General features: G+C 39.3%; 13 protein-coding genes, 2 long non-coding RNA genes and 2 other non-coding genes across 47 annotated transcripts; 9 read left to right on the top strand and 8 right to left on the bottom strand.

Moving 5' to 3' along the window:
• Window positions 1-4,601: 4,601 nt before the first annotated feature.
• On the bottom strand, window positions 4,602-52,395 carry CD247 (CD247 molecule). 6 transcript variants are annotated; one of them, XM_058848548.1, is made up of 9 exons: window positions 52,228-52,395; window positions 52,058-52,133; window positions 12,111-12,217; window positions 10,861-10,914; window positions 9,506-9,589; window positions 8,838-8,873; window positions 8,241-8,297; window positions 6,962-7,003; window positions 4,602-6,238 (listed from the first exon to the last, which is right to left on the bottom strand). In XM_058848548.1, exons 2-9 carry the CDS (start codon window positions 52,113-52,115, stop codon window positions 6,173-6,175), a joined length of 504 nt encoding a protein of 167 aa, XP_058704531.1. In that variant the 5' UTR covers window positions 52,116-52,133; window positions 52,228-52,395; the 3' UTR covers window positions 4,602-6,172. The 6 variants fall into 6 exon arrangements, with proteins under 6 accessions (XP_058704531.1, XP_058704568.1, XP_058704559.1 ...); XM_058848585.1 differs by having other exon boundaries at window positions 12,111-12,190; window positions 52,058-52,395; XM_058848576.1 differs by having other exon boundaries at window positions 6,962-7,000; window positions 8,838-8,870; window positions 52,058-52,395.
• Window positions 52,396-60,579: 8,184 nt separating this feature from the next.
• CREG1 (cellular repressor of E1A stimulated genes 1) lies at window positions 60,580-66,564 on the bottom strand. 2 transcript variants are annotated; one of them, XM_058829397.1, is made up of 4 exons: window positions 66,204-66,561; window positions 64,018-64,137; window positions 62,548-62,732; window positions 60,580-62,163 (listed from the first exon to the last, which is right to left on the bottom strand). In XM_058829397.1, coding segments are annotated over exons 1-4 (621 nt in total). In that variant the 5' UTR covers window positions 66,519-66,561; the 3' UTR covers window positions 60,580-62,162. The 2 variants fall into 2 exon arrangements, with proteins under 2 accessions (XP_058685380.1, XP_058685389.1); XM_058829406.1 differs by lacking the exon at window positions 60,580-62,163 and having other exon boundaries at window positions 62,547-62,732; window positions 66,204-66,564.
• A 145-nt stretch (window positions 66,565-66,709) lies between these two features.
• LOC131574730 (uncharacterized) lies at window positions 66,710-72,286 on the top strand. The gene is made up of 3 exons (XR_009276567.1): window positions 66,710-67,846; window positions 71,159-71,340; window positions 72,202-72,286. It is a non-coding gene; the product is annotated as an uncharacterized LOC131574730 (long non-coding RNA).
• A 2,110-nt stretch (window positions 72,287-74,396) lies between these two features.
• Window positions 74,397-104,477, top strand: RCSD1 (RCSD domain containing 1). Of its 4 annotated transcripts, XM_058829364.1 has the most exons (7): window positions 74,397-74,586; window positions 95,398-95,505; window positions 97,927-98,016; window positions 99,244-99,315; window positions 100,592-100,786; window positions 101,361-102,084; window positions 102,914-104,477. In XM_058829364.1, the coding sequence occupies exons 1-6, from the start codon at window positions 74,581-74,583 to the stop codon at window positions 102,069-102,071; spliced, it is 1,182 nt and encodes a 393-aa protein (XP_058685347.1). In that variant the 5' UTR covers window positions 74,397-74,580; the 3' UTR covers window positions 102,072-102,084; window positions 102,914-104,477. The 4 variants fall into 4 exon arrangements, with proteins under 4 accessions (XP_058685347.1, XP_058685355.1, XP_058685365.1 ...); XM_058829372.1 differs by lacking the exon at window positions 97,927-98,016; XM_058829382.1 differs by lacking the exon at window positions 95,398-95,505.
• A 441-nt stretch (window positions 104,478-104,918) lies between these two features.
• Window positions 104,919-106,961, top strand: LOC131589588 (collagen alpha-1(I) chain-like). 3 transcript variants are annotated; one of them, XM_058859236.1, is made up of 2 exons: window positions 104,919-105,724; window positions 106,484-106,961. In XM_058859236.1, the coding sequence occupies exons 1-2, from the start codon at window positions 105,006-105,008 to the stop codon at window positions 106,794-106,796; spliced, it is 1,032 nt and encodes a 343-aa protein (XP_058715219.1). In that variant the 5' UTR covers window positions 104,919-105,005; the 3' UTR covers window positions 106,797-106,961. The 3 variants fall into 3 exon arrangements, with proteins under 3 accessions (XP_058715219.1, XP_058715228.1, XP_058715236.1); XM_058859245.1 differs by having other exon boundaries at window positions 106,571-106,961; XM_058859253.1 differs by lacking the exon at window positions 106,484-106,961 and adding an exon at window positions 105,956-106,303.
• On the top strand, window positions 105,392-105,463 carry TRNAP-CGG (transfer RNA proline (anticodon CGG)). Its single transcript has one exon. It is a non-coding gene; the product is annotated as a tRNA-Pro (tRNA).
• TRNAP-AGG (transfer RNA proline (anticodon AGG)) lies at window positions 105,852-105,923 on the bottom strand. Its single transcript has one exon. It is a non-coding gene; the product is annotated as a tRNA-Pro (tRNA).
• Window positions 106,962-109,937: 2,976 nt separating the features above from the next.
• Window positions 109,938-145,375, top strand: MPZL1 (myelin protein zero like 1). Of its 2 annotated transcripts, XM_058830710.1 has the most exons (6): window positions 109,938-110,076; window positions 123,205-123,365; window positions 126,523-126,736; window positions 132,170-132,302; window positions 135,619-135,724; window positions 141,031-145,375. In XM_058830710.1, exons 1-6 carry the CDS (start codon window positions 109,962-109,964, stop codon window positions 141,130-141,132), a joined length of 831 nt encoding a protein of 276 aa, XP_058686693.1. In that variant the 5' UTR covers window positions 109,938-109,961; the 3' UTR covers window positions 141,133-145,375. The 2 variants fall into 2 exon arrangements, with proteins under 2 accessions (XP_058686693.1, XP_058686684.1); XM_058830701.1 differs by lacking the exon at window positions 109,938-110,076 and having other exon boundaries at window positions 123,039-123,365.
• A 2,148-nt stretch (window positions 145,376-147,523) lies between these two features.
• Window positions 147,524-154,733, bottom strand: MPC2 (mitochondrial pyruvate carrier 2). Its single transcript, XM_058830767.1, has 5 exons — window positions 154,502-154,733; window positions 151,110-151,150; window positions 149,467-149,551; window positions 148,256-148,367; window positions 147,524-147,761 (listed from the first exon to the last, which is right to left on the bottom strand). The coding sequence occupies exons 1-5, from the start codon at window positions 154,605-154,607 to the stop codon at window positions 147,722-147,724; spliced, it is 384 nt and encodes a 127-aa protein (XP_058686750.1). The 5' UTR covers window positions 154,608-154,733; the 3' UTR covers window positions 147,524-147,721.
• A 483-nt stretch (window positions 154,734-155,216) lies between these two features.
• Window positions 155,217-232,568, top strand: DCAF6 (DDB1 and CUL4 associated factor 6). Of its 11 annotated transcripts, none has more exons than XM_058830524.1 (22): window positions 155,217-155,446; window positions 172,319-172,380; window positions 178,649-178,741; window positions 181,317-181,502; window positions 184,894-185,007; window positions 186,051-186,186; window positions 187,973-188,187; window positions 189,962-190,055; window positions 191,347-191,466; window positions 191,697-191,942; window positions 196,715-196,882; window positions 203,762-203,821; window positions 209,364-209,469; window positions 211,837-211,952; window positions 212,738-212,821; window positions 212,972-213,281; window positions 218,030-218,071; window positions 223,495-223,633; window positions 226,336-226,492; window positions 228,048-228,136; window positions 230,603-230,708; window positions 232,097-232,568. In XM_058830524.1, the coding sequence occupies exons 1-22, from the start codon at window positions 155,371-155,373 to the stop codon at window positions 232,159-232,161; spliced, it is 2,784 nt and encodes a 927-aa protein (XP_058686507.1). In that variant the 5' UTR covers window positions 155,217-155,370; the 3' UTR covers window positions 232,162-232,568. The 11 variants fall into 11 exon arrangements, with proteins under 11 accessions (XP_058686507.1, XP_058686515.1, XP_058686524.1 ...); XM_058830532.1 differs by having other exon boundaries at window positions 212,978-213,281; XM_058830541.1 differs by having other exon boundaries at window positions 212,981-213,281.
• Window positions 232,569-260,229: 27,661 nt separating this feature from the next.
• Window positions 260,230-287,861, top strand: GABRR3 (gamma-aminobutyric acid type A receptor subunit rho3). Of its 2 annotated transcripts, XM_058830682.1 has the most exons (9): window positions 260,230-260,357; window positions 269,074-269,186; window positions 277,281-277,348; window positions 278,732-278,955; window positions 281,069-281,151; window positions 281,716-281,856; window positions 284,488-284,640; window positions 286,432-286,628; window positions 287,559-287,861. In XM_058830682.1, exons 1-9 carry the CDS (start codon window positions 260,230-260,232, stop codon window positions 287,859-287,861), a joined length of 1,410 nt encoding a protein of 469 aa, XP_058686665.1. The 2 variants fall into 2 exon arrangements, with proteins under 2 accessions (XP_058686665.1, XP_058686673.1); XM_058830690.1 differs by lacking the exons at window positions 260,230-260,357; window positions 269,074-269,186 and adding an exon at window positions 275,111-275,209.
• Window positions 287,862-289,406: 1,545 nt separating this feature from the next.
• Window positions 289,407-291,532, bottom strand: LOC131581002 (uncharacterized). Its single transcript, XM_058842876.1, has 4 exons — window positions 291,287-291,532; window positions 290,915-291,111; window positions 290,369-290,529; window positions 289,407-289,545 (listed from the first exon to the last, which is right to left on the bottom strand). Exons 1-4 carry the CDS (start codon window positions 291,530-291,532, stop codon window positions 289,508-289,510), a joined length of 642 nt encoding a protein of 213 aa, XP_058698859.1. The 3' UTR covers window positions 289,407-289,507.
• RIOX2 (ribosomal oxygenase 2) lies at window positions 291,006-302,317 on the top strand. 5 transcript variants are annotated; one of them, XM_058830626.1, is made up of 10 exons: window positions 291,006-291,099; window positions 293,747-294,182; window positions 295,260-295,379; window positions 295,935-296,063; window positions 296,812-296,915; window positions 298,726-298,828; window positions 299,197-299,362; window positions 299,758-299,852; window positions 300,955-301,065; window positions 302,075-302,317. In XM_058830626.1, the coding sequence occupies exons 2-10, from the start codon at window positions 293,751-293,753 to the stop codon at window positions 302,234-302,236; spliced, it is 1,422 nt and encodes a 473-aa protein (XP_058686609.1). In that variant the 5' UTR covers window positions 291,006-291,099; window positions 293,747-293,750; the 3' UTR covers window positions 302,237-302,317. The 5 variants fall into 5 exon arrangements, with proteins under 5 accessions (XP_058686609.1, XP_058686628.1, XP_058686639.1 ...); XM_058830645.1 differs by having other exon boundaries at window positions 302,078-302,317; XM_058830656.1 differs by having other exon boundaries at window positions 291,008-291,099; window positions 299,758-299,846.
• A 240-nt stretch (window positions 302,318-302,557) lies between these two features.
• Window positions 302,558-385,298, bottom strand: CRYBG3 (crystallin beta-gamma domain containing 3). Its single transcript, XM_058830509.1, has 22 exons — window positions 385,143-385,298; window positions 370,375-370,453; window positions 358,198-358,625; window positions 342,568-347,041; window positions 341,518-341,565; window positions 341,052-341,167; window positions 339,926-340,073; window positions 333,431-333,570; window positions 332,023-332,137; window positions 330,950-330,985; window positions 330,122-330,255; window positions 328,291-328,417; window positions 324,379-324,521; window positions 322,697-322,823; window positions 321,617-321,649; window positions 317,518-317,627; window positions 316,863-316,989; window positions 309,709-309,848; window positions 307,031-307,154; window positions 305,626-305,784; window positions 305,191-305,350; window positions 302,558-304,683 (listed from the first exon to the last, which is right to left on the bottom strand). Exons 1-22 carry the CDS (start codon window positions 385,241-385,243, stop codon window positions 304,595-304,597), a joined length of 7,158 nt encoding a protein of 2,385 aa, XP_058686492.1. The 5' UTR covers window positions 385,244-385,298; the 3' UTR covers window positions 302,558-304,594.
• Window positions 385,299-395,331: 10,033 nt separating this feature from the next.
• Window positions 395,332-414,776, bottom strand: ARL6 (ADP ribosylation factor like GTPase 6). Of its 3 annotated transcripts, none has more exons than XM_058830741.1 (8): window positions 414,696-414,757; window positions 412,007-412,137; window positions 410,166-410,227; window positions 408,385-408,453; window positions 405,903-405,997; window positions 402,089-402,218; window positions 400,587-400,642; window positions 395,332-398,109 (listed from the first exon to the last, which is right to left on the bottom strand). In XM_058830741.1, exons 2-8 carry the CDS (start codon window positions 412,127-412,129, stop codon window positions 398,084-398,086), a joined length of 561 nt encoding a protein of 186 aa, XP_058686724.1. In that variant the 5' UTR covers window positions 412,130-412,137; window positions 414,696-414,757; the 3' UTR covers window positions 395,332-398,083. The 3 variants fall into 3 exon arrangements, with proteins under 3 accessions (XP_058686724.1, XP_058686704.1, XP_058686714.1); XM_058830721.1 differs by lacking the exon at window positions 414,696-414,757 and adding an exon at window positions 414,464-414,613 and having other exon boundaries at window positions 412,007-412,157; XM_058830731.1 differs by having other exon boundaries at window positions 395,795-398,109; window positions 412,007-412,157; window positions 414,696-414,776.
• Window positions 414,777-416,290: 1,514 nt separating this feature from the next.
• LOC131573881 (uncharacterized) lies at window positions 416,291-425,010 on the top strand. Its single transcript, XR_009276281.1, has 3 exons — window positions 416,291-417,856; window positions 422,633-422,729; window positions 424,923-425,010. It is a non-coding gene; the product is annotated as an uncharacterized LOC131573881 (long non-coding RNA).
• Window positions 425,011-425,658: 648 nt separating this feature from the next.
• On the bottom strand, window positions 425,659-798,470 carry EPHA6 (EPH receptor A6). Of its 2 annotated transcripts, none has more exons than XM_058828207.1 (18): window positions 798,343-798,470; window positions 771,300-771,364; window positions 710,096-710,759; window positions 618,746-618,901; window positions 610,330-610,665; window positions 543,650-543,774; window positions 524,548-524,710; window positions 516,050-516,158; window positions 512,903-512,973; window positions 510,990-511,115; window positions 505,546-505,731; window positions 490,534-490,656; window positions 477,228-477,289; window positions 466,239-466,448; window positions 436,909-437,058; window positions 431,556-431,749; window positions 429,060-429,209; window positions 425,659-426,123 (listed from the first exon to the last, which is right to left on the bottom strand). In XM_058828207.1, the coding sequence occupies exons 1-18, from the start codon at window positions 798,443-798,445 to the stop codon at window positions 426,009-426,011; spliced, it is 3,108 nt and encodes a 1,035-aa protein (XP_058684190.1). In that variant the 5' UTR covers window positions 798,446-798,470; the 3' UTR covers window positions 425,659-426,008. The 2 variants fall into 2 exon arrangements, with proteins under 2 accessions (XP_058684190.1, XP_058684198.1); XM_058828215.1 differs by lacking the exons at window positions 771,300-771,364; window positions 798,343-798,470 and adding exons at window positions 758,945-759,018; window positions 759,364-759,430.
• Between the last annotated feature and the right edge of the window lie 354,963 nt (window positions 798,471-1,153,433).

A 1,153,433-nucleotide genomic window follows, 5' to 3' on the forward strand; every position in this document is an offset into this window, starting at 1 on the left:
CTCATCTCTTGCGGGTACTCCCACCTTTTCTGCATGGAGTTGCTTTGGCTCTGTGAAGACAAACGGTGTCTGGGGTTTGCCCAGTGCTGCAGGTCTTAGGCTGATGTTGGGATACAGTCAGGGAAAACTGTTTCTTTCCTTCAAATGTGGAAGCAGTGTAGTCCAAGGTCAGAGTCTGTTCAACAGCTTTTGCATATGGTCTTTCTCTTAAGGGAGGGACCTTGAAGACTCCTTTCTTTGCTCCCCAAAGTAGCCCTGTACGTGTTCATGTATCGTGCTATTGGGCTGAGCTGTTTTATCAGTGAACTTGGTGAGCTCTTGTGAAGAAAGGGAGGGAGGAAGGGGGAGAGCGGGTTGCCCAGCTACTCTTCCTCCGGACACCAATCGGGTTGCAGAACTTCACTGAAAGCTTTACTAATAGAATTGTTGTTCTGACATTATGTAAAAGTGGTATTAATATTGTGTGACTTTTCAAAGAGCTAGTTAGATTTATAGATAGGTAATAGGGATATTGAAGAAATGACTTCTCAAAGAAAAGAGCACTTGGAACAAAAGAAGTGGAAAACAAGGTGTGCTTTATGGAAAACAAATCTGAGGAAGGAAATGAAACAGCTTGTGGGAGGCGAGGGAAGATGATACCCTTTGGCGTTCCTTAGTGCTGCTGAGGCTCAGCCCCAGAACTGGAACATACCCCCTCTGCCTTACTTCATCTCTCTACCAAACAGGACATTGTCAAGTAGCTCAGACCAAAATGCTGATCTGTCTTAAAACTGTGTCGGTCTGCTGGGGAATATCCTCCGGCAGAGCTTTACATAATACCGTGAGATACTTAATTTATCACGTTAGCTTCCCCTTCCCTCCCAAAATTGTCTTATCTGTTGTAGGCCCCACTTCAGGATTCACACTGCCTTTGCCGAATTCTGTGGCTGCAGCTACGGAAGCCCCGTTCCCTGAATGTCATAGCTTCGTGTGCGTTCCAAGCCGGCATGTTGCGGTGCTATAAAACCCCAAAATTATTTAACAGTAGGAATCCCAAGACCTTAGGGAACGGCACGCCAAGGGGCAACTCGTGGAGATCGCACAACCCCCTTGAGAAACGATTTAGGAGCAAGAGCACCCGTGACAGTGTCCTGAGAACAAGGCAGTTGAGACAAAACCTTTAGTTCTTCCCCCATTCACTCTCCGTGTGTCGGCCTCCGCGACCCCGGTGCTCCCCGCGCCTGAGCGAGTCCGAGGGGAAACGCAAAGAGCAAGACTTGGAGCTCAGGGCGCGCCTCCCTGCAGCGCGGGGAAGGGAAGGCACCGCTGCGGGGCTGGAGAGGGCTGGAGCAGCACCGGCCCCGTGGGCACCCCGTGTGCCCCCCTGTGCCAGCGCTCCGTGCGGAGGGCCCGGGCAGGAGCTCCTTGGTCCCCGCCAGTGCCGTTGTTCCATTTCCTTCCTCTGTGGTAGTATCTAAGGCTAGGTGTGAGTAGGTGTGGGGTGTTTATCCGCCACAGGTACAGGAGCTGTCGTATACCTCATTTCTAACTCGTAACTGAGTAACTTGCTTTAACTTTCTCCAAACCCCACAGAGTTGCCAAGTCTGCCCTCCCTCCTTTGATTAACACTGAACTCTGGCCTATAGCACCCCGTGACCTGCAACCTGGGGAGTGACCCCCTAACGCCTCTGAATGTCGCTGCTTAAAAGCTACTGCAAAGTGAGGGCAAATTGCAATCTTATCTTATTTCCTTTGGTTACAAGGGGTCCTCTCGATCAGTCTGTGAATATCCACCCCCTCCCCTCCACTCTCCATGGAAAAGGGACACCCACGCTGCCTTTTCCCACCCCGGAGCCAACGCTGAGCCCCAGGGCCCGGAGGCGCTCTCAGCCCAGTGCTGCGTACATGCTACTCACTTTTTAACATGACCAAAAACACAAAAAAGCAAAAAGAAAAAAAAAAAAAAAGGAAAAAAAAATAGAAATCTCCAAATACTTAATTTTCTTCTTTATTATTTGACAATCCTGTATCCCTTCCCCACTCCCCAACCTGGCCAGAAGCTGCATCCTTAACCCGGTCCATCTTTATTTGAATGTAGTTCCCCCTACCCCCATGGGAAAGAGAAGCTTTGTCAGGTCACGGTGGCTGCTATAAGTCGGGAGGGGGCGGTTTCTTTGTTTTGTTTTGTTCTTTTAAAATTTCCAGCCAAAACCAAAGATTTCCTAATGATTGTATAAACTCAAAACAAACAAACAAACCAAAGACAAAGGGCGTCTTCAGCACCAAGCCCACCTGTGAGGCCGGCCTGGCCTGGGCTGGCTGGGCGAGGGTCGCTGCCAGCCCGGGGCTCCAGAACACCCTGGGCAGCAACTCCCAGCTCCAGGGTGAGATCTGGGGCGCAGGCGCTGGGAGGGGAGGCCGGGGCTTCGCAGGTGGGTTGAGGAGCTGAAGACTTGGGTGCAGGATTGGCTGCTCTGCTGGGTGCTTTAACCCTCTGGGGGCTGGGTGATGTTGATTAATACACGCTGAGGTGCACTTCTGAGCTTCCCCCCCCTTCACTGCTTGGAAGAGGCTGTCCTGTCGTGAGAAATCCCTGAAAGAAGAAGAAGCAGCTTTTCATTTCTCCTCTAGTTCCTTTTTTCTAGATTTCTTTTATTTTTGCAGCACCACTGTGCAACTATGCATTGTATTTCTCAACCTTTTATGCTAGGTAGATGCCTGTGACTTTTTAACTTTTGGGGGGGGATTGCAAATGGAGGAACTTTTTACATGGATCTTTTTAATCTCAGTTGATTGGGGGGTGTTTGGTTCTAGGGTCAGACAAGCTCTATCCCAAAGCAAAATCCAAATGTTAATATTATTAGCCTGATGCAGATACCAAAGATAATTTCTTTCCTGCAGAACCTTAGACTTGTGTATTAAGTACGATTACCCAGCACTTGCATTAGTCTAACCTCAGTAATTCCAAAGCTTAGATGTATATTTTGGTATATTTCTGGGATATTAAAAAATTGTCGTTTAAATTCTTGTTTGTTTCAGTGTAATGCTCTTAAAGTCATAGCATGGAGATAACTGAACTTGTCCTATTCTTAGTAGTTTGAAATAATAGTATTTTTGTATGTTTTGGGTGTGTCTATGTATGTATTAACATAACAGTTTTCACTGCCTAGGTGTTCATAAATAATAATAAAAGAAAAACCAACTACAAAGGTTTTTAATCTGTACATAATATTCCGTGAGGAATTTCCACCAGACCGCCAATTTGGATCGCATTTTCACTGATGGCCGCTCCCAACTGGGATTCTTTCTTTCTTTTTAAAGAGACAGCATGTTCTTTTTTTTCCCCCACTGACCTGAGGTTCTTTCTCAGTGCAAAGGGGGTTTCACTGTTTTTAAGGGGTGGGCCAAAGAGGAAGTAGCTTAAATTTTGTTTTTAAAAAGTATTTAACATGTTAGTTTGAAAACTACCCCTTTGTATGAAGAATTGGGAGTGGAAAACCAAGCCCTTTCTTCTAAATCTGATAGTAATTCTCGAAGAAGCGAGGATTTGTGAATGTCTGTAGTGTCTGGGCAGTCCCTTTTTTTGCTTTTTTTCCTAAATAAGACAAGTTTTTGGTCCTAATGGTTTCACTGCTCTGTGCAACTGCCTGCTTACACTGGCTGGGAGGTTTTTTTTTTTCTCTTGCCCTTCCTCATACACTGCATTTATAAACTTGAGGTCAGCAGAACACTTGAAATCTAGGGCCATTGTGGGAGTACCCTACCCAAACGCAACCCAAGCTTTTCTTGAGACTGAAATGTGAGAGTCCCACACATTTCAAAACCTTGCTGATCACACTAAGGGTGAGGAGGAAGGCGAAATGCTGTCTCTTTAAAGATGTCCTTTATTATTATTATTATTATATTATTATTATTATTTTCCCAGTGGTTGCCTACAGATAGCTGTAGGCATTGAGAGATTGTGTAGATTACAGTAAATCAGAATGAAAAGGTAGATTTTGTGTAGATGCATTTGTCTGCTGTAATTTTTTATATATATTAAACTTACTGTAATTGTACAGTTCATTTCTGTTGTAAACATCATTAAACCATTTTCCAAGTGTTTTAACATGTATGCACTTGTTTGTAGTTTTTAAATGTCGGGGGGAGGCTGATTTCTCTTCCCCTGTGCATCAAACCAGGCCAGCAGATTGATCTGTGGTGCCCTTTGTCTTGTCAAACTGCAGGAGAGCCTGGGTTTTATGCACTCTGCTTGAAGCTTTTGTTCTGATTCTGTATTTATCAGCTCTTCTCCTAAAAGCAGAAACAGCTTCAGTCGCTTCCTGATGGCAAAGAGGAGACTCAGCTCAGCCCCACCGTGAGTGGCCCCAAAAGCAGCATTAGATCCTTTTTGAAATCAAGGTCTCCATTGATATTTAAAGAGCATAAAGGTGATTTCCCCCCCCCCCCCCCAAATAATTTCATTCCTATTGTTTGGTGGTTGGTATTTCATGCTGCAAAAACCTGTGACTTCTACGTCTTGAAGATATAGTTATGGTGATTTTAAAAGAGAAAGCTGTTTTCAGCACTCTTTGTTCTTGCATCAAGCGCTTTTTGCAGCATAACTTTACTGTAATTTTCAGCTCAGCTGTCTCAGTTATCACCCAGTTCTCTCAATTTTTCTTGTCACTGCAGAACAGTAAAGGATCTAGCATTATTTTTTTTTTGTGAGAAACATTCATTACCATTTCTCAGTTTACTTTTTTTTTCCTTTAATTTATTGCAAATATTCCTTAAAAGCTACAAGCACCTACTGCAGGTACAGTTTTACTGCTAAAGAAGTAAAACTGCCTTGGAACTTGCAAAGCACCCATTTCAACAAGTTTTTCTGCTGCTAACCCACCAGTCCCTGTAAAGAAGACACAACCTCATCTGGGCAGTGCCCAGAGCAGCAGCTCTTGCTCCCACAGCCTTGCTTTAGCTCTCCTTCTTCCGTGAGGGCTGGTGAGATGGCTTGGTCAGCTCCTGAGTCGAGGTGAAACACCCCTGGTTTTGCTGGGCTGGATTTGTCCTTGCTGAATTCCTCCAGGCTTCACTGTGCAGCCTTGCGAGGCACGGGCAAAACTGAGGCTGCAGCAGATGAGTGTCCCTTTGATACCTGGGTTTGGGGCATTTTCCCAACAGCCCATCCCAGCTTCTGGGATGTGTGTAGGAGCTCCTGTTGGGATCCTGTCCTCCTCAGCTTCCTTGGGAGATGGTGCTGCGGGCTGCAGGCTGCTTCAGACGGCCTGAATGCCTCAGGTAAGGAGCTCGTGCCATTCCCGCTGCTGCTCCCTGCACACGCACACGGGGCTGCGGCACTCTTTTATTAATTCATCAGAAACACGTGGCATTATTGAACTGGTGCCTCTTTGGAATGATACCCACACCTTTTAGAGACAGCCTGATGAGAGACTGGTTTGGAAAAGGCATTTATGTTGGCTTTTGTACAGTTTGTTGTCTGGAAGTGGTAACAGGGGAGACCATCTCCTTGTTTTGTTTTTCTGCCTGCAAAGAAGTCTCTCACTCAGCTTACCTGGCTCATATTTATGGATGAGTGGCAGTGCCATTGCTTGATCTTTTTTGGGATATTGGTGCTCATTTTCTTCCTACTGGAAAGTTGGCATTCAGCCTCCCTGCTTCACTGCTGTAACATCATGTCACTCTTTATAATTAAAGAAAAACAAGTTGCCCTCCACTGAAGCAGTTTTTTTAAAGGCAAATTTAAAGCAAAAAGGGAAAAACAGTCTTAAGATAAATACTACAGGAAGTAAATACAGCCCCCCTATCTCTGCAAATTGTTTAAATGCAATAAAGCCATAATTCCATGTCTTAATACTCTGGAAGACAAGGAAGAGCTATGGAAATAGCAGTGTTTGTTACCAGGTGTGGTCTGGTCACACAACACAAACCTTACCAAAAAAAAAATCAGCCTAATACCCACTAAAATTGGAAACAACTTTACAGTTATGTACATTCTAGTAGCAGAAGCAGTTACATGATTCAGGAGGAGAGGGAGAAGGGCCAGGTCCAGAGCCTGTGCACTAGCCCAAGGAGGTTCTTGCACACAGAAAACACACAGTGCTTGTGTTGGATGAAAAAGACTTTCCCCCCCTCTCCTCCCCAAAGCAGGTGGGCATCTCTCGCTCCTGCCCATCCCCTCTGAGGCTCCCACTTAGCGTGGGGGCAAAGGCTGCATTTGGAGAGCATCATAAGTGTCCTTGGTTGCTGCACTGAGCCCCTGAAAAAGAGAAAGCCAGAAAAAGAGGTGAGGGATGAATGTGAATGCTTTTTCCTGGCTGACTGGCAGCAACAGGGTGGCAGGAGCTCAAGTCAGGAACATCTGATCTTTTTTTTTTTTTTTTCCCCTAGAGAGGCTTTTACTCCTGAGTGATTCTTTAGTCTTTGTGTGGTGCAAACAGCTATTACTTACCTTAAGGCAGGGTACATCCTGAATAATTGTTATGAAAGTATGACTACAGCAAATCATCCTAACTGGTTCTGCAGATCTCTGGAGTACATTTTATGTATGTATTGTTAAGAGCTAACTGATGCTAGAGTGAGCATTGATAATTAAATAAACAGGCATCAAATCATGAACTTTGTCCTCTGGACTTCTCCTCTTAGATTTGGAAGGGAAATCAGGTGCAGCTCTGGGTAAGTAAGTTGGCAGTGGGACCTCAGGTGGTTTTGAATCCTGGGAAGCAGCCCCTGGCAGCCCTTCCAGCGATGCCCAGTCCTTTCCTGACAGCCTGCTCAGGTAAGGCAGCTGTGCCCTATGTCGCTCATCCCAGAGCAGGGGTAGCTGAGGCTTCCAAGAGTGAGGAGTTAGTGAGACACCTGCTGCCTGCTTGGGAAAATTCCAGCTGCCTTTCACTTCCCTGTGCCTCCCTGACAGTGCCATTGGATATCCAGCCACTCAAGAGGACACGTGAGGGGAGCAGCTCTGGGAGGTGGTGCCTACCTGGTAGAGACCTTCATTTCCTTTGCCTCGCCGCCTCTGCTGCTTTGGGAAAATTAAACAATTGATTAATAGATTAATCAATTAATAGGTAAGATTAACAGATTGATTAATGGTGCTTTTCTGATTATGCAAAGATTAAGCAGCCCCTGAGTTCCCTCATGCTCTGCTCAGGGTGTACAGGATGTACCAGCTGTGCATGGCCTGGACTCTGCACAGGAGAGCACCTGCTAAATCTGGACCGGCCCAGACAAGCTGCAAGGGATGTTAAAGAGAAAATAGAGGGTAGGAAATAAAAACAAATTGGTTTGGTTTGCTGACATATTTTCCTGTCATACTGTTAGAATGTTGCTATTTCTTTGATTCACTGTATGTATAGAGATTTGGCAGCATTTCTGCAGACACTGATTATTTAATAATAGATTGTATCACAAATGTGTCAAGGAATAGTGCTTGTTACAGTTAAAATTGCAGCAACCTATTAAATGATCATATATTTGGAATGGGACAAGGCCTTTGGTGTTCTTGTCCCTCCAGAAACAGAAACATTCAAAAAACATGGTGCAACTTTATAGCCCCATATCTCTTAGACAGAGCTCGACTCTGGCAGAGAAGCATTAGAATAAAAAAGGGGAAGAGATTAAATGTTGGTGTTGCTTCAGCATTTCTCAACACCAAACTTTGTTTTGAAATGCCCTTTTATCATGTGTCGGAAGGAAATGAAAGGTTATATATATATATACACACATATATATGACACTTTGACATAGAATAGAACCTGTGTAGGTCAGAGCAATTTTTCATTTTGCCATAAACAAGTGTCCCCAGATGGTTTGTTTTTGACACAAGCCTCCCTCCCCCAGCAGTTTGTGCACAGAGCTAAAACTCTCTCTCTGCTGTATCTGGAGACATGAGTGATGTGTGTCTTCCTAAACATTTGAGAGCAGAGCTCTGGGAAGGACGACATTTCCCCTGTTCCTTGTCTGAAGTCAGGCACAAGGAGGGGCTGCTCCTGATCCTGGAACTCCAGCCAGCCTCAGCAGCCCGTGGAGGGGAAACCATAAACCTGCAGCTCTGAACTGCTCTGGAGAAACATGCCCCAAAATCTTCCAATTTTGCTGGACCATTGCAGCACTTGACACCAGACCTTCCTTCAGCTGTTCCTCACCCATCTCACTCTGCCCTCTGCCCCCTCAGCCACGGCAGCTGTCAGGGGTTTTCTGCCCAAAAGCTGTAATGTTTTTTGTTACCATGTTTTTACCAGAAGAAAAGTAAGACTCACCTCTCCCTTCATTCCAATCTCACTGTATGCATCACCCATCTTGTCCTTCTGCAGTGACTGCAGGCAGAGAGGGGGAAAGAGTCAGTGTGATAACAGAAAAGCCAAGCCAGCCCCTGGGTAACCACATTTAAAACCAGGTGCTCTGAGTGTCTCATTCAATAGCAGTGAAGGTCTTGGAGACAAGCTCATTTCTCAGGCACGGAAGAGCCAGAAAGACCCAAGATAAGACATGAGAATCAACATTCCTGTATCTGTGCTTTGGAGCACAGACGACTACATTTAGCCACAGGAAATGCAGCAGCAATCACATGGGATGAATGTTGGTTAGGCACTAGCATTAGGCATTGGCAGGTATCTTGATCCAAGTTCTTTTCCACATCTCCTCAGTGTTTTCCCTCCTGTTGCTCAGAAGTGAGCAGAAATTTTCTAGCAAAAGCAGAGGATCTGGGGGAAGAGTTGTGTGAAGGGAAGACTTGAAAAGCAGCTGTTTTGAACCAAAGCTGAAATTGGGTAGGGGGGGGAAAGCCTCCTATGAACCAGTGTCTCCTGTTTCCAGCCATCCCTCCCTCTCTGCTCCCTCCAGAGGGCTCTACTCACAGTGTAGACAGTGTCCTGAGGGTTCTTTCTCCTCTGCTGTAAAACAAGAAAAAAGTTGCCCATTCATTGCACTACCAGCATCCTCCACCACCTTGTATGTGCTTATGCATTTGCTCCATGGCACAGCTACGGCTCTGTGGGCTTTCCCTGCCCATTCCAGTCCGTCCTGCCTCCACCCATAAAGGCTCTGTTCAGACAACTTGTTCTGGGCAAAATTAATTTTGTTTTAACAATTGGTAAAACTTAGTTCTTCTCTGCTCACTCCCTACAGCCGTCACCTGCTGATGCAGGAGGTTTTCCCTCCCTTTTCCTTTGAAAGTGATGGGCTCTGCAGCAGTAAGAGTTGTTTTGGCTGCTGCTCTGCTTTGTGGGCGCCTGTTTGATGGCATCAGACGCAGCGAGCTCTGTGAAACACCCACCGCTGCCGGGCCTCCTCCGCATCCGTCCCCGCCCGGGTGGCTGCGAGCTCCCAGCCGAGCGAGGGGGGCAGACACCAAAGGGGAGGGGGAGCTTCGCTCCTGTCCCCCCGCGCCGCCCCAGTTACGACACAAAGCCGTCGCTCCCTCCCCAGGAAGGCGCTCGGGTGGCCGCCTGTGTGAGCAGTGCTGTGACACGGCGTGGGAGGCACCAGATCAAAGCACAGAGGTGCACGTTGTGCCAGGGGTTACCTGGTGTCTCCCGCCCAGCTCGGGGTCTGCTCCTCGCTTCCCTCCCAGAACATCGTAATCGTCTCTGTGCGAGCGGGAGAGCTTCTGAAACAGGAGAGCAAAAGCAGTGGGTGGACACCGTGGAGATGAGATAATAGATCTTGACACAGAAATGAAAGGGAACCCAGCTCAGCTCACAAGGTCTATAACTGAACTAGAAATTATTTTTACTCCCTAATGCCACTATCGACAAAAATGCCTACATTTAAGCCATGGAAATGACACAAAACTGCAAGCTGTTGCATCAAGAACCTTTCCTAAGTGGAAATTAGTTGAAAACTAGAGAGCATGAGGGGGAGGGACTCTAATTTTCATGCTTTCTCTCCCACTGGAGAGCAAAGAGCCACGAGCTTCGTTTTCCTTGCAGAGCTGCTCATCTAAATTTGAATCAAGGAGCTACAGAAATTTCATGCCCAACACAATTCTTAGCTGGGAAAGGTTACCTTGGACAAGGACGAAGGAGAGATTTCAGATCAGAATAGCACAGTTAACAGAGTGCTACTTGAAAGGTGACAGGCTATACTTAAAAGAAATTGCATTAGTGTTCATACGTTACAGAGTTAAACAGAACTCATCACAGGATGTGGCTATGGTCAAAAGCATGAGAAAAAAAATTAAAAGCCAACTAGACATAGCAAAAATAGCTAGAGTTTAATGCTGCCATGAATGAGCAACTTGGTGAGAAGGGTCAGGCAGAGTCCTTTCTCTGTCCTCTTTCACTACCTAAAGATGCTGCCCACGGTCAGGGCACCAGACAAGGTACATCTCTGGTATGATCTGGTACAACAGGGTTTGCTGTGGGGCAACAGGAAAGCTTGGGAATGGAGGCACAGGGGTGTGGTGGCTCAGGCTCCTCACACTGGAGAGTGGAAAAGCTGCAGGTGCCCAGAGTCAGCTCCACAGCATTCCTTGGCATTTATCCTTTGCCCAGTCCACATCAAACAGCAGCAGCAACAGGGGCAGTGGTTGCACACACGCCCAGAGCTCTCACAGGCCTGTTTGTTCCATGGGGCAGCACAACTAACAGCCTGGGCTCCAGCCAACCTAGGGCTCAGTGTGCCAAATCAAGAACAAACAGCCCAAAGACCTCTCCAGCATCTGGTCAGAGTGGTGACACCAGCAGCTTCCCCTGCAAGGCTTTACCTTTCCTCACAGCTGCCATGCTGCACACGTGTACAGACAACTCATTAGTACAGCCTACTCATTAGCTGGCTCATCCAAAGGTTTTCTGACCAGCAGGCAATTCAGTGTCTCTAAGTGCCCCAAAAAGTCTGCCTGGATGGTAGATTAGAAAACAAAGACCAGCAGTTACTCACGTTGTACACATCATCCTGGCCTGGTCGCAGCTGTGGTTCAGAGGGCTGGCTGAGCTGGAAGAGAGACCATTCCATGAGCAGAGAGACAGTGGCTCCCTTCAATCCTTTCATTCCCTCACTCCTACCAGCTACTCTCATCAGAAACAGGGCAACCCACAAGCAGCTCCCTGTGGGGCTTCAGGCAGTGCAGACCCCTGCTGCAGCAGCACTTTTATCCACACACCAGCCTGTCCTCAGCAGCCAAGTCATTTTATTGCACATATGACCGGCTCATAAACATCTGAGTTTGTTCTCTACACACCTGCCCTCCTCAGAGTTTATCTCTCCATTCTCTTCCTGTTATAATCTCGTGCTTCCCTGGGACTTTGGTTCTCCAGTTGCCTAAAAAGTTGTTGGGCTTTCTGCAGGGAATCCCTGCACCCCTCAGGAGCAGCACTTGGCTTGCAGGGCTCTGGTGCCACCACAATAAGTTGATGTGAGTGGCAGCTAACAAAGAGGTAAAGGATTATCCCTTCTGTAGCTGCTCTTTGGCTCAGCTGCTCACAATACTTACGAGCAATCAATTGCTAAGCCAAAATTTCAGGTAAAAAGGGGCAGTTTTGGGTCAATGAGAACAGCTACTTCATGTTGTAGTCTTTAAAAAAACCCTGTCAAACTACAGTCTGTATTGATTTAGCCTTCTTGAGTTATTATGACATTCAACTCTTTATTAAAAGTAACCTAGCTCGGTCTATATTTAGGCATAGAATCATGTTTGTAGCAATTACACGAGTCCTCTCCTCTGGTTGTTTGGGTTATGTCATTTGCAGCATCATACTCATAGTATCAAAGATGTCTGAATTATTGAGACATTTTAATACATTCTTCACAACCTTGCTGTTTTCCCTGTATTTTCTGTGTATCCCCTCCTCTCTTTCCAATGAAAAAGAGGAGAAAAAAAATCCACATTACTCTTGAGCAGTCACTTCCCATGTACAAAATCCAGAATCTCTGATGTATCCATAAGTGTAATATCAAAACACTCTCATATACTCTTTCTCCTCTCCATTCATAAACCTTTGGAAAGAACTGCCCCAGGTTGCTCAAGTGGACACCAGAAATAGAGTGGGGGAAAAAGGAAAAAAGAGAGAGAAAGAAAGCAAAAGAATGGAAAGGTCTCATTTTAAGAGATGGTTCCCCTCCACTTTCCAGCCCAGCTCAGCTATCTTACGCTACCAAATCCAAATGCATCTGTGTTGGGTTAGACTGACCTTTGCCTTCACAAAAAGGGCTGTCATGACCACTGCATAAATGAAGAGGAATCCATCCAGCACGTAGCAGAGCCTGGGATCTGTGAGGCCAAGAACTGATGCAGCATCTGCACAAAAATATCAGATACATCAACAAACTAAGTCATTTGTGTCACTGAGTGTTTGGCAGCATAAATGTGGCAGTGCTGCATAGCACTCCGTGGAAAAGTAATAGCCAGTGTGAAGGCAACATTGCCCCTTTGCAAAAGAGATGGAATTCTGAATATAACAATTATAGGATTAATCTGGTCAAAAAGGAACACCACAAGTCCAGCCTTTTCTCTAAACAGGTTCAGTTAAACCAGACTGTCCAGGATCTCAGCCAGCTGAGAGTATCTCCATGGACAGAAATGTTTGCAAAATCCTCCAACCAACCTAGGACATTTATTTTCTGGGAAAACCCAGCAGCATTTTCTGCAGGGATTCATGACTGGGCCTGTTTAAGGCTTCCTTCATCATGTATGTGTGAGAAAATACATTGTTTGGACAAAATTTTAGGAAAGGGCTTCTCAATTCTGCATTAAATGTAAAGAAAGATTGACATCATCAAATTCAATGCTCCAAGAGTAACTTGAACCCATTGCCCCTCATGTTTTCCGTGTGACTCTGAAAAAGGGAGCCTTCATCTTTTCAGCCACCATTTAAATATTTCTACACTGACCACATCCAGTAATTAATCCACGTTAATATTGTTGTGTTTCAACAGATAAACCTGGTGAAACTGCTCCTGTATCAGTTCATAAAGATGTAGTAAGTTCACAAAATACAGCTGAAAGAATCAAAGGCTAAGTAACTGTAGATCCAATATGCAGCTCCAGGTCCATCCCCAAGGAAAAGCTGTATTGCACAATAATATAAAAAAACAAACAAAACAAATGCCGTAAAATTAATCTGAGTTGTGCTTTGTGCAGATTTGGAGGGAGTTCAAAAGAGAAAGACAAAAATTATCAATAACCTGAAAAGTCCTTTGATGAAGATAAACAATCACTGTTCCTACTGACAGCCTCACATATCCAGAAAAAATACCACAGAGTTGATTTGTTTGTCTGAACTAGGAGCTTGAATTCATTTTTTCCTAAATCATGTATTTAGAAACAAATCCATGGAAATAAATTGAGAATCCAGATGTTTTTCCTTCTTCCCCCCTCTTTTTCTATCATTTAAAAATATGGTTCAAAGCACTTTATGAAAAATATTCTTCACCACTTTTCCTCAGGACTATAAAATTTCATATATATGGTATGGGGTAAACAGAGACAGAGAGATTACATTATTTGCCCAATATTTTATATTAAACCAACAAACAGGCTGAGGTTACCTTCCCAGAGCTTTTTCTCTAAACAGTTCACAGGACAATATTTTACACCAGCCTGGAGGCATCTGAGATGCTGCTGAAGGCAGAATTTTTGGGTACTCCTTTGGTATTCTGGCCCTAAATCCCCTCTTCTTGTACCAAAGCCAGGCACATTCATACAATCATCTCAAGAACAATATTTCTCCAGCACTAATAAAATTTCCAGACCGGGAGAAGCCGAAGAAGGAGACATAGAGGACTGTGGAGGAGATGTCAAGAGATGAAGAGGAGATGAAGAGATGAGATGTGCAGGGGATTTAGCTGTGGCTCTGTGCCAGCCATGGTCAACCTCAGCTGACTCTGCAGAGCCAACCAAGTGCCCACATGGTGCTTTTGTGGGGCAGCCTGGCCTCCAGCATCCCAGGTAATGGATTAAAGCTGTCCAGTGAGGGAAGGCCTGCTACTCTGGCTGTGATTGTTCCTGGAAAAATGTGCTTTGAGACTGAGAAAGTCCAGTGTTTAGAAACAAACCAATAAAATGAATGGAATCATTAGGGCTGGAAAAGACCTCAGACATCATCAAGTTCAACCTTCAGCCAAATACCACCATGCTCACTCAACCATATTGTGAAGTGTCACATCCACTCACTTTTTAAACACTTCTAGGGATGGCGACCCCACCATTTCCCTGGAGAGCCTGTTTCAATGCTTAACCACTCTTTCAGTGCAGAAAATTTTCCTAATATCCCACCTGAACCTTCCCTGGTGCAGCTTGAAGCTACTTCCCCTTGTCCTATCTGTTAGCTCATGTTATTTCCTTCCTTAATACGTTTGACTTCTGTGTTCTTAAACAAAACCTACAAAGCACTTTCTAAATAATAACCTTTTAAATGGATTTCTGGATTAGAAAGTGAGAGAGAGAAAAAGACAGAAGGTACAAAGCCCTATTGAAAGAAAGGTCAAGGAGATAGGAAGCACAATGAACAAGTGTTAGTTGAAACAGTTTTCATCCATTCAGGTGAACAGGACCAGTTTAGGTTTTTAAATGGCCAGAGGAGAGGTTACTGCCGCGTCAAAACAGAAGGCCATTCCCTTAGGCACCACCAAAATGTACTTTCTGTCCCTCATCAGCCACGGCCTGGGGGCTGAGGCCAAGATCACAGGGGAGGAGCTGATAATGAGAGCTGGGCAGAGCAAAAGGTGCCAGGCCTGAGGGAGCAGTCAGAGCAAAGCACAAACAGTAAACAAATACCAAAGCACAAACAGCAAATATTTCACTGCTGATTCCCACTCTGTTAACCTCACAGGTTCCCCAGTGCCAACAGGGAGTTGCACAGCATCTTTCCAACATTCACATACCAGAATTGAGAGGAGACAGTCACTGAGTAGAGCATTGCCCAGGTTTCCAGCCCTCCTCAATCCCAATTGCCTATACCTGGAACTCTGTCATCAGCTGTGCTTCTGCCCCTGAGAAGTTTCTTCCCAGCACCTCGTCCTTCCAAAGCCTGGACTTTTGTTCCCCCCCTTTTCTCTGCTCCCACCCAGCAATGCAGCCCTGCTGTCCTCTGTGCCTGGGCACTCTCTCCTGCTGCTGCAGATCCCTGCACTCCCAAATCTGGACCTGGGGCTGGCACCTCCCTCATCCTGCTCCACACTCACACTCCCAAAGCAGCTCTGCCAGCACCTCTGCAACAACCCCCTGTGGCCTTTTACTTTCTGCAGTGTGGGAAAAGGAAAAAAAAAAAAAAAAAAAAAAAAGAAGAAGAAAAGAAAAAGGCAATTTTTTGCCAATATCTGGCTGCTGTGGACAAGCAAGCAAGAAAAAACCAGTAGTGAGAGCCCAAGAGCAGCCCCAGGAGCCGAGGGAGAGGAAGCCTGGGGGCTGGCGAGAGAGGCTGCGCTGCGGGCGCTCGCCTTGAGAGCCCTGCGTGGTTTCACAGAATTTCAAGCCCCTGGCTCAGGCCCAGCACCAGCTCTCTTGCACAGGGCAGCAAGCTTAGCTTCAGCCACCTGCCACACTGCCTGCTGCTCCAGTCCTGCAGAGACCCAGAGAGTCCCAGAACCCACATCCAGACACAGCCACCCTGCACCAAAACATGACACGAGGGAGGGATGCTGCACCCCAAAGCTGGCTGGGTCCAATCCACAGGGCTGGCCCAGTGCAGCCAGTACCAATGGGCATCAGCTGAATTGAATCACTAGAACATGGTCTGGACCCTTGAAGCATGCCAGAACATTTCTTTTTAATATTTTCCTCCTCCAATGTTTTTAGTGTGCATCTGGATTGGGTTAGACCATGATTCCTGATAATAGTTTGAGAAATACAGACTGTAAAAGTGAATTACTTGTAAATCCAGATCAAATCCATCCACCATAATTTTTTTTCTCTCCCATGGCCCTTATTAAGTGATTAATTTAAGGGTTTTACTTTTAGGGGTTACCAAAATTCAGTAACACAGCTGTAAATGAAGCATTTTATCTTCCTGGAAACAGAGTTTCTCAGTGAAGCCCATGAAAACCAATCCAACCCAAGAGATTTATTGATGCAGCTGTGGTTACACACAAAGGTGTTTATAGGCAGGTCCTGTAGGCTCTTCTCCCAGCAGCCCAGAGCTGCCACAGCTGCTTGCTGGGGTAAAGCCTTTCACAGACACCACCATCTTCCACCACCAGTGATCCCTGTGACTCCGGACTGTTGCTTTTACCTCACTTCTACCTTGTATCATCCAAGAGCCTCTTCCTGCAGGTTTGTGTTTCCAGACCCCTGTGGGGACAGAATTCCACATCTGCAGGTGCCACTGCCACATCAGGCACCTACCAGCCTCTCTCTCTGGAGGCTGACATCAGGGAGATGCTGGGTGTGATGGATCTCACCTCACTGCTGCTGCTTGAGAGCAAAATTCTGAACCCAAGAGAGCTCCCTGGGCTCAGGGCAGAATGAGGAGAGAGATGAGCACCCTCCATGGTGCTTCACTTCAAGTGTACACAGGCCTGCAGCAAAAAAAATTGCCCAGACTAATTGCCTACAAGTTAGCCAGCTAAAATTATTACAGATAATCCTGTTCATAAAGGATGTATCTATCATGGGGTTTGTTTACATTTATATATTTCTATGGCTTTTTCTCACAGATATAAACAATAAACAAACCTGTGATCCTCCAGGGCTGAAGAAGCAGAGGCCGAATTCTCCTTCACTTGCAGAAGGCAGAGGGTCAATTAATTTGTCATCAATATTCCATCACATATTTGTGAACCATAGCACAGCCCAAAGCAAAGCTTGTGCCCTTGAAGTTCAGCATTAGAGTTCATCGTTGTTGTTAGAGGAAACTGCTGATATGATCAGGATTCAGGTTACAAGACTAGATGTTGGGCAGCCCTAATAATTATATTTAAAACGGAAAGTATTTTAGGCCATTAACTCCCACTGTTTTACACCAATGAATGTTAGCCCTGTGGAAAGTCAGGGTAAGGTGATTTAGGACTCTTGTGAGCTCTTCATACTCCTTTTAGAATCCCTTTCAGGGATGCACTAACACAAAGTTCAAATAATTCAAGTTTCCCTCTGCTTTATTTGGAAGAAATAGAGTCAAAAGAAGGAAAATATTATAATGCCCCAAAGGGTTAAACATCGGTGTTCCTGCCCATGGCAGGGTGTTTGGAACTAGATGATCTTTAAGGTGCTTTCCAACACAAACTTTTCTATGATTCTTTTCTAGCGCATCATGGAATAAAGACTAATAAAAAAAGTCCAGGGTACTGTAACGGGAGCAAGACAAGGGGATGTCCAACAGCTGTTCAATATGTGGGAAAAGGCAACATGTGCAGAAAACAATAAATGATCTACCTTTTCAGTCTGAAGGTGAAGAAGATTAACTTTGAATATATAATTAAATTGGACAGCCTTTCACCCTCCAAATCCTTCCAGAACCTCATCAGAAACAGAAAGGAGGGGAGTGCCTTGCTCATCTCTGGAAGGGGACTCCTTGCTTCATCAAAACAGTCAGTCAGTCATTCTCAGAAAAAGCAACTGCTTTCACTTCTCAGTTTAGCAAGGGCTCGGTGCAAAGGGCTTTCCTGAAGCAAGCCTGATGTTGCCTCCTAGAGACAGCAAACCATGCACAGGGCAAATGCAGACATGGGTATCCAACAGGCTGGGCTGACAGATGCAAGCTGTGCAGCTCTTTCAGCTTTTGTAGGGGGTTTAGATTAGGCACCAGTGCTTTTACTAGACCCATCTTCATCAGGGACAGCAAAAGTTTAATCCAGTTAATGCAAAAGGTGTTCCCCGCTGTAAATTTTCTAGTGTCTAATTCAATCTGGTGTTAAATGTACAAAGAAGCAAGAATTATTATTCAAATGCTTCTAGGTCACTTAGCCTTTCCCTTGCCCTACCGACTCTGTCCCACAGCAGTAACTCATCCCAGACTGATTTACTGTCAGCTGGCCTTTTCATTTCAGCTCCTACAACCCCGTGCACATGAGGGAGGGCTACATAAAAGAATTGAGCCTCCTTGTCTCCTCGGGAATCCCAAAGAGACTTCACACTGCAAGGCTGAAGGAAGAGACACTGAGTCAAGCACAAGATGCTGCTGATCACCATCAGATGTGTTTCTCTGTTCGGTGAGCACAGAGTGGCAGACATTTCCCTAAGTACTTTAAATTTAATTAAATTTTTAAGTTAGTCTTCACAGCTTGCTCACAGCTCATGGCTCCAGTAATCAAATCTACTGATAATAGGAAGAACAATTCCCAACCAGGAGATTTTAAAGGCATTTCCACTCCCTTTTATCCTAGTTTCAAACTTCCAAAAGTCACTGAGCTAATGGGGGCTATCTCTACTGGTGGGAACTGGTGGGAACTGAATGCAGAGGTGCACAGGCCCAGCAAGAGCCTCACTGGGGCTGTTATCTCAGCCTGAGCTTGATTGCAGCTCCCTTGGCTTGATGTGAGCACAGCAGTAAAAAATCCCTCACAAGAACATGAGGATGGAGGTGCTGGAGGGAGAATTCAGCTACAAGGCCATTTACACAGAACAGTCAGCCCATGAGAAATTCCTTCCCCTGCAGCCAACATGGACCAAAGCTGGGACAATTACAGGAGCCATCCCTGATCTATGGTCAAAGCCATGCCTGGACATTTATCACAGCTAATCCTACTGGAATCAAATCAGGTTTTTTTTTCCTTTTTCTGGGATCAATTTCCACCTAAACTCGCCACCAGCACCAGATCTAATCAGTGCCAAAAGAGCCAGAGCAGGAAAGGATGCCAAACCCCCAGTAATGAAAGTCATCCACTTTTTTAGGTTAATAGCAACACTTTTCAAAACCCAGGCAGCTGTCATTCAACATTTTGAACACATTTCTCATACAATATTTTTCAGCAGGTAAATGACTGAATCACAGGGAAGGTAGATAACACAGGGTAGAAATGAGGTGGGAAGGCTGCAAGATTTACTTTAGCAGGACAACTAGGAGCAGACTGTTTAAAGGTCAGCAAAACCTCAAGAGGTTTTCATTGCAACATCCACTTGCAACGAGGTTTGTGAGGGTGAAGAAATTCCTGGTGAAGCTTGGTGTCAAGGATGGAAATAGTTAAATCATCTGCAGATGCAGTGGCTCGGATTCTGGGGCAGGAAGGAGGTGACACCGGCCCCAACGGCTGAGGCTCTAAACCCTGCAGAAGCTGCACACAGCGGGAGGGAGAGGTTTCAGAGCAGCCCCCTGCCACTGACCCACTTAGTGCAGAGATGTGTGTGTCATGTCCTGCCTCTGCCAGGGGATGCACAGGCAAAAAAAACCCAAATAACCTCTCCTGTGCAACACCAAGTTACGTACAGAGCAGAGAGAAAGTGTGATTAAGGATTTGGGCTAATATTAATTCCCTGCATATTTTTCTTGCAGCATTGCTCAACCAAGCTTAGCAATAATAATATTAAGACCACCAGGGAATATTCCATTCTGAAAAGAGCAACATGAAGTATTTCACAGGCCTCATAAAAAAGGAGACAACAGATGATCTCTCACAAAATGGAAATATCACAACAAACTTTGCCTCAGTCCTCGATGGACTCCTTCAGCAAAGGGGCTCAGAAAAAACCCCTAAATCCTTGGACCCTCATTCACATTTCACGTGAAGAAAGAGGGAATTGCTTCTTCCACCTCCTTAATGCCCTTCCTGTGATTTGGGAGCATTCACATTTCCATAGCATGTAGCAACTATGCAGCTAAAATTTTATGGCACTGCTGAAGAGAAAGGGCTTGGTCATGGATCTGCGAGTGGGGCACAGATTTATTTATCCCTGGTAACAGCTCACTGCTGAGGCCCTGCTCCTCTATCAGGTGACAAAACTGTGGCTGGTGCATCTCCACTGCTGCATTTTGTTAAGAGCCACCTGAGGGACTACACCCAACTTTAGAAAACCTTATTTCAGATGGCATTACAGGATAAAGGGGAGAAAAAAGTACTGTGTTTTAAAACACGCCTTCTCACACATAGGTAGGAAATGGCAAGAATGAAAGGCTTATATATAAATTTTGACTTAAAGACTGAATTAAAGACTTTTGAATTAAAGACTGTTAGAAAGCAATACATTCCCATGTGGGGAGGGAGAAATAGGAGGAAAAAATTTCCTTATCATTAATGACTTCATGTAACACCTTTATTTCACCACCTATAAGATGAAAGTAATACATTAACTGTCAAAAATACTGAAATCCTCTCAAAAGCTCAGGCACTGGAAGCTGGTACCTTCTTAATTGTTTCTCTGTGGAAACAGACTTGTAGGGAAAAAAATCCAAAAACCCAAGGAAAAGAACCCAAATCTCTCATCACAAAGAAAATTTCCTGTTTATTTACACTATGAGTTCAAAGCATTCTATGGCAGTATTTGCAACTGAGATGAAGAAATTATAATTTACCCACTGCATGCAACTAATATAAGTTAATTCCAGTAATTACTTGGGAATACACTGAAAATCAGGAAAGCTGTGCTATCATGAGCAATTTAAATTAATTTCATACACAGCACTATATTTACCCTATTGTTTTTTCTTCAAGATTTTTTATTAAAAGATTTTCCAGACATTTAGCAAAGAGAAATCCTATTCTGCTGCTTATAACTAGATTTAGTTTAGTTTTGTTTTCCTGGAGGAATGGCACAGCTGTTTCAGAGGATTTAGATCCCTTGTATTTATTCTTTCCATCTTAACATAGACAAGCAGCTCTCAGCCACTTACCAGGTGTATTTTACAGAACAATTCTGTTTATACCTACAAGTTTCAGAGCACCTATCTGAAGCAGCCACCTGAGATGGAATATTATGTTGTCTCTGATTTTTCTCACTCCAACTAATTTTGTAAGTGTAGAATCATGCACTTGTACTGCCACTGCACTCATCTAATTGCCTGTCAGCCTCATAAAACATGTTCCTCTTAAGATCTTTAATGCTGCTTCTAAAATGGAAGAAAATTTTGAAATTAGTTTTACTTTAAACAGCCCCTCTCTTCCACAACAAGCCAGATTGGGAAGCCTCTGGGATGTGGAGAGAGATAAAAAGGCCGTGTGGAAACTGTACTTGTTTGCTTTCTGTGTGCAGCTGAGATGGATTTAGAATGCAAAGGAAATTTATATGTGCTCCATTTTTCATAGCACTGGGAGCTTAGGTCAGCTTTATTGAAAGCACAGTTTGAGAAAGTGCAGTCACAGAACTGCTGGATGGGGTGAAAAATTGCCAAGTGATCAAATGCCCACAGAAAATAAATTTTCTCCTAAAAGGATCCTTAGTGTTTAATTTACTTTTTGTACTCTCTAAGAAAAATCTTTCTTCTACTTCTATCCATGACAAGTTTTTCTTGTCACGGAACCCTTTACTGGGTATTGTACTACCTAAAATATGTAACAAAGAACTGGGTGGCCAGACAATGCATGGGCTTGTACAGGACAAAACACTCTTCTCCCTTAACAAAAAAGCTTTTCTAAGATTAATTGTGATCAATCCATAGTCCATTCACATCTGGACTTGGTGTGTATTCCTAATAGGACAGAGGGGAAGAGGGAAGGTATCAGGGACCTACTTCGAGGTGCTTTGCAGTGGCCTCATCCATGCCACCGGGAATTTCTGGCATGTGCAAGGCTGGAATTAATCCCATTAAGGAAAGTGTTATCCCACAGAATTAGCCATTAGATGTGCATTAATTATTTCAATCTATCCCTTGAAATCCGTTTGGAGAAGCTACCCTGCTTTTACAGACAAAAGAAGTGAAGCTATTGGAGCTGATAGCACTCACGAGGATTGTGCTGGGGCTTATCGCATCCAAACGGAGGGAGAAATGCAAGTGAATGTAAACAAATGTCCTGGTTTTCTTCCCAGTAAAGAGCAGATTCCAAAATGGGTGAATTCATTCCCCACACCATTGATTTCAGATTTGCAAAGGCCATTTAATTCAAAGAGAACAAGTTTAGCCACAAAGCAGACACATGCACACTTTCAAAGGTGCACAAGAAACAGGGAGTGTGTGTCAATAATTAAAAGACAAAGGCAAATGTTTTTTCTAACACATTATTCATTATACTATAAATATTTGCCCAATCTAACAAATTTAAGTTTGGAGGGTATGACACTACACAATTTTTTTTTGGAAAATAAACCTTTTCATTACTCTTTAAATTCGCTGTATTCTACCCTGCTTTTGGAATAACCCGACAGTTTGTTCCTCTGCAATTCATTTTCACATGCCTACACACTGGAAGTCAGGAAAAAAGAAGAAGAAAAAAAATTTCCTCTGAACTCTTTTATTTAAAAAGTTTGTGGGTTTTTTTTATAAATATATCCCAAAGCTGTGTTTCTATTTTATCAACAAAAATTATCAATGGTTTACTCCAAGTCCATTGCAAAAGCTGCATTCAAATGATTTACTACAAGGCAAAAGAGCAGGAAGGACCAGATGGTTCAGCTCATTGCACAGCACCAAATATACATATTTAACTCTCCAAAAATTTCTGCATTTCCACTGAAGAAGAGCACAGCACATGCACAAAATACAAAGGTCTAAGGAGAAAGTCTGTGCACATGAAGCAAAAGAAGTCTGGCTTTGTAACCTGCTCTACCTGATACTGTTAAGGATATAAAACTGGTTCACCAAAAAATGATGGAAAAATAAAATCACTATGTATTTCTCCTGCCAGTCGATTTTATGCTTGGACAGAACAAAAAAGTAATTTCCTAACAGATTACATGCACCTGAAATTTATTGAACATGACGGCATCCACTGTCACATAGTGGGTTTTTATCTAAATTAAATTACATAGAGATGTATATATAGCTATAGAGCAAACATTATCTTAATTAATTAATTTAATTTCACAAAGATACATTTAATTTCATATGCTGGAAAAAACAATGAAATATAAATAGTGAAATCATAAGCAAATCTGCATAGACCTTAGACAATTTTATTTTACCAAACTAGTGCCACAAGTCCCGTGAAGCCAAATTTCCCTGCTAGCAAGACCCATCCTCCTCCAGTGTCCCACTGTTAAGTATCTCACTCTTGTAAGTTTATGATCAGAAAAAAGTCCCTAAAAGAGAAAAAGCCTGACCAGCTGGGACAGAGAAAATCTGTTCAGTAATTTTATTACCATGCTAACAGTCGGTGATCCAAAAACTTCGGTTTTCAGACGTAGTTTACAACAATAAAAGCAATTTCTTCTCTTTTCCCTGTCACATTTCTAGCACTATCATGATGGTGGCAACATAAAAAGTGAAAAATTACTGATCAAATCCTATGCAAAATTATGTACTCTTTAGAAGCAGCGACTGAGTGGCAGTTTTATGCTGCTATTTATAATCTAGGTAAAGCTAAATAAAGTATAACACTGAACATACTGCTTCACTTAAAATTCTCAGCTGACTATGACACAGAAATACCTTCTTGGTGGGCTGTTCAGAGATTAGTATTTCTGCAGCTTTTAAGAGATTAAATTCTGCAGCTGGTTATGCTACCTGCAGATATTAGATGTTGGGCATAGATAGAATTCATGCACAACCAATTTGTAATTCAAGACACAACTCTATAATTAAGATTTTTCAAAAATCGCATATCAAAATTAGTTGTACTTTCAGTTTTCTGGGAAATGTCAGTAAGTCATGTTTTAAAAACAAAATAAACTCTGCCATTTGAATTTCTATTAGCAGATAACTGCAATTGGGATGAAGAGGGTATATTTGTCTTGCTTCTGATCAGAAACATCTTCTGCAAACTCAGAAAGATCAAGCTCTACTGGCAGATGGACAGCTTAAATTTTATCATCCAGAAAGTTACCCAGCAGTGCTAAAATCAATAATAGAAACTCTAAATAATGTTATTAACACATGTGGATCAACCTGTGAACTCCTGACTCCCAGAAACCCTGACTGACTACTGATTTCTACAGAAATGTTTTGTGCTTATTCTGGTGCGGTGGAGCCTGATGGCACCAGCATTTTCATGGAAATAATACAGAGTCATTTTGCTCAATGATTACTCACTTTACAACTGAAGAAGCAAAACTGATATCCTTATCTTCAGTCAAGATTTGTATTTTATTTTTATTACTGAGCAGGAGTGTAAAAGTGAAAGAAGGCAGGTCTACATGTTTCTTGCAATACTACAGAAAATTTGGCATTATTCTCCCCATTGTTTTTGTCCAAGTTCCTCAAATCACAAATGCATCACTAGGTTAAAAGAGAGTCCCAGCAGTTTCTGCAAAACCATCCTTGACTTCATTTTAAAGTAACCGTATTAGGTCACATAGGAATCAAAATCTATAGCACAAGGATATGCATGGAGATTATTATAAGGGGTTGAATTCAAATGATCCTACTCAAATAACTGCTGCACAAACTTCCTGAGTTTGTCAAAAGACCAAGAAAGGGCATTTTATGCAGACAATCTTAATGGTGGGAAATGGCAGAAAACAAAGTGATGTCATCAAATTATTTCCTATCGTTATCAGAGTGTTCAGTGCTGTCCTATTCGTTAAAATCACTCTGTGCTGTAAAAAGTTACACAATATAGGACTTTGAGCATGGAAAAGTACTTGCAGTGTAATGGTGTTCTCAGTGCTTGTCGGGAAAGTTCAGGGAGGAACAGAAAACCCGGAGCCATGACATCAGCCAAGGACACTGTTTTATGTTTGCTGCCCCCCTGGGCATTGCACACCAAACACTCTCCAGGCTGGTTTTAATAATAGCTTTATAGCCACAGTTAAGGAGAGAATGACTGCTTTATTATCCTTTGCAGACAGATAAATCACATTTCATAAGAACCTACCCAACTGGCTCACCTCTGTGTTACAGCTTTCCATCCTGATCACTAGTTGTCATTTTATCAGGTTTTGTTAATGATATACTTGTCTTTGTATAGACCATAATACAGATACCATATGACTTACCTTTGCCTTGCTTTTACATTCTGGATGTGCTGTACTTTGGTCAGAAAAGATCAGGTCTGTGTTTCAAGTGTGGACCATACAAATCAGAGCTTGATGCCACACTCTCAGAAAAACAAATGCATTTTCTTGCTCCAACACCTTGCTGCCGCATCCCGGTGCAGCCCCAGAAAATCCCATCATTTACCACAGAGCAGCTGCACAAGACCAGCCAGGCCATTTTGGGAGCTGCTCAGGAGCTGTTTGCCCAGCAGATCACCTGTGATTTTTCTTGTTTATTCTGGCCTGCCAAGGGACAGGACATGGGCTCAGTGGAGGAGGAAGCCTTCTCCCTGTATGCTCCCCTTCAGCACTGCACAAGCTGGCTCTGGGCCCCATTGCCACACCACAGACTGGCTTCTTCTGTCAGAAATCTCCATCCTTTTTGTCTCTTCAGTCAGGTTACTATCACTAATCATGTTTATTTTTTTTTTCCTATTCCTTTCAACCTTTCTTCCTTGTTCAAAACAACTGACTTCTGGGAGACATTTGAGTATTTTGAAGATCTGGCGACGAAGGTGACTATGAAAAGGCTTGAACATTTTACACAGATTTGTTCCCCTGCAGAGACACTCCTGGGGGCTGTGCTTGCCTGCCTGACAGCAGCCACAAGCTCCATGCCCACTGAGTCCCTTTCACCTATAAACTGTGGTGACAAAACCAAGCTCCTGGTCCCTCACTCATGCACACCCTGGCCCCCTCGAAGCCTCAAAGCACAATGTGACGCTTCCCTTTGACAGATACGGATCTACCCCCCACACACCGCCCCGGCAAAAACACATCTGAGGCTCTCCTGAGCTCAGACAGCCAACGCCAGGTGTGTCTGGGAAAGCACTTGTTCAGAGCAGCTGAAAACTCCTCTAACTGAGATAGAAATTGTTACCTCAAAATAAAGTCAGTGTAGGAGCAGGTTTTATAATTTCAGGGCTCTTCAGCCTCTCTTTTTTTTACAGCAGGTATGAAAAAAACCAACCAAACGAAAAAGAGCTTGACTTAAGCAGGGCAACACCTTAAGTCTGGGTAACAGGTATCATTTTCCCAAACTTGGGACCTTAAGGGGACTGAGCAAGCAAGCAATCCTCTGAGAAACACACGAGCAGGCAGACAGGTGACCGCAGGGATGTGAGAAGCAGCAGCAATATCTGGGATCAGTGTCCCACCCCTGCTCCGTGTGAGACGCTGCAGAAAGGCTGCACAGGTTTTCAACCAACCCAAGAGGTGTCACACCAACCCCACTACACAGCATGAGCAAGGACTGCTTTTCCTTTGAAGTACCTGGCTCCAAAGAAAGCCCTTTTGACACCCTCCAGGCAATACATGTATGACACAGTCTTGTACACCAACACATTTTTTTATTATTTTAAATTAAAGGGGTGGTGAAAAAGGTTGTTTGTTTTGCTTTCAAAACATGACTGTCTTGTGGGAGTTACATGCTTGCAGACCTCAGCAGAGCAGACCCAATGCCTTGGCACAGAATGTCCTGCACCTCTACTGCCAGAGCTGGAAAATTTGGCTCTCAGCACATCCAGAGAGCTTACAGAAAAAAGAAAAACCCAACAATAAATGATCTTGTGTTGTAGTGCCAGACTAAGGCTGCAACAGGGCAGTGTGAGTCCAAATGCTGCCAGACAGGCTAAGGCAGAAAGGGAAGGTGATAAGTTGTTTCTACTCCTTCTTCTATTACTTTTAAAAGACAAATTTTTTATTATTTTTTTTTTCTTTTCTGGATTCAAAATTGCCAGACACAAAACCAAATTCACATCCATACAGAATAACCACTAATACACAAACTCTCTCTCCTCTTTCCTCTTTCAGGAGTTTCAGGAGTTTGTTTCTTTTCATTCTTTCATGAATTGCAGCATGAATTTTCTGAATATTTCTCAACAACTCCCACTCCTTCATAATTAGCAACTGGAAAGTTTCAATCTGAATAATTGACTTTATAGATTTAGGGAAAAACAAGTCAATTTACTATGACAAAGGGCAAAAAAAAGCCCTGTTTGTGCTCTCTGGAATATACTATATCAGCTCCTGTGAGCAAGCAACAAAAGTCAGTTTGTCATTCAGAAGTTAAAACTCAAGTCCTATGAGGTTAGGCTATATCTTTCTTATAAGAAATACAAATTCTAGGTAATCACAAAGTACAATACTGCTCACAGAACTGTGGTATTTTAGAACTTCTGAGATTAGCTGCTGCCAGAGATGCAAAAGCATCAAAATATCTGTATTTGAAGGTTTTCTTCTTATTCAAGAACATTTTGCCCCTTCATTCCAAGCACGTGGTGGAGCCGGAATAATCAAAATAAAAATCTATGCTGAACTTTCGATAAACATCTTCAATTTGACAACGCTGGTATTGCCTTTGCCCCATTATTTTGCATTTATGTAGCCTCAGAGCATTCTCCTCCTGAAGTGACTATTGATAAGACAGTGACAGATACACTGAAAGAAACACAGAGATATAATAGGATTCCCTTCCTGCCACCTTCCAGAGCTGCAGGACTTAGCTAAATCAAGTGATGCTTTTCAGTTTAAGTGAGTGCCTCAAACTTTTGGGTTCACCCATTGCCATGTTTTCTCACTTAGGTGCAACGTGCCATTTTTCATTTCCACATAAACATAGGGTCAGTGCCATAGACCAAGGGTGTTTGTACATATATTTATATATATCTACATTAATGGATACACCCACATAACCCTCACACGTTTTTATATGTGTGTATGTACCTGCATACGCTCACCCAAGCCATTTCTTCTCTCTGTGGAAAAGAAGAGTAAGCAGCTCCGAATGGATTCATAAAAACAGACAATAACATATTTTCCACTTGAGCGGAGAGGAACTAGAGATTCATTTATAATTTTACTCCTCTATTTAAAGGAAGAGACCTAAGCAATACAGACAAAACAGTGGAAAATTAAAGCATTTCATCTGTTCAGCATTTTCTGTCCTGTTCTTGCTAGTGGTAAACAGCCCTACCAGTGGGCAAGCCATGCTTGCAGCTCAGGAAGCATCCCTGAACACCCTGGTATAGCCAGGGAACAGCTGGTGCCCCAGGAACACAGCGAGGATACATCTTACAAGGAGAGACAGGGCTCTCCTCCCTGGCCAAAATCTCTTTTTCTGGGTGAGAGTGTGATGTTTTCCTGCATACAGTCTGGGCTTTGCCAGCACTCATGGAGTGCCAACTCTACATCAGGGACAGTGCTGAAGCTTAAAACAACATGCATCCATTAGTTAGTTCTCGCATCCATTAAGCCCTGCCTAATTCACAGTTATCTATTTCAACAATCTATTATCTGGGATATTTGTTACCACAGGCAATCAAAAATGCTGCAGACTACATTCATTCACACCTCACATCCTAAGATCATGACAAAGAGCAACATCCTCTGTTTTCTTTCTAATCAGGTTCTTTGCCATACACACTTCCACATTTTTCTGTCATTGAGAAGTTAAAAGAGGGGTATATTTATTTTTTTAAGAAAAATCCCTAAAGACCTGGTCAACCACATGAACCCCAGCGGCCAAGGTTTGAAGAAAAATTATCACTTTTTTGAGACAGGTGAGAAATTAATGAGAGGTCAGAGATGTGCTCTTTGGAGGATAAAAAAAATCAGGGTAATAAATGAAGGCAGCACATGATATCTTAGGTTATTGGGGAGTTTGTGTGGTGCCTTACAGTGTGTCCTTAACTGCATGGTCAAAAGAACCATGAAATTGGATGTTTACTTCCTTCTCTGTTTATTTATAATGTTCCTAGCTACTGGATACTTGTCAAAGCCCAGCCACCAGTCACAGAAGCTAAATAGTTAATCAGTTAGCTGAAAGCAAAGTCTGTGGGAGAGCAGAGTTGCATCTCCTTCAAAATACTGCGCTAGGAGAGCCTAAAAGATAGCAGAGTCTCAAATATCAAAAGTTCCAGGGCACCAGAAAGCAAGACAATAAAGTACACAATCTACATTATGTAGAGGCTGTTAATGTTTGTAATAAAAAGGACTAAATTATTTACAGAAGCAGAGAGAAAGGACTTAAAAATAATAGTATTTTAAAAAAATTAACACATTGTTTCTTGCTTTCTTTCAACCATAAAGTCTTCACTTGTGAGCACGTATTATGTTGCATTTGGTATTTAGACCATGTTACAAGAACATTTTTCTTTGCAAAAGTAAGAACACATTAAATTTCATGCTTGACGTGTTCATTTGTGCTAAAGGAGAAGTAACTGCCCAGGGCCCAGATTACATCCTCCTCAAAGCAGCAAACCAAAGCTTTAACTTAAACTGGTAAGTTAATTGCCTGCTTGAACATCCTTTTTGACCTTGAGATGAACATGATAACTCACCCCAAAAAAGCTGAAAAGCTCAATTATTTTTGTCCCAGTGCACCTTGCAGAAATTGGTATGTGAGCTCTAAGACACTCCGGTGATGGAAATTCATATCTTGTGGTGCCCCAGACTGTTAGCTGAGCTTGCATGCTAAAAAGTTCAAGTTACGTTTATTAATTTGCTATAAATAAAAATGATGTTTTCATTGCAAACACTCCTGTTGGTTTTATTTTAAAGAAACAAGATCTTGTGGTACTAAAGAGTGGCAAAAATGCAGTCTTAATACTTCATGCTGCTGACTTGCATCCATTGTATTATTAAAAAAGAAGGAACGCTCTGTCTTTGCTGAAAAGCCCACAACAGCTCAGAGCAACCCTTTGGAGGAGATTACAATTTGCAAGCATTTTCTTTCTGAAAAATTAAAACTCAGATTTTTTTGGGGTTGTTTCTCTGAAATATCAAAGGAAAGATAGAACCATGTACACTTTCATGCAATATTTCATTTTTAATTCTCATGAAGTCTCATTTTAAAATATCAAACAATACATCTTTTCTAAATCAAAGAATCTTCTGGTTGTTATAAGAAAACTCTTTAAAAAAAACCCCAAAACTAAACATATAAAAGGTTTCTACTTGACTCTGGAAAAGAGTTTTTAAGTCTCTCTCTTTTGGGGTCTAAGTTCTGGTATGATTTAGTAACATCTCTTTGCTAAGCTGGGTATTGAAAGGTCATAATTTATCTATTTAATTTACTACAATTGTACAAGAAACTTCGTAGCATCTTGAATTTTAATTTAGTCTATGCCATTCCAGATGGAGAAAATTCAACAACTGAATGGGTAAAAACCCATTTATTTAAAACATTCCCTTGTTTAGTGCCCCAGGATCTTCTCTGGGACATTTCTCACCTTCATCCTTTTTTCACAGACCCATATCCCCCAGCCTGCAATCCAAGGGGTGAGTGGGACCCCCAGAGCGCAGATTTGACCTGGCTGGTTCAGCACAAAGTCAGCCCTGAGTTTTGTGTGGCTCAGCTCTGCCTGGCAAGCCCCAGCCCAGCTGCTTGCTGCTGTTTACGATAAAAGGTGACCCCACGGGAGGCAGCCTCAGCCACGGAAACACCCCAGTTCACAGAAGTCATCGTCCTTCTGACTCTGCCTGGGGTTTTCTGCCGCTTGTTTTCAGTCTCCACAGTGCCAGGATGACTGTTCCACTGCCCAGGTGTGCCCCAGAGTCACAGCTGGGGGATGCTCTGGCTACTGGTGGAGTTCACAGAACCTTCTCCCACCCAAGTCCACCTCCTTGCCACTACACCCCTTCCCACTGCAGAAACCTTTCCAGTTCATCTCCACATCTGCAAATTTCAGACCAATATCCAAGAGGTGCAGTAAGGTCAAAAATTTGAGACAGACCACTGAGAAGCATATTTATCAAATCCCAAAGCTACAAACACAGGAAGGGCTCCTGTGCCAGCTACAGGACAGAGAAAAACGCGTAGAAGCAGGCAAGTACACGACTACCGAAAAGGTAAAAGCAAATTGAGATAGGATGTGATGGAAACAGCACAGGCACTGAACTGCCAACCCTATCTGCTTTAAAATAAAAATAAAAAAAGCTAGGGTTATAATTAGATTGCATTCAAAAGTAAATTAAAACAAAAGCACATGATACTTGAGAAAAAATATGACACATTGGTAGATCTATGACTGACAGAACCAAGCAAATGTTTCATGGGACTGTTTAGTGATGCAGCAAGGCAGGGATTAATGCCCATTTTGGACACTCTCACAAAAGCCAAGCCACCACCTTTCATTTACCACATTCCTTCCAAGAGCCACATTTCCCTGCAAACTTGTTGTGCTTTCAGCACTGACTAAAAATACAGGAAAAAAAAAGTTGGATTAGACTAAGATTCCCATCCTGCTCCCTCCAAATTTCATAGTACACTCAAAGAATAGGATCCATTATTGCACAATTAAGTATTTCACACTTGATACTATTAATGAATTTCTTTTGATAGGCATTGAAACACATTGAAGGTAAATGCATGCATGATACACCCAACAAAAATCTCTTGGGGAAACACTGAGCAGGGCACAGAAATCCAGGTTAAACTGGCAACAGGCTTGAAGTGGAGGAAACACTTGAACACTCCTCTCTGTTTTTGTTTTAAACAGGAAACAGTGATCTCTTGTTTACTAAGGCAGAAGGCAGCACAGCAGCAAACATAAGATCTGACATACCTGAATTACACTGACCTGATGCCTTGTTATTGAGTAAAACATAACTAAGGATACAAAGCACTGCAATACTTGTATTCAATTTTTAAAAAAGTGTAAGAATTATGCAATTCACATAGCAGTCAGTGAATTCCAACAGCATTAAAGCTGGTGCAAACTTTGGCTGAACTTCAGATACCAACTTACATCTAATTTTTTCTTGTACTTCTGACAGGAGGGAAGGGAACCCCTGAGCTAAGAAGTTTACCAATGATTTTGATTAACTCTAAAGACATAATCTGCAGGGAAATAAAGCAGTCGTATTCTAGAATTTTTAAAACAAAGATAAATGGGACGCATTGGATGAGTTATTGTATGTCTGTAATATATCCATGAAATTCTGTCTGATATTGCAGACTGCTTCTGTGTTGAAGACATGTTCCTAGCCTATGTCATCTATAAGTTTTATTCACATACTCCTACATTTTTCTGCCACTGTTATTAAACATGATATTAAATGCATATCAGTTCTTACAGATCCTCACTAATCATCTCTTCAGACCCAAATTTTCACCTGCACATCCTACTGACACTTTTTTGTGAGCTTCACTGTGCCCTTTGCAGGACCTATACTCCATCAGGTACAATACCTCCCTTGTCTCTGTACTGTGTAGCACCAGTAAAAGTGGTTCAGATAAATCCATCATCCATTTCTTTGTGGAGATAATTAATAATAATTTACTGAGTAATCAGTTTAGTTATCCTCATACTCTTTGGAAAAGCTACCTTGCATTTTATCTCTCTTTCCACATTCCTCTCTTGTGCATTTCCCAAAGAATTTATCCTGAAACATTTCAGCCCAGTGAGGTGCAACATGAACAGATTTGATCCCTGCTCTTCCTGATCCTGGGGAATTAGCAGCACACTTGCTGTTTTTGTGTCATGCACAGAACTGACCCTGTAATAGTTCAATCCCAATTTTACCAGCCAGTGAAGGAACAGTAAGGATTACTTCTGTGCAAACAATGAATAAATTAAATACCTGAGGACACAAAGTATTGAAAGGTAGGAAAACAAACCCGGGTGTGGACAGTTCTGATGGATATGATGCATGTTTATCCAAATCTATGTACTCACCTGCAAGGCAGGTATTGCTATCACAACTTCATGTTGTGTGAGATTCAACCACCACAACCCACATGAGGTGAACCCAGAGGTCTCTCTGGGATTCTGTGCTCGTCCTCATCTGTGTAAGCAAAACTTTAGGAAGGTCATTTCTACCTTTGCCTTAGGGGTCACCATCAAAGCAGTGTTTGAATTGCATCTTGCCTCTGAACCACAGCTTGGCTCCTCAGGATCATTTCTAACATGAAAAGGGTGATATAAAGGTGAGTTACTGGGCCATCATCCCTACAATTCTCCCCTTAACCGTATGCTTTGCTGCTTACCCTCTGACGCTTCCCCTTTTGTTCTCACCTCAGCTGTCTCTGCAAGAAGCCTAACCTTTACAGAACATTTGCCTCGTTCTCTCCTCCCCTCCTTTTAATCTTACCCTTTCTCCCCACTCAACGTGCATCCCACAGGAAAACTCTCCAATTTTAAATCAGCCAGTAAAAAATTCCAACCAAACTCAAACCATCTGCAACCACATAATCCCAGGTAACAACAGGGGGCCTGACTCTGTGCAAGCATTGAGGTCTCACTACTCTTATCCACCCCAAACAGAAGGTCTGTGTCCCTCACCATGTCAGGCTGAAAGTTCCACCTGCTCTGCCTTATAAACAAAGGACCTGAACAAATCAGGTACTTGACTGAAAAATTTTAGGACATTCCTAAAAACTATCCCAGTCTACTTTTGCAGCATTTTGGCCAGCAGAGAGAAACTCTGATGATAAAAGCCCTTTTGTTCAGAGCACTGAGGGAAAGATCCGAGTCAGATGACTGATGTTGCTTTTCTGTAAGAAAAAAACTCCTTATTTTAATGGCCATAATAATAAATACTTGCCCCAGAGCCCAGCTTTGAGACACGAGCTGTATATTCTCTTGGAAAGCCTCAACATTATTAGAATACACTTATTTTTAGCATGCAGCTTATTGAGGTATTTTATATATCAATGTTGTATTCAAAATAACTTAAAATAAATGTAACACATAATTATATATATCTTCAATGCTTCTTTATATTAAACCAGGATGATATAAGAAAATAGACTGTAATAGGTTATACTGGTTTAAAGCTTGAGTTATTGAAATTGCTTAGGATATTTGGATAATTTAAAGTTATCCAGCAGCAATGAATAGTTGTTAGTATTGCCAGAATTTCAGTAATTTAAATTATAAAAAAATACACATGCACTATACCCAGTACTTGAACATACTATGAAAGTTAAATCAAAGTTTTAATGCACCTGTAAACGTTTCCATATTAAAAAAAAAAAATCTATCATAGAGTATTTACTCAAAATAACTCAAATGCAGATATTTTCTTTTCAGTGGCTGGGATAAAAATAAATCTAAATCTAATTATTCTATTCTCCCTTAGCTATTCAGGGAGTAGCTGTCTCCCAGGAGTCCAGGTGGGCTTTTTACAAATAACAGCACAGTACACAATGAAAAATTTAAAGATACTCTTTATTCCCACTTAGCTGTAGTAAGTGCTAGGCAAAGCCTGCCAGTGTCAGACTCAAAACAAGATTCCCACTTCTGAGAGATAAGGCACTGAATAGTATTGCCCTAACACTATAGGGCCAAGATGAAGAAAAATGTTTATAATCCAGAGACACAAAAAAATAAAAATTAATGGGTTTGGAGTTATGCTGTTACAATGTGAAATAGGTTACACTAGCTGAGCCCACACGATCTCTTCTTATTTATATATTTGCCTTTTTAAACTAAAAACCTGGAATAAGAATTCATAACAAATTTTGTTGAATATATTCCAATTAGAACATCAAGGACTCTTAACAAAAAAACACAAAAAAAAACCCCAAACAACAACAAAAAAAATCCCAGCAACAGTTTCATGTGAGAGAAAGATACAAGAGGAAAATGGAAAAGCAAAGTTTCCAGAGAAGTCCAAAATTAGGGTATATCGGAAGCAGAAGGAAATGAGAACTGCTTTATAATTTCATTTAAACAAACTCTTAATTTGACAAAACACATTATCCCCGTGAACTGCAGGCCCACTAATTCGTGTCCCCACTTGTTTTCTCTTTCAGCTGAGTCTGCAGCTCCCAGAATAAAGCTGTCACTTGAGCCAGCAGGTGCCTCCATCCCCACCTCCCACCTACAGCAGTTATGACACGAGATTAAGAAAAACAGCCACCCCTGGCAGCCGGGCTAGCGCGTAATGAACAGTTTAACCCTGGATAAACCTAATGACAAGTGTGGGTGGCTTTGATTGAAATGACAAGGCAGTTTGTCACCCGTGGCTCTGTCACAGAGATCAGCAGTGCTAGCGTTTTCTGCTGAGTTGAGGGGAAAGCAGCCTGACACTTGCGCATTTCAGAAGGGGTGCACAAAAACATTGAAAACAAAAGGAGTCACGGTCTCGGTGTTGAAGCAACTCTCTGACCCTCTGCAAGTGGAAGAGATGCAGTCTCTAAGATGCTCTTGTGAGAAAACAGCACTGTCTCTGGAGACTGATGGAAAATTTTAAACAAAAACCCACACCAAACCCACAAAGCTCTCTTACCTTAAATTACCCAGAAGCTTTTGACAGAGGTACTCAGCTATCCAGCTGACCTCCACATGAAACTCCCAATAGCAACCTGCTTTGCTGTAAGGGTTGTATTTCTCATTGATGAATGTTCAGTGCCCATAAAATGATAACAGCAAGAGCTGATTGCCATTGTAAATCATTAAATAGTCTTGAGGCCCAGCCATCAATCTCTGCAGGTTTAGATGATACTGCTCATGGTGTTACATGTGCACCTGCTTAAATACAGCAGCTGTCCTCAAAAGACTGCATGTGCCTTAGACCTGCAGAGACCTGTGCTTCTGGTTAATCCTAGCTTCAATTAGTGCATTAATTAGCACACCAAGAGGTACAACACAATCAGAACCCAAGTAAACAAGTAACAAGACACAGAAACAGGCCATTTGATGTTCATGTGGCAGATCAGCGACTGTTCTGGATCCAAAAGGACCACAAATGGGAAAGGCACATGACAGCATCATGTGATAACCAGCAATGTGAGAGGCACCGTGGCTTTCCTGTACAAGAGGAAAATTAATATCACAACCTCAGACCCCATGATATTATTGAACTTATTCTCTGTATTAATTTGAAGACTGTAGTCTAACCATACTTTCATTTTCTACACCCACACGTGGCTTTCCTGAAAACCCCTCTGATTCTGGTCCTCAACTTAAGGCAAACCCAAAGGGGAAGAATTCAAAACATTTTCAGCCTCTCTATCTGGAGAAAATTTATGGTGGCTCTTCTGCCACCCACTCTCCCCATTTTCAACACCTTGGAAAACCCCTGCTGTTTTAAATTTACAAACCTTTCCAGTTACAGATGCCAACATTTTGAGGCAGTCAAATGTTCATCATCCTGCTGCTCTGCTAAGATCAATAGCAGCCCACCTGAGGGTTGGCTACCCACAGTAATCCTAGGACAGACATCTGGGTTGATGCAAACACACTATCCAGTCTCACAGCAATCCCCTGGGAAATCAAGACTTTATTCCTGCTTTTCATGCGTATTTTGCTTGGAAACAACAACAATAAAAACAAGTACTTCTCTATTCAAATGTTGCTAGAAATAAAAAACAAATCAAGAAGGTCCATGAATGCACTTTCTCCACTGAAGCCTCTAATTTAATGCAGCAGTTGCAGCATTGCCTTTACACGAGAAAAGCAGACTCAAAGCAAGATTTCCCTCCTGGCCATAACACCCTACCGTTTCTTTGCTACAGAACACATCCATGGCAGTTTTTTTGGAGGTTATTTTCATCTTGATTCCCTTCAGATGTCAGCTATTCATGTCCAGCTCCTTCGAGGTAAAGCCAGCTTTACTGTTTTCTTCCAACAGAGGGTTGCTTAACCAAAATCCTGCTGCCTTGTGGTTTCCAGCACATCTTTAGCATTCCCAGTAACAAGGACAGTATCACAGAGAGTACCACTTTAACAACCAGGCTCAAATCTTGTATCTAATATCAGTTAAGGCTTTTCCAATGCCCTATCTTAACCTAAATCCTCACTGATGTATCTAATTTGTTCCTTATCTTCTTTGCACGTGTCCTTTTGAACTCTACTATTTAGTAAAATTTCAGCATTCCCAGCATCCTGTTATGAGTCACCAAATAGATTTTAACCATATTCTGTGTCATACTGCTGTGTCTGGGCTTTTCCATACTGGACATGACACTTAGAGGCATCTAAGTGCTATCAATCAGGTTGGCTCTAGCTGATGATTTTTAAATGTCTTTCAATTTGGTGATTGTAAAAGTATGTAGAGTATCTAACAACTCACCTACAGTGCTTCAGCACTGCTTTTATCTTCCATTCCTCTTCATTCTTGCTGCAACAGCCTGTGTGATGACACTTTTCTTATCTTAATATGAGTTTCTACTTGTATAGCAGTTTTTGTGCAAAACCAGCAACATGAAACAACTTCCCCTTGCTTTAGCTGAAAGCTCATGGACAAAGCTCCTGAGATATACTTTCACGTAAAGAGTTTCTTGCCCACTCTAGTCTGGTTTTCCATTCTATTAGTTCATCATGAATTCAAGCATGGAAAGATACCATATTTAATGGATAAAGCTATTGGGAGTTCTGTTGCTGACTTTGACAGAGACTTTCTGAAAAACAATTAACCATTTTGCACTTTGATTTACCCCATTAGAATAGAAATTACAAGAACACACTACTTCAGGAGAGGAAGGTGAGGACCTATAATGGGTTATGAAGTATTTTCAATTCCTAAGGAATCATTAGATTAATGAAAGCAATGAGATGAGTAGCAAGTCCTGATTCATTAAAAGATTAAAAATAGTCTTCAGTGAGGGAGGATAAGGTACTCATCAGATATTTGTTCAGTCATGCTGGGAACATAATTTACTCTGCAGCATAGATGGTGTCAAGCCACATTCCCAAATCACGTTACAGCCCAGCCAAAACCAAAGGCTATCGCATAATTCAGGGACAAGGTAAAGACACAAATCACAGTCCTGTCTGCATTGCAAAACCAAAATGTGTTAGAGTCACTGTAATGTCACCTGTCAAGAAGCCAATTTTAGCATAGCTTGACTAATTTGCACCATGGCTTCTCTCTGTCTGCTTTCACAAGAGTCCATTTAGGGTGATGCTTTTAAGAGATGTTACATTCATACTGCTCAACTCTGCTGAGGTGCTGATAAGGGCCAAAAGTCTGGTGTAGCCAAACTAGACTAATTTCAGCACTCACACAGCTACTTTTTGATCCACAGTGCTGGATATGGAGGTGACATCTCACACATTGAACAGGTGACTGAGGTCTCTGTCCTTCCATGAGTCCACACAACCCACCCACCAGCAGTGGTTCCCTTGGAGAAGAAGGAACGTGGCTGCAGCAATGACCTACACCTTGGGATAAACAACATGAACAGGCCTCTCTGACCAAAAAAGACACATCAGAGGTGCATTTCCTTATAGCAGAGCATCACCCCTACTCTTCCCTTATGAGAGGTCACAGACACTTAGACTTGTCTGCTCCTAGCACTCCAGTATGTCTCACTCTCATACACACAGCCACCTAGATGTATGGCAATGGTTTAATGGTTTGTTCTCTTGACTTACTTCTCCCCTAAGAGAACAAGCCATCAACACCTTTCTGCAGCTGACAGAACTGCCATGGTTATGATCAGCTCTCTAGATATCTCCTGTCATGAACTCAGACATTTTATTGAAGAAGAATCTAAATAAAACATTATGTTCTTTCTTAAATTTTGAGTTCAACAGGCAAGCTGTCTGTATTTAATGGTAACTGCACAGGCAGTTACTGCCATGCCAGAAACTTCAGACATGTTATTCAGAAAACTAGGGTTCTAAATTTTAGAACCTGCATGTCACAGAACTGCATTATGTGCACACCTGTAAGCTGGCTAACAAGGTCATCAGCAACAAAAATTCAGGAATTAAACATATTCGTGTCCATCATTGTTTGATGAACCCAAGCAAGAAGGCTGCTGAAAAGCCCTTTCTTTAAATTTAGTTGCAGCTATCATTGCTCTTCCCACACTACTGACAGTTCAGAGACCCTCTGCATGAAAGGATTACAAAGGGAGGGGAAAAAACCCAACTTGCATCTCACAATTCCATTAAAAGGCTCTGTATTATTCCTTTCTCCACTCACAGTTTTAAATTCTCTAGAAGCAGCGGCAGTTTTAACCAGATCTTTCTTGAGCAGGGAGGTTATACATCTCTCAAATAATATCAAAGGTGTTACTCCTGTCATTCAACAAATTCAGTATTTTAAAGACAGGAAATTTGCCAGCCCTTAAGTTGCAATAACGTAATTCTAAAAGGTGACAGGCACACACACAAAGCCTTTTTCTTCTTATACAGGAAACATGTGTGTAGGAGAACATCCAGGGATATACATGTAGTATGGTCAGAGAAAGACAAATAGAATGAAAGTTAAAATTATATTTATGAATTCACATTTCTGGATTTCCCAACTTCTGTTTGCATTTTTCAAACCATTTACTATTACAGAAATGATAATAAACCTCAGATGGTGGGGAGGCAAATACCTAGGAAGACATACCCACACCATTTGATTATGGAACACAAAATCCTGGTAGTAAAAAAGGGAAGAAGTAGGAGAGAAACAGAGGAGGTCCCAGCAGCAACAGCCCTCACTGCCTTTGAAACAGTAATACTAAGCTTAAAAAAATAAATATTCCATTATTCCTGGCACCTGCTGAGAAAACATTATTCCATCCACCTTGAGCTGCATGTATCTAATAGCAGAACTTCACTTACTCACAGAAAACCACTGTTTATCTGATAAAAGATGAAAGATGATCAATAGATTTTGTAATTTTGATACATCTGCAGGCTGCAGTAAACAAATGTAAAAGATCATCTTTGATCCTCATGAAATCTACATTTAAAAATTGTTTTGATAATAGCCATGGGGCACATTTTCATGCTGATATAGCAAAGAGCACATGTGAACTTAGCCATTAAATTAACATAAATATGTCTGTAATGTGATGGATCAAACATTTCTGTTTTCATGAACCTTTCAAGTGTGTAAATTAGAACAAATTAGGACTGAGGAAGCTCTCCCTGGCAAACTTTGGCTCCTACAGCCAATCTGAAAAGGTCCATTCCATAAACTCAGCCAACAGTTCCCAAGTAAGGATTTGAGTTCTTACCCCCTTTGCTCTATGCCAAACCTATGTGGATAGTGTGAATTCTTCTTCTGGTTCTCCTGAAGTAATTCAGCAATCAGTTTATAGCTTTTTTTTTTTTTTTTTTTAATAATATGTTTTCTCATTTTCATTTCATCTTCTCTCCCCCAGTGTATTTTAGGCAGCAATCATCGCCTGCATGAATACTCAAGTGGGTCATCTTTTACGTGCTACCTACAGATGTTGAAGGGGCAATGTTTTGTCTAGTTATATGTAAACTCCATTCTAAGTACCACTTGGCTTAAGGGCTCTATCTCCAAATATTTCACTTTTTTTTTTTTTTCTCAGCTCAAGACCCCAAGACTGAAAGGCTTGGGAAAAAAACCAAACAAACCTGAAGAAGCTTTCAGTCAAACTCATGCCTGTCTGGTTGACACACATGACACAGAAAACAGGTAAGTGCCAGGCATGGAGCATTTTCCAAGCCCCATTACAGGCCTGGGTAAGCCAAAGCAGGCAGAACAAGAGCTCTGCTGAAATACAACTCCCCTCAGGCAGCTTCACTCCTCAGCAGCCCCAGACCAGGGAGTTCAAGACCAAGGTGCTATGTTTGGTGCCCGAGGCAACAGAGTTCTACAGACACTGAGCAAATAAACTGCAGCCAATCCCCAAAGGAGGGCCTTGCCTTAATGCCTGGTTAATAGTTAATGCATAGGGCAAGTCCTCAGCAGCCAGGAGCTACCTGGGAGGAAAGCAGCACGCAGGGGTAGGCAGGCAGACAGCTGAGAGCAGAGCTTCAAAATCCGCTGAAAAGCAAGAATGACTTCCATTCAAAATACATCACGTTTTAATTAGCCTAAATGAGATATTTAAGCATTTCAATCGTCAGGTCTTAGCACAGATGTTCCTGTAGGAGCAAGAGGTAGCTAGAATCATTGGGTTTGTATTTTTGTGATCCCAGAAAGGCTGTCTCTAAACAACAACGCTTGGTCGCCAACCAAGCTAAACACCATCACGTTAAGAGCTGTGAGAGATGCGTGTGTTGTGTGGAGAGCAATAAGTGTTCTTCAGCTCCTGTGCACATTTCCTAAAGAGCTCCAGATGCTTTGTATGTATAAAATAACACAGACATTATTTTTCCTCTTTATCCCCACTTCAGTAATACTAACAGCACATACATAACTAATCTTTAACTTGTTGTTTCTTTTATCAGTTCAATTGAGTCTTGAATTACAAAGGTTTTTTTAAAGAGTGGGAAGGGAAAAAGTTGGCTGTTTTCCAAAGGCAACTAAAGGCTGTCCTGTAAGCAGGACATGTCACCGTGTGTGTGAATGTAGCAGCAAATTAGATGTGGGTACTATTTATATTTCCTATATATAATTCTCTTATTGAATTTCCTATATACATAAAACACTGCTTTGGAGGATCTAAAGGATGCTTGATAGATTTGAGCTTTCAAAACACTGTCATGGAATAGGCAAATAAACCTCTGTGTTGATTAATCAAATTCTAAAGTACCATATAGTCTTCAGGACCACATATGTTAACAGTTTCTAAGTGCTATTTGTGTATTGACAACCAGGTAAGTAGTGCACAGTTAACAAAAAAAGCCAACAGTGTGGCCCATTTTGATTAAGCTGGAATTGATTGATCCAGTTCCAGTTTATTGGAAAGCCTACACACATTCCAGTGGATTTCTAAAGGTTGCAGAGTAAATCATCAACCACAAATGAAAGTACAAAACCTGAAATCCTGTATTTCTATTTTCTTGCTTTATCTAAAAACCAGCACTGTTTCACTAAGGGGAGAAAGACCATTGAGGATGATTGGAATTGTCAGAATTATCTACAAATCCTTCAAAAAAGATCCCAAAGTTCAAACTGCCCGATTTAAAAATGTTACATTTCATCCATATTGATTTTTCTTAGTATCTTAATAGCTATCTTCCTAATCAAATGGATTAAAAAACTCCAGAAGATACTTTCAAAATAATCAGAACCACAAGAAAACAAGGTAATGAGGAGCTAAAGAAAGATAAAAACCTCAAAACAAAACCGCTTTAGGAATTATACCTTTTTAAACTGCAGATCTCATTAAAACTGCTTCGTATAAGCATTTATACATGTAAATTGACAAATAAATGCTAGATAATGTAACTACTTATAGGCGTGCATTTCCTTGTGTACAAGATACCTTCTAACTATGGATGAGGCTGAACCCTACCATGTTTTTATTACAGTGTGACCCTAAAGCTTCAAAAGACACGAAGACTCCACTGAAGCCGAAGGCACAGAATGAGAAACTTTCTCCTTTCCAAATGGTTGGCATATACTGCAGTCTTTATGGAGGTGGCAGCAGCTCACAAAAATACCACTAAATTGGTTTTCAACTATCTGATAACAGCACCTTTCCTTCAGCACAGATCTTTGTGTGAGCTGCAAAAGTCTGGCTGAGCAGCTGGGTAAATGCACAAGCAGCTTGTCTGAAGTAAAACTCCTCCTGACACCATTGGGCAGCTGCCTAAGCAAGATAGCCAAATTAGTTTTAAATTAGCTGTGCTTAAATAAGTGGCACTTACTAAAACACTGACATGAACTAATTAGAAGGGGAAAGTTTGACAGAAATTAATTACCATCCCCACATTACAGTCACAGCACATCTAGAGGTGATGCTGCTTGCCAGATCTTTTTAAATACCTGAAGCCCTCCAGATAATCCTTCTGTTCAGGAAAGGTCAGCAGCACATGTGCTGGGCTTTCTCAGATTGCCTCTGCTGATCAAAATTCATGTTGCTGAATCCCTCAGATCCCTGCATATCTTTAAGATATAGTAGCCCCCTTCTAAATCTTCCAGTCCTGTATAATTTCATGTGGTTTCAGCAGTGGCAGAACCATCCATATATAAGCATAGATTATCAGTCCTCATGTTATTGCTATTTTTATATACCCAGACATGAGGGAACAGCCCCACCTCTGTGCAACATTTAGCAGAGCATCTCACACACAGGAACATGCTCAGTGATCCTGGTTGTGCTGGAATACAGTTGCCACTAAAGAGAGCACAGTTTTTTGCCAGGGTGAATGGGGAAACTCTTAGAGACACATATTCCAGTACTTGACTGCAAAGGATTAAACTGATTCTGTAAAATACTACCAAAAAAATGAGGTTTTAGGGTTTTTTTTAATAGGTTTGTCAAGTTCATCAAGAACAAATTCTGATGATCCATTAGCTAAGGAATCTTTCTAAACTCCATTAGAGTTTCTCACCAAAGGCAGCAAGAGTCTTAGCATGTGTGAGCCCCATTTGAGGTCCTGCTCCAAATAACTCAGAAGAAAGAGCTGAACTACATTTCCCTCTTCCCAAATGCAGAACACAAATTGTTTGGTGTCTCACAAAAATAATTTAGAAGGGTTTTGATTAATCTAATGGAAAATGGGGGGAGGAAATATTAAAATATTTCAAAGTTTTGCAGAAAGTTGCTTCCATTTAAGCTCTGTTTTAAACCTGATATGTGTTCTAGTACAGCCATTATGTATAACAAATAGACAGGCTCAGGATGTAAAAAGAAGAGCAAGAGAGAAAGGGGGAAAACTTGTTAGCTACTTCTTTGCAGCTGAGAATGATAAAATCAGAGAAAAACACTTTGGAAAAGATGCTACCATAAGATAGGGCTGAAGGTTCATATCTGTAACTTCTTTAAGAGAGTTATAAAAAGAAGGAAAAAAAATTGTCTCAAGCCTGAAAATAAGCAGTGCTGCTTTTCCATCAGGAGAGACATAGCTAACAGCAGCAAAAAATGCATTATAGTGCTGCTGGGTTTTGAGTCAAGTAGTGAAATTAACATCTGAGTTATTAGGAAAAACGAGATTAATTTATCTGCATGAATGGACAGGAGAGGTAACATAATTCTGCCTAGTTCACATTAATACTAGAGAGATCTGAAATTTAAGAGAGAATTCAGAACAAGGAAAATTAAAGCTGCTTCTTCTAGAGAGAAATAATTTTTTAAGAAAATTTTGGGGTTTTTAAACATTTGAGTCAAGGAAAAACACTTGGAGATGTGATCAGAATGAATCACATTTTGGAAATTAAAGAAAAGGCAATTAATGACGCCAGTTGGCACAACATTGAATATTTCATTATATTTTAGGCAAACCACTTTGGAAAAAGAAAATCCAAACTCTTGAAGATCTGTGGTTCTTTCCAAACCTTTGGGAGCAGACCATAATTCTGAAGTTATGAACAGTCTTTATCAGAACTTTAGTTTGCGTCAAGACAGCATCAAAAAAATTACTCTAGGTTCTCTTGCAAACCTAATGTATTAGAAAAAACCAAACAAACAATGGACAATGTTGTGCTATTTTCAATTAGAGTAGGAATAATTTTCTGCAGAAAAAGAAATACAGATGGTCAGCAAACTGTACTGAGTCTTATGCGGAAAACAGGGGCCATCTGCCAAAATTGGGGATGGTTCGGGCTTTCCAATGAGGGCATTTTACAGCTCATCGGCAGTGAACCAGATGGAGCAGGATGCAGCTCTGTGCCACGGGAATCAGCACTCCCTGCACTACTCTGCTCATCTAGAACACGGGGTGTGGGTAGTCAAAACTTCCATCACCTCCCTGCTCCAATAAAAATGAGAATGGGTCCTACTGAAAGCATAATTAAAACTAATTTTATCAAAAGAGATTTAGAAATATTTTTTTCTTTCATTTTTAGATGCGTAATCTGGCAGGGTAAATTCTAGAAAACCTTTCTGGTGTGTATTAGAGGCTCATTTTTAAAAGTAACTGGAATAGTGTTAGACCTGCTTGAAATCCAGATGGGTTAACCTTGTTTATCTTCTCTGGCTTGCTGGCTATCCTTATGCTCATAGCACATGAATGCTCAGTTTTACATTTAAAAGATCAATAGTTTAAAATTAGGCAACAAGTGATGGGGTATAATGATTCCCTTTCCCTTCTCAGAAAGGCTTTCTCATTTGCTTTCACTAATTCTCTTTGAGATTACCACCTGCAAATATTTCATTCTTCCACATCACTCTTCAGAGAAACCCCTCAGAAAAATTTAGGCAGAGAATTTACATGTCCTGAAGGAGACTGAAAGCACCAGAAGCCCCTTAGTAATGAAGATGTGACTGATAAATAAGCAGGAAAAAAAATGCAGGTAACAAACAAGCACGAAGTCAAATCCTTCCCTAGTGTAAGCCTCCAGTTAATTATCACATGGGTTACTTTGACTGCATTGCATTTGTATCTCTTCAAATCCCAGACAGATGTTAATATTAATAGCAATAACTTTTCTCATTTCTTGAGAACTATGAAAATTAAAAGTCATAACAAAAAAAAAAATCAAACAGAAAAATGTACACTTTCATCACACAGCACTGCTTCCATACACTTCTCTTAAAAATTTTTTTATCACAAATTACCTTAAGAGTTTCTAGTCTATAATGATTTAGACTTTCAGAAGGAGTGCCCCTCTGGACACTAACTCAGGTATTTTACCTCTAGGCAGTGAATCTTAAAATAACATAAAAAACCAAATGAACTCTGAAATACAGCAGCAAATTTTTAAAAAGAAATCTGTAGAATTTAAACAGCATTCTTACAAAAATTGTCCAAGGATACTAATTTGCTACACGAGTGACATTTTATGAACGGACCAACTAGTCTCATAGCAATTCACAGAATTATTTATTTGCTTCTTAAAAACTGAGTTTAGGTACAGTTTTTTTACAAGATACCAACAATATAGTATTTCTCTCTGTCTGTATTCCATCTTCCTTCCCTTAGAGGATGATTATTAATCCATCTTGTAAGATGTGATCCTATTTTTGCCACGTCCAGAAATGCACCTGCACGCTTGCACAAAGCGCTGCTGAAATTACCTTACTTATATAAAAGCCCAAAGTGATGACATTGTGCAAATTTGCATCATGGAGAGAAAAACCTCCATGAGAAAACATAAAGAGAGGGAGAGAACTCTAAATTCCATTAAGACTTTCTTTTCTGGAATTGGCTTCACCTGGCTGGATGGGCAACTACATAAATGGCAACAACACAGAGTGGATAAACAAAGAAATCATTCCTGCTCCCAAAGATTTGATGTGGGGTTCCTAGACTGAAGCTTGTTGATATGCAACTGAAGAAATGACCAAATGTTGTAGTAATTTTATGGCTACACAATATAATACGATAAGCATTACAATTTTTCTTTTCAAAGGTTTAAAATTCTGCTGTATTAATTGTGAGCTGCAAGCTCAGGAATCCAGTTCGTATTTTATGGTTTTTTTAAGGAGTAATGAATAACTTTTAGCTATTTCTGAGTGACAAAATGAACACTGGATACTTAGGAATGCACAGTATCCACCATTAGGAAGCTGAGTTTGCTGAGAGTATTTAAAAAGCAACATTGTCAGACTATACCAAACTCTTGCTTCAGATTGATCTGATCAGAAGTAAAATACTGGATGTTCAGTTTAAGTTTGAGCTGAATTTCTACTTGACCTAATTCAAAAGAAATGCTTTGAAAACAAAGTACCTCATTAGTTTGAGCCCTGCTCCAAAATCCACAGGCTCACAAAAAGAGCCTCGATTGGCTCCCACCCATCCAGTGGTCACCACCTGGAGATTTTTCTGTTCTGTTTCCCCCAAGCCTCAGTTTGCAAGGAGATGTACACCATGGGCAATTGGAAAGAATTTACAACACAGGCTGATGTGTTAAATATTTGGGAAGCATTTTTGTAACTACTTGGCTCTGTTTATTTTACATTTGGCTGTCATGCAGATGACAGCAACACTCTAAGAGAAATGAATGTAAAACACCCATGCTCTTGGCTGGAACAAACTCATTATGGAATTTGGATGAACAAGGGAAAGGAGGTTTTTAGTTATGTAGCTCTTATTCAATGGCCAGTGTACAATTACATGAAATAAAACAGCACCCAAATTAGTATTCAGTCATTAATTTCCTGGGTACTGCACCATATGCTATTAGCAAAGTGTTTCAGAACATTACTGTGATGAAAATAATAATTAATTTATTAATTTATTTTCATAATAATTAATTTATTTTCATAATAAAAATCTGAAGGGGTCTTAGGAAAGCTTCTCTAAGTGTTCTCTGGTTTAAAATATTTCATGTGCTTTTTTCTTTGATGAGGAAACTATTTTTAGTGTTTGCAACCATGAGCGTTGCAGCATGCTATCGCTCCCCCAAAATAGCAACTGCCTTAAAAAAAATTATAAGTAACAAATCATATAGCTAGTTTGGTCTTTTATTTTCTTCTTGAGCCATGCAGGCTTGCATTTTCAAGGTTAACTTTCTTGTAAAGTTAGAAAACTTTACAAGGAAACTAGAAAAGTTTATTTGTGGTGAAAGTTAAGATTTTCACCTAAGACAGCAGCTTAAATTGTAGGTAAATCATATACTGTGAGATTTCCTAAAAAAAACAAACAAAACAGCCCACAAGTATTGACTACTGGCCACCCTCTAGATTTATTCAGTGTGTCCTGCTCCTGTTTATTGTATCATTTGTTGAAAATTTTCCAACCATTTTCCCTTGTCAGCTTTCACTGAATTCTAATTCAGAATATATTTCACCTCCACATTATCTGAGTTTTGTTATCATTATGGCTTCTCCTTCACTTAAAAATGTAACAAACTGAAAGGAATGGTCTGCTACTCAGAAAGAGTCAGGATAGAGGTGGAGTTTTCACTACAGATGGATCTCACAGAAGAAATAGGCCAGATAGTATGAGGATTTCATCAGCCTCCAAAAGCACAGAAAGATGGAAAGCAGCAAACTTGCTGTTCTCATAAGACTTAACAGAAATATAACAAAAGATTGAGAACAAAATGCACAATGGGCTTCCAAAGGTTGATGGTTTATTCCTAGGGAACTTGTAGGACTTAAAATATTTCCAATCTACAAGGCTCAAAAATTGAGGTGGCTTCTATCACTTCGCAGAACTTGCACAGACACCAGTGCTTGTGACCTCCGAGGCTGAGGAGCTAGTTGGTTTCTGCTTCTATTTTTCATAGTAATATTGGCAAAGGACTGAAAGAAGTCTGACTTCCACAAAGAGGGATGTACCCACCGTCTGGGGCTGAACACAAGCATTCTGCTGTGTTTTGAGGCCTGTGTGTTTGGGTGAGTAGATCGAAGAGCTGCGAACCAAGCTTTTCATTTGCCTGCTTGTTTTATCTGTTATATATGAAGTTATAAATCAAAGGACAGAGTGGAGATAAATGCTTTCATTGCTTTCCTGAAAAAAAAACTGATTTGGACTGTCATACTTTAAAAGCTAAAAACACCATGCATTTCTTAAAGGACCAGGGCTTAAGTTAATTAAGAAAACAATATTCAGTCCCAGTCTCAAAATATTACCATAGACAACATCACAAATCAGAAAAACATGCAAAATTTCAGCTTCTACCGGACTCTGGAATAGCATAAATTCTTCTCTTAACACTGAAAAGAATCAGTAATGAAACTTAAATTTATCTGTTGACCAAAGTCAGCAAAAGAGTGAAAACTCACCAATATGCTCACAAGTTTAACGTGCACACAGAGAAAATAGATACCTTTAGCAGAATACACATTTTAAGTATTTTTAAGAAGTTGCATCTTCCATTCACGCCACCCTAAAAACACCCTCCATTTTCTTGCCAGAATAGCCGATGCATCTTGCATTTCTACTCACAATATAGGCATTGAAATATATGATTAATTGGAAAGGGGGAGAAGGATTTGATGGTTGTCTACAATTCTGCAAAAATGAGTATTTTTTCTTTCTTTTTGAAAGGGAGTTTGGTTAGAATTTGGAAATAGTTAGGAAATAACCCATATGCAAGGAAAAAAAAAAAACAAAAAATTTACTCATCATGCTAGTCACCAGTCTGTGTGAGCAACATAAAATGGTTGTCAAAAACATTCCTCACACGAACATTCATTTATACACCAAATTCTTGTCACCTTGAGCTGCCAGTGAACCTTCTTTTTTAACTCCACTTCGGCTTTTTATCCACATTGTCTTACGAAGGACACATAGAGGAAAAATATATTTTTCAGACAGCTTTCTGCATTTTGTATATCCTTTCCATCTAGTGCACATAAAAAACCAAAAGGAATGCAATCATTAATTTGTTACTTCACTGATTAGGAATTCTACTTGGAAGGGTTAAGATAGAAAGCACTTACTCTGTAACAAGCATTACAGAATTGAACATAGCACTGCAAGGGCTCAACAAATGTCCCTTTACAAAGGAAGGCTACATTGCCTACATTTTGTTCCATTCTGCCAGTTCATAGGGTTTCTTCCATGAATTATTAATGAATCATTGTGAACAGGCAGGAGAAATAAAAGAAATAAAACATGTAAAATTAAGCCTTTAAATTTTTTCCCCCTAGGTGTAACAAGAATGCAGCTCAGAGAACTTAAGGCAGCACATAAGGACACAGGGACAGTATTGAAAAAAGTCTGAATTTACTTGTTTGGATTCCTCAGACAAGCTTGTAAACAACTCCTGGTTTACAAATCCTGTCATTTGCAGAGCAGCTAAATCATCTGATGAAAGGGAAGAAAAGAATTAATGCCAAGACCTATTACCTGTCCCTGAATTAAAAAAAAAGGCTCATGGCATCATGGCAACCCAAGGGGCAGGAGACACAGATATGCAGAGCAGAAAAACAGTGTGGAAATGAGTTGTACAAGTAACATCTGGTAAAGACCGACATGCTGTAGTTTCCACAGAGTTAGCTAAAAATAGGGCATTATCCAGTTTCATTTAGCAGACAGTTCTTAGAAAAGTGACTTTGTAAAGTAGTGTTGAACACTGGAGGGCTGATCTTAAACTCTTGCACATACATTTATGTACACGCGTGTGGCGTGTGTTTGTGTAAATCAAAGCATCATCTCGTCAGCCTTAAAGAAAAACAGGGGGGCAACTCCACACCATTGCTCGCAGGACTGTTTTATTGCTATCAAAGCCTGTCACACTTCAGAACAAAAGCTGTGTAAACTATATGAAGGTTTTTGCCATTTTAGTCGTGATACCCAGGTACAAGTCTTTTAATATTCTTGTCTCAACAAACATGATTTACAAAGTCATCTGCTCATAATTAAAATTATTACTTTTCACAGACTTCTCAACAGAGGGGTTATAGGAGGACCTCATCTAGATTTCCAGATGTACACTTTTGTGCCTTTGAAGAGGGGAAATAAAGTAAACCAAACCTGTATACATATATGTGTGTATTTAAAAATGTGAGATGCCTTCCCTCTATTTGCTCAAAGGACAAATCTGAGCATTCTGAAATCTGTGGTCAGATGCCAATAAATTCAAAGTTTGCATCAGAATTCATCGCCCATCTCTAGAATTACTTTAAAACATTTTTTTTCCTCATGCCTGACATATTTACTTCAGAACTCAAAGATCAAAAAGAAAGGCTTTGCGAGCTCCTCAGTGCTAATCTTGGTGGCATCTTTTAACTGCCCTTTTAAAGAATCAGCACAAACATTCTATAGTGAAGTGGAATTAACTCCCTGTGAGGAGGTATGCAGTTTACCGAATCTGTACTGAATTTGAGCTCGTTTCATGAAAAGAAAATAAAAATTAATTTCCCTAGAAGTCCCTCTAGAAGCGAACACTAAGAAAGCTTGAAAACACTCCAGGCAACAAAAAATCTTTCTGCTCACAGCTCTGAGCTGAAAAACCCAACTGTTTGGTCTCATTGTCGGACTAAATTCATGACAGATCTTACATTTTCATTTCTGTCTATTCTGTATCCACAATGTGGCAACAATTCCACAAGTTTTGATTTATATTTTTTTTATTTTACCTACCATCTTTGGCTAAATGCTGCTATACTTCAGATGATTAGAGGTATCCAATCAGAAATACTTCCCCTCAAATCCACAGACAGCCACCTACAAATGGGTGACAACAGTATCCGGTTCAAAATTTGAACCAGGTATTCTTTGCAAGTGTGAATACCCCAAGAGCTTTCCACCAGAGACCTCTGCAAGCTGCATTACATATTTTTCAAAGCTTTCTGCTGAAAATGCACTAATAGGAGCCTGAACTACAGACATTGTGTGACAGGTTAAAAAGGAGGAAATGTAAAAAAAATGGGTTTGCAGATGGATTTTGACCTAAAGTAACTTCCATACTTTTGTATGCATCTGTGGATACAGAGCAAGGTACAAAATACGAGTAGTATACTTAAGTACAGTATCATATTTGGGTATCAGGAAGAGACAGAGGCCCCAGGGGTTGAAGGAGGGCAAACACAAATCATGGCCTGCAACAGGGGCCATAAAATCCCCTCTCAAAACCCTCCTGGAAAGAAAAACCTCACAAATCACCAGGACCAGTTCCACAGTATTAGAAAGCAGCTGCAAACTCTCCTCTCATCCCCAGAAAACTTTCCAATAAAATGTCTGTGGCAGTCACCCAAGCTCCTGAGGATGCTGCGTTTAAGTACAGCCAGGGTGTACACTGTGGGGGAAAATCTTCCGGAGGATTTGGTTTTAATGCATGCTCAGATGTGGCTTATGGCACATTCAGACCTCGCCTGAGGCCTTTTCCAGATGTAAATGTTGTTGCTTTTTTGATCTACTATGCTCCTAAGAAGTAAATTCCTCCTTCTCAAACTTAACATGACTTTGGAAAATTTGTGCACACCGAAGCTGCTCCGCTGGGTTTCCAAGCAGGGCCGGCCTATGCACCACACGAATAAATAACACAAAGGAAGAAATTGCTTCATTTTGTGCTGTGTGTGGTGGAGAGGAGCATGGAGGCAGGGACGTGAGGGGAAGGGCCCAACCCTTTTGCTCGCCACTTGTGCCCCATTTCCCGCCGTCAAACCCACAGCCCAACACCATTAGAGGCCTTTCCCATGCAGCTTACTTCAAGTCACTGTTTTCCATTGCTGCTTCAAATCTCCCCTTTTAAATTGCAAGGAAAGCTGCCCAGGTGAGGGCTGAGAGTTTTGTTTATTTTACTGTTCAGCTGTGGCATCGCTCCTGCAGAAAGGCCCCTCATCCCAGCCTTCCAGAGGGGCTCTTTATTCCAGGCCAGCTCAACACGGCAGGCCCCGCTCCTCTTTCACAGGAGGACAGACACGGCTGAGGGGCTCGCACAGACACCCTCCTGCTACCAAAATGGTGGTGAATCCACCACAGAAACGCCGCACCCTTTCCTCCAGAGAGCTTTAGGAGAACTCCTCACAAACCCAAAGGCGGCCTTTACCTGTGCTTGGGAGCTGTCCCTGCAGGGTGGCAAGGACGGCGATCCTCCTCCACTTCATCTTGCCCCGCCGGCAGTGCTGGGAAAGGGAGACCACGGGAGAGAAGAAGAAGATGAAAAAAGGCTCCTCTACAGGCTGTGCTGGTGTGCAGCCGCCACAGGAAGAGGCTCACCTCCTATGAGGGCTTTTGGAGTCCACCTGCTGGCTTCCTCTGCCTTCACAGCCTCTGAGTGAGAGCTGGGGTTTGCCTTCTTGGTGTTGATGTTTGGGGTTTCCTTTGTTATTCATCCTTTTCCTCTCTGCAAGATGGTTTTCAGTGAGTTGGGTTTTTTTCCCTTCACTTTGTCTGATGGTTCCTAGATCATCCCCACTCAGCAGCTGCTGGTCTCTGTTTCTGGTATCAAATTTGACCTGACTTCAAAAGGGATTTATGCAACTGTTCCCAGTGTGCAGCACAGGGCATAAATGGAAATTTAAAACTGTAAGTTACAGTCACTCTTGAACAATATCGCTGTCTAAACTCATAACAATATAAAACTAATTTTTAACTCCCACTTTGTAAGAAATCTCACATTATCGTGCTCTTCATAAATGCAGGCAAATAAAACTTTTCACTTTCATATTAATAAAAAAAAAGTTAATTTTAGATAACTTTGAATTAGGAAAGCTTGACGCCATAGCTTAGATGAACCCAAAGGCTAAAAGCTCAGCCTCACTCCCATCAAAATATATCTGGCTCAATAGATTACAGAGTGTTTAATGTTTACAACTGTAACACTAATAATGCACTTAAGGATCAGAGCTTAGGCTGGGAGGAAATTAAAACATCTTAACATATATATTTTTTTTCCCTCCTGTTTCTAATTCTTATAAAATACAGAGGAATGTGTATCCCCAGGAGGTACAGAAACTGGTGCTAAAAATTTACCTGAAGTATGGCAGGGTGTGAGTTCCTGTGCACACAAAAAGTAATGCTTAACAGTCTTTTGAAGGCAAAGTAAACTGAAGTTCTTGGAAGAAATTTGTCACCTTGCTGCCTGGAGTAATAAAGGCTAATACATGGATAAAACTGTCTTTTCCTCTAATTGAATAACTATGTATTGTGCCAGTCACATTGTGCCAAAAGTACTCGACACCATTAGTAGTGTAGCACCAGGTGTAATAGTGCAGCATACCCTTCTGTGATACCCAGGCAGTGCTGCTGAGCCTCTGCTCTCTCCCAGTCCGGGGGAGGGTTTTCTTTGAGGCTCTTCTACCCCAAAAACCCCAAGGAAAGGCTGGAGGTGGGCTCTGACACCACCAGGCAGAAGCAGAGCACAGCCCAGGAGAGCTGCCATGCACTGAACCTGAAAGAGGTGTCATTAGTCCCAGAAATGACTGTGCTCTGGTACATGTTCTATATTCCAATGCAAGCTGGATATAGCCCTTTCTGTCCACTTCTCTGTGTGACAGAAGATTGGCTGAAACAAGGCATTAGTGAGCAGAAAAAGACCCCTGTTCTCACTGCTGGCTGCTTCAATCTCACTGATGCCTTATCCAAAAGCTGAAATATCATCCTAGTTATTGATATTTTTGGGTAACGGTGTTTCCAGAGAAGCAGATGGCACTGCTCATCACTATTCCACTGACCCCTGTCTCCTCCTGTTATTGATCATAGCTTCTCCCTCCGGCAGAAAGCCAGCAAATTATCACTTTGAATAAAGAGTTGAGGCCAAAGGTAAGGAAAAGAAATGAAGAGCTGTGTAAGAAAGGGAGATTAATGGCAACAGTAGGCACACTGGGAGAACAGCAGTTGGGCCAGTGTGTTTTGATGTCTAGATAGGGAAAGGTCAGAGAAATTGAGTATATGGACTTCATTTGGAAGTGTGGGTAGAGTGAGAAAAAGGCTTTGCATGACAGTGCCCCTAGAAATTCTCACCTCCCCATCCCTCAGCTTTTGAACTAAGGCAAGCTTATCATTATCCAAATATAATCAAACTATACAGAAGAGCACTCGTGCTTGTATTACGAGTTATTCTCAAAACAAGCATGGCATGGGAGAGATGCAAATCACATGCAGCCAAGCAGGACAGGAAAAGATAAAGGGGAAGAGGTCTCCTCTCTAAGAAAAAGCTTTTCACTGTTCATAAGGCTTACAACTCTATCATGGGGAATGATTTGCTTAGAGTGCCACCTTCTTTTCAGCCTTTCCAGTTTTTGCATCTCTAGGAGCTACACAGCACTGTAAAAACTTCAGCACCTCCTGCCCACATTGTGCATTGACCAATCTTGCAAATGCATTTCTACCAGCAGTTTAAACCATAGTGATGTTTCAGTTTACTCACTTCAGTCAGACCGTAAGGACTTTGTTAACCCTGGACTAGAAATGAATGCCAAACCTCGTTCAGCTGAACCAGCAGCAATTTTTCTCAATACAGACAAGGCCACACTGGAAATATAAAACCCTTCCTGCTGTGTTAAGAAAAGCTCTCAGCTAAACTTGACTCTTCATCTAAACATATGGGTGGAGAAAAATACGATTTCAAGAATTACCTGCACTGGGAAGACTGCAATATTTGATCTGTGGTTTGTGAAACAGAATGGGTCAGGGAACTGAAGTGGTCCCCAAGCACAACTCAATGTGTTTAATGCTGGTTAAGGTGCAGCTCATTATCCGTAAGGATAAGATCTTTCGTAAAATAGTCAAGGCATACATTCAACTGGTTCTGTGCATCCATATGCCATCCTTTCTCTGGACACAAAAAATCCTGGAACAGCTCTAATGCAAGGGGCTGATTCATTCCCAGAAGCATTCCCTTTTCACGCTTACTGGTTATGCTTTGACTGTACTATAAAAAAAAAAAAGCAGCAGGGTTTGCAGTTTTAACAGGAAATAAATGAAAACTAAAAAAAAAAAAAAAACAAACCCACACCACAGTCAAGCTGAGGATTAAAAAAATATATAACTACACACTGCCCTCTGGCTCCTGTATTGCTACCACAGAGATATGCCTGTAATCATCACCGCAGACTGCTGGGATTGAGAACAGGTCGGTTATCAGGAGCTCTCCTAAGCCTGTTTGATACAGTTAGCACTCACAGGCAAAATTAGTTCCTGCATCACCTGATGGAGGAGCTGGCCGAGTTTAGAGACGTGAGAATCCAGAGAGACTGCAGAGCCTTGCCCCTGGTCCGGCAGGGAGCGACGCTTGCAGTGCCGTAATTAACTCAACAAGTATTAAAAATATTTCTGGAGATGTTCACACAAAGATAATGGGTGTTAAAAAAAGCAACAATTTTCACTGGTGAGCAAGCTGTAGCCTCCAGCCAGGCATGCCATTCAGACTAATACACTGAAAAGAAATGGTCTGCTGTTTATTGCGTGTAAGCTCACCATTTTTATTGATAAAATGTTGCAGACTGACGGTCCTACACTGCTTCACTGCACCTCAATGCACTGTAATGCCTTACAGTGCAGCTTCGATTTGCTATAATTGGGTTCAACTGTGCTAATCCCCTTGGAATGCAGCAATTAATACTTATTTAGTGGTAATGGCTGCATTCCAAGAGGATTAGTCCCTGCCCTGCCCTTTTGCCAGCAAATGGAGTGCTGGAAAGAAGACAGTGTCTAACTATAGGTCTTGCTTTGCAGCTCCCAACATGGAGACAGAGGAGTTGCTCTTGCTACAACTGCTCCCCTTTGTGTATGAAAATATTACTTTTCCAAGGAAAACTCGCCTCACCATCACTTCTCTTTGCAGCTGTGTTGAGTAAATAGAAACCGTGACAGGTGCAACAAGAAAAAAATAAACCCCAAACATAAAAAGGGACACCTGTGCAGGATCACAAAGACAAATACAGCCAGGAGTGCATGTTTCCTATAGGAGATTATAGACAGGCCTTGATGCAATTCCAAAACATATTTCTATTCATTATTTCAGGGATTTTTGTGACTGGCAGTTTCCTGTTCCTGCTATGGTCTTAAAATCTTCAGTGCAACAGGGGTTGTGGAAACCTATAAAGGAGTTGTTAGGAGAAAGTTAAAATACATCCTCTTTGAATGTTCAATTTTGAGACTACTGAATCTGTAATATCCAATTTTTCCCTCCCTAGTGATGCTTTTATGATCTGCTCTGGATTTTGTTGTTGTTAATGCACTCAAGAGACCATGGCTTGTCATATTTTAAGGAGGAGGAACAGTGCTTCTTTTCTTTTAGGCTACTCAAACTACTCTCTCTGGCATCATCAACAACCCTGTTAATTGCAGGTGAATTTCCCTCATTACATTGCATCACACATAGAAAACTTCTGTGACTTTATCACTACACACATTTTGAAACACTCTTTTTAATTATAAAACACCTTCAGTATTGCAGTATTACAGCATGGCTGTACAGAATATAACTTATCAGGTTATGCTTTTTATAAATATAAAAATATTGTGAAGCCACATTTAAGGTGTATGACAAGTATCCTCTTTTCCTTTATTCTCCTCCCCTCTTTATCCCTAACTCACCTGTTCTGCATTTTTCAAATGCTCACCTGAGGAAAAAAATAAAGTAACTGAAATTCATTTAAGCATTTAAAACAATTCAAATATTCAATTCATGCTTGATTAGGCAACTGTTTTTTGTCTAAAAGACAAGAAATTAGTGTGCAATGTTCTTATAATCATATAATGCAGCGTTTGTGCAACTATTTCTTATCTCTAAACAATTGCCACCTTTCAATCTAGAAAGTTACTTGTTAACACGGGAAGATGTTTAACAGGTTCCATTGGCATTAAAACATTACAGAAACACAAATTATCTTCAGTGTTTTCACAAAAATACACATGCTTAGAAATGCAATTACACACTATTCCTTGACACTCTCTTTCTCCCCCTTTGCACACACACCCACCCTCTGGTTTTGTCAAATTACTCTGTGCCTGTAGCAACTACAGATTTATTTTAAAAACCTTAAAATTAATTACTCACAGATGAAAACCAAGTCATCTTGTTCTTCAAATTAAGCATTCATGTCATCTAAGGGTATCAAGATGAGTTACAAGTATTTTACATGAGTGCTGCAAACTGGTATCTACATTTTCATAGGTAAGGGGAAGGGAAAAGTAAAGATGCAAAGTAAATTCACAATCTGAGTCCTTGGCAGTAGCAAAAACAACATGAAGTAGTTCTAGACCTGTGTGGATACACTGACAATACTACTGAGGTCAAGGGAGAGATTCTCCTCTTTCAACAAGACCCACAGCAGCTGTTGGGATCACCACCAGAAACGTGGCACCTCTTTTGTTTAAACTGGAGAAATTCTATGCAAAACTAAGCCTGGAAGCTGCATGAATCAGAAGCAAAGAGTAATGGGGAAATTTTAAGGCTTTTCAATGCAATATATTAAGAAATAGAGGAAGAAAGTAATTCTTATCATCGTTACAGCTGTCAGGTTCTTTGATTAAAGCCTGACATCCCTTAAACAATACAGAATTACACCCCTTCTGGTACTAATGCATACCTGGTCACACTACTCAACCAGAATACTCCAGCTCTACAATTAGCACAATTAATGAAACTCAAATTTTCAAAACATGACTTTTGTACCTTTAATATACATGAATTGGGGCTTGTTTCCTCTCCCCAGTTGTCATGACATTTATAGGAGCTTGGTAGCTTTGAGGTCAGACTTCACATTTCAAATCTGAATCCAACACAAAGTGAAAACAAATCTGACAAATGCAAGTACCCAGAAATGTTACCTAAGCTTTGTTTCCACAGAAAGTGAAGAACATTGACTACTATACCCAGAATGAATAAGTCTTACAGCCTAATCTTCTTACACACCAATTCAGCTTAGAAACTCAGGAAGCCTCTAGGTACAGAAGTTCTTAAGCCAAAAAGCCCTGGGAGCAACTGCAAGAGGCTTGTATGAGAAACTCATGGGCTGAGTTTCCCCCCCAGGGAAAATACAATTATTGGAGAGGACCAAGCAAAGGAGCTGGCAGGGAAAACAGGCTCAACCCCAAAATTAGCAGTCCCACAGTACCTGAACAAGAACAGAGGTTGGGTGACAGCAACCAGGGTCAACTACACTCAAGTTGGACTTGAGGCCAAGACAGTAGGACTGAGCAAGCAACAAGAGCCTGAGCTCTAACACAGCCCTCATGGAAAAAGGGGAAGCTTCGGGCTTTTCCCAGCTCTGCCTCACCACCCAAATACTGCAAATCATCTGGGCAGCCCAAACCACTGGAGAGCAGCCTGGGAGCACTTGAAGAACCCAAGATTAATTAGCTGTTGGAAATTACAAATCAGAGTCGAGTGGTTTAATTCAGCTCACGATAAGCCTTAGCCAAAGCATGGTCATGTTAATGAACCCCCCTTTCTCTGGATTTGACAGAAATAAACACTGTTGGGTCTGGAGCTGGCTGCTCCAGCCGATGTTCCATGGCATTCTATACTTGTCTCCATTTCCTTTACTAGAGTTACTTAATTTAAAAACCTTTAAATCATTTTCATGGATATTACTTCTGAGCTCTCCGTAGCACAAAATGATTACAAAACACAAAAAAATGATGAATGCTCCCTTTTTTTGCAGCCAGCAGGCTGCTGTGTTTATGGAGGGAAGCATTCATAATGTAAAGCACTGTAGAAAAAGAATTTGTTCATATTATGCCTCCGTCGTTTGCTTTTCCAGCATCTTTGAGTTATGATGAATTCAATAACCACTTTTAAGTATTAAACATTTAACACTCCAGCCGAATGTTAAGTCTGTGGCACCCTCTTGTGTTCAACAACAATATATCAATTTATTGGATTTTTATCTTGATTCAATTTTTTGGTTTTATCTCGATTTCAATTTTGGTTTTGCTCAGGAAAAACCTTTTGATAACAAATTAATCAATTAAGTTATTATTAACACCTTTTGTGTTAGTCTGATACTCTGACTGACCTATCTCTATTTTATTGTGAAGATCACAGGCACAATATTAAACAGCTAAGAAATTAATTCCTGAGACAACTGAATAAAGGATTAAATGAATACCTGAAATATTTGAGATCTACTGTGTAATGATGTTGCATGATGATGCAAGAGCCTACAAGGCACAAGTCCTACATTTAAAAATCAAGAAAGAATTTGAAAATCAAGAAGTAGAAACACAAACATGTCAATAAGCAAGATCAATAGAAGGAAAAACATGAAGTAGGAAGTAGAAGGAAGAACATGACGAGTTGTGATGACTCTTATCGGGTTCTCAGCTAACAAACATCCTGTGGCTTAGTGGGATGGCTGCATTTATCCTGTGTCAGATTCCCATGTGTGCAGGTACCTCCCAGGGATGGAGGCTGACTTCACTGCTGTTGAGAATATGCTCAGGTACTTCAAGCATGCCCTGGGAGAGGATACACACAGAAATCAAAACACTGATTCATTGCTTACAGCTGTATCAATTGATTATACTCACCCTCTTCTGTTCTAAGCCACAGTATTAGTCCTGGATAGCAGGAAGAAAGGAAACATGCTCACAAAGGAATTCCTGAATGAGCTGGACAGAATGAAGGTGAGTACAGGGAAAAGAGGGGAGGAAAAATAGGACCAGCTGATGACTTTCTTGGGTTGGTGATATAAACATTTACACCCTATTACCAAGGGAGAAGACTGATAACCTGAACTGCTTTACATTCCACTACTAGGTATGAAACACACCAAGAAGCATTCAGTGAGATGCACTGATACAGCTCCAGAGTTCTTATCTAATTGACCCTCAAATCCAGGTCTGTACATGCAGCTTAACCAGCCTGCTGTTCACAATTTTCCCAAAGAAACAGCTGGTTGGGGTCCTCCCAGATTTCAAAGGTGAGGAGATTTGGATGATCTACAATTGTTGCAGTTTTATTACAAAACTGTTTTAAGATCTTACTGTTACCAAAAAAAAAGGCAAAGATTTTGCCTTCCACTTCCAAAGAGAAAATATTTGGGAATTGATAGTAAAAGGAGAAGAAAATCAGAAACAAAGCTATCCCTATTCTGCACCAAACCCTCAAGTCAAAGCAATACTTTTGAAGGTGCTGTACTGGTTTTGGCTGGGATGGAGATTTGGGTTTTGTGGTTGGGTTTTTTTTTCTTAGCTTGCTTAGGGCTGTGTTTTGAATTTGTGCTGAAAACAGCCTTGACAACACACCAATGTTATTGTTGTATTCTACAGCACATTCAATGTCAAAACCTTTCCTGCTTTTCACCTTGCCCTACCAGCGAGGAATCTGCAGAAGCAGATGGCAGAAGAAGGAAGTTGGGCATGTGTGGAATGATGGCATTTCTCTTTCCAATTTTCCATTTCACAGCATAAGATGCATGTGAAATACAAAGACAAGATTTAATCCAAGGAGGGGAAGGCAGGTGTAAGTAGGGACATTTCCCCATAAATTCTAGCAAGAATGAAAGACATCAGAGAAACAGTAAAACAAGAACACTGAAAAGAGAGAGTGCTTGTATGAAAGACAGTAGGAGGGAGACAATAATTCTTGGACATGTAATACAGAATGCTTGACACCACTTGTCAAAAAAATATTTTAATTTAAAAAAAAAAGCCCAGCATCATCAGTCTCACACATCAAAAGTTACAGGGTTATAAGTAATGCATTCAAGTATCCTCACAGAAAGGACTGAGTCCATGACAGAGACGCATTTGAGTTTTCACAACTGTCACACCTTATATAAAAATATTTTTCAATTTCACATTAAATATCAGTGTCACCTATTCAACATAAATTATTTCTATAAGTTTTTTTGATCCTAAATTAGTTTTAAAATAGTAGAACAGACAATACCAAGTACCTTCCTTCCCCTTGTGAAGAAAACTCTTAATAAGTTACATAAAATATACTTCCACAAATCATCCCAGTATTTGAGAAAAGGAGTGATATAACAGCAACATTAAGACACAGGAATTTTACATGACAAATCCCGCTGTTCTATATATCAACCTCCTCTAAGGAGTCTAAATTCTTTACTCTGTGTCAACTAGGTAACATTTGTTCACTGTAAAATCAACTTAGTCCTTCATAAACAATTTTTAGTGTTTGTGAACTTAGCACACAGCAGATTGGAGAGGATATTAAAAAGGTGGTTTTTTGTGGTTGGGTGCAACTTACTTTAACACAGAATTAGTTAAGCACACCTTTCATTAATTTTCAGTCTCTACAAATCATTAAACATTTATGTCATACTGTATTGCTTCTTTTTCATTTCTGGGTTTACTAATCCAACATTGCTGTGTAAGGCTTCCAGACCCCAAAATCTGCTCAGTTCTGCTGTTGAGGGCAATAAAAGCTGATAAATTGCCATTTGACCACTCTAATAAAGCTGAGTATTTCAGAATCTCAATTACAAAATATTTATCCTTCACAACATTGTAAATTCTCACTGAATTTACAAGACACTAGTCTTCTTAAGTCAGATATTTTAGGTACTAGTGATCTGCTTCTATTACAGAGTCAGGGCACATAATCAGCTGAAGAATTACCAAGAACTTATCCTGAGTTATAGGTACAGCTGGCATGAACACAATTGTATTTGACAGCACATTCAATAAAACAGAAAAGTGGCTCAAACAAGTGAGTTTATCAGCATGCAAAGAAAATTCTTAACAGGATTTGGGAACTCAGCACATCATTTGCCACTGTAATACAGGCACTGCTTTCCATTTCATCAGCTGAGCCATCCTGTAGAACTTCACCATAAAATTCTAAACTAAACTGGTATTAAAAATAAAATAAATTGGAAAGTGCTCAGAAACATTATTTAACTAAGGCACTGAAAGCTTTAGAACTGGATTAATCCTTTAGATTCCAGTAAACACAACATTTCCGAATGCACACTGTCAGATACCTTGTCAAATTCCTGTCTAGTGAATAAAATTTAGTTATTGCTTATGCACAAAAGTCTTTCAGTGACATGATTCAAGTTAGTGAGAAGTTGAATCTACTTCACAAGGGTAATACATGCTCCTTAACAATGCAAGGTGTTTGATTTATTGTATTATTATTTCAGCTCTACATTACATAGAAAAAACAAATCTTTCATGAAACAGCCAAAGTAATTCATTTCCATATCAGCATCACCAAGGGTCTTCTTCCACCTACAAGGAGTAAAAATAAGAGTGAAATTAATGCATAATTCATGTTGACTGTGCTAAAATATATTTGAAAGTTTGAAGACTTGTTTTTATGTAGACAACAGAACACAATTTCTCTATACTTCAATATCACAAGGACAGATTCAACAATTTTCTTTTGGAAGTATCAGCAATATTGCTGCAATCCCATTAATACAGCTTAACAAATGCTGAAGAGTCTCACTGCTATTAATTATTGCACCAAAACATCATCTGTTTTGCAATTAATTCAAACAGAGGACAGTAACCATGCCAATTTTACAGGAGCCACTCCTCCCTGTTAACAGCAAGAAGTTTTACAAGTGTGAAATATAATGAGAGTTAGCCATTAAAAACTTCAGTACTTACTAAGGCTTGGCACTGTAGTACTCTTCTGGTGTCACAATTTTCAATCCACCAAAGTAGTCCAGGACCCAAATATTGGTGATGTTGAATTTGGCAAAGAACCAATTATGATCCTTGGGCCAACTTTCCATTTCAGGGTGGCGACTGAATAATGCTTTTTTTGCTAAGCCTGCTTCTGTATCATTCACCTAAACAAAAACCAGGAAAATGTTACAATATCACATAAAGATGAGTTTTAGCTAAAAAAACACTGCTGACTGCAGTGTGCTTTTTTTAGTTCAGCCATGTCTTGTCTCAGGGGGCTCATTACTGTGGCTGAGTCTGCTCATCTTCAGTGTGGTGTGCAACCATGTGAGACAGGGGATTTCAACATTCAGTCAGAAGGCTGCTTTCAAAGTTAGCACGAGCAAGAAAATACTTCATCAACAGAAAAACAAATCTCTAAACAAATCACAAAACAGAGAAGTATGGATTCTAAGTGAATTACTATAATGTGATGTCTGAGGCGTAATTTTACCTCCTCTGCACCTGCTCTTTCAAACTGACAGAAACAGATCCAACTGTGCCCAGACATCTGCAAACACACACTCACACACAAATAGGATGGTATAACAGATTCTACAGAGAAGGGAAGCTGAAAAGTGTGATGGTACCTAATATACAATGTGCACATGTTTAAAGGGTTAAAGCAACAATTTAGAGCTCTGGGTAAGGTACAAGAAGAACCACCTAAATAAAATCAACTCCATTATTAATGAGAAACTCAGGAAAGCAACTAAAATATTGCTGAGTGCAATGTACAAATATTAGAGCTGTGAAAACACCAAATAAGAATTGAGACTATCAAGTCAGAGAGAGTAGTGATGACTAGTCCTCATCCTCAATCATTATCCCCAATAATGGGATTAGGATCTTCAATGAATAACACATGCAGTTCTCAGTTCCTCCTACGAGACACACCAAAGTGGTGGTGCACAAAAGAACACTGCCCTGGCAGCAGCACCACCAGATCACACAATGCACACTTTTTGTCTATAATACCTGCAGCTTTGTAGCTCAGGTTAGTATTTATTTCTACAGAGTTTCAGAAGCAGGCATGCCATACTGCTTGAACCAAAGAATTTAACTGAGCAGGAGAGATGTGAATAAAGTATGAAGGTTTTTCCAAAATAATGGCCTCAGACTTCTTACTTTCAGAACACATTGTCAGGAATGAGGGAGATTTCCTGCATTATTGTCCCTGAAAACTCCTTGCTAAAGGCATGTCAACAAAGCTCCTGCAAAAATCAAGGATTAAGGTTTTCTTTCCTCACCCAAACCACGAGCTGGCCTTTGGATAGCACAGCATATGTCAGAACATGTCAGCATATGCTTCTGCACAGAATTTCTCACCTTTCTCATCTCCCTCCACTGTAACACAAATCTATATTTGATGCACACAACCTTGCCCAGTGTCAGCTTTCAGCTGCTTACCTTTACAATGCTCCCAACGAAGATTATGTGGGCACAGAGGGGGTTCTGTGGATCATATCTGTGCTTCCTGCAGTAAGGAGTCTGTGCCAAGGACACAGTCAAAGAGGCATTTGAATTGACCTGAAATGCAAGAAGTAAGATAAGAGATTTATGCTTACTTTTCTTATGTGAAAAAAAATATCATACCCACCACATTTTCAGCTCTTGGTACTTTATTGAGTTTTTGGTACTTTATTCAGCTCAGTAATACTGGCAAAAAGAACAGAGCTGTCATCACCTTTTCCTAACTACATGTGAAAGGCTCCTTGGGCAAGCTCTGAATCTGAAATAAAGCCCAGTTCAGAGGTGTGCTGAGTTTGCTAACATAAAATGCAAACACCACTGAACAATACCCCTTAAAACTCTGAATTCAGCCTACCTACTTCACATACAAATTATGATATATTGCAGTTTACAGACACAAAGGACAGTGCAGAGCACAAGGACATACAGTGAACTTCATCAGGTTAATTCTGGTGGAAGGGCTGAGTGTTACTGAGAAGGCAAGCAACTGAGCTTCACAACTGTTGGTAAAATTACTTAGAAGAAATACAAACACCTCTTCAAAACAGCCTCCTGGCTCCCCCAGACAGCTATTTTGATACTTAAAGTGAATTTTACAAGTTAGGTTTTAAAAAAATTCTGAGTATTTAAGTGAAACGCCTAACCTGAAGAATTAAAGAACGCGTATCTGATTGGTTTTTCTAAAAACCTAATTTTGTGACCACGGCTGGGAAAGCATTGGTGCCAAACAGGACTGCAAAATGTCACGTACTAAGGGTCACTACCTCCCAGTAAGGGAAGTTCCCCTGCTTTGAGAAGTTTCATTAGAAGGGCTCATGTCCAAGAGAAACCCTCCAAAGTCACTTGAACCCTACAGAGAGCACCAGTGACCTCATGAAACAAGCAACCACTTGAGAGATAGGAAGTTGCTTAACTCCCAAAAAGCTGACTCATGATTATTCAGCACCCTCTCGCCTGCCCCTGACTATCACATGTCAAGAGTTTCTGCCCTGAAGCAGCAAAATAAGGACCTGTTGAGGAGCCTTCTGAAGGAAATATTCATTACCGGTTTACACCGTGGGTTTTATGTTATTCTGAAAGCAAACACCTTTATCTGGGATGGAAAGAAAGGTAAATTAATCTCTCTACAGTACTTAGATACATAATTAAACTATTTTAAAGTAACAAACTAAAACCTGACAGGGAACAAACAAAAAATGATAAAACAGTGGTAATTTTTCAGACTATTTTGTGTTTACTAATATTGTAACATACTAAAACAAACAACCAAATCTAATAAATGAGGCATACAACTGCTATTTAATCAAGTTTTTAGCAAATTCTTGGCCACAAAAGATCTGGGACAAGGCCAATTACACACTCAGAGCCTCAGCATGCCAACGATGTCTTTCCACGTGTGCTTCCCTGTATGGTAAGCTCCAAAGATTTAATAACTATTCCTTTAGCAGGCTCGGTAAGACTTCTCTTTGCTTAGGTCCCACACTGATAAGTTGCAGTCCTTTTGACTTTTTTTTGTGTGATATTTTCTCTGTTCAAGTATTCCGTGGTGTCTCGCTGCTTTGTTCAGTGCTTTTGGAAGCTGCAGACACTTCCTCTGCCTGGTGCTGCCCTTTCATTCTCAAGGCCACGATCAGCAGGAACTTTTCAGGAGAGCTCCTGTCACCACAGACAGCACTGCTGGTGCTCAGCTGCTCAAAGGCTGATTACAATAATTGTCAATATAATAATTGATCAAATAATTGTCCCCAGGGCTGACCAACGGGGCGACATCCATGGAACAGCCAACAACTAAAACACAGACGAGGAAGAATTTTGCACTGAGGGTGGCAGTGCACTGGAGCTGCTCAGGGAGGCCGTGGAGTCTCCCTCTCTGGAGAGCCCTACCTGGCCATGTTCCTGTGTCACCTGCCCGAGGTGACCCTGCCGTGGCAGGGGGGTGGGCTGAGCTCCCTTCCAGCCCCAGCAATTCCGCGTCTCTGCGAACCAGCGCTGGCGCACTAACCTGGCACTCTCCGCTTGCTGGCGAGAGCAGGCCTGAGTGACCTGGCTGCTTCCCTGAGTGCCCTTCCTGGGGTCACCTCACACCCGCCGTGCCAGCGCAGTGCCACCGCCCTCCCGCTCACCTCCAGGTCCTGCACGGAGATCTCCATGTCGGTCAGGTACAGATAGGGGACGCCGCTGCCGCCGCAGGGCCCGGGCGGGCCGTCGCTGAGGGAGAAGATGTTGGCGAAGGGGCGGCCGCGCAGCCCCTCCTGCGCCGACAGCGTGGCCAGCGCGCCCCAGTCGCAGCTGTGCAGGACGTAGCGCGCCATGCGCGCCGCCTCCTCGGGCGGCGGGATGGCCGCGACGGCCGCCAGCAGCAGCCCCGATGCGGCGCACAGGAGGAGCGGCAGCCGCCTCATCGCCATCGCTCCCCGCACAGCCACGGACCGGGACATCCCACCCCTCACGGCGCCGGCCACCGACTGCCGGGCCCGCCCGTACCGCCCCCGCACCGCCCCCGAACCGCGCCGGGAGGGGCGGAGCCTCACCCTGGTTTACCAATGGGAGCAGCGCTTGCCCGCCCCCCGAGCCAATGAGCGACAACCTCAGGAGTGACGAGACACACCCTCACTTCTAGCCAATAGGCTTGCGAGATCTGCGCACCTCAGCCAATGAGAGCTGCAGGGGGCGGGTCAATGTGCGCAGCCGTTGTAAACAACCCAGAGAGCGCGGCCTGGGAGGGGGCGGAGTCACCGGCAGCCTGGCAGCCAATGGGAGCCCTGCTCTGCGTCACCGAATTGATGGAAAAGACCCCAAAATCGCCGAGTCCAAGCTGTGACCCAGCACCGCCGAGTGACACGGACCATGGCACCGGGTGACACAGCCAGCCTTTTCTTCAACACCTCCCGGGGGCGGTGACTCCAACGCCTCCAAGGAGCAGCCCATTCCAGTGTCTAATCACCCTTTCTGTGAAGAAATCCCTCTGAGTGTCCAACCTGACCCTCCCCTGGCACAGCTTGAGGCCGTGTCCTCTCATCCCATCGCTCGTTCCCTGGGAGCAGAGGCCAAGCCCCGCTGGCTACACCCTCCTTTCAGGGAGTTGCAGAGAGCAGTAAGGTGCCCCCTGAGCCTCCTTCTCCAGACTAAACACCCCCAGCTCCCTCAGTGCCTTCTCATAATCCCTGTGCTCCAGACCCTTCCCTGGACTCGCTCCAGCGCCTCAATGGCTTTTCCAAGTGAGGGGCCCAGAACCGAACCCAGCATTCGAGGTGTGGCCTCACCAGTGCCGAGAACCGAGGGACAATCCCTGCCCTGCTCCTCTGGCCACGCTATTCATGATAGTGGCCATTGTTGGCCTTGTCGGACCTCACCGCGCTGGCCCCGGCCCACAGAATTCCCTGACAGCCCCGTTTCCCTGGAGCGCCTGGCGGGGGAGGAAGGGAAGGCGGTGGCCGCGCTCCCGCTGGCCTGAGGGGGGCGATGGCGGGACGCGGCTCCGGCGATGTCCCCGCCGTGTCCCGGGGATGTCCCCGCCGTGTCCCGGGGATGTCCCCGCGAAGTCTCGGGGATGTCCCGGGAATGTTCCAGGGCTCCCGACTGTTTGGAGGCAGTCTCCTCTCCGGCACTCCGGAGCAGGCCCGTTCTGCGGGGTCTGAGTGACACAGGACAGGCCACGGCGCAGTCCCCTGGCATCGCCCCTGCTTTGTGTGCCCGGAGAAGTCCATCACATCCTGGAAGTGCCCCAAAACCGCGTGGATATGGCATTTGAGGGCATGCTTTAATGGTGAGCACAGCGTACTGGGTTAACAGGTGGACTCGGTGATCCTAAAATTCTTTCCCAACCATAATGATTCTGTCGTTCAGCAGTCCAAGGGCCTCTATCCCTGCCCACTGCTGAATCAGTCTCAAAGGCTGGTTCCGTGTTACCACATGTGATTGGGGCCCAGCCTTCCCTTGGGAAAACCTTATCCTTTAATCACAGCAGCAGGGACTATCTGTTTTGGGCCACAAAGCCCACAAAATGACTAGGCAGAGCTCAGGTGTTACCTCTTGCACACTGCAGGATGTATGTCAGAGCCCTTGCCTCTACAAGACTTGGTTTTGTTAGTTGAACACCACTGGAAGGCTCTTCCAAACATTACTTACCCAAATAAACACTGAGCTGGCTTATTTTATCCATCACTTTGTGCTCAACAACCTTATAAAGATTTGTATAGAGAGATGCACTAAACTGAAGAAATACTGAGACTTGATTCAACTTGGCCTAAAAGATGGTGGATTTTCGTATTTCCACCTGGATCCAAGTATGTTCACACTATGTAAAGTAGTACAGTACTTGTACTGTAGCACTGAGAAAGCCAAATTAACTTGCCCTGTGACCACCAACTGCCCCAGGTGCCCCATAGCACCCACAGCTTATAGCAGGCCAGATGGATCAGCCTGTTGGGCTGAACTCAGCAAGGAAAACACACTATCCATCTATCTCCTACTATTTATCTGCTGCCCTGTACAGGCAGAACAAAAATAATTTTTCCTCCAGTATTCCCCTTGCCTGCAGAGCATGAGCAGAGATCCCTGCCTCCTCTCCAGGACACATGGAGACTTCTGCTGCTGCCTTCTCCTGGAGATGTTCAGGAGAAACTGAAATTTTTGTAGGAAAAAAAAAAAAAAAGAAAAAAGGATTCTCTAAACCCCTGATGTGCAGCCACCAGGCTCTCTCACTTCCTCAGTTAGATCTCAGAGAAAGGAGAAGGATTCTCTCTGTTGTCTTCCAGTATTGCTTAGGGGCTCTCAGCATCCTTGCATAACAGGGTCAAGAAAGTATTGCTAGGCATTACTAGTTCTCCTTTTCAAATCATGTGCTTCATTGCATTTAAAAAACAGTAAATAGACAGTAATATCTCACCATAAATGGAGCCAAGTTTACTTCCTCCAAGGCTGAGTTCATGGAACAATCTTAATTTCAGTGTGTTTTATATGTGATGGGCTTCAGGCTGTGTCTCTGGAGAAGATGTATTTTAGTCAGAAAGTGGGCAAGGTCTCCATCCTGGCTTGTGTCATGTTTTGCCTGCCCTCTTCAGAGCTGGTTTTGCCTGATCCAGCTCTCTCTGTTGCCAGCCCGGGCTGGGCACGGTTTCTCCTCAGACGCAGCCTAGCTGTGCTCTGGTCCAGGCTTCCTGTCTAGCTCATGCAGTCTGTCCATGAACAGAGACTTTTCTGTGTCCAGATAACACTCGGGGGCTGTGCAGTCTCGCTGTGCAGCGCTTGATTCCTGAGCCAGGCCCGTTCTCCGAATCCAAATGACAGCCAGGGTGATTAAAGTCACTTGCCGGGGTGATTAAAGCCACTTGCCGCTGCCTTTGACAGAGGAGACCGACCTGTGAGTCAGCTCTGGCAAAAGCTGAAGTGCTCAGTGCTTTGAAGTGCCAATGCTTGGTGCCACATGAGACCCACCATGCAAATTGTTTCTAAAAATGTTGGTTAGATTCTCTCCTGGGGAGATACCAGCCCTGCTGCTGCTAGAAGTGGCACACAACACAGACCTTTGCTGAGCAGGGGAGGCGTTGCATGCTTGTGCATAAGACATTTATTTGTTCTCACCCTCAAACTTCCTGAATTACCCTGGTTGGGAATTTAGCCTTTGACTCTCTCCTTGGTGTATTTTTTAGAAGATAGGTAAAGTCATTATAGCGCTGGCCTGCTGTTCAGCCAAAAGTCCTTTTTTAACAGCCACCATGCAGGCAGTGGCAAGGCAAGCTTCCTCTGTGCATAACCTGTTAGGGACCAGAAATGTTGTTCCATTTTCAGTCAGAAAATCTTGTTCAGTCAGAGCTTGGGCTGCGTGCTGAGGAAGCTGCTGGAGGGGGCCACTGCTTGTGAGGCTGCTTTCTAGGACACTGAGAGATGGGCAGTAGGACTGGCCTGAGAACAGTGTAATCAAAACTAGAACATATACCCAGAATTGTGCCAGCAGCCATTTTCTGACTGGTTTTGTTGGTTTATATTAAGCCTGGTGTACTAAAACTAGTAACTTTAGAGGAATTGTTCTGTCTGGAAGTAAGTTGTCAGTGGCTCATGCTAATAATATTTGTCCCATCACTGTATGAGTACAATGGGATGCAGCCATGCCTCTTAACACCCCAGCTCGGTTTGTTCTCTGAAGTCAAGCAGACCAGCAGTGAAAGAAGAGCTCTCCAAAAACATTTAGGTGCTGCAGGAGATGACACCAGTTATCTGAAAACCACCCACCAGCCCCTGGTAGGATCAGGATGATCCATCTCCCTGTGATCTCATTATTATGAGCTGAAATGCTCCCTGTGCCATGCAGCATTTTTAAACTTTGCTCTGCTTAGAGACAGGCTTTTGCCCAGAACCTGGCAATTAGGAAGCCCTAATGAAGAAGCCTGATTAGTCTGAACCACAATGTTAGTGCTCAGGCGTCAGCTGACAGTCAGGAACACGTGAAATGGTTCAATCTTTCAGATAGTCTCTACCACCTACTTTTTTACACGGCCACCACAGAAAACACACAAACTCACATTCCAATTCAGCGTATTGAGAGCCACTTTATAGCCATGTCCTTCCATTTAATTCCCTTTGTTAACGGGGCTTTCCCACTGACATCAGTCCCCAGAGAGCCTGGCACGCCGGTCCGTGTGTCCGTGTGGGTGTTGGCACGTGTGTGTTTTTGTGTTTGTGCTCTCACAAGCGCCTCGCTGCAGCTGCAGGACCCCAGCACAAAAATGTCAATGGTACGAAGCGTTCCAGCTGAGTTCATTTCCTGCTGATAAAGTCCCTGAAGAGGAGGGTGAGGCTCTGCGTCCACAGCGTTGGTTTAGTGCTGTGGGGCACAGGCAGAGAGCTCGGGGCACGCTCAGCAGAATGGTGGGTTCAAAAAGCGAGTTTCTCATAGAAAAACACTGCTCACCTTCGCTTCCTTGTTGGGCTGCCAGTGTCAGACCTGATGTGTAAAGCCAACCCGAAACAGGATGTTGGCTTTTTTGAGTTGATTAATCTTTGAAATACAAATGTTGTTTCTTCGGTGGTTACCTTATCCCCTCATTTTTTGGTTTTGGGTTTTGGTTTTTTTTTTCAGTTGAGAATTGAGTTGCTTGAGTGGGAACAGGAAGGGTTGAGACCCCATTTTCAGGAGGCCAAAACCCCAATATAATAACAGCTGCTGGTTAGTGGTGGGAATTCCAGGAAATGATGTGGATAATAGCAGCCAAGACCTGGCAGAGAGGTGGACAGAACAACCTCAGATACTGGCACTGACAGGTGAGCTGTACTAAAACCCTCAACAAATGTCTTAACAAAGCACAGAATTGCAATCTGTCTTGCAGGAACCCACAGCTCCCTCCACCCTTTGCTCTCCCACCACTCTGACAAGCATACCTTCCCAGATTTGGCAGCTAGGCAGACACACCCAAATGAGATTACTGCACGGACACAAATACCAGAGACAGTTTCAGATGGCCTCCAAAACTCTTTTAACTAATTGGTTTCTGAATAAAGCATAGCCATCTCCTTTTGGTTGCTCCTCTGAGCACCCTGCAGAGGCTCCATTGCCCATCCTTTGTAGCCAAAATGCAAGAAGCCAGCAAATGTTGCCCACGGTGTTTCCGAGCATGGCAGAACCTCTTACACCACCTGTTTTGCAGGAATGCCAGGATGAAGGAGTTCCTTGCACCTCTCTCCTACATGCTGCCTATAGCAGGAGTGCCAGTCACTTATTTTGAAGCAAACTTGCTGTGTTGGCCTCACATGTCTTGAAAAGAATCAGACAGGAAGCTGCAAAATCCAGGGTGCCACAATTGCAGCTTTTTCTCAGTCAAATGAAATTTCCCCCTAGAGCCTGTTTTAATGGCACTAGCAATGGCTATATATATATATATTTTTTTTTTCCCCTGCAGAGCAGAACAGATGTGGAACTTTTTTTTGGATGTAAGAACAAGTCAGTCTCACATCCCAGGTTTGTAAGCAGGGATATACAGAAGGATGCAAAGAGTCATACTTGAAGATAGCTCAAAATACTTGCAAATGCACATCATGTAGAACACACAGTTTCTCTGTAGAACCTCCCTTAATAAGGTTTGTTTCAAAGTTCTTGCAGCTGAAGCATGTGGGTTGTTTGTTCAGATTTTCTAGTGGTTTCCAGTCCTGGAACAAGAAAGAGGAGAACAAATCCACACTGCATGTCTTCCTGTCTGGAGAAAAACATACACCATACTTCTGTGCATTCATCCCTTGCTCCTTCAGGAAGGAAGATTTAGCATGGAAAAGTGTCAAAAGTACAGACAAAATGACAGAAGTACTCTGAGTACTGCCCAGAGCAATGGCATATTTGGGAATAATGGGAATCCAGCAGGCAGAAAAGATCTGCTTTGTGGCAAGATACTTGGAGGCAGAAATAAATGGAGTGAAGAACTGTGGTAGGGCAGCTGCAACGGCTTTTGCTTTACTTATATGGGTGAACAGATACTGCCTCTGTCAAGCCGTTTCCTTTTCTGTACACCTAAGCAACTGGTTTCCTCTGCACAGCAGAACCCCTGAAAGCAGAAAGAAAATACTGAAACAGCCCCTGGGCAGCAGGAAACAGTCATGGGAGGTGTGACTTTGACGGTGTGTTACATGGCAGACGTCTCAAAAACAACATTTGCGACCCATGTCCAGTGAAATCCCTGAGCTTCAAATCCTTCTTCTAGTCCCACAGCAGGCAAAGCATGGACAGTGGGAAAACCCTGCCCTCCCTGCCTCAACCCTACTCCTCAGTTCAGTTTCTATCCCACTCCTAATGTACCATTGTCAGGACTTGAAAAAATCAATAGGATTTTTAAACAAGTGGTGGTTTCATTTTCATATTTATTTTAGATTTTTTTTTTTTATATCTACAGTTGCAGCATCTTCTGGTTGCTTACAGCAGAGGGGTTTCATCTAATCTAGAGTTTCAACAACAGAAGATTAATTAGTCCTCTTGCCCAATCTCCAGATTGCAGCAACCCAGCCTATCATTCTTGTGGCTAAGGACAGGGTGACTGCTGTATATTGAATCTGGGAGATAATTGGATCACAATTTAAACCTGCAAATTCCACGGGAGTCCTGCAGCGTGCAGGACAGCAACAGTTAACTACACTGGAAGAACCACTATCAGTAACAGGGAGCTAGGATATCATGATGCTCACATTTAAATCCATGCTGGAGCGTTTGCAGCCACAGCCAGCAGGGACTTGTGAAACACTGCAAAGGAGAAGTATGCATCCCTTCTAGAAAACATGCTTTAACTCTCTTCTGCCCCCAAGGTATCGTGCCAAAATGACGATATGACATTGTGTCACTTTGCAGTTGCACTCAAGGCGAGGAAGCCAGCAGAAGACAAAGGGAGCGTTTCCAAATTCCTCTGCACCACCCTGCTCTCGGGAGGTGGGGACTGAAATTCTTTGAGAAGGAGCATATGCAAACAGTTGCTAAAGGAGATGTCCGGTTTACAGCACTGTGATCAGCGTGGAAAGGGAAACTACAGCAAAAAAAACATTCCGGAGGCTTTTTTTCGCCATCCGAATTTTTCTACCACTACAGAAGCTTCTTGCTTCCAGTGCACATGTCTGTCCATCCTGCGAAGGGAGAGGAGAACAACCTGCACCTTCTGACCTGGTGGTGTGAGACACAAATTCAGGGTGGAAAGAGCTGGTCCTGCCTTACAGCCGGACAGTGAGAACCTTGCATGGGGACCCTCTGCTAGAGCCCACAATGAAGCCCTGTCTTCTCTCTGCGGGATCACCCAGGAGATATTTGCCCTTCCTGGGAGTCCCAGCCGTGCACCAGGACAACGCCTTAAATTCTGTTCAAGCCCAATAATAATCACCCTCGCTCTCCTCCTATTCTGCCTTTCTAAAGACAGTTCATTGCTGAGTGAAATTACTGAAAAGAGGGAAGAGAAAGGAAAGCTGTGGTTACAAGGAAAGGGATTCTCTCCTCACAAATAAACAGACCCTGGGAGAGGGAAGTGTGGACAGCGGAGAGATCGAAGCAGAGATACCAGGGCAGGAGCTGCAAGCGGTGGAGAGAAATAAAGACTAAACAGAGGGATGGGAGGGGAATAAAGATAAGGTGATAGAAAATAGGAAGGGGGAGAGAGGAAAAGGGAGAGGAAATGCACATGCGGCGTCCCCAAGTTTGGGCCCGGAGGCAGAGCTTGTTGCTTGTTGTCTCAGGAGCCCAGCGCTCCGGGAAGGACAGTATCTGTTTAGATTTGTGTCTAAATTTAAACCCTGATTGCCTTGCCTCCCCCTCCTCTCCCCTCCCTCCCTCCCTTCCTCTCACCCACCCGCCCTTCTTCCTTGTTCGTAGTGCAGGGCCACTCGCTGGGCTCCGGCAGTCCGGGCTGAGCGGGAGCCGGCATCTCCCACCCCTCCTCGGCGGCTCGGCTCTCCTCCGGCCCGGCTGGACCTTTCCCACAGACAACAAGGAAAGGGGTGGGGAAGAAAGTTTGCCCCGAGGACACCTCTCTCTTGCAGGACATGGAGGTAAAGAAAACTTTTTATTTCCCCTAGCTTGTGACCGGCTCCGCGATCTGCTGTAGCTCCACCTTGCAAAGCAATTTCTCCCTGAAGGCGGCTTCAAAATATCTCTTTGCTACGGTTCAGATGAAGGGCTCTTTCCTCCCACCCCAGACTCTTTTGCAGGTTTTAGTCCAGATTTGGAAAGCAGGGGGATAGTTTGGGAAGAAATTACCTCTGGGAAAGGGGAACGAGGAAGAGCTGCCATTTATTTATTAGTCTCCGAGGTGTGATTAGAGTGTTAGATGTTAAAAGGTACCATTTTAAAAGGAGGTTTTAAGGAGGCATTAAAAATGGGGGACATAAGAGAACAAACCTTCCAGGACCGACAAGCTCCTTGGGGTTGGTTCCTTCCCAACCCGTGCAGCAGCAGATTCACACGCTCAGCTGTGTGTAGCCCCCGTCCCACGTGCATTGGGAGCTCTCATTTTCTTTATCAATCGAGCATTTTGGGTCAGGGAAGGAGACCCGAGAACCTGTCCTTGAGCGAGGTAGACGAGAAGCACAGCCCCAGAGGGTTTTCTGTCCCTTTTTTCTCTGCGTGCCCTGTGCTTCAGGAGAGTTGGATCTCGTGTCTCAGGGTGGTCACACGGCTGGTGGACAGGAGTCTGGCTTCTCTGGTGTTTGTGTTCAAGCCTTCCCCTGTGTAACACTCTCTTGGGCAAGTCAGTTCACTTCCCTCTGCCTCCTGTCCCATTCATTCAAAATGGGAATGGTGGTGCCTGCTTTGGTCATGTCAGGCTGTATTTGCGAGTTTTTCAAACAGTTTTTTAAAGTGGCAAGGGAAAAGGAGTATTTATTTTTAGGAGGGGCACAGGAAATAGAAAGGTGATTACAACATTGGCAAAACCTCAAATTATGAAAGAGGACATTTGGTATTTCTCTCTGCTAAACAGAGACCTTACTAAACACTTTATATTATCTTCCCAGATAAGTCTTTTTCTGTGTGGATGCAGCCCCAGTACCAGGGGACACACAGCAGAGCCAGAGAACACTGTGCTTCAAGCACCAATTCTTCTTTGAAGATTTCCATTGCATAACTCAGCTGGCCAATTGTGATAACAGGTGCTAACATCACCATCCTTGTTATCTGTGCTGACCTGCCCCACAGGCAAGGGTTAAAGATTTGGCTTGTTCAGGTGTGTTTGTTAAAAAAAAAATAAGTCCTCAACTGAATTATCTAAATAGATTTTGGGGTGGAGAAGGATCAAGCCGTGTTGAAACCAGCCCAGCACAGACTACTTACGTGACATGACAAATGTTTGGCTTTACAAGGGTTTTCAGGTTTGACAGACTCCAGTTCACTCACTGTTCACACTTCTTTTATTCATTTTCACTGTAGTATCCTGTAATATTTCAGAGGGGAAGGGGAATTGAGCTCCTAATTTGTTAGAATTTAGGGCTGAAATGGTATTTTAGCACACTGAGGACGGTCTCCCTTACCCTCTCTCCACTCCACACACAGAGGACTGCACCCCTCGAGTATTTTTTCCCCCTTTAGGGAGAAAAGTATAGAGTAGAAAGTTGAGTAGAAAGGAACACACCTGCCATTTCCTTTTTGGAGACACATGTGACACATGTTCTGGTTGCCAGGAAGCTTCTCTGAAGTATCTGACCTAAGAGCTTCCTGCTCTTGATTCTGTCCTGTCCCTTTACCTCTATTTCCCACCTTTTCCCTGTGTTACCTGCTTTTTTTTTGGTCATCTGTAGATTGCTGAATCCATTCTTATTTTTAAAACATCTCCATTTCCAAAACATGTTATGAGTAGTGCACTTGGTCCTGCCCAAGCCTCCAAAAAGATGTTTAATGTCCCAAACGCAAGGAAGTATTAGACCAAAATAGAGCCAAGAACAAGAACTTGATTTTCCACCAGCTGATTCTCTGCTCTGTTTCTGCCTGAGGGCTTTTCATAGGCAGGACACAGAGGCTCACCACAGTCTTTTTGCTTTAAAACCAGATTTAATGATCCTGTGCAGCAGGAACGAGAGTGGTCCTGTCATTCCCCTGTTTGCTTCATCCGTGGCAGGCAGAGCTGCTCTGTGCTTTCATGCTGGCATAACTGGCAAGCTCTTTGCTCTAATGGGACACATGAGGATTATCCAGCATTAGGAGGAAAAGGGCAGAGGGCTGACCTAGCCAGCTGATTTCCATCACATCTCTGGCAAGAAGATCCTAGTTTTGAAAAACCCATAGAAGATAATTGGAATCTCTTTCTTAGAGGGGTTAGTGTGGGTTTGCTGCTGCTAGGGACTAGTACCTGTGGTCTTGGCCATCCTGCTGTCAGCAATGTGCCACATTGAAAGCAGCAACTGAAACTATTTAAGATCCTAAAGAGGGAGAAAAAGGCAGCAAAACCCTGCCCTTGCAGTTCATATAATTCTGTGAGTCTGTTGATCTTCAGTGTTTTGTTTTGGTGTTTTGTTGGTTTTTTTTTGGCCCATCTTCTTGATGCAAAATAGATTTGAGAATCAGTTTTCTTTCCAGTGTTATGGCAGATGAAAAGAAATCATGAAGTTTATACCACAGATTGTTAACATGAGTTCATATCAAAAATGTGTTAAAATGCACTGGGGAAAGCTGAGCCACTTGTAAAGAAAAGCAGACACGAAACATTCTTTGCACTCATGGTACAAAAAGTATCAGAAATTTTTGTGTTGGTTTGTTAGTTTACATCTTCAGATTTGGCCCCAGCTGTCTAATTCCCATGGCTTGTGGGTTCCCAAACCTTGCTGCAGATGTTGTGAGTTAAGGCATCCACTGAAAGTGCTTGTGGCTTTCTGCAGCCCATATTCCACAGCAGTCATGGCATTCCTCTTCCCAGCCTCTCTGTAGGGGCTTGGGAGCATGGAGACACTTCAACTTTACTTGCACAGCAAAGGGAAACAATCCAAGACTGAATTTCACTTGAGTGGCTCCCTATGGTGTGATGGGTTCCCTGAGCTGCAGAGGTGCAGCAATCAGGTGTATTTCGGGAGGGCTTCCCTCTTCTTTGTGCCTGCCAACAGATGTCATTTAATTCTGTGACACCTCCATTGCCGTGTCTCTTTTCTGCAACTACTCCAGCTAGAACTCCATTTTTCCTGTTGGTGCACTGACTCAGCAGAGGGAAAGCTTTTCCAGGGGTGAGGGCAGTTCTCACTGCTCAGTTCACCCTTCTGGGCAACCTCCTGGGCAGCACTCACCCTGTCCTGAGGAAAACTGCACTGAGGAGATGTCACCCGAGGGGACCGAATTGGAGGGGATGCAGGAATGGGTACTGTGCAGATGAGGGGGCTGAAAACTGTGGCCATCCTGATCCTTAGAGCAGCAGGACAGGAGGTGAGCTGGGCTGAGAGAGGTTTCTACCCACTCTTGCAGCTCTGGAGCTGAGATTAAGAGCAGGCTAGCTCTGCCAGGAAGCAATATCCCTTTCTCAGGAAGCTCTGATGATTGGCTTTTGTTCTAAAAGTTAAAGTGTTCCTTTTCCCCTCTTCTTTTTTTTTTTTTTTTTTCATTTTGCTTAACAGAACAGTTCAACCTCAAATACACTTCTTTTCAGTGTTTCCTGCCAAACCCATCAAAATGACATGTTCGCACAGTGTGTCTGCAAATAAAGGGAAGAGTATTTAAATATACTGGGAGAGGTGCTATATGACCCCATTTCACTCCTCAGGTCTGGGCAGATTTGGGGCCTGTTTGACAGTAAATAGCATGTCTGCAGCAAAGATCCTAGAAAGAATCAGGTTTGCCAGACTTCCACATCCCTGTGACTGGAGGCCTCCCTCTCGAAGGACAGAAACCAGCAAAACCAAACCCCACGGGCTGTGCTGCAGCCCTTTCTTCCACCTAGCAGAGACCCCAGAATAAATGGAATTATGGCTTTTCCTGTACCACCAGAGAGGGATAATTCTTCTGAACCCCTCCTCACTCCCCAGTTTCATTGTCTGAGTGTCCCAAGCCATGGTGACAGCATTCTGGAAACGCTTTCTGTCCTGTGCTCCACAGCCTAATTGGCAGGATGCTTTGCAGTTGAGCAGCATATCATGCATACCTTCTCATACATTCCCAGGAGCTGCTTATCTGAAGAACAGGGGAAAGCATCAGCACTGCTTTATCAATAGATGCTGCTTGGAAACTTGCTGGCTTTTATCATGGAAATGAACCAGCCCACACAGACTGGGGTTGGTTTTCCATTCTGTTTCCACTTCCCTCTGTTAACAGAGGTGTTTTAGAGAGGTGGATGCTCTTCCTAAAACAACAACTCTACAGCCTGAGTCTGGGATCCGAGCTGGCGGCTGAAGCCAGCAGTGAAGAAACCTGTTTGGAGGAGCTTGTCTTGGTGCTTTGCAGACAGGGATATGCCTTTAGCAGTTTGCAGGACAGCAGGCATAAGATGAACATGGTCTAGGGACAGCAGAGCTGTTGTGTAAGGAGAAGTTGTTATTGCACACTCACTGCAGAGTTGCTTCACACCTGGTTGTGACAGAGGCACAGAGCACTTCATTCCTACAAAGTCTTACCTAGGCATGGATTTAAGTCACACTTCATGCAGGTCACAATGTATCCAACTGTGCAGTCTCATGTCAGAAATGCTTTTACATCAAATCTGAGTTGTATCTTTAGATTTTAGCACCAGTATCTGGGTCCTGGTAATGTACTGGTAAGGATAAGCCTTATCTGCCCCATTAGTGCCAAATGAAGTTTTCACTTTTCGGAACAACAGAAAAGACACTGGACCAGACTCTTGTCAGATTGAAGCACATCACTTACTGAAGGTGTTTCTGGAAGTTTTGTGCAACCAAAGACCCACACCTCACTTGCCAGATTGATGTCAGATTTACGTGCATGGCTTTTTCTTCATTATTCATCATCAGATTTTAAAATTAGCTCAAACCCTACAGAACAGGTAGCAAAGTTGTAAGCTGTTGGTTTGGTTATTTTTTTGCATATGCAAATACACCTATTTACCCTTTCTAACTAAATGCACATAGGGTTTTGGTCAGTGTGGATGACTGGTGGCTAATCTGCAAAGGATATTGATTTACCAGAGGTTTTCAACAAAGCCTCTGTTCATCCCAGGCTTCTCAAATGCACAGAGAATTAACATGTGTGGCTTGGAAAGCCTGGATATCTAAAGGGTGCAGACCAGTGACTTCTTGTGCACAGAAAGGCACAGAAATGCAAAGGAGAGGGAATTCTGGCTCAGAAGATTGGAACTGAAGTGTGGCTTTGCTGGGAGACTGAGGACAGTACTGTAAAACTGTTAGCACAGAGGAAGCAGAATTTGTTAGTGCATGGGAAAATGCAGTATGCCTGGGAATAGTGAGATCCAATTAAAGGAAATATTTATATCTCACCAAATAGCAGGAAAGATTTCTGACAGTGAGGTCTGGCATGGTTTGGAGTAGCGTAGTGGAAACCAAATGTAGTAGAAATCTTTTTCACATGAATGATTCAAAAATAGACTGGACTGAGCATTAGAAAGATAAGAAGCAATCTTCAGTTGTATTCAGGTTAGTGCTACTGATAGGGTCACCAGAGGGGCAGCACCATGCTATTTCTGCAGTTCTTCCACGTTGTGGGCTGCTAGGAGAAGCCAGTGGCTATTCAGCATCAGGTCCCATAAGTGTTTATGATTCCTCTCTGCTGCAGTGCATTGTTCAAGCCCAGCAAACTTCTGCCTGTGGGAAGCTTAGGTCAAAATAAATTGGCATCACATCTGCAAGAGGCTGGGAATGGTTGTTTTATTGCCTGTGTAAAACACAGAACCAATTTTATTTTTATTCTTTCTTCCTGTTTTTAGAATGGGTTTCTTTATCCTTTAAAACTGCATACTGCAACAGCAATCATGGCTTACTCAAGTCAATCATCTTGAAATATCTTTCTGCTGAGTGCCACGTTCCTCCTGATGTAAGTTCAGATGAAACATGCCCTGTTTTCATAGACACACACTTGAGCTGGTGTGCCAGGCTTCCCAGGAATTTCACCCCTTGGGCCTTGCAGTGAGGGCATGTTTAACCTGTGAAACGTGCACAGTCTAATTTGGTTTCCCATTCAGTCTTTACAAGGTGCATGGAGTTGTCAACACTGTCCCTCTGTGAGAACCCAGGGTTTCCATTCCTAGTTTGAAGGTGTTCATTCCCAGTTAGAGGCAGAGGGAACAAACAAACATGGTCCTCCAGACAGCAGGTGCCTGTGAAGAGGACAGAGTGGAAGAAGAGGGGTGGATTGCTGAATACACTGGCCACTCCTACAATAAGGAAACAATCTTAGCATTGTGTCTGTTGTCTCCCAGCTCAATGCAAAGTTGCCTTTTCTACTCAAATCAGGACTTCAATCTCATGCAGTACATCCTCCTGACATAGTCAACTGATGTGCTCAAAAATCACTGGATCATTGCAGTGACTCCAGACATCAAAAGTTGAATTTAATTTCTCAACACCTGTGAATTCAGGGACTTGCTAGCCAGAGCTTCCTAGTGCTGATTCACTCATTGAGCAAGTGTTGTGCAGGCACTGAGCCCACACTTCCTGGACACCTGGTTCCGGTGGCCCAGCTTGAACCTGGGGAAACTGTGCCTGAGGCTGAAGGAGCTTTAGTTCCTCTTCTTGCCAGAGAAAGAACATGTAAACGAGTTCCAATCAGCCAGCAGCTAAAAGAAATAGAGCACTGAAGTAGGGGTACAGTGTTATAAAACTCCTACAAACACTGGGTTTCTCCATTAGAACATTTTGGGGGAATTTTGTGAGCAGTTTTACTCAGATACAGAAACAGATCATTATCTTCACATCACCGAAAAATAATCTGTGTCAAAGGCCAAGCTGCAGCTCAGATGTTGCTTGTGTGCATTTTCCTTAAGGTGTATGGAGGAGTTGTTTACCTGTGGAAAAGACTAAATTTCTTATCCATCATTTTGGCTGATCCAGACTGGGCTGAAAACTCAGGCATTTTCAAACATGACAGCAAATTACATCTGCCTGAGTACATTTTCCCAATGTTTGGCCCAATTTTCAGGATTCTCACACACTGGAGACTCTGGATGAAGCCAAAGGGTGAGAAAGCAGCTTTGCAGTCCCAGATCCTCAGTGCCACTGGATCCACTGAGCCCTCCAGGGTCCAACTAACAAGACATCTCTGTGGGTATAGCTCAGCACTCACACCTCAAGCTGGCTGCCAGCAGAGTGCTTGCTATCACTTTCCTCCACTCCATATCTGTGTACCTTTTTAGACTAAATTCCTGGCTTAGATAAATATGAACCTCCTTCTCTGACCTGCCTGTATCCAGCGTAGACCTAATTTAATAGCAATGTGTTACAAAGATAGCACAGTCCTAACTGATGAGTCCTGGAAGCCGCTCCAGTTGGAAGCTCTGTGTAGGCTCATTTACCCTTCTGATTTTCTGTTCCCAGCCTGATAAATTAAGAGGAGTTTGAATCCCTGTGCTGCTCCAACAAGGCTGTCTCTAACCAAGTTTAAATGGGGAGGTACCACAGTCTACTTACAGCATTTATCAGAAGTATTTTGAACTGTCCTTGCATCTCGCGTTCTCTGTGCACCTTCTTTGACAGTTCAGTGACTTCAGTTTCTAATTTAACCTTCTGAATAGCTTCAGAATAGATAATTCATGCATTTTGTGTATGCATTTGCTTAAAGTTCATCCTCCTTAACCATTCCATGAGGCCAAGAGCAGTCCCTTCCTCGTCCCACCTGAAGCATCTTGAGTCTGAGCCTCCTTGTGTTGAAATTAGTTTCTTTTTTCAGACTCTGCTAAAAGCAGAGCTGACCCCCTGTGAGGCAACCAAGGGAGAAGATCTGTTTCCCTGTCTGCAGGTGGGAGTAGGCTCCCATCATGTCTGCAGCTACAAGAAGTCACTTAAAGGAACACTGTGGTTGAGATAGCATGAAGTAATGATTTATTTTGAGGCACAACAGAAAACTTCTCATCTCAGAGATCTGTATCACATGATAAACATAGTTTATGCTTTTCATTCCCCACTGAAGTAGTACACATGCTAGTCCAGCCTTTCTGGCCATCTCTGTCTTAGTCTAGAATTCCTTGCTCACGGGAGATTGGAGCACTTACACCATAGACTGCACTATTTCCTGTCTCCTGTGGGCTTCCTGGGAGGTTTTGCTGGTTGTTCCTCCATTAGCTCACCCCTTACCCTTCTAGAGGAGCAAGAGCTCCCCAGAAGAAGGCCTGGAAGTACACACAGAGAGGCACCAATTAATTTGTGAGAACTTGACAAGCTGTGTACAGTTCCCAGACCATTAAGAAAAACAGATGTCTGGAAGGGAAACACGGGGAAGCAGAGAAGGATCCTGAGGGAAGCCCTGGCCAGGAGCAGAGCTCTGTACAAGCAGCTGGTGGTGGCAGCTCACCAGGAAAGCAGCTACATCTTACAGTGGCCACCACTGCTCTTCATCAGAGCTGCCACCCCACCCTTCCAGCCATGGAGCCTTTGGAAGCAGCCTTTGGAAGTCTCGAGGACACATCCTGGAGCCTGCCTGGACAAGCTGCTGGAGACACACTGGAAGCAATGTTCTCCAGGCCAGCCAGACCAACATCTTGCTAACAGCTGGTGTCAGCTGTAGATCGGGACATCAGCATCACCCTGCCAGGGTACAGATCAGCCCTTGGCTCCAGCAGACCAATTCCACATTGGGAGTGTCTGTGGATTCTTAAAACAACACAATCCCACCAACTTACTTATTCAATGGATAATTTCTGAGAAATAACCCATTTGCCCCCCAGCCCTTCAAGCATGTTATCTGCAATTTAGATATCTGCTATAGCTCATGTCTGGTTGTATCACCAAGCTTTCAGACAGTATTTATTGCTAGAGGGCTCCCATCAGATGGAGAGAAGGACTCTATATCCATACCAGAAAATCCAGATGTCTTCCTGAACTAATCTGAAAACTGTGTAGGTGTTCACCTAATTTAATTTTGGAGAAATGAAAAGTAGTGCTGCTCTTAGGAGAGTGGGGATCTTCAATTACTTAAGAAAGTGGTGCATCAGCTCTCACATGACACTGAAGTCCTGCTGCCAAGTTAATCACAGAATCAGCTAGATTGGAAAAGACCTGTGAGATCATCGAGTCCAACCATTAACCCAGCCTTGCCAAGCCCACCACTAAAACATACCCCTAAGTGCTACATATACATGTCCTTTGGGATGGTGGCTCCATCACTTCCCTGAGAATCTGTTCCAACAACCCTTTCAGTGAAGCAATTTTTCATAATATCCTATCTAAACCTCTCCCAGGCCAACTTGAGGCCATTTCCTCCTGTTATATTCCCACTGGCTTCCTTCATTGTGGCCCTCTTTAAGCGAGGAGCTGAGGGCTGTATTTGATAGGGCATTGCAGAGTAATGGACTTTATTTTCAGCATCCCAATCTGAATTTTCATAACCTCAAACGATAGGAATGCTCAGTGTATCTGCTGCAAGGTTCTGGTTTACTGATAGCACTCCCATTTAAGCAACACAAACTATTTCCCCCAGAAGACTTAGAGATATGGTAAACTTGATGAACAGTTGCTTCAGATGTGTCCCTGGTGTTCACTTGGAGTAAGGGAAGAGCTCTGCAACAACATCACCACTGCTCTTTTAAGGCCAAATGAGCAAAAAGAAAACCCATCTTTTTTTTTGAAACTGTTTGTTCCAGACAAATACAGCCAGAATTTTAAAACAGGTATATTAACTTGAAGGAAAAAGCAAGACACTGAGTTTCCAGGACTTCATAAAGGGAAGAGGTGTATAAGTTTAGTCTCCTAGTGTAGTCAAACTTAGTAGTTGTAGAGATCTGTGCTCAACTACTTGGTTTTTGTGTCTCAGTACTTAAGGTTACTGATGGCTGAGCTCCAGTTTGCAGTGCTAGAGTTGTAGTTAGATGGTTTGAAATACATTTCCACCTACAGTAGCCGCACAATAAACTACTAGCTTTTCAATCGTTCTGTACTTCTTTTTTATTTCTTGAAGCTGTATCATCTTAGATACCTCAGCCTCTGAACAGAGACACCAGTGCATCCCAAAGAGTCGAAGGGAGAACCCTGTGTGGTACGTCTGGGCTTAAAACCCAGTATGGGTGCGTTTCTGAAGTTGTTCTGCTTCAGGTGGCAGGAGAACCCCGCCTTGCATGGAGCCTCTCCAGGGAAAGGCTGCCACGCTCCCTGTGTGGGCACAGCCCCTCTGCTCTTTCCTCTTTTTCCACTTGTGTGGCTGGGTATGACCGCATCCAGCCACATATCAGCTTTATCCACGATCCCTTTCCTGCTGCCTGAAATTATTTCCATGTTGGCTGCTCGGCCTGTCTGCGAGCAGCTGTGCTGGGCTTGTCGTGGGGCCATTGCAGACGCAGGGCCCTTCTACAGGAAAGGCGGAGGCCGTTTCTCCTTGAATTGATTGGGCTCCTCAACGAAGCTTGTATGTTTTCCCTGCTCTCTGGACACCCCGGTCACCTTGTCTGTAGGCAGCTGGCCTGGCTGCCAATGCAGATTTTTGCTTCTTGGCTTAGCCCTCCTGTTTTTTCCTTGTCACTGTCTGCAGGCAAATGTTGTTATGTATCTTGTAAAACAAATAATCCTGACGATCATGATCTCTTTTTACTGTATGTCCCACAGCCTCTCTCCCTTAGGTTTCACTGGTACTTTAGAGCCTTTTGTTTCACCTTCCTACCTCTCATCCCAGCCTCCTATCTTCTCCCTGCAGTCACCTTGTCATTTCTTTTGTGTCTTTCCTCTTGAGCATTCTGGCTTCTGGGACCAAATCTCCATTTAGTTGTTGGACTAAAATTCTTTCCTGGATTTTTGAGTAATTGAGGGGACTTATCGTGTCACAGATCAACTACAGGACTAATGCAGAATGGAAAGGTTGCAATCCACATCTTGCAGCCACTGCCTGACCTTGTAGGTTCCTCCAGTTCACTGGGCACTGCCTGCTCTACATTAAAATTCAACATTTAACCAGTGCCTGGGATGCTGCTTCTGCACCCCTGGATTTGCCCTTCTTGACCTGTCCTTGGGACCCTATTGCATTCCCCCTGTCCCACATCCTCATCTCTCCCCACCACTCCTTCCCCCTTTAGAATACTCTGAGCATGGTGAACACAAGCAAACAGGATCAGGCATCTCATAAAAAGCACTTTTTGCAGAAAAGGAAACAGTGACACCCATGTTTTGCTGGAGGTTTCTGCGGTCACCTCAGTCATGGATTCCCAAAACCGCTATGAGCACACACAAAACAATTTATTTAAATGATTGATTTGAACTGGTTTGCCATCCCCTGCACAGAGTTGTGGCTGAGCAGCCAGATACCTTCTCCTGCTCAGGGCACAGCAGAGCCAAGAGCTGCCTGTGTCTCTGTAGGGTACAGGCTGAGGTTTCACACATGCTGCCCCTGCACAGGCACCCTGCCCAGTGGGGACCAGGTGCTGCAGTTCGCTGCCTCTTTTGGTAATGGTGGTGCTGGATCAAACCACTTTTGGCAGCCTTTGCCAGATGCAATAAGACACTTGCTCAGGAAGCCTGGGCTCTGTTCTGTCCTCTGAGAGTGGGCTTCAAACTCTGATCTGCCCAGGAAGGGATGGGTTTCAATCCAGGGTTTTAGGGCAGGCACTTTCCAGCCTGCTTGTTAAAGCTGTGCCAACACATAGTAAAGAATTCAAGGTTTGCTGGGGCAGAGGAGACCTCACACACCTGCCTGGTCACCTGAGTGCTCTCCTGCCAGATGAAACCCTGGCTTGCCTCAGGACCAGGTCTGGGGGGTATGCAGCAGTAGGTGCATTAAGGTGCACAAGCCCATACATTGCCCTCTCAGCAGATTCTACTAAAAGTGATTTGAGGTAATGCTGCTGAGATTAATCAGCCCATGCAGTGTTGGGAACATGCAGGCAATTGCCAAATATTCTCATTACCAAAAGGGAGAATCAAGATCTCAGAGTGACTTTCACAGTGACTCTTGCTGCTTTTGCTAATCTCACCAGACAGAGAAATTGGCAAGCACAGGCCAGAAACTCCTGAGAGCTACGTACCATGGCACAAAGGAAAGAACAACTTGCTTAAAATAATTATTATCTCATTTTATTTTCGTTGTAGTCACTCTCTGAAACAGAAGGTAGATAGTTTATTCACCACATTGAATTTCCCCATGTCTACAATGTTTCCTATAATTCCGTTGTGAAGGACACAGCTCCTCTCCTGAGTGTCTGGCACTGGCTGCACTCCTCTGCCTGTCTCCTCCTGCCTGGCACTGTCTGGCTCTGCTCACACCCCAGCATCTCACTCCAGCCACCACCCAGTGGTCCCCATGGCCCAGCACACTTGGGCCATTGGTACCTCATAGGTACCAATAGAACTGGGTACCTCAAACCACTAAACCATGGAAAACCATCAGGATTTTCCCCTCTACTTTTAGGAGGCAAGGCTGGGAGTGCATGAACCATTTATTTACAGTGTAGGGGACGAGTTCAACACAGTGCTTCTTCCTTTGAGAAACATTTGTCCCTTTACTAGTTTTGGACTACTTACTGGCCTCTACCTAATTCCCAAATCTTGCTTTGGTTAGCCTTTAAATTTGGCAGATCCAACCCTCTGTAGTTTTCAAGTGAGGCATTTGGGAGATTTTCTCGTCTTCTGGATGAAAGCTGCTGAGCTGGAATATCCTCACGTTACCCTTTGGGCAGTGCTTGACCCCAAGTGCCAAGATGGCAGCACTTCACAAGGGAACTCTCAGAATGAGAAAATCAAGACCAGATCATTGCAAGCCTTGAGAAGAATGTTGCCCTAAAGCAAACTCTTTCCAAACTCGGGGAAGCATTACATATTTTTACATATTTTATGTAAAGTGGGATTTTTCAGCCTGTTTCTCTTAAAAACAAACAATCCCTTGTAGTCCACATTCCTCATACTATTCTGCCCTGGGTTATAGTCAGAGCTCCTTCCTCGTTATCACCCTCATTACAGCTGTGCAGTAGCCTTGCTGTTGAGGTTAAGCACGCACTCATCCTATATTCATTTATCTGTGGTGGGATAAGCTTTGACTCGGGTGCCACTCTGAGAAGGGATGTCATACTTCTGAGTTGTTCTTGTGGCTAACCTATTCAATAGACTCTAGGAGAAAGGCAGCAGTGATTTACCCTCAGGCAAGAAGCTTGCTCTCCCCTGAAAATGTTTCGAAAAGCAAGAGTTCAAGAGAAGGCCTGGTGTGTTTTCCTGCCACTTGCATTTCAGGAGTTTTAGTTGAATCTTTGTTAGGGCTGCTGTGAGAGGTCCTGTTTTCAGAGGGACCTGAGGAGAGCTGCTAGGGATCTCTGGGTTTGAAGGCAGCACATGTAAGCAGGACTCCTTACCTCTTCCTGACTGCCTCCAAAACTTCCATGTCCAATATTTCTGTACTTTTTAGGCATTTCTCAATTAATGAGCACTCCCTTGTCTCCAGGAAACCACAATCTACAGCTATGGAGAGATACATACAGAAGAGATGTGTGGCTGGGTCAGAGGAGTCTAAAACCCATATTTGGGGCCAGGAGCTCAGACTGGTCCCAAACCTAATCTGAGGTCCTGTTATCTTCACAGAGTATTCAGAAACCTGGAGCCCAAACTCCAGCACTCACAATGTAGTTCCCAGATTGCTTCCCCCAAAGCTGCAAGAATGAATCTGTTGTGTGTGACATCAACCAGATGTGGTGGCTTCCTTTGCACTGGCTGAGGCTTCACAATGTAGATGAAGCTTTATCTTGGACATGCAATGCTTCTGCACAGTTGTGTACACTCTCATATGAGACATTAACTCCTTTTGTTGCAAGTCAAACTAGAAACCTGTTTGCACAACCTTCAAAATGCCAGTCCTGGCAAACAACAGCCAAGGATTCTGCAGAGAGTTCTGGGGTCATCATTCTACTCCTCAACAAACCTTTACACTCTTTCATAACCAGATTTTATGGCCAGATATTAGCCCCAGAATTCTTCTTGTATCTTTCAAGTGGAAATCTTACTTTCTTTGCTCAGCTTTCTATTACGTTTAATTCCTGCATCCTAGCAGTGAGGGTCCCATGGCACTCTGAGACCAATTACTACTTTTTGCTCAGCCATGTGATGGCAGCTTGGGAGAAAAGAGTGAGGACTCTGTGCATGCTGCCATTCATAATGCTCACAAAATTCTCATTGGGACTGTGAAATGGAGGTGTTTAGCATCTGGTAAAGGCTGATCAAAGAAAATATTGCAGAAAGGTAGACAAAGAAAAATGATGATTTTTTGGTAGTGTTTAGGATACGTTTGAAAGACATGCAAGATGTTCTTGTCTTGTCCTCTCCTGGAAAGTAACTGTGGTAATGCTCTAAGTGCTCAAAAAGTTTTCAGGGCTAGCCTAGCCCCACCAGAAGAAGGTGCAGAGGTGGCTCACAGGTTAGCTTTTGCTGTGGTGGAGCGCTGCACAGTAAATATCTCCTCTGTTGTACAGTACATGGTAGGAAAGGCAGGTGAGAGCCTTGGCCTCTCTTCCCAAGGTGCTACAGGCTACACTGACACAATGATGGACAGGACTGCCTATGAGGTATCACAGAGCCACAGCTGCAGCCACTTCCAGCTGGGGCTTCTGCCAATAATTAGTATTTACTACAATGAGACAAGGAGCAGCTTCCTTGCCAGATAAGACGCCAAGTGAGTAAATAAATCACATAAATCCCTCCTGAAACAGAGCTGGAAGGTCTCCAGTGAGAATGATTTGTGAAGAAGAGTAAAGAGAGAGATGGGAAGAAGGATGCTTTGCTGGGATGAAGAGGGGTCAGTGTAGCAAGAAGTTTTTTGTTTATTCAGGGCTTACTCTTGGGATGTGTTGCTTCTTGAGCCAGGGCCCCAGCATGGTGCTGAGCTCCAGTCGGAACAAGCATCGTGAGATTTCCTTCTAGGGATGTAAAACATGGGCCAAGGCCAGTGTGAGCCCACCCACTTCCTGGGCAATCTGTGTTCAGCCTGTGTTTGTCCTTTTGTGGGTCACAGGGAGAACAGGCAGGCTCAGCTTGTGGGTAGCAGCATCTCCTGCTTTGTGCTGCCTGATTCCTCCTGCTGTGATTCAGGTGCTTTCCCACCCTCTCGTCTTTCAGTTTGCTCTTTTGGGGGAGTTTGTGTTTTAAATATACCCTGGTTAATTGCCTCTCCCTTCCCAGTACAAACAATGTTCCCCTTTCAATGTGATCCTGATGCCACTGATGTACTCACATGGGTTCAGATAAACAAATCAGGTTATGCTGGCAGGCGGGTGCAAGCTGTGATTCATCGAAATGTCGGATGCAGAGAGATGACTTTGAATGAAACTACAAACTACATATTAGAGAGGTTTTTCCATTCAGTAGCATGGGTCCAATCCTAGTTAAAAACTACTCTTGAGCTTTTTTAGTTGATTTAAAGAGGAGTTCCTTATGAGCTGCCCATCTAATCTTATCTGCACTTAAAAAATGTGAGAGCCAAAATAACTGGGATGCATTTGTGGTGCATTTTCCAGAGCATAAGTTCATGTCCTCTGCAGATAAACAGGAAATGTACCTTGGATTGTGCCCTGTGTGACTATTCAGTGACCTCTTGCCTCCAGCTGGCCTCTGCCCTTGAATAAAAGATGGGCTGGGGAGAAGGGATTGGACTTACCAATGGAAATTGTCACCCCAAACTTGAGCTGTACTGTCATCACTTCTCCGTTGCTTGGTCTGAGATGTGCAGGACATCTCCAGTTCATCAAACCCCAGCTCTACAGGGGAACCTTTTTGGGGAAGAGGCAGCACCTTGCTGCAGGTGTAGGAGACATTCACCCCCTCCAACCCCTGGGGAGCCCTGAAAGGAGCCGTGTTCCCTGATGCAGTTTATGATGTCACTCCCAAAATGCTTTCTGTGTCAGAATCAGGTACTTGAGAGCTTGAGAACAGCTCCTTTCATCCAAGCCAATTGCTAATGAGTTCAGCTAGGCAGAAAAGCTGCACCTCGATCAGATTAAGGTTGTATTTTGCCCTGCAAGCTGAGAGAGTTAGCTCTCTTTGGTATAAACTTTCCTGTGCAGACAAGGGCTGTGGCTGGCTGGCTCCTCAAATCCTGCAGCTACCTCACTGAAAAACGAGAAGGGTCAGTCCTGGGAAGGCTTTGTGCAGAATGCTTTGCCTTCCGAGAGCGGAGCCAGGCAGGGAAGCAAGGGTCTGCAAGAGGCTCCGTTCCCTCCTGAGATCCAGCGCCTTGGTTGGGATTGATGCTTTAATCCCAGCAAATCCACAGTGCTGCTGCCCAGTTGCTGCCTCCAGACAGAGTGTGATGATGGTTTGACTCCAGGAGTTTCCTCCTCACAGATGCATCCCCCATCCCTTCCTAAGCTGAGCAGGTCCTACAGGTGTAGAGCTTGGCCTCTGCCATGCAGCAGAGAGAACCTGCTTACCCTCTGTGGCTGCTGTTGTTTGAAGCAGAGCTGCTGGGGATGGCTGACAAGGTATTTATGAGTGTTTTGTGGGTGCTTAATGGCAACTTCTTACCAGTGACGTGCTCTCTGTGGTGGCTCACAGGTCATGGCCTGGACTTAGCTGCACCTCAGGTGGGTGGCAACAGGATGCAGGGTGAAACATCAGTGCCACAGCCCAGCCTTTACCAGCAGGCATGCAAAATTACTATTTTTCTGTCTTATCAGAGCAGGAGGACACATAGGAATGTCATTTCCTCAGGCTCTGGCTGGAGCAGTTAAAGAGAAGCCGTCCCCTCTGTGCTTTAGGCTGCCCCTGCCACCCCTCCATCCCCTTGCACTACAGCAGGGCAAGCGCGTGTCGGGCCGTGCTGTGAACTCCAAGGCTGAAATGATCTGGGTTAAAAATAACTGTGCAAAGAGTTAAGGGGTGTATTTTAAGCCCAGATCATTTCAGTGATCCAGTTTACAGAACAGCCCCACAAACTCACACGGGTGCAGGGGAGGGGGGAAGGGGGAAAGGAAAGGTCAGGGGAGAATGAGTGGTTGGAAACATAAGCTGTCTGAAATCAAGGCCTTATGAAACTGTGCCCCAAAAACACGGACACTCTCTTGTTTTCCTCTAGCATACCGACAACTCCCTTCTCATGGTGCAGTGTTGGGTGCTGAATATCACCCTTTCTGGGTCTGTAATCAAGACACTAGCCCTGAGCCTTGGATGCCTTATTGTATCTGCCTCTGAGACATTATATTTGTCATTATTTTTGCCGTATTTACTGTTGCTGAGGTAGATTGTGTGTGCCACAATGAAAAGATCCCTATGAGAGTCACAGGGGAGCTTTGCAGTGCTTGTGTGAGCACCGGATCTGGCATGATGGGCTGGTGTGAGAACAGGCTGCAGGGAATCGTGAAGCTTTTCTGGAACAAAGGAGGGATGTGGAGATCAGGGACTGGCCTCAAAACCACGCCAAGATGCAGCTGCATGAGAATTGGGCTGATAGTTGCACAGGACCAGTACCAAAATTGTGTAACCATTGCTGATTTCATAGCTGCTGAATACTCCAGCCTTGCAAGGTGCTGTGGAGGTGTTGCTTCTCAGGTAAAAGGTGACCCATCTGGCCAAAATGTCCAACCTGCACAAGCAGACAGGGCAGAAGATTTGTAGGGGAGGAAAGGAGATTAGGATAATATAGATCTCTGCTGTTATTCAGCTGGTATTTAGCCAAAACACTCCACTGTATGACAGCCAGTAGAGCTTTCCTCTTTTCAGCAGTCAAAGCAGGTACCTGATGGGACATTTCTGTGGGGATCCGGTGGACTCAGGCAGCCTGTGAGAGGAGCAGGATCTGTGCTAAAAACAGTGGCCTCACTTCACACAATCTGCAGATTCAGGGGTTGGTGGGCAGTTTTGCTCTCACAACAGAGGTAGGGACTCTGATGCATAAGGAAGGAGAGGTTTTGGGGCTCAAGTTGGCACATTTGTGCCTCAAACACGGATAAAAGCAGAACTTTCTTCCCCAGTGCTGCTAAAAGGGACTAGGCTCAGTTTTAAAAGCAGATGAAGAAACATGGTTTTGAAAACTGTTTTCAAATTTACTCAATTTTACAAACTTATTTGGAAGAGAAAAGTGAAACAAACCCTGTACAAAGAACTGGGTAGTTGCACTTCCTTTTTTTGCAGACAGTGCCATGCTTACATTGATGGTATAATTCAATTCCTGTTTACAGCTCTGTCTGACATTTTTCAGAATGTACAATGCTCAGACACTTACATTTATGGAACAGTAAAAGACCTGAGAGTAGCAGTAACCTAATTACTGATGGACTAAGGCTTTAACTTTACCTCAGTGGTTTTAGCCCATGCAGGCTGACCATGCTTTTCTTCTGAAAAGGAAAAGAATCATCAGTTAGCTGCAAAAAGCACAAAAATCATGTCTGAGTAACTTCACCATTGAAAAAAAAAAAAAAAAAGAAAAAAAAAGAGAGAGAAAAGAAACAGAGCTACTTCTCATCACCATTTAGAAAAGTAGTGGTGGGTTATTTCACCAAGGTGGGAAACGTGACCAGGAATGGGAAAGATGGCATAATTAATATCGTGGGGCAGGAGAGAGCTGGCTCTGGGGTGAGAGAAGCAGATATCTTAGTCTTAGGTGTGGAAGAGGCTGAGGGCTGGTGCATGCTGGTACATGCTCTGGGTTGAAAGTGATAAAATAGGCTTCCCACCTTCCTCACAGTGTTGGGGAGCAGGAGAGGGAGACTGCCAGCCCAGCTCCTGGAAGTCAGAGGAATGATGTTTGCAAGGAAGGGAACTTTTTGCACCCAAATACAGCACCTTCCCTTGACACAGAGCCTGGCACATCACCTGGGGGCGGACAAAAAAAGTTGTAAAAAAAGCTGGATACAGCACAGCAGCGTGACTGCCAGAAGGGATCTGAGTAAGGATCCTTTCCTGTTCTTTATTTTCCGTAATGGGAGAGTCTGCAGCTGGCAGTTTCTGGAGGACACAGCCCCGTGGGCTACTGGTGCTAATCTTAGAATGGCATGTTCAGTGCTTCCTGCGCCCCGGCCCCGCGCCCCGCGCCCGCAGGAGCCACCAGCACAAGACACCCATGGAACCGTGCTGGCCTCCCAGCTCTGATCAAAGAAAGGCAGCTGTGTTTTCAGACTGAAATGAGAAGAAAAAGAAAGAAAGGAAAAATTCACCCCGAAAACAAGAGGTCAGAGAGGCCAAGAGGAAGTTCAATGTCTGTTCTGAGTAAAGGCAAAGGGCTGTGAAAGAAGCTCTTGGAGAAAAATGGACTACAAGGGAGGCAGCCGTTCTGCCACAGACGCTGAGCACTTGCAGCTGCTTAGTTTCAACTGAGTCCTTACTTCAGGTGTCCATTGTGCCATGCCCAGGTATCCTGGGAGCTTGTATGATGAGCCAAGCCTCCCAGTCCATCCTGCATTCTCCATTCTTTGCTTCCTCCTCTTTCCAGCCTGCCCTCCCTTCACAGCAGGGAGACACAGGCTGCACTTTGCAACAGACATCTTTTAGCCCAGACATCTTTTTTCATGGGCAGCAGGTTGCCCTGCTGATCTGCTTACCTCACTCTTTCTTCCACTCCATTATCTGCCACTTTCCCTGCCTGTAATTACTCAAGTGAAAGGTGGAAAGATGAGGGGAAGGTGCGTGAAGGTCACTGGGATGAGACAGCTTGATATTACTTCCTTGGATTCAGGAAAGCTATTCCAAAGTGTATGGGAAATTTAACAGGGAATGCCAGACACCTACAGGGGCTTGTGGGCCTGGGAAAAAGAAGATAACATTTATTTGGATCATTTATTTACAGCTCTCTAAGAAAGGGAAAGGCCTTTTTTCACGATGCAAACAAAAACAGAGAAGCGGAAAGGTCACTGAGACAGTGGGGTGGGAAGTGTGGTGTTGGTCATGGGTTCATGGTGGTGGTATAGGGAGCTTTGAGGTGTGAGGTTCCTTACTGATGGTTCGTAGCCTGGGTTCTTTTTTTCTGACCTCTCCACCTCTAACAAAATCAGGATTGTTATTCCTGGTTGGAATAACATTTGTTGGTTAGTTATTCTCAGTTCCCCTGGTTTGGTTTCCTCGGCATTAGATACTAGAGATGAAGAACAAAGATTTCCTTTCATCAGCTTTGATTTCAAGGCTTTCTACTCACACTGCTCAATAGACACATAGCAAAGAAAACAAGGTAAATGTGGAATGACACCAGGGCAGTGTGATGGGGAAAGAGCTGCATCATCCAGACTCCAGCACAAGCCTTCTGCTTCTCAGCCTGCTGTTGACCCAGGGGAGGGGAAGCTTCTCTCAGCCGTGGTATTTCCTCCTTCCCCCCCCGCACCCGCCTCAGTATTTCACTTGAGAAAAAAGCAGAACAGCAAGGGACACATCTCCAAGCAGATGTTGGCTTACTGTGAGGACTGGGAATGGCTTCTCACAGCAGAACCACTGGAAAAGCAAGGCTGATGGTGACCAGGGCAGTAACAAGGGTATGAGAGAGCTGAGGAGGTGTATGGGAATTTACATTACTGCCTGCTCCATCTGCTCACTGCAAGGATAAGAAGAGCAGACACTTGGCTTGAGATGCCTGGTTTGCTTCCATTGAAAAGTACTGAGTGTAGGCTCTTCAGCTGGAGCTGAAAGGCTCTGCATAAATTACTGATTTTCTGGGATATTTGAAAATGCTGCTAAATCCTGTCTTCCAAAACCTCTTGCTCTCAGGCTGGCTGATTGATGCCAGATGTGAGAAACTCTGCTTCAAGTCCTTGCTTTCTCTTGAACTTTGTAACACACACAGGCTTGCTTTTCCCAACCTTCACTCACAGCTTCTTGTTCCTGGTTTGTCAGAACAGGCCAGCAGACACCAACTCAGAGGTGGACAAGTCAGCATCACCCTCAGTGGCTCAGCTAGCAGGAAAGTTCAAAGAGCAAGCAGCCAATATCCCTGGAAAAGAGGTAAGGTGCCCTGCAGCCACCAGCAGGAAATCAAGTGGGAAGTTAGTCACTTGCCTCTTCCTGCTGGAACATCAGTGATCTGAGCATAAATCCACCTTGATTTTGAATCTGCACAAAGGACTCATCTCCTCTTGCGATGCAAGCTGTGGCTGTATCTTCCATGCATTGCTGATTGGTGAATGGGTGTTTTGGTAGAGCCATGTTTTGGGAGAGACTGTAACCAAGATATTGCAGAGCTTGTAGGGTGCACAGATTTACCCAACAGCAGCAGACAGCAGTGCATGCCCTATTTGGGCTGGCTTTTGTGGGCAGACAGCAGTAATGTATAATGAAATACCAATACTGATGGGAAAAGAAACAAACAGATGGTGCAGTGTAGCAGCCAGTGGCAGGTCATCAGCACTTCGTTCACAAAAGGAGGTTTCCTCCAGGTTATTACTTCTGTCTAGGTCTCAGAAAGCTGCCTCTTTACTTACCTTCATTGCCTCTTCCCAATGATATTTCAGACTCTGTGCTTATCTCTATCATGCTGAAACTTTATTTTAATGAAATCTCACTATGCCAAACATTGCCTCGCACGCTGATTTTCTCCAGCTAAGTAAAACACTAGAATACCTCTCTTAGAAAGAAAGTCACGGCTATTTATGAAATGAGGTTGACATTTTCCATAGAGCCTCCTGTATCATTATGCCTTTTTCTTTTAGAAGCATAAATGTTTGCTGGTGGCCCTTTAAAGGCACCTTTTGAAACTGAACTGCTCCCTTCTGCCACTCAGCTCCTGATCCCAGCCTGGCCTAGGGGTATTCTCCCTGTCACCCCTCCTGTCTTTGGCTGGATGCAATGGTGACCTCTGCCCTGCAGGGCTGGCATGCCATCATCTATCAGAGGTTAGCACTCCCAGGATGGGAATAGCCAATCTTTTCCCAAGCACTATTTTTTCCCTCCGGTTGCCAGCACACCACTCCATCTGTCCATCCCATTACAGTAATTTCCTCTTCAGAAGGTATGGGATTTAATTGCACTAAGCTCCTCACCCTTCAGAAGGCAGAAAGTTCCCAGACCTCTCTTGTGTTATCTGCAGACCTCTGCTGCTCCCAAGCCAGGGCAGCATGGAGGGGCCTCACAGTGCAAGGAAACTAATTTTCTCCAGAGACAGAGGAGGACAAAGTTTCCTGTCTTTTCTCTCCAAGCCATCTGTCACTTCCCCACCAGCTTTCTCAAGCTGGCTTCAGATTAATGGCCCAAGGGATGATCTTTAACCCTTGCTTGGACCATGCCAGCAGAGGGGAATCCTGTCAACCAGGGAACCTCTGACACATCCACTGTGGCACAGAGCAGCATTCCATGGTTGCAGAATGGTGGGGTTTCCACAAGACACATTATTGCTTCCTGGCATGACACAAGGATAGGAGCACGGCTTCCCTGGGCTTAGAGACCAGGGCCATGGCTGGGTGCAGCCCCTCCAGAATTCAAGTGACATCAGGTCCTTCAAGCTAGCCAGCTGTACAGAGGGCAAAGATGCCATAATCCAACTTCTCACATGCCAGCCTGTGAGAAGGTAGCAAAATTATCCAAATGGTTTATATTGGATATTGTTATGGATATAGTGGTGGTTATCCAAGATTCCCAGTATTAGCCAGTTATTTTGGATTATTTTTTTAACACATGAAAAGTGTGTTAACAGCTTGGCAGGAGACTACAAACCTGGCATAAAAATAGAGACATCTTGGCTTCAAGACCAGAGCAATAGTTATGTGCCGTGCATCTCTTCCTTCTTAGGGAGCTCTCTCATAGTTCTGAGACTCCAAGGACATTCAGAATGAATGAGTGTCCCTGCCATTAAGTTGCCTTGTTTCTTCTCTGGAGAATATGTTTCTTAGTCAAATATAGGATTGCAGCTGAGGCCTTGTCCCTGGGTGCTGCTTTCCTTCATTCAAGAGAAATGAACGGGGCTGAAATTCTGAAAAAGTCAGAATTCCCCTTTTTTCCCTGAAAATATATCAGACATAAAGTAGGAAATCGTGAACCAGGTAGGCAGCTGAGACTCACTGAAAGGAAATCCTGGTAATGAAAGGAAAGAGAACAGTAACAACCTCTCTGGTGTGAAGGGGTTTCCAGCAGGATGCTTTGCAGACAAAGTTTCTGGGAAGTTTCTAACCCTTCACAACTTAGAAGAGTGTCTCATGCACAAAGGAAAAGATACAAACTACTTTTCCAACACTAGAACAGGGCTCTAGATGCCACAAGCACACCACTGTGCTAATACCATCTTTTGCTGCCTTTGGATGGCTCATTTGGGCAGGCTGAGCCCTGCCTCCCGAGCAGGTCACTCACACAGCATGCCCTTTGGTGCTTGAATTTCACTTCCTTTTTAAGAAAGCTGATTTCCCTGCTGCTGAGTTGGTTGTTTTCTTCTCTTAGGTGCCACCACATAAGCCAACTCGGAGGAAACCACCCTGCTCCCTTCCCTTGTATTCCCACAAAACTGAGACAAGTGACAATGATGAGCAAGTGAGTATCAATTTCATAGGGGGACAAGGTCTTTCCTCTCTGCAACCTGTTCTCTCCTGAGACACGGGTTTGAAGGTGCCAGAGAGGTCAGGTTGTAAGGCCAAAACCATCAATCATGCAGCAGCAAACCTGCCCCTGCTCTCCCTCATGTACTCACCCAGAGTCAGCTCCATGCTGTTCCCTGCTCCTGCAGCATGGATGCACAGCCCATTTCTACTGCTTGTGTTTTCAACCCTTGGCACATTGATGGATCCATCCAGTTACCACTGTTCAGGGACCACTGGTATTTACTAGATTTGAACAGGGAGCACCCATGCTGTTTGTTGAGCATAATGGGGTAATATTTCTGCTCATGAGATTTTTCCACCTTTGGAAAAAGGGAATAATTAATCCAGAGTGAAGAGAGGGTTTGTTGGAAATACCCACAGAGTATTTCTTTAGGACCCTTGAATGAGCAGGTCCCAGTAAGCTGGCTGCTACTTAGTAAATTTTACACTCAGGCTCTCTTTGGTCAATTCTGTCCTTCTGCATTTCAGGGTATGAGGTCTACCCACCAAATTTCATGTTGTCACCTGCCCTTAACGAGCGGGTAGTTCTTTGTCCTTCTTATCTGTGAGCTACAGGCTCTTGCTGCCTCCATGCCAAAGGAGCATTAAGTTTTAAAATGTTAGATTCCTTCCTTTTCTGAAAAAAGCAATTTGCCCCTTCTGAAAGCAATGCTCTCTCTTTCTCAAACTGCTTCCAACCTTCTCATTGCTCTACCTTTCCTGCGATTTAGGCCCTTCCTGCTTATACTAATTGGATATCCTTTAACTTGGTTACTCAAGTGGTGACAGAAAGTCTTTCCCGTCACAGAAAGTTCACAATATTTGCCAACATTAAGGCTTTAAGAGGTAGAATTTTAATCTACCTGGTCCTGAAATAATACCAGGGGAAACTGTGCCACAGGCTAGATACCTTAGTGAAGGCAATGTAAGTCAGACACTCAGACAGCAGCCCTTTTTATCCAGAGGAGAGGTACATGTATCTAGCCCTAAGATAGCTGGATAACAAAAGGAGAACAGGAATGAAGAAAAAGAAACTTTTGTGTGGAAACACTATATGAAGCTTCATTTGCCTCCCTCCCAGCAGTTTCTGCTTATCTCTTCCATGTTTTTTGCCTTTATTGTATTTCCTCTTTTCCACCTACTACACTGTGGTGTTTTCCTGTTTCATTTTATTTTGCAGAAGCGGTCGCCAAATGCTTGCCCCATTCCTAAGGTCAAGGTGAAAAGCTCACCTATGATTGAAAAGCTGCAGGTAGGTCCTGGCAGAACCCACATGGCTTCCCCAGCAAATGAAAGGTGATTGGCATTGGTCACAGCTACTTCCCTTGCAGAGCAGCCAGAGGGGAAGGGGATGCAGGAGCCAGGGGTGACAGCCAGGTGAACAGGACAGTGGCCTCACTGGGGAGGAACCAGCCCCACCACACACAAAGAGGAAGGCAGAGCAGGTCTGGCAGTGGTAACAGGCACCAGAAGCAGTCCAGTGATCCCCAGGCGTGTCCATAAGCATGTGCATGGATCAGGATCAGGATCATTTGGATCTGTGGAGTACACGGCCAGGCATGGGCATGGCAGCAACACTGCTTGAGCAGGGAGCAGGGGCAGGAGCCTCAGTTTAAGTGCAGCTCTTGACAGAAAATGAGGGTAACTCTGGATCAGGCTTCCTCCAGCTCTTTTCTGACAGCATTGTCACTCACACTGAGTCCCAGCACTCAGTGAGGAGCTGGCCTGGAGCACAGGCAGTGACGATCCTGTCAGTGGGATGTGTGCTCCAGGCTCTGGCTGTCCCATGTGTGTGCTTGGAAGCTCTGCACTGCACTTCCCTCATCTGGATTCCTGCAGACACACACAAACACACCCAGCACTTCCTGCCCTTTCTATGTTTCTGTGGTGCCTGATCTGCACTGCTGAGGGCAGCTCAGCACTCGATGGCCTGAAGACAGAGTGCCCTGAGCACGTGTGACTCCAGAGCCTCCTGGCCACCCTGACACAACCTGAGCCTATTCATAGCTCTGTCCCTCCCGGTGCACCCAAGGACATTTGCCTAGGGGAGCTTCTCAGTGAGAGGCCAGCAGGAAGTGTTTTGCCACAGTTAGTCACAAGCTTGCTGCTTTCCATGGTCGTCTCACAGCTGCACAGGTCATTCAGAAGACCTGCAGATCAGGCTGGAATATGTGAGCTCCAGTTGGGCACACGAGGGAGGGTTTAAATATTGAACCATTGCTGGCTGTGCGTTCAGATTTTTCAGCCACTGCAGACTGTGGTGTCTTGGCTGGGTCACTGGAAAATCCCAAAAGGCCTCAGGATGACAAAAGAGCATGTCCAGAGTTCCAGCTGCCAGGGAAGGACAAATGTCCAGTCATAACTTCTCTGCCCAGACTTGTTTGTTGACCGTGTCACCAGGAGAAACCCACAAGCAGGAGGTCTGTGACAGCTGAGAGATGTGGCAGGGCAGGGGTTCCCCTGTGTGGTTATCGTGTGCAGCACACGCTGCTGTCACGCATGCCCCTAATGGGGATTTCTCATTGCAGGCCAATCTGGCTTTTGCTCCAGCTGCTCTGCTGCCAGGAGTGTCTCCCAAAAGCCCTGGGCTGAAGGTCCTGGTTTCTCCATTCAGCACGCCTCCCTCCACACCCACCAGCCCAGGGACTCAGCCCCAGCCCAGCGAGACGCCAGTCAGCTTTGATCAGCCCCCAGAAAGCACTCAGCTGCAGTTCTACAACAAGGTAGGATCCGCATGCTAGGATTCCTCCATTCCACAGAGCTTGCTTATTGCTTGGAGATGAAGAGGAGGGGGAGGCTGAGCCCTCAGTTCTGCTGTAAGAGCGTGTATTTGTGGCCAAGAGGGAAGAGCTAAGCCCCAGGCCCCGAACAGCCTTTCAGTGTAGCTGTGTGCAGCCTCCTCTCTGCCTGCCAGTGGCTCCAAACAGCCTTCCTGGCCCAGTGTGGCAAGGAAAGGATGAAGGGGCAGGACCCAGCCCCTCAGCTCGGCAGTAACAGGGTGGCTGGTGCCAGGGAGTGCTGTGAGCAGGTGGTGCCAGCAAACATCTGAGGTGGCTGAGGCTCAGTTTAAGGAGCCACGCAGGGCACAGCAGTTTCTCAGGTGTCACCAGAGCTCAGCACTTAAGTGAGGAGCTATAACGTGCCTTCACCACCACCAGCTGGAGTACAGACTCCTTCCTCAACCTGCCCAGAGTAGAAAAGGCTGGTACATCCAGTGGTATTTTCCCCTGTTGTGCTTTCCTGCGTTCCATTTCCACTCCCTTGACTGCTTCAATGTCTGCTTTTCCTGCCTGCCAGGTGCGGACGCGAGGATCGATAAAGCGCAGGCCTCCCTCCCGGAGGTTCCGAAGATCTCTGTCCGAGTACGGGGACGGGGAAGATTTAGGGGTCAACTTGTCTTCTCCAGAAAATGGTGCCAGGGAAGATGAGGTCTTTGGGCCCAGCGGCAAGACAGAGGAGGTGGAAACAGGGAGCAAAGAACAAAAGAAAAAGGCAGGGTCTGATGAGAAGTCCCCATCAAGGAGAGGATCCAGCAGATCAGAGGATGAAGAAAAAGGCAGCAAAGAGCAGAATAAACAGGCAGAGTCTGATGAGAAGCCCCCGTCAAGGAGAGGATCCAGTAGATCAGAAGATGGGGAAAAAGGGGAAAAACAGGCAGAGGAAATTACTCCTTGCAAGAATAACACAGGGAATACAAAGGAGGAGGAAGTGTGTCATGATGCCCCAGGAGAGGAGAATTCTCCTCAGCCTCCCTCTGGAAACAATGAGATGTGTGACAGTCCCCAGGGAGAAGAGCAGCAAAGCGCTGCCCGTGAACAAGGAAAGGGGGACAAGGAGAAGGAGGAAGCTGAAGCTGAAACAAAGGAGAGCAATGAAAACACAGACACACAGAGAACATCAGACACTGCAGAAACAGCACTGGCATCTGAACAACTGCAGGATGCAGTGGGATTACAGACTGCCAGTGAGCCTGCAGTGTCAGTCACGCAGGACCAGGGCACAGTGTAGCTGTGACACACAGGTAAGATGGGCCAGCGTGATGGTGGCTCCTGAGGCACCTGACGGTTGTGCTGTTAGCAAAAATGGCAACTGTGACAGAACACAACAACAATTTTGCTGCTTCCCACATGTCAAAAGCCTCAGATCTCTGGCCTGCAGAGACTGTGAAGCAGGTTACTCAAAACAACCAGCCCTTCTGGGTGGTGTTACAGAGAGGATGGAAAAGAAGCAAAGCTGATTCTGGATTCAGTATAATGGAGAGGCTCTACTCACCAGGCACCCTCCTGCATTGTTGTTTTGAAAGCAATCTGAAAGTACTTGCAGTAAAAAAGCACATTTCCCCAGCAGTAACCATGTATACACTATATCAATATGACTCCTTACATATAAATATTTATATGTGTGCACACATTGTATGTATACATGTGTACATATATATATATATTCCCTATGTGTTTAGCTTGTTAGCTTTGCCAGCAAACCCAGGGCTCACCAGTTTCATGATTAGCTCTGAAAGCCTGCAAGCATGAGCCTTTGCCACTGAAATAAAGGAGGATTTGCTGTGGCTGAAGCAGGCCTTGTTCCACGCACCTTGTGTGTTCTATAACAACTGATAACACAGCCAAATGCCTGAGGATGTGTCTCATCCTGCCTCAACCACCTCCTCTTCAAATGCTTCCTTGGTTTGGCAAGGAGCAGCTGAAGGAAGGATTCTGGTGGTCAGGCTGCAGCTCACCTTTGCCTCCTAGCACAGAAACCACCAAAGTGCCCCCAGGACTTCCCAGCAGTGTCTTTGCTTAGACCCATGATTATTTTTCATTATTTCCTTACTCATTTTCCCCTCTCAAAAGGACATACCCAATCAGGGCAGAGGAGACTTACCATGTGGACAGGAGCCATCTAACCCAATCATGGTGGAAGCTACTGGAAAACCTTCAGTGGCAGAAGAGGAGCAGAATGCAGAAATCCCCTGATGTCCAGAGTCATCACAGAGCTGAGTGGCCACTCGCTGGCTCTCTGCTTTGCACCATCGTATTTTGGGATGGCTGGAACAAGAGACTGCAATCTCTTCAGAGTTCAAAACTCAGGTGTTGGCAGGCATTCCTTGGTGATGTTTGGGGACTGAGAGACCTGATACACTCTGTCCTGGAGGCAACAGCCACCACCACCACTCACAGTCCTTCTGCTTCTTCATCCTACTCCAAAATGTCTTTTTCTTCTCCCCTGCATTGGTCTTAGATGAAGTTCATCAGTTATGTACATACATACACGTATGGTGCCTTTTTGGTAGCTTATTTTAAAGTACTTCGGGTTTTAAAACTTCAGTAAATAATATTTTAACAATAGGAATTTTTTCTCCATATGTGCTGTATGGCAGACAATATGAACTCTGAATACGGGGAAAACTCCTAGAACACTGATCATAAAACTATATAAATATAAAATATAAAAATAAAATCTCTTTGAAGTGGGGCTGATCTGTGAAAAAGCCACCTGTGGTAGGCTGGTAGGTCCTGTGTGCTTCAGCTTTGTGGTGCTTTTAGTGTGGTGGAAAGTGACAACCAGCAGATTGTATGCAAAGAAAAGATGTGCTGAGTAGCCCAATAGGGCTGGTTTTCTTATCTGGCTCTGGGCTCCAGTCCAGATTTAGAAGGGCTGCTTGTCCATCAATCTTTCTCACTTCCAGACCCTATCCAGTCTGTTTTGAAACTTCTGGTGTGTGGCCACCGGGAGTCACTCGTGGCAGAAAGCATCCCAGCTTCCTGGAAACAGCCAATTAATTTTGTGCAGGTCAAAGAAGAAGTCCTAGCTGGCCAAGTTTCCAGCAGCGTTGCCTGGCTGAATTGGCAAAGCTCAGGCAGCCAGTCCCTCTAAAGTACTTATGTGCTGTCCTAGATTTGCATTCACTCTTGGACTACTAAAAGTCATGGGCTAGCAGGCACTATGATTTTAATCTGGAGAGTATTTGGGGAAAGGTGGATGTCAGACCCTCACCTGACCAGTTTCCTGACAGCAGTGCCTGAAGCTGTGCTGGCCACACAGAACAAAATGTCCATACTGTGATGTGGGCTGAGGTCACACTTGCTGAGAGCCAGCAGCACTTGCCCTCCTGAATTTTCAAAGGATTGTTGGCAAACACGACCTCTACACCCTTTGGAGCCATGCTGTGGAGCATTGTTGCCTTTGAATCCATTTTAATCTGCTTGCTCTAGCTTGTATTCCAGGGCAGGCTGCAGTCATTGGCTGCGCCCTGTTTCTTCTCTCAGTGTCCCATCTGGATGTGAGTGGTTGTGCCTTACTGTACATACAGATATATGTGTGCCTGTGTAGAGAACGTGTATGTGTGTCCCGAGCACGGGAATGGAAATCCGAGAGAGAAACAGAATAAATAAATGGTGGAATAAAACCAAAGCAAAACAACAATCTGTGTGTTTTATTTCCTCCTGGAGAGATGAAGGAACCCGAGGAAGAATGGACAGAACTGGTAGCAGACGGCAAAATAGGGGCGAGATTTCCACTGGCATCGGGACTTCAACATTTAAACCTGAGAGAGCAGCTACTGAGGAACGGGGAGGAAGAAGACTTCCCGAAAAAAAATCTGGGATTCAGATTCCACGTTTCATGTGGAAACATGAGGATGTCAGGAAGCATTAGCAGACAGAGCACATCAGGGACGAGCGGGATTCCAGCCAGGAAGGCGCTGTGTGCTCAGAACCCCAAGGCGATGCCCGTGGATCGGCCCCGGGAGGCTCCGAGCGCGCCCGGGACCCGCTGCGACCCCCTCGCACCGCCAGGGGGCGCAGCGCACGGCGCGGCCCGGCACGAACCAAAGTCGCTGGCGCGGGGGGGGTGTGGGGGTGTCCCATTCTTCCGCCTCCCCATCCTCTGGGAACCAGTTCGCCCGGCTTCCAGCGCCACCGCGCGCGCGGAGCGGGAGTGGGAATGGGAGTGGAAGTGGGAATGGGAAGGCTGGGTTGTTCCTGCTCTCCCGGGATGAGCGCGGGAGCGGGGTCTGCGCGGGGGAAAGCAGCGGAGCGCCGCGGGGGCCGCTGGTCCCCCCGCGGGGACGCGGAGCCACCGCTAACGAACGTAGGCTCGGGGGAAGGGCGATACCTGGGATTACCCTGGGAAAGGAGACGGAGGGGGCGAGCAGGGAGAATGGCCGCGGCCCCCGCAGTTCGGGAGAGCAGCGATGTGTTCTGGAGCGCTGGGCAAAGCCGCTGGTGGGGTCGGCAAGGACAGACCCACACAGGCGCTGACGCCAGCGGCCGGGGCGGGAGGAGGCGGGACGGCACTGAACTGCTGAGCTGGGAAAGCACCTACAGAGCGGCTCGTTGGTCTAGGGGTATGATTCTCGCTTCGGGTGCGAGAGGTCCCGGGTTCAAATCCCGGACGAGCCCGCTGGGAAGGGGGTGCGGCAGCGCTCCTTGTTTTGCCGCCGCGGGGCCCTCCTGCGCTTTTTGCGCCTCGGGCCCGCCCGCAGCGGCACCGGGGGCGCGGGGACGGCGCCGGAGCCGGCGCGGTGTGCCGGGGTTGAGCCGCTCGGAAGGACGAGGAGCGGCCCCGCAGCGCTCTCTCGGTGGAGGAAAAGCGGGGATCTGCGTGGGAAAAATGGGAGCAGCGACGTCCAGTGCGAGACGAAGAGGAGCGGCCGGTGCTCGGTGAGTTCTTAACGCTTTTTCTTGCACTAAAAAGGAGCGAGCGGGTCTCGTTGTCAGGCCTGTCCGTGTCCCTTCGCTGCGCGCAGGAGCTGCCGCTGCTGCGGAGAAGAAAGAAATAAAAAGGCTTGGGCTCGTCCGGGATTTGAACCCGGGACCTCTCGCACCCTAAGCGAGAATCATACCCCTAGACCAACGAGCCGCCATGAGATGTATCCTCTCTGCTCTGCACAGGAACGCTCCGCTGGCGCCGTGCGGCCCCTGCCCGGGACAGCTCCGGCCCGTCCCAGCTCCCGCGGCCTTCCCGGCTCCTGAGGGGGCACAGCCCCATCCCCGTAGCTGCCGGCGCCCCCCGGGTTCCTGACGGGCACCGCGTCAGCCCTGTCTCCCTGTGGGTGCGAAAGCTGCTCGTACCTTGCGAGCCATCGGCCACGGCAGCCAGGCCACAAACCCCATCGCGGTGAGGGGAAATTCGTGGTTCATTTCCTTAATTTCAAACTGTACCACAGCCGAGTAGAGGCAAGGTCACTTTCTCAACTTACAGATGATGATTTTATGCAGCCTTGCTTAAATAGAGTCTTGGAACGCTGCTGTTGGTCAGGGTGGAGGTCACTGTTACCTTGGCTTTTGCTGCTGTACAGTAACAGCCTCTAAACTAATTTTGCCTATAGTCCAACATATTCCAAGAAGCTTGGGGAAAGGTAGGAGGGAGAGACAGGAAAACAAATTGCTTCCATTTTATGTACTTTCTTATGTATCAAGGCTATCGGGAAGACTCATGACTGAAATTGTTCCTTGGCATCCATTCAGCTGTGGAATAGCTCATCATTCCCACACTCTTCCATCCAGAGTGTTCCTGAGAACACTTACCCTTGCACAGTGGGTGATCCAAGACATTCTTCTCAAGCAAATTATGGGAAAGCCAAGTTACAGAAGACAAGACTTAGAGGGAATGTCGTCAAACCTCAAAGGTGGGTGGCAAGAGGATGGTGCCAGTCTCTTTTCAATGGTGCCCAGTGCCAGAATGAGGAGCAATGGCCACAAACTAAATCACAAAAAGTTCTACTCAACATGAGGAAGAACTTCTTTGTGCTAATGGGCCAGAGCACTGGAACAGCTGCCCAGGGAGGTCACGGATTCTCCCTCTCTGGAGACATTTAACCCCCACCTGGACATTTCTTGTGTAATCTGTTCAAGGTGACCCTGCTTTGGCAGAATGGTTGGGCTGGATGGTCTCCAGAGCTCCCTTCCAGCCGCAACAGCACTGATTCTGTGAAAAATAGTTCCCAAACTCTTCAAAGTCTGTATGCAATTACTGTGCTGCTGCCAGCTCTTGAGTTTTGAAAAAAAAAAACAAAAAAAACCCCTCCATTTTTAGTTAACCAAAGTAAACATGAATGTGCCTTTATCTGTTAGTCACAGTTTCTCCTGACTTGCAGAAGAAAAAATATTGTTGTAAGGGACACAGAATGCTTTCTTGTACAAATAGAGCCTGGTTTTTCCCTTTTTCTCTCATACTCTTCTATTACTAATTCAAAATGAGTGTGTTGGGTGGGATATTTTTTGCAGGAGTGCATATCTTTGCACACTAAACAGTGTATACTGTAGAATTCGTCTAGGATGTACAGAGATGCAGGCTAAAGAGAAAACTAAACCATTACAAATGTAAAATCAGTCTAAATATATTTTCTTCTCCTCCTAGAAGTTATTAACCTCCCCCCCCCCTTTTTTTTAACACCAAAATCCTGCTTGCTTTCTGTGGCAAGCCACTAGAGAACTCTCCAAAACAAAGGATAACGGGGAAGTCAGGGCTGTTCCTTTTGCAATGTGATCTCAGCTCTGTCAGGGAAGGGAGAATGTAGGCAAGGGCAGTGTGTGGCCAAATCAGGTTTTGTACACAAAAAGGGAACATGTGAGCTGTGTGAAGGACGGTCAATTTGAGAATAAGAAAAGTGCAATTTTTAAAAAACAATTTATTTAGGTTTACTGCCTTGCAAAAATACCCAGAAGGGTGAAGCTTGGCCTTTTCAGAGGATTGAACAGTTTTAAAGTGTGCTAGAGGACCTGGAAGTAGACAGTGAACTCTGGGTACTGAGGTGCTTCCATGCTGGTAAGGGCACTTCCAACCACCCAGGAGAGCTGTAAGGTTGGGCAGAGTTTCCATGGAGAGGAAGAGCTCTGAAGAAGTATTGAGAAAAAAGGGCTTGGAATGAAAGTCCTTCTGCTTTCTGTCAGTTCCTGCTCTATTTGGAAAGCAGGGGTATTGATGAATTGACTAAAGACCCACCCACAAGGGAAGTCAAATGAGGTGCCAGCCAAACAAGGTGACATTTCCCTGCAATTCAGAGTTGCCTGCGTGGTTGATATTTATTCCCAAGAGGTGCCCTGGATTTCTGCTAGCCTGGGTTTCTAGAAAACGTGTACAACAGTTAGATGAGGAACATGCTCCAGAGCTTCTCCTTAGGGTATAAATAATGGATGCATAAGCTGTTACATTTTAAATCCCATGAGAACTGTAAAGTGGTGTCTGGAATCACAGCTGGGAAACAAAATAATCTGCCTGTGTTTTTGCAGGCTTGCTTTGTCACAGCCCTCCTCAGCTTGGCACATGGTGGCCTTTCCTGTGGCCTCTTTCATCTGCAGATGTGATGAGGTGTCCAGAGAGTGGCAGAGAAACCGGTGACACAGGGATCTGGGTGAGGACCAGCATCCATGGAGCCCTGGGCAGGAGCAGAGCACCCCACAGGCTTCTGGAGGCTCAGGGATGCAGTGAGCAATAGCCTTGAGATATGACTCAGCTTGTGCAACTTCTTTAAAATGCACGGTTGGGAAAACACGGCACAACAAAGAGGTTTTCAGAAGCAAGGAGGGAGAGGGAAGGATGAAAGCTTGGTCTCAGAGGGCGTGTAGCAGCTGGGAGTCCAGTCAGCAAGGCGAGGGAAATTCCAAGCAGGTATTTTCAGGCGAAAGGCAAAGGTGGTTGTGCGATTGGTGCCGCAGGAGAGCTTCTGAAGGAGCTTGTGCTTACAGGCAATGCACGCCAAAACAGGCTCTCTGAGTTAACAGGGAACAACAGGCAGGATTTCTGCGGAGGCAGGAGGAACCACCACTGTCTGTGCTCAGAGCTTGCTGCAGCGCTCTCCCGCTTCCCTTGGGACAAACCGGCTCCGTGTCGGGCACCCGGGGGAACTCGAGGCTGGCAGAGGGATTGGGGCACTAAACGAGCACCGGGATCTGCTCCTGCTGTCACTTCCCTGTTGGAAACGAGGCCGAGGGATGCACAGCAGGGGACTTCCATAGCTGAGAGTGCTCAGACACCACACCACAGTGATCAAACCACTGTGGTCCTTATGGGCCACGGTCACCCCACAGCTCCTGTGGCGTTCTTGACTACGGGAAGCACAACTCCACTGGAGTGACTGTCCAGACAGGATCAGTGCCAGCTGGAATGGTTGGTACCGTGCCTCCAAAGGCACTTGGATAAGCTTCCTGCACTGCAGGGTAACTGTTGGACAGCGCCAGAGCTCGAGGCCGCCCTGTGAGGAGTGGCTGAGGGAGCTGGGGATGTTCAGCCTGCAGAAAAGGAGGCTCAGGGATGACCGTATTATTCTCTACAACCATCTGAAAGGAGCCAGGTGGGGTTTGGCCTCTTCTCCCAGGGAACCAGCCACAGGACACGGAGGACATGGCCTCAAGCTGCAGCAGGGGAGGCTCAGGCTGGACATTCGGGGAAATTTCTTCACAGAGAGGTTGATGAGACACTGGGATGGGCTACCCAGGGAGGTGCTGGAGAGGTGTTTAACGAAAGGCGGGACGTGGCAGTCAGTGCCGTGGTCAAGTTGACACGGTGGTCTTGGGTTACAGGCGGGGCTCGATGGTCTCACAGGTCTTTCCCAGCCTCACTGACTCGGCGATTCCGTGATTCAGCGTTTCTGTGCGCCCCGGGAAGCGCCGGCCGGGAGCGGCCCCGCAGCGCCCGCGCCCCCCGCAGCACCGCCGGCTGGCCGCAGGGGGGCGCCAGCGACTCTCCCGGCTGGGGGGGCGGGACAGCGCTTTCCCCGTGCCCATAGGTGACATTGACTTGACTGATGGCCCCCTTGTCCAATCGCCGTGGAGCAGCGGGGTAGGACGCGGGCGGGGCGAGCAGGGCGCGGGGGGTGTGCGTGATTGACATCAATAGCGGCCAATGGGCGGGCAGGGCAGGGGGCGGGGGGCGGGCCCGCGGGGCCGGGGGCGGACAATGAGGGCGCCGCGGGGAGGCGGCGGCGGCTGGAAGATGGCGGCGGGCGGAGGCAGCGCGGGGCGGCCCTGCGCGGCGTGGCTGCTGATCGCCGCCGCCGCCGCCCTCACCGCCGGTGAGTCAGGGACCGAGGGAGCCGATTCGGCCCTTTAACGCAGCTCCCGGGGCGGAGGGCGGTTCCGCGGGCAGGACACGGCTCTGCCGCTCGCTGCCTACCCGGTTGGGAGCCGGGTTGGCGGCGGCCGAGGACTCCCGTCCTCACGGGAGGAAGGGTCGGTGTGCCGGGGACAAAGCCCCCGGGAGCCGGCGTGGGCAGGGCAGGGGGTGCCAGGGCAGTGATGCGCGGCGGCCCCGTGTCAGCGCTGGTTCCACAGAATCCATTAGCTTGGAAAAGATCCCCGAGATCATCGAGCCCGCCCTGGGACCGAGCACCACCGTGGCTTCTTCACTCCGGGGACGCGGGTGGCGCTTGTTGGGAGAGCCACGGGGTGACCGAGGAATGGGGAAGCTGGACTTGTGGTAAACGACTTGATTCGGTCACTGGTGAAGTATTTGGGTAGAGGGGGAGTTATGTCAGTCAGATGATGCGTTTATGACTCGTATAGGTGGAGAGTAATCGCAGAACGGGTCGGGTTGGAAAGGGACCACGGTGGGGTCATCTGGTCCAGCCTCCTTGCTCGGGCAGGGTCATCCCAGAGCACATGGCACAGGATTGCGTCCAGATGGTTCTGGAATATTTCCAGGGAGGAATACACGGCTATGGGAGAGTGGCAAGAGTGATGCTTTACTACACTGTGGCTTATGTTCTCAGAGGGCAGAGGGTTCCACAGATCACTTGGACTCCAAAAGTTACACAGATTTCTCATGCCACCTCACTGTTTATAGATGCTGGGCATGGACAGTGAGGGAATATCCAGTATGTATGGATAATGATGGATATCTTGGGTTGGCAGTACTTGCTTAGTGGGTAAAACTTTGTGAAGTACTGCAGTAGGAGACATTAAGAAGCCTGATGCCTCCTCAGTTCATGTGTCTGGAAAACTGTGTGAAACTGTAAGTCCATCGGGGAAGAGGTTTATGAAGAAACTGTGCTGAGTGGTAAGGAACTTAAAATTTATTTCATAGAATTTTAGAATTTGACTTGGGACAAATCTTAAAGATTATCTTGTTCCAATCCCACTGCCTTGGGCAGGGAAATGTTTCACTAGACCAGATTTCTCAGAGCCCCATCCAGCCTGACCTTGAACACTTCCAGGGAAGGAGCATCCACAAGTTCACTGGTCAACCTGTTCCAGTGCTTCCGTACCCTCACAGCGGAGAACTTCCTCTTAATATCTAATTCCTATTATTATTCCTCTTCCTAAATGTATTCCCAAAGAGCATTGTTTGTATTTGTTTGAGATGACTACATATTACAATAAAGAAGTAGAGATATTTAAGGCTTCCTGTGTATCTTCAGAGACAGTATTTAGGATTAAGTATATAGATGTGAAATATGCATATATTACAGTAAAACTGGGGTCTTTGGAAATACATATTAAGGCAAGAGAAGGAAGCATGTTTCCCCTGACCACTATGAAAGGTACAGCTGAAGTAAAGCTATAGGTGGGTGGGAGTAGTAGATCATTGTAGAAGGTCTAATTTATTCCTGTGTTGGCTTCTTTCCTTGCACATCCTTAATCCTCCTGTCTGCTTTGAAAAGCAAGGTTTACATCTCTTCATGGGCACAAGTGATCAGAGTGCAGGCCCTTCACCTCTTTTGCATACCCAAAGGAGTTTGGTGATAGGAAGGAAAAGATTACCTTCCCCTGAGTTTGGGGGTGCTGAGGAGTCCTGGGTAATCAGTGCTGTGCATTTCTTCTTGCCTGTGTCACTCAGGCTCCTGATGTTTTCTCAAGGACCTTCTCCCCGTTCCCTTTCCTCATGCTGGACTTTTCCCCTTGTGAGAGGTTCAGAAATCAAAGCCTGCCTTTTTTGGCAGGAGCAGGAGAGATGTTTGCAGAGGGCTGTAGCTGCTCCCTTGCTCAAGTGTGGCTGGGTGATGTGCTGCACGCGTGGCTGCCGTGCCTTGTGCCTGCTCTTCTGCCTCTTCATATGCTCTGTGTCAGGTCTGCTCCTGTGGCAGGTAACCTGCAGTGAGACAGAAATATTGCTTAGGGTGCTGTGCTGTGCAGGCCCCATTGAACACCACAGCCTGCTCTGCCAAGCCCGGTTGCTTCACAGATAAGCAGAGATAACAGAGTTCTAGGCTTGTTTTCATATGTGCGCCTGCCTGTGTGGGTTAGGAGCTCATCTTGCTTCTTTATGCTAGGTCATCTGAAAACTCTGTTGCTTCATTTACTTGTAAGAATGAGGGATCATTGTCAAATGTGCTGTCTGTGATTCTGGGGACATTTTGTAGCATAAGTAGTTAATCTAGGTATAATCTCTTCTGTGCATGAGTGAGCCTGGAACAACCAGCCAAGAATATCAAGAAAATGGATTATTTTGCAATTGTGCATTTGTAAGCCATGTAATTATGACTTAAAGTGGTATCCTGCCTGTGTTTGACATGAGGGTGGTTCCTGATTACTCCTGACAGTCTCAAAAAATGTCCAGATATTACTGGAAAGAATAATGATAGTAGTTTTTTATTATTTTTTTTGATACCAACAAAGCTGGATCTTTTTTGAAATTTATTTTCTCCTACTACCCCTTTTATACACACTCATCCAAGTGCACGTGGGCACATACACATGGGTCAGTAACAAGCATAGCATTGAGATATTAAATAGCTCAAGTGTCTGTTGCTGCTTTGAGCTCACCAGCCCATTTCAATTGCTGCTTGAAATGTTTCCTGAAAATAACAGTGTAAGTCAGGGTTGCAATGCTCACTTGTTCTTGTGCCAGGTTTAGTCAGAATTCCTGTAGTCACCCCTGTCAGAAGCTGTTAGTCCTTTTAAGCTCAGCCCACTGGTGCTGCAGGTAGGAGAACTGCCTTGCCTGCACTGTTCAGTGGGTTCTGCAAAAGCAAAAGCTGGATAAACTCTCAGCTCACCTTGTTTGCAGCAGCAGCAAGAAGTTCTTGAATATGTTGAAAAGTCTGTACCTTAATGTTTTGGTGATGAAATGAAATAAAATGGTCAGATGCTTCTTGGCCCCAGTCATCCAACAGTCTCAGTCTCTTACAATTGCCTGTGTAAGTAATAGCATGCATAGCTGTGTTGCTTGTTATCTGAATTAAAATTGATTGTATTAAACAGCAATTCCACTGCCTGTCTGTGGATGCATCTTGTCCTGACTAGTGCTGGATATCCTGTGTCCCATACAGAGTTGAGATGGAAGACCAAAAAAATGAAACCTAATATTATGACTCAGATTTCTTTAAAGATTTTAGTCTGAGTAGTTTCTAAAAACTTAACTGTTTTTCTGGAGAAGTGCCATATAGATCATCATCAGGTCATCTCTCCAAAGCTTATTATCAGCACCTATAGTGGGAGTTGTCCAAGTGTGGTACGATGTGATGTGGTTTGATCATGTATGGCATACATTGCTCTTTCTACCACCTGCATGTATTTAACAAAACAAACAGCCTTGTATGCAAGAAAATACATTTTTTGAACTATTGAATGCTAACTCAGGATATCCTAGGAATACATCAGAAAGCTGGAAGCTCTGTGTATGAAAACATTTACATCCTTATGGCATATATTCTTTTTTTGTGTGTGTGTGGTTTGTTTGTATTACTTTAGCGGTCTGGGTTAATGGAACCCCACAAGAAGTGATTAGCACAATGGAGAGGATGTGAATATCTTGTGTAAGAGAAGGCTGTGCCAGGAGAGGACAAGAAGTTCTGAACTGGCTTTACTGCCAGCAAAGAGACTTGGGGGAGCTCTTAACTGCAGTGATTCACTGTTATCTCTAACAGCAGTATTGTGGAAAAGCAAGTGTTTACTCAGATTGGGGTTTAGCAATAAGCAGCACCCATAGCACAGAAGATATGGCAATGCATCCTAAGGCAGGGTTAACAGCAGTATTTTTTGCTGAGCAGGTTGAAAGTTTTTCCTCCCAATCTCTTTTATCTTTAAGGAGCCATTCTGTTACTTGTCCTGAATAAGTTTGTTTTGTTTTCTCATCTGGGACAGAGTTCATCTTCCTCATAGCTTGGATGGTGCTAAGTTTTGAACTTGTGGGGAAAAGAGCCTCGATAACAATGTTTTGCATTGGCTTACATACCTCAAGGCCTTTTTTGTTTGTCACCCCTCCCTGACAGCCGGTGGGCTGGGGGTACATGAGGAGTTGGGAGGGCATCACAGAAGACATGGTCAGCAATAAAAGCTGGGAAAAGAAGGAAAGGGACTGTTTGGAGTTACAGCGTTTGTCTTCCAGGTCACTGTTATGCCTGACAGAGCCCTGCTTTCCTGGAGATGGTGAATACCTGCCTGCTGATGGAAGCAGTGGGTGATGGCTTGTGCTTTGCCTGTGAAATTGTTTTAATCTCAACCCTCGAGTTGTTTCACTTTTACACTTCCAGTTCTCTCCCTGATTGCACTGGGGGTGTGAGCGAGGGGCTGTGCAGGGCTGAGCTGCCTGCTGGGGTTAGCCCACACTGCTTGTGTATTGTTCCCCTTGGCTGCTGTGCCTTTCACCTCCTGCATTTTTATGTGTCTGTTGAGTTGGCACTTTCCACTCGGTGCTGCTGCTAGGTTTTGGCTTGAAGTGCATAAAGAGAACTGGAAGGCTGTGGTTGTTCTTGTGAACTCTATTTCCTCCAACCCTGCAGAAAAAGATGCTTTGTGGTACATTACATTTACTGATGCTTTATGCATGTGGTGTTAAGGGGCACGAAGAGAACTTGCCCTGAAACATTGATTATACCCTACCTTCAGTGTTTCAGATCAGATTGAGATTCTGATCCTTAATGGAAGGTTAAACTCTGGGCAGTATAGCAGTTGTCAGTGGTTGGTGGCATTTTTAGTCCCCTGAGATGGAAGTAAATGAGCTCAGCTCATCTCCAGGTGGATGAAATCGCCACTGCTGGAAGCGTTTAGAGTTGGCTGCAAGCCACCTGTTGTTCAGTAATGTTTTTGTGATGTGTGCAAGTGAAAGGTGGTGAACAGGGCTCCCTCTTGGTAATAAATTCCATAAAGCTGTATGTGCAGCAGGAGTTTTGAAGTCTGACTGGTTTCTGTGTCTCAAAGTGTTTAGATCAAGATCTTGCAGGATCTTGCTTGATGGGAGATGCTGCTCCATTCAAAGGAATGGCTCTAGAAATCACCACACATGTAAACTGGGAAAGTTGATGTAGAGTGCCACAAGGAAGGCCATAAATTCTTCACAGAAGAAATGTTCCTGAGAAAAAACAGCTGCATCAGATCCTACTTGGTGCTTCCTAACCCTCCTCAGTTGTACAAAACAGTATACAGTGGACTGGGCTAGGGTGTTGGTCTGGTTTGAAAGGAAACAATGGTGAAAGGGCTGTTTTGAACACAGATTAGCTCCTGATCACATTCATCTCGTCCTGAGTGTGCATGTGAACTATTTAAATTGGCACCACCACTGACAAATTCTTGTGGAACAATGCTTTGAAATATTTAGCATGAGCTTTTCCTTTTGGTTTTGTGGTTGTGCTGCTGCAGGTTATAGCTGGTTACGAGTTTGCTCAGCAATTCAGTTAGCAAGTAAGTGTGAGATTGCTGCAAGCTGTGCCAGAGCTGGCTGCAGATGTTCAGCAGTCCATGGATCTGTGAGGAATCTGGTCCTCCAAAGGCTTTGGATTTGCCTGAACTGCTGAAGTAAGTCTCTAGTCACACCAGAACAGATTGGCTGCATGTTAGCTGAGGAGGGTAATCACTTGGATGATGTAATTTCATCAATCTTCTTGCTCAGGTGGTAGGATTTTATTTAACAGGTTACAATTGAGTCTCTCTGTATACAGGAAAAAAATCCTGTGCTCACCTTTCAGGCTGGTGGAAATACCAATACTTGGCAAGAGATGGACATGATTCTGGTTCAGCAATGATGAAGGTGGGAGTTACTGTTCACAGAATGCCACTAATACTTTAGATGGTTCAAAGTGCAGCTTTTGCAGATGTTTCTTGGTGTGTATGGACTGAATTGGTTGCAGCTTGGTGGATTGATTACTGAAAAAGGGCAGCTTCCTATGTCCGATACGTAGGTTTTGCACTGTATCTCCTCATGAAATTTGTGTATCCACATCCTAAATTCTACTGCGTAGTTTGTTTTGGAAATTGGTAGTTCCCATGCTGCTAGTGGTAGATTTTGCAAAAAGATGCTGCATGCCATCAACAGTTGTCAACATGAGTGGTATTTTTAACATAGTTTCACTTGAGATAGTGTTAGTAACCCAAAAAAAGAAAAAAGGCTGGAGGGAAGCTTTTGTCCCAGCCAGCAATATGTCAGCCTCAACTGTCCACTCCATGGGTTTGCATTTTGCTGTTGTTTGGTTGTGGTTTTCTTGTCTACAACTTCTGATCCTTAATACTCTCTTTTCCTTAGTAGTTGTGACAGTTTTAGTGGATTGCTATAGCAATTTTAGGAAATGCTTGTGATGGTGGGATGCTTTTTTTATTCTCTCTACCATGTGTTGAGATGTCTACCCAGCTTCTCTCAGATCTAAGTAAGCTTCATTCCCTATTTGTGGGAAAAACCTGGTGTATTTCAAGGAGACTTTTCTGTCTTTTCTGCCTTTCTGTAATCTCAGTTCCCATTTTCTGACATCTTTCCTTTTCCACAGAAAATGATGTGCTGTGTTTGTTAGTGACTCTGTTAGTATTGCAACATTAGAGGTAGAACAGCTGCCATCAGCTGTTCCAGTTACCCTTTGCACTTTGAACAGCTTTGCTTAACTTGCCCCCTTTGCGTTCTCCACTCTTTCTGTTTTGCTTTGTCACTAAGAACTGTTTACTTGAATTTGAATGCTTGTAAACTTACTTGGGCATGGAAGGAAAACCACTTCAGGGCTGTTGAGCAGAAAAATGTGATGTGTGGTTTGGAAAGTACCTGAGCTGCCGATTGGTGTCCCAGCCTGCAGCATAGGTAGGGAAGTGTTGCTTTGTGATCCCCAGGGAAAAGTACTAGAAGTAACTAGAAGTTACTTGCCTCAGGACTAAGTATCTGCCCAAACCTGACATATGACTGGTGCTGTAATAGGAGCATGAAGCTGTGCAGCTACATTGCTTACTTGTTCATAGTTCTCAGCACCTTTACAAGCATCTCTGTTTTATGAGATGAGAGAGTGATATAGCAGTGAAATTATTTCCTCAGGACTGAACAAGAAGTCTATGGCCTGTCTGGCAAGGGAGCTCAGGCATTTTTTGCTGTTTCTCATGCTTGTTCTTCATTTCTGGTTAAAGCATGGGCTTTGAAAGTAAATCTCAGCATAGGTTCTTTTGCTGCTCCTTGGCAGAACAATGAGCAGCTCTGCGTCATATGGAGGAGAGCACGCCAAAAACTGGCCCTGCCGTGTAGGAGGAGAGGGAGGTACCAAAGTTTGGTGGCTCTGGAGATTTGTCTTAAGTCCTGTCAGAGTAGGTGCATGGAGGTGTGGAGGGCTGAGATACATGGATGTTATTGTCTGACATTGTTTGCCAGCTCAGCCACAGCCTGTTCAATGAAACTGCTTTCCTTTCGCTTGGGGTGGCAAGATGCTGTTTTTCCGTCCTTAGGGTCAGGCAGAACTTAGCTGAATGTGCGGAGGCCAGGAGAAAGTGAATGTTGCATTAGCAGATGCTTGTCTCTGCTTGGGGGATGAAGGCTTCCAGCAGTGTGGTGACAGGAGGTGGTAGGTGTTTGTGGGCTGGGTGTCACAGCTGTGCTTTCTGGTTCCTGGAGCTGCAGGGTGCTGCAGGACCGGCTGTGTTACGGAGACAGGAAGCTCGCTTCCTCCAGCAGCCTGGGTTACTTGACAGAATTGGCAACCTGGGGAGATGCTGTGGCAGCAGCTAAAAGCTCTGCTGGTGAATTGGCATTTGAGAGTGAAATTAAATTCTTCTGTCCTCCTTCAAGACAATGGAATTTAGTTTTTTGTTGCTTTGAAACTTAGATGTCGAGATTGGTTGGTGTGTTTCCAACCAATGTGTCTACTCCTCATTTCTGTAGCTGGTGTTGCTTTTTGTCCTGTGTAAATGCATGCAGTGCAGACATGAAGGTCGTGGTGACAGGGGGGCTGCAGGGACAGTCTCCATAAGGAGGGGCTGGACACATGTGGCTGCTTAATACTTGTGTGTTGTCGTCCTTATGAGGTACACCTTGTTTTGCTCCTGGATGGATCTGCTGGCATGGGTTCTACTTTTCTGTTAAGGCTAAACAATGTGAAGGAATTCTTTGTGTGGAAATTCTATCCAGAATATGGGTTCTTTAATAGATCTTGTGCAGTTTCAGAGGAATGATTTTGGCATCTCTGCTAAGGCAGGAAAGCTAAAGTTTCTCCACCAGGTGTTTTATCCTCAGTGAAGAAATGGTTTGTGGAGACATAAGTGCCTGTAGTTGCAGTTGGGGACTGTAACTTCATTCTGGCTTTCTGGGGTGTTTTGTAGGGGTTTGGTTGCTATTGTTTCATGCTGCTTGTACAGAGCAACTGCCTTGTGGGAGAAAGAACTGAATGCCATGCAACCGTAGTTGAGAATGCTGTCAACAGTAGATGTCTCACAAGACACTTAGCATTGAGTAAGAGTATTTGTTAATGAAAGCACTGATTTTCAAGTGTATATTGGTTTTGTGACTTAAGACCCTTAGTCATTAGGAAAAAACACATCTTCCTTTCTGATGAAACTTCTGAGCTGCTGGGGAGACCAGAGTGAAGATACTGAAACACTGAATTTTCTATCATTTTATCAAGACCTTTCTTCCATAAGCGACTTCATTTCTAAATTGTATACATGGCTGTATTACCATGTGTCTTTGAGAGAAGCAAAGCAAGTTGCTTGTATTAATTAATAAACTGATGATTAGCCATTTCAAGAGAAAGAGAGTGACACTCTTCCTGTTGTAGGATGGGAACTGTAGCAGCCATAAGCATCTGGTATTTAGCAATCTGATTAAAGTTTCCATGTGGTCTGTTTGTGCTGGTGGAAATAAGGTGCCTGTGATTACAGTGATAGCTGTTTGCATTCTTGATTTGTTAGGTCTCCTGGTGATCAAACTGAGTTGAATCCAGCAAAATTGAGTTTATTTTGGTGTGTCCACAGTCTTAATTAACAGAACGTTTTAATTGGATCCAAGATCTCAGTAGAAACAGTGGTCTGCAAAGAAATATTAATTATCTATATATTAATTAGTGTAAAACTTCAGCACACAGAAGGATTTCTTTGTGATATGCTATCAGAACAAATGGTCAACCATATTTCTACATTAAAAATGTAGACTAAAAATAATCCTTGCCCAAAATATTTCCTTCCAAATCACTATGAGGCAAGTGTAATCAACCAGGGGGTACAAGTAAAAGTAGGAGAAGATGACTTCAGTTTTAAAAGGCATTAATCTCCAAGCAGTGGTAGCTTAGTCGCTGTTGGATTCATACAGATGCAGTTATCACAGGCTTTGGAGGGCTCAAAGGAAGTGAAAGGATCTTGCAGGTTTTGAGTAGATCCTCCCAAGCCTGAGGGACAGTATTTAGAAGGAGGTGCTACAGTTTGGATTTGAAGAGGTTTGGATGAGACCAGTGCTATAATGGTGGCTGGGGACAAGAGTCTCTTCATACTGATACAGGGATGGGTGCTTGGTGTCATTTCCACTTCATGGAAGTAAGCAGTGATCTTGCATATGGAATGTCCCTCTCTTCTTAGGATCACCCTTGGGGCAGCTTGGCTACCGGGAACTGCACTACTTTTACTGGTCTGTTACTGTCCATATGTGCAGAGCAAAAAGGATGTCACAATAATGAAGGCCAAGGTACAAACTGGAGGTTTTACTCTGGAGTCAGCTGAACAGGTGACTGGAAACTCTGAAAGACTCTGCCTTGACCTGGGAAGAGTTCAAAGTGAGAGGTGCTGCACAGGTGTTGAGTTGGAGAGACACGTGGCAGGTCCATGGTGGTACAAGCAGTTGTGGAGGGCTCTGAGCTCTGCTTTAGTCCCATTTAGTGTCAGCTGACAACTTAGCATTGACAAAGATGTCAGAGTGAGGCTGTTCTTTGAACATAAGGAGACAGATCCTGAGCAGAGACGCAGATCTGAGTAGTCAGTGCAGTGATGGGAGCTTAAACTTGTTTTGCAGATGAGATCTCTGAGGCAAGATACCGAGAAAAGAGAGACCTGAGAATAGAGAGAGCATTGATGAAGAATGAAGATCCATGATGGGAAAAATAAGAAAATACTAGTAAGTAAGGTTAGTAAGTTAGTAAGAATATGAGCGTCTTACCCAATTTCAAGATCAGGAGGATTGTCTGGGAAGGAAGATGTGGATGCAGAGTTTTCATTGCAGTGTGGGGGTTGAAAATGGAGCTGGAGAGAGTTATTGTAGCTGGAGTAAAACTGCTTGAACAACACTAGAGATTTAAAAGAAATGGCTGAAGAGGCACAGGTGGGTTTTTTTTTAAAAATTATTTTGATGATAGCTGAGAAAAATAGAACTGTTTTTCTGTTGAAAAGAGTAGAAGCAGCTGAAGGCTAGATGAGATACTCAGAAGGAAATACTGGGGCTACAGGAAGTTGGACAAGGTGAAGAGATCAAGGAAGATGCATTGGAGAAGAGCAAATGTTTATTTTTGCCCTATGTACCTTGCTGACCTTCCCTTCTTAAGGCACTCCTCTCTCAGTCGGTTTCCTGTGATCATTTTTTCATCTTGAGAGAAACTAAGGCTGAGTAAGCTTAAGGAATAGAGCAGTGTGTAAGTGTGACTGAAATATGACTCAAAATTCAACTTTCTCCAAATGGAATATTTAAATAGGTGGAGGAGCTGGAAGGTGTATGTAATCCTGGTAAATGTGGAAAGAGGAGGAAAGGAGATAGAGCTGGAGATGATCCATGTGGATTTTATTATGACAGAGGAGGCCAAAGAGTTCAAGGTAGTGGGAACAGCCAACATACCAGTAAAAGTATGGGTTTAGAGGGCTGAGGGTGAACAAATCTTGTGGCCTCTCTACCAAACAGGTTATGATTTAAGGAGCCTTTGTCTCATGCTGTAAGACAACAGAAGCAGGAAAAATATTTTTGAAGCAGTGAAAAAGGCAGAGGGAAAATCAGCAAAGAAGAACATGAAATTGAGCCAACAATAGGACAGATGAAAATTAAACTTGATAGAAATATCTGTACAGGATTACATAGTTCCTTCCCAGACTAAGGAGGGAGAAGTCTTTTTATTTTTTTTTTGCTTCACTACAGTTCTAGTGAGTTAGAACAGTGACTTCTTTAGATTTAGACAGATCTGTGCTACCCACTGCCTGTGTGTGGCAAGGAGTTCTCTGTACCATGTACAAGCAGACAATGTCTGTGCAGACTCTTTTCTTCCTACACAAATACTGAGGGCATCTTGCTTGTTTTATGCTTGAAAGGGAGGTTTGTTATGCGGTTTGGACTTAGTACAATGGATTTTATTTTATTTTTCTTTTCTACACCATTAACTGGGAAAAATACATAAAGCACAGCAGCTCTCAGTTCATTTAATTTGGTTGATAGAAGTCTTTGTATGTTCCAAATAAATATTTGGTAGTTGTTTTACAAAAGAATATTTTTTTGGCCCATAGTCAGAATATGTACAAGAGAAAGGAAGCTCTGATAGACTCTTATGATGAAAATTCACCACCCCTACTCCTCATCCTCCTTGGGGTGGTTTTTCTCTTGGAAATGAGAGCAGTGATAACAGGAGAATCTGAAGTATCAAGAGATAACCTAAGAGATGGGACTGAGGAGTCAGTGAATTTTGGAAGTGAATAGTATGGACTCTGAACAGCAGAATTAATGAATGGTGGTTTCTTCTGGTTTTGGTTATTGCAATTACTGTGATGTACTCAATTCTCCCACCCATGCTTGCATGCTCATTCTGTCAGATGTTTGCTGTCCAGCTTCTGAAGGCTTCTGAGCTGGTTGCTATCACTGAGTTAAAACTCAAACCTCATGATTTAAGGTTTGATTTGCCTACTTCAGGCTACTTTATTCAAAGCTGAGAAACAAATCAGCTGGGGTACTGATGGAGCAGGAGGGTTTGTTCTCCTGTTCTAACAAGGGGATTTAAGGTACTGCAGCACAGAAACATAGAATCCTATGAACAGAAGTAGATGGCTGTTACCATCTCTATGCTGAAAATCATGGTTTAATAAAAATCAAAACTTATATTTGAGGTACCAGGAACACACATGTGCACCCACCCACACTGACTTGACAAGATTTTTGCTTTCACGTGGATGTGACATGAACCCTGACAGACATTCTCTTGTTATGTCACAAGATCATACTTTGTTTTTGTACATAAATCTGAATGAATGTAGAGATGTATCTGCTTAAATCTGGATAGGGATTGTACATTGGCAGTTTAGAAGGTTCCAGATAAACAATATCTTCAATATGTTTTCCAAATCATGATGAATTCTATTTACTTATTAGGAAAACTACCAGTACAAGCACAATATTAACCTTGATTACTTTAAATTTGGAGGGTTTTTGTGGTCTGCTTGCTGTTTTGACTGTGCATAAGGTAGAAAAAAAATTAAACTACTCTCATGCTTCTAAACTGTAACCGAGTGATTATTTGTGAGGCCTTGCACATACAGACCCTTGGAGCATGGCAAAGAGCAGGAATAGATGGCATAGCTGGAAGCAAGAGAAGTTTGTTCCTCAGCTTTCTGGAGGTTAGCTTTTGTTTTACCTACAGCTAGGAAAAACTGGAGATATGAACAAGATGTATGACAGAGAGGAAACTGAGTGTAATAGCTGGGCTGGGTTGTTAGTTCCTCTGATGAGGCTTAATTATTACAATGCCTGCTGTCAGCTGGTACAAAAGTGTTTTAAACTCCTCCTTTGCACCATAGAATTGGCTTCCACAAAGTGTTGCAGAGGAAACATCTGTGAGTGGAAAACATCCTGTCACAGATAATACAAGGAAGGAGAAGTGAGTATATGCTTGGCCTGCTCTATACTTCTTTGATGGCAGGTATAATGCCATGTCTGTGCAATCACTCGATGCAGGAGTTATTGATGCCTCTTCTCTTCTGCCCTTCTAGCCAGTGTGACATGAACTTGCTGATTCTCAAAGCAGCACTGATGTGTCTCGTTCTTCTCCCTTCTTCTCTTTGCCTTTCCCATGCAGTCCAAGTATCAGCAGTAGAGGTCAACACCCCGGAGGAGATGTTTGTGGAGAACGGGACGGACGCAAAGCTCCCATGTACGTTCACATCCGTAGAAGTGATCAGCAGTGCAGCATCTGTCTCCTGGAGCTTTCAACCTGAGGGAGCAGCCACTCGTATCTCAGTAAGCAGTGGCTGGAGGGGGACAGACCTGGGAGGGGAGACTGGGATAGTTGAGCAGTGGTTGTCTAGTTGGTTCTAAGGAGCAAGCACATATGGATTGGACCCTCCTTTGTGTGACTTATCCCCATCACTCTGATTTTAGGGGGCTTTTTTAGAGTTGTATGAAAATATTGCAGTCTTCTAGATCTCTGCCAAGACTGGAGTGTGCAGCGACCACAAAATACACTAGGTAGTCTGTTAGTCTTAGGAGAGGGATGTTGGTATGGAAGCTCTATGTATGAAGTAGATTAGCATCTAGGAATTTTGTAAATCCTCTATCATTTTGCATTTGACTGAACGTAGCAGTCACAGAATTTGAATTACCACTGTAATTGCAGTGTTACATTGTGTATTGTGCATGTTGTTTATTTTGTTTCTGTACTGTATAGCCTCTGCTTGAAAGGGTTTGAAGTAAGACCAGTCTCTCTGGTTTCAGAACAGAATTGAGTAGCTCAAATCAGTAAGCAGTTACATTCTCATATTATAGTTACTTGACAAATGAAAAATCAGGCTAGCAAGGAACTTAGGCAAATAATATTTGTCATTGCTCAGTTACTGTATGTTGGGCCCGAGTGGGCTCAGGTCCCTTGGATGTAAATCTTCAAAAAAATGTCTTTGGTAGGTTGATAGCTGTCTTCTTCCTCTTCTTCCTCAGACACTTGTGCCTCTTTCTTGTACCTTGTCGTGACTGAGAATTTAGAGGAAGCAGAAAAAGGAACTCTGGGATAGCTTTGAGGATATGGGGATAGCAGGTTGCTCAGCCTGTTTGTGTTTGTCTCCTACCCTCTTGCTGCAGACGTGAGCTCATTTAAACTCTAGGAGCTCTTCAGTGCTCAGAGCAGAGATGGTCAAAACCAGTGTGTGAGCATCTTGCTCAGTATATAGAGCTCTGAGGAACAAGCTTCTGAACTCTCGGTGAAATAAATATTTAGTTTTGAAGAGGGAGCTCTCCCCATTGGGAATTCAAAGCAGTAGTTGGGCAGAAGCTTACGGAAGTAGGGCATATTTCCTGCCAGTGTTGAACAGGATGGGTGAAGAGAAGCCATCTGTTTGTGTGTTTCCCGTTCCCCATATATCCTGTTGTGCCTTTCCCTTTCTGCATCACTGTTCAGTCATAGGAATAGAGCTTCAGCACATAACATTCTTTTTGGAATTGAAGTCCATTCAGGTATTCCACCTGGATGTAGTTGTCAGCACAACTGAAAGAAAAGCAAATTGTCTTTGAGCAGAAGTGACCCAGCACAATTTGATGTTAATTCCCTGTTTCTTTTGAGGGTCTGGGGAAGGTGTAGAGGGGATGTTTATTTATGAGCCCGAGTCATGGCATTGCACAGCTTGGTGGGTGTGAATTTGAAAGATCAATCTCATGACGAGCTTATGTCTGAGCTAAGCCCATGCATCTCTTGACAAGGATGGTCCTATGCTCCTTTAGAATCACACTGGCAATCTTGTGGCCATGTGGTGAGGCTGACTCAACTGTGAGCTTCCCCTGATTGTCCCCTTCCCTCACCTTGTGTTCCAAAGAAGTCTCATCTCACTCCACCATAGGCAAGGGATGGCTTGAGTCACTTAGCTTGTGTTTTGGGACTTTCTTTACTTTGTGATTTCTGCTCCCCCAGGTGAGGTCATCTAGAGAGATGAGGAATCTGCCTCTGGCCTTCTAGACTTCCAGTGGGATGACTTCCCCTGTGCACAGGGGTGTGGTAATGCAGTGCTACTCTGTTAAAAGTTACAATCCAGCTGGAAAAGCTGCAGACTGATCCAGAGTCCCTCCTAAATGTTGGCAGCTGACTGTGTGCTTGCCAGCTTTCTACCACAAGAAATACTTTGTTGAATTTATGTTAATCTGTAGACAACAAATAAGATGCGTGGCAGCAGGACAGATGGCCATGATGTGCACATACCTGATCTGGACAAGATCCAAAGATCTTGTTCAAAGAAAAAGATTTGTGCTGCTAAGTGATAAGGCCTGATACTCAGAGTGCAGGTCTGATAGAGAGGATGTTGGAATTGCAAGCCTGAGAACAAGGGCAGGAAAAGGAAAAGGGATAGGAGGTGACTTGAATGGAAATATGACTGTCTTGTAGGCAGTCTGTTCTGTGGCAGAGACACTGCTTTGTAAATAAGGCAGGAGAAAGAGGAAGCTGGAATATTGTCCTAAATTTCTTTCATTGTTCTCTGGAGACTGAACTGAAGGGAATTCAGTTTGATTCTTGATTAGGTTTGTTTTGCTGTCTTGCAGGATATCCAATTAAGAAAGGATGTGGTCTTGCAATTCTTCTGCAGCCTTGAGGCCTCACTTAGGGTATCCCCATGCGTTTGAAAGCAGAGTTGTCCTGTAGAAGTCTATGCACTTCTACTGCTCTAAATTCCAATTCTGGACAGGTATAGTTAGGAAATACTCAGTTCCTCCTTAGTCTGTACTAAAGAGGTTTATTCTTCAAAAATTTTTGGTTGTGTATAGGGAGTGCAGAGCCAATGTGCAGCTTAGTCACTTAAAAAGTGGGAAACAGTTATATTTAGTTACCTGAAGGTTTCTGGAAAACAGCTAGATGTACTCTAAATTGGTCATGGGATTTTCTGAGGGGGTGGAAGGAAGGGAGAGTGTTGCATGTTAATTTAGCTGCACTTTAGTTGCAAGTAACACAGCAAAACACAAGATGGGAAACTTGATATCCTTTTTCTGCTAGGATGCAGGCAGCTTCCTGTGCCTGAAAGATAGATGGCTGCATTCCAGGACTCTTCTGTCCTTTAATTATTACCAGGTTACCAGGTTTTTTTTTTCTCTTTCCCCTACCTTCTTTTCTGCAAAACTGTGTCCCCTGCAAAACAGAAAAAAAAAACCCAAACCCAGCCAATCCAACCACAAAACAAATCAAAACCAACAGAAAACTGAAACTTGCAGTCTCTTGTGCTGTTATGGTTGAGGTGCAAGCATGGTTATGTGATCAAGAGGCAACAAGGCTGACTGAAGTGATGAAGTAGGAGGATAAAAACCTCACCTGCTGTCTGTGTGTAACACAATTGGCTCTGGGAGAATGCTGTAATAGTGGGAGAAGCATGGTAGCTCCGTACTTGCTAATTGGATTATTCTTATATCCTCTTTTCCTTGACTGCAGTTTTTCTATTACTCTAATGGGAAGTCATACCCTGGAAAGGACATACCATTTAAAGACAGGATCACTTGGGCTGGAGATCTTAACAAGAAAGATGCTTCTATCACTATATCAAACATGCAGTTCCGGGACAACGGCACGTACATTTGCGATGTCAAGAACCCACCTGACATTGTTGTCAAACCAGGAGAAATCCGAGTTAGAGTTGTGGAGAAAGGTATTCATTCACCCTATATGTTTTTTCTTTTCCTTCTTGTTTTTTTTTCCCCCTCCATTTCTTGTTTGAATCACTTTTATTGGGGGTGGGGGAGTAGCCTGGAGGGAATAATTGCTCTTTTAATTCTCTTCTTCCAGATCCTAATAATGAAACCAGTATCTGTCAGCTGTTTAAAAACTGTATGTCATACCCTTTCCTCTCTGCCCACTGATTCCTGTGGTTTAAACAATTCTTAGGAAAAGCTGATGGAAAGGCTTGATGAAGACACGTCTTCTCATTTTGAAGTCCTATGAATATATTTCCTGCATTATGCTACATCAAGGGTTAGGGTGACTTATGAAATCTAGTGAGCAAGGAGAAAAAGTAACAGACTCTTCTTTTTGAAACCCTTCTGGTATATTTAATGGAATGCAAAATTATAAATCTGGTCCAAACATACAGAAAGCGAAATGCTACTGTGTTCCATGCAAAGGTGTTTGTGTTGAATGTGCATTCAGTCTCTTACTCAGGTGTTCTTAAAAAATCCATGGTGGCTCTTACAAACTTCAGGGCCTGGCTACTTGCAATCACATGAGGCTTATGGTTAGCATTTGGTAACATTTGTCACAGGTCAAGAGCACTAAGATTCTGTTTGTCAATTTGGCTCTTTATTTCCCTTGATCATCCAAAACATTTGATTGTTCCACCTCAGCTGGAGGTCATCCAAAATGTGATGTTCTTCCTACAATTAAATGATTATTACAGTAATTGCATTACCAAATTTATAATTTAGGAAGGACAAGAATAAATGTTGAATTCATAAATGGCAGTGCTGATGCAGCTATTCCATTAGTTTCAGTATGTTAGGGCAGATACCCATGTGTGTGTCCCACTTGGAGTGATACTGCTTCTAGAGCAGGGGTGTACCCCTGCTCATGGGGTCATTCCATATTCTTATGTAGGCAAGGTCTCTAATTTTTCTCTTCATGGAACAGTTTGGGTTGGGTGGGACCTCTGGAGGTCCAACCATCACTTAGAACTTTCTGTTTCTTGGAAGTTTGAAGCCTATATAAAATAGGGTCTGTTTATTTTCTCACAATGATAGTCACTATGAAGAAGCAGTAAAGCAATTGCTGGTTTGGCAAAGTCAGGTTGTCCTGGAAAAGCCTTTTCAGATTTTAACCCAGGTTAAGCAACTAAAGACTGACTTCAGTACACTAATTCAGCTGATAGTTTTCAACAGGCTTGCATGCTGACTTTCCTATAGTTGGGCACCTGGAAGAGAATCTCATCGATTCTGAATGGAGACCTGTGTTTGAAATATTTCTCACCATCAGAAAAAATGTTGCAACATCTCTCTTCAGATTCTTAAAAAGGCAGTGAAAATGGGCTTCCAAGCTCTTGTCTAGGTTGTAACTCATCCTGAACTGAGCTGGAGCAGTTTTTTCATTTGGAATAAATACATGATGACACTTGGCATATTGGTTTTTTACTAAGTATGCATCTAATAGTACTGAATTGTATGTCTGGTGTTGTAAACCGTCCAAAGCCACAGCCATTCTTTGCACATTGAAATGACCTGATAGATGATAGGTTAGCTTTAGGTTTTGGATTAAGAATTTAATAAGTTCCATGGTGGCCTAATTTTTAAAAATTGCCAAACTAACCCAGCTGATTTTTACTGCAGTATCTACATGGTGTTTGTACAAACAGCTCTATCAAGTGTGTTGGAAGAATTCTACTGGCAAGGATGAAAAGCAAGGCTGTTTTTTTCAATAGACTATCTGAATCTGGAAAGGACTACAATTTAAAGCCTGAACAACAGAAATTCATAGGGAATTCCAGTATATAATGTATATTCTTACATTAGGCTGACACTGCTTGTAACAGGAAGCTGCTTAGCAATGTGTTCAAGACAGCTTGTGTTACCTGTGGTTGACACATGGGGGGAGAAATTTAGAATGGTACAAGAATCTTTACACTTAGGAGCAATGGAAATGTCGCTTTCCTGCCTCTTTCATAAAACTGATACTGACATGCTCTCAGTGAAATGGAAATTGCTCTGAATTTCAGCAATAATAAGTGAAAAGTGGATTTTTGGTTTATGCTGAGCTGTTAACTTAAATATTGGCTTTCAGAGCTGGTGTTTGGTTATGTAGCTAGGACTGCCTTTCACAGTGAAGTCATTGGCTGCTCTGGAAGTGCTTATGAGGAATTTGTGTAGCTGTAAAATTCTGGAAAATATAGGGACCATTTTCTGAAAAGCAATAAAGTCAGGTTCTTAGTTTTACATATGAACAGTAGCATTTTTTTTATACAGTCTTAAAAATGTTTACTAACAGGATTTAACTGCTGTCCATCATTCAGATTCAACCAACCAGAAAAACCCTCTTGAGTTAAAGAAGTGACAAGACTGTCAGAGTTCTAATATCATTCTTTCAGCAGATACTCTGCTCTATAGTTTTGGATTGTCACTTGCTGCCTTGCTCTAATGAAATGTGTGTGTTTTCTGGTGTACAAGGCAGCATCAGGTCTGCTGTCAGAAATGCATGTCTGATTTGATGCTTTTGCAGACAGTTATTCCTGCACTTCTGGAAAAGTGAAAAAGCACAGAAACTAGCGAACTCCTTATATGCCTCAAAGTAAATTAGTTCATTTTTGCATGGGCCTCAAATCCAGTCACATCTTACATATCTGAATATTATAACTTGTAGGACTCTCCTTATAGCAGATGGATCCCTGGGCTGCTGAAAGGTTCTAGAAAGAATGTCTTCCTCTAAGTTGTGCCGTTCATATCTTCATTTTTAATTTCTAACTAAGGCTCTGAATTCCCGTATTGCTCTGAACTGGCATATCACACTGGGGAACCAGGAAAGCTGCTGATGTGATGTTTGTCTGAATGATGTTATGATCAGTGAGACAGACAGAAGTCAGGTAGCCCTTCTGCTGAAAGTCACTGAATTCCAAAGGAACAGGACTAAATGTAAGCCTTCTCAGTTTTCTCAGTATGATGCCCCTGCATCAGGGTGCTGCTGGTCTGTGGTCGTGCTGGAATGAGTCAAGGATGGTTAAGGGGCTGTTCTACCTTTCATATGAGGAGAAATGGAGGCAGCTGGGATTGTCTGGCCTGCAGAAGAGATGGAGGGGTGATCTAGGCTGCAGAAGAGAACAAAGGCTCAGGAGAATCCTCTCACCAGATATTCATGTACATTGATAGCACCTAAAGAAGACTGAGCCAGGCTCTTCAGTGGTGCCTAGTGCCAGGAAAAGAGACAATTGGCATAAATTAGAACACAGGAAATTCTGTCTGCACTTAAAACTCCACATTTTTACAGTGGTTGAACACTGGACTAGTGTGTTGGTTTGGCAAGGCCTGGTTTTAGGTAGCAGGGGTGTCACAGAGATGGCTCCTGTGAGAAGCCTGCTGGAAGCTTCCACCATGTCTGGTGGAACCAATGGCTGATGGCTCTGAAGATGGACATGCTGCTAGCCAAAGCTGGGCCAGTGAGAGAGGCTGGTAAGGCCTCTGTGATGACTTATTTAAGAAGAAAATCAAAACAAGGTCATGGAGGTTTTTGCTACTAGCCAGAGAAGAAGAGGTTATATGTTAGGGAGAACAACATGGTGACACCAAGGAGGGGCAGGAGGTGCTCCAGGCACTGGAGCTGATCCCTCTGCAGCATGATGAGGACCATGGTGAAGCAGCTGTGCTCCTGCAGCCCATGGGGGAGGTGCCTATGCTAGAGTGGGTGGATACCTGGTGGAGGCCATCATCCAGTGGAAGACCCAGTGGAGAGAGACAGTCCCTGTTTCCAGGCTGGAGCAGCCTGTCCTTGGAGGACTACACCCCGTGGAGAGACCCATGCTGCAGCAGTTTTGGGAACACTGTGTGCCCGTGGGAGAGACTCATGTTTGCAGCAGGTGTGGTAGGGTTGATACTCATGGGAGTGGCCCCATGCTGGAGAAGTTCATGGAGAGCTGTCTCCTGTGGGAGGGACCCCATGGTGCATCAGGGTAAGGACACCTCACCCTGAGCAGCAGAAGCAGTTCATATCAATGATGAACTGACCAAAACCTTCATGCCCTGTCTCCCTGCACTGTCAGGGAGGGGCTGGGGGGGAAAAGGTGCTTTAAAGGCTTATTTTATTTCTCATTATCCTCCTCTGCTCCTGTTAGTAATAAATTTCACTTTGCAGCTGAAGTTGAGCCTGTTTTGCCCTTGAAATATTTCTCCTGATCCTTATCTCACTCATGAAGCCTTCATTAATTTTTTTTCTTTTCCCTCCTTTGCCTAGCTGTGGCAGAGGAGGGTGAGCAGGCGACTCTCATGGGTGCCTGACATGGGGCCAGTGTCAAACCACAACAACTCAGTTGCCTGAAGAGTCTCCCATCCTTGGTGATAGTGAGATCCAGAGTGGACAGAGTACTGAGCAAACTGTGCTGCTTGGCCCTGCTTAAGCAGAGGGTTTGGATTGGACAGTCTCAAGACATCCTCTCCAGCCTCTACAATTCTGTGATGATCAGATGCAGGTGTCTGGGATATATATGGGTGTAGGTTTTGCCTGTTGGATCTTCTACTGATTCACTTGTGTTTGGTAGAAGTAGCTAGAGTAGCATGGAGTCTTCTAAGAAACCCTCTGGCCTGAGATGTTCCTTGTGTTAACCACAATGTGGGGGGAAGGAAAGGACTTTGTTCTTATTGGGAAAAGCTGTAATGGTAGCCTGTGTATTCTTTGACTTGTAAGTATTTTGTACTTGTTCTCTGATGGACTTTTGTTTCTGGCTGCTCTTTTTTGGCCTACTCTCCCCCAGAATAATAATAGGGAAAGCATGAGTAAAGCAATACTGAGTTCGTTTTCCTGGTATTGTACAATGATCCTGACTTAAGAAGGGAAAGAAATGAGTCTGTAAAAATGTACAGGTCTGTATTTTGAGACACCAGAGTCACGTATAAACATTGCTAAGAGTGATCCTGGGTAGGAGCTCTGCTGTGTGCTGCATGCTCCCTGGAGAAAACCCAGCATTCAGCACTCCTAGTGGGTTAGCGATGTGCTGTGTCCAAATCTGCTTTCAAGTGTGCCTGCGTTTTCCTGTTGACCTCGCTGGGAATTGCCAGATGGCTGTAACCTGTTTTTTTTTCCCTTCAGATACAAAATGAGACAGGGTTGTCCTCATTGTCACTTGTGTTCCCTGACATGTAAAAACCTTTGGTTCAACATGAACTCTCTCCTGAAGGATTGTGACATTAAGAACACTCCTGGTGTATGCTCTGTTCCTATGTTACTCTGCTGGCTGCCTTCTGCCACTGCCACTTGGGCTGCATGCTGTAATTTCTGGGTATTACATTAGTATCTCTTGCTCTAAACTAATCCAGGCTCAAGGGCATTTGTGGTTTGCACTTCTGTTGAGCAGGGAATGCAGAAGAGTTGAATGTTTTCTCCCTTCTCTCCGCAGACAGCCTGCCTGCGTTCCCCATTGCCACCGTGGCAGGGATAGCCATCGGTACGGTTACAGGTCTCTCATCGCTCATCTCTATTGTCGTGTGTCTTGTCATCAGAAAGAACAACTCTAAAAAACGATACTCTGGGTAAGAGATCTCCCTCCTCACCCGTGACTGATGTGAGGAACAGCAGCAGGATCAGAGGGAGGGCTTAAAGAGGGGTAGGAGTTGTTTCAGCCAAGCCTTGGCAATCTCAGCTAGAGATAGGTATGGTTATGTGGAACTGTGATCATCTGCCTTTAGTGATTACCTCTGTACTGTGCTTGAAGAGACCTGCTGACCATGAGTTGCACCCGAAAATTACTAGGTGTTGAAGTTGATCCCCAGACACAAGGATATGTGCCCTCAGAGCATTTAATCCAAGACCCCCTAGCTCTGGTCTCTTCCCATTCCCTCCAGCTCTCCTTTCCTTACCACCTCCAAAGGAAAAGCACCACACATGCACTTTTAAGGAATGCTGTGTATTAAGATTAGGACTGGGTTTTTCTGTTACCAGTGTCTGTCTGTCTCCTAAGCCTGGACCAAAATACTTGCCAAGTACTTGCCAAAATCCCCTTCATCACCACTCTTTAAAGTAAGGAAGGAGTATCCACTCTGTATCCACATTCTCATTCGCATTCTGGTTTTTGTTACAGTCCCTGTTACCATCCCTGCAGGGTTTTTAGTGTTAGGAGGGTAACTCCAAAATGAAGCACAGTTCTTTGAGTGGGCATATGAAAAAACAACAAGAACTGACAAAGGCAGATGAGAGTCCTGTGGTGATGAAACTTGCTGCTGGAGGAGGAGATGCTTCCTTTTTTCTTCTCTCTAATTATCTGGTAATTTGGTTCTCTAAGAAAGAATGAAAATTATGTATGTAGTCTTAGAAACAACCCCAAAACATACAAGTTTCTTCTGTTCTTTGCCCAACAAATATTCCTGCTTATTGCAGGTTCTTTGGGTTGCCTGTGGGATAAAAGAAAATCACTCCAAAAATAAGCTTGTGGGGATTTCCAAATTAAACTTTGCCCTGTCCTTTTCCCAGTTGGAGAGCTTAGACAAAGTGAGTTGGCTATTGCCCAATGGTAAGGCTAAATACAGCAAGGGTGGCTGTGTGTGCTCAGAATTGTGTGGAAAGCCTGGTTTTTTCCTTTTCTGCATGTGTCTTCCCCCTAAGAACTGAAAAGAACCCTGCAGTATCCTGCACCAGCAGTGTGCCTGAGGTGGCCTGCTTGCACTGCTTCCCACTGACCCGCTCTCCAGTGTCTTCCTGCTGGAGGACACATGTTGGTGTTGAGTCTGGAGCAGTAGTTCATGCACTGTGATTTCTTGTAGCAGATTTAACTACTCTCTTGGAAAAGTAATATCTAAGGTTTAAATCCTGCTTTCACTGACCATGCCAGCTCTGCATGATGTGTAGAAAGAAACCAAGTGTGCTGTGACCCCCTCCAAACTTACGGACTGTCTTCTACATGATGCTAACCCGGTGTATGGTGGTGGAGAGAAGCACTTACTCCTAGATAACCATTCTGCCTTGAACTGAGGTGGGCTGGGGCCCTGCGTGGCATCTGGAACCCCTGCATGGCCACGGTTTCCATTCATGCTCTGACTTTGGTGTTTTTTTTTTTTTTTTTTTTTTTTGTTTTTTTTTCTTTCTGCCTTGGTGTGCTGGGATCGGATCCTGCTTACTTTCCTCTCCTTACAGAGATCCTGATATAGACGCCAGATTGGGGATGTAACAGGGCTGGGTCTTCTCTTCCAGTCCCACTAGACACCATGGTAACTAATCAAGTTGGTGGTTGCTGTTAATACCTGTGTGTGTGTGTACACATTTCCTCTTCCTTTGCTGACTAACCAGCTAGCTCTCTACTAACATCACTGTAATTTGTGCTGGAGTCTGTTGGCAAAGGGATGATGCATTTCACTGAGTGCTTGGGGTTTCATTGTCTCGTGTCTGACTGGGGTGGAGTTGTTTATCCCAGATGGTGTCCCTCCATCTCTTCCAGCAGTGAACTTGCCAGTGCATTGACTAAATCACAGGAAATTCTGAGCTCTTTCTGTGTCAAAATTAAAGTAAATTCCCTGTAAGTGTTCCTCTGGCTCAGACAGCTTGGGTGTTGGAAAACTTGCAGGGATCTCTTAAGCCTGAATGGTAACACTTATATAGTGTAGATCTGAGAAGTTTTGTGAATAAAACAATTAATGATTACATAATTTTGGTAACAGAAGGGATGCATTGTCTCTGAGACAGTCGAGACCCCTTGCCATGATGGCTGGGGTTGTACTTTTTTTAAATTCTAACTGCTGCAGTTAAGAGGAGCTAGATCTGCTATGATAAGACCTACCACAGGGTAAAAAATGCTTGCCCTGCGAGGAGGTGGTCTGCTTAATGTCACTGTCCTTGTTTGTTTCTGTACTCACTTTATACACTGTCTACAAAGACTGAGGGAAAAGGATGCCCAGTGGTCAGAAGGTTGTGGTACCAGAGGGCATTCTTGTGACTGCTGCCAAGGAGGTGGCTACTTAATTCTCCTGGGTGCTTTGGTACAAGGAGGTAGATCCAGCACTGAGAGACCCATCACTGCATTGCCCAGAAGTCACCAACTTTAAGATCATTTGCTCTGTGGTATTAATTTTTCTGTCACAGGCTTGTTTTCTTTTCAGTCCTGCTTTAAGCAGATGAAAAGAAGCAATCAGAGGGTGAAAACCAGCAGCCTTGTTTTAGGGGTGTTGGTTCTCACCACAAGACAGTTCTTTTGTTTGAGAACCAAGATGTGCCTGATTAGATATTCAAGTAGCTGTATGAGGGCACATAACATAAAAGTCCTGTATGATTCTTGAGGTAATTGCTCCACAGACTGGTGTCTACTGGGAGAATTATTTTGGGCTCACAGCCTAACTATAACAGCAAGGGAACGAATGTAGAGTTGGGTAGGAAGTACCTTGCTGGTGTAGAGAGCTGGTGGCTCTTGCAGGTGTTGGCTCTAAGTGTAGCACTGGTACAACACTTGCCTCAGTGATTGGGATTGTTTAGCTTCTAGTTAGAAGATAATTGCTGTCTACTGCTGTTGACTGAGAAGAAAACACATGATTTTGGAGAGGCTGAGTTGAATGGGAGTATCTAAGGATCAGGGGCTGTGGAGGAGATGCTGTCCTATGTTAATAGCTGCTCCTTCCTGTTGCTTACCAATGAAACTCAGAGGAAGGACAGAGAAATGTGTCGGGAGAGATGGAGAATTGTGTGTGTTTATTTCAGAATCCATTATGTTCATTTCTTTACTTTGGCGTAACCTGCCACATTTCATCTTGCCATCATTCGTCTTTTGTTTTTGTTTCTTTTTTTTTTTGTTTGTTTTTGTTTTGGTTTGGTTTTCGTGTGCCTCTTGAACATTGTCGTGCAAACTCTGCTCTGCCACCTCGTCAGCTGCAGTACCTCTGAGAGCTTGATGTCTCCGGTTAAGCAGGCTCCGCAGAAGGCGCCCTCCGACACAGAGGGCCTGGTAAACAGCGTGCCCGCCAGATCACACCAGGTAAACTGCTCCTGCTGCTCCCCAAGACAGGATTCCCCCCCATCTTGGGCCAGCTGCTGTGGAAAACATCCAGGCAGGGTGGGATTCGTGCATTAGGGGCTGTCTGCTGGTAAAAGTGCGTGCGCTGGACGAGGGGTGCACAGTAAGCCGAGACTGGTGAGCTCTGCTGTAGAAGTCTTGGTGCAGTTGAAAGAGCAGCATCTTTGTATTAGCTCAGGTGGAGTTTTATGTCCTTTTTGTACTAAATTATGAAAAACCATGGTTGTGATCTTGTGCATTAACACAGGTGGTAGTGAAGTGCAAGGATGAGGAGTGGTCAGTGAGTAGCTGTTTAACACAGGCACAGTACAATGTCTGTCAGATATGGATCACCCCCTAAAGCTGCCTAGTCTGTTCTGGGGTGGTAATGGCGAGGAATTTGCCTTGCACTCTCATGCTCCATGGCACGTACTTCCTTCACAAGGGGAGGAGCCAGATGCTGACCAGTTGGTGCTGCTGAGAGCTCTCTTCTGCTGAGCCTCCCAACTTTTGTGGGCTTGAAAGTGCCACTCTTTGTGGTTGTTGCAGCTGGCAAAGTTCTGCTGACTTTGAAGGGAAAAAGTGGCTTTTATCCAGACTTAACATCCCACGGGAGGGGACAGAGCATGAGTCAGACAGGGATTCTGTGCAGGGATCATTACTTGTTAGTACAGGATTTCCTTGTCTGGAAGCTGTTTCTTCCCTCTTGATTTGATTATTCCTAGCAATTTTCCTGTGAATATACAGGTCCTGGGAGAGTTTAAGTTCAAAATGGACTTCTTCTTAATTAGTCACCTTTTAGCAGTGTAGGCTGCAGTGTAGTGTGTGCAAGTTAATACCTGGTTTCTTAATTTCTCTTGACAAAATAATGGAGATGTGTGTTAACGTTTTAACACTACAGGAAAAAAACAAATGTGCTAACAGTCAGCTCAGTAAAGTCAAAGCTCCTACTCTTCTGAATCTCTGGTTTGGTTTTGAAATGCATTTTGTTCTGGGCCATGCAGTATTTCCAAAGTTTTAGCACACAGGCCCACAAAGATGCCTTCTGCCTTCAGAGATCAGTTATTCACAGAGGCTATATAATCAGGATTTAAAAATAGACAGATTTTGACTGGAATAGGACTTGTAGGAGCAGGCTGCCTGGAAGTTCTGGGTAAAACTTGTCTTTTCTAGATCATGGGAGAGGCTTCTGGAATGGGTGAATGAGACAGATGACTCCCACCATCCCACTTCAAAAAAAGTTTTTGCAAAAGTTATTAAAAGGGATTTATTAAAAAGGGATTTATGATGCAGTAGCTGTTGGAGTCAACATCTATAGGTCAAAAACCAAAAAAGTTTTATCTAATTATTGTCATGGCATGACTTGCAAGTGTCCTGAGAGCTACACACAGATGCTGTTCCGTGCTTGCATCTTGAAAGCAAAAATACTTCAATGTTTTGGTGTGAAAACTTGCAGTGTCCTCATCTTTCCATGTCCCCAGGGTTCTGAGTCTCAGTGTGCTGGAAGGAGCAGCAAAGTAAGTCTAAACTTTATGATGTTAACTCAGAATCAGGGTGCTTTTGTCCTTCTGTAGTCACTCCAGTCTGTTTCTTCATTGACAGAGTTCTTCCTGCAGGTAAGTTCCTAAAGGAAAACACAAAGTGTGAGCACTGCTGACCTCAACTGAAAGATACTGCAAATGGCTTTTGTTTTGTTCAGTTTTAGTTCAGTTTTTAGATTTTTAATCTCTTTTGTCAGGCAAACAGAGTTTCTTTTTTGTGGCAGACATTTGTAGCAGCAAATAGTTCCTCTACCTTCTGTTGAACATTTGCCCTATCTTTACAGAACAACTAAACATATTTACTTTTCTTTAAAAAGATCCACAATGAAATCAGGGTAGGTCAGATTTTGAACAGAATATTTAAACAAGGAAACTAAATTTCAGTTGATTACAGTTACATTGTTAGCTTCTAGCCATTTTTTGGTTGTTTCTTTGAGGGTCATATCAGCATGCAAATCAACATATTTGAAATCTTTCATCACATACAAGTAAAACCTGGTGTTTCTTGGTAATGAAGAAATGAGTTGTAGTATTCAAGCTTTTGAGGTGTTCTGCAGGTGAAAGGCAGACACTCATTCCTAGCAGTTCCCAGAGTTTGCTGGCTGTTTGCTGATTTAGACACACTTTTGTCTCTTGGACTGCCTGGTGGTGGTTCCCACAGTCAGTGCTGAGGTCAAACAGCAGAGGCCTGTGCTCTTCCTTGTAGCTTTTTTACAAGGTAGGATGTGTAGGAAGTGAATGAATGCTTTGTGCTTTGCTGGTGGAAAAGAACTGTGAATACAAACAAAACTGCCTCTGCAAGTTAGCAACAGAGGTATTTGCTCTTAGAGTGGCATTTGAGTTAATTAAATGAAGTTTATTCATTTTTTAATTTATGTATCAGTTCAAGAATCAGTGGTGGAGTATTTGTCTGCATCACATCTCAGCTGAAAGTCTGCTGAGCCTGCACTTTCTTTGTGTTTTGAGTGCAAGCTACTCAGGTACCTTGCTTTTTGGAGTTTGCATATCTGATTCTGTGAGTGTTCAGCTGCTTGAATCAGCTCCACTTGTTTTCACTGTGCCCTCCTTCTCAGCAGGTATGTTCTGTCCTGTCATATTTGTCTGTGGTGGTTCTTGTCCGTGCCATCATTCTTTAACGACTGCAGTTCTACCAGGACTGTTATTTGCGTGGGTAAGAAATGATTTCCAGTGGAGGCAAGAACTACATGGATTTCCCACGTGGATGTCCTTGTTTGGATCCCAGGACCCTGAGAAGGAGTAGTTTGTGATGCCAAGAATCTTGACAAAAATTTCGGACAACTTTCCCAGAGTTCCCATTCACCCTGAATCTGTGGTAGTTGCAACGTCATTCAGAATCTGAGAAATTTGAAAATTCTGTGGACTCCTGTTGGACCATGGTGGTCTAATTTTATAATTCCTTTTTCTTTGCTGTAACTTGCAATTTATGACTCCGTTGACAAACTCTTAGCAGGTACACCTGCTACTCTTTTCCCTTCAGTTCTGAATGGAAAAATTGCAAGGCTTTAGGAAATGCTGGTTTTATATAGCAGCGCTGGTCTGTCTTCCAGTTCTGAAAAGTCAGGATGAGCTTTCTTGGGTTTAGATGAAAGTTCTGAATTGTTTAATTGAGAGTTTTTAAAATGGCCCAGGTGATGCTTATAGTCACCTAGAGAATCAATTGACAGCAAATCAAATAGATGAGCACTGCAATAGGTCCTCGGTCCCTCCTTTTCTCTGTGTTGTCTATCTACCACTTTTTTTTGGTGGCTGACAGTGAACACATTGAGACAATGATAGCTTGGTTTGGGTCAGCTGATCACACCAGTCAGTCTCTCCACACCACTAACATGCTGCTTGCAGCACAGTGACTATATTTGAACTGGCAAAAACCCAGTACAGTGGTAACTGATACTGAGTGAACTCCACTGGTAGACAATTGACCTGTCAGAATTTCTTGAACAAAATTTGGAATGTCACAGTGAGTACTTTATGCAGTTAGATTTTTTTTTTTTTTTTTAACTGATAGTGCTCTCAAGATGAATTTATCATACCCTTGACCTCTGGCTTCAGGCAGATGAGATTTCCAAAATTGCTTGCAATTAAACTTCAGGGTTACTTTGCCTTGAAGTTTATATAGACACTGTGATCTGATTGGAATTAGTAATCTCAATACAGTGGTGGAAACCAGACCAACATTAAAGCAAATAGCAGAGAAATTTTTTAAAAAGTGGCTATAATGAGATTTGAAATGCAGAGTTTTCTAGGACATCAGGGTCCTTTTTTTCCGTTTTCTCAGTGTGTTGTTTGTATTCAGAGTTTTATACCTACTTGTAGGCTTTTACCCTTCAGTCCATCTTCTTCCTCTATTCTTTATTACTTTGGTAATACTTTACCCAGAAGGAAGAAAATGTGGACTTAAATTCTTCGGAAAGAGGACAAGGTATTTATCAGGTATGAGCTTTGCCACTGTGCTGGGAGTAAAACAGCTGTGCAGGAAGGTACCTGTGGTCCTTCAAGAACTTAATTTTCTGTACAGAAGGTCTGTTTTAATCTCTGGCTCATGATTGCTTTGGAAAATAGATGGAAAATTTCTGTGTCAGGTCTATACAAATATTTCCTAATTTGTCAGGATTCCAAAAGTACTGTCAAGAAGGTGGTAGAGGAGTGCCAGTGAAGTCTACTTCTTCCTGGGACATAAGGGAAGCCAGAACAGTCAAATGGATGAAACGTTTTGAAGGAAAAACTGTTGAAAAAGCCACAATCAAACGAAAAGCTCTGTCTTTTTAATTCCTCCCACTCATCCCCAGAGAAGACAGTCCCTTTGCCTCCTGCATGGGGTGTGTGTTCTCTGCTGAGGTCACCTGGAGGTGGTGGCAGCCCTGTGCTTGTCTCAGTTGGGGGGGTTCAGCATGGAAGCTGCAGTTCTCTTGTCATCAAGGTCCCACCTGTCCTGCTGGGCCTCTGCTCTGTGGAGGCTGCAGTCCTGTCCTCAGCTTGTCTCCAGTACCTGCAGTTGGCTTTCTCTGGGCTATGTGTTAGAGGATGTGGTGTTTTAGGAAGTGTTCACACATTCAGCTGAAAGACAGGGCTGTAATGTCCTCCCCTGCACCCCATCAAATGTCACAAAGGTGTGAGGCTGTGCCTGCCCAAGGTGTCGGTGGCTTAGAAGTCAGGTAAGAGTTCTGTATTGCTGCACCATTTTAGCACTTCCTGGCTCACTGCTGTTGTAAGTCTTGGCCCCATCACTGGCTTGGGCAGTGACTTGAGTCACAGGGAGGCTGCAGCTTTATCCTCTCCTTTGTTATGTGGCACAACCATGCTAGGATTTACAGGACCTGAGTAGCAGTTTTGGGAAGTACCTGTTGACTGGTAAACCTCTAATTTAGTTCTTCTTGAACAATATTAAACCTGGCATGCATCTGACTAAGCCCCGTGTCTTTGCTCCATAGCATGCAAGAATTGCTGCTTTTCAGAGCAAGGGAACCTAGATTTTGCATCCTGTGACAGCAATCAGTTTTGGAGGGAGGCGAGGGTGCTGTTTGGCATGCTCCTGAGAGGAGAAAGGTGGCAGACTAGAGCTCACGTGCAGCTGAGGGTTCATTCCACCTGCTTCCAAGTGCTGTTCGCAGTCATAAAACCTCTGTGGTCTTGCTTTAGCTTTCACCTTGCTGCAAGCCCCCCTGGAAGTGAGGGGCAGCGTGGCCTGTTGTGAAAAAGCCTGATTGTGCCTGTTCCTTGTGTCCCCAGGGCCCAGTCATTTACGCGCAGTTAGATCACTCCGGGGGACAGCACAGCGACAAGATCAACAAGTCAGAGTCTGTGGTCTACGCCGACATTCGGAAGAACTGAGATCCTCAGCTATCCAAAGGACAACACACATTCAGACTGGAATTGCTTGAGCAAGATTTGACCCAGAGAACTCACATGTGGCCTTTGATGCCTAGGCTAGGACCAATGCATGTGCATACAGAGGGAGAGATATATATGTATTGTGTGTAAATAGTCTATTTAATCGTACAGAAGTGAGACCAATGTTGCATGTTGAAATGCGGTAAGAATTCTGCTTATAAATTGCCAATATTCTTTTTTTTTTTTTTTTTGTATCTTGTGTGACGAGAGAGAAAGTGAAAACTCGCATCACAATTTTAAAATATTTTTATCTTGATTATTAATGGAGAAACTGGAAGATACCTGAAGATTCTAGATTCACCTGGAGATTCTTTTTTCTTTGCTTATAGGGCCTAATTTCTTTTATTGAGGTGACTATAAAGAAGACACCTTCTTTATATTCAGAGTTCTTTATGTATACAGGGTATTTATCTTTCCTTGGTCAGATTCTCAGTACAGGCTGCCTTCTCATGTAAACTAGACCCTCTCATGTGGTCTTGTAAGCCAAACTGTGACTCCTAGCTATCAGAAATGTATGTCTTAGCAGTGTGAGTGAAGGAAATCCTTTAGGCCTACCTGACCTGTGTAATGTGGGTCACAAAACTGTTTACTTCTCAATGAGCCCAGCTATTCAAGTTTAGTCCTTTAAGGTTCAGGGATAGTGTTGATCTAATGAATTTTGTGAAATGGTAGTTTACCTGTGAAAACTGTGAAGGAGATAGTGAGTTAAAGGCATAGGAAGCTGTAGCTGTAGGTGGTTACCTCAGACTCTCTTGAACCTTTCAGTGAAATATTTCTTCCTCAAAGCTCTGTCATTTCATGTAAGCATTACAAAGGGCTCCAAGGGATCTGGAAGCTGTAGTACTCCCATACCTCTCTCCCATAGCTCTATTATGCCACTGTCACCTCCTTGAAGGTGTTTTATCTCTTCTCAAAAGCCTGTAGTGGAGGCTGAACAACTTCTGGAGGAAATCTAGGGCTCTTTGGGTTTTTTGATATGTGGGTTTTTTTGGGTAACCAATATTTGCACAGAAGATGTGGATGGGCAGTTTATTTCCTTCATCTCTGCAAGTCTACTGCTTGAATACAATTCTCCAGCCTCTTGTTTCTAGGTTAAACTCCTCCTAGATTGTCAAGGATCTCTGCTGATGAGGATTTCTTTTGTTGACCCACTGAATCCTGAAATCTGGTGCTCAAAACTACAAGTGGCCTTTCAGCAGAGATCTTCTCAAAGTGGCAGAAGTATTATTATAGAAGAGGGATTTCTGTTTTGTACATCCTAATGTGGTGGTTTTGGTTTGGGTTGGTTTTTTTGGGGGGCAAATAATTTTCAGTTTGGTCTATTGTAATGCCTTTTCTCCGATTCTTAGCCATTTCCTAGTTCAGTCTGTTTCACAGAATCGGTTCCAGAATGGTTGAGGGTGGAGGGACCTCTGGAGATCACCCAGTCTGCCTCAAGCAGGGTCAACCAGAGGAGGCTTCTCTGCACTGCGCCCAGTTCTGAGCATCTCCACAGGTGGGAACTCTACAGCATCTCTGGGCAACCTCTCCAAACAAACTCAAGCCCACATTTCACTCTAACAGCAAGCACATGAAAAATAGTTACAGACCCCTGGCAGACCCTTTCACAACCATATTAGATAATCCTTTAATTATGACAGTGCAGTTTTAATAACTATTTTGTGTACAGTGGTGGTCTTTTTCCCAATGAAGTTAGGTATGCCAACACTATATTCTTTCATCAGGATCAGACTTCACTGGTTTCCTGACAACAGCTGCCTTTATTAAAAATCAACAGCTTTACTTTTTGTATACATGCACTGGGTAGATCTTAGGACATTGTCCTCAAAGCCAGAACCAGCTTCTTAAAACTGAGACTAAGAAGGAAATAATGGATTAATTTATTCTGCCATATGTCGGTTGCTAATCCTGAAATACCTGAATTTGTGTAATTTTTCTTCCAAGACTTGGCTGGTATGAAAAAAAAAGGTCATGCTTCAATTTTAAAGGAGGTTTTTAAGGCACCAGTTTTCAGGTACTTGCCTAGTCTTGTAGGGAACTGAGACACCAAGCTATGGCTAACTAACAGCTCTGTAAATATTCTAGCATTTTACTTTTTGGCAATAACAGATTTGAGCTAAAAAATGGACAAATTTCTTCACAGGAGACCTTTAAATATCTTCTTCTACTTCATGGATTAAGCAGTTGTTTGTTTTTTCTAATGAAGGCTCCACATGAAGGGGTATGGGGCTTGTACCCAGTGCTGGAAGCTGGAGTGGGACCTACTCACCCCAGAAACGCTTAGGGTAGTATGTCCACTCAAGCTTCCATCTGCTGATACGATCCACTGTCTTGGTTGCTGCAGTGCTCATGTCGGTGACTGTAGTCAGGAAGTTCTTTACCCAGAAGATGGTGAGGCCCTGGCACAGGATGTCCAGAGAAGCTGTGGATGCCCCATCCCTGGAAGTGTTCAGGGATGGGTTGTATGGGGCTCTGAGCAACCTTGTGTGACGGAAGGTGTCCCTGCCCATGACAGGGGGGTTGGAACTGGATGATCTTTAAGGTCCCTCCCAACCCAATCCAGTCAGTGATTCTGTGGTTCTATAGGATCTTCTCAAGCGCTGAATTCTGCACCTGGCAGCCAGGAGGGGCATCCCTGTCCTGGGGGGCACCAGGCCGAGCATCGCCAGCCAGGCAAGGGAGGGGATTGTCCTGCTCTGCTCTGGGCTGGGGGGGCCTCACCTCCAGTCCTGGGGGCAGCTTTGGGTGCCACAATACAAAAAAGACATGAAGCCATTGGAGAGTGTCCAAAGGAGGCCACGAGGATGGTGAGGGGAGTGGAGGGGAAGCCTTAAGAGGAGTAGCTGAGGTCACTTGGTCTGTTCAGCCTGGTGAAGAGGAGATTGAGGGGAGAGCTCATTGCTGTCTTCAACACCCTCATGAAGGGAAGCAGAGGGGCTGACACAGCTCTCTTCACTCTGTGACCAGTGACAGGACCCAAGGGAATGGGATGAAGATGAGTCAGGGGAGGTTTAGGTTGAATATCAGGAAAATGTTTTTCACCCAGAGGGTGGCTGGGCACTGAACAGGCTCCCCAGGGCACCAGCCTGACAGAGTTCAAGAAGTGTTTGGACAATGCTCTCAGGCACATGGTGTGATTCTTGGAGTGTCCTGCCTAGGGCCAGGAGTTGGATTCAATGATCTTGAAGGTCTGTTCTAACCTAGTGTTTTGTGATTAAGATCAGGAGGAATCCTGCTGCTGCTGCTTTCCTTATCTATCAGTCTGTTACTTGCCAACATTTATTTTACTCTTCATAAAACACTAATGCTTTGGATGTAGTTGATGGAGAAACTTGATTTTGATCTGCCTTGTGTTCATCCCTGTGCATCACCAAGTTTCTCCCCCAACATTTTTGAGTAAGAGGGAGAATTGTGATGAATGTGATGATCAGTAACTCGGTGCTATGAGAAGATGGGGCTGGTCTTGCTGCTTCTTTTCCTGCTGGAACGTACTGGAGTATCTGAGCACAATTCTGATGTGGTGCTAACGTTAGGAAGTACACGAATCCGGTGCTAACTTTAGGACTGATCTGGTGCTAACTTTAGGAGACACACTGATCTGGCTAGTTTTGACTGACTTAAGGAGACATCTCCTTGCATGGCATTTGTCTAGCTGGTATGTTCATATTGCCTAGACTGAGGAGGTTCCCTGCAAGGCTTCTTGGGTCCTCTGTATGAAGGCATTTTAAAAAACACTAAACTTCTTCTTATAAATAAAAGTCTTCCCCCAGGAATGACAGAAATCTGTCTGAATCCCTCTCCAGTGCCAAGGCTGTTGTATTTTTTGTCATGGAAAATTGGGCAATGTAATTATTAAGTAACATATTCATGCTGAAGTCAAAAGAACTTCAGGCATTGTGAGACAACACTTGTGAGCTTTCTGTTCCTCAGGTTATATGAGATGGTTTAATGATATGGTAACCTGTGCTGATGAAAGGGACTGATGCTGAGTTGGCTTAGTAAAGTCTCAGGAAATAGAGGATTTCTCTTCCTTGATGGGTAGACCAAGGACAGGTTAAAGTCAGACAAGGTTATCATATCCTGATGTTCTGGTGACCAGAAGCTTAACTCTGTTTGCTCTTCTGCTGTTCTCTTAATTCTCTGATGCTGCTCCTTGCAGGAGGAAAAGAACAGCTTGGACTTTAAGGAACACGAACAGTGTTCCCCTTTTTAGGGTCACCTATCTACCCTTTTTAGGATCATCTGTTTTCAAAACAAGTGCTGCATGCCAGCATTGCAGCGACCCAGAGGAGGAGTAGGCACCTCTCTTAAAGGCAGTAGCCAGTGATTAAACAGTTGGGGGCGGTCATTGCTCTTGGATAGTTGACCTGGGAGGGCTTATGTGTTGGAAAAGACTTGCAATAAATTATCTTTTATTCATCATGCAAACAAAACTGGGATCAATCTGAAATCTTCCTTATTTTTGATTACCATAAATGAATTTCAAGAGGATTACAAATAAGGTATCAAGCTAAGTAAATTGGTAGCTGTACTCAGTCCATCAGGTTTCCACAGCCCCTTTGACTTCAGCAGTTGTTCTGTGAGTAAGTTGCTCACCATGTTCACAAAACATTAGCATTATGAGCCATTACAGAGGGGCAGGTATGTCCCTGTAACTCACTGCCTGATGTGTCATTTATAACTGGATACCTGTAGGGTTTTGTTTTCTCTCAAAGCTTTAGTGGTATTTCAGTTTGTGACTAAAGAGCTGTAATTGGGTTTTCAAACTTTTTAAACCTGTGAGAATTGTCTAGGTAACCATCTGTCTTGCAACTGCAGTAAAGGTGTGTATGCAACTTAAAAGCTGTATCACCTTAGAGTGGATTCACTGAGGTCAGGTATGGAGTGTTTGATTTGTGACCAGAACACCTTCACTCTGTACTGGAATCTTGTCTTGGAATTCTACATGATTAGTGTACCTGCCAAGGACCTCAAATACAAAATATTCTTATTGTATCATAGATGATGGAAATACTTCCTCGATAAAAGCACCATTATGAGAAGGTGGGTGGGACTTCTGGGCTCTGGCCACACCTCTGCAGTGTAACATTTTTATATGGGAGACTACAAAATCATATTAACAAGGCTCAGCAATTACTCTCTTCTTTGGGTTTCTCTTTCCCTTCTCTTCACTGCCCTAAAGCTAATAAGCCCTTTCATTTACAGGTGTTTTTGCACTCTAAAATATAAGTTCAATGCCTTTGGAGATCAGTGTGCTGTGCAATGTTTTCTGTCTCCCTGCAATGCCAGCTGTTCTTATGTGGTAAATGTAATTGAAAACATAGACTGGGTACTTTTCTTTTATAAACCTCTGTCCTGGAGGTGTGTGAGATAACAAACACCTGTAAGACAGGTGTATAATCTGTGAGGGAGCTAGATTTGCATTGCATGGCCTGAGTACATGAAGAGCCAGTGTACCAACTGTTAGTGCTTTTGCTTTTACAGACTCATCTGGAAACAGTTATCTTGGATATTTTTTCTTGAATGGACTTTAATGTTTTCTATTGTAATCTTGTGAATATTTTAATACACTTTTTTTTTCCCATTATTGGTTTGCTGGATGAGTCTTACCTGGTTGGGGACTGGGAAGGGTGGGGGCTTGGAATACACCACCTCTTTCCCTGGCAGTGTTCTTCAGTCACTGTGCCCACTTAGTGACCAACACAGCTGGAGAACTCACCACTTGAGACTCTGGGTTACTGCTTTAGCCACAAGGACCAAGACATACAAGTGGAAATGTGGCAGAACAGAGAACTGACTTCATGGTGGGACAGCCTTTGAGAAAGGGGAGCTGTGAAGATACATCAGCATCTGAGATTCATCAGAACCTACCTTGCCTCAGTTATCTTTTCCCCTGCATGTGAATTCCTGAATCTGAGTCTGGTGCTTCAACACCCCCATCTTCTTCCTGGAGTTGTGAAGGAAGCTAAAACACCAGTGGCACATTTGTTTGCTGTCCTTTCGTTCAGGACAGTGGTGGCTCGGGAACACATGAAGACACACACACAGCTGAAGCTGGAACAAATATCCTGATGCTACCGAGGAAGGAAGAGCATCAGGAAATGAAATGCAAATGCTACTGTTGGTTACTGAAATATGGCAGTTCTCCACCCAGGGGGTTTCCTGACTGCGACAGGAAATATTACTTCAGTCTGAGGCTCTGGCTGTCACCAGTACTGTGTCACTCCCAGCACTTTTCACTGGAGTCAGATAAGGTGAGGCTCGGCAAATCTTTTTAGGCGAAATCCAGCCAGTTTCTTTAAAGAGACAGTACAAGATGAAAAATTCCGCCTTCATTTTAAAAGGTTGACCTTTATTTAAATGTGTGGAGATACTTCATTATTTGCACTTAGAAAACATTTGCTCTCTAAACATGTACATTTCCTCTTTTATTTTCTCAGAGGAAAAAAACATTAAAATTAGTGAAGCTGGGTCCCATGGGGATGGGTTTGTGCGTTGCTATGTTTGATCTGTTGGGTTAAGCATCTCTTTACTGAAGTTGCTCTCGTGCTTTTAGCTCCTGATTATACCTATAGGAATAAAAAAGGAAGAGCACAGGTTAAGAATAGAATAGAACACCAGTTACAGTAACAGTTTTTTCCCAGCAGTCTGTTCACCAGAGGAGGTTTAAAATTACAATGGACTTGGAGGGTGGAAACTCAGGATAGGATATTTTAATTCTTGTAGGAAGTTCCAAAGTAGCTAAGTTTGCCATATTTCTGGTCAGTACTGAAGCCAGAAAAATCCCGAAGTTTCCTTCAAGAAATAATTTTTTAAACAATGCTGCTCTCCTTAAAAATCTTTTAACCCAGCTGGAACTGACATGATTCAACACCGCTCGAGCTAGACTGAAAATATTTACAACTTCACTCCAACCTAACTGTAAAACTAACAATGTAGCAAAGATGTTTTGTAATGTTTCATGAATGGTTCAGTTCCTCTTGCCTGTTGCACTGACAGGCTGGCAGCATCTTTAAATTCCTGGTTAATGCTTAGCTGTAGTTGTACCCTTATTAACACATACCTCCATATTCGGAAAAGCTGGGAACCACCAGCACAGCCAACAAAGAAGTTCACAGCAAACAGACTCCAGTTTTTGGGGATAATCACTAGAGAGTACCGTGACCAAATAAGGCCTGTTGAATAAAATGGAAAGTTTAAAGATATTTCAAATTAAATATTCAGATATTTCCCTAAGTTTGGAGGCAAATTCATGGGCCAGTTGAAATAAACAAATTTCACAGTTTCATGTTAGACAACTGCTTTGCTTAGAAAAAGTTGAGGACCTTTCTCAGTGAAAAGTGCCAGTGGGACACCTACAAGTATGTACTGCATTCTTCTAAAATAGCAACAGAAAGGTCAATCATAGTCTGAAAATCAAACAGAGATCCTCTGTAGTCTACAGCAGCCTAGACCTTGATTTTCCAGCACAGTAGTGGTATTTTGCTGTATATCTAGCTTGCTGCACTACATTGGCAATTATGCAAAACTTATGCAAAATGCACAGGACTGTGTCAGATATCAAAATAAAGTCTGGAGAACCCTTTCAGACAGGAAAAACATTGGAAAAAGCTGCCCAGGGAAGTGGTGCAGTACCATCTGTTGGAGGTATTTTATAAGATGTGTAGTTGTGTCACTCAGAGACGCATTTTAGTGGGGACTTGGAAGTGCTGGGTTAATGGCTAGACTCTATGATCTTGAAAGTCTTTTCCAACCTAAATGATTCTAGGAGTACAGAATATTGTTTCTGCTAGTGTGAGAATTCTTGGCAGCCAGCAGTGCAGTAGTCCATGTGCCACTGCTTCCAATTACTTGTAACACTTGGAAATTCCTTCCAATTATGTTAGAGTAATTACCCTACTATTCTTAAACCCTGTAAAGTCTGTTCTAAAAAAGTCACTATATCCTGGACTGATTTCAAAATTACTTGATCTGAAGCAAAGGGAGAGACTTACTGCAATGAATGGTATAATGGTAACTTAAGGGATGACACTCATGTCCTAAGTCATAGCAACTTGCACTGAACACTGCCAAATTAAGACAGGTGTAGACAACTCTTACATAATTACAGAAAGCTTACTGATTTAATAACAAGTAGAGGTCTGTCCTAGAATTATCCTCCAATAGCAACATTGACAGCTAGCATGTTAAAATTAAGGCTTTCTGTTGAAGGGGATTAGTACTGATGGAAGATTGTGAGATGGTGCTGTGCAAAAACACAAAGTGTGGCTTTACCTGTGGCCATTAGTACTGCAGACTGTGCTGTGCTGAGCTTTTCTGCTGGTCTGGCCATGTCAGCCAGTCCAGCACCCACCAAACCCTGCAAAGAGAAATTCAGTGAGCATCAGTCTGGGACTCCTGTAACAGATCAAGAGCTTTACAAGGGGAAGCTGCTTCACAGCTCAGTGCTTATCCTGCTGCATTATGCAGGAGATGGGATGCATTCTGTGAGCAATTAGACTCTCTGAGACACCATCCACTTCCAGTCCCTCGTGGGAAGAAAAAGAAGATGGTTATGGCAGCTACAACTGGGTGGCAATAAAATCCCAGGCATTGGCAGTTTTGTATTAATTCAAGAACAAGGTTAATTTAAACACAGCTGCTTAAGAAAGCAGCTGAAAAAGACCTGCCCTGGTTTTCATGCAACAAGTAGAGGCTTATCTAAATAAGGGCCTTCTTCCCACAGGTCAGGCTGAGATACTGCTGGTAAACATCAGCCCATATAGTCTTCGCTCAGCTTCATCTGAGGGGGTAAAAGTGCTTTTTTAAAATATATTAGTGCTTATTTTAAATATAATTTCAGTAATGAAAAACTTGCAGGCAAATTGAGGAATAGCTTGGCTAATCTACTTGCCATTCGAAGCAAATGTTGCTTGGTTTGTTTGTTGTGTTATTGCCCTCTACTGGAAATACAATTTCATGTTCCTGTTAACACCAGTTCACAAAAAAACAAACAAACAAACCAAAACAAAACCCCTAAGTAAGACAGTCCTAATAATTTTAATTCCCTGATTGCCATGCAGGACTCCTTGGGCATAGAAAAGCTGCCTCAGGCTCAGGAGGGTGTTTCCAGGGAGAACCTCTGAGGAAGGGGAAGGTTAACCATGGTTCCTGCAGCTCCAGTCCTGACAACACACAAGCTGTAGCTTAGAGCACAATGTGGCCTATAAAAAGTTTGGGTTAACAATAACAAAGTTACAAAGCAGCTGGCAATGGTAAGCTGGCAAGGTTACATCCTTGCTTGCTATCAAACAAGATCAAACGCTCATGGGTTTAGAGATCTCTTGTTTTATCTGTATCAATACACCTCGGAGCAGCACAGTGAAATTAGGAGGTGGCATTTGCATCACCTGGGCACAAACACAGCCCAGGGCTGTAGTCAAGTGGGAAGCAGAACCTCACAGGAGGCAGAGCACCACTGACAGCCACACTGGCAGCTGACTTTGTCTTTTATGTCAAGACTACCTTGCACTCTGACAGGCTTCAGCCTGCCTTCAAGCTATGAGGCTTAGGAATTGGCTTCCTTAAGATATTTCTCCATTTCCTCAATCTCAGAAGAAATGCATGCTTTAGGAGTTTTGCATTATGCCAGCTCATTCCTACCTTGAGCAACAGTTGGTGTTTCACAAGAGAAAGCCTTTGTGAAACTAAGTGAAAAGCACAATTCTTCCACAAAGCCTTTTCTCCACGCTGTATCCCCTTCATGTTGTGCTATCTGTTATTAAGGCTAATTTTATTCCTCCCCATATATTAAGAATTAGAGCCTCTAATCTTTCTGCAGGCTCAAGTTTTTGCTGGGAAACTCTTGCTTGCACAGTGTGTTAATGCAGATTGCCCTGGGCTTGACACCCAGACACCAGCTGGCATCTTCTACTTACCCATTTCATAATAGGTGCCCAGAAAAACACTGTTTTGGGACCTGAGGGAGGATGGGAGAAAAGAAGTTAAATTATTTAGTAAGATGTGGCTGTGTTAATACCCACAGCATTTACCCACCGTAAGTTTAAGTGGTTTTATTTTTTTTTTTTTAATGAATTGTTTATATTAGAAGTTTTTACTGCTGTACAAGCTCTAGCACCTAATACTCATAATTCATCGACTTAGTGCATCAATCTTCAGTTGTGTAATCACTCCACACATTTCTGCAACAGCTGGATAGGATTTTGTATGTCCATATTTAAGCAATTGAGGACACCAGAGCAAGCAAAATGCATTTATAGTTGAAAGAGTTAGGAAAAGGCTTAGGAATAGGGAAAACACCCCAAAAATCCACCAGTAGGCAAAGGAGGATTACGAGGGAAGAGGATGAAATCTCAAGAAGGAAGGGAGAAAAATCCAATGGCATGGGACCTGAGGTAAAACAACTCTCTTACAAATACATTTGATTTTCAGTGGTGGTAAAACAGCTGCTGGCTGGTTAAAACAAAGCCCTGTAAAGCCACACCTACAACTATACCAGAAATCATTAATCTGGGACTTCTGCTCCAAGTCTTAAATGAGAGACCACAATCCAAAGTACCAACCCCCCTGTGAAACAGTCAGGAGACTGTTGTAATTTTATCAAAAAACATTAATGTTTAGGTCACTGCTCAACACTCTGGTAACATGCAAGATGAAGCCAAGTTTTCACTGTAATATATTACCAGGACTTTGGTTGCCTGTTTTTTATGCTATTTCTTCACTAACAATTCAGCCTTAAAAAGACCTTGCACTAACTACTTGTACTTCCAGTTTTAACCACCCTCAAGTTTAAAACTATGACGTGGGAAACAAAAACTGGCTTGGCAGCCTTGCATAAAACTCTTTTTAACCCACCCTGCTTGTGATCCAGTTTCAAACTGCATTTAATAACCACAAGCACATTACCTTTTGTCTAATATTGTTAAATATTAGATAACAGCAGCTTAATGTTCATCCTTTAAAGATACAAACTTCAGCTGCTGTTCTCTAAGGCACTTACTTGATATGTCAGGCTGCAAATACAGCTTGTTATGAATAAATCAGTCTTACAGAGTAACTGCTTAGTCACTATTTAGTATTTAATTGCTAACATTCATCTTATTCTAAAACACAAATTTAGATTTGGAGTACAAGAGGATGTGGGGTGAGTATAAATTATTAAACTGACATTCCCTAAACAGCTAGTGGAATTCTCAAGAAGACTGACATTAATTTTTATTAATAATAGAAAATGCAACTATTTCAAACTGCTGACTGCAGAACTAAGAAACAGTTTGAGACAGGAAAGGTACCAAGCCAAGTTTGAAATTAGGTAAGACTGTCAAACACCTCTCCTTGGAGGCATTCCAGCCTGGGTGAGTTCTTCACAGCTCCTGACATCCAGAATTTTTCAAGGTTGAATATGACAGCAGCCCATGAGAGCAGGGGAACACCAGAGGCTAACCAGTGTTAGTGACCAGTTTATAGAATTTATGACTTCTATTAAATATAAGAGGTCTTTGTGCTGAGAACTTGAACAAAAAGTGAACCAGAGAGGCCAAAGGGGAGGGAGCACAAGCTCAGCCCATGCTGTCCCATGGCAGCCTGAGGAGTTGGTGTGCCAGGCCCTCCACTGTCCTCCAGCAATGCCAGCCAAAGAAACAGTTTCCAACAGGCATTAATTATTTTGCTGGAAGCTTTCTTTATGCCACAAAGTGCTTCATACCTCAAAAGTGATTTATAACTTCATGACAATGATGCTTATACTCCTGAATTAGACTACAGATTTGGATGGCACTGGAGATAAAAGAAAGCCTTTCATTTGTAACCCACTTTTTTTTTTTTCTGCAGTCAGTGTGACATCTATTGCATAACTTTCTCACAGACACCTTCAAGGCTAAAATAGAAGTTGCAGGGGTTCAGTTTCTCTACTTGCTTGTGCTGTGGCTTTTATCACTTACACCATCAGTATAGATTACGACAGAAAGATATGTGTGTATTATATATAACATATATATATATACAGAAGCCCTAAAAATGGATTTATTAATTACAACACTATGGTGATGACCAAAAGCAGCCCACAGGCAGTTTTGTGAAGTGAAAAGCACTGTAAGAGGACCTCCAAAACCTTCTCCAGTTACCACTACTGCTCTGTTGAAGAAGGAACATAGATGTTCCCAGTGCTTGCTGTGCCTTGTGTCCACTAAAAGCATCTGGAAGCTGCCACATTTCACACCGGTGGAATGTGAATCTCAGTGTTGGACATACTGTCTCTTTATATATAAAAACAATATGTTAATGTTAAATATATTGGAGTGAATTGAGTACAAATCAAACATTTTGGGAACTGCACTTTTCACTCTCTGTGATTTCTTTAGAGCAACGATTTTCCTTCCATTGTAAGAGGACAGAGCAACTGACTGCAAACTAAAGTCCGTTTTCACAGTGCATATTCCTGGTAGGTGAAGAGTCAAGGATGCCTGTGACACTGACACAAAACAGTGGGGACAGAGCCTATGGAATGCCAGGATTTTATCGGGCGCTCGTTTTAACAACCGACGCAATTTGTTTACAGGACAAACACCACGCAAATGGCACTGAATGAGATCATTTTACAAGAGGTTTCTCCCTAATAACACAAACCCCCACGTTTGCCCATGGAAAGGTAAACTGTAGGTCAGCAGAGGGGAGCTCATTCTTTACCCACGGGAGTCCTCCAGCGCATTCACCAAGGGCACGAGTTGCCTTGGGTAGAAGCGTGGGATTCAGCAGAAAGGAAATAAAACCAAAGGCTGCCTGACTTCAAAGGGCACATTTCAAGATCGGAAACCCTGGCAGCGCTCTCCCCCGTCCCTGGAAGTGTCCAAGGCTGGATGGGGCTCTGAGTAACCTGGCCTGGTGTCCCCACCCGTGGCAGCGGGTGGAACTGGATGATCTTTAATATCCCTTCCAACCCAAACCATTCCACGATTCTATGATTTTTTCCAGCGCATCCTCTTGAAAGAAGCCGCTGCCGAGGCCTCCAGGCCCCTTTCGACCCAAGACATCCCCTGGGCCAGGTTCTGGCAGCCCAGCTGATCCCTGGATACACCCCGCGGTACCGCGACAGCGACACCAGCGCATCCATCCCGGAACCACCCGTGCCGTGCCCGATTATCCTATTCTCCCTTCACAAACACAAGAAATTCTCCGTTACGCAGCAGGACTCCGCTCCAGGGCCGCTTTCCCGTGCCAGAACCCCCGATCCCGCCCCCCACCATCCTTCGCATCCCCCGCTCCGCTCTCCCCGCCGGCCCAACCGGGGACCAAGGTGACCCCCGCTCATTACCCGCTGGGTGGTTGTAGAAGGGCCGGAACCGCGGTGGCAGCATGAGCTCGATGCGGTCGAGCATGCGGTGGTAAGAGGCGCGGAGCCCCGCGACGGTGGCCGCCATGGCGAGGGACGGGGCGAGCGGGGTCGGAGCGGGGACCGAGGGGCGAGCGGGGACTGAGCGGGGGCCGCGCTCCGTCCGTCCGTCCTTCCTCCGCCCAGGCCCCGCCCACCGGACCTGCCCACCCGGCAGCCCGCGCTCTGATTGGTCATCGCCGCAGGGGGCGGGGCGGAGCGGAGAGCTGCGTGCGGCCCTATTGGCTGCGAGCGCCGGCCCCGCCCCCTGGGGAGAGCTGGCGCGCCCGCCGCCCCCGGGAAGGGCACGGGCGCCCGGCTCAGAGATGGCCGCCGCCGCTTCTTTCTCCCCCTCAGGATGGCCGCCGCGGAGGGGCCCTGCGCTGCGATTAATGCGCCCAAAGCCAAGATGGCCGCCTCGCGGCTTCACACCGCTTCACTGGAGAGGGCCGGTTTGTAGCCGGCGGAGACGAGCGCGCTGACGTCACCCTCACGTCCACGACGCGCCCTTCCTTCACTCGGGGCGGGGCGACGTCACCGGCTCGCGCGAGACTCCCGCTAGTCCCGGGCCCCCGTGCCCCCGCCCTCCCGGTGGGCGTGGCTCCCGCGGCCGGGCTGGGCGTGGCCCCGCGCGCGGTGGGCGTGGCCCGGACCCGCCGCGCCTCCGGCTCGCGGTCGGTGCCTCGGCGCGAGGCGGGCGTGGGGCGCGCGCGCGGGGCCCGCTCGGCGGTTCCCATGGTGATCGCGCGCGCCCGGCCGGTCCCGGCGCATCCCCCCCGCTCCGCGCGCGCCCTTCCCGCCCGCGCGGGGCCATGTCCCTGCTCTGGGACGTGCGGAAGCGGACCCTGGGGCTGGAGGAGCCCGGATTGCTGCGCAGGCACTACCTCGGTAAGGACGGGCGGTGTGGGGAGGGGTGGTGAGGACGAGGTCCGGCCGTCCTTGGCGCCCCACCAAGCGAGGAGGGGGCCCGGAGCCCCTTCCAAGCTCCACCGCTCCCTCGCTCGGCCGCGCTGTCCCGGAGCTCCGAAGTTTCGTGTGCCCCGTGTGGGGCGGCGACACCTTCTCCAAATCCAGCCCCCGGCCCTCCGCTCCCTCAGGGGTGGTCCGGGACACCCCGGGCCCGTCCCTCCTTGGTCCCGGGGTGGCGCGGGGCCCGCCAGGACCCCCCGGTGCCCCGGTGCGCGGCTGCGCTCGCCCGCCGCCCTTGCTTCCCGAAGGAACTGTTGCACGCGGAGATCCAGCCGGGAAGTTGGGCGGCGGCTGAAAATAGCGCCGGGGCCGGGCAGGGTCCGGATTTACCGGCGCTGAGCCGCCGGAGGCTGGGAACAAAGCACGTAAGCTCCTCCGGGATCATGGCGCGGCCGCTGTCCCGGCGCCCCCGAGGCGCTCCCGGGGCTCCGGGAGAAGCCGAGCCTCTGGGACGCGCTCGGCGCGGGCCGATCCGCCCGCCCTTTGTGTCCCCAAGTGCTCCGCGGGGTCCCCGCAGGCGCCCCAGCCCCGGGCTGCCCTCGCCTCCACGCCCAAGCCAGGTATTTTCACTTTCCAAGTTAAAGCCAGCGTCACTTCTAGTTTCCGAGGCCGTGGGGAGGTTTCTGTGGCGTGAAGGAACTATCGACATTCTTTGTCATGGCGCAGGTTCCGTAAAAAAAACGCTACCAAAAATTTATTTTTAAAAACCGGTATTTATTCACGTGTTTTTGGATGTGTGGCGGTCCGTCGCAGTGGCCCCGTGGATTTCGGGGGGTGTCCAGGGTAGATGGCTCGGTGGAACGCGTTCTTTTGTGCTCGTGTGGCAAAACAATTCCTGCCTTGGAGTGGAAACCTCGAGTACTCGAGATGGAGCTTGATTTACAGCGTTGTAAAACGAGTGTCGTTCTGTGCCTCCCCGGCTGGTAATGTCGGTGCTAATGGTCTGTCCTTTGGTTTTTTCCTGGTGGAATTTAAGGTGGGATATCACATTACAGAGCCTAATTTAGGAGTTTTCTGTCTGTAGTCCACGAGCACTCAGTAATCCACAAAAGGTTAATCGAGGAAATCAAGGTTACTGCTGGTAGGTTTCTACCGATCACGGAGAGGAGGGTGTGTGTGTGTGCAGCACACAAGTCTCTTGGAAAGAAATTTTGAGTCCTGAAATAAAAAGAAAAGGTTGAGAACTAACGATCTAGCTGCTTTTGATTTTGGTTATGTCTCAAGCTGTGCTTGGCCAAGCGTTAGCTGAAGATTGTTCTAACTTTTAGTTACCCTTCTGTCTGGATTTTTTTTGTTTGCTCCAGTTGGAGCAGAAAAGCTCAATGTTAAAATTAGGATTGTAGCATGCAGATTTTGAAGAAGCACACATTTTTTTTTAAGACCTTTTTTTGTTTTTTTCTTCTGCTACTTTTACGTGATTGTGTCTCTGGCAGTTAAAGTACTAAGATTTGAACAGTAGAAATCATCTTCCTGAATGTACCAAGATGTCTTTTCTGGATGCTGCTCCAATAAAATGCACATAACTTTAGTTAAAAACAAACCTCTGCTACTTTGGTTAAGGTCTCATATTTACTGTTTTTTCTTTCACCTAAACAAGTTCAGTTGCTTTCAGAGCCTTGAAAAAATAGGACCTGGGAGAGCCTTCCCACTGAATTGATGTTGAGATCTGCATTGGTGGTGGCAAGAAATGCTCAGTCCCTTCAGTCCCTACTGACTCCTACTTTTCACTGGGGGATTGGCACGGGGTGTGATTTTCTTGTGGAACCATCACACTTTTACCCCAAATGACATTTATGGCCTTAATAAACCCACTAGTTTGACTGCTAGTCAGATGTGGTGGTTCAAGTGCAGATTTCCCAGACAAGAGGCCTGTTGTTGTGCCTTTCTGTGTGCAGGACAGTGTAGGTGTGGGTCTTTTCTCTTTCAGACTTCAGCAGCTCTATGTAGGAGCTTTGTTCTCGGGCCCACTGGTCCAAGACCACAGCGGTCAGGTGGGTGTCACTGCTGATCTGATCTGCGTGGGAAATAAGGCTTATATATAATAAGGCTTCTTCCTATTTATAATTAATAAATAAGGCTTCTTCCTATTTATAATTTCTTTATTTTTAGTAGTGTTTCAGTGGTCTGGCAGATAGAGCAAATGGAGGACACAAATTTAATTTTAACTTAAGAATAGTGTTGAGAGACTCAAGGCATTATCCATGCTTTTTTTTTGGCAAATTATTTTTTTACAAATTTGTCTAGACAATTATGGATACAGGTACAAAATGAAGTAATTTATATATCTTTTCGTTGCTTGCTGTACTTTTTCAGCCACGGAATCAAAGGAAAAGTATTGTAGCAAGTCCATGACTAAGAATGCAGTTGGGAGGAAGGTGTGTCTGTTTGGATGGTACTTGCATAATGAACCCTTCACTGGGATGGTTGTGTTGTGCTACAGTGTAAAATATCAGAAATATGGACCGTGACCATGTTTTGAAGGAAGACATCTGAGAACTAATTGTTGTTTCCTATTTACTCAGTGTTTTAGTTTCATGTGAACTGGCAATCAAGTGGCACTCTATAAATAGCCTCTCTCCGCTTCTGAAAACAGCTGCTCCAGGAAGGATCTGTGTAATGTACCTTTCCATGCAGATAGCTCACCCCTGGAATTTGTGGCCTTGCAAAAAACTCTGTCTGATTTTGCAAGATCCCTAAATAATTGCTCTGAAGCCCAGTCAGGTCTGGACAGAGTTCCAGAGAAACAGCTCATGGAGATGGGGCAATCCGTGCGTCCCTGGGATGTGTCTTTCAGATGTTATCCTTTGGTGAGAGCTCCTGCTGTGATGAGAGAGAAGATGTGGGTCCCAGCAATGTATCTGTTAGCTACGTTTCCTTCAGCATTTGTAGGCTAATTACTCTCAGTTTCAGGCAGTGCTTGTGTTTGAGGTCTCCAGAGGAAGCCAGGCCTGGGGGAGGCTGTCTGTAGCTCTCTTTCCTTTTTTCCTTTCTTTTTTCCTTTTCCTCTTGCAGTTTAGGCATGCTCTTAGCCTGGTGCTGGTGGGAGGAGCCCTGCTGCCAGATCACAGATGGAAACTAAGTTTCAGACTTCTTTCAGTAGCACATCGCTGTGCTTTTACCCTGAAAAATACTGGTGCAAACTGTAGTATCCGAGTTAAATTCTGCCTCTAAGCTGGTGTCATTACTCAGGATGCTTTCACAAGACTCTCCAAATCTTGCAATTTTGTGTCATTGTGGCAATGTTTCAGGGACTAGTGAACAAACCTGTTCCGGCGGCAGGTAAAGTGTTCTGGCCTCTGTGTGGATTTAATATGACATATAACTATTTGGCTAGAGAAATGGCAGCGTGGGTTTCTTACAAGAAAGAGGGATCCATAATTCCTCTGAAGTATTTAATGTGATGGTTTATTTGCTTTTCTGTGAAGGGTCCTGTCTCTTAAACAGAGAATGGCCCTGTTTAGACCTAAAGAAGAATAAAGACTTTTCCTTTTTATTTTTATTTGTTTGATTTGGAGTTTTTGTTTGGTTGGTTTATTTTTGCTGTCTGACATAGCAGGTTATCCAGAGAAAGTCTCTCAGTGTAAAAGGAGAGGAACTGATGCTGTATTTTAACTCAGAGTGGTTGTTGGAAGCTGTGGTGCTTGATACAATGGAAGCAAATATCGAAACAGTCTCTGATATCTTCATACAGATACTATTCTGAAATCTTCATTCCTTCTTTTTCTTTTAGGTTTAGTATGTATCTTAGAGATAGCATTGTGGTGCTTTCCTGTGAGCTTTTACTCCCACTTCTTTACAGATTGTTTCATATCTTACGAAGTTTTTATCATCCTGGTTTTTAAGATCTGGGAAAAGTTTTAAGTCTGTAAAAAATTCACTGTAAGGAAACCAGTAGTTAGGTTCATTGTGATCAAATTTTGTAAAGCTTACAGCAGTTCTTACTAAAAAGAGATCTGTGAATATTTTTATGTAGGGAGAACTTACTAAACTGCCTAGGTTTCAATAGTTCTCCCTCTTTACAGGGATGAACCACAGTAATCCTAGAGCTAATTACAGTTTTGAAGTTAGTTGTTTGCCCTGCTCATAAGTAGGGTTGAAAATCAGGCAAGAATAACAATTATAACTGATGGATTTTGATATTGACTGCCCTCCATTCGTATCAGTTCATAAAACTAGTAGTGGCTGATTGAATGAAGATAGAATTTAGTGTTGCTGCTGAACATTTGATATTTCCTAAAATACATTGCCCAGAGTGTGAGAGTGAAATTAAAATACTTCCTTAAAATGCTGTAAACTTTCATTCTCTCTTTTCCTTTTCTTGGACAAACAAACCAACAAAGCCCAGCAGAATGAAAATTTGAATGCTGGGGAGAACAACCAAAAAGAAAGGCATTATTTTGCCCAGTTTTTACTCCAGCTATATTTTAACATGTGGTATCTTGGTCTTTGAAAATAATGTGGAGTAAGAAGGGTCAGACAGCTTTAACATGATCAGCTTTGTAGCTGGTGCTTTTGCAAACTTGGAGTTGGGCAGAGTATTTAATCAGCCTTTCTTCTTAAATCCTTTGCATAATACTTTTGATGTTTAGTTTTTTTTTCAGGTACACTGTTATATTTCATGTCCTAAACCTTTGGAATTAATTTTCTTTTCCACAATGAGTTAAAAACACTCATCTGTCACAGCTAAACTCCAGATCTGGTAGAGGTGTTTTATGTTATTTTTTCTTCAAGTCTAGCAGATGAACTGCTGCTTGAAAAAGAAGCATTATAAATGTACCTGATGGTCTGTTTATGAGAGCACAGTTCTGTAGTGATATATTCGATCACACTGTCACTGTCGGACACGAAATGATTCACATGGACACAGCTCAAAGTGAGGTGAAAAAAGAAAAGAAGTTTATTCTGTCCTTTCAGTGTTTATAGGTTTTTGACAGCAACCAGGGATTGAATAGTCAGGTTACCACCTTCCCAACCACACTGACCATGAGAGATGTCCATCAAAAAGCATATCTTTAATGGAATGTATCAACACCTATGTTTATAATTACTTTCCTGGGAAAGTAGCTAAAAATTATGAAAACAAGATCGAAAAGCCTGATTCTCAGGGCGACATCACACATCAAATACTTTGTGAAACTCAACTAACTGAAGTGTTTAGAAAGATGTAAGTGAACTCCCCAGATATTTTCATTAGAAATGTTTTCTGAATAATACAAATAGGCAGAATTGAAGTTCACGGTAATGAATGAGTTGGAGGAAAATACATCTGTGGAACAGTTTTTACGTGTTCAGTCTAATATTGGAAGGGGGAAGGAAGCATTAGGAAGGCAGGAAATTTGATGTAGTCATTGGATCTTCGCTGGTTGTGTAGAAAAGCTTAAGATACATAAGAGCATTGCATGAAAGGGATGTAACATTTTAACTGAAAAAAACACGAGAGAGGAAAGTGGTTTGGTATTGCCTTAAACTGGATATCTTTGGAGTCTTTTCCTCTTGTTAATAAAAGCAAGGCTTAGTGACTACAGTCCTTAAAAAAATTACAGATGGGCCATTGAAAGAGCAATGTAGCATTGAGACCTGTTGCTAACAAATTGAATTTGGAGGAATTTAATAAAGAGACTATGTCTGAAATGAATTCCCTGATACTATCTCATTTAAATTGGTGCCAAGGAGCAGAAAGGCACTATATGTATGTCTCAAACAGCTTGTAGGAAAAGATATTAGGGGTGATCCTAGCATACAGGATTAATGATTTTTTTTTTTTTCCTACTTCAAAGTAAATAATCTCAGATAATAATGACACTCATTTTAAAGCCTTTAATGTCGGTAAAGGATAATAAAAACACAGTGCAACAGAATCATCTGGACAAAACAACAAATTTAAAAATTCTGGCTGGTTATAATTTGGTACGTATCAGAAAACCAGAAAGAGATGTGAGCTGGGAGGCAGGATTAAGGTTAGATGAGTATTTCTGTGGCCTGAGTGCTGAATGTTTCGTTTTAATTTCAGTCTAATCAGCCTTCTGTTATCTTTGGGCTTATTTCACCCATAGGCTAACTGAGCTATGCGAGTGGAGGACAGGAGTCACTTGGACATGCAAGTGGTACAGCCATGTAGCATTAATCTAGGTAAATTTGATAGCTTCTTTTGCTGTTATCTTGGAAATCTTTGCTTGTGGTTAATATCACTGACATTTTTTTCAGTTACATCTTCCTGTGTGTTTTGTAGTTTGTTATGGTTTGTTACTGCTCCTTTCTCCTCAGTGTTATCCCATTTTGCTTCCATTCAGTGATAATGTGTTGATGATAATTTTAGTGTATTTTCTTTAAAAAAAAAATTACATGCAGGGTCTGGAGTTACTTGGTGCCTTCTGTCACTCTGTCCTGAAATAAGAGAATGATTTCCAGTGTTTGTTTTTAGAATGCTGGGGATTGACAGTAGCACAGCTTCTGGTTTTTTATGTACAAACACCAGTTTGTGTAAAACTGTAGATCCTTGTGGATCATGTTATTATGTTCTTTGGTGGGATTACCTTGCAGGAACTTGTTTTATGCATTTTTGTTTGTTTGTTTTGCTTTGTTTTTTGGGTTTTTTTGTTTTTAGTACTACTGCCTAGGTCAGAACTTATCAGTTGAACCTTCTTACTGAGTTTTGATGTTTTAGTTTTCTAAATCACCAATTTTTTTGCTGCTGTTTTATTTTGACATACAAATGAAAATGGAAGGTGTATTTCTGGCATTATATTTGGCCAGCAAAAAATGATAAAAAATTGGTATAACTGTTTCAGACTGTTGGTTTTTTTGTCCTTCAGAAATTCAGGAGGCCTTTAAAGTTACCTGCAGGTTTGTCATAGTTTCTTGAAATGGGTGGAACTATACAGATGTACTTTTTGATTTTAAGTGATTAACCTTGTATATAAAATCTGTGATTAACAGAACATTAATCATGTGTGTTAATGGCTGCCAGGAAGTAGGAGTGTGTGTAAGTGGGTTGTAGTCCCAAGGCTTTGCATGTATTATAATATTTGAATTATACTCAGTCTTAGGATGCAAATGTATTTGCTTTCTATCCTTTGGAGCCTCAGTGTTCTCCAGCAGACAGCTGGAGGCTGCAGACATTTGTGTGCACTTCTAATATATTTTCATTTTTTATTGCAATATTTCATTGCATTTATATTTTGTGCTTTTGAAGACTATCTTTGTACAGGGAATGTGTTTGCTTTGTAAATAACTGCCTGTGCCTTGATACTGAGTGTTTCAGACAGCTTCGTAGTTAAGTTGTACCTTGATCTTCTAATAATGAGCTTTGGATACATGAAAGCTGTCTCTTGCTGCAAAAACAAGCCGTGTACAGCATGTACTGGATTTGTATTTCAGGATGAGGCAGTGATGTGAGAGATCCTTTAGATCTCTTTCCTTTATTTATTTATTTTAATTTTTTCCCCCCATAGCTTTCTTCCAGTTGGATTGCTTCCATTAACTGCATTAGGGCAGACCATTATACCTGTCTGTGTTCAGTCACTTCCAAGATGTTGCATTGCAACTCTGTGAGTTCTTGTGACTTTGCATGTGATTCCTGATCTTCTATCCTTGAGTGTCCCCAGAATAGTCTAGTGGGATGTAACTGATCATGTATCAAGAACCTGTTGACACTTGAGACCAGTCCTGTCCTGGCAGTAAGGAAAAGGATCAGTTTGGACACAAACTATGGCAGCCTTCAAACAAAGCTGGATTTTTCACTGTTTGAGTGCAAGTCTTGGCTTTTTTTGTGTCTTTGGGGCTTAGTGAGCTGCTGATTCAGATGTGTCCCAAATGCTTTAGTGTGTGTTGAATAATTAAATATTGAATGTGAATATCATGAGATGGAATCTGAGTCACATCAGTGAATTTTAATATCCCCTTATTTTCCTCGTCTTGTTCTTCAAGGATTTGTGGGCTTTCTTCTGGAAGGATCGAATGTGTCATTAATGCTGACTGCTCTCTAACAGATAACATGGGGAAGATGAGAATCTGTCCCTTCACTGTGAACTTCTTGTGTTCTGAACCATCAGTGTTTGTTCAACCCTTTTTGAACTCCTGAAACTTCACCAAAATAAAAAACTGTTAAAATTAAACTGTTAGACCAAACCCACCTCTTCATTTAGGCTGCATTTGTTACAGTTATTGTAGTGTGTTTCTAGGAAATGAGGAAAAAAACCTGGTTCCTTCTTAATTTGGTTTGATTTTAAAAAGACTGTTATGTCCTGAGAACTGTCTTCAGTAAAAAAATGTGTCTTTGGAGTTAAACAGGTTTTTTTAGTTACTTAGGATGAATACATATAGTTTAATGCAAGAAGCAATGTAATTTTTAAAAGTAAGATTTTTTCCCCCCATTTGTTTTTAAATACCCAGTGATAATTTATCCTGTGTCAGTACACTGTTAACAGGCATCTACTATCAAGACTCAGCTTTCTACTTGAGCTCAACTTTTGACGTAATCTATCATTAATCCTGGCCAGTTTCCTGGTGTTTACATTTGTAATCTTATGGGGTTATGACCCTTATCTGTTATGCTATCTATATATCTGTTTCCTGAGTTCCCCCAAACAAACCCAGCAGAGTACAATTTCTATACTACCCAGGATTAAATGATATGTTAAATTAGGCAGGTATGCAGAATGTTAAATGCCTTAATTCAGTTCCACGCTGTCCAAGTTCTTGATTTCACTTGTGGGAAAGGCAGCCCCTGGGTGTTTTTTTTGCTAGAAGACATGTCTATAGATATGCTGGTAAGCTTCTGTATAATCAGTTCTTAATCTGTTTAAAAATGAGTATTGAGTTAGCTTAAACAACTTTAAATAGTAGGCTTTGATTTCGCCTGGAGCTTTTGTCTGGAATTCCTGGGATTAGTCCTGCTGGCAGTGTGGGAGAAGCAGCAGCCTCTGGCAGTCACTGGAAGGTGATGGCAGGACTGGCAGCAGTGGGAGCACACACCTCCTCAGCAGAAAAGAGGACATTCCTGCTAGGAATGCTCTCTTAAAAGCAGATTCCACTTTTTCTTTCCTTCTCCTAATGATTCTGCATGCTCCAGGGTTCATTTTGCCTGAGTGCTTGGAGGTGAGACACCCTGGTACTGCTACAAGCAATTTTAACTTCTGCACTGGGGTGGAGCAACAGTACATTTCAGCTTCTTAGATACCATCTTTTCTTGCTGGAAAGTGGAGCTCCTAATTAACCTTGGGTGTCACAGGGATCAGTAGTACCTGAGAACATAAAGCAGAGTGCATGATGCCTGTTTCCCCAGGTGCTGTGAAGGATTGGCTGGGTTATTATGTTGATGTTGGTTTTATACAAAAATATTCAACAGTGCTGCCCTCATAGCATTTTCACATGAAGACTTCTCAAAGTCAAAGGGAAGCATTTCCAAAGACACATTGAAGCCTACAGTAATGCTATTTACTCAAACTTGCAACAATCTGCATAATATTTATTTTTGCCTTCAGTTAATAGAGGCCTCCTTTGACTTTTCTTTGGAGAACAAAGCAGGACACAAATGTATTTTTTTTTTTTATCTCATAACTATTGTTTTTATGGTGGTATATGTTTTAGAATTTCAAATTGTTTCTTTGGGAGTCCTATTTTAGTGCTGGTGGAGAAAACAGCAAAAGCTTTTGCATGTAGTTAATCCTACATGCAGTTAATCACTTAAGCTATGTCAGATAGTTTCCTGTTCAGAGGAGTAAGGTGGTATGTGTTATCTTTTACATAGATAGAGCTTCTCTTAGTTTTGTTATGTGAATTTTATCCTCTGCTCTATAGAAATTAGAAATATTTGTAGCATAATACAAAAATTTAAAGTGCCTTTTGTCTCAGTGAGTAGTTTTTATTTGATCATCAGACTACTGTCTTGCTTTAGGGCAAATTTAGGGAGATTTCTGATGGGGTCTTTCTAGAAAACAAATTTAAACGGTCCTTCTACCTGGTTTGGGAGGAAAAAAATCTCTTTTGAGGAAAGTGGGAAAAAATAGTTTATTTAATAAGCAAAGTAGTCACAAACACAGAAAAATGAATAATATTAATCAATGTGAATTTCATTGCTCTGAAGAGATGGTAAATTCAGAGAGAGAGTCTTTTGTGTGGGGTGTAGCTCAGCTCTCTCAGTCTCTTATCGGTTTCTCCTGTGCTGGAAAACACTGCATTCTGGGGCCCAGTGGGCCACAGGTGTAAGCTCATGCTGTTTTTCTGGGTTTTTGGTCCAAAGCAAGGCTGATCAGTTCCAAAAAAATAGAAAAGCCAGAGTCTCTGCCTCAGCTAGCAAAAAAACTCACTAAAAGCAAAGGAGAGCTCTCTCCAACTCTCTGCTGCAGACAGCACCGTCCATGAGAGAGAGCTGAAGCTCTTATCTCTGTGTTTTTGAATGCAGCTGTTTTTGAAGCTCTTATCTCTGTTTTTGACATTTCACTGCTTCTCCTTCTCCCCCCCTTCACTGTCAGATATAGTTTTAAAGGTGCAAAATTTGTTTCTGGGCTAAACAGACAAATGGGGATACAATTCAGCATCATAAAGTCACCCCAGGACAACTACTTTAAAGGATTGAATAAATATCAAAATTGCTGAAAACGGGCATTTTTTTCCTGTCACAAAACCTCTCTTGCAGTCTGTGGCAAGAACAATATAGAAGACTTAAGTATGGGCAGTGTAAGGGGGAGTGTAGGGATATCTGTCAGAATGTGGTGTACTTGTGAATGAAATCCACTTAGCACCAGTCAGTACAGCACAGATAAAGTGCCTTCTCTGAGAAAGGTACTTGTACTTTATCCCACGTTTTTGTCAGTGAGAACACCTTAAACACTCTATTAATGCAGCTGAATTTTATGTAACCTTTCAGGTGTAAATCATAGTAAATATCAAACAGAAATTAAAGACATTGGTTTAAAGCCCAAATGCTTGTAACCTTACCAGTTATGGAGCCCAGTGGAGGCTTATACATGAGAGTGGATACTTTCAGTATCCGAAAGATGTTTCAAAGTTAATTACAGACATTGCTGCTAATGCAAACACACCTTATCTCTGCTCTTACCTACAGTAACCTATTTTTGCAGATTCTGTAGAAGCACACGTAAACAGAAGTGATTTGAATGTTATTTATTACCCTAAAATATATAACCTTGCTGAACTTTTTTTTTGTTCAAAACTTGAGCAAATCGCTTTTGGGGTTTTTTTTGTTCATTTTTGTTGTTGTTGGTTTCTTGGTTTGCTTGCTTTTTTGAGATCAGATTTTGTATTAATATGCTCACCGTGAGATATTACAGGCTTGCTGATTTATAATTGAGGGCGTAGTGTTCTGTCTCCTGTACTTTCTGTCTTGGTGTTATAATATCTGAAAGTTTTCTGTTTCTTTATATGTAAAGCTCATTACTTAAGCCTACCTTAGGGTTTGGTTAGCACCAAATTGTTTGATGCTGGCTGGTTAGTAGCAAAGCTCTGACATATTAAAATGTCAAAGAAGTCTCTTTGTAGACAACAAAAATATTTTATGTTTTCATTGTAGTGTTCATGCTTTCAGGCTTCCTGATGTATCATTAAGAACAGAGAATAATTTGAGTCGTCTGCTTAGAACTTAAACCACAATGAAGTAGTTGATCATAGCTTTTTGAAAGGTAGTGTTTTAAACATTGACAGAACCAAGAGTTATAATTCTTGGCATTTTTGCATTAGAGAGAGAAGAAATATAACACAGGGCCCTGTTCAAAGGACTGGAGGTCACACCCATGGATTTGGTTTCTGGCAGTACTGCTGGTTCACTGTTTCCTTTGATAAATTGCTTGAGTTTCAAGTTTCACAGTTTCAGTGACTATAAAATGAGGACAGTGTTGGCTTACATAGCTAACAAATGGTCTTTAGGGTTTTAATTAATCTTCAAGAATCTTAACTTACCTTGATGAAAGTTATGTATATAGTCTTGTTTACTGTATAGTATATGCAGAATTCTGGTTGCTGGAAAATGTGTTGAGATGTGGGTCAAAAGTTGTATCATGATGCAGAGTTTGATGTAGTTGATATAGCAAAAAAAGCTATATACAAACGGAGCTACTTCAGAAATGCCTAAACTCTACCCTGGAGAAGTTTTGAAATGCACTCAGAGTGCAGGATAACATGTGCTCTGCATTGGGAACAGATGCTGGCTCCATTTCAGCTTTAAACTAGGGCATTCCAAATGTCACAGCGAGCCAGCGCTGAGGGACTTGGCCTTGCAAAGAGCCAGCTTGATATAAATGAGTGTTCATTTGATAAATGGGGTCTATTACTGAATAAAGGTTGTCTTTTAATGTCTTATAGTGTGTTAGTGCTGCATTAGATCAAAGTTTAGTTAAATTTCTGTGGAGCACAAGTGTGCTTTAAAGCTAAACCTTCATCATGAAATGATCTGTACTTCTTCAGGGGGAAGTTCTGGAGCACAATTTTAAATATATGAAGGTTTTACATGCTCAAAGCATTTAATTTGTCTACTGTCATCAGTTCTGAAGCAGCTTTGACTAAGTTGCTTACAGAAGAAAGGTATGTGTCTCTCTGCCAAAACAGGCACGTAGAAAGCAACTGATCAGCAATTCCTAAACCACAGATTGTGACCTAAATGGTGTCATAAGGACTGTGAGTGGGGAGTACAAGGGATGCTGTTTGTTATATTTTGGTTTTGCTCCCTGAAGCGAGATTAGAGCTCTGTAAATGTGCCCAGACACCCAGGTTGGAGAATTCTCCAGGTGGGAGTTGCAAGGCAGCATTTGGTTTGACCTTTGTGTACAGTGGATGTTTTGAAGAAGTAAAATTACAAATAAACAGCTTCAGCTTCTCTTTCACCTGCTTTCCCATATTAAATTTGTATAATGAATGATACAAGGTGGGGCTTCTTTCATACACAGAACATTCCCTTAGTCTCCAGCTTAATATAAACTAAAAAAATTATTGATCACTGCACTGAGAGTTTCAGTGTACCTTGAGGCTTCAGTAGTGCATAATGTTCGGTGAGAATGGGTGGATGGCTAAAACCTGAACATATTGATCACTGAGAGTGGCACTGAACCTTGAGGCTTCACTTGGTGCATAACTAGTGAAAATGGGGGGGTGGAGCATTAGCTTGACAGCTTTCCAAATTTCAGCTACGTAAACGCTTCACAGGGAGGTCATCACAGCCATTTGAGATTTACCAGGGCTTATTTGTTTTGTTTTGTTTTATCATGTTCTTATTGATAAATTCACCTTAGCAGTTTTGAAACAAACCCTATGTGTGTTCCACTGTCCAGTGAAATAATCTTGGTGATGACAGCTTGATCACTTGATCTGCATCCTAGGCCTTATTTGAATATAGGAAACAATATATTGAAGCACCCTCACAGAATTAAATTATTGCCTTTCTGGGGGTACTACATAGTTAACGGGAAAAAGAAAAAGTTTCTGGCTTGAGAGCCTGTGCTCAGTATTGGGGTGGGAAAAATCTAAACATGACAGAGGTCTTGATGCTGATATTGTAAGAGAAATGTAATTTTGGGGTTTTGTTTGGGTTTTGTCCATCATTGTACCTGAAATGAGAGCCAGGAGGGCTGCCTTTGTAGGAAGGTGGTGGGAACAGGCAGCCTTTGGATTAGGTGAATGGGAATTCAGGATTGTGAAGATTCTTGTCACTTGGGAGAGCAGAGCCCTTGACATGGAGAATCTGACTGTTAGGAAGTCCAGCAATAAGAGCTGAGATGCTGAAGAAAACAAACCAGGAGTTATTATTGTTATAGATTCTTGATTTCTTTCAATGTCATAAAAATGGATCAGTGACAAAAATATTCAAGTGACAAATTCTAATATTTACTGCTGAGAATTTTTATCAAACCAAGTGAACCTGTGGGAGTTATTGCTAAAGTACAAGGAATCTGTACAAGTATAGATTCACTGACTTTGCTCAGCTTTTAACAACAGCGAAAGCAGAGGCTGTATTTTCAGATCAGTTTATTCATGTAGTTCAGGTTTTTATTTTAGAGTAAAAGTACCACATAGGATCTGGTGGTTCTAGTTTTGAATGCTCAGATAAACTACAAACAATCCATTCAGTTGTCTTACTGTACTTAGTACTTAATCAGATAAGAGGGGGTTTGGAGGGAAAGCATTTTAACTGCTTTCTCCCTTGCCCCCTTTTTCTTTTAGGGAGTATAGAAATGATTTAAGTTGTAATTTTGTTTGTATTTAGTTACTTTCTCAAATGTTTAGGTAAAAAATGATCAAAGGATAAGTAACTAAACACATATATAACAAATCATATCTACAATCCTAACAGGTTTTTTTTTTAATGTTTTAAGTGGCCAAGTGTTGAGTATATGAGACACCTTATGTCTGCATCTCTGGTTTACTGAAACTTGTATGGATACTGTGTTCTTATTAAGACCAAAAAATCCTAATTTAACAACAACAAGTTGTTCATATGTTATTTTGTCAACAGATTTCCGTAAGGAAATAAAAATTGAAACTGAAAATGGGATTGAAACAAGTTATTATTTCTTACATGCTGGTTTAAGTGATTTGGATTAAAACCAGAGCATACAGGAAGCAGGAAAATCTGTTGCTCTCTTGTTTTTTAAAAATTAGTTTGAATCATCTTTGATGTGTGTGTGTACAGAGGATTCTCAGCAAGCACCTGCCTGTTGTCCTGCAGACATCACCTCCTTCCAGATGTGTTTTATGCACGTGATGCAATGCCCAACAAATGTCCACTGCTGTCAGATTTTTCTGTTTTTCAATGGAAGTGTGATGGGTCTGGCAAACACTGTATTTTTTGTGTTGGCCTACGGAGTACACAATTCTTAATGAAGTTCTCCTATTGGAGGTCATATATTACTGCTCTGTATTTTGCATTACAGGAACACCCCAGAAGCAAATTTTAAGGTTTCTGTTATGCAAAGTGATACCCAAGCATGCAGCAGGTAATATTTCCAACCACAGCATTCACATTTACTTACAAGCAATTGAAGAAGTCAAATTAATCTGAAAGTAAGAATTTTCATTGAAAACACAGAAATAATAATTGATTTGAAAAAATCATAGGATTTCACTGACAGGTACAGTGAACCAACCATTAAGAATCTATGGTCAAAGTCTGTTCCTAGAGGGGGGAAAAATGGGTAAGGAGAAGTGGTAAAGAAAGCATAGTGAACTAGGTAGATGTGTATTCGTAATCAAAGAATACATATATTCTTGCTAGTAAAGCATGGTGCATAAGATGTCATTATTTTAATGTTTCTCTAATTATGGTTATTCCTGATTAACAGAAATTGTAGCACCTGAGATGTCACAACTTCAATGTTTATAAAATAGGGCATGAGAGAAGTCTGGTTGTTATACTTTTAAAGCTGGCTCTGGCATGCTTCAATTGCAAGCACTTTATAACCATTTCACCCTAAGTACCTCCTCTTGAAACAGAAAAAATATTTTGCCAAAGTATGATCTTCATCTAATGTACTTAAGCTGTGTTATGAGCAATTTTGAATTTTGGAGGTGGCTTTTAGTTCCACCAAAACGGAGGTATTCAACCCAGACCTTTTGATGGAGGGAAAGCTTTGTGAACATTGGATGGGGTGCAGGTGTAGCTGCAGGAATTGGTGCTGCTGGAAGGGTGTCCTGGCCTTTGAGGAGGGAGTGGGGCAGGGATGCTCAGTGCCTGCTTCCAGACAGGTGGTTGGGAGGGACCAGGATATCAGGTGTTCTTTTTCAGGGCTGGAGAGTATATGGGAGAAATAAAAAATATTCAGAGGAAGCAAGTGGAGAGAGGAGAAACTTCTTTTCCAAGTATGTGCTGTACTGCAAGAGGCAGCACTGAGCTCTGACAATGTTCTGCCTTGAGCTGAACCAAAGCAAGTTCAGAAATGCAGGATTTTTCGGATGTGGATTCTCTTGCTGTTCTTTTCCTGCTTCTAGGTTTTTAAGGTTAATTTTGAGTGAATTTCAGAGTTACATATTTGGCAACAGTCCAGCCTGACCTAGGCCTACAGTCTTACCTGCAATTTTGTTCTGAGAGATCTACTAACACAGAATAAAAAAAGGGGTAATGGTCCTTGAGCTTAAGAGCTTTGGGGATTGAAGTTAAAAATATTAGGTTTATCAGTATTTTTCTTTTCTGGAAGTGCTTTCTGGGGAATATTAGGTTCAGTATAACCTGAGAGTTGGAGCCACTTGTTTAAACATCTAGTTCAGGAAAAGACCAGATTTTTGTCAATATATTTTGTTTTTCCCTCTTCATGTGTTTAGTACAGTAGTGTTTCTGAGTGCAGTGGTAAATCAGTTTGTATATAGGGTATAAGGACATGAACGTTCCTGGGGCTTTGTCTTTATAGGTGTTTATAGATTTCCTCTTTACCCTTCATCTCTTCCTTTCACATAATTTTTATGAAATGGAATATTATTGGTCTTAAATGTTAATTTTCCAAATGCAAGGGTTGTACTGCTTGAGCTATGTTATACTTGCACCCTCTCAGATAAGTGAACCAAATAACCACAGGACTAATTTCTGTTTTCTTGCTATTAGTTTTAGAGGGATTTTGAACCTGTGAAATGTTAATTTTGCCACTTCTTCACTGTTATTAAAGGTGATAGAAGAGCCAAGCAAACGTCATGCTTGTCTTAGGATTTTTAAAATGAGAACCATAGGAGTTGTTTGAAGATTTAAATTTATATTCTGGTTCTTAACTGTTTAGGTTTTTACCTGTGAATGGTCATTAGCAGGCTGTTAACTACTTCAGCTTTTAAAAATTACATAATTGGTATTTTTCTTCACAGGGAGAAGAGAATTTATCCAAAGATTAAAACTTGAAGCAACCTTGAATGTGCATGATGGATGTGTAAGTCACTTGTTGCCTTTTTGATTGTTAAAAATTGTTAAATTGTAATTTTGTTGCCATGGTGATAGTCCCCCAACTTAAAAAGGCAAATATCATGTATTTGTATATTAAAGCTGAGCAGGACCACTCTGCTTGTTGAGATCTGCATCTGAATTCTCCAGCTATTTGTTTCTTCTTGAATATCTGACACTTTTACCTTTGAAGCAAAACAAAATCCCATTCCTGTATCTTAATGCTGATTGAATCAATCTCTCCTGCCATTTAAACACATTCCTACCCTTTCAGTTACGACTCAAACCTTGAAATGAAATCTTTTTTGTTTTTTGATATACTGTGTTGACTTAAAGCTTTATTAGTGTTTTGAGTGATTTATTTTCCAGTTTCAAAAATCAAATCATCAAGTGCTACATGCTGAGTTATAGACAGTGAAAACCAAATTAAGCCTTCCTGGAAGGCAGTAACATAACTTGAAATATTGCTTATTTAAATATTATTTTTTGAAAGGAGTTCAAGTATTTTAAAACATATCCTTTTAAATAAAAGTTTTTACCTAAACTAGGTTCAGGACAAAGAGGCTGCCATGTTACCTTTGACAAATAGAGCAGAAATTCATGGTTGTTGAAGTATTTGTTGTGCAAGATATCTGAAAAATTAAAGTATTCTATAAAAAAAATGAAAATGTAAGTCCAGCTTTTGTACTTCAACATGTGTGTTCCTAAAGCTGTTGAAATGTAAGGATTATTTTATTGGACTTTTAATTAAGGAGTGATATAATTGTTTACTAACACAGTAGTAGTTTTAAGGAACAAGTGTTGGTAACATCCAGCCTTCTTGAGATCAGAAGTGTGACTTTGACGTGCCTGTGTTTTTGTGAGCCTGGAAAGTCTGGAAAAGGCCAGGATTAGAATTGCTGTATATAAAATGTGAGCTACTTTTCCTGTGCTGACTATATTGTAAGTTTAATGTTCTGGTACAGATGATGTTGGTGTAATTAAACAAATATCTACATTTCTCATTTTTTTTCTCAAGAAATATTACAAGATTGATGATGTTCTTTTCCAACCCAAACAATTCTATGAGTCTATGTATGTATTTATTAATTTTTATCTTCAAGATTGTAACAGTGATACTTAATTCTGAATTTCTGTAAGTAATTTTTCATCTCCTCAAATACTTAAGATTAAATTTTTCAAGTTTTTTTTCCTGAAGTTGATTAGGATTTTTTATTTCTTTTTTCTTTATTTCCTTGTTAAAAAAGTAATTTTTTCTTATTAAAACAGAGTACAGGAAAACAGTATTTGTTCATTGCTTGTTAAAAATTAAGAGATTGATCTCTATTTCAGTTCTCTGCCCCTGTGTCATGTAATAGAAATTGCAGTTTTAGTGTTGTCTGTTGGTGTTGCTTGAATCTACCTGATGGATTTGTATTTGAAAACTAATTCTTATTTGATCATGTTAGCTTTGAAAGTGTGCTTTAACATATGGCCTAATTGTTTTAGTGGGTGGAAAATGCTTTAATTGAAAACTTACAGCATTATTTGCAGATGTTTGAAATATTAAAGTATTTAAATACAGTATTGAAATACTGCAGTTTGAGAAAATGTCTTTAGAAGTTAAATTTGCTCAGAACTCTCCACCTTTAAGGAATGGGCTATTGGGAGTTCTTACCTCGTTCACTTTGTGGTCTTTTTAAAGGAATAATTTTTTAAGGTTAACAACCACTCAGTATAATTTCTTACTATTTAAAAAAAAAAAATATCTATGAAATAGAAATCAATGAAATTACAATGCTTGTACTGATTAAACTCCTTATTACCATCAATGGTAATTAGGCTCTTTTTTTTTCTTCTTCTTCCCACACCTGCTGATGCAGCATGCATTTCAAATGTGGGGAATGAATGCCATGTTGTCCTATTAAAAGGTGTTTCTGGGTTTGGTTTTTGGGTGGTTAGGTTTTTTTAGTGAAGGTTGGGTGCCAGGGGTTGAGGGTTTTCTTCAGTTGCTATTTGGTTGATTGATGTTTTTAAGAACTTTTTCATTGTTCTGTTGAATAAGTTGTGACTTATATTTTCTATATAAAGCATGCTGTGTAATTGGACAAGGTGGACAACTTACTTAAGGCAAGAAATTTTTTTACTAATTGAGGATAAAAGTAAAGTCCAAGTTCCTACCTGTTACACAGAAGAGAGATCCTATGGGGGATAAAACTGTGTGTTTAATCATAGCCAGCCAGGATATTTGTGAAGAAGGGACTATTCCATTAATTCCTTCACATATCCATGTTCTTGTGACATTAATATTACCATAGCACCTTTTTGTTTAAAATCCGAATATTTTCACCTCAGAGTTCAGGGGCAATTCCCTTTGAAACGGTCCCATTTTCCCCTTGTTTTGAAGACACAGTTTCTAGCAGTAGCACGTGAAGTAATTGAATTGGTTCTACAGAAGTATTGATGTCTGTCAGCAGCCTTATCATCCTTCCAGGGCAGGATGTGCCTTTTCCAGCAAGGTTCACACGGTCAAATTCAGTAAGATCATTTGTATGCCAGTTTCTGTGTTAGCTGTAAAAGGAGCCTAAGAAGATGAGGAAATGTACAGAGTTAGGTGAGCTGTTCTGTATGAAGTGATTAAATCCAAAGGAGAAATGTTGAAGGAGAAGCAATCTGGACCAGCAGCGATGAAGTGTGAGGAAAGCAGAGGATAAAGAAACTCTAAAACATATTGAATTGCAGTAAAAATGCTGCTTAGTTTCTTCCCGTTTTGATCCTGTGAAAGCTGAGGTTGAAATGCAGGATGTAGATGAAGGATTTGACATGAGTAAATACTGCATTTTGAAATAAAGAGTATTACCTGAAGGAGTAACTTCTCATTTCTACATCTAGGCATTCAGATCAATAACTAACCAACATCCTTCATGGCATTCATCTCTTTCAGGATGGCACTTGGGAACAAGTCCTTTTCAGATGGAGTCCTCAAAGCCAGGCTTAAACCAGTATAGGGAGTTTGTGTTTTGCTAGGAACAGTTTTCACCTTGTACTCCCCAGCTGAAAAGCACTGCCTTTTTCACCCCCTTCCTTGCTTGGGGGATATCCCGATATTCTGGATATCTACAGTCATTTTTATTTCTTTTCTTCTGTTTTTGTATTCTGTTAATCGCTTCTGTTCACAAGGGTTGATTCTGATGTCACTTTGCATGGATGTGAGGAGTTTGCTTTTTCGGTTTATTAAGGATTGGCTGCACTGTCTCCTGCATTGCCTTTGAGGAAAGCACTGAGATGGTAAATTTATATCTGACTAATTGACTAATGAATCAAAAGTGCTCACTGACTCCCTGCAAGGCTAGATGAGTGACAAATAAAACTAGATACAATTAATAATGTGGAGTACTTAATAGAAAAAACTAATTACACACCTTTTGACTTTTCTTACCTTGTTAGTCATTGACTGTCATTTGTGTTTGATGTATCCTTTCTTCTGGCTCCAACACCCTTTCCCAAGGTTTCCAAACCCTCAGAATAGTAACTGTTACATTATGCTTTTAGTTGGATGTCCAGTAGCTGTGCAGGTAGTACAATATGTAGCTTTTTCAAAATAAAAACCGATTTTCTAACCAGTTCTTGTTTTACATTATATTTTAGTAGTGGGTCTGCTACCATGGAATGAGAACTCTTTTTTAATTGTTTTTTTTTGAACATCTATTTTTAGTGATCCATATGCAAATTTATTTGCGTTATTCAGTGTTGGTCAGTAGGTTGTACTGAGTACTGGGTGTATTGTCTGGAAAGTCTCTGAAAGAAACCCAAAACAAGCTTATTTCACTGAAAGACTTAGTTACTTTTTGAGTTATTTGTTGGCAGCAATGCTGGGAAGGTGAGTGAGTACAGAATAAAAAAGTCTATTTGGTTACAGACCTCTAGTACACATATGGTTATGTCATCTTACTTCAGGATTATTTTGGAACCAGCTTTTGTCTGAGTAGGGTATATTGAAATTGCTCAACTGAGGCAATCATTGCAATGAAATTGGAATTTTGGAGGAGAATGATTGATGTCTTGTGTAGACTTGTAATGCTGCAGTTTAGATAATCTTGTCTCCCTTTTGCATCTTCAGTGTTTCTCTGCTTTGCTGTCCTTCAGATTTTGGGTTTGTACATAAATATACACATCCACACCCTCAATTAGTTTAATTTTTTGTGCTAATTTTTCTTTCTTGTATCATGACTTTACATTTTTCAGTAGCTTCCTTGTTTTTTCAGTGTTTTGTTCTGTTTCTATTCCTGTATTCTTACATTAGCATTTTGGTTTCTTTAAGGCAACAATAATAATATTTTTTCTGCCTGAGAGGAAATGCAGATGAAAATAAACATTGTTGGGTTGTGTGTTTGCCCTTGCTGTAGTGCTGTTCAATGTTTGACAACATTTTAGAGTACATCCATTGTCAGGACAGGTTATTTCAATGATAGATGGTTCTGGGGGCTAGTTGAAATTGTGGTTCTTGGTGATTGACAGCCAGAGTTATAAAACCATAAGAGTAGCCATGCAAGGTCATACCAAAGCTCAGTGGAGCCTGAGAGCTTGGCCCTTAAAATGGCCAGCACATATTTTTGAAGGAAGTTGAGACAGGGCAAGCAGACAATATTTGATGGGTGTTCTGGAGAACACATCATGCTTTGTTTCTGATCACTTTTCATTTCATCTTTGATGAATATGTATATCCTTCCACTTCTAGTGTTTAGGGTGTTCCATAACAGTGATTTTCAGTTTCATTAAAAAGCCACGTGTCATCTGATCATTTCATTTAAGGCCTTCCATTTCCTGTGCTGTGAAGACCCACCGAAAATTAGTTTTTTACTTTTTCCATGTCATTTATGTTCTCATAAGCTTCTATCATTTCCCTTCCCTAGAGCAATACAAATTATTTGCTTCTTGCAATAAAAGAATGTTAGATATCTGTGAGCGCCCCAGTAATTCCTTGTCATAATTTTTCTTTCCAAATGGGCAGTAATAGAAATGGAGAATACGGGAGCAGGATACGAACCCAAACTGCGTAGTGTGGAAGACGTGGGATTGCCATGCATGGATGTATACCCTGCTTTTCTGTGCATTTCCTAATAAATCCTAGCAATATCTGACTGCTGCTGAGCACTGAGTTAACCCTGGCATAGGCATGTTTGTTGAGCACCAAGATTTCTCCTCAAGTTCCTCCACCTGAGAATATCAAGGTGGTGTTGTTCCTGTGATCCACCTGAAACTGCTAACCCTGATTTTGCAACTCACCCAAACCAAGCTTGCCATTAAAACAATAACTAGAATGGGGGTACTTATTTTAAACAAAAATTATTTTTGTTTGGGGGTGCTCAGAGTGAAACATTTGAATTAAAAACAACAACAAACCAACAAAAAAAGAAAGCATAAGTAAAAAAATTTAGAACAAAGTGGGGTTTTTACCAATTCTGTAATCCAGTCTGGTACATCACACTGAGGCAGCTGTTCTGCCAACAGAATCTAGCCAGCAGAAAATGGTGATGGCTGCACTTTGACACTTGAAGGTATTTTAGAGGCTTACTTGAAATAATAATGGTCTTGCATGCAGTCTTTGGTGCTTGTGCATGAGCTGCTGCTTGGAAGATACTTTTTGAGCTTCCTGGATTTTGAGTGCTTTCACAGCTTTGTTTCACTGACACATTATTAAGCACAGTCTTGTGAAAAGGAGAATTGATAAGGAAATGTATTGTAAAGCTCTCCCAATACAATTCTGTACCTCGCTGTAGGATTCTTCTTTCCCAGCGTACTCACACTTTTCAAAAGGGATCTGGGATGGATTCTGCAGTGCTTTTCCCTGAGGTGGTATGGTCACTGAAAAGTCTGCAAAGCAATGGATGGTCAGAATTTGGATATGGTAAAGATGCAATAACGAGAGCACTGTGATGCCCTCCAGTTCAAATTCAGAGAACTCTCTGTGGAGTAGATTTGGTACATTAAAGCACCTGTGTGTGTAAAATTGTGGCTACTGTGGGAAGTTTAATATACCTGACGAACTCTTGAGGAGCAGAGGGAGTAATTGAGATGCCATAGGTGAAGCAGCTGATTCCCTTATCAATTTGTTTTAAAAACACAATTTTTTTTTTATGCTAGCTGCTTAGAAATGACATAATTTCAGTTGAATTTGTTAACTCCTATTTCTGTAGTGTTGGATGAGTATTGATGTTTTAATGTGGTAAAAACTGAATTAATGTAAGTCTAAACATTTTTTTTTTAAATTCATACAGGTGAATACAATTTGCTGGAATGATACAGGAGAATATATCTTATCTGGTTCAGATGACACCAACCTGGTAATTAGTAATCCCTACAGCAGAAAGGTAAGTGTGTTTCTGGCTGCTTGTTAATTTTCAAACATGATGCAAGTTATTCTTTTTCAACATATTCAAGATATTTTTCAAGATATCAGTTTTCAGATATAAATTATTATGTGACAAAGATAATATCATGCTAGTGCTATAATATCATTCCTAGTGTATATAAATGGGAATAAAACTTCAGAGTGCTTTAAAGCCTGAGTGTTCTAATCCTTTGTGACATTGCTATTATCCCATTTTACGCTACATGGCTGGGCACAAAGGGAACATGGTCTCACCACAGATTAGTGTCAAAAACAGCAATAGGATTCAGTAATTCTCATGAAATCTTGTAGTCAAATAAACTGTTTTCCTCTCACTTCACTTTTGAAATACTGTATTTTTTGCTCTGTGTAATATACTGAGTTGTCTTCCTGTGTAATGTTGTTGGGGTGCCAATCTTGATTAAAATAGTTCACCCCAATGTAAAATTACATTGCCTTGTGTGTGCCTGCAAGTGGATGGAGAATAATTTGTACTGAAATGAGGGTTGCAATGCAGCTGCAAGACTCCCAGTAGTGCCAGCTAGCATCCATCAGGTAGTGGCATTGTCCCACACTTTTCTCTTGAAAGAACTGATGGTTTGGTAGAACAGATGTTCTGAGCTGTGTCCTCTTAGAGGCTAACAACTAAACCCTAAGGACATGCTGAAAAATTAAATTTGTGGGAGAAACAAGAGGTGTGGTTGGTATAGTGGAGGAAAGTTTGAGTAGAAAACAATATTCTGCTTTTCTGAAGGGTTTTGCTGGAAAAATGGTGGTGCTTTGGAGTGTTGCCTGTGCCTATAGGTAAGGCCCTTTTGCTTACCTCCCCAATTAAGCTTCCAGACTTCATCTCTTCCTTTCAATTGGTGGTGTCAGCCTGACAAAGTTCAGGTCAGTGTCACTAGATAGGGTTTCTCTTGGACTGGGAGTCCCGCTGGAAGAGCGGTATCTGAGAGGGCTGTGAAGTGGATAACGGATATATTCCAAAGTGAGTGTTGGTGTAGTGACTTGCAGAGTAAGAATTTTTCATGCATATAAAGGATGTTTGGTGTTTTTTATTGTGCAGAGATTATTTTGATATCCCACTATGGGATAGTTGCTCATTATAGCATTTTTACAGTAAAATATTTCAATACTTTAAAAGGTGCTGCAATTTAAGCTTTATGCTTTCATGGGACAATTTTTTCCCCCCCGTTGTGTACTACTTCTCAACTTAAGCCTAATGAGGAATATGGGAGATGTTTTGTTTTCTTTTTTTATTTTTCACAGTTAGCTGAGTTATTTTTTGTAACAGCAGAGGAGAAGATGATTTTTTTTTTTTTTTTCCCTAATATATGCAAATGCAATTATAAAACAGCAGGTACCAGCAAGAAGACTCAATAATCAGTGTAATTCTTGAAATGTACTAGAGAGGTGATTTTTAATGAGTGTTACAATTGTATTAGCTTATTTGCTCTTGCTTGAGTAAGAGAATCAGTACAGGAAAAGAGAGCAAATTGGTATCAGAACTGTGCTGTAATTCTGTCATCTTGACAAATATCCTTTTCACCATATTTTCTGTTATTGTCTCGGTAAAGTAGCAAAAATAGACTTCAGCCATCAATATTTCGTATCTTTCAGAATATGCAGGTTCACTGTTAAACTTTTTTAGTGGGAATTATTTAAAAGGTGTGAAATAGCACTTCTGAACCGTTAGGCATGAGCTGCTACTGACAGAGAAACTTCATTAGCAAAACACTTCCTTTGATTAAGTTAATTGAGTGGAAATTTAGAAGTAATTTTCATACTGTAAACAACTTGGTAAGTATTTTTTTCCTAATGGGAGTGGTGAAAATCTAGTTTGGTTCAAGTGCTGCAGATGGGGGGAAATAAGAATATAATGTTCACTTGTTCACAGGAGGAAAGCATATGGAGGTTTTTTCAGTTTCGGTAAATTAAGTGTGAGAGTCACCAGAAAGTGTTTAAAATCATCTGTGATGGTGAAGTAAATCATATATTTCTCTGTTTTACTGTAGATGAATGAGATCCTAAGTCAAGTCCTGGTTTATTGCCCTGTATAATCAAGTTCTTCAAAACATCCTTCCTTATAAACTTCAGCTCCTCTTTTCAGAGTTAAAGAGTAGCATCAGTTTTAAAAGTCTATATATATTGGCTTGGATTACAGTGCCTTATTCTTCTTGACTTACAATATCCCAGATCTTCTGAGTCTCTCCTTACTGATGTGCAGGTGGCTGCACCATCACGCTGACTGGTGTTTCACTTTGAGAAACCTGATGTGCTGTGTAACCAGCACTGCAAAAACAAAGGTGGCAGCTGCATTCCAGCCCTTGTATTTTGCAGAATGCTTTGTGCAAGTGCCTGAGCAAATTTCTCTTATAGAACCATGTTGTCTGTAGAAGAAATTTGTAAAAGCAGCTTCTCTCTTCTGTTGTATTGAACTGTAGGTCCCTGGCAGCCTGTGCATAACTGGTATTTCACAGTCTGAATTTTTTCCATTTTTATTTGCTTGGAAAACACTGACCTGCTGCAGCCTCCTTTTTTCCTTTGTTCTTTAGGTTCTCACAACGATTCGCTCAGGACACAGGGCCAATATTTTCAGTGCAAAGTTCTTACCGTGCACCAATGACAAACAGATTGTTTCTTGTTCTGGAGATGGAGTCATTTTCTACACAAATGTTGAACAGGATGCAGAGACCAACAGGCAATGCCAGTACACCTGCCACTATGGGACTACCTACGAGGTACCTCATGAAGTATATCATAATTTTAATATGGATAGAATACGTATTTTGTTGTATTATTGCCCAAGATTTTAACCAGACTGCTGAAAACTTTGTTTCAGTGCAGTGAGAGTTACAGAACTTTTCGAGTTGCTTTTTTTTCCCCCTAAAAAATAGGCTTGAACAGAGAAATGTGCTGTCTAAATTGAGCATAGAACTTTGCAAAAAGTGGTACTGTTAAGACCACTTTGCAAATATGAATTACCTTCACTAAATGAAGTTCTGCAGAGCAAAGCAGATTTAAATTGAGCTCTGAATTTCTTCCTGAAGTGGGCTGGGGGTGGGGGAAGTGACCGTTTCACATTTTTATTTTTATTCTTCCCCACCCTGCCCCTCCCCTCTTCCCGAACTTTTCAGCAGTTTCGTGCCTTTTTCACGATTTATGTCCTTCTAAGAAATGCTTAGTTCAGCATGTGTGAACAACTTAATCTGAAAAATGTGTTTACAGTTATAGATAATTTTTCTAGTGCGAATTAATTCTTTAGGTGTAAATTTAGCCACAGTGTTTTCAGTCCTCCACTGGAAATTTTGTTCATATAAATTAGGCAAGCATGGAAGCAAAGTAAGTTAGGAAGAAAATAAGATTTATTGTTCTATCTGCTTCTTTTAAGTAACAGCAAAAGCTGCTGCTTGCAAAACTTACTGTGCTTAAAATAGAGAAAATTGCATTATTTTTTTTCCTCTGGTTATAAACATTCCTGTTTCTTTCACTATTTATTTGTTGGGGCTTTTTTAACACTACTGCAGTACACACACGGGGGAAAAATTCCCAAATCCAGGTTTTTTTAATCTATTCAGCTCAGATCTTATAGCAAGCTTTTAGATCACTTTTCTTTGCATGTTAAATGAACAAAATCTTTAAAAACATCTCATAAAAAGAATTTGAGTGTATGAAAAGAGAAAGTGGCTGAAGTACTGCCAGAGTTAATTTTTGTTCCTGTAGTGAAAGTATCCTTATGGTTGTAATTACACCAATTACATTTCCCTGCTGTATTTCACAGTCAAAATGGTCTCATTGGGGATGATTTTTATTCAACAATAATGTTAACAAGAGGGCATTATTGTTGTTTTGAATGACAGGTGTGTGATACAGTTTTGGTTGCTTTTGCTGCTTTTAAACACTGTTAATGGAAGGAATATCAAAACTTCTATATGACATTGGCTGTTTTAACAACTCTGTCTCATTATGAAGTTATTTTTCTTACCCTGTTTTGCACTGGAGTTGGGGTTCCTGGAGTGGAAAGAAAATGTCTAAATATTGTGATGTTACTGCCCAGCTGTATGTAACAACATCATCATGTTAAATATAGAACTTTGACTCACTGGGTTCTCTAAATAACAAAAGCTAAAAGCTGCCCCTGAGGTACCAATTCTAAATTTGAATGTGGTTTGGATTTATACAGCTCTTGGAGTTTGTGGCAGTTCAAGACATTGCAAAAACGTGAAACAGGAACGTGGAAATTGGTGTAGATTGTTGTAAACTGTACAATTGTTTACAAAACTACAATTGTAATTGTACAATTGTTCTTAGTTCTGAGTGAGAATAGAATAAGTAGAGGGAGAGGCTCTTGAGACACATTTCTGAAGAATTTATTACTTGTACAAGGCCTTGACAAGTTTTTTCTTCTCAGCCAAATCTTTTCTTTATTGCCCTTCATGTGAATTGCATTTCAGAGAGATAATGTACTTTTATGGACACCTCTTACTTTCTTGTTTTAAATACAGTAAAATGATCATATAGCTATACACTTTCAAAGTCAAGTAGCAAACACATTTTTAGTTAGTAAAAAAACAATTATTTATGTGTATATATATATGTATAATGTGTACTTTTTGAACATAAATGTAGTAATATTGACTCAATTATTGGAGCGTGCACTTCTCCATTTCTCTGGTTTAGTGCTTATAAAGTACTTAGGCTGTTTGTGAGCACTACACATAAAAGTTGCCATGTGCAAGTTATATTACATGTATAGGGTGAAACAGCATCAGTGTGAACAAAAATAAAATAGAGCTACTAGAAATGAGAGCTTGCCACGTTCAGCAACGTTATTGGAGCAAAATGTTTTCACTGAAAGCTCTGCTAAATGCTGGAAGAATTTAGTGGATTGAATAATAATTACTAACTTTTATAACTACACAAATAAAGTTAATCTGAACAAAATATGTAGTGAAAAACAGTCTTTTCAATATGTTACACTGATATATTGAGGAATAGTGGTCATAGCTCAGAAGTTTATTGTTCTATTGGTATTCAAACCTTGGCTTTGTTCTGCAAGTTAAACTTATTTGTCACAGCAAGCACTCAGTTATTCTGCTGAGCCTTACAAGAGAGGCTGAAGCCTTCAGCGGTTACCTTTGTAACCCCACTTCAGGTAGAGAGATTTGCAGATATCCATAAGTTACTTTTATGAAAAATTTTGAGAAGTGAGGGTGATAAATCATCTCATTTACAATGTTAAAGAATCACTCATGCTCTGTGTTCAATGACTGTATTACAGTATAAACCATTGGTGTTGCTTTATAAATTTCTACTGATAGTAGCAGGAGTGTAGGCAAAGGAAAACACTGCCATAACATTCTCTATTTTCTGTTTTAAGAGACCAACTGTAAATAAACTGACATTTCTTGTGCATTCATTGACCTGTGCTATTCAGGTCATATTTAACATTATGGTCATTTGCCTTTTTATTTTGTCTTGAGGAGGCTTTGAGTGAAGCTATTCATGTGAGCCTCCATCAGAGCTGTCCCTAGCTGGAGAAGGGCTGAGCTTAGGAAAATGGTTCAGTACAGTGCTCTCTTAAAAAAATTAAAAAATAAAAAAAAACAGTGAGGAGGTAGCTTGGTAACAGCCTTTAATGAAGACTTGCTGCAGGGAACTACCTAGGATGCAAAGGAATAGCCCAATGGGAATAAAATCCATTTAGTATTTTCAAGGCATTCAGACTTCTGAAGACTTTGTTTGTAATTGTAATTGTAGTCCTATTACTTGATAGAGCATAAACTGAGCTTTTGTTGAATTTTTGTAGCAAACTGATAAGTTATCTGAAAAGTGATTGCAGTAAATGTAAAGTTGTGTATTTAAAAGATAATAGAAACAACTGTAAGCCTTGACCTATGGATATTTAATCTTATGTGACATTTAAAAGTTTCCTTTGACTTCGACAGTTCAAACCTTTTCTTGAAAATGAAGAAACATCATCAGGTCTTCAGTTTTTCTCATCACTTCACTGGAAAGCTTGACTTGAGTCCTAGTTGCCTTGCTGCTGCTCCAAATACTGGTGGTTTTGTTTTTAAATTAGTGCTATTTGTAGAGGTATTAATAATCTTATTCTTTCCTTCTTTTGAGCAGATTATGACAGTACCAAATGATCCCTACACTTTCCTCTCTTGTGGTGAGGATGGCACTGTGAGATGGTTTGATACTCGCATCAAAACAAGTTGCACAAAGGAAGATTGTAAAGATGTAAGAATGAAACCTTTTAATAAAGATTACTTTAGTAATAATAATAAGCAAATTAGTAGTAATAATCTTTTAATAAAAATTACTTAAATGTGTCATCACACAAACACATGATATGAGTTCTGGTAAAGCTTTTAGAAATAATAGATTTCAGGGTCATTGGTGGAGATGACAGTATGTTTCCCAAGAAACAACAAAAGTTTGGGGAGCCTTTTTTATTTTTCTTTTTTAGCTTTAATTATCTCCTTTGGCATTTTTTATTTTATAAGCTTTGTCATGGGGCTTCGGATATTGTAGAAAAAATTGTCTGTTGAAACTGAATCTCTTAGTCTGGTTTACACTAATAATGTAGAGTGCAAAACTGGAGGCAAAAAATGAGCTGTGAGAGAATCACCTGCAGCCTTGGGTCTCTCTGTAAGAAAAAATTTAGTCATGAATTATGTTAGATTGCTGGTATTACCAGTGCCCACTGTGTTTGAATTTTAGAAACAATTTTATTTTTAATTGGAACAAAACTGCTGAAGTATGTATTGCTACTCTTTATTAATTTTGTTCAACTTTGTGCACATTTACCAGTTCTAGGCGTTTCTTTCATTTTTTTCCCTTCTACCCAGTTATCTGACTGTAGATGGAACCTATTCTGATCCTTTAATTGATTTAAACTGTTTCTGCATATTTAGTACTCTTCCACCTCCACAGTTACTGTGTTTCAAAAGAAAATCCAAGGTGCAAGGTAGTTAATAAATCTGTAATTTTTAGCTTATCTCTATTTTAAATGTTTCTGTGTTTCTGTTTTGGTTAGGTTTCTTTTTCTGTTGTTCTGGTGCCAGTTTTCTTCCTCTGATAGTTTTCCTTCCATGCAGTGGCTTTTCTAATAACACAGGCCAGACCAATTTTCTCAAAATCTCCTTGACTAAGGGAGGGGCCTGTGTAGTGAAACAAAAAAACAAAACAAAATAAAAACAAACAAACAAAACAACAACGAAATTACACTTCAGATGTTCATTCAGAGCTTTATTTCAATGCTGCATTTTTGTGTGTTCCAGGATATTTTAATAAACTGTCGTCGTGCTGCCACCTCTGTTGCTATCTGTCCACCCATCCCCTACTACCTGGCTGTGGGCTGTTCTGACAGCTCAGTGAGGATCTATGACAGGAGAATGCTTGGCACAAGGGCAACAGGTAGGAACCACACTGTGCAACGAGCATTTCTACCCACTGGCAGTGCCAAATTCTGGTTATTTTCAAAGTGGGTGGTGAATGACTCAAGTGTAACCCTGCAGAAGTGTAGCTTCCTTCTCTGGGAGCTATGGTTGGTAATAATAAAGTCATTTCATTCTAATATTTGCTAATGCAGAAATCTTCAAAGAAGTAAACCTAATCTCTTCATGTATCTGAGAATGCATTGTGTACTGAATGCAGAAAATGACATTTTGTAATGTCTCTTCTTTTGTCTTGAATTGTGTGATTCCAGAATTCCAAAAAGCCAGGGATTGCAGCCTCCAGTGGTCCACCTGAATTTTAATTAAATTCTTGTCTTGTACTCTACCATGCTGGAGCTTGATTGCTTCTTTTGGGAGGAGATCTTATGAACTCCATAATATCCTACACTGTGCTTGCCTTTGCAGTAGTTATTGCTGTTAACATAATTTCACTGAAAAGCTGCAAATTCCTCAGGTGAAAGCTGGTATGCTTCAGATGCTTACCTAAGGATTTTATTGAAAAATTTCAGGTGCACAAAAATGTGTTATGTCACTTTCACATAGCTCTTGGTTATAATGTGTGATCAGTGGACACACAGGAGTTAATAATACAGCTGTGACATTCATATTGATAAGCAGTGGCACAAAATCTGTCATTTTGTGTAGCATTTTCCTGTTGATGACTGTGGCGAAGGAGAAAAGGAACAGTAAAGATTGCTAAACATAAAAATATCCCTCTCATCAGGTTGACAATCTATAGGAGCTCTCCCTTTCATCACAGTGGTCAGCAAAATTCTGTGAGAAGTGCCTGGGAGCAGGTTCTGGGGGTTGATTAAAATGTCCTCTGTGTGTGTGCTCTAGTATTGTACAGTACAGGAATAACATGAATTTGGCCTGCAAAGCCAAAGAGAGAAAAATCAAGATTTTGAAGACTGGTTTCTAGAAAAAATATTGGTGTAGTGTTCCTTTGCTTGTTTGGGGTTGTGTGGAGTTCTTGTTTTTTGGTTTTTTTAAGAGGTCAATTATTCCATGTTCAGTGAGAGGACTTGATTTTCATTTAATCATTTCTGCCATGTAGCTGACAGTTACGTGTCAAATTAAGAGGTTTTGGAACAGTCCATTTTTCTCAGTGTTAGAGCTACTTATAGGTAACTTTTATCTGTTCACAAGCTTGTAATTCTAGAGTTTAAGATGGTTTTAGTGTTTGGATTGGAGATGAGTGATCAGGAAAGCATGGTAAGTCCAATGTTGTGTATAGTTCTGCAGTTTCAAAGTGACAGTGTTATTCTGTTTTGAAGAAAAATTAGTATTTAAAAAAAAAATTTGAGTAGAAAAGAGATGGTTAGCCTAAATTTTTGGAGTTTAATGTAAGGAATTCCTTTCTAATTTGTGTGTAGATATAGATTTGCATTATTGTTTTGTGGTTTTTGGTTCTTAAATTTCCATTTGTACCACATTTGACAAATAGCTTCCCATACAACACAATATGGTGGATATGTGAGACATTAATATATCTGTGTGAGTGTTTTCATCTTTTATTTTTTGTAATGTACATAGCATTTGTAAACAAAAATAATGACTGTAAAATCTGATATATCTTTCTTCGGATCAAAATTATTGCAGAAACTAGAGGATACATATCTTTTCCCTGATTATCTTTTGTTGGATGCCAAATAAGGGGTTTATTGAAGCTGTTGAAAATTTGCAATAATAAACATGTAATTATTTTCTTCCTTCTCTCTTTCCCCACTCTTTTTTAAATAAAGGGAATTATGCTGGCAGGGGCACTGTTGGAATGGTGGCACGTTTTGTCCCTCCTCATCTCAACAACAAGTCCTGCAGGGTAACATCCCTGTGTTATAGTGAAGATGGCCAAGAGATCCTTGTGAGCTACTCCTCAGATTACATTTACTTGTTTGATCCTAAAGATGACACAGCACGAGAGCTTAAAGTCCCTTCTGCAGAAGAGAGAAGGGAAGAGGCAAGTGATTAAGACACCTCCCTTTCATGTTTTATGTTTTTTAACTTGCAGCACACAAGAAATACCATCAGTTGTGTTCCCCTTTAATCTGAAAATAATGTTGCTGGTCACAGCCTGAGGTACGACAAGTAGATTGTCACAAAAATGGTGTATTTTTAGTACATATTTATTTATCTCTTTATTTACAATATTTTGTCAGTGGTTTTCTTTCTCGTCTGGTTTCTCTCATAGAGATGAGAAGGCATCTGCCTGAACCTGGGGTCATAAAACCAGCAAGGGTGGCAGGTCACTCTGTGTTCTTTTTCTTTTCATGGATTGGGAAGCACATTGTTTGAAATCAAATGTTAATACTCCTTGATAAAAGTTATCATTTCATGACAGATATGAAGGAGTACAAGAGGTTTAGATCAAGGAGGTGAGCCACTGTTACTGAGCAGTGTTAAAATTTTTCAAAACTCAAGCAGTTGTTAATTATCAGCTCACTTACAGTGATGCTGACCCTTCCAGTCTAAATTTTCTGATCAATATTTAAAAAATGCCTTTAACTACAGTGAAGTTCTTTCTGTCTCTCCCTGCACTCTCCCAACCATCCACTGCTTTTTTCCTCTGGTGTTTTGCTCACCCTTTCACAAACACTGTATCCCAAGTTCCTCATTTTTAGTCTGAGGCCACAAGGAAGTTCTCAATGAGTTGTCAGCATCCTGCTGTCCTCACTTCCAGGATCAATATGATGATAATGATGATGGTGATTTCTCTTTCCTTTTTGCTGGGAGAAGTGTGATATTCACATTTCCTTCCTCCTTTCAAATCTGTTTGGAACCATGTTGAAAGGTTTTCCAACACATTTTACGTGATGTGTTTTCTTAGTCAGGAATGCAGTCAGAAATTAAATTAAATTAGATTAAATTTAAGGAATTGAATGCTTATTTTTCGTCCTTGTTGTTATCCCTAAAGTGTTGTTGCTTGGGTATTTTTATTTCAGCCTGTTGTAAAGTTGTACTCTTGAAGAGTAGAAGAAATGTAAAGACTTTTTCCTAAATCTGCTTGAGGAATCATGAAATGAAAACTTTGACGTGCTTTCACCACAAGGCATTTGGTTTAAAATTGTCAGCACAGTTTCTGGGTTGGTTGGTTGCATTTTTTGTGTTTGGTTTCTTTGTTTTTGTTAAGGCCAGAGATACCAGCCACAATACAATTGACTTCAAACCTGCCTTTCTAAGTGAGCAAAGCACTCCCTGTTCCTCTTGAAGCTGATGAAAGTAATTTCACCACCCATTTAATGACTGTTTTATACTTCAAGCTGCAAAAAAAGTGTTATAAGAACCAAAAACTTGTTTTTTAATGTCTGATTTTTTTTTTCCCCTTTGCTTAATTACAAATCCACATTTTGTTAAACTGAAACTCCCTTATAGTTTTTAATGTGGAGAGGTAAATATTTCTGCAGAATTCAGGCTGAATTTAAGAAGACCTTAGTAATTATTTGTCACTATAAAAAGATTCAATTAACATGATGAAGTTAGTTTAAAATAAAAGCTGCATTAGTTCTGGGAGTCATTTATTTAGGCTGTTGAAGCTAAAACTCATGCATTTTGTTGAGAAGTGTTGTGCTTATTCATGGTTAACCTGAACATAAGGCTGACATTCTGTGTTTTGGTGACAGATACGAATTTAGGTGTCTTAAGAAAATTGAGATTTATATTTAGGTTTAGAATCCTGTATTGTAGAACATAAATAGCTGTGTGATGCCTTTTTTCTCTTTTTTCCTCTCCCCCAGTTACGTCAGCCTCCCGTTAAACGTCTGCGGCTCAGAGGGGATTGGTCAGATACTGGGCCAAGAGCAAGGCCTGAGAGTGAGAGAGAGAGAGATGGTAAAAGCATTTGCATTTGAAGGGGGGTTGTTGTCTTTGCTGCTGTGTTTTGTTGGGGTTTTATTTTCCAGTTTTTCTGAAGTATTCCCTAAATACGTGCTTCAGATTGTCCTTGTTTCAGTAATCAGCCAAGCCTTCAGATGGTTTTCTTAGAGTTAAGTGCAGAGCTGCTACTGTACAATGATTTTTAAAATTGAAAATGTTGAAAATATTCTTACCCAGGAGAATTGTGTTGTTTCAATTAGGCTGATGTAAGTAAAGAAGAGCTTTTTTTCATTGTCATTGTTCAGGGGCTAACACCAGCACTTATTTCTTTCCTTTGTAGTCACACCTCACACGCAATCACAATTAGAAATGAAATACTCTTTAATGGTTACATTAGGGGACTTGAACTCAAAGCAATAGGATTCTAATATTATAGTTTTTGTTTTTATAATGTCATTTAGTAACACAGGGTGGCTAATTTTTATGCTTATATTTTCATGTTTATGATATATTACTCATTTGCTTGAGATTTTAGTAAATAAAGCATTTCCAAAGCTATGCTTGGGTATCAAAAATTGGGACCAAAGGAGGGCAGATCATTTTTTGTCACTCAGTTTTCATCTAATAATGTGTTTCTGTTTAAATCTGACGAGCTGTGGGGTTCCAAGTATTTGACTCTAGTTCCCTTAAATCTTCCTCCTTTGTCTGTCTACAGTCTCCCTTTCCAGATTTCCTGTGCTGTTGTTCTCATTTTTCTGCTTCCCCAAACTACAGCAGAAGTGTCTAGGATTCTGTACCTGACACAGGCAGTAGGAGATGTTGTTTAGGGAGAGAACATGAACCTGTCCTCTTACCTTAGCCTGTCTTTTTGCTCCTCCAGTGTTTGGAATTACTGGATTAGAAACGCTGGGGGGGTGTGATCTCACCTGCTCCTTTACAATCTGCATGTGGTTCTGTTGCCTGTGGGCTTCTGAAATCCCTTTTTTGAACCTGTTGATAATATTTCCTATGGCTTCATTAACCACCTGTTAATGTTTTCTTTGGCTGTTGCAATTCCATTCTTTGTGTTGAAGGTCAGAGCTCCTCTGCTTGAGGTACAGGAGGGGAATGAGGGATCCCAGCAGAGGGTCAGAGACCTGTACTGTGGAAATGGGGATAGGCAGGGGCTTTGAGAACAGGCTGAAGAGAACTATTTCTTGTGGCAGAAGGGGTGAGGGGTGGTCTCCATTCCTGGTAGAAATGATGGGGGGAAAGGTACTTTTTTGGTAAACCTGTAGATAAAACTTCAGCATCATTTGTTCTACAGGGGAGCAGAGTCCCAATGTCTCTCTGATGCAGAGGATGTCAGACATGCTGTCAAGGTGGTTTGAAGAAGCCAGTGAAGTTGCACAGAGCAACCGAGGACGAGGAAGATCACGGTCCAGAGGTGATTTCCTTCTTTTCAACAATGATTACAACAGAAATTGTGCTTATAGTGAATGTTCAGGCTTGCAATATCAGCCTTCCCCAGGTGTAAACAAAATCTTAGTGCACTGAAGCTGAACTGAAATGAGCACTTTTTGTTATAAGAATGGTAGTGCAAAGGGATCTTTAGAGGCAGAGTAAGTTTACTTTTGAGCTCTTTTTCTTGCTTTTTTGTTCTATTTTTAATCAAAGGTGGGACTAATCGGACAGATGCTCCTGCTACTAATAACATGGCACCTAGTAGAGAATCAGAAACTGCAATGGAAGTAGATGGTTCTGAACAGCTTCCATCATCTTCCTCTTCTACCATGTCAGCTCAAGCTCCTTCAACATCAACTTCGACAGAAAGTCCCCCTTCAACTTCATTACTGTCCTCTCCTGATAATGAACAAAGGCCTTCTTTAGGGGCCTCAACTCAGCCTGTGCTGCATCAGTCTGGTGAGAAGAAATCCATCTTGTCATTGTTTATGAGAAATAAGAGACAATTCTCTTTTAGGATATTTTGAGTAATTGATCTCCATCTGTTTTCTTCCTTGCACATCCTTAATGAGACTTAGGTGTTTTATAGTTACCAAGTGGTTGCCGCTGTGGTTTAAAGAAAAAGTAAAACCATCAAATCTATACCTTTGTCTGAAAAAGAAATTTCCAAGGGGATCACCAGTATTGTCTTTTGAAGTAGAAACCTTTTTCTTTTTTTTTTTTCTTTCTAAATTTACTGTAGTCTTAATGGAGTGTAGTAACATCCTGCCCTCTTCCACTGGGATTTGGCTGTAGCAGCATCAGTGCAATGAAGAGTCAACAGTGTTGGGTTTCAGGTTCTTGAAAGTATTTGTATAAACAAGGCTCACCTGGCATGATACTCCATTATTAGTTAATAAATTATACCACATATTGATAGTTAAGTCTGTATATCTTGAAGAAACTCATCTGTGTTTAATACAGACTTATATTCTTCTTGGGGGGAAAAAGAAGGAAGTATATTCTGCTGTCAGAATGTCAGAAATTAATTTAGGTAGTAAAAGAGCACCTTATTATTTGACTTAACCTTTTCCATCTCAATGCCACAGCCTTAAGAGTGGCATATTTGCACAAGAGTTTATTTTCACTTTTTAAAGTGACTTTCTAGGCCTCACAGTTATAGTAGAAAGGCTGATGTGACCTGAAAGACCAACAGGTTGAGACCTTTTGTCTTCTGTAGATTCTACTGTAAAAAAATCAAGCCCTCTGTCTTTTTCAGGCCTTAAATTTGATATTCTGGAGAACAGGAGGGATGGGGATTTCCCAAGGGAGAGTGTGCCATTCAATGTACTGTGGCTGCTGCAACCAAAATCTTTGGGATGGGTGAGAAATGATGAGGTACCTGGTATCTGAAAGACAGGGAAGATAGACATAAGTTGAAATTCATGAAAGGTGTCATTATTGCTTTTTAAACCTTGCAATTAGTCTGGTACTTAGAGATAAACAGTGAACAGTGGCAATACACACAGGAATTCTAGAAAAGGCAAAAAAGTTTGCTTAGTATCAGAGGCTTTTAGTCACCTATGCTTTTTATTAGTATTGGTGTCAGATTGCCACAATCTCAAGTTTTTTCACAATACACAAAAAGATGATTAAGGTGTCTACTCTGTTTCAGTGCAACCCAATTTAGCTGCCACTCTTGATCAAAGCTGCCCCTTTGATCCAAAGGCATAGCCTTCAAAGAACATGTGTACCATTACCAGAGGTTCATTTTGATCTATTTATTTATTTTTAAAAGTATATGGTTTATTTTGGAACTTAGAGTGACCAGGATCATATCTGTCATATTAAAAATAATTGCTTCAAGCTATGTCATTGCAACTTTGTGGGTTTAAAAAAGATAATGCACCAGAGAGGATTGCTGGAGTTGTGATACATTTTCTAGCCTGCATTTTAAGGAATCTGTGCTGACCAGAAAAATATTTTTCTCTGAATCTGCTTGAATTTCTAAGCAAAAGTTCATTCTGCTAGCATGAAGCTAAATTGTTATTTCTTAATCCAGCTCTTTTCTAAGAGCATTTCTTCTTTCCCAGTGTTACTTTGGACTTCAGAACATATTTAGTTTTGAAAGGGATAGTGATGGTTGGTTGACAGACAATGGATACTTTCTAATTTGCTGTATAACATTTTTTAGATGCTTTGACTAAATCTAAACAGGATGTCAGACTGGCAGTTTAAAATTGTCTACAGGACTCCCGCAGGCATAAATTTAATAGTACAAGGTGTTTGCACAGCTAATAATCCTGTTTCAGAGTGCAAGTGAGACACTGGAGTTACAGCAAAACAAGTTTTTGGGTGACATGGGTGAGTTCAGAGAGCAGGGGAGCTCCTGGGCAGAGGGAGCAGGTTGTGGCATAGGGGTTGCACTGGGTTTGTGAATGAACAGGCTGCATTGGGAATGCCCATTTGCAGTGCTTATGTACCCTGGTAACCCGTGGCTGTGCTCAGTTGTGAGATTTTATTTACTCCCAATCTATAGTCTATAAATCTATCTACAACGCTGCCCTCTGCATCAAGGACAGGATTCTCTGAGCTTGTTCACCTGCATTTAAAGGTGACTATAACCTGCTGCTTTTTTTTGACGGAGAGGGAAAGTGCTGATAGGAATAGTTTAAATACAGTGGGGCTGAGTAGGAAGCCCAGAGAGAGATGTGTTTTAAGAGGTGGATGACTGGAGAGGCATTTTGGAAGATGAAATAAGGAAAAAGGAGGTTTTCAGCCACCATTTTGTGTAGAGTCATGGCAGACACAAGTTTGAATATTGTAGCAAAGAGTCAGAAACTGAAAAATGTATTTTCAGGACAATGACTTCTTTAGAATCAGAGCATGAGTTCCTTACCCAGGCTTGTAAACAGCTTTCCATAAATAATTTCTACAGATTTTTGCGCTGAACATGAGCACTCATGATAATCCTGTGTTTGAATACAGGATTATCACAATACCTTGCATAAGTATACAGTTCAAATTTATTGTTGGTTTGGTGTTCCAGAAAATGTATCACATGGTGAGCAGCTGAGCTTCTACATCTGAGTTACTTTTTAAAATTTTAAGAGATGAGGTACCTGTTCAAAATAGAGTCAGTACATAAATGGTTTAGTACTGGAGCTTGTTGGGATTGGTCTCTTTAGCAGAATGTATATTCTAGAAGCTTGAACATTTAAGTTCAAGAACATTTGAGTTCAAGAACAACAAAATCAGTACAAAATCTCAGTAGGTTATTACTGCCAGAACATTTGAATAATTTTATTATATGTGTATATAATGACAACAATTGCTGGAGATTGTCATGCTTGTCACTAAGGAAAAATACAACAAATTTATTTTCTTGCCCTGCTTGTGCCATTCAGTGGAAACCTTTAGTTTTTGCATATTACTTTTAAGATGCTGATGTTTTAAACCACTATAAACACCAGGTACCACAAGCAGTAAAATATAATACAGTTTTTCTCATAAGTAAAATTCCAGATCTGCACAGGTACCATTGGGAGGGGCTTCAGGGGGGCAGTTGGCTAATTAATGCAAAGCTTAACCCCAATATGTGTTCTGATATAAGGTAACTGCTTTTAAATTTTGAATGAGAATGTGACAATAACTGTGGTTTTTTATTTATTTCTATTTCCTCACTCCATTTGCTGGCAAAATAAACATTTGCTTAGATATTCTGGAATTTGTTAAAAAGTGTTGTCACTGAACATATCCAGGATAGCAGCTCTTACATATGGTATTGTAGTTCTTGTGACATCTTAAATTGTGGCTGTCTCTTAACTCGGTGGAACTGAATCAGCAGCCAGCACTGAAAACTGCAATTTTAGGCATCACTGAAATTCCCTTACAAGTATTCTCTTACTAAAACTGTTTGGAGTTTTTATTTCCATAAATTGTTTTGGGACATGAAAACTACTCATAGCAAAACTTGATGCCATATTCCTTTTACTTTTAAATATATTATTTTTTTATAGTTTTACTTTTGTTATACCTTATCAACCATAAACTGAGAGGATGTTTTTCCCAGAAATTATATTGGACTAAGTACATTAAGCCTCATGACCATTCACTTGTGCCTTGTCACTAACTTTCCAATTACTGGATTCTGGTTTTGGGTTTGTTTCTCCTTATACAGGAAAATTTAAGATTTTGTTTCACTGTGTGGATAATGGTTATAGAATATTAAGCTTTTGCCTGGCTCAAAGGCCCCATGCCAATTTAATGCTCTGTACTATTTCAACGTTTCAGTGTGATTCAGACACTGCTATTAAAGACACAATGTGTGTTATTTAAAGAGAAGCACTTGCCACACAGCACTTGTGTAAGTGGAGGAAATCTGCAAAGGGCATGGAAAGAATAAAAAATTGCTTGGACACCTCATTTTGTAGCAGTTTACGAAAGTACTGGAAATCATGAGATGAACTTAACATACCAAAATAGTTTAACTGGTAAATGAATAAAGACAAAATGATGAAAACAGGGAACCCTCTAAAGATGGAACTAAAAGAATAATCTATTAAGAGGATGCTAGTAAGAATTGCTTATGATCCTATAAATTACTTTGTCTGTAGTTAACAGTGATTTCAGACTCTGAATCTTCAACCACAGGGAATGTCTGAAATTAAAAATGGGTTCAAAAGAGAAGTGTATTTTTTGGTTTAGCTGTTGTTCTGCCACCTTTTTCCATAGTTACAGTTTACTTTTTTCTCTGGTTTGTTTTGTTCAAAATTTACCTTTTTTTTTTTCCTTTAAACATCAGGAAGCTATTACATTCATTTTGAAAACTTACCTGAAGACCACAATTGTGTAGTTTTACACCAAATATTCTCATTTATTCTGTGTGTTAGGAACATCAAAATGAATATATCTGTTGTGTGCTGTTTTGATTTAACCAGGCTGTATCTCTTTTCCTTAAATAATTCTTTGTTTAATGGTTTCATTGCTGGAGATGGGGAGGGGGTTGTATTGTAAGGCATGAATCCAGAATATTTAAGTCCTGTGATTCATGTCTTTAGGAAGAGAAAACTGATTTCAGTGCTTCTATTTTATTTCTGGATGTTAGTAAATTTTTTTTTTCACTGTAATGACACTTAGTACCTGTTGCTTATCCCTTTGGTCAGTCCCCCCACCCTCCTCTCTGTTCTATCTATAGATTGCTCAATGCTTCTCTCTTTCCCCCCTTTCTCTGTCTCCCCTCTGTTTGTCAGAGTTAATGTGCCCCGAGTTAGCAATAATCCGTAGGGGCCTGCAGCGACTGAGGCTTAAGAAGGCAGAGCAGCAGAGACAGCGAGAGCTGGCTGAGGGTTCTGCACCACAGCCCTCCTCTTCTGAGCAGGCGTCCCCTAAGGGCTCCTCACAGGACCCTCAGGCAGCAGGTTGTCACTTGCCAAGGTTTCTCCAGCAGATGATGTAGCTGTAGTTTGTGCTGCTGTTGTTTGTGAGATGCTTCTCCTCCAGAACAAGGCATTTCCTGCATTTGCTGCTTGTCTTGCCTTGCATGTGGTGGTGTTTATCATCACATGGTCAGGGAAACAGTTGTATGGACAGGTTCATTGGTCTAACATGTTTGGGTTGAGTGACACTACGTGGAAATGGTTTTCTAGGTGCATGGTATCAGGTTTGTGCAATGGTCGTTAGAGCAGCTGAGCAAGAAATTGCTGTGTTCTGAGTAGAATGAGAATCACACACTGAAATTGCATCTTGGTGCTACTTGTATCCAACAGTAACATTTACAACTTGGCTTTGGGTTAGCATGTGTTCTAAATCAGAGTAACAATTCCGTAAAAAAAAGACTTTTGGCGCTCTTCAGTGCTATGGTTTTACAATAAATGTGGTGAAAATACTTGTACCTAGCCAAAGTCCCCAGATATGCTCTCGTTTTTTTGAACAGAGCAACTTTTAATTTCACCATCCTCTTTCTCTCTTATCTTACTGAAATTAAAATTGATTACAAGAAAGCCTCAAATATGTTTGCAATAACATATTTGAGAAAGTTAGGGCAGAAGCATGCATATGAATAAAGAGGCAAAACCTAAAGCATAAACTTGAAGCACACTTCGTTGTGGCACCATGTAAAAATGAGTGAGCTGCATGCTGTGTGAGAATTCAGTGTATTTTGTGTTGCAAAGTCATGTCTAGCAGTGTCTCTTCTGTGGATAAATCCTGTGACAGTTGAGATGTGGCTAAATTGCTTTTCAGGATTGTGTCACACATTTACAGCTGTCTTTCCATGGTTCAGTCTATTCCTTAATCTGAAGCTCTACAGAGCAATTTGATGTAACAGTGGCTGATGCTCTAGTCACAATATGCAGTTACTAAATTTTGAATATGTTTCTACATTAGAAAATACTGCAGTGAGGTTTTAGAGTGTTTTGGAAACCACAGCATCCTGGGAGTGATGTGTGCCTGTCTTAGGGATGGCAGCCATGAGTGCCTGTTACCTATAGGAGGAGAACAGGAACAGCAGTGGTAGTGGTAGCCTTGTAGGGGGCTGCAGTTTCCTGCCAGGAAAAAAAAAACACCCCAAAAATCTAACAATTTTTTTTCTCAGCAAACTGAACATCAGAGTTTATTAACTCAAATATAAGTATTGATAGAGAAAAAATCATAACTAACACAGTCAATAGATCTTGATCTTCCATTTCCTTTTCAGAATGGCTTAATTTTTAAATTTTTTTACTAAATTGCTTCCCACTGAATTGAAGTAGGGAATAAAGTTTGTTTACAGCCACATCTGGAGGTTTATCTGTGGGGATTATATTGCCTCTGAAGGGTGTGTTGGACTGGATTTCACTTGATACATCTCTCCCATCTCTTCCTTAGTGCACCTTCAAGAATGCAGTGTAATTCTTTTACTCCCCGTTGCTTGTGGGGCTCCTGCAGCAGACTGTAGGATCCATATTGCCACAAATGGGAAGGTTTAAGCAGAGTAATTGATTTGACTGGGAGGCAGAGGAGCCTTGTACATAGTTTGGACCCCCCCAACACTGCCTCTTGGAGTTTTGAGTTCCCACACACTCTGAACTTAAAGGCAACTATTGGAAACATCCAGTTCTTTTGTTTGGGATCACCAGGAGCCACAAACACTGTTTTGGAGGAAACTAATATTCAAATATTTATCTCTTTCTGCATGTAATGACAATGACTTGGCAAATTTAACATTTTACTTACTAAATAATTGCTTTGAAAGACAGATTCACTCAGTGCTGAGGAAACATTTGTTTCTGGGGAGACAAAGGGGGAACCATTTTTCTCCCTGACCTCCAGCTGTATCTTCTTGAGGTTTGGTCTGATAGGTAGAATTCTTGCCTTCAGCAGTATAGGCAGTGGAAGTTATAAAAGTAGAAATTTAGATTTGAAAATATTTAGTATGTTTGGTTAATTAGTTCCAGAGAAATTTGATAAAAGATTGCATTGTCTTTTCCTTTTTATTTATATGTGTAAAACCAAGATATTCCTGTTGGGCTTCATCAGCTTCTTTCATTGCATTCCTCCTTCCCCTGCTCTGGGAGGGAACAAATGAAGCTCATTTCTTTTGATTGGGGATCACCTTTGCATTCTTTATTTACTTCATAAGGTTTTTGCATTCTAGACACAGAGATATTCTGTGTACTTGCTCATTTCTTTTTTTTATTTTTTTTTTTGAAAGTTACTTTGTTTTGTTTTCCTTTTCTGACCTCCCAAAATTTATTTTTGCAAGTTGGTTATTCATAATCCATTCCTTTGGAAAACCAGAGCCGCACAATTTTGGTCTCTTTCTTCTCCATAGACACAGTTGTTTTCTAACCCTGTGCTTAGCTGAGTTTTCAGAAATATGGTAGGATAAAAATAAGTGAGTAGTTTTGGATTGTTTGAGGCCTTTTAAAAGTAATAAATTCCTATACAGAGACAATCTCTATTTTTTTTGTTTTCCTGAAAGGCTGTCTTTACTGCCCTGTCATGAGACAGATATTCCGTTTTCAGGCACAAGCTAGTTATAAATTTTCAAACAAAAAAAATACACACCAAAATGTGTCTGCAAGTTCTCAATTTCTTCTCTGGTAAAACTTATATAAATTTGCACTTGCAATTTTGGAGGGAATTCAGTGTGAGACTAAGGCCACTTCTTCTGACTTGTACTTCATCAGTAATCCTTGTCTTTGTAACCACAGAAGCTTGAGTAGGAGGAGAAAAATATCCCAGCCATGTAAGAAATTACAAGTAGAAAATGTCAAGAGCTGGAAGCTGTTACAGGTTTAATAGAAAATTAGACTGTGTGGTAGTTATTCTGTCTCCCAGTTACATGAGGCTTTGTAAGATCAATCTGTAGTAGTTAACCTTCACTATTTAGAAGAATATGGTTAAAAGTCTGTATTTTTGAACATGAAAGGGAGATGAGTAATGATTCACTATTTGACTCTGAGACAAAAGGTCTCAGATGACAGAGATTTTGTTTTAATGGATATCCCTCTTAAGTATTGTCTAAACTTGGAATTTGGCTGAATTTTAGAAGCAGTGTGTGCTGCATGGATCAGGTCTATTTTGTTTTCAAGCCTTTGCTTAGGTATTGAATAGATTCAATTTTTATTTTTTTTCTGGTAGCCACTTTATTTAATTAGGGAGCTGTGGTAAATATTTCAGTTTAATTTGGAGTTCTATTTATTGTATGGTTTCTCCCTCAAAGCCTAGTTTTCACTTGCATTTTTGTGGCATTTCATATCATTTAAATCCTGTGCAGTATTTAAAGAACTGCATTTATGAGCTGTATGCAAACAACAAAGAAAGTAAACCTTTTTAAACTGTTTTTATTGTTGGTATGCCACATATGCATCACCATTACTACATCACTTCTCATTCTGAGAATTTTAAGGGGATGGAATTCAATTTGAAAAGTAACAGAAATGTGAACCAGCTGATCATGAAGTGAAAAAAACCCCAACATATTATATAGCAAGGGTTCCTGTAGTGGTCATTGTACCTAATCTTACCCACAAAAACGTGAATCAATATTAGCCTTTTTTTTTTCCTGAGGAAAAAAAATTCATTTAGACTGCATTTGCAGTGGAATGCAGATATGTACATGTGCATGCTGACATATTGCAGAACCTGTGCTGCAAATAACCTTTTTTCTTAACTTTTGGTTTATCTATACAGTCAGTCTTTAAAGCAGAGCAAAGTGGACCTTCATTTCTGTGATAGAGCTTTTGAAGAAGAACTAAGGAATGACAGCAGTTTTTATCATTAAATTCTTCGCTAACCTCAGATGTAGAAATGTCTATTTGAAGTGCACAATATGTAACTGAGAGCTTATTCACTGTGCAAAGCAATTATTCCTAGTTATTAAATCAAGTATTTAATTTCTTAGATTCCTCTACATGTACCATGTTTAGGATTTTTAAAATGGTTCTCACTGCTTTAGACCTCACCCTGAAGCTGGTGATGTAAGGAGGAATTTTTATCAACCAAAACTGAGGTGGCATGCTAATATTTTGGTGAAGTCAGGTGCTGATTGCCCGAACTATAGGAAGATCCTTCAGCATATAACTGACCTTAAAATTATCTTCTATTTTCTGTTTGAGGTTCCCCAAATTTATGAATCTCCAGTTCCCTCTTTAAGTGGTGCTCCAGTTTAGAATGTACTGGTGACATTACAACCAGTGGTGAACTGCATTGGGATGTAGACCCAGCCTGTGAAGGCTCAGGTAAGAGTTTGGATTTTTGTTTGTTTTTTTAACTATATGGCACAGTTTTGGTAATACTTCTTTTTCAAAAGCTTTATAAGAAATTATAAAAGTATTTTTTTCAGATTTTTTTTACAAAACAAAGCCATATATTAAAAAAAGAGGCATTTACCTGAACTTCTCTAGGCTGGTTTCATGGTTGTGCTGATTTCCCTGCCTAAGGTGGGGGCTCCAGACTGCAGAGCCACTTCAGGGGGTGCTGGTGATCTGTGGCTTCAGGGTATTTGGAAGAGGAAACAAGGGGCTTTCAAATTTCTACAAACAACTCTATTCTTAACCATGCTAATTCAGGTATTTAAGATGTTTCCTTTATGTTGATTAAATATTCATTTATTAATGTGAAATACATTCTCAAATTTGTATGGAGACTTGTATGTAGCGGTGAGATGTGGGAGGTTTAAGCCTCCCTTGGCATGGACTTCTACCTAGAAACCTTTTCATTTTCACTTGCTGTGATTGAATGATGCACATGGCAAAACATACCTACTTTCTTACTTAGTGCTGTATTGTGTGAGGTCTTAATAAAATTAGAAGTGCTGGTAAGGGTAGTAGATGTAATTTCTTAAGTTTCTAATTAAAATATGTTAGTTCAGTCTTCTGATCATACAGGTCTGATTTACAGAGTTGACAAGATGAGCTTTTTCAGCCAAGGGAAATATTTGGCAGCACAAAACACCTTTTAAACAAGGGCGTATGAACTTTTGGAAAGGATTGGAGTGCAGGAACAGAGCATGGCTGGGATCACTGTCATGCATTAGGTTTCTCAGCTTGCAGTCCAGGACCTCCCCCCTCTTTAGCACTTCTGATACAAGTTAATCCCAGCCATGGACTTTGTGAGTCAGAGATCAAAGCCAGCCATTGAAAGAGGCACAGATTCCTGTGCTGGGTCTGCTGGAACACAAGGAGATCATCTCATGACATGGAGCATCTGTACACCAGCTTTTTGTTCTGATTTATCTTCTAAGAAGTGGCTTATTAGTCCATTGCAAAAACTCCCCTGTAAATCCTTCTCTTCTAATTTAGGTATTATATATAAAGCACACTTTACTTTTGGAAACTAAAATATATTAACGCTACAAATCTTCTACTTAATAGCTACATGTCATAAATCGAGATGATCTGTGGTCTGACTTAGGTGTGCCTGGTGCAAGGTATGGGCATGGTTGAGCAAAGAAGACAAACCAGAACCAGTTTAATGTTCCTCAGTTACAGAAAAAGGCTGTGCAAGCCCAGTTCCCAAAACAAGGCAGCCTCCAGAACACAGTGCCTCAGACTTTCCTGGTCTCTCTCCTTTGCTCCTCCTTCCCTTCCCTGCACCTAGATATCAGTGTAGCAAAGGAGCACACTGCCACATTTCCACCAACGGCTTGAGAATATATGTATTTAAAGCAGCGTGGTCAATTTAGCAGATTTTATGGCTGTGCTACAAAATAGGTCTTGCTGGTGATTCTGTCTCAAAGCTGGAAGGGAGCTTCCTGTAGGAGAGAGTATTATTTCATTGCTTTCCTTGTATAGGATCTACATTTATGTTAAAATTCATTTAGCATGCTGTGATGTTGGCAGACTGTGACTCAGTTTGTAATACAGGATATTAAATCCTTTTAGTTTAGGATGAATTTGTTTATAAGAGAAGATTAACAAGTGGAACCAAGATACAATACTCCAGCCAATATCTTTGGGATACTGCATTAATTTATGAACATCAGCTCATCTTCAGATAATACAGAAGTAAGATCTGGTCTTCAGAGGTGACAAGGGAAATAGACTCACAGACAATACTGAATATTGCATCTGTTGTATCTGTGCAGTGAATGAGTTCTGGTGATAGTTATTAATTGGTAGTGCCCAGAGGAAAAAAAGGCACTTACCTGCCGGGGGGGGGGAGGTGATTATTCCATTTATTTGTTTGTTTATGTGATCGATGGGGCTGCTTGTAAGACTGATGGGTGTGGTACTGTGATAAACTCATCAAGACTTGTTCTCAGTCATCAGAGGTGCAGCATCTAAGAATGCAGAACTACCAAACTGTCATAAAACTGAGATGTATTTTGGTCCTTTGATGTTCTAAAACATTATTATTAAAACAGTATTTAAATATTGGAGGTACTGGTATGCTGTGGAGTATTTTATGCTGGAGTATAAATATTCTGAAATTTACATTTTGCACATGGTTTGAAATACTGGTGTCATGTGGTAGCTGAAGCAAAGGCTTTAGGAGTCATGACTTTTCAGTGTTTTTCCTGACATCTCAGAAGTGTGAAGAACACAGTAAAATATTTGGTAATGGGCAGGCATCATTTTCATTATCAACATGTCAGCAAGCTTCAGGCTGTTCAATGAATAAATAATGGTTTGAAACAAGTGGCTTTGCTTCTGTCATGCCTGGAAAATGCAATATGGCTGGCTGCTCATTAAACAAACCCAAAGCTTCCTTATGTTGCTGCTTTTTTTATTTTAAACTAACATATGATCATGACATTGCTGTGCAGTTCTCTGCTGCTTATGTTTTAAGTTGAAATCTCGTTTTTGTTTCAGATTCTCCTTCTTCAGTGGTTAACAAACAGCTTGGATCCATGTCACTTGATGAGCCACAGGGTGCGTGTGACAGGAAATGCGCTATACCCAGCCATAGCTGATTGCAATGCTTCCTTTTAAAATTGCTTTTCATGATGAGAAACAGTCTAAAAATGCTGTTCATCCATAAAGTAGAATTCTGTAAGCAGATCTGCTGGAAACTCATTATTTAATGATCAATATGATTAACAGAGTGAGGTTAACTGTTGTTTTTGAAAGCCATCCTAAGCTCGATTCTTCATGCAATTACTACAGTTCAGTGTAGGTACAGTAAATGTCTCATGTATTCTACAGACGGTTGGAATATTTTGTAAAATGCAAAGTAAAATTGATTATTTAAACAGGTTGGGTTTTTTTCTGAATGGTTCTTCTTGGATCAAAGGGCAAATATCAAGATTTCAATAACCTTTAATATCATAATGCCACAATAATTTCTCTTATCCATAAGTGACGTGCAGCTTTGTTATTCCTGCACGGTTTGAGTAACTCCAGAGTACCCATTGCACTGAGATGCATTTTTCTTCTGTATCCCCTTGTCCTTCACCCCTCCTGCTGAACAAGTACTGGTGTTTCTTGTAGGATCCCTAAGGACTGGGAGCGCACAGAATGCTTAGGAGCTTTCTCTGTGCCCATTATGCATCAGTCTCCAAACCATGAGCTCTGTAGTGGGCCAGAGGTGACCCTATTCCAGTTGCATCAATGTCATCTGTAGGGAATATTTATGGCTGAATAATTAAGGAGTGATAGATGCTAATTTAAAAATAGATTGCCATGCACTTTGCATTATGCTTCCATATCAAAGCGTCTGTAGAGATTTAATAGCTTAAATCCCACAAAATGGCTTTGTCTTCTTTCACATTCTAAACTAGAAAGCCATTTTGAAATCTCACTTCTGAAAAATAGTCTGTTTGGCAACTGTTGAGATTATGGCTTTTTATAGGATGCCAGAATGTTGAGAAAAAAAAAAATTAAGCTCCACCATGACAAAATAAATGCTTTTTGTAGAAATACATTTTGTGATGAAGTAGCCTTAAACCTCAATGTGTAAATTTGCTAATTGTTCATGCTTTAGTAGACTACATCATTCCAACAATCAGGTTTAGCTGGAAAACCTGCTTATAACAAGTGGCCAACCTAGAAATAACATAGAAAGTCTTTAAGTTTCCTAAGATTCTTAAAACTGTAAAAATATGGAAAAACTGGGTTTTTTTCCTGCATTAAGTTACTTGAACTAAGAGATTCCCTCTTACAGAAGTACTTCAGATTTTTTAATATGCAAAAAAAACCCCAAACCCAAAATACATTTGCTTTTCAGTACACCAGTTCTCCAATTGTTTTAAGCAGTATTTTTCTGCTTTGTTAGCAGACAATGTTACTTCTAATTTGTAAAACTAGGAATATGAAAAGGGAGAAAATTTGTTAGGAAATCCTTTGCTCAAATGATAACCAGAAATAATAATTTGCTGAGATCCAGTTGAATTTCTGAAGTTTTACTGCATTAGTTTCACTTCTGTTTGAAGTCTCAAAATAGTCTAAGTAGTTAATGAAGGAAGTCATAACAATCCTTTTCATACATAATTACCTTTCCTCCTTCTTCCTGCCTCTTCTTAATTTAGTACTGAATCAGCTGTCTTCTGTTGGACCAGTCTCTCTCATTGGCATTCATGTTTTAAGACTGATTTTGGGTTTAAAGGTATTTTGATTCTTACTGCAATCACATACATTTATAATCCCAGCATTCTGACAGTCCAGCAGAACCCAAAAGTCATTCCTGTGTGTACAAAATGGTTTCAAATGGATCACAGTCATCTACACTTAAATTTTTTGAATGGGATTGTAATAGTGGAGGGTTGGCCTTTAGGTCTATTCCAGTGTTAGGATTGTAAGGTACTGCCTGAGTTGGAATGAGTAAAGAGGGAACCTGAGGCCTGATTAAATTTAATTAATTAAATTAAATTCATGTGTTAAGCCTTCTCACAGAATTCCTGTTTTTCTGAAATACACAGCTGATTTTCTCCTCTTTGGATCAATTTTTCTCCCTTCCAGAAGTATCTCTTAGGTCTTCACACAGAATATAGTGCTGGATAGAAATTATTTTGTGGTTTTTTAAATGAGAAGTTATCTATCCTCTTCTTATGAGGTTGTCAATAGATGAGTGAAGAGGGCAGCATTTGAGATGTGGCAAACTGGCTTGAAGTTCCTTACAGTGTTAGTTTAATTAGGAAATGCAATCTGTAAACTTGTCCTTATGCACTTATCCCTTTATAGTTGAAAGCCTCAGTGTCTGTGAAGTTACACTTGCACAGGTTCATTTTCTAAGGGAAAGAGTGTGTCTGAAGGTTGTTGCTGTCAGTTGTCCCGTTTGGTTTGTGGATTTTTCATGTAAGGTTATGAATGAAATTTTGTCTTCAGTTTTAAGAGTGGTAGTTCAAAAGTGCGTTCTTCATTTAGACACCTGGTGATTGGACCATTTAATGGGAATGTGCTTTAGACAGGGTTGTTTATGAAATAACTGTAAGCTGTTGATAGGATCTTCAAAATATCTTGTGTTTGGCTGTAAAATTAAGTAAAATTTCAAGTTATTTTTGAGGAATTTAGAGTAGAGTTTAGTAAGGTGTTGACAAGCTAGAGTTTTCTCTTGTAGCAGTGATTACCCTACTAGAGTTGGCAACCAGATAAATAAACTCAATCTCCTAAATCACAGAATTTGGACCACTTTCCTCTCCTTCCCTTCAATATTAACGTGAAGTAGATCTGCCCTGATGGGATGAACTTAGTAGAGGAAGAGAACAGAGCTTCATTCTAATCTGGGCAGTCTTTAGCCATCACATTTCTCCCTGAAAACAGAGTTCAAGATTGGTAGGGTTTATGTGGCTTCTCTGAAAGAATGTTCAGTTATGTAGGAGGCAAAGCTTATTTTCTTCACAGAGACTCCTTTCATCAGCAGTGTAAATTCAATATCAAATATTGAACCACACAAGTAATTCTCTGCAGTTTATTATCAGATTCTTCTCTCATCTGTCTTTTAAAAACTTTCTTGTTCTTACTAGTGTCTATGTTATGCTCTAAAGCTACTTGAAAGAAGAAACTGACCCCATCGAAATTGTAGTTTATGTTATTGTAGATTTAGGAAAATGCCATTATTCAGTATGGCTTAGCAGCTGTTTCCAGAAACTTGTAAAAATAATTTCTGTCAGTACCCTCTTTGGTGAAGTCTACAGCAATTCTTCCACCTTTTGGGTGTGGACAAATATTTGCATTGATTCCAGAATAAGTGTAGCCAGTCCTTATGCATCTTGGTGAGATTTTCAGATACTGACATTCTAAGACAAGAAATACCAGCCTAGTATTTAATTAGGCTCATTGTAGATAGCAATGCTTAGTTACTTTGATTGGCAGTACTTAGTGATTTTGTGCTGAAGCCAACCTTCCACAGCATTAGGAAATCCATGACTACAGTAATTGTTTGGGGGTTGTCTTGGATTATTCACAGCAGGAAATTGTCTGTCTTTAGCTGGGTTCCCAACTCAAAGATCTGTCTTGCTGCTATAAGGAAGCTGAAGAATTCTCCAACTTTCACTTTGGACTTTTAGTGTCAGCTCCTGGTGACTTGTGCAGTATGTGGGATCAATCAGTATTTCTACTTGCTGAGGAAGGGATGCTTGAAGTCTGAACAGACGTTTATAAAAAGAGATTTTATAAATCATAGATTGTCAAAAAATAGAGGAAGCACCTGTTTAAGAAAGAATGTCACTTTTGTTCAAACTGTCTATATAGCACTATAAAGTATTTCCTTACATATCTTTCTTAAGTTACCAGTTCCTTAAATAAACTTTTGTTTTATCCTTGCTCCTCTCTAACAAGAGTGTAACTGGAATTTTTAATTTAAAGGGGCTATAAGCTTTTCTTTCCATAGAGCGGGGCCCATACCTTGTATATTATTAGGGTCATGGTTGTAATTAATTAATTCTCTTTCACATAAAAATATTCTGATTTGTTCTTTCAGGGGTTTTGTGGTATTAGGGGTTTTAGGGGTTTTAGGTTTTAAAATTTCTCTTCAGAACATGTGCATATTTAATTTCTTTGGCACAGCTGATCACTGCTCTGATCCTGTGAGTGGGCTTCTGCCTGTCAGCAGTTTAAAAATATGAGCATTGATTGTTAGGTTAAATTCCGATGTGCTATCTCATAGTTACTATAATTTAATTGTATCTTTAAAATAAAGTATCCTGTGCCAGTATTGTAGCCATTACTGTTACGATGACAGCCTTTTTAGTGGGGAAATTTGCAGGCTCGTGTTTGAATGGAATGTTAGGTTTTAACTGACTTCCACAAGGATGATCTGCAGCTTTTCCTTTATTACACTTGTCAGCGTGCTGCCAATGCTGCAAGGATATTTATAGTCCAATTTCTGTATTCTATAAACTAAAGAAAGGACAGAAGGTTTTGTCCAAATAATCCTGAGATAAAAGGCTCAGTAGTCATGAGAAGCAAGACTGCAGAGGCTTTTAGTGGCCATTTGAATACATTTGAATACACTAAATAAACCTTCCCTCTGAATTCTGAGAGAATGGCACCTCTGTAGCGAGGCTCAATTTGATGCTGCTTTTCATGAGCTTTTCAGTATTACCCAGCTTCAGGAGTGATGGCAAACTTGCCATTTGTGGATAGATGGTGACCATGAACTTTACTCCAAGGGGATGGATGGATGGATGGATGGATGGATGGATGGATGGATGGATGGATGGATGATGGATGGATGAAGGATGGATGGATGGATGGATGGATGGATGGATGGATGGATGGATGGATGGATGGATGGATGTCATTGAGCAGTTCTGTTCTGAAGGAGCCCATTAACATCCTTAGAGACATCTCTGCAGCAGAGAAGTGACCAGTATGCCGTGGTTTTCAGTTCCATTCACTTCTGTTGCTTTTGGACATGGTGAATGAGCTCAGTTTTTGCAAGTACTTCCTTCTGCTTGCAGTTATTGTAATATAAAATAGGGTTTTAAGCATAAAACTCTTGAAAGATGGATTTACAGTATTTTCATGACAACTGACAATTTACAACAAGCCTAAGGGTACTGGTAGTTGTCTGGGTTCTAAGTAGGCAATAAAGTAGAGGATGGTGATTTTTCTAGGCTGATTATGTCTGGATCTCATAATCTTTTTTCATGTGTATTTACTAAAGCAAAAGGCTGAATACCACTTTAAAAAAATAATCCTATTAATATATTTGCTATAAAATGGATCTGCTTATTAATGATTATATTGTGTGTACACATATCTATCTAAAATTTTATTTACTTGCATGTTGAAGGACAGCATCTCCTTTGTTTGCTCTTATAATTAAATATAATTTTAGACCATTTTTCAAGCATTGCAAATCTGGTGTGTTTACTCTGTAACTTTTTAACTTTTTGCTTGGGCTGTAAGAGATCTTAAGCAGATATTATGTATGTTACTACCACATTTGATAATTAAATTTATCTTCAGAATTATAGCAACTTTATGTACACTACTAATGCCTGTTCAAATTTTATCAACCCCATATTTACAGAGAGTGATAAGCCACGAACAGGAACAGGTGAACCAGTTTTAAGTTTGCACTACAGTACAGAAGGAACGACCACAAGCACAATAAAACTGGACTTCACTGATGAGTGGTAAGAACAAGTTAATATAGGTTTTGACTAGTTCATGATCAGCACATATCAATAACACTTGTCTAGCATACCTATAAATTATTTTCCCTGTGGTTTATGTCTGTTTTTGGGTGTAGCTACACAATTTGAAAGGGCTGTAGTTCTTAATGCATTCAGAACATAAGACAGACATACTTTAATGTGAAATTTATACAAGAGGCTTCCTTTTTGTGTATTTACTGTGAATTTCTATAATGCAAAAATAATTTGAAACATGCTATTTTCATCAAACCCAGGCATAATATCAAGGTGTTATAAAGCAGGGTAGTACAGGGATGGAATAGTAGTCCAGGGGTTACCAAACTTCTGATATGGTATTCTGCAAATGAGTCTTTCTGTGACTCAGTTCCTGAGTTGTAAACACTGAAATTAGTATTTCTGTGTCTAATGAATGCATAAGGCTGAGATAGCAATTTTGTGGACTGCTTAGGTGTTGCAGTGGTGACATCCTTTTCAAATAAGGACCACACACACACTGCCTAATGGCTCATGTACTTGGCTTTGTGTCCAAGCCTATCAGTAGAGCATCTTGGGATCTCCCAGAACAACCATCATCCTTATTTTATCTCATCTTATTTCTATTCCTCTACTTGTGTTCTCAAAATTATTGTAGGAGGCATTAAGGAGAAACGCTTGCTCATTGTTACCGAAAGGAAACAAAGCCACAAAACCCAGCCACGTTTAGCCACTCTTAAGTGCCGTAGCTTTTGACACAAAACATACACCTTGCTCACAGTTTGGAAACTTAAATCACTGATTTTGCCTCCAAGATCCAGCAAACTTTGAAAAAATTAGTTTTGCTATGACACTGTTACCTAATTCTGCAGTTAGTCAGCAAGTTCCATGGAGTCTGGTGGTGGGTAGTGTGGTGTGGGTAGTGAGAGGAAGAAGCAGTTTCTGGTAGGACAAAGTTGCAAGTCATTGTCAGCTCCGAGGCTGACTAAAAACATTCTGCTGAAGAATGGAGCAACAGGAGCAGGATGCAATTCCCTCTGACAAAGTGATGCAGGACAAATAACTGCCCCCTAATCTGAGAATTGGAAGTTCTGAAAATGAAATAGAGGAGGACATGTAAATTGAGCATTGAGCTACAAAGGAGATTCCTAAGAGTCAAAAAAAACCACCTTGCTGTTTAGGCTGTGTATAAATTGTAAATAGCAAAACTCCTCCACTTGTTTATCTTACAGATAAGCAGTACCCTTCTTATCTGGCCATTCAGAAAGAATGCTGAAAATTCTGGATTTAGAAGGAATACTAAAGGGGCTAGCAAAATTTCCCTACAGCTTTCAAATCCAGTACAGCAATGAATACACAAAATATTGCTCAATAGGAGTAAAAGCTCTGATTTAACATAAGGCATAAAATTTCTGAAGTCTAGACTGGGTTCTCAAGAATCTTGACTGAGCATGATCTGTGCTGCTCCTAGCAATTAAATTTTATTATTTTATTAGCAAATTAAATATTTGCTAATAACATACACAGGTCAGAAGATATTTGTAAAGAGACAGTCTAAATTCTTAGGAATCATGCTTATAATTGCCTTTTTTTCTGCTTTTGTCCAATGATTTGCCTGAGTTTTAGGCTACATCACATAAGAGAGCTCAGCATCAAGACCGCATTTCCTGAAAGTCTTTGCTAGAGAGTCTAAAAACATTAATTTCAATGACATTCAGGACAGCATTTTACGTATTTCCTGAGCATTCATTTTCAATATTGTAAAGAGAAGTTGGTGTCCCACAATAATTATCTAAACATGAATGGGGAGTGATGTCAAATAGCATCTTATAGTGAATCTTGAGAAATAAAAAAAATTTGGGAACTGAAAGTCCATACCTCAGAAGGTACAGGAATGAAAATTAGTGGTGAAAGACCAGGAGATTTTTATCTAAATCAAAAATTTTAATTGAATGGGATAATGTTATTTATTAGTGCTCAGTTGATAGCTTTCCATACCTCTAATAAGAAGATCTCTGATTATTTATACATCTAAAAAGTGTGCAAATAGTGAAATAAAACAAATCCTTTGGAATTCTTACATTAAGAAGATAAACATTCTTACATATAAAAGGTAAACATTCTTTAAAGGTAAAAAAAAAAGATAGGAAGAAGACAACAGGGTTCTGTGATGCAGAGGAATTGTGTGGGATGAGTGGCAATGGGCACAATAAAAGATAATTTTGAAATTGCTGTGAATTGGTTGTAGCTGCTGTCAGGAGCTCTCACTTGATGGCAGTGAGACAGACGATGTCGGTCAGGCTGTGCTGTTGCAATGATCTTTTGTATTTGCATGATCCTAAATGATTTTCTTTTTCCATGTTATGTTGCCAGGAGCAGCACAAATTCAAGCTCTAGAGGGAGTGGAAGCCATTGCAAAACTGAAGGCCAAGAAGACTCCGTAAAAACAAAAGCTTTGGACGAGTCAGGGCCTGACGGGGAAGAAACAAGTAAGATACGTTGGAATTTCCAATGCTAGGGCAAAAATTGTGCTCTCCTATGTCCCTGACTGCCATTGCACACACTGGGAGTCTCATACATGTACATGAAGGCAGAACACAGCCATAATAAAGCATGAATTTTTTAGGAAAGAAAACATCAACCTGAGATAGCCACAAATAAATATAAACATTAACTTATCTTGACTTCAGTTCTAAAAACGTTATTCTTCTTAGGGGCACATTGTGCCCCAATTTGTATAGAAAAATAGAACAACTGCACTTTGCAGTCATAAATGAATGCTTGGAATTTTGTTACATTTCTTTCAAGCTTTCACTGTGTTTTATTAAATGTGTTTGTCTTGCTCAGTTCATTGCCAGAAGGACAGTCAAGTCAAGTGACTGGTTCCAGAGAAATACTAAAAAAAAAATAAAAAGAAATCCCTTTTAATAGACTGGTAACTTCATTTGTCTTCAGAAACAATAGTGTCTGTATTAAGAGTACAAATGCTACTTTTGCTGCTAAAGTTCTCATAGCATAGGCTGTAAATACATTAAGCAACAAGAGATGACTACATTTTTCTTTGCCAGTGTGTTGACCTGGTCAGGTAGATAGGTTTATATATATACTCATTTTTATGTGACTGATAGCTGAGATTTAAATAGAGACATTGACTTTAGAGTGGATTGCTTGGATTGCTTTCTTCTAGGAGTGCTGGTGTCATTTAGACTTGCTTACATTATAGATGTGCATTTAAATGAAATCATGTGGTTTACTATTAAATTGCTTAATTTAGGGACTCCTGATGAATCTCTCAAGGAAGATGTAAGTGCTGAAGAGCTGAAAAATATGGATGAAGCTGTAGAGACAACAGAAGCAAGTATGTATCTGTACTCTTTCAGATTGTTACAGGAAGAAGTAAAGAATGAAATATGAACTCAGGTTCCATAATTTAACTTTGCTGATCACTTCTAAAATAGACTATAATCATTAATGGTGGGACTTATTTTCTCCAATATTTGTTTTTTACCACTAGCAGATAAACCTGCTCCTGAGCACTCAGAAAAAAATGGCCCCAATGCTGATGCTGTCTCTGAGCATGCAGAGGAAGAAGCCTCCTGTGAAAAGGGGGCAAACCAAGACATTGGCAGTCAGAGCACTGACCCCAGTGGCACCCTGCTGGTGGTGAGCGAGGAGCTTCAGTCCCAGCCAGAATCCTCAGGGCTCGCAGCTCCAGACGAGGCCTCCACCAGGACCTCGGCTCTGCAGGAAACCGACGACAGCGACGACGACCCTGTCCTGATCCCGGGCGCCAGGTATCGAGGAGGCCCTGGACACAGGTGAGGGCAATACCTGTCTCTGCCTGGCAAAATGCTTTTTGCTTTGTTTTTTCCTTTCTTCTTTATTTCTTTGAATGAAAGATCGAGAAACTCAGGCCTCATATCCTTAGATTAAGTTGTTCTTTGACAACTGGCCAAGAGCTTGATGGCTGAGTCTAATTTGCCTACGTGTAAGATATGTACAGCTGTATTTTCCCTGCAAGCCAGGAAGGCTCTTGCAGATCTAATACCTGTTTATGCTGATCACTTGCCTGCTGAATACTTAAATATTTGCAGTTTATTTTTTATTATTCTCCCTCTAGTCATAAGAAACTTCATAAATTTGGGTGCAGGGACCTACATTTTCTTTCAGCTGTATCTTAGGTGTTCTTATTTTGGCAAAGCAAGAGCTTTTAACGGCTGTTGTGCAGAAAGGGTGTGTTTGTAGTACATATGTTAAAACTGATTTGTTCAATTTCTCATTCTTGTTTTTCTCTGAAAGAGAAACTGAAATCCTTTTCTTTTTGTTGTTTATTAAATATTACTATGTATGTCAGTAAAAAAAAAAAGGTAGACTGCTAGCTGTTACCATTAATAAAAGAGGCGTTTAGTAAACTTTGTGCTTTTTTATATGAAGAGCTGTACATATTTGTTTGATCACTCAGTAAACTGAACCATCAATTTTCTATTCTTGGTTTAATACCTTTGTTCACTAATTGCAAAATTATAAAATTATTTAAGCAACATTTCTGTTGTTAGACTTCAGACATGACCTTTTTTACTAGCTTTAGATGTAATTTAACCTCATGTCAGATACCTTTGCTTTACTCCTGTTCAAAGACAGTGCTATTAATTTTTTATGCTAGAAATGCAAATTCTTGACAGGAATTTGCAATATATATTCATTAGGAAATCAGGAAGAATTTAACAGTTGTTTCTAGAGAAGATTTTGAATAATTTGCAGTTGAAATAAAAACAACATTGTCAGTAGTGACAAAAAGAGCAGTCAGTGGTTGTTTATTACAAAGCACAAGTAATTCTGCTCCCTAAATGACAGTGTTTATGAAGAAGCCAATATACACAGATCCTATCTTAATCCATTAACTTTCCATGCAGTACTAAGTATTTGTAGGCAGATATGGAATGGCAGAAATATTTTCCCCTGCAGAGTCAATGTTCATTATGATCCAGTGATTGAAGAGCAAGCTGTGAAAAGGCCTGGAATTTTAATTCCATCTCCATTTTCAAGCAGGATTCATAGCTTCTCTTCATGCACCATGTTGTCTCTACGATGTAATAGTTTCTGTAGCAATGTGATAAGAATGACACTTCCAGGTATCACACAGCTGTTACCATTTCCCACTAGTGGGGACATCCTAATTGAAGTTACAATTTATCTGACATGCCTTCTTTCCTCTCTGTGCGATAAGATTTCTTCCTGTAACAGTTTAAATTTATCACCTAGGAAAGATCATTCAACTAAAAGAATGATATAATTAAAATCCTTTATGCAGTCCCCTGCTCCCCTATTCTTCCCTCAAATAAAATCTGAAAAAAGTTGCTTTGTAGCCAGTGTTGGTTTAGAATTTCCTGCAGGAAATTTTCATTGCTCAGGTTTAATGCCTGACCAGACCATTTTGTTCTGCTTTTGTGTGTGTGAAAGCAGTGAAGTTTTCCAGTTTAACTTCTGAGCATTACATTCCCTGCTATTCTTCAGGTTTCAGGAGTTTCCAAATGCAGAGACTCTGAGATACTAAGGAGAAAAGTAAGACATCCTGTGTGTGCTCAAAGGAATTGGGATTTCCAGAAAGAGAGCAGACACTGATGGGCTTAAAGGCTATAGCTCTAAGTCCTATTAGTATTTATATCTCATATTAGAGTGAAAGGAACTGGAAGTCCTCTCTACTAGTACTGTGACAGTTATTATAGCCTAAAATCCCTTTGACAAACTGATCAAATTTGATTACAATCCTTCATGTCCCTTAACAAGTAGGAAGCTAACTCAAAACATTGCTGCTACCTTGGATATACATGAACTAAAATTGGTCATTTTGTTCCGTGCTAACATTCTGCTTTGATTGAAATAATTTTTCACATCCAGTGCTCATCATTGAATGATGTTCATCCTGTCCATTTTCAGGTTTTGTCTCCTTAGACTGAGTGCCAGGTTTTTCTCACTCTTAGCAGTAAAAATTCCTGGGTTTCCTGCCATCATGCTGGTTTCTGTCTCCTCTTCATGTTTCACTTCTTGCCTGAATGTGGTAGCCCAGCCCCCTGCACTCTTTGGGTTTTGCTGGAGTGGTTCTGTGGCTGTCACTCCTGGTCTAGAGAGGATTCTCTGAGCTGGAGCTGTGTCCTCCTCCTCTCTTGCGTGTGGCTGTTCCAGTGAGGGCTCGTGCTCAATACAAGCCCAGCAACCTGCACTCTTTCCTACTTTGTCATTCCTAATGAATGAGTGTTCCCTTTCACCAGAAGGAAGCTCAGAGATATACAACTCAATTTTATACTGCTGATTTTCTTTTTCTCAAGGCCCTCAGTGCCCTCCCCATTAATAAGCTCCCCACCCTCAATGTGCTGCATGATTCCATTCCTACACCCTGCTCAAGGACCATTACCATACCTGGCACAAAGCTGCCTGCAAGTCTGGGGCTCCATTCCACCAGGATGCTTTCTGGAGGCTTCTTTTCTCTTTCTTCACTCAGTAAATTGTGCTTCCTAACAATTCCTTTACTAAATCTCATTTTTTAAAGTTTATCTAATACTTTCCACTGTGTCATAAGATAATTAATGGCATTAATATCTGAGTAATAAAGTAGATTTTTTTTTTTTCTCTGGAAAATACTTAGGGGGAGCTGCTTTGGTCTTTTTTTTTTGTGGGTTTGGTTTTGTTGTGGATTTTTTTTCTGAAGAAGAAAGACTAGCCTGCGATAATCTACCTTTTGTGAACATATTTTATGTAATGCAGAAAAAAGTTTCATTTTCCTATGGGACAAAAAAATTTAAAAAGGCTGTTGCAACCTTCTGAAACAGAATGCTAAAAACTGTTTGACTAATAAGCCTTTTCCAAGATGCAGCATTACTGGCTTTGTCGACAATCAATTTCTTTTTCTTTAGGCTGTGTTTTCTTATAAATCAAGTAGCTCTTGTTTACATTGACCAGAAACTCTACAGGTGGAGAAACTCAAGATAAAGAAAAATATCTCAAAGGCATTTTCCCACAGTGAAGTACAGCTTTCTTAACTGAAAAAGAAGGGTAGATTTCTGATTCTGAAAACATGCTCTGTAGCTTCCTCTTAAGGAAAAAAAGTGGCAGAAATACGCTTCTGATAGCTCTGTTAAACAGAGCTCTAAATGAATTGAGAACTTCCTGCTGCATCTCACCTTATTTTGATAGAATAAGATAAAATTGATAGAGATTTCAGATTTATTAAATCTGAAAACAGATTTATTAAATCTGTTTATTTTGTAAATCTAGTTGTACAAGGCTTCCATTATTTGAATATTATTTGAGTACAAATCCAAGCTGTAATGTTTTTAAGCTGAGGGTTTGAATTTTTTCTCTAATAATCTAAAAATAGATACAAGGGACATAATCTCATATTGTGGATGCTTATAAATCTCAAAACATAATGAGGATAGGTGATTTCTCACCAGCTAACCTGAAACTGAGCTACCAGGAAGGAATGGGTAAAGTCTGCACCTGCTTTAATATTTTGAAAAGGACTTTAAATAGTAGCAGCAAAATGTGGAGAAATACCACAATCCTTTGTGGTATTTCTTTGATTGGCTAAGTCAACTGCATGTTGACTAAGAGTCAGCTAGGAAGAGTTTTGTCACAGAAGGACATTTCTTTAAAAGAAATAATAGAAAACATAACATCTGACTATTTTCAGCAGCATTTCTTTAGCCACTGAGCATCATGATAGGAGTGGTCTCCACAAGTGGCTAAAAGAAGCTAAGCAGTTATTTCATTTTTTCATGTTGTTGGGCCACTCAATGCAGTGTCTTTTTAACAAAATGGATAAGTAAGTGCACAGAATATTTTAAAATTAAAAAAAAAAAATAAAATTAAAACCTCTTCTCTACAGCAGAGCAGTTTAGCTAGATACTCACCAGACTAAATAACCTCATGTGCATTTTGGGGAATCCCCAGGAAAAGGTGCCTTCTCTGACAAATAAGACAATATGTGCAGGTCTTTCAGTCTGAACATATGCAAGGGCATTTCTTCTTTAAAACTTTCTGGGTCCAGCAAGTTTAGTTCAAACAGAGGGTGGTACCTTGTAATCTGTGGGAGGGAAAAAAGTCTATGCAAAATGTTCTTCATACACAGAGAGTGCAGTTTTTAATGGATTGATCTTAATTTTCACAAATTAGTCAAAACAGCTCTCTGAGGGCTGATTTCCTCCTTAAATGACTGAATTAATTTTTTTGGACTTTGAAGTTGATCTGGGGGCAGAGGCTAAGCCTGGAAGAAGCTACAATAGTATGTTTTAAAATCTAAAGAAATACGAATGTAAAATGGAAATGACGATACAGCTGCTGTGATCTATGAAGAATTACTGCATTTTATAACTTAACTTTGTGTGCTGTTACATAATTTGAATACTATTTTTGCTGAAATCCAAGTAGTCTCATATACTGACTCATACACTGGGAAGGAGCCTTCTCAGTTGGAATTCATAGAGCACATTTTGTAAGAGATGCTAACCTTTGAAAAACATGGTACCCAGCATTTGTGAATGACTTCAGTTGTTATTCCCTTTACTAGATATAATATCAGAGGAACAGCGATAGGTGATAGAATAATGAGGTAATTAATTATTTTATTCCTCCCCTCCTCCTTTTTATTGCCATATATTGGATTTATCAGGTTCTTGTTTTTCACATCTAACTGGCATTTTAAGAACTGCTGTACTTCAAATGCTATGAATTACAGAGCATATTGCTTGAGTTATATTTAGCTGCATGCATTGCATGGAAATTGAAAAGAAATGGCAGTGTATCCATTTTACAACCTATTAACATTTTTTATCGTGTGCCATAGAAATTAATGGAATTTGAAAAGTGTGTAGTTTGTGAAAATAAATACCTTTTATTTTTTTTTAAATTGGGCTGCTGAGGAACGAATTATATTTGCATGGGCTACTGCTGACTTGCTTTGTCTGGTAGTAGAGAACATCCAGTTCTGGACAAAAATATAAGACTACATGGATCAAAAACCATTTCTATTTTTCACCTGAAGAAAGTTATGGAACTAAGCATAAGTATTAGAGTTATATTGGATAATGCACATTTAGCAAGATCAATGCTAAATTTTATACAATATTGCTTTTAAGGAAGTTAAATGAAAAAAATCACTTGATCTCATATTCTTCTTTTAAATACTTGAAGGAAGCAGTTGTAAGAACATGTAAGGCCATTTGGGTAATTGTGTTTGGCCACATGCCCTAAGAGGGAGGAACTCTGCTGTGATTTCAGCCAGAGGCCATCCAGAGGGGAAATGGCCCAAAGTTGTTATAATGATGAAAATTAACATCTTGGCTTCCATTGGCAGGAAAGGCAAAGGTGCAGGATGAGGTTCCATAAAAGATTTAGCCTGAGTCCTGTATTTTAAATGCCTCCAGGAAAATAGTGCAGATCTGTATTTCTTTGTCTTATATTTTCATCTTAGCTGCAACTGGAATACCTGGATTTAACCTGTCAGCTTTCCTAGACATTCAGGAATCTCTGCTGTTTGTACTTTGAATTTTACAATAGGCATTCTTTCTATGTTCAGCATACTTACCAAGGAGTTCTTTAGCTCTTCAGCACAGCCCAGGGGAATATTAGTTTCATATTGCAATAAATTTAATATAAAATAAATGATGCATTCAGCATAGAATTTTTTATCAGTCTTTTTTGCTCTGCTTTTCATCATCATTCAGCAGCATACCAGGTGAAAATTTAAATTTTTTTTGTAACTGAGAATAGTTTAAACCTTGATTGTGTTTGAAAGCTGGGAAATTATCCAGGAGAGCATTATAGCAAACATTTGGTTTTGTATGATCAGCAGTGAAGTACCTTGGGTTTCAGGGGTAGTGTCAGTGTGCTGTTAACAGGATGGTTTTGCCTTTGGTGTTGAGCTGTCTTAGTGCTTGAAATTTGGCAGCAGCAGTAAATCTCTTCCACAGGTTCAGAGACTCCTAAAGGAAGTAATTAGTATCAGAAATATCAAATGTTGACATTAGTCAAGGAATCTATTTTAGCAGGGTGGTTAAGACAAGCCTTTGGAATTCTTGGGCAGGACAGTGGTAGCTGGCAGGTGGATTCCTTTACAATGAATAAATGACAGACCTGGATCAAGGTTTGCTGTGATGGTTTAGACACACAAATAATATCAGAATGATGGAATGCCCTGAGCTGGAAGGGACCCTCAATTGAGTCCAACTCAGTTGGACTCCTCCAGGAATCCCACCATGTGCCTGAGAGCATTGTCCAAATGACCATAAGGCATTGGAGGAGTAAGATCTAAGTTAATGGTTATAAGCCTTAGGTTTTCTGCAATTGTTCTGGATAGGAAAAATAGTTCAAAGGAGAAGATGGCAACGAGTGGATAAAAAATAAGATGTTAACATCAAAGAGCTTAAGAGAAGGAATCGGGGTTTGTGGTCCTCTGGTCCAGTGAAAGAGGTCTCTGCCCCTGGCAGGGGCATGATTTTTAAGGTCCCTTGCAGCCCAAAGCTGTCTACTGTGGAAACAAGACCATGTTTGTCTGTGTGTGAGTACATCTGGAGACGTGAGAAGTGACAAAAATCCTCAGTACTGAAGGAATCAATACTGAGCTCAATACTCAGTGCAGAGCTGAGACAAGAGGGATGGATCAAGGAAGCAGGGAGACGTGAGCTCTGCACCTAGCTGGGCTCAGGAGGCTGACCATTATCAGTCTGGGATAATGGTGTTTGGAAGAAGCTGGGTTATCTCAGGGACCAGATGAGTTTTATGGTAGCCACTACATTATTGTACTTTCACAAACAAACCAGTTATTTAATTGTGCAAACTGTACAGATTCTTGTTTTTAAAAAAATCCTCATTACACTTCAGAACTTATACAGAAAATGCCCTATGTGACAACTTAGATATTTTTAGACTTAACTTACATGTATACATATTTTCTATTTCTCTCCATTTATAATATATAGCTGTGGATCAGTTTGCATTGTGGGATTTTTGTGGGTTTGCTTTTTTGTTTGCTTATCTTGAACCTATGCTTAACTAAAAAAATATGGCTTCACTTCTGAATCCCTATTCTATTCATCTTGGGCTTAATTTGACTTTTGATAATTAATTACAACAATTAACTTCAAAAGGACTTCAAAGCTGGCTGATCATAAGGGGAAAAGCAGTGCTCTGTGAATATTTCCTAGAACTGTACCCACTGATGGGGTGCCTGAGAAGTGCCGACACAATAAATGCATAAATTCTATTGTCTGACATTCTGTGCTTGGAAGAGCAGTTTGGAAGGGAAGCAGCAGCTCTCAGCCAGGCTCAGCTCAAGCTGAACCTCAGAACAGTTCAAACTGCACAGCACACTTCTGTACCTGCTGATGCTCCAAGTGATGAAGCTGCTATCTGTGTTTGTGTTGGCAAAGACAGGAATTGTTCATCACAAATACAAATGAAAACAGCTATGCCAGATTTTAAAATTCTTGTGCATATATGACTTAAAACAATGTACAGAACATCTATAGTTATCAGAGTAGTTATCAACAAGTAATACCTCTCAGAGAAAAGACTTTTTCCTGTATTGTTCTGAAAGTCACTAAACTGGGCTTATATTTATGTTTTCTGGAGCAGACTTGCCTCTCCATGTTCTTGCTTTCTGCAGGGCTCTATCACAGTATGACAGTCAGAGCCGTGTGTGCCTGGCTGTCTTCTCCCTGGTGAAGGTAACCACTGACTTCACAAGATAACTAAATAGAAATCCACTCCTGCCTTTTAAAATAAGGCCCCAAATGAGGAGCTTAAATTCAGAGCTCCATTTAGTTGAAAGACAGTTTTAACCAAAAGTTGCTTCTGTTCTTATTTAAAAATGCATGATTCTGATTGCTGAGTAGTATTGAGGGTTTTTTGTGATATCTGCATATTTCAGCCTAGGGGAATGGAGAGGAGGAGATTCATTCTCGTAGAGATGTTTGGATGAAAAATTGTGTGAGAAAATACTTTGCTTTACCAATTAGCTACTTTAATACCATTTTCTAATCCCAAGACTTGTTACTGCTGTCCAGCACGTAACCCTTCTGAAACAGCTGGACAAGTCAACTGCTCTGTCAGTCCTAATGATGTTTAACTTCCCAGCCTCTTCACTGCACATCTTTAGATAATTAGTGTGAATGAATGCACAAAAATTACAAAAAGCAATCACGGTAGATGATAGATGCTTTTACTTTCTCACACAAACCATTATTTTTTTTTAAAAGCAAGTAAAACCCAAAGCTGCACAAATAATGGTTTAAAGTTTCTGTAAGTGTTTGATGCAGCCTATCATGTGCATGCCACCCTTTTTCCTTTATGTAGAAGCAAACTGGTGAGGAAAATAACTCAGTGATATTTAAAGCACAGTAAATAAAGAATGTAGGCTTCTTTTTTTTTCCCTCTGTGTTACGAAGATGTTGCGAAGAACTCTCTTAAATCTGTTGAAGATTGAAGTTGAAACTTGGCAAATTATAAGGACTAACTAAAAAATACAGTGTATTTTTTTACTGTAGTATAAAAAGAATGAACCAGGAAATTGCCTAGGGGTTGAAAGGATAGAAAACTTTCACCAAGGAAGTAGTAGTAGTAGTCTACTTTTTCTGGGGCTGTTTGCTAGGTAAACATCTAAGAAATGTATTACAATTAGTAGCACACTGTTAAGTGGATCTATTGGCTGGTGCTTTCAAAACTCTTCTGGTTTCTATAAAAAAGTACTAAAATTTATTTTGAAAGCTTAGCTGTATTAGGTGATCTGTCTTAGTAAAACAGCTTGTGATTTGTTGGTTTATCTGTTTTTATAGTAAATAAATTTGCATTAATGACTTGCATTCCTTTTCCTTCTTTGCTTAGCTGTAGCATAACGTTTATTTCACCTTAACTTTTTGGTGCAGCTTTCTCCTGTGGCAAAATATGGACAAAAATCTAAGCAGATCATTTGGCTGAGAGAATTAGTTATGAGATAGATCTGGTGGGGGATTTTCTGGAGTAGAGGACTTGTTTCTGGAGTCTCCAGGATCAGTGACAGAAACACTGGAAAACATTACTTAAAAACAAATTCAGGTTACTTTCTGGCAGCAGTGTAGTGAAGTTCCTGGGTCAGTTTTATTTTTAGGATCATATAAATTGCTGTAATAGTTTTACTCCTTGCATTCTGCTAAAATCTGTACCTGCTTCTTCTTGAGAGTGACATTCCCCTTGGACTGTGTTCAGGACCTCAAAGCTAATAATGACAAGGAATGACAGAAGGAAAATTGAGATGTGACTGTCTGGTCATAGCTGGAATTATGGGGATCTGCAAACTGAAGAGCTAAGCAGGAAAAATTTGACACCAAGGTTCACAGATTAATAAAAAAATAAATTCCTGGAATTAAACATTCCCAAAACAAATTATATATAATTTGGCTTTTTTTTTCCTCTGTTATTTTAGGAAATCTCCAGCTGTAAACCTTACTGCTACTATATGGGATAGGTGCTCCAATAATTGATCTCAAATCATCTTTAGCCTTAGTACTAAAGTGCTTAGAACTTTTTAAAAGCTATCTAAATCTTGTCATAGAGAAATAATGATAAGAAATACATTGGACAAAAGCTTATGAAAAACCAAATCACACTGCGAGACAAATTAGATCCTTAAGGGCTTTTTAAAATTTAGAAACTTCTTTTCTGGCATAGATTTTTTTTTTTCATCACTTCAGAATTTTGCTACCTCAATATGGGTGGAGGGTGAAAATAAAATAGCATGTGAATTTTGCCAGCAGCTGAAGTTTGTTCTACAGAGGGGGAATAAAACCTGGCATCACTTGACATTCCACTGTCTTGCATGCTATTCTTGTTGTAAGCCAGGATGGAATAAACTCAAGTCTGTAATTTTACAGTTGGGATTATGTTGATGTCTGTGTCAAACTCATGGAGAATGTGTTGGAGTGCCTAATGATGATTTTTGAGAGCCCCTTGCAGTGTCTGGGATGGGGCTCTCAGTGCTGTTGTCTCTGGAATTCACAGGCGATCTGCTGTCGCCCGCATCCAGGAGCTCTTCAGGAGGAGGAAGGAGAGGAAGGAGATGGAGGAGCTGGAAACGCTGAATATCAGGCGGCCCTTGATAAAGATGGTTTATAAAGGCCACCGCAACTCCCGGACCATGGTACAAACTCGCTGCTTTATGGGCTTAAGTGACTTCAAATGTACCTGCCTTCAAAATCATCATTCAATCCTCACTTTCCCTTCCAAGCTGTTTAAAATTATTTAATCTTGGACTTTTAAAGAGCTTGGAAGGGAAAGTGAGCATTAAATCACAGTTTTGAAGAACCTTGACATCTCTGAATTAAAAAAAAAGGAACTAGTGCTAGTTATTAAATTATAATTTAGCTACTAGAGGCCTTGTCTTTTTCACACAAAATGCTGTATTTTAAGGAAAAATGCAGTTATTGTGTTTGTAAAGCAATGGTGCATGAAAAACAGATGCTTCTTTCCTTGCTATTTCTTTTTTTGTTTTTTGCAATATTTTGGAATGTGATGTTCTGAGTTTTGGGTGTATTTTGCAAAAGTAGCTGGTGTGTTAATTTGCAGCTGATGTGAGGAGTAGTCCCTTTACCCCCAAAAGCCATTTTCTAGGGTTTGTGTGAATAGCTTTGATTACGCTTGGAAAAATGCTTCATTAAATACATATTTCCGTCTACATAAACAACAGAGTTTAAAATAAACTTTGAATAATGACAAAGAATTTTCCACTCTATTTCAGAAATTGATTTTAATTGCTTAAACCCCCATTAGTTCAAAAGTTCTGGCATCAGGCACTTTGTGGTTAAAAGATACTGAAAGTGAGTTCATCTAAGTCTTAGTTCAGTCTCTGTCTGCATAGCTGCTATTATATAGATTATTTAATAGATTTTTTTGTTTGGGTTTTTGGGGATGTGGGTTGGTCTTTTTCCTTTTATTTCACACAAGCACCTATAGCAAGGAATGCATAGAATGAAAGAAGATGTAATTTTATTTTCCCTGTCGGTCTGTATGGTTGCAAATTTCATTTTAATCTGCTGGTTTGAGTAATACCTTCATTCCTGCAAGGCAACGGCTAATGATATTTCCCTTTCAAATTTATGAAGGAGACAGCTTAAAAAGCTGAGCAATCCAGGGATAAAGTTGTCTTGTCAATTACATGAACCATTTATACATATATATGTATATAATTTTTATGTATATATACACATACACATGAGTGTGTATATATGTATATATAGTGAATTAAGGTTATGCAGGAAAATGGAATAATTCTGATTCTTCTTCCCTTTTGAAAACTTTATTTGGCAATCTTACTTTTTTTATAGTCCTGCTTTTAAAACAGTGACTTTTAGAAACTTTTGAAAACTGAAAATTTTAAATGTGAATTTTAGTTCTGTTCATTTCTGTGGTGCTAAAATTTGATTTTATGAGTACTGAGAAGTATGAGTAAGAGAACACAAAGGAAACAGGAAGAGGTCATAATTGAAAATTAAAATATAAAATTAAATATTTTTTTAATATTTGGGATAATTTAGATGTAACAGGATAATGAAAATAGATATAAAAGGAGCTAAAGATGAAAGCTGCTGAAAGATTAATACATTGGAATTCATCACAGGAATGCAGCTTCTCTGTTTTATTTTTAGACATCAGGATGACTTTATTGCATTGACTGCTGTCATTGGGACATATTTTATAGACAAAGATCTACCAAACCTGAAAATTAAAGCTGGGCATACTTATGCTGGAAATAAAGCACATATTTCTAACAGCATAAGGGTTCAACTTACCAATGAACCTGTATCAAGGTGGCTGAGGCAAAGCACAGAGCAAGGCAAGGTCTCTGCCCTTTTTTTCAGGGCATTTTCTGTAGGAAGTGTGCCAAAAGAAAGATAAGGATCCAGGCATGGTCCTCTGTAGAGTCTTACCTGGAAAATAATTCATAGCAGGATGCTGTGTAAATAGTCTCAAACTCAAAGTTGAACTCCCTTATGCTGGAGTTGATCTTAAAAGCCAAACTGAACTTCCCACATTGGAAATGGTCTGTGTGAACTCTGCAAGGTGCTGCACAGGAAACTCCTGCTTGCACAGGTACCTCTCCTGCCCCTTGTATGTCAATTAAAAGAGTTTGTAGGAGGTACTGCTAGCTCTCAAAATAACAATTTTGCACGCAGGGCTACACTTCAGCCTTCCAGGCTTTTTCCTGCAGCACAAACAGCAGACTCTCGTGGAGCTCTCAGCTCACATCTCATGACTGAGTTTTCTGACTGTTGTTGAAGCAATGTCCCTTCTCCCTCTGCCACCTCATCAAACCTCTCACCTGTAGAGGACTTAGGACAGCGAATTTATATCATTTAACAATGGTTATTTTGAGGTCCTACACTGAGTAAAAGCAGAAGTGATTTCTGAAGAAGGTTTCATAAGCTTCTGTCTTGTCTCCTGTTTCTCTGTAATGGAAAATCCCCCCCAGGGATTAGCATGTCACAAACATTAACTTAGCCAAACTTCCTAAAAACTCCATTGCATACCCCTGTCTCCAGTATCATTTCTGTGACTTCAGAAAGTGACAGATCTGCTGGCATTTACTTTCAAACTGTTCAGCCTGCCCCAACTCCTTTCTCTTTTCTTTCCTATTAGCAGCTACTTTGCTTAGGAAATCTAAAACCTTCTGAACTTTCATTTTTTTAATCACTCTTCTTTTCATGTTTCCTTTAAAATTTCTTAAATGTCATTTCTGCATGGGCTGAGCTTTTCTTCAGCAGCACTGTTAGTGCAGACACAAGAGTGTGCTCTTGGATGGGCTTTTCACTGTCTGGGTCATACAAAGTTTTGTTTTTCTTGCAGATCAAGGAAGCCAACTTTTGGGGATCCAACTTTGTCATGAGTGGCTCAGACTGCGGCCACATTTTCATCTGGGACCGGCACACTGCTGAGCACCTCATGCTGCTGGAGGCTGACAACCACGTGGTGAACTGTCTGCAGCCTCACCCCTTCGACCCCAGTAAGTGCAGCATTCTCACACTCTGCATGTCCAGCTTCTCTGCACTAAAGCATCTTAAAGCTCAGTCTTAAACTCTGTCTCAACAGAGCCATGCAATGATTAATGAACTGTTGTTCTTGGTTCCCCATATAATTCAGATAATACTGCTTTTAATTTTGCCTCTTACTAAGGACCTTTGGCCCTTAAATCCCTCCTTTCTCAAAAGTTTATTGAAATCAAACTACTCCTGGCACAAAATTTAGAGAAATATTGTCAGATGTAGTAAGAAGAATCTGAGTTTTTTGCTGCCCTCAACACATAAAATGTTTTCTATGACACGAATGACAGAAATATGAGGTTGCTGAAATGCCAGCAATACTTGGAAATTATATTGGAATCTGGTCTCTACTTGGCTCTATTCAAAAAATGCAGTGGAAGTGGGTGTCTTCCTCTCACTGGCATTGTGAGATTAGAAGAATTAATAAAATTCATAGAAATTCCAATAATTTGTGTTTATAGGGAGCCCTTCATAGAAAAGATGGACCAAAGCAGTAGTAGGAATCACATGTAGCTGGGAATCTGAACAATTCTCCAGCCTCTGACACAGTCAGGGAAAGTATTTGTGTTATTTCTTTTTTCACAGCTTACCTGGCTGTACAGCAAGAGTCAGCTGTTAGTAAATTAGCAAGTAAAGTTGTTATAATAATACTAGAAGAAGCTGGGGTTTTTCCAAACAGTTTGGGAGAACATGGAATACTGTCCTACATAGGCAAAGCCTTGAACTTTTAACTTTTTAATTGAAATTGAGTTCTTGTAAATGTCCTGAGTTGGATACTCTCTTTGGAAGCACCTTTCACAGTGCCCTGTAGCTTTGCTGACATTTGTTGGGGTGTGGCTGTCTCTCTGCCACACTCTGAAGGTGTCATTAAGAGAGCTCATCCTCCTCCTAGGACAGTTAATCTTGTTCAGCTTCCCAGCTACTGAGACTTCTCTGTGGAATTTTCCTACAGTGGTTTTTGTGCAATGATCTAGAGAATGTTCTGCAACTTTTCATATTTTTCATATTTTTCATACTTTGTCTATAAGAGCATCCATTGCATCTTTATATTTAAATAGCAAATAAATTTACATGGAATTCAATGAAATTATCAAAGGTTATTTGAAATTTGAAATTATCTTGGCTCTGCCTTTGTACCTGGGTCTACAAATCCTAAAGCTTTGTTACTATTTGTTAATGCATATACTTATCAGCAGAAATGGATTAGTAGTGGCTGGATTTGCCCTTACTTTTTGCTTCTGTTTTTTGTATATTCTGGTGATTTTTTAAAATTTAAAACAGGGGGCTCTTGATGTTTGCATTTGTTTTCTTCATATATATATATATATATTTTCAAAACCATATAATCTGTGGAGCAGATCTCATGCGGGGACTTGGTAATTACAAGCTCTGTTCAGCATGAGATCTGACATTTGCAAATAAATGCTTCAAGTAAAGTATTCTTCTTCCATCTAAGGGCAGAAAATGCCAATAAACACATAACACATTTAATTTAGAATTACTGTTGCTTACTTCTAGTTCTGGCCTCTTCGGGTATTGATTATGATATAAAAATTTGGTCGCCACTGGAAGAATCCAAGATTTTTAACAGAAAACTTGCAGATGAGGTAAGAACCTTTCCTCCTTTTCCATGGTAATGTTGCATCTCTAATTCTATAAAAGCCTTTGATACAAATTACTGATATTGAATTAGCAGAGTTATTTAATGTTCAACAAATGAGCTACAAATAAAAAGCTGCCCTTCAGAACAGCTGACTTTCATATCCTTGGCACTTTGCATTTCGTCATCTCTCCTAGAAATTATATAACATCATCTGCTATTATGTACATGAAAGGAGTTGGAAGAAGTGTGAACACTTAGATACAGATGGAAAACTGGCAGGAACTAATAAATGAACATAGTGCCTGTCTCTAAACAAGTAAATGAAGGAAGATGAAGGAAATAAACGGAAGGAAATACAAGGATATACAGAAGAGGGAGTGCAAAAATCAATCCTATTAAATATTCAGTGGCATAAAAGGGACTTAAAGGTTAAGATTGCACATGGGAACTTCATGGAATAAAGCAAATATTTCAAGCCAAATCAGTTATAAAAGTCCAATGTGAAGTTATGTAACTCATTATTTTCATTTGCCCTCAGAGCAAAAACTGGATATAGCAACTGGCCTGGGGTGACCATAGCTGACTGCTGAATAATCATATTTGAGTGATTTACATAACACAATGTATCAAAATGTTATATGGTTTTCTGTAAATAATGTTAGAGGACAGATTTGGTTATGGGGTGGTCAGGTTGGGGGGTTTTTTTGTGAAATCTCTTGGGCAGCATGGATAGAGTAAACTGGGTTTTTTTATCATTATTTCTCTATAGTAGTGCTAAATATATTTTAAACAAACAGAAACACACAACCCTTAGCCACCACCTCACATCCCTTGAAAAAACCCCAAACCGTCCATTTGTGAGTTTTGAATCTTTCCCATTATTTTAGCACTGAGTGAAGTGATACTTCCTTGCATATTGTATGACAGCTTTAGTCATGACATCCCTTTGGGGTTTAGAAGTATTGCTAAACATAAATGTGTGCTAAAAGTAATTACTGTACTTCAGTTCCCTCACTTTATTTCTAATAATTATAAATTATTTAGATATTTATTATGTTTTCTTTAGTAAACGTAGCACTGTCAGAAAAATTGACTGCAGTGCTGTTTGTAATTTTACATGTCTTTTGTTTTTTAATTTACTCCCTGTATTGAAATACCTATGAAGGAGCCAGGAGATGTTCATAGCAATACAATAGTTCTCACCATGTTATGTTTGGCTGGAATAAGTGTCCAACATACCTGAACTGAATTTTCCGTAGAGGGGGGAAGGTCTGGAGACAAAACACTGTGTTTGAGGAAAGTTCCATATAGATACAGAAATGCATGTAAAATTGAGAGAGGCCATGACCTTAGTGAATAGGAAAAGACAGTGGTGATGAGGACAAACCTCTGAATGGAGAAAAAGCCTCAGCAACAGGTTGTCAGGGGGGTTATTGATGATGCACTGGAGAAATCTTCTCAGTTTGCTTCTGTTAGGGAGTGATCAGCTGTGCCAAGTGCCTGGCAAACAGGTGAGAATGACAGAAAAAAGGTAACTTGACTGGGAAGGAAGAAGGGCACTGTAAACATTTGCAAGAAAGTGTTCGTCACAAGAGGAACAGGCTTGAAGAGTCTCAGAACAAGAATTGCATTATTTTCCTGTCTTACAGCAGCTGATCTGGGAGCAAAGACTGAAAAATGGTCAGAACTTGTCTCCACCTAAAGAAATTTTTTTGCTTAATGATAATAAAAACATAGTCTAAAAGCTGAGACAAACTACAGTGTGGGATTAGAATTTATGGAGGAAGAAAGAAGGATGGCAAGGAAGTACCATGAGGAAGGAATAAGGGAAGAGAGCTAAAAGTATTCATTAGTTGATATTTTTTTCCATGAAAATGAGACAGTAGGAACTAGCTCTTTCAAGTCATTTAGAGGCAAGCTGTAGCTCTGTTTACAAAGAATTATGGAGCTAAAGAATGTTCATGAAGTGGGATAGAAAATGGCTTGTGTTCCTTGGATTTTCTCCAAAAGTTTCAAGCAGCATGAAGGTAGGAGTTGAGGGTAACCTCATCTCTTTTCCTTCCTACATTCTTGGCCAGCACTGGTGCTAGAACTTTGTTCTCTACAACAGTTGCCATCTGGAAACAGCACTTTCTCTTATCAGTCTGCTTTACTTCATGAAAGATTTCCAAAGTTTTTCTTAGTCACTCATCTTAGTATCTGCCATGCATGTGGACAATGGAACCATAATCTTACTAGAATATTCTTTAAACAGATAATTGAATACCTGCAGGCAGGGTCCACTGTCTGACTTTTCTTACCCCAGACAACAGTATTCAATAGCAGTTATTAAAATATTGCTCCCTTAGGGTAATTTTGGACTCTGTAAAATGGTTTTTGCACAGAAATTCTGTATCTACAAGCCCATATCGATGCAGTATAATTCTGTGTTTATTTCTCATGCTGTTTTTTTTCCCTTCCCTGCCTCCAGGTTATAACTCGTAATGAATTAATGCTGGAAGAGACCAGAAACACCATCACTGTTCCAGCTTCCTTCATGCTCCGAATGTTGGCTTCGTTGAATCATATAAGAGCAGGTGAGAGACTTCTGAAGAGCTTATCCACAGCACTGTGAAATAGCTGGTTGATTGGGAAGTCATCCAGACCTTCAGCTGTCTGTGGCTGTACTTGGGGCTGGTGAGAGGACTCAAGGATTGTTCAAGGGTCTCTCAATAGAAGTATTTAGGAATTCTTTGGTGTGAGACTTGCAACATCTTTGCAGCTGTTATTTTTTATCTCAAAACAAAGAGCAAAATGTATTTTAGATGTTGAAAAAGACAGTCTTCAGGAATGATCTTTTCAGTGGGTGCTGTGTGATGGGAAAACTGTTGGGGAGGACTGGAATGAATTTTAAGATAAATTGGCTGTGATTGTGGGCTTGGAGTTGTCTAGGGGTGAAGGAGGGTGTGAAGATTGAGGACTGTGGGAGGCATTGCTGAGACTGCTGGGCAGCAGGATGTCTTTCCAGTTCCCATGGGGGTGCAACTGGTAATGAGAGGGTTGCTTGGGAGGAATCATCACTGGGAACTGGACGTTGGTGATGGAGGACAGTGGAGAGACATCACACACTGTATAGGAAGCAAGAGGGTGGCTGGCATGGCATATGGGGCAAAAACCTAACAGACCTGCAGATGAAGGTGAAAGTGATGGGAGATGCTGAATATGGGACTCTGGCTGAGCACAGCGGTGCCTTGCAGTGGTGAGGTGCGAAGGAAGCTGTGCCTGGTGGCAGCTGCTGCTCCTTTCTCACCTCTGGGAGCCGTGTATCCAGCCCAGTGCTACACCTCCATACTCCTGTGTTTCCTTCAGTTGTCCTTATCTCTCTTGAGTGAAATGCTAAAAGAACTGCCCAACACTTCAGTTAGAATAATTTCAGCAAAAATCTGTTATGGCTGGGTGGAGTGTTTCTAAACCTGACTGCATGTGGCTTGAGTGATTGGTCTTGAGCCAGTCATGTTGCCCCACACATTTCTGTATTTGCCCTTCTCTAAATATTTACATCAAAAGGCACTTTTTCTGATATATTGAAGTGACAGGCGGTGATCCCCTGGTTTCTGGACTATTCACATTTCTAGCAGTAGCTATTGTAGTTTCACCTCCCCAGCACTTCTGTCCCTTGTAGTCACTGCCTCATTTTAATGTTATGCTTGCATTCATCTTTTCTGTGCTGACAGCCAGTCAGCAGCTATGGTTTTCCTTTTGTACACAGATTTTGCTTTCATGCCTGGAAATCCTTTAGGGTATTTCTCCTTTTCTCCTTTCTTGTGGTAACATTTCTACCCACTCTCTGCTGTAGACTTTCTTCTACCATAAAACACAGTCATATCCCATTCTGTAATAGTCCAGGGAGACAGCATGTAATAAATATTTACCAGAAAAAGAAAATTTTTTTACAAGTTCTTTTTACTAAATCTGTGTTTTGCAGACCGATTGGAAGGCGACAGATCAGAAGGATCTGGCCAGGAAAATGAAAACGAAGATGAGGAGTAACCAACAGTTGTGTGTGAGCACCTGGAAGTCAATGAAATTTGTATAAGACATTAATTATATTTTTCCTTACAGAGCTTTAGTGCAATTCTGAGGTATTGCTTTTGGATAACCTAACCTTTTCTTTTTTTCTTTCTTTTTTTTTTTCTTTTTTTTTTTGAATGACTGTGTGCATGACTTGGGAGAGTGTGCAAGTTAAAATAAGCAAAAATGTTTTTAAAATGTTTTGCCATGTATGAGGGGTGCTAGAAAATGCCAAGTGCAATATTTTCCTTAAACAGCAAATGTGGGAGCTTGGATCAATGTTTTAAAGTAACTTTCATGATAGTAAAAACGTTGGTTCAAATAAATTTCTATACCTGCTGTTTGCATGTTTGTTGCTTTCTAATTAAAAGATTTGGTTGTTTTAAGTAGTTCTGTGGTTTTTCTTTGTGCAGCAATTGGTTTATCACCTTGTAAGTACAACCCCATTGCTGCCTTTGCAGTATTTATGTTCTTTCTTACAGTGTTTTTGAAGTGACAAACACAATTATTTCTTGCAGTGAGCACTGGGGACTTTAAGACCCTGTGTCTCTTGGTTCTTGCATTTCCCACACATATGTAGGCAAAAATTATCTCTCCCTCAGTTGTAAAATGTCACTTCCCATTCTCTGTGCTTGGGTCTGTAATGCTGCTGCAATAGTTGTATTTCACTGATAGACCTGTGAGTTTGCCTTCTTTGCAACAGCAGCAGGTACATCTTAATTTCCACTGGATTTAGGGAACATGAATTTAAAACCTCCTGTGCGTTGTTTCCTAGGAATAATTATTTGGGAAGGCTGTTCAGTCTGTTTTATGGGCTTTACCCTTCCTCCACAGATTTTTGGATGGCAAAGGGGAAGAGAAAGTGAAGGAAGGAAGGTGGGGCAGTGGAAAAAGCTGTTTGCTCAATGGCAGTTCTTGCCAAGGATGGCAGATGCTGAGAGGCTCTATTGGGAATACAGAATGCTGGGAAGAATTCTAAACTGGGGGAGCTGAGGCTTCATTACCCTGTTGACATTAAAATATACATTCATCACACAAGCTGCACAAACTTTGCTAACCTCAACAAAAGGCATTCCCCATACTAAATAAAAAAGGACATTAGCATAACATTCTGATGTCCTGATTCACAGTGCAGGCATGCTGAAGGGATATAAAGCACAGAAATAGTGGGAGAAGGGAAAACAGAAACAACTGGAAGAGATGAAGAGAAATTTGTGAGGGAGGAGAAGTGGGAATTATATGGAACTCAGCTGGCTGTAACAGTGGAGATATTCCCTTAGGCAAGGGAAGAGTAACATGAGGGGAGAGGAAAAGTGTGAGGTGATGGATAAGGGAGGCTGGGTGGTTTCCTTGCTTGTTATAAAGGAGAATTTAAGAAATAATTGAAAGTGATGCAGTGAAGAGAATCTGGCAAAGGAGAAAATAACTCTTGGGGAAAGGAGTTTTTGGAGGCAGAGGGTGCTGAGAAGCTCAAACCTCAAACACTGGAGTGCTGTGAAACCCAGGAAACTTCACATCTTCTGTCCTGTGCAACAGAGGATGGAGATCTGCTAAGTGTGTGAGAACATATCTAACATCAACAAGAGAGAGGAGAAAATGTCATGGTAAGATGTTTGGTTGTTAAGGGAATGGAGTGAGGGTAACAGCTAATATAGATATCTGTCTTTTCTTGTGGAGTAAGTGGCCCTTCTGTGGGAGAAGGGAGCAGAACTATAGGTTTTTCTCATGAGATAATGTTTTGGTGAAGCATGTTTAGATCAGTAAGAAATGAAAGAATATTTTATGACTTTGTGCTAGATCTGATTGGGAAGGGGGGAACACAGTGATTTAGCACTATTCAAACCTTGCTGCTCATAGCACTGCACTGAGAAATGTTTTTCTATCACATGTAAATTAACTTTGAATTTTTATAACAGGGGTCCTGCTCTCCTTAGATTTAAAAGAACTAAACAGGAAATATATATGTGGTATTTAGTGTGTAGATAAAGTAGGGTTGTCTGCTCCACTGCTGGGGCTCCTGAGCAATTTTTTGAATGAAATAGAGTAACACAATGTTCGATGCAGTTGGGTTCTCTGTAAATTGTTTTTGAGGTATTTTCTTCGAAAAATAGCCCTGGTGTTTCTACAGAAGCCTGACTCTTCTTATTTAGAAATTATTAATTTTTTTTGCCTTGAGTATAAATTCTTCCTCAAATAAATATATGGAGAGGATAGCTTTTGTCTTCCCCAGAGAGGTTTAAAAAAATCACTGTGGAAGTCTTTCTAAAAATAAAAAAGCTGCTTCTGCCACTTTTGCTTTGGTTATAGCAATTGCCAGCAAAGAACATACCAACAGCAATAATCTTGTCTTTTTTTCCCCCCAGAGTTCCCCAATAAGCATATTATTCCCAAAATGTCTCTTATTTATTCAGAGGCTAAATATTAGCTTTAATTCCTGATGCATAGCTGCGGGTTTACTGATTAAAAGAAGATGATTTAATCTCAATAAGGAAAAAAGTTTAATATTGGAGGATTTTTCAAACTTCACTGAAGCTTTATAGGCAGTTTGTCTAAAACTAAGATATCTATAGTGTTTGGATTGGCTTTTTATTTTTTTTTTAATTTACATTTATATAATGGGCTAAATCTGAGTTCCTAGAACCATACAGTAATAGCTGTTGGCAGAAATGGGGAATGCTGGCAATTCCAGAGTTTGCAGCTGCAAAAGAATTTTGGGAAATATTATTCAAATGTGCAGAGGATTTTTAAACCACTCCAAAGCCTCACAACTTGAGAAGGAAATCTCGGGCTCAGGTCTGGTTTCAGGCTGGGGCTCGGAGGTGGGCGGTGCTGCCGGAGCTCCCTCTAGTGCTCTGTTCCTGCTGTACTGGGAGACATCCAAAACGTTTTTTGTCTAGTAACAGGGCAAATTTGATGGACAGGATGGTGATAAGGATCCAGGGAACACCTTCTCCTGCTGTGTGGAGTGAGGATTGCACATGCACTTCAGCACTGTCAGTGCTTGTGTGCTGGGAAGAGCGAGGGTTCAGGTGTCACTGCTCACTTCTAGGAGGGATATTCCTTAAGACCATTGCAAAGATCAAAAGCATCTTCTCTGATATGTTGCTACAATTCCTGGTAAATAATTCGGTGTCTTGAATCCTGGGCAGATGGTCTCTGGAGGACACAATCTCTTTAAATGACAAAGATGCTCACCTTGTTCAAACTACTCTTAAGTTCTGCTCTTTGTGCCCTCCCCGATGGAGGCAAGACAAGGTTCGATAAAGGCACCCTGCATCCCTTGGATTGTGAGTTTTTCTTACCTAAGCATTAGAAAAATGTTACAGTAGGCTATTGTGTACATCTTTAGCTCTTGGAGAATGCCCCAGATGATGTTTTTGAGGAAGAAATTCCAGAAGTAAATATTCAATAGGGGTTTCACTGAGCTTGCACCAACAAAATAACCAGTGAGAGTACGTGGTTGTCTGCAGGAGATGGATACGCTCAGAGGGGCTGCCTGGGAGAGCTGAGCCATTCTTTTCCAGTTCTTTTCAGCCATTCTGAGCCAGTCTTTTTATGGGAAGATCTTACTGAGCCAGGCTCAGGCCATCACTCACAATCCTTGGGAATAGTCCTGTTTCGTGGGCAGAGCTGGCAGCATAGTTGAGAAATGAGCTGCAATTAGCAGCAGTTGAGTCCCAGCCCATATTCCTCCTGATCCAGTCACACACACAGCAAGAGACCGACCCCAGAAGCCTCAGCTGAAGCTCAGGGAATGACACAGGAGACATCTGTGAGGTCAGTGTCCTGCCTAAACACGAGATTGAGCTAGTCTTTGAAATGTGGGGTGAAATCAATTTTAAGTTCTTTCCATAAATTATAACGTGCACAAATACCTTTACCTGTGTAAGAATCCAATTTGTCTTCTCAGTGACATTCTCTACTGCTGAGCCTGAGTTATTTAAGGTAATAGAGATTTATTTTCCTCAGGTTTAAATGTTCCTTTTAGTATTTGCATTTGCTTTGTTCTCTTTGATGAAATGACACCATCCACCTTCTCACTGCCTTTTAAGAACTTTCTGTCAATGCTCCCCTCTAGATTAATTTCCCTTTACTGGCAGAGCAAACTGAAGTTCACGAAATAACTACTACTAAAACACATAGCAAGGTGTTTTGATAGGAAAAATAGGGATATGCTTCTCTTTAAAGCAAGCTCCTTTTTTTTCTGATTATGAGTCTACCATATTATCATGCTGCCCTTTTTTTTTTGCAGGAGGATGGCTGTACACTAGTATAATCCATGGAATTTGACAGATTCACTATCCAAATAAGAACTGATGGCTACTAATTTAGGAAAATCTCACTTAAATGGAAAACCCTCTAAATAGAATTTGTTAATGGGCTTTGTAACTAATTGGAAAACAAATCCCTGGGGATCTGCAGCTGTTCTCAAACAGCACTGCAGTTCTCCTTCCTCTCTGCATGATGACTCCATGCTCAGACCCTGCTTCCAATATTTTCCCTCACCTCACTTCTAAAGAAATTTGGATAAAAACTGCATACCTTTAAAACAAACCTGTAACAGTTAAGTCATCTAAAGGAATGATAATTAACACAAGGTACTTTTAGTGGTGAGTTGAATGTGACACTTGCCGAATTGCAAGATGGGGTTTCTGTTCCTGAGAGTGATGACCATTCAGTAGTTGTGCAAGGTGAGTTGGGGCTCCCATTTTAATTCTTCCTGACTTAATGTTACAGTGGTCAGCAGACAGCTCTGAGAAATGCTCATTTATCACTTTGTTCATGGGAAAAAGTGTTTGGTTCTGTTACCTGTGTAAATCCATGAGCATTCAAAGGGGAAATACCATGCTTTAAAATAATTTCCGGTTGTTTTACCCAGGATTAAAAAGAGCAAGGAAGAGTTCTGTAAGTCTTTAAATGAACGTGGCTTTAAAAATAGTGTTAGGCACTGTGACAGAACCGTTTGGCTTGGATGTTGGTTGTGCTACAGAAGCTTTCCAGGCACAAGGATGTAACATATAAGACCCACTTAAAAATTCTTTCCAGTTTTTCTCAAGCGAATTTTTTTCTTTTTAGGTATAATTATATTGTGCACCTGCTACCATTGCATGTAAAGGTTGTGCAGTGAGTAGACTGAAGAAGGGGGATTCTCTCTGTGGCAGGAGCTCTTGCTCACCCCAAGAGCAGGGAGACTGGCCCACCCCCAGAGTTACAGTCAGCACCTCCATCAGCTCCCCCTTCCTGTGGCAGGAGCAACTCCCAGCCCCTCTCTCCTTCACAGCCACGGTGTGTGTGCCTGCTCTGGGGCCATGGGTGCCATGAAGGGTGACAGTCACACACTTGCCCCACCACGCTGAAAATCCACATGATGGCTCAGAAACTCAGCTTCATTCACACCACTTGAATTTCACATTGCTGCGCTGAATGGATTTGATTGCAGTCTGGAGGCTCTAAATTTGGACTGTTACATACTCTTATAGAGGAGAGCTGGGCAAGAGATATAGAAATGAGAATCTGAATGAGCTTAATCGTTTAATTTCTCTCATCCTGCTTCTTATGCTGTTTTTCCCCTCTGCTGGCATTCTATGAAGCAGTTTGGAGTAGTTACTCAAAGGTGTAAGAGAGTGAACCCAAGATGCAGTTTTGGCCTGTTAGTGGACAGGCAGAGAGCAGAAAGGAGAGGCAGAAGAAAGGTCTGCACTTCCCTCTGCATATTCATTCCCTGGGAAGCAGAAAAGCAGCTGAAAGCAAACAATGAGGATAAATTAAAAGACAAGTTAGACAAAAGGAAGGGGAAAAATTTTCACTGCAGCAATGATATTTTGCTTCACTGACAGTCTAAAAGCAGAGGCATGCTACAGAGAAGACTGAAGTGCAGCTGGGCTGCAGAGAAATGTTCTAATGCCATTTGCCTGCAATATGGCAGGGGTTATCCTGCATTAAAAGCTGTCAGAGGGATGTGACCTCCTGTGTTGCTGGGTAATGGCCACATGACACGGCTCTAACGAAATATTTCAAGTTGCAGAGCTGTGCAGGATAACAAACTCTGCTGTGCTGCACATCTAGAAGAGAAACAGGCTTCTCCTTTCCATGAGAGGTAGCTAATGTCTCAGTGAAATTGCAGGTTGAAAAATAAGGGACATCCACCAGGATATATTCCTGAAGAAAGAGAAGATGGGAAATTGAGGCTGGGAATCTCTTCTGCCTGGCAACAGAGCCCCAGATCTGTACCCACCAGGGTTTTGAGCAGTATCACCAAGTCTTCGGGTACCAGAGAGCAAATGGGATGCTCAGGCATCAACACATGAAGCTCTGAGGCAAGTGTTGCCATCCTCCTCTGACAGTGCTCAGCAATCGCCTCAGTGCTGATGTAAGTGGTGATCATATTTAGCTTTTACACAGCTTAGCTCTGAAATGGTGTTAGAGCCAGTTTACAGAGACAGACACCAACATCAAAATTCCTCTTCAGAAGATTGAGAAATTGGGCATGAAAAAACAATTTGCCTATCATCCCTTATCAGCCTAATCATAAAAGCAGGGTTTGGAGCCTTAACATTGCTGAGGCGAGTCCCTTTCCATCAGCCTTTTAAAAATAGGAGGGTCTCAGTGTCTTTAAGTTCCTCCACACTGGCAGCTTCACATTAACCTCTTGAGGAGAGGAAGCATGTGTGTTTCTTGGTAAACCATTAGTGGCACTGCTGCTGCACTGCTTGGTGAGCTGTGTGATGGCAAAGCTGAGTGCTTCAAGGGCTTTCTCAAAACAGTAAACAGGTACAAAAAATGGAATTACTTGTCACTGATACGGGAATAACAGCTCTGAATGGGGTGGGTTTGTGCAGGTGTGACCTGTGCTCTTTAATCACCTTAGGTCTTAACAATAAAGACCAGAAAATTGACCTTTAGTGCTGTAGCTGTCTCCTGACAGAAGCAGAGCTGTAGCAGGACTGGCACCTGCCACTCGGTCCCTCAGTTGCCATGGTAACCCCCTAGGATGGGGTGCACTTCAGAAAAACGCAACTTCTGGGCTAAACTGTGGGCTGGAGGGTGGCAGATGGATGGGATTCAGCTGCCTCAGAGGGTGGTACTCCACTGCCAGACATTTAGATTTAGGAATCTACCCAGGTGGTCCATTTGGCACATCAGAAGCAAAATTTAATTTAAACCATCAATTTGTTCCCAGATTTTCTCAGGGAGCTGTGAAACATGCAGAGCTAGATGAATTCCCCTGTAATCCAAGCCTGCCTGAAAGCTTTGTGGATTGCCCTGAGCAAGGGACTCGATGAAGCCACAGCCCTTTCTCATGAGCAGCCAGCAGAGGCAGGGAGGGCTTCCCATTTTGCTGGGAAGTTGAGCTGTTTGGCTGCCTGACACATGCCCAGAGCCAAGGACTTGGGATCCAAACGCAGCTGCGAGCTGGAATTGATGTTACTGGAGTCACTGCACCCCTCTCAAAACACAGGCAGCGTATTTCCTTACAGAAATGTTTTGAAAACTGAATGTCCTTAGAATTTTCAGTTCGCAAAACAATTTGAAATGAAGAAAGGAGAGAAGAAACATCCTGTTCCAACATGGCACAGGACCATGTTTTAACAAGAACATTTCTTGTAAGGTTTTGTCAGCCAGCTGGAGTGCACAGGACCTGAGGATCTGGGAACCTCCTGGATCTAAGAGCAGAAATCTAAGAGGATAAAAACAAACAAACCAGCCAGCCAACCAAAATAACCAGCACCACAGGTGTAGGAAAAGCCAACTTAGTTTTTAACAGTTACTGCTATGGATTGGAGAGTTTTGTGAACCACATTTATTGTGGTTCCTTTATCCTGTGTGCCTTGATAAGTTCACTATAATAGATGTATTGTTAAATTAAATTAATTTTCCAAGATTGTTTTCAGAAACATGATATGCCTTGGTATCCAAAATCTATAAACAACTTGTGTGTGCTACTTTTTCTTGCACTTCTCAGCTACCCTATTGCTTTCCACATGCAGGATTTCTAAACTTTTCCTGATTCGCTGGTATCTCAGGTTAAGTTCTCTGGAAAACAGATTCATCATCATTCAAAGGTAAAGAATTCATATCTGAAAATACTTTTGATGAACTAACTAGATTATGAACAATGCACTTCACACTTCCAAAAATGTCAATTAGTTTTAGGCTGAGCAAACAAACATTTATTGCAGACAGATATTTCAATTCTTACTCAGATTTTCATTTTCTAAGGAAGAAGAAGAAGAAAAACTTTTCCCATTCTTTTTTATTTTTTTTCCTCCCAAAAGAAATTTGACATTTCTAATTATGACAGAGCAAAGCGAAATGAAAATCTATTTCAGGAGCTGATTCTTTCTGTAACAGTGCCTGGGCACTTCTGCCTCATCTCATTGCATTTGGGCTGTCAGATGAGCACAATAAATAACGTGTCCTCTAACCTCCGTTTTGTTGTTCTTTTTTTCTGTTGAAATAATTGTCAGTTCTAGTCTTTGCCTGCATGTCACTGAAAGAGTTCCTAAATGACAAGTATACAAGAGCCTTGGTTTAGCTGGAGATAATTTTATCTTCTCTCTTCTGACAAAAACCGCATGAGCTAAATTTGGACACTATTTTCTTGCAGAAATATTATTTTGTTTATCTTTTGTTTCTTTTTAATTTGTTCAACAGCCCCAGTTATTTACTTAAAAGTACTTATTCAAGAGAGACAATCAGTGTGGGGTTTCTTTTTAACCAAAGTATCTGACTGTTCTACCAAGGAACATGATAAATGTTAGCAATTTCTAATACAGTTTCCTGGCTTTACAAGAACATTAAAAACCCATCAGATTCAATTCACTTGCTGAAAAATTTAGACTATGAAGAAATTAATTCATTCTCCAGGGGGAAAAAAAAAAAAGTCTTTTTTGTTTAGTTGGAGAAAAATATAATGAACTTCAGAAACCTTTCAGCTGACTCCTCTTCCCTACATTCCATATGCTGTACTGGAATCATATCAGAAGCTTCCACAGCATCCTCTGGATTTGCCAAGTGTTACCTGAAATTTCTCATCTCCAGACTGTGGTTTTAAGAATGCCAGCTCCAAAATGGTACAACCAGGAAAGGTCCCTTTGCTAATGAGAGAACACAGGAGAGGGCAGAGAAGGGAAGAATTAAAAGCAGCCGTTCCTCCAGGTGAGTGAACAAAAATGACCCCGTAGTAGCAGCAGCACAGGGAGGCTCCTCAGTTCTCCACATAATTCACTGTGCATCACTTTGGGCTCTGCCATTGTGAACAACACATGGTCTTGTTATGGCCAAAAAAATGCAGTTACCAGCTGACAGATGCACTGCCTTTGAAGGTTGAGGGTTTGAGCTGTAAGGGATGGTGGGTTTAGGATGTTTTCATTTATTCTGGGCTCCATTTCATCTGTTTGTGCATTACAACCTGAAAAGTCCAGGATAAATGTGCCAGGTTTTGTCATTTATCAACATCCTTGCTTGAGGGATGAGCACAGGGATCTTGTGTAGCTGCATCTGCAGATTCATTAATCTGCATTGAGTGTGTAGTAATCAAATTCTTGGCCTTTTTTTTATAGATTAATGTTCAATCCTATAACAAATATATACATTGAATGGAGCTCTTAAAAGCCAGCAGTTGAAATGAGGAATCAGTATTTCCATAGAAAGTGAAAAACACACCTGACTTCTTATTATATAACACAGAGGGGAAAAAAAACCCCAAAACCAAAAATACACAACTCACTGTTTGCATGAGATAAGGTTTTTTGCTCAGTTCCACTTGAGAGATCATCAGCAGTATTTTTCTAGCCAGTGGGAAATTATGCAGCTTGATGTTTTTGCTAAACTGCCAGCTTTTAAAGGCACAGGATCAAAATCCCACACTTAATCAAAACAAACTTGGCTCCCCATTTTTTTGTAATTTTTGTGAGTATGACTTGTTCATCTCTTGGGGCTAGTAGGAGATGTGCTACTCTCTTGCATAAAAGGATCACTTGCCCTTACGCTCAGGGTACAGCATTTCACTAAATCACTGAGAAACTGCATGTTTATTTTTATTTTTAATAATCTCTAACTTCTATTTGCTATACAATGATTTGCTTATACATAATGATCTATCACCAAGGAAGATAAATTCCTATACACCATTTTCTGGCATACTGCTACATTTATTGAAACTCTTCTACCTCAGCACCAAGCAGACTGGAATTTTAATCCAAAGGGGGGAATTATATTTATCAGTCCATATTTTTATTTGTAAAGATGAATAATTATGGCCCTTTTTTACTAGCATGTTTACAATAGCTGAATTCAAGGTTGTTTTTCTTCTTCATGAGATGAGCTTGGTTGGTTCCTTCTGCTGTACAATGCATGTTTATGGTACTGCATGCCTGTGTATTGTTTCTGGCCTGTTAAACATTGTCTACACAGAAAAGTCACATTTAAATATCGGTACAGCTGATCTGCACCAAGACATTGTGATACAAGACATTCAGCAGAGATATGTTGATGTCAGCTGAATTCCTAATGCATTTTGGCTGTTGTACCATCAGTTTGGGGCCATGGTAGTAGCAGAAGCAACAGTAAGTGGTAGATTGGTGTCCAATTTTAGTTTCCTAATGATTTCTTCTTGAAGAAAAAAACAAAACCCCAAACAAAACCTGTGCAAACAAAAGTGGATAATTTGAGATACTGTTTTATATTCCTTTCTTAGGACTTTCTTCATCATTCCCAAGCAGAGTCGATGCATTTTCTTTCACAGGGTTACACTTCAGTCAGAAAGCATTTCAGCCCATATCTTTGGAATCCTCATTCCCCTTGGTGAACAGCAATGTTTCTTCTCACTTTCTTTTGCTGTCTTTGCAGTAGCCACAAAGCCAAGACCTGCTGAGTGAAGACAGTTGCCAGGTCTGGTCTTTGACCAGACCCTCTGGAGAACCCTGCTGCTGCCATCTGAGGTAACTCTTGTGCCATGAAATGTGGCCAGTGGAGCACCAAAAAATTACTTGTATGGAACCACTTGTGATTTGTTTCCTTTTCTCATTCTAGTTTCCTGTGGCTTGGAAGGAAAACTTGAAGAGATGTTAGTGTTTTCCTAACTTGGGTATCAGTTTAAAGGATTTTAAAGCTTGAAGGTGCCAGGATAATCCTCTTGCTCCAGGCCACAGAATTTCTGTTCAGTTTTTAGCCACTGGATCTTGCATGCATTTCTTTCTCAAATATTGACCCATGATGAATGAAAATCACATCTGTGCTGGAATGGTCTCACTGCAGTATTTGAATGTTTTTTTTTAATTTCAGCCTTATGAAAGGGAGAAGTTGGTACTCTGAAGCTGGATGTGATCCCTTGTGATGATGACCATGAACTGGCACACCAATACAATTACCTTCCTATTTCCAAGGAGTAAAGGATCAGCTCTAGATTTTTATAGACAATTAGCTTTTAGAATTGCTCTTTCATTACTTGGATTGGATAATGCATGTTTTCTTGGGACAGCTGTAATAAGGTTTCAGAAGAAAATGGAATGAGACAATGCAATTATCACCCATGATTACTCCCTTTGTTCTTGTCTTAGTCAGCTCTTGGGGGGGAGGGCTTCTTGTTTAGTGTTTCATAAATTACCTCCTGTTGTAATGGTTTTAATTAATTTTATTAATCAAAGTGGTAGAGATGTCAGCAAAAAATAATTGTATTCCTAAAGCAATGTATCAAGCACAGAGGATAGCTAATATGAACTGTGAGAGCCAAAGCTGGTACACCCTGATAGGTAAGGAAATGCACACTTAAAAATAATAATTAGGTACTGAAGGATGCAGATGAACACCAAGTTCACAGCAGGAGAAAAGCAAGATGAAGAACACATTTGGTTTATAGATATGTGCACATAATGACTTTGCATTTTATACATGGTGCTCTTGGGAGACTCTTCAGTACCTGCAGCATTTGATTGAAGCTTTCAGCAACTGTACTCTCAGATGTCAAGAGTTTTACAAGTGCTGCCAAAAAGCTGGGATATGGAAACGCTGTGGTCATGGCTGGCCAGTGAGAAAAGGCACCAGATCACATCAAGACTTTTCAAGCTATTGCCAAAATCAGCTACATCAAGAGCAGGGTTTTCTGAGCCTGTTCAATGACTCTGAGCCAGCTGGTCACCTCCCCATCTTTGCTTTCAGTAAAATGGGTCCCCAGAGGCAACACACAGCTCTTTCAGTGTTACTAATGTTTTCTCTAGGAAAAACATTTTCATTCTCAGGAAGTCCCAATGGACTTCGCTTAAAATTTACAGAAATATTTTAATATAAAATTTTTATAATTGTTGGTTTCAAAATTATATCCTTTGTGTGTCTTGTTGTAGCTCCTAATAAATAACATTTTCTGGAGGCTTGCATGTCTCATTTCTCTCCAGATGACTGAAGCTAGCAAGAGTTCATAAACCACAGGAAAGCAGACCTGAAGAACATTTAATAATACAAATTACCTTCTTCAAGAATAATTAGTGAAGAAAACATATTCCTGTTAGAAGCTACAAAGATACTGAACAGCTTTGAATGAATTGGCAGCCAACTATGAGGTTAGCTTTGCAATAGAAGAAAATAAACAGAATAGAAAGAAATTACTTTCTAATCCAGTTAAAATTACTTGGATCTGTTTAATTACTGACAGGGTAAGAGGATTTTAGAAAAACCAAAAACAACAATACAATACATTAAGGCATCTTTTTCAAATTATGTTAGTCCTTCCAACCCAAACACTGGGAAAAGCGAGGTGGTTGTTTAGTTTGTTTTGATTTTTAATTTAAAGGAAAGAACTGATCCCCAGCATCACTGCCTTGAAGACATGAAACATGAAGGAATGCCAAGAAAGTCATGATTATCTAGCCTTTTACCCTTGTTTGTTTGTTTCTTAAGAAGTTAGCAAATTCTGTTATACTGAGCTTCTGAGACAGTAAAACTGAAAATATTCTGTCCAAATTAAATCTGGGTAAAAGTAACACTTTGTGATTAACTTAGTAATAAACAAGGTTTACTTAATTGTATTTAGTGTTATTCAATACAATGTACTTCAATATTTCATGTAATTAACTACTTTTGAGAAAGAAACCTGTACTGGTTAATTGCAAAAATATTTGCAAACCTTAGCGCAAATGGAATAAAACTTTCTGTGACTTTATTTTAATATAACATCTTACCCACCAAGATACTTCATATAATACAGCCCTCAAATTTGGAAATCTTCTCTGTCTTTGCCTAAACAAGGAGAAATCAAGTTCTGGATGATTTTGGGGACTTAATGTGGGAGAAAGGTAGGGCGTGAGAGTTGGGAAAGAGGCATACAGGCTTGTGTAAAGAAAGTCTGGGCAAGGGAGAAAGGAGTGCACAAGGGTTGTGCCTGTGTGAGAGGGAAGCTGTGTGGTTAAGGCAGAAGGAATTCAAACGTATTTTTAGTTGAAATTAGAACCACCTTTCTAAGTCTATGGCCAAATTATCCAGGCTCCTCTTACGTGAGGCACCAACTATCCTGGGGACTTAACCCCATGAGCCCAGCTAAAAAGCTCAGTCATGTATTGTTGAATTTCAGTGCTGCACGTGCAGGAGTTTTCTCTTGGTTTTACTATCTCCAGAAGATTCACCTAAACTTGCAAAGATAATAGTAAAACAGCGTGTTATTTCTAGATTTCCCAAAGTGAGGAGCTGCACGGGAATACTGAGATTTCTGTGGGCTGGGAATGTCAGCTGGGAGCAAGGAGCCATTCTGATGTGACGCAGGGGAGCTATTTTGAGCATGAAGAAGCTGATAGCTGCTCAGTGAGTGGCAAGGAATTCACAGGGTGGCTGTGGGTGAGAATTCCCCTGTGTGTGGAGCAGGCAGAATATTGCTAAGCTGATTGCAAACAGAATTTTGAAAAAGTTGCAGTCCTTTCAGAAGAAAGGACGTACTAAAATCACTGGTAAAGTTGGGGGCCTGGGGTTTTGTTACCTCTGTGGGATTAGAGGATTTATTGCTCGGTAGGGGGTGAGGAGACAGAACCTTGCTGGGCACGGTTCCTTTTCTAACTCTAAATCAAAAGACTTTTTCAACCTGAATTTTCAGGACTTGAGCCTGTCACCTCTGAGAAAACCTGATTGTACTCTGGTTTGCATGCAGACAGTACAAACTTTGTTCTCCTTGTACTGCACCCCAGTATCTCTTATTTCAGTCCAAGCTACTGACTTCACATTATTACCAGATTCCTGCTATCAGCAGAAATAGCAGCTACATCCCTGTGGTTCAAAAAGTGACAAGGCAGTTAATGGAGGAGTTGATTAAGTTTTACAGGCCTCCCAAAGCCAAATTATATCAGACTATATTCCACTCATACTGCAGACAGCTTGGGATAATTAGCAGGAATTTTGGTAGTCTGCTCACCTTTGCATTTTCTATATCCTACCAGATAAGAGTATCCAGGCTATGATAATAACACTTTTTAAAAACCCTTTTAAAATACATGTTCGGCTGAAGAGCTGAACCTTAGGAATGGCTGCTCTTCTACCCTTACTGCAGGTTTGCAGCCAGACACTCACTTCTGTCATGGAGCAGTTAATGGCTATAAATGATCTTGGGAAATATGAGAAGCAAGTAGGACTGACTGAAAAAACAATCAAGAAGTTGCAAAAGTTTAAATTTGTCAAGTTGTGAAGTGAATAGGATAAAAAGCCATCACTGATAGCCAGGAAAGCAAATGCTCATGAAAGTGGCAGATCAGGTGAAGCAGCACCAGAACTGTCTCCTTTCACTTAGCAGTCACTTGGAGGGTGCTGCAGGAAAACCAGGACATGAGCTGTCATAGAAGACGAGGTCCCACAAACTTGCCTGAGACATATGGAGACAGCTTCAGGAGACATGATCAATTTTGTTGTCATGGAGTCACCAGCTAATTTATTGCAAGTCAGAAAGGTAGAGTGTGAGGAAGGGCAATTTTTCCAAGATTAGAGAAGTAGAGCACTTGTAAGCAAAGAAAATGAAGTGATTTAAAATCATGGAGAGAACATTAGGACATAGAAAGATAGAGGGACAGTTTAAGTGCAAAATGGATTACCTCCCCCTAAAGCTGTTGAAAAGACCAAGCTCTAAGCACAACTGACATATTTGTGGAAAACTGAATCTCCTGAAAGCTGGGAACAACATCTACCAGATCACAAATTACTACAAAATTACTACTGCTTTATGGGGTTTCAAGAATAGCAATTTTAGTGCAAATAAACACCTGACAGAAGCATATGGCCAGCAATGAGCAACAGCCCCCCCCGTGCTCACTCACACAGGAGCTGGGCTCCAGGGCTGCTGGATGCAATAATCCACAGAAGAAAGGAAGGAAGAAAGGGGAAATAAATTTCTTTCATCAAACTAGGGAATTCAAAGGTTCCCAAAAGTGATCTGTGAAAAATAGCTGTCAATTCCAACTGTTTGGGTACAATGTTTCTTTCCCTCTCAAATTCTGCCTCTCCTAGCCCCACTCAGCCTAATTATTGCAGATACAAGCAGACATGGACTCAATTTCTCCATCCTCTTGTACCTTGCATTTGAGCTGGTGATCCCTGTTCCACTATTCTGTGGTGTTGGCTCATCACTTCTGACTGCCTGGTGTCCAGATGCAGAGTATTCCTGTCATCCCCCTCCTGGGAGTTTTGTCCAGGCTTTTCTCAGCCTTGCTGGGTAGATTATAGCATTTATTTTTATGAATAGCAGTGGTCTTCCGTGGGACTAGGAGAGGGAACTAAGATTCAAGCATTCAAGCATTCAAGCAAGAGCTGTGTATCAGGAAGTCTGCTCATTGTCCCAGAGACTCCTGCAAGGCTCTGAGGAGGAGGAGGAGGAGGAGGAGACGCAGCTGCAGGTACCCCCAGCCCGCAGGAAAAGACACGTGGATCCAGGCAATATCCAGAACAAAAATTCCATTCCAATTCAAAACCAGAATGGGTCTTTTAACTGATTTGTAATCAGTGTGATTAAAACAAAAACATCCCAGGGTTTTCACACACACTTCCATCTCCTGAAATCCACCGGAACCAAAACCTTGCAGTGGAAGTTGAAGAGTTGTTTTGCAAGACCATGGAGTCTGAAGAATTCCACGGAACCACGCCCCAGACTTTTCAATGTTCCTTAGGTGTGCTGTGCTATTAACTGGAGGACAATCTCATGAAGGTGGTAGAGAAATTTACTGCAGGGCTGGCTACATTTAGGAAAAATTTTGAATGAAACAGAGTCCTCCATTTATCAGGAGTACCATCAGAAGTTTAGCTTTTGAGATACATTTCTCCTGATCAGCCTTCAGCAGAACAGATGTCTGTGGTAGAACACCACTTTATTTTCTTTTTCTTTTCTTTTTTTTAATCCCTACAGTCAAATAACTTTAGAAAAGGTGTTATTTTGATGGGTGTTTATTTAACAACTCATTTCATGGTGGAAACCCTTTAATATCAGATACTTCTGAGAGAACAGCCTCTTCCATCAGCCCAGTTCAGTCTCCAGAAAGACTTTTCCTTTTGATGAAAATTGTATTTACTGGTTTTGATCTTGATCTGCTTCTAGTCCTTGATTAAAGTCCTTGGAAACTTACCTGGGTTCAAAAGACTAATTTTTATCAAGACTTATAAGACAAAGGGGCTTTGAGGATATGAAGAAAATCACTTGCCTTCTTCTACTCCAATAAAAGTCATGAGCCATTGTGTTTTATCTCTAAAACTCAGTATTAAAGAAAATAAGAAGTGGGTTTGGCCTGAAATACTTGCTTCTACTGGCCTTGTATGTACCTATTTAGTCAAAGTGTGTTTGCATTTGTTCTCTTCCCTTTCTCCTTACAGTCTGTTACTCAGTCCACTGGGCTAAACTAAAATTTTTCATCTGTTGTGAAATTAAAGTCAGTGGCCAAAACGCTCTTTTGGCTCTTCTAGCATGTTTTGAAGCCTCCCATCATCATCAGAAAGGGTAAAATGAGTTTTTGATGATCCCTTGTTTATTCTCTTGAACTTTTGCATAAATAACAACTACTCTGTCTTAAAAAAAAAGAATAAAATTTTGTTATGACACTGTGTAAGACACACTGAAGATGACTCATGAGCTCCTACTTCAGCATGACTATTGTTACATCTTGACCTATAGTGCCTATTTTAATTTGAATTCTCTTACCTGCATGGTAAAAATCATCTGTCTTGTCTAAAATCTTAAAAAAGTAGGATATTTCAGTGTGGTGAAAATGCATTATTTTCAGTGATGACAAAGCAAATAATACCACCCCTACCTAATCCTTTTCTATACTTGGTAGGGTTTGTTGAGAGTTACAGCCTTGAGTAGCTCTGCTCTGGGCAGGAGAAGATGAAAGTGAAAAATTGTCTTGTAAAAACACATGTCCCTGAGAGAAAATTTAAGGCAAAGAGGATTTTCAAAGTGTAAACAAATGTGTGAATCATTGCCAGTGGATGTTAAGCTTCATGACTGCTTTTTATTTCAATTTGCATAGCTGCACTTTCAGGCTGACATTAGGTGATGTACAATCTTTCTAAACTCTACATTTTCCTCCTATGGATAAGGCTTCGTATCAGAGCATAGCTGATATATTTGTGTTAATAAATGTCTTTTTTACACTGGTTTTATACTGGCTGGAGTCAAGATCCTGGAGGATCAGAGAACTGACTACAGAAGGGCTGGAAGCTCTATGGACACCAAGCAGCGAATGCTTGCCCAATGCTCTCAACTACAAATAGCCTAAAAAACACAAATTATGCATTTTCACTTAATGCTGCAGGGGAGAAAGTAGCTTTTCAAACAGCTTTCCTTACCCAGTGCTGAAAGCCCTGCAGGCTGCCCAGGGTTTAATAACTGACTGTCTCTCCACTGTGTTGATCGTGATGCTGGACTCTCTACACTGCCCTTTTCTCTATTGCTGAACACCTTGATCTGCAGCCTGAAAAACAAAGAGGTAGAAGCAGCATTGTGAAAGGCAGAAAAGAGAGAAATAATTTATCTTTTTTTTCAGCGAGACAATCAGAATCAGTTTCTATTTTCCCTGACATTTCACAAATTGCAAAATGGAGCCCTGAGCTTCTTTCCCCTTGCTCAGAGCTCTTGGGGTGCAGCAGAATGACACTCGATGCTCTCACCACATGCTTGTTCAGTGTGTTGTTTTTCTTTTACAGACACCTATGAATAAAACCCTTTGTTGTCTCCACTGGTGGGAGGTACCCACGCCCCCAGTAATCCATCAGTGCAAGTCCAAGAGGTGTATTTGTAAGATGCTGGCGGCGCTGGAAGTCGCAGGGTGTGGATCGAGGCTGCTGATTTTAACTCTGGATATGTTGGAGACTCTGCCTGCCCTGGGGCTGGGAGATATCTCCTGCTGCCTGGGGCTGATCAAGTGAGTTTCACAGCGGTGTGCATTGATAACAGCTGCACGTTGTCCTCTGTGTGCTGAGAGAAGATCCTTTGTAGCAGGAAGAAAAAAATCCACTTCAGAAATACTGGAGAGGTTTCTTAGGTACCGAATCCCTGAGCCTGTGAAACCCAGGGCTTTGCTAGAGGTTTTAATCAACTCAGGGTTTATTCAAAAAGAGGCATAAAGCCTTTAAAAATTAGCCTTACTTTTCACTAGGACTCGAGGTCAAGTCTCTGTTAGCTCATACTTCTGGAAATGTCTCAGCCAGAGTTTGCATGTGCATTCCTCCATCAGAACAATATTAATCACACTCCTGCCATCTCCGGGTGCTGGAGTACCTCTGTGTTTCCCAAGAATTTATTTTTCTTTCTCTTCATGTTCTCCAAGTCCACACACTATGGTGACCACCACAGGAATACCTAGCAAATTTACCACCTTCCTTTCTGAACACTGTGGGGCTAGAACAGGCTGTCATTTAATACTTGGCAGACCCACACTCCCTGTAAAACAAAACTTTGCTTACTCTTGATTTTTACTTTTACTTTTCAACTCTGGTGGAAAAATCTTAAAGGTGACCAGTCAGAACTAACAAAGTAGGAGGCAAGCAAAATAGCATTTCTCAGCTGAAGAATTTTCGCACTTGACAACTTTTGAAATTTGGGGGCAAAATGTCTACTATGTTTGCCCTCAAATTACTTCCACATCAGCAAATGTGTAGTGTTTATTTCCACCATGTATATCATATATCTATCTATCTATGTATCTATATATCTCTATATCTATATCTATATATATATCTCTATATATCACTCCTGCTAGCACTGGTGACAGATGAAGGCCATTGCTGAGTTGCTAAGAATGCCTTGTGCTAAGGTGATCAGATTAAAAGTGAAAAAAAAAATAAATGTGGGCTGTAAGAAGCCTCCTCCCCTTCTTACATGTGCTGCAGAGTGATGCCACCTGCATCAGGTCACAGATGTCAGTGCAGATGGTGTGTCACCTTATGTAACCTGGCAGGGGCCATACAATACTAGGACACGGTGTCTGGGTCAGGTTATACAACTGTGCACGATGTGTTTGAGCCTGATGGCACAAGCCAGCATCTGGGCTGGGGCCTCTGTCACCCTACGTGCAACGTGAATTAAAGGGACTCGGAGAAACCAGGACCTCTTCCAGTCAACAGATTAAAATAGGTAAGGTCTCCAACACAAACAACGTCAAGTAAATAACGATGAAAACAAAGCACAAAGAATGGCAGTAAGAGGTGGTGGCAGCAGCACGTTCAGGACAAGTACAAGGCGGCAGGTGTTCATCCCTGTACTGGCTATGGAGCTCCTATGGATGCTGCTGCTGCTGCTGCTGCTGCTTCAGGCTGTGGCCAGGAACACCATTCCAGACTCCTCCTACTGTGCACTGTGTTCTAAAACATTCTTAATGTACATTAAGTAAATAGGCTATTCCCAATACTAAATTATTTGGGTAGAGCGTGTGTGTGCTCATTTCTTACTAATGAACACCTTTTTTCTAGTGGTCTCATTTCCATTAAGTCCGACTAAACTCCATTGGTTTCCCTACCTTTTTGTCACACTTTACAAAGCTGCTATCTTTATTTCAATTTTAAATTACTTCCAGTGGTCTCTCTGTAAAATACAGAGAGGATTACTGAAGGAGAGAAGATTACAGCCACCAGAGTCTGTTTTATTCTTGTGCTAAGGAGCTGGAAGTCAGTCTCTGTAAGGAACATCAGGGAAGCCACTGTGAAGAACAGCAGGCTGCTGGACTTAGACTCGAGAAGCGGGAACCTCTTGGATCATCCCGGATAGTTAGCCAGCCTCACAATCGCTAATTTTTTTCCCCCCTGTTGCTACCCCCTTCGCTTTTTATCACCTTACACTTGCCGCTCACTGCCTTTCCGCCGCGCACCGTGCTCCACCCGCGGCCGCGCTCCCTCAGGTGCGCTGCGGGGCCGCGCTCCCCTCCAGCCGCCTCACCCCGCGCTGCCACCAGCGGCGGCCATTTTCTCTCTTCTCCCCTTCCCCAGCCCTTCTCGCCCCTCACCACCCTCCCCACCGGGGCCGCGGGCGGGACGGAGCCTCCCCTCCGTCCTCATCCTCCGCTCCCGGAGGGAGCCCCGAGCCGCGGCGGCCGGCGGGGCTGCGGGTGCGGCGGCGGGCGCTGCCATCTCGCGGCCGCTCGGAGAGAACGGCCGCCATGTCGGCGCGGGAGGGACGCGCTGCCTGAGGGCTCTGCTGGGGGCGGCCGTGTGGAGACAGGTTTAGCCGTGTTTTCCTGGAAGCGTGTGGGAAAATGCGGGATATGTGAAAATTTTCTTACGAAGGGCTGCTACTTGGTGTTTGACCTTTGTGTACTTTCAAGCCTGCTCGACGAGAAATGAGAGTTAATCCGTGAAACAGAGCGGCCAACAAGCGCCAAGCGATGCGCAGGTGTTTGAAAGACAAATGAATTGTCGGTAGAATTGCCTTGCTTAGGTTTAGGGCTTGGCGTGTTTTAATGCTATGAGATGTAGGGGGAGGTTAACAAAGCTCGGGAATAAGGATGTGCCCCTGAGAGCGGACACAGAATGCAGAATTTACAGTCCTCGTGGACACTGGGCAGAACCCACAAGACAGGGAAAAAACCAATAAAGCCAACTCAGCAACTGGGATGAAATCAGCTCAAACTGGGTAAAAGGTAATCCCGGTGGGGGCAGATCATGACCACTGACTCACTACCACCGACCCAAAAGAAGGGAAAGACTGAGCAGATGGACTAATTAGCATATGGACTAATTAGCATTGGAAGCGAGAGAATCATTAACCAAGAGAAAACAACGCTAATTAATAAGATAACTATATAACTTGTAGCCAGTGAGCACTAATTCCTTTGTTGCTAGTATGTATAAATACTGAAAAGTTTTGATAGTCTGGGTGCTCAATTTGTGGAATACCTGAGAGCAGCCAGGTATTATTGTATAGCCCTGAAGTAAACATCAGTATCTCTCTCAGTGTGTAATCATTGGTGTGTTGCACATCAGGTAGTGCAATTGATTTTTGTGGATAGAAAAGGGGTTTGTGAAATAGTGAGCAGCCCTGGGTTTTTTTTCCCCTCAAAAATAAAAAGGGGGACAAAAGGAGAGTTAGTCTGTCTTGAGTCCTTTGTTGGTACCCAAGGGTGAGGAGGTAGAGCTGGAAGACCAGTTATTTTGGATTTCTCTGGGTGACTGTTTTTGTCTTGCAGAAATCCATGTTGACACATTCCAGAATCCCCCTCAGCTTTTCCTGCTTCTGAAGGCAATTACCAGATCAGGATTTCTGCAATGAAGGCATCACAGCAGGGTGATCTTTCTGTGCAGGTGCTCCATTTTGTTGGGGATCTCAGCTGCACTTCACATATCTTTTAAGGATGGAACATGGTGTAGCCAGCATACCTGTATTGGGTCTCCCAGCCCAGACATTTGTAGGGCATTATCTTTGTATTAACAGGGAAACAATGAACAAGAGCACAACAGCTTCAGGAAGAGGTTCTTCTCTGTGAATGTGGGTACCACACTGGAACAGCTTGCCCAGAGAAGCTGGGCTGATACCCTATCCCTGGAAGTGATCAAGGCCAGGTTGGATGGGGTTTTGAAAACCTGTTCTAGTAGGAGGAGTCCCTGCCCATGGCAGGGGGGTTGGAACGAGATTATCTTTAAGGTCGCTATCAAACCAAACCATTCAGTGATTCTATGAGCAAATTTCCAACCAGCCTTCTCTGCTGCTGTTCCATCACTTAGATTCTCTCTCCTTCAAGATTTTAGCATGAGTTGTTCAGGTGTGTATTGATTTAGACCTACATTATTTTGTCAGCCACTAGGAAAACAGAGGATGTAAAGCCTTAGAAAACCCAAATACACTTACCTCCTCTTAAATCTCAAATATATGTAAACTTAAATATATATTTACTTTAGACTACAATTCATACAGTAAAAATTGGCTTCCCAGTTTGGAATGAGCACCTGCTCTGTGATGTTAACATATGTTTCTCTGGAAGATATCAATGGGAAAGAAAAGCCTGGAAAACAGCCACTGAGAGTTGTTCCTGATGGCTTTTGAAGCTGTTTTGCAACCTGTAGAGATCAGACTTTAATCAGTAAATCTGTCTCTGTTTTCACTGTAAGATGAGAAAAGTTTGGAGTGCCAAAGATGAAAGGTATATTTTTTTTCTCTACTATACAACAATTTTTTTTTCTCCTCATGTTCATTGGTGACAGAAAAGGAGCTTTGTAGAGATGCAGTACATTTCATAAATTAGTTCCCATTGGAGATATGTTGTTGACTCCTGGACAGCAAACAGGGAATGCTGGAGAAAACACTTAATAGACATCAGCTTGGCAGCAAGAAAAGAGTAAACACACTTGCTGAATTGTTTTGTTTTGGTCTGTGGGGAGAAATGAACCAAAAGAACTTCAGGTAGCAGTTAGGATCTGACTGGTAAGCACTGGTGAGAGATTGTGCTGTTGGCTAGACTGCCAGGGAAATCGGGGAAAAAACAATCTCATGCAGTGTATATTGCTTTTGGGATTGAAACACAGTGTTGAGGCTATACATATGGCAAAGTAGCCTTCTTCTCGGGGATACACTGTGCTGCTGCTAACACGTGCTTTCTGAGAATTGCTCAGGCTTAAGGGTCAGGCCCTTGATCCTCCTTGTCTTGGGAGAGGCTAAAAAGTGTTTTTTTTTTAAAAAAAAATCCTACAGAAATAAAGAAACCAGCTCTTGAAGCTGCTCCTGGGAAAAAATAGACATACATGCAGGAGTAGGGTAGTTGTATCCCATGCCTGTGGTCAGCATGAGGTGGCAGAAAGGCAAAATTTTCTGCCACTGAGGCTGTGAGAAGTGTAAATCTGGGAAAAATGTGGTTGCTTGTTTTGAAAAAGATCACCCTCAAGATGCAGATATTCCTTAACCAGAGGCAGCAAAACTGATTGTTCTACTCTCAAGGTTGTTGTAGAAGCAAAGTAAAGAGATTTAGGGATGAAATTAATTCAATGATTGTTCTGTCCAGGGCAGAATGATGAAAGGGAAAGAATCCCTTATTAAGAGGCTCTGGAAATGGGCAGTGCAAAGTGTTAGGGGAAGTGTGTGGTTTTTCTTTGTTTTTCTTGTCACTCTTTCAACCCAAATGTCTGATTCTACAAAAAAAGTGTGTAGCCAACACAGCTCCAGAGGAAAGAGAAGCCTGAGGTTTGTAAATTGAATGAAAAGCAGAAAAGACCCTTGTGCCAAACAGAGCCACCTGTTCAAGCTTGGTATTTAGAGGCTGTTTTATAAGGGAAAATACTTACCTGTCTTTGGTGGATTATGGTCTTGTGAGGATCCCACACTACGGTTTTAAAACACTCCCTTGGATGAATAGGCAGTGGACAGAGACAATAAGGAACTGGACAAATCTCAGGAGTGGAATTTGGTCTCTGGTCTTTGGCCATTTTAGTGGAAACTGTCCAGCTCTGCTCTCAAAAGCTGCAAACTTTGTACAGGTCACATGCCCTGTTGGTGACCAGATTCTTGGACACCCAAGGAGACCTCGTATCACACGACAACTGTATTCAGGAAATTGTTTAGATGACCTTTAATTTTTAATGAACTACCCTTTACCTTAGTGAAGAGTAACAGCTGGTTGTTCTGTAATGAGAAGAAAAGGCACTTGCTCTGTTCTGAGATCTGCAACCTGGAATCATAATTCCCAGTCTCTGCTTTCCTCCCACTTCATCCTGTTGGGAAATGTGAATGGATATCTTAATTCTGGAAATTTGGTTTGTCATTTGTGTTAATAAAAGCAGGACAAACTGTCCTTAATTCTAACATTAATTTTGTATGTCACCATGATATAAATGTTAAGTGCTGTGCACTGAGTCTGTTACCATAGAAAAGCAGAATGCTGCCTATTCCTGTGCTGCTGTATTGCATTCACACTCTCAGAGTCACGGATGTGGTGAATATGCTTTCTGTGATTTGCTGGTTCGTTTTAAGAAGTGAGTGCCTCTTAGGAGACTTATTAATGTTTCCTTCATTGTTTTTCATTCTCTGATTAGGAGAGTAAAAAAATACTTGCCATGTAAACCTACACTCCCCATTCCACATGGCATCTGTTCTCACTGCAGCTAATTTACAGATTGTAAAGTGCTAGTGTGCTGTGGTCTTTCATCTCCATATGTTTAAAATGGCCTTTAGGTGGGATCAGATTTTATGCAAAATTCCAGCCTCTGAAGCATTTCTTCATCCATGGTATTCTTCTGTTCTTGTTTCTATAGTAGCTGTTGTCAATCTGCTTTGCTCTGTGATCTTGGGTGGAGAGGGGGTCTGTAGCTCCAGATTGCAGTTACCAGAAGGGATGTTTCATTTTGCTGACTAAAAGAAGGCATCTCATTTTCTGAAACCAGGTGGTGTAATCACCTTTGCTTCTTTTCTGTGCTTGCTTGTTTGCAAACTGTTCCAATGAGCTGATGCACTGTTACCATGTGCTGGGTTTTGTCCCAGGAGGATAAGCATGGCAAACTTTTGATAGGCTACAGAAAATTTTAAAGAAATAATTTTATTGATAGCAAAGAGACAGTGCTCTGTTTAAACACAAGAACTGATCAGCAAATTGTCCAATACAAGCAAAGTGTATTATCTTGTTTTTATTCTTCTTCAAAGAGGGATCTTTTTGGAATTTATTACTGACAAATGCTAGGGAGATTAACCTGTTTTCTTAATGGTAATTTATAATGATATTATAATCTGCTCTGTGTAATGCTCCCTTCCCCAGAGGAAATGAAAACAGGTCTAGCATGAAGAAGCCCTGTTGCTGTGGGTTTGCCCTCACTGATATTCACACCCATCAGTGGAAGTGTTTTTGATTCTCCTCTGCAGGAGAGGGCACCGCTCCATGTGTGTGGGCTAGACTGTTTCTGGAAATACACTGTAGGATAGAGGAGTAGTGCTTAGTTTTTCAGTGTGCTTAGGCAAGGCCTCCCAAAGTATATTTATGACATTAGATGGGTGAAGGTGGTGGAATATGCAGACCTTTCTCTAGTTAGTTAGTTAGTTAGTTATTAAATTTTTTTGTTTGTTTGACTAAAGCTGATTTTAGCAGGGATAGTCAAAGGAACATTCAGCATGTTTTGGAAATCCTCCATGGAGCAGCCTTTTTGGCAGCACAGCTTAGTGGTAAAGTTGCTGCTACAGCCAGGAGTAATAAAGCAGTGAGGTGCTGATATCTCAACGAAATATCCTCTAATTTCCTGTGCCTCTGTTAAGGACTCCCCTCTCCTGGACAGAGGGACATCCATGTGCAGCTTGGCCAGGCACACGCCAGTTACTCTGCACAGCCAGATCTCTGGAGCAGCACTTCTAAGCGCTCCCTTTTCTGCAAAGCAGTTTTTACTTATTTATTTTTAATGGGTTCCTTTGAGTTCCTTGAGGTCAGCACACAAAATCATCACGTTTCTACATTAGCATGACATCATGTAACCACAAGTCCCCTACAGAGCTCTTGGTGGATAAACCTCAGCACCCAGAATATCCTCTCTCTCCCTATTCCATGTCTCCTGCTTAGTGGGGATAACAGCCAGTGGTTTCAGCTAAGGATTACATTAGCATCCAAAACATGGATTTCTCCACAGTCTCTGGAAACAATGGGAACTAGAATTAGCAGGGAAGACAGGATATAAATGTTACTCTTTTATAGCTGAGGAAAATGGTTGTCACTGATGGATGTAGCCAGACATGCAGAAATGTGGTAATATCTTTATCACACAGCCTGCAGTGTACTTTGCTTTTTATTTCATTTCCTGCTACTTTTGGGCCTGTGTTTGGGTGGGGAAAGAAGAGGATCCAAAGGCTCTTGGATTTTTTCTTAGATGTAATTTAATCAATGGGCTAATACTTTGATATGGGCAGGCTGAGTGACACTAGGGAACTTAACCAGGCTGGCTCAGGAACTCATTTTTATCTCTACCTAGAATTAATTCTCATTAGAGTTATTGTTTTATTTTCCTTTTCCCACCCAAATTAATGGAACTTGTTACAGGTTTTATTAAGTGCAGCTCATGTTTATCATGTCTGGAAACCCCACCCTCGGAATACACCAGAACCACTCTCTGACTGTCCCTGGGCCAGGCTGCAAATGGTCTTCCCTAAATTTGCTGAACAGGAAAGGATTCAATTACTAAACAGCTGAATGAGGAGGGTTGAGAGCCCTTGATTTCAGGCCACCCAATTCAATCTAACAGTGGGAGTTAGCTGTCCATTGGCAACCTCCACCTGGAAATCACTTGCACCTGAGAATTATTTCTTGGCCCAGGTGAAGTTAGTTGGAAATCTCAGGGAACTTCTGAGGATGCCCACATGACAGGATTATTGTCCCAAGGTGTGTGGGTGCTCATTGTCTCAGCAGATACACTGTTGGCCTTGATTTTAGCCCTGGGTTTGTCTTACTTGGGAAGAAGCCTCCTCCTAGGAGACAAAAATTACACCTCCAGCTGTTAGATAGGGGTGAGGTATTTCCATTTCCTAAACATTCAGTCTCAAATCTCTGATTTTTAGATAAAGAAAAATAAATGTATGCTGTCACTTTTAATAATGACTGAACGTGCTGATGGCTTGAAAAAGATAAATTTGGCTGTGTCAGCTAAGAAGATGTGTCCCCAGTATTGTCCAGTTTTAAGCCCCTAAGAAATCTTACCATAATTTTTGGCTGTCATGTGCAAGTTATTGCTTAAGCAGCATTTTGTTAATAAAATGTTTCATGATTCAACCTTCTGTTGAGCAAGTAGGGCAGGCTAAATGAAATAAAGATAGAATTAGGTTTGGTGGAAGGATACTGGATCTTAGATGTGCACGTGCCTCGTAAATTCAGGGTGAATTAAATAGCTGCAGAGCTTAGTAAAAAGAAGAAGAAAAAGGAGAGGGGGAAATGTATATTTTTTGGTATTGGGGAATATCAAAAAAGGAGTTAATTTTTAGTTTGGACTTGTACTGTGATACTGTTCTGTTCAGAAGGAAGTGTGTGTGTACTGACAAAATGCTGGGAGCTGACGGAGCCAGAATTGTTGTTAATGGTTGGGAACACAGGGCAATGTAGCCAGTTAACAAAAGAGCTTGATCTGTGCAGAAGATGATTTTGAGCAGATACACACATATATAGAAAGCAAGATTAATTTAGAGACCTTTGTCATTAAAGCAGATTTTTGTATGGTTTTGTGTGGGATTTAAGGGGGATTAAATGTTTGACATCACTTTGCCTGCACAGGCTATGTTGAAGAGGTTACCGAGCGGGTGGTGGAGAATTTAAAACCGCGCCTTTGCTGAAAGAGAGGCAGCAATGGATCAGAGGAAAGCAGCCTGGCCAAGCAAACTGCCCTACCTACCACAGTGCTGAAAGCAAGGTGCTTCTGGTTGGACAGCAGTTGCTGCAGGGATGTAGAGATGAGGGAATATTTATGATTTGCCAAAGTACGAGGGGAACTCGGCGAGGACATCAGAAGTGGGATGCCCCTGTCTTCTCTCTTCAGGGATGCCTCGCTCTGTGTGCATCTTTTGTCTGCTATGCTGTTTCTAAACGGTAAAAACTCTAAAAATAAGAAGTCAGCAAGGTGGATTGGGTGATCAGGTGCATTTCTCTTTTGGAAGAGATGGTCCTGGTCATGAAGCTTCTGTTCCTCACCTGCCTATGGCCAACAGCAGTGCTTCACAGTTCTCACAGTCAGCATCACCGTCTTCATCGTCGGCATCAAATGTCATTCTCAAGAAAACATAACAGGTAAGAAATAGACTTTATCTGTCTCTGTTCATCTGGTAAACCTCATGATGTTGGCCACCTTTCAACACACCCTTTTAGTTCACTGTCCTGTTTTTCCAGATTCTGGATTTATTGCATGCATAGCATTGATAGAATGTTCCCACAACAGAAAGGGTGTATTAGTTAATTAATTATTAATTAATTTATCTTAACCAGACCTTTCACATTGTGATTTTATGAAAGTCTCATAAATATGCAGCCATGTACCCACCCACACCCAGCTCTTTTACCTGGTGTGATACAAAGCTACCAGATTATTGCTGTGATGTTCCAAGTATTCTTGCCCTCTGACTCCCATCACAAGAAACAGAAATGCCTTCCAAAGTCCTATGCCAATGTTACAAAGTGGCTTCCATTACTTAAACAGCAGAGTAGCTACACTAGAAAGCTACAGAAGACTTTTTCATGGCACTGAATGAGGTAAATGACACCTTATTTTTAATGATGACACAGCGTGTTCCCTTTCTGGAATATATTTAATGCTTTTAGACACTGAAGATTGTCTCTGTTCTTGGCTTTTCAATCGAGTAGCTGGTTGAAAATGAATAATGATAGAGAGGTTTTTACCTATAAATTTCTGGGCAAAGTGTCAGTGCTTTCCCCCAGGAAGGCAGCTCACATCTGCCGCGTGAGGCCTCTCAACCTGTTTCCAGTTTAATCTAATACTATGTGAACAGACCAATGGCTGCCACTGATAATCCAAGAAAAATTCTTCTTTCTTGGGAATAACTAGCTCCATTTAAGGAAGGAGAAGGGATGCAACTGTTAGATTTTAAAATGTGCTTGACCCCCTACTAAAATGAGCAGGGGAGCTTGTAGTTTATTTCTACAATATCACATTTTGAAGAAAAGTATCATAACTGGACTCCTCTGATGTGTTTAAGCTGTCTTTTTTTCCCCCCTGAAGTTGCATGCTTTGCAGCAGGTGTATAGCTGTTAACCTCCTGTATCACTTTTCATCATCCAGCAGTGAAATATCTCTGGAGCCCTCCATGTCTTGATAAAATCCTGTTTAGCAATCCAAGGTAACAGATGACACAACAGAGGTGCTCAGAGGTGCTGTATCACTTAAGAGTTCTGGGTTTCTGTCCTGAAAAGTTATGGATCCAAGTTTGATGCAAGCCAAAAGCTCATGAAAAGAATGGCTATTCAGCAGGCTGTTTCAAACAGTCTGAGTTCTGCTGCACAATTATTTGTAATAACAAAGGAAAATAAACAAAACTAGCCCCAGTATCAGCATAAGATTTCATAACATTTTGGTGTTTTAACAATCTCACGAAGCAGTTAAGAATCAAATGAAAACAGAATAAAATACCTTGTTAGTGGTAGTGGCAAGGAAGGTCTATTTTAAGCTCAGCTGGTACACTTTTATCTGTGGTAAGAGGGGAGCATATGCTGCTGTTGTTTGCATCTATCCTGTTCTGCCATGGCTGAGAGCAGTTGTTCCATCATTGACATAAAAAAATCACAAAGCCAGAGGGAGACCTGGTGGTAGGATAGAGGAAATTTTGTGGCATCCTGATGAACATCCTCTTGCAACAGCAGTGTTAGCAAAGTGTCCTCTCCATCGTCACAGATCTTTACTGGTACATGCAAATGGATCCACGTGACAATCCTGTGAGACAGGCACAAGTGTGTTACCAGAAAGGGAGAATAGGAACAAGGAGGAATTCATCTGCTGCTGCCTGGTGGGGCAGTTTTCTTTACATAAGGCAAGCTTTGGCTTCCCACATCCTCGTTTCCAAGGTCCTGGTGATTTTGAACTGGGAAGAAGACTGCAAAATCTGAGCCACAGAGGATCCCAAAGCTTAACGGCAGCAAATCAGCTTTTCTCTGCAAAGGATCTGAATGTGTTTAATTTCTCTTTGTTTCATTCTCTGCTTTTGTTCTAAAGGCTGCATTATCCTCCAGTACATTGCATCAGGATCTGACTTTCCATCAACATCTTTTTCTTTCTGGGGAACAATCTTCCAGCAGCACTAGGGTTATTAGGGACACAGCTGACAGATGGCCTTGGTTAAATGGGTGGCCTTTTAAAAAGAATCCCATGTGAAAATGTTACTTAACCTACAAGTTCCACTGTTTTAATAGAGTAACCCAGTTCTCCCTCCAAAGCTGTTTGTCTGCATTCTCCTGTAAAGAAGATTTTAAAGCATTAACCAAAAGTACATGAGAAAGCGATTATTCTCATGGTCCATTTCCTACAGCAAAGAACAAAACATTTGATTGTCAAAATATTAGGTTTTTTGACAGTACATATTGCTGATGTTACTGAACAATTAGAAATGCATTTTCATGTGTACGAGAGAGAACTGTGCAATTTTGATTGTTTTATTTATCTGGGCTCCAAGGCTTGATTAATCTAGTAAGGCATTTCAGAGGTCACATTGCTGGATTACCCCACAGACTCCACTTGGAATAAGATTTCTGTAACTTCTACCTTTTGGATACCTTTGATTTAGTAGTAGCTGGAGTATCTTGGGGACACAACACTGGAATGAAACTTACAGCCATGACAGCCAGGGTATTCTTTTCATAAAAGGCACCTTAGTAGTATTCTTCTCATAAACTTACCTAGTTTCATTCTGAATATGGAAGGATGGTAGCGGGAAAAAGACCTTTCTATAGTTTCCTACAAGAACTTTTACCATATCATTAGCAGAGCTCTAAAACAGAGGAACAGCCAAGCAGGAACTTTCCAGGGATCCCTGTTGCAAGCACAACCTTGGATGAATAAGGACAGGGCAAATAAGATATTTTTCCCCTAATATTCACAGCTGTACCAAGTCACCAAATTTCCTCCAGCAACATCATTTGTTGGGTGTAATTTCTGCAGACCCAGTGATCTTCAGTGGATTTATTTTCCATTAACTTGTCCGATTCCTCCTTGAACCAGCATAAACTTTTGATAGCCTGGGAAGTTAAAGACAACCAGATGGGACATGAACCACATCTATCCCACTCATGCCATTGGTTTATGGAGCTACACTGATGGCATTAAGTGATTAAATGCTTTAGCCAAAAATGATCCAAGTACCCTTGAGCAGACCTTTAACTTTTCATTTGCTAATGGTTTTCTAGGCCAGGTGGGAGCAGCTAAATTTGTCTTTAAAAGCCTGACACATCTTTGTCCATTGTTAATTAATTCTCAATTAGCTGCTTTGGTTTTGTAGGCAATAACTAAATGCTCTTTGAGATCTCTGGCAAATACCAAGGTCCATGCAATAGTATTGGGTAGGAAAGTGTCAAAATGCTATTCCTTGTTCTTTTTCAGCCAAAAAGTTAGTGCTCCCATTAATTAAATACAGAAGTACCAGCAAGAGTGAATTCCCTATGTGATCTGAAACACTTCAAGTGCTTTTATGACCTCTTTTGGAACATAACTATAGGTTGCCATTTAATTTACATAACCCTTGCCTGAAATAGAGCTATGGTAAGCACAGCTATGAGTGGAAGCAGCAGTTTCTTGAGCATGTGCCTCACTGAGACCAATAAATTTTTATCATTGCCCAGATCTACACCAATAGCAGAGTTCTCTTCATTACTGCTGCTGCAGATAGGTAAAAAGAGATTTCCTGTCCTCAGGTGCATCTGTCTTCTAAAGGTTTCACAAAAATTTCTTCACCAAAAGGGCTGTTAAGTCCTGGAACAGGTTGTCCATGGAGGGGATTGATTCACCCACCACTCCTAGAAGTGTTTAAAAGATGTGTAGGTGTTGCACTTAGGAACATGGTTTAGCAGTGGATTTGGCAGAGCTGGGTTAATGGTTGGATTCACTGATCTTAAAGGTCTTTTCCAACCTAAATGGTTCTGGAATTCTGTGTGGGCTTTTCCTCTCAAACACAACCTGACATCTGCCATGAATGTGTAGAATCCATGGCTGTATTCAGATCCCTAGACCATGGTGTGCTGCTGAAAGCTGCATGATCAAGAGGCCATGGAAATATAATATGGTTTTTTTGCTGTGCTTCTTTTGATGCCCTTTTCTGGTGTTAGAAAATTGAGAGCCAGACACGGTTGAGGGATAAGGGTTTTCTACCTCGATATTTTAGTAAGGATCCTTATTGGTGCACCACTTCTCCAAGGTGGAATGAGCCTCAATGCACACACAATAGATTGCCTATACAATTTACAGACCTTATAAATTAGCATATCTAACAATGTCCCAATGGGAGGCCTGGATGAATGGCATGATATTCATCCATCTGGAGCCCAAATGTCTCATTTACAGGATTTGTTCAAGAGAGGACCTTGGTTTCCCAAGAGAATGTAGGGCTTTCCAGCCTCCTACTGCGGGGCATTTAGGATATTTGGTCTCCTGGCCTGACAGAATACCAGGATTATGCTAAGTTACCAGACTTAAGGAATTTGCAAGTATGCATGCTAAGAGTACTGAGGCTACATAAGAGATATATAAAAGGTATATAAAAGAAAAGGCAAAAAAATCATCTTGGCATCATTTTTTTAATTTTAGAGACTAACAAGACTACTTTGTCTAATCTTTACTCTGTATTACCCACAGTACTGGTTTACACAACTGGCCAACCCACAGGCTATTACACAGATGATAACTATAATTACAGCTATTATAAATGTGTCTGTTACCCAGGCCCAGTTTGGTAACCATGAGGTGAGGGTATGGAAGATATGGTCAGATTTCAAGGTGTCATTTCTGGAAACTACTTCATGTAAAATTTTAGTTCCAAATTTTATCCACATCCTTCTTAACTTTCCCACTTTGGTCTGCATAAGAACAGCAAGTGGTAATGACAATAGCACATACACCTCTCTGTGCAGGAAGTATGAAATTGAGAGCTATCCTGTTCTGCATAACTGCACAGGACATACTGTCAAATTCCTCTTGTGAGGCTGAAATTGCATTTGCAGTATGCTGCTCAATATGTTCAACAATGGCTGAGATGTTTACAGTCACTCTCTCCAGTTCAAGCACTCCGTAAGAGGGAGGGAGAGTTCTGACTATATTATGGAAAAGTGTGGGATGCTCAATGAGGGGATTAAGAGATCTTTTCTTCCTCCCATTTGGTTTTTCAAGATGATCAAATATTGTTATATTCAGGACCACAGCCCCAAGGGCACAAGCCTGATCTTTATTCATGGGCCGGATTTTTCAGATCTTACCATCACAAAGCCAGTACAACCCTGTCTCAAATAGTGGAGCCAGTCTCCACCCTGTCAATTTCATCTTTGCTACAACTTTTGGGCTGATTATTTCTCTGAAATTGGTTTTATGACCATATGAAGGAAGAATGGCCTTTTACAACCACACGTGCTATTAGGCTGCTTAGGGGTATAGGGGGCAGAAGGGTACTATTAATTGGTTCCCACCTTTTGATACATTACTCTTCCATTAAAATGCCAATCATTGGCCAGTGACCATCCCCATATAGAGGTGGTAACTGGGTACAGATCCAGCAATTGTTCTTATGAAGAACTTTGGACACGTTTTGGACTACAGTCCTATGCAAATCATGGGGCCTGAGTCATGGTTACCAGCTGGGCAGATAACAGACATATAAAAAACAGTTTAAACCACATTCTCCTGATTTGTATCAGTCTCTGTCTTAATGGTTTTGGGAGAAGAAACTTTCTTCACTCTGAAGTAGTGGATCCACAGTCCTTTGCCAACAACCTTGAATGCAGTGCAGGTGGTCAGCAAAACTTGGAACAGTCCCTTTCACTTGGCTTGCAAGGGGTCACTGTCCCATCACTTGATACAGACCCCATTTCCAGGCTGGAATGGATGAGCGGGTGTGTGCAATGCTGTTAGCTTGGATAACGAGACAAATCTGGAGCTTCTGCAAAGTGGAACTCAGAACCATTAATTTTGCAGATCAGTTTTACCTTTCATGTGAATTTCTCCCGGGACATGTGGAGCCTGATATGGCCTGTCATATAATATCTCATAGAGACTTATGTTGTCCCCCTGCTTTGGCTGTTTACAGACTCTCAGCAAGGCTTGAACTCATGTCATGGATGTCTCCTGGCAAATCTTACAAATCTGAGTTTGGAGGGTTCCATTCATACCTTCAACTTGCCTGGGGCCTATATGGTCTGTGCAGGTCCCACGTAAGTCCCACAGTCCTGCTAACTTCCCCAACTACTGTTGCAACAAAATGTGGTGTTTTATCTGATGACATTCCCAAAGGAATCCCAGACTTTGGAATTACATGATAGAGCAAAGCTTTCACTACTTCTCTTGTTGTGTTGGTGTGACAGGGGTAAGCTTCAGGCCATCCACTGATGAAGTCAACTAGGACCACTATATATTTGCATCCCTCCTTGCGTGGCATCTCAGGAAAATTTATTTGCCAATAATTTCCCAAGAGATCTCCTGTCTCTGTTGCCCCTAACACACAACTCTTTTGCTTGTGGCGGGGTTGTTTTTACAACAGGTTTCTCACTTGCTTGTTATAGGTTGTACGATATCAATCATTCTTCTCCCTATTACTACTTTCTTCAGATGTTTTAAAAGATTTTCTGTTCCCCAGTGGGTAGTCTCATGCTCTCACTGGGCTGTTTCTTGAAGGAGCAAGGGTGGTACTACAACCTGTCCTGCTGGTGTAACAGCCCACCCACTTTCTTTGATCTCAGCCTAAAGAAATTGAATTAATTTGTGATCCCTCTGATTGTATTTTGGGTAAACTCGGACGAATCTATTTCTTTCTGTGGTACCACTGCAAGAATGTCCTTCTCTGCAACCCCTCTTGCTGCTTCATCAGCAAAGCCATTTCCCAGTTTGGGGGCTGTTTTCCCTTTGTGATGACCTCTGCAATGCACGATGGCTACTTCCATAGGCTTCCAAATACTTTGCAGGGGTGCAAGAGTCTGTTCAGCGTGCTTAAGCTCATTACCTTGAGCAGTTAGCAAGCCACATTTCTTCCAAATGGCTTTGTGGTTTAAAATCCCATAAGATCTCTTCCCAGTGGCTTATTAAGTAGAAAATTTCTGCCCTGGTAGCTTGTCTTTGCCTCTGTTGTCCAGGATAAGGTTTCCTCAGTCACAGACTTGCTTCTAGTGAGAAATTGTAATAGATGAGTCAGTTCCAGCCTGCTTCTTCTAGTGAGATCCTCGGAGCATCAAACAGGCATTTTCCTTGGCATATCAGATGACAAGTAACCTCATGCTTCCCAACTGTATTAGCTGTGCTGTGGCATTCTGAACATAATTCATCATTTTCCCCTCTCCTGCATCCCAAGCAGCAGAATTTCCTCATGTAGAACACTGCAGCTGTTCAGTTCTGCTGCCCGTTCAACCCTGATGCAAGTTTGCTCTGTGGTGATTTTAATTCTCTGAAGCGTGGGCTTTCATTTTACCATCCACATGATTTTCATACTTAGAAAAACTAAAGTCTGTATTTGAAATGCCTTATGGACCTCTGATTGCCCTGGTAATTTGATTCAGACAGCACTGCCAGAGACATTCAGGAATACTCAGGTAAGTGAATTTGTTCAAGCCCAACAATTCTAAGCAGCCCAGCAGCCACCTCATCATTTTTGTAATGTAAAAGTAATTTCTTGGGCTTCTTTATTAAGAAAAAAAGCAGGGGAAGGAGAAAAATAAGTAAATAGAGGCATACACCTTATCCTTAGGTATTTCATATCTTACCTTAAGTAGTGTTTGACTACAAGGCCAATCTTCAGAACACATTTCTATCATTCAGTCAAAAGTAATAATTAGAGTTGCTTGCAGCAAAGTCCCAGAGAATCACAGAAGGCATGAAAGAAATTGTATCTAGGGAGAGTCCCTTGCCTGTGGCAAAGCAGCTGTATTCAAGTTATTCCTGCAAATAAATGTCTGACCTATTCTAAAACAGCCTGAATGAAAGGAGTCTCAAAACCTGCCCAAGCAATACATTCCCATGTTTCACTGTTCTCACCATGAGAACACTTCTGTGAGAAATGTGTTCCTAATGTGTACAACAGAATTTAAAATCATGGCATCATTTCATTCCAACCCCCTTGCTATGGGCAGGGACACTTTCCACTAGACCAGGTTTCTCAAAACCCCATCCAACCTGGCCTTGAACACTTCCCGGGATGGGCATCCACAGCTTCTCTGGGAAACCTGTGCCAGGGCCTCATCACCCTCACAGGAAATAATTTCTTCCTGATATCCAATCTAAACCTACTCTCTTTCCATTTAAAGCCAGTCTCCCTGCAAGTCCCTAGATCCAGGATTATCCTTTCTCAGTCCTAAAGAAATTACTGACTCATTTGAGCTCCTAGGAAAAAAACTACATTTATAATAAAAGGAATAATTGTCTTTCTAGTATGGATAATGTATGAAGTGTTAAACCACGGGTATGTGGTGTTATTTCCAAGTTTGATTTGCAAGTGTTTATGTGAATAATAACTTCAAACAGCTCTATTCTCTTGTATAATGATAGCTACAATATCTGAGGAGAACAGAAGAGGATCTAGTAGTTCTTATAAATTTGGTGTTCTTCATGGACCTGGGCACCACCCTCATACCTCATTTCCCAACTTGTCCCAATATATCTTTCTCCAGCTTTATTAGCGCAGTTGTTACCCTTAGCATTCCAGATTCAGCTGTCCATTATTACTAGGTCCCTATTTCATTTGACTAGTACTGTGACTGTCGGGGCAGAAGAAATGAATTAAGTTTATAACTTTATTTTTTTTTTTTTTAAACATAGCAAACGAGAAATTAAAATGAGGAAACTTGACAGCACGAAGGTCCGACCACTTAAATCCGAGCAGCTTCTTCACATAGAGGACCATGACTTTGCACTGAGACCTGGATTTGGAGGTAAGCAGCACATGCCTGCACTGTGCTGGTTAAGAGTTTATCCTCTCTCTGGAAGTTTACTTGAACTTTTTTTGAAGTTTGCCACTTCAAATGGAATGACAGATTTAACGGCAGCACACCTCAGTTGTTGCACTTCAGGAAATAGAGAAAGAATACAGAAATAGTCAAAGACAAGGGACTTCTCTGTGTTTAGTATCAATAGGAGAACAGTTCAAATTATCTGCTTTACAGAACTAAGTAAAAAAAGAGTATTGCAGTAAGGTTCTTTGAGAACAGTGATTAAGGTTTCTCTGTAAATTCCACAGTCTAATAGCAATTAGAAAATTACTTAGTCATCAGATTTGTTTTGAGAGATTGAAATGATCCATCAGTTCCTAAATCTGTTTGCTGTGTACAAAATTAAAAAAAAAACAAACAGCTACCCACAGGCCTTCAGGTTATTATCATGTTGTTTCTGTCTTGTTGGGCACTATGATGATTATTTGTTCATTTAAGTAAATTGCATCTGGATCAAGGGAGTATTCAATGGGATGTTCACAGTTTGGATTCAATTTTGACTCTCCTTCATGGAAGGGAAAATTGAAAAAAAGAGAAAGTTGCCCCACTAATAAGCTTTGTCTGAGCCTTTGCGTCACCAGTTCCCTTTTCATGATTCATGAAAACGGACTGAACTGCTCTGGATTATGATGGGGCCAAAATAAAATATATGAGGAACAATAATCAGTTTTGTAGACAAACACAGATTTGGGAGGCAAGCTGAAGTCTGGGGAGCTGCTCTTGTTGACACCAGCTGCTGGGATCTGGGGCCTGCTGATCATGCCAAGGGGGAAAATGGGTAAGGAAAGCATCTTTGGAAGCACCGAGAGAATGGGAAGGGGTTTCTTGTTACCATAGAAATTATGTCGGACAGCAAAAACCTTGCCTGATTTTGAACAATAGTTGAGATACAGTCTGTTTCTTGGCAACAGAAATTCAGATTATCTCTTGCCTAACACTGTCTTGTCTAATATCTGTTAGTCTGGACATCTTCTTGTTACCTCACAAGGAATTTAAATTTTTGAGTGTGTCACCTCAGAAAGGAGAGGTAGCATTTCCATGAAAGCAGACAGCGGTTTGGGATGTCCTTTATTGCTGGATCATCCCAGAAAACAATACTGTTGATGGACATAAAAGCAGCTTTGAGAATATACCCTGTGATCTGGCAGTTGTAGTTTTCCACCGGCAGGGAGGATTTCTTACACCCAGGCTTTTTCTCCTTGTCTTCTTTTTTTGGTAGATGACTCGTCACAGAGCCCATTCAGTTCCTCTTGAAGCCAGCTGTAGTTTTTCCACTGACTTCACTGCACAGGCCTCTCACTCATCACATTGCCCTGGGCGTGATTTCAGCTGTACTCCTGTCTTTCAGAAATAGCTTTCAGCTGGAGTGTGCCTCTGCTCTGCTTCTCCTCTGTCACCCACATGCCACAGTAGCATGGGAAGCACCTTTTTCTTCAAGCACTTCCAAATTTTCAGAACTCTCTTAATATGTGGAATGTGAATCTCTCTTAGAATGAAACAGATCCACTGGCATTTTTATAGCACAGAGTGAAAAAAGTCACAGTGAAATGAGAGTCAATCCCAAATTTATACTCCAGAGTCCCTGTTTTACCATTGATTTCAGTGGTGTTGCAGTAGTAAGGAATGGTTTGGCATTCATAAGGCAGCAGCAGAGATTTAACACACAATTGTGACCTCATCAGTGGACAAATTTATCTACTGAAACATGAATCTGAATAACATCCTTGGGATTATTGCATAACAGCAGACATGGGGTGTGGGTTTCTCTGAAGAACACTGATGATTAAGTGTGCAGCAGAAGGAAGCTTACCTAGAGGAGAGGGAGAAATTGGAGATACCATTCCTACAGTCATTGCCACAGCAGTTACAACATATCCCTGAGCTGCATCCAAACTTACTGCACCGTGGCTTTGTGCAGTTAACACAGGTGAAATTTTGGGTTTGTTTTCGTCAAATTTAATGAAGCAGCTCTGTACTGTGACTCATGAAGGGCTTGTGTCTGTCATGTGCCACATCACATGATTTACTCAGCTCAGCACAGTGCATCAGTTTGCAAAAACAAAAAGATCAGTAAAGCTGGATGAAAAACAAGTATTTATTCTTTACCTGTAGAAGAGGCACAGGTTTTTTTCTCTCTTTCCTAAACCCCATTGTGATTTTCTGGGTATATCATGGAGTTGGAATGACAGATTTTGTTAATCTGGCTTCACTGTGCCCTTTGCCTGATAAGGTCAATCACCCTTTGCACCAGTTTAAGAGAAAAGGCATCTGTAAAATTAATGTGGTTTTGAACCTGCTGGAGATTGCTCAGTTTAGGGAGCTCTTATACTGAAGTCTGCCTTGTTTGATTTCATCTAGCCCCATACATGCAATGTAAATGAGCAGACCACAGGACCCAGAGTTTACCAGTACTCTTAAGTTACAAGGGAGAAACATGCTGAATTTGATTTTTAAACCGAGAAAACATGCACAGGTAAAAACCTGTGGGAAATGAATGTAGAACTGTTGGATTCTGATGCTACTGGCGGCAGTGTCACTGGAATAATGGTGGAGGTGAGAGATTCGTTTTCTGACCAAACGAACACAACTCTGCTGCCATTTATTGAGTGTATTTTGGCATTCTTCCATTGACTGTAGTGCCATTTCAGCTGCACAATCAGAATTTGACTTTCTGACTGTAGATTTTAAAATTCAGTCCTGACGTTGTCTGTTTATTAGCAGATTAGAGATCAAAGCCAGAGAAACATGGAGCATTGAGATGAAGCAAACCCAGCAGGCTGCTGGCAAACTGATCCTACTCTTTAAAAATGTTACTTTGCAGCTCATGATATAGTGAGGTTAAGTGAGGCAAATCAACAATTCAGTATACCCAAACCTTAAAAATTTAAACTTGACATTGTTGCATTGTATTTACTCCCTAAACCAGGCTCTTGAGTTGTTGATGGAAGTTGGTGGTGGTTTTTTCCTTTCCTAAAATTTTTGTTGTGGTTGTTCTTTGACTGTTGTCTTCTGTGTAATGTCATGGTGCTGTTTGGTTTGGAAGTGAGAAGGGAGCTTCTGGGAGTGGAGAAAAAGTAAGAAATGAAATTATGCTGCCAGCACTTCTTGGAAAGATTATCCCCAAGTTTTAAACACAGCAAGAAAGGGTGAGCACAGACAATGAACGAGACTTCTCAGCATATCCTGACTTGTAGCAGCTCAGATCTGAGGGCCACAATGCAGGCTGCCATAGCAGCCAAAACTCCATGTTGAGAGAGGTCTTAGAGCAGGTCCTTAGAAATGCTTTAAATCTACTTCTTTTTCTATTATACTTCTATTTATCTATATCATTTTATTTCCTGAACTATCTTATTTCAAAATACTGGCTGAAGTAACACATGATCTTGTATGCATGTGTGTGTATACATGTATAGTATATGTATTGGTTTTTCTTTTACATTGTGTCTTAAGGACCTGTAGTTTTCTACACTACAAGTGTGTTAGTTAAAATTTTAAAATTGATGGTCTCTTCTTTTTCAAACAATATAGAAGATAAGAACATAAGCAAGCATTAGAAATGATGAAAATAATTTCGCAGCATTTACTTGGTCATGAGGTAGCAGTCTTTCCTGAAAATTTGCATCTCAATCTGCAATTCAACATAATCTTAATTCTGAATTTTCAGAGGATCAAAAATCCCATTATATCACTCCCCCTTTGTGCTTCCTCCCTCTTCAAAATAAATTAGTAACATTTACATTCATATAAGGTAAAAGTGGGGCGGGGGGAGGAAGAAAAGAAAATATCCAGTGAAATATGGCCCAGTGTATATTCAAAAAGGGCTGCAATTCTAACAGCTCTTTGCCACCAAATTATTTACTTTTTTGCATCACAGCTCTCCCTGAAAGATGAGAAATGTCTTCTGATTGTGATGAAGACTGACATGGATGAAAGTGGAATGGCTTTTTATCATCTGTTACTGGAAGGAATGGCTGGGGGTCCAGGAGAGGAGGGGAGGGGAAATATTTTGATTATTTGCAAGACCTCTAATAGTCTTCCTCTGGATTTTTTTCTTTTTTAATTTTAATTTTTAGTCTTCCATTCCAAGAGCTGGTTACTGCTCATACAAAACCATCTTAATTTCTTACATACATAAGAAAGAAACTCAGAAGTAACAAGAAGAAATATACTGTTGCCAGTAATTCTTCTGTTCCTGTCATTGCCAGAGGAAAGTAAATAAATCCACAAAGCTTCAGCTCCCTTGAGCTTGTTTACATTTCTACCCAATTTTCTTCCTCTACAGGTTCACAGGCCTTTTTTAGAACAAAGTCCAACTACAGATCTTAATTCTCCCCTGGTCTCTGTCTCCTACTGTCAGTTTTCTCTAGACCTTCCTATTTTTTTTCTAGCATACACTCTTACAAAGCCAGTTGGGTACAGCTGTTTCTAAATTCAACATTCATCCCATCAATCTTCAGGTGCAATCTGTTGCATGCACAAAGGTCTGGCTATCATAAAAATATTATAGAATTCACTAAACCAGTCATTATTACTCTAGATATTGATCCTAAAAATGCTAAAAGGATAGCCTTTTTACATAATATCCCTTCTAAAAAGGGTATTACAGAACTTGCCTGATGTACTATCTATTAATAAAATTCTATGCTCATCAAGGAATTCTTTTGCTATGCTTAAACCTTTAAAATAGAAGACTGGAAATGGCTTAAAACTGTCTGAAAACAATGCTGTTTTTTTCTGCTGAGGAGTAATTATCCTGAAAATCTGTGGAGCCTCCATTGTGAAAATCACTAATCCCTCTAAAATAATGATTTGTAGTGACCCTCCAGAAGCAACTGAAGCTGCTCAATTTAATAACAAAATCCTCTCTTCCATCCCCAGTTTTGTCAAACTGGGAAATAAAAACCACAGCTTTGCTCTGGTTGCTTTTTTTTTTTTTAAGTGACTTTGATGCTGTTGTCTGATGGTCAGACAGAGATTGAAATTCTCAATCTAGCAGGGAGAAAGCTGTGTTGCAAACACAGAGGTGGATGAATTGCTTTCCTATTTGGCTGGTTTAGGAACCTTTTCAAATCTTACTGCAATTATGTTGTTTTTTTGGTTTTTTTTTAAAGCATCCTCTTGTGACAAAACAAATCCAAGGGATGAAGAAATTACAGTTCCCAGCATCCTGTTCCCAATAGCTAATTATCGCTGTTTCTAGTGGAATTGATTTTTAATCACACACAGAAATGTTCCCAAAAAAGATGAAGGATTAGACCAGACTGAGGCCAATAGGTATCTTGTTGGGTGTGTTAGTCACAATGATACAGAAGTGCTCCAGATTAGAAAATTGAACAGCACAGTGATCAGGGCTGCATATATGTGCAGTGTTTACTGTCTTTATTACCTGCTTACATTTGTTGCCAAAGTAGAGTCAGAATAGGAAGGAAATATTTGCAGCTGCTCTGATCTGTTAGTAATGGGTAAGGGCTGGGGTAGGGGATGTGCTTTAATAATTCTCTGTGGTGAATGCTAGACTTAGTTTTCTCACTAAGCATCATGAGTAAGTTATTTTTCTTTCTTCAGACAGAAGAGAATCTCTTCTCAAGCAGTCTGTTTCACAGTTCTTGCATTTCTACCTAATCAGGAACAAATTTAATTGTAACAGTTCCCTTCTCATTCAATTCACTTTAGAATTGTTCACTATTTTTCTCCCAGCCATAGGTTTTGATTTCTTTGATGCTATTCATTGTCACCACCAACATATTTTTATAGTAGTTCCCAGTGCAGTACAAGCTGTCCTCTCAAATAATCAAACGTCTCTATGTGTATTTATGGATAAGTGGCACTTTGGTTTGTGTTCATGCAACCAACATAACCATAAGCTGCCACTGATTTCTAGTTCTGTGATCAGTTCCTTTGTATCTGCCCAGAAAAGCTGAATTGTTGATGGAAATTATGCCCACACTGGAATAATGTTTGTATGGGTAAGAAATTGTCTGTCATTTTTGAAATTCCAAAAAATACTAGAACTGCTGTCATCAGACTTGGAGCAGCTGTCACTAAGAAAAGCCTTTTCCTCACTACGTGTGACACATGGCTTAGAAAGTCAGATGTCTGATTCTGGGATATGATTTGTGCATAGCTCCTCATTTGCTTGAAGAATGTTGACGGGAGACATTTAACTTTATTTGCTTTAGATTTGTCCTTGCCTCAGGAGCTGGTAAAACCTTTCTTGACATTGAGAGATGCTCCCCCTCTCCCCCTGTTCCATGCACATAATTCAACATAAAGTGTTGTTTGCATTTAAATGATGTATGAAGCCTTTTGTGAACGATGCTCAACTCAGGAGTAAATTTCACAATGACTTCTACTTTGGCTAAACCTGTGTTTAGTTTCCAAGATTTCAGTGGAATACAGAAAAGATGACTCGGCTCAGTTTACAGCCAGGCACTTGTACCAGTGTTTGGTACAAGTTGCTATTTAGTGCAAGTAAACTATTTGTGTGTTGCAATCAAGACAAAGCAAGAAGTGGGCAAAACTAGTTTAGGAGAGGTATAAAATCTGTTGTTTTGTATGAAGGAGTCTGGCTGAATATATTCATTGATACTCTTGTGTATCAGCCTCTGGGGCAGCTGTCTTTTGCTGTCTCTATTCTCCATAAGAAGCAGCATTTTCCAACGTGCTGCCTGGTGTTTTACTAACAAACTTTGCTGTCTAGTGTCCTGAATCTTATTTTGGGCTTTGGCCAAGAGGCTGAGGAAGGCATTCCTCTCAGAGAGAGACGTGATTTCTGAGCCAAAGAGCCCACTCTTGTCAGTGCCTAAATATTTTCTGTTGTGCCCTACTAACTGAGCACATCTCACCTTGCTTTCCCATGCACAATGAATCTTCATCTGTTCTGTGCAGGGACAGACTCCTCATTAAAAGAAGACAGGTCAAATCAAGAGATTACAGCCCCAGATTTAAAAATACCTCTAAAATACTTCAAGTTCTTTACTGGTAAGAACTGGAGGCAGCTGTGTAATCCTCGAAGGCTGCTATTTTAAGGATAATTCCAAAAAGGGACACAATACTGTAGCTGGTTATCACAAGAGCGATGTTCCTGGACTATTTTGGCTTGACAGAGCTAAAAGGAAAAGACAAGAAAAAGACAAATTAGAAAAGCTGTTGCTGTTCTGACTTCCTCGCATTCATGTTTTTAACTGGTTATTTGAAATGTGTACTTTAAAAATATTTTAGCTGGCTGTTTTTGACAAAACTGATTGGAATCCCATGTACAATAATTGCTACTGATTTTCATGCAAAATGCAGAATATTCTTGGGGTGGTGGTGGTGTGTATGTTCATAAAGGCATGGTCCTCTCTTCCTCCCCTGTAAGGAAGTGATTAATCAATTAGTGGAATGACATAACCTATGTAGAACTAGATCCTCCACTCTAGATATTTCACGCTGAAAAGAGTGGAAATAATTTCATATTTGGCTGTAATTTTTAATTGATTTGGAGTAACTTCATCCTAAAAATGCACTCAGTAAATATACAGCACAGTGACAGAACATGATTAATGTGTGTGCAGCTTTTCCCTTGTGAGGTAGTGAGCAAGCAGTGCTTTTTCAGAAACAGCCATACCAAACCTAAAACAGTTCAGTAATTAAAGATAATAAAGAGTCATAAGTGTGTTGTTTGTGAATAAGCATTGGAAGTGGCAAGAAGGCTTTGCAATCTTCGATGTATTTTGTGTATTTACTCAGCTTTTTCCTGTGGTGGTTCTGAATTGCACTCGGAGGGATTCATTGGCTGTGGCATCACAAGGACACTGCTGGACAAACTGCCGTGCCAATAACAACTGGTCTGGCTGCAGAAGGATCACTGAATGTCTTGTGCTTTTGCTTAGCATCAGGTGTTACTTTGCTGCCTTTTATCATTCAGTGTTCTAAAGTGGAGAGAATGCAGTAAATGCTGGGATGGAGTACTCTCTGCATGCTGCTGATGTTGCACACTCTTCCCTTTTAAAATGGGGATTTTTGCTCCTCACCCCTCTTTCTGTTCCCATGCAGGGTCGCCAATACCTGTGGGCATTGATGTGCAGGTGGAGAGCATTGACAGCATATCTGAAGTTGACATGGTGAGTAGAACTGGAATGAAGGATTTCAGTAAAAATGCAAGAGGTTCAGAAACATCCAGATGGATGATAGAGAATACTACAGTTAAGGAAAGCAAACCCTAAAGAGCACATCTTTGCCTTGAAGCATGCATTTAAAGTAGTAAATGTTGAATTTCTCCCTGGGCCAGAGGAACAGCTCAGAGTGGGCAGTGCTCTGGTTTGAAAACTTCAGCTATTCAATAAACACCCTGGGCTTCCACAGGAGTTCTCAGTACTCTGCACTTTGCATGATGAGGCTTCATGTCCTTTGCTTCTTTTGCCTATGCAAATCTGAATATTCCATAATTGTGGCATGGGTGGAGCTGTAACCATAACAAATGGAAAGAGAAACATCAGTTCCAGAAGTGGTCCTGGGAAGGAGACATTGCAATTAGGGCTCGTGGTACTGGAATGCAGGCTGTTCATTCTTCAGTCCAAATTGTCACTAATATTGTCAGTATAAACTCCTGCACTCCTTTACAAACCTACCCATATAATAAAATCATGTTACAGGGCCATAAAATCCTATTACAGGGGAAGATCTAATACTCCCTTCACAGTATTCTTATCAGAAGCAATTCTTCTACTGAGATAGATGATGTCTGCTTAATAGTACACAATTTATGTAGGTGAACACAGAGCAGTAAGGTTGTGCAGAAGCTCACACTGGCCTTGCAGCACCCTTTCCATCTCTTCCCACAGTATATTTGAAATTGTGATGTTTCTCTAAATAGGATCATAAAATATTAGTAATATTTTATATTTACAGATATTGTAGTTACTGTAATTGTTGTAAAATAGAATTGCTTGCTCTTATGATATTCATTATATTTGTTTCTTTATGATGTATTTAATGAATATACTAATGAATGATGAATAAATATACTAATTTAGCTCTTGTACAATCTTTGTACAAAAGGTACAGATTTTTAAAAAATTGACCAAGTGCTCATGAGGCACTCAAATAAATCCCTTTGTAAACAAACCTTAAAGGAACCACAGTCCATTCTTGGAAAAGGTTGTGAAGATTTCCAGAGGAAATGGTTTTTTTCCATTTACCTGTGGTTGGTTTTAAAGCTTTTTTATCACTGCACAGCAGGCTCAGTCCAGACCACTGAAATATATAGAAGTTTTATCTAAGGATAAATGAAGTCTAAGCCTCAGACACCAGGGACAAGAGAAACAACCAAAACCTCAGCAATATTCACATTCAAACTCAATGAGCGGTACTTGATTCCTCTCATTAAGCATCTTTCAGATAATGTCCAAAGAAGAAATTGATTTTTTGCATGAATAATTTGTAGTGTTTTCTGTTGCACTTGACTAAAACAAGCATTGTCTCCTTCTATTTTTGATGAAACAAAGGACTTCACAATGACTTTGTATCTCAGACACTACTGGAAGGATGAGAGACTCTCATTCCGTAGCAACAAAAACAAAAGTATGACTTTCGACGGACGGCTGATAAAGAAGATCTGGGTACCTGATGTGTTTTTTGTGCACTCCAAAAGATCTTTCATCCATGATACAACTGTGGAAAACATCATGCTCCGGGTGTATCCTGATGGCAACGTCCTCTTCAGTCTGAGGTGAGGAAATACCCTTCCCTTAGAAAATCCATGACTGCAATTGTCATGTATTGGCTGTAATTGGAATTACTGGAAATACTTGCAGGTAAGATTCTCATACTGATATTAATCTCCTGGCAGCAAATAATGGGAAACTGGTGACCAGTGTGCCAGTGGGAAAATAAATTTAGGACTGAAAACATATTTTTTTCTATCATTACTGTTTCCTCTCAAGGGAGTTTATCAAGTGTTAATTCCTTGCCAGTGGCTCCAGCAGTATTGCTACTGAGTACAGTAAAGCCCACAATTATTAACAAAGAAAAAAACATGGTTATGGTTGTTTCTTTTCTCCTGAGTCTTTTAAAACTGTCTCAGCTATTTTCACCCTACTTGCCAGTTAACATACCAGTGATACAAGCCAGGGCTCTAGAAAGGCATAGAGAGCAGATTTTTGGTGCTGATACCAGCACTGTTGAGGGACTGGAAAGTGAAACAGCAATTCCAGAACTGGAATAGCAAGGTCATTAAATGTGTCTCCCTTCCCTCTGCATGATATTGCTTTGCTTTATGAAGGAGATTTGGATGATGTGGCAGAAATAGTTTTAATGGAGGAATTTTCCCCCTAGGGTAAGGAACCTGAGGCGTCTGCATTGCAGAAATAGTTTGTTATTCATTAGCTCTGTGCACAGAGGTGATGTTTCATTCAATCTGGACAGTTTGAAGATTTATGGAAGCATTTGAGATTCTGGCTGTGTAATAATTGTTTCAACAATTAATGAATTTATCTCCTCTGTCATGAGGACATGCAGAAATCCTCACAACAAAAACTGTACACCACTTTAAAGTAGTGTATGTTCAAGAGTCAGACTGACAGTAAGGTACAAAGTGGTGAAGTGTGCTTTTTTTTTGCTGTATCAATTTCCATCATTCTTGAGAAGGAGGGATCAGAGGAGCTATACCCCACCACTAAGGCTTATATCAGTGATTCTCAGTGAGAAGTAGGATATATTCCTTAGGTGTGCCTTAAAACACCCTTTCTTGTATTGCCAGTTTTACATGTAGTTAGTAAATTATATTCCTAATACTTACATGCAATAAATCTGCATATTTCACAGTTTTTCTTCAGTGCCTGGCATCCAGGATTTTATTGAAACAAAGTAAAACAAAAATCCAGATCTGTTGCTAAAATAATCTTCCTTTTCTTCTTTTTCCCCATGTCCTTTAGTCAATAGCTGAAGGATGGAAACAACATCCGTATTTGGAAGTCCTATGCAGGTCCCACTCTTATGATCTTATTTCAAGCCAGTAAAGTTTTATATTTGTGAAAATTCAGTTACAGGGTGGTTACTGATCACAAATTTTCAAAGGGCACTTGTATAACCAGTATAACCCTCGCTGAAATTCCTGTAGGCTTCCATTTGATGGGCAAAACCATCAAATGACATGCAAGCTGTGACAGGAAAGGAAAATTTGGAAGTATTTACCATATTCAAGTTGCTGCCCCTAGCTAGTTAAATTTTATTTGTTCTTTATTAAATACAAGGGAATATTTGTCCTCTAAACTTTTGTGTAAAAGCAGGTGGAATGCAAAATTGTCTTTGCCTAGATTTCCTTAAGCTTTCTACAAAATAAAGCAGTTCATTTAAGAGGAGAGCAAGCTTCCAGAAATTGCAGCTAATCTCTTTTTGCAATTAAATATTATAACCATTCTAGCTGGGAATAGAGCTCTTGGAATAATATTTGCTATAATCTGCAATATTATCTACTTCAGTCTATGAGAAATCAAGTCAAGAAATGTGAACGCCCTTTGTTAATCTTCATAAGTGTAAACCTTCAAAGCAAAATGGGTGAAGGGCTAATGAAGGATCAGGCCAAATATAGAGTTTAAAAATCAAAGATAATATATTTAATAATAAGGAACATTTATGTTTAAAAAAAAAAAAAATATGATCTCTGACTGATTTAGCTTTATTTAACCATCTTGTAGCTAATTGAGAAGCATCTAAAAGGGCAGAAAACCTCAATCAACAGGATTCTAAAAAGCAGATTGGTTGGGGTTCTCACTAAGATGTGTGCACAGCTAAGAAAGTGTGAAATTTTAATTTTATTTCTGTTTTTGTCTTCCTTTCTGCAGAATAACAGTTTCTGCTATGTGCTTCATGGATTTCAGTAGGTTTCCTCTGGACACACAGAACTGTTCTTTAGAACTGGAAAGTTGTAAGTTTAATTCCTAATTGTACCAGCACTCCATCTTGTGCATAATACCTCTTTCACTTACTTTGATGTGTGACCTGAACCCTTCAGCATGTACATATTGGACTGTAAGCAATTTGGGATCTTTCCAGACCTCAGTGACCTTTGGGAAGGTGGAAAAACCTTGATGCACCCTACTTTATTCCCACTGGGTGTTTATTCCAAGGCCTAAATCTAAACATCTGTCAAAAAGCATGAGGGTTTTTTCAGTGAGAAGAAAATGTGCAGGTTAAAAGTAAAATAAAATGTGAATATTTGACTTGTTGGAAAAATGAAAATGGGTGCTTATGTTACTGTGAAGCATCTGCTTTTTCACCCCTGCCTCAGCTGCTGGCAGGGCACAGGACTGGGCTGCACTTGGAGCAAGAAGGGAGCATGGTCTTTTTCCACACCAACTGACAAACTGGTGTGAAAAAACGTCTCTTTGGGGTTTTCCCAGATTGGTTGAGTGCTCTCCTCTCCCTAAGAAAGGAAAGAGAAGTGATTTACTTTAGTAACTTTGTAACTTCAGTTTCTGCTTTCTCACAGATGCATACAATGAAGATGATCTGATGTTGTACTGGAAACATGGCAACAAATCCCTGAGCACAGATGAGCACATTTCCCTCTCCCAGTTCTTCATTGAGGAATTCAGTGCTTCCAGTGGACTTGCTTTTTACAGCAGTACTGGTATAGTAAGCCCCTCTCCTTAGAAGAGAGAAACACAGGATAAAACCATGGAGAATGTGTTTCACATTCAAATTCTTTGCTAATAAATGACAGTGGCTGCTGAGAGATCAGTTAAAATGAGGTCTTGTCAGTCTGGGGCCTTGGTTCTCTTTGCACTACCAATATAATACCTTATTTTAGGAAAAAAGGGCCATAATAATACTTGTAACTTCATATTTGGCATTAAGAACCTGAAAAAAAAAATGCACAGCAACCAAAAACGTGCTGTTATGAGCTCTTGCAAAATCATGGTGCTTCTCTGAAAACTATTGGAGTATTGAATTTACAGGAATCTTTATGTTCTGGCTATACAGAAAAGCATCAAAATGAAAATCCTAAAGGGTCAGATGCTAGAAAGCAGACAAGAAGAATTTTTCAGTGTGTTTTAACATTTTATTGGTTAAAATATCCTCACTTTTGGAGCTGTGTAATGTCACTAAAAATCTGGTGACTGGAGGATTTTCATGAGACTGTTTTATATTAGATCTGTTCAGGTCTAATTAATCATTTGCCTAATTTTCCTTGTTTATAAATAAAGTTTCAGGAAAAAAAACACCCTTTATGTCAGTGCAACATCGTTTAAATTCAGGTTAATCTGCTCCAGACAGGTTTTTATTTCTCCCTGTAGATCTTGCTCTGTACTTTCTGGCAAACTGCAGAGGCTTTAAGAGTTTATTGTAGTCTTGATTTCATGCAAGGTGGGGTTTGTTTTCTTTGTATTTTACATGAAATTATAAACTTTGAAACACTTCTCTATGTAAGTAGTCTAACTATAGTTTTTTAACCAAAGAAAACAGCACTCTTGCTATTGTACTTTGCAGTGTGAGTCAATTCATTTCAGTTTGGTTATTGCCTTTTATATCAAAACAGATGAATAAAAGAGAAACTATTCCATTTAATATGATAAGGTGCACAACTCTTTGGAAAAAAGCCTTTAAGGAAAGCAGCAGACAGATTTTTTTTATATACTTTATTTACAGGTTATTTTTGCATTCAAAAGAGGGCCATTCAAGTTTTTGGTGGCTGCTACTGAATGCAGAAATCCCAGTTTAAATTATGATGCAGCCTAAGTGGTGAGGAATTCACAGCTTGATAAGGTTCTTCACCCTTATCTCCTGCTCCTGTATGAGCTAAGAACAGAGCTCTATCTTTCAAGAGCCACTGTCATGTGAGAGGAGGGTGAGTGATACCCTGCTAGGATAACTGTGCCTTGCTGAGAGCTACATCAAATTTGTCCTTTTTCTAAGAAGGAGACTGGGATATTTTCCACCTAAGACTAGGTTCCAGGAACTCAGCTGGCTTCTTTCTGCCTTGCTATTCTCACCAAAAACACTCATGGCAAGCAAATGGAGCTTTGTGCACAGCTGGGCACCCTCACAACGCCTCTGCACCCAGGGCTTTGCAGCACTCTCACAGCATCTTTGACTTTGCAGAGTGTAACTGCTTTACACTTGACACGCAGAAGTTCTGATGGTGACCTTATTCAGCAGCATATAGGTGAAAGAGAAGACATTTTTAAAGTCCCAGGGACCACTGGGAAGTACCTGAATAATGCTTGTAGCATATCTGGTAATCAGAATGCTATCCTTTGTAGGCTTATGCACTTGTCTTCGGCTTTGAGGTTTTGTTTTGCTCAGGAGGTTCCACTTTCTCTTGTTTTTTTTGTTTCTTGTTGGAAGAAAATTTACCTTCTAAGTAAATAATAGTGGAGAACAAACAGCACCACTCTGATGAGAGTCATCATTCCCACAAAGCAGCTTTCTGCATTTCAGGTTCTGCATATCCCTTCCTGTGAATCTCAGTGAACAACAACTGTAGGTGTTTAGGCTTTTGGAGTTCCCAGACCTCCAGAGGAGCAACAATTTAAATCCATTTTAGAGACAATAATCTTTGAAACAAAAAGCCTTCTCCACAACTGCAAACACAAGAGAACGTTTAATATTATTTGGGGTTCATTTTGCTATGTTCTTCTCTATAGAATCACTGGCTGTGATGGCAGGAGTGCTCCAACACAGGCTCACGGATGCCTCTGTCTGTCCTGGACCGGCAGATGCTCGGCAGCCACCCACTTTTGCCTTTTTACCTCCCTGTAAGGTGGTTTCCCTGCCGTGGCAGGAGGTACAGCACGGATGCAGTGCTGCACAGGCAGAACATGCCCCAAAATTCACTAGATGGCACCCTGTCCTCTGAAGTGAATACTGGGCCAGCAAGCAGGTGGCTCCCACCGAAAAATAGAAGGAAAGAAGGGCTGCTTCTTGTCATTTCAGAGAAGGCAGGGTGTTGGCATCACTGAACAGTGTATCATGTCTGTATTCTCCTGGCAGTTTCACTTCAAGTCTATTTAATTATTTCAGTTTCCCAACCCCAATATTTTAGGCATGCAGCCGTGACCCTTCACTCTCATAAATGAGGGAGGGTGGACAGTTTGTAAAGCACTGTGTTAAACTAAGGTGGTGGCAAGATTTCTGAGGCATTTACTGCTCTGCTGTGTGGATACACCACTCCTGCCAGAAGGAGGGGCCAGCAAACAGAACTCACAAATAACACAGCTCTCTTCTCTTCTCCCCCACCTTTTTTTTTTTTTCCCAATAGGTTGGTACAATCGACTTTTTATCAACTTTGCACTCCGCAGACATATTTTCTTTTTTGTGCTACAATCCTATTTCCCAGCCATGCTGATGGTGATGCTGTCTTGGGTTTCCTTTTGGATTGATAGAAGAGCTGTTCCTGCCAGGGTGTCATTAGGTAAATTCTGTATATTCTTTGGGAAGTATAGAATTGAGAGGGGAGGGTTTGGAGTTACCTTAGCTTATTTACACAGGACATAAGCAAAAAGATCAGATAATTGCCTGAACAACACTGTTATTACCTCTGTTGTCATTACCTGTAGTCAGTCTCTACATTTGGAAAGGGGATGTTTGTTCAGACTGGCTTTGCTATTTTTGGAAACAGCTCATGCACCACAAAAGCAAAAAGGGATGATTCTGCAGATTTCCTGATAGAATTTGACTTAATTGCAAAACCTGGGGTTTCCTTCCCTCTTCCCAGCAAAGCAACAGGTAGGAACAGGCAGTCAGATCTCTCCCCAAATCCATGGATCATTAGGTGAAGCCAAATCTATGCAAAAGCTCTGCAGCTCTTCTTTTTCTCAAGAAACATTCATTATCTTCCTACCAACTTGGAAACAGTTTACCTGTGTGGCAAAACCTTTCACTGTGGGACACCTTAGAAATGTTTGCTTTGTATGTTGTCAAATTTCTTAGACAAGAGAAAAAGTCCTCATTTTTCTCTATAACTATATCAATCTAGAAAAAAAATAGAACTGTAGCCACTCAGGTCCCTTTCTATTGGCACAGTCTAAAGCTATTAATACATGAGATTTAAATCTATTTGTTAATCTGTAAACAAATGATGGTACCTCCTACCTACTTTTATTAATGCATCTATGAATTCCTTTTATTTAGAAGAAATTTAACTTCATCTTTAAAAAGAACTTTTTAATTCTCAGTAGGCAATTTTTAATGTTGTCAAGATGGTTTTGCTGATCATGTTCTTTATGTATGGATTTCTGCAGAAGGTTATGCATCAGGAGTTCCATGAATAAAGCACATTTCATTAGCATAATCATACATAATTTATAGGAAACCTTAACTACAAAGTTTAATAAGCCTAGCTCCTTAGCCTAGAGTATATGTATATTAAATGAATTGATTTCCTCTTATATGGTGTATTTCAAACTCCATCCTTCAACCTAAAGAAGCTGCAGAGAGGTAGGGGGAAAACTCTTGTATATTCCAGTGGACTTGAACTGGTGTAGAGCTGGAGAAGGGCTGCAGAGACTCAGCTGACAGTGCTGTCTCACAGAAATAAAGATGTTTTCACTTCTATAGTTACATTGATTTCTTTAAAAGCAGAGCCTGAGTTGGGTGTTGTTTTTTTTTTTTTTTCTCTGAGCTGGAGCAAACCAAAATGAAATGAATATCTGATGTAAGAGCAGAGATTGAAAAGATGAGGGTGAAATTCTGGTCATACTGAGGCAAACAATATTTTTTTCTTAGTTTCAGTCCTGTAGCATTTTTATGCTAGATTGTTTTTAGAGAGCCCTGGAGTTATGACAGGGACATACAGGCTGATAAATGTTCTCAATAAATACAATTTGAGAAAGAGTTGTGAGGGAAAATTATTATTATTTAGCGATTTTCCTGGACAAGGAAATATGCGGTGGCAACCTTGGCTCTGGGAAGTGAAGGACAACCACAAACCTTTCACCTGTGTGTGGCAGTGCCCAAAGCTGTCACAGAAACGTGTTCCTTATGCTGCTCAATGACCATTCTGAGCTGAGAGATGATTTAGTGCTCTCAGCATTGTGTGTGATGGGTCCTTCATGGTTCACTCCACTTCTCAGAGCCTGTGTGAGGAAGTTAAAGGGGGTGTCAATCACATGGCCTCACAAAGCTGTGCTGTCCAAGCAGTGGTGATGAGCTGAACAGAACCAGCTGGCCAGAACTGTGATAACCTCTCTTTTCTCTCTGGCAGGTATAACTACAGTGCTGACAATGTCGACCATCATGACAGGAGTAAGTGCCTCAATGCCTCAAGTGTCTTACATAAAGGCTGTGGATGTGTATTTATGGATCAGCTTCCTTTTTGTCTTCCTGTCAGTCATCGAGTATGCAGCAGTGAACTATCTCACCACAATTGAAGAGAGAAAACAACTCAAAAAAAGGGGCAAGGTACAACCCTCTGTGTTTTTTTACCTTCTGAAAGCATCATGGAAAGCCACAGAGTAGTCCTTATACACCACTGTGATAACAGAACAGTAACAATGTCTGTCTCCACTCTATATCTCACCTTTTTTTTCACTTGGGTGAAGGAAGACCAAGTGTCCTCCTCTCTGAGATCCTGAGAGGTTTGTGTTTCTCTTCCTTTTCTTGTGGCAGAGGTTAGGGATATTTTTTTGCCCCCTTTTTTCCCCCCTCAGAGGAATATAACCTTCCTTCTGTTTTCAAATACTTATCAATCAATCTTCTGTCTTTGAAATAGACCTCAGCATACCCTCATATGATATTCCTCCCTGTTTCCTGTTTCTTTTTTGTCCCAAGACCAGATGAATGACAAGGTCATTTTTATAAAAGCGTGCCTGAAGCAGAAATAGTCATAAGTTAAACATCTGCTTTCTGTGAAGCTCTCACTTAAAACCTTTGCTTGAAGAATATCCCCTCTGTAAACTCACTTGCTGGAATATCATGAGGGGAAGAACACAGAAAGGATGCATATGTTGCTCACATGATAGGATAATCCCATCAAAAACCTACTGCCAGAAATGTTTGCAGTCATTTCCCACAACTCCAACAACACAGACCTACAGGAGAGAGTTTGATTCTTCTGTTTCAGAAGCTGAGGCACAAATTGCCAGCCAGCAGCTGGCAGTAATCAGGCAGACAAGTGTGTTTTATGACATTTGATGACATTTCCTTGCTCATGTCCCGCTCAAGGGGGCAGGCCCCACAGAGAGCCATACTGTGGGAAAGCCCTGTTCTCCACATGCTCTCCACAGAGAGAACAACACTGAGGGCAAAGCTTTCTTGATCTTCTGTTTTGCTCATTTATGATTTGCCAAAATGGCTCCTGCTAGACACAGAGTAACCCTCCTTTGTTGCCAGGCTTCGGGAATGTACAGCATGGATGCAGTGCAAGCAATGGCTTTCGACGGCTGCTTCCACGACACGGATGTGGACATGGATCTGACTCCCTTCCCAGACCCCTGTGAGGAGAATGAGACCAGGGCAAGTCAAACCAACATCTCCAATGCAGACACACCTCGCTTAAAGAGGAAGAGATCTCTGAAGGGAAACGTGGGCAGGATTATTTTACAGAACAATCATGTTATTGACACATATTCCAGGATTATATTTCCCAGTGTATATATTGTGTTCAACTTTTTTTACTGGGGTTTGTACATATGAACTAAAATGCATATAAACTAGACATTATTTTGTGTATGAGGGTTACATCATACTTCAAAAATAATGCAACAGCAGCAGAGGAAAAGGTTATGATTTTCCAAAAGAGACTTCTACATCAAACCTGGGCTGGTTTGGTCAGCAGCAAAACTCATGAAAAACTCTCACGTGTCTAGGTTTTTTTCCAACTGGACTATGCAGAGCTTCACTGGGGTGATCCCATGCACAGGCTCCGCTGCAGTAGCACAGGAGCTCACTAAAGGAGCCCTTTGCCAGGCCCCTGAACAGACAGCAGCTCCCACCTGAGGTATTGCCCTGTCTCTGTCTGCACGCCAACCCTTCCTCTCGAATCAGCCTCTCTGTTCTTCACCTGTGCTCCATTTTGGTCGGCAATTGGCACCAACCACTTTGGGATAGCTCCTGTTCTTCTTTCACTTCCTGCATTTCAGTTTGCCAGGGCAACCTGTGTGCACCTCAGCAGCCTCTGCCCTGGGATGGGAACCAGGGGGAAAATGATGGCTCACCAGTGCAGTAGGGACCAGCAGGAAGCAGAAGGCCAGGCTGATGGGGCTTTATAGATCATGCCTCAACAACGCTTCAAGAAAACCCTTCACCCTTGTCAGCTGTCCATGAATCTCCATGGGACCTCTGTTTTGAAGAATCTGCCTCACCAGTCCCTGAGGCAGCACAGGAACAACATCCCAGACCCCGTGCACTTGCAGCCACTTCCCAGGTGGGTGAGCAGCATCCCCAGCACGAGCTGTGTCCTTCACATGTCACCTCTGCCCCACCTGGACCTGCTGTAATCCCCTGCTTCCTGCAGAACCCTTTGGTTTAGAAACACAGGTTTTGAGAAACAGGTTTTAGACAACTTTGTCAAGAGAACAAAGCAACCACGCCTTCAGTTCTTCTGTTTATGTTGCACGTGAACTTGGGGTTTTGCCTCCCTCCCTCTCCCTTTGGCTTTTGAGATTGAATGTTCCAGTGAGGAAAAGCTGCCTCTGCCCCTTACAGCAGTGATCCCCAGCACAGTTCCAGGAAAAAAAGGAAACAGCTGTGCCAAAACAGAGACACATACAGGAAACCTGTCAGTCTCAGATGAATCCTTCATGGAAATATCCTTAGGTTCAGGCTAAGGAGGCTGAATTAAGGATGTTCAGGGATAAACACAGAAAGTTTTCACAACTCCAGGAAAAGAATCAAGATCACTTTTGTAACTTTCCCAAATAAGGAGCATTTTCCACTAAATTCCTGGGGTCCATCTGTCATTTAATGAGCTGAGTTTATATTTACAAAGTCAGTTCAAAATTATCATTTGTGGTGGAAAAATGTGTCACAAGGTAAATGCTTGGTCACTGCTTGGTCAAATTTATTGGTCAAGGAAGTGGGAATAAAATTGGAAGCCTAAATCACTCTCTAGTTTCTTCATTTACTTTATTTTATTTACTTACTTTTTTTCTTTTCTTATTTAATTTACTTATTTTCTTGCTCTCATCTGGTTTGTTCAGAGCATGGTGATGTCTCAACTTTTTCAAAGAGCTTCATTGTCAGGCTCCCAGTTCCAGAGCTGGAGGAGCGGTGACACTGTGCGTGCTGAGTGACTGAAATCTCACCGAGTGTGTGGCACAGAGCGCTGCCAAACAAATGTGTCAGAGCTGAGACAGCTTTGATACTTTTCCAGGAAATCCTGTCATGGAAAGCAGAACCATACCAGGAATGACAATGCTGGGAATGCAAAGTGAAAGGACACACAGGCTTTGGCAACAGTAACAGCACACCAGACCTCAAGCTGAGCAGATGTATAGTGTAGTTGAATATAAAAACACACCATCACAGCCTTGTTCCTACACTGCAAATATGGGGCATCCTGCACAGATGTTCCAGATTGCCCAAGAAGATCCCATCTAGTTGCTCCAGATGTGTAATGTGTCTTCCAGACCTTTCCCATGAACAAATGTAACATCGTTTTCACATATTTTTTTTTAATCTGCCCTACAAGAAGTATTTGTTGTGTAGCCAACAGTGAAGCCTCAGCCTCCAACAGAAAAAAACATTCCAAATAATTTCCCTTTCCTCCCCTCTTTCAGTTTGAAGCCATTCCCCCTTGTCCTCTCACTACACGCTCCTGTAAATGATATTTAACTGCATGCTTTTACAGAAAAGCTTATAATTTTTATCTTCTTAATGGAGTGACAGGGATGATACCAGGATATATTATGCTTAAAAAAATCTATTGCTTGTACAAATAGTAAAAGATAACAAACGAATGATTTCTTGTCTAGAGGGTGCTAGAGGGCTGGCTAAAGCTCCCATGACCCTCTGAAGTGTGTGTTAACTTCCTGACAGGTATGGTAATAAATACTTTCAGACAATTTGTCTCTGCAGATCAGCACGGAAGTCTTTAAAAAGGTATTCACGAGAATTTCCCGTTCCTGCCGGTTTTGCAGGGTTTTATATGCCACAACATTTACTGCGAGTTACAGCACCACAGGCATTATGTAAATACATACTTGTGTGAGTGTTCATCCTGCTGGCACTCAGGCAGTGACGCTGAGGGTACTTTGTGGATTTTTGGAGCAGAAATGATAGCTTGTCATGATTTCTCTGACCGGCCGAGGTGCAGGATGTGGCCTCACTATTTTTATCACTATTCATCTGCTGCTGCACCCATCTGTAATAAGAAAACATCCTGTGGTTGTTAGCGTAGGTGATGCAAACTTTTAAGTCCGGACAATTTCATTCTTAAACGTTTTATAATTCTTCAAACTATCAGTACACAAGAATAAAGTTTTAGCAAAGACTACCTAACATCTTTTTCTGATGTCAATAGCCAGTGTAAACGAAACCATTAATAGGCCTCTTTAGCAAAGGTAATTAAAAGTACTCCTGGAAGTTTTCATGTGCTCGGTAAGAATTCTGATGATTTCTTTGAGGGAGCCTCAGGGGGACTCTGGAACAGGATTTTGGTCCGGGAAAAGAAAAAAAAAGCTAAAGCCCAGACACTGTTGTGTGTACGAAGCAAAATTTAATCCTCTGAGTAACTTCAGCGGAGATACCGTGGCGCTCCTGTTGGAACACACACAGGAACAAGGCTGGAATAGCGCCGTGTTTCCTTCTGGCCGCCCGGAAGCGTCTCCTCCCGAGGCACCCAGCGCGGCAGGCCCGCCTCCCGCTTCCTTCCAGCGGCCACATCCCGCGGGCCGGCCCCGGCCCGGCTCCGGGCCTGCCTGCCGCCCGCAGGGTGAGTGCGGGGCTGCGGCAAGCGCAGGGGAAAGAAGGGAAGGGGAGGGGAAGGAAAGGGAGGGGAAGGAAAGGGAGGGGAAGGAAAGGGAGGGGAAGGAAAGGGAGGGGAAGGAAGGGGAGGGCCGGCGGCGGGACCGCGTGTCCCCGGAGCCGCCGTGCCCGCCCGTGCTCCCGCTGCTCCTCACGGCCGAGTCCCCGTGCGGGAACGGGCGCTGTGTCCCGGTGCGAGTGACACTGGCGACACTGGCCACAGCAGCTGTCCCCGTCTGCCGCTGGGATCGTGCTCCAGCCCTGCCCAGAAGCACCTGGGGGTGTGGGGAGGTGAGGAATGGGACCGGGCCGGCCGTGCGCTGATCGCGGGCTGCGTGAGGGAGCGGATTGCGCCCCTCTGCTCCGCTCGCATGAGATCCCAGCTGGATAGATGGTTCCATGGGAAGGACAGGGACCTGTTTGGAGCCAGAGATCCCAGCTGGAGAGCTGCTCCCAGCAGGGAAGGACAGGGATCTGCTGGAGCCAGAGATCCCAGCTGGAGAGGTGGTCCCAGCAGGGAAGGACAGGGACCTGTTGGAGCCAATCCAGAGGATGCCACCCAGATGCTCAGCGCCTCTGCTGGGAAGACGGGCTGAGTAGGCTGAGCTGGTTCAGCGTGGAGAAGAGGAGGCTCTCCAGGGATATCTTTGCAGTAGTTAAATACTGTGTGAGAGACAGAGAAAAGACTTTTTACCAGGGCTTGCAGCAACAGGACAAGGGGAAAAGATTTTACATTGTAAGAGGGTAGGGGATAATAAGAGTATAATTTAGATTGGATGTAAGGGAGGATTTTTTCTGGTGAGGCCCTGGCAGCTTGCCTAGGGAAGTTGTGGCTGCCCCATCCCTGGCAGTGTTCAAGGCTGGGCTGGATAAGGCCTTGACCAAATAGATGGAGTGGGAGATGTCCCTGCCCATGGCAGGGGCTTGTGCCAGGTGATCTCTTCCAACCCAAACCATTTGGTGGGTTTCCAGTTGTAAATAACTAATAAAACACTACAGAGAAGCACGTGGAGTAAATGAAGCAGAGTTCTGTGAACAGTACATATGTGAATTTAACTTGATTAGATCCATCTGAGCGAGCTGAGAGGTTGAAATGACTGCTTTAGGTCTGGAATTCAAAACCATCAAATCAGGAATGGTTGCATTTGTGTTCCTGACATTTGGGGAATGCCAGTTTTAGATCCTAGTGCCAGCAGCATCTTCAGATCTTGCTGCCAACAAGGGACTAATTTGCAGTTTTAAATTTTTTTATGCATTCCCTTGCCTCATGTAGAACAGTGGCTTCCTGCTGCTGGGAATGTCCGTCCTGCTGGGAAGGTGGTGATGTGAATTCCCTCCTGCAGGACTGAGGTGACCACAGGTTACTATTGAGGGACAGGCTGCCCCAGGAGCTGGGGGAGCAGCAGGGTGTCCTGCTGCACAGGAGAACTTAGTGCTGCCTGGAAATACCAGAACTGGGGTTTAGGTTTCAGGATGAGGGGTCTGTACAAGTAAAAGCATCTCAGTACATTGATAGCATTTGCTTTTGGGAGCAAAGCTGCCATTTTTACTGGGAAATGAAAGCATCAGCAGGTTCTGACTCCTCCTGGGTTGGCTTCTCAGACTGGCTCAGACGTGCCCAGAGTCAGTTTGGGTTGGCCAGCCCAGGAGGAGTCAGAACACTTGGCTGCCAGGCTGTGCTGCTCCGGGGCTTGGTGCTGGCTCATCCTCAGGATGCTTAGCTCAGCTCCCCAGGCAGGCTTCTACTGCTGCTCTGGGGGAGGAGATGCTGGAGCAGACTCTTGGCAAGTCTGCCTGCACATGGTTTAGACCTACTCTTAACTCGATTTGTGCCTTAACTTTCCTGAGAACTTGGCACCTAAACCATTTGTGAATTAACTTTTTTATTCTCGTATAATTGTACACAACGTACTGTGGAAAAACAAAATAAATTATTTTCAGCTTTAAAATTAAATGTCTTTACTTGTATGATGGAATTATTTTTATTCTACATAAACCACGAAGTTTGACAGCTTGGCAGAAATTAAAACAGAATTTTGGCATTTTGGTCCTTAAACTGGTACATTTTACAAGTCTTAAGCTTTTAGATTTAGTAATTACATAGCATCAACAGAAAGGCCTAACAACATTCCTTCTTTTGTAAACTGTTACTGTTGAAGGAAGCGTAATAAGAATACAAGTTTTTGATCCTGCCCCCTCTCTCCGCCTCCCTCTGCATGTTGCCACTCAGTCTCTTAAAGCTGAGTTGATTTTTATTTTCTCAATAATTTGCAGCTGTTGCTACAGAAGACCACTTGCTCACAGGTTCTTTGTGTGGGTGGGTTGCTGCATTGGTAATGATCCATTGGGTTTCAGCACATGTTCTTCAGTATAAACTCAGCTGTGGGATGTGAGCTCCTGTGAGGAATGGCTCCCAGCAGAGCCCTTTGGGGTTTGTTGAGATTTGAGAGGGGATTGGAGGCCTTTTGGAGCAGTAAGTGAGCATCTGAAGGCACAGGTGCTCCCAGTATACTTTGAAATCCCCCTGGATAAGGCAAGAGCTGCTGCCCTGGGCCTGTGACCTCTTGAGGTTGTGTTGCTGGCTGATTGTTTGGGGTCTCTCTCCTTTTGGACAGGAAGATGCCCAAGAAAGGAGGGAAGATTGCTGATGTGCCCAAGGAAGCACAGGCACAGAGTAAACGGCCCAAGTTGGATGCAGCTGGTTCTCCGTCCATCCTGAGTTTTGAGAGCCCAGACAGCCTCTTCAGGAGCCTGATCTCTCCCATCGAAGAAGAGGTGTTTTTCAGGGAGTACTGGGAGCAAAAGCCACTGCTTGTTCGGAGAAATGATGTCCTGGTGGCTGCTTACTACCAGTCCCTGTTCCAGCTGTCACACTTGAAGGAGCTGTGCAGCCAGGGCTTGTACTACGGACAAGATGTGAATGTCTGCAGGTGTGTGAATGGGAAAAAGAAGGTTTTAAATAAAGAAGGCAGAGTGAATTACGTGCAGCTGAAGAAGGATTTTGACCAGAAGAAGGCAACAATACAGTTTCATCAGCCTCAGAGATTTAAGGTGGGATTGTTTCATTGTTGTTAATGCTTGCTTTACAATGTGTAGCTTTTGCTGAGCGGCAAAATGGCTTTGTATCTGTGCCCAGGGGAGGTTGGCATTGATGACCTGCTGAAATCCTTGCATGAACTGTATTAAAACACAGTTTATACTTCTGCATTGCCCATCATGTCTCAGTGCTCTGCAGTAAGAGAAAAGTCAGATTCATGCTATAATGTTTTTCTGTAATGCTAAGTATTTTTTTAAAATGCATATAATTGATGATTGGGCATCTGTGCTTAAATTATCTCTTCTGCCTCGCTTTTCCCTTGTGCAGATAGCGGCTTTTGTACCACTCCCCTTTAATCAAGGGTGAGGTGTGAAACCATGTCAAGTATTTCCAGGACACTTCACCATTCTTGCCAATGGATTAGCATCGAATTGCACCATGGAAGTGACCACCCCATTTTAGCTGAGTGTCCTCAGTCTCCGTGTATGGGAAGGAGACAGTGGTGCTGCACAGTTGTGAAGGACTTGGATACTTGTAGGTACTTTGATTTAGGCAGTCTTTTTTTTTTGTCCCAGGGTCTCAGCACAGTCTAATTGTGAGCCCAGATAAGAACCCAAATACACATTGTAGTGTCAGTGACTGATTCTGTTGTTGGCATCTCCTGATGTTTCCCTGTCACATGTTGGGAATGGATGAGTAAAGTTTGTGCTTGAATATTCCCAGACGATTGGAGTCACTTGTAATAGGTGTCTAACCTTTGTATTATTCTCTCTTTGATGCAGGTGGGATGATGGGTGGTTTATTCTCCTTTGTTTAGGCTTGTTTTTCCCTGGCTTTGCAGCCTGAAGTTGATACAGGGAAGAGAGCAATCAGTGTTCTGTTGAGGCACCAGAATTTTTGGCTTACCCACAACTTCCATCATGGTAGAGCTCCTTTGCTACGACAATACTTGCCTTGAGGAGAAACTGCTTCCCAGGCTGTGTGTTCCTGTGGGGATGTCACCGTTCTTCACCAGTGATGGGCTTGTGGCAGCCAGGCTTGGCTGAGCTCTTCAGTAGTAACAGCTTTTATTTTTTTTTTCTTTTTAATAGGAGGAGCTGTGGAAGATTCAGGAGAAGCTGGAGTGTTACTTTGGGTCTCTGGTGGGATCCAATGTTTACATCACCCCCCAGGGGTCTCAGGGCCTTCCCCCTCACTATGATGATGTTGAGGTAGGACAACACCACTTTGTCTGTGAGACCCTTTGTGGGCTCCTGGCAGTGGATGCCTCTGTGTGTGCTTCCACCTCTCCTCCACCATAAACAGTCTAGAAAGAGTTCTGTTTTTCCACTGAAAACTTAGGGTAATTATTTGCAAGTGTTTCCTTATATGTAAAAGTCTACTAATAGTTATGGCTAAGTTTAAGTGACTGGAGAGGAACAGGATTTCCAAATTTGGGATAAAACAGATCACACTTCACAACTCCTCTCTGTTGTCTCTAAACAGAATTTAGTTCAAATGTACAATTCAGCATTTAGATACCTAAAAGGTAATGTGGAATGAGTTGTATTTGCCATGCTGTGGACTAGCTCAAAGCAGGAAAGGGGAAAACCTGTATTTGTCAGAAAAGCAACCTGTGCCACTATTTCTGTCCCTGGTTTCTGGCTTGGTTCCACAGACTTGGCAAGACAGGAGGTAAATTAAAATACCTGCTGAGTTGGATGTGTGAGGGGGAGCGGGGCTTCCTTAGGCCCCCCCAAAAACTTTGGATTCCTGGTCTTTTGCAGGTGTTCATCCTTCAGCTGGAAGGAGAGAAGCACTGGCGACTCTACAAACCAACGGTGCCTTTGGCTCGGGAGTATAACGTTGAGCCAGAAGATAGGATTGGGAGTCCCACACATGAATTCATATTAAAGGTATTTTAATTTAATTGCTCCAGGTGGTCTGGGCTGTGGCAGCAAGAAAAGTAGTCATGCTTGGTGGGCTCTTAGAAGTTGCTGATGTGACCAAGTTTAAGGACCATAAGATAAAAATGGAATCAGATTTCATTCACTGTTGATTTATGACCTTTCTCTTTGTGCTGGGGTTTATAGGATAAGCCATGAGTAAACTGATCTTTCCTTTGTGGAGGCAGTTTCATGTGCTTTTTTCTTGTCTTGACTTCCTCAATCTGCATTATTTTCTGTGGAGATATTTAGTTTACATTGGTGAGAAGACAGGGGAGGAGGAAGGTTCTACTTGTTTTTTGAAGTGTTTTAACTAGAATTTTCAGGCTGTCTGACTTTCCTTGTGAAACACTGGCCTTTTCTTTTGGTATGATCTGACCACATACCCAGGGCACTGAATTACCACCAGATTCATCTCAGCTGCTTCTTTTTCCCCTTCCTGCAGCTCAGCAGGACTGTGCATGTCCTACCATGTGAAAAGCTCATGTTTGCAGACAGGTGTAGAGAAAATATTGACAGTAGGTTGGAAAGTTTGAGGTGTTGGACTTCTGCCTTAGAGTGCTTTATGTTATTGAAGTGTACATTGGAGAATTGCTCAATTTTGTGATTTTTAAAGAATATATATTGTCAGTTTGTATGCTTAGAGAGTATTTTCTCTGGACTACAGTAAGGTTTGACCAAGTGGCCTAAATGTATCAATTCTTTCATTTTCCTGCAGCCAGGTGACTTACTGTACTTCCCAAGAGGGACTATTCACCAGGCTGACACTCCTCATGGGATCTCCTATTCAACACATGTGACCATCAGCACCTACCAAAACAAGTAATTCCCCTTTATTTTTTGTTTTGTATGACTTTCCTCTGCCAGATGATGTGTGTGAACAGGAGAGACCTGAAGCTGGTGTGTCAAGGAAGTGATGTCCTGTTTCTTAAAAAAAAATAACCTTGTAATGAGCTTTGCTTGGGTCTTTTTGTGTTCATCCTATTCAGCCCTTGTGTGGTTTGTGTTTGCCTGTGGGTATTATAGGGACAGGGCAAGTTAGCTTCCCCCCAGAGGTGTGGTGATGTGGAATATAGGTAGATACCCCACTATTACATAGGTGCCCTGCTGTTAGGGACAGAATTTAAGTGTTGAGGTAGCAGTAATTGAAGTTTTGAGGGTTGGGGGAAGGAGGAGAACGAGAGCATTGTTTGAAACTGCCTCTTTGCCAGGTTTTCATGCAGCAAGCTTGATTGCTTTTTAATTGTTTTATTTATTATTTACCAGCTGGAGACTTTAATGTGGAAGATAATGTTACAACTGCAAACTCACTGTTGTTTTTTTAAAAAAAAGCCCTCACCAGTGGCTGCAGTTGCTGTTCATTTCATAATCCAGATAAAGAGCTGTGACTTATTCCTTTCATCAGGTTTCCTCCTATATCTGGTGGTCACCCACACCTCTTCTGACAGATTCTTCCATGCAGATATTCTCTGCTAATCTGTATTTTTAATTTTCTACCCCATGCATGAGTGTCAGATTTCTTTAAATACAGGTCGGGTCCTGATCCCTGCATTGAAACATTGTTATCACAAAGGGAAAAAATGCTGCTGCTGCCACCTAATCAGCTCTCAGGTGTTGGGCTTGGAGTTATTGGCCTCATTGAGGAATTGGGAAGGATTTCTGTTAGCTGCAACACAGGTCAGAACAAGTTTGGGCATATTTTAGATAACTGTGGGATGAATCTCTAACCACCAGCTGTGCCACTGTGGAAGCCCAGGATGTCAGTGCTGCTGGCCACTCTTCCTGTGGCCACTGTGCACAGCAGGGTTTGTCCAGCTGGATCTGTGTGGAATTATTGTTCAAGCAGTGCTGGGAAGCCAAGGGTTCATCTCCTTGTAATGGGATTGCTGGAGATCTGCAGCCTCTTGTGGAGTCACTGCAGTTTCTCCATGGCTGCACGAGCCCAAGGCCGGTCCAGTGCGTGACTTGTCAGGAGCACGTTCCCTGGGGATGTCTGTATGGGTGAGCAGAGGAGCAGGAAAAGCTTCAAGACTACTCTTCTTCCAAGGTTAAAAAGTGGAATCATCATCCTTTAAGGTTATTGGCAATGAAGTGTAAGAGGCTTCCTCTGCCCCTGCTGTCAGCGAGCGTAGGTAAAATAAGCAGCAGTCCTGGTGTTTTGATTTGGCTTGTAGATGGAAGTATGACGTGGAAACGTTTCCTTGGAAAATTGAAGAGAATTTAAAAATAGCAATAGCTGAGAAGGTGGCACTTCCAGGTGTTTTTAGGCACCAAGACAAAAGGGACATCTCTGTTGAAGCAGTTTGTCTGGACCAGATCCCAGCAGGCAGAGAGATGTGCTCGTGTGGGATAAGCAGGGCAGTTTGGAAAATCAGTGAGTAGCTGAAGACATTTGCTGGCAGATGGAAACTAGGGGCAAGAGAAACACTAAGAAATAGATGTCCAATTCCTTTTATTGGCCAGAGTTGTTCTTTCCCACTGGGTAGCAGACAGTGAAACATTTCAGTAGACGTGATAAAAAACCAATAATTGTTTTACATCTTACACTAGTTAGGAAAAAAAAAAAGTAGGATGTGTGTTTTATTTTAGTGCAACTATTTCAGTAATTTATGTTTTTCTTCCTGTCCTTCAGCTCTTGGGGAGACTTCTTACTGGATGCAATTCCTGGCCTGGTGTTTGATACAGCAAAAGAGGACGTGGCGCTGAGGACAGGCATTCCAAGGCAGCTGCTCATGGTTAGTAGGTGGGACTCAGGGAGTGATGGTGCATCCAGGTGATCTGTCAGACAGAAAAAGTTCTGTCAGACCAGGCTTCTGAGTCTTTAAGTCAGTGAAGCAGTGAATTGTTGTGGGACCTCCTTATGGTGGTCCTGTCCTGCTGCTGCCCAGCTCAGGAGGAACAAGGGTCTCTTCAGCTGCACTTGCAAGTCCTTTATCCCCAGAGCAAGGAGAGTGAGCTTCAGCTGTGACACATGAACAGTTCGTGGGGAATGTGCAAAAGAAATAAAGCTTGGTTTGAGACTAAGGAGTGTCCAGATTTTCACTGCTTTGCTGCACTGCTTTAGGCCTGGTCTGTTCAGCTTGTATTCTTTGTGAATGTTTAGCAGGTGAACACAGCTGACTGCACCAAAAAGCTGAGCAGCCTTCTGAGAAGGCTTGCAGACAGTCTGGAGAACTCCAGGGAACTGAGATCATCCGACTTGAAGAAGGATTTCATTATGCACCGGTTGCCGCCGTACTTGGGATGTGACTCTGATGCTTTGACTCCAGGTAGAGTTTGAACTTCCCAAAACTTGCTGATATGATGGTGGTAGCTAAGTCTGCCTCTTAAAACTTCTAGCATTTAATGGCAGGCCAAGATCAGAGTCTAGGCCCAGCTTTGTGTGGTGCCTGGCTCTGTGTGTGTGTGTTTGCACTCCTCCCTTGGCCAATTCCCAGTATCTGGTGGGAGATATGACCCATTTCCCTTAGACTGAAATAAAGGTTATCCTAGAATTAAAACATCTTTCTCATTTCTCCTTCCACCACAAGTTTGAAAACTTGTGGCTGTGCAAACACTGGTTAACAAAAAATCTGTCTCTGAGAGAACAGGTAGTGCACAGGGGGCTCAATTTGTATCATGTCTGGTTTTCTTCCTTCTCTAAGGGTGAGTTTATTCTTCTTAGGTGGGAAATTGCCAAAAATAAATAGCAAAATCAGGCTGCAGTATAGAGACCATGCTATCATCACTGTGGAACCAGATCAAGAGAATGCTGTAAGTGTAAGCAGCCCCCCTTGTATGCCTGGGGTGGGGAGTGGGAGACATTGTTGCTCTGTTGTACTGAAAGGGTTGTGCAGTTCTGCTTGGCTGGATCTTGCATCCCATTATTGCTGTCAGGAGATCCTGGGGCTGTTTGCTGAGTACATTCCAGCCTTCTGGAGAGAGGTACAGAATTATATTCAGTGATTCTGCATGCCTTTTATCTGAATCACATGGGGTAGGTCATTACAGCAGCTAAAATGGCAAATGGGTAATAGATTTTTTCTTTTAATTCCTTGTATTTAAGAACATGAAGAAGTTATAAAATTAGGGTTCCTGAAGAGAGGGAATTCTCTTGGTTGCATTTAGTCTTCACTACTGAGTTATCTCTGTACCTAAAGCGGGTGACAGTGGCACTTAAAAATTGTTCCACAACATAGATACTGGCATCTTGCATCATCCTGTGTTTACACTGCTGCTTATCTGTGAAAGTTTATTAGTATGAAATTATAGAAGTGCTTTTTTATCTTAATTTAAAAAAAAAATGGGTGGAGGGGGAAAATCCATTTTCTTTGTGTCTTATCTTGTAAAAGTTTGGTGATTTTTTAATTTTTTTAATGAGTGGAATGTTTCCCTCCAAGAAAAACATAGCAGAACTTTGATTTTTCACCTCCATTTTATTTGTGTCCATAGTGCTGTGATACTGTGTTGGGTTTAGAAACCGTTTTTTTCCAATTTTTTTTGCAACTGATTTGCAGCCAAGGGTTGATAATGGACATGTGATTTTTAAGACAGATCAGTCTCAGACTGGAGATTATTGATGCACACCTGTTCATTAGGATTTCTTAGGAGAGGTGCCTTAAAGGGCCTGTTTTCTACACAGCATCAGTCCTGTGACTCCAGCAGGGGCAGTTTTAAGGCAGAAGGTTGTAAATAAATTTGCAGAGGTGTTTTGGAGAGTCCCTTCTTGATGTGGGAGGTGGCTGCTGGGTCATTCATTTGGGAAGGTGACTTGCTGTCCTTGCTGTAAGAGTGGCCTCTGGAATTAAGGAGCTGGCACTGGAGTGAGGGGAATGTGGGGGTGTGGATCACTTGTAACCATTTTCTTCCTGCTGTCTTTCAGGATGAAATTTGCAGAGAGATGGTTTATGTGTATCATTCCTTAAAGAACAGGAGAGAAACTCACATGATGGGGAGAGAGGATGACACTGCCAGTGAGGATGGCCTGGCACAGGTTTGTTCCTGCAAATGCACCCCAAAATTTATCTTGCCCTGGGTTTGGCTGTGTTCTTCAGCACCCAGAGCTTTTCAACCTGTTCCCAGAGTTACCTGGATGAGCTGAAGCTGCAACACAGGCTGTGAATAGGAGAACTAAGTAATGTGATCTCATGCTTAATTAAACATTTGAGATGCCAATGGGATATCTTGTGCATGCCCTGTGGGCCAGTTAACAAAGCTGCTGGAGCAACTAAAAGCATCTCTTACTTTGTGTGTCCTTCAGCAGGTCCTGTCTGAGGCTGCACATGTTCCATGGGGATCTCTGCACCTCATTTCTGACATGTTAAACCCGTGTTAGCTCCTGTGTCCACTGGAACACCCTGTGCAGGGCTGTTCACTTCAGCCTGGGGCAGGTCAGCACTGGGAGTAAAGAATTCACTCTTCTACCATATAATTCAGGTCTGCACAGCTCCTCCAAAGAGGCAGAACAGAGCAGAGCCTGGCCTTGGCTTGGCCACTGCTGCAAGGCTTTTTGCCTAGCAGTTATTTTCCTTTTGAAGTAAATCTCACTATTCCTCTGGAGCTGAGGCTGGACGCTGGCACCTGAGCAGCACAGGCACAGCCTTCCTGCCCTTAAACAGAGTCCTGGGAATGAAGGTCCTCTGTGCTTCTGTGCCCAAAGACTGCATGTGTCAGCTAGAAATAAAGCTCTGTGACCTTGCTAAAATAATGGGTAGGGTTAGGCAAGAGGGTAAATTAAAAATTATTTTTTTCTTCTGTGTGGAAACCACAGGAGGAAGTCACATGTACCATAAACATCCCTAGCTTGTAGTGTGCTACAGCATGGAAGAGTTACTTCTGAGTAAAAAAGGTCTGGATAAAACTGTATCTTTGGGAGGCTGCTCTCATGAACTCCAGTGTGCTGTGGGAATGGAGCACGTTCCTGCTGCTCCCTCACACACACTGATGTGTAATAAAGTCACTGCACTTTGCTGAAGGGTTTTTTCCTGTCTCTTTTTCCCCAGCAGACTCACGGGCTGCGGTTCCCTTTGTCATACTTGGATGCACTGAGGCAGATCTGGAGTAGCAGCACTGTTAATGTTAAAGAGCTTAACCTTACCTCAGATGAAGAGAAAGAAAACCTTGCCTTGTCACTCTGGACTGAATGTCTGATTGAAGTTCTTTGATGCTTTTATGAATTAGCTGCTCCTGGCTATTAAGCATCTCTTGAGAGCAAGGTTTATTAAATTTTTTTTTTTTTTAATCCATCCAGCCTCTGGTTTGTAGTGCTAACAAAGCATTGCAGTATCTGTACTTTGCTGCTTTCTGCTGCCAAATGTTAAATGTCCTTCCACACTTTTGGAAAACTGGGCATGGGGAAAAACAGGTAAGTGAGCCACAGCTCCAGGGCTGTCTGGATGAAGTCACTTCTAAGTGCTCCCAGTGCTGTGGTGTCCCTTTCCCTCTGGAGAGCTGCTGGAGGACGGCTCAAGTTATACATGGAGCAGGCTCCAAAACCTTGGGCATAAAACATTAACTTGTTTTTTTCATTTGTAAAGTTCATCAGCAGGAAAATCTCTTTGATTGCCCTGACAGAACAAAAGCTTCCTGGTAAAAGCTGCCTTGTGCTGTGCCCACAGGGGGAAGACTTTGCCCAAGAAAACCCCTTTTCCCTCAGATGTTGCCATCCCTGGAATAAACAAACAATAATATTTATCCTCTGCCTCCCCCAGCACCAGTTTCAAGTGAAAGTAACCCAAAAGCCTGTAGCTGGAATCTGTATCTTCAGTATTCACTTGAGTGGGTTTTGATGAGATGGGTGCAGTTACTTTAATGTGTCATTGATTTTTAATATGCAATCTCATGTAACAGCACAGCCACATACTCAATATACTTATCCCCCTCTTTTGGCCACTGGAAAAAAAATGTTTTACTGGAATATGCTCAACAGCTACTGAAAACTACTATTTACTTCGTTTAAAAAGAAACCAACCAGCAAAATGTTTCTCCTAAAAAGTTTTATACAGTTAAAATATACATGCTTTAGCATTTTACATTCAAGGTCTCTTAAGTACAAAAGCCTGCTTTACTTTGTTATGTAACACTGAGACACCAAGTATGATTTAGTCATTCTTCATTTAAAAAACTACAACTTTTACACAGGCTTTTAAAATTTCATATGGAAAGTCACATGCAGAACACTTGCTGTACTGACTTATATGGAAAAAAGCTTAACAAGTGCTTCAGTTGAAAAAATATATACATACATTTGAGGATCTGTTACTCAAACAGCAGATTTATGATCATTTTAGAATGTAAAATAGTAAGTGCAAGTAGATTTTTTTTTAAATAGAGTTCTAAATAGTACTATTTCATACAAAAATAGACATCCATATATTTTATTTCTATGGCAAACTTAGAGCTGTGTCTTTGTTTGGGGATGATCCTGTTTGAGTGCACAGCTGGCAGAGCTTTTGGAATCTCAAATATCTTGTCTTCAGCTAACTTGAACTCTTTAAATAGTCCTAGAAATACATACCCTGAATATACAAATGCTGGAAAAAAAATATTTTCAATGAAGATTAATTTAGTGATGCTCAGGCCAGGGATCTGAGGGACTTCTCTTCCATCTCAGGTGCTCACAGCCCTCCACAGGGCTGTAGTTGGTCAGCAGTGAGCCAGGAAAAAGCTTTTGAAGCACCAGCTGCAGTGAGTGAGGTCTCTGGCTCTGTTGGAGCAATAGCTGTGGTTGCATAGTGTGGAAATTGAGGAGAGCCCTGGCACACCAAGCTCTGGAGCATCAGCTGTCCTTGGTGCCACGCTGACCCCGGAACACGGAGCCAGCCCTGGAATGCAGGCTGCTGGCACTTTGGAAATACCTGCCACGGGAAGCTGGTTTCTGCCAAACTGGAAATTTGGTGCTGTTAAAAGCAGAGAAGACAAAGGCTTACCAGTATCATTTAGGGGGTGAAAGGCCCCTGTATTGCTTCATTTCACATGCTGAGCTGGAATTCCAGTTCAAAGGTGTCTTTATCAACAAAATCAATTGCATTTTAATGAGAGACATGATTCAGGATCGCTTGGAGCCTAAACAGTTTCACTTGGGACATAAAAGCCCAACTCAAGTTCCTTGAAGCTCATCAGTGCATTCACTCCTCAGTGAGCTTCCAGCAGTGTGACAGGGAGGTAAAGACAGCATTTCTGAAGAGCCTTTCCCCCATAATCTCTTGCACTTCCCATGCTGCAGAACCTCTGCCTGCTCTTTTGCATTTACCTTTCATAATTCAGAGGAAGAGTAATGGTGACTATCACAGGAACAGCCTCTGCAGAATCAGCTTCCCTGCAGAGAGACATTGGATCAACCTCCCAATCTTCCAGATTTGTGCAAAATTCAGTTCTTTTAGGAGCTGGTGCTTGGCATGAAGGAAAATAGAGAGGAGCTGCTGCTTACGGTTCCAGTGATGTGTGACTTCAGTAGTTGGCTTCTTTTTTCCCCTCTAGATGTTGGTAGCCCACAAAAAGCCCATCTGTGGGGTGGATTTTACTCACAGTATTTCAATATCCCATTTCTGTGAAGGTTTGTTTTCTATTGGCTGATTCATAATGATGTGATTCTTGTCGTAGTAATTTCCTCCTTAAAAACAAAAGGAAGTCATGAAGGAAAAACTTTTTAAAGAAATACTCATAAAAATCATGCACAATCTTTGAGAAGTGTGACTAAGTAGGAAATCAGCTGAAAAATAGGAATTCCATGAGGTAGGGGGCTGGTGTCTACAACTGAGCAATGACAATTTTAACCAGCCTTCTTTTTCAACTCCTTTTCTCTTTTTGAGCTATTCTCTGGTTGATTTTCCTTCACCATTTTGTCTTCTGTAACTTGCACTTCTTGCCATCTGCACTACTTAACTCCCCAAAGCACAACGACTGATCTGATCAAAATTAACCTCTGGAATCAAAAGAGAAAGGTTCCTCCCTGCCCTGCTGTTTCTTGTCCCACTGTCAAGCAACTGGACAGGAAAGGTAGGATTGAGTTTCTGACCTTAAGTACCAAAAAAACCCCAAACCTGGAGTATGGAAGCTAACCTTAATCAAAAAACACACTTAAAACCTGTGAGGTTTAGAGTTTTTTGGTTTTAAATACCTTTAATATCAAGCACCAGTTGCTCACTGAGGTATGAACTGATGGTGCCATCCTCATTGAGTCTCCACTTTTGCCTGTCCTTCCCATGTTCTGTCCAGAGGGCAACTTTGGCCCCAGGCACGTCTCTGCCCCCAATGACATCCAGACAGGCATTGTTGGCCTAAGAAACAAGGAGAGCAGTGAGATCCAGGGCACAGAGCCTCAGTTTTGTGCCTAACTTGTCTCAGGCACTGAGCATATGGCAGTAAATTGTGCTGTAGTTGGTAAAACCCTGGGAAGCAAGCGAGGAATAGATTATTCAACACGCAACCAGCTGCTTGATCAAAGGCGGTGGTCTTTGTTCCTTATTTTTTTAATGTTAAACCATCAGCTTTTTTTAACATTAATAACAGACCATGAAGGGCAGCATTAACAGAAAATCACTCTGAAGCTCACCTTGGACTTGAAGAGCCCCTGGCAGTAGTGCCAGAGCTGGGAGCTGCTGCCACTGCGCGGGGCCGCGCACACCGAGGTCGCCCTGATGTCTGCCAGGCTCCCAGCCACGGTCAGGTACTTCCCCTGGGCCCTGTTCCTCACCCTCAGGTACACTGCTGGCTGCAGGGGGTGAGGGGAGAGATTTACAACACAGAGATCAAGCAAATAGATGGGAGAAGGCCTCCCCTCCACCACCCTCCCCTCCATCAATCCTCTAAACTCTATGTTCAGTTTTTGTTTTCAGTTGAGGATGTTCAGTAATTTTGTGGTTGGAAACAAACGTGCATGTGAAGTACAGTAAGTGGTTTTACACATGCAGATGGGCAGCTATAAACAGCAATGGCAGATAGGGTTGTTTTTTTTTTTTAAATGTAATTATGGCTACAGAACTAATTCCTGTGATCTGCAAAGATGCCTAGTTCAGCACATTTCACTCATTCCAAGGGCAGTAAAGAGGCTCTACTCCGCAAGCTTTTAATTCTTGGGACACAAAACTTACAGAGTTACACATGCAGCAAATTCAGCCCTCACTAACTGGAATATATGGCAGAGAGATACACCACTGTTTTTGAACACACATGGAAAACAGGGCACTGACCTGGTATCCCTCTTTGTTGGTTTACTCAAAAAATAAAGAGGATTTTGCTCTGTTATTCACTGGTTTCAGTGCAAATAAAGAGCAGGGAGTTAAAAGGGCAGCTCTGCTGGAGCCCCAGCTCCAGCACAGCTTTTTTTCTGGGAGCTTTAAATCTCCCTTTTTTTCCATATTAAACCCTGAGCTACAGACAGTAAGGCCTCTCTCCCACCAAACATCCATAAACAAAACCTGCATAAGCAGAGTGTCTGGTTACTCTTTGTGGTTTAGAGACCTGAACCTTTGAATGAGACTGAAATTAGAATCACCTGGGGTGAGGCAGAGAGGGGGTGGGGGGGAAAGCTGATGGGAACTGCATAGCTTTACCTCTTTTGGAAATCCAGGCTACAGCACAATAAAATTCACTCTTGCTTCCATTTATGTTAATTATGAAACAAGGCAGTGTGAAATTGGTTTTCTCATTATATTGTTATATGGCAAAAGTGTAAAAATAGAGCATCCACAGAACATGCTAATGAGCAATTAAGAAAAACAAAACTTGGCACCAAGAAACTGGGAATTATTTCCCTTTAGGAACCTAACATAGATCTCAATAACTGCCATGAGAGACATTTTCTGCTTCAGCAATCTTCCAGAGGGTCCTTCTGGCTGTCATCACCTGGCCTGATTTAAGGAGTACAACACACCCCAATGTGCTTGCTGGTAGAACTGATCCCTGTGCACAAAACCCTGTCCACAAAACCCCTTTTCCTCACTCAAGTCTTACAGTACCTGCTTCACAGGACGAAGGGAGCCAATCACTTTCCAGCCACTGTGTTCACTCCAGTTTGAAATCTCCCTGGGCTCCAGCAGAATCTGCTTCCCTAAAAAATTGCACCCCTCGTAGGCGATCCACCTGGATACACAAAACAGAACGTGAAAGGGCACTTGTTTTCCACAGCAAAACTTAACTTCAGGTCACGGTTGTGCTCCTGGAAGCCCCCAGACCTCTCCACAGTGATGCTAGTATCAAGCCTCTCTTTCTGTGCTGCAAAATGCCATCCATTTCAGTGGGATGACTGCCTTCTGTTGAAATTCTGACCTGTTTTCTGTCAGAAAATTCATAAACTGCACTTCCCATCTCTCCTCTCCCCCTCCATTTCTTTCCCCACAAAAAGGAGAACCTCTGCAAGAGCCCAGATGGGAATAGCGCTGGTTTCAGCAGGCCTGTGTTAGGAAACTGGGGAGCCACACTTTGCAGCTTTGCCTGATTGTGCACATTAATTATGAGAGGATCTCATCTGATGCTTTTGTTACAGTTAAAGCTTTTTATACAATTCCCCTGCTCTGAAAACACACTACAGGTATTCACTCCAAACCCCAGACCCTGCAGCAGCAGATTTTCCTGTCATGAATACACCATGGAAGTGGCTGAATCCTGGAACACCCAGTTAAAGCACTGGCTCATACAGACCCCTTGTTATCTGGGCATCTGCTCAGTAAATGCTGCTCACAAAGGCAGCCTCAGGAGCACAGATCCCTTCTGTCTGTATCAATAGCACATTGCTGTGTGGACAGTGCCTCCTAAATGCCTGACTCATTAACTCCTCTGAACACAAAGCAAGTGCTGGTTTCCCCGGTTACCTGTTTTACAGGTCAGCTGCCAAGAACATGAGGGATGGCTGCACTCTGAGTCAGTGAGAAAACACCCACAGCCCCACAGCACCTGGAATTGCTTTTGCACAGTGCCCACAACTCAGAGAAACTGAGAGCCAGCCCTGCTCAGGGCTCCATGGAGCCTCCACTGTGCCAGCTGTGAGCTGCCTGGCAGTGAGGCTGGGTCCCTGCTTCTTCAAGCAAAGTCCACACCTCCTGACTAGCAGGTACTCAGGGCAGCCTGACCATCCCTGTGTCTTCCTTATACTCTGAACACATTCCTGGCTTTTTTTTTTTTTTCCTTGCCATGGTTTCTGTCAAGTCACCGAGAATTCACTGTTAACGTTATTCTTGGAGCGTGGAACAGTCTCATGTGGAATGCAGTTTCAAAACAATCATTTATCGGGAACAGAGAGGGGAAGGACTTACAGTGATCACCATCTGAAGCCAGGTTGGGCTCCTGGCGTTCAGTGACACAGGCAAAACTCACCTCTGCTCTCACACAGGCTGTGCTACCTCTCCCACACCTCTGAGAAGCCCAGCACCCTTTGCCAAGGCGGATTCCAGGTTTGTGCCTTCCTGAGGTGGCCAGCTGGCTCAGGAAGGAGCCTTTTACCTAAGCGTGGCAGCAAGATGCCATTGGAGTACTGACATAAATCTTTGCTGTTTGCCTAAGGCTGACAGCAGGCTTTGGGACAAGGAGCCAAAAAACCTCTAAACCTGCCTTCCTGAACTCTGAATCCCAGATAAGGCAAACAAACCCTCTAGGACATCCTACAATCACCTGACACACTCAGCCTTTAGGTTACCTGTCTGCTGTGTGGGATGGGAACAGGCTGTGGAGGTCTCTTTCCTAGGAAGCATGAAAAAGAGCTCAGAGGAAATCCAGCCTTTCTCCATCCCAGAGACAGGGAGGCAGCTAACCTGGCATGGACACCCAATAATGAGCAGAAATAATGAGCAGAAAGACGCAGGAGGGGCTGGCCTATTGCACTCACTCTCCTGTGCTTTCTTGCCACGTGGTCCCAAAGCCATCACCCTTCCTTTGCAGCCAGCTGCTGGGGCAAAGGAATTGAATTTCCAGACAACACACCCACTTCTGTATTTTCAGCAGAGGTTCAGGATGGCAGTGGCACAAATGTTGGGAACTCTTGTGAACTGGCAAAGCTTCTGTGGGGAAGCTTATGTTCACTATTCTTTCAAGAAAATTACAGCCTTGCCCGTGTGGAAAAGGTGGGGAAAGGTCAAACATAAACATAGGAAATGTTTGTCCCATTAGGAGAACAGCAGTTTCCAGCCACCCTCAGTTGCAGGATGAGACTCTGCAAGTTATTTGTTGCTGCTGTGGGTGTGGAGGCTGAAAACCTGGCTGAAAACAGAATACTTGGGAGCTCTTCCAAAAGGTGAGAGACGTGGAAGAGGTTAGAAGGTCACTTCTGCAGATGTAAAATGTTTACACAGAAGAACCTGGGTGTACATTCACACTCCTGGAGGAGGGTTTAACTAATAACAGAAGCAAATTACTGTTTCAGCTGTCAGATCCACCCTGAGCTCCTCTCAAAAGCTGCTGCTTCTCTGGCAGCCAGTCAGCACATCAGGCTTCCCTGAGCCACTGCAGTAGCTCAAATCACTGCAGTTTATAGCTGGCATTTTACAGCCTGTTAATAAAGGCACTATGAGTTTACACTACCTGCCTTTGAAAGTCTGTGCCTCAAACCAGAAGCTAAGAATGTAAACCATCCTATGAACAAGGCAATAATCATGAGACAACTCTCACAGTGCAAAACTGACAGGGATATTCCTTCCATACTTACAATCCACTTCTCACCCACACAGACTGGGTGTAAAAATGGAGGTCCTCGTTCAAAACAGAATTGACTGGTTCACTGAAGTGCAGCTCTCTGCCCTTGCAGCATTCCAGGCTGAACAGACTGATGGAAGGCTCAGCAAAAACCTGGGGGAGGAGGAAAGAGAAAAAAAAAAACAACAAAGTTTTAGGAGGAATAGTCTAACTTCAGTTGTTAGAGATGATGTTTGGCCCCCAGCTGAATTTCCTACAAAGCTTTTGGGTTCATGCTCCCTCAGAAACTGTAACAAGGGAAAGCCCCAAAGCACACAGAGCTGAAACAAACTGCATTTATCAGTGGCTTTGTCATCATCACTGACACAGGCCAGGCAAAGAGAGTCACCAAGTGCTCCAGAGGCCTCTGTTTGGAAAAAGTCATTTTGATCTGATTTGTATCATCAGGGCCTTGACTGCTTTTAAAAAAACCACTTTATTTACTTATTGATGGAACATGCATCTAAAATAGTGAGTCAAATCAAAGTCTATTGTCCACAGGCTTCAATTAGCTGTAGTTTACTGCAAACATTTTAAAGAGCTACAAACTGTAGAAGGTCAGAAAGGTCAACCTAAAACGGTCTCAATGTTTTTAAAAGACATTCCTATTTTTCTTCTGACTTCTTGAAGGAAGAGCATAATTAGTAAATTCTACAATCTCATGTAGAATTGAAACATTTTTCACTTAATGTCCTTTTCTACAGTTGACAGATTGCCTGTGAAAGCAAATAAAAAGATCAGTTTGCATGAAAATTTGGTGCACTGGTAAGGCCAGCAGAAAAATAGAGGAAGCAGATTTAAATACACAAATTCTGTGCCCTAGTACAAGGAACACTTGTACAACGCTTCAGCATTTTTAAGCTAAATCCAGAAGCAAAAGCACTTGCAGTTTACACCTGGAAAGGAAGATGGAACAGGTCTGACTAACTCAGCGAGCTGCCTCTCCAGGAAAGGCACCTTCTTTTAGGAGATGTTACCCTGAGATAGCTGGCTCAGGCAAAATCTGGGATTTCTCCTGCAGCAAAGACATGGCCTCAGGCGAAATAAACGAAACAAAATCTTGAATTAAAGTTGACATGGGCACTGAGTAATTAAGAGAAATTAATTTTCATGTTTGAAGAGGCACATGTAGTGTAGGGAAGTGTCTCTGAAAAGCTCAGGGGTGTGTCAGGACATATGAATTTACTTGACACTGACTCAGTGCACTTGGTATGCAGCTGGTTGATCAGATTCTGCCTCAGAGACTGCCTTCCTCTGCCAGCCAGTGCAGGGACTGCCCAAGTCATGCAACTCTGCAGGGACAGACAGCCCACCAAGACATTTTGAAAAAGAGCTTGGATCATCCACTCAGATTTTTAGAGCCTGCTGTACTCCCAAAATCTAATGTCACACACCAGAAAGGGATTAAAACCTGTAATGTTTTTATTTTGGAATGTCAGCTCTTCCCAAGTGCCTTCTGCTGGATGGGGTGGATCAGACCTACAGTGGCTGGCCAAAGGCTCACTTTGAAACCCAGACCAGCAGGCCTAGTGCAGGCAGCTACTCCTGAGGTTGTTTTGCTCAGCCAGGCAGAATCATCCCACTCCTGCCTGCAAGAGCTTTGGCACTGCCTTTCACCTGAGTGGACACCAGAAATCATGTCCAACGATTTTCCCGAGTGCACTGCTAACCATGAGAAACACCATTTGGCATCCATGTTGCTGGACACTGCTACCCAAAGCTAAATGTTGATCCTGCTGTTGCAACACTGAGGATGTTGAGAGACAGGGCTGCTGTACTAGATGGACAAGTCACCTGAGCCAGCATATCCATTTCTTCACATGAACCACAACAGCAAACGGCTGGAGTCAATTAAAATGATTCCAGCTCTGCTGTGGTTGTGACTGCTTGGACTCAGAGGTCTGAGAACTCCCTGTCCTGCTGCTCAGTGTCCCTGAGACACACACACAACTGATGACTCTGATCCCTCTGTCCCAGGGAAACCTCAGGAGAGATGCAGTGACCTTGCAGACATGAAGTCCAGCAAGAAACCAGGCTGCTGTGCCAAGCCTGAGCTCTCCTGTTTCCACAGCCATATAAAGAGCAATGCACTGATTCCTCACGTTCTGCATTCCCTTCTAGGCCAACAGCTGGCAGCAGTGACTTCGGCCTGGCTTTCTTCTCTGACTTTGTTTTCACAGCTCCATGGAAACTAGGAACAGTGAATAACAAGGTTTGGGGCTATGCTGTCAGGCTGAGAGGCATCTTATTCCCAGCCTTTCTTGCAGAATGCTGAGGAGCATTTTCACCTGAAAGGTGAGCCAAAGACATCTATATTTACCCATTCCCATGTCTAGGTCAGCATTAGTTTAGCTTCTTTTCACAGTTATTTCAAGGAAAATATCTGAAATGCCATGCTTTGGGAAAAGCTTGCCAATTATGAGAGCAATGAGCACTACAGAATTTCTTAACATGATTTTTATATGTGAAGGAACTGGCTGCCTTTGCTTAAACCAGCACCAATAGCATTTTATGAGATTTTGCTTGCCCTGTTTATTCATGCAACTGTCCAGAGAGAAACTTGAAGGGATTTATTATATTCAAGAGGCCAGTGATTAAGGAGAGCTATATTTACATACCATTTCAAGATATGAGCAGCCTTGTAAACTGTTAAATACACTGATATACTTTACCTAACAGGTGTGGTGTTCTATGGCTAACACAGCACACGGTGCAATGACACAGGTAAACCATGGAAAATCAACACTAAAAATCAACATACTAAAAATCTCTTGCACAGTTCAACTCAGCTCAGGCTTTCCCCTCAATGCTTTTTACTTTGCTTTTAGTGAAGGTGTGCAACACAATTTTTTACAATTCAGAACAGATTTTTATGCTTCACCAGCTCAGGAAAAAACCCAGAATGCAAGCATGAAGTGTTTGAGATTGAACAAGGATCAGTGCAAGATGAGCTTATTCAGTGGTGTACAGACACAAAAAAGATGACCAAAGGGCACTAGAACTGAAAACCAAGTGCACAGGTGAATTTGCACATGTGCTTAGAGCAAAAAGCATAAATTTAGCTATGGATAACTTTTCATTATAAAAGTTATGAGAACTTTTACTAATGAAGCCCTTTTGAAAAGGTCCTGCCACAAAACATATTTTCCTTCACACCTCTTTTTTTTTTTTTTTTTGGCCAACTTAGGTTTTGCAGACTTTGATAGGAAAGCCTAATAAAGGCAAAGGGAGAAATCCAAAGGGCCAGACCAAAGCCTGAGTGTAACCCAGGCATGGCAAGGGATGGGGCACTGCCCCACTTCCCATCGCTACTGACCTGCTGCTTTGCAAACAGCATTTACCAGAGCCTGAACTGGGGGAGCCTCCACAGCTGTGTTACAACATCCTTGGGAAAATCTCCACTCTCCAGGCCTGGCCAGCTCATCCCTTCCAACTGTCTGTGCTGGAGCTGCTCCTGCCTGGCTGCTCCCCTCGGTGTGGGATGGATGCCTGGCTGCTCCCCTTGGTGTGGGATGGATTCCTGGCTGCTCCCCTCGGTGTGGGACGGATGTCTGGCTGCTCCCCTCGGTGTGGGATGGATGCCTGGCTGCTCCCCTCACTGTGGGATGGGTGCCTGATTGCTCTCCTTGGTGTGGGATGGATGCCTGGCTGCTCCCCTCACTGTGGGATGGATTCCTGGCTGCTCCCCTCGGTGTGGGATGGATGCCTGGCTGCTCCCCTCGGTGTGGGATGGATGCCTGGCTGCTCCCCTCACTGTGGGATGGGTGCCTGGCTGCTCCCCTCGGTGTGGGATGGATGCCTGGCTGCTCCCCTCAGTGTGGGATGGATGCCTGGCTGCTCCTCTCACTGTGGGATGGGTGCCTGGCTGCTCCCCTCAGTGTGGGATGGGTGCCTGGCTGAGGGAACGCGGTGCTGGACAATGCGACGCCCACGGTCCAGTCCCAGCCACACAGAGTGACTCAGAGCCTGGCCCTGGGAAACTGCAGCTAGCTTTTGTATCTGATTTCTTTATTTGCCTCACAGGAATGCTGGGGATTAGTTAACACCTGTAGTTAACTTAGAGAATATAGAAATACAAGGATTTTCACGATTGATCAGAGCAAGAATAAAGAATGCTTCAGAAGAAAAGAGAAAAAAAACCCAACCATACAAAAAAAAGCACTGCACAACCTACAACCTGTATCTCATTTTTGGTTTTAGAAACTAGGAGACTGGTTTAATTTACAGGTTGAAGGTGACACTTTAGAAGGAAAGCTAATTGCTCATTGCAAGAATCCTGGGCATTTTTGTCCATGTAAATCACACCAAATATGACAGGGAATTTTTCAAAACAACACACCTGAGAAAAGGCAGCACCAGAGATGAGTTCCTCATTGCAAGATTAGCTATCCCACAAGATTAACCTCCTCAAGCAGCAAGGACTGGACAAATGCCCCAATAAGCAACCATGGCCCTGTGAATGGCCCAGCTGCCTTCACCTGCTCTCTTGCTGATGGGCAAGGGCCCACGTTTCCTTTCCATGAATCCATGGCAGTGCAAAAGACAGGTCCCTGCTGGTGCAGGCACAGAAACCTGCACCTCTGCAGCAACTCTGAACCTGTGCTACGCTTTCACCTGCCTGCAGGAGGGCTCTTAACAACAATACAACAGCACCTTTCATCAACAAGCTTTTCTGGAAGAGTGCTTTGGGACTTTTAGATGAAAGGAGATGATGAGAGACAGATGACATGAGTGTCAGCTGTCCCTTCTTTGTACTCTCCTGTTACTCCACAGCTTTCCCTGAACACTCTGAGGATGAAAAAACAGTCCAACCTGTATTTGAGCAAAATTTGAGCAGGAAAGAAAGCACAGTTAGGTCCTCCTCAAGATGTACTTTGAGTATTATATACCTTGGAGAATAAGGTGTGATGGGAGAGAGGAAACTTCATCAGGAACAGAGGAAATCAGTTGCAAAGATGTGCTAAATTTCACCCTCATGCCAGTGCACAATAAATGGGGAAATAACCAAAGTGGAACCATATTAATTTCAATTTCTTGTGAAATGGGAGAGTGTGTGTGCAGAGGGTGTGGGAGTAGCATGCCATACTTAAATACTGACAACTTCACTTTTCACCAGACAACACACAAAACATCCCTCCAAGAGCTAAGAGCTAGAGTAAAAAATCAGCCAACCTAAAATACTGTCACTACAGTAAAATCATCAAGCTATCACTAGTGTGAGCCTATTTTCTCATCCAAACCATTGTGCATTGCTCCCAAAGTTTTTGTTTCTTTGGGCTTTTTTTTCTATTTTCGCTGGACCAACTCAGTAATTTAGAAGGAAAATTTTCATTTTGTTACGCAATTGAGCTCTTAGACAAACAAATTACATTTCTGTGAGTTTTCAAACTAAAAACTCAAAAAAATTTTCTTCTTAATTAGAAGAAAGTAACTTTCCCCCCCCCCTCATTTAGTGCAGTTGTATTTGTTTGCAAATAGTTTGTTTCCATCAAAGCTGCATTTTCTATAGAATAAATGGAATGTTCCCAGGGTGGGATTCCTCCACAGTTCCACTTGCAGCAATTACATCTCACAGAAAGGAGAGCAGGAGACAATGCACATCCAGGGCTTGGTGTCAGGTTAAAAGTGCTCCTTCTCACACCTAAGCTACCAGGGGACACACCTTAGCTCTGAAAGGAGGCTGGTATTCAAAACTGAATAATGAATAACCACCACAAATGAATTCAATCAAGCTACACAACAATCCCACTTGGGAACAAGCTCACTCCTCTCTGGAAGGAGCTGACAGAAATATGCTGTAATCAAAGGGGCTCTGTTCCAAGAACAATGCACTGTGGACAATGCTCAGAATTAACTCTGGCTGCTCCTGGCTGCGACCTGCTGCGTGCTCTGGGGCACGTCTGTGCCTCACCAGGGTCCCCAGCACTACCCAGGGCAAACAGGTAAGAGTTCAGTGGCATTTTATGCTGTACAGTGCCTTTGTGAATTTGTGAAATACAAGGGCTCCTACTGGCAAGAGAAGAAGCAAACTAAGAGGTGCCAAAGCAGAGGAAGATGTGTATGAGCTCCCTGCACACAGCCTGCCAAACACGCTTCTTCCAGGGCTTGGCCCTTGGGAATCAAGGGCTGCCAGAAGTCTCCGACCATGCCAAACTTCATATTTACTTCCCCCTGAGATTACAGGCAGGGGGATTTGGATGAGGCCTACTATCACTTGATGTCAAAACTTCACTTGGATTTGGCACAGCAGAGTCCAAAAGCCTAACTTGAAAAGGGGAACTTTAAAACTTCAATCTAAAACCCAGGCTCTCAACAGGTGGGAAGTCATAGTATCTCTAAAGTTTAGTGGAAAGTCCAGCTCTCAAATTTGAGTTGTACATCCTTCCCACCACACCCATGGGTTTGGTGTTTGCACTTGCTTGGGATTTGGGGGGGGTTTTTTGGTTGGTTTTTTTTCTGTTTGGTCGATTGGGTGTTTTTGCTCTTATTTTTAAAAACTGTACACAAATGGTATAAAGGACTTCATATGTGAAAAAGCTGAACTGAATAATCACAGAAGTCTAGCTTCATAGGAATTGCTCTGAAAGACACACACCACATAGGGTGTGTTTCCTGTGATCAGGGAAGGAGGAAGAGTTTTGGAGAAGCTGGTGGCCAGTGCTAGAGAGGAGGGGGCAGAGAAGCCACTTACTTCTCTTTTACCAACAGTGTCACAGCTCATCTTTGATGCTCCTGCATAAGAGCACACCAAGATGTGGGAGAAAAGCAAAGACATCACATCAAGACTGCAGATTTGTATGTTCTGTGATGTATAAAAGGTTGTACCTCCCTTGTTCAGGAGGGCAAAATGCATTCCTGCACAACCTCCTGGCCATGGAGGATCTTGTGCCTCACTTGTGAAAACGAGAACAACTTTAAACCCAGAACACCCAAGAGCAGCTGCAGGTGACCTCCTGTGAGTGTGCAGCCTGACTTGTTCCCAACCCAAAAAACCCCATGAGCCAAGAAAACAAACCTCACTCTTCCCTAACAGGGAGTTTGTTTAGGGCAAGTACTCGCTTCAGACATCTGACAAGGAAAAGAGTTCCAAAATGTTTTGGCTTTTTTCTCCCCCCAGTAAAGTCTTACGTATTGAATAGGCTTGAGGGATTTGATTGTAGCAGTTGGGCAGCCACAGGAACTGAGGTCAACATAGAGGCCTTCTTCCAGCACACAGTGATTGTCAGTGGTTTCCCCTTCATAATACAGGAGCCAACTGCAAGAATAATGGAACAAAAAAGATAAGCTGCTCTAGCTGCTTATTTACACTGTGTTTTTTCCAAGACCTAATACTGTATAAGGACAAAAGGAATAAAAAATTTTCTTTGTTCTTGTCAAGCTTAAAGTAAGGTGACTTGAAAGGCTATGCAGCAAAGCAACCACAGCAGCAAAATCAAATTGTGTGGTACAGGAACTTCAGTTCCAGAGTAAAATGATGTTGGGTGCAATTCAGACACTTCCACTGTGCCAAAGTTCTCAAAATCTGGAATAAATTCTAACTGGAGATAAAAAAAAAGAGTCACAGTAAATGTGCAAACCTTCCCCAGGGAGAGCAAAATGTGGAGTACCCAAACCAAGGACTGGATGAGAGTTACTGAGATGCCTTGCAGGACAAAGGGTCTAAGACATGATGGAAGATGATGGGCATGTGTTATGTGCTTTCAGCTGTCTGAAATTTTGTAACATTTAAAAAAGAAAATTCATAATATTGAAAATGATGGCATGTAAAACAACAGACACTTACCATCCCCGGAGAACCTTAAAAGAACATGGTATGAATGATGTAAAATCAGAAACTTCTGCTGTGAAATCTACACATGCTCCTTGGAAATGTGTATTACTGAAAGCTTTGAGCTACAAGAACAAAACAAAACAAAAACAATGACTAGAAGGAAAAATGAAAGCAATATCATCAATGTAAACAGAAAAAGCTGTACTCTCAGAGAAGTATCCATTCAATTCACAAAGATACAATTAATTGAATGAATTGTCATTCAAAGACTCTTTCACATTTTCTACAGCTGCTTTATTTTTAGAAATACATCAAGTATTTTGTCATCTCTGGGCTGGCACAGGAGGCTTCCCCCAGTGATGCTAAGGCAGGCAGAGTTATCAAGTATAAGTTCAACTACAGCAGGAGGGGGCCCAGGTAAAAATAAGAATAGGAGGACTCAAGGCTGTTGTCAAAGTCCCCTGAACCACAGCTAAAGTCTCACTACAGCTCAGCAATCCAGTGCTCAAAGCAGGATGGGGAAATGCTGGTCAAAAGATACAGAGCTGCTATTGACAAAGTGCCCCAAAATCTTCTGTGATCACAGTGGTTGCAGGTGGCTTTTCATTTCAGAACTAGCAGGAGGATTTCTGAGGGAACTGGGGACCTCTGAGGTTCAGCCAAGCTGCTTTTGTATGTCATGGTAAAGAACTACAAGTCACAGTGAACCAGCAAGGTGTGATCAGTTCATCGCAAAAAAGCAGAAAGGCTGAAAATATTGCAGTAAAACAGAAGAAAACAAACAGACAAAACCAAACAATCAATCCCCCAAAAACCTCCCCCAAACAAATGAAAAGCCCAAGTGAACAAACCTACCCACCAAAAAAAAAAACCAAACCCAAAGCAAACCTAAACCAGAAAAACACATACAAAAAACCCCTAAAGCCCCCACCAGAACAAAAAGAAACCCTGGTATGATGTAGAAACCCTTGCTATGATGATCTATAGCAAAGACACCCAGCAAACCCCTACCCTTGGGCTGCCACTGTGTAACTGAGATGAAATTCATTTGAAAGCCTGAAAGAGAGGCTGGAACCAAATGAAAATTTAACTGTATCAAGAGAAGAGCTCATATTCTGTAATGGAAGAAAAACACGATGGCTGTTGCAAGAGCTACTTCCCCCTTCATGCCCCAAATTGGCCAAGCTTCCTGCCAAAGAAGAGAAATCAAGTGCTTTTGCCAGCACAGAGTGAGAAGGCCAAACACAAGTGTCAGCAAATGATTTTATGGAAAAGTTCAGTTGATGTTTTTAAAAGAAATGAATGTTTCCTGCTAGAAAGAACAAGAAAGGCTGAAGCTGGCCTTGCAGGCTATGAGCGCTAAGTGGAGAGCGCAGATCAGCTACAATAAAATGAATAAAGTGTAACTGACTTCTCCGTAAATACAACTGCACTGCTATGTCACAAAGCACCTATTTAAGCTGTAATTACACTGTGTTTTCTACCCAGTCATCTCCAAGCTCTTTACAAAAGGGAATATATATATATATATACATACACACTGCCTTTCTTTCATAGGCCACATGCTATGCAAAGCTTGTAAAAAAGATTCACGACTCATTTTAACACAGAATTTATGTGGTAATGAATGAGGGTCTTAATTTGACAAAAGCTGTGGTGGAGCAGTGATTCCTCAGTGCAAACACTGCAATTAGTCTCCAGCTGCAGCCATCTCCACTTTGTCAGGGTCTGACATTACTGTGTGAGGTTTCGCTTCCCAAAACTCCAACGGATAGAATATTAAAGTACAAATGCAGAGTTGCACAGCAATTATCTCTGCTCCCTAAATCACCTGTACAAGTCACCTGCTGTTGAAAGAGGCTTTGTTCTTGCTGGGCAAGGCTTTATTTTAATAAATGAAATGAATGGCTTTGCAGAGTTGGTGATTTCTTGATGTACCTGGTTTATTAGGAAGCTTGGCAGGTGGAAAAGGTCAGGGGAGTTACTGAGAGACTTAAGAAAATTTTGCTGCTTTTCAATTTCTGATAAGAACAGAAATGAAAAAAAGACACACTCTTACAGACAGTGCATACAGCTCTCTTAGTTCAGACATATGCTCATTAAAGGTGGAAGAATGTATTATCATTCAAAATAACCAATATATGACGTATTCAAAGGTCAAACAGCAGGATGTTTAAGGATTTGCCAGCTCATGTGCACCATGCTTAGAAGTTCCAAACTAAGAGACTGGTTTTCATGTAGAAAACTTTTATTTTACTCTGAAAATGAAATTCTTGATATTTATCCAAGAGCCTGTCTTTTACTTATCCTAAGCGATTAAATATTTTCCCATTAAAAATTACTCAAAATATTTCCCCTCCTATAAGAACTGTAGTGATACGAAATATGTTCTTTCTTCCCTAGCCCCAAGGCAGAATCCTATGAAAACCAGGATTGTGATAAATCAGGATAGCATTTTTTTCATAAATGGTATAAAGACTGTTATTAAAGACCACAAGAGGCAAAATGCAATCCAGTACACGTCAATATTTATAGCTGTCTGTGCATATAAACACACACAGAGAGATTTTTTCACATTTCTGGAAATAAAAAGCTTGTAAAGCACGATTCATTGAAACTTCAAAGGTTTGAAATTAACTTAAAGGTCTGCAACACTGGAATTATACACTCAAAGAATAGATTTTGGGAGATCCTGAAAAAACAGAAGAACTGGAGATGGAAATAAAATGATCTTCACCTGTTTAGACCCCACCAGTTTTATGTGAGTCAGTTATTTTATCTGGTATCATTTACCAAGACCCTCTGGCCAACATACTTGAAAGTCTTTGGATTTGGCTGCAAACTGCCATGTGAATAGGTTGGGCAGGAAGTCAGTGTTTAAGGCTAAAATAATACACCAATTATGTCTTCAGACAGGAAACATTTCCTGCAGTCCTGGGTTAATCATAAAATGGTAGAATTGGAGAAAAAGGAGGGTGTGGTCCACCTGCTGAGTAACACAATGCACAACATTTCCCATCCAAGAGAGAGAAATTGTGCCCAGATGACAAAATACTTAAGTTTGCTGAAACAGAACCACAGAGCATTAAAATATCTTTTGTCTCAAAGTAAGTCACGTTTCTTTCCCAATTTAATTAAAATGCTTGTCAGAGAGAGCAATAAAATCACTCAGATCATCACCCACGCTAGCAGGACAGAAAGAGATCAGCCAAACAACTCATGCTGGACAGGGGGAGAGCCCAGCTGGGACAGAACATTGCAGGGGACACAGAGCACACATGGTGATGAACACAGAGCAGGTTTGTGTTTCAGAAAGGTAACTCAAAGGTCCATTAATGGAACAAAACCTTGTAAGCACCAGACTCTGAGACCCTAAACTAACTCATTTTTGAGACTAAGAGTGAATTATAGGGACTGCTTTCTCTTAGTAAGTTATCACCAAGTTCGACAGAACTTTCAGGGAAACTGTCAGAATGTATCACAGATTTATCATGATCAGGATGTGTCCAGTTAAGCTCTGATGTTACTATAGCAAAAAGGGAGCCTTTAAGGAACAGCTCCACCTGCTTGGAAGACTTTGGAAAGCAGAACTACCAGCATCCAAGACAAAAAAACCCAGCTTCCAGGTGTTGATGCATCTGCAGGTTTGAAATATGCAGTTCAGTTTTCTGCACTTTATATTTTCATCTTCACACATAAACACAGGAGTGACAAGCTGGATGCAATGCAAAATAATGGAAAGAAAATCTGCCATGAAGAGAAGGATGAATGGATGGGAGGGTGAGTTCCCAGAAACAGGAGGAAAAAAAGTGGGAAACAGAAAGCTGTAGAGACCCAAAGTGACTCAAAACCTATTGGACTGCCTGCATTTTTGGGGACAGGATACTAAAGGGTATGATCTGGAATAAAGCAAAGAGCAGAACACTTAGCAGACTTCACTTTTATCCATCTACCAGTTTCCTCCATCACTGATTTGCTGTAGCAAGGTGACAATACTGAAGTGTCACCTGAAATTACTGAGATATCATCTGAAGCAAGGCATTTAACATTATCTGCATTTAATAATTAAGTGTAGTTTAGTACTAGAGACTGTTATGTAATGCCAACATACCAAATGTGGAGGCTCATTTGTCCCAAGGGGCTCCTGCAATAATAAATACATATACACATATTAGAAAACCCCAACATTAATTACAATTAATTTCCTAGGAGACACATGAAGTTACCTGAAATTTGTAAAGTATGAGCTCAGGAGCAGAGGAAAAAAAAAACTTCCCAGGCTCTTGGCACAATTTTCTTCCTCAATTTCTGCCATGAGCTGCCTGTAAACTCACAGTTACCTGCCTGATAGTTCAATGCCTTTCACACAGAGAACTTCCATCAGCATTAATTAATTCCCATAATGTGCATTAGAGACCATGAAAGTGTCTCTGCATTTACTTTTGAGGCTGTTTCTTGCAAAAAAGCAGAATTGAAGCCCATAGAAGACACCTCTCTCAACATGTGCTCTTCATAATAAGGTTAAGCATTTCTTTTGCATTCCTATAATTTATTTCTTATTAATAATTTATTACTTATTAATAATTTATAAACTTATTACAATTTAATACTTATGGCTGAAGATTGTCTTTGTTTTGCATTAGGGCTTTGACAGTTCTGGCACTAATCTGTTTGGGTGAGTTGGCACTAGCATGGATTGAATAATGGATTAAAAATATTTCCTGTCTTTATTCACTGTATCTAGAACAAATATTTTAGCATAAAAGTAAAAAAAAAAAAAAACACAACAGAATTCTATTATGTAACAACACAGGTCAGATAAATTCTCAAGTATTTTTAAATACATTATCAATTACTATGTTTTAAGACAAATTAATCTTTCCAGGCCAGGTTATTTTCTCCATGTATGCAGTCTGCCAAAGGGAAATATTTCTTATGAACTTTCCCTGACAATTTTCTCAAAAGACAGAAAGATCAACAGTGTCCATTTAAGTCTCCATCCTGAAAAGACTCATTATGCCTTCCATGATTGCCAAACAATCTTTAGATTGTTTCCAAGCAAACAGGTTGTTATAATGTGGGCTCTCCTGTTTAATTATTATTAATTAAACATATTAAAAATATGATTGAACTCTGAACTCCAAAGGTCTCATTTCTTTTAAGGTTTTTCCGTTAAATTCTGGTAACTCACCAACTTCACAGGTCGAATTGACATGATGGTTTTACTAGATCCTCCCCAGTCAAAGAAGCATTTGTATTTTCCTTTCTCCAATACATATTGTTCTCCACAGAAATATTTCTGCTGATATGCCACCCACCTGGAGAGTGACACAAAAAATTAAACTGAAAACATTGCATTTTTCTGAGTAGTTTGATGACAATAACAGCAAGTCAAGCACAACAGAATGACCACCTGGCAGAGAGTGCAACATTAAACCTGGCGAGAGGCACAAAACTCACACATGCTTGATTTTCTGCTCTTCCCTACTTTGACAAACACAAGATTTTGGGCGTCTGCTTTCACACCAAATTCATTGTGAGATGATGCCCTGCTCAGAAATTCAGAGGAACAACGTTTAATTGATAACTTTTTGAATCTCTCTTAACTGAATCTGTTTGGCATCCCCCCAGCCAGGGCTTTCTTACAGCTTTTCCAGCTGGATTTAGGAAAAATGGTACAAAGAAGAAAGAGAAGTAACTGAGGAAGGCTTGATGAAATTAAGCAAAAGCTTACAATAGCTGGCAGTTCAAGCTTCTCCCACCCTGCTTTCCCTGTTGCAGTTTAAGAAAGAAACCCCCAACTAGAGGGTCCTTCTATCCCTGCACAGTGGCAGAAGCAGGTGGGGAATAGTTAGACACCTCTAAATCACCCACTTTTGGTGATGCATTCCTCTCTTACTCACCCAGCACTGGGACTGTTATATTAGGGATATAACAGGGCATGTCCTTAGCCATTTTTACTTTTATCATCCACTGGTGAATCTGTTTGCTTTTAATTTATCTAATATTTTTTTTTTTAACCTCCTGGTGCTCTCTGCTAGCACAGTCCCTTCAGCAGCAAGTTCCAGAAACTCACTGCCTCTGCTGTAGGAAAAGCTTTTTTCCTTCCCACATCAAAATCTGCTTTAAAGAAATCTCCAGTTCTGTAAAGCATTTCCTCCAACTGTTGTCATGCAAGATTCTGTGAACTGCATTAATCTTGTCTTACCACCTTCAGGATTTTGCAGCTCTCATTTGTATCCCTCCTCTCCCAACTGAGTCTCAGCCTTTCATTCCTGCACCTAATCCTCATGAGACACTAATCACCAATTCCTACATAAGCAGTTCAGGTCCCTCACTTCACAGTTCCTGATCCCCATCACCATTAGGGTAGTTATGACAATATTAATACTGCATTTTAAAAATTACTATTAAAAGTTTGAAATCCACATGATTCCAGTGCTCCTTTTCCTTAATAGCTTTTATGTTTTAGTTTTTATAGTTCTATAAAAATTATTTTAATTTCCAGCACTAGCAGTCTGACTTTATTACAAAATACAGCACATCTCATCCTTTCTGGACAGGCTCTACCTGTCCCAAAAGTTATACCAGTTCTTGATATATCTCAAATATCTTTTCAGTATTACTGCCATGAAACCATGTGACTCCTCTGGGGGAACATCACAAACTTTCTATGAACAAGAATACTCAGATCCAAATCAAGGTGTAGGAAATTATTATTTCCTTTTCACTCCCCAAGGAAATTTAATGAAACACTTTTCTCCTCCAAATATTTCCCACGTGGGCCATGTGGAATATAGTCTGTCAAAAGATGCACCCAAATGTACACTGAAATGTTTAGCATGTTCCATCCACATATTTGAGTAGACTTACACGCCACTTTTGACAAGAATCGACCTTGTCTCGGGGCCAAACCCAGCCTGCTCCAAATCAGGGATTTCTTCATTGATGATGTCAAATGCTTTCCCATCTTCATCATCAGACTGGAAAAGTGCCACTGAAGACTCTATGAAATCCTAAGAGGCAGAACAGGAGTTAAAAGACTGTCACAGCTCAATGACTCTGCACAAGATAAAACACTTTGGGAAAGAGTTGTGGCCAGAAAGACAGCATTTTATAGAGCTGTGAAGGGACTTGGCTCCCTGGTGGGGATCTTTATGGGATATTTTGGTATTGAAGTTCTGGAATAACTGCAAGCCTGGAAATCTGATTCAGGGGTTTGCACTGAGGAGAGGAAGAGCCTGCTGTCCCTGAGCACCATCCTTTCCTCTCTGAGGATGGCTCAGAGTGCAAAGAGATGCCTGTGTGGGAAGGAGAAGAGTTAAGAGGAAAAGTGTTTAGCACTGATCTTCCAAAAGCCTCACAAATAACTACTCCAAGCACAACCACAACTATAGTTTTTTACTAAACTTCTCCTTCCTCATCCCTTCCCAGCAACATGGCAATAATTATGGAGAGGAAAAGCCTGGGCAAGATCACCTTTCCAGCACAAGGGGTTTGTACTTTTTGGATACATCCACTACAGCTATAAATAAATCCTGCTTAACACTGTCACATTCTCTCTTACATAGCTGTGTGACACTGCTTTGTGCTTTCAGCCAGCTTAGTTTCTTGGCCAGATTACTTGCACAGCTTCAGATTATTTGAATTTGGGTTTCAAATCTTCAGCTTTTTAACCACTTAGCAATTTTAAGCACACAGTTCAGCTGCTGCTTGGGAAAGGAGAAGACAACAATCCATTCACTTTACTCCTTTTACTTTTAACAGAAAGCACAAACTCAATTTCAGTGTTTCTCCATCATTCAGCAGAGTTATAAATTGAAACTAAGTCTTGCAAACAAGAAACAATTGCTGTCAAGCAAATAATGTGGTTGACAGAGAATCACAAACATATGAGGACTCCACCATGGGACACTAAGCACAGAAAACAAAGATTTGTAACTATCAAAAACCACTTAGAAATTAAGGCCAAACCAAGCATGCAGCCAGATTAATTTGGTCACGTGAACCAAAATTCCTTATCATTATTCATTGTGATACAATCACAAGGAATAATGCAATTCAATTTTAGAATGAACATTTCATGTGGCTCAACTTCTCTGCACTGTTTACAGGACAGTAAAAGGTGATGGAACAAATTCTGTCATAAAACTGGTTTTCTTACTGTGTTGACCACTTCCTTCCTTTCTTCATTTATTTAAATTGTTAAAGTTGTTGCAACTATTTCAGGTATACACTAGAAATTAAAGTGCCAGGTCTGGAAAAATCATCATGAAAATCTGCAGCTTCAGACTAGTTTTTAGGGAAAAAAAGGAAAGAACAACCAAACTACTGCAGTATTACTGCAAATGAAAACCAGCTACTCTTAATATTCCTAAAGCAAAAGACTTCGTAAGAGTACCCAAAAAAGTAATTTAGATCAAATCTACACATAATTTCCTTAACTAAGTTTAAAATACTGAAATATATCCACAGTTGTAATTAAATTTAAAACATCTTTCAAATTCAGCCATCATTCTTTCCTGCCTGAACTTCCACTACAGCTTCTCTTACAACAAGCAACAGGAAACATACTTTGTAAGAAAAGACTTTCAGAACAAGGCAGATCATTCTACACCTGAAAACATTAGTGGGAAAGCTCTGAAGGCAACATACTCAGAAACTTTGCTCTTTCACTGAGCCATGGGCAAACCCCAGCTTGAAAGGCATTTGGCACTGCAGAAAAGAAGCAAATGCTGCTGTCCCCCAGAGCAGCTCTCAGTTCAGACTGCTGCCTGCCCCCAGGAGCAGGCTCTGCGCTTGACTCAGGTGTGTTCCACACAGATGCTGACAGGGAGCTGGCAGCAGCTGGAAAAAAACAATTCCACAAGATCTTTTTCTCTCTGCTTCCCAAACACCCCCTGAACCCCCCATGAGCCCTTGTGACTGTTCACTGCAGGAATATTCAAGCCTGCCAGAAGCTGAGAGCCCTCACAACGTGCCCACACGTGCGCTGGGGAGGGAGGACGTGCAACAACATCCCTGCGGATTCTGAGACCATTGCAACCTTCACCTTGCTTCCCCTGACAGAATTCCCGAGCTTGGGGAGAAGAGCCAGGACATTTGCTGTGCAGTGAGGGGCCCTCCAGCACACCAGAGTTTGCATTTCTGCCCAGGTCCCCTTGAAACAGAATGTTTGGTACTGAAATATTTTCAAAAGAAGTGTGGTATGCAAAGTCACAAGGGGAGCATATGGGCAGCCTGAGCTGCACATCGACAGGGAGGCAACCTGCTGGTCAAGCCAAACAACACAATGCCAGGGCCATTACTCATTTCACTGGCAAGCTGCTGGTTGCCTTAAGTTATGTGACAAATTCAGGGGAATTACTCCTTTTCGCTTCTATTATCGATATGTAAATATTTATACATATTTATAAGCCAAGTGGAATGATATATGTTGATACATGACTGTGAATGATACATGTTTTTAAAATGTTAATGACTTCAGCCTTCTGACTGTTCTAGGTGGCAAGTTAAATTGAATAAATGACGTGGAAGGTCATTCTTGCTACCCACAATGCATGATTTAAACTTGTATTTATGTCCTTTGCCAAGAGGAAAATCTAAAAAAGACCAATTTAAGTTGCTCAAGTCTCCTATGTACAGCTGGAAAAGAGAGAAAAACTAAGATTATTAAGTAATTGAATAGGATTCTGCACATTCAAAATGAGGAATATGCAGAAATTGCCTACCTACTTTTTTCTCAGAAACCTAAAAATAAATTATTTAGAGAAGGATATTTTTTCTTGAATTAAATTCATTCTCATATCTCTATTTTGATAGATTCTGATTATAAATACAGCTTTTGCTAGGTGCCTGGCATGAAAAACAAACATGCAAATTATGAATTTAAGTATGGCTTCCTTTGGCTCACAATAACTTTTTATTAAAAAAAAGTAAAAAAATACTGTTGAGACAGTGAGTTTGCTTTAAATACCTGTCTTCAATTTCCACAAAATTCCTGGTTTAGGAATATCACATTTCCTCAGATGAGGAGATTAGTAATCTGTGTATACAAAACGGAGTAATACCAGAGTGAATAATCTTATTCTCAGAAGAACTTATTCCTTGCAGCTATATTTAATCCTCACAGGGATGTCACTATAATCAAAAAATCTTCAAACCCTTACATAAACAAACAAAAAACCCAAAGCAAAACAAAGGAAATGATAAACTAACTTCGCTTCCAATAGTAGACTCTTGCAAGTAGTTTTTATTATTATTTCATCCTTGCCTCCACTAAACACATTTTAGTAGCAGGGATTTTTTACCATGATTATTTTTGCTGCCAAAATTTTCTGGCAGAAAAATCACAGACAGAGGGTAATGCTGTTTTAAGGCTTGCAACAGCTGCTTCATTGAAAAGCTATTTTTGTTTTAATCAAGAGCAACTCTGTACACTCAGGCACGTTACGCTTTTAAGAAAATTCCATTTGAGAGATTCAAATAGCTCGAGGTGCAGGACAGAGGTACTTGGAAAATCTGGCAGGTAGACAAGGAATTCTGCATGATACAATTTTTGTATGAACTTCACAAAGACTCTTTAGAACCTGCTTCTTTCTTAGTGCAGTCCAGATTTCTAGTCTTAGTGCAATTATTTACAGGAAGTAGGAAAAGAATGAGGATGAACATGGGGAAAAGATGGAATGGCCAAACCCAAGGCAGCTGTACCACGTACAAAGAATGACCTTGCTCTGTGTGGACAGAGCTGTGCATGATCTGTATGAAATCCATGGGAGTACTTACAGCCTGAAGGAAGCGGAAGGACAGCAGGGCACTGGCAGCTCCCCCCCAGGAGTGTCTGTCCTCATAATCTCCCTCCTCCAGCAAGAACTGATGGCCTTTGTAGCGTTCCTTATCATAGGCAACCCATCTGTGGCAGCCACACAACAAAAGAGTAAGAGAAGTCAGTAAAGGCAAAACAACTGCACACATTATTTTCTCTGACCAATAAAGGGAGAAGAGAGCACCCCATAACCACTAAAATGAGTATCACAGACCCAGCCAATGAACAAAGCAATGCTTGTTTGGAATCACAACAGGCACCCATGAAGTGTTCTTTGTGGATCAAAATCCCGCCATGTGATTCTTTATCCAACAATAGTTGATTTATGTAATGCTTCTCCGTGTACCTCCTCCCAGCATTCCCAACAGCAATATTTGGTACCACAGAGCCCAGGATGCAGCTAGATGCCAAAACTTTCAGTGATAAGAAAAACAAGCAGTCCATCTCTTCAGATGGACATATTATTATGCTAATAAATGATGAGACCCTACCCTTGCTGGAGCTGGTGACAAAATTAACAGATTTCAGCAGAACAAGATTTTGCCTGCTTATATGTTTCTTTTTTTCTTTAATCTAAAAATGTATATATATAAACAGACAAGCAAACTGAAGATATAAACCATATTGCATATGGAATATGTTTTAGCAGTAAACAAATATAAATTTTCAAAGTACTTTCAATAAATAGATAAGGCTCAGTCAAAAGAAGGTGTTTCCATATCAACTTCAAATCTCTAATGAATGTCAATTCAAAAAAGTGCTTCCCCCTCCTTTTTTCTTGTTAGCATTTCTTTCATTAAAGCTCCCTTGTAAATATTAGAACTGCTGTACAAGTTCTGTTGGCAGTGAAATTTGGCAGGCAGGGATAGCTTTACTTTTAGTACCATTTGGTATACATTAATTCAGCTGTTTAGGTTACCACAGCACTAAAAATAAAAGCTGCCACAACAGACAGAACAATGATTTTTAATAATCTGAGGCTTCCCAGATAGTGAACACACAATGCACTTAAGAATAGATTATTCCAGTATTAACAATTAAGTTTGTTTTGAATTTAGTGCTCGTAAAATTCTGACAGCAGCCTGAAAAGATGTATGTTATTCCATCTTTATGCTGAAGTGGAAAATCCCTTTGGAAACAAAAGCAAGATTTCCTGAAAACTGTTTTATTACTGAAGTCTTTGGCAGAAGCAACCATCCTGCCTGCTCACAGAGTTGGGAGGGGGTGAAAGAACCACATGAGGGGTTGGTGGCTGGGGCTGAGTTTACCTCAGAGCATTGACCTGTGACACAGGTGTGACACAGTCCTCTGTGTGTGTGTGACAACACAGAATCCATCCAGTGCCTCAATTAATGACAATAACAGCATATTCCCAACGCCAGGTAACATGCAACAGTGGGCAGAGGAAAACCATTAAGACAATAAAACAGTTGGTAGGTTTCAGAGGTATTAAAATGTCAAACTGAAGACTGACCACACCTACCCAAGGTCATTGCAGCAAATTAAGTAGTGACTATCAGAAGTATAAAGCAACACAAATTAAAGCTCTGTGTGAACCAAGCGGACTAATTTATTGGCATCCAAGTGGCAAACACTGACTTCACACCTTTCACACATTTAGCTTGGTAGGCTGATAACTGAAGAGCTGAAAATAAAACAAATACACACTCCCTTCTTTTCAAAACATTTCACCTGTGGAAGACTCCAATTATCCCTTAGTTAGCACTTCTAAGCATTTAGTTATGCTTCTCTATTTTAAAATAAATAAATATTAAAGTGAAATATACTCACACTCCACCAATTACACGTAGTGATCCAATTTCCTGAAACTCCTCTTCACTACCAAACAGTGCTGGGACAGAAGTGATGTTTTCTGAAAACTCTTTGGACCATCCCTCAAAGTGGGCTTTCTCATATATTATTATCTAGAAAACATGATGTCAAACTTAATCCTTCTAAAGTAGACAAGAAGTCTTTCCCTGTACTTTGCTGAAGTTATTTCCATGACTGCAGCTAACAGCCCCTTCAAGTTCCTCATCTGCTGAATCATACAGATCAGCTGTTAACAGTATTTGTATCTCTTGCAGAATGTATCAGAAAAACACCCAAGTTTGCATGTATTTGTATAATTAAAAGTTACCTAAAATGTTAATGTTTTTTTAGGAGGAGGAAAAAGGAGCAATAACTCTGGATCAGCTTTCAGCTCCTCAAATCACAGAGGGATCATGGTCTCACTCACAATTCTCGTACTGGAATAGGGGCAAGGATGGAAAGGTCCAAGTCCTGTCCTCTTCCTCCCTTCCCTCTCCTTTTCTTTTTAAATATGGTATGTTAAATGGGAAAATCTCCCCCAATCCCTTTATCATTACAGTGACTAATATGTCAAGTCAGAAAAACTCACTTTATAGCAAATTCACGTTCTCCTAAATGTGAAAAACAAACTACTGGTACTTTTACACCTCATCAAACACTAAGTGAACTTGACAGCACTAGGGAATTTTTCTTGACAGAAAGCATTGAATAGTTATCAAAGATCACACACCAAACAAAAGAAAAGCAGCTTGCATAAAGATTTTATATTCCCAATGTGCTTATATTATCAATGCCCTCCGTGCTTACCTTGACATTCATTGGCATTTGCACCTTTAGTCCACCCTAAAACAGATGGGGGGGGAAATAAGTTATTTATATTAAACTTGAAGTTCCACTCTGACATGTGTTTTATAATACTATCAGAGCATGAAGTCTTTGCAATTGTATTCATCCCCTTTCAGTACTGGCCATAGATTTCAAAAAAGGTTAGGCACGCTACAAACCTGACCTATAAACCAGTCAGTGCACTGACAAACAGCTCTAAGACTGCAAGCAATTAAAAGATATCTCTTCATGATCCAAAAATCCAAAGAAAATATTTGCTACATGTTTTAAACTAATTGATACTGATCAGTTTTTAAAATTAACTTTGAAGGCTTTGTTGTATGTGTTTTGAATTTCTAAAGCACAAATGGTGCAACACTAGAAGAGAGAGAAAAAAGCAGGACAGAGAGAAAGCAGAGTCTAACATATTCATGTTTATGGTCAAAGAACAAATACAAGAAGTGCATCTTCTCTGGAAATGTGAGTGAATGATGGTCTGTGAGGGAATAAGAGACTGACCTCACTTGAGTGACTAAAGAGACAGCTATTAGGTCTTAGCTCCTTATGGCTTTTAAATTTTCTGTGGGCTTGCTGTGTACACAGTAAAATTTGTGTTATACCCCTTCCCATCTCTCTCACACGCAGAACCAAGTGCTGTCCATCAACACAAAAAACAGCTGCACCTCCCCAGACTGGAGTGCAATCTGTGGTCAGAGAAGTACTACTGGGTAATAAACTCCTCATCTGGTCTTCCACCCCCAGCAGACCCTAACTGAAACAAAAGAAAATCAAAACTTCAGAAGGGCTTTTTGGTTAATTAGTTAGTGTTGGATGCAATAAAATGAAGAGCCTTTCTTACTTAACCTCCTCCCAACAACAGCAGTTTCCCAGGAAGACATTGGAGGGTGCAGAAGCCCAACAAGTCACAGTGACCAAAGTAAACATACCACGGAGGATTAACCCAGAATGAACATCAGAGCCCATCAAAACCTCTGAGAAGAAACAATACAAAAAAGGAAGGCACACAACTTATTAGGGAATTGTGAAGTCCTCACCATTCTTAGAGGACGCAGAGATTTTACATCTGCTGAAGGAATTTCAGGTGGTGAATCACATTCTTCCAAAACCGTCATCTCTCCCTTGTAATTCAAGTCAGAATAAGCAAGCCATCTAGAACAGTAAGGATAAATGACTCAGTAAGTTCATTAATTAGGTTCCAAACACAAAGATCTTATTAAAATAATTTTCCTTTTTGTACTCATAAGAACTAGATAATGTTTTAGACAGCACATCAAAACAAAGCTGTATTTAAATATGCTGGCAACATCACTACTAGGAAGATCTCAGATACTTTGTCTTAGTTCAAGCTAAATATAAATGAAAGAGAAGAAAATTACCAATTTGTTCACACACTTCAAAAAGCCAGTTTTGATTGTATACTCTATGAGTATACAAAAAAACCAGTATTGATGATGAGATGCTTGCTCTGAATTTTACCCAAGATTATCACCTTGTGAATTAAAAGGCTTCTTACATCAATCCCATGTCATTTTTTCAGTGGAAGTTATTAAAGTACAATTATTTACAACAATCCTTTGGAAAGCCATCATCATTTTGATGTGAGGATTAAAAATGCTGGGAGTGCTTCAAACTGTTTTAAATCAAAAAGAAAGCTGAATGTCAAAGCTGGACACAGGCTTAGGAGACCACACAAGGAATGGAGGAAGAGGCATGGAGCCATATGGAAAGTGATTTTCTTAAAACTACCAAGTCTTGTCAAGACTAGGACAGGACTCTGTTTTTAACTCCTTCACCATCCCAAGCTTCACAGGCATATTTGAGAGATTGTGGGAAGACTTGGTTCACATGGAAAGACAAGACACTTGTAACAGAAGAACTAAAGTAATTCTGCAGTTATTTATGGGAAGAGCTGCACAACTCCCAGACTTCAGGAACTGTGAGGTTTTGGCCTAGGGAACAACAGCCCATTCTGCTCAATACAGGGAGTTCTGGGCTACTCAGGGACCTGTGTCACACTGCATCATCTCCCTCCAGAATGCCAGGATATGGCTGTAGCTTGGGAAATGCTCGGATGATGTAACACTCATTTTCTGGTACTCAGCCACAGTGTTGTGGTTATAACAGGGTGGGTGACTTGGGAGACAGTATCTATTCTCCAGTGAAATAAAGGCTAATTATAGTTGAGTTGCTTCCTCTATTAATAAAGCTACTCAAATATGGAATTACTGAAGACTTCTCTGTCAGCAACTAGGAAAAAATGCCTTCAAATCAGGAGCCCACAGAGCACAATGCTGATGTCTAGGGCTGGGAATACTAAATGTATGTTTTCCAATTTCTAGTAAAACCCCCCAAATATTGTTCATGTTGCTGACTGAGTTTCATCCCCTGATATTACTCTTCTACCTGCTGGCAAAATGCTGCTAAAAAAGGTTCAGTACTCACACTCCTGATCTGACTCTTATATAAGGGTTTTTCTCAACATCCAGTTCTTCTAAATTGGCAACTGCAGCCTGTATGCAGATGGGAAATCCCTCTGTACTGCCAGCTGCCAGGCAGAACTCCACCTCTGGAATGCCACAGTCCTGTGGAAATGAATCAAAGGGTAATGTTTATCCACACTTGCAGACTCTGCCCCCAAACATTCGCTTTTTTGCCCCTTCTCACCCTTCTCCAGGCTTCATATGACGGAAGGGCTTTATTCTTTTTTTTAAATGAAGGCTGGGTTTTTTATAAAAGCTAAGGGAAGTAAATTTCCAGCTCCCACTGATTTTTTATGGCTGTCAGGTTACTTGCAAAAAGGCCAGTTTAAATATTCTCCAACCAAAGGACTGAACAGCATTATAACACTGACTTCTTGTTTTTAAAAAGGCAATGTTTCCATAACACACGATGCATGTATTAACTAAAACCTTCCAGAAACATCTACTGAATTCCCACCTCCACCCCTCCACAACAATTTGATTCTATAATGCAGAATCCAACTACAGTATCAAGCCATATGAGTTCAATTTTTTTGTTGTGCTAAATAAATCGACATCATTTTACACAAAGAAAGGAAAAAAAGATCAGTATTAGAAAACATCTATTCTGTTAAGTAGAAACTTTAGCAATTTTCCTGTTACCACAAAGCAACAACCTCTTTTTCCTTACTGGAGGTTGGCTACTGAGAAATGCCATGCTGGAGAACAAACTTGTTGGCTACATGCTCTTCTCTAGAATTTGCAGGGATTTTATTGTAGTTTTTATATAACATTTTATTGCCAATTTCATATATTTAAATTTGCAGTATTTATATAACATGGATTGCCAGCTTTCTTCTCCAGCACGCAAAGACACTGTGAATCAAAGAGGATTTTCTGCAAGTCCCTGTTTCAGCAGGGTGCTGGGCAGCAGTGAAAGGCAGCTCATGAGTGCAGCTGCAGAACTTCACTTCTCAGTGATAACCTCCCAGAACTGTTCCCCTTGTCCTCCTGACCCACAGGCCCATTTGCTTTAGGACAGAGGACTTGGGCAGCAGACAGAGATGTCCAGAATCCCAAAGGTGGCTGGAGGAAGATGCCCCCTGCACTAGAGAAGAGGGATAAGGAGTGGTCTCTGAGGGTGCCCCCCAGGGAAGAACCTGATTTCTGGATTTGCTGAGGACCCAGGAGGGGCACACCATGACAGAGATCCTGCATGGACTGTGGCTTCTGAAAGGAAGAACAAGAGCTTGTAGAGAAGCCCAGCAACAGGGCACAAAAGCCCTGGAAGTTACAGCACCTCATCTCATGACAGCACCTGCAGCGCTCTCCTTTCGCATGTGGGATTTTAGCGGGGTTTTCATGGGGTAACATCCCACTTCTTGGTTAGCACGATTTTTCCATTAGTTATTGAACTGTCAGCACTAAGTGTGGCAATTAGAATGGATCCACTTCAGGAGATTGTTTCACTTTCCTCCTGAGACCTGAGGTAACACAGTTATACTGCCTTGGCAGCTCTCCCTCCTGCACAATCACGTTTCCTCTGCATTCTACCTTGCAAACAATGCTCACTCTTTGTTTTTAGAACAAAAACTGCAATACTGGAATTTTTATTTCCAGATTTACCAACACAGAAAAACTAGGAAAAAAGACCTTCCAGTACAATGCTGTTTTATGGGAAAATGCTAAGGAATTCCATCCCTCAATTCTAAGGGTATTGCTAGACAAGATTTAAAAAAAATAAAATCTTCCCATAGTTTTCACATGTATATATAGCATATTAAATCAGTTGAGAAATATTTGAAGTCTGTGGGGTTTTATTTCTAAAAATATCTGATATGTAAGAAGGCTGAATTCATAAATCCAACAATGAGGCTTGATCCAGAAAATAGGAAGTTGCACCTAGAAGAATTCCACAAATAATGATGCCAGACTTTTAATGGCTTCACATAAATTCTGAAACAAAGTACCTACAAGACCAGACAAGTATCAAAATAAAAGTATCTGCCTGCGGGCTCAGACAGAATATGAGATGGAGTATGTTTAATTTTAATTTAGGAGGCTTTTGTTTTTGTTTTTCATTTGAGATTGGAAAAAGCCAGTCTGTAAGCTCTTTTCAAGTCTGCTCTCCTGACTCTGAAGCTCCTGAGGCAGTCTCCAGCTCAAGTGATGACAAATGTACCAGGGTAGGTAAAGCAGAAGTACTCATAATAAAGTCTCTCCTATTTATCACCATCTCTCTCCAGCCAGATTTTGAGAGCAATGAAAAACCTCTACTCATAGTGATTGCATTTTTGTGCGTGTTCTAGACTAAGTCCACAAATTTCTTTCATAAAGTGCCACACAATAAACTGAGGTCTTCTTCAAAACCAATTCAAATATTTATTTTTGAAGGTGCTAACGTGGCTGAGCAAGAAGCACATCACGTTTTCTAAGCACACTTTTTTAAAGTCACAAATACACATTCTGCCTTAAATATGGAGTTCAATTTACTTGTACTGATGCACAGACTGCAGAAAATGGTAACATTTATTATTACTGTATGAGATGAATGCTATATATTTGTAGATGTACACTCTGTGCCACGCCATTAATTTATACAATTCAAGCATGCAAACTTAGTTTGGTAAATATTGGCCCCAGCATGTTCATATTTGCCTGAGCATATTTAACAGCCCTCATCACTTTCAGAGGCTCCTTTAACATTCCCAATAAAGCCACCATCTCTATAAACAAAATGAAAACCACACAAATATGACAGCAGTCAGGTGGAGAACTAGATCCTTCAGTCCAAAGCCCTGTCATCTGCAAGGCGTCAAGATTTGGAAGTAAGATACACACATGCACAACTATTACCATGCAAAACTGCTACCACAGTATTTCAGCCCAGATCCCAAACTGGAAGGTTTCCTCCCTAAACCAACCCCCAAACTGTGCCACCCCCCATCACAAGCAGTCCAAACTCACTTCATTCATTGTCCTACAGACAGATCAGGTGAAAACAGAACAAAAAGCACAGCAAACACATTAGGCAGCTGTGCTCATTTCCAGTGATAATACACAATCAGCAAATGCTTAGGCAGGTCACAGCCCCCAGGCATCCCTCTCTGCCTTCCTTACTCTGTGCTGTTCTCCTCCCACCTCCACACAGTCATCCTGGAATGCCAGTGCCTTCCCTGGTGCTCTTTAGGGAGATGGGATGTTCACAAAGCACGTGGGACACCTGCAGACACCTCCAAAAGAGCAACATGGCCCTCAGCAGAAAGGTGAAAGCTCCGTCAGAATAGCATTAACACAACCCTTAGGCCTTCAGCACTAAATATTCCTCTTCAGTGGCATCTCTAACATTTTTCTAAGCCTGACCAAATCCTGCAGAAGTGACAGATCTAAAGCTTTCAATCCCCTCAAGGTGGTCTTGGTTGTTTATCCTTCTTCTGGATCTAGGATTACAGCCCTAACAGCTCCAGCAGGGTTAAATAAACTCTGCACTCTTAGGGCTTCTCCTGTTAGACCTGTCAGCTGTGGTGACTGAAGTGATCAAATCAGCCTGTTTAACTGGGGTAGTTTTGTGTCAACAACAGGACAAAGAATGACTGAAGTCTGGTTTCTTAAGGGAAATACCAAAACAAGAATGAGAGAAGAGCCTACTGCAAACCAGGCCTAATTAGTTCTGGTATTCACATGATTGCTTTGTAGTACAGTCTAGACACCATTTTACTTTAGATACACAATTTGTCTTTAGGATACTATCTGCTTCTGGAGCATTTTTTTTTTTTATTGGACCTGTTGGTACTTTAGGCTTTTTTACCCATTCATAATTCTTGGTCCCAAGCGCTCCAGCACTGCACCACTCTTGTTACCACCCACTACCACCAAACCCAGCTACAGAACTCCACAGGGCTGGTAAATAAAATTATACAAAAGAAATAAATGATTACTGTCCTGTAAATACCAGCCAGCAAATGAGAAGCCATCTGAAGTTCTCCTATGGCATCTGACAAAGTAGTCCCTGCTTAAATTATTATCTTCTTTTCACCTGGTAAACCACACAAACAAAAGAAACACACCCTTCAAGTAATAGTGTGAACAATCCCATTACAAAGAGCTTTGCTTAAGGAGACTCCACAAGGAATCCAGTTATTCCCCGCCTAACCATCTTGCAGACAGTGATTATAAACTGCTGTTTCAGATCCCTTGTCACCTTGCAAAGCAGTGGTTCACAAGACTGTTCCAAAGTGGAGGTGTCAGGAACTCTTCTTGGCTCTTATTTTTGGGAATGTAACATTTAGCACCCTCGGTGGGCTTCCAGACACAGATAGAAAAAAGCCCAACGGGTGCAAAAAGGTCAAAATATGTATTTACAGTAGGCCAGAGAACAGACCTGGCTAAACAGACTGTGTTGCAGGAGCTGCACTGAACCTGGGTGTGCAGGCAGGCTTTACTATCCTTGGTTCATGCAGCCTAGCCTTAGAGGAAATCAGTCTCCACATCATTTCAGACTGGTCTTCATTTTACTTTATTTTACTGGTTTCACAATCTGTTTCTTTGGAATCTCCTCCCCACAATTTTCTTGAAATTAAGTACACATGGATACACCTAATGCATATCCACAGTTAGCCAGGCCACAAGCTAACCAAAAAGCTTGTCACCACTTTCTTTAACTCTGTAAAAAGTTAACAGAATCTCTGCTTTTTGGGGAGGCTTGAAGCCAAATCAAGAGCAGAAAGCTACTGGCAGGCTGTTCTTCAGTCAATGTGCTGGTAAGAAAATAAAATATTAAATGTACCTCCTACAGTTTCCTTAGTAAAAATCCATTTTTCCTCTTCTTGGCAAGCTGATTCCTTCTCAAATATTTAGCCAATGTTCAAATCTGCTAACTCAAGGCAACTGAGCAGCCATTAAACAAAGATCATAAAAAAAAAACACTTGAAAAATTGGAGGACAAGCCAGACAACCTGGACACAGAGCCAGTATGGCCAAACTACCCAGGAGAAAAGACACTGGCAGCCTATGAAGAAGAGAATGGCGTAAAACACACAGATGAGCCGCCTAAAAAAGAATCCACTATTTGTCAAATAAAAACAAAGCCTATATTTTTCACAGAAATAAATAAATAAGGTACCACTTTGGGAAACTGCCTTCCAAAAGCAGTTCCACAGCAGCTAAAAAACAACCCAAAAAAGGATGGACCCCTTCATGAATCAAGGTTTAGAGGACAAAACCTGGCCTAGTGAAGGCACTAAACTCTTCAACCATACCTGCTAGAGGTTTAATTTAAACAAGGAAAGTGCTGATTACTGAACTAGTGTACAAAGCTTTCCATCTGTGTTTGTAAGTGAACCACAGACTGAAAGAAGAACAGAAGTCAAACCTATTTAGCTGTACTTCAAAGGTTTTTATCAAGCATGATGAAGTTAAACACAGTATCTTTCCTATCCAAGAGTCTTCTTTCATACCCAAGACACATCCAGCTTCCCTTGGCTGTTATTGTGGAATACCTTCATTTACTTAGTTGTCTTCCACATTATTGATCAACATTAATATTACATATTGGTCAAAGGCCTTTCATTTGTTTAGCTCAAATAAATGTTAACTTCATTATTCTTGCCTTTAGTCAGCCTCTTTTGAATTAATTAATTTCTAAGTTTTTAAAGATAATGAAAAAGTATTTCTAATTGTTACAATATTATGCCCCTGTACTGATGACAAAAAGGCTATCAGTTTTAAAATGACCTCTAAACCAGCAGAGAACAGAGAAACCACTCTACTGAAAATCTTTCACATTGTGATACAAATGATAATTCCCTCACAGCAAGGGCCACTGCCCTGTGAATAAGTGGAATGTTACAGTGAACAACGAGACCAGTAAGTCGTCTTAAATCACAAGATCTGGAAAAAATATTCCTCATTCACTGAATAACAATGGATGCATTATATTTAGTTTTAGACAATTGATTCTTATCTTTTCAACAAAAAGCCTTCTAAACTGATGGTTGTAGGCAGAGCTACGTGCTGTAGGTGTACCACTGGTCCAAGTGGAAATCCTACAGATGGCACAAAAGCTGCAGAGGGAATGGCAGCAGTTTTTGGAGGCTACACTGTACAAACAGGATTGGAAACCCAACTACTACTGAAGCAAGATCCATGCAGACACAGCAGACAGCTTAAGATAAAAACTTCATAAAAAATATTAATTGATTCCATTTAAATTCAAATAACTGGACAGGTAAACATCTAAAAGCAGGGGAGCCTGTGTCACATGAGGGTGGTGTCAAAGAAACATAATCCACCTGCTCATTGATTCAGGAAGAAAGGGAAATTAAGTGCAGCAAAAGCCTTGGAATTTATCACCTAGAAAGTGAAAAAACTGAGTCACAGCAAATTTGAATAAAGTCAGGAACACTACACACACATTGTCCATTGCTGGTGACCAACAAATCAACTATGCATGTGAGAATATTGTGGAGAAAGTCTGTACCTTTGTTACGTGTTTGATTGAACCAACTGTGAGGTTTCTTCGATGATATTTTATGCCTGGGAGATCCCAAAGGTGATCCAGCACAACTTCTCCTTCTTCCAGTACGTGTTTTCGACCCTGGAACTTTGGTTTCTCATAAAAAATCCAACTGCAAAAATGATAAAAAATGAATTGAGTTGTTGCTAGTAGAGCACAACTGATGGAAAGCCCAGGAAAAAGCTCTTCTTACTAAGACAAATATCATATTTTTCTTATGCTATCCCTCAGTAGTCACATTCACTTTGGTATTGTAAAGTAAAATACACAGTTCTTCTCCAAGACAAAATATAAAATAACAATATAGCTAAACTACAATGTGAATGAAACAGCCTTATTTTACTGGGACAAATATATTAACTGTCATGTCAAAACGTGTCCTGTTCAGGCAGACACTATAAAAGGCATAAAACATGCTAATAATGGAATTCAGCATTTCTTAGGATGTGAAAGGAATGTATGCAAAACCACACAAGGCTGCCTCAAAACTGCATAAATGTGACATGCATGGCTGACAGTCAGAAACATTCCCTGTAAGCTCCACCAATTAAATTCCAATGCAACAACTGACACAGACCTGGCCCCAGCTTCCCAAAGCGAACTGAGCAATACTTGCAAACTTAAAGGTCCTTGTATATATCCCTCTGTATCCACATTCCTTTCAATGCCACATTAAAATGCCACATCTCTAGCAGCTGAGAATGTTCATTTCATGGTCCTCTAGCAGCAGCTACTGTGTAATGAAACTGAACTGTAAAAATCCACCTTTTTTTTAAATACACATATTTCTAGTCATGATTATGGCTGCACTGGATCAGCACTTCAGGCAAGAGCTCTGAACTCACTTGTGGCTCTATTAGAAACTTTCTGTTTGAAGCTAGCTCCCAAGAGAAACAATTATTTTTTTTTTTTTACTGCAGCATTTAAAGCCTTGCTTTATCCTTTTTTCATTGGTATCAGTCTAATAAAGCAAGAAAAAGACACTATTGCAGACGGGACACATGTCATAAATAAAAGAAATAAACATACAAGAGGAACACACACACAAGTCTTTTGGAAAGTCTGTTTAAATATGACCTGGGTTTCTTACCATCCTCTAATAATCCTAAGTACTGTTCCAATGGGAAAGGTCCATGATGAGGCATCTAGCACATCAGAATGAACTTCCTGTTTACTTTTGTTGCCACAAGTATCATAAATAATAATCTGAAACAATACACAATGCATACAAATGAGGGCCCATTTCAACACAGAGCACACACAGCTATTTTTTTGCTTGCAATTCGTGCCCACTCAATTGAGAGGCTACACAGTTTCTTCCCATATGAAACACTCCAATCAATGAAAGCAACAATTGCTGAGAAAGACAGCAAAATTACTAGTGGCAGGATTTTAAATAATATATTCTCACTATTAGCACGGGGAAGCACATGCTATTAATGCATAAAAACACAGAAAATTCTACTAACAACTTCAGATGCTTTCCATTCAAAAATTACAGTATGACAAATTATTCCACGTATCATATTGATTTATGTGACACAAACTCTGCTTACCTTCCCTGGTCTTGGGTTGTATTTGAGACTTGCCCTGTCAATGAGGTTCTGAAATCAAAAGGACATGGCAAACACCTATTAACAACTAAAACAGTGGCACAAAGCATGAGCAGATTATTCTGGGTCCACTATTCCTGTACACGCAGACACAACTGTCTTTAGTAGAAAAAAACAAGATTCGTTTCACTGCCATTCAGAGCTGGTGTAAATTATTTAACAGGATCAATCAGCAGAAAGCAGCATGTGCTAGAAAGGAAGAGCTGTTATGGAAGTTATAACCTTTACAAATGTATTATCCCTTCCCAGCAAACAATAAACTGCATTTCTTAACAGAGGAAAGAACAAAAGACACCTCTAACAAAGACTGGAATATTCCCAACATTGTGGAAAGACTTCTTCAGTTACACACACACTTGGTCCATGTGGCACTTTCAGATTCTAAACATGAATTGCAAGAGCTGTTTCCATACCCTCATTTGCCACTGCTTTAAGCAAACTAAAAAAAGAAAATGTTAATCTATGGAAGCAGCTATGTTACTTGCCAACTGAGCTATAGTTTGTAGAAGACACTGTGGTGAAACAAAGAGCCCAGTAAGCTGGTATTTTTTTTTTAATTGTTTTTTTTTGGACAAGACAGTTCTCTTAATCTCAGAAGTGAATGAAATAAAAGAACAATTTTCATATAAAAGGCAATTTTATCATCTTCAGGTTGAAATGTCCTTAACATGGAGAAGTCTGTCTTGTGCTATTATAGAGACTTTTTATTATGCATATTTCCCTATTGTATCTTCTCTTCACAGATTCTGTTTTACAATTATATCGATTTCACCTGTGTGCTGAACCAAGACTGTTACCTTTCAAAAATTATTTTATCAGAAGACTTTTTATTTAAACTATGACATAAAAAAGCCTAATAACCTCTGATTAAAACTTTTGATTACTTTTATGATAAAAACTTACTTAAAAGGTAGCAAGGAAGATAGGGAGGCAGCAACTTTGAATCTGGGCTAATCACTTTGATTATAAATATCATGTGACATGACATCTTACCGCTGACAATTCTCCCAGTTTTGGCACGGTGCTGTCTCGAAACCAACGAATCTTTGGCTGCAGCATATCCTGGAGAATGCTTCCAAAGCTGCTCCTCTTTTCAGAAGAGCCTTTCCTGGCAGATTTCAAGTACTGGTAGTACACACTTGTAGGAGGCTGTGTTACAGCAGCATCAGCTTTCTCTGGAGCTGGTTTACAAGGTGTCTGACTGGGAGGAGACACATCTGGAAACTGTTCTGGTTGCTCCTGGGAGTCAAGCTGTTCTTCTGAAAGAAGAAATGATTGCTCAAGGAAAGATCTGCTTTGGTCATTTGATTGAGGGGTTGCTTTAAAATTCCCTCTGCACTGACTGGAAAGGCAGTTGTCTTCTCTTTCAACATCGAGAATATTTTCCTCATATGAAGATTCTTCCTCCTCTTCCTCCACCCCGTCCTCCTCATCCTCCTCCTCTTTGCTGAAGCGAGCAGTGAACTGCAAGCGCTCGGACACGGACTGGAGGAGGGAGAGCACAGAGGTGTGGTCAGAGCTGTCTTTGGAGACTCCCCCGGGACGGCTTTCTGGAGACACATCCGTGGACAGCACATCTTCCTGGGAGCTGTCATCCTCGTAGATGGGAGACAGAGAGAAAGGATAAATTCTGTAGCGCTTGGCCTCCACACTCAGGAACGACTCTGAGCCTCGGCTCTCCGCTGCTTCATTCACCCTGCTGTCCTGCCCATAGAGACAGACTGACTCCTGCTTATTCCTTGCTCTGTCACACCTTAGATGATCTGTATCATCTGAAGGCAAATCAGAAGGAGAAAGAGAACCAGTTTGCATCTCACCAGCTGAGACAGATTTGTTCTCATTTTGAAGAGCACCTTCATAAATGATGGTATAAGAACTGTTTTCCCACTGTTCAATTAGTGGAGAAGAGGCCAAAAGTTCTCTTGGTTCCTTCATGCCATTGCTGCAGTCCAGGCCGTTTTCTTCGAGCTGATAATTTCTCTCCGTGTCATCTTGACCCTTCATTTGTGCCTGCTTCAGATTCTCATTATTTTGGGCAAAGACTGTGTCGAAGCAGTGTTTCCTTTCACCACCCTCTCCAGGAACAGACACTTCAGGTACCATGGACTGTGTATCTAACCCAGTATTGACCTCTGCTCCCTCATTTGCCCCTTCTGCTAGTTCCTCTCCACTCTCCACTGCTGCTTTTACTTGTACTGGTACTTCCTCTGCAGCCTCTCTCCCACAGTGTTTGTACAGACTGCTCTCTGCATTGCTTTCCAGAGACATCTGAGGGCTGCTTTTATCTTTGGAGTCACTCTGCAGCCCAATACATTCTTCACCATGCATAAAAGATGACAAATTATCATTTACAGCTGGCAGCAGTGCGCACTCTGGCATATTTGTATTATTGCATGAACCTTTTAACTGCACTGGCAAAAATGTTTCTTCAGTCACAGCAGCATTTCTATCTATAGAATGTAAAGCTTCATCAGATTTTCTATTTATAGCTGATACTTTTCCACACATTTCTGCTGCAGCCACATGGTCACACACCTTTCCATTGTGCCTTCCTTTTGCTGGTGTCAGAAGATGTGATTCTGGCCTTGCTAAACTGCCAGAGGGAAGAAATCCATTTGTTTGACAAGCAATTGCATTATTTGGTACCTTTTCACCCCTTTGGGGCCAGCCTATGCCATTTTCCACACAATCTGGAAGCCAAGGAGGACCTGAACAACCTGCCTTTTCACACTTTACAGTCTGAGCTTCATCCATCTCTGTTGGTTCCTGAGTGTTGGCAGGAAATCTCATATCCAGACTTAAAGTCTTCAGAATTTCATCCTCAGGTTTAGGCTGAACCTTCCCAGAAAGCCTTTTCCTCTCAGTGCCTCGCTGCTGACTGGATGCCAGTTTTTGTATGGCTGAGTTAATGACCCCATCAACTGTTTCTTTTGCTTTTAGTGCTAGTGCCGTTTGCAGGTCAGTTTTATCAGGGATGCAAGAGACTATCTTTTCATCTTGATTATTTGTATCCACTCTTTCCTTTCCTGTAAACAAAGATGAGCCTCCTGCACCTGTCTCATTAAAATCTTTTAATGACTGCACAGCTGACTGGATTTCTCCTGCTGCCAGCTGTACACTTTCAGCCTCCTGATAATTTGCAATATCCGTACTTATTAAACTCTCCTCGCTCCCACAAAGCTGGCAGACACCAAAGCCTTCCTTTGCTATTATTTCTTCTGTAGCCAAGTGTAAAACCAAGTCCACTATTTCTTCAGCTTTCTTCAGCAGAACAGCAGCATCTGGGAAAGAACAATGTTCTTGTCCCTTCACATCGATATCTCCCCACCCTGTCCCAGAATAGAGCCCATTTGCCTGGGCAGGTGCAGCAGCTCTTTGGCCAGAAGGGGCTTCCAAGGGAGCAGAAGCACCAGGAATCACCTGTCCCACAGCATCCCCACACACGCTCTCAGAACGTGCTGGCACAGATGCAGGTTCCAAAGGTTTCAAGGGACAGATGGGTGATGGCATTGCCTCTGCCAGGACACTGCTGTCAGCCTGCTGTGTGGAGAAGGCCTCATCTGCCCCATCACTAGCTCTGTGACTGGAAGAATTACCGTTCCCCTGAGCAGCGCTGGACATCTCCGAGGCAGAAACAGGAAGGTTGGAGGATTCTCTGGATACCAGAGGAGTGGACCTGGAGATGCAAACAACCTCTGCATCTACTCCATCAGCAGAGCTATCAAACACAGGAGCAGTAATCTCAGGTTCCAGAGAATTTGCTGGGCACAAAGTTCTCAGGTCTCCTGAGCAAGGTGGCAAGGTGGTCATCCTGTTCACAGGGGTTATTCTCTCAGACTCTGCAGCTGGAAAAATAAAGCTGTCCTTTTCAGAAGCAGCAGTCTGGCCATTTTCAGAGTTAGTGGCAGAAAGCAGCATTTTTTCTTGTTTGTCAGATGAAGAATCAATTACTGTGGGTAATAGCCTAAGTTTATTGCTGCTTTCCTTCTTGGAAGAAAAAATAATACACCCATTTTCAGAAAAAGGTGGAGATTCAGAAATTAAGTCTACATCACCTTCATGGGTGAAAGCAGAATGGTTGGTCAAAGGCCTTCCTTCAGATCTCAAGGCAGAATGAGGAACCATCACAGAGGTAGACTCATGGTTTGGAAGCCCTGTCAGCTCATCAAAACTTGTTTTCACACTTTGACACCCACGTGCACACAGTGACACGTTGGCAAGGTTTTCCACTGCAGCCTCAGACAAAACCTTCATTGTTTCCTCAGTCTCCATTCCTGGACAGGGAAAACCAATCTGCTGTGTGGAGGCATCCTTAGAATTCTCCACATGGATTAGCCTGTGACCATTTTGTACATGCACTGCTTTCCCTGACTCACTCAGTTCTTCATTACAAGTCCCCCTGCCCATGACTGTATCTTCATCATGTCCAATAAATGGCACTGGAGAAGTTAGATTGCCTGTGGCCAAGCAGTTTCCTCCTTTGGATTCCATGCTGAGTGAAGGAGATATTTGTTCATTAAAAGGAAAAAGAACAGTAGCAGGAAAGTTCTGTGGATTTTGCTCTCTTTCCACAGCTGTCACAATTTTCTGTGCATCACCTTTTCTTGGATCACCGCCTTTATTGTCACTCCTGGTGTGCTGATCTGCTTTCTGCTGAAATGTAGTGGTACTGAAATGAAGCCTCTGGACATCCAATGTTTGCTCTGAGTGATTATCCACTTGATGATTACAGCACAGTTCTCCCTTCTCCACCTGCAGTTCTTCACTAACTGTCTTGCTTTTTGACTTGGGTGAGTGTAAACAGTCATGCTGTATTTCTTTTGGGGACTCCTTATTACCTGCTTTACTACAATAATTTTCTTTATCCAAGTTAGAAGTGGCATTTTTGTCTGTCTGAAACAGAGTTTCTGCTCTCCCTGGCAGTCCATCTTCTTTTCCAACCAAATCATTTGCAGAACTGACTTTAAGGGAAAGAGTACTCTGGGAAGTGGAATTGGTTAGGATCCCACTGTTTCTACCACAAAATGGCAATAATGAATCTAGTGAAAACGTCCTTTTTACTTTTGTTGCAGCTAAAGCAGGTGTATTTCTTAAGTGTAACTCATGACAAGATTCATTGGATGAAGTTCTGGCCTTTGCAGTTCTTTCATGTTTACTTCTGCCCAAGCAATGCTGAGCTTGACCAGACTGTTTGCTTCCCACTCTAACCGCAGAAGAATTTAATATGGCATCATCTTGGTGATCTTCACCCTCATCTCTTCCATTTTCTCCTATTAGGCATCCTGATTTGCAAGACAGAGTTGTTTGGACTTCACCATTTTCTTTGACTGCTGAAGCATTTCTGTCCTCAGGCCTTTTTTCTCCTTTTCCAATATCTGATTGATTCCTCAGGAGCTGCCTGATCCTTGCAGAACCCCGGTACGTTGCGTATGTGACTGCGGGTGCTTCGGGCTTCCGTCGTGTCTGCCTGGAACAAGGATCACCAATATCAGCAAGGACAGACAATAAATTGCTGGTATGATAATAAAGCTTAGCACTAACTGTAGATGATGTAAAATACTGGTTTACTCTACAGGTTAGCACAAACTGAAGATTGCACTCAGCACCTCCTTCTTCTGCTCAAGACATGTTCGTGTGACAAATGATATGGACACCAGCTTTTACTGAAAAAGCCAACTTAAACTATAAGTAAAAATGTAGATGTTGGCTTAACCAACTTCTACCATTTATTTTCTACCAGACAAGAGAATTACTACTGGTAAGTGTCACTGCAAAGCAAGATTTGAAGAGACAGAAATAATCATTCTGTTTTGAAGACGTTTGATGCTTCTAAAGCAGGTCTGCATGTTAAAACTGAAGAAAATTTACTTTTGCTCATTAAAATATTGAATTGAAATTTAAACTTTTACTCAAGCTCTCAACATATTGTCAAAAAACAGGATGAGGAGAAACAAAACATGTGGGGGAAAAAAAGTATGTAACAGGGGATGCTTTTTTGAACCACAGGGTAGTAAGGAAGGAGATTGAATGGAGACTCTTGGGTAAGAATGAAGACTCTTGGAATGCTGGAAGGAACACCAAAATGGGAAAATCAGGAAGGTGACGAGGAATTGATAAATCTAGCCATTTGTTAGTCTTAAATTTAGCAGTAAAAACAATGAATGCAAAAACTAAGAAATTAAAGAATCACCATAGGGGACTTGTGATCCTGCACCTTCATTGCTCTTTCTCATAATACTAAGAGTAAGTTCAGAGCCTGTCACTTCCAATTTTACAAAGAAGCAGTTTTTCTCCCTTCTTAAAAACTAGGAGACATCACAAATACCTTTCTTTCAAATGCCTCTCTCTTTTCCCCCTATTTTTCTGCCTGTTAAAGAATTCTTGCAAAAATCAGTCACTGTCAGTTTTTCACTTCTTCACTTTAAGACAAAGTAGATGATCAGACTAGACTTAACCTCCCTTCTGCCTCAGCATCCACTTAAACTAAGAAGAAACTCTTTCAAGGTCTGCCTTATATCTGCTAACATAGGGAATGCTGGAATCAGCCATTCAGCTGTCTGGAAAATTGTCATACTCACTTTAAGAGACTCTCTAGGGCAAAAATAACAACAAAAAAAGGTGCTGGCTAAGATTTTGATTTCTAATATAAAAGCATTGCAATATACAAAAATAGGTTAATAGCTTCTAAAAGAGCTCTTTGCATCTTCCCCCATTTGTTCAATTTGTTTAGAAGTTGTTACAGCTCTAGAGTTGAGAACAAATAATTTAAGTGAGAAATAATAAATTTACTAAGGAAAGTGAAACATTTGAGTATCATTGAGTAACTGTAACTTCAAATATCATCTGCATGGATTCTGAGTATATATTCTCTCAAAAGATACATAAGAATATTAAAATGGAGTGGATTCACCAGTCTAAAAATAGAATCTCTTTTCTGTCATGATTTTAGAGGCCAAGATTCTTATTTCAGTATTAATTTTATTTTGAAGAGAGAACTTGATGCTATTTAAAATCACAAGTAAAGAATACACACAGAATACAAATGAACTAAATGTGAAATTATTCATATTCATAAACATTAAAAAAGAGATATAAACAGTCATTTATATGCATGTTTTACATTGTCAGGTACCTTTAGACTAATGCCAAAATACATTAATACGGGAACTTAGACTTTGCAAGAACTTGAAAATTCAGTTTGTATTGGGATTAAATTCACTGTCATCTCTGATGGAGCAAAATCTCAATGTAGGGTTTGTTGGCCAGGTATACTAAGTCACAGGGGAAATAGGAAAGTCCTGTATAAATAGCACATCTCCCAGCTTGCCAAGTTAGATGCCTGCATTTAGTCTTCTATAGCACTAGCTTGGTTTCCAGAGATACCAGCAGTGGTAGCTGCTAAACATCACACACTCCATTTGTTAAAACAGCTGACTTGAGGATTCACAACCCTCCAAAGAAGCATAAACATTTCTGAGTGATAAAAACCAAAATACAGTGGAGAAAAAGGGTAGTAAAAAAAAAAAAAAAAAAATAAAAAATTCATCATTTTCCACAGAAAATTTTATTCTAATATTTTCTAAAACTCCAGAGATCCTAAAAATGTGAGGAGAAGGATCTGTTGAGTTCTGCAGCACAGTGTATTTACTCAGCATCAGTCATAGTCATACTAAAAATAAGACTTAAGAATGTAAGACCTGATCATGCTCTTATTCAGAATTAACCTCACCGAATAACCTTTCCTGCTTTAAATAATCACTATTAAGCTTTTACAAACTCCATCAGCTCCTCTCTACTTTGGCAACCTCAAAAATAAAAGCTGTCCTACAAGTGCCCTGAATCCAGATGAAATTTCATTTAAAAAAACAAGCAGTACACATATTGACACCATTTCTCAAAAATAAAAAAGAGTTTCTATGGATTCTTGAACAGCTCAACTGTAATGACATGTTTGAAGTGAACATATAAATGATATTGTAGGATGCCAAACACTCATTTTCACCAAAACCAAGGCATGACTGTGAATAAACAGCTTGACAAGAATTAGCTTTTACTGAGTGTCTTTTATATCTTTTTGACTAGTTTATTTAATTTATTTTATATGTGTTTTTTATCTGTTTTTGTGTGATATGCAGTGGGGAGAATTCAGATTTATGGACAAACATGTGGTGAGAACCAGTATTCCAGAAGAAACGTGGAACACTTTTTTCCAGTTGTCTCCCATGGCCAACTTTGCCTTTGAACTTTTCATGTGAACTCAGAAATTCTGAAACCCAAAGCATCCAGATATGGGATGAATAGATAAATTTTACAGAAGGATGACAAGGCAAATCCAGCATGATTGGGTTCTGCATCTACACTGATTGGAAGTACATATCCCCCCAAACCAATATTTATTATGGATGGTCAGACAAAAAAAAAAGAAAAAGTACTCAGAAGCTTTTTTTGCCTTTGTGATTTCTCCCAGTTCTTTTTGCTCTCTGCTTGTCTTCTGAGAGAATTTTATGCTCCAATTGATCAATTTGAAGTCAGCAAGACTGCAGGCCATTTGCCCTTCGGAGAATTGTGCACAAACCCAATCCTGAGGAGCACTGGCTCCAGCCCCACTTCAGCTGCAGAGCCCCAGCCTGTGCCAGTGTCTCCCAAAATGCAGCTCTGCTCTCCTGCAGGCTTCACTTTACCAAGACTTCTGTCAGTGAGCTCTGCTCTCAACCAGAACCAACCTTTCCTCCACAGACAGGGCAACTTCACGGCCTCCGCCCTTTGGTAAAGAATTTGCTGCTCAGCAAATTATAAAAATTATAACATATATAACTATAAAAAATTTTACCAGCAGACCTTTTAGTCCTAATGCATTTCCTCTCAGACCACATAGAAGCATGTTCACTCTGAATGCTCCCATGCAACAACAAGACATTTAAAAAATGAAAACTCATGTTCCTGTGCAGCACCAGCAACTCAGCTGTAAGTCTTATGAAACAAATACACAAGCAGGCTGTGCCACCAAAAAAAAAAGATCTTCTGGAAGTGTCACTAGAGACTTGTTTCATTTCTGATCACCAAAATTATATATTATTTTGAAACGTACCTTAAAAACTCTTCCCAAAAATTTTTTTTCAGCTCATGTGAGGATGCAGATGAAAGCCTTGCTATACAAAGAACCCAGAGTGTATTCTGTCACATATTTAAATTGTAGAAGATTCCTTCTTTCCTGTCCTCACAGGAAGCTATTCAATTCCCTGTAAAGCCTTAAATCAGTTTCACAAAAGACTTTGACAGCAACAAGAGAGTATGTCAACATGAGTTACATTAAATTTGTCAAAAGTAGGTGCTTGTAGATATTTCTTCTATTGTGAAAAAGATATAAAAAGTTAAAGGGGGACTGACTCAAGGAGGAGAGGGGAACATGTTCTGACATTTTATATGACAGACATCTTGTGTAACTTGCCCAAAGTGGCAGTGGTTATAAAACAGAGTTGTTGATTTGGAAGGCCAGAAGCAGGAGGAAACCTGCTACCTTAAATGCCTCATTCCAGTGCACCCATAAAGAACACATTGTTTGCATTTTTTCAAGTGTTCTCCATTGAGATAGCAATCCTTCCAACCCTGTTTGTGTCATACAATAATGCAGAAAGGAGAGAGCCCTACACATTTCCCAAAAGGTGCAGGAAGACCACACAGGCTGATAGAGCATCTCAGGTCCCCAGCAGCACAGTGCATCTGCACAGCAGGGCACTGCTGCCCAGCTTGCCTCTCCCAAAACATGCCATGGCGAATTTTCCCCTCATACCTCACTCTTCCAGGTATTTTTCTCCCCAGTCCAGCAGTCTGCTGCTTTTACAAGCATATCCATGCATGCAAAATTCCCTTGATCTCTTCTCATAGACCCCACAGAGGGAGCTAGCAGAGGAATCTGCAGGCTACAGACTGAAAATCACTGATCTAGATTTGGTACTTGGATAGCTCTCCCTGACCATCTTAAAATTACACTGTTATTTATTTAAATTTTTTTCCACTTAGCTTTTATTCCACTGTATAGTTAACTGATAGCTTTTTAAAAAAATATGTTAAGGTACTTCGTCTAGAAGCAAGTGTCTTAAAGTCACATTGAAACACCCAGTGGAATCCAGCTTAGTCAGCCAGCTGGTTCCTATGCTCATGGTAAGATATTAATAAATAGGAAAAACAAAAGACTAGCTGGAAAAAATACACTGTGGGCTAACTGAATAGTTGCCATACACAACTTAGATGAAAGAAAAATTTTTAGCCAGAGGGGATAGCTTCATGATTTAAATCTGCAGTCTGAAATATTTAATGTCCTGGGACGTCACGATGTGTGTTTGAAAAGGTCAAAAGTTTGATTGAACAAAGTGATTTACACACAGTTGATTCTGCAGGAAATTTCAAAGCTAATGTTCCATAAGGGCAATTAAGAGCCAACGACAATTTTAATAAAAGCAAACGCAGTCCCTGTGACCTTGGATGGAATGTTTTTCCTTCCCCTCGCCCTTTAGGATAGTACTTCTTGATTATCTCCCACATCTGGGAAAACCTATTCTTTGAGTCTGAAGGAAGACAGCACACATCAAGGCTGACCCAAAACACCAGAAGCTGCCAGACCAAGACCAGCTCAGAGTGCCTGGGATCACTCCTAGCTCTTCCCTGTCCTGTTTTCCCAGTACCTGGCAGCAGCCAGCCCTCCTACCCCATACCTGTGGGAACTATGCTCACCTGCTGCCCCTGCCTTTTCCTCTGTCACACTCAGGTGACAGAGTTCAGGTGCCTGGGACTTGCCCCTCTCAGGGAGCAGGGACAAGCAGAGCCACTGCTGCTTCTCACTGGTGTGCAAGAGCTGGGCACAGCAGTGAGGGCTCCCCTCAGTTTCTCATCTTAAGGCTGAAGAAAACCACTCCTCCTGGCCTCTTCTGAGATGTAATGAAGAATCAAAGCCAGGGCATCCCTTTACCCTCCTCAAGCAAGAGTGTAGCTTCAGGTGTGGCAGGGAAAGCAAAGGGTTTGACTCAGTTGAATACATTGCACAGCTGAACAACCCTACTAAAAACCAAAATTCAGTGGAAAAAACAATTCAGTTAATTAGTTTTTGACTTAATTTATTTAGCTCCATTTTGCATCACACATCTGTTAAGAATTACTCTTAAAATATAAAGTTTCATTCTTCAGAAACACAAAGATCTTTGCTTTGGCATCAACAAGAACTTTTCCTTTGGACACATCCCATCTCTGGGTAGGCACCCTTCTCTGGCAGGTAGAGAAATGCTTTGGAGCCTGCATTTCTCCCACAGCACAGCCCTGAGAGTGACAATCCTCCACAGTTCACCCAGGAAATCAGGGGCAGGATGATCCTGCTCCTTCCCTGGGACAGCCCTCTAATTTTGGGTGGTATTTGGTTGACCTGCAAGGGTGGAGCTGCCCAGGTAGTTTATTCCCCTCTCAAGTGGCAGCAAGTCACTGTCAGCAATGACTCCCTGTCCACCTGAGCACCAGCAACTGAACAACACTGCATTTCCATGGCCAGAAAGCCATCAAAAGATCAACAAACCAACACCAACAAACCAAGAGCAGCAGCTTCCCCACTACTCCTCAGGAATTACCTGATGAGATTACTGCTTGCAATCAAGTGATGCATTTCTGTTCATTTACTCTTGATTTTCTGCCAAAGGCATCTATAGGGAAAAATGAATGTTGCTGCTACAGACTGAAATCAAAACTACAATACACAACAATCCATCAAACAAATTAAGGGCTGTGTTTTGTTATCACCACAAGCTTGCCTCTGACAAGCAACACAAAGGAGAATTACAAGCTCTGAAACAAACCTATTAACCAGAATTATGTAAACCTGAAGGATTTTATCAGATGTATTTCCATCAAAATAAAAGGGCAGGATTTGCTGACAGTAGCAAGGTGGGAAATACTAATTGCTAATACCAATATACATCAATTGGATGTATAGCAACAGGTTTAGTTGACTTAAAAATTAATTAAAATACCCCATTCCCTCACAAAAGCCAGTAATGTATACCACAGCATAACTGCAAATGACTGAAATGCCTTTTTACTTAGGGCTACCTCCCCTTTTGAATGAAATTGCTTGCAATGCTCTCACTAAATGATTCCTAGTTCCTGGCTCTTAGTAGGGTGTGAAATGTAAATGCATGTTTTGAGCATCTGCTTTTGAAATCACTCCCTCCCCTCTTTTACCTACAGTTCAAAAATCCTTGCAGTTGTGGGGTTCAGAGTTCTTTCTCACTTCTAAGTCTACAAGGTTCATAACACAAAGAAGAAGACGGGATTTTAAAGTACCTCGTTGAACTGGAGCATTAGAGTCTTAACCAGGATTATTTAATCAAAACATTCAGAATAGGTACAATTTCGATTTTTGCCTCTTCAGTCATGTTCAGCAAGGCAATAAAGCTCCTCCTTGCTGACCTCCAGAACAAGCTGTGCAGTTTCACAGGCACTATTGTTCTGCACATCACTATTAGCCACATCCACTTATTGTTACTGGATATTACAAAAAAAAAAATAAATCTACTGGAAGGTAGACAAATGGCAAGCAGTCAATAGAACAGATCTGGGTCATCAGACTTTGGGGCAGAGGGAAAGGAAAACACTAAAGTTTTGTCTTCAGTCACCTGCACAAGGTACCACCCATTACCACCACTGGGATTACTGAGAAGATGGCAGATATTCACTGCAGGAAGTCCATTCTCAATTTTGAAGCCAAATAATTGCTTTTTAGTGACAGGCAATATATATGAAAGAGAAAGAATTTTACACTGTAGGAAAGAAAGCTAATGGGGCAAATCTGGGTTATATATTTGTCACCTACTTGATGAAATCATCAACTCTGTCATGTAGACTTTCAGCAATGAGAAATGAGGTGAAGGGCACCCCCACTGTTCCATGGTTTTATTTTTAGGGCTTATTTCATCAGTTAAAGGTTGGCTTTTACCATCATTAAGGAGTGCAAAGACCAAGAGTAAGCAAGAAGTTTTCACTTTTATACCTACCAGTCTGCCAGGGGACTATTCTACCCAAAATAGGCAGAAGCTACCATCTTAACTAAGAGGGTTTTTCTACACAAAGTAGCAAATAACCTACTTTGCAATTGTTTGCTCTCCTTCACTTCTTCAAGGCAAAGAAACCTTCAACCACGTGGGAGAAATGGAAGACTAAGAGATGAAATAACTGGAGACAGCCCAACTCTTCTCACCCATCTTCTCTGCTGCAATTACTGTCCACAGTAACTGCTGTCTAGAGACTTTGCCAAATTTAACACAGTTTTGTCTTTTGTGCTCCTCCTTTACCACTTGCCACTGTTGGGATTAAAGGAGCAAGAGCCTTTGAGGTACAAATTACCTCTGAGCCAACCAGCCAGAGTGATGGAGGAATAAATGTGACCTACACATTTTGTCCCTCAAAAACACTCCACAGACTGAGCTCATGAATTCCATTTCCTTGGCTCAAGGCCTGGAAACTTGAGTCTTTACCAAGTGCCAGACCTCCCACTGAGGGCAAAATTAACCTCAGTTTACAGGTCAGAGCACTCTGATATCCTTGTATTTCACCAAATATTGCTTTAAGGATATGAGGAGAATGAGGTTGTCTGAGTAGAGACATCTGAGACCACTTGGTAGGTTTTTAAAATCTGAAAGGTTGTTTGGTTTAGGCTTTCTTTTTTATACAACTCTAATGGGGATTATGCAATCTAGCAACCATCCCTCTTTCACTTATCACTGCAACCTCCTCACCAACCACAGACTGGTGTGTAGTTTAGAATTAATAAATTCATTTACATCTTCCTCATGACAAAGGAAACTGTTGTAAGATTAATAATGCAGTGGTCACAAGGGTTTGTAAAGCCCTCTGCTACATCCTGCCTCTACAGGAAATGCTTAAATTGCAGTTTAATGCAACAATTGATGGAATCAATACCTTTGGCTTTAAATGGCTCACTAGCTTTTAGGACTCTGCCACTTTTAGGTTCACATCGTCTTTGCTCTTCATGGTTTCCACATCTTCCTGTTGCTTTGTGCTATATCTTCACCCCTTCTCCCCATCATTCCTCATGTGCTTGCAGCACCCACTCCCAAGAAGACTCTTTAGCCAACTTGCAGCAACCAAGAGCACTTTTACTGTTTAGCTATGCTTATTGAATACCAGCTAGTTAATATTTAGTAAAAAACCCAGCTAGTACTGGAGAGAATAAACCACTCTACGTCCTTTAAACTTTTAAAAACTAAAAGAGAACAAGTCCAGCATAACCGCTTCCATAAAAGCAAAAAAAAAAACCCCAGTAATTTCAAACTTTTTAGAAAGGTAAACAATGCAAGCCTCTGCTTCCCTGCAGTCATCCCAAATTTTCTTTTCTAATTGCTTCAGAAGAACAGTTCACATTGTGTGGTCAGGCAGAGAAAAACATAATTAAAGTTACACAGAGATTGTCTAACTTGTTAGTATCCCAAGCCAAAAAGGGAAGAATATACACTGTACTTTTGAGAATGAGTTTAAAAGGACACAGACTGGTTTAATGTTTGCTCTAATTTACAACAGATACAATGACAAAAAAATTACAATTTTTCTTCCATTTAAAAAAGTTATTTTCCATATTTTTCATTCTGTATATAGGCCAATCCAGCCTTAGCTCCAAACTAGCAACACACATTCTTTCATGCTTGCCTAGCCATGAGACACATGAGCTATACTGAAAAAAAATCTACACTGGTTTGCAAAGATTACCTAACAGAACAGGACAGTGTCAAAGGATGGCCAATTGAAAATTCCAACTGTAACTTTGATTTCAGGAAAACAAAAAAAAAGAAAAATTTTTGCACAGAGCAAAGAGGTCACTTCACTGAATTAAGACCCACACTTTCCAAACTCTGCAGACTGTGATAAATGCCTTATTTTATTAATCTACATTTTTATGCAGAATTCACAAGAAAAAGGGGAATGAGATCCATCTTACCCTGTAAATTGTGCATACACAGTGAAGGACATACTACAGAAACAGCAAAGAGCAGTGAGACACTGATGCAGCAACCCAGTCTGTCCAACAGGTTTTAGGGAGCACAGTTTGCTCAGGAACTAGACTGAATAACACCTCACTTCTGGGCTCTCCAGGGAACAACTAAGGCAAGGAGAACTCTTCTTCTGCATTGATCAAAGCAGTGGTGCTGCTGAGCTGCAGTTTGGGAAAAGCACAGTCAGATGGGTGATACCATGATAACAATCTGGGATAAAAACCAGTCGACCACGTCTGGGCAAACCAGAGTGCTCAAGAGAACACAACCATTATTGCTATTAATTACTGTCTTCTGAAGGTGGAAATACAGTTTTAACTTCGCCCAAATAGGTGTCACATCACCTGTTCACATCCTGATCAGCCACTGCATTTATAACATAAAGCTTCAGACCATTATTCTGCCAATACTGATTGGCATTGGCATGATAATGATCAGTGTGTTTGAGACATCCAGTATGGAAATCAAATTTCCATATTATAAACATATAAGCAGCTATTTTGGCTGTCTCTGACCTCCTACATGGGGATGAAACTCTTCACATGCCACCAATAAACAAACTGAGCACAATTCAAATTAAATTTAAAAGAAAAAAAAGATATTTTTTGTGAGTCCATCCTCCCATTCTACATTGCAAGCAGGAGCACTGTGATAGACTTACTGGTTACTCCCAACCACCATTTCTGCTTAAATTTGAAATAAATATTCTGGGCTATACTGGAAGCCTGAGTTCAGATCCACTGCCCACAAACAAGTCCATGTTCTACACACATGTTCTAAACACCCATCAAAAACTGGACAGGTATACATTAACATCTAACTCCAAATCTATGTTGTGCTGACCCACATGTAGCTGAATTTTCAATGTAACAGCTACAAATTATTTTGGAAAACTAGTATCTATGTTTATGACAGTCATAAAATGTTTTGTAACATTTTACACAACACAGTGTTGACCACAGCCAGTGCTTTAACTTTTCTACTCTCCAACACACAGTGGTGCCCTTGCCACAACTTTTTTTTAAAATCTTCTTTTAAAAATACTACAGGACTATAAAGAATGTTCCACGTTTGGGTTAATTTAAATTGAGTGCTTTACATAACCTTCTTTACATCACAGGAAAACCCCAAAGAACTAGGGTTAAAAAAAAAATAAAATCATCCAGTCAAACTAGGAAAGATTATTTAAAAGTGGGAAAATCTTACTTGAAGAAGTAAATTACTGAACTGCTGAGATACATAAAGGACAAACATTCAAGCCTTTATATAAGCCGTAATATGGAGGGAAATAAGCTCTTTACACTTCTTTTTTTTCTTAATATATTTGTAAACACCACATCTATTCAGGAGATTTCTAAACGACTTCTTTAAAGTTTTATTTTGTTGCAGTTGACTTCTCTTCTGATTTATTTAGGGCAGTTGCTACTGGTGTTTTGCACAAAGTCAAGTCAGGAACACTCCAACCACCCTTAGAAATGACAGACATTTCTCATACAATCAGCAGAACTTGGTCAGCATGGTTCTGTACATGCACACACAAACATCAATATATTTAATAATAAATTATAAAACTTACTTTCCTGTATCTGAGGATTGGTTCCAGCCTCCTTGAATATCCCTTGTGTTATCTTTCCCAATACTACTTAAGATGGCATCATCTTTATTTACAGAATCCTCTTTTTTTCTAGATGTAGGCTCTTCAATTTTCAGGTGCTTTGGCTGCATGTCCTTTGGAAAGGTATTTGTGCTCTGTAAATCCTTTTCACATCTGTTGGGTTCATCCTGGAAGGTAGAGGGTTTAGATTCCACCAAAGAAGATTTTGATGCAATATTAAACAAGCTTCCAAGGAAATGAAAAAAGCCTTCTCGGGGTTGCTTGTCTTTATCTGATGTTTTGATTCCAGGAGTCAAACTAGGAAGGCTATTAGCCTTTTTCAGCTCCTCCTGGATTTCAGACTTGCTAAGTTCTTCTGTGGAATGATTCTTCTCTTCATTTTGACAAGCCTAAGATAAATATAAAAAGCACACAAAGATGATGTCATTTTCACACATTTCCAAATTCCTTGATTTTAATTTGCACCTATGCATTGTATTCATTCCAGGAGATCACTCATTTAAAAAGGTTAAACCCCACTGTTTGCTGTCTTCTCTTTTTGTACCAAAGAGGTCCCTATTCCACAAAAAGTAAAAAGGATTAAGACAGGCTAGAATATTCCCAAAGCAGCCGCAGTGGGAAAAAATACAGGACATATGGCAACAATTGCTTCAACTGCCATAAAAAAACATGGGGAAGAAGGAAGGAACAGTTATTTCACACTTCAGACTAATCCCCTCAGAAAGCACAGCTTCACAAACAAACCTCCATGTGCTTGAGAGAACAGTGCTCAGCTTGCCAATCTAGGCAGGAGCACCACAGCCAAACACAAACACACTCAGAAAAACCGAGGAGAATCGAGAACAGAATTGGGATAAACTCACCTGACATCCCAGAGGTCAATCCTACCTATTATCCTATCAGCAACCTGATGCTGAACGCTCTGGCCAGCTCTCCTTCATCTGCACAGCTGTTTCCAAATGGATTTGTTGTCTCCAGCACTCAAACTGCCTGGCTTTCCACACTGCAAAGTCCTACAGAGCACTGCCCTTGCACCTCTGACCTTCTGAGCTGCCCATGGGCCCTACCACTGAACTGAAATGAACCAGCACCAAGGCAGGGCTTCACCTCATTCCAGCCACATGTTCACTTCTTCCCTCAACTCAGCTGAGCATCTGCACCCAGAGGCAAGGCAAGCTCTGTTCCTCACCAATTTATGCCCTTGAATTTCCCCCGTGCCAGCTCCTCTCAGAGATCGAAGGACTGCTGTCCAAGTTCATGTTACTTCTGTCAAGACCATCTGCCCAAAAGGATGATGCAATTTCATTGGAAGGCTTCACAAACACCACATTTTCAGCTTCACAATCTGCAAATTTTTTTTTCCCCTGGACTAAAGTTTTCTGGGAAGCACCTCCCTGCCATCCTCACCCTTTGTAGTGAGTGCCATAGGCTATTGCTGCCTATTTTATCTTTACAGTACAACCCTTGTAATTTCAATTCCTGATTCAACCCAGTTTATTAACATAGATTAAAGTTACCCAAGCTTTTCTCAGATGAAATCTATCCTGCTCAACAGGAGTGGGAAAGAACACGAACAAAAACGCCTATGCAAATTTTAGTTGTGTCAACAATACATTTGGATAAGAGTAATTGTTTCAAATTGGGCAACACCTACCCATCCAATCTACACAGAAAGCTACTGTTTCCACTAGGTGACCAATCCTATCTCCACTTCAAGTAATCTTAAACAAGCCAGAAGGCTTATTTGTTAATAGACCATCTAGGATCATGTTAATAAGTGTTTTAATGAACTCAGCTTCATCCTTGGGGAACAGCACTTTGTTAAGAACTTTCAATATATGTATTTAGTGATACTGGACCAGTGGTCTTTAAACTTCAAGCAATGCTTTTTCACCCTTTAAATACAGAGCAGATGCAATTTTTTAATATTAAAAGATGCATGTGTTGAAAATGGAATTGTTTAAGTGAGGGTAGAAATTGAACAGCACTAATTTGTCCTTCAGAAATCCACACAACCTCCATTTTTTTTGTACAGGCAAGACACTTGTACAGCCACACTGAACTTCTAAGTAAACTTTTAAAAGTGGGCTAAGTCAAACTCTGGCCTTTTTTCATCCCACCTGTGACAAACTCCACCTGCTCCCCAGATACTGCACTGATCAACAGCTGATGCATCACAAAGGGGTGTAGTCACCCCCGTGGGATCGGAGATTTACCACCTTACACGTCAACTCTACCCAAATCCACCCCTGGAAATGAAGATGCCAACTGTGAAGCTTGCAGATGTTCCACAGGACATTTGCAGCTCTGGCTGCTGTCTTCAATATTAGACAAGTAACACACAAGCCTGGAATTAATCTCTTAAATAATTAACTTTATCTCACAGGAACTGAGTACTTTGCATAAGGAAACATGAAACAGAAACAAGAAAATAAAATTATTTCCAAAATTTGATGAGTGAATGATTCACCATGTCAGCATCAAAGTTCTACTGTCATATTTTCTTCCTTCACTTTGACTAAAACCTCAGCATTCTTCAACACCAGATTTTAATTCAACTTTAAGGGAAGGAAGGCACTTCTCTGTAGATTTGTGATTTGTACCATTCACACAGATTTGTCAAATCTAAAAGAGTACCTCAGTGCAGGAAATGCACACACCTCTTAATTCTTCTCTCTGCACAACCCTTTAAAGCCATAAACATTTATATTAATCATTAAAATATCTATGATGTTAACAACTAAATATATTAACTATAAAGGAAATAGTTGCATTAAAAACTTGACAACAGTTTAGTCTTGCAAGTGTTTTTGGTTGTTGTTGTTTTGTTTGGTGGGGTTTTGCCCATTTTATAAAACCATTTGTATTCAGAAACTAGTGGAGGGTTTGTTTGGTTCTTTCTCCTATTAGGAACTGAGACATGACACATAGTTAAATCTCTACATGTGAAAGTCTTCTCCCAGCAGCTCTGAGACATAACACTTGTAAAGACTGCGCTGCTTATTTGTGAGCATAATTTATTCCTTGCTTGAAAAGCTGTTTTGTAGTCTCTGCTTCCAGAAACAGAAATCTATTTAGACTTTCCTTCCTCTTTAATCTTCCTTTCTTTACTTAACTTTTGGTAAATCAAAAGAACAGGAAGTTTTAATATGAAAGGGTCCTTCCATACCTTTAACCATAAATAGCGTCTTGCATGAAAAAAAGCCACAGAGAACATTTACACTGTGTTTATTTGAAGACATATGTGGATATTAAGTCCTAACACAGAAACTATGCAAATCCTTCTTTCTTTCCTTCAATATAATCAATTCTACTCTCCATATATTCTCCCTCCTGCTCCACTTTGCCATAACAGACAGCTTGAGCTATTGGTATTTCATCATTTGCACACAAAATCTCAATTCAAAGTCTGAAGCACTGTTCAGTCATTTTACAAACAGCACTGTTCCTGCTGCAGAGATTTTGAACTTTGTATTTTAAGATGGTGCCATATCCAAATTGCTGAGATGAAAGCACATGATTTTACTTTACGAAAGCCAGCAAGCCTCTAGCACAGCAGGAGCCTTCAGGCACAAGTGCCTGATGAAGGCGCAGCATGGTGGCAATTCCACGAGCCAGCACCACAGAAACTTTCACTTAGCATTCCCCATGCCTCTGTCGCAGTCTGACAGAAGCCCCCAGTAAATGCTCAGGAAAAAACAAAAAGGGTGCAGGGTATATAGAAAGTAATCCTTTCCATGGTACATCCCACCAGTTTTCAACAGCCAGGGCCTCTAGCTGACCTTGACCTAGAGCATTTGATGCTGTGTCACAATTAAGCTTGAGCAGTTCGATACTCACAACACTGCAGGAATACCAGTGACTCTTGTTTTACCTACATTTCACGTCATCAGTTGAAGAAAAATAAATTTAAAAAGTCATCTTACAGTGTCACAGCAGTCTGAATAGTTTCTCAGGCTCACCAAGAACACACTAGTTTCTGGATGGAAACCTACCTGCCAGATCGCCTTTGAGATCCTTGCTGATGCAAGGATAAAAATTTTCCTGCTCTAGTGCTGTCTTTCCATTCCTCTTGTAATGAACTGTCATCAGTTTTCCCCTTGCCTCCCCTTTCCCACTCTCTGTGAGCTTTCGTGCTTGTGACATGCTTCATGAAGCTTTAATTAGCTTTTAGTCCTTTGACAACTCGTTACTCTGAGTTTTGCTGGGCAAGCCCTGGGTAACCTGGCCTGACCTTGTAGCTGAACTGAAGCTGGACTGGATGACATTCTGGGGTCCCTTCAACCTGAATTATCCTATGGAGCTGTGCCCTCACATGCAATGAGGCCGCTGTGGCAGAGTGTGAAATGAGATTATAACCTGAATTGGGTGACGGAGGAGACGGCAGCGATAAGTGACGCTGCGCCTGGGCACTGTGCTCCCACTTTGCTGCACAGAAGCCTGGCAGCTGGGGCTCAGGAGACAAGCCCACGATGCCATGATGAATCCTGCCATGATGTCTCAGGCAGGACTCTTATCTCAGCTGATTTATTCAGCAGCAGCCGAGGTGTGTTTTCCAGGCTGTAATCCACTCCTGGCCGCGGCACAGACACCCGCCCTAATTGCACCTCGGCAGGCGGGCGCAGGGCTCGCCACCAGTGTGAACAATCCCCCGAGGTGGCACAACAGCACCCTGAGGAGGGAGTGCTTCGCCGGGTTTGCCTCAGTTTTCCTCACCTCCTGCACCAGCAGGGAACAGCCACCCTCGTGAACCACGCTTGGGTGGCTGAAGTTTGAATTGCCGGAGGTTCTCCCTCAGCAAGGCCTACGTCCGTCTGCCAAAAATACAACCTCTTTTATTGCCCTAATGAGCGAAATGAAAACATTAACAGCATTAAAACACAGATCTCCCTGAACAAAGCATTCGCTTCCAGCCACAACTGCCAGACATTTCGGATTTCCCTCGCCATGAATGAATGCTCATTACGAAGCAGAAACTCCAGACAGCCGCGCAGGGACCTCACAGGCCGCCTGTCCCGCGGCTCTGGGAGAACACCCTGCCTCCTGCACGGACACACTTCCACCACCTCATCTCTCCTGTACCTGTGGCAGAAGATGGCCTGCCATCCCTGATTTAGGATCATCACTAATTCACCCCAGAGACTTCCAACAAGTCATTTAAGCCCAGCACCCCAATTTACTCATCTGGGAAAGGGTCACAGCACTGTTCCTGAATTTCTGTTTGCTGGCATTTAGAAATCATTTAACAGCTTCAGGCTGAAGTGCTGGGTGCACAAAGTAGCACATTTAGGCACTGCCACCTATACTACAGGAAAATTAATTTTATTCCTAGCCTTAGCTTTGACCTTCCAATACAGCTGAGATGGCTGCATTTCATTTAACAATTATGAGCATCTCATTCAATCTGAACACCGACACAGCATATAAATTCTGTGTGCTAAGCAAAATCCACAGTGATACAGCTGAGGCTGGTGGCAGGCTAGTTCATCCCCACAGTAAGTCATTAAATGCAGGTTTTTCAACAGATTTTCTTTCTCTGGGAGGTTAAAGCATATTTGGTGCAATCTCCCACTTTTATTTTAGTGAGTGGGACACACTGAGGTGCCTTAAATCCACATGTGAAATAAGCTTTTGTTTTTTCAAGTACGGTGAGGAAAATCTTTTAGGCTTTTGCAACTAACAGGCAATACTTATGGAAACCCAATGAAAAACTAGTGGACATACTGAGACATAGGTTAGGAACAACGCTTACCCAAGGAAACTAGAATGGCATTAAGAAAAATTCAGGCAAAAGTACTATCAGACAGTGAAATACACAATAAGAACCCCTAAAAATCCACTGCTGTTCATGAGACAAATTGATTGAAAAAATACATGGTTAAAGTGGGTTTTTCCTATGTAAGCCAGTAATCAGAATGGTGGTATAGAAGATGTAAGGGAGGTCCACCATTGTAAAGAACTATTTAGTCTTTACTAAAAAGTACCTTTTAACTAATAAGAAAAAGCAAAAACCCTGCAAAAGAAACAAAGAGTGACTTGAGGTTTTGGGGGAATTTAAGTTAAAGATGAACTCATAATTGAATACACAATTAACCTGAATATTTTGGCTTTTTAATACTGTCAAGTTTTCCTTCCACATCCGCATTTCTCTGGTTGGTTTGACATGAAAAAAAATCAGGTCATGGCAACCCCGGAAGACAAGAGTAACTAGAAAACTAATGAAATCATGGCATCTTCATAATCAAGAGTAAAAGTTAAACAACAGGAAAGGACTTTTAGTCAAACTGTATCAGTTTTGCATTTTTAAAAATAAACCTGTTTAAAGTCAATGACTATTTAACATTTGGAAAGACAACTGCATCTGTTCAAAGTTCAGCACTGGGACTTTAAAAATTTGTTTACCCATCTGAATTCTTGAAACAGCAAGGAGTCATTAATGTGTATTTAATTTGTCAGATGAGGAAAGAAAAGATGAAACAAACATTCTCTGAAACTCTACAGTATTCTCCTAAAATCTGAGGAAGTATGCAGAGATGAATTCCCTGACAAAAGCAGCCGATAAAGTAGTAAGGGTGACCATTTCAAATGAAAAGGTAGAAAAAAGGAGGTACAATTTGAAATCAAGTTTCTGCTAGGTCACATTCACAGGGCATTTTAAACTCCGTGAAAATCTCTAGAATGACAAAATTAATTTCTTAATTTAAAAGTTTCTCTTCACACCATTTTCAAAATTGCAAAATTTTCCCTTCTGAATTTTCTAATTAAATTATTTTAAAGCGCTGATCAAAGATTAAAAACTGATATTCACTTCTGAGCATACAACGATCACCTCATTACTACAAGGGCTACTGTGGAGCCAGAGAACAGAATTAAATTGTCTGTCTTCTGTTCTTTTCCCCAAAGTCTTCCAGTACTACACTTTCATTGCCTTTTAATTAATATGTTTTCACAAACAAAACAACTTCTGTTCTCTTTTATTTGACAATTTCTTGAAGCTTGGGGAAAAAAACAGGTGAAATTTACCTTTTCAGTGGAGAAGGTGACAGTACACTGGGAATAGGATGAGACAGTGTGATCTCCACCTGCACTTACATTCAATTGGCAGATTATAGCACCTGGCATCACACTTCTGCTTCATCTGCCTGCTGGTTTTCTGAGCTAAACAGACCAAGGTTTAAGCCTTTTTTCTTTTTTTCCCACCCATCCTGAAACAAAGTTCCCTGCTCATCATCCCTTTTTTTAAGAAGTAGTAAAGAGGGAAGCATAGATTTCTAAAAATCTTCAGTATGACAAGGGAATTTATCAGAACTTTAAATGGGATTATCTTGAAATATCTTCCTCAACACATACAGCTGATAACACCAACCATCAATTTAACAAAGTGTCCAGGGAAACCAAAAGATACCACCTATAAAATTCCATTTCAACAAAAGTCTACATCATGGCTGAAGAGAAAAAGATCTGCTTTCAGCTTTCACAAGAGAAATACTGATTGTACAAACTCCAAAACCATTCTTGATTTATCTTTGATTTGTTGCTGTGGGGAGCAACTGCAACAGTTTTCAAAAGTAACCCTCAGGTTTTTCAAAAATTCATGGTTGGCAGCAGTAGTCCATCTCCCTTGACTCCCAAAAGACAAACCATCTCTCTCTCTGATTTCTAATTAATAAGTCAGGAATTTAGCAGGAATTCACAGCCTGAGAAGACATTACTTAGATAATTAGTGATGAAATTTAAAGTGATGAGATTTTTGAAAAAAAATCAATATAAAATAAAACCATGACAATATAAATCCCCACCCCATGCTATATGGAAAGCAGTATGTAGTTAACTAAAACTCGAGGTTTAATTTTGATTTCCAACTTTTTTGTAAAACTTAAAACTATAGTCAGAATAAGAGACATTCATAAGAACAGCAATCTATATTCATCAAGTTCATGGGACTCCTAAAAAAATCTTTTGTAAATTGGCACACTGGATGAAAAATTTTGTGACAGAGAATTACAACCCAAATTAGGCTGAAAGGAATGTGGCTGGGGAGGTCATGCAGTCTGTGCTCCTGCACAAAGCAGCTCTGGTTCATCCAGCTTTGTTTCGAGTATTTCCAAGCATAAAGATTCTGCAACTCTCTTGGGAAAACTGTTCCAATATGTGACCATTTTTATAGTAAAGGGTGGGGAAAAAAAAAAAGGGAATTCATATAGGTTGGATTGCCCATGTTCCAACTTGTACCCGTTGCAACTCCAAAAAGAAGCTGGCTCCATCTTATCACATAATTGCAGTCCTTGACATCAAAATTTAATACCATGTCTCCTGCTTAAATACAGCAATCTTTATGTTGCCTTGAAATGAAATTCATGTGAGAAAGCAGAGCTACAAAATAATCTCTTCTCCATGTTCACAGTGTACAGGAGTACTTGTCAGAGGACAATTAGCTACAGGTTTAATTTGTAGCACAAAGCTTTAGATGGCATGTTAGGAAAAAGACTTTTTAATTATAGGGTCTATGAAATTGGTAGAACAGTTGTCTGATGAGGTTGGAGAGATCTTAAGAGATCTCCATCCCTGGAGGTCTTTGAGAACAAGTCAGACAAACTTTTATCAAGTATGACATAGATACAGAGATCTCACCTTGGGGCACAGCAACAGACTTGATAATCTCTGCTGTACTCTCTGCCCCTGAGTTTGCTATGAAGGTTAAGACTGTCTCAGGCTAAACTCAGGCTTGAGCCTATGGGCCAAATGATAGAATACTTGGTGCTACTGAAATACTGTAATCTAAATTATACATTTGGTGTATCAAATTTGCACTTACTTTTTGGAACTTCTGGGTTTGCCTGACAGAGCCCACATGGTGGTTCCTGTGCTGAAATGCTTAAGAATTCTTTCCTAATGGGTTATGGAAGAATGTGCTATTTTCTCCACACACTGCTACAGGAAGGCTATCTGGGGATCATGAAACACACTTTTTCAGGGAGCACTGTTGCAATATTCCCTTTGAAAACAAAGTCCCTGTAGCGCTAAAAGTGAGGTTAATGATATACTAACGTGTACTGGACACTGTGTAGTGCAGATACTTAGTACACTGAACATGAAGTTGAAGAGCTGTTTACATCCACACAGCCATCTGTTCAACAATCACGCTGCTCAAACGGAGCGTTTACCCAGCAAGGACACCCTTTACAGCCCTAATTCAAAGAAACAGAAGCAAAACAAAATCTGTAAATAAATATGGGGGTGGGGAGGGGCTGTGCTGCTTCTGCAATCAATTAACAGACACAGCAAGTACATTTCAGTAATATTTTCTTGAAAATGATCAAGTGATGACTGATAAAGTCCCCTTGGCGCACAGAAAAATTAGGCTTAATATTTTCAAAAGGTGCGTGTCAAAATATCTTTTTCTCTCTTTATAAAATAAATATTTCATTGTAGGGAAAAAAATAACAGGAGTAAAGTACAGAAGTGGTGTCTAAAGCGCTCAGAAGAGTCAAAGAACTACCATAGCTCAGCACAATTCCCAGCTCCACTCACTCAGTCAGTTATAATTTAGACATTCGACCTTTGCTGCTAAATCAGAGACTTACAGCTCCTCTGCTATTTTGGCCCTGGCCTCCTGCTGAGATGGCCAATGAATATACAAAATCACGGCATGGAAGTCTATCAGAAATATGATGGCTCATTAACTTGGTGGCAGCTAACAGACACTACATGGTTTCACTTTTAGTCACCATCCACCTGAAATGCTGAGGTAGAAGCACAGCTCAGAGACATGGGCATGCTTGGAAACCTGCCCAAAACTGATCCACATACAGATTCAGACATAGTTCACAAAACACACTTTCCACAACGTTATTTTTTGTCAGCCTACAGTAACCTTGATGATTGGATGAGAAAATCTGAAGCATCTTCTAGTAACACAAATCATACCTTTCACAGAATCATATAGGCTGGAAATTAAGATTATCCCAAGACCACAATTAAGACAGTGTCAGTTCTCTCTAACTGCTCTGGTGCAGCCTGGTGATCTTTGCAGAAGACAGTTTATTTTCGTCAATGTGGTGTTACCAAATTTCAGGTTTGTATTGGAGACAGCAGTGAGAGAAAAAAAAAGACCATCCAAAAGAGGGGAAGCATCAGAAAACTAATACTTTCTCTACTTCCTCTGAATAAGTTTTCACTGTCTAGTTGTAATTTCAGTGCACACAAGATAAAAAATTAGACTGCTAAAAGCACTCACTACAACACATATGAAACTGCTCAAGTGTATCACAAGGTTATTGGTCACTTAGAAAAAAGGAAATTGAATTAGACAGGAAGCTCTCAGTACAGCTGAAGAGGCAACACGTTCTAGTAATATGAAAACCACACCTTCTTCCTAAAGCCTATACAAGCACCAGCTATTATTTCAAAGACAATGTCATGGTTTTAGGGTTTTTAACATAGGTCTATAACAATATAATTAAATTAAAAGTTATGAAAAGACAAAGAGGAGATCAGATATTTGGACAAAAACTTTACAGCACTAATTTTGGTACCATCTTTTAGTACAGTATTATAAAAACATGGGTTCTGAGCAAGACTATTAAAACAGATTCAGCAGGAAAGATTCTGAATTGTGGCTTTTGTAAATTAAAAAAAAATTAATCAGATTTTATTTTTTTGGCAAGAAAGAAATACTCTTAGGTAACTTAAACTTGCTGTGCTTGCTTTGCTCCACCTACACATCCTGCTTTTTCCTTGAGACCTAGCCCTATTCATACTTCCTTTAAGCAATTCCTAGTGCTGAAGTGCTGTGCACATATGCTGAATACTTCCCCTTCCTCAGTCCAAACCCTCCTCCAAAGGAAAATCTGGTTTGGAATCTTTCACTGATCTGACACAGAAAAATGAGGTTTTTTTAAAAACTGAGAAAATTTTCTTCTATTGTAGTAGATAGAATCCTCTCTGGCTTATCAGAAAGCCTTCTGCCTGCATTCCAAGGCATAAAATCAATGATTTATGGTAAGAGGAAGCCATGCAGTGGCATTTTCCAGGAGCTCTGAACTGACAGAGCTGGCCTAAATCCACTCAGCTTCTTAAAAAACATTGTTTTCCACCTTGCTGTAGAACAACCACAGTCAAAACAGAATCTTATTGAGAAAATAACCCTGCTAGGGTCTTTGTAGAGCAACTGCAAAGTCTCCAGCTTTGGTGAAACCCAAACAAATGGTCCTTATATACTGAGGATGCAACTACACAGGGACTGTGGGCTCTGCAGAAGGGAGCACTTCCTTCTCCATACACCATGAGGGCTCAATGAATGCAACATGCAATAGAAATCTCAGATTTAGTGTGTTAAGAAGCCTACAAATAAATCTGGCAGACTAGCCAAGCCCCTTCTGGGGAAACAGCCATCATATTATCTGCACTGAACTGAAACAACTCTGAAAAAGAACAAAAATTCAAGCAAAATTGCTTAGTGACAGGATCACTAAACCAGCTCTGTGCAGGGCAAGATGTGACAGCAGCAAAGACAGCTGTTATCACCTGTCCTGTACACAATTATTTATGGTATTTGGCTGAATCTAAGCACAACTTTAGAGGTGTGCCTAGTGCCACAGGAGAAAGCCCTGATCACAGAGGAACATGTCCTTTTCCTGCAGTACAACACTTACAGGACAAGACAAGCATGATTAACACGAGTAACTGGTGAGGAGCACCCGACGTACAGACAAATTTCAGCAGAAAGATCTTACAGCGCTCTGGCTGGCAACCAGCAGACCTTCAGGCAAGCAAAGACTTGCTGGTTAGATATTCATAAATTATACAGAAACGGTGCTTTAGAGCAATGCCTGAAAACATGGTTTGATAAAAATATTAGCTTTCCTCTTCACTGGCTAACTGCACGTGGAATTAACACTGAAGCCCCAATCTTTTCCTTCAATTAAATACGTGGACTTTGTTTTAAGAATGTGAAGCACTAACAGTCTTCCTGTCTTTGGCATGTACATTAAAACCCTGGCATAGTAGATCCCAAGCCAGAATATGGCAATCAGGTGCCACACTGCAGTACAGGAATGCATTCAACACCAGAACTCTAACAAATAGTCACAAGCAGAGGTTTTACCTAAAATAAATATTAGTCAATAAAAATCTTACCTTCAAAAGTGTAGGCTGAGTTGTGCTTTCCTTTTGGCTGCTCTTTGAATTTATGGCTTCGCTCCCTTTGTTTTCAGAACTGAAAGACAAAAATATTCTGTAACACTGAGTTTTTGCATTATTCAAATCCTCTCAAGAGCCAACACATTCAATTTAAACACAAGACAGCTTTAACTTAGAAGGACAGAAGAACATATTTTCCAAACTGTATCACATACTCTGCAAATACTGTAACTGAAAAAAACAAGTCCCAAAAAGCTGAAGACAGGACCATAATGACTATTTCACCTCATACACAGGTTTTGAACTCAAGCATTCAGAAACAGCACACAGCATTTCAGGTCTTCCAGCTGAAAAACTACAAGATTTCCATGCCTGTGTATTATTTTTCAGCTGAACAATGATCTACCACAGCAGCATTCATTGCCACACGACCACCTGGCAAGGCACACCCCATCCTGAGGGCTGTGAGCAAGTGGAATGTACTCTTGGCAGGTGGAATCATCCCAAATCACAGCCACCACATTGAACAGTTCTTCACTGAACGTGCCCAATGGGCCATGCAACCGCAAAACACATTTTAGAAAGGGGACAACAGGTACATGTTTATTTGCAAGGTAATGCCTGCTGTTCCATTTTAAATGTCAAAAGTCCAAAACCACGTGTCTCAGGAAATTCACTAAATTCAAATTTTCTTGAGGCTTCATCTTTGGAATGAAGGGAACCAACTCCCTACCTTCAACCCCAGTTCTTAGAACAATCCTTACACACAATCCAGCAGAGAACATTTTAATAAAAACCTTTATGCTACAAGCAACTTAAAAGGAAAAACATTATCAAGGAAAACATTAGTTGATGTTAATGACAGACATCAGTTCCTGCATTGTGTACCATTACATGAAGAAAAATAACTTTGTGCTAACATATCATGTGAGCAAGTATTTCAACTAATTCATAATCACTTTGAAAACCCTCCTTTACCAGTCTTAAACATTTAACTTTGCTACTGAAAAATGCACAAGCCCTTATTTCTGAACTCAGTGAAGAGATGAACTGAAAGCTCCTCAAATAAAAAACCAACAATTATTAGCAGTTTGGTGAAATTCCACCAGGATTTGGAGAAGGAATTAAGATGTAGCCCTGCTGCTCCTGACTGTAAACCACAGGTAAGCACATCTCAGTAAGACTCCCAAAATGAAAGGTTTTCTTCCTACTGTGGATTAGGCATCTGCATTCAGTATACACTGATATACACACAAAATGCAAATGCCACTCTGACTAAATGTAAGTTTCCTTCTCACCTACTCAGAGACATCATTCCCTTAATAAAAATGACAGCAGAACCCTCCTGCTATTAAGTTTACCCAGATATTTTGCATCTTTTCAGATGCAACAAAAGAAAAGCTTCTTCCTCCCATTTATAGATCATCTCCAAGTTGAAAACCATGTACTTTCACATCACCCTAGGTAATCTCTCATAATGCACTCATAAACACAAAGATACTTTTTCAGGGAGAGCATCAGACGAAGTCTTGGCTGTTCTTTGCCTCCTTGGAAGACAGAGCAGATGAATTAATATTCTGACCTATTAATTTCTTCTGCTACTAACATGTTTCATGAAGGAGATGTCACAATCACTCTGGGCAGTCTGGCACACTAATAAAAGTGTTTCTCTGTACATAACCTATTTTCTCTCTCCTAGTTTTTGTTTTGTTGTTGGTTTAAAAAAAAAAAAAAAACAAGCTAAAACCCAAAACACCTTTCTCAGATCTATATGGCTTTTCCTGATGTTGATACATTTGAGATGAACAGGAATTCTCTGGATTTAAGAGTGGAATAATGAGGTTGATGTCTACCAGACATTCCTCCTAGGCTCAGGGTATCACTCTTTATGGAACTGTCTGCAGACCACAAATGAGATCCTTGCTTTCATTAAATCCTGCCAGCATACATTACCAGTGTTGAATTATTGCATGACTTCATTTTGCTCGAAATCTTCCCTTTACATCATGTGTTTTTTCCCCCCCAAAACCTTTTTCATTTTTCCACTTTTTGTTTATATTTTAAATACATTTCTGTACTACTTTCTTCTATCTAGCCATAGAAATTCCACAGCATACATACCAAAACTGAAAGAATGCAATTCAGCAGATAAGCATCTTAAAATCAACAAGCAAAATAAAAAAGTATCAAAACTTTCCTTTCCAACATAAAATAACCCTAACTCTGGAAGCATTTCCCCACACCCTTTCATGGTTTATATTCTAGCGTTTCTACATTCCTTAACCTTTTGCTTGAGGGTGTAGTTCCTCAAACATGCTGACTTTGTCAGCAGAACCAGCTTTAGAAATCTCCACTCCTTCCTCTTCAACCCCAACATCTCTACATCCTTAACTCAGCCAAGAAGGGCTCTCAGTAGGGCTACATTGTTTGATAAAATCAAGAGGGAGGCAGAAGTTTCCTTGAGGAAAAATCCAGCTTGTGATCCAGTTTACAGTGCAGTGATTTCAAACAGCACAATGAAGGGACAGCAAGTGTCACTCAGCAGAAACAAGAAGGACGAACCACTGCCCCTCACATCACCACAGAGGCTGCTTGGTGTGAATCTCTTCTCCCCTTTGCCAGGGCCCAGTTCTAAATGGATCTCTGACTGAAACCAAATGCATTGAGTTTCACAGCACAAAAAGCTGTAAGTTTACAGCACAAAAGCTTCTTTGCTGCACAAAGGCCTCATGGGTTGTGTAGGATAAAATGGCTTTGTTTCTCTCAAAGAGGCAAGGCTACCTTTTGCAGCCTAAACACCACAGACACTGGGGCTGGGCCACGCTCAGTGCCTGGGAATGGAGAACCTGCTGGCTACTCCTCATTTCACTCACACAATACAACTCTGCAATCCCCACTAACAACTCACTACAAATTTCTGGGCTTTCCCTCTTCTCATCATAGCATCCAGACATCACCGTGACCTAGGGCAACAGCTGTATTTATAAAGTTTGGCTCCACAGAGTTTCAAGCTTTTCCAGAGCAGTGCCTTTCTGGAGCACCTTGCTATGGCAGGTACCACCAAGGTTACCTCCATCTGTGCTTAACCACCCGCAGATAGACCAGCCACCTCTCAGGAGAGCATTCCACACTGGTCCAGTCAGGAAGATTAATTAATCTTCAACTCTGTGCTTCACAAACAACTGTTTTTTCATTATTATTATTATTTTTTCCAACATTATTCACCCAAAAACAGGCACCTACTAACCCATGTTTTGAATCAATTTGTCTTTGCTTTTAAGCAGTAAAAGAGCAAAGCGTGATCATAGGAAGAAAGAAAAAACCTCTGCCAATTTGCTTCCAAGGTCTTCTTATCTACCCAGGCAGAAATTGTCACAACCACTTGTTTACATATTTAGACATACTACTCTCACTTTATAAAGGGAGGAAAAAAAAAAAAAAAAGGCATGGAAATACTAAATAAAAGGACATTGTGACAATTAATGCCAGAAACCCAAGCCTCTCAGATACATAATCTACTGCCCTTCTGTTGCTATTTCTGCTAGACATTCCTTTTTCTCTTATGTATTAGTGCATCCAACAGAGATGGATTAATCTTTAGCAAAGGTTTAGAGGAAGGTTAGAGGGATTTCTTCTCCTCAGCTGTCTTGCTGCTCTTTCTACTGTCTTGCCAGCATGCCTAACCTGATTAGCATCACTCTTATTCTCTAACTAATCAAGATTAAATTTAAGTTAGAGAATGGTATCTTTTGTATCTTCTGAACAAACCTTTCTTTGTGCCGTTTTCTGTTGCTTTTTGTTCCTCTGCTGCTGCCTCTGTTTTGACCTTTCTGTAATACTTAGACAGGTGGTGTCTGAACCAGAAGCAGGTTTGTGGTCCAAGTTTTTAATCATTACACTTTGGAAAGAGAGGTTAAGAGATTCTTACGAGAAAGACATGCTCACATTCTGCATTGCTGCTCACACAAAAAGAGATTACATGAGGGATTACAGTCAAGAAAAAAAAAAAGCAATTTAATGGAGCATATTTAAGTACATGGCTTTCAAGGTCTTTTGCAACTGCCTCTAAAAACAGAACAAGACAATTAGAAACAATCATATTTTCAAAAGGCCCTCACAGCATCACTGTATGGTGTGAGAAGTCTGCTTCCTCCATCCTTGTCCTTCAAAACAATCCCTCAGAACTTGCAAATGAAAAGCCCATCCCCTTCTTCCTTTATTAATCCACCCCACCCATGTTATGCACGCAGCAGATTGTGAATGTGTTGTGACAGATAAAAATAAGCTACAGGAAGCATACAAGTAATAAAACACAAAAACACAAGTTTGGATGAGACCGACCACACACAGAGTTCTTCAAACAAAGTAATTGCTGTGACATTTTAGGCTCCTTTTATGAGGAGAAGGCATGGACTGCCTGTTGCTGTTTGGGAAGGGGGAAATTAATGGGCACTCCCTTAAGGAAATGGGGACAGCTGACTAAAGCTGAACTTCAGCTCAGCACTACCACAACACTTGTGGATGTTGACCCTCCCTACTCCTCCCAGGGCTTTGAATCAAATCTCTTCCAATGCAGCAGCTCTAGCATTTATTTTTCATGCAGTCCACATGTAACCAGACAGGTGAGGGCTCCAGCATTTTGCCATCTTCTCTCTCTTAGGGACAGATGACTCCCTGAGTAGCCAAACCCTCTCTGCTACCACATAAGGCTGGCATTGTTTGTTTTTAATTGGTCTTCTCCTCAGATTAACTCAGGAACCATCTAATGTGATGACTCATAATGGTAAGAGAATAAGCAATTCCCAACCTCAAAGATGCTTTTTAGGTTTGCTTTCTTCATTTCTTTATTTCAGCATTCTGGGATGTGATGCCAGCTCCTGAGCCCTGCCTTTCCTTTCTCTCTGAACAAACCTAACATTCCTCTCTGGGAAATACACTTCATGGTTCCGATGTCATGACTTCTTCCCAATTTTACTTTGTGACAACAGTTACCTGTTCAGCGCTGACCTTCCAGAAGGATATGTCAGTGGAGAAACATTGAAACAAGGATTTCATCACCTAGGACATTAAAATCCATTTGTGCAAGAGCCTCCCTGAAGAATGTAAATGAGTGGAAATCCACAGGTCTAATAATACCATCAACTATAGATGTGCAAGACCTCAATGAAGTTCCAGCACATTACAGTAATTCTCACGCCATAGCTACAAACCAGCAGTAGTAATGAAATTTTTACTATAAAACTGCAAAGAGACATAGGTTGCTTAGTATTGGTTTCCTCTTTGTCCCAGTTTCCAAGTGGTAATTAAAATGATGACTGCAAAAAAAATCAGACTTTTTAATTAATATTTATATATATATACCAGTTACTCTGCTTGCCATACAGACCCTTATGATTACTGCAGCTGGCCTCCTGCACAATATAGATTATGAAATTTCACCAAGGGAGACCTGTGCCAAGCCTTTAACACATGACAAGAAGCTATGAGCTTTGGCTGAAAAACAGCAAACTATGGAAAAATGACCACATTTGTAAGTAAGACCTTCCCATGTAAACTACTACTAAATTCACTACTCATTAGGCTTAACTAGTCAAGTCTCATCTCTCATCAATCTACATCTATGTGGGACAGGTTATAAAAGTCCCAGATTCAAATAACCTCTTGAAGCCACAGGTCTGCTATAACATAAAGCACTTAAATCTGATTTCCCTTCCAGTTATATTCCTCGAGGCGGAGTCATTCCTCAAACTTTAACATTGTCATTTCAAAACGAGATGCCACTGAGCTACTTCACTGTATTCTGTGAGGGAGGTTTTCCAGACATCAAATTGTTCCCAGAGCCCTTTTCAGTTTGCCAGCATCCTTTTCATGATAAATCATGGACACCAACCAAAGAATCCACAGAATACATGTGTTTTGTTGTTTATACACCTGACAATCACATTTTCTTCTCTGAGCCACCACTTTGGCAGCTCATGTTTAACTGGCTGTCAACCATGGCAACTTAGTTTGTTTCCAATGTCGTCTACATGGTGATTTCCATACTTGACACTCTAATCATCCGCGAACTTCACATGCTACAGTTTTGTCCTCTTTTAAATTATCTGTGAAGATACTGATTCAAAAATAATCCTTTTTTTCATTTTCTTCAAACAGATTAAGTAGAAAATTATTTATTACATCTGGGTTTTTTTTATATTCCTCTGTATGTTGAATTTCAGCCTGCTGTTATTACACTTGCAAATATTTTAAGTGAGGCATCAGTGCCAAGCCTTAAGCATCTAAGGATGGTATGTCAGCAGTTTGTCAAGTGAAGCTGTAATCTCATAAACAAAACTGAGCTTGACAATTCCCATCTTTCAGTGATGTTACAATCAATACCATGTTTATTAACTTCTCAGGTTGCCTGGGAGAGTAAGGAAATCAATTTTTCTATCCCTCCCCTTTAATCCAACTGAATAAAATATACTTTAAAGGGAAACACCTTCCTCTAGGCACTATCATCACACTTGTGAAGCCATTTGTGTGCTGTGCAGCCAGGAGAACAATTAGAACTTTATCTAAAAAGTCAATTTTTTAGGAGTCAAATTTGCAGCACATACTTGGAGGAATATGAGCAAGGGCACAGTAACCATTTGTTAAATTAATGAAAGGAAAATATTACTGTAAAGCTCAGCGGCAACAAGATGTGAGGAAATCAACTGAATGCAAAAAATTGGCTTGTGCATCATGTGACAGCTAAAACATGTTAGCATTTAACAGAAAATAAATGCACTAGCACCTTAGAAGAAAAAAAACCTAATTAATTAAAACCTCTTTCCTCTGTTTCCTTCCCCCCCCCCCCAAAACCACAATGTTGCCCTTTTCTGTAAAGCTCCGAAACGAAAAATTTCCAGTGAACTTCTCAGCAAGATTCCCAGGCTAACACACTTCTTGGGAAACCAAATAACAGCAGCAGTGACACAATCTGCCTCTAGTCTCTGGCAAGACTGTTGGGGCTTGTCTTAGAGAGAGAATTTTGCACAGAAATTTGAACGTGAAGTTTCTGGCTGCTGCTTCTGTGCCCAAACTTAGGGCACATGCAGAGAGGAGGAGAATTGAAGACATTAAGACAAATGGTAATTATAAAAATAAGTTATTGAATTTGAAATTAGAGGGTCAAAGGAAAGCAAAGCTGGTGTTTAATTTAAAACAAATACAGAAGAGAAACTGAAGAAGAGGAAAGGGGCAAGGAGAAGGGGAGGAAAGGCAAGGAGAAGGGGAGGAAAGGCAAGGAGAAGGGGAGGAAAGGCAAGGAGAAGGGGAGGAAAAGGAAGGGGGGGGAAAAGGAAGGGGGGGGAAAAGGAAGGGGGGGGAAAAAGGAAGGGGGGGGAAAAAGGAAGGGGGGGGAAAAAGGAAGGGGGGGGAAAAAGGAAGGGGGGGGAAAAAGGAAGGGGGGGGAAAAAGGAAGGGGGGGGAAAAAGGAAGGGGGGGGAAAAAGGAAGGGGGGGGAAAAAGGAAGGGGGGGGAAAAAGGAAGGGGGGGGAAAAAGGAAGGGGGGGGAAAAAGGAAGGGGGGGGAAAAAGGAAGGGGGGGGAAAAAGGAAGGGGGGGGGAAAAGGAAGGGGGGGGGAAAAAGGAAGGGGGGGAAAAAGGAAGGGGGGGGAAAAAGGAAGGGGGGGGAAAAAGGAAGGGGGGGGAAAAAGGAAGGGGGGGGAAAAAGGAAGGGGGGGGAAAAAGGAAGGGGGGGGAAAAAGGAAGGGGGGGGAAAAAGGAAGGGGGGGGAAAAAGGAAGGGGGGGGAAAAAGGAAGGGGGGGGAAAAAGGAAGGGGGGGGAAAAAGGAAGGGGGGGGAAAAAGGAAGGGGGGGGAAAAAGGAAGGGGGGGGAAAAAGGAAGGGGGGGGGAAAAAGGAAGGGGGGGGAAAAAGGAAGGGGGGGGAAAAGGAAGGGGGGGGAAAAGGAAGGGGGGGGAAAAAGGAAGGGGGGGGAAAAAGGAAGGGGGGGGAAAAAGGAAGGGGGGGGAAAAAGGAAGGGGGGGGAAAAAGGAAGGGGGGGGAAAAAGGAAGGGGGGGGAAAAAGGAAGGAGGGGAAAAAGGAAGGGGGGGGAAAAAGGAAGGGGGGGGAAAAAGGAAGGGGGGGGAAAAAGGAAAGGGGGAAAAAGGAAAGGGGGAAAAAGGAAAGGGGGAAAAAGGAAAGGGGGAAAAAGGAAAGGGGGAAAAAGGAAAGGGGGAAAGGGAAAAAAGGGAAAAATTGAGCCAGGAGGAAAAAAAGGCGGGAACTTAGGCAGAAGAAGTGTTTAAATTGCTGATTAAAGTGTTGAAACAGCACAAAATGTATTGTATTCAATTAAACTACCCTCATTTTGAAACTGATTTGATTATAGACTGCAATGAGCAATTTAGATTGTTTTAACTGAAACAATTTTTCCTCTCAGACCTGTTTCTGTTGCTGATTTACATACTGTTCTTTGCTTGTGCAGCAAAGTTGGGTCAGCTTCACATTCCGCAGTAGCAGTGCTGTGCTGCATGGCTTGTATCAGCCACACAAACTGTGTGAGTATTAAACGAAGACTAAAACGAGCAACTAAAACTATAATGGAAAATAAATATGTCAGAAAAATCGCAGATAGGCCACATTTTACAGTGAAAGTTTACATGAAAAAATTTGAGAACCAAACCATGTCCTTACACTGAACACGTACCTTTAAGTTTAAAGGCTAGAACTGGGTGAAATAAATACGATGACCCTTGCTAAATAGTCTGTTTTACATGTGAGGGAACTGAACAGCCCTACAAAGGCTGGAGAAAGAAATATAAATGTTTCTGAGCACAGCTTACTCCGATATTGGGCAGTGCGATTATTCCAGATTATATCAAGGTTTTCCTTCTGGCATCTGTCAGGCATAGTAACCAGCAGTGCTGAGGAATCTGCTCCCTATTTTCCAGTCTGATTGGTTAGGCAGTCTCCAGCACTCTTATGCCATAGATATGTTACTGGCCACTAACACAAACACTTGGTACAACATCAGAAACAGATTTACAAACTATTTATTTAAGGTTAAATTTGTCGAATTAATGGGGAATAGAACTGTTTCCAAAGGGCATATTTGCAGTGTGGGGGAATCAAGAGTGGTACTTACAAAATGGCATAAAAATAGGAGATATTAAGAAATAAAAAAGTAATCTAGGGCAGCTTTAAAACAGCAGCAACTGTTGTACTGATAAAACAGAGCATACCAGAATTTCAGAAAGATTCACTAAGAATAAGCACCTCAGAAAAAACATACAAGATAGATTGGTGTCACCAGTAAAATGCAGCGAACTCTTCTGGTCAAGCTGGAGGAGAAAACTTTTGGTAGAGGTAGAGGAGGCTACTATTTCAACCCAAGAAAATACTCTCCAGAACTCTCATCTTTTACTCACAAAATATACACCAGGAATCATCCTACAAACACCAATGTTCCCTCTTTTGTTCTGAAGGCATGCATTTTCCATTCCTACCAAAATAAATTTTATGGCCAAATTTGCAGCTTGTAACTGATTAAAATAAAAGTATGTTATCAGTGCAATTCTTTCTGCTTTTTCTGTTTGTGTGCTCGCAAGAAATAACTTCTTCGTACATTTTTTCCCAACACAACACTTCACTGTAGGTGAAGTGCAGATGTTTACACATCTGCAAGGTGTTTACACACTTAGGCCTCAAGACCTCCAAACTGCTTAAGAGGTTTGCCTTTGGAAAAAATATTTTATCAACTTAAGAAACACAGTGGAACATTCAGAAAAGCAACATTCTCTTTCAAAATAAGGCAAGTCATGAAATCACAAAAACACACCACCATTGGAGACTCTATCATGTGCCTGGAAACTGGCATGAGAAAGTGAAATGAGTAAGGGAGCCAAAATTTCCGACCTTAAGTCTTCAAAAGTGATACTGCAAAGCCAGTTAGAACAGGTAAAAATTATATTAGAAATGAAAATTAATATACCAGAAGAACTGAGTTAAAGCCTGAGCAACCCAGTGCTGTGCTACTGTCTGCAAGTATAATAGTATATACTAACTGAAATTTATAAAATCCAAACACTCCTTAGAAATCAAAAGCAGTAGCTGGGTTTCCACCCTTTTAAGAAGTTACAATAATTAGAAATACAATCCCCACAGCAACATGTTTTGGAATTGTAATTTTTTTTCACCTGGGAGTCTTTTATTCACTAGAGGACAAGAACAAGGAGTTTTCACCTTTGCAAAACTGTTTCTTAAAACCACCGACTTGTAGCTCTTTTGGAAATATTTTTGCATTAACTCTGGCACTTATGCCAATAACTGGAAAAGAAGAGAACGCTGCTCACATTTAAAACAGTGGAAAAAATGTTGCTTTGTTTCTTCCAAGGAGCGCTTCTATTATAATTAAGGCTCTAGTAACATTTCCTTCAGGAAATGTCTCTCACACACATGGCCAGCTGCTGGCCCTGCTCCTCCTGGTCTGAGTCCCACGAGACATCCAAGTATGTGCCTCATTCTGATCAAGCAGGCAGTCCCACTAGAGTGCACAGAATTATTAACATGTTTAATTATTGGCAGTCACTTTGGTGCCCTTCTGAATCAGGCCCTTTCATATCATTTTGAATTATCCTGCAATGGAAGCCATAATAGGATAAAATCTAGGAAGCAAAAAGGAAGAAAGAAGCCCCAAATTTACAAATGTACAGAAAGTTTTCATAATGCACCTTACTTAGGGAAGTCTAATTTGAATTCTTCTATATGGTTGGAGTATTGCCCTTGCTGGTTCCACAAACCACCATCCCGCACGCAGACTCGTAAATAAGCTATATTTTAACAACAACACAAAGACTCTTGCTCTGGCTTTTGAAAGTAAAAGGTTCTTTATTAGAAAGCAGAGATGATTTTTCCAGCTGACAGTGGATTTCTTCAAAGATGCCAACGGTATCTGAATCAAACCCAGCCAGGAGGCAGCAATTTCAGAAGAGCTAGGTCTGAAATTTATTACTCCCTTTTCCATCAATTTCCAGCAGTCCCTCAAATGCACAGTTTTTACAACTACAAAAATACATGCTCTTTGTAAACAGGAACAATGACTGGCAGCCCCAAAGGAAGAAAAAGACTCTCTAATCTCTCCTCGGGCAGAATAAACAAAGTTCTCCATCTCTGAAAGCTCTCAGTAAGATACTAATGGATGAATGGAACAATCTCAGCCTGAAAAAAAAATCCCAACAAACAAATCAGCCCCCCCCAAATCCTTCTAAACCAGATAAATGTTGCTCTTCCCTGTTTGGTGTCTCTGGTATACTTCAGCAATGCAGACAAAATATCCTGACAAACCAAACTTGCACTGGTACTTCTGTGACCAGCCAACAACACTTGGAAGGAAAAAGAGAAATCTGAAATGAACCAGCAGAACGCTGCAAGGAATAACTAATAAAATGCACCCCTAGTTTAAAGGACATTTTGATGGTACCTCAGTAAAAAGTGTCACACCCCCTTGAAAGGTCACATTTATTCACAAAAGAACAATTGCTCAGCCACAGAAGCCACGTATTTCTGAAAGAATCCACAGTGTAGACTTACAGTGTAAAAGCTGTGTCTTCTTCCAAATGGACTAAATTAGTAATTTTACTAATACATGCATTAGTAAAAAAAAAAGAAAATAAAAATTTTGAGACTCCTATTAGAACAGTGAAAATGCAATTGGGTTTTGTCACCCTGGGGATTTAGATTGCTCCAGGACAAACACTGTGGTAACTAATAACCAATTGTGTATTATTGAGAATAGCAAATAGTCCAATACAGCATAATGACTGTCTTTGATGGAAATCAGTGGTAAAGACCTGGGATGAAGAGCACTGAAGCCATTCAAAGCAGTCCCAGCTCAAGAACACTCAGCAGGCAAGCACAGGGTGGGAGACACTTCCCATTTGGATACTTTTTATGTAAAAGCCAAGTGAACTCTTAAGGCGTGTGCTGTGCTTTTTGCTGCCACAAAACTTGCAACTAACCTGCGTAGCTTATTTTTTTCCACAAGCAAGCCTCCAGCATGAGTCTCATGCTCATCAGAGCTACAAATGGCTGTAAGGGCAAGTTATTAACCTAAGCTTTTTGTCAAATGAGGCTCTCAGAAGAGTCAAGGACACTGATTAACAAACTATGTAATTCCCCCCATCCCCTTCCTCCCATTTTAAACCAGGCTCACGGTAGGTTTGGGTTTTGACTCTTGGAGTTTTTACAGGTAAATTTGAACGGGGTCTGGAGCAAGAGAGCAGCTCTGATCACGGGGGAAGGAAAGCTGGCAGCTTCCAGCCACCCACCACTGCCTAATTTGTGGGAGCAGATGGAGAACGACTTTTGGATGGACAGAGGCTCATTTCTGCATGCTTTTAAAACTTGGGAAACCACCATGGCATTCAGCAGAGGCACCAAGTGCGATGCATGTCTCCGGAGGTCAGTGCCGGCACAGAGTATGTGATACACTGCTCTCCCTCCAGCCCCCTTCACTTTGAAGACTTCTACTTTTCTGAAACCCATCCGTAAGTAAAATACCTCCACAGAAAAGTTTATTCCTACGTATATACATACATCTCGAACTTGGTCTGGTTCCAACACCACCGATAAGCCGTGCCTGTGCACACATTTCTCACAGCCCTGGACAAAAGCTGCACTCCACACCTTCGCAGCAAACACCCAGGGCAGCCCTGGTGTCCCCTCCCGGCACTCGGGCTTTGTTCAGAGATCCATTCTGCTGCACGGCCCAGCTCGCTAAACAAACACGAGGAGCAAACCTGCAGCGCTCATCCCGGCCCTGGCTAATGTATGCAATTACGCTAATTTGCGAAGAAGGCTGCCAGTGGAAACCAAATACGAGAACGTCAGCATTCCTGACTAGCGTGCCACGCTGCAGCCCGGCACAACAAGGAAAAGCTCCTTAACATTCCAAATGGGGCTTGGGATGGCCAGGGCTCTGGCTTGCCTCCGCTCCAGGATGGAGACCCTGCAGCGAGCCCCGGGAGGAGTTCAACAGCGAGGCCAAGGGGCCAGAACCCTCTCCTGTCTGCCTGGGCTATCCCAGCTTCCGAATAAATACAAGGCTCTTGGCTGCAGGAAATGAAACTGTGGTTGGGATGGAGATTAGACTGCAGCCCCAAGTGGAGTAGGTCTACCGCGAGTGCTACCTACAGACCGGCCATTTAGCGCACAAACCTCTAAAGAGGCATCGTTCTCCTCACCAAGGTGACCGCCAGGCTTTTTTGCTTATCCCAAACCACAGTGTTGGGAGCTGGCAAGGCGTCATCCGATGAAACCTGTCCTATTGCCCCTCCAGGTCCTCAGCCAGATCCAAACCTTCGCCTTCTCCCGTATCTTAACCACTCCCGCCAGACAAAACAGCCAGGCTATTCCAGCAATTGTAAAGATGTCCTTGATTCAGCAGCCTTGCTCCCAATCTCTTTTTTTCCACTAAATAAAAAAGCAACATTTTCTGCTCAAAAAAGACCAGTGGATCCTTGGTGGTGTACTGGCGTGTCAAACACTTACAGTAAAACAAAACCGCTAAAGTTAAGAATCCTCATGGTGCATTTACAAGATTAAGATGGTCAGTGTAAGAGAGCAAGATGTTCTTCTGTTTTCCATGATTCCTGAGACTGCAATGCACGATGCTAAAGCCTTTCACTGAAAGAACTACTGCGATAGCCCCTGTCTATCTGATTAAACTTCACTTACTGTCTGTCACTTTTAAACACAAACCTATGCCCTATCAAGCATGACTCAGATTGAAACCAACATGTTAAAAGCAAAAAATAAATACTACACCCGAGGAAGCAAAGCCTAAGCAGTTAACACCTTTTCTCCATAAAAATATGCTCATTAACTTGGGCCGACAATGAGTCTACCTGAGAAACTGCAGGAAACTTATCTGTGCTTCTTTCCTACTTACAGACAGAAATCAGCCACCATAGGAAAAAAAGAAAAAAAAAAAGAAAAAAAAAGAAAGAAAAAAAAAGAAAGAAAAAAAAAAAGAAAGAAAAAAAGAAAAAAAAAAAAGGAAGAGGAAGAAGAGGAACAAATACACAAGAAGTTTCCAAGCTTTTTCATCTCGTAAAGTCTCCCTGCACTAAAAAAAAAATATTAATAACCAAGTTTCCATAAACCACAAATTTTGCATTGAGACTTAAACACATCAGTAATATTTATGTTGCATTAACGCCTGATTTACACCACTCCAAAAGAAAACTTTCAGCGTGAAGACTGGGAAGGAAAAACAAACAAACAAAACCCTCGGAGACCTCAGCGCCCTGCCCTGCTTTCAGTCCCCGAGCCGGGCCACACGGTTCTGAGCGCGGCGGAGGAGCAGCCCCGGGGTGCGCTATTCCCAGCAGGCTCCACAGGGGCTCCGCCGAGCCCGGCGGGGCCGGGGGTGCTCGGTGCACCTCCAGAGACCCCCGAATCCCCCCAGCCCCGGCGCCCAGCGGCAGCCGTGCCCGCACCGCAGCGCTGCCCCAGGCCAGCCCGCCCTCCCCACCCTCCCCAGCTGCTGTCAGCCGCGCTCCCCGCCCGCTCCGGAGCTCCCCCGGACACGCCGCCGTCCCCGGAGCCGCCCCGGGGCCCCGGACGCGCGGGCTCCCCGCCGTGAACGCTCGCTTCTTCCCGCTGCCCCGCCACCCTCCGGTGTGGCACCTCGGGCCGGGCCCCGCTCAGCCCGGTGCCCCCCGGTGTCCCCGGGTTCCCGTGAGGTGCCCCGGCCGCGCAGGTGGCACCGCGCCGCCCCCGTGCCCCGCGTACCTGTTCGCCGCCCCCTCGCCGGCTGGGCTCCTGGAGAAGAAGCGAGAGAAAGTGCTGTGCCAGGAGGGGCCGGCCCGCCGCCGGCTGCCCCCGCCAGACATCCCCGGGAAGCTGACGGGACGGGAGACGCCGCCAGCAGCCGCCCGGCACCGAGTCCCCGCGGCGGCGGCAGGCGGGAGGGAGAGAGGGAGGGAGGGAGGCGGTGAACGCGTCCCTCCGCCCCGGGGAGGAGCCGCCGCTCCGCGCCCCCGCCCCTGCCTCGTGTGGGGCGGGCCGGGAGAGCCGCGCTCGGGGGCGGGGGTGGCTGTGGCAGCGGCAGGAGGAGGACAGGGGGGAGTCCCATCCGTGCCCCGGCAGGCGGGGAGGGCCCGGCCCCTGCCCTGCCGAGCTCCCGGGGCCGCGGGAGGGAAGCGATGGCTGCGGAGAGGGAAGGACCGCCGCACACTGCCCGCCGCACCCGGCCGGGAGGGTGGCGCGTTGTGTTTGGTTCGTGGTTCGGTGCCCTTTTTTTTTTTTTTTTTTTGTTAATGGGTGATAATTAGTGGGAACAAAGAGAAAAGATCAGAGGTAAAAAACAAACAAACAAACAAACAAAAAATAAACCTCTGAAGAAAAAGGTTAGGGAGCTTTGAGAATCCACGGTCTCTGACTGACTGCAAACGCCAGCGCCAGCCTACTGCTTTGTAAGGGGCCAGCTTTGAGCTCCTGCACTCGTTTGTCCATGCAAAGTCAGGAACATCTGTGCCTGCTGCCCAGCGCTGTAAACATTGGCATCCAACAAAGGTACACGGCAGCAACGGCTGGGGCTTCACCTCTCTGTCGCTTCAGGTTAAGTTCAGACCACGCTTGCTGACGAAAGGTGGCTTGGAAGAAAGGGATTCTCATGCCTCTTTAGAAGTTTACTTCCTAGAAAGGAGTTTGGTTTCGTTTTTTATTTAGTTTTGGGCTTTTTAATAATGAACGCTTCATTTTTCTCCCTCCGAGATTTGTGGCCACACTTAACATCAAACTATACCTACCGATGACCTTGCCATTCTGAAAGCACAGTGACAAATACTATCTTCATTTTATAGATCGAGATGATGCACAAAACCTTAGTGATTCAATGAGTGTGTTACTGGTAAGATAGACCAACCTTGACACAAGGATTTTAAATTCAGAGCCACATTTTCTCACCTTTGTGAGCATTTCTGCTGTTCTTTGTGACTTACTCCACCTTACACCTTAATATCAGCTCCTTTTTGCTTTGTACCATCTCACAGAACTGCGGAATGGTTGAAGATGGAAGGGACTTTAGGCAGTCACCTGGTCCAATCCCCTGCTCAACCAGGACCACCTGGAGCAGATTGTCCAGGACTGTGTCCTGATGGCTTTGGAATATCTCCAACTTCAAGGTTTCTGGGTAACCTGTGCAAGTGATCACCTCTCTTCTGTAGGTTTTTTCCTAGTTGTTCACCTTGATCCATACCCAAACCTCTTAACCACTGTGTCATTGTGACAGGCAGATATGAAGCTGGTACTCTAGCCCATCTGCAGAACAGCAGCAATAAAACAGCCTGATAAAAAACTTACTGTCTGCTTTTCTGTCCTCTTTTTCCTACCTCATCTGTGAACAAATCTTTAAGAAATGTGCAAACAGCTCTGCTTTGTACAGTCCAAGTCTTATGTAGCTTTGATGTGGAATTTAAAACCACAGACACAGCTGGATATTGGATGTGCACTTCAATTTTTTACCAGTCAGAATTGGGACTAGCTGGTTGGATCACAGGTTACAAATAGTAACCAGTCACAAACCGAATTCAGGGACCAGCACTTAGTACACAAGGTTCTGTCCAGTTTTCAGTGTCCAGACAAGGAGCAGACAATTCTCTCAGTGATGCAGATGCCCCAAGCTTTGCACAAAGCCATGAAATGTTTCATTCCAGAACAGTAGAGAGGAAAACAAGAAAGCACATTTTTAGAGTACCTACACATAGTCACCAATTCTCAGAGAAATGCCAACTGGGGTTAAAACAGCAAAACGTAACAGCAGCTCACACTGGAACATTATAGAGGAGACACTCCTTCTGACATTCAAAATAGAAGTAATTAGGCTCCAAAACCAAATTAGAAAAGTGGCTATTTATTAGGACTGCACGAACAGGCTGCAGGGAGGCTTAGGCTCTCCGTGACTGTTTATTACTTTTAATTCTTCTTTGCCACATACATCTCACAGCTTCCCTACCTATTGCGTAAGTAAGATCTAATCCTTATAGCAAACCTGAATATAATAATTAGCATTTATAAAGCATCCGGTGTCTTCAAAGGATTTAAGCATTAATTAATCCTCGTAATCACCTCAGGATGTAGTTAAGTATAATATGGTGAGTGGTTTGCACACAGAGACAGTCAGAATACCTTGCTGCATCCAAAGGCTGTCCACATGTGCCCAGAGGGGCACCACAGGGCAGCATGAAGCATTACCAGGGCTCTGCTTGTCCAAGAACAAAGAGCCAACCTAATCAGAAATGCTAATCCCTAACAGTAACATTTTGTGCTCAAATCTGTTCCTCCTTTCTTCACTGCATCTAAAAGCAGAAAACACAGGAATGTATCACATGACAGTTCTACTGCAGGCAAATAATGAAAATATTAGAACTATTCAACATACTAAAACTGTATCAATATAAAAGATGAACATGGCACAGGTTAGAGAATCCATTTCTGATTTTTTTTGTACCCTGGAGTAATTGAGTATCCCGTGTCCTAAGAGTAAATAGTTTTGGCACACTTAAAATAATAAATGGGGAACTCAAATGTAGCCACCTACACCTCCAGCAAGGGGAGGAGAGGGGAGCTTTTAGGCAAAGCTGCAGTATCTGCCATGTGGCAGGTGGCCTCACACATTAGCACAGCTGCCAGCATTAACAGCAGCACCAACACGTGCAAGCCAAAACAGATGGGGCAAACAGGTTCCTTTCTGCCTCAGATTAAAGTGCTCACATGTGGCCCACATGAGGTAATAGGGCAACACCAAAGGCAGGGAGAAACCATTAAAACACAGTTGCAGAGGGATAGAGTTGCACAGAAGAGGAAAATGTCAAGCAGGGGCTCCCAATACATTTTTTCATAATTCATCCTGCCCAGAGTGTCACTTGAATGTCAAGTAAGAGTGGGGAGGGTGTGCTGTGCCTCTTCCACATCCACTTAATTTTTCTACTGCAATTCTGATTATAATGCTTGTGCAGCAGGGAAACCTCCCCCTTCTCTTCGCTGCTCTAGAGTGAGCAGATGGTGAAATTTTAATTGTGCTTTTTGTATTTCCTCCTTTTTATGGGTCCTTAAAATCTTGAGTCAAATCTTCTGTTTTGTTTGGATGATGGAAAGAAAATTTTGATGGAAAGCAAATTTCCATCATGCTGCTTTAGGAGGAGCCCTCCATTCACACCCTTCTTTTAAAACTTTCCTGATACATTAAATTAATAACCAGGGGAGAAATGTAGTCCAAAAACCTTCAAATGAAACATTTTGCCTGCAAGCACATTTCATGCAACTATTAAATGAAAACAACATCCTCAAACTGTTTCCATTGTTGGACCACTACAATAAGAAGCGCTCTTATGTGTTGAGGTGCAACTCTCCTATGCAAAAGCAAAGTTCAGTTTTCCATTTCATACACGTTAATGCATTTATCTATCGAAGTATTTTATATAGCTCTGCTACTTTTTAATAAGCACTCCCATTTTCCAGGCTCTTACAGAACATGTCTGCAGGTAGATTTGGCATAAATAGCAACAGTATTTTAATAATGAACAGGCCCTCACCTATCTTTTTCCTTTCCAGTCTATAATCTGTTACAGCAAGGTTTTTAAGAGGTGCCATGAGACCATGAATTAATAAATGCACATAAAGGAGTCATGGTGGGTAATATTTCCTAGCCATTTTTCACTGTGATCGTTGTCCAGATGTTGAAACAAATACAGATGACTTTCAAATCTCTAATCTATACTTTAAAATGAAGGCAACCAACAGAATGGAAGAGTTGGGTCTTGGCTATGTTATTACACAGATGAAGGATGTTAGCAAGGATTTCTAGGATTATTTTCTATCTAGCCATGACCTCCTGCTGTAAAGTATGTGCTGTGCAGCTTCCAGCAATCCTCATCCTTTAACTGTAAACACACAGTTCCTCCATTTGATTTACTGAAAATGGTTTAAAAGACTGCCACATGGTCAGCTGCTATTGTTCAAATGCCTTCATGTCTGGAGAAGACAGCTGGAAATTACTCATGGGGTTAAACAGCAGCTTCTGAGACCCGTAACTGTGTTCTTTATTATTTTGGGTAAGATTTACACATTGTGCTACACATGGCCAAAGTTCAGTCTGGGAATTAAAATCTTTAAATCATCTTTTTGGAAAGCTTCTTCTGTTTGTTTTCCACTCTATTTGTTTTTCCCCTGTAAATTTGTGACATTTACACCTACCCAGTAGAAGAAGTGCTAAAAGGGGAAACTAACGGTGAAGTACAAAATAAGAAACCACCAACCCACCTACAGAATCTTTTTTAAAGCAGACTTTCACTGCACCTGGGCATGTAACAAAAAGCATTCAAAAGCCTCATACTGTGGTGGGATGTATGTACCTAATTCCAAAAGATTTGACAACTGTCATCTAATTAGCACAGCTTGTCTGGGAGGCTCCCATGACATTTTTGACAACACCTCCTATCAATTAAACTTGTGTGAATCCAAAATAAAGATTAGGCTCACTTGTCCTCTTACCAAGTCAATGACTGCAAACCGCCCTACCCTAACTGGAGCTCAGGAAAGTCTGCATTTCATGTAATGAGGGCTCTGTAAAATCATCCTGCCCTGAGTCTGCTCACCTGCTAAGGCAATCTGTCTATTCACCTTCCACAAAAAACTGTGGTTAAACAAACTGCTTCAGTAAGCTGATTTCATCCAAATTCTAACATATATTGTAGATAGTGTAAAGAGCAGCACAGATAATTCAGTATTCATAAGAATGCAAGAGCTTTCAACAAGAGGTGTCTTACATGCAAATAAAAGAAATCCATGAAATACATTACCAGCTACTTATACATTGTAATTAATTTAACTTTTAATTAATGTAACTTTTCCACCTAGAATGTCTTTTGAATATCAGATGTGTGGTTAAAAATTCATATACACCTTTCTGTACAAATCTACCCACTTTCAAATATAAAATCAAATTACTATTCTAATGGGCTTTCTGTATTTCCATGCAAGTACATAAAAGTACATTTTAAATTTGTAGCTTACTAGGCAGTTTTAAATTGTGGTACAAGCCTATATATGGTAAATTTAAGCCTCTGGACAGCAGACTTGCCTTTTTAACTGCCTTTCAAATATTTGTTAAAACAAGTCCCTGGACCCCAAGTCTTCCTAGATCCACTGATTGCAGACACACCAATGCATCCCTTGTCTTTCCTGCTGGATTTCATAACACAATATTTTTTAACCCAATACTATGAATCCTTTGTAAGATATTATTAAAAATGTTGAAAGTTAGAATATATATATATATATCTATGTGTAAAGTAACCCCTTGCCACATTCAGACTGAGCTTGTGTATAAGCATATTCCAAAAGGAATAATCATTTTTAGTGTCTGCAGAAATACACTGCAAAATATTCTGTATATAAAAATGACTCTAAGTAGACCAGTTGCTAACAATTCTTATTCACCAGAATTCTTATGGATTGAGCTAAACAGGATCATAAAAGCTTTTGGCTGCTAATGTTGCGGAATCCCATCTGTTTTGTGGAACAACTTATTTTCCTCTCCATTTAAGCTTCCAGTAAGAAATTAAAAATACAAGAGAGAGAGAGAGAGAGAGGAAACAAAGAGGAGACCTTTTCTTATGTATGCAAATTATATCCATAAGTTATTCCAAATAGGGAGAAAATACTTCAATCTTATTACAGAACAAACAGAAAAACAGAGCCTAATGCTTGGCACACAAGTTCCACACAACAGTAAACAGACCGTGTAACACACAGAAAAAGGGTAAGAAAGAAATCTTAAAGGCCAAGTTTGTAAGAATTCAAGTGACTATTGATCAGACTTTGCCTGGTTAGCTGGGTAAGTAACAGCATTAACTGACCCCTCACACACACACTCATTTGTTTTGCAGGGGTTTTTTTTATTTTTTATTTTTTTATTTTTTATTTTTTTATTTTTAAGCCCAACACAACATAACCTTTAATAGGGGAAAGAGGATTTCTTTTAATACCCCAGAACAAAAATTCTGAGTAATCAATGTTTCTTCACTCAAGCATTCATTGTTAGTAAAGTCAGGGCAGAAAAGCTTTTTCTGCAAAGTAAATGCCATCACAAGGCAACATCTGGCTAATGGGAATAGGAACCTGAAACAGTCTTTTTATCTGATGTTATTCTTTAGAAATAGTTTTTGTATTTAATGCACAGCTCTGGTCCCATAAAATATGACTAAGAAGACTAAAGGGGCTTCTCTACAATGCAAGATGATATTTTATAGAATGCTCTTAGTGTAGTTCAGAAATAGTAGAGATACTCTGTGTTTTCCAATTTTCAGGGTGTGCTGAACTGCTGCTGAAAATAAAGGCTCACATTATCTCTGAGGTAAATCAATTCCCTGGATAAAGCTGTCAATTTTTCTTTATATTAGGAACTGATTGAAGTATTCCTATTTAGTCTGATGCCAGTATCAGATCACCTGTCATTCACTTCACAACGTAGGCATTGCTACAGCCTTTAAGAAATCACACAGATAATTTATATTCTGCATAAATTAAGGACTTACTTAGATGCATTACCTGACATCATGACAGAACACACACCTCAAGGAAAGCATGAGACTTATTACCCACAAAAAGAGGGGGTTTTAATGCTTTTTCTAATCATTGCATGATAGAGTAGACAGAGAACTAAGTAGTACTTTAACAGTTATGGAATGGGTAAAAAGGAAATTTGGTACTTAAAATATTCCTACAACCTGAGCGACATGATTTTGCCTGTATGCTTTTTAATGTTTTTTTTATTGTTTTTTTTGGTTTTTTTTTTTTAAGTTTTTATTTTTATTTCCAGGAACTGTAAAGCTACAGCATAGCTTTATTATATTATTGGTATATGCACCTATAATAACAGTGGTAAATCAGCACTGAAGTGGCTGTTCTGCAATTGTTTTCTAACATAACAGTGATTGATCTTATTTTATAATGGTACCAATGAAAGAAACAGTAAGACTCAAAACTTAATTGCAAATTACAGCAATACTTTCTAACCACTGGGTTGGATTAGTTAATGGATCAATTTAGCCTGCTTTGAAACTGCTGCCAAAAATTTTTTAGACCATTAACTTGCTCTTGATTTAAAACTCAGCAGAGGACTAAGAAAACAATTATGCATAGGTTCTAGGCATCTCAAAACAGAGTAACATCTCCCTGTTGAAAACTACCTAAGGATGTAAAAGATCACCTCAAAAAAGGAGGGTGAAGAGGGAATAAAAACAAGTATTACAAGAGAAAAGCACCACCTTTCCCAGCAGAAACATTCTACCCTTGAAAAGAAACCCTTCACCAGTCCTTACTCCTCTAAAGCAAGAATTAATGACTGGCCAACAACATCACCTCACAGATAAAAATGTTAAATCGGGTCCAAGATGCTTTAATGTAATCAACTGATGATGTAATACATGATGAACAAAATCCTTGGAATATTGCTATCACTGAAAACAATATCCACTTTCTGGTTCATTGGTTCCATTTGTTCCTCATTACACCAATTTTTAGAAACGTTTTTCCTTTTCAGTTTATACTAATAAATGTTGGTGGATAAGGTTAAAACAAAGAGACATTTACTTGCAGAGTGATATTTTAAGAAAAATTGCAAAGTTCTTTTCCTAGTAACACCTTTAAACCTGTGTGATCATAAATACAGATGATGCCAACAACAGCAGTGATGCCTGACAGACAACTCTTTTATTATTGACATAAAGATTTTAAAATTTAGTATTATTTATTCATGGCTGCCTGTTTTTCACAAGTGACATTATGCCATTTCCTTCAAGCTGCAAGTTACCCCTTAATCCCTGTCTAATGGTTATATCCTGTATTTGTGGAATAAACTTTCTCAGTTCCAAGTGAAGCATACTGCAAACTTGTATTTTTCCTAAATATTTTATTGGCATTATTCCTGGGGAACCTTGGCTTGTGGAGACCTCTTGCCAAGTTCTGCTGTTCTTTCACATGGTTCCAACCTCATGGTTTGAAAACTTTGGGATTGTTTCCCTCTTAATGGGCATGCCTCCACTCGTGCATTAATTCAGGTCATGAGGGTATTTTAAAGATAATCCTCACTAACAGCGCTTTTGTTTACATTGCAGAGTTGGCTGGGAGGACACGAACCGAATTCTTTTTGGATGAAACTACACCTCAAAGCTAAGAGTGCACAGCGTGCTCCAAGGACTGAGAAGCCCTTGGAAAGGCTCAGGCTGAAGGAAACTGAGGCCACACAGATTAGGACATCAGGCTCTCAGCACCAGCTCTCCTTGCTCTGTAAAAGCAGTTTGCTGGGGCTGCTCTCATTAGTCTGTACTGCCAAGCATCCACTTTAATCATTTATCATGGTTACCTCACTGAGCCTCATGAGGCTTAGGTTTCTTTAATATTCACTAGCATGACTCCAGCCCAAAGAAATTTCCTCCACACATCCTAATTTCCTTGATTTTTTAAATCTTTCCTTACTGTCTTTTCTTCCCTTTATTAAGAACTGTTAGGCAACTCTTCAGCAAATTAAATTTGGTTCAGTAACTATTTTGCTATAGGCCTTCAATCTACTTACTGATCTTCAAAGACAGCACTGTTTGCCAAAATACTGCCTAGCATGAAGTTGCTAAATTTACACTTCTTTTACTACACAAGTTACCCTGTTCTTCAAAGGTGGTCCCTGAATCCCAGAGAAATTACAAACACCCCCTTTCGAGGTGGTACCTGAGTAACATGATTGTAATACAATTAGGTTCATTTCCTGGTAAAGAGTTTGGAGAATACAAGATCATTTAAAAGTAGACAGACATTAAGAGTCTAGCTTTCATTTCAAGGATTTATTTTGAAAAACAGTAGTGGGAGGGGGTTTCATGCTGTCATTAGAGGAGTGGGAAAAGCAAGCATGGCTGATTTGCATGGTGGGAGCCTGACACCCACTGAAGGAGAACAGTACATTATCACATACATGCTGTACTTGTGAGAGCAAGAATTTCATATGGCCAGGAAAATTCAGCCAATTAAGTAGTAAATCCAACTGACTGAACAGTGGCAAATTAATTACAAAGTGCTGGTTCACACAAACACAGATGCTTCCATGATGTAACTTACTGTGACAGGAGCTACAGAGCCTTGAACTAAAGGATGGTTACAAAATATTACTAAAAACACTTGGCATTTGTTACAAGAGAGCATTTAAAGTTCTGAACTGTGATTAGCTATTACACACAATATTAGTTTTGCATAGTAACAGTGCATTTTTAAATTTAAGTAGTGAAAAATAATAAAAAAGGATCAGGGCATGTCTAATTAACCTTTCAAAGCAAACTTCCCTGACCTTCTGAAAGAGGAGATTTGGGAGACTTCCTTGGTAGTATCCTTTTTTGCTTTTTTAGTGCTGTATACTGTGACTTTCTCTCATTATCTATTTTGTTTCTCAAAAAAAAACTACCCAAAACAAAACAACAGGGAAGGGAGCTGCAGTTTCACTAGCAGAGTACTCAGCAAAAGTTAAAAGAAGCAGACCAAAAAGTTTGGGATCAATATTCGTAAGGATTTCTGTAAAATGGGAATGAGGCAGGCCAGAAAGAATAAAATAAATGGATGACGGGTATTAATCATAAAAAGAGTGATTTTCCAACCAAGTAAAACTTCAAAACCAAATAAAACTTCAACAAACAAAAACTCCCCCCAGCCCCACCCCTTTTGAGATTAAACACCATTTCTTGGCTTAATAAATGTTTGCTTTTAAGGACAAGCATTTTGAATCAGCGTTACTTCAACTTATTATCAACAAAATGATATTTCCTAGTTAAAGCTTAAGAGATAAGCTGCTTTCCAAAACAGTTGCACAGCTGTTTTACAAAAGCTCTGAAATGCAACGTTACCATTCCACATATTACCACATCAGAATGCCTGTCTGCAGACAACTAAGCTGGGCTGTTATGTCTGGTCTTTTACAGCAGCTTATCTCTCATATTAGTAAATAAAACACCCCAAGGAAATTACAGTTAGAGGGCTGAGATTAAAAGGAGGCTCCACCACATTTACCTCCTCACACTTGGAGCTGCACTGGCTTCATGTGAAATTGCCCAGGAGTGTTAAGGCCATGCAGGCTCTCAGCACAGCTGCAAGTGGTAGTTAAACACAAGGCTCCCATGGACTGGTGTTCTCTGTAGTAGAGAGGCACAGCTAGGAAAATTAGGATTTGCACATTTACCTGAAAATCCCCCTGACAGTAAAGAGACCTAGAAGGCAACACTTTGTATGTGAAAACAAGTGCACCGTATTTCAGCTGAAAATGCTAGTCTAAAGCCTGACCAGGCATATTTAAAGGAAATTAATAAATATGTAGGTGGGCAGAGTGCACAGAAGCAACAGCACAAAACACTGAGTTGGTTCTGTCAGAAATACAGATGGATTTTATGGAAGAAGTTACATTTTCTTTGTGAGAAAATAAACTGTTAACTTAAAATTAAATGTTTCATTTAAATAAGACATATAAGTGAACTACAATAATTACAAAATATACACAGCAAAACAGTTTTACAAGTATGATTTCCAAGAGGATAGTTTTCGATTAGATATTAGGAAGGAATTCTTTACTGAGAGCGTGGTGAGGCACTGGCAGTGCTTGCCCAAGGAATTTGTGGTCTCCCCACCCCTGGAATTGTTCAAGGCCAGGCTGGATTTGAGCTCTGAGCAACCTGGGCTGGTGGAAGGTGTCCCTTGTCCAAGGAAGGCGGGGGCTGGAACTCAATGATCTTTAAGGTCCCTTCCAACCCATTATTTTAATTACTGTATTATCCAAAGCAAAGTAAACCAGAAAATTATCTGCCCACAATTCAGAGGAAAACTTCTCTGAATTACATATTACTGTTCTCCTTTGTATTTGATTTTTGTATAGGTACTTAGATTCAGAGTTGACAAAAGGCCAACGCTGTCACAGAAAAAGACATGAACATACTTCCACGACAAACTGAACTGTAAGAACCACAGCATCGTGTAAGAAAGACTTCTTACAGTGAGATTTTCCTCTGGCAAAGCAGGGGAGTTAAATTTAACTATTTAATAAATGAGAGTACATGACACTGTTCTCCCATTTCAGCTCCCTTTGCTCCAAATATTTCCTCTGTGAAGTGAGGCCTAGAAGGCATGCTGACAGAACATTTGTGTGTTTTATATGCTAATGGGTGTGGGGGGAAGCTTTTGCAAGAGCTGCATATTACATGTCCCACAGGGATCAGGTAATCACTGAGTTAAATGGAGTCTTCAGCACTGCCAGGGTCAGTCTGCTCTTTCCTGAATGAGGGCAGAGGGATTGAAAGGGAAGAGAGGGCAGAACAAAAATAGAGTTCTTAATTTGTTACCTATGGTACATCTTTGGAGCCAGAAAGTTTTTTAAATTTATTTTTGAAAGTAAAGCAGTCTTTATAGACAACAGAAGTATATAACACACTTCATAATAATGATCTAGTAAACCAGTGAGCTGTCCCTTGACAGTGTGTTTGAAATACAACTTGCAAGAAACAGATGCACAGGAAATTCTGCCTGGACATGAGGAAGAACTTTACTGTGCAGTGACCAAGCACTGGAACAGATTGTCCAGAGTGGGTGTGGAGTCCCCCTCACTGGGCATATTCCAGAACCACCTGGATGCAATCCTGCTCCATGTGCTCTGGGATGGTCCTATCCTACCTTAGCAGGGAGGTTGGGCCAGATGACCCCAACCTGGTCCCTTCCACTCTGACCCATCCTGTGATTCTTATGCTCCTTAGGTATGTGAAGAGCAGTCTAGTTGCTTAGGTAGTGTAAAAAAAATATCCAATTAATTAAAAAAACCTTGGCAACAGAGATACCATTTTATTACATATACAGTGCTATATCCACTTGAATATGGATAAACAAATTCCAAATGAAACTAATAGAAAACAAAAAATCTCTAGGATGTGAAGACTATTAATGAACATATTAAAGTTAAAAAACCCAATCAGGGCATGTAATATATTTTAAGTTTTATTGATGGGAATGCAAATATAACCATGGCATAATCACAAAAACAAATCATAACATTTCATTAAAAGCAATTTCTTATAAACATCTGCAATCATCTGTACCAAATACACTCAACAACTGAATCCGTGTATCTTTAATCAAAATATTCTTATAGAAGTCTATTAGAGATGGATAATAAAAACCCAATGTCAAACTTTAATATAAAAAAATGGCACTAATGCCTAAGACTGGGCACCTAAAATCAGTAGGTATCTTACATAGCTGGATTTCAGGAAGTGTTGATTATTCTTTCTCTGGAAAATAAATATTCCCATTTGCTCAAAAGGAGTCCCCCCAAAAAACAGAGGGGAATTTCCTAATGGCCAATTATCACCTAAACCTCAAATGAACAAAGATGTTTATTGTTAACACAAATGTTTTTGTTTTTTTATTTTTGTTTACGCTCTCCAGTCACAAGATTTAATTCATTAATGTGCATACCTGAGGTGCTAGGTTGTCTACATTCAGTTTTCATGGAAGAGATACTAAAATGAAACAAGTCAATACAGGATATTTTAGCTGAACTGTTTATCTTCTTCAAATCATTCTTCCTTTCCAAGGAACTTGTTCACCTACTGACAAAGGGTACAAAAGAACCTCATAGATCCTTTATTTATCTCTCATGTCTTCATTGCTTGCATCTGACCTGTGAATAAAAATAAACATTTAGTCTTAGCACAAGATGAATTCTTGCTGCATTTTGCTTTTTGAAATCATAGAATAGATCTAGGTATTTTGGTGTAGTTACAAGAATGGGGGACAACGCAGAGTTGTTTTCAACTTGCTCTCTCACCCACTTCTGAAATTCCTGTACAGCCAAGTTGTTTTCCCCAAATCTTGCAAATTAAGCAGGGAGACTCTTCCACCTAATTAAATTTTTATCATCTCCAGGCTTATAAGATCACTTTGATGACAATAAGACCCGGAAGATTGCTTTATGAAGCGTGCATTTCAATTCCTTGTACACATTTTGGATTCCACTTAACTGAACATGAACTGCCCAACAGCCAAAGATTTAAAGTTTGGTTTTGAATAACTCACATGAAAACTTTGCTCTCAGTAGACACAGTTCTCCATATTGCTGCCTGATTGCCACTTCTCAACTCACTTCAAACATGTTCTTGGTTACCAAAAGCATCCAGCATCCCATTACAAAATGTAAAAACAGGTTTGTTTTGCCCTACGAAGGATATGCAGTTGCAAAAGCAACCCCATTACAAAACAGGAAAATAGCAAACTCAGCCTACACTAGGAAAAAGAAACCAAAAAACTTTCTGTCCCTGCCACCCTAATTGTGAAATGGGTCTGGAAAGGGAAACAAAGGAAAGCTTGGCTGCTGACAAGAACTGTGCACTCATTCACCAGGTGTCATTTCCTCCCCTGAATTTTATGGCATCCCCAGGCTGTGGTTTAGGGACTATCAAAACTACAGAGCTGTTCCAAATATTTCCATCTAGTGCTCTAGGAATGAGGAGAATCAAGAGTAAAAATCTGTCCTTGAAATATTAAAGTATTCAGCCTTTTAAATATATAATTGCCAAACCACGTGTGCTTAGGTAACAGTACAGTTTAAACTCAACCCCTCTTAAGCTTTTGGATTCACTGAACCAGGGAGTTAAAGGAAATTTTCAGATAGAGTCCATCCATGAGGATTTTCAGCTCAGAAAATTAAGAAGTTTAACACCCCATAAGAAGTGAAGAGCTATGAAGAGCTATGTGAGTGACAGCAGAAGCATCTGCTTGCTGTGCTTAAAAAAAATCTACATATATAACTTAAATATTTTGTCAGAAAATATTTGCACAAGTATTTGAGATCCTTTTAAGTAGAATGAATCTATGTACAAACCTAAAATTTAGATTGAAACTCTAAAGGTTCCTCCAAGAGAAGCAGAGACCCTGAACATAGCAAGAAAACATGCACTAAGCCAGAACTATGCCTGAAATTAGGAAAAATTATGATTTGGAATCTGCCTCTATGATGATAGGATACAGGAGAGGAGGAAACCCCATGCCAAGATGCTGGTTCCCACCCTAGAATTATTTTAGCTGGTGGAGGAAACATCACTGGTCCTCTGTAAGGCAATAAATCTTTTTCTGAAGGCTATTTTTGGCAAGCAGCCCTCCCTCTGAAAACATGACCGAATGTTTTTGTACTCTACAATACCTCGGTAAAACAAACCATCTTTTTCTAGTCAGCAGGACGAGTCTAAGCAGAAAGGACAGCCTGGTGTCCCCAGAGCAGTGGGGATGAGATAACCCGGGCCAGGGCTGGCTGTTACCCTTTCGGAAGGAGGCTCTGTCCCCGGGCCAGCGCTGACACCCGGTGGCCAGCGGGGCACAGCACAGGCGGCTGCTGCAGCTCAGCTGAGCCCGCAGCACCCGAAGCACTTCACAGCACCACCAAGGCCAGTCAGGGAGCTAAAACTGGGATATCAGTCTGCCAAAACGATGCCACACTTCACTAATCTAAACATTGAGCAGGAGGACAAGAGACACCAGAGCCTTACCAACACACAACAGGAGGAGACACGACATCTGTACCAAGTTTGTAATTAAAGATGCTGGATGTCAGACATCATCCAAGCTGAATCTGATATTTTCCATGCAGTTATGAGTGTCTGCATGTCCTATAATCGTTATAGTGTAAGAAGTTCTTCTTTTGGCTCTGGATTAAAGAGCTGAAGGTGTATAATTATAACCAGTGTATCTGTCTGCCTACTTGGCTTACTTTCTTTCACCATTTCTTGATACATAACATTAAGTTATGTAAAACAGGGAGAGGACATTAAGAATAAATTAAAGAAGAAACTGAACTACCACAATCAGAAACTGAAGTACGGGAGCTGGTATTGCTTAAATGAAAGTGCTACACTGTTTGCAAGAGTGTGCATTAGGATTTCATAATACACACTTTGGTCAGGGAAGCCCACATGATGTTTTGTGTACTCTAAGGAGGCAAATGAAAGCCAAATACAAGATAGAGCTTTAGTACTCACTGTGTAATTTGATCTGACAGCAGAAATGGACAGAAAGAAAACAAAGGAAATAATAAAGAAAAAAACCTTACAAAATGAAAGCGTTTAACAGAATGAAAATAGAGCAAGAGAATTACATATGATATACCTTGGAGCCAGTCCACACCTTCTTGTAATCCTTCTCCTTTAAGAGCATCACTGGCACTGAAAGAAACAAATCAAATTTCAAAAACATTGTAAAAATACCAGTTTTAGGTGAGTCATCACTAAACTTGTAATTTACATAATTGCAATGTAGCATCAGGTACACTTTCCTTAAGTCTTCCCATGGAGAAGACTGATCCTCAAATTATATATGGTACCTTCCCCATAGGGAAACACCATTTCACAATGTGATCTATTTTAATTCCAATTTCAAGGCACAAGGAATCATTCCTAGAACACAGGGGGCTCTGGGAGAGCTCCCACACGAGGCAGACACATTGTTCTGCAGCACCTCTTTCCTCAGACAATGCTGTGAAAGATGTTTACTCCTTCCAACAGCAGCCATGAATCATGGAATCATTTAGCCTGGAAAAGACCTTCAAGATAATCAAGGCCAAATGTCCTCCATGCAGTTCCTACACACAGTGAGAATGCTGGAGTACTGGAAGGAGGAATTATGTGTGTATGTACACACTTCATTGTAACAGCAACCCCAGGAGTGTCTGTTAATGTATAAAACTATTCTGCTATGCTGAGAGCAGTGTAAATGCACCTTCTGAATCACTGGGGGATAACTGTTTAAATGCTCTTCATTCTTCAATTCATGAAAAGCAGCCCAGCAGTAAATCTGGACTGTAACTGCAGTTCCCTATAAAATGATTTTCCAAGGAACTTGGGAATTCATGAGTATGATTTTTGGACAAAAACTATGTCCAGGTAATCAAGTTTCACATTAAAGGGCCTTAAATGAAAATTGTAGCTTTCAGCAGCATTTAGCTGCTGATTTCACTTTTATTTATAACAGCTGAGGACTTTAATAGGACAAAAAGCCAACTTCTATAAAGCACTTCTGATAAAAGGAGAGTTTTTTCTTTGTGAACACCTGCACTAAGTAAAGCTTAGATCCTTCAGGAAGAAAATACTAGCTTCTACAACTAAAAATCCACTCAAACATGACAGGGTACAGAGTACAGTATCCCTCTGTATTCAGAAGAGAACAGTTTACTACATGGCATTTCAACAACAGTTTACTGAAGCATCTCCAGAGTAGAAAAAACCTTCAAAGGTTTTATTACTGATATTCTCAATCCTGCAAGGTAATCTAACAGAAGCACTCTGATAACAATTCTGCTCCATTTCCCAGCAAAATATAATGGCAACCATTCTTCTCATATCAACTCTGCTTTCTGATTTCACTGGAAATTCTTCATTCCATTACTTGGCTAACAGTTCTGCTGGGAAAACTTTAAAGACACAGTCTAAATGAATGCACTGTACATTTAAAGTAAGTTTCACCGTAAGTATTTTAATATTACTACTGTTTCACAAATGGAATCTGTCTTTTATCTACTCCATTTATTTTATACAGTAGTGAGTGGCACAACAAGGCTAACATAGGAATGCACAAAGTAATGCAAATAAATGGATAGAAAAAGAGAACTTTACCAGATATGCCAGGGCTTGTCTTTGATGTTTTCTAAGGACAGCAACTGAGACACTTTCACAGATGACACTGCATCCCTGAGGTCCATCTTGTTAGCAAAGAAGAGAATAGGCAGTCGACGGTGCTTAATATCTAGGCATGAGCAGAGACAGAACGCTCAAGGACATGAGGCAACACTCATTAATCTCTGCATGTAACAAGGTGCAAACGGCACAGGAAGGTATTTTGCTCACCTGTAGCTGCAAATTCTCTGAAGGTTGCATCCTACCAAGATGCACACACTGTTGGGTCACCTGGCCTCTGCTGCATGCTTCCAGAATGCTCACAAATCTCCTTGCAGGCTTTGGAATCTTCCACCCCCTCTCCCCCTACCTTATACCTACACTTCAACCTGGAGATAGGAATTGCTGGTGAAGCTGAGGAACAAGAGATCAAACCACTGCCTACAAACATTGCACATCTCTGCTTAGTGAGGACTGATGTATAAAATGGATGGAAAAAAATCACTTGTGTTGATTCATAATGTCACAACAACAGTTGAGAAGAGTAGTCTGAATTATCCTTTAGAGTCCTAGAAAGCATCCATTACTTCAAAGAATTTATAAAATTGGAAAAAAAATGCACATAACTGGACATCCTTTGTTCTACCTTCCCTTGCAGGACTTCTCCAGAAGCTCTTGCAGGTAGCAGACAGAACTACAGACCAAAGTATTCTGGTAGTTTCTGGGATACTTACACATAGACGAACTTAAACCTCACAGATTGCCCTAAAAAATTATATGGTGATTGAAAGAAAGCAAAGTATAGTCTTCTCAAAGTTACAGATGTAGCATTGCCAAAAACTTGTCAGCACCAAGACTAACTCTCAGTTTTTAATCTTATTTATACAAAGGATGATATCCAGAATTAGAGAAAATCTAGGTTTTAGTCTATCCATCAGTGCTTGACAGGAAAAGAACTTACATACTACCATCTCAATGAAAATTGCTACACAGGCTCTTTTCAAAACAGCAAAAAGAAAAGGTTATTTCACACAGGGAACTAGGTAACAATTTATTTTAAAATGTCAAACATAAGCCATCTGCCCCTGCCAATGGGCAGAAGGATGACAAATCCCTCCAAATCCCAACAAACTCTCAGTACTGAAATGGTTTGAACTTTCCCAATTATGTTCTTTTCCACCTTCCTATTAAATCTTTCCACAGAATCAGTGGAGATAACACTGCCTGTCCATATTCATTCACAGATGATAAGTGCTGACCAAAACACTGACCATTTTCACAAACTATTTACCCTATTTGGATCTCTTTTGCCCTCTGATATCCATAAACACAAGTCAAAGGCCTCAAAATAAAAGCACAGTATAATTAAATCTGTTTTGATTCCACAGTTGAACAGCTATTGAGTTTCCTGACTGAAACTTCTATATTAATTTACAGTATAACTAAATGAACCCATGTGCCCACAGGTTGCAGGTTATGGGTAAATTAAAACCACATAAATTAGCTGACATCACATATGCAAACAGCCAAGTTAATCAAGGAGTTTCCAGTGTTTTCCTAAACAATTAGAAAAGGGCACAACCTACCCACCCAGACTCATAATGCACACCCAAAGATATTTGCTACATAAAGCCATGGTCACAAAAATCTGTATAATTTCCTAATGTGCACACTTTTCACAGTTACTAGTGGAAAGCAAAACTTTCTAGCTGCAAGTGGCTATGAAGTAACACATTAAAAAATATTCCAGACATTAAATGCGTGATGTGCAATTCTGCACCAAGAATTTCAAGTTTACAAGAATTTCAGTTTAGTTTAGAAGCATGTGCTGGAGGTGAAGTGACCCAAGAGTCATCATCTAATCCAGGTAATCTACAGCTACCATCTTTCAAAGTGCTGAAGAATGAAATTTTAGTAAAAAACCAAAATATGATACAGCTATCATTAAAGCTGTTAATTGAAGAGGGCATTGTCCATTAATATAATTAAAAATAATTTATAGCTCTGATTCACAAAAGTCCCACCTAATAGAACTTCTAACTCCATTAATGCTTCACAGGACACGTTCCCTTCCCCTTCCCTCAGGCAAAGCCTGGCAAAGAGATAGGGAACTGTTTTACTGTGGGGTTGCTAAGATTTTCAGAGACAGGAATTGATTAGATTTCATTTCAAACTTAGGTAAGCATGTACATTTAAACCACTCCAGGAGGATGACACAGACAAGCATAGACTAAGAGAAAGTAGAGCATTCAGCAAGAAAGGCAGACCAGTAATACAAAAAAAATACTGATATAGCAAACCAGTTATATATGGATTCACCTAACAGCGACTTTGATTGAACATTATCCTAGAAGAACTTTTTCAGCTCTTTGGTTCTCTTAGATGTGATATATCAGAACTGATAAATCAGTAACACTGTTGCTGTGTTGAAGCTAAACCACGGCAAGACAGAAATCCACAACTGCTGTCTCCTGGTTGTGCACTGAGTGGCCAGAGCCTGGTCTTTTGAACTTGAAGACACAAATTCATCAAATTCACGAACGACTGAACAGCACTGACCTGCTAGGTCAGCATTAGTGACCTATTAATGCCTAAATGAAAAGCCCCACTTAAGGTTGCTTCTACTCCATCTAAACATTTTCACCCTCCTGCCCTCTAATAAACCAGTAACTTCTTCCAGCAGCTTTGCCTCTAACCCTTGGCTGTGTGTGGTTCCTCTTTACCAACAGAATTGGCTTTTACTGCTGTAGTTAATTCCTGACTTGGTACAAAGTGTCCTGGAGTCTGTGTAATCCACCTGCAGCCTTTGGCTCACCTCACCCTTCCTGTGACTTTTGTAACATTATCTTTTCAGTGTCTGCATTTGAAGTAGCCCATACTTGAATGAGAAATTAGAGAATGAGAGTAACAAGGCCCAGTCAGCTCCAGCATCTTTGTTGATGAATTAAAGTGTTATATACAGTCTTCATGGAAAATAAAGTCATGGGAACATATTTGTCCCTATCACACATTGCTTTTCTTAGAAATGCAAGTCAGCTTTTCCTTTCTTATTTTCAGCATGGGAATCCCACAAGTTAAGGTTCAATCAGTTTAATAAATAATTAAGGAATCACAGGATTATTTCACTTTTAAACTTCCTAGATGTAGTTCTATATTCTGGTTAGGCAGAGAACTACCAAAAGTGCTGAAAGTCAAAACTGCATATTTCTTACAGACACATCCCAATAATGTTGGATATATGGAAAGGCAAAGAATTGACTGATACCAGAACTTAATTAAGGTGCAGTGTCACATAAGAAATCCCAAACCAAACCCCTAAAACCAAGACCCTGATCATGAATCCTCTCATATCCTCTTCCATAGGGAATTGAAACTGACTGGTGCAATTATCCCTCCTTATTTCTGTCTAAAGCATAAAAAATTATAATGATGATGACAAAAAATTTTAAATGTTACATTAAAGGAATTAGCTGTCTTCATGGAAAAAACAGACAGGGAGACACAGTTTTGTCTGGTCAACACAAGAAGCCTCTCCAGCTTCCAACTCAAAGTCTATTCTCCCTCAAAACAATGTAAATTTTGATCTATATTGATTAATAAGAGACCAACCCAACTCAGTGTAGAAATATGAAGCGTGACTGATTTCTAAATGAGAGTAGGTAAAAAAACAAACCCAAGTTTTTGAAGACTATTATTGTTCTAATATTCATGAATTGTTAAAATACTTGCAAAGTACTCAGAATGTGTCAGAAAAGGGCTTTTCTTAAGACAACATAACAAATATGGACACAGAAGGGGAAGAAAGCCTCCTCACCTGGATGATTCAGAAGGGTGTCAAGTTCTTCCTTGGCCACAACCATTCTTAATTTGTCACTGCTATCAATGACAAAAATAATGGCTTGGCCTTCTCTGCATAACATAAAAAGAGCAAAGAGGCAAATTATAGGTTCTCAAACTGTGAATAAGAAAAGGCTTCAGATGAAACACCAAGAAAAGAGTCCAAACAAACCTGATTTTTCCTCTAATTTTTGTCATTGTTATTTACCATTAACATTTCAACCCATTTTTACTTCTGAAATTCAATCTTTTGGTAACATGCAGAATTTTTTTTAGATATGAGGTTGTTACCTGCCCCTACAAGGTTCAATCTCCACACATCTTCTAGAAAAGCTTTATTTTACTACCCTGACAGAAAAATTAATTCAAAATGTAATCAAATGCTATTTTGACATTGTGGTCAAGCACAAAATAATCCCACATAAAGACAGATCTTTATGGAAATTTTGTATTTCCTGTACTAAAGTTTATTTAGAGAAAGGTCAATTATCTTTTTATAAAAAAACTTGTATCCAGAGCTAGGCATACACAGGTAATTTTAATTTTTACATATCCTGCATAAAGAGGCTCTTTCTTTTTTTTCAAATGAAAACTTTCAACTATTTCAAATCATTAGGACATTTTGCTGGCAGTATGATCACAGTGACACCATATATGCAACTACTCAACTCATTATTTCAGAACGTTACTGATATTTTATGACTCGATGTTCCATTGATTGAAACTTGTTTTGAAAACCAAATAAAGTCTCACTAATTCATAATTCACCTGTTACAAACACCTGCAGAAAGTATATTTACTTTATATTTTAATGTGATATTCACATTAATTCACTTTACATTTTTCTAAGAGACCATTATGAGTACATTCTTTAGCCTCCAGCACCATCTATCTTTGTATTTCGATAAGAAACAGTTCTATACCTGCTGCAAACCAGAAATAACCTGAGCAGCCCAAGACTGTATGAGGAGGCCCATTCTTTCGTGGTGTACAGAACCTTTAGTAAATAAAGCTTTTGCATATTAGCTGAAAATGCCTAAGCAATTTTCGTGAGCAGAGAGTGTTTTACCAGAGGAATCAAGAGTACTGGCATGTATTTACCACCAAAAAAATAACTTCACAAAGAAGTAACAGGGATAGGGACACAACATGACTTTGGGATTATTTAAGATAAATGTACTTAGAGGATGACCTAGAAGATAGTTTCAAGCTAAACAGAAGAAAAGCCCAGACTTGAAGGACTCCAAGTCAACTACTTTAACACTTTCCCAGAGTTCATTTCCTACAAAACTAAATATTAGTTAACTTTATAAACTGAACAGCATGTAAGTGTTTTATTAATATTTTTATTTAATTAATACTAATTATTGATTTTCTACTATTCTTAGAAGTTAATCTTAATTATGTCCCTACTGCACTGGATCAGGTCCAGAGGTGGATACAAGTGCATATTTCACTGTCAGCATAACCTAAAAAACTCCCTTACTGTTAGGGAGTTATTGTTAAGATGAAAAAGCCATTTATGCCCCACAAGGGATAAGTTACTGCATTAAATACAGAAATCATAAAAATTATTTGCTTATGAAGCACTCTGCTAGCATTTTGAGAGTAGCCTGAGGGTATCAGTTACTGAAATGCAAATCTAACAGTCTTGAACAATGAAGATCTCCTGGCCAAATGTTTTCAATGCTAACACAATTTGCACAGGAAGGAGAGGAAGCATTAATCTACAATTAAAAAACAATTTAAGCTCTAACACAACTGATATTAATATTTAATCAATATTATAATCTTCAGAATTTCTCCCTTCTATTTCTCCAAGCTACTCCTGCATGGAGTAGTTAGTATTTAGTATTGTTCATGTTATCTAGATCAGGATCAGGCATTACAGAACAGCAATGAGACAATGAAAGTAAAGATTAAGTTTCACTAAAAGCTCCAAAATCAGAGAATGTTGTCCATCTATTACCAAAAGGCAATACCAGAGTGTTATAAAGTACAGAGAGTATCCTGTTTAATAAATAACATTAAGAATGCTCATTCAGGTTCTTAGTTACACATGCCTTATTCTCTAAGGCTCATTTCCCTCACCTCTAAAAATCTTCGCCATCAGCCAATATTTTGCAGGTTTTAAGTTATTGACTCACAGAAGAACGGAAAAACTGGAACCTAACTGATCTTGAGCTTTCTTACAGGATTGTTTTTCAGGTTTCAACATTTAAATCTCACCTCTAGTATGTTCCCCCAAGTTGTCCCCAAAAGCACAGAATAACAGCAAATAAAAACTTTCATTTGTTACAACAGAAAGTTTTATTTATCCAGAATAAACCTCCTGTCAAACATCAGGTATAAGCCTTCTCTGAATCATTTCTAACAAGTAGATATTATCATACTTCTGTCTAAATAACTCACACAACAATGAATAAACAGCAATGCTTTAAAATACATTATAGGCTTACTTGTAGTAATGTTCCCAGAGGTCTCTGTATTTCCCTTGACCTGACATATCAAACACTGTGAAAGACAAACTGCAAAGAAAAGAAGTGCATGAGGCCCAGAAAAAAGAACAAAACCCAAACCACATCCATTTCCTTTGCTACCCTGACAAAAAAAAAAAAAAAAGAAGCCAGATCAATTTGAATTCAAATCAACTGAGAAAAATTCCCAAAGAAACTCTGGTTGCATTATCTGCCTTCCAATTATCCTACTCAGTTTTGCAGTCTTATTATAGAAATATTTAACAATGGAAAATATGTTTATTATAAGAATAAAACAACTAAACCAATTATTTAAAGTTCCATCAATTGCAAAAGAAGGTTCCATTTGGTCTCTCTATCATGCTGGTATCAAATATTGTTTATGAGTAAATGAAGTTCAGATGAACCATGACTTAAAACCCATGGCCTGTGTTAAATTCTATACCCCAGACAGGTATAAATGTATGCAAAATAAAAGGCTTTTTTTAAAAAAAATATAAACTCCACCTTTAGGAAAAAAAAAGAAATCACATTTTGGTAAAAACAGGTGAGTTCAGATGAGCAAGCTACAAAGAGCTGTCTTTGCCACTGTGAGATTTCACCCAAACACTACATACAGCAAGGCAACTTACTGAACACCACAAGAAATTCTCATCTGCTCCTGAAATGTTTACAGAGGCAACACTGACTTCAGAATTAGGCTGTCCTTTTTTGGGTAGCCCTAAGTAGCTCCCCAAGTGGAGGCCACACCAAAATAATCAGGTTGGGAAAAGGAAGCTCTCCAGACATCTTTTCCACTCTATGTCCAGACATAGAGCTGTGGGTTTGTCAGTTTGTAGAGTTTGAGGTTTTGGGTGGGTTTTTTAGGGGTTGTTTTGGGCTTTTCAATCATTCTACACGGTGTACTTACAGGTCATCATCATCAGAAAAAAAAAAGCAATAGAAATTAATTTATACTCTCACATAGAAAGTCCCAAACCTGTCTGATGTACTTCACTGAGACAGAACTCAGTTGTAGAAGCTCTTAGAGAAATACAAAACCTCTCAGTCTCACTACCAGCTCAAGGAACAAACAATTTTCTTGCAGATCTCCCACCCAGTGAGGCCACGCTGCTTGGTTTGAAGACTAACTGCACACACTAAAACACACACTTCACATCCAGTGAAGGCTACAAAATAACAAAATGATGCTACCTACTTGAAATATCCTCTTGTCACCACATTCTTAATCTAAATCTTAACCTTCATTCAACTAATGATTTATTACTCTGTTTCCTGGCCTCTGCTCTTGCCACCTTTGCACTGCTAATGCTGAAGCCATCCTTTTGCATTTAATGAGATTACACTGCAATCTGTTCAGAGTACCTCCAGTGAGAGTGCTTAATTTAGGTTACCAGATTGAGAGTGGAATACAGGCTGCCACCTCAGCAGCTGTCTCTTCTCCACTCTGTAACAGTGCCCTATTCTGAAACTATCAACAGACAGGGATCAGATATTTATACACGCTGCTGCAATAAAACAAACAAACAAACATTTAATTTTTTTAAAAAATAGTTTTATAGCAGCAAAACACACATTATACTGTAACACACTCAGTTCTGGAACATGATCAGGTCTTGTGGTGAAACTACATTTCAACAAACTGCAGTGTCATGTCATTACACCACCACACATGATACTCAGTTACAAACCCACTGAAAGAGATAATTAAGCCCAACTATTGTATAATAACCACTACTGCTAATGAAGACAGAAAGTACTACCTTGAAGTTTTGAATTTCTCTATACTGAATCCTATTGTTGGAACGATGTCCTGAGTTTGAGCCTTTGAAGGAAAGAAAGCACAAATTTTACAATCAAATGAGAAAACGCAAACATGGAAATATATTTGAAACATGAATGTATTACAGATTTATTTTTGCCCCAAACTGTGCAATATTAGTTCCCAGAAAAGTAAAGGAATTCAGAATCAGAGGTTTTGTTTTTTTCTGGAGAATAAAGTCAATACTACTGGAATTGTGAAAACACAAAGCACTGCTAAGAGATCTGTCTGATTTACTACTGAGCTGGTCAAGGAACCTCTCAGCTAAGTTGGTGGAAAAGAATAGCTCCTCTAAGAAGCATCGATATTGAGCAGGAAGAAAGGTCACATCCCATAGATTACAGAGCTGTCTGAGAAAGTGACATGCAATCCTTGCACAGACTCATAGAGCCCCTTATTCCAAACACCATCCATAGGCAGGTCCAGCAGAAACAACTGCAGACAGATGGAAAAACATTTAGATTTTCCAGGCCCTGACATATTTCTCTGGGGGTAAAGCAGCAGTTCTTAAGAAGACTGGGTTGACCCAGACCCCTCAAAATCACCTGTCCATTGAACTTACTAAAAATAAACAGTTTTATTAACTTTGACCTAATGACATTTGTCACATGCTAGACTATTTGGCATGTCTTGCAAGGGTAGGACTTAGACAAGTTGGATGTAAAGTTATCCTCCTATAAATTCTCATTACAAATAAATTCCATTTATTCTACTCATGTAATTCCCCTGAGAGCTTCTCTAATGCCCATTATTGTGATAAATTTTCAAGTCTGCATTCAACTCTATTTAGGAATCCCTTATTGCTTAAGGCATGACATAAAAACCCTCTACAAAAAAGGTCTCAGTAATTACATAAAGATACAATTTGCCTGGTACAAACTGTAGCCTTTCTACCAAACAACTGGAAGCAGATAGCAAGCAGTTTATAGTCTTTGTTTATAAATCTACTCAATGTTCAGCGGAAGAATAATTGCCAGGAATGGAAGAGTAGCAGACTCTTCACTATGTCACACTTTTTAAATGACCAGTGGACTCATCAGGGAAAATTCAATGAAAATTAATAATAATAAAAACACTGTGTCCTGATATAAACAGCAGAAATCAGTTTCCCAGATGCACATAACCAAGATGCACAACTTTTGGCTTTGAACATGCTGACCAAAATTCATCTATTTCTAGCCCATAAAAATATCTAGAAACAAGGTGATCCTACTCTCATTTTTGCTCAGAATATTATGCACTCCTAGTGGCCTTAAACACTTTTCACTGGGTGAATGAACTACAAGTATTAGCAGTACTTATTTTGAAAATTATTCGGCTTTAAAAATAGTGAAGTCACCCTTAAATGTACATCTTCCTTTTTATTTCTTTTTTTTTAATCTCTTATTCACTTATTCTTTTTCAGGAAGAGATTAAAATAAACATGATTAGTTCTTGTACAATTGTATTAATCCTAAACATTCGACATCACTTGTAACTGCAATCCTGTGGCAATTATTTAAGTGATTTAAGTGACTGTTTCAGACCCTGATTTCAGCCATCATAAACCCTTCCTTACTGGGTGATCTTAACAAAATTGTGCCACATTAACAGTGGGGTTTTTTGGAAAATAATGTGCGTGTGAATGCTTACCCTTAGTTTTAGTTAGTTGGAAAGTCTTAAAATATATTTGTTCCACTAAACCACAAGCTCTTCACATCTTTTCCATGGGCATATTCAGTACAATAGCATGCAAAGCCAGACCAAACAAACACCCAGCAGTGAACCAAGCAGGCTACTTACATTTGAAGGTTTAAGTTTATTGATGATCGTTGTTTTGCCGCTGTTGTCCAAGCCAAGGCACAAGACGTGAACCTCCTTTTTCTTCAGCCCAAGCCATCCTGCCAGCTTGTCAAACAATCCCATGGCTCTGGCTGGAAATCACAGGGATCACCTGTTGTTCAGGGAATCAGAGCTGTTGGAAAAGTGCTACATACAGGGCAGCGCTGGCATGGAGGGTGAGCATGGGGCTGAGCAGCCTCACACCTGGGAGGGGATGGTGTGAGCAGGACCTTACACAAATACTGTGCCAGGGGCTGGCTCTGCACATAAGCACATGGAGGGTAAGCTGATTACAGCCAGGAGGCCTCGATACCAAAGTAGACTGGCTGTTTATAGCCCTGTCTGTATCACACAATGCCCTTGATTCACCAGGCAGGAAATGTTGCCATCGTTCTGAGCAGCCCAAACAGGGGCACAACTGCAGCGCCACCAGGGCTCCCACCAAACTGAGCAAAACCAAAAGGAGAGACATGATCTTTACCTCCAGCTGTCAGCAGTCCATCATTCAGACAACAAAACACTATTTCCCTTCTTCAGCACCCGCTACATAATTTACTGAACCCTGGTTTAAATAAAGCACTCCCTGTTGATTCAACTCAAGCTCTAATTCTAACAGGTTTTGCCAATATTGACATGTATAAATTAGGAACTCTTCATTCACCATAAATAGAAACTGATTAAAATAGATCTAACAGGCTCCAAAACATTCACCCACACTGCAGGGAGATGCCAAACCTCTGCTGCTGCCCAGACTGGCTGAAGTTACCTGGCAGTGGCACATTCAAAGGAGCTTACATCACGTGTTGCCCTGCAATACCTGGCTAAACGCACTCTGCAAAGAGGATAACCCTTGTCTGTCCTGAATGAATTCCACTAGAAAGAATTTCAGCAATCAGACAGCTGAAAACCTTCAAGATGCCTTGAATAATAAAGTATTTAATTCATGTCAGAGGATTTCTGGAGTGGTGAAGGCTGTTTTTTTTTCTTAATAAATTAAAAGCACACAGCAGGGGACAATTCAGGTTGCAATGTTAATTACCCCAGGAAATCACAGCAGGAGGGGCAAAAGTTAAAAAAAAACAAACATCAAAAACAAATCTTTGATCACACTTTTTCAGTAATTGATTACAAAATGATGGCTAACTGCTTTTTAATAATTTTAAAACTTTGTGTTGAATAAGGTCACATAAGTAATCATTCTGACTAAAGGATGATTTTTCCTCTTAACATATGGATCTTGTTTAGAGCTTCATCTGGTGCATTTTGATTCAGGACTGGTCATGATCTACATTGTTATTACCAGGTTAAAAAACCCCAACATTAGTTATAGCAAGTCTCTCATTCTAACCTTCTTTGGTTTATGCCTCACTCCTTTTCTAATCCATATATACAACTCAGAGATTAAAGCTTTTGTTATTAATTTATTAAATAACCCTGACAAAACTCTGCTCCAAGACACATTCCTTTCTTATCCAATCAAAAGCTTCATCTATACATTCTAGACAGGGTCAAAAAAGTACATTGTAGGCACTCCTAAAATGAAACGAAGAAATACAAGGCCTTAAAAATACTTCTAGGGCTTCACTTTTAAATCCAAACCCCCAAATACACAAGAGTTCCTAGCAACATTTTAATTAGAGCCATGTTTTTATAGCAAATTTTCCTACCAGCTAGCACAGTCATTATTTAAGAACGCAGTGGGAAAGAAATATGCCCTTGGCTTCTTGCTCTGCCCCTATTTTTATGTTTTTTCTCATCTGTGAAGAGTTACAGTAGTTACAGCTGGCACAGGTGCCCTTTTTTCCCCTCTTTTTTGCCAGCTGATATTTTACCTACAATGCTACACAGCACATATCAAACATCTCTGAAAATTACTTAAGCCAGAGTCTGGTCTGGGATCTTAACAGCAAACTCTGTAAGATTTTTTCCTTAAGAAAGGATGTTCTTTCGTGTCTGATCTTTGTCTATTTTCAAGCCTAATCAACAACAAAGGAGATTTAATCCATGAAACAGAGAACAGCCAACAAAAAAGCTTTAAGTGATGTCCACGTGTTAGAAAGACAATTTTTTTTTTCAGTAGAATTTACTTGTTTTAGGTTTAGGGCCGGATATATTTTAATGGTCTAAGATCCAAAAGAAGGGAAAGACTGAGCATACGGACTAATTAGCATGGGAAACCAGAAAATCATTAGCCAAAAGAAGAGAGGATACTAATTAATATGAGAACCAGGTGACTTGCAGACACTGAACATTAAAGCCTTTGCTCGCTAAAATGTTTAAACAGTGTAAAGCTTTGCTAGTGGTCGTGCTGGCTTGGTGGATTTGCCGCCCTGCGCCCCTTTCTGTGCAGAACCAGATGTAAATCAAATCCCTCGGCTCTGCGCGTGGCTCGGCCTCTGGCACACCGGGTGCAAGCACCTAATTCGGGACAACGCCCGGGCGCTCGGGGTCGCAGCTCCCAGGGCCGGCCTTCCCTCCCTTCCGTCAGCACCACTAGGCCTCGAGCCGCTCCGACAGCGGCCGCGGGTCCCTTCCCCCAGGCCAGGGGCTCCTCTCCCACAGCGGCACCGGGTGGGTTCCCCGGGAAGGCCGGCACCGGGTCCCCCCTCCCCGGGCGCGGCCCTCGCGTCCCCGCGGCCGCAGCACCGACCTGGGCCCGGGAGGCGCCGGCCGGGCCCGCGCGCCGCCGCCGCCGCCGTTGCCGAGGTAACCGAAGCCCCGCCCCCTCCCCGTTCACCAATCCCGTCCCGCCGCCCCTCCCGCCCCGCCTGTTCCGGCCAATCGCGGGGAGGGGTTTGGGGCGGGGCCCGCCCGAAGCCACGCCCCCGGCCGCGGTGGGGCTGAGGGGCCGGGAGGGGGCTGTGGTGCGTTCCCTTCATTCTCCCTGTCCAGCGCCTCTGGAATTGCTTGCTTCCAACCACTGCTCCTCTTCATTGCATAGCAGCAACATGAGTGATTGGATAAATCCTCTTGAGGATTGCGATTAACACAGAAGGAAACCCCTAAGTAGGATCGGCCACCCGAGGTGTTGACAGCAGCTCCCGTTCCGAAGAGGAAGGCAGCCTGTCCAGACCAGGCACAGAGGCTGCAAATACACTTCGGATTTTTTTATCTTTTTTTTAATTTTTTTTTGCTGCGTAGCATAGTCCCGACAGATTGGTTCAAGGTCTGCTGTATTTACTGTATCAGGAAGGTTCCGACTGAAAGATGAGATTCCTTTGCAGTGGCATTATGGGCCACTAAAGGAAAAGGCGGGTGACATTAGTCCCACAGATTTAATTAATTTCATCATCCCACTGATGAAACACTTTCTAAAAGCTAATCAAGCTGTGAGGTATATACATGGTAGAGGAGGGTGTTTCTATTTGAAATCAGTCCGTATCTGAAGAGTAGGTCCGACGAATTTAGTGGAGAACGCAGAATGGCAAAGGCATTTCTGTAACCAGATCTAAAATGAAATATTCACTCCTCATTATGAACACTGTGTTAAACCTGACAGTCCTTGGTGAGAAAGCTCTTCCCATGTAAAATAAGCAGGATGTAATGGACTGTGGGCATCTGACACTCATTTCCTATTACTCTACAGCTACTTCTGTTCAGTCTTGCATTGCATACATGTGATTTTATGCAATGAAAGACTCATTACAACTTTAAGCTTTTTGAGGTAGGGTCTGGTTATTGTATATGGCATTCACTTCTTTGTGAATCCTCGTGTGTTTCCCTGGCATTATTTACATAATATGATCAGTTTTAAAACTGCTTTTGTCAGTGAAAGCTTCGACAAACACTAGAGAGGGAGTTGCATGGCTCAGTGAATCACCATGAGGAGGGCGAACAGTACTGCAGAATCTTAATAGTGCATTAAAAGCCATTTAAAATTCAGATTCACAGTGTTTCCCAAGAAGGAGAGAGCATGGCTGTTTGCAACTCTTAATGTGCACAGTTTTTTTTCCCTGATGCTGTGAACTGTATGTGCTTTTTGAGCATAAATGCTCAGTGGTAAGCACAGAAGAGCATTTGTTAGCTGAAGAAATCAACACCACCCCAAAGCATCTCAAGTGTTGGAGCATATTGCCTGTCCATCTTTATTAGTACACCACCCTGTGTTAAGCAGCTGGGTTTTTTTTTTTTTTTTTTGCATGATCGTGTATGACAGGCTTCACTGTGTTCACTGTTACTAAGTTATATTAGTAACTTAAGGCCAAACAAACACCATTAACTCAAAGATAACCACCAGTACTGTAACTTTTATTTGCTAATAAATATCTTAATAAACAGGCTTACCCCATCTGTAAGACCTGATAATGCCTCTTAGGAAATCATAGAAAAATAAAATACAATAATAATCAATAACTTGTACTTTGTACAAAAATCTCATTATGTTGCTCAGCAGGTAGTTTTGCCAAACCCCATATTCTTTCTGCAAAGAGATGGCATATGTGATGCAATTCACCTTAAAAACACTCTAATGTTGAGAGCTGAGCATTCTATTACACTATTAACTTGTAGGCATGCCAGCACATGAAAATTTACATGAAACATCATAGTATCATAGGAATAGAATCATAATAATAAAGAAAAGAAGATAACACCACTTTTCAGTAAATAATAACAACTTCACGTCTAATGTAAATTCCCTTTGGGACTGCAAATCAGTAGGGTAAGCTTTTTATTCCATGGATATTCCTACAGTACCGTCCTAAACAGGCAAAACCAAAATGCAGTGGGACATGTATGGGAGATATATTAGGTGAAGGAAAGTAATTCTGAGGAGTGAGGCAGTCCCAGGGGGAAGCATCGACACTGGCTGTGCAATGTTCAGTCTCCCAGAATGAGCGGCTCCAGCGCCACATGAGCTCAGACCGATGGAGGTGGAACCCAGAGCCTCTGGTACTGCAGCACCAGGGCAGCTCTGCTGGGAGATCGCTGCTGAAGACTGAGCCACAGGTAGTTGTCATTATTCAAACACGCCTTGGTTAAAGAAGCAATGGCAAAACAAACCTTAGCAGGGGTCTTTAAAGAAAAGGTGTGTTTCAGACTACTGGTAAGGATATGAGATCTGTGTTGAGGCCATGGTTTGATTTTGTAAAATAATTTGCGAGTATTATGATTATACCATTGCTTTTGAAGCCATCTACCTCTGAAGTTTTGACATGGCTGCTTAAATATATAATCTAAAGTGTCTGTCATCAAATATTTATTCATATATACACATACATTGATACATTTTATGGCTATGCTAGAACAGCAAACTATGAAGAGCAGTCATATTTAGTTTTGTACAATCTAATTTCACAGAAGAGACAGAGATTAAAACCCCTTTTAATTCAGATACATTTAAAACCAACACACAGAAATAGATAGAGGCTATCCTGAGAAAACATACCAACCACATTATCTTCCAAAAGTAAATCAAAGCTAATGTTTGGAAGGTAGTAAAATATTGGTTTTATATTTTTTTTCTGAAAGTCGAAGTAGTTTGTTTTTTTAAAAAAAAGTGATGACAAAATTAAAACTGTTAATTCCAACTAGATCAATGAATGTTGCTTTGCTAGAAAATAAGCTATTGCCTTTCAGTAAACTGGGTTTCACATGATATTCTACAGATTTTTTTTTCTTGCTAAACTGCAGGTGCAATCCTGAGAAGTGCAAAGAAGTTCCCAAAGTCAGTAGGATTTATACCACACCAGAGAAGAATGAGCCCTTTTTACGTCTCTGGGTTTTCAGTCACGGCAGCGCTGTATGTGATGTAACTGATACCACCAGAGAGTGTTGATATTGGCCTCAACAGCAGCAGATGGAAGGCTCTAGGTAAGAGCAACAAACACTGAATCCCATCACCAGAGTGAACAAAGAAACAGCTTTTCCTATTTTTAGTGTGAAATAGACCTCTCAACCTTAGAAAAGTTGGGAGAAGAAATTTCTGCAGAAGAAATGGTAGTAAAAATGCTACGCTGCCAATTCAAAGCTCACTGTTTCTTGGGGAGAGGCAGATAGAGAATCATATCCATGAAGCTGTAAAATGCTTACAGGTTTCATTATTAGGAATCTTGGAGTGGGATGGTTTTCTTCAGATAGGGAATTAGTGAAAGAATCAATAAATGGAACCACTAAGAGGGCATTTGTTATTTTGTTTGCTATTGTGCCATTCATTAACTGGCGAATCTGAAAACTTAGACTGCAGTGCACCAGGAGTATGAAGCAGCTTGTTCAAAGAGGCAAATCATCAGCCAGAACTTGTATTATGAAAGGGAAATCATGTTTCATTCTGATTTATGCTTAGGAAAGAAGAAAGATAGAAAAGTCCTATTTGTTTTGGAGGTTCTGTTTGTTTGATGGAGCTGGTGATATCAACCTGAATTTAAATTCAGAAGTTTGGGAAATTATCTGGGGAAAAAAGCCCCACAAACCCAGACCACTTCTGCCAGCTACCCTATGAGATGTGTAGGTCATTTAGGTTACTAATTCCAAAGTCAGAGTTGACCTCCCATTCCAGAGAAAACAACAAACATGGCAGCACCCAACTTTTGTACCTTGCATTTTACCATGTTGAAGGTAACCACAGCCTACTTGATCACATCCCTGAGGTAGCAGCCTTGTCTTTTAGGCTCAGTGCACTCTCCTCTCCCTATCAAATGAGACTATCTGTTTCAGGAAAGTCTGTAGAAACCTTTGATTTAAAATGTGTTTCACTCACTTAACCTCTTCTTACAGATACAACTGACTTTGGATCATGCCCTGAGGGACTAACCTAACATCTCAACCTGAAATGCTTCAACAGAGCAATTAAAACCAGCAAAAACTTTTAGCAATCATTTGAACAACAAGACAACTTGTGTCCCAATAAGTGCTGGTTCTCTAACAACAAATTAACCATAACAGTAGTGGGGTGCAGGAAAGGAAAGTCTGATTGCAGAGCTGGAGCCTACCTGCAGAGTATACAGACATTGGGCTTCATCCCACTGCCATGGGAGTCAGTAACAAATGCTGAGGAACTTAAATCACAGCAAAACTATTGCCTTTTGACACAGAAACTTTTAATTCCTCGCAGTCACGTCACTCTCCCAGGAATTAATCAAGATGTTCATTAAATCATTCAGCAGGATTTGGAAATACTGGGTGTTTTAGGGCAGAACTTGCCTAAGACAAAAATGGAACTTCCCAAATTGACAATTAGTGACTAAAATAATCTACAGATTTGGAACACTGGCTGCACTTTGTCTTTTTCAGCAAATCCTATTGTACACAAAGAGACTGTGATGGTAACTTATCCACCTTAGACCACCCAGCTTCTTAAAGAAAAAAAAAAATCCTATTATGCTTTTCCTTTTTCCTCTCAATAATTTTCAGTTAAAGACCATTCTGAATGAGAGAAAACTGAAAACTCAGTTTCTAAGCCAATATTAACTGGAGGCTTCTACATTTTATTATTTATTTAGGTTCCTCTCAAGAAAGTCAGTATGTAGCTATAAGAACAATTAGTAATTCAGATTTTTTTCTGCTGTACTTTCCAGTATAAATTATGACAACTGTACCTTTTTTTTTGTCTTGCACTGGATCCTGAAAGATCAGAAAATAGATTTTTTAAAAAAAAATCTTCCTATCACTCAGAGCATGATGTGGTGATGATACTATGAAAATAGTCCCAAGACAGTTTCCTTGGGCACTTTTTTCATCATCCACAACCAGAACTGAGTACTTGGGTTCCAAAGCAGGTTTCTCCCAAACCTGATTTTCCAGATTCTAGATTCAAGGTTACTTTCTCCAGAGTCCCTTGACATCCCATAGTTCAGAATGCAGAGATCTGGATTTCTCTTTGTGGATTTTCATTCTCAGGGTTTTGGCTTACCTACCACTCAACATACATGCTGCTGCTGACCAGCTCTTTACTGAAGTGTCAGAAATGAAGACAATAAGGCAATAATAAAGCAAAATATGTTATCTCATGCTGTATTACAGATATTTTATAGGAATTTTGATTTTTGATTATGCCTAACTGTAGTCTTGTATAAAGTCCCATTTCAAATCAGCCTTTTTATATGAATTAAGCTGCACAGACTCAGAACTGTTTACAGATTCAGGAGTTTCTGAGGTGTCACTGAGATGTGTGCAGAACTAGTTAAAGTTCTCAGATAGACACAGGTAAAAATTTTGGGCAGGAAAAAAGTAGAACAGATGTGAAAACTTTAATTACTATGAGACTGATCTTTTTAATTCTATTGTTTCCCCATATCTTCACTTCACTTCACTGTCAGAACTTGCATTTTTTATTGCAGTTTAATTATTCAAGTAGGAAAATATCAGATAATATGCTAAACCTTTCTGGAAGAGATAGGTACTTGGGAAATCTCTTTCAGGAAAGGAAAGTAAGATACACTCCTGCAGGATATTTAAAGAAATATACACACAAAATAGATTTCACTGAACTCTTGTTACATTATTTCACATATAAAATATGTAAAATATAGTTTACTCCATTTTTTAATCTTACGTTTTTCATCAACCATTGTTGTTAGTCTTCCCTTCTAAAATTCAGCATTTTTTTTTCTACTATATGTTGGCATATCCTTACCCATATTCCATTGAAAATTTCCCTCATTTTAACCTCCTAGTTGTCTATAAATGGCCATTTAAAAGAAAAGAATTTATATATTGTCAACATCTTTGGTGATTTCAGCAGAGGAACTAAAAACTCTTTATAGCATGGATTCCATCTTCCTAGTTCTGCTGGCTCATGGGCACCTTGCTTCCTTGTTGGGATCACTAATTTCTACACTAACTAGATGAATGCAAGAGAATTAGCAGGAAGGGGTTGGGTGAGGCAGCAGCAGAGGGGTGAGCAGGCAGTTTTCTCTGAGCCAGTTTGAAATTTTTTTTTTTTTTACCAGTGCAGGAAAAGAGAGGCTGTCCATTTCCAGCTAACAAGCCAAGGAATTTTGGGAAGAATTATACACACACAGTACATGCCACTAAGAATTTTAAAAGCCTATGGAGCAAATAAACCCCATTGGTAGTTGGTAATAGGTAATCGATTCTGTAGGTTTGAAAAATCTGATATTATGATATACATTCTATTTACAATTCTTTATGTACATATAGACATAAATTTGATAACCACCACATGTTCACCATATCCTGGTCCATAATCTGAGGAATTGTATACGACACTCATGAACAGTGTGCACTGCTAAATGCAGGATGTGATGGGGGAAAATTTTGTCAGCTGTAAGTACCTGGCACTGTCTTATGCAACTCGGGTTTTTGTCAGAGCTCCTTGGCACACTATGGACAGTTCTTCCCTTTTTACATTATTGTAGGTTTTAGAGAGGTTTTTTTTTCCTTTTCAGAGCTGATTCATTTGTCTCCCCAGGAGATTTCAAGATCATTGTCCTACTAAGAGTTAGCCCAGCCCAACACATCTTTCCCTCACTCTGAAAAAATAATTATAGTACTATTATATAAAAAAAAATTATCTTTGTCATTTATTCAGGAAAGATTCATTACAATTGGTGAACAAGAGTATTCTGGAAGAAAACTAACAAAATATAGAGTTCTTCAACCATGTGCAAATGCCACAAGAGTCTCTACCTTTAGCACTTTTCCTGGAAGATGCAATGGACGACAGACTTTTTAAAATTATTTTAACTCAAGAAATGTTGGACTGGATTAGAGGCAAGTCCTGCTTTCCACTCTCTGAATGAATATTTCAAGACAGAGTAAGCCCATGGCAGGGTAGTTACAGGTGCCCTTGTTCCTAAGAGAATTCTGAGCTGCCAGAATGTGTCCCATAGAACCATTCCATCAGCTGAGGTAAAACAGTTCAATAAATTCTGCAATTTTTAACAGGGCCAGCTGGAAATGAGGGACTGCTCTTCAATACAAGGTCAAGAATGTTCTGTGCTGCTTTACCTTGGTAGCTGATGTGGTCCCATGGGGTCATTCTGACATGGAAATTGCTCTGGGTAATGCAGTCTCACTAGGTACCTCCATAGTCCCAGCTATTTCTCATGGTAAATCTCATCTGATTCTAGATAAAGGGGTTCTGTTTGTTACTTATGACCCAACTTTGGACCCTGTAGGAAGATGCACTGAAAAATAAATTAATGAAGCCCTGTGTTAGGCTCATGATATAAAAAATGGCAAATGGATAGTCAGTCTTAAGTGATGTAAAAATCAAAGTACTGCAGCTTATGAGTTCTGTGTCAGGATAATACAAGTAATGCCTAATACAATACTGGACACAGAATGTTTGTCCAGAACAACTAATTTATTTGAAGTTATTGTTGAGTGCACTATTTGCAAGTAAAGGATTGCTTTTTGCTGTCTGATGTCCTGAAGCATGGCATGTTTCTAAGCTTTTATTGGACAGACACTGGCTTTAAGTACATGAGAAACAAAAAGGGTAAATTTTGTTCAAGAAAAATTTAAATGACATGGCTCAATTCTTTTCACCTCATGGCATCTCATTGTTTCTCAGTAATTCCAATGTGCAAACACCTCATGAGTAAATTCTGCTAAACCTCCTGCTGTGCCTTGTTCAGTTTTAACACCATGAACATCATGAACAAGACCCTCTCTGTTTCACAGGTTCAGCAAAATGACTGGATACAATTAAGGCATGAGATTCATCTGCCCAAGCACAGATGCCTGAATGGATGAGCTATCACTGAATGCAGAGAAACAGGTAAGAATTATTTCTTTATAACATTCACATTATAACACCTTTTTTTGGTTGTTGCTTGCATATCGCACACACTTTATTTTGTGAACTTTCAATGGGTACTTTTAATCATAATTCACTCTGTAATGTGGGCCAGATTCTCAAAAATAGCCTATTAGATTTGCTTAAATTTGTCAAACTCCAGCAGCACACTGTAATATGCAGGATAATTAGAGCTGATTTTCTCCTGAAGAAAGAATTTCCTGTAACAAAGAAAGTTACTCCAATTTCACAAATACATTTGTGGCCTGTACAGAAGTAAGCTCACATTTGAAAAATAACACCTGTTAGGATTGGTTTTTGGTTTGTTTTTAAATTAAAAATATGAAAAAATCCCCAAACTAAAGCAAGAATAGACTAGGAATCACCACAAGAGCAAATAAAACATTTCAAAAAATGGAGGAAATGTAAATTTCATCAAGATAACTACTAAGTGTCATACTGCACCACAACAACAGAAAAACAAGCTGTATAAACCCACAAAATCCTGGATTTACAATGTTATTAACAAATGTGCTCAAAGAATCCCTTGTTCTTTCCTTTCTGGTTACCAACACTCTTGTTTATATAAAAAATATATCTGATTAATAAATGTTTTACTTCTGCTATACTTTTTTCTATTGAAAAAATATTTTCAGTAGTGTGATAAATTTAGAAATTAATTTTCATGAAATATATCCAGGTTGTGTGCATGTAACAATGTCAATTCTGCATCTTCACTACCAGGAACGAAAAAACTGGCAAAAGACAATCTAAAAGTGCACATACATGGTTTGGGTCAGCTATGAATTATTTTGAAATCCCATTAACAAATAACAGACTCATACCTCCTCAGTAATGGATTTAATTGTGAGAAAGGCTCATTCTGCAGAAGTCCTGCTGTTGGCCATGGAAGCAACCATAGGCAAAACAGATAATAAAATGATGAAGCAAAATCCACTTTTAAATTACTCTGTGTTGTGTTAGTAATTTTAGGAAAGGCTTCAGGTAAGTATGGTTTTCTTTCTGTAAAAGCACCTCTACCAAAAAAATTATTCAGATGTGGAATTCAGGCAGAATTTTTCAAGTGACAGTCACAGAAAAGAACAAATGTTTTTTTCCTCACTGAAGGACTGTGATCTTGTAAAACTCAAGTCTTTACTAGACTTATAGACTGATGAGTTCATTGGGAATGGTCCTGCTGACAAAATTACCTTTGGAGCTACAATAGGACTGAAGCTGCCCTTCTTCAAACAAGCTCATCAAATTGGCATTGTAGAACACCAGTGACTCCTGATCTTTAGATAACTTGCTCCTCAGTTACATCTGCCCTTTTTTTTTTTAAGGAAAGAAAGAAAGATTTACTTAGTGTGTTACTGTTATCTCACCAAAATTAATGCAGTTATTCCAACATAAATTGACAACAGTGAATCAGGCCTCGTGTGTCTTACTCTGTGATCTGGTTGGAAGCATAATCTTTTCTGAGTTGCTTTCTGATTTTCATTCTTTGTCACTGATATGCAATGGCAGCCTTTTCCAAGACTTAGGAAATACCTTGTGATTTACAAACTGTAAATGAAGCAGTAAATACCATTATGATTACACGGAGCAGTTAGTTCTTTTTGATATACACATAGATTATACTTATTACCCAAATGCAAGTTTTAACAGAAGAGCTGTAATGCTTGAGCATATTGGAATGCCACAGAACTCAAAAATACCCTCCAAGCGACACAGGAATGAAGAGAAGCGTCTGCACAGGGTTACGTGTGACATGCGCTGTAGATCTGCGTGGGGTTCCCACCGCACGCGGCCATGCGGTCCTGCCTCTGCTCCCAGGAGTGCATATCCCATGCAAAAGTTTGGAAAAGTAGCCCAGCATGTCTGTGTCAGTTGTCTGAACAAAACATGGAAGCTGGAAGTCTTAGAGAGGTACAAATATTATGTTAGGCCTTTGCTGACGTTTTCTTGCATGTAAATATGGCTATTGAAGGGTTCTAAAGGTAATACCTCGGGTGTCCTTTAGAGATCTGTGCTAAATGAAGATCTGGCCTGGAATGACCAGAGCTCCATTTCAGCAGAGTTTGCATTTTAATTTCTAAAAGCAGTTAGAAGTAGACTCAAGGCAACATGTTACCACACTGCTGTCCTGCATCTCCTTTTCTGCCCTTGTGCAAGGTCACTGCATCCTGCAGCCCGTAACTTCCAGCAGCAGTGGGGCTGTACCGCTGCCCTCGGCTGGAGGAGGATATGGCCAGCCTGCTCCCACGGGAATGATCCCAACACCCCACCCGTGGCTGGCCCTCTGAGCTCTGCTGCTGCTGCTGCTGGAGATGATTCCCTATCCAACAGCAGAGACCTGCATGTTTGAAACAGAAAGCTTTTCTGAAATCTGTGTGTCCACAACAGAGCTGACAACTGTGTTTTACATGTGGTCATGGGAATGATACAACCACTTTTCCAGTAGTAGAAGCAAATGCTGAGTATTACATTAAAAAAAAAAAAGAAAGGTTGTAGGGTGGTGAGGAATCCCAAGGATAAACAAGTTTTCCAACCTAATCTAAAATTTAAAGCATAAAAAGTGTCGAGTGCTAAAGTAATTGAAAATCATGAACCTTCCTCAAGATTTCAAACAGATTACTCTCACTATGCTTCCAATTATCCACACAATGAAAACTCTCTACGTAAAATCATTAGTAATTTCTGCAAACAATACTAATGTTTTGAGGCACCAGCTTACCAGCATTCAGACTATTAGAAAGTAATATAATGATAGGACACATACATTTGGATTTAATTAAGAGATAAAATAAATATTTATGTTAAACTTTTTTTTGATTGCACATTTGGTGTTGGAAGTTACATGGTCACAGAACATGAAAGAAGTCAAATACTTTTTGATCTACCAGCAAATTCTAAATACATCGATAAAGAAGCCACACCAGGCCAAATAGATTACTGCTTTCAAGTCAGTCTATGAAAGTTTCCCAAATACTGTTATACAAAGTTACACATCCATGCTGAGTAATTCATCAATGTGTAGCAAGAGTCTTGCAGTAGGCCAGGATTTTATTGGCAGAGAACTGGCGAAGGAGCTGTGCAGTGTGATTAAAAATTCCGGTTTGGAAGCATTAACATAGAAGTACTTGTATAGTCTGAACTGGAGACTGCAGTTCTTGAAGTTGGGAAGAGCAGGAGGGAAGAATGAGAATATTTTTCCATTTTAGAAATGCTGAGGCACAAAACACAGTTGTTCTATTACTTTCATACATGAAATCCTTTCTCTTGTATGTGCATCATGTGTAACCGCAAAGTCTGTAAACTGCTGACTATTCGTCTCTGGTGTCCAATGAGTGCAACTCCAATTCTTCTAATGTCACTGCAAGATAAAAAATTTCATCTTGGGTGCAAATATAATAAAGCCTCTGGTGCACAAAAGAATATAATTATATGATGGCTTCTTCTCCAGGACAGTTTACCTTCCTGGCCACAGCATACAAGAAAGCTGAAAATTCGATTTTTCTGCATCTGTCAATTTCAATTTTTTAAAAAGCAGTAATTTAAGAAAAACAATATAATAAAAAATGTATTTAGAACACTGGGGCTTTTGATACTAATCAATTAGTATTAATCTTCAATTAATCTTTCCAAATCTCAAGGACTAATCAGAGAGGTGAGTTCTAATAGTCTGTTTTTAGTAATGTGATTGTAGCAACTGTTTCCCACTCATACTTGAAAAGAACTGGGGCTTATACACTCAGTATTGCAGTTCTGAGGTAGAAATAGAGGTTGTGCTTGTGATGATTTGCAGAATGGTAGTGAGGTATCGAGAGATGGTCTAAAGATCAAATTAGCAGTGATTGTTCCAGACTGAGCCTGATTTCCCTCTCAGTTCCCCTTCATCTCATCTAGCCCTGCACCCCCAGAGTGGGCAGCTCTTGTCAGTCACTGGGCTCGACTCTTTGGCAGGAATGAAGTCAACAGCCACCACAGTTCAGCACAATTCACCAGCTTAGTTTTCCTATAAACATGCTCAGCTGCAAGATCTGAGGAAGATCACAGAGGTGCTGAGGACAGGAAACTTCAGATATGCCAGGTTTGTCAATTATGCAAACCCCACACTGGGATATACACAGATATTGCCTGTTTATCCTCAAAAACTGTGATGATACAGACAGTAAAGGAGCTCATGGGATAAGCAATGGCCTTCATGCGTTTCAGATGTGCATTTCCAGATGTCTGCCTCTGGATCCTCCAGCTGAGGAACCACTGGAGAGCTTGCAACTATTACGTGCTTAGGCTTAACATTCTCACAGGACATGACACACAGCACTTGAGGTCAACAAAAATATTGAGCATCTGAGAAGCTAAAAGGAGTCAGTGTAAAGAATAAAGCTTTACAGTGGAGAGTGTTCTTAGAAATGCAAGACTGATGCTTAGCATTTATCAAGGAAGGCCTGATAAAGCACAGAAAGAAGCCATCAGGTCTTGTGCAACACAAATTATTTGAAGTGAGAGGGAATCTTTCAAAAAGTTGAAATGGTATCTAAACAAAGTAGAAAGGATAATAATCTTAGATTAGCTGCAAAAGCACAGTAAGGCAGACTAAAAAGGAACTTGAGGAACAAACAGAAAAAAAAACCCTCCAACAAATAAAAAAAATTGTAACTTATAATAAATCTTTATGCAAACTCACTGGGTACAAGAAGCCTGCCATAAAATGTATAGAGTCTAATGATGATTTGGGCATAAAAAAGCACTGAAAGAGTGGCCATTGTTGGAAGACTTAACCATTTGAGTTGACATCCACTGTGGAAGAAACTGAAATGACTCCCATGCCAGATTCTTTCTGGGGGACTTGCCAGAGTATCTGTCTGAAGTGACTGCATGAGAGGTTATAGGACAAACTGAAAAACAAGCAACAACCCATGTCCAGACAAGATTATATTTAGGCAAAAGTTTCAAAAGAAAGTGAAGATGGAATAATGGATTTACTATCAGGGTTGTGAGAGGGGGAGTTACCAGTTGCGCTCTACATGTTAAAAAAATTCTTGGTGCCTGTAGTATGGAGCCAGACAAAATGTTTCCAGGAAAGATCTGGGGAACCACAGACCCGTGAGTCTGTGACCATTACAGGGCATAAGAGAAACTACAGGAAAGTACAAAATTACTGGATGCTTGGATAAATTAGTTACTTGAGTCACCATGGCTTTTGCAAATAAAAGTTCTGCTTTATAAAATTGTTTCCAATGGATGGAGATGATCCATTTAATACACCTCACTTGGGTTTCCAAAAGCTTTAGAGAAGATTCCTCACAAAAGCTTTATAAAGTAAATGAGGAGCAACTTCTGTGTAATACAGGGTATAACATAATACGCAGCATAATGTGGTCTTTGCATGACTAAATAACTGGTTTAAAGACAGGAGTTTGCAGTAAATTGTCAGTTTTTTTTTTTTTTTGCATTTACATTTACAGTGTAGTTATTGATATAAATCCGCAGGGACCTCTGCTGGGATAATGTTGAACATTATTGTTCAACAAATCAGTAACAGGTCTGGGAGAACAGATGAGCAAGAGGTGAAAAACTCAGCTGGTGAGGCTGAACTGTTCAAGGTAGGAAGAGAAAGGGGCAGCTGTGCAGAGTTTTGGAAGGATCTCTCAAGACTAAGTGACTGTGCCATAATGCAGCAGATGGAATTCATTGTAGATGAATATGAAGTGATGCACGTGGGAGAAAATCAGTCCTAATTTTACATGTAAAATTCCTCAATCTTAACTGACAGCTACCATTAATACAGGCAGTCCTAGTGTCAAATAAAAGACTGGGAATTCATGGGAAGGCAATAGAGAACAAAACAGAACCCATCCTCATGCTACCATATGAATCCATAGTTTGCCCAAACACTTCTATACTGAGTGCAGGGTTTGCATTAAAAAAACCCAACAGGGTGGTGTCAGAGATGGTTGGAACAACTTCCTTATCAGGACTGATAAGGACTTGATGATATTCATAGCAAACTAAGAAAATATTTTTGCCAGTGATTTCAGTGGTCCAGATCAAAACTGATTCCCCCAGAAACACGCTCATCCCTGGCCTTTTGTTGTTTGGTATTCTCTCAGAGTGGATCAGTTCTGGGTCTCTCCATCATACATTTCTCTTGTGTTGTTCTGGTAAATATCTGTATTTGTCCTTTGTTAGCTGAGGGAGGAAAGGAAATGAAAGCACTGTTCCATACTCCACAATATTTGTGTGTCTGCAGCCTCCAAATTCAGATTAATTAGTCACTGTAGGGGTAATAGATTATGTACTTACTCAATATTCATTCTTGAAACCATATCCAAAGTTGTGAAACCTGCTGCCATGAAGTTATTTTTATACTGACCCATTTTTATGGAATCCAGCCAGTCACTGACTGAAACAAACAAAGGATATTCTGGAACTTCACCAGGTGAATCTGGCATTCTGTAAACAAAAAAATAAATAAATTAAAAAAAAATAAAATAGCAAAGGTTACCAAGCAATAGAAAATATAACACCAAATTTACCCTGGTAGTCATAGCTTTTACTAAAAGGCAGAAGGAATGAGAGAGGAGTCAGAGCTGTAAAGGTCAGACCTTAATTGAGGATCTCTTTAACCTGTTGTCTAAAACTTATAAATCACATCAGTCTGCCAAGTTGCACTACTTAAACAATACATTTTATTAAAGAACTGCAGCTCAGTAACACACTGAGGAAAAGGCCTCTCCCAGTGCTCTTATTTTTATTCCACAGAATGTTTTCCAGCAGATTGATGTGTTCAGGATTATAATAATTTGTTGATATGGTAGTCAATGTAGAGGACAACAAAAATTTAGCATCAGATGCAATTAAAAAAATTAAACCACCATGAGATGATTTTTACATTTATCTACAACCACCCCCACCCCAGATTGCTCCTCATTGTGATACTGTTATGCTACAGGAACACTTTGATTACAGTACTCAAAAGCTAAAACTCACCCTAAAAGAGGCAAAAAGAATAAAATATGATATTTTTGCTTTTACATAGAATTACACAGAGTAGCAAACAAAACTGAAGGAGCTAATTTAGTCACGTATCTTTTTGAGCTCTTTCCCCTAATATTATCACAATTGAAACAGAAGGATGGGCAGAAAAAAAAAAAAAAAAATTGCAATTTTGGGGCATTGATTTCCAGTCTTCTGTTGTGTGCCACACTTGGGAGGGCTCACAACTTCCACTGGCTTTATGCATTTTGTGTAGAGAAACTGTATGAAGAAAATGCAGAAAATGCACACTGCTGTTTGTAAAAGCTTTATGGCAGTCTTTAGGAGAAAGACACAATTCATTGAAAATGAAAATTTAGACAGCAAAAGCCAACCAACATCTACTGATGGAACATGACCTAATGTGTAATGTAGAAAGCCACACAGCCTCATGTCTTAATGTACAAGTTTCACCCACACATATTCAAATGCAGTAAGAACAGTGATTTTAATTCATATTATCAAAATGATAGAGGGAGAAGCTGAAGGACAGGAGAATACTGATAAGTACAAACTGTAATTAAAGACCTACCATGGTCCTTTCCCATCTGAACTACCCTATGATTTTATAGAAGAAGGTTACCCAACAACTGCATTAAGCATTCTCAAATGAATGGAAAAGCCTTTCCCAAGCAGGTGAAGTCAATCATAGTTCAAACAACCCTAAGTTTTTCAGACCCTAAGTTAAGCTTAAAATTAAAAGAGAGAAAAAAACCCATTACTCTGATGCTAAATAAAATGATCCAGGTACAAATAGCAAGTCATATATATATTTATATGCATAAACACATAGAGGACACTAACTCTAGGGGATTGATATTTAATCCCACAAGTCTGCCTAGTCTGTGTTGATGAAATGGCTGTAGCCCTCACTCCAGGTTTTCCTACCAACTTCTCCATTCAGCCTTTCCCACAGCAAGGTACCAGCTCAATTTTGCCTCGTTGCTCAGCCCTTCTCAAAAACATTTAAAGGTTCTCAGCAAGCCCCACTAAGGGCTTGAGAACCCCTTACAAGCCCAGGGGGTCTCCATGAAAACTCCTTTATCTTAAGGTGACTCTCAGTGGCTGAAGGGAGTGAGGCCACCTGGACCTTTGCAGATTCCAGCTGATATGCAGGGATGGCTTGGATCAACAAGCCTACAAACACTGATAAATTCTTCCACCACAGCCTTGCTTATCCTATGGCTGCGTTCATTTCTGAAATATTATTAATGAAAAAAAAAAGTATACAACCTGGGCAACACTATCAAGAATTTGTTGTGGGATGGTAACAGCAAAATCTCGTATTTTGTCACTGCTGCCATTCTGCTGCAGACAAATAAAGATTTAGCAAGCTAAGACACAGCTACTTTCTGCAGGATATTACTCCAAGGCAGTTCAGAAATTGTTTGAACACTGTCAGATGGAGAGACAGGCTGTTGAATGGAGAAAAAAATTACAAAGAGAAAACAAGCACATAGGAAAAACACACACACACACACAAAAAGTGATTCACAAAGATTAAGGATAGATAGGGCACAAACAGAACACAGAGAAAAATAATAATAAAAAAGCCTAATATAATCTGCATGGTTTGAGGGAAAAACCTCCTTGTACAACAGTGTATTGACAAGTAAATGTAAAAGAGGCTCAAAATTATTTGAACCTGCATGACATTATGAACTCAGAACTTTATGTGGTTTAGGGCATTAAGTAGGGGTGAGAGAACCACAATGATAGCCACTCTGTGTTATGAAAAAAATAAAGTACCAAAAGGAGTCTTACACAAGTACATCCTCCACTAGGGTGTGAAGGGTGCTGGGGTTGCGGATCAGCTTGTCCAGGAAGCTGACAATGTCACTGAACTTGGGACGGTGGTTCCTCTCCTTCTGCCAGCAGTGAAGCATGAGCTGGTGAAGGGAAGCTGGGCAGCCCATGGGAGCTGGAAGCCTGTAGCCCTCTTCAATGGACAGTATAACCTACAGATACACAATGGGTACAGTTACCAGGCATTAAATGCTGAAAGGATGGTGTCAGACCAGGGATGAGTAATTATCAGTAGCACAGCCACCCTCACTTTATGCATTGCTGGGGCTTCACTCGGGGAATCAGGACTGGCAGGGGGCGTGACCAGTGGAGACAGGAAATATTTTGTAGGCATATGAAACACAGTAGGAACTTTTTTAGGGTCACTGGTCATCCTCTTCAAACAGCTAAGAAAACAGGAGGGGAATAAAACTCACTAATACCACCATCATTTTCATCCACTTCAGGGGGCCACAACTCACCTGGTGTGGCCACAGCATCCCACCATGCTCTAATATTTGCATTCACAGTGTTTGTGTGCAGCAGAACCCCAATGCAGCCAAGAACCACAAATACACATTGTGGCACTTGACAAATGTACTTGGTATTCACATGTTTCTGCTGATAATTAGAGTATGATTAATTCTGGCAATGTCCCCCACACCAAGTTACAGCAATGTTGTTTTGCAAGTCTCCCTTGGAAACCTGGATGTCTGAGATGTTTATAACTAAACAAAAGTTAATAAAATTATGGTATTACCCTAAAGTGAGTGAGACCTTCAGATTCAGCAGATACCCAAAAGGTGTTTGGTAAAGATTCAGAAAGAAACAAGTCTGCTGCCACAGATTAATTACATGTATGAAAAATTAGTTGATCAGAGTTGAAGGAAAGCTTATTTTCAGTAACATGGGTAGCAAGAAACATTGTTTGAAAAGAAGAGTAGCAGCCTGGCTTGATAGGAAGCAAAAGTAAGTAAGGTCCATGGAAAGCTTCATGGATTCATAACAGCTTACATGGATTCATCCTATGTAGGATTTAAAAAAGACAAGGAAAGGTCAGGAGGTTCTGCAGTGAGTGGTGGTGGCAGTGGGGATGATGTTACAAATTACACAGTCAGGATTTTTTTTTGTTTAAAAAGGAATGCAAAACTAATCAGTGTCTGATCAAAAATGAAACTAGAAAAAAGAGCAGCCTTACCACACATGCATAACCCTCCCCCATAAAAATCCAGCCAATGCTGGATTTCTAATGTTTTCTAATGTACAAAGGATTGCACACAATATTTACAGCCACACCATGCACTTAGGAGGAACACACCTGCTGCATTGATACCCTCTGTGCTTCAAGGAGACATTTGTCATTTTCACACAGATGTATGGACATGCTGCCGACATATTAATGCAGCTGGAAGGGGTTACATTAAACTCTTTACAGCAAATCACTGTTTTACAGCACCAGCTCTGGCTTCAATATATTCAATCTTTTTATCCTGGAATACATCCCTGTTCTCTATTTGAATTCTGAATTAATGCTGGCTCTGCTCAGCAATGCCTAATGCTTATGCTGCAAGCATTATGTAAATAAAATAAGAGTAATGAAGCTGTGTTAGGACCTGAGCTCCCCTTGATGGCATGGCAGGAACTGGAACAAGGCTTCTGTAGCTGCACACAGCTGCTTGTCTGTTCCAGAAACACAGGTGACCTGGGCCTGTAATGTACCTGCTGCTGTTACAGGAGAAAGTGCCACTACCACATTGCCAAGGAAATATTTCCCTCAGAACCTTGACTCCCAGTGACAGAAATGCCCCTGTGGACTCAGGATGGGCAAAACTCAACCACGTGCATGGAATTTTATTCACATTTGTTTTTACATTTATTATTAATGTATCTCAAGCAGTTTGTCAGAAGTGGGTTCAGTAAACACTCATGACAGAGAGGGGCAGAGCTTAGTTGGTGCTGACCACTGAAGGGGCCATCCTCAGCAGCCCAGAAACGCAGATACCGAAACTTTTACATTTAACTGTGCATGTTACAAACATGGAATTTATGAAATGTATTTTGTTTTTAAGGCAACAGTAAAGCTGCTTGGCTTTTCAGAGACATATAGCAGTTGCTCAACACAACAATAGAGGGCTGATGAGGTTTTGCTGAATTAATTTATTCAGGAAAAGCCCAAAAGCAACCATAATTTTCCAGATGTATTTTCTCTGCCACACTTTATTTTAACATACCTCTGAAAATGAAGTCACAGTGCATTTTGTTTCTTCTCTTGTTCAAAAGGAACATTTCAGTATGAAGAGAAATGCCAGCTGGTACTGGGATAATTATAATTTCTCATTAATACCAGCACATTTTAAAAATAAACTGGAAATATTGCCTCATTAGTATCCCTTGTGAGGCAAGTATTATTTTTAGCGTCTAAGAAGCAAGAGTAAAGATCTGATAAGTGTCTAATACTGCAATGGGAATCAAGTCTCAAAGGAAGAATTAGAGCATTTTAGTTCCTTATTTATTTATATATTTATTTTAGCTCTTGCTCTGCCACGTGCATAGGACCCATCTCTCTCTGTTCAGAGAAATCAGATATCTATGTACCTAAAAGGGAAGAAGTATTAAGTTTTTCTTAGTAATATAAAATTCTATATTATAAAACATGTAAAGATTTTGCATGTAAACTCCTCTCAAATGCCTTTTCCCCTTGTCAGTTTAAGGCTGACAAAGCACCACATCAGTCATGAAATCTGCATTTACAGGAAGGATACAGCAACACCTTGTTTGATATTAGACATTGCTGTGAAGTTTGAATATTAACAGAGTTAATATTAAATATTGGTTATGATTGTCTGAACAGTATTTTATGGACTTCTACACAAAATTTATACATGTTCGATTTCAAAATAATTGGCAGTTGGCAAAAATGCCATCTGAAAATGAAGCTGTAATCTTCCTGATCATTTCATTATTAACAGTAACAGAGATTCTTGCTTTCAAAAGTTAACTGACAGCTTTTTTAATGAGACTGAGACAGAAGAGAATCCAGAGGGACATTGTCCCTGTGTCCTCCTGACATCTGAAAAATCTACCAGGAGGGAGAGGCAGCTGCTCCTGCCTCATGGTACAGAGCCAATCCCAGGCACCTGCCAAGTGTTTTGATATCTGTGAGTTGAAAGAACTATATTAGGATAAGTAGGGATTTTTTCAGTATTACAAAAAACTTTCAGGAGTGTAAGGAGTTTTATTCTGTTTGCTACAGTAGTTTCCCTGCATACCAATTAAAACCCATTAAATTTTCTTTTCATTATTTTTTTCCTTCTATTTGAATACTGCAGCTCTGCAACATGCATTAATTTATATGGTGGCCTCTAACAGGTGTCCCAGTAGACTTCACTCACAGCTGTTCTACAAACCAAATGCATGGAATATAAATCTTCCTTCCCTCACATGAGCATTAGCAAGCCAGACTCTTCGCACAATCTGTTCATCAGTACACTAGTTTCCTTGGAAAGTTCAATATCTTGGCTAATGTTTATTAATTAAGCAATAAGACACGACAGACTGTGCAGCAGCCCTAATTAATGGACACCTCTGGTGCCTGCCACACATCTAAGAAGTGCATTAATCAGCACCAGCACAGTTTGGAAATGACTTACCACAATAATAAAATGGTTATTTACTTAAACAAGAGCATTTCTCAGACTTAGCAACATTTTTAAGCCTCTGCATTATGCCATGTACGGTATTCATTTTATGAGAAGCATTTTGCAATTCGGTTTCCTTAAGTTCAGCTTCCAAATCCTTGCTGGGGAATATAAATAGAGGATGCTGGATTTGCAGAGGTGTTGAGTCATTCTGGATACCTGTGAGCAGCTGTAGGTCTCTGAACACCAGACTGGGTTCATTTAGGTGGCAGGTAACAGATTAAAACTTCTCACATCAGCTGCCTTCATCACTTACTTAGCCATGGTCTAAAAAAGCATGTCTGTTTCCCACAGTTGTATAATTAGAAAAGCAATTGGTAAGATGGAATGGGAAAAAAACCCCCAAACCCACAAACCAGACCTGGCTCTGCAGAGTTTATACTTGGAAAACTTTTGGTGACCTACCAAAACCCACCCAATTCAACAAGTATGTAAATTGCTGTCTAGAGAAGAGTTTTATTACGATCCAAACTCAGTAGATGTTTTAATGGTAATATTAGCAGACATTTTGATGTAGCAGAACCTCTGACTATACCCATGGAAGACCTTATTACGTCTTGTTTGCAACCTGTGTCTTTTATGAATCTGTTTAGTGTACATCACTCTCTCTTGCTTTCCCTTCCATCTGTACAGTACCACTGGCTTTTGAAAATCCGATTATTTCTGCAAAATAAGCTCATGTGAATTCAGGAAAATTTACTGTAGTAAAAGAACTGTCCCAATATCCTGTAAAATAGGATTTACATTATGTGTAATAACTTGAAATTTCCCAATGACACTTGAAGTCACTAAACATGCGTAAGAAGGTCACAGGTGCTCACAGCTCACATGCTGCCACTGAAATCCTGTGGGTAGGAGAAAAGGAGTCCTTTGTGCTGGGAACTGCTGAGCTGCAGGAAAAGCCCCCAGCAATTGGCATCATTAGGGCCTGCAGCATCATTTTGTATTAACAGACACTTTTATTTTGGATGTAGGTGTAATTGAATATTGCTATCTACATGCTGTAGTTGATTATTTAATATATTCTAAATGGAGAGGTTTGTGGCAGTCTTTTTTAGTTTCTAAAGGGTTTGGTTGATATTTTCCTTTTCTTCCTGAAACAGTGAAATTATTTTTTTAAATTAAAATCTCTCAGATCCTTATCCCCAAATGACCGATCAGCCTTAACAAGCAACCAGACTTGAAGAGCTGAATAACTTAGCAACAGTGTGAAAAAAGCCATCTGGGAAAGTCTTGTCAATTCTTCAGAACCAATGCAGGAATATTCTAGGCACATATATGACAGAGGTTAAGGTGGCTTGGCTGATATTCCACATTTTGACATAGAGCTTGATGGCTGGTATGGAGACTGAGTGTACCAGTTTGAGCTGTCACAGGGATCCATCAAACAAAAGAATTTGTGAAAATTTAAATTGTGGTAGAGATAAAAACCCTTACCATTTCCCCTTTTCCATATTTATTTTTCTAGAACAAGCTTTCAATTCTAGTAGAAGAAAATTTGTTGTTTGTTTTTTTTTTTTTAAATTGATATTCCAGCCTAGAAAGGGAATGAGACAGCAAAGCAGGGCAGAAAGTGGCATTAACTTTTAAAGCACATTTGAAAAAGTTGTGGATTAATCCTGGGCAGTACTCACATCCTGGTTGGACATCTCCCAGTAGGGCCTCTCTCCGTAGGACATCACCTCCCACATGACAATTCCGTAGCTCCACGCATCGCTGGCTGAGGAGAACTTGCGGTAAGCGATGGCTTCGGGAGCAGTCCACCTGATGGGGATCTTCCCACCCTGGAAACAGGTTGAAAACTTGTCAAGATGATTAGAGTACAGAATAACACATGTTTTAAAAGAAAAGGAAAAAAAAAAACCCCAAACCAGCCTGGATTCTGAGATTCTACGTTCTGACTTCCATCAACTTGCCTTTTCAATTTGCTGCAAGTGGGAAGGGAGAAATATGCCTTTTTTATTTGATTTCATATGTAGTCTAATTCACCAATACCTGCAGTCTGTGAAAACAAGCCAGTTCAAAGAGCAGAAAACATTTGAGATGATTAATGTTTATTCAGTCATATAAATAATCAGAACATGCATTTTGATTGAAAACATCCCAAAACTTAAATTTCTAGTTCATTGAAATTTAAGCTTTTTCCCTAAATGAAATAGAAACATCTATTGTAAAATGGAACACTAAAAGCTCTTAATAAAATTGTATAATCAGGAAAGAAACTATAGGTATTCTATGCATTTTCAAAGCATTGCATTTGATGATATCTTTTAATTTTTGTTGTACCCTTTAAATATCCAAGTAGAAAACAAATCAAGTGTGCTTCTAAATAGGCATTTCCTTAGGATATTAGACAGTGTCATTCTGCAGCCCACAACCTAAAATCCAAGCTTTGCCACCAAAAAAAAAGTAAGAAATCAATCAACAAACCAAACTTACTGTTTACAAGACCACAGGGTGCAGAATTTTTCTCTGACATTACTACTTTATACCACTAGAATCCCTTCTATTCTCTCATAAATAGCTTCTATATGAAAACTACTTTTCCATCTCAGGGAAAAAAAAAAAAAAAAAAAGGAAAAGGTATTTCCTCTCCAGGTACACTGCTCATTTCAGAAGTTTTTGGGGTTTTTTTCCTTTTCAAGAGTGTACATTTATTATCATTCTCACTGATGAGAATGATCATTTCTTTGGAGAGAGAAAAGCAGTATATTGAATGTGCCACTAGATGGTAGAAGGAGGCAGTCAGTAGAGCTGAGCCTACTCAGCAGTAGCTGCTTTCAACAAGCAGTAATAGATTCTGCTCAGTGTTATAATTGTATTTCTGACTGAAACAAAAGAGGAAATGAACTAGAACATCCATTTGGCAATGAAGAGAGGCCACAGTTAAAAACAAGTATGTAAATCTCCGTTAATTTGCTTTGAATGCATAAAATATTGTCTGAGAGTTGTTGAGGCCTGACTTTGGCTGGTTGAGAAGCTGTTCTACCAATAAATTGTTCAAAATCCAGGCTCTGTGTCTGTGGGGCTGTGCCACTCAGCCAAGTTCTCCTTGCTGATGGAAAATATATGGTTAACATTTGTGTTATATGACAGTGGCCAAGATATTCTTTGGACATTTTTACATTTTTTGCAGCTGCATTTTCAAAGCCTTTCCTTCCTCACATGTGATAAATCACTTACTGACTTAAGCACTAATAAGGTATTTTTTGTAATTTTGCCCAAGTACCTCCACTATCTGCCCTTTATTTATCCATTATCCTGGTGGTCAAATCACTCATCTGGCACATCAGAGATGCAAAAGACTGTGCCTCATCTGCTGCCACCTGCCCTCACCAGCACTGCAGTGTGTGATGCTCTTGGTCCCCCTCCCAGTCCAGCTATTCCACTTAAGAAGCAATTGGAAATGCTTTTTGGGTATGGGAGTGAAGAAACAGGGGGACGAAAGAGTTGTAACAGGGTATTTTCCTCAAAAAGGTGAGGCTGATTTCTGTTCTCCAAGAAATCTTTATTTATACCTCCTAAAGAAACTGGGTAAAGAGCACTTGGTGTTTGATCTCACAGTCTGGTTTCAGTGGTCTCTTCATGGAATATGCAAGGCCTGGTTTCCTGAGGTGTTGGAAAAATCAGCTATTCAATGCCACAAATGTGCACTTTACACTGGGATGTCTACCTAAAAGCATTTCTGAGAAATAGAAATTTTAGCATCTAACTGCAGAGAATATTTCAGAAGTATCTCTTCACACCACAGAGTTATGGGTCTTGTCCTTTCTACTGGATCAGGTTTGGTTCTCTATTTCTAAACATTTAATCACTAAACTTGGGTAATTCCATCCTCAGTTAGATTCCTGTTTTGGAGAGTTTAATGAATAATTTGTTATTTTTTTTAATTTTAAGGAAATTCTTATGTAATTAATTAAATATCTACTTGAAAGTAAAACAAATCTATACATGTGAATCAAAGGCATTTGGTATTTGTAGTTTTTCCTTTTAATGTATATATTAACATAGTATGGATAACATAACAGGAAAACTATCTTTACACTGTATGCTTTTCTTAAATCTGATTTTGTATTCTCAAATTATACTCAAAAGAGGACACATCTTGAGCAGCATTTGCAGCTAGATTTGTGACTCCTGGTTAAATAAAAATGAGTTTTAAAGGATCTGATCAGACTCTATATCTACTTTCATGACACAGCTTCACTGACTGATCCCTTTTGGACTGAAACAGTAGCGGCTCATTGAGTGTGAAAATGAGACTGAAGAGCAGAATCTTAACAAAATTCAAGGCAGTTCACGTTCAAGGGCATAAGATGTGTTCAGAGTTGTAAAATAAAACACTTTTATGCTGGCTCTAAAAACTTCTAAAATTTTTACAATGGATTCATCTCATGTATGAAGTTGTTACATTCATGAAAATGTGAATTTCAATACTTAATTATGGTTGAAGAATATATTTTTATACAAAAAAGTTGTTTTATTTATTTGAAAGCCACTCAAAAGGTGGAGATTGCAATTTGAGTACCTTAAGGACATGTATGAATGAACAGTAGTAATAGCTGCTCATGCATAATAAAAGAACACATAAGGTTTAGAGTGGCTGAAAATGTATTTCCCGTTTCTGATTAGAGAAATAAACAGTGTTACTCATATTGGATATGCCTTTTTATATTTTAATCTAACTGGGGAAATAATAAATGTAATACTTACTGCTTACACAACGCTTCACCTTCAAATTAAGATAATTTATAAATCATCTACATTTTGCTGCTATAGCAATGAGATCTCTCAGAGCTGCCTGCATTAGAGAGCCCTTTTTGCTTTTAGGTTATTCTCTCCTTTTTTTGGGGGGGGAGAGGGGGGAGGTTGGGGAGGAGGGGCAGAATGGGTGTTGGGAAACAAATTGTTTTTCTGCTTCATCTCATACATTAATAATGATATCAGTGATAACCTAATTTTATTTTCACACAGTGAAATAACACTAACTCCACTGTTCAAATAATTAGAATTCAGCCTCTTTTTCCTGTATGCTGCCAGCTGAACAGTGCCTATCTCCTGATTTTTTTGTGATTGTAATTTAATAAGCAATTTTACCACACAGCATAAGAGTCCCCTTGGAATTACAATATTAGGTTCACATTGCTTAGCTTGTAGAACTGTTCAGAGATGAGCCCTTGAAATGAAATTTACCCCCTCAGCCACACCTACACACACGCTGGCTTTCCCTGCAGGACTGGCAACAGCACAGTTTGCCACACATTTAAAGGCAGGACTGGAACTCGGTGGTGCAGAACACCTCATTCTTTACCTCAGGCCATGCATGAAAGACAGACAGTTTTCACAAAGTGCCATCTCTGAGCTCACACCACCAAAAGTGCTTTTGATGTCTTGTGTGGTCACAGCTGTGGTTTTGCTTTCTCCAGTTCGATTTTTTTTCTATTCTACATGTTGGATGTCTCTTTAAAACCAGGAGGCATTAACATTTCCTTTAATTAAAATCTAACCAGATCTCCAAACTCCAGCAGAACAATGTAGCTGGCAGCTACAGCCCATTATTCTACCACAAAAAACAGTCAGGATGCGTCAGAAAGCTCAAAATGTGTGATGTGAAGAAACAAAGGAGGAAACCTTTTAGATGCCCAGAACTTGTGGCATGCACCGGTAGCTGATTGAAGTGAGGAGTGGAAGGACAGAGAGCCTGAGGTACAAAACTGAAGGCAAGGTGTGCGTGAGCTCCTACAGCAGCAAACCCCGCAGTGCATCAGGCTCAGCGTGCCCCAGGGGTGTGAAAAATGCCTGTTTCTGTGGAAAAGCCCATTCTGTGTTTTCCTGGAATGACAGACACTTCAGAAAGACTGTCACAGTGCTGGCTGCAGTTCTCCTAAATGCCGAGGTGCAAACCCATCAGATCCAGACGCACAGGTATCTAGAACTGTCTGATTCTGGGAGAAAAGTGCTGAACTGTGTGCACCATTAGTCTGATCTGGCACAGGCATTGCTGTGCATCTGTCAGATACTGCTCCTGCATGTGCGGTGTCACTGAATCGTGCAATCACTTTCCAAAACACAACTAGAGTACCTGTTTTACCTGTTTTTTTCCTTTACCCCACTGACAGAAACAGGGGGAAAAAAAGGACTTCAGAGTGAAGGCACAAGACACAAGTAATGAAAGAGATTAGTATTAAATATTGGACATAATTCATCATTCTGTACAAAAACCTCCTGCCACTTTACTAGAGTGATGCTTTTATTTGATGCTAAAATTTTTCATGTGCAATGCCACAAGTAGTCAGAATTTAACATCCTCAAATCATAATTTAGAACTATTCAGTACTATCAACAGTCTTCTCTTGTGCCTGTTGAAAAGTTTCTATTGAAATATGAGAGAGACTACATGGCAAGATAACAAAACTGCTCTGCAAAAGCATTTCAGAATTTGTGCTCATTATGCCCAATTCCAGTTAGTTCTACCACTCTCATTTCCCTCAGAATTGAAATGAATAAACCCCCCTGATTTTCAAAAAGACTGAATTTGCTTTTAATCTCTGGGAAAATATTAATTTTCTTTCAAATGTCCTGATTAACAATGCTGAAGTTAAATATGTGGGACTTGATTTCCCCCCTTAAGTTAGCTATTCAAATTTTCAGAACAAGTTATTTACGGCTTTGAGAATATGTTAATTTTAGTGGTTGTTAACCCCTACAATACACATCTATTTGTGTCTTCCAAAAGAGGAAAAGCTCTTGATGGATGGAAGGAATCAGCACTGAAGATATTTGTGGAATTAAAGGAGACAAGATAGAATGCCTGTTCACAGATAATCAGAAACACTTCACATTAACCAGTAGAGGTGTATCAGGGTGTTTCGCCAAAATACTCCACACCATCCTGTCATTTTGTCTTCCAAAAAGCCATGAGATAGATGAATTGAGTAGTGCTGCACATGCAAACCTCCAGCAAGGCAGATATGTCCTACCCTGTCACCTTTGAGCTCAAAAATAAAATAATTAAAATATTAAATGACTTTGCTAAAATTTAAAGAATTATGAAATCAGAAACACTCTCTAATAGAGTGGAGATTCTTATTAGGAGTGGCAGCAGCATTCATTTCCTTTGAAACAAAGCCCTTCAGCAGCCCCTTGCCTGCTCTGAAGCACTGATCCTGCCTTGGGCTGAGAATTAATAAGAAGGCTGACCCTCAAAATCCACATAAGTGAAATAGCAGTGATTATTTTTGACCATTTGCATCTATCCTTTGTATTTGTATCCTATATATTTGTATATATATATATAATCATTTGTATGTTCTTGACAGGGCAATTTAAGAAACTTTATACAGTGACAGAGAACTCCCAAGTACAAGTGGTTGATACCACTCCTCTTGTTTGTGTAGCTAACTGGATTATACAATTTGTTAGACAGGATGCCTTTATCTACAAGGTGCTCATTGAAAATAGATTGGGTTTGTTTTTTTTTTCCAGAAATATTAGTTTTAAAATATTTGTTTAGTTTTTAAATGAATTAAACCAGGCAGGTTAGTGAGGACTGGTGGTGTCCTCAGAGCCCTGGTGAGAACCAGTCAAGCGTACAAGGACAGATTTTATAATATAATACACAAGTATTTTGTAAAACCTCTTTGAGACTGGTCTTTTGAAAGGTAATGATGAGACTGGAGGGGCCAAGGAGTCTCCTACTGTTTTAGCAAGTGGGACTTCACATTTCTTTAGGATTAAGAATGAATTTTACGGTATTGTGTGCTTGGCTTTCGATCACAGAGAAACCCTTTCCTCTTCTGAATTAAATATCGGGAGCATGCATCTCTACCAAATCCAGCTTAGAAACTACAGCACTATTTGACAGTAATGATAGGAAAAAATGTCATTTTTCTTTGAAACTAATATTTCTGGCAAAGATCTATCTCTTTTCAAGAGCATCAATTTGAAGCTATCTGCCAGCTGTGTCAGCACAGCTCACATTACAGCCATAACCAATTTCTTGAGAGTTACTCCTCCAGAGTCCTTCAATCTGCACATCCAGCCCATCCACTTTGCTTACACAAGGAGTCCTACCAAAGTCAATGGATAAGGTGAAAAGGATTTTTTTTTTTTGTTCTGAGATGCTTATTTGAAGGATACCTTACGCTGCACAACTCTGCAACAAAGGAATTTGCTACGTGGTCCATTCTTCCAGCAGAACTGAGTTACCAAACACAAATATTTCTCTAAACTCAAGTAATTTAAGTTGAACACAAAAAAGAACTTACCAAGCACTATCTTTTCTTAAAAGCATCAAGGAAGGCTCATCTCTGAAATTATGCCCCTGCCTTGGCCAGGGCTTCATGAAGTATTTATTATTGGATCAAAAAGAAACTGTTACCATGCACTGCTTGAACACTGGATGTTATTATCCATCATTAACAATTTCACAGCTAGTGATTTCCACACTCGTATCTAGCTGACATGCACAGCAAACACTTCCCAAGTTTCAGGAATCAAGTAGCCTCTCTCTGCACTGCCATAATGCTCAGATAATTCATTCCTTTGCCCTGCCCCTGAACCCTGCCATAATTCCTTCTCTACCACACAATTTGAAGTGGCCAATAAAAAACTCAGAAGCATCTGGGAACTTGGAAAGCAAGAACAAACTGAAATGGATCTAAATGTAAAATTAACACTATACAGGCTATAGTATTGTCTCCAGTAAACATTTTCACATTCTATTCTTTGGGATGCTGTTCTAGAGAGAATGTAGGAACCTAGATACTGAATTAACAGACAGCTTGCTCTGGGTTACATGGGATTTTATTTACCTGGGGCTTCTTCAAAATTTTTTCCAGAAAAAAGTTGGAAGCACCACAAAAATTGCTTTTCTTCTGAGAGTTGCAATGCCACACATTGATGATGAGCAGAATTATTATGAAGCTGAGCTACTCACTAAGTATCACTGCTTTAGCTTTCATGCCAGCTGCATCAAGAAGTGCAGAGGAGAATTAATATCTTAGTAACTGATGGATACATTTTCTGTTCACATTTTTGTGAGGTCACTTCTCATTTTATCCTGAAAGAGCTTGCTGGTTATTTAAGTTTCAGTCAATTTGTGGATAAGTAGCTGGTCAAAAGACAGGAAACAGTCAGAAAGAAAAGGTCAGTTTTTAGAGTGGCATCCCCCAGAGATCAATGCTCATGTCCTGCTGGCAGTGTATGTAGAATCTATAATACAAGCTGAACTGGGAACATATAAAATTGCACAGTCAATAGGTATTCATGGTAGTAAAGATGATGAGGATTTACGACTAAAATTTTCCAAAGACCCTTATGATACCGAATTGCAAAATGATAAAACATCACAAAATTCAGTGTTATAGTAAGGCACACAGAATAAAATGATCCTAACTTTACATAATGAATAACACGACTGTACTAAGCTGTCACAAGACTTATCTTGCAGTTACAGCACAGAGTTGGCTCTATAACGGTATCAACTCCCTGCTCAAAAGCAGAGTAAAGGGAAAAATGGAATGAAATTGTAAAAATAATCAGGAAAAGGAGAAAGCACAGCACCACTGAAGCCTAGGATATTCCTGCATATTGCTTGATCAGAGTCTTGATCCCTCATTCCAAAAGGACACATTGAAACTAACAGAAAGAATAGGTGGTCAAAGGCACAGAATAAAAGAAAGTAAAAATGGTCTAAAAACCCTGAATATAATGGATCAGATAATAGATGGAGAGAATAGATCCAAGGTACTTCAAACATAAGTGGTAAGTAGCAGATTAAAAAAAACCATGAACAAAACCAATTTTTTTTTTTAAGACACATTGCTTAATGTGCAAGAATGTCACAGACTCTAAAAATTCAAACCTTTTCAAAAGTAGCTAGGTAAACCTACAGGAGAAATATTTGTGGAGGGTATTACACACAAAAACATGCCTCTGATTCAAAGGAGTCTTGGAGCCACAGACTGCTGAAAGCCCAATAACCTGAACTGACAATGCATCATGTGCACAGCGAGTGCACTTTCTTATTACAGGGAATCTGGAATTCCTCCTTGGAATCTCCTGCTTGTTTGGCTTTTGGATTCATGCTTGGGAGCTCACAAGCATTGAAGCTGTCTCAGTTAGGCCATTACCCTCTTCCCATCACCTTGGTTTGTTTGCAGATGAATTATAAACACGTGGTTAACAGTCACTGGGTAAAAGTCAATGATGCCCATGTCAACAGCATTTTGGGGGAAAAGAAAGTTTAAAAAATTAAGAAGGTAATTTAAAAGGAAGTAATCTGAAGTGAGGTGTTCTTTGATGTGAAAGAATATAACTGTAGGGTTACTGTATGGGTGTCTGAAGCACCACAAGTCATTTTTTGTTGTTGATTGTGTGACTACATCCCTATGTCTCTACCATGTTTATGGATATCTTTTGTGACCAAAGCTTTTGACAGAAGGAAACAAACAATTCTACTCTTAGTAAGTTTTAGCAAAGGAGAAAGGCACTGAGTACAAAGGAGAAGAATCTGTAAAAGTATTGCCCTGAGAGAGTGGAGGTCTTATGTTTGCTCCATAGAGACACAACGCTACCTCATAAAGATTTTAGTATCATATCTTTCATCGGCAATAAATAATTCCTCTTAGGAGAAAAAAAAAGGAATAAAAGTATTCCCAGACTGCTGGGAATCATGCAAGTTTCATGTCTAACTCATGACTGCCATGCACCTGCCATGCAGCCCATGCTGCATAAAGATATGGTTTATATATTGAAAGGGAGAGGGGAGAACAGCTGCTGATGAAGGTGAAGCAGCTGAGGCCAGGGCCATGGATCAAGAAGCATGACAGGGAGCAGGGATGTGTCAAACACTGAGCACTGTGTCCTGCCTTCCCATCTGGGGACAGAGGGACAAAGACAAGAAAGGCTTGCCAAGGGCAGGGTGGGCAGTGAGGCTCAGCAGAGGAGAGGATGGTAACAGCCATTTCTTCCACAGGAGGCCAAAATGCCCCCAGTGCCACCCTGAAAAGAAAAAGAAAAGAAAAGAAGTACACGAGCCACAGCTGCACCCCAGCACATCTGTCTGCCAGGCAAGCCCAGGCTGGGGGCTCGGAACCACTGGGAATTTATAAAGCATGGATGGTGGGAAGGCAGGATGGGAAAGACATCCAAGGTTAGATCCAATCACCTCAACATGGTCTCTAGTGTCCCTTCTGGCACTGTCACCTGGGGGCCTCTACAGATATGCAGCTGCTCCCTTGCCTATTTCCCATGTGTTTAATGAAAACCAGTACCAAGCAAAGCAGAGAGATTCCAGGATTTCTCCTGATGGAAGAGCTCAAGATGCTGCTGTACTTCTGGGCCAGGCAGCAGCTCAGTGGCCCATCAGGCTGCACAACTTCAGGCACAACACAAGTTGTCCAGCTGGCAAATATTTGGGCTATTGGGGAGACTGATGTAGGGATGTGGAAGGCTTATGAATAATCTGATATTGCATGAGGCCACAGGAGCATGGGAGGGATCTAAACTTTACCAGGGAAGTAGAAGAGCACAGCAAGAAGCTGCAGGTGTTGTGAAGGTGCCTGGGGAGATTCTCTAAAGATCAGAAGCTGTGCTATACAGGTTGCAGAAGGCAGCCAGAGAACCAGGATAACCAGACAAGAAAATGAAGCTGCTGTCTGGATGGAGCATCAGGACACAGGCCTTCATTAAAATAAATACATGAAATAATTTTTTCCCTCTCCTCTGGCCCTGGAAGGTATCCCAGAGATTCCCAGAGATTTTTTTCAGTAGCAAGAGACACACAAGGATCATGGAGTCCAACAGAAGGGGCAATACAGTGTTGTCAGACTTTAACTGCACAAACACAGATGCATTGTATCACCAAAAAAAATGCCAAAGAAATGAAGATACAAGAGTAGTTTTCAGTCCAAGCAAGGGCTGCTTCTCAACAAACTTCTCTGATGTCTCTATTTGGTGTAGTGACACAGTGGCAGCATCCATAGATCACTGCAGTGTGGCAGTATGGAAATTGTTGAATAATAGGATAACCATCTGTTGGATGATGAATAGTCTGGCACAGGAATGTGGTCAAGCCTTCCTGCAGATACCCACATTCACCCAGATCTCTGCCAGCTGCCTGAGTAAAGGGCACTGAACATCAAGCTGGTTTCTATGTCACGCTCATCTGCAACTCAGCAGAGCAAAGCCCTGACTGATGAGCCTGATGGCAGCTCCAGTCACACCAATTTCATGAACTGGTCTTTATACTGGTGTAATGTTGGCTTAGAGACACTGCAGATCTGCTTCTGGACTTTACAACGGTGACATTCCTTAGTACTGCAATCCCCAGACTTTCTCCTATATCTTGACATTAATTTAGGCACTTTGTGAATTGTGGCACTGGAATACCTTTGAATTGAATACAAGTTGAACTTACACCTTGTAATCCCCAGATGGCATAGCACTGAGTTCTTCTGATGGTGCATCATACTAAATCATCATCTGACTGATGATAATATAATGGGAATAACATATTAACGTAATTTATCATTCTGTACCTTGCTCAGGGGATATTTTACTTTATCATATAATTATATACTTTATCATATAATTTTACTTTATCATATAATATATTAGTTGTCACTTCCATGACATATTACAGTAAGACATCATCAGAAGGAAACATTTTGATGAAGTAGTACTTGGATATCAGGGCCAGGTTGGATGGGGGCTTGGAACAACCAGGGATAGTGTAAGGTGTCCCTGCCCATGCCAGGGGAGATTGAAACTGCAAGATCTTTAAGATCCCTTCCAACCCAAACCATTCTGTGATTCCATCACTTATTCTCTGACATCAAACTTAGCACTGGTGCTAGATCAGCTGTGGTTCATCTTATAATGACACCCTCTAAGCAACTGGAGCTCTTGCATTACTTTTATCACTTCACCACAAAACTTCATCAAAGGAGCTGAAAATGGACCTTTTAGAGAGTTTCTACCAAAAAATTCAGTATGTTTATTTCACTTAAAAAAAAAAATCGACCTAGCTCAGAATCTTGGAAAACAAGGAGGGTTTTAAAAAAATTACAATTTTTAATTTAGAAATGTTAATTTAGCAGAGGTAGGTTGTCAAATGATAAAGCTTCTTAAACCCCAAATTTGCTGAGAGACAGCCGTTTTAATAATTTTTAGCATTGAGGCACAGGTGCATGTCATGCTTACATGGAAACTTGCATAATATATGGGTGCAACTTCTGCAGGAAGTGTCTTTGTGCTAAAACATCATGTGTACTGACAGTTTCTTCTTTTTTAATCATCAAAATTACATTTATATACTGAAAAAAGAACATATGCATATATGAATATACAGATAGGAAATGGATTTCCAAATCTCTGGTGGACAAAGAAAGAAATGCATTGCAACAGGCAGCTCTAGCACAGCTGTGCCTTCAGCATCTGAAGGCAAACTCATTCAGGTAATAGCATTGGGGAAGGCAGAATAAATCAAAAACATTCAGCAGAACTTAATAACATTTTAGGAAAATGCATTTTTCTACTCAGTTTCTGGATAGTTACCAACTACTGTTCTGCTCCCTCTTATTTCTGGGTTATGACCTTGTATACTTTAGGAAATTAAAGCCAAACGGTTTTGACACCAACAAAGTTATGGAATACTAATGCATGGTTTTGATTTCTTGTTGTTAAGGTCTTTTGTGTAAAGTGCTAAAGTTCAAGCTTATCTTCAAAATCCGTATCACTTGAAAAGAAACCAACCCTGAGGGCTAATCAAGACAATACTTATTTTCACACTCACAGCAAAGTAAGGGTGTACTTTATAACAAATATGTTCCTCAGTTGCTTGTTTTTGGTGTAGACTGGAAATTCCTGGAGAAGCCTGGTCATTCTCAGGAATTCCCAACAACCAGTGAAAATCCAGTGAAAGATCTGAAGGAAGAACTTGAATCTTTCAGAGGATGAGGATCATACTTTCACCCAGTAAAGCAGCTGTATCAGGATCTTCAGGTAAACTCAGTGTCCAGTGATTTAACACCACCAAAAACAACACTGAAAAGAAGCCACCATCCCTTATCAGCATCTTCCAGAACAGTACTTGATTATTCCAGGTACCAGAGAGCTGACTAATTACAGCCTTAAGAATGTGCTCTGGGAAATTGATACAGATCAGTCCTCTAGCCTTAAACTTTCACACCTTCTGGAAAACTCTCTGAGATTCTCCCCATGCCTACAGGATCAATATCTGTGGGGGATGTATTCTTCTAACCAATGAAATGTAGATTATGCTGCACTTTTGGCATAACTCAGCCTAATTAAAAAAAAAAAAACAAAAACAGAACCAGAAAAACAAAGTCATGCCCTCTGTCCCCAATCACAAAAGAGTTAATGGAAGCAATGGACAAATTTTTTTCATGTGTATTGCTTTTTGCAATATACACAGTGTTTCCATGGACTAATGCCATGGCATTTTATTGCACATTTGATCTTTTTTACTGCTTCAAAATCTTTCAGTTGTATAAGATTTTCAGCAGTGGAATACAGGCAATTGCTGCTTCATTAAAAATGTATAGCAAAAATAAGCATGAGTACACTTAAATAATTTTGTTTATTTTGGCATTTGAGGGCTGAAATGCTCAGTGTTGAAACTGCCTTCTTTAGATTCATGATAATCACAGCAAATGCACCATACAAAAACCTCGAGTCAGATAAACAATCTTGTTTTTGTATTGTTGCTCAATTGTATTCACAATTCCCTAAAAGCCTATAAATGTTTTTTTGGAGGTATGCTGACCAATAATGATTTTTCCAAGCACTGTACCAAACCTGCAGAGTTGTTTTTCACGCTCCATGTTTTATATGTATTTCCAAAAACAAGAGGTGATTTTGCAGAAATGATTAAACATGAAAATGGTGCAGTAACACTGCTCAGATATTTTGTTCCTCAGCATCTTTTACAGCTCCCAACTAACTACTCTCATGGCAACCCTCTGAAGAAGCTGCTGTCTCCATTTCACAGTGGAAAAACAGAGACACAAGTTGAGGACCATCAACTATTCTGAATACCTGCAAATCCCACTGGCAATAACTGGATTTCTGGATGCTCATTGTTACTGAAACCAGGCTGTAAATGATTTATATGGGTAAAACTGCAAGGCAGAAGAGCAAGAATCTCTGAAATAAAGTTCCAGCTTATGGAGTTGCTGGGTTCCTGGGCTGTACCTTCATCTCACATGTGACTTATGATAGATTTTGTACTTATAAAAATGGAACAAAATAATGGTGAACTGCTATTCATGCTTATGTGGACACCTTTCTCCTTTGCAGTGTGTTCACTTCAGTAAAAAAATCCACATACAGATTTTAAAGAATGAAATGGTTATAGGCAAAGCAGAACCAGTTCTAATCTGGTATGGAAAAATCACAATTATTTTCATTATGCACCTAACTATGTGACTCCAAAAAAGGTATTACCTCTAACAGTTCCACCTTGGAGCAATCTTTATAATGGTTACCAGTCCTGCATTATATTCCACACGCAACAGAGAAATGTTGCTGAAGTTATTAAGCCACAGAAACACATATAAATCTCTAGGCTGTTAAATAATGAATCAAATTCACTATAATAAATCAAACCTTTTCCTCAGTGCAACGTTGTGTTGCATGTCTCAAAGTACAGCAGTGTTGATCTCCTACCTCTGATTTTGTAAACACTACAAAACCAGCAGAATGCTATTCAAGCTCTGAGATCACAGAATCTATTCTATTTTCTTTACTCAGTTTAGCCCAAAAGATCAGAAATCAAGCTGATAATTTCTCTTCATCTGTTATTCAACTTGCATGCTAACTTTCATAATGGAAATTCAGTTTCATATATTAGGCTTAGATTTATTTTGAGTTTTTTTTTTTTTTTTAATTTCCTATTAAGTCTTATTCCTCTTACCATTAATTTCATTAAAAACACACCAGCACTATTAAGCTGCAGGAGCAAAATGTTGGTTTTCCTGTCTTGCTCTGGGATTTGTCATCAAGCCAAACTCACAGATGTTCCAATGAACACGCAGCATTTGGTCCATTTCTAGGATAAACATTGTAGTTTGCTTTATCTACACTGTCATGACCCCAGATAAGTGAGTAGCAAGATCAGCTAAGTCCCCTCACCTACTCTGTACTTTTGATAAGCTGACACAAAGCAGGAAGCAAAAGGGAAAGAAGCAAAATTAGGGAAAAGGTAAAAAAATTCTATGTGATTTTCATGATTTTCATGCCTCATCGCAGAAGATTTTCTTCTTTGAAGATTTATTGTTTTCCCTGTTGTGACAAGATGCATATTTTCTTACAAACAACAAGGCAGGTAGAAGTACTTAGAAGCAGGAAAAACTGTGAAATTATATTTACTAGCTGGGTAGAAATGAGATGATTGTGATGGCTCATAAGTGTGTGAAAAACCCTCCCAGAATCCTCACAGGGTCTCACCAACTTCTGCTGTGCTCCTGAAAGATACTGGCCTATAAAAACTTAATAAGACAGAAAATTGGGAATTGGTATTTTGAAGGACTCTGACATAAAGAAAACAATACATGTGCCTACATGAAGGAATCGCTCAGGAGCAATGAAGAGCCTGGTCCACAGAGATGTCAGCAACACAGCAACTGCACATGAAAGTGAACAGCTGGGAGGTACCGATCACATGGGCTGTAAAACATGAGTTGTGTGTATATTAACTATGAAAAATAACTTTTACCCCCCCAAAATCAATCAAAATATACATCTCTCTAACGCTAGGGTAAGATCTTGGGTGTAGAGAGGTAGGTTCCTCATAAATGCCTGTCCCAGCCTAATTTCCCATGAAAGAAATTATGGCCCAACTGGCAGAAGTTCACTGTATTTTGAATGAGTACTTTGAGGGGGAATTTTTAAGAGACATGTTTTTAAGGATTTTTTGTGAAAAGCATCAGTGTTTCAGTGCCATGATCACTCCAGCAGCTGATGCTTCCCAAACAAAGATAACTCAGAGTAAAATCACCCGTTCTGACAAGTGAGATGCCAGCAGTGTGTAGGGCCCAGCCTGTGCGTCTGCTGTAATTAAATTTGCACACAAATTGAAGCATGCAATGTTGCTATTTCTCTTAATGGAACAGACCTTCTGGACAGAACTTTCAGAGCCTGAGGTAGTCATCTCTGTTTTGATGAGTCTGTGGCATGCCACATCAATCTTTACTTAAAATTTTGTATAAGCTTCAGATATTTCTGTTTTATGGCACAGATTAGCAAAGAACATCCCATCATGTACAGCTGACTAATACAAATACCTTTTGCTACTTGTTATGTCAGTCATCCAGTCAGGTTATGAAGCAATAATAGGTCTTTTTAGAACAGGAAAAAGGCAGGAATCCTGTAAGATGATTATTTTCATTTTTCTTTGGGATTTTAGGTGAAAGCCCTGAGAGAGGTTTCCTCCAGGTTTCCTCCAGGTTTACTTCTGAGGCTCCTTTGCTTGGGCTGCCACTGTCTCTGCTCAGGGAGAGACACACAGGAGAAGGGAAGATGTGGCAGGCAAGAGACAGCTTTGAGAAATTTGTGATGATCTGGCAGCCAAACCTCAGAGAGGAGAGGAGGAACTTCCTAGAGATGAGAAGGGGCTGGTACAATTCATAAAGTCCCTGACTAAGGCTAACCTTCAAGCAAGATCTGCATTTTTTTTGCCCGAAGTTCTGGCTGACTCAGGGTCTTGTCACAAGCCTTTTCTCCTCACTTTCCAAGAGGGACCTGCTGAAATGAAAATTTAACCATGAAACCTGGTATCTTCTGCATGTCAAAATGACCCTTTAGATGATTCTGTCACCCACACATGCCAATGGGATATTGCTATTCTGTGGAGTTAATTGTTGCCAAAAACATACACAAGCCCCCTCACCGTTCTCACCTAATTAAGAAGCAGATGTTACTTATGGTTCTATTTCTGACAGAGGCCAAATGTTCTATATGCAACTGGAAAGAAAAAAAACCATATTAAAACCTCAACAAATTACTGAAGCTATGGATCCCAGCTTATTTCTTTCAAGAAGAGTGTAGCAGATCTGCTAAACAATTTATGAGCATGACAGTTTCATGAACTTTTGGCAGCTCCCATTTAGAAAAGACTGAAAAGAAAGTCTGCACACACAGTGTGCATTCATTTCACTGAATAATTTACAGTGTCTTGTGGTGTGGGTTTTTCCCCTGTTTATTCTATAAACTGAGCAAATTTCAGAAGAAATACTATGCAATGAAATATATTCCTTTTGATAGTTACAGCTGTTAGGTGTATCTTTCTATTTGCTCTCTTTTTTCTATACCTGCTTTTATTGTAACATTGCTGTACCATGAAAAAAAACCCAGAATTTGATCAAGAGACTAAAGGAATCCCAGAAAGTTTTTTCAGTCTTGTTGATTTAAAAAAAAAAAAAAAAGAGAAAAGAAGTCTAGTCCAGGAAAATTATTACTCACAAGAAATAACCCATTCATAAGCTATAAAGCATGCCTTCCTGTTTGAGTGGAAATACCCAGCATCAGCCTGTCTCCAGCACAAAGGAAGAAGGTGCAGAGATGAAATCTTGAGAAGCAGACAGGCAAATGCACAAGGCCAGACTGACTACAAAAACACGGGCAGAAATGCTGTTGCCTTAATCTAGTGCAAGTACAAGAAAAAGCCAAGAATTATTCCAATTAGCACATGGAATAAAGCCCCAGTTTAACTGGGTAATTCAATGCCTATCTCTGATCCTAAAGCCAAGGGACACTGTGCCACTCCTGCTTCCATTCATATCCAGAACAGTTAGGAATATAGGAATATTTTTTACATGGCACATTAAACTGAAAATTCTGCAAAACAAAATTTTAAGGCTACATGGTTGAGCACACAAAATGAATAAAAGACAGAATTAAATGTGTGTGATTACACAGTGTTAATTAGAGATGCTGGAATAGGGATCCTTGACTTCCCTGGATGATTTGTAGGGTGCTCTATTGACTTCCTCCCCTTTTTACAACTCCAAATGCTTACTGAGTAAATCTAGACCAGTATATGATATTTTCTTTCAATTTAGAACAATACAACTGAACCATTTTTACTCAAGACAGATACATACAAGCTCTCTCAACCTCTGGGAATAGATTTTCATCCCTAATCAGCATCTGCACATTTGAGAAGTATCCTGAGTAAACCACAGCCCCAGCATAGGAATTGTTTACTTTTAAAACATTTGAATTACTTCACTCCTGTAATGAACTATACTAAACTTATTAGGAAAAGATTAGTCAGAGAGCTGTTTCTGAAAAAATTATATCAAAAATCAGGCCAAGGGAACAAAGACCAAATTAAACTTTATATCAAGAACATTTACTTAAAGATGTTGTTGAATATATTATTTGGCAACTTGAATTAATTATTCTAGCTCGTTAGAGAAAAGGCTGAAGAGAGTCTCTTCACGTTAGATACTTTCACCAAGCCAACAACTTCATTAACAATTTGCTGAAAAATTCAGCAATCAATTCAGAGAAATGGGTTTAAGTACGTTAAGCATAATACAAAAGTGACACTGCAATGATTGTGCAAGACTTATTCACAGATACAGAATCAAACCAGGGCCAGGATGATGGACATTCTATGCTGCTCCAGGAAAAAAATTACTATGAACAGAGTGTCTGCCTACATGTTTAATCAATAGTACTGCTGCTGTAATTCTGGGAGTGTATCAGCACTGAAAAGCCTCTCTGTGTTTAAAAATAAAATAAATTAATCTGCAATCATGACATTGCTAAAGAGGCTGAAATAAAAGGAATGGCTAAGTGTGGTGGCTTACTTGCAGGATTTAGGCATGAAATTAATATTTTCTTGGAGTTCACTGTGTGTATTATAATGATGAATTTAAGGAGGCTGTGTAAAGAGAGGCATAGATTGTATGATTGTTCCTCATTTTGAGAAATGGTTCTAGAATGTTTTTCCTAGGCTACAACTGATTGTTTACCAAGTGTTCTTTTGTACAGGCTGTGACAGCTACAGTGGGAGAAACAGCTGATGCTCTCAAGGTAATTGTTCATGCTGGATAACACCTTATCCACGTCTAGGAGTATTTATTTCAGGAGAAGCTCTGAAGATTTGGGAGTTATTCAGCCTGAGTAAGGATAAGCAAGCTTCTAAGGAGATGTGCAAAACATTTATGATGAGATTTACCCTAGAGCTTTTTTTTAAAAAATAAAGAGTAGGGTGACTGCATTTTTATTCAAAAGGGTTTGTAGTAAACCCTAAGATATGTATCTCCAAGAGGGAATTTAAATGAAAAGCAGAGTGCCTGATGGAAAAAACACGATAGTTGCAGTTCCAGAGGGTCTGATATAAAACAAGATACAATGAAAGGAGGAAACAGAGGAAGCACTAATAGGTAATGCACTGAGAGTGAAGACAGAGGCAGATAGAGGAGAAATGAAAGCACAGTCGTGGTGTTATGGGGGAGGATGACAAATCTCATCTCAAAATGCACTTCAGCTAATTTTAGAAAAACAATGAAAAATCATAATGTTAAGCATGGTCACAATACTGAGAAGAAAACTCATGGATCTACCATGAGGGTTCAAGTCTTTATATATCCTTCTTTATATCCAAATACCACACATGCAGTTAAGCATGTTCATCTAATGCCTTGCAAAGAAAATTATTTTGAGGTAGCAGCAAATTTGAATTTATTAATGACTCAGTTTTCCTTATCTATTACTCCACAAAACTGACCCTGGTCCTCACTGAATGAATTTCTGACATTTAAACTGTGCACCAAAAGTTTCGATGGGACAGGCAGCAATATGAACCTGTGAAATATTTTATTGGAGACAACACAAAAACATGAGATTTCTTAAGAATAAAGATTCCTTTTTTTCCCCTGCCAAGCCCTCACAACTGAAAACAAAATTCTGCATCTCTAGAGCAGAGAAAAATGGAACAAGGAGTCCAGAATACAAAAAATATAATTTCCTTTTCATGCACTAATACACACATTTACCACACATAGATTTTGGAATTACTTTAAATATAATAAATATGCAATTGTGCAGTTTTTTTTTGTTTTTTAAAAAAATATTCTGTCAATGAAGAGACGCTTAATATTAGGAAGCACATTAATCTGTGAGCCTTTAGGCTGATGAGGATACAGCCACAGTGGGGCAGTCAAGGACAAGATACAGGATTTGCCTCTAGAGCACTTCCAAAAGCACGAGGAAAAGATCAAATATTTTAGATACTAAGGGCAAAATCCCACAGCGCTTAGTCAGGCAAAACTCCCATTGGCCTCAACAGGAGTTTTGCCTGAGTAAGTACTGAGCAAAGGCTGTGATGTCTGACCTAGATTTATCAGAGTCACACCAATCTAACATGCTTTTCAGACAGACGGGCACCGTGCCGCAATATTCCTGCGACATTCTGCTTCAAGGGAAACACAGAAACTGCAAACTGTGAATCGTCCTCCCCTGCCAATCCCCCCTTATAATGAAGGGAAGAACTCACAGCTGGACAAGAAGCTGCTCTCCTGAAAATCTGCCGAAGAGCATGACTTAAAAAGAATGGAAGGAACTAAAAGTTTGCCATTGCAAAGTTTTGAAAATCTGATAGGTAAGGAAAGTGCACAAGAGAGATTCCCGAGGGCTTGTGTACGACTGAAGATAATCTAGCTTTCATTCTTGTAAGCAAGCAGGCAACAGTGAAAAACTTCTCACTGTGGTTATCCTTTTGATTTAGGGGATCACAATTCCCACATGGTCAGTGGAAATTCCTCCGGTTCACCAAGGATTAATTTAGGTGAATAACTAGGTCAGTCTTGTTCCCCAGTTAATATTTCTGTTACAGAAATATGAAAGTAGATTAAGTTTAACACGTGTGTCTACCTTGCTTCAGAAACTTCCTTATGTAATTACAGAATCCCATTTACAACAACTTTGATATCATGTACAGGAGAAATATTAGAATTAGTATCAAAGTGAGCAGAAAAATTCATCAGCATGTGAGACCTGCTTTTTTTTTTTTTTTTTACTTCCTCCTAGCTGAAGTAGATACCAAAAGCTTGGTACAACAGCAATCAGGGCAGAGGTTCCCTCATGAGAGCAAAGGAGAGATGATGAAACATCAGTACTGCACATCTAAAGACAAAAGCACAAATAATACTAGGCTAGAACTCCCCCCTTTCATATTTCACTGGATCTACCCTTTGCCAGATTCTTTACATAAAGAGTAGTTGAGCAATATGGAAAGATATTCCTTTTTTGTCTGTGAACTCTTCCATCATTAATGTATCCTAAACCCTCCCAGATGTGCAATATTACCCAGAGAAGCAGGCAGAATCATAGAATCATTTAGTTTGGAAAATACCTCTAAGTTCATCAAGTCCACTCATCACTGTGTTCATCACTAAAACACATCCCAAAGTACCACATCCACAGATCTTTTAAACACCTGCAGGGATGGTGACTCAACATATCCATAATGCTGATATTTGCCCACTTGCTCTCTTCACATGACTAAAAGAAAAAAAAAAGAAATCCTGACTTGCTCTCTTCACTTAACTAAAAGAAGAAAAGGAACCTTGGTTTTCCCCAGACTTGTGTTTTGAAGACTGGATATCAGAATTCCAGGCTAAATCAATTAGGATCAAGTCCTTGCTAAATCAACAGAATTTGCTTGCTTTGTTACCATTTGTTTTCATGGATCATGAACATAAATAGCATCTCTGCAATTATAATGCCTCTTTCTCATTTGATAAATTTCAAATTGACGACAGTCATAAAGAAACACAAGCCTAGCCAGTCACATGCAAATACAATGTAGGGTAATTCTCCAGGAACCAGTCAGAAAACTCTCCACCTCTTAAAGACAGTGCAACTATATATCAGATCTTTAGCACACAGGAATTCCCAATTCTGAAAAATAAACAGGATTTCATCACAATCTAGCAGTGCTGCTGAGACTTTTCCATCTCTTCCAGGGTCATAACTCTTTGCTCTCCAGTTGACACAGCCAGTTCAGTGCAACCCACACCACAGCAGGGGAAATGAGACAGAAACATAAATGATCTACAGCAGCTGAAGACACAGGATGAGTCTCCTCCTCTCCAAGCTCCTTGCATGTGAGCTTTGAAATATGCACCTGAACTGTGCCTGACCAACTGACTGCTTTTAAATAACCAAGTCCAACAGGTGGTTGGTTTTGTTGTTTTTTTTTTTTTTTCACTAGAGTCAAGAATTCATTTAATTATACTCATGGACATAATGCATCCCACTGTGTAATGTGTCAGGATTTAATTATGAAGCTTTACAAAAGCCTGGTGAAGCCAAGTGTTTCAAATTTTCAACCCAGAAGTTTTATATGCCTGTATGCAGAGTAGTTACTTTTTACAGTGGTATTTAATGTGGCTCATAAATTCCCACTGAGAGTGGTACAAGAAATGAAAACAAAAAATCATCCAGATATTATTTCCTTTCCCCTACCAATAACTAAATAAAGGAGTTAGAGCTGAGTTGTTTGGCTCACTGGAGCTGAATGGTTTTCTTTTCCCAGAGAATTACTTACCTCTTGTAAGCACACAGTAAACAAATTTTATAATAGTTTCTTAACTCATCTTTGAAAGGTGCCAGTAGTTTTTATTGAGAGAGAAATAAATAACACTTACATGAATAAGCTACATTCTTTTTCAAGGCTTTCAAGAGATTGTCCTGCTTGTTCTATATATCAAAATACCATAACCTATGGGAATTACTGTCAGCTGACATGCTACTGAAAGCAACTGCTTTGACCTTAATGGAGTGCCTTGAAGCTCACTAAACAGTGTATAGGAGCTGTGCATAGTGCAGGTGTGTTCCAGCACAGGAAAGGTACTTTATGATTTACTGCACCTTGGTTGATACATCGAATACTAAAATCCTAAGTGAACTGTGATCCTTCATCTGCAATAAACAAAACAGACATTCAAGATTACATTCATTCACAGAATTAGAAACAGAGCAATAACTTTGGTTTTGTGCCAGTAGACCTACTGTTTTACTCTTAAGCGTGGATAGTATTGCTCTGAGTGAACAAAGATCTCACTAAAAATGTGCAAGCATGTTCTGCATGTTTACAATAACTTCTTCAATTGCACTTTGAAAATGGCAATTCTCATTAAAAATTATAACTGCATGCAATCAAATCCATACGGGGATAAAACCCCAGATGTGTCTGAAATTAGATTAATATTCTGAAAATTGTTAGCTTAAAAAAGTGATCTATCAACAGTATGAGGGATCAAAACCAAAATGAATGCTCACAGTATGCAGTGCATGTATACACATACATGTAAGAGTACTGCTTACATTTACTGGGCTGGTTTCCAAGGAGAAGAGAGTGCACAGACCATTTTTCAAGGTTTCCATGCCCAGCTGACAGGTCAGTAACTTTGGTGCCTTGGCCAGCCCTACGTCTTTTCAAAAACACCACCTGTAGCTTTCTGAGATTCATAATCCTCTTTTAACTCTTCAGGAATTAGTTGCCAATGCCTTGACTTTTTCCACCTCCTCTGTCCTTGCACAGCTATTAAGATTTGCTCAGAGATGCAATGTTGCCTCTTTGTATGGATTGAATACAGGCAAGTTTTGAATCTTACACCAAAGACACACTTCACACTTGTGACTCTCTTTGAGGGGAAAAAATGCAACCATTTCCAGGGTTAAATGTCACAAACAGATTCATCAATAATTAAGATACAAAAATCTCCAAGAGCACCAGCACTACAGATCTGTAAGTAGTTCATTCTCAATCCTATGAAACATTTGTCAATAAAACCACTGAGAAATGTTCAGAGGGTCAGCCTGAGAAATAGCAAAAGCACATACATGTAGAGCTCAAAACTCAAATTTGTTCATATGAAAATGGGAGGAGCCAGAGAGACAAAAAGCTGAAATCCAAGCCAAAAGAAAGGCAGAGCTTGGAAATTGTTGAAGGCAGCATCCTTTAGATTGATTACACTACAATGTATTTTGTATTTTGAAATGAAATTGGATTACAATGAATGATGGATGTTGCTTTGAAAGCCACACTAGGTATGAAGTACAAAATACCACCTTCTTTACAGCCAAAATCTTTGGACAAACTTGTGTTGAATTCATCAACATCATAATTTTGGGAATGAAAAAGTGAAACACAAATTTCCAACTGCATTTCTCTGCCAAACCCATATCTGGAGTTCCTACTTGCAGTGGTGTGGAAGATAAAAGCAGGGATGAGATTAAGTTTTATAATTAAATTCAACCATTAAGATTCTTTTTAATTTCTGCACATCTAAATGCAAATTTGAATGCTTTTTTGTATGCATTCTCAGAACTCAAATGACTGTGAAAGTGAGTACCCACAGAAGTACAAGGTTTGACAAAACATGGAGAGAGTTTAATTTTATATTTATGTTTCATTCCTGTCCTGGGACATTCCTCCTATGGGTCTGCCTTTGTTGTGGTCTTTTATAGCCTGTTTATTTCTATTACTAAATTTAAGGAGGGCTAAATAAACCAGAGAACCTCTTAGATGAACTTGGGATCACAGCTGGATAAAAGCTGAAGAGAGAAGTTGAAAATGAATGTTTCCAAATGTTTAAATTTTGTCACAGACATATTTTCATCTTCAGGGGTCGCTACAAACAACCCAAGTAAATGGCAAGCACCACACCCTGCACTGAATTGTTCAGTTTTAAACTACATTTAAAACTTACTTTGAAACACACAGCAGGTAATTAAAAGTCATCACACCTCACACTGGTACAGCTCAAATATGCAATTTTTTCCAGGACATTCCTTCACCTGTTGGCTACTTGTCCTTGAGTATGGGCACATGCAGAGTCTCCAAAGCCAGGCATCCTCTGAGAGCAGGGAATGGATCCAGCTGGAGCTGGCACTCAGGGGAAGGTGGCTCATCTCACCACCAGAGGACAGGAATCCCATCACACACTTTAAAACCAGTTACTGCAATTCTCACACCAGGCACAGGCTGGGCACCTCAGCACAGCTCTTGTTAACTTGCTTCCCGCCCACATTCTGAGATAATAACTCGCTACTTCAAAATACTGATGTGTGTGCCAGAGTCCCACCAGAGTAACTCCTACTGCTACACTGCAGCTGAAAGCAAACCTTTGCCCTCGCAGGGTGGTGCCCAGCAAAGAGCAGGGACCTGCAGTGTCTGGGGACTGGCAGCAGCAGCCAGCAGCTGGATTCCTGCACAAGAACACAATAATCCTGATGGTACCAAGTGACCTATCCAAAGCCAGCCCCTTGGGGATCCCACTGAGGTCTGTAGCTCTTGTCTGGCAAATAATATTATTGTCTCACACAGTAGCCTTGGAAGGATACTTTATTTTTCTAATATCCAGTCTAAACCTCTCCTGGAGCAACTTTTCTCTCATTCTGTCACTCATTACCGGGAGCAGAGGCTGAACCCCACCTAGCTCCTTTCAGGGAGCAATAAGGTTCCTCCTGAGCCTCCTTTTCTCCAGGCTAAGCCCCCCGGCTCCCTCAGCCCCTCCTCATCAGACTGGTGCTCCAGACCCTTCATGTCATGTCACACACAAAGAGCTGACCCCATTTATGCTCAACCTTAGGTCACCAATGAGTTTTCAAGAAAACAGGTTAATGCAGACCTTTGCAGCTTCTTTTTTTTTCAATGGTTGCCAATAACCAATTTACGGTCCATGATTAACCTTAAAGTAAAAATCTAGGCAATATGCTTGCAATAGCACAGACATTGTTCAGAAACTATTGCTGAACATCACAAATTAATTGGAAAATCATTTGCATCTTGTTTTACTTTTCAGCAAATTAAACCTTCTCTCCCCAAACCTGTTACTTGGGAACCACTCAGGGAAATCTGGAGGTGTCTTGCAATGTAAAGTGTATATAACAAAGTCAAAAAATATGAACGCCTCATCCTGATCCCCCCCCAAAGTTTTGTTACTTGCTAATATTTATAAAGGTTACTGGCATCAGTCTTTGCTCCTCTGATGAATCTAATCAGTCTGAGATCTTCCTGGATTGGGGTATTTCACCCAACTGGCTTGAGAAGAATCAGAATGATAAAGTTTACAAAGTGATTCAGGAAATACAATGCAATAAATCAATTCTCTAACTACTATTATGGGAAAAGAAAATATTTCATGTAGTAAGGCCGAATGAATGAATTCAGAATGGATTCAGAAATAAAGCTGATAAAAGAAATCTACAATACATTTCTTTATCATATAATTCCATTTGTAACAGCTTTTTGTCTTGATAAAAAATAAGATTTAATGCAGACTATTAAGTTGTCACCTGTAAGAGAAATACCAGTTTAGTCCTTTCTGCAATAGTGCCACAAATTTTGTTCTGATTATAAATATTTTGCTGCCTGTAAAGAGTTGTTCTGGAGCCACGTGGCTCCTTTTGAAACACATGTGAACCCTGACTATGTTTTAAATGAAATGAATCTACAGCATCCAACACAGTCTATCTAAAAGCAGGGATGCAAGAGCCTAGATGTCCTCTGTATTGACAGAAATGCTTGTTTATATAACAGAAGTGTCTTTTTATGACTAACTGTTGCCTTGGAAACCACTACTAAAAATGAAAGTTTTGTCTCCAAAGGCAAAACCCACATAGTACTCAATTATCCCAAAGTTTGCCTTATCTTTTCCTGATCAATCTGGAACACAAAGATTTGCGTCAAACGTTCCTGGCTTTTAATTCCTCCTTCCTATTCTAAAATGAAAGCTTGCTGTAAATATTTTGATTCCAGGTAACAAACAGGAATTAATATTTTATTTACTAAAAACCCTCTCATCAAAGACATATTTACATCCTTTGTCTCAATAGGCTGGAAGACAAAAAAACACCACATTCACACAATAATTGACCACTGCATCACAGATCTACAGGTCTATTTTTGGTTTACAGTGTATTGTAGATAATTTCCAAAGAAAACAACAAATTGTACCATTCAGTTTTTGACACCAGGACTAAGACAAAAAGGGGAAGACAAAAGAATCAGTTTCCTCTGAGCACTGACAGTGCTGTGCTGGGAGATGTGAGGCTAAAAATACCACTATTCAATATGCAGACCCACTCCATGGGTTTCTTGCAGTTACAGGTACTGTTATCAATAAAAATCTCTGTGGAGAGGAAACATGAATTCTAAAAGCACCAGAATCTTTGAGAGAAGAGAGGGTTTAACCTTCACATGTTGAAAACACGGTATGGAACTAAAGAGATGCTGTAAAATCCTCTGGTAATGCACATGGCCTGCTGTTGGGAAGATGTTCATGAGGGGTAAAAAGGTCAGAGCCAAAATGATGGGCAGTGAGAGCTCCAAGAGGATTTGGCACCCAATGTGAGCTTCTAATCCACGTTTCTGTTACCATGAAAGCCTTCCCTGAGTCCTCCACAGCCATTGTGACAAATCTTTCCTTCTTTGTGTCCCCACCCAACTTTGGTCAGAGCTGTGCTGAGTCCTTTTGAAAACTGGCAGGGCTTTTGACCTCCTGCTGAGTGTTCCTACAGAGAAATCTGCTGGACTTGCTGGAGGGGAACAAGACCCTGAGGATGGAGCCCATGGAAGGCAAGAGCATCCCAGAGAAAGCTGGCTATCCCCAGCTCATGCAGAGTGAGTGTAACACAGAACATGGAACATGCAGCTGTCAGTCTGCCCTCAGAACTCCCCAGGGACCAGAGGTGACAGAAAGAACTGGGCAGGCTCTGCCACAGTGACTGAAACAGTCAGTGTGTGTGAGGAGCCACTTGCAAGGACAGGAAAGCTGCAGTTGAAGGAATAAATGATTTGAAATGCTTTTCGTTTCCCTTATACCTGTCTCTGTCGCTTTGAATTCTTCCCATTTACAAATTTTTAGTTCATGTCATAATGGTACACACCATTTTCCCACCTAAGTTTCAATGCTTTTTCATCTTCTTTGGGGGGGTTCAGGGTTGAAACAGACTCACCTTGGAGGCCTGGCTGGCACAGGGATCTGCCACTGGCCATCAGCATCTGTGAAACCCCTCCTGTGGATGCTCTAGGTACCTGCTCAGCAGCATTTGGTAGTGCAGCACCTGGCTGCAGCCTTGGCAGGTTGGAGCAGTGGCTCTGAGCACTTCTGAGTTCTGCACCTACAACAGCCTCATGTTACACAGCTGGGTGTGTGAACTGACAGGAAAACAGGGAGCATTTCAACACAGCCTGTTCTATGTTTCAAGGAAGTCCTTCAGCACAGATAAGGAAGAAAGGAATATGTCTTGTTTTTTTCCACAACGTAGGACCTCCTAAAAGCAGCTCTAGCCATGATGAAGAGGCGAGGCACTAACTACTCTGTAAAACTAATTGTTCTGTGGCAGTATCCAGCAGAAAATTAGAGGATAAATAATAGCTGAAAGCCTCTGATTATAATTTGGTGTCTTTCCTGAGCCTCCCTGGGAGAGGAGGGGCTGCCTGGCCATTCCCAGTGCCTGTCCCCAGCTGAGCCCATGAGCCTGGGCTCAGAGCTGAGACTGTCACTGGACTCCTGTCACTGGGGCACTTGGTGCCAGCTCAGCTCCCCACATGGGCAATCAGTGAGGATCAGCCCTCATGTTAAGCTGCAGCAGTGTTTCTTTTCCCTTTCAAGCCTCATACAAGCAAAACAGGTTTTGAGAACCAAATGAAGGAAATCTCTGGTATAAAATAAAATCTGGGGTCTTTTTTTTCCCCAGCTTGCATATTAAAACCAATAGAAAACTTTGCAAACTGACTTGTTTTCCTCTAAGTCAGCTTGCAGTTCTGCATAGAACTTCTATGAAATGGAAGTTGCAGCAAAATTATCAGAGCACCTCTATTTAGGCCTAAATGAAAAGTAAATATCTATTCTACATATATAAATATATAAGATCTATAATCCCATTACAATATCTGCATTGAATTCAGTAGATGCACACCAATACTTCCTGCAGTACAGAGAAATTAGATGAGTTCCTTATTTTGGCCATACATCACTTTTAAAGTGAAACAGAAAAAAAAAAGGCTGAAATAAATTATTTAATGTTCATTTATCTTCTCTATTACAATTCTGTCACTGTGCCCTATCATGGGAATAAACAAATTCTGCACATTTTGTGAGAGTAGTAATGAGAAAGCGCTCTGCCTCCAAAACAGTTTTAGTTTAAATGATAGATATGAAAGTTACTAAAAAACCAGCTTGTAATTAGCTGTTGTGATAATAATTGGAACTGAAATGTAATTTGGTATCAGGAAAAAATGGTGTATTGGGACTTGTCATTTGAACAAACTTCTTCATGTTCAAAAATTTTTCACTTCACTGGAACCCCCTTACAGCACCACAAACCAAAAACCCCACCACAACTCCCCTCACCCAAATCCCATTTGCCATTGTAACAGTTTATTTTCATTACATAAGGAATTAAGTATTAATAAACTGAGACCAAAACCATGCAAGGAAGGTCCTACATGCTCTGCTAGAAAGTAAACTTCAGTGAAATAAAATTAAAATTCTAATTTATGAATGCAAGGCTTGACAGCATGCTTCCAACAGTGAAGCTGGTAAGATTCTCTCCTCTCCCATCTCTCTCTTTTACAAATATATCCTTATAAATGAACACAAATTGGCAGAAGAGGAAACAACATGGGAAAAGACCCTCCACAGCCAACAAAACCTCAAAGAAGAATGAGAAAGGTCTCCCACTTATACTTGCACATTTTCTTAAAACAAACTTTTGCCAAAATTTATTACACATCCCTTAGCCAAAAATCAAAACAACTTCCCTTAGCACTGCCAGTGTGTTTACTGAATCACATGGCTGAGAAGGGAACAAAGCCAATTCCAACTGCTCTTCCTATGGCACACACAAATCTGAAACTGGAATAAAAGATGCACCAGGCAATCAGCTGTTCAAATTAGATAAGAGAACTCACACTTGTGGTGTAGGCGGCTTCGGGGTCATCCTCCAGCACCCGTGACAAGCCAAAATCTGAGACTTTGCACATGAGGTTGCTGTTGACCAGGATGTTCCGCGCTGCCAGGTCCCGGTGCACGTAGCCCATGTCCGACAGGTACTTCATGCCAGAGGCAATCCCCCGCAGCATTCCAACCAGCTGGATCACTGTGAAGTGCCCATCGTGCTTCTGCAAGGCAAGAAACAACACAGCTAGTTCCCATTTATTTCATTCCAGTGATATCAACCACAGCTCTTATTTAAAATACTTCTGTCACCCATCCAGCAAAGCTGCCCACTTACAAGATTGTTTTTCCAAGGACTTAAGTTGCTTGGCAGTGTATCCCATCATATCTCTCATTGTGCAGCTTATCCCCCCTTCCTCCACATTTTCACACATTTCACAATCTTCCTACTGACAAGATTTAATTGCTTTCATACTTGGTTACCATGAAGATATTCCCCCAACAATATTTTTAGTACAAGAACAAGAAAGGACACAAGACTCTTCACTGATTATTCCATGGCCTCAGGAAACAAAGAAGCCTCTTTTTATTGTCTCAGCTTTGATTGTATGCATTGAGGTACTGCTGTTAATGTTAAGAATAATTCGAATATTGTTACCATATTACTGTTTGTAAACCCCTTACTTACCTTGTACCCCTGTCCCAGGTTTACTTACCTTGTACCCCTGTCCCAGGTTTACTTACCTTGTACCCCTGTCCCAGGTTTACTTACCTTGTACCCCTGTCCCAGGTTTACTTACCTTGTACCCCTGTCCCAGGTTTACTTACCTTGTACCCCTGTCCCAGGTTTACTTACCTTGTACCCCTGTCCCAAGTTGCTGTACCCTGTGTTTCTTGTTCCGTGTTCAGCCAGGCCCTGCCCCCTCTCCCAAGTTGCTGTACCCTGTGTTTCTTGTTCCGTGTTCAGCCAGGCCCTGCCCCCACTGCTCCTAGACTCCCACATGGCAACATTGTACCCCTGCCCCAAGTTGCTGTACATTGTTCAGTTGGGCCCTGAGGAGGAGGATGACATAAGGACTTTCATGTAAACGAGAGAGAGACCAGAGACTCATGGGACGCACCCAGACTGGAAAAAACCCCGAGACAACGAGCCACACAAAAGGGAAGGAATAAAACCAGTACCATCTAACAAGGAAGACCCAGAGGAGTCCCCTGACTTCCCTCCAGAGGCCGACATAACCACGAGGGGACTCGACTGGGATGACACCCTAGGCTACGAGGCCAAGAGAACGAGTCTTCCCGGGGACTCCCGTGAGGAAGGAAGGCCCAGCTCTGCCCTAGTGACAAAGCTGCACGGATCCTCCTCTTCTGCGGTGTCCAAGTGGGAGCAGTGGCGGTGTGCGCGACCCCTCGGGCCCCCACCCCAGAGCTGTCCTGTTTAATAAAGGCCTTTTTAAAAGGAGCTGGTCTCCTGGCCCGTTTATCACAGTTAACTCACTTTTATGGTATTTTTTGGAAAAGAGTTTGTTTGTTAAAAAAAAAAAAATCCCAAAATAACCTGTCAAAAGTTTGGGGCTTTAGTTCATACTGCTCGTGCACCTAACACCTACTTTCTGAACACTAGATTAAGAAGAAGATTTGGGGTGGAATTCAGGGGTCATGTAGCTTTGCAAAAATCTTCCTGGCTGATTAAGGTTAAGCTCAGACCCACGAATGCATTAAACTGCTCAACACCTTCTGAAATCTATTGGAGTTGAACATGTAAATAAGAGTTATGCCATTAAATGTACCTTCCCATCTGGGCAGCCTTGTTGGGCCTCAGTTTCTCCATCTGCAGCATCCAAGTTCACACTTCTTTATGTCCTGCATCAAACAGCTCCTGAATTATGGCAGTGGGGAGCTGCACAGGAATGTGATTGCAGGCTCTTTGCCTTATTCAGGCCTGCCCTATCTACCATTCACAGCAGACTGCTTGCAGGAGTATTTTTGTGACCTCAACTGGCAGACATTTAGCTTCTCATGGATTATTCAGTGACCCAGGATTTTTATGTTAGCAGGAACAGCCAAACAAAAACAACTCCTGCAAACAAGTTAACTTTTCATTTTCTCTTTCAACACTTTTAGCACTGGGTTAGAGACAAGTTCTGATCAGCATTCAGGACACTTCTATTGCTTAGCTCATGCATTTAAGCAAGATGATTTTTGCAGGGGAGAAGCTTACAGGAAGTTCAGCAAACGCATTAGATTCAGCAAAGCAACAGGCTGAACTATGTTTAGCTTTATCCCTGGTCAGTATTTCAGCATTCCCATAATGATTCAATGATTTGGGGCCTATATCCAGCTAGTCAGGATATGAACATTTAAAGACTATGACAAAAATCAGAAAGAAAATGGTAAAAGGAAGATACCAACACACCTTGTCAGCTAGACTACCTCACTGTCTTACTCTACTTCTCAGCAACACTTGTATTTAAGAGGCCAAGCACCACAGCCACCTCCCAAGAAAGCACATTTAATGAGGCTTCTTTGAAAACAGCTATTTACAACTGATTTAGAACAATTTCTTCCCCTTGAATGTGTCAGTGCCTTATGTCAGGACAATAAAGCTTTTCTGTCTCTAAAATCTCCACACCCAAGTGGAGGCAGCTCTGCCCAAGCCACACTCTGCTTGTCACCATCAAGGCCACCTATGAGCAGCTGGCTCTGAAGGGGACACTCAGGTGAGGACCAAGACACGACTTTAATGAGTCCCAAACCACCAGTCAGAGAGGTTTTAAATAAACTCATTCCATCCAGCAGTTAAGCAAAGACAGACAAAAGATTATATTCTTAACTACTTGAAGCTGCTTCCTGTAAAGGAGGGACAGGAATTCTGGCCAATATTTTTGTATTGAGGCCACATAGGATTTCTGGGTTTGCCTTTATTTACTAATTCTAATTGTTCAATTGATTAAAAAATTACGAAGCTGGCTGCCAACAGTTAATATTCTTCACACTTACCATGTACGGATTACATTTTTCAGCTATTCAGCTAAATTCAGTAGAATTAAGATTTGGAACAAAGTGCCAGCACCTGATTTATTGCAAAATGACCATTCAAGCCCTTCTCTACCCCCACAAAAAAGCACCAAAATTACCAACCCCTCAAACCTCTAGATTTTACCTCTTCCTAATCCGCCTTAACAGCTCAATTTTTTCAACAAACCTCAGAGTCATCTGTAGCACCTCCCTTAACCTTTTCTCGTCTTGGATTGCAAGCATTCATTCCTTCCTTTTTTAATTTCTGCTCTTTCAAATCTAGACCATGCTTGGCTGGTTTTTCATAAAACATAACCTTTTGTCTGCTCTTTCCAAGTCTCAATACTTGCCTTACCAGGACAGCTGTAATGCCTGAGTTTAAAACAATCTCATGCTTTTGCCATTCTCTCTGTCCTTCTTTCAAGTTTTTTTTTTGGGCTTCTGCCTCGACATAAGAATTTAAAGCTTCTTATCTTCACTATTAAAGAAATGACAGACCTGCTAATGTACCAGCTGCAATTTTATTCCACTCTCCTTCTCCCTCTGTATATTTCTCAGAATCTTCTACAGCATCTGTTCTGCTCTCTCTTTTCTCATGTTTGGTTTTATATTTTTTCACTGCCAGCCTTGCAGTTGGACCAACTACATTTTTACTGTCAGCAGAACAGTTTTTCTCAATCAAGTCTCTTTGTAATCATTTCTGCATCATTTTCCATGCCAGCTGTATCCCCTTACAATCTATAAATTGTTATTTTTCAATACATCAATTTTTTTTTTTTGATCTAAGCTGATCAGGATACGGACTGTGAGCTATATTTAACCTTTGGAAAGTTCAGCTAGGTTGATGAAATTTTAGCAGGTAGAATCTGGCCTCATATTTTCAGCATTTTTTTAGCCCCCAGGTACAATCCTTTGGCAACTTTCCACTCCCTTGTTTCATTCACTTGGCATACAGGGAAATAAAACACTTATCTGACTGATAGGATGGTTGTTACCCAGGGCTTTATTCTGATTCCTATAGCTTGGATTTGAAATATGTTTTTGATAGGATTCCCACTGGGCTGTTAAGGGTGTTAATCAATACTGGCAGCAATTCAGACCTCAGTGGACTCACCACATTTACCCTATCATTCCATTAAATTTTAATCAAGCCTTGATGGCTTTGCTAAATAAACTTTTCTCAACAGCTGGGTATAGAGGCAGTATCTGAGTAGTTGTTCTTGCATTTATGCAGCCTGTACAGATGCCCTGAACAATGATTTTTATTCAGCTACAGTTTACTTTTGAGAACCTTATGTAAGTGAAATATTCTCCTTGTGTTACAGACTTTTCATGAACACTAACACATAATGAGCTGCTGAAGAGGTTCAGTAACTCTAGAGGATGAAGGAGGATATCCAGAGTTTCTCTCATTGCCTTTTGCCCTCCAGTTTTCAGCTCCAGTGCCCAGTTCAGTGCTTTTCAACAAGCCCATGGAATTTTTGTTCTTCAGAAGGTTTTTTCCATTTCACTCCCCAGTAACCTTTTGGAGGCATGGCCATTGGATTTTTCTGTATTTCTTCTGGAGTTCCATTTATTCCAAAACCCACTTATTTATTTGCCAGGTGATTCAGAACACTTCTAGGCCTTTATCTTCTGTGCAGGTCTCAAAATTTTCCTGCAGATTATTTAGATCTCATTTTAGATGGATAACAGAACTAAAAATGGTGTGTTTGTGTCTAACTTAGATCATATTCACCACTGACAGTTCCTAATGGTCACTGGGTGAAAGATGCAGGTTTTGCTATGCATTTATTGTCACAGCTTTACTGTGCAAAGTAAATGGTAGAACTTTGTCAAGTTAAATCTCCCAAAATTCAAGTTGAAGCTTGGTATTTCTTGGAAGTGTAACTCATGCTTCAAACTAGCACGTGAATCACACTGACGTTTATATTTTTGCTACTAAATGGGGTCAGCTGATAACTTCTTCTTCATTCAACTGTTGACAGAGTTCCATGCAGTCTTGATTATTATTAATAGATTCCATTTAATTCAATTTAATATAATTACTTTAATTTATTTTGTATGCTAATGAGTGATCCTACTCAGAGTGCAGAACAGCCCTACCCCATACTTCTTCCCATCCAAATTCCATTCCCTCCACACAGGATGTAGCCAATGCAGCAGAAATTTCATGAAGACCGTATTTTTCTGGCTGCTCACCAGGATCTCATGTGAGAGAGTTTTAAAGCCTTCCTGAAGCTAAAGTTTACAAGATCAGCTGCTTCTCCCACAGCCACAAGGCCTGAGCCCTGCTACAAAAGGAAACCAGATCTGTTTGACGGACTTAGTTCTTGACAAATCCGTGTTGGCTCGCACTTATCTCACAGTTATCTTTAAGATGCTTACACTTGGTTTGATAATTTGTTTCAGAAATCTTACAGCAGTTGACATTAAGCTGATTGGCCTGTAATTTCTTGGCTTCTTTTTTCCTCTCTTTCAAAAGACATTCAAAATACCTTCACTTAAAAGACACTGGCTCTGTTCTGATCTTCTGATTTCTCATTCTCGACAAATTCACAAAGAGCACACTGAGAGAGTCCACATTACCTTTCAAATTCTTTTTGCCTTCAAATACAAGACAGTTTGTAAACAATTTCTTGCTGCTTGCTACTAAGAATATCTATGGTATTAAATGTCTAAGCAACAATATCTACATTATTAAAAATGCCCGGCATTTCTAAATGAACTTCTCACAGCAGCATTTACATGATCTTTACAGCATCATGTAAAAATGATGTTTTACACATCATTTAGGAGGATAAAACATTGCTTGAGAACAAATGCTGGCTCTGTAGCATCAGTGACAGATTCTCAGTGAAATCTTGGATCACTTAAATACGTGCTGCTTACAATTTCATTGTTAAGGGAATGCATTCTTTCAAATTCACTTTCTAATTGCACAATCTGATTTTGATTTAAAAAAAAAAATAAATTGGTATCAGCAGTTTCCAGGTTTCCAGTGCATGTTTGCTTTTTTACAGACTGATTTTTGAAAGCAAAATCCCACCTTTATCCTGCCAGGAAAGGAACATGCCTCTAATAAATTGAAGTGCACATGAATGCTGCATGGGAAAGCAAAAGAGGGAATATTAGTTATGAGCTCCAAAGATGCTGCTTCTCTGAATGCAGATAAATAATAGCAGGAACCATTAAACTTAGAAAAGGCCACCTGGATTCTCTTCTCCACAGCTTAGTCTGTCTAGTGAGGCCATGTTAGATGGATCTACAACACACATTTTACAACACTGTGCTGCAGAATCTGCTGCAAGTGTTCATTTTTGTCTTCTCTCCTTTTCCCCCAAACTTGCTAAATGTGTCTGCCTCAGCATCTAAACTGTAGCTGAAAAATGGATGAGTGTGATGGCAAAACTGCTCTGAGAATAACTTCATAACGATTACTCCAAGAAAGAGGAATATATCACAATATTTTCTCCATCTAGTAACACTTATCTTAGCCTCTGCTAGGCCAGCCTGGAGGGATTAAAACTTGAAGCTGAATTCCAGGGTTTCATTTGCTGTACAATCTGCTGCAGTTGGTGCTGTAAGGCAATTAAGTATATTTCTTATAGACCCTTTGAAAGAAAAAAAGTATGTGTGGCAGCCTTTTCACTTACTATGCTTGCCTGTATATAAATCTAACGTTTTTCCACAAGTATTTTAATTTTCTGAAGTGAATGGAAATACATCAACGCCAGCTTTTGGGTAGGAAGAGGAGAATTACAACAGCAAATAACAATAAAGAAAGCAAGGTGATGCAGCGATTACCCCAGGTAAATGCATCCCTCCCTTTTACAGCTCTGAGATTTGCAAAACTGGGGAAGACTGGAGCATCTTCCAAACCTAAATATCTCTGCCTATTCAGCACACCTTGGACACTGAGCTGGAACAAACCTCTGGTAGCCTGAAGCTGCAGAATAGTACTGAAAGAAGTTCAGTATATAAGAAGTTCAGTTTATTTTTCAGGTGATTTAATGTTGATTTCAGTTGATTTTGGTTGATTTAATGTGATTCTGTGTAGCCAAACACAGACCTCCTCCAAAAGGCAGCTTCCAGACCTGTTCTTTTCCTGTGTTTAAATCCTGATGCACGAGGAGGTGAGCACAGACCACAGCCAGCACAGAGCTCTCCAGGGATCATTCTTCCAAAGAAGCCACCTCACCTCCTAATCACCCTGTTCCTCTCAATGTGATGCTAAATCCAATTATTTTAGCCAAGAATGACCCCTTGGATGGAGCTGTGAAAACAAAATGGAGCAGATGAGATTTTAATCTGAACAGCCCCATCTGTGAATCTGTGGGCTGAGTGGGGGACAGTGTGTTGGGGTAAAAGATCCAGCCTCGGGAAAAGGACTTTTATAGGAATAATTGCAATCATCTCATAGACTTGGGTCCAACAGACATCTCCAACCCACAGCAGGGCAAACCACCAAACAGCTTGCTGAAAAGGCTTTCTTGGTTTTCAGCTGTTTTTCTCTAGCTTGTGGTTGTTATGCATCTCTCCCCGGTGTCTTTTTTTTGTTGTCTCTTGTGCAGCCTGCATCCACAAGCCCAATCAAACACATCTGATTGCAGCTACCCTGTTTAATCACTAACATCTTTCTATCAATACAGAGAGCTGCCCTTTCAACCCTTCTTGCCTTTATTGTTTGCCTCATATGCCTGCAGAATAAGTGATTGCTGAGATCTCCATGACACGGGCAGGTGACTAAAATGTAACAACAATGTGTCCCATCCAAAGTCTGTGTGAAGCTGCTAACAGGAAATTTTACCTGGGTCTCCTCAATTCCCAAGGGCTAGCCACTTTCTTTCCAAGCACAGACTTCCTCTGCCTGGAATCTGTTGGTGTAATACTGGAAGAGTCTTCTAGCCCCTGAGGAAGTACTTAGCTAGAAACCCACATCCTTTTTCAGAGAAATCTCTCCAAGTCTTACCAGAAATGAAGCCACAAGAACTTCATTTCTGGTCAGACAACTGCCTCATTAATGGAGAATTTCAGGTATATTTTTGTGGGGTGATTAACCTACATGTCTCAATCTTATACGATAAAAAACTCCCAAACAATACTACAAAAAACCAAGTTTCATCTTTTCTAAATGAGTTTTATATAATTGCAGAAATAATGCAGTATTTCTGAGGAAAATTCAGTGTCAAATGTATCCAGCAATTTAGGATGTCTGATGATGCACAATCACTGAAATTAATTACCATCATCTTACAAAATTGGTTCTAATTAGCTGATGCCTTCCCACTAGAGTATCTCTGAAGCAGTTTCGTATTGCAAGTCCGTGCCAATGTTTTTTACCCAAAACCTCAAAGTTAGCAGCCGGCATACAGGATACTCTGTGGGGTGGGGAAGACATAATTCAGCTGAGCTTGCTGTTAAATCCATACAAATAACAGAAAGTGGACACTGCTGTCTGTAAAGTGAGGAAGTGAAGGCTATTTAGATTTTAGAGGTGAGAGTTTAGAGGGTGGGGGGGAGGGTTCTGATTCAGGTGGCACAACCTGGATGAAAGCAAATATCCCACCAGGGATCTGAGGAGGGAGATGACAAATGGAATTCTTCCTCTGGAATACCCTCACATGGTTCACCACAGAATCTCCCTTTGAATTTTTAAGACTGACCCATTTTTGCAGGTTTTTGGAGAAAGACAGATGGAGGGATGTGCTGGGGAATTTTTGCTGGTTGTGGTACATGGGGAAATATTTCTTATGGTGAGAAATGGACTTTTTTCTCCTCTGTGTGAAAACACTTTGCACTGGAACAATTGATTCCTTTAAATAATAAGAAAGACAGACTATGTGATAAGCCCTTCCAAATCCCACAACATTTGTTATAGTCACTGAACGCCTTTCATTAGGATTGCTGAAGATAAAGCCTCTCTGCTTCTTTGTATCTTCACAAAAGCTTTTAAAAATGTGGACTTATATCTGCAGGAAACAACTATTATTAATGAAGCAGCTGGATTTCTTTTAAAGTAGGTTACTTTGCAGCCATTTGCTCTGCTAATTATAAACAGAAATGCTGACATATATCTACAGTGCTTTGGGATGTTGAATATTATCTAAAGTACATTTAAAAAGCATTTTAGAAGAATAACCCATATCTGATGTGTGAATTAAAATAATATACATGAAAAACAGCTGCAGAAATTATTAGCTCACATTTCCCCCCAGCAGTTCTGCTTCCAAATATATCCAATGCAATGTGAGAAGCGTTGCTCCACAGTAACATCATAATTCTGCTGATGCCAGTTTCTATTAAAGTATCCTAATAAATAGTAACGGCTCTGATACATGAATGCATGTGAAATAAACCTGGAATATAGATACCAGAGCAGTTCAGAGAAAGGTAATTCTCTCTCAATTATTTCAGGACTTGGTTCTGTTCTCTTCTATGAAATTACACACACACACATGCACAGAACAATGTTTCGGACCCAGACAAATCTTCCTGAGGCACTACTGAAAAATTACAGAGCAGGGCAGCTGCAGGTACTCAGAACAGGAGCAATTCCTGTGCTGCAGATGGAGAGAGAGAAGAGCCAGAAAGGAAAGGGGAATAATTTGTAAAAACTAAACATCCAAGACATGGATGAGATCGAATGCTGCATAAAAATAACTTGATTTTGAGAAATCAGCAAATTCTCATGGGAAACTGCTGGTATGTTTCTGACAACATGACAGATGTCTGTCATGTGTCTTGACAATGGAAAATAAAAAAATTATTTGGGAGAGTTGATGAGGACAACAAAGAAATGTTGGAGAAAAATTACTATGGAATAATCAAAACCAAAAGGTAAAGAGAATCAGGGTCTAGAGGTATCTGTGACAATGGCTCTGCTGTCCTCTCAGGGCTGTATCCCTTGCTCCAAATGCTCTTCTCTTGTGGGTCCCCTCTTCTCAAAAATACTGCCTGCATGACTTTCTCCCCTCTCATGTAAATCTTTCTGAAGTGTTGGCTGCTTTCCCCTCCTGCTTATTCACTTTTTTTATCCAACCAGTTCCTTCTTCCTGCTACCAAAGAAGAGCCTTCAGTCACCATCACCACATTTTCACACCAGTATTTCCACAGCTCCCTGTAGAATGTCTCTCCTTTGGGATACCCTTTCTAACAAGTTCCCAAACCCACAGCCCCTGACTTCCCACAAGCCCAGATTTACCATTCTGCAGGATGGGAACGGGAAGGCAGTGGGGCTACTAAGGGCTGGTGTTTATTTTTAAAGACAAATCTGAAATACTTGACATTAAGAATATTCACAGAGGGTCTTAGGTCAGTGGGTTTCTGGAGCATTTCCAGGGGTTCTGTTAAAAAAAGAGACTATTTTAGGATAAGTTTAGCTCACAGAGGGGGATCAACCTTTCATATTTGCTTTTCTAAAAAGAATGGAATACAATTTTGCCAGCATGTTACTCAAATTTTCTGTAGCCCTTCTTTAATGTTTGCTAAGGACCTTTGGGGGTTAATTAATGCCAGGACATTTCACCCGTGAACTGTTTTCTAATTCAATTTGTTAAATGCAAGTAGCCATAAATATTATAAATCAATTACGGGGTATATTCTACGCTTCACCAACCAAAAAAATCATAACAGAGTATTTTTGAAGGTGATTGAGAAAAATGAACCACTTCCATAAGGCCAGGCATTTATGCTTCAATTTATCTTTTCTTTCACAAAAACACAATTTGAAATACATTTTGCTAAATACAGGAACTACTTTTGTAGAAGAAATCAATTATATTCTGAAGTTTAAATCTTCCTTTTTTTCTAGCCGTGCTCTAATGTATTACTGTACGTCAGAAATGTACCCCGGGGAACAGGCTTCTATTCTTCACTAAAAATCCATGAATAACATTATGTAGAAATTAATTCGTGATAAATGATTTAAAATCTTAACCTAGAATGGTTTCTGATTCAAATGTCATCAGAAAATGGCACCTCACCCGCAGGAAGGAGTCAAGGGATCCGTTCTCCATGTATTCAACTACAATCATTACTGGTCTGCCTGCAAAACAGCAAAAAGACACATTAGGATTATGGACATATTATGGGGCTTTTACAATTCTAGCTGTTCTGCAGAGGTTATTCACAGGAGCTGAATATAAAAAATATTTCCAAATTTCTCACTTATATCACAAACACAATTCCCTGTGTTACTCCCTAAGAATTATTTTCTGTACCTTTTTTTTAATTTTTTTTTTTTTAATGTTTTTGGGTTCTTACTGGTCTTACTGGTTTAGCTGAAGGCACATCATTCACTTTGGTGTATTCTCCTTTAAAAATGATCAAAGAAGAGCCTGCTATCTCCACATAGCACAACTTGCCATGTAATATTTTGGAATGTTATCTGAATTAAGGCAAAATCCAAATATTCATGAGCCATGTCCAAGGAATTACAAACTGAGAGTCATAATTTTCCTCTCAAAGAAAAATATCTCAGTTACTTAGGAGCACAGGACACAGATAGAATGGGGTCTCACAAAAAAAGCTCTCCTAGACCTAGATGTGTGCACTGGGTGTGCATAATCCAGCAAAACTCTGAATTCATATGTTTGTAAATACCTAAACACAGTGTTACCCAAATCAAGGTTCTGCTCAACCAGCACAGTCCCAGGGTGGTACCATATCCAAACTGAAGCAGAACAAGACACTGTATTTATTTCTTGAAAGGGTATCCAAATCAGAAGATACACTTTTGAAGCATATATTTAACTTAAACACCACCTCACTGCTGGTAACCTTTAAAAAACACCCCTGTACAAGTGCTTGATAGGAGAGGGGCAATCAGGCTGCACAGCAATTCTTATGATTACTAATATCACAGAGCAGCTATTCTATACAAAAAAAATGAATGAAGAAGAATCTTAGTAAGATTAGGAAAGTGAAAAGTCTTAAAATGGCACTTTTCTTTTCCTGGGAATGCTCATCTCTTTTGGGGTTTGTGGGAAACCAGAGCTATGCCAAGTGCTGACACTGTGAGTCCCCCATTTCACTTCCCCAGTTCCACACTAGCTGGGACAGTATTTTTCAAGCCCAAAAGAAGACTCTTTCATCACTTTTTTTTTTCATCTCCTGCTCAAATTATGTTTGTGATTTTTTTGGATGAGGGGATGGGGAAACAAGCACAGTGCTCGGGCTGATAAAGCATAGAAGGACATTTTGATCCAGCACAATTGTGCATTTCTGTTCAGTTTGTTTAATAGTGGAAGTGTTTATTTAACTGTCCACAAGGTACAACAGGCCACAGACTGGTATTTCTCCTGAGCTGTTACAGTTAACCTTCAATCTAAAAAAAGTGAATGATTCATTTCTGTGTTTGCCAGACAAATGCAGAGTTTTGGCTTCCTGGTGGTGCCCATTCTGCTTAGTCTGGTCTTTCTGCAGGTCCTATCATATTGCTCATTTCCTCTAATAATATTTGTGGTTTTTTCTGTATTGACTCTCATGTTCACATCTTCAATGAATAAAATATTTCATAGTGTTGTCACAATACTACATTTTTTATTTTTTTTTTTTGTGTGTGAAAATTCCCAGATGCCTTGATAGTCTTTTTGGACAGCCCTTGGAAGTGTGAAGAATAACCAGTTTCTTTCTTTTTAACTGAATATTTAGACTCAGCTGCTGATGGGCATCTGCCACCAAATCAATTATATTCATCTGCACCCATTCTTTATACCTTAGTTTTGCATTATAACCTGAAAAGATACATCACTTTTAAGCTCTTAGAGATCAGAGCATATTAAAAATTTGTGTTTCCTTTAGTTCAGTTTGCTCATGATGACTGGTTGTACAGCCCACTCTCTTTAGGGTTCCTTCTTTAGTCCCAAGCACATGAATGCCCCAGATTTCCTTACCTTTATCATTTCCTTACTGTCACAGGGCTGACACCTCCACATGAAAGGGAAATCCTATAATCTAGGAAATTAAACCAGCTGCAGCCTGGTGCTAGAAAATCTTACACTCTACAAAACCCTCTCGAGCAAGTAGTAATTTCTGAATTGATGCAGACAATAGCATTTCTCAATAAATAGGGGTGTGAAGCTGGCTTTCAGATGGCATATTTGGTCAGGTAGAAGTTACCCAGAAATTTCTCATTCTGGGTAAATCAACAACTAAAACACCTGTATGGAAAATCTGCATTTCAAAGGAAGGACAAATAGAGCTTTAAAACAGCACCCCTGATTTCCTGAGGGTAATCCTTTGGCACTCTACACTTTCCAGAAGCTGTAAGATTCTCTAGAGGCTCACAGACTCACATTACAGCTTTTATGCTCCTTAGATTCATATCCTTCAAACAAATTATTTTCATACTTGTTAAACAGAACTATTAATTCTTCTACATTCTCTCACAAAATATTCCTCCCTCCAAAAATAAACAAACCCACCTGTACTTCCTTTTGCTCAGACCCTATGCTCCTAGATTAAAGTAACTATGAAATACACTTAATATATAATTTCATCACATAATGTAAATTATAAAATATAATTCTATAATATAAAATAGGTTTCAATAATATTTATATATTAAATTATATAAACATATTCATATTTATTTAATTTGGATTACAATTATATTAATCTATATTTATTATATAAAATATACATTATAAAATATAAGATAGATTATAAAAATATACATATAGTTATATTTATTAAATTATTAATATAATTTAATTAATATATTATATTTATTATTATTTATAGGCACGTGTATGCTTTAACATAATTTTATATATATAAATTTTATATGCCTTAATCTGTATATTTTTGTAAAGAATCTTTCTGTAAAAAAGAGATTTTGATTTTTTTTTTCACTGGACAAGGAGGTTTTAAACCACTCAACTTGAATGACTTGAAATGACATGCCTTAACACAAAACCAGCTCTTCCAAGTGACAGCACAGGAATGGCATTAAATACACCAAAAAAAGCAGCATTTTCCTTCTAACAGGTTGCTGTATATCAGAAAATCAGCATATCATCAATAAATGTAGCCACTTATGCTGATAGCTTCCCACTGACTTAGTCTGTATCGCTTGCCACGCTACCTAAATTTCAAATGAAATTGAGGTGAGATTGTGTCAAGACACCACAATGTGTCATGACACCATGAAAATAAACCTGGATCCATCACTTGATTATCTGAAGCACAAATCTTTAATCTGGACACAAACCTAAATTCTCAAATAATCCGGTCTTTAGTGGCAGCACTTGATAAAAGCCACCTGATTTTGGCTGCAAGTTTAATTTATCCCTGGAGCTATTTAAGTATTCCAAGCCAGGCTGTGGCAGTAATTTTTAGCCAGCACAGTATTTGTCTTTGGAGCACCTGTGGATTAAAAATGTCCCAGCTGTTGTTAGGGTGGCCTGAAGATACAGTAAAAAACTCTGGTACACAGTTGAATCCAGTGGGAATGTTATTCTTTATGTTATCCTTTGTAAAGTAGTGCAATTTGAGTTCAGAAATGTATGTCTAGACCCCTGTACAAACACAAAACATTGCTTTAGTTTTAAAGAGGACTACAAAACTGACTTTAAAAATAATACTGGGAGATTTCTAAACTACTGTAGTGTCTGCATCTAAATAATTTTTTTAAAAAAAGCCCCATTACTTAGATTACAAAAATTCACATTGTTCTCATTGTACTTAAGAATTCTTCATCCTCAAAACAAGAACAGGAATGAATAAATGGGAGTGGAGCAGAGAAGTCTCCGAGACAGAGAAGCAATATTTGAAGATTTTATCAAGGGGTAGGCTAATGCAAAGCTGGAAGGCATTGAGTTATTCTCCTAGGATTGCTTACAGCACAAAGGATGGAGAATAAATAGGTTTAAGGACAAAGAGCAGGGGGATACAGATGGCAGTGAAGGCATTCCTGGGAGTGATAGTGACCTCCACAAATTTGGCTGCACCTCCTGGCATGGGAACACACCCAATATCCAGCCCAAAGAATTGCCCAGTTCAGGGGAGAGTTTCCACATGGATACAGGAACAGGTACAGGAAAAGGATCTGAAGAACCAAGTTAGTTTGACAGTCAAGAGCCACACAAGGAATGGGAAAAGGACACTGAAAAGGGCTGAGGGCTTGGAACAAAGGAGATGAAAACTGCGGGCATTGCTGGAGGAGAGCACACAGCTTCTTGTTTGAATTGGGGGAGGATGAAATAAAAATGTTTGAGATGGATTCAGTGATCAAATCAGTCAAACAAATCAGACTTTCAGCAGTTTTAGATGCTTAGCACTGCTGGAGTGGGGAGTACTGTGAGAAGACAGACTTTTTAAAGCAGAGGAATTTATAGAGTGCCCTGAGGCAATAGGTTTGAACCCCAAATACAGATTTTACACACTACACATATCACATTTATAATTTGCAGCACCTTATAACAGATGTATCATTCTACTACATAGCCAATGTAACAACATGAAATAATAACTGTATTTATACACAACACACACACTGGTATCATCCCCATATTCTCTGTTCTCAGATTTTTTGTGAAACCATAAATATTCCTGCCCAGACACATGTGGGATATTGTCTAAAGCATTTTTCCCTCCTTGCAGGTGGAGTAACTGTGTCTCTGGGAGATCCATTTCAGAGTTCCAGCACCTCAGAAAGCCACACTGAACACACAAGAGCAGTACTGGGCCTTGGCATGGGGCAGGGAAAGGACAGGAATTCAATTTATCACAACTGAGATGAATCCATAGAAGGTGCAGGGGCTGTTCACTGTTTTGAGACAACTCCCACCTCGTGCCAAGAGGCTGACTGCTTTTGACAACTTTCCCTAAGAAAATTCCTCACTGGAGTTTTCCCACTCAGCTGTACTTCAGTGCTACTCAAATAAAACCAGTGAAAATGACAAACAAACTGTATTGATGTCATGCTGCCTCAGAATATGCTGCAATTTTGTATTTTCCATTGATCAATCTGCTTGACATCTTTTTAATAAGCAGGAATGAAAAAAAAAAACCAAAGCAAAAAAAGCCATACATTGCAGAATAATGTAAAACACCGATTAAATCTGAAATTCACATTGTATATATTTTTAGTTCTGTATTTTTTTTTCACAACACAAGGTTTTGATAGCATGCAATTTAATTGAGTGCCAGAGTGATGAATAAGAAGGAGAATCTGAAATGTCATATCAATGACAAAATATTCAGCTTGTTGTCTCCTGTTGTCATTTTAAATAATGCAGCAAAGACTCCTTTAATGAATGTTTTATGTAAGATTAATCCTCCAAAAAGAACAGTTAGCACACGTTCTTTTTCTACAGACTTATAATAAAATCTCTAATACCAATTATGGGGATAGATTTGTTAACACAAACACATGATACCCATTCTTTCACTTAAATCAGCACAGGTTGGCACCTGTTCCCTGGTTCAATTTAGAAAATATCGCTCCACCACTTCTGCAGATCAGAATCCACGTGGCTCAGGAAATCACCTCCCTGTCAGGCATCTTTTCACTCCAGAGCCATGTCCTGCTGTTGGCTGCCCAGGGATTTATCTCCTGCTAAAGCCAGAGGGATCAGCCAGCCCCAAACACAGGGCTGAGCCTCCCCCAGCACCCAGAGCACTCCCAGGGAAAGGCAGGGAATGCCCTGGGAGCCACTCCTGGAGCTGACACCTGCTCCATGCACTGCCAAACCAGAGAGCCATGGCACTGCAGCTGCTTCTCTGCTGTCACAACTGAAAATGCCTTTTTCAGTGTGAAAGAATTAATTTCACTTAATAAAAAAACATTTTCCCGTAATACAAAACGGGTGAAAGAAAAAAGAAATGAAACTAAAGATTATGAACAAAAAAAAAAATTGACTAGAAATAATTCTGCCTCTTCTCATTTTTAGCTTTGCATTGTTAGCCCACATCAATTCACATGAAGCCAGTGTGAATTCTACTGCAAACCACCACACTTGAATTATTGACTCACATGACAGAAGGCCCCTGATGAAGACCTGCATCCAAGCAGCTTCAAAAAGAAGTCACAGTTCCAAACTCCTTTTTGAGAGTTTAGAAGCCAGAGTTTGCAAACTGGATGGGGTAACATATTTACATCTGGCTGCCACAGGAAATCACCTATTTATTTTGCTGCTAGAGCACTTTGGATTTTCTCATGCCTATATACCAAATATCATTAATCAAGTTAATATCATTAATAAACAAGTTAATAAACAAGTTAATGTCATTAAGTTAGTTTAGTCAGGGGAAGATACTTCTGCAAAATGAAATAATAACAATTCAAAACACAGGAATGACCATAAGATACTGTTTAAATGTTAGTAAGGTATGGCCACACAGCTATAACTGCTACCTGAGGCTTTACTGTATCCACACAATCTGAATCTGGATCCATAATCTGAAAATATTTCATAATATAAACCCATTCTCTGAGCTGTTTTTGTGTAATTATACATTAAATGCTTTTCCACTTACTACCCTGTGACCCACTGGCAAGAATTTGTGCCTGTGGGTGTGTTTTGGAAGGGAGGAAAAGTCTGTATGTATATTTATGAAATACCTTCTCAAACCTTCTGGCCCTCCCCTCGTGTTGCAGGCTGCAAGCGGCTCTCCTGGTTCCTCACAAAGGGAGAATGTGCTTTGGACAACAGAAATTTGAGCAGTCCTGCTGCTCCTGCAAACCCTAATCCACATCAATCCTCCAGTGTGCCTCCAGAAGATATTCTGGAAGATTTAGAGGGAAGGAAAGTGGAATTGTAAAGAGAAAGCAGCTATGTTGTTTCCATGATTCATTTTCTGATCCTTATCTTTCCATGAGAAAAGCAAGTGGAATGCAGGAGAGGGTAAAACCAGAAGAAATAGGTGTTTTTTGTCACTACTTGGGGGATGGGTAGGTGAGAGAGAAATAATGACTAAAATAATATTATAGAAATAGAAAAACTGGCACTTCTGCTTTAACACTGAAGCAAAGAGGAAAAAAAAATCACAACAGATAACACAATCTGTTCAGATTCATTGTAAGAGAGAGACTTTTGCCCAGTTGGATTAACCAAAACAATTCACCTCAGTTATTTTATAACTGAAATTCAGCATATTTCACTTAATCTAATGACATCTCACCCTGAAGCTCCTCAGAGCTCATACCAATCCACATCCTCCTGTGCAAAGAGCAAGGGATGCTCTCTGGTTCAGAATTAAACCACAGAGTCCAACTGCATCCATGATCCCTTGCCCTGCTGACCCCAGAGCACGTAAAGGAATTTAAACAATGTGAAATCTGTGCACTGGGGGCTTCTGCACTTCATACTCAGTCTGCCATGATTCATAACAAGTTCTTAGGGAACACAAGAAGCAAATCCTACTTAATCTCTGTTGTGAATTTACTTATTATCATAGGGGCATTATATTTAGAAGCTGTAGGCTACAATGTAAATTTGAAAAGGAGCAAAATAAAAAATAAAAAATTTAAAAAAATTTTAAAAAGCATACCTAAGGTTACAATGAAACAGGTTTTTGTGCTTTCATAAGGTATTATTTTGGTCCTATTCTTTTATTGTTTATTCAATATTATGCCTAATTGAGAAGTTTATAGGATTCTGACATGACTTTAGGATATCCTTTATGTATTTTTCCATTTACTATTTGAGCTGTTTTGCCTCATTTCCCTTTAGTCTACATAAAGATTAAACATCTGAGATACCACTGAGCTATAAGAAACTCATGATCCACCACTCTTCCTTTATGAGCAAGGCATCATTTCTCATGTGCTGATGTAGTGGAGGTTGCACATCAACACAAAAAAAAACCCACAAAGGAACCTTTGGTTGTAACGTGTGGACTGCAAAATCCAAAATTAAGAAAATAAAACATCACAAGTCAGGGCTCCCAGAAATACATGATGCCCTGGACCAAACATAGTGATATTTTTGTGATTTCCTAGGGTTTTTCATCATTTCTCTTTGAGAGTTTTTACCTTCAGAACATGAAGGCACACATTATCACGCTTCTCCCTCCAACTCTGACTCTGCCTGTGTGTCACAGACAGGTGATACGAGTCTGTACAGGATTGTCTAATCTTCACCAACTGCACAAGCCACCTAAAAAGGCTGTTCAGGCCTAAATACCACTGTGTAAAATTCAGATTTAGGAAGATTATTTCCCATACTCAGTATTTGGGCCTGGGAATGCTTACTCCAGCAAGTTGAATTTGGTAAAGGCACACTGGCTTCCTACCTAAAACAGACCAAAATTCTTTAAACATTGTTCAAGTTAGCTGTTTCTCCTGCCTCCCATCTCACAAAAATGAACTGGTTCTGATTATGCTTTTACATCCTGTGTTTTACCACTGGCAAAAAAGGGAATTTAGTTTTCCCTTACTCTTGAGACGAATAAAATCTGTGTGCATCTCATTTACAAATATACTTCTGTGTACATGTCAGGCTCCTCCTGCTCTCCTCTTCAGATCTTTCTGCTTCTGTTAGTAAGGAACAGCAATTTTCTTCAACTAACATTCTTCTAACAATAAATTCCACATTTTCTGTAGGCAGATTTAAAAAAATATGCAATAGTAGTGTATATTATGTAAAAATTACTACATATGTGAATACATTTTCCTGGGCTTCTAGGACTTAAATGTTTGGAATTGTTTACCAAGACCAACTGAGCATGAAATGAGACATTAATCAAGGGTGAAGAATGAAAACCTTCTTTTACCACATCCTACATCAGAGCTTAATCCCAGTTCCTGGTCGACCAGCACAAAATATGTTTCTTTCAGTATAAATGCTACTTGCTGCTCATCCTTATTTTGGTTCAGAAGTACTCTCTGCCTGCCTAATGGGAATGTCCATCTACATTTGAACTTCTGTTCTCAGAAAATACATGCCATTATGTATTAGTTGTAGGGTTTATAAACTAAACATTCCAGCACTGAGGCTGGAAAGAATAAACTGGACGAGCCATTGGGCTCAGGTATCCCAGGACATTCATATGAAACAGAAGAATCAATTTGTTAGTCACTGGGAAAGAATTAGCAATTTTCATTTAACAGCAAATATAGAAGTGTAGGTGCTGGAATTCAGAGTAAAGAAAAATACATTGACTTGGGGGGGTGGAAAAAGAAGTTACTTTTCTCATTATTGGAGTACTATAATCATAGTTGAATTCACAATGTACAATTGCTCCTTGATGGTTCTTGTTGAGTAATTTTGTTCAATAAAGGTCTGTCAATACAATTTGCTTTCAAGTGTCAGTTTATACAATATCAAGAATAATGGGCTCGCTCAGGTGCACTTGGAAATTGTAATAAAATATTAATTTTGGGCAAAAGAAAACTGATAGTCATCTAGTTTAGTACTGTACAATTATGCCTGAGTTTTTTTGAGGAGCTCTGTGGAATAAATGTGAACATTGTAATGTGTGTCAGACAAAGAGCCCTAAATAACTAAGCAGTAAAACACTGAAGAGGGGATAGCCTCTGCCATCAAGCCAAATGTCTTTGCTTCTGTTTTCCCTACAATGTGAAGGAGCTGGATAGTTAGGGCTCACAAATTAAGTGTCAGGAAATACCTGATGGTCATACTCCATTAAAAAATAACATCAGGATACTTTCACAGAAGCTTCAGAGAGGGGCTCTGTGAGTGGAACAGGGGCAAAGGTCCAGCTGCTGACCACATGGGGAGATGATATTCACAGAGAGGAGTTTATGGCAAGAATAATTTTGATTGCTCTCCCACCTCTCCTGCTAATGCAGATGAACAGTCTGATGGAGAGGTTTGACAAACAGAACCTTTCCATGGGAGCTCATAGCCTGGCACCCATCTCTAGCTCTTGTTGACAGAAAAACTCAGTGAAGGAGTTCAGCCTGAGAGGAACAATAGGAGAGGTATTTGCTTTCCCTCTTTTCCTTTCCAGCTCATCAAGCTGAGCAATCTCTGGCTTTTCAAAGGCAGTGGTGCACAGTGAAGCTTCCTGCCTGTAACTTCTGCCAGGAGGGCATTTACACAACAAACCCTTCACATGTCACTTCCATCAGGAGCTGCAAGAGGATCGAGCTGAGAGCTTCCCCCAGGTGCAGCAAAGAGCAGGGTGCTTAGTTTGGAGGAGCTGGAATGTGAAGAGAGAGATGCAGCTCTGGCCATTTAGAATCTGGCTTTTCATGTCTCATGAAGGAAGCTTCCACAGCTTGAGCCAGCATCAGTATGATGAGGAGTGTAAATGCTAAGTGGTTTAAGAATTCTATTTAATACATGCAAGGCTATCACTTGAGAAAAAGTACTTACTGCTCATGTGAATCCATCTGTCATTGCAGACCTTCTGCTAACAGGTGGAATAACAAGGACTTAAGTAATTTGTGACATAAATGATAGCTAAATAAAATGGAAGCTATTGTCTGCAAATGGGCTTGTTTTTGCAAGAATCTAGGATAAATTTTGCTTGCCTGCTTAAAGTTTTGCTTCTGGTGAAACTCCTGTACAGCAGTGACAGGCTTTTGATGTAACTATCAAATATAAGCACTATTGCATTAGAAGTAATGTCTAGACTTAAAAAAAACTACATTTGAGACAATCTATTTATGCAGAAAGATGTAATTCCTCATCCCAACAGCATAAATTAATCTTTAAGTTGGCTAAATGAGGATACCTTTTACATAAGAGAATCTCTGCACAGCATAAAAACTGAATGACACAAAACTGAACATCAGCTGTCAATGCAATAGTAGAAGAAATACACTCCTCTCAACTACTGAGATTAAAGTAGAAAGGGAAAAAAGGAAACCGACAGCTGCATGGCCCTGCCAAGCTGCTTTCCAGACACTTATTTATAGCAGGCTTTCTAGTTTAGTTCTGTATTTCATTAAAACATCTGTGGTGAATTTTGTAGAAAAAAGATCTAAAAGCATTTTGTCTTTAGTAAGGAATACATTTTCTGAGTATTTGGAAGGGAATCTGCCACTTAGCTTGAGTTAAAGGTTTTGGTAAATAAAAAGCATCTCATTATCTCTGTTCCCAGTGACCCTAATAGCAGAATAATGCTGGCATTTTAAGTCTCCCATGTAGTTAAATTAACTGAAATCTTACCCATAACCAGTATATGAAACAATTAGGTTATAATTCTGCAGTTATTAAATGTTAAGTACCTCAGTTAGGGTTATGAGAGCTACTGTCCAACACAAGCCCAAACATTTCCACTGAATCCTGCACAGCAAGAGTCAGTTCTGAGTTTCTTACATCCCAGATCAGCACTACCTTGCCAAGATTTGTTTTCATGGAGTTTTTTTCTTGTTTTTTTTTTTTTTTTGTTTTCAAAAACGTGTGGGATTTTTTTTCTTGTTTACATGTAAAGCAAAGCTGCTTTTAGCAATTGAGAATTGGAAAGGGCATCCCCATGTCATCTCTGATACAAAAAGAGGCAGTTCAGAATTTGCACCATGCTTAATACAAATGTAAATATGATAAAGTGAAAAAGGAAGAGTTAAATAGAAGCACTACAGGTAAGATTGTTGAGATTCAACTGTTGGCAGCAATTTCTGACTTGCACTGCAGGGCTTCATGCCCCCTGACCCCCCCATGCATTCCTTCTCAAAGGAACTTATCTCATCCATATCACAGCTCTTCATTGACTTTCAGCTACTGAAAATCTTCCCTTTCTCTGGGGTTGCTGCTTTGCTCTATTTTTTGTTGCTTTTGACATGATCAACAACAACATTTATCTCCATTAACTGTTACACATCATGCAGTTGCATTCCTATTTTCTTCCCATTTTCAATGTTTCATCAGATTGAATCAATTATTAGTAAAATACATTTAATAGCAAGGCAATATGAATGAGTTTCATTAAACAAACTGTGTTTAAGAGTTTTCAGTCCATAAGATCAAAAGGTTTACAAGCACTCAAAAACAACAGTTCTGAGGATTTTACAAAATTAACTTGTAAGTGGAGGGAGGTAGTTGAGAAGGCTTTTCATGAATTTGAGGCCATTTGTAATTTAACAGAATCAGTGGGATGCTCTACATAACACTGTGTTGAAAACAGAGAATTTTTATGGGAAATTTTATTTCCTCTTCAATAGTTGTTTAGTTACAGGTACCACTTCATTGTGATGCTGACTGCCACAACACCTAAAGGCTATTAAACACTCTGGATATCCCATGGAGAAAAGAATATGGAAAGCATTTCACAAACTGTCGACAAAAGAAACCCAAACATAAGTCATAAGAAAAGACATCAAAACTGCTGAGATGCTTCTATTCAAAGAAAGCAAAGAAAGAAAAATAGCACTTGAAATAAAAAGAAAAGTGAGAATCATCTTATGATTAGAATTACTGCAGTAGAGAAAATGGGGCACAAAGAAGTACAATAGTTTCCTTTGTATAGCAAGTCAATAACATTATGTAATTTTCCAATTTTCTCCCTCTTTTTGCCAGAAAAGATTTTTTTTTAATTCAAGAAAAACTTTTAAGTAACACTACAGATAATGCAGGATGTCCAGAAAAGATATCAGACTGACATTAGCCCATGCACAGATCCATTTTTACACAGAAATATGTAGTTTGGAAAGGAACTTTGATTTGGTTTTAATTGTAGTTATATATATTTACTTTTCATTTATTACTTTTGATGGAAGATGGTGTTTAATGGCTCCAGAAGAGAATGAACAGCACAAGTAGCCTGTCTTGGAAAGGATGACTCTAACCTGTCCTCACTCATTTAAACAGGATTACAGGAGTTCAAATCACAGTAAAAGTTATTTAAAAAAAAAGAAAAAAAAGGTGGTTTTCATGAGATATAACTTGCAGCTACCAAAGCCCACAAAGGTATCAAACACAAAATTAATACATAATTAAGTTTTCCCTTTCCAAATTTGTTTTGCTTCCATGTTTTAGCAAGGCTATATGAATTTTTAGGGAAGAGTCACAGAATCCCACAAATTCTGAGATTTGACAGAGGCATGTGTAAAGTTCTCCTTCTTTGGAGCACAGAAACGCTTCATGAAATGGATGACTAGAGGATACCAGGCTTTCTCTTCCAATATTTAGGTTGGCCACTTAACTGCAGACCACTTTCCCTCACAATTTCTCCTATACATTAATTGAGGAAAATGGCTCGTTCCCAAGAAGTTATTGTCTTTGCCATTTCCTTTTGGCTTGGCTCTTTATTGGAAAGGACATCTGATCTCCCTTTCCGACCCATACCAAATTTTATTTCCCTGAGATGTGTGGAGAGATGGGGCAGAGAGTGAAGGAGAAAAACTGATGTGTGGGAACAGGCTGGAATACCTACCAGAGGAAATGCTGGGGGGTAAAGATCCACCCCCTGCCACTGGATGTGAGGCCAGGATGCTATTTAAAAATCCCGCCCTCAGGAATCTCGAAAGAGACTTCACACCAATGGTCGGAAAGGATCCTTTCAAAGAAATAAAAATGATCATTAATCAAATGACTTGTTCTCTGTCTAACAAAAGAAGTTGACTGTTTAAAGAAAGAACAACCAAATCTCTGCAGAGTTAACAGTGGTTTCACAGGAACAGATCTCATGAAAAGCAGTTAAAAGCCTTTGTTTGCTTTTTAACCAAGTCATACAATACACAGCTTTAACAAGAAAAAGGTTTTTTGCATAGTTTGCAAATGGAGAATTCCAGAACTTCTAGGAGCAATAGAAAAATCTGTGTTTCAACAGCAAATGGCACCTGTGGGATACTCATAATGCATTCCAAATGACTCCACCATAGAGACATGTTACAATTTTGTGTTCAAATCAAAGACAGACCAGTAGAGGTGAGGCTATATCAGCAAAGCTGTTTTACACCAGTGTTTTAAAGCCACCTGACAAAAGTCATGTCAGGCAAGAGGCAAAGGAGAACCAGAATTTTCAGCTAAAATACTGAATTCTGTGTCAAGAATCAGTCATCATCAGTCACCATCAGTCAGAGCTTCTTGTCAAACCTCCCAACGCCTGTCAATATACTGATACAGGCAAAAAACAGGAGTATAGATGATGTCTAAAGATTTTTAGCTTTTTAATATACTTTTCATGTAATTGTAACTTTTTAATTTTAGGCAATATGGACATGGCCCCTTTTCTGCTTTGCTCTCACCAGAAACTCAACACATTTTATGCTTTCAGTATAATAAACTCTATATTCTTCTCATTGCCTACAGGTACAGTTTTATTCCTGGAAACAATGATTGTCTCTTCCACCTCTTTTAAAATAAATATGTGTGACATATCTACAGCAGTGGTGAGAAATGAAGATGCCTGAGCATTTGATCTGCTGTTTCAGCTTTCAGCATTTGTAGAGATCTGCAGACATCATTTCAACTTCCTCATGTTAGTGCTCAGTGAGTGACAGCATCAAAGATGGATCTGAAATGACAGCTCTGCACATCTCACTTGAAAGCACAGGGTCAAGATTCTCCCACCTGGCAATAAATCTAAACTGACAATCAGAATAATTTGGGTATTTTTGCAAGTGCATCAAGTAAGCATCCATCCAAAAAGTTAGGCAATGGCAAGTTTGTTTTCCTCACCTTGCAGGTACTTCACATTTGTTCCTTTAAGAGACAGAAAGCATCTTGATCTTTATATACAACAAGGAAAATAAATAGCCCTCAACAGTTGGGATTTTTTTTTTCCCCACTAATAAAAATACATTGAGGAAAATTTACCCTCAAAACACACGTGCACTTGCTGAATTTAAAGGAGCCTAAGAGAGCTTTGAGTTTTATACTTTTATTTTCAAGCAGGAGTTCTAGTTTTCCCCTCAATCCATATGTCCTTTAAATTTGTTGATTAGACATGCTGCTGTCTGTGGAAAAATAACTAATTTAATTGGTGATCTAGATGCAGTACTTTTATATCTGATGGCTAAAGGTAAGTTTTGTCTCTGGGCACTCAAGAGAAGTCTTTAGCATTCCTATAAAATTGGAACTTGTTTCCAAGTTCCATGGCTTTCACTTTAAAATATTTGCAGAAGTGATCCTGGACAGACACTACAGAATGCAGTACACAGAAATTCAAATTTAAAATGGAAATTGTTCCATTAACTCCAAGATGTTTAGTACTAAACAGCATCTTAAAACATAAAGGCCAAATAATGAACATATGAAGACTTCCCAAACAGAACATTGCTCCTCTGTTTCAAAATATGAATTATAGCAACCATAAAGCACAGCCACTGAGTCACACACCATATGTACAGACCTTCAGAGAAGCCAAACAGCTTCAGCTTCACCATTGACATTTTCCTCTATTTAAATGATGTTAAATGGCAAATAACTCATTTCCTAACAGTGTTACAGTAAGTTACTTTGTTATAGAAATTAATGAAGACAACCCCAACTTTATTTCACTTATTGTACATATTCAGAAATAAAAAAAAACAAGACGAGCAGTGAATTTTAGAGCAAGTAAATCTATGAATACTAAGGAGAGAACTAAAATTATTGAGGTTTGATAAGAAGCAAATAACTAAAAGAATACATATAAATAACACTTTTCTCTCACACTCAAAAGCTTGGATTCAGTTGCTTAGGCATAAATGGTCTGTGTCATTTGAGATGCTCTAAAAAATCAGAGACATTCCCAGCTGAGTGGCAGACACGACATGATCAGCAGGATATTTACACTCTCTAAGTGGCACTAAGAGGCAAAGCAGCAGTTGGATATTTCAGAGCAGGCAATGAGTGTCATTTCAGGCAACTGAATCCCATCCAGTCTCCTGTCACCTCAGAAATGTCTCTGACTAAGCAGAACTCAGAGATACAAGACCAAGACCTCATTTAGTCTTGTCTAGAAGTCCACAAACAACTTCTGAAAAGGACAATGTTGGTAACATTCAGCCCTGACCAGTATCCATCCACAAAAAAATGCAGACAAATGAGAGATTAAAAGTTCATTCATCTTAAAACATCCATGGCTCGAAATTAAAATACAGCCCCAGGATGAACTTTTTTACAGCCCCAGGTGTGCTTTTTTTCATCATGTACACAATGAAAAGGGTTTGAGACTTGATTATGTGATTTTATATTGGGAAGGTGACAATCATTGCAGATACAGCAAATTAATTCTTGTTAAGCCACATCAATCACCACCAGATGGACAGAGCTTTGCTAGGAGCTTTGGGCATTTATAGTAGTTTAGAAATTACTAAAATATTTACTTCTTTGCATAACACTCATGAAATATTTGAATGAATTACACAGACTCATAGAATGTGTAAGGTTGGAAGGGACCCCTGGAGTCAGCTTGTTAACCAGATTTATTGAGAAATTATGCCATTGTGACAGTCCACATCACACAGAGACTCATGCTTCCCACCTCTTCTGCTTTCTGCAAAAATTAACACTCATTTTTGCAGTGGGTGCACTCACACTAATGGAAAGATCTTTCAGTACAAGATTCTAAACTGGGAAAAGGAGACAAGAATACTAAGCCATGATTCCTCAGTGCCCTCAACTGCAGTTGTTATTTAGCAGCTTACAGTCATGGATTTATTGAGGAGAAAACCCCAACCTCTCCCTGCTCCCCAGTTACACACTATGAACATTGTGTCATCCTAACATGGGCAACCACATTAGTTACAATATTAGTTGGAAAAATGTGTTGAAACTGTAGAAATGCATGGCAATACTCAGAATAGCTGACAGTTCATGAAAGTCATCCACCACTTTCTGAGCCCTGTGATACCAATTTATAACTCAGTGTAAATTCTTCTGTTTCACAATAATTACAGCTAAGTGCCTGGGCTCAGAGGCAGTAGGGGAGTGCTGAAGCAATTAGCCTGCCTTCCACCTTCACTGCTGTTCCTGGGGGAATATCTTCCCACAAATGGTGGAATTTGATAGGGAAGTCACTGGTACAGCATCCTAAACTGGCATGGGGTTAGTAGGATATTATCCCACTGAGCAGAAGGGCAGGAGAAGGTGGCTGGGCAAAGGAAATCCATATGCTTAGTTCAGCTCCAGAGCACAGACATTAATTCACACCCATTTATTGGCTCTGCATGTCACAGCATGGCCAGCCAGGAGGAACAGCCACGGATCCCAGCCCATATCCCATGGCCTTGCACCAGTGACAAAACTGTGCCCTGTTCTTTGTCACTGCTGGTTTTCCTGATTTATTACACTTCAATACTTTCTGCAGGTGGAATTGACCATTTCATGTGCTGTGTGCTTCTGAGCATCTAACAGCTACAAATTCAAAAGCAGCTCTTTGGCTGCTTAATTTAACAAAGTGGATCGAGAAGTTCTAGAGAGGTCACAAGTGCCTTCTATTTGTTTTCACAAGAACCACCTCTTTACTGGCAGCATCAAAAGAAGACTTTAGTCTGTTGTTCCTTTCCCACAGATTTGGTTTGGAAAAAAAAAAGGAAAAATGCATGGGTTATTTAATGTAAAAACCCCCACTGCTGATTGTTTCTGTATTTTCAGTTCTCTTGATGCTTTCCATGCAGGGATTGTTAAAACCCAGCTAAGAGAAAGTTCTTAGGAACTCTGCAGATGGAGGTTTTGGGGAAGTGAGGGCTGTAAGGAGCTTTTGCATTCAGTGTGGCAGGAAGCCACTGAAAACTGGCTGCTTTCACTCCAAACTGCATTTTCATGCAGGGTGGGCCGAACATTTAGTTAAGAAATACTGGAGGACAGAATGCAGAAAGTTTTCCTGATTCTGAATAGAGATTTATCCAATTTTATCATTTAATGTCTGGGAGAAGACTGACTTCTGTTATGAGCACTTCCCATTCTAAAATAAAACCTGCTTTTTATTGTTACTGGTGTTTCCTTGCTAAGTCAGAAGGGTTAGAGCATTTTTCCCCAAAGTTATTTGAAATATATCCATTATGGAAACTACTGAAAACCAGTTGACTTTTCTCTCACATGATTTTATTGATTTATCCTTCCTAGACCATCAGGAATAGCACATTACTTCATAATCTTTTATGAGGGAACATATGGAAGGTTTTTATAAGGAATGGCTTTATAAAACTTTGAAATTATGATGTCAGATTACAATTTTTAGAGCACTCAAAAGGATTGACTTGCAATGGAAAATAAAATCACAAGCAGGGAAAAAACGTATTCCTGATGAATTTGTTGGATTGTATTTTCAGTATATTCAGAAAACATAAACTTTTTTTAATGTGATAATCTGGAGATTTAGAATATGCTCTTAATTTACTTTAGAGCTTTTTTCCATGAAAGTAAAGGCTAATAGAGTGGTATGCCTAAATTCTTACCTGAATAATTCATATGTCTTAGAAAAATCTAATTTTCAAGATCACTAAATAGTATTTTGCAATAGACATCACAGAATGTTAGAGCATAACAAGAACTGACAAAAATTACTGTGCTTAACCCCTGCTGAAATCACAGAACACAGAATGGTTGAGGTGGGAAAGGATCCCTGGAGGCCACCAAGTCCAAGTGAATCATGTGAGGATTTCCATTGCCTTGCAAATAACACAGTGAAACTCCTGAAGGCCGAATTCTGCTCTAGGGTATCTAAACCCATAAAACCAAACCTGCATTGTGCTGTGCAGAGGCAAATTTATGCTCTCATGTTCAGCAGCAATTTTCAAAAGGGTGGTTCCATTTTGCTTCCACAGATTCCACCAGAGTAGTTGACATCGTACACACAAATAATTATGTCACCTCTCGGTGAATTTTCAAGATCTCATAGAGTCCTGTGACTGCCTTTTCCTGGTGTCTGGATTTTTTATTTCCCCCCTTTTTGGGCCTACTTTTCAGTCAGATTTTAACTCTGAATTTCCTTCAGTTTACTGGTTTGGAAATAATGAAGCATTCCTATGTTTTTGCTTCATTTCTGAGGAATAGACCCTTCTAGCCCAGCTCTTGGGGGACATATTTTCAAAGTCCTGCTTTTCTATATCAAGTTCCCTAATTTCTGCTCCAGATTTAAATGTACAGGGTCTTCCTGGAAACGTGAAGAAGACAAACACTGGGCAGGGCAAAGCTGCTGTTCAGATCTCCATCCCTGATGGGTTTAACCTTGAGATCCTTGTGAAAGACAATGCTTCCCTACAAACCTGCACTCTCATTCCTTGACTGGCAGATGGGAATGAATCCAGAGGTACAATTATTTACACAGAATGAGACTATTTTAGAAAACCCCAATTGTAACAACTTCTGGCTTTACTTATTACTTCTCTGGGACAAAAAGCAAATGCTGAAAGAAGCTTGTGGTTCCTAAGGAGGAACTGATGTAAGTTACAGAATATTTGGGGAGAGTATTAACATCTAATTTAATTTCCCTTGCTGCTTCTTGACAAACAGGTGATTTGGGGGGTGGGAAATGAGGGAATTGCTTGAAAAGAGTTCTACAAACACTACAGGCATTTATTTTGCAATGTGTTAAATGTCAATGCACACTGAAGTTCTGGTTGCTGGGAAGATTGGTGTGACAACATTAATATGATTAAGGCTTTTGACAGCAATAACAACTGCTGTGTTGAATCATCTTTGTAGTCTTAATGGAATAGAAATGGAAATGCTGAGCTTCTATGGGATAAAACTACCTGTGTATGCTTAAGCTGTCTACTAAATATGTATTTTTCAGTCCCTGCTAAACTGAAAATTGCTTTAGCACAATGCTAAATAAAAAACTGAAATCTTTATGTGTTTATAGGGATGATGTTACCCAGGACACTGTACAAGCACTGTATGCTGTACATTTGGATTTCATTATCACACACTCATTATTGGATGAAAACAAAATACTTTAAAATTATGGTTTTCATGATAGAAGAAAACAAAGCCTGCAGTATCAGCCAAAACCTTTGTGGTTCATTTTGTATACTTCACTATTTCAGGGAATTATGAATCCATTAAAAATTAGCTGAATTATCTTTTCATCATCCACTTTTTGTTATTTTGGAAGGAAAAATCTAAGAATTCCTATCCATTTGGAATTCTTTGTCCTTTAAGTCAGGAAATTCCCATGTGAAATGTTGATGGGGTAAATGGGTAAAAAAGTTCCAGGGGCTTTTAAATTTTCAGTTTCCCATTTTCGTGGTATTTCCATAAAAACAGAGATTTGCTTTTAATTTTGTACTTTGTGTTTAGAAATGGCAATAAGTTTTAATTAATGAGTGAGATAGCTTTTCAGGGGTGACATCTGAAGATGAATGTGTTCATGCAGCCTGCTGTGCATTCTGCAGTTCTGCAGCTAAAGCTCTGATTTTCTCCTCTTCTAGTCTTGTTACCCTGTTACAGTATGAACCAAGGGTAGGAGACAAAGACTTCCCACTTTTAGATGATAATCTAAAAATCTGAAAAAGCCTCGCTGTGTTCAGCTGAAAAAAAACCCTTGGGGCTGAGTGATTTTCTGTTGAACTAATGTACAACATAAATTGAGGATTTCTTTCGGTATTTCACATTCATACCATTCACAACTCCCTGTGCGGTAATATCAATGAAATTAAGCCCACAGGTTTGATTTCCCTCCTTGTAACAAACACCAAGTGACTTCCTCGAATAACAGATGCCAGGATTAGAAGTGGAAAGATCACTGTCATTACTGGAATTGTGGCTTGGAATGAACTCTTTGATTAGAAGAGGATTAAATGCTGGTTTAGATTTACACATCTTTAAGTTAGACAGAAAATCCTCTTTGCTCAATGAAGGTGTCCCAGCCCACACCTGGTAAACCAAAACAGGTTTTGGGCAGATCTCTGATGGGCTGAGGCACATGGACAGGAATTCTGCTTTCTTTTTTGAAAAATGCTGCTGACCAAAGAGAATTAGCTGTGCCTGTTAATTATCTCCTTGCTGATACCCTTGCATTCAGAGGATTTTCCCTGCAGCTCAAAGACCTCTTGGTGTTCAGTGAATGCCATGTGGTAAAACCTCTCTCATCCCATATTCCTTGTGCTGGTTTTGGCAACAGCGACTCTGCCAGGATGGATGTTGGGCAGTATTTGTTTACTTAGGCCACAAAGTCACATCCTTCAGTGCTTATAAAGGCATTAATTGAAAATTGGAAGTAAATTGCCAGTCTTACCTGAAACACTTGCATGCTGAAGAATGTGCTCAACTACAGCTGAGAGGAAAAAAACTGAGAAAGGAAACTCTTTCCAAAGTGGGTAAATTAATAATTGTCAGTCTAGGGAGATACTAACAAATTTCTGTCGTTTCAGGAAGAAAGGTAATCAATTCTGTGAATTCTACCAACAGTACAAATTCTAGCAAACAGCAGCTTGTTTCAGATTTTTACTATGATAAAAATTCTGTACTATGCTTCTCTAGATAAAATATTGAAATGAAGTCATTATCAGCTAAACTTATTTGCTTTCAGATTTTATTCAGCAGAAATTACCTTGTTAAAGTTTAGTTGAAAAGTGACAATATTTACAGATGGATGTTGTTATGAATCTATTTGAGAATGTCTGACTGAATACATTTGCTTCTGAAAATGTGTTTACAGGATTGTCATTAATGTTTTGTGCTTATATTTAGAACATACTTAAACTGAATACTCTGTAACTTCACACCATCTATTATGATGTTTTAAAATCATATTCTTTTCTTTTCCACATTGCTTCTCTCTTTCAATTGTGTCTCCCTTAACAGCTTCATCATCCTCTCCTGATTTAAAAGCACTATGTTTATCTGGGAAGAAATGTAACATTTATGAAGGAGTATTTTTTGCAAACTGATTTTCCAACCAGGAGTTTGGAAAGGATCCCAAACAGTTTGCATCCAAGTTATTTATTCTTCTGAAACCTGAACTATGCATATATTAAAAATCAGAAAGATAATTGTAGTCAGAGAAATCGTTTCTTTTGCTCACATCTAACTTCCATGTTTCATAAAATACAAAATCAGATATTTATCTGAGAAAATTACCAGTCCATTTTTCAATTCTTCTTCACTATATGAATCTGCTGCTAAAGATATCTTAAGCTTGTTGCTTTACATTAGAAATTTGGGTGTGAGCCTTAAAGCTGTAGGAAATATCCCAATGCAAACTTTTGCAGCAGAGGCTTGTATGGAGAGACTAGACCTGGAGGGTCTACAGGTAATGATAAACAAAAATATTAATAAATAATACTAAAGCCCAATAATGGTTGCTGCTGAAAAACCACACATATTTGAAGATGAGTAACATGGTTTCCATTTAAAACATATTTCCTCTTTGCCAGTGGAAGGTGTATCAGGATGCTCTGCCTGGAATGGGGTAAAACAACTTGAATTATGCCCTGTTATCCAGAGTTATCCCCAATCTTTTCCCATGCTCAATCACATGTACATTTACTAGTGTGTTTTTGCCTCTATACAGAAGAACAAATGAATGTACACTTATCAAAATAAATCAACCAAATACAGCTTGTGAATTGGGATTATTGATTGCTTTCTATACACTCTTTAACCCCCTCACTCCTTTGGCTGTCAGCTGCAATTGCCATTGTCATTTATAATTGCTCTCGTCGTTGCTTTTATGGTTTTCCTGCACAGGCAACAGATCAGCCATGTTGTGCAGCAAATCTGTCAGCACAGTGCAATCTTGTCTCCCCCTGATATCCATTGATCTTCTGGTTGCAGCTGTTAAAAAAGCCCCAACCCTTCATACATCTCCTGCACGGCCCTTTAACTTATTGTACCATATTCTTCTTTACTTTCATGGCAGAGGAAGAAATTGCATATTGTATTCAGATATTTCAGATGGAAAAGCAATCATTTATGACTAATAACTATGCTAATTATGAAAAATTATGACCATTCATTCCCTTCAAAAGAAAAGGATAAATAAATAGTCTGGCCATATCTTATCTACAGGACTTTATCTTTTTACGGCTGTTAGTAGGAAGCATTTTTGTCACCTATTTTTCTAGAACTTCATCTCATGTCAAAGCATCTGAATATCTTTGAAAGTCAGGTCCTGTGTGTCTGAACACAGACATCTGAAGGCAAAGGATCCTGAAGAAAGTGAAATCCTGTTTCTCAGATGTAACCTATGAAAGCAGAATTATGGAATTTAGTTATGTTAGATAGTGCACTCTGGTCAGATTAAGCTGCTGTTAACAGGGTGTTACTGCTTGACTGTTTGACAATGTGCTTTTTCTTCACTGCTTATCGTCCTGTGAAAGATGCAGCAGTAGAATTGACAGTCATAATGTATGGCTTGCTCACTGCAAAAAGGGAAAAGCAGAATACAGAAATAAATGTGCCTGATTTGAACCACAGGAAACCAAAATGGACCCTTGATTTTTAGAACTCAATTCTCAGAATGTAATGCATGAAAGACAAATGTAAATTTTTCCAGGGGGTTAAAAGCTAATTTCTTCCAAGTATATATCATTCAGAAGAAGGGAGTTTTGTGGACTCAACTTTTGGCAGTAGCCTTCAACATGTGGGTGCATGATGGTTTGCGTGAGTAATTTGAAATGTCCACATTTCAAATGCATGCATGTGTAAAAACAGCTCAGGACTATCAACATTAATTACATTTCTTCCAGTACCAGCCAGGAGGGGTATCCTATTTTGCAAGACTAAGCACACTACAGATACTTCGTATTGTTTGTGTTATGTGCACAGCTCTAACCTTCAGCTCTGTATTTTGGATGATACTTGAATAAACTGAGCTCATGAATTTGGCTAACAAGGCAGGTGGTGGCTGTGGGTTTTGTGTTACTTTGATGGTCATGCCAGGCCTGGCCTCAGTAATGTGTTGCAATATTTATCTATGAATAAGGATACGAAGGAAAATAAAGGGAGTGAGCCAAATTTAAATTTACAGCTCCACTTACTAAACAATTTATAACACAGCTGAGATCCTGCTGTCATTATGTGAACAACAACAATAATATTTTATCAGAAAAATTCAGCTTTATGCTCAATGCCATGTAAAGTCCACTGGCTAATAGGACACTCACATTGTCTCACCACTGCAGTGGATTGTCCATAAACCACATTTAAACTTTGCAGACTCATGATTCCTGGGAGTACAATTGCACCATCCATGACCAAGGGAAGAATATTGTCAATATTGCCAGAAAAGTGACTCAATCTTTTTGTGTAGCAGCAAAATATACAATATTATGTGTACAGTAAACACAAGTACTACAAAATATGTCACCTTCTGAAAGGGATTCTGGACGTCATTTAACAAGTGGGTGAAAGGGGCAACATTAAATCCATTGCAATAAAGGCTCAAAGGCCTAGAGCACAATGTCTTGGCTGAAAAAAGAGGAATTCATTATGTCCTAAATTTTTTTTGGGGGGAAAAAAAAGTCAGATATTAAGAGCTTCATGCAGTAAATTCCAGTGAAAGAGGATCATGCTTCTGCTTTGCCTCCCTCATGGATAAGGTAAGGTGCACTGATTTTAGGGCTTTTGTTGCACTGAATGGGTTATATACAATAATTTGAAAAGAAACTCAACGATTCAAGCTTTAAATTTGATCTGCAAATGAGTGCCTGAAGATTTCAGAACTGCAGTACTCTTCACAATTTGAAAGCCATTAAATCAGTGAGGAGACAATAAGGGAGTCATAAGTGTCATTCCAAATCCAGGCTCGATGTCTCAGTTTACACAGAACCAGAGGTTTAGGTGTTGCCTTCATTTATCCTCCTTTTGTGAAGGGACTATTTTGACAATCCTTCTGGAGAATACAAATGTACATAATGCTGTCAAAGAAAATGAATGCCTTAAAAAGATTCCTCTTGTACATGTGACAGGTATATACCCTTCAGCAGTCAAAATTTGGAAACAGACACAATTCCTTAGAAATGATTTCTAAGAATTGGAAGCTGTTCAGGGTAAAGCGTGTGGAGCAAGGGAACAAACAGATTATGAATGTAATAAAATCCTTGCATAAATTGATATTTTTTATTGAACCAGTAGATTTTGCTTTAAACTATTGTGTAAGATACCGTCAAGCAAAACTAATTAAAGATTCCAGTCTGGACTTCTTCCAGTACAGTTACAATAGTCAGGGATCCTTTTTCATGCCTTTTGTAGATATAGTTATGCAGTCTGATTTTTATTTTTTTTCTGGTAGGTATAGCTTTAATTTAATTGATAGACTTTTCATGGAAAGTCTTCAGCTTGATGTAGAATTGAGGATGCTTCTCTAGAGCCCGGCTTTCACTGCTGGTCACATGTGTTTGCACTGGAGAAGGAAGTTATTTTTCTTATACCTGTTTATGAAGTAGCAGCAGCTTGGCCAAAGACATAAAACTCACCTGAGCATGGCCTGGCACACCCAAAAGAGCTCCCAGAATTATCACTGTGCTAAAATGTCTCAACAGGAAGCATGGATGTTCTCATGAAGTGCCCAAGCATCTATGATAAATTTGTGAGGCAATCAAGCAGTCTTTTATGGCAAACCATGCAAGGAATGGTGTTGCTATAACAAAACCAAACAGGAATAAAGTTTCCCTTGTGAGTTCTGGTTAGCAATATGAGTGGATCCAGATTCTGTGCCACGGTGTGTTTGCCTTGGCCCAGCAAATTGCCCTTGAAATGAACTCCCTGCTACAGGAACTGTTCTGCCTACTGCTCTCTGTGATTAGGAACTGCAGCTAGGACAAATGAGAAATGAAGCAATAAGAAAAGGGAATTAAAACTCTGTTTCAGATCTACCTTTGAGCAGGCTCAGTTTAGCATTTCTTTCCTCCTGTACAGTACATATTCCACAGCAATTTTGAAAACAGTATAATTTAAAAGTTAACATTTGCTTAGCTGGTAGCACCAGATAAAAGCCCTCATTTGCAGTGAGCAGGCAAATTTGTTATTGCCCTAGTCAATAGCTATTGACCTGGTACAGTACTTCAGCTTATTACAACCAAATCCTTTTTCTTTTTTGTTCAATAGGCAATGACACTGTAATGGAAGACAGTGCTTACAAACTGATGCAATATCTATCAGCAACAGCTAGAAGTTAATGACTAACGGTTACACAGAGGAAAGCATGTGCTAAGAGCAGCAGTACACTTCTATTAATCAAATTTACTGCATCTGATGTGCCTTTACAGCTTAGTAGAACTGTAATGCACATCAGATAAATAGTTCCTGTTGTTATTAATCTAGGTTTTAGCACAAAACACCTTTTTTTATGCTATCAATAAGTAAATAATTTGGCTAGGACAAACTTCTTTCTCACTTTTAGAGCACACCTTTCAGTTATATGAAATTTGGATTCTGCAATCCCAGACTTTGTACTTCGGCAAGGCAAGTGCTCTCCTCCAAGCTGAGGTCATGATATTCTCGAAATACCCCAGATGGGGCAGCATAAACGCACACAACACCCTAAAGACAGAATGGGAAGAGCAGAGTGCGTGTGTCCATGGCTCAGCCTGCCTTCAGGCTCCTTCCCTGCAGCAGAGCATTGCTGCACAACCCTGTCCTTTACAGTTTATGTAACTTGCACTTTCTGTGCCTGGGGGTGAGCTTTGCTCATAACACACATAGCCTATTTTCATTCTAAAATCATGGTTGTATAATTGTTTTATATTTTTTTAAATTCTGCCTGACACCAAAATATTTTCTTTCAAAGTTCCACTATTTATTTTATATCTGAGAGATACATATTTTTGGACAACAGTGTGACTATAATAGTAACACCTGCAATTTTTATACTACTTTCAAACAAACATCACAAAATATTAATGAAGTTTGTTGACTCCTTGGTGAAAAGCAGAACTGCTAATGTTTTTGGCTCACAGTTCTCTATAATCTTTCCTGTAGAACACCAGCAAATACTGAAGCACTGATTTATCTGTTTGTTTCTCTTCTTTGAATGCCACCTTGATTTCTCTTTAGACTGATGATGAGGCATTATGGAAAGAAAACTTACCGATTTGGTAAAAATTAAACAATCATGCCATTGCCAAGGACATATTATATTGTAATCCCATTGCACAATTTAATTGGATTTAAACAATGCTCCTAAACCTCAATGTTTTGCCTTTTTCAGACGAGTGCTGAAACCCTACAAGATCCACTATGTGGATCCTAATCAGACCTGTGATACTGATCCATAAACCAACCCTGTTGGTGAAGACTGGTGGAATTTAATTGCTGATATGCTCAGTGTGAAGCCAGGAGCTAAATTCACTTTATTTGCATCTCTTGACAAGATTTCCAGGGCTGCTCAGGCAGCATTAACTTGTGTTCCTTTTTGTTGTCACAGAGCAGGAGAGCAGTGGAGAGACTAAGCTGTGTCCTTCCTGCAATGCAATGGGTTTTGTTGGTCTACTAACCAAACATACCTAAAAACCAATAAATTTATCCTTGCAATACTGTGTGAGGAAAGAAGATCATCTTAATTAGAACCATGGAATGACAGATTTGAACATGGTCAGGTCATTCCACAAATCTACTGAAATTCCATTCTAACAACAGGAGTTCAGGAGCTAAACCTTCCTCTTTGTTCTTAGTGTGTTTTCCAAACATAGCTTTGGATGTTGTAATGAGGTGAAAACAGGAAATATTCATAACATATTTATTGTGTTTACTGTGATGGCAAGAGGACACTGCATTTTACACACAACACTTCCCTTTAAAAGAAAAATGTAAGTTCTGCAAATTAACAAACAACATGGATTGGTTGAGACAATGATTAATTTTGAAAAGAATATACCATGAGCTTTTTAATTCATTACTTAAAAAAGTTGTCATTGAGGAAATTACATGCATATTAATTAGACTTCTTAATAGTTAAGTGGTAACTAGATATTTCAGCCTTTCAGAAAAGTCCATAAACTGGTAGATTTCAGAGGCAAGGGATCTCTTGACAGCTGCAACAGTTATAAGGAGTAAAACATTTCAAAGATTATTCTGGAATTTTAGTCAATCATTTGCAGAATATGACAAGCTACAAAGAGTTTACTTATTATTTCTTCAAAATAGGAAATTCATCACTTCTGGTCCCCAAATCAGTCAATCTCTATCAAATAAATAATGAGCACTTTTGCAAAAATAAGGTATTTTACAAGATGATTTGACTTCATTATCAGCTCAGTTACATTTATGGTTTTCTCCACTTGCCCATAAGTAAACTCTCCATTCTATTTCATAAGAACCTGTAAAGACTTCTCTTGAATGAAGGTAATTGTTATTAAAAAATAAAAAATGAAACATTTCAAATTGAGAACAGACAGACTATGCATTTCCTGTTATGGTCCCAAACTTCGTAGTATTGACTGTCAGTGATTTGGAAGATTCCTGAGAACTGTAACCCATACTGAGTGAGGAAATAGTGCTTAATTTCAATACTAAATGATACAGAATGGGAAAGCCAGCAGGTAACTATTAAGGCAAGGTATTAGTGACTTACTCTTTGTAACAACTCCTTCAAGGCGAATGATATTTGGGTGATCAAACTGTCCCATGATACTCGCCTCCCTCAGGAAATCTCTCCTCTGCCTGTCCATATAGCCACCCTTCAGAGTTTTAATGGCAACAGGGATCTCTCTTTTTCCTGGTGTCTTCAGACGTCCACTGCACACTTCTCCAAACTCCCCTGAAACAGATAAAATATCTGCTGAGTAACTCACAATGCCTGTACAGAAAAATATTCAAGGAACTCACACAGCCCATAGGGATGGACAGAGAAATAACTCATTGAATATTCAAATTTATGAGTGTCATCCCATCCCAGAAAATCAAAATATTCAGCAGCATTTCACAAGAAATTATCACCTTTCCTTTGTGGCACAGCAGAAGTCATGGCACCCTGTACTGTGCCTGCAAAATCCAAACCCCACTTCCCCACTGTGGCTCATCTTGCTTTCCCTTGGGACTGAAAATTGGTATTCCCAATATGTTTGGGACATATAACTGAGGAAGGAATGTAATGACACTTGGATTTTTATTCCACTGATGACAAAATATTTATGTCAAATATCTATTGATAGAAATATTCTTCTCTAGGGGTGAAATGCACTATGACCTATATGTTAAGAAAAGCCCTGAGACTATCAGAACACTTTATTATCCTTCAGCTACAGAAAGCATTAAAAAGTACTTTATGCTGTTATGACCTAGAAAAGCACTTGGACATGATTTATTTAAATGGACTTCCACACCTACTTGAAATTAATTACGTATTTCCCTGTTCAGACAGCCAAAGGCCATCAGCCCCACAAAATCTGGAGTTCTGCAGTGAGAGGCATCTCAAAACTTGTTTCCCCTGATGTTTCCCTGTGTATGTAGGGCCTGTAAAGAATGTGTGCCTCTCTGTATTCTCCTTACACATTTACTAATTCAGTTTGTATAGAAATCACAACTTTCCTTTGATCTTGAAGTCACCCACAAGTTATTTAGAGCCCCTACCAAACATAGTCTTGGATGACTGCAGGTCAGTTTTCAATGGTCATAATCCAGTAAATGAAAAACAATGTTCACAGAAATATTTCAAAGCGTTTTTCAGTGAAGTTTGCTTTCACAGCAAATCTAAATTTTTCACCCCAGTCATTCTGGAATCAGAATTACTGAAAACCAAAAAGCAAGTAATGAACAGATATATATTTAACTGGGGATTTAACACTCCATTGAGTGCTGTCTGTATTAGTTTTCCCTAAACTTTAAGGACGGAAGTAAACAAAATGAAGGAGTTCTCTTCTGTAATAGTGCATATTCAGATATGAAGCAAATATAGAAGAGAGGTATCTTAAAGGCACAACCTTCACTTCAAAAAATTGTAACTCTGATTTTACAGGATTAGAATGGATATTGTCAGAAGACTTTTATTTTATTAGTTTCTGTTGCTTCCACTAAAACAAAGCAAAGTTTTATTAGTCAGTGAGATCCATGAAGAATGAGATTAAGAGAAGTATTTCATAGCTTGTGTTTCATTTCAATGACAGAGGCATCATCAAGTGCAGGAGTACAATTAATACATGCTGAACATAACCTCTGAATAAATTAGCAGCTTCCTAAACAGCTAGAAAAAGTCAAGTGGTCCCAAGTCTTCTTTGTACAGTTCCTCCCACCAATTTATTTCTACTTAATTAAAAAAAAAAAATTAAAGATGTGTGAAAATGTAAGGTATGTGAAAATATATGTCATTAGAGTAATGCTCTGGGAATCTTTTGACAAAAGGGGAAGTTGTGTGAGGATTTTCATGTATGACTTTGCCCTTTTCACCTTTAGAAGGCTCTCCTTAAAAGTTTTCTTGCCTGATCACTTGCACTGAAAAAGCAGTAGATAATTTTGACTTGTAAAGCTCTCCCATAAAAGAAAGTCATGAATGTTTTGCAGGAGATGTGGTCTATTAATCTTCTATTTTGTGACATGTTCAGCAGGACCAGAACACTTCTCTCAAGCCATGACCTTATTGCATCTTGCTGGTTTTTCAAGCTTAAATGCCTAAAATGAGAAAAAAATTCCAATTTCTTTCTCTTGATGAAGCAGTGAAAAGCACAAAATACTAGAGCCTTAATATCCAGATTTTTAAAGATATTTTGTGGTCAATAAATCAGCAGAATTGCAAAATCTCATTTTAAGACTAATTTGGAAATCATAGGTCACAGAATAAGCCATTTTGCTACTGCAAGATTATACAAGAACACTACAGTTTCAGAATTTCATAAATAATGGCATTCATCCCTCAGTAAAAGGCTGTTACCATGTGCTTTAAAATGAGTTAAACTGAAGGAGGCAGCTGAAAAACATGTGATTCCAAGATTTATTATCTGTACAACATCCAAAGCAGGGGAAGGAACCCCTGTTTCTTTCACCTGCATTTGGATGCATGATTTGGAAAGTTAGAAAGAAATTTCCCTCCCCTTGGATACTGGGATTGATAAACTGGTGAACGTAAAGACTACCAGCAGTTTTTTTGTGACATGATGTCAAACTTGAGATCATCAGCTTACAGAACAGACAGTTCCTACATTTAGAAACCTAAGGTGTATAACTTCTGTTTTAGACTAGATGGAGATCAATGGTATAATTTAAAGCTTTGAATTATTTACACTGATAGTTTGACAAGATTTCATCCCAGAGTAGCTGCTTTTCTACACTTCTGTTCAGATAAAGAATTGTCAATGTTTTTAAAGTCGAAGGGGAATGGGTTCAACCAAAGGGGTTTTAAAAATCAAAGAATCTCATTCTCACTGCTCAAGTTTGAAGATAAACAGGATAAATGTTGACCCTGCAGCAGCTGAGGTTCATGACTGCATGTGTAATAAGTTGAAGCTAAGAGCCAGATGTCAATGAAGTAAACATTTTTCCTTGCTCCAGGGAAAAGGCTGATCACAACTAGAGAAAAAGATAGAGTCCACTGCCCATGTGGTTTTAATAAAATGTAAATAATCTCTGGTTTAATAACAGAAACCTCACCCATCTTACTGTATATTATGCAAAAAGGAACTAATTGAGCAGTCTAGAAATTTAATCTGTGCAAACCACACATCCTTTTTTTTTGCATTCAGCAGTGCATATGTGATATTGAAAGTGAAACAGGAGTAGTCACTTAAAAGTCTGATCTGCAGCCTGGTATTACTGCATGGGATCAGAACAAATGTCCTACAGCACAGACAGTGGCTGCTGATAGAACTGAAAGGTCACAGCACCAAAGACAGCTCCACTCACTTCCCCATTTCAGCCTTTACACTTGTGGGAGAACTTGCAGGAGATTTAGATCATGCAGAGAATATTGTCTGCTCTGGGAGAAACTGGAGAGTCGGTCTCTTCCTTGAATTTCAACATTTTAACAAAGAAAATAGGAGGATAATTGTAAATTTTAAGACAGACTTGACAAAATGCCTCTGAGTATTCATTCCTTGAAGAGGTGGTGAATCTTTAAACCCTTAAATAGCAAGAAGAGATGGGGCAGAAAAAGGTGAATTGGTGAGATACAATTACCAAATGCTTTAAAGTATAACTTGGGTGCAGAGTTAGGTTAGAATTCAGCTGAAAAAAGAAACTAACTAAAAATACCTGCCTGGAGTGTCACAGCCATTGGAACTTCAAGTAGTGAATTATCAAGAACTTTGGGACACGACTTTTTCCATTGAAAAAACAATCTGGAAACTGCTTTCAGGAGAAGAACAATTTAAAAAATGTCATGACCAGAAATGCTAGAAATATATTTTTTCAAGTGTCTGTGGTTTTCCACTTTGGAAGTTTCAAAATGAAATATTTTGATTCTTGAATGGAAATAATTTTTGTTTGAAAAATTAAAGTTACAGAAATTAAAAATCAGAATTATTGGCCAAAATAAAATGTTGAAACAGAACAAATTTAGGAATGCATCTATTAATTGAATTCTTTAAAGATATTAATAGTTCATTTTGGAGAAGATGTTGATTTTTGGCTTAACTTAGGTGAAAATTGTAAACAACTTTTAAAAATAATTCTCTTGTGATGAGAAATGCATTTTATATCCAATTGAAATATGTAATACAGAATTAGAGAGAATGCACAGAAATCTTTAGGACAGCTGAGAATTATCCTGATGTTATGTCCCTGAGCAGCTACTGAAGAACTCTGTGGGAATTTGTACTCTCCCTGCCTCAGCCATGGTATTTAACCTATATTTTGTATGTCTGGAAATGGGTTTAAATTTCATTGCAACCTGTTTGCAAGTCCTCTTGGGTGAGTATTTTTGAAGCTGAAAAATCACCCATGTAATTTTAGAAAATGAAAACCACAAAAGTAAACTCCATAAAAATAAAATATGTCAAAGCATACACCTCCATGCATACAAGAAAATAGCGAGAGAGAGAGGCTGAGAGAAGAGTTTTCATAAATGAATTAAACTGAGATTGAGGACACAATTTTAATCTGAACTAACACAAATAATCCTTGTCTGTTGTATTCAGCTGAAATCAGCAGTTACACAGGTGTGGAATGTTGCTCAATCTGCTTTATAATCTACGCCATCAATATCTACAGTGTGTCTGAAGAAAAGGAAGAAACAGAAGAAAGCAAACTGAATGTTTTCTACAGAGGTCAGCCCTCTGGGGGCTCTCCCAGGGTCATAATTCCATAGGTGCACAGCTTCAGCTACAGATGATGTGGCCTAAGCAATCAGGTAAACTGGAGTACTCCAGCACTCTGGTCTGCAATGTGAAAACAGAATTTTCTCTTTTACTTTCAGGTCGATACTTTCTCTCCCCTGTCTCCTACCAGACCTGGTTTTATTTCTGTAGGATTATTGCACAACATTTTCTAGTGTACAAAACACTTCTTAGCAACACTGGGGCTATTTCCATGGCTATGAGTGTAGTAACATATCATTAAATTAGGGTTTTAAACTGAAAAATACCCTTCCTTTCTCGAGTGACAAAGATACATGAAGTAAATATAAAAAACAAGGATTACAGGGCATCATCTTTCATACTGTCTACATCTTATCAACAGGTTTTCCTCTTTTCCCTCTCTGTCAGTGATCCTTCTCCAGACAGAAAAGCTTATCCCAACCCAGCCTCTCCTTTTCTTCCCTCATACTCCTCTAGTTTTGTTCTTGAGAATAACTTTTCCTCAGTCTTCTATATTCAGAACTTATATCCCCATAGAATGAGATTCTGATCCAATTTCACCCTCAGTGACTGTGAATACATGACAATAACTATGGCACATGCTGAGTGACACTGTGCTCTGAATACATCTGGAAAAAAAATCCCAAAACAAAACAAAACAAAACCAAACAGCCAACAAACCAGACAAAAAATCAATCCTATGCAAAAAACTAATAATGGATTTATTTCCTAATGCTTATGAAAAACAGTATTGCCATGCCTAGAGATTTTTTCACAGTAGGTTTAGTTTTACCTGCCCCAATGACTCTTTCAATACGAATTCTTGAAGGATCAATCTCCTTGGCAAACTCATGGACAGCAAGAGATGGGTCTTCATACGTGTCTGGATCTATGTATGTTTTGAGTCCTGGGAAATGTACTGCAAGAAAGAGAGAATAATAGGAATCAAGAACTCCTTGACATTCATACATTGCAACAATAGTTTTTGTTTTGTTTTTTTTTGACTAGGCAATTGAGAGGACTGAAAATAATATATTACATCTTCCAGGTTTAAAATTTCTGAACCAAACAGAAGAGTTGGTCACTTGAAAAAGGGACTGCAGAGACACCAGGTGAGGGCTCAATGATATGGGGCAAAACACAGCCTCAAAACAACAGTGATTATTGCCAAAACAGTTTATCTTCCCCTTTGCTGCTCCTAGGGAAATTGAGGCAATCTGTCCTTTACTTTGTTTCTGGTTCACTCCTTGCATTTAGGAGTGGATGGCTGAACATCCTGTTTTGCCAAACAGGTCAAATCTTTGAGTTCCTTTTCTCTCAGGATGAGTCCTGGAGGGTTGTGCTGCTTTGTTCTCTTCTGATCAGCTGGAACAGCCAGAGAGCCAGGTGCAAGATGACAACAAAAATATCCAAATCCATTTTCAAGATAATTTCTGTCTGTTTCCTTGGAGATGGCCATGGCAGTAGTGGGTTGGTGCCAGATTGCTTTGGCAGGCTCCAACAAGCTGTCATTTTCTGGCATGGCTGATATCCCTTGTGTTCCTGAGTAGAGCATGTTCAAGAACTTGTGTTGTTTCTTCTGGATTGATGCTAATAATCCATCAATTTATCAGGACAAAAAGAGGCATCTGCAGCAGGGTCCAGAGAATCCCTTTAAAAACAATGAAGCATTTCTCAGCCTTCTTTCTCAGGTCAGTTAATGGCTAAGTCTAAAACAGTAATTCCTCTTTATTCTTGGTTCTCTGGAGCACATTTATGAGTAGAGACTTGCCCCCTCCAGTGTGATGCTGAGATCACTGCAAATGAATGGGAAGGCTCTGAGATGAAGCTTCGTGTCAACATGAAATACAGTCATCATTTACCCTGGCCTGAAAGACACTGAGTTTGGCTTTTTCAAATTCAGTCACGGTTTCAGAAGCATATATCAAACTCTCCAGAAGGAGGGTTTTTTGTCTTCTTTTATTTCTGGCCATGTTTGAAAACAAATGACAAAAACATCTTTCTAGGCAGTATACTTTATGGGAAAGTGTGCCCTTTTCCTTGACAGAAAGAGACACTTGGCTCGACAGAGCGGTGTCACCTGAAAAAATATTTTACTTCTGGCAACTTCTGTGTTGATCATAGCATTTCCTGAGATGTTATCAAAATGATGAAAGAATAAAATCTGATATCATTTGTGCAATAGCCTTGGAATAAAAAAATAAATTGCTACTCTAACAGAAAACAGGCAACTAATTTAAAGTAGGTAGCTAAACTAAGCTATATAAACTAATTACTGCCCATGAGAGATCACCAGGATTTTCTCTCACTGTACTGATCAGTGAGCAGGAACATGAAGAAGACAACCCATTCCACTTCTTATTTCTTGGGTGGCTGGAATCCTAAATCCGAAGAGAACTAGGTACAAATAAGTCATACAGTCACCAAGGAAGGAATTTTGAGGCAGAAATTCAGTACCCAGAAAACAGAATTCAAAGAGATACACCTGAAACCTGCTAAATATTAACTGAATAGCAAAAAACCCTTTAATAACTACAATAGATTTAGTGAAATTTCAAATAAAAATAAAGACCATTGATGATGCAGACAATAAGGAACTACTCAAATAACCAGATTAAAACATCAAGGGCAAAAGTTATTCAGGAAATAGTGGACTTTCTTTATTTAAAACATGACATAGATATTGTATAGTGTTGAACTACTTACAGTGTCCATTTTGCAAATGAGCCCTTCTTTTCTCCTCAGATTTCATTTTGGCCTTTATGTACCACTGGCATCTTTCAAGAAAAACAAGTGAGGTTTTAAATACAATACTTGCCATGAATAAAACAGATGTCCACCAAGTTTTATCTGCAATTTTATGAAAGCCAAATTTTTGCATTTGGAATATATTTATACTGATGAATCTAAAGAGGGAAATATATATGTATGAACTATAAACAGATTATTTACAAAGAAAAACAGATCATGGTTGAATGATTAGCATGACAATCACTATCTGAGTTTAAGTTTGATGTAATGCTTTTTTTTTGACTCCTCCAAAGAATTCTGATACTTCAATAAATTATTGCTTTCCTGCATTCCTGTTTGCCTACATAGGCCTGTAGTAATTAAACCTTATCCCATTAACTTTCCTATAGAGTGGGTAAAATACCTTCTCATTTTCTTCATAACAGAATTATAAGGATTTCACCATATTTCATGAAAAAAGAAAATATTTTTTCACATCAAGACCCCTTTTTTCTCTTTTGCTGAGTGGCTCTGTGCAGTCTGAGCTGCCAAACACTGCCTACCTGCAGATCTGATAATGCTGATTTAGGGGGTGACATGGCAGGACCAACTGTTTCAGTCAAGAAAAAACAAAATATTTGCACTTGGTCTTAAAGCTCTTTCTCACCAACTGAGCAGCCTAAAAATTACTATTTAGAGGGAAATCTTTTCGTTTAAGGGATAGGAAAGGCTGCTGAGGCTCTGATGCCAGTGGAGAACAGCAGTGCCTGTGGATGTGTGCTCTGGAGTGCAGAGATGCAGTTTCAAGGCCAGCTTGAAAAAAAAATTACTGTCCTCTGTGTGACTATTAACAGCACTGTAAAATTACTAAAAATAATTATAGTCAGTATTTCCATACTAACAGTGGAGATCTATGAGGAATAGGTGAACACACCCACCTCACTTCAATGGTGTGTTTAAACTGCTGAAACACAGTAGGAACAGTCACAAGTTCATTCACTGCTACACAAGTGATGATGAGGAAATTAAGAAAGTCCTGAAGCTGATGTACCCTTGAGGAGGGACTGCAAACCAGTGGATTCTCAGACTCTGTGGAAACCCTGAGATTGAACACCAGCTGCTGGGACTCCCTAAGGATGCCAATGCCATTTTTAGAACCTGAACAAGTGGTCTGTAGGGTGCCACCTTGTCCAGAGCCCTAAAGTTCTTACACTCCAAGTGCTTGCCTGTCGTTGTTGGACACGATGTAGAAGTGTGGATTCGCAGCACACACTAGAATGAGTTCTTACGAAAAGGGTTTTTATTTTTTGAACTTTTTAGTTTTTATAGGGTCTTATGCTACAGGTTTAACATGATTGGCCAAGGGAACACCACCTCTTGTCCCATTGGTGGGACAAGAGAAAAACACACTATCTACAGTTGTACAGAACTGTTTGGAGAGAGTAAAATTGTTTACAAAGATCATCCTTGAGCGAGAGAGCTCCCAAGAAACTTTCCCTTGGGAACAGATCAGCCACTGACAGGCTGTAATTTTCTCAGGCTCAGAGAAAATCGGGTCCACACTTGCCCAAGTGAACAGTCAAAGAAACAAAACTTTAATCTCACCCAACCCTCCTAAACATCCACGTGGCCCCAAAGTTTGACCACAGAAGTCAGTGATTAATCACCAGTGGAGCAGTCTCCTCGTTCTCTGCTCATGCTGGCTGCAGAACAATCGGACATAAATCAGACTGAGCTTTAACATCCCATTTCCTGAAGCTGAGCCAAGACCCCAGTCCTGTGTCTTGAAGTCTCTTTTGCTGTCATATTCCTATCTGCAGTTGACAGCCGTGCTTCCTGCTTGCTCCTGGTGGATAATCACCCAGCAAAGTGCAGAGGCAGGTGCTCGTTTAACCCAGCCTCTCCACTCTGAATAGGCTCATCAGCAGCCCTGAGACTCGACAGCTCATCAAATTGTTAATTCTAAACACTGAAGCAGAGCACATCTGTAGGGTACCAGTCTCATTCTTCATGCTGAAATTTGCCTCCAGTCCTAGCGTAAATTGAGTATTTATTCAAAATTTTCTTGCTCTGTCTTCTGTGGAACATGCTCTTATCATTGAATTTAAGCAGCACTTCAAAATGAATTCCTATCTTACATAATTGAAATGGTCCCATTGAGTAAGGCAGTAAAAATCTAAGAGAACCTTTGATACTCTTAACAGTAGAAAACAGGAGGAAGAAACACAGAAAGAAACTGATCTCTGTATATTTTTTCATTCCCAAATTTAGTGATTTTTTCTAAAGGAAATGTTTGAGTTGTTTCAGGATTTCACATACAGATTCCACACAATCATTTTCTCTAGAAATTTGTCTCTGTCTAAGTAATTCCTCTCTTTTCTGAAAGATACTATTGTTTGTCACCTTCTGTAGTAATTGCAGGAATATTTACTTAGCCTCTAAGATTAAGGCCACAATATGTTCCAAAGTTAACTACTCTCATTACCTTCACCAGAACATTAGATTTAACATTAATTTTTATTATTTAGCAGAGAGAACATTAATTTACATAATAGCAGCTACTGCAGTGCCATATTTAGTTGCTGGGGTATTGCAAATAAAACCTCTGGCCTGCACTGAGAGAACTTCAATTTCTGTTCAAATTAAGAGGTAATGCAATGCCAACAAAACAGATGTGTAATTACAAATCTAGAAATGCAGCACCCTCTGTTGATATCTGAGCAGTGCACTCTCTCAAGTTTTGCAATTGACAGTTATGAGATTTTGTAAAATACACTGTGGGGATTTTTTGCTCTTTTTTTTTTTCCTTGTCATGTCAGAACCTTGAGGGTGAAGCAGGTATACTGTATTTTTAAATTATCACTCTGTGGGCAAGAGATCCAGAAACTAACTTTTAAAATATCCAAACTATTTCCTGATTTCACATAATTTCTTGTCTCTCCAAACTGTGTCTTTATGGAAAACAACATCTACAAAAGAACTGTAAGACCAGTGCTGAACAAAGAGGATATTCCACTGTGTCTAACCCTAATTTTAGCTCTGAAAACGTGCTTTAATGACTTAAGCATTATTCTTGAATTCTTAATTTTAGATGGGACTATACAAGAACAGTGTTTTAATTACCTGCCAGTGATGAGGAAGAACAAAGTGAGGATGACCAGGAGAGTGAATCCACCAACAGCAGCAGTGGCAATCACAAGAATCTGTCCCTGCTCTGCAGCCATATCAGAAGCTGAAAGAGAAGCACAGAGAAAAGAGGTTGATGCTCCATCTACCACCCAAGAGATTTTGCAGAATGGCTGAAATCATTTCAGTGGTCAAATGAAGTGAAATTTGATTTTTAGTGGTTTCCACAGTGCTTAGCAAGGACATGGGATGCAAACTTGTCTGTGAAGTGAGAAACCAGAATCCATGTCCCAACTAGGATGGAGGGGAGAAGATGTTTGCAGGTTTACAAAAGGAGGATTTGTCACTATCAGACACTTGCAATTTACTAAAGTTTGAATATGACAAGATTTTGGACACAAAACTGTATTTTCTTAGTTAGCTTTATTTATCTTAATCCTGCACTTAATTGAGAAGTTCTCTCCATCCCCTGATCCCAGTGAAGTCAGCAGCAGTGCTGGGTATGTGAAGATACTAAACCAGATTCAGGAGGAAGCAAAGCAAAAACCCCAAACCTAATGTGCAGCCTCACACATTCCTCAGCATGTCTGGTGTTTAGCCTCGTCACAAAGTACACAGAATTTATCATAACATGCTTTAGTGATGGGAAACCCTGTAGTTGATTAAAAAACCCCCTTATGCTTCTTGTTTTTCTTTCTGGTTTTTCTAGGATGTTTAGGAGTTATAAAAGATCACCTGAAATTATCCAATCACTGGACACTTCCTAATTTTGTTAATTTATTTGGTATAATATTAAATCTTTTCACTGAGAATTTACCTACTAACAGTCCAGGTGGTCCACACTGTCTAAATGCTACATGAGAAGAAAAATAATTAGAATAATTTTTTTTCTCTGACTCCCAAGGTTTATTTGTTAAACTCTGTTCCACTTGAATGTCTACACCACACATTTATGCAATTCTTACTATTTCCCTGGGAAATAAAACATTTTTTTGAAAGAAAAATAAATAATTCTATTCAATGACTTCTGAAAACAGGAGTAAATACAGAAAAGGGAATAATTTTTACATCAGGGAAGTAACTTTGATTTGGTAAACTTGTAAACTGTTCAATAAGCAAAATCTTCAGCTTTTTTTAGGCTTCAGATGGGAAATCACCTAGGTTGCTGTCTAGTAGGCTCAGCAGGCAGTATTCTCTCACTTTGCAGCTCATGAAGCTCAATGCAATGCACACATTGTTATCCAGAGCCTCAGAAAATGCTGTTTCCTAGAAAAGCATTTGGCTTCTGAGCAATATTTGTGTGTGGCTTAAAAACTCACAGTTTTTAAGTTTTTAAGTGTAAACCAGCTTTGTAAGAGCAGCAAAGCAAATAAAAACAGTAGCAGCTTAGGTCAAATTGTCAGCACAACCAACTTTTTAAATTTCTGCCATTAGATTTCTGTCCATATAATTTGATGGAAGCATGCACAGGCAGTAAATTACAAGGAATTCAGTACCTGTGGTCAGACAAGTTAAATATACACATCTCCCAATAAATGATGGAGTGAATATTGACTGAATAATTAGTTAAATGATATCTAATGATGTTATGAGAGTGAATTCCAGCTCTGTGTTACCTTCCACAGGCTCAGGTTTGGTTGGAAAAATGCAGCATAACAAACAGCATGCCACACAAGTAACAATGCAAATGCTGAATACCATTTTCTGGCTATTGGGAGTTGTGCTATATGTGGCAAAGATTATTAAACTCAGGCAGGGTTTGAGGTTGTACATGGAGAAGGTTTCAGAGGAGTCTTTCCTGCCCATCTCTGCAGTGGAATGGAGAGGACAAACTGCAGGTCTCCTTTTGTTTTTGAGAGGAAAAAAATATGTGCAAAAAGAGTGAATTTGGCTTTGAATTTCAAGCAAACCATGAGCTCAAATGAATTAGCTGTGATTTTCTTCAACAGATATTCACTGCCAAGGCCAAGAGCCCAGGAATTTTTGATGCAAATGTAGGGACTGACTCCATGATCCAAAGAAGCACCTGCAGTCACATCAATAAAGGGGAAAAAATTGAAACTGACTTAAGTTCTTTCTGCCTGTAAGCAGTACGATTTTTAGCTGAAACTGTACCTACTTGAAAAGTGATAATTTTGTTTCTCTTGTTTGTATTTTAGAGGCCAGAGTTGAATAAATTAGGATTGTTTTTTCATATAATCACAAAGAGCTTTCAAGCCTGAAACTTCCAGATGACCTTAATTTACCTGTCAGATAAAAATGTCAAATGACAGACAAGAATAACTGGAAAAACTGTTTTATATTTGTTAAAAACTGGCAGAGAGGCAGGGAAGGCAAAATGATGGAAATACTTATTTTTGCTTGAAGTGATCCCTCAATAAAATCAATAAAGGCACAGCACAGTGAACAACACATATTTGAGCACACGAGTATCCACATACACAGACTCATCACATGCAGATAAAAGGTTCCACAAAAAACTATTTAGGCAGTGAGAAGGCAGTAATCAGGGACTCTCAATACCTAGAACTTCTACAGCATTTTGCCATTCTAAATTAAATTATATGTGTCTCTCAACCTCTCTGCTATTTTCTCATTTCTCCAGCTTTCTCTTAAGATCAACTTGTAAATACTAAGAGCTTTAATTGTTTCTGATGTACATGTTCTTGAATATTTTTTGTCACTTCCTGGTTTTCTTTCCTTATTTTTCCTGTGTATATTGGCCTATGACTCTGTGTTTCTCCTCAGAACTTCTTGATTATGCAAGATAGAAAAATTCAGTTTAAAAACAACTATGGCAGGTTGTAAAGTCAAGCAAGTTCCTGCAACCTCATTTCATCTCTTTGTGTGGACATATGAGAGTGCTTCATTTAATCACAGAAGTGCACAGCATTTTTTATCCAGAATCTCATTTGTTGGACAACATGGCCAGCATTCCTATAGCTAAAATCAATATTTTGTTATCTCTACACTGTCCAGGGCACCTCAACTTTATCATAAACCATGAGCAGAGCTAAGGGAGCTTAGCACCCCTCTAACTGGGCTGACTGCTTAATCTGGTATTATGTCTCATTCTCTCTACCTGTCTGCTCAATAAGTTCATTTGGACACTTAAAGAAAACTTTAAAAAATGAGTAGCTAAATAAAGGAAAAGGGAGAATTTTTAACTTATCCGTGATGTTTCAGTAGTATACTGCAATGTTTGGGTGGCAAAACTCTTCAAGCACATTTGTGCTGCAACTGATGTGATTAGTCAAAGTGGTTTTAAAACTTCAGCATGGATTATATATGCACCCAGGAGCTTATTATCCAGATAAACTCCTCACTGCCATTGCTCTTCTTATCTCTTAACTCATGTTATATGCCTGAAATGATGCTTGAAGTTTCTAATTGCATCATTCCATCTTCCTTAACACCATGCCCAGAAATCCTTTCCGCATCCAGCCTGGTGTCAGTTCTGCCCCTACAATCCACTCCTGTCTCATCTTCTCTCTAGGTTCTTCATCCAAATGTATGGAGGAGGAGCTTCACTTCCCAACCCCTTTGGGCTGAAGGGGAATTTCCTGAAATTATCCTGAGGCTTCCTCATTTCCTCACTGGCCACACTGGCAGGAATGGTGCAGATGTTTTAGTCACAGTGCAAGAGGCTGAAAACCAGAGAGAATCTTTCAGTTCTGCTCCTTCTTTGAACAAATTTCTCCAAAAGATTTTACAAGTTTGGGTTTTTGGTATAGAAGAGCTGGAAGCCCTAATGACAGCTCTCTTCTGTCTCTCAGCTACATCCCTTCATTACTTCAATTTGACATCTATCAGGCAGCAGACCCTCCAGCAGACTGAAAGATAAAAAAGTGACAGAAAGACAGCCATACTGATAACAGTGAGCAGCTGTAGGACAGATAAGTGTGGACAGTGAGCACTGGGGCTCTAACAGACAGGAACAGGCTGTCAGGGCATTGCAAACAACACTGCTTAAGAACAATAGGTAAGGAAAACACAAAGTCTCATTAGGGCAACCTTTACATTTTCACAAATGAAAATGCAGTTCCAGTGATACAATGAGCTGATGGGCTCCAGTCAAAGGCAAAATGAGAAGGCAAAGGATAGGTGATCTTAAAAGGGACTGTCACTAGCATAAGAATGTAAAACTTTTTGGTGTCTATTCACTTGAAAAGCTTTCTTCCAAGTGCCTTCCCTTAACATCCACTTCCTGGCCAGTGGATAAATGGAAATCCTGGCAGGCACTTCGAGATCTGAACAACGATGTTGCTCTTGTTTAGGAAATGCAAAGGAAAAGTGAAGTCTCTGGGTTTTCTGGACACATACAGCAGTGCAATCAAATAGACAAAAATCAAATGTGAAGAACAAATGGCTGAAAGTATTAAACACAGTAATGAAATACTTAAAGATTAAAATGAGACATTTGTTGGTATCCAGTGCTGACTAATACTGAATAAACAGTAAGACGAGGCAGAGGTGGGGAGAGACCCAACAAAAAGTTTCTAAATATGAAATACATGTCACCTGATTTGTTTTGTTTAGGAATAAAACTAGGAATACAGTTTCCTATTGTCAAAACATAAAACATTGTAAAAAAAACCCCAAAAATTTCCATTTTGCATTGGTAATGCAAATATATTTTCTAAAAATCCGTGGGATGGCTTCCCTGTCATGGCCTGAACCAGGGCATGTGCTTAAACCATTAGTGGACCTGCACTGGAATCAGTGCTCTTTTCTTGAGCTTTGGAGTTCTAGAAAGAATGGAGTCACATCTGGTGGCAAATCCAAAATAGCCTGGTTTGAGGATGAACAGTTAAAGACAAATTTTGTGGATGTGGGAAGAGGAAAAGGAATGTGAAAATTCAGCAGAATTTTCTGGCAATACACAAAAATCACCATCTGAGACTGTGGTAAAGAAATTAAAGTTATTGATCCATCAAGACTGGAGTTTCAGCCAATTATTTTTTCATAGTCTTCAACTTTATAAAACACCTAATGAAATATTCCATTAGCATTTCTGAAATGTTTAGGATTTTGCTGTTAATAATTTGAAGTATACAAAGTCTGCATTGCTTTTGGATTAAATACCATCATGTACTCACATTTATCACTCTGCTCAGCCCAAGCACAAGTCCACACTGCATAAATGCTACTTTGTCCCTTAGGTCCCTTCCAGAACAAGCCAATCATTCCACTTTCAGATTATTTTTTCCTAATGATGGGAAGGCTGAGAAGGAAAATACCCTTGGTTTTAGAATAAACCTAGCTTTGGCATGAAAACTGCCTAAAAAGCTGTAAATTATTTAGCATTTTACAAATTCCTCTGGGCAGAAGGACCTCTGAGGCAATGTAAAAAAACACTTCTCTAGAAAAAAAAAGAAAAAGGTTTGAATCATTAATTAAAAAAAAAAAAACAACAACAAAACCAGCCAACCAACAAAAATATCCCATAAACAGCTGGTTAGAAGAGAGGGGGGGAAAAAAACAGAGAGGGTAACAGTCAGAGATTAAAGCATCTCTGCCCTAGGACAAATGTTTTCTTATTGTCAGAACACATTTTATTCTCTGTTAGGAAGGACCAGAGTGTTTTTGTGGTGACTCAGATAGTTGGTAATTCTGACAGATAAAAGCAGGAACTGCAAGTGAGGTTTATGCTCCAATTTAAAGCCCCAGCAGTGGCAGCTGTGTGTGTGCTGGAGTGTATGAAAACCTGCCAGCTTTGCTACAAGTGTTTTGCCTGTAAGGTGCTGAAACAGAGACTGAATAAAATGGCAACAAGAAACACAGTCACAAGTGGTGGTTGCTGTGCTTTGGAAAGGTTTCACATTTCCCAGGTGCTGCCTCTGAGCTTTAAAAGGAAGAGAAATGCCTGTCAGCATCCATTCATCCATCCCTGCTTCCTTGAAGAGAATTTTTCTGACTACCCTAGGTAACTCCATTTCCTATCACAAAGAAAATACAAATTTCACTCTTTTGGATGCTCCACTTGTTTGTCTTTGCAGCACGGAGAAGAGTTCAACAACAGAGCTCCCCAAGCTGTGCCTGCCTCAGTCTGTGGGTCAGTAAGAGAGGGTGCTTCCCAAAAACCACATCAGCACTAATAACTAACTTCTTCCACCGCTACTGCAGATTTGGTCTTCTCTCTCCCTCATGCACCACCTTTAGCAATCACACCAAAATGTTTTCGTGCTCCTGGTAATGATGTATCTATTTTATCCTTTATAACTTTATAACTGAAGGGACACAGGTAGTGTTTCACCCAGTACATCAGAGAAGGCAGGATACTGTCCTGCCAAAGAACAGTAAGTTTTAGGGCATTTGATATACACATCTCACAGCTAACCAATTATTAATTTTCTATAATTAGTCTATTCAAGAAAAACCCTAATTTTTGATGGCTTGCTTTACCACTGTCTGTTAACAAATTCTGTCAACATTCAAGCAGGGTAAATGGAGTAACCTTGGACGTTTACCTGTAACTGGTCTGGGAATTCTTCTCCACTGTAACATGTTCAATTGGCAGAGAGCAGAAGGATGTTACAAGCTAAGGCAAATTAAGGAGGATTTTTATCGAACACATGACTTACAATATTTTTTTGTTATTTTCATGAGAATGTTGGTTGATAAATTTTCTGTTCACAACACAGACTTTTAAAACACTCTATTCTTCCCAGCCTTCTCATGAAAATGCTGAGTTAATTAAAATCTAATTGAAAGTCCACAAAAAGTAATTGCAAAAGTGGAATTTTCACTAAGTAACCTGTTTCTAGTGAGCAAGAATGGAGGGAGCTGCAATAGTCTGCCTTTGCTATCTTTCAGAAAAATTGAGAAAAATGTACATTAAAAAAAGTCAGAATATTTTCAGCTGAGATGCACACTGCCAGAATAGTAAATGATGAAGAGAGATTCCTACACAGCTGGACTAGGACTGGTTAGTAAGACAGATGCAGGCCAGCGAGGGCAAATTAACATTTACAGGTACTGACAGAACCAAGCAGCCCAAATCTCAACACAAGTCCCCCAGATCTCTCTGTGTAAATGTTAGTCAGCATCTTGAAATACTGACAAAACCATTGTTGTATTCTATTTATTTAGCTATGTGAAACCATTTACAAGTTTAGGCAGCAAGTGCTTAGAATTAGAAGTAAAAGAAATCAGAATCAGTGGGAGATAAGCTGTGTTAGGTCTGCTTATGGCATCATAAACAGATTTATTTTTCCAGTTTATTTCAGTATCAGGTTCAGCTTTGATGCTATACTTCAACAAGGATGTTAAAATTAAGCTCACCATGCAGCCCAAGGGCCAGCTGCATCAGTGCACTGAGAAAGTGAGATGGGGCTAGGATGGAGTAAGGGGAATGTCACTCCCAGGAGATGCCCTCAATACCAATGAGGAAAATGTCACTGGAGCCACAGTCTTCCTGATTTAGGTGGGCAAGTGACATTTTCACAATGTGAAACCTCATAGAGGTTTAAATACTATTTCATTCTCTACATGAATTAAGCCTTGTATTTATTGCACCAGAAGATACAGACAAGATCTACTGAAATTCTTGAAAGCACCCAAGTGCTCAACTCCTATTCAAACCAATTGGCTTAAGTACCCAGAAAATTTTAAAAAGTCCAATTAGGCATTAAGCACTTGGAAATCTATCCCTGATTGATTTTTGAAATAGAAGTTAAGAAGCAATAAAAATGGAACACAAATCCCAGGGTGCTCTTGGAAGTACTTACATAGTTTTGAGTCTGTACATTAGCTTAAACAACCTGAATTCTAAAACACTAATGAAAAACATGGTATACATAACAGGCTAATTAAAGCAATTTAATTAATTAGTGTTTTAGTGTTGTATCTACTACACTAATTTTCTCTCAAATACATGTAAATACCTTCTTCTATGTTTCTTTGAACATGGAGGACAACACATGACAAATATAAAATCGTTCAGAGCATCAACATCACACATGAAGCCTCTTTGCATATTTTGCAGAAATAGGAAAGGTCCTTGCTTTTTAGTGCCAAATTTAGTAGTTTTACTGGTTGATGGAAATGCATATAAAAGTTTCAAGTTTTTAGTTTGTGGAGTCTGGGAGCAGTGACAACTACAGAGCGAAGAGTCCATCACTGGGAGCTTGCGTGAAGCTCCTGGACTTAGGGAAAGCCTGGCTAAGGGTGTTTCCAGATGTCAAGAGGCAGAACTACCATAAGGAAAGAAAGGATCAGAGAATCCGAGAGAATCTTAGCTTGGAAGGGTCCCATAAGGACATTTTATGGAAGAGAACATTCCTTCAGCTGCAGCATTGGGCTAACATTTCTATGTGTTGTTGTAAATCCAGAACTGTGAGTCTGAGGCTTGTTTTTAATCACATAGCACTGGTCATTTTGTGATAAACAAATGGTATGGGTTCAGCCATTCAAACTCCCAATCTCTCACTGGCTTAGAATTAGATGCTACTTCTGTGGTATTTTTTTTTTTTTTTCCCTTCAGTGAAACTTACTTTCATCTCCAGTTTCAAATTCAAACTTCTGGCTATAGCCGCTGTATCCTGCTGCCGTCCTGACTCTGATATGAAATATGTACTTGGTGGCTGGCTTGAGACCTGTGATGATAACACTTGGAGCCTTGGACCTTGTGGAGGAATAGCTGAGCTGCTCATGCTCCTGAGGGACAAAAGAGGGAAGAAATGATATCAAGTTGAGTTGAACAATCTTTGCAAAAATGATATAACAGAACTGAAGCTCCATATTCTTCTCGCGAATGTAAAATGTGTTTATAAAAGGAGGTGCACATATGGATTTCTGTACTTTGGTTCTGTGCTACAGTCAGAATGTATGATATGGCCTTGACTTTCAGGTTTCAGGCTTTTTGTCTTTAACCTTGCATACAGACATGTTTTTGTGACTTGGGTTAGCAACCAACCCAACAGTAGTCAAACCAACATGAATCAGTACAAGACTACATTCACAGAAGAATGGCAACTAGAATGGAAACTCATTATTTTTGCACAATGGACAAACTAGGAGGTCAGTAAACACTACCAAGCTGTAAAATAAAGATGTGGGAGTATTCAAATACCCGCTACTCACTTCTACCCGCAGGTAGTGCCAAAATGCCGGCGCTATCCGTGGGTAGACCTGTGGGTAAAAGAAAATAGGAATTAACCTTTACTTTAAAGCCTGCCAACTTCATGGTTCAGCTGCTTCGCTGCTGCTGAGCTCAATGTCTCTTTCCAGGTAGGTGTAATGTAGTCATACATGAAATTCACTTTGAAACTCCGTAAGGAGAAATACTCTGGGCAAAAGTCCCCTGTTAATCTCCTGGCAGTTGATCCCAGGCAGCAGCTGAGAATTCCTGAATCTCACAGAGATCCCTGAGAATTATGATCTCTGGGAATTACCACTGCAGACCAGCTGCTCTAGTATGGAGACCAGAAATATCAATCTCTGTGCTTTAACTGAGGGCTGCTTTGCTAGACAGGTCTTGGATGATGTCTTTACATGAGAGGATGACTTGGAAGAAGAACATTTATTCCCTGTCATTAGTTACTTGATAAACCAGTAATCTGTAATATTTTATGTGCTGCCTTAAGGCTAGGTTTGCTCCCTTGGAGCAGGATTTGTCTCCAAACTGAGCAGGAATGTCCTTGGCATGTGCTTAACAGTCCAACTGTGACATCCACAGGGCACCATATACATTTATTATACCACACAGTTATATTAGAGCAGGTGTAAGTTATTCAAAGGGTGCTTCCAGCCTGCTTAGAAGGAAATCTAGTTCACAGAAGAGATATAACCAGGAGAAGATTAGGTTTCAGTCAGATTCTGTTGGACTTTTAACCTCTTCTCAGCAATATGCATGCACTTTTTATACAAAACAGTTTTTATAAAACACGCTGAGTTAACTCCAGCCATGTGTAAAAGATCACATTAGCACAGGGCAACAGGTCGATCACTATTCCCCCAGTAGGAATACAGGGAGATGGCTGAGAAAACCAGATTAAAAAACAAATACACAGAAGCAACCTAATGATTCTGTTGGGGGAAGGAGCAGAAGGAAGGCAACAATGATCAATATTAAAAATAACTACATTTAACTTGAGCTTCAAACAGTGGGAAAATCAGAGAAACTATAGTAAGAGGAAGAATTGATTTTTTCCTACAGTCTGCTACCAAAATTTGAAGCCATAAGGAGGATGCATTTAAAATGAAATAGTAGGATAAAATGTACATGTAATCTTATGGATAGAGACTATTATTAATACACCATCTAATTACTTCTTTAAATATAAGACTTCTCCCATTACTTGAAATGTTGTAACTTCACTTTGAACAGGTTAGTGGATTTTAGACATACATTACTGCATTTCAGAAAACACCTGTTTTCTTCTGACAGAAAGCCTACTTGTTTGAGTGATAAGTGTTTCTCTTTTTCTGATTTCATGACTTCCTGTGAAGGAAAGATCTTAGAAATCTTCAGATTATGTAAACAGCAAATGCTTGTTTTATACAGGTATTAGCATGATTCAAAATGCTCTGTCATGGCCCATAGATGGGCAGTGAGTGACTTTATACTCTGGAATGCTCTGGAAATTTTTATTTAGACTCTGTAAGCTAAGGAAGAGGCCAGCACCTAAGGGATTTCACTTTACAATGTAATCGTTGCAAGCCTTTTATTTTCCCTAGACCACCTTACTGCTTGAAATCAAGTCTTAGCATTTAACAATGTACTGCTTCTTTGACCTGCTGGAGAGATTGCAGAAAAAACTGATGGAATTGTAAAAAGAAATAAGGTCTTTAAGAGGAAGATGGAAATGGAAATTTTGTCCAAAAATCCCCCAAGATCCAGTGACAAGATTTAATCCCTGATGACTGCAGAACAAGGCCAGCGGCAGCAAGAAGTGGGAATGACTTTTGGAAAAAGAAACAGTCTGAGCTCTAGCTATTATATCTATTATATGTTATTACAAGCTAACACTGCTTGTGCAAAACATACACTTGGGATACACTGGCTCCATAGCCAGGGGTGTGAACAGGAAGGCAGAAAATACAATTCTTTATTTGTAGTTGGTCAAAGATGCTGAGTGTGATAAGGGCTGTGATGGTAACATTTAATCAACAAAATGGGTCCCTCTGGGGGGAACAGCAACCTCCTGAGGGGCAGCCATTGCTATCTGTCCTTTCTGGAAGGCATTTTGGCCACCTCCAGTGGTTGTCTGGCTTGTTGCTTCCTCACCACCTGCCTGGGGTTGCCTGAAGGAGGCATTGAAGGGTGCGGTCCCTCTCCATGCCCTGCTGTCTCCTTTCTTTCTGCAGCCTGTCATTCCATCCATCCCACAGACTGAAAAATGATGTCTGGGAGCACACGAGCTTAAAAGTAATAGTGCTGTCAGATGGGGAAGGGTCAAGATTTGTTACTGCACGTGAAAGAGCGAAAAGGGATCCTGCCACCTTGGCTTGAGAACAAGCTTCAGGAGCTTGAGGAAAAAGTTGCTCAAATTCAAGAGAAAATGATTCATAGCCAGAAACTTCTCAGAGCTGGAATGTTTTGCACAAAGAATTCAGCCTTTTAGGACTGGATTCACACATAAGAGAATTATCCAAAGAGGGGATGCTTTGCCCTTATTCCCTTCTCTTGACAACTGATCTGCAGCCAACCTGGAAAGCCAGAGCTTTCCACAGAGATGCATGGAGGTGGCTCTCAAGGCTGGCCACTCCTGCTGCCATGATCTTTCCCAGGAAGGCTGAAGATGGACTCAGAACAAAAAAATACAATTCTAGACTGCACAGACATATGGGATGCTTTGAATTATTCTTGCTATAGACCATATGCACTCACTTCTGCAGGGATTATGTGTTCAAAAAGTCAATTTTAAACTGAAGAACTTAAGTTTACTTCCTGGATGTTAGTGCATGCTTTTCCCAGATCCTGCTTTCATGTTGTGGCAAAATATAGATATATATCAAGCCACTTATCATACACACTATTTTCCATCACAAGGAAGCATGATTTTGTGTGCTAGAAGGATCTATCTCATGTGATAGATTTCTGACCTAGACAGTGACAGGAATCAATGGGAAAGGCCAAGGACTGCATTTATTCTGTACTTGATAACAGAAGGCTACTACAAAATCTGCCAAATGAAACATAAGTTTAACTGACATGGCTGTACCTCCCACGGCACATAAGAAGTAAGATAATATATAGTTGGCCACTATATGGTTCAGTGTTCATAAAAAGAAAAGGGACACAAGAAACACTCTGGTCATTTACATCCTTTACAGCATTTGTGACCTTAGAGATGGCGAAGGGCTCACAAGAAGCAGTTCTGAGAACCCAGGGGCTGAGGGGTTAAACATGAGTTAAAGGAGTCTATCTAATATAATATACTCATATAACTATGAGACACAATCTGATATGAGGAAATTCATAAGATCTCTTTCATAGCCTACTGTAAATTTATCTTCGTGAAAATCTGTAATTAAAACATAAATATAACCCAAATGCAAGCTATGCCAATGTTATTACACAATGTAATACTAAGTCTATGACTACCTATCCAAGTTAAACAGAATTATATTATAAACTTTGAAAATGCTATCTCTGTTTCTAAGGAAATTGTTCTTTTCTTATTGTTTGTGTGATTCCTCTTGTAAATGGATTCGGTTCTGATTATGAGGAACAGTGTTCACAAATCCATGACAGTTTATTCTGTGCATGAGCAGAAAAGCCTTTCAGAATAAAATTCTTTTTTGCAGCCACCTCTGCCTATCTGAATCTCTATCTATCCTAATTTTATACTTGGCTTTATAGATAAGGCATTTTTCATATCTAAAGAAACAGACTGAGTGGAAGGCACAATGCTGCTAATGGTGTAAGACTAGACAACCTAATTTAATTGAGTAGCACCATCAGAGGATAATTTTAATGAAATATTTCCTGCTTTTGCAGTAGCAGTCACTATCCAGATGTTCTGTTATTGTGATGGTCAGTACCATCTTTCTCATATACTTAAAAGAAAGGGGATTCCCCCACTAACATTAAAGATTCTAAATAAACAGGTAAATTTTCACATGCTACACCTGTGTGAATGAATAGCTCCCTAATTTTATCCTCACCTTAGTAGAGAGCAAAGGAGCACAGAAATTAAGACTTTGTGGATACATATAAGAAAAATATTGATAAAGACTAACCAAATGTGATGATCTTTAATCAGTTTATACTCTTAAGGCAATCAGAGTTTACATTCTGATGTTATAGGTGATAAAAAGATCACGTCTCAAAACTTTTACTAAAAAAACCAAAAAAATCAATAGAAATTAAAGCTGAAATGCAGAATTTTGCCTGTAGGGCTGAAATAACCTTAAAAAGATTAACTCAACCAGTAAAGCACTGAAAAAATCCTGGCACTTTTAGGCATATGAGATTTGTCATCATTAATCTTTGAGTGTCAAAAAGAGACATAGTTCTAATACAAATAGTATCAGTCCTTAGTTTAGTAATTTAAAAAGATAACCAAATATAATTTTCTATGATTTAGAATATATAACATGATCTATATACTCTTAGTCAAGTTTATTTTATGAATGACAATGGAGGTATTCAGTTCATCCAGCGCCACGAGTAACAAAAGTCTTCTTAAACTGACCCTAGGGAAAGGATTTCCAAACCTTCTGCCAGCTAAAAGAGACTTACTGTACCCACAGCTTTCAAGTGTGTGTGTGCAGAAAGAATCCAGGGGGAGGAACTGAATTTACTATCAGCTGTTTGCAAACACATTTTCTAGTTTATATCTATTGTCCTGCAACATGAAAATTCTGTATTAAGCCACATAATCCTGCCTGGCCTTTTCAAAGCACTGTTATTTAACTGAAAGAAGAGCTAAGAGAGATTAAATCTATCTACCACAGGGACCAGGTCTTTATCCTGTACACTGAAGCACAATGTCAAAGCTGAATAAGTACCACATTAAAGTAAAGAAGATTTGGAGTTTCATGACTCAGGTACTATAAATGTTTAAATAAAATCACCAATAATAAAAAAGAATTTTTTATGAGACCATTTGGTCACATTTTTCCTAGATACATCAGTCTGAGGAACACACACAATGTGACCTACAGAGGAAGCATCATTATTGTAAAGGAATGACCACAATTCTGGAAGACAGCAATTTTTACTGATCTAGTCCACTGTGCAATGAAATCTCCAAATTCTTCCTTACCTTTTCCTTGGGATCAGCTATGCTGGCACTCCATAGTCATCTGAAATTTAATGCTGTGCAACCCATTAGGATAACACAGTAGGTAATTATTAGGTATAGTAATTAATTGATTAGTCAGTTCAAATAGAATCTATTAAAGACAACATCAAACTCTGGAGTTTGTACTTACTCTCTGTGATCAATAAAAACAGAGTCTCCACAGCTCTAATTTATGGAAACTGCCTCTGATTTATAGAGCCTATATTCCTCTCACAACTAGTTTTCCTCCAATAATTCTCAAAAAGTATTTTCTAACATTACAATAAAATATTCTCATAATACAATTTCTGAATGCCTGTTGCCTCTAGTCATAGCACCTTTGTCACCTTACACAGATTGTTGTAGATAAGGACTAATTACACTGGAATCAATAAACTACATCTGTGGAACTCAGTGTCTGCCTTTGAAAGCTTCTTTAATTTTGGGTGTGATTTTCTCCTAGAAAACTATTTTAACCTATAGTACATCAATTAACAGGAATGCTGGCAGAAGATTTTAGAGAAGACTTAAAGGTTCAAAAACGTGCTTCTAACATTAATTACTGATTACAATCTGATCAACAGGATTAGGTACATTTTTACTGTAACATAGAGTGGGGTAAGAAAAATTACAGTAAGAGAACTAGAAGTAAAAGATACCCTTCAGATTCTTTAAAAAAAATGTTCTTCCTAAAAACTCTTGTATCTCTGGTTTTCAGCTGAACCACAAACCTGAAGTAAATTTAGAAAAGTGATTGCAAAGATCTGAGGACCAATCTAAACTAAGTAGAAAACTGTGGCAGCAAAAAATCAGGGCCAGAGAGAAAATTGCCAATGGCTCTAGTGTTTTCTTAGAGGAGAAATCTGCAACACTTAAAGGCATCAGCCCCTTCAGGTTGTAACCCTGTCCCTTTGCTCCTTGGCCTCCCTCCTGATTAATCTGAGATGTAACAGTTTGGGGAGCTGCAACACTCAGGTGTCCTTTACCTGCTTGGCCATTCAATATTTTATATTTTGATTGCCTGTCAGTCTGCTCATCACTTTCTCCATATATAAAGTGAAGCTGTCAACGTGAAAAGGGGAAGAAGAGATAACCAATAATAAAGAAAATATAGAAAGGTCAAACCCCAGACAAATTTCATTTTAATTGGATTATATAGTTGGAAAGGCAGAAATGAGTTGATGTGAGGTGAACCATGAAAAGCAGAATATTAAATGAGGAGAGAGATGAGCACAGGGAGGCTCTAAAACAGTGTTAAAATTCTCAGCAGCACAGGGAGGTGAGGGGTGGGCAGAGCAAAAGCCGTGTGGTTCACCGTGTGGGCCAAGTGGGACTGCCAGGTGTGAAGGCAGCAGTCAGGACAGAGCTTATTGTCCTGACAAGGAGATTAAAATAAAATAAAAACAGTCCTGTGCCTTAAGTTAGGGATGGAACAGGGTGCAATCCAGCATACAACAAAGGCAGCTGGAGAACATGGCCTGAGTTTTCTGATGAGCACAGATATGAAATGCCATCTTTCTGGCAGTAATGAGCTACTCGGATAACAGTTGTTTGCCAATTAAAAATATTTACCAGTGAAAACTTCTGCACCAGATCTCCAGAAGTCTCTCTAACTTCTGCATATAAAAGTGCCAGCCTCTTCAGCTGCCTCAAGGATTTTTCTTATTTTTTCACTCATATTAATTTTCTTTTCCAGTTGGAAAGAAGCAGGAAGTTACTGCAAGCACAAACTAAATTTCTAATGTTAAAATTAAACTCAAGTAGCACTCAAAATTCACCTTAGGACAGGGTTTCTCCTGGGATATCTAATGCTAAAGAATGATGTAATAAAACTGCTGACAAATACAGTGCAACAGGAAACAGAAGCAATCCTGAAAATGTTAAGATTGGAAGGCTTCTGTGACTTTGCTGTGAAACAAGCCCAGAGAATTATGGATATACAGCCAATGTCCTGATTCCCAAGCCATTCCTTCGGTGCATGAGGTTCATAGTTCACAATTCTGAACGAGGTCCTGATGCCACTGCAGGTTCCTTGTCCCCATGCTTACCCTCAACACTCCCCCAGAGCCCAGCAATCTGCAGATTAGTGGCTTTCTGAATTAACTAAATTTGCTTTGTTGTGTTTTACAGCTCATGGACTTTTTCTCCATGAATTTCCTTAATTATTCCTTGAACCAATTTTGCGTGTGGCCTCCAAAACATCCCTAGGCAACAAATTTAATTACAAACCGTGTTTAAAAAATACTGTGGGGATTTTTTTTTTTTTAAATCCACTTCCTATTTTATATTCAGTTTATTCCTATTTTATTTCAGTTTCTTGTCTATAAGAAATAGTGAATAATAATATCAGTAATATGCTCAGTCAATTTCAAAATATCTGTGTATATCCTAAAAACAGTACTTCCAGTCACAGATGGGAAGTAGGTCACTGGATAATGAAATATTTAAATTGAAAATTAAAGACCCTGGAAGAAAGATAACAAAAAGGGACAACTGTTGTGATGTGAAAAAAGCCACAGTCCAAACACCTGAAGGTCTTCAAGTTGCTGAGATGTGGGACAGGCAATCCTCTCACACCCAGCATTACCAGCAGGGGTAACATCACAGCTGTACACACAGAACAGCTGTCCCCCTTCATGGCAGAACTGAAAATTGTGGTGATCCTATTTCCAGCTGAAGTGTGAGGGTAACTTAAATGCAAAGAAGCATCTAACAAGGGAAGTGGAATTTCAACACAAGAGCAATCCAATTCTTCAGAAGACTTCTACAGTGAGGTGACTTGCTACAGTACAGAGTAGCCAGTGCTCTGCCTTGACAACCTCCCCCTCCACACAAAAAACCCTACAAAATGAACAAAAAGCCCCAAACAACCCTTCCTCCTCCCCCCCAAAACATCACAACCACCCACAACATATGCTCAAAGCTGTGAAAATCATGTGATTCTACCAATCCAAAAATACAGTATGGCACAGAGTCAGCTACACAGAACTCAGCGCTAATAGTGCTGATGACAAATGGGCCTAATTCACCTAATTTCAGGATCCCTACAATGTTCACAGGCAGATAGGACCAGGATTTGGATTAGGGTTCCCTTTCAGTGCTGAATATTTTGCCAGGTTTGCAACATCTTGCTGGGAAATTTTATCTGCTGTGGGATGTTTGCAGCTCTACAAACACCCTCGTAAAAACCACATTCTGTACTAAAACCACATTCTGTACTAAAAACCTCTTGTGGAATCATGCCTTTCCAACTCCTTTCTAAGATGTGTTTCAGCCTTTCAGGATGTTAGGACAGGTAGATTCAGTGGGCTTATTTTAAGATTGTTTTAAGCTTAGTTTGTATTTTCTACATAAATAACTTTTAATATTAGAAGAGCAGACTAATGCAGAATTTTCTCTTTTCATTTGTTACTGAATGGTTCCTGCCTGGCAAATCCAGAAAGGATCCTTATTGATATACAACAGCTTGAAAAAAAAAAATTCAGTGGTATTAATAAAGCTATCACTTTTATGTAAGTAAGCAAAATATCTACTTTTATAGATTGAATTGAGTCAGATTGCTATTCAGATTTGCTTTTTCTGGAAGGAAATGACTGAAGTCATTAAGATTCATTTCAGACCATATGAATGTTAAATTGTAACCAGTCTTTCATATACTAACTGTGAATACACTTCTTTGGGAGACATACTTCCCTTTTCAAAGAAAATTTGATTTATAAGCATACAATAATGTTGACAATATTAAGATAGATTTCAACCATCCAACAAAAATCAATTTTGGAGGAAGAATTTTGGCTCTAAAACACAAAGTCTGACACTAACTAATGTTTGACTTTAATCACTGCAATACAAATAATAAATCAGAGGCAAGAGGGAACCTGCTGATCTCTATATAGAGACTGTATTGTTTTTCATTAAGCTCTTCAGATATAAACATATAATAGCTACTGAAAAGTCACTGAAATATCACATTATTTGGCGTATTTGTGAGCACGTGCATACACTTTTTTGTGTCTCAGTGCAGGCAAACAGCAAACATCTGTCTTGCAATGCTAACTCAGAAGGGCTGAATTCACCTCTGGTGTCAGGACTGTGCAGAACCTGGCAATACATCAACAATAAATACAGCATATTCCTTAAGTTTATGTTTTCTTCAAACACCTCGGTAGTTAATGGGGTGTAAAGCAAAAACAGCAATCTTTTTTCCAATTAATTGAACATGAATTTCAAGGGCAAAGGAAACAAACTAGCGAGTAAACAAAAAGCTGATTTTGCACTTTCAAAACTGACAAAGCAAGTTTTTGCTCAATTTTTTTGGGAAGTGCACATTTCTGATGTAGCTAAGTTCAGCAGAAATATCACTTCTGGTGGTGGCTGAAACAACAACAAGGAAAAAACATTAACAAAATTCACAGATATGTATCAATACCTTTTTAAAAAGAGCTGCTCTGGCCATTAAAGAATTTTGTTAATATGATATGAGTACTTGTATATGCATGAAAGTAGTATATGCACATGGTAGTTTGTGCAAGGTCATTGCAAATACAAGATGCACCAACCTGGTGAAGCTCCTACAGCAACATAAATGTGTTTATGAGCAGCAGGTGAATTCCTGCAAAAGACTCTAAAGCTATTAACAGCTCGGTAAGGAGTACATAATAATAGGTTGTTAACTCAGCCATCCCAACAAGCACATCAAGAAAGGGCACTTTGAAACTATTAATGCAAATACATTAAAAAACTCAAAAGAAAAAGAGAGAATTGTAATATTTTGCTTCTTTCAATTAATCAAATAAACATCTGTATGTTTATTCAGGTACAAACAAACCTAACAAAACTACATGGGAGTTAATTAATAAGGTACAATTTCAGTGAATTCAAGTTGGCTAACAAAATTATTAATTTAAATTAAAAGCTCCTCTAATGTTCATTTTGATTCCAACAACCACATTCCCACACCAAACCCACAGCTTTTGTTTAATACCTAGTAAAGTGATTATACTGATACTAAAGAGGAAAGTAGTGGTTTAGTGCATTAAATGGAGGGGCTCTCCCTAAATGAGTTTCCTCTTTCCCTCTGGATATTTCTCCCTTCTCCCAGAATGACTGCTTTGGGGACACTGATACTTAATAAAAAAGAGATTGCTAATATTACTCAGTCAGTGGCTTCATCTTCATTTAATGTGAAAAAAAGACCATTCAAAGAGGAAAACTAATATCCTGTCCCTTTCTGTGGTCAAAGCACAACTGCAATGCAGTCACAGAAAAAAGAGAGAAAAAAAGGAACTTTTTCTGGTTTTGTACTCCAAAATGATGCATACCTTTGTACCTCCCCAGGTATCTCTTGAATGCATTGAATAGTGCAGGAAGAAACTGTAAATTAAATTATATTTGAACACTCCTTCATTTAGAGAAAGACATAAACTCATGTCTCAAGATAGGTATCTTGATTTAATCTGTGAATTCACCTTTATGGCTGCAAATCAACAATTTATGAACAGTAAGTCCCTTGTGTATTATGAAGAACACTGTGCTAGATTCAGTTTTTAAAAGAGTTTGGGCTCATACATGATTTGTGGGAACTTTTAAGCTACTTTGTATTTTATGAGGGTCTAAAGGGAACATTCTGACTGATTTTAGAGAAATGGAGACCTAGACATTGTTTTTAATTATAAATAAGGAAATCACTTTCATTTTGATGACTGTCTTTTGGCAGGTATGCTTGCTATATTTAGGCCATTGTTCACAAAGCTTACCTTTTTTTTTGTAAAAATCTGTCAAACTTTCAAACCCAAAGTTTGACTCCTGAATTTGTCTTAAGGTATCTGAGGGAACTCCAACTCCATTATGATACACAACTAAAACTTACTGCACCTAAACTCAAAGGTGAACACACTGCAAGCAGTTAATAATAACAGAAACAGCAAAAATAAAATGCTTTGGGAGTACATTCTCTATTTTGTTAATTCTGGATTATACAAATTAAACTCCTTACCACTTCCTTTCGTGCAACTGATACATTATTTCTGATGAGAAAACATTTCTTTTTTACATCATGTTCATCAAAATCATCTAAATGTTGCCCTTAGCTGAAACTTTCCGCTCTATAAAGTAGCTGCTTATGATTTTTGACCCCACCAAATACCTACTTAGGATTAACACTGATTCCTGAGGTTAACATTATTATTATTATTCTTGCTGTGTCAGTGCACAATTTTGAAAACTATTTTTCCTGAGGTTCAAACGCTGTAATGGATAGAAAAAAAATTAATAATTTCTTTTATTAGCAACCACTCTTTCTCATCAATGGATTTAGCTTTCTTAGCTTCATTTGAGGTATGAAACTTACTGTTTGTGGTCTTGTAATAGTTTGCATACATCCTATGCTTATTCCTATGCCCTTGAAAGCATTTGAAAACCACTTATACAAAACCATTAATACACTTTTTCTCCATTTGTGCAGCTCTTCTAGCAGTTACTGGAATAAGCACTGTACATCTAATTTTCCTTGGAGAAAATGGTATTGGCTGCAGGCAAGAACACAGATCAGCAGAGACTTAAGTATGGGGTTTGTTTTAATATCAAATCCACCAAGCTTGCTTAAACAGCATTATACTTCTCAATGAGAATTTTTGGTTCAGCAGGAACAACAGCAATACCTCTGTAGGCTACTTTATTATTAAATACAAAAGTTCAGAAGGTGTTTCTAAATAATTGACAACAATGATTAGTAGACAAGCTTAGACCTTCTCTGATAAACCCTTTGCTGCATGTAATTGATATTTAGACGCCAGATTTCTTTTTCTACTAATAGTAATTACATCGGTATCATTAATAATGGCTGCTGCAAGGTCCTTAGGTTCTTTCCTGCAAGCAAAAATGATATCTGGTCAGAGAGTCTGGTAATTAGTCACTCTCATTTTCAATGGTTCTGAGACCTATTTTTTTTTTTTCTCTTTTTAGAATCTGAGGCTTTTACATTTTTTCCCTTGGGAAACTGGGTTAATAACAGTGGAACAGAAAAACTGAGAAGCTTGTTTAACACCACTTACTATGCTAAAATAAGCTAGGAGATTTCATTTTCATGATTATATCCCAAAGCACATTTGTAGTGATTATTTTTTAAAAACATTCAGCAGACATGGTTCATTTCCCAGGAGCTGTGAAGGGCCAAGAATGCCTGAGGCACTGCTCAGAGCCCTGTGACATGTTATGAACAAACACTAAGGGCTGCCTAAAACTACTGTCCAAAAGCTCTTGTACATCCCAAATACTCAGCAATCTTTTCCTGATGAGAATTTCTGAAAATGTAATGAAAATGTATTATTGCGTGAGTCCTACGTTTCTTGATTCCAGTCATATCAGAAACATTTTACTTGCAGGCAGCAGATTGCTATTTATGACTTAAATGATTTGAACAATTTAAAAAAAATATTACAGAAGAAATCTGTCCATTAAAAAAAAATAAAAATTAATAGCATGAAGTTAAAAATTGCCCAGCTGCTAATTTGAAAAAAGCAGGTTTATACTCAATAGATGGCCAGACACCTGAAGTGCTCAGATGCTCATCCCTACTGCTGGCAGTTTGTACCTGTTCCCCAATCCCATCACTGATGTTGACTTTAAAATTTAGTGAGGTTGTCAAAGATGCTACAGTAGGGATAGCAACAATAAAGTAAAAAGCCCAAAGAAAGAACCAGCACATGCCAAGAACACAGCCACACCAGCACCAAACAAACCATCACTGCCCATGGATAATGTCACACAGCTCCAGGCTCCCTTCAGCCTTGTGCCAGTGAGAGCTGCTGCATAGATTGCTCTTCATGATATAAAAATCTACCACAAAAGAAAAACCTGAACCAAAAAAAGTGACAGCTTGTGCTTAAAGGAAATTAACTTCTAACTTAGTTAAACATTGTGCAAAATGGTGACTAAAGAGACGGAGAGACTGGAGAGGTTTGGCTGTTTAAGTAGTGGAGAGGCTGAGGGTCAATGAACTTCACACATGCCATGCAGACCTCACAGAAAGGCAGATTTACAGTCATTTACAAGAGAAATTACTGATTTTACTGCATGTTTCCAAAATTCCACCCAGAATTTCTGAGGACTGAATCTGATCTACATGAGGTGGCTTCTTATGAGAAATGTCCTTATTTTATCTGATGAGAATATGTGTGGCTCCTGTTCACTGAGGCTGATTCCAGCCCATACTGAGGCAGGGTCAGGTTGATTAATGGGAGAAGATCATAATGCAGGATATCCTTAGCCAGAGAAGACACAGAAGAACATCTGGTGTCTTCTAAACTGGGACGAGTCACATGACGTTCATAATTTGCCATATTAATTCTTATAAAAATAATTCTGTCATTTAGAACATTATGCACTGAGAGTCTTAAAACTTCTCATTATTCCTATCATGTAATTTACCTAAAGGTCTGTCACTCAGATTCAGGATGGCTCATTTTAATTCATATTAATGATTTCTCAAAGAAATAGCAGGCTTTGGTTTAATATTAGATTTAAAGACTGAGCATCACTTCTTGTATGAGTTAAGTGAAGACAGCTGTAGACTGATAGAAAAATTAACAAGGTCATGCTGCTTTCTAATTCTTTAACTCTGGTACTTTTCCCCTATCTCTCTGCCTCATCAGCTCTTCATCTCTTTTTCAAATCTCATTGGAAAACTAATTTCCCCCTTGCCTCTACTGCTCAGTTATTTTCTCTCTTCTGTTTATTAATTCAACTCTAAATAATCCTGGGATAAAGGAAAAGTAATATTTGACATCCTACATATCCTGTCCACTCACTGTCCTGTGGAGGTGGGTTAATTTTTTTTATGTGAAATTACGTAAGTAATTTCAACAAAATGAAGCATTTCGGCAAAGGGACTTGGCTTTAAATTTCATCAAAAGACAAGAAAGCGAAGAAATATCAGCCCTCTCCTCCAAATCCTGATTCTAAAGATATTCTCTGGTTTCTCTGTTTAGAGATTTCACTGCAATGCCTTGGGTTACTGCTTGGGTACATTCCATTAAAATCCCTTCTCTACAGACAGGCTTCCTTAGCTAATTATATGTTATCTTGTGTGTAACAGGAAATGTAATCCAGCTGGTGTGCTTGGGCCACGTGGGAGAACAGACTTCATGCAGTTACTGATACGTGCACAGCTTGATGTGCCTAATACAGGTCTTAGGGAGCATTAATTTTTGATGGTTAACTTTATGGGTTTGGATGGAAAGGGGAGGAATAAGCGTTTTCCAGTTCAGCTGCACAACCTGGTGTGCATCTGGTGAGGGTTATATCCACTGTGTGCCCAGTTCCCTTTCCCATGAGGGAATTCCTACAGAAGGACTCAGTGTCATTACAAGGCTCTAACAAAGCCTCAGTCCCCCATCTGCCTCAAACATGAAATCTTTTGATGAGAGGTAAAGAGATGATGATGTCCTGGAATCTTGCAAGAAGTGCAAGCTTTGGTTAGTGTCTGAGTTATAGTTTAAAGTGTAAAAGAAAAATTAATTGTAATTAGCAATGACACTGGGATTATGTTAATGAGTGATTTTTAAAGGGAAAGACAATACTGCCCATGAGAGATTTTTCTTCTTTTAGCAATAGTGTTTGTGGATGATATCAAGGGATCATAAAATATAATGGACAAAGTGCAGAATAGGGCAGGCACCCTGTATCAACAGAGATTATTTGCAATGTTTAGTATCTCAAGACCCCAGAGGAAGTCTATGAAGAAATGCTTTTATGAGCAATTTTAGATCTCAAACAGCAAACATTTAACTGATCTTCTGTGCTGTAAAGACTCACTTATTATCCACGGTATAGTTTACAAAATTATTCACAATCTACCTGAAATCAGGTATTTCAACTACCAGCCCTCAACAATGCAATTATTTCAGGATCATGATATTCTCTCCCTGGTTATATCACACAACTATTCAAACAATGGAAACCCTTTCTCTTTACTGTGACAGAACTCAGAGAATCTTGGACTGAATGTCGAGGAATTTTTGTTCTCCAGGCCAAATCAGCTCTCTAATTATGTTCTAGGTCAGATTTTGTTCACTGCATTTTTGACTGAAAGGCTGCAGAACAAAATGACCTCTTGTCAGACAACCACATAAAAATGAACCAGTGCACTCCTAAATAAGAAACTACAAATCTGTACAACTGGCTCACAATGAAATTTTGCTACTGCCACAAGATTTTCATTTTTAGAGACAATATTTCGTGAAGTTCTGAGTGTTTTACAGCGATTCCCAGAGAAATGAAGGTCATATAGGAAAAGGTGCTTTATAGTAAAAAATTTACTGAACTGCTTTACTGTACTTTGAAATGAATGTATGATTCCATACGTGTAACTTATTGAGACTCCTGGATAACTCTTTCTCTATTTTATTTCATTATAACTTGGTAGTCTTTCTCAGAAGAATATTTTTCACAGAGAGGACTTGATTTTTTGATAGTTCTCTGTGTGTAATTTGTATTTTACAAGAGTATAAATATAAGTTTCTTGCATCATTAGCACAGTGTAGCCTCCTTCCCTTCTTGCACTTGTTCTGGAAATGCATGGAAAGATGCATATTTATGTTCTATGCTCATCATCATTAAGAAAGTCCTTAAGTCATTAAGTCTTTCTTAAGAAATCGTTGGGAATTGCCCCATTTTGTAGAGTGCTTACAGTTTATTGGCCAGCTATTTGATTTCTGAAGTTTACATATCTTCCAGGAAACTTTGGTAGCCCATGACAAGATACAACTCCCATTTGTGAGCCACACAATAATAACGGTAATAATTAAAAGCAGGCTGCTCCCCTCATGTGCTCACCAGTGATGTACTGAATTTTTCAAATGTCAACAAGGAACCTTAAAAGAAATAGCAGTAAATATTTGTAAAACTTTGGAACATTGCATAATTCTTCAGAGCTTCAAGAATTTAAGAAACTGATATAATCAGCTGAATTTGAGGGATTGAGTGGTTGTATTTGATGGAGAAATTCCATTTCTTATATTGTTTATCAGAACAAACCCACCTTTATTAAATGCAAATGACAGGGAGAAAGAGATAAAGACAGACTGCAAAAGTTGTCCCATTTTTCTACCTAGTATGCTTTATTAGTAGCTAAAACCACTCTTTTCTGCCTTTTTCTTGACTCCCTAAGACATTAATAAAATTTCTGACCTTTTCATATTTAACACGTTCTCCCACTTTACCTGCATTTTTTGCTCTCTGTTAGAGGGATGTCTTTGTGATAAATTCATACTGGAGCCAGTAGAAAATTATTTTACTCTTATCATATTTCCTGTGAGCATGTAACAACATCCCTATTTTGTCACTTCTGCTGAGAACAGGAATGGTGATATTCCCCTGTTTCAGAGTTCCTGGGAAGGCTGAGAGATTACAGTGTCACTGGCTACATCTACCCCTGTCATAACACAAACTATGCTTTCTAATATACAGAGCTCCACAGTGAAGAATAAAAAAATTAATTGAAACTTAATCAAAATAAAATAATTGTACATATTAATATTTTCTGGCTTTGAGGTAGGAAGCATACCTTTTTCTTTCTCAATATAAAATTTCATTTGCATTTGGCCACTGCACTTAGCCAGCATTTTAATGCATGCTTCTTGATTTGAGTATTATTAAAGCAAGATTTAAATATTATTACAGTGGTGTAAAATAACATCTTCCAATTTAATGCTGTAAATAAGCAGACTGACTTGCAGTACTGGATTATTCACCTCTCAGATCTAGAACCTGGTCTCCAAGAGAGGTCTTGCAAATTACACCTGTGCCACAGCACTGAAAGATGCCAGCAGTGCATTTATGTCCCCTGACCTCAGAGGAAAGAGTTTACAGATAGAGGAAACTCCTTATATATTTTAAGAGGTGGACACATAAAATTCTTCTCTTTTCTTTTCATAAAAACAGATAAGGGTGTTTTAAACTGTGTCTAGCAAAGGGTCATAAAGCCTGTGCATGTAGTCCTGCTGCTCAATGGTCAAAGTTAAAGGAATAAGTAGATCTCTAAGAAAAATTATTTGCCTTGTCACTCAGCACTGACTGGCATTGGCACATCATCCATTGAGAAAGGATTTTATTAAATACAAATATAAGATTTATAATTTACTATCCATACGAATGGCTACAGAACTTTGGAATCACTCCTACTCAACTGAATAAAATCTCACAATTTGTCGTGTTTAATTCACCTCTTTAATATCAGTGCAGAAAAAAAGTTCAAGTCATAATGGGGCTTACTAAGATAATGGATTCTGAAGGAATAACCTGAAGGACTTCCATTAGTGTAGAAAATAGGGTTCCTTGCTTTGGCTTACCAAATATTCTAAGCAATCTGTCTTCTCCCTCTAGCCGTCCTATTAAAATAGTTTGGATTTTTTCCCCAGTTTACCCTTTCTTCTGCATCATTAAAGCTGCATAATCTCAGTAGAGAAGTGCAGTCAAGGAATAAAATTCTCAGATATTTACAGAGCCTAATATCCCTCATACTTTCTTTCATGACTTGTTTTGTATTCCTGTTCTTTCTGATCTTCGTACATTCACATCAGTTCCACTGTGACTTCATATGGAGGCAGAGAAAGAGCAAGAACCGACTTAGCAGGGACCTGTTTAAAGTACAGACACCAAAAATTTCCTATCTATGTCTTCAGGACTGAAGGCACTTGGCCAGCACAAAATTTTTTTACTGGTATGAGGCCCTGTAGCAACTGGAAATGACCAAATATATTTTGTGCTTATGGAGAAGGAGGCTTCAAATTATGCTTTCCCAAGACATGCTGTGTGTGCACCTTGTAATGCATGTTGTAGCTCTACTCTGTGTGAAATTGCCAAATTTTAACAAAGTGCCAGAAATTTGATAGTTTCTCTCTCTTGTAACCTTTTGTAACCCTGTAAACAAGGCTGGTACACTCTATCCTTTAAGCACATATTATTGCTTTATTCAGCAATAATAAATAAATACATCTCTTGCCTCAAAATGATATCACATTCCCATTCACCTTAATTCTGTTCAGTATCACTCTAATGTGAAGTTTTTACAGTCCATAAATCAAAATACATTCAAGCATGTGATCCATTAATCCATGTTTGTAAATGCAGTTACTATGAGACAAGTAAATGTACGATCTGTTTGCTGCTCCACTCAATTCTGATGTGAAACAAGACAGTCATTAACAAGTTAGAAGCAAAACAACAAAAAAATCAGCACAAAATAAAACGTCTGGCATACACAGCATTGTATGTGGGGTCAAGTGAAAAGGTTTTAAAAAATACTATTAAAGATATGAAACACATTGCTCTTTAGGATCTGGGTGATGCTGTAAGTGAGACCTACTTTCTCATAGTACTTGATCTCGTAGTCCAGAACTGCTCCATGGGGAAAGTCCGGCTCTTGCCAGGAGAGGGCAATGCTGTTTTGGGAAGCCCAGTCCTTCCTTACCATCCCTATCAAGGTGGGTGCTGAAAGGGAAAAGGATAACTAAGGGTTAAAGACGAAGCACAAGTTTATCCTTCCAACCTCCTGTCTGAGAATACCAACCCGAGGCAACTTGGAGTGACCTCCAGACAGAAAAGCATGACAGATGGCAATTCTCAGGGAAACCATATAACCTGGAATTAATGTCTCAAGTACACGCTGGTAACTCCTCTGCTGAAGTGCAGAGCAGCTTCTGAAAAATGGCTGTGTGCAAAAACACAAAAAAAAGGAATGTTTGGTCTGCCTCCTGCCCCAGCCGGGCCGCGCTGCTGGCTCCGAGAACACCGTGTCCGGAGCAGAACCGCACTCCAGAGGCAGCACATTCTGCACGCAGGCAAATCTTCATTAAATGTTATACCTCAGCTGTTTAGGATGTACATTCAGTTTACTCTTTGGGGTAAAATAAAGCGACACAGCTTAAAACAGAGGCGATTAATCCCTTTTTGGGTGCTTTGGCCCTTTGTGAGGTGTCTGTGTGCACCAAGCTCCTTCAGGAGGCCCCTGGAAGGGATTGGAGTATGGGCAAAGTGGGGGCAAAAGCAGCTTCTGGAAGGGGCCCAACATCCATGGATGCAGCCAGGATCCAAATTATCTCCCTGTGGGGTTAACCAATTTTAAGAACCAGTTTTTCTGCCTTTTTGGAAGAGAAGGTACACGGTTATCTCTGCAATGATTTCAAGTGGTGCAAAGATTGCGTTCTAGAAAATGATCTTTGCTTATTTTATTAATCTGGTCAAGCATGTAAAAATATTCTCCAGGCACTAACGTGGTTTTAATAGTATTGATGTGCAGCTTTTCCAAATGTTACAGCAAACCCAGTCATATTATTCAACAGTCTCGAACACACCTAAGATCAACACTCCTGCTACCATAAGTGGTTCACAGGTTTCACAGTATGTCTTTCCCCTAAAAAGTATCAGTTTATTACACACCTTCCCCCATTCATCTCTCCTCTGAATCTTACTTAACTTCCAAGTTTCCATGGAGTTGTCTCCTAAAAATAACACATTTTTATGACTTCTGGTTTTATCTTTTGAATGAAAGACTCTCCCCAGGAAAATGAAAAGAGAATCTGCTTCTAGTCACAAAATTTCACGCCTTAGTTTTCTTTCCTGTAAACATTTCAGGATGTTTAAGAAATGAAAACAATAAATAAATTCTAGAATGCAAGCAAACACCAAAGAAAACAAACCCATGTGTTTGTCTTTGAAAAAAGAGAAACTCTACACGGAGACATGCACGTTTTTCTCTGTGATAATGCATTTATCTGAGAAAGAAAATTAACTTCTATCCCCTGTCGATCTTCCCTTTGGGTAATGATTCTGTGGGATAATAGTTTTGTCCTCTCTGATGTGAAGAAAAAACAAAACCAAAAAGCAAAAACTCAACATATAAAACCAGAAAAAAGCCCTACTAAAGTGTAAGAGTTTACACAGGAAACTTCTACACTTTTGCCACTTTAACCACAGGTCTGATGCATCGGTATCAGAGGAAAAAATAAATAAAAAAAGATTTCCTGCCAAGCAGAGTAAAGGATTCACCTGGTTATCAGGAAGTCCTTAAACAGCATAATGTAAGTAACTGAACACAATGAAACACAAACTAATAAATAAAAAGTATTCACAGGATTTGAACCAAAATGTTATCCCTGGGTCGGTATAACTACTCCCTCAACTAAAATGAAATTTTTACTCTTGAAGCTGAGGGTGAAGTTGAGCTCTCATAATATTTCTCTGGGGTACAATCAACTTCTCCAAGCAAGATACAAAGTCAGGCCTGTTTAAAGGAAAGCAGGAGCTAGCAAATATTGGATTTGTAATTGCTAAACACTGATCAAGGGCCTAGGAAGGCACTGCTCACATAAATTGGTTTACTATATGTTATTTTGAATCATTCACTGGCATTGAGCTGTGATTTACAGGTGGGTCTGAGGGAGTGATAAAAACCTGTCAGATACATCTTGTACCCCCTGTGTGCCTGCTTAGAGGTGATGGGCATCAGCTGGGCATCCTTGCAAAATTATTAATATTGGTGACAGAAAACACGAGGTTAAGCTGTAGATAAAATTATATTCTTGGCTCTTCTAGGCTTTTAAAATATAGACTGCAGATACAACATTATATTCAAATTATAGCCTAAGCTTTACAAGCTTTTCATAGGTACTGCATGGCAGGGATTTTCCTTTGTGTTCTAACTTCCAAATTTATACAGCAATTCATGCATGTTTTCAGCCTGAGCTCAACACAGTAGTTCTTCCATTTGACAAAGTGCATTTCAAAAGCACAGTCATGGTGCACTGGAAGAGCCTCTCAGAACTTCAGTATATGAAATAATCCCAGTTATCTTCCTGGGAAACAGCTCAGTAGGAAATTAGCAGAACAAAATTATTTTAGATCTCCCCTAAAAGCATCTGTGCTTGACCTGCACATGAAACCAACAAGCACAATCAGCAAGGCTCACACCTGTAGCACTGTGCCAGCACTGAATTTTCTAAACCCAAGTGCAGAGATGTGCACATAAAGCTGTGAACATGAGAAGTGTATTTGTGTTTGTTTCAAGTAAAAAAAAACAACCAACCAAACAACCAACCAAAAAAAAGTGTTCTTTTTAACAAAAAGGCTCAGAAGAATCACCATTGATCATTTCCTGTATGTGGAGAAGGATAATCCTGTTTTTGCCAGTTATGATTGCAGTCAGAAATTTATTGTAGGAAGGAACAGAAAAATAAAGCCAAGCAATTAAAAGCACAGCTAGCCGAGTTTCTGTTTCTTTTGTTGTGAAGTGCTACTAAAGAGCACTCATTTCTGTGGAGAAATTTCAGCTCCTTATAACTGTTGCTCACCAGAGCAGAAGTCAATTAGACCTTAGAGATCCTATCTACTTATTGTTACAGCTCCTTTTAACCAGCAGATTGTAAGATAGGTAAATCCTATTTTCCCATTCCTAAAGATGCTCTAATGTCCCTATGATGAATCAATGGGAAATTCTTTTAATTAGTTGTTTCAAATCCAGTAGCTGCAGGAGAACTCTAATATGGTTACCCAGTGAAACCATTTGAAAAAATAAATGCTTTGAAGAGCAGCGTGGGTTTTAATCACTTTAAGGGCAGCATTTCCTTGCCATTGGTCCTAGGCTGAAGGGTGGTTTCTGGCTCTTGAGCTCAGCACTGATCTGTGTTTTTTTTATGGAGGAGTCTTGTACCATCTGTTTTCTTCTGCACTGTTATAAATTTCTTGAATCACAATGAGTCATCTACAATGTGGTGAGCTCCTCATTTAATTTAGTCTGATAAGCTTCTCAGTCTTTTCAATGTTTTATTGAATAATGGAAGTTCATTCTTTAATTCAGAGTGAGCTGTTTTTATTCTAAATTCCTTTGGCTTCTCTTTTTCAGAATCTTTTTTTTTTTTTCTCATGTGCTACATACAGGAGAGAGTAATGTGTATTTTAAACAACGACTGGCTCCAAGTATCTTTTCCCTAGAAATGTTCTCTTTTTCTGAGGCTGACTTCCATTATCTATAACTGTCTGATTTCAAAATAGGTGATCTGTAGTGTTGCTGAAGCTTTTTTCCTTTAGTGCATTTTCTAATTGTGTTATTTCTTGTTTCACACGCCTGAAAGTAGACAAAGAAATGCCTCCTGTTTCCAGGACTGAACAGCTTTTATAGGATGTCCATTCATGGTGAGGAAGCTTCAGACCCTATGGCAGCTGATGACCAAAGCTCACCTGATACCTGTTCATACATGGAATCATTCAACCCTTCATATCTCATTTCAAATCTTGTTTTCTTGGTGAAGAGAAATCATGACAGCTCAAAGACCTCTCCCTTCAGTCATTTTTTTGTTAAAAAAATCTACCATCAAACAAGATCAGGTTTTCCAGTAGTTTTGTCCTCTTCCTTCCTTTCCCCTGAATTGTATCTGTTTTGCCCAAAACCAAGGAAGAGCCAGCAGATACAAATTCAGAGAGGAGAGAGCGGAAGTGGGATTGGAACTGTACAGATGCTGTGGAGAGGACTGCAGCTTTATTCCTTTGGACACCATCCTCATGAGAAGGCTGTGGGTCTCAGTATGTAGAATATTGGGAGTCTCAATATGTAAAATAATGCCATTTGGGATTGCATGTTTAATTTAGTTTGTTGTTTCTATACCTCTGCCATTACCAATGATAACACAAATTGCATAACTCAATGTTATTCTTTCCTTGAGACCTCTGCCTGCTTCAAGGTTCAGGAGAGATCACACCCACCAAAATATAGGGCTTTATCACCTGTTTTCTGAGTGGCGTTGCCCTTCAGAGGAGGGAATCCACCCCTCTCCCTGCCTCTTCCTCCTCTCCTATCTCAGTCACTTTTCAACTGCAGTTATGGGAAAATAGTGACTAAACTCTACTCAATCCCCTTGCTTCTCTTTCAAAACTCATTAATCCCTGCTAGGTTCACCCTCCAGAGGAGGAAACCTGCTTTAACATCCTGCAGGAAGGCAACATTCCTCCTGTTGGGGAACAAATTCTTCCAGTAAGAGAAGAACAGTTGAGAGTGGAAGAGATATCAGTGCTGTAATGAGTAGTTTACATTGATTATGTTGGGTCAGAAAACAAAAGAAAAATGTTTTATTGGTCATGACAAGGAAAGGGCTTCTTCAAGCTTCAATCACAGGTTAACGGCACAAATTAAACCAACAAACTATGCTTAACACTATAGAAGTTATAGTTATCTAATAATCTGTCGTGGTTTTGAACCAGTAATTAACAAAAAGGGGAAAAAAGAATTATTTATTTCTTGCTGTGAGATATGGATTAAAATAAGAACAAACCAGGTATAAAACTTAAAAGGAATAAAGAAAAGTTTATTGACAAACTACAAGAATAAGAACACCAGAATAAACTTTTAGAAAAACTTTTTCATTTCTCACTGCTCACTATTCTTTCGTTCACATGACAACAGAGACAAAAACTTTATAATTTTGATGGTTTAAACAGTTCTAATTTTCTTATAGTCTTTTTCTCAGTTTCTGTAGGGAAACAGAAGTTCTTTATTGTTAATTTATGGAGCTGGTCACAAGAAAACTATTTTTGTTATAGTTTCTCGTTTCTCTGATATCAGCTGCTCAGAGCTACTGTTATTAAAGCCCACCCCTCCCATTCCACATCACTCTGAAATGTGTTATGGGTCATGAGTTTGAAGATAGCATTTTTAAGGATAAGTTAGTTAAAGGCAAAAAAGTATTCTTCATCTGCTTCTGTGAGCTTCACTAAGAAACAGTTTTCTCATTGCCTCTCAAGGCTTCAAATCTCCCAGCACTTCACTATACCACAATTACTCTACTTTTTACTCAAATTTACACTTTGAACACCTTATTCCTCCCCATACTCTATTATGAATTAAAGGAGTTTTTTTCAGGACTTCATTGTCCATCTCCATAGTTTTAACAGAAAGATATTTCAGCTTAATTAAAGCATCTCCTTAATTCTCTACCTTTCTTGAAGTCTCTTTTCTTTCTTGCCACTAGTAGTTTATAAAGTCTCTTTTCATGTTGATTACTCTCCTTTTCTCTCTCTGGATGAAAAGATTAATCCGCAAGTTTTATCTGGATAAGAAAGAGTTAAAATCTTGCCCAAGCTTTTGTAGATGGTTTGGTGATCTCTGCTGAACAGGAGCTGGAGCCGTCTGCGATGGAAAGTTCTTCATAGCTGCTTTAGAGCGTGGTCTCCGTCTCTGCTTGCAGCAGGCTTCGAGCTCTTTTCCTTCTTCACTCGGCAGTTTTCTAGTGAATGTAGTTACAGCAAAACCTTGCAGCTGAACCAGAGATCGGGCCGGGCCCGGCCCAGCCCGACCTGGCCCGGGGCAAGCCTCATCTCCCGGCCGGGAGACGAGAGACGCGGCGGGCCCAGCCCGGCCCCCGCCCAGCCGCATGGCCTGGGCAGGGAACTGAAAACCAGCCGGAGCTCTGCCACCCTTCACAGTCAGGAAAACAAAGAACCACCACAAACTTCTGGGTGTACACTTTAAGGTGGGGTTCACAAGTTGATTCTACTTTTCAATGGCTAAAACTGCTGTCAATTCTCAGCAATGACCGATAATTGGTCAAGAGAAAAGACTCCCAGGAGACTCCAGCAACTTTAACTTTCTTAAAGGTAAAGGAAGTCCATGACATAATCTCAAGTCCATTAAAAAAAAAAGTTAGGAAATCAATGAATCAGAATAGAGATGTATCAGGGTCCAAATCTGAAGTGTTCTTCCAGATGGTAAAAACACTCTTTGCACTTTTTCTATACCAGAAAAGGCTACTATAATTTTACAGTTTCACCAGCCTACGTGCTGTAACTATATTACAATTCCTATACTGTTGGACACTGAGTATGATTTTATATTATAAATAACAACAAAAAGAGCACTGAGATTTAATTCACAATGCCACATTTAAAAAAAAAAACAAAACAAACAACAGACTTTATTTCTGGGCACAGTAAGAAAAATACTACTTTCACTTCTGATTCTAGAAAGACTATTAGAAAGGTAATAAACAGTAAAAAGGTCCTCTCTTAGAGAAGACATTTTACTCCAGTAACAGAACTGGAAGCAATGAAACAATCATCTCCTGATCCATGATACTGCCTCCAGGATTTTACCCATTTGAGCTACTTCCCAAGGATTTTCCAGGGAAGTTAAGAGGCCTGAAGCCTTTATCCTGCATTACATACATTACATGTATGGAGCCTATGATCAGTCATCTGAAGGATGTAGTTGTGCTGTCATCCAGAGGAGTCCTCATTCCTGCAATATGATTATTAATCCTCCAGCAGAGATGCAGTTCATCCTTTCTTTCTTTTGTGTTTGTTTGCTCATCCTTCTGTTGCTATCTTTGTAGGATAAGGGAAGAAAGAGTATCTTATGAACAAGGGATGTGATAGGGATCCAGGAGACTTCTGTTTATATTCTTTTCTTGTTGTGCTCCAGAGATTTTCTTTAATCTTTTGACTGAGCTATCTTAACGTACAATGTGAATGCCAATAAGTTCCATTATTTGCAATACGTGAGCTCTTTCTTGTTAGATGTGTAAGCGTGTGAATATAAAAGACTAAAAACTAAGCACAAGTTGACATGGGAAAAAAAACCCACAGAAATATGAACAGAAATTAAACTTTTATAAACAACCCCCCCAGTTCATAACCTATCTCTTTATATTAAAGATGTTTCATCAGGTTTATACTAAATTCAGCAAGAATTTGTTTTCTTACCACACAAGCTTGCTTTCAATTAGTACAGTGACTAGATAAGATATTTGATTCTTCCCATAATAGAGTCTCTTATCTTCCTAATAATTTCTGTAGTAATTCACAGTTGAAATGCTTGGAGGGGATACTATTAGTGGCACTAACCTTGGAGTTCAAAGTTGAGTATGGTGTTTCCCTGACAAAGCATTACAGCCAGCAAATTAACAAGTTTGAGGTAAAAAAAAGTATTTTTTACTTCATTTTCTTACACTAGTTCCCTGAAGGTTTGCACTCAAAAGAGCAGTGTGCTTCTTTTGAAGCACTTCATTTACTGAAAATAGGCCTCCAGCAAGTTATAATTATCATCTCTCCCTCCATCTTAAAGTCTTTCCCCTTGCAGATCTCCTTTGCTTGCTCAGAAATGGTGGATGGAAGCCAAGTGAACCCAATACCCTTGTCAAAATCGGGATTCTGCTGCAGTGTGGTGGGCTAAAGGTCATGATAGACACAACCCCCAGATTTCCTCCAGGGTAAATGTAGATTCAACATGGCTTTTGTGCTCCATAATGCAATTCTTCCTTGCTGCCTAATTTCGCTTTCATCTATTGTTGATCTCATGTAAGGAGACAGTAATTATTCATCCACATGATTTTGCAACACTACAGATTTCCTTTCACTTACAGAATGTGCTGCCATTCTCCATTTTTCAAGCTTCAGACAGAAGCACTCCTAAATCTTTACTCCTTACAGGACCTACTCACCTTCTGGTACTTCAAAGTGGATTTTAGTAGAAGATACTTAAAACAAAAGTTTAAAATAAAGCCTCAGCTGTCAGTCAGACTGTGTGGCTGTTCTGCTCTCTCTGATGGCGTGTATGTGCAAAACCTCAAAGGTAAAAAGTATTGTGAGATATTTTACACAAGTTATAACACAATGAATGGTTAAAAATATCTTAGTTACAAATTTGTTTGTTTTTTTAGAAATAGTATCCCTTAAAAAATCACACAAATGCTTTACCTAAATTTATGTTTTAAGGAGTTACTTTCAATGCTCTGTATGTCTGAAGCAAGAAGAATAAATTCAATTTAAAAAAATCATAGAGAGGGGGTGTGAGTCCAGGAATCAGATGCAAACGAAACAAAAATATGCAAAACTAAACCAGGATGCCTGTCACATAAACAGAAATAATGTCAAATCAACAGGCCTCTGGCAACCAAAGGGATTTGCATCAGAATAAGCAGACTCTTGGCTCCTTTCTACTGCCTTTCAGGGCTGCAGCAGCAGGAGGCAATGAGAGACTTAAAGACCCAGTGGGTCACTGGGGTTCCTGAGGGAACAGTTCTCTGAAAACCAGAGCTGCCCTCTCCTTGTTTGGCAAAACTGAGGTTGTGTGGGACTGGTGTATCAGCTCACTACAGGTGGCAACAACTTCTTTGGCTGAATGGCACAGCAGAAATGTGGTAACTGGGGAAAAAAGGCCCTTCTCTTCACTGGCTTTTTCAGGGCATGTTGTTCTGGATCAAAAACAGGGCAAGGGTGCAAGAGGCCACTCCAGGCAAGTCCATTCCCTTCCTGTCACTCCTTATGGCGTTTATAAACCCTGTTGTGGCACCTACAGGAGAAGTAACAGAACATTACGTCCTTAAGCAGCAGATTTTCTGCTTTCACAACCTCAAATGTTCTGTGTTGTGCTGCTCACTGTTCCTTCTGACTCAAACATTGTGGCGAGCCACTGACTCTTGGCTGGTGGTATGTTTGAAATTGGTGCGTGTGCTTTCCTGGGGTACTATGCCTGACATGCAGGATTCCTCTAAAAAAGATGACAGAGTGGCTTATGGGGTTTCCTTTTTAAGGAAAACTGTGGTAAAAGAGAAGGAGGCAGGAGAAATTGGTTTCTCAACAGACTCAGATTGCTACCATAATGATGTTAATCAGCGTGAAGAAAGATGTGTTCCAGCCCGTGTGTTTTACAAGTTAAAAATACCATTCCAGCACTGCTAGGTGCCCTGTGATGTGGGAACAACCTGTGGTGACACATTTCTTCAGAGAACTTTGTTTTCAGCCTCCTGGTGTAACTTGGGCATTGCCATAAATTGATTGGAAATACAACTTGAGGTTAAGAAGGTGTCATTTATTGCAGCGAGGTGTCATTATGGAAACAGAGCTGTAACTAAGTCTCATTCAGCAACAACCCCTCCAGGGTCAACTGCAACCAAATTGCTCTGCAGAACTTCCTGCTGCTAAATTGATCTCAGAAGTTTGAAAATGAAATAAGCAGGTTAAAAAGCACTAGGAAATCTGCCATGTCTTCACTCCATTAATTGCTACTCGTCCTGCGACATAACAAAGGCAAACATAAAATGTACACTCATTTCGGCAAATCTATCCTGGTCTTGTTTATATCCAAATACAAGGCTAGATCAGATTGTAAGTAATTTTCTGTCAAACAGTACTTTACAGGTCTGAAAGAGGTTTTTCTTTTAGTAAGAATATCATGAATATTTTATGTGAACATCTTCTGTGAACCTTCTGTAAAAGCTGTGTTTGTTGGCATGTGCAGAGAATGTCAGAGCTACTGTACTTCAACATTTTGAGTAAATGTGTGTAAGTGCATGGAGACACATCCAATACCAACTTCAAATAAAAATATTCAAATAATGTTCCTCAAAATGTTGATTTTGACAAAGCATTCTATAAATCACAGCAATGCCAAATAAATATACCCTCATAAATTAATTCCCAGAGTGATTTTACAAACAAAATTGTGTAACTTATTATAAGCTTAATACATGCTAAAAATATTCCAAAGGTTTAATCTAGGTCTGTTTTATTGAGGGTCAAGTATCTTTTAAATCTTTAATGTGGAAACCTATGCACAGAAAAGCAGACCCTTTTAAACTCTGGCATACAGACAAGAAACAATTCTAGGAGGCCAGGAAGTCAATGGTTTGTACTTGATGCACAGGAATCACTGAAAAGCACTGCTGCTGTCAAATGGAGGTTAGCTGTTCAATTTCTACTCAAATAGTGTAGAATCTGGCTTGATTCAAACAAGTTAAAAAAATGGGGATTATTTTGGCAAGTTCTCTTAAATCCCTTTGTAGTTAGGAGATGAGATGCTGCACCTGCTTTGGGTGCTTGTAGATCAAATGTATGCCCTGGTTTTAGCCACAGTATTCAATACATTCATCACTACCATCAGCACAGAAGCTCATTGCAAAACAAGCCATGCATCTTTAAAGGTGACCTCCAGAGCAATGCAGGATTTTAGATATGTCAAAATCCTAAATAAATTTTTTCTTTTATTTATTTATTTTTTCTTAGTTGGGTGTATCTATACAATACTTCTGCATGAAATAGCATGTTTAAGTTACCAAAAAAAAAACCCCATGGACAAAAAATCGTGGCACATGCTCTATAGTGAAAGATCATTTATGTTTTCTTTTAGTTTGCTCATTGGGGATGTTTACACACCTCTGAGTCTGAGGGCAGGTTCTCAGGGTGATGGATAGAAGCAATGACAGCTGAAGGCATCAGGGCAAATCAACTCTAAAAGCAAAGAGCCGCTGGCCTTTAACTTCTGTTATATGTAAAACCTGAGGTTCAGAAGAGGCCAGTGGCTTTTTCTGGACTACTGTGCTCATATTCTGAAAACATGCCACACTAATATTAAATGCATTTGAAAAATAAATGTCTTTTTTTGTGGGTTTTTCTCTTTCAAGAAGATTGAGTTGCTTTTATTCACAAAGACAAAACGCTGCAGAGTTGAAAAACCATTGGGATCTAAAGAGTTTTCATATTTCTGACTTGTACAAAAATTTAAACACCAAGAAAGAAGTGTAGAAATTAGATTAGATGATAGGCAGTAAAATATATTTCAAAGTGAGGTTTGTGGAAGCCTGGGTAATTATGGAATAACCTTTCAAAAGAGAAGCCTCTTCAACTATTTGCTGCTAGTTAGCTCATGCCCTGCAGCTTGTGGATTAATACTTGCTCATGGAGTGGCAATCTCCTGACAGAGATTCATGTGAGAAGGAAACCTGAGCATCCACACTTTCAGGTCAGTACATCACTTAGCTTCAGAAGCCTGCCTTTTCTTTCCAAGAAATTAATTATCCAATGAATGCCCTCTTGGCAAGAGCCTCTGAATTGTCAGAACTCCTCCATTATGCCCCTTTGGTATTTCTGTTCTTTTTCTTGACACTTAATGAGTTTTTGTGTTCTTCAACATTCTGTGTGCTGAGCTCTGCCCTTGGAGACTTTTTCCCAGGTCTATTTTTCATCTCCTATCTCTAGCAGCACAACAAATGTGCTTCCTACAGAAAAAAAGAAAAGCAGGAAGGCTTGAGGAGAAAAGCTGAGAACTTCTGGCTTACACAAGCTCTTCTTGTCCAAGGGATGAACTCAAGGGGACCTACTGACACATGCAGAGCTTGCACTGGTTTTTATCTAAAAAAGGACCATAAAAATCCTGTGACATCCAAAAAGTTAGGGAGTTGACAGACACTGAGTCAAGAAACAGTGAAAACATTCCTTATTAACTAAAATGCTACTGTAACTGGAAGACCAGCTATGGAAAAGCATTATTTGGCACTTTCCTGATCTTCTTCCATCAGTGTAACTCATAGCTTATTGTCACTGACAAAAATAATGGACCAAATGAGCCTTCTGAAATTCAGAAATATTATCTGGTTACAAAGCTTTCTGTTTAGCTCAGTCCAAAGGCAAGCTGGCTACATACAGTTTCCTTCTGGAACAGGCTTTTATCTATCCCTAAAGAGTCTTCTGCACTGCAGAAATTTTACAGAGAGAAAACACTCTGCTCTTGTAGCTCTGGTACTTGCTTGTAAGAACTAATGGCTCATATCCACACAGAACATTAGTGATGTGCAGCTGAGTGGTTCAGGGTCTAACTTTTAAGTGCCTGATCCTCAGAATGATACTCAGAGTCAAATTATGCTCTGTGTCCAAGCTCCTTAACACTGTCAAAACCAGAAGAAATCAGAGCATGCACAAAATTGGAGCTTGACAATTTATAGACAACTTTCAGTTTGACAGCTCATTTTAAACACCAGGGTTAGACATCAGTATTTCACTACTGCTCACCAAGCAATATTGTTACATTGGAAAAACCCACAAAACAATGATCTCAGTAGCAAAATTTTGCTAAGCCTCTTTTATTTTTATCATGAAGAAAATCTTCCTTTTTTGAATCTTCTTTAGATATTCTAAGTAATTCTCTTTGCCCAATATCCTATCTTGATGTGTGATTCAGCTGTAGTCTGTAGTTTGGAAGGTCTGAGAAATCAGTGTGTCCACACAGGATATTTAAAGTTCTTTGGCACATTAAAAAACCAAACAGTAAGACCTGCTAATTCAGATCCATGTCTCAGTGCTTGGCATTGATCTCCATTTCTGTGACCTTCGTCTTAAAATTTCTACAGCAGACATGCATCTCAAATCCCTTTGTACTCAAACATATGATGAAACCTGGGCAAGAAAGATCCCACCAAAAAAACCCAGCAGCTAAAGAAGTCTTTAATACAGTAAAACAAAAAAAACAAAAGAAAAAAATCCTCCACACATGCAGCAATTCCTTGAATGCCATCTAGAGGACACTAACCTCCCATGGCTATGAAAGGGTCCTGACACACTCAAATGTGTCTCTTTCTGGGTCTTATAGCTCTTTAGCTGTACTGTTCAGAAAATAAAGGTTAGTAAAATGTGGTTAAAAATTAAGTTTAAAAATACCAACAAAAAAAAATAATGCAGGATAGCTTTGTAATAACTTTCTAAAAAATATTATTCTGCTTTCACAGATTAATTCTGTGCCAATAAATTTGTGGAAAATAATTACTGGAAACAAAAGGAGTATTTGCATGTTGAAATTTTTGTCTTAAAATTTACTGGTTATCATTTTGAGGGTCCTGCATCAATACCATGAATTTGCTGAGCCATCATGCTAACTCTGCAATAATTCAGAATTTTTCATATTTCATTAGCGAACATGATCACAAAGTATTTGTAGTGTTGACTTAATTAATCATGACATGGTTGGTCAGATATATTGTGATTGGGTTTGCAACTGCTTGTTATGCAAGGTGATCTTCCCCTGATATGTCCTTCCAAAAAGTTCCATGTTAACTGAATGCATAAAGTCTCTAGGAAGAAAGGCTACCTTGATAATTAATTCATTGGCTCTGGCTGACAAGAAGTCTTCAAACTCTTTGAACTCCTTGAACTCCTTGAGTTTGTCAGTGTTTGTTATCAGTCTCCATTTGCTGGTCAGGTCCCATTAAACTTACACCATCTACTCTCAGTTACTTTAAGCATCTAATTCCATGGGAACACCTAAAGTTAGGAGCATCAGGACCCATTTAACAGAAGAAATGTAGCAATTCTGTTTCTTCTGCAGTTTGTAAGATGGCACATCTTACAAATGTTATGACCTCAGCCTGTCTGGTCCTGCATCTCCTCTCAGTGCCTACACTGGAAGGACACGGAGTTCTCTTTCCTCAACCAGTGAAATGTCTTACCTTTAATCTACACTCACAAAACCCCCCCTTAATGTTTTTTTTTCTAAGATAACACTCACTCTGTCCCTACTCCATTCTATAAGCTTTTATATCACCATGTAAAATATTTTAAATGATGTATCAGACACTTCATAATGCAACCTTTTGCATCTGAACCTCCCATCAGGTATTCAGGTATAATCCTGCTATATTGCCAAGTTCAAAAATGTTGTTTGCTTCTTTTTAAAATAAGCAGAAATACATGAGGCATGGAGCCTCAGATTCTGATATAATAATAATAATCACTGTTACCTGACATTTCAGTAAGCACACAATCCTGAATACAAAATATAAAACAGATGAGAGGGAGACATTTATTAGCACTCTCAAGTAATTGGAACTAGCAAGGAAGACATATTTCAATGCTTACAAATGTTGATTAAATAATTAAGAAAATTTCATCTCTTTAAGAATGATTTCTAGAAGGTTTATGATTCAGAATAATAATTTGTAAGAGGCAATTTTTATGATAAATACATAATTGAAATATTCAGCTATCATAATTCTGTTTCCAGGGTCATATGTAGACTGTTCTTATTGTCTGAAAATCGTGTCCATATTCTACATATGCTTTTTGTTTACAAGGTTACCAGGACCAAGGTTACCAGGAGCCTCCTGCTGTACATTTTGCTTATCCTGTGCTGTTTGAGATGCTCATGAATGATCTGGTGAGATGAGAAAGTCTGCTAAACTTAATCAGGGTAGTAAAAAGGCAGGACTATGGAGAACTGTGGAAGGGTTTCATGAGATCAGCTGACTGGATAATAAAATGGCAGATGAAATTCAGAGGAGAGTAATGCCCACAGGAAAAGAACCCCTAATTTCATAAGCAAAATGAGCTCTGAGCTGACCATTTCCTCAAGATTTTTGAGTTCTAATAAATAGAGCTGTGAAAATTCCAGCTCTGTGCTCCAATGTAATAAAAGAAAGATTAAATGAAAAGTTACGAATTACAAAGGAAAAGAAAAGCCACCAAACCTTCATAACTGTGACAGCATATGTGCACATTTGGAACACATCTTGAATACTGTGTATAAGTTTGGTTTGTCATCTCAGAAATGGTATGTTAGAACAGGGAATATCCACAGCAATTAGTAAATTAAAGCTTTAGAATGGCTTACACACAGGTAACTCGAGAAAAGATGTGGGCTCTGCAGTCTGAAAAGGTGGAAGCAGAAATGGTATGAAGGATACAAGGTGTGATCCTTTCTTCTTGCAGCACAAAAGCTAGACATGGCAAGTGAAATCCAAAGGATGCGATTCTTAATAAAATGAGAAATCAAGCTTTTGAATGCCTTTCCAAGGGATGCCATAGATTTTAACACTTATTTAGTAATAAATTGTTAATCTGTTACTGGGCAAGGATGTCCCCCCAAAGTACAACTTGGTTGAGTACTCAGAAAATTAATCTCGTAAACCTCTTCTGTTCTCTCACTCAGGTCTAATCTTCAATTTTTATCTACTGACAAACAGGATGTGGAGCCAGCTGAACTAATGGTGTGATCCAGTACAGCTGCTCTTTTGGATAATCAACAGGAACAGAAAATGAATGTAAGAGGAAAGCAGGGTTGCTGCCTGTATTGGTACTTAGTATCTTTATGAAGAGTCTTAGCCAATTATTTGTGTGTGTGTTTTTATCTCTGTGTGTGTGTGTGTGTGTGTGTGTGTGCATGGTGGTGAGAAGCCTGGAGTCTTCCCAATGAATCTGCTGCATGTGCATGGAGAAACTGCTTGCACCTTGCATATTGTAGTGGATCTGTGCCATCTGTGGCACCTCTGCTGTATCTCAGCCTCACTGCAGTCATTCATCACCAACTCCACCTGCATGTATTCTCTGTGAGGAGAGAATTTAACACAAACTGGAAAGTGCTGACCATGCCTGAAGTCAGAGGAGTGAAATACACAAGTAAACCTAAAATGCAACGCGCTCCCACAAGATGCTATGGACAACAGATCAAAGAATTCTTCAGCTCATTTGGAGGCTGAGGCAGTGGGTGCTACCCCCACAGTCAGGCACTTACCAAAACCCTGGACATCTGCTCTGTGGACAGCCACCCATCTTCCAGAAGGGAACCTGCCAGGCAGACAGCCCAGAGAAATGTGGGAATTTCTTAACAACCGGTACAAGCAATTGGCTGACTCTCTGGGGGAGACAGATTTTGTGTCTTTGGCCTGGGGTAGACTCAGCAGAGAACAAACTGTTCTGGGATGGTCAGGAATGGGAATAGTCCTCTCTGCATTGTTATTCCTGTACTGGGCCTGAAGATGAGCAAAGACTGCAGGATATGCATTGAGTGAAGAGAAATGCAGGAGCAAAGACACTTCAAGACATCAGGCTTACTGCAGCAGCAAAGGAAGAAAAGATCCTGTGCAGGGAAGCACTGAAATGGAACTTACTGGAATATCTACAGGGAATTAGTGGTACCAAAATTGGGGTAAGCTGAAATATTAGTCCATCTGTGAGTGGATTATCCTAGAGAAATCTGCATTGCCTGTGGATTTTTATAAACACATGAAGTAGGTACTGAAATTCACACACCACTGAATTGATCTTTTTTCATAAGCCACAGAGTGGCTGAGACATTAATTTCTTTAAAGTATGAGCTTTATTCCTTAACATGAATTTCTTGGTTTAAGAACTCAGCACTGTCTTAAGTAACATCACTATCAAAATAGCAACCATTTAATTCAGTAAAGATGGGAATGGATGGAAAAATTCATGTGGAGAGATTTATTACTTAATAAAGTTTGCATACCACATTTAGTCTGGATGTAATTCATAAGACCTTGGATGTTCACTGCTCATATCCTGCAGTACATAAAATAAAGAATATCTACTCCTCTTCCACAGGTCAAAAAATAATAAGCACACTTTGGCTACTGATCAAACTGAACATATGTAGAGATTGAAGCTGCCCCATCTGCGTGCTGGCAGCAGAAGGGCTGAGGCATGTTGTGTCTGAATGGGCGACATGAGCCGAGTCCTGCCCTGCAAGCCCCCCACAGCCCCTTCAGCTGCAGGTGGAGGAGCATCTGCAGGCTCAGGGCCCAGGGTGGCACTTCAGGCTGTCAGTCACATCCTGATGGACGTGTCATTGCCTACAGACATTTGTACGCTGTGCCCACACCAGTCCAGGATGGCCAGCACAGGAACTGGCTTTTTATCTAAATTGTCCAGGAAGCAAGGCTCTGCAGGGATTGTTTTTAGGTCTGCCTGGCATGTGAACTTAAATATGCATAAAACCAGAAGGCAGCTTCTGGGTGGCTTTACAATGCATTACATTTTCTGTCATTGTGTCTACATATCTATTCATTGCAAAATGGTTTTAGAAAGGAAAGATGCCTCAGCATGTGGAAAACCAAACCAAAACATCCCTTCTGCTCCCACATTTATACGCATGATTATGTTGTCATCATGCAATGAAAAATAAAGAAAGACACAAACTTCTTCAGAAGTTTAAACTGAGTTTTTTTTTTCTCCAGTGGCATGAAACTACAGTACGCATTCAGAGATATGCCAGATGGCTTCAGTCAGGTTTTGCTAATTTACTGAAAAGTTTTTAGTCAGAGAATATGTATATTCTGAATCTGAAGTGCACTGTGGAAGTCTGTATGCATTACTTAAGAGGTGTGAAGCAACCACAGTGATGCAAGAAAAAAACACAAGATGAAAAATAGACTTCCCACAAAGAATATCAAACCTTACGTGTTTTTAGAGAGCATTTTTGTTGTCCATGTTAAGAATGTATTTTCATTTCGGTTTGCAGCACCACAGTAGCTTATTTCTCAGTTTTTTCTTTCATTTTCGTAAGTCATTTTGTATTAGAAGTTTATCTATTCCCAACAATTATGGTAACTCGGTTACCCCTTCAAATACATTTTTCTGTGAATAAATAATATTGTTTAAAATAAAAGAGGTAGAGATCAGAATCTGTTATTGCTATCTAGTAACTGCACTAGGCATTTTTTACTTAAATAAATGCATATAAAATGCAGTGGTTATTTATTTCAGTGTTTCCATCTACAGCACACAACTGCATGGCTCAGCCTTGTGAGCAAACACATGCTACTTGGGATCAACAGGGTAAGCAACCATAGGAAATACAACTGATTTAGACATAAAATTCTAGTTATTTTTCTTTCCACATGGCTTATTTCTGCTCTTCTTAGTGCATGCTGTTTGAAGAAGCCACGTTGTCAAAGCGGTCAGTAAAACACACAGAAAAGACTTCTGTCCTTTGGTTTCCTACTTAGAAGCCATCCTGCTTCCCTTTCTGTCTTATCACTGAAGACAAGGGTGTTTTCCCAGCCAGAGAAAATCCTGGCAGAAAACAAAGACTGTTTATATTGTAATTATCCATTTCAGTATTTGTGTAAATAGAATGAAATGTCACAGAATTCAGTCCATAGCTCCGAACACTTTAATTTTGGAATGCCTGGGATGTTTCATTTTGAGTTTTTATTTAGGTACATCATGACTTTGTTACTTTACCAGGTTTTCTATATGCACCATTCCTTTTCCAGTTTTAACTAGATCTTTGTTGTAATTATATCTCTTTTAGGCAACTGATCCTTGGGACATCAGGTCATTGTGATGGATCTGAGAAACAGTCTCAAAGAGACAGAAGAATATGGTGACATGAGCAAATTACAGCTTTGATCACAGCCAAACTTTAGTTTTCAAACTTTTGTTTCTGAAAGCAAAACCTTTCCAATAAAAACATACTTTGCATGATTAAAATTATATTTTTAATGGAAAAACTTTAACCAGTTGGTCTATATTTACATCTCGAAGTTTTTGCTTTCTCCCTGTAGAATATACTTACATATTTAGATGTCAAAATGACAAAAAATTTGGATGCTAGTGAGCTCATAGGTTCATCCTGGAGCACATGGGCCTCTTGGGAATATGTATCTGAAGACACAGGCAGAGTAAATTTTTTAGGGAATTAAAAACCCCTCTGATCAAAATGATGCACTAAAATCTTACAGCATTTATACACCATAATGATCAGGTGAATGCAAATTAATCCCAGAACTCCATGGGTAGGCTTCACAACAGGCAAGGCAAATGAGACATTGGAGGAGGGAGGGGAATTTTCAAAATCCGACCAGGCTAAGAATCATATTCTTGAGACAGAGTGAATCTAGTCTTGCACAATTTACAACGTGGTAAAAGCTCTTAAGATATGATAGATGGGAAAAGTGTACATCTGAATTCTTAGTCAATGAAATCATAAAGAGATAGGACTATTACCAGGCTGAAATCTCAGATTTACTGCATTTGGAAACAGTGAAGTGTAGACAAGATAAATACTGGAGATGACACTGTCAGCCAATGAAAGTACTTCAAAGTGCTTATGATCCATTATTTATGATCTAACGTGAAAACTGTGAGTAGGAGGGAAAGGTCCCTGTCTCAAAGGCTTGAACATGAGAGATGAAGGATTAAAAACAGAAGGGGAAATAAGAGATGGTTTCCTAAGTGAGAACATAAATGTAGTTTTTCTGTCATTTCTAGCAGGCTGCCCCAATGTCTGGAATATGTAACAAATTTTGTAAAATTACTTGAAATTATCTGAGAGCATTTGTATCCTAAATAATGCATAAGCAGAGCTGGTTACTGTTGGAATAATTTTGGACTGACTCAGCTTCAGAAACATTAAAGTGCCTACATGGAGTCAGCTATCTTTAAAGTTACCTATAGAAAGGAATGCATATGATCTTTAAATTCATCATTCCAGAGCAGCTCACACAATTGTATTAAGATTCTAAGACTTCTGTTAAGAAGTGGTCAGTTTATCCTAACAGCCATTCTTTTGAAAGATGAGTTGCAATAGATCCTTTATTCCTACATAAAATCTCCACATTCTCCTACCAAAATGAAGAAAATTATATAGACACAAAAACTTTGGTTTTACGCTTTGACCAAGAATCAAGAACAAAAAAAAAAAAAAAAAAAAACCACCCTGTAACAGCTTCAAATTTAGCAAATCACATTAAAACACACTAAAGGACAAGATAATTTAAATTTGATTCTAATACAGTTCTTCACTGTACATTGTATTCAGCACAACTATTTCACTCAATTGCATTTGTTTACTCACTGATCCAGAAGAGGATGCCTCAATGTGTAAGGGCAAATGAAATGAAACAACTCTGCTGAATTCTGCCAGCAGAATCTGGCCTTCACATAATCCCAACGACCTACCTCACATTTTAAAAATTCTGAACACAGATGCTAAGCAGTATTTGTCTCAAAAAAATGCTGAAACTAGTGCTAAATTGAATCTTAAAGATATTAACACTAACTTAGGAATCACCAGCATTCATTCCTTTCAGCTCTCTTCAGTAGTAATTAAAAGCAGTGTATTGTCTAAATAGTGTAGAGTGAAAAACCGGAACAAGTGTTTCTCCCCCATAACTAAAAGTAGAAGCAAAACCTGTCACACACATTCTTACCTTGCTATCATTATCTTGACAAAACAGGAATGTCTCTGCTGTCAAAATGGCACCGAGCACGAACATTTTTGTTCATGTTTTGTATTTTGTATTTGTATTGGGCTGTTGAGGGTGGGGAGGGAAAGGGCAATTTGTTCTTCATGACCCAATCCAGGTGGCCTCTTAGCAGCACGTTGGCTCAAGCAGGCATTCCAATTTCAAATCATTTTGTGAGCGCTTCTGTGCATGCTGAACAAATCCTGCCATCCTCTCCAGCTCCATCATCCAGCATCTTTCAATCAACAAATTGCACTTTGGCATGAACAAAAGGTTTAGGATGGACTTCTGCCACCCTCCTGGTCCCAAGCTAAATGGCTGTGAACATATGCAGAGATTGTGCTGTTCATTTTTATGGCTTTATGATGGCACATTTAATTGTAATGAAAGTGCAATTGATGGAAAGTGAGTTACAGATTGAACAGGCAGTAAAGCAGATGTACAAGGTCATTCAACAAGGACTACTCATTACTTCAAATTACCACCCATGAGGAGAATCTACAGAATATGCCAGGATGGAGCTCTTTCTCTGACACCTCATCTTTCAGCTTCATCCCAAAGGCCATCTTTGTTTTCTTTACGGATAGCATTTCCCAATTAGAACCTGCTGCCTTAAGTTACAACGACTCAATTGCCATCTCTAATGCAATTCACACATGTGAGGCTGCTCCTGCTGCTCCCATTCATTCTGAGAAAGGTGATTGCTACAAATTGCACACAACAGTTTGTCTGTTCACAGACCTGTGTTTCTGCCCCATTTGACAGAGTGATGAAAGACAGATGCCTTGTTTAGTTTTAAATCACATTTGCATTCCATTTTCATTTATCTTTTACTTTCATAGCTCCTTGTTGAACTACAGTCTGACAATATTTGTCAAGAAAAAATATCCCATAACTTGCTTAACAGTTTATAGGACTTGGCAGCATTGGAGCTTTTTCTTGATTATCTGTCCTGGCATCACAAACAGAGACAAGTATTAGATGGAGACAGTTAACTGGAGCACAACTTTGTTCATTCTTCTGGGAATCAGCAATATTTTACTGGAGGTACTTCGTGATCTTTTTTTGACTGCTGCCTCCCAAAGAGCCAACATCAGAACCTTTATACTTTCCAAGTGATTTCTCAGTGAGCTGGAAGGGAAGCATTGCCTTGCCTATAGAGAAGGCACGGGTGAGATGGAGTTAACAAAGTACTCATTAAGGAATGCTCGTTCCAAGACCTCTTCAAATTTCATTTAATAGAAAGTCAGATTTGCTATCCAAAGAGTTCCAGCCTAAAGCAGAAGAAAATGCCAGCAATTAGCTCAGCCCTCTGCAAGACTGCCTTGCACCATGTCCCTGTCTCACTGAACTCTTACAGGGAGGAAGAGCTGCGTGTCCTCCTGTCACCCCTTCAGAGGATGCTTTTCTGACACCTTCATGCCTCCCTTCCAAATCCTAGGCCTCTTTGCACTAAAGGTTACTGTCAATAGTTTAAAACAATATTTTATTAACTTGAAATACATACATATAAAAATAAAAATATTAATTATATTTTATTGTATTGGTCAAGAAATAGCTCAGAAAATAGGTACATTAGGGCCCTTCACTTTGTATTTTTGTGCTGTGATTTGGAGTAGAATTGCTAAAGGAATAGAATAAATACCATATTTACATATAGGAAAACTATGATTCCTCTTCATATCACCTTCAATCTAGAGCTTCAAAACTGCTAATCTAAAAAATGCCATGCCATGAAAAAGACAAAGCTAAACTGGAGATCAGTAGCGATGTTGTTATTTGCAAGCATTATCAGCATAAAATATCAACATTTTTGTCAGGAAGATGTCAAGAAAATAGATTCATGTTGCTCTAGATTGAAATGTTGTCCAATAGCTTTCAAATATTCTCATTAATTGTCCTGGCAAATACAAAAAAACCAGAGCTTTTTACTTCAAAATACAAAAGAGACAGTGTAAGAAAATTATTTACTGGGTACATTTAATAATGTAACTGCTAACACTTATTCTGTATGGTTGCAGAACACCCAGAGCAGAGTAAATGTCTCTTGTTCATTTTCTTCTCTTCCTGTTTCTCCAAGACCTGGCATAAAATACATTTATTTATGAGTGGTCATCTATAAATTTAATGATAAGAACCACTTCTTATAACCTAAAGTGCTGAGATAACATGTTTGTTTAACAAACTATTTTTATCAGTGCGCTGTGCACATCACTGTGCTGCCCCACCTTTACTAAATTCAAGTGCTACAGGGTCTTCAGGAGTATCAATCAGTCAGCATAGACACTCACTGGAGGTTTTATTGTTTTTTCAAATGGCACACAGTGCATGGACTGCATGGCTGTCACAACTGATAAGAGCCCCTCAAGGCTGGACAAATCCAGCCTTATTTTGTTCTTCTGCCTTCATTCTCTGTCATTGTTTATCTCTTTCTTGCAACACCTAGTTTTTGTAGTTGACAAATACAAATCCCAATATTCATGTTTTTCTGAAAAATCTTAATTTCAGAGTGCCGAAGTATTTTTTGTTCCCCTCCCCATAAATCCAAGCTGCAATCATTTCAAAAGGCATCTGCTCCTGAGGCTCTCACAGCAGTACCATGGGTTTTGGGTTGTAAGAGGTACATGGCTCAAGAAATGGCCAGAAACAGTGGTAGAAAAATACTGCAAGAAGAAACCATTTGAATGGGAAATATTTGGAATCTATGAGCATTGATAAGGTTCCTGTACAAGACTTAGAATAATTTAAAAACACAAAAAAACTTCTGCTTAGTTTTGTTTTGCTTTTCAGAGAGTACACACCATGCACTTCACAAAAAGGCATTGAACATTTCTCAGATTAAAGGAAAGTTATGTAATTATTGCAAATTAAAAAAAACCTGACAGTAAAATGGTAGATGTTAGTACTGTAATTTAATTTATTTTTAATAGAGAGACACCCTAAGTGCTACCAGTAAGGCACCAGGTCTGTCAGAAATTATAGAAACCCAGAATGACTTGGGTTAAGGGACCTTTAAAGATCATTTAGCTCCTATCCAGGAGCATCTTCCACTAGATTGGGGGGATACCATGGGTGAAGACAAAACACTTCCAGAAATGGTCCATTGGCACTAAAGCTGAACTGTGCTGATGGATCAGTCAGAACTCAATGTGCTGACCTTTGCACTGCCCTTGTTTTCCACCTGGATATGAGTTCAGCCTCAAGCACTGATACATCTAATCTTTAAAAAGCAAGACAGTAAATAACTTTTTATAAAGGGAAAAATTTCCTACATTAGCAAGAGAGTAAATGAAATATTATTTCTACTGGTTATTGACTAGCTTTCTGAATGCTCTCGAATTTCCACTCTCCCTTGTCAATTCCAATTTAGGAAGATATCAATAGTTTATGACAAAAAAAAAGTTCTAAGTCTGACTCTGAATTGGAATAGGAAAGGCTTTTCTGGGACTTTATAAAGAATCCTTTACTAATGCAGTGGTACTACTACTACTACTGAATTATCTTCAATGAATACATTATTTTGCTTTAAAAATGTATGCAGGTTATTCAGGTATTTATAACTTTGTTTCCACTTTTACCCACAGAATACTCAGAATTTGGAGGGCACTGCCACTATTAATGGAAAATTGACACAAGTAGCTAGATTTATGTATGGATAATCATTAAATAAATATCTATACAGTTTGAATAAAATTGATGCAACTCTCAGTGCAATGAAAGGGTTTTTTACAAAGAGCAGAGAAAAGCATCATTCTATACCTGTGAAACTTCAAGGTAAGAAACTCAATAATCTCAGCGAAGTGCTGGATGTTAGGTGTACTGGAGCCAACAGTTCATAAAACCTTGTATTTTAAATTTAGATTAACTTCTTTTACAGAATATCGAATTCTTATTTGCTTAGGGGCATCTCTTTAATATCATAAGAATGTTAGTAGGAGTTAATAGAAGAAATTTTGAATCACCAACACTCAAGAAAATTAGATCCTGGCAGGTGTATTGAATAATAAGATGATGAGGACATAGGAATTGGACAAGGCTTTATGCAGCTACTACCATGTCCAGATAATGCTAAATTCATAAGAGACAAAGATCAGAGAAGTCTTTCAAAAATTAATTAATCAACCTTCACACAACTGAGATAATACCTTCTTTCAAATGTTTCAGCATTTTTTTTTTTTTTGACAGCTTCTGCTTGCAGAAATCATCCCCTTAATTTCAGCTACCCTACAGCACTCCACTATTTCAGAAGACATGTTCCAAACCCTGTTTTCATCTTGCCTATATACATTCCACCAGGACATTTAAAACACAGGACTGCTCTGCATGAGCTTTATCTCTCCTCCCTCACCAACCCTGAGGGGAAAGTTTCTGAGTGGTGTGAAAATAATGGCACCCATTAGGGAGGAACACACTGGGAAGCAGAGTGAGAGACAAGCGTGGTGTGTACTACTGGGATCTGTGATGTAAAGAGAGGGCAGACTAAACAATTTAACTCTGTCAGATGGAGAAAAGTCAGTAAAAATAGGTGAGAGAGGGAGTGGTAAAACTGAGAAATGAAAAGCACTCTTTGGATCAGATTTGTACACAGAGATTTCCATGGACCAGTGATTAACCACAGCCTCTACACTGGAGCAGCACCAGGGCACGTGTGGGTTTCCAGAGGAGTAACCAGTCCCTAAAGGGCTTTTAGGCCTTTTCAGAAAGCCAGAAATCAGCTCCCCCATGGTTCATGGGCTGCTACATCTCCTGCCTGGCAGAGGAGCAGGGCTACCACAAGGGCTACTGGATAACATGGACCCACAGCAATGCAGAGAAAACTAGACATCCACAGGCAATTTCCTTGGGTTCTCCTGGCAACCAGGCATCTTCTGACTCAGTCCTGTGTCAAAACGGAATCAAAACCCGGAGGGAGCCTCTGTAATTTCCTGGTGGCCAGCTCCTCTCTGCTCTCTGACGCGTGGCACGCGACTCGCGTCTCCTGATTGGTCACGCAGTTTGGCCTGTGGCTCCCAGTGTCTCACGGGACACTGATGCAGTGAGAAAACATCCTAAGCTTTACTTTCAGCAGCCATTCAACACTTTAAGCATGTGTTCCAGAAGCCATTAGCCATTCAAGGATGTACTTTGTTTTGGAGACTCTTTGGCTTTCAGTCAAGTGCTGTATCTGGAGAGCAAACAGGAGCGAAATGGAACCAGGCAGCTGCACCAGCTCCACATCATCGGGTTCAAGCTCGTGGTGCTGCTTAGAATTTTCTGTTCAGCTCAGACAGCCTCCATTCAGGTTCCCACTGCTCTTGTGCCCCATGCAACTGTTGAGTAAAACTGTAATTATTAGGTTCTGAATAAATGTCACGAAATGTTATCTGATATTTCTGTAATACACACTGCATTAGTATGTGCCACAATTGCTCTCTATTGCTTTCCCATCACACAGAGTGCCTTTGCATAAAGGCTTTTATCCCCAGAGCTTTTTCTCATGAAAAGTGCTGAGACACTGTAAATCTATCCAAAACAGTGCTGCTATCTTTGACTTTGATACAACCAGTTACTCAGTAAAAAGGCACATTGAAATACACTACGAAAGGAAAAAAAAACCCCAAACCACTCAATTCTCAGTTGATTCAGCGCTGATGTGTCTGAAAAATTTAGGCAGCAAAACACTTAAAAGATCACTCTTTCCAAACAATAAAAAAAAACTACCTTAAAACTTGACATTTCCAGAATGATGAATCTTTGATTGAATCATGTGAAATGTCGAAATGAAGAGAAAAAGAAAAATCAATAGCTGTGCAGATGAAGCAATGTGAGGTCAATCCTACTGAACTGCTAGTGCCAGCAACCCATGTCTTTTTAATAGCAGTATTTTCAAAGTCTACAATACCTGAAAGACACTAGAGATTAATTTTCAAGACTGAATTCCCTCTTCACAAAAAAGTTATCACACATCTTGTTTTTAGAGACTGAAGCAGGGACATAATGAAACGGCACATTTCCAAAAAGTTTTTACTGTATTCTCTAGATTAGTTCATCAACGTTATCCTCAGAATTTCATGTTATATAAATTTTCCTTTGAATTTGATATATTTTTCCTGCCAGGTTAACTGAAAGTTTTAATCAGAGGAGGAAAAAAAAAAGCTTCAAAATCATCACTGCTTTTGAAATGTGTCCTGAGCCAGCTGCTGACCCTTTTGTAACAAAACCCAGTATTTATTTTCCTGTGAAATTAATAGTTGTGCCATAAATGCACTGAGCAATCCTAACTTATATCCTGAGGGAGCTGGCCTCTCATTCCTAGGCTGTGTAGGAAGCTGACAGTGGCTGGCAGAACAGAGCTGCCCAAAAGTAGAAAATATGAGTATATTTCTATACACATATAAATGTATATTACATTTCACTCTGCATAATTATGAGTTAAACCTAGCGCATTTCATTTCCTCTCATGTACTAAATGTTAATTTTTTGGAACATCTTGGACTAGCCAGAGGGACTTGTTGAATACTGACAGGTAAGTAAAACAGGATAATCACCAAGTGGGAAAACCCTTTGTTGTTCTAGGGAATACAATTATTTTCCAATTATCTATAATCACTGCTTTTATTTATGTTTAAAAGTCTTCTTAATTAAAATATAGCCTAGGTATGGAATATTAGCACAACAATTAGTTTTTATTGCAGCATTACTCACATAAAAAGGTAAAACAAAGTGTGGTGGAACTGGATTACTCCTGGATAATTCTTTAAGAGGAGACTGAGAAGAGAGAAGCTTTTGTTTCTCTTTTTTAAATGTCATCAGTGGAAAAGAAGGTTTATTTGAGGAGAAAGAAAAAAGAAAGGCATTTCAGAGCAAAGAGGATGTCTGAACTGATATTAGAAAGTAGACTTATAATGACTGATGTTAGAGATTAGTCTTGAAAGATTAATGGCATTAATTCATAAGACCATCCCTAAACCTCTCTAGCCCTTCTAGGACCGTATAAATCATGTATTTTTACAGCCTGAGCTGTTTTAGAGCTTTAAGATGGAGACAAAAAATGGAGACTCAATCTATAAAATAGTTACTTCTAGTAAAAGAAAACTCTCTGTGAGGCTTTTCTTTTAGATTTTCCTACAATATTTATGGTCTTCTATTGCTGTCTAAAGAGAAAGTTGGGGGAGAACCTTATTTTGAAGGATATGAGTACGTTTTTTCATTTTAAGATGTTTTTAACAGCTAGGAAAAAAATCAGGTAGCCTTTGAAACGAGATTTTTTCATTCCACCACCCAGTGCAGAGCAAAGGTAAACGTGGTGTTGAACTGTGTCAATTCTCTCTGTTATTACTAAGTAGACAAGGGCATATCAGAGCATGGTTTGCTGTTTCTCCAAATCTGGCAGCAAACTTATTCAACTGATTGTGGTCAACAGAGGTAAATAATATATTATTTACTGGTTTTGATCAGCTGATGGTTAAACAGCTTCTTAAAGGCCTTCAAAAACCTTCATGCCTTTGAAAAAGATGGAGAAATGCCCCAGTTTCTCTTTCTGTCATTAGCAAGTATACAGAAAAACAAATATGAACTGCCTTAATCAAAACAGGTAAAATTTAGTAATGTGAGAGTGCTCCATGACATCTACATTATAAAAATCTACAAAGACAGTGCAATGCAGAAGAAAATACATAATTTAGCTCTGCCCTCACATGAACATTACTGCTTGGAAATCACAAAGTAACCAAGGAGGGGGAATGATGTTTTCTTTCTGTCAGAGACAGGAAATCCTCTTTCTCTACCAAATCTAGAAAAGTGATGGTTCCAACAGCCTCAGCTGCAAATTACTCTCCTAGGTGGGCTCTTCCTTTCTACATAAAGGACACAGAGCTCTTGTATTTACTGCAATGCACATCCTTTAGGTATGGAGCTCACAGTAATTTTTAAAACTGTTCTCAGGTTTACATTTGGTCTATTTGGAAATCTTAACTTCCCTATCTAAACCAAAGTCTGAAAGCAAAAAACCTTTAGAAATGCTGTTACTAAGAACTACTTGTTCTTCTTCTGCTTATAGACTAGAATGTTTTGGGATGCTCCTACTCCTATAGTATAAATATATACCAGATGTTTGTGGAAAAAAAATCTGGTAATCAGTCTAATTAAGCCCATAGATTTTATTGCATATTTTAGCATTTCATCAGTGGTCTGTAAAATCAAACTGCAAATGCTGTTTACATGAGCCACAAGTCAAAAGCAAGCAAAATAGCTCATTCAAATAGGGTGCTTTTTCTTGTTTTATTGTAAAAATTTATCTTGCAGATGCTTGCTACTTATACCTAAATTTAGAGTATTTGGATAACCCTCTTTAGCATCAGATTTTAGAAAAAAAAGACCTCCATGGTCTGCCATATATATCTCGTCAGCCTCTCCTCAGGAACTTTTGACCTGATGGTCAAACCCAATCAAGCTGGAGACACAAACTGGGAATAATTTGAGGTGGAAAGGACTTTGGAGGGTATCTGGTCCAACCTTTTGCTCAAAGCAGATTGAAAGCTCAGTTAGTTTTTGGCTTCATTCAACAAGTTTTGAGTATTTCCTAAGATAGGATAGAAGTCTGCAGTGTGTCAAGTTTCCACAAGTATTAAGTATTTCAATAGATTAGAAGACTTTTTTGCCATCCTTCTCCCACCCCTTATGTGGTGCTCTCACCCCTTATGAAACACCAGAAAATCCACACAGGAGTGTCTGAGACCTAAAACCACAGCACATGGGGCTTGTCTGGGTTTATTGTTCTCAGAACTAGGTGTTCTGCTGGACAGAACCTCTCAAAAACCCAACAGAACCTTCTAAAATCCACAACCAATGGTAAATATAATATATTAGCACTAAAACATCCACTTAAATATGCTAAATTATGTTCATCTAGTAAGTACAGAGGTGAATGATCATTGATTGTAAATGAAACTATACCACAGACTTAGCCTGGAAAATATGTGTAATGAACCTAAGTTTTCCATCAATATACAAAAAGTTTTCCAACAGCTAAGTAGTTGAACCTATGAAGTTTAGTTTTTCCATAATCTGGAGCTGGGCTCTGCCCATGTTTTCTTCATTGTTTTTCAGTGTAAAGAAAAGTATTTAAACAAACTGAATTAATAGAAATCTTAGTCTCAGTAAAAATATCAAGTGATCTAAAGATCCATTTCTCTCCAAAACTGCCACCCAACAACTTTTAGTTGGGTCCCAAAGTTTGCTGAGTGCTCGACAGCCCAGTTGAGTAGGTGCTAAACCTATCAGTCAAGAAAGCACAAATCAACTCTCTGGAAAAGAAGATTAATTAAGAATCATGTAATTTCTTAAAAAACAACTCCAAATCTTTTAAGCAGCACTTCCAGGATTTGATTACATCTGTGGTCACTGATTCAGGTAAGTTTTTTGCACTGACTTTCATCTCCAAGTCTGTTTTAGCCCCTCTACATAGCGGGAAGATTTGCCTTTCTTTGACCTGAGAGTGAGGCAGGGAAAACACAAAAGCACAGCCTGGAAAGCTTCAATTTTCACATGTCATGCTGGATGTCATGGAGCTGCCTCAAACCTTTTCCATATGGCACATTTCTCACCATATACAGGTTGCCTCAAATAAAGATTTAATCCTTATGTGGGAGGAGACCTCTGGCATGACTAAAAACCACTACTGATCAGAAAACATGTCAGGACCACTTTGGAGAAAAGATAAATTGTCTGAATAGTCCAGATTTAGGTTCAAGTGTATCTTAACAGTTCAGTAAATATGATGCTGCCATTGCCTGTGACAGCCTACACTGGGTTAAGCTAAAACCACAGAGGTCTCTGGAGTCATCTCAACCCTTGGTGAGCTGGAACTACAACAGCTGATCACAGCAAGTACCTCACGTGCACATGACCAGTCCTCTGATTTGTTTTAGCTTTTGCTTGGCTCTGTGTGATGATGTGGTGTAGTGCAGTGTTTTATATATACACAGTCTTACTGGTTTTTTATTGCTTGGGCCCAATTTGACTTCATCACATCTTCATTAACAATTCAGGCAATGGGATGAAATAAACTCTCACCAAATTTGTGGTCCTTACCAAATCTGCAGGAGTTGGGGGGAAAGAGCTGCTAAAGCCTGGGATGGCTCAGGGAGGTGTTGCTGCTGTCCATAACCACACAGGATGATTTAGAGATTAAGCTGGACTATTCTCAGAGGTGAACAGCAACAGGACAAGAAGTTGCAGCCCTTCCATTTTGGGAACATATAAAGAAATATAGTTTTTCACCATTTAAATGGTCAAATAGTGTAATAGGTTGTCTGGAGAGACTGTGGAGAATTATTGGAGACATTCAAAGCTCAAATACAAAAGGCATTGAGCAGATTGATTTTATTTGACATGTTTTGATTTGAGCCTGAATCAGATGATTTATAGATATCTAATCTGACCTAAATTATGCTTTGATTATATTATTTGAAGAATTATGATAAAACCTAATAAGTTGGTAATGTTATATATGTATTGCTATCACAGGTAACCATATATTTAATTAGGTTTAGAAGGTAAGATTGCAGAGTAAAGCATTCAAAATTTAGAAGAGTTTAGAATTATGGCTGGCCATTAACCAATTAAACACTATGCATTTAAACCATGATATTATCCTTAATTACATGCATGACTCCATTATTCCACCACTTCAGTTACTGAATGGGATGAATCATATTTAGTGAATAGGAAGTAATTGAATATTTCTTATCTTGAACCAACACGGTCCCAGATCATATTTCATGTTGGCTCTAAAAAGCTATGTACCCATTCTAGGAATCTGTAAATGTAATACCAAGATGGAGAGTCAAAATTGTCTTTGTGAGGTGAATTACTTTCTACATTTAACTGAAGAGAAGAAAAAAAAAAGCAGGGGTTTAGAAGTTAGGTTTCTTGAAATGTATATGCTGCCTTTGGCAGAGAGAAATATACACTGTGATAGTGTGTCCTGAAAGTTTCCTTTCCATAATATAGAAGAAAAAAAATCATAATCTATGAGTTTATGACATGCTAAACCAATACCACATGTCACCCATTCTCCCCAAGTTCTGAAAATCCCAGTTTTAACACCAGAGCTTTATTTCATGCCTCAGTATATTCTTGCTGAAATGGGTGGAATTGGAATAGTTGATATTGGGAATTACAACAGAATACCCTGCTTTTTCATACTCACTTGTGTGCCTTAATAACCCCCTTCCTTTGTTAAAAGAGAAACAGATCCAGTGTTCAGAAGCACTGATGTAAGAAAAGACACCCAAACAGCAACTGAGCCATGGCACAATAATTCTCTGCGGATCCAGGCACTGTGTGTGAAGGCAGGTTTGGGGCAAAGAAGCACGAAATGCTGACACACCACATGCTGAGATGAAAGGGGAAGAGCAGGGAAGCTCCAAAGAGAAAATTAGCAGAAGACAACAAGTAGGGAAAGCACACAGCAGTACATGCAGCTGAGGGGGAGGGAGGATGGGGGATAGGTGTTCTGGCTGATTGGAAAAAAGAAGCTCAAAAGCATCTGAAGGTGGGAGTTATTTATCATTTTTTATCAACTACCGGATGAAAAGGATAAAAAGTACTATTTTGATGACATGTCAGAATAGGACCTAGATTAAAAATGCACGTAAACATTTCTTTTGCTTCAAGTATTAAAAAAAGATTAAGACTTCATAATTCAAGATAGCAAAATGTATTCTTTAGATAGTACAAACCCCAAAGATAAAAAACACCAGTTTGCAAGTCAAGGAGGATATGGCCCTACATGCATCTCACCTTTGCATGGCATTTGGTGTGCATTTAATTAAGAACATATTTTGAACAAGAAGATTGCATCAAGAAAATAAGTTTATAGAAATCAGAGATATTTCAAGTTGTATATTATGGAAGCAAAACCACAGGTATTTTCCTTTTTTTTTTTTTTTTTTTTTTAATTTAAAATTGTCTTCAGTTAGTGACATTCACACTGTAACAGCTCAATGAAGATCTTATACAAAATGTTAGCAAATGCCACTGCACTGCCTGTAGAGAATAAGGGGCTTATTGACATAGCAGCTTCCAGCATAAAATGTCATGATTGCAGTATTGACTAACAGCATATCAAAATAAACATCTGAAAATCTAGGTAATGCTTGAAGACAATCATCCTGAACCACCAGCTCTGCACTTAAACAACAAAAACCCCCCATGCCCTCCTCCTGGAGCATTTTAAGATATAAACTAGAAATTCTGTTCAAGTGGTTGAGGCATAACATAAAGACTCTATCAATTTAGCCTTCTATCTTAGGCAATTTAGCTCTTGACATTTTTCTCATTATTTTTGCTCTGTATCTTCAGTATGTATCATTCTGTGGGCATGGCAGCAAAGAGTATTTCGTTTTACTTTATCAGAAATACTTGAGAAATTGTCTTGGGAACAGCTTTAACAGTGAAGCAATGCACAAAACAGTAACTTGCCTCTGCTACTGATTACTAAAACAGCACTCAAGTGTTTATAAAAATAAAGATCATTCAGCAGCAGCAAAAACCAACCTATTTACCTTATTTGCATTGTAGGTGACACACGAAAAAAACAAACAAGCCACATAAGAATGACTGTCTGATGTTCTTCTCTCACGAGGGTTTCAAAGTACACCCATGCTCTTGCCTTGCGAGGCTTCTCACTGACACCAGGACTGGAGTTTGTCAGGAATTAATTTGTCCAGCAGAAGAAAAATCCCAAACAACAATAGTAGGTTTGGCCAAAATCTTTCACAGTAATATCTGGGTACATCTTTAGCAGATGTTGGGTGTTTGAAATTCCTTCCCGAAGTTAATCTGGTCTCCTCCATTCATTGTATTAGTGAAGTAAAAGGAAATATGGATGAGAATGCAGAATTATTTATCAAGTTTTATTTGTTTAGGCAACACCAAACAGTTCAATCTATGTTGCACGCAGATATGTAACTATTTTCTATTATCCTTCCAGGCTAATGCATTGTGGCTGTTTTCTTAATACCAAAGTGCATCTATATTAAAAAATCTACTTAGACTCATCAGTTGTTAACTGTTTTAAATAGTTCTTAACATGCACTTTACCAGACTTAGACAGAAACAGGAGTAAAAGTGTAACTGCTCCACGTACAGATTTTAGTTCAGCTCTGAAGAGCGGCCTTGGCTGCCAGAGATGGGGAAGGGAGCATAATGCAGGGTCAGATTTTAAACAGGGTTCTGGAGGTTTCTGGTGTCACTGCAAGTGAAATCTCTCCTGCCTCATGCCTCTGTGCCTCAGCTTTTCCACGGATTTGTAAACCTGAGACAAGCACAGCTTGCAACACAAAAATTCAGGAGGGGATGAAGACTGATCAGTGGACATTGTAGGGATGTACCATCCATATGGCATCTGCTGCAGGTGCATTTTCTAGGGAGTTGGGCACAAAAAAGAACTTCCAGTACAAAACTAAATAATTTAAGTCTGGAAGTCTGTGTCTCCAAACGTGGTGTACAAGGTTGTTTTTTTTTTTTCCCCCTGAAGAGTTCATGCTGTCCTCTAAATAATCAACTTTTTATAACTTCTGGGATGCTCACAGGTACCTGGATATTTGTGCAGATTAAATATGGGCAAATTTTCATGCAGTCTGAAAGAACAGGAGCTCATGTCAGCCCCAGTTCTGTCTCCTGCCTGTGAAAACACATTATTCAAGGTCAAGTAACATAAAATTGCTCATCTGCTTGCGACAGATTGAAGCTGTCCAGTAGTCTTCATCCTCCTGAAAGAAGAGAATTTTTCTCTTTGCACAGACTGGTCCATAACCCACAGCACATTTTAAAAGGACACAAATAACTTTCCACGAAGGAATAATTTTAAATGGTATCAATGCTCTAGAATTGGTGCCACACAAAACCATTTTTGTGGCCTGGCCTGGCCTTTGCTTGTTGTGCCACTCTCCATTCCTGCTGCAGCTGACAGTAAACAAACTTCTCAGTTTAGCTGCTGAAACACTGTGAACATGCCCTAATTTCCAGAAATCATTTGCTTTCTTTTCTGGCAGATGTATTTTGTGGCAGATACAGGCACATTGAGTTGGGTCAAACAGACAAGTATGAATTAAATTACTTATTTTTTTCCTTTCCCTGACATCAATAGCTAACCCAGTTTTAATCTGAATAGAGACATCAGCAATTTTTCAGTTACTACATGGAAGAAACATGAAACACTAATTCTTTGTTTTGTTTTGTTTTGTTTTAAATGAGAGAGGTAAGACTTTTTCATTGCCTAAAAAAAAGATTCTCCATCAGTTCTCTTACTGTGAAAGGACATGGATATTTTAGTTGTAATTTAATCTCAACTCAACTTGGATACTTCCTTGAAAAGGATTACAGGAAACAAACTTAATTAGGTAGGAAGTATTAATGAAATAGGGAAGGCAGACTCTCACACCAGAGAAAACTACATCAAAATTTATGCTCCTTTACATCCCTGAAGAAGACAGATATAAATTGATATGGCAAGGAGGAAAATTTTTAAAAAAAAAGGATTTTTTTTTTACTATTGTAAATATGTTTTGGTACTACATGGTACGGTTTCACCTGTTCAGAAACCTGATCTTATAAAAAATATGCATTCTGGAGAAGATTCCAGTTGCTTTCAAACTGTGGACCTAACATTTTTTCCCTCAGCTCCTGGGAAAGAGCCTCTGTTGAACAATTTCCTGACTTTGCCTGGGTCTGATGACTTTTAATGCTCAAAGGAGCAAATCAGCTCCTTCTGCAGAGGGTGAAAATCAACAAGCAGCAGTGAAAAAAGCAAATTCTGGCAACATGGCAATCTGCTGCCTTATGAAAACTAATAAATAAAACTCACACCTGCCTAATTATTCCTGCAAGGTAAAGATTTTGTCAGCAGGGAACTGAGGTGCCCAGAGAAACCCTCTGCATGCTCATGTGTCTGCCTGCTTATATCTCCAAGGATGGAGATTCCACTTCTCTGGGCAACTGGTGCCTGTCAGACTGACAGCCAAAAAGTGTTTCCTAATGTTCAGGCAGCATCTCCTGTGTTCCAGTGTGTGCCCATCAACCCTTGTCCTGTCACTGGGCAACACTGAAAAGAGCCTGGCTCCGTCTTCTTTCCACCCTCCCTTCATGTATTTCCAATCTACATTTATTTTTCATCCTACAGAACAGCCTCTCTTAACTTAGCAAATGCAGATAACAATTTGAGCATCATTATACAACATCTTGAGGAAAACAGAGTAGTAAATGAGAGCCAGAATGAGTTCTGATGACTCATTTGTCCCCTACTACGTTTCCCTGATGTATTTTTAAAGCCTCACATTTTAGCTCACAAAAAAGAAATAAGTTTGAATGCCAACACCATTAAACTTGAAAGAATTTTGCTTGCGAGGGATTGTTTAATTAATAGGAATAGAAAAGAAGCAGAGACATGGATTTTGAACTAAATTACTAATAAATGAGAAGTACAGGTTAACTGGAAAGTAAACACTGGGAGAGCAAAATTCTATCTCCATTACAAGCTGCAGCTCAATTAACTCCATCAGTATTGCCCGTGCGTATAACAGAACTAATCTGACTGGTGTGCAATTCCAAAGCAAGATACCACTTCCTCTCCTTCCTCCCACCCACAAACATGTGCTATAAGGGAAAAGATGAAATTAATTGCAAAACTGAACAGGATGCCTATGATCTATTCATTGAGCATGCAATGTTAAATACACATGGGCTTCATTTATATTTTATTCTGAGTAACGCAGTGCGCTGATCACAAAACATATTTATTTCCTTGAATTGTCAACAGAAATTAAATCTCATGCAGTGTTGGATAAGTGTGCCCTTTCACAAAAGGTGAAACCTTCTTCTTCACTTGTAACATTGCTAAAAAGCTGTCTGTCTAGGTCACCTCACAGGAATGACTACTAAAGAATTAGCTCTTGAACTCCTTGTGGAGTTATTCTACCTCCAAAAAATTGTTTTTTTCTTTGAAAAATTAGTCACAAAACGCAATAAATATTTCACAATAATGCTTGTATAAAGTCAGCTACTGTGGAGTTATTTATTGTGCAACAGCTATTCAGATAATTTCCAAATGTAGACGAGCTACTGCATGCTCTTCCTTTGAAGAGGACAAGGACACATCTTGCTTCTCTCCCAAACCTTCCCAAGTCACTCACACGAGGAAAGCTGAAGAACCTTGTACCTGAGGTACCCTCACAGCAAGTGATGGAGTGATTACCATGAGTGTCCCTGGAATATTTGGTTTCAGGGGCTTTGTAATGTGCTATTTTCTCAGAGATCAAAAAGGAAAAGGATACACCAAGAAGACAAATATTTACTCAGTTTTAAGGAAAAGATGCTAGCTGTGTTGTGTTGGCCCTTTATTCCCTACCAGTTCTGTTCTGGTTTTTATTTTTAATTTATATCCAGGGTTGGGTACAACCTCCACGGCAGATGTTTATTTTGAATATTTATGTAACTTGCATCTTGAGAGGGAGGAGAGGAAGGAAGTTGCCTCCTAAGCCCTCGCAGGGAATTGCTTTTTGTCTTGTCACTTTCTTTCCTTCCTGTGAGCTTTGCATTTGTTGCTTTACCTGAGAAGGATTTGTCAGCCTGGAGAGTTTCTTGTGATGCCAACTCTCCGAGCTCTCTGAAGTGCGTCATTATCTGTGGCGGCGCTTGGCCAGGAAGGAGCTTGCTTACTGCACGTGAACTGGCAGGTTCCTTCACATATTCTGCACTGTTTCTCACTGCTCTGCCAGCTGAAAGACAGCATGCATTCCCTCAACTCTGATCATGCCCTGACACTTCACCAGATTTGGGAGCAACAAGGAGCTGCTGCCTAGCAATGATTATTTAGTTGGCCAGATGAGACATCAAAAGGATTTCAGCGCAGGAGAGACACCAGCTGTAGTCTTGGCAAACAAAGGGAGATTTTCCCAGCCTTAGCTCCTCTGCAAAGATTATAAACACTCAGATCTGAAATTTATGATAATTTGAGCCTAAATGGCAGGAGAGAACACATTGCTTCCAGTACTTGCAAAGCTACAGGTTCCTGCTGTTATTTATCTCTTACAGAAGCAGAGCCTCTTTGCTTACCTGGTAGAGTGAGCATGGGAATTTGGAACACACAGACACAGAGCTACAGTAAGCATTCAAACAAGTAACATTTGGTTTGAATCACAGATTTCCTTGAGCTGAGTCTAAATGAACATGTGCATGAAATTTAATGGAAATATTTAATATTTAAAGAGCTATGATTTCCGGACTAATGATTATATAATACTATTAGCATCCCGTTGTGTGAGGCTTTCAATTCATATAATTAGAAGATTACTCTAGCAAGAACTTAGAGTAGATATGCATTTTATATGCGTTCATATAAAAGCAACTAAAATAAAATTAGTCAGGTCTTTGGTAATATCCTCCACTTTTAGTCACCAGACCATGCTTTGTTAATGCAACTTTTCTGCTGTTGTATTTTCAGTGCTCAGATGCAATACCTGTTTCATGGGATGCTCACAAAGACATTTAACAAACTGGTGTCTCTGGAATTCAGGCTTTGCTCTTGCTGGTGAACATCAACGTCTCCTATTCTGTCAGTAAGGCTTTTATTCATGAAATTAACCCAAAGTGTTTCACTTCAAACCTGCTTTCACCCCCCTGGACACACAGCTGAAATGCTGACTTACTCACGAGGCTGGAGTGATGCTCCTCTCATCCTCAGAGGAAATGTACTATTGACCAAGAACGGCAGAGGAGCGGGTGAGGGAAGCTCATCTTCATTTCCTAAAGTATTCAGAATTTTTTTTTTCTTTCAGGTAGAGTTAATTTCCATGTAAATTAAGTGGAATATGCAAAACTATTCATAATAAATCTGAATAAGGCACCAGGAACTTATGAACAGGTCTGTAGTTCTGTGAAAGCCTTTATCTTTCTTGCCAAATTTTAAGTGGTCCAGCACCCTGGAAGCCTTCAGAAAAATGCCCTGATGATGCAGTTTTTCATCCTCCCTCTAAACAGCCACCTGGCAATGATTTGGGGGTTTCTCTGCTGTTCAGTTCTTTGTTTTTATGCCTCTTCTAGATGGCTCTTTTATGCAGACTACCCCAAGGTTCTCACTACCAGAAAAGCAGTTTCTCAATAATTGTATTTCCATTTGCCACTTTCTAGCCTCAGACAATTTTGAATAATTTTTCACAGCAGACATCCCTGTTGTTATGACATATACATAATGGTTTTTTCTGTTCAGATGGAGAAAATTACTCTTCCCCACACTGTGGTGGAAATTCCACTGCTTTAGGAGTCCATCCAGATTAGAGGATAGGACTTGCTTAGAAAGCCTTCTAACTGCATTTTTAAACATTAAAATAAATTGTTCTCCTAAACCAATTTCAAATCATTCTGTTTCTAGCCAATGCTTACAGATATAAAAGTCAGGTATAATTGCTTCAAAACTCTCTGAATTTGTCCAGACTTTATATGGCCTATGTATTGCTTGAAGGTGACTATTGCAGCACATTTTATAATGAACAGTGAGAACTTAGTTCTTTGCAGAATCTGAAATACAAAGTTTTTGATCTGACAGGAACATGATTTTCCTGAACCAGTTTTTTCTGCACTGATCTTAGTTAGAGTTCACGAGAAGGAAGAGTACAGTGCTACTGCTTTAAAATCAATTTAGTTTAATTTTAAATCCACTAGGAATGATGATGAGATGTTTTTATAAAAATAACTCAGTACTGATCTTTTAATCTTTTGTTCTGCTTTCAGTACTTATGACTATGTTAAAATGAACAGCCTTTTGCAAGACAGGTGCCACTTTAATAATAGCTTAAAATTATGGAATAAAATTGCATAAAAATTCTGAAGAACATGAAAATATATGCACCAACTTTTGAGCTATTTTTAAAATTGCTTGGTCCTAGCAAATTTATTCTCCTGCCTAAGTCAGCACAGGCAGTGGAAGAAAAAGATGGGCTTAATGCCATTCAGGTGGTCTGGGGCAGGATGCTTGGCCCCCAGGGGAGATGAGAGGAATCACAAAAGCTGTTCAGGCTTGGCACAGGCTCAAATACCCTGTGCCTGCTCACTGTGGCTGCCTGGCCAAGGAACAGTATGGTCACAGAGCTTCCAGGACAAAGCACCTTAATAAAAAGGAGAGTCCCAGAGGAATGGTTCTGTTTATAGCATACTGCAACAAAATGGAGAACAGAAATGAGAGGAATCAGCCACCCCATATTTATATTTGACAGAGCTATGCCACCTCTGTTGGTCACTGAAGTTATAAACCCTACAGTAAAGTCACCCAAAATATACCTTTGAGGTCATTAATAAGAGCTTGTTACTAACATAAATTCTGCTTTGGTAATACAAACAGCGGATCCTCTGAACTACAACACTGTGATCTACTTAGTACCCTGCTGCATGCTATCACTCCTAAAAAAAAGTCTATTTATTTAGCAATTCTCAGCATCAGTTTGCTTGAACAAAAGCTGCACACGTGGACAGCTTGGAGAAATGTGTAGGACTCTGCAGAGCCTTTATCAGGTATCTGTAACATTTTCTTAAAGAATGGCATATTAGTGAGGCTGTTCCTTGAGGAGATACTGAGTCTTATTCATTGTTGAAATGTATCTTCTGTAAGTACTTACATTCATACAGTATGAGAGCTAAAAGATATCAGCTCAGAATAACAGTATTTCCCTTCTCTTTGCAAAACTGAACACGTCTACACAAGATGAAAAGTAGCAAAGGATCACACACAAATTTCCATGTGTTTTATTGCTACTTTTCCTTCTGGCTGAAACCAAGTGCAGCTGTAAGTACAGAACCTGAATCATTCTCTCTCGGCTGAGAATATCCAGCAGTAGCATTAGAGATAGATTAAACTATCCAAAATGTCATTTTGAGCAGTATGACTCCATCTTATACCCAGGAATAAGTGGCTGCAGTGAAGCTGTTGCAAGAATAATATACATTCCTGTCTTAACATTGTGTTCTTCCTTCAGCATTAAGCAACTTACAGTTAAAAACTTCTTAATTCTGCCTATCGCTTACTTAAAGGGCTTGATAGGTCATGAAAACTTCTGCTGTCTCATCTAAGTTTAAACAATCAAATTCGGCAATTCTGATAGTTGTGGTACACTGCATTAATCACAGATGTGGGTTTTTTTTGACAATCCTTCTGATGAGATGCTGAATTAAGGTTTTCACCTTTTCTCTTCTCCTCCCTCTTTCCCTTCATGCCTACAGCAATACCCCTCTGGCTATCCTGTTGTCACATGGGGCCAGTAAGGATCTGAATAAATACCTCTTTAACAAACTCAGATACTAAAGGGATGTGTTTTTTTCTGATTGCTGAGTAGTTACTACTCTCTAATCAGTACTGAATCAATGCTAAAGTTACTTTGTGCTGTTTATCACAAAATATACTGAGTTGGTAGGAACCCACAAGAAATACTGAGTCCAACTTCTAAATAAATGGCCTGTACAAAGGTCAACTCCATGACTTCAGTGTTACTGGCATCATGCTCTCACCACCTGAGGTATATAAATACATATATATTTAGGTATATAAAAAGAGATACATAAAAAGCTGCTGATCACCCAGAGCTGTTTAGTGCACATAAATATTTGCCATTAGTACTACTCAAAATCAATTTGAGAATGTGTGCTGTTCCCACTTTTACCTCTTTAATTATCCTGCATTACTAAAAGCAGTGGTGTGATAGTTCCTACCTGGACCCTCCTGCATGAACTTTGGCTTATTTCAGGATCTCTTCCATGAGGTCCCCATTTTTCAGTGCCATACTCCTCGGGTTTGAGGGCAAACCCATGTGGTTTGCTTGTCTCTTTGTATGTGGACCATTCACGGTGGTGCAGACTGAATGAGCACACAGAAAGGAACCAATCCTCTTCTATCCAGACATATTCTTAAAATCTTCATTCCTCTGGCAATCTGCTCAATGTCCTTCTCCACCCTACAGTTCTTCTAGCTTCTGGTTTTGTACTTCTATTTTGTAACTGTGCATGTGACATTGATACACTCTCAGGAGCTAGGTTATGAAAAATTAAGCTCTGAATTGTAGAAATATTCATATGGAAAATTATGCCTTCTCTCTCATGAAAGGAAATAAAAAACCAGCCCATGATACCTCATAATTTTGTCATATTCCTATGTCTGTAAAGACCATCAGTTGCACTAACACTTGCAATCTTTGCATTATTAGGTTTTCTTTATTAGCTTCCATTTTAATTGAGAAGAAGTTTCTATTATTTCTCAAAGAGGATGGAGGTAGAAATAGCAACCTGTGGAATATTCCCCCCTTCTTCTCCATGGAGGGCAGTATGTACTATTGTTCATTTCAGTTTTCTATTAGCTTGACTTTCTACACAAAAAATATCCTCAAAGGCCTGAAGCTCAAAATGCTCCTCCAACCTGATAGCATCTTAATGTGCTCTTGTAATGGATTCTGGAACAGGTGGCTAATAAATTAACCAGAGGTATGCAATCTATTATTGACTGGCATAATTCCAACCACACAGCTCTCAAATGACATCTTGTTTCATGTAAATTTTATTGTATTGAAGGTTTCATTTGTTACCAAGAGGCTTCCTTACAGATGGAAAGAAAATGCAAATAATATTTTCTATTTTACATAGGATAATGCTTTAAAAAAACCAAGCAAGCAGGATTATCCTCTAGGCCTTTTATACTCTAGGATGTTAACTAGAAAAGTAAATATGGTAAAAACATAGCAGCTTGGTAACATAGCAGCTTGGTAACAGAACAGATAAAAACAATATATAAAGAGCTGTTGCTTTTCCACACTACCAAACAGAGCAACTCTGAAGCAGATTATGAAGCTCTGCAGTAGCAGACCTCTGAAAACAACAAATTTATCTTAATTTTGCCATGTAATACTGTACAGATTATTGAGTACACTTTAATTTCCCTCTTATACTGAGCCAACTGGCTTTTTTCTTAGAGATTTCCGATCTCTCATGACCCACTGATATACATCCCTACAGAAGTAATGCAAAGCCTTTTCTGCTAAATCTCTGCTTTCCTTCCTTCTAGCTGGCTACTTATTCCTCCTGGGTATGAAGCCATGAGAAGAATACTCTTAAGGGAGTTATTCTGGAAGAAGAGATTCTTATTCATGAAAGACTGCCAAAATCTCTCTCCTATTCCTACATCAGCTTGCAGGATATTTTCTTGCAGAAATTCCTGCAGGACTGGAGGTAGGGCATGGGACAGGCCACATGAGCTGTGCGTCTTCAAATTGTGCACAAGGACTGAACCACAGAGTTTGAGCCTGATACATAAAATTTAAAAGGACTCTAGGGCTTAGAAAGCAGGCACTAAGATAAGCTGTGTATCTTCATAAGTAACAGAGATTTGAGTCTTCCCTTGAAAGTGATTTAATTTGGTCTGGAGAGGAAATGAATTAGAAATCAGTATTTCCAGCATGCATTGCATTACTTATAGATTGTTGGAACAGGTGGCTTTACAAGCTATGATTGACATACACATATGTCAATTTTCTAACTTTAATGTGAAAGGAGACAAGGGGATTGACACCTTTTCCTGTAATACAGCTGAATAAATACATTCTTCTGAACTGATGATTCCCTTTGTTAATCCTTTCTACCTAACAATCCCAATAAATGTGAAGGACAGTGCAGTAAAACCAATTCAAATATTTCCACAGAGAGACCTATTTTTTCTTTTACCCATTATTTTGTTATTTACCATTCTATGCTCTAATTCTGGAAAAAAATTACTTCTGCTATGAATTGTGTTTATTGATTCTGTGTTTTTCTGTCTTTACTCACTGATGTTTATAAGCTGATCCAATAAGTCTTTTAAGAGTTATTTTATTCTTCACCATAACCACAGCAGTTGAAGCATAAAATTTAGTCATTTATAGAAAAGAGGGTTGTTTATAGAACAAAAAAACCAATTTTCTTCTTTCTTTCTTGAAATCACTTACATGGAGAAGAAATATGTTGATATTTATGATATTTAAAAACCTGAGTTTTCAATTACTATTTTTGAATTAAATAAAGAAAAAGAAATCAAGTACTGCACTTGTGAAGTGACAACTTCAAGAGCAGTTTGGTCACTTACAAGAAGGAAACCACCCAGTGACATTTTCACTGAAATATTGTGCTGAAGGCAACACCACAGAAAAACCTTAACTTGTCAAATACATGTTGAGGAGTTTCCCTAAGTGAGTATCTTCATAGCATACATAAAATAATAATAATAATAATAATAATAATAATAATAATAATAATAATAATAATAATAATAATAATAATAATAATAATAATAATAATAATAATAATAATATTGTCGTCTAACATCAGTAATGAAATTTGCCAGTACAGAGCCATTAAATAAAATGAAGAATGCTGTAATGTAGCACAAAAGAAATAAGGAATGTTGAAACATAGCACATTTATTCTTACATGTGTTTTATAGTTAATGAGTCCTGTTCTGTGGGAGCAGGAAATGTTTTTTTGTTTTGAGTTCTTTTTGTCTGCCTCCCTACTGCCAATGCTTTTTACTTCTGTTCAATGTGCATACAAATTGGATAATCACAATGGTTGTTTATTATTTTTTCTTTATAGAGAAAAATAAAGGCCATCAAAATGAGCTGTCTTGATATTCCAACAAAGTTTAATAATAAAAGGTAATGGTCTGTATCTATGGAAGCTGTAAAGAAATACCAATAAACCATGGCAGGTTCCAGTGGCCTAAGGGAAGCCAGCTACCCTGGGAGAACTTCCATGTTAAAACAGGAATACAGGGAGTGAAACACCTACTTCCTAATTACCATTCAGAAGTTCTGAATCATGTGTCAGTACATCCTTTTCTGTCCACACTTGGGATAATATCCCTGGTGACAATTACTCAGAATACACCACAGGACAAAGCATTTAAAACAAGAGTGACAAAACCATCAGGAACTCATCCGTTCTCCCTCACCAGATTAATTACATTGGGGATCTACTTCCATGCTCCTCACACCTTCTCCCCACTGCACAGAGCCCAAGCCAGGGATGTCCTGGGACATCACATATCTCAGAAAATCAGTCTCCCTTTCTGTCTAACATAAAGTTTATCCTTTCTCAGATTGGTATCAATCACCTGATGCTGCCTGAGCAGGATCAGGGCACTGTCCTGCAGAGGAGTTTTGCACAGGCAGGCAGGGCTCCTTTTAACCCTCATAAATAACAGAGAAAACATCAGCCAATCTTTTCCATTTTCCTGACCTCCCTTGTATATTTTTTATTCTTCTGAATTCAGTTATATTCTAATTAATGCTTACTTTTGCATTGAGTTGAGGTAGCCTATCATTTGTTTACTAGATGGCAATAAGAAGCCAGGTACTAGTAATTATCAACAAGCTAATGAGATATTAATGCTGGCAGCTTCACTAACATTTAGAAATTATTTTAATTGTGAGTTTAGGTTTATTCTGCAGAATTCCTGATAGTGTTACCACACTTATCAACAGTTTTTGTTTTACACAAAAAAAATTAATATTAAATTTCATTAAGGCATTTCATTTGAAATTTGTAGATTTAATTTCAGGCTAAAAAATGCATCTTATTTTGTGACTTCTGGCTCTTTCCATATTTATAAAATTTCCTATGGCAAGTACCTTTGTCAGGAAGGATCAATACCAAATACTTGCCAACAGTATTTTGAAGCAATGATGTCATTATTTTACAGTTATATACAAATAGTATGATTTACTAAACAATATGCAGTTATGTAATGCTTTTATCCCAAGGAAGATGTCTTTATTTCATCCTTGTTCTTACATTCAGAAGACACAAAGGAAAGCTAAAATAGTTAATGGTCAGTTTGATTTCATTATTCTGCTGTTTTGTTCCATGTTTGTCCCTGTGTCTTCTGTGTAGGAGCTTTTATTCTTATTCTGAGCCACTGGCTGATAAAATGGTAAGAATAGATATTCACAACCATTGTACAGAACACTTGATAAATCTATCAGATACCATTATTGCTACATTCATCAGGCTGACATTTAAATTGTATTAGTCTGTATCAGTACAGTATCACCAGAAAATTTCAAATTTCAAACAGTACAGGTGAAGAAAACAGTACAGAATACATTTAAGAAACAGGCAAAATAATAGGATGAAGTAAAAATGTTTGCATTATTTTAAACCAAGGGAATAATTCCTTTCTCTGAAAACTGTTCTGAAAAATGAAATAGTGACAGACTACTTGTCTTGTAACTTAATAAATCACTTCTAAAATAAAATAATTTTGTGGATTTTCCACTGTTTCTCTTATCAGTGGAAAGTGGGTAATTCTACTATACTGTGACAAACTGCCATCTTAGGCAGCTGTTCCTTTTATTGTATAATATCAGCAGTCAGACAAATAGAAGAGCCATAAAAAAAAAGAGCAAGTTTTTTCAGCAGATTATGTAAACATACTCCTATTCCATACAATTAGAAAATGTGAAATCTAAAAAAATAGATGAATAAATAAACAGGACATGATAAGTAAAGAGGCAGTGAAAGAGGTAGAAAAGTAAAAGAAAAAAATATTTTTAAATAGTCACGAAATGGAAAACAGCCTCACAACCTTAGGGAGAATTTTGTGTTTGGCTGTTATGATCACACAGTGGTTTTATTCCGTGTGCAGGCACTCCTGGAACTGTCTGGGTTTGAGCTCTCCAAGACAAAAAGCAAAGCAAGACCTTCTCAGGGAGCTGCCTCCAGCCCTGAAGTCACACACACCCTCAGTCCCCTGCGACCCAAACTTTATGTCACATTTTTATGACACTGAGCAGATTCCTGGCTAAGCCTCTGAGAATCATAAATGTTATAGCCTTTTTTAAAAAAAAAGTCTACTGCAAATAATAGAGGGCAATGTGAAGATCTTTGTAGCGTAAAGGAGTATTTGTCTTTCTAGAATAAAAATCTAAAGTTTTGTTTCTGTAGCATTGAGGATTCTGTGTTTTCTAAACCAAATGTCACTAAAACTGACTGGATGTTGAGAGATAAATGAGAAGTTCTTTTAAAGCAAAGGAATATTTTGAAAGGGATAAAATCTAACCAATACTGTGAAATTTAACTTCAGATGATTACCTTGTAACTAGTAAATGGTTCTTGAATTTTACTCTGAATTCTAAGGTATTGATAACTATCAGTAAAATTAATTAATGGCTTAAGGGGATAATTTATCTGATCTGAAAGCACATTTTCCATGCTAAATTGAAAAAAGATAAAAATTATAATTATTGTTACAATAATTATATCATTGTCTCCATTGCCAATCAGAAAGGTCCTTGAAGTAATGAAGTTCAGAACTTTGAGTACAGGAATGACTGCTTTATAAGAAAGATTATCTCTGTCCAGCATATTTACTGTCATGAGACATTTACTTTTGTTAATCATATAGACAGAGTACTTTTATCAGGAGGATTTTCCAGACAGAAACATAGGTTTCCCCATTTCTCAGTATAAGCAGGACCTAATGGCACTGAAAACTCTAAAAAAAAAAAATAAAAAAATTCTAGGACCAATTTCAAGAGAAGCAAAAGGCAAAAACCTCCCCAACTTCAGGAACCATTTAGTTTTCATTCTATGCTGCCAGTTATTTTTTGTCTGCATTTCTAAAACCATTTCCAAAGTTACTCTTTGAGAATCAATCATAATATTAAAAAGAAAAAACCTTCCAAAGTAGCATAAATCAATCATCTTGTATCTTTTCCGTAGTTAATGACTGACACTAAAAGATTTCATAATTGCTAAAAATGAGAGCCCTTTATCAGGGAATGATGCAAAATCTCTGTAAACAAAGAAGAGAACCACGACAGGGTAATGCTGTGGCTAACACTGCATTTTAACAGCAAACACACTGAGTAATTTATTTATCAGTCAGAATTCTGAGTCCCTGTTATTGACATTTGACAGAATGATGGCTATGGTATAGACAGCTTCTCAGACCTGTCATTTAAAACCCCTGCAATTTGAAATGGACCCTCCATCAAGTCTAAAACTTAATTATCTTGTCTAAGTGGTTTCGCCAGGCAAGGAAGATAAACAATTATCAAGGAGGATGGTGAATTTAGAATGTTCAAAAAGTAATTGCATTTGAAGAAAGAAGAAGGTTTTGACCCCTACACATACTTAATTTAAACCTGTGTTTTATATTTTTTTTAATACTCAATTAGTATCTTTTTTTCAATATTCTTTATGGCCAATGAGATGAAAGATCAGGGCACCTGATGAGCTGGAAAATTACAGAAACCATGAAAATGCTGTAGTTTACACAGGCAGAAACTTTGAAGTCTTTCCATATTTACTTGGGCTGTGAGACACATTCTGAACCTGCACATCCTCCCAAAATGATGGGGTTTATTTATTTTTTTTTTTAAATTTAAAACTTGACTACATTCCTTTTTCTATATTCTATTTCCTATAAGTCCCTAGAATCTCATGTGGTTTCAACTGTTTAAGTTTGCTGTCTTTCTCAGCCCAAAACTCCCTGCTTTTTATTGGAACTGGATGATCTTTAAGGTCCATTCCGACCCAAACTATTCTATGATTCTGTGATTTTTTGGTGCATGCTCAGGTCACTCCCTCACCCATGTCTGGTTTCAAAGGTGCTGAGAAGTGCTTCCCTCTGGACCACAATAAAGATTTTGATAGTTTAGTGAGGGGAGATGAGATAAAACCTCCACCTCCTTGCATGGGCACAATCACCAGGCAGCACCAAGAGATCACAGCTGCTTGTTCAGCATCTGGTCCATCCCAGAGCTCTGAAAGTACTGAGAAATACCTGAGAAGGTACAGAGAACTGCCACAGTTAAGGAGTGAAGTTCCTATTATTTATGGAAGTCATAACCAGGACTTCAGAAGACAACTACTGCAAGTAAACTGACTTGTAACAAAATACAGCAGATTTTCAGAAAATAATACATTTTCAGTTTGCACAGCAAAAACCAGTGAACTGCTGTGTAAATTTATATACAGCAGCTGGAACTCTAAAACCACTAAGAAAAGCTGCTTCTCCTAAGATTCTTGCCAGACATATTTGGCATGTTGAGCAAAGCCAAATAAAGCATTTCTGAAGAATTAAAAAGGTAGCAATTTGTACAGGATTATTTTCCTTATCCCCAATTGCTTTTTTGCCCTTTCATTGGTGAGGCAATTAAAAGTTTAAATAAAAATTGAATGAATGCTAGTGAGCATTAATGCAGAACATATGAAGATGGAAACTGGTAGCAATCTGTTCTAGCAACCAAAATTATGTCTTCCAGGCAAGCAAAGGCCTCTTTCTGAAGTGACCTAGCCTATAATCCCTCTGAAGTATATTGGTTGATACAAGTAATTAGCTCAGCCAAATAACTAAATAAATGCCTGTACAAGGCATTCTCAAACCAGGATTTAGCAACTGCAATAAAAATGGTTTTTCAAAACCTTGATTTGAAATGGAAATTGGGTTCCTTACCTGAACTGAAGAATTCCACAAAAATAAGGTTAGAACCTCTCAGTCTGATGGGAAAAGACACGACCCAACTAAGAATTCCTCCCTTTTCCTTTTACACCCAAGCATCTGACTCTAGCTGAGGGCCACAGGAGGGATGGCAATATTTAAAATAACAGTAGCAGTACCACTAACAGTAGGAGACAAAAGAATTAACAAAATAGGAATTGATGTGCTGCATTCTGATTATTGAGGCTTTTGCTATTGAGCCATAATTTGTAGAGCTTCCTCACAGCTGATCTGAACATTATGGGTCTAGAAATCACCATGAAAATGCCAGAACTGTCACCATCTCCACTCTGTAGCATATGTGAAAAATCAAAATGTCTTGAGCTCTTTAGGGTATTTCTATTTCTGCTCTGTGCTTTTTGAGTACAAAGATGTCACACAGTGACTTCCCTGGCTGCATCCATTCTCAGAGCATTGTTTCTGGAGCTCCAAGTTGCCCAGCACATGACTCCTTTGTAATTCAGGAGTATAGGAAATGGGTTCTGATAATTTTCCAAGCAGATATGTTTGGCTTTAATAATTTCATTTGCATAGCCACACATAAATCACATATGCAGAAAGCTTCAGAACTTAACACAGGCATGGATTTGGTGATGGGGAAAGGGACTGCTTTACCACCTCTGCTTCATGAAATTGTCTATGTGAAGCAAAAATATATGATTTACCTATTTGCAGTAGGGTGTTCTCGAGCCTTAACTGAATCCTGGGGACTGAACTGCCATCAGGACTTATGTAGTTGTGGGATTTCACCTTGTTTTTCAACTGGTGACAAGCAGAAAAAAAGTATCTGCATATCAAAACAGTAATGGGTACCCTTGCTGAAAGAAAAATGCACCCTGAAGCAAAAATCTTAAAAGAGAGTTTTCTGAAAATATAGCAAACATAATCACAGGATCACAGAATATGCTGGGTTGGAAGGGACCCACAAGGATCATCCAACTCCTGGCCCTGCACAGGACACCCCAAGAATCACACCCTGTGCCTGAGAGCTTTGTCCAAATGCTTACTGAATTCTGTCAGGCTGGTGCTGTGACCACTTCCCTGGGGAGCCTAATCACCCTAATCACTGCTCAATCACCCTCGGGGTGAAGAACCTTTTTCTAATATCCAGTAGAAGTTTTGTGGTAACTTAAGTTAGTGCAAACCAAGATCATTACCCAAGAAGCCACGAATATCAGAAACTTAATTTTGGCAAAACGAAAGTTTTACTGAAGATACCAGATCTTCCAGAAATTACCTGGTCCAATTTTTCAGGGGACTTCTGAGTAAAATAACAGTTGCTGCCCAGAGTACATCAGTGTGAGGCTTTGACTGATAAAGGTCAGAGGACAGGCAGAAATTTTGGCTTCCCAATCAATGTACAACCCTTTCCAACACAGTGACTGTGCGAGGGAGGGTCTCTCCCTCCCCATTTCCCGTGAGGTCTGACATGACCTGACAGATCTGTCACCCACAGGCCTGTGAGGCGTGACATCCAGCAGGTTTGCTGTGATGCTGCTTTAACAGTGATTGAAGAGCAAAACTCAATTTGTAAAAGCTTTTGCTATTCCTCCATACCCATCAAACGCAGGAAGAAAATCTGTCAGAAACTGTTCTGTCCCAGAAAGGAGTGAAGGCTGGCACCAGGGCATCAGATGAGGAGAAAAGGTTCTGCCATCAGCTGGCAGTGGGCACCAGCTGCACCCCAGGCAGGCTGCCCAGGCACCTCAACTCAGAGCTGCAACAGGAGCTGGAGCTTGGCCCCTTCATTCAGTTCTAGGCTCAAACTCCGGCTCTTATTGTCTTGCTGTGGCTCTGTGGGACTGCTTGGGGACAGCAGGACTCACTGCTTATTCTCTGACACTGCTGTGCTGAGCTTGGCATGATGAGCTTCAATGTGCTAAATCAAAGAGCTCATTCTCCCAAATGGCAGAAATGTCTCTATTTCCTAAGCTGGACTTCAGAAATAGCCAAGGTACAGAGAGACATGGAATGGCACCTGGCCACAGTTCAGAGAACAAAGCTGGAGCCGGCCAAGTGTTGCCTGGAACAGAATGCAGAAAGGGTTGAAAGGTGTCAAACTTTTTAACTTCTTTCTTTTTATCTTTCTGCATAAATATGCATACAAGCATGCATATGTATTTATATATGTGTCCACATGTGTGTTTGTGCATATTAAAATCAGGCCTGACAAGCCTATAGTGAAAAACTGCAATGAATTTATTCTGGATTTGTCATTGTCTCTGTTCAGCAAAACAAACAAACAAACAAACAAATTAGGTAAAATGAAATACAGCCTTCTAAAATGAAACAAAATTTTCTCTTGCAAAGGCACTTTATGGGAGCATGCTGTTTGTCCATCTTTTTGCTAGTTCCTCACAAACAACTTTGGAGCAAACTAGCAATTTTCAGACAAATATAGAGAAGTCCAAAAGATCTATTTCTGTAACTTTCATGAGAATCAATATCTGCATGAAGATAGACCCAGCAATAAACGTGCAACTGTGAATGAATTGTGGCAATTTTTGCCCGTATTCCAGCGAAATCAGTAGGAAATAGAAGAAATAGCCCCAAGCACAAATGTGAAGGAAATGAAGTAGTACCAGTCCTGCTACTGATACTAGAAATAATTTAGTCTTTAAAAAAAAAATAAAAATACAAAAACACAGAGATAATAAATACTAAAGCAAAAGGCTGAAATTTGCTAGGCATGACTTTGGATAAAGACTTCATACATGTCTTGATCTATTTATATTCTATATTCAGATAGAGATATCTCTGGATATGAGAAAATGTAGTTTCTACAACTTTCTAGAAAAGGAAACCAGAACTTACTAAATTAACAAAGTTCAAGTTAAAGACCTGTATTTATAACGGCATGGTACAAGGATAATTAACATTTCCAGAGATAAATTAAGTGGAACAAATTTTATTAGGAGACATCATGTTCTTTAGAATTGAGACTTCTGTTGCCTGAAAAAAGAAAAAACAACAAAATGAAAGTATTGTGATTTTGACATCAGTCCTCTAAGACGTGACTCCAAGCTAATTTCTAAATGACTGCAGGGTAGTTAAATCTCTTTGTTAAAAAGTATGCTGGTAAATGAACACAGAATCTCACTGAAAATGCCACAGCAGAATCTGTGATAGTTTCAGATTATGTAAGAATAATCTATTCCTAGAGATGTTTCTCCCAAAAAATAGTGGTTTATATAGAACTACTGAGGCAGATCAGGAGAAGGAATATAAGCAGCAAATGCCTGAAACCAAACTCTTTTAAACAACAATTAAACATTTTTGAACTCCAGTATATACTGACTACAAATTGCCCTTTTCATGTTCTCCATGAGACAGTAGCAGATTGTATCTAAGTGTACCTATACAATTTTAATAATGCTATAAAAGGTATATGTCAAAAGATGATTTTGAATGCAGCAAATGGTGGACTATAGAATTACAGATAATGCCAAAAAGCCTGTGTTTTTATAAACAGGAAGTTTTGTGTTTCCCTAGTGAGCTCATGCTCAGCTCTGTGAGCTTCAGTGAGCTGCACAAAGATTTCAATCTCTGAATTTCAAGGTCTGAAGCTCCCTTGTTCCAGTCCTAACTCTGGTGTTCAAGTAGCAGTCAGGTATCACAAAACACTGGAGTTTAAACAGAGGAGAAAGCTGCCCCTCCAAAATCCCATCAGAAGTTGTAGCTTTCTATGCAATCCATATAAAGAGCTTTGTTTATTAAATTTTTAAAATGTTCATTTCTTCTGTATCAGTTGGTCTGTCTTTAGTATCTTGCAACATTTTTTCTGCTGCAAGAGAAGTTTTAGTTGCACAAGAAAAGGTTTCAAAAGTACTAGGACCTTCTCTCTTGTCATTCTACCAGCCTAACACAATTATTTTAACAGTTTACTAAATTTTAACTCCTGCTCTGATGCTCTACAACAAAACTGTAACTTGGAAAAAAAAATTGTTATGGTGGAATCTTCAAGTTTTGAAAACACGTATGGTAGGAATATTGGAAAACTCTTAACTGTATAAGCAGAACCACATAGCACAGTAACAAAATTTGATTAAAACTCTCCAAAATAAAGAGGGCTTGCATTTTTTGAGAGCATATAGCAATTATCTCACTTTATGATTAGCAAACTGGTACAGGACTCAAAACTGCAGGGGACACTGAAAGTCTGCTGTGCATTCACTCATGGGTATAAAGCAACTTTTAACTTTCAGTCTGCGCCCTCTGAGAACAAGCAACAAGTGGCAAAATTCCCAGGACAACTGGAAATGGATGGATGGAGGGATGGATATATGCATTACAAGTCATTCCAAGGCAGAACAACACCCACAAACGACACCACCAACCTTGCAGTGGCAAAACAAATCCAGCAGAAGAGAAAGGAAGGGTGGAGGTAAGTACCAAACAAGATGCCCAGTAATGAGGAAAGCAAAGAGCTCAGTTTAATATTCTTATTTATACTTTCATACTTGCACGGGGAGCTGTGTCTTAACTCATAATAAATGTTTAACTTCAAATACTTATGTCCTTGGTTTAGGAAGCACACTCCCTTCCATTGATGCAGCATTTGTAGTTGGTTTGGGTTTTATTTATACTTTTCACCTGAGGCGAACAGATAAATATTTCACCACTTTATGTACTATCAAGGGCCTTTTCATGCTACTAATAAGGATGTAGTGCATTGCTAAGAAGAACAAACAACTGATTAATTGTGAAATAGTCCCACTGATACTGAAACTAGCACTAAATCTGGAACTTCAGAGAAAGGAAACTGTTGTCTGGTGAATCCCTGAACGTTGTTGTGTCTGCTTTTGTATCTGTGCATTTTCTGGACAGAGAGTAAAATAAATGAGAGACTAGTTACGATTTACAGCTTTGCTTGCTTTTTAAGGTCACACTCTCTTAATGAGTAATTGTTCATCCTGGCACTTGCTGCCACTAAAACAGTTGATAGCAGCTCTAATACCAAGTCAGTAGTGATAGAGATATATGTCCCTAGCCTCCAACAACCTACATCTGAGGGAGAACAATGTCTCGTGCATCTTTCAATTTTCTCTTACATTTTTCAGCTGGCAAATGTGTTCTGAAGGGAAGTCACCTTCACATACACACAGCTATTGCCACACTTACACCCATAACAAATTCCCATTTTTACAATCAGACTAAGCTTTGTTAGTACTTCTTTATTTTTGATATGTCAGGTGGCATTCCTGTAAAGCAAAAATTTGTTTTAGGTTGGCTTTTCCAATCAGCATCATCACTTTTATTCCAAGCTAGCAATTAACTTCCTGCCTAATTTGTCACGATTTAAAATGAAGCATGTAGCAAAGTTTAGAGGCATAGCCATGACATTTGTGTTTGGCTGAGGCAGTGGTCAGCAGCAGTCTCAATTTATCACTTCTAATTTAAACTCCCATGCCAATGATTTTCATTCTTAAAGCTATGACTGGCATTTATGGATTTCAAAATCAAAGGGAAAATAAGCTACAGTTAGGAATTCAACCACTCAGATCAATGAAAACTTGTTTTATAACTGAGAGTGCTCCAGTTAAATCCCATCTGCCTGACAGAAGGAATTTAATGTTTCAAACAGTTCCTTTCCCACTTTAAACAGAATAACTTTTTATTGCAGCACTAAGCCACTACTTGCTGGACAGATGCCGACTATTGATGTTGTGTTCCCAGGAAATATTGTGAAGCAACTAAAGGTGAGTGCACCAACCTAAAGAGCCATGCACTAATAACCAAATGTCGATCCCTGAACTGTCTTATCGTTGCTACTGTTCTCTTTTTAGACATCTGATGCAGTATTTCACTGCTGGAAGGTAGATGCAAAAACTTGAGAGGAATCTGTAAATGAAAGAACATACTTCATATGAATTTATTGTGAAAATAAATGTCAGTTAAATTTCTGAACCACTCTGAAGGTGAATAATTTGGATTATTTGGTCTAGTATCTCACAATTAGCAGTTAATTTAATTTAGAATTATTTTATATCACTTTAAAAGGTTAAATAGAGGGGTACATTTTTTTTTTATTTTACTTTTATTACTTGCAAAAATATGTATTAAAATAAAGACTGAATAGAGACATCCACATGTCTCTGTATAGTGGTGTCATAAAAACACTCACCCACCCATGTCAGAAAAACAGAGAGTGGAGGAGAGAAACAGAAGTCCACATATTATTCCACAGTACTCTATATTACACAAAAACAATCTTGTTCTATGGAAACTGGGAAGTAATTTAAAAATATTAAAGAATGTCATTTGGATGAAATGCTTTGTTTTGGTTTGTTTTCTAAATAGCCTTTCCTTGGCCATAGTTTTCCATGCAGAAAGAGGGGCTACAATTTCTTAAATAATTCATAAACTTTTGGTGAATCACTATTTTTTGTTTTGAGATTATTAGTGTCATCCAAACACCGAAGATTTTAGCTGTGAAATAGTCAAAGATGATTTGAGGGCAATTTTCTCTCTCATTAGTCTCCCTGTAAATCCTTGAATTTACAGGATTATCTATCCCCCACTCTGCTACTCTGACTTGGTTCTTTTCCCAATTTATCATCCAGTAAAGCAGCCAAAAGGAGCCTGCTGCACTTTGTAATAAAGATCCCACTCAGGAAATAAACTTCAAGGAAAAAAACACATAGAAAATCAGTACCCATTAAAGGATTGATCACACATTTTGTTTTGCATAAAATGGCTGTGAAAGTCACCAAAAGTAAAATAATCACTGTTACTAAAATCTGGAGAATTTGTATTGCTGCATATAAATTTGTGCCATTCTTGTTTTCTGTTGCAAATATTGAAGTTTTTACAAGGAGTATCAAATACTGTTGTAACTCAGAATAACGGCATATTTTCATACTTTAAAGTCCATAGAGTATGCTGTAATAATATTTACCCTTATTAAATCTGTTTATCTTTATTTATTGCAAGGTATCAAAAAACCCCAACAGATGAGCAGGAATATCTAAGCAGGAAGAACAAAAAATCTGAAAAAATTCCATGGAAAATATGGAAATATTAAAAAGTATTTCCACAAAATTAAACATTCTTATTGCAAAAATAGAAAGATGTTAACATATTAACCTGTATTTAGTTTTAGTTAGACTAATGCATCAGTGACAAACTATTATTTCACACTATTTATACATACACTGAAAGACTTTTTTTAATAATATATGGATGCATATAGAAAGAAAACTATATATAGTAATTATACCCTTTTTATTCTTTAAATATCTTTAATTATAGAAAAAAATTCATCCTGATATTTTAATTAATTGTAATCTTCCATCAACTGGGACTAACAGTGACTTGCTCATAAAAACTGACATATATTCCACCCACTCTAGTTTCTTTGAAGATGTTGGCATTATCCTCCCTAAAACTGCCTTAGAAAGCCACATTTTTAGTGTCTGACAATATAACTATTATCTTGAAAGGCAAACAAATTTTATTCACAGTGCTGCTTAAAGGAGCTTAGCTTTATTATGTTTATGAGAATGTAAAGATTATCTAGAAAGTTTATCCATAATTCTACTACAGATATGAATATGGAAGACCAATGTCTGCATGGATTTTTCTTTTGGAATTGCTCACCACCCAGAATTGTGGCTGCAACATCCCTGATGCTTAGCTAGAAATGTCATGCCACCTTTATGAACCAGCTGTGTTACAGAGCAGTGATTAACAGAACAGGAACAATCATGAAAGGAGAAGATAATGAAGTAAATGTGATATTAGATAAGCTGCTAAAAGGATATATAGATAACTGCAGATAACTGCACTGAGACACCCTTTGGAATGTGATGTTAAAACCCTACAGTCCATGGTGATGCCTTAGCAGTGTGTTTGGGGCAGGGCTGGAGGAGCTGGGACACAACTTCCTTTCACACCAGCTCCTCTGGGCTGCACCATTCCCAGTGAAATTTAACTTAAAAAAAATCTCACAAACACTTTTATTTTTTTTTTTGTTCAGAGATTAATCAATTTTTCAGTATTACAGTGTGCTGTTCATGCAGCAAAGGTTACCACTGACACTGGCACCACTGAACCTGATTGTTTCAGGAAAAGGTCAAGGAAATGAACGCAGATAAAACTCTGCTCTTCTGCTAATTTCCCAGCACCAAAATAATACACATCAGGGAAGAAGGTTAATACAGCTCTGCAGTCACATGTGTTCTCTGAAAAGGTACAGATTTTCAACTTCCACGCTCTCAACTTGCTTCTTTGACCAAAGGAATTAATTTCCAATTACAAGCAAGCATATTTAAACCTAAACACTTTTCAACACTGCATTAGAAAAATGTGATTTCCTCTATTTACTTTCTCTGAAAATTTCATATTCTAAATCAGAGTTGCATTATTTATAAACTGAAATCAATACTTTCTGTAAATTTCCATAGAGAGATGCTGAAACATCAGTTAAAATATTTTCCCTTTTAGAATAAATTGTATCTATGAATGAGATATCAAAATTTCACCTAATGTACAGTTAGTGATATTTCTAGCTTGACAGAAAAATATATGCATTGAGGGAAAAGACAAACTCATATTTTCTCTATTGTTGATAGAGTGCAGCCAATCATCCTTGAACTGAATTTCCTGAATTGCAATACTCTACTACCCTGTAAATTTTTTTTAGTCCTCACTGATCTTAAATTACAGGATAAAAGAAAGTTATCAGAACAGCCTAATTTTGAATAATGGAGCTTGGAGTTTAATACTATGTATATATGAACCAGTTACTAGAATCAGACAATTTGTTTTACAGACAAGTTTCAGCTAATACAATATAATGGTAATTCATTTCTAAACTGTCAAACTCAGTATTGGAAACTGGCTGAACAACTTGTCAGTAGTTTACAGGAACATACAACAGCTGTTTGCCATGTATAAGGAGTTAGAATTTATAAATCACTTAGAAAATGCTCATTAATCTCTAAACACTTCAATACAATTACAGATCAAGCTCATGATTTAGAAGCTGTTGTACGCATTATTTAAAATAATACAGAAAATAGAAGTTTAAAAATACAACTTTATATTCAGACAGAATAAGCACAAAGATAGTTCTTGGAAATGTAAATTCATATAAAGAATGAGATTTAATTAACTTTGCAGCAATTTACAAGGTTTGCCATTGACTTCAGCAGAAAAGATGTGAGTAATTATCAAGTACTGTGGATGAAGGCAAAAGAACTAAGCAAGAGCAGAGAGGAGAGTTCAAGAAACATGAGCAGGGCCAGGACTACCTTGCATTTTTATCCAGTGGGCCATCTGTAACTGACTGGTAGTGAAACAGCTTTGGGACATTAAATCTAATTTTGCAATTAGAGATTGCTTGTAAATATTTGCTTTAAAACTTCAGATTTAAAATACTGGCGGGTTTAATGTAGAAGATGATGTTATTTCAAGAAAGAAATATGGTGATGAAATAAGTCAAATTTGCTGAATACATCTGTTTAAAAAATATTAAATATTTTAGTTTATTTTTCATATTATAAATTCTTTCATTACCATGGCTCTTTCTTACACTCAGATTTGCCATGGGAATGGTTCTGCATGTCATCTTCCTTCTCCTTTTGGATATCCTGACTCTACATGTAGATAGCGAAATAAAACACATGTATCTGATGCAATGTATGCCACTTTAGCAAGTGAAAACAACAAAACCAAAGTACTCTGAAAAGGCAGTCCTTCACAGAATTAGTTGCATTTGCTCCAGGTCAAGAAGTATGAAATGGATTTAAAATGGTTTTATTGAAAAAGTCCACTTTATGTCCTGAATATCTGATAACATTCCCGCTTCAGTGAAGGTTTTAAGGGAAGCCTTAAAGGATGAGAAACAAAGAAAAAAATGCATATTTAATACACAAAAATCAGTTCTCACTGGAAACCAGACATTCCATGCTGGATGGAAATAAGATTTAGCAGATTATGAGTGTGGTTTTTTTCACCTTCTTTTGCCCCTGGCCAAAAATGCAATCCTGACACTTATTGCTCTGACAGATGAGGATTCAGACTCAAATATGAAGTCTCACTTCAAAGGTGTTTTTAAAATACAAAAAAAAAGGTGTTTTTAAATACAACATACATTTCTATATTAAATATTAGGTGTTCATACCCTGGCTACTATAAACTTTCCAGAGGAGCCATCTTTATTATTCACTCATAGGAGCACAGTGTAAATTTTACTACAGTAGGAAAACATTTAAATATGTAACACAGATATGAAGACAGCAAACAGATGTCTCTCATTGCTAAGTTTGGGCAGAAAAAGGTAAAAGCACGTTATTAGAAATATCTTGAAGCTAACAGAGCTGTAAAATAAACTTCTAAAGCTTTGGAAGCTATGTAAATTTGAGTCTGTTCTCATTCCAAAGTGCTCAACTTAATGCCATTATTGTGCATAAATTAAAACTATTTCCAGAATGTGAGCCTAAAGCAAATGAATATGGAAGAGTCAAGAGTTGTTGAGTGTAACGAAAAAACGACTTTTAAGAAGCAAATTAATCAGGCAAACTGTTGAAACACTATTGCTTTAAAGATCTTGAACATTATCAGAATTGGTTTGTAATTTCCTGTGTCTGTCATTTTGAACACAGTCCCTAAAGATTTGTGTGGAAGTTATGACTTGTATAAACACAATTTTTTTCAGACTAATCATGTATGATGAATGTCTTCCTTTATGACACTTAACCAAAATCACTACTTTTACCAAGAATGCAACAGAAATCATAATTTCACTTGTCATGCACTGGAAACACCAGTTTCCTTCAGTTTCGTGTTGTTCTTGATTTTTCTGGTTTGGTTGTCTGGTTTCGTTTTTTAATGAAATATCCTTCAGAAATGTTTAGGTAAACTTTGAAAACAGAAAGTTCTTGATGCAACTCGGAAGATTGTCCTGGGTTGGTCAATTAACATTTGTTACGGAAGTTTCTAATTCACCAGTTCATATCTGAACTATCTTGTTCCCTACCCTGACTGGAATACTCAATGGTGATCCTTTCCACTGTTTATCATTCATTGTGAGAGGTTCCAGATAACTGAAATGTGTTCAGTTATCCTAACATGGTTCTTAGCAAGTGTGGAGATAGCACCAATGAGCTTATTTGACATTCTAGCAAAAATCAGCAAAGTCAATAAATACACATCTCATTCTTAGGGGTTTTAATTGTGTGCTGAATGCCCTTCACAGCTACTGACTACAACAGGAACAAACAAAATCAAGGCATACTTCTTATCTCAGTGCTGTGTGCCTGCCAATTTCTTTGCAATGAGTATTTTACATCTCCACAAACGCCCTTTTCAAAAACGGAAATAAACTATTATTATTATTAAATAAAAAATTGTTGCAGCACTAGGGCAATGCACTTTAGAGACTACAACTTAAATGAGAAATCTGCTGAAAATGCATGTCATGGACAAATTGCTAATGGTTATAAATAATGTTGTACTCTGCAATGAAAGAAATGATCACAGAAGCTGAAAGACCTCACTGGTAAGTAAATTGTGGGAAAAACACAGTATTGATTAATCTTCCCCCTTCTCATTCAAACTAGAATTTAATTTTGTTCTCCTCATATTGTGCAAGTTAGAGGAATTTATCTTAAAATATATGGATTGGCTGATTTACTTATGGCTAATTCTGGTGATGAAAGCAAACGCAACCGGGCTGACTTTTGCTGCCTTAAAAAATGACTGGCCATCCAAATTTTCTAGCAGAAAAAAGAACATCTCTGTTAAAAAATTTATAAGCGTTAAAAAAAAATGCAGGAAATAAATCAAGATTGTTTCAAAAGCCACTTTTCTCCTATGAATACTGTATAGTAATCAGGCATGTGTGCAAAGAAGCATCAGCTACAAGTAGTGTAACTGTACAGAGGTGATCAGCAGATGGAAATCTGTGATTAATAACTATGCTGCACAAAGACCTTGCCTTTAAACTCTTAATTCTGGCAGATCTGAACAAGTCTGAGAACTGAGATGCAGAATTTCTGCCTTGTGGTTTTCTTTCCAATTGAAAACAATTTATATACACACAGATATAAATATGCATACATATTTGTATCATTAAATACACTGAACACTGCCTAATGCTGAATTCCTTTAAAAAAATGTATTGTTTAAATGTATTGCTCATAATTGACGTAAAATAGAGAGCATGCATCTTGAGCTTTTTTTAAAAATTGTAGTTTTTAATGTCTTCACATCACATATAGATGTTTACAGACTGTCCCTAGTCAGTTACCAAGAAGTTGATATTTCTCTTCAAATTTTTTCACAAATATCGCATCAGCAATGCTTGTACCAGTGCAGTGTTGGGTGGAAATATCAATGCAGCTGTAGATGTCCAATGAGAAAATGCCATACATTTCTTTTTTTTTTATCATCTATTAAAATGTCACGTTCTTTCATGTGGGCTTGAGCTCTGGCAATGTCTGATGGAGGGTTTTGTCACTGTTTCATAATTGGCTTTTATTTGATCTGCTATTCCAATAATCAGGTATTAAAAAGAGCTGTTCCTTTAGATTTATAAGCTGTGAACATAAACAATTTGGAAGATGGTTCCAAGGGGCTTCATTGTGTCATTATGGAAAGAGAGGCCTTTTTGACTTTAAAGTCACAAATTACAATCTTGTCTGTTGAGATTTGAGACTTAGAGGAAAAAAAAGGAAATCTGACTTTTGATTAGGGATGCTACTGTGGGAATAAATTTAGGATGAGTGAACAGGAAACTCCCCTGTCACCCTGATGAGGATCCTGAAACTCTACTGCCACCAGCCAGAATGATTAATTTTGATAAACTGATAAACTGTCCTGGTAGTGTTACTGAGACACAGAATGTCAACCAGATGAGGCTCTTAACTACTTATACCATCTCCATTGTGCTTATAATACTTCATATGCCTTTAATTCATGGTGATACAGTTGTGTTCATTCCTGGAAGAGACACTGAAATCCTTCCAGGTATTCATCAAGTCCTACAGCAATGAGTGATAAGAGGTTGCTCTTTCTCCAGACTGTCTCCACTGAACTATAAATATGTCTGAGGAGCCACCTGCACTAGAAATAGACCTTAACTTAGAAAAAGGAATTAGATGAAACACTTCCAAACACTGGCAAGATTTTACCATCAGATTAGGAAACATCACCTAGGATATATCTGGCAATGGCTCATGTCAAATAAGATGTTTCAGACAACAGAATCCTGACAGATTTGCACTTTCGGAATGAAACTCTCAGCTGTCAACACTAGACAGACACAAAAATGAGACAGGTGTTTAATACAGTGGTAGGGTGTGTCCTCAGAGTGAAGCATCTCGTGCCTCAGATTCTGCCAGCTGATAGCAGGTCTTTGATGTCACGGAGACCAGAGTCACCCACAAACTGCAGAACTGAGAAAGAAGACTTTCCAGGATGCAGTGGCAGAAGGAGAATTTCTCCAGTGCAAACTTTCCACCACTTGGGATATACCCCCACTCCTTTTAGTGTAATGTTAAAATTCCCTCTGCACTAAAGGGATAGAATATGTGAATGCACAGTGAGTGAATGCATACATGGACTGCTATTTGGAAATAAGAACTACTGTATTAAGTTCTGTTTTGCTTAATTATTCATTATTTACTACTTGAATTATGCATGAAAACCCTCAAGTACTTCTGAATTTTCTTTAGGCAATGCAGACACTATGGCATGCTAAGAAAGTTATATATTGAGATGTCTCTTCCTTCCATTAGCCATAAGAGAAACATAAATTACAATTCAGCATATAATTCTCTGCTTCTTCACACAATGATTTAAAGTTGATTGAGCACAATTACTTTGTACTCAGCATATTTACTGTTGTACAAAACTTTGTCTCTCTCATAAAAAAAAGGCATCCAGGCACATTTCTGAACAATAGCATTGTAAAACATTCTTTGATGAGGCTTTTTGTGAAAACGTGTTTTATCTTTCAGTTGTTTACAAATCACTTTAGCAGTGATTTGGGAAAGTGCTTTAATATGTGATAATATTCCTCCTTGAATAGGAACTTTGCTCAAGTGCTTTTCTGAGCAGAATCATGTTTATCTGTCCATTTATCTGAGTTTAAAGTAGGGATTTATTGTGATATCTCAAAACATTTTGAAACAAAGCTACTGAAGGGTAGCATATAGATCACTTCCCTTATCTCTCCATCTGCAACATTTGTACTTCCTAGCACATCCTTGTTTGCCACACTGGCTGGACAAGACACAGCACATGCTGTGATTGTACAAGACCATAAATATATATGTATCTTCTTGGCTAACCACTCAACAGGCAAGCTGAGTGTTCAGCGAGCTGCTGTCTTTAATACAGAAAGCAATCCTCACACAGCTGAACTTTGCTTTTCTGCTCACAGACCTAACCAAGGGCTTGGTGACTGTCAAGGGTCATTCTTCACAATTCTGTTGAATCCTTTTCACAGTTACCAAACTCATGTTGGCTAACAGGTGCACATTTCTTTATGGTGCCTGACAGACATGACCACAGAAATTTTGTTTCCTTATGAAGCCAAGGGTTAAAAACAAAACTCATGGATGTCAAATTTATAAGTCCTTGTATAAAATTAAAGGAAAAGATAATGAATATTTTCAAGTGAATTTTACAAGACTTACTCATATTAATGTTAGTAATTTTTTTTTAGTAATTGATAAGGTCTGGTAATGCTTTAGACATCAAATTACAGAGAGGTTTGAGGGATGCAGTTTGCAAAACCTTTTTTTAGTGTTACTTTCCTTCAGTCTGCTCCTTGTCACTGTTAAAGCTGAGTACTGCACAGTCTTGTTGATACTTGTGACTGCATGAGGAGGCAGTTGGGATTTTAATATTAGTTGTGGTAGGGCTTGGTGCATAAAAATCAGCTTTAATCACTTTTGAATTAGTTCACTTCTCCTGTCAGCAAATATTCCCCATCTTTGATGCTCTCAGACTACTCTCTTCACTAATGTGGAAGAATGCAATTCTTCAGTTTCTGTGGATGCCCACAGAACTCTTCACTGAATTACTTTATTCAGCAAAATGCCAACAGTAACATTGTTCTCCAAAAAGACAGAAAAGAAAACCCCCTGAAGAATAGGCTAATAATTTTGCATGTTAATGATGAATCTGTTAATTTCACACAAACCATCCAAAAGAAAAGGCCACTAGAGGGAAAGTAAATCCAATATGCTCAAAGAAAATAAAACACCAGCTACTCTAAATGATTGTAATTAACAAAATGGTCTGGATTTACAACAGCAGAAGATTTTGGTCTATATTCTTAACAAAAATATGACAAATGAATTAAACAATTTATGTATTTATAAAAAGGTCTTGCACTTCATGCAATGTGCATACCAAAACCATTAAAGTAGTATGTAGGAAAAGATTGCATATAAAAAGGTAGTATGAATATGGGATAAATATGTTGTGTAGGTATAATTTATTGCACACCTGTATCTTTCATATTAGACACACATCAAATGGAAAAAAAAATGGATTTAAACCAATATCTTTGGACTTCTGGTAAAGCGGTCCTCGTAAAAAAAATTCATTTTTGATTTGTTGTCATTCATTTATGTTTAATCTTGGATCTTTGTTTTCTATGAGTATGTGCACAAACCTGCAGCACCATGCAATAACTACTGTCCATTTCATCAGAATTTAGATTATAAGGAAAGACTTCCCAACAGTGGGTTTATAAAACTAATAAAATCTCTGCAATGTTCCAAAGCTTTAGTTCTACAGCTTACTTTTCTGAGGTTGGATACCCTAGCTTTTCCCATATCCCTTCTTATTTATGACTAAAAGTAACTCAAAAAGATGTCCATTTTTCTCTCCATACTTTCCATCAACAAAAACGCCATGAATTTTCTTCTACATTTCATACAACATTGCATTTTTTCTTGTCCTTTTAAATAAATAGTCACCATGCTCATAGTTTTATACAACTACACAGCCTGGAAGCCTACAGAAATGGTTTTAGCTTTATAACTACATTTTATAGATGACTCCATTTAATTTTTTACAGTGCTTTCTCACACAAAGCTGTCTTTTTATATCCAGATAAAGTGACAGATATTCTGAAAATCTGGTCTTAAATCCTCTGAAGCCTTTCCAATAGCATTTTTAGTAAGGTAAGAATTATTAAAGGGAATGCAAACAGTCTAGAGTTTACTGTCAGTGTGTCAAAAACTATCAAAACATTGGTCTTTTCCCTGTTTTGAGTTTTTGCAGAGAAAATCTATATCCTTAAACCAGGGTCAGACAACAGCAAAAGACATTATTTTTTAAAAGCCTACCACTTAAATACACATCACAAGCTGTGTTTACACAGCTGTTACCCACTCTAAAAATGAACTGTATTTCAGGTGACCTCCACCTGGGAGAGCCTGGTGACTGCATTTAATACCATGGAGCAAAACATCCAAAAGGAAGTTCACACAAGGCCTGTATATCATTAGGCATCATACATAATTAGTTCTTCTGTTACCATCATGGACAGTGAGTGAGTGGCTTTTGTGCTTTTTAAAATTAATTTTCATGAGTATTATTAGTATTTCCCTCACTGTCATTATCACCATCATCACAGCAAGCTGTTCATTTTTGTATGCCCACAGGCAAATGAGCCATTACTTTCTCATTGACAAAACTACTTGTCCCAGACATACAGGTTAGCAGATTTTTGCTAGGCTGATCAACAAAAGAACCCAGGGCCTTCCCTACAAGTGGAACGTAACAGGATCCTCCTGAACATTAGCACTTTAACTATGCAGAAGCATATAATCAAATGTGTCCTACTCCAAACAGTAGTTCTGCCAGCTTAGTTCTTGTTCTACATTAAACACTTCAGCTGCAGTTGCAATGTCACTGCACAGCAGGTGAAAAACATTTCTGGAACAAATGTCAGCAAGGGATAATTCTGAAATAACCTTCTTGTCTACAGTTACACAAGCCAGAAGAGAGCAGTGCTATATGGATTGCATTGTTGCTAACCTATGATGCTGTTTCCTGGCACAGTAAGTATTTCTAAAAAAAAAATTGCAGAAATAAACAAAAAAATAGAGAGTTCTTTTAGTTTCCCATGTTTCTCACAAAGATTCACCTTGGACATGAATTCAAACTGAAACTGGAGCAAGAAAAAGCTCAAAACAATAATGCAAAGTTTACAAGTAAAAGAATAAAAAAGAATCTATTAGGATAGTTCACCTGCAGAAATGGCTCATCCAGATGCAGAAGTATCTTACAGTGAGGCATGCTGAATTAGTGCTATGAAACACAGATACCAAAGAAAGGGAGTTCACTTTCACTCTGCCTTTGAATTGTGGAGTTGTAGTGGATAAGCTGTGGTGTTTTACTCTTGCTAAACTGAAATTGCAAAAGCACCAGACTCCAGTCCTGAATAACCACTGACATAGCTGGTCTCAGATGGCTAAAGCCTGCATTTAATTTTGAACAGAAAGGTATGGGTTTGTGCCCTGTGTAATGGGGTCAAGGGCCAGCTGCCAGAAGCATTTAATGCCCTCATCAGCAGAAGCTGAAAGTCCTCATGGAAGGCACTTAAAAACCTTCAGCAATCTGCAAAACGCCCTAACCCGCTGAACCCAGACTTCCAAGAAACAAAGGATGCCCGCGGCAAGTGGCCAGGTGACAGGGCCACGGTGACAGACACGCAGCGCTGGCACTTACCATCTTGGTCTGTGGTGACCGTGATGGCTGTGAACTGCTTGGGGGAGAAGCTGAGCTCCGAGACGCCGTTGGTGGCCTCTATCTCGAAGGTGTAGTTGACGTGCGACACGAAGTCGAGCACGGTCACGGAGGAGTTGATGAGCCCCGTGTGCCTGGGGATGAAGCGGATGCCTCCCCCGCAGATCTCGCACTGGCTGGCGTCCGACCCGCACTTCTTGCAGATGACGCTGTAGGTGAGATCCTTCCTTCCTCCAGTGTCGCTCGGGGGGCTCCACTCCAGCATCAGAGCTGTTTCGTTGATGTTGAAAACCACATTCCTCGGAGCAGAAGGTGGCCCTGCAGAAAAGGAACACAAAGCCTGTTAAGCCAGTGTTATCTGCTTTGGAGAAAAAAAAGTTACTTGCAAATAAAAGATACAAGAGCTACATTTCAATGATAGATTCAATATAAAAATTAAAAGTTATCTATGTACAATCCTCGAAAAAAAAGCAGGAACAACAAATCACTGACATAATAAAAAGCTGAATAATCAAAATAACTTAGAATTAATTCAGAAAGAATTTAAGGCAACACAAAAATGACTTGGGAATGTAAAACCTAGACAAGATAACACCAATTTTCAATAAATGGCTCTTGACGCTGTGAGATAGTGAGGCAGCGCTCTAACCACAAAATTTATATCCTTATTTTATGTCTAGTAATGTGACTTTTCTGAGACTTAAAATCTTTGACATTTTGTAAGAGACAGATTGAGTAATAAATAAATAACAGCTTTGGAATAATGACAAGAGGTAAAATGGTTTGTATTAGTTCTGCACTGCCAGATATTTCTTTCTGTCCTTCACTGCTTTTCCCCAGGGATTTTTCTGCTGCTGCTCATTAACAGGGTTAGGTGGCAACAGGCCAAGACTATCAGGCGTAAGTTAGTTTACAAGTTTTCTTTCTTTCCCATCTGGCATCTCATCAGCATCAGGATAACGGTGAAGACATCAACTTTTCCACTTGAAGTTCTAAAAGGATGATCAGGAAGCAAGCGAAAAAGTACTTCTTTGAGGCTGTGAGGAGGAATGCAAAGACAGTGGCAGCAGGCAGAGTGTGGGGAAGCTTTCACCCAACGAGCAGGTGGTAGCGTGAGCACTGCCAGATGAACCACAAGTGACCCATTTCCAATTTCCCACTCATCACACAACAGTCAAGGTATGCCCACTGATTTTAAACTGTTTGCTGACATACTGTGTAGGATCACGTGGAAATCACCTGAGGCTTTATATAGAGATAAAAAAATTAATACATAGAGTGATCCAGTGACTGACCCTTGTACTGAGCACTGATGAGGCACCTCGAGTTCTGTGTCCAGTTCTGGGGCCCTCACTTAAAGAAAGGCATTAAGGGGCTGGAGACTGTCCAGAGAAGGGCAGTGGAGCTGGAGAAGAGTCTGGAGCACAAGTCTGATGAGGAGCAGCTGAGGGAGCTGGGGTGTTCAGCCTGGAGAAAAGGAGACTAGGGGGGACTTCATGGCTCTCCAAAACTCCCTGACAGGAGGGTGCAGCCAGATGGGGGTTGGTCTCTTCTCTTGGGCAACAAGTGATAGAAAAAGGGAAATGGCCTCAAGCTGCACCAGGGGAGAGGTTCAGGTTGGACATCAAGAAGAATTTATTCACAGAAAGGATGGCCAGACATTAGAATTTACTGTCCTCAGAGGCAGTGAACTCAAATTCCCTGGGGGTGTTCAAGAAACCAGGAGATTTGGCACTTAGTGCTGTGGTCTGGTTTACATGGTAGTGATGGATTGGTCAAAGGTTGAACTTGGAGATCCTGGAGGTCTTTCCAACCTTAATGATCCTGATATGATTCCATATCAGATTCCACAGCCTATCAGAACTTTATCCCCTAATTGCATTTTAGATAGGAATTAATGAAGGGGTGAAGGAAAGGTAAAAATTGTTACAGCACATCTAAATCATCTTATCTCAATTTCTTATTGTATTATTCTTCCACTTTACAAATTTCAAGCAAGCAGTTACAGATGTATGGTTTTCAAAACCAATTTAGATGTAATCCCAAAATAAAAATTACTAAAAGAAACATGGACTTGGAAAAATGTGGGGCCTTATACTCCAAGTGTTGATATAGATGAGATGACTGTGGTAAACCCAACTGTTGACCTCTGGAGTCTTTGGGCTGAATGAGGCGAACAAATAAGCATTATATTTCCAGCTCTTAATAAAATCACAGTGCTTCACCAATAGTTACCAGAACTTGGAAAACTTTCATCTTGCTTTGCAGCTTTTGATGATTTATAAAACTGCCCACAGGACTTAGGCATGAAGTTTTGATTGAGACACTGGTAAAACTTTGAATGAGCTTTTCCTTATTTCAGAGTTTCTTAAGCAAACTAAAAGGCTATAAGAAACATTTGCAAATGGCACCAGCTAATTTTTACACAGAGTGTAACATTCAAAATTTTTAAGTGATGCATTTTATTTACTTATGTGGCATAAGCACGGGTCTAAAACCTGGTATGCTTGTAAATAAAAAATCTGGTATTGTGTGGGAGTAATAATGTGAATAATAAACATTAAGCTTTTCTTTGAACTGTAATTCAGCTACTTTTTCATTTCTGGTGTTTACTTGTAACTTTTGATAAGAGAGCAATTAACTTTGCCCTGAATAAATGATGAGTTATCTGCTGGATTTTAAGCAGTTGGTATTTAAAAACATATGGAAGTGTTACACTGCCTTGCATTTTTCGGTGGAGAAGAAAATTTAAAATATTTTGAATGGATCTGCATTTATCAGTTTATCAATCAATAGAATTTATGGTTAACAGATCACCAGACTTCCCACAAAATGAAGATTACGGTTCTAGCTACTCTGGGAAACAGTCCTGAAATTGGAATAAGCTAAAACCAGAACACATTACTTCAGCTTCAGTTATTATTATTTATGTTCAGAAGACAGGAATAATAATGTTTCCTCTAAAACCATGCTGTGAGAATTAAATAATGACGGGGTCTTAGCAAATTCCCACTGTTAAAACCATGGAGGAGTTTTAGGAATATGGAGGATGAGCCGTAATCGCACTTCCACATGTGCATAACTTTAAGTAGATGAGTAATCCCCTTGAAATAATTGGTAATATTCATGCACTTAAAACTAAGGAGCTGTGTAATTGCTTGAAGGATTGGAGTCAATGTTTTAAAACTGGCTTAAATTTAATCTTACATAAACTATGGATATTATGACAACAGGTCATCACAGGTCAAGCTTTTTTGATATTATTTCATTAATTTTGGCAGGCCCAAACAGGAATTAATATGAATCAGGGCAATAGGAGAGTTTCGTCTGCCTCTGTGGATTTTAATTTTCTATCAGATTTTCCTTGTACTATATGGAATAGAATTTACAGAAGAACCAGTATGGTAAATAAAATACTCTTCAATTTTTATTTTTTTTTTTTTTTTTCATTTGTACTGGAGAGTCGAGGTTCTTATAGTCATGACTTGTGACTAATTTTTCAATTGCAAGAGAAAACACATTATTGTGCATTCACATTTCAGTGAAAAGGAAAACTATCAATTATGTTAGAGGTGTCTTAAACTATACAACTGTCCTCTTGCAAATGCAGGAAAAACCCTCAAACACACTTCATACTCAAGGCCCCTCATGCCAATTTGCATGAGGATTAAATAGCTTTTTAATTGCTGTTAAATTATGCCAGTTAAACGGTGATTTCATGCAAATATTAAGCTGTAATGACATGCAGTGAATCATTTACTAAGATTTAGAACTTGGAACAAAGAGAGACAATTAATTGTAATCCTCAGATTCAGCTAAATTATGTGTCACTGGGCTTTTATGAATGTGGCCTGATTGCTTTGTTATAATTTATAAATTATACAAAGATTATCTGGCACATTGAAAAAAACCTGGCAACAATAACCCTTCTGTAGACATCTGTATGCAAAGCTCTCAGGGTTTTCCTTATATTGATTTTTTAAGAAAAACAAGCATATTGGTGAAAATAAGGGATCCTTTCCTCACAGTAGAATTGATGACTTTGAATTTTATGTGAAAGAATAAAATACAGTTCAGATGTATGATCATTACAAAAACATGCAACTCTTCTGCTGAGATGGAACTCATCCAGACTGTGAGTAATGTCTTTTGCTTCATTTACAAATTACAATGACAAAGTATTTTGAAACTTTTTGTGGAGGAGACTGGCCTGGATGTCTTATGGTGAAGCAGCTCTGAAAGCAACAGAGCTGAGTTTGTGCCTCATGCAGTGCTTCGCACCTCATCTTGTTTTATGCATTCTCTCCCTCTCTGAAGGCAAAGTCCATTTTCCTGCTTATGGAAGGAAGAGGAGCAAACCCAGCACAGCAGAAGCCTGGTGAGAGCAATGCAGTATTTTACACACTCGAGAGTGAAGACTGTCTAGAAAAAAAATATTGTTTTTAAAGTGAGAACTGTCCATTATACACTATCGGACTCTTAGAATTTTATGTCATTTGACCAATGAAGTTACAACAGAAGGGCAAAGATTAACCATCACCTTAGGATACTCAGAATCAGCATCTGGCTGTGCCCCTTGAGTTCATAATTGTGTTTTGATATCCATATATGTAGCACAGATAAATAGTGCCACTTGACGTAGAATTACATTTTTCTCTTTTCACTTATTCTTTCCCTGTGAGGCAGGCAGCAAGAATGGAAGCCAGTGACTGCAAACCAGTATCTCAAGTCTGAGCATAATGTTAAATTGCAAAAAAGTGTATAAATTATATATATATATGTATGAAACAATAGAGGCAGTAAAGACTTCAAGTGCATTGCCTGATTTTGCTGCTGAAATTCAGTGTTGGCTATTAAGAATAGAGGATACACTTTGTGGCAGAGGTTATTGAACAGAGCGTAAGTTTTTTGGGTTCAAATTGTTTAAGTATAATATTAAAGAAGAGGCATTCAGACAACCAATATAAGCCTGCCTGACCTTGAAAAGATGGATCCATTCACCCAATTACTTTCTAGTGGGAAATGTTAGACTTTTTGTACAGAGTAATCAGACAGGGGATTAGATATGATGCTATTTGTTGCTCACTGTGTATGCAGAGATCATTGATAGAGTACTTGCATATGGCAAAGAAATACAATAAGAAGGAAAAGTAGCAGTGAGAAATTGATAAGAAGTTTAAGTCAAATGAAAAGAGCCTAGGAGAAGGAGATTAACAATACATTCTAGTGTAATTTTCATTCCTCTTATTGAAATTAGATTTCTATTATGGTGTTCCACAAAGTGAACACTCTCCTTTAACAAAATGCAGCTAAATAAAGTAAAAATGGGAGCTGTACAATTTTGTAAAAGCGCACAGCACTTTCACAGAATTAATCAAAGTGGATTTGAACCTCATCTTGAAAGAGGTGGATGCCTTTCTTAAACCAAGATTGATTTTTTTTTTTTTTCCATAATGCTGCATATGCAAGTTTCTCAGTACTGAGGAAGAGTTCTGGAGTGAGGAATACTGCCTAACCCCATACTGCCTAACCCTATACAGGAATGAAAAGAGAGAACAAAATACCTACCCATTTTAGACATCCTTGCAGGACATGGGAGAGCAAATAAAATGGGCATCAATAAAGTCAGTCAAAATGTTTGAACATTAAGACATTTGTAAGGAGAATCCACTGCTCGTTCTGTGTTTCACTTAAGAATATCTCTCCCTTCAAATGTCCCAAGAAAAAATTCTGTTTCTTATGTCATGCCTCATATGTCAAGTATGTCAAGATAGAAATCTGAAAATTAATATGGAAAATGCAGATCTTTCCCAAAGGTGGTTATGTAAAAATGGCTTTTCATTTCTGTACATCATTTTCTGTCTATTTATTCAAAGTTCCTAATTTTCTTAAAACTTTTCAACTTCTTTGACTAAAGCATGACAGTTTGGAAGGAACAATCTAAATTCCACTCATATCTGTATCTTTGTTTATTAAATTTAAATTAGTCACATCTGTGCAGATCCACCAAAAGCAGTGAGGTTGCATTTATGACAGAAACATAATTTTAATAACTGACAGACTAATTTGAAAGCAGTGGGGCTAAAGATGTCACTTCGGGAATAATTTGGCCTGAAGACTCTTCATTACTGCTGATGTGCAAGATAAGATCACAGTCTGCCTGTCAAGAGCTTCAGTGTCATTTTCAGAGCTGACAATTAGTGAAATAATCATCATTGTAGGTGTAAGATGAATACATCTGCTGTGACAGTCACTAAAGTACTGATACTAGGCTGAATGGGAGACACTGCATTGAACCAAGAAACCAGAATGTCTCCTTTATTTCTTCCTTCTCTCAAGCTGAAGTGAGATCAGGCACTGATATCCTGTTGTGGTTGATTTTTGCCCTGCCTCAACTTACTCAGTTACTTTGGCTGACATACTCAGTAGGAATGTGCAGGTCTGGCACCAAGTTTTTCCTGACAGTTTTCACCCAAAGCAGCTCTCTGCACTCACATTTGTTCAGAAATCAGCAGTGTAGAAGTAACTGTTCTCTGATGTCCCTCCCAACCTTATCAACATATCAGGGTATCAGGGCTTAAAATAGTGCCCTGAAAGATAATTATGGAATCATAATGCCACGTTTGAGTAATTTTTTCAAAGCACTCTCTTTCAGCAATGAAAAATCAATGACATATAAAAAATATGGAGCCACATCTGCATAATGTATGAGTGAAAGTCTCTTCCCAAGCATGAAAGTGTCAAGAATGCCTGGGATGTGTTGGTTCTGGAAGTAAGTTTTTAATGGCCTGCACTTGAGGCATTGATTTGAGTGGAACTATTTGTGATCACCATTTTCCTGTGGGAAGCCTGAAAGGATGCTGTTTATTCTCTCACATACTTCATACGAAATGCCAGGCCTGTGTGCCCTGCTCCAGAGTGAGCTGGGACAGGGGGAACACTCCCTGAGCCCTGAAATATCCAGAGGCTGGGATTAACCTTCTCCCTGAAAATCCTCTGGTTCGATTACACAATTTTCTGCCTTGGGTCTGAGGAATGCCATTTTTATTGACCATCACCCTCATATAGTGGATGGACAATGTCTTGGTTTATGTAATGACCTCAGTGTCCATGCATTTGTAAATCAGCTTCAAATCATCAGGAATTTTCCCAGCATAGTGGAAAAAGCAGCATGAGCAGAGGAAGTAGCTCGGTTATTTTTATGTGACACTGCACAAATCATCCCAAAACAAGGCTATGCACTGATGGTTATTACATCTTTGTCTTTAGGGCTTTATCTCTAAAAAATCTTGTATACTCAATCTGTCAAAATACTTCATGAATTTAACATGTTTGTTTTTTTAGAATTCTCTTAACTGTGGCACAAAACGTACCAAGATCAAATCCTCCAGCAAAAGAATTAATAAAGTGTTATACCAAAAACTGAATGTCTTACAGGATTATGCAAAGTCTTTTATCACCTTAAGTAAAAAAGTGATTTTAATAGCCCATTAAAATATAGTATTTCACACATAGCTTTCCAAATACTGCTGTTTGTTCCAGTTTTGAGATTAAACAGATATAGATGCTTTACAATCAATAAATTAATCCCAGTGAATAGTGAATCATGAATGAAAATCTATAAGAAATATTTTATTAAGTGGTATGAAAACTTATGCTATATATTTCTAGACATAATCCAATTTATTAAAGTAATAAGAATCTCTTCTCAGAATTTCTGCCCCCAGATTACTGGACATCAGGTTTGTGTTAAGGACAAATTCAGGTTAGTCAAAAATTATGTATTCTAAAATTCATCCAAAAAATCTAATGAATTTTCATTATCACAGTTGCCTAAGAGGGAATAACTCTCTGTTAAAAGAAGGTGATGGTGGGAGAGATTTTAATTATATCTCATTCTGATTGGTTATTTTTTTTTTTCTTTTTAAAATTATTTTCTTTTCTTTTTAAGAGTGTTTTTATTTGATTGTATGGGGATTATATTTGTCTTATACTTTTCATTTAAAGCTGAGGAGACAGCAGAGCATGTTATAGCAGTTTTTTTCTTTAGATGACTCCAGCTTTTTGAATGTACTTGCACCAGCAAATTTTCAAGTATATAAGATGCACATTATTGGTAGTGAAAACACCACATGGTTATCTATATGACAGTGATAACACTTCCTCCTATTATATCTCAGAATTACAAGTTCAAAAGTCATCAAACTAAGAAACATGGGTATGTTTCGGTTTATCTAGACACTAAGCAGAAATATGCTATTTGAATTTTGATTTAAAAAAATCTCTTTTGATTAACATGAATGGAATTCTTCACAAACTCACAGTTATTTTTTTTTTTAATACAAAACCAAATAAATGAGGAGACAGAATTGTAGACACTGGTATTGATCAGACTTACGGGTACATGCCATAGTTGGTGGGTCCTTCTCAGCTCTGAAATAACCTTTCTCACACTGACAGACAGAAGTTGCTTCTATATGAGTCAAACTGTGTGGAGGGCACTTGGAGCACTTCACATTTCCAGCAAATGCTTTATAGAATCCAGGCCTGCAAGCTGCAAAGTAAGAAGATAAGTTTCATTAATAGAAGAAAATTTTGGCCATAAATAAAATCTGTTCCAAGCAATAATAATGCTGCTTCTTTCCTTTCCAATCTAGATATAGATGTTTTGATGATACAATTCTTGACATTTTTTATTTTGGTATATGAACGTATATGAAAAAAAAAAAAATCTGTTCTTGGTATATAATGGGGAACTGTTAAGAGAGATAACTTCCCAAATTTTAGTCAGTCCTCAGTGCTGCTCAAAATTGTCTCTAAACAACTTCACTACTATCACTAAACATGATCTATGTTTTATGTACACGTATTGACCAAAAAGAGTGAGGTAACTTCTTATCTGCCAGAGCTGTTTGTATGGCTTCCTTATTGAAGTAATGGACAACTTGCAATACCTAACATATTTACCCCCACAACTCCTTGATGAGAGAGGCATGACATCCCCAAATATTTATGGCTGGGTCTGACTTGCCTACAGCGCCCCAAGGAACCTCTGACAGCAGGGCCACGTCAGCTGGTCCCTGTTGGCACGAGAGGCTGGAGGATGAGGAAGGGATGAAGGAAGGAGATGCTGACAGCCTCCAGCACAAAACTGCACAAGCCAGAGGCTATCCTGATTGGGTTAGGAAACAAGCTGGACAGTAGCCAGCCTTGGGACAGGAAATGTTGGGATGCTCAGAGCTCATCACTTCCCCAGCTGCTGGGAGCTGGGTCCCTGCTGTTCTCAACCACAGCACAAGCTCACAAGCCTTTTTTTGCTGGCCTTTAAAGCAGAAATAAGTAATTAAAATATTTTTTTTGCCAGATCTGTCAAGCATGCATTCTGAGATATTATTTTAAAATCATCCTCAGACTTCATCACACATATTTAAACTGAGATTTCTTTCTTTTCCTGCCAGCTACCACATTTGCACATGCCAGCATGTGTTACAGTTACTAACTTCTGGCTTCCCCATATGAAAACATTAGAAATTAAAGAGCATGTACAGGTTTTACAGGCTCCTTTTCCTCCTGACTCCTTCAGTGGTACAATGGAAACCAGCACTATAAATATAATTTTGAGGTTCCATGTGGCTTTTTCTCACTTTGACACATTCAAGACAATTAGCTTTACACTGCTAGAGGAAATAGGTAGTACTTCCTTTTCTTGTAATAAGATACAAAAATATTTAAAATTAGGTCTTTTTAAAAAGTACCCCAAAGTGTCAGTTCATATTAATTGAGTTATTAAGAAGTATTAACTCATAGATAACATATACACGATCAGTTTTTCTTCTGATTCTGAAGGCTTTTCTTGATATAAAAGCAGTTTCAGTAGTAGCTGAATGAAAAGGAATGAGATGACACTGAAAAAGATAACACTTATTGCCTCTCAGAACCCAAGAGCCAATTTTTCAAATGCAATTTTAAGAGCTTAATTTTGACCCAGCAATTTCAGCAGTTCTCCTTTCCAGGGTGCTGTTCTGACTTTGCTGAATAGACATTAGGGAGGTATCCTGCCCTGCTGTCACTGACTGGAAAAAAAAAATAAATTAAAAAGGATTTCTGGTGTTAGAGATAAAAAGGGTGGGAACAGCAGGGATTTTCCCCTTGAAAGTAGGCTACTGGTCTGATGCAATTGTGATTACAGTGAGTGGCAATTTTCTACTGATTGGAAAGACAGCAGGTTTGGTGCAGGGAAGAAGGCAACACTGCAGATACAGGCTGTAGGCACTGACTCCTCTTAGTTTTGCTGGAAGGAAAAGAGGAGGTAAAGCATAATTGGGGGAAGGGTATTACACTTGCCTGCTCCCTCCTTTTTTTCTCATGCCCAAATCCTGCCCTGATAAATATTAAATTCTTGCTTTATTTCATATGTGACGTTTGTGACTAAAGAGCTGACAATTCCAGATTACAGTTTCATTCAAAGCAAAATGAGTGCTCTTTAAAATCCTTATTACTTCTGAAATTAATGTCTGTCAGTTCTGAAATCATTCCTTCTTCCCTTCTGTCCCCCAAACAAAAAATCACTTTGGATAAAAAGAAACATACATTCTCTTTCAAGAGCAATATTTTGTCTAAAATTCAAGAACTTCACTATTTCAAAATAAAACTCAAGGAGAAGATTCATTTCCAATTAAAACAAAAAGCAAATGTTTTATTCTGAAATGGTAGTCTCTACTGTATTTAAAGCAATAATGTTTTTGACATGGCAAGTCTTTTAAAAGAAAGCACATAGATACTCATGGAAAAGGTGGAGGGAAAAAATAAATTGATTAAGGTACATCATTTTACTGCTTTTGAAGTCAACTCAAGTCCATCTATCCCTTAAGTCAAGTATGTATCAATTTCTGTGGCAGAGAAGCTACAGGGAAGCTTTTCAATTGAGAGGTTTACAAATGTATGAACAACCCACTCCGCACCCAAATGCAGAATCTCACAATAATGATTACTGATACTTCTAAATAAAAAAATAACCCTTCATAAACAAGGTAACATAAACTGAAAATCCCCAAATGACCACAAACTTGGGAAAACTCAACCCTCTGGGTAACTCAGAGCTGACTGACAACATTCATGGTGAAAGAAAATAAAAACTGTTACTGTGTCAAAGTCAAGGAATATGCAGCCTTAGTCTGAAATACAGCACTTCAGCTGCTGTACATATCTAAGTTTAGACTCTGATAACAATTATTGTGTTTCAGTGGCAAATTAACCAAAATAATTGCTAAATTTACTATTTTCCACAGAAATCTGCAAATGACTTCTAATGATGACTACTTAAAAAAAATAAAAAATAAAAAGGGGTTGTTTTTATCTGTGTTACCACAGAGTATTTTTTATATCTTCCAAATCACTGGGTGACATCTTGTTTCCCCTAGTGTTTTCTACCAGAAGTGACTTTATGAGATACTGATCATAGGAACTGTATGAAATTTAACTTTTGTAAAACCTGAGGAAAGATAATATATTGTCTTAAAGGTTCAGTAATTAGCAGGGTATCTGAATGAACAATTCACAGACACTACAGGTTTCTCCAATGAAATATGAGCAACAAGGCAGAGAAATACTGATAATTTAATTGGCTTCATAAAAGATAACTCACCTATAAATGTGCTTTTCTGCAGCTTCACCAGGTTTTGACTGTGTTTTGGAAACTACAGAAGTTTTGTAATTAATACCATTTTCCTTATTTAATGATGAATGATAATGACTAGATATGATCTAGTTTTGTTTGATCTATGGCCACCTGTGGGCTGCCACCCCAGCCCAGCCCACCCCACAGGGCCCAGGGTGGGGAGACAGGTTCTGCCAGGCCCCCCAAAACCTCCAACAATATCTGGATGTATCTTCTGGCAATTGCAGAGAAAGCCAGAGCTGCCTGAGCTCCATCTGGGAACGGGGACACATTCCCAGCTCCGGGGACGTGGCCAAGGGCTGCCCTCAGCCAGGCTGGCGGGACATGTCCCCCACCATGGGGCCTGGTGTCCCGGCGTTATTCGGGCGCTGAGGAGGGAGGGTTTCACCTTGTGCTGGAAGGAACAGCATTTTCAAGGATCTTTTGAATTTCCCAGCCCAGTAAATAAAGCCATGGCTCCATCACTCCAAAACACAGCTGTGTTTGTGGAAGAGTCTTTACTGCTCCAGGCTGTGACAGCCATAAAGTTCTTCCCCAGCCTCAGGGGTGTACAACATACAGACACAAAACCCAGAAAATAAAAACACAGTGGCCATCTGACTGGTCATAAAATCTTGTTCCTTTAAAAAAAAAAAAAAAAGCATTTTCACTGCTCTGTTGTAGTACATCATTGTCCAAGATTCAAGTTTTCAGTTGTTTTGGTTGTGTAACATCTGAATTGACCACTACAGTGGCAGCTGAAGTGAGTCCAAAGGAAACTTAGGAACAACTTTTAGGTATGTCTGACACTGTTGGTGTGTGGGTGGGAAGGCATTTGTCATGAAAATGGATTTTTTATAGCTTGCTGAGAATTCATCAATTAAATTAAATCAAAGACTCTGTTGTCATTTACAATGAATGACAACCATCAGTAGCTGTGGAAAAGGTGTTTTAATCTTTCTGAATCACACACTTTGTTATGCATTTCCATCTCATATTTTTTTAACCTTGCTTAATGGATTCCACTAATGCCCTGTGAGACTGGTATTTTTCATATTTGTTATATTATGAATTATTTCAATTTTGAAGTCCTTTTACCCCTCTGCTATCTGATCACTTTATAAAAAGGGCAATCCAATAAGGCCTGTTCTATTCTACCACTGTGCAGAAAGAAGGAACAGTGACATTACTTTAACCAATTTATATTTTAGTAGAAGTGCCTAGAATAGATAGAAAAGAACATGAAAAAAGAATGCAGTGGAAGTTGGATGCTCTATATTAAAAAAGGCAGAATACAAAATCAATATTAGGATGTTACACAATTAGGAAAATAAAGCTATGAGGTCAGCCTTTGATTGTGAGTACTATCTAGTTAAATAATTTCACCTTTCTCACATGATTCTTGTTTTAGTCAGGTCATGAATGGACCGTGAGGGGGATTCACTTTGGGTCATATTTAAACTGATAGTGAGACTGTGCAGCATGAGTTGTTAGAAACTTGAGGGAGAATCCAGTGGAGGAAGGCCAGCCATCACAGATTATAAATCATCAAACATGCTATTTACTTCAAACTACAAAAATAGAAGACATCATCATATTGAGAAAGCAAAGCTCTAGTTTGATTTAGTTCCTACAGAGAGTAAGGAGGGGACAGGTGACACCCCCAGAAAACTTAATGACAGAATGACCCAACTTTGAGGGGACAATTTCAAAAACAAAATTTGACAAAATAAAGACAAAAAAAGATAAAACAATTTCCCTTTGGATGAGTAGTATGTGCGATGGTCTGCACTTAAATGCATCTGTGTTCATATGCTGCACTCAATCTCTTCTCTTGCCAGTATCTCTGCTCTCTAATATTTCTATTCATAGATTTGGAGAAAGGATAGGAGCATTATTCAAAACTTTGACTTTAGAGAGGAGCAAGGCAGAGGACACAGAAATAGGCAGGAATTGTTTCTTCAAATATGACTACATAATGATGATAGGTAAATGAAATTAAATGTTCTTCCTCTTTGTGATAACTTTTTTCCCCAATGACTTCTCTGTCATTCCCACATTTCAATATCTATAGAAGTTATTTTATGAAAATTATTAGAAGAAATGACAAAGGAGATAATTACCACCTACCAACCATTATTTTCAATTCACATCAGTGCAGTTTTTCTCTGTGTAAAACACTTGTTTCAATACAATAACTTGAAGCAATTATTCAGGTCACATAGGATGTTTTAAAAGAATCTGCAGTTTATCCAAAAAATACATACGGACAAGATACTAATTATATTAATTTAATCACTGCCTGTCATACTGGATACATACCAGATACAATCCAAGATACCTAGAATTTGGTGAATTAGTTTTTTTCCAGAACTAATACAGCAAATAAAATTTACTACTACAACAGGTAGATGGCATGTAAGGGTGTTCCACTGAATATAGAATTAGCAAATTAGTGTTCCAATGAATACAATAAATCAATACAAAATTAGCAAAATAAGCAGCAGAAAAGAGGTTCATTTCATTGAAATATCAAGCCCTTTAGATAAAGACAATATCCATAAAAAAACCCTGTCTGAAACAAAGGCTACACAGCTGCAAACAGGGGCTGCACCCTTTTCAAATTACCCCTTAAAAATGTTTTATAAACTGTACTCATGAGTCAAAAGAGATTTATTAAGAAAAAGTTGCTATATTGCAACTTACAGAAATTTTGTGTGTTTTTAGTTCAGATACTCCTTCCTAAAGTCTCACGGAAGTGCCAAGAGACAAAAATGGCTGCAAGACCGAGGTACTTTATCAGTGATGGAAGAAGAGAGACAAAATCAACAGCATGCACATTCACTGATTTATGCTGCTGACTCTGTGGTGGGGATCCCTGAAGTCCAATAAATTGGCTGAGGTGGGAACTACAAATATTCAAATGCACTGCTCCACACCCAAATAAGCTAGTCTTTATTTCTGTTCATATTTTATGGATAGACCCCATAGAAAACCACAATTAAACAGATTTCATAAACCCTTAAAGGAGACAGTAAAAATACTGTTTTCTACACTGCATAATTTTTGAAGGAGCATCACTGTGTTTTACGAAGATAGTGAATGAAAGGAATCACTCAGGCTAATTAGGGCACACAATAGAAATGTTAATCAAGAAACATGACAGCAGAGAAAAAAGAAGGGAAGTAATTTCCTGCAATATATCAGTGCATACTCTTGGGATCAGGAAGGTCTGCAAGAAAAGAATGGAAGAAAAAGATCATTACAGCTGCAAGCAGCCATCTCCAGCATCTCCAATGATCACCTTAAAACAGAAAAGGAGAAATGTAACCCTGAGAACACTTCAGGGCAATGCAGAATTTACTCACAGAATCCTCAAATCTGTCCACAGTTGCTGTGAAAACTCTTTATTTTAAAGTATAGTATCAGTAATGCTTTATTTCATTGTTCTTTTTTTACTTTTTAATCATTGTTCCATTGCTGAAATTAGCTGCAAGCACTTTTCCAGGGAAGGGATAAGGCAGGAATGTGGTAAGTTTCTCAACACTGTAGTGAATGCTGCAACAAGAAATATCATTTATTGTAACTACATAAGGAACCTGTGTTTGCTGGAATTTCTCTGTATTATTTCAAGAGGAATTAGTGTCCAGCTTCTCTCTTCACAGAACCTTTCATGCTCCTGTGTACAGCTGAGGACTAACTTATCAGAAGACACTGCAAACAGGCCATACCAAATATTTCTTTCTGCAAGAGGAAAAAATGGTCTGAATAGGTCAGATCCATTTTGTGGCTAATTCCTTTGTACATTATCTATCTCCTGTATCTCTTGGTGAGAACAGTTGCAGAATCATCATCTCCTGGACTGAACATAGTGCTAGAAAAATACCCCCCACTATTAGAAAGATTTAAAGTGCCTTTGTACCATACAAAAATTGCTCATCTATGGATATGTGTCATATGATACATATATGTGTCAATGTGATATATGTGTCAATCATATTATATCCTTATTTTATATATATATATATCAAATGCTATCATATGTGTGCTATTCTTCCTCTCTGTCCCTTTTATTTGGATCATAAACTGTATTTTCTGTCATCCCTCTCCCCATTTTTTCTTCTTCCTCCCCCTAGTATATGAAACCTTTCTGTTTTCATCTCTGAACATATGATAAGTAGTTAGTCATGGATTTCTCTTTTTCCTGTGCAATAATAGCTCTTTGGAATCAGCAGATGCACTTTTCTCTATCCATAAAAAATTAATCTGCTAGCCTGGGTTAATTAATTCCTATGATAGCCATTATTCAATTTGCTTTGCACGTGGGGTTTTTTGGAACCAATTTTTTTCTGAGACTGTTTCCACTTTTGACAAAGACCAAAACTTCCAGCCTGAGTGCTGTTGCAATGATGTTTTGTTTGCTGGCTTTATGTCAGACTGATTTCCTGTGTGAAAATAGTAATTTACCCCAGCAGTTCTCAAATAATTAACTGTGCTTGGCTTCATGCCTCCAAAAACACTCAAGGTGCTCACTGAAATCCTACAAAATCTCCCCCTGTCATGACTGGATAAGCTTTCTAGAGAAGGCACATCTTGAAGGAATGAATATCCTTACAGGCAGTTATTAACTATAAAAATCTGAAGTACAGTGCAGTCTCTGTTTACAAGGTTATGATTTCTTGTTATGGCCTTATTATAACATTGCAGTTTTTAATGGCTTAAGGTCTGAAACTAAATTTTTTTGGGGTTCACTGCTTTCACTACAGCAATTATTTTGATAATAGATCAGCTAAAGCTATGCAATTTTTTCTTCTCTGTGTAACTATCTCTTTTACAGTAATATAATTAGCAAGAAGGAATTGCAATGACAGAACAATCTAACCCATTTAAAACTTAAAACTATTTAAAAATACTCTAAATAATCCAACATTTAAAAGGAGAGGCCTAAAATCATGCTTGAATTTTTAATTATGGTTACCAAGATTGCACATTCAGGTATAGATTTGAATGTGTGATTTATTTATGGCCCTGCTTTATTTACATGTACAAGTCAGGAGTTTGGGCACACAGACAAAATTACTGTAATTATGGGGAGTCTTTAAATGCCCCAATCTAGACAGGTAATTATAAAGTTGGGCAATTCATATGCAAAAAGTGCTGAAATGTTCTTGTAAAATCAGGCATTTGGCCTTTGAATTAGAGTCCTTTTGGATGTGTTTGCAGAAAACCTCAAAAGCTTGATTTTTAAAGACACTAAACATTAGTGACTCCCAGACTATTTCAGTTATGAATTACCAACTGAAAATAAACTACTCATGCCCTTGTGAGAACCAAATACAATTTTCTTTTGTATTATCTCTGAATACCCACAAGCTACAGGCAAATAATCTTGATTGTTATAAATTATTTTCAACCCATCTTTTTGTCTTCCACATTACTGTACTCAATTTTATGTAATCTTAATTTATTCTGTCATTGTTTTATGACATAAGAGTAACACAGTGTGGTACTTGTGAATAAAAATTCTGTAGTTTTTGTCAGCAACTAACACTGTATTCAAATACCTATTTTGCCATGGAGCCAACACATAAAATTCTGTAATTAGTTCATTCAGATTCATTTGTATTGTCTCAAGTATTCATCTGCTGGTCTTCCTATAACAGGAATAAATCCTTTGAGGATGCAAATCCAACCCCATTTTAATAAAGCAAAAATCATGAAGGTGCCCTTTAGGTGAACAGGTTTCTAATTTGTGTTTTACCAAAGTAGTAATGTGGGATAAATCTTCAATCCTTGTGTCTGGAATATTTCACATGATTGATGATAAGAATCAGAGTTAAGTATTTCTACTGAACACACTGATATTTCACAGGAATCTCACAGAGATGAACCATGACTATAATATGAATTCTTAAATAATCAGATTGATATGAAAAATGTTCCCTCCAGTAAGACCTCTAGTACTGATAGAGAAATTTGAGCTTAAAAACACAGATAAGTATTACTATAAAAACATATTAAATCTGCATAAAAGCCAATCTTTCCTAAAAGTACTGAAGAAGTACCAGAGAGGTTTATTTCTAGTTTTCAACTACACTGGATGCACACTGCAGTGTAAAGTATTTTCCAAATGAAGAAAAGAACATTACACCCATCCTGAAAAATCCCAACCAAAATGTCTTAAGCTTAAAGAGGTTAGTGGGACTTACTGAAAATTTTCTAGCAATTAATTATCCTGACTATAGGTGCCAGGTGGGGCTGTAGCTCTTTAAATGAGGAGCCAAACACCCCGAAACAGCACCATAAGGTCATCCTACAGCTGAATTTATTTTATCTTATCCCTACTTTTCTTCACAGCTGCAAACACACAATCAGAGATTTGGCATGAAACTGACCTCTTAACTACAGACTTTAGCTCAAAAATTTTTTTTTTTAAAAGTTATTAGCATCACCTTAGTAGGAATGTGTGAATATTGTATCCTGCTGTTTTTAAGTGTGTAAATTCATATGACAGTTTTCATTCTGAAAGAAAAATGTTTTAAGTTTTAAATAGGCATATGTGGTTTTTGGTAACATCTCAAGGCAATCACGCACTTTAAAAAAACTGGTAATGAATTTTATATATCATTTTAGATATTTGATCGATGATTATATATATCTGGAATAATCCCTCAGTCAAAAGAAAACTAAAATTCAGAATTGGGATTACACAGTCCACAAAAATGACAACTACTGATGCTGCATTACCATCCCTCATCAGATTGTATATTTAATTCTGGTAATGCTTAACTCCATTTCAGCTTTTAAATACTCATTAGGAAGTGTGCAGGACAGAGAGCTTTTGAGTTGATACGTATCTCTGTTCTAGCTGAGGTGTGGACACATGACAGGAAGCAAGAGAGCTACAGCTCACTCACTGATCTATAGACTCTGGTTGTGTCTAAGTCTTACAGCAGTTAACATTACATTTATTTCACACCTGGGGGTGGCACATTGCTTGTATGTGGTCAATTTTCACCTTTTTCTTTCACTTACATTCACGTTTCTCATACTGTGAGAAAAATGACAGCGAGACAAAGGTCAGGAGCTACAATTCTGGCAGTAAATGAGACACTGCTGCCTTCTCTCAGTGTTTGGAACTGTAAAATTCAGGATTCTGTTCATATAAAGAGTAACTGTACCATTTGGCATCTTTTTTATTTTATTTTATAGGCTAATTTTTTAACAGAAAACTCAAGTGAGACACTTTGTTAAACTCAGCTACAATAATGGTAACTACATTTGACATGAACATTTTCAATCACTATAAAAAGCAACATAGCTACAGATATTTAGTTTTAGACAAGTAGATACATGATATACAAACACATACACAAAACGACATTAATTTTATTTGGGAATGAAAAAATATTTCTAGAGAGTCAGCCATGTGAGAAGTGGCTGAGGGAGCTGGGGCTGTTCAGCCTGGAGAAAAGGAGGCTCAGGGGAGAGCTTTTCACTCTCTACAATCAAGAAAGAATGTTGTAGCAAGGCGGGGACCAGTCTTCCAGGTAAAACGTGACTGGAAGATGAATTTGATAACTCAGAGACACCAAAAAGCCTAAATGGAGACCCTTCCATTAGATGATGCTTAATGCTATTTATGTGGTGCAAGAACTTTTGTTATGAAATGTAACTCTGGTGTAAAACAGAAAGATTAGTTTATATTACCTAAGGATAGTAAATAATAATCTTTTCGATCTGTAATTATTACAAATGATAAATGTTTTAGGGTTCAACGGAACAGAAGTTTGGGTCATAAATGGAAATAGATATGAAATTAATACGTCTCATCTCAGTTATAAATTTGCATGTATGTATTTCAAACTTATCACAGCTGATAAAGAGGGGCCTGACTGGCAGTCCAATTAAGAAAGGCACAGGATTGGAGCTACAGGTAATTTCATTTACAGGAACAATTGTTCTAGGAAAACATATACATCATGTCTGTTATTCTTGGTATCAGCTCAGGCTACAAACCCATAATATTTCTAATAATTAAGAGTTAATGACACCTTCTCTCCATCCTCATGCCCCTTTCCTCCATCATATATTACTATAAATCCTTTCCTCCATCATATATTATACATTCTGTACTTGCAGAATGGATCCTAATCAGTCTCTTTATGTTCACATAGGGTGGCTGTGCTTTCAAAACATACAAACATCCCACAAAGAGGCCTGTCAGATATGTTTCATGCCACTTTTGATAATATTTGGAAGAAAACAACAACCCCGGATTAATTTTTTTTTATTTTACAGAACAACTTAAGGCAGCAATCAAAAGCATAAGAACAAAAAAAAGTCAATACAAAGAGGATATCTGTGAAGTTATTATGTTATAAAGTTGCTGAAATATAAAATTGGAAGCAACCTCTGTTCAGTGGTATATTAAGTGTTAGCCTTCATAGTGCTTCTACTATCTCCTTCATTATCCCAATTAAGTCTTTAAAATTTCATCCCTAATATTACAACTGCTTCTTTATAGACTGCTTTCTACTGCAAAACTGAAGTACATACAATCTTAATGATGTTTGTGGAATAATGAGATTTGAATCAACTCTAAGACTCCTAATCTTAATTGGCAAGAGGTGTGGGAAGATGGAAAATCTCCTTTCCCTATAATCTAATCAAACCCAGCAATATCAGCTTCCAGAGTGCAACGTCAGCCTTTCTCCTGAAAGGGCTGAGCAGGAGGTTAGGAAAAAATTAATCGTAAACATTAATGTAAATAGCAAAAGTTCATACTGGTCATGCTAAGGAAGCCACCTCAGCAACATTTGTGCTTTCTCTTGTGCTCTCCCTTGTGTTGCTGGTACTGCTCTCAGCATCCCACCCCAGCAGGATGAAGCAGGAGCTGTATTTTCCCAAGGGGTGAGTTGAAAATGGAAATGTTTTCATGGGAAGCCCACCAGAACTCAGAAATCAGGACCACTACAAACGTATCTGGTCAAAGTCAAAGGCAGAGGGAACTTTAAATTCCATTCTTAATTCAGAAGGAAAACATTTCTGGAAGAGCTTTTAGAAGATATTCTCTGATAGAAGGAAGAGGAAAGAACTCCTGTGGTTGTGCAAAACTGGAGTTTATGTCTGTGCTGATACTGCATTGCAGCTGCAACAACCCTCCTCTCCTTGAAGCTAATGTTCATCAGAAGCATCAACACCCAACACACAGGGAAAGACACAGATTGTCCCTGAGTCCCCATGAGCAGCAGTCACAGCTCCAGCAAGATGGAAGCGAGCGCACCTGAATTCCCAAACGCTCGCTTTGACACGGGCCATGAAGATAAAGAGTGTGGTTCAGTACAATGTGGCAAAAATGACGAATCATCAAGGTTCATGAATAATCCCCTCTCGTGGCCAGTAACAAAGTGCTAGATAAAAGATAGATAAAAAGAAGGAACTCTCTTCACACCACAAACAGCAGTAATCCCTCTATGGGTCCTTGAGTCTACATATGCAAGTTTGCCTAGATTTCTAAAAACAGCCAAAACCCATAAAAAGATGAAGAGATACTTTTTTGTGTTAATCTCCACACAGATAAAGTAAAATTCTAAAATCCCCAAGACAATCCCCAAGGCAGGGATGCCTGTTTGCCTACAAAAACATTTCAATGACTAGTAACAGTATCTATCATCTGTCTCTCATCTTTTCTCTAAAACATACAGAAGGCAAAGGTGAGGTGTTTGGTACACAGTGGAGTACGAAAGCAGCTGGAATTACTGCAATTTATGCATAACCAGCCAGACAAGCTGTTGCAGCTGATGGTTATGCATTTTAGCACAGCCTGCTGTTGGCACATTGTTTAAATAAAAAATATGATGCCCACACATTCAAAGCAATGATGGAGAGCTAATGATCAGTTTCACAGCAGTGGGCTGTTGCTTCCTAATTGTTATTTGGACTTATTTTTGATAAGTTAGAGCTGGGTTTTGTTTTATTAAGTGCTATATTTTATGCAGTATATCCTTTATTACATAATACCAAGCTGAAGGGGGGGATTTCAGCCCAAATGGCCAAATTGCCATTATACTGGGCAAGCCTGGTATGCTCCAACCATAAACGTGGGATGAGGCTGATGTTTCTAGAATATGATGGCCTTTCTGGTGGCAGGGCAAAGCTGGCAAAGATACCCTCAGGGTCAGTGTTAGTAGTGCAGAGGCCAGGATTTAAAATGCTGTAATAAATTGAACATTATTTCATCAGATGCAACGTGTCATGGCTTCTGTCTTACATTCATTCCAGTGCACTAAAATAATTCAAGAGACATGGAGTTACTTTTCTTCTCTGCTTCTTTGCTACATTAAGTTCAAGCAAAGCACACAAAAATAGAACTGACCTGAACAAATGACTGGAGGTTTCTCTTGGGCTTCAAAAGCAAAAAGGTGTTACAGGAAAAATGCAGTCTTTTACTGACTGTAGGCTTTACCCAGAATAGAAAGAAATAAGAATTTGTTAGTACTTCTAATATAATAATAATATAATAATATGTTAAGCCTAAACCTCAGCGAGCCCTAGCCCTTAATTTTGCAACTAGGTTGAAACCTGCTAATATTGAATAGAAGTTGTTTTCACTGATCTAGTAAATTATTGTTATTTACTTTGGACTTTGAAAAGGTCCTGTGGCTTAGGTAGTCATGGTCAGGAAGGAGGGTCCAGCTGATGGAGTCTTGTATCAAAGGGCCATGAAAACAGTAGAAAGAGAGATGATTTGGTGCTGTCAGTACAGAGAGTGACCCAGATACTTCATGTAAGCATTGCACAGAATATTAACTGGGCATTGCTAAGAAAACAGCCAACTAAAATTTAATATGGTAAATTGGCAACCAACCAGATTTCATTTTCTTCACTGTATGCCAGTATTTTTATTTTATTTTTATTACATAACCTAGTGGGTTTTGGAGGTTTATAACTCATATTTTTAAGCACTACAGTCCAGTTTTCTTTATCTGAATTTGATAATTAGATAGCCCCTGGTATCACAGAATTCCCTATGGCTGAAGTCAGTGCAGGAGCACTGGTGGCTCACTGAGTGCTCTGTGTTGTTAAGAAAAGGATCTTCTGAGACCTGCTCACAAATGAAGCAGAACTAATCAATCCCTCTCGGACAAGCTGATTACCTGGAAATCAATCAGTCAGGGAGCTTGTTCTGTCAGCCTCCAGGATATGAGCAAAGACTAAATGCAACTTCCAGCAGAAGTAGCGCAGAAAACACATCTATGAGGCAAATATCTGTGATGCAAATACAGAGAGCACTGGAGCACAGAAGTTCTTGTTACTGTCCCAAAACGCTCTGCTGTGACATGGAAAGCACAGACATTCCTATTCCATCAGTCAACGTCTCACAGCAACTAATTTTCCACCAGTGATCAGGAAGCTCAGAGCACTCTTTCATCAACACCCAGGGAACTCAACTAGGTCCTGGTGCAGAACACTTTGCCCTTCTGCTAATGCAGTTTGTGTTTTAGATTCTGTTTGTGACAAGCTTTGAATTCTGTTTGGGTTTAACACGGCATTACAGCTGCTGGGTGTTTCACTCTGTTACTGCCAGGTCCAGAGATAGCACAACCTGGGAAAGGAAAACAAGTGCCTGCAGCAACTGATTGACAGGCCTGAAACACCTGGGAGAAGACCATCACACAAGAAATAATGGCTTAGAGAAAAACAAATTAGGAGCTGATTTATATTCCAGGAGACATTTTATTGCCTGCCATTCTCCATCCCACTGAAATATTGTGATGGATTAGGGTGACAGAAGAGAATTGCTAGGTGCTGGTAGTGACAATTTGAACAACGAGGTGAAGGAAACACCATGCTCTGCCTCTCTGCAGAACACAGTGAGCTTGTTAGTCACTGAAAGCACCTCAAGGTGTGTTGCTCCTCTGTACCTTCACACTGTGGGCATCCCTAAGCCCTAATTCTGGTGAAGTAAGGTCTGTATTCAAAAGTCAAACAGTAAGAGGCAACTGAAGACCGAAAGCACGCCCAATAGCATTAGAAAATAACTGTGGTAAGATCTCCTACATTTGATACCAAACCCCCCCAAACTTATTCAGAACCATACAAGCAGAGCAGAGCTTTGGCAGAGCCAAAGGAAGGTGATAGCTGAAAAGGCTTGTGAAGACTGGGCTAGGCAGGTATAAACCGAGTCATGACTTTCCTAAAGTAGCAGTGGCCATGATCCAGCTGACCTCAGGTATAACTTGTCCAAAAAACCCAAAAGTGGAGAGGGGAAACAGAAAAGAGAACCTTTGTTTCACAGCCCACTGTCATGATGGGAGATGATTAGAAGTGAGTCAGAATTCCCAAAGCAACGGAGCTGTCAGTGGTAGTCCTGAGACCTCTCAGATCTATCACAAGAGGTCCTAGGACTGTCATGAAAACAGAGTCTTTCATCAGACTGGGAGATTTCTGGGGGATTCAGGGTGCTTCCATAAATAGCCTGAATCCCCTCCATCAGCCTGGCTTTCCCACTGAATCTCTGACACCTGCTGGCTTGTCACTAGAGAAAACCTCTGTCCCCATGCTGCTCAGCATGCACTGAGATGTATGTTCAAGCACAGGTGTTCTGAAGTGAGTTTCAAAATGTCACCCTTGAAAGAAATCCTCAAAAGCAGAGGATTTGAAAAGAAAGATGTGCTTGTCAGGTAAAACTGTGGCAGCTGCTGATACACAGCAGCTGGATAAAGAAAGGGCATGATGTCTTACCCTCAGCTCAGGGGCCCAGCCCAAGCACTGAGCTTGTTTCAATTCATCCTGCCAAAATTAAGAGTGTGAAGAAGAACAGTAAAATAAACTCAGGGAGAAATACAACAGCTTTTGGGCAACTCCTCAGGAACCAGCTTTGAGCTAAGGAACTGCCTGTTATGTTTCCAGGGTTAGCCCAACAACTGTGCTTTTATTCTCTGTAGTTACCTGAGTTAGGTCAAGCTGCCAGTTTGCCCCATAATGCCCAGCAAAATACAGAAGCCTTTTGTAGAGGATTCCAATATTGGATTTGAAATCATGGTAATGCCCAAATACCCTGAGAGTGGGGAAATAGATGGAATTACTAATGTTTCACACCCATTTGAATCACAATTCTACATATGGTACTCTGTATGTTCACCGTAGAAAGTTCATGATAGAACTGCCATTGGGAAATTTCATTTTTGTAAAAGAAAAAGATCCAAAATTGTATTAACTGAGTTGCAGGTGTGCTGTGAGGTGAGAAAACAATTATCAAGATCATTGTTATAGTACATTAGTGTCTAATGGTGTGTGATAAGGATTCTAAAGTGCCTATTGTGTACTTAGCTGTCTTTCAGTTGGCACTCAGAGACAAAAAAAAAAATTCTCTGTATTGTATGTATATGTTGAATGACCAGGAAAATAGAGAGCAGTGTCAAATGCTTACAGATGTAGAGCAGAAAACCAACACATAAACAGAAAAAAATTAAATGTTCTTTCATTTTTATAACCAGCAGTGCCAGCTTTGGACAAATGACCCACAAGCAGGTGCTGAGAGGGTGTCTTCAGTAAAGCAGTTCCTGTTTTCTAGGGTCTCTTTAAAAAAAAAATAAAGAAGGAGTGTGTGTGTGTCCATTTGAACACATGTACAAAAGACTACCAATTTTAGATGCAATTTTTAAACAAAATCTGTTTTTCTCACCACAATTGACTTTTTGAGCAAAAGATGTTTGGCTGAATCAATTTAAACAGCAATATGGAGTTTGGCAGCAATCCATTTCTGCTGAGATTAAACCAGCTGCTACTGAATCCATTGATCCTTTTAGCTATTGATCTGTTAATTTAATAAAAAAATGAAGTTTTAGAATGTGAACAAATTTACAGTGCTGAGGAGACAGGATTTTGACAAGCTCTGCTACCAGACTAAGCTGGTAACACTGTCAAATGAGAAAATCGCATATGATTTAAAATATTAAAGATTTCCAATGTGGTAGATTGCTTAAAACACAATTTTAAATAGAAATGTGACCTGTTAAAAAAAAGCCCTCATAATTAAAACTGTATAATCTTAAATCAGAGTATCTGTGCTCTTTGTCTTCTCTCTACCAATACTAGCAATTAAAGCCATTTTGCTGCACTTAATGCTCCTATATACTTTGAAAAGTCAAATATCTTTAGGAAAAAAGAACAGATTCTGTTCTTATTCCAATGAAATCTGTGAAAACTTCCAAACAAGGATCAGGTTCTCCCTGAGACAGCTCCATGCACTTCAGTCCTTCACTGTGCAGCTCCCAGCTTTTACTCTGTCAAGAGCATTTCCAGCTAGGCTGAGAATCCAGAGCCTAAACACGCCATGCTCTGAGTAGATACACAATCTGTATCCCTGGCACTGGGATCTGCTGTCTTGTTCCCTCCTTGAGGCATTATTGCCATTAGGGTGCCCTCCTTTCCTCATTAATTCAATTCCCATAAATGAACACTGGTGACTCAGAGGGACCCAGCAATGGCCGGGTAATGGCACTGCCAGAGTGACAGAGTGACCTCTCCTACACATGATGTTTACAGCAGATCAGCAATTTACCACTGAAACAGATTTTCCCCTGGAAAAATGCTACTTGCAGAAAATGGATGTATTGGGGAGAAGGGCAAAGAAGAAGTTGTAACAAATCTGGATCAGCATTCCCTGTTTTCCTGCCAGCTGTCCTGAAGAATTTGCTGGGGATCAACAACTTCAGCTCCAAATGCTGCCAGGACAGAGGTACCTGACAACAGTGCAAAATTGTCTGTGGACTGCAACTGAGGTCCCATAACACCAACATAAAAATTAAAATAATCAGAGTATGTGATAAACAGGAAATATCACTCTCCCACTTGCAATTTTTTTTTTTATCCCCTTAAAGAATTAGGTACATCAGTTTAGCCTTCAGTGACACTCACAGATGGCCACTGGCAGCAGCATCTACACTTAAGAACATGGATAGAATAGCATTAGTAAATAATAACAAAACAGAATAAGGAATGGAAGAAAATCTAACAATGCAAAAACAAACTCAAGCTTTATCATGGGCTTTTTGAGGAAAAAGTGAACAGAAGCTTTGATATTGCCAGGCTTTAGCTGCTCAAACTCTTCTCCAAAAATCTGTAGTTGCCACAGCTAAAATGTGCATTCCAAACACACCATTATACCCAAAGTTTCTATGGTTTTTAATCACTGATGAAGGCTCCTAGGCACTAGATGGGAAACACAAGTTTCTGTTTAAACGGGTTTCATGACTTTACTGCAGTCTTTTCTGAACTTTCTTGCACTGCAACAAAGAGGAGATGCACCAAGAATTGTAAGGGAAAATTAGCAAGGATGTACATTTTCTCCTCCAAAAATTAAACTAGAAAGTGTGAAAATAGGGGGAATAGCCCCTAAACAAGTTCAACCCACAAAAGTTGTTTGCTTTCCTCATGGCCTAACTATTGCTTTAGGACTTGGATTGTTCTTATTATACCTAATGTTTATACTCTTCATATAATATATCTATTTAGTATTGTTATAAGGTGTATAAGATACATAGGAAAGATTAACATCTTCCCATTCTGCAATACGCTGATAGTGCCAGAATTCAAAGAGCTTCTTTCCTGAGTGGCCAAATGAAATGTTTGAAATAAAACACTCACATGCTATGCCAGCAGCTGGGAACACTATTTAATGAAAAGAAAGAGCAACAAAATGAATAATCACTGTTGCAACAAGAGCACCTTGATAAAGAAATCTGGCCCATTTTCCATTCCATACAGGTTTGCTCTATTACTGCAAACATGAACATGGGTAAAGAGCACAATAGGTCAGATTCAAGGAAAGCTTCATGTTTGTAGAGAAACATGATGTGAAATTATGGAAAATGCCAAAGCCCATAAGATCTGGGTAAGTATTAATGTGAGTCTTGAGGAAATCCATATACATACGAATATTCACTGGCCATGAAGTTTCAGTCTCAACAGAAGTAACCCAAGGTCAAAGCTATGAATGGCATGCAGCCTGGGCAATAAAAATGTAAATATCCTTCATTCTATGGAACCACAAATGTGTTTAGCTACACTGTGCAACTGGTCATCAGCACAGCAAGGAAGAGAGGGATGAGCCTGTTCTTCACAGACAGGCAGTGCAGACATTGATTACCAGAACTACAGAAAATCAACTCTTGCTGTTAGAGTTTTTCCTGTAGATGTGCACACACCACATCCACAGACAAATCTGCATGGATTAAAGAGAACAATAAAAAATAAAACTAATAGTTAGCTTATTCACAGGCATCCATAGTGAATAGAGGATTGACAAACACCTGATATTTTGAACTAATTAAGAAAACATTTAAAAGCTATCTGCTGCTTTTCTATCTCAGTTTATTTATTATTTTGTATTGGGACAGTGACAGGTTGTTAATGGGACATAATCAAAGCAGCTTTCCACAGGGCTTTAAGTCAATTTCCATTCCTAGTCCTGATAAAATTTTTGTCCTTTTATATAATTTTAAATATATCATCCTTTTTGGTGGAAATCTACCTTAACACATAGGTGTCTAAAATCATGCCAAATCCTAAATACTCCCAGACAAAAAGGTCTGTATTTCAAGCTCTGCACTGCAGGAGCTGTTCTTTCTAGATATCTTTAAGGATCTTGAATGACATGAACTTGATGCAAGACTGAGCCTTTTGCACATCTGCCTCAGCAACTCCAACCACGAAACATTCAGTAAATTCCACTGATGTGATTAAATCAGACAGAAGTTGGCATTTATTTAGCTGCCTTCAAACTTGATGATCCCAGAGCCATCAACAAGAAAATAAACAGTGTGACTGTGAAATGAAGTGGTAGATGCTGTACATTTAACGTGCACTTTTATGTCTCTTGGAACACTGAACTTACTCAGGACTTGTTATTAACATGAGAAAATTCCAATACTCTCCCCATTCTTTAAAATAAGCTACTGGTCACTGCTACCTTTTGTGTCTGAAAGAGATACAGCATTAGCTTACCTTCTAAAGAATGGTAACTAAAATAATGTTGTATCTTCTAACACTTCATCCCAATAATAAAACTGAGTTCTGGTGTCATCCTAGATGATTAGGACAGCATGATTCCTGTACCTGACTCTTCAGCACAGAGCAAAAAAAAGTCTAGAAAGTAAACCTGAAGCATAACTTACAATGAAAACTTTAGATATTTAAATTTAATACACAGTTTGCAGTAGAAGTGGTCAACAAATTTTCTTCTAACAGAAATTAGTAACTTCAATATATACTTTCCAGAATCAATCTGGCTAGTTCTGTTGTAATAGTTAATGCAATTACAGTAATAGGTTTTAAATGGGTCTATATTTCAAGTATGATTGTGCTGAATTGAATTATTCCCTACTTATCACACAAATATTGGATGAACATTCCTCATTTTCAACCCACACTTTTAAACTGATTTCCTTCCACTTCAGCACGACTAAATTTCTAAAATAAAGCAGGCAGATACTTCACACTCTCTAGTGCTGTCACAAGTAGTAAATCTTCTCTAGAATGTAAAAATACCTGCAGTAGGTTCAACCTTTCTATGGTAATATGCAAATGACACATAGCTGAGGAAGTCTACAGAAAACCATCTGTTCTCAAGACCAAAATTTCATTTACACAGAACAATGCAATGTATTTTTTAAGGCTTTCCACTTAGGGGTACCTAATTGTTGATGAAACGTTGCTAAGCATGTTTAAAGTGCTATGGAAAAGAAAGCAAAAAAGGTATAAACCAAAATAATGTGATTTTCTACTGTAACTATATGCAACAATCAGTTTTAGGTTTTTATTCAAGCACAACCAAATGACTGAGGCTCAAAAATTAAGTAAGAGTCTGGTGGACCCTTAACAACGACAACTGGCAAGCAGCAGAACGAAAAAAAAAAAGTAACTTTCAATGAAGATGACCGAGGCCTTTGGATCTATACACAGAAGTTTTTCTTAGGGCTTTCTTCATCGTTTGAAGGAGGAACAGCATCAGAAACTGGGGAAGGCCACAGCCACCAAAAACAACCTGTATGAATGCAATTGCCTGCATTCTCTGACAACCAAATGCTGCTGGAGAATCAGACCTTTTAGGAAAATCAGCAGTCTTGTTTGGATCTGTTTTTAAACGCTCTGCATAAGCAACTGTAATAATAATAATAATAATAATAATGATAATTCTTAGTAACCAATATGAAATAAACAATGCATATTTTTCCTATAATAAAAGATATCTGTATTAGATACCAGGAAAGGTCTGTAAATTATATCTTGTTTTACCATGCCCTGCCATCTTCCCAATGAGAATTAAAAACTCCCAAATCTGAAGTCAATATATCTTCTTACTATACGCCAGAAACCAAAGCAGAAATCATTCCTAATTCTGTTTCTGAGTAGCAGGAAGCACTGTAGTTCATTATCTTCACCTTGTTTTTCACAGTCAGCTGCTAGAGGTTACAGTTTTCCAGTATGCTCATTTTTCTCTTACAATCAATGTTTATAGGGCCAGAGGAAAGAGTGGCTGCTCTGCTGTATTTGGAAAGGAGCAGATGTGCTCCAGACCAAAGATTATTGGTTATATGGACAGAGGAGAGGGAGAACTAAAGCTAAGATACCACAACCCCAGGGTTAAATACTGTTAAAACTTTTATTAGTTCCACATCCCCCAGAAACTCATTATCTGAAATAACATTTGATATTTCAAAAGAGTCACAGGGAGCATAAAAGTCTCTCCTTCTGTCCTTTTACATTTTCATGAAAAGTCTAAGTATTTAGTTTTAGTAATACATTTTAAATTTTGTTGTTTGTTTGACCAAGACGGTTCAATTCAATATTGCCTGTCAGTAATTTGGGAAAAAAAATATTTTTGATTCATAGAGTCCCCAAACAATTCCAGTTGAAAGGAATCTGTCAATCATCAATCAAGCTGATCAGATACAATTTGCTCTTGATAAATTCACAATGGTTGTACCAAGCAACTTCTTGTTTTCATGTGCCTGGATGTGGTTTTCAGGGGGATTTCCTCCACAGTATTGGTGGTGACCGAAGCGATACGGAATGGCCTGGATGCACTCCACCTTGTTTCTCTTGAAGGTGGCTGTGACATTTCCTCTTTTCCAGTCACCAGAACCCTCCATGGAGCACTGTGACCTTTAAAGGTGTCAGCAGCTTCACCGGGACCTTGCCCAGCTCCCCTGAGTGCACCCAATCTGGTCTCATGGGCCAGTCCCTAGTGAGTTCAAGTTTCATTTTCCAGTACTTTGGATGATGTTTCATTCCCACTGAGGCTCAGGGACTTGGGAGACCAAAATGTAGATGTTAGTTACAGTTAGTTTACAGTTAAGACCAGAAAAATAAAAATCTGGCATTGTTTTCTTTCATCTTTATGTAATAATGGTATTTTCAACTTCCTATCCCATTTGATTTCCAGAAGTCCCTCTGACTTACACCGACAATCCCCAGGCTTTACCACTCTCATGTTTTCCCCCCTAATTTCTCATTCACTATGAAAGGCAAAAAGCAATTCCCTTCTATCCTAAAAAGTGACCCATTATTTGTTACCTAACCAAACCCTGCAAAACACAGACTAACATTAGGAATCAGCTCCTTTGTTTTCTTGAAAACTTGTGTTTTTCAAGCTGGTTTGGACTATAAATATTTTGGTCACATCCTACCATCTGCACTGGCAACAGCAGCAGCTCTCAACCTCTCCTCAGCTGTCTGCATGCTCAGAACCCTCACGACACATGGCTTTCATAAGTGCTTTGAAGTATGTCACACATGCCAAGTTTGAAATTCTCTGAGCTAAATTTTAATAATTTGCTTCACTACAAAAGCAAAAGAGAGGCCAGAGTAATCTCCTTGTCCAATCTGTTAATTTTCTACTCTGTAGTTTCAGTGGAAAATGTGTGATTTTCTGTGGTTGAGTTTCTTTGTCTAATCTTACAGAAAATCATCAACATCCATCTGTTTATACGCCACATTTAAGTGACTTGGCTGTTCATTGAATGTGAGCCATCTTCTGTAGGATGCAAAGCAGAACATTTTTTATTACCCAATTTTTAAAATGCCCACAAAGTTTCATGCTGATTCAAGAGACTGCAACAACTTCATTGTAATTATTTTCAGCCATATTTTTGTGACAGAAATAGTTGTCACTCCAATTCTCCTCTCTCTCTCTCTCTCTATATATATATATGTATTCTTCTGTTATCCCCTTCCTGAAGTAACTGAAGCACTCAATACACTTCAGATTCTTACAGGTGGATTTGTGATTTTAATATTTTTTCTTTGTTTTTTTAAATGACTTATTTAGATCTATTCTCAGGAGTTTCACTTTTTCTAGCAAACTGTACATTTAATTCCTTTAAATTTCCAGTCAAATTATTGTCACTAGTAAAGCAGAGGTAACATCTGCCACCCAAAGACAGATTCACTGTCCTGAAAATACACACAGATTATCCCCTACCCTTTATTTAAATGGTAAATTTAAATTCAGATATACAATTAATATTCATATAATTACCTCTTAGAATCAGAAAAAAAGAAATGTGAGGAAATAATGTTGGTGATGAAAATTCCATAACAACAATTAATACTTTAACCCACATTTTGCAAAACAAATTGAATTTTTTTGACTAAATTGATAACCTAACAAACATTTTGCGTTTTATATTCTTGTATGAGATGTTCTAAATAAAATATCTAAGTTAATAACACGTGAAAAACTTTGATTCAGAAAATCAGCTATGTATAAAACCAAGTATGAAGTAAGATAATTTATAATAATTTAAAATAATTTCACTTATTCCATAAAATTACAAGTTATTTGATTATAATACATTTTGTCTGTTATTATTCTGTAATGAAATTTCATGGCTTTAATATGGATCCATTAAAAAAAAATCAAATTTGTATTTTTATTGTTCTATTAAATAAATGTTTGGCAGCTATCCTAGGATAACTGGACAATAAATGCTTTTGTTCTCATTTGTAAAGAAAAGCAATTCCAAACATTTCTCTGCAACAGGAAACCAACATTTCATCAGGTTGGTGCATCCACAGCTCTCTGGATTGATGCTGAAAAGAAGCACATTGGGAGCCTGGAGTGCAAGGAAAGGGTTCTAATCCTGAGCAGAGCAGAGTTCCCCTTCTGGTCCCACACATTCCCAAAACTGCCAAGAGCCTCGAGCTGGTCTTGGTAAAACCAAGCAGCCTGAGTCATTTTACCTTGGAAAGGAACAATAAACTTCCTTGAGGGGAATTAATTTTAATCAACTACCATAAGACCTGAAGCTAAGATCATTCTTTTCTTTCATAGGAACCACTGAAGCCTTTGCACAGAAGAGTATTTCATGTACAGGGATCATGAATAAACTTCTTCCTTTCCCACTGATTCTTAGAGTTTGGATTTAATTTTGAACCCATTTCAAAGCAAGACAGCAGTGGCAAACGCAGTAACAAATGTCATTTAATCATGAAGTTACGTTCTCAGGAGCAATGAAAGCATTGCTTTTATTTTTGCTTCCCGATAAAGGGTGGGGAGTTGATCCTTGCTGCACTGAGATTTTTGACAAAAATAAAAGAAAAAAACCCCAAACCTGTTCTTTTGTCCTGGAGAGGATGGCACTCTAACCCACAGCCAAACTGGAAATCTCAGGAGCAGTCTGTAGCTTTCTGCCACATTTCTCTTTTATTTATGCCACCTGCTGCTGTCCTGTTATAGCACAGGCACAGCAGGAAACACGAATGAAAGGAAGAGCCACAAACACTCGCCCGGCTGGATTGTGTTTTCCCAGAGGAGCAGCAGGAAGTAAAAATGATAGGGATTATATTGTCACTTGCCCAGAGGCAAAATGTTAATAATGGAGGAAACAGCCTTATGCTTTCCTCTCCCAAGGGGCAGAAAAAAGGATCTTTGATCTGGGAAAATTAAGCTTTTTCTGCCCCTAAAGGTGGCTCAGTAGCTTACAAATACGTATTACTACATGGGGTAGTTAAAATAGCAACATGTAATATAAAGACTCACTCATATAATATAAAGACTCAGTAATGGCATGTTCTTCCTTCCAAGGCAGCATCGAATAATTTTTCAGCTAATCCATACGTGTTTTATTCCAGGACAGATTTTTTACTATGGCAATTTATTTTTATTTTTTGCTTTAATATTGCAAGATTTTCATATTAGATAAGTGCTTAGAAAAGAAATACTATTGTCTGTGATTTTTAATCCACATACATATTCCTGCGGAACATAAGAATAAAACTAATTCTTAGATTACTTATGTTGATAAACTTCAGTCTAGACAATATGAAAAAAAAACCAGATTTTAGGCAGTTTTGATAACTTTCACTATAGCATTTCAGTTGTAATTTAACTTTCCACAAATGGCACCAAGCTTGTGATGACGAATTTTGAAGGAGGTACAAATAAGCACTTTGAGTTCTTTTTCTGGTGCTAAAACCAGAAAACATGCAGCAGCAAAGGCATGTTCCTGATATCATGCCAGACCAAACAAAAATAATTTCCCTATTACTTGTCAAATATTAATCTTGAAATATTAAAACATAGGAAAATGAACTGGATATGACAAAGGAATTTCCTCACCATGAGATATTTAGAATGACTGTAGAACACACTATGCTTTGCTGAACCAAATAGTCATTGCTATCTCCAGCAAATCTGTTGATAGGAAATATTTTAGCACCTTTGCTACCACTTTCTGTACTCAGCAGGCCCTTCTGATAGTACAGACATAAGAGAAGTCCTTAGGATCAATGCAGTTTATGGAATTTTTTATTTCCTCTGCATGGCTTTGGGTTGTGGCAACTTCTTTCCTCATATTGAAATTATACTTCCAGTTTAAGAAAATGTGTATATAACTCCCCATCAATATTAAATGGAATTATGAATATTTATTGCTGAGAGAAAAGTTCCTTGACTATATTAATTCCAGTGAGAAATGCTACTGATTATGTCCAGCACATGTTAAAGTTGATTAAAGTACAAAAGGTTCATTTTCCCTACTAAGGAATCACATGGAATCCAAAACAACTCCACCTTCAAAACTACAGTGAAACATCCTATCTAAATTCATTAGCAAGATTCAAACTTACTGGAGGAAAAAGAAGGGAAGGGAAGGTGTGGGAAGGTGCGGGAAGGGAAGGTGCGGGAAGGGAAGGTGCGGGAAGGTGCGGGAAGGTGCGGGAAGGTGCGGGAAGGTGCGGGAAGGTGCGGGAAGGGAAGGTGCGGGAAGGGAAGGTGCGGGAAGGTGCGGGAAGGTGCGGGAAGGGAAGGGAAGGGAAGGGAAGGGAAGGGAAGGGAAGGGAAGGGAAGGGAAGGGAAGGGAAGGGAAGGGAAGGGAAGGGAAGGGAAGGGAAGGGAAGGGAAGGGAAGGGAAGGGAAGGGAAGGGAAGGGAAGGGAAGGGAAGGGAAGGGAAGGGAAGGGAAGGGAAGGGAAGGGTGCGGGAAGGTGCGGGTGCGGGAAGGTGCGGGTGCGGGAAGGTGCGGGAAGGGAAGGTGCGGGTGCGGGAAGGTGCGGGTACGGGAAGGTGCGGGAAGGGAAGGTGCGGGAAGGGAAGGTGCGGGAAGGTGCGGGAAGGTGCGGGAAGGTGCGGGAAGGTGCGGGAAGGTGCGGGAAGGTGCGGGAAGGTGCGGGAAGGGAAGGGAAGGGAAGGGAAGGGAAGGTGCGGGAAGGGAAGGGAAGGTGCGGGAAGGTGCGGGAAGGGAAGGGAAGGGAAGGGAAGGGAAGGGAAGGGAAGGGAAGGGAAGGGAAGGGAAGGGAAGGGAAGGGAAGGGAAGGGAAGGGAAGGGAAGGGAAGGGAAGGGAAGGGAAGGGAAGGGAAGGGAAGGGAAGGGAAGGGAAGGGAAGGGAAGGGAAGGGAAGGGAAGGGAAGGGAAGGTGCGGGAAGGGAAGGTGCGGGAAGGGAAGGTGCGGGAAGGGAAGGGAAGGTGCGGGAAGGGAAGGTGCGGGAAGGTGCGGGAAGGTGCGGGAAGGTGCGGGAAGGGAAGGTGCGGGTGCGGGTGCGGGTGCGGGAAGGGAAGGGAAGGGAAGGGAAGGAAACCCCACCAAACGAAAATACCTTCCCTTTATTTGCATTTGTTTTTCAATCTGTTTGTTTTCCAAAGAAAGTGATAAGAACTGTTAATTAAATTGAATCTTGGTTTGCCAAGACTAAGCCTTGACACCTGACTCGACACCTGAGGATGCTACGGAAGTTTAAATTCTGTTCTCAGAGAATGAGGAAACACAGGCTGGAGAGCTGGCAGTGGCCCACATACAGAAATGAAGCAATGTTGGTCATTTTTCACATGTTTTCCAATAATGCTAATGGACTTCAGTCTTTATAAAGGATTACAAAAACAAAGCAAGTCATGGGCAAAATATCTGCTCTGCTTAGTCTATAGTAATTAAGCTAAGATAGCCAAATAATGTAGAAAAATATAAATATATATATATGTATGTATAAATGTATAAAGAAAATCTCTAAAATACAATATACTGCCCTTGCACAAAAATCACCCATCTTTTGTACTAACTAGAAAGGTTCAGCTGCTGGTTCAGATGCAGACATCTAAAGTCAGGTATGATGAATCTCACCCTGCTAGATTAGAAAGAAGAACTGGCCACTCAGTTCATCCCCCTGATAAATGACTATTCCAGGATCAGAGATATACAGCACTCAGGAGACAAATAATTACTGGCTATAGGCTCATGGCTATTGTTTAAGGGCCAGAATAATTTACTACAGTGTCTGCACGTGCCTCTGATCCTAACAGTGAAAAAAACCCAATAAATCTGTTTTCCCTGATAGTAGCATTGTATTTTCAAATTCCATTCTAATACAGGTAGAGCCCACAGTGCTCTCTGTCACCTGCAGTCCCCACAGCTCGCTCTGCCGTGGGCTGCCACACCACTGAGCCCTCATCCAAAAGCTGCCACACCTGGGCATCTCTGGAGGTGTTCAAGGCCAGGCTGGGTGGAACTCTGAGCAACCTGGTCTGGTAAAAAAGTGTCTCTGCCCATGGGAACTGGGTCATCTTTATGGTCCCTTCCAACACAAACCATCCTACAATTCTGTAATCTCAGTAACTGCACCAGTATAGATGGCTGGAAGTTTGCAGCTGCCAAAATAGTTAAAGATCTCACTTTACTCTTTTGCCTTTTCCTGCATTACACACGCTAGCAAAAAGTCTTTCAGCAGCCAAACTTCGTTGTTCATCCTTGAAACCCCACTTAGGTAAATGTATGTTCTTTGATGCTCAGTGCTATCCATTACAGAGCTGCAGCACCATAAAGCTGAGAGGACTTCTGCATTCATCAGGAAATTTCGATTCTGAAATGTGCATTTTTTTTTCTTATTCCCATGGGGAAAAAAAAACCTGGCAGAACCACTTCTTTCATTTATCCTCCTGTACAAGTCAGAAGAGGAACTGATGATACAGTGTGTTTTAGACCATCAGAAAATGTAGTTTGAAAAGCATTTTTCAGATCTATAGCTCATAATGAAGTGTGCAGAATGATGATAAGGATGAGCTACCCTGAATAAGTACTAATTTCATTCCTCCTTATCTGTCTCTTTTCCATGTCATGGCATCAATTTCAGGTTATGATTACCTAGATAAAGCCCTGCCCTTAACACCCTTCAGCATTTTGTGTGTGTTTGTGTGTGTGCAAAGCAATTACAGAGAAGATAAGATCATTTGTTTTCTTTTGAGTACAATCTCCATGCCCAAGGCACTGAACTAATGAATGAGAAAAAAAGTTCCCAAAATGAAAAATTGGAACAACTTATGTTGCTGACTTAATTTATTATTGAAAAAAAAAAAAAAAAAAAAAGAAAACCACTGGGAAAGCGGAGAAGAAATAGGAAGAGTTAAGCAGGTGTTATAAGACATCTTGAACAAAAGATCTTCATTCTTCCCAGACAGAAATAAAGGATTGCTCAGTTTCATGAGAAACCAAATAATTTCTAAAACACTGGAAAGCAGAAAAGGAAAAAAAAAATTAGCTTGAAAACACAAGCTGTTGTTTAGTTGTTGTTTTCCCTTGCCAAGTGATTCTAATGGCACAAGCAAAGTGCTAGAAAATTCTGGATTTTCTGGAATAAAAAGATGTTGCACATGGATGTAGAACAATCCTATTCAGGGTATTTGCAGCCACTCCAAATGCCTACAGATAGACTTTGCAAGGTGGATGCTGCCGAAGAGAGAAAGTCCTTGGGTTTCTTTTCTTTCCTCTCTCCACTTGGCCACCTGGAGCAGTGTAGCACCTCCTTCCTTGTGTAGGATTCAGTTATGAGGACACAGTGAGTCAGATCAGCCTGAAGAGTTAAGAGAAAAACTCTGTGGTTTGACAGGTTCATTTTGTGTCAGCAAATGGCAGGGCTGATCTCGTTTGCTGTGTGGTTGCCAAATTACTACTCCAGGTGTCTGTGAAGCTGGGACAGGAACATGTGGCTGATGAGACAGGCCATGGCTTTAGGCAGACACACAGCTGGATGGGAATAAAGGCACTGTGAAGTGCACGTTGAATTTTTCTGACCTACACAGTTCCTGTGCATGAGTCACCACAGGGATCATCCCCAGGGAAGGCATCAACACAAGCCAGGCCAGGGGTTCAACCCCAAAGCTGGATCCTCCTTGTACTGGTTGTGACAAATATCTGAAATAAGAGCAAGGGGTCTTGCTCTGGGTGGAAAATCCCACCCAGGATATTTGTGGAGCTGGGGGCACTGAGATCCAATGCACAGCTGAAGAGGGCACAGTTAGGGCTCAAAGGGCAAAAACAATAAGCAAAACAGGAAAGTGCAGGAGAATGTGGCTGAATGACAATTTGCCTGTGGCTTGGAGCCAATGGAAAAGGAATGCAGAAACAAGGTAAGGACGACTTTAGTGTAAGGAAGGGAACTGTGATGGGGACAGAGGAGGAGAACTGCTGGAGTGTGCAAAGAGGGATCTGGACCCAAACAACACAACCTGAGATGGGCCCTGAGACCTCCTGCCCAGAGACAGGGTTTGGGAATGAAGAGAGCCAAGGTCTCAGTTGGAAGGGCAGGATGGTGGCAGGAGCTGAAGAGATCCAGTCAGCAGAGCAGGTGGAAAGGGAATAAGGACATACATATTCCTATGGAACATAACACATTTGCACCTCTTATCCACAAACATCAGGATGCTACTCAGAAATCCAAACCCTCCTATTTTAGTTCCAGCAAACAGATGGAAACCACTGAGCTGCATGTTTTCATTTCAGCAGAACACCCAAGAGAGAGGGGCATCCCCCACTGCTCTCCATTACTCCCAGAGGAGGTGGAGAGAGGACAGAACAGAGCTGAGACAGAGGGGACAGCAGGTCTTGGTGACATCAGTGACCTGAACAGCCAGATGGGCATTTTGCTCTCCCAAATCTGCTTTCCACTAGAATCAGCTTCCTCCATGGATATCAGTGAGGAATAAACTTAAAATGGCAACAGCACTATGGTCTGGTGAAATGCGACTTAATAGGATCAATAAAAACAATTATTTATCCTGCTTATATTTTTGATTGCAAGAACAACTGACTATTAGTGGCAATATAATCTGTCAAAGTTTCCCTTCTGTGTATCTGTAAGTGTAGATAATGAGCCTCAGAGGATTTTTTTACTTGATGTAAATTAAACTCCAATTAACTAGACATCTTTATTGTTAAATATAAAAGTTTTCTCCCATATATCAATATCAATTTAAATTCAATAATAAATATGCCTAATGCATTATTAATAGATCCTGCATTGTGATAAAAAATGCACATACTTAAAGATTACAGATTCAGGAAGCAGAAAAAAAATCAAATTTTTATATAAAATATAGCCAGATGCAACAAGAGTTGTAATGAGTTATGCTCATCAATAGGAAAGCCAACATAAATGGAAGGTTTCTCACTGATTTTACATTTTACATACTCTCTGAAATATCATTAAGCAAACTGCCAAAGTAATAAACCTAAGTATCCAGAACACTTTATACACAACATTTCTAGTTAGACAAACCTAACAACACATCCAAGGGGCTTATTGGTCTCCTCTGTACATATTAAAGAGGAAAATGTGCTGTACCCCATACACTCACTCCCCATGAAACTGTAAATGAGAGCTGCAATTATCCAGTAATGCAATGTGCAAAACCAGACTCATAAATGCATTATACACAAATTCACATCAACACATTCCCAAACACGGTCAGGAAGAAATGGGAAAGGATCTGCAGGCTGTTTGAACCATTTAAATCCAGCAATATCTTCAGACACTTAAGGAATCCAGTGAGCCAAAGGGATATTCTGCTCTACAGGCAAGCTCTGTCCCCTTGAGCTATGTCTGGCACAGCCCATGGGGAAGCAGGAATTTCCAGTCAGAGTGTGCAGTGAATGTAAAACCTTCCTCCAGCTATAAAACTTGTTCAAAATTAGTGCACAGGGGCTGTAAGCACCAGGTTTACAACAGAGGACTGATCTCAAGCCTCCTGAAGGCAAAGGGAGCTCTTGCATTGATTTTCTATTAGCTTTGGCTTAGTCCCCTAAGTCAATTCATTGGCTAGACAAGCCAAACAAAAGAAGCAGGGAACATGAAAATAGGTTAGATGTAGACTTCAAATAGAAGATTTTGGGTTTAGGATAAGTTTTGGATGCAACAGAATGCTTAAGACAGACATCTTAATTTTTAGAAAACAATTTTCTCACTTTTAATCATTTAAAAGATCAGTTGTGATGATACTGTAGTTATAACAAGCCCTCTAGCTGCTTTGTTGTTCGCAGGAGTTAATATAGTGAATGCTGAAGAAAACTAAGCAATAGGAAAGTATATTTACAATTGTCTTCTTTCCCCTCCACAAATCCATGGGGCTGAGACTTATTTTAAAGTTCATGCTAGTATAGGCTCTGTGTTGACACTTTGGTATGGCTGCAAATTTTGCCATCACCTGTGGCTTACAAAAATGCAGAGGAGCCTGGAACACCAAAACGTGTTCAGAAGAGATTTTCTGCAGTCTTCTTTTCCTCTGATTTGAGTCTTGATTAAAAATTATCAGATTCATGGCATGTTTATTCCCACTCACTTGTTACACAGACAAATCCTTACTGGTGTGGATGTATTCTGAAAGGATGTTACGAGGAAAAACATTTTCCTGTGACCTGTCTCTTGCTACAAAATGTTCTGGCCAACATGTCCAGCTCTGAGCTCCAGGGCAACTGGCTTCACTCTCCTTCCTGCAGGTGGCTTCAGCCAAATGACCTTGTCCTCTCAACTACAACATCTCCAAAGTGTTTCGTAATCATCTTGTAATTATCTGGATAATGGGATTTGCTCCTTGTAACAGATACTTGTTTTTTGTAAATAATCAGCCCAGGAGTGTGCCTGCACAGTTCTGATCTTTTCAGCTGTTCAGAGGTAAACACACAGATGGGAAGGAAGAACAGGCTGCTGTAATAATTAGCCTTGAAAATTCTGAGCGGGGAAAATGCACCAGCAGCATGTACTGAAAATATAAACCTACAGGTTTCAGAGAAAGTTCAGCTCCTCCTGGTGCTCCTGAAAACTGTGTCAAGCATCAACCTGTACCTCTGAGAATCTGGCTACTCAGTAGCTGCTTCCTGAAGGTTTTTGGAAAGATATGTATGTACATCAAAGCAACTTCAAAAATTAGACTGGTATGCTTTTGGCAGTTTTACTCTGATCCCAATTTCTACACCCCAGAAATCACATAAAATCCATATGCCAACTGCCTGCTTTGTACAGATTTGCTACTTTTCTTTCTGCATGCAGAAAGTGAAGGAATTTTCAATTCAATATGAATTTTCTTTCATATTGTCTATAGACAATAACTTCTCATGATGATGTGTGCTGTGAAATTGCAAAACCAGCAACATTTTCAGAAATTATTTTAATTTGAGAATTGAAATTCTGATTCCTATGGGATATTTAATACAAAGCAACTGATTACCTTCTAAAATGGAATTACCTGCTAACCCCTATTCGGTTTTCTACAGTTAACCACTGCTGTAGAAGTTTTTGCACCCACAGTGCACTGGAAGGGAAGAATATACATTTGCGTATATATTAAATAACAATGGGATTTACTGCTGTTCTATATCAAAATATACAATGAGATGTGCAAAAAGTGCAGAAAACAAATGGTTTATGTCTTGGATGAATTGCAAATAGATGTGAGGTTCAATGCTGAATGTGGACTTAAACTGGAATCAAAGGAATTCCTCACTAATGTCACAGTGTGAGCTTAGCAGAGTCAGTCTTTGTACCCTGAGAGCCTCAGCAAACATTTATTTAGAGCCTCCAACCCTGTCCAGGGGATACCTGACCCCACACTGGCTGTTGTTTAAACACATCCTATTTACTCCAGCCCAATATTTATGACAAGTCACTGAGCTGCTTGGAAACTCTATTTTGCATCCTCTTCCTGACAAGAACTGCCCTTCACAAGACTTCAGCTTTGATTCCCTGAATATACCTCCTTCCTCCACAGGTTAGACAACCTTTAATCTATTTGATATATTCCAGAGTGATCTGCACTGCTCTAGTTACTCCATCAAAATTTTGTGCAGTGTTCAAGGCAACACAGAAGACCACAGTAAAGACATGATAAAAATTAATGAGGTAAGGAACACTAAGGGGTGAGAGATCTTAGAGATTTAATTTCTTACTATTTTGTAACCCAGTCACAGTCAGTGGATAGTGGACATGAAGTGAATATAAAAAGTGAGATGCTTTCTTTCCAAAAATCATGTGGCATGTAGATGATGCTTGGTGCTCTAAGAGCCAAAGTAAGTGCATTAGTCACAATTTAAGGAAATAATATCTTTATAACAATAGTTTTCAGAATAATTTATAAGTAAAATGTTGAGATATATAATTTCATGTCCACAAAGCTCACAGCAATTTACTTATTAGATATCCAGATAGCAGCTACTCTCTGGCTGATGATACCACACCTTAACTTCCCTCTGAAATGTTTGGTACTGGCTTTATCAAAGAAAGGAGGCTGGAGTGGCTGGAAGTTGTCTTGAGTCAGGAGGACAATGCCTATTTTCCTATTAAGTGAAATGTTGTGACCCAGCTACTGAGAAAAGACATGCACTGTAATATCAAAATCAAGTAAGTAAAGTATTACTATAAATACAGACCGCTTCTCACTAAAATTATTTTTTTAAAAAATGAATGCATAATAAAGATTTAGTTTCTCACCAAAAAAACAGTGCTAAGAACTGTCACAAATAGGTTTCCGTAACAGCTAAAATGGTCATCTACTAGAAAAAAATGGAAGAAATTTAAGGCTTAGGTTTCTTCCTGCAAACAAATTCACTACTTTTTCCTTAACAGCCCCTTTCAAGTATTAGGTTTTTTATATTTAATGACATCTTTTCATTAGTCACTTGCAGTCTGAAAAAACGCTAATAGTAGCATTTACTGGACAAATAACTCTTCCTCTCTCTCTTAAAATTCTCAGTATTGATTTTCACAGTTTCAGCTTTAGCTGGACGCAGTCCTTGTTGATGAAAGTTACTCTTTGTTTCATCTCACTATTTTTTAAAGGTTTCTAGAAACCTTTTTACCCAACTGGACTGTTTTTTATAGGTTTCTAAAAACCTTTTTACCTAGCTGGTGGGCAGATACTGAACTTACTGCAAGCAGACACACAAACCTTGTTTTTTCAGAAAACTACTGTGAATTTTAGGAGACTCTTTTGAAGCTGTTGTGGTTTAGGAATGAGGGAAGGTTCCCTAAAGCTGAAACTTGAACATCAGGGGAGGGGATCACCAGTCAGAGGCCTTGGAAAAGACAGTAAATTTTCACCTCTTCTGAGAACCCCTGAGGTTTAAATGGATCCTTCACACGTGGTGAAATTTGTCACCTCTTTTTGTGACCTCTACACTCAGGAGCAATAACCTTGTCATAAAACATGGTGATCATTTCAGGATTTATCAACTGTAATTACTTCTTGATAGAACAGGAAAAGGAGTCTCTTAAGTTAAGAAAGACCATAAACAATCAAAATATATTTTTGCTTCTTAAGGTGAGCCCTGTTGCCTTCAGTCCTCACAGTAACATAAACTGCTTTCTTTACATTCCATATGCTATGCAAAACAGCCTCAAAGAATGTGCCAGAACTCAGGACTGTCCCTGATTTTTCTTTCATAACAATTTCATTTAGCAACAGCCTTTAAAATGCAGATGGACATATTTATTATATTATAGCTGAATTCCAGTTTGCAAACGCATCAGAACCAAAGATAAATGATGTGCAGGCATCACACATTTACTTCAGGAAGAGTAAAGGGGAGCTCTGAGCACTCAGAACTCATTTAATTTATTACCTGCATGAAAAAGTGAAGTTTAATCCTTGCTATGCAACTAGAAAAGGGGTGATGGATATAATGGATATTATCTGCTTAACATGAACAATATTAGGGCACTAAAAAAGCTCTCAGGAATCTTCAGCACAATACCAATATGCTGCTACTAATATAGAATGCTTCGGTCACATAAATTACAAAAAGCAGTAAAATGTTTTACAACCTGACTACAAGATCACCTAACTTTAATAAAAAAGTTATTCTTAGTCTGCAGGTTTTGCATGAGTTTTGTGATTTTCACTTAGTTCATTTTCGACTGTGAGATTTTTATTTTAAAATGTGATGGAATTCAAATGACACTACACATTCAAGGCTGATGGAAATTGACACAGCTGAAAGAAAATCTGTGAGAAAAAATAATGTATGCAAGACTATAAAATTGTTGATGTTATTCTAATAATAGTATAATGCAGATGCTACAAACTAAACTTTAATATATTCACATTTCTGAATGTCAATCTCAGAATATTGATCAAAGCCATAAATAGTCCTGACAAAATTATCTAATGGAATGAAATGCTAAATGCTGCTAAAATGTCTGAATTTAGCAGGTCAGAACACCTGATTAAAAACAACTCAAATTGCTTTTATAATAAAATTATTTGAATGGGTTTCAAAAAGTTTGCTACATATTCTTAAAAGAATACTGTATATTATTCCTGCACTGTTCTATTTTGCAGTAGCATTCTACTGTAGGCCAGCAAGTATCCCATGTATTAACATGGGATGGTTGATTTCATACTTAACATCATAATTAAGAAAACACCCCATCCTTTAGAAGAATTCCACCATCTCCCCATGTAATGGCTACATTTGGAAGATTTTAAAAGCTGTTACCTAAAACCAATAGAACATTTACTGCAGTGTTGCAATGAGGTGCATCTACTCAATATTCAGATGTAATAGCCCAGAAGGTGCCTGTTTACCCATAAATATAATTCCACATTATTTCCTGTTGCCTTCTGCTATAACAACATTATCTTAGTGTTTCCTTCAACTCATGGGCAAGTCACTGATTAGAAGTGCTCAAGGAGATTATGGGAGCTTCCTTGTGTGCTCTAAGTTTATTTTGGTTGAGGGCTGTGCAACCAGAGCAGAATTTGACTAATAATAAAGCTCAGTTTTCCCTTTTACATGCAGTTGACTTTTTCTCATTTCCAATGATTTTAGGGTTCCCTTTCTGGTTTAGTACAATGAAGTTCCTGAGGAATGGTCTTCACATAAAGCAGTGTTAATTCAAAACAAAGATGCCTTGAGCACCAGTATAATTTCAAACTATATAAACTGTTGTGCCCCTCCTTCTGTTCAGTCATCATGGTGTGGGAGGCTGGTAAACAGAGAGAAATCCAAAGAAAATGCATCAAATCTTCAAATAAGTAAGAAAAAGTAAGAAAGAAAACAGACTTTATACAACAACCTGATGAAGCCACAGTTAACCAAATCTTCACCCATTAAGACATATTCCCACACCTGAAATGACTTATAAACCTTTGTCTCCTAGAGGGTAGAATCCAAAAATAAATGAGAAGTTTTCAAGAGATGTGTTTAACATGGCAAAAGAGTAGTGCTTTTACACTAAGCAGAAGTCTGAACAACCCTTACAAGACTAAACCAGTCTTCCAAAGAGAGCTGAAGTTGGATACACAGCTGAGCGTAGCAGAGTGCAGAGATTTGAAGCCCAGGGCAAAGAAAGGCAGAAATGACAGAAAGTGCTGTGGGAAACCCCAAAGCAGTGGGTGCTGCTGTTGCTGGGCCACATTTACTGTGCAATATAAAGCAAGAAAAGCTCCCATTCTTGTGTCAGCCGTCTACAGATGCCTGACTCTGTAGTGAGTTTCCTTTGTGGGAAATGACAATAGAAAACACAGGTTGAGTGTAATTTGCCTAACTTCATCTCATGTCACAGAATAGTTTGAGAAAAAAGAACCCCATGTCTATTTCAGTGAGGCAGCAATCAACCTCCAAGTGAATCAAAGTGTTGAGCAGCGAACAGACACAGATGGTTTCCTATTGCCATGTTTTTATTCATGAATTCAATTTTGGAGTCAAACACCGGTGTAATTATTGGCAAGAAATGTTCAGACTTCACTCTACTAAGCTGTCAGTTGTAACGTTGCAATATATTATGAAATTCTTACAGAAGGAGTGAATGAGTTTCTAGCAAAGTTAAATTATCAGGAGAAGTAAAGAACTGTATGAGTCTCGTGTACTTAGGAGGAAGTCTGATTTATGCTAAGTGAAGACATGGATCTAAATCATTATCAGGATCAACTTCGGGATCTTGGTGTATGCCTTTGTCATCCTAAAAGAAAAATCTACATCACCTATATTCAAAAGATTCTTTACCTTCATATTTAGGTTTTATGCTTCATAAAGCATAATTGCAATTAAGCTTATATCGAAACTAATAAAAATAAAGAGGGACAACTAGGAGTCACGTCATTGATTATTCAGTCAGAACTTCAGAAAAAGTTGGAATGTATTCTACTAGATGGGCTCAAAATGAAGTTACTTCCTTTTAATAATTTCTTTTAAATATAATTAATGCTCAGTGCCAGAGCAATTCAAGGATGACCTGATTCTGCAGAAGGTGATGATTATTCAATAAATGACACTGTCTAGAATCAGGACTAAATCATTATCTGGAATTAGCATTTATTAGTCAACACCAGTGTATGAAAAGCATGCTGAGGGGCAAAAACATTATTTTGCAGCTAAGTGTTAACATAGCAGAAATTGCAGTAAATTTGAGACAATAAAAGCAATGAACACTAAAGTTGGTTTAGGTTGAACTGACCCAGTAAATGCAGCTTCATAACAGGTTCTTGTCCTTATCAAAAGAGTATAAGTAGGTCTCATAAAGGCCATTTATTTTATTCTCAAGGTCAAAGTAATTTTATTTCTATATTCTGATAAACTGAGTAGTATAAAATATCCATTCAAATATGGACCTTTCAGCTTAATTCATTTCCACTTCTAGGTTTGTACTTCAAGGCAGTTTACACAGCTCAGCATCCTAAAATGACAGAAATGCTTCAGTCAGTTGGCTTCAGATATTTTTTGTTTCTACTACAATTGATAACAGTGAAAATGTTTTTTACTTTATCACTGAAGTGTAAACTGAACTACTTTTTTTCAAGCAAGGCTGCAAAGAGTTCTGCCTAAATATCAAAAATTGAGTCTTGCTTTCGGTTTTTAAATGTATAAATACAAATGGTAAGTTACGATTGCCTATCAGTGTGGAAACCAGGCTGTCACTATTTTTGTGATTCAAGCTATTTAGTCAATGGCAACTTGAGGAGTTTATTTTCTGCATCTTGAAAAATAACATCTTGACGCTTTGAAGTATTGCTTTGTAGGCTGTAAAAAAAACACATGCTGCTATTTTGACAATGTAATTAAGCAGGGATGAAAAATGCCCATAAGTCCTTGGAATATTTATTGCAAATAAAAATGCAGGATTTTGTTATTATTCATTATTATTTTAGAAAACCACATTCTTTGTGGTTTGTAAGGATAAAGATATAAAACCCCCATTCTTAGGGAGCTTTTGGAGCAATACAGGGCACATTAAAGAACCTCAGTGCTTCAGGTTTAGGTTTCTGCTTCAGGGACCAGAAAGATGCTACCCTTTTTGAACCTATAAATATATCCATATTTTTACAAACTGTAAAGCATAACTGAGAAAAAATTCCATTTTCATTATTTAAATTCAGAAAGTTTGAGTTTTATCCTTTTATGGCCAGAAATTTATCTGCTTACTAATCTTATAATGGCTAATACAAAATCAGTGATAAAACAGGAGTAGATACAGAAAATCTCTTTTGAGAGAAGGGAAAGCACAGGGAAATAGACTTTTTAGTGCTGTAGGGCAACAGAAAAACTGGTAACTGAGTAAGACAACAAATCAAGTTGAAAGGCATTGTCTGTGGTTGTGTGAAGCAGGAAAGAGTGAACAATATCTTCAAAAGGAAAGAGAAAAGCTGCCTGTGTGCAGAAAGGAAGAGATGAACCTGGTGTGAAGAAAAGTAAAGATGTCAAAAATAAAGCTAATGGAAACTTGTCTTTTTGACAAGACCTGTAGAGCCAAATTTGCCAGCTGTGTGGGTGAAGATTCAGGTAGTGAAGTCTGGAACAGCCTATAGCAGAGAAGACTCATCTTTGCAAGGGATTTTACAATATAAAAGGAACTGAAGAGGGGTAAAGATTTATATAAGAACCTAAGAAGGCAGCAGAAGGGAAACAAGAACTGATTTTGTGGCTAGAACCTGACAAGAATCATCAAGGAAATCCAGATTGTCTGCCCTCTCCTCCACACGTGCTGCTACAAAGGCAACTTTGCTGAGTGAGAAAAGTTTCAGCTCTGTCAGCACAATCATTCTGCAGCAGCACCACCTCCTGTTCTTGCACCTCCACAGAGCTGGAATTGCCCTAAAAGCATGACTGGTGCATAAAGCAGGAAAAAAAAAACAACACAGCAGCCTTATGTCAAAATGAGGATACATTTAGTAAGACTACAACATTTATGTTGCTATTTTTGAGTTGTTTTTTAAGAGGCGCCAGAATCTGCTATTGATGGTATTGCCTGAGTTCTTGCCTCAGAATCAAGCCAGACATGTCAGAGTTAGGCTGTCCCCACTAACTCTCTGGTCCCTCACCTCACAGCTGAAATCCTACAGCATTTTCTGCCACTGAGTTCCTTGGTATTTGTTCAATATCCCCAAGTGTGCGTTTCACAAAGGTTTTCTTCCCCAAAGTTCTCCCTTATCCTCGAAGTTCCTTCTCCTTGCAGACCTGAGTGCTTAGAGGCTTCATGCTCCCAAAGCAAAACTTCTGCACAGGACTTCCATGTTGTCTTCCCTCACATCACTTCCTATTAGCTCCAACATGCTTTCTGTCCATTTTTTAATTTTTCCTTCTGTACCCCAGCCAAATCCACTCTTACTGGCCCCACTGCTGCTGATCACCGCCCTCCCCTTGGCTGCCGTGTCTGGAAAACCCCAAAATGCAGTTGGTGCTCTCCACCAAAGCAAGACCCCGGTATCTGTTTCTGACATGGATTTCAAAGGTTTTAAAATAACCATCCTGCACAGGACAGAAGATGGGAAGACAGCAGAAAGTGTCTTTTTTGGAAGACAATTGAACAGCAGAAAGGATTTTTTTGGAAAATCCTCATCCAGCCCTATTGGCATAAAACAGCAGTTGCTGTTATGCGTTCATAGTCCCCTTCAAAAGTGAGCTCCTGCATTGTTTATTTATTTCTTATATAAATACATATTCACTAGATATAAACAAAGTGGTTAAATGGATTTCTCAAACTCCTGATCTATGCAGTAACTGGCCTGAGACTGAAGGGAATCTGGAATTCTGTGCAATAGACTCCAATGTTTTAGCTAATTCCTAACACCAGTGACAGCAATGGCTACAAAGCTTCCCGGAGGCGTGAAGGAACTTTTGATGGTTCACTAGCCATAAGTGTACAAAGTGCAGCAATGAAATTCATTAAATCAAAAAACCTTATTATCCTGAAATGGTTTCCATTCTTCCCTCAGCAATTATTTCACTGTCCTTCAGTGCTCACCTTTTCAATACTGAGCATGGAAAGAGGAAATGCTTTTTGCTTCATCCGACAGCAAAGACCTGCAAACACCACGGGCTGCTACTGCAGAGTTGTTTTTTTATCTCATGCAGTTGTTTAGCAAATACAGAGGAAAAACAACCTGACACTATGCTCACTTGCACACTTAATTTGGAATATATTACTACCATTATTCCAGAGTGATTCTAAAGCCCACTAAATGCACCTACTTTGCATTGAAAAAACCCAAAAAACCACTTGCCGGCCTGACAGAATCAGATCAGTAAGACAGGAGCTGCCCTGCTTTCCAAAGATCGCTGTTCCAATTATGTCTGTACACACACAACCACACTGCAGTATCAAAATCTACCTAAAAAGAATTTGTCCTGACACCCAAACCAGGATTGAGTATCCTGGAATAACACTGAATATTTGTACATCAAAACACAATGTATTACAAATTTTTGGGTCAAGTAACTCCTCTTACTATGTAAGATATGAACCTGCCTATCCTGGCCTGTTCCTTTTGCCAATAATATCCTAAGTGAAAATGGAAATTGCCACTAATAGAAAAAAAAATAGCTTTTTTAAAGTACACTGATGTTCTCATCCTCTGCAAAAGCATTTTTATCATTATTCACTTTACATTTAGTCCTTATAGAATTTGTTATTACCGTCCATTTGTATATTTAGAAATATTGTATATCATATTGTATATTTAGAAAGTGGTGTGGTGTACATATACTGTAAGAAAGTATCTGCATTTAGCATAAAAGGTTAAGAACCTAAACTAACTTAAGGTGGGTGATTCATGCACAGCAGAAAATGAGAAATTAATTCAGATTTGCTATATATAGAAATATTTTGGATGTCTATTCATAAAGTGTTTTATTTTTATATACTTAAATAAATTAAATAGACAAATTCAGATTTAAAGTAAAATTTGGCACACCCTTAAAAAGCAGCTCTTGGATGTCATGCTTCTACATTGTTAAGTTGATTTTTCAAGAGTCTTAATATCTCACAGACCCCAGAAACAGTGACGTGAAGAGACTGGTCCTCAACATTACAGATAAAAAGGCTCTGAAAACTGCCTCTGTGGGACAAGTAACGGGATCTCTCCCTCTTTAGGGAAAACACTAAATTATAAGGGCCATTTGTGTCCAACTACACTTTCTTTAGGAGATGGGAGCCAAATTGTGTGCATCAGAATTACTGCTAAAACAAACAGGAAAAGTCCTGAAAAATTAGTTGGTCAATACCATGATACAATGTTCTGCTTGGGAACATAAAAATATGTTAATAATCCAAGATCATCCAGTTCCTTCAGGAGCTTCATGTCAAATTATGACATGAAATTTTATAACAGTGACACACCAATAATCTGTAATTGCAATAGGAAAATCCTCTCAGGGCTGAAATTCAGCATCAGAGAAAAAAACCCACAATTTACTTTTTCCTGTATTGTTTTGAATATTATTGCTTTGAGCTATATGTGCATATTTAGAATTTCACATACATGCTTAAACAAATCACTGATATAATATTTAAAATATGAACTTTTACAGGAAATTAACTCATAGTGTTGTTTATTTCCACCCCAGTGTTCAGTAACAATTTCTCTACAGTTCCTTTCTCCCATTTTCCATTTTTCCATCCAGTCACATGACTGTGCAACAGCTGGGATCCCACACTGTTTTACTTATACAGCTGCTGGAAATGAACCCTCTTAGCCAAGAAGAAACAGGGAAAAACCAGGAAAATATTTGTGCTTATGATCATGCCGAAAAACTCCCAAAACAACACTGCGCATAGCAAGCTTTTGGGATATGGCTTTCCTGAGTACCCTACTTGGGATTCAAAACACACTGGAAAAGCAGATCTCCATCACTCTCCATTCCTGGTGACCTACCAGGGATCAGAGTTTACTCAAAAAATTGTACCTGAGGCTCCATTTCAAGCACTTCAAAGCTAAACCTTTTGTTAATGAACAAATTCTTTATATGGGGAATGCTGACCTATTTGCTGAATATGACTGAATTAATTTTTAATGATAAAGGGTTTTTTTTTTTTAATTTAAAAGTAGAGATGCAGAGTGAAAAAAAAACCCAACAAAAAACAACCCCAAACCAGTGGTCTGTTTTGTAGCTGATATATCATTATATATATATATATACACCATTATCCATCTGCCTCTTAGGGCCTTCTTTCTGGAATAATGCTGCCAGGGAGGGTTCTGCCAACTGCATTTGCAGTTTTCTTTCTGTTTTAAATAGCAGGCAATTTCAGATCCTGCTTACATTACTCATATGATCTTCTCCAACTGAAAATCCTTCTGTTACACTTCTCCACAGACAGAGAAAATACTGTTTGATTTGCAATCTGTTCCCTGCCTTCCAGATTTTGAATTTAGGGTCTCCTCGTCAATCAGTTTGCTATTTTCTTTTAAGAAACAAACGCTCATCGCAGGCACAGAAAACCAGAATGAGAGAAGTTCCTGCCATCCCAATGCAGGATTCATACTGAATTTCAGACAAACTGCACCCAAGAGAACCTGCAGAGGGATGTAATTAAACAATGTTTAAGCAGATCCCCTAAATAAAAAGAACAGCAATGGAAAAACAGAGGGCATTAAGATCCTCAGGAACAAACTATAGCAGATACAGAACTAAACTTTGTTTCACTGTTACCATTTAATTACTTGCAAAAAAAGTGCTGAATTTTTATCTTAATTGCCACATTATGAATATTTTTTTTTCCAATACTTTAGCTAACCACTGAGTAATCTCAGTGTTACGATCTATAGGTTGAGAAACTTCTGGAAGATTTTTCTTTGAAAAGAAAAAAGGTAAGAAAGATTCATTTTGCATCTACACGTGAAGGGATGGCTGCTGCTTTCTGCCCAAGGGTCTTATTTCTCACTTTAAATTATTTATTTATGTGAATAAAACAAAGTAGTCTGAAATTTTTAGTGACTCCTAAACTACTTTCTCCCCCTCAAAGCTGGAGCATGAAACAGGGGTACTCAGGGGGAAAGTTCTAATACTCCAAGAGATTCATCTGATAAATAATAAAATATTTGTCTAATATAATTGGCACTGGGAGATGAATCTTTTGCAAATCTCAGTAATAGAAAAGGGTGAATTTCCTAAAACTGGCTTTTTGTTGAATGGAAAAAAACCTCCTACCCCTTAAAATGGAATGCTAAGCCTTAAAAAAAAAAAACCAGAAAAAAAAAAAGAAAAGAAAAAGAGATTTGTACAAGTTACAAAAGTTTCATGTGGTTTTGTATTCATAACTAAGATAATATTAGTTACCCAGATGGACTATAACTTGGAAATTTTTCACTAATGGAGATGTAATTTTTTTGGGACAAAAAGCCCACAGAATTTAAAGCCACTTTATTACTCCAGGGAGAAAATAGGAAACAGCTCAGGCTCTTGATTTAAGACTGCAGGAGCTTAAAGTTCACCAATTCCAGCTGCTGCCACCGTGCTTAGAAGGCACCAAGTGACACAAAAGGAGCAACTGGTGCAGTCCAGTGCAGCCTTCAGCTCTCCATTTCAGAGAGTTTCACTGGGGAAGGATTTCTTTACTTTTTTAAAAGAGAAAAATAGTGGAAATACTGGCAAAGATACCTGCACCTCCTTCAGCCTCTCCCAGTGTGGACACCCTGAGAGGGGCAACTGGAAATCAGGGCTACAAAAGCAGGCTGGAAATGAGCTGGGGGGTTCCTGTGGCTGGCAGGGACTTTGGTCACATCAGTGATTCAGTGACTGCAGTGGTTTCATTTCCCTGTTTAATCAAGATGCAGCTCAGCTTGCAGCCCCTGTTATTACCCAGCTGATGAGAAATGCTGGAAATGCTCCCTCCTTCTACCCATCTGGGAAGCTGCTTATCTCAAAAGCAGATAAAAAAACTCCAAACAAACAAACAAACAAATCTAATAATCTAATAATTATGATAGTCTCAGATGTGCTAAATTTAGAGTTTAGAGAAAATTCACCATCCCATGTTTAAAAATACTGCACATTTAAAAAATGTAATAACACAAGGCTGGCCATGAGAATTGATTTAATCTAGAGGAATAAAATCCAGGTCTCTGGCTAAATTTAGGAGAGTCAAAACAACCTTTCAAATACTCACTGAATCTTAGACATAATTTTAATAACTGAGCTTCTAAACTGCCTGGGATCATTGAAAATATTAGTAAATGCAATTTTATTAGTAAGTGTAAATGACAATTCAGACAGTTCACATCATTAACATAAATAGGTAAGTTCTAAGGAGAAAATACATTTGTTACAGTTTTTCACAGGCACAACCCTCATTTTGGATTCCTTAATGACAACTAAACAATGAAGCTGGACAAAAACTTGTCATAAACAAACATAAAAGACTTTGACGTGGGAAGGTATTTCATGAGCTGCTCAATAGAATTACAAGAGGAAGTCGTTCATAGAAGAATAAACATAATTTTAAAGTATGACAACCTATTCCCATTATATTGACTGCAAAGAAGCAGAGCCTTTTGCAGAAACAAATTTAGTCACACTCTTCTTAATCTCAGTTCAAAATGCTTTAACAAAAGCCCTATTACTTTAGAAAAATGCCTTTAGCTGAGAGTCCTAAAGTTAGTCTTAATAGAATAATGTTTATTTTAAGGAGCATTCTCAAAAATGAACCTGCTATTTTGGCAAACAAGGAGGCTGTGTGGTTGTGTTCTAAAAATAGGTATCTCAATATTAACAATGATTATCTGAATTGCCTTCAATTCACTGGAATAATTTTTCTCCATTAACACAACTAGTCAGCAATCAGAGTCCCTCTGAAAAGCCACCTACTGAAACAACTAAAAATTAATTCCATCTGAACAAGAAGCACCCAGCTCATTATATTTTAACCTGATTATTAGTTTTCTAATATTATTACATTATAAAAATCCTGGCCTAGTTTTCCATGCAGTCATCTGCTCTTCCAACACCTTTAAAATAAACAAACAGAAATACCCCCCAAGAAGGCAATTTTGTTAAAATGTGTTCAGCTCTGATGCTAATGACAGAACAAAAACCCACACACATTTAAAAACACAAAGTATTTGGCCAGCACTAAGTGTTATTAGCTACTAATTTGCCTTTTGTTTATCTCTTTCTCTCAGTTTGAGATGTTTATTCTCCACCAGATCATCATTATATGCCTTTCCTGAAACCACTTCCAGTTGCTTTCATTGGAGATAAGCTTAACATCCCAGTGTTTATGCTCAGAAGTATCCTTTCTGAAATGTGAAAAGCTCGAAAAGCTCACTATTCTCTGATCCAGAAAATAAATATATATGCAAATAAAACAAAATATAGGAAATCTCAGAGAATTTGTTTTTAATTTTTTTTAATGGGGTTTTGGCTAAAAAAGATGATTGTTTTGAAATTTGATTTTCACACCATACCCACACTGTTTCAAAAGTACAACTTTAACAGAAATAGCCCCAGGTGGTTGCTGACAAAGATATACCCACAACTTCTATTTTTAAAATACTGACTTAGAATATCTGTTAACTTGAAAAATAATGTTTATTGCAAGGTAAGTTTTAGGGGAAAAAAACTATTAGTATGGAAATAAAAGCTTTGGGTTTTGCCTTGCAGAGATTCATTCTCCTCTGGGAGCATGACCACAGTGGGATAATTAGTCTGACATTTAAACGCCAGTTTAAATCCTTTTGAATTGTTTATGCCCTTTAAGGGAAAACAGCTGATTATGAACTTAAATATTTTTCATCAGTCTGGGAAGAGTCCTAGGTTTCCAACATGTAGGTAAGTCACAAGAACAGATCCAGCCATACTTAATAAAACCTAATAAAATTTAAGTACTTGTAGATCTTTTTCCTTTGACAAAGCATTCCTTTATTGCTTCCAATTTATCTTGGAATGGTAGGGAACACTGTCAGTGAACACTGAAGGAAAGGTAGTTTAATAAAACAACTTTAATTTAAATAAACCTGAATTTAAGTTGTGTGATATGCAGGTTTTTGGCACAAGTGACAGAATGCAGAGTATAAAGGGAAAAAACGCCAAAAATTGAGAAATATGTTGTTTCAGGAAAAGATCGGAGGGAAATGAATTATTTTTGGTATGTGACTGGAGGGGTTGTTGGGTCTGGTCTTTAACATAAGGACATACAAATTTTTCAGTTCCCCCTGGCCCAGATGGCTCTGTGCTTGTCGTTACTTCAGCAAGCAGCACTCCCTTCTCCAGCCAGCCCCACCAGGGGAAGCTGAACCTCCTCCTCCTCCTCCTGCTGGAAAGCCTTGGAGACACTTGGAAAAGGAGGAGAGGGGAAACACCCCAGCCTAGGACACCCCACACCTCAACCTTGAGATTCCCAGCACTCTCCATCACTTGTTGGCCACCCCATAAAGCATACAACAGGAAGGAGGTTGCTTAATTAATGCAGTTCCTTCATTAGCCCTGTCCAGCTGCTCTGAGAAAGCTGCAGGCACCTGCAGGTGTTTCTGCAAGCAGCTCATCCAAGCCTCCAGGAGCTGTTGAGCAGCTGGCAGGGAGGCAGCTGCTCTGACCTGACCTGCAGCAGCTGGGCAGTGACTCGTTTGGAGCCAGCGCAGCTGGCATCGCACGGCAGCCAAACTCCTGCGTCTTGAGAGGTGACATTTAATGCTGGCTTTTTATGCTGGCAGCTCACAACTCAGCCATGTGACATTTAAGCTCTTTTAAATACAGGTTTTGCAGACACAGAAAGCAGCAAGGTTTTCCACTGCTGACATGCAAGGTGATGTAATTAGCAGGGCTTTCTTCATCTATGACTTCCACTATTTCCATGTACTCTGAGGCTTAGATTGCCACTGTTCTAAGAGGTCCTGCATACTTTTACAGTCAAAAATTTTCTTAAAATGATATTATGTGAACTCTTAAAAAAATGAACAAAAAAAAAAAGGAAACAAATGCTGTATTGTAATATTAGTTTTTTTCTAAATTTAGAATTGTAGTGCAATGGGGAAGACACATATACTTTACTAACTCTTATTCAATAATACAGAACAGTTGTCACCTATCACTTAACATGTCCCAGGTGTATTTCAGGATCAGACTAAAGCAAAAAAATAACACAATCAGTGTTATGCCTTAGCATTTTAAAAAAAAAACAACCCAAAAAACCCAAAAATCAGTTCTCATTTTTGAGAACTCTTCCTTCGCCCATTCTCCTTTCTTCTACCCTTCTGGACTTGCAAATATCCCACCATGCATCCTTTGGCAGAAGAGTGGGACACACATTGAGAGGAGCAGAAGACTCTTGCAAGTCTGAGGACAATTCCTCAGCCCACACAAATTAAAGGCCACATTGCAGAAAAACGTCTTAATTCACTAAGATGCTTAAAAGTTATCAATAGGGAACTTTCAGAAAAATAATGCACAAATCTCAGTTGTTTTTTTTTTTTAATGTAGCAAAATAGACACAGTAAGCCTCTCTCTAATTTATCAGTAATTGGGCATTATTTAAAAATAGACACAATACTGAATCAAGTCTGATAAACAGAGTAACTGAGAAATACAATTTTGAACGGTGTTTTGTTTATTCAAGGAATGGTTGGACTCATAGCATCACCCCTACAGCTACACTGGTGAAAGCCCCAGAAACAAAATTTGGGCTTGGAGGAGCACATTTGAGCCTGTCCTACACCCTTTGGCAATACAGAGATTTCAACACCACCTTGGGAAGCCCTCCTCAAACTGGTCAGACACAGTGGAACTGTGGCTTGTCCTAAACACTGACACAATGAACATCTGGGAGTTGCTAGGGTTAATGACTGTGTGACACACAAAGGTGAACTCACTCACACATCCCTTAATTAACACTTTTATAAATATTCATAGGCCAACTAGATTTTTAATTATTCCCAGAGACTTAGAGAAGACTAATTTCCATTAAAAAATTAGCCTTTTATCTTTTTATCAATGAGAGGGTGTTTTTTGGACCAAATGTTAAATCTGTCACTTAAAAAAGAGTGTAAATCGAGGAGTGCTCATTAGGATTTGGAAAACTCATTTCAGTGAGAAGTTAATTTAATTAAAACAAGTGAAATATAACACTGTGGTGCAACGAGGTAAACAAGAAATAGTAAAAACATTTACTAAGTTGTCTTATTTGAGATGTAACACCAGGATTCGGATGCAGCTGCAGCATTTATGGTATATTGGCCCAGGCACCAGCACTGCTTTGAGTATTTTAACTCTGCCCTCTCCCAGCTCATCTGCTGCTCCCTCACTCTTGATCTGTACTTGTTCAGGAATACATGTATGGAGATAACTCTGATAAGAAAAATCTTTCCAATTTCAGCCCAAGAACTTTCAGAATCACACCTTCAAAGCAGCGAAGATCTCTGAAACAGACTCATATCCGTCTCCAATTACTACTGAATGCCCAGAAAGTAGAACCTGCTACCGATCTCCTCAGTTTCAATTATTTTGTGTCTTTCCTGTTACAGATTTTCCTTTGGCAGAAGCAGCTTTGCAGTGCCACAGCTGCAATCCCACCTGCAAAGAACCCAGTTTCATGAGATGGAAGATCTGTAACTTGCTGAAATGCAAGTCCCAGCACCTTTCCCCTCCTTGAGAGGACTAAAAGTCCTAGCTGTCCTTGCAGATTTTAATTCTGGGAAGCCAATGATGGAGGTGAGCTGGGCTGGAAGAGCCACTGGATACATATTGAAAGATCAACCATACACTGTGCAGAAGACAGTTATAGACATATCTACTGTGTAGGCAGTTCTTGGATGTCAATGTGCAGATAACTTCTGCTCCAAGAAGTAAGTAGAATTACAATAATCCACAGCTGTTTCAAAAGCATTAAAAAGTGCTTCCATATCTTGTATAATCAGGGGCTCCCAGGTCTTCTGTAGAATCAGAAAAAAAAGTAACTGAATTGTAAGTAATTTGAATTGGAAGAAACACTGCTGAGCAGAAAAGATACTTCAAAAATCATACAAGAACTCCCGGGGCTGCACTTGCAGTTGGACAAGTTTGTAGGACTGACTCTTCAGAGCTTATTTTGGTGACAGACAACTTGAACACAATTCAAGACTGAATTGTCTCCTTGCCTGGGCAAAGACCTTATAATGGAAAACAAAGGCAAAATAACATAAGATTGAGGAAAAAACTTTCAGGATAAAAGGAAAAAATTTGGCAAAGTATAATTTGATGTCTGTGTTTGTACAACTTACTGAGGAGAGATTTCATGGTAATGCTATAATCAGAAACTGATAGCTTGTTCCTTCCAGTTTGTCATTAAGAGAACACTAAGAAAAAAAAAATTAATTATCAGTTTTTATGAGACTGGTATAACACTAAAGAAATAGACATTAAAAGCCTTCCTCAGCCTATCTGCTGTCAGTGTCCTTCCTTTCGGGAGTCCTGCAACTCAAAATTCCAATCCTGGAAAAGACAAGTGTTTCCTACAACCCTCCTTATTTCCTTCAAAACATATCACCCATTTTTCCATTATATCCTGCTCCCAATCTCACTCCTTATGGTTTTTTTCCCCCTCTTTTCCTCAGTTCTTTCCTTCTTAATAATCTCAAGACTATAAAAGAAACACATTATCAGCCTATATGCATTTTACAAAAAAAAAAAAAAAAAAAAAAAAAAAATCCTATTAAAATAAAATCAGCTTCTTAAATACAACCTGGTTTGAAGACTTCAGGAATTACACTATATAACAATGACAGATAAATATAAAGCCACAGAGAGCAATTAGAGCACCAGGTATCCAATTTGTAGCAATGATGTCTTTACAAAGAAGCATAATCTCACAGTGCCCTATACTGGAGAATGTAAGTTACTATTTAGTGTTACACCCAATTTTACACATGCAAACATAAATTAGATTTTGGTCCTGCACATAAACTCAGTTTGAACAGTTTTGAACTCAACTCAAATATTCTAAACACAATTATAAATCCAGAAACCATGTCTAGACTCACTCTGCAAAGCACATCCTCTCCAAGCCAACCAACACAAAGTAACACTTTCTGTGTCTGTTGTGGCTGGTTCCCTCATTGCACACTGGCCACGTTCCCATCCCACGGCATTTGGTGCTCTGGTTTTAAAACACAACCCTTCTTTTCTGATGGTTCTTTGGTTCATAATAGTTTAATTAGTACAAGGCTTGAGCAAATAAAATCAACCTCCCCCATTCTAGTTACTGATGAAGTACTAACAGCAAACCAACACAAGATTTGCAATGATGCTCTGTCTCATGGGGATTTGGCTCACCTGATGAAAGAACTGAAAAGAAAATTAATACCCTTGTGCACTTTCTTACACCTCAGATCCATTGGAAGCACCCTGAAGCACAAGCACCACTTCTGTCCAGCACAAGAAGGCAGCTGTGTGTGTGCTGCCTTGCTTTAGCACATCTTATTTCCATCTGTCATTCAGCAATGCACACTCCTTTTTCTGCTGGATTTTAAAGCTTTTGGAAGTTTTAATGCTATGTATCAATACCCACTTGATTTTATAGTTTTTGGTCTTTCCACAAAAGACCTTGATCCCCCCCAAACGATACTGTATTTACTATTTCATTATCATGAACATCAAAGTGCAAAAGTCTGTGAATAATGGTCCAGTGCTGAATTTCAGTCACACCAAGCAACATGTCCTTCTGTAAGCTTTAACTCTGGGAGAAAATAATGCATTTATGACTATAGGCAAGCAAAAATCCAGTGACCACTTCTGAATACTTAGGTAATGCTTTTAAAAAAGAAAACAGATTTTCTTATATAGTGTGTGGCATATGAACATCACTGATATACATCTCACTCTGTAGGTTTTATGATAAAGCACAGAACATCTGCTCTAACACCAGAAAAAGTGAACATTACATCTTAACTGCCTGCTCTGGATACTGATTTAGCAAAAGTCTTGGTGAATGTTACAAGTCAATCAGCACAGATCATGTTTAATCACTGCTGCAATTGCAATCATGAGTGTAATTGCTGATTCTTTTTTGAAGTGGTGGTGGGTAGGGGGCGGGAACTTTTTTGGATAAAATTTAAGATCAGAAATGGGAATATCCGGAGTCTGTTCCCAGCTTCTGCACTTCCATTTGCACAGGCCAAAAGGAAAAGCCATGGGCAGAGCTCTGAAAAGCTGATCTCAGTTTCACACTGCAATGGACACCTATTGCAAACTGTAGTCCCCAAATGAAGCAATCACTGGGACTGTTTGTCTCACAATCCACAGAACATTCCCTATTCATTCTCCCCTGCATGATGGGAACATAACAGTTCTGTGAATAAGGCCCTTAACATCTCTCTATTAGGACAGGAGATATGAGTAGCAATTATGATAATTAAATGTAATTACATTAAAAATAATCAGCACTTAAGCTATCAATTGCCGTGCACTGCACGGCAATTAAAAGCAGGCCAAATTTCAGCATAATTTTTATTACTATCCTTTTAGTTCAAAACAGTAAATGGTAGGGAATATTTTCTTTTCATGTGTGCTGTGCTCTCATTTTAATGGGCACTATCATCATCTAAGTAGAGTAAGTACTACCGGAGGTGACATAATTGCCAAAACATTACAAGTTGGACTTTCTCCCAAAACACTCAAGTAACTTCCTTTAATACATACACTTATGAGACCATGGATAAAAGGGATCAGCCATCTCACTTTAAGAGATCTCTCCTCATTACAGATATTTGAGCACAATTAAAATGGCTGATAGAATCAAACTGAGTAAACAAACTTTTGAATAGGTTTAACCACTGATGGGCTGCAGCATTAGAAATCCTTCAGGGTGCCAGGATCTTGTGAGAATTCACTTGGGCTGTTTGCACATTTCTAATAGGAAAACACACTTTAGCACTTAAAAAGTATAGCTATTTGGTACAAACCCAATATTATTGTTACAGACCTGTGAAATTCTACTGACAGATGATACAGAACATGAGGGGCTCCTAAGAGAGTCTCTGAACAAGTGAGTGTGGCTTGAAGAACTCAGAGCTGGAAGGGATGAGAGCCCTCTTGCATACTTGGCTAGAATAATTGTCACAGCCACCTCAGTGACAGATGGTTTCTCCAGATTTGCTCATGGAAAGACACCTCTCCCCCTCCTATTTTGTTGGAGCAAATCCCTCTTTTCCTGTATAAAATCTTAGACTACTGAAAGAGATTTGACTTTGAAAAGAGACTAACCTTTGGTTTTCCTTGTCTATCAACTGACCAGACCAAGATGTGGCATAATAGGCATAATAAATTTTTACTTGCCCCTTACCAGTGCTCCAAATGCAGCTAATAATCTGCTCAAAATTCAAGTAGAGTCTTTTCTCAAATAATTTTACAAGAAATGTCAGCAATCTTGCCAATCTACATAGAGACATTGGACTGATTTGACTGGGTGAATACAAGGAAAACAATATATTTATGCAGCATTTCTGATTCAGATATGACTGGACTAAATGAAATGAATTAAAAACCATGTGGAAAAAAAAGTTACAACCATCACTGCTGAGATGGCTACATTGAGAGAAATGCAGAAATTAGAAGGGAAGTCGTTTTCCTGGCTGCTTCATGAGGTATAAACTATCAGCATAATGAATTCTACAATTTGAAATCTACTCATTAATGATTAATACCTGCTGGTATAGTGAGGCAAGTAGGAATCCCATGTGTTAAGAAAATCCACTCTAAATAATGGCTAAACACCTGTGTTATTCACAAGCTTGTACCATACAAACAACCATTCCCACACTTGGCACTCTCATTCTCTCCACTTCAGAAAGATCCTCTGAGGCCAAAGCATCACCTGGCCCCACTCTGCATCTTCTTTAAAAACTCCAACAGCATTAACCACAGGACTGTTTCAAGATGATTTACGCTTCATACTCCATTTCTAATGGAGTACTTACAGACCTGTGCTTTTAAGGGTTACAGTACTTAAAGGCATTTTAAGGAATACTAAACTTTTATCTGTTGTTTCTTCTGTGCATCACATCCACCTTCTGCCCTCCACAAGTCTCTAGAGGCACCATGGGGAATTGTGACTGATTGGCTTAATAGGCACAGATGGAATTTAAATAATTTCATACAGACATATACACACACGTGTGATATTAAACACAGATGTGATTAAAATAAACAATGTCAATCAGCTATGATTTGCTTGCCAAGACATGTTTTTACATGTTCCTGTCTATAGGCACTTACGAATCATATACTTGCAGGCTGTGCCATTAATCAAAACCTTTATATTGCTCTCCAAAACAAATTAAGCCATCTTTAATATCTTATGTATATGTGTATCTTTCAAATCCAAGTTCATTTTAAAAAAAAGAGGGGAAACATTTTCCTAGAATGTTATTGTTGAGTAATGCTGTTTGACAACAGCATTTATTTCACATTTTTAACTCAATTTCTTTATTTCCTTGTGCAGTAAATGGAACAAAATGTAAGGTGAACGAACTACATCAAAATGAATTCAGAATATATAAATGTATACTTCTAAAAGTACACAAAAAAAAACCCCAAAAAACCAAAACCACAAACAAAAATAACCCCAAACAACCTCCACAAAAACCCAGCCTGAAAGGACGTAAGAAGAATGAGATGAAATTCAAAAAAATATAATGTGAAACTGAAGGAATGGGGGTTAGCAGGATAGAAAAAGAAAAGGGACAGAAGAGGAATAAAACCCTCCCTTCTGCTTCTGTTATAAAGAGAATGCTATCCTATAGATGACGATGTATAAAACAAAATGCAGCTTAAATTGCAACAGAGAGAATCCAAGTAAATAATGGGAAAAGCTCTCCCAGTCTTGCAGTGATGAAAGGCAGTGACAGGAACCTGGTTGTCTCCTTTAGTGAAATTTTTTAAGACTTTAAATTTGAAGCACATCTTCCAGGGTGTGTATGAAGAACAGTACACCCTGCATTACTGCCAGCCGCTGAATTAAATAACTTCTGGAGGTCCCTGCAAGGCTCACACTTCTGTGAGTGCTCTGATCACTGCAGGTAACACATTAGAATATGTTATTAATCCCACTTCATGTTCCACTTACAACACTGCTTGAGGGGCAGGGAAAAAATAAATCTTGGATTACCGTGATGGCCAACAACTACAATATTCTTGAAGAGAGTGGGAAGTGGGAAAAAAACAATATAAAAATAAATAAACAGTATAACAATATAAACAATAGCCACAGAAGTGTTAACCATGTAACCCACACCTGCAGCAAATAATCTGTGATTGTTTTGATTCATTTTTTGATAAGGCTGGTATCATCAGTGGTACTGAGACTGGGTGTGCAGAGTAATACACAGATATTTTGTGGGGCTGGGCTTCAAGTGGGAAGAAATATAAATAAGCTGCAGCCTGAGATGGCTGCAGGCCATGCTCAAACAATCAGGAATGTGTCGGACTGTGCTGCTGAACAAGCAGGGGGTTTTCATGAATAGTTGCATATATTTACCAAGCCTCCTTCCTGCAGGAGCAGTAATAGCTGCTCTTTCAGAAATCGATAGTTCTGTCGCGTATTTGTTACAAGGAGTGATTATAATGTCCCTTTTTCAATCAGGAAAAAATAATTGATGCAAAAGGCCCATTTACTACAGATAAAGGAGATTGAAGAGTTTACAGTAATAGCCTGGGCCAGGAAGAGCCTTTAAAGATCAGCTAGCTCTGCAGAGAGAAGGGAAAGCCACTGAAGTTTCATCTTGTAGAGCTGCAGTGTTTGTGCAGGTGAACAGAACTGAACTGAACTTGCTTACTTCTGAAACTCCATTTTTCTCAGGGACAGAATAAATAAGAACATTTACAAAACTCTCAACCTGCTGTAGGCAGCCCAGGACACGATTCATTCAGCTTAACTGAAGCCACTGAAATAAAACTGAAATCACACCTCTTACACTGAAATGAAAGCTGTGAGTTTCACAGCCCAGGAATTCACATTTCTTTTTTTATTAAAGCTTGCATAGTACTAAGCCTCACTAACCCCACATTTATTAAAAAATAAACTGGAAACCACAATAACCAAGACAAGGTTTCCAAATATTGTCTTGTTCATAGAAGACACAGCCCTTCAGAGAGCTATTTCATCCTAAATAAATGCATGTTATCGCCATTCTTGCAGCCTAAAAGTGCAAGTGAGCATCTTTACCTATGACATTTGAAATTAGCTGACTATATAGCCATGAGAACAAGCCACCAGGTTGGCTGCTACCACTGCCAGCCAGCAGGGAAGTCAGTGCTATCACCAGTTCAAGAATCCCCCTCCACTAAAAAAATCTGTGATGAGGATAAACTCTATTTATTAAATTTCCAAATGACAGCAATAGGGGAATGACTTGATGAAATTCTGTGGACAAGAGTAAATTTCAAAGGAGTTCTCAAAAATTCAAAAAGAAAAGTTTAAAAAATACTAATTTCAGTCTGAGAAATAAATTTTTCTCTCCTGGCAAGGAGAGTTTTAATTTTATTTAATTTAATTTTTTGATTGAACTAAACTGAAAAATGTGGTTTAAAATGTTTTGTGTTCATTTCATATGTTTTTATTCGTTACTGTCAAAGATATTTTAGCCCAGCAAATTAAGATTCATGTCTTTCCATTCTGGTACCTGCAAGTGCTAGTGAAACATTTTGGAACTGGTTGAACACAAGCAGCCAAAAAAAAACAAAACAAAAGAGAACCAAAAGGAAGATATTAATCTTTTGAAACTAACATTTCTTAACCTTTTTCTAATTAAAAGCTTACGAATCTACTGCATTTGAGCAAATATGTGACCATTTATTGATTCTAGGATGATTTATCACTGTCTTATAAATTAACATCTACTCCTTAGGCCCAATGCCATATTTGTAATTACAATATCATCCTATTCATTACAACAGAGCAAAATCTTCAGCAAAACTCTCAAGTGAGCTAGACAACAAAAAACACGGGGTAGCTTTTAATCTTCATTTGACAAAAACAAATTCCTTCTTACACTTGGCTGTGAATGTGGTTTCAAAACTTGAAAGTACATTAAAAGTAACTCTATATTATGAAGCACAAGCTGTGGAACTTGGCATGTGCAGTTTCCACTCACTGCAGAACTGAGCCTGCTCTAAGACAAGGAGGAAGTGACCTCAATAAATGTTGAAGCTTGACCTTTATTTTGTCTGGAAAATGAATCCATATACTTATTTCCTTTTTTTTTTTTTTTTTTTATAGACAGTTTATGAAATAATGTTTAAAATAAAACACAGACAAGTGTATCACCACCTGTTCCATGTTCCAAACCATCATGAGGAGAGCAGTGTCTTCTCAGATCTCCAGCACTTTGCCCTCTTCAAACTGTGCTTTTGTGAGTGGATGGGAAAACAAGTAAAACTGACATTTTTCTGCATCTAAACATTGTGTGTATATGGCAATGGGCACATATGGCCATACAGCAAATATTCAAATGATCTTTTGGGCTTTATTCACACTTCAGAGTTTCACACAAACAAATGTGTGCTAATAAAAATGCAAGTGTATGCCAGAGAAAATAAGCATAACACACACAGAGGAATGCATTCATGTTACCCTATTGAGTTAGCACTATTATCATCATCTGTTTGCATTATAAAACATGATGGAATATACATATTGACACACATTAAATATTTTATATTTTATAAAATATTACGTATAAAATACTATTTTCCTTCTGGAAGCACCTAGAATTCCCTTCTCCATTTTTTAACTGTCATCTTCCAAAGCCAAACCTCTGGATTTTTTGCAAGTGAAGCAGCTGACAAGCTAATGCCATGTTCCTCTAAGGGCAGCCATGTATCATGAGCAGCAGACAATATTTTTCAGCTCTCACTCAGGAAGCAGCTTGCCTCAAGGAAGGTCACATTCTGTCCCTGCGTCAGAGAATCCTTCTGCATGAGCGTTGGCTGTGTCACTTCATGTTTATAGCAGCATTACTCCAGCTCTGATGTAAATTTTATGACCCAGAAGGTTCTAATCACTTAGGCACTCTGTCAGATCTCTTCAGCCCTATCAGTCAGGCCACTTTCTGACAGAATAAAGCAAAGCCTGTGTGCAGCAGCAAGACTGAAGGGTCTCTGCTGTTGTTTTGGTGTGGTTTGTCTCCGAAGGATGGAGCCCTCCAGCTGGTTTAGTTAAGGATTCACTGGAGCAGCATGCACAGAGCACTCTGTGACCTTCCTTGGGAAGTCACTTCTCAGAGCTAGGGCACATCTAAAGGCAGTGCATCACAGCAGCCAAGCTCTGAGATAATGCTAAATGACAAGCGTGCATCCTTTCTGCCACATCACGAGCCAGCTGTTGGAGAAACAGGAATCACTTCTGGTGCTGGCCCAGTGCTCCAGAAGCGCTGCCTTTCCCAGCTCCCCCTGCCAGAGGGAGGCAGAAAATAAATCCATAAATACCTACAGACTCGGGCAGCCTTTCCCAGTGCGCCAGCACCGTAACTGGTACACAGATTCCATACAGAACTGGAAAGTTCACCCTACAGTTCATAGCAAGCACCTGAACGCAAGAATATTAAGAGTTTTAGACTGTAACAAAAGTATTTTCATGTGTCTTTTACCTCATTTATGTTTCTGTATTTTTATTTCCACACAGGGAACCGAGCTCTTAGTGTGTAACACAGCAGAGGAAAATACAGACTATATCATTTGGGAGGAAAAGATCTGCTGTGAAACACTCCAGACACTTGCAAGATGAAGAAGGGTTGGAAGCCTTTAAAGCATAGACCAGGCACACAGCCTTCCTTTCTGGGTGAACTTCTGATGGGCTTTCAAGTCCGTGTGACCAACTACCCTGAAGAGCCAGCTAGGGGATGTTAAATAAAGTTAATAGTTTGTGGTGAAGCTTTTGTCACAGGCTGAAAAACCTCAAAGGGTACTGATGATCTACTAAACATTAGAGAACAAAGATCGTATTTCTGGGTAAAAGATTTTATTTTACAGATATTTAATGCATGAGCACTTGCCCTTAGATCTGACTTTAAATAAAATTTATGGCTGGAAGAGACCGACACCGAGCAAAAAGCTGTGAATGCTGTACTGATGAAACAAAGACTTCCATAAAGTAAGATATTCTTCATGTAGAACAGGTTTTCCCTACTCTGTGCAAGTGATCAGCCATTTTAAACAGACAACAAATAAAAAATGAACTGGCTGCACACAAACATGCTTTTGAAACAAGAACATATGCTTCTTCACAAGAGAAGCAGAGATCAAGCCGATAAAAATGCTGGAAGCTCCATCTCAGTAGTTAACAAAAAAAATTTGATTAATGTGTAGCAGTTAAAATTCTGGAAATACTTGCAAATCTACCGGTATTTAAATATTGTTACGCTCAAACAATAAAGGTTCCCCCAGAAAACCTTAAACCACAAAATTCAGGTGGTTCAAGTTAATTTCTCTTGTTACAGAACCACAATCACATTCAGTAAACTGTGTTTATGACATAGATACTTTTCTGTTATGAACACATCTCATACAAACTTTTAAAGGATAATGTAGTTATATAGAAGCATTTTTGATAAATGCAGTTCTAACTACACTGTTCACTCTTCTCCCCTTTCCTTCAAATATTCCTCTCCTTCTTCAGCTATTTTCTTTCCACTTCATGAACAAGTAGCAGCAGAATCAAAATATCTTTTGCCTGATACTGCTCAGCTGATTCATTTCCATTCATATTCATATTTAATCAAGATTCTGCCGTTTGCAGTATCAGTATTAAACACTGCCCTTTTCCTTTCTGAGCACAATTATGGATGATTAATAAGACTTGCAGTTCATTCCAGGCTTGTATTACAAGCTGTTTTTCCAGTGGTCTGTTTTGTACATCCAGCATTATACAAGGCTGGTGTGGTACAAAACATTTTTGGTATTCCAACTTTGCTACTCCTTAAATGTCATCAATCATCAGAAAATATAGCATTGATGAAGAGATATGTTGAAATGAGAGAGAGGATATAAAATGGAATTCAAAGAGCTGGTGCTAAGGACTTCTAGTTAAAAATCATAAATTTAACCATACAGCTGGATATATCTGGAAGGACAAACATCATCTGGAGAGTGCACAGTTGGCATAATCAATGCTAGTTTCTGATGGCACTTAAAGAAAGAAAAAAAAACCAGAACCAAAATCCTGACAAATCCACATGAGCTCAGCCTCACATTCCCACTTCTGCATCAAAAACAGCAGCTGTCTGAGGAATATTACAGCTCAAAGCACTGTATGTCTCTTTTGTAAAACTTGAGTGTGGCAGAGTTCCTTGAAATATTTGAAGCTATTCTGTGTTCTCAAAGCATTCATACATTTAATACCTTGTGTATGAGGTAAGAAGGTAGCAAAGTAGCACCTCTACAATAACTGAGGCTCCTTCCTTTGTAAAAAGTCGGGTTTGCTCAGCTTAAGTGGACTATGAAGTGTGGTGCATCTTCAGCAGCCTTGGAGCAGGACTGGTGATATGAATATGGATCATTTGAAGACACATTACAAATGTGCCTGGCTTCAATTATTCCTTGTAAATTCAGTAATAAGCAGTGATTAAGGAATATCTTTTATCTCTCAAAATGCAGGACACAGAAGCAACCTTACCAGGAGGTAACTGCAAAAAGGAAATAGAAATTTCACCTTGAAGCATCTGTGGAAGATACGTGCCTCAAGAAGAAGGAACACCTGCAAAATGACCCAAGACAGCTCAAGCCTGTAAGAGTCATGTCCAATTAAGTACCTCTCAAAGAGGATTATGTCTTTTACCATGTGTAGGACCTAAAGTGCTAATGAATTAATGACATAAGGTAAAGGTACTTCCTTCAAAGGAGTGTGAACTGGGAGGATGAGGCACTATCTGTAGCAGGGATGAGGAAATGGGAGAGGAATAAAAAATGCTGCTCTTCTGTAAAGGCTTCCAGGCACTCAAACTTCCCTTCAGAAACCTGTCAAGCATTCAGGACAAAGCTGTGCTTATCAAGTATCACCTCTCATTGCTCTTACAAGCTCAGTTACTAGTTACACTCCTCACAAGTGTCAGAGCACTGTTCCCCTGCCTGTTACATTTAAGGAGGAAGGATGAGGTAGGGATTATGCAGGCAAAGCATGGTTCACTCAGACACTGTCATATTCTACTCACAGCTACCACTGTGGAAATAATCTCTAATTCTTGGGAAGAAACACACACACACTCACTCATCCAACTTCTTTTTTTCCCCATGAAAAGACTTTGTAAATTTGGTAAAAAAAGTAATTATTCATGCCAAGAAAAGTAGTTCAGATACTTACAGAACTATTTAATAAAACACTTCTAAAAAGGAAGAAATGAAAATAACAATCATTTGTATAAAATTAATACTTCTTTTCTGGCTGATAGAATTACCTCCCTAAGGCATCTGAATCACTCCTGAGTGAGATTTAGCTCCATTTTCTAACAATCAAAGAGCCCTTCTGCAGGAATTTGCTAAACTGCTCAACATCTGCTAACATCTCCTGAACATCATCTAAACGGCTGCTAAACTTTACGACTGCTCCACTCCCACAATCGTTTCCAAGCCCGGCCACAGCTCTGCCAATCTGCTCCGACAGATTGTTCTGCTATAAAATGAAACGTTCTGTAAAATAATGAAAGGGCTTCAGACACCAGTTCTGAGAGTAGGGTGGTGTGGGTGTGCAACCTCATTTTACATAAAAACCACAGGAAGGAACAAGTTTCTGGCTCTGCACTACTGGACTTTTCCTAACTCTGGGGTAATTTGCTGGGTATGGCATTGAAGGTGCTTGTGCTTGCAGATTTTAAGCTCCCCTGTTGGTATTTGGTACTTTGGAGTGAAATAAAGGTAAAAAAGAAGCACCAAATCTGTGGAGATGTCAGCAAATTTTGAGTGCAAGATACCCAGATGCAACGCAAAAATAAGACTTTCGTCATACTTTTTCTCTTACACAGCAATAACCACATCTACTTCTTTATTGTATTTTTAATAATGCCTCCATTTATTTGTAAATGTAGATATGACAAGAAAATTTGGATGTTCAGGGCTTTTTTAAGAATCCCTTTTAAATAATTCCTTTCTTAAAAGAAATACATCCAGTACTCCAGATTAGATCTACTACCTCCAAACCACAAGGATATTCAGTTTAAGTCCATTATCACCAACAAAACAGAAGATTTTATGAGCATATTATGAGCAAAGACAGGTCCATTCACCATAAATATCATTACATTCTCATGAAATTTCAAGTTGTTTGGAAAACCTGGTGTGACTCGACATGGCAAGCACTGGCTGTGCAGCAGAATGAACACTGGGACAATTTAGGTTTAGTATGAAGCAACAAAATTGTATTTCAATGGGATTAATTAACAGATTCTAGCAGTAGCTGGAATTTGTGTTAACAAAACACTCTTTCCATTCTAGCCCTTAGCTAAGTAGACACTTTACAAGGTAAGAGTATAGTGGAGGTAAGGCACTACAAAAGTGTAAAATTTCAGCATTTCTACTGTTATGTTTCATCCCCTAATGAGAGCACAAAGAATTCTCTAAGTGATACAACTTTCTGACTGAAATCTTAATATCTTAAAAGTGTTACTCAGAAACTGGTCTAACTTTAGGCTCCCTTACAATTTAATTTAGGGCTCCAAGTAGCATCAGTTTTTATTTATTCTTTTGTTCTCTCTGCAAAAACCTAAGGATGAAGAGGGGGGTGTGAAGGGGGAAAGCTGCTACCTGGAATTCTGACACATAAAAATCAGAGTTTAAACAGATGAGAGATCAGAATGAGTGACCACTGCTGCTTCCATGAGGATCTTTCAGTTCTTGAGAGCAAAACCCCCTCAAGGGATATCTGCCTCAGCATCTGAGCCAAAAATACAATCAGCTTATCTCTGCTTCCTGCCATCACAATTCAAGTAACTTCAACTAAAAGTGAGGAGTCCCCCAGTGATTTGATAGTGGAATCAAATTCCTGGAAGATTATAAATCTTTCCAAAACCTAATGACCCAGTAAAAAAGTCTTTCTATCAACAAGATACTTGAGCTTGTGGATATTAATTGATATAGACTATCAAATTCAAATGCATTAGCTGTTTCTAAAAGCATCCTCTGTGCATCTTCTGCAAAATCAGTAATTGTTGATGTGCCTATAAGGTCTGCAGCATTAGCTGTACCAGGAAATTCCCAGAAAAACTTGAAATTGTTTCTCAGCCTAGCTAGATTTTATTGAAGAGTTATAAAAGCTGATCTTTACACTTTGGAAGTCCAAAAGAACTGGAAAATAAAAGTTTTGCATTCAAACTAAGTATATTCAACTGTGTAAATAACAGTATCCATCCTCCTTTCACTGCTATTTCTGGGCAAGTCAAGAAGTAAATTCCTACAGTAAGTTGAGAGAGATTAATTTTGCAAGAATGTAAGAGAAGTCAAGCCTCCTGTCTCAGCTTCAGAGAATTTCAGTAGCTCCTTCAAGCATTTGCACAGAACAAATGGCAGCTTAATGAACTACAAATCCTGCTTACTGATTTTGGTCTTTTTAAATTCTGAAGTGCTCACAGAGTGTGGGTTATATAAAGAGAGCAAACAAAAATATTATCTTTGACTTTTAGATAGGACTCCATAATCTAATCACAGAGAGAGAATACCACTCTGACCCTACATTCACTGACCTCAGTAGATTTAATCTCAAAGAATTTTTTTTTCCCCTTTTCAATTCTTCTCCTACAGATGCTTAATTCTGAGGCAGCCTGCTTATTCAGAGCAGATCTTCTCCTTTATTATATTATAAGCTGCACTTTCACAGTGCCCAGGTGTGCCAGCTTCAAGCCAAAATTTTCCCCTCTGCAAAAGAGCACACCTGACCCTGACCTCTTCCCCTCAAAAAATAATAGGAAAAAAAAGGAGTGTGCAAACTGGGCCAAAGATAAAGATGTTGACCAGAATGAAGAGAATAATAATAATGATAAACACATGAAGGGATGAAAAAATGAAATAGTGGCTAAGTACTGGTGCAGGAGAATTAGTAATGCTAAATTTAATATATTGAAAAATATCATAGAGTTTTTAAATTTGATGCAGAAAGGCAGAAGGGAGATTTAGCAAACACCCTTCCTGTCCATCCCCTTTGAGAGGATCACTGAATTTGTACAGGTGTACCTTACAGAAAACAGACTAAGTTTCACAAAGGTATGAAAAGACCATATGTATGACAAGAACTGGCAAGATTTTTTTTCTTTTTTAATTTTTATATAGTTATGGGAAGAGAATTGAACACAAATGATCCCTATGAAGTAATTAGGTATAAAAAAAGAATTTAACTGAAAAAATTACACACAACTCTCAGCATCACAAGAGACTTCTATACCTTTCCCACTGCTGTAAAGAAATAAGGTTTTAAAACTTGTTCCCCAGAAGCCTTATAATACTGTTATTCCTAGGCAATATAAAAATGAAACAGAAGATAGAATAAAAAACTATGCTCACTCCTGCTGTAATCTAACTCTGAAACAGAACTTTGAAACTGACACAAAGTGCTGAAAAATCAATGCAATCCTAATGGTAATTTTTCTATATCTGAGGCAGCAGGTTTTACTAAAATGTTCACTGAAGCATTCTTCTAACAAGATTTGGATAAAAAAAAAAAAAAACATGCTCTAATTTTGAACCCTACCTCAAAGAATACGCTTGAGAATTAATTAATGGTTTTCAGAGCATTAAGGTTTCAGACATACATTTTGGATTTTTTGAAAGGAAACTCAATTTTGAGGCACAGGGTTTGATGCTCCAGAGTATTTTCTTCTTTATTTTCTGTCATCTAGAAATTCAGAAGATGGGAAAGTAGAGAAAATCCACAATCTCCATTATTTTAGATATAATTTCTTAGTTTCATCATTGGGAAGAAAACCTAACAAAGTTACTGACATAATTTCTGTATTTTGTGAAAGCATCATTAATGTGTGTAATGAGTATTCTCTAACTTTTGCTCCCATATAACTCATGGTATAATTCTTTCATGCTTTACATGACACGTGTGGTATCTCCTTAATTCACCTTTCAGATCATTCCTACAGTAAATAAAATGTGGAACTGGACACGTTAAAAAACCCACTAAATTACTGTGTAAGTTCCCTCCCTGCTCCTGGTGGTTTTGGGTTGTTTGTTTTTTCGTTTGTGTTTTTTGTTTGGTGTGGGGTTTTTTTTCTGTTTTGAGCCACTCAGAACCATTATTAATTAAAGCAATTTGGAGGTTTTAAAGTGATTTTGAGAAGAAAACATTTACATGGAGACAAGAAGAGGAATATGGCAGCCAGATTGTGTTTGGATGTTGCACAGCAGAAGGGACAGAATTTTGAGCTTTACCTATGAAAACCCTGTTCTCTTTTCCATACTACAGTGGGAAATGCAGTGACATCATCAGCTCATTCACATATTGTGAAACAGCAAAGTGAAATCAGGATTTCTTGTTTTCCTTTTTTATTTTTCTTTTCGAGCTAAAAATTCCTTTTCTTTAGCTATCAAACCCTTTTCTATTGAGCAAGCAAAAGCAGCATTTTAACATCATAATATTTCTAGACAGGTAGATTGTAAACATTCAATAAACTATGCATTTGAAACATGCAGGAGTAGGTTATGTTCAGGATACATCAGAAAAATTGAGAAATCCTTTTTCTTTTTTTACATTTTATCGCAGTTCTGAAAATTAATTTCCATTAACCTACAAGACAGCTGAATATAGATCTTTTTTTTGGTTTGTTTTTTTTTATTATTTTTAGCAGGGCATGTAGTTATAGGACAAAGGGGAATGGCTTTGGAGGGCTGGGATAGATTGGATATTGGGAAGCAATTCTTTACTGTCAGGGAGGAGGTCCTGGCACAGGTGCCCAGAGCAGCTGTGGCTGCCTCTGGATCCCTGGAAGTGCCCAAGACCAGGTTGGACAGGCTTGGAGCAACCTGGGACAGTGGAAAATGTCCCTACCCATGGAAGGGGCTGGAACTGGATGAGCTTTAAGATCCCTTCCAAACCACACCATTCCATGATTCTATGAAGTACAGTAATATTAACCTAATGCTACAGAAATAAATGCTCCCTTGTGGGCATTATAATGAAATAAAGTCTTTTAGTAGAATAAATTTGCAAAAATTAAGTAAATAATAAGCAACATTGCCAAAAGCCTCCTTCCATTGCTTTGAAGAGAGCAGCATTAAGAGTCAGAAGAAAACCAAATCAGTAAAAATAATGATAAAAAAAAATAATTGCATGTGTCATAAAATTTGAGATTAATAAAACCCTTGGAATGCATCTGATAAAATCCCACTGATGTAAAATTTTTGATTCCAGTACAATAAAAATACTTCAAGCCTAGGACAGAGATAATGACTACCCCATAAAGTATAAATCTTTTAAACTGCTCTCTGGTTGAATTAAATATTTCTTCCAGAGAAGAACGGAGCAATGTGAGGTGTACACACAAAAGTGCCTGTACATATAGGTATATAAATATAGACAATTAGACATATATGGACACACATTTAAATACATACCCGTGTTCTTAATTAGATTAATTTCACCCATGGTTAGAAAGTCCCTATTGAAAGTAAGGAATGAAGTCATCATAAGCAAATGAGGACTGATGGCAAAGCTTTGGCACATCATTATCTACTGCACTGTGCATGTTCTTGGCTCAATAATGATCACACTGTTGTCTCAGCAATTCCTGGAAGTTCATGAATCAAGATGATGCTGGAGCCATAAATACACAATGCCCTGGGTGTCATAGGTTCTTTCCTGTAGGATACATGTGGAATAGAAAATCCTAAGTACAAAATCAACATTTTCTGGAAGCAGGGAGGTAGTTCTGCCCTCCTGGGGATGAGGACAAGACACTGAAAATACAAAGTTTTTCTGATGTTCTTTACCTTTTTTTGGGCATTATCATGACTCTAAATAGCCTCTAAGCAGTTTTGATGGTTTAAATATTATTACTTTCGAATTTCTCCATTAAATTACCAGTCTTTACTTTTAAACTTCACTTTAATACAGTTTCTAGTGTATATTTTGTAATTACTTTTTAACAAAACTACTGAAAAAAATTCTGTATTTTGTGAAAGTATCATTAATGTGTTATTAATGAGTATTTTCTAATTTTTGCTCCCATATGCCCACTCATAGTATAATTCTGTCATGCTTTAAATGAGATGTGTGGTATCTCCTAAATTCACCTTTTAGTTCATTCCTACAGGGAATAAAATGTGGAACTGGACACTTGAAAAAACCTCTAAATTACTGTATAAATTCCCTCCCTGGTCCTGTTTTTTGGTGTTTTTTTGTTTGGTTGGTTTTGGTTTTTTTCCCTTTAATTTCTAATAACTAATTAATTTACACAGGAATGCTAAGAAACTCAAAAAGAGGAATAAAAAACCTGGGAAGTAATTTAGAGGCATCATCAGTACTCACAAGCAGTAACCACAGTACAATAATTCAGTAAAGGGGGTTCACAGCTGCTCTCTGTCATCAGTGGGATGCTAAACCACTTAATTATATTAATAAATACAGCACTTCATTCATAATCATCTAATTGATCTGTATAATTCAGCTCTTTTGGAGTAGAAGGGCAGACACCAAGCTGACAGATTTTCATTCCTGAGCTTCAATATCCCTTTTTGCTGCTAAAAACGTGAGTCATAGCCAGTCAACCTCAGCCAAACCTTGTATTTTATGTTTTGGGTTTTTTTCATATAATACTGGCAGTTTAGGAACAAAAGCCATGTCAGCTGATAAAATTTTAACAAGTAAAGCTGTTTAATGATTGAAACCCAGTACAATGCACCTGACTGGTTCAGCAGTTAAAGAGTTAGAAGGCAGGTGGATAAAGGAAGGTCATCAGCAAAATTATATAAATATATCTTCTCAGTCCTGAATAAAAGAGAGTTAAAATAATAAAAAGAGCACAGCATATCTGAAATCTGGGTGTATCTGGTTAACACAAGTTTTATTTATTGTTTCCCCTATTTTGATCCTCAACATCTCTCATTTAGCCTAATGGAATACAGATGGTAATGCTGGAAAGTGTAACAGAAGTGAAAAGCAAAACATTTTCAAGATGCTCACCAGCAGTTAATTCAATTACACTTTCTTATTCTACATGGTAAAGAAATGCCGCCTCCTTCTAGAATAAGGTGAAAAATTACGATATTGTCACTGCAGGATCTGACAAATACAATTAGGATTAAATTATTCTCACTCCAGTGACAGCCCAGCAGAATGAACTGTGTGTATCTGGGTCACTACAAATTGGTTAAATCAATTAGAATTGAAAAATGATAATATAATTTCCAAAGTTAGCAAAGAAGAAAACTGCAGCAAGCACAAGATTCCAATATCCCGAATATTCTGACAAGCCCCTCTGATCCTAGGAATTCAAATCACTAAGTACCTCATTAGTTTACTCTTCAACTTCACTATATTGACTTTTATATGTCAAATTATGTACTGGTCAGGATGTTCCACACGATGCTTTAATTAATGCATCTATAGATGACTATTTTTCAAAAGTGTTACTCAAATTAAGGTTCAAATTAGTTATAGATTTTGTGCTCTGCTTGAAATATTAGCACCATTCCAGCTGGTACTTTGCAGCAAGCTCCGTTCATCAGACATTTGATAGTTTTACAAGAAGCCCCTAAACACTCTAACATCTTATTCTATACTGGGGTGAATTCTGAATCAGGTTATCACATGGAAAACGTGGAAATATTGTGCCTCCAACCATGCAGGAGTTGGAAAAGCACGAGTCACCTCACAATGACAATGAGGTCTATAACCCCAGAGTCCTTTTCCTTTCGTCCGTCTTCCCTTTTCCTCGTGATTCCCTAGTTAGCTGCAAGTGATTTCCCCCATAAAATAATTCAAAATGGCAATACTCAAATATTCTTAGGCTTGGGGCTGGCTATAGCCAGCATGTGGCTTCCCTTCTTCACTTCACACCAGGTGCATAAAGATAACCTTTGGTCAAGGGAATCTCAGTGGTTCTGCAGGGCTTTAAGCACAAGGTATGTGGGATGCAGTTCTGCAAAAAGCATCACTTAAAGCTTCCAAGTATTGAAGGATTTGAGGATGTGAAGCATTTTGAGAGCAAACATCTTCAGTCAAGATCTGAGTGTACAGGTTCTGGGGGACACTGAGGGTCATTTAAATAATTTAGTTCATGACACTTAAGGACATGACTGCTTTGATTTTCTATTTTGCTTTAGATCTCAAGTGCTTGTTTAGAAGAGAACGATATGAAAAAACTTAACAAGGAAAGCAAATAAGTTTATAGGTTTATATAAACTCCAGTCATCTTTCTGTATAATGCAGACTCGTGGTTAGTAAGATTTTGAAATCAAACCATTTGAGATTGTTCAGTCACAGAGACAAGATAAACCTGACTCTTATTTTTCATGCCTAGAAGTAAATTCCCAGGACACTGCTTTGGAAGATTCCATATTTATAAACATGTTACAGACTGCATGGAGAAGAAGGTAAGTACCAAAGCAAGACTGGCAGACTCAGTTAAAACTTTTTCAGGCTGCACTGAAGAACACAAAGTGGAGCAGCAGCTGTGCCTTCCTTTGGGGATTCTGAAAATGCTTCTGTGGGATGATGCACTGGATTAACTTGGATAGTCAGTGTAGAAATGGAAGAGGCTCCAGTAGCCTGGTGCCGTAATTTATATGCTCTGAATCCTTTGAATTGGTACCAATAGAGCAGTAGTTTGAGCAACCTCAGGAGGAGCAAAGATTGCAGTTTAACAAATATTATCCTAAGCCCAAGGGAAGGCTGTGTGTGAGCTGCTCTCCCCTTCACACTTGACTGGCAACAAGTAATTCTGGTGAAGATTACACTTAGTATCAGAGCTTTCCACATCAAGCAACCTTATTCCATTTCCATGAAAATCATCAGCAATGTCCCTGTGTAATGATATAAAAATGGAAGGTGCTGAGGTATCAGTACAAATGCTAGGACAGATACCTCTGTAGCTCAGAGTTATTTATGTATGGCATCAGTCATCACCCTCCTCACACACCCATCTTTTACAAACCCCTACAAAACATCTGATTTCCTGTTATAAAATAAATGCTGGGGACTAAAATAGTCTACAGTCAATGGCCTCACTTGTAGGTAAACAGGTAAATAACGCCCTACAAACTCTTCTGTGGTTTGCCAATATTCTCACAGGGGATTAAGTCCCTGTAGTTAGAGCCTGTCCTGAGAAGAGCAAGCACACAAAAATCTTCTGTTGAAAGGGACTCTGTGTGTGCCTTGTTAGGTGCCAGGACCATCACTGGTGACGTGAGAGCAAAGGCTTGGCTCATTTAATTTCAGCAGGACACAGGCTGCACACCCATAAAACATCCCAGCAGGGTTAGCCAGCCTCAGAACACAGGGGATGAATGTCACTGCAGCACAGATCATTGCTGCACACAAGCAAGATGAAAAATTAATGCCTTGGGGCAAAAAAGGAAACACTACCACAGAATGGAGCATTTCAGGAACAACTCTCACACTAAGATTTAAATTCATCAACTAACAAGACATTTTTGGAGATGCAGATAGAACCAGATGACAAATCAGATTAAGATCCCTGAAAGTGTGTAGCTTATTCCTGGAAAAACACAACTTCAAATAAAAGGCCAAGTGTTATGCAGAAAAACTGAAATAGAAAACAATATTTTCTTGCTGTTATCTCTTTATTTTGAAATAATACTCACTGTTCTTTCTATCCAAATCACATTTGTGTGGAACATCAGCTCTACAGCTCTTAGTCTCCAAAAGGGATAAAAAAATAGTGTTTTGGAAAGAAATTATTTCTCCTAGGTAAAAGTATGTAAAATCCTAATTAAAAAAATAAATACCTGTGTTAAATGCAGTATTCTATACTGCAATAATTTCTAGTAGAATAATTAAAAACATTTCCTTTTTACCTTTATTCAAAGCAATATGAAAGGACATTTTATCTGCACAAAAAGTGACAAGTTCAGTTGAAAAATAACTGGCACGACAACAATGCTTAATAGCCTCTAAAATTCACTCGACATTTTTCAAAATTAACAGTCTGGGTTTAAGACAAAATGACAATGCTGGAGGTATTTGGAAAGCACTGGAGACTATAAGCATATGTTCTGAGAGCATTAAATGGTAAGAATGCTTTGGCAGAGGTTTCAAAAATATTTGAAAATATAATTATGCAAAAAAAGCCCCCAAAACACAAGCGTCAGACTCAAAACCATGTCAGTTCTTACTCAATCAATCTAAATCACCCAGTATCCCACGTGAATTGGAACCCAATCTCTTCATCTAATTGCTATGATAATTATCCTCAGATACTGGAAGAACAAGAACAGTCCATCTGTGAAGGAATTCAGTGCTGCATCACATAAAGTAATTCTGGAAAAAATAAAGAATAGTCTCAGTATGTGGGGGAGAGTAAATGTGTGTTTTTCTAGCTGTGTATGGGAAATGCTTTTTTAATAAACTTTAAGAGGATCATACAAGGCTCAAAATACCTACAAATATGTGTCAAAATAAGAGAAAATAATAAATAATTATATATTGTCATGGGTTTCTATCATGTACTGTAAAATACATAGTATGGTAAAGGAGCACAAAGTAACAGCATAAAAATTCATCCTTCTTTGGAGTCATAATAAAACAAATTAAAACCTACTATTTCAGTTATATTCAACATGTCTAAGGTTGGAAGTCCCTCTTTCTGGAAACTCCTACTCTTACATTAAATATTCAAAATATTCATATTTTTTTATTTACTACTTAATTCTACTAATTAAAAATAAACAATCACCATCTTTTGGATGATCCAAGGAAGCATTTATTGATAAACACACCAGACAATTAAGAGTTGCTTTCCAAATGGACTTTGATCAACATAATTCAAGCAAAGCTTTATAAATACTGGTCTTAGCCACTCATGTAGCAGATTAAGTGACCAGACTCCTATAAAAATGCTGCCTTTTCCTCCATGAAGACAGATGGTGGCTGTGTTTTTTTATTACATCCCCAAGACATTCAAGTTCATTTATTAAGACTGAATTACTGCAACACAATCTCTCTTGCCTTGACAACACATTTTGCTCTGCTCTTCCCTGTTCAGAATATTACTGCAAAGATCACCTCTACAGGTCTTTGCATCCCCATTTTTTTCTCCTTTTCCCTTCTTTATACCCTCAAATACAAGCCCCTTGTCTTCCTGAGAGCTGCTTATGGTCTACCCAAGTTCACCTCCCTCGGCATTCTACCAGCTCCTCTCTCCCTAGCTGGCTTCAAACACCAACTCTCATTACCACCTTTCCACTCAGGCATTTTTGTGCTTCCCTGATTCATAAACATCTGAAGAATAATTTCTTTATTCCTAGTGAAAAGCTCCCTCACCTGCCATCAAGCCTGCAGAAATGATTTCAAAAAGCCAATTCAGAGCTAAGACTGTAGACACTGCACTGCCCAGCAGCAACTCATTTACTCTGCATTCACTTGTGGGAACCAAGATGGGCTGAAAGTGTGTTTTTAGGAAAGTTCTTAGAACAGTTTTTAGGAAAGTTCTTAGAGCAGCTTTTAAACAGCAGTTAGATGTAACAGGTTTCTGTTCTACCATTTAGAGCATTTGGCTATTAAAAGTAAAGATGTGCTGGTTTTGTATTAATTAAAATACTACAAACACAATGACAAAATATATCAAGGGTATTACTTTATAATTTATTTCCTTAGTATTGATAATATTTCTCTAAAGAATGTCACTGGTTGTTTTTCCTGACAAACACAAAGCATCTGCCTTCTCACTTTTGTTATGATCACTCCACCATGCTAACACAAACCCTTCATTCCTCCAGACTGATCAGTTTGTATCATCTGAGTATCTTCTCAAAGAAACCCCCTGCTAAATACAAAACTTTCAATCCTTTTTCCCCCTTCAGCTGCAGGCTGAATCAATACTGTAATAGATGTACTCTCATTAAAAAAAAACAACTTTCCACTTTTGACACTGCAATTGGCCAAACAAATGCAGGCAGCTTAAATTCCTTCTTTGTCTAACCCAGTTCCACAAAACTGCTGACCTTGTAAAGCCCAAGATTCCTGGAGCTATTTTATGATCTTCCCTCATTAACCTCCAGGCTATCATTTTATGTAAAGGTAAGTTAGCTACAATGGATAAGATCAGTTTGAACTGTTTCATTGTTTGAATAATCCAGGCAGATCTTTTTAACTTATTGCTACAATACCATTTCAATGTCTTCTGAGGGATAAGACAGCTTAAAGACTTTTTAATGTAAAATATGGAACTCCTTTAATTAAGTTTCCAGCCTTGCCAGAGACTCTGTGGGCTATTCTGCTGATATATGGAGGGATGTACAGAAATATTTTTGAAAAATCTTACCTTACAACTTAAAAGCAGCAACACTGACTGCATTTTAATCTAATCCATGTGAAATTGGGAAGAAAAAAAAAAAATTTTTACTTTTCCATTACCAACAAGATATTTGGTAAAATTCCCCCAAAGTCTAGCAAATATACAAACAACCACTCATTCTTCTGCCTCAGCAAAGCATTTTAAATTTATCAGTCATGTTGGAAGCTATTTATGTGCCATTAAGTTTTATCAGAATGTTATGTTTTTCACAGATCTGAAATTGTTCAATGTGTCTCTATTTGCATAATGTTTCTTGACTTTGCTGCCACCTGCAGCAAAACACAGAATGAAGGCCCAGTAAAGATATTTCTGTCCTAATTTGCATCATTTATTTACAGTCCCTATTCATTACCCAAATGTACTCAAAGTTTATGAGAAAGTAATACCAAAGAGTGACTTCTAAACTAATCCAGCCCTTTCAAAATGTCAAAATGCTTTGTGAAATAATAATAAAAAAAATAAATGTATTGGGAGATTAATATGCTCATTTATTTCATTTGACCAAAAAAAGACTTGAAATAATGTAAAATTGAAATGATATTTAGACTTTTCAAAGCATCATTTCCCCTTTCAATTTTCTAAATAATAAATAGAATATTTAATTCTATTTAAGGTAGAATTAAGGTATTAAGGTTTTTAATTCTATTTAATTCTTAATTCTTTTAAGGTAGAAACCAAAAAAAATCTCAAGACTTTCTTTCTTTGGTGTTTTTGAGTGTGGTGGGTTTTGTTCTCTTTTTTACAATAACAAATATAAATTTGCCATCACTATCTTTGAATATCCAGGTCAAAACTGAAAACAAATGCTTAGCTAATATTCAAATATTGTTAATTAGAACAGATGGGAACTACAACAATCATCTAATTCAATTGCCTGATATGTACTTCTGAAAAATACCAATGATACATGTATGTCTTTTTAACCATGAAGTCAGAGGTTAAAATCTTTATAATAATGCAAAGGGTTTTATATCTTAAGTTCAATTGGAACAAAAATCATGACCATTACAAATTATAAACATGGTGCAAGCATTAGGGTGGTTTTCACTGACATCAGTTAGAAAGTAAGATTTGTTTCCTCTTTCTCAAAGACCATCGTTTGTGGCTTTCAAAGTGGAAAACACCCAGCTTAACTGAAAGAAAAGCAACATATCAAGTTATCACTAAAAAGGACAACAGCCTTGAGAGCTTCCAAAGATTTCTCTCTCTTTTATGAAAAGTCTACTGGACTTTTTGGTCAGTATAATAAGGCTCAGGGTCTTCTCATATTCTCTTGGTTTTTTAACTCAACTTGAATAATACCTCAGTTCTTTATCAAGTGGCCTTGTAAGAACTGGATGCCACTTTACATCACTGTCATAATTTACAACACAATTTGTATGAAGTAATCTTCATTGGGTCACTTGTGTCCCCTTCAAGTAAAACAGAGGACAAATTTCAAGTCATGATCTCCAAGATCAAAAACTCCACTTATGAAACAAGTCCCTCTCCTTAGGAAACACAGGCATCTGCTTTTTTAACAACAATCCCCTTGTAAGCCACTCTATTTCAAAATCCTATCATGAATAGGTCCATCAGAAGAAAGCTCTACAAGCCAAAGCCTGGGAAAAGAAACGCCAAAAAACGAACATATTCTTCTAATAATTTCAGTGCTGCTGTTATGAGAAATTAGAAGCATAAATAAAATGATGAAGGAAACTGGTAAAATGTTCTAAGATGTTCTCTTTGTGTGCATTTTGTCAAATTAGAGACTTATTTTTGACATATTTGTCCTGGCACTTAAAAATAAAGTTTGCTGTGTCGCATCCCCACATGACAGAAGATAATTTAGTTCAGTAGCTACACCTGTTCACTGACTGAGCCCATGTGGTTGCACAGTGGTTCTTGCCAGATTAATTTATCCTGTGAAACTTCTACTGAGGGGAAAAGGAAAACCTCCAGCTTCATTTACAGGTCTTTCACAGCAGCTTTTTTATTTTACTGGACACAAGAGCTGATTGATGACTTTCAGTTGAATATTTTTTTCCTACACTAACCTCTGTCAAAAAGATAACTTATAAGGACAACAGAGAGTGAGGCCTTTGGCTGCATCCAGCATTCTGAACACCAAGCAGACACCTTAGAAGTTTATAGCTTTAAAATACTGCTCAAAGAACCCAGTAGAGGTTGTGACCCTACTGGGCTTGGTACTGTAAAAGTTTAAGTGAAAATATGAGATACACGCTCCAAAGAGTTTGTGGACTCATCCTTTCCATCAAAGATAATAAAATTCTTTGGCAGCAAATCCAGATTTGGTTTCAAGCTACAATAAATAGAAACTTCAGATGATCTTCTCTTTGGTCTCATACAATGAACTCCTGTCAAGTGATGAACAGCAGAGCTTCAGAAATGATGAAAAGGGGAGAGAGACTAGAAAACTCAGCACTGAATCTGGATTTCTCATTCTGAAAATTCCATGATGCAAACTGAAGGGGGAGATCTGTTGCTTCAATGGAAGCACACACTGGGATGGGAGAGAGCAGACTCCCAATAGTGTTTTCCTTGCTGAGCCTGTGGAGACCATCCCAGAAGGGGTTAAATAAGTAGAGGAACTGTTTTCACCTTGGGATCCTCATGCAGCTGCTCCTCACACCAGTGACATCCTGCTAGCATCAGACTTGCTTGGGCTGGGCACAGATGTGAGCTGGATGCTCACCTAAACTCCCCCTAAATGAATGAGTTCAGAATTACAAATAAACTTGAATGCACAAGCTGAATGGGCACTTTGATCACTGCTGCTAACCCTCTAACATAGCCCTAATTCTGGTTTATGAACAAGTTCATTCCTTGAAATTACAAAGAAAAATTTCTATTGGGAACCAGTGCAAGAGAAGCAGAAATGAAAACAAAACCTGATCTTGTTTCCCATAGACACTGAAAATTTTTGCCTGCTTTAGAAAACAATACTAATAACATTTAATTTGCAAGAAGATGTGTAGAGCTCAAGTTCTGTTACTGGACAAAGACTAAAGATGTTCTGATATTATTTCTTTTTAAGTACTACAAAATACAGAGTTAAGAAATTAAGAATGAAAGTGTTCTTTCTTTTTGCCTCAGAAATGCAGCTTTTCCAGAGTACTGGTTTCATTTTTAGGGCAGCTTCAGTCAAGAGACCTTAATAGAAAGAAACACAACTATGGAAAACTGTATCCAGGCATCCTTCATATTTCAAAGTAAATTGGTATAGAATTAAAGAACAAAAAAATAAACCTCTTGCTTGCTACACTGTTCTTACTTTGTGTCTCAGTGGGAAGAGAATGACAGATGGAAGTATAAAGTGTGTTTACTCCTATCAGGCCTTTGATATGCAAATGCTTGTTCTGAAAGAATGAGAAATTCACTGACCAGCAGACATCCCCTCAGAAGAGGAGAGTCACAACCTGAGCAAGAAGGCACATAAACACTCCTTGGCAAATGCATTATGAACACTGACTATGGCAAGCTGTGCCACAACACTCTCCCAGGGGAATTACTATTTTTTGAAATGTCATGTCCTGACAATATTTAAATGTAAAGAGTGAAATATCTCCGGGATGCTGCTAATAAATAAAATACATTCACTCATTTGTCGCTATTTTTAAATTTCACAAATATGACTGCTGTAATTCTGCAGGGAAGCTAAAACAGTTTTCAAATACACTCACAAACTGTTTTCCACATATTAAAAAAACAGTTTTGCCTCCATTCCACCCTGCTACAGCACAGTCTGGATGCAGAAGGAATGCTCCAAGAAGGTCAGAGTACAGCAGTGTAGTAACATTTCAGACCAAATAAAACCTACTTTAAGACATGTAGAAGGGGTTAAACAGTAATATGTTTAAGCTGATGATTTTAGCAGGGCATTAAAAGCAAGATTACTAAGATTGTAAAGCTGAAAACAACACCACTCATCTCCTGCATACTCAATATATTCAAACTGCACAGTCTACTGATTTTTAAAACACTTTTAAGAATTCATTGCATTTTCCCACTGTCACTAGCACAGAAGTCTAATAAAGAAAAATACTTGAAGGTTTCTTTCAAGTTACCCCTTTTTCAAGAAACCTGCCACAGCTAATTGCTCAAAGTAGAATTGAGATCTTGCCATTCTCTGAGGCACAAGTCCTTTTTGAGATAAAGAGCTATGTATTATTATTGCAATAGCTTTATCATGGACTTTTCTCAGGAATGACAGCCACTGTAATCCATTTGTTCCTCAGAATGCCCATGGTTTGTATCTCTGCTGAAGTCCTCTTGATAAACAAAATAACCCCCCTACAACAAACAACAAATCATCTCCACAAAAGCTAACAAGAAAGCACAATCTCAGTCCCTACCAAAAGGGAAAATAAGGTAGCTGCAGAAAGACCCAGGAGAATCTATGTGGAAAAGTGAAAGTGCTGATGCTCTCAAAGCAAAAAAAAAAAAAAAAAAAAAAAAAAAAAAGCAGTACTTGAATATCTTTACTGTAACTACCACTCACTTCTACATTAACAGAAGTTTCATTGTGCCCTTGTCCTTGATTTTCAGGTTACATTGCTCTGCTGCTACTATTAACACTTAGGTAAAGAGGGATAAGGTGTAGGTATAAAGAGCCAATCAAACACCAATTACTTAAATTGCTTCCGTAGTAGCTACACTGTGGGCTTTTTTGGATGCAGGCAACTGTAAAAACTACTGAAGACAGAGATTTAGTCAAAAATCAATAGGTTGTTTTATAGCCACTGAGCCTTCAGCTCTTTCAGGTTTACCTAATTTATTCCTAAAGTGTAGGAAAGTCCATAAATCAGAAACAAAGATAAGTTTCACAGCTTTCTCTTGAAGGAAAATATTTTATTATACAATTCCTTTTCTTACTAACTGTAAATATTACTGCCCAGTAGATTCCACCACTGCTTGTTATTTCTTACAAATTATATTACTTTTATTGCTAAGAAGACTGAATGCTGCTTCAGGGAAAAAAACCAAAACCAACCAACCACAACTCACAGCAATAACCAAAAAAACCTTTGAAAATTTTAGAATTTTGAAATGAGAGTTTTCACACTGTGGGTAAAATGCTTCTTTCTAATCACAAAATTGCAGCTTTCACAAGACATTTACAATGCAATAGTTCCTAGATATATGCAGAAGAGTCAGAATCACATTTAGGAATCCTTGCTTGGACACCACAGCACTGGTGAGAAGAGGTGAAAAGACTGGAAAATGTTTAAAAAGTGTGTTGACAATATAAGATAACTTAGGCACTGGTACCAGAGTGGTAAGATATCAAACAGTATTTCATCTGTGGATCTTTTTCTCCTACAATTCTGCCACGCAGAAATTTATTCCAATTCAACACTCACGGGATAAGAGCAATCTCAAGGCTGCCTTTTAAAATGAAGAGGTTAGTTTGGGATCATTAGAACAGGCAATGTATTTTATGAAATCTTATAATTTTATCCATGGAGAGCTTGCTCACATTTTTACTTTACTGTTCAAAAAAAAAAAAAAGATTACTTCACAGGCTACAGTGAAAAATACAGCATGACCTGTATTTTTAAAACAACAGAGTATGTTCACGGAGAGCAATCTGAAAATTACTTGCAGATTTTTACATTTATATTGTCATTACTTCTTTTGCAACAGCTACCTAGAACACGAGTGGGTTGCTGTAAAATTCATTCTCATTTAGCTGAATTTCTCCCTTGGAGAAGGAACTCAGTTTAAGCAAGGCTTTTCTCCTCAAAAGAGTTTGTGTTAGGGCATTTTTAGATTTATACACAGCACAAAGTTATTTCCAAGTTTAAAAATGCCACAATAATCCATCTGCATGTGTCAGATCTGTAGCATAAAATGTCCTGAACTCTTAGAGTAGGTTTTCCTTGAAACTTTGCTTCATATATTGCACATTTATACTTAAAAAACAAACCAACAAAACCCTAAAACAAAGCATCCAACAAACTCTATGGAGAAGTGCTGGATAAGTATTAAATCACAAAAGTGGAGGATTATGGAGCTTTAAAGTGGATGACTAGATTTTTTTTCCTGATGTATGAACGATTACTTAGCCAAGCACTGACTTGTTTCTGATTTGCATGCCATTAATGGAAATTAGCCACTATTTTCCTTTGGAAACTATAGATCTTTCACTCACTATCCCCAAACTCTACCATTACCCCATCTCCAAATTAATTTTAAAAGTCTCATCAGGTTCAGAACACAGAGTTGCTAATGATTAAATGGCTTGATATTGAAAATTTCGAGTTTAGTGTGTAGTGTTTTCTTGAACACAAAACAGCATTTATCACTGGATGTTCTAAATAACCCCTTAAAAGTCCACAGACCAGAAGAAGTATATTTCATTAATTATCTGCAAGTATAACTCAAGTCTAACTTGAGAGAAATGCAAGATTTGTTTCATATGGCCCTGTGCCACCTCACTCCTGCGACCAGATTAATCCTGATTAATAATGATTAATAACAATGCCTTTTGCATTTTTAGTTCTAAACTTGGTGATGCCAGCTGACCAGACACGACTGCAAAATTTCTTGGTGGCTATGAACAGGTTGGGACATGACAGTTAATAAACAATTAAGCACATCAGTTGTATAGAACAGAAAGGTGAAAATGACTTTTTTCCAGCTAACCTGTGCCATGGATCACAGGGAAAATCTCAGGAAGTTCAGCAGGAAAATGACAGCCAGACCCCACAGACTGACAAGGAGCCATTCAGAGACATCCACCACTGCAAAGCACTGAAAATTCTCTGTAATGGGATTTTGTCAATGGGGCGGCCATTTCCTCTGGGATATTAACAAGATATACAGACTTCATCCTCTTCTGCTATAATTGCTTAGTGGTTTTTCAGTTAAACATTGTAGTTTATTTGGGAACTTTTCAAGAAATATTTGGATTTTCATCAATAATTAAAAAATTGCAAACATGAAATTTGATTACAAACTTTTAGTCATCTGATCAAGCTAAAAAAAAAAATGTAGCCCATACAACCCAAAACAATATAAGTGAAACACTTAAAACAAACATGAATGCCTCAAACCCCAAATACTAATCCCTTTTGATTAGAATCTGATATTCTGACAAGAGTTAAACATTTTGCATGATTGCAGTAAAGACAAAAAAAATTTCAATATATCCAAAAGCCTTTTAAAATAGTTTTAATTTTTTTATACTGCATTAAGAATTTATAATCATATTTTTTTTGCATTATCAGTTTCCTTACTGTTTCGTAAGGAAAGATTACAGAAGGAAAAAAAAAATCTGATCAATCTAAATTTTGCCTCAGAACTTTCTTCTGAAAAGAATTCAGGTCTTTATTAAGAATTGAAAAAGACTTTTTGCAAAATTAAATTCCTTCACAGAATTTCTCTTACTAACACGGTTTAACATGATCTGATAATTACAGTAACTGGGTATATAATATCAAACAACTGAGATAAATAGGCAAAATGGTAATAATTCCTAGTTTACAAAGAGAAATATACACAGAAATTATGAAATGTATTATTAATTTACTACATGTCAAAGAATCCCTGTTCAGATCTTGAAAAGAAAAATGTACATTTCCTCATAATTTGCCTTTTCTGGTATCCTAAATGCTACAAACCAACCCTGTCTCCAGCCATTCCCCTTGGACTCTCCCCAGGGTCTCTGCCACCTCCTCAGTTTTTACCGTCTTTTTTCTGTTAAATATGGTGGAAAATTTATCCTGCCTTGAAATAAAAAAATACTTTCACATCTTCTATTCCAGTCTCTCACCTCCCAATGATTCCACACAGAAGTTCTCGCTGTCCTTATGAGGGCATCTTGAACATGCACGTGTGTAAGTATTAAATTACATTAAAAAAACAGTGTTTTTTCAAATATTGATTAAAAAGAATTGCAAGAAAAATTGTAACAGGCAAATATGATGAGGAACATTACCACAAGCATGACCTATAAATATTCACCAAGTGAAAAATGTACTTCAGGACGTTAGAATATTCCTTACATTTAGGAAGGGTTGTTGCCTGCCTGCTCTTCCCCCCCTTCCCCAGTTTCCTTCTGAACTACCATTACACACAGATACTGGTATGTAAAATGCTGCACATAGTGAAAAGAACTCTTTAATGTGATTTTTCAGTTCTTCCATCTTGACTGCTCAGTTTCTCCTTGAAGATTGGTCTACAGTAAAATTGAAATCTACATTTTGATTCTGCATAAAAGATAGACTGCTATTAAATTCACCGTTCCACAGGGACTTTATTAGGGCTGCTACTGAACTGTGCATCATTTTAATTAGAATTAACACTTTCATCTTGTTTATGAATATATGTAAGATAAGCTTTGAAATATTTAACATCTGGGAATACAGTCAAGCTGTCACTGCAAAATTAAGACATTTCACATCCATAACTATTATTATATAATAGCCAGATTCCAAATAACTAAACATTCATTGTTAGCATTTGGAGTATAATCTCTCTATGCATACATTTCCATGTCCTTTGGGAATTTATTCATGCTTTGATCAGTATCCCTTTGAAGCAACTTCTCTTTAAAGAGAGACATTTCAAGTGCAGTCCTTGACTGTGTTAGATGTTTCCCTGGTAGGTAGGAGACCCGTTTTACATAATTTATTCTGCTGTTAGCACACACGTCCCTAGATACACAGCTAGAACAGCACAAGCTCACTGCAGCAGGTTGGCTCCCAAGGATCACCTTCCCTTGCTGGGGTATTTACTTTGCAGGATAGAAGGATTCCCAGAAATGCCTGCTCAATAGGCAACTATCTCCAGGTCAGCAACCTTAGTCATCTCAAGGTTCTTCCCAGCAGATTATTCTCCTGGGATCTGATGAGACTCCTGAAAGTAAAATTAAGGGGGGTGAAAAAAAAAATCTCAAAAGACCTTTAAAGAGAGAACTATCAGCACATCTACTACATCTATCACTATGGGACTGTGAGACATGTCGAACAGTCAATCTTTGTTAACTTAGATCTAAAATTTCTCAGAATTTGATATCCAAAACTAAGGAAGCTGACATTTTGGAGTTCCAAAAAATCCTCCCTTTCTGCCAAGAGCCCTGCAAGAGTTTTCCAAGAGCAGTGAAGCTCAAAAGCCAATCCATCTTCATGGCTTCTCTTGGAACTACTGAGGACGGAAAAATCTCCAAGTGGTGCCTCTCCTTTCATGGGAGTTTTTCCTCCTTTCCCTTTTCCCTTAAACAAAGGTGTCAGTCATAACTTTTGTCATTAACATTACTGCCTTTGCCATCCAATTTTTTGGGTTTTTCCCCCCATTTAGCAAGAACTTAAGCTTGTGAGTAGCCTCCAAAGTGCTTTGCCCAAAAAAAGCCTCACATAACACTAATTTTGGTTGGCACATTTTTTCAGAACCTTTTGAATACCGCTGCTCTTAAAAACCTAAGTTATTCTGTGACACAGAATGACCTTATATTCTACAAAAGTTTTTCTAAGACTTCTAAACTGATACAAATTTTTTTATATTATTCTCCACCTTAAGGTTTAGGAAGAAATAGCAAAGTGTGTTGGCTAAAGGAAATCTTGTCCCATTTGCATTATTACTCAGACTTGCAAAAAGCAAGTGTAGTTCAAGTTTTTAAACACCCACACACTTTCTTTTGTATTCAAGACAAACCTCCTCAGAAATCTCCATGTATTCACTCCTGCTTGTGATTCCTAGGCCATGTCATGCCAGAGAAAACCTCTTATTGATCACTCTTGAAATTATATTTCTCAGCACAAATGCTTTAATAATTGACTGAATAAAATGATACTAAACCTCTACAGGAACAGTTTCATTACAGAACATACTTTATGGTTTATATCTGAATGTGTTACTGATTAATAACCTGCCTCAGAGGAAGTAATGGTGATTATCTTCAGATTTTGGATCTCCACTTTATGAGTTCTCAAAGGGGACATAATCTATATTGAAATAATAACGATATTCTAAAATGTTTCAATTATTTCAAAGCATAAATTTAAGTGCTTTTGTTCAGAAGCCTAAGGAAAACAATCTTCGAAAAGAAAAAAACCCAAACTAATTCCTATATTTTGAGAATTTCTGAGCCATTATATTACATATATTATAATCTGTATTAATATATGCAAATAGAATCACATATTTTCAACAATTTGAGCCAGATTTCTTATTATTGAAAAATATCCACAATCTACTGTAGTGCAAAAACTTGGAAACTTTCATTGAGCACTATGACTAAAATTTTTTCTCTTAGCTTATACTTATTTTTCAGGGCTCCAACAGGAGTAACAACAATTCTAGAAACTGAATTTTCAAAGACAAACATATAGCAAGCCCTTATTATGCCAGAACTGCTCTTCTGCTATAAGAAATGGCCATGGAAATCCTTAAAACACAATTGTGCTGTGCACACAGTTGTGCTCCTTTGTAAATTGGTGGCCAACGTTTGCCACAGCTTCCTCACAAAGGATTTCTCCTTCTCAATTTTCCACAAATTCCACGAGTAGCACAAGGCATTTCATATTGCACAAGTTTATAAGTGAAGCAGTATGGCTTCACTCTCCTCCATTTGTTGCTCACACAAGACCTCTTCCAAACCCAGGAAGATGTGCATTTTCAGCACACTGAGGAAACACTCAGCCATAAAAAAAACCCACCACACTTCTCTTCCAGCTGCAGAAAAACCTCCTCAGCTGTAGGAAGATGCAAGCAACCAATGCTGAAATTTTACATTCATCAAATAGAGCAGACCAAGGCTTTCACTCAAACAAAACTCGCCCCCATTCAATATATTTGATTGTTGAAACAGTTAAGGTTGATCATGTGTAAAGAGCAATGAACGTCTTCCAAGGCAAATGAATGCAAAATGTTTGAGCTGAAGCTGACTCCCAGAAGTAGGAAAAAAAAAATAAATGTAGCAAGCAAAGAAAAGCTACATTGTCCAAGAAAGGAGGCCAACAGTTTGTGATAGTGCCTTTAGGATGTGACACACATTTTGAGGACAAATCCTATGACAGTGAGGGACACAGGACAATAACAGAGTCAGTGCATTCCTTCTTCCCCTCCTGCCACACTACAGCATCCAAGCTGTCAGTCTTCCTGCTTTTTGGCAACACAGGAGAAACTTCAAGTGAAAAAAATAACAGTCTTCCAATGTACTTAGTCTATATACAGCTGAATAGATGTAGAGATACACTGGTATTTGTATTTTCTGTAAAAGTTGAACAGCTTGTTCACATTAGTACAGTGATTTTTCCAGGTGGCCACCACTGCAGTGCACTTCTTTCAGCAGAGCAAGAGCAAATAACTAATTTACTGTGGGCTGCTGCTTGTCAAATCATGCAGCTCTGTTACCAAGTCACACACAACAACAGCAAAATCAATCCCTGCAGTCCCTTGGATAATTTTTGTCTACTGTTTATCAAGGATAGCTGGTAGGATCAATATCCAGCAATATTCACTAACGCAAAACCTGAGGCAAGACACACTTGAGTTATCAGCATGCTTTTGTTGCTGAAGTTTCATGTCTGTGTATACAAACAGAAAATATTGAAGTTTTTCAGTTTGTAACTCACTATTTAACCTCAGCTGGTTTTCTAGTTCCGCTATCAAGGTTTCTATTCAAAGCACATTCCAGCATCAGAGTGAAAACCAGCAGTTTCTAACATTAATTCCGTTTGCAAACAATAAGTTTTCTATTTATGCATAATTTATTTAGGTGCAGTTACAAAATCAAGGCTCTGATATGAATTTTTAGAGTGAAATAGTCTGGAAACCAGGTTACAGTGGCTATTGTCAAGTTCTTTATTTGCTCAAAACATTGCAAGCATGACATAACAAGAATGTGCAAACAACTTTTGTTCATTTATTATCACTGGAGTTTCTTTACTATGTAAAATCAAATGTAAAGGGGTTTTTTGTTCTTTAAATCCTCACTTCTGAAGCAGCATCCCTTTTCAGCTGTTTAATCAGACTTTTTGTGCTACAATTTATCCAGCTGAACAATGTGCAGATGGCTGTAGATTAAGTAAAAAAGGGTTGGTTGTGAGCTGCAATGTGATTTTATATGGCACTGAGATTTTTCTGGCTGTTAACTCAGGCAGTCATTGAAGACAGGCCCCCTCAGGTACTTGTTTAATTCTTACTTCTGTGTTGTGATAAAAAAAAACCTAAAAAAAAACCCAAACCAAAAAGATCCCCCCCCCCCCAAAAAAAAAAAAAATCAGTAACTAACTTACATATCCACCGTTTTATGGCACTGCAAAGATGATGCAAAAATGCTACAATTAAAAAAAAACCTCCAAACAAATGAAAACATAACAAACTAACCCAGAACCCGAAACAGCCATCAAAACAACCTAAAAGTGCTGGAAAAAGCTGAAATTATTGAATACAGCCAAGTCAGACCTCTCTGGATTGGTACAACTCACTAAAAAGTCATCCTTTTGACAGTAAGTATTATCCCATCCATGCACATCCCTCATTCTCCTCCTATTTCAGCCAGGCAACAATGTTATTTTTAACTGACACTAATTATCAGCCTTAAGGACAAAATGTTTTTTGTTGTGCAAGTGGAAAAAGTAAAAATGAAAGCGATACAGCCTGAATTAGCTTGGCACATTACCTGCCATTTAGAAATTAAAACCAAGATACAGGAACATAAAAGTGCTGTCAGTAGCATCTGCAATGTCCCTTCAGAGCAGACAGTAATTTCAATTTTTACATACTGCAAATACTCATTTTTTCTAATGTATACAGGCCTTGAGTTCAGAGTTTTTCCATATGTTATCAGCTATATGTGGTTGAACATATTCAGAAGCTTTGAACAGGTCATTATCAGTTACTTTTCTATACTCTTCCTTACAGGTTTGCTATTATCCACAACTATTTATTTTCCCCGTCCTTGTTTTTGCATTGTACTAAAAACATTTGTTCAGCAGTTCCATCTAAGAACTAAATCTGGAATTCACAAATCACAATTCAACTTTATCCATATGCAGAACTGAAAGTTAAAATTTGTGTTGAAATGTTCACAGATGTTGTGCACCCTTACACAGGCTAAACAGGAGATTTTTGAAAAATATGTATCACCAGTAATCACAAAGGTTTCAAGTACTACCATTGAAATGGTGAAATCTAAAGCTCTGCAGACTCACATAAATTATGTAAAATAAACCACATCATTGCTTAAGCACAGGAAAAAAGGGTAACGATGATTCAGAGAAGTCAAAAATTAAGAATCTGTTATAAATTTCATTAAGCATATGGCTGTTTACTTGGAAAACAATGAATGTAATTAATTTTTTTTTCAACTGACCAATAAGTCACAGATATTATTAAAAAACTAACTAATTAGAAGACAACTATTTAAATTATTTCCATGAAAGATCAAAGCACAGAGTTGTGATTGCCCCATTCTGCAACAGAGACAAAACAGTCAGTGGATCCTCTTAGTCCTCCACAAATTCAGCATCTTTGACAAGCTCCTGTTTCTGGCTGTCAGGAAACAGAAATTTGAAATTTTACAGCCTATATCTTAGGGATCTACTCCAGCACATGTGGACAGCCCCAGCTCTGCTGCAGGAAGGACTCTGGTGGAAAGGAAACCCTTAAAAAGATAATTTGTAGCCATTAAAATTTTTCTATTCAATCTCATTTTGTCCCTTTCTTGTAGTCAAAAACCTTTCTATGCTTTTCCTTTAAAGATGCTTCCTTCAGTGCCTGGTATAGATTAGGTCTCATGAGCAAATAAACACATGGAAGAAAACCCAAAAGGAACCTTACACAATACTGTGGCTCTGTGACTATGAAACTTGCAGTTCCAAAGTAGTTTATCCCCACTTTTCCTGTTTTGATGCCAGCACACAGGAACAGGTGAAGCATGACTGAAACATGAACTGCTTGGTTTCCCCATAAAAAAGCCAGAACACAGGTGCATATATGAGGAGGGGGGATAGTTAATATTTGAAAAATGAGAGTAGTTTCCAGTTGGACCAGATGGAAGGGCTGGAGAACACAAAGATCAGCTGCCAAAGCAGGAATCCTAACACTGAAACATTATCACAAATTCAAGCAGTGACTGGAAAGAAGTGTTTGTTCAATTAAAAACTCCACGTGTTCAGGCATTAGTATCCCTAAGAAGTGTTGTTCAGTCAACTCAAGGTCAGAGAATTTGAATTTTACATTTTCACTTCTTACTCCATTTGTCTCAATTAAAATAAACCAAGTGGGTCTGTCAGTGCCTGTTGTTTTACATTTTTAACTCTTAGCATTGCTTCAATTATACCAAATATACCCTACTTGGAATTGGTGGCTTCCTAAGAATATCCCTCAACTTTTTATGGCTGGTAAAGTGCACTTTTGCCCTGTGATTGATTGGTTAGGACTGAAGTAAAATCTGAAATTACTATAATAATTAGTATTTGCTATACATAATTGAATTTTTCTTTGCAATTAATTCCTAACCTTGAGTGATTCAGATAACTTTTGGTAAATCATTAAAAAGTCAAACTTCAGTTAACAGTCATCCAATTATTTCTATATCATACCCAAACAGAACTGAACCATTACGATTAAGTTTATAAAAGCTTCCTTGTCACGATTGTTTGTTCCCATGTAAAAAAAAACCCCACCACAAAGTCCTGATATGACCTGTATATATTATACATTTGTTAAATTTAGCACAACTCCTATCTTGGGCTGACATTCAGAGAGCACAGAGTACTGAACATGCCACTTTTAATTGTTGTTTACCAGAAACCTGTGCAGCATCTCCTCCTTCAAAGCTGCACCTTGGTTATGGGGCTGGTGTCAATGAATTAGCAAAGCCAGCATTTCGTATCAGAGCCCTTTCTCATCAGCATTGCCAAATTACTGGCTCTAATTTATTCATTATGCCTAAAGATGCAGAAGAACCCGTGAATGATGCTGCTATTTCAGGATTCTGAGGGGGAAATCCTGAAAGGTAGATTCAAATCAAAGATCAAGAGATTGTTTACATAATAAATATAGAGAAGATTAGAATATTCCAGATTATCCCATTAAAAATGTACAGAACACACAAATACCTGGGAATCTCTTGCAGTCAATGCCACTTTTCTCCCCCACTGACTTCAGAAAAGGAAGACAATCTCAAATTACTGGAAAATTCCCAATTAATATGCCTCTGAACGAACTTTACATACATTTAAAGGTATGGATATTTTAATCCAGTTGGGAATTCTTCTCAGACTCTTTGGCTTTGAAATGATGCTTTTAGAAGAAAATGCAATAGATAGTGAACACAGAGATCCACAAAGAGAGAGATACATAAATCTGACACATATTGAAATAATTGAAATGTTGCCAGTTAGGAGAGCAGGTAAGTGAGATTTAGGCAGCTGCAAATAAGCTATGATTTTTAACAGCAGCAGTAAAACTGATCAAAGACTGGTTTTATTCCCATTCTGGCTGCTTTGCAAAATGATGAGCAATGACGAAGGCAGAATATCCTTCCTTATGCCATTTCCTATTTTGTGAATAGAAAGTCCATGCAACCACAAATAAAAAAACAGAAATTTATTCTTTAAGTTCTGTGACACAGAAACCATATTTGCCATGAAGTGCTTATTTCCCACTGAGCCACAGGCTGGGGTATAAAAAGTCTGACATAATTTCTAAGTAGGAAAAATAAACTATTAGCAAATATTGCCCACCACCCAATTATTTGTCAGAACAGACTTCAAAATACAAAATTATTATTTTGACTGCTATTTTCATACAGAAGAAATGTTTCTCTCCTGAGTACATCACAGATTAAGCCTGCACAAAGCACTGACAGAATGGTGCAAAATACTTTCAAGACTCAGATCTGCAACTTCAGCAGGAAGTGCTTATTTCCCACTGAGCCACAGGCTGGGGTATAAAAAGTCTGACATAATTTCTAAGTAGGAAAAATAAACTATTAGCAAATATTGCCCACCACCCAATTATTTGTCAGAACAGACTTCAAAATACAAAATTATTATTTTGACTGCTATTTTCATACAGAAGAAATGTTTCTCTCCTGAGTACATCACAGATTAAGCCTGCACAAAGCACTGACAGAATGGTGCAAAATACTTTCAAGACTCAGATCTGCAACTTCAGCAGGAGAATGGGAAGGACAAAAGGGTTGGGGTTTGGGGGAAGGACCCAAAAGACAGGAAAATTTTATAACTATATATCAGGCTAGTATAGAGTGGCTTCTGCTCTCCCCTCACCTAGTCCCCAGCCCTCTGTTTCTCTGAAAAGAAGCTCAGTGTAAATATTAAAAAATTTCCCCTCAGAGAATTAATAATATTCAGGTATTTTTTTTTTTTTATTTAACGGGTATTAAAGAGTTTGCTCAGGATTTACTACCAAGCAACAACTACTTTTAACTCTGAATTTGTTATTCATGTCTCAGACAAGAAGCAAAGTCTCAAAATAGAGCATTATGGCTGTGTGAAAGATGTCTATCAACCCATGGTTCAGTTCACAACACCCAACAACCACACTGAAAAAATCCCATTGTACAAATGCTTTCCCAGCTGTCCAAATATGCATCTCCACCACCAGCTCTGGCACAAACGTGACCACCCTTAACAAGAACCTTTCCACTCATGGTTTACACACTGCAGAGCAGGAACTACTGGAATTAAATTGTGCTCTTTAGTTATGAAAGCATCTCATGCAGTTGGCCTTGCCTTGGGCATGACATTCACAAAGCAATTCAAGATAAATGTATTCTTAAAAACTGCCAGGAAAAAAAAAAACAGCACAAGGCTTTAGATTCACTTTAGAAGATTAAATAGACAACATCAACCTATGAAAATTATTTCAAAATGTGTGGAAGCTCTATTAGATTAGAATTTTCCACAGCAGTAATTTGTAATTTTTGGGGCAAATAGGTAAGAACATGCAAAAACTCATGGCTTTGGGTATTCCCATTTCACTTTGAAGGTCCTGTTGATCAGATCAGATGGTCAATTTAATAAACCAGTGAAGTCAATGTACTGTAGAAAACATTTCTGGTAGACTGGCTGCTGGCTATGTTGCTCATGTACAAATGCAGTGTATGACTCACTTGCATAACGGACAGGAATTCATTCAGCATTAAAGCTTCAGAGAAAATCCTTATCCCATTAAGAGAGAAACCTTTTGACCTTATGTACAAAATTATGCTGGCTTCCAATAATGGCACTGTCAACACTGTATCTTTGCAACGAGTGTATTTTGAAAATTAATGCCAGCAAGATCAGACAACAAAGTGAATTTCATTTCTGATTACAGTGCATAGTGCTTTTAATGTTGTCTATTATCCAAGGTTGCTGTGCAGCTTGCCTAACACTATCCAGTCAGAGAAATTCTTGACCAAAATAGGAGAGTCATTTTTGCAAAGGATGGGTACGGACTCTCTCCCCCATTTTTGCCACAAAGCAAATGTTGAACCACAGCAGATGGCCTCAGCAGCCACTGAGATATCATTGTTCACAACCATTACTACAGAAAAAACCACCTTATTCTTAAGTAATTTTGAAACTATTATGGACAACGGAAGAGAATATGACACTGTACAACTTCTCTTAAAAATTAAAAAAAAGAAAAAGCTAACAATGTTTTCTTACCATGGCAGGAACCATCCAGTTCTTCATACCCCACACTGCAGATGCATCGTCCCAGAGGCACCAGCCAATCCCCATCTGCCCCACAATACAACTTTGGGGTGTCCCGTTCCTCCGCGCTCTTCACGCAGGAGCCCCGTACTTCCACCAGCGAGGAAGAATCCACCCGTGGAATGGTGTCAGGAAACATGGCCAAATTACGGACCGTGAAAGGGCACTTCTTGTAATACACACGGACTGACACCAAAGCAATGCATGCTCCAATGTCCTGAAAAGCAAGGTAAAATCCCTTCTTGTTGATCGGCCCAACTTCACGAACTTCGGTGTTGAGCTTGAGGATGCGGTCGCCCAAGTCCATCTGGGTAAAGCTCTCATCAGCAGCTATGGTATCAATTTTAGTGTACTGGTTTGGTTTGAATTTTACTCCGTGAGGCTCATCTGACTCCATGTAGTAGAGATTGAACGTTTCCTTGCAGGTCCCCAGCACCCAGGGAATGCTGTTGCAGTCCCTCAGGGTGAACTTCATCTCCACGTAGATTTTCTGCGCGGCGTCGCGGGAGACCCAGTTGGTTTGCAGCCAGTTGTTCTGGTTGGGCTCCATCACATTGCACACCTGGTAAGTGTGAATGGGACGGTTGTGTTCATCCATTTCAGTTATGGCATCCCACTGAAAAGGAAATAAAAGTGTTTGAAAATCAGGGAAAAAATGTATTATGCATATGCATACACACACATGTGCCCCATGTCCATGCACCTATGGCTTAATTATGAATAATTACTTCAAGTTCACTGGAAAGGCAGTAGTTAAAAGAGGATAACTACAGAACACCAAACAAGTTTGATTTCAGAAACTCCACAATAAATTTCTATTAATTAAAAACATTGAAAAATTACTGGGGTCTAGCTAAGAAGGAAATACAGGTTGTGTTTGTATTTTATATATATATATAAAAAACTCCATATACTTTATATCAAAGGCTCACAAAATGCTTATTATATAATCTGCTACTCCAAAAGATTATCAGCTTCCCAAAAATAGCTTCAATATAACTGAATCAATTTTCTACTGAGCAGTCATAATAGCAATGTAGAACTACAATTGCATCAATGCAGCACTACACTGTACACTACAAAGAGAGAATTTTTTTAATCAAAACACAGAACTATTTATAGTTCAGTATTCAAAAATATTGCCTCCCACCAAGAGTTTTAGCTTGGCTTTTAGATGCACTGATCCATTGGGGTAGAAACAGCAGGAAAAGAAAAAAAACCGAAACGAGAACCAAAACCAACCAACATTAAAGCCACATTTAAAGTAAGATATGCTCTATGCTCCAGAGAGGTCTCAAAAAGAAAAAAAGAACCAAAAATCCACCACACCAAACAGAATTAAAGAGTAGTCAGTTGTTTTAAAAAACAATGCTGCTTTTAAAATATAGAAGAGTTTTCCAAACTGGCATAGGCCAGTTTAACATAAAAACCTCTTAAAATTCTTAAGGAAGAAAAAAATATCCAAAATATCCTTCTTCTACCAGGGGATTCTCATCAGAAATATTTATATATTCACTCTGAATCAATATCTCAATTTGAACTTACAAATTAAAGCCCTAAAGTTAGTGGTCAACTGTGCAGTTAATGGTATAAATCTATTACTTCTGTAGGAAAGTAAAGGCTCAGCACTTCAGTAAGTGGTTTCAAAGAATAAAACAAAATGGATTGTTCAAACATGGATAGGGCTTTAGTTCACTTAAAGCAGATCTCTCATGCTTTGTGCCTGTGCCTTTCCACTGTGCTCCCAGATAGCCTGCTGGGATCTCCCATTTTAGAGGAATTTATCTTTGGGCAAGAAAAATGTTTGAAATCTGCAAAGCTGTTTAACAGAACTAGCAGTCTAAACACCATACATATAAAATATTTATATAAAGGTTAACATTTATAAAAGGTTAACACTGAACATCTCAGCTGGGCCATGCTGGGTAAGGCATGGTTACAAATACAGGATGTGCTCTTAGGTACGAGTCCTAGATACTGGGTGGAAACAAGGTGACTTCCACCACCCCAAAACATCACTTTTCAGTGACTGAGAAGTCTGACAGAACTCACACTGTGATAAGTCTCTGACATGGACACAGTCTCCCTGCATGAAATACAATCTGCTTCTAATTTTACCTGAGAGTTGCATTTCTCATGTGATAAAAACAGTCAGGAAAGGCAGCAGCTGAATTCAGTGCAGTCAACAAAAAAGCCAAACAATTTATCAAACACAAACTGGTTTTCTTTTGGGTGTATTTCATACTATAGCTCTCATCTAATCAAATTTTAAGTTCAAATTGTGCAGAACTTCAAAACCAAATGAACAGAAGCATCCCACTGGTGATGTTTGCACAGGAAAGTGGTGGCTCCCACAAAAATCCCTGACCTGACACTCACAAAGCTGGCAGGAGTTGTCCGGATTAGACAGGCTGACAGTTCAGACCTCCTTCAAACTTCACCCATCCCAATGTGCTGCTTTACCTCCAAAACATTTTGATTACAGTCCTTTCAAATGAGGAAAACCTCTGCTAACATGCTGATGGAAGCAGCAGCAGCATAAAGCTAATCCTTAAACCTGGGGTTCCAGCACTTACAGAAAAGACATGTTAAAAGCATTGTTTGGAGGAAAGACATCAAAATTCTAGTTGAACAATGGAATAAACAACAGCCTGAGGTTACATTTTACATGCAGCATAAAGGAGGACTAAACCACTAAAATAGAAGAACATATAGTTTGAAGATTGGTGGAGAGAAGATTCCAAGATTACTTGTCACATCCAAGCACAAAATATGAGATTAGGCTACAAACCATACTGGGATTTTAGTTAGATAATGTCTCAGCTGATTCCATACCTCTACAAACTACTTTACAACCTTTCATTTTTAAATTTCACTAATATCCAACAGCTGTATAGAGAACACTATTAAGAACAGCTCATTTAACTTTAAGCTCGCATGAGCTATATAATACTGAAATCTATTTTAGTTTATTCCAATTTTTTTTAATTCTATTTTAAACCAAAACACTGGAGATTTTAAAAAAATCAGAAAGAGCCTTTTAGTACATATCAGTATTGAAAGCTGTTCCAATTAATAGGGGTAGATATATCAAGCAGTTGAAATTATCTACTTCCTAATGAGCTGATACCGAGGTAAACTTCACATGTAGTGAAAGACACCTCTCCTACAAGCTGTCACACTGATTGATGGATTAATATTGGGTTCTTAATCTCAGATAACAGTTATTGAGGCACGGAGCCCAGCTGCAGTTTGGGAACCCAGGATGGCAGTTTTAGAATCCTGCACACCTCAAGATTCTTCATTGATATTTTACCTCATTTTAAGAAAAAAGGGGGGACATTGGTTACTTAAGCCCATGCCCTCACTCACCACTTTAGGGAAGAAATCATCTGCTCTCACAAATTTTGCTGCAATTGCTTTCTATCCTAAGCTAGAAAGTTCCCTTCATTTTATCTTTATTATTTTACTCTAAGAATAATTCTCTAAAGATGAAGGGTTTTGCACCTGCATGGACCTAACCAGTACACATTAGTGCACACACTAACCAGTGTACCTGAGCTCACCCTTGAACCAGAGAAGGTTGTGGCAGACTTAACATGAACACATTTGGATATCACACACATGGTGGCACCCCTGGGTAAAATATTCTACACAAACCACCTGTTGAGCAAAACACACGGGGATAAGCACTGGCTTTCCATGCTGAGAACTGAAGGAAGAAGTGGTGCCTGAATAGGAAACTGGGGAACAAAACCTGTTGACTTCAGCCATTCTGCATTTGACTACATGCTAAGAAAACACAACTGTTAAGGTAAATCCTCAGTGGTGATAAGTCTTATTATTTATCTGGCAACAAAAGGAAGGTTTCCATTCTAAACTGAGGAACAAATACGTAAGGTTCATGCTAGAGAGATCTGGTTTACTCTCTGGGCTTTAGCAAGCAAGGTAATTTTAGAAATGGAGTTGTCAACTATTTCTTACACACAAACATAGGCTGACATTTGAAAATTCAGTGAACCTGAACTGTAGAAATGTAATTTGCTGACATGCATATCCTTCAATGCCCACAAACATCCACTTGAGACAGCTCAGTTAAAAAGTCTGTCCTATCAAAGGGATGGGCTGTGTTTGTTGTACAGCACTGCTACTATCTTGAAAAAATCTGAAGTTGTGCGTCCACGCAACTCATGTACCCAAAAACAGTTAAATAAGCATTTTCTTACTTATCACATCCAATGAGGACAAAAAGAATGCATAGTGTTTTCTCTAAATTAGTCCCTATTTTTTTTTATCCCACTAAACGGTTTACTACTATTTAGGTCATCCCAGATCTCAGCTGGGAGTCACCCAAAGAAATCTACACAAGTAGAACATTCTCAGCTGTTCACTCCTGACAGTCTTACAGATCCCATTTCCATGGAAACCAGCAGAACAGTAAAAATAAAGAGTTTGAGAAGTTTTTAAAATTCCCTTATAGTAGTCTCCAGCGAGATGATCTTCATAAAAATGAGATCAGGAAGGTCCAAAGGAGGGACACCAGAGGAGGACTTGCACCTGGCAAGTGCAGTTGCCACCTGACAATGCACATTTACACTTCTTGTGGCTGTAGTGACATTCAGGCAGAACCAGCTACACACTACGTAACAGAACTGAAGGAGTAAAGACTTCTCTCAAAGTAAAGTGCTTAGGAAATGAACGTTGTAAGGCACAGTTGGCATTTATGATGACATCGAAAACTGCAAGACTAAAGAATATTTAAAAGAGCTAAATTGCTGTAAGTTAAAGGTATCAAGTTGATATTCTCCCCCTTTCCCACTGACTCAATTTTCTTTGCCTTCACTTTTCCCAAGACCTACAATTCTGTATGTGAAACAGGTGCTCAGACCCTCAAAGCTGAGTGATAACACTAAACTCCCAAAATATCCCAATTTGAAAAAAAAACAGACAAAATTCCCCGCTATCTGTGTATGTCTTAGCAAGTACAGGTTGACATAGCTGGCAAAATAAATCAGCCACTGAACTACTTTTGTTCTCACATTTGAAGTTGAGGTGGTTTGAAGTTGCTTAAGGGAATGGATAGCAATATGCAGCACAATTTTATTAGTTCTGTAGAACTAAGATGACAATCACAGTGCAGGTTTAGAAGGAAAAGTGACATCTGTTTTCTATACAGGCACAGAATATGAGAGTAAGAGGGCAAACACCTCAAAATTTGTGGAAGTAACATGATTAAAAAAATAAAATCAGAATTGAATAAAGAAAGAATAATTAGGGCAATATAAACAAGAGAACACAGGAGAGAAAGTCATTAATGCACTCAAATAGAAATCCAAAAGTGAGTTGTTTTTCTGTTATTTACATGAAGCACTTAACAACAGAGATGAGGCGCTACTGGTGATTCCAACTCTGCTCTGAAAACTCTTCTGGTTCATAAAACCATTTTCTGCAGAAATGTTATTAAGTTATTAAATGTTATTAATTAAGCAAGACACAGATTTGGGGGGTGAACCCTGGAATTCAAGTAAGACCAACTTCAGATACATGAAACAATTGATTCTCACTTGGGGATTAGCCAGCATAGGACTTTGGGATCAGCAGGCAAAATAAGACAGCCCTACTCCAGCTTTGGAGAGTGAATTATGACTGTTCCAGAAAGAAAAGGCATCAGAGGTCTTGAACAAATAATTTTGTGCATCTTCTAGAAAAGATCAAGATGATAAGAAATGTATTTACATCTCAAAATACCTACTCTGATGTAGGGCTCAGGCTAGTGAGGCAATCCATTTGTTTGACTGACCAGAATTTAGACAGAGCATGATAATGCACCAGTGAAAAAGTTACACATATAATGATGTTCCTACTGTCTGGGCAGGGCAGAGAAAGTATAAAACAGAAGGCAGAGAGAATAGGACATAATTCCTTCCATAACAGATCATGCAAAAGTACATTCAGAAAAGAGATCTACAGAAAAATGGGAAGAAAACCGAAAAGAATTTGCACACGTGAAGGCTGTTTATTATAAACTGAAATATAACTGAAACCAGCCACGACTCTGTAAAATGCCTTTCACCCCAGCACTCTGGAACAAGACCATTGTTTCCCTGAATGCATTATTGACTATAAAAGACTCAATGACTTGTACCAAAGATCTGCAAGGATGGCATGACATGCTGTAATTTGCTTTTTAAATGAGACACGCTAGTAAAACCACAGCAGGTGGTGAGAGATGCTACAATTCTGTTGTGAAAAGTGCTGCTGATCACCTTTCCCGGGGCATCTTATCCCTTTGTAATGCAACACTTCCGATGTACTCAGGATTGAATGGAAAGTGAGAGCAGAAAGTCTACACCTTTCCAACACACTACAGCTCATAACACTTAACCCTGCTGTGTGCCCTTCAAAAATCTGCCAGTGCACTGTCCCTGGCACCTGCGACAGAGACCTGCTCTGCTGGCCTCTGTCCCACAGAGAAATAATAATAACAAAAATATATAACCCTGTGTTTTTACAGGTATCTGCTACTAGAATAGAGCTGGGTCTGGCTAATCACAATAGCTGTGTGGTACATTTGGCTGCCAGCAGCTGCAGAGTCTGCTGTGGTAAAACAGAATAATGCTGATGCTGGCAGGGCAAGGGGAAGAGAAGCCCACCAACCCTCACTTGGCCAAGTAAGATTTATGGGATTAACCAAGAATACCTGAAGAATGCAACAGCTCTGAACATCAACACACGTGTTGAAACACAGGGGTCTGTTGTGTAATAAGAGATGTGTGGATGAAGGCACCAAGTTTGGTCACTCAACAGAACCACAGACTGGCTTGGGTTGAAAGGGATTTCAGGATCATCCACGGGCAGGAACTACTTCCACCATCCCAGGTTAAAGCGCCCACAGCTTCTCTCAACCTGTTCTGGTTCCTAACCACCCTCACAGGAATTAATTTCCTCCCAGTATTTAACCTAAACTTGCCCTCTTTCAGTTTAAAGCCATTCCCCCCATCCTATCATTACATTATTAAAGGTAGTAGTAAATTAGTAAATATGATTAGTAAATGAGATATATCATGACTTAAAATACCTAAGTGTTAATGCTTATACTTCCTTATAATTGGAATAAGACAGACAAGGACTGAGAAATAAATTACAACTACAAAATAACTAAATCCAACTGTAAGTATAATCCAATTAAGCTCTAACAAGTATTAGCAGTTTAATAGTAGAAGACTTTATTTGCTGCTATGTTGCTTTATTTCCTAAATATGGGCAGCTACAGCAATTCTGGCTCTGCCCTTCCCAGCACCTCATACTCGTGAAGTAACTGGAGCAGAATGTTACAACACTGCTCAGTGAAGCCACTGGGTACTTTGGTAATGCTGCAGAATAGCTGTCTGCATCAGCTACGTGGCCTGGGGGACCTTGCTGGTTCTCCAGAATAGCACAGATAATGTTGTGGTAAATGTTTGTGTGTCCTCAGGTATTTAGAAAAACAAAACACACAGAAAAAGTGCGGAGGAAGCTTTCAGAAAAAAATCCCAAATAACAAACCTTGAGTAAGCCCTACATTTCTAGTTTGGAAATTGCTGCAAATTCAGATTGCCTGTTAATCTTATCCAGGTGTTTGTGAGCAGCCCTAGGCTCTCACATCACCACTGCACTGGCTGACTCACCAAGCCCCTTGGTACCCAAGCTGGGCCATAAACTCCCCTCCTGCCAGACCTGCACTTCCCAGGAACTTTAACCCTGCCAATTGGGCTGGCCTGCTGGGAAGCCAGAATAACTTTAGGGCAGGCAGAGATACTTGGTAGATTTTCTCAGCCCTCAGTTTGAGAGCTGACCTTGTCTGCCCCACGATATAATGCACATACTGAGTCAAATGACTGCTTTTACCACTCAAACCCTTCAGAAACTGTGCATTGCATCACATCACAAATCTGACTTGAATGCACAAATTTCTGAGTATCAGTTCTGTTTTACTTGCTTTCCCTGCCTGAATCTACAATTCTGATATTTGAAATTCCCCTTTGGCAGCAGGAATATTTTTTGCCTTTACCATTCCAAGCAGTGGAGTTTTAAGTGAATAGCACAGAATCCCAGCACACCAGTGGTCTTGGCTATGTGCACCCGCAAAGAGGGCTATGACTCAGAGCTTCCCATTTTCATTTCCTGACTAGTCACTCTGGGAAAAAAGCATTTCAATACCACTGATGGCAGAAACTGTACAAGTACCTTTTCAAGCTCCAGGTTTTCCCACTGAAAAGCAGTGGATCTCAGAGGGTTTGTTTTTTAATGTGGGCATTGGCATATTTAAATTCCTGCAATTAGCATGCAGTCAATGAGGTTAATGTGGATGAAGTGAAACCCAGAAGAGTATCTGTCCACTTCATCTTTCCCTAGTTTTTAATAAAGTCTACTTTCTTTACAAAAAAGAAAAAAAATCCTACCTTTCCTACTTCTTATTGAGTTCGTGCTACTCCATTAGTGATTCTAATTGAAATTATACAAATGGAAACAATTAAAAATAATAATTACACAAAGCAGCTATGTAAGGCTTTTCATCTGTGAAGTGCTTTATAAACACTAACACATTAATTCAGCCTAAGACATAAAACTAAAGAAGCAAAACTAAAGATATTAAGAGGAAGGTGAAGCGACAGATCAGTGATTTTTACCAGCATGCTGTGTGTCAGGAGCTGTATCAGTGTGGATGCCCTGATCTGACACAGGAGTGAACTGATGACACCGCAAAGCTCCCCTGCAACACAACTCTGAGTATTTATTAATGGGCTCCTTCAGAACCACTCTCCATTCCCCTGCAGCTGCTGTGCAGCCTGGTGAAGTGGCACACATCTGGCTGGAATACCTGTGACCAAACTGCTGCTGGAGACCTGAACACTTGCATCTTTCATAAATCACCTCCAACCTCCCACCACCATCCTCACAAGTGTTATTTGATAGCTATAAATAACAAATTCATTACTCCATTTTTTCTCAAGCTACTTGTCCCTTTCCAGGCAGAGGATCAAAAGGGGAAAACCAAGATTAGAGCTGTGTGACTAATTAAAGGCACAAACTTGTATTTACTGGCCTGCAAGGGATCATGTTGATATACTTGAGTGAAAGCCAAGAGCAATGCTATCATATCCTGCCATTTAAATGAGCCAAAAACCTCTGGAAATAAAATCTGAGAGGTGAACAGAAGAACCAATTATTACAAGCGGAGCAAACTGAATAACAACATCAGTAGCAGCTCAGTTTATTTGCATGTAAATTCATAAACTTGCACATTTCAGCTACATGCATTACAACCTTACTCATTTTCTAGGTTAAACAGAGCTGTGCCAAAAAACTCTAAGGAATAACTTCTATTACAAGTCGCAAACACCCTTAACAAAGAGTACAAAATGTGCTGAGACATGAATACATATAAATGAGAAGCCTACAGTATTTTTAAAAGAAAAAAATGTAAAAGCTATGCATATGAACCTTATCTACAGTCTGTGAACTCCAAGACAGAAACAGAGGGGAAGAAAAAGGAAGAGAAAAGAGAACAATTACCAGTGTTTTCCAGTATATCAGTTTGTTCATCCTTCCTATGTAATTACTTATTTACTGAGGACTTGTAAAGTAGCACTGTCTCCTCAGGGAGCTCAGGCTCAGTCATACTTGTTAAAATGTCCAGGAAGAAAATAACTTGCAACCCTTCCCCAGTGCTCCTTCCTTTCCTCCTGTTTCTGAGTGCACAAATGGAGGGAGCATCAAGCTCTTAATTATCTTATACTATAAATAAGCTGGCATTAAAACCCACTCCATTCACTACAGTTGAGGAGTGCATCATCAAAACAAACTTTCAGACATCTCATTTCTACATTGTCCTGCATGGAAAAAGATGTGAAATTATAATAACTCCCATGCCCTTTCAACCTCCCTCATCTCATTACTCGTATTTTCAGCTACATTAAAAGTAATTTTATGAATCAGCTTCTGGCACAGCTAATGGGAAAAAAAGAGAAAATTTCATTTGACTATATTTCCATTTATTTGGTAGGCAGGCAAGGATGTCTTTATTTGGGTGAACGTTTAGGTTCACCCAAATTAGAAAACAGCTAAAAGGTATTCAACAAAAAACTTCTTATGACAAGACATGGAGAGCTTCAGTACGTACATACTTTCCACTGGTCTCCTGTTCAGATTTCTGAAGGAAAACAACCTACAGAGTTGTGGAGAGATTTATACATTTGCTTGTTCTATTTTCAGTTCACAGTTCTCTTAGAACACCACAATCTCCCCAAGATATGTAGAACAAGCTCTGGCTTTCCAAAAGGACCTTGTTCATGACACAAAGCAACATGAACCATGTAGGCGCTCTGTGCTTGGGGCATGTCCTGATCAAGGAGGTACCTAAATACATTTTGACAATTTCTAGCTTAATTTATTGTTGGCTTAATTTTTTTTCCCCACATTTTGGAATTGATAATAATTATCCTTTTATTTTCCAGATGTTGCAATTGCAAGAGTACTACCTGACTTCAGTGTTTAAGTACAGTAAGACTTTTTTCACCCAGCTGAAACCTAGAGCTTTATTTGGAACCTACTGTAGATAAAAATTACTGCAGCTGGCAGGGGTGGTCATGGAATGTCAACTAGAGGTCAAATTAGATGTCAGGCTCTTTTGTAATTTACCAAAAGATTATACTTCGCACATTTATCTTCCAGAACTTTCTCTGTTGTCAGAACCAACTTGACCTTAAGAGAGCAATGCTTTATTAAGTTACAGCTGAACACAATTGTTGAGATGTTGGTCCAATGCCTCTAGTTAATATATCACCTACCAGCAGGATGTCCTCTTAAAGGAAAAGCCATTTATGTTTGTCATTTCAGAGCAGTAAAAAGAGAAAGGTTTCATGGCATATGTCCTCACAGGGTATTCTTTTGATGAAGGACACTGCAAGTTGTTTTTTTTAAAAAACCAAACTCTGCTGCATCAGTGAAACTCTCCACATATTTAATTAAAATAGTCCCATGACTTTCTGATCCAAGTATTAAACACTGGAAAAAGCTTTTATGAAAAGCTGATTTAATATCATTGAAACAATGCACAGCAAAAGCAGACCATACTTAAAAGAGCATTACTAAAAATCTTTAGCCTCTTTTCTGTAGAATGAGACACATTTTTGCAAGGAAACAACCACTCTTTATGGTTTTTGTGCTATTACAATTATGCTTTTAACAGACCTCCCAGTTTTCTAGAATGCAAATGATCGAGTATTCATAGGGCCAGGGAAGACAGCAGCACAATTCAGCTTTGAGAGTTATCAAGAAAATGTCAATCCTGTAAAATTAGGAAGTTAGATGAGAACCAAAACTCCAGGAAAAGGGAGGAAGAAGCCAACCTTATATTCCTTACAACTTTACAAATTTTTATCCTCCTATTCCTTTCCTTGTCCAAGAACACCTTGTCCTGGGGACCACAACAATGACTCCTAACTACCATTTCTTAGAGGTAACACGTGTTTATCACACAGCTATCATCACTTGATTCAATATATGATAACCATTTAGTAGCTTTCTGACATTTATAAATTATTTACCTTTTGATACTGCAGAATGTTAACAATGGACAAACAGAATACTCCCAATTCCCTGAAAATTTCCTTCCTAGCCTATGATCAAATCAGAAATCTGAGTTCTGCAACTCTCTCTTAACAACAGAACAGAAAAGTAATCAGGAACAACACTTCTCCCTTTCTATGACACGACCTTGCAACCTTCAAAGCTTTGACTCTCTCACATCCTTGAATTTGGGGCAAAATCTTGGAACATGTCATCCTCCTACAAACCCTGATTATTGCAGGGAGAAGAATGGGAGCCTGTAAGAAATGAAGCTGCAGGATCCATGGTTCCATACAAAGGAGCAAGAAACTGAGGCTGACCAGGAAAGAAGACACAGCTCAAAGGAGACAGGAAAGAACCTTAAAATCACAGATATCACAGATCATTCCTTAACCACATTTTTGTCCTCTTCATCAATGCCAACCATGTAGATAGGAGTACACAGACAATGAACATGTATGACTGACTGAAACAAACTGTTTCTATCAATTCAATGTAGATATAGTTGTATTATTTTTGCTACATTGCATTTGTTATGTACAGCCACATGAAGGACATCTTTTTCTTACATACCTGTTTTTCAATGCTAAGCTTTGACTCTCACGAAAACACCTCTCAAGATTTATGCCCTTATGTTTGAGAGGCTTGCATAAGAAAACCCAAGAAATTCTATTATCTGCTAATCATAGTCTCATGATCACTTTTACTGAAATCACATGCCTGCAGAAATAAGAATTTTCTTTGAGCACAGTGTGCTAAACTCAAGTCCTCTCCCACCCACCACTGCCCCAAAGCCAGTACAACTCTTCCCTAATTATTCTTATCCTGCTCTTCTGCTGAAACATGAGATGAAGGATAGTTAGAAGAAAAAATGTATTTTTTAAATTGACATATGTAGAATGTTAACCTGCAAACCCTTCTCCAATTTGCAGAGTCCTTTCTTGAAGCAGATGTGTTAAAATAAGCAAGCAGAGTCTGCTGTGTGCATTCGTTTCCTAATGAGATCTGACACAATAATTAGTGTGCAGCAAGCTGGGGTAGTTTAATGTACTTCCCTTCTCGTTTCTATCCAACTTTATAAAAGTTTCATTAATCTTTGCCACTAACAACAGGAAAGCAATAAAATGGGCGTAACAGCACAAGTCACAGAACCTCACAATCTGTGCTTTGATTTCAGTTCCACTATTCAATACTGGTTTCTGAAAATATCCAGGTGATTTTTCACAAAGGCCAATTAGACAGTTCAGGTAATCTAGGTATACTCAAATTCACCTTTCAGAGTTGCTGGAGATTAGAAACTTCAGATCAAATTTTTGGGAAAAACCTGTGATTTTGATGTGGGAGGGAAGAGTACCACAGTTGACAGCAATCAGTTTTTTCATGCTCTGATGAGTTGCTGCATTGCTCATTGTTCTGGCACAGCAAGAAATACTTAATCTTAGCATTGTAAATACAAAACCAGGAGATGAGTAACCAAAACAAAAGACAGGCACAGAATGAACTGTCAGCTTTGATGTAACACTTGTGTTACTGAAACAGAAAAAGGAAAATTATACTAAAGTCTCAAGCTGACAAAACCACAATAAATTCATGTGAAAGAATTAAAAAACTTCAAGAGTAGGGTCTAATATTTTTGTTCCCTTCACAGATGAAATAAAGTTTTACCTTTGAATTGAGATTTTTAAGTCCAACTTTCTGTAGAAAACATTAAATTAGACACAAACACTCAATATAATTTCACATATTTCATCATTCTTTACCCTGTGTGTGTATTCCTGTGTTAACTTCATATATGCAAGAGAGGCACTTAGATGCAGGACTGGAAAAGAATGAAAAAATTACTAAAAACTTCAGATGAAAGTCACTTAAAGCAGTTTTTACCTGACAGGGGAGAGCATTTGCTATACCAAACATTTTTCTGCCAAGAAGAAAACCATGGTGTGCTAAAAATGTAGTGAATCTAAGAGTAAAATAAATACATGAGTCTCTTGTACATAAAACAACAGCTCTTGAGTCAGCCCAGGTGATTCAGAGACCCTGGTTGGAAGCTTAAATGCAGAGCTGAAAAAAGTGAGGGGAGAAAAAATAACCCCTCATTTTATTGGGAATGGCACTTCTGGCATCTCTGAAATCAAGGACTTACGTTTTTATTTTGCCTTTACCCATACTATTTTCTCCCACAGCTTTGCAAAACATCATTTAGATTTCAGCAGATAATCTAGAAAGCCATCTTATAAGGTCTGGTGTGCAGGAACTGTTTTTGTGGGATTCTTCTGTTGTCAGGCCTTCCCTTGCTGAAATGAGCAGGTACTTAGAACCAAGTGATGTATCTATGTAAAGTTACGCTATTTTAAATGATCCTGTCAAATAAAGTTATGTTAGAAACTGTACAGATTCCTGTTTTTTCCTGCAATTTATTTTCCCAAAGAATATTTGGCCTTTAAAATTGTGGTTTTGCTGCAAAACCGTACCAGAACACCAACAATTATGCTGCAGCAGCACAAATCGATAGCAGGGCATGCAATATTTAATACAAACTGAGACCCTTGGGCCTGCTCTTTTAGCTTTTAACATCAAGTTTTTGCTTACTTGCAACATTTTGTTTTAAAATGGCAGTTATGCTTAAAAGAAACAAAGTGCTCCACTAATCTTTGGTAATATCGATAAGGCAGGCTTCAGCCCAAATAAAGTCTTAAGAAAGTCACAGCAGAAATAAATAATATATAAATCTAGGCAGCTCACCCATTTTTAAACCTTTTTCGTAAGAGTGTTTATGCCACTAGTTTCTCTAGCCCAAATGCATGCAAAGTGTATTACACAACCATATTTTAATCTTAGAAAGTTTTTTTTTAATCTAAGTATTTTCTTCTTCATATAATATTCATATTATAGAAGAAAGACTAAAATAACTGGGGGGGTTGGAGGGTGGAGAAAAGGCAGAAGCAGTGAACCAGCTGCTTCAGCATGCTAGCCCTAGCAGTGACCACTGAGAAAGTCATTGAGAAACTGAAGAACTGGGGAGGGCCACTAATCCAGAATACTCCCCAAGCTGCTACCTTCATAAATTTTTCCCAGGGTCCCCTGCCAAACCAAAATTACAACCTAAATTCACAGTAAAGTTTTAGAGGAGGAGACAGACAAGAGGGGAGGGGAAATAAAAAAAGAAACTAAAAAGACTCCAGGGAAAACAATACAAGAGCGTTGGTTTGGCTGGATGGGAGAAACAGGTCTGAACATAGCTGAATCTCATTTTTCCAGTTCTGCCCTCATCTATCTGGTTAAGCAAAGATGAACAGCAGTGAACAACTGTCCCAGGAACATCTTTCCCACATTGCATTGTCACAGTATTCCCAGGTGTATTTCCAGAAAAAAACTCTTTATAAAACAGCAAAAAAAAAATGGTCTAATTCAAAGTTGTTCCCCAGGCATAGCAGGAAGTAAAAGAAAGTCTGATCCGTTCTGTCCTCATTCTTCTGTGCAAAAAAGAACACACAGTCCATCATGTTTTTGTTTTCCAGTATCCTCATATGCAAGTTCCTGGCCAGAGGTGGCATAAAAAGCAGGTAACGTGCCTAGAACTAATTAATGTTTTCATGTTCGTTTTGCTTTCCCTCCCTGTAATGTTTTGCACCATGCAACCGTGGCCTTAACATTCTGGGCATGGGTGTCAGAACTATTCACAGCCAGAATACTTCTGGGCCTCTCCATGCACACAAAATTAAGAATACCTGCATTAAATAAATAGCATTTCCCGTAGCATTTTGCTGTTGATGAGGGTGAAAATAGCTGGCATGCTTTTGTGCAAACAAGCACAGTTTGCGGGAACAAACATTTGAACAAGAATTTCCTAATTCCAAGGATTAAAAACACAGCGCTTGTTTTCAGCAGCAAATTCTTGCCCATTTTCTGCCCTCAGTTCTCAAAAAGCTCTGGAATTTATGTCTACCAGAGCCTCCCAGTGGTGTCTGACATTACCACCATCCAAAAAAACCCCACAAAAACCCAAGTACAAAGAGTGAAGGACAAAGGGCCCTCACTCTGGCTGCACAGACATGCACAGGTAGCGCCCGCAGATGCTGAGAGCCAGCACTGCCCTGTGCTGAGCCAAGAGAGGCTACCTGGTGTTTTTAATTAAAATGCAGTCAGCTGAAAGTCATTAATATTGCCAGAGAAAGAAAAACAACCCTTACTCTGCTGGGCACGGGTAATAAAGTTTGGGGGGTTTTAACTTGCTGAGCTCCATCTGTGAAGGTGAGGAGGAAGGTTAGTGACGAGAGCATTGCAGCTCTGTTTTGTGGGCCTTGTGGCTGCACATCCTTCCACCCTGAGCTCCACAAGCTCAATCACAGATTTTATTACCAGATTACTTTTTTTAAGTTGTTTTTTTTTTTTTCTCCCTCCTTAGAAATTAACATTACTTACTTTCCATAATAGAAGCATGCCTATAAAAATGTAAATTTAAGGCAGGCCATCTAAATAGAGCACATTTAACTTCAGCACACCAGGCAGGACTAATCTTGCAGACCTCTGGTAATTTAAATTCTGACAGTGTAAGAAAACTGCAATTGATATTCTGCATAATGAAACTAAACGGAGGCATCAGTATTCTGAAGCAAAATGAGAAAAAGCTAAAGATACTTTTATTTAGAAGTTATATTTTTCAGTTCAGTCTTTAAGTAAAAATGCTTTATTCATATGTAAAATATACTGAGAGAAAAAAAATCATCTCACTCTTAAAAATTATTATGTACCACTCTTATTTGTAATGGACTTGCCTGGGCCAAGGGGCTGTCAGTGCATACCTGCAGCTATTCCTTATGACTACACAGAATATGTCTCTCAAAACTGAATTCACAGAAAATTTCTTTTAACGTTCAACACCCACAGAATCTACCTGGATTTTCACCTACATTTCCCCCCAATCCAAAATTATGGTGTCCTCCACACTGCAACCTGTTAAAGATCATAACCATCAGGTTTAAGAAATGTTTAAAATCCAAGAAACATACAGATACATAAAAATTCTTTAAACTACATTCTTGCAGTTTAAACTCTTTCATTACTAAAGAAAAAAAAACTGCTCAAGTTTTGTGAAAAATAGGAGAGAAAAATGGAGTCTTCAAATGTGATGGTTTAAAGTAACAGAAACCCAAAAACACTGCACTAAAAGAAAATAAATACAAGAGTAACAGGAAAGCCAGAAAAATAAAACCAATGTATAGTTCAGGGTGTTTTTAAAAGAAATCTTACAATATTTAGGCATTTCAGGTACACAGATCTCTGCTGGAGGTCAATTTTTCTTAATCATAGATATCACAAAAACAAACAAGAAATCTGAGAATCAGAAGACATGAATGGTGCTGAATTCAGTACTTCAGTTTAATTGATACAGGTATACATATCCTTCTGCACCTACAGGTGTCTGTCTTCCTGTAATAGGGTGCACACAGCTCCCCCAAATAAAAACACCCTACAGTCTCAAAGCCAACACCATTCTGAGTTTGCCTTTTATTTCTGAATGTTCTCCCTTTATTTTTTGAAGAAAAGGAGACTGCCTTCCAGATTCAGACTTCTCTTATGCTAATTAATTTCTGATTCATAATGGGGATCCTATTTTATTAGCCTTGGTGAAGAATATTCTGCATTTCTCACAACCACAAAGATAAGGCTGCTTAGTAGAGCTGGCTAATATGGTGTGATCTAACAATTCAATTAATTTGGAATGTGTCTTACTGATTAATAAAGCCATTTACAGAATTGTGTACTTCATCTGCATTCACAACCTGGCATTAATGACTTCCTCCATACAGCAAGTTATGCAACACAGATAATCAAATATTTAAGATACTTTAATTTTATTATTAAAATTTGATCGTACTATCAAAGCTTTTTTCTCATATTTTGGTTTAGTTTTTTAATTAAATTCTACACATCTGTAAGCTAAATAAACTGGCCAAGAGACGCAGATGAAGTTTAGTACATTCTGAAATTGGGGGATTTTGTTAGAAAATGAGAACAGAATTGATAGGATGCTGAGGGAACTGCTGTGACAGCATGAAAATGTACAGCATATGATTTAAATAAGCCATTACTCTACTCTTTAGGGCATATCAAAATATGCATTTGTGCATAAAATTACAAAAATGCACACAATAACATTGGTGTTCAAGATTCTCATATTAGTCTGGGCTGAATATTCATACTTCCAGAGAAGTTTTCAGAAGATCCAAGTTAAAATCTCAAAAGGGTGGTGAAGCTCAACTCTAAACTTGAGCAAAATTTACTTAAACAGAGCTGTTTCAAGTACCTCTGCAAACCAAACTCTTGCTGCCTTTGACAATGAGGCCAAACTATTTTTCCATATTTGTAGGTTTTGCCCTAAATTAAAAAGAAAGCCCATATTCAAAGGAGCTTTGGGACTGTGTAACAAACCAAGCAGATAAAATAAAGATAGCATTCCAGATTTTTCTACCTCTCAGGGGGAAAACAAGAAAACAAACCAGAATTTTTTTTCCACAGAGCAATAGTTTCCCAGGGTTCATCAAGTGGTGCTTGTCCTACAATTCTGTCTTCAGTCACAAAGCCTTCAGTAAAAACTACTCTTTTATTAGTTCTTTTACTGTGTTAACAAAAGCAGTGTGGTCAGCTCATGCCCAGCTTTCAGATTCATGACTCATACACAGTCATAAGGAATCCTCAGTGGGATTTTTTTTTTTTTTTAAAAAAAGCTTATTTTTCGTCTTTTGTAGAGATGCAGTTCACAACTGTGCCTAACTCTTCAAAAATGTATTTATTAAAATATAAAAATTTTATTTCAATTGCTGGCATAGCCTGTCTCTTGCCTCCCATATCCCTGCCACAAGTAAAATAGTCTCCAATATCAGTAGTAAGTATATTTGTTCCATGCTGTTCATTTTAAACAGAAATACTTTCAGGTATCAGCTACTTATTTATTTCTAGTCCATTCAAAAGGTACTTTCCAGTGGCAACACACAAATAGGACTTCCAAGGTACATTTAGTGTAGGATTTATATTACAAAGTAAGGCATCAACCACGGCTCCACAGAATGACAAAATGTTTTTACCACTCCGTTATTTAAAATAAATGTTCCTGAACAGAATATAGAAGAAAAGATGAGCCACAAGCAGAATTTCTCAATGGCTGTTTGAATTTCCCTGCTCCATTTCACATGTCTCTCTACTCCCCAGTAATCATCTTCAGCTGCTGCTGCTAACAGAGAGCTACTGATTCTGGAATTACTTCCTCCAATTATGGAAATTTTTTAAGTAATGAAAACCAAAATATGTCTTTAGCAATGACAGTCAAATTGTAAAATGGTTACAGAAATCCATAATTTGCATTTCTTATTCCCCAGTACAGGCAAATCCACAAGGGAAGCCCTTAGGAAATAAATCTAGAACCATTTCCTTTTAGTTATTGAAATTCCACTTCAAGAGTTTTCATTACCATTACAAGTCAATAGTGATTTATCTGCGTAGAAAGAATAATATCAAACAAAAATACTGTAAACCACAATAGCAGTTAATAGTGCAAGTAATCTGGGATAGGGAAGAATGTGTCAAATACACTTTTAATCCAAGTATTTGTCATGTCACATGCCTGCTGAAAGCATCTGGACATCCCTCACAAAAAAACCTCCAGTGCTTTTTAGGAGTTTATGTTATTTGCTAAGGAATTACAGAATAATTACTGTTTATAACTAAATGAGGGTTTATTCTAGTAGCATTCTGAAAGTAAACATGTTGGTGATAAAACATGAGAGTGAAGCTTATGATTTAAAAGCAAACTTGCTCAAAACAAGTTAAAAAAAGAATGAAACAAACCCCTTCTGTTTGACACTGAGGAACTGAAAGATCAAATATTTGAGTAAAGACACCCCTGAAGAAACGCATGTGGTATACTCTACATCTGATAGGGCTTCAGAGAAATCTAATTTTAGCTAACTAATTTTATTTTGGTATTAATGGCAGAAGGTATTTCAAGTTGCACTTTATAAATGCAATGAAGTTTTAAAAAGGTGCAATTAGCAGTACCTTGTGATTGATTTCTTCACACTTAAATAACCACAACCACAAACAAACAGCTCATAAAACACTGTCAAAGCTACAGAAACACCTTTCCCTCATTCTAAAATTGAGCTGCTATCATCTTGTTACTCAAAATCCAGAGTTAGTACTCCAAAACAAGAAGGTTGCAAAACATGTTTCCCCCTAATTTTCAGTTTAATACACTGGGATCCAGCTTTGCACACATGTGAGCCTACAGACAAGAATGGAGTATATATAACGATATCTAGTTTTACAGATTGAAAGTGCCTTTTTTGCTTGACTAAAAGGCTTTACTCAGCATGAGTTCAGGAAGTCTCAAAACAGTTTATTTATCACAGTAAGCAGTACTTTTTAATGTAATACAATTATCCCCTCTCCACAACCTACCAGAGTAGACTGAGTAACAGCGTTTCTACTTTTTTAGGAAATTCACCATGATGCAGAAAAGCAGTGGCTAGGTGGAGATAGAAGGGAAGGAAAAAAATGGACATCTGGAAGGTGTCTACTACCACCTTACCTACCCAGCAGATATAAAAGCAAATATACAGCAAATACAGAAGAGTGTGTCTGGGGCCTCTCTCAGCTCATCCCTGGGGATGGGCATCAGCTACCTCCCTTTGACACCTGATTTAGAGTTTGACAGTGAAAAACTGCCATGCAATTAATTAATTCCACTGTCACAGGCCCATGGTCACTGGATCCCCTGAGCCTTTTCCTCTCCAGGCAGAGAGGAGCCCCACTCCAGTCCTTACACATCATTGCTTCAGCACCTTTTCTTGGTGCCTTTCAGCTGGGCTACTAAATGTCTAACCTGCTTCATGGATCTTCCAGAACAGCAAATTTTCCCCTGATCAATCAGAAATACAATCAGCTTCTTCAAATCAGCTTAAAAGGCAGTTCATAATTTCTTTACCCAAGAAAGCCAGTAAGTGGGTAAATGAAGTCTCCAGGAAAAAGGCCAGGCACTGGCATATGATGGAGCCATTATTTTCTATTAATAGTCTGTTAGACAATGTTCTGTTGCACTATTACATAGTGAGGGAATGGTCCCTTGCAATTTTTGCACCAGCCTGGCAGAGTTCAAGCAGTGTTTGGACAATGTCCTCAGGCAGAGGGTATGATTCCTGGGGTGTCCTGTGCAGGGCCAGGAGCTGGACTCAATGACCCTTGTGGCTCCCTTCCCATGCAAGATATTCTGTGGTATGAACAATTCCCCAGGTAGCTACCAGGCACAGTTTTCAGAGTTAAAAATCAAACCTTTCCACAGGCCCTTTTTAATATGCAGCATGCACACAGTGACCCTCTTCCAGAGGCCAAGACACTCCAAAATAGCTGCAAGTTATTCCAATAAACGTCCCCTGGCATGTTTAATTTACTGGTATCTCCTATGCTGCCATTACCTCTTAGGACCTGAAGAGCCTGCTTTGTCCCCCTGTAGTGAATATTAAATACACATCCATAGCTGATGTTTTGTGATAAGCAAGAATAAAAATCCTACTTTTGTCTCATCAGCTGTGTAACATCCCTAACAACCTGTATCAACATCCAGTTAAATTGCACCAGGGAGGAGTGGGGAATCACACTAAAAGTCAAGCAGTGCTGCTTTTGCACTCTGCCATATCCACCAGGGAATGGACTTACAGTGCCTGACTGTTGATCCTCAGTACATCACACAGGAACAGCAAAATCCAATCTTTTATTGCACTCTTGCTTTCTGTAGTAGTTTTTCAGGGGAAATACAAATATTTACCCTGTACAGGAGAAATAAGAATATACTGAGATCTGTGGCACGCATAATAAATAAAGGCAATGTAATTAACAAGAGAGACTAGTAAAAAAAAAGTATTCTCAAGTTATGTGTGTTGAAAGATCACTTGACTTTTTGAAATTCCATCATGAGAAAATTCAAAACTCAAATACCATGAAACAAGTGTAATTAAAAGTATATGCAGGAGAAATTTTAGATGGCACTCTTTCCTCCTTACTAGGAAGCCCTTCCCATGGCTTTTATTAGCAATAAATCAATTTTCCAGTTTCTTGGGAAAAAATAACCTCCCTAGTTGAGACTTTATTTTGGATTATAATTTTTTTCAGAAAGGTTAAAAACAAAGTAACTTTTTAACATTATTTTACCAAAGAACTACAGTTCAAATGCTTGCATTAAGGTATCCATCATCAAAAAGCCTTCTCTTAGAGGCCAAATTTAAGAGGTAAATATTCAACTAGGATTTTTCATTCCTGTAGTTACTACACTGTTGAATATTGATAAAGCTGCAGTTTTATTTTTAAAATCTAGTTTTCCTGAAACAGATGAAATAGCAATAGTAATTAATGTGTGATTAGTGCTGAAGCAACATACTAATGCAGCATCTTATATCTTTACATTCCAACTTTCTACAGAATTCTTTGTAATTTTACTAAGATAGCTGCACATTTAGAATCAACATGTCTAAGAAATAATTAGTAAGTACTGTCTTAGAGGTCTACATTAATTTTCATTATTTTACAGTAAAATATTTTAAATCAATGTTCATAGTCAAGACACCAGAAAGGCCAGTGTTTAAAAAAAGTGCTTCAAGATAATCCTCCGTTTACAATAGTTTTGCATCATTTTGTAATATTTTGTATTTTTCTGTTTACAATCTTTTCCTATTCACTATTTTTTTAAAGATCTTTTGAACATCAGTTGGCATAATTAGTAAAACACTTCTCCATAATAAAAAAAACACAAGAAATTTGGAAGTACATGTTGGCTCATTTGGGAGAAACCAAGTCATAACAGGACACAACAACACAGAAAGCTAGTTCTTATTTTAAAGACAATCAGAAAGCTACACACCACATAATATCCTAATAGACCAAATATAGAGCTATATTTAACAGAAATACAAATGAGCTAAGAAACATTCCTTACAAGAAAGGGGTGTATTTGTGGTACACAAACATCCCCAGAGTTTGACTCCAATAAATCATTGAGAATCAAATGTAGGCAGGTTTAAAGCAATACACAAACACAACTGTACTGAATAGACACTGAATCCTTCAACTTTTTTATGCTCAGTCATCTCCTATCTCAAAATTCTTTTCAAGAAGTTGATCTCTTTACAAACAGCCCCACTGGAGACAACTCCGGTGACAAAGACCTAAAAGAGCCATCCCTTTGCAGCAACATCTCATGCCTAGCACAGTACTTCACAAACGTCCCTAGCACATAAAGGATGCTTTGATATTGTTTTGGGCCCCTCTTCCCTAATTTATTACTTGTTTTCAACAGCAGGCTCCCAAAAGAGCTCAAGAGTTCTCCAGGTGTCTTTAGAAGTCATTACACATACTTAATTGCTAATTATAGGTATTAAATAGATGTACCAAATCAAATGGTTAATGAACAATATGACAAGAAAACTACACAAAAAGGTCTGAATCCCTTAAGGAAATACCTATCTTCTAAGCCCTACAGCTGCCCTGATATTCTCAATATTGATCATTTGCAGACAAAACAACAGAAAAGCAAATTAAAGTTTATTGGGTGGTAAGAAACTGACATTGTGAATCGATGAATCACTCTGTTATATTTAATCCGAATTGATTTGAGTAGTTCAGTACATCTTCCAAGCTTGTCTTTATGTCATACTGTAAAGTGTAAGGAAAATGGAAATTTATTAAGCTATGAATCCTTTATTACTTAAACTCAATAAACCCTAAATGGCTCATCCATAAACGGCAGCTCAAGTATTCCATGTTTAAATTTTTTACTACAACAGAAAGCTTTAGCAGGGTTGACAGGGTGGTGTTGGGGCAGCCTCATGTTCTGCAGTGAATGGATCTGAACATTAAACTGCAGCTTGGAGCCCAAGGCGGGCAGGGCACAACCCAACAGAGACTTAGTGCTGGAGTTTTGGGAAGTCACAGCCACCAGAGCATGCAACCCTCATTGAAATTGGTGACAACTGCTAACAGGAACTGCTGCCTCAAATCCCCATCCCAATCATTAATGAACAGAGAGGTGAGATCCTGTATTAGAGTAGCTGATGAGGTTTAGCAGATAAAAGTTGTTTGAGAAGCTGACAACACAGAAACTTTTCAGGAGGTGGTAAGAGAGCATCAAAATCCATACCAGGAACATTTACATGGCTGTAGCTGCCAAACAAGGGCCTTTGCTATTTAGCTGCTGAACAGAGAAGATTTAGCTCCTGCAAGCCACCCAAATGCAAACACAGAAATGCAACAAGCCAATTTTAACACTAGCTGCCTTTTGGGGTCCAGTTCCAAGTTAGTTTTCATATTTAGAATTTCTAAACAATATTGAAGTCAAACACAGAATAAGTTAATGTTCAGAACTCACTGTAATTTTGTAGTAAAATAGCAGAAAACCCTCTGTGGAGAAGTATCCTAGACAACACATTTAGGCAGAAAATAAAACACTAAACACTTAGCTTCACAGGGATTCAGTCACAATACTGAGTGTATGTTTATCAGTAAAAAAATGTAAAGTACTGACTAGAAAGTTTTAAACTCAATGCTGAGCCAATTTTCACTGTCAGAAATATCTAGGAAGTTATTTCTTGTCTTATTAGTCTGATATTAAATCTATCTGTTGATGTTTATTTGAAACACATTTTCTGTAATAGGATGCAGCTCCCTAAAATTCTAGATGAAATAACACATCCTCACACCAAGAGAGTAAATGCTATTTTTTTCATAACTTCAACAGCACAAAAATTTTCCCCAAAATGTGCTTTTTAGATTTGACTCATCAAGCCTTCATATAAACATGGACCAAATGTGAAATTCCAGATGAGCATGTAAATAAAGGATAAGTCATTCCTTCAAGCAATCCTTCAGGGGATTCATAAGCTGTTGCCTATTTTACAAAAAAAAACAGTATTTCCAAATTAAATTTCCTAATTTTTTTTCTGGCAGTGCATCCCAGAGTCAAGTCATTGGGAATATCTTTTAATAGTATTACTGAGAACCCAGTGGCGTTAAAGAGTAAATAATTCACAGTATTGAATACAGAGTCCCCTTGAACACTGCAAGTCTTCAAAATTTAAGTTTTGGAGGTTTTGTATCTCACCCAACTTCTTTAGGCTTTTGCTTTAACCTTAAGGAAGTTTCCTATACTCTTATGCATGCAGACTAAATAGAATAATAAGTGGCTACTCACGTTTCAAATAAAAAAAAAAGTTGATATAAAAAAAAATTCAGTTTTATTCATTGTGCTAAATGTCATTATAACACACAGAAGTCATCCCTAGGGAAATAAAAACCAAACTAGAATTCTAAGAAAACAAGATCCCTACTTGAACTGTAAGAAAAATTGAGACACAGGCAAAGATAGCTATCTCTGATGTCATTTTACCCTGTAACTGTATAAGGAGAAGTGTTTTGTTTCAGGCTTTTTATTTTTTGGTGTCAAGTTTTGCTCAGAAACTTGTCCCATAATTACTGGGACATTACCAGAAGGAGCTGTTAGGACTGTATGTGTTAAAATAAAGGTAGAAAGAGGACAAAACAAATTTCTTAACCAAAAAAAGTAACTTTCAGAAAATATTATTCAATTCAAACTCTAAATTCAAATTTAGGTTGATTTTAACAAAACTAAATTAGAGGAACATGAAAAATAATTTTAATTTGGAAATGCTTTTTCCACTATGGAAATTACGTTAATATGCAGACTCACTTAAATATTTAAAACACATAAATGGAAAGAGTTTTTCACTACATATTTCTGGCAACTTTTTTTATGTGAAAATATTCACTGCTCAGTCCTTTCACCCTTTATAGGATTTTAACATGCTGAGTAGATCAACTATTCAACCTTCCCACTGGCTTTAAATTCTAGTTCTTAAACATCTCTACTGACACACTTCTGGACTGGAGTGGGATTTAGATTACCTGCATCATTTTCTGCCAAATATCCACATATTATTTATTTACTTGAGCCAGCCAAGTGTTATAACGATGCACAAAAAAAATTTACATTAATTTCTACACATAATTTTTCAGTTACCACCATGACAAATAACTATCACTACAACACCCCTGTCAAGGATTTTCAGTCAGTAAATCAAAAAGAAAACACTCAGCAGCAACCACTGCTTGAGAAATACATGACTTCTTTACAAAGAATCATCTTGTTGAAATACTGGTCACAAGACAAGATGTATTTTCCCAATTTCCCCAACTGGGCTTCTTCAGAATGGTGGGAACACAGCTTGTGATGGGATTTGAAAAACTAAACCACTTACTGCTGTGGCATGTCAAAATTCTGCAAGTATTCTGAAGTTCAGACAGTTTTCAGAAAACAAAAGAGCCTACATGAAACGCTCTGATAAAGCCAATTTCACGAGCGCTTTGCTTCATAAACACATAATTAAAAGCTTAAGAATTGATTTTTCATTCCAGTACCCAATCCTACACCTGTGAGTGCTCCTCAATGTGCCAATCTCAGTTCTTCCACATGCAAAACTCAGTATCTCTACCCCTTCCCTCTCTTAAAACAGGCAAGCACCCTGCCTCAGTTAACCCTGTACAGAGAATATTTTAATAATGCATTGCTGGAAAGTACCCATTCACAACAGAGAAACTGGCATTGGAGGAAATTTTTTGAAGGGCAGCAGATATGTACAGAGGTGCTTTTACCAAGTCTTTTTTTTTTTACATTAAAATCTACCAACATAAGGAAGGGAGGGAAGTTGCTAAATTGCACAAGAAAACTTCAAACTGCAGGAAAAACTAGGTAGAACAGTGTCCTTTAACTTATTCATGGCTGAATTTTCCATTCCAGCTAAAAGCCTTTTGACAATAGCTAAGGCAAACTTCCTAGCAAGGAAAAACAAGTTACTCAGGCAAAATTATAAGAAGACATTAATTAAATAGGGACATTCACATCATTTCAGGAACTTCTGCAGCAGATACACTGCCTGTTGTATTCACACACAATAGATCAACTACTCCTACCTGAACTTCACACAGTCTTCCAGTCAAAGCAATTGCTTCAGGAACTCAGCCTTTCACAGTAAAAAAAGGGTTTCTTTAGCTCCCAGTCACTAAGTGATTGAGAAAAAATCTTCTCTATGGAGGCAAGATGGGAGTATTATGCCAGAGCTAGATTGTAAACTCTAGGAAGCAAGGATTGAACCTTACTAGGAATTTATTCAGGATGGATCCAGACTCGATGATCTACTGAACTGCAGAATACAGATACCACTACAGCCTTAATAAAAACAGAAGTAGGACAGGAGGGATTTAGGTGCTAAGGTATCTTCACAGGTTATAAAAACACGTAAATTCTGAAGGCACCTGACCTCAGCCAGGCTTACCCAGCAAAATGCTCACATGACTCACAAGTGAGTCACATAACTAAACTGAGATTAAAATTCATAAAAGCATCTTGAAGAACAGAGTGGGAAGCTACTTACACACTCAGAAGAATTAGAACACAACCTAGGAGAAAAATACCTGCAAGCACAACATTATCTAAGCAACAATCATTGGAATTATAAGGACTGAAGAAATTCTCCAAGAATAAAAGCTCAGTTTTTCCTCTTACAAAAATTAGTTTCTAAATGCACCTCTCACTACATAAAAAAACTTCTCCCTGAATTCAACACACATCTTTGTTCCCTCATTTCTGTTTTTCCAGTGTTGCCAGCTGCCAGCAATAGGATCCTGATAGGGTCCCCCAGCTGCAGCTGGTCAGAAAATCAGACCCACAAATTGGGGAGGTATCACTGCACTGACACTAAAAAAAAACCTGCATTGCTCCTCTGTAATTCTCAGCTTTCTGGTAACATGTAGGAACTGTAGCTCCATGAGGCTTTTGTACTTTTGACAGGGGAAATGAGCCCCTTCTCTTTCTGTGTGGTTTCTCTCCTCACAGCAGTACAACTGCCATGGTGCTAAATCACATATGCTCTTGTTGAAATCCTGACAAAATCAGTAGTTTCTTTCACCAGCCAAGTCTCTCACGTGAGTTCCAGGATTGGGCAAATAATGCAAGCTACAAATGGAAAACAACTATTATTCTGTATGTTCATAAATCCACAGTTCTGGAAAAGCTTGCCTCTGTTAGTAACGTAATACTCCCCCTGAAGTATGTGCCTGTTGATACCTGAAGTATTAACATTTACAAATCACTACAGATCCAATTAGAAAGTACAAAATAAGGTGTCATGGTAACAAGCTACTCTCCAAACAGTGAGACTCAAACATGAAACAAGCAGAGAAATTAGGTTTGGAAAATACATGAGCAGGGTTATGGAGTCCAAGCTCATCAGATAGGAAGAGTGTGCACTGGATTTGTGACAGAAAGCAAAGCTCATCTCAGTGCCTACAGAGAGAGACAGTTAGAAGTTCTGTATTTCCAATATTTTATTAGAAAATAAGGAATTTTCAGGGCTCACTGGCAGTAGTACCCAGATTACACCAATCCAAATTAAGGTTCAGTTACTTAAAACAGTAATTAGGTATCTGGAGCAGATTAAAGCAGCCACATTGAACCTTCTTGTGAAGAATTTTCTCGAAGTCAGCAGGCAACTCCTGCTTCTTTACTGGGAAAGCACAAACACAGGCAATGAGAGGCCAGGAGACCAAAAAATACACATTTGATTAGCAAAGGCACCAGAAAGGCAAAACTTTGGATGCAACTAAGAACAACTGTGGACCTAATCCTGACCTCAGTGTGCCTAGCAGCTCAAGGCTTTGAGAGCAGAACTTGTTCTGAGAACACAGCTAACAAACACTTGTGGCAGCAATTCGCCCTTAAAGCAGTGATTCCCAGAATCTGTTGTCTGTAGGGCCAGCCATGGATCATAAGGACACAGCATTTGTTAAATGGGAGCACTTGGATGTCATCTCCATGAAGATTATGCAATATCCTGGTAGCTGCAACTCCAGGCTGAGGCCCCTTCCCTTGGCTCCTTTACCAAGATGACACAGAAGACAAATCAACCTTTAAATTTACCTTTAAAGCTGGCAGGAGCCATGATGTTTTACCCAAAGGATACCATTTAGCTACTAGACTAGGACAATATTTACCCATGTTAAACAGTTTTGATAATTATTTGAAATAAAAGTCCATAGGAGTAACAGTGAAACAATGAAGTCAAGTATGTCAGAAAGAATGTATTATTTAATATTTTACTACTAAGATGAATACATGGAATAAGTAAGCAGAAAAATAACATAGCAAGTTCTGTCTAAGCATAATACATACATTTTTACATAAAATATATTGTGTTATACAATTTTCTCTTTCTCTTTTTATTTTTTAGTAGGGAGAGGAAAGAGAAGAGAAAAAGAAGAGCTAGGATACCAATAACATGACTGCCATCTTACGAGTTATTGTATAATTAAAATTCATTTCCTAGCATGAAGTTTTTGAATTAGTGACAGGATGAGCACCAAGAAAATGTATATCATCACAGTATGAATAAAAAAAGTCCATTCATTATTTCACATGCACTGTATGCTAACTGGTCTAAGTTATGCATTAGTAAGTTCCTCTGCATGTCTGTCAATTCTTGGAAATTCTTGGAAAAAAGTAATTGGGTTTGTATTGGGTGTATGGAAGGTCACTGTGCTTGCAGGTTCTAGATACAGGGTCAGTGTACGTTATCAAACATTTCAACTATTTACAGTTTACACATTTCAATTTTGGAAGAAAAACCAAGAGAGATTCCTAAGAAAATTTGGAGAAGACTTGAACTGAACACTGTTGAAAGATCACAGGCTCCTCTTTCTACACCAGCTCCTTAAGACTTTAATATATTTTGCATATCTGACTGTATCAGAAATCCTGGCCAGTACATTTAACAAATGACATCTGAGTCCTGAGAAAATTCCAGAAGTTTGAAAGATATAATAACTCAGTGACTAACAGTAATATTTGCCTTTCTGAACAGAAAAGGATTGTGAGTTATTGATTCTCTCAGTCTAAGGCAAAATATGATTTCCCTGCATGAAAGTAATTCACTTCCCAACATCTACATCCCTCTCTTTACAAAAAAAAAAAATTATTCTTAAGTGCAGTCAGTGAGGGTCATTTAAGTACTCCTTCCTACACTGATGAATAAGAAAATTAATGCAGGTCCACATAATGAATTCAGAACTTCACGGCTTTATTATGTTTATTACCAAATCACTCCAGCCAAGTGGTGTATGATTTTCATCTCTGAACTGGCAACAGAGTAAGTAAGAAAATATTCAGAGTAAGTAAGGAAATATTTAATGTAGATATCTTTGTTCAGGCACTGCTGCTCAGCAGTGCCTGCTGCCTACAGTCATACAACACCTTATATTCTCTCTTCAAAAGCACTTTTTTTCTGGAGTAAACAAGACAGATCAATTTGCCTGCAACTCAAATCAAAGAAGGTCAACCATAAGCCAAGTGGGAAGGATGCCACAGTGTTTTTATCTTGAGATAATTGTCACATTATAAAACCATGCATGAAGTAGTGGTAAAATCCTCTTTGTAGCCAGTGAAAACCAGAACTTTGTTACAGGGACTCTTAATGCAGCAGCTCTTAATTAAATTCATACCCCTGATGAGTAGAACATGTTCCCTTCCCCACTGGAGGATGAAGTACCCCCTACCTGGTTGGCTGGTTGGTTATTTCTTCATGATTTACATTCAAATCAGGCAGAAATTTTAACTGACAACATCAGTGGGAAAGACTCCCCTCTTCTACTGAATATCTGAGCCCTAGCTTTAGCACCAATGATTAAATTAGCAAGTCAAACAAGGTAAATGTGGGAAGAGGAAACAAAGATATTTTTGCTGCACCTTCTCTTTCAAACTGATTATGCTGATGGTCACGTTTTTAGATCTCTGATGTATCTGCCCAAACAATGCATTTGACATCATTTTCACAAATAAACTATTTCAACCTTGGAAATTTTTCACAGAGCTTAATCTGCTAACCTAATAAAAGAGGACAGTTGGGGTACACACACAAAGTAATGTCAGTAACTTCCAGACACTGGCAATTTGCCTGCACTTCACACCCCTAATGTGTCCTTTGTTTATTAAGATGGACAAAGCATTCCCTACTTGCTCAGCCTATGTTGTTGGCAAAACAGGGACATTTATTTCAACAACCTTAAACTGAAGGGCAATCAAAGAGAAAGGAGCAGGAGAACAGAGCATTAAAAAAATCCATCATACTGACAGAGCCCACTTCTCCAAGGAACACACGATACGGGAGACAATCCTACTCCCAGATATCTGCATCACTCAGAACTGGACAAGGAAACAGATTCTGGGTTTACTTGAATACTCATTTCATTCACTCATTTGTTCATCTAGACAGTTCTTAACTGGATTATAAAAATAATCCAGTTTCCTTAGAGAAAAGGCTCTGGCCAGTCTATGCATTCTTATCTTCATTAACATACTGTCAGAATTTGTGTTAAGCCACCTTAGGTCCTTGCTTTTTATTGAGAAACTTCCTTATTTTCTTAGTCAGTCACAGAAGTATAATTACAGTCAACAAAAAATACAGTTAAAAGTTACTTTAGCTTATTAGAGTTGAATGAATAAATTTATTTATTATTTCTGTCCAGAAAATAAAACCTTTTCTAGAGGAGAAGCAGTTATTTCCTTGGATGTTACATCTAGCTGTTCCCCCGGATGGGTGCATATGTGGTGACGGGTCTGGGGTGATGGGGGAGTGGTGATCTTTTCCTGGACTTTTCCCAGTTATTTACTTTATATTTAAGCAAATGCAACGGTGCTTGTTCTGAGGATGAAATTTTTTACAGTGAAGGCACTGAAACCGTGGAGGAAAATGTCCAGAGAAGTTGTAGATGTCCCATCCCTGGAAACTTTTAAGGTCAGACTTGGACAGAGCTCTGAGCCAACTGAGCTGAAGATGCCCCTGAACACTGCAGAGAAGTTGAACCAGAGGACCTCTAAAAGTCCTTTTGACCCAAATGATTCTGAGATTCTGTGATTCATTACTCTTTAAATCCTCTGTTTCTATGCTAGGAAAGTCCATCTGTTGAAAATATCATGAAGGGCAAGGTACACAACACATTCACAGTTACCTGAAATTGAACACTATTTTTTGACAAGGGAGGAGGGTAGTTATTAAATTGTCTTTTATCTCTCCAATGCTCCCACCAAGAACTCTCCCAGGCAAACAACAAACGAATATGTTCTGTTCTGGACAGCTGCTCTTTTGATTACAAACTCATTATATGTCTTTATATATGACATCTATATCATAGATAATAGTTCAATAACAGGAATAAAACTGTGGCCACATCAGTCTGCTGCAATTCCAACACTGACAGGGCTGTTATGCCATTAATTTCCATTCAGCTTTTTAAGTCTGGGCTGTGTACTTCGTCACAGGATCAGCATCTCCTGCTAGAACACAGCTTTTAGACAACCTCCACTCTGAATCAAGCTTGCCTGTTGATAGCAAATCTGCTTTGTTTAATAAACTATGCCCACATTGTCTTCTCTGGAATGAATTTGTATCCTCAGTCTGTATTTCCCAGTTCTACAGCAACCAAACCAAGCATCAGCTGGGGTGTTAATAAGTGTTGTGACTCTAGCTTTCAGAGAATTAAATTACTGTAGAATCTTATATATAAAAGATATGAAAAATTAAAATGTTCTCTTTAAATCTGCCTGCTCCAAAAAGAGAAGAGAGATCCATATATTTATATGCATTTACCTTTAATGTTTAGTTTCAGTGGAAAGACTCACACAAACTTGAATTTCAAAATTCCTCAATGCAGGAAGCAGCAAACATCTTGGTGCTCAGAAGCTCATCACGTTTTCAATAGAGCAACTTCTCACTGCAGAGCTCCAGAGCTCAACCCATTGGGTATGTGTGCTGAAACATTCAATAAATTACTTTTTCATTTAATAATGGCGGTGGAACGTTGCCCACTGGCAGCAGTAACTGCTCAAGCTAAGTTCAAGGTTAGTGAAGCAAAGATAATAATTTAAATATGAGATTGTACAGTGAAACTTATTTTTATTTGGGGCAGTACCATTTTACATATTTAATGAGCATTAAAAAGTTACACCACACGGTACATTTTATGGCTACTAAACCAAAAGGAAAATTTGTCCAGATGGAATGAAAAAAATTGAAAGCTCAATTTACTTTGTGGGAAAAGGAAAAAATCATGGAAACTACAGCAGCTCCAGTTTGAAATCTAGATCATGCAGGCAAGATAAGGTCATCAACAGTTTTTATCCTCTACTACTGAAGGTGTAACCACCAAAATATGTAACATCTGTACACAGTTCATATACACAGTTCATATCATTCGAAGGAAAGTTTTAATTAAATCTCCAACGTGATTAATTACTTAGGCTAAAAGCAGTAAGTTATCAAGCTCGAACAGCAATATTGAAAAGAACAGGTTAAAGAACAGGAAAGAATGTAAGAAAAAAAAGATCTCTATCCAGCCAAGGGAAGACACTTAGAGGAGCCCTACTGTACATGACAGCATTTGGGCAAGAGCAGAATTTCTGAAGATAAAAAGGAGTTATACTGACACATTCAAGGATTAAAAAGAGCAGAAATGTGGGCAGGTAAAAAAAAAAAAAAAAAAAATTCTTCATCAGTGTAGCAGAAAAGACAGCTGTAGGGAAGGGGCTGGAAGCATGTAAAAGTACAGAATAGGTACACTGCCTCACTTTGACTTACATTTTAAATAGAAAAATCAGACAAAGTAACATAAAAAGAGATTAAAGAGAAACACAGACAGGACTTCAAAAAGGCACTTTCTGAATTAAAAATATATCCAGTAGCTTTCATCTAAGATACAGAATTTGAAAAAGAAAAAAGCCTGCATCCATTTTGCATCAAGCAGGATGACAGTTTACAGAAGGAGAAGTACAAGTCTCTATAAATCAACACTGCAAAGCAGTTTAATGCACATTTGCCTTTTATTTATATCTCCTGTAATGTTGGCAGGATAAGAACAGAGGTTAGGGAGTGGAAAACATGTATTTTATCACTGTGCTTCTGCTTGTCTAGGAGAACACTGGAATTTCTGTAATGAGGACTCTGCCCACGTTCACCATGAAAGAATATGAGGAAAATTTTTGCCTTTTTACATGAAACAGCATGTTTGCCCAAAGCAACAGATCCCACAAAACAGCCATCTCTCAAAACTGTTTTTTTCCCAACAGTGAAAAGATGGATTTCAGGGATTTTTCACTCAAGCTATGTTGTTGCTGGCTGTTGCTGGATGTGCTCTCAGTGAAAGGACCTACCTTAATACAACGTTTTCATCATGTACTTTTGATAACACATCTGTTGGTACAGAATGGAGAGGTCAGTCATGAGGGCAGCTCATCAGAAAAGATGGAAGAGCACAGGGTCAGGAAGGAGGTGGGATGATGGATGAGCCATGGCTGTGGGGAGGATTCCTCCACAAGCCTTCGAGTATCCCTGATGTCTCACAAAAGGACAAGTGCTGCTTCAAAGGCTGAAATGCTGCTTGGAGTAGGTAGAGGAATCATCCCCTGAATAAACTCCAATCAAATGTGTTTCTAAAGGAAGGACTGCTCCTCACTTGATTCACTAGAGGGTACAGAAGACATTAAGCTAAAAGGCTCATATATTAACAGAGAGACATGGTACTTCTTGAGAAATACAGGTGATACAGGAAGAAAAAACCTTGTAAAGATATATTCCAGAGCAGCACCAACAGCAAGTCAGCTAGGGTTTTTATAAGGGTTTTTATCTGGGACATTATTTGGGCCTGATTCAGCAAGTGCTCTTCCAGTTTTTTGTTTATGTCCATTATTTAAAAAAAAAGGTTGCAGTTGTGTTGTTCAGCTTGTATATGAAGATAAATACTTTTCAAAGTAATTTACCTAAACCTGAACATGAATCTATGGAGAAAAAGTGTTTAACTGCCTAAAAGGAAGCTACTACTTGCCTCAATACAGCAACAGTAACAAGGAATATACAGCTGTGTCAATCTAAAATAGCAGAAACTGCTGCTTTTCTTGTTATTTATTTAAGAACGGAACATAAAACTTATGTCTGTGACTTAATGTGATCCACCACCATGGCACTTCCTACCCCCATGCACACATAAATATCAATATTTAAGTTCAGTGAGGAGAAAATTCCTGAAACAGCCTCTTCCCCACTCAGGTTTTCCAATATGATTTATCTGATTACTTACCAAAACAATCCTGATGCATCCTTGGAATGCTTGATGGAGGCCCAGTGATTTATTTAGAATGCTGTGCAGTCTATCACCTACACTGCTTATCTTGTAGGAGGTTTTTTGATTATGATTCTAAGGATAACACGTCAGTAACCCTTTCTGTAAGGCTAAATTAAATATAGTGCTCCTATGAGTCATTTGACAGAAAATATGTCTTTGTGCAGATCAAATACAACTTATAAAACAATCTGTTCTCTAAGTCTAATTAATTGATTGAATCTAATCGATCTTACTGATTTTTTTACTTACAATAAGTAGTTTCTATGAAAGATTTTATGATGATCCCCCTCTGAGGCATCATGGAGTGAAAACAGTCTCTTAATTATTCTCTTCCATCAAGCTGTATTTTGGATTTCATTAGACCTGTCACAGATGTTAAGGTCACAGAAGAAAGAAATCTTCAAGATGTCAAAGGAGAAATTCTTGGTAATTTACATATGGCAAACTACTGGAACTTAAAGAAGATCTTGTGATTGTTATTTCTAATTACAGCATTTGCAAACAGATAATCATTTTTCCAACCTTCTTTAAAAGTATGTATTTGAAGGTAAATTCTCAATATACAACAAATCTATTTGATTTGTGGAAGAAGATCTAAAAGAAACCAGTACAAGTTTTTCTAAACTGTTACATTTTGTGCAATTATTGGTAGAAGAAACACAACAGTCTGAGGATAAACTGTTGTGAGATGTTGAACAGTCTAAAACAACTTGTCTGGGATACTGAGGATAGACAATATGAAATTGCACTAAAGAATAAATTAAATTATTGTATCCTGAGGGGTGTACAGACATTCTGGGTTGAATACTGTTTTCTACAGAGGAAGCCAAAAATTCATCTACCTACAAAGAGGGAGATGCAGGCCCATTATGTATTGAAATGTTCATTTATGTTCAAATACGCATTTACTGTTTTGCTTCATTTACTTTCATGCCTTCTTTACAAACCACAGAACATATATGAAAAGAAATCCCATATTTCACACAAATATCTGTAAGGCTCAGCATTCACCTCATTCCCACTTGTGTTGCTAGTGCTGCTCTATCACTTGGGCCCCTTTTTTTTTTCCTTGTACTTTCATAATTTTTTATTCCTTACTGTCCAAGGCTGCCTTTGCTCCATTAAACTGTGTGCAGCCAACTTTATTGATAGCTCTGCCACCTCACATCAGCATTTCAGAGGCACTGAAATTACTTCAATTCAGCTCCTGCAATGGTATTTAAATAGTAGTGCCTCATTTGCCTTTATTGGGAAGGAAAAAAAAAATAAAATGAGACTTTAAAGTAAGAAGGAAAAAGCACCAAGGCTTGAGTTACCCATCCTGTAAACTGTGCTTTATATCTTCTTACACACCATTTTTTCCCCCGTTTGCAGGAAAATAAGATGTAGATATCCCTTTTACACATTTATATACTTGAAAGAATGTGCATTCTGACAAGCTTATGCAGGGGACTATTATTCTTTATGTTTAGCCCAAAATCTCAGCATCTAAGATTAAAAAATCAAAGAGCTTATTGCTGTACACAGAATTAACATGTTTTTCCTCATTTTGGAAATGAAAGCATAGTCATCATTAGCCATGTCAACACTTCTCTAGAATCTAGTTTTGGAAAAAATAAAATACCTGCGTTAGATATTTTTGCTGTGATTTACAAATGGGAAATCTGTGCCTATGAATAATGAAACTGTCAAAGAACTGGGTACCAAGACATGGCCATACACTTTATTTTTCATGCTTAATGTTAAAATCCCATAAACACACATGAAAGGGGAACCAGCAAATTGCTGAAAAAAAATCCATTCAACTTTCTAACTCATTAACTTTTCTGAAGAGCTATTTTTTGAGTGGGTAGCTTCATCTATTACTCATCATGTTCTCTTACTGAGATGATTTGATGCACAACTGCAGCCTCCCAGTCAACACCAGACAGACGAAATGGCTTCTATATTTTAGGAGTCAAAACAAAATAGATGTTCCAAGTTATCAGAGAAATAAATAAACAGTGTGGGTAGTTATGGGTGGGTATTGGATTGAACACAAACTCCAGCAGGGTTTTCTACCACATTCTATTCCTCAGGGACAGGCAGCATTGCAATTGACAAAAATCTATTTTCTGTCCTTGCAACTTCAGTATTATCTACTATTATAATAGACTACTACTAAAAGTCTTAAGCCAGTAAAATAATTGGCTTAATATAGTAATGGAAGCAAATGATCTGTATTTTTCCCCCTAATATTTGCTGCTCCTTGCTCTGTGATTGATTACAAGTAGAATGTTTGTTTATTTACAGAGATTATAGTTCTCTGCATATATTGGCCTCAAACCTATTCTATTTTTCTTGCTGACTTAAATAGGAGCAGGATTAGATCTGTGATGGAAGCTTTACTGCACAGGAAGCACTGATTTGAGAGATTAGCAATACACTGTGGTGACAAAAGATATTCGTCATCACAGATGAGTAGAGCAGGTTCCAAGACAGTCTGTTGAGAGCCCAGTGTGTTTTCATCAGCCTCTGTCAGTTTTTCCCCAAAGCAGAGTTGATTACAGAGCTTCATTTTATCAGAAAACTGGAATGGCATTAAATAAGTGATTTGTTTGTGCCATGGAGTATTCCAAGGACAGGTTAGAAAGGCATTTTTTTTTATTTGGAAAAGAAAACAGTATCATCAAAGGCTCATTCTCCTGATTTAGTGTAACACTGGCCTGAAGAAAACTCAAATCCAGCTCTGGGATTCCACTGTCAGGTATGCACCTGGAGCACTGCTCCAGCCAGATTCAGGCATTAGACTGAAGGCTGCTGTCAGGAATTCCACTTTTCCTTTTGGGAGCAACTTCTGAAGAAATGCTGTGGCTGGATCTGGATTCACTTTTCCCAAAGTAATGTGCAGGCACACTTTGCTGTAAGCTGACTCTATTACTATAGCTTTTTTTGCTTTTTTTTTTTAAAATAAACCATCAATTTTAGAACACAGAGACTAAACACTAACTCTCTACTTTGTACATCTTTTCATCTGTGCTGTTCTGAACATAAATTTCCTTCATAATAACTAAAACCTGGTACCAAGTTCATTCTAGAGAACACTCTCAGAAAGACAGAAAAGGAGCAATTTTTTTCTTTCTCCTCTCTTCCTGCTGACTTTATCAGAAACTAGAATGGGAATGGTATGGGCTTTGCATGATGGTCAGAGACATTTACATTTACAGAAGTTGCATTTTTAAGTAAGCAGGTACTAAATTACTATCTAAAAAAACATCTGGAGAGGAACAATGTAACTGCAAATGTGGAATTTTCCTAAATTTTCATAAAATTTCTGTGTTACAAGTCTACAGAATGGCTTAACATATTTTACTTTACAGTTACTTTACTCAGCTGATGTGTGATACATAAAATCCACTTATTTTTTTATTAATTTTTTATAAATCCACTGAGAGGTCTAAGGACCGTGCCCTGCAGTGGGATATGAGGAGTATCAGTAAAACATAACAGGAGTAGCATAGAAATTTGAATGAAATTTTGGACTAATTTATTATTTAAAGGGCTGTCCCCACAAAAATAGCTTCAACTCCTTGATTCTTTTTAATCCATGCCTCAGTTTTTCTAGAAACAAATAATATTTTTTAAGCCTTTATACTGAAAACAATTAAACATTTACGAAAATTTGTTTACAGGAATCTCTTAAGTGTCGCTATTTCTATAAAACCTCCATATATTTAAATGAACTCAGGCTAAAGATTTAATTATCTACAACTAGCCCCAGCTAATCCCCACAGAGATCTAGGTTTTTATTACAAATGTGTATTTTATGCATTTAATTGCACATTGCGCATTGTTGAAACGTGCATTTTTATTTACTCCCATCAAAATATGCAAATCTGGAAGATTCTATTAAATTCTGAAAAACAAAAATGTTGAAAACAATATTCCTAATGTATTCATAATTATCCAGTGCTTAACTAATTCCTCTAGACAAATACTTTAGTAGCTGCTGTATTTTAAGGACTTGCCATAACTGAGATTTTAAAGATTCAATATTTGCATCCTGTTTATTGTTTAGATGATTTCAAGTTTAAATGTTGAAACAAACTATTTTATTCCATAGGTAACTAAAGACTTGTGGAGTGGATGCCATAGTTTTTACTAGATTAATTGATATGGTGGAAAAAATAGATAAATTTTCTAGTCTGTCCCAAGCAGAACAGACGAAAAGCTTTTTTGTGCATAGAAGATTGTGTGCTGAAGGAGTCTAATGAATTAAATTCATTCTATTTACAAACTTTGCCTAATTTATGTCTACACAGAACCATCACCTTAATTACATTGAAAAAAAATGTTTATTATTTTACCTACAATTGAGTACAGGTATTTTGATTTTGGTACAATTCTTACTTCCCATTAATGCTAATGTTTTCATCAATATGAAAAACACTCACTATGTAGAACAACAAATCCAGTGTAAACCCTCCCTTCAATGGGACGGGAATTACAACATCAAAGGCAGCAGGAAAGCTCTGCTTAAACACACTTCAAGTTTTCAAAGATCTTTAGTAATCTGCAGGCTCTCAGGAAGCTTTGTCCTTTACCAAACTCCATTTCCCACAACTCACTACAAAGCCCAACTTGAGATGATTTGGGTCATCATTTATACAAAACAGAAAAGCTTTAATCATGCTCTTTCTGGAATACTAGGCTTTTAATAAAGCCTTTTTTTGCCCATTTACATGTTTATCCCATTTGTTGTTCTTTAACTTATCTGGAAATAAAAAAACAGAACCAAAATGAAAAGATGAAAATATAGAAACTCACATTATATTTCTAATCTATCTATTCCACCCAAAAGCATTAAACCAGCTAAAAAAACTTGTTATATAGCCATGCTGGAGAGCACTATTTCTCATAAATTTTAATATATATATCTTAATTTTAAGAAGTTGAAACCTTTTTTCCTACATGTGTCAAATTACTTCCATGTTCTTTTTCTGTCAGAAATATTCATGCAAAACATTTATTTTGAGAAGACCCCCTGGCAAACAATCACATTTTACTCGTGTTCATCTATTAAATATGTTTGGACTTGCAAGTCATCAGACTGAGTGGAAATCTTTATTGAAAGGAATTCAAATGAATTCAGCACCTTTCCCTGCCAATGAGTTTATTTTTCTTTGTGAGTACAGATGTGACTGCTATTTGCTGTGGCTGAAGGAAATCTGAAAGCAGCTGCTGTAGTTTAAAGCTGTTGTGATCTGCACATTTCCCTCTTGACCCATTATTCCCAAACCTCCATCCCAGTTCTGAGCTCCACGGGATGTGCTCTTTGCTGTGGTCACTCTTGACTGCAAATTTGCAGATTTTGACAATGAAAATCTGCAGATTTTCCTTCAGTTTCCTTGGCCTCTGATGAAACCGAATAATTGCTGAGAGCTGTATCAAACAGTGTGCAGAGCTCTGTACCTGAATGTAGGTTTGAGGTGAAGTATGGGGGAAAAAATAACTTTTGTGATCCTCTGAAACAGAGAACTTTTCACAAGCCACTGATCTAAGGGATTTAGCTACAGAGAAAAGGCTCTACTATGATAGATTAAATGTTCTGATTAAATTTTCTAACCAGGTTTCCTGCAGAATTGTCCAGAGTTTTCCCTGCAAAAAGGCCCCATGTAAATTCTCACTATAATAAAGCTCGGCTTTGAAATGTCAGATTAGAAACCTGAGTGTGGGATCAGTGATTGCAGCTCTTGTGGAAAGGCAGATCATCATATGCAATGTAACAGTGTGAGAATGGAAGAGAAAGAAAAAGCTTTAACCAAGATTTAAGAGCTTCTCAATTCCAAATGTGGGTCCACTACTGGTTGACCCTGAGGTAGCTTGGAGTGAGATAAACTACTTCTTTTTTTTGTTGCATTTCCCAACCAAGACTTGATTTTTTCATTGAAAGAATTTGCCATTATATCATCAGCACTATCTTCACCTCAGTAAGCCTGAAATGCTAAAACTTGTTTGCTTTACAGAAAGACCAGGTAAGCTGAATCCTTCTGGAGTCACAGAGGAGAAATCCATGGGAAGCAGGACAGGAATGCATCTCCCAGGACAACTATGGCTACACCAAGATTCTCCTCTTCCTTCTCTGGAGAACTGCTTGAGAAACTCAGTAAATAAATAAAGGTAATAATAATCCCACAGAAAATCTTCCTAACTGATGCTCTGATACAGAATCAAAGCCCACAGAGTAATCACAGTCTCAAACTTGAGATGATGTGGCATAAAAAAATAAAAAAAAATAAAAAAAATCAGTCTTACGAAGTTATAGAGCATAGAGAGAAATCCACTCCATCTGGGATTCATTCTTGTCAGGAATTCCCTTCTGTCATGCTATTTGCACTCAAAATGGCAAAATCATCTTAACTTGATCAAGAACTAGGCACTACAGCTTTGCCCCTCAGATTCAGTCCAGTAGTGCAGGAAAAACCTTTAAGTGTCAGGTTTTATTTTTTTTCAATGCTTTGCATCTTTTGCCTTCCTTTTTATGACAGATAATGAACATAAGCTTTGTATCAAGTCATTTTGATAAAAAAAAAAAGCCCAAACAGGTCAATGATGTTAGCTAGAAAATGTTTTACAAAGAAAGGAAAAACAAGCAACGTGTCATTTGTTAAAATAAACTGTTTGTTCCCAGATGCTGTTGGGTCACTGGGTCAAAATATGTTTCAATCACTGTGTGTATTCATTCAGGTATCTGTGGACCTTTAAGCACTACATGTCATGGCATCATATAAATTTAAAAAGAGTGGTAACACAAAGGCTGATAAAGAATGCTGTGCTTTCACCTACTTTTTTTTCTGTTGTTGTTTAAGTCTGGAGGCAAAAGAATAGAGAAGAACTGACAAGAAATGTCCTTCAACAAATTAAAATTAGTTGATGTAGGCAGAAATATTTTTCTTCTTGATGTATTAATTATAGAATCATCCAAGCTGGAAGAGACTTTGCAAAGTCATCTGGTCACATCTCTAGCTCAAACCAGGCTGAACAGTGAATTCAAACTACACTGCTCCAGGCTTTGTCCAGTCAGGTCTCAACACCCTCCAAAGATGAAGAATCCTCAGATTAACTGAAATTGAGCAATCTAGTATCTTATTTGTATGTTAATAATGGGAATATAAATATCGTATTTTGCGTGTAACTTATTCCTTTAATTGAAAAAAACTCAGCATTTCCAAGTGTCCCACGGTATTTTGGTAAAATGAAGTGCCAGTATCCATGTCCCCAAAAGAGTAATTTTAATTACATATATTATTTTCATTCCTAGACCATAAAACTTTAAGAGGTTAGTATTTATCTGGATGAACATTTCTTGATGTCAGCTTTCTTTCCCAACAAGGCAAACTAATCAAAGTTCATTTTCCTGGTAGAAAGCATAATAGGTAATACAAGCAGTTAATTACTTCTTTGATGAAGTCACTTCTCAAAAAACAAAGAGAGTTTCTTTGGATGATGATATAATCAAGAAACAGAAGACAGTGTTGTTCTTCTAGAGCACCCAGCTCATCAGCATTCATCCAAAAAGAATTTCCTGGTTTTTTTTCTCAATACCCTATTTCTAGTGCACCAGGGAATATTTTGCTGTGCTTGCTGTCATCTTTTTTAATCTTTGGTTTGTACAGTTGGGATTTTTTTTTTCATATTAAGGGTCTCAGGTGATGTTTCATTTGTTGGTTCCCTTTTTTGCAGACCAGCAGAATAATTGGGAAAAGGCCCCTTACCCTCCAGTGCCATACTGGTGTTTCCAGTGGAGTGTGACTGGTTTAATAAATGCTCCCAGTAATTTCACGGCTTCTAATGACTTTCTCAGGAGAACAGCAGTGGTGAGGAGCAAATTGTATGAGTAAACATGAGTCATTACAGAGAGAACAGTGTTTCATAGATTAAAATAATCCTTCTATTTTGGTTTCTTGAGAAGATTCAGCAACTGACTGATACGGAATGGGCTCATCTTTTCATCTTTTGGAATTCTCATGCAGGCAGTAATATGCAAGACTCTTGTCAAATATGGAGAACAGAAGGATGTGAAATGAAAGTATGGCAGAATAGCTTTGTGGCATAATCATGGGTATAAAGAGAAAAGACACACATCACATGATTTTTTTGTACTTGTCCTACAAAATGCCCACAAAATCCATTATGATTAAGCAATTTCTCAACCAGTGTATTTTGCAATAGCAATACAAAACACAATCTATCAATTAATACCAGTAAAATCACAAACATCTAAAATCAGACTAAAATATTTAAAATTTCTCAAAAACTTAAATGCCAATATAATAAAAATTAATAAATGTTACCACAATCTTGGAAAAATCCCACACCTACAAAGAGTCTCTAGTTGAAAGTATATTGGTGAACTTTTTTTTTTACATCTGACCAGTTTTCATTGTTCACACAGGCAAACTCCCCACCCAAACAGTATCTCCTACATAAAAGCAGACTATTTCTTTCCACACTCTTTGACCTACCTCCTCTACACAGTTAACTGACCACAATCCCACCACTCCACAGAATTGGGAAACTTTCATAAATTAAGTATTTAGAAGGTTTTTCATCCAACAGATGCATATTGCTTTCAAAATCACCATCATTCTCTTTCCTTTCTGTGCTGTCAATGAACAGATTAAATGTCAAGTTTTATCATTCTCAATTCCATCCATTGATTCAACTTTTTATGTCTCAACTGTCTAAAATAAAGAATGTTTCATGACAGTAAAAGGCAGTTTGTCAAGATCCTGCCCTGCAAGGTACCTGCAGCCCTCTCAGCCTATCTCTTGCAAAATTAGTAGCCTTTCTTTATCTCATCACTCAGCATGGGAATATTGGTAATTTTTTTGTGTTAGAAGAGAGCACATAAAAACTTGCAATTTTAAAACTTGTTCTAATTATTACATAATCTCTTAAGTTTATCAATGGGCCAAACTTCCAAAATTTTAGATAATGCCACTGTGCCAAAATCAATTGGATTTACCTGCCATATGATCCATTTTACTGATCTGAAAGATCTGTCTCGTGCATTTTAAAACCTCATCTATCTGAAGCAATACTACACTAAAGCTTTACCATCATTCTTTATTGATTTTTTGATACAAACTGTCTCCCAAAAAGCAACTGGTCTGTCAAATTTATATTGAAAATATACTCAGCTATTAAGCTTTTTTAGAATTAATATTGTAGCAAAACATCATTGTGTATTTCTCAGACCAATGTATTCCACTGTAAGCTAAAATATTTTGACTTTGACTGTCTAATCTTTATCACATCACGTTCACCAATTGTCCTGTGTCACTTTCATGCACTTTTGTATTACTTACACTGATTATCTTGAGTTGTTTTTCTGACAATTTATTTATATTATGCACGTGATTCTTCTAAAGCACTCTGGACACCTGATAAACATTTGGCCTGATATGTTGTATCTGCTTTACCCATTAGCATGAATAAAAACCAGAATCCTGATATATTACTCTGTTTGGTAATAAATTCATACATAACACCAAAAAGTAACAGCAATATGTACCAAGACAAGATTACCTTGTCATTCATAACTTTAAACAAATCATTTTATTATCTGTTGACAAGAATCTTTTACATTGTGACTGTTTTTCTCTTAGTTTTCTTTTTCTCTTCAAATGATGACACCTTCAAAATCTCTGTATTGCTATTTCAGTGCAGATTTCATCATTTAAATAGAGCAGTGCCAGCCTAGTTGTCAACATGTCTGGTTCTTTATTCTCAGTTCTTGAACATGATTCCAAATGACTCCTGCGTGACACAAATGCAATATTACCTGGTCTAAAAAGGGATGTGCTAAGTCCTGTTCCTTGAAGTGGTTAAGTGGTTACCATAATTTCCTTTATAGCTTTCATGCAAAAAGTCCTGCCAACTAACAATCTAAACACAACTTTTTTTTCCCCAGAAATTTCCTAGGGAACATTTTAGCATCCATTTACTGACATCTTCTTAACACAAATGCATAGTTGCAATAAAAAAGCACTTCAGATTTAAAAAGTAGATGCTATCATACAGCATCACTGTGCTAAAAGACAAACATCTCTCTTTCTAAATTGTTGCTATTTGGAAAAGAGCACATTTGTTTTCAATATGTACTTGCATACAGGAAGGCCAAAAGTTATGTTTCAGGGGTCTGGTCAGCTTGGTATTGTTTTGAATTAGGGTTTTTTTAAGGGTGTGCAATGTGTTTAAAATATTTTATGTATTGTACATGTTTAAGGTTTCAATGCTATGAACATGAACATCATAAAACTCCTCAAGTCAAAAATCACTTTCAATTGATATAGTGTTATTATACATTTATTTTTTTATATCTATATCTAATCTATATCCATATCTATCTATCTATCTATCTATCTATCTATCTATCTATCTATCTATCTATCTATGATATATGCATACATGGGGAATACAAAACCCTCCCAGTTAGCCTAATTTGGATGATTTGGGAGACTGCAGCAAATCCTCACTCACTGTTTGATGAATTTCAAATTTCATTTCACTTCAAAGGCTGACTGTAGCTGAAGGTATTTTAGAGATGCTGGTCAAAGTTTAAAGATGCAGGCTACACATTTGGTTACAAGGTATCAGTATTTTCTAAAAAGGCAAAATTTCACTATTGACTCAGAAAACTCAATACTAATACTTATGTAATAAATGAAGCACTTTGTTATTAATTTATGCTAGGTATGGTATGGGGTTTTTTGGCTTTTTTTTGTTGTTTGTTGGTTTGTTTGGGGTTTTTTTTTTGTTTTGTTTTTGGGGGTTGTTTTGTTTTGTTCTGTTTTGTTTAAAGTCCTTTACACTGATGTCACCACAATTTCTTGGTCGTCCCATTTTCCAGCTGACCAACTGTGGGTTTCTGTTTCTGGACATGATCACAAAAGCAGCCCAGAACGTGGCAAAGTGAATGCAGAGCAGATTGAACACTGAGGGGAATCTCAGCAATGCAGCCAGCAGAGATGAAAGTGCTGCAAGCCCACTGACAGACTGGAAGGGAAGAGAAAGGAGCCAAAGGAACTGGGAAATGCAGCCAGAAAACTTGTGAGACAGCACGTACGAAATAGCCAGACTCCCAACAATTTGGAAATAATAAGTTATTCCTAATAGGCAGCACAGCTCAAGAATGCATGGTCATAGAGAATTATCTTCAGATATTTATATTAGATACCATTACTTCTATTAACAAGTCCCCAGCTAATTAAAAAAAATACTTTCTTCATTTAATATAGTATTATAATTAAACTGTAAATAGTCATGGTTACCTAAACCAGTGAATTTTCCTCTTGAAAATGAATTTCATTATCAGTCTACAAAGAAAACCAGAGGAGAAATGTGGCATGTGTCCATCACTCCTTTATTCTTGCCTAATTCCAGGATTCACATAGCAAAATTCCTTTAGTTTTGTGTAGTGTTATTTTTTCTCCTAGTCAGACAAAATCTAACAGCCCTTTAACAAGGTATGATACCAGATATATGAAATATGCTGTCCCATTGAATGAAGACTAATTTCCTTACTCCTAATCTTCTTTACTCAGTGCTTGGAGTAGAGAAAAATGCACAGTATTTCAACAAGGGACAACAAGACATCCTTCATAATTCTCAAATTTGAATCAGATTCCAAACAAAGAAAATATTCTTATGTCAGCTCTCTATAGGGTGCTTAAAATTAAATTTAGCTTCCTTTTTAGAAGACATGTTAATGTATCAATTCACTTAAGAAGGAAATCCTTGGTATTTCATTTTATTTAAGAGTTGTGTGGATATGGGAAACAAATTTTCAGCTGCAACTTTTTTATTGAATTCCCTTGTTCTTCAAATATCTGCCCTTTCTGCTGCACTCAAAGCAACATCTGAGCTCCTGTTGTAAAATACCACAGATTTCTGACAAAATGTTCTTTGTGAAGCCCCCATTCAGGGTGAATGGAGAGTGTGACCCATGGATGCAGACTGTAAAAACTAAGTGCATTAGAAGAGACAGGCCTGAAACTAAAGATACAAATTTTTAATTTTTTTTAATAGGAATAGCTCCCTGTTATAGTGTGCTTCCCTCCCTGACAGGAAGTGCAGTAAGTAAAAAAAGTGGTAAAATTTAGTCCCCTGCTTTCTTTAATAAGTGAAAAAGACCTGGGGAGTCCATGAATGGTAAGAACTTTCCATCTGCCTTTAATTTAAGGTCTCAAAATGCACTTTACTCTTTAAAAGGATTTTTTAAAATCCTGTAATTAAGAAAATTTCTGCCTCAAATATTAGATCAGATCACAATGTTCTGAGTTGGAAGAGAGCCACAAGGATCAGCTAGTACAGCTCTCAAGTGAATGGCCCATATGGAGATCAAACCCACAACAGTACAGAGTCTAATGGAGGAAAATAAATTAAGCATGAAAACCTGCACTGACAGTATTGTGTATAATCTTCCAACTTAAAACCTTATCTGATGGGTAGAATATTGTGTCAGTCAGCACTGGTTGTGGCATTAAATTAGACGAACTAAGATTCTGAATAAAAGTTTTCTTCTTCTAATGCCACATTCCCAAGGGTAATGAAAGTATCACACAGAATTATGAGCTTTACAGGGCTATGTTTCCCTTTTGGTATGACCCACACAGGACCTAAAAATGGTTGAATGCCACTTCCAAGGAATCCAGGTGGGATGTAATTGATGTAGAGTTTTTACAGCACTGTTCAACACTCTTAACATGCTGTATGCCAAGTATCATTCTTAAAATTTAAACAGCGTTGATATATCAGTGCAAATGTAAGAAGATAAAAATGAGAATTAAATATTCAACTTTTGTAATGAGGTGACATTTCAAGAAATCAAAACACACTGTTCTTTTTCAGGAAAAGAAAAGCCAAAAAAAATCTACCCAAGGTAATTGAAAACTGTACAAAATACCCTCAGAATTGCACAAAAATAATTTTCACTAATATCCAGAAAAATCTGTGGTGTCTTTGATATCCTTGACCTTATTCTTAAACCACAAGTTAGAAGCTAATCCATTTCCTCTTCACTAAAATCACAGAAAACAGTGATTTCAACAAAGAATTTTGCTTCTTAACATGTGGTTTAGTACCTATTGCACTTTTCTTCAAAAATATTTTAGTTCTACATAGCAACTGCAACAAGTTGTATTTAAAATTATAACTCCAAAAGAGGAATTAGAAGTCATTTCAGATGCAACTATTTGTTTCAGCTAAAATTCAGAAGCTTTCCAAAAGCATCCCCTACTTGATTTTTAACATAAAATCTTAATAATGTATTTTTCCATAATTTTATAAGAACCCAAATTATAAAATCTTGTTTAGCCAGCATACATATTTAAACATTGTGAACCTCTATACAACTTATGTATCAGCAACATGCAGATTAAAAGTTGTACACAATTATAAAGTTTCATTGAAATGTTCACTGACTATTAAAGTGCTCAGAGATTTTGGACTAAATTTCATATAAATGTTAAATCATTCTTGTACTGCTTTCAAAAAACTGTCCATTCTCAGTTTAAATTTCTGTTGTGAAACTTTCCATTAGTTGGTGACAAGTGAACTAAGGCAACCAAAGTAAGGGGTGTTTTTACTTTCTCCCAACACATCACTAAATCACTAATAGTTCCTTTATTTTGTGAAGAGAAAATACAAATAGGGATATTGAAAAGAAAAAAAAACAACCCTTTTTTTCCAGTGGAACAGTTGAAAAGAACATTTTTTTGGGACTGCAAGCAAGCCAAATAAGCTTTCTAGGCCTCTATTCTTTGTGTAACATAATGCAGTTGATCTTTACCATGTATTTAAGTTGCTGTTAATTGCTGTTATTCAATTTTCATCATTTTGTCAACCAAAACTGCAATTCATTACCTTTAGTAAGTGTTCCTGTGCCTAAATTTGTCTTCACAGAAGAAATTCTGTCATTTTTCTGTCTAACCTTAACTCTGTGGACATAAAACACGTGATGAGAATTTTAAAAAGCCCTGCTATATACAATACCCAAAAAGGCATAAATATGATAGCAGTGAAAAACCTGCCTCAACACTCTATAAAGATTCACAAAATTCATCTCATTGCTTGTGATTAAGTTGATATCCCTTTATTTTATTGTATATTCATAACTTTAAAATACATGCAGGAAGTGACAGTACTCCAAGGGAGTCTAGAGATAAAAAACTTAATAATCACAGATTATAAATGATCTCTAGCTCAGGCAACCAGGTTGTAGATTCATGATGATTCCCATGAGGAGGGAATATTCAGATCAAAGCCACCACAGTAACTCTTACCCTGTCATCTTGGCTCTTCTGCAGCAGTCAAAGCAGAAAATCCTTCAACCTCATAAACAGTTGTCAGTACATAAAACAAAACAAAAAAAAAATCATGAAGAACAAAACATTTTCCCTCAGGAAATTTCCTGTACTGACCCAAGTGGGGAAAAAAAAATTGATTGTTTCATCTACATCAAGCACTGATTGTATACTGTGCGTAAATCAGCAAGACCTGAGATAAAGCCAAATTTCTCATGGCTACCTGAAATACATTACACAGAATTAGATTTTTTACTGAGGTGGTTTGTTGCATGTTTGTCTTAACATACTATTATCTATTTCACAAATGACTAAAGATATACAGTATTCTGCAGGTGAGTGCTTCTGGAAGAACTTCTCCATTGCATTTTTCTTTTTTTCTTCCTCTTCAAGAAATGTGTAAAGTTTCATAGAAGCTCAGCTTTCTTTTCCAATTATTTTTGATGTGTTTTATTTTTAGAAGCAAAGGGAAAAATGCCACAGCAAAAGAGCCTCAGAAATTCAAAGCTGAGGTAGGGCACTGAAGGGACAAATTCAAACACTGGGTTTTACTGAGCAGCACAAAGAGTGAAGTAAATTCCAGAATGTGCTGTAAGCTCAGAATAGGTAATCGTGCAACTCAAATGGGCCAGACCTAAGCACATACAGTCCTAGAGGAGTGTGGATCTATATGCACATCTCATGCTCATATACAGCCATGACTGTATATATAAAGCTCAAATGGCTGCACAAGGTAGAAATAACCAGCTTTTGGGCTGACAGCTCGTAACTACAGCTGCTGAAATAGTCCTGCTATATTCCATTGTGGAGAACTGAAATCCTGGAAAAACAGCACGTGCTTTTGGAAGGATTCTCTTCAGAATCCTGCTCCTAAGGCTATGTCTGTGTCAGTGCAGTGCCAGGGCTGGACATCTGCTTTTTTCCTAATTGCTTACATCTATGATTATTCTGACACAGGATGGATACATAAGGCCAGTTCCTAACAAAATTTAAACATTATTTTTTTTTGTAAAATTCATTACTTTAAGTTTCATTTCAAAAGAAATTCCTGTACCTTTAACGAGCAACAGCTTTAAGTGTTTTTGTAAGATAAAGTTTCAAGCACTTCCATTACACAAGTAAATAACAATTAAAAAAAAAAAGACATAAAAATAGATTGACAAAGGAACCTCATTAGTTTCTGGACTTATAGACTAAAATCTACTCATTCTCCAGTCAGAGACTCAGGTAAGAACAAGTATTTCAAACAGCTTTGTGGAGACACCCATCTTCAAACCCAGGGCACTGATCCTGGTTTATTTAATAGCTCAGACACAATTTCATTAGCTGTGCATGAAGTGCCTGCTTTGAATTTACTTGTAGACATCTTATTTGCTTTTAAGTGGTTTGAAAATATTAATTTGTGATGGCTGCACAATGCACTTTGGTACAAAGACCTCAGAGAGCTTTTTCTCCTGGGACTGGTGTATTCATAGGAGCAAGGCTGAGCAGAAGTAGAAGTGCAGCTTCTGCCAGCACTCATGTCTAGGGTTTTTTCTCCTCAGATAACAAATTCTGCCCTTACAGAGTGCCTGTTGGTGTGGAATTGGTGCTGCATTGAATGGGCTGCACCACCTGTGGTTCAGATGGTGGCTTTGTTGGATTTTGTCAAAAATCTCCAGAGTTTTGCTCCAATAGGCAGCATAAAGAGTCCCCCAAGACCTTCACCTACAGGTGAAGCTCACAGCCTTGTTCATTGCCATAAATCAAATACTGCATTTCGTGGACTAGCACTGTTATCAGCTATGGCAACTCCTACACTTGATTTTATCCAGAGGAATTCTAACATTTGAGCTTCCATGAGGAAAACAACAAAACACATGGGATTTCACTATGTCACTTTAGTTTTCCTTAACAGATGCAAAGCTCAGTATGGGCAGTGGGCCTTCTATCAGGAGGGCAGAAAGCCTGAAGTCAAATGATTTTGGGCACTAAGAGCAGAGGGAAATAAACTGAAACAAGAGCAGCAAAAGCAAGACAAATCTTGATGCAACCACATGGGCAGTGAAAGCAATTGCCCTTAGTTATTTTGTCATGGAATGAAAAGCTAAAGCTAATCCCCTTAGCCTTTCCCACGTGGAAGTGGAATCCAAAACTAATCCTTTTACAGTAGCTATACCACATGAAATGGGGTGTTTAAACAAATCCCCTTAATCATCACGGCAAGAATCAGGGAGCTAAAGTCAATCCCTTTAGTAGCCTACATGAAAAGGAACTAAAGCAATCTCCTTAGTTATGCTACTGTTAATAATGAACTTTATCAAGCCTATAAATATTTTGATACAAAATTATTAATAGCATTCTTCTGATATGCTAAAAACCAACAGAAGGATGCAGTAGCACCTATGGTACAATATTTCTATCCAATTTTTATGACATAAAAACTTTATTGCTCACCACTTCATGATCTATTAGTCATAGCCATAATGCAAGAGTATCCATGTATCCATCAGCTGAGAGGGAAAACAAAAAGTTGGAGTTCTTCCTTAAGAAAATTAAGAAATTGGGAGTATTCCTTGTAGCATGGAAGGCTGATGATAAGTAGTAACAGACATGGAAAGAAATCACTGAACAAGGCCATACTGAGCATATCAACACATTATTCAGCTGTTGTGTCTGCTGACTTAAACTTTTACCTTTTTTTTTCCCTTCCTCTACGATATGCCCAGCTTTTAACACTACTAGGAAGTCTGAAAGAAACATTCATTGGACTTCTTAAAAGACAAAACAAAAGGTCAGGTAGAACACCTCTGCTCTTCAAATGCTGTTTTACATCTCAACAGCACTTGTGATCTTTCACTTTATTTCTGCAAGTCATGTATTATGTTTTAAACTCGTAGGATAGGGTTCTTTTGGTTAAATACAATAGCAGAGGATTATCCTCTTAAATCTAAAATACAGTTATAAATTATTATTCATAAGCACATGGATTTTATACTGCCTTCCTTTCTAATTTATTCTCCATGAAATTATGGTTATTAAAAGTAATTATGTTTCCTTATTAGCAGCAAATAGACATATATAGAAACTATCTATTTTCCACTTTTTGAAGTAAATTGGTAGGATTATGTGAAGAGTGTCAAATTCTGCTAGGATTGCTTACAAAAATACATAATCCATGTGGTAAAGGCCTCTGTACCCACCTGGATCCCTTTGCAGGATATTAAATCATGTAAAAAAATTACTGTCTGAAGTGTATCTTCTTATATCTGAAGTTTACAATTCTCTGTATTTTGGACTAGCAACTGCTGCTCACTTTATTTCATTAACTGCTCTTCAGAGAAGGGTTTTCAAGCTCAAATGTTGTACCAGAGGTTTGAACATCTACTGGCAAAGAGGGCAAAGCAGAGGATAATTTCTTCAACAACCACACTTTCAGTCCAGCTGGAGTATTTTTTTCTCACTTGGTGAGAATTTCAGTGGAGCAGAAAAACTATTTGGATACTATATTTTCATCCTGGCAATGGTTAAAACTCCTGGTACCCACAAACATCCTACAATCCTATCATTTAAAGCCCCATCAGAACACAAATTATTTACTGCAATTTGCAGAAGGGACTCTGTGTGCTTAAGTATGTAAAAGAGGCTTAAAGAATGCTTAAAGCTTGATAATCTGGTTACTTCTCTGTAACTTTAAAAATTCATTCCATGTATTTAGACATCTGTAAAAGATTCAAAAGTAAAGTTTGAATGGTTTGTTTGTTTTTTTTTAACTTTCTTTTCTGCTAAGTCTAAGTAATATATACTTATCCCATATAAGGTCAGGCTACTGCAAATCCTTAAGAATATATTAATTCTTTTGTTCTTCATTATACATAGAAGATCAACTTTTAGAATATAAATTATTCCTGGCACTAAAAATGATAAAAAGAAAGCAGCAGTTTGGTAAGGAGTTTCCCTAAATTACTGAACACAGCGTCTGAGTAAAAACCAGCAACTGGTCATGAGACAGTGAAGCATTTTCTGCTGCTGCCAATTTTACCTTTCCTCTTAGAAAAAAAAATATTTTTTGTGGCTTTGGAACAATTCAGAGAGATTTCTTTTCAAAACACCTAGATATTTATCACCTACTTTAGTATTTATGAGACCGTTTCCTAAACACACAGGAATTTCAAAGGGTATTTCCCAAGAGTTCAGTGCAGCAGTTCTGAAGTCTCTGAAAATACAATGGTTCAGATAAAGAGGTGTTCAGTATGCACCTGGAATTTCCATAAATATTGCTTTTCTTCACTTTATTTTGTTCTGGCTTTTCCTTGATTTTTTTACTGAGGGCAACACTCAGTTTGTCATTCTTTCTTTCTCCAAGTGTCTGCACAGTGAAGGCTGAATTATAACAGAAAATATTATATTTAATTTGGAATATATATATGAGTTTTTTGAATTTCAGAATATTTGCATGACAGAAACCATTAAATTCTAGAATCCAACACTGCTTGAAAGACACCCAACAGAACTTAAATCAACCATTCTTCCTCCTTCAACCCACTGTGTTTTCCTTCTCAAAATGCAATTATTTCTCTACCAAAAAAAAAAAAAAACAGAAAAAAAGAAAAAAAGAAAAAAAAAGTGTTAGTTTTTTTAATTTTCGCTAAAATATACTTCCTTTTTTTTTACTGCACTTTTGGGTAAGGCAAAACATTGTAAATGTGTGAATGCAAGAGATGAATGTGCAGCCTACACAGACTTAAAAACTATCTTTTGTGCACTGCATGCATCAATGTGCAACCCATGCATGCTACACTTATTTCTTTAAATTTCCAACCAGTCTATTTTTTTTTAAAAAAAATACAGAATTAGCATTCATTCTGTGGGACTGCACAACTAAAAAACTTAAATGTTTACTGTGCTCCACTGGTTGGAATGGTTCTCACACCTAAAATGAGAAACTTAACAGAAAACAGAAATCCTGAAAATACTTGCCTTCTTTTGCTATATAATATACAATATATATTGAAAAATAATCACTATATACAATAAATTTTGCCTTTACTAGAAGTGTGTATGTACACAAGACTATTTAAATGAAACAGGAATGGCAAATTAATGCAAAAAATATATGCAACATTGCTATCATCAAGTTCAGATTTACCACACCATACACTAAAATACAATGAATTGCATTTGGTTGAGCAGTTCAGAGACTGCTTCTAATGCTGTACTGTTACAGATTATATATGAGCTGTAAGTATATGGCTATTCTCTACTGGAGCATACAAATTTGTTCATAATCCTCCTCCATTATAGCTGCTTCCCAATAAGTGATTTGTAGTTTTGTATTTAGTTTTTGTTTGCTTGTGTTTTTGTTGGGTTTTTTTTCCTTTGGTAGGTTTTTTTCTGGGAGGCTGGGGCTTTTTGTGGGGTTTTTGTTTTGATTTATGACTTCATTATTTAGGTTAGGAATGGTTTAGATCAGTGACTGCACAGTAGCAAACACCAGTGGGCCCAAAATGTGTTTGCAGTATGCAAATAAGAACATGACCATGGTATTCAGTCAAGCCCCTGTGGAATCTGCAATTAGATGAGCCACACAAATATAACCAGGACATTGCGCAAGTGTATGTACAAAAAAAAACCTGAGGATGAAAAATACTATTTCATTACAGTGACTAGCAAAATTTTGTGAATTTACCTATTTTGGATGGACCATGCTACCATAACCCTGCATCCATCCAGCAGACTCTCAAATTCCCAGCACAGCCACAGCTAAGTCCGTGGCCCCACAGCTTTCCAAGAAAATTAAGATTTTTGCCATTTTACCAGGAAATACAGGCAAGACCTAAAATTTAGACGTGCACCAATCTACCTGGACAGTGACAATTTCTGGGACATTCAGTTTTCAAGGAAAGCCTTTATGGTCTAGGAGATGCTTCTAAAAGAAACATGGAAACTGGACTGTCACAAGCATCTCATATGAACAGCTGCAACTCCTTTAAGAAGGCTTTCCTAGACATTTAACTGGATCATGGATATACCTAATTTTTTAATCTCTGCAGATGGAAATTAATCTCAAAAAACTTACCCCTTGATTTAACCTTTTTCCTCAAATAATGAGTTGACTGTCAAAAAGGATTCTAAATATGGCATTGCAAAGGATGGTATCTGATTATGCCCAAATTACAGCTCGAATACGTGACTGCCAATATTTTTTCTCTGCGAATTCCCCATATTGTGTGAAAATCTGATTAGCTTCCTTCCCTTCCCTTCATCCCTGTTAAATGTTCTGACAGCTAAATCCCTACCTTCTATTAAAGATCTTATTAAAACCACAGCCTCTGTAACACCTCTGAAATTCTGCTGGTGAGCTTTCACAGATGTAGCTACATATCTTTTCCACAGCTGAACTGCTGTAATAGGGGGAAGAATTGAAGAATTTCAGATGTTTCTTTTTTTTTCCCCTCAAAAAACATCCCCAGCTCTTAGTTAAAACTTTGCTTCTTGCTACTTCTGCAGCATCTCCCCACACAGGTGCAGCTCTCTGTTCCACAGACTGTTCAGAGTGTGCCCAGGTGGCCAAGGAGGCCAATGCCATTCTGGGCTGGAGCAGGGATAGCGTGGCCGGCAGGAGCAGGGCAGGGATTGTCCCCCTGTACTCGGCAATGGTGAGGCCACGATTTGAATCCTGCGTCCAGTTTTGGGCCCTTCAAGACAAGAAGGACATTGAGGGGCTGGAACGTGTCCAGAGAAGGGAATGGAGGTGGGGAAGGGTCTGAAGTGTTATGAGAAGTCACTGAGGGAGCTGGGGGGATTCAGCCTGGAGAAGAGAAGGATCAGGAAGGACCTTATCACTCTCTACAACCACCTGAAAAGAGGATGCAGCCAGCCAGTCTCCTCTCCCAGGGAACAAGTGGCAGAATGAGAGGAAATATCCTAAAGCTGCACCAGAGAAGGAGGTTTAGACTGGATATTAGGATTTCTTTTTCATGGAAAAGGTTACCAAGCACTGGAACAGGCTGTCCAGGGACGCAGTTGAGTCCTCAACCCTGGAGAAGTACAGAGGCAAGTCAAGGTGGCACTTACAAACATGGCCTAGGGGTGGACTTGGCAGTGTGAATTTGCAGTCAGACTCAGTGATCCAAATAATTTCCAACCCAAATGATTCTATGATTTGTTTGGAAGAAAAGTGATATGCTTTCAGGTAGAAGTCTTGCTATGGTATTGCTGTTTTATCCTGGTAACTTCCACACAACTTGAATTTTAATTATGTTTACTGTGTCTGTCTGGGACAGACTTAATTTCTTTCCATCTGTCCTTTGGTGCTATGTTTATCCTGGTGACCAAAACAGTGCTGAGAACACACCATTGTTTTATTTAGGAAATAAGTACTAAGTACATAAACTTCCTTCTGTTTATAAATACAGTTCAAAGACAGTCTACTTAAGAAAATGAATAGTTAAAAATGTTAAGTATTGTAGAAGAATGTTCCAGGATGTATTCCCCCAATCACTTTCTGAGACATAAGTTAAAAGATGATGGTGACGATGGATGCAGCTGCATTGAAAGAAATGTTTCTTCTCAAGGAAAACCTCAGTGCCACCTGTGACAAACAATACCAAGCCATTCAAAACTCTTGTTACCATAAACTACAGAAATATCTCCTAATTAGCTAAGAAGCAGCTAAAAATAAATTGTTTATTAATGCATTTACTGTGAAACAATTATTTTAACAGAGAGGGTAGTATAAACTGTCTTGTAGGGAAAAAAAACAGTTCTTTGACAAGATCAGTCTCAAAAAATTCGTAACACAAGAGAAATACTGTATATTAGTGACAGTTATTAAAAAAAAAAATCCCCTTTAGAATGAAGATATTCAAAATTATTTCCCTGGATAAATCAATAGTAAAATTACCAATTGACAAGGAAACTGTTCAAATAATTGTGGAAACTGAAGTACTTTCATCACTCACAGAGCTGTCAAATAATTTAGAGGACTTCCAGTAGGTTCTTTACTGCTGAGGCCATACATTGTGTCAACTATGACAAGTCAAGGTAGCTTTTAGAAGTCTCTTCCACATGTAGATGTCTCAGCTTTGTGCTGTGAGTCACCTTGCCCTCCTTTTTAAACTGATTTTTGGAGTGGCTGTGCACAAATTGGGCTTGTTCAGCCTGGAGAAGGCTGTGGGGGGACTTTACAGCACCTTCCAGTGTCTAAAGTGGGCCACAAGAGAACTGGAAAGAGACTTTTCACAAGGGCATGGAGTGCTATGATGAGGGCTAAGGGCTCTAAACTGAAAGAGAGTGGGTTTAGATCGGATATCAGGAAGAAACTCTTTCCTGTGAGGGTGGTGAGGCCCTGGCACAGGTTGCCCAGAAAAGCTGTGGCTGCCCATCCTTGGAAGTGCTCAAGGACAGACTGGATGGTTTGAGGTTTGAACAATGTGGTTCTGTGGCATCCTGAAACTGGACAATCTTTGAGCTTCACTCCAACCCAAACCATTTTATGATTCTATGGCAGAAATTTATCAGGACTGAGCAGATACTTATGGCAGCAGTCTCCAAACCAGAGCTTCTGAGCAAACTTTGCTCACAAAATTTTGCTGCAATGATTAATGCAATGGGAAATATTTTTTTTTTTTAAAGTTATGCTGAAGACAGAAGGAAAAAATCACACCAGCTGCAGTTGAATAAGGTATGTTATTTTATTAGTAGTGCTGCTAATGTGTAAAGGAATGTTGTGGACCACTGCATTTCAGCTGGACTTTCAGGTTTTTTCATTTCCTTCCTAGCTCCTAACTGTGTCCCCAAGGTCAGCAAACTGACTTTGGTTAAAATGCTGGCTTTTGCTTCACATGCACTTGAGAGTACCCACTAGCTCCTGTTCACATCTTCTTCTGAAACGCATGAACTTGTGTCTACCCAGTTTTTGTACCAATCAAAAAAAACCCCCAAAGTTCTGTTCTGTATTTTCAAGGTTATGGAGTGAAGTGACAGTTTGGTGAGTAAAGATCTCCTTTCATAGTGCATGCTTTTTCATAAATCAATCGCTCATTTTGAACTATAGCCCAAAGAACAGAGGAAGTATCAGATGTGTCCATTATTAAGGTAGAAATTTTAGACAGCCCATCATCACTAAGAAGCTAAACTGGAACTCAATCAACAAAAGTTGATGCTATTGACCTCAGACATATTAATGTTTTATGCTGCATTTTTGTAGGTCTAAGCACTAAATTCATTACCTATTGAAAATACAAGAAAAAAAATTCTGACACACAAATAAAATAGATTTGTAAGAAAAATCTATTGCATTCTCATGCTTCAGGAAATATGCACAAATAACTGGGAAGAATATTTAATTTAAAAACAACATATTATATTCTCAAGACATAGATAACACAGTTCTCTTTGCAGCTCAGTGATGACCAAAACTGCTGAAAGCTTACAAATGTTATGTCATTAATCTACTATAAATACAAAATCTGGCAGGCAAAGGTTAAGGTTCTGCAAGTTCCAAAAGGACCTCCTGATTTTTTCACCCCACTTCACCCTGGCCTGTTAGTTTAAAATCTCTGAGGATACTCAGTATTACCCAAATCACAAGCATTGTTATTTCAGTTGCTCTTTCATTTAATGAAAACATTTATTGTGACTGAGTATGCCAGTAAATGAATGACTTCTGCTAATGTCACAGGCTCAAGAAAACCCATCATCCCATCCTCCTAATATCAAAAATATTCAGCACAGCAGTAATCATACGTCAATGACATTTTTCTTACACACATAAACACCACAAAAACACTTAAAAAAAAAAAGGTTTTATTAAAGTTACACATTAGATTTCAATAGTATCTGAACAAAATTTCTTGCAAAAAACACCAACAATTCAAAATCTGTCACTCTCCTTCAGGAAACAAGAAAATCATACTGTGCCCACCATGGGACAAAACAGATTTTTATCACTATAATCACACCAATGATCGTGCCATATTCCGGATTATACTGGGACACAAGAGTAACTCAGATTAGGTAGCACTGTGAACATGAATCACCATCCCTGGAAGTGTTCAAGAAGTGTGTGAATGTGGCATTTGGGGATGTGATGAACACAGTGGTGTTGGGTTAACAGCTGGACTCAGTGATCTGAAATGTCTTTTCCAGTATAAATAATTCTATGATTTTATGCTTCAAACCGCTTTTCTCCCCCATATTTACCCTAGCTCCATTTTTTTTTTTCAAACCACTTTGTACATTTTTGTGAAATATTTTAGTAACTGAATCCCAGGGTCTTACTGAAATGTAAACTCCTTTATGTATTCTAGTAAGTGCTGCCAGTTCTTAAAAGACAGAAGAGGCCCTAAGACACCCAAAACCCTCAAGAGGCTGCAAAACTATTGTTTAGGGTACGTATGATGAACCAAAAAATTCATGTTATAATAGCTGTGTTTTAAATTAACTTGGAGTGCACATGTTTCTGTGTTTGCATACTGTGGCTATTTTGGAGTACTTAAAGCCTTTAAGAATTCACACAATAACTGCAATTATATCTTGTGTGCTTTCCAAATGTACTGTGCACTTCAATGCAGCTCATCCCAGTGCTCAAGCAAAACATTCCTCACTGGATTTTCTCATCGTGGTAAATGACAGTCCTAACTTTCTGCTAGAGCAAAAATTCCTTGATTGATTTTTCATCGTGGTGTATGACAGTATTTGCTTTGTCTGGGATTTTTAAAGGAAATAAAACTTTCAGAATTGTAACTCAGATTGCGTGAGACTGCATACAAAATGTAAAACACGGAAGTATCTGTGAGAGATGGAAATTATGCCTAGGAACACAAAGAGTAATCCATAAAGTTGAAAACAGGCTGAGATTAAGAAATGTCATATTGCTTGAATTCCCCGAAGGCAAAGACACAGAAGGCATTTTATAAAAATGGATTATTAAGGTGCTGAGGGTAAACAGTTTCTACTTCCTTCTGGAACAGAACATGGCAGATAAACTGAGTGAAAATGGAACAAGATGGTTCTCTCAGAAAAACAGTATTTTCTGAGCTCATTTCAGAGAAGCAAGTAATTATATGCTTCATACGCAAGAATCAAGAGACAATGCAAGCCAGTATAAAAATAATTGATATACAGTATGTAGAGCGACATCAGAACTACAAGTTGATGCAGAATGTGTTAAATGCTCAAGAACAGTGCATCTTACTTTAAAAGTGAAACTCCAAGTGCCCCTGATACTCTGTGACATGCATTAGCTGGATGGAAAGAAAAAAAAACAGGTTCTGAAAGTGTAGCCACTGGCAAAGCACTGATGGTTGAATTTTAGAGGGTAAAAAAGCTGCTCTACCCCATGCTCACTGTTCCCAGGGTTAACAGACACTATTAATGCTTTCGTTTTTTGATTTAGGTACTCTTGTACCATATTATCAGATGCTAAAGTCCATACTGGTTCTCACTTACTCCATAAAATTTTTGTTCCAATCTGCAGAACAGAAAATTATTTTTCCTTTTATTTCACAAAATAATGATAATAGTAATAATAGTAATAATAATAATAATAATAATAATAATAATAATAATAATAATAATAATAATAATAATAATAATAATAATAATTTTTAAAAGTAGTCGTAACACATTTCTCCAGCATAGGAATTTTTTATTTTGAAACTTTATGATGTGCAACAGTTAAAACTGGATTTAAAGATAGATACTTAGTACTCAGAAAAGCAAGAGAAGAACATAATAATGTGTACTTGTGTAATTCTTGCATCTGTAATTCCTACTCACAACACAGGCAGCTCCAGTCCCAAGAACAACTAAAATCTTTCAGACAAGTCTATATTGCAGGAATATCCACCCAAGTATGACAGTCATTCACTTCCAGAGTGTCAGAATGCCAAAATCCAGACCAAAAAAAACCAAAATGGTGAGAGACTTACCCCATTTAAGGGAAATGTTTTCCATCCTAGTTCTCCGAGGGCAGTTGTAGTATCAAGTAACACAACTGAAAATGGAAAAAGAAATGGTGTTTGTGGTATTGCTTGGATTAGACATAGCAAAGTATTAAAACAGGAAGGACAGAACTTGCCATGCTACCCACGTTCATTTGGGCTTTCATGGCTTACATTTCTTAACTAAAAATGCCTCAATACTCACAGAAACCCCTAAATCTTTTGCAGAAATCATTGCCAAATCACAGTACACTACTGATATTTAACCATTAAAAGATGCCCGATCAAACATGCACATTCCTACAATCCCTTGCTCACAAATCTGGAAAGTCTACAGCATTAAAACTAATAAAATACACAGTGTTAAAAGTAAGTTGTTTTATTTTATGAAACCCATAAACTTCCCAGAAATAAAGTTATACAATTTACAAACGGAGAACACAGAAAGACAACTTCAGTTTCTCTCTTGAATGGCGTATCACAGTGTTAATATCTGCTGCATATATTTTGCATCACTTCTGTCATATTCATGTTGGATTTTTTGATATATGATATGATGTCCATTATTGTATATTACAAAATGTGTCTGCATTATTTTTATGTTAAATTACATTAACTTCCTTTTTCGTTTCCATTCACTGGTGCTAAACAAATTATATATAGCACATGAGACATTTTACCCAGAGGTACTACTGCCCTCTAATGGAATTGCTTCATCTGACCCTCTAACTTCACAAATCTATGTATTAGATGTATACATGAATAAATGTATTAGGATTTAAACACAAAATTAAGTATTATACAGGGCAGTTTATTTTAGTTATTGAGTTGGTGTGTTTTGACTGCTGAGTTCCTCCTTACAGCCCACTAATTCCAGTTCTTCTTTGAATTGTTAGATGATGGAAAAAAATAATTAAGCAATTAATCTGAAACATGACCCCAGTATTCATACAATTGTTGGTTTTATATTGCCGTGTGCTATCTTCCACATCTTGTCTGTCGAAATAATCAATGTACAGCTATCTATAATGTGATTCTATAGAGCAGTACAGCAGCAGCAGAACCAGGTCATGTTTTTCTGCCTAATGGAAAAGGCACCTTGGCATGGACACTGAACTTGGCAGCTTCTTAGAGGGAACCTGACCCAGCATCTTCCCTTCTCTTTTGTACCACTGACACTTAGAGCTCCTCCATGTCTGAATGGATGGTGACTTTTAACCTGAAACTGAGGTTTGCTGTCTCGTCAACAGACTTAGAGGCAAGTAAAAAGCTCAACATAAACCACATAAAAGCTTAATGGTTTACGTGAAGAAATAATGATATTTTTTAAATATATTCAACAAAAGGAGTAGTCTGCTCTCCACTTCTTCACCACTTCACTGTATAAAGCTTCATGAGTAATGAGTATAAATTAACCATTTTTTACAACCCCCACTTTACTTTTTTTAAAAAAACAGATCACCATCCTCATTGACACTTGCTGTTTTCCACTTGCTTAAAAAGCTGTGATTTATAGCTGTCATAGTATTTTCTATTTGTGTCAGACAACCATGCACTTGTGGAAGAGTAAAAAAAAACATCTTCTCACTTGACATTTGACACAGCAGTTTCCTGTGTAAAACTTTTAAGCTATAATCTACTGTTACCTCAAAATAAAAAAATAATAAAACCCAAACAAACTGGGTTTACATATTTCTTTTTCATAGAGAGAACCAACTGCTCAGCAGGTTTCTGAGAATGTTTCACTTAATCTTAAGTGTTTGTTTTCTCTTTCCCTTCTCTTCCCCCCTCCTCTCTCCACCCAGAAAACATGGACTATTTGTTACGTACTTTGTTTCCAGCTAAATTTCAATTTATATCTCACTCTTTGTCAAGTGCTATTCCTATGGATCTGCAGGTAGAAATACATTTTTCTATGAGCAGCATTAGGGTTTGAGGAGTCATTTCAGTTTTACAATTTCTGTGGTAGCAAGACTGCAATTTAATAAATATCATCCACGTATTCAAAATTAATACTTCTGTGGAACAAGACCCAAAATACAGAAAGGAAAACTAAATGAAATGAATGAATTCATTTCTTCAGTGGAGCCTGAATTAATTAATTCCTTGCCTGAATTAATCAAGTACTACTTGAAGGCTCAAAGCTATACATTTAAAAAATTAAAAAATAGAGTAAATTCATCACTGAAAGTATATTAAGTTTAGATTTAATTGAGCCATGATCTAATAATATTCCTCATATACATTTACCAAATGATCCCCAATGAGTAATCAAGTTTTGTTAAAATACAGTTTTTGATATATTTGACATACAAAACTCTTGAATGCTCACATATTCTTGCCTCTAGCTACCAAATCTGTAAGAACTGGAAAATTCAAACCAATCGGAGAAGTCTCCAACTGGAGAATTCAAACCACCAAACAACTACTAACCAGGACTAGAATGGTATCACCTGCAGGATCAGAAATGAAAATAATAAAAGTGGAAAGACTGTCTTTCCAACACCATTTGTATTACATGACATAAAGTAACCATCCATCAAAAATGTGCAAACACTGAAAGATGAAGTAAATCTGATGTTTATGCCGAAGAAACGCACTCTCCAGTGAAGCTGTGGATTCAGCAGGGCCTGCTATACAAATGGACATGGATAAAGCAATAAAATCCTTGCACACTTCAGAGGTTTGGAGTTATCTCCATGCTAGACTTCAGGGTGGGACAGAGACACCCGAGCTAGCTTTAAACGAGGTGATCAAGAAGCAGCCTACCCCCAGCAGACAAATCTGCACTGCCAAGGCACTTCCAACTCACAGCTCTTATGGCAGAAAATTCCCTCTGTCAAAGAGCTCCGGGCTAAAAGGAATGCCAGCATGTAAACATCTGAATTACACACAGGAGTGGAGGCTTCCCCTCTGCCTGCAGGGCTGGGAAAGTTTCAAAAGAACTGGAAATTCACATGCAGAGAATGCTAAAAAAAGATGGTGGGCACTACTCCTATGATGCTTATAATGAGAAAATTCTCTGAAAAGCTAAGGGGATCACAAAGTCGTATTTATTGACCCTTGTCCGTACATTTACTTATTTATGCTCCTTTGTATGCCATAAAAAGCTCCATCCTTAAGAAAAATGAAAAGTGTCCATTATGGACAAGCCATTAGCTGCCAGCATAAACAGAAGTATGTCTGGAACAACTGCAGTGAGTATTTTATGGGAAAAGCTGGTTGAAACTCAGCAATGTTATTGACATTAGTGACATCCAACCTCCACTTTTAGCAGGCACTTTTCTGCGGTGATGGCTCTAAAACTTGCACAGTGAACAGGAGTTTAGGTCTGCCATTACAAAGTCACGTCACGACTCAAAATGAACTCAAAGATCCTTTTAAAAAAAACTCTGGATAAAAAAAACTTGGATTTAGCACTTGAATGTCCTTTCTTAAATAACTGAACTGGGGATACTAACACTTGCTCAACAATAATATACAGACTTAAACATACATCTGTAAGCCTGTTGTTTAAATACCTGCACACTTCATTCTTAGGAGTGTTTAGCTTTGTTTTCCAGCACATACTTTAATAGATATTGTATTATTATTATTACTCATTATGGCGTATTGAGCTGCAGTTTCCTTTATTCTGGACATTATCTTACACTGCTATTATTAGACCTTACAACTGAAATTAATCTTTTCAGAGGTTTTACCTGGTCCCAAGGAAACTGTTTTACCTAAAATTACGACGAGCACAGCTCCAAGGACTGACAGGGTGGAATTTAAATTTTAATTCCAAAATACTCTTCTAAAGATGAACTCTGCAATTGTCTCTGTACAACCAAAGCAAAAAGTCTTCCAAACATTAATTTCACCAGTTTCTTTTCTTCTTTTTCCAGACAGGGTATGTGTGAATTAACACAATACATACAGGATTTTGGACAACTTCGTGGAATCACAGTCTAATATCGGATCACCCAGTTTGATCTGCTCATTTTAGACATTTCACTGTTACCTCAAGAGTGAGTAAGCCTAAGATTTGCAAGGAAAGCAGAGCAAATACACAGATCTGATGACAACACTAAGAACTCAGGAACATCTCATCTGTACTGCGTAAAGGACACCCAAAAACCCCCTGAAAGTTTCAGTATCTTTCAGCAAGGCAAGAAGGCATTACAGATGACCCCCAGAAATGTGCAAAACTGGACTTTTTTTGTCCCTGTGAACTTTATTACTGACTGCAAAGTTTGTATTTATAAGGCAAACACAGAGCTTTTGAAGTCTCTCACTTCCAGCCCTCAAGAGAGTTGCTGCTCTCTTCTGAAATGTCTGTACTTTCTTTCAGGTTTTATGGGTTGTTTTTTTCATTTTTAAGAGAGGATCACATGGAGTATTCTGAAATCATTCCTTTAACAACATGTATTAAGAGTCCGGGCTATTTTTATATCCTGTTTATATATCCAGGGTCACAATAACCTGTTTTTTTGCTGCAGCACTGTACTCACAGGATGTTATTACTCTACCTAGATCACCATCCTATACAGACTCACTCCTTTTCATCATTATTTTTTTCAGTTTGGGTTATGTTTTTACTCTTGAATGTACAAAGATCCATTTGTTTATACTAAAACAAGTTTCATTTGCAAGGGCTGACCTTTACTAAGTGAGAAAAGCTCCTCCTTGTCTGCACACCCTCCTTCCTTACTTGCTACTCCTTTTGTCAGGTACTGAGTTTATATTTATTTTCAGAATGAAAAATGTTAGAATACAGAAGAGTGTGTATCTCAAATTCTGTGATTAAACAGTCACTAAAACTACTTTAAGGTTTCTTAGGCCTCAGGGGTTTTTAAAATCCATTAGTTTAAAAAAAAAATAAAATTAAGCTTTTTACTGTCAGAAAATTCTGTCACTCTGTCACATTCTGTTATAATATAAAAAACCTCAACATATTACTGCTGTGGCTTGCCTGCCCAAGGAAGACAGAAAGAAGAAGGGGATATGCAATATCCAAGTTACCTTGGCAATTAACATATGATCAGCTGGGAAAAATTATTTAAATGCTTGGATTTATGACCAGGCCTGTTTTCCATAAACCAAATAAACTGGCATTCATTATATTCATTATACATGTATCAAATGAATCCCTTTCCATAATTTTCATTATTTTGCATGCAACAGCTATCTGGTTTAGGCAAGATTAATGAGATGCAGTAATAAAGTATGAGGAGCACCTGTCTAGATAGCAATTCTGCCAGGGAAGTGTACAGGAGTCACAGCAAATCTGAGAGTAAACAAAATATTGACAATGCTGTTTGCCTGAGATAAGCGGGATTAGAGCCAGCAAAACAGAGAGAGTAATCCTTCCACTCTCCTCAACATTTCCAAGAGTTTTATGTCAGACTCTAAGAAAATCCTTGCTACCCTACAGTTGTAAAGAAGAGGGAGAGCTGTGACTAATTGGGAAGCTGGGGAATCTCCACTCCAGGAGGCTTTTAAGACACCTTGAACACTGTCAGGCCTGGTTTCTGCATAATCTCTTGTTGCCTTGGGGCAGAGCAGGGGAGATAAATGACTTCTCCAAATGTGAGTTTTATAAAAATCTAGTTACCTGGTTAATGGTGCTTCCCTTTTCTTTTCAAACCACAACTCTAACACCTACGCTTTTCCAATATTCCTGAATTCCCCGAGTCCCCGAACTCATTAAATTTACCATCAATAGCCCAGAGATGTCCTCAGCCAATTCTTTCAGGACTCTTGGAAGAAAACTATTTACACCAGATGAGGAGTACTTTGTATTCTTCATCTTATATGACTAAATCACTCATTTCTGATTTTCCCAATTTCAAACACATTATTTTCTGCCTCTTTCTAAAAATAGTTCAATACCATTCACACAAACATTTTTATTCATAATGCAATAGAGAAATTCCCATTATCCTGAGTGTTGTGAGACTTGGGCTTTTACCTAACACATTTACTTTTTATTTTCAGTTTTCTACACCACCTATTTTCTAACATGTGCTAATTTTCACATGTATCCTCTCTTTTTCATTAATAATGAGAAATATTTATATTTCTAGTTTCTGCTTTCATGTTACCTCCAATGTAAGTTGAGCTGTTATCCAAAACTGGCCTTTTTTTAATGATCAATGATTTCCTAATCAAGAACTTTCTACATTACCTATTTTTTTTCATATTTTCACATTCACACAAACACTTTTAAAATTCTCTTCTATTGAATGAGAACTGGCCAGAATAATTTTTCATGTACTAAACCAAACATCCCATTCATGATACATTTATCTTCTCAGTGCTAAAAAGTTTGCAACATTATTAGATGGGGTTATGTTGGATAAATGCCTCTCTTTATCTTGGTACTGTTTTACTCCATGACACGAGGTCTCCAGTGAGAATCTTCAAAAACTAATTCCCCCACAGCACCATTTTTCTTTCCATACATGACATACAGATGTTTAAGGAATAATTTCCCCTCTTTTCTCATTTGATTCAGTTATGTGGTTCAGTCTTACTTTTTTCCATGACTTCCTGGATAGATATAATTTGATATCCTGTGGCTCTGAGAAAACAAGATTAAAACAAGCAATGGATCTTTTGGGAAAACAGTAACAAAAACCCCCAAACAAACAAAACAAAACAACAACAAAAAAGCCACCACTCACCTTTTACACGCAACATTTTTTCCTAGAACACATTCTTCCCTATTTCTTAGCAACATAATTTTTTAAATTAAATTAAAATTTATCATATTACTGAGACAATAGAATTATCCTTTCCATACCTTACATGCAAAGATGCATGTTCTCCTCTGAGGAGAAGGCTTCTATATACCTCCTGCTCTGTCTCTCTCTGGAATGGAAACCAACATTTTCATACCCAATGGTTTCAGTTTTACTACATCCTTTTTTCATACTTTCCTCTATACTCACTTTAAAAATCAGCAGGAACTCCTTTATTCTCATGTTACATTGCAAAACCCTCAGTTACATCAGTTACATCTATCTTTCTGAAACCAGGATTTAAAACCAGATCTAAAAAAAAATTGTCAAACTCTAAGTTAACTTTAGGGTTTAAAGTTTCCCACCCCAAACATATTTTAACAAGAGCATTTTTCCTCCCTTTGCAATGCCATTTCACTGTAAAACAAGCAACTGCAATACTTTATACACCTATCAAAATATCTGATAATTACTGTAACTTACAATTTATAAATACCTAAGACAGACAACTATTTTCAATAAACACAAATCCTTGCACCCAAAAGAAAGAACAGTAAAATTTTGTGTTCTTTTTCTTTACATTATTTTAATCCCTGTCTATAACTCTGGCAAAGATATCCAAGTGGGAGGAGAAAATCAACAATTTATCAGTTAAAGGCACACAATAATAGTCCATGAAAGACTCAGTCTTCCCCAGTAAGGTGGACTCCAAGTTTTATTTCATGAATACCAAATGAAGCCTTGGAAATCCACTTGATACATTCAGTGGCACCAAATGCATAGAGAAATTCTGTCAGTGCAGAAACACATGACAATTTCTGCACTGAAATCTTTCTAGGATAACAGTTACAATTCCAAATTGTACATGGCTGTATCTTAACTACTTACTCTACCACCCAGCAGGTTATTTTGCTCTAAGACAGCTGTAAACATTTTGTATTTTGAGGTCTCACACAGGCACTTGCTTCTCCCATGTGAGTCTTACTCATCAGCACAAGAAAAAAATAAAACTACTGAGGTAAAAAGAAAGCATACTCACATCCAAAATAAATGGGCTTACCTCAGAAAAAGATGAGGCCACAGGTTTTCCTCAGGTAACTGTGGAATGGAAAATGAGTAGGTAATGTCCTACCTCTCCTAGCCTGAACAGAGCTTTTTTCCTCAAGAGCAGCATCAAAGTGATTTCAAAGTGATTTTGTTGATCAGTGCACTTTCAGACGGGAAGGCAAGGCAGGAGAAGGTTGTGGAATCCATAGCTCAGCCGGGGGGGTGAACTCCTGTGTTTGTAATGCACCAGAGGGGGCTGAGCACTGCAATGTCAGCCCTGCAGGACAGGCAGTCAACACAGAGCCGAGGAAGTCCTGGCAGGCAGAGGCAGATTGCTCTGCTTTAATGTGCTCCTCACAAAGAATGAAATGGGGAAAAAGGGGTTTAAGTACCAGGGAAACAATGTGTTCTTACCATTGACTCAGCTTTAAGATACTCCTTTACAGCAGAGATTGCTGTTAAAATGAAATGAGATAAATTAATTCTGTTCACAGCTCCAGAAAGCAACACCAGAGCTGTATTATTTTCTATGCTTTTAGTTTCATATGTGTAATACAAAAAGATCAAGAGCTAACCCTGATAAAAACAGGAGCCACAAAATGATGATAGGAGCCCAGCTGCCCTATTAAATAATTTTCATTCTTCCTTGAAAATACTAATTGATATTCAATTCACCATCATGTTCATGTCAACAGCAGATTACTGGGCAGCATTTCCTAAATGAACACGAATACCTGACAATTTTGTCAGCCCTGTTTATTAACCTAAGTGTATATCTTCATTAGGGAAATTAGGAACAACTGAAATTCAGACAAACAGATTTATCTTTCCTTGAACAGGTAAATGACTTGTGTGTTGAAGCCTATTCTCTAAGGTTGGGACTAATGCTAAATTTAATATTCTTCACTTTGCTGTTAACCTTTTTTACTCTGCATTCTTACAAGCAGTTTCTTTTATGTCTTTTATTTTAATACTTGTATTGAGTGGTGATAAAATGAACAAAAAGTTAAGGTCACAACATCCATAAGTGAAAATCCACCCCCAACATACAAAAGCTTTTGGAAAATTGTAACAATACCTATACATAACTGTCAGCCAAACTAATTCTGAAATTAGTAACTCCATGGCCATTGCTCTTATACTCCATACTTTTTGAGAATTCCTATTCAAGGCGGGGTAGAAACTTCCCTCTGGAGTTCATGGGCATAATCAAACCCACCATAGGCACCCATTCCTCCTTGCCCTGCTCTGACCCAAAGATGCAGCCTCTCTAATAGTAAAGAATGAAATGGCATTGCAAAGTTTTGTTGCCTTTTCCCAATGCATACCTGGGAAGGCTGATACAGAAACACCTCCCAACCTCACAATCTGTCTCTTTTTAAGTGGAGTGAGAAGTGTGGAGTGTTCCAAAGCAGTCCCTTTAAAGAATAAAGTTTTGAAGAGAACAGCTGCTAACATCACAAATCAGAACTGGGAGGACAGATGGTCACTGCTTACTCAAGTAGTCACTTAATAACCATAATGAAAAATTAGCAGTTCGGTGACTCTAAGGAACAGAACAAACAAATCTTAGGAGAGGAGCAAAGGCTGAAGCAACTGAAGTTTGTGCTTGACTGGCAGCACAGCCCCATGAAGAGCTGTTTGAGAACCTCTGCCTCAAGAACTAAGACAAGGGAACAAGATAAGGTGTGCTCAGAGCTACAGAGCTGCTCCAGACAGGCCGAGAGCAAGAACTGGAACTCTGAAACTCTGACATACACGCAAACCTGACATGGGAACAACAATCAGGGAAGTTCCAGACATGAAACACGAAGGAGGGCTCTTCTGCAGTGCACAGACCCACTCACTGAAGCCAAAGACTCTACCACTCTCTCACAGTCTTCCACTATTTCTGTACTTCGGCCTAACTTTTTAACTCCAGGCAGATTTAAATCAGACTTTACCTACACTCAGGCCATATTTTTACATGATGAAAACCAGAATGAGGTCATCACTATTTTGCAGGAAGAAAAGCTACAATGCAGAAAGCAATACAAACATCCAGCCCAGAAATGGAAGATCCTGACTCACCTGCTTTTCCCAACCAACAGGAAAGTTAAATTTGTCCGTATGAAGTGTTGCAGACGGCGGGAAAGCACAAATGTTTTCAGTCCCCATCTGTTGCACAGCTGTACTCTGAACTAACACTCAGAATTTGTCCACAACACATACAAATGTGTTGGACATCTCTAATTATCCACTCCAGACCTATGGCAATGCCACACAAACAGGATGAAGTTAGTATTTCCCACTAAAATAAAAAGACTTGCTCCCTGATCTCCTTATTGACTCAGTGTCCTGGTTTGGACTGGGATAGAGGTAATTTTCTTCTCAGCAGCTGCTGCAGTGCTGTGTTTTGGATTTAGTACGGGAATAAGAAAGGTAACACAGCAATGTTTGGGTTGTTGTTGTGTAATGCTCACCCCAAGTCCAGGACTTTTCAGTGCCTCAAGTTCTGCCAGTGCACAGAAAGCTGGGAGGGAGCACGGCCAGGACAAGTGATCCAAACTGGCCAAAGGGATATTCCATACCCCAGAACATCATGCCCAGTGTGCTGCCTGAATGGTGTTGACTTTGAGGAGCTGATCAGTGCTTGGGAATGGGATGGGCATTGGACAGTGAGAGATGAGCAACTGCATTGTGCATCACTTGCTTTTCTTAGGTTTTTTCTCTCTTTTTATTTCCAACTGTTCTTCTTTATCACAATATTATTATTATTATACTACAATTTATTTTGTTTCAATTATTAAACTGTTCTTATCTCAAGCAACAAGGTTTTAGTTTTTTTTTATGCTCCTCCCCATCCCACCTGGGAGGGTTGAGGGATTGAGCGAGTGGCTGCCTTGCACTTGCAATTTACCAACAATGACACCTAAGAAAGCAAGTGACATACAAAGGCTAGAGGAGGACTATTAAGGCTACATTCAGGATTTTTTCTGCTGGTTAGAGGTGATGTGGTTAGTAATGACTTTAGCTGTCAGTAGATAAGTCATCAGTAGATCCACAAGCTATGGGCATATCAAAGGAGAAGCAGCCTTGACTTTCAACTGTGCAAAAAACTCTCATGCTACTTGATCAGTTTTTCTCCTTTGCTTCTTGAAGTGGTACCTCTTTTGTTTGACAAGTTATCTGCCTGAGAAGTGAAATATTTAATACACTTGGCCTTACTACTCTAACTGTAGTCTGAAAGTGACCATGAGGTACAGAAGAGGAGTTTAGCAGAAGTCATATGAAAATAAAAAACCTTCCAGGATGGAACACAAAGGCAATTCAGAAAATGAGGTTAACATTTGGCTGTATGTTTTCTTTTATTTTAATGCAGAACTTCAAAAACATACCAAAATAAATGCAGCTTCTTAGAAAGCAGAGTTGTTACACTTGTGACAAATATTCCCAGAGATATCTCCTAGGTTCATATTCATGATGTTAAAATGTTTCTTATCTCCTTTGATTAAATATCCACACAGCCAGTCAGTTTAAATGTTTTTGAGCTTCATAATTCTCTGTTTCACCTCGTCAGTCTGTCACTTCTTCCACTAGCTCTTCATTTATAATTTATGGTGTCAAGCACCAAGTTTTCACAGCATGAACATTTTACAGGTGCTAGGTCAGGCTGTCAAGCTAAAGTAATACTAATAATCAGTGGCTCTGCAAAATCTTAGACTCTTTACATACAGAGGAACATCAACATGAAGACTCAACTGTTTTTATCAATTAATCAGGTTTGCAATACTTTTAACATTATAAACAAATAAATATACTGAAAAGCTTGTCACTTGACAGGAAATAAGTTTGACTATCTAACCAAAGATCAAAATATTTTAAAAGATTGGACAGCATGGAGTACCCACCTCTACTATGCAGAAACTTTGAGCTTTGAATGATATACTTTTAATGCACATTCAAGGAGATTTATATTTCAAAGATAACTGAAAAGCATTAAATAGATATCAGAATGCCATCATTCATGTAGTAAACTGTTGAATAACTGGGCTCATCTTCCACAGTATATAGTTACCTTTCTTTTCCTTTTGCACTATGAAATAATCTAATTGGATAAAATAAATAATTTTTCTGACTTCACATCAAAAAGTGAAAGTAAAAAGACTACTTTTCCATTTTTTCAAGGTTTTTTTTTTCAGATTCTCTGTAGCACAAGAGGTGATTTAGACAGGTACAGCACTGCATCAGTAGTCAAATGCTGGAACGACAGCAGCTCTCTGGGACTTGGCTCAAAGCACCGCTTCAAAGGGCTACTTGAGACTTAAGTGCCTGTTACACAACCCAGTGATGCAAGAGCAATGTCACTGAGGATGGCTGGAGCACTGCCCAGGGACTCTGCAGGCAATGCCAAATATAGACTATATAATAATAATACACACACACTGCCAGTGACAGGACGGGAACCTCTGTATTTCAATGATTACCACACAGGAAATGTTTGAATTAAAAAGTGCTTTATGACATTTTTCTTTAAAACTTTTTTTTTTTCCTCTTTTGCCATTCTGCTTGAAATGTCTGAGCACAGAAAATATGAGAAAGGCACAAACAGCATCACAACTTTGGAGATGAGTTACTCTATTAAGGGGAAAAATAGGCAGTTAATTCTAAAAAAAATATTCTTTTGTCCTATCCGAAGACTACAACATAATGAAAATGCTCAGTTTGTCTAGGAAGGCTATCCAGCATACCACAGAATTACAGAACTATAGATTAGTTCAGCTCAGAGGGGTCCTCTACAGACTGTCTAGTCCAGCTGCATTGACAGGGACATCTTCCACTTTCCCAGATTGCTACCAACACCATCCAGCCTGGCCTTTGACAGTTCCAAGGATGGGCAGCCATAACTCCTCTGGGCAGTCTGTGCCAGTCCTTCACCACCCTTACAGTAAGGAATCTCTTCTTTAGAGCCAATCTGAATCTACCCTCTCCCCATTTAAAGCAGAGGAAGAGAGATGTTATGCTGAATAGCCAAAAAAATTCACAGCAGAAGGCAGAACTGGAGTTGAAGGAAAATAGGGATTGGAGAATGCTTCACAGTCAGGAGAGGTACTGAAAAGTGGTAACATATTTAGAGGCTGTACAGGAAGACAGTGAACACTGTTAAAAAGAAACATTATTATTCTTTGCACATCAGGACTGAGGTAGGAGTTGGAAAACGGATGCAGCTAACAGGTTTTGCACAGATTTGCTTCCATTAAAACAACTTGTCACCACAACTGTAGCTAGAATCCAAAATATATCATCAGCAACTGGTAGTGTAAAATTCTAAATAGCTGTAACTGATCTGTGGAAAAATTTAAATCACTGTCTTTCAAAATGCAGCAATTTACCAGACACACAAAAACTAAGACAACTGAAGCTGTCTTCACTTCTAATTTCAGACTGCATGGCAGAAGGCTGTCTGCAAGAAGCAAGGTTTCATTCTCATTAATGACACAGAGTAAACAACATCCTTGAGAGAGTTATCATATATTTAATTGAGACTCTTGGATCTATGAATAGTTTCAAGCCAAGCGTTTTTTTACCTCATGTATGGGGTTGGTTTTGTTTGCTTTTTGGCCTATAAAAAGAATTATTGAGTATTACAAGGAGTCAGATGGAGAAAATCAGAGTTAAAAGGAAATGTTTTATTGTTAAAATTAAGTATATGATTACATTCCTAGTTAAAAGAGCAACGATAAAGGGGGATAGCATTTAAAATTGAATACTAATTTATCACACAAAGTTCATAAACCCAGACTGATCCAAAGCCTCCTTTTTTACTAGAGCTAGCGGCCACCACACCTGAGCAATTGGAAATACTTACTGCTCTCACTTTCCCCACCTGTTCAAAATCATTCTCAGCCTATAAATAGAATATTTTCTCATGGCAGGTTTCTCTACACTCTCCATAATGCAATCAATTATTGTTTAGTGCTGTTTCCCACCACCAATAATGAATGCCTTGATCAGAACCTGAGTGCTTTTCTGATTGCCCACAGTCCCTTCATTTCCAGTGCTTGCTCTCAATCAGATCAAGTGATTTAAATCTCATACTTAATTTAAAATAGATGAAGGAGGAATTTAAGATGTTTCATTCATGTAAATACCAATTTTATAACAATGAATATTATCTTTTATACTGTTACACAGCTTAATTTATTTCATCTAAGAGCAATAAAACAGAGTAAGCACTGAGCAATCCTAATAGCCAAGCAGAATCAAATTACGGAAGAAAAAGCTGACATCTGAATTATATGCATTAAGGTAAAATTACAGCTGAATTTGAGGATAATTTCATTCAATTTGACTTCAAGAAAGCAGTACTTCTTTGAGCATTAATTCAGAATTATACAAACCAAAAAGTGTTTTCAATCTATAAAAATTATTTATGTTTAAAGATATAATTAAATTACTGGTTGTGTGACAACACCATATTGGTATTGAACATTTTAGTTTATCATGTACATTTCATGCCATAAATGTCAGAAATAACTCTGGGTTAGGAAACTAAAACAAGTTGTAAAAGTGTTTTTAACTGCTTTAAATATAGAGCTAAAGATATAAGCAAGTTCATAAAAGGCATGGTTTTGAGACAGACAGATTTAACTGTGCAATTTGTGGTGCAATTCCTCAAAAATAAGTCATGAGACAAATCTTATTTATTATTTAAGTAATCTCCTTGTCCAGGATAATCTTGGTCTAATGGGATTTTTTTCATGGAAAAGTTGGGAGGCATTATCAACAGAATTAAAGGCTGAAACACTATTGGGGGGAGGCTATGGGAAGACAAGGAGTAATTCTTTTCTGGGATAATAAGGAAGGAACGACATTAAATATAAAATATCAGACAATCCAAAGCAAGAATTTCTTTGCTCTGGTAGCCAAGCAGTATTTCATTTATGAAATAGCAGCAGCCAGAGAAGATAAGACATCTGCATATTCACTGCTGACAAGCCAACCAAGGACCAATCCAACGACATGGGAATGAAGGAGACAAAAATGACAGAAACTGTCCAATATTCAGAATGATAAAAAACACTACTATTGCACAAAGTACCAGCAAAATCCCACCAGCAAAGCTGTATGTGGTTCTGGCCACCTTTTTTTTTTCCAAGAAAGAGTGAATTAAACAGGATGAAGAAAAAGCAAAGGCAACTGTAACTATCACAGAGATGAGAAATCTCTTGAGTGAAAGACGAAAACTACACACCAAAATCCAAAAGAAAAGATGTGACTTTACCTACAACAGTGAGCTGGACAAAAAATGAGAATGGAAAGGTAGTCTTAAGTTTTGAGACAAAGCCAGCACAAGTATAAATGAATAAGCACCACTCACTAATAAATGCAGCCCATAAATGTATTTGAATTTCACAGCACTGAAGTTCAGAACAACCTTCCAACAGGAACAATGAGGGAACATGGCTTAACTAGATTGAAAGTGAAAATTAATATTTTTATACAGCATCACTGGAGCCATGTGAATTGTGGTAACAAAGCTCTTTCCCAACCCTGTGTTACAGAGCCCCTCAATGCAGTGTAAATAATCTTAGCAGGTATGACTATAATGCAAATACAGTTCTTTCTCTCAAGAACAATTAAAAAACACTGTCAGTGCCAGTAATGTTACAGTGACACGTTTTCCTCACCTCCATGGAAATGAAGCCACTTCCTGAATGATGAACTGACCCTTCCACTGCTAATTTCATTTCCTGTCTTGGAAGCCAAGGGTCACCTCTCCCTCCAACACATTTGCTTTTGGTTCACAGTAAAAAGAACCTAAATAATAACTGAACCCTCTTCACAGAATTTCAACACAGTTCTCTCCAAACTACTGCATTTATCTTCAATGTAAGTGTCCAAAGGGCATAATCCACATTATGGACTAATAACCTGTAAAACAGCATTTTATGAACTGTAGCAGTTTTCAGCAATAAAAACAGAATCAATGGACTCAAGTTGATAACATTTTTTTCCTACCCTACACTGGAATTAATTTAATTTTTATATTTTTTAAATTATGTGCATTTTTTAAAGCTCTAGAACCTGTTTGGAGTCTACAAATCTCTATGCTTACAGCTAGAGATGACATTGTTATATATTTTTTTTACCACCAAACTAGACTCAAAATATTGTAAATGACAATATTCACGTAGGAAAGTAATGAAAATTAGACTATTTTTTATCTTCTCTTCCTTCTTCCTATTTTCCTCCCCTCCTCTCCTTATCAGAAATGCACTGTTCCATCTCACTATCTGAATAAAGGATGGCTCACTGCTATTTTAGCTTTAGTCATAAAAATTCATTACTTTAGTGTAATGAAAATCATACTGATGTGCCTCACAACTGCATAAATGTTCTGCTCAAAGAACACTACCTCCATGAAGCTCATCAAAAAGAATTTTATTTTATTTATAAAGTATTTCATAGCAAGACTATTTCTTCATTTCTTTCCACAGTTTTCTCCTAGTTAAACCAGAAAAAAAAAAGCTTTTAACATATGTCACATACAATAAAGGCCACAAAACCCAAATATTCAAAGTAATTTTTTTTTTTTGTCCATGTTGAATAACTGTGAAGTCAACGTGAGCTACCTGGCAGCTCATATAATCAGGTAATTTGGATGATGCATTCACTGAATTCAGTCCAATCATATCCCATCTGGAGATAAGAACACTGGATATCAGGAAAAGAATTGCTTGGGTCAGAGAGAGACTCAAGAACACAAAATCACAGTTAAAGGTAAAAATTATCAGTGCAAAAGACTGAGCAGTTCTTCAATTCCTCTTTCCACAGACTGAATATCAATTCAGTAACTTTCTGCTTTCCTACAGACGCTATACAAAAGAAGAGCTTTAACTAGGCAATGCTTAACTGAAGGGTATTATTTTATATAAACCAAACACTGCTGTTTTGAATTACAGTGTACCCTTGATTTTATTTACACAGCTTTGTGCAGTTCCAGATGATTCACTTCAGCCACCCTTGTTTGCAAATGGACATTCAGTAAATTATCTTTGTGCAGGGAAAACATTTGGCTATTGAGGGATTTTTCCATTCATTCATTCATTCATTTATTCATTCCTACTTCTGGAATTTCAGGTGAATTACTGGAACAAATTTAACAAAAATGAAGTAATTTGATTCCACCAACACTGACATGTGTAGTTACTAATCACACTGAGGTGTGGTAAGGAAAGCTGTAGGGAATACTAATGTAAATTATCTGCTAACAGAGAACATTGAAAACTCCTGTTTTGAGGTACCTGTACAAGTAATAAAGATACTTAGGCCAAGTATCTTCACAGGGTTTTAAGAATGATGTTTTTATCAAAAGGCCACATTTCACATTTACTCAAATAACATGGTAATAATACTGACAGCTCAGGAGAGAAAACAAAGCCCAGACCAGGATCTCTGTCAATGCAACCACACCATGATTTAGGGATTTCATCAGAACTCAGAAGCTGTAGGGGTATCGTGGACTCATCTAAATACTTAAGCAATTCAGAATTTCATAGAAAAAGAATTAAACAACTTCTGTTCCACATAAACTAAATTATAAACAATCCAGCTCTCCAGGCAGAAGCCTGAACAATCAGATGACCTATATGGTAATTTATCCAGTAACCTTTACAATGGGTGTCCCATGATCCACCTGAACCAAAAACGGAGGGACAAATGCAAATCAAGAACACTGTCTGTTGTCACTACATTTAACATAATCTATGTGCAATTCTAAATGTCAACATCTAACAAGCCTAATCTATTATTGATCTTTTTTGTTTTCAAAATATTCATCCACAGCACAAATTTCCATCAGTTTTTATTTCTTCAGGCACATCTCTCAAGTTTGAAATGCATCTGTCAGACTAGAACTATTGAAAATAATTTCCTAATTTGCTTTAAAGTAATGGAAACCTACTAATGATAAGGCCTGAGGGCATTACTTAAAATCCAAACTGCTCGTTATAAAATTTGTAAGGAGAATTATTAGTGGTAAAGTGAACAGGATGGGTATTACTAGAACTTTTAATGTACTTAGTGATGCTGAAGGGATGCCATGAGAAAGGAACAGAGCAGGAAACTCCCTGCAAGTGTGACCTCCATTGGCCTCCTCTATGGTTTTGACTCTTGTTAATTAACTCTTTGAATTTCCAACAGAGTTTTTTTCCTTCTGAACATGGAGTTTGAAGATGGAGCATGCAAGTTTTAAAATTCCTTTGTTGCTTAATGTAAACCACCAGTAAGGTGCATGTTTTCATTATCATCTAATGCTGACACCCTGGAAGATGGCAGCTCTCTTGCCTTAAGTAATTCAGTTGATTTAGGAGAGGATTGCACTGCCAGTCTAAATAAAGCACCCTAGGTGAATGATATGTGAAGGGGGAGAGAAAAAAATGAAGCTTTCAAAATGTAGAATCTGCAGTGGGAAAGTTTGTATCACCAACATTTTTACACTAATTGGATTAACAACTCCCACACCCAAAAGTCAGGAAGAGCCAGAGCTGAAGTAGTCCCTGTGGCTCAGAGTCTCCATCAAAGAGAACTGATTCCCACACCAGTGGGAGTCAAACAGCTCCCTGGGCCTGCTGGCCAAGGTTCCTGCTGGGAGACCTTGCTCTCAGGAAGGCTTTCAAGAGACCGGGTACACAAAATGGCAAAAAGGTATCAAGTCTTTAATTTGTGTGGTACAAACCTACTTCATCTGCAGTCAGCATTTTGAGAAACTGCGTTTTGATATATTACGGATTTTTAAAACAGAAGACAGTGTTCCTAGCAGAGAACAACTTAGTTATGGACAGGAAGAAAAAATAACAATGAGATTCACTGAAGACTACACTGAAAGCCAAGGTCCTGTGTCTACCCCTGCCACCTACATCTGACAACATCAAATACTAATTCCTTGGAATTTGCACTGGGTGTCACAGACTGGTCACCTAAACTAAAAGCTTTGGCCTTTAACTCTTCTCCTCAGATCAGTGCTGTACAGACATGAAGGCTTACTCAAAAGAGTATTGTGAAAATAGTGGTTTTGAAGACATCCAGTACTGAAAAATAAACTCGGCATGCAGCCTAAAGTTTGCACAGAGCCTTGGACTAAACAACAGTCACAAAAAATGCTGAATTCCTTCCAACCACCAGCATTCATCTTGCTGCAGCAGATGAGATGCCCTTCAGATAGTCAGTAGAAAAACTGGAGGATATAATATCATTATACTCATCTGCATCAAGAGAAACTACTAAAATGACATGGAATACCATCAGATTTCCTGGCTGCCTTCTGTAATCCCAGATTTCTCCAGATGCAGCTTTTATATGATACCTGTCTCCAGTGGACTGTCTTTCCTCTGTGCAGCGCACCCAGTCTTTACCTTTGATAACAAAGAAAACCATCTTACAAAGACAAATTCTTGCCCTCACCTTGAGATGTGTATCAATGTTTCTTAAAAGAAAATTTGCTTAACTCTTTCCAGAATTCTGTGTCTTGGAATCTGTAACTTAATGACTTGTTGACCACATAACAAAATTGCAGGGTAAGCATTCCTACAGTTGTCTCAACAGCAACAGTTTGGGTTCCCATCATATCTGATGGAGGCTGAGAGGGAGTTTGGCTGAGAGGCTCTAGTGTGCCACAGGTCTCATTGTGTTTCTCCATTCCTAAATGCTAACAGCATCCATATTTACCTAAATTAAATGGTCCTCTAAAAAATAAAGTCCGCTAAACTGAATTGTTAAATCTAAAATAACCCTCTAAGTGGGTGCTTCTACTGTATCATTGTGGTGTGGAAGTGTTTAGCAACTGCTGCAATACAAACAAAAGCAATCTACCAGAGACAAAGGTTTCACATTTCCCTTGCTTTCCTTTTCAAAGATCTTCAGGAGCCACACACAACTGAGAGTAAAGGACTGTGCAATTTTATATGGTCCCAGTTTGTTTAGCAGAAAGTGCTGAATTCAAACCACATTTTGAAATATGAATCCTTCATCCAAATGCTTTCCATGCAATCAATTTCCAGCCACAAATACTGGAAACACTACAGATGAAAATTATAAGGTCCCCTTTGATTTTTTTTTCTAATGTGTCCGAAATATATTTGAACAAATCTAAATTTTACCAAAATTTTTTTTTTCCTGTAAAATTTTATTTTAAACCAGCAAGTGAAACCCACTGAGAAAATCAGCCTAGGAACATTCAGAAAGATAACCACTTTTATCCAGATTAAAATGCTAGTGCATTATCTTATGGAATGCTTTCTAATTTGTTCTTTTATTCCTTTATTTTAAGCAAGAAGCAACCAGCAGTCAGAATACAAATTACAGCAGCAAGTACACTCTAACCAAGGGTCCCCAGCCAAAACAAACCACTCATTACATGCATCAATGATACTGTTTGCTGTATGTGACTTTTCCCCTTTTGTTCTAGGTGCAGAAGCCATTAAGTGGATTGAGGCAGTGGAGCTCCCAGCAAATTCACCTTTTAACTGTGTTCTCATCGTGTGTGTGCACCTCCATAGGGGCTTGTTACACACGGTGCCTGCTGCCCACCTTTCCTTCTGCACTGAAGTGACACAGCACTATTGCAGTCTAAGACCTGTGTAATGTCAAAAGCATGCTGGCATGAAGGAAAGCTGTGCTATCGATGCACTTAACACACCCACATATTAAAATGTTCCCTCTGGATTGCTGTGTTTATGTCATGGCTTCTCACCTAAGTATTGCTTGTGCTGTCCCACCTCCCCTCATTAACCTCTCCTCTTGGAGAATCTGTCAGCAAACACCAGACACCTTCACAAAGTGTCTGGGACTCAGTCAACTTACAGCAAACAGAACCATCGCTCAGGAGATGAAAAAATAAAAAATAAATCTGTCAGCTTCTTAGAAATCTACCTAAACACAAATCAGGAATTTCAGTTCAGAGACAAAATACATTTTAAATCTTCAGACTGCTCTACAGAAAGGAAATTTTATTTTCAATCTAATCTCCTCATGTAATAAATGCTCTTGAATTTTAAAGACCTGACCCTACATGACTGTCAAAAGAAATGTCAATAATATTACAGCATTTTTTTATTCTAGTCTTAATTTAAATGTCAAAATACCCCTAACTTTCTTTAAAAACACAGAATAACTACTGATGTTTTATATATTTAGAATAGGAACAGATCCATAAACCAAAGCAATAGTAGCTGCTGGCTTGAAGGTGGAGGAGTACCATGAGCTACTGTGAAACAATTGTTTAAAGACCAGAAAACTGTACAATATCGTAAACCAGAGGGGGAGAAATACCCATGCATTGTCTGGGCAGAAGTTTATTTATTATCTATAAAATTATCTACAGCCTCATTAAAATATCTTTATTTATTAAAATTAACAAATATCTAATTATTAATTATCAAAGTATTAATTATCAAAGTATTTTTTTTCCCTACAGGATGACAGAACACAAATATCAATAAGTGAGAGAAATGCTGACTTCAAGAAGTATTATGTTGTATGAATGAGACAAACAGCAGAACTACGGAGTAGGAAAATCTTTAGGGGGTTTTGTTTTGGGTTTTGTTGAGATAATTTTGAGTTTTGTTTTAGTTTGGCTTTTGGGGTTTTTTAATACAGTGGATTAGCCAGCTTCAAATATAGAACATATAGTTTATTTAAAGCCAAGATTGGTCTCTAAGCTTTGCTCTGCACCACATTAAAATTAGTACTGAGGTCACAAATGGCTGCTGGATTAACTGAAGTGATTTCTCCTTAATGATTATTTTGAACAGACCGGTTCTTAGATGTGGGAATGATCAATAGCTGACCTACACAAAAGATGCTTCAATATTGATAATGAAAGCATCCTTGGAAATGAAGTAAGGAAGAATGAGGGGATTATGAGAAACAAAGAAGCTAAAGATGGTTTCACTGTTTAATTTTAATCATTTTTGTATGGTCCAGAAAGAAATCCTGAAAAAAAACCCATGTTTTTATCACGTGAGAGACATCTTTTCAGCAGTAATTAGCAGTTCTAACACCTTATCATAAAGACTGATATATCATTTACAAGTTAAAAAACAGCTTCTGAAGGCATATTGTTCACAGCAGATAGTTTTTGTATTGACCTCTCCTGCATTATAACACAGCTTCTGGAGGTCAGGAGAGATTATGGATAAATAATTTATCTAGAGTTGTCTATTTCCATCCACCTTATCATTCTCTCTGTCACAGAGTTCAGCATGTTAAGGGGCATATCAAACACAAGGCCAGCCTCATCTTTGTGTCAACGTCACATTGGGGAAATCCAAGGATCCTAATGAAACATTCCAGCTAACACACACAGATGGAATAGGAATATATGCTAGTTATGCTATATTGGGATCTAAGAACAACAGAACCCTTCTCATATTGTACACAAGCACAATTTTCTCAAGATCCCTGATCAGTTAAATGAGGCTTTTAAACATTAGATTTTCCATTAAAAGAAAAAAAAATTGCCAACAAAATGGATATTGACTTACTGTGTATCTTAACTAACAAACAACCTGCTGAACTTTTCAACTTTTCTAAAATTCTCAAGTGAAAATTTTAACATCAGATATCCTAAACAAACACTCAAGGAGAGTTATGAGCTAAAAGTATCTATCTGGAAAGACAGAGGAGATTTTAATAAGAAAAACTCAATTTCCTACATGCTTTTTCATTCTCTCTTTTTCCTCAGTAAACTTTTTGACCTCCCAGAAGGAATGATGTCTGACCAGAGTTAAACTGGTAAACTCCAGGAAAACAGTTCCTCTGTGGTGTTTTCTCTCATGCAAATCACATGAAGACTAATATATTTATTTGGTTTTAAACTCTATCTGCTTAATCTGTGCATTTCTTAATATTTAGTATTTCCATACCAATCATTCTCATTTGTCAAAAAAAAAACAAAACAAAACAAACAAAACTTAAACAAAATATCCAGACAGCCCTCAGTACTAACAAATACAACACCAGGAATGTACCCTGAACCATTAATTGCAAATCTGTTCATTTCATGGCATACAAATCGAGGCTCTTGGATAACAAGTCATTTCATGAGTATCTACAACTGCAGAGGTTCCCAAGGCTTCATTAGCACACAAGTCCATATGGATGTGGGATTTTACACATGGATAAAAAATATTGTTATGAGTTTCCTAAGAACTTGAAACTAAAATGCAATTTTGCTCATGATTTTATCTACATGCTGAAAAGGGAATGACACATGTTTACTGTAATGGATTTGTTTATTTAACTTTCTCGTGTTTCTGTAATGATATAAATGCTTATTAAAGTATGAGCTGGACAACAAAACAGCAGAATTCAGCAGGACTAGCACAGCACAGGCAGCAGCACAGCCTTTCTACAGTACTGTAAGTTCTCAAAGAGATATCCTCTAGCAGGAAAACATCATGTTCATTCACAGAAAAGTTCAGTCTCTCCACACTTAGTCCCTGGTCTCCCTATTGCTACAGTAAAAAAATCTGAGTTCTGTATTCAGAAAGAGTGCCTATGTGTGGTGGATTGCACTTCTGGAAGAATAAATATGTGAATGAAAATGAGCCAATTTCTTTGAACTGATGAATACCTCCAGGTCATTAGTAATCTACCTGATATTTTACTACCAGAATCAAAAAGCTTTATTACCTACTCTGAGCCACCCAATTTATATCAAGTGTAATCACTGTAAAAATAAAGGCTATATGAATTTCAGAACTGACATTTGACACTATTGCTTACTTCACTTTTTTTTTTTTTTGTAAGAAGAGAAAACCTAATGCAGGTGCCTTTTAGAGGTATGAATAAAAAGACCAAGACCAACCTTGCATAACCTGACAAGAAGTAATGATACCTGGAAACTTAAAAAGCAACAGCTTTTTTTTACACTTCACTGATAGGCATGACTCATTATAAACTCTGCAAGTTCTATAGTTGGCATCAGGAATTAATTGTCTGGTGATACATACTAGCAGATACAACCTGAAAGGAGCCAGGGTACAGAAACTCTTTCTGTCATATATGTAGGAACAAATATGGTTTCTGATTTTTATATATGCAGAAACATTTATGAGTGCACGCTTAGCACAGGAAACTGTTGAGCCATTACCTGGTGTGACCTTTATCTTGAAAGCTCCCACAAGTTTTGCACAAGGAGCTGCTCAGGTCAGATGCCATTATCTGTAATTTTATTAGCAATTGCCCAATTCATGGTGTTCTGGCAAGCAGAGAACAAAGCTACACCACAGCACGCTGAAACCTTGCACAGTAGCCTGTTCATACTGGATGTCAGGGACAACCACTGAAAATTTGTATGAACGTGCAAGCACTCAACCTCCACCATTAATTCCACCTCTGTTCCAAGCAGTTCTGCCACACACTGCAGTGGTTACTCCTCCTATGCAATTCCAAACCCTACAGGGTTTTTCTGAGCAGTAAAAATTAGACCTTGGCATGGTCATAATATGTTTTTGAACTGACCACTTCATGAAGATGAATGGGTAAGTTCACTTCCCTGCCAATAGTACTGTTTGTGCCTGCCTTGCTACAGATTCTCTAAGACACCACACATTGATTTACTGGGTGAAGAATGACAACCTAAGAGCCTTAGAGCTATATGAAAAAAAAATTGTAATTCTTTCTGTTTGACAAGACCAAAAAAGATTAATCCCAGCATGGTTATAATAACAATTTATAAGACCAGAGTATATTCTTTTTCTGAAAATCCCTCTTTAATAACAGGAAACAAACCATTAAGAATGAAGTGGAAGGGCTGTCTGTTTACCAAGTCAGATTAATAAACCTATTCCACTTCCCAAACTGATTGTTTTTACCCAAACAATCAAGTGACAAACAAAACAAGACATTCCTTTTCAATTTACTATTAATGCTGGTATGTTTCTGAACACAAAACACAAAACGAAATATACAGATAGCCAAGTTAATATATCATTGTAATAATGATTAGTGAAAATCCAACAGCAATTATTCCAGACATTTTCAAGACAGGCATGCTGAAAATATCACTTCAGGAAAATTTAAAGAGATCACGTTTCCTCACAAGATTTTAAAAAATTCTTTGCAGCTGGGATTCCAAGTATTAGTAACCAGCATTTTAACCTTCCACATGTATGCGTTTACACAATGGGCAACTTTTTTATTGTAGTAATTTCCTTTCCTTCAATTCCTTCATTTAGAGAAAGTTATCATTAAAAGCAGACTCTTTTCGCTAGCATTTTATTAACAAGGTGGGGGGGTGTGTATGAAAGCATGTTGGAGTGTTTAATTCAGCCCATTTTCAGTTCGCTTGGGTTTTGTTGAGTTACACTTATTATTTGATTTCTATGGTGATAAGGCAGTACCAAAGATAAGAGGCTACTCGTTTTACTGAAGTTTGGAAGCAATGTGCAGAAAAAGAAGTTACTCAGAAGTTAGGAAATTCACCAGTACTCTCTGCAGCCAACACCTCAACACCTGGACTTGTTAGGAAAAGTTACATCAACAACAAGAAACCACTGCATCCCTGAAAGGCTTTTGGCAACTATCTTCCCCATCCTTTAAAAACACCATTAAAACACTTTTAAAACACTATTTAAACACTACTAATTTAATCCCAGAATATAAAACACTAGTTTAGAAACCTAAACTAAGTTGCATAAATTGACAAAAAAACTCTTTGCCTTTGATGCTCTTATGCTGTCTTAGCTGCTCTACAACACCAAGAATACATTTTTTTTTAAAATCACCTTTATGTGTGGTGTTAGGCCTTGTGGTAACGCAGCAGACATTAGCATGCACTAATGCCTGTGACATCAAAGGAAAACTGGCTTGTGCCACTGTGAGAGTCTGATGTCTTCCAAGACATAAGAAATATTAAAAATCAGCCTTGATAGGATTGCAAGCTCTTCAACTATAAACTGGAATTATTCCTAGCATTTAGCATGGGAGAGGTAAGGAATCACACTAACTTGGAATGTCCTTGCCATAACTCATCCTGATGGCACAGGGGCTTTGTGGCCATACTACAGTTCTTCCCTATTTTCTAGAGATCTTATTTTACTGTTACTGAGGCCGATAAAAAGAGCACTGAAAACTGACTGCAGAGCAAAACTGTGAAGAAACACTAACTATATACTTGATAGTACTCCACGACTAAACCCAGTTTCTTTTCTTTCACCTTTAGTTTCCACCACTGCCAATTTCAACGCTCCTTTCAATACAGCAGGTAAAGCAACCTCTGTCAGCAGCATTTAGAGCTACTCCTCAGTTCCTGTATTTTCAGTCACATCACACTAAAATCTCAAAAAAGCCAAACTGTACAAAAATAATGTTAAAAGCACAGAACCCTCTCATACTGTGGAAATAGATGCACCCTCTGCAACTCAAATAGACAGATGCACATAAAACAAGCAGTTCAGGAAATTCTCTGCTTTATCCAGATGTTCGATAACATGTAACATGATGTTTCATAATCAGGTCTGGGCTCTTTCTTTTAGTTCTTCCTAACAAAATATTGTATCCTCTGGGCGTGCTACGCATTTTTATTCCTATAAACGGGATGATTCCCTTCTTAATCCCGAGGTAATTTTCTAAAACGCACACCTTACAACCCGAAGAATTAAAATAACGTCTTCTGTGCGACCTGATGAGCATGCATCTGTTACAAAGATTTTAAATGGGATTTTTTTGCAGACAATCAGCCCGGAGTATGCAGAAATTACGTGTTAAGGGCAGTCAGGCATCTTTGAACAGTTCGCTCACCAGCAGCAATTCCCCTTAAGGTGCGATGAGCTCTCTCAAACCCATTCTATAGGATTTGCGTTCGGCAGGACCGAATCAGACCATAAACCCACATTTCCAATAAAATGATGCTACTGCTCCACCTCGCCGGGAGGCAACTTTCGCTTCCCTGCCCTCACTCCCAGCCCGCGGCGGCTGAGGGTGCCCGGGGGGACAGCGGAGCACTCCCGGCAGCCGCGGAGTTATCCCCGCCGGGGGACGGCAGCGGAGCCCCGCCGCTCCTCTGGCCGCAAGCACCCAACTTTTGGGGCCGGCAGGAAGGGGCGGCCGCCGGGAGGCGCCCGGTCCTGCACCCCTGTGGCCCCGCATCCCCGTCCGCGGCCGGGAGAGGCCGAGCTGGCGGCCGCAGGTGCGGACCCCTCCCTCCATCCCCTCACAGCCCTCGCCCGCCGGAAAGTTGCGGGGAGCCCGCAGCCGCGGCCGCCCTCACTCACCGTGGTTGCTGGCGACGTGCCCGGCGGCGGCGGGGCGCGCTGTCAGCAGGGGGAGGAAGAGGCCGACTCTCCAGAGCAATGCCCTCACCTCACTACACCCCATGGCTGGTGCCCGCCGAGCGCTCCGCGACCTCGGCCCGCCGAGGCTGCCCGTGCTCCCTCAGGCCGGCGGGGACCGCCGCCGCCCCTCCGGGCTGCGCTGCCTGCACTGCCGCCCGGGGCTGCGCGGGCCGGGCCGGGCGCATCCACCGCCGGGGTCCCGGGGCACGGCGGCGGCGCGGGGGGCGAGGGCGGGCGGGGGCGCCGGGACCCCGCTGCCGCCCTGCCGTGAGGGGCGGCGGCGCTGGCAACGGGGAGAGCTCCGGCAACTTCCAGGCGGTGGCGGCGGCGGCGGGCGGGGGGATCGCGCCCCGCTCCTTCCGCCGGCTCGGGCCGGTGGCACCTTCAGCCCCGCAGGAGCGCCCCTGGCAGCCTCAGCAGGCTCCGGCGCGGCGGCAGCCTCCTTCCCCGGCCGCGCCGCTCGGTGTCCCGCATCCCCGGCCGGAGGCAGCGCCGAGGGGCTTCAGGTTCCCCAGGTGGAGCACGACGAGGGCGAGAAGGGCCGGCGACGACTCCTCACGCTCCCGTATGCATCAAGGAAACTTGCAGGGCGGCATCCCCGACCCTCCGCCGCCGTGCCCGGCTCTGCCGCTCGCCCCTCTCAGTCAGTCTCTGTCTCTCCCCCTCTGCCGCGGAGCAATCAGAAACCGGGCGGCTCTGGTGTGATGTTCGCTGCTCCCTCCTGATTTGCGTGCCGCGCTGCCGGCTGCAGTTTTTTGGTGCCGCCGCTCCCCTGCCGCCCGCGGAGCGCTCGCTCGCCCCCTCCTCCGGCGCGGCCGCGGGGCCGCCCCGCTGCGCGCAGCCCGGCGGGTGCCGGGTCCGCCGGGAGCCAGCGCGGCCCCGCGCCGGGGGCGCTCCGGCACTCGCGCCCCGCCAGCCAGCGGGCGGCCCGGCGCGCCGGGGGCAGCGGGGGAGGGAGGGAGGGAGGGATGGAAGGAGAGCGTCGGAGCGGCGGCCCCTCCTCAGCCGCCCGCCCGAGGGGAGCGCGGGGCGCGGTGCGGTGCGTGAGGCGGGCGCGGTAAGCGCCCCCTCGCCTCGGCGCTGCCGGCAGCTCCGGGCCGAGTGCGGCGGGCTCGGCGCTAGAGGGGGTTCGCGGACAAGGCACGAGAAGAGCGCAGCCCGGCTCGGGAAGGGCCGCGGCCGCCGCTCCCAGGGGTGCGCGCCTACAGCCGCGGGGGGCGGCGGCTCCCGGGATAAGGGACCCGCCCGGGACGGCACTGCGCTGCCGCTGCCACGTGAAGTTTCACCCAAGGGATGCAAAGGACAAGCGAGTGTGAGCCGGCCGTGTTCGGGCATCCCAGGAAACCCGGAATATTTTCTTTTACTTTTTTTAATTAATTTCTCCACCAGGTACCAGCAGGTTGTGCAGGGGAAGCCGCCTCGGGTGTGTGTGAGCAGATCGGATGTGATCTGATCTGATCTGCCGGCTGTGCTCACATCCCCCGCCCAGGTGAGCCGGCACCTGGGATGGGCACCCTGCCGCCACACTCCACATCCCGGCCTATGCCGCCTTTATTACTGTTCTATCGAACATTTCAAATCCTGGATTTCTACAAAGGCAGGGAAAAAAAAACAAAAAAAAAAACAAAACAAAAAAAAAAAAAACCAAAAAAAAAAAGAAGACGCTGATATCCGTATTTCTGAATATGAGTCAAACCAGGTGTCTAAATCCACAAACAAGAGGGAAATAAAAGAAAAGCTAATTCCCAGTGCTTCCTAGTGTTCAAAAACGTCATTGAAGTGAATGGGTAATGCAGCTACAAGAGTCTGCACCAGAGAATACCAAAGTTCCTGCTGAGGTGCCTAAAGGGATGTTCAGAGAAACTTTGTGTGAAAACACTTAGCTTTGTAATGCAAGAATAAAGAATATTTTAGAAATTATTAATTTAAGGATTATTTTTAGAGGAGTTGTTCAATGAGCAAAACCAACACAAAAATATGTATTTGTGGGTATTTGGAAGGATCCTTAAAGAGTGCAGCAAGCCTACAACATTGCAATATTTCTTGTATTTAGGTGTGTTAGTGATGTCCCATAAGGAACACTTCTATTCAAAAAGAAGGTCATCAAGAAAAGCTTGAGGAAATATTTCAAAATAGTGAAAGAGTGCAATAGTGAAAAATAGTGCAAGTATTTTGCCTTAGGTTCAAGGGCAGGCAAAAGAAGACCGTTAAATTTTTAGAATTTGGGTGTTTAGGTGACCTTTGAAGATCCCTTCCAACACAAATTATTCTGATGCCCTGAGTCTCAATACTGTTCCAGTTTAGAACTAACATGGCCAAAAAGAAAGTATCATTAACGACCTACCAAGCTTTTTGGGTAAGGGGTGAGAATTCAGGCTTTAATTCTTTTGCAGTTCCTGGTTGAGTAGTAAGATGCTTCCCAACTAGACTGCCATAAGGAGTCCAGTGCAGGACATCCTGTATAAAGGGCCCCAGGTGAAGATGAGTCATTTGGAGCAGTCAAAAAGCTTTTCACATGTTAATGGGAAAGGCCAATTAATGGCAAAAGTGAACTGAGAATCCTTCTCTCACTTCTGCTGTTGCATGGTATAGATTTGGGGTTTTACACCAGGCTTTTCTCAGACAACCCCAGCAGCACATGTTTTTATATGCTTCTATCTATGCAGGCACTCTCCAGACACTTGTGAGCACTTGTGCATCCTCACGTACACCTGTGTGCACATCAGGCAGGTAATTCCTTCTTCAAGGAGCTTGGAAGGTCTGGTTTCCCATTTCCATTGCTTTTACAAGTCCTGTCGGACTACAGCTGAATACAAAAAGGAGGCAGGGAGAGATGTGACAAGAGCACAGACAAAATGAGTGTGTTTCCTCTCACAGCTTCGCCTCCTGCCAGCCTTGAACTCTACAAGTCACAGGAAACTGTTGGGGAACCAAACAGCTGAAAAGGATGGGAGGCATTCCCTCCCCAGTGTCCCTGCACCAGTTTTTAATCTGAATTTTAACAGAATTTCCAGGGGAACAACTTTGTAGGAACAGCGTTCATTCTTCTACACACAGATCAAATTTTTATAACTTTGTGTATTATTCTGAATTCCAAATAAAATCTTAACCATTGTGCTTTTTCAGATGTTTGCAAACATACTAAATGCAATAAAGGACGGCAAAAATATTAAATATGAAAGAAACTAGAGTCATATTTTTACATATTTTCCCCCTGAAACTTACACCACTGTGTATAACAAACTTTGATGTATTAAGCAGTATAATTGCACCAGGTAAGATAAAGAAGAGGAGCCACAATTTGAATACCTTCATCCTCAGATTTCTAGAGAATGTATTTTTGTAGAAGCAAGGAATTCCATATATTACCATTCTTAAAACAAGCCAGAATATGATCTGCCCCGTGAACAGAAAAACATCTGTTCTATTTTTATTTGTTTTCTTAAATAAAGGGATAATCTTTCTGTTAATAATAAGCAAAACACCAAACAGGAGATATAGGGTATAAATCACACATCATAGGTTGTCCTTTTTCCTTTGTGTAATCAACTATACATGGTTTATCTTTAGTGCTGTTAATTGTAATAAAACTCTGACTTTCTCTAAAGAAAACCCCAAAAGCCATTATTTTTTCATTTACCTTTCTCATAATATAATGTTGTGTTGTATATTAGTTCTTTGAACCATCACTCCTTACTGTCTGTGTTTTAATGTGATCAAAGCAAACATTTTAATTAGGACACTGACCAAGATATACAATAAACTTAGAACACCTTTTCCATGCAGCACTCATTAAGATTTGCTGATGTTAAAAGTGCTGTGATGATTGGACCAAGACACCTGCATTAGGATTTTTTAAAGAGTAGCACTCACACTTGCTGACTTTAACTACAACCTGTATATTAAGGAAAGCATAATGTATTATTGATCTCTTGGAGTCTGAGGCAAGAGCTTTTTTAGTGAATAGAACACACTGCTGATTTGTCAGTGTAACCAGAAATTAACCTTCCAATAGTATCTCTCTTATTCAGAGTTATAAATTACACTTTCCCATAACTCTGAAAATCAATTCCATTTTGTTATACATTATGTTCTTGTATCTGTAGAATTGTACACTTTTTTGTTTGTTTGTTTGTTTAAATGAGGAGGCCTTTTACTTTATCAACATCTTTATTTTTTAGTGTGTTTAATAACAGGCTGACACCTATCAATATTTCTTGTTCCTTCCATAGTCCCCAAATATGCTCATGGTATGTGCAGCAATTCACAGGAAGTGCTTTTAATTATTTGCAGATTTTCACAATTTTCTGTCACACATCAAGGGAAGCAAAGCAGAAGTTTAATAAGTTTTGAGGCTTATCTCCTCTTCTATTGTGGATACAGAAAAAGATAAAGAAAGAACAAGGGATGAGAGTCATAAAGAAAATTGCCTATTCCAGCAAATCTTCTAGAAAGACAAGAATACTAAGAGCAGGCTAAATAGCTATTTGAATTCTGAAATGAAAATATTATTTGAATTATAGAGCCAACATCAACACTTTAGTTATGAATTTACAGTGCTGCAGAGCACTTGTTATAGGCAAGGATTCCTACACATTTGGAAAGTCATTGGCCAAGTGTTGCCTGTTAATTATTTCTGTTCCTGGATTACATTTTTCTTTTCAGTTGGCTTGGTATGGTTTGGGTTTCTTCTGACCTATTAGTGAGCACAGTGATTCTGACACTCTGCACTGCGCAGTTTAATTAAGTGACAATGAACCAATTATACTAAACCACGTTTTAGGGAAATAAAAATGCAGTATGGTTTCATCCCCATCTCGTTATATGCACAGGCTTAGAACTGCCTCAAATTATTTTTTTCACTATACCAAGATTAGAAGATAAAACGGTGTACAAAAAAATGTTAGACTTTTTCAAAGTTTACACCTGGATGTTATAGAAATACCCATATGACAAGACTTCTTCAATTCCACTATTTCCTTTTACCTTTCCATATTAATTTCTAAAATAAGCAATATATTCAAATTCTAAAGCATTGTTACAGACAAGTTAGTTTTCATGATTTTCACTTGCAGTTTCTTCAAATAAATCTAATTATTTGGATTAATACACAAAGCAGTAGATACAGTCTAAGAAGTTTGTGTTTTGCCGGAGGTTTAATAGTAATAAAATAGTCCTGGAAATCTTTCAAGAATAACAAATTGCTTGGCAGTGAATATTTTCAATATTTAAATTTAGTAAGTGTAATCTTGCTGTGGTGGAGCAAAGGAATTCCAGATAAAAACAGAAGAATTAATTAAATCACAGATCCTGAAGGAGAAGATTGGAACATCTAGACCACAAAAAGTAAATATTTTGGCCTCATCAAGAGTGAAGAAGCCAAACTTTTCCTCATGGTGTTGGCAGAGGTATTTTCAGAGACGTAGATGTGCATGCATAGCATCTGAATTAAAATGCAGGAGAGACCAGAATTACAGACTAATCAAACTTTGAAGTCCAAAACAGGTAAACTTTTATTGAAAGGTTTTATCCATCTCACTAAATTAAATAATTCCATCTGAGTGAATTGCAAATTGAATTGGGTCTTAAAATGATAAAGTAAACAAAATGCTTTGAAAAAAAAAAGAGACAAAAGCCTTGTAGTTACTGGGGACGAAATCAGATTCTTCTCGTTCTGTCCAAAAGGTCCCCTTGGTGTGAGAGTGGTGAAGTCAGGGCACACAGCAAGGCTGGCTCTTTTCATCTCCTGCAAATTAGAAGATTTAGGGTTAACAGCACATAAATCCCCTTAGGTTCTTTTCTGAGAACGTGGAGTACCAATTAATGATTGCAGTAGGATATTTGTTTAGCCATTAGAAGTAATACTGAATGAAAGTGAAATGGTAACGCTGTTAACATTTTGGGTGACATTAAAAGGATTATAAACCTAGTTTTAATGACACACATTTCAGGTTTCCATTGAAATATTATTGCTAAAACTTAACACACCCCCCATATTTACAGCTTTAAAAGAGGCTTAAATTTGGACCCTTTTATGAGGAGGGAGGCTTAACATTTATGCCATGCCCATGTAAATGGCAAAACCAAAAGCGACTTCAGAAATATGAATTCCTCCTGTAGGTTTTGATAGAACTGGAGTTTTGCTTTTGTATGGCATTAGCTTTGGACAAATTGGAGTTGTCTGTATCTAAATACCCTACTTGAGATTTATAATACTTTATAAAAATGGAAACATTTTCACATTTAGTAGATATTGCTTCTGAAATCAAACCCTGTGGCTATATACTATTTTACTTGAACTACTACTGTATCTACTTAAAGATTCAAATCTCCCTGATTGTTTTTCCCTTTTGGTATTTCTGCCTTGTATAGATGAAAATGAAAAACGTTGACGCTGGCTCAGTACAAATAGCAATAAAGGCAAACAACCAGGCTTATAAAGATGGATCATTTTGCCCTTATCCAACGGCAGCTTAATGCAGGAATTCCTTCAGGCACCTGAGCAGATGTGTTTGTCGTTACCACAGATTAATGTTGTGGTGGAACACTGACTCCTGTACATATTTGCATTATTTTACCAACTGGTGTGACGTGATATATCCATTTCTGCACGAGCTGATCTGACCTCCTCCACAAGAACCAATTCTCATGCAAAACTGGTAAAGGATATAACAACTACATCATGTGTGAGCCATGGGGGCAGATTGTGTCAACACAGCTGATATAATCTGAACAACTCCTGGAAATGATAAATCAAATTATTTTCGGTTCTATGCAAAAGTCCTTCATCACACCACCTAACTAATCTGCTGCAACCATTTAGTCCTAAATTCTACACCAAATATTGTAACTAATTTGGGAAAAGTATCAGCATCAAACAGACTGTCCCAGATCTGCAAACAACTGTTCTTGGCACACACTCACACTGATGTATAGGAGATAACCAGCCACTGTAACTTTGGTACATTTGGATCTCTCAGGCAGCCTTTACTTTGCTCTTAAAAAGTGAAAAAGACACCTTGGAATGGAGACACAAACTGTGCAAAATGGCAATATGTCATCGAGTTCCTTTACTTAAAATATCCACAAAATATCTAAAACTTTTAAACACAATATTCATTAGTGTCAGAAGCTCTAAAAATTTACAGTTGTGCTTGGACATTGTGTTGCCTTCCACCATCAATGACAGCTCATTTATTGGATATTTGTGGAATGCATTTGGATGCCCAAGGGAATTTTGCACATAACTGTAAGGAGACATGGGTTTATTCCTTCAGACAGACCATTATGCCCTTATTTATGTGTGTTTAAAGATTTTTAGATTTTAGACATGATAAAGTTGATAACAAATTAGAAACTGATATGTAGTACTCAAGGAACAGCCTCAAAGTTTAGCAACATCCATAATTTTTGTATGTGAATTTCCCAGCTTTTTATATTCTTTTTTTTTTTAAAATGAGGTATTTCCTTTCTTAGATGCTGTGTTGGGACATTGTGATCAGCAGATAGGTACAAGGATAAGGCTCCAAGTGCTGTTCATGATAAAGTATTAAGGGAATTGCTAAAGAACGTTGCTATGTGCCTGCAAGGCTATTTTACAAAACCTTGGAGATTCCATTTTTACTTTAATAAATTAATTTCTGTCAAAGTTACAAGGACTAATTTGTTTAAAATAAAGATTTGAGCATTAATCTTGTAAATAAGCATTGTAAATTTATTATTTTTGCTAGTATAAGTTTATATGGTTTAGTGCCTGATCTCTGCTTCATTCAATGCACAGGATTAGTGTTCAGGGCTCTGAAATCAAGTGAGACAGCAAGGCATTACCAGCACCACTTGTTGTGTGAGTTTCAGGAAGACAAACTCGATTCTCTCCTGACCCTTTGCTGTGACACTGTCACTGAAGTCAAGGTTAATCACAGGTAGCTGAAGAGATCATGTAGGCTGGAATCATCAGGAATGGATAAAACAGGGAGTGACCAAAGGTCATAAAGTTTTAAAAAGGTCTGATCCATTTCCTGGCATGTGAGTGTCTCTCATCCCATCCATCTTGCCATAGCCTTTCCTCTAAATACTTTTTATTCCTATGAGAATAAAGTTTTGGACTATATGTCTTGCTTAACCGATCACACACAACATCAAGGAAAAATAGAGCACATTACTGATGGGAAATAGAAACAAAAGACCTTCCAGAGTTTTTCAATGCTAAAGCCATTATGATTTCAACTAAAACTTTTGTAAATGAGACAGAAATTTCTACACGTTTTCTAATTTGAGCCACACTTATCAACTGTCTATGGTGCAGATTGCAGGCTTGATTCCTTTGATTTCTACCAAATTAAAAGGACATATCTGTACAGGGGCTTTGTAACAGGAGGATTGCTCTGAATAAAAAAGAGATGCCACTTTCCATTGTAGTATGTTATTGGTTAGGTCTGTTCAGGTGTGTGTGACACTCAGAGCTAAACTGGAGCAGAAATAACAAAAGGAACCAATTACCCTGATGTTAAATCTGCTACAAATGAAGTGAAATTTATCACATATCATTATAGAGGACAAATCCCCTAGAATTACTAAACCACATTGTTGTAAAGTCACAGATCCAAGAGGAAGTCCATCAAGAAAATGCATCTTCTGTTAAAAAATTATGTGAAAGGGCTTAATTATATTTTAACAAAGATTATTGTTATTGTTATTGTTATTGTTATTGTTATTAGTATTAGTATTAGTATTAGTATTAGTATTAGTATTATTATTTAAAAAATCCAAGGTCTGTTTGACAATTTTGTGCTACCAATCCCTTGGAGAGCTTACTTCAGACTTTGAAACTTCCCTGCTTCCAATGATTGTCTCTATACAGGTGTCTGTGACTTCATCTTTGCTGTGATTCATTATTTCCTGAGAACTTAAGAACTTCTGTCTGACTTTGCTAAGATCCTTCCCTGCCACAACTTCATCTTGCTGCCTCTTCCTAATCCTTGCAGTGTTTTCTAATAATGTGGAACAGGATTTTAACACCTCCTTCCTAGCTGCATGGTTGCTTCCATTCACCAGGGTTTATCCACAGTATAATTTACTGTGGTGCTGTGGAAGGTGTACAAAGATCACCAATGTGCATGGGCTGTTTGAAAATAGCCTCTCAGGGCTCAGAGGGACTGAGGGTAAACAATGTTCTTCACAGGCTTTGAGAAACAAGTGTTTGTCAACATTTTATTCTGTACTTTTAATCTCCAATCCACAGTACTCAACAGTGCATCAATTGTGATCATCCTGTCCACTGAATTTAGTGAAAACTGACAGTCTTCCATAGGACATGCTTTTGAGCTTTAAAAGATGATTAAAGCCACTCCCCCAAACCTCATATGAACTAGAGAAAGTTCCACTTTTTTTCCTGAAATCTATTAATTTGGATCACCTTAAACACTTTGTCATCTTTGTAAATAATTGTTGGATCATATAAGAATGAACATAAATTTCAATGGCCTCCAAAACAAGCCTTTTAAAGAGTCTACCTGGATGCCAACATTATTTCTGTGAAGAGTAAGATATTTCTGTAAATAAAAATGACTAAATATACTTATGGTAGTCATCAACTGCTGATGCAATAGGAGAAAACTACAATAATAAAGGATAGGTGCTGCATCTGGGAACCTAGCAACTGAAGAAGCAGCTAAAATATTACATTATTATTAAACATTATACTGTAAGAATAACCTTGTCTTTTGATCTGTGATGTTTATTTAATTCTAGAATTTGAAAGACATCCATTATCACTGGACATAAAAGGCAATAAACAGCAATTAAATAAGTATAAACTAGGCATTTCAGTTTAGGAATGTAGTTGCTTCTAAGAGAAGAAGAGTCTTTGAAAGAGAGCAAATCTTTTTGAACTGTGGATCGTGGGATAATCAGTCACTCATAATAAGTCGAGCAAGAAATTTAAGAATCTTGGCACAGATGCTGTTAATAACTAAGCCTGAATTTTAAAAACATCTTTTCAAGGTGGATTGCTGGTAATTCTGAAATGTTTACTTAATGCTATATTGAAAGTTAGCAGTAGGCAGAAGTTAATGGGTTTTTCCCATAGAAGTCTTAGGGCAAATGTTGTTCTCATGGAGATGAGAAAGATGATATTGCCACTGACACTGCTTTAAAAAAAAAAAAATCTATATACTTCTGACTGCTTTAAACAAGCAGTGTTCAAAATACAAAACCATTTTAAATTATTTTATAGCCAGAAGCCAAAAAATGTGTGAGAACATAGAGTCCTTACCTTGTTAATATTTCAGAACTAATGGTGACCTGACACACCTTGCTCCAAATACTAAGTGATAACAACAAAGCTACTTTTTCAGGGAAGCAAATGAATGGTAAGGAAGCATAGTGTGAATAACAAGAGCACAATCTGAACTGTTACTGGGACTATCAAATGAGTTTAAAGCTCAGTACTGTTATACTTGTTTAATTGGTAGATTTTTAACTACTGTGGGGATTAGGAATGAGAAACAGGACTAAGCTTTTCTGGCTCTCTGTTACATACGTGATGCCACTAGAGGGACTTGTACAGCCAAGAGTCACTTACATGGGCTTCAGAGAGAATTGGGGATAATTTATTAGCAAAAAATGGAAATATGAATAAAAAATAGTTATAGCTATATTTTCTTAATCACACCTAAAAAATTACTCAGCCTTTCCATCTCTGTCTTTTCTTATGAGTATCTTAATTTATTTTGTTTGTAATATTGATATCCTAAAAAACCTCAGGAGCACAGCTTTACGATTATATCACATGGCTAAAAATAGACTGTTTTGATTTCTGAATCTGATCTAAGTGCCTTTAAAGTTATCCTCACTCCCCTTGATTAAAATTCGATTTGTGCAATTCCAAGAGTTGGTTTGTTTCTGTGCAAGTGAGGTGATGTAATAAAACTGGATACAAAGTAAACAGCAAAACTCAGATGGGGAGAGACCATTAATATTCCGTGAGGCAAAAGGATTGAGGGATTTTCAAACGAATTTTGACTGGAGGTCTCTGCAGTGATCTGGCTTTGCAGTGATTTTAGCACCATGTAAGTGAGCTGCTAAAATGGGACAAGGAACTTTCTACCCTGCATTTATGAAATGAACGCTTGAACTGCACTAGAAAGATATTTCTGTCCTTTTAAGCTTTTCAATACATCTGTTCCAGCTGGTAAAATATGCAACATTAACCCAAGAAGAGAAACATTGTATTACTATAAGAAAGAAATAAATCATCGGTAAAGTGTGTAGCCAAACTATCAAAAAAAAGATATTTGTGTTACGTGCTGCTGTAAAACTCAAAGTGTGATTAAAATACACTGCTAGCTGGCTTCATGTTTATTCCAGACAATTTATATTAGCTAATAGAGAATGAAGTGGGACTGTCTCCTTTTATCATTGAAAGGCTATAGACAATTGAATTTTAGCTATAATTTTAGACCTTATAAAATTTAAAACTTTAAAATCATTGCTCTGAAATTCCAGACACAAATGAGTTGAGTCATTTAAGATAATGATAATTTTGCCCTACTGAAATGGTTGGATCTAATTCAAAGCAGCAAGTGTCATTATCTGTTCTATTACCTCTCTAGTTCATGAGAACAGTGTTTACTTTACTTTATCTAGAAAAATATCATTGGCAGAAAAAGAAACACCTTTAAATTTTTTCAACTTGAATTTGAAAGTATTGCACAAAAAAAGTCTGCCTTCTAGTGCTCTTAAAGAAGATGTTCATATTTCTAGACTGAATCAAATGGAAAAAACTTGATAAATCTGTATGCATTATTGGGAGAGCAAATTATAGTGGATAAAATATTAGAATTTGTCTCTAAAATAGTATTAGTTTAAGAAGAATGCAGAAAACTTTAACATGTTCATCTTAAAATAGATCAAGAGTAATGAAAAAATATATTCCTAGTTTGACAAACATTTTGATTTTATGGTAATATCTCCTTTTCATATTTTTACAACCATTTTATTTTAGTTATTTTTTTCCCTTGAAATACCTAAGAACAGATCCAATACTTTGTGTGAGTGTGTGGCTTTTCTGTTAATCATTTTAAGGAGAATTGCAAATTTGACAGCAGACCATTAAATTAAGAAGATTTCTCACCTTACCTCCATGAAACCAAAAACAACGAAAAGGAAACCCCTTTGTAGAACATTTTGATTAAATCAGCAGCATAGGTAAATCTTTCCTGCAAGGAATTTTTTCCCAGGCACTTCTGTTAATATGAAAGAAGAATAAAACATGGCAAGTTCTGGACTGTGGTGATTTATTGGCTACAGAGCACTCAAGTGGTTTCTTCACTCTTTTTGTCCAGAAAAAGTTGTTGCTCACCCTTAATTCACATCTCATGTATTTCCTGAGTTTTAACGGAGACTTACCCTGCAAAGATAAATGGACTTTTCTGCCTCTAATAGCTGCTCAAAAATACTGAATTATTACTCTGCCTCTGATGGTTATCAAATATTCTTCTGTGCATTATCTTATTCTAGCACAAATAGCTGGACTTAATAAAAGAGGATTAATGGATGGGGTCTACAGTCTGACAAAATCAGATTTTTTTTCGAAGTTATGAGGCATGGTGGTTACTTGTATCTATTGAAAAGTTACTTCAACCACCAATGTCTTGGAATATCTTCACTTCTATTACAGATTTTGGATTTGGATGTAATTATAAGAAAAAAAAAGAAGAGTATAAAGCCAATCATTTGTGAGTGAGCAGGTAAGGAGGAACCAAATGTTTATCTGTCTCTTTTGAGGCTTCACTGTCACCTGTGTGAAAGGCAATATTGGAGATGTTTTTTTTGGCAGAGCTAAGCTCTCCAGACAGGAGCAGTGACTGGGTGCTGTGCAGGTGAAAACTGCTCAGAATGCACTTAATGCTGAGAGGCTGCAACATTCAGCAGCTGTGCACTGTAAATTCAGGGTCCAGACTGGCCAAGCTTGCAGACAAGTTCTACAAGCAATAGAAATATGCAATGCTCCACTGCATCTTTTTCAAGCCACTTAAAAGGCTTTTTGCCTTGCTCTTCAGCACAACTGCACTTGACACAAGAAGTAATTCCTAGAATGACACACACAAATATATATATATATATATATATATATATATATATAAAGTTGAGAAAGTTATTTGGACATCCAAAGTAAAATTTGCCCCATTAGACAACAAGGAAAAGCAAAAGATAGTTCTGGACAACTTTGGCTTTCAATGAGTTGCTGAAGCTTGTATTTCATATTCATTAATCCAAATAAAATTATGTGGTGTTATAAGTACCTGTGGTTAGGAAGAGAGTTGCATTAATAAAGGTTTTGATGGAAATCTAAAATTAATAATTTTTTTACATGAAGTGGATTAAATGGAATAGTCTTTTCTTTTTTTTTTTTTTTTTTTTTTTACATCATCTGACACTACCTAAAAAGGCACTGTTACTAAAAGAATGTGAAGTGGGAAATGTGAAAAATATAAGAGAGGCAGTTCCATTTCTCCCCCATTCATTCTATTTTAAATCTCTGGAAAGGTTAAAATTCACACATATCACAAAATACCAAAACAAAACAAAATAAGCATTAACATTTAACAGTAATGGGAATATCTGAAATTTTTTTTGCCATTAGAAATTTAGGAGCCCATATTAAGGCAAACCACTCCACCTGACCTGAGAACTTAAATTCATAGAGAAATCTGTTGGAGATGAAATGTCAGTAGCAGAACTGGACATTTGGTCTTCTAAATAAAACAAAAAAATAGCAAAATTTAAAAAAAAAAAATTTTACAATTCTTTCATCAAGTTATTCATCATTTTACTACTGATATTTCTGAAACCAGAATTTCTGTTCCAGATTACTGTTGCCTTCATAAGGTTTTGGCATTAGATTTTAATTCTAACCTTGCCAAGGGCAGTGTATAGATGGGACAGGCTTCTGAAGGTCATGTCAGCTGAGAAAATGTAAAAATTTATTTGATTTTAAGGGGACTCTTAATTTACTACCAGAATCAAAATCTCTTTTCTGAGGTCTTTTGTGGTATGGTCATTCCACAGCCAGTAAACTTTTATTTAATTTCCTAATTCCTCACATCAAAAATGTCCTTCTCTTTCCAGATATATTCTTTATTAGCTATAGTTTTGCTTGAGGTTTTTGAGCACTTCTCTGACCCTTGTTAGTAATAACTTGTTAATACAAACGCCGGAAAGCACCTAGGCATCCTTTAGGGCACTAATTTTTTAAATTAAAATGGCTATTTCTAAGCATATTTGGAGATAAATCCTTCTCATAAAACCCTGTGAAATATGGAATATTTGTGGGAAAGGATCTCTCCATTAACAATATATTGCATATCAAAAGGTTTATATGGAATTGTATTTGTACTAACTTCACCTTTCAGGTGTTGACAAGATTCTTCCAATGATCTGTTGTTCAGTGTTTTCCAGTGTCTTCTAATCTTTTTACCCAAGTCACAGGTTTCATAGACTAAACTTACTGGTCTGCATGAAAAACGTCATTTTGACAGAAAACTTCCTTTATTTTGGTCCCTTTTGGAAGCTCTCACACTCAGGAACGCCCTGTGCCTTGAGGCATCTCCAGCAGCACTTATCAAGACATTCTCCATCAAATCAGAGTCTGTGGTGCAATCATGAACCCTCCCTGGGGTGCACAGTGACATCAAACCCCTCTTTAGGAGCCACCAGGGGCCACTTGCCTGGCTCGTGCTCAGCTGTTCGAGCAAACAGGATAATCACAATTCCTGGGCATCACAGCATTCCAACTTTGACCTCCAGAGAGTCTCCTGGGCACATCTCCCTTGAAGTGATCTCTCACTTGAGAGATCACAGATGATTTGTTGTTAATACCAGGTCCAACAGCCAGTTTTTATTCTGGACACAGAGCATAAAATACATTTAGAAGCTTCAACACTGAGTTATGAGTGTGGTGTTTGAGCATAAAACTTTTAATGGCTGGGCCCTGTAGTGGAGTTTAGTCTCAATTTACACATTTAAATTTTCACCAATGTATATGGGAATAAGGACAGTCTTTAGAATGGAATTCACACAAGAAGCACACCAGGGGATGGCTGAACTAGCAATAGGAAATTATTAGAATTTTTTTGCTGTTTTTGACTTCCAAAATGCAATTCTTCCAGCTGGAGCTTTAGATTCATAATGCCACAGGTTTGTGGAGGAGGGTGGAAGAGAGGGCAAGGTTTATGTTTTACACTGCAGATGGGAGAACTGCTTCCTGCATCTTTAATTAGAGTTGCTCATCCCTTGAATAATTTGCATTGTTTCTTTATTATATAATGAGGGATGTGCAGGTTTTTCTTGATTTTATTATTGAGTTTGTTTTGTGGTGGGTATTTTCATTATTTGGTTGCTTTTTTGTTGTTGTTTTGGGGCTTTTTTGCAGATGATCTAAATAAGGAATTTCCATACTCGTGTATTTGTGTTGTGGACTGGCTTCTATGGAAGAAGTCTAAGAATGTTTGGGGTATTTGGTTGAATATTTTGTCACCTCTTTTAGCTGTTCCCATCATCCACATTAGGTTTTATCTCTTTAGAAGGTTGCACATAAAATTCTAAGAGAATTCTAAGAGAAAAAATAGGTGTTTACACTTAAGTGATACACTGGAAAAAAACTTTTGAGCTGCAGACAGCTTGAAAGAACGATGTCAAATGCTGAGATTTTTCTAAAATTTCCCAAGTTTACATCTGTAAACCAAATATCTCCTGTGTGGCAATGGTTAAAGCCTGTGTTGCTGGAGGGAACAGAGTTATCAGCAACTTCTGTCGAAGTTAAGGAGCCTTGAAAGAGCCTTTGGGGGAAAAAAAAAATCTACATTTCCATATCTGACAAATGGTCCATGTTAAGCTTCATTTCTTTGATCACAAGTTGTTTAACTCCTGCAATGAGGATGCACAACTTTAATTACATCTCCTCACAGTGGAGCCCAATGCACTTTTCCACAGACACACAAACTACAATTTTGATATTGGTCAAAATTATTCCATCTTAAAATACTCTTCAAGTCATTTTTTGGTTATATTATCATCTGTCAGGCATATAGACAATTTTTTTTCCTCTAACACATCTGTTTTAAACCCTTTTGTTTTAAATTTGTGCAGTGTATATTCTATCGTTGGACAATCACATTTATGTGTCATCTTCTTAAAAATACCATTTTACATTAATTTATATAAAATCTTCAGATTTTCAGAAAAACTATTGCGAGGTTCAAAGGTAATGAAAATATTCAGTCATATATTCTCAGTGTTATATTTCTCACTTTGTTGTATTTCTCTTTTTGTGACTTCAATAGGATTCAATGATAACTTAGAAATTTGCAACTTCTTTCTGTAACAGGTAATACACTTCCTAATTTCTAAAAACCAGAATTCTGTCAAGATCCACAGTAGTCATTTGTCTTATTACATTTACTATCTTTTGAAAAACAAAATAAATTGCTATGAGAATAAAATTTGTGGGCATAGTTTGATAACAGACTTTGATTTCTTAAGTACACTATGGTTAAGTACTGAAAATATACTGCAGTATTTTGTTTTTTTCCATTAGGGATTGCCTATTACACCATTTTCAGACTGTAAATTATTTAAGTCTGTTGAACATTCTGCCTTGAATATTTTTTTTTACTATGGCATTGTAAATTGCAATATTCTGTCAAATTTCAGACTATCCAGTGAAAATAATCCAATTTATTAGGCACTGATATTACTGGTTACATGGGATTCCCCAGTAACTCGTAGACAGCACTAAAGGAACTTTACTATAGAATGAGAAAGGAAAAGACTAAAGTGGACAAAAAGTCAGGAAATTAATGAGTCTGAGATGTTTCTAATTGAGACAATGAAACCACCCTCCAAAACCAAAACCTTTGCATATTTACCATTTGATTGGTTAAAATGTGTCAGAGATTTTGATTACAGCCTAAGCCAATTGTCATTTAATTGACTTTTATTTACATAGCAGCAACTGACAGCAGTGGTTAGCTCTGTTCTGAAAATCTGTGTACAATTTGCATGAGCTAATAAAAAAAAATGTATTCCAAAAGGAGAATGTGTGATTGCTTTTCCAAGTAAGAGATATGTTGGAAAAAATAACTGTAATCTTTCTTTCTTGTTTCCGTTTTTATGAAACCGGGAAAAATAAAGCTTGGGTGCTTTCCAGTACAACATGGAAAGAATTTCTTTATTAAGGTTAGCTCCATTGAACTTTATGGAAGAAAATTTTCTGAGTAAGGGAAGTAAGATTTAGCCAATGAAAGAACAATTATGCATTCTTTGGGAAAATAAACTAGCAGACTGTCTCCCGTAACAGCCCAAAGCTGAATTCCTGCTGACCCATATGGGCTGTTCAGTAGCATCCAGGGACACTGTTCTGGCATAACCCATTCCACAGTGAACAAAGAAGTGAAAACCTTGTTCTCACAAGAGATAAATCCCCTGTTTGACACACAACTGAACAGCTGTGAAGTCAATATAGTAATGGATACTTATTTGAATGAGCAGACTCATTACAGGCAAAATTTTTCATTCTGTGCTTTCTAAAATGTAATTAGCCATGATCCTTCACAATCTAATGCACAGCTCTAATTCTTCTGTTTGAGAGGTGTTTGCCATGCCCTAAATATCCTTCTAGGCTGGGCCAGGGCAGAGTAACCATCTCCAAATCCAGTGGATTGCAGTAGTGCAAAGAGCAGAAATGAGCAGTTCCCAGTTGCTGCCCTGATATACACAGATTGCCTACCCAGAAGATGAGTTACTTCTGTAAATGCTGGACTAGTGTTTTTTAAATGGCTCTCTATTAATGCTGCTTTATTTTATTTATTAAGCAATTTAGTTTTAAATGGAAGACAATGGATTTATATCAGACAGAGCCAGATATTCCTTACTAATTGCAAAGTGGATTAGGCTGGCTGTGAAATTATCTCTGCCTTCTGCCTTTCCAGAAGAAAAGATTGGAAAAGTAAAACTGCTGCACATTACAGCAAGATATTCCTATTATTCTGATGGCTAGAAGTGCAACCAGCTTCAGCTTGTTCCAAAACCTAATTACCATTTAATTTCAAGTACTCTGTCTGCACTTTTTCTTGTCCTTCCAAGGAAAAATGAGTTCCAATACTAAGTGACCTCGTGGTTGTCTTTCTTCTTCAGATCTGAAAGCAAGGAGGACTTCAGTTATTCAAACCAGCTAAATGATTCAAGATGCAAACAAATCTGACCTGGATGGGTGCTAATTAGTGAAAAGGGGATTTATGGCTGTTTTCCAGCCACTAGAGGGCAAGGTTTTTCTGTGTCTTTTTCCATGTGAGAAAGTATTTGGCTCCAAACAGGGAGATGTTATTTCCTTTTAATCATATATGGCCTTGAACAATCAACGAGATATGTTTGGGCTGGAAACCTTTCACCACCGTGGAACAACATTAAAGGAGCAAATAAAATTTGGGATGCCAACAAGAGGATTACAAGAGGATTTTCTTAAGTTTGTGGTCATAATAAACATCAGCCACCATTAATTCAATTCCTCACAAATTTAAAGTGTGCAACCTGCACCTCTTTGTCAGTTGTGTTAAATTCTTAAATGTACCAGTGACAGTTGGAATAAGGATGGCAAGTCCTTCAAACCTCTGGAATTTGAAAGACAATGTTTATTTTCAGATCAAAACAGGTCAACTTCCATTTTTTATAAAGAGATGTATTGAACCTGCTCTTTTTTTTACTTCTGCTTGTCGTTTTTCCTTTATTTTTCTCTGGGCATGCATATCCTCTTCCAAAGATACATAACCTCTCAGTTTTTCCAACAGAAATTTAATTTTTTAATTTTTTTTTTTTTTGTATTTTACCACTGTGATTTTTTAACACATTCTGATTTTTTTGTGTTTTATTTTTGTGAAAATAAATAAATTAATAAATAAAAATTATTTCTACTTCTAAACTCCAGAGATTTTAATTCATCTTCCTCCTTGGTGTTTTTAGACTTGGTGGATATTAAGGAGTTGATTTCTAAATCAATGCAGAAAAATTATTTGAAGGGAGCATTTTCATTTGAATAGATCCTCAAAATCACTGTGTGGCACTCAAGAAAGTCCATCAAACAGATATAAGAAACAAAAATATGGCATGAATTTACGTAAGAAAGAATCCAGAAGCAGATTGAATTGCACTGTAGGAAAAGCTGTTTCTGTAAGGACTGGAAAATAAAGGCCACAAGAATGTCTTAGTTTCTTTTATCTAAATATATTATCTTTCCTGACATATCTTCTTTAACAGATAAGATAGGGAAAAGAACTGAAACCCTTCTGTACCACTGCAATTTTCCCCTGGAGAGGTGTTCAAGCTGTGAGTGCAGTAATACATCTGCAGTCAGAGATTCTGACTCTCAGTAGCCCCGTCAAGTCAGCAGAGCTTTACAGTGCCAGGGAGGAAACCACTCAAAGGGGGAAGAGAGATAAAACATTTACAGCTGCCTCTCCATTTGGAATATATTGCCTACTACTATCCTGGGTAGTCTCTGCTATCAGAAGTGTCATTTCCCAACTGAAGAGAAATTTTAAGTGCCATTTTCAAATAAACATAATTTTTAGTTTTTCCAAATCAAAATGTAATAATGCTTGCTGAGTAAAATCTCATTGTTCTATGTAAAAATATGAGCAATGAGGGACCAAATTATAGGAAAGGTCTATCATTGCTTTATTTTGTATTCCACTCTAACACTGTAAGGTGTAAAAAGACTCAGGAGAGAAACTGTAAACTCTCCATTGAATGCATTACTAATACCAGTCTAAGAATACAGCATTCTGCAAGAGCCAATATAATAAAATATAGTATAACATGATCTTTAAAATTCCATATAGGAATATATATAAGCCACCAATAAAACAAGTGCAGGTTGTTTTCCTTCAGCTGAGGCAGCTGAAGTCACAGGTGCCTTGCAGTGAGGGCACCCTGTCCCCTGCCCCATCAGGAATGGTGGTTTCCCTTCGCTCAGGAATGATGGTGACAGCATCAAATGGCACAAAGTTATTTGGGATGTCTTTAGAAGGTGGACAAAGGAGGTGAGAAGTTTTCACTACACTCACTCCAGCTCTGTGCATTACAAAACACATAAAATCCTTGGCAAGTAAGAACTTACATGCATGACACAAACTTTATACAAAGATAGGGATTTCATTGTTGAAACTTGTTAGAAGGCAATGTGAAATGGATGAGGGAGAATCTGCACAGCTGTGCTCTGACATTTTTAAGTACGACTTCTGTTCACTAGTTTCAACTGCTTTCAGGGCATCATTAAGTTTATGCCTCCCCATGTTGGCAGCAGACATGAATTGTTTGTAAGGAAAACTACTTTCTCCCCCCATCCATTAGTCTGGTCATCTCATTACAGCAGAAAAAATGTTCATTTTTTGCTCATATAAAATGTGGGGATTAGGAATTAATCATTTTAAATCTGCAGAAGCTTTGGTGGCATTGCTGATACTTTTGTATTATAAATAATGTGTAGGGAATACTATTTATTACAACTAAATACTTTCTAGTGTGTGAAACAGTCTTGAAATTCACCATCTTTCAGTGTGTAGTTAATATATTCTACATAGAGACCAAGCAGATTAATTGTGTGTCTAGCAAAATAACAAGTGTAATTGCATGGGTTTCCTCATAGCATTTTGATTTACAGTTTGAGTCAGTTGAAGACAAAATTATGACTGTTTTCTTTTTAAATAAAAAGGAAGTAATGGGATTGGTTGTTTAATTCATATCTGCTAATTATTGCAATATTTTCTTCTGTGTTTATCAGAATTTAATGCATTTGTGGCTTTTTCTTCCTAAAAGTCTTTTTAAAGATGCTTCTGCCTCTCCCAGTGACAGATTAAAACAATTAAAAATTCAAAATATGGCATCATGAAAAAAGAAGACATTTAAGTTCTTTCCAAGGATTTGGTCTTTGATTTTTTAAGATATGGGGTAATTACCTTCAACCAATTTCTCCCTGTTTGTGAACTTGCTCTCAGTGTTTTGTGTGGTTTTTTTGTGTGTGTTTTGGTGAGCTTTTCATACATTAACACACAAGCTTGAGGTGATGGGAACTGGAAAACACAGTTCACATAATAAATTAATTTTCTAAGGACACATGTCTAAGAATTACTTTAAATCCCTAGTTATAAATTATGGGTATGCAGTTGCTTTATCTCACCAGAAAATCCAAAATTCTGCTCATTTCTTAGGCCAGCTGTGTGAAACCAAATTCTCATGGGTGACTGGAAAGGCATGATTTATGTTCTGAACAGGGTAAAAGAAAAGCAAGTAGGCACTCCAGATACTTCCAGCAAATCTATAACTCATTATGATTCTTTGTGAAGCAAACTTCAAAGCCAAAATTTTAAAAGTGTTCTACTTCAGTGTTCAAAACAGTGTCCAGCAATTCTTTTTAATAGAATATGCAAAGTGAATTCTAAACAAAATTCCAGCAGGGAAACAGTTGGTGTTGTTATAACATAAGACATCACGGGCACGTTTTGCAAGCTTTGTGTTATCTGGCTTTGATCTCATTTACAATTTCTAATTTCAGTCCAGTTAATGCTGATGTGCCACCCCAAGATTCATGGTAGCTGTGTCACTGGTACAGCTGCCTGATTACTCTTAAGTCTCAGTGGTAGCTGCTCTCCTAATGAGCCAGGATAAGATCATTAAGAAGTAATTGTGTGCAGGTTTTACAGATAAGTCTCTGCTCCTCAATGAGGCAACCCTGGCAGACAGTAATATTTCTAAGGCAAGATCCTCCTCCCTTCTTGTTTAATGAGCTGTAGATTTTTAATCTGGGGGTTTTGGTGATGGGCAGGGTGAATGCACAAGAGGTTGATCTGGAGACATCTGTGTTTCAGACGTGGCTGTGTGTGCACAGACAGTGGGAAGATGGGAGCCAAACCCAGCTCTCAGTCACCCCAGAAATTCTGTGTTGCTGTTTCCTGTGGTAATTTTCAATCCCAAATCCAAAATGCATGTTTGCTTTCCGACGATGGACTGTGTTTTCTACTAGGTGAATTCTTTTTTGTGCAAGTGAGAACATTTAAACCCAGGACTTGAGTTACACAGCAAAACTGGAAGAAAATCTACTTCGACTTTGTAAAATCATTCAGAAAATTTTTGCAGCAGCAGCAAATTTTCCGCCTCTGGAAAAAAGCTATAAAGATGGAATAAAGCTATATCATGGATATTCATAAAAACAATATTTTTGAGCTAATATCTCAAAAAGAGTAGGGAAATTAAAGATAGCAATTGCTTAAAAAAATTGAAATGTTGTTAGTTTACTACATTCACCATTAAACACAGCCTGTCTAATGCTCATTTTGTAATAGTATCTATGGAAATAGGAAAAACCCCATATAAACCAGGTAAGATATATCCCAAAACATGTTGAGGAAGACCATGAAATCTACAAAAAAAAAAATAATGACACTGTTTTGAAGTACCTATTTTGCTTTTCACTGGCTTTCATGGTTTCGTAAGAGCAGTCTGCTGGACTCCACCATGCTGTTACCAAAATTTCAAGCTTTTAGCAGTGACTGAGCTGCATCTCCTTCATCCCACAGTACCTTGGCTTAAGATCATGATCCTGTCATGAACAGACACCCAGCAAAAAAAGAAATTGGTGAGTTGGAGAAGAACAAAGTTGAAAAATCCTTTAGAATTATCAGCTGTACAACAATATTTCCCCAATTGTCCCTATCAGGTTTCACCATCCCTTGGTGAGAACAGTAACAAGAGCAAATAGCAGATGATACTGCAAAGGTGTGAGTAAAGATATCCTCATGCAAGTTGAGTCAACTCACTGTGGTTTATTCTCCAGATATTGATGCATCTCCCCCCAAACAAAGACACAAAATAAATTTATCCTGACTAATTTATTTATGGGGAGCATATTTTGTGCAATGCTTTTATGCCCATTCAAATTTTAATTCCAGCATTCCATCAGATGAACTCCCTTTTCTGACACACCAAAAAGGGAGTTTTTGCCTAACAGGGGTTGTATTTTGTCTGATCCTCTGTATCTACCACTTTTCCATCTATAATTTTGGTCTGGAGGGAGAAAGAGACAATTAGCCATACATTGAACCCTAGTGAGGATTGAGGGGTTTGGGTTCACATTATTTGCATTTGCAGTTTTCAAAGGCAAACCATGGGAAACCATGTAAGTTCAAGGAAACCTCCAGCCAGCAGTATGAAAGGTATAGAAATGTGCATAGTGGACACTATTTCATGTTGTAGATATACACACACACATGCTGGTACATCCTTAGCTTCTCAGATGAAAGAGCTCAAGTTACCCTGAGCCCTTTTCATGATTTTCAGACTTTCAGCTCCTGTTTTTTTGGGAAAGGATAAATCCCTTCTCTCACACCTTAAGGCCCATTTTAACTTCCCCAGCCATTATTAAACAAGTGCTGCTTGTTTCCTCTCCATACTGTCTCTCTCCTTTTCTCACCTCACCTAAATTGATATCTTTTTATAGATATTTATGATGATAATGGCATCTGTGCTGATCAATGAATTTCTTGTGTGTTTCCACCCCTCCCTACCACCAGCTGATGTTACACTACAAAAGGGAAAAGCTTTGGTCAGGCCCTGGTGCTGCTTATTCACAAGGGTTCTATGAAAACTTCATCTTTGTAATATCGAATCAAAGGGAAGAAATTCTCTCATTTTTCCCCCTTTAGAAAATAAGATAATTTGATATATCAAACAGGAGATGCTGTTACAATAAAAAGACCAGGGAAGGAGAAATTATTTTTAACGCTGGGCCAGAAGGAGAATTGACTTTTGCACCTGGTTTCAATATAAAGTTTTTTATGTGTCCTTCAACAATTCTCTAACTATGGCACATTTTCCCTTCTGTATAAAATATGGATTACACTTTCTTACATCTTTGACTTCAGGCCTTGTCTCAGAACGAGCTCTGCACACTTTGAGCTTTGTTCAAGACTGACACCTGCCCCACACAATGCTCAGTAGGCACAGGGTACTTTAGGGAGCACCTCATTTTTAAGTTCAGAATGTGATACCCCCCCAAAAAAATGTCAGTCCCATACAGTGAACCTTTAGATCAGACTGATAGAGTACATGTCATAAAAGCATTTATGCCTTGTCTGGATCATTCTTCTGTTATCTATCTTTCAAAACTCAGCTGAAGGGATATATTTTAATATTCCTCTGTGTTCTCTTCTTATTCCTGGAGCTACATGGTTTTTAAGACCACTCATGTATCACTGATGCTATAGGAAAATATGATCAGAATTCATGAAGACAATGCACAGTTATAAACTTATTTGTTTTCTGATTTCATTCCTGGAGGATTTAGCCTTTACATAGGTAATTGCTGACATTTTCAACAGCCTCCAATCTCCTCTAATGTTAGACATTATAAATTGCACAGTGAAAGCTATTGATTACTGAATTCCTTTCTTCAATTGAAAACGTTCAATGTCTTCGATGAACTAACCCTAACTCCTCAGCCTTCTGTTTATATATCATATCTGTTTATATATCATATCCACCCCATAAATGACATCACCCATCCTGACCAAAGTCCTCTAAAATGACAACAGTTTCTACAGAACTGTGTAAATGCACCTTAATAAATCTGTTCACCTTAAGAATAGGATAGGAGGATGTGAAATTTAGGTGAAGGTTGGAAAGGTAGTTTCTAACTTTCCATCAAAGATGGAAATGAGCAAAAGGAAGCCAAAGCAAATAAAGTTTCTGCAATTTGAGGAAGATTTCAGCCAAATGCAGGAAAGAAATTTAAAAATAAGTGGATTAAAAATAGAACAAAGCATTATGTTTTGGTTATGGTAACGCATCTGTTTACATAATAAAAAGAGAGTTTCCTGGACAACATTAAATTTCATTTCTCTAGGGTGCCTTCCAAGGTGAGTTTGTGGTTGTGGAGGACTGACACTGCAATATTCACTTCCTCCCTCTGCCCTCATTCTTCTTAAGGAATCTAAGTTTTCAACATCAACATTCCTAAAGAAGAGACCTAATGAAGTCTTATAGTCCAAACAAAATATAAAACATATCTATCTGCACCTGTGTCAGGGAGCTAAAAAGTCTCTCAAAATTCATTACAGGTTCAGATTAAAACTATATTCTTGTTCTGAAGTAGACATATTTTACTTTACAATGGTTTTGTTGTGTATTTTGTCAACTGCAAATTTGTTCCTCTTTCTAAATTTCCTGCAAATGAACCTTAATGAATAATCAGTGTTCATGCTGGGTAAGATGGAGATGGACACATGTGCTTGGATTAAGTCTCAGAAGAATTTTGTCTAGACATTGAAACAAAGATCAAAAAGTTTTAAATTTTTACTCAGTGCATGAAGCAAGCTGCACATGCCTGCAACTATCAAATTGATAGAATAAGTTTTATTTAACCAGAATTTTAAAACATTTATCCCTTTTTGAGTTTATAGCAATATTTTATTGCCTTTTTGCCTTCTACAACTTTCAGTTGTGCCACTCCCAAGAATAATATATCCCTCTGAAAGGATTTAGCAGAAAAGTCACAACACAAAACCTTCCGAGAATCTTAATTCCATCTGGGTGGATGTTTTCAGCTTCCAAACTGCCAAATCAGTTTTAAGGAAGCAGCTTCCTTCTATCTTCTTCCTACAGATGTAGATGTACCCTCGTGGAATTTAAGTTATAGTTGGACTTCTGGTGTTCCCAGAAAGGTATAAACAGGCATTAGACCAACAGAAGATAGGAGAAAACTAGAATCAGCATTAAATGGAGTAAAGAAAAACAAAACAAGTAACATTTATTACACAAAGTACTTCTAAAGAGTGGTGATGCTTCATCTGGGGCATACAGGAAGGGCAATTATTGGCAAAAACGTTGAATGGGAAAAAACCTCTGAAATGGTCTGGTTGAATGTAAAATCTCTTTCATAATGAAAGTTGTTTTTTTTTCTGTGAGCAAGGATTCTTTTGATTACAAAAGAAATTATGTTTTTTCTTTTGCAATCTAGAAGAATCTCGAATAACAGAGTTATAATTATTTAAGAGCTTTAACTGGTGTTAAATAATTAGATTTTATTCCTCATTTAAAACTCATTTAAAATAAATCTCTTTGCTCCACAGCCAATCTTCCATATTTTTTAAAATAAATTATGTTGAAAGTGATTATGTTAAAATTGTCTGGTGTACCTTCAGTTTTGTCTCCATTGTAGAGCACAAACACTTGACTTTAGTGAAATTGGGATAAATTTGGAATTCAGAAAAGATATGTGTAGGAATTGCTTCAAGGACCTCAGGATCCATTGGCTGGATATTAACTCACAATCTCAACAAGCTGATATGTTTTCCCTGAAAATTTCTGAAGGGTTGAGGTGGAAATAATTCTCAACCCCTGAGCAGAGTGTGGACCCAGACAAAATGTAGAAAGCTGCCACTGATTCTTTGGTGTTTCAGTTGGGATGATTCGTAATTAATTTTCTTATTTTTTAGGTTTTTTTCTTTAATCCAGATCACAAAACTAGTTCATTTCAGCATTTGGTTATATATTCATATATATATGTATAGGTTATATATTGGTTATACTCAATACTCTGTTTTAACGACTTTATTTGAAAATACATTTTTCTGCACAGCTTGAGTAGGAGCCTGAACTTAAAACCTTTGCCATTTTGTTGCTTTCACAAACTGACATTTTTTTGCTGCTCCATGCTGCCAGTTTTTATTTATTTATTTATTTATTTATTTATTTATTTATTTATTTATTTAGTTAGTTAGTTAGTTAGTTATTTAGTTATTTAATTTTTTGCCAGGCAAAGTGTTTTAACTTTTCATGACAGCCAAGACAACCAGATCTGGTGAATCAACACAAAGGTTAAAGCAAAAGGCAATGCCTGGTAACACCTGCCTTCACTGAATGAGTCGTACAAAATGTTCTCAATCTGAGTCCCTGGCTGGCAGCTGTGAAACCAGAGAAGTTTCCACAGATGCCTGCAGGTGTTCAACCCAAACTCCTTTCCCCAGCCTTTGATTCTCCTTGGCTTCTCCTGCAGCAATGGTGAAAGAGTGGATGATGTTACAACTCCATGTAATGTATGGAGGTTAAGACAGTCATCTATATTTGGAGGGCTTTATGGTTACCACAGTATTAAAAAAGACCAAATTTTTCTATTTCATAGATGTTTTTACCACAGCAAAACTTTTGCATAGGTTTATTTTTGCCTTTCTGCAATCAGAATTGGTTTTTCAAGTGCCAGCAGCACCCAAGATGTGCCACAAGGATCCCAGGCCAGTGGCTGCAATATCAAGGATGTGGCACCTCCACAACCAGCAGTGACCCTCCAAATCCCTCTAAACCAAAGTTCAGCTGAGCAAAAAGATAAGCAAGAACCATGATCTAAAGAACTGAAATAGAATTATCCTCTCACCAGGAACATTATTTTGCTACATGTGGGAAAAATAGGTCTCTGTGAGTAGATCACAATAAATCTCTTGGGAAATGAAAGAAAATTTAAATCAATCAAGGTGAAGGGTACAGCACCAGACCTGACAGAGTTCAAGAAGTGTTTGGACAATGCTGTCAGGCACAGGGTGTGATTCTTGGAGTGTTCTGTGCAGGGCCAGAAGTTGGGCTCCCTGATCCTGATGGGTCCCTTCCAACTCAGCATATTCTGTGATGCAGTGATAAATTGGTTTTTTGTTTGATTCCAAGTGGGAATTCTCCAGGGAGCAGAAAATGAATGTTTTCCAACAACCTTCTTATTGAACCCAAAGCAGATCTTATCACTGAGGTGATGCTACAGCATGAAGATGGAGGAATAATGACTGTAATTTGTCCAGGTGCTAACGCACTGTGTCTGGAAGTTGCTTGAGTTCAGGGCAATAAATTACTGGCTATGGATGTTGAAATATCCAATCCATTGGTATGTTTGCAGAAACTTTTAAAATACTCTACAATGACTTAATGGACTATTTGCCAATATAGAAATAGAAATGAATTTTATTACAGAGCCACAGGAAATTCCTGGTTCCTAAGATGTAGGAAATTTGCTACTTCTCACATGTGTTCTGGATCTTTAGTCAAATACAGCTAAGAAAGCTTAAATGTAAATAGGAACTAGCTACAGCAAGGCTTTATTTTTTCACTCCTGTTAATTCTTATGATGGTTTCAGTGCTAGTTGATCCCAAATATTGCATTTTTAATTCACTGGAGCTGTTATCTGTAACACTGATGTATTTACATTCAGTATATGCCCACAGGTAACCAGTGTGGGGGGCTAAATGTTAGATAATGAGATTATATGATAACATCAATTTGAAGAATTTTATCTAGAGTTTCACTGTTCTGAACTTGAAAAGAACCAAAGCAGTATCTTAGTGTCACCCTCTCTAAGAGCCAAATGTGAATCCTCTGGAAAATTGTGTGAAGCTTGTCCTTCTCTTTAGTAACACTACCCTTACATACTTAGTTATGGCCTTTAATAACCTTTTGCTCTCTGTGTCCACCTTCTTGAAGACTGTTTTGTAGAGAATCCATTTTCCATAATTCAGTTTCCTAAGAGAGAATCCAAGCACTGAAATGATATCTGAGGAAGCTCTTGTTGTGAGGTCAGTGAGGAACCTTTGTTTACATTGACTACTTGCTCCCCTGAAAGAACACTGGAAAGAAACTGTGGTGCACAGCATTCTTTTACAGCCTCGAAAAATTGCTCATCTTGGTGATCAGGCCCCAATGACAGCCTAACATGAAGAATGAAATGTCTCCCAATACACAAAGCAAGAATTTGAATACTCTGCCAGGTGTATTCTTTCACAACACAGTACTGAATGGGAAACACAGAGGTCCCCAACATTCTTGTAATGTTTGTTAGATAATGTTGTATGTATTTACTAGGGAGAGATCTGTACCCAAATATACAATTAGTAAGTATCAACAAGTATTAATTTTGTCATAGATGTGGAAGCTGCTCATCATATTGGACTGTGTGGAAAAGGAACCAATAAAACCACATTAAGTAAAGTATTTTAAAAGACCAGACTCATTAGATGTCATGTACCAGTAGGCATAAACTAGTTACAGAAGAAAAGACAAAATGTCTGCATGTTTTATCCCAACCTGTGCCATAAGAATCTGAGCATCTCTCCCTTTTTACAAGATGGTAAAACAGGAAAAGCTTTATAGAGTGCGCAACACATTTCTGTCTTACAGGCCTATTTCACCAGAGCAAATGTCTTCTATTTAACATAGAAGCATATGACACCCAGAAGCCAGGGACCTGCTTGAATGTCAAAACCCCATCTATGACTGTGTGTCAGAAGTTTATCTCACTTTATAAAATTGTTCCACAGCTATATGGCTCCCCTGAGAAAAAGTCATTTACCCTCTACACTGGAGCACAATTTCTTGAATATATTTACAGTGACTAATCAGCGGTGAAGGAAATGCTAAGCTGTAGTTTCACCCTCCTTACTGTGGCTGGGATTTGTGATTTTTTTTTCATCTCGACACTTAGCCTGCAAGCACAGGGACTGTGTTTTTTCTTGAAGGAGATGCAAACAAAGCCAGAAAAGCCCTGCTGTGTCCTGTGCTGGCTCAGGGCTGGCACAAGGATCTCAGGGATGCCTTAGGATTTAGCTTTTATATTTCTCAGATCCTGTAGTGCTTTAGTGTATAACTCTAAAACTCCATAAGCTGCCAGCTACTGTTCTCCCATTTCATTCAGACAAAACAATTCCTCTCTAGGCCTGAAACTCAAGGACATGCGATTGTCTCAGGCACTGAGAGATGTAAACAACAGTGAGTTGTGAGGGGCAAACTTGGAGTAAATTACTTCATTACCTGAAACTGTAACTGGAAGATTAACCCCTGATAGGCAAATGCACCAAATTTAAAACTGTATGAAAAACTTGTGGCCACTGCCCATCTCAGGTGTAGCCTCTGGGAGACTTTTGACTGCCCAAGGTGTACCTATTGAAGGCCTTCAATAAATACCCACTTTTATTCTCTTAATTTTGTCTAGCCTCTGTTTTAGGTAGCCACTCCAAGGCATCAGCCTTGTGCTGGTTGTGGAGGCAAACCTGAAAGCAGAGTGAACCCTCTCTCCTGACTTAAAACACATACAAGCAACAATTACCCTGAAATCCCCCAGGCACTGGGTGAGGAGAGGAAAGCCAGGTTTTGGTGGGTGGGAGTGTTTGATGAGCACCATGCAGCAGGGGCTGAACTCTCAAGCACTGGGTGGGGAGGGTTGTTTTAGGACAAAGCCCAGAGACAAAATGGCCTTAGTCCCACATCCCTCTGGATCTCCTGCTCTGTCTCCAGGCATTTTGAGGTTACCTGGACAGAGGAGCTGCTGCCTGCCATGCTTGCGGATGGTCCTTGCAGAGGAGGGACTCTTGCTCAGGCCCCTGCCAAGGTGGGGACACTCCCTGTGGACACCAGCTGTGGCATCTGGGGACAGGGGCTGCCAGTCCCAGGGGGTTCTGGACCCTGGGCAGGGAGAGGAGCCCTGGAAAAAATCATCCCTGAGTGCCTCAGTAGAGCCCACAGGTCCCAGGGTACCTCTGGCTATCACAGGGATGGGGCAAGAAAGAGGAAGAAGGGTCAATAAGTATTTAAATGTGTTGTTGATTTCAATTTTGTTGTTATTAGCAGGATGATGTTTTAAAAATTACTTATTAAATTATTGCTCTGGTTGTTTTTATCCCAATAAATTATAAATTATAGCTGAATGCTGAAGAATCAAATATCTTTTTTCTCTCAGCATTCACAGTTCTAGGCCATAGACAAGGCCAATATCCTTGAGAAAACAATCTCCTCCCTGCATCACACTGGAGTCTCCTCTGGTAACTACTGGAAATAAACAGTCTTGTATGAGTACAGACAACACAATTTCCTGGCTATTTTTATTTTCAACTGACTGATTGACAGTTCTTCTACTTGTTTGTCCAGAGCTACGCAATCTTTGTAGCTTTCAAAATCAGAGGTTTAGCCCATTATTTCTGTGTTCATATGTTTGTTCCTGTCTCTAAACTCCAGTCTCATGCAAAGCATTAAAAAGAAACTGTTTTGGGTTTTTTTTTCCCTACCATATCACAAGAATCCCAAAATGCACTTATTTAAGAGCAACTATATTGCAAGTTATTTACCCCCATTGTGTTATGAATGAACATACTGTATGTCCCTCTCACTAGGCATTGGGATATTCAGTGATAAAGCAACTTCCTGAGCTCGGTCCAGAAAGTCTACACAAAATAATACTTTAACATCCTCTTTTCCCTATCACCCCTTCCAGAGATTTCTCTGCAATTGTTCCACCTTCTGTGGCTCTCACAAGTGATAGCCTTATTTGCTGGATCTTGAGCTGACAAGTGTGATTTATTCACTGGCAGCCATCTGAATTATGCACAGATCTAGCCCTGAACCCCATCAAAAATGTGTTTAACAACAGAGAATAAGATTAGTACAAGTAACAGACAGGCCTGAGATTACGTTTTAAGTTGTTGCCCCTAGTAATTCCATCTATCCCATTACTGTTTGGTTTGTTGCCTTCACTATTTACCGCAGTTCTCAGGTTTGTCTGTGATGTGCATGAACACAATTTCCACTCTGCAAGACTTCTCAGGTGTAGAAAGAGAATATTCCCAGGAATTCAGAGTACCAAGTGATCTTCTGTGGCTGCCCTAAGTTAAGCTGTCCCTCTGGCCTTTATTTTAAAACCTCCATTTTATTTCCAGGCTCATTCCTCCCTCTCCTTTTGTTTAGTGTCCTTGTCAGCCCTGCTGTCATCCCCTAGATTAAATCCCTACAAGCATTCATTACTGTAGTGTGGGAATATAAACAACTTCTTGGACTACTTCATACCCGTGGAAAACAAATGGTGCAATATCACCCCTCAGTGAAATGGAATATACATCTTAAGCCCCTGACACTTACTCTATTTAGTTTAAAAGCTTCTTTATTCAAAACATATTTTCCCACTGTGTTTAAGGAAACAACTGCTTGGCTACTTAGTATCTCACAATAAGTGTCAGATCCTTTGCCAAGGAAACGATTACTCCTTGCAAAGACAAATGACAAAGGTCTGAAGCAAATCCAGGGCAAAATGCCAAAAGCAGCCGAAATTAGAGAAGCTGTGAATCAGCAATACACTGACATACATAAATAATTAGAGGAATTTATTTTGTTTAGCATGAGCAAACAATGCTGCAGTGATGTATGATGTATTACATTCTTTCCAGAAGCTGCTGCTTTGCGGGTACCAAACTACAAAAATTACTCCAAACATTGCCACCTTTGGCCTTGGCATTTTTAGAAAGGGTCACAGATTTACATCTAATGTGTCCCATGGCTTGGCAGCACAGCTTCTGATTGTTATTGCCAAATTCTCCAGGGTTTGTTTTTTTTTAAAAATCAGCCAAGCTGATTCTTTTTTGTAACCTTAGGGTAGCAATCAAAATAACAGTGTAAAGGTAATAATTATTGTTCATTGTTTCACCAGTGAGATAAAATGTTGCTATCAGTATCTGGCTATATGCAAATTTGTTACATTTATCTTGTATTTTGTATGTAATTTTTCATTATCTGTCTGGATGAGGTTAGGCTTTATGCCTGCATTATTTGTGTATTCCAAAGATTTTTATTGAACTCTGCATTAATCCTTTCCCATCTTAATAAACTGTTTAAAATATCTATGCTTTATTCTGTAGATGGATCTTGTTGGCAGTTGATTAGGAACTGCTAAGTACAGCATTTAATATGAATTTAAAGTCACATTCCATCTCATTTTCATCCCATCTCCAGGTATGTAAAATTGTCCTTTAACTAGGAGTGTTAGCAGTATCTAAATGCATCATTATCTTTTCTTCTTAGCTGGGAATTGAAACAAATAGCTTTCAATTTGTATAAAATATTTTCTTCTTTTAATATTTGATTGTTTTCTCACTGCAGAAGGAGCAGTGTTTCTCAGTGGCATCTCTAGAACTATGTTAAGGGAATAATTCTGAGGCTGGGATATTTGACTGCAGGAAAGAGAAGATTCAAGGGTCCCAGGAAATTTTAGAAGAGCTTTTAGCTTCAGCCATATATCCAAGGTTGTTGCTGTGCTAATGAAGTCTGTGTGGTGAAAACTGCAGATGTTTGCAATACAATTTAACTAACATATATAATTTTAATTAGATCACACTTTGCCAAACCCACCTGCAACACAAACAGCACTGTAAAGACAACCTTTCAAAGCTGGTGGAAGGATGGGTGCAAGCAGCAAACTCCAAGTGCCCATTTGTTATTCAGTGGTTCAGAGGATTGGTAACTGTAATGCTTTTGCTTATTTCACCATCTGAGTCTCTTCAAGTGCTGTGGGACTTGAACTCTTCTCTGTTCTTTGAGCATTTGCAGTTTTGGAAATGAAAGGTAAGAGGAAACAGCTTGGACGGTCATTATGTACCAAGGCAAGTATAGTGCAGCTTGAAAGTTATTCCTTCCACTGAGCAATTAAAAATAGTTAATGTAGCAGCTGTCTGATGTGTTCTGTGAACTCTGTCAGAAACTGGCAGGTGAACCAGAAGTGAGGCTGTGCACACGCAGGTTTGCTACTTGAAAACATTAATTAAAGCTTCCATGTAAAAACTTTAGGAATAACAATATGAAGTGTCCAATTGTTGCATAGCACTTTCAAGAGAATGAATCATAGTATCAAAAAGCAATGGGAACAACAATGTTTTGTATTCTTAAAAGCAATTCTATAGAAGTCATTTTGTCTGTCATTTTTTATGCTGGTCATAGAAGATTTGTTGTAAGAAACATGCGATGATATAAGCATATATGTTTTTTTTCCATGATGTGTTTTTAAAGGATTTTTTATCCTTATGAAAATAAGCTTAAACAAAAGTATGGCTGATTCTTTTTCCACATGTGACTATTAAGAAATGTAGCAACAAATTTTCCCTCTACAGCAGTTTCAAGTATCACATCTCTTAGAGGTAACTGTGGGTGTAATTCAGGGATAGAAATACACTGGACTTTGTTAGAATCAGTGTGGGGACTGAGTTTGAAGGCCTGACAGGTAAAAAAAATTATTTGACTTAAAATGTATAATCAAGGTTAATTCTATACAGTACTTTGACAGGCAGCAGATATTACTGGGGTAATAGCTGGTACTCCAAGACTAGTCTTGGAATTCATTGTGAAGTCTAGGCCATGTTTGTGATCTCTGCAGGTGTGAGGTGCAGCTGGAGGGGGTTTGTTTGTTATTGTTACTTGGTCTGTGTGGACAGCAAAGAAATCCTGTCAGGTGCAGAAACTGGAGAATTGCACGAGTTTTCTTAGAGGGCACAGTACTGAAGAGAAAGATTGCACTGTGTTTTCCATCCTCAAATAAGGAGCATTTCATGCTGAGGTCTCCCATTCATTTTAAAGATACATCTTTATGTACCTGTAAAGAACTAAGCTAAGTATGAAATCAGGTACCACAGGTTTGCATCTAAGCCTGGTGTCTTGGGTTTCATCAAGCACAGATGCCAGGGGATTTTCTAGCTAACAATCACCTTCTGTCACTTCTATCTCCTTCAATCTAAATTGCTGATATGTCTCTTTACTGGTCTTTCCAAATGCTTTCAAAAGGAGAAGAGGCCATACATGTAAAAATTACTTTAAAATAACACTTGTTGAAAACAAGAGATTATTCTGAAGCGCTGTTCAAAAGAGCTCTTCACTTGGTGTGAAATGATACTCTGTGAAAGTGCCACCACTCTGCCTCAGCTACAGACTGGGCAAGGTGAAAATGAAAATGACTTCTGAAGAGCCAGAAGGTCACTGCATTAGTCATAGAATTGATTTTTCATGTGGAAGAACATTGTCTAAAAGCTCCCTGACTCAGGATTTGGGGCCTGGGTGTTTTCACAGCTGCATGGTATGATAGCCCAGAGGATGCTAGTTTCTGAGCACAGAAATTAAGTTTTATGTGAATTAAGGGTCTTCTTTCATGAGCATTCTGCTATTTGGGATTTGGAGCAAATAAAGTTGTTTATACAAATATAGCTGTAATGTCATTTGTTATTTGCAGCAATTAGCGTGACAGAATTTGACCTAAAAGTCTTGAAGCAAGCAATTCTAGGGTATTAACCCAGTTTGTTTAGCTCACAGTGTAGTTTAATAAAGTTACCATGTTCATGGAAAATGGCATATTTAAACACAGGTTTTGATTGCATAGATGTAACACTTGGAGCAAATTATATGAAGGGTAGGGAACATTTGTATTTTCCACACTAATGCCTCAAACCTCTCATATTTGCAGAGCTCAGAGGTTTGGCAGCAGGCCTGCAATGTGATAAGGCTTGCTGATAGGGGTTTTGGTCTCTCTCTCTATTTTTTTTTTTTTTCTAGATCAGCATAGTTCTGAACTGTTCTCTACAATTTACCTGTTAGAATGCAATTTTGCCAGTAGAAATCTGCACTCTGTATTAGGGAGGAGTAAAAGGGCACCTCCCAGCCGGCACAAATGGGAATTGTGTAAGAACTGCTCTATGCAACAGAAATAGGAATTTAATTTTTTTATGTTCTGCTTACTTGAGAATTGAAGATCTGAGTTTTGGTGAGTTTTATTTTCTTTTTTTTTTTTTTAAACCTGTTCAGCAGCTTTTAGCCAGGACATGGGACTAGGTTTCATAATCTCCTCTCTATTTCAATTGGGAAGCTGCTTTTCTGTAGGCCTAGGACTAGATTTTTTTTCTTTGCTTTAGAGTTATTGGCTGAGACAAGACAGGTTAAAAAAGGTGCTGCTGGAGTTCTCTTAAAGCAGTTCTCTGAGAATTCACTCAGGTGGATAAACAAGTTATTAATATATGATTGGTGTAGTGCATCAGAGGACATTTGTCTTTTCCAGATTCATTCACAAAAGGGGCCAGTTTAGTTAAAAACTGGCTTAGAGGAAGGCTTCTCTATAAATTGCCTAAATTCTTACCATTTAAAAACTGGAAAGTACTGTGTCTCTTCTGTGTTAGAAGCAGACAGGAAAATAGCAGGATGATCTATGTTATTTAGGATGTAGAGCACTGGCAGCAAACTTCCAAACCAAAACTGAATAAAAGAAAGAGAGAGAAGATGAAGAAATGGTCTGTATTTTGCAACTTACTTCTATTTAATATCAGATAAGCTAGTAAAGATGTCATATTTTCAATCTCATAATTCTTGTCCCAGAAATGAAGGAATATTGAAAAAAGGTTTAATGGAGGTATTCTTGATTTATATGGGAGAACCGGGACCAGTAAATATTGCTTTAAGCATCTCATCATAAATAAATTGGGGAATTTACAAAGAAAATGTGAATATGGTCATGCAAAACAAAATTTAGTCCTCTTCCCATCTCAGTTCCTTCTGATGGTTTTAATACACATGGAGAGCCTGATACATAAGGGTTTTATTTTAAAAGTTGGTTGAGTTTACCATCTCATCAAGTTTGCTATGAATGTGTGCCAGAAATTAAACAGTGAAGTGGTTAAGCAGCATTTTCTAAACAAGTGTTTAAGGGCACAGACAGCTTATTCTTGCTTCTAAATAAAATTCTTACAGCTTTGGTATCACTTGCTCAGTTACCCATCGCCCACAAAGCACCATAATGGCACCATAAGCTTCTGCAGGTCTGAAAATGAAGAATTCATGGACATTGTTCTCTCTTTCTCTCTGCTGCACCTTTTGTCTGGTGAATTCTGTCATGGGGTAGGAATGAGAGCCAGGGCAATAGCAAATTGTAGCAGAGCATCACAGAAATCTTCAGCCTGAAATGCTAAAGGACAGATTAAACAAAAGAAAAAGAACCAAAACAAAACTGTAGCAAGTACCTGCAGAACATTATTTAGGTTTTTAGTGTAGGATAAAAAACCCCTCTTGGTTCAGAAATATTCATCTGCCTGAGTTGCACATGCCCCAGGGCTGAAAGGTGTGAGAATTTGGATGCTGCTCTTATTTCTCATCCTGATGATTGCCTTGATTGTGTGTCAGACCACAACTTTGTTGTGACCTTTTATTTCCTCTTGTGCTGAGCTGCCTGGGCTCACAGAGGGAGTGTTGGCAGCCCAGGAGCTGGAACACGCTTTTCTGTTTCTGTCGCTGATCTTTGCTGCCTGTGCCTCAGGATCCCGGCTCTTCCCCTCCCAGTGGCAGGTGTTTTCCCTCTTAGCTCCTGTGATACTGGCTCCTGTCTGGTTGACTCCAGGAAGGCAGAAGAAAAAGGCAAAAAGAAGCATGAAACAAACCAAAGCTTTAACCAAAGCTGGAGGTATGGAAATGGAAAGTGTAGGGACAGGGAAAAGGAACATCCATTGCCACCACTGAGCTGTCACAAGTGAGTCAAGAGTGAAATACACTCCCATCACATGAATGAAAAGTGAAATATATCCTTTCTACAAAAGCTGATTATATCTCTTGTTAAAAATTTTCCCTACAGTCAGGCCGTGATCCCCACACTCCCTGTGCCAGACACAAAGTGAAGCGTTGAGGAGATCCAGTGTCCCACTGCAGATCTGTGAGGATGCAGCATCTCCCCTATTATTTTCTCTCTTCAGTCCCTGTAGTAGAAAATAGAATTGTCAAAGTTCACTAAAGCAAGAGAAGAGATATTTCTCTGCATTTGGGAAGCAGCGTGGCAAACTGCAAAAATAACAGTTCAGGTTTGCTAATGTGTGTGATAATTAAGACAACTTCTCTAATTTCTAGAGATTTTCCCTCTTTTTTTTTTTATTATTAACTTCATCTCCTATTGCTCTAACTGTCCTTGGGTCTGATAACTAATATTTACAGAAAAAGATTATCAAGTTGCCTTTTTATTTTACCATGAAAATAATACAATATTCCTATGAATGTTGTAAGCTTAAAGAGAAAAATAAAAAGTTTTTATTGTGCACAGTTTTGCTATTAGTATATGGTCAAAAAAGATTCTTATTGGCAAGTTTTTAAGGATTAAATACAAACATATTTAATCAAGTTTAGTTGCTTTCATTGAATCTGAACCAGTGCTGAGGAATGAATAGTCTTATCTGAACCACAAATCTGCTGCTAAATAAAATCAATGAGAAATGCAAAAGTCACTGGAATTATGAGCTGACCCTGCTAAACAGGACTCAGGTGACCAGCAGCAGATTTCAATTATTGGATCACCTCTAGGACTGCTTGCATAGTTTACAATTAGTTATTGATTTAGCCAACTTCCACACATCATTCTTTTGTCTTGAAACATAATGGTTTTGTCATTCTTTTTGAACCCCCCAGTTGTTGTACAGCTTATTCCCAAGCCTAAATGTGGAGTTCTTTTCCCTACAGGATGTATCTTCTGAGTGACTTGTCTTGTAGTCACTCAGGAAAGAAAAACTAGGTTTAAAAAGACACCTCATCAGGGCTGCTGGAACAGAGTTTATAAAGGTAGATAGCAGAGCATGTTGAAGAAATTAAGTTCTCTTCAATTAGAACCAAAGTTTTCACTTTTTCAAAGGTATCCTTTCAATGGACAGAAGTGCTTAATCTTGTGAATACCATTCTGTGGTGGAGTCCTGGAGCAGTACTTTCAAATGTAAATGAAAGAGACGAATGGATACGTTGTGAATAAGATTATTTCGATGAATTGCATCTTTGAGGTATTTTTGAAGGGTGCAGACAATGGTGTTTCACACAATAATAAAGGAAGTTGCTGCAGAACAGTCTCACTCGAATTGTTACAAATGCATTGTGCTTGTCCTGAGAGGTGTTTTGCAAAAGAAAGGTAAAGCCATCGTTGTCGCTGTCCCCAGCTGAAGGTCTTGAAAGGAATTTTTCACCCACAGTTCCTGAAAGCTTTGACAAGTCTCAGCTTTGGAATAAGTGAATAATAGTAAGCAGCAAGCTAAAAATACTGCAGTGAAATGGATGAATACTGAAAACTAGCAGAGGGGTTTACTGTTGCTTTTTTCCATTTATTATCCTAACAATTGCAACTGCCTTACGTGCCTAGAAAGTAATAAGTGTGTTCTTGATTATACTGATTAGAGGACCTGATAGAGCAGTCTTTTGAGCAACAAGAAATCATGCTGGAGTAGGCATGCACTGGATCTTAAATGGTCAGGGTATATGTGGGTAAGAGAAGAGGGGAAGATGGGGGGAGAAAAAAGACTTCAGTGTTACCTTTCTGTATGTGTGCAGAGAGGACCAGTAGCTCCATGTGGGCCAGGGTGCCACTCATGCCCAAAGATTTCTTTTTTTTTCCCCAGCTTTTTATATATTTTTCATGTATTTGTAGCCTTGTGGATTTTTAATACATACATTTGTGTAGCTTCTAGTACTTTTCTCACCCTCTCTCACCACTTAGCAAATCCTTACTAATATATTCTTGAAATTCTGTTTAGTTTTATCCTTAAGAAGAGAATTTCTGACCTTTTTATTTTTGTTTGTTTGTTTTTTTCTGCCAGAATTTAAGAGACATAACAAGAGATGGGGCAAAGAAGCCCCTGGACCAGCTCCAAGGGGCTGAACCAAGGGTGGAGTGCTCGGGTAATTGGTCTCCTATTGGATGTACCTGCTTGATATATTAATTAACCTTACAAAAACTGTAGTAATTCTTTATCACATGGGTGCAGAGCCATGTTTGTGCACCTGAAAGCTGTCATTAAAGAGTTGCTTTTTCTCCTACCATTTTAACACAGCTGTAAGGTTTTGTCCTTTTGCTCTCAGGCAGCACCAGGAGCGGTGCTGGGGGGTGCCCATGGGTGGAACCAGGGCAGAGCCTGGCAGCCAGGACCTGTCCCACTGTCCCAAGGCAGGGACAGCTGAGGTGGGCAGCTGGGGATAGCCCTGGGCACCTCTGAGGCTGTGTTTTGGTCAGGGTCAGGCTTGGTGGCAAAGGTCCCAAGGTGGGCAGCACCAGCAAGGCCAATGCTGCCACCCTCGTGACAGAGAGCTCTGATTTCACCTGGCAGATTTTTATGTGAAGTTCAGCTTAATTATCAAGTATTATTTGGCATAATAATTACCTGGCCTATCCTTTTTCCAGATTGGAACTTTGCTTTTGTAAATCCTTAGTAGTTCTCAGAACCTGCTGAGGGTTGTACCAATGTTAATAGCCAGTTATGGTTCAGAGATCCCATAGCAGAATTCCACATCCCTGTGCTAAAAACAGTGAAATGGTCACAGAACAGGCTTCACTGTGCCAGCATTATTGCAGAATGGGTTCTTTTTGACCTGTGAGTCTTTAGAGAGTATCACTTGTAGGTAGGCCACTAACATATTGTTTTATTGGGTTGGTTTCCTTTCTGGGGCATTTAAAAACCAGTGTGTGTCCCCCCTCTTGTGGTGGATGAGACATCTGTGTGGCACTAAAGAAAGTGCTGCAAAATCATTTGCTGTAATGGGAGAGCTCTGGTGAAGCAGCTGTAGTCACTTGTTAATGTTTTTGAGAAAGCTGCTTCTTTGCATGATGCCTTAATGAAACTTTGTACTAAATACTGCAAGCTCCAGCCTTTGCACATATTCAGCTTCTCCAAATGAAATAGTGGTGGGAGTTATTAGTTTATTTAATTGTGAATTTTGAATAATTGTCTTTTCAAACGAGATCTATCAAGCTTTCTGAAGTCATGGCTTTGTGAGCTTGGTTTGTCACCAGCCACCAAAATTTCAGCCATGTGGTTTTTTTTTTCCTAGGCAAGGTGTGGTGCCTTGCAGGGATTTGGGTACAGCAATAAGGGAACAGGGATTTGGGCTGGGTTTTTTCTCCTTTGTAAAGAGAAGTCTTTATGTAGCTCCAGCAGGAAACCTGCAGAGTGTTTCAGTTAATGTAGGAATGGCTTATAAAACATGGTGATGGAAGAAATGCGTTCTGTTAAAAAATGGGTGTGTCCAGGCTTGTTCTAAGTTGGGTTTTCCTATGATTTTCCACTATGCAGCTGTAACTGCACCACCTTGCCCTAGAGAGATTAAACATATTCCCAAATGCCTAATCTCATTTTGCTCAGGGAGAGGTCTGCATTCTGCATTTTCATTAATTCTGCTGGAGCAGCTGGTGACTGGTTAATTTCATGTATTACCACCTGATTGCTTGAACTCTGGCTTTGTCATTGCTTCATCCAAAGTGAAAGGTGTGAGTGATTCACAAGCTAAATGAACCCCAGTGGTTCATCACAACAAAGTTTAATAACATGGTGTGATTTTAAGTGATGATGATGTTTTTGCTACCAATTAGTGTTTAATTTCTCTACTGCTCTTACTTTATATTTTCACTTTTGGGAGGGTAAACAAGAAATGAAAGTTGCACAATGAGGCAGACTGACATGGGAAAAAAACAAGTAATTTTTTTTTTTTTTTCCCTCTTGACACATGTTACCATAATAGAAAGATATTGTAAGCAGTCAGAAATTTTAATAGATATGTAACCAAAGTCTTTACCAATTTTCTTGAGAGTTCTGCCAACAAGATTACTTGTTTATTAATTTAATACAACAATATGCTCAGTTTGGCAGTGCAACACAGAACTCTAATGCCTGACTTTTGTAGAAGCAAACTGTATGCTTATTTTGTAAAGAGTTTGAGACAAAGATAAGATTTCTCAATAAATATTTATATTCATTAGATCTTTAAATATATGACATTGATTTAATAACAAAGTCAACTTGATAAAGGCTGACAGATACTACAGGAATAAACCTAAATGTTTCTAACCTGAAACTGGTGAGCATAAACCTTATTTAAGGTGCAGTTGGCTGCTCAAACAAAACACAATTGGCTGCTCCAAAGACGTTCCTATCTGAGATGTGAATGAGAAAATTATTATCAGCTCAAGGCTCCTCAAAAGAGACTGAGAATAACATCTTCCAATTGTTTCCTTTCTTATAATTGGGTGATTATTTTTTTGTCCCAAGTGCAATGCTTTCATCTGGATTTTATCACATCTTCTGTAACATTAGTGAGACTTTTGAACACCTTTCAAAAAGTACAGTGGACACTCAGATTTCATGTGGTTTCTGACAGAACCCTGAATCTAAACACTCACATCTTGCATGCAAGCAAACTTCATCTCTTAATTAATTTCAGGAATTACAAGGACAAGCAACCATCTTTAATATTTTTGAAAGGAAAGGAAAACCAAAATCTACCTTTGGAACCCAAAAATCTGTCTAAATTAGAAAAGAGACCAGCAGAGGAAACATTTTTTTTTTGGATATTTTTTGTTTGATTACCTTTTCTCTTGGATTGTACAGGCTTTTAGAGTTTGAGATGTCCTTTCCTAAAATGCTTAGCCCTGAATATTGCCAGCACAATTAATGTTCAACCAGATATATGTTACAATTTGTAATTCAGGACATTAGCAATTGGAAATGCCATTTATCAAAAATCAGATTTTCACAGTTTTTGCATCTCTAACAGAATTTTCACTCCTCAAAATTGGTACCAATTAATCTAATCAGATAATTCAGATTTTCCAAATGTCAAAATCTTTGCTGACAATAACAATCCTTTTTCTCTCAAAACCCCTCTCTGCTTTTCCCCATACACTTGTCTAACAGCTCCTTTATTCCTCTTCTTCAGGGCACAGGTTTAACAACCATTATCTGTGTTGTATTCTCCCTTGCCTTTCACAACATTTTGCTCTTCATTGTGATGCCTGTTTTCTGTCTAGTAGTTCATTTTCTTTATATTGTGACCTTTATTTCTTTCCCTTTTCAACCTACTGCACATATCTGTATTTCATGTTCATACCTTTCCATTTCCTCTTGCCTGTTTCTTCTCATTGCTTTCTCTAATTTTTGTGTTTTTCTCATGGCTGGACTTTTCCCGTTCCCCTGCTGCAGGTGGAATACACATTAAATACTCCAAAATTATTGTTGTGATTATTATTGACACTTTATTCACAACTGCCACCAACAGCTGCCTCTCTACTGGCAAGTGAAATTAAAGCACCTAAACATAGGAGATCTTTACACTGTCTCCCAATAATTTAACAGTGATATTCTCACTGCTTCACATGCTTGCCCTCTATCACTTTTTTCCCACAGATGCACTTTTGACAACATCTGCACTGTCATTGAATCTCCACCTCTGTCTTCATGTGATTATTTGATTTTACATCATCATTGTGATAAACAATCAAAAATATATATAGGGCTTTAAAAAAGCATGACTACTGCTCTCTGTTGTATTAATCAAGCAGGATATTGTCCATCAGCCTCTTCAAGTCCCCTATGTCATGGCCTCTGTTTAGGCTAACAGTCAAATTTAACATGCCATTTATGCTGAAAATAAACCACAAATATAAAAAAAGTACAGAATATTAGAATTAAATAATTACCATTTTAAGCTATGCTTAAGGTTTAGCCTGTCACCAAAAATAGTCCAAGTTTTTGTGATGCTGATCTGCCACATCTTCTGAATCTGTCATCTGTGGTGGTAGGAAAGTAAATCTCAAGCCAAAGAACAAAAACTGGAGTCTGGGATCCTGAGGAGGTGTTTTTCTCTTTCTGTTATGATTTACTTGCCTTTCTGCATATCTGACTGATATACAGATAAGCAAAATGGTAACTCCACTCCAGATTAAAGCTGTGTGTGCTTGTGTGAGTAGCAAAGTTGAAACCCATTGCTAATCCTACTTACAAATTCTATAAACTGCTCAGCTGCTGCAGCTGCACTTTGACAGGTACTGCTGTATTTTGCATCTGATGTGAAAAACATGGACCACAAGTGTTGTTTTATCTCCCTCTCCACAATTCCTCTAAAGCCCCCTTTCAAGGCACCCCACTGGTTTATATAAATCATATAGGTACTGGCTAGATTTTATTGGCATAGGAATTGTTTATTGATATTTAAGAAAATTCTTTCAGAACAGATCCTAAATAAGATTAGTTCAGTTCTGTTTCTTTATTTGTTACTTAAAAGGGGAAAACTGGTATATCTATGGATCAGTCACTGTAAGGGGAACAATTATGTTGTAATTAACCTTTAGAGTTAAAAAGAACTTAATGATGGCAGGTGATGAACAGGGGAAGATGGGGTGATAACAAGGTTGAAGTAAATGAACTGCTGTACAAAGGGCCGCTTTTAAGTGCCCTAGGCAAACTTCAGAGCTTTCCTCATCTGCTGGAAAAAAAGAGGCTTTGTTTTCAGATTGTTTTTTTCAATACCATTCAGTTTGGAAGCTCATCATTCTTAAGAAAAGAACACCTCTTTGTTTGGTGACATCATTATTTCTCTTTTTACAGATTCCTTGAGATGAAAACAAAGATGTATCATGTCAGATCATCTGCTGCTGTGAGTCTGTGCTGGAAGAACCTTTTCTTTACACTGTGAACCAACCTTTGGGGGGCTGAGTTTTAACCACTGTGGCATAATGTAATGTGGCATATGTATTACATAATGATGTAATAATCTGCATAGTCAGACCAGGCTCTCTTTGGGACAGAATTTTTAGATTTCTGACCCTTTAAATTGTGTATGATCTACCACAGTGTCTGGCAGATGTGCTTCAGATCCCTTGTTGATTTGGGAGAATTAGGGTGGTCAGCACAGTGGTCCTGTAGAGTCACCAAGAACCAGACACTGGCCACAGGGCTTTATGCAAGTTTGGAGAAGTCAGCCTCGTGCAAAAGAGGACATTTATCTGTAAAACCAAGCTGAAGTTTTGGGATTGATGTAGCAAGGCAAAGCACAGTAAACTTTCTAGAAAAAGCCACCCTATCTTCTGTTTTCCCTTGCCAGCTCAGGGGATGGTGTTGTGCAAACGGAGTGAGACACTGCAGGGTAAAAGGGAGAATGTGAGGGCTGAGGGAAAATGTAAGAAGATGTGCAAGGAAGGACTAAACCCACTGTGAATGATAAACAGGAAGGGAGGAGGTTTGATTGAAAGGGCAGTCAGCAAAAGGTTGAGAAAATATAATCAAAACATCCTCTCAGTCTACAGCGATCTGTACTTTTACAAGCTAATTTTACAATGTCTCTGTGCTCAAATTCCTATCTACATCTTCCCAGTATTTTTCCTGTGAGGCTGTATTGTCTCAGTTTCATCTGGGATAGAGGTAATTTTCTTCTCAGCAGCTGCTGCAGTGCTGTGTTTTGGATTTAGTACGGGAATAAGAAAGGTAACACAGCAATGTTTGGGTTGTTGTTGGGTAATGCTCACCCCAAGTCCAGGACTTTTCAGTGCCTCAAGTTCTGCCAGTGCACAGAAAGCTGGGAGGGAGCACGGCCAGGACAAGTGATCCAAACTGGCCAAAGGGATATTCCAGACCCCAGAAAGTTTGTGTATAAACTTGGGGAAGTTTTCTGTGAGGAGCTGATTGCTGCTCAGGGCTGGGCTGGGCATTGCTCAGTGCACAGTGAACAATTTTGTTGTGTTTCCCTCAGGTTTTGTTTCTCTCTCCTTTTCATTGCAATCATTATTATTATTATAATTTTTATTAGTGTACCTTACTTTGTTTCAATTGTTGGACTATTTTTGCCTCAACCCATGAATTTTACTTTTTTTCCTTAATTCTCTACCCCATCCCACCAAGGAAGGGCAGGGGGAAAGGAGCAAGAGTTTGTAGGGTCCTCACTTGTTGGCTGGGGTTAAACCATGAAATGCATATTAAAGAAGGAAAAAAAGAAATGCCATCTTCAGTATCAATCAGAGTAAAAGATTAAAACCTTTTCCTCTCACTTCTCCCACCTCTGCCAGTGAAAAATCAGCATGATGTTTTTTATCTGTTATTTTTCAATGCAGTATTGGATACTTAACCAATTGCAGCATATCAGTGTGCATGTGGAACACTGAGAATTAACTAGACTTCTTTGATACAGCAATTACTGTTTGTCATAGAACTTCTGCACTAGAATATAGAAAATTAAGCAGATCTGTTACATTTTTTTCTGTGTTTTTTTTTTTTTTTCCAAAACTACTGTAATGAAACATTGTAGTAGTGGCAACAAATCACAAATGGTAATTTGCACTCACTAGGCAGCCAATTAAAATTCTGTGTAAAAGCATTGGCAAGATAATATTTTCTGTCTAATATCATGGATTTTGCCTTGTTCTGGGTGCCTTAAAGTGCTAATGCACTTATCTTTCTAGCATTTATTTGCCTGGTTGCCAATAGATTGACTTGGAGAATGGCAATATTTTACATTCTCTTACCAAGTTTCTGCAGTATGTTGAAAAACACTGATGTATATACTCTCTAATAGATAGATAAAACACTCTTTAGCCTGATGAATATTCCACAGAAATGATTGAATAATGCCTTAAAAATTATTAATTCTTCATCACAGAATTTTCAGTTTTTAATTTGATTTAAAAAATGCATGACTAGAACTAGCATGGTTTTGCAGGCCACCAAGGATAAATAGACAAATATGCAAAAAGGAAGTCTTATAATTACCTTTTTGCAATACTTTTGGGATCAGCCTGACCTTCACTTTTATTAACAGTGCCTCAAAATTCATCACTGGGGAGATATCTCTGCTGTTCTTCAAAGTCCCAATCTCCTCAAGTCCATTTAGTTTGAACCCTTCTATAGAGTAAAATAGGCTTATTTCTTTCAAATTACACCTCCTGAGAAAATAATTGCATTTTCTTATAAATGGAGAATTCTTTCCTGCTTTCAATTGTGTCAAAAATTATCTTAGCATGTGTCAAGTTTTATTAGGCTTTTCTTTAGAGACGGAGCGCTGATGAGAGAACTGTCACTGGCACTCCAAGAGATGCTCACTAGAGAGCAGATGCTGTTGCACTGGGCTTTGTCAAGAAGCAGCTCCACGTGTGGAATTCTCTGTGGAGCAAAAACCAATTCATACTTGAGCAACTTCTACATACAAACTGCAGTGTGACCATGCTGGCACCAACGTGGATTTCTGAAAAGTCTTTGGGAAAAAGTTTTCTCTGTGTGGTGCTGCTCAGGAGTAGAATTCTGTGGGGTAGCTGGTGCTTGAAATAATGAAATCAGAGGTATTTTGTGCAGAAGCACAGAAGATAAATAAGTGTCAAGTTCTGGGGGGGCAGCTGCGTGGGGTGATCTCCCTGCAGGTGTGTGACAGGCCAGAGTGACTCGGGAAACCCTTGCCAAAGATGCCTCCTCTCTCTGATTGTCACTTCATGTAATTGTCTCTTCAAGCTTAGAGAAAGAGAGACTGACCTCATTATGGGAGCATTGTTCTGGAGTGCTTGGCTCAGAGAGGGGAAGGCAATGTCTGCTGCCAGGCTTAATGTGAGGAGCCACAGGCTTTCCAATGGTCCTGACAAGTTTTGAAACCACTGGAAAAAAAAAATAAATCCCACTTAATCGCAAAGCTTGGCCAGCAGCTACTGTTTTTGGAGACAGGCCTAGAAAAATTCCTGTCTTTTTGCACTGTGTCCGTATTGTTTTTTTCACAGCAGTTTGTGTTTTCTTCAGCTACAGACTCCAGTTCATCCAGAACTCCCCAGTAGAGGAGAGTCCAGAGTTTCAGAAAAGCAGTCTTTGGAAAATAATGAGGCTTTGACTTTCCTATATATGTATGACAGAGGTTTCAATCCATCCTTATGCTTTTTGTTCAGTAGGTTTCTGAGTTGGGAACCTTTGGTCTTGAGAAATAAATCAGGAGCAGCAAATTATGCTTCACTCCCTGCCTGTTCTGTGTATGTCTTCTCTGATTTTTGTCAAGCCTGTTTTGTCACATGACTATAACAAAAAACTCATGGCTTGATACTTGATTTAACTATAAAAAAGGGAAGAATTAAAGTTTTTATTTTTTTTTTAAAGATGATTTAAACTTTTACAGAATCTTTAAATGTTCAAGCAAAAAAATTGTAGCAACTCGAGAAACTGAAAATTACCTGTGGCTAAAGCTTAGTATTTCAAATGACAGTGGTACTGGCAAAGAAATATGAAATTAGTGACTGAAATAAATAGCCCTAAATATGGTTTGTGGGACCTGGGAGGGAAGGCAAGCTTTGGGAGTCCCTGACAATCAGTGCAAGGAAATAATCTGATGGAAGTGCAAGGCCCAGTGACTGTGGGTCTCTCCCACTGCAGGAGCTGATAGAATAAAAAATTGTAGCCTCTAGTTTATGAGAGATGTTTGTGTAGCAGTTTCACGAATCCTCTTTTTTCCTTAAACTTTCTCTTTGTGTCCTTGATCCCTTTTTTTGAGCAGCATGTTGACATTTTTTGAAACACAATTGATTCCACTGGGCAAAAAATACCCTTTCTTCACCTCTGCTTACCTTTCTTCCATCTCTTAATTCTCTGAATGTCACTTCTGTCTTTGCCTCTGTTTGCTCTCTCCACCTTCATCATTCCTGACCTCCCTTGCTTAATCGTGTCCTCTGAGTGCCTACAATCCCCTGGAGAGCCTTCTCCTGGTTAGGTGCTCCAGAGGGCTGTCAAAGCAGAACAGAGCTGTTTTATCCAAGGGCTTCTCTTACACTTCCTTTGAAACAAGCTTTGAAGGTGGGGTAAAAGTCTGCAGGTCATCAGGATCTAATTGCTTCCCCAAGTCCTGTGGGCTGCCAGCTTCTGCAGTTCCTTGTGATGCTTCTTGCTTTGCTTTTCATTTCCTCCTCATTTCCTCCTACTGATTACATGCTTAAATAATCATTTGTTGTTGCTCATTTCAAGAAAGCCACTGCTACCCTTTCCATTTAGAATTAGAAGAATGGAGATATAATCCTAAAATTTTTAATACCGAACCCCAATATAGACCAAATTGTTATGCACTGTGAGTTTTCATCCAGTTGTGATCTAGACTAGAGTGAACTTCTTTTAAAAATAATATAATAAAGGGATGGAGTATGGAGGGAAAAAATGATGTCTGCTTTTTTATGAGAAGCTGCTGTTGAACCCCTGAAATAAGAGCTGTGCTAATGTTCTGTTGCCTTCTGTCCCCGATTGCTGCTCCACCCCATTGATCTGGAAATGTTGTGTTAAACCAGAAGATCTGTGACTTTAGCCCTTGAATTCTCTAAAACAGGAATCTGACAGGTGTGTAGGGACACCTGTGTCCAGGTGTATTTCCTTACTTGTTTTCCACTTTATCTGCCAGTCACAATACTGCCCACAGGATTTATTTCCTCTGTGTGATCTCAGGTGATGATCCAAGCAGCCCATGGCAAGGCATCATTAAAAAAATTCAATAACCAGACCATAAATACACCAGATAACTAAACTGAGATCAACAGTGTGTTCTAATTGTTAATTAAACTGTAGTTTTCCTTGTGCTAGTTTTAAAAGTTAAATGATTGCTCAAAACCATGGATGATATTTGAGAAAGAAATGGAAAATTTGGGATAACTTCCACAGTTAATGACGCCTGGTGACAAACGAGGACAAAGTATCAGGAAGCTTGCAAATGTTTATAGAAGCTCAATTTCCAGCCTGTCAGGTGTAATAAAATCAGCTAAACACCTGCATGAACCTTTCTATACCTGACAGACTCAGGGAATGGCTATTAAACAGAACAGGAGTTGTTCCACCTTAAAGCTGGGTAAATTTTGACTCCTATTCTATGATTATTGTATTAAACAGACATTTAGACGATAGTTCAGAAACTCTTTCTTCTTGCAATGAAAAATGCAGCTCCTACAGATTAAATTGTATTCTGGTTATGGTAGGGGAGTGTTTAGGCAGGGCCTGAAGTGATTGTGGTTCTTGTCAAATCCTTTGCAGGTCCCCACACTTGGCACATTCAGCAGCTCTGTCCTGCTTCCAGGTGAGACAAATCCCAGATATTCATCCTCCTTTCCCACTCCTGATTGCCTTGGAAAGGCAGTTACTTTGGAGAGAAGGTATCCATGCCTTAATCTGGCCAGGCTCACAGTGTTGACAGCTGGGAGATCAGACAAGGAAGGGACAATGCCAGGCACCATCCCTGCCTGACCCGTTCAGTGGGACCTATGTGGGTAATAAAGATGAATTCCATCTTGGGTCAAAGTTTGAAAACTCTGGCAGTCTAAAAGACTTTTTTTAAATTTTTTTTTTCTATTTTTCTCCCCTCTTTCCCTCTAAATCATGCCAACCTTTTGTTTCCATGGCAATAGAAATGAAAATCTATTGGCAGCTTGTAGGCAGGCAGCAGATGACAGCTCTCAGTACCAGATTTCAGCAGCTGACTTTCAAATAACAGTCCTAAGAACCCACTGCAATAACAACTACAAAGATTTTACTACAATATTGGTTCCTCGTGTATGTCTAACTTTAAAACAGAGAGAAAATGAATAAAATTATTACTTAGAGAAGTGTTTATTCCTCTCTATTGTCAGCTGCTTACTTGTGCATTTTGTCTTCAGCCCTGCAGTGTGGGTAGATGTAATTGTATATTTTCTGTGCAGTAGATACATGATAGAGCAATTTTTGATAATCAAAGAAGCTATTTGGTACCTCTAAATGGAGGAAAGTTGAGGTAAAAAACTTGAAGAGGCCAAAACAGTTCAGGATGTAGAAGAGAAGAACCTCACACAGCTTTGGTGAGGAACTTAGGATTCCCCATCAAATGTAAAGGATGATTCCAAGAAAGAAAACTATGAAGAGGGAAGAGGTGATTTGGGGATTCTCTGAAGAGCTTCCCAGGAAGGAGCAGAACAGTAAAACACTGCTAAAGAACAGATTTTCACTCTGTGAGTGAGAGTACTCCAGGAAAACTGAGTCAATACCTCTTTGCATATTTTATGCATTTTCCTTTACGTATAGCTTGCATGTTTTTCATATAATTTGGCTGGTGGCATTCACCTTTTGAAGAGTGAAAACAAATTAATTTACAGTGTTTAAGTCAGTTTCCATGATGTCAGTATTTCACAAGTTTTGTGGAAGCCCCATGCTCACAGAGAAATTTCTAAGCTGTTTTCTTTCTCATCATTCTGTCATGAATGTCTCCAGAAAGGTCAGTCCATTACATCACTTCTCTTAAGAGGCATTAAAAGCTCTGAATTCTTAATCCTAAACATCTCCAGGACTAAAAAAAATATAGATGATGCAGTTCCTGATAAATACAGACCAAAGGGCAGTGACTTGAGTTTGGATATTCAAGTTCACTGACTTTTCTCTCTGCTTGAATAACTATAAATCGATTCTGCTATGAATAATTATAAATGTATTGGAGAAGACAACAAAATTTAAGATTTCTCAATAAGAAGTAAAAAGAAAAAAATAAGGGTGACTCTCACTGGTTAGGTGGTGCATTAAGATATTTCATTTTCTCTGGGTAACACTATTTTCTGTGGAATCCAAATTTTCTTGTTCACTATGGGGATTTCATATGTGTTTCATGATGCCATGCTGCTTCTCTTGGAAAAAAAAGAGGTTTCTGTGAGATTCTAGCTACTACTTTATCTGTTTCTGTATACTGCATCTCATATCTTTAGTTAGTCCCAAAGCATCCAAGATTAAGAGAGGAAGTAAATTTTCATGAGTGCTTCAGCAGAGAGAAGATAAAGATGCCATTCCTGGGTGAAAAAGTGCATGCTCCAAAGGGCAGAATAAAAGCAATTAAAGAATTGATTAAAGAATTAATGAGACCTTTCCCTTCCTTTCCAGTTCACCTGTTGTGCCAGTGTTTGCTGGAACACTCCATATCTATTGGTCATTATGGGGCTAAAATAGGGAACTGGCACAAGTCTCAAGAATTCGGGCTTCACACAAAGAGACTTTGAGTGTTGGACCACTGTGTTTTATCCCAAAAAATTGTTTGCCAGTATCTTTCAAGGTAGATGATATTTTTTGTTGTCTCTAGGAACTTAGAATAATGCATAGGGTTCAGTAAGAGTTCATTATTTCCTGACACTTTCAGATGAGTGCACAAAAACCTGTCCTTTGAAGAACCTAACAATTGAAAACCCCCTCAATTCACAGTAATGACAGCTGAAAATCTGAAATTGTTCTCATTGAGTATTGAAAGGTAGCATTAAACAAATCAAACACAGCACTGCTGGGCCACTAAGGAGAGGGAGACTGTTTTCAAAGCAGAAGATGTAGTAAAAAATATCACTTCTGAGGCCTGTGTTAAAGGGAAATTGATAGATGCTCTGATCCCCTCCTAATAATGTGAGGGGGAGTATAGATATTGAAGTGAATAATTGTGATATGCTAAACTTATGCTAATTTGTTAATGTCCAATATCCCTGATTAGAGCATCAGTAGGGTTTCTGTGAAAAGGAAATGAAGAGAAGGAAAAAAACCACTTTTGAATAATGAAGCTTGTTCAAACCACACAAATATTCACTCATCAGCCATCAGTCTTTTTTGTGCTGTAGTTGTGGCTGCAACTAATAAATGCTAAAGCATGAAAGTTTCTACACAACCCTTTTCCCTAAATCTTGATTCCTTATTTACAGATGTCATAGTTTTATTTTCTGCTTTTGTCTAGTGAGACACTAAAGTAATCTATATATATGAGAGACTCAATCTCAAAGTATTTGTGTAAAATGGTATCTGAAATCTCCATGTCTTTGGGCATGGAGGAGTCTCTCAGAGCAACTTCAGTGTTGCAGTTTAAATTCTCTGTGTCCCTGCAATGTGAAAAGCAGGAGAGAGAACATTCATGGACTCAGAGGTGGGTGTATAAGGACATGTTTTCCTAAGAATCCAAATTCTTATATTCCTCTGTGCTGGAATACTTTCTCTCCAACTAACCTGCCAGAGCAGAAAAGCTCTCAACATGACTTTCCTCTCTTTATATTGAGCATGTCTATAATAGAAGATGGTTCTTGGTGAAGAAGTAGCTAAAATCTTTAATATGCTGAAGATCTTTACAGACAAGATGGTGGCATATGTACCAAGGCAATGTATGAATAAGCTATCTAATTTTATACTAATATTAAACTCTGTTTAGCTGATATATCACATTTAGGGCATTTAGGGTCTTCTGTATTTTTTGCTGTTGGTTTGGCTTTGGTTGCTTTGGGTTTTTTTTTTTTTGACTTTGTAATGAGAGTCAATCTAGGAATGTTTTGGGAAAAAATGGAACATATTGAGAGAATGCAGAAAGGCTGCAAAGTAAATAAAATTTAAACATTCTTAAAGCAAAAATAGAAACTGGAAGATAAAGTAGTGTGAGAAAAGCAAAGGCACAAGTCTGGGTCTGTTGGCGTTAATTTCCACAGGCCAGCCAGTTAGTTAATGTGTGAGAGTTTATATCACTGAGGAACAGACCCAGAGTTCAGTTATTTTATTAAGTCTGCAATAATCTAAATTGTAATTCTTTGCTGAGATTCAGTTAAATCCTCAGTATTTAATGGCTCTTTGAATTGAATCACAATATATGAAAATGTTTGCCCACCTGAGCACCTCTCCTTATGTATATGGATCTTTATTCTCTTTTTATTTATTAGGATGTTCTAACATCTAAAGAAAGAAAAAAAAGAAAGCCACATAAAATTATGAAAAAATAATGTTGTGCATCAGGGCTTTTAGGAAACTAAATATATATAAAATACATGTTTAAAGCATAAATCTGACTTTATTTCTCTAGTCCTGTTGGAACAGGTTTTGCTCCTGTTGGAGAAAAGATCTGAAGCCTATCAAAACTCAGATGTGAGAACCCAATTCAGTAGCAGGCATCATGAAGCTAATTTTTTTTCTTGTTACACAAAAATTGTAGAATTGAGATGTTTAGATGACAGCTATTCATATTCAGATGACATATTCTAGTGAGGTAGTGCAGAAATGCAGAATGTATTAATTTCAGGCTGAATGAAGGAATCCTCTTTATTACTCCAATCCCTAATTTCTCTATGAAAAACACCAATTCCTACAAAAATCCCTTTTTTTCTTCTTTTCTTTTTTTTTTTTTTTTTTTTTTTTGAGATTGTATAGCAGGATTTCTATCAATGCATGAAAGAAATTATTTCTAACTATGAGGGAAATATTTTTGCCACAAAAATCTCAGTTTCTCATAAAGCAGCCACTTTAATATTAGGTGTTCATGAAACAGTGAAAACAGATCTTAAACCTGTAATTCAACATTAAATGTACTCTAACTTCTATATCTCATGGAAGACATAAGGATTAAATAGTAAAATTCTATTCTGAATTCCTCACACTTAGAGAAGTTCTGCATAATTGCAGTGAGAGCATTTTCACTGCTCTGCTCACAAGATATTATTCTGAAGCAAACTAGAGATGGTTAAGGTTATTAGTATAAGCAAGGTCCTGAAAATTATAATTAGGGAAAAAAGCTGATAATTTACTTTTGGGACCTCCAGTGTGATTGCAGTCCATGCAGAGGCTAAGAAATTTCTATGTACTAGGCAGTTCATTTTGATGCCTTTTACAATGGAGTTTTCTTCTCAAATACTTCAAAATTAAGCAGATGTAAATTTCTATGGAACTTCTGAACTTCTATTTCTATTAAATTCCTATTCTATTCTTTGGTTCCTTTGTTTTTACTGGTTCTGAGCTTTCATTCAGTAGGTGTTAAATGAAAATCTTAAAATCTGATGAATAGAGGGAAATTTTTTTCCCCCACCCCTTTGTTATAAAGGGCTTCATTCACTGCTGGCTCCAGAGGCTGTTGGGAACCACAGGCACAGTGGAAATTTCTCTAAGGAAATTTCTTATTAATTATTAAAAGGAAACCATTAACTAGCTGTACAAATGTAAGAACACCAGCAGATTTAGGACCTCAGCATTATTATGAAGCCGTTGCGTGTGTAACTACATAAAGAAAATAAAATAGATAAAGAAGATGAATTTGGACAAAAAGATAGTGAAAGTTCAAAGAAATTTCCATGTAAAATAGATTGACTGTAAAGTTTCAGTGTTTGTGGATTCTTTTTTTGCTTTGTTTTTTTTTTGTTTTGTTTTTTTGTTGTTGTTTCTTACAAGAATGTGAACTTTTTAAAGGACTGTGTATCTGAACTATGAGGAGAATGCCATTTGCTGCTTTTCTAATATTTTTTCCTTTGTAATGATGCTCAGAAACACTTTGAAGATTACAAATTGTCTTGGAATTAAGTTTGAAACAGCGCCTGAGAGTGATGTCACAGGTCAGAAGTGTAGCAAGACTTTGTTACCAATGCTTCTGTGACTGCATTCAAAGGAAGCTTTGGAATATGATGGATTATATTATTTATTATATAAATTATATTGTATGAAAGATTTTCATACTCTCCAGGAAGAACCTATTTCTTCATTTTTAATTAAACTCCAAGAAAAACAGTGTAAATCTGTGCTGCACTGAACAAGGATCATACACAGACGTTTAAATCACTTAATCTAACTTTTAAAGGTGTAATTCAGGATTGTATTCTTTTTGTATTCACAATGAGAGGGTTGAACAGGTGTGGAAGGATCAGTCTAACATGAAATGTTAAATATTTTTATAGATATTATATAAATATATATAAAGATATTTTATATAATACTTTATTTTTAAGGTATTGGTCACCTAGAGAAAAGGGTTTATCTGCTGATTCAGATATTTGTTCTGTTTAAATGTATTAAAGGTGTAAAGGATTGCAAAGGGATATATTTTATGAGCCTGTGAATGTTCTACTGAAAATTCCACTTGAAATTATTTTCGTAATAAATTTAATTTCATGGCAATTGAGAGACAATGGTAAAGGATTTTTATAGTTCTTACTGTTAGATCACAGAGATATCAAAGACAAATCATGCCTATATTCTTAATAAAATGCTATTTTTCCCCCCAAGATAGAATATAAAATTGCTTTTTCTATAATTGCACTGCTGCAACCAAAGTTCCATGCCTAAGACTGCTGAACATTCATGGTGAATCACACAAATACAATAGGGAAAAGGGAACAGAAGTGACATTTTTCCAGGGAGTTGTTTTCAGACCTGTGAAGTAATTCTGAAAGCAGTTATTTCAGCTGTGAAGTCAGGAGAACATATTGCTGAAGCCTAAAAGGAATGAGGTTGTGTCCAATAAGTATTTTTTGTTAACCTATTTGCTGATAGAATGTAAATGTAATTTGTCTTGTTCTTAGATTATTACCAAAGGCTGCCCACACAATGCCCTCCCACTATAGTTTTCCATTGATTCTTAATTATTCTTCTTTCAAAAGATGCTGTACTTGATCTTTTGCTCAAGTATTGTGTACAGATTGAATTGCAGGGAAGAATCATATATTCCACATATGTTGTGGTAATGTGACATTTTCTTTAAAAGAGAAAAGTCTTACACTTTTAAAGTCATTAACATTGTCCATAGAATAAAGTCTGTAAGAACCAGAAATGCCAGAAAGAGAAAGCTGTATTCTTCCCATGCAATATAAATGTAAATTTTTTTCCTAAAGTGTTATGAATATATGTTCATATACATTTAAACACCTTCTCTTTAAGGTCAACACCAAATAACTGTCATGTAATAAATAAGAGAAGGTCACTAACCTTAATTTAAACACTTGAGGATAACAAGGACAGTCTTAGTTATGGGAAGTATTGAGCCAGAAGCAATTCTTAGTGCTAATTGAGAAGTCAGGCTGGTGAGGAAAGGCTCTTGTGCTTAATAGAATCCCAGGCAGAGGTTTCTAATTGTGAAAGCATCTTGCCACTGACAAAAACTGCATTTTAAAGATCCTCATGGCTATTTATAGATATTGTCCTGAATGTCTCCCCAGTTGAGCAATAGTAAACTTCAATTTTAAATGCCCTGACTTAAGGAGCAAGGAAGAAACTTCCCTGACTAAAAATTATTCTTTCTCCCTATATAATCATGCCTGCCAGGACTCTTGAATATGTTCACCAAGCAATCTCTCTTTGCTTGTTGTTAAAACACCTTGTGTTGAAATCCATGCTGTCCTAACAGGGGATGGATTCTGTTACCTTTTCATGTCAAGCAACACCTCAAAATAAAATTGAATTGAGGTAATGAACACTTACAAGGTCTTATCCTGAAGCTAAGGAATGGAAGCTGACTGGCATAGCAGCTCAAAACATTTTTAGGAATCCCTTGAAGTCTGCCCAGTGTTTTTAGGGGAGTGTAAAATCCTTTTAAGCAGAAGCCATTTTCCTGGCAGAGGGCTGGAACTTAGTTAGAGGTTAGTTAGTTAATTAATATGTTATTGTTAATAACATATTTTTTTTATTCCAACAAATAAGCTAAACATAAACAACAAATAAGTTAAAAATAAAATAAAAATGGAATAAAAAGAATATATATTCCAACAAGTAAGTTGGAACTTACTTAGATGTTAGTTAGGTGGTTGGTTAATAAGTAAGAACTTAGTTAGACAGACACTAAAATGGCATCATTGAAACTCCTGTGTCCATGGCAGGAGTCTGCATGGATAATACTCTCAGGGTTGAGTGTATAAATATGATCACAAATGCATAAAGCCAGATAGAGGTCAAAATATCCACTAGAGGAAAGGATGTAGGGGTCAGATAAGGAGACAAGGAAAAGAGAGAAAGCTATGCAAAAAAAAAAAAAAATTAACTAATAAACAATGGTGTCCTATCCAATCAGTGATTTAGCAGCAGAAGAATGGATGAGAAGTTTCTGCAGCATTAATTGTGCCTATTCTTCTCAAGGGAGCTCCTCATTCCAGGATTGACCCCTTGTCTGGCATTGTGGGAAGTGTGATTTTGTCAATTAAATACCAGCCTCTTGAATGTGCTGGGCTTTTCAAATTAGTCCATTAGCAGTTTAACACAATTAAATGAATTAAAAACAGAATTCCTGCTTACATTTTAAATTAAGAGAGTATTTGATCCTCCTTCATAACCCTTTATTTTTTCTTTTTTTTTGCTTGTAAATACCCATTTCCCAGCTGTTTTAAAATAATGTGTTGGTATTGCTAAGACTGCCCTGGCTTCTCTGGCCAAATTCTGCTGCTCTAACTCATGATGAGAAATCCTTCCCTGCCTGAACTAAATCCCTCCATCTAAAGTGAGCTGTTCATCTTGAGCCAAGTGTTGCTCTGTGAAGTGGCAGAGTGCAATCCTTGCTGGAATTTTGCTGTACAAATGTTCACAACATGGAGTTCTGGTGGGTGAGATTGTTATTTCTTACATTTTTGTTTAACAAGACTTCCTGCAGAAATCATTACCTAAAGGGCCCCTGGAAGCCAGCACTCATTATTAGTGGTAATAATCTCCAAAAGAGAATTTAGATATTAGGGAGCCTAATTCTGAAAAAGGCAAGGGGGTTTTTGTTCTATTTTTGTCTTTAAGAAACTCCCAATCTAAATGAAACCCAACATAAGGCTTCAGATGTGATAGGTTAATGTTGCTCTCTCACCCTGCTACCTGGATTGTTTGGAGGTGTCAGCAGGACGTGGGGAGCTGTGGGTGGCTGCATGTGATGTAACTCAAGGAAATATTCTTTGAAGAGGCTTTGAATATGCAGTAAGTAGCATTTAAAAACTGACAGATTTTGCACAGCCATACTTGGCAGCTTGAGTGTGATAAATAAGCTGGCTATGATTTGAAATGAGGCTTTTTCTCTTTTTTTTCTGACTGAATTTGTCGATACAGACACTGCCATTTTAGCCATGGCTGTTGAAAGTCCTCTTTGAAGATGGGCAATTTTATAAAATTAAAGTCTTCTAAATCCTGCAGTTGCTTGCATGGGAATTGATGAGAATGGCTCACATCTGTTAACTAAGGCTAGAAGTAAACCATGAGTAAGGAGGGCTGGTTATGAGACAGGGAACATCCTCGTGCCTATCCGCTGTACCCTTTGAGGTAGCGCTGCTCTGCAAACCATGCCAGGCTACCTCTGGCTGTATTTGGATGAGTGCAGTTACAAAAACAAGTCCAGTTTTTGGTGTGCAAGGTAAAACTGAGCTGCAGCACTCCCCACTCTTCGTTGCACATTTGTCCCTCTGGATGTGAAGTGCTAAAATTGCCAATTTCTCTGACATGTGGTCCCATCTCTAACGAACTGATAGCTACAAACCAGGTTATGAGGTCAAAGTGATGTATAAAAATGCAGTTCAAAGAGGTTTCTTTCCTTAGATACTCCCTAAAATTTTCTTTCAGCGTGTGATGAATGCAGGACTCCCTGGCAGAGCTATCAGAAAGCCCTGAGGCATTATGCACTGCAGTTTGCTGCATTTTTATTTTCTTCTCTGTTGCATCTGAGATGTCACTGTCTAAGGAAGGTCTTGCAGTGACCATTTGTGAGCAGTGATGTTACAGCAAACTCTGGGGGTTTTGTGGATTGCTGAAATCATATGAAAATCTTACTACATTTTATCTTCTATTTTGTCCTTATTCCAGAAGTTGTGACTGAACTAAGTTTAAATCCTGTCTCCAATAGGCGTGTTATCTTTTAGGAAGCTATACCACAGAAAAATAGGTTCTATAATCTTCTTTTTGTTTCATATTGGACATTCTGTGGGCTAACTAGTTTCAAAAATAGTGTCCCCGAAAATCAAAACATTGAAAACACAGGATCTGCTTCCCTCCATCTCCCTCCCCTCCATATATAGACACATTTAGATGAAAAAAATCTCAATGTATTGTTGTTTTTATAATAGGAAATCATTATACTTCAGGGCTTTCCTCACTTTTTAGATGGCCTATAAATAAAAAAAATAGGGAACTGGTCAGCAGTAATGATCTTATTGTAATCCAACAGGTAATGTGAAAGGAGTAACAGCTTCTACCTGGACTAATGTTCTCTCAGCAAATGCTGGTTTAAGTATAACTTACACCATATTTACTACTCTTAGGATGGTTGAGAGGTGGCCCATTCTTAGATGATTTTGATTTTCTTTCCAATTTTTTTATGTCTTTTAATTTCACAGGATGCTGCTGCAAGTCCTTGTTCTTCAGCTTATGTATCTTTGCTTTCTTAATCTTTTTATGTGAATTATAAAAAACATTGTAATACTCCAAAAATCAAGGCCAGAGGTACTTCTCACCACAGAATGGGTGCATAAGAAACTCAAACTGTGGTCCCATTTATATTCTAGGTATATTTCAGAAATTAAGATTCCAATTTTTTTCTGAAAACTGCTTCTCATGTGTTTTCATATGGAAAAGCAGGAAGATTTTGGTGGACAACAATTCTAATTCCATCAGCCCTCACTACAAGTACTATTTGTATTAAGTCTTCTAGTCCTCTGATGAATTAAATGTTACTTCATAAGGAGTAAAATTTTGTTATTTTAGTGTATATACCTATATAATAGATAATAAGTCAATGTTTTTAAGCTGGGCTCTGTAAATCTGGATTGGAGCCACAGAATAGATTTTGCTGATGTCCTGTAGGTAAAGGTTGAAGGCTTTTTCTTATTCCCAGGTTTATACAGGTATTTAAATTTTTTTTCCAAGAAAGGCTTTCAGACCACTGTCTGAAATTTTACTTTTTAGGCCCCTTTTTTACTCCCTTTCTAGCCATCTGCAATTCCATTTCCCTACAGCACCCTCTACACACAGGGAAAGCTCTTTGAGGTGCAGCTGATCTCCAGGTACCAGATTCAGTCATGCTGACAGCACTTCATTGTAAAATACTTTTGTCATCAGCTGTAAAAACATCTCAATGAGAAGTGCCACACCAACCTGTGACAGGTGAAAAAAACACACAGACAATTCTAAAATAACAAGAGCTTCCTCCACAGCAAGCATTTAAATAATTTCTTCCAGCAGAAATGAATGGGAAATATCCATCCCCTATTGATGATGCAGTTGTACAGTAAGAAAAAATGATCAGCTTTGCTTCTGGTGAGTAGGAAAGACATCCTGAAAATAATTGGACAAATATGCTGGTGTGTGTTCCAAAAAGTCCCACAACCCCTGGTAAACTACTAATCTAAAAAATGGCCAGCGTAGCACTAGTTAAAGTAAATAAATAATGACATTGTTATCATCTTTTTAGAAGTCAGCTCTGAAGAAATTAATGAGATAAAAAGTTAGAATATATAATAATATTGAGAATTTTATTATTTTGTGAATATTCCATGAACAGAAATCAGTAAAAGCTGATATAATACATAGAAAAAGTATAGTAAATAGGAAATATGAATTATGCATTTGTCTCAAGGGTTTTCTGATGCCTTGATTTGAATTTTAAGTATGCAGTGAGACTAATAAACATCAAAGGCTATACATATCTAGAAATCTTTTTAGAAATGCTCCTGCTGTATTTTGAGGCAGGTATATTTTCTTCTGTGAATTATCTCTGATACACCACCAGGAAAGCATCACTAAGAGGTAAAATAATTTGCATGAGACAACAGAACAGGAAAGATCAAAGTGTAGAAAATCTATTTTTTTCCCTTCTCATTTTCTAAACCCTTGATACATTTCTACTTGTTCAAGACTGGCCACAAATTGGGAGTACTTTTAATATTATAATGAGCATCTGTGATAAAATGCTAAAACGTACTGGGAGCTGTCATTAAACCTTAGAGTTTTGTTAAGAGCTTAGAATTCTGGTAAAATATAAAAACAAAACAACAATGTTATAGTAGCTAAGATAAGCATTTCCCCAAATGCTGACAGAGTCAGAAAATTAAATACACAGAATAAAGAGTATTACAGGAAGGTGCTGCAGGAAAATCTCAATTCCTGGCTGTTACCTGTTGCATTTGGGTATCAGGGATGGAAACCTGTAACAGCTGAATGACACTTTCCTTTGCAATGCCTTGGGAAAGCATTTGTTTAATCATTCTCATGGCAGCACACATAAAGTAACAAGGAATTATTGTGTCTTGTTTGGGGTTTAGTGAAACCAAGGCAGAAAAGTTGTTTACAGACACAAAGCCTTACATTTGTTACACTTAAAAAGTTAAAAATTCGAGAAAATGCTCCAAAGAATGATATCTAGGTGCTCAAAGTGTCGCTATCTCAAAAAAAACCCCAAAAATCAGATGTTATTTACATTTTTCATGCATGAGTGTTTTTAAGGTAATCCAAGAAGCCCAATCTCTAAATCTGAAGCGTTCAGGACTAACCACAGTCAACCACAGCAATTTTTATTACTGAATCATCTTGCTGGATCATTCAATCTGTGGCAGCTACTTGTGTGTATCTCTCTGAAGATTAGGGATTTTTGTAGTTAACTCCATTTTATTCTCTTCATTTAATTTAGTATATTTTTAAAATAAATGTTACCCACATTTTTCATCCAGGCAGACAGGAATGCCCATCTGTTTGTATTGGAACAATCAAAAAACTCAGGCATATAAGTGGCTGATTCTTTCCCCCCTCACAATTCCTGTGCAAATATGGAAAATAGCTTTCATATAATGATCTTTATTTTGTTTTTTTTTTAATGACATGGATTTCAAAAGCTGGAAAACTAAGACCGAACCAAATGACTAAACCCACATATTAGAGCAGTCAGAACCCACTGTTATTCAGCCATTCTGTTCATCAAATCTCTTCTTATTAACACAGTACCTACAGTACATCTGGCTTTATGTTTCCCTTCCTTTCTTTCTAAAAATTTCCTTTATTTTTATGGCCACCACCTGTTTTTTCCTCCCTCTCTTTCTCTTTTTTTGGGAACACGGTTATGTTCTTTTACCTGCTTTATGATTCTTTTTCTGGATCTCTCAGAACCTAATTTTCTTTTTTTTTTTTTTTTTTTTGTCTCCTGTCCCTTTAGCAGATGTTTCTCTCCTATGCCCAATTTCTGGTTGCTTCTCCTTTCCATTTTTCATTTGTTTTCCTCTCTCTCCTGCTGGCAGACAGATGGGGGCTTGCTGCTTGGCACTGAAAATGTTATGGAGAGGGTTAGTTCCCATCCCACTATGAGAACAGCCTGTTCCTGTGATATTTCTTTGCAAATAGAAGGAGAATGCTCTGGAGCACCACATGGCACCTTCCTGGGACTGCTCTATTTTCATCACATTCTGAAAAATCCTCCAAGAAGTTTATGGAAAATTTTGATATAGGGCTGACAGCCTGGATTTGAGCCCTTTTGCTTTCCACACAATTGCTACTGTCATGTACTCGATCTATTCAGCTTTTTTTTGGGCGACGCATTGAAAGACAAATGTGGAAGAAGAGCTGGCTTGTGCTCTTCCAATATCAGCCTGGAGTTCCCAAAACACAAAATGTTCTTTCTCTCAAGAAAGAATACATTCTGTATATGTTGAGCTGGAACTCTCTCTGAGCATACATCAGAGGCTCGTCTCACATGCTGTTTTTATCTGAGCAGCCTGGCATGGCAGCCCTACCATTAACATGCATCATTCCAGCCAGACACATTCTATGGAGAACTTCTGCCACTTTTTAAATGGTAGGTAAAACAAATAGTGGGTTATTTGTTTTCTTTTTTTGGTGTTATAGGTTGTATGACTGTGGTTTGAAAACTAAAATAAAACTCTTCCCAAAGAATTATTACAATTGATATCTACAACTGAATAGGTACTGGGAGAGTGCCTTCAGCAAGGAGGAATGTTTTACATGCAGCTGCTTGTTCTGAGTGTTTACCCATTGCTCTTGAAATAAGGTCTTGCCCCTTTCATATAGGGATTGAGAAATGTTGCAAAAACCACACTCAGAAGGAATCTACAAGCAGCATCACATTGGTTTTCTTATGCAGCTTTCATCTTCTGACTGAGAATGAAGCACTGTCTTCATCTGACCTGCAAAAAGTTGAAGTTCAATATATTAAAAACCTTCTAGTTCCAACAGTCTAAAATACTCCATAGCCAAGGATCACCTTTTTATTTGAATTTCCTTTAATCATTCAGTGGTACTTTGCTGTCAGATGTGAACCTCGTGGTGTGCTTACCACTCTCACTCAGCTGAGTAAGAGCAACACAGCCTCCTTTGTGTGCAGGAAACTGAGCTTCTCCTCACTGCTGCAGAAAAACAGAGGTAGAATTTTAAGATTTCCCACATGCAGAGCAGTTTACATATTTTGTCATAACTCCAGCTCAATTTGCTTCATAAGCAAGAATGACTTCACAGAATCATAGATTAATTTAGGCTGGAGAAGTGTTTTAAGACCTTTGAGTCCAAACATGAACCCAGCACAGCCATCTCCACCAGTATTTCTTGTCCCTATGTGCCACATTCACTACCAGCAGGCAAGGAGATCCAGTCAGGTAAAGATAGCCAGAAGAGAACCTGTGCCATGAGACAAAGCTGCTCCCATCCTTTCTCCTCCAGAGCTGGACATCAAGACAGGGCTGTGCTTTGGTTCAGAAGCAGTTTGCTGGTTCCCCATTCAGCTTTCAAGTCCCCATGAGTGGCAGACAATTTGCAGCTGGAGTACAGAGGGAGGACACAATCATCTGTGAAACAGCTCAAGTCCTAGCCCAGCTTAATGATGCCTTTTGGAATCAATAGGAGTTGCACAGAATATAATTTGGGGAAGGTTTGTAGAGACCCAAACTGTCTTTGCTTTCTCCTTTGTTAAGCACTTGGCAGTTTTGAACATAGAAAAGGCAATTTAAGGAGTTTGTATTCATCAACCATCTCACAGGAAAGAACGGGTTATGCCACGGAGTATCTCTGTAAGAAATAGGATGTAATTTGTGAGATTTATACTAATTATTAAATGGTCCCTTTTTACATGCTCTTCAGTATGGTGTTTGAGTGACACCCATAAAAGCAAAAGTGTTCTTTTCACTTCAAATTGCTATTCATTATTAGAAATTCTTCCTATTCTTTTCTGAAGACACACCAACAAAAGCAGTTATACAATCCAAGCCACAGTGCAAGTTTTCTGGAGTCACTGAAAATCCCTCAGGAATGCATTATCCTTAATAATTCAGCTTACATTTCTAAAGTATTGATAATTAACTGTTACTGAGGTATCAAAGGAAAAGAATCTCTTGCCTATTCTGGCAGCAGTTCTGCCTTACATTAAGAGCAGAATGAATGCTTCCTTTTTTCCCCCAAATAACTGTGCTCCAACTTGACAAATCATTAGATGTAACACATCAGCTTCCTCTATTTGCTGCAGCAGTCCTGAAAAGTGGAAACTATATCCTATCCTTTTGAAGGGATGTTCAAGCAAAAATTGATGCACAAGTTTAAAGTTGCAATTAGAAACAAAAAACAAAAAAAAAACCCAAAAAACAAACAAACAAACAGAAAAGCCTAGAAAGGTTTCTGGAAGTTATTTACTGTTTCTTGAGAAAATGGTATATGAAATGATGCAATTCAAAGGAAATAATACCTTTAAAAGAAATAAGAAAAATATTTTTAGTTTACTTTTTTTCATTAACCCAGACTCATTTTAATAAAATCACTTTAGCACCCAGGTGTCAAAGTCACAAAATCTTTTGAGATCTGAGACACTCTGATGAATTTGCCTCAAACATTTCTTACATTTCCTCAATTTTCAGATACCAAATTAAAAGTGACTTATTACCCATGAGCTGACTGATTACTAGAAGCAGCATCTAATTTTTCTTATGGATAATAGGAATATTTTCTTATTCCTAGTAAAATGACAAAAAAAAAAAAAATAAAAAAAGGAGCAGTCTCCATGTCTTTCTACAATTTTGATATGGAACAGCCCAAATTTTGAATTTCCCTATAAGTGTTTCTATTGATTAAGAACTGATAAAAACATAGAAATGGGAACTACTCTTATAAACTTATCTGATGCTTATGATGGAGGACTGAATAAAATCCCTCTCCAAGGTGGATCCTCCAAGAAAATCTTCCTAGGAAAAGCAAGAAAACTGGGCAGTAGCAAGCGCTAGAGGGGAAAACTTGCTTGCAATAGAAATTGACTCCCTTTATTCAAATTTTTCTGCCATTGAAGATCACAATCTACTCTTCAGTCCCTCCTCTCCACAGCCATTTGAGCCTGAGGTGGATATGGCACAATCAGGATAACTGCTGGAGCAAGACAGTTAACTGAGATTGCTGACACATGGACTCATGCTGCCAAAATAAATTAAAAAAAAACCCAAACAAGGTGACTGCTCTCTGAAGTTTTATGATTTCTCAGGTGGATTTGATCTCTGTGATGAATCTAAGCTTGTCTTTGAGCAAGTTGCAGAAAGAACTCTGATTTTGGGCATGAAGGTGTCTATAAGCAGTTGTTTTAAATGAAGAGTTACCAGAAAACATTAAGAAAAGGAAGTTAGGAGTGAATTGGAGGGCATAAAAAGATGATTTTTTTGTGTGACTTGGTAAGTATTAAAAAAACATGGATTGGGTTTTTTCCTGTGGTCTTCTGAAGTGCAAGTTCAGTGTTTAGCTCTTAGAATTGAAAAGAATATCTTCCTAAATGTGAGCCAAGGGGACACAGGCCTTTCTTCATGGTGCTGAGAGCTGGAGTAGTGAAGGAAGGTGAGAGCCTTATTATTTGAGAATAATTATAGTAATGCCAGAAAGAGGTTCCAAGACATGTTTGTATGTGTGGTATCTAGTAAATGAAATATGCTGATACTTGGGACTGTAAATGTGTGTATTGCAAGTAATTTATATGACACTTGAAAATGTTATTAAATTCTACTGGTTATGTAGGATTGGGCTAAACAAGGACTGAATGTTGATAACCAACCTGGCAACAAGAGTAGTATTTTATTCTCTTAATTTTCAAGTATCTTGCCATCATATTACAGCAAAGATAGTTTTGTTAAGATCTTGATAGAAGAAGGCTTAAATGTTTGAGCAGATGCTTTGTTTTTGGGGGCGTGGTGGTGGGAGGTTGTCTTCCTTCTTCAGATGGAGGGTGATAAGTAAAGGAATACTTTAAATGAAAAGCAGGGAGAGGAAATTGCAGCCTCTGATTCTCTCATGTTCCTTTTGGTTTTGAAAAGATCACAGAATGAATACATGGACCACTCAAGAATTCCTTTTCTCTTCCAGCTCTAGGCTGCTTGGAGAGCTTTTACTTTTTTCTAAGCCTTCTGTGGCATCCAAGACTTGCAGAAGTGTTAGGCTGTGCAAATTCCACTTTTTAGATCGGCAAACAAAAACTTAGGGTGCATCTGAGGAGAGAAACAGGAAAGCATAAATTAATAGGAAAACTGAGTGCACCCTTACACCCTAGGAAAAATGAGGGAAAATTGATCCATATTTTGATGATTTTACACTTTTTGTGTTTTTTCCACTAATGTAAAAACAGAAATAGTGATGTGATTTCTTTTTGCTTTTCTAGACTGTGGATTTGGAAGTGAAGTGATGAAATGTGGTGAGTAGGTTGAGGTGGAGCAGCACTGTAATGTGCAAATGATTGCCTTGGTTATATCATCTTGCTTTCCTTCAGTCACTTGTGGCAAAATAAGATTTCTTCCAATGCTGACTTTATTTTCATGGAGAAAGGAGTTAACTGTGTGTGTGGTAAGGGTTGAAGGGCAATTTACACCTCACTGGACAGTCTGTCTCAGTTAACTTGGTGTGATCTTGTTATGTGTGCAGCACCTTCCTAAAATTTGTGGGACTTTTTAATGTTATCTATTGCTGCTCTGTATTAAATTTTTTTATGTGATTAAAAAAAAATAAAATAAAATGTATGTTTCATAACTTTTCCCAAACCACTCTTTGTCTCTTTCAATGGTTTAAACATATGAAATGTTCTCAATTCACAGTGAGATCCTCTGGGGTGACAGGAAGAAAAATTTTTTCATCACTGCACTTCATTTCTATTGTTTGCTGGGATGTCTTATATTAAGTGTAAACCAGAATCTTATCCAATAATGATCTGAATATGTTCTGGGAGTTCGACTGTTTTTTTTCAAATGTTCTCTTCCAAATAGTTTTTTTAAATTCTTGTCAGCAGCCATGGCCTGTCTTGTATGGTCAGTAGCTCTGAAATCAGCTGGCTTGTGTAAAAACCCCAAATGTTTTCCATTCATCAATACAGCCCTCATAGCTGGTATTTCCAGGGCTCCTGTCAGGAAGGCTGGCAGAGAATTGACAAGAAACACTGGTGAGTTGAAGGGAGTCCCCTGTGGAGGTGCCTTGGATTTATTCTCACTGCTCTCCTTAGTGCACGTTGTGAGCAGATGTGAGCTTTTGGAAAGCTTGGGTACCAAGGAGGGGCATGAAATAGCTGTGCTTGATTCATTCTGCAGAAGTGGAAAAAGGCACAGTGTGACAGTGACAAGGTGGATTGGGAGGAAATGACTGTAGTATCTGTTTCTGATAGAGTTTTCAGCTCAGAAGGATCTTTTTGTTCCACTTTTCTTCCTCTCTTCTCCCCCCCACCTTTTTTTCTTTTTTCCATGGTGCTCAGATTATGTGTGAGACAGATGCTCAGCCTCCAGCCACCATCCTCCTGTGGCTTTCATGCCTCCAATTTGATTGAATATGAGCACAGCAATGCTTTTTCTCCTCGAGACAGTCTGACAAACACTCTTTGTGTGAATGGTGCACTCGCTTGCTCTGGTAAACAGAGTTGTCTTTTTATCCAGATGCCAGGAGAAGTGATGAGCTCTTCACAGCGCACCTGAATTCCACCATATCTCATTCCTCCAGGGAAGCAGAGGCTACAGATGTCATCTGATATTTCTTTCAGCTGATTCAGAAATATTTGCCATCAGTCTAAGGCCAAATGCTTCCTTGTTGTGGAAAAGCTGTACATAACTGCTCTTATTCAAACAGCTTTTATAACATTCACATGGTGGGGCTCTCAGGAAGTGTTCCCACCTGAAGTGAGGTGTTTTCAGCCACACAGCTGTGCAGCAGGACTGAGAGGATTGCCAGAGCTCCAGCTCCCTTGCCACAACCTTCCTAACCTGAATTTTGCTGGGTGGGAGGGAGGTGACAGTTCTTACAAACTGGGAGGAAGAAAAGATTTCCATTATTTTCTTGGTGGTGAGCATGAGGAGTTTTGGTTTGGGGATTTTTGGTTGTCATTTTTAAACTTTTTTTTTTTTTTTTTTGTCTAAAAGGTGAAGTCTCTTGTGTCCAGAGTGCTCTTTTCAATGAGAGGCAAAGATTTCAGTGTTATTGTTAGGGCACGAGCAGATTGCTAAGGAATACATTGCTGAGAACAGAAGTCTAGCAAGCCACACAATTGAGATGACAAGCACCACAAAATCAGGGGTGTTGAAAGGACTTTGACAGTTTTCATTAGCAGCCTTGTCTGAGGAAAATGCCTCCTTTGCCTCCTTTTGGCAGCGAGTCAAGGCACCAGTGTAAGGAATGTTGCCTTGGGCACTGGGCCAAGTCATTTTGTGGCAGCATTTTGATGCAGAACACGTTAAAGATTTGACATAAATTAGAGAATATCACTATACCTCCTCTTTTAAATGTCATGTTCTTGACTTAAAACTATTAAAGCTAAATGGGAGGGTGACCTGTGGAAACTTCTTGAACTTGGCAGTCTTACCATCCAAAGTCTGCTGGACAGTGATATTTGTCTTTAAATTGGAGCTCTGATTTCGAAGTGTGGCTTTTTCCTGTGAAATCATCTTAAGCATTTGCTTGCTGGTTCTGACTTTGTGTAACAATACAGTTAAAAGCTACAATTACCAGAGAATCTCACTGAATGAAAGGGAGCAAACTGTGGGAGGGAGCACTTAATCTATTGATAATTTCAGTCAGCCTTCTGAGGTTTCCTTTATTTCCCTTAGTCATTACCCTGAACTCGTAAGCAAATAATGCAGCTTAATGAAACATCTTCTAGTGCATTCATGCTACAAATCAGTATAAATAGAATAGATTTATGCCATAATTCCACCACCTCTCAAATGGAATTCTTGTCCAGAAGAACCTCAGAACTGTGGGGATGCATGGTCAGTTATTGTGTGCATTCTGGAATACCGCTGTGGTGATTCAGGGATGACTCTTTCCCTGCCTAAGAGTGTGGAGAAATGCATTTCACCTCAGCATGACTTTCATTTTCAGATTGCTGTTTTGGAAGGGGAGGCAGGAACATCATGCAACTGATTTGGTTGCTAAACTCCGTTAAGATGTCGCTGATTTTTCATGGAAATTGGGTACTTTACTTTTTTTTCCACCCCTAACATTCTGATTGCACTCCCTGCTTATGTAACGTGCATATGTCTTGCTGTGCATAATTTTTTTTTCCCATTGGCTGATACCTGACAGGCTTCATAAACTTGTACATATTTTAGAGCTTTCTCTGTGAGGCAATTTAGTTTGCACTACAAATGCCTGACTTATTTTCAGTTGTTTGGATCTCAGGTTTAAATTTGGGTGTGGTATTAAAGTATAAATCTATTGGGTAGACACTTGCAGATACTGTCTTCTGCTGGGAATATGTGAATGTGAAGCATGAAATATTAATCTTGAGCTACTTCCCCTCTCTCTGTTCCCTGTGCACCATACACGTGTGTGCCAGAGTGTTTTGTCCACTTCCTTGCAGGAAGAATAGAATGTGCATAATTCTGCCACCAACCTGAGTTTTCAATAGGACTGTCAGCTCTTGCCTTTCAAAATCAAGGGTTAGAGCGTGAAATCTGCATCTTTTCAGGAAAATGCAATACCAGTTAATCTAAAGAGAAAGATAAAGATTAGCCACTTAAACTCCTGCTTGCTTTTTTGTTGACCGCAATTGGCTTTGTCAGAGCAAGATTTGCTCAAGATGGATTCTGTATTGCAGTGAGCAATAAATATCCTGATAAGTTTGAATTTTAAATTTGCTCTCAGTATTAGCAGGCAGGATGTCTTCTGTGAAATGTTACTGTGGCTTAGGGTAACCTTTCTTCTTTGGGTGAAGTACAGACAAGGTTCTAAACTGCTGGCACCCATATGTCACTGTTTTTTTGTGCCATGACAGCAAGGAAATGGCTGAAGATGTCCCAGTGATTTGTGCTGCACTTTTCAGCCTGGTTTTGGTAATACACACAAAGCTGGCAATGTTTTTCATAGACTTATTTTGGTTTGCAATGTCTGAGAGAGAAAAGCACCTCAGTATCTGGTGTCTGATCTTCAAGTATTTTGGCCAGCAGATTCTTTCTGGGATAAATAAACAGGTGTCTCAGGCTGACATTTTCTTCACAGACTGTAGTGCCATTCTTGGACATCTTCCCAGGTTTCTCACCTTCACTGTGGCTCTCATCTGATTTAAAAACTGTTTTTGATAGGTCAGTGTCTATAGCAGAGAATACACTTTTTTTTTTTTCCCCACCTTGTTGGTGTGGTAGTGTCAAATGAATCTCCTTTTAAGATGAAAATTTAAAAATGCTGTTAAATAACAGTTCATCTCCTCAGAAGAGCATTTGGTTACAAATGCTGGCATAAGGTGGTCCTTGCAGCCTTCTGTACTTACAGATGCCACTGTGAATTTACCCACTCAGTGAGAGCACCCATTGTAACAGCACTTCCTACAAAGACAGGCTTGAACAAGTGCAACACAAACTTTGCACTTATGTCTTTATGACTTAATGCCCTTTAAGCAGCTATTTTTTTTTAGTCAATTACTTGTTCCCTTCTTTTTCTGCCCAAGTACTCTTTTGTTGTTTTTCTGCTGTGGAATTTTTTATACTGGTAGTCTATTCTTTTTTTCCTTGTTCTGTGAAAAAGTGTCCCAATTTAACTTCTTAAGAGCTTATTTTAGTGGTTTTGTTTCATCCCCTGCTGCGAGGAAGTGCTGTAATAAGAGATTATATTTCTGAGGATGATGGTGCTTTTTCCTTGAAACAGCAAGGCTAATAAAGGTGCTTAATATTAAATGTACCTGACAGCTCCAGGTGATGATGGAAGGGTCTGTGCTCTTGTGGCACAGAACTAATGGTGGCTCATGGAACCTCTTCAAGCCTCATGATCACCTTGTGATTGACAATAAAACAACAAAGAGCAGCCTGAATATGTCATGTGCTAAGCTTCTCCTGTGGAATAATGAGAAATAATTCCAGGAGAGGAGGCTTAGAAGATTGCTTGGGATTGTGTTTAGTTTACAGTGATCCTTCAAGGAGAGTGACCTCTTGGGTCAGGGAGATCTGGGATCAGGCTAGAGGCTCTGCTAGGAACTTCATTTTTGAAGCCTGTTCTTTCAGTTTTTCCACAGCCTCAGCTCTTTTACATATTTATTGCCAGGTACTAACAGGTGTTTCTGGAAAAGAAAAGTTCTTTAAAAACGAAAGAAAACCCCTTGCAGTATACAGGAACAAACCCAAATCCCCAGAGCTGGAATGCCAGCCATGCTGCACAGCGCCAGAGACTGATCTACAGCACCTTGTGCAAACTCCTTTTCTATTTCAAGGAAAGGGCTTGATTGACTATCCAATCTTCTTGGGTCCACATATGGCTCTAAACCCTGGTGACAATAGGTGTGTTTTTCTTTACTGGCTGTCTTCCCTCTGTGCTGCCAGTCTTGCTGCATACAATAACCAAGATTGTGCCAGAACTTGGCACTTGAACGAACTTCTTGGGGTTTTTTTGTGTGTGTGTGTGTGTGTTAATATTTCATCTTCCCCTCCCCTTCCTTTTTTGGATGTCATAATCCACATTCTGCATTACAGGAGTAAAACACAGAAACATGACAAAAGGATCTCATTATTCATTTGTCAGTGGGTGCATAACAGCTTGGGAACTGTTTTATAATTTTTTTCCCCTCACAATTTGCCTTTTTGTTATAAATATGAAAAGACTGAACATGATGGCTATTTCCCCCAATATTCTAAACAGTATTAAGGCAAGGAAGGTGTGGAGTGATGCCTGCTTTGCTTACTCTTACTGGCTTATAGGCATCTAGCAGATATTTGTAAGCATGTATAGATATTTTGCTAATATTTCTTGGTTTAAAATATTATGAAAGGAAACAGCCTAAGAAAAGTACAAAATCCTGACTTTTCTCTGAAATGTCAGTGAGCCAGGTAATTCTTCATGATCAAATACAGTAAGAACAGAGAGCCTGAAATATTTTAATCTGAGTGGAATTCATTTGTTATGTAAATTAAGTGGGAAAATTGTGCAGATGTTAGAGAATAGGACATTTCACATTCTAAATCCAACTTCTTATGTCATTGCATGAGTTAATCTTTTATTGAAAATTTCAGTAGTTTTCTGTTAATAGCAGGTATGCAGGAGAACTTCATAATGTAATGACTGAAGGCTTTTGCACTGTAAAACTACATATATAGAATTTGTATATATAGATAATCTTATATTATTTGCCCTTTCCTTTGGGTTATTAATTATTTGAAGTAATCAGAGCTCTGCAAGATTTTAGCATCTCAATTTCCTCATAATTTCCAACTAGGTTTTTACATAGTGAACTCCATCTCCTCCTATTTATTTAAAACAAACTTCAATCACAACTCCCAAGTCACAAAATCTTTGTAAGGTTTGTAAACTTGACTGCCAAAGCATAGCAATTTTCAGGAATTTGCTTAAATGTGTGTCCCCCAATGATGTCTCTATTTCTGACTCTGCATTTTGCAGGCTATGTAGAATATACTCTGTTTAAAATATAGAATAGATAGGATTCATAATAATGTCACCTGACCTCCTCCTGTAACTCCATAAGGCTGAAAAATCTGGGGTAATAAGTTAGTAATTGTTTGTTTCTGAAGCAATGATAATCTATGAATAGAACTGAAGTAGAAACTGTGTCCTCTAGAATTTACCAGTGGTCATTTCAACAGGTTCATTTGTTCCATTAGTCCACAAATAGATCATCCACAGCAGATTAGTCAGTGTTTCAGGCTCAGTATCCTGCCTCTCCTTTCCTTATGTTTTTCTCTTTGCTCTCTCTTTTTTATTTTTATTAAGTTATGGAAAGTATTTGTCTGTGTTTGAATACAGATGATAAACCTCTAGAGGTGGTTTCGGGAGATGAAGCTTCAGGGGTTGGAAAGACAGACATTTACATTTAAAGTGCAAATTATTTGGGCTAGTGGGTTGTTATGTCTTCAGGGCCATTTCTGCCAGTGTTTCTCTAAATGTGACACATGGGACTGACTTCTTCAGCCTTAATAAAGAGGAAGGTTACCAGAGCATGAAACTTTACAAACAAGTTCTATTGATATATGTTGAAGATTTCACTCATTTCCATTTTAAGTGGAAACCAGTTTATAGCCTTGTAAAATGGAGGATCCTAATAATTGTTTTTAGCACTAAGAATAACTGATATGGCTTCAGAGTTACACAGCACTTCAGAAATGCAAAGTAGGAGTTAGCTTGAAATTGCTCTGAGGTTAACTGCAAAATACAGACATAGTTTTGGAACAGAAAACAATACAGTGAAGGAGAACAGGAGATGGTGAGGAAAAAGAAAGTTAAAAAGGGTTGGTTTTTGTTTGTTTTTTTTTGAAGTGAGAGAGCAGTTATGGAGAAGGAATAACCACCAAGAGCAGATTATGTAAAAATAAAGATGAAACAATCAATGGATCCTCCAGACAGCAGCTATGGGTTTCTACCAATAGTTTAAGAAAGTAGAACTTGAGGTGAAAAAGCTCTTGAGGATGATGAGACTAAACCTGGCATAATAAACTTACATAAAAACATCAGTGAAGCATGTGGAAGAGGGAGAGAAAGGTAAGAAATAAGGATGCATTTTTCCCTAGTCTTAGGGGAAAGGAAGCAAAGACATTTGGTTAAGGCAGACATGTCTGCCAAAGTGAGAAGGAAAACTGAGTGGTATTGAAGCTATCAGCTTGAACAGTTTGAGCAGTCAGTCTGCAGACTTCCATTTGCATATTTGATGCCTTTTGCTTTTTTGTGCTGTATCAGTGGTATCTTCCTCTTTCTTCTTCAAGGTAGACGTGGAGTTAGATTCAGGTCCTTGATATCTGCTTTGACTGTTCACATTTGGCATGATTGACCTTTTACTGGAGTAAAAGAAAAGTTAAGAAAGGCTGAAGGGATGCATTTATGTTCAAATTCTTGGAATAATCCCTAAAATCCCGTTAATGTGTATTCAAAACAACAAACAGAGACTGAAAAACAAGTTTGACCCTCTGCCTTCAGGTGTTAAGTGTATGAGAGGTCTGGGATAGAGGTAACAGCAAACCTGTTCCCACAATCTTCCATCTGTGAAATCATGTCCAGAAGGATCAAAGGAAAAGAATGGACCTTAGGTCTTCCAGTGCAGACTGGTAACCAGTCTCTATCCATTGGTCTGTAAAAGTTTATAGGTATTTGACAGTCTTATATGGGACTTACAAGCTCCTTTGCACTATCCTGAACTCCTGAAGGTCCTTTTGGGTACTGACACGGCCTCAGCTCACACACATGGCCATTTGTAATTGTCACCTTGTGAGGCAGGCATGGAAGGTGAAAGCCTTGAGGCAGGAAGCCTTGGATGTTTGATGCAGGCTGGGTCACTGAAGGGGAAAAAAGGTGAGCAAAAACTCCTTCCCTTTGTGACAATTCAAGGAGATTCCCCTGCTAATATGAAAGTCCAAAGACTGGTAAGGATGTCTCTGATATAGATATGAAACTTGGAAGAGCATAAGTTATTTCACTGGCACTCTCAGCTGGGACTGACTAGGTTACAAGAAGTCAAAATCAGTGTAACAATCACAAATGCCTCTGATGAATATTCTGGATAGGGTGGTGGGCTGGTGTTTTTGGTGGTGGTTTGGGTTTGTTTTTTTTTGGTGTGGGGTGTTGGTGTTGTGTTTTCTGGGTCTTATGGGATTTTATTTGTTTGTTTTTCTGGTGGAATTTGTCTACTTATGCCACTTGTCTCAGTGATTTCTGAAAAGCAGTAGGAAGTGTGGAGCTGCTACAGATGGTTATGCACATGCCTTCCTCTGCTGAGTAGGCTTTCTGCTCCTGTCCAAACTTTCTCCTGAGCTTTCTAAGGGGGAGGGGGAAAAAAAGGAAAAAAACCCTCTCCTGATGAGATTTCTGTATTTCTCACATCTATAATTCATAATGTTCATTGCCTTGCTGCTCTGAAGAAAGACAAAGAAGGAAGGAAGATTGCGGCAGAGGGAAGCAGAGAAGCAGGTTATTTCAGGAGAAAAGGGCTGAGAGGTAATATAATCCAAAAGTGGATTGTAACTGCTCTCAAACTTGTCTTTTTTTGCCCTGAAGCCTCTAAATTATCTTTTCATAAAAGCCTGCATCTGTAAGACGTGTCTTCTATTCCCTTTCTGGTCAAGAGGTCTCAGATTTCTGTGCTGCAGAACGATTACCTTGACAATTGATAAGCTTACACTAATCCACCTGTGATTTCCCATCTGAAATTATTTACTTACTGGAAGTGTCATGCAGATGACAAAATTGAGCTGAAACTGGAAGAGTTCTGTTAAAAATGCATTTATTTCCATTAGTTCCTTCTGAGAATTTCTTAGACCTGAGCTTTTAAGAGTTGTGGTGCTCCAAGGAGCTGCTTCAAGTGGGAAGGCGCACTCGAAGCTGACGAGTGGGAGGGAAACTTTTCCCTCACTTCTCAGGGAGAACTGTGTGACTGCTAATGTACCTTGCTCTGCGGAGGCTTTGATCAGCTGATGTTTCCTTCTCCCTCCCTCGAACACGTTTTCCTGGGAGAGAGGTGTGTGTGATCCCATTTCCATGGCAGTGTCACTCATCACAGGCCTTCTCAAAATCCTGCCTCTCTTCCCTTTGGCTGCCCCTGGCAGTGTTTCTTCATGGAACTTAAAACTCCACTGATGTAGAGTGGGCTTAGATTTGCTAAGCTATATCCAGGAATTGAATGCCAGGTAAGAGAAGTGTAGCCTGACCAATATTTGCTTCTTGAAAAAGCACTGTTGGATTTTCCTCTATAACACTTCAGAGTGAAGCCCTGAATGGAGGAGAACCCTTAGCAAATCCTGTATCCTAAATATTTGCAGAATGTGGTTTCTCTGACTCTGCTTTTCTATTCCAACACTCTGATTTTTTGTGAACTCCTATTTCTGTCCCAAATACCATAAATGCCCTTGGTTAAGGGCTTAATTCCACTAAAATGTATGGAGTCAGGAATCTGACTGATGCCAAACATTGGTGTCAGTTGGATACCAATGTTCTCCTCTGGGCTTTCTGAGAATTGCCTTGTGGATAAACTGAATGTTTTCACAGAGTTTACCAAGCTGTTTTTCACAGAAAACTGAAGACTACAAGACTTAACTCAGTTGGTCAGAGCATGGTGCTAATAATGCTGAGGTTATGGGTTCAGTCCCTACAAGGACTATTCCCTTAAGATTTGGACTTGATGCTCCTTGTTGGTCCCCTCCAACTCAGGTTTTCACAAAATAACAGAATATTCTTGCTTTCTCTAGTTTCTGGGGGTTTCAAAAGAATCTCTGGCAAATTTTAGTGTTTCAAACAAGAGAACAGCATTTCCCTCCCACCTTTTCACCTTTTGTGCTCTTGCTTCAAGCTCTTTTCTTATTTGTTAAAGATTATCTGCCTCTATCCCACTTTCATCACAATTTTTTTCACGGGAGAACTGTTATGACAAACAGGAGAGTGCTTAGGAGACTTGGGTGAGGTGTCATTCTTCACTCTCACAGGTTTATTCTGCTTGCCTTGGGTGGCGGTAAAATTATTAATATTTAGGATCTGAGATGTCAGGCTGACAAGTTTATCCTAAATAAAAGAGCATTCCTTTTAACTACAAAGTGTTTGTGATTGCTTGCAGCTGCCCACTGCTGCACTGAGGTAACACTGTGTGTGCCACTCCTACAGGCTCAGACAAGAGCCATCTCAAGATGTCACACTAGCTAATGGTTGCCTTTTTAGAAGTGCTGCTTTCCTTTGTGTGTGTTTTTTTTAATTCAGTTTTTCCCTCCTGAAACACCGTATAGGTTAGGTCTTTGAAATCACTTGGCAGACAAAAGAGGAACAGAGGAGCAAATGGTGTTCATGTGTTCTCTCACTATGATCACAGCTAAGAAGGCATTCGTCTGACCTATCCTGAATTATATTTCCATTTGGAATGCTCAGATCTCCAGCACCTGAAAGCTCAGTTTCTCCATTTTTGAAGAGTCATTAACAGTCTGATGATATTCTAGAGAATATTTTGAGAAGTTAGTTGAAAGATGTTGTCAAAGTAGTAGTAAGTCACTCTTTCTCTGTTTGGCAGAAAAATAGAGGAAAGTCCATACATTTTCGTCATTATTATAGAGTGAGGGATAAAGAATGGAGAATAACTGGTTGGGTTTTGCACACTTAACTTTCTGAATCTGCTATTTTGGACTGGCATTACCGTGACTTATTTGTAAATCAAAACCTATAGACCAAATCTCCCTCTTTCTGTGTGTAGGACAAATCTTGGATCATAAGAATTTTGCTCAGCACTGAAACCAGTAGTGAAAAGTCCTGTTGCCTGTGAGCAGGCACTGGGGTCCATAGACAGGTTTCACCTGTCTGTAGCTTGATGAATGATAATGTTGCTCTGAGCTGGGATCGATTCAGGATAAAGCAAGGCTTGCTCTGGGCATGTCAATACAGTTTAAAATATGACCTGTTTCAGCCAGAGAAATGCCAGGCAAGATACTGCTGGCATCTAAAATGCAAATAGCTTTGCTTTTGTAAGGAAAGTGTCCACTCTACACTCCCTTCTATGCAATTTTTATGTCCCTGACGCCTCCCTGGACTTGGCAAGCTGCATTTGCTGGAAACCAGGCTCATTAACATTACCACATGGATCACCCAGTAATCCACCCATCCTTGTTAGTTAATTGCAGGAGCATCTGGCTGCTTGGAGAACAGTTTTAACACTGTTGCTGCCAGTTCAGCTTGAATATAACTTCCTGCCATTCCAGTCAAAAACAATATGAATAATTTTGCCCAAAAGTCCATCCAAATTTAGCATCCATTCCAACACTCCTAGACCTAAATGTTGAGCTTAAATGTAGTGAGGTTTTAAAACTGGGATCTTTATCTACAACTGGTCGTATGAGTTTAGTTTTTTTTTTATACATAGTTTCATTAAGGAAAACATGAAGAAAATCCTATGCTAGTTGTACTTCTGCACCCCAAACCTATACAGGTACGTATTTTTTTGCCATTACAGAATTTCATTAGGTTCAGGTCAGCTTGCAATCCACCTGCCTGCATAACAAGAGAACCAGAGATTTGTTTGATCCATTGTACCTTGAATTTGAGGGAAATGCTTTTGAAAACAAAACCAAAATGAGAAAACAAGTTTTAAAATCAGTTTTAAAATTGAATCTGATTCAAGATAAGTCATTTGGTTGTTCAGAAATAGAAATACAGATTAGAAAATTAGTTTTGTTGAATATTTTTCTTTGGGCTTCTCTAGTGCTTGTGTAATGGGAGTTGCATACAACAGTGAGGATGCCTCTCTTATATACTTTTAATGTATTATGGATTTGTTTTTTTTCTCTATCACTATTAGCATGAAATAAACCACCTCAGTATCAGGGGGTGAGTGTCAAGCTGTGCATGTGGAATCACATGCTTGAAATGAAAGGGGGGACAAGCAAGCTTTAAAAATATGTTCCTGTGGGAAAAGAACTTGAAGATAGAGAAAAATCAAAGAGTATTTCTCTCATTCTGTACTTTTATGCTTTGTGCTGAGAGGTGTTTTGGGGAAAACCAACAGGAAGAGTTAATATAAATATGCCAATACTCATTGAAAATCCCCATTTCATCATTTCACTAATGGTGTGCTGGAGAGCACAAAAGCAGTTCTATGACTATTCCTGGTTCTTAGAAAACTGCTGTGTGTGCTGAAAAGAGCCCTAATTTGTAGACCTAAAGCAGAACATTCCAGTTCTGGGCATGTTTTGTAAACACTTACAATTTTGACAGGGTTAGCCTGGAGCAGAATGAAAATAAGTGTTGAATTGAATCCTTGTGTAATTTCTCTGAAATAATCAGGTGTTTTCCATGTGAAGTCAATGGGAGAGAGGGGAAAAAAATGTCCCATCCTCTTCTTAAATGAAAGTTTTTGTATTTCTAGTATGGTTTTCCTTATCATAATGTGGACAAGTCATCAGTAGAAGGGGTTTCTTGTGAACCAGTCAGTGGCTGGGGGAAAATACTGGGCAGTGTAAAAAGGCAAGCCACAAAATAATCTAACATTCCATTTAAGGAGACGGAATTTGAGCTTTTCATAATGAATCTTCAGAAATGTGTTCCATTCAATTCATTAAAGAACATCAAAACCTTAAAAAAAATGTAATTATGTTGTTAGATTTGGGTGTTTCATACAGAACTGCAAGAAAGCTCAGTGGCCAGTGCTTGAATTTGCATTAAAAAACTTGAAATTAAAATGAAGAATCCTGCAACTGAGCTTAATGAAGCTCAAATACACTTATTGCATGCAAAGGCTATAAGAATAAGATCTCTGCTGGAATTTTGAAATCATCAACAACAACAAGAAAAAAATAATCTTTAAGTGAAACCCATTTATTATAATTAAAATTAGATCATGGGGAGGAAGCCAAATCACCAGATTAGATGATCAGAGAGTTTTTTTATGACTATCAAATCATGGCCCCCTGAGATGGGCCACAGTGACCAGCAGACCTCTGGAATCTTTTCAGGGTTAACAAATACTGACTCATTTTATTTTACATAACAGCATCCTTAAATCAAGTCTTCTGCATTGTATCCAGTTTTTTTTTTTTCTATAAATTCTTCAGAATTTTTTGGTAAATATTTTAGTAAAAGTTTCTTTCTCTATTTGATGCCAAATCAGACAGCTCTCCATGGAACTCAACCACGTCTTCTAAATTTGCTACAGGCAGAAAAATATTTAAAAACAGGGTGGAAGGGGAAGTAAGTTACCTTAAATATAATTCTGAAAAGAAACAGCTTTTATTATATTCAGCCTACCCATAAGGCTGAAAGTACCAAGAGCATGAATTTCTTCTGAAATTATGTCAATTCATGTGGTTCTATGCATTATGAGATGTGTATGCTTCTATTTCACCATTATCTTTTTCTTTCCTCTCCACCTTCATGTGAACTCTTGACCATAATTTTTCATGACTTGTGAATTAATAAACCTTTTTGGCAAAATACCTAAAAGTTAAGACGTTTTTTGAGCTCAGGCTCCAAAAAGCAGTGCATATAAAAACTTCTGCTGTTAGAATTGACTTTTTCCCCCTTTGGATTTTTATTGCCTCTGGACAGGTTAAAGCAGTAAGGCCTAAAAATTAACCTTCTTTCGAAGCAAGTGAGTAATATTGAGTGCTTCTAGGGCATAAGATGATGTTATTCTCTAGACCATGTTAACTGAGACATCTTTTGCAAAAAAAGAAAAGTGTATGTCCTCCTCAGACTGTACGACAGACTGACCAAACAAAAATCTTTGCACATACTATAACATGAGGCAGCAATATGCAAAGGAAGAAAGACCAGAGAAAGAAGCAGGAATGGTTTTCTTTTATTTTGTTTTGGTTTTTTTTTGTATTTGTTGTTGCAGTTGGTGACTTATTTAAAACATGTTTCATAAAATGAGTTGACTTAATTTGCAATGAGTAACACTTGTTGGAGAATAGGAACCTGTACACTGGATAATAATGAGGAGTGGCTGCCTAAGCTTTAAACTTCCTTCATCCACACTAACTTGATTTTCTTGGCATGTGCTAGATGGAAAATATTTTCAAAGCTGTTTCCTCAACAGTAAAATGTTTTTTAATGAAGCACTTGTGAAACAGTGTAGCATGAACTGAAGATCACAGTGCTATGAGAATATTTAGACATGGAGGGGGAGAAAGTTCTGTAATTTCATTTCTCTTTTTGGCGGTGGTATATAGGACCTGGTTATTTGATTGCCTCCTCTCCCACACCCGATATTCATTATTTTCATTATTAATATAAACCTGTGTGTCTATTCAGATAATAAGATTTTGCTCTAGCATACATCTTGATAGGTTTAATTTTTGTTTCTCACTAAAGGTGACTTTTTATTTCTTTTAGCAATATGGTTCTTCATTTATTACCCTTTTTATCTTCAGTTCAGTGGGTGGGACTGTTAACTCTGAAGTTAATTTAGCTGTGTAAGCACGTACCACACCGTTCTCCTGAAGCGTGGGTCAGAGGTAAGAGTGTTAGCAACAAAACTAATAGGACTGCGAACCCTAAATGGTCTGTGTGTGTCAGCAAAAAGTTCTTAGATCTATCAATCAATAAGCTCTTGCTGAGTAAGTATTTTGTAAAATGGTTTGGGTTGGAGGACACCTTAGAGATCATTTCATTCCAACATAGACATGGATTCATTCTGCTATCCCACGTTGCTCAAAGCCCCATCCAAGCTCGCCTTTAACACTTCCAGGGATGGGCATCCACAGCTCCTCTTGGGCAACCTGTTCCAGAGCTTCACCAGCCTCACAGGAAAGAATTTCTTCCTAAATTCGAATCTAAACCTGTCCTCCCTCAGCTGAAGCCATTTCCCCCTTGTCCTATCACTCACTACATGCCTGTGGGAATGGACACGTGCAGGTGGCCAGGTGTGACCATCAAACCACAGCTGAAATGCAAAGAGATTTATTTCATCACATCTCTAACAGTGCTGGGCAGCACAGACTCACAGGGACTCAGGTAGGCTCAGCTCATCCATGGGCTGCTGCCTGCCCCAAAATATCAAAAAGCTTTATGCACACACAGTTTATCACAAGGCTGTGCCTTTATCATTTCTCTCTCCCAGCAGGAGACTCAAGCTTGTGTTTCAGAAGGTGTTATCTCCACCCAGGAATTCCTCCTCTCAAAGCAGGCAGGGGATGAACAACAATAGGTATAATGAGGGAAAGTTTCCCACAGCAACATTGTTGGCATTCTCAGCTGCAGAAGCTGTTCCCTCTTCACCAAATCTTCTGATTTTAACCTTTTCCTCTCAATGATGCCCTGATAAAAACTCCCATCTTGCAGCCCCTTTAGGTGCTGGAAGGCAGCTATAAGGTCTCCCCAGAACCTTCTCTTTTCCAGGCTGAATGACCCCAACTTTCTCGGCCTGTTTTCATAGGAGAGGTGTTCCAGCACTCTGATCAACATTCCCAGTCAGTGGGAACTTCATTGGAATGTTGTGACTTCTCAAATATGCTTGATTGTGGCTTAGCCACTTCCACAGGCCATTCCTTCAGGACTTGTGGATGTTTCTCATCTGGACCCATGGATTTTTGCACCTTTGGTTCCACAGGTGTTCTTGAGTCTTCTCCTGCTGCAGGCCTGTCCCAGTGAGATGTGCAAGTCCTATTCTCCCTCACTCCGTTTCAGGCACCTGAGAATAGCGAAATGGCTCTGTCCTGATCAGCCTGGGAGGTCAAGGATCCTTCCCATGCCTGGCAGCACAGCAGTGGGTGCTCCAAAGCTCTGACACCCTGGTAACATCCGTGCATCCTGGTTCTTGTGGCTGCTGCTCTGGCTGTGTGGGAGGTGAGGATGGCAAGCTCTGCAGTGCCCCTTGAGGAGGCATTCCCTTCATCTTGTCACTGCCATCCTGCAACAAAAGACTGTTGGGCACCTGGGCACCTTGCTTGGGTGGTTGATGGTTCTGTTCTTCTCCAGCAGCCTCACCCAGCCTCTGCTCTTCATTCTTCAGCTCCTGCTAAATAACTCCAGCAGCTTCTCAAGGACTTCCTCTCAGATGCCTTTTTTTTTTGAGGATTAGGAAAATAAATCCATACTCAACTTGATTATGTCCAGTTATATCTTGCTGCTGCCTTGAAAATGCTGCTGAGATTTGTGCCCCCGGATCCTCCGTTGGCATGTTGAATAATACTGGCCTAGGTAGCAAGGAGAATGCTGTTTTGTAGGATACCTTTTAATCTTCTTATCATCATTTGTACTAATTGGTGCTGCTTTCCATCACCATTTACCCCTTATTGTGCCATGGTCTTCTTTTGCCAGGTTCCCTGAGATTGCTGCTAAAATCCAGATGAAGTCACACTGTCTTCCTTTGTCTGCCCAATCTTCCACTGAGCTGTAAAAATCTTTCAGGGTAGATTGTGCCAATATCTGTTTCTCAGACATTTTTTTTTTGTTCTTTCCTGTGTCTCAGTAAGTTCTATAGGAAATGCTTAGAAATATAGGTTTGTTTTTTTTCTTTTTTGTGCTTACTTAATACTATGCCTGTATTGCAAAGTAAGTTCAGAGGTTGAAATGCATTTCTGAGTCATCAACATGAGCATTAAGACAAAGCATTAAGACTTTTGGAGCTGCCTAGGGGATCCAAATGCCAATGTCCCACTAAACTGAGAAGAAACAAAATATCCTGGTTCCTTAGCATAGTTGGTTTGTACAAAACTTAATAATTAGCCTAATGGCAAAACCATCTTACTTCTCATTAAATTACGTTTGTGTCAGCAGAAAAGGCTTTGAGTTTCTTGCACACAAAAAGGTCATAAGCTGAAAAATACAAAGTTCATCCTAAAGGTCTTGTTTCTATTTTGCCTTCATATCAACTGAAACGCTGATTTGCAAATGCTAGCACATTAGAAGTAATTCCCCTGTTTATTTTTTTTTCTCTCCTTTGTTCCTGAGATTCCTGTTCTGAGCTACCATGCATCACCTCAGAGCAGCAGCAGCTGCTGTGGTGGGGACAGCATCTGTGGGGAGAAGACAAAAAGCACCAAGATGTGTGTTCAGCAACTTCTGTAAATGTCAGATTTAAATTTATTTCTGCACCTAAGTCAGAATCTTCAAATCTAAAAGACAGCTGTTGCTCCAGGGGGACTGGGACTCTGCCTTGGGATATGATGGAGAACCGAAAAAAATCTGGTCTTTGGTGCAGAACTTTGTTCAAACTCTGCCCAGGGCAGGAGCTGTTCAAGGTGGCAAACCTACAAACCTGCTTACTATCTCAAGTCTATAGAAAATATCACCTCGATTAACAGCTGCTTTTAAGATTGTCTTTTGAGCAAATACTAACCACTCTGGCAAGCTGCTGATGAGGGTCTTCTAAAATGTATTTTTCAAAGGGCTTGTGTGGGTTGATATTTCATTTCTGCTACAGTTCTGAACAGTTCTAGAAGGACAGGAAACACACAAAGGACCCAATGCATCCTCTGTTTCTACCAGAGGACATATATTTTTTTGAATGAAAGCAATACAAGCCTTTTTAAGCAAAATTAGAAGCTTTTAAACAATGATGAGTCTAAAAAAGTAAAATATTTACTAAATATGCTTTTTTTCCTTACATGTAATAAAGAAAAATAGTTGTCTCATCTTATTGTGCTTCAGCACTTCATCCATGCATGCTTTTTTATACTACTTTGAAAATAGAACATTCCCTCTTGTTTTAAGACAGGTCCCTGAGTTTTTCTTGTCTGTGAACAGGCATTGGATTGTACATTATAATTTATTTATTTTTACAAATACTAATAAATTTTAATGAATGTTTATATTTACAGAAAACTTTCAATATGCAAGCTATATCCCTTTAAAATGCTCTGTAAACTAAATGAGGCTTAATGGATCAAACCCAAATCTTTTGAGTCCTGATGTGTCATCAAAAGTTGATAAACATTCTTAATCCTTAGGAGTGTTCTCCCACACTTCTAAAAATTTTTGTGGGTTGAGATTTATTCATATGGGTCTCATGCACATCCTGGGACTCCATAACAAGTCCAAAAGCATCACTGGTAAAATACAGTGAGTTTTTAATGAGTAATAGCACCTTTCTGTTCTCCTTTGGTGTTTATCACTTACAGCAAGAAGAAGAGTAAAATATATTTGTTCTGCCTCTTGGTGCACAATAATTTTTGACAAGTGCTGTTTTAAGAAGAATATGCATCTCTACTCCTAACAAATCTTTTCTTTCATTCTCTTTTACTAAAATAGTATATTCAAAATATCTCAGTCTTATCTGTTATGAAGTTTTAGCAAGTATCTGGATTAAAAAAGTGGTTTAGGTGATAAAAGCAGAAGACAACTATGGAAATTAATGGGTTTCTGCAGTTTCTCAAGCTACCAGTCTTCTAGGTGACTTTTATGAGGGAAATATACATTTAGTACAGCATTCCTTTAAGCTGAACTGCAGGAAAACTTAGTCAACTCTCAAATGAAGGACACGTGACAAGGTGTGCCTTTCACACTTTGGGTTGTTTATTAATGGCATCAGTAAACAGAGAGTAATCTATGATTAAAATCTATTTTTGTTAGGCACTGAATATTAGAAGCTTTTCTTCAGACTTGAAACAGGTTTAGATTCTAAATGTGTTCTCTATCACAGAGCCAGAATTTTTATGGAAAGAAGACAGAGTACAGCAAAAAGCCCATAGCTGCTACAATAGATATTTTTAGGTGTTTTTCATTTAATTCCATTTGCTATCCCAGTCAGGGTACGGAAAAAAGGTGTTTCAAATGGAACTTGTTTTACTATTCCAGCCCTGCTCTTGTGAAATTTGGAAACAAGACAGCCTGCAAACACCGGTGGTTCATTTACAATTCTATTAAATTAATTTTTGTATGTTTGTATGCACACAATAACACAGTAGCTGTGTGTTATTAATGAATACAGTGAAGCTGCTTTTTAATATGTACTTTATCTTCTTTTCTCCCCCACCACCTTTTTTTATTTTAAAGTCTAGTAAAAATTCATTTCCACGGGGATAATAAAAATGGAAAAGCTCAAATTCCCTCTAATTTGTAGTTTTCCAAATGTTTTCCGTAGTCCTTCCCCAGCCATGGGCAAATATTCTTGAGATAAAGTATTGTTCCCTATATAAATAGAACCAGATGTTTTTTGTTTAAGAACATATGAAAATATTGACAATATATTTAACTGTAGAAATAACTTGTTTCTTCCAACTTCAGAAAACAAATCACATTGAACTAAATATTGAACAAATCTTTCAAAGGCACAAGGCCTCTATTTCTGCCCAAAATTGTAACCTCCACAGCCTGAATCTGACAATGAGTTTTGCTTGTTACTCATTTGGTAAAAAAGAAAAAAAAGTGCATTGGGTTTTTAGTTTGTTTGTGCTGGGTAGGCGTTTAAATAATTTTGTTCTCTTATTTCCCTGTAAGTGCTGTATAAAAAAAATAAATTAGGCAAAATTAAGGGGTAGATTTTAATTTTCTATATGTCATGGACCTTTTCATTTATTTAATTCCTTCTTTAGGTTGTTTTTCCTGATGTGCAGAACATAGAAAACAGAGGCAAGTCAGTTTCGAGGGTCTTTGCAGCTACCACAGGCAGCATCAAGTGTTCCCAAACCCATTCAAAGAGGTTTTGTCTTGTTTGTACTTGGTGCAAAATTAGACCTGCTTATTAAACAGATTCATGATTCAAGGCTCTCTGGGAGCTGCAACAGCCAAACTCTATTCTCTGCTATTTTGATGCAATAAGAAAACCATTCTTTTCTTACAGCTTCTGATTTCATGGACTAGTAGGTTTTGCTATAAATGCTGTAACTGTGTGTCTGCTTTTGAATTCCTCTCCTACAGGAAGGATAATGCTGACAGTAACTACCATATCCAGATTTCTTTTCTTCTTTTCAAAAGGCCATGCTCAATGTCGGTGTTTCTACAGCAATTTATTTCCAGCATTTCCCTGTATTTATTTTTACACTGCAAGCTGCACACAATGGTCTGAGAAACTTATTTCAAACAAAAAAACTGTGCTTTCAGAAAGCCAACAAGAAATCTTAGGCCTTTCAAAACAGAGTGGCACAACAATATGTGACTGGCATCTAGGCCACTAATGATGGTATGGTTATTCAAAGCTCTAATAGTTTTGAATGGCCTGAAAATAGAAAGCTTGGATTTGGAGGGTTTGATATGTGTTTGAAGAAAAAAGAATGTAGGAAAACCTATGGCAATCTATTTCAATTAAAAGCTTAGTCTGGGGTGGTGGCTGTGATCTGGTCATGGAAGGTTTACTGCAGATAAATAACTTGCTAAAAGGATTGTATCTTCCTTTTTTAAGGAGAAGGGTGTGTGTGGGGTGGGGGGGAAAGACAACTCAAGGCAAGTGTATTAAACATCCAGATAAAGGTGCCTGGTAAATTCACCCTCAGAAACAGCTCATTTGTTGTAGGAACCTCCAACCTCTCTGACTTTGAGCTGTAAGTAGGACATTAGGATATAAAAGTTTAGATTAGTTGAAGTCTATAGAACCTGAGACAAATATTAGAGGTAATAGAGGTCTTGGTTTTTTTCTTTTCATTTGTTATTTTTCCTATTGACATCAGACAGGGATTTTCTTTCGTACAGGAGTGTTTGGTTAGATGGGTTGACCTGCTTTAAGATTATTTGCAATGCTGTCAGGTTTTTAGGCATCCTCTATCCAAGCTATTAACCAAAGAAATCTTTTTCAGGGCAAGACAACTTCGGAGAACACTGTTGGGTTCTTAAGGATGGTCAGCAATTTCACTGAATTATTATTAAATATCCAGGGTAAGAGTCTGTAAAAAAGAAAGTCTTTGATTCCTGTAGGTACCTGCCTTGAACCCTTTGCAGGAAGTCCCTTAGCATTAATGATATTCAGTATAATTAATAATTAAAAAGCATTATGCATGACACTTGGCACCGTTGCCTAATAAATCAAAAATTTAGTTTATTGCAAAGCAACTGACTTGTCAAAAACTGTTTTCTTCTTATGGGAAGCAAATTACAAAGTATTTTTTCATTTATAAAGCACAGTTTTGGTAGCAAGGACAACAATTTTAATACTGAGTTTTTTTAAGGATGGCTAAAATTAATGACACTTAAATGATGAAATTTTCCCTTTTTTAAAAATTACAGTGTTAAAAAGGCAAACTGAATCTGGGTGTCGTGAAAGAAACCTTAGACTATTAGCTCTCAACTGACCATTCCTAAGTCAAAACCAAATTTTAAAGTTTGGACATAGATTCACTTTGACTGAACTCATTAACTTGAAAGTATGTTTCTGTTTGTGATTGGTGCTAATCCATAAGCTTGTAGCTAATAATATAATTGATGTTTATTATTTTTTTAAATAATTCTTGAGGAGGTGTGTTGAGTCATATGGAGTGGGAGGAGAAGAGCTGGACCCTGAAGTTTATAATATTTGTGTGTATGAGGAAACTTTCATATTGTATAATATTTTTGTCATTTGATATTTTTATCCTGTGTTTAGCATTAGGGTAGATCATTGTATTTTCATGAACTTGGTAGGGGTGGCTTGCATTTCCCCACTCATTTTTATTTTCCTGCCTTTTTCAACCTTTATTTTTAGGCTCAATGAGGGTAGAAAAGAAATGTGTCTGAGGGATAGCACTGGCAGCAAGACCCCATTTACACTCGCCCATGAACAGCACAGGTACAGCATTATTGAATCTTCTTTTAGAAATGAAACTATCAGCAAATAGAACGTGCTGCACTTCTTTTTGTAGTGTCCCCCTAAGATTCAGCTGTGATAAAAAAAAGAAAGAAATATACGGAAGTTATAGATAACAATGCAATGTGTTAGGAAGGGAAAGCATTTGTCACTAAATCTGTGCTCAGATATGAGCAAGTGCCATGGGATTTTACTAAATGTATCCAAAAGCACAAAATAGCTTTAGAAAATAATAAAATAATAAATTGTTTGGAAGGTAGTTAGAGGCTGTATCAATATGGAGCATATATACAGGTACAGAAAATGTTTATCTAATAGGGATGCACATGGATTTCAGTGCTTGGTAATGCCACATTCAGATTTTGTTGTGCATGTTGCAGCTGTAAGGCGCCTTTAACTCCAGTGTGGAATTATGTGGGTCTTGAAATTGAAGTATAAAGCTTTTACTGGCATATGTTTGATATAACTGTGCTACTTACTACCTGAAAACTTATTTGCAACCAAAAATTTTCCTCAATCCTCAGTCTCCTCTTTGCCACACCTCAGTGTGTGTGGAGATAAAACAAGTGGTAAAGATCAGAGGAACCCCACTTTAGAGCTGCCTCAGCATGAGTTTTGTGTCATTCTGCCTTTTTAAACTGTGTGATTTTCAATTTCTAGAACTCCAGCTGTTAGGTCACCACAATGACCCAAACACCCCCGTGGCTCTGGGCAAGCTGAATTGTGTCTTTCCTCTGCAAAAATGGAAATGATGATATTTAACTTAAGTGTTTTGAATTGTTCAGTTGGGAAAAGATATAGTAAGATAAATATATTTACTATTTCTGATCCTTTATGCTGCTACACATGATTTCAAATAGCTTAAATATAAAATCTAAAGCAGTATCTGATTTGAGACAGGCAGTGCTGAGGAGTGAGGGAGAGAAAAGGAGAGAGGAAATAGTGCTGTTCTTATCCACTCTTCCCTGGATAAATGGACAATAACTACTCTGAGCTTCTTAATCTGGGATTTATACCAGTCTTAAATGTGCTTAGTACAGCACTGGTGAGAAGATGGGCTGTGTATTGTTGGTACCTCAAAAAGAAGTGCTGTGAATGGCATTCACAACTGGTGTGATATCCTTTAACTGCACTAAATCATCTTAACCATGATGCAGGATTTTTATCCTAAAGATAACTGCTGTACTTGTATGAAATGTTTGGCTTGCTCAATTTTATAATCTTCTGAATCCAAAAAATTCTATATAAGCAATGCATGTTTTCTTCAGTGCTTTGTAGGCTGGAGCAACTGGTGTGGCTTGGGTAAAGAGTAGATTTACTGCAATCCAGCAGTGAGTAGACAGAGCTTTCATTCATGTGTTATCTGTCTCATATGTGGAAAGGAGAAGTTGGAATGAATGACTGAAGGATATCTGTTTGAGTTCTGAATCAAAAGATAATATAACTTGTAACTTGTAACTTGTTCTTCTGTTTTCAAGATCTGAGCTGCTCCAGTATTCCTTGTCTGGATTCTAGCATCAGAATATTTAGATTTCATATTTCCTCATGGAAAAACTCCTTGGGGGTGTTGTTTTTTTACAGGCTTCTCCCTGACAGAAACATTTCTTTCAATTGCTGCTAGGCTACCACATCTGATTTTATAGCACCAAGGTCACATGCTTCACCAGTTCTTTCCTTATCTGCTTCCAGATTTCTGGTTTGTGTTAAAATTAGGGATTTTCAGTGGGCTGCATTTATATCATAGCACATTGTCTTTATTCACCTTTTCATGAGGAGATTTGCTCCAGTAATTTCTCCAATCTACTGGTTCAGTTTCTTTCTGAATCAGTGTGCAAATAAACAATCATGGTGTGCCACACATGTTTCAGCCACCTGGAAAAAAGGGAAAAATTGGACAAATGAGTCTATGCAAAGCAACTGGCTCATTTCATCTGTTACATTGCAAAAGAAAACAATTACCATGACATGACTAAAGATCTCTAAGGCTTCTGCAAGACACGATTTAAACTTATTTTCCAATACAAGCAAAGACATTTTCTTTGGGATGCACTGTCAATCTAACTCTAACCACACCCTGGAACCAGGGAAAAAGTGAAGTCACGAAATCTAGCACACAACTATATGGTGTTAGTAATGGTGGTCTTACCTCTGTGCAGCTGAAGGCAAACTTTAAAAGTATTCAAATCTTGTGCAGAGATCATTTCATGCTCTGCTGAAAAGCTGTGAAACAGAGGGAATGCTTAGCTACACAGAAACCCACTCTGATCTGCATGGGAAGTTTAGGCTGACAAACTGTAATTAGCTGAGGTTGAATCTGGCCAAGACACTGAGATGAACAGTTTTGCACTTAACAGGAGAGCCATGGGAACCTTACCAGCATCCATAAGTGGCTGAGAGCTTGGTTTATCACCTTGTGTTCCTTCAGAGGGAGATATTGTTGTATCCCCTCTGTCTCCTGTGCCTGGCTGACTGTCAGGATAGAGGAGGAGTGGTGTTTGTGCACCCTGGGAATCCGACTGTGCAGGCTGAACGTGAATCTTTACTCCCACAGCTGTGCTGGAAGCAATGTGGAAGTGGTGGAGTCGCCATCCCTGGAGGTATTTAAATAACTTGTCCCTGAGGGATGTGGCTTAGAGGTGGACTTGGCAGTGCTGGGTTAATGGCTGGGCTTGAACTTAGGGGTGTTCTTACCACCTAAGCATTTCTGTGGTTCTAATGTTCAGACATCCTAATTCAGCAGCTAATCAGCTGGGTCAGTGATGATTCAAAATAAACACAGTGTGAAAACAAAGTGGGTTTAGTGTATTGAACCTGAACTGCCTGTAGAGTTTTACATGCTTTGCTAAATTGAAATTTCATACGCAGAGAATACCTGCAATACCACAGTGGCTTCTCAATCCCATGCCTTTGTGATAACTTCCTTTCAAGAGGAGAAAATAAAATGTAAACCTAATTGCTTAAACTCTGAAAAATGCTTTTCTTTGAACTCAATGAAGCACAAAGATGAATAGTTTATTACTAAAGGGAATTTAGCTCTATTTACAACTGCTTGTACTGTGAAATTGGTTATTTGTGATCTCTAAAGACTTGCTTTCTTTTCAGGGATATTACTTGTAGCTCAGACTACCGATTGAGAAAAGCAAGACTGGCTTTTCTGGCTCTGGAAAGCCAGGCTGTAAGAAAATTACAGACTCTAGGACAGCCTGTTTTAGTTTTTATGGAAAATAAATATAGAGCTTTACCAACTTTAGGATTCAAAGCAGGGAACTTGTTAAAAAAATCACTGAAATGTAAACTAACCAAATCTGATGGTTTCAAAAGCAATTACTCTGAAGTACTAGAAAAATGCTGTTCTATTTGTGCCTGCTAGTTCATTTGCATCTGCAACGCTGTTAGGCCAGCTTTGAAAAACAGTCCTGAGCACAGATAGAGCAAACCCAGTTCGGTGTGATGGACAAATGCATCCCACACGAAGTTCTCAGTGTTTTTGTGAAACTTGTGATCGCTGTCTGGTGACCTCCTGCACAGCAGAAATGTAGGCCAGTGATTTAGCACTTGCACACGGATTTCTCAGCTGTTCTGGAAGTTCCCAGCTAAGTTGGCCAACTAAAATAGGAGCTCTTCCTTGTGCAGCAGGATAAACCAAGATTTTTAGGTATATCAGCATTTTTTTGGGTCATCCTGACACATAGAAGGATTGTGTCCAGCTCTGACCAGCTGTGCTCCAGAGCAGGTTTCAAACTGACCTGAATTCAGGGAAGATCAGTTGAACAGCGAGATTCTCTTACCCAAAGACACAGAAAGGGCTTGATCTGTTCAGCTCTGGCAAGAACTGAAAGGATCATCTCTGCAAGGTTTTTTTTTTCCAATAGAACTGTGTGGATGTGGGGATATTGGAGGAGGTAAGAAAGCTGACACTTCTCAAATAGCTTTTGATAGCTTGATAAGTGGGATGATCTAAAGAGGATAAAGCCACTAAAATAGCAGAGCAGGGAGACTGCTGAGACAGGAGGCACATTCCAGGTCTCTGCTCTTGAGAACAGGTTGTTTTCAGCAAATAGCTCAACTCTGCTAGGAAAAATATTGAAGGGCTACTTAAAAAACATTTTTAAGATAATATGTGCCTGGTTTGAAATGCATCTCTGAAGGCACAGAATGGGTGATGATGATTTCTGGTTAGATTTTAAAACATAGCTGGAACTCACTATGGTCTGCATTGCAAAGAAAATGAATTGTTTTCACCAATTATCTATGAACAGGAGGTTAAACTAAATGCATGGTTTCTAGTGTACCCACCCAGTTATGAGTCTCAATAATGCTACTGAGATTAGTAGTCTCAATAACACTGGCTAAATAAACTGAAAACATTCATACTCTAGATTTACAGATATTCTTGTGTGTCACACATGCATCCAAAGGACCTGAAGGTCTTGGTTTTTCTGTGAAACAAGAAGCTGTGATGTTTAGTCGCATTTCCATGAGAGATTGGTACAGCAGGTTTCATGCAAGATGTCCAGCTACTTAGATCATACCAATAACACAATTTTAGTACCAAAAAAAAAATTTTAAAATGCATTCAACCATCCATAGAATTTACTTTAAGAGCCACCACTTGTCAATATATTGTCAATTTATTACATTTAAATTAAACAAATACACAAAAATGATGGCATCTGAAACCTGCTTTCGAAGACCCAGAGCACCACTATTGCTTGGTTTTTCTAGGTGTGTTTTTATCCTGCATCTTAATTTTGGCAAGCAACTCCCTTGGGTCGGTTCTGAGAAGATGGATCATGTTGCCAGCTCTGCTTGGTCCTAGCCCTGAGCTCTTGTGAGCACCTGCTTGGTGTTTTGGCTCAGAAATTGTGCAAACCTGTCAGAGAGATGTGTCACACCTGTCTGTGCTGGAGCTGTTTGAGTACACTCATTGTCAGCACATCTCTATTACTTGCTACCTATGATCTTCCTGCTCTCAGCCATGGAGTTGGGATTTTAAGGCATTTAAACCCAATATTTTAATGAAGTCATATACAGCATTTACAGGGAAGGGTGAAACAATTTGAATTACCTTGGCATCTGAGGAACTGTTTGGTGAAGGGGTTAAAATTCAGTTTGCTTAGAGCTCTCATAAGGACTGTTTTTGCCAACTTATCTCTCTTGTAGTGGGAGTTATGCCTTAGGAAAGGAAGATTTGAGTCAGCTTCAATCCTGGAAAAAGAAATTAAATATTGAAATAAACTCCTCCCTGAAGAGCAGGGGAACAACCTGTTCTCCCCATACACTATGAAAGGGACAGGAGCAGATTTTAACAAAAGTTCTCATAAAATTTTTCAATGCTATAATCACCCTTGGCTTTCTTATTCCCAAGCTGTTCTCACGTCACAAATTATTTCCAGTGATCAGTTGGATTTGTCTTGTCAAACATTTGGATTTTTAATAAAAATAGTTTATAAAACTGTAGAAATGAAGGACAGAACTTAGATTTTGGTGACTCTAATAGTCTATGTGAAAAAAAGATCAAATAAATGAGTGGATTAAAAAAAACCCCTAACCTTCCTAAGCAGAAAAATAGAGAAAATTAATTGGGTAGTTTATTTGCTGTGAATTATTCACTTTAGCTTGATTTCTAAGTTTTTCTTGTTATTGATGCTTAAGTAGAATAATGATGCAATATGCAAACTTAATTGTTCTTATTATCACTCTGAACACAGGTATTCTCTCATTGCTTTAAAAATGTGCATCTTTAGATGTACTTTTGAACAGTCAGTTTACATATTGATAGCTGATGATTTTGTGCTAAAATCCATGCAGTCTCATTCTGTGAATATTGGAAAAGTAAGGACAAGTAAACATGATTAACTGCAGGCTGTGATGCTAAACATATTCCATTATTCAAGAAAATGTTTCTCTCTCTTTCAGGTAATGAGAAATTTATGGATTAGCCTTTTCCTCCTTCCCTGGTGGTTATTCCCTCCTATTGTTAAGAATCTAGGGGATAATATAATGAGATGCTCACTTGGTTACTATCAATAAGACTTCAAATGTTTCTTTTTTTTAGGAAGAAGCAGCCAAATTTATCCCAAGTGCAACATCAACAAAATCAATAATATAACAGTAACAAATGAAGAAAACTGCCTACATCACTGCAAGGTGTCTGTCTGACCATTTTGATTGAAAACATTTTAAAATTTTCAATCATGTCTCTTAATTAAATGAAATCTTGCAATATTTATCCAAGAGCTCAGCGAGGAAAAAGGGCCAACCTTTGGAAAATCTGTGTCAGCACATTCATGTCACAGACACCTTGCTGACCTCAGGAAGGGGCAGGGCTCAGTTCATGGCTGTGGATTTCCCAAAGATATCCAATAAGCAGCTGCACCTCTCAAAACCAAGCACCTCCTTGGAAACCAAGCATCTCCTCAGACAGCCTGATTCATAAGAAAGGTTTTATTTTAGAGCCTTTTCCTCATTATCTTTCTTGGAATTTCATTGTAACACGTGGCTTATCTTTAAAAAAATATACTAAAACTGTATGCTCTTGCTATTGATATGAAAAGAATCTATCGTGAACTTACTGCTCATTTTTAATTAAAATTTATATTTTATAAAGCAGGAGTCTTAGGCTGGCTGGCAATCATTCAGGCTCTTGGAACAGAAGATCTTAGCACAGCCTCATAGAAAATTCAGTGAGAACCTCCTGCAGGAGTTCCTTTTCCCACAATGAGATTTCAGTAAATTACTCCATCCCTTTCAAGAGTAATTGCAATAAATCTAGTATAACCAGCAAACATGAAATATGTCAGCCCATCACAGTTCATTACAATAGGATCTTCATTGTGGACTAATAATAAATAGTAATGCTCAGATAATGGCCAAGAAAATGTAACATCTGAGCATTGAAAGAACATAAATAAAGATTCTAACTCATTGGATCATGTTGGGAAGAGAATAAATGGATGCCCTGTGGACTTTCATCAAAGTGATGGATGAGGGGTTTTCTTTTTTGACTACTGAAAATGCAAAGAAATAAAAAATGTATCCAATGCCCAGACTTCCAATGGTCTCCCTGCATTTTCAGCAGCTCTCCCCTTCCATGAATGATTGAGGACTCTGAGCCCAGGATGTGAAGGACACCTGCTCCAGCAAGAATAGTCGAGATCATAATCCAACTTGTAGCAGTACCTTGGGCATTTAAAGGGAACTTGTCAGTGAATCCTTCTGTGGGTTTTATTTTGCTTTACTTCTCAGTGTTTGTAATAAACCATGATTTCTGGAAAGCATAAGCTTATTTCCTTTTGCTCTCAGTTTGTCTCGTTTGAAAAGTGTTGGTTCCTTCCCTTCATTTCTTTTTGGAGCATGGTCCAATTCTGTATGTTTTTTTTTGTTTTCTGCAGTGCTGATCCTGTCAATCAGTAACAAGCAGTTATATTCATTTATAATACTATTTTTTGCTCTTTCCAGCAGCTCTCTCGAAGCACACTGCAGCACATCTCAGCTGCAGCACAACACATTTTATTTTAATCTTTCGCTGATACCAGCGGATGCACAGAAAACGCGACTTTCTTGCGAATTATAACTGAATAATTTAAAGCATGGACAGATTATTATTGTGAGCTCATGAAGGAGAAAATTAAAGGTTTAAGGGACAAACTCAATTCTGATCTAAAACTACCATAACATGTGGAGATAATAAAAAGTACATCAGTAGTGAAAATTGGTCCAAATATAATTTCCGAATTGACAGTGTGTGTGGATAATCTTGTGATGACATTTTATGATTTTTTTAGGCTGAAACAGAAGTAATCAAATCTCATTTGTCAAGGCTGGTTTCTTATTTTGAGCAGTTGAGGGGAATTTTTTTCCCCTGCAGCTTAGCAGGTGTGTTGAAGGACTTTCATTTTGTGAATTGCATGGTAGAGGACAGAGATAGGACACCAGGCTTGACTAATGAATGTTCTGAACCATTGTGGAAATCCTATTCTTTCTTTATTCTTATGGATTCTGTATTTCCAGCAATTTATAGCTGCTTACAGCTTCAGAAGCCTTTAATTGTTTGTGATGGCATTTTCTTCACAGAAACATTACTTATGTGGTTTTTGTATGGATACTAATTATTATTTACAGTGCTTGATTTAAATTAAAATAGTATGTATTTTACCCAAAACAGATCTGGCACATGCACCTATTTCAAACTTCTGTTAAAGTGACTCCACTTCCATGGCTCAAGAGAAGTTTGAGAGATGCAATGTCTTGGTGTTTGAATAAAATTGTTCCACCTGAGTCCAGGAGGGTTGCCTTGCTTCTGCAGGAGTTTTGAAACTCAATTATCCTGTCTCCTTCTCTCTTGTTTGGAATAATAACAGCTTTGTTACCTTTAGAAAATCAGAAGTGATTGCAATGTGGGTCTGGATGAAAAGCCCTCTTGTCTGGGATCCCAGTGCTGCAGCTGATTTTAGACAGCAGGCCTGGTTGATTTCAGAGCTGACATGCATAATGTCTCAGCAAACTCCTGCTCTAGGCTTGCCCAGGTGTTATGATGATTTTCCTGTCCTGTGTGTGTAAAGATTTTAAAGTCCAAACTGGATTACTGAGATTGCCTGGTCGGATCTCCTGGATGGCACAACCTTTAATATAGCAGCTTCTGATTTTAATAGCAACATAATGTTGTTTTGAACTTAAACATGCTTTTTCCAATTTTATTTCTGCTTGTTTTTCAGAATTAAAGTAATCCCTGGAAAATGTACATTTTCTTTTCCAAGCCTGTCTCCCTCCTACTGTTTTCATTCCAATGTTTATAGTCTTAGCACAGGGTAAAACTGCTCCAAATTTTATGTCTAATTTTGCCTAGATCAGTCTCAGACCTTGTTGTTGCATCTGGTTGTGTCACTCATGACAGCTTTCTGGTATTAGAAAATTACTTCCTGAATAAGCAGTTGTAGGCAGTGATGAAGTTTCCTACTTGCTCATCTCTTGGATAAGTTACAGAATGTGAAGCAAGGGCTTCCAGGCTTGTCATTGCTCATACAGGGTATATGGCACTAAAACCCTCCTCCCCAGCTTTTGAATACTTCATGCCAGAGTTTACACAACCCTAGTATATATTTAGGGCTCTGACCTGATAATTCCTTCTTTAAACTCAGAAATAAGACAGAATTGTGAGTAACATGTTGTCCTGTTGACTTTGGAAGTCCTTCTGCCCGTGCCAGAATTTAGCCAGCACACTGTAGAAGACTGAGGGTACTGTTGTGCTTGTGCTGAGGGACAGATGCAAACCCAGGCCAGTTCTGCCACTTCCTGCTTTTCCCAGATTTTATCCCTCAATAATCATATCAAACCCAAACACAGTTCTCCAGGTTCCAACATTCTTACCACATAGAGGCACTTTTCATATGCTTTTTCCTCCCTTTTGTTCTCTGAAAGAAGGGCAGCCACATCTACTGCTTCAGATCTTTATAAAATTTAATTTTTAAACAGTGTCATAGTTCTCAGCAGAGAGATCAAACCAGAGTTGCATCAAATTGCATTCTGACCTCAAGGTATTATCCTCAAACTGAAGTCCATGGTGCTTCCCCTCATTAGTTTAATGAATGCTACAGCAGTTCGTCTCGCTTGACTTTTTTCATAAATAATTGGAAGTCCTTTGTTGCCATGGCTTAATATCATTTCATGCCCTATCCCTTAATGATTCACAGCCAATTTGTTAATCCAGAACTCTATTTTCCCTGAAACACTCCTGTCCACAGTGATTATTCCCATAACTGCACCAAGCTCATTGAGAGCTCCAGCTCCTGCCTGTGAACCATTACTCCATCTCCATCACAACAGATGCTAAGGAAATTTACTACTTTACTCTGCTGACTCTCTCTTGAGTAGAAAATTTTGATCAGTTGCTTATTATGTGAACAGAGGGCTTGATAGTAACAAATTTGCATTACTTGTGTATTATCTCCCTGATCTGGGGAAGTTACAGACTCAACGTGCTGCCTGCTGACTCAAGCTGAGCAGCTGCCAGTGTGACTGTGGATGCAAAGTGTTCATGCTGAATTTGCTGATTCCACTGCAAGGCTGAAGTTGTTGGGTGAGCAGTAGAATAGGAAAAATAGGCCCTACTTCTCACAGACAAAGCTGCCTTTGCTTTCCAGAGGTGCTTTTCTTTTCCACTGGTGAACTTCCAGAAACTTCCAAACCTGTGTCCCAATTGCTGTTGGGGTGTACTGTGGATGCAGATGTTCAGAATTCGAGATTCAGTTGGTTTATTTAGTAGTATTTTCAAACATACATTAACACTGTATTTCAGATCAGAAGTGGGCTTTGGGAGGAAATCTTCCAGTGATCACCACTCACCACACTTTGCCCCATGAAGTGCCCAAATTGGATATTATTTGGATCAGAACAGATTCAGGCACTTGTCTATAAACAGGAATTGTTAAAATCAGAGAAGTGTAAACTCTTATTAATTTCTCACTTTTAAAAAGTTTCTCCTGGGTGCACAGATGATGTAGCTGTTAGTACCAGTCCTGGAATACCTTGAAAATTTTTAAGCTTTTTGTGAATATTAATTTTTATTCCCTTAGGGTAGCAATGTGGAGAAGGGCAGTGAAGATCTCTGTTCAGTTCTTTTCTTTGTGTACTTAAAAAAATCGGTGGTGCATTTTACAGTATATTGGGTTTGAAACGGCCTGAAAGAAAGGAGGTGTGGATGGGGGATACAGCAACACGTAAAAATGCATATTAACAGGTAAACAAGTAAGAATATATCCCTGAATGAGGAGCAAATCACAAATAATACTCAGTTTTATCTCTGCACAAGTGTGCAGACGTCAATGACCAAGGGTGTAACTGAAGACTGATTTAGTTCTAACAGCACAGCACAAATGGAAGGAAAATAGAGATGCACACTTGCACACTGTTTGCAGAAATAAATTCCTGAACTGAAACTCTTCTGTGGCCTTGTGCCCACGAGTATTCCAATTTTTTCTTGTGGTGGAGGAGTGGGGAGGAAAATCATGAAGTGAAGCCACTTGCCTATTTATGGAATGTACTGATTCACAAGCAAGGCATGTAGGTGCCCTGTTCTTGCACACAGCCAGAAAAACAGATTGGTTTGGTGCTGGGGAACACATGGGTTGTGTGCTGGCATCAGATTTAGTGTGAACTTGAGCGGTTTAATTTTTAGGAGGACATTTTTCCATATGTTTGCAACTTTTAAATGGTGTGTTTTGTTAATATAAATCATGTCGCTGATTTTTCTGTGACCTTGCATGTATTAAATTCCTGGTACTCTGGCCAGTGGTCTGCATTTGTGTTTGCATTGAAAACAAAACAACAAAAAAAAGAACTCCCCCCAAAACCTCACCACAAAAATGGTCAAAGCAAAAGAAATTTTGTTCACCTATTTTGGATACGTCCTTTTCCAACATATCCTCATTTTTCTGTCTCCACTGGATTGTCACCAGTAGTGCAGCTGATCTTAGCTGATCACAGATGATCTTAGCATTGAGCTGAAGAACTACTTCTCTGTTAGCTGATCTTAAATATACTGTTTTCTTTGTTACAATTGTATTTTTTTGGTTTTTTTTTTTTGTGTTTTATTTGTTGTTATTTAATTGTTATTGATGGTAACTTGAAGAATTACATTCTCTGTGAAATGGCCAGCACTTAAAAAATTAAGCTATTACAGATCTAAGCATTAATAAAAACAAAGCAATTTAAAAGATATGTACACCCATACATTCTACACTCAAGCAAAATAAAAAGCAACATTTTATGCAGGAAAGCCCACATATTTCACAGATCAGCACATTGCTATTCCTATGCAAAATATTTATAGACAACCCAGTGAGTTTTAAATTCAGCTCAATATGGATTAGAGAAAAACTAAAGAAGTTTGAATAATCAATAAGCTTCTCATTAATACTAGCCTTAGAGTGAGAATGTTTTTTATTAATACAAAACACCATGCTTTGTCTACAAATGAACCTGTCATATAATTTTTTCTTTTGTGCTTCTTTCTGCTCAGTAATTATTGATCTATCAACATGGAAATTCTATGGATTTTCTATACAATACCAGCCATTTTTCTCATGTAGGAGCAGCTGGTAATTTTAAATCGAGCTAATATTGTAAAACACACTACAAAATATGTCTAAACTGTGCAAATGGGAATAGGTTTCACTTGTCTGGAGGTTTGATAGACCTCACCTTCTGTGACTGAAGGTGGGGTTTTGCGTAGGAAGTGTGATTTTATTGAAATTGCACAAGTGAGTGTTGCTTTGGGTTTCTAAGCTCAGAGAGGTAAATTCGCAAGCATTGCCGATTTTGGGGATAAAGAAAAAAGGTTGTTCAGCTGCAATCTGTCTGAGTTACAAGGAAAACTGTTCCAAATGTGCAGCTCCACTGTTCTGCTGGGCCCAAGCTGAGTGCAAATCAGGAGAGAGAAAAAGAAAATCACTGGTCTTGTCCGGCAAGGATGTTCATCTCATGGGCCCCCTTGAAATCACTTTTATTTTCATAGGGCTGAGCAGTTTGGCATCCAGCTCACAGCTAAACCCTGCATTTGATACTTGTCTCACAGCACCTCTGCTTTAGTGTTTGTCCTTGGTGAATTCCAGGGAAGCAGGAGATGTGTTTGGCGTTGGGAATCCTGCCCTACTGCCAGCACCTGTGAGATTCACTGATTCAAGGAGCCAGCAAAAATCCTTGACAAGTCACAGAAATATGCCATGTGCGTGTCATTCTGGAAGACACAGTAAATAAATTACAAAAGGGGCTAACAGCAACCAGTTCACATGTGAATCTGTTCAACTCCTGACACATAAAATCAGAGCTGAATTTCAGGCTGTGTCCAAGTCAGGAGTATGAATTCTACTAAAAGGCCTAAAGTCCAAGAGGCTTTTAGTGTTCATGCTCAGGAACTTGCTTATATCTTCAAAAACATCTTCTAGAGAGTTCCAAGGGTTATGTGCAGCTATCTTCCTTGCATGTGCCCACAGTATGGTGGGAAATAGGCCACAGAAAACAGGGAGCGCTTAAATATCTCTGGGAGAAGTTTTCCAGAGGAACTGGTGAGTTTATGGCAAAAAATTACTCCAAAGGAAAATAATCAGGAGGGAAAATGAGGTACATCTTGTTGTGGTATCTCTGGGAAAATGAGTGTAGGGAACCTTTTCACACCTGTCAGTGAGATCTGGGTTTTAACATGCTCTTGAAAGCCAAACTGTTTTATAGGCAAGTATTTTTGTCACGTATCTGCAGCCTATTGCCAGGCAGGCAGAGCGGGCTGTGGCCTGCATGAATGATGCTTTAACCACAGGAGAAACCTCTGCCTGCTGTTGCTCCCCTTTTGAGGGCTGGGAGGGGAAACTGAGGCAGGACGAGGGCAGAGCTGTTAGCTCTGGGCTGCCACTGTCTAGAACCAAGCTGAGTCTTCTGGGTCACACACCTGCCGTATCTTCATCTGTGCTGAACCAGAGGTTCCAGAATTATTGTGGAAGATGAGAACTTGAAAGTCCCTGCTTTCTGCGTATAATTTAGGCAGTGAATTTAGATATCACATTGAAAGGTAAAATCACACATAATGGGGGAAAACACGGGTGCTGTGTACACAGCTGAATGTATGTTGTCTTAATAATTCACATGAATATTAGAAAATCTGACAGATTTATAAGTGACTTAACTATTATTTCCATATAGATATTTTTCCCTTTGAAGAAGACATAAATGGAAATATCTCCTTACACAGTTTTGAACATAACAATCATTATGTAGAAAAGAAACCCCTTAATTAATGTGTCCATTTGTCATTATGTTATCAGTGATAATCACCTAATGAATGAATGTACTGATCCACAGTTCATTAGGAGCTGCTTTTGATGCCCAGGCCACTCTAATTGCTACCTGTGCAAATGTGTAGCTCTGGTAAATTGCTAAAGACAGCTTGATGTAAACACAGTGTTTGAATTTAGAAGGACTGACAGACCTTATATAGGAAAATAATCAGAATAGATCTATTTGACAAAGGCAGTAATTATTCTTTTGAATACCAATTAGTTCTGAGTAGGTAGGTTTATTCCAGCTCCTTCCTTGGACTTGAGAATGTTCATGTTCATTTTCCAAACTCTCCAGAAAAATAAGGGTAAAAATTCCTTATGCAAAACCAACATAGTGCCTGGCACTTGCCTTTTCAGTATTTCCATTTACTGCCTTGCTGCAAATCCATCTGCTCAAAATAGACAAATTGTTACCCCCTTGATGAATTTAAGCAATAAAATCTATCAGTGAGAGACTTCTGCAGGTGGGGGACGTTGATCCAAGCAGGACAGTACAAAACACTGGGGGAAAAACTGCTCAGAGGGTTTTTGAAGATAAATTGACAATGCACCTGCTTTTCTCACAGTTTTTATCTCACATTTGGAACTACTGTCTTTAATGGTATTCTCATTATGGTGCAGGCTTCTGATCTTTTGTGAGTGACACCAATCAATCAATCAATCAATCAATCAACTATTTTTAATAGGAACAAAACACCCTGTTTCCCTTCATATTTCCTTTGGGATTACCATGGGGACTAAGTTAAATTGATTAAAATTGGAACTTCATGATTTTTATTAGCTCTGAAATGCAAATAAGTGTCTGTACTTTCTGTAACCAAGCATTAGCTGAGCAAATACAAATTTGCATAACTTGGAAAGTTGGAGCATGGGTTGATTGCAAAGCCTGATGTTGCAGAAGCAAAATTTGTTAGAATAAACTTTCAAGGTTGTTTTTTATTCTAGCAGCTGAAAAATATTAAGTCGATAAAAACAAGTATGTCATTAGCTTTATAGAAAATATTTTCCTTCTTGCTTTTAAATATATATATGAAAAAAAAAATAATTCAAGAGGTCAAGAAAGTTCAATATTTTCATTTCTCTTCTGAAAATGAACATGAAACAATTCCTTGGTCGGAAATCTATAACACCTATTAATTTCTAGGAGAAGTAGACACAAAAAGAGGTAGAATGTCTCTGCAAAATTTGGTGTCTTTTCTACCTTGAGCATGTGTTTGGATTAAGTAGAAATACAGATTTTGCATTCTTTTTTTACTGTGTGTAATAGCTTGTGCCCTACTGAGTGCCTCATTTATTTTACTGTTGGAGTAGCCAATACTGAGAAGAACATGGATTTTGGAAATAAACACCCTTCAAGGATTTTTTTCTCCCAAACACTTAAAGTTTAGGGTAAGATTTTTGAAACACGGAACTCTGTTGTTTTCAGGTGCTTTATTTTAGGTAAGAATATAGCATAGTCTGGGGCATAGTCTTACTAAAGTGATCATTTATGATTTAACAAAGATCAGCTGCATGAAAGAGAGTAAGATGTGGGTTCTCTCAAGCTGTCATATTTCAGGTTAGTGAAGGGATTTTTGAAGAATTGGCAAAATTGTATCAGAGAGAGAAGATGAGTTGATGATGTGTGAGGTGATGGGGTTTAGTAAGCCATGAGAAATATTAAAAGAAAAATGATTTCATGCAATGGGTCTCTTGAAAGCAGATTTGCAACACTTGGGCAGATCTGAGAATTTTCAAGGAAATGATGATGAGCCTGAAAGAAATCTCTTTGCTGATTTGCATCTGGCTTTGATGTTTTACATCCTAGCAGAAATTGTAAGTTCAATTCAGCAAAACCTTTGTTATTTGCTTTTTTTTTGCATGTTGCTGATGTTTTCTTTTGCAAAGTGGGCAAAATTCAGGAGGAATTTGTTGTAAATGAATCAAATATGTATTTTCTTCTTCACAAGAAGTATATTTTTTGAATAGCTAAAATCTGGAAAAGCCACACTGAGCTCGAACTCTTTGTACTCTCAAACACCTGATTCCACACACCAGGAACATCAATTATGCCACTTAAAATCTGAGGCATTTTTTTGCAATGCTCAGACAAAAAAAAAAAAATCTACTGTAAGTAGTGTAGTGAAAAAGGTACTTGTTAAGTCCAGTGAGTAAATAAGAATCACAAGTTCATAAAACTTGTTTGTTTTTTTCCCTAGGGTTTAGGTTTAAAAACAATTATGGAGAACTGTGGGCTGCCAGGTGTACAAATACACCTGCTAACTACAGCATTTTTCTTTGTGAGGGAAGGAGTTAAGTCACTGGAGCTTGGGTACTGGTAAAAAAAATGCCTTTCTCATACTTTAAGGAAATGTCATGAAGGGAATGGATCTTTTTTGGACACAAATACCAAGACTATATTGGAAACCTTTTAATTTTTTGGAAGGCTGGTTTAGAACATGGTATGTGTGTTAGGTTAATTAGGTGAAACTTGTGTAACAATGAATGTTTGTTCTCTCTAAACACTGTGACAAGAAAACCTCTCAGAGCTTTGCTCAACAAAGCTCAAAATTTGCTGCTTGTTGAAATAGTACACCTCAGAGCAATTGCATCCAATTTTTTTCAGTTTAGGTTCCTTTATTTTTTTTTCTTTTTGCAGTTCCTGTAAGGAGCACTACTTCAAGAATTTAAATCTGACAGCATGTCAAGGGCCGTTTAGATCTCTCAAATTGGCAGGACAACCTACACTCTGACTTAAAATTCATTTCATGAGCTCATTAAGAATTAAAATAAGCAAACATGACAGGAGACAGGGATTTGCAGGTGACCATGGCTGCATAAATGCCCTTTAGCCCTTCCTGGCCTCTTGCCCTGCCTGCCAAGCCCTGCTTTGACCTCATGCTGCTGCTCCCAGCACACATCAGGGCTCAGGAGCTGGGGGAGCAAAAATGTCATCAGGAATTGAGAGAGCAGCCCCACAGCACCCTTCTTCTCCTGGTTCATGGCTATCCAAAAACCCCCAACCAAGAGACTGCAGCCTACAGCCTTTGGATAACGTTGGTGTGTAGCAAAGAAGACATTTTGGGGAAGGAGAAGAGAAATAAACGAGATGATTTGTGGATAGGTGAAAGCTCAATATACCCAGAATGAGACTGCAAAGAGATACCACAGTCTCATTAAGCAGATGAACACACCAGACACATTTTCTAAGCCCAAGTCAGGTTCAGGAGAGCTAATGACAGTCACCCAATTATCCATCACCACTGACAAATACGGGTGCTTGTCCCCATCACCCCGTGTGCAGGGGGTCCCTGCTCTCTTCAATTTTCTGTGCCAGAGAGCAGTTGTGTTGCCAGTAGCAGTGTTCAGCTCCATGTTCACTTTGTGCTTGCTGTCTTTCTGTCTCTAGGAGACTGCACTCCAGCCAGAACAGCTTACTAATCCTCTTACTAATAAAATGCAACTCCAGACAAGTGTAAAAACACTTAGCACCTGACTCAGTCCCCACAATCATTGCTGATTACATGACTTGTAGGCCAAAGCAAGGGACATTTGAGAGTGCTGGCCCTCATGAGGGCACATAAATGAGAGATTTTAACAAAACCAACACCACCTATCTCTTGTCCATAAGAATCGTTTGGGCACCCTAAAAACTGTTTTTCCTTGTGTTGTCTCCCACAGTCCTTCCTTCACCTCTTAGCACTTACAAGCATCTCATGGGTTAAAATCAACCACTCATTTCTGTTTCAAATTTATTTTATCTATTTATTTCTATCACAATTCCTTTGCTCTTTCTGACTTCTCTTACCTAAGCTCAGGCCTGTAGAGACAAAGGTAAGAAATAAAATAAACTTGTTAATAAACAGTGTCTTAATTAAGAGTTCAAAGAAGATTCCAGTGAGTCTCACCTCCAGCATTTATACATATTAACTGCCCTAAATTGTCTTCTTTCAGATTTTCTGTAAAACCCCAGAGAACAAAATTAAAACAAGAACTTCTAAGAGATTTTATCCTTGAAATATTAATTATTAATGACATATTAAAATTCCTGTGCTTTCTATTAAAATTACTTTAATCATCAAGACAGCAGAATAAAGAAGTGCCTCTGTAGTTGAAGATATTATACAGGTGGTTGTTTCAAATAAATCTGGAGAATTCTAAGATTATATATGTAAGAGATTTTAAAACTATCTTTTTGTAATATATTCACTTCCTCAAGGAGTGGAAATGCATGGAAAATTGTTTACATGACCGAAGTTGTCATTGAACACCAGTGTTGTACTGCTGAGGTGGTGAAAGTGAAATTTATCCATTAAACTGCAACTACAGGCTTCATCTGCTGGGGTTAGGAATAAAGGGGGTTTAATTAATATCTGTATGCCCATGGCTTTCACTTTCAATTACTCCTTTAAATTCTATTTAATTGTTTTTTTCTGAGAACCAGTCTTTAAAAAAAAAAAAAATCACATCTGATACGTTCATTCCTGCAAGATGGTTAGTGCCTTCATTTCTCATCAAAGTCATTGCAAAATGAATGAATGCAACAGATTAAGAAATTGAATCTTAAATTATTCATTCAGTATTCAGAGGACTGGGAATCTCTGAAGTAGCCAGGACGATTCATAGGGGAAAAAATGCAGGATACTGTGGGAATTACTCCAATTTTGGAAATGAACTTCAAGTGACAAGGTCAGATCACCAACAAACTGAGCAACCTGGAGAACTGCAAGAAAAGCATGTCAGATTATATGATTGAAATAAAGCTGAAGATAAATACAATTTGGTGCATATTTAGTTTTAAATTGCAAAGTTTGGCCAAATCCTTTCAGTAGTTAAAACTGAACAAATTAATTGAAAGATAGTTGGAGGTAGAATTAGTACATCTACAAGGTTAATCTCTGTTGTTCAGTATCTTTTGGCAGCTGTAAAATAGAGCCAACACAATATTTATTTATGGACAGCTTAGGGAATTGAATTTTTTAGTTGGAATGATCATATAAAGGCAGATGGGAGTACAGAAGGTTAAATGAAAAAATAATTTTGTAGATGGAGTAATTGAGGACAAAAATAAACTGAATGCATCAGCCCCTTCAAAAGGATGTTTTAATTATGGAGATCCATGACTGGAGAAGGTACATAATATTGCATTAATCTGATAAAATTTGGTATCTGCTTAATGAACTCCTTTCTTCTTCTGTCTTGCAAGAGGGAGAGTTCTTTGCAAGCCAGATTGTAGGAGGAAGTTTTTGTCATCATCTCATTCAAAGATCTTCAGTCCTAAGAAACATTTCAGGTTACTTCTATTAAGGACCCCTGTGTGTGTCCAGTTGTAATTCCTTACGTCTCTATAGCCTTGATCCAAACTTCAGGGTCAAGCTTCAGGCTTTAAAGCCAGGACATTTTTCAGAAAATCACTCTTTTCTGCAAGTTTTTCTTCTGATGTAAGTGAAAAAAAGTTTCTGTCATTAATATAGAAAATTACTGATCTTATGACTCTTTAACAGAGACTTATTAAAAAATAAAAACCAAACTTTGATAACCAGTGATTCACCATGCTTGCAAAAGTAAACTATCTTTAAGATGAAGTTTTTACATTTAATTTAGAGACTTTTATGCTACTTTTACCATCACCCATACCTGTAATTTTCGTTGGAAAATAAACATTTCTTTATTGAAAAATTGTTTAGGGTCCTGAATGCAATTAAAGTACTGGCAATTTAACATCTACACTGAAATAATTATTTAAAAAACACAGTTTGTGGTTGCACAGGCAATTCTTGCACTAAAAAAAGTGAAAGACAAGAAAAAAAAGGCAGCAATTTTTCATAGGGGAAAAGAAGAATGAGTTAGTACATAAAGGTTAACTTGATTGACCTATCTTTCCTGGAAATATGCTGAAATCCATGGTTCAACAAAATGTTTGTTTGCATCCAGAAGACAAGGAGAAGATAAGAACCCATATTCATTTATCAAGAAAAAAATCACTAGAGACTTACTTAATTTCATTCTAAGACAGAATCATAGCTCATTGGAAAAGGGAGAAGAAATAGATGTCAGAAACCTGATAAAGTGTTTGGCATTTTCTCAGATGACATTATTATCCACAACATAGGGAAACATAAACCAGGAAAAATGTAAGTTCTCTGCAGATGTATTCAGAATTCCAGAAGGAGATAATCATTGAGGTTTGCTGTCAAAATGGAGGGATGACCAAAATGAGATTCAACAGGTTTCATGGTGGCTTAAAATTCACATGAGGGACTTGGGTAGGAGAATATGGAATTTGTAGGTGATGTGTAACTAGGCATGCTTCAAACACAGTGGAGGAGAAAATTCAGATTCAGGATGACTTTGCTGAGGTAGAGGAAGGCACCAAAAGGGCACAGTACAGTAAGAGCAAGGTACAAATTCTAGGAAAAAAAATTGTGTGACTATATATTGGAAAATGTCAATTTTGCAGGAAAAAAGTGCACAATTGTCAGGTGAAACACATGTTAACAGCACTGAGGTCCTGCAACAACAGACAATATAATGATGTACATAACTGGGCCCACCTATGCAAGGCATGAAAAAAAATCCTTTTGATTCATTTATTTCTACATCCTTAGCCTCAGCTGGAGTTCAGTGTCCACCTTCCTGGAAAGATGTGGAGTTGGGGTTGTTTCAGCTGAAAACATGACCAGTCTTCCTTTCCTTCCTCCTTTCTTAACCTTTTGTTCTCTGACTTTTGTTATTTTATTTCCCTGGTCTACTGCTACATCATGGCCATGCCTGTTTTTTTGGCTGCTCCAGCCCCCAAACCTGCTGGGTGACAGCACAGAGCAATTCCTAAAATCACAGAATTGTGATTCCTGCCTGATCCTTGCTGGATGCTTTCTCTGGTCAGCTTCAGGAGCAGGTGATGTTTGAGCACTTGCAGCCAAGGGTTGTCTCCTCCACACTGAGTTCTTCCCTGGCCTTTAATGTATGTTAGAATATGGGCATTAACAACTGAGTAGCCTTTCAGTGGCAATATTTACAGAGAAAAACCTGGGAACACAACACAAGCAGACTTATCTCCCTTTAAATAGCTCCACAGATGGAAATGTACCTGAAAAGTGTGTAACTGGACAGAAAAATCATCCTTTCCTAACTGGCAAATTAATGTCACTTGTTAATCCTGCTTGCAGAATTTTTGTTTAATTGAGTCTTATTTCGTTGATTAATGCTAAATGAGAATTAACTATTTCTGACAGCCCAGCAACACCCTCAGTATTGTGCCCCTGTCTCACTGCATTTGCTTCATCTTCTGAGGGCTTGGTGCAGGTGAGAGCACAGCTCCTGAGCTGCTGCTCAGCTGCATCATCCCACGTCCATCCAGAGCCCTGCAGAGGCAGCTGCTGCCTCACACCAGCACCTCCAGACTTGGAAAACTTGGAAAAGTCAATATCTAACCAGATGGAGATCTCTCACATCACTGACAACCATTTCACTTCTGTTGCAGCTGCTCTTGTTCCTTGTCAAACTAGTGCTCATCTTTGTTATTGTTATTGTTATTATTTATTTTTATTATTATTATTTGTCATTTATATATTTTCTGGAAAAGACAATTTTCACATTATTGGCAAGGGATTTTGCCTCTGTATTTGTTCAAATGTTTCTCCTGAGAGTAGGAAGACTTTCCTCAGTTTGTCATTCAGCATACAGTAATTTCCCCCTTATATTCTGAGTTTCTTGAAATGGCTTGAAATCTAAAAATATTTCTGACAGAAGCAGTTACAGCAGACATCTTAATTATTGTGTTTCCAAGGGGATGACAGCCAGTGTAAGGAAGGCTGACGTGTAACCCTGCAGCTATGTGCTTTTTACACTGGAACTTGAGGCTATTATAAATTACTTGGGAGTGAGACATCCACGAACACCTCACATCACATTTATAGCAGGTGCCACGCTGTGTGGTGAGAGGGCTCACCCTTTCCATTCCCGTTTTATTTCTGTGCTATTGAACTCACTGATGATCACAGACACCTCAGGTAGATATCCAAATGTGATAAAAGCAGCTGCTCTGCACCCTGATCCCCTACCTGCAGGCAGGGCAGGGCTCAGAGACAGGGCAGAGGAGCAGCTGTTCAAAAAAACCCCGCTTGTTTTCCTTGATAACCACTGTTTGATTTCAAGGCACTGCTGATTTTACCTGTTGCCAGGTTCTTTTCATCTGTCAGGGCATGGGGTGCTGCACCTGCTGCCTCCTGCTTAAATGGAAGAGGAGGAGTTCCTCACACCCCACACCGTGCAGCTTATAGAACAAAAAACATAAAGAGGGAAGTAAATTTAAAAATAGACCCTGCTGATCATGTGCTGTGTTGTATTACACAGAGATTTAATTGTTCAACCAGTTCAGAAGACATTGTTTCTTCAGGAAATGTGTGACAGGAAAAGAAAATGGGAACGTATTTTATGATTTAGTATTATGTGTTAGGATTATTCTGCTAATCCTAAACTCCTCCTAAAAGAGGGAAAAACAGCTAAAAGGGGCAAACAGGTAAATGCTAAAATGGGTTTCTTATATTGTCAATGAAAATAGAGTGATCCCTATACAACTCTGAAAAACTTTATTACTAGAGAAAGAAAGGATGATTTGAAGAAATTGCTATATCGTATTTTATGTAAAGACTTCTCTGCAATTTCGAGCAACAAGCAGTTGTCAACAGCAACTGAAACATCACAACTGTAAAACAAATACTGACAGTCAGTAATTTGCAACTAAGATATATTGATGTCTGATTCTCTCCAGCTGCTAAAAACTAACTTACCCGCTTGTCACTCAATTCCCTGATGTTTTCAACAGCACTGCCTTCCATGAGCTTCCTGAAGCCCACTTGCCTGAATATTCAATAAGGTATTAAGTTTCTGTACTGAGTTTTTGAGTGTATGAGATGCTAGGTTTCTTTTAGTCCCAAAAAGAAATAGCCTGATGGGCACACATTTAATTTTAGGTGTCCCTGTAAGGATCTGCAGACCAGCAGGAGGAAAATGTCAAAGGTAAATGTAAGAATTGATAACAACACAGAGATACTCATCAGCACCCCTGAAATCTCCCCTCTGCCGTGAAACCCCAACAAGTTTTTTTGTAGATGCAACTTCTACTGCCATGAACTTGAGAAAAATTAAATACCAAAATGTTGAAAGCTGTTAGGGGTAACTCGGGGGCAGGATCCCATGAAGCTGTAAGTGCCCCTGAAATATCTGAGAGAGGGGTTAGCCCACAAATGAAATAGCTTCTCTGAACTAGAAGTGGGTAATTAGACTTAATGAATAACCCCATTCCCCGTTATGTCTAAAGACACTGACATTTCCTCTGACTTTTTATGTAACATCAAGTTTAATATTCCCAGTGCAAGACAGTTTTAAAAGTATTTTAGGGTTGCTTTTGCAAAGATACGTTTTATTAAAGAGAAAATCTTACGTTACTGGTGTTCCCAAGGCATTGGTAATTTCCATCATCATGTGGTCCATCATATTTCACTGTCTCCAAAGCACCCTGACAGTCTCTATGTAGACCCTTCTCTAATGTCACCGAGTGGGAAATCAGAATTTCATAGAGAAAACCAGGCAGGGAATACACTTCAAAAAATATTAAGAGCTATAATTTCTATACAGCCAGATCCCATGAGTTGCAACTGCAGTTTATAGAGTGTGGGAAGTTTGATGAAGGCTTAAGCAGAAGAACCATCGTGGTTTCCTGAAATCCTGATTTTCTGGATCTCAGCACATCGCTTTTGAGTGAGAGGCAGGTTAGGAGAGGATGTCTGGCTGATGTGGCTGTAAATAAGAATGAACTGAGTGTCAGTGTCATGGGACAAGCCTGTAGTTTTGGCAGAACAGCTCTAGTTGTGGTTACAAAGCTGGGCAACGGGTGAGCAAGATTTTGGGAAGCTTCAGAAAGATTCATCTGCTCAGGGTTTTTCTGCAGATTGCATACAGAGCCTGCTCAACCTGCCCTGACAGATGTTGAGCAAATATTTAACTCATGTTCTGTATTTTATATATTTTTACACATATTCACTTTATCTTTTCTGACCTTGCAGTGCAGCCTGTGACTGTTGTCATGCACACAAAGGGGAGGCTGGGGAAAGGAAGGTGAAGTTGCATAAAGGAATAATTCATTGTTCTTCTGTCTGGATAAAGGCATAATGAGACTTTATAAGAACTCACATATGCATGAAACAAAATGTCTTTAGGGTGCCAACATTAATCTTTATTGTTCATTTTCACCAGCCATGAGAAAATCCTATGTGGACAATTATAACCACACATATAACACAACATGTTCTGGCCTCTCTGTTGAGTATAATTTCTTATATTTAGTTAAATTTTAGTGGATTCATTCATGAGGAGTCATTTGCTGCCTTACTGCAGCAGATGAGAGCTCAGAGACTGAGAATAAACCTGTCTGCATTGAAGAATGGCTTGAGTAAGAGAAAAAAAAAGGAATTATATCTCTCATCCCAACTTACAGATTTTTTTATCTGCCTTTTCAATTTAAGATTTCTGACCTGGTGATCTCATTAGCTCAGTGGATTATTTCTGCATATCCAGTACAGTGAATAAATTAAGAGGTTTTTTTCCCCCATATTTTGACAGGGTTTATTGATTTGGGAGAGATTCCCTGTACTTCCACAAACCCTAGTGGAACACTGGCAAAAAACATAAAAATAGAAGAAAAGTGTCAAAGTTACCCATGCATTTGTCATCCAGAAGATGAATTACTGAGCAGGGTACAGGTTAAGGCATTTCTAAGAGGCATTTTTTGCACAAAGCCACAGTGGGTGATGCTCTAAGAAGCATTGATTTCATAAGGAATGGTGTAGCTGCACTCCACTCAAAAATCAATGCACTACCAGTCTGGAAGCCAGAAGAACTATGTAATGTTAAATACTTTAAATTTTGATTTCGATGGGGAAGGAGTGTGTCCCTCAGGTGTCAGCCTTGTGCTGGAGAGCTCACACCGAGACAGGTCAGGGGATCCTGCTGGAAGAGAAGACAATATTTTGAAGGTCTTTCCTAGTGTGGCTTCTTGGAGGGAGTTTGATGAGCTAACATTTACAATCATTTATTTCATGTGTCTGGGTGACACATGAAATAAATGGCAGGAACAGATTTCCTGGCTGTGCTGGAGTGAGCAGCAGCAGCAGCAGCAGTGGCAGTTTAAGGAGTGTGCAGGTTTAAAAGTGATGTTGTGTTGCTGATGGGCTCATTGGAGCAGAGGGGACAGGACTGTGCTGCACATTCAGATGGCTCTGCTGGGATTCCACCACAGGTCACACACACCCTTTCACTTTTCTCCACACTGGTACCCAGCTACAAACTGGAGATAACAGTCAATTCTCTTCCCATTTCAGTTGTAGGGCTGTTAAGGAAGAAAATCTATTTCTCTGTGTGCAAAGATGTCATCTGACACCTTTGGTGAAGGAAACATAAAAATAATCACTTGAGGGAAAATGATGCTTTTCCTTTATAGCTATCTCCTCTCCTGATAAAGTCAGAGCCTGAGGATTCGTGTTGGCTGCTGACCCTGGAAGAGTTGGACTGAGGTCTTTTGGAAGGTTGCCTGTGCTTGACTTTTCAAATTCTCAGATATAGTGATGTTAAATTTAACTTGGACTCTGTTTTGTAATTTGTTTGGATATTTCATAACTGTTTGCTTAAATAACACAGAGAAAAGAAGAAAAAGAAAATAAAAAAGCCTCCCCTAAACCAACCACAGAATTCAAAGTGAAAAGTTTTGGGAAGGTAATTGCAGCCCCTGCCTCTTCCTTTTCTTTATGTTTGTGCTGAGACTCAGAATCTGCACTTTTTCTTAAGTATATAATGATTTTCAAGTTGCAAAATAAATTATTGTGCAGCCTAAAGCATGTATAGATCTAATTGGCTGAATAAAATACTGTGAAACAATGCCTAGAATGTTACTCCTGCTAGCTCCAATGCGGAGCAACAACCATTCTATAAAGATCCTAAATTTTTTAATCAAGGCTTTCAGGCAATTAATACAATCAGTAGAGGGTTTTACCTACATGCTCACTCTTTTTAAAAGGCCTTTATATTCATCAGCATGCCTGAAAAGAAAAATAAAAATCAGCCTTAACACTGACAGTAAGGAGCAGTTCCAGAAGGGCAATGTAAGAAAGGCATGGCTTTCATCTGTTATACTGTTTGACAAATTTGGTGGTTTGTACATACTAATGATGAAAAAGAACCTCCAAGCCCTGAAAAAGATCTTAAGTGTCTAATAATTGCTTTATTTTTATGCTTAATTGCAACCCATGTCTTCTCACCGTGCCTGGACACTTTACAAGAGGTAAGAAAGAAAATTCTGTAGTATCTTCCTTATCCTAGGAGCTGGTTTGAAGGAAGACTTTTTTTGTCTGAACCCCATGAAACTGTTATCAACTCTCCTCTTTGATTAACTGAAGAAAATAATGCTACACATTTTCCTCCATCCTTTTTAATTATCAGCTCTCTGAAATTAATTGAATTTACAAAGATGATACGTTTTCCTCAACATCTTCAGGTCAAGATGTTATCAGACACCTTGGATAACTCAGATGGGTGAAAAAGCAGGATTGAACTGAACTCATATATGTTTAGTTTCCTTTAACTAAAAGGAATACAAAAACCACATTTTCATCTCCAGTGGCAAAGAGTTCTACAAGTGATGGAGTCCTACTGTAGAATTCTATTTGCACAATTATGTATGGATAGAATTTGCATTTAACAGAGTACAAAGATTTCAGATTTAAACATTCACTCACATTTGTATGACAATTTTTGTGTGAAGTAGACATAAAATAACAGAGGACAAAAATTACACTTGGTACAAAAAAATCATCCAAGCAAAACAAAAAATTACAGACAGTGTTTAGGTTGTTGCATAGAGAGTCAGATATGAAATTATATGAAATCATCTTGGTAAGTTCATACATTTCTAGGCCTGAATTGTTAAAAAATATTTAAAGGGTTTTTTTTGGCTGCTTCTTTTAAGTTACCTCTAGAAGAGCTGGAACACAGGCAAAAATTTTGAAATTTTTGAGTTTTGGCTGAGATAACAGTCCTTCTAAAAAAATAAAAGAGCTTAGCTTTGAGATCAGAAATTAAGTTGGAATTATTTGTACTACTCTTTTAACAAAGCAGGAGCCTAGACAGGTAGGTACCTACTGATAGATGCTAATAGATACCTATTGTCAGTTATAAATAGGATAAATAGAGATGAGGACTTTTCCCCTTGAGAATCTTGTGAAATCCCTCAGGGATGTTATATTGGCAATTTTTCCAATGTTTTTATCAAACTTGGGAAGCTGAATGAAATATTCCTGGTTTGACTTAAATGCTGCACAGAAGTGAGTGATCCCTTTGTCTTTGCTCCTTTTTCTTCAATATTAGGATTTCTAAATTAAGAACTTCCATTGAACATACACATGGATTTGCTGCTAGAGTTTTCTTCCAAATCAAGAATTTTTTTACTTTATTCTCCAAGTTATCTATGCAAATTGTTAAGTTTCTATTTAAAGGAAGCTCGAAGGTCTTGGGGCCAACAAAACTGCTGACACAGAAGGGAACAGGATCACAGAATACCCTAATGATGGAGTTCAGTGGAGATGTAAATTAGATTATTTAGCCTGTTGGGTTTTATTTTAAAAGGACAAGTTGTAATTCATAGTTTTAATAGAAAATTTATACAGCACAGATGAAATACTGTTACAACCATGTTCATCTTCTAGACTGTCCAATCAGGCAGAAATCTGGGTGCCTTTATAAGACTCTTGTCCATCATGGATATAAAATTAGAATTTAATGAGAACTCTTCAAAACTGCTGAACTTTAACCACAGTTTAAAAAATCCACAGTGAATCTTGACCTTTGATTTCATGTCTTACAGAGACAGAAGCTTTTCAGGAAACCCTGATTTTGATTTATGTCCCTCATGACATTTATAGATGAACACATTTGATATTTTATTAAGGATCCCCTTCTAAGATCTCAACATCTGTAATTTGGGAAGTTCAAGAGGCAGGTTTGGAGGTTACTTTTCTAGCATAAGCCTAAATTGTGTTATAAGTAAAGGAGAAAAACAGAACTTCCGATTTATTTACAGTAATTTGCATTAAATAAGTATTATATTTTTATTTTTTTCTCTCAAATAATTTTTTGGTGATACTCAGCGTATCCAGTATATCCAGAATGTGTCCTAAAGAAAAATACTGCAGTGACTAGCATATTAGATGATTGATCCTATCTTTTGTCATATTTTGAGAGAGAGAGAAATGATACCTGTAGTGGAGTTGATCACAATTTATGATTATGATTAATAGAGCCCTTTTTTATTAGCCCTACTATGTAGATCCTGTTCCACGTTTTCAAAAGCTTTAGCAAGGAAAAGGTCTTCCAGAAGAAATATAAATGAAAAGTAGAAGAGTGTTTTTAGCTCAGCTTCTGTGTGGGGAAAAAGCAATGTGAAAGACAGATAATTATCCCTAGATAAAACATCAATTACTTTTTCTATTTTAGCACATTAAATCTTCTTACCATACCGTGTACTGATCAAATATTTTCCAGAAAATCTAAATCTTAATGTCTAGACTGCTTTTTAGACAAGGGGAGGGGGATGAGAGGGAGGCAAATAAACATCTCTGGGTTACTCAGCCAGCCAGGCTGCATGAGCTCTCCTGCCTTTTCCTTTCTCCTGGGTTGCTCTTTGTCACACTGATGATGACTTTTCTGGCTCTTCCAACCAAGGGCAATAATAGTATTTCCTGCAGAAGCCTGGAATAAATTTGTTTCTCTTACACAGAGAGCTGGTTGGGAATCAGAGGCTGGGAAGGATGAGGCACAAGATGGCAGGAAATGTTCAGCTCACTCCCAGGGCATGGTGAGAGATACTAATTCCTTACAGATTTTTGCCCAGCCTTTTTTTTTTTTTTTTAGCTCCTGCAGTAAAAAGTCCAGAACATCTCCTTCAGTCTATCTTGTCACTGTGTTACTCTTCCCTCCACCTAGCCCAAATGTAGCTCAAGTGTTAACTGGCTGTGTTCCTTGTGTGTTTACTCAGCAGCAGCTGTTTGTGCACCCCAAGAGAAGACCCAGCCTACTTCTGTCTCTTCTTTTAACTGAACAAAGCCAGTTGGGTCAGTCTTGCCTCACAGATCATGATTTCTAGAGCTTGGATCATTCTGTCTTTCTGTGAATATGAAGTGGCCACTGTGTTTGTTTAAATATCCCGTGTTACAGAGACATTAATCCAGCCAAGGTCTGACTAGGGCTGGGAAGAACAGAGAACTGGCCTGTGTCTTATTTAGCCTGCTTATATTTTCCAGGATGGCTTTTTTATTCCTTTTCCCAGCAGCAGGGGATTATTAGCTATAGTATTTTTTGTGAACCATTTCTGTGGAACTGCAATTAAGTCAATTACATTTGTCTTGGTGGTTATTTCTCCTTGAACATAGTAAGTTGATTTTCTGGGATTGGTTGATACGATTTTTCAGAACATACCTATAATATATTGAAACAGGGTTAGAATCCAATATTTCTTTTGGAGTAGCTGCAGTTCCTTTTGCCCTTATGTTTCTGCACACCTGGTAGCTCTGTTTATGGAAATCCAAAATTTCTCCAAGTCCAGAACACTTGATTTGGAATGGCTCATGTTTGACAACTGTTCCCCAAATTCAGAGCCAAGGTCTGAGCTTTTGCCCAAGCATCTGTCCTCACTGGTGTCCCCAGGCAGTACCAGAGTGGCCTGGGCCAAAGGTAACAGGAGTCTGGCTGGCACTTTTGGGGGGAAATGGATGCTCATTCCTGACAACTACAGTAGAGTTTTGATGAAATGCCCCAACTATTGGAGCTTAAAGCTCACTAGAAGTCTTGAAGAAAAACAATTTAGTCTGGTTGAAGCTGGTTGGACACTGGAAATGCTGCTGTCCCACTGGAAAGATTGCCAACAAGGCAAAGACTAAAAAATACACCCTACTGCTGTTGATAAAAAAGGGTGTCTCAGATGAAATGAGAAAAGATCCATTCATATCGCCTATAAATTCTGCTCTGACAGCAGCTGTTCCTTGCTCCCCTTCCTGCCCTTCACACTCTCTGTCAGTGACCTACAATGCCTACACCAATGCCTGGTGGACTGATGCCCGTGCCAGTAAAATACAGAGGTCCATCTCTGCTGAGGATCACAGGCTGAATCCACACTCGTGCAGAAATGGCCTTCTTCACCTTCATCACCAAGGTGCTGTCAGGAGATGTGTACAGCATCCTAAAGAAACCAGTGCTCTCACTGAAAGGACCAGACCACAGAGCACAGTGCACCCAAGCTCTGGTGACACACTGCATTTTACCTCTTGCCATTCTCACCACAAGAACTTAATTTGACATTGAAGGACAAAAAAAGGATGGATTTGAAAAATGCATAAGCATGGCTTTCTTTGTTAATATGCGCTGAGTGTAAGAATTTGACATGACCTTGGTTTCTCATTTTTCCCATGTACAGTGTTTCATTGCTAAATCCTCCTTTAAAAGCACACTATTTATTTTCTTACAGGATAATTCTAATCTTAAGCCTCTTTTCCTAATGTTAAAGTTGCAATCATGTTGCTACATTCTCCCAACCTTTTGCAGCCTACCTCTAAATTATTTGTTGAACAAGTGTTATCTATAAATCACATGGTCTTGCCCTCTTTCTTTTCATAATTCAAGGTTCAAATGTGTTTATTTCCTTATACAAACCAAACTCCTCCAAGTCTATCCATTACCACCCACTCAGTCTACAATTTTCTCCCTCTTATATAGCAAAAAACTATTTTTGAACCTTTTCTAAAAAATATAACTATCAACATAAATTGTTTCTTGTTCAGATGCAACATGGCACCTAGTTGAACATTTGATTGCATTTTGCTTTTCAGCACAGTTCTTATGTCTTCACTGATTACTTAATTAATTTTAAGAAAGTATTTAAGAATAATGGGTTACAAGAAGTTTGAAGCTCAGCCTTCAGTGATGTCTGTTCCTCTGATTCATGGGACTCTTTCCCTGCTTCTGACAGTGCAGAGATCTGTGAAAATTCCTTGTCACCCAAAGAGGCTGTTCACTGCAGATCCTTCTGGACAGACAATTCCTACATATCCTTGGTAATCTTGGCAAAGATATTTGAGCCTTCTTGTTTACAAAAGCCTTGTTATTTATTTGCCTGCCTTTAAGATGAAGAAATTTTCATGTGTCACTTTAAGATCTCTAGGGAAAATAATCACCAAAAAACCAAACCAAAACAGAAACCCAATCCAAACAATAAACCCCAAACAACTAAAAACCCTGAACAACAAATAAAACCTCGCCCCACTATTTCTGTTCTTGAAGAAACAAACATTGAGTAAACAAAAAAAATCAAAATGTTCTAGAACCTTGGAGCTGCAATTGGACTGTTTTCCCCTGAAAACCCATTAGTAAAGCTATCACCTGAGGTATGTTTCCCATTGCTAAACAGCTTGGGAATTATCTGAATCTCTTATCCATAAAGCGTTTAGAATTTATAATGAGATTTTTGAAAGGCATGGATTGATCACCTCTTATCCTCACTTAGAAAATGATCCCCCCTTCTGGATTTCAGTGTCTGTTGCCACTGTTGTCTGCAGTTCAGAATGCTATAATGTGTTTAACTACGATCCAGCCATGCAATATCTGCAGTGCAGGAAAACACCATTAAATTTTAAACAAGCAGGATTCCAATAAGTTTTCTCAGCTTTATGGCTGCCGCTAATGCTAAAAGGTTGTAATATTTCATGCCTCTATTTCACACAGAATAGATTGAAGCTCTGTAATCCTTGGCTTCTCTCTTTGCCAATTGCCAATAATCCAGCTGTGTCCCATTCCCAGCTTGGGCTGCACGGCTGTTTGGTTTCCCTGCATCCCTACGGAATGCTGGCTCCCAGGAAACAATGGACAGACTCACTTTACAAGGGCAAGGTTCGGGCTGAGCTCTGAGTTTTAGGTTATTGACAACAGATTTAAAAAACCAAACAACACAGAGACAAAGAAATAAAAGATTGGGTGAGGAAGGGTAGGAAAAGGGGTGTGAGGATGGAGCCAGAAGAGCAGGGCAAAGAATGTTTTGCTTCAGAGGATGACAAGAGATTCTAGCAATAGGTATGGGTGAAGCAGAATCAAGGATAAACTTTTGAAATTCCAAGCAGGAATAGGAAATGTAGATCAATCCTGCATTTCACTAATTAAAGGTGGGCAACTTTCTCTCCACTGGCACAGAAAGAGTGGAAGTAGAAAGAAAAGATTAATAAAGTCACCAAGTACTGAGAGCCAAGTACTTATAGGAACTTTGTTTCCCACAGAAGAAAAATATTACCTACTGTTGGGTTTATAGCAGCAAAGAAGGACTCCAGTGGTGGCTGGGGTTTCTGCTTGTGATTGTAAGAGGAAGGGATACAGGACAAATTCTACTTTTCTGAGGAGAGGTCAAGCAGAAATCCAGTCCTGACACCCACTGACCTGACCTTGAAAGCTTTGTTGTGGGAATGTGAGTGACCCTGTTTGAAACACAAGCAAAATTAAATTTGTATTAGCTGATGGTTTCAGACCTTTATTGTCCAGGCAAGCTAATTAATTTATCACTTTATTAAGGGGCTTGTAGAATGCAAAATCTTGCTTGTTAGCATGTTAACAAGGCTGTAAACTGAGCACTCTTTAGATTGTAATATAACCAGCTTTATGAGAGCAGGGGGATTATAGAAGCTTCCTCCACAGCACATATCTGATTTAAATTAATAAAAGCACTAATGAAAAATCATCTTGGGTATGAGGTAATAGATCTGCTCTGAGACCTGCAGTACCCAGTCCCCATGGAATACAGACACTGAAAATCACAGCCTAAATTGATTGCTATTTACTCAAGTCTTTAGCAGCAGAACCTTAATGTTTAAACCAAGGTATTACCAATTCAAGGCCTTAATTTGCATCAGCAGTCCCTGTGAATTTTGGAGATTACTCAAGGTTAGGAAACATACAATATTACCATTATTTCTACTCTAGAATAAAGTTTTGTGCTTTCTTTGATAAGCAGCTTTTTATTTCATATTTGCAATTATTTACTGATGAAAGGCACTCCCCATGTAATTGCCTGGTTTTGCTGCCTGCCATCAAATCACATATTTTTTAAGTAGTTCTCATTTCCATCTCTCAGTTTTCTTCATTATTCTTTACCAGCTTCAAGGAACTGGCCTTGCTAAGCCATTCAGCTTTGGCAAACATTATTTTTAGTTCTCTAGTTTGAATCTGACTGATAATTTTCTGCATTTCAGACTGGTAGATTTTTATTTTCAGATACATCCTGGGGATTAGTGACAATAAAAAAACAACATTGCATTATTTCAGTTTGTGATGGTTTCTCTTTCTGGAAAAGTTGGTCAAAGGTATTTCTTCTTCACTGTCTAAAGTAGGCAACACTAATGTATCATGATTCTCAAAATAAAATGGATTTGCCTAGAAGATTTAATCATACCAGTCATGGGAGTTTGTAATTTAGCCCAGCTAAAATTATGACCTCATTTAACTTGATTTAAAGTCTATATGAACAGCAACATCCCCATCCCCTCCCCTCAAAGCCAAAATTAAACCTTACCACACAAAATTTCATTGCTAACCAGACCAGTGAGAAAAAGAATGCAGACTAAGATATTACACCTGGTTGGGATTATTTTCCTGGATAGGAAAAAAAAAATCAAAATTATGAAAATAACTTGCAGAAATTTACAAAGTCTGTTTAAAAAAAACCAAAAAAAACCTTTGAATTTCCAGTCCAGGAGTACAAAATTGTCCTTTCCATTCCTTGTTGAAAATAGTGAACTTTGTTGGGGTTAAGTCCAGTTTCTTTCTCTTCCCTTCTAGTCACAGAGTATAAATCACACACAGGTCAAGGAGCCACCAGATTCCTCCTTAGAACCTGAAAGTTGAAATAAAATATTCCCAGTGAGTCTGGGGTCATCAGCTGACCTAACTCTAGCATACAAGAGAGGTGCAGAGGAAAGGATCACAAAGTAAAAATGATGAGGACTGAAAGAAGGACTGGAAAAAGTGTAGGGAAAAAAAGGAATTGAGGTAGGGTTTTAGCAGTGGAAAGCAGGAATTGCAATGCTGGGAATGGGTTTTGTAGCCCATAGCATCTAAACTATGATGAATAGAGCCAGGAAATGAACTTTGGTGAAAAACACAGCCTGGAGGCAAGTTTGGTAGTCTCCCTTTTTATCCTTGAAGATCTAGAAGCTATAACTGAAAATAAATTCAGAATCCTGCAGGGAAATACTGGATTTTTATGGGAACAGCTAGGACAGGCTCAGACAGTATTTATCATCTGCTCTGAGGAAAATAAATTTGTTTTGAGGATAAAGTCATGGTTCCTCTTTTAAAATTTTGATTTTATTTTGGTCTTCCATCTTCCGGAGGCTTCTCATGTCTCTCAGGAGAGCTGGAAAAACTGGAACAACAACCATTATTTGTATAAGGATTGTTCTTATCCTGCATTTTAAATAGACCTCCATTAAATTCTTTACCCTTTTCATTTAATTTCACATTATTTCCATGTATTTTGCATCTTTTCACTAGATTCTGCTTGATCTTAATTTTGCATGCACTATAAGTCAGATATTATGAGATCTGTGACAAAAAAAAAAAACAGAAAGAGAGGAGCAGTTTTGCTCCTGAACTGAAAGAGGAAACCAAGAGCAGACATGAATGAAAAGATAAACTCAGAAATGTCTGCAAACCTGCAGCACCAGCAGCTGGGGGGTGCAAGGTGCTGCCCCAGTGCTCATATCAGCAGCCTTGGTCTGATTTTGGTTTCCTTTCTCCTTGTTTGAGTTACCTGTTTTTATTCCATGATCATTGGTATTTAATTTCTCCAGATTCTAAATAGCCTGATGGCTCCTGCAAGGAAGAGTTTGAATGTTTTTGAGTCAGCAGATTTCTTTGGTTGTATTTGAATGGGAGAAGAATTGCTGTGATATTCTTCTGGTCATTTGACAGAAAAGAACCTTTTTCACAGCCAGGAATCTTGAACCTATCCAAGGGCTGCTCCTCTGCTGGAAGCCAGCATGAGGATGCAGGCAGAGGTGCTGCTGATTATACGGTTAGAAAACTTGTAAATGATGTTTCTTTAGATTTAATTCTCCACTTTTATCAACTCTTATGACATTTTTAACTAGAATTGCCACATATTTCAGAGAGAAGACAGCAGTGCCAGGATCTGCCTCTGGGCAGCTCCTTCTAGTGAAGATTTCTTGTTGTTCTGAAGCAGACATAGCCCTCACAATGCTGCTGACACCTCTGGGAAAGGAGGAGACAAAAGGAGGGGAAATGTTTAGTTTAGAGACCCAGAGAAAAGCCTTCCACACTCTGTGCATGTTTTCTTGTTATTAAGAGAGGTTTATTAAAGGTCTTATGTTAATGAAAATGCTTGTACAATCAGCCATTGGAAGTATTTCTGGAGGAAATGATAATATGCCCTTTACTGTGGCTCAAAAGGGATTCTTATTTTAAACTTCTTGTGCTAATAGAGCAACATGGCTTTGAAGTCAGTGACCACCGAAATGTCGAGCATGTTTATAGATAGGTACAAATATGCATTTATGAACTGTCAATTCTCTCTCAGCCTATCCCAGGGTTAAGGGAGACTGCCTGGAATGTCACCCTATAGCTAAAAACACCATGGCAGTTGGCCAGCTTGTAGAGAAAGCACCAAGAGGACAGAGCTTCACTTCACAGCAGTAGCTGATGCAGTCTCTTAAGTTTATTTTCTTTCTTTTGAGTTTTCTTTTGTTTGTTTGTTTGTTTTTTTGTTTCTTTTTTTCTGAATTTCATTGTATTCTCTTCAAAATGCCCTACTCCTTACAAATCATCCAGCTTGTTTTATCATTAGGCAGCAGTGAGAAAATAGAAAGAAGCTTCCCTCTAAAACATAATTTAACTCCCATGGGAACAAAACCACGTCTAATTTGCATGCAGAAATTCATTGTAACAAGGAAAATATAATGGAATAAATTCTAAGAAAAGAGGTCTATGCCTCTTCATACCACTATTTTCCACACTTTTGTAATTTTATTATCTTCAGTAAAATCTCTTTCTTTATCATTTCAAATGATGTTATTCTAAAATTCTGTCCTAATGGCAAACTATGATAAAAATTCCTTTCTGGTCATCCCTCTTTCTGTCTGAGAATAGAAGTGCCTGGCCCACAACTTGCTGAAATTGAGAGTTCTTTTCTTTGGCTTCAGTGGACTTTGGGAACAGATTGTTTGGATTTTACTGGATTATCACTGCTCAAAACAGAGCAGTGGGTCAAAAGGGTCAAAAGGAAGACAATTTCAAGACAATGATTACATCTTACTGAAATATTCACATCTTGTGGACACATACATTGCTGTTTGCAACAAGATTTGTAACACTTGACAAAAATCAGTGAGGGCTTAGGTGAACATATCTCCATCTCAGAGGAAAACGAAAACAGCTCAGACTGTAACCCCAAACCCATGATATTTCTCTCTCTCACCCACCTTTTTTTTATATCTTTGGGTAAATTATGAGTTATATTCAGCGGGGGCTTGTTTCCTGCTTTCTAAGCCACCCAAGCTCAAGTGCAGAAATCAGTGAAGCTGTAAAACTTTGGGAGGGTATAGAACAACACAGACACAAGGTCTGCACTCTATGAGTCAGTGAAGGGCACATCTGTGCAATAAATCCACACCTGCTTTGTATGATAGACCTCCAAATTCATGGCAAACATCCTTTGAAATAGCTTGAAAAATTAAATGTTTTCCCCATCTCCTCTTTTTCCCCTTCTCTCCAAGATTTTTAGTCAGTCCCTCATTCCCTACATTCATCGCATCTCAAAACACATCCCTGGAATCAGAGCCTGCTTTATCATTCATCCTTTTCAGAACAGCCTGCTGACAAACTCAAAAACAGCACCTCAACCCACACCCAGAGTTTTGAAAAAGAAATAAATTCTTGCAGAGCTGCGGAATCTGTCTCTGCTCCCACAGAAGTAGTAAAGTGGGTTGAATGTGCACAACGGGATTCTGAAAAATGAAACAATTTGGAATAAACGAGTGGTGACCTGTGCTAATCAAAGCAGTTTTGTCTCTCTGCCATGACATGTTTACACTTCTAGATGCAGCACAAGTTGGCAGGATTTTTGCTCATCACAGCTATGTGGGATTTTTCTGCGTATTTCAGTCATCACAAATTTTTTGACAATAATTAGAAGTCAGCTTCTGTTCCCATTTCTGCTTCAAGTTACACCAGGGTAACTCTAGAGTAGCTCAGTTGAAATTCTTTCCAGTACTCTAACAGTGTATTTCACACTTTGTGATACAAGGAGAAAAAAACCTCTCTTTTAATGTAGCCACAACACTTGATGTAGCTTGGACAGGTATTGCCTCCTGCCAGATGCTTTTTAGAGCAGGTTATGAAAAAAATCCTGCTTGTTTTGTTAAATATTCACTGTCACAGCCTTTGGAAAGTAAATATCCAAATCAGCATAATTTTCCCAATTCATCATGTGATTAAGGAATTCAAAGTCCAGAGGCTGTGGGTGTTTGCAGCTCAGGAAGGCTGAAGATGTCAAGAGCCTCACTGCAGAATGAGGAGTTTTCTGTCCCCTTCCACCATTTCTGTGTCTGCAAGGAGGAGCCTCTGTGCTCTTGGAACTTCAGCAGTGGGACAGGAGTCTGCATCTCTTTCAAACAATCCACAAGAGAGGAAAAAGGCTCCCCCCAGAGAATGCCAGAAGCTCAGAAAATGCACATAGAACAAAAGGCTTTGTCAAATGTGAACTGTTGGCTGCCCACCAAAACACATTAAGAAATATGTTTTGTGGCTTAAAGCAAATTGAATTTTACTGACATTGAGGTCCAAGAAGGCTTAGAAATTGATTTTATGAAATTTCAGGGAAGCTATGTCATTGGTTTGTGCCTGCCTCTGAGCTAAAAATACTCTTCTGACAAGAAAACATGCAAATCCAAGTTTGCATCCAGGATCTAAACCCCAGCCTATTCTACCTTCATCAGGAGTTTCTGATGGAAGGCTCCAGTTTTCAGAATTCTTTTATTTAGTTCTAAACAATTTGGCTCAGTCCTTCCAAAATATCACAAAGAAATAAATCCCCCAAAACAAACAAAAAGAACTTTGCAGTCCAGAAGTGCTGTAACTAAAACAAGTGTTCTGCACAGGACACAGAGCTGCAGCGTAGTAAGAGCTTTTCTTTACAAATAATCTTTACCAACACAACAGTTACAGAGGCTTTTTTATTTTAAGCAGCTGCTAGAACGATATCTTTATGTGAGTGCATAAAGAAGAGCGATAAATATATATGTGTACACCCGCACACAGATTGCAGCCTTTCAAGAGGGTGAACTATTCACTGGGAAAACAAACCTCCTCTGGGTTTCTATCCATCCTGTGAGCCAAATTCCCATTAGCACTCTTTCAGGTGCATCCTTCTGCCAGCACAAATCCACACAAATCCATCTTGGTAAAGATGCCTGCCTGGTTTTTTTTTCAGTAATTTACATTTGAGTTTTTGTTTCCTTCAGAAGAGCTGAGGAAGAGGCACTGCAATAACCTGAGAGGAGCCTAAAAGCCCTGGGAACAGAAATATTGATACAAATAATAGCTAAAGACTGGTAGGATTACAGGAGGGAGAGAGGGTGGCAGGGGAGGGATTGTTTTGTTGAACCTGTTTTTCTATTACATGGTGAAAGACGGCCCCTGTCCCTAAGGACTGCCAGTGTAAACTCCCAAGGGAACAAAAGTCAGACAAGGAGCAATCCCTTGCTCAAGGAGCACTTCTGTTGGCAGGGCTTGGAGCTCCTGACTCCCCATCCAACATCCAAGTCCCCCAAACTGCTGGCTGAAGTTCAGAATAGTTGTCAGTTCATTTAGACGAGAAAACACTATTTTAGCAAAATATTTCAAAGTAGGTCTCTCAGTATTGGAAAGCAGTGGCTCATGTTAGGCTATAGTATTACATTATTTTAATTATACAGTCATGTTATATATTATGCTTGTGCTGATTCTTTCTGGCCTGTAGAAACCCTCCCTACACCCACGGCACTTGCACACATTACTTCAGAAGACAGGAACATGTGCAGCATCTGCCTTTTTGTGCTTGACTGATTGTGTTTACTTCATTTCACTCCATGCCACTTCTGCTTCTAATTTCCTACAGCACACACCTTCCCAGGAAGGTCAGATTGGCAGCAGATGCTAAAGATGACTTATATTTCCTGCAACTAGCAAGCACTTTCCACTTCAGCTCAGTGTTAAGCCATGCATGGACCAAACAAACCATCCAGCTGCTTTTGAAGAAAGCATATTGCTCTATTACCAAAATAAAAGAAAATGGATATTTATGGATAAACAGCTATGTTTCTGGCACATGCTTCAGCAGTGGCTGTTGCAGCATCACAGTGAAATTACCCTGTTAATGAACTCTTGTTAAGTGCTAATGACAGGTGATGTGCAGCAGAGCACACCATGAGCTCTGGTGGCTTGCAGCAAATGACACACACAGAGAATCTGCTTTACTGTGGGGCAAGGGGGCAGCTCTGAGAGGGACACCTTTACCTAATTGTGGCATTACAAAACCCCTTAGAGCCTTAAAAAATGAAAACCTACTCATAACATGCCTAGCTCTTCTGATCAGAAATTCAGCATTGTTTCTCAAGTGTTACTGACCATTGCCAACAGATTTCCATCGGTTGGATCTATCACTGTCATGCAGATTTTCCTTATATTTATGCTTCACACCCTTAGCCAAGCACAGGTTTTCACTGTGACACAGTGTTAGCAATAAAACCCATAAAAGATTAATATATTTGATGCCAGTTTGTGTGGGATAATGAAGCAGTGCCTTTCAGTACCACAGAGGAGCGCATTTTCAAATTGTTGAATAAACCTTGTGAACGGCAGAAGGGATTGCAAGGGGACCACGTTTGTGACAGCTTGAGATTGTGCTCCTGAGCTTGCAACAGGTCCTGCCAGATCAGTGCTTCAGCTGCAGAGATTTGTTCCAAATTGCTACTTGTTGATCAGGACCTTTCCCAGGAACAAAACTCCCAAGGGAAGCCAGTAGCATCAGGACATTTTATTACTCCCAATAAACAATGGGTTCTGAAGTGGCAGCTGGGCACAAGAGATTTCCCCGACCAAACAAACCAGCTAAAGGACACTGTCAGGTGGGAGACTGCTCTGACCACCACAGAATCCTGCTTGGGCTGCAGTTTGAAATCTCTCCCCTCTGGTGCAGCCTGTCAGGGCATTAAACACCAGGAGAGTGTGGAGAGCTGGATGGGACAGGAGCTGCTTGCATGATGTAGGTGCCATGGCAGGGACCCTGTGGCTCTGCTTGGAGCCTCCCTTGGCAGAAGATTATCAGCAGAGAGTGGGAAGCCAAGGACTAAGGATTAATTTTTTTCCTGACAGTCTCTGACAGGTTTCCTTCTGTGCTACCATGGTGCTGGGGCAGTTTTTGCATCCTTTGGTGATCAAGCCTGACTGAGGTGCCATCAGGGCAGGGTTAGCAAGACTGGTGTTTGAACTGAACTGAATTCATGACTGAATTCACCCTGATGAGGATTCTTCTCATGTTAGCTTCTATGTCTCATATTTGTTACTTCTTTCCTTCAGTGTGTCTTCTTTCCTCTTCTTTCTAAACTTCAGTAGTATGTTTAATTCTCTTTTTTCTTTGCTAATTTGTTAAACACAAAAGAAGTAAAAATGCATCTCTAATAGTCCTCAGGCTAATTTCTCTTGCCAAGCATTCCTAAGCCCCTCAAATACACTAAAAGGCAATTTTTCATTTGTGAAATGGATGAACTGAGGGAAGGCAAACAGAAGTGCTTGGGAGCACACCTGACTCTTGACTGCATTTACTGCCTAAAACACCCAGCAAACATCTCAACTGGTATTTCCTATTTCTCCTGTGAATTTTCCCTGCAGAACACATTTTTGGAAAAGTATATTTTTTTACAATCTATTTTCACTGAAGTAGTAGAAAACTTAGGTGTTGTTTTATATTTATAGTATATATATCTATTTATTAACACACACATTTAATAAGGGTAAGATACATTGGCAGGTATTTGTTTTGAAATAAGTAGCAGAGAAAAGTCTTGAAAAGACAATTTGGTTTATTGAGCTGCTCTGGTGGAGGCATGAAGCCTTCTCCATGATAATATTGGGAACCATTATCAACACAAGTACTGGACAAAAACACTGATTGCAGTTTTCCCCACCAATGTAGTTTAAGTGATATTAGAGTACAAGAGAAAGCAGTGAAAGCTGAGATCTTCCTCTTGGGTATTTTGAGGACCAACTGTTCAGCTAGAGGTAGGCGAATTGCTTTTCCTTTCCTCATTGTTTTGTTTGCCACAACACAGAGTTTAAAAGCCTTGATTTATCATTTGGAAAGTGCTTTAAGATCCTTTCACAGGGCTGGCTATAAAAATGCAAAGTATGAGGAAACAAAATCCCATGAACAATTAAAAATTAATCACCTTCAAGACAGATATCTCAGAAAAGGGTTCAGTGGAAAAAAAAAGACAACCTGGGCTTGCAGGAGGGGCATTATTACCAGGAAAACTGAAGGAAAGCAACCGCTTCCAATGTTTGCTGTCCTTTCCTTTCTTGTGTGTGCTCACACTGCCGTGGGAAGCAGGAGAATGGAGGACAAAGAGTGTTCCCTGAAGAACAGAGATGTGGAGGTGCCCAGTGGGGAGTGGTGGGGGAGCATTTAGGAGGGGTTTATGGAGCTGAGGAGAAAGAACAGAGGCTGCCAGAGACAGGGGCAGAAGTGCCTGGAGAAAGGTGTGGATGGAAAGGGATTGATCTGTAGAGGTAGGGATGAGGAGGAGTTGGCATTTGGGACTCAATTACCTGGAGGCCAGTCATGGGAAGTGGAGGAGGAAATTGTTGTTCCTTGGGACAGGAGGAACAATGTGAAGATGTCACACTTGTGTCAGTCCTGAGGTAACTCCATACTCCACTTTGTTGCCATAAACAGGGTAGTTTTCCTAGGAAATCACTGAACAAGAACAGAAGAAGCACCAGGAGGTCCCAGAGGGGATCCTCTCTCATCACAGAGCCTTTTTGATCTGTCCATGAACATCTCCAGCTCAGCCTTCTTGGAGAGTCTCTCCCAGAGCTTTGCTGGCCATATCTTCATGAAGCTTTTACTGAGATGGACCAGCTGCATTTTAAGGCCAATCTTGTCCTACAGAACTTGTAGCAGCTACTCTGAGTAGTAAATTGACAGAAATACAGCACTGGCCATTAAAGGGAGGAGTGAGATCGTGCGTATGAATCAAGGATTATACTGTGACCCAACGCTGTACACAAAGGACAAAGAAGTGATGTAAAAGAGTTTATTGTTTGGTAATTGAATTTACAGACACAGGAGAAAATTTGAAGTAAAATAATCTGAAGGCAGAGAGTCAGCAATGTAATTGAATTAATATTCAATATTATCCATTTTTTTGGTATATAGATGAGTAATAAAAATCCCAAGGAAAACTGACTTGGAGCACAGAATCTCACTATAGTTGCTCCAAACTAAAACTGTGTGTGCATGTGATCTGGTTATCTGCTGAACTGCAGGACATTTGCCCTAAACTCTCAAGAAATTTTATGTTTAAAAAGTTTTCTTTGGTTTTTTTTTATGCAATGTCCTTCTTGGTTTTCTCCTATGGATGTGAAAAAACTAGTAATTTTATCTGTTCCCATTTTTTTTCCCCAGCTTCAATTATTTTTAATGGATGTTTCAAGCTTTCCTTTTACAATGTTCTGAGAGCTACTCATACACAAGGAAAAAACCAAACATTCAGCAAGTGAGCTATAAATGCCACATTTTTTAATGGTGAAAAAGACTAACTTTCTGAATCTTGATAGCAGTACTTTGGGAACCACTTCACAGAATGCTGTTTTTTTTTTTTAAACAAAAGTCAAGCAGTCCACATGCTGCCAGCCTGACAGTGTAAACAAATCTGTTTTTCCGGATTCCCTTTGTCAAATCAGCCTCCAGCTGAAATGCATTATCTCAGATGAAATGTATCAGGCACATAAAGCAATAATTACAGCTTCCTGGCTGTATGTTGAGAATAAAGAGCCAGCCTCAGATCAAGGTCAGCAAGAGAGGGTGCAGATAATACACACAATTTTTGTATAGGACCTGGGAGCACGCTTTCTCCATAGACACAAAACCCAGGGAATACTGTGCTGACAGGATGTTAGGAGGAGCACAGCGATCAACAGGCTGTAGAAATCACTCTTTGCACATCTAGCAACTCCTATTTCTGGCTTCATGTCGTTCTTGGGCACTGTGAACCAGACATCACCGAGAGCCACCCTGCTCAGCCTCCTTACTGGTGTTCAAGCAGGGATCTGCAGACCCAGGGAGGAGCTGCCTCAGTGGGCTGGTGCCTGAACCAGCCTCCCACAGGACATAGGAATGCTTGGATTAACTTTCATACCTTGAAGGAGGACTAACTTCTTTGCACTAGCTGTTCCCAAGGGACCATAGTAGATGAAAATCTGGGGTGGGTTTGTATGGAAGGAAAAAAAATCTGTTTATAAAATCCTGAGCACCAAGTCCTCTGAGCTGACACGATGGAGAATTTGCTCTTTCTGAGCACCTCTGCCATTCAGGTTTCCTGCACTGAGCCGGTGTCATGGAAAATTTCTGAGTGAAGCAGTTGGTGAAAGTTGTTCTTGCCTTGGCCAAGGGTCAGGTTTTGGAGAAACACGGCAAAGCTCCTTAATAGGAGCTGATTAGCTCTTAAGACATCACAAAGGGCACCACAGCAGTGACTGTCAGGCTCCACCCTGTTTCAAACCCTCTGGAGATCCCCAGGCAGAGAAACTCCCAGCAAAATTTCTGTCAGCCCAGTGCTGCTGCCAGACCCACAGTCCAGGACAATCCTGAGGACCCTAAACAGCCCAAAGAGCATGGCCTGGTGCATAATTCCCCATTCTGGAAGGGGGAAGCCTGGCAGGAAATCCGAGCTAGGTCCTGATGCAGTCAAAGGCTGCAGAAGAAATCAAATTCCCTAGTGCTCTCAAGGGATAAGGCCATGCTCACCAGGAGAAAAGGAAAGCAGAGAGCAAGGATGAGGTCAAGAGCTCATCCTGACCATTCAGTTCCTCCCAACCATTCACTTAGGGACAGCAAATACCAATAGTTTGTACATTTCTCTTCAGAAAACAGTATTAATGAAAACAAATAAAAACTGGTGAACCCTGATAGTGTCTTGTTTGAAGGCCACAATTCTAAGAGATACTAAGATACTGTACTCAGCACTGCTCCACAGAATAACTTAACAGCGTTAAAATTATATTCTTTGTTTGGATTATCTTTTTGCTCACCAAGGTTTAAACCTACTCTGAAAATCTGTGGAGCAACAGGGAAAAAGCAAACACCAAAGAGCAGAAATATCCCCATTTTATCTTCAGTAGCTTTGTTTCATACAGTTTTTTACTGCAGTGTTGAAGAAAGTTTTGAGTTTGAATATTTATTTGGGCATTACTTAGAACATTGCTTATTCAGACTATCACTGTTTGTTCTTTGAGAAAAACAACCCCGAACAAAACAGAGAACAAACAAACCAAACCTCAAGCCCATATTATTTGGTTTAAAAGTCATAAGTTTTTATTTGGTAAATAGGATTTGTTTTGCATTAATCTGAAATTAACCCTGCAGTTTTTAAGTTGTCAACACTGTCAGCTTTTGATTGTCAACAGCTTCATTTTTCTACAGCATTAATGTGCAATAGCATAATGAATTTATATGAGTTCAGAGACAAACTTGTTTGCTGCAGTAGACTCAGAGAGGAAAAGTTATGGATTCTCTAGAAACAAGGGGGCTTAGACTTAACAATGTAATTAAAATGATTTTTAAAAAGCATTAAACTTTCTTTTTCTCATAACTGAGGTGTGAGTGGGTTTGTATTGCTTAGCTGATTTTTGTGAAGTTATTCACTTACAGACAAAACAGAATTTCTACTTTGATCATATGAAGTAAATAAAATTATTTGAAGAAACAAATTGTCTTCTCATCTAAAGCATTCTTAATTAAAGGGAGAAAACAGCTGATGTCCTGTACCAGAAGATTTGTGCTGTTCTGGGCAAAAGAAACTGTCACAGCTGGCTGTGCAATGATGTCCCTCTCAGATGGAAGATTGGTTTCAGGAAACCTCTCTCGTACATTATTCTCACTACTGTGCAAAACTGGAATTTGTGTCCAGGTACTCTGGCAGGGAAAGAAATAGTTTTGCCTATTGAATGTGGGAATTTAATTTTCAAACTAACCATTCTCCTGCACTGTTTTAGTCCATGCTCCTGTTCACAGAATCACAGGATATCCTGGGTTGGAAGGTCAAGTCCAACTCCTCGTCCTGCACAGGACACCCCCAAAAAATGGCCCTCCCTTTGGGAGCAGTGTTTGAAACAATGCTGTGCTTTAAATCTTACCTACAAAACCAGGGTCTAAATTGTTTTGGTGGAATTTTCATTGTAGGAAAGAAGAAGCACTGAGCACTTGGCTGGTTTTGAATATTCCTCTTCAAGTCTGAATTTGAATGTAATGAGATGCACTCTCTATATTTTCAGTGGCATTGTTATTCAACTATTGGGTTTTGTTATGTTCAGTTGGAAGGACCTTTCCCCTATTTTCCCAACACTCAACCAAAAAGTTACTTGTGCCATTTATTTTTTATTTGAAACTGTATTTGTTCTGTCAAAACACTAAAGAACGATGCTCTCTTGACTTACAGTTTTTATCTGGCTAGACAAGTCTGCATTTAAGCATCTCAAATCATCTGTTTTTCCCAAAATAAAAAACACGTCAAAAATAATTTGATGGGAATAAGAAACATGAAAAATACTTCTCAAAATTAATGAGCAGGTTTGAAAATTCTCTTCTTAGTCAATAATTTAAGTCATAAAAGGCCATGAAGCTCTAATTTTGTTAGAATTTATTAGAGCTTTTCCCTTTTTGTTCAAGATGCTGCCCTCGGTTTTCAAATCATCACAAATTAATTAGAATAAAGTAGATAGTGTTTTCTTTTCCAAACATTCTCATGGATGTACTGCCTACAGGCAGGAGTTTACACAGGCTGTGTTTGTGTGTAAGATCTGCTTTTTATTTCTTTATTTAAGTCAGCTAACAAACACGGTTTGTGTTATTAGTGACGGGAAGAGCATTCCAGATGGATTTGTTGTTTTGTTCTCTATAAGCAGAATTAAAGAGTTGGGAGGGTGCAAGCTCCTGGTAACACGTATTTTTATCTAATTAAAGAAACGCACCAGCAGTTTGTACAAAATAATTTTCTGAGCGCACTAATAAATGTGTAGAAGACTTTGAAGATAGATTGGGTTTTTTTTTTTTGTCTGGATCCAAGCTTATTGGGGCTTTTTTCTTTTTTTTTTTAAACTGTCTCAATAGTCAGCAAACATTTACTTACAATTATTTTTTCCTCCAACTGGTGGCATAAATAATTAATATGATAAAAGGTTCCAACACATCAAATCAGTAAAAAACCTTCAAGAGGAACTGGCACACATACAATCCCTCAGACAATCAGCAGGAATAACTTATGCCAATTAGACCTGTGAAATGGATTGATATTTTTGGCCTACAATAGTTAGCCAAGCTCTGTGGGTTCAGTTGCCCCTAAAATGATCAGGAAGATAACTCAAAGACCTTGGGTGGTTGGAGCTAATTAAATGTAGAGTTAGGAGATGGCATCATTGAGCTCTGCCTTTTGCTCAACAGCTTAGGGGTGGGAATGTTCCCTGAGGTGGAGGCAATCCCAATTCTGTCACTTCTTCAAATCTTTTTGTCTTTTGCCTCTCCTCCCTCCTGTGAAATGCCCCCATGGCCAGATGATTCTGAGGAGGAGCTCTGCTTGTCAACGCTGCCAGACTTCGGTGTCCACTGGAGAATGGCCCTGGTGAGTGTCCCAAACACTGCTCCTCCCCACTCTGGGGGGAAATTTTGATCCAAGTGTTGCTCACTCAGTGTCTACTCCTCGCTCTGATTAATAGTCATTCTCACACAGCAAAATAGTGTCAGTAGAAGAGGTTCAGAGGTGTCCCTTCAAATACTTCTTTTGCTTCATGGTTAGTATATCCTATCAGATATTTTACCCTGCAGGTTTTAATTTGTTTTTTCTTTTTCATATGTTAGTTTTTATACTTTTGGTCAAATTGTTTTCTTTTCTTTTTGATAAAAAAATATATATATTTTTTTTAAAACTGAGGTGTCCTGGGGTGACTTTATGATACTGGTATCCCCAATCGTCTGGTTTATGTTATATATTAAGTTCTGCACCTTTAAGACTGGCTCTGAGAGCAAGAGAGGGGGTAGAAGAAGCCGCAGTTTGTGTTAAAGAAAACATAACTCCCACACATCTCGCTCCTGGACTGTGGTGTCTGCAGCACAGACAGACAGCGGGACAGAGCTTCTCTCTGGCTTTTAGTCAGTTTTAGCTAGCTGAGGCAGAAGAGTTCCCTGGACCTTTGTTTTTCCCTTTTTTCCTGGATCTGTGCAAGCCTGCTCTGGACTGAACACCCAGCCAAACCCCGGGAGCTCACAAGCCTGTGGCCCACCGGGGCCTGGGCCTCGGCACTTTCCAGCACCGGAGGGACTGATAAGAAACTGAGGGAGCCGTTCACCACATGAAAAGGACTTTTCTTCCTAGATTTGCCATCCCATCGAACAGCAAGAGGTTTTATTATTATTTAATATTACTCAATTTCTGTTAAATAAACAGCTTTTTCCACTTCTCTCCAAAGAATTTTTTTTCTTTCTTTTCCCGGACCAGAAAGTGAGGAGGGGCATTTCCCTGGGGAAATCCCCATTTGGAATTTTCCTCCCTAATTTGCCCTAAACTAGGACAAATACAGTTTTTGGAGCCCAACGTGGGGCAAGAGAAAGTGGAAAAACCTGTACTGATTGTTGGTTGTATTTATTCTGTATTAAGATAAAGCAGTCAGTAGCCATGTTGCTTAGATACATAATATCTCTCGGGGTGGAAGCCTTCATGTGGATCTGGTCCCTAAAAGTTTTTGAGGTTTTAATACCTGTCTTTGCCCTCTTTCCCAGTAGAGGGGCACGGATTAGAATGGTTATTGTGCTGGGCTCGGTGATAATGATTTATAGGAAGTTTATAGAACTACTGAAGTTTCTGTCAGGTATGTTTGGCTTATGGTTTCTTCGCCCGACCCTGCCTCCCAGTCCCAGTAGCACATTTTGGGAGTTTATTGGTAATTGTACCCAGTTTGTTAGAGGAAGAGCAGGGGATGAGGCTTTTCAGCCTTTTCTTTCCTTCTTCTCCTTTGAATCTGTTATGTCCCTCTTTGAAAATATCCAGTTTCCCCTGAGTGTTAAGGATACCACTTTCCTGTTAGTTCAGCTGTTAAGCTTCCTCTATATGGTCTGCAACTTCTCTAGAATGAGGGCTGAGATATCCAGAAGAGCCAATGAGACCCCTGCCCCAGAAGTAGACTCAGGTGTGAGAAATCCTGAGTGGTGTAGAGAATGGGACAGAATTGGCCGAACTCTGAAGGAATTTTCTAATCCCCCAGCCTGGGAATTTTCACGTGAACAAATTCAGAACCCAGATGAAGTAGGGAAATATCTGGAAGAGAATTGCTGTGATGATTCTAAGAAGAAAAATATCATTGCAATAAGCTGGGCCCTAGCGTATGCTTATCGCACGCTGCTAAATACTGTAAGGCAGGCAGATAAATCAGCAGCTACCCCAGTCACTCAGGCTGCAGCCAAACCAGACAGTGAGCCTAAGCCAGTGACCACACCAGACAGTGAGCCTAAGCCAGTGTCTGTTGCTCCTACCATGAGAGGTATGAAATTCAAAACCAAAACCGATCGGCCAGTAGATGATGATAATGGCGATGCAGGGGAAAGACCCTCAAGACCAGCAACTGATCAAAAATCAGAAGGCGCTGGTGAACCTTTCTCCCTGAAGGACCTTCGTGGCCTGAGAAAAGATTACACTCGATGACCTGATGAATCTATAATTAGTTGGTTAGTCCGTCTGTGGGATGCTGCAGGTGAGGCTACAGTTCTGGATGGCACTGAAGCGAGGCATCTGGGATCCCTGTCACACGATCCGGTTATCGACCAAGAGGTGATGACGGGGGCTGACCCTTACAGTCTCTGGGAACGGGTCCTAAGAAGTGTGGCACAAAGATATCTGTGTGCAGATGATCTCTATATACAGCAAACTCGTTGGAAAACCATAGAACAAGGGATTCAGCGCTTGAGAGAAATGGCAATAGTAGAGATTGTCTTCGTGGGTGACTTAGGTACTAGAAATCCAGACTTGGTGCCATGTACATCTGTGATGTGGCGAAAACTTGTTCGACTTGGGCCACAAGAATACTCTTCTGCTTTAGCAACAATGAAGCGGGATGACCGGGAGGAGACTGTGATAGATATGGCGAAGAAGCTTCGAGCATATGCAGATACCGTGCATGGCCCCATACAGACAAAAATTGCAGCTATGGAAACACGTATGCAAAACTTCCAAGACAAAATGGAGGAGAATTTCAAGAAACTCAGGGAGGACCTTGTTCCAGTCTCGGCAGTACAGACCAAGAGCCCTGGTACTCAACGCAGAAGTTCCCCAGATAGAGAGAAAAGGCTACGAGCTGAGCTGTGGTTTTTCCTACGTGACTGTGGAGAAAACATGAAAAGATGAGATGGAAAATCTACTGGTGCTCTGGCACAGCGGGTGTGTGAATTAGAAGACAGCAAGACTCAGAGGGGATACTCCACCAAAAAGAAAGCCGCTCCAGTAGCCTGTAGTCAAACTGACAAGTATGATGATGACATGTCTAATTCCCTTGAAGGAACCTCCAAGACATATACCCAAGGAAAGAAGGATAACCAGGCTTAGAGGGGCCCTGCCTCTAGCCAGGTAGAGGCTAGGGAAAACCGTGTCTTTTGGACTGTGTGGATTCGTTGGCCTGGCACATCAGAACCACAACGATATGAGGCCTTGGTTGACACTGGTGCACAGTGCACCCTAATCCCATCAAGATATGTAGGGGCAGAATCTGTTTCTATTGCTGGTGTGACAGGGGGATCACAGGACTTTACTTTAGTGGAAGCTGATGTGAGCCTGACTGGAAATGAGTGGAAGAAGCACCCCATTGTGACTGGCCCAGAGGCCCCATGCATTTTAGGCATAGACTACCTCCGAAGTGGGTATTTTAAGGACCCAAAAGGACTTAGGTGGACATTTGAGATAGCAGCTGTAGAGACAGAGGGCATCAAGCAATTAAACACTTTGCCTGGACTGTCAGAGAACCCATCTGCAGTAGGACTCCTGAAGGTAGAAGAACAGCGAGTGCCAATTGCCACCTCAACGGTGCACCGCCGACAATATAGAACAACTCGAGATGCTGTGATCCCCATCCACAAGATGATCAGAGAGCTGGAGAGCCAAGGGGTGGTCAGCAAAACCCACTCACCCTTCAACAGCCCCATCTGGCCTGTGTGTAAATCTGAAGGAGAATGGAGACTGACTGTGGACTATCGTGCATTGAATGAAGTGACTCCACCGCTGAGCGCTGCTGTGCCGGACATGCTGGAGCTCCAGTACGAGCTGGAGTCCAAAGCAGCGAAGTGGTATGCCACTATTGACATTGCCAATGCATTTTTCTCTATTCCCCTGGCAGCAGAATGCAGGCCTGTTTGCCTTCACGTGGAGGGGAGTGCAGTACACCTGGAACCGACTGCCCCAGGGGTGGAAGCACAGCCCCACCATTTGCCATGGACTGATCCAGGCTGCCCTGGAAAAGGGTGATGCTCCAGAACATCTGCAGTACATTGATAACATCATTGTTTGGAGAAAGACGGCTGAAGAGGTCTTTGAGAAAGGAAAGAAAATCATCCAGGTTCTCCTGAAAGCCGGTTTTGCCATCAAGAAAAGCAAAGTTAAAGAACCAGCTCGTGAAATTCAGTTCTTAGAGGTAAAGTGGCAAGATGGACGGCGTCAGATTCCTACTGATGTCATCAACAAGATCACTGCAATGTCTCCACCAGCCAACAAGAAGGAAACGCAAGCTTTCCTAGGTGCCATAGGTTTTTGGAGGATGCACATTCCTGAGTACAGCCAGATCGTGAGCCCTCTTTACCTGGTCACCCGCAAAAAGAACACTTTCCAGTGAGGCCCTGAACAACAACAAGCCTTTGCTCAGATCAAACAGGAGATTGCTCATGCAGTAGCCCTTGGCCCAGTCAGAACAGGACCAGACGTGAAGAACGTGCTCTACTCTGCAGCTGGGAACAATGGCTTGTCCTGGAGTCTTTGGCAGAAAGTGCCTGGGGAGACTCGAGGCCGACCACTGGGATTCTGGAGCTGAAGCTACAGGGAGTCCGAAGCCAATTACACTCCCACAGAGAAGGAAATCTTAGCTGCCTATGAAGGAATTCAAGCCGCCTCAGAAGTGATTGGCACAGAAGCACAACTCCTCCTGGCACCCCGACTGCCAGTGCTGGGGTGGATGTTCAAAGGAAAAGTTCCTGCTACTCACCACACCACCGACGCTACATGGAGCAAGTGGATCGCCCTCATCACGCAGCGCGCCCGTGTTGGAAACCCAAATCGCCCTGGGATTTTGGAGATAATTACAAACTGGCCTGAAGGTGAAAACTTTGGTCTCACTGATGAAGAAAAGCAAGAACAAGTGACACGAGCTGAAGAAGCTCCACCATACAACCAACTTCCAGCAGAAGAAACACGCTACGCTCTGTTCACTGATGGTTCCTGTCGCATCGTAGGGATGAACCGGAAGTGGAAAGCAGCCGTATGGAGCCCCACACGACAAGTCGCAGAGGCCACTGAAAGAGAAAGTGGATCAAGCCAACTTGCTGAACTCAAAGCTGTTCAACTGGCCCTGGATATTGCTGAAAGAGAGAAGTGGCCAAAACTCTACCTCTACACTGATTCATGGATGGTAGCCAATGCTCTGTGGAGATGGCTGGAAAAGTGGAAAAGAGCCAACTGGCAACGCAGAGGAAAGCCAATCTGGGCTGCTGATGAGTAGAAAGACATCGCCACCAGGGTAGAGAAACTGTCTGTGAGGGTCCGTCATGTAGATGCCCATGTTCCCAAGAGTAGAGCTAATGAAGAGCACCGAAACAATGAGCAGGTGGATCAGGCTGCAAAAATAGAGGTGTCAAAGATAGACTTAGATTAGCAACACAAAGAAGAGTTATTCCTAGCTCGATGGGCCCATGACGCCTCAAGTCATCAGGGTAGAGATGCCACCTATAAGTGGGCACGAGACCGAAGGGTGGACCTGTCCATGGGCAGTATTTCTCAAGTTATCCATGACTGTGAGACGTGTGCCACGATCAAGCAGGCCAAGCGGTTGAAGCCCCTCTAGTACGGTGGGCGGTGGTCCAGATACAAGTATGGAGAGGCCTGGCAGATTGACTACATCACACTGCCCCAAACCCGCCAAGGAAAGCGCTACGTGCTCACGATGGTAGAAGCCACCACTGGATGGTTGGAAACCTACCCTGTGCCTCATGCTACAGCCCGAAACACCATCCTGGGACTTGAAAAGCAAGTCCTTTGGAGGCATGGCACCCCTGAGAGAATTGAGTCAGACAATGGGACTCATTTCAAAAATAACCTTATAAACACCTGAGCTAGGGAACATGGCATTGAGTGGGTGTACCATATCCCCTACCATGCACCGGCTGCAGGGAAAGTGGAGAAGTACAATGGACTGTTAAAGACTACCTTGAAAGCGTTGGGTGGGGGATCTTTCAAAAATTGAGAGCAGCATCTAGCAAAAGCCACCTGAATAGTTAACACCCGAGGTTCCACCAACCGAGCAAGACCAGCCCAATCTGAGACCCTACATATAGTAGACGGAGACAAAGTCCCAGCAGTACACCTCAGAGGTTTGTTAGGAAAGACAGTTTAGATCAATTCTACTTCGAGTACAGACAAACCCATTCGAGGGGTTGTTTTTGCTCAAAGACCGGGTTGCACATGGTGGATAATGCGAGAAGATGGAACAACACAATGTGTACCTCAAGAAGATCTGATAGTTAGGTGAAGATCATGAATTAATTCCCTTGTCTGTATATAATGTATGTGTTGTAGAGTTAAAATATATATATATATTAATTTTGATAATAAGTTGACGATATGGAGATAAGGGGTGGAATGTCCTGGGGTGACTTTATGATACTGGTATCCCCAATCGTCTAGTTTATGTTATATATTAAGTTCTGCACCTTTAAGACTGGCTCTGAGAGCAAGAGAGGGGGTAGAAGAAGCCACAGTTTGTGTTAAAGAAAACATAACTCCCACACATCTCGCTCCTGGACTGTGGTGTCTGCAGCCCAGACAGACAGCGGGACAGAGCTTCTCCCTGTTAGTTAGTTTTAGCTAGCTGAGGCAGAAGAGTTCCCTGGACCTTTGTTTTTCCCTTTTTTCCTGGATCTGTGCAAGCCTGCTCCGGACTGAACACCCAGCCAAACCCCGGGAGCTCACGCCTGTGGCCCACCGGGGCCTGGGCTTTGGCACTTTCCAGCACCGGAGGGACTGATAAGAAACTGAGCGAGCCGAGCTTCACCACATGAAAAGGACTTTTCTTCCTAGACTTGCCATCCCATCGAACAGCAAGAAGTTTTATTATTATTTAATATTACTCAATTTCTGTTAAATAAACAGCTTTTTCCACTTCTCTCCAAAGAATTTTTTTTCTTTCTTTTCCCGGACCAGAAAGTGAGGAGGGGCATTTCCCTGGGGAAATCCCCATTTAGAATTTTCCTCCCTAATTTGCCCTAAACTAGGACATGAGGTTAAAGAAGGTTTTCTAAACATTGCAATGGATACATAACTTAATACTCATCAGGAAGGCCACTGTGCTGGCTGAAACTTTATGAGGAAGAAATGCTCAGCTGGCATTTTAATTTTTATTATACCAAAATTTTTATTTGCATGTTGCTTTAATTTAACACCTGTTTGAGAATGTCTGAGTTTCTTTTTGGGCTCTGGCAGGACAAAGATAAGGGCAGTGTTGTGGGGTGGGTGAGCCCTGTCCCACTGCATCCTTCATCCCCTCACCCCATCTCTCTGCCCTGGCAGTGTCACAATGCCACCCCCTTTTAGGTCTGCCTTCCAAATATTTTTATCACATATGAGCATTCAAATAACAGAGGAGACTATAATGAATTGAATTTAATTAGTCTTTTCTCTTTTTTTGCCTTTTTTTTTTTTTTTTTTCCTCTTGAAATGCTTACAGGAAACTGCATTGGAATCACAAAGTAATGGAATATTTAAAAACCAGCTGGGGACCTAAACCAACTTTAAAGAGTTAGAGCAGCACTGGTGCATGACCAAAAGGACAGATATAATTCATTGTAATTATGGCAGATAACTTGCCATTGTAGTGAGGAACATAAAATTCTGATTAAAAAAATAAATAAATCTTGGGATATCTAAGTAATCACAGAATGAAAATCCTAGAAATTAATCTTTGGGTGCATAAATATAGCAAGAGCTTATTTAGTGAACCTTGTTCTGTGGGGGTTATACACACAGAAACACCTAAACTTGTGCAAAACAATTGGGCTTGGCTTGATGGGAGCGTTGTGTGCAAGTATATAAACCAAAAATACATTTTATGTCACATATATCTATGGCTTTTTCCAAACCATAGCTTGTTCCAGGTCGCTATTTGAATTTTAGCAATTAATTTCAGGATTTATTTTTAGGTTTTGGTACCTTAAAAATGTTTTCTAAAGACATATAACATGATGTGAAGAGACAAAACATTACTTCCCATGGAAACATGCTGGAGTCATAGAGCCTTTTTGTCTTCAGTTTCTTCACAGAAGAGCAGCAGTTTGTTTAAAGAGAGTTAGGAATCCTCAATATTTTTCATGCTCAATTATTTTCTGGACTATGTATCTATATCTATATATCTATATGGGTTTATTTTAGGACAATTTAGTCGCAATGGAAAGGCAGTTTGTAGCCATTTGGGTTCTTATCTCTAGAAACACAGCAATATGAAAGCATAAAAATAACACTGAATAAAATGTATTAGGAAAAGGAAGAAAGGATAAGCATAGAAAGATATCACAACATATCCCTATGGAATTAGGGATGGGATTTGATTATTCTAATTTTGATGTCCACTGGTTGATGGCACCACCTTGATCCATCTGAGGTGGGGGAAGCCCATGAAACCCAAAGTTAATAAACGCTAATAAATTAATTATAAATTACTAAATGCTCAGGTTTACATGGGAACACCCAGGTACCTCCTTTGGGGAGATTTATACACTGTCTGGGGAGTTTTACACAGCCTGAAGGAACACTGGGGGTCACATGCACTCCTGTGGTGGAATATCCCAGAAATTACTTTGGGACTCCTTGGGGGCTTTGATGGTTTATGACCCCCTCTAACACACAAGAGTTGTCTCCTTGAGTGGATTATACCCCACCAGAAGGGGACAATTCCCTCAAGCCTACTTGTCAATATCCCCATACCTGCCCAGTGCAGAGTTTTATGCCTGACCAGTTGTGTACGGGAAGGCATTGGCACCATAAAAAGCACTGATGCCTCAAGATTTTTAGCTTTTTATATATTTTTCACATATTTGTAACTTCATAGACTGTTAATGCACAGTTATAATTCTAGCACTTTTCCTGCCCTCTCTCATAATTTAACAAACCCTTACTTATACATTCTTGGAATCCTGTTTAGCCTTGCCTTTAATCTGGCAAGGACACTTTATTTTACACTGTACATCAGAGACACAGTAAAGTGTAGGGCTTTACAGAGGGGGAGGGCTCCAATGGGTCAGAACCTGAGGGAAAATCACCTCACCAACTGCTCTTCCAACTGGACAGTATTTGATAGATGCACTAATCAGCTAGCCTTATAAAATTGAAGAAATACTGTATCACGTGTGCATATCACCATTTTGTGAACCTTGAAGGTTTTCAATTAAATATTTGCTTCTATATTATCATTTTAACACTGTTTGGAAAAAAGTTTTGTGTTTTATTCCAGGCAACAGCACTATCCCCCCTTCATGGGGTCAGCTTCTTATCAGTCTTCTCCCTTATCTGGTCAAACCCCATCCTGTAGCCTCTGGTTATGGGAGGTTACCCTGTGAGCCTCAGCAAAGCACCCCTGCTTTTGAAAATTACCCAGAATTTCCCAATTGTTTGGGTCATTTGCCATAAACATTTCTCACCTGGGTTGCACCCAGCTGCTGTGAATGGATGGCACCACAAACTCAGCCAGCCCAGGCCATCGTGTCTGCTGTGGTGCTCTGCTGCCTTCATCCTGCAAGATTAATGTGATCCATGTCACAGCCAGCAGACTTAAAATCAATATGAAATGGTCTCCAGTGAAGCTCCTGAGACCCCATCTCCTGGGGTAATAAGGGAGGTCAGAATCCTTCAATATCAAGCTCTGTGTCAGGGAGATTCCTGCCAGAATCAATGGAGCTGAAGCAGTAACTGTTTCAGTAGAGCTGTCCCCGCATGACACGCATCCAACACATCCTTTCACTGCATCCAACACATCCTTTTGCAGCTGACAGAAACTGCCAGGAGGGAATCTCAGTCTCCTTCACCCACTGCATATGAGCACTGCTCAGCATCTCCACAAAAAAATCGCCTTAGGAGTGTAGGATTTGCAGCGTTTTCAAAGGATGCGTTTATATTTTTCACTTGTATGGTTTCACTTTTTATGGAAAAGTCATGTACGCTGAAGATAAGCCTCAAATTAAAGCTATTTTTTTTTTGAAGTTTACAGAAAATGCTTACATTTATTTAGGTTCAACAGCTTTTTAGTGAGGTGCCATGCTATTGGCATTGTGACACGGCCTGAAAAATTCACCAGTAATTCAGAGATGCTTGGAAGTGGCAGTATTTTATGGGCACAAATAGCAGAATTCTTGTTGGATGAAAAGGAAATGAAAATAAGGTGGATTTATCCAAGTATCTACCACACAGTGAGATAACAAAGTATTATCATATTCAGTGCTACTTTAATTATTGATGGACAGTTCAAATATCTTTCATCTCTTCTGCAAAGAATATAAATCTATTTTTTCCTTGTTCAAACTGATCCAATTTATAAGGCTGGTAATGTTTTCTACTCCAGGTTTGTGTTTGCTAAAAAGGAACTTAAATTCGCTTAATATTTAATACTATTTCTGAACTACCTGATACAAAAGGAGGATCTTCTCAAAAAAGATGACACAACATTGTTTTTCAAAACACTCATCAATTCTCTGTGTTTCTAAAATACATAACCTTTCCCAGATAGACATTCTCCTATTTAAAATCTACTAAAATTTGGTCCACTAAAAAGATTTTTGCTTGTTTTATTCCAGAAGGAACTCAAGTAGTATTTGTGTGAGAGCTTTTCTATTTATATGTTCATCTTCTTTGCTCCCTTCTCCAACAGGAGATAAAAAGGCAAACTCAGGATCCTCAGAATGCTTTTTTTTTGGAAAGATATTTGGTAAGAGAGGGGGAAAAGTGAACAAACTTGAGTGTCCTTCAACACACACTTGAAAATTCCTGCAAGGTACTGCTTCCACTTTGATTTGAGAGTTAATGGACATCTCAGACTGTCTAATGCAATGGGAAGCAAGGAATTCCAAGCATTCCCATGCTAGCAGCTTCAGAGAAATTGAGTGCTGTGGCTTGATTTTAGAGCCACAAGACTCAGGACTGTGGTGTTTGTTATGACTGTCAGTCTCCAGGAACATTTTTTCCTGCTTCCCGCTAGGAGAACTGTTGAAATCATCGAATCAAAGAATGGTTTGGGTTGGGAGGGACCTTAGAAATCATCCAGTTCCAACCCCTCTGCCATGGACAGGGGAACCCTCCACTAAACCAGGTTGTCCAGGGCCCCATCCAACCTATTCATACCCAGACCTTTAACCAAAGAGTGTTATTTGTTGTGTATTGTACTGCTGGCAAAAAATCCCAGCCTACAAAACATTCTCCTGTGGGAAATGTCTCAGTAAAAACTTTCCTGCCTCTTTTGTTTTCAGCAGCAGGAGGTGCAGGAGCTCATCAATGCGGAGAGGCAGCAAAGCTGTGCCTTTGCTGTGTTCAAGCTGGGCTCTCTAGAGCTCTGAATTGAGCTCTAGAGAAAGCAAAGGCAACAAGTCTGGTTTTAAATCCTCATCAAATGGCTTCACAGAGATGGTAAGAACTGCACAGTTTGGATGTCTGCAGCTAATTTTTTGGATTAAAGCACTAAACTATGCAGAAATAAAGGCAGAAAACTCATTTAGGCTGCAGCTCTGTCCTTAGTACACTCTGAATTACTGTGCATAGAGTATATTTTGAGAAATTACTTGCTGTTTGGAGACCTTTTAGATCCTCACACTTTACACTGAGGTACAGAATAAATTTTAATCATGGCCTCTAAACTTTTCATGCTACAGTTGCATAAACTCACTAACAAAATATGGAGTGATTCCTTTTATTGTTCCTTTTTTTTTTTTCCTAAATAAAATAAATGTGTGCAGGGAGGAGAAAGGAAATACAGGAAAGAGTGCAAACCTTTGGAAATATCTGAGAGTTCTCTCCTTGTAAATCAGTGTAAATCAGTGAGGTTGAGGGAGGCAGGCTTGATTTCAGGCTTAGGTGGGCCCAGACCAGAAGAAACCTTGAGATCACCATGAGAAAAGACTTAACTCTGCTGCCAGAAATCACTTCAGAGCTGTTTCCAGAGAGCCCAGGTATGGAAATATCCTAATTTATCATATTTGGGTCTGAAGAGAAAGACAGGCTGCCAAATGCAGTCTAGAGGGGATTTGGCTGGAAAGAAGCTGGGCTAAAGATGCCCTCAGAAGCTCTCAGATCATGGGAGTGTGGGAGAATAACAGAGGGCATGACTGAGGTTTAAAAAGCATTAAATTTGAAAGAAATAAGGTCTAGTCCCTGAAGAATGGACTCTGAAATAGAATGGCTGGGAGGTATTGCTTGATGCCTCAGTTAACAATTTGGTCTGGAGGCACACAAGGTTTATCAAACAATTTAACAAAGTTTTCAGCATTCTCAAGTTTCTCAAGAAGCAAAAACTCCTAATAAAAATACCACTGTAACCCCAAATTAAATAACCCAGATTTTGAGAACTGGCAAGAACCAAAGTTTTAAATACTTCATGCTGTGAAATTTGCCAGAGGATTTTGTAGGCAGTCAGTGTCACACCAGTGAGGTGCCACTTTAAACACCTCAGACTTTTCAACAGGTTTAATCATGGTGGAGAACAAGACCTGCTGAGAAGAAGGAAAGAGCTTGGGAGAAAAATTTAGCAGGGAAGTGTGAGATATCTGCTAAGATTTCACGGGTGTTTTTTCAAGGCAGAAAGAGAAGTCTTCAAGGCTAATGCTGAGAAAGAAAGGGTAAAATTAGGGGCAGCAAAATTAAAATATTACTCAAGGTTACTCAAGATTAGCTGTATGATGAATGGTCCACAGAACGCTGCATAAATCAAGATAACTAAGATAAATGGAAGCCTAATTTAAAGACTGTGCTGTCTCTGGATCAGAACTGGAAGGAACCAGAGGCATGACTGCCAATTTAGAAGGTGCTAGAGCAATACCAAAATCAGGGCAGATCTGTACAAGAGACTATTTCCTCATGTCTTTACCAAAGATGGTAGAGAAAACTCATCCAGGAACTGAAGCCAGGCAGTGGCATCAATTTTTAAGGTTATTTCCCCTCTCACAGAAGGAAACTTCTGCCTTTCTTTAGACTGGAACTTCTCTCCCCTGTGACAAGACCTGACTCTTTGCTTTCCTTCCCTATGCCTAACTGCACATTAGTCATTGTACTCCTTCTCACTGCACACTCAAACTTCTTTTCATCTTTTATTCTATTCCTTTCCTCATTCCCTTTTTGAACAGCTAGGAAATACAATCAGAGAGACCAGGACTCCTCTGCTTATGTTCTGCAAGATTCGGGGTATTTTTAAAGGAAAAAAACCAAACAATACAACCTTCTACAGAAATGTATTTTTAAAGATGAGATACCTTTAACACTTGAATTTATGTACAAAAATGCCTCTTTCAGGGAATTATTTTTCATTGTGCATGCAGAAAGCAGCTCCCTGACCACCACTGAGTGGGCACAGAGCCTTGTGAGACCAGGGAGGAGAGAAAAACCCTCTTGCTGGTAGAATCTCAGTGAAAATATCCATCAAAGGAGATTTATAATGCACTGACTTTGTTCAAAAGACCAAAGATGATGCTGGATCTGCTGAAAGAGGTGATCCAATGAAGAGTGGAAGGGCTGACAGCATTTGACAAATGATGGAGGTGGCAGATGTAAAGGCTGGGACCATCACCAGCCTTGAGGAGCCATGTGAGTCATGGTCCAGGTACAGCAGGGGGAAAAACTCTGCATCCCTTAGGAGTGATGGCTGGAGATGCCCAAAATCTGGGGTTCCTGAGTATGGATGCAAACTGTGATTAGCTGGCAGCTGCTGGAAGAAGGAGGCAGCTAAGCCTGAGCATCTGTCAAGTGGATGAAGATGGATTTTGGATTACAGCCAACGTACTTGGCACAGGGAAGGAAAGTTCCCATTCCCAAGAGCCTTAAGGAACAGCCACTTCCCAAAGAGCAGGAATTCTGGCCTCACCTGCCTGTTCCAAGATGCTTTCCCTTTCCCTCACATCATACACAGAAATGTTGTTTCTTCAACTGATGTTAATTAAAAAATCAAGAATCACCCTGATATTCTCAGAGCCAGATGAATAATTTAGTTTCATGAAAAAACTTTAATCAGAAATTAAAGCTTGTTTGCAGGAGTTTTCAGTGTTTCTTCAGCTTAATAACCACCTTCCCTTTGTGTTCCTTCCACTTATTGTTCCCCCTCCTACAGCTTCCTCCAGCCAGTCACTCCTGTTCTTTTTCTTTTTCCCATCCATGAGCTTGTGGGATTTCAGGGTGAGTCAAACTGCAGAAATGATTGTGATAAAAATAAAATAAAATAAAATAAAATAAAATAAAATAAAATAAAATAAAATAAAATAAAATAAAATAAAATAAAATAAAATAAAATAAAATAAAATAAAATAAAATAAAATAAAATAAAATAAAATAAAATAAAATAAAATAAAATAAAATAAAATAAATGAACAGCAGCTTTAAATTTTTACTTTTAGCCTGGATTCTTGCAGGGGCCCAGTTTGCAGAGCAAAAGATCCCAGAGTACTTTATCTGTCTGGAAACCACTGAAGAACAAATTCAACAACAATAATAGTGAGAATAATACAGAAAGTGTTGTCATATTAATGATAGTCTCATCGCAAATATTCTCATTTGTCCTCCTTATAAAACCTATAAATAGACACAGGTCTGAGGGCACAGAGGGACTTTTGCTCTTTAGTTAGGGGAGTTATTTCTGACTAAAAGTCTGCTCTTTCCCAGTTCTCAGCATTATGTAACAGGGAAATTTGTTCTTTTTGAGAGTTACTACCTGTCTCCCAGCATCTGCACCCACCTACGTACATTAAATAAGTCATTTAATTCTCTGGCTCGGTGCAACAATTGCTGTGGGCCTGCATGCCAGCAATTTGGGGGCTGGTTTGTATTTTCAGCTTGAAAAAGGACAGACAAGGGGGTGTATCTACGGTCTAATACACCTATATGTACCTGCTCCTCCCTCTGGTAGATTATTTAGGGGTTAATGCATTATAATGGAACTGTTTGTATTTGTTAGTTATAGATTAATGCACATTGCATGAGAGAAATCTGGCACTGCTCATAAATCATACTTTTATTTTGTATTCTGCTTAGCCAAAAATATGCACATATGTACAGACACATTTTATTACACAGAGCCACTGCTGAATATAAATAGAATATTTGTCAAACTTCAGATTAACATAAAAATAACATTGTGCAAATACCTGATTCTGCCAACCCACTGGCACATCCTCCACATTTTTAAGTGTTCTGCCTAAAGCAGCATAGATAATGGATTGCATTAGTGGAAAGAAATAGGTGAAAATACACCACAGGTTAAACAAATACAAGGGAGAGAGGCAGCAGATGTCACTAATATGAGAAAACATTGCTGACACGCCAGGGGACCTTCCACTTAAATGATATCAGAGAATTAATGATCAAGCACTGACAAGCTGAGGTAGAACTGACACAATGTCTCACAAACATCGTGGTGTCTGCTAGAATCAAGAAAATTACAACTTCCCTGAGTGAATTCATGATTTAAAATAGAGGACTGAGCAAAAATCATGTAGAATATTTAAAAATTTCCCTCTCTGTTTGATGAATTTTGTATAACCAATCAATATCAGTTGCCTACACACGGAAGCAATGTTCTATATGCTTCCCAAATCCTTTGCAAACTGTCAGCCTAAAGAGAGTGAGGCTGCAGGATTTGCAAGAGATAAGGTGCTGCCATGTGCTTTTCTTTTTTACCTGAGCATTTACAAAGGTCTGAATTCCACTGACTACACAATTTTTTTTACAAAAAAGTATGTTTTTAACTGCAGGCTAACAACACCTGCACTTGACACTAACCCCTTCTTGGGAAAGGGCTGCAGTGACATTTTAATGGAGAGCATGAGTTCTGTCAGAGGACACAAAACTTCTCCATGGTGCTGCAGCAGAGCTTGATAGAAATAGAAGCTAAACCCTCTTTTTCACACTTTTTTGAACAATACAGAAGTTTTTAACCCATAAGGAAGACACTTAATGCAGAGAGGACATTTCGTTTTTCTCTGCTCCGATCTTTAAGTTCTACTCCCATTTACATTTGTGAACAGTGAAAGAGGAGCAAGAGAAGAGTCAATTCCTTGGGTTTTGGTTGGTTATGTTAGTAGGCATTATTCTAGAAAACAGTGCAGGGGGTGAAGTGGAGTGGGACAGTGAAAGCTCTGCAAACCAATTCCTTGGGTTTTGGTTGGTTATGTTAGTAGGCATTATTCTAGAAAACAGTGCAGGGGGTGAAGTGGAGTGGGACAGTGAAAGCTCTGCAAGCCAAAAATAGTTAATCTGACTGAGATTTATGTGCTAAAATGTTGTTGATTATAGCCCAAACCACTGTTGCACTCCAGGGCTTCTTTCCAGGTTCCATCAGATTCAGATCACTTGAAACAGATTCCACACTATTGTGTCAGTAAGCATAAAAAGGATAAAATTATATATATATATTTAAATAGTGTAAATAAGGGCAAAGAAAAAGTTATGAAACCCTACTTACTGTATTAAAATGTCAAACTGCCAGTTTCATTGTTTCATAAATTGGTTGGCATTAGCACAGGAATTTCTGTGAATGAAAGGGAATAGATTTTGGAACTTTTTTTTGAAATATATGGACCCCCACATGATTGCTTTGCTTTATAGGTCCTGGTGTAGTAAGACCACATCTCAGTCCCATGAAACACAGTCCTGTCAAAGCTGAGTAAGGAACTGGGAGTATTTCATGCACATTGCAGCTGGAGTCAATTCTTCATTAGAACACAGCTCATAATTTTAGCAAGTGCACCTACTGTCAGAACTCAGCCTTAAAACATTATGAATATGTCAACCCTAATCAGAAAAAGAGATCTAAAAGGGAAATCCTCTCTTGAGCCTGGTCCCCTGATGATTTGAAAGGGGGTACTGGGTGATAGAAATGGAAACTGTTACACTCATAGGGGTTTGCTCTATTTTCTTTGAGGTCTGAAAGCATTTATAAAAAATAAACCCCACAACTTTTAGCCTGATCTCTCAGCTAAGAATGTTCTTAGCAACTGACAGTGAAAACAATTCAGTCTTTTTTATCAGCATCCCACAAAATAGGGAGGTTTATGTATTATACAGAGGAATTCCAAATCAAAGCTGTGAGTTTTAAATTGCTTTACAATATTAGATAAAGGGAGTCTGGAGCAGAATTTACAAATGTGGAAGCCAGTGGCCTTGACAGCAGTTTATTTGAATTCTGTTTTTTTGTAGGTTCTGTGCTCTTTTTCAATAAAGAGCAACCATAAACCTGCAGGACCTTTATCTTTGCTGTGCTCTGGCTGTGAGAGCTCAGGAGCTGTTAGAGCAGGGACTCAGAGAGCCTGGGTTCAGCTCCTCACTTGGGAACTGGTTTGGTGTGCAGCCTTGGAAGAGATTCTCTAATTACTGATGAGGTGGCAATCTGGAGGTAGCATTTTATTTCCTGTCTTGCCAAAATAATGTAAGAATTAATTAAAGTTTGCAAAACACTATGAGATCCTGAGGCAAAATATTCTATAGAAGCGCTAATGATCTGTCTTGTTGGGTTTTGACCATATGCACACAGTCAATTTGATGTATTTCCAGAAAAAATTCCTCTTGTCAGAATAAAAAGCTCTTCCTTATTGCTCCATGCCATGATTTTAAAAATAGAACAAAACAAGCAGTAATTGATGAAGATTTCCTGCAAATAATTTCTTGATATTTCTCCATGATTTAATAATAATGCATATCAATTTATCCCTACACTTATGAAATATAATTTGGTCAATACTTGGTGTTTCCTGGTCTTCCAAAGAGTGCCTTCTAAAAAAATTGTAAACCAAGCCATTTGTCTTACACCTTATTTTCAGTAACCCCACCACTCCCTCCTTTGAAATACAAAATTATCATTTGAGAAAACTCACATCTAAACCCACATCCTTGTGAATGGCCAATGTCTTTCTCTACACAGCCTATTTAAAGCCTACTGTGGTCAAAAGAAAGAAGCTATCTTGGAATGTTGCCTGGAAAACTGGATCACTATCCTTCCGCCCAGGACTGATGCAGATCAAAAAACTCTTTGCAGGTACAGTCTATTTGTGTGCTAATCCAATCCATGGAAGACAATAAGACTTTTAGTTATCTATGACTTTCATTCAGTTGTTTCACTGCAATTGGAAATTTCAATTAAATCTTGAAAAATTAAGGGGGAAAGAAAAACATTTTTATTTATTGTCTATCAATACATTAATTTTATTTATCAAAACAGGGATTTATGGCTAAAAAGTAGGTTATTTTGGTAATGATCTGTGTGAATATTGAAGTCTGAAGGGCACTGGTCCCTGATTGTTGGATAAAAAACTCAAAGCCACAGGACTGTAGACGGATCAATTCCTGTGCTGAGGCAAGTCACAAGTGGCCAGGTCTTTTCCAGATGTAATTCTCTTAGAGAATGAACAGAAACCTCACACAATTTCATGCACAATTTCTATTCTCCAACTGTTTGCTAAAATGCTTTCCTCCTCAACTTTAGGGTGCATTATACACTTACAATGTCTTTATATTTAGCTAGAAATATCAGTTATCTTACTTTCTTTCATTGCTCCAATGTAGCAAGGAAAATTTTGGAGAAAGTCTCACTCACAGCTGCAAGAAGTTAATTGTGCATGAGATAACAGAACCTGGTCTTGACTGAAGGATGGAAAATCATGCTGCCCTCCAGATGAGTAATTTTTGCACTGAATAGTTATTAGTCAGATTTTGGTTTGGTCTCAGGAGCCAAAGCTTCTGCTTTTGTATGTTAGTGAGAGGCTTAGGCCAGTCTTTCCACTTTATGTTTAAAAAGAAAAGAGATTTTTATGGTCTTCTCCTCTAAAAGAAAATGACTTGAGATGTGTGCGTGAAGGTATATTGGAGTAGAGCTGACTGAATTGCTTTGGCTGAAAACTTCTCAATTCTACTTGACAAATAGTTTTCCTCAAAATGTGCTTTTACTGCCTGTTTCTTTGTGGATGAGAGAAAACCACCTTGTTCTCTTGAAGTTTTTTAATATAAGAGCAATTTAACTGTTTTGATTACATGGATTGTTTCTGGTTTATTTTTATTAATAGAAAGATAAAAAGGAACAAGATTGGTGGTCCTTTTGGTGGATTTTGAGCTTGCTGTAATAACTTGCAGTCTAAAGTTATACAGTCTTTTTTAATTTATTTTTTTTTTGCCTAGCCATATCTCAAAGTAATGTCAGCACAAAGCTGGATGCCATTAAGTACTTGAGGTGACTCTGTTTAATGAGTCAGAATTTACTCTAAATGACAACACAGGTGTCAGAAAATGCACAGATCTGCACCAGCCCTGAAAGTATTTCCTGAGTTCTAGGCATAATAACAGATTTTTAATTTATTTTTTTTTTTTCCCCAAATCTGCTTGCTGTAGCTGTTGAATATAAAATTAGGTAACATTATCCAGCCTGCTTAGTGACTTCAGGATGAAGAAGGTGATGTTTGCAGAGCCACATGGGAGCTGCAAGGCTCAGTGTCTGTGTGTTAACATCCTCCCAAGGAAGGAGTTGAGACTTATAGGCAATCAGTAGGCTACAATCAGACTTATCATTGCACACAAGAAATTTGGTTGGGAACTATATCTTTGTGAATCATTGTCAGTAGCTGGGGTTATGGCCACAACAGTTTTATCATTATACCCGCTGGGATTTTACTAGCAGCAGCACACATCAGTCTGTGGATGGCTGTGCTGTATTACTGCTATGCCAGCTTGTTTCCTTGGATCCAGATCCAAACCCATTAAAATATTACAGCAAGGCACGCTGGATTTCCCCAGCTCAAGGTTGTAGCATGCATGTTAATCATGCAGGAGATTATTTTTACACAATGGGGACAAGCCAAAAAAATGAACCCAGCATCCAGCTCAATTTTCTCAGCATAAGTGACTCATTTTTTCAGTGCCCAGCCCCACTGCCCCACTGCAGGCATCCCAGACTTGGTGCTGAGCCCCCTGCCAAGCTCTGATGTGGGCACAGGCACCGCAGACAGTTCGGGTTGCACATTGGGGGAATTTTGGAGTAATTGAGCCCACAGGAAGGCTGATGAGATATTGAAATGAGCTGCTCAGGAAGGTGTTGGAGTCACCATCCCTGGAGGTATTTAAGGTGCCATAGCAGTGTTCAGTCACAGGCTGGACTCGAGGATGGGTTTTCCAGCCTAATTGATTGTGCTGGTGTGTGAGGTGAGGTGTCCTCATGAAGACTCAGAACCCTACCCAAGGCCCGGCTGTCCCTGAGGTCCCTCACAGCCCTGCAGGGCACATGTATCACCAAAACTGTAGGAAAAAGAAAACCCCTCCAACTGCATTTTTAGTGCTGGAGAATAAAAGCATTTCTTTATTCTGGCCAGGATGCTGTTTTGGCCCGGATGTGCAACAGAAATCCTTTCATCCTCACATAGCCCAGGTGTGCAAAGGAAATCATTCAATGACCCATGAATTTTACTAGGTTTTCAGATACTTATATAGTTAAAACTCATAGAAATTCATTGGTGCAGTGTTCATTCGTCCCAAGTTACACAGTTCTCAGTATTTGGCTTCCTACTGGATATGAATTTCTTGGTCTCCAATGCTAATTACGTCCTTATTCCTTGTTTCTCTTGTCTCTCCAGGTGTCTCTGACCATGCCAGAGGTGATGTTTGGAGTTAGGATCTATTAATGGACCTTGATGGTTGTTATCTTTTGTGTTTCTTCTGTGCTACTCCCAGTCTGTTGAGGTGTTAAGGCCTCATCAGGCCTCACCTGGAAAGAAACTTCAATTCCCTTCTGCCAGGGCAAACCCCCAACAGGGGTTGGACTTGACAGTCTCAAAGGTCTTTTCCAACCTAGTTTATCCTGCAATTCTGTGAAAACTGAAGTTACATAAAAATAATCTTAGTTTTCATACCATGTCTTACACCTGCGGCAGTGCCAGGGCTGAGGGTTGGGGGAGGCCCAGTCCTGCGGAGCCCTTGAAGTTTTTGGGCGGTGCTGCGGGTGCCCATTGCGCCCCTTCCCAGCTCTTCCTCCTGGCTCTGCCAGGTGGAATTTCGCTCTCTGAGCATCCCCTCAGATGTCTGTGTGGAGGTGGGTGCAATACCACCCAGCCCTGGGCACTGGGGGATGGTTCCAGCTTCTGAGCACCCATTAATGCTTTAGGATGTGCAGCAGTGATGCGGTTTTGTGCTGGCACTTGTAATGCGTTAGGGAGAATTTTCAGGAGCTGAGCTCATGTCTCAGGAGCTTATCCTGTACTCAGCACTGATGAGGGGCTCCTCAAGTGCTGTGCCCAGTTCTGGGTCCCTCAGTTCAGGAAGGACAGTGAGGGGCTGGAGTGTGACCAGACATGGACAACGGAGCTGCGGAAGGGTCGGGAACATGAGTCCCATGAGGGATCTGGGGATGTTCAGCCTGCAGAAAAGGAGGCTCAGGGATGACCGTATTATTCTCTACAACCATCTGAAAGGAGCCAGGTGGGGTTTGGCCTCTTCTCCCAGGGAACCAGCCACAGGACAAGGAGGACATGGCCTCAAGCTGCAGCAGGGGAGGCTCAGGCTGGACATTCGGGGAAATTTCTTCACAGAAAGGTTGATGAGACATTGGGATGGGCTACCCAGGGAGGTGCTGGAGGCCACATCCCTGAAGGAGTTTAAGGAAAGACTGGACATGGCAGTCAAGGCATTGACAAGGCTTTGTTCAGTCACAGGTCGGTCTCAGTGACCTCAGAGGCTCTTTCCAATCTCACTGGTTCCATGGTTCTAAGGATGAGCAGGGTGAAGAGGTGAGTTTGCTGAGGAGCTGTGCCAGAGACCCAGGCTCTGAGTGCTTCATCTGGTCTTTCTCCACTTTCCTGGTGGGCACTGGAATGCCATTGAAAAGTGTAACTGATCTTAAAAAAAAAGGAAATTGAGTTGAGTCTGCAGCTTATCAGGTGATGTGATTTACAGCTCACTTCCCTCCAGAATTCCTGGGGTTTGTACTGAGCTCTCTTTAATGTGAGGTGCATGGCCATAGCATAACCTCACTTATATTTTCCTTGTGTAGAAAGTATTTATTGAAGACATGCAAAACACTGGAGTAAATACTTGTAGAAATTCTGGGGGACAGGAACAGAAGGCACTTTACTACTAGTTTATTTAAGAGTATTTATCTAGTGCCAGTTTTTTTTTAGATGTTGTGTTATTAAAAATTATTTCCCTTAAAGTTTCTGATGATTTGGAAGTTAATGTGTAATCTGAAAAGTTAAGGAATTATCTGTGTCTATGCATACATGGAATTGAAAAGAAATGTGGGATAAGAGGGAGGATCTGGTGCCTCTAAAGAGACCAAATGTCACTTTCTCACTGTATTCACAGTCAAGGGAAAGGAGCAAATAATATTTTAAGTACATTTCACATTCTTGCAAAATAGCAGCTTTTTAAAGAGGCAATTTCTGAATATATGTCTGTGTGCAGATAAACAAAAAAATGACTGAGAGTGTAGAGATGCTACTTCAACTCCAGAGCTGCAGTATTGCCAGCCTCACGGACTCAGTAATTTAAGAAACCAGAGGAGTGATCTTGCAGATGAAACTGTGGGTGCAGAAAACTCTGTTCCTCCTATGACACTTTTTTTGCCCAGGATTGATATTTCAAACAGATGATCTTGGTGCCCTAGGAAAGAAAACATCCAACACTAAAAATGGCCTGATTTTGCCAGAACAGCTTTTTTCAAAAAATAACTTTGAAATTCACAGTCTTTATGGCAGGTGACCAAGCATATCCTTACAGAAGAGAGGCTACAAAGGAATAAAAGTGTTTCTGCTAAGGGTGACCAAGCGTTCAAGAACTGAATAGGAAATTAACTAGGCACCTGAAATTAAACCCAGAATGCTCATTCCATTTACCTTTCCCTGATTGATTTGCCTTTGGCTGATGCCTGTCAGCTTCTCCAAAACCCCTCTGCATTTTCCCTCACTGTTCTGGTCTTGGGCAGTGCAAAATTCCCAATCTGCAGTCAAATCATTGTCCAAAGTGATAGTATTCTAATGCCTAGAATGTTTTTTTTTCTGAAGTTATTGCTCAGATCTGGCTTTGAAAGCCTTCCACATCACCCACAGGTCAAGAAATGCTAAAGTTTGGCTCTTAGGCCCTGTTTGCACTCAGCTAAATTCCAGGTGGCAGCGATTTTAGATGCTCATCGACTGTATTTTAGGCTCTTGGGGTAAGGCAGCCATCTCAAAGGTCCATGTTAGAGAACAGGAAAAATAAATACCAGCAGGGAATTAAAAAATACATAATGGTCCTGCTAAGCTAAGACTGAGAGCGTTTTACAAAAGAATATGGCATCAAAAGGAGGGAACAAGCAGTGCTGGGAATTTTCTCTTTTTAGAACTGGCAGATTACAGCACACAAGGAACTGGTGGTGAGTAATACCCGTTGTATTCTTACTGGCACCTGGATGGCTGCCAACATCTTCATTTCAGTAATTGTGCTCTCATTGCTGTGCTGTGTGAGAAGCAGATCCTGGGGACAATGAGATAGAAGTTGTGGTTTGTTGTTTTTTTTTTTAGGTAGTTATAAATGACTGAGCTTTTTACCAAGAATAATAACACAATTTAATGATGCTAGTGGGATCTGGGTTAGTATTGTACAATGAAATGGATGTAAACAGCCTTTACTCTTAACTTAAATATTTAAACTTCATTGCTTAATATTTTATTAATTTTTGGATTTCACAAACAGCCAGAAAATGTGACTTTTATGAGAAAGGTCTTCCTTCAGCATGTGGTAATACATGCTGGTTTTGATGTAGTTAAATTTGTATGGTAATCTTAACTATTGGTGTTCGAGAGAGTCCTACTCATATTTACTAAATTCCCCTTTTTTTCTCTCACTGAACGTGTCACATAGCCGGTTCCTCACGGAAATCAATTTTTAAATACTTGTGCATGTCTGTTTTCAGAAGTAGGTTACATTTGTTCATCCAGTCAGGAAAGGGAAAAATACCAGATTGTCTTTTTTGAACACAGCTCAGCAACCCTCCGAATCTTGGCAGCAGAGCTCTGTGCAGGGAAACGCTGTGGAGACATTGGGCTACATCTGAATAACGCAGTTCCACTGACAGCATTCTAGGAACACGAGGAGAAGAGAGAGGCTGAGTTTGTCAAACGTATTGTTTGTGGTGGATTATCCCCCTGGCTTTAACAAGCACTCAGCAGCTGCTGTGCTTTGCGTGCTGCCAAAGCTGGCCTTGGAAAGCGGCAGGTACTGGGTGTCTCCACCCTCACCACCCTGCACCTTCAGAAGTATTTCCCCATCCCTCCAGGACATATCAGCCGTCCCTAGCTCATCCTCAGCTCAATTAAGATGTGATGTGCTTTTCTTCCTCGCTGCTTTCCTTTTATCTCCTCTTCTTCTATTGCTATGACATTTTTCTTCTCCCTATTAGGGTTGGTCCTGAATACTGATAAGGTTAAATTTGCTGTAAATTGCGGGAGAAATAGGCCAGCTCCGTGGTGACTGGTATCTTGCAAACATCAAACCTTTCATGTTCAGAGGGTTCCAAGAATTATCTGAGTTTTCAACCTTTGTTTTTTATAAGGTTTACACCCAAATCCTTTCTTTAAAAACTTCTTTCATACTTCTCCACTAGCTAAGTTTCTCTGTGAAGGCTCAATGCAAAATCAAGTAAAATTTTCTCTCAGGCCTATTTTAATGATGGAGGTTTAGAAAACCTCAGAGACTGGGAAGTTAGGCTTTTTGCTCTATGGTAAAAGTGGGGCTTGGATTGCTCCATTTTTAAAAAAAATTTGGTTCATTCACCCCTAATGCTGGCCTCTCTACTCTTTTGCCTTATGCCAGTTAACTTAAAATACTTTTTTATGTCTACATATTATAAAGCTAGTGATGCTGTTTATAAAGAGTTAATTAGAAATATTTTGCAGGATTTTTTAAAAAATAGTTTTAAATCTGTCCATGTCATCTTCATATGACAGCAACATAATTAATTTTTAATACTTACATTAGAAATTTCACAAAGAAACAGAAGAGATTGTCAGATTCTCAAATTTGGCAGAGAGGCTGAGAGCAGGGATGAGCTTGTTTGTCTTTGCCATTTGAAACACCAAGTCTCAACATCAAATTGTGTCAGAGCATTAAGGTTGTTTACATTTGGGTTATTTTTCTATGGATGTGGTTTGGTGTTTTTTTGCTTTTTCAATTCAAGAGCACTTTATGGCTGGGCAAGGCTATATGATGATTGCCTAGTACTTCAGGGACAACTGAAATATCCCATTAATTTGATTATAATTTGATGATTATTATTATTTAGTTTGGATTTTTGATATAGGATAACAACAGCAAAAGCAACTTGGTCAAAATCAGGATGGCATTTGATCTTTTCCAGATGTTGTTCATTTTGGTGTTGTTTTTTCTTTTAAATACTTCAGCACCTGGGTATTGCTTTCCAGGAAATGCACTTTTGTCTCTTGTGGCTTTTAATGCTGTTGAGCTCATGTGTACCCCTGCATATATAAAGAATTAACTTGCTGGTTTATTGAGTCTTAGATTTCTGTAATCTGTAGGCTCACCCTATTCAGTCTGTGTAAAATGTAACCCTGTGTTGAGGCTTATATAATGTTGGAATGCAAATTATTTAGTAGCATTTTATCACTGGAGTGTTGCATTTTTATTAAACAGCCCTTCAAGGTAAGGTTTGAGCCTCAACAGAAATCAAAAATTCTGCCTATCAGCTATAAATGAATTTTCAAAGCACCATAAGAAATAAGAGGGATATGAGAAGCTTCTGCAGGTACTCCATCCTTTCTAACAAAGCTGAAAAAACCCATACAAATTAGGTAGACATTGTTGACAAAAGTCTTATAAATATTGGTGCAGTTTTAATCAAAAAGTCAATAATAGTCACACAATTTATTTGAGTGATTGGTCTGTTTCAGTGCATGAAATCTTTAGGAAGTTTTTCCAGGGGGATTCACTCAGTTTATTTGTGTTTCCTGAATCATTTGGCTGGACAGCATTTTTGTGTTGCTGCTCCTATGTTCTCTGCTCCCTACTCAGCAATTTTAAGTACCTTCTTCTTTCCTGTTGCTTTTTGGAGACAGAAAAAGAGGCCACACTTACCAGAAAGCAGAGATTCAGCAGTTTATGAAAAACTGACATCCTGTAGAATTTCCAGGCCTGCCATTTGTCATCATTAGTGATTCCTGAGGTTGCTGGTGTTTCTGTAGCTGTTTCTACAGAGCAGACCTAGTGCTGTTTTGTGATTTGGGAAGCTGCTTGTGTGAATGATGATGCACCTAAGTGTTGGTTTGTATGGATTAGCCGTGGATTTTATTTGTTCCAAGGTAAACTGCTGACCCTGACAATGCCTTAACCAATTGCTCTGCAAATACCACAGGCTGCAGGTGCCAGTTTAGAGAAGAGTGGGGTTTACAAACACAGGTTTCATCTCAGCACACATTTGATTCACAATTTTAATTTTAACTTTCCTTACCTGAATGTGTAAAAGAGAAAATTTGCCACAGCAGCCCTTCAAATCATGCCTCAGGCAATTAAGGGTCAAGATCTTGCTCTGGCACACAAGGTTTAAGGATTCCATGAACTCTGCCACTGTGGCAAGCAAATCCTCACCTGGTGTGCTCAGCAAAGTGTACACTTATCCCAGTTTCCACTGTTTTTTGAGGACTGAGGGGCGGGTGAATCAGGGCTCCCAGTTCTTTTACCTGGAAGTATTGGCTGAAAATACAGAGAGAACTAAATGACACTTTATATATGGAATGTAGTGAAATCTGCATGTGGCTGGGAGCAAGTACATGTAGCTTTATTTCTTCTTTTGGGGGAATAATAAGATTCTCATAATTTCTGTATACAGACGACTATAATCCATATATTGCAACCCTAATCCATAACACTGGAAGTTAGGAAAGTACAAGGAGTACTATGGGTTCTTCATCTTGGAGTTTCCTGTGCACCAGTGTTTTAAAATGCTTTTAAGCAAAGCACTGGATGTCTGCTATAATTGCCTTAATTTAGCCCTGTATAGTTCAATTTCCCCCATCATCCTTGCTGGTCTAATTAGGAAAATAAAATTTCTGGTTGGTCTTCTAGGAAGTTAGAGTATCTCTCGTGTGTAACTTGCAGCATCCTGTCACCTCGGTTTAAATGGGAGCTAAATGGAAAACTGGAGTTGTGTCTGGGGCCTGTGGTGCAGGGAAAAGGAGTTCCATGAGCAGCATGGTGGGCTCCTACCCCTTACTGCCCTTTTTTAGTACCATGCTGATGAACTTGCTCGTGGGGGTTGAAGCCTTCCAAGCTCGACACTAGCCTTTGATAATTTTAAAACATTTCTAATGGTTTGAAGCAGATTGTGAGACATCCTGCTTCTGAACCAGCTTGATGTGGAAGATAGCTCATCTCCAGGAACTGATATGCTTCTCTGTTTGGTTTTCTTAACACAAGCCCACACCGAGAACAGAAGCTTATTGGCTACTCTGAATTTTCCCATTCAGTGACAATTAGAGAATCCTCTTGTGCTAAATAACTGCTGCTGATGTACTGTGAACATTCTGTGTCTGATAGACCTCGGAATTTCTCTTTGCTGCGCCTGTGAATTTGTGTAGAGACTTTTAATTTGTCCCCAGTGCAGCCAGTATTGACATACATACCAAGATTGAACTAGGGAGGGTAATGCTCTGCTTTTTAAGTGGATGAACAGTTAGCCTTTCATATTAAGGCAGAATGCTTGCTGCAGAGCTTCAAATATTTTCAAAATCCAATCTGTCTAAGTCAGAGCTGTGTCCAAACTGCTGTTGGTCAAGGCAGCTGATCAGACAGGCAAACAAAAGTAGTTTTTGTGAGTCCCAGCCCTTTTTTATCTCTGTTCCAGCTACATTACTCAGTCCAATAAAGTGCTTTTTCCTGCAAAATTTGCTTGCTTCCATTAGATTCACTTCACTGCTATGGTGTAGAAATAATATGGGAATGTTACCATAAGGGAATTTTTGAAAATAGATGGATATTAAAACTATGCAACCAATGTTACATCATTATTATTGAGAGCTGCCGATTGCTTAGGTAGTGAGGAGATGTATTTAGGAGAAAAATTTTTAGGAGTGATTCAGCCACATTTTAAATCAGCGTAAGTTCTCGTTAGGAGATCATCATTATGCTTAATATGGAAGCATGAGTTTCAGTGAAATGCTTCCAGCTTTTCATGGATAAAAGAGTTAAAGTCTTATTTGTTCAGACATTCCTTCAGTTAAACCTCTGTTGTTATAGGTTTTTTTCACAGTTAATTCCTACTAATTTTGACATTTGACCTTCACATTTGTGTTTAAATTTGGAGTTCTACTTTGTGATGCTTTTTATGAAATTAGGATTTAGGCTCCGGCATTTTCTTTTAAGCGGGGAATCTCAGACCTGATAGAGACTCTGCACAGTAACCCTTGCAAGTGTCAGACTCCTCTTTTTCCTTTTTTCCGTGACTGCTGCATGGAATCTGGGCTGACGCTAATCTGGAAGGACAGTCACACCTCATGAAAGAATCATCACTGCTAATCAAATCAGAGTGAAAACCCACCACTCCGCATCAGTGGAGACATTTAATGTGCTGAATATTTCATGCACTGGGGGCTGTGGCTGTAGACAAAACCCTCTCAACAGCTCCTCATTGCGTGCAAATATTTACTCAGACACTCTGGAGTGGTTGAACTGGTGTGCAGCAACACCGGGAAGCCTTGAGTGATCCTTCTAAGTAATGGTAATTACAAGTGACTCCACACATGCTGGGTCACGGTGGCTTGCAGACAGCCCCTTGCTTTGTCAAAGCTCCCCTTGCCTGCATGATTGAGTGGGCAGTGTGCCACAGGAAATTTGATGCATACAGGATGACAAATGTCTGTTTTGGCTGCTGAGAATTGAACTCAATCGTAGATCTGCAGAAACATCAAAACATAATCAAGGGCTGACATCAAACCCGCGAGCCAAGAGAATTCCTCAGGCAAAAAGGGCTGAACTTGAAAGTGCAAGAGAGGAGTGCTTTAGTTTGTGTGGTGGTACAGCAGTTTGTGTTGCTGATTCCTTGCAAGGAGGGATAGAGGAAGTAACAACCCAGAAAAATGTCTCTCTCTAGTCCCAGTTATTCTTTATGTTTAAGCTGTAGAGGTGGAGGGCCAAAAGAACAGAGCAATGCAAGCCAGTAAGTTTCCTCTCAGGTTTTATATTTAGACATTTAATTTTTTCTCTGCAGTATAGAATAGTTGCTCTTGGCCATCCATAAATCTTCTTGTTTACCCTCACAGTATCTCCTTGTGACACCAGAAAGAGCTCACTGTTGAAAATAGTGGTGCAAATTCTTCATTCACCTGCTGCTTTTGCAATTGCTTGGTCTTATAGGACTGTTTTAAAAAGCTGTCCTGTCCTGTTGCCTGCAGTGTGATAAGTGATGACATGAAGGGTCAGACTGTAGAATTAGATTCATTCTGTACCTCCTAGCAGAGGTAAGGACTGACTGAATGTTATTTTCAGGCCCTGGGTCTGTACAACCTGAGCAGCCTATAGTCCTATAGGCTGATGTGTGTGGTGAAATCCACTTCCAGGCTGGGAGCAGGCTGTAAGTTTGCAGCACAAGCACATTATCTTTGAGTGGAGAATTAGTGACTGTGTTCCTTTGCTCTGTGTGAGAGATGGCAGAGGGTTAGTGCTACATCAATCTTCCTTTTAACCATAACTCTTCTGCATCAGGAATTCTGGTATTTACCTTACAAGGTTTATAGCCCTTCCTGAATCTCCCCTAGAGAAGCTGCCATGTGTCCTCTTTCCTCTGCATTTGTAGTGCCTCTACATTGAAGGTGGAGACAAAATACACCTTGACATGTGTGCTTGTCCAACAATAAAAATCATTATTCCTAAGCAGGTGCTCAGGAGCTGTGAGAAAACTGTTGAAAGAGTTATTTGCTGGATGTGGAACTGGTCAAATAATAAACTGCTGAAGGGGATCTTGAGTAAATATCAGTATTTGTTGGATAAATTGCTTACAACAAATAATGTTTTTTTCAGGCTCTATCCATTTGTCAGGAGACTTGGTGAGGGTGGCTCTAAAGCAAAGACCTTCACAGGGAGCACAGATCACTGTGTGTAGGGATGCCTCTGGAGACAGTCTGTAGAGGGGTAAAATTCCTCCCAAGGGGAAGAGGATTGTCCTGCCCTGTCCCACTTGTCCATTCTGCTGTGCAGCTCTGCTTGAAGGAAGGAAGGAAAAGTAGTTACTTGTATCCCAGTCCGTTTGATTTTTGTCAGACTTCTCTGTGTGTTGAGGCTGTTAAATACAGAACAGTAAAAGCAAGACAATTTTACACTCCATGTGCCCTGTTTCACCAGCAGAGCCAAGATAAAACCCACAAACCCCAAGGGATATCCCCACAAACACACAAAGCAAACTGTGAAAGCAACTTAGCTTTCTTCCAAGAGCAGCAGTTTTAACTTCTGAATGCACCTGGCTAAGTTTGTCACACTCCTACGTGCTGCCTCCTTCCAGTGTGCCAGCTGCTCGTGCATGCAGCACCACAAACTCTGCTTGCCCCAGGCTCGTTCTCTTGAGTATCTCCTCTCAGTGCCTGCATCCACAGTGGTGCAGGGAGGCTGTTGGCATTGGATAGGTCCTTTCTCAGGTGTAATCAGTCTGGAGGTTTATCATTTCACGATGAGTTTACCTGTAGGAATTGAAATTGCTCGTTACAAGCTGGAGATTGAGATGGCAATTTTTCCTAGGAAAAACTGATTTATAAATGACAGAACTTGCATTTGTTTTTTCCACAAAAGCTTTCTATGCAAAGCATGATTATGTCCCACTGTAAGGAAAAAGGCATTCATCAAACACTTATCTCAGTGTGTACTGCGTATACTAATGTACAATATTTTATAAGATCACAATGTTAGTTCATGTGGCTTTACTGTATCCCTTTCTGGATTTGCATGATGTCAGCCTCTTCAGAATAGATTCAGTCTGAGAGAACTAGTGATTTATTGAATTTTTTATTTATTTTCAATTTTATTTTCAATGTTCTCCTTGCTGCTCAGTTAGAAAGGAGCATTTTGAGAGCGGTGTATTGTATCCTTTTGAAGAATCCTATGAACAACCTTACATGCTGTTAGGCCTTTCAGAGAATTTCTTACACTGTGACCTTTTTCAGGAACTGTTCCTCCCCTCTCAGAGGGGACACAAAATCATCTTCTTCCCATCAAGAAACATTACAACAGTTGTGCTATGTGTTGTAGTGAATCTCTGTGGAGAAGAACTTTACTGTTTTGGATTTAGTGAAAGCAAATCTGGGTACTTACTGTAAGCATTCATAACATTTCCTTGCATGGAAGAAATGAACACTGCTACTGTGAATGCTGAGTGGCTCCACAGTGTCACTGAATACAACTTTCTTTAGAATTTGGCTCCTTGCAGTTTGCTTAGAACCTGGGAAGCAGTGAGTGGTGGTTGAAGTAAAGGTATGGTTCTACACAAAATATTCACAGCTGGTCTTTTTCTTTTCAAGCTTTCTTCTTCCATGTTTTTCTGCTTCATTAAAGTGCCTTAAAAATATTTCAGCCTGAAGGATTTCTGCTGAGCTTATCTGCATTCTTCTTACATAAGATAGAGGGGATACAACTAAGAATTACATCATGTTATGAGGTGCAGGGAGAGAAGCCAGTATATATATTAAAGGTATTTTTTAATGTGGAAAGGTGTGTTCTGTAGTCCTTTGAAAAAGAAAACCTATGAGATACAAGGAACTGAAGTTTCCATGGCTTTCCAGGTATTTCCTGGTTGTCTAAAACAATATTTTGTGCCTGCACCAAGTTTTCTGAAACAGTGTAGCTCTTGGAAAATGCTTTTTCATGAAATCTTATTTATGTCAAAAGTCGTATAACCAGGAAACCCCCCCCCCCCCATAACATGCTTGCATTTTAAGTGTTTGCCCTGATCTCAGTGCAAGGTCTCTGAGAGTCACACCAGTAGTTGTATGAAGAGTTACTACAACTTTGATAATGGCTTCTGCACCACATCTAGGCTACTTGTGTTCTAAACTTCAGCTAATTTTGAGAACCGGGAATTACAACAGTTGTCAAATAATTTCAAAAGGACATGGAGTAAAAGCTGGTGATGTTTATTTTTTTCTCTTCTCACTTAACTTGCCTAAAACCACCTTCAGCTGCTCTGATCTTGAAGTGTAGTGTGTAGAGCAGTGTTTGCTCACTGGAAATCCAGGAAACACTGTCAGTTCTTTTGGCATCTGCCTGCCCTTATGTGCTTTAAAAAATTGGATAAGAAAATGGGAATCTATTGTGCTGCTCTTGCTTCTTAATGAGAATATCTCGGAAAATAAATCGCTTCCTCTACCCTTTTTCTATGAGGAACCCAAGGATAATTCAGGCAGAATCAGAGTAGAAGCTTCAAGTTACTGAAGTTCTGCTTTATCTTCTGTTGATTCCTTAATGAACCTTCATCTCCAAAAAGATGAGATGGTTATGTTCTGATTAATGTGGACTATTTACCATTTCTGCTGATAAGCTGGAAGGATGCATTAAATCTGCCTCAGCAAGTGGCAGTGAAGTTTCAAATGGTAACGAGGACAGCTGCATCTTTCTTTGACTCCTGAAGGTCAAGCGTTTCTAAATCCTTTCCCAGCTTATAAATAAGACTGCTGATGTGATTCAGTTAGTTATGGAAACTGTAACCTCAAGGATATTTTCAGCCTTTTGTGTTGGTGGAAATACTTCTGGCTGTATTTATAATGATACTCCAGATAGTGCTTTCAGTGTTTTTTTGGGCAGTGGCTCATATGAAGCCACAGATGTATTTTGAATGAGTAGTGAGATTGCCTAAATCTTAAACTGGAAGCTGGAGTTAGAGCCAGACTTGAAGATGACAAATTCATGAGGAATATATGTGCCCAAAGCCCTCAGCTTCCCTAGGCTTGTGTATTTCAGTCTGTGGTTCAGTACTGCCTGTGTTTGGGGTCTGAGATGGAAGAAGAAATGATTACTTGCAAGATTACAAGCCCTTGCTTGTCAAGGTTAAGATTTTTGGCTTTTTTCCCCCCAGTGGTATTGAAGAGCTGCACAAAGTTGAGATCTGAAACACATATACATATGTATATATATAACCCTCATTTGAGAAAATAGGGGAGGGAAATGCCTACTGGTTAAAAAGGGGAAGAGCAAGGGCAGGGTCAGGGTTGTGCATAAATCCTTCATCTTCTTCTGGCATGACCATTTGGCAGAGTCAGGGCCTGGAATGGCAGTCTGCTGCTTAGGGCTGCTGCTGCTGCTGCTGGGGACAGCAGTGTGTGCAGCAGGGGTCACTACACCCCCAGGGTCTTCATATTTTGAGCAGCAGTCTTGTATTTTGCAGCTTTTGTTTCCCGTCTTGTACTCTTTCTTCTGGCTTCAGCTACTTCCAATTGCTCAGTGGTCCCTGAAGGTTGCCAGCCCTCTCTGACTTTCCCCCTTTTTCTGTGGCAAAGCTCCTCAAGGATGAAGAGTTTCCTCAGAAGGACACAGCTGCCTCTAGAAGCCTTGTGCTGATCCTGAGTAATGGGCTGTTTATTGAGCCTACAGATGTTGGCTGTATTTAGAGAAGTGTGTACTATAAAATTACTGTTGCAATTTCAGTGCTCATAAAATACTGCTATACTTGCTCTCTTGTGAAGTATTTTGATGCCAACCCTTCAGAGGGCTTAATCTGATCAGTAAAACTTACCCCACTGCAGCTCCCTGCTGTAGAAATTTGCTCCAGTGCCATGTTCCTCTTGTGAAGGTACTCTAGCATTTGATGGCTTAATAAAAAAGATCAAATATGTGATTTTTGTACACAAAGGTGTACAGTGCTACTGACAGGGCTGTCAATTCTTCCCGGGCAACTTCCTCACTTCTTGTGGGAGATAACTTCTGATCTGATTTGCATATTTGCAAATACTTTGAGGATGTCACTGAACTTCAGACCATAATTATTTGCATTTGAGCAACAGTCAGATTTAGTTTAGTACAGTGCTTGCTTTTTGCTAGTGGAATTGCACATTTGAAGAATGATTTAAAAAAATCAGAAATGCATGAGATAAAGGTACCTCTGTGGTTATGACTCATTTGGATCTTTAATAAGTAGACATGAATTTGCCATGTGACATGGGAAGCATTTACTAATCCATCCACAAAAGATATTTAACATCAGTTATGGCTCCGGATAGTTATTTCTTCTGTGTGTTGTTACCTTTTTAAAGTAGCCTTCTAATGTACCTGTAAAGGTACCTTCTTGTTTCTGTTTCAAACTATGTTTTGAGTTTTGCCATTTACAAAACTCTCAGTTTATCACATGCAAGGCCTTTTTTGTAGAGATAAAACATATATTTTTAAGTGGTGCCTTTACAGAGACACCAAATTTATCAGACTAAGGTGTGGATAGACGATTGTGTAAGTGAAAGAATTAGAGCATGAATCTGGTTTGCTTCTGGGATTTTGGTATTGCTTTGGGACTGAGAATACCATGGCTCCTTTTGCTGGAAGTGTTGTTATTGTAAAGCTGCAGAGATTAAATGTGTCATTATTTTTTTAATGCCAATTCCAAATAACTCCTTTTTATGCACAGTAGTTTCAGTCATATATTCCAAACTCTAATGGGGATGGTGGTGTGCATATTGCTGGTATTGTTAAAACCATGCTGCCCTAAAAGTGACTCTTTTTCAGTAATGCACTGCTATGAACAAGAAGTTTGTGCAACTGAATTTCCTTGCAGTTCACTGAAGAACTGCGTTTTTTGTGTTGGTGCATGTCAAATGCTACGGAATTTAATGTAAATTAAATTATTTTGAATATTGAATATTTCTATTTTGAATTGAAAGGCTGTGTCACAGCCTTTCACAGAAAATCTTCAGTAAACTCCAGGAATGATGTGAAATGCCATGACTCCTCTTCACAGTCAGGTATTTACCCTGAGCCTTTCAGCAAATCTGACAAACTGCATGTTAGGAGAATGTGAGAGAAGTATATCAGCAGTTTGCTTCTCTGAAAGCACACCAGAATCAAATCTCTGTTTTTCAGAGGCCCAGTGACAGTTTGCAGCAAGAGCTGGCTGCTATGGCAGCACTCCTCTGATCCTTCACTTGTTAAACAGGCAGGAAAAGCCAAAAATCAAACTGGGTTGCATTTGCCTCATCAAAGCCAACTCAAATGAGTACATTCCTCTTGTCTTTGATTTTGTTAATTTTTGAGAGGTCTCCCGAGGAGGTACCTGAATTTGAAGCATGTGGGGAGCTGCTGCTTCTGAGAGCTTAAAATGCTTGCATCTTGCATTAGGAAATCCTGACACGCCGATGTCTGACCAAACTGATGTGCATCCAGCCCCTGTGAATCACAGGGCTTCACGGAAAGCTCTTCAAAGCACACTGAAAAGACACCTGCTGGTCACAGCTCTGATTGAATCAATTGACCAAGTCACTGCTGCAGAGCTCCTGCTGTGTGCACACTCCGTACACCGTCCCAGCCAAAACTGGGATTGCCATTGCTCAGCAGAGCTGAATGGCAAATATCCCCCTCTAGTAGGTCATGGATGCCCTAGTGTCAATAATATATCATGTGTGGATATGGTTAATTAATAGATATGGTTAGTTAATAAATAATATGGATATGGTTAGTTAATGGACTTCAACTGAGTTACTGAAAATGTGGTTTTGTAAAAAGACTCCTTCAGCTTTCTTCTCTTACCTCCTAAGTCTGGGGTTGCTGAGGGCCACCCTCAGCAAAGACTGAGGCAAAGAAGGTGTGCAGAAATTCCACTTTCTCTGTGTCTTCTGCTATCAGGACCAGTCCTCTTGGATCCCCTTCTCTTCTGGAGCCCTAAAGCTCAGGATTCCTCTAAACAGGCCTTTGAAGAGGTCAAAGGTACCTCTCCAGGGCCAGAGAGAGGCACTCTGCAGGGGTACCCTGTTATAGTGTGGGAGAAGGTTTGGCAGGTGTAAGGGACTGCTAATGTTAGGTGGAGAGCTGAGGGAGCTAAAGCCCTTACAAGTCACTGGCTCTGAATTCAATGTAGAGACCAGTGCACCACATTCACAGGTTTATAAAGAAGGCAAGTTCAAGGTGAAGGTGGTTTTTTTTATGAAACTCAATGTTTCACAACAAAATTGGCAAGGTGCCTGTGGTCCACTAGGGAAATACAAAATCAGTCTCATATAAATTAGTTCAGGATTCCTTTTTTTTAGTGACCTGCTGCATTTAACTTTTGAGTAGATGGAATGCTTGTGAGCAGAACTGGATGATTAGTCCTTGAGCCTGATTTCTTCCTGATCTTGGTGACTGTGATACTTGAAGTAAGAGAGGCAGGTGAGGGCGTTTGGTTTTCCTGCTGGATGGTTGGTAATCACCTCTTTTGCTAAACTTGCCAGGGAGGAAGGAATGTGCACAAAACATTCTTGAGATCTGTCTTCCAAATTGCTAGTTGAGTCCTCTCTAAACTTCTCTCTAAAAATGCAAGTAGGGATGCAACCCACAGAGATAAAACCTGATGTTTTGGTCACTGTTAGTTTTGCACTGTTTTAAATGTTCTGTGGACAACAGCAATGCATACAGTTCCCCATTGGTTGCATGAATTCTGGTGTCATTAAATGTTGAGATAACTGAAAGAGCTGTCAGTCATTTCTGTGAATACTTGTAAACTGTCCCTGGGTTTCCATGTGGATGAGATCTTCCCTTTATCCCCCAGAATTAATTCTGTGACACCTCACTGTAGCAGATGATTATTGATGCTGCAGCAGATCTTTTCCCCCAGTTGGCAAAGGGGAACGTGTACATGACCCGGGGCTGCAATGTGCCAGGAGAATTGCAGACCAAGATCCAGCAAGATGGACACATGTGGATTGTGTGCATGCCATGTCTTTAAAATACAAAACAGCTATTCTTTATGGGGAATGAAGGTTAGTTCAACCTCCTGTCCCAGGTGTTGATGTTCTCCTACACCCTTGCACAAAGGAGTGAATTTATGGGTGGGTGAATGTCGTAGGGTACACGGCTGAGAGCTTTGTTTTCAGTGTCTGTAGTGCCTGTTATTAGAATGTGTTCTTTAGCTGTCAAGTGACTTCCTCATTTTGTAACTGAGTTAGCTCCTGTCAGAACTGTCACACAGCTGTATTTTATGTCTGGTACAAAGACAGATGGGTAAAAATTGAGCCATGCAATTATTTTGTGCCTTTTTAACTTTCCCTTTTTCATCTTCAAGTGATCTAAGCTCTGTAGCTGTTGGTTGTTAAGTACCATATTACTCTGTACTAGGTGGTACAAGATATCAGGTGTTGTATTTTTAAACAACTATATGGATATTACAAACTTGAAATGTTTCTTCAAATTCATCCTTTCCTGCCTGCCATAGACTGCACAATATGAAGCTAATTTGATGCACTTTCAAATTCAAGTGAAGTGGGAGGTTCTTCCTGCCATCTCCAAGAGTTTGCATCTCTTTATTTTTCCCAGACTGAATTTGTGATCGCAGGTAGATGTTGACATATGACCAATGTTAATTTATCCTGATCTGTGAAATTTACCTCAGAAGTAATTTGTATGAATGTCACTTAGCATTTTAAATTTTATGGGAAAGAGATGATGCCAGCATTGCACCAGAGAAAGCTTCCTAATGACAGAGGAGCAGTATCTGTGCCTCCAGCTGTGAATTTCCTGATGGTATTAATGGAAGCTGAACAACAATATTAACTCTTTGTCTTAATTTAGGTGTGTAACTTATTTTGGATTTGATACTCTATTTATAGCTTTGGCACAAGGTTGAACACACTTATCACGCCTCATTGGTTGCACATTTTACCCTCAGAAAGATTAAGAGTCTCTTTTTTATTGATTCCCAAGCTGAGCAATTTCATTTTTGTTTTTTGTACCTTGATCTCTAACCCTTGGGTCCATTAGGACCCCACACCAGCAAGGTATAGACACATTAGCTACAGAGGGAAAGAAGAAAAAACACTGCCTACAGCAAGGGATGCATTAATAGATTGAATTCAAACATAGAAAAGGCAATTTTTTTCCTGCTGGGAAGCAGAATTCACAGGAGAATCATCTCAGGCTAAAGAACATGATATGAAAACCAATAAAGGCCCTGTTGTGCTGGTGATATGTCCAGAAAGTGTCATTTTATATCTTGTTAGTGGATATCTAAAGGAAGTTAAATCTACTTTGCTTATAATAACTGGATAAATTCTCTTTCATCAGTGGACTATTTTGCTATTCAAAGTAAAAGTGAAAAATGGTGGAGAGGCTGGTTTGGATATGATGAGACTGATTGAAGAAAATGGCTGTTAGGGGTGTTTGGTTGTTTTATTAGGCTGATGCTGTTTCCAGAAGGATTTTCAGCTCTGTTTTCAAATCAGAGATACAAAAGAGTAATTAAAAATAGAAGGCTTTTTTTTTTTTTCTGTCTGTTTGATTGGAAGAAAACTCTGCACTTGACATTTTTACTGTATTAATACTCCAGACAAACTGTAAACACCATTTGCTTTAGTGCAGTGGATGAAGGAACTATGTTTCTTGGTTAAGTTTATCTCCATTATTAATGCTGTAGGCTGGATAAACTCAAATGGTGGCAGTGATAACTGCACACAGCCCTTGATATAGTTGTGGCCTTGCAAAATTAGCATGGAATGTGGTAATATTATTATAGAAGATTCAATTAAGTTATTGATTAAAAACCCCATATAGCTGGCAGAAGGAAGAACATGAGTCAGGGAAGAAAAAGGAAGAGTTATTGTGTGTACTGCAACTCAGTTTTTCTGTTTCTTTCTGGGAGGAATTCTGTTTATTTTTGCTACACTCTCTCCTACTAAGTGATCTTTTGCTTTTCTTGGTCCTTTCCTTTAACTTGTTAGCTTACTTATTTCTCAGTGAAACCACAATTTTCCTAATTGGTTTGGGGTTTTGGACAATTTTCTCATAAAATTTAGCATCTCCATCTCTCCAGTGTATGCTCATCTCTAGCTGTGTGATAATCTGTCCCAGCACCCATGTTATTTATTTTCATAGCATTGAAGTATCCTTAATAATCTGAAGGAAAATCCTACTAAAGAAAATGACATAGCACAAGTGCAAGGCTTGGTTGCTACAGAAGGTTTTGCTTTACTGGAATTTGACCTCATGCTGTTGATTGGGGTGAAATATAAAGACAATTAGGACCTCCTTTGTTTCTGGGGTTTTTTAGAGGACTATGGGACCAGATGGCTTGATAATGAAACCAAGGCTTGAGTAATAGTGATTGGTGTAGTAAACACACAAAAGTTCAAAATATAAACCTCCCCCTAACAGGTCTGAATGTATTTTTTCAGCCTTTAGGAGTGATATGATCAGTGCACCATGGATGGCTTTTGCTACCTACCTCTGGTCTTGTGAGACTTGTGGTTCCATGACCACCCTGGCAGCATGGAACTGCTGTAACCTCCAGATGTGACCTCCCCAAAATGTGCTTACCCTGTTCTGTAACTCCTGCTATTTTGCTCTCTCTGTAAATATCAAACTGAGGAGCTTGTTAGGTCTGTGGGAAAGATAAGACATTTCCTTGCACGTTCCTCTTCATTACAGCTGCAGGCCTGTATATGTGTATTTTTCACCTGTGTCCACACATTTGTGAAATTTCTGGTTTCTTACTGAATGGGTCAGAAGTTACCTCTATGGTACAAAATACTTTTCCCACTTTTTCTCTACTCTCTCTCATCTCTTTCACACAAACTCATTTCAACAATAGTGTTCACTGAACATCTGCTATTAAATTTCTGTTCTTGAATTTAAATGACTGTCTTAAATCTCATTAATTTGAATAATACATTTTATTAAAATTGGACTCTAAATCCAGCACTATCTGTGCTATGTCAGCTTCCTTATTTCCTCCTTAACCTTACTCATTAGAGGAAAATAGCTGCAGTGGTACTTTGGATACTGCTTTAAAGAATACTTTCTGTTATAGTTGATTGTGCTTGGTTGACCCCAGCCATCAGCTGAGCCATCATCACCGAGCTGCTCACTCACTTCCCCCTCTCAGCAGGATATGGGAGAGAATAAGGCAACATTTAGGAAATTGTCAGGCTAAAGATAATAAGTAAGTCAGAGAAAGAGAAACAAACAAGAAAAGCCCAGAAGTGATGCAAAGGCCATCAGCACCTCCCATAAGCAGCCTGATGCCCAGCCAGTCTCTGAGGAATCATGACCTCCCAAAACTGCCTTCTGCTTAGGTATTCTATTATTTACTATGACATTATATGGCATGGAATATTCCTTTGGCCAGCTGAGGTCAGCAGTCTTGGCTGTGTCGCATCCCAACTTCTTTCCCACCTTGGCCTGATTGCTGGGAGAGAGAGTGGAGTAAAAAAACCTTCATACTGTGCAAATACTTCTCAGCAGCAGCCAAAACATTGGTGTGTTCTCAATCTCAATCAGAACTTCAAAACACAGCACCACATGCACTGCTATGAAGAAAATTAACCCCATCTCAGGTAGACCCAGTAAATTGCTGTGATTGGAGGATTACATTTGGACTTTCTGAACTTGTTCCTTTTTTCCACCAGCACACCTTCCCCCACCATAGTGGCATTCACAGGCTTTACCTGTGGAAGCCAAATTTCTGTAAGTCTATTTTAGGAATGGGTTGTGTCCCCCTCTCACTCCCTTCCTTCATCATTTGGGCCTGGGAAGGAGAGAATGTCCTAGCCCAAGCTACTGGGCTAAAGGTCAGGTGTGCTTGCAAGGTTTTAGGGTGGGTAGATGAAATGAAGTACAGGACTTTTTTTTCTTTTAACCTTCTGGAAACTGGAGGATGGTATCTGCCTGTGGAGCTTCACAATGCAGATTTTAATGTAGATTAGGTCTAAAAAATTCAGACTCAGAAATGTAGCTCATTACACTTCATCTGGACAAATCGCTATACTAATCTTTCTTCTAATGTGAGCTGAAGTACTTTATATTGGTTCCCAGTAATTTTAAAAGTGGTTTGAACATCTTTGTCAGGAAAAAAAAAAAAAACCACAAAAACCACACACACACAAAAAGGCTCACTGTGAAGAAAACCTGACCAGAAAGGGTGTTAAACACAGTACCAGTTTTGTAGTGCCTCGTATGCTTCTGGTGGCCTGGTGTTCGAGAGGGTTATAAAATACAGCATTGCTGAAGTTATTTATGAGAAGATTCTTTTCTTGAAGTCAGAGAATCTCTCAACTGTAATGCTTAATAAGGAACTGAGCATGGTTTTAACAGACAGATTTAGACAAGAATCCTTCTTTTTTTCAAATTCATGATATTTGTACTCCAGACGGTAAGAGTGGTTGTAGTGATGTTTGTTCCCTTAAAATTTCGGTAGAACTCTCAACTGTAAGATAAAATTCTTTTAAGTGTGCCTCTGTGCTATTTGCACATTTGTGATAGGAGACATTTGGAGATACCTGTCTTGTTTAATAAAACAAAATGGACCCCTCATGGCCTTGGGTAGGAAGCACTAGTCTGGCATATTGTCCTGATACTGTAACAGTGCAAAATGCATCTTAGAGCACTAATCTTCATTAGTGACAGAAGGCTGTCCTTGTGGTCTACAAAAACAAGGGATTTTACTGCAGCTCTGAGATTGCAACATGTTCATAGTGGCTCTTTTAAATGTACATCAGGTAGCCCTAAGTGAGTTTGAAAAGAAAAGTAGTATGAGAACAGGTATCTTCTTCGTGTCCTGGTGTGACTAACAGCTGTACAACTTTCTCTCCTCATTATAAAATTTTAGCAGAGGTCAGGGTATGTCAAGGGACCAGTGGGACAGGCAGCCTTTCCCATTTTACCCCTAGGACTCAAAGCCAGCCAAATCATTAGCAGTTGCAAGTTGTTACCACCCGGTGGCTGAGCGCTCCATGTGAAATTAATTTGGTAGTCTCAGCCCAGTTCTGAGTAAACACATTTCCACCTTACAAATATGATGAAACCTGGTGCTAATTGGCACCCTTGCTAGCAGCTTCATCAGAGATGCCAAAATAACTGAAATGTTTCTTTGCTTCTGCTGGTGGTCCCTCCAGGTCAGCAGAGAAAAAGAGTTGATGGGGCAATATGGAGGAGATGGCACAGCTGCTGTCCTCGCTGTTTTGTGGACTAGGCCTGCAAAGCTGTCAGTCTGGTGCACTTCTCATGCCAATCTACGTGGAGTTATTAGGATTTTTCCACCACTGTTGGGGCACTTTCAGCAGCAGTCTCTTGGCAGTCATCTCCAGAATCCTTTTTACCATCTGTGTGGCTGATGCAGTGATAGCAGAATAGCTAAGTTGTTCAAATGTGGGTTTCTATGGAATATTTAGGAGCTCAGAGGTGCAGCCAGTGTAGGCAGAGCACGCTGCTGACAGGTAGCTATTAATCACTTCTAGCCACTCTTTTCACTGCCAGCTGCTTTCTAAATGAGGATGGGCACACAGTAGATGAGTACCTCCTCATTGTCCAAAATGACAGGAGTTTGTACCTTGTTCTTTGTGGTAGTAACCCTGTAAATGTCAGCAACCCCCAGTGGAGATCATAGATTTCAAAGTGAAACAGTCTTTAAATGTATAGCAGTACCAGGAAGTCTACAGGTTTCAGGAAAATAATTAGAGGGAGTTATAAAGGAAAATTCTTTCTTGTTACTCATTTTTGTGAGTGACTGTGTGGTGAGTAATTGGTTTTCCTTTTTTGGCTATGAAGATTGGAGAAGGAGACACTAACTTTCAAGATTAAAATAAATTAATAAACCCAGGTCCCATTTGTTTCTGATTTTCTAAGAGCCCTCATATTCTCATAACAGGCCTTTCTTTTTCTTTCTCCTCCTCTGACCGGCCCAATGTCCATGGCACAAGCCATATAAATGTAGCAATTAATAAAGCCAGAAAGTAATGCAGTGGGATAGGACTTCTTGTGAGAGAGAAAATAATAGCTTCTTAACTGACTTTCTGTAATGCAACAGACAGCAATGAAAAACCAGCAGTATGCTAGTGTTGCCAAAAAAATGGTACTTTGGTTGCCGCAGTTATAATCCTTTCTAATTATAAAGATAGAGGTCAAATTCAAAGCACACTGAGCACTCTCAGCTCTCTCAATGAAGAGTGTGACTTTGTTTATTATTATTGGCATGATATCAATTAATACCAATTAAATGTTAAGCACTTATCTCAGACAGCAAATGGTGCATCATGTTTCCATTCTTGTCAAAGCCTAGAGCTAGATCCTCAGAGGAACAAAATATCTATTCATTAAAGATCAAGTAGTACAATAAGAAGAATTCTTCTGACCTTTTCTTGTATTCAAGAAAAAGTAATCTAGCACTGCAATGCTAATTCACTTAGCTGTATGTATTACAAATACTAAAAGATTGTGTTTGCATTTTATGCTGAGAACATAAGGGCACAGCACTGGCACCATTCATCTGCCATTCTCAAAGGAGATAGAGTTTTTTTTAGGCAAACAGTGAGAACTGGCTTTCTTTTGTTTCAAATCCTTCAGGTCTACAGAACTCAGCAAACATACCTACACCTGTGAGAACTGTGGCCCCTAAATGTCATTATCTGTAAAATTAATAAACCAAAGTAAGTGGAAAAACTTTACACTGCTGATGTGTGAAGTAATAAGAAACGCCTCTTCTCATCCAAAGCATCATTTGTCTTTGTTAAATATTGCACTGGTATCTCAGGCTGAAGCCTCAGTTCCATGCTCTGCTAAATCAAAGGCATGATGACTCCATAAAGGTTATTGTTTTTGGCAATAACTTTTTAATAGCAGAATTACTCTTTTTTGCTCCTTGCAGCTCTCCTGTTGTAAAATATTTCCATCCCGATTTAGCTCACCTCAAATCACAACTTGTTTCATCCTTAGAGTATGCCTTCTGCCAAAGTAATGAATTGTAGCAGCTTTTCATATCAAAAAAATGAGCAAAATGCAAAAGAAAACTGAGGATGATGCAGTTCTATTTATACCTGGCACAATTTTAACTTTTCAGCACTGGATGAATCTGGAAACATTATACTTCATTTAATGTGCACCTATCAACCCCAAACTACACAGCTCAGAAATCAATCCATTTCTTATTTTTCCGGTTGAGGGATATTAAACAAGTACCCAGAATGTGCTGATTTTATGTTGATTAGGGTAAAAAGCAATGCAGGGGGATTGTTATGATGGACAAAGTGAGTGCTGGTGATCTCCTGGTGATGTGCATGGGACAGGCCTGTGGTTTGTCCCAAGGCTTTGTCCCTAGCATGAATTCACCTGTCTTAACCAGGCTTTTCCTTTTCACTCAGGTAAGTCTTTGTGGTCTTACTGACTCAGAAAACTGCATGTCGAGTGAAAAGTAGGTCAGAGAGACAGAGGCTTTTAAGCCCTGGGCTACTGCTAAAGCCCACAGTATTACTTGGTGCACCTGCAGTGCTTGGATCTTCTTCACTATAAAAGGGGCTTCTTTTGAGAGAATGGAAATGCAGCTCACATTGATCTTAAAAGAGAGGGGAACCTGACATGGTAAAAACATGAGTGTTTTCAAGAATGCTCCGAGAGAAAGCATTGGCTTACAGTCTAGGCTTAGGGAACTTTGAAGAGAAAAGGTGAATTGAAAAGTTGTACATAGTTAACACTGAAAGTGTTGATAAAGTGGTGTTTTAGAAGGGTGAAAGCTTGGACAGCTGATAAAGTGGAATACTAGAATTTCCTTTTTTTTTCCCTCCCCTAAATCAGCAACTTCAGGCTACTGGAAATTTTCCTTTCCTCCCAAATATTTTTTAACAGTGACAAGTTAATGATTTTGAAAACGAGTCAACTATTGGGGTACAGTCAGTGATGGAAAGTTTAATAGAGAAGCAAAATGAAGAGTGTTAATCTCTGCATTTCCTTCTTTGTGAGAGGCTGAGCAGATATTATCCCCAGGCTTGGATTCCCAGTACAGAAAGCTGCTAAGAGGGACAAGTTAATTAATCATACATTGCAATGTAAATTGCAGTTTCAAGTTTTGGGGTTTTCTTATTTAAAATCCTGTAATATATTTTATACAGCAGGATTTACAAACGCAAGCTGAGAAATATGCAATAGCTTTGTCCCAGTTTGCTGGGGTTGCTTCATGAGACAAAGAAGGAAAAGGAAAGCTTTACAAGGTTGTGAGAATGGAAACTGTAGTTCTCTCAATTGGCATCGAGCAGTCCAGCTTTGCTACACACTTTCAACAAGGATCTCAGAAGATGCCTTTTATGGCTCAGTTCTTTCATTCTTCTGCCTCTGAGGGATGGAAAGAATATTTGGGTTGTAATGGTATGGCAGGACTGTGGTAGAAGTTACATGGAGGTGAAAATTTGGGGGATAAAGTAACAAATATATTATTCTTTAAACCTGCAGCACCTTCTTCACTTAAGTGGCAGATGCTATTCCTAGTTAACATCGTAGCCTGCAGTTAACACTGGCACTGAGTTCAGAATATGTCAGGTTGTGGAGAAGTGCACTTTTGCTCTAAATTCACAGAGAATAGGAGATTTGTTGGCCTACATTTTTAGCAAACCCATTCTTTCATCAGATACTCACTTGAATAGATTCTGTTGCATTTCTGTTATGTACAGAGCTGCAAAGGATGTTCAAATTGAATTTGGATAATGGGGACAGCTTCTATTTGCTGAAACTTTAGCTGTAATGGAGAGAACTGTATAATGAAGAGACAGGGATGTGGTTCACTGAAGACTTTTATCTGATATCATTGTGCAGGTCTTCTGAACAAAAATGCATTTTTTCAGTGATACTTAACAAAGTTTATTTAAAAAGGTGCAAAATACCTCAGAAAAAGTGGATTTGAACTGCACCCACATCACTGTCTACACATAGTCTCTTCCTTCCATGAAGTAATAGATTTGTTGCCAGAAATATATTCCATGTTATTTCAGTTTAGGATGTTTGAGTATGATGTCCAAAGCACAGGTATGCTGGTGGGGGCTCTTGGAAACCTCCCACCTCTTTTGGAATTTGTTCCTTCTGGGTACTATAAAACCATCTGTAGGGATGTCTGGGTGCCATAAAATATCTGAAAAGCAATATATGGCAAATTTCAGATCACAGGATGCAGGTGGATATACCCTGATGTTTCTATAAGCATTTCATACAGGTGCCAGCAACAAGTGCAAACAAAGAAAACAGAAGAGCTGCTAACAGCTGAGACTGTTGGCTGAGCAGTAAAACTGGTATGAGATGTAAGCAGGCTGAGGAATAAAGTACAGCCCTCTGCATGGACAGCTTGGTTGTCCTCATCCTATTTCCACAGCAAATTTGTGTGTGGAAGAGGGAGCTTTTGCTGAGTGTCTTCTCTCCTTTGTCCTTGTAGAGTGAGCCATGGTGACTGTGTATATCTGAGTTCTTCATTTAAAAGTCTTATGAAACAGTGCAGTGGTTTATAGTTGAGGGTTTTGTGACAGTGGTGCACTTATAAATTTTTTAAAATTTTTAAACCGGGATGACGCCTGATGCAAGAGAGTCCTCTGTCTTCTTCAGCACCTTGATTTGGAGTAGAGCTGGGCTTCTGAGAGAAGATACCAGTTCCATCCGGGAAAATATTTTTTCCTTCTCACTGTCAGATCAGGCTGTGAATCTGTTTTTATTGTTGCTTTTGTTTTGTTTATTTTCCACATTTCTCTTAACGCTTGGAAACCTGGCAGAGGTGGCTGATAAAATGCATAGAATCTGAGCAAGTACAGTTATGCTCCCTGCAAAACAGAGTCCACTGTCCCAGAGCTGGCAGCAATCCTAGATGTAAAACCTGGAGAAGAACTTACTGGGAGCAGCCCTGTGCAGAAAGAATTGGTGGTTCTAGTGGATAAAAATCTTGTGGTTAATAAAAAAAAGGGAAAGTGACTTTTCATGTGGACAGATAATGAAAGAACAAGGGGCAATGGTTTTAAACTAAAACAGAAGAGATTTAGAGGTTAGGAATAAATTCTTTACAGAGAGACTGGTGAGGCACTGCAATAGGCTGCCCAGAGAAGCTGTGGATGTCCCACCACTCATCCCTGGATGTGTTCAAAGCCAGGTTAGATGAGGCCCTGGGCAACCTCATCTAGTGGGTGGCACCCTGGAGGGGAGTAGAGGTGGTGGTGTGGTGTTGGAACTGGATGATCTCTAAGGTCTCTTCCAACCCAAACCCTTCTGTGATTCCATGGTTTGCTGGAGCCAGGCTGGAAGGTTTGATGAAAGGATGGGGTAGGGTCAGCAGATGAATCAGACTGGTGCGGGTTACATCCTGCATGGCCTGCAGCAATGGAATTTCAGGGTGGTGTCCTGTAAGTTATATGTGGAGCCTGGGGCAGCTGTGTCTGTAGCGAGTGACTCCTCAGTGGTGATGGTTTGCAGTGTGTTAGCTTTGTATTTCCTACCAGGACACCCTGTCACAGCAACAAAGTGAGCTCTGTAAGGATGGAATGATGGAAAGATGACAATAAGATGAAAATTAATTCCTATATAAACTGGGAGAGATGAGTATGAAATATTAAAATTACTCAGACAAGTGTGTTTCCTTACTAATTCAGTCCCTTGCTATGAAAATGTAGGATTTTTTTTTTTCTCTGAAGCAAATGGAGTGTATCAAAGCTGTCACTGTCTCTCAGTTTGAGATATAACTTACTTTTCTTCTCTCAGAGTCCAGCACCTGGTTTCATTGTCAGCTATCTGATAACTTCTATTCTTGCCAGTCTCCAGTCCCCTGGCGTATCACGCTATCTGTTTCTGACGAACAAGCCTGCTGACCGGGCCGTGATCGTGCCACCTTCAGTTCATGGAGTTTCCAGGTGACAGTCCTGTGAGCAGTAGAGCAAACTGATTAGCTTTAAAGGACAGCTCTCTGAGAGTACCCAAAGGTCACTCCTTTCGCCATGTAGAGCACGCTGGGAAGTGATGCGTGCTTAGAATTAATGCCAGGCTATAAAAAAAAAGTGGATGTGGAAAGGCAAAACCCAAGGAATATGTATCTTATAAAACACAGCAATTTGGATCACAGCAGGGCTTGTATTATGATTAAAGTGTTTCAGAAGGCTGATAGGACTGCAAAGACTAATTGATATTTTAATTAGACAAACCCAAATGAACTACAGGTGTCATCCTAGATATAAGAAGTTTACGGAAGATTTCTTTTATTCTTTACCGTTTAGAGATTTCAAAGATGTATGAATCCTGGTAGTTATCCCCAGGGAGACATTCTCATTTTCAAGCTTTTTTTTTAAATACTCTCTAGTCACCCTGCTTATTTGTCTTGAATATTAAACAAATGCCTCTTAGGGATTATCACTCAGCAGCCTTAGCTGGATCAAAACTGTCTAGACTATGACAATGCACTGTATCTATCTTTGGAGATTTATTCTTTGTTTTTTTCTGCTTTTTTTTTTCCTTTTTTCTGTTGCAGTTTCAAAGCAGTGCCTTTTTATTCTGGTAGATTGCTTAGGAACAAGGAAAAACAATATAGACCTGCCATAAAATTCCCAACTTGTTTGTTTTTTTTTTCCTCTTTTATGATTTTGTCTAAGCCAGCGAGGCGGCTTTAGTCACAGCCTTTGACACAATTGTCCTCGAGTGTAAAGGAACACCAGAGAGTAGTGTTCACAAGGGAATCCATTCATTTCTTACTGCTCTTTCTGATGCCTTCTGACTCAAGCAGTATATCACATAAAGCTGAGAGTTGCTGCCCTCCAGACTAATCAGCCTAAAGACTTACCATGAGTGCTACAAAGCTCAGTACAGGGCTGCTCTGAACATCCATCCCTTATTGATATCATGTTTGCTTTGGGTAGGTTTGGAACCATGGTGAATACTCAGCATCTGCTTTAGAAGAGGGAAAATCAGCAGCAAGGTGCAAACAAGCATGGTGGTCTTGTACTCAGAAAAGCTGCCTCAGTCATATTAGGCTCTGAATGCAATAGTTTGTGCTTTTCAATTAAGTTGGACCAATGTGTTTAAGCAAAGTGTACACTTTTCCCCCAAAGATGTAGCCTTATGCCATGTATCTGGAAAGGTATGGAGACTTGTTGGTATCATGTGCACAAATATCACTGAAACCTAACCTTGATGAATAAATTATATTCTTCAGTTTGTCTGTTCCATCTTCAACTTGTTTCCTCAGGAATGCTCTGTGCATCATAGAGGCATGGAAAGGCTTGACTTGGAATGCACTTTTAAAGACCATTTAATTCCAACCTCCCACCTTCCAGTACTCCAGGCTGCTTGAAGCCTTCTCCAGCTCTCTTGTAGGTGTCCTTTGGGAACTAGAAGGCTGTTCTAAGGTTTCCTCAGAGCCTTTTCCTCAGGCTGAAGACACACAGTTCTCTTAGGCTGGAGAGATGCCCTCACAAGAGGAGCTCCAGCCCCCAAGGCATCTTCTAGCCTTTCTCTGGCTTCCACTTCTGGGATCAGAATGAACAACTTTGGGATTTCCTTCAGTCTCTGTGAAACAGTGTGAGCTATTTGTTCAGTGTACTTTTTTCTGTCCCTTATTGCACATTATCTGTTGTTACAGCTTAATACGTTTGTTGATTATTAAAAATAGCGTAACACTTGGCATCCTCACAAATTATTGTCTTCAGCTATTCTATGTTTGTGCTTCTGTGTGATTTGTCTTCTTGGTCATATAACACTAGATCCTATTGCCAACTTTTCAATTAAAAGGGTGTAAATTGAAAAATAAAAAAAAAAGGTAAAATTCCAAATAGTTTTGGCAGATTTTCTTAATGAATGTTTTTTTTTATATATGAATGATCCTAAAACATGCAAGAATTTTTTTTCTACCTACCCTAAAAATTGAAGAAACCCAAACAACAAGTAAAAACACCAAGCAAAAAGTTTGGATCGAGAATCTACTACTAGATTTTGTGTATGTTGATTTCTCATCTACAGTTTTTCAAATCTCTATCAGATCTTTTGTTTTGGTAGAAACATCTAATTCAGAACTAAGTACAGAAGTGATCAGAGTGTGTGTGTGTGTTTTCAGGCACTTTATTTTTGGACAACTCAGTTTTGGGAGAGGAAAAAAAGAAAGGTATCTTTTCAAAATCATGTGTGTTCTGTGTCCCAGTGTCCAGAGTGCCCACCCAAAAAGATTAAGAGTACAATTTACAGAGTAACCCTACAGAGGGTTTCCCTGTCCTTTTGTCTTGGATAGAAAAAAAAAAAAAAAAGGCAAAAAAAACTTCATCAGAGATCTTTGGTTCTACTTGGGTTCCCCTCTTGTCCAGTCCTCTTAGTAATCAAGTGCCCTTATCTGAAGCTTCTCTTAGGAAAAAAATCATGGTAATGTTTAGTCTTGAGAGCAGAAAAAGCAGTAGAATTTTTTTGTGCAGCACTACATGTTCTGAGTGAAATACCTTAAAATGGCTTAATTTTTGGAAAGGGCTAAGCACCCACTGTTTGGGAAGCAGGGTGCCTTTTAAGATCTAACAATGGGCAGGCAAAAGAAATTTATTTGCAGGGATCTCAAAAGGAAAACAATGTGTACTGAGGAAAGATTAACACAGTAATAACCAGATCTTGATTGTGATGTAACAGTGTGAGATTTGATGTTCCTGCATGGTGATACACTTCATCTCTGGTCTTCAGCAGGGAATTTTTAATCAAAAATTACCCCTTTGAGTTCTTAACAGGAAGGAAATGTCATTTGCTGTAGGCTTATGGTGCTTCTTTAGTAGTGGAGAGTGGCTCTAATTCCAAGGACATAGAATAAACTCTTTTGGGCGAGGAACAAATTAAGAAAGAATCACCTGAAAATCTGTAGTAGTGACAGTAACACGTACCTGCATGAGTAGACTTATATGAAATGTATATGTAAGCAGTTTTGTGGGCACAGAAAATAAGTAATTGTAATATTGGCTTCAATCAACTTGATTATAATGGGGGTAGCATGTGAAGTGAAGCAGTGTAGTAAGTGCTTATTCATTACCACTGGACTGAAAATCTTCATGCACAGGACCTGAGAGATCAAGAGGGCCTTTGAATTTTGGTTAATACCTCCTTGCAATCATATGTTACATAAAAATGTCTTCTATATCTATTAAAATAGTATATAATTAAATACTGTGTAATGAAAATTGTTTATGTAATAACACAAAAACTTATGTATAAGTACAATAAAGAGTGTAATTTAACCCTTCTCTTATTTCCAGGACTCAGTCAGGATAAGTAAAACCACAAAAAATAGTCGTTAATACACAGAAATTTAAATTTTTGTTTTCCCAGAACACTGAGTTATCTAAACATAAAATTAAATTACACCCTTACATTGTTAGTAACTGAAAAAAGGGGTAGATTTAGATTGCAGAAAGATAAAAATACTATAAAGATAATGCAGGACACCAAAAGATATTGCCCTGAGAATTTGTGGGTGCTTCATGATTGGGAGAGTTCAAGCTCTGTTTGTATGGGACTTTGAGAAACCTGATCTATGGCAAGTTGTCCCTGCCCATGGCAGGGAGATGGGAGAGATAATCCTAAGGGTCTCCTCCAACCCAACCCCCTGTGTAGCTCTATAATATGAAGAGAAAAAAGACCCTTTGAAATGCAATCTTTAAATATTTTTCATGTTTAATGCTGAAGTGTAAGTTATAAATAACAGGTTATGATAAAGTTAATATTCTATAGGGTAGATTTTTATTACAAAAAACATTTCTTTCAAAACTACTTTTAAATTTGATGTTGCTAATACCAAATGTAATGCTGTGCTATTGTGTTACTCAGTGATTGCCAGTGCTTAAACAGATCTCTTGCACCCTGCCATTTTTACTGCTGTTTTGTAGTAGTGCACCTGAATGTTTATCCATTTCTTTCTGAAACCTTAATACATCTTCGTGATTATTGTTGGTGGCATTACAATCACTGAGTGCAGACAAATCTATTCAGCACCTGCCATAGTAAAAGAGTAAAAGTCTGTTTTCAGTTCTTTGGATCTTTGCTAGGCTGCAGCCATTTCCACTTCAGTCTTGCCTGCCAGGCATAAGTCTCAGGTAGTTTCGAAGACAGGGGGAAAAAACAGGAGGGAAAAAGGCAATAAAGGGAGTTTGAAAATGCAATGAACACTTGGGCAGCTCTCTTTCGATCTAGGAAGTGAATGCTGTCCTAAATTAAATATATATCCATCTATCCATATGTGGTTTGGTGGCTATGGATCTATATGTGTATAAATAGCGCTATAATCTTCTGTTGAGTTGATGGGCAAATCTGAATGGCTGTTCCAATCTGCTGTGTGAATAGCAGCTATTCTTGGAGCTTAGTAATTAAGTAATAATTTTGTCATTATCCAGGTACATTACCTATGGGTGTTGGGGATTTCTGCTTTGTGTGTTCCCCTAGTTTTGGTTTGTTTTTTTCCTTCCTGCAGGGGTGAATTAGGAATAAACGAGCAGAGATCTACTCTCAGGCCTTTAGTGCAAGATCTAATACCTATATATTAAGCAACCCATGTATTATAATGTCTGAGTAAGAGTTTTCTAGATCCTGTTATATTGTCTGGTAACAAATGCATATTTTCTGTTAGCTCTCACCATCTTCATTGCAGTAGCCTGTGCTTTTTCCAAGTTCTACTTCAGGTCTGTCAGTAAGGGGGAAAATAAATACAGAGTTCTAAAAGTCTGGCAGCTGTGAGCCCACAAGAAATCTTTTGGGAACAAAAAGGTGATGTGGAGATAAATCAGGTGATGAGATGTGTTTAGCTCACCCAGAGATGTCCTGGACTTCTAGATGCCTGCAGTCAGAGAAAATGTGTCCTCATTTGGGAAATATCATCAATACCAAAGGATCAAGTGCTATGAAAAGACAGGACCAGAGAAGTGCTGTAGACAGAGCATCATCCCAGACCCCAGAGTTTGAGTTCATGCTGTTTCAACTTTGCCACGGGACACCTGGGTAGTAAATACTGCTGTGAAGTAGGTGTCATCCCTTAGGTAATGCTGACCTAGAAAAGAGAGCAGCTCATTTGTGAGGTAATAGAACAAGCACTGCTTGTGCCCAGGATTTCAAGGTTTTACATGTGTTGAATATAATGCTGAAGTAGACAATGAGAATAACAGTCTGGAGAGGGAAAAAGAAAGGCTGAAAAAGGTTTTAAAGAGAAGTCAACAGCGAGGAGAAAGCAAATACAGAGGAAGAAATTATGTGCAGGTCAATTCTAATACATAACTGACATTTAATTCCTATTGTTGTTGTTAAAGTAGAATTTTATATTGGACTTTTAAGGTGGTTATTTTACCATGTTCTTCTCTCTTTTGCAATAAATAGATTATTTTTTATTGTTTTAAAGCAGGGTGTTTGTGAAGTGATAGTCCTTCTGTGAATTTTTTCAGGCACTCTAATAAGAGATCACTATCTAATTAATTTTCTGCTCTTTGACTGGATATTTTTTGCATTCATTTATTAGTATTCTGCTGTCTAAACAGGCTTTACTCACAATTACAATATTCCTCAAAGATATTGCTTCCAGTCACCACTTATATGCCAAATATCCAGTGTTATTTCAGAGCCTGAGGTGCAGTAAAATACAGTTGTCATATGTTCCTTGTTGTAGTTGTGCAGATGCTGTCCTACCTTGCTCTAATTAGGGATGCACAAAGTGAGACAGTGAATGTTCTCAAGACTGAGTTTTAAAGCTTTTACATGCTTGACAAGTTTGTGGTGGTTTTTGGTTTCCTTTTCCTTGAGGAGGAAAAATTTCCCAACCCTCTCATTGGTGGTTGTTGCTCGGAATAGGTGTTGTCACCATCATTCAGGACTGGAGCTTTATGACCTCTGTGTGTCTTGGATCCTGGAAGCATTGAGCCATCTTATTTTAGACTCTCAGGTCAAAATGACAAAAAAAGCCCTCCTCTGTCCCCATTCTGTTCCATTATTGTATCAAAAGGCTTTGAGATTTGTGTACTGCCCTGATACTTTCCCATTTACTTCCAAAGAGTAATTGATCTGTAGCTGTCTAATTTGCAGATTTTCTGCAGGTCATACTACATCTGTCTTGATTCATTTTACGTATATTCTAGGTCCTAAACATTAGGTTCCTTCTGAATTCTCTTTTGAGTATGTAATGGCTGGGTGAGTGTGTTTAATAGTATGCTTAAGGGCTTGAGCTCTGTTGCTGACTGGCTATAGTTGGAGTGTAATAAATAAATCTCTAGTACCATTGTGCAGTTAGGGATGATGTTATTGCTTTAACTGTACCACTCTTTTTGTGGTAACAACACAGTCATGTTCATAACATGATTAAACAAATACATCTTCATCCTGTGTCTGCATACATTCACTATTTTATTTTTCCTCCGTGTAAAATTATTTGTTGCCAGTTCTGTTTCTGGCCACTCTGTTGCCAGAGCTACACATGACTCAGTATCATGAACCCTTCGCTTTTGACTTCTCAGCCATTCTGCCTGCACAAATTTTCTCATTATTTATAAGGAAACGAGTAACTTTCGGCTTTTTATCTTAACTTGAGTGTATTACATTGGCTAGGTCAACTTTTCACTGAGTTTTTGGGTGTTATGACCTCCAGAGTAAGATGAGTCTCAAGAATCTCTGCTATCTTTTATTCATTCTCTTTAGGTTTTTAGTGGAGCTGTGGGGAGGGTGCCAGTGGAAAGAGAAAAGATTAGTAACTTCAGTTTTAGTAACTGAAACTGGTCCTGGTGGAGAAACTGGTCAAGTTTTAAGTAATGTGGGGATTTTTATTTTCTGCACCAAAAGAAAGTAACAAGCCAGGTCATTCAAACACTTTCTTTTGCAAATAGCACCTGTTGTGCTGTAAAAGTAACTTGAAAACTTCAGACTTGCATGACAGCGTCTCATGTTGTTGGTCTAATTTTATAGCAAAATCAGTGGCATCATTGCTTACCCCTGGGAATGATAAAAGATTATTAACCTAGGACATCTTTTGCTTTAAATCTGAAAACCTCTAGGGAAAGAGATAAAGGAAAGGCTATAAAGGAATAAAATTGGCACCAATTTACGCTTAGTGGCTTTCCATAACTCAGTAGCCAAATCAAAGAAGAAACAAAGATACTCAGTACATTAGAACTGAGCAAGGTGATACAAGCAGAAGGCTGAGGAAGATGTTACAAGCTCACTCCCTACAGCCATGGAGATGAGCTGTTCTGTGGTAAAACTTGAATTAGTGGTATCTTATATCTAAAATACGATATTACTGCCCCTTCTTCCAAGACAGTGCATGCCAAGTACTTAAAAAGCCTTAATTGCATCTGAGAGTACAGAATGGTTCATGCTGACATTACTGATAATAAAGTACCTACGTGTTTATTCTGAACTACAGGCTCAGACTCAGGTGGAAAAAGCTCACTGCATTTTCATGGCCCTGGTGTGATGATAACACCCTCTTGCAACCACATTTTCAGTTCAAGCTGTGACACTGAGGCTTCCACTCTTAATATTTATGGTGGAGTCTTCATACAGAAGTGAAAGCAAAGAAAGGGTGTAAATGATTTGCCAGAAAGATCATCTCCCTGGGAATTTAATCTAGGAGGCTGTTGCAGGGAGGTAACAAACTTAACGTCATTATTCATTTCCATTTTAGTTGCTAATGATTTTCATTGTTTGTAAGCACCTGTTTAGGAGATAATGAGAAAAATAGTTGATGTGTCTAAATATCTGAAGATCCATTACAGTTTTGTCACTCCTTATCAGCATTCTTCTGCAGCTTTTGTCAGGCCTGTCAAGCTCTTTCTGGGAAGCTGATGTGAAGTGAGCCATGGGCTGCTGTGATTCTCTGCAACAAAATTTGGCTCTGCCCACTTTGTTTCACTGATGATTTTCTTGCTGCTCACAATCATTAACACTGTATTAAATACAATCTTATTTTAAACTCAGAGTAGATTATTGGTTTAGAAAACTAATACATTGCTAGAACTTTCATGGCAAATGACTTTTACCTGCACAGGTTTTTATCTCCTCTGCTAATAGACTTTACAAGGAGACATTGAATCATAAAATGGAGCTTTCTCTGTAGCTTCTTTCTCTTTTTTTGATACCAGTTTCCACACTGACAGTACTACAATAATATCTTTAACAAAGGGAAACAGAAGCCTCACTCTGTTCCTTTTTATTCCTCTGGCCCCGTGGCTTTTGCTTTTCAGTGTGGATACAAATGTGTGATGAGGTATTTAAGAAACACACTGATATCTTAAGTATTATTTTCTTTAAGTATTCTAATCTTTCAAACAATCTCAGCTCTTGAAACCTTATCTTTTGGTCAGTTTTCCATGCAGTTTCCCTGCTTGGGTTGTATGCACATACAAAGCTTCACCCAGACAGATTGGATGCACACCGACATTGCAACCAAATGGGAATAACTCGCTTGCTAAATTTGCCTGCATCGTTGTTTTTCACAGGAAAATGTATGTGCAAATATCTTGATTAAATTCAGGTTTCTCATGCAAAGTTTGGAAAATCTGGTGCTGGGAAAAAAGTAAATTTACATTTAAATGCTCTTCTGCTACAAGTTAAATTCCAATTTAGCCCTGTCAACAAAAATTAATCTTATATATACAAAGGGGTAGCTGGATAGATTTACAGGCAGGTATGATGCATATGACTTTGAATGTGATGGTAGTTAATGCTGTCTGAATAGCAGATAATTTTTAGTTACAGACTGAAGCCTTAGGAACCTGACTGATGTTATTTAAAAGTTGCTAAAGTGAGTTTCCCAAGTTACAGACGAAAAAGTTGCCTTTGATTAGTGAGCATATCATTTTATAGGAAAAATAAATGATATTTACAACATGTAAAACAGAGGATCTGTTTTACAAGAGTTTCTGTGGAAAGCAAGTTACTAAAGTTACTAAAGTTATTAAAGCAGGTTGATATCTGGAGGTGAATTTAAGTGACTGGAACTGAAATATGTCCCTCTACAGGACAATTCAGGTCACCTATTTTGTTTAGGTTTTTGGTATAAATATCTCTTCACTTATACCTCAAATGACTTTTTCTGAAGGGATCTGCCAGGTCCTGTCCCTTAAGTGGTGAGAAATAACAAAAAAAGAGATGCCACTGAGACAGTATATTCACAGAAATAATGGAAGAAGGGTACCCATCTATACTCATCTGTTTGTCTGGCTGTACTGGTTTGAGCTGGGATAGAATTAATTTCTTTCCCAGTGGCTGGAATGGGGCTGTGTTTGGGATTTGTACTAAAAACAATGTTAATGATACTGAAAAGGTTTCATTTTCTCTGAGCAGTGCAAGGTAATAACTATTAGTCAGTGCAAACTTGGGCTGAATTCAATGTGTTCATGTGAAAAACTCCTTTTACTCTTCTAAACAGGCAGGCAAATGATAATTTGCTTTGATTATCAACCAAAATGAATTTCTCTTTGAAAACACTAGAGAAAACAAACACATTCTTATTAACTTCTGTACAGCTAATAAGAGTCCAAAGTTTGGGACATGGTTACAGAAGGGAACCAAGTTTTTTTCCTAATATACTTCATTTATTCTGGGTATTACACTTTGTCTTGTAATTACATTAGGGCCAGTTGTGGCAGGTTTTATGTTCTGCTTTGCAAACTCAATAGTTCATTTTGCAATAAACCCCTGGATAGACAAGAAGCAGCTTGTATGCTGCTGTCCCTTCACTTCAGTCAGATCAAACCCATTAAATTGGTGGTTATGTTAATATAAATTGGAAAATAGCATATTCTTGTACTTTAAAATAAGCACATAAATAAAGTGATTAAATCACAGGAAAAAAAAATAAATGCTGAGATGAGATGATACTATTTGATGAATGAGAAATTAGGTAGCTGCAAATAGTGTTCAAGCTTTTCTAATGTACTATATATGCAGATTAATTACACATTTACAGATTGAAAGCAGTTATTACATGGACAGAGATTGTCAAGATATAATTAATATTGAATTTTGCTTTATCTTTCTCAGACTTATCAGTAAACCAAATGTAAAAATCTTAATGATGTGCTTTTGCTTGGTAACTGTCCCTGCATTTTAAATACTGTGAATATGCTTTTAAAATTTGAAATTCATTCTTCCTGCAGGCACAAACCTTTTGGAATTGCTTATTTTCCTGATGTGAAAACATAAGTGACATAGTGTGCTCTATATAGCACAGGCTGATTATTACCATCTAACTTGGTAAATACATTTGAAGCATCGTGAAGGAAGTGTTTCCTGGCGAAAAAAACTCCCTGGGGGTGTCAATTCCACGTTATGAAGCCCTCAGTGCTGATGGTTGGTTTATGTTGGATGCCTGTCATGTTCTGTTGGCTAAGTTATTGAATTGAGATATTTTCTTTTTTTTTTTTTTTGTTGATGTGGAAAACCATGGATTGATGATATTCCTGTTTATCTTTTACCTTGTATTCCTTTCTTATACTGGAAGAATTGAGGGTGAATCAAACAGTTCAGTTATGATAGGAGGTACTGAAAATTTTCTGTAAAGTCCTTCTGAAAACACTAAGGAAAAGCACATGAATTGTGGATTGGTGTACATGGTTACCTTGTGACTGCATAGCTATTTGAGCACTGGAAATTTCAACTAAACTGAAAAAAAACTAAAATTATGATTTTGAATGACAGAGACAGATCAATATAATGCACTTGTGGTTTGACAACAGCAAGGAGTGATGAAAGTGAGGTCTTGTTTACATCCAAAGAAAAAAAAAAAAAGAGGATCAGCACATGAACCCAACAATTTGAGTACTTACAGAAATTTATTTCTTAAGAACATAGTAGGATGCAGAAATTATTCCCTCTGTCTTTTGGTGCTGTTTTCCTTGGGACTGGTGCTGGCACAGCCGGCAGAAGGCACCAAGTGCAGAGCAGAGCATGGGATACTTCCAGTCTACTTTAGACTTTCTTTTTTCTCCCCAGTATCAGTGTTTGGCTTGAGAAAGTAAGGATTGGAAAGACTTGATGATGAAAGATAAAAGAGTGTTTTCATATGTACATATTTACAATAATACTAAAAAGTGCTGCAGATATAAAAATGCTTATACACCCAAAAAATTCTTAATATATTCTTCCCCTTCCTTGAATTTTCATTGCATTATCAAATAGCTGCATATTTTCTACTCGCTTTTGATCAATTTTGCCAAAACAAAATTAATATAAAGAAATCCTTTGAACTCAAAAAGATCTGACAGAGGCTTAGTCTTTCAAATGTTGAATTTTTAATCTATTAATTCTAACACAAAAAGGACTCAAGGAATACTTTCGTTATAAAACCAGAAGTTTGTTTTGGTCTTTCTCTTCTTTCTGGTGTTGTACCAGCAAACACTTTATTCCTTGACAAATGTTTTCTAAGATAATATTACTTGTAACACCCTGCTGCCAGTTCTGCCTCTATTTTTATAGGACGAAGGAGAGATAAGGATGTTTAGAGCAAGCAAATTTGGCCCTAGAAATTAATTCAAACTTCTGAATCTGCTCCATGACAAGTTTTCTTAAAGCTGGCATTGTGGCCTAGTGTTGGTGTACCCCTTTGGGTTTTGGTGGAATAGTGCCTTTATTTGTTTATTTTTTGGTTGGGAATGATTAATGTGATGAGATTATTCATTCTGAAAATTCACCTGAGTTGAGATTGCACAGTAGTTTGAATTTAGAACTGAAACTGGATGTATTTCTCAATAAGTAGGTGTTTTGCAACTTTAAACATTTGTTAGCCTTTATGGTATGTGTATAAATAGTAGAGGCATTTTTCATTATCTCTGTCTGTTCACAGGTGGAAAAATAACAGAATTTCCAGTTCTTTTTTGTGTGCAGTTTTTTTTTTAGATAAACCCCACACTGTTTATAACGGCAAAACAACATCCTGTGGTGAGTTTTTCTTGTTCATCTTATGTTTTGAGATCAAAGTTCTACAACCTGTTAGAAGAAAATTCAGTGTTGTACTGCACAATAGCATAGCCCTGATGTGTTTCAGGTTGAGGACATCTTAGTTGTTCTTAAGAGATCCTTTCCTATGAATAAGATCTCTGGAATTTGTAAAATGTGACCCACTGAAGCTGGGACTGTGGTGGCTGTAGGAATCCCTGAATCCCGGAGCCTTTCTGACACTGCCTGAGTTGCTCTGTTATCAGGTTGAACGTGGGCACACATTTGTCTTTGGCTCAGCCCCGTTATGTTTGGGAGTGCAGAAAACACTGTAATGTACCTTTAGGGTCAGTGGGTTTTAGACAGTGATGATTTTCAGCTCTGAACCCCTTGGGAGCTGTGGGTTTACCCCTGGTCATGCCAGGGATGGATAACTCTCAAAAAGAGGTGTAGGTATTAAACAGCATGAAAGAAAACGGCTTAAAAAGGTGGAATGGAGCAAGGTTTCATAGCAAACCTGGTGTGTCCCAATCAGGTTCCTGCCAGCAGAGCAGATCAAACTTCTGTGACAGAAAAGGTGGGGGAAAGTTTCCTCCCTCAGACAGCTCTTTGGCAATACTGGAAGTTTTTGGGAGCAGAGCTATTAAAATTAATGACCATTGGAGGGCCACAGGATTAACCAATATTTAGAGCAGAGTATGAACTTTGGGTTTTTTTTCATCCACTTCACAAAAAACTGGCATATTCATAGTTCATTGAGTAGGGATTATGTTGGGTCAGGTGGGTAGATGGAGAGGAAGATCCTGTCTGACAAAAGGAGTTTCTATTTGGCAGATACTGTGGAGGATGTGAGGAAAAATTTGGGTAAAACCAGAAATAAGAATGTTTCACAGCACTGAATTAACTAATTTTTCATGGGTTAGGTGAATATCACTGAAAAGAGAAAAGGAATGAAACCCAATATCACATTACATTACTAAATGTGAAGTCCTATGAGTAACTTTGGAGGCTCTTGTTTCCTATTTACAAATAGCTATGAGTCCTGGCTCCAAAATAACACCCCCAAACCACCACCAGGAAAAAAACTAAAACAAAAACTAAAACTTCAGGTATGCCAATGGCAAAAAGTCTGTCACACGGATTTGTGTGCTGGAGTTCCTATATTCATACAGGAACAAGGTATGAGAAGGGAATGTATATGATTAACTGTGAACAGAACAGCAACAATGAGCAGCTGATAATTATTAGCAAGCTGATAATTTAGACTGGTTTCATAGCTACTTACTAGGCCCACAATAATAATATCTTTGTAAATAACAATGTTTACAAAAAAGGGGATTTAGTGTATGCCTAGCATGTGTCACATTAGTGATGTGATAATGGGACATATAAAACTTCAGACTTCATTTGTTATCCAAACAGAAGTCAGATAATGCTTATAGTGTTGGAGTGTGACTAGATGTTTAAAGCAGGTTATTATAACACTTATATAACACAATTAGGTTATTAAAACACTTTCTGAGCCTCATGGACAATCCAGTCATTCTGTGTATGAAATTCAGCTGTTGCTGAGCTGAAATATTGCAGTTAATAGTCGACTGTTAATCTGGTACCTGATTTAGAGATCACATGAACTCCTAAGAGGGTCAGTGTGACTTCATTTTGAGGGCTTTAATAACATTCAGACAATGTCCTCAAGGGGCATTCAGATGCAATACATAATCAAAACCAGGAGTAAAAGAATGCAAGATCTTCTCTTGGGAAGAGATTCTTCCAAGCTCTTGATTTTGAACTTAATTTCTAATACTTAGGCACTTGTAGGAGTCTTGGTCTTTTAAACTTAATTCCTAATTGATGTTTCTGTGAAAAAAAATAGCCTTTCATTTCTCTATAAGCTATGATGATTTTAAATTTTATCAAATACATTGCCATATTCTTACAGAAATTTAGTGTTTTCCAAAGTTTCAAGTCAGTGTTGACCTTCTACAGTCAAGATTTAGTACAGTCTTGAAAGTAAACAAACACAGCACAATATGAATATCTTGGTGCATTATCAAGGAATACCTTAAAATTTTGCAAATATCTTTTAGTATTCTTCCCCTTCCCACAGTCCCCTGCCATCCCTTTCCTTGCTAAAAAAATAGCTTCAGGCATAATTTATTTTCCTCTCTATTAGAACTAAATTTAAAGAAATAAATCAGCAAAAGAGACCAGATCAAAATGTAGATACATCTGACAATTAACAAGGGCACAGTTTGTAGTCACTTTCCCTGCTCAGGTAGGAGGACTATTTGTTCTATTAAATGACACTTTAGTTCTGGAGATAAGATTTCAAAGTTTAAATTTTGGTTTCCTATTTTTCCAATGCTCTGCTTGTTATTGTGATTAATTATTTTGTTATAAACCCACAATTTTTATTGAAGCTTCAAAGTGCCTCATGAGTTGGAAGGCATTGCAAAGAGAGGTTCCCCCAGAGGCAATGTTAATACTAAATACACAGTGTGAGGAGCATTAGAATGAAACCAGGAATTTAAAAAGTCTGAGGATCTCTGCTCCAAAAGAATCCAAGGATCAGTGGCAGTCACTGATGGGATTCGTAGGTATTGACCCAATCCCTGGATATTTCAGTGCTGTTTTATGACAGCCATATGTCTTTACAAATGTTCACAGTTTAACATGAGTATTTCCAATTTAGTATTAATATTGCTTGTGAATGTCAGAGGATGAAATAATTTTTTATGAAACAGGAAGAAGAGTCAAAAATAGATGAAGAGGAAAGAAAATATGAGTAATGTTTTGGTGTCCTAAGATCAAAAAAACCCCATTTTTTTTGTAGTTTCGTTAAAGATTATAAAAATCTTCTGGAAGAACACTGTGGAAAGAAAGGTGTCTGAGAGATTTGAAGTTGCAATGATTGAAGTGAATCACTATTTCTCTTCATGCCAGTGGTATGTGTGCAGATATATTTGTCTCAGCATGCTGCAACATTTGGTTTTCTGCTCAATAAGGTACTTAGCAGACATAAAATTCAATCTTCAGGAGTTCTGAAATTATTTGCTTGTCTTAAATATCTTATTTCTAAACTAGGTATTTATGTTCTCTGTGATTAAAACAAGAGATGGGACAACTTTAGAGTCCTGACCAAATACAACCTTTCCCATAGTACGTCATGAGTAAATTAGTAGAGAAACTTAATAGATTTTATATTTTTTTTCAGTCTGGTATCTATTACATCCTGCAGTTAGAAATAAAGTGGAAAATTGTACCCGTGGCATGAAGAGAAGGCAGTAGTGAGAATGCTGAGGATAATAGTGACATTAACTTGGCTCTGGTGTCACAGTGAAACTTGGGTGCCTTTCCAGCACTGTCCAGTGTCACCTATGGGGGACACTTACCCCGATGGCACCGTTTGAAATGAAGTGTCAGAGGTGTTGAATCAGAATGGCTGGATCTGTGTAACTCCTCCGGCTCTACAAGGAGTGTTAGTTTCCAGAACAAAACTCAGATTCTTAAATACAGGGTTGGTTTTTTTTTAATTTGAACGTGCCTAAAATGGAACCTCATGGGCCATTTCTGAAAAGAGGAATTTCTCCTCCGTGCACTTTCAGTAATTAACAAGATTGGCAGCTGATGATCTCAACAGTAGATCTTTGCTGCACTTCATGCACTTTGCCCTGGGACTCTGAAGAGGACAACAACTGATTTCACAGACAGTTAGGTAACTGCAGTTTCCTAGGTTGAGGGGATTTATTCAGTGTACATGAAAGGATAAATGATTTCTCTTGGCAATGAGCAGGTTTTTTAATAGTTTGAGGACTGAACGTATTAGTGCTGGTTAATTCCCAGCTGAGGAGTGTGTTCCAGTCACTGCCTAAATATATTGCTTTCTGCTTAATTTTTCACTTCCCATTTTGCTTCTAATCTCCAAGATCTTTCATGACCTTAGTCCTGCTGAGCTAAACTTTCATTTCCTCCACATGTCATCCCATGCCATGCATTTAATAGATTGTCATTTATTAATCATCTCCAAATGCAAATCGAAGATGTCAGGTGCTGGAGCCCTTGTCACCTATTCCTTGGGGTTCAAAATTCATTGCCCAGGGTACTGGACCAGCAGTTGTGTGGATGAGCTGGAAAACCAGATGAGTGCACAACCAGTGTCAGGTGTTGCAGGAAGCTTGGTAAAACTGTGAAGTCTCTTTTGTTGATGGTTCCTATTTTTTTATTTTTTTCCTCTCTTTGCACAACGCCTTGAGATCCACATCATGAAAAGTACTTTCTAAATGTATGTTGAATATCTAAATACCGAGCCAATTTGTAAAACATCTTGATAATATTTTAAACCTGAATTAGGTTATTACCTTGATTGCATTTGACTAATGTGCCAGCTCATTAGGAAGCCGTCGTACATAAAGCAAGCATATTATGGTAAAGAGTGAATGAGATTTTACTCACATCTTTTAGAAAGACATCATGTGCAAGAAGAAGAAAGAATATAGTCAGAATCAAAGTGTGCAGTTATTGTAAAGTGGTTTTCTTCTGCAATTCAATTTCTGAAGTATAGATTGAAAAATAAAAAGGTTCTTATTCAATAACATATCTCCAAAGCCTTCCCTTTCTCTTTTGCACTTCTGATGCACCCCTTAAAAAAAGGAAACAAAACTTGGGTGTTTTATTACTGTGACCAAGAGGTTTAGCAGCATGACTTCACTGATATTAAGTACCAAGTTTAATTCTGAAATAGCAGATGTAAAGGGTGACAGGGAAATTTTAAAAGAATAATGGAGAACTCTGGAGAAACCAGCAGAGGGTTCTGTTTGAAATACACAGATAAAAAATAAAATCTGTTAATTTTTATTCTTACTGTTTTAAAAGTGGCTCTTTGATGGACAATATTTGTGTGAGGGACAGAAGAAAGTGAAAGAAAGTAGATGATGACTGACTAATAAAGAGGCAATAGATATTCATAATATGTCCTTAAGTGGTTATACTTTGTAGTCTTCAGTCCCCCATCTTTCTTTGGACTGTAAAGGAGTTCTCAGTGCCATGAGGCTGTTCTGCTGTAGCTCCATCTGACACAAGTTTAAGCAATGTGATTGCTTTCAGCTAACTTCATTAAGAAAACACTGATGGTGCCTGTACAGGCAGCACACAGGTTCGTATCAGAGTTGAGCAAGTAAATGGGAAAGAGCTGTTCCTTTATCTATACCTTCTTTTCCTTTTGGCTACTGCCAAGAGAGAAGGGCTGAGTGTGTGTTATAGCAGGAAATGTCAGGTTTCACCTTTTTGTGGCTTTGAAAATCTATTGTTGCCTCGTGCAACAGAAAAGAGTGGAAGAATCACAGTTTGAAAACATTAGGAATGGCATGAAAATGGCATATGGTGATGGTGTCCCTGGTAGCAGTGCCCATCTGCCAAGTGTTTCATTAATCCATGAGTATTCCTGTTAAGCCTTCATCACAGGAAGGTGTAGTTTATGTAATAGAGAATGCAGACTGTTTGCATATGGCTTTTTGATGAATGTATCTTCATTTTTACAATGCAGACCTGCATAGCCTCACCTGCCCTTGGTGTAGTGAGGTGATGCTGCTTCGTTGATGTTGGGCTAGAGCTCAGGTCTGATGAATTGAGAAATGCATGAAAATACCTTCATTTCTGTCAATGTCATTCATTTCTGTCAATGTTGTTCTTGCAGAGGGTGGTATTGCTGGTAGTGGAGGTATAACCTAATGAGTTTAATACTGCATTGCTAAGTATTTAATCATGTCATGCTCTGCTGTTCATCCTTAGTTAATATATGTCACAGACTAATGAAAGTGTCAAGGTTAAAAATATAGCAGGAGTACATCATACAGAATGATTTCTAGTTCTGGAAATAAGTTCATTTTCTTTTCTGTATTTTTTTTCTTCTCTCCTTCCACCCTCACCTCCCTTCTCCCACCTTTCTAGAGTTTTGAGCAAAGTGTTTGTAGAGTTTCTTTCTTCCCTTTCCATAAGGTTTTGTGACTTTTGTTTTATTAGACAAGAGAAAATCAGGGTTTACTCCAAAGGGTTTCTCACTGGGCTACACCACCTGGTCCTCATTTGGTGTAAGGGGAAAGGCTGTAACTGCTCTCCACATACCTCTGTCAGCAAACCCTTGATACTTGTAGGAATATTATTAGCAATACTTGTAGACACAGCACAGGGAGGAGAATTTGTTTCAGAATTCAGCAGGTAAATGAGGGAAAGCTACTGCTGCTGCTCCTACTTCACCTTCCTTGGTGTGTGAGACGGTTAACATGAGAAAGGTAGATTGAAAAAGAATTTTTAGGACTTTGTTATTTTTATTTAAGTTATGTTACTTAAACTGTAGTCTAAAAAAAACCCACGAAAAGTGATTTTTCATATTTTTAATTCACTTCTAATTTTGAATTGTCGTTATCACAATATTTTGATTTGGGTTTTTTGCAGGCTAAATTTCAAGTACTTTCTGGTATGCTCAAGAAGGTAATTATTTAAGATTATTTTTGCCTCTGTTCTCCTGTGTTTGTAGTGTTTTGATACATTTTCTATACATTAAACTTTTTAACATCCACTCAATGCATGTGTAGCAATAAGAATGGTATGAAATATGAAAGGCCTGGATGCTGTCAAGAACCTTATCAAGTCTGTAAATTATCTGATGTAATGTTAGATTGTCCATGACTTAATTTTTTTTACCCTGACATTAAATGAGGGAAAAACAATTACTGTCAGTGTACAAGTCCTCCCTATCCCGTGTCACATCAAAGAGCTTTCTTGATTAAATAAAATTATCTCCTCCTCACAGTTCTGGAGTTCTCATGCCACAATTTCTACCTGTTCATTAATCTTTTTTTTTTTTTTTTACCTTTCTTTTCTCTTCAGTATTTTTCCTGCAAATGACTTAAATTAATGTCTGGCAGTGCTTTGTTGCTAAGCTGGGGAATTCACTGGTTGGATTCTGGTATGGACTGTTAAAATACTGTAATTTCTACCGTATGCTTTTTGAGTGATATGAGACTTTACACATTCTTAAATTGACTAAAGTCAGGCCTTTACTGCAGAAACAAGCATAAGAAAGAAAAGCAGAAAAATCCAGAAATTCTTTTGGCGCCCACAAATGTGAGATCTGGGTAAGGATCCCAAACTTTTGCATTATATGAGGGGAATCTTGTCAGATAGTCAGGTCATCACTTATAAGTGACTGGGGATTGTAGGACTCACTCTTTGGAGTTTAGGTAATCTTAGGGAAAGGTTGAAAAGTTTTGTTCTTGTTGCTTTTAATATTTACTATGAATAAGATCATCCTTTTGTGATCTAACTCCCTAATGATCAAAAGCTTTTTCAGCACATTATTTTATATTTGTGTAATTTTCTGTTGATTTTTTTTTTCTGTATACAAGACAAAATTGTTAGGACAATTGTCCAGTGAGAGGAAGGTTTGACCTTGTCCTTCTCTTCCTTGGTCTTTCAGTCTGACAGCAAATTTGTGTTCACTTTTCACTGTGCTCTCGTCAGGTTTCTGTGACCTCAACTCAGAAAAGTTGCTTACTGAAAACAAATCACTATTAAAACACCAGTCTGGAAGGCTTCCCACTTAAGGGCACGAGCTCCTAGAGTCTCCAGCCCAGACCATCAAGATCCCTCACTTAATTTTATGGTTTTTTAAATTCTTTATAGTCTGGTCACTGCTTTTGCATTACTTAATGTAAAGAGTTGCCACCATGTGGAAGGTTACTTGGTGTGGAATTGCTCCCTGGCTTGCATTCCAGAAAATACAGGGAATCCTGTGACTTGTGTTCATAGGATGCAGCAAGAAAAGCATTGACCAAATAATATAAATGAATGAATACTATATTATTTTAAAAATTGTTAGTGAAACAAACAAGAGGTTCAAAGAGAGATCACCCTGACTCCCCATGGGTCTGGTGGAGTTTGGTCTGCATTTATTTGTCCTCCCAAAGGTCTGAAGGTGGTAGTTGGTGAGGAACTTGATTTTTTTATCTCCCACCACTGCCCAAACCTTTTAACTTCCTATCACTTGAGCCTTTGATATTTCATTATGCTTTTGCATAAATAATTGCTGACAGTAGCACAGTAGGTTCGTCTTACAAGGCTTCCCAAAGTAATGTATTCTTAATATCAAAGCTAAAATTTCTAATGATGATATTTACTAGTAATGAATTTTTGATTCTAGGGTGTATCAACTGCACATTTATTTTCATCATCAGGGACAATGTACAGGAATAAACAGTACACCACTGGTGGAGTTTTGTATAAATGGACCTTTTAGAAATCTAAATTAAATAGTCTTGATATTGAGCAGATAACATGAAACGGAGAAAACTCCAAGAAGATGAGGAACAATAGTTGAAATTTCATAAATGCAGAATATTTTCCTTTATTTTCCACTTGATACATCCAGGATTCAGAGATTTCATGCAAAAAGTGGTGTTTCCATTCTGTATCTTGAAATCATTGAATTACATTTATAGAATAGGATTTTTTTACATTTTTCTGTCTTTTTTTTAACCATAAATGCATGCAAATTACATACCTATTGCATAAGTGCCAATTGTTTTTTCCTTTTGATGACTGAGAGGCATTGGTTTAGTCAATGGAAAATTAAAAAAATTCAGGAATGTGAGGGAAATGTTTAATATGTTCTTCCTGACGTGTTGTACTGTGCACTGACAGTTTTGTTTTCCTGCCAGTGTTGTCATTTTTGTCTGCCTTTAGATTTTGCTGTGTTCCACATTCTGTTCTGAAATATAGGGAACAAAAGAAATATCATTTATCCCTAAGGAAAATAAATTAATTGGGGAGGGGAAAATAACGTGTGGGTTGTGGTTACATGATCATTGCAACGTGTGTATCACCCTACCACATGTTGGCGCAGATTGGATCTTTTGGTACTTTTGGTACTTTTTTGGGACTTGGAACTCCAGAGCTGCATTTAATTTGCTGTGAAACAAAAGTGTGTGACAAGAAAGCGGTGCTGCTGAGCAAAGATTAATCATGTGTAGATGCTTCAGATACTGGGAAGGATAACTATGTGCATGTGTTCCTGATTTCAATCTGGAATGATTTCCCCCCTGTACAATTAGCTGAACCAAAAAAAAAAAGCAGATAGGTTGATAATGGAGGTGCCAGCTCGCTGAAATGTGGAGCTCCAGTTGCAGTGTCTATAAACAGCAAGTGAAGCGTGAAGGATTAGTTGGAACCCCAACAGACACTGATTATGAAGAGATGTCAGAAACGAAGCACTGGGTGAAAGGGTTGAGAAAGATTTATCTGAAGTGTTTTTGTGCTCTGCTATGATTTTTACAACTTAGCAGGTGTGCCTCTCACATTCTGGATTTTTCTCGCCAGTCTCTCAGAACATGAGACTGTGTGTGTGTGTGTCTGTGTTCTCCTCCTGTTTTCTCATCCTGTTCCTGTGCAAGGCACTGCTCTGTGGGCACTTCTGGCCTGGTGGAACTGAGCACCAGAAGGAAGCAGAAATTCCTCAGCAGGCACAGTGGGACACAGCTCTGGGCTGTCTGTGTCCCCTTAGGAGGTGGCAGCGAGCCCTGCAAAGCCCAGACCACCTGGGGAGTTTTATGTAAGTTTGACATCGTGCTGGAACACATGGACACAGCAAAGGGGATGTTCTTTGGAACAGCCACTGATTTTAGCAAGTTTAAATATCACCTTTCATCTTTTTCCCCAATTTTTTGGGAACAAAAGCTTTACATAAACTAGGTGTGATGTGAGAAAAGGTTTGTATATGTAAGGTTTGCTCTGAATAAGTAGTTTGGTGAATAAATGCTAAAAATGCTGTTCTAAATACTGAATTACATAGAAAAAGAGAGTTTGGGATTTTTATTTTTTAGTATGGTGATAAATTTTGATAGCTGTTTGTTAAGATATTCTTTCTACTTCAGGTGCTAAAATTGTATGAGTTTTGTGTCTTCTGTAATACAAGAAAGCCAGAGCTACTTGGTATGTGCCTTTTGAAATGGAAATGAGCAACATCACTTTGAATGGTAAAAAGGATTTTAGATTTAGATTTTTATATAAATACTTTGTTCCTTTGTTCTTTTTTTCATGGTATCTCTCGTATTATAATGTCATCAGATAAACTGTTTTCTGCATCTAATGATAGATAATTAAAATAGTAAGATAGTCCATAACAGAGCTGATCAATGGTTTCCAAATGTGATACTTACCAAATTGTAAATTTTAAGATGCTTGTTATGAAGGTGTCTTAAGATTGACATGGCTTTAATTGCTCTTTTTTCACCATCTTTCTGCTTGACCAGTCATTGTTTGTACCTGAAAAAGGAGCTTCACTTTTTTTTTTTTTTTTTTTTTTTTTTTTTTTTTTTTTTTTAATTTATTTTTTCCCTTCCTTTCTTCTCCTAGGAATAAGGTTAACATGCAACTTTCTAGAAAATTGACAAGGTATGGTTTTGGGGTGTTGAGCTCCAAGACCTGGAAGTTGCACTGAGCACAAGGAAAAATCTCTCTCTCTTTTGTGAGCATCCCTCTCTTCAGTGACATTGTCTAAGATCTAAATTTGATATTCAGAATCAGATACCACTTCTGACATTGGCAGAGGTTTCATGTCTTTCTTGGCAGTGGCAATGAGGACAAGAAATGGAGGAGTCTGCTGGATTTTTTCAGCCTGACAATTTATTTTCTTTGACATAAAAGGTGTTTGATAATAAGAGGTGGCTCTAAAACTTAAGGGAAAGATCTAAGCTTTCTCACCTCAAGAGCAGGGTCTGTACAGATTTTGAAAAGGAAGTAGCTGTTTATAGATTCTTCAAATCTATGAAAATGTCAGTTCAATGGTGTTACCTTCTCTGAAGAGTGTCTCTTCTCCCCAGACTGCCATTGAAATTAGTAACTTTGTTAGCTTCCTTTTCCCTACTGGAAAAGAACACAAAAAAAACAGAAGACAGGACATGAGGAAAAAAATTAGTAATTCTGGTTGAATTAAAAACAATTTCAAAACTTCTGAAGCAATTACCACAAGATACAAGGTATGTCTAGGTATTTGATATTATTACTAATTTAACTGAAATTCTTGCTCTTTGCTTTAATTTTCACTTTGTTTGCTTCCTGGCTCCAATTTGGTTTAACAGTAGCTGTGCAAAGATTCTACAAAAGTTTTCTCAGAATCTGAGCTGAAAATTAAATAAAAATTGTACTGAAGTGGGTGAGAACTATTCTATATTCTGGAAACAATCTGGTCAGCTAGAAGAGGTGTAGCATTGGAAGGAATCCCATGGCTGTGAGATCAATTTCAGAAACTTTCTCTGGAACCTTCTTCAAGATTCTCGAGCTTTATGTCATAGCCCTTATTATCTTCAGGTGACTTTTATCTGCTTTCTCTGTATTTGTGTTAAAGCTCCTTGGGATGAAGTTTGTATTCTGCTGCATCCATGCACAGAGCCCAGCACTGATGTGTTTCCCCTTGCACATGGCCTACAGTTTTTTTGGTATAGTTACAAATTTATGGGGTCTTTTGATCTACTTCAGAGACTTTTAGAATTGCCCACAAACCTCTGGGACTGCAGAAAGATCTTGGAGAAGAAAACCCTTGAGGGAGAGCAGCGTTTTAAATTGTGAACAGTTTGGCTTTTCGGTTTTCAATGTGCTTTTTTAAACTGAAGTTCAGAAATCGAGAAATATATTTTAATCACATTTCTTACTTTGTTAACACCCCCTGTTAAGTCTATTTGCATTTCTGAGTAAGTCATAGAAGGATTAGATGCTATTTTCTTACTGTGCCTTAGCTCTGCATTGTGTGTTTGAAGTAGGAGTGTGACAAATGCTTGAAATTGAAAGCTCCTCTGAAAAGGAATTACTGTTGGTTTTTGGGGCTTTTTTTAAACTTTTCTTTCTGCATGCTCAGGAGATCTTCTACTCCTTTGTAACAGTCAATTGTATTTATATCTGTAAATGGCAACAGCTGTGTCATCCTATTACAATCCTGCCTGAGAAATTGTCTCCACCAAGGTAAGGTTCGTGGTGTTTGAGAAAATGTCAGCTATAGAAAATGTTTCGGTAGGCAAATGTCAGTGAGATATTAAAATGGTCTTGGTGGACAGAACAAGAGCATAATGTTTGCCAGTTTCTAAAGTCACACTGAACTCAAAAAGGTATTGAATTTCTTTTTATTTCACCCTCACCTCAAAGTTGCTTATTGTCAGTGAATTTGAATTCCTTTTTGTTGGGATGGATGTATTTTTCCTGTAAGAGCACAGAGCTGAGTAGCTGGCAGTGCATCTCCTTTTCACATAAGGAAACTGTCATTGTCCAAGCTGATTCCTCACTTTAAGGTTTTTCCTTTTTGAAATCTTGAAATGAGTATTTGATCCGTGTGTGGCTGGATGAACCTGTGATTTTAGCCAAATGCAGGAAATTTAAATCACATGAGGTTACCAAAGCTCAATGTATGGACTAACAATGCTTTTATCCTCCCCTCCCCCTCCAATTCCTGTCTTCTTATGAGGAACAGTTAAATTTCCTCAATCATTAACTAATTAATGGATATAATAGCTTAATGTTCCTCCCTTAAGGATTCTAGGATGAAGCATGTGGTTTATTAATCTACATTTTGGTCAGCTTGACCACTGCTACACCACTGACTGTGGTGGGGTTTTGAGGTTCAACTTTGACAGACAAATATTACTTTATTGTATTCTTTAACTCTCTCCCTCCTCACCCCTCCTTTTTTGTGCTTCGCAGCAATGAGTGCTTTGACTCAGTTTTTTTGGAAAATGCTATTATTCTCCTGTTGTTGGTTTTGTTTTTTTTTTTGGTTTGTACCACACCCCATCCCCCTGCAATCCCTTAGGTTAAATGGAAGGGGAAAAAGGCAGCAGCATTTCCTTCCCTCACCTCTTGCAACTCCAGATTTCAGTCTAGAGGTGTAAACAGAGACTGAGACAAACTGGCTGATTTTCAAGGTAATAGGAAGCTTCAACCTGTTCGCTTAATTTAGTGCAACCTTCAAATTTTAGATTTCCTGCAAGAAATACCTCAAGGGGAAAAAGATTTTTCAAGATTTTTCTGATGCTCCTGACTTGATTTAACTGAAAAAAAGAGAGATGTTTTAGATCCTTTTTTGTGCATCTTCAAAGTGTGGTTATTAAGTCGGAGTCTTTTGTAATAAGCCCAGCTCTGAAATAGTTTTTGCAAGCTGCCTGTGCCTCTTCAGTCAGACCATCAGTCAGCTGTCTTTCTTCATTTCCCCAGTGTATCTGTTTCATCATAACCTGTTCTGAATGAACCCTGTGCTTCACATGTCTTCTAGAAGCCTACAAAAGTCAGGAGACAACTTTTGTTGGCCACTTTGAGCTCTTGGAGATCTTTGTCAGCTCCTTTCAAGCTCTGAGGAAGGTTCAGATCTCCAGATGACCTCCAGAGCAAAGGGCTGCATTTGTACTCTTGTCACATTTTGTCTGACTTCTTGGCCTGGGACTCATTTTTTCTGCATTGTGGCCACCAGTGCAACTTTTTGTTTTTATCTTGCAAAATGAATGGAAGGGCACAGGGTATTCTCTTAATCTCTCTCACGTTTGTCTGTGATGTGATGTGTGATTTTTTTCTTAATTTGCTTTTTTTATGTGTGTGCCCCTCAATATAAAGCATTCAGTGAGGTCTTTTGAGGGTTTTAGTGCCCACAGGTTGTGTTTGGGTTGATTTTCTCAGGTAAATAACTACAAGGAGCAGATCTCAGTGAGCTGGAGGGGGAATTCTAGACCTAGGTACTTCAGAAGATTGTCAATACACCAAGTCTAGCATTTACAAGACAGATGTGAGAATGCTTTATGATAATTATTTTATTTTTCATCTGAATTTCCCTCAGCTTAGTGAAAAAATTGTAAATACCTGACATAAATAATTTAGTAAAAATTTTAACATTTAGTGGAACTTGCTTAGGAAACTGAGCAAGAAAGCTATAACTGAAACTGGAATTTGGTCTCTCCACCACCTGTCTTTTGTAATGAAGCTCTGTTAAAATAAACTATTTACATCCTGTAATTGCTAAATATCCATGCTAATGGTGTTTATAATACAACTTAAATGGCTTTGAAGGAAAATGAGTGTCTATCCAGCAGAGTTCCAACATTACCTCAAGCAGAGGAAACAAAAAAGAATAAATCAAACCCCACAGATTCAAAATTAATCTTGACTTTTAATGCTTTTAATGATTCAGTAAAAGATACATTAATAAAAACAAAATTATATCATCCCTGCATTTTTTTAAATAATAAAATAGCACAAAGAAATAGAATCAGTGATATAAGACCAAGAAGAAAGTCTCTGTAGGCTTTCTCAAAAATTCAATCTCAGAATATGTTCTCTGCTATCTAGGGCGTCTCTGTTTTAGGAAAAAAAGTGCCCTTTTGACATTTATCTAATGTTATAAAGCTACTGGGCAGTGGTAACTGCAAACTGCAGGGTGGGAAAACACTTGAGTCGCTTCAAGAAGGCAGGACTCTTTCAAAAATCTTTATAAAGAAATAGATGCATCTGCTGGCCTCTGGTTTACTCTACACTAGGTTTGAATAAAATTGATCAACTCTCAGTGTATTCCCAGTGTCTCGTGAGCTGTGCAGGTTTAGGATGATCATGCATAGCTTGCACTTTAATTCTGATTTGAATGCACACTAGTTAACGTGAGTGCTAATGAACCTTTCTGTATGTATGAATTAAACTGTGTCATCTGTTCCTTTAGACAAGAGAGGTGATTGAATGAGATGGGATTGCAGAGTCTGAGCTCAGCAGAGCTCACACTGCAGAGCACCTGCGTGCCTCTGACAAAACACAAATGTGCAGAGGGGAAATGGCTTTTTCAGAATGATTGTACACCGAGTCCAGCACTTGGGTTCCATATATGATGTTAATCAACACCTGTATGCTGTAAAACGGTACATCTCTAATATGACATACATTTAATAAATGTGTGTAGAAATAATTTGTTAAATAATGAAGTGGTGATGAAAAATAATATTATCCCTTTCAACACAAGTTACAAGTTATCTGCTGTCCAGTGATAGAAATATCTTCAAATAAATCAGCAAAAATATCTTCTGCTGTTGTCACTCCTTTCCATTTCTGCTATTTTCATCTGTGTTTATTATTTTAAATACAAGTTCTCCCCAGTGCATAATCATTGATTGACGTTTTAAATTTTATTTCTATTGGAAAATGTCAAATCAGGCACACCTTATTCAAAATACTGGGGTTTTTTTACACATAAGCATCTCAAATATGCTGCGTAAAACCTTTCTATAGCAGTTTCTTTTGTAGTGTATTCTGGACCCTGATTCTTCTTTAATGTAGCTATAACTAGTTCTAAGGAAAGTTTCTCTTCTCAAATCCAAGGTAATCCAAGAATATTGTCAACATGAAAAAGTTTATCAAAACTAATTTTGAATTTCAGTGCTAAAACATTTTTAAAGCTCTTGTATATGATCTAAGACATTAAAAAAAAGAGCAAAACACTTAAGTAAGTTCTATTTTAAAAGGTGGCAATAAACCAAGGTACCATTATTCAGAGATTTATTACATTGGAGAATATCTGAGAACACATTTTCTGGTGGAAAAGATTTTCTTTTTAAAATTCTAGTAGCTGGAACATTGAACTGATGGGAATAAATAGCTTATTTGTCTCCAGTGTCCAAATGAACTGTGTGGAAAATCTATTTTGACTAAACAACAAACAGCTGGTAAATAATGTGATTGCATTAAGGTGACTGTGATAGTAGTCACCACATAAAAATGAACAATGTGCTGCATTTTTCTGGACCTTTTGTGCTATAGTTTGGGGAGGAGAAATACCCCGTGGGAATGAGAGTGAGTCCCTTAGCTTTGCTTTTATTACCTTCCCCAAAACTGGACTTATTGTAAAGAAAAGTGTAAAGGAGAGAGTGCAGTCAGTCATAACAGGTGATGATTATTTAGAGGGAACATCACCCTTGTCATTTCCTTTGGAAATTCTTAATAAATACTTGAAATGAAAATGTTACTGAGTTACACAAATGCAAGAGGTCTATTATGCCAATACTGAATTGAGTTTTTAAAGGCTCTTTTGTACTTTGCTGGCAGCACTTGGCACAGTTTTAGGCTACCTTTAATAGTCTGGTGCTTTGGTTCTGGGCCCTCCCCCATTTTGTGGGCAGTCATTCACATACATTTGCAAAGAACTTTAATAGAACATAGAACAAAGCATCCTGACATTGCACAGCCAGGTTTTTTGTTCCAATTTCCCCTTGAAAGAAGGAAAAAAAGGTCAGCTTAAAGCTGAGATTAATTTTCATAGGTTTGTTTCCTGTTGAGTGTAAAACCCAAATGAGAGTGGGGTGTCCTCTGAATCCTTTACAGGGATCTCTAACCCCAGCTTCAGGGGCAGGACACAAATGAAGCAGAATTTTTATGGTGCTTCAGGTAGCTGTGAGGAATCCTGGTGACCAGGATTTAAATTCAGGCACCAGGCAGAACCAGATCCTAAAGACCTGAGTTTTGTTTTTGAGAGGCTGTTGAAAGCTTGATTGAACAAGGGCTGAGTAAAATCAGAGACTGACCCTGAGACTTCCTGATGTTGTTTTTCAGTCAGCTTGGACTTCTGTGTGTGTGCACATGTAGTGATCTGGAACAAAATTCTCCTGTGGGTAATTGTTCATTTGTCAGGAGCATGGACGTGTCTGCACCGTGGTTTTTGCCAGTGCCTTGCTTGGCACTGATTTTTAAATGGTGCTGAAGATGTATCCAGGCACCACCCAACAACTGCAGTTCCAGGATTATAAGAAGAGGAAGATTTTTAATGTTCTGTGTTCTGTGTATTGTTCTGTGTGTTGTGTTCTGTGGTATTTGTTTTTTTTTCTCACTTCATTTGGATTTATGCAATTTTCAGGTGTCTCTGGTTTTGGTTATTTCTGGAGTGCTTTGTGGGAGGGAAGAGGGCAAAAGCCAATTACATTGTTCTTTGCTTTTAAAAGCTTGTAAGTAATGTGCTGTGAAGAATTTTGCATTATGTTTGCTCCATTATGCTTTGTCTCTTGTCTTTCTATGGTTGGAGAGGTGCTATAGAAATATGCTAATAGAATTGTTATTAATTTGATATTGGACATATCTGAGAAAAAAGTCACTACCTTGCAGACAGAATTTTTTATTTTTATTTTAATACTTGAAGACTGCTGATGTGGAACAAGAATAATTTATTTTTTTTTGAGACAAATGATATGCCTACATCTTTTATGAGTGGGGAAATAGAATAAGGCTTTAGAATTTAATTGCAGTCTGGTGCTGAAAGTTATCTAGAAAAAGGTGGAGAGGTATTTTTGATAAAAACTTTCTAGCCTCTGATGTTCTCTATCACATTCTTGTGCACTTCCTCACCCACCTGGATAGCCTAAGATAATTTGGAGTTTTTTCTGACCCAGGAGCTGTTACTGAATTTTTCCCAGCAGTGCTTCCTGCAAAATCCTCTTTGTTTGCTTTGAAGTTTGATCATCCTCATCTTTGACATGAGCAGATTGAGTGTTGCCTTGATAGGAGGAGGCCCTTGGTGCCAGCACAGTGTAGATTTCCTGTCCTTTCTCCATGTGATGATTAAGCTGTGATTTTGGGAATCCTGACACCCCGCTGCACGTTGCTGGCAGGGACAGGCACACAGCTGGGTGCCTGATTCATCCAGATTCTCACTCCATTTGATGGATGTGTGCTCCCTTTTTTGTTAAAAGCTTATGGATTTGTATCAGGTCAGAAAGAAGCTGAAATTCAAACCCCAAATCTAGGTGCCTTCTGCTGGAGTAAGTATTGCCTCGATAATGTGCACAAAATCAAAGGCTGAGACTCCTGAAATGGATCACACTGGTTGTCAGGCACCTTGGTCCTGGAATTGTTTTTGATTTAGATCAGAAATACCAGATGCAGCAGGCAATTAACTGTAGCAGAGCCGTGGACTTTATTACTGTGACCCAGATGAGATCTGCTCTGGCACCAATCTGTATTCTGCAAGCTTAATGTGAATAAGTGCTTTCAATTCCAAAATAGACAAGAGAAATAACAAGGACTTATGAGTGTAAATATGTTGTTGGGTTGTGGACCACAATAAACCAATAAATCTAGAGTGTCCTTTCACTCAAAAGTGATTAAGAAAATTAGTGAATAATATGCTAGATTAATTCTCAGAATCATTTCGTTCTCAATAAATGTGTCCTTAGTCTGTTGAATAACATTTGTTCCAATTCTCATTTTCACTGTAAAAAAAAAAAAAAAAAAAAATGGTAACAATATCATTGTAGGTATTTTTAAAAATACATTGATGCCTGTTTGTGAAGAATACTGTTGACAAAAAAGTCTTTTATCTACTACGTATAATAACTTTATGATTTATCGTTACACAGGCATAAAAGCCAAACAGAATGGCATGGTTTATATTATTACTAAACTCGTGAAAAAGACAAATGCTGGCAGTTGTGTACACTTGGTCCATAAGTTCATTATTTTGAGTAACTTCATGAGAGATTCCAAGGGAAATAATCTTCACTCTTTAGTATAGTAAATATATTTTGTCTTTCTTTCACAGAATTATAAAATGGCCTTGGTGGGAAGGGACTTTAAAAGCCCATCCAGTCCCACCCGTGCCACGGGCAGGGACACCTTCCACTGTCCCAGATTCCTCAGAGCTCCATCCAACCTGGCCTTGGACATTTCCAGGGATCCAGGGGCAGCCACAGCTGCTCTGGGCACCCTGTGCCAGGGCCTGCCCACCCACCCAGGGAACAATTTCTTTGTAATATCTAATCCAAAGCTACCTTCCTTCAGTTTGAAGTCATTCATGTGCTTCTTTGCATTTGCTTGGTTAAGAAAGTTAAGCAGTTAGACACCACTGAGAAAATTACAGAGTGTATAGTTATTTCTTGGAAGACCTTGACTGCACTTTTTTCTTCTTTCAGTTCATTATCATAATACTGTGTAATTTTCATGAAGTTCTTCAGGGCAAGTACTTTCCTTAGAGGCAATTTTTGTAACTTGAAGATACCTGTTATTTAAATCAGCAGTGCTCAATGAGTAGATATTTTCTGTGAGAAAATACTAAAGAAGGTTCTTTTTAGAAAGAATATCACAGAGAAATGTACAAAGTAGCTGCTTAAAAAAAATTACAAGCCTGATACATTTTTTTAATTAAACTTTTGTTTGCCTTTTCATTATAAAAAATCAGTAGCATTTAGTTTCAAGCAAGGCCTTCAATTAGTATTTAACTGACTATAAGTATCTAATTATATTGCAATTAATTCTTTATCTCAATCACTTAATTTAAAGTGGAACTGAATAACCTTGGCTTTGGGTAAGTTTGAGATAAGTAATCAGAGTAAAAAGTCTGATAGCAATTAAAGTCAAGATAGATACACCACCCTGTAGCTATGGACTTTGAGAGCTGTGTAGCAGCACACAATTTCACCATGGACACTGGGGTGAATAAATGGGCTAATCTTAATTTTTTATGTAAACCTGGTATTTAGGTGCTCTCAATACTGCTCAGGTGTTATGAAAAATCTGTTATCACAGCAAATCACATTAAAACCCTTGAAGTAATCAGCAGATTATATGTGAAATGAAATGCAATCATCTGACATTTTTATGTAGACTCTGCGTTAGCTTGGAAAAGTTTCATTTACTTTGCCATTTGCTCTGCCCCCAAACAGTGGCAGAAGCTTCATGGGTTGAAGTGCAAGCAGAATCAAGCCCATGGGGCTCCAAATCCAGGTCCTAAGCAGAGAATTATTGGGATTTTTAGAGAGACAGGACCATTGGGAGATACCTTAAAACATGATTTATTCTCCTTGTGCAACCTCATGAAGTCGTGAGAGCATCTTCACCATCTTCACCAGATGTCTGTGGTCAGTGGTCACAAGACTACAGGTCACAAGGTCTTTTAAAGGTTAACTAATCAATAAACTAATGTCACAAAAGAATGTTTCTACTTCCACACCAGTAGTTAATGATTTTTTGTTTCATACATCTCTGCCGCAGTGCAGACTTTCTTAGCCAATCATAAAATGACACACAAAACTATTTGCTATACCTTAAACTTCTTATTACCTTTATATAAGATATAGATACTTCTATATCTTAACTCTAAAACCTTAAAAATTTCCACTACCTAGCTTAATTTTGCTATCTAAACTACAAACTCACATTCTTACTCATGGTTTTAAATCTGAAACTCTTTTGCAAGGCCTCGGGTCGAACCCTGTGCTCATGTCTAAGTTTGAGCTGCATACACAAGATTTTGAGAACTTTCTCTGCTCAGAATTCCTACAGAGAATTCATTCAGAAATAATTTGAAAGATCTTCCTTGTGCCTGGAGGCTCTGGAGGAGCTGCCCTTGGCTCTTTTCCTGTGGAAGTGAAGCTTTCCTGCGGCAGCTGCTGCTTTCCTGCCAGAAATGGGGTTAAATCCCAGGAGCAGGCAGCATTCAGGGGTGCAGTAGGTGATGTGACATGAATCATTACCGTTGGACTTTGGATACCACCCCCTCTTTGGCCCATAAGAGGATGAGGAGAAAGTTTCTGTGATTTTGCATGATTTTAGTGTGTTGATGCTCTGCAGATGCAGAGGTGAGATGAGGGTGGTTTATGCTGCTGGAAACAAAATGCTGATGCTTTCAGGTCTCACTGGGTTTCGTTGCAGTCATGAGCTTACCCAGAAAGAGGAAAATCTGTCTTTAAAAAACAGCTTTCTCTTTAGTGTGGAAAGTTTCATTGTGATTGTGGGATAAAGGTTCTGATTCAGCTTTTTAAAAGGTTTTAGTTGCAGCTGTCATGATGACAAAAGCCCTGAATTTTATTCTTTATCTCTACTAGAAAGAAAAACACTCTTAATTTACTTTGGTATTTTAGTGCAGTTAGTGTGAAGAACAAGAAAATCATAACATCAGCTGTCTTTGACTCTGTGCTACCAGTTCCAAAAATGCCCAACTGAGTTTTTACTTCTCTAGCTGAACACGGCATTTAATCAGTGCCATACACTCTGCTTCGTCAGATACTCGGATAACAGCAGGAAAACTGGTGCAGACATCTCTCTTAAGCACCCATGATATTTACAGTATCACTGACTATCATTTCCTGTGTCACTCTGAGGCTCTGGTAGCGACCAGACCATTTTACAGCTCTTTGAAAATTGTTATAAAATGCTGTAATTTTTTTTTTTTTTAAAATGAGTTTCAACATAATCAGTGGTGGGGCCAGCTAAGGGTTGCACTGAGTCTTCTTGTACCAGAGGATTATTAATCATGAAGAAGAAAAAGGATCATAAGCTCAAATTGTTTTTTTAGTGTTGAAAAATTTGCATCTCACCCCAGAAGTGCAGCCCTGAGGTCAGGCTGCTGAGGGTCCAGAGAGGAACAAAATAATTTGTTTAGCAAACTAAGGTTGATGCCTTTTGCTTTTACAGGGATACAGTGGTGCAGTCTGTACAGGAATACTTGGAAGACTTTGTGACTTTGGGTCAGTGAATTAAAAATACCCCACTTTTATTTAGAACAGTTTTCAGAAAAGTATGTTCAGAAGGAGGTTTCATACTTCTAGGTGACATCAGACAGAGCCTGAGAATTTTCAACACCACAGTTCCAAACTTATCTGCTTACTGATGTTATTTGATAATAAGTGGAGGTCATTTTGTTTAATTTCCTTTCAAGAAAATAATTTTTTTCCCTTTATGCTTTTTTTTTTTAATTTGCTCACATGAAATTTTACTCTTCACTGTTAAACAGAATCATAAGGCAGTTCTTTATCTAAGAAGGTGGTTAACACATTTGAAAGTTCTAATTTATTTAATGCAGATAATATTGAGACTGAATATGAAAATAATAGAGAAATGCTCAAGAACAGAGGTGTTTTAATTAAGCACAAAGAGAAAGCAGATATCTAATAAGAGTAGCTATCATTAATTATCGAGGAAAAAGTGTATGAAGTGTTCACTTGAAATTAATTTCCAACAAAACACTTTGCAGATATGTCTTTGTGCAGCACATAATGTGTGAAATTCATCACAACAAGGTATCAGCCTGGCCAAGAGCTCAGGAAGATTTAAATGTGATTCAGTATTTCTATAGGTAACTAAAATATCCACTGTAACGTTTGCTGGGAGGTATACAGTGTCCTAAAAGGTCAGGAGATGAGACTTTTATGCATAAATAAATAAAGTTTAGAATTTGTATATTAAGAGCAAAAGTCACTATGCCACTTCTGCCTTGTTTGTGGAAAATACAAAGCAGAAGTTTGGATTCTGTGGTTTTGATGCTGTTGGTTTATTTCTTGTTTGTTTCTTTGAGGGATTTTTGTTTGAGGGCTTCTTGGTTTGTTAGAGTTGGATTTTTTTAAATCTTGCATTTAATTTTTGGAAATGTGTTTCTGTACTTGCTGAGAATCGTATTAAATTCCTTTCCCCATTATATTATTGAAGCTAGTATTGAACAATATAGGGGTTTCCTAAGACAAGCCCATTTTCCCTTGTGCTGAAGGTGTCTCACAGCTGTAATTAGTGGGGTGGTGTGTGTAGGGGCAGTGTCCTCACACTGTGCTGCTGTCATGAGTCTGATCCCAAAGATCCTGACCCAGTGAGCCCTCCTGAGGAAGCCTTGCCCTGCAGGATGATGCTGGCTCACAGCAGCAATGGAGTTCTACAACTGGAGCTGCCCTTAGAGAGATGTGCTGTGCAGGGGTCTCAAGGAGGAATGCCTGCTTGCCTGGTAGCTGAGAAAGAAACCAGGCAAAAAACCCCAAAGTTGTCTCCTGCCTAGAGAAATTGGATCTTTTTGGATTATTTTCATAAGTTTAGAGACATAGATGTGCTAACTTCACCTTTGTTTCTTCATGCTGCTTCTTTGAAAGCATGTTAACTCAGGTTTTACAAATTAATATTTTCTGACTGTGAATATATTTTTATAAGTTAGATTAAATGTCAGCATTCCAGGGACAGAATCAATCTGCCAAACTATGCCAATATATAGTTTAATTTCATTGTGAAATACTGCTTAGGGGCCAGCAGAAAACACTGGTGTACTTTTCCCTCCCTTCACAAGAAATTATCAGGTTAATGCAATGAATTGCTTTGAACTTAAAAGTTGTTGTTGTCCTATTGCAACTTGATGAGATAGTGTTGGCTGTTGAAGTATTAATTTGACTTAATTTGCACTGGAGATTTTTCATTAACTATGTTTTCCATATTAAATCATCTATGTGGGAATTCTGTGCATAACGGAAAATGGGCTCCAGTTGCTCATATTATTTGGATAGCTACATTGAGGGTTCTTTTCTCAAAGGTAGAATGGTAGCTAGACCAAAATGAAGTGATCCCAGGAGTAGTGGTTGGCATAGATGACTTATTTTGACTTTGGAGAATTACACAGAGCAGCCCTTGGTAGGTGGTAAAAATGAATTCAGGGGAAAACATCCTGAGCTACCTTCCTGCTTCAGGCTGGTTTGTCCTGGGGCTTAGCAAAATTAACAGCAGAAGTGACTGGAGCTCCTACCAGTGTCTGGGATCCCCAAGAAAATTCAGAACACTGTTATCTGATGGTGCTTTCCTCTAGTACAGATGGATTCATTCTCTATATTGCTCTTCAAGTACATTCTGTCCCATTCTCAGTAATTTATTTTAGAGCATTGTTTTTCCTTAGGTGAATGAAGCTGGGATAAAGACAAATCACCTGAATGTTTCTGCAGGGAGATGCCTCAGTTTCAGCTGAAATTAGGCACTGAGTTAAAAATGTGGAGTTAATCCAGAAGGATGCCTGTATAAGAGAGGGATAATTTGAACCCTTAGTGGGCCCAGCAGATAACATGTGGTGAGTGAAATGGGAGTCTGGAAGAGATTTTCAGAAATACTTTCATTAAGTGATAGTTAATCACTTGAAGAGTGATGATGAAAATTATAATTACCTGTACTTTTTCCGCTACCTGACATTCAAGTGGCGGACTGAATGCATTCTCCAAGAATAAAGGATTCGATCATAGAATTAAAGAAGCATGCCTGAAGAAATAAAATGTGTGTGTGTGTGTATCCTTACATTTGTTCCAGTGCACACTTGTGAAGATTTCACTTTGTCTTTTGCTGCTGCCACTGGCTTTGTAGCCATCAAGCACCTCTGAGTTTGTGGGACTGAGTGTTAAAGTGCATTTGGATTTATATCACATGTTTTATTCTTCATATATATATATATATATATATATAATATTATATTTCCCACATTCCAGATTTAAAAAAAAATCCTTAATGCTGGAAACTTGAAAATGAAGAAGACCAACCCCAACAAGGCAAAGACTTCCTATTGCAGCCAGACCCAAGAATACCTTTAGTATTGAGCACAGCAGAAATATCCAGTTCTGTCATAGCCATTTACCAAAAATACAGAGCATTTTGCCTTTCTTTTCTAAGGATGTTTTTGATTCTTCCTAATTTTCAGTATTCCAGAGAACCAAAGGACTCATGTTTATTTGGGAATAGTTCCTGTCACTGAATTTCAAGAGCTTTGGTGCATTCAAGTGTGCTGAGTGTTTTAAATATTTGGCTGGTGGTTCAGGGTGAAAATAGAATCTGAACACTTGAAAATGTTGGTGTTTCCTCCAGGTACATTAAGAGGCATCCATGAAGCATTTCACTGAACTGATATGATGAGTTTCTTGTCAATAAAGTAAAATACTGTAATAAATATAATGATAGTATTTTCGTCAACTCTCTGGGGTCTTTTTGTGAGAGGAGAGCAGACTGAGAACTGTTTGAGTTCTCCTTAAGTGGCTTCCCAGTTTTAATTTTGATTTTTTTAGTTGCATCTAAAGCATGAGATTTTTAAGTCATCTGTGTAAGCAAGATAGGCAACCCAAGGTTTATTTATAAGCAATATTTGGGGGTTTTTGCAAAGCAAACATAAAAAATCTAATGGCAATTTTATATCAAAACTCTTAAAAGATAATCCAAATGTTTTACAATATTGACAATTGTAGAGCAGTACACAGTACTCATCTGCCTGCTGTTCTTTTGCAATCCATTCTTTGTCTTGGCAAAATGGAGCTGAAGTTGAAAAACATTTGCGTTAACCACCCATTTCTTTCATCCTGCTGAAGTTTTTCTGCTGTGGAAGTATGGTGGCAACTTCCCTGAGTTGTGCAGATTGTAAATGATGATGCTCAAGTCCTCCCATGCAGAGATCCTGATGAAAAACTGCTGCTCAAATGTTGTCAAGAAATTGCTGCCGTATGTTGTGGATATCAAATGTCTTTGCTGGCTGTAAATTAGCAAACATCCCATGTTCTATTACATTAATTGCAGATATTTCTTCTTAAGGATAGCATTTGTTAATGTATTTCTAGTCAATTTGTTTTAATAAATACCAGTTTTACTTCAGTGTTTGTCTGAAAAGCCAGACTTGAATGGGTTATAAATCTGCTGGGTTCTTCTCTGCACATTGTGACTGCCAACTTCATGTTAGTGTTGTTTAAGAGAGGAAAGAGATATTATCCTTTAATTTGTTGTTGTTGTTGTTTTTTTGTTTGTGTTCTTTTTCCCCACTCTAAAAATTCAGATGCATTTCTTTAAGAGAATGGACATATGCAAACATATATGTATATGTTTATATATATATATATATATATGCTAAATGCTGAGTAAGGGATGTTAGCACTTACTAACTTTATTCCAGCTCTGTTATGTTATAATATCTGTCTTCTATCAATGTTTTGTACTAGAATCTTTTAGGAACCCATAAATCTGAGATAAGTAATTTACTGCCTGGATTTCCTGCATGTCCTCTTATCACTACTGTGGATTGTCCATGGTGATATTCTCCTCTCATTCAATAAAAAACAACAGCTTTGTTGTTGTTGTTATTTTTATTATAAATTTTGCCCTCTCAAAGCATCTTATGGACTGATCTGTGTGAATATTTAGCCTCCTTTCTTGCTTGATTTGCCAATCTGTTAGCAGATTTCTTCTTCCCCTGAGATAAAATTATATTCTTGCATTTGTAACTGTTCAACAGATTGACATCAAGGACCAGGTGCTCTAAAATGGAAATAACCTCTCCTGAGAAGGCAAGAGATTGATATCTGTGTAGATATTGCTGTTCATAACACAGTTCTGTCTTCAGCTTGGAAAAATTACCTCCCTATTTATTTTTTTCTGTTGCTTTGTGCCAACGAGCACCAACTGTTAACATTACCCAAAGTACACACAACACTTTGTCTCTGCAACCTATTGCAAAATGATAATGACTGATGTCACAGATATACAATTAATGGCTCCAGTGAAATCAATTGAGAAGTAATTTTCCAGGGAATCATCGAGTTTAAAAAAACGTGGGGACTTATTTGGACTTGGAATTTGTTCTGCAAATCTGGTCTTTAAGTAGGGCTGCTGTAAATTTTCACGATGGTATCTTGGCTTTCTGATTAATTTATTGGCTGGTCACAGGTAGCAAGAGGCTATATGTATTTTTCTCAGTTCTGCTTCTTTGCTCATTCCAGTAATTTTTTTTTTGTTGTTGTTTTCAATTTTGAGAATAAGTTGGCTTTTTGTGTTTTACAATTTTTTGTTCATCAATCAGCTCACAGTCACTGCAGGGGTGCTGGGAATCAAGGATCGGGTTCTTTGTTGGAAATATCCAGCATTTGCTTTACTGTTTTCCTGTTACAGTCAGTTGTCACATCTGCAAAGCAAAATGAAGGTGAAGTTGTAGACTGACTTTTTGCTGCTAATGCTCACCCTGCTAGTTTGAATTTCAGGGTCCTGCTAACATGTTACAAACCTGAGAACTGCAGAGAGGTTTTTCCTCTGCAATTGGACCATTTGTACTTTTAAGTTTAAGGATATTCAGATTTTAGAAGTAAATTTTTGCTTTGGGGGTGACGTATATATTCAGGATTGAAATGCTGTTAACCCAATACAGGTGTGTGCAAGCTAGCACTTGGTAAAAATACCTTTCTGGGTGTCAGCTGTGATACTTTAGGTCCAGTACTCAGGGAATGCCGCAGTTTTGAACTTCAAATTGGCATATTGCTTTCAGAAGAGTGTTGCTCTGTGTGCATTTGATTTAAAATAGCTGAAAGTATTTGTGTGAGACAAGCAGAAAACAGCCTCATGCGGTATGAGACTGCTTTGGCTCACTGAGTTCATATCTTGGCACCTGATAAATCAAATCACATGTTCATGTTCTTAAAGTACCACATAATAGATTAAACAGTCACGTTCTTTAGTTTTCTGTATGTAATTAAAATTCTCTGTATCTTGATTAAGAGTCTCCATTGATCTAATTGGAATGCAGAGTTACAGCTGCAGAAAACTTGAGCTGGGAGAGTGCCTCCATCTGCCTTTCTTACCTAGAAGAATTAGTATGTTGTTACTCAGAGGGGATAAATATCATAATTAAGAATTTTCAGTCAATTGACTTCTCTACTCCTGACTTGTATTTGAAGCTTCCTCACAGGACTCTGTGAAACTTTTTTTTTTTTTTTTTCTATTTATTTGTATCCTTTCTGTTTATCAGATATGGTTTTTTGGTGTTTATTTGTGTGTGTTTGGGGTTTTTGTTTAGGGTTTTTTGGTTGGGTTTTTTTTCCCCCTCCTATTTTAAAATGGAGAGACAAGAGTGGAGGTAACAGGAAATATTTTGGTGTGTGTTCAGGTCTCTGTCATGAGCCAGGGCTGGGCACAGAGTGTTTACAGGGATGCCTGTCCTGGATCCAAGGGATGCTCTGCAGTGACTCCAGCACAGAAGGGAAAAAAAGGAGAGGAGTAATATCATATCAAAGAAGGAAGGACTAAATTATTCCCTAGTTCTGAAATAAATCTGCCCTGTTATTTTACACTAGAATTCCAAAATATTAAAAGAAATGCCAGTGGATCTTCAGAGATATCAACATTTTATTCTGTAAGGTTTACAGAAGGAAAAATAGTGTCCTGCTTTTGGCACAACAGAAAATTGAATAATACAGAGGATAATTGTGCAGGCAGTTGTTACTTTGCTTCTAGGTATTTTTAGGCACTTTCCTTCTCAAATATAACTAAGCTCCCCACCATTACATATTAGGTTAATAAGTAATTGTAATGGAGAACAAGGAGGCTGGTGAGCAATGATTAAAATGTGGTTGGTGCTGTCTCCATTGCCCAGATGAATAGCAATATTAGTTTAAAACCTCAAATTCCTGCAGGAGATGATTTTCCAGTGTTGTATTTTCTTATCTCGAGTCACTTCATTATTAGTGTCTCAGACTTGTTAATAATTTGAATTCATGTGTCTAAGAACAAGGAGCTCAATAAAAAGAGAACACTTATTTCCATATGCAAATTTCCCCCAGGCATATGGGGAGGTTTCCCTGGCAGAAGAAATGATGTATCTCCAGTTAAGGATGTCAAAAACATCAGGCTTAGGCAGTAGGGGCTCTTGTATGTGCCAATTCATAGAGTTTTTTTCATGAAAAGCAAGTGTTTGGGGAAAAATACACTCTTAAGGTGTGGTAGGGGTAATTTGTAGGAATAATTTTGTAGAGGATATGGCACATGACTGACCTTTGAGCTGGTGCCACTGTGTCAAAACCCCCTCTCTGTTGCAGGTTTATGAGTAAATGCATAGAAGCCCTTTGGGATTTAGTTTCTTGTTGAAATGTCAATGAACTAAACAATGCTAAACAACTAATGCATCCTTTTCATTCAAATGAATCTGCATTGCCTGATAAAGGGGAAAAGGGACTATTTAACTGCGAAAGTTCTGGTGTGGTTAATTACAATGTATGTGTTTCCAAAACTGAACAGTTCCATGTCAGAGATGGGTTAGAGGGACTTGCTGACACCTTGAAGAGTTTGAGGATGCAGCAGCTGCCTCGTGCTGTGTATCCTTCTTGTTTCCACACTGTCATGGGGAATGCAGCAATCCATCACATTTATTTAGATGGAACAATGGTTATTCCAACAGTTTTATAACCCTCCTTTATATTGCTATAGCCAAAGCCATTTTGTCATGGGCTTTTCAATTCCAGAGCCAGTGCCCATCATTTATCTGCATAACTAAAACCAGTGGTAAGCACATTTCTGCCACAGTGAGGCTGATAATGGTTTCTGTTAAAGTCTTTTTAATGATTCAATTTGAAGCAGTGATTTCCAGAGGAAGGAAACTCCATTTGTTAGGGGTCTTTTATTTTAATTATTTTAATATGAAAAGCATTGCAGAGAATAATAATAAAAAAATAAATTATTTTTGCTTTTTTTTAATATTCCAGACTTGCAAAGTAGCAGCATGTACAATAGGAATGTGTCACTCCCACCGAAAAAAGCTTTTTTTGTGGAATAAGATGATGACACTACTGATGCTTTGGCCTCTTTCCTGTTCTAAGAAAATTCCAGGCTTTTGGATAAATGAACTGACATCACTGCCATTGCTTACATGGTTTTAATTGTGTTTGCAGTTCCACTTTACCTCAAATTGGAGAAGAGTGGTTCAAGTGACTCTTTCTACAGAGAGTTTTACCTCTCTGCTGCCACAGTGATGGTACCTGTGCCGAGCACAGGAATAGAGCTGTGGATTTGTGCCTGTTCCTTTGAGTTCACACAGGTGGCAGAAGATTTCCGGTGCAAGCAGCCCACCCCCGCACTTCCCCTTCAGTACTGAACTGCTGGCAGGCTCTCCTGATCCTAATTTATAGTTCTGTGCAAGCATATGAAGTGTTTAAAAAAAGGAAAAAATAAATACAGAAACATTAATGAGGAGCTTATATTCATGTGATGAGAAATGCTAGTTACATAATGTATAATTTGCTATAATTCAGGAAATGGAATGAAGGCAGTGCCAGAACTTGCCTGTGAATAGTGCACGGCTGGAGATAGTTGGGCTGCAGTAAACTGAGCCCCAAATGTTGTTCTTTTAAAATCTATTGCTCAATCCAATCTCAGTGGAGCACTGAGATTCTCATCTTGAGAGCTGATCTTGATTTTAGAGAGCTCATTCTCTCTAAAATGGAGTCAAAACTCAAATGTTTAAGCTTTTAAGATATGTACAGCAGCCATCTTAAGACAACTTTGTTTTTAAAAAGGACAAAGCCAATATGATAATCCTGTATATTTGAACATTTTAATGATTTTTGGTAGAGCTTTGCACTGAATTTCTTACATGAGTAAACCATCTCATGAAATGCTTTCTACTTTATAAACCTGGGAAAAGCTGCCTGAAGATCTTTCCTGCATTGGAAAGCAAATGGCAAGGTTAGATTTCTGTGGTGGCACAGACCAACCACATTGAAGCCTTGGATTGTATGAAGGGAACTTTTGAACTGCAATGGTTTAAAGAGTTCCAGATTAGTTGTTTTGTTTTTTTTTTAATGGGGATCCAGGCTTAGTGAACCAAGGCGAGTAACTTAATTATAAATCATGTATAAAAGACAAAGTCTTCCACTTCCTAGGGGTCTGGATTTTTAATAGTTCCCTGTATTCAGGTTGCCATGCTTTGAGGTGACTAAAAGAAATTTGTTATTAGAGGTGTCATGGTGTGCCTTAAACCTACTTTTAAGACTTGCAGGTATCTTCCGAGTAAAACTAAGAGGATCATCGCCCTTTGTGAGGGTCATAATAATTTGTAAAATGGAGTGTGGAAAACTTACTGGATTTCTGAGACACTACTCAGCAGAGTGGATAATGAAATCCCAGTGAACCCTTGTAGTCTGAAATGTTACAGCTCAGTCTCAGCTGATCACCTATGAAGTCAAAAATCATCTCCATTTCAGCAGCTGCACTTTGTCTTGCCCTTTAGTATGCAAAGCCTTTTAGGGCAGGGACTCAGCTGGCCACAGGGTTGTGGCAGTCACTGATCCTCATGACTTTTCACTACTGGAATATGAGGGGACAGACAGTCATCTTCTGTGCCTGACTATTGTTCAGCACATTTTTGTATTTATGGCATGCACAGGAAATTCTTAAAAAAGGTTTCAAGCCTTGATTTCTCTTTTTAAGCAATCCCTGGGATGCTTCCTAGGCTGATTAGCATTCAGTATGTGCTGATGGGTAATGCAACTTTACTGGTAAATAATCTTGTTTACATTTGAGTTTAAATCTTTTTTTTTTTTCTGTAGTCAGAATGTGGGGAAAAAGGAATTTCAACAGAAAATGAATTTCTCTGTGTTCCACCTTTTGTGAGTTGTGCCATTGGGAAAAAAAATAAAGTCAAGAGAAAGACTACCAAAGGAGAGCATTGTCCTACTTTTTATGTTTTGTGACTTATAATTTATAAATTATTTAACTCCTTGCATTGCTTTAAACATTATATAAAGGGAAGTTTTACGTGCAAACTCCCCAGAATCTGGGTGTCATGGATGTTTGAAAAATGAACGAAGATGCAGTGTTCTGCAGCCCCTCATCCTCTGGCATTTTCTTTCAAGTTCAGAATCCCAAATTTCTGCACTTCCCTTTTCTCTGTTGAACAGCTTCTGGTGACAAGAGCTTCTCAGACCCATCCTTGTATCTTCCTGTGCTGCTTTCAGGATTGCAGGGGTGTCCCAGGTAGAGCTGCCAGGTTCATTGCTTTCCATTTGGCACCTCTGATCACGTCTGGGTCACCTCTGATCACATCTTGCTCACTTCTGATCATGTCTTGCTCACCTCTGATCACGTCTTGCTCACCTCTGATCACATCTTTCTCACCTCTGACCACGTCTTGCTCTCCACCACTGATATTTCTCATGGTTCTGGTTGCTTGTCAGAGCAGCTTTGTGCACTTCATTTCCTTGGGGTGTTGTGGCTGTGAATTTGGCAGCTACTCCCTGAACCCTGACTTCTGCTGGGGTCCTTGATGCTTCCCCTTGATGCTTCCCCATGACTCTTCAGTGCTTGTTCACAGCCAGTTAAACTAAAAATTGTAGCACTGGCTCTTCCCTGCTTTCCCAGTGACGTTCCCTTTTGGGTAACAGGCTATATTTTATAGCAGAACCCTTGCACAGTGCACATGAACCATGAAGATTTTATTTTTTTAATAACACAGTGTACAGCTTTTGAAGGTACTGCTGGTAAATCACCCAAAAGCCAATAGGGAATGTAATTTCCTCTGCCTTTGCTTGAATCTATCAGATGAGGTTAACTGTCTTTTTTGGATTTTTTCCAATTTGAAACAGACTTTTCTGTTTCTGCATAAACATGACACCGTCCTTGACTTTATTGCTCTCTTTGTGGATTAAATGCTTTGGTTTTCGCTGCTTCTTGGGGTCTGGGTTTCCTTCCTGTGTTTGATGCTGCAGAATCTTTCGCCCTGGGTTTGTCAGTCCTCAGCTGGGCATCAAGAGGACCTGTGTGTGCATGTGTGCAGTTCATTGGAAAAGCTTACAAGCAAATTTAATAGGAAATAACCATTCATATTTCATAGAACAAATTACTGCTCTCCCACATTTCAGTAGACTCTTTCTTACTGTTCTGGGATAATTAATAAATACAAAATGACAGGGCATGAATTGTGTTGAATTAATTTAGGATGTTAGCTGTGAATCTGACATCTGAATGCAGCCAGCAGAGCCATCTATGCTATAATAAGATTCTTGTGAAAGCCCAGCAGTTTGAGATTATAAAATATGCACATAGATACCTGAGTTTATACTTTTTTTGGTTTTTTTCCCTATATATCTATGCAAACACAACTCCCACCCCCTCCTCCTGAACTGGAAGTTGCTGGGTAGTCACTGATGAGTCTCCCACGGGCCATTTTTATCTGTAAGTTCTATGGGAGTCTTCTCCAGGTCTCATCTAGTCAGTGCAATTTTCAACTCAGTGTAATGAATGGAGCAATTTACAGCCACAGCTCAAAATTATTACCAGACAGTCATGCCTCTAGATTTCTCCTGCCTTTTTTATAACAAGAAATATTTTGGTGGCCTGCTATTGTTGACAGCTTTGTTGGGAGCTTTCTAACAGTAATAAAAAAAGCCCCTCCAGTACAACAGCTAATTCAAGATTTATGGAGCGTGTGGAATTTTACTCCAAGACTGAACGTGCAGATAATCAGGAAGCAGAGTCTGAATAGAGGGAAATGGAGGAGGGCATTGCCCCTCATTCTGCTCAATGGACCATAAACCACCTGCTGTTTTGAGTGCCAGGCCACCAGAGAAGCTGGAGCTTTTCCAACCTAGTAAGTCATTTTCAGCCATGTGTTTAAACACTGAAAAGGCATAAAGGATGAAGAATATATATCTTCCCTAACATTTTTTGGTTTTTTGGTCAGTGTCATTCTCCTCTCCTTGTCTTACGTTTCTATTTGCAACTTCTTCAGTCTTTATAATGTACTTTTTAATATGTTTTCTGTTTTGTCTTGCTTTGGCTCTTTAAATTATGTATTGATACTCTGATTGGCTCGTGGATAATCAGGCCTTTCAAAAACATTTGAACAAAATTAAGATTGCAAGTCTCCTTTTGTGGGATTTGAAAGCTTCCCCTTAAAATCTCTATCAAGACTGATGCTTAACAAGTGTCTGTGCACAGCAGAACTACTGAAATGTGACTTCATAAGCACGGGTTCCTTAAACCCTTCACCCTTTCTTCTTTTCTTGGACAGAATCCTGTGCCTGCTAAATATAAGTGGATGAAGCAGCACAGAAAAAACCTGGGGCCAGGTGCCTTCCATGTCCTGAAGTGGGTTGAGCTGAAATTGCCTGAAGCAAGCACCTGACCTGGAGAAAATTTCACCAGTGGAAGTTACCCAAAAGTATGAAATGTAGTGAGAATCACTTAGCAATGTGAAAAGCAGCTCACTGTTTTAGCTCTTTTATCACAATGAACATTTGTACTTTTGGTTTCATCTTGCTCTCTCCCAGGGCTCTATTTTGCTCCTATGGAGGGTTTTGGTCTCTTTCACTGATGTCAACTTTCCTGCAAAATTTGGGGGAAAATGTTTAATCCTGCAGACAGCAGTGATTATTCCTGCTGGGTTTATTGGTCTTGGCATCTGTTATGTGTAATTCTGGATTTTTGAGGTTGGAATCAATGACCTCAAGTGACTTTGTCCTGTATTCTCTTGCTGTGTTCCAAAAATTCCAAAGCAGTGAAGATGCAGGCAGGTTTTTCCAGGTGTGAAATCCTCACAAGCTCTTTCCCAGCCTTGCAGGCATCAGAGTGAGGAGTCCCTCAGCATTTGAGCTTTAGGTTCCCTGTCTACTGAAGCTTTGTTGTAAGCCCAGGGAACCTGAGCACTGACAGAGGCTCTGCATTTGCATCTTTCCCTCTCCTCAGAGGTCCCCAGGGAAGGGCAGACGTAGTAATGAGTGCAATTCTTGTCTGACTGAAGAAGCAGCGTGGCTGTGTTTTGCTTTTTCCTGCAGTCTGGTGTTTTTGTTTTTGGTGTTTTTCCCAGGTGAGGAAAGCTCATGATGCTCTTCCTTCCTCTAGCCCAGACATTGAAATCCACCTCTCCAAAATTGCCTTTGCCAATTAACTGCCCTGTGTATTAAGTTGAAATGCTCAGTCTCTCTTGGAGACACCACACATTTTTAAAAAATCCACTAGGTTGTGCAAGGAACTGGAGTGATCATAAGCCTGAATCCCAGAAAAAATCGTGATTTTGATCTGAGGGGTGGAATGCAGAAATAGTTGTAGTCAGTGGGCTGAGTTTGCTTTGGGAATTGAAAGGGATAAAACCGCCTGATCTAACCAGTGAGCTGCTGAACAAAACCAAACAAGGATAGAAACAGCAGCACTGTCACTACCTCAGCCTGAAAATGCAACCAGCACCATTTCACTGAGTTATTTTTTAAAGGATGTGTTGTCTATCTTTAGGGCAAGCTGCAACCTGCATGTCTTAAATAGAGGGTGTTCAAGGCTTGGTAATTTAAGGAGTAATATTTGTATACAGAGATTCTTTAAGCATTTGGCTCCAAGCTGGTTGAGGCAGCCACCTGCCAAGTGTAGTGACCTCTCTAATTCCTATTTTAGCTGCCTGGCTTTATCTGTGGATTAGGTAGAACCCACCTGCACAGCACTTACAACATAAAATGTTAGCTAGTGAAGCAGTGCTCTGTCTTTAAAATTTCTTTTTAGATCTGGGTCTAAATGCATGAACAGTTATTGCTGGGAGTAGCCCATGTCTACAAACCAGGCCACAGGTGATTACTCTTACTTTGGGCTTCATGGGAGAAGACACAAATGAAGTGTCATTAGCATGTAAAATTTAATGTAATTTAGAATAATTTCATTGTTTTTGTCTCCTGATTTCTTGTACTCTTTGGTGTATGGCCTGGTAGGATTCTAAGGGCTAAAAACCATCATTTATTAATTCTTTAATGGAATGACTCACAGCTTGGTCATGACAGAAAAGCTGAATTTTTTCACCTGTGTTAGTTCTGTAACAGCTCAAATTCAGCCATGAGAATATGGAATCACAACCAACAGCTTGGATCAACACACAATCTTTTGTATGGGCTTTCTGCTGCAGTGCCAAGCTGAGAAGATGTAAATGTGCATGAAGCAATTTACAAGTATTTGGTCACCACTTCCAAGTGTGCCCTTTTTAGCATTAAAGGGAATTTCTAAAATACCTTACAAGATACTTAATTTTGGAATGCAGCTAAATTTATTTATGTTTTAGACTGTCTACTTGAGTTTTGGTTTATCAATACTCAAACATCCCAAAACTTACTAGGATTTCTTCTAATTTCTGCTTTAGGAGGATATATAATTATATAAATATATGAAGGCTCTGAGAAAGATTTCTTTCTGTGCATAGCTAAGGAAGCAACTTAATATTAAAATATGATAGCAAAAAGGGATATGGCTATTAAACATGAGAGCAATAGATGGGATTTGAGGTAATTCTGTAAGCTATGTACATGGCTATGCAGATAATTCATATTTTAATATTGATGGCAAACATTTTCACACTAAAATATGTATAGAAAAAAGGAAATTGACTATTAAAGATGTATGTAAAAAGAAAAATGTAAATGATATTTGGAAAGTGACATGCCAACTATGATCTACCCTGACAGCTTTTCTTTTTCAATTTACAAGTGGGAAAGAACAAAATCAGATTACAAGAAAAACTATTCCATACCAGAATAATATTACAAAATATTATTCAGATCGTAGAAGTTCTTTGTTGCAAATACATCCCAAATTAAATAATAAATGGAAATTCATGGAGCAGTCATACTGCAGAGGCTAAGACATTGAAATCTGAGTTAAACTCAAGAATAGCCCTGCCTAGGCTGGCAGAAATGGCTGTGGAGAGGCGATTCCCAGAGCAGTGATTTGTGGATTTCCCTGGGGCATCCCTCTCTGCTTGACGTGGGGGCCACGGAAGGAACTATGTGCAGAAAAATATTTGTCAGTGCTAACAGATGTTCATTTTAAAGTTTCAGATGCTCATTTTCCATAAACCTGACCTTGGGGTGTAATGTGGGGTCATGAGAGGACAAGAGCTCCAGCCCAGACATGGGCTCAGCTACAGGATACTCTGCAGTGCCTCAGTTTCTCACCTGCCATCTTTCTTTTCCCCATCGACTTTGGGTTGCCTCAGTAGCCTTTATCATGCTTTGGATGTGCAAAATATTTCAGTGGACGTACAAGGAACTGCCAGTGTCCCCTGGAAGTGTGCTTGTGCTTTCTTTAGCCTTTCATGGGAGCCTTTGGGGAAGGATGTTTTGCTTTTTGGGAGCCGCTGGTAAATGCAGAACCTTTCAGACCCACCACTGGAAGAGAGGGTTTAAAGGAAATTTTAAAAATGGAAGTTTGCATCACGGCTCCTGCCATGTAGCAGCAAAAAAATCTTCTACCAGCTGTCACTTCTTATGCATATCTATGCCATCAAACAAAGAAATGCTCATGGTAGACTTAGGACTAGAATTTTAAAAAAGTCCAAAAAATTGTGTGTGTGTTTCAGACAATCAGATGTGCACCTTGATTTTTCCTTTATGTAGAAATTGTCAATATTTAATAGTTTTAAAATGTTGCCACAGTAAGAAAAGTAGGTCCTTCTGGCTGAATATGTTGCTATTAAATAATTTTGGGTTTTTTCAATATTTGAACATTTCTACCTACTGTTCATTAAACATTTTTGTCCAGCACTATAGGCAGTTCTGGTAAGCAGTGAGCCATTCTGTTCTTCTGGATGCAGGTATTTAATCTTTGGTGAATGCCTGTTTTGATGGTACCTAAGTAGCAAAGGAGTGCAGAGGCAGTGCAGGAGGGCCTGGGGGATGGGGGTGAAGTGTTTTGAGTGTGTCTTTGTGGCATCTTGATGAAAAAACTTCAAGATTCTTCTCTAAATACCTTTGACTGATTTTTAGCTGTTCTATGGCCTTGCCTCTTCCCTTTTCCTCTCTGGGGACTCGACTGGATATAGAAAAGTGGTGGAGCAGAAAAGTGGTGTCTGAGCAGTGTGTGATTAGATTTGTGGTCCCTGCTTGAAGAAGGTCTAACAAACACAGAGCACTGGAAATTGTGCTAAAAAAACCCTGGAAAACTTGGTATTCACAAGGGTTGTGTTATGGGTGATGTCAGAGGTACCCAAGAGCTGCCTGAACTTTCTGTCTAAAGCTCTGACTCACAAATTCCCTTTCCTTGAGCACTTAAGTTTAGTCCAGTCTAGTAAAGCATCAGGCTATAAGGATTTGGGTTCCCAGGTCTTATGTTTGTACTTAACTGCTGTTCTAAATTAGGATAAGATGGTGCAGGATCAGTGAACTGAAGAAGCAGATAAAATTTGAAAGCATTTACTTATGTGCTACAGAGAGAAAGTAATGAGATGTTCTGCCTGAACCTGTAATAATTTAAAAGTGTCAAATTATTCCACTGAAATTTTCTATCAAAACACCAATGAGGTGAATTTTACAAGATCTTTGATCAGTACAAGTTTCCCTTAACCAAGCTGTTGATGTGCTTAACCCCAGATTAAATACCTTCTCACTAAAGCAGAATTATTTGTTCTCAAATGCTGTGCCCATGTCTATGAAACATTAATTTTGTTCCTAGAGAAAATGCTTTGAGCACATATGTAATTGATGTGATTGTCTGAAGGTGAAGAGACTGTCAATAGTTTAGGACAGATGCAGAAATGCATAGACAGGGATTATCCCAAAGGTGATGGGAGATGTGTACAGCCCATTTTTAGCACTAAAGTGGCAACTAATATGAAAAGTGGGCAAGGTAAGACCAATAGAAAAATTCTGTTTATAATCTAAATCTGTTGTGGCTTTCTCTTGCAAAATATGCAAGTAATGAGTTGGGACTCTGGTGAGAGATTCTGCTTTTAGAAATCTTTTTCAGCTTCATTGTTTTTGAAACAATATTTTAACAAGTTTCAAATCTAAGTGGCACTGATCTCTCACTCTGGAAGTTATTTTACAATATACAATTTAAAACAGAACAAAAAAATTAAATTGTGACAATTATAGAGGTATTGCATTCTTTATACTGCAGTGAAAAGAAATCATTATAGCTTGGTTTTTGTATTTTCAAAATAGGAACAAAATTATTTCAGAATGCTGAATGCTGATAGAAAACAACGAAGCTCATTTATTTTTAAGTAATTTTATCTGTTTTGGTAGTGTCTTCCATTGTTCTGATTTTGCCAGGGTATAGTTTTTTTTTCCTTTTCTTTTCTTTCCTTTCCTTTTTAACTTCCAATTCAGAGTTTCCAGGCAGAGAGTTTCAACTGATATAAATAGGCAAAGTCCTTTGCAAATGGTGAAGGAATTTCTTAATTTAAATTTGCAATGAACCAACTATGCTGGCTTTTAGTTAAATAATAACTCTTTTTCTCATCATAAGCAGTAGCGTTCTGCTTTTTAAATGAAATAATTACTTTGCAGAGCTTGAAAAGAACGTGACAGCAGCTGTTGAAAGCAGTGGAGTCACACAGAGTTTGTAGTTTTCATCTATCCCTAATAGAAGTTACAGGCACGGAGCAGAAGGAGGATATAGTGCTGTTGGCAGGAATTTCTGAGGAGCTGCATTCTTTTGTTTTCATGCACACCCCAGCATGAGACAGACAGACAGCAGTGTTGGGAGCTGAATATTTTAGAAGGAAAGTGTTTGTGTGCATATCTGGGGGTGTGCTGTGTAGCTGTGGTGTGGTATCTGAGCCTGGCAATGTGTGCAGTGTGGCACTGGAGATCTGAGAAATCCTCTGAGGAAAAGCACCTTCCAGAGCAGGACTGACATAATGAGCGTGCAAGTAGATTTTTAATTAGGTGAAATTAACTTTGTAAGTTTGGCCAGTTGCTCTTTGGCTGGATTTTCTTACACCATGTCTGCATTTATGGTACTGGTACCAATCAATAGTCACATAGTATTTCTCAGTATAAGATTTGCCCTTATCCTTGTTGTGCCTTTTCTCTTTACTGTGCTTTCACCATTGAACTGAAACTTTAAGCTTGGGTATAAAATTCAGATTAATTTCTGCATCTATGTGTACTTTTTCCATTTTCACAGTAGTACAAGACAAAGTGAAAGAAAACTTAGGAGCTCAGCTTTGTTGGGATGCTGAAGGATTAACTTGCCAACTTTTTTAACAAGATCTGTAACATTCTTGAATAGTACAAGTGGGCTTAGGCATGGTGGTGTCCTTTGTGCCAGGGATGTGGGAAAAATATACCTACTTGGAGCCATTTTGTCTCCAAAATGTTCAAAATTTTTTAGCTTATAGTAAACTTTCAATATGTTTTAGCAAATAATGGCTGAGATTCAGTGTTTTTGAGCCTGGTCTGTAGCAATGTGTACTTGGAATCTGCAATATGATATGATATGATATGATATTATATTATATTGTATTGTATTACATTACATTACATTATATTGTGTTGTGTGTGTTGTGTTGTGTTGTGTTATGTTATATTGTATTGTGTTGTGTTATGTTTGTTGTATTGTATTATATTATATTAGAATTTATATATTATTATTATCTAAATATACATATATTAATTCCAAAAGGTAGTTGTACAGGTGCTCTTGAATCCAGTTTGATACTCACCTGACATGATAATAATAGTTTAGGTCTCTGCTTCTTTCCAGGTTCTTCCCTGCACGAGTTTTTTGGCCACTTCTGGGTATATTATATATATATATATATATATAATAGGTGATATTTTTTTGATACAATCATATCAGAAATGTACAGGTTTCACCTCCTGCATGGTGAAGTATAGCCCATTACTTCCTATGTGAAATCAGATTTTTTTTTTTCCTGAAGTGCATTTATTTCTGTTTTTTTTTTTATTTTGGATTTCATCCTCCTTCTGGTGCTGAGTTATTCAGCACTATCATGTCCTCTGACATTTATCACACAGATAAATTCACCTTTTAAAAGTCTTTTGTACTTTGGAAATCCATATCCAGTGTGTGAGTGAATGTTTAGGAAAGATATAAAAGCTTAAACTTGATTAATTCATACTCCAAAGACTCTGAAATTTAGGCAATAAGAAAAAACGCTGTTCTGATTTAATTTTTGCTGAATTGAAGAAAAGAAAGTTGAAACAACTTGGTATAATTGACTTTTCAGATGTGAGGTTTGTGCTGGTATTTTTTTACTTTTTGCAAATAGTGAATTCATTTTTTAATCAAACAAAAAAAATGTTAGAGTAAGGAAAAATTAAAAATAGCCAAAATAATAACAGTTTTGCTTAATATGTTGGAGGAAGAATTATACTGATGTTCTTGAACTAACAGGGTTGTTTCATTCCTCAAGGCATACTGAGAGCTTGATCATCAAAAAGTGTAGATTGGAGTTTTTTCTCTCTCCTTCGTGCATTTTTTAGCTTATTTTTCAATTTAATAAATTCACAGGACTGTTTTTAAAGGCACAATCACCTTAACAATGGCGCTGTCCAGAAAACAGTGTTTCTTATTTGCAAGTTTCTTCTATTTCAAGGTTTGTTGTAGTTTGAGATGCATTAATCTTAAAGCCAGAGACCCAAGAAGCAGCAATCTCAGCCTTCAGCATATCCTCCAGAAACTAAAGTCGATATTTTTATTTTGTTTTGTTTTCTGGAACCCCCCACAGAAATCTGGCAGAATTATCCATTTCTAGCTCTGTTTGGCAGCACAAAATTACAAAAGGGAGCTCTAAACACCTGAAAAAAAAAAATAATGGAAATAGGTACTGAAGGTGTACTAAAAAAGAAAAGGCATAATGGTGTATTGCTTATTGTCACTGAAGCATAAGAATGTTGAACATTTTTTTTTATTCTCAATGTTTTGTCCCTAGAAATATAATTTTTTTTGTGTTTTTAGAGGTTTGTTCACTGCCAAATCTGTAGGTTTCTTACTGGTCCAGCTTCTTTCAGAAGTTATTTATTTGCAAATAAATAGGCATAATAATGATTAATATAATGGCCAAAGAAGTTTTTTAAGTGTAGACAGGAAACTTCATCCTTCAAGGCTTTGTCACTGCATCTTGAACATGGAAGCCCACAGTGGTTTCCCAGCCTCCCTTCCAGAGCAGCTTTTCAGCGGCATCCATAATTCATGACATTAAGTATTAATTTTGGCTTTCATGCTCCAAGGGCGTGGCACGTCAGTCACCAACGCATTATCCACAGGTTTTTGTTCTTCCTGCTCCACCTCACACTTCCTGGGAGATGTTGGATGTTTGTGTTCCTGGGGAGACATCGGGTGGAGCAGAGATGGATGAGGGTGTCCTCACAGCTTCAATGCCTCTCTCAAATCGGCTGCTGTGATTTACAGACAAACTCTGCTGTGGAACTGCTCACATTAAAGCAGCAGGGCACACAGAGAGTCCCAGTGCTGTGTCCTGCAGCTCTTGCCTTTGCTCCTTAGAGCAATGCCCTTTTCTCTATTAATATACCACATTACAGGTCAAAGATGTATTTTGATCACTCTAAACCCTCATATATATTGTTCTTATTTCATTGCCTCTGTAGTTAAAATATTTTGTTTTTAAATCCTTTTCCCCAAAAGCATTTTCGTTACCATCAGTTTTGCTAAAGGAAAAGGAGTTGTCTGGGTGCTAATTCACCAAAGCAACATGCAGAAAATAAACCCAACCAAACCATTATTTGGCAAGGTCACCTGGCAGATAATTTCCTCTCCCTGGTCTCCACGCAGTTGACAGAACAAGGGTTTGAATCCAGAAAAAGATGCAGCCCCTCCCTTTGCCAGCCGCAATTCCTGTTTTGCAGAGTGCTATGGAAAGGTGCTGCTTTGGAGTGCTGATGTAAATTTGTGAAAACATTTCTGTCTTGTGCTCACCAGGCATTTCTGGTTATGCACTCGATCCATCATGGTGATATATCTGATTTACTGAACAAAAGATTCCCACTTGGAAAAAAGAATATTGAGTTGACCAAATTGAGAACTATATAAGGCAAATCCAAACTTTCTCAAACCATATGTTGATGGCATTTTCAGCATGTCCAGAAAATGCATTAACAGCAATGTGAAGCAGAACTCTGGCCAAAATTATCTTAATTAAACCAAAAGGCAATATCAGGTCATCCAGCTATTTTATAGATTTGTCCTGAAGTGCATAAACCAGTGTGGTAAAAATAGAAATTCCTTCTTTACCACCATAGCACTTGCTTACTTTGTATCTTCTTTTTGAGATAGATAATATTCAACCCAAATATAACAAAATTATAGCGTGTGTCAAGTCCAAAGACCAGAGGAGAATGTTTTACATTAGCCTCAGGTGGACATTTTTCTGTATTTTCCTTTTAGATCATAAATAAGCTGAGTACACACTTTCCCCCGTTTTAAAGGGATTGTTATTGTTTAAATTAGAGTGCTATGGATCAGAAGTTCAGTGTGTTGAAAGTTATATAAACACTGAACCACAAGCTGATCTCTTCCCCAAAGAACTTACCAATTACTGTTGCAGTGGAAGTGTTGAATGATTCATGTTTCAGATTTGAGTTTAGTAGCCTGCTATATTCAGTGTAACATTTTAAACTCATTTCTCTGGGTGGGGAAATGCATTTTTGCTGAGGGCAGTCAGCACCTTGAGATCTTTAATTTCCATAGATAGCAGTCAAATGTTGCTTGAAAATGTTGTCAGAAAGAGGTCTAACTCTAAACTAAAAATCTGCTGGATTTGTATAGCAGTGCTTGCAACTGGTTCTTTGTGCTCATGGAAAAGAACAACTCTGACATAATAAAGACATTTCAGTATTTTTTGTCTGGCAGTGCTTCCTTTTTGTGGGTAAGAAATGCTGGTGGATTTATATACTCATGCAACTAACTTCATACTTAATGTATCTTATCTTAGAGGCTGACATTCTGTGAAAGCAGCTATTAAAATAATGCTGTCACTGAAACGGTCAGCAGAAATGTCGTTAATTATAGATCCCATTTTAGACCTCATTTAATTTATTATTTGGTAGTTATTTATTTTTGCCTTTGGCTAGAAGAGTGTGAATTAATTCTCTCATTCTGCATTGTGTACTGGCCTCTTAATAGCACAGAAACCTTAAATACTAAAACGTTTTTTAAGTGTGTGTGAAAACTAATTAATTTACTTTCTTTTTACTTGTCCAGAAGCAGCTTGTGGTTTTTCCATTTTTTTTTCTTTTTTTCTTTTTCTTTTTTTTTTTTATTATTAATTAATTTATTTATAATTAGCAGCTGTAGAAATATTTCAGACATACAGCTTTTTAACCAATAGCTGCAATCCCAGATTTCTGGATATTAATGATTCCTTTTTTGTTTTCAAAGAAACCAGTTACTTACCCATGCAACTTTAGTGGGTTTGAGGTGTTGCAGAATTATCAGAATTAGCAGCCCTCTGCAGCAAACACTTTGTGTTTATTTATACAGGTTTATTTTTTTAACATCTGTAGGATCATCACTGGCCTTTAAATTGATGTTTTTTGAAATGAGTGGAACACTGGGAAAGTCAGAGGGATCGATCTGCTTGAACCTCTTTGGTTTCCATGCTGGGTTTTCTAGGTGTAAGGAAGTGTTTACAACTGAAATAAATTAAAATCTTGGGTCGCCTGTGCTCACCTCCTGCAGCTCTCAAGCGGAATAGTTAATTTACCTCGGGAAATGCTGGATATATTTGGTTCTCTGTCCCAGAAAATTTGCTATTACTTTTGTATTGCTCAGCACAAGTTTCAAGGTACTTTTTGTTCACTGCTTTATTGCTTCTTGTAAGATTTCATCTTTAAGCCTGGAAAAAGGTTTAGAGTGGAGTTCTGATAGAAGCAGTTTGGGCAGAGCTTGTGGAAAGAGGTGTGTGAGCCTCTGGCAAGTTGGTATGCACAAACTTCTCTATTTTCTCTTTAAATTACTAAGGGAATTATATTTATTTGGGTTTTGGGGACAGCTGACTTCAAAATAGTTGCAAATTTGTACCAGTGCCTGAAGGAGAGGTGAGAGTGAGGAATGTACAACTTCATCAGCCAAAGGCAGAGCTCAGCTCTTCAGGCGTTGGGCTTCAGGTGGCTTTTCAATTCATCTTCCCATTCCTTCTCTTTCTCTCCCTCAGACTCTGCTCCTCTTAAACCTCCTTTCTTTTGATGCCTGAACATTTTTCAGTGCTTGTGACCTCTTTGTGCTGCTCTGGTGACTCCACCACTGAGCCCCTTTCTGCTTCCCAAGCATCACTCTGCATGTGCCCATGTCCATTTATTCTCCTGGAAGTTCTCAGTGGGGTTTGTCTGTAATAGCACGAGAAACTCACACAATGGAGCCCTGTTTCTGGCTTGGATATTTTGAACATATGAAAAGACCCTTTTTCACACATTTTCACTGTGGATGTCTCATAATAAATTTGCTGGACATAGAGCAAGCCTGCTTTGACTCCTACAAATCCACTGGTGGCAATCAAGGATCAGGGAGAAGGGGGTTTTTGGAGGATGGTTGATATTCCAATGCCTTTTTGTGCACTAAATATCAGAAGGGGAAACTCGTTTTAGTATTGTATATAAGGATTTCCTAAAGATAAATACAATTAGTAAAAGAGTGGCTTAAATTAGAGTTCATGTCTTGGTTTTCCTTTTAATGGGTTTGGTTCATGTTCATTGAGTGATTAAATGAGGATTAATGAGCCCTGGAAAATATGTTAATTTACCCAACAGAATGGAATTACCTTATGATGAAACTATAATAAAAAGTGTTTATGGGCTGTAAACAATATGTTCTAATCTGCATCATCAATCCTGTCTCAGGGATCTGTAACATGTGCTTTTGAGGGAATAACAGTTGATAAACGTTCAAGACAACCAGATAAATTTTTTACTGTAGAAAAATCTGTGACCAGTGAAACCACTGCACTGACACCTCTCAGCAGTGATTTGGACTTTTTAATTGGGTAAAGCCTCGCAAAGCTGAAGAAAGGGGAATTTCAGCCATTTTCTGAAACTTCAAATAGAAAAATATTCCATGAAGACATGTATGCCGAATGTGCCTGCCTGAACGAGAACAGTTTGAACTCCAGAAATTTTTAAGTTTCCTCTGGAAATAAAAGGCCAAAAAAAGGAACAAAATTAAATAAATGTGCAAGGGGTAAATGCAGGTAATAAAAGCAATGCATGCTTATGCTTGAATAAAAAGGGTCAAGATCAGGATTGAACTGCAGAAGTGTTCTGCAGATGAAGCCTTTTAAGTGGTCCATCTGTGCACCTTTTACTGAGTAAAGGAATAGTTTAAATTGTGTTTTATGCTAAATGTTTATTTCTTTCCACAGAACACCCTCTGCCTCAACCCTTCACTGAAACCAAACCCACAAACTCTTCTGTGTGAGGGAAACTGAAGTGGTGCATCAGAGTCCTTTCAAGGCAGCTTTCAGTTAAAAAGGGGTTATATCTAATTTTTTTTTGCATAGATTTTTGGGATATAGACACGTGATTTCTTCTTTTTCCCTGAGATTTTGGAAAATGTAACTGTATAATTTTCCACTAAACAAAATCATGTGGTTGATCTAGCTCTTTCCTTGCAGCTCTTTGTGTTGTTTATAATATTTTATTTGCTTTGTGTGTGTTTTTGCTCTGTGGGATATTAGACCAGTAGGATATTATCTTTGGCCTGTGTCCAGAAGATGATCAAGTATAAATGTTGAGGCTTCCAGTGACTTGTCTGGCATTTTCTAGAGCTGGACACCCCTATGTTGTATCACTGTTGTCTGCTTTATACAGAGTAGCTAAGAAATAAACTGCTTTTTCGTCTTGCTGATTTAATGTGTGAAGTGTGATAGGAGTTCTTTTGCTGTTTGAAGCTGTTCATCCATTTATTCCCAGATGTAGATCATGGAATCACGGGATGGCTGAGGTTGGAAAGGACCACTGGAACCCTCCTGTCCAAGCTGGGCCCTGTCAAGGATGCTGCTCAGGGGGGCATCCAGATGGTTCTGGAATATCTTCAGAAATGGAGGCCTCACAATCCCTCAGGGGAACCCGTGGTTCCTTCTGCTCTCCAAGACAGTGGAGTGACTGTTGCTGCTGCAACCCTGCTATCCTGAGCTCAGTCAGTGTTCCCAGGCCTTTCCTCTCCCGGGTACCGGGAGCCTCCGGTACCCGCTGTCCCCTCTCAGCTGTGGCTTTGCTGCAGAGCATTTCCCACCCCCACAGTTTGTTGTGTTTTTATCACCCATTTTCTTGTTTATTTATTTATTTTTTTTTTTGGATATGAATAGTGGATCCTGGAGGAGTGAACATCTTGGCTAATTTGCTGAGTGTGACACATTTGGATTAGGAAGACTTCCAATATAAGCCCATGTTTATGAAGAGTGATTTATTGCAACAATTTTTTTTTTGCTGTTAACGCTACTGTTAAGCAGTGCTGGTTTTCATTAGCAAATTGCTTTTTTTCAGCTTGAAAGCACCGTAATTAATTGGTGCTATAATTCTTTATATTGTTTGGGATTTCATTGCTGATTTTTTAATTACAGCGTGTCTCTTGGAGCAAAAAGTTTTCAGGAAGGCTTGTATGGAAAAAAATCCTGTAGAAGCTGATATATTCATCTCTGCAATCAGTTATATTTGCTGGTTGTGATTTATGACTGCTGCTGCCAGAACAGCTGCAGAAAAATGTTCTGTAACGTAGTTCTTTTCTGTATTTGAGGGGCAAATAAAATCACTGCAGCTTTGTTAGTTTTGAATAACTTTGGTTTTTATTGTAATCCATGGAAATGTAAGGCCGTATCAGTTTATTCTAAATCAAATTAAAAAGAACTTGTCAGCCAGTGTTTCTCACAGAAATGGCCACTCCAATGTGGACCAAAAATTTCTGTATTCTGTGGAAGTTTGCTTGCTTTGAACTCAGCTTCTTCAATTTAGAAGGGTTTTTCTTTCACTGTCTGTTAGGGCCCACTAAGTGATACAGCCCTTGGGAAGTCTGAAGCAATTGTCAATTATCTCTAATAAATAATGTTTAAACCAGAAAAACAACTCTGTTATGTAAAATGCCATTCCCAAAATTTAGCTACAGTAAAATGTTACTGCAAAAACCACAAATGAGAAGCAGAGTATTTTTTAACCATTTTTTTCTTTTTAAAACCAAAAGTAGATCAAGATCAGTGGTTGCTTCCATGCTGAGCAGAAAATTGCCAAAATAGGACATGAGGACATATAAAATCTGCATAACTGAGTGTGATTAAATTGTACTTTCTATCACCACACTTATTTCTGACAGCAATATTTTTCATATTGGGGATATTTCAGTGATTTAAAATTTCCTTATATTGCTATGTTATGGTCTCACTTCTGACACCAAAATAATGTTATGGTACACTAGAATAATGTTAGGCTCCCGCTTCTGAAATAAGGTCAGAGTGTAGGGGTAAAAGCCATAAATTGATTGTTTGATGATTGATTGTAGGCAAGTGGGTTTTTCAATTCTCAGAGCAGTCTTGCTAACTTCACTTTCCTGCCTGCAGTTTGGAAGAAAAAACTAATTTTACAAACATGAGCAAGTCTGAGATCCAGCCTGTTAAAGAAACAAATGGGATGTATTTGATGTGATGAAACTTTTGATGAAGTGCACTGAAGAGCAGGAGACTGTATCTTGAATTAAGGAAGTTTTCCTTAGCCTGAGAAATGTTTTAGTAGTTTTCTGACAAAGAAAAGTTAGGTCAGACTGTGAAGTTTGAAGTCTTTGTTGAGCTCTTTTTCTTCTCCAGCTACCCTTTTTTTTTCACGTTGCTGCTGTTGAGTATTGTATACATTTCTGTACAGGGTTTTATACGCAGAAAGAGGCTTTGATTTTTTTGATTTTTTTTTATTTTTAGTGCCTGGTGTTTGATTACAGCATATAAACCAAAAACTGGAGTCTCAAGATGTCATATGCAACTGGATTTTACTGGTACCAGGATCTAGTTCTGGTCCCCAGAGCATGTCCATTCCTTTCTTGCCATCATTACAAACATAATACTTAATTAATAACTTCTCCAAATAAGAACCAATAAGCAGTTTTGTTTGCCTTTTAGACAAGTTTCCTACTGCCTGTTTTTTAGCCTTAATGCTGAAACGTTGTTGAAAAGTTCAATCGCTGATTCCCATCCAGATTTCCTCAAAGCAGGGAAGATTTCTCAGCTCTGTGGAGGCATTTCATGTCTGAATGGGGAGCTTATGCTTCAAGCTGAAACCTGCACTTGTAGTGTGTGACTAAATAAGGCAGTTTCAGATTGTTTGCAGATTGCTGGCCGCGATGAAGGAGCACTGAAAACATTTGAACTGCTTTGCTTTGGCATCAATCTGTTGTGTAAAGAGGGAGCATATGGGCAGATCACGCAGGCCCCTTGGCTACTGCTGGCACCCCAGCAGATTTCTGATCAGGGATGTCTGATACCCACACTGAGAGCTGATGAGGAGCTCTCAGGATTTCCACTCCTCTCATAGACAGCTGGGATAAGAAGACATCCAGATAAAATATACGCATATGGGAATGTTGGGGGTTTTTTTGTGGGTTTTTTTTTTTTTTCCCCATTAACAGAAGACAAACAGTCATAAGGCTGTTGGTTTGTGAGATGGAACATATTCTAGTTTAACATTTGCAAATGTAAGAGCTGTTATCTCAAAAACAAGGACAAATTGTGGGTACTTTTTAACATGGTTTTGAGCTTAGCCTGGTAGTGCTTTCAGCAGAAGTTTCTAGCAACCTTAACAGTATGTCGTACGCACAATTTTTGGATATAGCTGCTCGAGCCAACAGAATGCAGACTGTGTGTTCTAGTGTAATCCAAATTTTAATTCAATCTTACGGTAATGCTTTGGTGATAATTTTAATCATGGTCTAGCAATGGCAGTCATCATTTCCTGTACCACAGAAAACAGTCTGATGAGACTTTGCTGGGTTTTTCCTTTCTGGCAGTGGTGTAGGTAAAATCTTTCTCTATAACTGGCAAAAATGGCTGGTTCCTGCTGCCAAGATTCTGCAATTGCTGCCATTACATTTCACTCACACATATTCTTTTTCTCTGGAAAGTTTTTGCCATGGATGAGCTTTTTTACTTGGATAATAAGAGCACCAGATATGTACTAAAAATGGGACGCTGCCACGAGAAAGGTAGGGGTTGCAGGTCAGAGACTATTAAAATGTTGAACTAATAACATGCAAGGAAGAAGAAATTTGCTTGCATATTGCTGGTTTTAAATTGTTTGAGCAGGCAGGAGCACATGAAGCTGGCTTGTGTGAGGATGGAGCTGTGTTGAGAGCAAACTGCAGAGATTCAGTGTCCCAGGTTCCTGGTGGTCACACGCTTTGCTGAAGTCGTGGCTGGTGCAGGTCCAGCACGGTCAGCAAGGAGGCTGCTGGTCTTGTTCCCTCTGAAAAATGGCACTGGTTTGGTCCCCATGTCTTTGCACTCCAGCCAGGGCTGCAATTTAAATGGGTTGCTTTTAAATGCTTTGCTTTCCTATGGAAGTTGTGGGTTTGCTCTTGAAATTGTTACTCTTGGTGTTGTGGAGCTAAAACTCAGCAGATCCTTTAAGGCTGCTTGTTCCTTCTGAAGGACAGCACGGGGAGAGAGCTGCTGGAAACAATGGCAAGGAAAGGGCATGGGAAAGTAAAGGGGAGAGAAGCTGGTGTGTGTTGTGCTCCAGAGGGAATGGCTTGTTGAGTGAAGCCCTACAAGGGTTGGTGAGCAAGAAGGAGTAAAGAGGTTGTGTTGATTTTGAGAGAGAGCAAAGATTCAGAGAGCATCTAGAGACTTAGCAAGGGTCAGAAGCAAAAGTGTGATCTCAGAAGTCAAACTTTGGTTAAATAGTCTTATTTTGAACAAAGGAAACACGAGTCCTGGAAGGAGAGGAACATGTAATCCCATAAGAGCATTCTTTGGAGAAGAGGTTGTTGAATTAATCTGATGTGTTGCACAAGAAAAAGCTCTAATCCATCTCTCTTATGTGTGCTCAAAACCAAACAAATGTAAAACAGTTTCTTTTGTGTGTTATTTATAGCTGTTAGTCCTTGCAGCACGCTGCTCCTCTGTGATAACCTTCATCTGCACTTTGGCTTTTTAGACTCTTAGGAATTCTGTGGAACAAGCTTTCTTCTACATCAGTTCTTAACTTTGGTTCCTGGCACGCTATCCACCTGCTGAGGCTCAGGCCACTGAACTGCTGCACACAAAGCAGATGTCCTGGGGAGCAAGTTTACAGCCTGCAAGCGACTGGAAGCTCTTCTGAAGTTCGTTCATCTTATTAGTACCTTAGTTTTAAGGTGGCAAAGAAAGTAATCTTTTTGGATTAAATGGAAAAGAATCTTTTTTATGGGTAGTGTCCGAGAAAGTGGAGTGTGAGAGCAAAAGGACTCCGTGGTTCTGTCTGAAAATAACAGAGAAAGAGAAGGGTGATGGGAAAGGAGAAAAGTAGTTGGGGTATGTGTCATGTGCTCACTATCTCTGTTAGATGCCCTGTGGGTCCAGCTCTGTGATGAGGATCGTTACTGAAAGTTGTTCAACATGCTGATATGGATGTGCCTGATCCATTTGCTTTCCCTTCCCTGAGCCTTCTTTACTGCCCATCAGTTCTGACTTCAGACACTTTCCAGACATTGCATGGCATAGCAAAATAAGGCCATTTTAGGGTTTAGTTGAAATGGAAAAATCTTCATAACAGGGCATAAAGGCTTGCCTGTAGTTTAGCTGCCTTTGTCAATTAGCAGGTATGTGCTGTGCCACAAATTAATCCTTATTTTGCTTAGATCTTATTTCAGTTTGGAATAAAATCAAGACTTCGTTACTCCTGATTTAATTGTCTAAAGTTTCAAGTTCTTACTGCATGAGTTCAGATGGAATCCAGACTTGCTCCCCACCTGGTAAAGTCATTGTTGTACTGTCCCTTCATTTGCTTGGAGAATGTTTTGAGACTTCTTCTCTTGCTAGTTCCTATTTTATTTATTCATTACAAAGACCCATGCATTGGTTTGAGAATCAGCCTCACATTAGTTTTTTTGTTTCACTCAGAGCATGAGGTTGGGTTCTTCTGAGCACTCAGTTAAGTTTCCAGATGAGTCTGCTTGGTCACTGGCTGACTGATGCTGCTCTACCTGGAGTTATGAATAAGGAATGTGGACCTTGCATGTGATCTGCTCACAAATAGTTCTTGTGACTGTGATTTTTTGCAAAATTGATCAGCCTTGAAATATTTATGGCTGTTCCTGTGGTGTTCAGTGCCCAGAACCACAGCATTTTATTCCCAGGTTGGAGTTACAGGATTTTAGCAGGTAGGCAGATACTTTTAAACAGAAAGGACAAGGTTATCAAAAGTGTCAATCACTATGGAATGATCTCTTTTTTCCAGTGGCATTCTGATAGCCCAAGTTTGTAATGTCTTTTTGTTTAAAGAAATTTTGTCTATTTTTTCATGTGATTTACTGGGAATTTTTTAATAGATTAATTATATTATAAACAGCAAGTGATTGTTGGGCACATGTTACATTGGGTAGGTTTGAAGAAGAAAATCAAAATCTCTGGTTTAACTTTTTAACATTCATAAAATGTTACCTGAAACTCTATTGTGAGAAAGGATATGCACTGGTTTCCAGTTCACCATCTCTAACCCTTGCTCTATAATATGTTTATGTATTTTTAAAAGCTTTCCCTGGTAGAAACATTTCCTTCAAAATAAAATCCAGTTATTTCTGCAATTGTTCACTAACTTGCTTTTAGAGATTTGGAGCCCATCTCCTTAATTCATATGGTACAATTTGAGACCACTTAGACTGAAGTCTTTTGATGATTAAAATTGCTGCATCTAGCAATCAATTGCTACTAAAGAGGCTATACACAAAGAAAAAATAATTTACTCTCAAAGAAATGATGTGAAATTTAGATCTCAGCACTTGATTAAAGGAAAGATGTCCTAAGTGGATCTGGAAGGATCACAGAACCATAGGTAGGATTGAGGAACAAGATACAGCAACTGAAGGAAATGAAACCCAAACACTTAAAAGGAATGAAGATATAAATCCATGTCAAAATAACAGAGCAGAACTAATGAGCAGAGTGCAGGCAAGGTAATAGACCTCTCAGAGGTAAAGAATGGCCTCCCTGTGAGGAAAAAGTTTTATCTTGCATAACCTGAAGTGCTGAACACAAGTTCCCAGAATGTCTCAGACAGCAAGAGCCACAGGCTGTGTTTCTCTCTGGAGATGAGCACAGGAATAGCGAGGGCACGGCAACACGTCTGCGACTTGTGAGGAGCAAAGCTGTGCCCGACTTCCTTTGCTCATACTGAGACCCATTCTCCAACTGTAAAAGATTTAAGGGAAATTAAACTGCTGTTGTGTTTTTGAGGGTTGCATTTTGAAAACATATCCGTGATCCCTGACCCTTTTTAGTGTTTGAGAGCCTATTGCCACATTTTTTGTCTGTGTAACAAATCTAGTTAGAAGATAAAATTATTTGGTTTTTCTATCCTGACTGTTATTAACTTTTGGAGTACTGTGAGGATAAAGCCAAAGCTTATTATTTAATTTTAAATCAATGAAAAGAAAGCGTGATAACAGTTGCATGTATTGTCAACAATATTCTTATATCTTGTCTGTTTTAGAAAAATCTCGAGTCTGAGATAGCTGGCAAAATCCAAACAAAGGCTCCCTTGCATTTTATGAGAAACAGTCTCACTCTGATTAGGCCTGTTTTTTTCTGTTTGAGCAGACACATTTAGCTATGCCTTATGCATACTAACAGAAAAGATTTATAGTCTGGAACAAATCTAGAAGCTGACTGCTGTTTCCTGCAGTACCTGTATCCATAGTGGCAAATCTGTGTTAAATCTTGAGTGTTGTTATCCTTTGGCTCATGCTTTGCTCCTATTACTCTTTAAAGGAATTAGGTGTGTTAAAAGGATACAAAATTCTCTGACTTGCCATTTTGGAGACCACAGCTTTAAAATGCTGTGCTTTGTGGAGTGGCTTTTCTATTTCCACTAATGGTGAAGAGCTTTTGTAGCAGTATACCTGCCTGCATTTTGAAACAGCAGGCACAAATAATTGTTTGCTAGGAGAAGAAAATGTTGCCATCAAAGCATTTCCTGTCATGCATGCGTGAGGTGCAAATCCTTTGGAAGGGCAAAGCCTTAGCAGTGGAGAATGTGCAGAGAATTCTCACAGCACCCCTGAACACTGCCACCATCAAACAGGAACTCCAAACTCTTTTCTCCTCAGTACTTTTGTTCAAAGCTCTCCCTCAGGGAAGTCATGGGACAAGGGGAAGAGGTAGAAAGACTTTTCTCAGTCCTTTTTCTGGCTGCCTGCTTGGGTTTTGCCTTTAATCTCTCTGTTTCTCTCTGATGCAGGTACGTCGGCAGTTCCACTGAGCAGCCCTTTGTTATTTCTCTGCCTTCCGCATCTGCTTTCTCTTTGGGCCTGTCACAGATACAAGTGTGGAATGCAGGGGGCAGAGGGTTGTCTTTTTAGCAGTCTAGTGGCAAACAGGAGGGTAAAGGCCTTTTTGTGCTTCTCAGAAGTGAAATGGAGAACCTAAATTCCTGTCTGATGCACCTGACCTGCAGAAATGTTACAGTCCTAGGTCCTGTGCATCCCTTTAAGGTGCTAATCATCAGCAATTATCTTTTTTTAATATATTTTTTTTTTTTTGTAACCAAGTCTGTTACACTTTTAGGTTACTAAATATTACCTGCATCACCTGAGTCTTGTCTTTCATTTGTCAAATTCAAGCTACAGTTTATTCCATGTTTCTTGCAAGTATTTGTCTAGGCATGTATTGCTCTGGTCTAGTGCAGTGCTGTGTTTTATGATACCTCATGCTAATATATTACATTGCAGTCACAGTTAGTATTTAAAGCAAAAATCTTTTTTGTTGTTGCTGTTCTAAAATTTGTGGGTTTGTTTCCAAAATGCAGTCATTTGAACATTTATTGAGGTGTCTCAGGAAATTGTATTGCAGGCTATTTCATGTACGTGGTCAGGATACTCAGTAATTCACTGTATCTATTCATGTGAATCTGCTGACAGAGTTTAGGGGTGATTGACGGAAAAAAATAGATGACATTTTTGTTTTTTTGTTTTTAATTTATGAAAACCCCAAGTTTCTATAAAAATATTTTTCTGGGATAAATGGCTGGTAATGACAGGAAGAAGGAAAAAATTCCAGTCAAGATCCAGTGTGATTCAGGAGACCTGTTAGTATTCTAGATCCCTTGGAGAAATAGAATCATTAAATATGTTTTAACTCAAACTTGGAATTTTAATCCTTTTCCCTATACTTTTATGACATCTATTAAGAAGCAGTAGTTTAAATCCAGTTCAATGATTGTGACATTAATTTAATCAGTAAGGAGAGACCTCACAAAATTTACCCGTGGAATTGCAACTGAAGCTTTGAGAGATGTTTGCATTGTGGACCAACACAAGTTGCAAATGGTGAATAAGGTGTTTTGGTATTTCATTTAAAGCAGCTACCTCAGAGATCAATATCAGCACAGCTCCAAGAATCGTGGAGTTTGTCAGGTAGGTTTTGTGGTCTATACTGAGTCTCATTTTCTGGTGCTCTGCAATCGACTTGTTAGCTGGTTTAGTTGGCTAAAGCAGCACCCAGCACATCTGCCAGAGCTCTGTGGTGGATTTTAAAGCAAAATGTAGCCTTACCTGGAGCTAGGTCATGTCATCACCCCTTCAGGATCACAGCACTTTCTTCTCCTTTCCCTGATTTCAAAGTTACATTAATTACACAAACTGATTGAATAAAACTTTCATGGGTTAATTTTTGGAGATTTGTTGCTATTTACATTTTAGGTGTCCTTGTGTCTCCAGGGTGTTTTGTTCAGCCTGGGATATTTTCTATGTGTCTTCTCTGTTGGAGTCTGAGATACAGAGTGTGTGCCTTTGTTTCTGATACTTAGTTCTAAGATCCAGAAAAACACTGAATTCCATATAATATGAAATTCATGAGCATGTTTTTATGGTGATAGATGAAAACAACTGTTAAAGTTATATAGAAAAGCTAAAAGGGTAAGTGTGTAGATTAGAGAGTTCTCTTAAATCACTGGGAGAAAAAGTTAAAGTTTAGAGTTTAAGTTAGTTTAGAAAGCAGAAGACCAGATGGAAGATTTAGAATGTTGTTTCTTTTCTTTCTTCATCTTCATGTTCTTCTTCTAGAGGTTTTTGGGTAATAGTGAGTGATTGGACAGAAAATGCTGCAGTGCATCACAGAGGTGATGGGTCATTGCATCATTAAGAAAAATAATACATGTGTCTATTGATAGCTGGGTAAGAATAAGTATAAAGATAAAAGAACTGCATAATTCGGGGCCATTTTATACTTTCAAACACAAAGTGAGCCACAAGACTTGTTGTACCATCAGAAAGAAATGTACCAGATTGCAGTGATTTAAACTTGTGCAGCCAGTCTGCAGAGACCTGCCAAGTTTTGTAATGACCTTCTAATAAACACGAGAAACAAGATTCTAACGAGCTTGGGAGTTTTTCTTCAAACCTAGAGGACTGAGATAAGCAGGGCTCCCCAGGAGGGAGGATCCCAAAGGAGCTCAGCTCAGAGGAGACTGAGAAATCCAGGAAGAGAAAGAAAAATACAGAAGAAGTGCAGCAGAATCAGAGAAAGAGAAAAAAGAAACGAAAAAGAATTTTATAGAGAAAATTTACATTCCCTGCCTGGGAAGCACCTTTTGCAGCCCTGGGGCTTTTGAGGGGTAACTTGAAGAAGCCTCAGTATGGAGAACTTGAAGGTTTGTCTTTCTGACCCCCTGAACATGCTGATCTTGGACCTCATGCATTTCATCTTTTAATCCATTTGTGCTTCACTCTGCCTGCACCTTCTTGTCACAGCCTGTGTCCTGTGGACTGGACCCCAAGCCAGACCCCTCATGCTGCACAAATCCCCAGCCCAAACAGTGCTTTGGACAGGGCACTGCCCCTGCAGGATTCTGTGTCTTCAAACACATCCCGTTTTCAGTGGCTGCCGTGGATCACCAGAACACATTCCTTTTGTTCCTCAGGACTGTGAGCTGCTGTAATTTAAAGTACATGTGACACAGTTATCTGGCTTGCATTTAGAAGAAAAATACAAATTTCCACTCAAAAGGCTCATACAACATTTTGGCAGGAAATGTGCGTGTCCAGTTTGAAAAACCACTCTGCTGTGATTTGAAACCACTGTTTACTGACATCCACCTGCACAGCCTCATTCAGCCAACAGTGTTGCAGCAGAACTTGTTTTCTGAACTCAAACCACTACCACCACACAATTCTAATTTGTTTTGTTTTTGTTTTTTTTTCAACAATACACATTCTTTTAATGTACCCTGTTAAAAATAAGTATGCTTTGTCATTGTTTCTGGAGCAAGTCAAGCACCTGTATCAGTTTTCATCTCAGACATGTCCCAGTGTGTGCTTCGGTTGCACAAAGTTTCAGAAGGGTAAATTTGGAAAAAGCAGGAAAACTTCTGCTCCAAGGTTGTTTTTGGGTTTTTTTATTCCTCTGGAGTGCCATATTTTCAAGCTATGAGGAAAATACCTTTCAGGAAAACTCTGTCTCTTGTGGGGAAGGAATAAAATAATATGAAATTATAGTAAACTAGAAAAATCAGCATCTCATGAGATATGGGATCCCACAGGAGCTTTGAAATTGTTTATTTCCAGAGAAAACTTGTCATGGTTGAGGATACTACTGTGGAATACATGAGGTTAGAGGAAGGGATTTTGGGAAGTCAGCATTTACATTTAAATGAGTCATCCTTAGAGACAGAGAGGAAATTTCAGGAGGGAATTTATTAACATTCCTTTGTCTTTTGTGTAGCAAACAACCATCCCCACAAAGCTGTGTCGTTTGTCCAGGAAGCTTTCATAAGCTTGCCTCCCTTTCTTAGTATGAAATATTATCAACCCTATATGTTCTTTATGCACTGGAATTTTATAATATCTGTGCTGTTAGTAAAGACACTTTACATATTCCTGTCCTCTTGGGAGGAGAGATATGTAGTCTCTGAATGTTGGTTTTATGTGAACACCATTTTCTCAGTTCCACTCCTTGGATGGAAATAAATATCTTAACCACAAACTCCTTTCCATTAATTTCCTTAAATCTTTCTGAGAAGAACCTCAAAAAGCCACGAAGATTCAGAAAGGTAGAGAAACAGGGACCTGATGATCTTGGATAAACTGATAAAATCAGAATAGCCTGAATCTTGAGGAAATGTAGTCACATTTTAAGCCTAGAGCCATCTGTGTGCTGCACTTTCTCCTTCATATCTCCTTTTTGGAGAGCTCTGCAGCCTTTCCTCGCCCACTGGTAGGAGGATGGATGTGTGTGTGTGCTTTGCACTTGGCTTGGTGGATCCTGGTGCTGCTGAGAGGGGAGAGAGCTGGCTGGGAATCGCTGCTTTAGGAAAAGGTGCCGTGGCTGTGTTTGACGTGAAGATAACTGAAAACAAACACTTTTGAAAATGCAAGGACTTTGCTTCTGCTCCAAAGCTTATAGAATAAAATATCTGTATTGCATACTTTCTGCCTTGTAGGAAAGAAAGTTCCTGAAAAGCAGCTTCTGCTCCTTTTTAGTGTCAGTGAGAGACTTTCTGAAGAGCAGTGTTCAAGAGCAGGAATTTCAGCACAGTGTTCGTTAGCTTATCCAGGAAAGGCTATGGATGTATCACAAAGTTTATTGTCTAACTATTATTATTATAAATTTGGGCCAGTTCTTCTCTGTGCATCTCTGACTCTTCTGTTTCTACAGAAGTTATCTCTTTATTCAGATTTATTGGGGGAGGCTGGGTGTTTTTGGGGTTCTTTTAATGCCTGCAGGTATCAGAGGTTCAGGGATCAATGTCCTTTGAACTTTTGAAAAAGAAACACGCTTGCATCTTTTGAATATACTTTTGATGCAATTGTTCTGATACAGTTATTGTAGACTTCCTATTTCTAGCCAAGCCAAATTTTTAATCCATGCTCTTTTCTGAGGTACTTGTCTGCACCTGATTTTGTTCTATTTGGCAGCACCTGTTTTCTCTAGAATTCTTTTTTCTGAGTCTTTGGGTCTTAAGATCATTCTTTACTTTTCTTTCCAAATATTTTTTTCTCCATGCGGTTTGTTAATTTATAATCCTTAATTTCTAGGGAATTCCTTTAGTGGTGTCTTGAGATTTTTCCACAGATGAAGAAGGGAAAAAAGCAGCTTTAGATGTGGGTTTCATCAGTACAAAAAAAAAAAACCCCAAAAAAAACAAAACAAAACAAAATAAAACAACAAAAAAGAATATTTAGAAAAAGCACCCAGTGCAATGTGACTTTTGATGTAATAAAGACGTTTGGTATCTAAATCATGCCAGGGATTAAGAAAATACTTGGCCTAACAAAAAGCAGAACCAAGATACACTGGGGTCCCAAGAGACTGACTGCCAGAACTTATTTTTAGTTTTTGGAAAACACTGGCATTTTGGATTAAATCCACTAGCAGCCTGCTTTCAATGTGAGTTTTACACAGCTGTTCACAATTTCAGGTGACTTTAAACCAAACCTATGCTAGTGTCTTTAACAATATTATATTCCAGGCTATGCTTTGCTTCTGGTAATATTTTCTCCAGGCTCAAACAGTTGCTGGCCACTTCTGGCCCAGTGCAGGAGAAAGTTTCAGGAAATGGATGTTTTCCAAGGGATGGCTTGGACCAATTGTTGATTCAATGTTTTGCTTCATACTTACAGCTCATCTCTTCTTCTAGCTGAAGCGGCAAACCTGATGAAGCCAAAATGATCTTTACATGGCAAAGGCTCATCAATGTCTCCTGTACAAGCACAACCTCTCTGCTAGTTCTGCTTGTTTTGGAGTTGTGTGGCAAAAGATCCTGTGTGGGGAAGAGTTTTCTTGCTTGTGGACAGTTCTGGGCCATGCAATGTGTAGTTGTAAATTTGGTGTACTTTGAACTTTCTACTGCTGTTAGAATTTTTAGTTTGAACTCAATAACAGAAAATGTTATGGCTATGATTTATTTATTCATTTTTTAAAGGATCTGGGAAATTCTCCTCAGGTGATTATAGTCATCAGGCAACTGTAGCAAGAAAGGCTCGAGAGTCTTTCCTTGAAGGAGGCTTGGAAAAGGAATTTAAAGCTGCCTGAGTTTCTTAAACACAAATCTTCATAAAGGAACCTGAAAAATGGATGTAATGAGCCTTTTTTTTTTTTTTTTTTTTTTTTTTTTTTTTTTTTTTTGAGACATGGGAAATCTCAGGGATTTTAAACTGTCTGGAACCAAGTACTGCATAGATGATAATTAGCTGAGTTGAAAAAATTGCAGATTGATATTGATTTAGCATGATGAAAAAAGCTAAAATAGAGTCATCAATGGGCTGTGTTTAAAAAGTGAGTAGGAGAGGAAGTAAATTCTACTTAATGTTTCCATTTCAGATTGCCACAAAAAATGGGAGCGTAATGATGTATAGAAGGTATTTCTGAAGTAGGAAGGGATAAAAATAAAATACAGGAAGAACTTGCTATTAAGATATTACCTTTCATTTTTGACTGGTGCTTTTTGCTGTATCAGTTTTGGGGTGCCATCAGGGGGCAGAGCAGGCATTTTAGTGGTCAAAATTGGATGAGAAAGGGTCTCCTTTGATTTACATGTTGTTTCGTGTACTTTCCCTTCATGATAACTCTCCCTTATAAAATAAATAATTTTGTTTTCATGCCCTCTTTTTATATGACTGTCTCCACCTTCTCCAGGTAAACCATCTGTCAGCTGTTGACCTTAACAGCAATTGTCAGATTTAGCATGCAGAAGTTCTTTGTGTGATTACAAAGCAAAATATCAGCTCAGGATTCTGGTTTAAAAAAAAAAAAAAAGCAAAAAAAAAAAGCAAAAAGAGAAAAAAAATATCCATAAATCTTAATTATTTTTAATAAAGTATATATAGTGGAAGAGTTGGGACACATCAAAGAGAGTCTTTGTTTTGTCTGCAGACTAGAAGACTTATCTGTAGCATATAAAACTGACAGCTTACAGCTTGGGATGTTTCTGTTGTTGGTTTGTTTTTATTTTTAATCCTTTCTATCTCATCTTCCCTGAAGCAAGATTCTTGCTCTGTTATACCACCTCTCATTCAGCTTGGAGCTTAACGTAAAAACTTCATGACAGGAAAAAATACATCATATTACTGTCCTGTTTTCTTTTTTTGTTAGTGTTTAGCCTGTCTGGTTCAGCATCAGTAAAATCAGAATTGGCCCATTTCTGGCTGAGTTTTAGTGGTCTGTGTGTGGTTTTGAGTGCCATGATATAAAGAGGATGTAAAGCTTAGAGAGCATCCAAAGGAGGGCTATAAAGGACAGTGAAGGAATTGTGAGGAAGTCACACAAGGAGTGGCTGGGGGCACTTGGTGTGTTCAGCTGTGGAAGACTGAGAGGAGACTTTACTCAGTCACAGCTTCCCCATGAGGGGAAGAGGAGGGGCAGGCACTGAGCTCTGCTCTCTGCGACACTGACAGGACCCAACAGGACCCAACAGGACCCAACAGGTCTGAAACCGTGCCAGGGCAGGTTTAGGTTGGATATCAGGCAAAGATTCTTGCCAGAGAGGGTGTTTGGGCTCTGGAGCAGCTCCCCAGGGGATGGGCACAGCACCAAGCCTGGCAGAGGTGCCTTTGGCCATTCAGGCACAGGGTGTGACTCCTGAGCTGCTGTGCAGGGCCAGGAGCTGGACTGTGACCACCCCTGTGGGACCCTTCCAACTCAGGAGATTCTGTCATCATCTCCATCCTGTCCTAAACACAGGGAAACAAACAGCATTTTCATAAACTCTAATCTAAAACTGGGAGACTGAATTCATCACCAGTGAGACTGGACAGAGCAGCAGAGAGGTTTTGCACAGGAGAAATTTCCTCAGCCTGGCAGGGAATACTGTGGGCTGACCGTGTTGAAATGGTGCTACCCCGTTATATAAACCATACCAGAGTGATCAGAGCAAGCTTCCACTCCGTCCTCTTGAGCTGGATCAGCTTGTAACACTAGCCAAGAGAGGAACATGAGGAAGATTTGGCTGTTTTATTTCAATTTATAGCCCCTTTGGGAGAGAAGAGAGGAAAATCTTTGCCAATCGCTTTACTTCCAGGAGAAAAAATAACCCAAACCCAACCAATCAAACAGAACCCCAACCAAATAAAAAGATGAACCACAAAAAAAACCAAAAACCACCAATAACAAAACAAAAAACAAAACAAAACCAACCGAAAAAACCGAACCAAACCACCATGTTTTGGTGTTTGCTTGTAACAGCAAGAGGTAAGATGGGAACTCTTTGTCAGAATGGACATTCAGAAGATGAGCCACTGCTTTCCCACACGTGACAGTGTGTTTTGTGACTGTCTGAGCAAGGAGTGAGTGAGGAAAGGATTGTGGCAGCTCCTAGGGTGGCCTTTACTTAGCAAAATTAGAAAATTCTGTAGATGTGCTCAGAATTTTTATTCTGCTGCACACTGTACTTTCTTCTGAGGCACTCTCTGCTCTCGTGATGGGAATGTGAGCTCCATGGGGATTTGAGTCAGGATGGCAAACTGCAGGTATTCCTTCTTGAAGATTTAAAACTGGTGTAGTAACTACAGGTGTCACTGCATTCATTAAGCATTTAATTCCTGGTTTAATGAGAGTAACATTTGGGTTTATCCACACATTTTTATTCTTACCTAATTGAGAATATAAAGGATTAACAGGATGGGCAGCAGCTGTAGCACTTTTTATTCTGATACACAAAAGGTGCTTTCAATTTGCATTTTAACTTCAGCTCTGCTTTAACACTGATAATGCACAAAGCCCAGTGATATTATTACACTTTGACACTGAATTACCAGATTGATTACCAGACTTGTCAGAGTTCATTTGTGTTTCTGAAGGTTTGGCAAAGAGTGACAGCTGCACAGAGCTTATAATTCAGCAATGCATTATCTCAATGAAGGAAAGTGGCTTCCCCTGGAAAATACACGTGAAACAAAATCTTGGGAGTCTAGATAAGGTGGTTTTAGATTAAAAATGTGATTGTGTGCCAAATAAGAGGATTAGTTCTGGAAGTCAGATATAGCCAGAGGAAAGGAGATACAGTGACTTACCTCCTTTTTGGCTAAGAGCAGGATTTTGGATGATTGTCCAAAATGTAGTGGGAAAAGTTTTCTCCCATTTAAAGGGGAAATAAGAACAAAGTTACTGGTATTGTTCAAATTCAGTTTCGTGTTCAATGTGTGCTGGTTTGCACTATTTTTATATGGGTGATCTCTGCTCTCTGCCAGCCAACGTGATGTGACTTTTCAAAATATCTGAGAAAGAATGAAGACAGCAAGTAATTGAAAAGCATGTGATGACACCTTGATGCAAAATAAAACTTCTCTATTTCAAATTCAACATCATTTAAATGTGGGGGACATTTATTTAGTTTCCACGGGAGAAAAGAATAAGTATCAAAAACTAAGGAAGCCCCGACAGCATCTCCTGATCTTCTTATCATCAATCCTTGTATCAACTCAGGGTCACTTTTCCAAAACCTCTGTGTGCAATGAATATTATCTCTATTTAACATTTCTTAGTTCTCCCTACATTGGTAAAATTTTGGGTGTTGTTCTACAGCCTTTGGAATGGGAGAATAGTGCTGATTCTGTTTGTTAATAAACACGCTCTGATTACTGGATTTTCAGCCTTAAGTATATTAATTTGCAAAGAGAATTTTATAATTATGTATATTCATTGCTTCAATTCACAAAAGACATGTGTGGCATGTGGAAATTAGAGCTCTAGAGATAAGAAACTCCCCCTCCCCCACCTAGGATGTGTAATTAGAGGTGCTCATTTAGTGGATCAGTTCTCAATTATCCATTAAGTGTAAGTATTTGAGTTAGATATGTTCTTTTGTCTAACGTGACTGAACATAATTTAGCTTGGAGGATGTGAGGTGTTGGCTGCTGAAGGCAAACTGACAGATGACATTTCCTATAAATGGTATTTCTGAACATGAAACTCACTACATGTAGTCCATGTTTATCCTGAGAGGGATATTCCTGAGAGGGAAGTCAAAGCAGAGCTTTGGAATATACAGCATTCCGCAGGGAATACTTCCAGGGATGTGCTGGATAGTTTCAATTTATTATAATGAGGTTTTGGTGTAATAAATACACATAGTAAATTGCAGAGGAGGCATTGGACAGGATTGATGGTGGTTATTACAAAGCTCTGTTTATGGATAAGTACATAAAAAAGATCAGATACTGCCACTCTCTAATTCAGACAACCTGCTGCTGAAAGAAAAATCTCTCAAGGAGTTTGATCACTGAAAAAAAAGAATCCACATTCAAGAGAATTCAAGAGAATTCAAGAGAATTCAAGAGAATTCAACAGAATGTTGTTGAATTCTGTTCTGTTGAATTCTGCTGAATCCACATAGACCTGTTTGTGTGTGTATTTATGTGGGTTTTCTGGTTTGTTTTGGTTTTAACTTCTTGCAGTATCTATGGGTTATTCTGTAAATGTTTTCTCTTTCTGGTAAAGTCTGCCATTTGTTGTTTTAATATTTTAAACTGTGAAACTTGCTAATACCTTGTACTTGCTCAGTTTCAGTCTCCATCTTTAAATATTCTGAACACCAACTAAACTACATTGCTGGAAAGTTTAAGTGAATTTTAGAAATACAGAAGAACCTCTGCAAAGGAATCTAGAGGTGAAATGTGTAGCACGCACACGACTGTCTCACACATGATTTGTCTGGTTGGGTTTTTTTGCTTCATTGGGGTTTTTTTTAGGGCATGGCAAGGGTAGTGTTACCCAATATAATAGGAACAGGTATAACCTTCTCAGCTTCAGGAGATCTTGAGCACCACCAACCTCTAAAATCACTTCTTTAAGGGACAGTGCATGAGACCTGGGCAGCTGCTGCCAATGGAATTCTCTAAGAAAGGTCAAGCTGGTTTTGGGTAACGTGGTTTGCCTCAATCCTTTCTTGCATGCTGCCCCTTATTGCAGGTTTAGGATTGTCTAAAACATTAATTTAGATTTCTCTTATAATCCTTATTGTCCTTGGGGATGTGTACTAAGCTGTCTGGTTGCTAATCTATTAATCTTATTTGTAAATGTTTAAATATTGGACTGCACTTTATCTAAGCACCCTTATCACAAAATTCACCCAACACAAGATAGAACATGGAGTGCTGGATAATAAATTTAATGGCAAAATCAGCACCTGTGCTTCCTTTGCATATTGCATGTGTATAATTTTTTTTTTTTAGAGTTTTCAATGTCAGTTTCATACCCTAAACCAGATGTTCATGTCCATAAAACAAAGTTTTAGGCTGACAGCCTAAAGTCCACCTTAGAAAATGCAGTAAACCACTTAGCCCCTCTTCTCTTGTTACCAGTTTATGCCACCTGCTTTTCCTCTCTGATGTTTCAGGTTGCTAGGATCCAATTGAACGTATGGCAGCCATTCCCAGTTGAAAAATGCTCCTTCTGCTTGAGAACAAAAAAGCTGCTGAGTCCTGATTTGCACCCCCTCCTTGAAATGAATCGACCTAGAAACAGATTCCTCCTTCCTTCACACAGGGGTGCTTGTTGTAGCCCAGTGATGAGACCAGCAGTAAGCTGGGAATTCACCCCGTGCCTTTTTGCACTCTTTTGTGGTGAACTCAAGAGCTCTGGGATCAGCAGAGGCAGAGCTCTGGCACTGCACTCAGTGCCAGTTCTGGGCTGTGCACGGCACTGGTCCAGACTGGTCTCTTAGGGGGTGATCAGCTTGCACAGTACAAGGATTTCTCAGCTCAGTTTCTCATCTAGAGCGGTGTAAAAGCAAGGGTCTCCTGTGATGGACAAAAATACCTGGACATTCTGATTCAGAACACTTGGCTTTTTGATAAAGACCTGACTTGCATGAAAGCATATAAAGCCTGAGGGTCTGTTTAAACCCTGGAATTATGCCCAGTTATTGTGTTCTCTGCTCCAACCTAACTCTCATCACTTAGTTTAAAACCAAGATTTATCAGTAGATTTATTTCTCTTTCCAACCCCCTTTCATACCCTAGATATAAAGCAGAATAATTAAGCTTTTTACTGGTCATTTGCTGTTGTTCTGCACAGATTTATTTCAGCTAAGTGGCTTTCAAGTGTATACAAAGAATGATAAGAGCAGGTTTTACTCAAGCACTTAAACTATAAACCATCTGTCTGTGAAATGTGGGGCTGGTTTCCCATCAAGTTTTTTAAACTTACTGATTGCTTAAAAGCAGCAGGATGAAGCAGCATAGTGTAATATTCCTAAATAGGTTTGTCATGGCTGCAGGAAGTTTTAATTTTGAAACTGGGCTTTCATTTCTGCTCAGAGAATTTTTATTTTTCATATGTCCAAAGTCAGACTGGGTTGTGTTGAGAGTGGGGTGTAAGTAAAGTGCTCAAGTTTTATGCTCATCTGTGCCATAGATGACCCTTTCTTTGTTGTTAATCTCCTTGGAAACATTTCTCATGCTTTGCCTTGCTTTGTTTCCATGGGCTTTTGTGTGTGGATGTTCTTCCACAGTAATAAACAAATGCGTTTTTCGCCATAAAACTCTAATAACTGGGAGGCTTGATGCATGGTTGTGATACCTTGAGAAAGCTGACCTAGAACAGAGGCTAGACAGAGTAAAAAATAAAGTAGGTATTTATTGAAAAGCCTTAAAGGATACACCTTGGGCAGTACAAGAGCCTGGCCAGGGCTACACCCCAGATGGACACAAAATGGTCACAAAATGGATGACTGCTCTTGAGGTCTCACATTTTTATAACTTTTGTGTATCAGGGTTAATTGTCCAATCACTGCTTCAGGTTATGAAGTCCCACCCTTCTTGTTTTTTCTCTTCAGCCCACCGTTGTTTCTGCTTTTGGGCCTGAAACTTGGAACAATTGTCCTTGGTATCAAGCTAGAAATGGAATTGTTTTGTCTACCTGCTCTGTGAAGAGAGCTCACTAACACTTCATCTGAAGCTCAAAACTACTCACCTAGGCAGCACAGACTGAAAAATACGAAAGCTAAAACTTAAGGCATCAGTTATACAAAAAAATGATTGATTTCTTTCTCTTTGGGTATAACTTACATAATATATTTTGATTTTTGGATATGTATCTATTTGGATATATATATATATATATAGGAATATTTGGATATTATATATATAAAATATAAAATTCCTTTATATAAGTATCTATCAGTAGGGCTAATCCAAAATATGTGGATATCATCACATAAATATTGTTTTCTAGCATCTGTCAATGACAGAAAGTATTGTCCCTTTCTTTCTTCTCCTACTGTAGTTACCATCTCTAAATCTGTGTCATGCTTCTAAAGAGAAATATGGGAAAAATCTGGTTTTATTCCCAGAATAATCCACTATTTGGATGTGTGAAACGTGTTTATACAGCTTCTGTGAAGCCTAGAGAGGCTTTTAAGAAGGTGGAGGTGATCCAGTGGACATGAAATATCTGGATCTGACCTTGTCCAGGGTTTGGTTGCAGAGCTGCTTGTTCAGACTTGTTCAGACCTCCAGCTTGGCAGCTTGGGATCAAAGTGAGGGGAAAATTTGAAAACAATGGCTATAAACATTTTTTAGTGACAGTTATCCAGGGGTGGAAATTACTGATTGGCATATTTTGGAAAGCGGTTGGTCAAGAATCTGGGCTTAAGGGGAAAAGTACTGTAATATGCAACCGCTAAAAGACAGAGGCTGTTTGCAGTTCATCTGAAAGCACACGGTAATTTTGCAACCTTCATTTAGACAATTTCACCACAGGGAAAAAAACCCTCATTATATGAGCATTGACATGCTTTGATTAAAATTTTAAACATTTGTGACAAGTCCAAATTTTCCCACATTTACCAGCATGTGGAGAATCTGCAGGGGGTTTGAGGACCTTTTCTGAGAGATGAATAAAGTGTATTTTACTAGAACTTCTTAATGAAGATGTTATATCTCCAGTCTCAAATTTAACTTGAACTCTAATTATCCTTACACTTACCAGAAAAGCATGTGGATTTCAGCTTCCACAGAAAGAACCCTTCATGTACTTGAAAGTGCAGAGAAAGCTTCTTTTCCTGTGACTGGAGAGCAGGGCTGAGTCCTCACAGAACAGCCTCAAAAATGGAACCAGGAAATGTCTGGATACGTTTTAACCCCTGATTTTGGAAGTATGGTGTACACATCTGCTCACACATCACTGTTCTTTCGGGTCTGACTTCATCTGGAGGGTATTTGTGCTCCTGGAGATGGCTTGTGTGCTGAGAGCATTGCTTGAACAGCAGCCCTAATGCAGTAATTTTATCTTCCTGCAGCTTAAAAACACATGCAGAAGGATTAAATTTGCAGTTGTCACATGCAGGGATGGGGAGGCCAAAAGCTTTTTGGAAGCTGGCATTGTTTGCTGATGGGTGCAGCTGGGAAATAGATTGCAGTTCCTACCTTCTCTGCAGCAGTGGTGCCACCCCAGCTAAAAGGGAGCTTGAGCATTAGGCAGGAGAAGCAGAAGGGCCTTTAGCCTGTGTTTTCTGTCCTCCAAATATTGCAGTTGAAGCTGTGGACCCCTATTGGGAAGAACCTCAACAGAGAAGAAGGTTAGTGAAGGATTTATTAGCAATTTAGTGTGTGGAAACATATTTTTCCAGTAATATATCAGGTGTCCCAGAATGAAGATGTCTGTGGATCTTTCAGATATTCAAGACCAAAAGAGATAGCATAAAAATCCAAGCCCCTGGATATGTAGCTTGTAAATTAAGACAGGAATCTTCAGACAGAGGTGTCGACTTGATCTGCAGCTGGGAAAGCCCACAGTTCTTCCCCTGGTGGCTTTCAGATGACTCTCCTCACTCTAAGAGGAGTGTTCTCTTGGTTCCCATGCCAACTGGACAGTTTAAATTCTTCTAGTGATTTTAAGTATGGCAAAGTGTGAAAGGTGGTGAGGTGGACTCAGGTATGAAAAATCCATGCAGAGTTAGCTAACCCAAAAATTCAGATGTAGTCTCTGATTGAGCAAGTCCTGATATTATGAATTTCTTGATCAGGACAAATATAAAATTATATTAATGTCCTTGTCCTTATTTTTTTAAGCACTTGTTGTTGGCTACCAGCAGGCACAGGATGTCGGTCTGGGCTGTCTGTATCTGAGCCACTGCAACCATCCTTTTTTTCTCAGTAGAGCTGTGACAGCACTTTCCTGGCCTTCAGCTTCACCCCAGGAATGCCAAGCTGTAGATGGTGTAGGGGGTGCAAGAGGAAGATCTGCCTGTGAGAAAAGGCAGTGCAATTGAAATTCCCAAGATGAAATAACTCAGTGGCACACCTTTCTCCCAGGTTGATTAGCAAGCCAGTCTGTTGAAAGGCCTCAACAATGCTGCATTTAGACCCTGCTGGCAAAAAAATCCATCATTTTTTCTTTGTGGTAACAGCTGAAATTCTGTTGCATCAAAGCTGGATTCCAGTACCTGATTGCTTTCCAAATCTTGTGCCTGTCCAGGCAGGAGGACAGCCCACACAGCCACCTGTTCCCTGGCAGGTAAATACTTGGGCTCCCACCTTTGCAAAAGTTGCAGTGCAAATAGGAAAGTGCAGAACTTTTGTCTTGACAAATGCAATTTTTGTCAGCCCTGAAAATCGACAGTTTCACCTGTGCAAAAATGGTGTAAATTGGAAGTTGAATGAAACCCATTACCCTATTTGTCCTGGACTTTCTTTTCTGCTGTTTGTGTCTTTCCTTGCTCAGAGAAGGTTTCAGATTAATATCTACGCTTCATTTAGCAGGGAAGGTGTGTGGATTTTCTTTCTTTTTGAGAAAAATTGCTGTCTGTCAGCACCATACCCCCTAAAGACGGAGACTTATCTGTGAAACCTCCTCACAATTATTGTATAATGAATTCCAACCAGTTCATTAAAAGTGAAAACCACCAAAGAGACCTTTTAGGGCTAATCATGTATGCTGTAAGCTTCAGTGTAAGTACAGTGTAATCTGAGCAGGCTGATAAGATCTTGTCTCTGTGGTAATCTTTTAATATTGTTCAAAGTGTTAAACAAAAATAGGTTGAATATGAAATTTCTGTAATTCTTATAAAGCTACATTGAGTAAAGAGTTTCATTTTTGATTTGGGTGAAATTAACTCTTGCTGACAGGTCCATCTGCCTGACACAGAGAAGTGCTTAGTTATTTATATACCTCAGCATACCTGTGGCAGGTTGAATAAAACTTGCCAGAAAATAGTTTGGATTGTAGGCTGGTTTTCAATACTTCTTGTAGAAGTTGGCATAATTTTATTTTTTAAATTGAAATAATTTCCTGAGTTTTGTACTATTAATTAATTAAAGTTCTGACTGTCATATTCTCTTTTTTGTGGTAGTGATTAAAGCTTTCTACTCAGGCTTTTCTATTCAAAAGTGTGAGTCCATGAATTTATAAGTACTGGATTGAGATGCTTCATCTTTCAGGCAATATGCACAGTGCCAAATTTGAGATCCACAGCTGATTTGCCTCTTTACCTCCTCATTGCCCTCTTGAAAATGTAGGCTTTTTTGTGCTGAAAGTTTTGATATTTCCATGATCAGATTATCACAGACAAAAGAGGGAACAGGGAAACAATTTAACATTTCCCTTGTTGGTGGGGAGGTGTTTTTTTATTATAATTTGGGATGGGGAGACTATGGAATCTCAGATATGTGCAAAAGCCGTGGTGAGAAGCAAAGTAATTGAATATGAAACAACACAGTAAAATCCAAACCTAATGGCTGCTACACTGAACCGAGTATTTTTGCTCATTTCTAGTTCTAAGCTGATTTCAGCCATGCAGGAAAATGACCGGCAATGTCACAGCTGACATTTCAGTCAAGATGTTTGTTCAAGAAACTCATTTGTACTGAAGTAAATAAATAAAGCTTTGATTGAATATTTTGACCACTGTAAAGATGTTTTTCTAAGTCTCTTGCAAAGACATTTTTTTTTGTTGTTTTGCCATGGGTAAAAATGCCTTTTTGGTGAAAATTGAAATATTTAGACACATTATTAAGAAGCAAAGGTAATTTGCTGTTCTGATTCACGTATCTGTGTTAGTTCATTCAGGTGCTGAACCTCACTTGGGGGTCTGTTGAGTCTTAAAAATTACCACTGTTTTTAAAAACTTAATATATAAACAAAATAGTATTGCTGTGACAGGAAAGCAAAGCCAGCATCTTTATCTTTTCAACACATAGTGAGTAACTGTTGAAAGGAACTGATTTGTGATTTGCTGAAAAGAAGTGTGATTTTATTGCCATTCCTAACTTGTGGTTTTATGTAAATGAGTCTGCCTTGATGGGTGTGCCAGTGCTGTCAGGGCTTTGTAGGTAGAAATAAAGGTTTGCATCTTCAGCCATGGTCATCTGTAGCTCTTGCTAAGCATGAGATGTGGCTGGCATTCAGAGGAGAAAAGTGATTCTGATGAGGCAAATGGAAGCAATGTTTTCCTGGAGGTTTTCCAAAAGGCATTACTGGAGAGATGTGGGCAACTGAAACCTCATCAGAACAATTCTACACTGTGTCTGCTTTGGCATTTGTGAGTCTCTTAGTCCAAGACATATTTTGATGGCAATTGCTTGGATTTAGGCCAAAGCTGGAGATACATGTTAAACTGGAACACAAACAGTGCAAAATCAGAGAAAAGAAGACTAAGGGAAAGCAGAAATACATTACATACCTCAATGCTTGTCATACATCTTTCATATTTAGGTTTGATTCCATTCTAGAATGCACAAAACAAAAATATGAAACTGTTTTCAATTGAATACTGAGACTGGCTCAGTATCAATGCTGACAAACAAATGCATCATCTTAGTGTTGCATGATGCTCTTAAGGGTGAAAACATAAAGTGATTCAAAAGTACCTCTTCCATGTCAATAATTAAACCATGCAAATTTATATGGAAATGAAACCTTTCGTAAAAAAACATTTTAAACTGAGATGCTTCAAAATAAAATTGAACTACCAAGTATTGCAAGAGTTCATCTTCATGAAAGTTTGTTTTGCTTTGGTGTGGATGTGTTGTATTGCTTCAGATGCACTGTCCACAGTGGGGATTGATGAATTTTAATTCATTTATCATTGCTACAGAATATGATGTGATATGATATATGATATCTCAGCCTTCATTTTTAAAACAAGTATTCTTCCCGTCTGGTCTTGTGAAGTGGGCTTGCATTCTTGCAAGATTCTGTTAGATCTTATTTTACCTCTTCCCTTTACCTTCCCTTCTTACCTTTACCACTTGAATAAATCCTCTTTCTGCACAGACTGTGTGAGAGCTTGTATGAAAACTGTTCACATCAGTACTTCCTACAGAGGCAATAATTTCCTGACCTCATCTGGCTGTTATTTAAATGATGCATCACCAAAGCCATTGGCCTTTCCACAGGCATGGTGTGTTTAAGCTGTGGAGTAACCTTGCTCTTGATTAAAACAAACTTTTCTTCATGTTTGGTGTTATAACAGAAATGCAGGTTTTCAATCTCCAGCTAACCTTTGCTTGATTCAGCTCTTTAACATAGAATTCTTTATTATTCCAATCTTCATCTCCTTCATGTTTAAAATTCCAATCCTTTCCTTTGAGTGTTTCTCCCAGTTTTGTTTTCTAAGAAATTTCATTGCAGCCCTTGTCCCAAATGTCTGGGTGATGTGTGGATATAATAAATAACATGAAGTATTTCAGGAACTGGGTGGAATTCAGCACCGTGAGTCTCCAAAGGAGAATGTCACCATTCCCACCTTGATGAATTTGTCACTCACTTTAAGGAACTTGTTCTAATTTATAAAATCTTCATTTCAATGATGAATTTATTATTAGAATTTTTATTTTTCCTGAAGAAATAGGTAAGATTGTTTTCTCAGCTGCAAAGGTTTTGCCCATAAAGCTGTTTATGTGTTGTTCCACTTTTACCTCTTCCCCATTCCCCAGTTTTCTTCTTCAAAACTTTTATTTTAAAGCTTTCGGGGCTTCTTGAAAGCAGCCAGCCTGACTTGCATTCCTTTCCCTCTTCCCACCTGCTTTTTTACATTGGTTTTATTTTAGGATGATGCTATGTTTCCCGTAATAAATTAAAATACCGATCTTTGGTCTACAGTTTTATGTGCTGTTTTGTCCAAATTTGTGGGTTTGGAATTATCTGGTCAGTATGCTGTGTTTTAAAGTTTTGCTTGCACATCAATTTGGGATTACTTATTTTTACCCTTCATGGTCACCATCATCTGTTGTGTACTGAGTGTTTTATTGTGTGGTTTCCATACCTTATCTTTAAGTATTGCTGCCTCATCATTGTGCACGTTTGCTTACCATTTTTTTTTTTTTATGGCTGAACTATTTTTTGCCTTAATTTTTAATGCAGTGTTTAACTTGGTCTGCCTATGTGCAGTTTTTGCTCTCTTTGTGATTTTCTCCATCTCTAAGACATAATTTTCCTTGGTAAGTCATTCCTCTGTTGCTTTATAAACCCTCTGCATATCCAAGTGTTCCATTATAATTCCATTTTATAAGTCCTGGTATGTCAACAATAATTAAAAAGATGGATTTTATTCATTACATTGCTATCAGATATTGAATGTTTTGGGTCTTATGAGAGATATTTTGAAAACACAAAGATTGTGCCCTGTTTTTTAAGCTGTTCTTTTTCTTAACAATCAAGTAATTAGACTTCTGGAAATCTGTAGATATAGTTATTAATTAAATGGAAAAACAGAATACCCATGAGGAAACAAATAGCAGACTAAATTTCATCCTGACTGAAACTAGGCTGATTACAGTATAAAAGGTATTTCATGGAGGATTCTTTTCCCAAATATTAAGTCATGGAGGGCAAGGGACTGGGAAGACAAGAGTGATTCTTGCTTAGCACCTCGTTCAGGGGCTGGAATGAAACACCTTTTGCTGTGCAAAGTCATCTCCTGCTCCTGGACTTTGACTCAAACACTCTTGTCCTTTCACCTTTGGAAATGCAGAAGTCAAACCTCTGTGAGCCAATGCACACACCAGCATGGTGTGGTTTCCTCCTATTTTTTATTTTTTTTCCCCTCCTTAATTCTGATCTTCCTCCTTAATTCTGACCTTCATCCTTATTGCAGATATTTATTTAAGGAAAAAGGCAACAAAGTAAGTATGAGAGCAAGAGGGAACACTGCCTTCCTGTGTGCACCAGCTGAAAAATCCCAAAATGCCTGAGGAGCAGCAGCAGAGGGGAATTTCCCTGGTGAAATATTTTTTTCATGCTTTTAGTTTTTAGTGGCAAGCTAAATACATCTAAAAGCCAACACTGAAATCCTGTCTTTTGTGTTTTAAATGCTGATACCTGGAAAAGTATGGTGATCTTTGTAGGAATGGGTTGTCACCTCTGATCTCTCCTCGAGGATTCTTTGTCTTGTCAATAAAGATAAATTGCATTTCTTGGTGCTTCTGAGTTTTTGTTTGAATCTGGTATTGCTAAACCACATAGTGCATTCAAATTATAGCATGTTTTCAATGGTGTTCTCAAAACAACATTTTTACTTTCCCTACACAGCTGAAAGTCTCTCCACCTCTGCATTTTTTTTTATTCAATCTTGCTGATATTTTTAAGATAATCTTCCCTTTTAGGTCAACACAACAAAAAACCCAGTCATGCCCATAGACTGTGGCAGAGGCTTAGCAAGGACACGAGGACATCTTCCCATTCCTGAGGCCTCCCCTGTCATGTGGATTTTTAAACAAACCTCTCTGCCTAGTTAGACCCAGAAGCCTCCTCCTGTGTTTTGGGGTCTTTGACATAATATTAGCATAATATTTAGTGAATCATTAGGATGAGAACAATACTGGCTTATTAAAGTCACTGGCACTTCAGCATTTGTGACTTTGGGGTCATAACGTGAAGTGCAAGTTTCATGTAATCCCCCTTTCTGTTTGTTTGGGTATTTTTTTTAAATGTGTAATGAACAGAGTTGAGAAAGAGAAAATAGTTCACCAGCAGAAAGAAAAAATAGCCAGAAAGTATAGAATAATTGCATTTTAATGTACATACTCTGTAAGAAATTTTAGAAATGCTGTCTTTTGCTCACTAAGAGTTGAAAATATTCAAACATAAAATTTCTAATTTGGGGAAGGTCAAGAGGGTGGACCAGAACCTGCTTCTACAAACTTAGGTTCAGTCCAAGTTAACTGGAACCTGTTTTTCACAAAACTGACAAGATAAGGATGCTCACCAAACCTTTGAGCTTTCAGTCACTTAAATTATTCTGCTTAACCCTTGTGCCCAGTTTTCTCTGGTAAACATTAATTAGGTTTAATTCTCTGGATTCTACTTGAAGATATAGTCTAGATGCAGTTTAGGACTGGGACAGGTGTGGGGGTTTGATATAACCAAAGGTACAGCGTTTTCCTGAATTTCTTGCCTCCTCTTGTATCAAGTGGGAGTTTGAAGAGTTTTATTCAGCTGTGGTTTTTTGGTGTCTCATCTGAGTCTGGAGATGAGCCAAAGGATGTGTTTCCTTTCCTGACAGTGTAGATTATAACTTGTGGGAGTCTTCTTTCCTTGTTCCTTTTTTTTCCCAAAGCAAAGAAGAATCACAGAATTGTTTAATTCACCCCCTGCTCAAACTTGTCTAGGATGGTGTCCAGGGGTACAGGATGGAGAGTCAGCAACCACCCTGGGCATCCTGCTTCAGTGTTTGGCCACCCTCACAATAAAAATGTGTTTTCTTGCATTCAGATGAAAATTCCTCCATTTTAATTCGTGCATTTTGCCTCTTCTCCTGCCACTGGGCTCCACAGAAGAGAATCAAGCACTCAAGTATGTCTCATCTTTACTGGTTAGAGGGAAGGCATCACCTTCCTCTGCCTAGAGTAAAGAAAATCTATTTTAAAAAAAACCACACCAAAATACCCAAACCAAAAGAAAAATATTTCATGTACACAGATGTATGCTTCAGAACTTGGAAAACCACTTTGTAGCTCCATTCCCCACTAACAAAAATCAAAGAAGACAAGGAAGGGAGAGACAACCATACCATTTTATGATGACTTTATTGTGCTACTTCCTCTGAAGTATTCATTCTCTCAGAAGTTCTAATCCCTTTATCCCTGCAGCATTTTTGTATGAAAGTTGCATTAAGTGTATCCTGAGACTGCATAATGATTGCAGCTGGATTACTAAGGGCATGCAGTAAGCCTGTTTCATGGGGGAAGCAGGGCTGCCTAATCAGTTCCTTTAAAACCCTTTCAGTAACCCCTGGAGTTTCACTTGCCTTCAGGTACCTGGATGTGACCTCCTGGAGAAATTTCACTGTGTTCTGTATTCTGCACATGTTAACATGTCAGCAGCTTCAGCTTTAGTGGCTGCCAGTGGAACAGCTTTTAAATAAAAATGAAAATCGATTTTCATTTAACAAGTAAATCATATCCTTTAAAAAAAAAAAAAAAAAGGCAGCAAGCTATTCAAAATAATTTTGTTCCTAGTACTACAACTGCGTGAACAGTCTCTTGCACAGTATAACTCTCTGCCAATTGTTATTGTGATATTTGCAGTTTTTGTGCTGAACTTCAAAGTTCAGAATTCACCAGGTGTCCACGCTCTTCACCTGAGCCAGGCAAGCAGTTTTACTCAATTTTCTATTTCATTTTTTTTAATTTTAGTGGTTTTTTTCAAAGGAAAGAACTCAGTTTATTGTGGCTAACTGCATTTTGATGACTGGAAAACATTTAAATACTGCTGGGTTTGCAGATTGCTGTGGGGGAGGAGGTGTGAGTGGCATTCCTAATGACTGCATGTATTTCAGTCCAACTCTGGAGCTGGCCCCCTTGCTGTCTCCTTACCCATTCCCTATCCCAGGAATCATTTATCCTTCCCACTGTGGAAATGTAAGGAATCCTCAGTGTGTTGCACAGCTGGTCTAACAGAAGATTGAGTTGCCCATACACTAAACCCAGTGATTGATATCCAAGGTTTTCACCTAGCAAAGTGCAGTTTTCTTGCATAATTACAAGAATTATGTGCAGCACTAAATCTATTCCCTGACTATGAATTGAAGGGTTGTTCTGACTGAGTTATGAAAGAAATTAGAAACTAATTTGTGGAAACAACATCTGTTGTACACAGGCAAAAAAAGCTTTTAGAAGAAGGAAAGAGAATTTATTTCCCTCTTTTTGCAATTATTTATAAGACAAAAGGAGAAAACCTGAAGCATCAGAGTCAGTAGTTTTTGTGCAACACATGTTTATGTACACAATCTCATTTAGTGAAAAACAAGAGCTCTTGATTTAAATACACCCAGGGACATCAGGCACAGGAAGGATGTGTGGAGGAAGATACAGAAAGTAGGAACCCATTTCCATGCCTGTTTGGCACATGGTCTGTTGAACTGGTGAGATCTTTGTCAATAATGTCACAGGTCTGAGATGAGGTTACTCGGTAATTAACACTGCCAGAGACTAGAACAAAAATGATGAAGACTGCTTGAGTTCTGGGAATTTTCCTCCCCCACCTCCCAAGCAACCACTTTCCTGAAGTGGAAGGTAACCCAGCACTTTGCACAGAAGAAAATGCTTTTCCTACTGCATTAGATAACATTTACCTCATTTTGGCAAGGTTGAATACAGTATCAATGTAATTCCCTCATTCCCTTTTCACATTTCCAGAAAGAAAAAAAAAGGAAAAAGATAATTTTGCATTTTTACCTGGGACTTGCAAATACTTAGCAGAGAACAAGTATGGAAATTCACATTTTGCATTTTTTCTTCCCTTATATTCCTTTCAAAAACAACATGATATGACCAGTGATATGAAAAATTTGGAATGTGGTGTGGTACCTATCATAGGTGTTATAGGAGGTGGCACAGGTTCCACAGGTTCTGTGTAATTTTTATTTACACAAAGAAGATGTCAGGGATATTGGAGGTCAGCTATCAGTCCTGGCTAATTTAAAGCTGGAGGGGTTTTTTTTTGCAACTACAAGTGACATTTATATTTGCAATGGAAATGCACCCTCTGGGAGAGTGCAAAAAGTCATCACCAGGATTTGAGGCATGAGAGGGGCAAAGATGAGGGAAGAGTCAAAAGTGGCAGGACTCTTATCATTCCAAGTGATTTCAAGGAAAAAAAAAAGTATTTTTAGTGACTGTGAAAGAAATGTCTTGGTTTACAAGAGAAAAATGAATTAATTTTTGTCCTTGTGAAAGTAAAACTGATGATGAAGCATTAAAAAGAATATACTGAATGAAGAAATAAACCATTGCATAATCTCACCAAGGTGCAGCAGTACCAAAATTATGGATAAGAGTGAGGAGATCAGGGATCATGGATGTGGCTGTGTCTCAGAAATGCTTCCTCAGTACAAACACTTGAATATTTTTATCTTTGCAGTCATCTTTGCTGCTTTTTTTTTTTTTTAATAGCATATTATCCAGCCATTTATTTGAACATGGCTGGTTTTGCTTCTGCAAATGCTTGAGGCTCCTGCTTGGTGTCCACCATTAATTACAGGATAAATGTCATCACTTTCATGGAAGTGATCAGAGTGATCAGGTATTGTTATTGCTAGTGGTAAATGAACTATACTATTGCTTCAAAAATGCAGGTTCTGTAGAAAGCTGGAACAGCAACCCTTGAAAGCAACAATTTTCCTTAAAATTCCAGCCTGGCATAGACTCCTGTGATAGAAATGAAGAACTGAAGCCAAGAGAAGCTGAGGAACTGTTGTAATTATCTGCAGAAATAGCGAAAGCTACTCTAGGTGTTAATTAAAGCAAGGACAACGTATTTGCATTGGATAATGTGATTCCTTATTTTCTTTTCCTCTGATCAACAGCTGCCTTCAGAATTTTTACCATTAAAAGTTTACTGGTTACAGTCCTCAAGACCACTCCTTCGTTATTTCTGTCCTTCTTTCTCATGACAATTTAGATAAGAACAGTCAGCTTGAAAGAACTCTGAACATTTACAAGAATCATTTACAGGAAAATAAACTTTGGCAGCAAGGAAAATTGCTGCCTACCAGCGGAAGGAATGTCTCAAGTGTTCAATTCAGGGGTGCACCAATTATTCTTTGAATGCTCTCCTGGTATTTAACATGATTTTTTGCTGCACAATCTCTGAGGAATGTATTCAAATTATTGGGTGGCCATGCTACTGTGCCTGTCTTTCTCCAAGTTTCTTCACTTTGTTTAAAATTTAAGGTTTTTTCTGCAATTCTCTTTGTGGCTAATCATCCAGTTGTACAGCTCCTAATGTCAAGTAGTGGTGTGTTAATGTTTAATTTTCAGGTGGACCATGGGAAATGTAAATCCTCTGTGATTTACTCTGCCTTAGTGTTATAACTGTGACCCTCTTGGGTGTTTCTTTTTCACTCTGTTTTCCCCTGGTTAACTTCAGAATAGTATTTTTCAGAGTTTTACGAACTAAAGAACTAAAATAATAAGGAAAACAAGCTCTAAGATAATTCCAATATACATATATTTACAATTCCTGTGAATAATCCAAAATGAATTGTGTAATCCACATTGAGTTGTGTAATAATTCCCTCCAATTTGCCAGATATGTAAATGAACAAACAGTTTTTACAGTTGTAGAGTCACAGTAATCTTGTAGAATGCACAAGGAGGAGTGAAAACAAGCTCTCCTGGTCTAATATTGCCACAATTTTTAGTCTTCGTACTATTATACAATAAATTCATGTAAGAGCCTAGAGCTAGGGCACTAAATATTAATATTGCAATATAAAAAGATATTGGTACATTTACCATTACCTTTAATTAAATAGCTGCAAAGAACATCTAAATATTGCAATATTTTTTAATGCAGAGCTGTCAGATACCAACATGAAAATGTATTACACTGGAGTCTTTCCACTGTACTTTGTGCTTAAAGAAATTCATTTACAATTTCAGGCCAGACCACCTACGCTTAAAAAAACCTCTTCTGCCACAAGCCTACTCCTGATGGTTCCTGATCCCTGTGAGGATGGGGCTGGGTGGCAGTGGGAAAAAAGGGTGCTGGAAGAGAAAGGGGAAGCCCTACCAGCTCTTCCACACTGAAACATTTCCTAATTATTCCTTCCTTGTTATTTACAGACAGATTTTATGGACTCTCTGCATTATAGAGAGGAACATCTGCAGCCTCAAGAGCCTTCTGTATTTTAGAACATTAGAAATATGAAAAATAGGCATTCTCAGAGATGCTAATAAAACAGTTACATTCATTGTAATATTCTCTGCTGCAATTTTAGGCCAAAATACAGTAGTAGGAAAATCCTTGTCATTTCTTTTCATGAACTCTATCTCTGTGATAGGTGTTCAGTAGGTTTCATTTAAGAAGCCACTGGGTTTGATTTGTTACTGGAAGGACTTGAAAATGTTTGACTTAGAAGAGGGGGAAAATATCATTTCAAAAGATTGACAGTGAGGAAAAGAGATCGAACTTTCTTTTAGTGGGACTGTTCTTCAACCAGAGCAGGTCCCTTTGCTCTCTCCCAGCCCCAGGATGGTTCCTCAGGAGCAGAACTTAAAGGTATTTGTCTGCTGTTGATGAGAATATGAAAACTGTGATTTGAACTGAACCAATCCAGAATGATTTATCAGTTCCAGTAACTCCCCAGCTGGGGAAAAAAAAACCAAAAATGTGATGTATACCTATTACAAGTTTTTAATTGTTTGTTTTTTATTGTTATTCTCAGGGAGCAAAAAAAAAAAAAAAAACAACAGAAAGAACAACAAAAGTGAGATTGCAGTCTCTTTGATACAAGGTGTTAACTCTTGCTATGCTTTTCTCTTGAAATACTTGGAGTTTTACAATGAAATACATACAACCTTATGATTAAGTCCAAAGTCTTTATTTTTCTTTAATGTTAAACTCTCAGCCAGGTAAGTTTGTTGGATGTTTTCTGCCTGATTTGTGGCAAGTTTTATTCCTGCCTGAAGCCCACCAGGCTCTGAATTTCCAGGTGGAACACAGATTCCCTGAGCGCATCACTATTCCTTGTGTCTGCATCCTTCACTCTCTCATCTGATTCCCAGCCACTGTGAATTCCTGGCCTTGCTTTGGAAGCTGATCACACCTGTCATAGCATTAGAAAAAAGCCAAAGATGTGGATTTAAAGCTGTTGCACGGTGTTGTGGGGATTCCAAGCACAGAAAGCTCTCAAACTCTTGTGTATGCAGGCTTAGACATAGACATGAACCCAGGGTTTGATTCAGGACCTTGGAGAAGGCTTCCAGATTTAGAATCATAAGTAAGAATGTCAGTTTAAATAGAAAGACATGAAGTTAGGTTGTAGGAAGTTTTAAGGTTTTAAAGTTAAGATATAGAAGTAGTTATAAAGGGATAAAGAAGTTTAAGGTATAATAAGTGGTTTTGTGTGTCATTTTTGGCTAAGTCTGCACCGCGCCAGAGACGTATAAAACAAAATAATTAACTACTGGTGTGAAAGTAGAAACATTCATTTGTGCCCGAAGTTTACTGGCTAAATAACCTTTAAAAACCCCCATAACCTGTGGTCTTGTGACCACTGACCAGGAACATCTGGTGGACATGGTGAAGACGCTCTCACAGCTTCATGAGACTGTAGAAGAACAACAGTTCATGTTTTAAAATGTCTCCCTGTGGTTCCATCTCTCTCAAAAATCTCACCAATATGGTGTGAAAGTTATTTTTGATACCTATTCCCTTGAAAATATGCATTTGTTTATATGCTAAAACCTTCAGGGCCCAGAAATTGAGTTTTAAAAGTTGTGCTATCTTTAATCTGATTTCTGTGTTTCTGAATTTCCATGCTGCCTGCTTTTAGAGGCTCTCTGCTGTTTTAATGCATTTGTAAATTGGCAATGAGATATTTACATAAAATTCAGTCTCCAAAAATAATAAAAATACAAATCATTTAAAATAGGTGCCTAATTGCTTTAGGACTTTTTTATGTGCCCGACGTTACATGAGATCAATTTTAATTCTACGGGTGTGCCTTTGATGAAATGGGGAAAGCATTAAATGTGTTGCAAGTTTATACAAGATTTCACATGGATAATCGGGAAAATGAGCTGAAAATTTAGTTCTTCTGACAGCTATTCATCAATATATAGAAATGTTGAATAAAAATATGAGAGCACCCATTCACAGATAATGAAAACTTTTCATATTGCCCTTTATTGTAATAGTTTCACTCAGATGAAAAACATTTACTGTCTTTGTATGTTGTCTTGATGGTTCTGCTGTTAGTGAGTTGTTGTTTTTTTAATGTAATAGGTTAAGTTTCATCTCTGTTTTTTTAAGTATGTATACATGTGTTTAAACTCCAGAAGTTGCCCAAATCCTGCAAATTCTTGCTTACCTGGTAAGTTTTATTTAATTCAGTAGGTCCTTACTCCTCTGGAGATGGAGCCACTCACCCAGGGTCTGTGCTTTCTGTGAGCTTAAAATATACCTGAGGATTATAGTGCTGCATCATTTTCTAATTTAACAGGCAGGAAAACCTTCAAAGGCCTGGAAAACAAACCTGCTGTGGATTTTGATGGTGATAAAGTGCAGAAGTGGCTGTGGTCTCCTGTGAGACAGCACCATGTTGAAGGGCAAAGGGAGAATGGAAATTCTGCTGAAGCAGCAAGAGAGAATTCTTCAGGGAAATGATAGGACATTTTGATTAAACCAGTTGAAGAACAAATTTCTCTTGTTAAGAGAGGTCGGGGGGAATTGTTTCAGCTTGCTGGTGTTCTCTCTCCTCCCTTTGGCTTCTCAAAGTTACTGAAGTGTGTAGAGGTTTTTTAATCTTTTTTCAAGATTTATGTGTCCACAACCTGGTTAAAGCATCACCTGTGCTGCACTGAACAGTAGGTTGTTATTCACAAAGGAGGATGGCATTTTTAGCTAAAAATATTATTTTCTGCATACTTATACCATCAGTTATTCTAATGCCTGTTTATTATTCTAATAATAAACAGGCAATAAATAGGCATTGCCTATTATTATTCTAATAATAAAAAATTTATTTTCTTAGAAAAATATTGGAATAATGATAGTGTTGAAGCTCGTTTGTTCTGTTATAATGATGTGTCCCTATAAAAATTGGTGTGCCACAGGGCTAGTGAGTCTGTACATGGAATGGAAAGAGGGTTGTGTCCCAAATTTGCTGAAGGTTCCTTGCCATGGAGCACTGGCATGTGAGAAATGTCCTGGTAGGTCAGATCAGAGTTGTTTTCTTGGAAGATTCAGTGGAGGAATGGTTTATCCTCTGTGGCAAATAAATCTTGTCTGCTCAAATGGAACAATAATAGGGGCAAGCTGTCTGGCTCCTCAAATGTTGCATTGCACTGTCCTCATGTGAGCAGAGAATCAATTTCCAAGTGGGACTGGAAACAGAGAAGTGAAAGAAAATTTTATGCTTAATGCTGCCCAAACAGAGAACATATGCTTCAATTTATCTTTTCATTGGTTATTATTATTTAGTGACTAAAATGATGTTCTTCTTTCTCCTGGGAGCTGGTGCACCTGTCTCCAGGAGAGACTGTTTATTAATGAGATTATATTTTATTTGACTTGAGTAGCAATTCATAAAACAACACAAAGTGCTTCAGAAATATTCATACAACTTCGAAGCCCCCAGCTATGGACAGAGTTCACAAATCTGTATTGGAATTCTTTAAATACATCTAATACTTAGGGTTTAATAGCTCATATGGTACAAATAAAAGCTCCAATACTTCATACAGTACTAATAAAAACTGTTCTGCCCCACTTTTGTTTTGTAAGAGAGCTCAGGTTTACAACTGAAATAATAGTTAAGGACTTAGAGATCTTGATTTTTATCTCTGGTTTTAATTTATTGTAAAGTGAAATTCTGAGTGCACGTGCAATTCTCTTACATTTAAGGTTTTTTGGTGCTGTTTCACAATTAGGCAAATAATCATTGTGTGGCTTGTGTATTGACTGGTTTTATTTGCTTCACTTGACTTCTCATTATTGTAGATAAAATTAAAGCTCAAATCTGAGGTCTGATTTAATAGAATCATAAAATGGACTGGGTCAGAAGGGACCTTAAGGATCTCTGATAATAAACCATAAATATAACATAAATATATTGCTGACAATTGGAAGAAACTGTCCTTTCTAAACAGTAGTTGCAATTCCACATTATCCAAATTCAGAAACAGAAAGAGTAAATGCCTCAAATACCCTTGTTTCTAGAAAGGAGCCTGACACCTGTAGCTTTGTGAGCAGGAAAACCAAGTTACAGCTCTGGTATTTTTTGTGTGCATCCAAAAAAATGTAAATAGTGTAATGGAATTTTTCTTGACTCAGGATTAGATTTCTTCATCTTGTTTATGTATGCAATATGATGTGAGGGAATTTACACTGCAGCTTTTTTGATTTGCAAAAATCTTTTGCCTTTCCTGAGAGGACTATATAGACTGCATTATCAGATGCTACAGTATTTTTTAAAGTGGAATGAGAAGAAGTTGCTTTGCAGATGCAGGCAAATAGCCAGTGGTAGAAAATATAGATCTGGCCAAAAATGTAGCTAAAGATGCATAAAGGATGGAAACTTCTAAATATTCAAGATACTTTGAGAACTTCTTTCAACTAGGAAACTAAAAGTTGTAAAATATTCTTCACAAAAGGAAATTCTACAATAATTTTCTTAAGGATGGAGGAAAGTTATTTTTACAGTATTTCCCTTGTATAATGGGAAATTTATAAATAATGAAAAAAAATTGTTTTGAGACACGAAACTTAGGAGCTTGACATTGAGTACAGTTTCCAATTTTATTATAAAACAGAGGAGAAATGGAAAATAAAAATGTAATAGAAATTATATATCTTTTAGATAGTCCTAGTAAAGCTTCTCTGTTGAGGTTCAAAAACAACTATCAAATGATAATAATAACTATATTGCTGATTTTTATTTTAATAGAGCATGTAGATCTGAGTTGAGATAAGGGTCCATTTCATTTCTTTAGGTCCTTCCTTTACAGGAAGCATTTCTTCTTTATATTCTTAGCTAGTGAAGGATGGAAAGAGAACAGGCATGGGCATTAACTGACATGCCAAAGGTTTCATAGCAAGTCAGCAATTGAATAAATCATATTCTGAATGATGATACTGATTTCTGTCCACATCAGGCCACAAATCTTAGCCAAATGTGCCTTCATTTGCCCACCAGAATCACTCAGTTGATGTAGCCATGATTTCTTTTTCAAGCCTGGTGATCCATAATTCCATGGACAGGGTTTCTGCTGTAAATAATGTCCTCAGTAGCCACTGTGATACCCTGTACTCACATTGCTCCTCTGGGGAGAAAAGGAAAATCAGCACAGCACCTCAAGCCATTTTGTGTTCTGTTCTGCTGTAAATTCAAAGTTCTTTTATCAGCATGGTTTTGTTTTGAGTTAAAAATGAAAGCAAGCACAGAATTTCATTCTTCTTCCATGGAACAGGCAATTTCTCTTTCTTTATTCATGCTCCCACTTCCTTCAGCATCACCTTGGTCTCTGAGTGCCAGTGAGCATGTTAACCAGAGGTGAATGTTTTAATACTTGAGAGAAGGGAAAGAAAGGAAGCTTTATATGTTACTGTTTTATAAATGTAGTTCACCCTGATGGCTTCAGAAATTCCCTTGAGTGCCAGCATTAAAAGCTGTTATAATTTGCAATTATGTCAAATGTGTATTTTGCTTGGAAAATATTAATGCTTAAAATTCTTTTCATGAGAATTTAATGAGTAAACAGCAAGGAAGTGTGTAACATAGAACAGTTTATATAAAATCCATGAGAGGAGGAAAGGCTTAGGCAGAATTGGAGCCATCCCATGGATGGATCAAAGGTTTTCTAACAAAAGTTAGTCTATAAGTCTATAAATTTCTTAGGATTTCTCTTGTTGACAGCTGAAGGAGGTTTTCAATAGTACACAAATCTCAGTGCATGGATTCTTAAACTCTCTGGATTCAAAACTGAGTGATTTGCCTTAGTTTATGCCTTGGATGATCAGTTTGTAAAGTACTCTACAAATAAAGCTCACCCACAGGGAGAATCTCAAATGTAATAAATGTTTGTCAAATGCTTTGGAGACCCCTAAGGAAATACATTATTTCTACATTTCCCATAAAGACTGTTCTCATTTATTATATAGATCTATACAGTGGTTTTGTATTTTTGCTAGTTTATGAGTACAGTAATGACAAATGTGTGTTTTTTTCAGGACAGAAAATCTCAAAGCGGTTCTCACATGAGCTTTTGGACAAAAAAATTGCCCTTAATTTGTGCTGCAAAAACAAAGATGATGAGTGTGTGTGTGTGTGTGTTGTAATGGCTATTGCACCAAATACTCTGACCCTGGGCTGGATAGATGCTCTTGACATGAAGGTTTTAACTCAAGCACTTGTAAATGTTGGAGCAGAGCAGAATGAAGATACAAAATGAAGATAGAAAGTAATGAATGGATAAGGGCAAGGAAATGGTTATTAACTATAACTGAAAACTGTGAATGAAAATGAATTTTATGAACTCCAATGTTCCTTAGTACTGTTCATTATAGATTCAATAGAAATTATGAATTTCCTGTAACCTCAGCCCTTTGCAATGGTATTGTGTGCCAAGACCCTGAAATTTTAGGCCTCAAAAGCATGAATGTTTATTTTTAGAGGGATTACTCCTAGTTCCTCTGTATTCTCTTGAGATAGGGTTGCTGTTTAGGCAGCAACTCATTTGTGTCCCTTTTTAATTCTAGTGTTTGACAAATGTCCCTGAGATGCTGTGTAGCCTCTGTTGAAGCGGTCTCTGCAGCAGAAGCTGGGGTGGCCAGCTCTGAGACAGACATTCCCATGTATCAGATGAATCCCAGGATCAGTCAGAGGCTTGCAATGATAAAAATTAGAAACTCGCTTTGGAGCTCCTGATGAATTCTGACTCTCTGCCCTAATGAGACACAGGATCTTGCACCCAGCGTTGCAGAGGATAAGGAACTTCATATTTGTGGCTTGGCTCTATTATATTTTAGCTCAGTGATGCATTTAAATAACTTGAGGTCTGGCCAGGCTATCTATATCTAATGACTGATGTAGATTAATTAGGAGACTGGAGGTCTGCATGTCTAGAAAGAATAGTGGGCTCATATTCTCTGTTTAAAAGAAATGAGATTTTAATCAGGAGGTTGTCTCCTTTATGCCTGTTTGTGGTCCAGGCAGATGGTGCACTAATCATCCTTACAAAGACAGCGTATTGAGTATAAATAATGCAGAAAACCCAACTTGGATCAGATTATTCATTATTTCTGTAGTCAGACTGCAGGAATCGTTTCCTCCTGCCGTCCTGTCATTCTGTCTGGGAGACAGAGTGATTTGAAAGGGCTGCTCCATCCTGATCTGACAAGCTGGATTTGGGTTTTACAAATGGGTTTTCATTCTTACTCTAAGTAGGTGTATGTATAATATATGTGCTTCTGTTGTTTACATTTAAATTCAGTTCCATCTCTCTTGATTATTCCACACCCCCATCCCTTATTTCTGCCTTGCAGCAGAAGGCTGGACAAAATGCTTTGGTTTGCTTCCAGTGACAGAGAGGGGAGAGGCATTTCAGAACTTTTTGATTACATTTGACGTCCCAACATACATCAGATTTTTTGATTCCTACAAACAGGGTGTTTATAGATTTGTAAGACATGCAGCGTACAAATCCAAACAAAATATTCTGGATTTTGGAAGATTTATCTTCTGAGTGTCTGGCAGACCCCACTAGGGCTCTAGGGAATGAGAGGAAGCCCAGAAAAGCCTTGTGGACTCCCTGTGCTTTGGGTTTCTGAGGAAACCAGGAGACCACCCCACCTCTACCTGTTCCCAGCCTGGGAACAAGTTATGGCATGACCTTCTTAATGTGATGATTCATTTGTCTATGAATGGGAGCAAGATAAACCACCTGTGCCCAAAAAAGCCCAATTTCATGCAACACCTTGCCCTCACTCACTTCTAGCCCAGGGACTACCATGGAAGATGGAGAGGAAAGGGAATAAATGGTCAAGGAAGAGCTAAATTAAATAACTAAATTAATTTTTTGACAACTGGAGCATGCTCTGAAGTTTTCTTTTTTTCTTTTTTTTTATGTCTCAACAAGTGTTTTTCTAAGGCAGAAATATTTGCTGTTTTCCACATGGGGTGGATGGGGCAGTTCCCTTGCTGGTTGTGTTCCTTGAGCAGCCAGTGGTATTCCAAACCATCCTAATGAATTTGGGTATTGAATAGCTATAAGTTTATGGGACTTAGAACGTCTTGGGGTGCTCTCACAGTGAAAATTCATGAAGGGCAGTAGTTATTGCTCAGACTTATGAAATGACTGACTTGAAACATGGGTGCTTCATTACTTATAAAAAGGTCAGACTGTTTTAATGTATTCGGTTTTGTATCATATTTATCAATTCCTTTCTGTTTATTTCCTAAGGGGCCATTTTGTAAATGCATACCAGTGATGGAAATACCAAAAACAAGCCCCCAAATCTGTAGTGTTACCAAAGCTCTGTAGTTAATTAAGGGAGGAAATGGATTGGGGCACAGGAGAAGGTGACTGGATGCCTCAGGCTCAACCTGCCACCACGACATTGATTTGGAAAGTAACATTCATTTTGTTAGTAAAATACACCAAGCCTACCCTCAGTTATAAGGTGTCAATACTGTCAATCTTTACAAGATGAAAAAAAACCTAATCTAAAAAGCACAGGTTCCCTGTTGACTCCCTCAGCAGGCTGCACATTTTCAGTAACACATCACTGGATCAACACCACTTCACTGTTAAGGTGCAGAAACTCAATTTGTTTGCAGTGCCATGAAGTCAAGTACACTGTAAAACTGCTGCTCAGTGATAGAAAAAATAACTGTAAAAGCAGACTTTGTGGAAGGAGTTAGGTGATAATGTGACATGTGCATGGTGGTTCAGTCATGCTTGCCTAAATTCAAATTTCTTTAACCACAAAATTTAATATGCTACTACTGAGGCTTGATTTTTCTTTTCCCCTTCAGGAGTTTCATATCTAATTGCAGTTCTGTCACCTGGTTTGGAAGACTTAGAAAAACTTCTGGAATGATAGAAGTGGGAAGAGGATTTTTATGCTCTCTCTGGGGATGATAGGCATTTCCCAGTACATGGGCAGAGAATTCACCTGCATTTCCTGGCTGTCAGTGCTGCTTGGCACAGCCCCAGGACTCCATGACTGTGCAGGAAATGGCCAAATTGGTGGTGGTACTTCAGTTTTCCTGCTTGCTCTGTGAGAATAATGAAGCTCACTCTCCTCAAATGTGTGTTGAAGCTCAATTAAAACTTGCCAAGTGGATGATAATCATTGATGGAAACTGCTGATAACATGAGAAATACAATGAAAACTGGATGAAGCTGTTTGAAGGTGGAACAGTGGAACTTAATCAGTTTTGAACATCTTAAAATTAAGCCTTTCTGAGGTTGAATCAGTGAATGTTCACTAATATTTTGGCAGGACCTAAGGGAGGGCTTAGGTTCCTTTAATCTGCCATCCTTGTATTTCTCCAATGTCTCTGAAAAGTGCTTGAGGTGAAATGAGATGAAAAATTGGGCATTTTGGACACAGGTAATGTTAGAAATAGGACAAATGTGATACTTCAAATGAAAACTTTCTGGAAAAAAATTAAAATCATGGTTCCAGAGAGGTTTTGTAACTTTTTTATGTCAGCTAAAAGTCAAAATGTATTCTGTGTTATTTGATGCTAAAATCTATAATTTTTTTCCTTCAGAAATTGGTAAAGATTATCTTGCTGGATACTTTTAAGTCAGCATCATTTAAAGTGTCAGAACTTGATTAGGTGATTCCTTTTTCCAGATTTATAACCACATTTTTCCATAACTGGGCCAGGGGAATTTGGAAGGTGAGCAGGAGGTAGAGGCAGCTGGAGGTAGAGGATCCTTGAGGAGGAATTTGGACTAGAAAAGGCTGCTGTGGTCCATGAAAGCAGCAAAACCTCTGGATAATGAGGGAATTGGGAAACCCCTATTCTCATCTTCCTAGCATCCTTTCTCCTTCACCTTCCTTTCCCCTTCATCCCTTCCCTCCGCACCCCACTGAGCCACTTCACACCTTTCCCTTGCTCTGTGATTACTCTGAAGATGCATCTGCACTGCAGAGAAACTTTTGAAGTACTGTGAACTTTTTGGTTCCTTCCTTTTGCTTCCTTAGGTTCCCTCCTGCTGCTTTTTGCCTGGATTGCCCTAAAGGTAGGGAAAAAATTCCATGCAGTGCCTCACTGCTACCTGCCTTTTTAGGCATTATGTGGCTGCTGCTCTGTGATCTCCCATCCTTCTTCTCATGAATCCTCAGTGGAAGTCACAGTGTGACTAGCAAATTCCACATTTCAATTTTTGACACATACACTTCAAAGTCAAGCCTGCAGGAGGGTACTCTAGAAAACAATAGGATAATTGCTCTGGAAAGATTATTGTTCTTGTTTCTTGAAATAATTTTCTTCTGCTTGAATTATTTTAAGAAAATAAAATAATTTTAACTTTAATTAAATCATAATTGTATAATTGTAATTATATAAAAATATAATTAAATTATTTAAATAATTTAACTTTATGGGCACCAGGAATTTCCTAACAAAACCCATTTGCCAAAATGACCAAACTACTTTTCTGTGTAGATGAAATAGTGGAAAGCATGATATATATATTACCTGATTATCTTCCATAAAATCTTTTTTATATAATGATACTGCAGTTTAAAAAGCCTCATTAAAGACCATTAATGAAATATCAAGTCCCTCAATAAAAAAAATCTAAATTATCTCTGTCATGAAAAAGGATGCTTGTTAGAATTGTCTTCTAGATTGAATGCATAGAGAGGATTCTGAGGACTGTTATTTTGAGGAGGAGGGTTTGTGGTCACTGTCAGTTTTTTAGTAGATGGGTATAATACAGTGCATTTTCTCTTAAAAGGCTGGAGTATATGAATGAAGGTGTTTTATTGCAGCGGAATAATGATATAGTGACAGAAATTTGATGGGATGATGGGATGCCCAAAGGTTCCCCAGCACTAAATGTCACCCAGCAAACACAACACTGGCTGAACTTTGTTTTTTGTTGTTTTTTTTTACATAGCAAAATTTTAGGCTCTACAGATTGGTGAGGAAATGGTTTTATTGGTTTTTTTTACATAGCAAAATTTTAGGCTCTACAGATTGGTGAGGAAATGGTTTTTATTGTTTTTGAGACTTTTTATGTCCTGTGACTAAAATAAATGTGTAATCATGGGTTATTATGGCAGGAGACATTTATAAACCCTATGTTATCCTGTTAAAATTACTTGGGACAAGAAGGGAAAATGCCTGAGGCAGGAGTACACTATCATGGCAAACAGAGCATCCAAAGAACAGAGATCAGGGAATATGGGTGTCCTCTTGCCTGATAATAGGGAGTGAGTTTTGTCTTATGTATATTTGCAACAAAATCCTGGTAGAAGTTGTCTGGAGCCTACAGATCACACACACCTAATTTTACTGCAAAACACTAGGAACAGATATTCTAATTTAAGTTGTAATTAAATAGTAATTTCACGGGAAACTCTCTCCTGTAGAAAACTATCAAACTATCTAAGGAGAAATAGGTAACAGGACAGAGATGTGAAGGCCTAAAATCTCAATAATGGGCTCCCCCAGATGTCAGAAAAATGCCAAATTTGAAAAACTAAATTTAAAAGATTAATTGATGTGGGATGGGGAAATAGATGAAGGAGGAACGGTGTTTGGAGTACATTTTATTTTTTTAAACCAGTGTCAGCTGGCAAAAATACCTATTTTTCATCTTAATAGAATAAAGAAAAGCTGTTAATAACTCTTAGTGAATAAATGAGTCTGTGGCAGTCACAGGAGCCCCGTTGTCTCCAGTCGAAGAGGGTGTTGGAAAGCTCCAGGGTGCATTTCAGCAGCCTTTGCTCAGCAAGCTCTGGAGAGCTGGAGTAAAACCTTGCCATGTGAAGGCCTGGAGGAGGCTGGCAGAGGTACCTGAGGACAGCCAGCTCCTCTGGCAGGCGGACAATACTCCTGCAGCGAGCGTGGCAGTTCCCTGGTGACACATTTTGGTCACCGTGACCGCGCGTCGAGCGCTGCCCTCAGCTGAGGACTCCGGGCCCGCCATTGTCAGAGCGTGCCTTGGACTTCATCATCTCTGCTCTGCCAGGATGGGCTCTGGGGACTCCACTCCACTCACATGGAAGGAGCTCTGTTTAACTATCCATGTCTAATTGCAGATTGCTCACAGCAGGGTTTATTCCCGAGCAAATGCCATGAAACACTCTGTAGACACAACTGGAGAGGCAGGAACATCCGAGGCCTGTGCAGCCGCCTCACCACGGGGGGACACTGGGGATGTCCCTTTGCCCCTCAGCACCTGCCTGTCCCCCTGGACTGATGCATGGAGAAGAAACACCTCTGGCTGCTGGTGGAGAAAGCAGAAGTTTTGCTCATGAGCCAGGGGAAGCAAAACAAAGGCAGCTGCTCCCTCGGAGGAAGGAGGCCTGATGCATTTTAATGAAGGAAGTGCCCTGAAAGCCTTAGAAGGGAAAAGGTTTCAAGTTGAACCATTTGCACAAGGTCACCCAGGGCAAAAGACAAAAGGGTTCAGCCCTCTCAGCACACCCATGTCAGTTAAATTGGTTGAAATAAGCTGGGATCTTCCTCTGGAGGATGGATTTTGAAACAAACCAATTAGGCAATGTGAAGTGGTGGACTGCTGGTCAGCCCGCTATGCCTTTGGGCAGGTGAAGTGATTTAAGAGATTGAAAGGAGGAAGAGAGAAATATATATTATTATACTATTATATTATTGTATTATTATACATATATGGTATAGCCATACCTCCTTTTCCTTTTCCTTTTCCTTTTCCTTTTCCTTTTCCTTTTCCTTTTCCTTTTCCTTTTCCTTTTCCTTTTCCTTTTCCTTTTCCTTCTCCTTCTCCTTCTCCTTTTCCACAGAATTACTCCATTTTCATTACAGCAATAATCTATTGAGAGTGCATTTATCTGTCCATAGACCACATCTTCTCTGCAGCCAGATTTAACTCACAAATTCAGTAAACCTGTCAATCATACACAGGGTGGCTGATGTTTAGAGCAGTGCACTGATAGGATTTGTAAAGGGAAGAAGGGAAGGGAATGGGACTCGTTGCAGTTTGGGAAGTGAAGTCTGACTCGATTTAGAGGAACTGTCCTGGTGAAATGTGAAGGAGGATGTGGAAGATCCCTTGTGCTGTGGCTGAAATGAGCTATTCTTTGGCTCTCTCCTGATTCTGATGGACTCAGGACTGCTCTGCTTCGTTCCAGATTCTTTGCTCAGACATAAAGAAAAGAGAAGGCCTTTGCCATATTCACTTGTGTTCTGCTTTGATTGAAGCAACTGAGAGTCTCTATCATATGGAAATGCCATATCCAAATAATACAACTGTGATGTACTCTTTGAAGTCTATGGTGTTACTAAATTGTATTCATAAAAATCAGCAATAACAATACTTTTGGCTTCGATTTTGAGTCACTAGTGAACTTTGTAGTCTTTTACTTGCTACTTAAATGGCAGTAAAATTCAGCAGCCAAGCAAGGGTAGCATAATATTTGAAGGAGACAACATAATAGACAATGTATTTGAATATGAATTCTTTGGCAAGTCCCAGGGAGCTCCTGATGGAAATTTGTAAGGTCATGACTGACTTGATGGTGTAGTTATAAATTCCTGCTGAACATTAACACCATTGCTATTCTTCTCATCTCTGTTTGGTCATTAAGGAAAGTGATGAACATTGCATGGTGTCAGGAGTGTGGAGCGAGAATGAATTTGGGAAGACTTCAGAGAAGGTCACAGAAAACAAAGGAAAGGGGAAGCAAACCAAAAGTGGGGCTGTGGTTGTTCAAAGCTTTCTTACACAGGTTTGATAGGAAGTTATTTTGTGTTTATTTGTGTTATTTTTAGAAGAGTCTCAAAAGATTATTTCATATTGTGTGGAGAAGAGGAGCACAGATATGCCCTTGACCCTGAGATTGTACTGAACACTGGGATTATCTAAGAGCCATATTAAAGATATAATCATGTAGTCAATCAATTATCTGCTGACAGGAGTGATAAGTGTCAGTGATATGGGCTAAACTCTGGCTTGTAGCAAACATAATGCTCTTGGAGGCTAAAACTAAAAATTCTGCATGTGGCTGGAGTGCTCTCAGTGCAACAGCAAAAACACAGTAACCTGCTGCTTTTAAATGATGGCTCCAGCACACCAAGGTTTTCAAAAAAATCAGGGATGGCATCTTAACTGAGACAAAACAAAGTTCTGGACAAAATTACAGGCAGGCTTGGGCACAGGCAAAATTGATTTTTCATACCTGAGTCCTTCAATCTCTGTCCTTGCAGAGACAAGACAGTGTGGCTTTCTCTGTCCTCAAGTCCCTTGTGTAAATAAATGTGTGAGCACTGCTTTATTTCACCAGGAGCTCTCTCTCTCTCCCACTTGACTACTTAGAAAATAACTTCTCACTTCAATGAGGTTAAAACCTTCCTTCCATCCCTCAGTAAAGACTTTTTTCGTGCAAACCTTATATTTTATATCTGTCTCCATGTCAAAAGCCTTTGTGATAAGTGTCTAAACACCAGAGCTGTAGCTACTGCTGTTTTCACTTGTCCAAGGCAATTATGTGAAAATAAGCAGAGGTGATGCTCACCTTTTCATTTTTAGGCAACTTATAGCCTCTTTCTTAGCTTGTTACACTTTGTAGTACCAAATCACAATTAATTTCAACCCATCAAATTTTTCAAAGGTATCCAGGAAAAAGGTTCTTACCTCATAAATTGACGTTTACTTGATCAGCTACTACTGAAATTGAGTAAAGGCATGGTTGATTAATATTCAGGGATAACTAAAACCTGCTCATTCTGGTGCTGGCTTTCTTGTCACTCATGATCTGGTTAATTAACATGATCATATTTTAAGAACAACTCTGCATGGTGAAACTGAAGGCAGGCTGCTCCAGGAAATAATGTATTAATACATTGTTGTGTTGCTGTGCTGTGCTGCCTGGCATGAGGGCTGCCTGCTTTAATAGAAGATGTGAGGAATTTATTTTTTGTAAGTAGTGACCTTTTCTACCAGGGCATGTGCTAAATGGCAGCCAGCTATGCCTCAGAAAACAATTATGCCTGGCAGTGCAACTGTTCATATGTTCACAAGGCCTTTGAGTTCTTGAGCTTTCCCTGGCATTTAATCTGAGCTGAGCACTGGAAAGGAATCAACTTTTAAAAATAAATACACATAATTTTGGAATCCAGACCTGAAAATAATGTTGTTGAGTATCCATTTTTGTATTTCACACTGTCTGAGAGATGGCTATATTGTCATTCATTAGGTTGATTATTAAATCTTTGAGACATTTCTGCTGCTATTTATTTCCAATTTCAAAACTGATTTAGTATGATTGTGTAAATTATCTGGAGGAAATATTTTTCAAAGGCATGTGTAGAAATAGGCACTCCTCTATTAAAAGTCCACAGAAAATGGGCACTTATTTCTCTACCTTTTCCCCTCCTCACAGCCAGTGGACTAAATTGTTGAATTGCATGTTTTTTTTTTTTTTTTTTTGCTTGCTCTTTTGCATTATTATACAAGAAATGTGTGCTCTGGATGAGTCTAATTATTATTTTTCCCCAGGAGCTACAGAAATGCTATTTATTTCATTCTAAGGAGAAAAGACTGCTCTGATTTTATGTTAAAGTTCCACTACACAGAATTGACTAAGTTGTTGTAGTGTATTCCCAAAAATGCTTTGAGATGGATTTCTTAGAGTTCCCCTTTATAAAACAAGTCAAAGCCATATCCCAGCAGGACTTTATAGGCCTTTGCAGGAGTGAGATCAGTTTTATTTGTTCTCTTCATTTGCACTGGCATTTGGGTTTGTTATCAATTTAGTAGGGTGAGAAATCCTGTTGTGAAATCCTTGGTTTTAGAGATGAGCAATAAAAAGCAATAAAAGGGGTTTTAATTTTGTCATGAATGTGCCTTCTCTTCAGAAGTGCCCTGATTTTGTATGCACTGGATTTTAAGCATTTAATTGTTCTATTTTCGTACATTTGAGTTAAAAAGAAACAAACTACTCATATAAATATGAGTAAAATGTTTTGTTTGAATAGGGATATTCAGTACTTTGCCAATGAGATAGTTGCTGTGGAATAGCACAGATTTACCAGCTGCTGAAAATTGTTTGGTGTGTTATCTGTTCCCTTTGGGTCCTGTGAGTTTTTTAAACAAACCATGCCATTTGTAGTTCCTGGCAACATTTCTTCCTCTCTGTGTTACAACATTCCCCAAAAAAAGTCGGTGTCAGAACTGATTTGGACGCCATTTTTAATTAGAAGCAGATTAAACAACTAATAAAACTTCCTTTGCAAAAAGGAGAAACCCTCTTCTTTCCGTTTAATTTCTGAAGATTTTTGCCCAGTCTCACCCCTTGCTGAGGGAATTCACAGTTTCTCTACTTCAGCTTGGGTGGAAGAAGCCTTGTGAAAATGCAAAAATAGATGCAAAAGCAACCACTGATAAAAAAATCTCAATGATGCATTTTCATTCATCTGCTCTGAATAACAGCAGCTGCTTTCACTGCTTTTCCTCTTAAGGGGAAGAATTCCTATAATTAAAATTGTACCTTGAGATACATATATAAATATACACACATACACATATATACATCTACCCTTGTATTTGCATCAGATTGAAGCACACCTACATCCTGTTGTGTAAAGTGGATTTTTAGTGGATGTAATTAGTAAAATCTTCACTATTTGGAAGTGTGAATGAGCAATAAATGTTAAACTTTTAAAATTTATTAGTCTTCATAAAGGCTACAGAGGTTTCTGTCAATTTGAACTGGACCAAACTGGCTTTCTCATTTTTTTAAGAACCAGAATTGCCCTTATTTTTTCTATTTTTAGTTTTTCTCATTTTGTTTTTTCTTTTTTTTTTCCATTTTGTTAAAAATTGGTCAAAGCAATACTTCACTGCAGAAGACCAGATTTTTTTTTTTTTTTATTATTTTTTAATTCTTTGTGGGGAATTGCTAGAATCTAATGAATTACAAACTAATAATTATCATAAATAATTTTATAATAATAAAATATAAATAATTTTATAATAATATTATTATAAATACCAGGATTACTAGGAAATTTATTTTATTTATGACTAAGTTAGTAGCTACTTAAAAATGTTTATGTTTCCTATTTTGTTTGTTACCATGTTGTATTTAAAGTATACATGGCAGAACAGCAGAATTTCACAGTCTGAGATTTTCCTAGGTCTTTGTTTGTTTTAATTGTAAAATCTCAATAAATGTGGATGTTTCTTTCTTCTGCCTTTTGCAGTTTACCCCACGGGGGAGTCTGAAGAGTGTTGGGATATCAGCATTAGAAAAAATCCCCATTATTCGATGCCTAAGCTATTTTGTCTATCCTGAGAAGTTAAGATGTCCCTTTCCCTGCTGTCCTTGGATTTCTGCTGCCTTTGCTTTCTGTCACTGGATTCTGTCACTGGATGGATGGTGGAAAGTTGTTTTTCCTGTGAAGCACGCAGCCTGTCGTGCTGCTTTTAACCTCTTTCAGTTCCAGCCCAGTGGTCTGGGTTTCCCAGGAAATGCAGCTGACCACGGGAAGAGCTCAGCTCAGCAGAACAAATCCCATTCCGTCACAGTGGATAGGGAATCTCATGGAAACCCTCTGCAGTCGCCTCTGGGTAACCCCCAGCTCTGAGCAGCTCTTCAAGGCGCTGCCTTTTTGTGCTTCCCAAATCTTACAAGCCAGCAGCTCCTCAGAGTCCCCTGTTTCTCTGTCACCTGACATTTTCTCCCCTCTGATGCACAGGGACCAGCTTTGCCTAAATTAGGAAATGGCATCAAATGTGGGGCTGGGGACACTCCAAGGGCAGCAGTTTCATCAGGGCTCAGCGCAGATGTGTGAGCTTGGAGCTCGGGAATGAACAGCACAGCAGAACTCAGCAGTGCCACACAGATATGAAATATGAAATCTGAAATATTCCCAGAACTTGCCTTTCCTTAGGAAACTTCCTTTAAAGGGGAATTTTGGGGAAAATCGCTGTCTTCTAGAGATGGTTTGCCAGGGCTGATGTAGCTCTTGTAAACTAACAGGGCATCACATCAGCTGCCTGCAGGACAGTGCAATGCTCTGCTGTTGTAGTTGATAGCTTGAAAAGTATTTTTTCCCATCTTTTAGTTGTAATTTCCCCCCCCCCCCAGCTTCTCTTTCTCCTAATTGTTTACCTGGCGTTAAGTTACCATGGTTACTGAAGTTTCTCTCCTCAGCCCCACGGCGAGAGGCCGGATAGAGTAAAGAGAAGACCGTGCTGGCATTTCCAGCTGCTTGAAGTTTCTTTAGCCCAGGAAAGCACGGGGTTGGGAGAAGAGAGACCCTTCTTTCCAACACGGAAGTTTGTAACTTTGTTTTTCCTGTCCCAGAATGCCTCTGAGCTATGGAAGCTGAGAGGGCATGCTTACCTTCCCTTTCTTTCTCCCCTGTGTTGCCAGGAAACCAAGCCCCCCCCTCTCCCCCTCTGTCCCTCTGTGGAGAATACTCCTACACCTTTGTGGGCATTTGAAGAAGTTGGTGTCTGTTATTTCTTATCTTGGTGTGTGTAACCTTGATTTGTAGAAAGTTTGTAAGATGTACTAACTGAGAAAAATAATTGGTTCTTTCTCTGATGTTTCCTCCCTCCGAGAAACCCTGTTAAAAGAAACCCCCCAGACCCCAAATCCTTTGTCTCTCGTCCTTTGGATTCCCCTTCACAGAAATAAACTGTGGAATACAAACCAGAGAGAGAGTCCCCCCCTGATTTCTTTACTCGCTCTATAGACTTGAATTCTTGAAGAAAATCAGTGAACCCCACAAACATATGCTGGCTCGAAACTCGAGTGAAGAGAAACCTCATCACTGAGCTAGCCGGGCCACTCGAGAAGATCGAGTCACTCTGCCTTCTGTGCTCTTAAGAAACTCTAGTCAGAATCCAGCAGATTTAATAGAATGACTTTATCAATATAAATAAGTCTTAGGTCAGGCCTTACTTTATGCTTGTGGTTTTAGCCAGGGAATAAAGTGGTTTTTTTCCTGTACATCTGTTGAATTCCTGTGATCATGTTATGAACTGCTTCCAAAGAGGGCTGGTAATGTGAAGAAACACACAAAGATTTTGACAGCTTGGAAATTTCAGATGTCAAGAATACAGGGCTTAAACACAACGAGACTTGGTTTTACTTGTAGAATAGTTTAGTGTATCCTAAAATATGTCTTACTATCCATGTTTGGATCATTTGGCTTCTTGAATATCAGGCATTCAGACTCGGTGTCAATACAGTTCAGAATTTCTATCCTTAACATAATGATTTTACATCCCTTATGATACAATTGTAGATCTATCAGCACTGATATCTTACAGCAGAGGTTGGTAAACCTTTAATTTCCTAGGTTTGTGCTGGTTGAAGACTGGTGTGATTTCACTTGCCAGTCTTACAGTGCTCTAGACACAGATTATTTGTGGGTTTAACCCATTTTTTGTGTTTGTTTGTGTTTTTTTTCCCCAAACTTTTCTAATTAATCAAATATTGTATGTGGGGGGAGAGTGGGGTAGAAGAACCCTGCAGAAGATTGCATCAAAGGCAATTCTATTCCCCCTCGAGCAGCAGACAATCCCGTCAGCTCTCTCCTTGAGCTCTCTCTGATTCCTGAGGCAGCTGACCCTGGCTGAGCTCTGTCAGAGGGGCTCTCACTAAACAGGCACCTCTGATCCGACAAATCAATTGGCAGAGAGGGAGAGTTAAGGGGAAAAACCTCCCTAACAAGGGCTGGAGCCCTTTCCTGGGACGCCTGGGGCTGCAGGGAGGATGGGGAGAGTGCAGGGGGAGCATCCCTGCTCAGGAACAGGGGATAAAGGAAGGCAACAAAAGGCTCTCAGCTTCTCTCCTAATGAGCCCGACAAGGGAAACAGCAACCTCTGATTTAGAAGCTGCAAGTGGAGGTCAATTGCCAATAATTGGGCTAATTAAAAGCAAATACTGAAATGATATTACAAGTCCAGCCTGGACTCTACTGAAGTCAGGTAATTAGAGGACGGAACCATCAATTAAAATCTGCAGGGAAGAAGTTGGTGTGGTTAAGGGACAAGCTGGATGTTTTAAAAAAAAACAACAAAAAAGTGGATGGTAATTGGCACAACCCCTCATTTAGCATGAAATCCTTTATTTTAAAAGCAGATGCTGTCACTTGCAATGAGCTGTAATGTTTTGTTTTTTAATTTTACAGCCATAATACAGGTAGGAAGATAATTTGGCAATATATAGATCGATATACACTTAATTAGAGTCACTAAAACAACATGTTAGCAGGTACATTTCACTGTGACAGAGCCACAGAGTCCCCCTGAAAATATTCAAAGTAGTTGAAGTCTTTGTAGCCTCCTGTACTCTTGTATGAGCTTCAGTTCTCAAGGAGTTAAACTTTTGGGTTGCACCCCAAGTAAGTAAGTTTAGAATCACAATTATCAGAATAATGCCTGCTTAAACTATTTCAGTCCAGACAGTTTACTGCCAAGATCTTTTGGTAGTAATTTTAAGCACGAATAGCATGGATTTCTCTGAGAGGAGGTATTAGAAGACAAAAATGTTTTTCTGTATTTCTAAGCAAAACAATCCCAGAAAATTCAACTAAAAAGTAGCAAAGAGTAATAGCCTGCTTCTGGTATCACCTATGGAGTGAAAACTCTCACTTAGCATGGTCAGAAATGTAACTTAGAGCTGTTTCTACTTGTAGCTTGGTTAGAAACGCTAGCAAAAAAAAAAAGCATTTGTGATTTTACCTAAAGTGAATATTTATATCTGGGGTTCCTCATTTATTCTTTTGAACAAAATAATCAAAAATTTACATTCAATAACCTGTGAAATTATTGGAAATCTAAAGAATTTTATGGCACTCATTTTTCTATCAGCATCTCATGAGGTAGCAGCTCAGGTATCTGAGAAGTATAAAATACATGAAAAATTTATACAAGCGGTGTTTGTTTTTTTTAAATATTTATATACGTGTGGCTGTATAAAGATAACTGATAGAAATGACAGACCAGTGGTTGATACACACAGTGGAATAAGGGAAATGGTGCTTTTCCCTGGCTCCAAGTTGGACTGTGGTGTTTCAGTGCTGCCTGAGGAATTTCTGCAACTGGACTTTGCTGTGACAAATGACTTGTTTTCTTTTCAGCAGGACATCAGCACCTGCAATCAACTGGTGAGCAGAATTCCACTAAAAATAGATTATTAGTAGAAGAGGTGTTTCATGCTTCTGCACAAAGATATTTATAAAACAAAGTAGTTACAGCACTCTAATTTTGTGCATGGCTGCATCAAAACATGCTGGAGGCAGTGTGCATAGTTGGAACAAAAAGATTTTTATTCAGCCACACCTCCTCCCCCCCAAAAAACCCAAAAACATATCAAGCTACCCACCTATGAGTCAGAAGAAAGGCAGCAGAAGAAGTGTAAATGAACATAGTGGATAAATAATTTGCTGTTTTTCTCCATACCCAGGCAATGCAGTAAGGCTCCTGTGCATCCAAAATGAGTGTGAAATTGAACTAGTGTGAACAAGGACATTAATTTTGCCCTCACAACCAATAGTAACAGAAGTCCTCCATAAATACTTTAGTTTTGCATGATTCTAAAAAATAAAGCAGTTAAAGCATAAAATGAATGTTATTAGAAAAGTCAAAGTAAGAAAATGTCTTGACAAACACAAAAATGGAATTTTACCTGCCAATGGCATGAAGCCTTCCTCATGTCACTGGAATTCACCAGCACATTCAGGGGTGATTTTTAAGAGTTCTAGAATTGTGTTCCAAATAACACCACATCTCAGAGAGCAGGGGGGAAAGAGAGGGAGGAAGTAAGATTTCCAAATGTGGGAAATGTCTGGTTGTTAACTTCAAAATAGCATCAAAAGGCATGTAGGAATGAATGGAATAATGAACAGAAAGACCTGCTAGGTTCTCTCATTTTTCTACAATTTCTCTATTCAATAATTTTGCAAGTGATGCTGCTCTGCCTGCCCCTGAGGGTATCTTTCCATATCCTAAGTGATATCCTTTTCCCATCCCACTGCCATGTCCACCAAGCTGGAAAGCTCCAAAGCTAAAAGCTCCTTGAGAAATTAATAATAACTTATGTTATTGCATTTTAACCTATTCAAAATAAACAGCTTCTAATACTTTACTTCTAAATTAAAATTAAAAATGGGGATTAAATGAAAGTATATCCACAAGTTTTCAGACATCTGTTTACTTTCAAAGTTAGGGTAGTTGGCTCATATCCAACATTATTTCTTTTTCCTAATTTCTGCTGGCTTACTTATGTTGAATTCTTTTGGTCATGCTGGGTTAGATAAACAAGCCTTTCATCAGTTCCCTTTTTTCCCTGATACAGTGGTAATAAAAGATTTCTCATGTTAATTCTCTCCCTTTCTGGAATATGTAATGTCAGTGTTTTGGGGAAAATGTTATGCAGAGCTACAGTAGAAATCTGCAGTGAAATAAAGCATATGGAGCCAAGGAGAAGCTTGTTCTAACCTTGCAACAAGCTTCAACTGAAATATTCAGGCGTGGAAAATATTTTGTTGAGTATAATCTGGATGTGTCAGGGCAATTGGAAGTGACAGCAGTATTTAGAGCTTTAAATAACCCCAGTGTTACTGTAACTGATCACCATCAGGATAAAAATTGAAGTGTAATTTGTTTGATACTCCCTCTGGCTTTCCTTTATATCTCTTTCTGCTTCTCCCCTTTGTAAATATATTGACTTTTACAGCCATGTTAACTTCCATGGCTTAAAAGTTGTCTTTGTTTGCTTTGCGGTAATTGCAGCGTCTCCTTTGCTGCTGACAAGATTTAGGCTTTGAGATAACTCTGTCACCTGGAGTTGTGGTTTTTAGGAGCTGTGGTCTTCCTGCCACCATCAGGCTTTCACTCAGAGATGTGATGCTGTCCCCTAGATTAATGCACGTTCCCCAAAGAAATGATCAGACAATATTTTCATCAGCACTGGAAGAACGTAGCTAAGGAGTCCCAAGCTTTATTGAGCAATAAAGATTCTGTTTCCAACCGAGTCTCGATAAAAGCAAGGCTCTTTGTAGCTGTTTCCTCTTCCTGTAGCATTTGTTCTGCTCCCTGTAAAGATTCTGCATTTAAAAACCCTTAGAGCAGGGAGAGCACAGAGCTTTGTGATGCCTTTACCATGAAAAACTATCACTACTGGCAGTAAAACAGCTGTAATGGTTCCCAGTCGTGGCATTCTTCAGCTGTCTGTACTTTTGTGTGTAACACTGAGTTTCACAGTGACTTCTCTGTCCTCTCCACCCTCGCTGATTCATTTTGCAGAATTTTATATCCTCTCATTTGCAAGTTAAAATAATGCTTAGGCATTCATATTCCCCTAATAACAGAGCATATGCTTAGAACAAGGCTGTGACCATCATTTTTACTGCATCCTGAGGAAAGGAGGGTGCAGCAGGTATGGTGCAAGCCCTCATCCTTGCAGAAAAAAAAGCTATTTTCTTTCTCCATTTTGAAGGCAGAGGAGATAATGTCAAGAGGATAAAGAGAATTTTTTTTTGTCTCTGCAACTCTGTTAAACCAATCAGAGTGGGTAGGATAGGTTATTAACATTTTCATTTTATAAATAGCAGGAAACTGCAATGTCTCAGGACACTCAGCTGCATTAAACTGTGTTCCAGAGGTGAGACACCTCCCAGGGAAGTACAGCTTAGCACCTGAGGCTGTGCTCCAAAACTTCCACCCCTCCAGGTGATGCCAGGAAGTGAGATGCATTTTCTGCAATTTTGCTGCAGCAGATATGGGTTGTTTCCTTTCCCATCCCAACAGGGTAACTGTGGATGTGCTGCTTTCCAGGTGGCCTTGGTGAGCTTTTAGCAGAGTCCAGCGTTGCAGAGGCCTCACAAAATCCTTCAACCAGAGATAATGACCATTTACCCAACAGCATCTTGGGAGGCAGCTGAACACACCCTTGGCAGCTTGACAGGACACTGATCACATCTTTGTTTTGTGTCCAGGGTCCCAGGGAGTGGCTGCAGTCTTAGGAGAAATGAAAAGCGCTTTTTTTTCTTAAGTGATTGCATGAGAAGTCTTCCCCTGGGTAGGAGTGCTACTCTGATGAGTGCTCAGGGTGGGAAGCCATCCTTGGAAGAAAAAGAAAACCAGCTAAAATATCATAATTTTGTAAACCTTTCTCTCAAGGATAACCCCCTCCCTGCAATGTTCTGTCTGAAGCAGTAACACTAGCTGGAATTTGTGGCTATTTTAAAGCTGTATTTTTTCTAATATAAAAAAAAAAACAAAAAAACCCAAACGAACCCAGAACCCAGACCAGTAAGATAACACTTTTCACCAGCTCTACAGTTTTTAAAATATTTAATACAGGATAAGGATTAATAATTAAACCCATCTGTTTTGGGTAGAAGGCGTTTGTGCTTGACCTTCTTTGGAAAGCTCTAATATTGCAGTAGCATTTTATTGTGGCTGCACATTATATTTTCCTGTAGAGTACAAGGAACATTGTGTGTTACCCATGAAAGTAAACACTGCAGGAATAACCCTGCACTTCCAGTTGCTGTGTTTCTCTTACCTATGTCCCCCAGCTCACAATAATTTCAAATCATCAATTTACATCCTTGTGGGTTATTTTTATTTACACTGTGTATTTTTATTTATAATTAATTGATGGTTTGCCATGCTCTCTATCACACTGTACTTCAAAGGATATAAACCCTACAGATTTAAGAGGTTTCACTCATAGAAATAATGAAAAAAGAGCAATAAAAAAGCTGCCTGGTATAATTCCCAACTTGCTGTAAAGTAAATGCTTTTGACTAACAAAAAGACCCTAGATTTTTTACACATCTGTGGTTAAAAATAGTGCAGTGATACTCTTAGGCACACAAGTGGATGCACTTGCAAATACACGGTATAACAGCTGAATACATCCCTGCTGGGATTGGGGGTAGAATTACTGCAGAACAGTATTAGAATATGAGATAAGAAAGGCCATGTTTATGTCTTACAAAGTGAAGCAAGAGAATGCTGCCTACAGATTCCCTACAAATTTTCTGCAGCTGGCTCAGAATAGAAAATCCTTGATTAGATCCTCATCCAAAGATTAGCCACAGGGATCTGGGGTGATGTAACTTATATGGGAAAATAAATGTATTTATTCTGCTGTGGATGCCAGTGGCTCCACGGCCTTCTATTAAAAGTTGTTCTTCTATCAAAGCCATGAAGTGGAGCTGTTGTGTGTCCTGCTAAGTGTGATGTGGCCTCACAAGAAGAGGCAGCACAGAGGGTCAGAAGCTGAGCAGTTTTTGATTGTTTGATGCTCTGAGCTTGAGGGATGGTGAAAATCCTCATCTGGATGGTGTGGTCAAAGTCAGGGCATGCAGCTCCAGGTCCCCTCTCACAGGGACAGAAGGAAAGGCTGAGATGGCTTTGCATTTGTTAGCATTTCTTTTTAAATGTGTTATTAAGTACAACCCTACTCAACAAGGAGCCAAAAATTAACACAAATTTGAAAATTTCAACTTATTTTTAAGAATAGGGCTGGGCATCCAACAGAACCACAACACTTTATTTTTCAGACAGGCAGTAACAGAGATACACAGTTGAATAAATGAAGTTGTGTTTATGATAGTTGTTCAGAGATGTGTACAAGGTGATGCCCACCATGGCAGAGTAGGTAGTGGTAGTAATGTTGCCTCTTTGTGTATTTAATGCTACTTTTCCTTTTTCATCTTGGATATCATTAGGTCAAAGCTATTTTCTCAAGGATGGATTTGTGATAAACTAAATCTTCTCCTTTCTCTTTTGTGCCCAGTGTGACATACAGTAAGAATATTAATATCAGATATAATGAGACTATAAATTGCCTTCTCTGTTCTTAAGAATGGTTTTGAAGCACCAAGCAATAATAGAGAAGTTACCTATTTTGTGAGAGTGAATGAATATCCTAAGCAGGTGCTCAAGACAAAAAGTAAAATAAAACTATAAAAAGCCTGAAGAAATGGGATATAAAACTGCCTCATGCAGGTGCTTTCCTAGGAGAAAACAATTTCGATAACATCATGAATTACAGAAATAGTAACAGGTGAATCTAATACCCTGTGCTTATCTAGCAAGTGCTTGGCAAGATTAAGAGAAGACAGGAAATTCTTCTTAGCTGATATACAGGAGTCCAGCAGTTTGTTTGATACAGCTGTTAATCATCTGCCCTGAAAGCTTTAATTATGTTTCAGGGATTAATGAGTCTGATGTCCTGTGGAGGAATATCAGGTTTGGGGGATTTCAGGTTGTGGATTTCTTTTGTTGAGCATGTTCATTTACTGCTCAGTTGTTTTAGGCAAACATGTGGGTAAAGGGCTTGATTTGTTTGTTGTAAAAACCCTAAAAGAAGATTAATTTTATTTTGAAACTTTTTTTTTTTTTTTAGTAAAGGCAATTTATACTGACATGGAATAAGTCGGTTTTCGATACAATATAGAGACTAAAAAAGAGTAACATTTATTTCTAGGTAAAACTCTCTATAATTGTACAGCTGTAGTCACTTTTTTCTTAGGTGGAAATTATTTGAAATATAAATGTTTGGGATTATCTCTCTTGTACCTTTCAAGTGTTTCTGGAAATGCTATTTTAAACCCAGCTAGGTAATGTACAGCAGAGTTGCACTTCATCCTGTAAAGATGTTGGCACTGAAGGAGTTTGCCCAGCTGAAAATCACCCAAGGTCTGCAGGTTTTATAGGATATAAAAAGCACTTGAGCAGTTCCACTGAGGCAGTAGATGGGCCATTTCCTCAAGGGTCTGAAGCTAATGGCTAATTTTAAAAAACAGCTTTTCTATAATTTAAACAGGCCCCAGTTGGTGATGTGCACCTTCCTTTAACAGCACAGTTCTGAAGAGTCCAGTGTTTGACATGTGGGGAGCCTTGAGAAGATGCCACAGCTCCCTCCAGGGTTTGCCCTCATTCAGGTTGTGGTACAGCCTCATCTGGAAGCAATATTTAATGGATCTTGTTCCTTTTAGTTTGGGAGTCACATCTCACGTTCTGTGGCCCTGGCTGGGTAGGATTAGGTAAATGAGTGATTAGGTAAATGAATGCTCAGTCATGAGTTAGACAAGAAGTGATTTCAGAGGGCTGAGGGATTAGAGCTGGTCCCAACAAGTGACAGTAATATGACCACTGGTGTAGTCTGCAGTAATTCACTGCTTGTCCGTGGCTCAGACGTGGTTGGTGAGATTTATCTAAAGCTGGGTCCACAACTCATTGAAAGTCACTGTTGAATTACAGTGTGAGAGAGGTGAACACTCAATAGGACCTTTTGAATGATGATGAGAAATAAAAAATCCTGGTTTAATCTTATTAGAAGGAGTCAAATGATATGGAAAGTGTCTGAAAGCTAATCAGCCCTGGGGATTACTGTAAGGCTTTGCTGATTAACATGGTGTGCTTTTATTTTTAATTTTTTATTATTTTTTTTTAATTTCAGGTTTTCTCAGCCCATTCCATTATTATAGCAGAAATCAAAAATAAAGTAAGTGTACTATTTGACCTAGTCAGTCACTTGAGCCTAATCTTATTATTTTTGGCTGGATTCACATCATCATATTAGAACATCTCAGTCAGCAACATATAAAAGATACTCCCTTTCAATTTACTTTCCTGTTAGCTATGTTCTTAAGCCCCAGGAAAATCAAACTGGAGCACAATGTGAATGAATGAAGCAATCATTTCTGGTCTGAAATGGAAGATAGTGACATTTTTTTTTTGTCAAGGGAACAAACTACAGAACGTTTCACTTTGCGTGTGACTTCCTTTCCTTAGTCACTGGATAGCAGCTTTGGCACAAACTTTCCATTATAGGAACTAAGAGATTGAAATAGCCAAAAAAAGATATCATTCTCACTCACAGTCCAGCCAGAAGACAGACTGTATGGACTTTAAATTCTGAAAGAAGCTACTTATTGAAGATTTTGAGGAGATATATTGTACTACCAGACTCGCTCATCCCGGTTCCTGAGGCTTAGTGTTGAGACAGGGGGATTCAGACGGACTCCCAGGGCTGGATTGAAGCAGGAAATCATTGTACATGTATTTAGGGCTGTACATTGTGTTTATTTGGATCCCTGAGGCACACAGTCACACCCAAATGCGCTTCTTTTCTAGTCCTGAAAGTAGAATTCACCATTCCCTTTATTGGAGAAAAACCTTGAAGCTACGCTCTGATTCCAGCCAGCACAGAGCCATCTAAGTCACAAAATAAAAATGAAAAAATCCCATGTTAAATAAAATAGATTACAAATAAATCTCTGACGGGGGTCCATGCTTTTGTTGTAGTCTAGCTGTGGTGAATAGCAACCAAAAAATGTTCAGAAATGATGTGTTATATAATATATATGATATTCTAGAAGGTAAAACATTTCACCCCAGCTGTCTTAAGCTGGTAGCAGAAGGTCACTGCAGCTCCATCTACACAATGCTTATATAATTTAATGTGGTTTGAGGGTATTTTTTCCACTGTTCAAATAAAATTTTTGTTTGTTTGTTTGTATAGTTTTGGTTTCGTTGTTTGTTTTATTCTGGTTTTGTTTTTTTTGTTTTTGGTTTGGTTTTTCTTAATTTAAGAATACAGGCTGACATTTTGAACCATAAGATACCATCATCAAGTATGATTTAAGTGTGGTAATATAACATATCCAAAATTGGTAATGAATCCTATTTTACAACACTCCTGAAAAGAATGTGAGGATGTGTGATAGAACAAATAGTTGAGATTGGATTTAGAAGACTCTTAACAGTATTGCCTGTACAAAGCAGCCTCTGGTAAAATGAGCCACTCAGTCTGTGAGCTTGTTTTTCATTAATATCCATGACACACATTCACACAGTGAGATTTACAAATTAGCCTTTAAAATTTACTAGATCTGAAATGTGAAAAATCAGAGAGTCTCTGATAATCTGTAGATCAAAATATCAGCCATTGTAAGGCAGAAGATTCATCAGACTGTTTAAAATACAAAAAGGAGGAAGGAATCCACTGCCAGCAGCTTGCTGGTGATGGGTGTAGTGCTAACAAGGACTTCAGACCTGTAGGCTTTAGTGGGATGGAGTTCTTGGGTATTTTTTCACCTCTTTTTTTTTCCTCCTTTAGTTAAAATCAGGGGAAATAAGACCAGTCAGGTCCAGAGCATTAATTTGAACTTACACTCATAACAACAGAAGTTGAAGAACACTAGAGAAGGATCCTGCAAACAACAGAGCATTGTGAGGTTGAGCTCTGATACCATCTGCAATCAACCTCCCCAGCGTTTATTTTCTTGATCTCTTTAGCAGGCATCATAAATCACCATGGAAGACATGGAATTAAGGGAAGGCTGACCACAGATAGGAAAATAGGACTACTGAGGGAAATAAAAGTCAAAATGCGCATCTTGGACTGGAGTAAGGCTCAACTTTGCATATATTGTGTTATGATGTGTGTTTTCCAAACAAACACAACAAACCCACCCTAATTCTGTAAATGTAAATCTAAATCTGCTGATCTGGAATTGGCATTCTCAATGAGTCTTGAACTCAGTAACAAATAAATGAGATCCCAATATTTTAGACCAATTCCACTGAACTGTCTCTTTGAGAATGCCCTGGGGCACTTGTAAAGGGGAAGAAGTTTGCAATTTTAGGTCTTGATACACGAGCAAGGTCAGGCTGGGATAAGCCTGGGATTCTGCTGGAATTTCCAAGCACTGCCCATGACAAGTTTTCTTTAGGATGTTCATGTCAGAACTCAGAGAAAAAAAAGTTGTGTCACTTGTTGGAAGGATGGTGGAGTACTGGACATGCAGTGTGCTCATCTCACCAGAAAGGATTCTTGCGTTCCCTCTTTGCCATGGGAGACTTGGGAAATACAATCAAGCTGAGAAAATAATATTTTTAATTTTAGAATTTATCAGACTTTGCTGTATTTTCCTTGGAGACTTGGTACACATAAGAGAGGAAAACAGGAGAGGGCAAGAAAGGAATTTTAATGTTTAAAGTAAAGTCCAGTGCACGAAGCTGGTGCACTGGACTATTTCTGAACGTATTTGATGACTAAACATTCTTGTTCTGTCTTTTGAATGTTAATTGGGTGTGCTGCAGGTTGTAGGACATGCATTTATCCAGCAGAAATCAGCTGCAGCACAATAAGCAGCAGTGTAGAGTGCAATTATGGCTCTGTGCCTGCCTTAACAAGCTGGGTTTAAATTGAATTGCAAGTTCTGCAGCACTGAAGGAAATTCTACACTCCTTTCTGTTAGGGAGAAAAGAAAGACACTGGGTATCCTATATAAACTAAATTACCTTAAACATGCAATAGGACTAGCCCTCTATTGATTTTGTTATTTTATCCAGTGCATCCTTGACCTCTGTTTCCGGGTATTAATTCCTCCCTGAAAATAAATTCAAAATGCAAGCACTGCAGAGGGTTGTTTTTATTTATTATTATTATTATTATTATTATTACTATTATTATTATTATTATTATTATTATCATCATTATTATTGTTATTATTATTATTATTATTATTATTTTCTTGTGAAATATCTCAAAATTGCACTTTTCCCCATCAGTTTCTTGTTTCTTTCCTCCTTTCTAATATACATCTTCAGAAACTGCACATTAAAAGCTTCACAAAATCATCCACATGGAGAGAGAATATTTTTAAAATAAATAATTCAAAAGTTAAAGAGGTGTTTGCCTTTCTCAGACACATTTATTGTTTGCCTCGGAGGCCAATAGAATTATTGATTTTTGTAGAGAAAAAGAAACCTCTTTGAAGATTTGGTCTGACCTTCTGCATAATGTAAGTCAAATAAATTCACTCTTTGAATTGAGCAATCATCCTCTCTATTGGACTTAGTTCCTTGTGGCAAAACTTATGCTTTACAAACACACCCACTCGTGGATTTGAAAAACAAACCAGAAAATTATCTAGGTACTGATTAGATTTGATAAAGTGGTCTAACAACTTAATTAAGCCTAATTTTTGAGAAGTTGCAGCTAACTCTACTGTGAAACTTCCTGCAATTATCTGTGTAGTTTTAGGGAATTGAGACATGTGCAGTGGGGGCCACCTGAAGCTGGAAAGTTTTTCTGAAATACCCAGCGTTTGTGCTGAAATACTCAGTTTATTGTTTTGGTTTTTTTGTTTGGTTTTTTTTTGGGTTGTTTTTTTTTTTGGGGGGGGGAGGGTTGTGTTTTGTTGTTGTTTTTTTTTTTTTTCTTTTGTTTTGTTTTGTTTTTTCCCTGAAATGGAAGGAAACGTTATTTTGGAGGAGTAAATAATTTCACTTGCACAGCTTATTATTTTGAAGCATTAAGAATTTAGATGAGTGCCCAAGCCTGACCATAGGTTTATGATTTCATAACTCTTATCTTCTTCTGAAACCTACTGACAGCCCAAGGCTGGGGCACCTCAGCCTTGTAGGGGGAGCAGGAGCTTTCCTTTGGGGTGTGGAGGGCAGCTGGGGCATCTGGACTATTCAAAATCTGAGAGCTGGGAGGAAATACTTAAATTATCAGAGAAGACAAACATAGTGTTACTACACATCACTGGAACTCACTGCAGGGCTGCTCTTGCTTCAACTGGGAAACAGAGGAATTTAGAGTCTCAGCTGAAAGATTCTAACACCAAAAGTCAAGAAACAGCCCAAAACCAGGGTGGATGCAACTTGTCTGACGGAAGAGTTAAGGTATTTTGAATTATATTTTTATTTATAATCTCTGGTCTTTCCTTGAGTTGCCTGAGAATCTGTGCTGGTGAGGGCAGCCCTGTCGTTCTAATTGGGAACGGCGGAAAGAACGACACGGCCTCTCAAAGGAGTCAGAACAGGAGAGAATCTCTAGTTTATTGCTACAGCCATGTTATATAGACTAGTTCGTCGAAAGTACAGAAAGGAAACTCTTATTGGTTAGTATAGTGCTACATTACCATCATTGGTCAGTGGGGTTTACCACCCCCTGACCTTCTCCTGCAAGGAAAACACGGGAATCAGACAAACAGCACCTGCAGGCTGTTTTGTGTCTTTGAGGATTGTTTTGAATCCTCCTATGAATTTCCCAGGCTAGCTTCTCAGGCAGGGCTGGCAGGCCATGGGGCCTGCAGCTTGCTCCAGAGCTAGCCTCCACACAGCCCCATGCCCAAGCTTGGGCCCAGGTTTCTGGATCAAAAAAAGAAAACAAATCACCCAAACCTTCCATGAGGTGGAATTGTCTTTTCCATACAACCCTCATTTGTGCTTTCTGCATATTAAGGTTCTTCTGAAGCCATTAAAAATTGCAGTCAGAGATGCTTGCTCTGACACAGGAGAGGTCAGGCCCTTGGGTGTGAGTAATTCTTGTGTTCAGGACAGGCTGTTTGGGAATAAAAATTGCCTTGCTGCAGAACCAGGGAGGCTGAGAGCATGTCTGCACTGTGTGTGAAATGCAGCGCTGGGTATGGTACTCACTTGTTCATCTCCTCAGCAAATAAAATGGAAATAATCAAGATTATATTGGCAGTAAACAGGCTTGTTAGCCAGAGGCTAAATAAGCATCAGCCTTACATGAAAGTGTGAGTTTGCAGAAAGAGGCAGAGGTGGTTTTCACCCTAAGTGAAACTATTCTGTAGAAATGTGCCCAAAATAAGGATAAAGCAAAAACAGTTTTATTTTACATTTCATTTGTAAATATTTCTGCCTTTTTTCTGCTACACTTTACCTCTGATTTGTAATGACTTATTTTTTTTTTTGTATAAAGCATTGTTGATTGGTCTTCAAAACCTTTGGATTCAGTGTGTGCTCCTTCACCTGTGTGTTCAGAACAGCAGGACCTGGTTTTTCATTGACACTGGGCCACTTCTGCTATGATATGATTTTTCCATTATTTGTGATAGGAAACTTCTGGAGCTTCTCCAGTGGATTTGATTCTAAAATGTGCTTTAATTCTCTACGGTTTAATGATGAAAATTTGCATTACAATGTGTGCGCCTTTTATCATGAAGGAAAATTTTCAATGTTAATGGCATCTGTTTGTCTGTAAATTCACCCTTCCAGTGATTATGTGTTGTAACAACTCTGTGTAGAAGCAGTCAAGTCCTAATGGAAGCTCTGTGGGAGAGTAAAAAATGCAGCAATCCAAGTCATTTAAGATCATGGCAAAAATAATTGGCACAAAAATAATTTGTTGCGAAGGACAGCTGTGGCTAAAATGCTCTCATTTAAATGGAGCAGGGTTGAAAATTGTAGTCCATCTCCTTCATTTTTCCTTTAAAATTCTAACCCCTTCTTTGTCTCTGTTGTTTAAAACTGTCATTTTCATGAACATAACTGAGATTCAGAATCTTCACAGGACTGCAGCTGTTAGGAAGTTTCCAGTTGAAAAGATGATCTTGTGTGTTCCCAAGTACAGTTCCTGTGGGCTCCTTCTTGAGGTGTTTTTCAGGGAAGCCACTGCTCCTGGGACTTTAAACAGGTTCATAACAGAGTGAGTTGATTCAGAGAAATCTTTTCTCAGGAAGTGGCTGGGGGAGGCACTGGCCATCTGGAATAACCCCACTTTTTGGATATTGACAATATCAAGCTTGGCCATTATTAACTAAAGAGGTTTTTAAGGTAGGTGTGGACTCCGCAGGCAGTGGACTGTAAGAAACGTTTCTGCTGATGTTCTCTTTTTCATAAGCTTAAGTCAAAAGGCAAGTTGGAGCTCAAAGAGAGATGTGCCTTTCTGTGATTTTATGCTGAATTTTGATATTGAGTGAGGAGGAGTTCTGGGAGGATATGAGTTCTCTGTATTTGGGGAAGTTCAGAGTGTAACTGGGCAAGATGCTGAATGATGTGGTCAGGCTTTGAAGTGAGCCACGCTTTCAGCAGGTGGTTGGACTTTTTATTTATCTCCCCTAACCAAAATCTTTCTGGATTTCTGTGTGATGGGGATGGATACATCAGGTGTCAGGAGGGTGAGTACCCTGTGTTTAGAGATCACAGCATCTGTCATGCTTGCAAGGTGTGAAGAGAACCTTCTGAAGGAACAGCTCAGAAAAATTAAATATTCTTCAGAGGAATCAAAAACTTGTCTTATTATTTCAATTTTAATTTAGCAAGAAAAAAATAAAAAAGAGGAGAATTTTATGACTGAGTTGTTTCTGAAAAAAATTTTAAATGTTTTACTCAGAAAAAGCTGAAGCATTTCCATGAGAGAACTTCTTATTTAGATCTTTCTACTCAATAAAATTTCAATTGTTACAGCTTCATAATGCATGCAAATGTCTCAGGAAGGTTTCAGAACATTTTTTTTAGATGATGTCAGCCATGCAACATTAGAAAACACAGGAAAAACTTGCAGGCAAGTCTGTACACTCTGTGTACCAGCAACCATTAGCAGCCTACAATTCTGCAGATTACTGTGGCAGATGAAATGTGATTAGGAAAAAATGCCTTTGAAGGAGTCTGTGAAGGGACATACATCCCATGGCACTTGGTGCTGTGAAAACTGGAGGCAGGTTACTCCTTCCTAATACATTATCACAACAAACAAATTGTTTTTGCAATTGGTTTCATTCTCATTCAGGCAAAATTATAGTGGAAAACCCCATGATAATGAGTATGACATGCACATTAATATAAAATGAATTCATTATGATCAGCATTACTACAGCACATTCCAAATGAATTAATAATGACAGGGTAGTCAAAACAAATTGGAGCCACACTTAGTTGAAACCATAACATGCTGTTAATGACACCATTAAACAGGGGCTAGAGAGCATCAAAAATTTGTTGTGCAGAATTATAGTCTTGGGTGCATAGTGCTTGTTTCTGTGCTTGGTTGTCAGCTGAAACAGCTGGTAAAAAATTGTTTGTTTTTTGCCAACTAAGTGAATGGTTTTCCCATTACACAAAATAAACCAACTCTTGTTTATATTGACCACTTAAAATAATCTTCAGCGAAGGGCTGGTAAATTATTCAGGCTGAAAAAACAAAGTATCTTGCTTGGACAGTTTTAAATAACTTTAGTTTTTCCACTAAATAAGAAATAGATGTGAATGTGTATATTATTATTTATTCTGTTTTGTTCTGAATTTGTCACAGCAAAAATTTTCATGCAGTCAAAAGCTGTGAATTTGCCATGCTGCCTCAACTTACTTTGCATTTTCTATCTTTAAGGTTATTTTCTTATTTTAATAGCAAACTTGATATAAGCATGGAAAAATAAGTTTAGTGAATGAGTTATATAGCTTGAATTTTAATAACCCTTTACATATTGTTACCTTCCTTCTCACCAGGTAGCAGCTTGCACTGTGTCTTGCACCTTTTTTCATCCTAGAAAATGAATTCTAATTCTCTGGGGAAGAAAATAACATTAGCAAAACATGTAGGAGCTGTGAATTCAGGAGTGCATAAACTAAAAAAACCAGCCAGCAGTTTTAGTTCCGTGTTCTAATTATTCTGATTACCAGACACAGCTACAAAAGATTTAAGAAGCCTCGTTGTTTTCTGACCTAGAGCTGCTGTTTTTTAACTAATCAAAAAAAAACCCCTATATCCCTTATATTTACACTTCTCCTTTTGAATGTAAAAATATGTAATGGAAATAGTTTTTTTTCTAGCCCAGAGTAAAAATGGTTGGCCAATACTTCACCTAGAACTCAGTTGTATTAAGTTTAATATATGATGCTGTAACAATTTAAATTTTAGCAGAAAAATCCAAATAAGAAGTTCTCTCATGAAAATGCTTCAGCCTCTTCTCAGTGAAACATTTAAGATCTTGCTCAGAAACATACTCAGTTTTAAAATTCTCCTTTTTTTCCTTGCTAAATGGAAATAGAAATACAAGCTTTCAATTCCTCTGAAGAGTATTTAATTTTTCTGAGCTATTATTTCAGAAGGTTCATGTTTTTAATTTTCAGCTTCAAATCTGACACTTCAAAGAATTTAATGGAATAAAATTTAATCTCCAGACTCCTACCTGTTGTTCATGGGAGGAAAAAAAAATTCTTTTATCTGTTTTATTTCAGTGCCATTGAAGCAACCATTCTTCCTCTATTATGAGATGTGACAAATAGGAGCACCTCTACTCCATTTGTCTTTTTAACAACATTCATTATTGTGTGAAGTTCTGGAGTGTCCTCTCTTATTTGTCTCATCTAGAAACATCTCAATCTCAGCCTGCTCATTTCTTAAGGGAAAAGTCTTGGCGTGCCTCTAATCGTTTTTGCCATCCATCAGTGAACCCTTTGTACCTTAACAGGAATGTAATGGAGAGAAAGGAACCAAAACCTAGCAATTCCAAGGGGAAATCTACTGCACTTACAGTATTTAATACAGCAGCATTAAAAAGATATTTTTTCTAGCCTCTAGTTTAACATCAAAGAGGCTTTTTCTGGACTTAAAAACTTATAGAAGCAACATAGTGAAACTACTCAAAAGAATATAGATTCATTAGAAATATTGCTGATTAATGATCACATTCTCTACATCCCCCCAAATATCCCAGCTGAGGAAAATTCTTTTTCTCTTATCAGAGTATTAATTATAAGCCCTTTCCTTTTGGAAAGCTTTATCAGTAGCTAACTATAAAAAAGAGACCAAATGGTAGCGATTCTGCAGCACTCTGAAATCAGTACAACGAGTTTTCCTGCAGGATCTAAAAATCAGAATGAGATACTGCTGTACTGACAGAAAATAATGCTCAAAATTACCCATATTTTCTAGTACAGCTGAGGTTAATTGTTTTCACCTTTTTTTTTTGTGTAACTTGTACTTCACAACTAACAGCGAACTAAGATCATAGTTGGGCAACTATTACCTTACACAATTATCTGTGACAATATAATGATTACCCAAATTATTACAGTTGGACAGCTTTTGACTCCAGGTGTGCTGGAATTCTATTTTTGTTCTACACCCACTTTTAATCCCACCCTCCATGCATTTTTAATTCTGAACACAGGATGTTGTTTGTTCCTGTTGCCAGAGGTGTTTTGTCATCTTGGGCTTCTCTTTAAAAATTCTACAAACTGAGTAAGTGAAGTCTCCTAAGAAGACTGGAAATTAAAAAGACAATGGGTATAATTTGTAACCAAGTAATGGTGTGTAATCTGCATATTTGCATACATTCAAACTAAGGTCTTTGCCTTCTATGTATTCTATGTAAAAACTGAGGTTGGGAGGCACCTCTAGAGGTCTTTGGGCCCAGCCTGTTCAAGCAGGGTCAGCTGGAACCTTTTGCCCAGGACCACATCCAGATGTTTTTTGGGAATATCTCTGAGGATGGAGCCTCCACAGCTCCTCTGGACAACCTTGGACAAGCAGAATATGTCAAGTATGTATGGCAGAATTATCCTTAGTGTCCCAGGGCCAGCAGATATCCTTGCTCTCCTTATCCTTAAACCTCTGCTGCTCTTGCTGAAATTCCCAGTGCCTCACATCCCCACTGGGACCTTAATTATGTTGGACCATAATGGTGTTGGAGCATAGACTTTGGAATTTCTATCAAATGATGGACATGTAAAAATAGTTTTACAGGCTTTCAGGGTTCAGATGTGGACTTTTCTATTTGAGCTGATTTCTTTGGCTTAATTTTGTCTTCTCAAAAAAAAAAACCAAAACCAAACCATTGTTTAAATACGTTGCCAATTATATTAAGGCAACTTTAAAAATAGTTCACAAAAAAAATATAATCATTTCCAGATGATGTATAACAGACAGGTTATGGAAGCATTTTAATATGTTATAAAAAAGAAAAAAAAGAGGACAAACCCATGCTTTATTTCACGTTCCTGGATTTTTTTTTCAGGTGGTATCTTACATCTGAATCTGTAAGAGGCAGTTTTGTTTAGATGTTTGCATTCAGTATTACAAATGAATGCATGGAATACATTTTGTTGTCAGGAAGAGTAGGAGTCAGCAAAGAGGGAACAGAAAAACCCATCCTTGCTCCTGGTTATGAGTAGAATTGCAGCTGCCCCTCAAAATGGTGAGCAAAAGGAGCTGAGTGGCTGTGAACAGTCTCTCCCTGGTTCTGTTGTCACAACTGCACTTGAAAAGAAGTGCAAATGCTCACTTTGTTGTTACAAAGCAGCGATTTGCAATAAAGCTGCAGAATAATTACTTTTGAAATGGAAACCAATGGGATCCAAATTGGTTCTTCTGACTGCAAAACCGCTTGCATGAGAATGTTGCAGTTCTCTGGTGACTTTGCATCCTGGAGCTAATTATCATTTTAAAAAGTAATTAAATAAAAAGGTAACGTTCCTGGATGCTAGCTGTGGTAAACTCAAGTAATTTCAGCCCTGTAACTGATCTTCATTCAGGCAAATCCTGTCTGTGACCTCCATGTGACTCACATGGATAAGGATGGCTTTTGGGGATAAAGGTGGTGTAATGGGGCTCTACACTTGCATTAACAATACCTTTTCTCCACACACCTTCTTGCTGCAGAACAGTAAAACTGAATGGAACTTCTGCTGCTTTTGTGTAGTAAAAGATGTATCCTTGCAGTTCTGATGAGACTATCAAGAAAAAGTGAACTTTGTGATTCCTTCTAAGGGTTTCTGGTAGGAATTCTATGCCATAATGCCTGTGTCAAGAATTAGTTCACACTGTAGGGAAAGGCCAGTAAGTTAAGGTGATTAGTGCCAAGACCCCTAAAACTCCTCCTTGTGCAACTCAGAGCTTACTTTAGAGCAAGTTTTGTGTGGTTGCCTGGATCAGACATCCCCCAGATGGGACTCAGGAGACAGAGCTGGTTTGGTGCTATCAGCACACTCAAACTGCCTGAAGAGCAGAAACAGCATGTGGTTAGTAAAGGCAAGCAAAGAATTGACTTCAAACCTCAGGCCGCTGCTCTTAAACCACATTACAAATGCAAAAGCAGCCAGCAGAGTGGGCCTTGAGAGGGCAGAGAAGAAAAGCAGTTCTGGGAGCAGGGGAGCAGTGTCCTAGTAGATTATTTCTGGAAGAAATATTGTCTATGGATTATCTCTGAATGAAATATTGTCTGCTTGCCACACGATAGAGTAAAGATATCAAGCTCTTTGTCACGCCCACAGCAGCGAAAGCCCTGTCCCCTGCGTGGCAATAATAAATGGACAGGCTGAGGAGTGATGATGCTTTGATGTGGCAGTTTGTCTGTAAATTTAGTTGAGATGAAGTTAGAGAATATCTTTGCCTTGTTTTATTGCATCTCGGATTGACAGCTTGCTTCAGATGCGCTTGCTGGGGGAGGTGCATAGCACATGTTGAAGCACAGGGACTTCAAATCATTTTGGTTTATAAATATTGGATCTCCTTTCCATGTTTTGATTTTCCAGTGGCAAACACCTCTTGCTGTTTAAACTGTAGCTACTGTATCAGGAAAGGAAATGATAGACCTCTGCGTGAGTAACCACAACTATATAAATCATAAATAATTTCTCTGTATCTGATTACCCAAGCATTAGTTCTTAAAAAGAGAAGCCTCATTATCCTGTGTATGTATTGTTGGTGTGAATATGACTGCCAGAATCAAGCTCAATTTCAGTTTACTTCTTTTATTATCAGTAATATTAGATTATATTTTTTCCATCAGTATATTGTAAATACACCTAAACTTGTACTCTGAGGTCCATTGGCTCTTGGAGAGTGCAAATTGAATCCCCTCTAACTTGAATCCCCATTGAGACAGGGAAATATAAAACAAATCTATATTGATTTAAATATGAGAACATATGTTTGAAGCCAGTTTAAGGCAATACATTTTTAAAAAGCCTCATTTGGGCACCTGTTTTTTGTATTTTGCTGAGCATGCCTACAGGAATTTCATAGGATTAAAGTTTGGCTGTTTCAGATGACTTTCTATAAAAATACAGTGGGGCTGCCTTTATAACCTTGAATTCTGACAAAATTCAGGTTAATGAGAGAAAGTCACTGAGAGTTTTAGGGACTAGTGGCTTGGTTTATCAATGAAAATCCAAATGCAAAGAGATACTTTTTTGCATGAGTCACAGCTCAGGACTTGAGCTGAAAATGCTCTGTGTCGAAGCGTCTGTCATGAACACAGTATAAACTGCAGCCTGCGTTATCACCATTGATTTTCTTTTACGATTGTTTTTTTTATGAGCTTTATCTCTTCATGTACAGAAGTTTTCAGAAAAGAGAGACAAGGGCCTGGTGTTTCTGCAGCACTTTTAGCCCAAACCAAACCAGTGCCTAAAAGACCTGATAGATTTAAATGGATACATCCCATTTTTACAATTGGGATTTATGATTCAACTCATGGCTTTAATTCCACTAGAGGAAATAAAGACTAATGTTTCCTCTAATAAGTAGGAATAGTTTAGTAATGGACTATCATCTTTGAGGGAGTCAACAAGCCTCAGTCACTGACTTGAGCTGATGCTCTTTGCTTTCTGATGATTCTGGTACAAAAGATTTCAGAAGTGGTTGCTCTCACTCTTTGTCACTTTGTAAGCGGTGGAGTTCGTAAATATTCCAGACTTGCTAGCAAAGTTCACAATAAAAACACGGGTTATAAATTATTTATGAGCTCCCCTCATAATAAACTGACCAAATATAAACTTACCTTAGAATCAGCATGACTCTTGCTGGCCAACAATCAGGCTCACTGAGTAACTTCGAAGTAGTGAGCGGGGAGTGAGCGCAGAGCAATTTTTCTTTCCATTTCCTTTTTAATTGGATTTCTGCTAAAAGCACGTTGAGTGGTAGTTAGTTACATGTGTTGCTGCATTATATTCACCAGCCCCCCCTGGAGAACACCAGACTAATTAGAAATACTGAGCTCTCGCTTGTAATTTGGCAACAGAAGCAAGGAAATTTAAGAATTTAAGCACAGACCCAGGCCAAGGCAGCTCTTTACAGAAAGGTCAGTATCCCTGAGAACCCCAGATATTATAGGTCTGCCTAACCTGACATTCCAGAGTCAGGAGCAGTAATGAGTTTCTCAGACTGCACTCCAGAGAGTCGAAAATTAACCCCATATCATCTTCAAACTTGACCTCAATCAGAGCAATTAATTAACAGGCACTGGAAGGACGTTAACAAAGGAGATGAGTGAAGGGACTCTGAAGGGAACAAAAGACACTTTTGTTTTACATTTCAGCACATTCCTCCTTCTCCCCAGCACTGTTTGGGAGTCATATTTTTTGTAAAGCCCTGAAAGAATACACTGTAAAGACAAAATCTTTCACCTGTTATATACATAAGACCTGAGTTTGTAACTCAAAACTACAACAAAAAACAAAACTACATGCTTTTTAAAGTCAACTTTATTTTTTGGTGGAAAACTCTAGAGTCTAGAAGGTACATGCTGAAAAAAAAAATCACATTTGAAGGCAATCAACAGTGCATCAGCTTTATTCTTATACTTTGCCATCCTACACCCATTTAGCAACAAAATGTAGTTTCTGAATTAAACTTTTGCTTAACTACAAGGCTCATTCATTCAGGCTTTTAATTTTGTGTGTTCTAACAATACAGGTAATTATGGGAGAAATTGATTAAAACATAGGTAAGAAATATGAATGCTGAACAAAATAACTGGAAGGTACCACACATATATTTGTTTGAATGATTGAAGAAAATATGCCCTCAGGGGAAAAAAGAAGCAGTATCTGGATTTTTTTTTGAGAAAACACACTTTATCTTAAAAAAATAAAATTCAGTGGAGCAATCTGCATGTATTGGAAGTCCTGCATTGATGAAATTGATGCTGTGCTCCATGAAGAATGTTATTTACCTCTGTAAATATGCAGGATATACATTGAGCTTGGTGAAATGGAAACAAAACAATTCAGATTTGTTGGTGCTAAGTTATATGCATGCCTTAATGGTGCTTTCTAGACCACGACAGCCTCAAAGAAATGCAATAAAAAGGAAAATAGCTCATTCATTTGCCAGGAATAACATTTCATGAGTTATCTAAAATCGTTTGTAAGAAAGAAAGAACCTTGCTTACCAGGAGAAGATAATGCAGCATTTTTCACCCAATGTGAATGTTAGACAGCAGCCAGAGATCATGAATAAAGACATTTGAGTACAAAAATAAAATTAAAAAAAAAAAAAAATTAAAAAATCAAAGGGAAAGTGCTTCTCATCCTGAGATTTTAGCTGGTAAATGGAAAACTGACATTTTTGTACTGCATATTTTAGAGTATTACAATTAATCAAATACACATCTTCCATTCCAAGTAAAATTACATTTTATAGTTATTGCTGCTTCCGTGGTTCATTCTCTGCTCTCTGATTTAACAATGGCTTTAAGCTTTCAGTTGAGCCTTAGATAAGCAATTGTATTCCCATATTATGGTTCCATCATGCCCACCCATGAGAAAGGTTTTACTGATGCCATTCATGTTGCACAGGTGATCTCACAGACAAATCTTTGCTGTTCTTTCTTTGTGCAATTGTGTGAGGGTGGCTGAGGAGAGACACAGAAAATTCTGATTTAATTGGCTACTGATAAATTACAGCTTCCTGTTAACAGAGAAACCAATGATAGCAGTTTAAAGAAGTCACTCTTAGCTCTTTGGGTTACATTAACAAAGAGTGGGCTGAAATGTTTTAATGCAATAGTTCACTTTTCCTGTAAATTTTGATACTGTGCAGAGATGAAGTTTCCCTATTCCAAGCTCTTACCAGCATGGTATAAGGTAATGAAATTCTGTCTCTGAGGAGAAAGAAAACACCACTGGGAACTAATGTCAGAGGTGCTAAACAGAAATAAAGCAAGGTCAAATGACTGAATAATCTGCCTAAATTCTGGTTAACATAAAGCAAACAACAACAAAACATTTAGAAACTTGGACAGATTTAGAGACTGGTTTTTTTTAAAACATTGAAGATGTGACAGTCATAAAATAAACTGATGGAAGAATTAGCTATTGAAATTACACCCTGCCTGGAAAAACAATGCCATAAATATTTTTTTCATAGGTTTGTGGTAGAGCTATTGCTTGCACAGAATTAATTGTTATGTCTTTGTTTAGATTTTCCACTTCTTTTAATGATCTCTGTTAGTGTCTTACGTGGTTGACTACCCCAGAAAATTAGGAGTCCATTAGTGTATAGATTAAGTTATGTAGATTTGAAATGTTGGATGGGCAAGGGAAAATCACATCAGGGAATAGAATTAATTTTCAGAATGCAGCTAAATGAAGTGTGGGAAGATAGGTTAAAAGCAAAGTTTCTCTTCCTTTTTCAGGTGATTCAAATTTCATGATGACTATGGTGAAGGGTAAGGTTGTTTTTAAACACTTTACTAACTGTGGCACTCAGTGTTACCTTAATTTATGAAGCCTTTTTCTTTTTCAGGGTATTTTCAGGGAAAATATATATTCTTCATGTCAATATTTTTAATTTAAGCAAAAATGGGTTGAATAATAGGAAGAAAATTTCTTTCTGTTTAGCTGTGGTGTTAGATGAATATTCATGTCCAAGGACATAGTCACGTTTCTGATGAGCTAAGCAGGATGTATTTTGAAAAGATCTGAGGTGAAATGATAGCAGAGGGTCCTGTATGATTTATTCTCTTTTCCTTTTAATTTGTAGCCACACATCTTTTTTTTTAAGTTAAAATATATGCAAGGACTGGAGAAGCTGAGGCCAAAGAACTTCCCATTATTTAGAAAGTCCTTCTTCCTTTTTTTTCCAATGGGCTTTGAAGAACAGGCTTTTGTAGATCAATAAACCTATTGTGGATCAAATAAACCTTCCAAGACTCACTTTAATCTGAAGAAGAGTTACTTGGACTCCGGTGCTAGCCTTGCTCTTGTCTTGTGTTTGGAATGTGTCTTGTAATTCCCTGCAGAATGTCACTGAAAACCAGAAAGCAGCTTCCTAAAGAGATGCACAGCCACTGCCACAGAGGGCTCATCTTTCCCCACAGCAGGGTGAGGATGAATTCAGGGATTATTGCCAGAGCTTTCTGAGCATGTCTCACCAGAAGGAGTAGGAGTGTTGTGGGGAGAGACTGGGAGTCAAGCTCTCATCACTGTGGTGATGCTCGTTGGAGTGGTGTGGCCATCAGGGAATAAGCAGCTCTGCCTCCAGGTTTGTCTGCATGGCACAGGTGCATTTAGCTTAGGATCCAGTGCAATTTGACAAAATGGAAACTTCTGAATTGGAGCTTTGTCTCCTGAAAGGCTCCAATCACTTGTCGATGAACTCACTCTAAGTTCATTAGCAGCTCTCTTTGATGTGAGAGTTTTCAAAATGGCTGCATTTACACATTTTTATGGTTCTAATTACTCCAGTCTGATCAGCTTGACACCTAAATCCTCCTTAAGCCCAACCAAGAACCTGAATCTCTGTGGGACTCTGCAGGGACCCTTGACAAGTCCCATAATGTCTTCAGAGTGAGCTGTGTGTGCAGTTCTGTGTGAGATGGCCACAGCAGGAGGAGAGGGGAGGTTTCATATGCTTCATCCTCGAATGCAAAACAGGGAGAGTTTTGGCATTCCCAGACTTCTCTTTTTCACACATCTTCAGTTCTTTTCAGCAAGATGTCATTGTTTCACTGAGAGGAGCATTGGTGACTCCTCCACCTTAGTGCACTGCCAGTAAACATGCTGAGAGATGTTCATTTAATCTGCTTTAGACAAAGAAAGATATTGAGTCTCAGTCTTGAGCCTGGACAAATTCTCTTTGTTGTGAGGTATTATTTATTTATTTTTATATTTTTTTCAGGTTGCAATCAGAAAATGGCTTTATGAGGTCTTTGGCTATCGAGTGTGCAGTTGTAGCTCTCCTGAAGCCATGTCTGTGTTTAGGATGAGGGCAGGATTTCAGGAGCATCCCTGCACTTGCAGGAAAGAAACACCTTTCTGAATTTCATAGTCTGGCACAGAAAATAACTGCTGCTAATAAGCTTCAGGATGCTCTGTACATAAGTTTTGAGATCTTAAGTCACCAACATCATAGGTAACAAAAATTCTCACTTGGGATTTCCACCGTTACCCATGGGATTGGAAATAATGTGATCCTTAGGTCTTTGAAGTGCTTTTTGAGATCTCACCATTCCACATATCTGATAAGTGCTTTATTTGTTGGCAGAGGTACAAAGAAAGTTGACATTCAGATATATCAGACAACTCAGTAAGATGGTTATTAGTGGTAAATGAGCAGGCTTTGTGTTCTTGACATGGGCTCTTAGGCCACACAGCAAGCCTGTGGGCAGGGGTAGGGAAGGCAACATCCATTTTCAAATGGGATTTCTGCAGAAAGAGACCTTGAGCCAACAGTGACACTGATAAAATGGTAGCAAGCTGTATCATATAGGGATGAATTTTTTCATAACTCTAGGGGCTAAGAAACTTCATCTAAAACTAGAAATGCATCCATAATGCTTTAAATTTTAAATCACGAGAAATAATGACTTTTTTTGGATGACCCTTTTGTAAATAAAATATAAAATTATATAAAGCTGAATCCCATAGTATCCTTTTTTGGAATGAATGGTAAATAATTTGAGCATTACTTTTCCAGACTCTGAGTAATCAGTGCAATCTTTGTTGGGTATTTAGTCTTGATCCTTTGGCTCACAAGGCTTGTGAGGAAGCAAAAGAAGGATCTGGCCATTCTTGCTGGAGCTCCAGGCCAGCAAGAACACTGGGGAAATTCACTGGGGCTGAATTTCTGCAGGTTCTGAAGGTATTGAGGTTGTTTGACCTTGGCTGGCTGTGGAAGACCCTCAGCTCCTCACTCAGCTCAGACTGAGAAAATCAAATAGAAAAGCTCATGGGTGGAGATAAGTGCAGGGAGATCACTGACAAATTACTGTCACAGACAAAACAGACCTCAGGAAAACTGATTTGATTTAAATTGTCAGTTAAAATAAATTTGCATGGTGAGGAAGACCAGCCCCATACTAGTTAATGTGGTGAAAATTAGCTTTAACACAGCCCCAGAGTGATGTGCAAGAGAAATGCAAGGATTGGTTTCTGGAGCTATGAAGAAGGAAAACTCGATGTCTGTCCGCAGTGAAAGATTGCCATGGTGCCAGCTGAAGAATAATGCAAAGTAGAAACCCAACCAAACAAAAACAAGCCAACAGCAAAACTGCACAACAGAACATTATAGAAATATATTTATAGAAATAATGTGTGGAGCAGATGTGGGGAGGGTAGTGCATTTAAATGCAGGTAACACCTGCAGATCATGCAATAGCTTCCATCTGGGAATGGTATTGGTGTCTGTAGGATCCTGACCTGCTTGAAGAGAGAGAGAGGGATTTAAATGAAGTGGGGTGAGAGCCTGGCACAAGAAAAGTGAGAGAGAAGAGGGTGTAAAGCTAATGATGCACTACATGTGCAGGGGACCATGGCAGGGGGCTGAGGGGTGAAAAAAGGAGCAGGTAGAAGGTGTCTGGAAGGAGGCAGATAATCTCATGACAGCAATTTCCTCCATAATTCTTAAAAGTGGCCAAGTTATTGCAAGCCTCTGGATTCCTGAGGTTTTCTAGGCAGCAGAAACTTTATTTCCATAGCATAAATTATGCTCTGCTTTTTGTGACAGGTGTATAAAAAAGATAACAGCCTACTTCTATTACAAGTTTTTCAATTAGCAGGAGTGGTGGAGAACTGCTCTGGGATCTGAAATTGCCAGTTCAGCTAATGAACCGTGTAGGTGTTCAGGTTGGTTCCATGTGACTTGTGTAGGAGAGGGCGTCTTCTTAGCCATTGCATTTTTTAATTAGAAAATTTCACTAATGAGCACGTTAAAAGGGCATTTAAGTCAAGAATCAAGTTAAGAAATGCCAGCATCAGAGTGTGCCACTGGCATATTTAACAGGGTAGGTCACAGAGTCAGTCTCTGCTTTAGCTGGTGGTTAACTCATTAATAGATTTTCCTTGAAGAAAAGCAAGTTTTCAGATTTTTTTTTTTTTTTTTTTTTAAAGTCTCATGTGTGCCTTTAGAATTAAAACTATCAAAACTTCAGCAAAAATATTGCCATCTTCTGGCTTTGTGCCTACCCTAATCCTGAGGGCATTTCTTGCTGCCCTTCTGTGTTCTGCAGAACCTGCAGAGCTCCATGGCTCCCCTCCACACTGCTGCCCCTTACCTGCCCAGATAATCCTGCTCTGCTTGAATTCTAAAAGTGAAGAAGACAAAACTCTAACGAGAATGAGACAGATTGAAAGAACCAAGAAACTCAACACTGCAATTTTAGGCTAGACAGTAAATAGTTTCATGGTCTAGATTGAATTTCCCTGTGCTGTAACCCAGGGGCTCAGTTTAGAGACTTGGGGAAGCTGAGTAAAGGCTTTTCTCAGTCATACCTCCAGGCCTATCTTATTTTATGGGATATTTTTCTCAGCTGAATCCCGTAATTTCATCAGTTTCTTGCGGCATAAAGAAATTCCCACCCCCAGTGTGTAGGGCTCCTCCTTTTACTTTCATTTCAGTCACTCAAGGATAGAGCCAGCTCGCTGCCTCCTGGTTCCTACTGCTCTCTGAAAAGTAGTCTCTGTTTTCTTTTATGTCTGATCTTACACTGCAGAACATCAAAAACTGAATCACAGGTTTATCTTTATCTTCTTAGTAGTGACTACCCTGCTATAAAACTATTTTTTTACAGCGTTTTTCAAACGTCTTTTCCAGAACCAACTTAAAGTTGGCTCAGATGCTCCTGTAGCATCTGAAATATAATCTTTTTTTTGCTATTGATCTCTTCTCTGGCCAAAAATACCTTGGGGTGAGTTGTTTTGAGGGTTTTTTGTGTTGTTGCTGTTATTTATTTTTTTTTCTGAAATAGATCAGATGAACTCAAATGCAATCAAAATCTTTCCTTCCTGGAGGTCAGAGGATTTCTGTACATTAAGTATTATGACTTACACCTTATACCTTATTTCAGTGCCCTGATCCAAACTTCAGTGGAGTAAATTCTATGACAAAATCTGGATGCAGCTCTACTAGTAATGTATTCCCTGCTTTTTTCAAGTTTATCACCCTGGGCTTTATTTGTTTCTTTGTTTTCATCAAGCCATGTATTCTAATGCCCTAAGCAGAAAGTAGGTAAGCACTTTGAAAAGGATTTAAAATGCAGGATATATACCATGATATTATCACTGAACGATGAAAAAACAATGTTGTCCAAATTATACCCATGTTAATATAGAGGAGGGGTTTTTTTGTTCTTTGATTGTAGTTAGAGGAGTCTGTCATTTATGAGGTTTTTTTTCTTTCAGGGAGTTTGTTGCAATTCTAGGAATGCAACAAATGCCATCCATGCACCAGCAAACATCCTTAGCTATCCTTTAGTCATTGCAGCTAATCATTGTATTGACAGCATCTGTATTGCATGTGTCAGACAGCTTCAACGTGCAAAAAGAATGTAATCCACATTTTCATTCTTCAGACCAATAATGCAGCATTGTTCTGCAGGGACATCATCATAAAACCTTAATTTCTGATAGGATATTAGAGGGGTGATTTACATTTCCAAACTACAGCAGCCTGGTTTGTCTCAAACAAGATATCTCTGGCTTGATCAGAAGAAAGTGTGTATTTTGCAAAAGCAAAGCCAGCAAGGAAATGAGAAGTGAATTTTTCAGTATCAGTTGGAATTGCTGCCATTGTGAATGTCTAAAGGTATGGATCTGCAAACAGCATGGGTGCTGTGCCTTCTGGTCTCATTTCTACTGCTGCATGTATCTGACAGAGGGTTTGGGAGATGTTTTGTGTCCTCCCCTCCTCAAAAATCATCCTTTATTTCTTGCTCTTTTCTTCAGGCCCAGAGGTGAGCAGGGATAAAGGCAGCAAATCCTGTGATTCTTTTGCTTTACACTACCCAGGGAATGTTATTCTCAGGGCAGCTGTTGCATTTGTGGCTTCTTCTGGAGACCTGTTCATTCTGCTGCCTGTTTCTGCTTGGATGCAGCCCCAGTTTCCTCTGGCTCCTGTTCTTCAGCTCCATAGGCTCTGACCTTTCCTCTCCTGGCACTTGAGGAGTACAATTATCTGCACAGCAATAATCCAAAGTGCATGTTCTGCCGAGCATATAGGTGAGCTTATTAGTGCTTTTCAGAGCAAGAGCTGGGAGAGCCCAAAGGCTCTGAGGGCTGCTGTGAGATGACACTGAGGCAGCTTTCAAAATCCTGCAGGTGTTTATGGAGCAGGGGATGCTCAGCATGGAGTGGTCAGCCCCTGTGTTCCCTCAGGAGGCCCTTTGGGTCACTCCCACCTGCAGAGCACCTGAGGTGACAGTGGGAATGTGCAGGTGAGCACCTCTCCCTTTCCTTGCAATCCTCCAGAAGGAATTTCAGTGCCTCACAACTGTGTGTCACTCATTTTGCACTCCCAATCTGCTGCCTGGGAGTTTCAGCTCTTTTGTTGGGAGTTCCATCTTCCAGCCAAGCTGTTTGCCTGCAAGGCGGGTGCAGAAAATGCTTTTGGCTCGTTCCCGTGTGCAGACCTTTGGAGAAGTGGCTGAGTGCTGAAGGGTCACCTTGCAGCTTTCTGTGGCACCACACACCCACTTTGGAATCAAAAGATTTCATTGTTGTGACCTTTGGGGGTCAGCTTTCCTGATGAAAAGGAATGTAGCAATCAGGGCTGCTTGTAGCACTTGCTTCACCATTAAAAACTCTTCAATTGTCCAAAGTCTTCGACAATTTCATCTTCTACAATATTCTTTTAATGTAGCTTTTGTTTTATTATTTATTTTTATTGACAAACAGCAAATAGGTCCCTTCCATCTTTATCTATACAGTTTAATTCTTAGAATTGCAAAGGTTTAGGCCTTTGGATGGTGATATAGTATGGGGTTGAGATGTAAGGTTTAATGGCACAGGTGTGTTTTGTGCTTTGTAGGGTCACAGCCCTGCTGATTTCATCACAGCCTGACTGCAGGGAATTCCTTCCAGTCTCATTATTGTCTCTTTACAAGGATGTACCCAGGATTTTATGAAAAAGCCATTTTAAATAATTTGTTCCAGGTGAGCTGTGTTTGAAGCAGTTAGAGGAGCAGACTCACAAGGGCCTATTTTTACAGTTTATGAGTTTAACTAAGTCAAATGGTTATTCTTATATGCTGTTTTATGCAGGAATCCTGACCTGGGAAGAAGAAGGGAATGCTGGTGCCACCCTGGGTTCCACATCCCTTGGAAGTATCTGATGCACAGGCACAGATAATGACCCTTGCACCTGGGCAATGTCTTTTCCACCACAAGGAATTGTATCCAGGTGGATGGCGCTGCCCGTGGATTTACTGCTGCTGTCGTTTGTCTGCTTGGAAGGAGCTGTGGAAAAGGCAGATTTGGCTCAGTGTGGCAACAGCCGTGGACCAGCTGTCCTGTACACAAGAAACCACTGATTTGGCTTTGAAGGGAAGATCTTGGGCAGAGAAAGAGGTGAGGAGGTACCAGCGATGGTGCTGTGCATACAAGCCTCAGAGAGGTGTGCAAGCTGTGGGGAGTGTTGCTGGGGAGCTCTGAAGTCAGTGTGACAATACATAACTGAAATGGTAGCTGAAGTTAGCTTCTGCTCCTCCCACAAAGAGATCACTTTAATTTTACACTTGTGGACTGCCTCCATGCTGTTTGCCCAAAAGCATGGCTCATAAAATGCCATCCAGACAGCAGCTGCGTGCATCGCTGCGCGTTCCTCCTCTGCGTCCCACGCCAGCCCTTCAGGGGAAGGGAGGGCAGAAATACCTCTCACCAGGAAAGACCTGGACTGAAAACCAGGAAAAGAAGAAGTGAGGGCCAAATGCACCAGCAGATGGCTGTTCCTGGAGCCTGTTCCCCGGCAGCTGAAGCTCCCTGTCCTCTGAGTGGGATAAATCTGTGCCACACGCTCGGGCAGGTTCTCTCTTTGCATTGTGGAAGGAATTTAGCAGACTGAAGCTTCCACTCCCCCAGGGTGTTCTCCCCTCTCTCTCAGTCAAGGTAACAAGGTGGCCATGCAAGTCTGAGCGCTGTGTCTCTGTTTTACACAGCCTAAAAGCAGCAGGCTTGGTTTCCTTCCTGCATCAGGACAGATTGTTTCAGTGTGGAGCGTCTCTTCTGTCCAGCTTGTTTTGCCTGGGAGAGCTTCCTTCCAGATGCAGAATTAGAAGGTAAATTCAGCAGTTCAAAACATGCAGTTTTACCTATTTATTAGCTCAAGTATTTACATTTTCCCTAGAGGGCAAATAATAAACCAGTGCAGGAGGGGCTCTTGTAAGATACGTTGTCTTTTGGTGTGAAATGCTGCAGGTCAATCTTGTGGCAAAACAGAGTGAAAATTAACTAATGTCTAATCAACTAAAAGGTTTAATTAACCTGTTAACTAACATTTAACACTTAATGTTAACTGAACATTTAACACAATTTTCATAAAGTATTTTTTTTGCAACATCCATATTAGGGTGAAGATATTCAATGAAACAGTGAAGCTGCTTTCTTAGAATAACTGATTAATAAGAGAGTCATACTACTATGGATTTATAAGCCATAATTCATATATGAATTATGAATTCAGAACTATATTTATTTCTGCATATATTCTGCATGTATATATATATTTTTTTTCTTCCTAAATGTAGAAGAGTATCTTGCAAACATTCTGTATTTTCACAACAACAGAGTCTCTTGTATGATTGACAATTTCTGGAAAAGTTAAATATAAATGTTTCAAGTATAGGAGCATTGCTCTTCTTACCTCCATTAGGACCATCTCTTTGGATGTTCAAAAATAAAATGTAAATAGAGTTACAGAAATATATCAAATGCAGTCCGGGATAAATCACTGTATTATATTATTTTGTATTTAAAAATGAGATTTTCATTTATAATGAGTGGAACAAACCAGTGGACCTTGTAATTTCCAAAGATCTTCTTTGTTCCCAAAAAGCTTATTTTCCGTTGAATAATCGACATCCTTTTTTTTCCTCTCTCCATGAACTCTTGAAATCCATTTAGATCTTTCTGAGAAAAAGGAACTTAATTATATAAATAGGAAATGCACAAACACAAAAATTTAACACTGTACCCGTACAGTTTCCTGTAAAACTGCAGTCCTAGGAGTGCAGTTGAGTTCTGGTTTATGTTCTAATTTTTAGATAGAAATTTCATTTGTTGAAATGAAAATAAAACATATCAGTCGTACCAAATTGAAAATATAATCATGTATCTCAGTCTGTGAAGTGATGTCGGGTCTCTAATCAGAAAGTAGTGTGTAATAAGCTTAAATACATTTCTGCTGAGGTTTTCCTCATCAGTGCCACTGATTTAATTTCTGTATTTGATTAAGAAGGACAATGATGGAGTGACTGGTATCATTTTGGGAAAAAAAATTGAAGGATGAATATTCTTAAGAGGAAAAAGACCTTACTTTCAAAGCTTTCATCTATCTATCCATGTAATTTAAAATATTACTCTATATTCTGTCCTATCACTCTGCCTTAATCTAAATGTACATAATTTCAGCTCTGTATGATTGCATTAAAGGAATGAGAAACCTGTGGAATTATTTTGATTTAAGATTTTTTGGGCTCTGTGCTTGTCTGTGAAAGTGTTTAGTTCTTTTCCCCAGGATGAGAATTGATGAGCAGAGAGGTGGTTTTCATGTTTGGACTTCAGATGTTTATTTTACATTATCTATATTACATTTTTACAGACAGTAAGCACTTCTACACACTAACTAACAACCTACAAATGGTGACCCACAAGGCCTTTTAAGCATGAACTATCCAATTATCAAATGCCAGCTAATTTATTTTTGCTTTTAGCCCAGTAACCAAACACCAGTGTTCCAGACTGTGGACTTTTTCACCTAATCACACAATATTGATAAAATCTGTGAAGAAGAAGGAAGAAGAACAAAGCAGGTTAACACCCTGAAACTTCCATCTTGTTGCATACATATATTCTAAACCCTTAAAGTCTAAATTTTCCACCAAGTGATATAATACACTTCTGCTTAAACTACACTCACAATTTCGGTTCTATTTCTTAATTTTGGAAGCCTTTTCCATGGCCTCAGGTCAAACACAGTGTTCTCTTGTGGGTCTGTGCCTCTCAGCACAGAAAACATGAAATTCTCTGCACCCAGACTCCCAACACTTGTCTGCTTGGGAATTTCCAACACTCAGCAGATAATTAAAGGGCTTGGTTTTTTGATTGACTCAATGAAATCCAAACCTCTTTCTTATTAATCTAAACTTGCAGGTTAAGAATTATGATTTTAGGAAGAAGTCTTTGAAAAGTATATATTTCATACATGTCCATTTTCCATTGCATTACAGAAATACAGAAGTTCCTGGATAGCAAGAAACCTGGATAAGATGTTGATTCTAGAAGATCTAAGGTGATTATAAGTATTACACACCAGTATTTCACAGGTGGGTAATTTACAGATGGAATAATGCAGCCACAGCTGATTGATAATTTTCATTTTAGTTGTCATTGCAAATCTTGAACAAGAGCAAGACTTTTGTCTCTCAAAAAAGGAAAGAAACCCAAGCAAATGCCTCTGGAGCTGTTGCTGCAGACAGGCATAAAAAGAGCCCTCCTCAGAAGAGCTTTGTGAACTTTTCCTTCTATTCAGTGCCATTTGTAAATGCTCAATTTCATCTCAATTACTGCACTCCCATCTATTCAGTGAACTTCTCTTCACAGGAAATAATTACTCTGTCTTCTATCTTCTCCAAATTACTATTACCTTATTGCCAGGAGATAGTCTGGTTTTCTTAATAACTTTCCAGGCTAAGAAATATTGGAAAAAAAATACACACACAAGTAAAAACAAATTTTGAATTTTGTGAATATAATTTTCTTTCATGTAAACATAGGTAATTACCTGGACATTGCACCAAGTGGATTATAGACCTGCTCAAATATTCACAGGCTTTAGGATAAATATCTCCATTGGACTGACTGGATAAAAAGAACAAAATCCTGATTATAAACCCGTTTTTCTGCTTTCATGCTTCATCTTTTTAAATGAGGAAAAAATGTCTATACTTAGGGTTTTTTGTCCCAACTGTTGTTCAAAGTCCTCTTCAACTTGAAGCTTTCATGAAGTGGAAATATAAGCATTGCTGGAAATGAAATCATAGTTGGCAGCAGGCTGGAATCTCGGTTGACAGAATTCAGAATTTGGCTCTAAATTGAATTTTTGTCAGTTTAGGTTTACAGAGACCTCCCTCAAATCCTGAAAAAGACCCAAGAGTACCTGTTTTCTCACCAGGGGAAAGCAGTGTTAATTTTTTACTTTTTTAAGAGTATACAGATTCTTTTTTTTAAGTTGGAGTTTTACCATGAATGAATCTGGCTGGGCCAATCCTGCATACTAGCTTTAGTATTTACCAGCAAGCATAATGTCACTATGATTTAACTGCACAGTGAAATAACTGAAATCTCTCAGATACACTGGTTTTCATGCTTATTAAATGGTGAGGTTTTAAATGAAACTCTAGTTTCAAAATTCACAGCTTTGTGAAATAATAATTGCTAAATATGTTTTGTGTATAGTAAGTTAAATAATTTTACAGTATTAAAAGGAGAGAATAAGGACTACTGCAAGAGGTGTGCTAAACAAATATTTAAAAGCGTAAAATGGTGACAAATAATACATAGTAATATTGAATGTTTCAAAAATTCCTATGTGACTGGACTTAAGTGAACTCTCAAAATCTTCATCAAAAAACACATCTGTATTTTTTTTCTTTGATTTTATAGTTCATAGAATTGTCTAGCATTTTATAAGTAATCCATCATCTCAGTTTTCCTTACCAGTATAATTTCCAGAGCCTTCATGATCTTTAGATGCAGATTGTTACATTTCAGTCCTTGAGGCAGTGTTCCATGTTTTTCTCTCCTACCATTATTTGTTGTCACACTTCCACATTTGTGGCCTCCCAATGTTTGCTGCCAGATTTCACACATCTGTGTGAGGTACCACATGTGTCTCTTTGCCTAAGGGTCTGCTGCACCTAGCTTGATTTTTAACTTTGGAATATTAATCTTCTCTTTGTATTTAAGATCTCAAACTGAGACTGCTACTACAGCAGTAAGGCTTTTGGCTTCCTTAAAGCAGTAAAAACAAAAAAGTTCAGAGGTTATTTAGGGATGTATTTCCAGACTTAAGGATGGGGACAATGCCTGAGCTGCTTTGTGTTACCTGAGAGCAGCTCCAGCTCTCCCTCCTTGACCTCAGACAGCTTCACAGGCCCTTTCTTGGAGCTGCTTTTCCTTCCCACAGCTGAATGAAGATTCCACAGTGTAAAGACTTTGCCATCTTCAAGCTGTCAGCTGCAGTTTTTTGAGACAAAGATGGCAACAGTTAAAGTGAGAATCTAAGGGAGAGCTCACACACAAGACAGGCAAGGTTATCTGACAATTACCAAAAAACCATTCAGAAACATCTGTCGGTTGTGTGATAAAAGCAGCGTTTCTTGGAGCCATCTGTCTGCTTTCAGATTAGCTCTAGATTGTGGAAATAACCTGCCTTTGATTAAGGCAGTGGGGTTAGTTTTTCCTTATTACACCTGTGACTAAAATGATAGATGTGTTTAATGCAATGTATAATGACTGTGAAAGGGAAATATTTTTATCTAAGGCTAGAAATAAAGGAGTAGGTTCAAGGACCATTTCAGTGGTAAAACAAGAACTGTGAAGCTAAAACTAAGAATTTTACAGGATTTCCTTGCCACATTTTTGCTAGTCTATCAGTCTATTGAATTTGAAGCTGGTATTCACTCTTTGCAAATTATATTTCCAGGAACGTTTGCAACGTTAATTTAAAAATTTTCTGCATTTTTATTGTAGCTGGTATTAAAAACACATGAGAATATTTAAGTTGATTTCTGTTTTTGATCCAAATACAAGTGTCCTCCTGAAGATTATGCTCCTAACAGTGTTTCAGAGAACACGTTCTGTCATCTATTATTTATCTGGTTTCTTTAGCATGATAGATATTCCTCCTTCCCTTTCTGACTACCTTCATCACAGTTTCAATTCTTGACAGTGTGACATTCTCAAACAGCAATCTAATGCCTACAGAGCTTCATGTTGACACAAGCAAAAAGAAGGACAGACTTCCACCTAAATGAAAGGATGGTGGGTAAATATACTTGTAGCTGTCAGTGGGGAAAGTATTTTGTTTTGAGTAGGTTTTTTTTCCCTTCCCTTTCTTCATTCCAAGCAAACATCTCTCATTTCCAGGCCCATCTGCCCTTTATCCTAGCCAAGGAAACTGCTTTTGCAAGTTAAATTATCCTGCCTGGTCAGAGGCACTGCCCAGAGTGTGGCTCCCTTTCCTACCTTGCACCTGAACTCAAAACTGTGCTTGACAGCCTTCTATGCCTTTGACAAATTAAATTATTGCAAACAGCAACTGAACCATTTGCCTTTTTATTGACTGCAATTTCCCCCTTACAATAAGCTGCTTCCATGGGGATGGATGAATGAATGTTACCGAGTGTTGAATGAATGTTATGAATGACAGATGAATGAATTAACTAAAATGATACAAAATGAACTAAAATTATTTCACATCATCAAGGAACTGAAAGCTGCACTTTTTTAAAAGATTCTTTTTTTCAACTTGTCTGAATTTTCCTAGTTCTCTCCTGCAGGCAAATTTTTAGGAGATTTTTCCTGTTCTTACTATATTGTGTGGGTATTGAGGTAAAATTGTGGAAGGATTGCCTATTTTATCAAGTTCAGAATGTAGAATTAATAAGAAAATATTTCTGGCCCCAAAAACTTCATATGTGTTAATAAACCAAAGGGTGAAAAGAAAAAGCTGGAATGTTCTTATTGTTCAGTCTTTAATTACCTTTCTAAGATCATAAAAAGCCTCTAGTTGGCTGAAAATAATAGTCTTGCTTCCCACTTCAGAACAAGTACATAGCCATAACATTTTTAACCTTTGGCCCAACATAGATTCTAATTTATAGTTATATTGTCAATTAGAAAAGGAAAAAAAAAAATTTTAAAAACTGGAGTAAAATTTGTGTGGGATGATAGTACCTGGGTTCAGAAAATTAAACTACTTAAATGAAGATGTTTTGAGAGATACTCATTGCCACTGAGCAATTTAAGGTTAGCTTTGTTTCCTTAATAGCTCTGGAGAATTAATGTAAGATTTTTTTCCTTCTTCCCTTCTTGCAAAGAAATGAATTTGCAGAAGGAGTCTTTGGAACCATCTGGATTTACCAATTTTAAAGTCCTCCCGTAAGGAAGCTTTACATGGCTCTTCTTGTTTTAAAGGGATTCTCTAGGAAGGAAATAATTTATTTGTTATTGGGGGGGAGGCTGTGGGGGTTTCTGTGCAGTAGAATCCCTGACCAGCACAAGATGTCAGAAGCTCTGAGCTGACCAAGCTGAGGAGGGCTCTGAAGACCTGTTAAGTTTCAATTTTTGTATAGAAAACAGCAAAATTGTGTTTTTATACCAACAGTACTTTAGTGGAATTTGTTCTAGGCCCAGACCTTTAAGATAGACATAAGCCTAAAATCAAGATGCTTTTTCAGTAAAAGAATTAGGATTAAAAAAAAAGATAAATTAATTTTATCTACATTACTCCCAGAACAAGCTGAGTTATCAAATCTCCCATTTGGGTGCTTCCCTTGGGAATGGTTTCTTCCCAGCAAATGAAACCTGAGCCACAGAGAGAGGAGGAAGACAGGATCCCTGTGGAAATGTGTTCTGAGAAAATAGCCAATATCAGCAAATGAGCTGGATACAGAGAGAGACCTCTTAGATTTAATAACCAGGTAACACTCGTAATTTGAATTGTGTTCTGGGTGCTGTTGATGGCTGCATGAGCAGTTTGCCAATGTCCTTCATTTGACTCTGATCTGAGAGAGTTTCTCCTTTTTTTTTCCCCCCAGGGAGGGAAAGGGATTTACTGGGCTGAATCTCTATTTCTGCTGTTGCTCTGCAGCTTCATCCAGAAAACTCATTCCTGCTTTCCCCCCACTCAGGGCTGGCTGCCTGGGGAAGTCCTTCAGATGGGAATTGTGATCCTGCTGAATTACAGCTGCTGCTCACAGTTTGCTCACAGATCAGCTCTGCTTCTCCACAGCATTAAAATACCCATCTGCTTGGTTCAGGACTTTGGGCTCACTTTCTAAGGGCATCTGTATTAATGGGAAGAAAGGTGTTATGAGGAGCTAATACTTGGTTATGGCTGGGATGGAAATCCCTCTCAGTAGTCAGAAATCAGAATTGTACATAAATTCCCTGCCCTTGTATGTGGAAAATCTTTGATGAGAAGATTTCTGTATTTCAACTCCTTGATATAATTTTTAATGTCAAGGTAAAATTACTTTTCACAGTACAGTGCTTACATCTGCATTCTGTAACTAAATTTTTCCTGGATGAGAAATCAGATAAAACAAAAATCAATATTAAGGAAAGTAATGTTGCTATAATTTCTTTCCAAATTAGGGTGCTAAACTTTACTCTCATGGAGGCAGACACCTGCTTAAACTATATTGGATCTTTGTCCCCTTTAGTACACGGCAGCAGAATCAGAAATATTCATTGGTCCCCTACCAGCAACAAAAGGTGTTGGAGCTCTTGAAATGTCTTTGATCTAAAATGATGTTTAGACTGCTGGAGCTCTAGCAAATTGTACTTTTTAAAAGTCTTTCCTTCCATGTTCTCTTTAGACTTTAAAAAATGTTGTTAGAATTAATATAGGCTAATTTAAACAACTTCTGCGTTTGTGTAAATTTACAAAAGAGCAAAATGTAAAACACCTGTTAGGTCAGGGTAGAGTCTACTGATATAAATGCATAAATGTTGAGTTGATGAAAAATAATTTGTCACTGATATTACAAGAATGAAATTGTCCTTATTGTTGCAATAATGTTTGCTCAATAACCTGTCCCCCTGATCTTTGCAATGAAACCCAAAAATATTAATGATTTGCCATATATTTCATTACCCTTGATCCCTGTGCCTGTGTGACAAAAATATTTCACACCAACCCTGGTTAATATGAAATGGAACTCTGAATCTCTTCAGCTGAATCTCTTCAAACTTTTGGAAAATTCTTTCCCAAACAACTGCTTCAACACAATTGCAATCCTTGACAGTCATTAAAAAAAATAAGAAAAGTCACGTGAGCAGCAGCCATAATGGGATTTATTCTACTCTTCAACATTTCAGACATCCAGCAGAATAATTTAATCTCTTCACAGAAATAATATATTATGAAATTATGTTGGATATATGTAATAAAGTAGCATGATGAGCATTTTAATATAACTTAAATAAATTCAATCAGAGCAAAACAGGCTTTTTATATCCTGAAGAAAAATGGGTATTTAATTTTCTCCAAATGGAAAAGAACTTTTAAAATCTTCTTCCTTATTACTGGAAGGAATTCTTCCATGTTGAAAAGCAGAATGAAGTTAAGATATTTCAGAGCTGCACAGGTAGAGACCTTATTGTCTGGGGGTCTGACAATGACTATTTTTTACTAATAAAGGGCTTGAATGTGTCATTTTTAGAATCAGAATAATTCTTCTTTCTCTCTTTTTCCTTTTTTCATTTTTTTTTTTCCTCTTTTTTCAATTGTTGACTGCCATGCAGATTAAGATGTAGCCCTGTGTGGTTTTTGCATTATAAAGCTGAGGAAGTGGAATGGAAGAGTTCTGAAAACATGGCAAAAATCTGAGGTGCAGAGTCAGGAATTTCTCTAGATTCTCTCTTAAAACTGACAATAATGGTATCTTCATTAACTGTTTTGTTATGGGATTTTTTAAAAAATTTTGTTTTAAATTTTATTTGGGCATCAGCATTTAGCTATTACAAATACAATGAAGGCATTACCTTGCTTCACTTAGCACTGAAAAACTTGTTTCACCTCTGTCTGAACTTAATTCCTACCAGTGACCAAAAAGGGAAATGCTCTACCTGCCAACCAGCTACTCCTGCCATATAAACTCAAACATATTTAATTCATTTCTTTGAAGTGGCATTTCTCATGTCACTTCTAGGACAAGAATTATAATTAAAAAATAAAAATAATTTTAAAAAAGCGAGATCCAAAACCCACAAAAAAGTCTCTATATGAACAAATCGGGAACTCAGGGAAAAAAAAAAAATCCATCTCAATATTATTTAGGTCATTATTACCTCAGTAATTGCAATGTAATTTACTTAAATCAGTGTTACACTGCAATACTACTCTATCAGAGAGTATTCTGTGGCTATTAAGCAGAATTATTTTAACCATGAGCATGCATTACTTTAGATTAATGTCCACAGCTGATCGTAGGTCACCAGTTATGTCCCCAGAAAATATCTTCTGACTGCCACTCAAGGTGCTTCTTCTCTTTGACCTCTGTGTGTGACAGAAAGAGAGAGAGGGCAAAAATCATATTTATAAAGTTCTACAGCACACTCTAAAAACCAACCAGCTCTCACTCTGGCAAACCAAGGGAGGAAATCCATTTATCCACCTCTTTTTTGTGAAGTGTGGATTGCTCTTTTATATGCTGTAATACCTGACATTCATTTTAACTGCTCCATCCACACTGGTGGTGCATTTGGCTTTCTGCAGTGTGAAGAAGAGTTTTTTTTCCCTGCTTCTGAGGATAAAAAACACCTGTGTTCTACAAATATTTCATCCCTTGCAAGCCTTATATATAATTTAGTAAGCCAATGACAGTTTCTAAATGAATGTTGCATACTATGACCAATTATGATCTTTCAACAAATAAGTTCTGTCGGCTTTGATAATTTTTTCCTTACATTTTCTTTCTTTTTTCTTTTGAAAAATGTGCTTTCCATCCAGCAACAGCATACAGAAAAAAGCCCTGACTTCTGTATATAGAAATATTTCATTTGTGATCCATGTATGCCCTTTGTCTTGCCTGGAAAATACAGCTTTTAAGTAGGGTTTGGGAGAAATGAGTAATTTGCTTTGTTTTATTAATCCCAAATTTCATTTTTCACTGTCTAGAGGAATATGTGCCTACGTTACCCTCTTTTGAAGGGCTTAATTGTGAGTAGAGAATATGTCTTTTAATACTTCATTTGATCAAGGTGGAAGTCTGTTTGGGAATTAAAAATGTGTTTCCAGTGTGTTTGTAGAAATTGGGTAGATGCTTTTTTGGGCAGTGGTGTGTATCCAGGTACCAGAACTTGCAGTGTAACAGAAAGAGGCAAGAAATGGGCCAGAAATAGGTCAGGAATGGGTCAGACACTCCTTTACCCAGGCACTCACTCTTTGGCTGCCTCTATTTACCCCCAGTGGTGGAGCTGAAAGGGCCATTGCTGGGCTGCCCACTCAGTTCCCTTTTTAATTCTGCTTTTTACAGTCATAAATGTGCACATCATCTCCCCGTGGTGACAGCTGGCATTTCCTCGGTGTGGATGACCTTCTGAGCAACTTAGCAGTTGCAAATTGCAATTACAAATTATCCCAATTTAACTGACCAGCAATCTGCAATTTTCCTTTCCTCACTCTGCTTCTGCACGACCCCTTCAGCTGGAATGAGAATTACATTTACGTGCAGGAGAGAGGGACAACAATGCAAACAGTCAGAGCATAATAGTCGTGTGAAGCTGGGAGGATTCATTCCTGACAATCCCAGTGGAAGCATTAGAGGAATCTCCCGGGTGCCTCTGGAGGAAGGATTGCCTTAATGGCTGTAAATGCACTGTGAGTGTGTTAGTAAATCACATGTGGAATTCCCTCCTGCTTCACTTTCCCATTGCTCTCTCACTCCCCTTCGCTTCGAGGCAGCAGCAAATCCTTCACTGTGGAAAATTTAGTATTTCTTCCTGCTGAAACAGTTTGCCTATTTGTCTTTTCTACAAGCATAATTGCCCAGTGCAATGCTACAGCACTGCTTGTGTGTGTTTCTTGATTTATTAATCTTTACAACACCAAAAAACCCCACTTAAAAGCACTGTTAATGTCAAGACATAAAAATCAAGCACAAATAACTCACTTCTGTGTTTGTTTGTTCATGATGGTCAAAGATAATCTGTACAAATACTACTGTTCTCACAGATGGGTAGTTTTGGATTTGGTCTTTTTTCTTTATTTTGGAAGTGACAAAGGCTAATGGCATCTCTTGTGCCATCTCTTACAGTTCTGCCTGTGCCATTTGGTTTTTCTTCCTCAAATTACGTTGGGAGTTCAATCAGGAAGTTGGAAATATTGAGGGAGAAATGGCCAGAGTGGGTAGAATGCGGGATTTTGGTAAATGAAGGTTTAGTGGAAAGGAGAGGTGTGATCAAAATCAATCAATCATAATCAAAAGGGTTTTTGCACATTTCTTTGTTGCTTTCCAGGAGCAAAGTGTGCATTTTAGATATTTGCTTGCTGTATGAATGTGTGAAGCTGGATGGGGCTTTGGGCAACCTGGTTTAGAGGGAGAGCTCAAAAACATACACATTTTAAAAGGCACAGGGTTAATTTTTTCAGAAAAATGGGGCCTGGAGAAGGCTGTGAGTTTGGGCAGGAGAAGGATAATTCTGGTGTTCCTTATATAAAGGTCAGGTCTGGCTTCTAGGATGATCACAGATGATATCCCAGAAGAAAATTCATGTTTTTCCCTTAAATATTTTTTTAAACAATGCTAACAGGACTGCCAGCAGAAAGGTGCAGCTCTTTAGGAGGAGATCTCTTGGAATCTCCAATAATCCTTGGGCCTACTGGTGGAACTCCAGAAATGAGGAATTACATGGGAATGTTCATGACAGCTGTTCAAGATCAGTGTCAGAGGAAAATAGCTCAAAAGGCAATGGCACTGAGGTCACACACACCTGTGAAAGTCCTTGACACAAAAGGATGAGTCATGCTTGGCCATGATAGTACTTGGTTGCCAAAGGTTTTGTTTGTTTTTTTTTTAGACCACACAAAACGTGTAACTCTTCATTTAAAACATCAAGCATTCTGTGAAGAGCAAATGTAGCAAGGCTTTTTTTTTTTTTTTAACTATGGTTCTTGTGTGCATCTTTCCTTTCCTTTCCTTTCCTTTCCTTTCCTTTCCTTTCCTTTCCTTTCCTTTCCTTTCCTTTCCTTTCCTTTCCTTTCCTTTCCTTTCCTTTCCTTTCCTTTCCTTTCCTTTCCTTTCCTTTCCTTTCCTTTCCTTTCCTTTCCTTTCCTTTCCTTTCCTTTCCTTTCCTTTCCTTTCCTTTCCTTTCCTTTCCTTTCCTTTCCTTTCCTTTCCTTTCCTTTCCTTTCCTTTCCTTTCCTTTCCTTTCCTTTCCTTTCCTTTCCTTTCCTTTCCTTTCCTTTCCTTTCCTTTCCTTTCCTTTCCTTTCCTTTCCTTTCCTTTCCTTTCCTTTCCTTTCCTTTCCTTTCCTTTCCTTCCCCTCAAGGTTCCCTTTGGTTGCTTCCCAGGATCCCTGCAGCACAGGTTTGTGTCCCTGTATCCCAGAATCTGCTATACTTCCAGGGTGTCCCAGGTTGTGCTGGGGAAGTTCCCTGCAGGTGTCAGCTGCACAAACCTCTGTCAAATCTCCTACCCTCTGTTCCTCTGCTTTCTGTTGAACTGAAAATCTGTCAACAGGTTCAGCAACTTCTCTTGGCACCTTCTTCCAGTGCCTCACTAACCTCTGAGTAAAGCTTTTCTTCCCAACATTTAATCTAAATCTCTTCCCTTTTGGTTTAAAACCATTCCCCCTTGTCCTATCACTCTCTGCCCATGTAAGAACAAAACCTAAAGTTCATCCAGTCATATGGAAAGTGAATTTGGAGAAATGAAGGGCTGATAATACATCATGCATTCCTTTCTGTAGCAAATACATGTCCTAGGAGAGGATGCCAGGGAGGAAAGCGGAGCAACAAAAGTGAAAAATTGCCACTTGATGCAATGATTTGTCACCTGTTGACAGTTGTGCCTGTTGGCAGAAAAGTTCATTATGAATGATAAGTTGAGGGCTCAAAGCAGGACAGAGAGAAGCCTTTAAGATCTGTCCTTGAAGGCTGGTGATGTACAGCATGGTTTCATTCTTTCTGTAGTGGAGATTAGTGCTGTTTAATATGTCTGTTAGTCTATTTCAAGATGTCTCCCATCAAAAGAAATACAGGGGGAGGGATGTTCATATTAAACCATATGTCACAATATTGGGAAAGGAAAATGCCTGTAAATATCTGTACAAATAAAAGGAGAGAGGTTCTGAAAACCAATTAAAATCAGAGTACCAATACTGTAAACCTAATTTTTATCAGGATGACTTGAGAACAAGAAGTTCATTTCAGTGAAATATTGATCATTCTAAAAGATCATAAGAAAAATGCAGAGCAGGCCAGGGTTCATCAAACCATTCAGCCAGCAGAGGATTTATAACATGCACACAAGAATTGGCATTTTCTCTTGTCATATCTAGTGGTTTCTATTGCATCCAAATCCTTTGTTTCTGTGGTACATTTTCAGTAGATATTTTATGTAAAATAGAGAGCTGGAGGTCAGGTGTGGTTTATTTTCATGCTCCCTGTGGTGATGACAGTTAAAGAAGGTACAAGCGTCTTCCTCCTTCCCTGCTCCTATTCAGACCAGATAAAGTGTTTTGTACATAGAACCAGCCACATTTTTTTCCTGCATCTCCAAAAGAAGTGTTTGGCTTAAGGACAGCCAAGTAAGCAACCTTTCAACCCCTCATAGGCTTTTTCTCAGAAGAAATAAAATTTTAAAGGACATGGCAACCCTGTGAAAAAATAATTTTATTTAAGAAGCAGTTGAAATCCAAAGGAAAAAGAGAACTCAGTGTGGGAATAACTCATGTTATATGGGAATAGCAGTGTGGGAATTCCTGCTGCTTTATTTCAACTTTTTGTTTAGTTACTGTGTCACCAGTGTGTGTCACTTCCCCTGTTGTCTTCCACTGCCCAATCTGAAATTCTGAGGGGCATCAATACTTCAGATGAGAGACTTTCAAAACTTCCCTGTCCTAATCTATTCCCTGTTGTACTTCCTGTTGTGGGTGCTGCTCTGCTGAAAAAGACTACCCACTAAAAGTGTAATATTTTCTTTCCTATGGGCATTAGAGTCAGCTGTTTATGCCTAGTTACAAAATTCAGTGAAATTGTGTGATAATACCATATTCCTCCTCCTCTTGCTGAGCGTTGACAGGTTTCTCACATATTCTCCCTGAATGCTGGAACTACACAGAGATGGAGCAGATGGAGGTGCTCTGCTTTTAATCAGGAAATACATTTACTTGGGAATCACATGCAATTCTTGTTTCTTAATTTTATTTTTCTTTTTTTGGAGGATGAAGGGGAATTTTCTGTTATTTATATGGTTCTTTCTAAGTGAATGGAAGCAGAAATGATCAGAGAATAGCTGTTCAGAGGGGTATTTTGATGAGATAATTTGGTAGGAAGAAGTTAAAAGGTGAAGGAGAAGATCCCACAAAGTGGCTGTAATGTTGACCTTCAGGTGCAGGGGATACAGAGGGGGAGAAGGGGTTTACCTCTCCTGTGTCTGGCAGCCTTTAGTCAGGCTTTGTGATTATAATCACAGCATTTCAGCTTGGTTCTTTATCTAATCTCAGGATAACTGCTTCACTAATTGATTTTCGGTAACAAATATAATTACATCTGACAATGGCTTTTTTTTTGTCTTGCTGCTTGGATAAATAGAGATATTCTCGAAAATACACCTTGAGTTTCATTCTCTAAATATTCATTAATAGAGAGAAGACCAGTAATTTAAAGTATTTGATCTTTTGATCTTGTGACATCTTACCACACCCCTGTGACTGTATAAAGCCAAAAGTCAATGACAACAGCATCCTTTTTTGGTTGGAAAGCTTCTTATAATGGAGATATTCCTTTACCTCTGCTTCACTATGATATGTAAATATCTTATTTGTCTAATATTCATGATTTCCTTTAATATAGGTTCATGTAACTTTCATATCATCACCTGTATAGTTATTTTTGATGGAGCATTCTGATGGTCAGATTCTTAAAGGAGTACTTGTATCTACTTCTCTATACTGATATGAAATTGTATTTTATGTAACACATTTTATATGGTACCATACAGCCTATGTAGCTCAAGTTTGTACAGAAAAGACAACAGAATATAAGAGCAGATAATGTAAATATCATGGTGTCTTTTAGGGTGGGAAAGCCCTCCAAGATCAGAGGCCAATTGTGAACATAAGTTGATTAAATTAAAACTGAAAGTGGTATATTTTTAAAAATCAGTACATAATTTGGGGGCTCCATTTCAGTGCTAATTTCAAGCAGCCAGGCTCTGGTTTAGCTGCAAGTCCTGAGAACAGGAAATGGCCCTGAAGGAGCAGCGTGAGGGGACAAAGGGCTGGAACCCCTCACTTGTCACTGCCTGTTGTGAGCAGCCTCCTTGCTGAGGGGCCCATGGGTACCAAGATGAAAAGGATTTGTCTCCCTAAGGAAGCCAGAAGAATCCAATACCCCAGACCCCTTGGAATTTGTAGGACAGCAAGGATCAGTTAAGCCATTACACTTCCAGAGCTGTCCACCTTCCCCTCAATTTATAATTAAAGGAGACCTCCAAAATGACACACTACAGTTCCCAGGTGTCAGACAAGCGGTGTAGAACCGGGAGAGCTGCTGAAAGTGGTTTAATTTCCTCCCTCAGTTCCAGTATTGAGCAGTCTTTGTAGAGGAACAAGTCCAATCCCCATTCCCAAATGATGCCTTCAGCCTGTCCAGCCCATTTCTTGCTGAGCTGCTCCAGTCAGACTGTTCACAACCACGGATTTCAGCTTTCCTGCCATCATCACACCTAGCTTTGAAAGTGTGCTCTCCTACAGTGCTTCATGTCTTCGTAGGAACCTTATTCCCTTCTGCTTCATGTCTCTTAAAATCTTAAAACCTCTAGAGCTAGAATGACCATGTAGCTGTTGCAGTTTTTTATTATTATTTTAATAAAAAGTCTATGAGCTCTGAAATGGTGAAAGACACTTCAAAACACTTTCATGAAAATCTCTTATCTCTTCTGAGGTAAAAAGGGATTGTAATGTCCTCATAATTACTCTCATGGATATCTTTTTAATAGCCTTGGGGACGCACACAAACATTTAATTGTTAGGAAAGGAGTGAATACAATGAAGGATATCACAGTAATAACGAGGTTTATAAATACATGGAATTCATTAATTGATAATTAATTTAAGAGATAAATATGCTTTAAGCAAGGAGATGATGCAGTTGTTTACTGAGGAAGAGATATCCTGCTATGAGTCTGTGTCAGTAAATTTCCTCTTGGCCTTGGGTCTAAAGTGTTTATTTAGTAGAGTTTCCTTGCTCGTCTTTTCTTACCAAGCATACACTTTTCCTTCTCATGTACTAAATTAGCATATGTAGTGGGAGAGAGCCTTTAAACTGACCTGTGAAGCAGGAGAAAAAATCAAGGAAAAAAGTCCTTTATCACCCTAAAAGTACAATTTAAATGAATGCAGAGCTGTTTTCTCATATTCTGTCCACTTGTTCTTTCTTATCTCAATAGATCAATTTCATTCAGCTGAAAAGTAAGAACTCTTTTCCCTAATTCTGAGCACTTTTAGAGAATAAGAAAACTATTTTTTTTATCAAGCAGTATTTATGTTATGATCTCTAACTTAGTAATTTAATTTAAAGGAAACTATCGAGTTTAATTTTATCTCAGCTATAAACCTGTAAAAACACACTTTTGTGAGCTCTTTGTGACTCACCCACCAGGTTTAGTGTGCGTGCTTTTAGAAAAACTGGTTTATTTGTAAGCTGGAAAAATTCTTACTTGAAATGCAATGTTTAAAGTGAGTGGTTTTCCTTGGATTTCTTTGAGAATAATTTTTCATTTAAAAAATGAATATTTCACAATTGCATTTGCAACCCATATGAGATATTGTTAATAGCAGAGATGACAAAATGCACTCCAAAATGAGGCAGATGTGTGAAAAAAAGTGCAAGACTTCAGAGGTGTTTTACCCACTGCAGCCTGTTCTTCCTGAGCTTCCTTAGGCAAAAAAATAAATGTGACATTGCTGGGGAGGGAGAGAGCACAAAAATCACACAGTTCTGATTGCTATTTTTAAAATACAAGCTTAGAGATGACTACTCTATTTTCTTATTTTCTATATTATTTTTCATGTGATAGGTATTAAAATCTTAGAGAAGAAAGCTGAATGAAGTATTAGGGCTGCTCCATCCTGGGATGTACTTGCTGTAAGGTGGGAAAAAACTGTCAGAAGGTGGAAAAGTCTGTCAAGCTGGTTTGCTGGGTCACAAGTTTATTCCATTTGTTTAAAAAAAAGGAGGAAAGGTCAGATGTAAGGAAGGGCTTGAAACAAAGAAACCAACCCCCCCACCCCAGAAAATGGGAAAAAATAAAACTAAGTTTATTGCATTTGTGGAATTACATAAAAACTGAAGTCTGGGGAGATTTTCAGGGTTGGAATACTTTGCCAGCTGCAGCTGGGCTGTGGCTCAATGAAAAAGGGGTTTGGCTTTCATGTTCCTGGTGCCAAGTGACAGAACTGCAGCCACAGAGCTCAAAAGCGTTGAGCTGCAATGAGCAGCCTCTGCCAGCTCTGGTTTATCCTAAAAATGCATCAGGTGATGTCTTCCCCTGTGAGCAGTGGGTTGGCTGATTCCCTGCCATGTGCAGAGAATATTTTGGTGGAAAGTCTGTCACATTGCCTGCCATCCCAAAGCTGCGTAAAAAATTTTGGTATCTGTTATGTGCAAATCCAAGACTGACGATGGGGGAATCACAGCTTTTAATCACCCAGTGTTACAGCCTGACATGTGTCTGTGTAATGTCCTGTGGACATGTAAATCAGAGTCATTAATTATTGTGGAACACTTCAAAAGCCTGCCAGTTGTTAGTTTTTCCAAAGCAAAAATATGCACACAAGGAAAACTCTCTGAGAAGGCATTTTGTGATGTGAAAAATAAAAAAATCTCACGCAGCAAGCTACCAGCTGTGAGCTGTTTCAAGTATCAGTTCAACATGTCAATTATATCAATATGTACACTGACTAACAATTTTGCCAGAGAATGCAGTGGAGCACTCAATTTTTTTATGTTTTTTTTTGGGGGAGAATATAAAAGAAAGGTTAATATGTGCTTTGCCATATCAAATTATGTAGTGGGAATAGTAGTTTGGCTGTATACAGTTATTTTTGGGAAATTGTATCAGATAGCATGGCTCTAAACATAAATTTGTGGAGAAATGATGACATTTATTATTCAGGGTATGAATTAACCGTTTTGGAAAAATATGAGACTGAATTCTCAGTTTTCTTATGTTTTCTGTAGCTTTGTTCCTCCAACAAATAAAAACCCCAAAGATAATATGTCTGTGCTTGCTGCTAGGATCAGCAGCTTTCAGAAATAGATGCAACTTTATAATCCCTGTGTTACCCATGTGAAATACAGGTGATCTATTACTTGAGCTGAAGGTAGCAAGGCTTTTAGACTTGCAAAGAATTTGCCAGACTGGGAGGAAATGAAGGTTTCAAGAGGCAGTTTCCAGTGAAACCCACCCATTCCATGTCCTGGAATGCAGGCCAGGTTGGGTGATCACTGTCACAATTTTGTACTCAAGGTTTTGTCACTATTTCAAATAGAAAACTGCTTGCTGCTGTAACAGAACCTACTATTGCTTTAGCAATTTGTTCCCCTATAAATATTTGTATTCTTTGGGAGCATTTATATATGAGAATATTCTCTCATATTCTGGCTGAGTATTTCTGTATTGCAATGACCACACTAAGAGCACTTGAATCTCACCATGATTGTCTCTTCCAATCTCATCTCATCTTTTTTCTCCTCACCATCCATTGAACAGATGGCCTTGAGTTTTATGGAGGTGATTAATTAAACTGCACATAACAGGAGTATTTTTTTCCATGCATAAATTCCTCTTAACAGGACTTTAAATTCTTTTGGCGACCAATCTGCACTGAGGGGAGAGGAGAAGAATATTTTTATCTTTTCCACTTTTCTTCTGAGCATATGCAATATGTGTCTGAAAATAAACGTATCTCTGTGTTGTGCCAGTTGTTGGAAACAGTTTAAATTTTAAGCTGGCTGGTAAAATTTAACAACGGTATCAGTAAACAAAATATTTAAATTTGAACACTGGATGTTGTGAGTTAAAATGTATTTCAGGAATGCTATCAACCTGCAGGTTCTGGGGAGGATTTCAGATCTCCAGGAGCCTCCCCGTTGTGTCTTGTCAAAATAAGTTCAGTTTTGAATGCCAAACATGTAAAACAAGCTAATTATGTGTGACCTGTGACTACAGCCAAGGTTTCTTTGTATTAATAACTGACTAAATTATGTCTGCTAATGAAAAAATTATTTTAAAAAGCTTTGTTTTTTATCTGCTGATGTGCTTTGCTGGTCAGCCTCCTAGAGGATCAGGGTAATAATTACAGGTGTGTTAAATTATGTAGTCAGTGGTCACTGAAGAAGGTACAGCAGTAAATTCAGTGTATGCTGTGCAAATCCAGCATGAAGGGGGTAGATATGTGCCTGTACATTTGTGTGGGTGAATATAGGTATTCCAAGAGATTTGCTGTGCGTTTTTTCTGTGGTTTGTTTTTAACAAGTTGGGAAAGAGAGCTAGAGGGAAGCTGAGTACAAGAAGGGGATTGATTCTCCTCTGAGAAAGGTGGCCAAGGATAACCACATATCTCGGAAAACAGCTACTTTTATTGTACATCTATCAATAGCCAATCTGTGCAACCTAACTATGAGCAGACAGATCTGAGAAGAATGAAATCTTTTGAGGTTAATCTGTTGTAATCCCTTGGTGGGCACCTTTTTCAAGCTGCTTCTTAAAAGTTCTAGATTCCTCAGGCAGCCTTCACATGATCCATTTCCTTTTCCACGGATTACACCCGGGAAAAAGCTTAGATCTCGTCAGAAAGCAAAAATGCTCAGACTTCAGCATATTCCCAAGAGTATAAATTTGAGTCTTTCTATATTCCAGATACATTTTGGGGAGTGTTATAATACCTGGTCTAGCTTTTTGCTTTCTAGGATGAGCAGAAGAAGGGTTTGGTGGGGTAGGGGAGTGGGCAGGCATGAGGTGACAGTGTTCATTGAAGATGTATCTTGCTTGGGTGCTACAGACCTTCTGAAATAAACTCTCTGTCACCCTAAGTTATTCAATTTAATAATCAGCCTCATTCCTCACCCTGCCCTTCTCAGTCTGGCTGGTTTGTTCAAGAGAAACTCTCTTCCTTTCTCATTTTGTCCCTCCCTGCCTGGCTGCCAGTGCCCTCTCCTTGGGGGAAGTTTAATCCTCGCAGTGGGCGATGCTCAATCTGCTCTCTGAGCAGTATCTGCTGCACAAGTCCTTTGTGCCACACTGATCTCTGGCCCTCCAGAGCCCTTTGGCTGGGATCAGAGCTGAGCTCACTGATTAGTTCTAAATCATGTGAGAAGCCCCACTGAACTGAATGGCTGCTGCTCACTGGGACCCGTGTATCGTCACTCAGGCATCCTAAATTAAAAGGCTTCTAAAAGGCTTGGCTTGATATGCCTCAGTGTGTGACTTGGCACTTTGAAAAAGCTAAAAATACTTTTGTCTGTTCAGAGGGGGGGCATGATGCATGTAGTCGGGTTCTTTCCTTCTGCTTGTCTTCTGCTGGCTTTTGCTGATGTTTTTGCACAGTTGCCCTCTGGCCAGTTTTGCCACCACTTTGGGCGTGTGTATTGTCAGGAGACGTGGCACACTCGGGGTGAATTGTGCACAGTGAGGCAGCAGTGAAATAGTTAATGCCTTCTGGCCTCGGTTAAAGTGCAGCTGGCCCAAACCAGCTCAGAACTTTTGTAGCTGAGAAACTGCTACAGCTCAAGTCAGCCAGACTCCTGAGGAGAGGATCAGGGAGTCCTCTCTGCTCGAAGGGTAGGTTAAGATGGCCAGCTTTACCTGGCTCCATAATCTAAGTGGAACACTCTTGTTTAATACAAGCCTCCTTTTATCTTAATGGTATTGGCAGAGCAACACATTTGTCTCAATTTCTGCTAAAAAACAGTTCTGAAGCCAAACCCTGGAAGCTGCAAATTCTGCTTTACCTCAGCAAAATCATATAGCCTGGACAGGTTTCCACTCAAGGTGACTAATTTTCTGTCTCTTCCTGATATTAGAGGAGTACATTAGTAGCACTGGTATTTTCACACTTGGGAAACAAAAGAGAAAAGGTTTCTGTTTTAAGTAAAAATTTGGAGCCTTCCCCAAGGCTACCAGAGCTCTTTCTCTGCTGTGGCACAAGTGATTTTTGAAATATGGAACTCAAATTTGGTGACGGCAGACAAAATGATCATGGATTTATTCAGTTATTTAATCTCACACAGAAGTCAGTGTGCTCATACACAGTTCTGCAGTCATGGGAAGGGTGACCTTCTGTCAATAGACAGGTCCCAACATGATGGGACTCTGACTCTTGAGAAGATGCCTTTTCAGAGAATTCAAACTCACAGAACAGTTCCTGGGAGAGAAGGAGAACATGAGAACATGATACTATGCACAGAATACACAGTTCTGTATACAACTCCCTGCTTTTTCTGGTGAAGACTTTTCTGAAATCAGACTCTTTTTTCCCCTTTTCTTTTTCTCCTGAGGTAATTAATCAGGGCTAAAATAACATGCATTGTCAGCATTTTCCTTCTCCTCCAGTCACAAAAAGAAACATAAAAAAGCATCTTAAAACCCTCTCAAAAAGTTTCAGAATTCCTGCACAAGACCTTATAATTTGGAAACTATTCCTGAGCTGTAGCATTTCCATAAAAGGGTGCCCAGATTTCAGATATTGGGGATTGCCAGACGGATATGTCTTGATAGTCTGGAGTTTTGAGTATTTTCTACCTCTCTGCAAATAAAAGCACATCCTATACTCATTGAGTTCCTCAGGTTTGAGATGATATTTGTGCTTGCTGTGCTTCTCATTAGACAGAGAAGGCTGAAGTCTCAGGTAACAGTGGAATGTGTTGCTCCTGTCCCTCTTGATATTCTTTGGGATCAGCAGGATCCATAAATGCTCTGAACTTCTGCTTCACTACAGCTGTTCAAAGGCACGAAAAATCCCTCGGACAAACTCAGCCCTGGATATGTCTGGACCTAGGTCCAATGCAGATTTTTGCCAGGCTTTGCTGCTGCTCTTTGCATCGATCTAATTATAAAGCTTTGATTATCTTATTGATTTAGTGGAGGCCTGCCTGTTTCTTCCAGAGCTGAATTGGGCTTTGTGACTTCAGCTGGAGACGATTGAACTCGGTTCTCTCAGGCTTGGCCAGAGGGTGATTCCCCTTTGATGTGGCCACGGTTTGATTATGCAATTCATCAATGCATGGACTGCACACAAAATTAACTGAGTCAAGACAAGGTTGTGTAAACCTGACTGGATGATCAAGTCTGACATAACACTGTGCCAGCAGCTAGAGAAAAACACTGCCTTGGAGAAGAGATCAGCTCAGGCATCAACTTTATTCTTAAAAGGTGTTGGAGGGCAAATATTAAATACTTTAGGTCAGTTTTGTGTGTTTTTTCATGGGAAGGGTAGATTTGTCTTGTACTGATCTTTCCTTTGTATTTTCTATTTTAATAGGGTGCCAAAGCAAATATCTGAATGCTTTGTTTCTTTTTTATTATTATTATTTTTCTTTTTAAAAACATTGTTAAATTTCCAATTTTATTGACCATGTACAACTCACCACTTGGTTAAAACACTATAACACAGAATGGCCCACTAATGATTGGAAAGCCTGAAATTACTAAAATACTAAATTACTAAATTAATTTTAATTAATAAATACCAAATTACTAAATAGATTACTGCTATTTATTGCCATTTTACAGCCAAAATAATTTCTGGAAAATTAATTTAGGTCATATAGTGAAGAAAAAACTGTTCCTCCTTCTAGTGACTATCACTAGTGGTAATCCATAGCTACAGAAATTTGGCTTTGGAAAGGTGAATGAATGAACTTGAAATTTTAGGAACTGCTGGAAGGAAATAAAGTGCTGTCTCTTTGCACTCTATTATATTCAATGTGTGTGAGTGTTCAGATAACAATTTACTATGTTCAGTGAGTGAGTGTTTAGGTAAAAATTTACTGAAAAAAGATCTTTCACTGTTAAACATGAATTGAATGAAATTTTCATGATTACCAACAGAGACCACCAAGCTCCATTATTGTGTAACTTGTAAATGCAGGAGCCATGTCAAAGGCATCATCATCAGTTTTATTTAATGAAGCAGCAGAGCAACGCACAGGCACAACAGCTAAAAAATAACTGTATAGAGAACCAGCAAAGTTTGTATTAATGTTCTGATGGCTTCACCTGAAACAGTTTCCAATCTCATCAACATCCTGAGGCAGGGTAATGGTTATTCTGTTAAAGTTGGGGAGTTGCACCGTTTTTCTTGCCTAGATGAGGCTGTGCACCCTGTGCATACAGTGGTGCTGCACAGCAGAGTTAATGAAGCTGTTAGCATGATCTGTCATGCCAGGAAACATCCTGAAAATAATTGGGAAGTGACTGCGAATATTTAGATAGGGTCCATGTTAGCTGCACTGAATTCGCTCGTGGAAGATTCAGGTTTGCATTTAAAAATACTCAGTGACCTCCAGCAGCTGCTGTACTCGAGTCAAAATATGGACTTTATGAACTCTGTTATGCTCCTATTGTGGTAAAAGGTATGAGCTACTATGATCCACTGCTTATCAGGTGCACACAGAATTCATTAAAAAAAAACAAACCAAGAAGGCAAAAATTTTATATTGTCATGAGAGTGCTGTCAGCATATTTTTACAAGTAGATTTGTTAGGTGCATGTCTATTACCCTATGCATTTTTTTATCTTGTGTATAAATTAAATATTGTGAAGGGAAAAAAGGAAAAAAAGAAGACAAAAGCACATTTCAGATGGGCAGCATCTGCATCAGCTAATGGGGATGTGTAGGTTAAACCAAAAAATGAAAGAATAATAAGAAAGAAAATTAAGGTTTGTGCAAAAGTAACAGATTTTAATAATGTGTGTTTAGAATGTTGGTTCAGTTAACGGTGACAAATTGCAAGGGGCACTTTCATTATTACAAGTTCACATCAACTTATCTTGATCTGATGCGTAAAAAAGAGCAAATTGGCAAATACCATTGCATCTTTTTGTTGTTTTGCCTCTAACCACAGAGGAGAATTAGAAGTTAACTCACTAGATGTATGTCAGGATTTTTTATTAAGGGTTTCCTAGGGATACATGAAGATTTCACAAAGCTATTTAATAACTGGGTCCTTGGGAGTAAAGTCTTAATTAGACTGTTTCCTATTTAGAAGGTACATATTAAAAATGCATTGTGAAGTTTTTCTAAGTAACTTAACAGAGCTTAAATTCCCTAAAAGAAATGCAAACTTTCCAGAAAGAAATGCAAACCACAGTGAAATTCTCCGGGGCTGTGCAACTCAGCACTATGGATTCAATATTATATGTTTTGAATAATTTTTAAATCTGGGGTTTTTTTCTACTGTAAAAGAGAATGAAAAAGACTCTGCCTTAGTGTACAACAGCATGGTCAGATCAGCAGTTCTTCCTTATTCAGAAATCTGACTTTTATTTGATTTGGAGCATGTGGGTAAAAGGCCCCAGAGGAGTGCATTGCCCAAATGCTAAATCACAAGTGTAAGTAAAAAATACTGAAATGTTGATGTCCAAACCTTTGATGCTTCTCATGCTCTTTCAAGAAGAGTTTATTCAATGCAAACAGAGAATTCATGATCAGTGGATTATTTACAGCGCAAATATATGACACCTGAGAAAACTCATTAAAAAGGAGCAAAGGTTACTTTGTGTAGAATCCTACAGGTACAGTGGAGAGAAATACACAGGAAATTAAATAGATTATTTTCATATATTGTTCATCTACACCTGTGATTTTTAATTTTTTTAATGAAAGCAAAAGAACACTTCAGTAGCCCAGTAACTGCAGTATTTCCTAGAATAGAAACACACATATTGAAGTGGCAGACCCTCCAAACTGAAAGGTGTGAAGTTTCCTTTGCCTTAACTTGTCTTGAAATGCCTGGAGTTTGTTTTGGCTTGTCTGTCAGGAGGCTGTATCTGATTTATTTCACTTCTCACAGAATCACAGACTCCTAGAGCCTGGAAGCTGTTGTGGAGCTTGTGGAGTCCAAACCCCTGCTCAGGCAGAATATCCTGAATATCTCCAAGGTCTGAAACCCCACAGCACCTCTGGACAAGCTGCTCCAATGTTTCAGCACCCTTATAGTAAAAATAAGTTTTAGATTACATTTAAATGGAATTTCCTATGTTTTGCTTTGTTCCCACTGCCTCTTGTCTGGGTGCCTCTGAGAAGGGTCTTTCTCTGACTCTTTCCTCCTTCAAGGAGGGCATTGCTGGCTCATGGTCAGCTGTGTGTGCACCAGGACCTTCTGCTTTCCAGCTGGCCAGTGGACTTTTTCCTCCCAAAGTGCAGTAATTTGCATTTCCCTTTGCTTGTCTTAGAGGGTATAGCTGTGATTTTGACATAGATATTAGCAGTAAGTAGTTACTCTGTGTAGACTGGGATATTTCTGGCTATGTCACGCTGATGCACTGTGGAGGGAGACAGTCCTGGGATTACAGCCAGCTCCTCTCAAGTGGGTATTTACAGGTGTAAAGGAAAAGGGAAATGGAAGGGCCACCCAGAGATTAGAGACCTGGAAATGAGCACAAACAGTTTTAGGACAGCACTGAAAGCAAAGGTGACCATCCAATACGTGTAAAGCCTTTTATGGTATATTTGGATGTAATGTCACCTTGCGTACCAATAAAGAATATCGTGTAATATACAATAATTGTAATAAAGTAATGTGCAATTTACAATAAAGTGTAAAAACGTGTTAACAAATACCCAAACATAACCCCAAGCACATTGCAGAGGAGGGAAGAGAAAGAAATCAGTAATATCATACTCCTCCCAGAGAAGGGGACTCAGGATTCCGAGGCACTGTGTGTCTCCTGTCCCACACATCAGAGTGATTAATTTTAATATGTAGAGGGGCAACGAAGGACACCAGAAAAAAAAACAAACAGAGGTGTCAAGCATTTGCATGTAATAATTTTAACTCTATTATTAAGAATTTCCCCCCTAGTCTTTCATTTTCTGTTTCTGCAATAATTAAATGTGAATTAATCATAGTTCATTGTTTCAGCTATGACAATTTCAGATGTAAAAACAGTGAATTCTCAACTTTACTTACTAGGTATGTTTTTAGCTGACAGCAGAATTTTGAATGGGGCACCCCTCTGTGATCCTTTTTATATAAAGGTCTCTGTTGACCCAATTCACTGCTCAGGAACCTGAAGGATGATTCAAGCTGAGATCCAGTTTTGTTTTTCTGAAGGAGAAAAAGCTGTGCTCCTGCTTTCACACATCTCCTTCCAACCCTACCTCAATATCCTCCTGCTCCAGGAGTGTGCCAAGTGCACTTGTGTCTTGTGGGAAGATGCCTGTCCTCTGAAGAAATTCCCTCTGCTGCTCTATCTGGATGATTAATTCTGCCTTGGCACATAGGAACCCAAAGATTTAGTTCTTTCTCTGATCATTCAGGCTTGGTGGAGATTGCACAGTGTTTCTAAATTCCATGCCAGAACAAAACTGTGTTTCTTCCCCCTTAAATCTTTTCTGTCCCCCCTCACCCTGGCACAGGAGTGGTGATTCTTAGGTGCTGCCTTATTAAGGAATCTCTTTAGATGAGGAATCAGGGGAGTAATCACTTAATACACTAAATCCACTCATTCATTCAAGTCTCCATAAATATTATCACTTTTTTAACCATTCTCAGGTCCCAGGTATCTTAACCTTGTATAAATAATATCAATTTAATACATGTACTTTCACTGTTGCTTCATACCAAAGGAATTGCCATAATAACCATGGCAGGAATACTGGGGAAGGTAAATGTTGGTGAAAAGAATTTTGTTTAAAAAGTCATGTACCTCTGCTACTGAAAATAATTGAGAAAATTATCTTTGCAAAAAAAGAGCCTGTGAACTGGCTCACTCAAAGCTCACTCAAAGCTCACTGTCTCAAAGGGAGAAGTTGGTGGTGTTAAGCACAAATATTTGAGGTGTGTCTAGGGGACCAGTCCAGCCTGAGAGCTGTACCTAATTTCAAGGCCTAAATAAGGTCTTCAGTCACTAATTAATTACTATGTTTTTTGTTTCCATAACAGTATGGTCTGCCCAGAAGTATACCCTGGGCAGAATGAATTGATCATTGCTTTGTTTTCATGAAAATGTAGAGTGTAACTTGATTGTACTTAGGTTTTTAGAGAGGAGAGCTGTATAGGTCACCAAGTTCTCAGGATGGTTTGGAAAAAGGGCTTTGAAGAGGTGTGTTAAATATTTACTCCTTATTAATATAATATATTAAATGTATTATCAAAATAAAAATTAGCAGGGATTAAATGAAATAAAATTGAAAGATTAATTAAAGTACAAAGTCTAATAATACAAAAGAATAAACAAGAAGTTTGAAGTTGTTGTAAACTAATTTCCTGCATTTAAATTAAAATTGATGAGAGTGACAGAGACTGTAAATGGTACAATTTCTACTACATTGTTTTCCCCATCTCTGTTAAATTCTGACCTTAGCTAAGTTTTGACTCTCAGCCATCTGGAATCAGGTTTTCCCTGTTGTTTTTTATGCAAGAGTTGATTGGAACAGACTTAGAGGCTGAACAGCAGATATCATAGCAGATTGGGAAACATCATCCTGCACAATATAACTGATTAAAATAAAAATATCTAATACCATCCTTGTACTCCTACACCAGTCAAGTCCCTTCCCCCGTTGTTCTGTTTGCTACAGAGCATCTCACTGCAGTTTGCTTTCTCAGAAACAAAGGTACAGAAGTTGGATCCCTAAAGAAAATGCTGAATGAATTTAAAAAGCCTCAGTTTCATCCAGATGAAGGAAAAAATGGTGGTGTTTTTAATATCTTAGAATGTGTAAGGACAAGGAAATCTGCAGAGAAAAACAAGGAGGGTGCTGTTTTTGAAGGTGTATCCATTACTTGCAATATTCATCACAATATAATAAATGTTGATAGAGACAATGGATAGGGAAACCAGGAAAATCAAAGTATGTCAACTCAAACTGAACAGTAAGCATATGCTATATGCTGAGAGAATAAAAAGTATGATTCCAAAATGGGAAATAAAAGAGAGAAATTGGACCAGTACATTAAAAAGGGTAAAGAATCAGGTTTTTTAGGGTAAACACAGCAATTGAATATCAGAGGGTATCTATTCCATGCAGTGAAATATATTATGCAAAGGCTTTTGACCTTTAAGAAAATACGATGATGATTTTCCTCAGCATACAGAAAAATGTCAGCATAGGTGTAAATAAATGTCATTAACTTTGTTTTTGTATTCATAGTACGTCCACAAGGACCAAGATGTTCTGGTGTTCATCCACCTGAGTGGAGACCATGTGAGCCACCCATTAACCCTCGTGGTTCACCTGAGTGCTCAGGCTGTCTCAGGGATGTCAGTGTCTCCCATCTCCAAGGAAATGTGCTCTTATCAGGCCTGTGCAAAACCAGGATGAGTGTGGTCTCATTTCTAGAAGTGCACATATCAAATATATTTATATCAGGTTTTGAAGAACTGCTTTCCCAGAGACCTGAAGAAGCCCAGTTTCTATTTTCTGTTTCCCTACTTGAAATGTGTTTATTTTGTATTTTTGTGGTTTGGTGTCAGTAAGCCCCACGCAGCTGTTTGCTCACACTCCCCTGTGGGATGGGGGAGAGGATCAGAAGGGTAAAAGTGAGGTGGCTCTTGGGTTGGCTCAGTTGCTATAAAGAAATGCTCCTCCACCAACTGAATACCTGCATTTCCATGATCCACATTTGCATCAGTTCTCTGGTTGCTTTCACCAAAGGCTGAAAGGAAAATTAATGCTCTTAAGGTCCTGGAAAGAGAAGGTGATGGTCATTCTTAAGGAAGCTGAAGGGCTGTCTGTCCTGCTGTTCCAAAAATGTCTCTTTTGATCCAAGCAGTGCAGTCCAAAAATACCTTTTTTAAAGAGTCTGCTAATGCACCTCCATATTTCCATCATTTTAAATTTCAGAGATATGATCAATTTGATTATTCAGTGATATGC

Source organism: Poecile atricapillus, chromosome 1 (assembly GCF_030490865.1).
Source record: "Poecile atricapillus isolate bPoeAtr1 chromosome 1, bPoeAtr1.hap1, whole genome shotgun sequence".
In the NCBI taxonomy this organism is placed as follows: domain Eukaryota; kingdom Metazoa; phylum Chordata; class Aves; order Passeriformes; family Paridae; genus Poecile; species Poecile atricapillus.

Excerpts from the sequence above, each read along its gene's own strand:
- CD247 (XM_058848548.1), bottom strand. The coding sequence starts at position 52,115 with ATGAAGTGGAGGAGGATCGCCGTCCTTGCCACCCTGCAGGGACAGCTC. Across the intron at positions 10,915-12,110 it reads CCCTTTTTGTGAAGGCAAAG|CTCAGCCAGCCCTCTGAACC; the intron begins GTCAGTCTAACC and ends TCTCTCTTCCAG. Across the intron at positions 6,239-6,961 it reads GAAATGAAGGTCTCTACCAG|GGGCTCAGTGCAGCAACCAA; the intron begins GTAGGCACCACC and ends TCTCTTTTTCAG.
- CREG1 (XM_058829397.1), bottom strand. The coding sequence starts at position 66,518 with ATGTCCCGGTCCGTGGCTGTGCGGGGAGCGATGGCGATGAGGCGGCTG. Across the intron at positions 64,138-66,203 it reads TCTCCGTGCAGGACCTGGAG|GTCAATTCAAATGCCTCTTT; the intron begins GTGAGCGGGAGG and ends CTTGCATTTCAG. Across the intron at positions 62,733-64,017 it reads TCGTTGGGAGCATTGTAAAG|GTGAATGATACAGAAGCAGG; the intron begins GTAAGCAGCTGA and ends GTTTTTGTTTAG.
- RCSD1 (XM_058829364.1), top strand. Across the intron at positions 95,506-97,926 it reads CCAATATCCCTGGAAAAGAG|GTGCCACCACATAAGCCAAC; the intron begins GTAAGGTGCCCT and ends TTCTTCTCTTAG. Across the intron at positions 99,316-100,591 it reads CTATGATTGAAAAGCTGCAG|GCCAATCTGGCTTTTGCTCC; the intron begins GTAGGTCCTGGC and ends TTCTCATTGCAG.
- LOC131589588 (XM_058859236.1), top strand. The coding sequence starts at position 105,006 with ATGGGAGTGGAAGTGGGAATGGGAAGGCTGGGTTGTTCCTGCTCTCCC. Across the intron at positions 105,725-106,483 it reads AGAGGAGCGGCCGGTGCTCG|GCTATCGGGAAGACTCATGA; the intron begins GTGAGTTCTTAA and ends TTATGTATCAAG.
- MPZL1 (XM_058830701.1), top strand. The coding sequence starts at position 123,042 with ATGGCAGGTATAATGCCATGTCTGTGCAATCACTCGATGCAGGAGTTA. Across the intron at positions 126,737-132,169 it reads AGTTAGAGTTGTGGAGAAAG|ACAGCCTGCCTGCGTTCCCC; the intron begins GTATTCATTCAC and ends TTCTCTCCGCAG. Across the intron at positions 132,303-135,618 it reads TCTAAAAAACGATACTCTGG|CTGCAGTACCTCTGAGAGCT; the intron begins GTAAGAGATCTC and ends CCACCTCGTCAG.
- MPC2 (XM_058830767.1), bottom strand. The coding sequence starts at position 154,607 with ATGGCGGCCACCGTCGCGGGGCTCCGCGCCTCTTACCACCGCATGCTC. Across the intron at positions 151,151-154,501 it reads CTTCTACAACCACCCAGCGG|GTCCCAAAACAGTGTTTTTC; the intron begins GTAATGAGCGGG and ends ATCCTCCCTCAG. Across the intron at positions 147,762-148,255 it reads CAGCTTTTCCGAATATGGAG|GTATAATCAGGAGCTAAAAG; the intron begins GTATGTGTTAAT and ends TTATTCCTATAG.
- DCAF6 (XM_058830524.1), top strand. The coding sequence starts at position 155,371 with ATGTCCCTGCTCTGGGACGTGCGGAAGCGGACCCTGGGGCTGGAGGAG. Across the intron at positions 212,822-212,971 it reads TGTAGAGACAACAGAAGCAA|CACTAGCAGATAAACCTGCT; the intron begins GTATGTATCTGT and ends TTTGTTTTTTAC. Across the intron at positions 228,137-230,602 it reads ACAGAAAACTTGCAGATGAG|GTTATAACTCGTAATGAATT; the intron begins GTAAGAACCTTT and ends CCCTGCCTCCAG.
- GABRR3 (XM_058830682.1), top strand. The coding sequence starts at position 260,230 with ATGGTCCTGGTCATGAAGCTTCTGTTCCTCACCTGCCTATGGCCAACA. Across the intron at positions 269,187-277,280 it reads ACTGAGACCTGGATTTGGAG|GGTCGCCAATACCTGTGGGC; the intron begins GTAAGCAGCACA and ends GTTCCCATGCAG. Across the intron at positions 277,349-278,731 it reads GCATATCTGAAGTTGACATG|GACTTCACAATGACTTTGTA; the intron begins GTGAGTAGAACT and ends GATGAAACAAAG.
- LOC131581002 (XM_058842876.1), bottom strand. The coding sequence starts at position 291,532 with ATGGAACCATCTATCCAGCTGGGATCTCATGCGAGCGGAGCAGAGGGG. Across the intron at positions 291,112-291,286 it reads TCCCGCACGGGGACTCGGCC|CCCCGCACTCACCCTGCGGG; the intron begins GTGAGGAGCAGC and ends CGCTTGCCGCAG. Across the intron at positions 290,530-290,914 it reads GTTCCAACAGGAGCGCCACG|ATGGGTGCAGCAGCAGATGA; the intron begins GTATCTCCGCTG and ends TTCTTATTACAG.
- RIOX2 (XM_058830626.1), top strand. The coding sequence starts at position 293,751 with ATGCCCAAGAAAGGAGGGAAGATTGCTGATGTGCCCAAGGAAGCACAG. Across the intron at positions 299,853-300,954 it reads ATCAAGAGAATGCTGTAAGT|GATGAAATTTGCAGAGAGAT; the intron begins GTAAGCAGCCCC and ends GCTGTCTTTCAG. Across the intron at positions 301,066-302,074 it reads GTGAGGATGGCCTGGCACAG|CAGACTCACGGGCTGCGGTT; the intron begins GTTTGTTCCTGC and ends CTTTTTCCCCAG.
- CRYBG3 (XM_058830509.1), bottom strand. The coding sequence starts at position 385,243 with ATGTCTGGCGGGGGCAGCCGGCGGCGGGCCGGCCCCTCCTGGCACAGC. Across the intron at positions 341,168-341,517 it reads ACAACCCAAGACCAGGGAAG|ATTATTATTTATGATACTTG; the intron begins GTAAGCAGAGTT and ends GTATTGTTTCAG. Across the intron at positions 333,571-339,925 it reads CAATCAAACACGTAACAAAG|GACTGTGGCATTCCAGAGGT; the intron begins GTACAGACTTTC and ends TCATTTCCACAG.
- ARL6 (XM_058830741.1), bottom strand. The coding sequence starts at position 412,129 with ATGGGATTGTTTGACAAGCTGGCAGGATGGCTTGGGCTGAAGAAAAAG. Across the intron at positions 410,228-412,006 it reads ATAAACTTAAACCTTCAAAT|GCTCAAACTCAGGACATCGT; the intron begins GTAAGTAGCCTG and ends TTTCCTTCAAAG. Across the intron at positions 402,219-405,902 it reads CACCCTTCTGAATCATCCAG|ATATTAAGCACCGTCGACTG; the intron begins GTGAGGAGGCTT and ends GCTCATGCCTAG.
- EPHA6 (XM_058828207.1), bottom strand. The coding sequence starts at position 798,445 with ATGGGGTGTAGTGAGGTGAGGGCATTGCTCTGGAGAGTCGGCCTCTTC. Across the intron at positions 477,290-490,533 it reads ACCCCCCAGCATTTCCTCTG|GCAGACCAGTAATGATTGTA; the intron begins GTAGGTATTCCA and ends GCTGTTTTGCAG. Across the intron at positions 429,210-431,555 it reads CTAGTGGAGGATGTACTTGT|AATGCCAGATTCACCTGGTG; the intron begins GTAAGACTCCTT and ends TTTTGTTTACAG.